Source organism: Nycticebus coucang, chromosome 3 (genome assembly GCF_027406575.1).
Source record: "Nycticebus coucang isolate mNycCou1 chromosome 3, mNycCou1.pri, whole genome shotgun sequence".
NCBI classification, from domain to species: domain Eukaryota; kingdom Metazoa; phylum Chordata; class Mammalia; order Primates; family Lorisidae; genus Nycticebus; species Nycticebus coucang.
Genome location: NC_069782.1, coordinates 80540407 through 81693839, shown reverse-complemented (window position 1 = coordinate 81693839; position 1153433 = coordinate 80540407). Strand labels below are relative to the sequence as shown.

The following is a 1153433-nucleotide window of genomic DNA, read 5'->3' as shown; positions in this document are numbered from 1 at the left end:
CACACCTCAGTTATCTTTCAATCTCCAGTGTCTGGTGGCCCCTCTAATGGGAAGGGATGTTTGGGAACCATTTACAAGTGAATAAACACATTCTTCAATAATAAAAAAGTAAATGAATTAGGAAATGAATGACAAGATAGAACATGGAAAGCCAGCCCCAGATGGTCAGTATTCCCAAGGATGGGCACCGATAATTACAGATCTAATAGAAGAAAACTTGGCAGGACTGAAAAGAAAATATTAAAGGGTATAAGATAAGAAATTGAGAGGGATTATCACATGCTCAATAGAGTTAATAATAAGAAAATATGCCAAGGCATATCCTAGCAGGAGTGGGGAAAGCTTTCAGTTTCAAAGATAAAGACTCCTTCAAGCTTTCAAACCAAAAAGAAAAAAAAAAAATCTTACATGCTGTCCTTCAAAAAGATTCTTTGACTTATAAGAATAAAACCCTGAGAGTTTCTGATTCAAAATAGAAGAAAAATGGAGCAGATGATGCTACAGACGGGGATGGTTTTGAGAAGAGATTGTCTTTGTTTTGGCATAACCTGCTATTCCTGGGAGACCGGCACTCCTCCATGGGACGTTCTTGCAAGGCTCCAGACAGCGTGGCTAAGAACCAGCTGCCTCTCCCTCTCTAGGGAAATGTGGGCCCCATGGTACCTTGTCACAGCTCCAGAGCTGTGGGGCCCCTGTGAGCCACTAACTGTCCCTCTGAGCTCAGGATCTACAGCTGTGCAGAAAAGAGTTAACACTGCAGGTCTGAAGTGTTCTCCTTGAAAACTCCTGCTTGCAAGGTGGATTCATGGCTGGTGTCTGGGAACTTAGATTTCGGAGGTTTCCATACTTCCCTGATAAGAGCATCTCACTGTGCCTAAGCTGTTTCTGTAAACAATGTGGTTTATACTGAACATGCTTTCCTTCTGAAGTCTGGAAAGTTTTGGTACATTCTGGGCAGATACTGCTTACGTGATCAGTACCTAATAAAAACCCCGAGTGTCAGTCAAAAATGAGATTTCCTGACTGGCAACATCTCTTTTCTGTTGCTGGAAGAATTAAGCATATTTTTTTCTGTGATTCCAGTGGAAAAAGATTTGGGGAGTTTGAGGATGTTTACTCTTGGTCCCATGTGCTGCTTCTCTTTGTTGATTAAGTTTGTATTCTTCTGTTGTGTAAATTATAGCTAAATATGTGTTGAGTTCTATTAGTCCTGCTAGGGAATTCAATCCCAAATTCCTGTTCTTTCTACTCTACCACTGTACCAGACAGACTATTCTAATTGTCTCCATCTAGGAAAATATAATAACCATTTAGAGCAACTCTCCATGAAATTCTACAAGCAAACTAGAGACCAGAATGGTAAGAAATGGAAGAACCAGCAAGAGGCAACCTCCGGGTCCCAAGACTAAGGTGCAGTATCTTTGGCAACAGAGGCCTGTAGATGATTCTTGAAAGCTTCATCAGCTTGTCAAGCAGATGCTTTATATTCCTCTTGAGCACCCCAGTGTCCTGCCAGGTCCTTGCCCACTCCTGCTGGGATGATAAAGAGCTTTATAGATCCTCTAAAACACAGACATTTTTTTCCAGCTGTGCCATCTGGTTGTTTTTTTACAGGTAATCAGCAGAAAGACTCATCTGTTGGAACACAGATGGAGTGTGTGAGTGTGTGTGTGGTGGGATGCGCACATGTGTATGTGTGCGGGCACATGCAAACTCATCTCTTTATGTGTTGGACAGAAAAGGGTGAGTATAGCAGAGGAACACAGGAAAAGCATTCTGAGACATAGGAGAAAGATTAAGTCTCGGATGTTCCCAAGGTACACATGTGTTAGTGTCAGGAGCCAGTCAGATGCAGCCTTTTTCCACCCCTCCACTACTGAGCTAGCTCTGCTGTTGTTCTGAGAGCAAATCAAGGGTAGCCCCCATAGTATCCAGCAGGAGAAGGCCTTGTACGTGTGACTTTGCTAATCAAAGATGGGTATTCTGCTGCTGACCTTGGGATGCTCAAAAACATGGCGCCCAATTCTCACGATCAACTGGCCATTATAATCTGTTACTTTATGAGCAGATCTGCTGTCAATATCAGCCTAACACATTGGGGACTGAGGACCCATTTTGTTCTTAGATATCTAATACTATGGATTCAAGAGATTTAACTCCCTGACTTTGAATATGTATCTGACGTGTCTCTGAACTATCTAAAATATTTATCCAGATATATAATAATAGATACTTAATAGCGGTAACTGCTTCTCTGCAGGTCTCCAAGGAAGGCGATTCTTCTACAGTTGTTCAATTGGTATCAAGTATTATTGAACATTTATCAAGATATTCTGCTGGTCCTCATTAGGCAGTTCTCCAAAGAGTGGAGATTCAGAAAATCTTAGAAGGACTACAGTAATTAAATGGAACAATCATGATTTGACCCTAGGTTCAAAGAACACTGACTTCAAACCTATGTTCTTTCCCCTAAAGCAGGATTTATCCACCTCAGCACTATTGAAATTGTAAGCAATGTAATTCTTTGTGGTGGGAGCTGTCCTGTACATTATAGGATATTTAGCACTCCTCCTGGCCTCTACCTACCACATGCCAGGAGTTATGATATCAAAAGAGATTTCTAGACATCACCAAATACCCTCAGGAAGGAGTTGAAAATCTCCGATGCCCCCACCTGTGCTGTGACTCACAGCAGGCCACCTCTGAAGGTGTGCTGCCCAACGTTTGTCCAGGGACCAACAGCTTCAGCTACAGCATCATGCAAGAGCTTGTGGTAAATGCAGAATCTCAAATGTCTTCTAAGTCCTCCTGAATCAGAATCACCTTTTTAACAAGATCTCCAAGGTGATCTGTGTGCACATTCAAGTTTGGAAGTACTGTTGTTTCCTGGTGATCACAGTTACTCCTCATAGATCTTCCCAAATTCAGCTTCTAAAAGTGAGATTCCTAAAAAACTGCTCGTGCATCAGCTCCCATTGTTTCAATCGTATTCTTACCAGATTTTTATTGAAAGATCATAATTTTTTAAACTCTGTTTGAGTCTGAATAGCCAAAGCAACCTTACGCAAAACCCACAATATTTTCTTAAAATTAATCCCCTGGCCTAGGGCAAGTAGGACAGTAGAATTTAATCATTCATCCATTTATTAATCCTTGCTGAAGTTTATTGTGCAGGGAACTAGAGATACAGGGTGCACAGAACCGGGTTGCCAACGGGAAGCCCATCATGATGCCCACCATGGATCTCAGCTGCTGGACAGGTGTTTCTTTGCTTCTCTTTGGTCTTGGTCAATGTTCACACTCCTTACATTTCTGAGAACACAACCTGGACACACTGTGTCTGCACAGAATCAGCAGTGCAGGAACCCCCTACTGCACGGGAAGGAATCTCAACTTCCAATCTCCCTGCTGCTTAACTTAAGTGCATAAGAGGGACAAGCCGGAAACCCTGATTCACTATAGTCCATCGTACAGAGCTCTGGCAAAAAGAATACTGGGGAGGGGTTAGGTATGGAAATCAGGTAATTGCCTCTTCCCCACCAATCATTTGACAGAATCCATTAAGCATAGTACATCCACTATCTATTAATGTGAGAATGTTTTAAAAAATAAAACTAAAAATGAGGAGGAGGGATCTGTGCCCTTAGCAACATAAGGCCAGTGTTATTATTCCATGAGAATTAAAGATGAAAACTAGAGCAGATGGTGTTTAGAATGCAATTAATTCTCAGGAAAAAAATGAATATTTCCAGACACAGCTCATGCTGGAAGTCCTCCCATCCCCTACCACCACCACCACCACCAGTATATCTGTCCAGAGATCATTCAGAGCCAATGGAGTTGAGGCCAGATTCCATTCCCTCCTGGCCACCAGCAGAAACTGAGTTAAAAATGAATGGAGCTAGGACACTTATAAGACACAAGAGCATCCAAGGACTGGACTGGATGCCTGTCATGAAGGGAGAGAGATAGGGCATCCTAGGAAACTAAGAGGCAGAATCACCAGATAGGGAGGGCTGAAAGGAAAAGGAATATGGAAAGAGAAGATAGAACAGAAAACCCAGGGAAGGAGAAGCAGCATTTCAGGGGGATGGTGGTGATGATTTTAGCCCCTTAGGAAGGTCAAGGCCAAGAGGGAGAGAGACTAGGAGCTGTGTGCCTTCTACTCATGCACAAGGACACATCACTCACCTTGTGGCCTGGAACACAGTTCACTCCCTGCACCTTTCAGTCAAGACTGATTTGACTTCCCTTCTGGGTTAAACATGCTTCACTTCAAGATAGATGGGAGAGGTATTTCTCAGGATGGGAGAATAAACCCACCCTGTGACCATCCACGGTGTTAACTCACATGCTCTTGCCCGTCCTCTGTAGTACTATGCACATGTAAGTATGCGCAGTGAGTCATGATTTTACATATAAATCTGATATTATATATTTTATATATGAATATATCTCTCTCTTCATAATGGGTCTATATTATATAACAATCACATAAACAGGGAAAGAAAGCTTGTAAAATTAATTCCTGCACCCTGAAGATAAAAATTCATTAAAATATTAATGTCTCCATTTTTCAGTTGCTGATTTAGACTGGTGAAGATTTCATGGCTTTTCCTCAAAATTCAGGCAGCAGAAGTGATGTCATTTTCTTCATAAGACCCAACACAATCTGTGCATGTGCAACTGAGCAAGATCAGATTTTATGAAGATTAATGACAATTAGCCAAGGGCATTCTTTTAGTCAAAACAGAAAACACTGGATGCCTGCCTGCCAGGGTTCTATGCTAGCACTAAGAATGCAAAGACGAGAAATCACACTTTCATCTGGAGGGGATGTGATAACCTGGGGGAGACAGAAAGGGGATATGTCCATTCTGACACATGTCCTGTGCTGTCACAGAGGTGCAGAGATGTCACTGGCATCACAGAATACCCCTGTCCTCAACCACACATTTTGGTGGTCAGGGCTCTGGAGAGCCTTTGGTCACACAGAGATGATAAGACCTGTTTGTATTGCAGTCACATGAAAGTTTTATTTGTTTCATTTCCCCCCTTTGTTTTGACTTTATGATCCTCACTGCCATAATCAGAGTAGACTAAATCATGGCTCAAGTTTAGCTCAGAGTAGTACATTTTAGCAAAGTGTATATATTTATTTATATGTGTTTATAAAGTTTATATGTATGTGTATATATACAATGTATGTATACACACACATATACTAATGTATGGCTGTCTGGAAAGTATCCAGCCATGTATGTCTCTGTTTTTCATATTACATGATTACATGGCTGGATACTTTCTAGACAGGCCTCATAAACTTGGTGTGCTCACGTCGCACAATACATGTATGTACATTTATATATATATGGACAGTCATCACAGGCTGTAGCTATTAAGATAATGGAAGAATATACACTTATATCCCCTTGTATGTTGTGCAAGCTCCTCCTGGTTCAGATTTCTGCCATTTATTATCCACATCCCCTGACGAGTCACTGTGGTGTTATCCAGATTGGTGGGCGAGGTGAGCCTGAAGCATCAACTTTATTCAACTCCTCGGCAAGGTATCTGTGCTCAGGAGCCTCATTTGGGATCTAATTTGCCTATTTAAGGGCTTAAGGCATTTTTGAAATGCAGCATGTGGTCAAAAGAGATCAGATTTTTTCAGTTAAATAAGAGCTCTCTGCTTTTGGGGTCTCAAGTAGAGGGGTTCCTCCAAAGTTCCGTATATGAGAGGGGGATAAAAATGCAAAACTGCGTGGAATCTAGGCACAGACAGGTGTCTCCGAAGGTGAGAAGTTTCGGTGCTCGGAGGTGGCATTCTGTAAGAGATAGTCAGACGAGGGATGGTGCAGAGCTTGGGCAGGGCCTCATCAAAGGCAGATGAATGGCAGGCATTGCAAGCTTCAGCACAGAGATTAGCAGAGATTCCCCACGTCTGGAGCCCTCTCAGCATGGATACAATGAAATGGGATCAGAGGGAAGACAGAGTGACTGAGGAGTCTTGTAATTGTGCCTTGAAAGAGGTGACATTTACAGCTTGGGGCTGTGATCCCTGCAAATGACTGTTAGAACTGATTACCCAGTAAAGGCAAAGGCAGATTTTAGGTTGCCTGGGCCTAAAAATCATAAAAGTAGATGGTTAAACTGATGTTGTTTTTCCTTCAGTTCTCCTCCGGTGTACTCAGATGGCCCAAACCCCAGATATAGTCAACCTTTCTTCAATTTCCCATATTCAACCCACTCTTATTTCCACACAGGCCTTCCCTTCCAGAACCCCAGATCACCCGCTGCAGTAGGAGCAGTGCTGGGGTGGTCCTCAGGCCTCTGGGGCTAGTCAGTTCCTCCTCTTGCCGTCATGTGATCACCCCCCTTAGGACTGTCCCTCCTATCTAGTCCCTCTGCTGAAAACTCCTAGAACCATTGCACAAGAACCAAAGTTCTCATGCAACTCCCGATTTTTATCCATAACTGGTGAGCTTGAGAATATTTCGTATTTGAGGCCAAGTTGGCTGGGTAGATCTGGTGCCTTTAGCATCTGAATTGGACTTTAATGGGTAAGTAGGCGTGTCTTGGTTGGAAAAAAAGGAAGAAGGACCTCCAGGCAGAGGAAGTAGCATGAACAAAGGCACAGAGGTTCAGACAGGGTGTGGGGGATTGCAGTGAGCAGTGCTGAGGGAATAGAGGAGATATAAGGAGATAGTGGGTGATACATCTGTAAAGTATAGTTATGGCATCATAAAGAAAAGTCATTCTTGGATCAAAGCAAAGCAAGCTGGGGTTATCAGAGATACTTCCGAGATGAAAGCAGCCAATTCCATGATTGGATGGTTATCAGCAGTTAAAGAGAAAGAGAACTTGAGAATGTCTCAAGAGACTATCAAATGGGTTTAACTGGAATTTATCAAAAACAGGAACAGTAACTATACTGCACCCCCAGCCGTGTTTTAATACCCGAGGTCTGTGCCTGGAAAGGCCACATGTTTTTGTTTCAGTTGATGCTGAGGCTCTTTCCCTGCCAGAGTTCAGAATGAGTGCATGGTGTCAGCCTAGCTCATAGCAACCTCAAATTCCTAGGCTCAAGCAATTCTCCTACCTCAGCCTTCCTAGTAGCTGGAACTACAGGCATGTGCCACAATGTCTGCCCAAGTTTTCAGTTTTTAGTCTGGCTCTTGCTCAGCCTGGCCTTGAACTCCTGAGCTCAAGGGATCCTCCCTCCTCAACCTTCCAGAGTGTTGGAATTACAGACACGAGCCATTGTGCCCAGCCTCTTTTTAAAAAAAAAAAAAAATTTTAAGTGACGATTGGCATGAGATATTTAGTCAACCACATCCCCTCCTTTCTCTGAAGATGTCCAGTGGGCCTCACGGACCCCTTGCATGGTCAGTGTTTACAAGTCAGACCAAGTCATCTAGCTGCATTGGCAGTGGCTGGCCAGGCAGGGCCAGGCTGGACCCCATTCCATTGGGTGTCTTATGCCAGGGCTCTTGTCCTGTCTACACAGGGACTGCTAGCAAGAAGCATCCCCAAATGCTTAGTTGCAAGGTTGTAAATTTCAGTGAGGCTATTCAATATTCATGTAATTACCCCGGAAAGCACATTTGACATTTTATAAATACAGCCGAATATTTAGCATTTGTCTTTCCCTCTCTGCTACCTAAGCATACATGGAAAAAGAATCCCCAGGGATCCTGCTGTCTGAAATGGCAACAGTTATTGAATCCATAAATTTGATGGATCAAAGTCTTCCCTCCTCATCCCTTTCATAATTTACAAATGGAATTGAGACCAAATAAATGAAGTGGCCTGTTGGCCTTCCACACAGAGCCCAGCAGATTCTTGGAAAAGGCCCGTGTCCTACCTTGGCTCTGCGTATAGCTTCAGTTCCTTTATGCTTAGCTGTCCTCCACGTGAACCACACACAGGCTGTGGCTTGAGGGTCTGAGCATGGAGGTCTGAGCATGGACCACACCCAGGCAGTGTCGACTGTGTTGGTTACAGGCTCACGTTCCAGTCTCACAGCTACTGCACATGAGTTTCAATTTTACAAGAACTCTGGGGCTCTGTGGGTGAATTGAGAATACTCCAGGCTTGCACACAGCCCTTCCCATCCTCCTGCTGCTCACACAGGCTCTGGAATAAAAGCTGCAATGCTCTAGTGCCACACCTGGGGACACAGCTCTAAGAGAAGGAAAATGCCTTGTGTGAACCAACCCTGGCCTTCCTTGTGCCCATGCTGAAGGCAGAGCTCTGTACAGGAAAAGCCCATCTCATGGTGCCCGGTGGCACCCCAAGCACAGCTGGCTCTTCACTCCAGGCTGGGAAGGACCTGGCTCTCCTGACCAGACAGGAAAGCACTATCTCTCTTCTAGCCTGACATGAAACCATGACTTTCTTTGCCACTGATAGGCTAATGAAAGTGGCAGTTTCCAAGACCATAGCTCAGGTGGTTTTCCGCAAATGCAGCCACAAGTTTAGCCAGTCAGCTATTTTCAGAGCTATGTGGTGAAGTATCTGGACTTGTCTCAGTATTAGAGATGAATTCTTACTGTATAAAACATGCATTTGATATAAATACATGTACCCAAACATACATAAGCTCTCCCTATCTGTGAATGTACATAGGAGTCTGATATTATGGCGTTTCTGAGAGTAAGTTGGTGTACATTCATGTGTGTGTGTTTATATTTATACTGTATGAATGAATGAGTATAAATGTTGATGCTATTCATGGATACATATAAAATTATTGTATATATTGGTATTTACAGCTATGACTATCAGCAAAGAGGTATACGTGTAGAGGGATTCATGCAGGCATGCATATGAATGAGCGTCTATGTACTTGCATGTAGTAATAATAGTTTGCATTTAGTTGGAAATAATTCAATAGTTTGTATTTAGTTGGCTAAATACATGGCAGATGCTGTTTTTTTTTACTGATATCATCTCAGTTTATTCTCACATCATCTTTGAGAATCTATAATTACTTTCACTTTACCGATGCAAAAAGTGAGCATCAGGGAAATGGAATGGTTGTTCAGGATTACACACAGGTAGAAGAAGGTAAAGTTGGGATTAAGTCCCTGGTATGACACCTTGTAGATAGATCCAGTGTTCAAATGTGTATGTATGTGTGTGTATACATACCACATGTATGTTGTATAGAGCTGTGTTGTGTAGAGGTGTGTTTCTGTGTGTCGATGGGTGCACCTGTGCATGAAAGGGGTCCCCAGCACAGGGGTTTCTGTTCATAGAGAAGCCTAGACAATTACATGCAGACAGGATTCACCTGCACACGCTTATAGCCTAAGCCACCTCCTCTAATGGATACGCTTATTCTCCTAAAGGCCTTTCCTTCATCAAGCAGGAAGCGATAGTCATATGTAGGACCTGCCACTTTCACAAGGCCATCCCAACTTGTCTATCATGTGCCAGGGGCCAGCAGAGCCTTGGCTAAGAGGATCTGGGCTGCCAAGGGCTGAGCTCTGGCCACAAAGTAGGACGGTCCACTCACTCCAGCTCATGAAGAAAGGGGGCAGCTTTACATTGAAATCTGTCATAAAGCTGGAAGAGAGCCACTAATCATAAAATTGGCTGGTGGGTCTCGTGCCTTAAATGGCTGGTAGAAGACAGCCAGATAAGATAAAAGTGTCTGGCATATGGCCATGCAGACACTGTGCTCTCAAAGCCAGTTTCCTCTCCTTGTGAAGACTCAGCAAACTACAGCAATGCTGGCCAACAGGTTATTTTGCTACTTATTTTCTTTATTTGACACCTGCACATTTTGTGAGTCCAATTTCAGCCTGCATCTCTCACTCTGTGAATTGCCATGTGCAGCAGGAAGCCCCTACAGCCATGTTGGCACCATTTAACCTGCCCCCCATGATGACACTGGTGACATTTGGAACCCAGGAATCTTCACTGAGGTTGACAGGTCCTGCCAGCCTCTGTGGCCCATTGGAATGGAGAACCCAGCTCCAGCAGGACTAAGGGAAGAGGAAGTTGTAAGTAAAGGAAAATAAAAAATGCAACCAGAAGAAACAGAATCAAGAAATCATGTGGCCCCCAGAAGACAGGCATGACCTTGAGTCTTAACTTTTCATTTCTGTGCTCATTCTCTCCCAGACCAGCCTAGAGGGCCTCACCTCAATACCCTGCAGTAACTACATCATTTCAAAAGAGCCTCCTTTTTGTTCATGCTAATCTGGGTGGGTCTCTGTTCCTTGCTATTCGGTAGTGCCTGAATAAAATCTGCTCAGCTGTTTCTGAGGCACTGAGAGTTCTAGAACATCCCTCTTCTACTGTTGCCAATTCTGGTAGCCATACAATCTGATCCCATCTAATTTGCCGTCCTAGTGACAATGAGGCTGTAGAGAAATGTGAAAGATCAGAACATCCTGATATCACTGAACAAGAAAGATGGCCCTGAAAATTATGCTCCCGTATTCAAAATATCCTCAAAATCAGCCATCCTTGTTTCTCCTGAAGATGTAATATCTGCATGTTGCATTCTAAAAAGGCATCATACATACAAATATCATGGGTGACCTATGATATACACGTGTAGCCAAGGGTGACAGCTGGCATCTTTCTCTTTTTAATATTTAAATAAAACTGGTTCAGAAGCATATGCTTCTCTGTTGTTAAGTATTCCGTGTTCCCATATTTTTGTGACTTCCGGGGCCTCCCGTGTTTGTTCATGTTGCCTATTTCCTACTCTCTCTCTTTATTGGTGCCACCCTTCCCTTGGTGATTTGCTAAGTCTGCCCTACAATCCAGCTCCTGCCTCTTGATTTCTCTCAAACACCTTGGGCTGTGCAGCCACCTTTCCCAAAAAGCCACAACAACATTGCACAGCAAACAGCTCACAAATGAACAATAGACAGCTTGTTCTCTTCTTAGCAACCTTGGAACTCAAGCACCACTGCCACCCCCCAGCACCAAACTCTCTCTCTGAGGGAAACATCTGCTGTTGCTCCCTGGGCTTCACCCCTTCACCTGACCATGCGCCACCCTGCATCTCCTTTGCCACCCACACCTCCCCTTAATCCCTCTACACACAGACATTCCTCTCTCCTCCTTACCCCCCAACCCACTCAGACAATCCCCACAGGGCCTCCTATCAGATGCAAAGAGGCCTATTAAGGCTTGTTTTTAAACAAGCACAATTTTCTCCCTGAGTGGAATTCTGCTCCCATCATTCAAAATAACATTATTTCCCTCCACTTCGACAGGCAACTGAAGGAAATAAGGCCCCCTTGAAGAGCTTGGGGACTGCTATCTGTCCCCAGTCTTCTTCCCAGCTCCACCCCCCAACACCTCTCTCCTAACAGCCTACCTGCCTTCCTGCTCAGGGCCTCCACACTCCTAGAACAGAAAGCAGAGCTTGGATGGCCCATCCCCTTCTCACAGGCCTTTCCCTCTGCCTGGAATACTTGACCTTATCAACTGTCAAATTCCCCCTCATCCTTCTAAACTCAACTCATATATGGCCTTCTCTGAGACTTCTCCCCTAATTCTCTGCATGGAGGAAGAATTAGACGCTGCTGTCCCTGAGTTTTCTTAGAACTTTGATTTCATCTCAGGAGCAATTGCCCCTAGGAGACTTTTCATGAAGGTGCCAGGTCTTTTCCACACTCTGTCTCTGTCATTGTAGCTGACAAATAATTACTGCTCTGCCAGTGACTTAAAAGATGTGTCAGTGAAGAGTAGGTGACATTTACTTGGTCACTATTCTGAGCATCCACATGGACTACCTGCACTTCCTCATTACATCGCTATGAGGCAGGCAACGTATCAGGTGTCTTACATACATGTATGCTGAAGCTCATCAATGTTAAAGAACTTAGGCAGGATTACTGCGGTGGGAAAGGCTAGAGCAGAACCCTGAACCCAATGGAGACTCCTAACTATTATACCGGATTCTAACAAATGAAAAATTTTTTAAGGATGGGGGTGGTGATGGAGTAATTCTTTATCAACTATGGTTTTAGGTTCACTCAGTCATACAGCAGACATCCACTAGGAATCTGCGTAGATAGTGTGCCAGAATCAAAGCATACAAAGTCATCTGCGCTTCACTATAGCTGTGACTGTTAGGTACTCTGGAGTCAAAGTGGTTTTAGTGGAAATTCCTGGCCTGTCTTTGAACTGATATAGGAAGCATCTTTCACAAGTACCGATGACTCCATGAGGGACAGACATTTTTAATCTTTAATCCCACTGCTGTATAACAGAATGAAGGAGAAAAACACACACACACACAATAATTACAGCAGGTCTGGTAAATGCTGCAAACCCTGATGACTAACCCGAGGCCACTGGTTGTTACAGGAACTTGGAGTGTCCCTTGGCCATCCAGAAAAATATCCCCTGGTGCTTTGGCTGAAGCTGTGGAACAGAAGGGCAGGAGCCCAGAACCTTGACCGTGGGCTCCTGGCCCAGTGGAACCGTCCAGGTTGGATGGGAACTGAGCCTTTCCCTAACACTTTAATGTCATTTGAATTGTGTTCTCTTTGCCAAAAGAAGTGTCAGTTTCTTTGCTAAAATCAAATGCTGAACTCTCATAAAAAGATTCCAGTTCCATAAGCCAATATTGACATAAGGACAATGAGAAGCATGTGTAAAGAGAGCGTATTTGAACCCATGTGAACAAATGTTTCCTGCTCTCACTTGTTGGAATCAGCAGTAGTAGCCTGCATAGACTTTCTTCCATAAATGCATGGGGAGAATGTGAGTGAACATAGGAGAGTGAACATAAGAGAGGGAACACAGCATTACTCTGGAGACTGTTGATCCTGTTTTCCAGCTTTCTGTAAATAGTACTAATGTTAGTAATAGCTGACTGTATCAGTTAGCTATTGCTGCATAACAAAGCACATCAAAAATAATACCTACAATAACAACTATGTATTACTTCTCAGGAGTTAAGGGGATGGCTGGGTGGTTGTCTGATTCCAGCTCATGCATTTGTGGTCAGCTGGCCAGTTGGCTGGGGATCACTGATCTATGATGACACCAGCTGGGATGACTTCATTCTGCTCCACATTGCTTTCCTTTTTAAAGCAGGCTTGGTCTAGGCTTGTCTTCATGGTGACAGTAAGAGCTCAAGAGGAAGAGTGAACGTGCTCTAGGTTTTTGTAGGCTCAGAACTAATGCCCTGCCACTTCTGTTACTTTATTTTGCCTAAAACAAGCCAGCAAGCTAGCCCAGATTACAGTGCTGGGGAGATGCAGTCACTTTGCAATCCATCTTCTACACTGCTTGACAGTAATAGGTAGAGAGGCTAACCAATATCTGTTGAACACATGAGACTCACTATTACCTGGCTATTATTACCTTCACTTTTATGTTGAGGAAATTAAAACTCAGAGAAGTAACTTGACCAGAAAGAGCAGAAAGCTGGAAAGTGAGGTTTGACACAAGCTTCACTTGACTCTCAAGCCTCTGCCTTTCCCATTTCACCAAACAGGCCTGAGAGCTGCTCTCTATGCTCTTCAATACTGATGTGAAGAAGCCTGTGTGCTTGACTTTGGGTGTTTAGGAGGGACATGTGACAGGAGGAAGGATTAGCCAAGGCTCTGCAGAACAGGAAAATAGGTTGACACAATAGTAAGAAAAATAGTTTTATAGTTAGACACTCCCAAGTCTAAACAGTTACAAATCTTTTCCCTCGTCTGCAAGATGGTGATCCTTCTTCACAAGGCTGTGTGAAGAATAAATAAGGTCCGGACCAACCTGGTTTCAGATGCATAGTCTGCTAATGGCTGCAGGTTTGACCTGTCATGGATTTTCTTCCAGGGTAGGTTACTCTGCTTCCATGTGCCTTGGTTTTCTCATCGGTAGAATGGGCATAACTAGGGTCCTCATCTCATAGTTGTAAAGACTAAATGAATGAATTTTTGCAGAAAACTTAGAATACCTTGCCCCTAGACGATATATATGCATATATACCGTCAGTACCACAGACTTGGGTGAGGTCATACAAGCCTCATCTGATAAGCCTCATAGAGGACTTGGTAAAGGGCTAGGCCCAGGAATTACTTTGTAAATTGCACTTGCATGCTCCTACTTAGGAGCTGAGGGGTTTGATAGTTAAAATCAGATCTGGGGATATACCTGACTTCAGGCCCTGTTTGAGGAATTATTGCTGTGTCCAACTCAGAGGGTCATGAGGGTCGTGATGTACGTAGGTTTCAAAGTCATTCATGTGTAAGTATTTGGAAATATTTTTCTCCTTGAGTGCTATAATCCTCACGCTCCTTGGAAGGACACAGCTCAGAGGGATTCTCATGTGTAGTTACTGAAAAGTTGGGGGGAAAAGTGTTATAAGGGAGCAAATTAGTCATTTCACATTTGTGCATACATGCATATGCACATATCTAAACACATGCATGTACATATGCACATACACACATACACTCATACACACATGTGTACATGTACAAACAGACACATGCGCACATACTCATGCACATACATACATACACACTTCTCACTAGGTAGTTGGTAGTATTTGAGGTGAAAATATATGTAATAACATCACCTTTAGGCTGATTGCATCCCCCCAAATTCCTATGCTGAAGTCTTAACCCCCAGTACCTCATCACTGGAGATAAGTCTTTAAAGACATAAAATAAAGTCCTTCCATTTAATTCCACAATTCCATTACTAGGTATCTATCCAGAAGAGAAAAAAAAAAAAAAAACATTTTTCTATAAGGATATTTGCACCAGAATGTTTACAGCAGCTCAATTCACAGTTGCAAAGATGTGGAAGTAACCCAAGTGCCCATCAACCCATGAATGGATTAATAAACTGTGGTATATGTTTACCATGGAATGCTATTCAGCTATGAAGAAAGATGGAGATGTTACATCTTTTGTATTTACCTGGAAAGATTTACAGAACATTATTCTAAGTAAAGTATCACAAGAATGGGAAAGCCAACCATCCAATGTACTCAATAGTAATATTAAACTAGTGGATGGATAACTACCTGCCCTCAGGAGAGAAAAATACATTTAAATTAAAGAAGGAGAGAGGATGGAGTAAGCTTTCATCTGTTGGGTACAATGTAGGGGTATAAAGTACACTCCCTGAGTAAAGGGCTCAACTGCAACCTGGACTTTATCTAACAAACGCGAACAATGGAACCTAATTGTATGTGCCTTATTAATCAGAAATAAATAGAAAAGAGATAAGTGAAGTAAAATGAGTTTTGTATGAGTGAACCCTCACCCCATATAGCCGGCATCCTTATAAGAAGAGATCCTTATAAGATTAGACATGGACACAAGCACACAGTACAGACACAGGGAAAAGACCGCCATGTGCACGTGCTGACACCTCTACCTATACTTCCAGCCTCCAGAACTGGGAGATAACACATTTCTGTTGCTTACACTACCCAGCCTGTGGTACTTCATTATGGCAGACTAATTGGCCATTAACTATGTAACAAATTTCAGTAAAAGAACCTGGGACTCCCAGACCCAGTCTGCTTTCCCCAGGTCAGGAGAGCTGTGGATTTTTAGATAGTGACATAATAATCGTGCGTATTTATGGGGTGTATGCGATATTTTGTTACCTGCATAGAATGAGTATACCAAGTTAGGGTATCCAGGATGTCTATCACTAGAAGCATTTCCTGTTTCTCTGATGTGATGCTGGGTAGGCTCTTGATAAGAGGGGTAGAGGGTCTGGACCATAGAGCTGTGGGGGGAAAGCTAAATCATGTGCAGTCCTTCAAACATGACCACCTGCTTCTGGTTGAACCCTTGTTTCTGTGATCTGCCCCAGTCTGTGCTCATGGTCAATTTAGGCCTCAGCCCATCTTCTGAATTTTCCACCATGGCTTCCTGCTCCTCCCAAACCTGTCTTTCGTCCTTCCTCCCACTGGATACAGGCAGATATGACAGCGAGACTCCTGGATGCTTCTCCAAGTTCTCAGCACATCTCTCACTTTGAGGCTGATAAAATGTAAGGACTGAGAATTATATGCACCCCCATAATGCCCATTGATTCTGCAGGGGCCCTTGGCTTGGAACTCACTTCATATTAACATCCAAATTTTGATATTTTTAAGCTTAATGACCCAAATTACTTATACGACAGGCTGGTTTGAGATCACACAGCTCCTATGAACCAGAAGCCTGTGAGACAAGCTTTATTATGGCCCTTGGTAGCATCCTAGAATACAAACTCATCCTTTGGTACCAATATAACCACCTAGGACCCATGTCCTCTAGCTAATTTGCACTTTGAAATGACTTCCCTAAGTCTTCTCATTTCTGCAAGTGTCTTGTGGTTTTTTAAAATGATGTACTTCATGATTCAACTTGCTGCCATTTCTGAAGGTGATCTGGGACTTGCTGAAAGTGAAGGATATAAATAAATTGCTCTACAGGGTATGGACTGCAATGGACAACATAGGGAAATGATGCTAATTTATAACAAAGATCAAAATACTCCATTTTTTCCCACCAATCACAGTTACAATTGGGAGACTTTCAACAACACTATAAGCTATCATCAAATTTTCTCATTTCTTCTTAATTTGAAGAGGCCATGGAGTTTGCAGTCTCCTTGCACATCTTCCCACTCCTGCCAGTCTCTTTCCTATTCTCAAGATGAGTTCTGACTCAATGCAGCTAAAAATTGAGAATCCAAACCCCAAACTGAGTTCTGTCAAAGACCAACTCTGTATATCCGCAGGCTTCGGCTTCAGACCTACTGTTTCTTAATGCAGAGGGCTATGCTGAATTTTAACTTCCTTATTTGATTTTCTACTTTTTTCCATTGTAGAATTGTCTTACTATATTTTTTTAAACTTTAATGATGCACAGTAGTTCTAACATATTTTAAAATGCAGAATTATCACAATGTTAGTATTGCATCTTCTCTCCATGATCTAATCCCACCTCCTTTAGTTAATTGAATTAACTAGCTGGCAGTTAATTGAGTTGTGTGTGTCCATCCCTTCTTTTCTCTCTGATCATATGCCGTCTTTCATTTATTATTATATTATGGAAGTGTGAGCATGTTCCTCACATGACAGTGCACCTTGCATTTTTCACCCAGAGACCCCACAAGGCCATCCCTCTGACCCACATTCTTTCTTCCTTTTAAAATATAGCACAACATTTGATAGAATGTCCTGAGGTTTAATCAACCACTCCCCTTCTGGGGGATATTTAGATATTTGGGTTGTTTTGAATACTACAAACATTACTGTGATAAACATTCTTAGACTCATATGTTTGTATGTATCAATTTCCAAAAGGTCAAAAGATTTAAATGTTTTCAGTTGCACTCTGTACAATGAATGACATTATTTTCCTAAAAATTTACAGCAATTTACAGTTTATCAGCCACAAGGCCATCCCTCTGACCCACATTCTTTCTTCCTTTTAAAATATAGCACAACATTTGATAGAATGTCCTGAGGTTTAATCAACCACTCCCCTTCTGGGGGATATTTAGATATTTGGGTTGTTTTGAATACTACAAACATTACTGTGATAAACATTCTTAGACTCATATGTTTGTATGTATCAATTTCCAAAAGGTCAAAAGATTTAAATGTTTTCAGTTGCACTCTGTACAATGAATGACATTATTTTCCTAAAAATTTACAGCAATTTACAGTTTATCAGCAAAGTGTTACCCATACTTTAACTCACTCAGATATTATCCATTTAGACAATATATGTCTATCAAGATGCAAGAACCCTTGATATATTCAGGAAATTGATTGTTCATGCCATATGCAATTTGGATTTCCAGCTACCTGTCAGTGCCTCTAATTTTTTCTAACTTGAGCTAGTTTTACTATTTCACTTACAAGAGGCCTGACTAATACATTATATATTTTGCTACATAGAAATTTTTATTTTATTTTATACTGTGAGTTTTTTTCCTTAAATGTGCCCACATTCAACAATTCTACAGTTATTCTCCTAAATTTTCACTGAGAATTTTTGTGTGCCAGGTAGTTTTTTTATTGGAACATGGCTTTGGAAATAATTGCTCTGAGAGTTTAAGATGGTTTTGGTAGCAGGAAAATATTAGGAATATTTACACTTCTGTAATACTGTCAATGTCTTGTACTTTACATTTCACATAAGAAGGACTGAGGAAACGTTTGTTGAAGAGAGATAGAGAAAAGATTGAATAAAGAAAGAAAGAGATATACCCTGCAAATATCTTCTCCCATTCTGAGGGCTGTTTGTTTGCTTTACTTACAGTGTTCTTAGCTGTGCAGAAGCTTTTTAGTTTGATCAAGTCCCAGTAGTGTATTTTTGAAGCTGCTTCAATTGCCCGGGGGGTTCTCCTCATGAAATACTCACCCAGACCAATTTCTTCAAGGGTTTTCCCTGCATTCTCCTCTAGTATTTTTATAGTTTCATGTCTTAAGTTTAAATCTTTAATCCAATGAGAGTCTATCTTAGTTAATGGTGAAAGGTGTGGGTCCAATTTCAGTCTTCTGCAGGTTGCCAGCCAGTTCACCCCGCACCATTTGTTAAATAGGGAATCTTTCCACAGAGAACTCAAACGCATCAGCAAGAAAAAAACAAGGGATCCCATTGCAGGCTGGGCAAGGGATTTGAAGAGAAACTTCTCTGAAGAAGACAGGTGCACGGCCTTCAGACATATGAAAAAATGCTCATCATCTTTAATCATCAGAGAAATGCAAATCAAAACTACTTTGAGATATCATCTAACTCCACTGAGACTAGCCTATATCACAAAATCTCAAGACCAGAGATGTTGGCGTGGATGCGGAGAAAAGGGAACACTTCTACACTGCTGGTGGGAATGCAAATTAATTTGCATTCCTTTTGGAAAGATATATGGAGAACACTCAGAGATCTAAAAATAGATCTGCCATTCAATCCTGTAATTCCTCTGCTGGGCATATACCCAGAAGACCAAAAATCACAACATAACAAAGATATTTGTACCAGAATATTTATTGCAGCCCAATTCATAATAGCTAAGTCATGGAAAAAGCCCAAGTGCCCATCGATCCACGAATGGATTAATAAATTGTGGTATATGTACACCATGGAATACTATGCAGCCTTAAAGAAAGATGGAGACTTTACCTCTTTCATGTTTACATGGATGGAGCTGGAACATATTCTTCTTAGTAAAGTATCTCAAGAATGGAAGAAAAAGTACCCAATGTACTCAGCCCTACTATGAAACTAATTTGGGGCTCTCACATGAAAGCTATAACCCAGTTACAACCTAACAATAGGGGGAAGTGGGAAAGGGGGGGTGGGTAGAGGGAGGGGGATCGGTGGGATCACACCTGTGGTGCATCTTACAGGGGTATTTGCGAAACTTGGTAAATGTAGAATGTAAATGTTTTGGCACAGTAACTGAGATAACGCCGGAAAGGCTATGTTAACCATTGTGATAAAAATGTGTCAAATGGTCTATGAAGTGAGTGTATGATGCCCCATGATCATATCAATGTATACAGTTATGATTTAATAAAAAAAAATAAAATAAAAAAGAAAGGAAGAAAAGGAGGAAGGAAGGAAAGAAGGAAGGAGGAAGGAAGGGAGGGAGGGAGAGAGGGAGGGAGGGAGGAAATGGAGGAAGAAAGAAAGTTAAGTTAAAAGTAATGATGGCTCAGGGGCCATAGCTCAGTGAGTAGGGCACCAGCCACATACACTGAGGCTGGCAGGTTCAAGCCCAGCCTGGGCCTGCTAAACAATGACAATTGCAACAACAACAACAACAACAACAAAAGCTGGGCATTGTGGTGGCTGCCTGTAGTCCCAACTATTTGGGAGACTGAGGCAAGAGAATCACTTAAGCCCAGAAGCTTGAGGTGGCTGTGAGTTGTGACACCACCACACTCTACTGAGGGCAACAGCGTGAGACTCTGTCTCAAAAAAAAAAATAAAAAAATAAAATAAAAAGAAGGATGGAAAGATAACAATGTATTTCCAATGCTTTAGAAAAAAATAATTTCCCGTGATGGTGATTTACTCTATCATAAATTTTGTGTTTGTTGAGATCAGAAGTGGTAGGGAAGGTCTGCCTTACTGATGATGACTATTCCTCAGCAGCCCTGGCATAGGACTTTAAGAAGCCCAAGTGCCTATTGACCCATGAATAGATCAATAAATTGCAGTACATGGATACCATGGAATAGTATGCAGCATTAAAGAAAATGGAGACTTTACCTCTTTTATGTTTACATGGATGGAGCTGGAAAATACTTAGTAAAGTATCTCAGGAATGAAAAAAGAAATATCCAATGTCCTCAGTACTACCGTGAAACCAATTTATAATCACTCACACTTGCATATGAAAAATGAAACACAACCATAGCCTAGGATGAAGGAGGGAAGGGGAGGGAGAGAGTAAGGGGAGGTAGAGGGTAAGGGGTGGGTTGATAGAGGGAGGGTTAGTAGGGGGACTACACCTGTGGAGCACATTGTAAGTACAAGTTGGATTTATCAGGTGTAGAACACAAATGTCTTAATACTGTAATTGGGAAAATAAGGTGAAAGCTATGTTGATTAGTAGGATGTAAGCACTCCAATTTGTACAAATAATCAACACATCGAATCCCATAATGGCATAAATGTATTTATGATCTAAGTACAAATGACTTAATAAAAAATTAATTAATTTTAAAAAAAGTTCTGGCATGAGCTTACAATCCTTGATCTTTCACTTACTAGGGAAAACCATCTTTCCACCTATAAAATGTGTCTAACAGCACCACCCTTAGAGGTTAGCCCTTGGGTTTCATCAGGATTGTAGGGGCCAAGGCCTGACCCAGAGGATGCAGCCCAGATGAGCCTATGCTGACTTTGTCTAATGCCGTGGTTCGCAACCTTCCTAATGCTGCAATGTATTTTCATTGTTAAAAAGGGGTTGTGACCCACATGTTGAGAACCGCTGGTCTAGTGGTTTCTCCCAGATCTCCTTTAACTGACCTGTTCTAGCACATCTTGTGACAGAGAAAACACATGAGCCTGAGGAGGTTCCCACACATGCCACCTGCTTGCCCCCTCTCCTCCCACTCTTCAGGTTTACTGGGGCCCGCAGTATTCCAGGCACCACGCTGCTCCCTCTTTGTTCTGGAATTTGGCATCCCTTCACTTTTTTCTGGATTACAAAGCTCCTTGAGAAACAGGTAAATATTTTATATCCTTACCTCAGAAAAATAATAAATGGAGAAGCATCTCATTACTATGTGTGTGGTATTTCAGTGTCACAAAGACCCTTTGGAACTCATCCTGAGAACTCAGTTACAAGCCTGGATCTGGAAAGTGGTGGGCATCAGACAAGTCCAGGGCCCACCTCCTGCATAAGCTAATATTTTACACCCAAATTCATGCTTTCATGGCAGCAATGTGTTCATCAGCCACAACTGAATTATGGGCTCTACCACACAATGTGAGTGGCAGTGCCCGTGGTGAGCTTGGCGTAGTTGCCTCCGCCTTCTCCGTCAGCCAGGCCTAGATGGAGCATTCTGCTTGGGTGGGGTAAAGGGAGGGTGAAGAGAGTTTCTCATATTCTCTCTTTTGCTTATTAATCAGGTTGTCAAGGAGTCAGGGAAAATGCAAAGTGTCTACCTTGTTTAAGTGACTATATTGTTTAACTTCCAATAACTCCAAAGGAGTTCATTAATTTTTCCAGACTATGGATGCGGGAATCTGGCAGAGGATGTGACTTGATCAAAGTGATATTAATTAAATTTTAATTAATAAATATTAAAGCACTTTAGGCTAGGTGCAGTGGCTCATGCCTGGAATCTTAGCACTCTAGGAAGCCAAGACAGGTGGATAGCTTGAGCTCAGGAGTTCAAGACCAGCCTGTGCAAGAGTGAGACCCTGTATCTCCTAAATATAGAAAAACTAGCCAGGCATTACAGCAAGCGCCTAGAGCCCCAGCTCTTTGGGAGGGTCAGGCAAAGAGAATCACTGGAGCCCATGAGTTTGAGGTTGCTGTGAGCTATAATGATGCCACAGCATGCTACTCAGGGTGACCAAGGGAAACTTTATCTAAAAAAATAAACAAATAAATAAATAAATATTAAAGCACTTTAATATTCCAGTGTGGTTTAGTCAAAACTAGACAGGTGCATGTTCCAAGAAATAACAACCTAATAATAAAATTGGGATGCTCATCAAGGTGAAGAAGGAGCAACTCATCCTTAGGAGTGTTTTCCTAAATATCCAGAGACACTTCTAGAGGACCCAATGTTAAAAGATAAACATGTGAGGCCTCAGTGGCCACAGAGACTCTGGGAGCAAGAATCTGAATGAATGAAATTGAGAGCAACCTGGGGGGAAAGTCTCAATAAATCTTCTCAATAAATCTTACTAGAGACACAGCAGTGCCTAAGTGTAGTCAGCTACACATCAGACCCGCTCTGGTGCTAACCGTGGAAGATGACTAACTCTTGGTCCCATTCTGAAGGCTGTCTGTTTGCTTTACTTACTGTGCTTTTTGTTGTGCAGAAACTTTTTAGTTTGATCGGATCACAGTAATATATTTTTGCTGTTGCTTCGATTGCCAGGGGTGTTCTCCTCATATAAAATTCTCCCAGGCCAATTTCTTCAAGTGTTTTTCCTGCATTCTCTCCTAGTATTTTTACAGTTTCGTATCTTAAGTTTAAATATTTTATCCAGTGAGAATCAATCTTTGTTAATGGTGAGAGATGAGGGTCCAGTTTCATTCTTCTACAGGTCACCAGCTAGTTCACCCAGTATCATTTGTTAAATAGGGAACCTTTCCCCCATGAATATTTTTGGTAAGCTTATTAAATATCAAATGACAATAAGTGGCTGGGTTCATCTCTTGGTTCTCTGTCTGTTCCATAAATCTACCTCTCTATTTTTGTGCCAGTACCAGGCTGTTTTGATCACTATGGATTTATAGTATAGCCTGAAGTCTAGTAACATGGTACTTCCCAATTTGTTTTTATTTCTGGGTAATGTATTGGCTATTCAAGTTTTTTTCTGATTCCATATAAAATGAACACTATTTTTTCAAATTCTTTGAAGTATGACAATGGTGCTTTAATAGGGATTGCATTAAATCTGTAGTTGCTTTGGGTAGTATAGACATTTTAACATTGTTGATTCTTCCCAACTGTGAGCATGTTATGTTTTTCCACTTGTTAACATCCTCATCTATTTCTTTTCTCAGAGTTTCATAATTCTCTTTATAGAGATATTTCGCATCCTTTGTTAAATATGCTTCTGACAAAGGTCTGATAACTAGAATCCACAAAGAACTCACACTAATCAATAAGAAAAGAATAAATAACCCCATTTCTATGTGGGCAAGAGATGTGAACAGAAACTTGTCTGAAGAAGACAGTACATGCCCTACAAACACATGAAAAAGTGCTCATCATTTTTAATCATCAGAGAAATGCAAATCGAAACCACTTTGAGATATCATCTAACTCCAATGAGATTAGCCCACATCACAAAATCCCAAAACTACAGATGTTGGCATGGATAGCAAGAGAAGGGAACACTTCTATACTGCTGGTGGGAATGCAAGCTAATACGACCTTTTTGGAAAGAAGTTTGGAGAATACTCAAGGAACTAAAGGTGGACCTACCATTTGATCCTGCAATTCCCCTATGAAGTATATATCCAGATGATCAAAAATCATTTTACCACAAAGACATTTGCCCCAGAATGTTTATTGCAGCTCAATTCATAATTGCCAAGTCATAGAAGCAGCCCAAATGCCCATCAACCTACAAAAGGATTAACAAATTTTGGTATATGTACTCCATGGAATACTATGCCATAAAAGATGGAGACTTCACATCTTTTATGTTTACCTGGATGGAGCTGGCATATTCATCTTAGTAAAGTATCTCAAGAATGGAAAAAATAAGTATCCAATATACTCAATACTACTATGAAATCAGTATATAATCACCTACACATTCATAGGAAGGGTAAAACATAACTATAGTCCAGAAAAAAGGAGGGAAGAGGAGGTGGAGGAGAGGGAAGGGAGAAGGTCAGGAGGAGGGAGTGTATTTTTGGGACCCTCATCTAATGTGCATAATGCAATGACACATTTTAAAACTATTAAGAATAGAGTATAAATGTCTTACCACAACAAATAAGTAAGCAAGGAGATGGTTATGTTAATCAGTTAGATGTAAGCATTCCACATTGTATATCAAATCAGCACACTGTGCCCAATAAATGCATTAATGTACACAGTTATGATTTAATAAAGAAAAAAAAAAAAGAAAATCTCTTGGTCCTCAGGTCCACAGCCTCGGGAAATAATGATACGTACAACACGGAGTAATAATAGGGTGTCTGCAAAGTGCCTCAAGGGGTGGAGAGAACAAGGAATTGTGTCTAAAAGTGATGAAAATCCCTTCCATGGTGGGTAGTGATAGGATAGCTGGGTATTGAAAACAAATACAGCTGCTTGCCATGAAGAAAAGAAAAAGGCAGACCTTCCAATTAAAGCAATGTCTTGGAAAGAGCCTGAATGGGAAATGTTTATGTGTTAGTAACAACAATGTCGGTGGCTTATGACAACAGAGATTTATGTCAGTCTGCTTCACACACCTAATGAGGTTCTGGCAGGGCTGGGGGGAGTGTGTACACTGGCCCACACAGTCACAAAGGGACCTACACTGTCAGCAGTCCTCAGGCAGGGGATGCGGCTGCTGAGGGAGAAACAGTGGGTGCTAATAACTCAGTCTGGAAATGACAGGCTTCATTCCCATCCCCACTTCATTGACTAGAACCAGCCCTTAGACCCCAACAACTGCAAGGGCACTGGGAAGTGTTTTCCTCTAAGTACTTGAGAAAAAGAGCAAACCCATGTCTAGGTGGATGCTAACTGTCTCTGCCATAGCTGGTTCAGGAAAATGTCAACAGTCTAATTTGTTGGATCCTAGGAACATGTTCCAAGCATGACAGGACAGTGTGCACCAAATAAATGTTCTCGGATCCTTTTTGTCTCGAATTTCTATAAGCTCTGATAATTAATTAGTGAAGGACCACATGTGTTTGCATAAGAAGTGAGTGAAAACTAAACATTCTCTTTTGTGTTCACTGGACCCCCAGAAGATCAAGAAAACAAGTCTATTTCAAGGAAACACCACATGTGGAGAGGACATGGAGGACAAGTGAAAAGAATAATCACCTTCTGAAAAAAAAAAATCTCTCAAAGACAAACTTGGTAACAGCTTGAAAAACCCAGTTTCCTAACTCAGTACCTACAATCAGCTGTCTGGAAATTGTCTTACCTTCTCTGAGTCTGGCAGCAGGCCTCTCCACCTGGCATCTTGGGCTGCACATGAGACAGTGGCTCCTATGGGCCTGCGCAGCCCTGCAGTTGGCAGCCCTGCCCCTCCCACCCCACTACGGGCACTGATGTTACCCACTGGGTTTTTACTGGTTTCTGTAGAGCAATCAGCACTTCCTAGACTCAGGGCGTTGGCCTCTCTCCATCATTACTCTGGGCTACACATGCCCTCTCCTGGCCTGAATCACCTTCAGATCCTCAGCCTCCCATCCTGGGGCATCTTCCTTCCTTCTTTCTTAAGAGTCATTCCATTTTCTCACTGTGGCTTTTCTTACCTGCTTCTGCTTCTCAGGTCAAAAGTGGATGGAGTTGAAACACATTCTTCTTAGTAAAGTATTGCAAGAATGGAAAAATAAATATCCAATGTGCTCCTTACTGATATGAAACCAATATATAAACAAGTACATGCTGGATTTATCCTGGAGGAGAGAGCAAAATGGCAGCCGAGTAACAGCTTCCTTGCATCTGGGCACCGTGAGTCTGGAGAGATAGGACTCCAGGCATCTCTGGCTGGTGGGATCTACCTATAACCATCCCTGTGAAGATACAGGGAGTCAGCGAGAGACTTCTGGACCGCAAGAGGAGGACTAAAACAGTGGAAAACCGACAAGTGGTCGCGTGTGTTCAATCGGTCTAAACCCACTGGCAACAGTAAGTACAGTAGCAGCGAGACTGCAAACCGGAAAGGCCTTACCTATGAACTGTTTTGGTGTCTTTGGACTGGGCACTCATTTGAATTGCCTTGGGGAGAGCCTGAGCGGGAGTGAGGAGAACTTTGGCCGTTGTCTAGGGCCCCAGTCTGAGCCGCTGAGCCAGACGGAGCTAATAGTGTTTGGCTGTGGGCCACAGGGAGCCATTGTGAGTGATCTACCCTGGCAAGCTCCGCTCTCAGGGTAGTAGAGCAAGAATGGGGGGGAGCTGGTAACCTAGTGACTGAGTAGCCTAAGGGCGGGTCTGAGCCACCTTACAGCCCTAACCCACAGGGGAAGAGTGAGACCGGCTTTGGCATACTGGATAAGTGGATAACCACTTCAGCAGTGATTCCAGCAACAAGCACTTTCCTGGGAAAGCTTCTGCTCAGCAAGTTTACAAGTTCAAAGTGCCTTTTAAGTGGGCTGAAGAGAGATTTAGGGTGTCTACCTGCTGGGGTTTGAGAAATCAGCAGCCTCCAGTTGTATCAGCACTGTGATTAACATCTCATACCCCAGAAGACCAAGTGTTGCCCAGACAATATTCAACAACATATACATACTGCTTTGTTTTTGGTTGTGTTTTTGTTGTTGTTGTTGTTGTTTAGTTGTTCTTGTGTTTATTTTGAGGTTGGTGATGTTGTTTTGTTTTTTAATTTCAACCTTTTCCATACAGATTTCTTTTCTTTCTCAAATTTCAAGTTTAATTATAATTTCCCATTGCTGCCTTTTTCAATAACTAGCACTTCATTTTTGCTAGTGTTTCTAACACTATTATTTGGATTTTCACCCAATTTTATCCCGTAAAGTTTTCTGTTTGCTTGTTTTGGTTTGATTTATAGCATTTTTGTCTTTCTTCTCTACTGGTGGAGGTGGAGTACTGTGTCTGATCAGGTTAGCAAAGAGCTGCTGACCTCAAGGGAACCACCCAACTGGGCACCCCCAGAAGGTGGGTTTTTTTTAAGGTTGTGTCAAAGTACCCTACTGTATACCTATATTGCTCTGTCTCCCTCCTTCTGTGCCTCTCTTCTTTCTCTCAATATTCCTTTTACCCACCCCCTCTCCTTTCTCTACTTCTTTTTCTTTTTGCTCGTTCCTCCTTTCTTTCATCCCTTTCTTGCTCTTCAACCTTCTCATTCTTCTGGTCCTGTACAAAAAGGACTCATCGAAACCTTAGTCCACAGGCACGAGAACTTAAAGAGCAAGAGGAAGTGAAAGGAAAATTAGGGCAAGGAAACAGATAAAAGAAATCACTCATGAGGAAGAATCAGAAAAGAAATCACTCATGAGGAAGAATCAGAAGAAAACTCCAGGCAACATGAAGAACCAGTCTGGAACAACCCCGCCAAGAAATCATGAGGTAGCTACTGCAAAGGATTCCACCTATAAAGAATTGTTAGGAATGACAGAAAGGGAATTTAGAATACACATGATGAAAACAATGAAAGAAATGATGGAAACAATGAAGGAAACTGCTAATAAAGTGGAAAATAACCAAAAGGAAATCCAAAAACAGAATCAAATAAGAGACGAAAGATATGAAGAATATAGAAAGGATATAGCAGAGCGGAAGGAACTGAAACAGTCAATTAGGGAACTTAAAGATGCAATGGAAAGTATCAGCAACAGGTTAGACCATGCAGAAGAAAGAATTTCAGAGGCAGATGACAAAGCTCTTAAGATAACTCAGATAGTAAAAGAGGCAGAAAAGAAGAGAGAGAAAGCAGAACATTCACTGTCAGAATTATGGGACTTTATGAAGCTTTCCAACATACAAGTTATAGGAATCCCAGAAGGGGAAGAAGAATGCCCCAGAGGAATAGAAGCCGTACTAGAGAATATTATAAAAGAAAATTTCCCAAATATCACCAAAGATTCTGACACACTGCTTTCAGAGGGATATTGGACCCCAGGTTGCCACAACTCTAACCGAGCTTCTCCAAGACACATTGTGATGAACCTATCCAAAGTCAAGACAAAAGAAAAGATTCTGCAAGCTGCCAGGAGAAAGTGCCAGTTGACCTATAGGGGCAAATCCATCAGAGTGACTGAAGACTTCTCTAATGAAACTTTCCAAGCAAGAAGACAATGGTCATCTACCTTTAATCTACTTAAACAGAACAATTTCCAGCCCAGAATTCTGTACCCTGCTAAGCTAAGCTTTAAAATTGATGGAGAAATCAAATCATTTACAGATATACAAACATTGAGGAAATTTGCCACAACAAGACCAGCTCTACAGGAAATACTTCAACCTATTCTGCACACTGAGCACCACAATGGATCAGCAGCAAAGTGAGAACTCAGAAATTAAAGGACAGAACCTAACCTCCACACTGAAGCAAAAGATAAAACTAAGCAATAGACTCTCACAAAATAAGATGAATAGAATACTACCACACTTCTGAATTATCTCCATAAATGTTAATGGCTTGAATTCCCCACTGAAGAGACATAGATTGGCTGATTGGATTAAAAAACACAAGCCATCCATTTGCTCTCTGCAAGAAACACACCTGGCTTCAAAAGACAAATTAAAACTCCGAGTCAAGGGTTGGAAGACAATTTTTCAGGCAAATGGCATTCAGAAGAAAAGAGGAGTTGCAATCTTATTTTCAGATACATGTGGATTTAAAGCAATTAAAGTCAAAAAAGACAAAGATGGTCACTTTATATTGGTCAAGGGGAAAATACAACAAGAAGACGTTTCAATTCTAAATATTTATGCACCCAATTTAAATGCTCCCAGATTCTTGAAACAGACCTTACTCAGTCTGAGCAATATGATATCTGATAATACCATAATAGCAGGGGACGTTAACATTCCTCTTACAGAGCTGGACAGATCCTCTAAACAGAAATTAAACAAAGATCTAAGAGATTTAAATGAGACCCTAGAACAACTGTGCTTGATCGACGCATATAGAACACTCCATCCGAAAGATAAAGAATATACATTCTTCTCATCACCCCATGGAACATTCTCCAAAATTGATCATATTCTAGGACACAAAACAAACCTCAACAGAATCAAAAGAATTGAAACTTTACCTTGTATCTTCTCAGACCATAAGACACTAAAGGTGAAACTCAACTCTAACAAAAACGCTCGACCCCACACAAAGGCACGGAAATTAAACAATCTTCTGTTGAATAACACATGGGTGCAGGAAGAAATAAAACAGGAAATCATTAACTTCCTTGAGCATTACAACAATGAAGACACAAGCTACCAGAACCTGTGGGAAACTGCAAAAGCAGTTTTGAAAGGAAAATGTATCGCTTTAGATGCCTACATTTGAAAAACAGAAAGAGAGCGCATCAACAATCTCATGAGCCATCTTATGGAATTGGAAAAAGAAGAACAATCTAAGCCTAAACCCAGTAGAAGAAAAGAAATATCCAAAATCAAATCAGAGATCAATGAAATTGAAAACAAAAGAATCATTCAGAAAATTAATGAAAGGAGGAGTTGGTTTTTTGAAAAAATAAATAAAATAGATAAACCATTGGCAACGAGACTAACGAGAAATAGAAAAGTAAAATCTCTAGTAATCTCAATCAGAAATGATAAAGGGGAAATAACAACTGATCCACAAAGATACCAGAGATCCTCTCTGAATACTACCAGAAACTCTATGCCCAGAAATTTGACAATGTGAAGGAAATGGATCAATATTCGGAATCATACCCTCTCCCTAGACTTAGCCAGGAAGAAATAAAGCTCCTGAACAGACCAATTTCAAGCACTGAGATCAAAGAAACAATAAAAAATCTTCCAACCAAAAAATGCCCTGGTCCAGATGGCTTCACTCCAGAATTCTATCAAACCTTCAAGGAAGAGCTTATTCCTGTACTGCAAAAATTATTCCAAAAAATTGAGGAAGAAGGAATCTTCCCCAACACATTCTATGAAGCAAACATCACCCTGATACCAAAACCAGGAAAAGACCCAAACAAAAAGGAGAATTTCAGACCAATCTCACTCATGAATATAGATGCAAAAATTCTCAACAAAAACCTAGCCAATAGATTACAGCTTGTCATCAAAAAAGTCATTCATCATGATCAAGTAGGTTTCATCCCAGGGATGCAAGGCTGGTTTAACATATGCAAGTCCATAAACGTTATCCACCATATTAACAGAGGCAAAAATAAAGATCATAAGATCCTCTCAATAGATGCAGAATAAGCATTTGATAAAATCCAGCATCCTTTTCTAATTAGAACACTGAAGAGTATAGGCATAGGTGGCACATTTCTAAAACTGATTGAAGCTATCTATGACAAACCCACAGCCAATATTTTACTGAATGGAGTAAAACTCAAAGCTTTTCCTCTTAGAACTGGAACCAGATAAAGTTGTCCTCTGTCACCTTTATTATTCAACATAGTGCTGGAAGTTCTAGCCAATATAATTAGTCAAGACAAGGAAATAAAGGGAATCCAAATGGGAGCAGAGGAGGTCAAACTCTCCCTCTTTGCTGATGACATGATCTTATACTTAGAGAACCCCAAAGACTCAACCACAAGACTCCTAGAAGTCATCAAAAAATACAGTGTTTCAGGATATAAAATCAATGTCCACAAGTCAGTAGCCTTTGTATACACCAATAGCAGTCAGGATGAGAAGCTAATTAAGGACACAACTCCCTTCACCATAATTTCAAAGAAAATGAAATACCTAGGTATATACCTAACGAAAGGAGGTGAAGGACCTCTATAAAGAAAACTATGAAATCATCAGAAAGGAAATAGCAGAGGATATTAACAAATGGAAGAACATACCATGCTCATAAATGGGAAGAACCAACATTGTTAAAATGTCTATACTTCCCAGAGCAATCTACCTATTCAATGCCATTCCTATCAAAATACCAACATCGTACTTTCAAGATTTGGAAAAAATGATTCTGCGTTTTGTATGGAACCAGAAAAAAACCGTATAGCTAAGGCAGTTCTTCGTAATAAAAATAAACCTGGGGGCATCAGCATACCAGATTTTAGTCTGTACTACAAAGCCATAGTGCTCAAGACAGCATGGTACTGGCACAAAAGTAGAGACATAGACACTTGGAATCGAATTGAAAACCAAGAAATGAAACTAACATCTTACAACTACCTAATCTTCGATAAACCAAACAAGAACATACCTTGGGGGAAAGACTCCAATAAATGGTGTTGGGAGAACTGGATGTCTACATGTAAAAGACTGAAACTGGACCCACACCTTTCCCCACTCACAAAAATTGATCAAGATGGATAAAGGACTTAAATTTAGGGCATGAAACAATAAAAATCCTCAAAGAAAGCATAGGAAAAACACTGGAAGATATTGGTCTGGGGAAAGACTTCATGAAGAAGACGCCATGGCAATTGCAACAACAACAAAAATAAACAAATGGGACTTCATTAAACTGAAAAGCTTCTGTACAGCTAAGGAGACAACAACCAAAGCAAAGAGACAACCTACACAATGGGAAAGGATATTTGCATATTTTCAATCAGACAAAAGCTTGATAACTATGATCTATAGAGAACTCAAATTAATCCACATGAAAAAAGCCAACAATCCCTTATATCAATGGGCAAGAGACATGAATAGAACCTTCTCTAAAGATGACAGACGAATGGCTAACAAACACATGAAAAAATGTTCATCATCTCTATATATTAGAGAAATGCAAATCAAAACCACCCTGAGATACCATCTAACCCCAGTGAGAATGGCCCACATCACAAAATCTCAAAACTGCAGATGCTGGCGTGGATGTGGAGAGAAGGGAACACTTTTACACTGCTGGTGGGACTGAAAACTAGTACAACCTTTCTGGAAGGAAGTATGGAGAAACCTCAAAGCACTCATGCTAGACCTCCTATTTGATCCTGCAATCCCATTACTGGGCATCTACCCAGAAGGAAAGAAATCCTTTTATCATAAGGACATTTGTACTAGACTGTTTATTGCAGCTCAATTTACAATAGCCAAAATGTGGAAACAGCCTAAATGCCCACCAATCCAGGAATGGATTAACAAGCTGTGGTATATGTATACCATGGAATACTATTCAGCTATTAAAAAAAAATGGAGACTTTACATCCTTCGTATTAACCTGGATGGAAGTGGAAGACATTATTCTCAGTAAAGTATCACAAGAATAGAGAAGCATGAATCCTATGTACTCAATTTTGATATGAGGACAATTAATGACAATTAAGTTGGGGGGGGAGGAAAAGCAGAAAGAGGGACAGACGGAGGGGTGTGGGGCCATGGTGTGTGTCATACTTTATGGGGGCAAGACATGATTGCAAGAGGGACTTTGCCTAACAATTGCAATCAGTGTAACCTGGCTTATTGTACCCTCGATGAATCCCCAACAATAAAAAAAAAAAAAGTTAAGTGTAAAAAAGAAAAAAAATAAATAAATAAACAATTACATGCTCATAAGAACAATAAAACACAAATACAGTCTAATACAGGGGTGGGGGAAGGAGGGAGAAGGGGAGGGGAGAGGATGATTGGCAGAAGGAGGGAGGGCATGAGGTGGTATCTCACCTAGTAATATGTATATTGCAAGGGTGCATAACACGCCCTCTGGGTGTGGGTTCTTTTATAACTGAAACTTTACCCTGGAAGTGAGGACAATGTAATCTTAAAATTTGTACCCTCCTATTAATTTGAAATCAAAAAAGAAAAAGGAAAAAATAAAAAGCCTACACTAGTAAACTCCAAAGAAAATTACAAAATTACTTAGAATTTTAACAATGAAGTTTTCAAAACTAATGAAAATAATAATAACAATAATAAAAGTGGTGCCCCAAAGGAAGCAAGCACAGCATGCTCCCACCCAGCCCAGCTCTCAGCCACTCCTCCTGAATCACCAGAGGCATCGTCCACCGTGCCTCTCCACGCCCAGCACACCCCTTCTCTTCTGTTCTCCACAGCTCAGCTAGACCCAAAGCCACAGAACTCAGGGGTGAAAGGTGCAGGTTTCCAAGTCATCCTGGGTACTAGGTATTTCACAACTTTGGGCCTTCCGATCTGCAAAGCACAGATAATTGCTTGACCAATCACGTTCACATTGTTGTGATTGTTAAATGCACTACCGAGTTCCTACAAGAGCACAAGTGTTCCATACATTACACCTTTTCTTAATCAACATCATCTTCCTCATCATCACTGGTACAGACCCTGCTGCTCACACTGCCCCAGCTTCTCCTGATAACTGGACAGGGAACAGCACAAAACCTCCATGACTCCAGGCACCACACCTTTAGAAAGGAGGTGTTCTTGTCCCAAGCTCCTGCTCTAGGATGCACACCGGCCTGTCAACCCCTGACACTATGACGATCATCTCAGGCCCTATCAGACCTGCATAGCAAGCAGAGATGCTGCATTGATGAGCGAAGTTGAGTTTGAGAAGTGGGTCCTTCAAGCAGGTATCAGTGACAAGACCTAGGCGCATAGACACAGGGCAGCACAAATGCTAGCACAGACCCCCACGGTGTCTGCACCACGAAATTTGCTCTTGTGACACCACATGTTATCTCAGAGATACAGCTAATCTCAGCCCCTCGGTCCCCAAAGCTTCCTGAATCCTTTCCTCTTTCATGAATAAATTTCTTGGTAAAACAAGACCCAGGGGAAAGTTTTGAATCCATATAATAATATATAACTGCATTTGCCACAAACTCTTGATTCAACAGAACTGATTTTGTGCACTTACTACTTGCCCTGGGGATAGACCATGAACAAGAGAGACAAGGGCTCTGCTCTCAAACATCCTAACCTTTCGAAAGAGAGATAGATAATAAATAGATAAAGACATAAATAAGTTAGAAAGCTGGAGAAGATGATAAGATACACTGATGAAATACACAGCGTAATGAGACAGAGATTAGAGGGAGACAGGATAGTGCAGGGGCTGCATGTGGCCGTTGGGAAGATGAAATGTTTGTAATCCGAGTTATCCAAATTTTTTGTGTGGAGGACAAGGACACACAAAACAGGGTAGTGTGGAGGAAGGACAAAGTGATGTGCGCTGGCACTGAGAAGGAGCTGTTATGTTCACATCTACGGGGTGGCACCAAGGGTGAACCAGGTACAGAGCTACAGGACTCAGGAGAAAAAGAGCTGGATAAGAAGCCAATTTGGAAGCACTTCTTCCCAGGGGAGGGTCCAGTAAGCAAGCTTCTGGCGGCCGCCCCTGCATTCAGAGATGTTGCTGCCTAAGCTGCCAGGTTTCACTTGCACGTGGCTGGCTGGAAACCAAGAGGCCCTTCTCACATTAAAGCATAGAGTTCCATTCTGTTCTCCTGTCATGTCATAAATAAAGGCACATTGATCTCATAAAATGCCATCTCTGGCTTTGGTGTGAGTGAGTACCTGAGGACGGACGATTGTAACTGCACGGGATAACTGAACAGAAAGGAACACGGCCACCTCTGTGGCCCAGGGAGTGCTCCGGAGAGGGGCAGCCAGCAGCCTCCAGGGTGCTCCCGGAAGCTACATGAAAACAGCCAGGCCAGAATATCTAGGGAGGTCAGTGCTGAGTTCACACACTTCAGAGCTTTTGTTCTTCCTGACTAATTGTGCTCCCGCTGGTGTCACGGCTCAGAGAGTTGGTGCCAGGGCTACGGAGCACAAAAAGTGCAGGTTAACAAGGGCAGATCCACATGCAGGCATGAGGAAAGCAATTAGGAGAGGCCAACCATCTACCTGACCACCAACCTTGCCTCTCAGTGCCTTTCCAGGACCTGGGAAAGGCTTTCCTATTCTCTGTGGACTGAAGCAGGAGCAGCTCCAAAGGCAGATCAATGCCTGGCCAAGATTCCAGGGAAGAGATTCCTGAAAGTGTACACTAGCATTTATAGCTCAGTGTGATTCTTTCCAGGGAAAAAAGGTTCATAAATTTCCTTTCATTCTAAAAAGGATCTTTGGCCTCAAAGAACTTACAGGCTCACTGTGGCAGATGTTATCCAGAGCAGAGGCAGACATTACCTCTCAGGAGAAGACTTTCCACTGGAGGGACAGGAAGTGAAGAAGGGAAAGGACCCTGTGCCTTGTCCCTGCACTGTGTCTGCCACTTCCCACCTGGTATCTTATGCAGTTGTCCTCATTAAGTGGTGAGGCTGCCTTGGTTTTCCCAATTAACAGACAAGAGAATCAAAACTCCAGGCAGTCTGGAAAGTTGGGCAGGATGGACCCATCCCGTGGTAGAGTTGGACCCAAAGTTGTCTTGTTTCAAGTCATGCTTTCTCTATCTCCTAACAGTGATTCTTTCAGATCACCAGCACAGTGGGGTGGTGGGTTGATGGGGGAATCTCAGGGTGGAATTACACGAACACACCAGGTCTAGATAGGCCATCCCCACTCTGTCCACATGAACTCTGACACATTTGCAGAGTAGCATTATGAATACAAACCAAGACCCTGTTCCATGAAGCAAGGACAGAAAAGTCCAAACGACTGCAAGAGAAGAGTTTCTGAGAAATAAGAAACTCCAGGGCACAGTCTTCTTTTGAAGCTTCTGTGGTTGACACCTCACAGTCAGGTGGAGCTTTGGGCTTCCCTCTCATTTATGGTCTAGTCCAGCCCCATGGGGCTTAATTAGATTCCCACTCATGACCAAGTGCCATGAGCCTGGATGGGCCAGTGAATAATGTCCCTGCTGGAACAGGCTTTTAGGAAAAGCAATGTGAAGAGCATAGCTTCTACCTCATGCAAACCCTGGTTTCACAGGTAAGATAATTAGAGAAGAATTTGGCAAAAAGCTACCAATACTATACGCTTTTTTTGGTGCCTGCACTGGGCTGAGCTAGAAGGCAGGTCCAGCTTGACCTGCCCAGTGGGGAAGGACTTTCTCTTTTGTGTCCACCTTACCTTCTCAGACCATTTCTTGGCTCTGGGTCAAGCCTAGAGTGTCTTGCAGTTCAGATGTGATCCCTATGCCTGTAATAAGATACTAGGCACAAAATATGGCTTTGAAGCTAGATCATTATGGACTGAAGTCATGTCTGCCAAAGCTGTGTATGTGACCTTGAGCAAACATCTTATCTTCTCTGACCTTCAGGTGCTTCCTGTAGAAAATGGGAAAAATAATATCTATTGCCCAGGGTAGTTGTGAGAACTCCACGAGATGGAGCTCACAGAGCACCCAGTAGGTTCTAGTGCATGATGGGAATCTCTTATCGCATCCTGGCCTTACTCCTGACTGTGGCTGAGCCAGCAGAGCCAGCCTGGAGTCACAGACACTGAGCTGCTGGCCCCAGGTGAAATCCCCTGCCCTTGGGCTAATCACGTGCTCTTCCCTTGCCAGTTGCTCTTTAAGAGGAACCAATTTCACACTTCCAGATAGATCCACACTCCAAATTGTGTTTGTTTTAAAATAATGAATAGTGGCATTATTATCCCCACTGCTCTCCAGGGCGCTCTGTGCTGAATATATTCTTTTTGCATTAGCAGAGCTTCACTGCGGCAGATCAACAGGCCAGCGACTGAGCTGAAATGCATGGAAGAGAGGAAGTCTCACCCCGCCTTCTTCCTACCTCTCTCAGTGAAGCCCTCCCAGTGGGCTGCCAGCAAGGTTTTGGGTGCTCAAGGAAGCAGTCCAAGGTTTCAGTAGGCTTTAGGAGTGCTGGGCAGACACGCAAGGAGGGACCAGCCAGATCTTTGTTATACCCTTGGGTGCCAGCCCACAGTGGGTAGGGCTATTGCAGAAGCCATAAAACAACTGAGGTCACGGCAAATGGTGTCTTAAAGAAAACAAACCAACAAGATGTTGTGTGTGCATTGAAGCTCTAAGGAGATGTGGCTGCACTAAGGAGATGTGGCCATTTCTGGGGATGTCAGTAATGCAGCTCCTGCTCAGAGCCATCACAAGGGTCATAAGATCAGTCTGGTTGCTTTTCCTTTTGTGGCCCAGAGCGAGATGTTACATCTCTTTGCTTCCCTGAGAGTGCAGACGAAGTGAGGGTCACCATAAGGTGACTATTGCTTTCAAGAAAGCAAACCGAGGCACCTCTTCCTGTGTTCTATTCTTCCCCCTTGGGTGGGTGGGGACAGGAATCATTTACCGTCTTCTGGTAGGAGTAGCCTGCCTGGTATGTATACACCTTGTGCTGAGTTAAGGGCTAGCACATGTGTCTCTTTAGGGGATGCCACTTCCCTGCCACACTACAATGAAGGACATGACTACAACAGCTCTGAGTCATTCTGGGGTTGGCAAAACAGGAATACCGCTCCGTTGATCCCTCAGATGATCAGGGGCTCCCCATGCACACTTTTCATGCTTGTATATTCCTCACAATTATGCCCAAAGTCCTACAGCTAAGTTGACTAATTAAAGGAAGGAGACCGCTCATCACACAAACATAAATGTATATTCTTTTCCTGGACTATTATCCTGTAATGTTTGCTACATGAGGTTTTTGGTTTATTTTAACTCTGAATTTATATTGCACAAGTTTGCATACTAACATGTCTGAAGCAAATATTTAGTATCTATTATTTCTATGGTAATAGAAATCTCTTTCCCATTTCTTCATGTTTTTAACATAGCAGGAGTCCCAATCGTAGAAGTGTCTCAGACATCTCTCCACCCTCCCAGTGTTCCCATGGGAGTGACACTGCCTCTGAGTGTCACATGAGGGACACTTCCCTATCCTTTGTCTCACATGACAAATACTTCCCACCTCTGAAATTCCTCTCTGCTTCTTCCTGCATGTGTGGCCACCCCAGCACCGTGGAATGGAGTTCCATGGCACAGAGGCAGGTTTTCAGTTGGAGGTGGCCAGAGCAGTTGATCTGTGTGAGGTCAAGATCTCTCTAGGTCCAGGTGAGCATTCTGCACTTGTTTGCCACGGCTGATCAGAGCTGTGTTAGAAATACAACACACACGACTGCTTTTCTTGGCTTTGTTCTCTGCTCACATATTTCCCAGGAGGCCCTTGCCGGGAAAGGTGACTTGTCAATGGCATCTACAACGAATTTGATTGTTGCTGGATCCGCTTGTCAAATATCACCAGAATATCAGCAGGATACCTGCAAATAGCCCCGACAGCCAGCGTAGTGCCAGCTGTAATATGATCAACGTTTTGTATCTATTTGAAATCCTGAATAAAAGGGCCACCCACCAAGCTGAGGGATTCTGGGCATGCAGAACTGAACTTTGACTGGTCTCTGCCTTAATTGTCATCTGCCCCAAGTCAGATACCAGTAGACAGAATCAGAGCCACATCCACCTAATGAGACCCAAGTGCCAGAGCATCTGCCTGGTGATGCATCCTTAGGCCTCTTGTCTTTTATTCTCCCTTGGCCTTTTATTCTAGCCAAGGGAGAATAAAAGACAAGAGGCCTAAGGATGCATCACCAGGCAGATGCTCTAGCTGGATGCTGGGGTCTGGATGCGTGCACGGAGTTCTCTCTGCCTGAGCATCTTCCTCCAGTCTGTTTCATTCAGCAGCTCTGGAGACTGAGGCAGTGGCAGATTCCTCCAGTTCCTCAGGCTCATAAATGAGTTCCTCAGTCTCCTGTGTAGTCCTGAGCCAAGATCCCAGTACTGGGGGCCCATCTAAAAATGGGGGCTGGGGTCTCTGCCAAACTATTGTCTACTGCCTCCATACCAGCAGATACTCCCTAGCCCTCCAGCCATCCCAGACTCCCAACACAAAAGTTTAGGTGAAAGTCAAAGAGAAGTCAGAGTTTTATATATGTAAATACCTTCTCTGTCCCCATACCAAGCCTCATGTCTCTGTGCTGTGCCATCTACCTGGAGAGGCTGTGAAGGTGGACATCACTTCCAAAGTGGCTTACAACACCTGCTAGTAGACAGACCCTGGGTGCCAGTAGGGGCTGTGACCGCAGATCCTCTAACTTAGTTGTCCTCAGACATTAGTAAGCCTCAGAATCGTGAGTGGGCCTGTTCAAATGCAGATTGCTGGATACCTCCCTCCGTAAGCCTTATTCCATAGATATGGGCTGGGTTTGAAAATTTTCATTTCTAAAAATTTCCAGGTCACCCAGAAGTTGTGGGTCCAGGCCCACACTTTGAGAACCACAGTTGGAACTCACTTCAGGATAGAGTTTCTCTGACTATTGGAAGCCACACCGGGGGCTAATCTATCCCTCTCCATTTCAGACTTGTTCTGCTGTTCTTCTTTCCAGAGACTTTGGCCCTACATTGTACCAACTCTCAGAAATGCTTCTTCCCTGCCCTAAGTCCGTGTCATTAAGCCTTTTTCAACCACCCCTTTCTTCCCTGTGAACAACACAGGCATAGTCTGGGAAGCTGGAGTAGAGGGGCAGCCTCATGTGCCAGCTAGGATGGGAGCTGCTCCTAGGAGTTACTCATCCACAGAGTAACATCTCCGCCAAGAGCTGGGGTTCCACTTCCCTAGAGATCTGTCTGTTTCACTCACTCAGCAGATGTTAGCTCTCAGCTTTTCCCAGAAAAGCTGCTTTGTCTGGTCTGCCAATCAAACATCTCCATGCCTCTCTTGCCAGGAATCAGAATAACCTTTGGAGAATTTGATCCCATATAGGACAATGATGAAGTTTAGGCAAGAATGAGACTTACGTGACCCAGGTATATTATTCTTCCATTAGCAGTAGACATTTCTGAGTTTCAACAGCTATAGAAAAAGAGGGACTCAGCAGTGGGTCTGATTTGATTCAACCGGATCTCACCATCCTTTCCTGGGAAATCCCCATGTGCCGAGAACTAAGGTGCCCCAGAGGTACTGCCTGGTAGCCATTGCTCCCAAATTCATAAGAATGGCAATAATGAAGGTTGACGTTACTATTACTGCAGGAATCAGTGGTGGCTCAAAGTGCTTGCACACAACCCACCTATCCCTCCCATCACAAATGCTGACTGAGTCTGTACGCCAAGCCCTATTCTAGGCTCTGTGGATCTGGGGGAAGAACACAAACTCAAAGAACAGTGGAAGATTGCCCTGTCTGTCAGAATCCTGATGGAAAAGAGATGGCGCACTCAAAGCAGACACTTTCCAGGAGAACATAATAACATGACTATTTGCAAAGATGTAGGCAGGGTTTAGCAAAAGGAAGAAAAGGGATGGTGCAGCATCCTGCCTGGGCCGGATGTTACTCATTCAGTAATAGCTGAATGAGCCTCTACCATCTGTGGTCATGATACAGTGAAAAGGGGGTGGGTGCCTGAAAGAAGCTGTAGATTTGCATAAAGTATGCAGCCAGTCTGCAGTGAAGCCACTGGAAGGAGAGGCCGCAATGAGTGGCTCTCTCTTCTTCTCTCCAGTCTTCTACTGGGGCTGTCCATTGGATAAACTCAAAGGCCAGAGAGCCCATCGAGTGAATACAGACAGTTCACCCTCCAGACAGTTCACCCTCCAGGGACATGAAGCAGGTGCAGAAGAGTGGGGAGCAGAGATAGAGAGAGAAACAGGGGATGCCCAGCACATTTCCCAAAGACTGAAACTACATCTGAGAGGAAGGGAGCCCTGAGGATGAACATTTAATCCCAGATGGGAAGGTAGAGAGAGGTGTCAAAAAACAAAATACAAAAAAAAAAAAAAAATCAAACTACTCTAAACATGGCTACAAACTTAGTGCTCCTAATACTCTTTCAATAAAGGAAGATGTGGCTACAAACATTAAGGATCACAAGACACAAAATTACACCAAATGATTCAACTCTCATTACAACAGAAGCTCCAGTCCCATATTCAGTACCAGGAAACAGGAGAGGGACACTTTAATGAGAAGGTAGACAGGGTACCACATAAGGGTTCAGAAGAGTGTTATTCTTTTTTTTGACTCTGAAAGGAAAGGAGAGCACTTCAACAGGAAGGTCACAGAATATAGGACATAGTTTGAATAAAGGCATGAAATCAGAATAAAGGTGTATTCAAAGGTTGGTGAATTGCCAAGAATGCACAGTACACTGACAGGGGAATGTGGTGAAATCCACATGAAAAGGCAGACCGTTGTCAAACTGAGAAGATTTGGGAATGACAGACAAAGAACAGACATTGTGATGTATGCAATGGAGCGTGTTTGAGTGGGGTGTGACTTGCTCAGTCTGAAATGTGCTGCGACACCAACCTGCCAGGTAACTTGAGTGTAGGACAGCTTAGAGGACACTGAGGCTAAAGGTAGAAGGTCCGCCAAGAGGCAAACAGTGAAGGGGGAAAATGACTGTGGACAGGGGGCTGCAGGGGCTGCAGAGGCTTCAAACGTGTTCTGAGGTTAGCAGCAAAGGCCTAGACATTGGGGTGGAGAGGAAGAAACATATTTTGCCTGCGAAGCTTCTTGAGTATCCTCCTATGAAAACGTTCATGGTATTCATCACGATCATGTGGGGTGGGGTAGGGAAGCTGATTCAGTTGTAGAAGTAAGTTACCGAACAACATTCAAGTTGAAATGCTAAATTTTTTTGGTAGTTGGAGATATGACAATGTGGGAAGCTACAATGAGGTACACTTTGCCCTACTTGAAATGCCCTGGACTATTCCAGAAATCCTTTAAAATGCAGCTCACAGAGCATCACCTTGGGAGTCACTGACACCCCCAGGCAGTTGTTCCTTCTCTCCTCCCTGCTCTCCCAGGATGGCAGTCAGTGCTCTGGAGATCACCAGGCTGATTCTACTGTCACCGTGACCTTCTCCTTTGACAGTAAGATCAAACAATGAGGTGATGAATATTGAAGGAGGTTAGAACTGAGGCAAAGAATTTAAAGTCAGGGACCATTTAAGAGTGACAGGCAGGACATAAAACAGCTCAGATTTGGGACAGTTTCTACAGATTGTCTGATGAGTAGTGGTGAATGCTGAAGGAGGAGAGGGAAGGAGGGTCCAGCGGTGAACAAAAAGGGTGCAGAACTAGGTATCTGGGCTTTAGCAGCATCATTCACTAAATAGTGAACAGACTTTGCAAAGGAAAAGAGGCAAGTGTCCCTGGTTATGGAATAAATACACGGGAGACCTGGCCCTTTCCAGTTTGGTATTCATTCACCTCTTTCGATCCAGCTCCTGGTTTCCTCTCTTTGGAAAGTATTAATTTTCTATTGATGCTGTAAGAAATGACCTCAACTATGGTGACTTAAAACAACAGAAATTTATTATCTTTCAATTCAGGAGATCTGAAGTCAGTAATGAGTCTTGGGGAGCCAAAACCAACATGTTGGTCAAGGTCTGCTCCCTCGGGAGGCTTAAGAGGAGAATCTATCTCTGTGCCTTTTCCAGCCTGCAGAAGCTTCTGGCAATCCTTGACTCATGGCCCCTTTCCTCCATTTTCAAAGCCAACAGACCAATCTCTTCAGATTCTGACCTGCCTGCCTCTTTCTTTCATATTTAAGGACCCTCGTGATTACACTGAGCTTGCCTAGATGATCCAGGATAATCTCTCCATTCCAAAATCCTTAACCTCATCACATCTTCTATGTTGTGTTTGCCATATTAGGTAGCATATTCCCAAGTTTTAAAGATTAGGAAGTGGACATTCGGGGAGTCATTATTCATTCTATCAGAGGGAATACACTTTGTCCTACTTGAATAGTCCCGAAATCCTTTAAAATGCGGCTCACAGAGCACCCCCTTGGGACTCACTGACACCCCCAGGCAGTTGTTTCTTCTCTCCTCCCTGCTCCCTCAGGATGAGAGTCAGTGCTCAGGAGAGCACTAGGCTGATTCTCATGTCACCATGACCTTCCCCTTTGACACCAAGAACAAGAAACTTGGTCAACTCATTTCCACATGATCAGGTATTCACACAGGTTCTGGTTTTTAGGATGGATAGATGTTTGGGGAAAGATGAGAACGAGGGGAACAAAAGAGAAAATGGGGGGAACAAAGAAAAAAATAGGAAGAAAACTGAAAATGGAGATTGAGTCTATTGGAGTCAGCCCAGTCCTGTATTTTTTTTTTATTTGACTCCCAAACAATACAGTCTAACAAGCATCATACTTCATATTTTACTCATGAGCAGATTGAGACTCAGAAAAGAGAATTGCCTTGTCCAAGGTTGAGCTAAGGAGCTGTCAGCTGTGGGCTGAATATCTTTACAACCTTATTGTCAACCATCCTCCCCTGCCTATTCTATCTAAGCCATTCTGTACAGCAGGCTGCCCTGTAAACACATCCCTCATTCCCATCACAGTGCCTGCATTTCTGCCGCTCACTCTGCTGGACTATTCTCTCCTTATTGTTATATCACTCGCTCAGTAGCTTTAGGTGTCTGATAAAATGTCATCTTGCCAGTATGGCCTCTTGTGACCAGTCTTTCTTTTCTTCTTCCCAAAATACTCTGACTCTTGGCTATTCTGTCTTTTGCATCATAACACATTTCACTGACTAAAGTCAAATAATATATATTTTTTTAATTAAATGTCTATAAAGACAGAGACTTGATCTATCTTGTGAATGTCTATGTCTCTAGAGCCTGAGAAATACCTAGCCTAGAAAAGGTACTTCTCAATAAATGTCTATTGAATGAATGAATGAAATATGAACTACAGTAACGATACAGGAATGCTGAGAGGGCCGGATTCCAGGAAACATGTGCTGGAGAGGGAGAACTATTAGGGATAAGTTAGCATTTGGGCTGGTTCTCAAATTAAGATTAGGGGTGAGTGAATATCCACTTTGTACCAAGACAAAATGTGCACCTTGGTAAATACATGGATCCCTTGGAGAAAATGAAAGATACATGTCAATGTGCATCAATATTTTGTGCCCTAATGGCCTACACCATTCTGGTCCAAATGACACCTGACATATCAGAAAGCAGGGTCCTGTGGCTGAGGATAGGGTTCTGCAGCCATGCTAGTGTGGACATCACAGCCATACTCTTCCACTTACCAAACTTTAGCAAGTCAGTTATCCTTTCTGATCCCAGTTTATTTCCCCATGCAACTAAGATGATAAATTTTAGTTTCCAGAATTTCCTTAAATGTACAAATTTTAAATACATATGAAATTTTAAGAAATCTCAGTTCTCTCCCTCCTGCCCGCTTCCCTAACTGGCCTAGATCAGGCCTAGCTTTTTTTTCAATGTGCTGACATGTTTTTATTCTCAGTAATTTCTTTAAACTTCAGGGTTAGATCTGAAGATTATTATTGTCTCCTTCAGCTGTCCCAGGGAGATAGCTGTGTTTTAATGGAATCACTTTCCTCCACAAAGCCTGCCCCGAGGGGCTGTACGGGGGTAGCCATCAGCACTCCCTGTTCCATGTGACCTTGGGTAGAAAGGAGGACAAGCATTTCCCTTGGGCTAGTCAAGTACACAGGGATTCAGATGATGTGAGGCCAGCCTGGCCTTGGCTTCCTGTCAGCAAGTCTGCCTCTAGCATCCATCCTTTCCCCACAGAGCAAATGTGCACAGTGGGAAACCGTTCCTGCAGAACGGTGCAGGCCCTGGGGTGACACTCTACTCCCATTACCCATCAGTCTTTATTACAAAGAGAGAAATTAGAGCTAGGAAGGTCCCACAGGGTGCCTGGTCTCCTTTCCTGAAGAGGGTCACTCCCACAGTCAGCTTCTTAGAGAATAACAGATTTTTTTCATGAAAAAATCCTTTTAAAGGAACCCAGCTTCAATCCCTTCTCATGCTTTCTTCTAACGTTTTCTGCTATGGAATAGAGTCACCTGAGAAAGCTCAATGCAGATGCTGGGGGCCACTTCCGACTTACGAAGGCAGATAACCAGCCCCAGACCACAGAGCCCAGCACAACTCACATCCAAGTGGCTGGTGCCCCTGGAGAACCTGGCTGACCCTCTAATATAGCAAGAACTTCTGCTTTCTGCCTCCTTTCTGAGCACTCGAGAAAATCAGAGATGGTTCTCAAAGTTGAGATCTCAGACCAATAGCATAAGAATCACTGAGAACTGGGTAGAAATGCAAATTCTTGGACCTCAGTCTAACCTACAGGATCCAAACTTGTGATGGAGAAGCCGAGCCCTCTGTGTTTTAGCAAGCCTTCCAGATAATGCATGTGTACACATGCACGTAATCCCTGTGAATCTGGGGGATGCTTGGCTGACCCTCCCTGAATCTCACTATTTGTAGGTCTGCTGAGAGAGACCCTAGAAAGCAGATAACTTGATAGCCTGGTTCCAAGTCACAGTGAATCAATTCCTTGGCTTTCAGGTGGTTCTAGCATTGGGGGTAATGTATTATGATCCAAACTCACCCTTGTGATGACTCTCATATTCCCAATAGTGCATTAACCAGAGGTTAGGAGAGGAGAATGGAAAATCCCAACCATCCCAGCCCTGAGGCTTATTTGGCTTTTCCCTTCAAATGAATATTTCTTCTATTTTTTTCTTTCTGCAGTTCTTTCTGTATGTGTTTCCTTTAGTTTTAGTTCAGTCGAGACACTAACATATCTTCATCTCATGCACCAAGTGTCTTTTACTGGCTCTGTAAGTTCTTTTGCTGCTTTTCTCAGAAGAAGGAAACAAAAATTAATATTTATTTAATATCCAGTCCATACATGACATTTTACTATGCCAGTGACATATATTATTTCATTTCGGGCCCAGATGTAAGCAACAATGCCCATAAGACAAGCATTGTTTCATATTCTATATATATATATTTTTATGAAGTAAGTGAGGCTTCAGGAAGTACAGCTACTACAATAAGGAGCATGCCTGGCATAGAATGGAACTCTGGGTGATGCTACCACCCACAACTTCCCTCCCCAAGTCTGTCTTCTAAGTATCACCTTTCTTTTTCATATTGCAGAGTTTACTATGTGATAAAATAATCATTTAAGTTCATTGCATTAGATAAGAAAGACTAGTTTATACTGCAATAACCAATTCCTACATCTCAGTGCTTAGCCAGTGGAGCTAACACAAAGTCAACTATAGGTCCAGAGGTTCTCCAGGGCCAGAGAGGTCATGTGGCACTTTCCACGGTCTCAGCCTGGGTGTGATGCACATCACATCCTGTCACATTTCATTAACTAGAATTGATGTTACGAGTTCTCCCAAAACCCGGGGGCCTGGGAAATGTGCAGCTCTATGTGCCCTGTAAGAAAAAACATTTTGGTGAACACAGAGTGTATTTTTTGGCAAACATGGCTTAAGGAAGATAATACAATGAATATAAATACCTGGCACTCATCTTGACAAATAGACTTCTATAGCATCAGAGAAGCCCACGTGTGCCTTACTATTGTAGCACCCTCTCATAGGAAAACTCTCACCTTAACTTTTGTGTTAACCATTCTCTTCTCTATGTGAGAAATTCTAACGCTTGCCTGAACTTCCTTAAGACATATATATGGATTTTCTGTTCTTGAACTTTATATAAACAGAATCATAGTGCATGCACATATATTTTCTCCATGGCTGCTTCTCGGTTCAATATTATGTTTTTGAGATTAATTCAAACTGCAACGTGCAACTTTAATTCTTTCATTCTCGCTAATGCCCAGTGTTACGGTGTATGATTTGCCAATATTTATTTATTCTATTTTTATATACATGTAGGTTGTTTCCATTTGTTTGCTAACTTGAATAATGCTATTATGAACATATGTATATGTATCTTCTCATGAACTTTATCAAAAGTATTTTAAAGTATAAACTATTGAAATAGATTGCTAAATTAAAAGGTATTCTTACTTTCAGTTTCACTGGAAATTTACAAACTATTTGTCCATAAATGGAATTGGAAAATAACCTGGATTGGTAAGGATGGAGCAATGGAGACTATTCTCTACTTCCTGTGGGGGTATATATGGATAAAACTAGTTTGGGAAACAGTGTATAAATTAGTCCCACAGTGAGAAACAATGTTAGTTGGGACAAATGAATAATAAATGAAGCATTCTAAAACATCTTTGGATGGCGATGCTAGCAGAAGCATTAGGATATTAAGGCAAATCCATATTCAGGACAAAAGGCTCTCCAGTGAGCACAAATGTATCCATAATGGAAAGCCTGTTCATGATGGAAGACATTGCAATTAATCTGCCACTAGATAGCTGGCTGGTTCCATGTCAAATGTGGCTATAATAGAGGCTCAACATTGGTCTCTGTCATTGTCAGGTAGATGTGCAAAGGAAAACATGCCCAGCTTAGTGTTGGCCTGGGGGAACCTATGCTGTTTAGCCCATATATACAGGTCATCCCTGCTGCTCTGGCCACTTCAACTCTTTAAACAGGTACTTTAGTGACTGTGATAAAATGTCAACTTTATGACCAATTTTGTAATTGTGTCCACCTGATTATTGAATAATTCCTCCATAGTGGATTTCTTTTGTTGTGCATTCATTCACACACACACACACACAAGGAAATCAACCTCCAGTTTGGGCCCATGTTGAAAGAATCACCATGTATCTATTCTAGAACTTCTTCTTACCAATTCTCAAATATTGTTATTCCAAGTCACTGACTGCTAGCCATTGTTGATGAACCAATGTTTATCTATACCTCTGACTATTTCTTCTTTCAAGCAAAGTGAGCAAACATATATAATGATCAAAGTCTTTCCCAATGATATAATACGCTTTCCCCACTGCAATTGATGACTATCCTGACTAGGGCTATAAAACTAGTCCACATGATCATGCTGTCAAAACTATCTATAAATCAAGAATGAAATATTTGTTCACAGATAAGTCCTCAATAGACTGAAAATGTTGGTTGAAAGAGGAATGTTAACGAAACACAAATGTGCTATGGGAATCTTGTATTTTCAGGATCTGTTTAAGCTTGAACATAAATATAAACCACTTCCAGGTGATAATTAGGTACTTTAGAACATGACAAGCATTTTAGTGTAATGAATTATATAACAACTTAAACAATTGCTACCAGGTTCCAGTAAGAAACCAGAAATGAGCTCTGCAAAAGGAAATATTTGATAAGTGACATTAGCATAATGGTACAGTTGGTAGCCATAAACTCCTATGTCTCCACAGAGAGATTAAAAACCACATAGACACTATAAGACACAAACTTGCCATTACTCTGAAAAACAAATATTTTAATAAACAAATACTGAATAAAGAGAAAGGTGATTCAAAATAATATCAAAACATAGCACTTTTCTTTTGTCTTGCTCTATGCACTCCCAGGGTAAGGGTGACCTTGAATGACCTTGAAGATGACAGCCTGAATTTCCAGGTTTTTGCTTCCAGAAAGAATGAAGCATATCTTCTCACAAGTCACTGTGCTGGTCTGTTCTAAGATGTTTGGGGGCTACCTGAAGGATTTATGCAAGGCACTTATTCTGTACGGCCTAACTCAGAACTCATACAGTGTAGAAAAGCAGAAAGCAGTGCTAGAAAACTTTGTAAGGCAAATGAAATATCTGCAGTAACTTGGGAGAAAACATTACAATTATGATACACAATAGAGCATCTAAAGTCTAGAGCAGTGTTTTCAACCTTTTTTATCTCACAGTACACTTGAACCTAAAGTTAAACTTGTATAGCACACTTAAATCATGTTGATAACAAAAAAAGATTAAAAAAATGAATATACTTTCTGTGCTTTGAACTTCTTTCAAAAATTATTTAATTAACGATCTTTAAAAATTTTTGTGCTTCACCTAAGAACCTTTCATGGGGACAGCCATTGAAAATCACTGGTGTAGAGGAAAAGCTGAGGAAGTAGTTTTCAGTTGTTTTCCTGGGTGGGGAGTGAGGGTTGGGACATTTAAAAGCATCATGAATATGTTGCACTGGAAGGACTGAAAATTCCCCAAGTGGGGACTTTTGTGACTGCCCAGGTGGGAGGGATGGAGAGAGGAATGGTGTGAGAAACTGACACACAGAGTTTCTGCCGAGACCCAGAGACACAGACATCATATATACCCATGATGAGACAGATAGGTGCCACCCTGGACCTAAATTTCAAGAGCCTTTTATTAGGATTTGGGGGTGTGTGCATACAAAGAAAAAAAGTGAGAAGTTAACAGTCTCATGACTCAATTACTGACTTTGCCCTGTGTGGGGCACCTCTGAGATCCTTTCATCTTCCGTGGTTTTGATGAGCCCCTAGAGATGGCATGTTTGCTGCTTTGCCTTGGATTGAGGTGAGGAACCCCACAGAGAGATCAACCTATCTGCCTTCCAGAAAACATATTGCACCTTTGATTTGATTCTCAGCTTGACTATTGTGGGCGTATATGAAAGCTACCGATTTGTGTACATTACTTTTGTAACCTAAAATTTTGCTGAATTTATTAGTTCCAGAGTTTTGTAGTTGAATCTTGGAGTTTTCCTAGATACGTGCTCATATCATCAGCAAAGAATAATAGTTTAACCTCTTCTTTTCCCATTTGGATAATCTTGATTTCCTTCTCTTGCCTGATTACTCTGGCTGGGACTTCCAGAACTAGTTGAACAGAAGTAGCAATAGTGGGCAACCTTGTCTGTATCCAGTTCTAAGGAAGAATGCTTTAAATATTCCCCATTAAATATAATGTTGGCTGTGGCTTTGTCATATATAGTCTTTATAATTTTGAGGTATGCCCCAGCTATAATAATTTTGTTAAGTGGTCTTATCATAAAAGGGTGCTTAATTTTGTTGAATGATTTTTCTGCAGCTATTGAAAAGATCATATGGTCTTTGTTTTTGCAGCTATTTATGTGGTGAATTACATTTGTGAATTTGCATATGTTGAACCAGCTTCACATCTGTGGTAGGAAGCCCACTTGTTTGTGATGAGTTATTTTTTTTTTTTGATGTGCAGCTGAATTTGGTTTATAGTTATGTTCTTTTTTTAGTTGCATTCTTTCCTGACTTTGGCATCAAAGTGATATTGGCTTTGTAGAATGAGTTGGGGTAGATTCCCTCCTTCTCAATGTGGTAGAATAATTTCTGCAGTATAGGTACAAGTTCTTCTTTATAGGTTTGATAAAATTTGGATGTGAAACTGGTGCAGGACACTTTTTTTGGAAGATTTTTTATTGCTGCTTCAATTTCAGTGCTTGATATTGGTCTTTTCGGGAGTTCTATTTCTTCCTGACTGAGCCTAGGGAGACTTTGGTTTCCAAGAATTTGTCCACTTTTTTCCATGTCTTCAAGTTCATGAGCATAGAGATTTTTATATTATTTTGAGTTGATGCTTTGTAGTTCTGTGATATCCTTCTCATCACTCACAAAAATTAATTCACAATGGATAAAAGACTTAAACCTAAGGCATGAAACTATAAGAATTCTACGAGGAAAGTTTGGAAAAATTGTTATAAATTCTAGCCTATGGAAAGAATTTATGAAGAAACCCCAAAAGTAATCACAGCAACAATGAAAATAAACAAATGAGATCTTAAAAAGTTAAAAAAAAAATCTGCACAGAGCCAACAATCCCATACATCAATGGGGAAGAGAGATGAACAGAACCTTCTCTAAAGAAGACAGATGAATGGCTTCAAACATATGAAAAAGTGCTCATCATCCCTAATTATTAGAGAAATGCAAATTAAAACCACCCTGAGATACTATCCTAACCTCAGTGAGAATGGGCCATATCACAAAATCTCAAAAATGCAGATGCTGGCAGGGATGTGGAGAGAAAAAGACACTTTTACACTGCTGGTGGGACTGCAAACTAATACAACGTTTTTGGAAGGAAGTTTGGAGAAACCTCAAAGTCAACCTAGACCTCTCGTTTGATCCTATAATACCATTACTGGGCATCTATCCAGAAGGAAAAAAAAAAAAAAACTTTTATTATAAAAACACTTCTACTAGACTGTTCATGGCAGCTCAATTTACAATCACTAAAATGTGGAAACAGCCTAAATGCCCTTCAACCCAGGAATGGCTTGGCAAGCCGTGTATATCGTGGAATACTATTTAGCCATTAAAAAAATGGAATGGAGATTTTGCAGCATTTGTATTAATCTGGATGGAGGTGGAACACATTATTCTTAGTGAAGCATCACAGGAATGGAGAAGCATGAATCCTATGTATTCAACTTTGATATGAGGACAATTAATGACAATTAATGATATGATGAGGGTGGGGGAAGGGGAGAGCAGACAGAGAGAAGGAGGGAGAGGGTGAGGGAAGGAAAAGAAAAAAAAGAAAAGTAAATAGTGACTAATCCTCACATAAATTGGATTTAATTTTGACCAAAGTACGTTATTTGAACAATTCAACTTGTTAATATGTTGTTTGGGGGTGGCACCTGTGGCTCAGTGGGTAGAGTGCTGGCCCCACATACCAAGGGTGGTGGTTTTGAACTCGGCCCTGGCCAAACTGTAACAAAAAATAGCCAGGCATTGTGGGAGGTACCTGTAGTCCCCGCTACTTGGGAGGCTGAGGCAAGAGAATTGCCTCAGCCCAGGGGTTGGAGGTTGCTGTGAGCTGTAACACCACAGCACTCTACCAAGGGCGACAAAGTGAAACTGTCTCAAAAAGAAAAATGTTGTTTTGGATATTGCACCCTCATTTATAAGTGAAATATGTTTGTAATTTTCCTTTATAATAATATATTTTTTCCAGTGTTAGTATCAGGTATATCCGGATGAATTAGGAGGATTTTGAAGTATTTCTTCTTTTTCTATTGTCTATAAGATTTCACATGATCTGTTTTTTGAAATTATCTTCTATTTTTATTTATAAATATTAGTTGTCCATTTTCGGAGACTTTGGGAAAAAAAAAGAAGTTAACGGATGACTCTATGCTGAACCTCAGAGTCAAAGCATTCTATGATAGACATACTTTCATCTGAATGTGAATGTTACTTTTTTTGCATTATTATTATTATTGCTCATATTTTGTTGCAGCAATCACGTGATTTCTTTTCTGAATGTATTTATCTTCATTCATTCTTTACAAGGTTTTTGTTTCTAGTCTTTATCTTAAACATTGTTATTGTTATTAAATTTTAAGCCTCTTTAATCTTGTGAAGGCAAAAAGTGAAAAGCAAATAAACATGCATATATGTATAGAGAAAATTAAAAAAATTCTGCACAGCTAAAGATACAACAATAGAGTAATAGATGACCTACAGAATTAAAGAAAATATTTGGATGCTACGCATGTGATAAGGGACTGATAACCAGAATCTACAAAGAACTCAAGCAAATCAGCAAGAAAAAAAATTGACATTCCTATTAAAAAGTAGACAAAAGACATGAATAGAAATATTTCAAATGAAGATAGTCTAATGGCTAGCAAATACATGAAAAAATGCTCAACATCTCTAATCATCAAGGAAACACAAATCAAAAACATAATGAGATATCTCCTAACACCAGTGAGAATGGCTCTTATTAAAAAGTTCCAAAACAACAGATGCTGGAAAGGATGTGGAGAGAAAGGAGCACTTACGCACTGTTGGTAAGACTGCAAATGAGTACAGCCACTATGGAAAGTACTGTGGAGATACCTCAAAGAACTAAAAGTGACCCTACCATTTGATCCAGAAATCTTACTTTTGGGTATTTACCCAAAGAAAAAAAAAGACATTTTATAATAAGGACACTTGAACTTGAACATTTAAAGCAGCACAATTCACTATTGCAAAGACACAGAGACAACCTAAGTGCCTAGCAACATATAAATGAATTTTTAAAATGTGGTATATATATACCATGGAGTACTTCAACCATTAAAAAAAAAAATGGTGCTCTTCTGTAACAATTTGGATAGAACTAGAGATCATTCTTCTAAGTGAGGCATCACAAGAGTGGAAAAACAAACACCACAGGTACTCAATACTAAATTTGAACTAGTCAATCAACTCTTATGTGCACATATGGAAGTAAAACTCAACAGAAATTAAGCAGGTGGTATCAGGAGAAGGAATTGAGTACATTCACACCTAAGTGGTAGAATGCACACATTCTGGATGAAGGGAACACTTATTACTCTGACTTACAAAAGAAAATTATGTAACCAAAATATATGTACACCTACAATATTCTGAAATTAAAAATAAATAAATGAAATAAAAATAAAAATCACAAATATGTGGAAGTTAACACACTCTTAAACAAGCAATGAATAAAACAAAAGACCAGAAAAGTAATTAGAAAATACTTACAAGTGAATGATAATGAAAGCACAAGGTACCAAAGCTTATGGGATGAAGCAAAGACAGTGCTCAGAAGAAAATTTGCAGTTATAAAAAACTACATTTAAAAAGACTGCAAATTAACTACCTAAATTTATGACTTACGGAATTTTTACAAAGAATAAAAAACTAAACCTATAGTGAGCAAGAGGAAGAAAATAAAAAAGGTTAGCATTTAGATAAATAAAATGGAGAACAAAAATCAATGTAGAGAATCAGTGAAACCAAAAGTTTATTTTTTGAAAAGATCAGGGAAATTGACAAATCTTTGATTATTCTGACAGACCAAAAAAAAAAAAAGAAAAAAAAAAAGAGTGCAAGAAAATAGAGGCATTACTACAGATTTCATAGAAACAAAAAGACTTTAAGACAGTGGTTCTCAACCTTCCTAATGCTGCGACCCTTTAATACAGTTTCTCATGTTGTGGTGACCCCCAACCATAAAATTATTTTCATCTACTGTTATGAATCATAATGTAAAAATCTGTTATGCAGGAGACCCCCAAAGGGGTTGCAACCCACAGGTTGAGAACCGCTGCTCTAAGAGAATATTATGAACTTTTGTATCCTACAAATTGAATACCTAGATGAACAAATTCCTAGAAACATTTAAATTACTGAAACTTACTTAAAAAGAAATTGAAAATCTAAACAGGAGCAGACTTTTAACAACAAAATATATTTTCAGTGATTTAAAACTTCTCAACAAAGTCCAGAAATGAACGACTTCACTGATGAATTCTACCAATATTTACAAGAATTAACATCAATCTTTTTCAAACTATTCCAAAAATTAAAGAGGAAAAACTACTTTCTAACCCATTCAAGGAGCCTAACATTACCCAGCTAACAAACAGCCAAAAAATCACAAAAAATTAAGGACTAACATACCTTATTAATATAAATATATATATTTAAAACACTTCATAAAATACTACAATACCAAATCCAAGAACATTTAAAATAATTATGCACCATTACCAAGTGGAATTTATCCCAGATAGGTAGAGGTGGTTCAACTTAAGAAAATCAATCAATATATTATACCACATTAGTGGAAAGAAGGGTAAAAATGATTATGTCCATAATGTAGAAAAGCATATGATAAATCCAATATCTTTTTATTTAAAAAACATTCAGGAGTAGAAAAAAAACATAAAACATAATAGAAGTAGAAGATACTTTAAATATGACAAAGGTCATTTATACAGGAAACTTTCCTCCTAAGATTCAGAAAAAGTCAAAGATGCCTTACTTCACCACGGATATTCAGTATTGCGCTGGAAAATCAACCCAGAAAAGAAAAATAAATAAAAAATATCCAAGTTGGCAAGGAAGAAGTGAAACTATCTTTATATTTAGATGGCATCATCTTGTATGTAGAAAATCACAAAGAATCCACAAAAAAACTACTATTGCTAATTAAAAAGTCTAACAAAGTTGCAGAGTACAAGATCAACATGTAAAAATTAATTGTTTCTATATACCAGCAATCAGCAATCCAAAAGGAAATTGAGAAACAATTGAGAGACCCAAATAACAAATAAAAAATCTTGAAAAAAAAGAAAAAGTTGGAAGATTCACATTTCCTGATATGAAAGCTTACTACAAAGCTACAGAAATAAACAATATAGTACTAGCATAACATTGTATATATAGACAAATAGAATAGAGTCCATAAATTAATCCATACATCTGTAGCCAATTGATTTTTGATAAGGGTGCCAACACCATTCAATAGGGTGAAGAATAGTCTTTACAACAAATGGTTCTAGGACAACTGGATATTCACATGAAAAACAACACACTATATACAAAAAGTTATTCAATATAGATCACCAACCCTAACACAAAAGCTAAAATAATAAAATTCCTAGAACAAAAGCATAGGGATAAGTTTTACAGATTTGGATTTGGCAATAGATTCTTTCATGTGACACCAAAAGCATGAGAAACAATAGGAAAAAAGATAAATTTGACTTTATCAAAATTAAAAATTTTGTCCATCAAAACACATTATTCATAAATTAAAAGAACCTACAGAATAGGGAAAAAGTATTTATAAATCATATACCTGAATAAGGATTTCATATTCAGAATGCGTAAATGAAACTCTCAACCCACAAACAAAAATACAACCCAATCAGTAAAAGGACAGGAGACTTAACTAGAATAGAACAAGACAATATGTAAATGGCCAATAGGCACATGAAAAGATGCTCAGTACCATTATTCACTAAAGAGGTACCACTTCATAATGGTACCAAAATATCAGCTATAATTTAAAAAACAAAAATTGACAAGTATTGGCAAAACAATACTGGAGAGATAGAGAAATACTGGAGATGCTGGAATCATCATTCATTGCTGGTAAGAATGTGAAATGGTTCAGATACTGTTGGAAATTGTTTGGCATTTCCCCCACAAAATTGAATATAGAATGACTGTATGACCCTGCAATCATACTTTGAGTGTATGCCCAAAATAATTAAAAGAAATAACTCAAACAAGTACATGTACATTCATGTTTGTAACAGACTCAAGTAGAAACAGCTCATATGTCCCTCAGTGGATGAATAGATAACCAAATTGTTGTATATTCATACACTGAAATATCATTCAGCTGTAAAAAAGAATGAAGTACTCATGAAGCACAACTTTATATTCTTTAGGGAAAAAAGGGCATTTTTACTAAATTAATGGACCTATGTAATGAAAATATAATTGGAACTGTTTGTAGTACACACATAATTCCTAATTACTTTTGAACAAGCCTTGGTATTCTAATGACTTAGATTGAAAACTATAGTCAAAATATACTAGTGTTTGCATACACACAGAATAACTGAATGACAATTAGTGTGACAAAAATGTTGACTATGAAAATTCAGCTTGGCAACACATGCTTTCACTCTTTGTTGTTTGACATCAGTTAAATTTTAGAAATGTTTGAGCCTTTGAAGAATTACTTTGTAAAAGTGTCCTACAATGGTATGGAACACTGTTTAAAGGAGCTTTCTGAATTTGGCATGTGTTTTATTAAAATCAACTATAAATCTTCAATCAGCATATTCAACAAATGGAGTACCCAAAAAATCAGCTTTTGAGTTTTTAGCAAATCAAGACTCTTGAAAGCAAAGCTTGCAAATAAAAGACGTTTAAATTTAATTCTACAGAAGCAAAAAAAATGAAACTGAACAAATTAAACATGAAGAATTCAAATGGTTTTTAAGATGTTTTAAAATTTTCTATAATTACTTTTTTAAATATCTCATCTTGTAGAAATAATCTTTTGATAGAGATTCCATTTTATTTAAATAAATTGATATTCAGTGATGGTGCAGAATGACATTGAGATAAATTCTGGTTTTTGCAGCATCTGCATTTCATGAAATAGTCAAAAAAGAAATCCAGATAACTTATTTGATGATATTTTTGTTGTAAAAATATTTTTTCGAAGGAAGGTATACTTGACAGACACAAAACAACTATCTTGTGAAAATATATGACCTAAAATACATACTGATTTTAATACAAAAAAAAGAATGATAAATAACTTTCACTTGGCAGTACTTTCTCTAAAATTATAAAGTATCTCAGCAGTCTTAAAAACAATATTTTTTCATTTCGAAAAATTATGATCCACAGAGAAATATCAGAAAATGTCATCAGTTTGAAATTCATTAGCCCCCTAAAATGCAACTTTAAAAATGTTTTGGACAACTTTTAAAAAATTAATAAGTATACACTAAAATAAAGTGTATACACTAAAAAGTGTATACACTAAAAAGTATACACTAAAAATAAAATCTTCAGAAAAATTCTGGTAATACAGATAAGCTACAAAATTGATACATGATAAGACACATGAAATGTGTGCCAAGAATAAATAAATTTAACATTATTAATATTATTTTAGATAATACAAGGTTTGCTTTATTTTCCTTTAATGTGCCTGAAAAGAGGTTATTATTTTGTTTTAGAAATTATTGTGGATAATATTTTTAAGAGAAACATGCTATATATCTACCAACAAAATAAATCCATCTTGTTAATTGATATATAAATACTTCACAATGATATAATTTTAATTCAATGAATTATGGGGTCAACCTAGCTATTACCTTCATAATTCCTCACCTTGAGCTAGCAGTCCTGGGGTGCCAAATATGGGTCACCACATCATCTTCAGGACCCACTAAACAAAAAGAAAACAACATACAGCATGAGAAAGAATATAACTTGGAGGTTAAGAGAATGGATTCTAAAGGCCATGTTAATTTTGCGGCCCCAGAACTGCCACTTTCTAATTGCATAATCTTACTTCAGTTTGCTCATCTTCAAACAAAAATAATAGGCCTCACTTTGTCATGATAATCAAATGAGTCTATACAGGCAAAGCACTTAGAGCAGTGCAGGACCTAGTAAGAACATGTAAGTATTGTTGGTCTTTTGCAGTCTCCATATGCCAAGTTCACTAGAGTTCTCCGCTGTTGACAATTTCCTTTCCATTCTTATTGATGTCCCTAAGTTTTTTGTTTTGTGCAACTTAAGAACTGCCACCATCTGTAAGCTTGAATTCCATGACCTACCTTCCCTTCCCTGAATCCCTAGCTTTTTTTTTCTTTCTTTCTGTTACTCTGTCAGATTCCTTTCATATTTCAGCCTGTCTTGCGGCAAACTAACCTCAATTCCCAACTTTATTTTGCCTCAAATGTAACACATCAGAAGTAACAGAATAGGAAGTAATGTAGATAAATCAAAATTTCCAGATGAGATTTTTGAAGGCTCAAAGGGAAACTATGATTTCTGCCATTCATCCCTAAGGTGGAAACAACAGATTTGTGGGTGGTATCATGTTCAACATGTCCCCTGGGTTACGGTCCAGCGGTTCTCTTGTTTGGTTTGAATTCATTGGCTGTACTCATTACCAAGATGGCTTCATGTATCATTATGCCAAACAGCATCTTTATTTGTTTAGATTTAGGATTATAGCAAAAGAAAAGCAAAAATGGCTTCTAGCGCAGGGATGAATTTACAAAAAGACAAAGCAAACAACAGGGGCGGGAAATGACTGGCCAGAAGTTTTAAACAAACTCTTGCCTTTGATAACATTTACTGGTTAATAAATACAGAATAAGATGACTGTGCTTGGCTTAAATGGAAAGAATTTGGCTAAGTTTTCCTAAGTGCCAAGAAGTGAAATCTCATCCACATTCCAAGTCAGTCCTAAGGGCCTCTGGTTGCAGATAACTGAATCACAAATGGAATCTAATTTTATAAAGAAAAAGTCCTAATAATAGAATCAGACTTTATTATCTCTAATTACATAATTATGGGAAATCTAGTAACAAATTTTTTCTTCTGTCTTCCTACAGGTTCTTACCATGCTTGTTTTATCTATGTTTAATATATTCACCTTCTAGCTAATTTGCATCCTTCTCCTCTGCTTCTTCTGATGCTAGATCCCCATTCCCTATTTGGGATGACCCTCTTCCTTTCTCTTCCTAGTAATTGGCTTGACGCTGTCACTCTGTGGTCTTTTTCCAATCACAGGTATTGGTAACATTGCTTCCCTGTTTCCAGTTGTGATGCTCTTTTGTCTCCCACGTTTATACATATTCCTAATTTTCCCCATAACACCAAAGTAGGGTAAATCTTTTCTTACCAACAGAAGGCTCTTATTAAGCCACCAGTAAGGCTGCCATGTTCTCTTTCTAGTCTAATCTTTGGAACTCTATCTGCCTTACACTCAGAAAACTACAGTAGACTAAAAATTACTCCTTGCCTCCCATAATTGGCTCTTGTCCTAGTGCCAAGCTTGTGTACAATATCTTCCTTTTGCTTTGACCATTCAACAATCATGAGAACTCACTTTGGGCCATGCTCAGAAGTAGAAGATAAATGCATGGATATGAAAGATACTGTCCTTATTTGTATTAGTTTCCTGGGCTGCCATTGTAAAATTATCACAAACTGGCTGGCTTAAAACAAACACAGTTATTGACTCTCAGTTCTGTTGGTCACAAATTCAAAATTAATATGTCAGCAAGGTTAGTTCATTCTGAAAGCTCTGAGAGAGAACCTGTCCCATGCATCTCCCCTAGCTTCTGGTGGTTGCCGACAATCCTAGGCATCCCTGGCTCAAAAATACATCTCACTCCAATCTGCTTCTTTTGTCATGTAATCTCTTTATTTGTGTGCCCCTGTGTTGTCCTATGGCCTTCTTATAAGAACACTAATCACTGGATTAGGGTCTACCCTTATCCAGCATGACCTCATCTTATATTAACTAATTACATCACCAAAAAACCCTTTACCAAATGAGGTCACATTCTTGAGTTTCAGATTGACATGGGTAACACCATTCAACCAAGCACGCTTTTGTTAAGGAGTCCACAGTGTAGTAGTAGATAGAAATAATTGAGGAAAAAATTTCCACCCAATTTGATGTGAGATTTGACAAAGGTAGGCTAGTGTGCTACAGAAACATGAAAGAGATAACACCCAGCTAGTTTAGGATTAGGGAAAACCTCTCTTGAATACAATGTTCTTAAATGAGAGTGGCAAAATAAATAGGAATCAGATAAGGCAGGGACATATAGAAGGGTTACTGAGAAATATTAATGCCCCTATAGATGCTGGAGACCATGAATCTAAAGTGACACCAATTTTAAGTGTGTCTAATTTCTTTAGGTATACCAAGCAGTCCCCATAAAAGAGAACATGAAGGAAGATGTTTGTATTTATCCAGGCTCATGGCATTATGGATGGCTGATAGGGGAAGGCAGTAAGGATATTGATGATAATACAGTATAGATAAAAATAACCAAACCTGAATAAGAGAACATAGGGAATTGAGCATTTGCTATCAAATAAATAAATCAAAGGATTAGATGAAGCATTTAAGTGTCAGGAGGCACAGAACTTTAAGTTCAGAGAATAAGACACATAAGTTAAAAGATCCTAGGTTGGATGGGTGTTTCTGCATGAGACCTGATCTAAAATCAGATCTTAGGGTAGAACAGAAGTCTAGACCAGGCATACAGGTTTCCTAAATTGTGACATCTCTCTAAACAGGTAGCAGATACGGTAGATAGTTATAAATTTGTGTGTCAGGGCTTCAATAACCACCATAATGGCTAACATTTGTTACTATCTTTCTGTGAGCCAGGTGACTGATACATATAATAATTGAATCATCAAAATGGTCCCTATAGCTATGCACTGTTACTTTGCCCAATTTACATATCAGTGTGACTGAGACAGGTCAAATCGATGATCAGTAAGTGGTGGAACAGCATTTTCATTCAGACCATCTGACTCCATGTCATACACTCTCCCTCAAATGAGGGGTCTGGTTTATTTGGGGGCAGAGAAATAATTTACAAGAGCCACTGAGCATTCCCTACCTTGAAATGAGCAGGAAAAAACTGCCATAAGTTAGTGTTAACAGAGTATATGGAATATTAGTCTTACATGTAGAGGGAAGACTCAGTGAGGACTTTGACCATGGGCATGTACTAATCTAATATATCGTAAGACATTAAAGGCTTAAATGACAGAGGAAGTCCCATAGTGTAAAGATGGATTTTGGAAACGGAGGAACTCTAAAACAACATGAACTTAAAAGAAGGTGGATGTTTTATGGAAGAATAAACAGCTGCAGGGACATAAGGCAGGATATTTGGGCTAAGTTTATAATTTCACAGAAGACTTTGGATAGAGCTGTTTCCCACCAGCATGGACTATAGCCCAGGTGAGCCAGTGGAAGCTTAGTGACGCCAGTAGACAAGGCATCATATTGAGTCTTCCTCTGAGACATTGTCCTAATGCACCCAGCTTCATTATGCTATATTAATATTCATAACAAAGGTTTGCTTAGATTCTCTCTGGGCTATGGGTAAAATTAAAGTAAAGGTAAGACTACTCCATTTCAAGGCTACTCATAGCCTGGTCAGGTCATTCTTTGTCCTTGTCATTGGCTGATAAGTTAAGCTTGACCTTAGAAAGTACGTAGCTGGTTTGTAGGTAGCTGAGTCTTAAAGAAGAACAAGATCATCCTCCAAACTGCTGTTGTGGCACTTGACAACCCAGATCTTATCATTAAACAAATGCAAGTAGGCAGGTCTGGAATGAACTCAGAGAGGAGGACTCAAACAAATGATATGATTGATCAATGAGGCTTCAGGTATTGATCACATTTTTGTCTAAGTAGAGAATGATTTTTCACATCAGATTCCACTGAATGAGCTCATGATAATATTATAAAATCAAAATGTTCAAAACCCTTACACAGGCAAAAACTCAAATATAAACTTTTAAGGCCACCTAAGACACAAACAAATGCAACATCTGCCACACTATGCAGGCTACCATATTGACTACAATTGTACATATATATACACATACACATGTATACATGCATACACAGGCACAAACCCACCCATATACAAGAAAAGCAATTGATCAGGTGTAATGCAAACGAAGTGAAACTCTTAGTATGCTGACTAAATATAGGTTGAATAATACAGTTAGAAAATCTCCACTGATACTAAAACTAGTGAATTAATGTTTCATGGGGAAAAGAATATTTATTGTAGTCTTAAAGATTCTTCCCACAAATTATTTTTTACAAAAGGGATAAAGTCATTGTACAATTGATAAATCTGGTGAATAACATGTTAACTAAGATATTAAAGTTAATATCACTAATATTGAGAAATCTGGAATTGTGTGATTTTGGATATATTGCATCGAGAAGTGTACAACATATCTCCTGTTCCACTACATACAAATAATAAGAATAGCATAAACATAATCATGAAAAGACATCAGACAAACACAAATAGGCATCTACACTGTGCTTGTGCTATTCAAAAAATATTTTTAAAAAAAGAAACAAGGAAATCTGGGGTACTATTTCATGTTAAATGACACTGAAGATTCATGACAATTAAATATAATGAATTTAATATTGTATTATTAAACTTGGAAATTAACTATACAAAGACATTATAAGACAATTGAACAAGTCACCAAGCCATTCTGTGACTCATTTTTCTAAACTGCCAAATATATAAACCCATTCATCTCCAAAAGTTATTAGTGCATGAAATGAAGTATCTTTGTACAGTATGTTGCACAGGTCTGAGCATAATAAATATCTAATATACGTCCACTGATAGTTTTCTTATTCACAAAAGCCCTCTTTCTTCATGCCATAATTTATTTTTACTACATGGTTGGGCTCATTCTGCCAATTTAATTTATGTTAACCACTTAATTGTTGCCTTGAGGGTCACTTTTGCAACTGTCCTATCCAATGTCAGGTGGAGATAACTTAGCTTTTTGTCTTTGCTTACTTTTCCCAACTACATACAATGTCTGTGTCTAAGTTTGTCTGAGTAGCTCAGGTTTCTCTTCTGATTTTATCTACATTTGTACTGATCTGAATTACTTTCAAAATTTTATGATTATGTCTTTTGCTAACTTTTTAATGAGGATGATTCTTTTTCTTGCTGATTTATTTGAGCTCTTTGTAGATTCTGAATATTAATCTTTTATCAAATGTATAGTTTCCACATATTTTGTCCAATTATGTAGGATATTTTCTCTGTTGATTATTTCCTTTGCTATGCAGAAACTTTAAATTTCATTGAGATCTATTTATTTATGTTTGTTATTGCTGTATTTGCTTTTAAGTTCTTTGTTAAAAATTCCTTGCCTAACCTGAAGTCAAGAAGGATTTTACATTTTCTCCTAGAGTTTTTATGCTTTCATGGCTTAAATTTAAGTCTTTTACCCATCTGTAATTAATTTTTGTATATGGTTAGACATAGAAGTCCTGTTTCATTCTTCTGCATGTAGCTATTTAGTTTTTACAGTATCACTTATTGAATAGGGTGTCTTTTCCCCATGTTGTTATCTTCTTTGTCACAGATCAGTTGGTTGTAGATAGATAGTTTTATTTCTAGTTCTCAAATCTGTCCCATTCCTTTATATCTCTACTTTTATACCAGTACCACACTGTTTTAGTTATTATAGCCATGTAGTATGATTTGAAGTCAGGTAATGTAACACCTCCAGATTTGTTCTTTTTGCTCATGATTATTTTGACTGTTCAGGCTCTTTTTTGGATGCAAATGAAGCATAGAATTATTTTTCTAGATCTGTGAAATATGACATATTTTGATGGAGATAATATGGAAACTGTAAATTACTTTGGGTAGTATGGACATTTTAATGATGTTGATTCTACCAATTCATGGACATGAAATATTTTTTCCATTTGTTTCTGTCACATCTGATTTATCTCATGAGGGTTTTGTAATTCTCTTTGTACAGACCTTTCACTGTAAGCTTGACCATTCTTACTACATAGAAAAGCTACTGATTTGTGTACATTGGTTTTAATTTTATTTATTTTTTTAATTTTTTTTTATTTTTACATATACATGAGTTTATTAGGTTTCCATTTTTTTGCCTTCACAAAATTAAAAAGGCTTAAATTTTAATAATAATAACAATGTTTAAAATAAGGACTAGATATAAAAACCTCATAAAGAATGAACAAACATAAATACATTCAGAAAAGGAATCAGGCAATTGCTACATTGAAATATTAAGCAATAAAAATAATAATAATGTAAAGAAAGTAACATTCACATTGTCAAATAAGAGTATGTCTATTATAAAATGCATTGACTCTGAGATTCAGTATGGAGTAATCTTTAGTGTTTTCTAGGTACAAGATGATATCATCAGCAAACAAAGATAGTTTGACTTCCATTGTCCCAATTTGAATACTCTTTATTCCTTTATCTTGCTTGATTGCTTTGGCTAAGACTTCTAGTACTATATTGAAAAGAAATGATGACAATGGTGCTTATCTGGTTTAAGTCTCAAATTTTTCCTATTCAATATAATGTTGACTATGAGTTTTTCATGTTTGGCTTTTAACATTTTGAGGTGTGTTTCTTCTCCTATGCCCAGTTTGTTAAAGGCTTTTTGTCATGAAAGGGTGCTAGATTTTACCAAATGCTTTTTCTGTCTATTGAGGTGTTTACATGGTTTGTTTTTGCTTCTGCTTATGGAGTGAATCACATCTATTAATTTATGTATGTTAAACCACCTTTACATCCTTGGGATGAAGGCAACTTGATCATGACAAATTATCTTTTTCATGTGCTCTTGAATTTTGTTTGCTAGTATTTTGTCAAGGATTTTTGCAGTTGTGTTCATAAGGGATAAAATGTCACTCTCTGACTACATATAAGATGGAAATCTATTGCCACTCGACAGTCTCTAAAGTGCTTTATTTTTCTTCATTTTTTCCTCATATTTATGCTTTAATATACTTTCGATATTTATTTTAGAGATTTTCTATCTTTCCATCATTGGAATGTAACTTACATGAAGGAAAGATTGTTATTGGTTATTTTTTCACTAACATATCTCCACCATCAAGAACAGACCTGATACTTCATTGATGCTTAATCAATATTTGTGAATGAATGAATTTTTATCACTTAATTGGCAGGTGCCCTTGTACTTCCTTTGATGAAGTCTGTGTACCACACATATGGCAGCCACATGTGGACAAAATTGAGTATTTATGGACATTTATTGGGTTAAACAGTATTTCTCAAACTGAGTTTCACAAATAGACACTCAAAAGTTCGTGAGTTTATATAAAATTATAAAGATGAATTTCCTAAGATCTTATAGGAAATAAGGCATTATAGGCATACAAGTAGAAATTTGCCAAATATAAGAAAATGAAACTTTTCCATAAGTTTTTTTGCTAAAAAAAAAAAAAAAGGAAGTTGATTATCTTATTACATGGAAAAATGGGGGCATGTTTATTCCCCATTCAGATGTTAGCAATAAAGAAAATGTTGTAAAAGAAACACAATGTTTCTTTTATGACTATGAGGGGAAGAAGTAAGTGTCAAATTAAACATAATGATTGAGGCTGTCACTACAATAATTTTCTAAATATTTTTCAAAAGAATAATTTAAATGTATACATCTTTAAAAAGTGTAAATATGCTAATTTTTCATGTCAGGGAAATTCTCATTCACAATTTCAAATATAAACTTAAAAAAATGTATTGTGGTAAAAACTTAATATGAGACATGGTTAAAAATATTTTTAGTATATAATACCTTATTTTTTACTGTATTTCCAATGTCGTGCAGAAGATTGCTTATTTATCTTCCTTAACTGAAGGAAGATAAATTACCTTATGATTTATCCTCCTTATTTATTCTTCCCTCAGTACCTAGAAATGACCATTCCATTCTTTGATTCTATGAATGTGACTATTTTATTTTTTTTTAAGTCTTTTGCATATAGATCATAAATACATTTATGCCAATTTCAGTGTGTTGATTATTTGTACAAATTGGAGTGTTTACATCATACTAATCAATATAGCTTTCACCTTATTTACCCAATTATAACATTAGGACATTTGTGCTCTACACATGATAGATCCAACTTGTACTTGCAATGTGCTCCATAGTTGTGGTCCCCCTACTATCCCATACTATCTCTCCCATCCTCTCTCGATCCCTCTCCCTCCCCTTCCCTCCTTCATCTTAGGCTAAAATTGTGTTTCATTTTTCATATGCAAGTGTGAGTTATTATAAATTGGTTTCACAGTAGTACTGAGTACATTGTATACTTTTTTCCATTCCTGAGATACTTTTCTAAGAAGAATATTTTCCAGTTCCATCCATGTAAACATAAAAGAGGTAAAGTCTCCATGTTTTTTTTTTTACTGCTGCATTGTATTCCATGGTATACATATACCACAATTTATTAATCCATTCATGGGTCAATGGGCACTTGGGCTTCTTCCATGACTTGGCTATTATGAATTGAGCTCCTGCTGTTTGATCCTGCAATCCCTCTTCTAGATATATATCCAAAGGACCAAAAATCATTTGGCAACCAAGATATTTGCACCAGATTGTTCATTGCAGCTCAATGTGACTATTTTAGATGCCTCATAGATGTACCACTATGCAGTATATATCTTTGGATGACTGACTCATTTTTCTTAGTGTACTGTCCTCAAGGTTCATCTATGTTGTCACGTATTACAGCATTTCTCTCTTTTTAAAAATTTAATAGTGCTCAATTGCATGTATATATTACCTTTTCTATATCCATTCATCATCTGACAATGTGAAGTAGTTTCTACATCTTGGCTCTTGTAAATAGTATTGCAATAAATGTATAAGTACCATTATCTCTTCAACATCTTGATTTCAATTATTTTATTTTTTTTCCGATTTAACATCTTTTTTTCCTCTTAATTTTTTTTACTAAATCATAACAGGGTACATTAATGCATTTATGGGGTACAAAGTGCTGATTTTATATACAATTTGGAATGATGACATCAAACTAGTTAACATAGTGATTATTTTAGATAAATATCCAGAAATGGAATTGCTCGTCATATAGTAATTCTGTTTTTAATTTTTTGAGAAACTGTCTACTATTTTCTCCATTTTGCATATTGTTCAATTTCTCCATACCCATACTGATACACGTTGTCTTCTGTTTCTTTGATAATAGCTATCTTGACAAGTGTAGAATGATATCTCATTGTAGTTTTTTTAAGTATATTCTCCATTTTGCATATCGTCCAATTTCTCCATACCCAAACTGATACACATTGTCTTCTGTTTCTTTGATAATAGCTATCTTGACAAGTGTAGAATGATATTGCATTGTAGTTTCGTTTTTTTTAAGTATAAATGTTTATTTAGGAATGAAAGAGAACTTTCCATGAATATGTATGAAGTTTGAATACATTTTATTGGAACACAACTATTTTTGTTCTTTTTTGTTATTTTTTTATTATTAAATCATAATTGTGTACATTAATACAATCATGGGGCACCATACACTGGTTTTATAGACCATTTGACACATTTTCATCATACTGGTTAACATAGCCTTCCTGGCATTTTCTTAGTTATTGTGTAAAGACATTTATATTCTACATTTACTAAGTTTCACATGTACCCTTGTAAGATGCATCGCAGGTGTAATCCCACCAATCACCCTCCCTCCACCCATCCTCCCCTCCTTCCCCTCCCTCCCCCCCTTCTCCCTATTCTTAGGTTATAACTGGGTTATAGCTTTCATGTGAAAGCCATAAATTAGTTTCATAGTAGGGCTGAGTACATTGGACACTTTTTCTTCCATTCTTAAGATACTTTACTAAGAAGAATATGTTCCAGCTCCATCCATGTAAACATGAAAGCGGTAAAATCTCCATCTTTCTTTAAGGCTGCATAATATTCCATGGTGTACATATACCACAATTTATTAATCCATTCGTGGATCGATGGGCACTTGGGCTTTTTCCATGACTAAGCAATTATGAATTGGGCTGCAATAAACATTCTGGGACAAATATCTTTGTTATAATGTGATTTTTGGTCTTCTGGGTATATACCTAGTAGACGAATTATAGGATTGAATGGCAGATCTATTTTTAGATCTCTAAGTGTTCTCCAAACATCTTTCCAAAAGGAATGTATTAATTTGCATTCCCACCAGCAGTGTAGAATTGTTCCCTTTTCTCCACATCCACACCAACATCTCTGGTCTTGAGATTTTGTAGTTTTGTTTTGTATTTCTCTGATGATTAGAAAGATTGAGTATCTTGGGGAAGCACCTGTGGCTCAAAGGAGCAGGGCACCAGCCTCATATGCCAGAAGTGGTGGGTTCAAACCCAGCCCTGGCCAAAAACTGCAAAAAAAAAAAAAAGAAGAAGAAGAAGAAAAGAAAAGAAAAAAAAAAAAGAAAGATTGAGCATCTTTTCATATACCTGTTGACCATTTGTTAGCCTTCACTGTGAAAATATCTACTCAACTCTTTCCCCCATTTTTAAAGCTGGCTATAAGATTTTTTTACTATAGTTATAGAAGTTACTTGTGTATTTTGGATATTAGTACTTTATCAGATACACTGTTTGTAAATTTTCTCTTCTATTCTGTAGATTGCTTTTTCACTCTGTTAATTGATTCCTTGTCTGTACACAAGATTTTAGTTTTTGATATAGTTATTTTGGGGGTTTTGCTGCCTATGCTTGTGTTGTCATATCCATGAACTTATTGTCAAGACCAAGAATGTAAAGTTTTTTTCCTCTCTTTTCTTCTAGCACTTTTACAGCTGCAGGTCTGATTTTTAAGTCTTTATGTTGAGTTTATTTTTTGTGTGTATATGGTGTAAATTAAGGCCCAATTTCATTCTTTTGCATGTTGACATCCAGTTTTCACAATATCAATATTTGAATAGATTATTCTTTCCCCAAAGTATATTGTTAGTACGTTCATAAAAGATCAGCTGATTATATTCATGAATTTATTTCTGGGTTCTCTATTTTGTGTGTTGGTCTATATATCTGCCTTTATGCCAGTACCATATTGTTTTTATTACTTTCACTGTCACTTTGAAATATGTATGTTTTAATCAGTATATGTAATAACTTCTGCTCTATTCTTTCTCAAAGTTGATTTGGCTATTTGTGATTATTTGGGCATCCATATGAATTGAAGAAGAATTTCTCTACTTTTTAAAAAAAAGTCATTGGGATTCTGATAGGGACTGTAATAAATCTGTAGATGACTTCAGTAAATATGGACATTTTAAGAATATTGTTTTTTAATCTGTGAACATGATTTATCTTTCTATTTGTTTGTGTCTTGTTTAATTTCTTTCATCAATGATTTAAGTTTTAAGTATGCATGTCTTTCTCCTTAGTTAAGTTTATCCCCTGGTTTTTTATTCTTCTGATACTATTTAAGTTAGATGTTTCCCTAATTTTAAAGACAATTCATTGTTAGTGTATGAAATACAAGAGTTTTTACGTTTATTTTGTATCTTACAAATTTACTGAATTTTTTCATACATTCTAACAGCTTTTTGTAAAGTCTTCAGAATTTTATGTAAATATAATAACATGACATCTGTGAATAAGCAAAGTTTTGCTCCATCCTTTCCAATTTGAATGTCATTTATTTCTTTTTCTTGTCTAGTTGCTCTAGCTAAAACCTCTAGTAGATGTGGCAAGAGCAAACATCTTTTTCTCTATTACTAATCTTAGAGAAAGAGAATTTAGTTGTTCACTGTTGGATATAATATTGATTTATTAGTTATGAACTTTACATATATGACCTGTATTATGTTGAGGCAATTTCCTTCTAATTCTAATTTGTTGAAAGTTTTAATCATAAAACCCTGTTAAACATTGTCAAATACTTTTTCAGAAATTATTGAAATATTCATGTGATTTTTTATCCTTTTCCAAAACACTGTTATCTTAGAGCATTTAAGAGTTTATCAAATTTATTTATCTTTTTGAAAAACCAACCAGTTTTGACTTTTTCTATTTTTATGTTTTTTATTTCATTTACATATACTGTAAACTTTCTCATTTTTCCTTCATCGTTGCATAATAACATGTGAAACTCACTGGTAAAAGTAAAATATATGTAAATATGGCATCAATTACCCCTATAATTATATTTATTAACTCACTTTTAACTCAGTATAAAAATTAAAAGAAAAAATATTAGAAATAAGTATAACTAAAAACATTTATAAAGATATACAATGTGGGGCAGCGCCTGTGGCTCAAAGGAGTAGGGCACCAGTCCCATATGCCAGAGGTGGTGGGTTCAAACCCAGCCCCAGCCAAAAACCATAAAAAACAAAAAAAAGAAAAAAGATATACAATGTGACTGGATGTAAACTGTGATAATAATAATGTAAATAATGGTGTGGGGAGAAATTAAACTGTTGAGTTTCTGTATGTGATTGAATTTAAGTTGTTAATCTGCTTGAAATAGTCCATTACAAATATAAGACATTTTATGTAAGCTCCAAGGTAAATACACACAAAAAATTATCAATAGAAGTGACTTACAAGAACAAGAGAAAAGAATCAATGCAGATCAATGTATAAATCAACAAAACATATAAAAGACAGTGATGGGAAAAAAACATACCAAAGAACTACAAGACCAGTGGGAAACAAATCACAAAATGACAATGGTAATCCATCCTTATCAATAATTACTTTAAATGTTAATGGATTAAACTACTTAATCAAGAGACATAGAATGGCTAAATGATTTTTTTTTAAAGACCCAACTATATGGTCACCAGCTAGCCAAGAGGATTATTTTCAAGGTGACCATAGTGATATTCAGCAATGAGGTCCGTAGCACTTTTTCTAGGATGAGCTAATAAACTTAAATGTCTGATCTCATATATATGTATGTATGTTTGTGTGTGTGGATATATACATCATTCAGCCTAAAAAGAAGAAAGTCTTGCTGTTTGTAACAACAAAGATAAGCCAGGAGGATGTCATTCTAAGAGAAATAAGCCAGACACAGAAAGAAAAATACATGATCTCATTTACATGTGAAATCTAAAACAAAGTCAAACTCATAATAACAGATGGTAGAATGGTGGTTGGCAGGGAATAGGGGAGATAGAAAAAGGAATATATTGGTCAAAAGGTAAAAACTTTCTGTTATAAGGCAAGTACCAAAGATATAATGTTCAGAATGGTGATGATATCTAATAATAATGTATTATACACTTTAAATTTGCTGAGTAAAGGTTTTAAATTGTCTAACCACAAAAATAAAAATAGTAACTAAGTTATTCAATACGTATGTTAATTACCTTGATTGTAAGCATTTGACAATGTACACATCTATTAAAATGTCATGTACTACACCTTAAATATATAATAAATATGTATAATATTTATTTACCAAACCTACCTCAATCAATATGAAGAAAAACTCATTATGCAAAATAAAATACACAGAAAATGGCCAAAGTAAATTCTTTTCAATCAATAGTTATTTCAAATGTAAATAGATTAAACTACTCATGGAGGAGTTAAATGTCTTGATAGCTAAATGGATAAAAAACAAACAAATGGCCCAACTATGTACTACCTACAAGACACTACTTTAGATTTCAGTGCACATATAGGCTGAAAGTGAAGGTATAGAAAAATATATTCCATGTAAATAGTAACAAAAAAAGAACAAAGGTGGCTATCATTACATCAGATAAAATAGACTTTAAGTCAAAAGCTGTGATGAAAGACAAAAAAATTTTTATAGCATTTATAAAAATACATACACCAAACATTAGAGCACATCATTATGCAAAGTCAACATTGACAGAACTGAAAGGAGAAGTAGACAGCAATATAATAATAATAGGAGACTTCAAAAATCCCACTTTCAATAATGGACAAAACATTCAGAAAGATTAATAAGGAAACAGAGGACTTAATGCAATAGACCTAATGGACCTAACAAGCATATACAGAACATTCCACCCAATATTATCTCTCCAGGATAAATCACATATTAGGACACAAAGCAAGTCTTAACAAATTTAAGAAGATTGAAATCATACCAAATATCTTTTATGACTACAATGGAATGAAACTAGAAATTGATAACAGTAGGCAAACTGAAAATTTCACAAATAAGTGGAAGTAAACAACATACTTGAGAAACAATTGAATCAAAGAAGAAATTAAAAAGAAAATTAGAATATACATCAAGACAAATGAAATTTAAACACACCATACTAAAATTTATTGTATGCAGCAAAAGCAGTACTAAAAGCAGAGTTCATAGCAATAAACACTTGCATTTAAAGAGTAGAAAGATCTCAGATAGACAACAAATTTTATACCTCAAGGAGGTAGAAAAAAAAGAAGAAACCAATCCACAACTAAACGCTTGCTGGGAAATTTCTCCACTTCAGGGAAGTTCGTAGATCAAATACCACATAGAATCAGAACAGACTCACTAGATGGATTGATGTCTTGGTGATACTAACACCAAGACCATTTTTTCTTTTTTATTTCTATTTTTTTCTTAATTTTCTTCTCTACAAGCCTCTCAATAACAATAAGTATCCACCACAATCTTTAATTAACATTAGCAATGTGAGTCTAGATTATATCCATATTGTGTTCCAGGGACAAAATTTTATCAGAAAAACTAGAGATTTATTTGTGTTTTGTAAGTTTTGTTCTTGGTAGACAAACTCTGTGATTCTTGTATGATTTTGTGGGCTCTTCAAAAATGTGGAACAAGCAAGAAGTAGGGAAGATGGCTAACTCAGCTTTGAACACACCAGTGTCACACACGGTTCATTACATTATTTTTCCTGGTATTCTCTGTAGGACAATATGAATGAACTTGATGCTGGATGCAAAGCAGAATCACGGATAAACTGAAAAGTGACAAAATTAACCCAAAAATTTAATTTAATTAATGGACCATTCTAATTCATTTGAGAGTTTCCTGGGGACAAGGGATTCATATCTGAGCTTCTTACCTCTAATAAAGAAGGGCTTAATGAAAAGAAAAACAAGATTTTCTCCCGGATAGCCATGGATTTTCAGCCTCTAAAAAGAACAAGTGGAGTCCTGCTTGATCTTTACTGTCAGATTCAATATGAGCAATGCCAGGGAGATCCAGTATTTCCCTTTGTTCACTCTGTCCATAGAAAGGGGACTTGTATTTCATTCTCCAGAAGAAGAAAATATTAGAATGAATAATTTCAGCTCCCCTCTGAGCTCTTATATTTTATGTTCTCATATTAAGAGTCCAAGACACTCTATACATTAGAAGAAATACTTAATTTGGTTCAAACTGGAATCAGATTTGTGATTTCTCCTTTTTTTCACCTCCAGACATCTGGATCTAAGGTAAAGGCACTGGGCTCTGTTTTCTCACCTTATGTACCCAACCAGGAAGAGTCTTACTATCTCCTTCAGAAGAAAGAGAACTGGTGGCCCTATTTTGGTTTCAGTGAAACCTCCTGTATTTTAGGACTACAAGTATGAACTGGAAGCACATCAGTGGGAAAGATAACTTTGACTTTTGTTTTCACTCTGTTAGAACTCAAGAGAGGAGGATGTTAAGTCACTTCACCCTACTTCAACAAACACAATTCTATAATTCAAGCTTTCAGATATTCTAAATAAAAATGGGCACACACTAGTATCTTAATCTGGGTACACATCCGCATAGGTCAGGTTAGTCTTCTGTGAAGACATGGAGGGATAAGAAGGAACTGCTGGAAAGAAAGGGGATGGGTCAGGAAATCTTGTTTTTAGAGAGGGTGGTGTGGCAGCCCTGGAGGGAGGTATTTGGGCTGCCTGTAGAATTAATTGAATTTCACAACTTGTCTCACATTCCTGCTGACACAAAGTGTGTTGCAAGGAGGAAGGCATCGCAGGAGACCAAGCCTAGGCACTGCTGTGAGTCTGTCTTTATACAACTCTTGGTTCAAAATAGCTTTCCTGGTGTCACCCCAGCTGAGAGCCCCACTGGCGAGGGGAGAAGAAGTGTGCCACCTCTGATATGCAGGCTGGCCCTCTACTCTGCAAGGAAGCCCCGGACCTGCAGTAGCCCTTCCTTTCTCAGAGGCCATGAAGCCTCACCTGTAAAGTAGGTATTTTGACAGTGTGAGTTTTTAATTCCATCCAGCTGTGATACCACAGTCGTCTAACGTTCTGAAAATCAACTCAAGACCTCCTTTACATCAGTGCCTCAGCCCCATGAATGTGCAGAATCTGTAGACACTTAGGGCCCAAGTGTCCTGCCTCACTTTTCACTTAGACATTAGCCAAAGGCAGAACACAGCTCTGTACCAGGCACACCACACGTCTTCACGTAGGTTACCATACACAAAATAATATAAGGGAGGAATGATGAGTCTCATTTTTCTAAAAAGAGATAACTTCTCGAAGAATTAGGGGACTTACTAATGCCAATGAATTTTTAAGAAAAATCTGGAATTTAAACTACAGGTGTCCCAAAGTCTCCCCTAAAGTCACCAAACATAGGGAAAATGGGAAATTGTGGCTAAATCTACCTTTATTTACAAAATATTCATTATAATACTGACTACCTCTTTGTAACATTTTGTAATGAATATTTTATAAATAAAGGTACTTTTAGCTACAATTTCACATTTTTCCTCATATGGAGACTTTAGAGACACCCTGCATATAACTTCAAAGGCAGAAGGTGTTTCCACAGTACTGTTCTACTCACAGAAAACCTGACTTGCTTCTGTGACCACTCCTTATCCCACTGCACTGTCCTTTGCAGTCCCTGGCATAGCGGTTATTTCTACATACATGTTTATTCATGAAAGGCTGTCTGAATGTATGATTTATTGGGTTAATATTAAAGCATTTGACCAGTGAGAAGCATTATTGCTAACAACATTTCCTTCTTTCTTTTTTTTTTTTTTATTAAATCATAGCTGTGTACATGAAGGCAATCATGGGGTACAATGTGCTGGTTGTATATACAATTTGAAATATTTTCATTGAACTGGTTAACATATCCTTCACAGCATTTTCTTAGTTATTGCGTTAAGATATTTATATTCTACGCCCAGTAAATTTCACATGTACCCTTGTAAGATGCACCGTAGGTGTGGTCCCACCAATTACCCTGCCTCCATCCATCCTCCCCCCTCACCTCCTGTCCCTCTCCCCTTTCCCCTTCTTCTTGGCTATAATTGGGTTATAGCTTTCATAAGAGTATTTAATAAGAAAGCTATAAATTGGTTTCATAGAAGGGCCGAGTACATCAGATACTTTTTCTTCCATTCTTGAGATACTTTGCTAAGAAGAATATGTTCCAGCTCCATCCATGTAAACATGAAAGAGGTAAAGACTTCATCTTTCTTTAAGTCTGCATATTCCATTTCTTGCTAACAAATTCTGACTTCTTCAAATTATATTTCTAAGAATACTGCACCTTCATTTACTCATGTATTCATGCATTCAAAAAATGGGAACTCCAAGATGCCAGGCATTATGCCAGGGATTGGTTCAAAGAAGAAATAGTCTCATAATACACAGCACGTGCTGTCTTATGGGAGGACAGCCGAAATGAAATGAATACAGTATGTGCTATGAGGGAAAGTTTGCCTGGAAGCTGGGACTGTGTCCTGGGCAGTCAGGGTATGCTTTCCTGAATGCTTGGCAATTCCACTGAGACTTGCAGGATATGCAGATATTCACCAGGTAAAGGAAGGTGAGCGAGATCACTCCCATATGTACAGCGTGCATAGAAGCACTTTGGCAGGAAGGACTGTGATCTGCCATAGGAACAGAGAGAAGGCTTCAGAGGCTCTAATGAGCCTGACAGCATGCAGATGCCCAAAGCTCACCAAAGACAAAGAAGGCCTTATGATACTCATACCTGCAAACCTTCTTGCACTAACACACATTTGCACCTTCCTCAAGCATTCTTTCTCCAGGGAGCTCCTTCATTTAAAGGCCAATCACTCTATACGTGGTCTGAAGCTCACTCCGCTCATCCTCAAGAACATTTTTGTAGTTTTCCCTGAGTTTAGCCTCACCGACATCCCTTTCCCTTTTGAGATTACCATTAGTGTGTAAACATATCCTAATATATCCCAACTAAACAGAGAAGAAAAGAAATTCTACCATTTCCCTTATTCTTTTAATATCTATCTACCAAATCACTTTTCTCCCTTCTTTTTTTATAGACAAAATTCATTATAAAGTTGTCTTCATAAGCCATTTCTCACTTCCTATTCTCTCTCTTCTTCTTCTCTTCATATGTGTGTGTGTCTCAACACACACATTTTTAAATTGGGAAATGTGACACACATTTAGAAAGCGGTATCAACTAATTAATTGCTACCAGGACAAAGATAAAACAATGAAACATCTGTTAGCCCTTCAGAGGCTCTCCCCCAGTCCTTCCTAATTATTCTCTCTCCACTCCAAAGCTAATCACCATTCTTACATAATTTCTTACTTCACTTCATAGTTTTACTTCCTCTGTGTGTGTATATATATATTTGTTCATTTGTTTGTTTGTTTTTGCAGTTTTTAGCCAGGGCGGGGTTTGAAACTGCCACCTCCAGTATGTGGGGCTGGCGCCCTAGTCCTTGAGCCTTTACTTCCTCTGTATATATTCTTAAGTACTATGTTTTAGCTTTGCTGGTGCTGTTTCAGGTTTTAAATTTATATTTAAATTAAATATAGAGCCATCGAGCATGGAATTTTATTTAACTTCATTTTATCAATGTCATGTTTGCAAAAGTCAGCCATACTGTTACACAAAGCTACACTTTATACATTTTTTCTGATGAAAAGTCTTCCATTCTAAAAATATACCGCTTTCTCCATTCCACACTATTTCTGTTGAGCCTTGGATTGTTTCCAGCTTAGAGTTCTTACAAATAATGCTGCTATGAACATTCTTGCACACATCTATTGGCACCTACTAACATTCTTTTTAGAAGTAGCTCAGTGTAAAAGTGAGGAACCATAGACTTTATACATCTTCAACTTTAATAGATAATGAAAAGTGTTTTTCAAAATATTTACACTAACTTACCTTATGAGTAGTAGTGTACAGAGTGTTATCATATTTTCCAGCACCTAGAAACACCAGTCTCCTTCCCTTTTCTCTTAGCCATTCTGATGGCTAGAATGTTGTACTGTATTTGATTTAAAATTGCATTTCAATGAATTGCAATCCTAAAATTGTGGGGGGGAGTGTTAAAATACATTTCTTACCTCATGAACAAACACTTTGGTGAAGTGCTTCTTCAGATCTCTTGTGCATTTTTCTATTGACTTGTCTATTTTTGTCAGAGATAGTTATACATTCTGTATATGAATTTAGTATTTATTATAAGGGCTGAAAATATATTCTCTTACTCTAAGGCTCACTTTTTTCCTTTCTGGGGCTCACTTTTTTTTTAATTAAATCATAGCTGTGTACATTAATGCAATCATGGGGTTCCATACACTGGTTTTATAGACCGTTTGACAGATTTTCATCACACTAGTTAACATAGGTTCCTGGCATTTTCTTAGTTATTGTGTTAGTCTTATTAATCTACATTTACTAAGTTTCACATGTACCCTTGTAAGATGCACCGCAGGTGTAGTCCCACCAATCACCCTCCCTCCGCCCATCCTCCCCTTTCCCTCACCCCCTACCCCATCCCCATATTCTTAGGTTATAACTGGGTTATAGCTTTCATATGAAAGCCATAAATTAGTTTCGTAGTAGGGCTGAGTACACTGGATACTTTTTCTTCCATTCTTGAGATACTTTACTAAGAAGAATATGTTCCGGCTTCATCCGTGTAAACATGAAAGAAGTAAAGTCTCCATCTTTTTTAAGGCTGCATAATATTCCCTGGTGTACATATACCACAATTTATTAATCCATTCGATGGGCACTTGGGCTTTTTCCATGACTTAGCAATTATGAATTGGGCTGCAATAAACATTCTGGTACAAATATATTTGTTATAATGTGATTTTTGGTCTTCTGGGTGTATACCTTGTAGAGGAATTATAGGATTGAATGGCAGATCTATTTTTAGATCTCTAAGTGTTCTCCAAACATCTTGCCAAAAGGAATGTATTAATTTGCATTCCCACCAGCAGTGTAGAAGTGTTCCCTTTTCTCCAAATCCATGACAACATCTCTGGTCTTGGGATTTGTGAAATGGGCTGATCTTAGTGGATTTAGATGATATCTCAAAGTAGTTTTGATTTGCATTTCTCTGATGATTAAAGATGATGAGCATTTTTTCATATGTCTGTAGGCTGTGCGCCTGTCTTCTTCAGAGAAGTTTCTCTTCGAGTCCCTTGCCCAGACTGCGATGGGATCACTTGTTCTTTTCTTGCTTATATGTTTGAGTTCTCTGTGGATTCTGGTTATTAAACCTTTGTTGGAGACATAACCTGTAAATATCTTCTTCCAATCTGAGGGCTGTCTGCTTGCTTTATTTACTGTGTTCTTGGCTGTGCAGAAGCTTTTTAGTTTGATCAGGTCCCAGTAGTGTATTTTTGAAGCTGCTTCAATTGCCCGGGGGGTCCTCCTCATAAAATACTCACCGACTGATTTCTTCAAGGGTTTTCCCTTCACTCTCTTCTAGTATTTTTATAGTTTCATGTCTTAAGTTTAAAATCTTTGATCCAGTGAGAGTCTATCTTAGTTAATGGTGAAAGGTGTGGGTCCAGTTTCAGTCTTCTACAGGTTGCCAGGCAGTTCACCCAGCACCATTTGTTAAATAGGGCATCTTTTCCCCCACTGAATGTTTTTGATTGGCTTGTCAAAGATCAAATAATGGTAAGTAGCTGAATTCATCTCTTGGTTCTCTATTCTGTTCCACACATCTACTTTCTGTTTTTGTGCCAGTACCATGCTGTTTTGATCACTATCAATTTATAGTATAGTCTACAGTCAAGTAGAATGATTCCTCCTGCTTTGTTTTTATTTCTGAGTAATGTCTTGGCTATTCAAGGTTTTTTCTGATTCCATATAAAGTGAAATATTATTTTTTCAAGATCTTTAAAGTATGACAGTGGAGCTTTAATAGTGACTGCATTAAAATTGTATATATCTTTGGGTAGTTTGGACATTTAAACAATGTTGATTCTTCCCAGCCATGAGCATGGCATGTTTTCCCATTTGTTAACCTTTTCCGCTATTTCTTTTCTTAGAGTTTCATAGTTCTCTTAATAGAGATCTTTCACATCCTTTGTTAGACAAATTCCCAAATATTTCATCTTCTTTGGCACTACTGTGAATGGAGTAGAGTCCTTAACAGTTTTTTCAGCTTGACTACTGTTAGTATATATAAAGGCTACCAATTTATAAATGTTGATTTTGTAACCCGAGATGCTACTGCATTCCTTGATCACTTCTAAAAGTTTTGTAGTAGAATCCCTGGTGTTTTCCAGATATAGAATCATGCCATCTGTGAAGAGCGAAAGTTTGATCTCTTCTGACCTATATGGATACCCTTGATTGCCTTTTCTTCCCTAATTGCAATGCCTAAAACTTCTATTACAATGTTAAAGAGGAGTGGAGACAATGGATAACCTTGTCTGGTTCCTGATCTGAGTGGAAATGATTTCAATTTAACTCCATTCAATACGGTGTTGGCTGTGGCTTTGCTGTAGATGGCCTCTATCAGTTTAAGAAATGTCCCTTCTATACCAATTTTCTTAAGTGTTCTGATCATGAAGGGATGCTGGACATTATCAAAAGCTTTCTCTGCATCAATTGAGAGAATCATATGGTCTTTGGTTTTTAATTTGTTCATGTGCTGAATTATACTTATAGATTTACGTATATTGAACCAGCCTTGAGACCCTGGGATAAAACCGAATTTGTCATGATGTATAATTTGTTTGATGTGTTGCTGGATTCTGTTTGTTAGGATCTTCTTGAATATTTTTGCATATATATTCATTAGTGATATTGGTTTATAATTTTCTTTTCTATTTGTGTCTTTTCCTGGTTTGGGGATCAGGGTGATGTTTGCTTCATAGAATGTCTTGGGTAGTCTTCCTTCTTTTTCTACATTTGGAACAGGTTGAGTAATATACTAGTTCCTCTTTAAAGGTTTGGTAAAATTCTGATGTGAACCCATTTGGTCCTGGGCTTTTCTTTTTAGGGAGATTTTGTATGGTTGATGCTATTTCAGAACTTGATATTGGCCTGTTCAACATTTCCACTTCATTCTGGCTAAGTCTTGGAAGTTGACATGCTTCCAAGTATTGGTCAATTTCCTTCAGATTTTCATATCTCTGAGAATAAAGTTTCTTGTAATATTCATTAAGGATTTTTTGAATTTCTGAGGAGTCATTTCTTATATTGTCTTTGTCATTTCTGATTGATGAAATTAGAGATTTTACTCTTTTTTTCCTGGTTAGGTTAGCCAAAGGTTTATCTATTTTATTGACCTTTTCAAAAAACCAACTTTTTGATTTATTGATCTGTTTTATAATTCTTTTGTTTTCAATATCATTTAATTCTGCTCTAATATTGGTTATTTCTTTTCTTCTACTAGGTTTGGGGTTGGAATGTTCTTCCTTTTCCAGTTGCTTGAGATGTCCTATTAAGTTGTTAACTTCCTCTCTTTCCATTCTTTTGAGGAAGGCTTGTGGTGCTATAAATTTCCCTCTTAGGACTACCTTTGCAATATCCCAGAGGTGCTGATAATTCGTGTATTCATTGTCATTTTGTTCCAAAAATTTGGCAATTTCCTTCTTAATCTCATCTCTGACCCAGCTATCATTCAGCATAAGGTTATTTAAGTTTCATGTTTTTGTATTTGTATGCAAATTCCTGCTGTTACTGAGTTCAAATTTTATTCCATGATACTCTGAGAAGATGAAAGGAATAATTTCTATTCCTTTAAATTTACTGAGGATAGACTTGTGTCCTAAGATGTGATCAGTTTTGGACTATGTTCCAAGGGCTGATGAGAGATATGTGTATTCAGTTTTGTTGGGATGAAATGTTCTGTAGATGTCTGCTAAATCCAAATGTTGGATGGTTAAGTTTAAATCTAAAATTTCTTTGCTCAGCTTCTTATTAGATAGATCCTCCACTGCCAAAGGAGTGTTGAAATCTCTGACTATTATGGAGCTGGAGAAAATCAAGTTGCTCATGTCTATTAGAGTTTCTCTTATAAATTGAGGTGCATTCTGGTTGGGTGCATAAATATTAATAATTGAAATCTCATCATGTTGAGTATTACCCTTAACAAATATGAAGTGACCATTCTCGTCCTTTTCTACTTTTGTTGGGTTCAAGCCTATTGTGTCTGCAAATAGAATTGCAACACCTGCTTTTTTTCTCATTACCATTTGCCTAAAATATGAACGACCATCCTTTTATCCTGAGTCTATATTTATCTTTTAAGGTAAGATGTGACTCTTGTATGCAGCAAATATCTGGCCTGAGTTTTTGTATCCTGTCAGCTAACCTGTGCCTTTTTAGAGGACAGTTTAAGCCATTCACATTAATGGAGAATATTGATAAGTCTAGTAAAATTTTGGGTATCAAGTTTTTTGAAAGTCCAGTGGACATTTTTAATCCTTTTGCCACTGTGGAATTGGAGTTTGATCCAAAGTTTCTGAGAGAGTTTACTTTTGTGGTAGAGGATTGGGCTGTTCATTATGGAGGATAGGTCTGAGAATATCCTGAAGAGCTGGTTTGGTTATGGCAAATTTTTTCAACATATGAATGTCATTAAAGTATTTAATTTCTCCATCATAAATGAAACTCAGTTTAGCTGGATATAGGATCCAGGGTTGAAAGTTATTTTGCTTTATGAGATTAAAAGTCAATGACCACCCTCTTATGGCTTCAAAAGTTTCTGCAGAGAGATCTGCAGTCATTCTAATATTCTTCTCTTTGTAGGTAATGGATTTATTCTGTATGTCTGCTTTGAGAATTTTCTCCTTCATATTAACTTTAGTCAAATTAATTATGATATGCCTAGGGGTTGTCTTATTCAGATTGAGTCATGCGGGGGTTCTGAAACTGTATGCTAGCTGAATTTCGGCATCTCTTGGCATGTCTGGAGAATTCTCTTTCCTAATTTCATCGACAAAGACCTCTGTACTTTGTGAGGCCACTTCATCACTTTCAGGGATTCCAATGAGGCAGATATTACCCTTCTTCGAATTATCCCAGAGCTCTCTGAGAGAATGATCTGTTTTTGCTGTCCATTTCTCTTCATCTTTGAGAGTTTGGGAGCATTCAAAAGCTTTGCATTCAATGTCAGAAATCCTTTCTTCTGCTTGCTCCACTCTGTTACTGAGGGATTCTACTGTATTTTTCAGATCTTTGAGGCTTCAAATTCTTGCTACAGTGCGTCAAAATCTTTGGTGGTTTTGTCTTCAAATTCATTAAATACTTGAGACAACTTGAATTTCTCCTCGAATTTCTAATTGGAACTTTTGAATTGCTCCTCGAATTTCTAATTCCAATTTTTCCTCCATTCTATTAATCTTGTTTGCAATCCAAATTCTGAATTCAATTTCTGACATCACAGCCAGCTGTTTATGAATGGGATCTTCAGTTACATCTGCCATATCTTTCCTTGGGGGGGTTCATCTATTCTGGTCATTCATGTTACCAGAGTTTTTCCGCTGATTCTGCCCATGATTATTTTACACCGTTTGATTTTTCCCCTGGAGCTTTATTGAGGACCCATCCAGTGCTATGGCCTGAGAAACTTGGGACCTGTTTTGTGTGTTGGGGCTAAGTGGTTCTGTCTTGTTTTCAGCTGGTCTGTCCAACCCTAGTGAAACAGTTACTCTGAAGTCACCCCACACACCCATAGGCAACAATTGGAAAAGGAAAAGGAAACCTTACCACAACCACACACACAGGGCACCACTTGGATAGTCCATGGGTGATTAGTTCAGTTCAAAAGGTCCAAATCAATTCTCTCAGACATCAGCTGTCTCAAGTGGGAGATTTTTTTTTTTTTATTGTTGGGGATTAATTGAGAGTACAATAAGCGAGGTTACACTGATTGCAATTGTCAGGTAAAGTCCCTCTTGCAATCATGTCTTGCCCCCATAAAGTGTGACACACATCAAGGCCCCACCCCCTCCCTCTGTCCCTCCTTCTGCTTCCCCCCACAACTTTAATTGTCATCAATTGTCCTCATATCAAAATTGAGTACATAGGATTCATGCTTCTCCATTCTTGTGATACTTTACTGAGAATAATGTCTTCCACTTCCATCAAGGTTAATGCGAAGGATGTAAAGTCTCCATTTTTTTTAATAGCTGAATAGTATTCCATGGTATACATATACCTCAGCTTGTTAACCCATTCCTGGGTTGGTGGGCATTTAGGCTGTTTCCACGTTTTGGCGATTATAAATTGAGCTGCAATAAACAGTCTAGTGCAAGTGTCCTTATGATAAAAGGATTTTTTTCCTTCTGGGTAGATGCCCAGTAATGGGATTGCAGGATCAAATGGGAGGTCTAGCTTGAGTGCTTTGAGGTTTCTCCATACTTCCTTCCAGAAAGGTTGTACTAGTTTGCAGTCCCACCAGCAGTGTAAAAGTGTTCCCTTCTCTCCACATCCACGCCAGCATCCGCAGTTTTGAGATTTTGTGATGTGGGCCATTCTCACCAGGGTTAGATGATATCTCAGGGTTGTTTTGATTTGCATTTCTCTAATATATAGAGATGATGAACATTTTTTCATGTGTTTGTTAGCCATTCGTCTGTCATCTTTAGAGAAGGTTCTATTCATGTCTCTTGCCCATCGATATATGGGATTGTTGGCTTTTTTCATGTGGATTAGTTTGAGTTCTCCATAGATCCTAGTTATCAAGCTTTTCTCTGATTGAAAATGTGCAAATATCCTTTCCCATTGTGTAGGTTGTCTCTTTGCCTTGGTCATGTCTCCTTAGCTGTACAGAAGCTTTACAGTTTAATGAAGTCCCATTTGTTCATTTTTGTTGTTGTTGCAATTGCCATGGCAGTCTTCTTCACGAAGTCTTTCCCCAGGCCAATATCTTCCAGTGTTTTTCCTATGCTTTCTTTGAGGGGTTTTATTGTTTCCCGCCTTAAATTTAAGTCCTTTATCCATCTTGAATCAATTTTTCTAGGTGGGGAAATGTGTGGGTCTAGTTTTAGTCTTTTACATGTAGACATCCAGTTCTCACAACACCATTTATTGAATAGGGAGTCTTTCCCCCAAGGTATGTTCTTGTTTGGTTTATCGAAGCTTAGGTAGTTGTAAGATGTTAGTTTCATTTCTTGGTTTTCAATTCGATTCCAAGTGTCTATGTCTGTTTTTTGCCAGTACCATGCTGTCTTGAGCACTATGGCTTTGTAGTACAGACTAAAATCTGGTATGCTGATGCCCCCAGCTTTCTTTTTGTTACAGAGAACTGCCTTAGCTATACGGGTTTTTTTCCGGTTCCATACAAAACGCAGAATCATTTTTTCCAAATCTTGAAAGTACGATGTTGGTATTTTGATAGGAATGGCATTGAATAGGTAGATTGCTTTGGGAAGTATAGACATTTTAACAATGTTGATTCTTCCCATCCATGAGCATGGTATGTTCTTCCATTTGTTAATATCCTCTGCTATTTCCTTTCTGAGGATTTCATAATTTTCTTTATAGAGGTCCTTCACCTCCTTCGTTAGGTATATTCCCAGGTATTTCTTTTTCTTTGAAACTATGGTGAAGGGAGTTGTGTCCTTAATTAGCTTGTCATCTTGACTGTTATTGGTGTATACAAAGGCTACTGACTTGTGGACATTGATTTTATATCCTGAAACATTACTGTATTTTTTGATGACTTTTAGGAGTCTTGTGGTTGAGTCTTTGGGGTTCTCTAAGTATAAGATCATGTCGTCAGCAAAGAGGGAGAGTTTGACCTCCTCTGCTCCCATTTGGATTCCCTTTATTTCCTTGTCTTGCCTAATTGTATTGGCTAGAACTTCCAGCACCATGTTGAATAGTAAAGGTGACAGAGGACAACCTTGTCTGGTGCCAGTTCTAAGAGGAAAAGCTTTCAGTTTTACTCCATTCAGTAAAATATTGGCTGTGGGTTTGTCATAGATAGCTTCAATCAGTTTTAGAAATGTGCCACCTATGCCTATACTCTTCAGTGTTCTAATTAGAAAAGGATGCTGGATTTTATCAAATGCTTTTTCTGCATCTATTGAGAGGATCATGTGATCTTTATTTTTCCCTCTGTTAATATGGTGGATAATGTTTATGGACTTGCAAATGTTAAACCAGCCTTGCATCCCTGGAATGAAGCCTACTTGATCATGATGTATGACTTTTTTGATAAAACTGTAATCTATTGGCTAGGATTTTGTTGAGAATATTTGCATTTATATTCATGGGTGAGATTGGTCTGAAATAGTCCTTTTTGTTTGGGTCTTTTCCTGGTTTTGGTATCAGGGTGATGTTTGCTTCATAGAATGTGTTTGGGAGGATTCCTTCTTCCTCAATTTTTTGGAATAATCTCTGCAGTACAGGAATAAGCTCCTCCTTGAGGGTTTGATAGAATTGTGGTGTGAAGCCATCTGGACCAGGGCATTTTTTGGTTGGAAGATTTTTTATTGTTTCTTTGATTTCAGTGCTTGAAATTGGTTTGTTCATGAGCTCTATTTCTTCCTGGCTGAGTCTAGGAAGAGGGTGTCATCCCAAATATTGATCCATTTCCTTCATATTGTCAAATTTCTCGGCATGGAGTTTCTCGTAGTATTCAGAGATGATTTTGTATCTCTTTGGGATAAGTTGTTATTTCCCCTTTATCATTCCTGATTGAGGTTACTAGAGATTTTACTTTTCTATTTCTAGTTAGTCTGGCCAATGGTTTATCTATTTTATTTATTTTTTCAAAAAATCAACTCCTTGTTTCATTAATTTTCTGAATGATTCTTTTGTTTTCAATTTCATTGATCTCTGATTTGATTTTGGAGATTTCTTTTCTTCTACTGAGTTTAGGCTTAGATTGTTCTTCTTTTTCCAATTCCATAAGATAGTTTGTGCGATTTTTGATGTGCTCTCTTTCCGTTTTTCAAATGTAGGCATCTAAAGCGATGAATTTTCCTTTCAAAACTGCTTTTGCAGTAAACCACAGGTTTTGGTAGCTTGTTCTTCATTGTTGTTATGCTCAAGGAAGTTAATGATTTCCTGTTTTATTTCTTCCTGCACTCATCTGTTATTCAACAGAAGATTGGTTGATTTCCATGCCTTTGTGTGGGGTCGAGCATTTTTGTTAGAGTTGAGTTCCACCTTTAGTGCCTTATGGTCTGAGAAGATACAAGGTAAAATTTCAATTCTTTTGATTCTGTTGATATTTGTTTTGTGTCCCAGGATATGATCAATTTTGGAGAATGTTCCATGGGGTGATGAGAAGAATGTATATTTTTTATATTTGGGATGGAGTGTTCTATAAGGATCTATCAAGCACACTTGTTCTAGGGTCTCATTTAAATCTCTTATATCTTTGTTTAATTTCTGTTTAGAGGATCTGTCCAGCTCTGTAAGAGGAGTGTTAAAGTCCCCTGTTATTATGGTATTATCAGATATCATATTGCTCAGACTGAGTAAAGTCTGTTTCAACAATCTGGGAGCATTTAAATTGGGTGCATAGATATTTAGAATTGAAATGTCTCCATGTTGTATTTTTCCCTTGACCAATATAAAGTGACCATCTTTGTCTTTTTTACTTTAGTTGCTTTAAATCCACATGAATCTGAAAATAAGATTGCAACTCGTCTTTTCTTCTGAATGCCATTTGCCTGAAAAATTGTCTTCCAACCCTTGACTCGGAGCTTTAATTTGTCTTTTGAAGCCAGGTGTGTTTCTTGCAGACAGCAAATGGATGGCTTGTGTTTTTAATCCAGTCAGCCAATCTATGTCTCTTCAGTGGGGAATTCAAGCCATTAACATTTATGGAGATAATTGATAAGTGTGGTAGTATTCTATTCGTCTTATTTGGTGAGAGTCCATTGCTTAGTTTTATCTTTTGCTTCAGTGTGGAGGTTTGGTTCTGTCCTTTAATTTCTGAGTTCTTACTTTGCTGCTGATCCATTGTGGTGCTCAGTGTGCAGAATAGGTTGAAGTATTTCCTGTAGAGCTGGTCTTGTTGCGGTGAATTTTCTCAATGTTTGTATACCCGTAAATGATTTGATTTCTCCTTCAATTTTTAAGCTTAGCTTAGCAGGGTACAGAATTCTGGCTGGAAATTGTTCTGTTTAAGTAGATTAAAGGTAGATGACCATTGTCTTCTTGTTTGGAAAGTTTCATTAGAGAAGTCTGCGGTCACTCTGATGGATTTACCCCTGTAGGTCAACTGGTGCTTACTCCTAGCAGCTTGCAGAATCTTTTCTTTTGTCTTGACTTTGGACAGGTTCATCACAATGTGTCTTGGTGAAGTTCGGTTAGAGTTGAGGTGACCTGGGTTCTGATATCCCTCCGAAAGCAGTGCGTCAGAATCTTTGGTGATATTTGAGAAATTTTCTTTTATAATATTCTCTAGTATGGCTTCTATTCCTCTGGGGCATTCTTCTTCCCCTTCTGGGATTCCTATAACTCATATGTTGGAACACTTCATAAAGTCCCATAATTCTGACAGTGAACGTTCTGCTTTCTCTCTCTTCTTTTCTGCCTCTTTTACTATCTGAGTTATCTCAAGAACTTTGTCTTCTACCTCTGAAATTCTTTCTTCTGCATGGTCTAACCTGTTGCTGATACTTTCCATTGCATCTTCAAGTTCCCTGATTGACTGTTTCAGTTCCTTCAGCTCTGCTATATCCTTTTTATATTCTTCATATCGTTCATCTCTTATTTGATTCGTTTTTGGATTTCCTTTTGGTTATTTTCCAGTTTATTAGCAGTTTCCTTCGTTGTTTCCGTCATTTCTTTCATTGTTTTCATCATGTGTATGCTAAATTCCCTTTCTGTCATTCCTAACATTTCTGTATAGGTGGAATCCTGTGCAGTAGCTACCTCATGGTTCCTTGGCGGGGTTGTTCTGTACTGGTTCTTCATGTTGCCTGGGGTTTTCTGCTGATTCTTCCTCATGAGTGATTTCTTTTATCTGTTTCCTTGCCCTAATTTTCCTTTCACTTCCTCTTGCTCTTTAAGTTCTCGTGCCTTTGGACTAAGGGTTAGATGAGTCCTTTTGGTACAGGACCAGAAGGGTGATAAGGTTGAAGAGCAAGAAAGGGATGAAAGAAAGTAGGACTGAGTGAAAAGAAAAAAAAATACAGAAAGGAGAGTTGGGTAAAAGGAATATTGACAAAAAGAAGAGAGGCACAGAAAGAGGGAGACAGAGCAATATAGGTGTACAGTAGGGTACTTTGACACAACCTTAAAAGAACCACCTTCTGGGGGTGCCCATTTGGGTGGTTCCCTTAAGGTCAGCAGCTCTTTGCTAACCTGATCAGACACAGTACTCCGCCTCCACCAAGTAGAGAGGAAGGACAAAAATGCTATAAATCAAACCAAAACAAGGAAACAGAAAACTTTATGGGATAATATGGGTGAAAAGCCAAATAATAGCGGTAGAAACACTAGCAAAAATGAAGTTCTAGTTATTACAAAAGACAGCAATGGGAAATTATAATTAAACTAGAAACATTGAGAAAGAAAAAAGATCTGTACGGAAAAGGTTGAAATTAAAAAACAAAACAACATTAACAACATCAAAATAAACAAAAAAACAACCAAACCAAAAAAAAAACACAACCGAAAACAAAGCAGTATGTTTATGTTGTTGAATATTGTCCGGGGAACACGTGGTCTTCTGGGGTATGAGATGTTAATCACAGTTCTGATACGACTGGAGGCTGCTGATTTCTCAAACCCCAGCAGGTAGACACCCTAAATCTCTCTTCAGCCCTCTTGAAAGGCACTTTGACCTTGTAAACTTGCTGAGCAGAAGCTTTCCCAGGAAAGTGCTTGTCGCTGGAATCACTGCTGAAGTGGCTATCCACTTACCCAGTGTGCCAAAACTGGTCTCACTCTGACCCTGAGGGTTAGGGCTAAGGCGGCTCAGACCCCACCCTTAGGCTTCTCGGTCGCTGGGTTACCAGTTCCCACCTGAGTCCAGCTCTGCGACCCTGAGGGTGGAGCCTGCAGGGGAAGATTGCTCACAATGGTTCCCTGTGACACACAGCCAAACACTATTAGCTCCGTCTGGCTCAGCGGCTCAGACTGGGGCCCTAGACAACAGCCAAAATTCTCCGCATTCCTGCTCAGGCTCTCCCCAAGGCAGTTCAACTGAGTGCCAAGTCCAAAGACACCAAAACAGTTCACAGGTAAGGCCTTTCCAGTTTGCAGTCTCGCTGCTACTGAACTTACGGTTGCAGGTAGGTTTAGACCGATTGAACACACGTGACCACTTGCCAGTTTTCCACTGTTTTAGTCCTCCTCTTGGGGTCCAGAAGTTTCTCGCTGACTCTCTGTATCCTCACAGGGGTGATGATAGGCAGATCCCACCAGCCAGAGATGCCTGGAGTCCTAGCTCCCTGGACTCATGGTGCCCAGATGCAAAGAAGCTGTTACTCAGCTGCCATCTTGCTCTCCACTCCCAAGCGGGAGAATTTAAAAGGTCTTGGTGGCAACTGGATCACAGGGGTATGTTGACAACTCATATATGACTTGCTCCAGTGCTCCATGAGGTCAGGAGGACCCACCTAGCAAATAGATCAGTCTGGGAAGGTTGGTGCCTCCTTCCCCACCTTGCACCTCTGTCATACCCAGTCATTGATGCCCCGCAGGGCTGTGACCCAGTTGCCTGTAGTGAACAGATACTCCAGGGGTTTGCACCTGCCTGAATCACAAGAAAATCTATATCTGCTTAGCCAGGCCTCTGCGCTCTGCCTCTGTCCAGCAGGGTGAGGTGTGGCCTGACAACCTCAGTCACTTGATGGAGTCTGGGGGGTGTTCACTCAGTTCTAGCCCTACCCCTGATTGATGTTACTGACAGAACAGAAGAGAACGACTTTGTGTGAATTTGTTTCTGTTCCTGCTAAATTCTCCTGCAGAAGAGAAGCTATTTTGAGTTCCCAGAGCCTGTGCCTCAGGCCTTGTCTTTGCTCCTGCAGGTTTATATTCAGTTAGCTGTCAGTTCTAGCCTCCTGCTTTCCTTTGTCTCTAGGCTGATGATCCCCTGAGGGCTGGGTGTGTCTTAGGCTCAGTAAAGCAGTCCTCTGGGTCAGCCACACCCTGGGAATTTCCCAGATCTGCGCTTGCATTTTCTAGTCCCCATGCTCCACCCAGGCCAGTACCAACTCAGGCAAATCCTTTACTCACGGGGCCTGCGTTTCCATCCCAGATCTGTTCTGTGGTGGTTGCCACCTGAGAAGATGCTCAGCCTCCTCTGGTTGCCCAGAGGGACAGGGGGTGTGGCTTCAGAATATCCGGGTGTGAGCCCTATTGTTGCCAAAAATTGCTGGTGCTCTGTGCCTCGGGGCACTGCCACTCCAGTGTGGTTCCCTCTCAGCCAACCATCCTCTCCTCACTCCCGTGCCACAGAATCAGCACTGACCAGCTGCAGTCTAGGCCCTGTCCACACCCCTAGAGAAATCACCCAAGAATCTGGACTCTTGGGGTACAGGCCTCCAGACCTCAGAGTGAGAGTGGAGGGGAGTTCTGGGAGCTCAGAATTGCAGATAGAGAATATATACAGTTTTATTCCTGGCAGGAGAATGCCATGGCACCCTAGTAGGAGAGGTAGGTCCAGTTTTTAGAAGGTCTCTCCCGTGGAGTGTAGTGGGGGGAACTTTGAACTCTTCTTATTTGTTTGTGCGGCACTCTGAGCCATTCTCATGGGGGAGGGGACTCCTGTCCACTTGGTGATGGATTTTGTACCTTTTGTTTGTATCCTTGGGGTCACAGCTCGCCTCAGCAGTGTTGATGTGCGTTCTTCAACCTTCTCTCCTGGTGCAGCTCTAATTCACCAGGTTACTTGCTAAATTTCTGTCCTTTAACTCTCCTTCTGGATGGGAGCCTCTGTGGAAAGCTGGCTTCAGTCAGCCATCTTGTCTCCGCCCCTATCTGCGGCTCACTTTTTTCCTTTCCTAATATTGTCATTCATGAACAAAAGTGTTTAATATTAATGTAGTTCCATTTTGTAAATATTTTCCTTTTTACTTAAAGATATTTATGTCTTCTTTTAAACAGCTTTTCCTATTCCAAGGTTAGAACCATATGTTTACATATTATCTTATGGGAGCTTTATTGGTTTATAATTCATATATAGATTTATAGCTCCCATGAAATTTATTTTTGTGCTAGGTACAAGATAGGGTTCAAAATTTCATAGCCATTCATTTGAATACTCAGTTAACTCAGCACCCTTTATTGAAAAATCTTTTCTTTATCTACAGTTCTGTATTTTCTCTGTTGCTTAAAACAAGCAACCATTCATGAGGAGGCATAAACTGGGTTGTTCATTATTTCTTTGGTTTACTTGTGTATCTTAATAATCATACCACATTGCATTATATATGAGATTAGATGATTAAGTTCATGACCTTCTCCTAGAATACATGCTACATACCTTACTGCTGAATATCAGTATGGTCACCTTCAAAGTACTGACACCAGAGCCTAGACCGTCCTTCAAAGCAATTCTAGGCCCCTTTTCCTGGAATAACCATCAGAACTGCCTTACAAGTTCTGACAATTAAGCTTCTGAGCTCATCCTAGAAAAAGTGCTTTGAAGGGTAGACTACGTGCTAGCATCCATGCATAGCGTCACAAGGGGAGTACTTCAAAGGTGACAGTAGTAATACCCAGCAATGAGGTGTGTAGCACTTTTTCTAGGATGAGTTAGTGAACTTAATTGTACAAGCTTGTATGACATTTGGAGCAAGATTCTTTATAGATACCTTTTATTATATAAAGACAATTGTCTTTTATTCTTAGTTTTTAAGACATGCAAGATGAATATATATTAAATTTTATCAACATTTTTGTATCTTTTATAATGATCATATAATTTTTCTACTTTGTTACATTAGTGTAGTAAATTATATTAGTTTTTTCCTAATGTTTATATCACCTGAAATTAACTCAACATACTCATCAAGCTTGTGCCTTTTGTATAAATTATAAGCTGTATTTTAAAAAATGTGTTAGGTCTCTAGCTCTTTCTTCAAAAGTGAGATCATCATTTATTTTTTCATTTACATAAAGTATTTGTCAGATTGTGATATTTAGGTTATTTTAGACACACATAGTAATAATCTTTGTGTTCCTCTTTTGATGAACAATTTTGCTTTATTCTAAATCTCAGAAAACAATCCGCAACTTTTACCATTGCTTCTGCCTAAAAATTGGTAGAATTTTCTAAGGACCTGTCCATGTGGATAGGCACTTTTTTTTAACAATTAGAAGACTCCTGATTTTCTTCTTTAGCTAAATTTAGCATTTTATTTTTCTTGGTATTTTTAAATTTAAGTCTATGATGTCAAACTTCTAGTAAATACTCACATAGTCTCATTTTCTATCTAGTAACTTTAACATCTTTATTGCCACTTCTTTTAATTCCTAAAGTTCTATATGTGAGTCATTTTTTCTTTATTTTAAACAATTTTATTAGTTTTTTCAAAGAACAACTTTTAACTTTTTAATCCTTTCCCTGAATGTTTTCCATTTCACTTATTTTCACTTGTACGATTTCCATCTCTAAGGTTCATATGAGTGTCATTTTTGTAAAGTAAATTATTCTAATTTTCTAAAATGGATGTTTAGGTCACGAATTTTTCAGGGTTTTTTTTTATAGTATTTATATTAAAGGTTATAAATTTTTCTTTAGTATGTGTTTACTTATAGTCCAAATAGTTTGATATATAGTAGTTTCCTTATCATTCAGTTCAAATATTTTCTAACTATAATTGATATATATTTTGAAACATATCATTTATAATTTTGTTTCTTAATTTTTCGGACAAATGAGAATTTCCTAACTATCTTTTTGTTATTGAATTTCTAGCTTAAGATCTCCATGGTCAATCAGCCTGGTCTGTAGAATTTCAACCCTTTGAAATGTTTTGAGATTTCCTTTGTGTTCCAGCATGTGGTCAATGTTGATAACTATTCCATGTGTGCTTGAAGATAATGTTTATTCTGTATTTGTGTTATGAGTATTGCCTGTTTTGTCAAATTTACTGATTTGTCTGCTTGTTTTATCAGTTACTGAGAGAGAAGTGTTAAAATTCTCAAATATGCTTTGAATTAATCCATTTCTCTATTTCTGTCAGTCTTACATTAGATTCAAAGCTCTTATGTTAGAAGCATATATGTTAGAATTAATAATTGAGCTTTTAGCATTATGAAATGTCTTTCTTTAATTATCTCCAGATCTGACTGCTCCCTTCAACTCTAGACTCTAACATTTAACTTTTCACTCAGTAGCTCCACTTGACCCAAAGGTGCAGATTTTGGCATGGATGAGGAGAAAAGGGAACACTTCTATACTGCTGGTGGAATTGCAAACTAATACAACCTCTTCAGAAAGAAGTATGGAAAATCCTCAAAGAGCTAAAAGTAAACCTTCCATTTGATCTTACAATCCTTAAATTAACTACCCTGGAGAAAAAAAAAACAAAACATTTTACCATAAAGATATTTGCACTAGAATGTGTACTGCTGTTCAATTTACAATCGCAAGATGTAGACTCAACCCAAGTGGCCATCAAACCGTGAATGGATGAATAAGCTGTAGTATTTATATACCATGGAATACTCTTTAGCCATAAAAAGGTGAAGGCTCTATCTATGTCTTTTGTATTAACCTGTATGGAATTGAAGAGCATTCTCTCCAGTAACATATCACAAGAATGGAAAAGCAAGTATGTGATGTACGCAATACTAATGTGAAGCCAATAAACAACTACAAGCCCACATAAGAGAAAAAAACAATTGAATTCAAGTAGGAAGAGGGTTTAGAAAGAGGAAAGAGAGAGGAAGTGAGAGGGAAATTAATGTGCTCTCACCTAATAGGCACAATGCAAGGGTGTACAGCACTCCCCCTGAGTGAAGAGCTCAACTACAACTTGGACTTTACTTAACAAATGCAAACAATGTAACCTATTCACTGATACCCTCATATTAATCTGAAATTAAAAAAATATTGCTGATGGTCTAATGTGCTTTTAAAATATTACATATCTGAACCAGAAGTCCTAATTTTCCCGTGTTAAACTCACCCTTCTTCCAAGATTTCCTTTTTAAATAAATAGCACTACCAGTCCTCCAGTTACTTAGACCATAAATGTAGAAATACATCATGATTTCCCCATTTCCCTCTAGCTTTCAAGTCTTTGTACCATGGCCTGCAAAGCTGTACACTACCTGATCTTCATGTCTCTTACCTGTTTCATGTAATTCTCCTTTTTGTGCACTATACTCTAACACTTTGCTTCTTTCAACTCTTCATGGTCTTTTCCAACACAGGGTGAGGAAATACTCTGGTACATATCCTGGACTTCTCTTACCCCTATTTTTCAAGTGTATTATTCTTTTTCATTGAAGGAAAGTTTTCAGGATGGACTTTATTGTTAGCTCATTTCCTTAAACTCTCATTTTCTTGTTTGCTCCCATTATTGTCATTATACCTTGCAGTTACATTATGTCTTTTCTTTTGTTTTTGGTTATTTAACTCAGTAGAAAATAGTTTCTTAAAAAGAGGAATTATGCTTGCTTTGCTCTTTTCTATACCTCCAGTGGCTTGCATAGTGCTTAGTACAGGGCAAGCTTTCCACATTTGTCTGTTAAGAGGAGCCAATGACTACTTCAAAGTCCTTTAAAAACTTCTGTTTTTATTCTAATAGTGAGAAATGTTTTTAAAGGGACAAAATTGAGGAAAGTTTGACATGATCTTTTCATGTATTGAAAATATTGTTCTGGCTGATGTGTGAAGAATATTTCAGATGAAAGCAAGAACGGACACATGAAGGCCAATTCACATAGGACCAGATGCCCACTCAATCTTATCTTATTGGTATAAAACAGTTAAGGTGGAGAGAAACTTTGGCTTTAGGGAGAAATGGGTGTGAGGAATTACAATAACATTTCTTCTTTATGCAACTGAATGTTTGTGCTATTTCCTGAGTTAGGGAACTCAGGAACATTGGACAAGACAGCTTATTAGCAGAGTGAACTATGAGTTTAAACTCAGAGATACTGAGTGTGAGGTGTCTAAGACACCTCCAAGTGAGGAAATCAAGTAAGGTGTTCGTTATTACATGGATGACCATATGTTCAAGTTTGCTTTGAACAGCTGAGTTCATACCAGTTGTTCCAATGTTATAATTCATAATGTCTTCTTTCATTCTGAAAAATAGTTCTTTAGGCACATGCAATCAGAGTTTGGTCAAATTGAAGTCACATTCAGTAGTCCTCTGCACCTAAATTTAATGTTGGGGAGGATATCATTGCTTAAGATTTATGTTCTACATATTACCTATTTTGTCAGATTTGCTAATCTTAAGGAAAGAGTATAGAGGGAGACAAGAAAAGGATCAAGAGCCACAGCTGAAAAGAGCAGTCCAAAATGGTGAACTAGAAGCTTCCTGGAAAAGCTGCCTTATGGAAAGGAGTGAAAATGGCAAGTAGATATTTACCTTTGAATGGATCATATACCAGAGAACACTAGAAAGTAACATATAAGTGTAAGGAGTTACTCAAAGTAAAGGAGAGGTAAGTAGGGGACCTGCTTGGCAGAATAGGAGGTACTTGGAGGAGAAGCACACCCATAGGGAAGGGGCAGGCAAGAGAGATCCCCAGGGCTCCACACTCCCCCTGTGGACATTGTGATCTGAGCTACAAGAGGACTCATCCATCCCCATAGACATCTGGATTGACACAGGGAGCTACCTAGAGATAGTACAACTGCACTTTCTGGAAATAAGGCTCAGCAGGGCCCCACTGGCCTCTTAAGCCAAAATGCTGCAGCTGGTGTCATTCTGAGGGACCAGTCTCAGAACACTGTATCTGCAGGGCTCAACTTTATTGTTGCCACCTCCTCATCACTGCCCTAGGCCAACAAGAGAGCGGGGAGGCTGAGTGTTCTCATGTATCTCAGGATGCCATTGCCATAACTAGGGGACCCAGGCAGAGCATAGGTCTGGTCCCACTCTCTGCCACTTCTGCAAGCTGCCACCTAGAGATGCTGCCTAAAGCCACCATCACGACCCCCACCATCACTGCTGCAGGACCTGTGCAGACCAAACCCTCACAGCCCCAAGCACCCACTGTCACTGCTGAGTTAACCCCGGGCTGCCACTGCCAGGGTGGACCAATCCCTGCATAGTAGCTCACCTCCATGAAGAAGGGCCCACCCCTCCTCCAACCAAGTTGTCAGCAGTGGCCTGGGGACCAGCCCACCCCTCTGCCTGTCCCCCAGCATCTTCTTGGACTGTGAGCACCACAGATGAATGGGGAGACACAGAGCACAGCAGTGTCACAGGCTCATAGCACATCCACCCCTCTACTGCCTGGGCAGTCTTTCAGAACAGGACTTAAGCATACCATCCAGGCCCTGAAAACCAGGGACAATATAATCCCTTCTGCCCCTATCATCTGAAAACTGTCCTAGTGGTCTGAGTTACAACTGACCCAAATTGCCAGCAAAGCCACAGTGGGTACCTACTGGCACGAACTGAAAGGCAGTGTACCTCTCCTTCTCTTCCTTCAGCACAGAGTTCTCAGCAGAGGAGAACAGGAGAACCACAAAACTTATGTCTTGCACTGAGGGAAGAGATCCCAGATGAGAAGTAACCTGCATAAGAACTCTGGATACATGGAAATAGAGGTTGTTTTGTCACTGCCATACAATCATAATAACTCTCCAGCAATAGACTTCAACCAAAAGGAAATATATGAAATGTCAGATATGGTGAATTCAAAATATGGATCAAAAGTAAGCTCAATGGGACTGACTAGAAAGTCAAAACCCAACACAAAGAACAAACAAAAAAAATTCAAATATAAATAAAAATTGACTAAAGAAATAATTTAAAAAATAACATAACTTCTGGAAATGAAAATATCATTTGGACAAGTCCAAAATACAATGGAAAGTTATAACAATAGTTCAGACCAAGCACAGGAAAGAATTCAAGAGCTTGAAGACAAGGCTTTTGAACTGACTTAGTCAAAAATGAAGACAAGAGAATTAAGAAGAATGAACAAAAACATCTATTATGAGACTATGTATGAGAATCAAACTTAAAAATTATAAGTATCCCTGAGAGAGAAAAAAAAAATCATGGAAGACATACTTGAGAGAATAGTAGAGGAAAACTGTCTTAGAGAGTAGGACATATATATATGAGAAAATCATGAAGCTCCTATGAGATTAATTGCACACGAGACATCTCCAAGGGACATAGTCATCAGACTGGCCAATTTCAAAGTGAAGGAAAATACTATAAGCTATGCAATGAAAGTACCAAGTAACTTACACAGGAAATCCCACCAAACTAACAGCAGATTTCTCAGAGGAAATGTTATAAGCTAAAGGGAATGGGATCCTATATTTAGTCTTCTTAAAGAGAATGAATGTCTTGACGTTAAGAATTTTGTATACTAAAGAACTAAGCTTTATAAATGAAGGAGAAATAAAGTCTTTCCCAGAAAAGTAAACAATAAGGGAATTTGTCACCACCAGAATGGCCTAAAAGAAATCCTTAAATGTACGTCGAACCAAACAATACCCAGCAGTGTAAAAATAGCTGAAAGTAAAAACACACAGCTCTTACAAAACAGTGCACAAAGAAGAAAGCAAAGCAACTAGGTAGCAAACGACATGATGACTGATACAGAGTCTCACATATCAATATAACTGTGGTTCATCTTACAGGGGTATTTGCGAAACTTGGTAAATGTAGAGTGTAAATGTTTTGGCACAGTAACTGAGATAACACCAGAAAGGCTATGTTAACCACTGTGATAAAAATGTGTCAAATGGTTTGTGAAGCGAGTGTATGATGCCCCATGATCATATCAATGTATACAGTTATGATTTAATAAAAAATATATATATATATTAACATTGAATGTAAATAGTCTAATGTCCCTCTTAAAAGATGTAGATTGGCTTAGTGGGTTAAAAAATACAAGCCAATATGGGCGGCACCTGTGGCTCAGTGAGAAGGGCACCAGCCCCATATACTGGAGGTGGTGGGTTCAAACCCGGCCCCGTCAAAAAACTGCAAAAAAAATATATATATAAGTAAAATATATGCTATCTACAAAAGGCCCACTCAACTCATAAAGATTCTCATAGACTTAAGGGAAAAAAAGGAAAGAAAAAAAAATAGTCCAGTCAAATGGAACCCCAAAGCAAGCAGGAATAGCTAATCTTAAATAAAACAGAATTTAAATGAACAATAGCAAGAAAAGAAACACTGGTCTTAAATAGCAATCCAGAACAAATAAGCTTACCAGACTACAGAACATTCTTCCTCCACACTGCACAATATACATTCTACTTTTTTCTTTTCTTTTTTTTTTTTTTTTTGAGACAGAGTCTCACTATGTTGCCCTCAGTAGAGTGCTATGGTGTCACAGCTCACAGCAACCTGAAACTCTTGGGCTTAAGCAAATCTCTTTCCTCAGCCTCCCAAGTAGCTGAGCCTCAAGGCACCTGCCACAACACTCAACATTTTTAGGATGGGGTCTCGCTCTTGCTCAGACTGGTCTTGAACCTGTGATCTTGGGCAATCCACTTGCCTCTATAATATACATATGTATATATATATAAATAATTCACCACATATCGAATAAGTCACCATATGAAATCAAATTGGTTTCATCCTAGGATGGTTTAACATACACAAATCAATAAACATGACTCACTACAAAACAGAAGCAAAGACAAAGACCATATGATCATCTCCATAGATCTCTCATGATAAAAACCTTCAACAAACTAAGCATAGAAGGAATACCTCTCAAAATTATAAAAGCCATGTATTACAAACACACAGCCAACATCACGGTGAATGGGGAAAAGTAAAAAGCATTTCCCCTAAGAACTGAAAGAAGACAAAGATACCCACTGTCATACTTCTATGCAATGTGGTACTGTCAGAGCACTCAGGCCAAACAGGGAAAAAGGAGGTCAAACTATGTCTGTTTTCTAATATGATCTTGTACCAGAAAACCCTAAAGACTTCATCAAAAGACTCCTGGAATTGGTAAACTCAGTAAAGTCTCAGGTTACAAAATTAATGGACACAAATCTATAGCATTCCGACATATTAACAGTCAAACTGAGAGTCAAATCAATAGCTCTATACCATTAACAATAGAAAATAAAATACCTAGGAATCTACTCAGCCAAAACAGAGAAAGATCTCTACAAGGAGAACTACAAAACATTCTATTGGTGAGGGAGGTTGTGGGAAAGTTCAGGCTATGAAGACTTCCAGCCATCTTAGAGTCAGTCACCTGACATCCACAGCACACATAATAGTGCCAAGGACATTTAAACATTATAAATGTTGGTTCATGAAGAAAGTGATTTATTTTGTTGATTCTTAATTAGGTCTGAGTTTCTACACTTACTGGGGAAGACAAAACAGTGAACCCTCAAAGACACCCACATACTAAGTTCCCAGCCTGTGGCTATGTTACCTTACATCGAAAAAGGAACATCGTATAAGTGATTAAGAATCTTGAGATGGGCTATAATTGGTTATAGCCCAAGAATATGGGGAAAGGGGAGAGGGAAGGGAGGGGAGGAGGATGGTTGGAGGGAGGGTAATCAGTGGGACCATACCTATGGTGATCTTACCAGGGTACATGCAAAATTTACTAAGTGTAGAATATAAATGTCTTAACACAATAACTAAGAAAATACCATAAAGGCTATGTTAACCAGTTTGATGAAAATACTTCAAATTGTATATAAAACCAGCACATTGTACCCCATGATTTCACTGATGTACACAGCTATGATTTAATTAAAAAAAAAAAAAAAGAATCTTGAGATGGATAGATTCCTGTAGATTATCCACTGGGACCATTTTAGTCATAAGAATCTTTACAAGAGGGCAGCAGGAACATTATAAAGATATTTGAAGACGTCAGTCATCTGGCTTTGAAGATAGGTGAAGCTTCCAAAAGCTGGAAAAGGCAAGGAAAGGAATTCTCCTCTAGAGCCTCCAGAAGAAACACAGCCTGGTTTGGTACTTTGATTATATCCAGAAAGACCCACTTAGAACTTCTGACTCCAGAAAAGTCTAAGAATAAATTTGTGTTGCTAAGTCACTAAGTTTGTGGTAATTTAGTGCTTCGGCAATAGGACAAATGTAGCACACACTTAGAAACACGAACCTTTTCATGCCCTGAAATTACAAGCAACAACTCTTTTTCAGGGAACACTTTCCAAGTGCCCAGGTTTTTGAATACTAAATGGGGCTCTGCCTCAGAAGACAATGCTAGTGATTTTTTTCACTCAAATTTACATATTTAAACGAAGAAAGACTGAAAAATCCTATTCCACAGAAGAGTTACTTACTTAGACTTACATAGCCAGGCATTGCTACATTATTAGTAGAATCCATATCTGCTTAAATCCCCATGGGTTCTTATTTTTTCTACTTTCTTTTGTTTATGTATATTACTGTATATCAACTAAGAACATTACTTTGAAAGAATGTTTTATCCCTTTACAGACTATTGATGTATGATTAATATTATAAGGTAAAACAATAATTAAAAACTGTAGGTCATGAAATAGAGAAATGTTTACTCATTTATGTAGTCATTCATTTAATCCTTATTGTATGTACTCATTCATTTAGCAAGCAATTATTAAGTGGCTGGGACAGGGATGGGGAACCTTTTCATGTTGGAAGATCTCATTAATATAGCCATAAACAAATTCAAGAAACTTCAATTAGATATACCCCAAAGGTACATTATTTTGTAAAATTCTAACTGCTATGTACTTCAAAGTTTTTAAAAATGAAAGCTACTTTTTAGTTTTTAAGCTAGCATTTGAATGACTGTTGAGTTTGCTTTCTGTGGGAAAGCAATAAATATTTGGTTGGAACCTGGAGGTCCACAGTTTCATTTGACCTTCTAAATGGGTATCAGCCAATTGTGAACTTAAGGGTGCCTTGATTTGGATTAGGTAGGAAAATGTTGATTCCTACCAATAAGTGGTTGAAAAGCAAAAGAGCATTTTGGTATTCTACTGCATTTTTTTTTTTTGTATTACAATTAGATCTTTCTTAGCATCAAACAATGACTGTACAATGTCATCTACTGAGAGCTCCTTTAATTCTATCTGCAGGTTCTTAGGTGTGTTGTTGATATCAACTGGGTGAGGCTGAAATATTATTTTGAGTGTGATGCCATGATTCTCAAAATCAGTGAACTTTTCATTGTATTCTCCAATTAAAAGGGCTGTAACGCCTTCATAGTCTCCAAATGATTTGCTATATCATCCTGCTCATCAATGACCTTCATTAACTGGAGAAAACATTCATCTGAAATTTTCTTTTGAAGCTATCTTTTTTCAAAGTGCTTTGATTTTTATGCCATGTATCATACATATATAGACTTAGTTTTATCTTGCAAGGAAATATTCGAGTCATTTTGATTTGATGTGATAACACACAGAAATGCTGCATTCCTACAGAAATCTTCATTCAATAACTCACATTGCTGATTCCATTCTTTAGATATAAAATGTTGTCTTGTTGGCTAAAAACTGTCCCTGTGATAGTCAATGCATTTTAGAAAAAATGGCAAATCCCCACTGAGTACTTTAACATGTTACAAAACCGAGAATGCTCCATTGCATATAACTAACAATACTTACAACTTATTGCAAAATGTCTCTTGAAATAGTGGCTGTAGCCCAGAGATTTTGCTGACGTAAAATACAATGAAAAGAAATTAGAGCATGTTTTCCTGCCGTGGAAAGTGCATCATCTATACATACACTTAGTAAATTTACCAAATTCAACCCAACTTCATGGCATTTATCTTACAAGATATTGAAGATATCTGTACCCTGTGATCGATTTATAAGAATGTAATAACCAACCCAGCAAAAGACCCCTAAAGGCCTCTAACTGTCTCAGCCTGAGTCTCTGCACGTCTCAAAGCCCCCCTCCCAAAATCTGGGAACAGGTCTCAGAATAGAATAAGGAAGTTCCCGAAGCGTTCCTGAGTTCTCAAAACCCCCTAGCCAAGACCAAACAATAGAAACTTACCCAAGCTAAGTTTCCTAAGCTGTCCCCATGCCAACCACCACGATGTAACCCCCTGAGCCAACCACCACACTGTAACCCTGGCCCGAGCTAACTGCCACATTCTGCTACTGTGCTCACTTGCTTGCCTGCCACGCAGCACAAAGAGGGGTATAAAAATCAGCCTGCACTGAACTTCAGGGCTTCCTGCCTTTGAGAGCAGCGGCCCCCTGCACAGGTGTAATAAATTACCATCTGATTTTACCTAAGTGGGGTCTGAGTCTATCTTTATAGGTTGCAACGGCTACAACAAGAGTGCCCAAAGCAGGTAACTCTTCGTAGCAAAGAAAATCTTCTGTTATAGCCTAAATAAAATATAAAACCTGTGCTGAGTCAGTAGTATCAGTTGATTTATCCAAAGCAATAGAATAACATATATTTTCCTTTTGAAGTATTGCATGAATTTGTTCTGTTAAATTAAAGGTTAATCCATGTAACTGATGAGTTGTTGTTCTCATTTGAAAGAGGAAGTTATTTGTTCTTTGAAACACTATCAGAGTCTAAGCATCTGGCAACTTCCACAAAATAGTTTTTCACAATTTTCACAATACATCACTGAATGGCTTCCCTTTTTCCCCTACCATATAAGTTACTTTATAAGTTACTTCAGTGGCATTATTTTCAGATCTTATTTTACTTGAAAAAAATTCTTTGCTTTTGTTTTTCATCCTTCAATTTCTACAACACAACACATCCCTTCACACTTCTCCCTCTAGTTTAAAATATTTGTGATCCTTATGAATGTTATAATGTTCATGAGCATTAAATTTCTTTAATGTTGATACTGCAATATCAAAAAATGAGCAAATCATCTTATCTTTAATAGAAACAAGATAATATTGCAATTTCCAATCCTCATTAAAGAGTCTGTTTTCTTCCTTTAGTGTTCTCTTAGTCTTCTTTGACAAGAGGGGAAGTTGAGCAGACAGAATTTTAAAAATACTGTCAAACTGTGCAACTATTTACAAATACCACTTTAAACAAAAACACAATGCACCATTGTCAAAAGCAAATAACAGACCGTTGTACTCAGCTGCCGTAATCTCTGGCCCACCAGCCTCATGTCATGATCTCTGGCCCACCAGCCTCAGGTGGTAGTGATGCCAGTCAGGCTGAAGAAGTTAGAACAAAATCGTGAGTGTTGCAGCCATCAGCTTAGTCCTTATGGCTTACTAATGTTTTAATTGTGCTAGTAATCTGGGGAAATTATTTCATTGAAACAGATTTTATTCTTCAGTATTTTAAATACATTCATCTAAAAAATAGAGTAAAAATATAAAAGTTGAAGAAAATTCATATTCATACAAATAAAAGGATTTGTTTTGTAAAATTTGGATTCAGTCAAAAGACCTAGAAGGCCACAGCTGGCCTTAAGGCTGTAAATTCCCCACCCTTGGGCGAGGACGTGCCAAACACTTTTAACAAGAGAGGAGGTAGAGTTGACCAGGAAAAATAAGAGTTCTATTTTTACAGAATTTTCATTCTAGAAGGAGAAGAAAGATAATAAAGACCCAAAATAAATATTATACTGCCACGTAGTGATAATGGCCATATTGTGATAGAGAGTACTGAAGACCTGGAGTCATCATAAGAGGATCTCTGAGGAGATAATATTTAAGTTTATGCCCAGATGAAGAGAAATATCCAGCCATGGGAAAGAGTATGTCAAGGGACTAGCAAGCTCCACAGGGAGCTGTGTGGGTACCTGGATTGCATCTCGCTGTGAAAGGCAATGAACCTGCATACAAATTACAGTTTTGTGACAGATTGACTATGTGATCATAAGCAAGTTACTCATCTGAGACTCAATTTCTTTATCTCTAAAATAGGGTGCTTAAACAATTCCATTGAGTTGTGGTAAAGACTAAATCAGACAATTTGTGGAAGTGTGTCACACATGTGGAAAGTTCGATGCATTTTAAACTTGTTTTCCTTTAAAAGAGAAGACACATAAAGCTTACTCTTCCTTACTTCAAAGACACTGTCCTAAAAGATTCAAAGGGATGTGGGAGAGTGGAGTCAGAGAAGACCCAGGGGGAATTGCAATCTATTCACAGCAGAGAGAAGAGATTGAAGGGTAAGGTCAGATGGTAGTCAGTCATGGCCAAGGAAACATCTCCACTCAAGGAGAGAGAACTTTAGATAAAAAAACTCTCAATAGGAAACAGAGGATCATGCTGATCAGGTGGTTGGCATTAGAGGGAAAAAGTGTGATCTGGACATGATCCAACTCTAATTAAGAACAAGTGTCCTTCCATTGATTATTTTCCCATGCTGGCTAATTAAAACTGTCTTCACCCAGTGAGATGCCATGATTGACAGCCACTGTCTTTTAAACCTACAGCGGTTGAACAGTATGTCTCCTTTATTCTAACATTTGCACTTATAATGGATGAATTGTCATCACTCTGAAATTATCTGAGCACAACCTCATGTATGTTGCAATGCCCTCCCTGGTCTCTCTGGGATAGTAAGCAGCAAGCTCTCACTGGTGAGCAAGCTGAGGTCAGCCACAGCAGAGCTGGGGCTAATGACTTAATACGACAAGCTCACATCATTGCATTGTTGCATGTCAAGCACCATCAGGAGGCACAGTCACAAGGCCAGCTGCAGGAAACTTAACAGCCATTCCTAGGAGGGGTGCCCAGAGCAGTTCCCTGGAGAAGCCTGAGAAAGCCGGATTCCAATGGGGCAAATGGGAGTGTTATTAAACATCTGTCATGTGTCAGATCCTCTACAGAAATGTAAAATTCAGCATGAAATGCTGTTTCTCCTTCAAGTTCAGACTTCTTTTTCTCATGATCACTGTTCTGAGAATACAATCTATCTTCCATTCTTGCCATCACTGAAGCTGATCTCCCTAAAGCCAGAGGATCTATATCTCAGACACCTATGAGGAAAAGTTCTTCACATTCTTAGCATCTTTCTTTCCTGTAGATAATATGATCAACACAATACCAACTTCTTTCAACAGTCTTTCTGTTCTGTTAATCTTCATTTCTAGGTCTTTGCTTTTAGTTGACACTTAGATATATTCATATCCGGAGACTAAGAGTAATTTAGACTTATTTTGAGTCCCTTCCTTCCATTCTTTTTTTTTTTTTTTTTTTGGCAGAGTCTTACTTTGTTACCTTAGGTAGAGTGCTATGTGTCATAGCTCACAGCAATCTCAAACTCTTGGGCTCAAACGATCCTCTTACCTCAGTTTTTCGTTTTTAGTAGAGACAGGGTCTCACTCTTGCTCAGGCTGGCCTTGAACTCATGAGCTCAAGCAATCCACCCACCTCAGCCTCACGGAGTTCTAGGATTATATGCATGATAATCCTATAACTGATAACCCAGTTCCATTCTTTTTCTCCATGGTCCTCCTGATCACCCAACCATGACCATAGAACCAACTGCCAACCAAATATTGAATATTCTTCCTGGTAGAAACATTTATGCCACCTCATAATTCACAGAAGTGCATGCATTGTGAATAGACAAATGACCATGGGCTTTATTCTCTTGATAGCTCAGAGCATCAAAGGGACATTCTACATCAGCCAGTTGGCACCTTGCACCCTCAATAAAGACTTCACAGAGAGAGTTATAATGAATCTACAGTTACTTTACCTAAATCTCCAAATTATTTCTGGACACTTTAGCAATCTTACAATTTGAATCAGCACAAGTCCTGATGCCATGGTAAGAAAAGCAGTTAAATCACATATCAATTGGCATCTCCTGGCCTTTTGTTAGCTTGTTACGATCGCCTCAAACCTTAATTATTTATTAATGGAATTATTTATCCTGATTAATAAATAAGAATTGAGATGCTTCTACCAAATGAAATGGTAGAAAGGAAACTATATGTAGAATAGTCAAGTTATACGTCTGTAATCTTGGGGATTAACTAGAATGCCCATAATCTGGGGGTGAAAGTTAATGGAAGGCAACAGCAATCCAACAGAGAGAGACCTGCTGAGAACTCAGAGCTCAGTGGGTAGAGCACCAGCCACATACGCTGGGGCTGATGGGTTTAAACCCAGCCTGGGCCTGCTAAACAACAATGACAACTACAAGAAAAAAATAGCCGGGCATTGTGGTGGGCACCTGTAGTCCCAGCTCCTTAGGAGGCTGAGGCAAGAGAAACGCTTAAGCCCAAGAGTTTGAGGTTGCTGTGAGCTGTGTTGGCACTCTACCAAGGGCAACATAATGAGACTCTGTCTCAAAACAAAAAAAGAGCTTACGTTACCCATACCTAATAAAGAATCCCAATTAGACAAGGTGCTGAATAAGGGTAAAGAAATTAAGACTAGTAGCCATGCACAGTCTTGGTGAAATGTCTCAGTATGTATCCATCCATTAATTTCTTTCTACTTTTTCCCTTCCCTTATTATTTCCAGGGAGGTGTATAAGTGATGCTTACATTTACATTTGACCTCATAGGCCAATACGCCATACAAAGCCACATCTAGAACTAATGGGGAAAAATGGTCTATGACCTACATACAGGTGGTAGACTCTCAGGTGGGTACAGTAAATGAGGAGTCCCTTTCTGTGCTTTTTGCTTCAGGAAGTTACCATTGGATGCAAGTTAAATAAAGGCAGAAGTGTGAGAATGGGTGCTGAGAGGCACTCAGGGGCACCTGTTTGTTTTCAGACCCATTTCCTGACCAGAGTTTAGAATGGCAGTAATGTGAGAGGATGCCAGCAGGAATAGAGACAGATAAGAAGAAAGGGTTTTCAAAAATAGGAGGTAAACTTAGAGAAAGATCCAGGAGTGTAATTTCAGTGACATTATCGAGGCATAATCAGAGAGCTGGCAACAGAGTCATGAGTATTTCAGCCCAGGCAGACTAAGATCCCTCTTTCACAACAACTATGGATGAAATTCTAAGCAAGAATCATGGTGCTGGATGGGGTGAGACACAGAAGGCTTGGCGCTACGAGTGGCTGTTGTAGAAAGGGTGTCCCCACGGTGTGATGGGAGTCAGGTAGGTCTAGGCCAGCGGGTCTCAACCTGTGGGTTGCAACTCCTTTGTAACAATGAAAATACATCCTGCATATCATATATTTACATTACGATTCATAACAGTAGCAAAATTACAGTTATGAAGTAGCAATGAAAATAATTTTATGGTTGAGGGTCACCGCAATATGAAGAACTGTATTAAAGGGTCTGGGCATTAGGAAGGTTGAGAACCACTGGGATGGAGCTACAAACAGCCATTCTCATTGCTTTCTTTACTCACCTATATTTGACTTATTCATGTTCAGCTGAGTTCAATGTTGGGTGAGTTCAAACAAAGTAAAGGCAAATGCTGGGTCGCAAATGAGATACTTTCTGTAAGTTTCTTCTTAAGTTGAATTTGTATGTACATTAGAACACATACATTCACCTGTTACCTATAATCACCTCTATTCACAACAATGAGTTGAAAGTCAATCAGATGTTTGTAACTCAGGACTGACTGTATTGGATATGAATGCTATGCAACTGCTGGCTCGTGAAATTAAAATACAAGTGAAAGATCAAAAAATCCCACAAATTAATTCAGTTGTGGGAATTACTGTGGGGGGAGGGGGTAAATGGAGGGGGTAGAGGAAGAGGGAGGGGGATTGGTGTATTCCCAGCTAAAGAGCACAATGTAAGGGTATATGGTACATCTCCTGGGCACAGGACACAACTATGACAGAGACCTTGCCTAGCAAGCACAAGCATTATACCCTAATCATTTGTAGCCTCATATTAATCTGAAATAAAAAATAATGAATAGAATACAGGTGAGAGTTGGTTTAATGAGAGTGGCAATGACAGGGCTATTTTAGCAAGAGTCAGGGCTCTGCCTCTGCAAATCTAGGTCCTTAAGAACAGAGGGAAAGGAATGGGGGGGCTAGAGGTGGAAAAAAAAGATGCTGAAGAACATGTATGAGCTCGCGGGCCAGGATTAAAACAGCAAAAACTAATGGAAAGAAATTCAAGGGCAAAGTCAGTTTCATGTAGAGTTGGCACAGATACAGCGCTACTAAATGATATTGAATTCACAGGAAATACCAATTCAAACACTTGGAATGAAAAAAAAAAAGAAAAAGAAAGAAAGAAAGGAAAGGAAACTGAATTCCACTGAATTCCGTATACTATAGAGCACACAGCTGCCTGCTCAAGCATGTGAAATGGATTGGAGGAAAAAAGAAAGATCCAAAAAGGCAACGGGGTGAATAAAACTCAGCAGGACTGCCCGGGAAGACGGATGAGACACACTCATGAGCCTGGAGCCCAGGGCAGCTGTTGGCCTGGGATTTGCCGTGCCCTGTGGCAGAGGCTATGTCCATGGCCAGAAGGATTCCTGGACACAGAGTTTGTGTTTTCATAGAATGTTATTAGCGCTAAGAAATTGGAAAAGCTCCCCAGAGCAACCACTCGGTCTTCAAAAATGATCAAACGAAAAGGAAGGATTTGAAGCTCCCTTTCACGCAGACGTGGATCACACCCACCATGCTCTTTGGAATGATTCCAGTACAGAGTCACAGCACTTGGCATAAACAAATTTCTCCCAAAAGCAAATAGTCCCTGAGCACCTTCTGTTTGCCTGTCCAGTATACCCTTGCAGAGAGGAGAGAGACAGAGAAAGCCACTGTACTCAATGAACACTCTCACTGGAAGAAAAATGTGACAAGTACTTAAATAAGAATGGTGAGAAGTGGAAAGAGGTAGGGCCGCAGCAGAGAAGGGGAATGGCATTGTTTTTGCCAGCTCCATGAACATCTCAGGCTACCTGGAACTGCCTCTTGTAGGTGCAGCTTGAGAGGCTATTTTCTCTATCTCGTTCGGCATTCGTCTTCTTACACTTATCCCTTACAATTGGGAGGTTTCGCCATTGCATCTGCATGACCCAGCACCATTCAGTCCATGATCAGATCTTATACTGGTGCTCAGGGCTTCCCCCTGAAGTGATGCTGCAAATAGCACCCAGAAGACCCACACTGAGCTAAGAAGAGATCAGACACAGTCCAAAATGAACTTTAAAAATCTTTCTTCAGCCTTGGCATGAACAGCTTTATGTAAGCCACAACCACAGGTCAGCCTTCTTCTTAGAGAACCTTTCCTTTCCCCTTGTTTCATGCAAAGTGCTGGCTCAGGACCCGCCCCAGGCAGTGGGATGCACTTGGCTCCCAGGACCCCACAGATGTTATACTCCAAGCTGCTGCTGCTGGCTTCCAGAAGCAGAGCTCAGCAGGCCTTTGACTTCCGCTCTGTTCCCATGAAGGCTCCAGTTATGCTCTGAATCCCCGAGAGCTTCCTCTTGTTTGAGAGCACAGCTCATCCATCATCGCTGTGTTTAGCGCAAAGGGCGGTTCACAGCATGAACTCCCAGTGCCACTCCGTTCAGCCGTCTGTGTCATCTCATTTAATCTCCACGATACTCTGGGGAGGCCAGGAGTGCCATAAATCATAGACTAGATTTTGTATAAAAATTATTAGAATAAAAACAATTCACAGGCAGTTGGGTAGGTCAAAAGAAGCAGGAGTTAATATCTGTATTTTACCAATGAATAAATTTGCTGAAAAAATTAATCATAGACTAGATTTCATATAAAAAATATTAAAATAAAATAATTCAGAGGCAGCTGGTTAGGTCAAAAGAAGTTGAATTTAATATCTACATTTTACCAGTGAATAAATTTGCTCAAAAAATTAAAACCTCACCAAGACCATGCGTCTAGTAAGGTTAGAATAGAAACTTGACTGCATATCTGTAGGGTTCCAGAGAGATGATGTTGCTTTAGCACTGTAAGAGAGCTAGAATTTATCTAGCCATGTGCACAAGGATCTTATCAATCCTTGGAAAATGAACAAGGAATGGCAGCTTTTTAGACAGTGTGAACTTATATGTGAAAAGTTTTGTGTATCAGAAATACCAGACGTTTCCCAAAAAGGCCAATTCTCCGAAATGAAGGATCCTTCCCTGCAGTTGCCAGTTAATGTATCTACCTCGTCAATTCTAATACAGTAACAACTTGGATTGAGTATTACTCCCTGCCAAACACTAGGCGAATGCAGAAGGTGATTGAATTTTGTCCTGTCTGTAAGCTTCCCATAGACAGATAAAAAGAGTATCATAACAAAAATACTCACTACTTCTATATATTAAAAAAGTTATGACAGCCAAATGTATTAGAAGGACATTATCAATACTCTACAGATAAAAGGAAAGTCTTCACGGAGGAGTCAACATTTGAGCTGGTTCCTAAAATATGTACAGAATTGCGAGAAGTGCCATAGGGAGGGATCACGGAATAGCAGGTGCAAAGGCCAAAGGTGTGAAACAGACTGGAATTGCAAGGGATCCGTTCTCTCCCCTGCTCTTGCCCAGGTGCAAAGACTAAGCAAGGGTGAAAAGGAAAAGGAATCAGTTCAGGCTAGAAGAGAAGTTTGGGGGTTGTCTCCCATACACTGAACCCCAGCTGAAGTTATGGAATCTGCAGGCCAGAAACAGGGGTGCAATGATACGGTGGCTGCAAGGACAAGGATGCCACTCTCCCCAGTTGGTCCTAGGCATGTTGCTGGCCTCGTCCAAGAGCACTCCCTGAGCTGTGTGTATTCAGACATGGTGTCTGAGAACGAGAGTGCTCATTTCTCCAACTACTCACGCCTGTCTCTGTACAACATCTTACCTATGGCCTTGCTTTCCTCTTCCCCTACACGCGGAAGCACGGGAAGAGGTGGCTCATAAGGAGTGAGTCACAACAGAAATTGGTCAAAACGCACTGCTTCATCCCGGAGACTTGCCCCAGAAACAGCATGCTGTCTTACCCTGCTTCCCTCTGGAGCAAAAGCGGAGGGGAGGACATGCAGGGGGGAGCTTGGGAGCTGACACGGAAGAATGAAGGGCCCAGCAGAGAGAAAGATTTAGCAAGGATGCTGGGTGAGGTGGAGTGGGTGGTGGGAGAGAAAGATGCATCTTCCTTTAAGTTTTCTGCTTTCTTTCAAATTCTTCACATTATCTACTTCATAGCCAGCACATGCTCTAAGCTTCTGTGACTATTTCTAAATACAGTGGACCCTCCACAGCTGACCACCTCCTTAAGTTGACCTAATTTTCATAGACCGCACATGCACACATATGTATCAGTACAGCAGGCCTAGTTCCTTATGTTGGCCATCTCCATATGTTGACTAGTTTGTTACATTTCCTTGGGTGCTCAACTTATAGAGATTCTAAGGTACCTTTTTTTTGTTTTTGAGACAGAGTCTCACTATGTTGCTCTCAGTAGAGTGCTATGGCATCACAGCTCACAGCAACCTCAAACTCTTGGTCCTAAGTGATTCTCCTGCCTCAGCCTCCCATGTAGCTGGGACTATAGGTGCCCACTGCAATTCCCAGCTAATTTTTGTTCCAGTTGTCATTTGTTCTTTAGCTAGCCTGGGCTGGGTTCAAACCCACCAGCCTATGTGGCTGGCACCATAACCACTGTGCTACAGGCACCAAGCCAATATCTATTTTTTTTTTCTTTCAGTCCAGTTCAATAAACATTTACTTAGCCCCTTCTCAAACCCAGGGGCTATGCTGAGACTTGGAATTTGAAAGAAAATAAGGCATGAGCTCCATTCTCATGGAACTCCCAATATGAAAAGATAGAATGCAACTCAGTGCAGCAAATAAAATACTGTAAATGTGACAAAAGAAGATGGTCTAGGAGGCTGAGGGGGTGTGCAAATGAGGAACCTCAGAAGCCAGACAAGGCTGCTTAGGGGAGGTGCTTCTCAAACTGTACATTTAAAAATAATTGGGAAATATTTTTGGTATTAACTACATTATTGATAAAGATAACTGCTCTCAATCTATAGTTCATGAAGTGTTTATCCTGAATAACACTGCATCAATGCAAATATGACAGCCCTCATAATACAAGGAGAAATTAATGAAACCGGTAACCAAGTTAGGAAATGGAAGCCAATTCTCTAAATCTGTAACAGACTAAATAGACAATTATAAATGGGGTTTTAGGAAACAGTAATATAGTAAATAAAGTTAATTTGCTGATGTGTATATTTTGTACTCCACAATCTTTTTAAATGATTGTGGAATATTGAAAACAAATAAAACATAAGATTACACACAGAGACACTTAATTCAATGTAAAAGCTGAAAATATATTAAACTAAAACACAAATTAGAATTAATACCTTTATGAGTCTTTGCAAATATCAATAAAACAGACAAAATTTTGATAATTTTAACTAAAGGGCAAAGAAAGAAAATACGTCAACATTGGGATGACAGAGTGGACCCAGCTCTAGATACAACTGACTGATATTTTAAGGATTTTTTTAATATATGTTCATGAGAAATACTGGTCTGTAGTTTTCTTTTTCAATAATATATGTGTCTGGTTTGGAATCAGGCCAATGCCACATTTAGAAAATGAGACAAGCAGCGTTTACTCTGCCTCTGGTTTCTGCAAGAGTTGTCTATGATTGGATTTCTTCTTCCTCGAGTGTTTGATAAAATTCACTGGTAAAACCACAGGGGCCTGGAATTTCTTTATGTCTTTTATAAAGAACAGAGTTGAATTTTGCTTTTTTTCTTTGTTTCAAGCTATGATGTTCTGACATTTTATTAGACTAGAACATTCTATTAGACTAGAACATTCTATGTGATCCTTCCAAGGGTTGAGTTTCAGTCCACAATCTCACTATTTGTTTTCTTGTGTCTTCTGTTTTCTTCTTCTGTTGTTATTTTCTTGCCTTTTATTTTTCGGAAGAGGGCAATACTTCAAAAATAATAACCTTCTTTATTTCCTCTATTAATGTCTCAACAATACCTTTTTTCACTACGTTTTTGGTGGTCGCTATAGAGCTATCCACGTGTATTAAACTTTCAGTATCTAGTTGGATTAATGATGCCCCACCCACACCTGACACTTCCCCTTGTGAGGCTTCAACTTCCCATCACACTGGCCACACCTCCCACTTACCCCTTTCAGAGGTAATAACTAAAGAACAGTAAAATTTAATGTACTCAACCCCTTTCTTTAGTGTTACTGTGCCATTTTTTGTATTTCTACACACCTAATAAATTCTATCTTATGATAGTATTTTCTAAGTGATGAGTTATTACATGAATAGTCTTTTGTATGTTTACTGCTCCTTTTCAATTTCTGTGGCCTTTCTTTACTTTCTGTGTATCTGAATTTCATTCTCTTCCCTCTGGCTTTAAGAACACTGTTTCAAATTTTTCTTTAATTTCAGGTCTGCTGGTGACCTGCAATTCTTTCATTTTATTTATTAACCCCTCAGTTTTGAATGGTATCTTTAGTTTGTATAGATTTCTGAGTTGAACAACCCCATCGTACCCAGCACATTAAGGGTGCCATTCCATGGTACTCTGGCCTTCTCTCTTCCTGATGGAAAAGTTAATTCTCATCTTTACTCCCGTGTATGTAACGTGGCTTTCGTTCAGGGGTGGATACTCTAAAAATTTTTTTTTCTCACTGATTTTCAATTGTTTAACTATGATATACAGTGGTTTTCCTTATATTTAACCTGCTTGGGGTTTAGTAAGCTACTTGTATCTTTAAGTCAATATTTTTCATCAAATTTTCAGTTATTACATTTAACACTTTTTTTCTATACCATTATTTATTGGTTTATTGTTCTGGAAATCCTTCTTATACATATTTTAGAACGTATGATATTGATCTTTATAGCCCTGAGGCTATGTTGAATGTTTTCTATCTTAATTTGATCTCCTCTTCAGATTAGATGATTTTTTTGGATCTGTAGTCAAGCTCAATTTCTCATTTTTTTTCTTTGTCTCCAATCTGCCCATATAACCATTCAATGAATTTTTTCACTTGAGTAATGGTATTTGGTTGTTTTTTATAGTTTTCATTTCTGTAGTTATTCCTAATCTCCTGACTCATTAATATTATATTGTCTTTAATATTTTAAATATATTTTATTGAGTTCTCTTAATATTTTTATGATTGCTGATTTACAGTTTATGTGTGTGTGTTTAAGAGGCAGGTGCTAGAGGGCAGGGCTGGTAGGTAGCCCTGTCCAGCTCCCTACCCTCCAGTACCTGCCTCTTAAACACACATAAACTGTAAATCAGCAATTATAAAAGTATTGTGCAAACATGCACACGTTTGTATTTCTGCTAAATTCATAAAAAGAACTATCTTGTGGTTGTTCTCTGTTGACATTTCTTCTCCCATGACTAGTTTGTTTAGCAATTTTTGATTTTCTAGTAGACATTGTTCTGGTAAATCATGTGAATGTTGAATTCTATTATCTTCCTCTGAACAGTGTTGGCTTTTATTCTTGCAGATAATTTGAGTACTGCCTTCACCACTACAGAATTGAGCACATTTGGTCTATATTTTATTACAGAAGATCTGCTCAAAGCCAAATCTCTTTCCCTAGTCTGACTTGGCAAGACTCAACCTCCAAATGCTGTCTCTACTTAGGAGTTATTGTGTTAGAGTTGGCTTTCAGGTTTTTATTAGAGACAGTGATTTTCAACCAGTGTGCGACGGCACATTGGTATGCCATGAGAGGACCTTAGGTGTACCACAGAAATTCTTTAAAATTATCAAATTATTTTCAAAACAAGTTCAAAGCACAGTAAGTATATTCTTTTTCTTACTCTTTTTTTTTAATCAACATAATTTAAGTGTGCCGCAGAAGTTTAACTATAGATTCAAGTGTGCCATGAGGTAAAAAAGATTGAAAAACACTAGTTAGATAGATCTAGGGTATACTTTACTTAAAGTTTAATGCTTCCTTGGGAGAGAAAGTCCAAAGGTATCGAAGATAGATGATTCCACCATCCCTGAGCACTGCATGAACTCCACTATCTGTCCCATTCTCCATCCCACAGTAGCTACATTTTCTTTTTCTTTTTTTTTTTTTTTTTGTAGAGACAGAGTCTCACTGTACCGCCCTTGGTAGAGTGCCGTGGCCTCACACAGCTCACAGCAACCTCTAACTCTTGGGCTTATGCGATTCTCCTGCCTCAGCCTCCCGAGCAGCTGGGACTACAAGCGCCCGCCACAACGCCCGGCTATTTTTTTTGTTGCAGTTTGGCCGGGGCTGGGTTTGAACCCGCCACCCTCGGCATATGGGGCCGGCGCCCTACTCACTGAGCCACAGGCACCGCCCAGTAGCTACATTTTCTAAGTCTCACTTTAAATTGGCACAGCTTAGCTCTTCTTCAAGGACTCATGTGGACTAATGAAGAAAGCCTTGCTCAAATTCCTACCCTCTAGTGCCTGCCTGTTAAAATTCCAACACCTTTAGTTTCTACAGACCCTAATATCTGTCCCCTGGGATCAGTGATACCACTGTTCTCTGTTTGGACTCCAGCTCACTGCACTGCCATCAGGAAAGTATCCCCCAGTCAGAAAGCCGAAGCCATGATGGGGATCATCAGATGAATTGCCCTTCTTTTCGAAGAACCATCATACTGCTTTTAACAGTGGTCACACCATTTCACATCCCCACTGGCAGTAAACAAGTCTTTCAATTTTCCACATGACTTGCCAACATTTATTTTCTATTTTTATTGTAATAGCCACCCTAATGTGAATGAAGTGGTATCATACTGTGGTTCTGATTTGCACTTCCTTAATAATGAGTAATATTGCACATCTTTTTGCAAGTTATTGACCATTTGTATACCTTCTTGGGATAAATATCTATTTAAATCTATTGCCCATTTTTAATCAAAGGTGTTTTGTGTTGTTGCTGTTGTTGAGTTGTAGGAGTTCTTTAAATGTTCTTGTTATTAATCTCTTATTAGAAGAAGTCTTAATTTTACATGGCAACCAAATGGACATTTTAACTATGTTAATTATATCCTGCCCCTCCATTGCTTAAAACTCTAGAGCAGCGCTTCTCAACTATATTAAAGGGTTGTGGCATTAGGAAGGTTGAGAACCACTTCTCTAGAGGTCTTTCTCTGTATGTAGCATGAAGAACTTTCCATTGCTTGTCAGGTCATGGTCAAGCCCCAATCTGCCTCTCTAGCTAAGGAATCCTATAATGCTTCCTTGGAAACTTTTTTTAATCTCAGAATATTTTCACTTGACAGGTTTCTGGATTTCAAGTGCATGAGGTTTTCATGTCAACCCTGCTTTCTCATTTTTTAGAATTCTGCTTAAACTAAGCTTTTCAAAATCCCTCCACTGATCACTTTACAAAAGCAACAACTCCTCCCACAGCTCCATTGTTATTTATTAAAAGAACCTGGTTATTCTTTTTGTGGTAGTAATCATAGTTACAAATATTGCATTTACTTACTGATGTACCCTGTTTCCCCAAAAATAAGACATCCTCCGAAAATAAGACCTACTTACAGGAAAGATAAGACGTACCCTGAAAATAAGACCTAGTGCATCTTTGGAAGCACATCTTAAAATGAGACACTGTCTTATTGTCGGGGAAACAGGGTATTATCTATTTCTTGTGCTAAGAGGGAAGATGCCTACTTCTCTCACTCTGATGTGTGATCTGTACACATCACTATAATATGTGTATCTTTATCATTCACTCTGTTGTCTCCTGGGGTAGAAATGCACAGAAATTTCAATAGCCACAAATTTGTTGATATCATTAACCATCTTTGTAGGTCAAAAGTAATCTCAAAAGCTCCTGGAGAAAATTTTGATAAAATTAAGCATCTATGCTTAATAAAATTTTGAAATCTGAAACAAGGTAAAATGATGTCAATGTTACTGAATATTGATCTATAAGTGGAACCAAATGTAATTTGGGTGAAAATAAGAGTTGTCAATATCAGAAGGATGGAAGCACGATACCCAAAATAACCTGACAATGGGATTAACTTGCCCCATGTTTTTCTTGGCAAAATAGGTTAAGAGCCAAGACCTTATACTCTGAACTTAGCGTGTGTATTTAAGGCACATATGAGTGTGAGTATGTATATGTTGGTGTATCTATGAGCACCCCACTCACTTCTTCCACCACATGGGTAATTTAATCACTCTGGGTCTCAGTGGCAGTGAAATGTGTAATTCCCCATGCTCTGCGCCTAGCAGTTAAGTAGGAAATTAGTATCTTTTACTTTTTAAATAATGTTTCTAAAAAGAGCCTTTATTTTGTGTATGAGAAAAAAGCATATTAAAAACAGATATGACAAAACAAAGAATGAAGACTAAAGAACCTTAAAATTCAGAACTGGGATAATTCTGTCTGCAGCAATCTGCTCTTTTGCTTGAACATCCTTTTTCTCTCAAGCTTTCCCTCTTTAACAGCACTTAACCTGAAAGGTAACTCAGCAATAATTATGAGGGAGAAAACTATGGCATAGCGAGGGGAGGGGCATGGGGGTGCCACCCTGCAGTTCCTGGCAGAGCTGTGATCTGACACTGGGGCTCTTCTTCACTGCCCCCCTCACTGCCCACTGGCCCGTGAACAAGGGAGGATATTGTCTTTGATTTTCTTTTAATCCTTGGTACCAGTCCCTTGTCCTCAGTACCTAGTGTGTGGCCTAAAAGGAAACAGGGAAGGATGCATGGGAACAAAGGAGGAGGAGCAGCAAGCAGAGGATGTTTTCACAGAGCTATTCGGTCACGTTACCAGTGTTATGGCATTGAATTCCTTGCCTTTTCTTCTTCAGGAGCAATTCTTAAAATAACCTAAACCTATGATCCATGAAAGCAGGAAAGAAATCAGTGGTAATCTGATTTTCCCCAGACTCCCTTTTCGATTGTCTCTGAGGCGACTGGGAACAACTGAGAGACTCTTCCGAGTGGGGAAATTAAGTGTGCTCTGTCAGATGCAGCGCGTGTGAGCCTTGGGACACATCTGTGTTTAAAGCAAGCCTTGTGGAAGTTTCTGGAAAGAATTTAGTCTCAAATTTTCGCTCCATTTTCTGATATCAAGGGAGCCATATCTCAGCATGGCAGTAGTGGCCTCCCCCTGTCCTCTTTACAATCATGTGTACCTCATGTAGCTGAAGTAAGATCCTTCCATCAGGGGTAACAATGTTTAGAGGAATTAGTGGAAGTCTGTGAGTAACCAGACGGTGACAAAATTACCCTGAATTGTTTAGATCAGTGACATTTAGCCACACCGCTGTGTTATCAAAGGATCTTAAGTGTGCCACAAAATTTTTAAATATCATTTGTTAAATTATTTTTGAAAGAAGTTCGAAGCACAGTAAGTGTATTCTTTCTTTAAATCCTTTTTTAAAATCAACATAATTTAAGTGTTCTGCAGAAAGTTAACTATAGGCTCAGGTGTGCCGTGAGATTAAAAAAAAAAGATTGAGAAACACTGGTTTAAATAAATTAAGGCACAGGCAAAATCTGAGTTCATAACAATAGAGACTCCCAAGAAGGTACTAGAAGAAAGCAGTCATAAAACTTTGCTGCTGTGAGATGAGCTCACCCTTGTGCAGTTTTGCTAAGGCATAAATGTGAGTGAGTGTGAGTGTGTGTGTGTGCTCACAAGTGTGTGAAGCGTGTGTGTTTGAGTGTGAGTTAGCATGTGTGTGAGGGGTGTGGGAACAGCAAAAAGAAGAAGAATATGGCAGCAGAAGATGGTAAGTCTCCCCATCTCTTTTTCTTCCACGTTCTATGTGCTGTTCTATGATATTCTGGAACGGGACCTGTCAGAGAAAGACACGCTGAGTCTTACTGTCCTGAGTTGAGGCCTTTGCTCAGCTGTGCTGGGAATGAGAGCTCTGCCCCTGAGGAACAGATAGTCCCTCCAATAAAACAACTCTAAAACTGCTGGAATATATCAAGCATGGTTCAGAGCTATTGATGAGAATAAATAACATAAGAAAAAATAAAGAAAGATGAAGTGAGAGATCCGTGGGCATTGAACTGGTTACAGGGATGTTCTCTGAGACTGGAAGCAGAAAGTAGTGGACAAGAGAGTGTGCCTGGAAGTGGGATCTGAACCATGCGTGATGAGGAATAGACAGACAGATGGCGGGGCGGGAGTTAGGGAGGAGCAGGTGGGCTGCAGCAGAGCTCCCTACAGGGGACAATGAAAGGAGGCTGGGAAGTGTAGGGAGAAGGGGGGCAGAGCATGAAGAGACTCGATCTTGGTTCCGAACTTTCTGATTTAAGGCTCACTCTACAAGTTGGAACATTTTTTTCCTTTATAGCACAGTGATGGCACAGTGACCGATGCTCCAGAGACATGCTTTGATTGAATTCTTTCCATGGCTCTGGATGGCAGGAATTATTACTCCTATTTTACAAATAAAGGAACAGAGAAGTTTGGAGAAAGTTAAGAAACATGTCTATGGACTATTTCAAAACCTGTGGGGTATTTTTTATTGTTATTGTTATTTGTTTGTTTTTATTTTTTATTTGTGCTTCTATACACATTACCTCTGTCTTGGAGAATCTCTCTCGCTGGTTCCCCAGTCCATGAACTGTGGATATTGGGCGAGGGTGACTATAAATCCCACCTGGCTCTAAAGTTCTAGGCTTCCCAGGTGGGAACAAGGAGAGAGAAACCAGTTAAAATCGATCACTGAAACATACAAATATTGAAGTTCATCTTTGTACTCTACGAACACTGATTTGGGGATTTCTGTATGCTTGGGCACGGTCATTTGAATGTAGAAAGTGTCCCTTCAAATTCCAGCTGTGCCAGTAAACTGTGTGAGTTCGTTCAGTTTCCTTAACATCTCTGAGCTTCAATTTCTTAATCAGGCAAATAGGGATAATTTTACTGACTTAAAACAACTTCATTAGCATGGAGTGAAATGACTCCATTGCTTTGTAGAGAGAAAACAACCGTCCTTCCCTTCCAATGGCTGATCTTCATGAATCTGGGTCAGTCTGTTGCTAATGTAGGGTCCATTGAAAAATCAACTGAAAACAGGCAGATTTGTGAGAGAAAAGGCATAGAAACTGTACCAATATGCACGGTGGGAGCAATCAGAGTAGTTATCAAAAAAAAGCCAGTGTGGGCAGCGCCTGTAGCTCAGTGAGTAGGGCGCCGGCCCCATATGCCCAGGGTGGCGGGTTCAAACCCAGCCCCGGCCAAACTGCAACGAAAAAATAGCCGGGCGTTGTGGCGGGCGCCTGTAGTCCCAGCTGCTCGGGAGGCTGAGGCAAGAGAATCGCGTAAGCCCAAGAGTTAGAGGTTGCTGTGAGCTGTGTGACACCACAGCACTCTACCGAGGGCGGTACAGTGAGACTCTGTCTCTACAAACAAACAAAAAAAAAAAGCCAGTGTGGTACATAAGCTTTTATATATATATACATGCTTCTTCATAGGGAAGGGTGGAGACAGGAATTGTAGACAGTTCTTTTGAGATGTATTAAGTCTTTAGGGAGAATGAAGCGCCCTGGAAGGGAGGGCAGACACTAGGGGGCAGGTGGTAGGGGACTGCACAGGAACAAAGGTTGTGTTATTATGCAGAGAAAGTCCCCAGTTAATCTCCTGGGGCTGTTCTCAGAACAGATGCCATCTGGGCATGGTGATTACTCCCAGTCTCTACTCAGGTGTTTGATCTTTCCTGGTATTTGATGAGATTCCTGGGGAGGGAATCTCAAAGAAATTGCCATTCTTTTGGAAAGCAGCTTTCTTTTTCTTTTTTATTAAGTCAAATACACATAGATCATGAATACATTCATGCATATGTGGGGTACAATGTCCTGATTTTCTTTTTATACAATCTGACGTGGTTAGATCAAACCAATCAACATAGCTTTCACCTCATTTACTTGATTATTGTACCAAAATATCTATGTTCTACACTTGACAGATCTGACTTGTACCCTGGTCATATGCTCCATAGGTGTGGTCCTGCCCTTTACCCTCCCTCTGTCAAACTCCCCTCTCCTCCCTTCCCGCTCCATTTTTCTCTTTCATCCTGGGCTATAGTTGTGTTCTATCCTAATAAGAAAGCGTGAGTAAATATAAGTAGGTTTCATAGAAGTACTGAGTACATTGGATACTTTTTCCTCCATTCTTAAGACATTTTACTCAGCTTTCTTAATCAGATAAAAAAAATTCAGACAGAGTTCCTCCAAGTGCTTCAGAAAAGAGGATCAGAGAGATAAGAAGGTGAGAAAAGAGATTGGAAAGAGACTATGGATCTGAATCTTATTTCTGAGACACTTCAGTTTCTAAAAGAGCTCAGCGTACCCAACCACCATACTTTGGGGAATCTTTTTCTGTAGCCTAATATCAACAACAAAGGGTCCTATCATGGTGGATTCCACTGGCCCAGTTCTTTGCAAGTTCCCTTGCATCTCCAAGAGAGGGCTGAGCAGCTCTAGCAGAGAGAGCTCTCCTTATATGGAGAGGGTAAGAGCCTGAGAGCTTACTCAGAATTCAGAATGACCTTTGGGTCCCTGGGCCCTACCCATTCTCTCTGAGGGATGGTGTCTGATGGGAGGGCACCAGATTGGCAGACATTGTACTGAGCAAAGATGTTCAGAATGTTTCAGAATGGCCAGGCTGATGACATCACAGGCCATCAAGTACCAGTGGGAGCCTCACACCACGTGCCCAGTGACTCGCGATTGCTCTTTTGGAATCACCGATAGGTGGCAACCCCCACACACATTCTGCCCAATGTCCAGGGTCAAAGGAAAACATTGTTGCCTTTGTAAGAGGCAAGAGAATCGTAGGACCATTCTCTCTGCACTCAGAACAAAAATATTCCTCTGTAAAATAACTAGGACTTGTGGAGCTAAATAAACATAGACAGTGGATCAGGGGTAGGGGGCTCTGCTCCTTCCTCCACTCTCCTGATGGCCGCAGGACAGTTTATAATGGCACAAGTCTTCTTTCCCTCCTCCCTGCGTTTCCCACCTGAAGATGGCCCCCCTTCAACACTTGCTCATCAGCTGAGAAGCAGAGTTCAGAGACAGCCACGCCAGAGGATCTAGGGGCAGACTTCACTCTTCCCAGAAATGTACCTTCCTGCATGTCCCTGCCTTCTGGAAGCCCTCTTCTTGCCTTGTCACTATGTTAAAATACGTTTAAAGCAAGGTCCGGAAGCCACAAGAGTGAGAGAGAGAGAGAGAACGAACTATTGCACTGAGGCCTTTCCTGCACGATGCGTATAACGGGTACCACATGAGAGAACAAACTCCTGCTGGCTTTTTTTCTTTTCTTTTTCTCGCTAATCTGACTTTTCAGCAGAGTGTCTCAACTAAGAGCCTCTGAAGGAAAAAAAATAAATGATATTTCCTTCCCTATACAAGAAGTAGCCGTATGTGTGGAGAGAAGATGGAGCAGGAAAGGCCGCCTCTTGCAGTGGTCACCTCTCGGATGCTTCCGTGGAGATGGGAGTGAAGAACGAGGGAGATGAAGCGGGGACCAGAGCTGATATGGTCGGGGGGACAGTGCAGGATGTGTTGGCTACGAGACTCAGAGCACCGTGCGGGCAAGGCCACTGGCCACAAGCCTGTACCTGGGCTGCTGGGTCACCCTACGAGAGCCCGAGAAGACAGCTGTCCCCCAGCCCAGCTGTACCTGGGTGAGGAGGACTCGGACCTTGGTGAAGGTGCATGTTGGCCATGTCCAACTTGCACACCTATTATCACATTAAATCTGTCACTAATACTGGGAAGAGGTGATGACGTTTTAAGGTCAGAGACTGACCCAGAATCAGCCATTCTGTAGGCCCTGGGTGAATATTCTTTAAATGGATAAACGACATTATTCTTGGTTGGAGTCCAGGAACAGACAGTTTCTAAGTAGCATCTTAACTCCATGGCAGGAGTCACTGTTAACACAGGCTTCTGTCAGGGCTTATTAACCCCTGAGAGGGAAGGGCAAGTGCAGTTTGTGACCAGGATCAAAGCTCAGCCTAGGATCTGGGCTCTGTCTGCAGCCAGGCGCAGATCACACTGTGAGCTTAGCAGCTTTCTTTCAGCACCCTCCTCCCACCTCCTGGAGCCTGTCCTGCAGATCTGGGCCTCATTTCCCTCTGGCAGCTCCTCCTTGTTCACCTTGGAGTCTGCCCAATTCTCCTATGTGCTGTACCCCACTGCATAAGAGGCCTGGGGTCCCCAGCGCTGTGCCCTGACTCACTCAGTACAGACCAGACTCCACTCCACAAGGGCAATACCAAGAGGGTACAGGCCACTGCCCCCAGGTCAGCCGAGCTATTCTCACACCTTCCACATGTAAAGACTTGTGACTTTGAACATCAACAAAATACAACCTAGAGATGGAATAGAAACCGCTCTTAAATCTAAGTGCCAATCAAAATGGATGGGAAAAGGCAATCTTGGGTGGGTGTTTTTTCCCAGTCTCTTTCTGGGCATCTGGTGGTGGCCCACAGAGACAGAGGATGCAGCTGGAGGTCCAGAGAGGTGGGCTCCCACAGCACTGGTTCCCTCCTCTACTGGCTCATTCTTGTTTCCTTCCCTAAAGACACACAAATAGAATCCAAAACTACCGTGACCCAAATGTGTACCTTACGGTGCAATTTAGTAAAAGTGACTTAGAAACACATTGGTCCTCCACTGCCACTTTTCTGATAATGAGAGGGAGGGAAACCTAGGAAACAATTGCAGAGCAATATCTGGGACATGATGTGAACTTCCCCAAGGAAAAAGGCTCTGAGGATGGGCTCAGTCTCAGGATCTAAGGCCACTTCTTTAAAAATAAATCTTGTAAAACCTCCTTTCCAGAAAACAGCATTACAGAAATGAGACTCAGCAACGTGTAACAGAAGTGTTAAAAATGTTTAAGACCATTGCTCTACTAACTTCACTCATAGGGATTTATTGTAAGGAAACAACAAAAAATGTAAACAACTGAGATTTATTTCAACATTGATTGTAACAGTGAAAACTTGCAAATAACTGGAAGGAACAGCAATATGGGAATAGTTAAGTAAATTATAATGGAGACAAACATAGGAAAATTATGGTACCATCAAAAATGGTGTTTACAAAGAATCCTTAATAACATGGGGAGATGCTTCTGATAGGGTTTCACACCAGTCACAGTACATAAATCTAAAAGTGCAGCATGATCTCAGCTGTTTCATCTGCCAGTTGATGTCTTCATCTAGTTGGAAATCTCATTGTAAATACATAAAAATTGTAAATAGTGGTTATTACTAGATTTTGAGCTCTTGGGTGAGTTAAGTTTTGGGGTTTTTTTTGTTATTTTAAGTATCTTATAAATGATTCATAAAGCATATGCAATGCTCTGATAATTGGAGAAAAAAATATACATCCTTTAGAATGAAAAAAAAATGCATCTCCTCTCTGCCACGTCCTCGTCCCACCCTAAGTAAGTAAGGCTGCCTGGGAGATTGCTAACTTAAATCATAAGTGACTGAAAATGAGAGAGTCACACTCTGTTGGGGTTTATTAAGCCAAGATTTTAAGGTTGTGCCCTGCAAAAGCACAGTTCATAATGTATCTGTGGTAGTCTGAGCTGCCCACAGAGGAGATGGAGAACTTCACATTTAAAGGAAAAAGGGTGTACCTGGGAGAAAGGACTAGGCAAAGGAGGTGAGCAGTGGGTGGTTGAAGATATTCTTGTGAAGTTTTATTTGGTGCTCAGGAAATCTACCTAGGATGAACATTCAAAAAAGGGGGTAAAAAAAATAGTCAATACTGTGATCTCCTCAGGGCGGGTAGAAAAGTAATCACATCTCTTTCCTGGTTTGCATCTGTACAGATAAACCTGTAATCAGCATTTGAAAGATTATTCAGGTTACAATCTTAAGTTTAAAATTGATATGCACTATTTTATAAGGACTGTGTTTGTTGAAGTGCTCCCCCCACCCAGGGCAAAAGGAAATAAGAAATAACCCCAAATATATTTCTTTGTCATATTTTGAGATGGCTATGGGCAAACAGCAGTTATGCTGTAAGACTGTCTAGGTGGGGAGGCTGAGGGAGAAATTTGCATCTGTAGGGAATCTCTGTTAAATCCAGGCAGGCCCTGCCTATTTCATCTGGGGCAGGCTTGAAGAAAGCCTGGCAGGCTTAAGATCTGAATAAAAATATTTTGCCCAGAATTATTGTCAGACTTAACAAGACCACTTTACCTTCCTGGCTTCCTTTCTTCCTCCCATACCCAGTCCACCATTTCTTAAAAACTGTATGTCACTGGGGAGAGGATGGCTTGTGAGACCCAGTTCTCATGCTCAGTTCTCATTTTTGGCGTAATGAATTTTGGGGGGAGGGTCCTGAAATTTTCTTTTTCTTTTACAAAATCACAAGAGACACAGACTTTTGCTTGCAACCAATGCCTTTGTCAGCAACTAGAAGGAGGAATTCTGATGCTCCGTAATGCAGATTCTCTGAGGTTTTCCAGGCCCCAGCTCGGGGATTATTCTCTGCCTTCACAAGACTAGCTCACCTCCTCACCGCAAGCAGTCGCTGGTAGGGTGGTTAGAGCCAGCAAGGTGAAGATCCAGTAGCAAAAAATCATTTGAAAGTGTTTTTCTTTTTTCTTTTTCTTTTTTTATTTCTGGTCATATGTGAGGGTACAAGCAATGAGGTTACAGTATTTGCATTTGTTAGATAGTTGTGTCCCCTACCCAAAAGGTATGCCACATGCCTTTACTTTGTGCCCAATAAGTGGAAGTACATCAATCCCTTCCCCTGCTCCCCCTCCCTTAACCCCTTCCCCCAACTTGAATTGAGTTTTTCTCTTTATTACTACTGTTTTATTTCAAATTAATATGAGGGTACACATTTTTAGATTACATTGTTCTTACTTCCAAGGTAAAGTTCCAGTTGTAAAAGAACCCCTTACCCACTCACTACCCCTCTATCCTTCTGCCTGTCATCCTTCTCCCTTCCCCTCTCTCCTCCCCCTGCCCCCCTTTTAGACTATATTTGTGTTTATTGTTCATATGAGCATGTAATTGTTTATATATTGGTTTCATGTTAGTATTGAGTATATTGGATAGAAAAAGGTGTTTCAATTCTATCCAGGTTAATGCAAAATATGTAAAGCCTCCATATTTTTTATGGTTAAATAGTATTCCATGGTATACATATACCACCGTTTGTTCATCTATTCTTGGGTTAATGGGCATTTAGGTTGTTTCCACATCTTGATAACTGTAAATTGTACTGCAGTAAATAATCTACTGCAAATGTCCTTATGATAAAATGACTTTTTTTTTCTTCAGGGTAGATGCCTAGTAATGGGATTGTGGGATCAAATGGGAGGTCTAATTTGAGTTCTTTGAGGATTCTCCATACTTCTTTCCAAAGAGGATGTATTAGTTTGCAATCCCACCAGCAGTGTGAAAGTGTTCCCTTCTCTCCACATCTATGCCAGCATCTGCAACTTGTGATTTGGTGATATGGGGTATTCTGACTGGGGTTAGGTGATATCTCAGGGTGGTTTTGATTTGCATTTCTCTGACAGTTAAGGATGATCAGTATTTTTTCATATATTTGTTAACCATTTGTCTTCTTTAGACAAGGTTTTGTTCATATCTCTTGCCCACTGGTAGGTGGAATTATTTGTTCTTTATTTGGTTGACTAATTTGAGTTTTCTATAGACTCTGGTTATCAAGCTTTTGTCAGATTTGTAACAAGCAAATATATTTTCCCATTCAAAACATTGTCTATTTGCTTTACTTGTTGTGCCCTTAGCTGTGCAGAAGCTTTTCAGTTTAATTAAGTCCAATTTGTTCATTTTTGTTGTTGTTGGGATTGCCGTTGAAATCTTCTTCATAAAATCTTTCCCAAGGCTGACATCCTCATGAGTTTTTCCTACACTTTCTTCTAGGATTTTTGTCATTTCCTGCCTTAGATTTAAATCTTTTATCCATCTTGGGTCAAGTTTTGTAAGTGGTGAAAGTTGCAAGTCCAGATTCAGTCTTTTACATGTGGTTATCCAGTTCTGCCAGCACCATTTATTGAATAGGGATTCTTTTCTCCACTGTATGCTTTTGTTTAGTTTATCAAAATCAAATGGCTAAAAGAGACTGGTTTCATCTTTTGATTTTCTATTCTGTTCCAGATGCCTATGTCTCTATTTTTATGCCAATACTATGCTGTTTTGATCACTATGGACTCGTAATATAACCTAAAGTCTAGTACACTGATGCTTCTGGCTTTGTTTTTTCTTTTTTCTAAATCTTCAAAGTATGATGTTGATATTTTATTACAATAAATGTGTAGATTGCTTTGGGTAGTATAGATATTTTAACAAAGTTGATTCTTCCCAGCTAAAAGCATGAAATGTTCTTCCATTTGTTAATGTCTTCAACTATTTCTTTTCTTGGGGTTTCATAATTCTCCTTATAGAGGTTCTTTACCTCTTTTGTTAGGTATATTCCTAAGTATTTCATTTTCTTTGAAGCTACTGTGAAGGTAATTTTGTATTTGATTAGCTTCTCAACTTGGCTGTTATTGGCATATACAAAGGCTACTGATTTATAGACATTGAGTTTTTAACCCTGAGACATTACTGTATTTCTTGATCACATCTAAGAGTCTTTTGGTTGAGTCTCTGGGGTTCTCTAAATATAAGATCATATCCTTGGCAAAGACCAAGAGTTTGATCTTCTCTGTCCCCATTTGGATGCCCTTTATATCCTCCTTTTCTTTCTTGATTGCATTGCCTAGAATTTCCAGAACTATGCTGAATAGCAGTGGAGATAGAGAACATCCTTGTCTGATTCCAGTTCTAAGTGGAAAAGCTTTCAGTTTTAATCAATTCAGCATGATACTGGCTGTGAGTTTATCCTAGATGGCTTCAATCAATTAAAGAAATGTGCCCCCTTTGACTATATTTTTCAGTGTTCTTGTTAGAAAAGAATGCTGAGTTTTACCAAATGCTTTTTCTGAATCTATTGAGAGGATCATATGGTCTTTGTTTTTGCTTCTGTTGATATGGAAGGTATTTTTCAATCTCAAAATAGGGACTGGAGAGACCAGATTCACAATCTCAAAATTGGCACTGGAGAAAACACAGTCACAGCCTTAATCTCCTAAAACCTTTTTAGACAAAATGTGGTCCCCGAGTCTTCAGCATCAGCATCACCCAGGAGCTTCTTGGAAATTTAAATTTGTGGGCCCCATCGCAAACCTACTGATTTATAATCTACACTTTGCAAGATTTGTAGGTAAATCTTGTACACATAAAATTTGGGAAAATACTATTTGATAAGATAGGTTTGCAGCAAATACAATAAGCACAAGATGATAAAGGCAGGGTACCTGTTCTTTGGCCTCAGTTCTGTAACCAAAAAGCTGCACGACACTGAAAAACTTGTTGAGTTTGAAGGCAGCTGCCCAGATCCTAAAATGTTAGAGTTTCAAGAAGTTGCCTGGGTCCTTGGTTCTTGGTATGCTCTTAGTTGAAACATTACCACACACCCCAGAGTAAGGCAAGCATGGGACAAATTGTATTGAGAAAGAGTAGGACAGGTTTACAGAATAAGAATAAGATATGTTTGTAGAGCAAGATATGTTTGCCATAGACAGCAAACAGGTCTCTATTGTTACAACAAGGAAAAAGCAAAGAGCCAAAGTTAAGGCTTGCAAGTTCTCTTTTATAGCACTTGGGTCAGGCCCACCTCATGGTTCAGAGGTCACCTTGGAACCAGAGTCTTACTGCACATGCAGACTTCTCATGAGCCTCTCTGAGAGCCCATGGTCAGGGTGGACTGCATGATAATGAGTCTTAGGGTTGTTCTACACCACCTTCAAGACTCTATTGTATCTGACGCGAGGCTAGAGAGTCTTCTATATCCTTTTGCAATTGGTAGGCTAAGTTGTGATTGGTAGATTTGTAAGGAGGTCCCTACTCCCCAGATGTGAGCAATCACTCGGGATAGAATTATGGTGGGCGACACCAAGATAGGGGCACCTCTGGGTCCCACCTTGATCTCCTTTTAAGGAGAGCTGTTCGTAACTACCTACCTAATAAACTGTATGCCCTTACCTGAGAGATATCCGTACACATCTAGATTTTAGTTTCTACATCTGAAAAATGGGCTAATATCTCCAAAATAAAGTTTGGATGAATCAAATTAGGTAGTGTAAAACCTCTAGGATACTACTTGGAACAGAGTAAGAATTAAATGATTTTTATAATCATTAGTATGGCTATACATGACAGTTGTTAAGGATCAAATGAGATAATGAATACTTGAAGCTGCTACAGATGTAAGAGATTCTTAGACAGATGTAAAGAGAAATTATTTTACAGATGTTAGGAATCATTTCATCCAGAAAGCCAACTGTGAAATGATAATTGGGGAAAAAGACAATGAAAATATAGTTTCTCATGGGAGAACTTGGATTCTTGGGCTCTGATCTCAGAGAAACAGTCAGCAGAGGCAGGGACAGACAATTGGAGTGAAAGCGTCATAAGATCACAACTTCCCTCATTACTCAAAACCTCCTTCTCATTCAAGGAGGATCAAAAAAGACACCCTTATTAGGAAAGTTAAATGAAGTTTCAGTGAATCTGCCCTTTCAATTCCCAATGCACCATTACTAGTCCCTTACCCCTGGAGGCAGCTGGTAAGTAATCTTTGCAAACTTTTCCCAAATTTGGAAGTTACAAAGTGCTGAACTGGAACCTTGAACTAGAAGGAAGGGAAGTTAGCAGCTGTCAAGCAAAGCGGCCACCTGCTTTGGACAGGGAAACTGATAAAAGAAAAGCTTTAGAAATTATTCCCATCCCTTCATGTTTCAACAAAAAGAGCAGAAAGATGTCTGGAGTCTGTGTGTGTTGGTGGCTGGGAGGGGAGTTTGCAAGGTAAACAACAGAATGAGCCCACATCTGGCAACATGAATGTGAATTTTGACATCAGAGGGTCAGGGATAGAAATTTATGAAAATAGATCACTGGTGTTCTCCCTTTAGATCTGATCGTTGACCATGTAAACAAGATCTCAATTCTATTAATCAGAATTCTGGTAGAGAAATCAGTACTGAAGCAAGTTGACTCTAATGAGCTTGGTCCTTAAAATTCCAAATTCCTGCTAATGCTACAGGGATTGCTTTCCTGGTGTAGTCATGAGGCAGGACCAGACCCATCTGTCTCTGACATTGGATTTGCTGTTAACACCTTCCCCCCACTGCTAAGTGACTTGCTTTCTCCTGGCCTCCCTCCAGCCCCTCTGACTGCTCTTCCTCTGATTCTTTTTGTGTAGTCTTCCCCAAGCTGACATGATGCCTCCTAATGTTCCATTATCTATGCTCTGACAGAGGTGTAAGCCCAAACACCTTGAATGGCAAGGAAGGTAGATGAATGTGCTAAAAGAATGGAATAGAGATTGGTATGGACCATGGAAAACTGGATTCAGGTTTCTTCTGAAAAGGATTCAGGTTTCTTTTCCTGAAACCATTGTCCAGAGCAGATATATCCATCTCCCATGTCTAGCAATTGTTTCTTTCAAATGTCAATCCTCAGTGTTTGAGTCAAGATCCTTGCCCTGTCTCAAAAAGGAAGCCAAGTTTGGACTTCTACTGTGTCAGTGAGATCCCAGAAGGCCAGCAGGTTCTGCAAGACCCAAGATGCACTCATTTACTTGACTCTTCATCATTTTCTTTGACACTTTGGATTGGCTATTTCAGGCTCCCTCTCAATTTTATCTTGATCTCATCTGGGTCTCCTGGGCTTCCTAGCAATGCTTGGCTATCAAGGAAAATCCAGCCCCACCCTGGAAGCTGTGGCTTATGACTATTATCCTAGCACTCTGGGAGCTGAGGCAGGTGGATTTCCTGAGCTCAGGAGTTTGGCTGAGCCTGAGCAAAAGAGAGGCCCCACCTCTAGGGCAGAGGGCAAAAACAGCAGTCCTGCCTGACCTCTTCCCCTACCCCACCACCCCCACCCCCACCCCCATCCCCACCCCCGTCTTTCCGTGCGTGCCACCGTAATGGTGCACATGAATGCTCTTTAAGAGCATCAACAGGCTCGGCACCTGTTACTCAGGGCTAGGGCGCCAGCCACGTGGATCGGACCTGGAAGGGTTCAAATCCAGCCCTGCCCGCCAGACAACAATGCTCACTACAACCAAAAAATAGCCGGGTGTTGTGGTGGGCACTGGTAGTAGGCCCAGTTGCTTGGGAAGCTGAGGCAAGAGAATCGCTTAAGCCCAAGACTTGGAGGTTGCTTTTTTGGCCTGGGCTGGGCTTGAATCTGCCACCTCCAGCATATGGGGCCGGCGCCCTACTCCTTTGAGCCACAGGCGCCGCCCCATTGTCCGCTGTGATGATGAAGCATGGTTACATTGGCGAATTTGAAATCCTGGATGATTGCAGAGCTGGGAAAATTGTTGAGAACCTCACAGACAGGTTAAATGAGTGTGGAGCGATCAGCCCCAGGTTTGCTGTGCAATTCTAGAAAGATGGCAGAATTGTCTGCTCCCATCCCGCCGGTTTGGTTTCACTGTACTGACAACCTCAGCTTGCATCATGGATCACGAAGAAGCAAGAAGAAAACACACAGGAGGGAAAATCCTGTGATTGTTTTTCTAGGGATGTAATACATACTGAAAAATATAAAATGCCTCAATGAAAACAAAACAAAATAAAAAAAATAGAAAAACTAGCCAAGTGTTTTGGTATGCACCTGCAGTCCCAGCTACTCAGGAAGCTGACATAAGAGGATCACTTGAGCCCAAGGATTTGAGGTTGCTGTGAGCTATAGCACTATAGCATTCTACCCAGGGTGATAGAGTGAAACAATCCACCAAAAGTAAAAAATAAATAAAAATTAAAAAGGAAAGGAAAAAGAAAAAGAAGCCTAGTCCCAAAGTCACATGCATTACCCCTGGGTCACAGATGTCTCCAGTGCTTCCTGTCACATCCTCTGGTCTGTCTGTCACTTCAGGCCAGCTTCAGTGGTTGGTTTCATGCAAACTGAACTTCACCGTGCAGAGACAATGCCCCACTTCAAGCAAGAGCCAAGCATTTGTCAGCTTTGCTTCTCTGTCAAGACTTTGTCAGACACCATGGTAATCTGCTCAGTTCATTTGTGAGCATAGCTAGAAGTACCTGGGAATTAGACCAACCTTTCCATCTCTATATTGTGCTTTGTTCTCACACAACAGTCAGTCATATCTGAGCTTCTCAATTTGTCCCTTAGAGTATCACATTCAAAAGCATGTGCTTTGTCCTTCACTTCTTCCTTGTCCACCTGACTGATTTCTATTTATTTTTCACAATTACATTCATTTTTAGCTCTTTAAAAAGCCTTTCATAATTCCCCTAACTCTTTCTTCCATCTGTGTAAGGTCCTTTCTCAGTGTTTATATTCTTCTCTGAATCTTACTAACATAGAAGTATTTGCTATTTTTTTCTTATAATTGTAAGGGAAAATACATAATTCCTTTTCTTTCCCTTCTCAGATTTTAGTTTAAGTTACTATATAGTAGTCAAAATTTAAATTCTTAGTAACCTAATTCATAGTGAAAACATAAGATGTAAGCAATTTTCAACTGTCAGTCACATCCTAGCGATTTAAGAATACACAGTTTTAAATTTAAGAAACATGCTTTCTAATGAAACTTTTTGAAAATAATCCAAATAGTCAATGAACATCATTCATTTAATTTAGCTGCAAAATTCTAAGGTTATAGTTATCAAAACATTTGAGAAACTTTTAAATGTAAAACTTATTAGAAAACGTAAGTATTGTTAAAAATTCATTTATAAACTTCTATCTCATTTACATCTATTTTATTTAATTTTAACAATTATGTTTGGGAAATTTTATGAGACACTAGGAAAATCTATCATCTCAAGTTAAATTTTCTATTAACCATTTTTGTATGATTGTATGTTAGGCAAGTATTATAAAAGCAAGAATCTTAAATACAAGTATATTTTGGTTGTAGCTCAGAAGACATAGTTATTAAATGTTAATATTAAACTAGTGTTGGTACAGAAAAATTTGCTTAAGTCACATGAACTTAAAAAGTATTTGAGCATACGTATTTAATTTGTGAGCACTCGTCTATCTTTAAGTTAATTTGGTACCATGCAGACAACATATGAACATAAGTATAGACATGTATGTGTATCTATATAGAGAGAGACATATATATACACACACACATATTGACACAACCTATAACAGGCACATGTGCACATGTATGTATCTAAAAGGAAAAAAGATCAGAGAGTAATGAGAGTAAAGCTTTAAACCTGAGAGGAACCTGTGTATCTGGAACTAGAGTTTCATGAGAAAAGACTGAGATTTCCCCTTCACAAATAAAGTTTGTGACACCTTTTCTGTTTTCTTCAAGGAGTTTCAAGGCTGTTATGACTCTTCCATAGGTCTCCTCATATATCATAGAGAGTAGCATGAGGAAGGAAGGACAGGTGGAATTAAATAAAAGAACAAATTTTAAAGGCAAAAATCATGTCCAAAAGAGGAGAAAGAGACAGAAGAGCATATGTGGTTAGGAGGGGTTTAAGAAAAGAGAAATTTAGTCAACTAAGAATCTTTTATAGAGAGAGAACAGCAGCCTTACAAATATGTATACATATACATAGCCTAAATATCGGCTTTTAATTTAGTCAGCTTCTGCCTGTAGAGCTCATTAAAAAATGTTTTGGAAGGTTTTAGCTGGACAAATAGCAAACATTCTGTTTCTTCAGTTTCCTTTCTGAAGGAAGGAAGGATTCCAAGAAGGAGTCTTGGAGGTGGGGTATATTTACTTATTAGAAGTTACTGTAATCACTATTTAAGGCTATTTGTCTTTGAAATGTTTTAACTAACTGGTTATTCTTTCTGAGTACATGGTTCCATTTATTTTAGGAAAGAAGGTTAAACAAAGAAAAAACATTTATCATACTCTAAATATATACAAGTCAAAATTTAAATCAAAGATATACCTTGATTATTTAAAATAAATAATCCTTATAAATGTTTCTTTCCTGAACTAAAGGTATCCACTTATGAAATGAATTTTGTGGTTGGTTCAAAGGACTGTAATGCTGTTTCAAATTCTACCTCAGTTGGAATGCTGCTTAGCTAATTCCTTAGATGTTAGTATTTCAAAGTCCTGGTGAAATTTACATCTCCAAGGGACTGGGAGGGCCCTCTAAAAAATATTTATGGAAAGTCCAAACTTCCAAAGGTATATCTACTTTAATTATGATGGAAAAGCAATAAGCTGTTTTATGATTTATAACCAAATGCAAGAAATGAACCTCAAAGAGGGTGTAAAAATGTAGTAACCATCAAGATCTCAAATTTCTGGCTGGGTGGCTCATGCCTGGTAATCCTAGAACTCTGGGAGGACAAGGTGGGTAAATTCCCTGAGCTCAGGAGTTCAAGATCAGTCTGAGCATGAACAAGACCCCTTCTCTACTGAAAATAGATAAAGGCTTGGCACCCATAACACAATGGTCGTGATGCCAGCCACATACACCAAGGCTGGCAAGTTTGAACCCAGCCTGGGCCTGCTGAACAACAATGACAACTGCAACAAAAAATAGCCAGGCATTGTGGCAGGTGCCTGTAGCCCCACCTACTTGGGAGGCTGAGGCAAGAGAATCCCTTAAGTCCAAGAGTTTGAGGTTGCTGTGAACTGTGATGCCACAACACTCTATCAAGGGCAACAAAGTAAGACTCTGTCTCAAAAAAAAAAAGAAAAGAAAAAGGAAAAGAAAAGAAAAGAAAAACTAGCTGGGTGCCATGTGGGCAACTGTAGTCCTTGCTTGAGCCCAAGAGTTTGACGTTGCTGTGAGCTAAAATGATGCCACCACATTCTACCCAGGGTGACAGAGTAGGAATCTATCTCTAAATAAACAAATTAATAAATATAATAGAGATCTAAAATTTCTTCCACACATAGCCTAAGAAAGCTGAGACCTAATTATTAACAATGCAACAAAGATTGAGACAAATTAAGACAAATTCCCAAGAGCTAGCGCATTTGGACAAACAGACATTTGGGACCCTCACCCCCCAACAATCTGGCTGCCTGATTTCTTACCCCTTCTAGAATGTTGGCATTCATAGAATAAATTTTCTGGTTAAAAAGTCATGCTTCTCACAATATAAAATAAGATGAAAAAAATCTTGTTATGTTTTTCCTCTTTATGACAAACCATATGAAGACAGACAAGGAAAACAAAAAGACTATCCTTGGAAAACTAAAGATTCCAGATAACCATATGGGTACCTGAAACAAATCCACAAGAGTCACGTATTCAAAAAATTAATTCAGTTTTTAAATTATTATTTATACATTTTTTTTCTCCTGTTAATTTGAACCTGGAAAGGAAGGGATAAGGAAAAACATTTACCTTCCTCTCTCAAAGAGTACCACAGAGCGCATGGCTTTAAAAACCAATCTCACTTTTTTTCTGCTTGTTTCTGCCAGTTCTCCCAGGTTTCAATCTCTAGGTCCCATAGGCATCTCTTGGACCTACATTGGGCACCAAATTTATAGGGGAGAAAACATAATTTATTTTCTTTCCCATTTTAGGTTCTTAGTTGAGACATTCTCCTAAAAATAAAAATCAAATTAACATGAGAAAAACAAGGATAAGTTTATCAACACATGCTATACCCATCACAAGGGAGAGGGCTCAGTTCAACGGTATTTCTCTCTCAAGGTAGTAGCTTAGGGATCTTGTTTAAATAGTATTTTAACAAAAAGCCATAAATCTGACAAGAAAAAGAAGAAAGTACCTTCAGGCTTCTAAAAGGCAGGACAATGTGGAAAGGTAAATTTATGGAAAAAGTGAAGTCTGCTCCTATGTCTTCTGGCTCTGTTGTCTCTGAATTCTCTGAGCTGATAAGCAAGTGTTATAAAGGGGCCTACGCTTAGGTGGGAAAGGTGGAGAAGAAGGGAACAGTGTGCTCCTGTGTGTTAACCTGCTAACTTTAACGAAAATCCCCAGTATTTTAGAGAAGATGTTTTAGTTTCCTTCATTATTGGTATATATTTTTTCTCCTCTCCCACATGTATTAGAAGTTATGTAAAGGACAAAAGACTTGTCAATCATCTCCATGTTTGCATTCCTAGTATGGGAAAAACAGCTAGCACTAAGTAAATATTTGTAGAACGAGTAAAGGAATGAATAAATGCATGATGTGCACCTGTGCTCAGAATCCTACAGACACTGACCAGTGTCAAAATTAGCAAATACTTCTTGGGAATTTATTTGCCACATAGAAAGCATTCAATAAATGCTAACCCCTTATTTGACCTACAAAAAGAAAAACAAAATCACCCAAGAGAGTGAGAGAAATGCATATAAATGCAACAAACCTGACCACAAGGGTTTTAATTATTTAATGAGTGTGAGAATGGGTAAATTGCATGACTGCTTCATAGAACCCATAGCAGTATGGGAAATGGCCAGAGTTAGCTAGAGACCAATATTATTAATTTAAGAAATACTTAAGTTGTGCCTAGTTAACGCCAGGCGAAATGTATAGTAAGAATGAACTTATATGATGAATGGCTCAGTATTCACCAAGCTGTAATTACTTTGCAAGTAAAATAATGTTTACTTGAATACATTTTAAAACCTTTAATATCTGGAAGGTAAAATTGGAGTTCACAGCAATTGGAGTTCCTACCAATGAATGGTCTCTAGTCCCACCTTTGGTTTTGCTGACAATAGACTACTTGTACCTGATGTCTCTCTGCTTTCACTGAAACCTGAGTCTAACCATTAAGGATAATTATGAAAACTAATTATTGGGACTAATACCAATTTTGCTGATGTATACAGGAGATGGTAGCGCCAAAGCAGTTGGGGATCTTTTAGGCGAAATCTTGAATTTGTTTCTCCCTGATCTGAGCCCTACATCACTGTTACAAAGGTAGGCATGAGCTGTTGCTATAGTGTTAGGTCTCTTCTTTACCTGTGGACTTCTGCAAACGTCTGAGGAGGCAGATTTTGTCACAGAACTGCCATAGGCTTGGGAACCAAACTAAGTCTGCCCTTTAAATGTTTCATAAATTTGAACAAATTGATTCTGTCATGGAACCTTGGTGAATTTACCTGAAACATAGGGGCAAAATTGCCCCTCTTGCCATCAAATAGGCCTGGTGAGGTCCCTCACCAGACAATGGTTTGCGTTTATTCCTTAAAGAGACCTTCCATGACTTAGCAATTATAAATTGGGCTGCAATAAATGTTCTGGTGCAAATATCTTTGTTATAAAGTGATTTTTGGTTTTCTGGATATATACCTAGTAGAGAAATTGCAGAATCAAATGGCAGATATTTGCACCAGAATGTTTATTGCAGCCTGATTCATAATTGCTAAGTCATGGAAGAAGCCCAAGTGCCCATGGACTCATGAATGGACTAATAAATTGTGGTATATGTACACCATGGAATATTATGCCCCCTTAAAAAAAGATGGAGACTTTACCTCTTTTATGTTTACATGGATAGAGCTGGAACATATTCTTTTTAGCAGAGTATCTCAAGAATGGAAGAAAAAGTATCCAATGTACTCAGCCCTACTATGAAACGAATTTATAAGCACCCACACTTCCATATGAATGCTATAACCCACCCACAGCCCAAGATGAAGGGGAAAGGGGGGACCCAGGGAGGGGGGAGGATGGATGGAGAGAGGGTAATTGGTGGGACCACATCTATGGTGCATTTTACAAGGATACACGTTAAATCTACTAAGTATAGAATATAAATGTCTTAACACACTAACTAAGAAAATGCCGTGAAGGCTATGTTACCAGTTTGATGAAAGTATTTCAAATTATAAATAAAACCAGCACATTGTACCCCATAATTGCATTAATGTACACAGCTTTGATTTAATTTTAAAAAGGGGGGGGGAGACCTTTCATTGGGATTCTTCACCTCGCCTTTAGAGATTCTTGCTATTTCTGTTGCCTTGCTATTTCTTACTCTTCTGGTAAGAAGTACAAGGAAGAAATAAGATGCAAAACATTTTGGAGCAAAGAATACAGAGGCAAGAATTCCTTCCTGTCTCTTCTTTGTACTTCTAAGGTCTCCTGAGCTGCACAATTTCTTGCCTAAGTTAGATGCAGCTTGAAAAAGGAAGTTAGGTTTCTTGAAAAGAACTGGAGATTCTGGAATTTTCACTTCCAGTTATGTAAAATGAAAATACTTCAAATGGATGTGAAAATATCTGGTTTTTATTATTATAATCTCAGACTTCATCTTCATTTCTCACTGCTATTTAATCAGCAATAGCTTAGAACACTTCAGTATTTAGTTTCCTCCTCTGTTAAGCAAGTAATGATCTGTAAACAAAATATTTCATTAAGTGCTACTTAAAGAGATCTTTTCATCCTTTTGTAATGTAAAGAATCCTTTTGTGGTGCAAATGAGTCCACCGTCTAATTTGTCTTTCACAAGTAGTATATTCAGGGATTCCACTTACCTATTCCGTTTAGAATTTAATTGCACTGGAAAGAGATGTGTTACTTTTCTATCACTGGTTTAATAAATTACTATAGACTTAACAGCATATGACACATTTATTCTTTCCTTAGCTCACACTTCTGTAGGTCAGAAGTCCAGTTCAGGAGGGCTCAGCTAGGTTCTATATTCAAGGTCCCACAGTTCAAAAATCAAGTATGTCCATGCTGGGCCCTTTTTTAAAGGCTCTGGGATAGAATCTATTTTCAGTTTCATTCAGGGGATGGAAGAATTCAGCTCATTGTGGTGGTTGGGGGCCACCTTGTGCTCCTAGAAATCATCCGCATTCCTTGTCCTGTGGTCTTCTCTTTCTTCGTACCAGAAACAATGCATTATGTGCTTCTTTCTTTTTACATCTGACTTTTCCTTCTGCTTTCCTCTTCTTCCACCTGCTAAAGAAGAAATTATTTAGTGACACTTGTTAAAGCATGGTAAGGCCGACTTTATTGAGGACCATCATGGTGATATAGGGTTCCCTCACTCAGAGCTGGACGGGGACCTTCCCCTGTCCCAGATCATTTTATGGGTCTAAGTAAGCTCAGAAATCCGTCTCATCATAGACCCTCATATCTAGGCACAAACACATTTTTCTCAGGCCACATTCTCTGGACCCAAAGCAAGATCATGAAAAAAGCAGACTGATTTGTATCTGGGCTGCTCCTCTTAGAGTAGGGAATACACACCCTATTGCCAAGCCTGGGGAAAAGACTGCAAAGATTTTGCTCCTCTGCACTACGCCATATTAAAATTATTTTCTGCTTGCAGGCCCTGGCCAAGTATGACAAGTTTCAGACATACATTCCATCTCCCCAAACCTCCTTGCCCATAGGATAGGGAAAACAGTATATAAACTCCTAGACAAAATGTCCAAATGAGCTTTCCATTTGGTCCTCCTTCAGTACCAGATGTTCTGTTCCCCTCTTTCCCTTACTTATTTCTTTATCTATCAATAAACTCTGTCCTTTAGCTTACTTGTGTGGTCTATAGATTCATTTTTGAACCTTGAGACAAAGAACTCGGCAGAGAGAAAAATTCTGGCTACAATAATAGATGTGGGAACCATAACAATTGAATTTTGCAGTGGGGAGAGATTGAGCTTAACTCTGAATACACAACAGGTAAGTGGGAATTTTATAGCCAGGAAGCATAGTGGAGGTCAGTGGACAGAAAATTACTAAGGGCAGACTGGCTAAACTTACCCAACAGAATTCTTTCTGAACATAGACCAAGATGATCAGACATCACCTTGGAGAATCTAATGGGATATAAAGATGAAGAGATTATCAAGGATGGGGAGTTCATTCCCAAACTGGATTTTATAAGGAAGTGCATTGGAAGACCTAAAGGAAGGTTCAGGAGCCTGACTGAAGTTTGATCAAGCAGAGAATCTCTTTCACACCAGAGAAATATGTGTACATTTAAGGACTTGTGATCATATTAGGTCAACCCAAATAATCTCCTTTTTCAGGGTCAACTATGCCATACATGAATAACATAACACAGCCATGGGAATATTATCTCTTCCCAGTTCTAGGTTCCAGCATGGAATCTTGACTGCTATTTTTAGGAAGTCCATCCACCACAGGTGCATCTCTACAGAAAAATGGTTCCATACTCTGTCTCTTCCCCCTTCTCTCCTTTTCCTGCATGTTCTTGAGGAGGAAACTGACATGGCTGGCAAGAAAGACTGAGAAGGTTAATGAAAGTGTACTAGTGGTAGTGTTACCAAATGAAGAAGGTGCCGCCATCACTTACTGTCAGCCAAATGCAGAGACAGAGATTAGGTCCAACAAGCTTTATTCTCAGAAGGCCAACAATTCTGGAGCGCAGTCGAGTAGCCTCTCTGAGACAGTCCTGCACTTCCAGTTCCAAAACCACAGTTTTATACATAAAAGCTCAAAGCAAAAACTATATTAACTCTTACCTTAATAATAATTAAGCCTTATCTGAAACAATAATAATCAGCATAACCCATGACTCATAATAAATAATAATTGGCATAACCCATGAACCAAAACAATATTTCCAATTCAAAAGTTAAACTCCTCAATCAATTGTCCTAAACTACTCAAGAAATACACTTTTAGGTTAAAGCTGAATTTACAGAAGAAGAAGGATGGAAGACATGAGGTGAAGGTCATGTAGGACCTAAACCAGCCAGACCAGCTGTGTCACATTGGGCCTGGCCTGACCCGCTCCATCTTATTCTCACTACATGTTCTCTTAGTAGAAGAACAAATAAGGATTTCTCAGCAGTTTTCTTGAGTTAACATCATTGAAAAATAGAACCTGAGATTGAGCCAAATAGTATCTGAAGTATCACTAAAGACTGAGGAAGAATATGTACAAACTTAATGTTTCCTTGTATCAGAAAGAGATATTTTGTTGTTAAAGAAAAGGATAAACTCTGTAAAATAATGTAAAGTGGTTATTCTGAGTCAATCTGAGGGATTTCTGCCCAGGACACACAAACCCAAGAAGCCTTGAGTAAGTGGTTCTGACGTGGTTGGATTACAATTTGGTTGTATACATTTTAGGGAAATAGGAATTACAGGTAAAATTATAAATTGACACATGGAAGATAGACATTGGTTTAGCCCCAAAAGATGAGACATCTCGAAACAGGGACTGACAAGTCATAAGTAGATTTAGGGATTCTCTAGTTGATATTTGGTTGAGCAAGTTAAGCTTTGTCTAGAAATTTGAAGTCAATAGGAAGGAATGTCTAAACTAAAATAAGGAAGTCTTTTAATCATGGAGCAGGCCACAATATAGAGCCTGTTGATCCATTAACCAAATTGATGGCCTGCAGGTGTTACTTAAACTTTGTCTTATATGGCCTTATGTCCTGTTTAAAATTTAATATTTATTGCTACAATGAGTCTGTTTTGTCAGTCTTATGATCTATGTTTTTAACATTAATACTGATCATTTATTGTTTTCAAACTCCAAAAAGAAGGGGGTACAATGAGGCATGTCTGACCACCCTTCCCTTTAGTGGCCAGGAACTCAGGCTTAGGATTTTCCTAGGATCCCTTTGGCCAAGAAAGTAGTCCATTCACTTGGTGGAGGAGCTTGGGGTTTTATTTTTAGCTTACATCATTGAAGTCCTAGATTTTATAATATAATATTTCCTGATAATCTCCCCTACTAGTCCACCCACCATAGTCTGTGGACTATTAGATTAATAAGGACTAGAGTACGCAGTTATTGAGATACCTGATAGGTTAGAAGTTTCCTAATTAAAACTAGATGTTAGTTTCTTTATGTATTGATTTAAAAATTTATATGAATTATCCATTTATATTTAAATATATAGTTAAAGCTGATAGAATTCATTAAAATCTTCCATGTGCTATGGGCAGACAAAACTTTCACAAGACCCAGGATGAAAAGTATACAGATCATCATTGCATACTGTCCTCATTCAATTTTCAGTAAATGCTGAGTGCTTACTGTGTGCCAGACACTGATGAGGGTATGGAGGGACAGCTAAGAATGAGAAGAGCCCAGTCCTTGTCCTTACAGAATTTACATTCTAGGGCCCTAAAAAGTGAGATGTTGCACAGGTTCAGATGCTCCTGGGTATGAGAAGCAAAGCTGGGTCCTGCAGAACAGTGGCACTCCCAGAGCAGAGTACAAGGACCCATCTCTCACTGGAGATCAGGCTCAGAGTTTGGTCCAAGTGAATTTAAAGCTGTTACATGTGAGAAGTTCTCTATCACCTTCTACGAACTCCAGAGTTAATGGTGCCTCCTGGGGGTGGGGGTGGGGGGATGGGATAGATACATTCAAACAGGAAGGCTTAACCTAGAGACATCAAGTTTTAGGGGATATATGAGCTTCATCTCATTTAAAACATAAAACAAAATTGTGTCTTGCACTTTGGCTCAGATAGCGATTTGTGCACAGAGCTCTAACCACTTTCTCTCCATTAATTCCATTAGAAGGATTGATAGGTAATAAAAATAGGCAAAAATTATCATCAGGCCTGTGCTGTAATCAAAAGTGAAAAAATAAACTTGAGGGACTTTTAAATTACACTTTATTTTCATTCAGGGGAAAATAAAGAGGCATGCCTGACTCTCCAGAGGGGCATCTAGGAGGCTGACAGGTATAATCAAAAACAGTGTTAGTTCTTAAACAAACTTCAGAAAGTGAAAGCAACAAAATCTTGGCTGATTGGGATTTGCAGATACCAAGAGAAAGCACCAATGAAGGAACAGCTGTGAAATGCTGTCCTGAGCCCAGCACAGGAGGCAGTAAAGGCAGCCCTCTGCACCTCGGAGAAAAGCACGCTTGCCCTTCTGGGACCGAAGTGTGTTCTCACAAGGGAGGAGAGAAAGCCTCCACTCCCCCTCTCTCCACGATATAGACAGGCAAGGCTGGATGGCAGGAGCAGCCTCAGGAGGCTCTCTTCCTTCATTCCTTTTTGATGTGGGCAGGTAGTATTTAAAAGCAGCTGCATGAGTGCCCCCAGGCTCTGAGCGTGGAGAAGGCAGCCAGTGCAGCCAGCCTGGACTCTTCCTAATACAGTAAACTGCTACACCAGTAACCGAAGCTCTCACCCAGCATACTCTATGTGGGTAACATAATTGTCCCATTTTGCAGATGTGGAAACTGAGTCACATTCACACATGCAAAAGCCTTCCTACTAATACACAGGCCATGACTTATAGTGCTACACATGACAATTCGATTACAGAGGCCAAACTCCCAGTGATTACATCCAATTGCCTTTTTCAGGGAGTAAGCTGGGCTCCGCCATGATGTACAGCCATGTTTAAGAGGCAGAAAACAGGCCCTGGGGCTACCTCTCCAAACAAATGCAATGAAGAGGATCAGGGTATGTTACACCAAAATATTCCACTTTGGCATATGGATAATTTTGATCCAAAGGTAATGGAGAATCAGCAGATATAGAAAGCAGTCTTTTTGGTGCTTCCCTTATCTGACTAAAAGCAGAAACTTTTGATAAATGAGGACTGCTATAAATCCTCTCTCCAGTAGAGTTTTATGGCCACGAACAAGATGGAAAGTCAGCACCAAGATGATTCTACACAAACAAACTTACTAAATAACACTTACCTTCCATCTGCTTCCCATATATTCACCTTCACACAATTTACTGGCCCTAGAAGCCCAGCCCCTTCTTCCTTTATTTTCTATAGTCACTTACCCACAATTTATTACCTTTTTAAAATGGCATATAACCTTCCAAGTGTAGCCAATTCTTTGAGTTTTTCCTTCTTTTTATTTTTTGTTAAACCCCTATGCTTGTGAAATGTTAATATCAATAAAATTTGTATCTTTTTCTCCTATTAGTCTTCTCTTCGTTTAATTTTCAGAACTCAGTTATTAATTGTTCTTTTTTTTTTTATTCAGACAGAGGCTCACTTTATTGCCCAGGCTAGAGTGCCATGATATTAGCCTAGCTCACAGTGACCTCAAACTCTTCAAGTGATCCCCCTGCCTCAGAGACACCCACCACAATGCCCAGATAATTTTTCTATTTCTTTTTTTCCTTTTTTTTTTTACATTTCTTTGATTTGCTTTCTTTGGAATTATTTTTTTTTTTTTATTGTTGGGGATTCATTGAGGGTACAATAAGCCAGGTTACACTGATTGCATTTGTTAGGTAAAGTCCCTCTTACAATCATGTCTTGCCCCCCAGAAGGTGTAGAGATTAGGTCTCACTCTTGCTCAGGCTGGTACCCAACTCCTAAGCCCAAGAAATCCTCCTGCCTCAGCCTCCCACAGTGCTAGGATTATAGATGTGAGCCACTGCACCCCACTTCAGTCATTAATTCTAAGAGAGGAGAGAAAAAGTTTATTTTCTTTCCAATAATAGGAAGAATTGAAGAGATGATACAACCCTAAAGGATTTCCGAAGGTCATAGCTTCCTCCTCATTCTGCTAGGCTGCAAAATTTCTGGATTTGTTTTGTCAGTTATTGAGACATGCCCTGTCCCTTGCTCCCACCAACCTTTATGTGAACTAGGAAAATTTGGTTAGAGATAATTATAATTTCCTAACAGAACCCATATTGGTTCCATTTCACTGGCAGATGAGATTGACTGATTGCAGAATTTTAGTTTTAAATGTGAACAAACCTAAAGAAACCACACTTCTTGGGAAGATAGCACTGGAGAGTCAGGAGAAGGAGAATCTCCACCTTCTGTCTGAAACAGGCAAGTAGCAGTCTCTGGGAGTATTCTGCAGCAGCCATCCTCACCTGATCACGGCAGCATGTTCTATTTCTCTGTTCCCTCTGGGAAGGAGCTGGAAAATATAAGTATGGAGAGAGAAAGCAGCTGAAAGCTTTAACCAAGAAAGTGAAACAGATGTGTCTGGTCTCCATTGCTCAAGAAAGGAAACAGAATGAGGCAAGAAAATCTCTTACGCCCAAGAGCTGAATGTTGCCGTGAGCTGTGACACCATAGCACCCTACCGAGGGTGACAAAGTGAGACTCTGTCTCTAAAAAAAAAAAGAAAGGAAACAGAATAGATGCAGACAAAAATATGAGGACAAGAATACAGAGGCAGTGACCCCTCTTGGCTCTCAAAAGCAAAGTATCCATAGCCAGGCTGTTTCGGGAAAGAGGAGAGATCTGGAGTGAGATGTCTCTCGGTGCAAATGCCTACTTCATATTCACTGCATGAGCAACCTGGAGCAGTGTGTTGAGTTGCAGACTGTCCTGCCACATGAAGACCGCTGTCACCTATCTCCTCCACTGCTGCAGGAATAACATGTGATGGGTACGTCAGCATGGCGAGTGTTGCCATGTACACACAGACTCCTTCTATTCTCATTCATTCCAGTTTATTCTCCACACATAAGCATGGCACCCAAAGTAAACTTCTAAAATCATGAAGAGAATCATGCAGTTTCTATTTCAGCCCTTCAGTGGCTTGACATCACCCTCAGAACAAATCCACCACCCTCCCCACAGGCTGTGTGGTCTGCCTGTGGCTGCTGTTCCAACCTCATCTTTACCTGCCTCCCCTTCGCCCACTGGTCTTCAGTCCCACTGTTGGCATCACCGCACCTCCCATTTTCTAGAGTGCACCTACTCAGGGCCTCTGCATGCTCTTTCCTTCTTACGTAAAACTCTTTTCCAGATGTTCACATGGCTCATTTCCTCCGTTCATCAAGGATCTGCTGAAAACAACATCTCAGAACACACTTCCTTGAACAACCTATCAAAAACGACCATCTTTTAATGTTTGAGCTCCATACCCAGCTTTAGTCTCCTTCTTAGACATTGCATTATAACATTTATTGATTCATCTATTGTCTGTCTTCTGTAACATTCTGTGAGTTCCAGTCATCTTTTTCCCGGTGCCCACATCGGTGCTGGCACATAGAGATACTCGATAAATGCAAGTTACATTTGCCCTCCTTTTTCATTCCCTATCTGCTTTCACAACTGCAGTCTCATTTCAGAAGACATGAGAATCAGAGCTTTGTTTTCATAGCTAAAGGAACCCTGCTATCACAGGCACCTCTACATTTGCCTATAAAACCCATATCCAGAATACATGCTCTGTCCTCCTCTGTGTCCTTACCACATGAAGCTTCCCGAGCACTGCAATTTATATCCCCTGCTAGGAGGAAGTTGGAAGTAATAGATTGCTTTGCCGAACTGCCTGCCCCATCTCGGGGCCTCCAGCTGCAGCTCCCCAGTAAATGCCTAAGTGCAGCTGTAGGCTCTGCAGCCAGTGGCGGGTATCCTTATAGGCACCTGGTAAGCTTTATGAGCCTTTATGGCACTCAATACATAATAAATAATAATATACTGCCAGATGATTACTCTATGACTGCTGCTATGATGAACCATTCAGGAGGAAGTAATAACCATGAGCAAATAGAAAAGCAAACAAAGAAACAATCTGTTGTGCTGCACCTAAAAATAAATCTAGGAACAGAGAGAGAGTCATCAGGGATTGAAATATTTTGTTGACAAAGCCACGGGGATAATAGGTGTATTTAAGTGTGACTTTTTCTGCACAGTTTCACCACGCCATGCCAGCACACTGTTCCCCTTCTCTCATGGCCACCTGGAGGAATAGGGGCTACAATGGGATGGGGAAGGGTAGGCTCAGTTCCCCAGGTCACATTCTGTAACCTGAAGCTGTGGATAAACTGGAAGCTGGTTTCATCCTCACTCTACCAGGCCAGCAGTCGCGTGATCAGAAATAGACAACCATGTGGCATGTGGTCCTTCCATGGACCCTAGTGAATAAATATATCCTGTGCTATAATTCCTTCTTCTTAAGATCCTGTGTACTTGTCAGTGACACTTGGGGGAGTGGCATTATTTTACAGTTTTTGTCCCAGTAAAGATATATTGCTGAGTGTCTGAATGTCTAATAGCAACAGAACACATGGTGCCAAAGATTGGATTCTGTTAAGGACTAGTGGATATATTGCGTGGTTCCATTTATAGAATAACCTTGAAATGACAAAATTACAGTGATGTAGAACAGATCAATGGTTGCCAGGGGGTAAGATTGGTGAGAGAACATGATTACATAGAAGTAGCATGAGAAAGTTTCTTTGCAGCAGTAGAAGAGTTCCCTATTTGATTGTGGTGGTGTCAACACAAATTTATACATGTGGTGAAATTCCATAGTACTGCCCACCACCGCCAACCTCACCACGACCGACAACAATGAAACCTGATGAAAACCTAATAAGATCTATAGTTTAATTGATAGTGTTGAACCACTGCCACTTTTCTGGTTTGGAAAATGCACTCTGCTATATAAGACGTTATTGTTGGGGAAAGTTGGGTGAGGCATACATATTCCCGTATTATTTTTGTAACTTCTCTGAGTGTTAATTAGTTCAAAACAAAAAGTAAAAAAAGTGCAAAACCAGCAAGAAAAGGGTGGCGCCTGTGACCCAAAGGAGTAGGGCACCAGCCCTATATGCTGGAGATGGCAGTTTCAAACCCAGCCCTGGCCAGAAAGTGCAAAAAAAAAAGACACTAGTGGTGAGGTCCTTGAAATAACTGTGCTTCTTTTGTCTCTCCCATGCTGTGAGTAGCAAACTGAGAGAGAATACATGGGGGCCATTTGGGGGCAATGAAAAGTAAATAATAGCAGGGAAAGAAGAATGGAATTAAAAGCATCACCAAAATGGCTCTGAGTTTATGGGTAGTAAACGCCCTCTAGTATCCCCTGGCCTGAATGCAATTTAAATTAAAACCTAGAGATGGGTGTCAGCACAAATCACAGGACCACCAAGGAAAGTCCTCCAGCTCTGGCTTCAGGAGCTGGAAAGGGGACACTAGGATGTCAAAGAGAATGTGAAAATCCCCTGACGTCATTGTTTATTCCTTTCTTCCGCTCATGTCCATCCCTAAGCAGCAGCACAGCACTGGGGACAGAGGCCTCTCTACCAGTGGCATTGGGATCCCAGGAGCGTGGAGAGAACTACTATTTATTGCCTTTTTTCTCATGTGTCTTTCTTCCACTTAACCCCAGACAAAAGTGCAGTCATGGAAGTTCATGGAAGGGCTGAGAAAATAAACTCAAAGCATTTTGTCTGGAGGACAAAATACAGGAATCCCAGGGACCCTTTGGAGTCTTAATAAGTCATAGGAGCACAGTGCCTGGGAGACACGAAGAGGCAGAAGAGGAAGAAAACACCCCACAGTGATGTTTGAGGTCTCCTGGGCTCACCTTTAAACTGCACGCGCATGGAAATGGTTCTACTGAGCGAACGAAAGATGGAGAGAGCAGATCTAACAAACGCATCATTGTCCGAGTCTCAGGTTGACCCCAGGGTGGCACACAAGTGGGACAAATCTGAACAGCACTGTGAGGCATTGAACAGTGAACTGAGATGGGATTCACAGCCCACAGGAGACAAAATGAAACTCACCAGGTCAACTGGCTGCTAGAAAACAATACTAACCTTTGCCACAGAATTTAAGTAAGTCCCAGAATACAAAACATAATATTCAAAATGTCCAGGAAGCAATTCAGAATTACTTGTCCCAGGAAACTTAATTTTCATGGGAATGGATTTTTAACAGACCCAAATACCAACATAACGTTGATGTTGGAATTGCCTGGTAGAGATTGTAGAGCATGTGTTGTACAAATAGCTCAACAAATAACAGTAAATACTCTTGAAAAATGTGGCAAAACAGATCAGGAAAGAAATAGAATCTATAAAGAAGATTCAAATAAAAATTTAAGAACTGAAAGTATATTAAAATTTTAAGCCTCCTTAAATAGACCCAATAGGAATGACAGAGAGAGGAACAATTAGGAAAAAAAATGAATAAAGCCCCAAAGATCTGGGTGACAATATCTAAACCCTTAACATTTGTGTCATTGGAGTTCTAGAAATAAAGGAAATTCTTGGAAAATAAAATCAACTAGTCTTTTCTTTTCAAGTTTTTAGAATATGTCTAGTGGCTGAAACAAAAATTATGGCATACATCTGATGAAGCTTTTAGTGTAGATTGTTATAATATGTCAGAAAAGCATAACATAAAAAAGAGAAGGTAAGGGGACCTATGTGATGGCAAATTTTTTATATTCCACTTGATGTATTAAAATTTTTAAGTGTCTATGAAAAAGAAAGCATATACATTATAATTGTGAAACCAGCCACTAACAAATAAAGTAAAAATCAAAGTAGATAAATTAACACAGAATAAAAAAGCACAAAATTACACAGTGAAGGCAAGAAAGGAGAAATAGAGGAATAAGTCAGAAAGCAGATAATGAAACAGTAAAGCTAAAGCTAAAGCTGTCAGTAATTATCTTAAATGCAGCTGGTCTAAACACATTTAATACATAAAAGAAATTTTCAGAGTGGACATATTTTTTAAAAATGTTCACCCTGTATGCTTTCTTCAACAAATTCACTTCAAAGACAACAACATAGGTAAATTAAAAGTAAAAGCATGGAAAATTATGTCCCATGCAAATATTAGTTCAGAAAAGCTGGAGTGGCTAAATTGCTATCAGCAAAAGGACACTTCAGAGCAGAGAAAATTACTAGGGATTCATTACAAGTGTCATTGTATATTGATCAAAGATTCAATTCACCAAAAAGAAATAATTAGCCCAGATGCATAGATACTAAACAGTAGAGTTTCAATAGGCAAAAACTGATACAAAATGTAGGAGAAATAGAAATATTCACAATTATGTTTGGAGACTTCAACACATAATTTCGTAATAGTTGGTAATCATCAAAGATAGTGAAGAATTAAATTAAATTGTCAACCAACTGTATATAATTGGTGTTTATAGAACACTACACTCAATAACAGCAGCATATCCTTTTTTTTTAAGTCCACATGGAACATTCATAAAGATAGCTTATATTCTGGGTTATAAAAAAACTTTAAGAAGGTTAAAATAATTAAATTCTACAAAGTATTTTCTCAGACATTAATGGCATTAAACTAAAAATTAATAACAGAAAGATAACTGGCAAATCTTCAAACACCTGGATGCCAAACATCACGTGGTAAGTCAAAGAAGAAGTCCCAAGATAAATTAGAAAAAAAAATTATAATTTTCAGAAAATTAAAATACAAAGATACCAAAAGTTCTCAGATAAAGCTTGAACAATGATTAAAGTGAAATTCATAAAAATAAATGCTTTTACTAGAAAAGAAGAAAGTTCTCAAATCAAGATCTATGTTTCTAACTTAAAAAATAAGAAAAAAAAAAGAACAAAGAGCAAAATAAACTCCAAACTTAAGTGTAAGGAAGAAAACAATCAAGATAAGAGTAAAATTTAAGTAAAATTAAAAACAAACAGGCTGGACACAGTGGTTCACACCTGTAATCCTAGCACTCTGGAAGGCCAAAGTGGGTGAACTGCCTGAGTTCATGAGTTTGAGACCAGCCTGAACAAAACCGAGACCCCATCTCTACTAAAAATAGAAAACCTGAGGCAAGAGGATCACTAGAGCCCAAGAATTGGAGGTTGCTGTGAGCTGTGATGCCATAGCACTCTACCCAGGGCAACAGCTTGAGACTCTGTTAAAACTAAAAAAAAAAATTAAAAACCCGTGAAAACAAAAGCTAGTTCCTTGAAAAGGTCAGTATAATCAATAAACTTCTATCAAGACTGATAAGGATAAAAGAGAGAAAACAGGAATTATCAATAGTGGAAATTAAAGGAGTGCTTTCACTAAAGATGCTATGTGTGTGGATAGCACATATGAATTTCACATAGTGAAGACTAATATGTGAATATCCTGTCCAATTCTAAGCACTCTATTCAATAATATACCTGAAATGTTACAGTCTTTAAATATGTGAACTATGAATTCACACGAGATGATATAAATTATTATTGTAAATAGTAAAGAAATGAAATTTGTAGTTAAAAATCTTCTGAAAAATAATATTCAATCCCCAATGAGTTCATGGGTGGATTTCACCAAATATTTAAAGGAATAACACCATTTAAGCAAAATGTCTTTCAGATAGTAGAATAAAAACAAATCTTTTTTTTAATTCATTTTGTAATGCCTGCATCACTTTGTACCAAAAACAAACAAGGACAGTAAAAAAGAAAATAAAAAAGGAATACTATAGACCAATATCCTTCATTAATAGATGCAAATAACAACAAAATATTATCAAACCACATGAAGCTGTGTAAAAATCATGATAATCATAATATACCATGACTAACTGGATTTATCCCTCGAGAGTAAGGTCAATGTTTGAAAAGCAATGAAGGTGAGCTACTGTTTTCAGAGTCCAAAGAAGAAAACACACATGATCAAATCGATTGATAAACAAAAAGAATTTGACAAAATTTAATATTTAGTCATAATAAGAACTCTTCACAAACCAGTTACAGAGGGGAACTTCCTCAGTATCCTAAGGGACATGTCCAAATAAAATCCTGCAACTAATACCATACTTAATTGTAAAATACTGAATGAATGTTTTCTTCTTATGATTGGGAAAGATATGTATTAATTTTTGCTACTCTATTCAATATAGTACTGGAAGTTTTAGCCAGAACAATAAGCAAAAAAGAAATGATTTTTTAAAACAGTAGATTAGAAATGAAAACATAAAACTATTTCTATTCATAGATGAGATGATTTGCATAGAAAATTCCAGAGAAATTTTAAAAAGTCTTTAAAACTTCTAAAAATGATATAAATAAGGTTATCAATCTTGCAAGGTATTAGTCAAAGCAGAAAAATCAACTTTTTTGGTATGCTAATAATGTATAATAAGAAAAATACCATTTACAATAATTCCAATGAAAACTGAAAACTTTCATAACAATTTTAAAAAATCAAGTATAGAATATGTATGGTGAAAACTACAAAGTACTGATGAAAGAAATTCAAGATCTCTTTTTGGTTTTATTTATTTTTTTTTATTAAATCATAGCTGTGTACATTAGTGTGATTATGGGGCACCATACACTTGGTTCATAGACCATTTGACACATTTTCATCACTCTAGTTAACATAGCTTTCCTGGCATTTTCTTAGTTATTTTGCTAAGACCTTTACATTCCACATTTACTAAGATTCACATATACCCTTGTAAGATACTAATGTACACAGCTATGATTTAATAAAAAAATAAAAAAATAAAATAAAAAAAAATAGGGCCTTGTAGCTGTGGCTCCTGTTCATGTCCTACTGTCAATGGAAGATAAGCAATATTGTATAAAGTAATTTTATTGTGAGAACAAAGTGTTTCTGAAAAATTTTCATACTAATCCATTAAACATCACATATAGAAAAAAAAAAGAAATTCAAGATCTCTATAAATGAATAAGTCTCCCATATTCATGGAGTACAAAATTTAATATAGTAAAGACAATAATTCTCCTACTTCAATCTGTAAGTGAATGCATTACTGACTAAAATTTTAGCACAATATTGTGTACACATAGACAAGATGATTCTAAAATGTATATGTAAAGACAAAGAAAACTGAATAGCTAGAACAATTTTTAAGGAATAAATTCTGAGAAATCACACTGTCTGATTTTAAGTATTACTGTAAGTCTACATTAATCAGGTCAGTGTGGTATTGGTGAAGGAATAAACATACAGATCTATGGGACAGAATAGAATGTCCCAAAAGAAACCAACACAAATGTGGCCAATTGATACTGGCAAAACTGCAAAAGCAATTCAATGGAGAAAAGTATCCTTTCAACAAATAGTGACTGAACAAACTGATATATATATAAAAAAAATAAATCTTAACCTACGTCTCACATCATATAGAAAAAATACTCAGGATTAATCGTATATCTAAGTGCAAAGTGCAAAACTATAAAAGTTTCAGGAGAAAATCGCCACGACCTGGGGCTATGCAAAGAACTAGAATTCTTAGACATGACAACAAAAGCTTGAGACATAAAAGACGATAAATTGTACTTTCTCAAACTTAACCACTTTTGCTCTGCATGAGACAATTCCGGAAGAATGAAAGTCAAGCTACAGATTTGGAGAACATATTTACAAATCATGTATCTGACAAAGGCCTTTTATTCATAATAAACAAAGAACTCTCAAAACTCAACCATGAAAAACAAACAATTTTTTTCCCCAAATGGGCAAAAGATGTTGACAGATACTTCATCAAAAAGATAAAGTGTATTGTAAAGAATCCCACAAAAATGTTGAACATCATTGGCCACTTAATGAAATTCAAAATCAGGATAAAATACCTGATGCTCAAACTATTGGATGCTCAAACTAAAGACAGCTGACAATTTCAAGTCCTAGAAACGACGTGCAGCCTCTGGTTCTCTTACATATTGCTGGTGGGAATACAAAATGATGCAACCACTATGGAAAATGGTAAGTGGCTTGTTCTAAAGTAATTATAAACTTATCACATAGCCCAGTATCTCAGTCCTGGATATTTGCCCTAGAGAAATAAAAACTTATGTTCACACAAAAATCTATATTTAAATGTTTATAACATCTTTACTCCTCAATGCCCCAAACTAGAAATAACACAAATGTCTTCACTCGCCCCCAGACAGAGAGTCTCACTCTGTCACCCTGGGTACAGTGCTATGGCATCGTCATAGCTCACGGCAACCTGGAACTCTTGGGTTGAAGTGATCCTCCTGCCTCAGCCTCCCGAGTATCTAGGACTATAAGTACCTGCCATAATGCCACCTAGTGGCATACTCTGGTATGGCAGAGACTGTTAAGTGTTCTCCAAAATTTGCTGCCTCTTCTAGTTACACACCCAGACTGGATTTCATAGGCTTCCTCTCTGCAAGTATAGACATGAGACCATATTCCAGGAAAGAGAGTGTGAATATTGCTGACATAGGCCACTTCAGGGCTTGGTCCCAAAAGTCCTTTCACAGGGATACTCTGTTCTGTCTTCCTGTCTGGAAGGTGACAAGAGAGATCACCAAGATCCTAAAGAAGGGAAAAAGTACAGATGGAAGAAGACCAAATCTTTGAATGATTGCTTGGAAACTCATCCTACCATACTCTCTTGACTGGACTTCACTTGGGTGAGAAGTCAGTTTCTATTGGATAAAATCACTGAGGTTTGAAAATTTAATCCACATAGCTGTTAAGCTAAAGTAATACACTTGGTAAACAGTTTATACTGACCCATCTAGAGTCTAGGATCACCTTGGTTAGTTGTAGGGCACCTGAGAAACTGATGTCATCAAACCTTATTCCTAAAGCTCTGGAATGATGAATTTCATAAATTAGTAAAAATAATTCTGCCATCTATGTCTGAGTTGAAGAGGGCAAAAGGGATAACATTGTCCATCCCCTCCATGTTCCACATAAGAACCCAGAAGTGCAGAAAGAGAAAGCCTGAGTCAATTCTTCTCCCAGCTCTCCCAACTCCCTTGCTAGGATGCCTTATCGGGGACAACTCACAGACCGCGTGTGCTCTGGCTGCCCACATGTAACCTTCTCCCCATCCCGGTGGACATTCCTCCTGGAACTGCCTCTGTGGTAAGGAGATCACCTTCTCAGAGGAAATGGTTCCTTAACCAAGAGCACCTAAAGAGTTGAAATTTCCTTCTACAACCTTTAAAGAAAAAACAACCCCTCAGCCCAAGATAATCTTGTAACCTTGGACTGAGAATGAACTTCCTAAGCCAGATGTGAAAAAAGCACATAGTAGGAGGTGAAAATGAATTAAGTTTCATTAGAGGTTAGAAGTGACCTCTGAGCTGCTCAGTGGACCTGGTCCGGTTCACCCGGCAGGACTAGCAAGTTGGGAGGAGTCAAAGGGAGAGCAAGAAACTGGGGTGATGGAAGATGGGGCAGCTGCGACTCCAATATAGCAGAACAGAAGCAAAAAGTATAGATAAGCATAGACCTTTCCAGGAACATAGAAAAGGGTCTCCCTCGTGAGTCAGGGGAGACGCCACACAAAGGCAGCACACAGATATAAGCACTTTCATCCCAATTCCTCCTACCTTCATGGATAAGAATTCCCCTTGATTCCCCCTTAGACCCTCAGGGATGCTGTCCTATTTTCATTAGTTGTGGATTACCTCAGTGGTCACATAAATCCAATTTTCTTAATTCTGTATCAATATTTATTAACTATTACTTTGCTAGGGATGGCATGGCAATGTCTGTTAGTCCTGTGACATTGTGGCAGTTACGGTGTGCATCGTTCTGTGATGGGAAACCTTATATCTGCTTTGTGGGGGGATTGCACACAAGCTAGAGGTCAGATGTCACAGGCTAGAAGTTACATTTTGTAGAAACAAAATGTTGGTGACAAGAGAGAGAAATAACACAAATGTCTTACATGGTTAAGTAGGTCACACCCACCCAAAATTCTTCTTTTTGCTTCAGAGCCCTTCCCAACTTTCTTCTCTGGAAGGCCTTCACTCTCTCCCCTCTCCCTATAGCCCCTTTAAACTCGTCTCATCCGTAATCAATTTTGTTACATCATATTTAAGAACTTTGTTCAGTAAAGGATGCCACAGATTTTGCTAAGCAATGACACACTGGGAAAAGATTGCTGAAAAAAAAATCTTATCCATTTCTAGCCGAAGTGTAGAATGTGATGCCATTTGGAGCTATCTGATTTAGAACTATCTGGGAGTGCCCGGGGAAGCTATATAGGCACACATTCTATGAACCTGCAACACACAAAGAACATTCCTACGTAGACCTTCCAGAGATCAGTAAGAGAATAGAAGGCATTGATCGCTAGAGGAAGAAAAGTAAAATGAGGGGCATGAATTCAGAAATATAACACAGTACCCAGAAACACAGAAGGTCTGCATATGCAACACAATTCAATATTAGAAACAAACAAATCCTTGAGGGAATAAAGTATAAAACAAAGCTATATGTCTTGTGTGTACCATATATATACACACACACATATACCTGCATAATACCTATATAGGGTGTACATTTAAATACATACAAAACAGTATACAATTATTTTTCCTTTTTATCATTTTCAGGCATTCAAAACTATACATAATTTCACCCCCCAAGCACACGCCTTCCCCACAACTTAAAAATAAAATATTTCAAATAAAATTCAACCCCACATGTAATTGAAAATTAAACCTCCAAAAATATATTCTCTTATCTCTTGTCAGAGTATACAAAGAGTCTGGCCTTGTCAATTATTTATACTTTTATACTCTTGCAATTTATGTGTTCATGCAAAAATAATATCTAGTGTTATAAGTTTAAAGCTTTCTTAAAAAAGACATCTTACTGCACAGACCCGTTTGCAGCTAGCATTGTGTTGTTGAAATTCATCTCTGAGCTGACTTGCACATCTAGTATGTTTACTTTGTAGAGTATTGCATTTTACACATACATTATGTATTATTTTCTTCATCTTATAGATGGATTGTTTCAATTTTTTGATATTACAAATAATTTTGGAATGAGCATTTTAATTCATCTCCTTGTTCATATGTGTATGAGTTCACCTGTGGTATGTAACTGGAAACTCCGGCCTTGGTGTTTGCATTTTATAAGATGTTCTCCAAAGTGGGAATTTCACTTCACATTCCCCCTGGCATTGCATGGATGCTCCTGTCCCTTGTTCTTAGTTGACATCCTTGTCCATAGGTGGCATACTCAGGGATTGTTAGTTGTTTTTAAATTTTATTTATCTGATGAATATGAAAAGTCTTCTGAGGTTGAGAATATTAACACACATTTATTGACTTTTGTTGTTTGCCTGTTCATATCTTTTGTCTGTTTTTCATTTTTATCTATTTACTTATTGATTTATAGTAATTTTTATATGCACTGAATGCTAATACTTTGTCAGTTTTGTACAATGCAAATATTTCTCCTTATCTGGGGCTTTTCAATGTGTTTGTGTTTTTTTGGAACAGAAACTTTTTCAATTAAAAATTTGAAATCTGTCTTTTCCTTTATTGTTCACATTTTAATGGATATATTTTAAAACCTTCAGTATTGAAGTTATAAAGATATTTTGCTATATTTTTTTGCCAACCATTTTAAAATTTTACTTTCTACCATTAGATCTTTAACTGACTGGAATTGATTTGTTTTTATAGTGTGAAGATAAAATCCAATTTTTTTATATGGATAAATTATTGCTCCAAAACCATTTACTGAAAAAACTCTCTTCTTCCAGACTGGTGTGTAATGCCAGCTCTGTCACATGTCAATTTTCCAGTCATTCAATATGTTTGTATCATCTACCTTGTATTCAGCTCTGTTCTAAGCACTAGTTACATAGCAGTGATAAAATAATTATGCCCAAGTGTCATTCTGGATTTCCATTCTGTTGCTGTACTTAAGTTGATATCCCTGAGCTAAAAACTTACTACTTCAACGATTACACTATCTGTTTGGTCATGCTATCTACTCAAGAAGCTCCCCTCCCCTTATTTCTCTTCTTCTATTAACCTGATTGTTTTTGGACCTTTTATCAAACATATGTATATGTTATTCAAATTGTATAGCATGCCTTTATCTAACATGGGATCCTCAAAAAAACAGAGCTTGAGAGAAGGATTCTTGTGAAAGTGCTTCTCTTGAAATAAAAGAATGAAAGAATCAAGGAGCAAGGTAGAGCAAGGTAGGGGACTTCCACACAACTAAGCGGACACTTTAGTAAAGGGAGTAATTGAGGGTCTCATCAGTCAACGTTCATGACCTTCAGGGGATGTGACGAGGCACCAACATTGTCCACTCTCATCTGTAGTAACTATTTTTTAAGACCAAATGTATACCCCCAGCATGTAGATATCGCACTTGATGATTAGGTAATGTGATGGAGAAAAGAAACAGAGTCAGGGACGGGGGGGGGGACAAAAAACCTGACAGAGTTTTGTATTCGGTGTTTGAATGGTAAAGTCCTATTAACGTGCATCTCTGCATCTGTGATATAATAAAACATTGACATAAATAAATACAATGATTAGTAAATACACAATCCCATCCCCAAACACACACTTCCCCTTTACAAGCATTGTTTTGCCAAAACCGAGGAAGCCTTGGGAACAGCTGCAGTCTATAATTTAGGTGGTTTTGTTGAGCTTTTGTAACTCTCTACTAATGAGTCAGTGCTCAGCCACTGTTCAGTTGTGGCTTTTAATTGCAAACTTTGGGACACTCTAAATTAGGGGTGAATAAAGCCAAATTCACTAAAACCCAGTACATGCTGATGGGCTTAATTTTTTTTTTTCCCAGTGTGGACTTTTTTTCAACCTTAACTCTTACATATTTTTTGCATATGAAAGAGAATAGTTTTTGTGTTCCAATTTATTGAAGCTTAGCTCCACAGGCACATTATTTGCTAAGACTTGTATGAGTGCCAAGATGTCTCAGAAGTAGTGTTTTTCTATGCTGGCTGTCTTGCAAACCGAATAAAATTTTTGTTACATAGTTCGGCCATTTTGTCTTGTTTCCTGATCAGCCTAGTGCATTGCTACCATACAGCAATATCCAGATTAATACTGTCACCCTGATTACATCATTTAAAACACACAAATAAGACTCCAGTCTGACTTCTATAAAGGTAGCCTAGAGTCAGGAATCCACCAATATGGTGGAAGAAGTTAGCAAAACCTCTATCCCAAAAGAGTGTCTGTCTATTCTACTGTTTAAAAGAAAAGGAAGTCTAGAAACAATGAACACAGTTAATGGAATAATAACCCTCTACATGTCACTGGAGAAGCTTGGTGTAATAGCGTGGTAGATCCAACCCTCAGAAAGAAAGACTGGGGTCTCAGTGCTGCCTCAGAAACCAAATACTTAACGTTGAACCCAAATTAATCAAGAGGGTAGAATGTAGCTTGCTGAGAACCAGAATCACGGAAGGGTTGTACCTGAAGGACAGTAAGAAAAGAGAATGCCTACATAGTCTTCTCATGACCCTAGGACTCTGCCTAGGGCTTTGGGTGGATAAAAATGTCTTCTTAGTCTCCTATGGAAATTAAAACCACGAACCTGTTTTACGTTCAAGAATGAACCGAAAATTCACTCTACTTGTAAAAATGAAAAATAATTCACAGATGGAAACAAAGAAAAACCCAATCTACTGTCTTCAAGAAACACACCTGGCTTCAAAAGACAAATTAAAGCTCCAAGTCAAGGGTTGGAAGACAAGTTTTCAGGCAAATGGCATTCAGAAAAAAAGAGGAGTTGCAATCTTATTTTCAGATACATGTGGATTTAAAGCAACTAAAGTCAAAAAAGACAAAGATGGTCACTTTATATTGGTCAAGGGAAAACTACAACAAGAAGACATTTCAATTCTAAATATTTATGCACCCAATTTAAATGCTCCCAGATTCTTGAAACAGACGTTATTCAGTCTGAGCAATATGATATCTGATAATACCATAATAACAGGGGACTTTAACACTCCTCTTACAGAGCTGGACAGATCCTCTAAACAGAAATTAAACAAAGATATAACAGATTTAAATGAGACCCTAGAACAACTGTGCTTGATAGACGCATATAGAACACTCCATCCCAAAGATAAAGGATATACATTCTTCTCATCACCCCATGGAACATTCTCCAAAATTGATCGTATCCTGGGACACAAAACAAATATCAACAGAATCAAAAAAATTGAAATTTTACCTTGTATCTTCTCAGACCATAAGGCAATAAAGGTGGAACTCAACTCTAACAAAATGCTCGACCCCACCCAAAGGCATGGAAACTAAACAATCTTCTGTTGAATAACAGATGGGTGAAGGAAGAAATAAAACAGGAAATCATTAACTTCCTTGAGCATAACAACAATGAAGACACAAGCTACCAAAACCTGTGGGATACTGCAAAAGCAGTTTTGAGAGGAAAATTCGTCGCTTTACATGCCTACATTCGAAAAACAGAAAGAGAGCACATCAACAATTTCACAAGCCATCTTATGGAATTGGAAAAAGAAGAACAATCTAAGCCTAAACTCAGTAGAAGAAAAGAAATCTCCAAAATCAAATGAGAGCTCAATGAAATTGAAAACAAAAGAATCATTCAGAAAATTAATGAAACAAGGAGTTGGTTTTTTGAAAAAATAAATAAAATAGATGAACCATTGGCCAGACTAACGAGAAACAGAAAAGTAAAATCTCTAGTAACCTAAATCAGAAATGATAAAGGGGAAATAACAACTGATCCCACAGAGATACAAGAGATCATCTCTGAATACTACCAGAAACTCTATGCCCAGAAATTTGACAATGTGAAGGAAATGGATCAATATTTGGAATCACACCCTCTCCCTAGACTCAGCCAGGAAGAAATACAGCTCCTGAACAGACCAATTTCAAGCACTGAGATCAAAGAAAAAATAAAAAATCTTCCAACCAAAAAATGCCCTGGTCCAGATGGCTTCACTCAAGAATTCTATCAAATCTTCAAGGAAGAGCTTATTCCTGTACTGCAGAAATTAGTCAAAGAAATTGAGGAAGAAGGAATCTTCCCCAACACATTCTATGAAGCAAACATCAACCTGATACCAAAACCAGGAAAAGACCCAAACAAAAAGGAGAATTTCAGACCAATCTCACTCATGAATATAGTTGCAAAAATTCTCAACGAAATCCTAGCCAACAGATTACAGCTTATCATCAAAAAAAAGTCATACATCATGATCAAGTAGGCTTCGTCCCAGGGATGCAAGGCTGGTTTAACATTTGCAAGTACATAAACGTTATCCACCATATTAACCGAGGCAAAAATAAAGATCACATGATCCTCTCAATAGATGCAGAAAAAGCATTTGATAAAATCCAGCATCCTTTTCTAATTAGAACACTGAAGAGTATAGGCATAGGTGGCACATTTCTAAAACTGATTGAAGCTATCTATGACAAACCCACAGCCAATATTTGACTGAATGGAGTAAAACTCAAAGCTTTTCCTCTTAGAACTGGAACCATGCAAGGTTGTCCTCTGTCACCTTTACTATTCAACATAGTGCTGGAAGTTCTAGCCAATACAATTAGGAAGGACAAGGAAATAAAGGGAATCCAAATGGGAGCACAGGAGGTCAAACTCTCCCTCTTTGCTGACGACATGATCTTATACTTAGAGAACCCCAAAGACTCAACCACAAGACTCCTAGAAGTCATCAAAAAATACAGTAATGTTTCAGGATATAAAATCAATGTCCACAAGTCAGTAGCCTTTGTGTACCACAATAAAGGTCAAGATGAGAAGCTAATTAAGGACACAACTCCCTTCACCATAGTTTCAAAGAAAAAGAAATACCTGGGAATATACCTAACGAAGGAGGTGAAGGACATCTATAAAGAAAACTATGAAATCCTCAGAAAGGAAATAGCAGAGGATATTAACAAATGGAAGAACATACCATGCTCATGGATGGGAAGAATCAACATTGTTAAAATGTCTATACTCCCAAAAGCAATCTACCTATTCAATGCCATTCCTATCAAAATACCAACATCGTACTTTCAAGATTTGGAGAAAATGATTCTGCGTTTTGTATGGAACAGGAAAAAACCCCGTATAGCTAAGGCAGTTCTTAGTAATAAAAATAAAGCTGGGGTCATCAGCATACCAGATTTAAGTCTGTACTACAAAGCCATAGTGGTCAAGACAGCATGGTACTGGCACAAAAACAGAGACATAGACACTTGGAATCGAATTGAAAACCAAGAAATGAAACTAACATCTTACAACCACCTAATCTTCAATAAACCAAACAAGAACATACCTTGGGAGAAAGGTTCCCTATTCAATAAATTGTGTTGGGAGAACTGGATGTCTACATGTAAAAGACTGAAACTGGACCCACACCTTTCCCCACTCACAAAAATTGATTCAAGATGGATAAAGGACTTAAACTTAAGGCATGAAACAATAAAAATCCTCAAAGAAAGCATAGGAAAAACACTGGAAGATATTGGCCTGGGGAAAGACTTCATGAAGAAGACTGCCATGGCAATTGCAACAACAACAAAAATAAACAAATGGGACTTCATTAAACTGAAAAGCTTCTGTATAGCTAAGGAGACAATAACCAAAGCAAAGAGACAACCTACACAATGGGAAAGGATATTTGCATATTTTCAATCAGACAAAAGCTTGATAACTAGGATCTGTAGAGAACTCAAATTAATCAACATGAAAAAAGCCGACAATCGGGAGGCGGAGCAAGATGGCAGCCAAGTAACAGCTTCCTTGCATCTGGGCACCGTGAGTCTGGGGATATAGGATTCCAGGCATCCCTGGTTGGTGGGATCTGCCTATCGTCACCCCTGAGAGGATACAGGGAGTCGCGAGAGACTTCTGGACCCCAAGAGGAGGACTAAAACAGTGGAAAACCGGCAAGTGGTCACGTGTGTTCAATCCGTCTAAACCCGCCCGCAACTGTAAGTTCAGTAGCAGCGAGAGTGCAAACCAGAAAGGCCTTACCTGCGAACTGTTTTGGTGTCTTTGGACTTGGCACTCAGCTGAACTGCCTTGGGGAGAGCCTGAGTGGGAGTGCGGAGAACTTTGGCCTTTGTCAGGGGCCCCAGTCTGAGCCGCTGAGCCAAATGGAGCTAAAAGTGTTTGGCTCTGGGTCACAGGCAGCCATTGTGAGCGATCTGCCCTGGCAAGCTCCGCCCTCAGGGTCACAGAGCTGGAATTGGGTGGGAGCTGGTAACCCAGCGACCAAGTAGCCTAGGGGCAGGGTCTGAGCTGCCTTGCAGCCCTAACTCTCAGGTGCAGAGTGAGACCGGTTTTGGCACACAGGGTAAGTGGATAGCCACTTCAGCAGTGATTCCAGTGACAAGCACTTCCCTGAGAAAGCTTCTGCTCAGTAAGTGAACAAGTTCAAAGAGCCTTTTAAGTGGGCTGAAGAGAGATTTAGGGTGTCTACCTGCTGGGGTTTGAGAAACTACCAGCCTCCAGTCATATCAGAACTGTCATTAACATCTCATACCCCAGAAGACCACGTGTTGCCCAGACAATATTCAATAACATATAAATACTGCTTTGTTTTTGGTTGTGTTTTTTTTTGTTTTTTTTTTTTTTTGGTTTGGTTGTTTTTTTTGTTTATTTTGATGTTGTGGATTGTTGTTTTGTTTTTTAAGTTCAACCTTTTCCACACAGATCCTTTTTCTTTCTCAATTTTTCTAGTTTAATTATAATTTCCCATTGCTGCCTATTTCAATAATTAGAACTTCATTTTTATTAGTGTTTCTACCGCTATTATTTGGTTTTTCCAGCCAATTTTAACCTGTAAAGTTTTCTGTTTGCTTGTTTTGGTTTGATTTATAGCATTTTTGTCTTTACTCTCTACTTGGTGGAGGTGGGGTACTGTGTCTGATCAGGTTAGCAAAGAGCTGCTGACCTCAAGGGAACCACCCAACTGGGCACCCCCAGAAGGTGGTTTTCTTTTTTTAAGGTTGTATCAAAGTACCCTACTGTACACCTATATTGCACTGTCTCCCTCTTTCTGTGCCTCTCTTCTTTTTGTCAATATTACTTTTACCCACCCCCTCTCCTTTCTCTATTTTTCTTTTTTTTTTTACTTATCACTCGGTCCTCCTTTCTTTCATCCCTTTTTTGCTCTTCAACCTTCTCAAACTTCTGGTCCTGTAACCCTTAGTCCACAGGCACGAGAACTTAAAAAGCAAGAGGAAGTGAAAGGAAAATTAGAGCAAGGAAACAGAGAAAAGAAATCACACATGAGGAAGAATCAGCAGAAAACTCCAGGCAACATGAAGAAACAGTCCAGAACAACCCCGCCAAGGTTCCATGAGGTAACTACTGCAGAGGATTCCACCTATACAGAAATGTTAGGAATGACAGAAAGGGAATTTAGAATACACATGTTGAAAACAATGAAAGAAATGATGGACAGAATGAAGGAAACTGCTAATAAAGTGGAAAATAACCAAAAGGAAATCCAAAAACAGAATGAAGTCAGAGATGAACGATATGAAGAATATAAAAAGGATATAGCAGACCTGAAGGAACTGAAACAGTCAATCAGGGAACTTAAAGATGCAATGGAAAGTATCAGCAACAGGTTAGACCATGCAGAAGAAAGAATTTCAGAGGTAGAAGACAAAGTTTTTGAGATAACTCAGATAGTAAAAGAGGCAGAAAAGAAGAGAGAGAAAGCAGAACGTTCACTGTCAGAATTATGGGACTTTATGAAGCGTTCCAACATACGAGTATAGGAATTCCAGAAGGGGAAGAAGAATCCCCAGAGGAATGGAAGGCATACTAGATAATATTATAAAAGAAAATTTCCCAAATATCACCAAAGATTCTGACACACTGCTTTCAGAGGGCTATCGGACCCCAGGTCACCTCAACTCTAACCGAGCTTCTCCAAGACACATTGTGATGAACCTGTCCAAAGTCAAGACAAAAGAAAAGATTCTGCAAGTTGCCAGGAGTAAGCGCCAGTTCACCTACAGGGACAAATCCATCAGATTGACCGCAGACTTCTCTAATGAAACTTTTCAAGCAAGAAGATAATGGTCATCTACCTTTAATCTATTTAAACAGAACAATTTCCAGCCCAGAATTCTGTACCCTGCTAAGCTAAGCTTCAAAATTGACGGAGAAATCAAATCATTTACGGATATACAAACATTGAGGAAATTCGCCACAACAAGACCAGCTCTACAGGAAATACTTCAACCTGTTCTACACACTGACCACCACAATGGATCAGCAGCAAAGTAAGAACTCAGAAATTAAAGGACAGAACCTAACCTCCACACTGATGCAAAAGATAAAACTATGCAATGGACTCTCACCAAATAAGACGAATAGAATACTACCACACTTATCAATTATCTCAATAAATGTTAATGGCTTGAATTCCCCACTGAAGAGACATAGATTGGCTGACTGCATTAAAAAACACAAGCCATCCATTTGCTGTCTGCAAGAAACACACCTGGCTTCAAAAGACAAATTAAAGCTCCGAGTCAAGGGTTGGAAGACAATTTTTCAGGCAAATGGAATTCAGAAGAAAAGAGGAGTTGCAATCTTATTTTCAGATACATGTGGATTTAAAGCAACTAAAGTCAAAAAAGACAAAGATGGTCACTTTATATTGGTCAAGGGAAAAATACAACAAGAAGACATTTCAATTCTAAATATCGATGCACCCAAATTAAATGCTCCCAGATTCTTGAAACAGACCTTACTCAGTCTGAGCAATATGATATCTGATAATACCATAATAACAGGGGACCTTAACACTCCTCTTACAGAGCTGGACAGATCCTCTAAACAGAAATTAAACAAGGATATAAGAGACTTAAATGAGACCCTAGAACAACTGTGCTTGATAGACGCATATAGAACACTCCATCCCAAAGATAAAGGATATACATTCTTCTCATCACCCCATGGAACATTCTCCAAAATTGATCGTATCCTGGGACACAAAACAAATATCAACAGAATCAAAAAAATTGAAATTTTACCTTGTATCTTCTCAGACCATAAGGCAATAAAGGTGGAACTCAACTCTAACAAAATGCTCGACCCCACCCAAAGGCATGGAAACTAAACAATCTTCTGTTGAATAACAGATGGGTGAAGGAAGAAATAAAACAGGAAATCATTAACTTCCTTGAGCATAACAACAATGAAGACACAAGCTACCAAAACTGTGGGATACTGCAAAAGCAGTTTTGAGAGGAAAGTTCATCGCTTTAGATGCCTACATTCGAAAAACAGAAAGAGAGCACATCAACAATCTCACAAGAGATCTTATGGAATTGTAAAAAGAAGAACAATCTAAGCCTGAACTCAGTAGAAGAAAAGAAATCTCCAAAATCAAATGAGAGCTCAATGAAATTGAAAACAAAAGAATCATTCAGAAAATTAATGAAACAAGGAGTTGGTTTTTTGAAAAAATAAATAAAATGGATAAACCATTGGCAAGACTAACGAGGAATAGAAAAGTAAAATCTCTAGTAACCTCAATCAGAAATGATAAAGGGGAAATAACAACTGATCCCACAGAGATACAAGAGATCATCTCTGAATACTACCAGAAACTCTATGCCCAGAAACTTGACAATGTGAAAGAAATGGATCAATATTTGGAGTCACACCCTCTCCCTAGACTCAGCCAGGAAGAAATACAGCTCCTGAACAGACCAATTTCAAGCACTGAGATCAACGAAACAATAAAAAATCTTCCAACCAAAAAATGCCCTGGTCCAGATGGCTTCACACCAGAATTCTATCAAACCTTCAAGGAAGAGCTTGTTCCTGTACTGCAGAAATTATTCCAAAAAATTGAGGAAGAAGAAATCTTCTCCAACACATTCTATGAAGCAAACATCACCCTGATACCAAAACCAGGAAAAGACCCAAACAAAAAGGAGAATTTCAGACCAATCTCACTCATGAACATAGACGCAAAAATTCTCAACAAAATCCTAGCCAATAGATCACAGCTTATCATCAAAAAAGTCATTCATCATGATCAAGTAGGCTTTATCCCAGGGATGCAAGGCTGGTTTAACATACGCAAGTCTATAAACATTACCCACTATATTAACAGAGGCAAAAATATAGATCACATGATCCTCTCAATAGATGCAGAAAAAGCATTTGATAAAATCCAGCATCCTTTTCTAATTAGAACACTGAAGAGTATAGGCATAGGTGGCACATTTCTAAAACTGATTGAAGCTATCTATGACAAACCCACAGCCAATATTTTACTGAATGGAGTAAAACTCAAAGCTTTTCCTCTTAGAACTGGAACCACGCAAGGTTGTCCTCTGTCACACTTACTATTCAACGTAGTGCTGGAAGTTCTAGCCAATACAATTAGGCAAGACAAGGAAATAAAGGGAATCCAAATGGGAGCAGAGGAGGTCAAACTCTCCCTCTTTGCTGATGACATGATCTTATACTTAGAGAACCCCAAAGACTCAACCACAAGACTCCTAGAAGTCATCAAAAAATACAGTAATGTTTCAGGATATAAAATCAATGTCCACAAGTCAGTAGCCTTTGTGTACACCAATAACAGTCAAGATGAGAGGCTAATTAAGGACACAACTCCCTTCACCATAGTCTCAAAGAAAATGAAATACCTAGGAATATACCTAACGAAGGAGGTGAAGGACCTCTATAAAGAAAACTATGAAATCCTCAGAAAGGAAATAGCAGAGGATATTAACAAATGGAAGAACATACCATGCTCGTGGATGGGAAGAATCAACATTGTTAAAATGTCTATACTTCCCGGGCGGCGCCTGTGGCTCAGTGAGTAGGGCGCCGCCCCATATGCCGAGGGTGGCGGGTTCAAACCCAGCCCCGGCCAAACTGCAACAAAAAAATAGCCGGGCGTTGCGGCGGGTGCCTGTAGTCCCAGCTGCTCGGGAGGCTGAGGCAAAAGAATCGCGTAAGCCCAAGAGTTAGAGGTTGCTGTGAGCTGTGATGCCATAGCACTCTACCTGAGGGCGGTACAGTGAGACTCTGTCTCTACAAAAAAAAAAAAAAAAAATGTCTATACTTCCCAAATCAATCTACCTATTCAATGCCATTCCTATCAAAATACAAACGTCGTACTTTCAAGATTTGGAAAAAATGATTCTGCATTTTGTATGGAACCGGAAAAAAACCCGTATAGCTAAGGCAGTTCTCTGTAACAAAAATAAAGCTGGGGGCATCAGCATACCAGATTTTAGTCTGTACTACAAAGCCATAGTGGTCAAGACAGTATGGTACTGGCACAAAAACAGAGACATAGACACTTGGAATCGAATTGAAAACCAAGGAATGAAACTAACATCTTATAACCACCTAATCTTTGATAAACCAAACAAGAACATACCTTGGGAGAAAGATTCCCTATTCAATAAATTGTGTTGGGAGAACTGGATGTCTACATGTAAAAGACTGAAACTGGACCCACACCTTTCCCCACTCACAAAAATTGATTCAAGATGGATAAAGGACTTAAACTTAAGGCATGAAACAATAAAAATCCTCAAAGAAAGCATAGGAAAAACACTGGAAGATATTGGCCTGGGGAAAGACTTCATGAAGAAGACTGCCATGGCAATTGCAACAACAACAAAAATAAACAAATGGGACTTCCTTAAACTGAAAAGCTTCTGTATAGCTAAGGAGACAATAACCAAAGCAAAGAGACAACCTACATAATGGGAAAGGATATTTGCATATTTTCAATCAGACAAAAGCTTGATAACTAGGATCTATAGAGAACTCAAATTAATCCACATGAAAAAAGCCAACAATCCCATATATCAATGGGCAAGAGACATGAATAGAAGTTTCTCTAAAGACAACAGACGAATGGCTAACAAACACATGAAAAAATGTTCATCATCTCTATATATTAGAGAAATGCAAATCAAAACCACCCTGAGATATCATCTAACCCCAGTGAGAATGGCCCACATCACAAAATCTTAAAACTGCAGATGCTGGCGTGGATGTGGAGAGAAGGGAACATTTTTACACTGTTGGTGGGACTGCAAACTAGTACAACGTTTCTGGAAGGATGTATGGAGAAACCTCAAAGCACTCAAGCTAGACCTCCCATTTGATCCTGCAATCCCATTACTGGGCATCTACCCAGAAGGAAAGAAATCCTTTTATCATAAGGACACTTGTACTAGACTGTTTATTGCAGCTCAATTTACAATCGCCAAAATGTGGAAACAGCCTAAATGCCCAGCAACCCAGGAATGGATTAACAAGCTGTGGTATATGTATACCATGGAATACTATTCAGCCATTAAAAAAAAATGGAGACTTTACATCCTTCGTATTAACCTGGATGGACGTGGAAGACATTATTCTTAGTAAAGTATCACAAGAATGGAGAAGTATGAATCCTATGTACTCAATTTTGATATGAGGACAATTAATGACAATTAAGATTATGTGTGGGGGAAGCAGAAAGAGGGACAGAGGGAGGGGGTGGGGCCTTGGTGTGTGTCACACTTTATGGGGGCAAGACATGATTGCAAGAGGGACTTTACCTAACAATTGCAATCAGTGTAACCTGGCTTATTGTACCCTCAATGAATCCCCAACAATAAAAAAAAAAAAAAGAAAACTAATAAAGAAAAAAAATCTAGTTTCAAATTATTGAAACTCTTAGACTCTCTAGTAAAACTAAATGCAAAGCAATCCATGTTAATTTTTATGCCAATTAGATGTATAGGATGCCTATGGACAGAAACAGTCTCTGCTGAAGATGTGTTTACATAAAATAAGAAAATGATTCATCATGAGCGAGAGTCAAAAGACACAACACACAGCAAATTTAGCCCCAAAAGAAAGCATAAAGGAAATATATGAAAAGAGATCAACATAATAAAGGACAAAATTAATTAAAGAGAAGACAAAAATATAACTGAGACTATTGACAACAAAAATTGGCTCCTTAAAAACAGTAAAGAAAGTATTAAAAAAAATTTTCATAATGATAAAGAGAAAAAAAGAAAGGGCAAATTTCCCAAGTCAAAGATGAAAAGGAGGACATCACATTTAAAAATAAAAGGTATCATGACCAGCTTTTTGACAATATATTTGAAAAGTTAGACAAAATGAATAAATTCTTTAAAAAATGATAATTGATTAAATTGATGTAAGAACAAGAAAAATGCAAATATGTTAGTCCTTTCTCCATGAAGGAAATTGTATCCATAAGCAAACAAACAAAAAACTCACAAATAAAAGAGCAGTTCCAGATAATTTCAAAGGACAAGCCTCACAAACTTTAATCCAGAACTAACACCAAGCTTATAGAAATCTTTCCAGAGAAAGAGAAAAGTGAACCATTGACCATTTTATTTTAAGAAACCAGAATTAACTTGCTATCAAAATATGATGAAGGGCTTAAAAGAAAGGAAACTTATTGGCCAGTCCTACTTATAAACATAAATGAAAACTCTTAAAGATAATATTTTGTTAAAAATCCAATTAACACATAAAAATTATAATATATTAAGTCCAATTTAGATTTGTTTTTGATTGAAAAGTTTAACATTTAAAAATCAACATAATCTCATTAACAGAATCAAGGAGATAAATTATATTATCTCTTAATAGCTGCTTAGGTATCAACTGATAAAATTCAATCTTTATTGATGGCAAAAATTAAAAATTATTCGCAAACGTAGAATATAAAGATTCGTTTTAGCTATAAAAAAAAAGCTTCTGAGAAACACTCATTATTCTATCACAAGAAAAAACAAAAACAAGCAAAAAACCTTCTGATATTAAGGCACCAGAAGGTTCCCTCTTATACTTCTATTCAACTGGTTTTATCACAAAGAAATGAAGGCAAGGAAAATAAAGCAAATGTATCAGGATCAGAAAGTAACAAATACAATGATGACTAATGTAGATAACATGAAATTTAAAAATAGTTTCCAATGGCAAATTGTCATGAAGAATAGAATAGGAAAATACATTTCATGATATTCATACGGTAAAAATTGGTGGACTAAGATATTACATAAAAACATGGTTGATTCTTACATATATATTGTTCAGTGAATAAGCCAGACACACACAAAAAAAGTCTGTCTAATTTCACCTATACAATTACAATATTACCAGGACTAATCAGTGATAGCAAAAGTCTGGAGAGTTTTTTTGATGTGGGGAAAAAGAGGAGTATAATGATTGAGAGGAGATGTGAGGGAGGACTTTGAGTATCTAGTAATATTTCATTTCTTAAGAATTGTAGTAATCATACCAATATGATTATAATTAGGCACCAGGCTATCTTGTTACTATCATTTGTATACGTGTACTATTCTGTATAATAGAATATGTTTTTTAAAGCTCATAACACACAGACAGAACAGTTTTTAGAATGTGACCTTTTGTGTAAGGAAGGATGAGATTTATATCATCCATCTGCACGCACTCACATGCACACAGTAAACAAGAAGCAAATCACAGTGGTTATTTTTAAGGAAAAAGTTAAAATTCTCACAGCATGCTTTTTATACACTTTTGATTTTGAACCAAGTAAATATTTTACATATTTAAAAATAGACTTTACAAAGTAATCCCTAAAAGGAAAATCAACTGAAAAAGACTTGTGGTGCCTGTGGCTCAGTGAGTAGGGTGCCGGCCCCATATGCCAAGGGTGGCGGGTTCAAACCCAGCCACGGCCAAACTGCAACAGCAAAAAAAATAGCCGGGCGTTGTGGCGGGCGCCTGTAGTCCCAGCTGCTCGGGAGGCTGAGGCAAGAGAATAGCGTAAGCCCAAGAGTTAGAGGTTGTTATGAGCCGTGTGACACCACAGCACTCTACCGAGGGCGATACAGTGAGACTCTGTCTCTACAAAAAAAAAAAAAAAAAGTTGAACAAAGCATTGTTTGTACACTATCATTGAATACTATCAACCAAAACAAGCTGGTTAAGGAAAAATATACACAGATATACATATATATGAACAGAGAGAGAGTTTTTCTCAAAGCTTCATATATATGAACAGAGAGAGATTTTTCTCAAAGCTTCTCAGAAACTTAAGAATGCAAATGCTCTAAATTCCAGAAAAGGATGAAGACATTCTAGGATAAAAGGATCACAGAGAAGTGTGAAGAGGAAAAACTTACCATGGATAGGTTTTAGGAGAGAGGATGAAAACTCTTAAATTTGGCATAGTCAAGAGTGGGCCTTCATGCTAGTTGGGCCTTCATCCAAGGCACCTCAGTCACAGAAGGTGACTGTACCACCCACCTACCCTTTTCCATGGGTCTCCACAGAGTGCTTCTGGGTACCACGTGAAAAGTAGGGCAGTTGTAGAGGGGGATAGTACTGAAGTTTGCAGACTCTCCCCCAGTACAAGGCAAATACACTGCATGAGCAGAGGCGGGAAGGGGACTGAGAGATGTACATTTATCAAGGAAAGCCAGGCTGTCCACAGCCAAATGGCTGAGAGCAGAGCAGGAGAACTAAGAGATGCTATAGTTGGAAATTTTTATACTCCTCTCTGAGTAACTGATAGAATAAATGTACAGAAATTGGTGAAATACAGAATTTAAAAAACTTGATCATGCAACTTGACCTAATTGGTATTTATAGAACACCTCGCCTCAAGACTGCAAAATACCCATGCCTTTTGATTGCATATGGAGCAGTCACCAAGATGCACCAATGTCTGGGTCAGGAAAGTTTTAATCAATATATAAAAAAAAAATATGACATCAGGCAGAATATGTTCTCCAACCACAAAGATTTTAAATCAAAAATCAGTAACATTAAGATATCCAGGGTGGCGCCTGTGGCTCAGTCGGTAAGGCGCCGGCCCCATATACCCAGGTTGGCGGGTTCAAACCTGGCCCCGGCTGAACTGTAACCAAAAAAAAAAAGATATCCAGAAAATCTCTAAATATATGATAAATTAATTAGTAATGCCAGTTTAAACAACCCGTTAGTCAAACAAGGAAAAAGAAAGAAAATTAAAAATTATTTCAAACTGAGTGATAATGAAAACACGACATAACTAAACGTGTGGATTATAGCTAAAGTGCTTAGAGGGAATTAAATAGCTTTAAATGCCTATATTAGAAAAGAAGAAAGGTCTGAAACCAATTATCTTATTTTCCAACATCAAAACTAGAAGTAAAACAAATTACAGCAAGCGCAAGAACAAAATTAATAAATGTTATAAATCAATAAAATAGAAAATATTAATAACTCAGAACTTTGAAAGCAATAAAAAGATTGATTAAAATCTAGCAAGAAGGTTTAAGACAAAGAAAACACAATTTCCAACAGCAGGAATTATAAAAGGGCATAATTGGGCAGCGCCTGTGGCTCAGTGGGTAGGGTGCCAGCCCCAGAGACTGAGGTGGTGGGTTCAAACCTGGCCCCAGCCAGCTAAAACAGCAGTGGCAACTGCAACAAAAAATAGCCGGGTGTTGTGGCGGGCACCTATAGTCACAGCTTCTCAGGAGGCTGAGGCAAGAGAATCACTTAAGCCCAAGAACTGGAGGTTGCTGTGAGCTGTGACATCACAGCGCTCTACCGAGGGCAACAGAAAAAAAAAAGGCATAATTATAAGTTTATAAACTTTGAAAGGATAATAAAGGAATAAAATGAAGAATTTTATGACAATAAATTCTTTAAAATTAATTAAATGAATAAATCCTCAAAAAATAAAACTTACCATAGTCAATATAAGAACAAACAGAATATAAAAATAAAATCCCAGTATCTATTTAAACAATGGAACTCAAAAAAAAAAAAAACTTTCCACAAAGAAAATTCCAGGTTCAGATGAATTCATAATAATAACATGAAGCCTTAATAGAGATAATGCAAATTTTACAAATTTTTTTAGAATAAAGAGAAAAGTCCTACATACGTTTTTCAGTATTAAAAAAGGCCTATTCTAACACATTTTATGAAACTAAAAAAATACTGATACTAGTACCTGAAAAAGACATTAAAATAAAATGTTATAGATCAATACCCCTCATGAACATGGACATAAATCCTTAATAAAATGTTAGTAAATCTTTCCCATTATATATATAAAAAGAACAAGAAATCATGGCCAAGTAGAATTCATCTCAGGAGTGCAAGGTTGTTTTAACATTTGAAAATTAAGCAAAGTAAGGTTACCAACATCATCAGAATGAAAAGGAAAAAAAATGATCAGAGTAAATACAGAAAATCATTTTAAATTTACTACCTCTTCATGTTAATAACTCTCAGGAAACTAAGAACATAGAAGAAATTCATCATTCTGAAAAAGAACGTTTGCAAAAGAAAAACAAAAAGCCACTATAGCTAACATCATGCTTAATGGTTAAATACTGAATGGTTTTCCATTAAGATCAGAAAAAAATATCCACTCTCCTAAATTGAATGCAATATAGTTTGTACTGAAAGTTCGAACTAGTGAAAAATAGAGGAGGAAGGAAGAAGGAAAGAGGAAAAAAGAAATAAAAGGAAATATATGGTGAATAAATGTCATGTTACACATGGTAGTTATCAATCTATTTTTGAAATAGTTCTCAACACAAAAAACAATGACAAATCTTTGAAGTGATGGATGTCTCAATTATCCTGATTGGATTGTTATACACTATATGCATGTATCAAAACAGCCCATATACCCCATAAACATGTACAATTATTACATATCAATTTAAAGATAAATAAAAATCTTTCAAGTAAAAAAAGAAACAAAACTGCTGATTATTGTTATTTATAATAATGATTGTAAATGCAGAAAATCCAGTGGAATCTACTAAAATCTATTAGAAGTATAAATCAAATTTTTGAAGGTCATAGGAGGCAATCTCCATATACAAAAACAAAGTCTAAATTATAAAACTAGCAAATATTTCTAATTTTTAAATAAGAATTGGCAAATAAAAAGTACCAAACAATACCACCATCAGTAACACTAAAAATATTTAGGAGAAAACTAACTAATAATATGCCATCTTGTATTATTGAGGACTAAAATATTGGAGTTAGTGACTGTTCTAAGAATTACAGTCTTTAATTTAAAAGTTAATTTTACCAGCTGACCATAAATTTAGGAAACATTATGTTAGTTTCATTTACCCTTATCCTTTGCACCATTATTGCCTATACATAAAACATATGTGTGATAATTTCTGTTTTAGAAGTTATGTATTTTAAAAAAATTAATAGAAGAAAAATTTTGTGATTTTTCACACTTCTCCATATATTAATATTTCTTATTTCTTGGGATCTTCATCTCTATCAATGTGAATTTCCATATGATGTCAATTCTCTGCAGCCTGAAGCAATTTCTTTAGTTTTTATCAGGGAAGAAATGTGGAAACAAGATTCTCTCAATTTCTCTCTCTGACAATATTTTTATGCTGTTCTTATGAAGAATACTTTTTCTGTTTATATACTCGGTGTGTGTGTGTATGTATGTGACCCATGTGTACTTGCTAGCACTTTAAAGATAGTGTTCTACTATCTTTTGGTCTCCATTGTTTCTTCTCACATGTCAGCTGTCATTCAAATTATTGCTCCCCTGTAGGGAATATTCATTTTTCTCTAGATGATTTACAGATTCTCTCTCCTTTTCCTTGCCTCAAAGCTTGACAACAATAATTTGTGGTACATTTATCCTGCTCCTAAGAAGCTGTTATCAGTGTCAACTGATCAACTGAAGGCCCAAGATTTTCAATAAGGTCTCTTCACTCTTACTGTTTGAACCACCTATGACTGGCCATTTTGCAGCCTCTGAAGTTTCTATTCAACCCAGTTTCTCAGCAGCTTTCATCTACATGACTGAGTTTCTGCATATCGATCACTTACTATTTGGCCAAAGCTTTGAGAGGGCTGCGGCAGATTTTTTTTTTTTTTTTTTTTGTGAGTTGTCACTGAACTACAGCTGGTTTTACTATTATTATTTTTTTTATAGAGCATATTGCAAGGGTACAAGTCAAATATCCTGCAGACTTTTTGAAGTTCTTTCTCCACACAGCTCCCTTTTCTCTAGCACCCTGCGGGGCTCTCTCTAAGTTACCTCAGCAGCCTTTCAGAACCTCTGACCTCCAAGTTCCTCTCAGCCCCTGAACTTCCTTTGGTCTCTCTCTCCCTCTTGGCAGCACAGAATGTCCCCAGACAAAACACCGGAGCAATCACAGTACTTAACTCATGTGTTCCCACATATTTCAGGAAGCACACTGCTGTGTTGCAGTGTGATTCCAGTATCTAGAAGCTTTGCTTCAAATGCTTCTTCACAATTCTTCATTCTTGTACTCATTTACTGCAAGAGCAATTATCTGACACCAATTGATCTATTACTTTGGAAGCAGAATTTTACCAAGTTTTGTTTTTCAAGTTTTCAAACATCTAGAAATTGTGAAAGAATATTAATAGTTAGCATTTTGATACTTTTTAAAAATTCATTTCATTTCTTTACAAAGACATTTTTAAGTTTCAAACATACTGATACTTTACTCATAAATGCTTCATACATTTCCTCTCAATAAGGACCTTCTGCAATTTAATGTATCCTTATTACACCCCTTTAATAATCTCACAATAAAATCTAACATTCATTCTATATTCAAATTTACCTATTGCCTTTAGAATAAGTAATTTATTTGTTTATTTTTGCTTGCTTATTAAATTTTTTTTTTTTTTTGCAATTTTTGGCCAGGGCTTATTAAATTTTTATTCCATATCCATGGTCCAAGCAGCGTGCATACATTCCAGTGAATTTGTTTCCTTTTCATTTTTCAGTCTCTCTTAATCTAGGGTAGTACTCACACTTTTTCTTTGATTATTTGTTTCTTTTTTTTTGTTTTTTCAGTTTGGGCCAGGGCTGGGCTTGAACCCACCACCCCTGTTATATGAGGCCAGCGCCCTACTCCTTGAGTCACAGGTGCTACCCTGATTATTTGTTTCCTTTTTAAAGAGTCAGGTCACCAGTTTTCTTACTGAATTTTCTATGATCTGAATTTTTCTGAATCCTTACTGGTGGTGTTTAAAGTGTGCCTCTGTTTCCGAATTTCAATTAAACTGACCCTTAGAACTAGTAATTGGACTAGGTTAAGATTAAAGATCTTTGCAAAGAATACTTTATAGATGACAGCCTAACCCCAAATACTGTCTCATCAGGAGGCAAATACAGTGATGTTCCACTATAAATGATATGATCAATAGTTTTGATCATTTGGTTAATGTGGTTATCACCACTTCTTCATGTTAAGAAAATATTTTATCCTTTATAATTAGTAAATAACTGAGAAGTGATATTTGTCACTGTGTAAATTTCTTTTTTTCCCCAAAACATTTCACCCAAAATTTTTGTGAGCATGGCTAGTATTCACTGAGTAAGTTTTTATATTGCACATTGGTGATTTTCTAATTCTAGTTGACATTTTTATAAATAAATATTCCCCCTATTTTCTATAATTTCTATGCTTAGTGAAACAGGAAGCTAATGAATAAGAATTAGAAAATTGTATCACTTTAAAAACCAGCCTTTGCAGGTCATTTGTCCTTTTTGAGGTGTCCTATATAAAGCTGGAATGCCAGGTGTGAAGGACATTCTGGCTGGAGGCTGCTTCATCACAGGCACAAGGGCAACTTGAGGCTCCGTGAAGTTCCAAAAGCCATTACCCAGGGTTCTCCCCTGGGGCTTTTCAGTTGCCATGGAGCTGATTCCAGAAAGGGCCTTTCCTTGTTAGAAATGCCTAATTTCCCCCTGGGAACATGTGGGCTCTGGGTTGCAGTGGGTACTAAGGTGTGTGTATTCCCCCCTGTGTAAATCCTTGCCAACTAACTTCTGTAAAAACAGATTTCATACCCAAGGGCACCTTCTCTTTCCTGGGATGATTATTCTCTGTCAAAGCCAAAATAATTCCTGGCAGGGCAGGCACTCTTGGGATGACTGCAGCAGACCCTATTTCATTTCATCTTTGCCTTATTTGCTTAGAATGGTCAATTCCCTCCTTAACAGAAATTTGAAGTTGTTACTTTCCTTCTTAAAACAAAAACAAAAATGTCAGGTGAAAAAGGTTAGCTCTTCTGAGAATTATTCAGCACCCTCTATCTCAGACACTTCAAACCAGAGTAATATCATCCCAGCCATTCTTCCAGGCAGGAAGGACTCACTGGGACGATGGGGAACCCGGCTCTAGACTTCTCACAACCCCACTGGCAAAGAGGTTCTTTGTCCCCATTACCTGGTTTTCAAATGTGACTCCATTGCCTTCCAGCCATGTAACCTGGGACAAATGACCTAATGTCACAATAATTTATTTTTTATTATTTCTAAAATAGGATATTTAGAAATGACAATGCAAGTGAGTACCACAGGCAAACAAGTTCAGAGGGAAAGCTCTGTGATTTTAGTTCCCTTTCCTCCAAGGCTCATTGCATCCCTGGCCTCACAGTTACCACATAAGAAAGACATCCCTCTGCCTGCATCACACTTAAGGACATTGGCTGGAAGAACAAATTGACTGCAGTGGAGCACTAAGTTGCCCTGCCCTCTCTCCTGACCCTTGCCATGAGCCTCTCATGGAATAAGCCTCAATGAGTCATTCTCAACCAACTCATTCCATCCCGAAACATTCCCTAGAAGTAGGACTTTTAATGCTAAAAGCAGAACAGTCCTAGGCAAAGTGGGATGGCTGCTCACCTTAATTTCTCACACCTAGCCTTAACTATATATCATTCTTTATTTATTTATTTTTCTCTTGGTAAGGGGGCATCCCATTGATGCTACCAGTTATCCCAATAAAATTCTCATTCTGCCCAGACAGTATCTCTGCTATCCTGACACATTCACCTTGATATCATCCCTGTACCTTGCTAGTCATCAGCTATCTGCTCATTTAATTTTGGGTTGTTTAAGCCAAAGAGATAGATGGCTACTTCCCCTGCCATGTGTCAATCTCCTGTTAGATTCTGATAGACCTTGCTCTTTGATGTTCTCAATTTTTTCCTCAGTCTTATTAAGATATAAATGGGCAAAGAAAATGTGGTGTATACACACACACACACCACAATGGAACACTATTCAGCATTAAAAAGGAAGGGAATCCTGTCATCTGTGACAATATGGATGAACCTGGACAAAAAAGATAAATTCCACATGATCTCACTTGTATTCATCTGCACTGGAGGGTTTCAAGCCCAGGGGAAACCGTCAGCCTGAATGTAAATAATATGCATGTCACTTTATGCATGCTGGTAGGTCATGGGCCCATGAGTGCCCTGTGCTCTGTTCTAACATGCTAGAATCCCACCTTGGCGCTTGATATTTAACACATAGGTGATCTCTTAAATTTTATATAATTTGTTCAAATAGTTCTGAGCAAAACAACTGAAAGAACACACATAAAAAAACCCAGAAACATAACACACAAGCCATCCACGGCTTGTGTAACAGCTGGCTTCCTATCACTTTGTGTGATTTTGGACAAGACGTTTTTAGATCTTTGAGTCTAGTTTTCATTGCTGTAAGAGGGTGAAAAGGTTAAATGATTTACTCTCAGTAATGACTTATACCATAACTGCTACCAAGTAAGTAGATGCCTACTAATAGCTATCTTCCTTTCTTCTCTTAAGCTAAAACAATGACTCTTCTTTGCCAGGCCTTTCAGGCTATGCCAGACACCCAGAAGTGGCCTTCACTGAGTTGCCAACAGAACTAGAGGGGCCCCGTAAATGCAGATGTGCTTGGTGCCTGCAAGGGCAGCATGAATGCCATCATTCAGGGGCCAAGAGTCTCTCAATCTCCTGTGCAGGACACTTGGTGACTAGACACTCCCGGTAAGCATCCAGAGTCCCTCCCAAGTCCTCCTGAGTCCTCTCTGACTTCACAGTGCTGAATGCACACATGGATGTTAATTGAATAAAGCTTACTTAGAATCAATATGGCTTGACTCCAAGTAAGCCTACTATTCAAATAAGCAAAAGGAAATTCTACTCACTGGCCTCTGCTGTTTGTATCCTAATTACAAGCATATTTGGCTGACTTGGAAGCAATTTATGTGGAGAAACCAAACAATTAAAAATGTCTCATTACTAAAACCTGGGCATCCTTTTATGTAAATAAAGTGCAGTGATATACTAGGCTTTATATGAATAAACAAAGCTGAAGTTGAATGTGCACGTACTTCCAGCTGAAGGAAGGGCCCAACTGCATAGAGCAGGCGTCCTCAAACTGCGGTCTGTGGGCCACATGAAGCGGTGTGAATTGTATTTGTTCCCGTTTTGTTTTTTACTTCAAAGAACATAGTGAGTAAAGCAATCAGACAGCCCTCAGAATAGGAGAAAATATTTGCAGGTTATACCTCCGATAAAGGTCTAACAACCAGAATCCACAGAGAACTCAAACGTATTAACAAGAAAAGAACACATGACCCCATCTCAGGGTGGGTAAGGGACTTGAAGAGAAACTTCTCTAAAGAAGACTGGCGCAAGATCTACAAACACATGAAAAAAAGCTCATCATCCTTAATCATCAGAGAAATGCAAATCAAAACTACGCTGAGATATCACCTAACCCCAGTAAGAGTAGCCCACATAACAAAATCCCAAAACCAGAAATGTTGGCGTGGATGTGGAAAAAAGGGCACACTTCTACACTACTGGTGGGAATGCCCACTAATACATTCCTTCTGGAAGGATGTTTGGAGAATACTTAGAGACCTAAAAATAGACCTGCCATTCAATCCTATAATTCCTTTACTAGGTTTATACCCAGAAGACCAAAAGTCACAATATAACAAAGACATCTGTACCAGAATGTTTATTGCAGCCCAATTCACAATTGCTAAGTCATGGAAGAAGCTCAAGTGCCCATCGACCCAAGAATGGACTAGCAAATTGTGGTACATGTATACCATGGAATACTATGCAGCCTTAAAGAAAGATGGAGACTTTACCTCTTTCATGTTTACATGGATGGAGCTGGAATATATTCTTCTTAGCAAAGTATCTCAGGAATGGAAGAAAAAGTATCCAATGTACTCAGCCCTACTATGAAGCTAAATTATAGCTTTCACATGAAGACTATAACCCAACTATAGCACAAGACTATGGGGAAAGGGCCTAGGAAGGGGAAGGGAGGGGGGAGGTTTTGGTGGAGGGAGGGTAACGGATGGGGCCACATCTATGGTGCATCTTAGAATAGGTACAGGTGATTGCACTAATGTACACAGCTATGATTTAACAATAAAAAAAAGTTCTAATTGCAAAAAAAAAATAAAGAAAAAACAGCACTTAAAAAATTACTCTCGCTGTTCTCTGGAATTACCCGCCTGTCCCGTAATAAAGATATTTTACACATCAAAAAAAATAATAATAATAAGATATGTGCAGTATGCATAGGAATTTGTTCATAGTTTTTTTTTTTTTAACCTATAGTCCAGCCCTCCAACAGTCTAAGGGACAGTGAATTGGCCCCCTGTTTAAAAAGTTTAAGGACCCCTGACGTAGAGCCTTGGGCTACCTTTGCTTTGTGCCTTTTTCAGAGCAGAGGCAGCCAACAGCAATCTCCAGCCAACAACCACAGCGCTCATATCACTAATGAAGGCAGAGCAAGGATACTGTTATCTACCAAAACAGACATATAAAATGGCCCATCCTATAATCTCAATTCCGAATCTTCTCCACACAAAAGTTTGCATTTCTGCACATTTTCAACCCCTCACAGCCTCAGCCACAGCTTAAGGTCATATCATGATGATCATAAAAATAAGAATATAAATATCCACCTATTCCCAGAGAACTTACCATGCACTGTACTGTGGTAAGAGCTTTATGTGCGTGATCACATTTAATTCTCACTGTAAGCTTTTAACATAAGAACTATTATTATCTGTTTTATAGATGAAACAATTGAGTTTCAAGTTCACACAGTTAATAACTAAGAGACAAGAATCATACACAGATGTGTCTAATGTCAAAGTATGCTATTTTTATTGATTTCCACATGACTATTTCTTTTCTATAATCTCTAATTACCTTCAATGTCTGATTGGTTGATTATCCCTTCACCTGTCCCAACAAAACTTCTCCAGTGTCAACTCATGGGGAACTCCAGCCTCCCAGTCCTGCTTTTTCTTGCCAGCTTCACTGCCTTCCTGTCAAGCTAGGCGCTTCCGTCAATCATTTCCAAGACATGTTTTTCAACTCCCCCGATCCCTTAATCTTTTTTCTGCACAGACTGTGATGATGTCCAGGTCTGGATTAATACAATCACCTGTTTTTCCCTTTGCTGCCCTGGGAATGTAGAGGATAAAATCCATATCATGTGTTTGAATTCAGTCTTCCCTGAGCTTTCGGTATCACTGAAAATCCTTTATCCTGCTCAAACCGTCTTTCTTCCCTCCCTCCTCTCCTCCACAGTGATGCCTCTCAGACTTGTCTTTGTCTTCAGGCTCCCCACCAAGCACCTGCCCTCATTCTCTCAGCTGATGAATAAGTGGTCAATTTCACTGGGAAAATTGAGATCATTAAGAACAAACTCCTTGAACTTTCCTTTGAAAAATGCTTTACCTTCTCTCATTCTGTCCCCACCTGTTATTCAGACTTCACACACCCTGGTCTTCAGTAGGACCCCACTTTGTCAACCCGCCCTCCTCCCACAACCTTATTGCCATTCAGTATCCTCTGCATTCTTACATTTATCATTAATCAATTATTTTGTTCTTTCCCGAGTCCCCTATAGAAAGACTAAGACCCACTCCACTGCTCTTGGAGTGGAAAGTTTAAATTGCTAACAATGCTGATCATATTCTCCTTTGCAAATTCCTGGACTAACCACTGTGATAACACATTCTTGGTCCTCAAATGGCTACCCTAGGCCTTCTTTTGACCCTCTTTTCTTCTCACTATAGTCATTCCACCCCCCAACACTCAGTAGATTTTATTCACATATATGAATGCAAATACTATCCACATACTGATGATTCCAAATCAGTTTCCCAAGACCAGATCTCCACAGAAGACTAGTGATCTGCACTTAGATAGCAAAAATTATGTGTCAAAGAATAAGCCCAACCTCCTCCTTTTAAACCTATTTTTTTGTGTGTGTGGTCTCTGTTTTAGTTAAAGGAATTAATAGCAATCAAATCACCCAAGGCAGAAACTTGAAAATCAGATTTTGCTTTTTCTTATCATATATGTCTAATTGACATTAAATATCATTAATTTGATCTCATCTAATAATTTATTCCGAAGTATTTACTTGAAATCTCCTCCATGTGAGAAAAATAATTCCATCTGTAGTGATGCACAGCTCCAGGGGTTTCATGCATTATGTGCAACAAAATGACTCAGTGAGTCCTGGTGATAGATATGAGGGGATGAGAATAAGTAACAAATGATATTCCATTCCCTTATGACTCTCAAAATCTAGGGAGTAGCATAAACACAAGTGATAAGTACCAAATAAATGGGAAAATGGCAAGGAAACATCAGGAGATGATTGTGCCAGGAATTGGAGGATGCAGGGGGAAAAAGATGGAGTTGAATTGAAGATGATAAATGGGCTCACACAGAGAGTCCTGCAAGCAAATGCTCTTGGGCAGGAGCATCAGGGGGTGTAGTTGTCACTGAGAGGCCAGTGTGGCTGGAACAGAAATTGGGGGGAAATTGTGCAGAATGAAACTGGAAATTGGGGGAGCAATAGACCATGCAGAACCCAGACCTCGCCCCGTAAAAGAGCTATGTCTCTGTCTGGTCTAATAGCATGGGCAAGATGAGGATAGCAGTTAGGGATATTAAACAAAAGAGAGAGAGAGAAATTTGAATTAAAAAAATTTGCTGTGGCTACAGGGTGGCAGCCAGATTGCTGAGGAAGAAGGGTAGACACAGGGAAATGTTTAGGCAGCTGTAGCAAAAATTATGGCAGGAGGGGGTGACAGTCTCCTGAATCAGAGTGAAGGCAATGGGACTGGAGACAAGTGGATAGGTTGGTCAGTTATTTAGGAGGTAAAATCAACAGGACACAGTGATGTTTTAAATATGGGAGATAAAGGAGAAGAAGACATTATGTCAGGTTCCTGGCGACATAGCTTCCTGGCTTTTGTAATTGGATGGATGACGGTGCCATTCACTGACTCAGAAAACAGGGGAGGCAGATTATGTGATGGAGCAGCATCCTGGGAGACTGTCAGGGAGAGCTTAATTTCCAATTCTGGACATACTGGTTTCCAGGGACTTTCAGCCTTCCAAGACATGATACAAACTGCAAGTCTGAAACCCAGAGGAAAGCTGAGGCTGCATATAAATGTGCGTGCTGTCTGCATATAGATGATAACTGAGGTCACAGTGTAGGCGAGAATGTCCAGGGAGAAAAACTTGAGTGAGTTGAGAAAAGAGTTTGTGACCTAACCCAGAGAACTCCCAACATTCGCTGGTGAGGTAGAAGAGAATGAGTCCATAAAATAAACCAAAAGAGTAGCAAGAGAAGTAGAAGAAAAACCAGGTGAGTACTGTTTCATAGAAGCCAAGGGCAAGAAGCAGGGAATGAACATCTGAGCTAAAACGTGCTGGGAGTTAAAAAAAGAAGACATATGGAAATACCTGTATCCAATAGAGAAACCTGGAGATGGGATAATGGGAACCAAAGCCAGGTGAGAAATCAGTGAAAGATGATGAAGAAATAAGAACATCTTTTTAAATTTTTATTTATATTTCAGATTATTTGAAGTCACAAATGATTAGACTACATTGTTTGCATTATTAAGGGAAAGTTCAAGTTGTAGTTGAGCTCTTCACCAGGGGTGTGCATCCTTGTGTTACGTACATTAGTGAGAGATTACCAAGTCCCTTTCTTTCTCCTCTCTCTCTCCCCCACTTGAATTTAATTGTGTTTTTCCCTCATTTGGGTATGTGGTTGTTTATCTGTTGCTTTTGTGTTAGTATTGAGTACATTGGATACTTGCTTTTCCATTTTTGTGATACTTCACTTAGAACAATGTGTTTCAACTCTATCCAGGTAAACACAAAAGATGTAAAGTCTTCATATTTTTTATGGCTGAATAGTATTCCATGCAATACGTATACCACAACTTGTTAATCCATTCCTGGGTTGACTCCATGTCTTGGCGATTTTCAATTGGATGGCATAAACATTCTGGTGCATTCTGGTGTCTTTGTGATAAAATGATTTTTTTCTTCTGGGTAGACAACATTTTCTTTTAAGAAATTCTATAGAAGAGAAGGAGTGACTGAATGAGGTTAAGCTTTGACTTCTATTTAGTGGAAAGAGCTTCAACACAATTTAAAAGCTAGTAGAAAAATCTAGTTGACAGGATGAATCTATGTATAAGGAAAAGGAAAAATAATTAACCTACGTTTTAAGGCTCTGGGGGAAGAAAGAGTGGATGGGACCTAATGGATAGGATGAGCTTCCTAGCTCCTAGGAAAGAAGTCTCCTCATTATAACAGAGGAAAAAGGGGAGACAGTGGGGGCAGATGCAGGTTATTCATAAACTTGTAATTAGGACAATAAGCACATTCTTATTTAGTAGCTTCTATTTTATTTTACTTTATTTTTCTGTGAAGTGATTACAAACTAAAATAAATTGAGTAAGGACTTAATGCATCCAGGAAGGTGGAGTACTTTTCCCTATTCCTCTTTCTAATGATAACTAAAATCCATGGATATCAGATATATAAAACAAATAGAAGATGACTCTGAAAGACGGAGGGAAAGTAGCAGACTAGCTGAGCCCTTGAGGAGCACCATGGCAGTAAGTTCACTGGGTTTTCTTTTCGACTCATATCCCAGACTCGAAGCTGAAGAAGCAAGCAGCTGGGAGACATCAATGGATAACAGACAAAAATAGCTTCCAAAAAGACTGTTCTGTCTACCCGCAGGACCATGAAATAAAGTCTAACAAGGTAGAAAACTTTAGACAGTAAGTGCTCTACTATAGTGAAAAATCACAGAAAAAAACTGTGGCCCAGGGCGGCACCTGTGGATCAAAGGGCTAGGGCGCTGGCCCCATATGCTGGAGGTGGCGGGTTCAAACCCAGCCCTGGCCGAAAACTGCAAAAGAAAAAAACTGCAGCCCACATTGACAAAAGTCAAATGGGGATTTTTAGACTTCTGGGCTGTGATGAGCCATCTGACCCCACCTGGGGTGCTAACAGAGACAAGCAAGTAGGGAGCTGAAAGATAAAAGTTCCCTCTCTGTGTCACCACTCAGGTAGGTGACTTGGGGCAGAGCTGGGACTTGGGCAGACCTTCATGACTACCCAGTGACAATGAGGCTCCCCACACACAGCCTCAGTGGAGACCTAGTGGGGAGCTGCAGTTTCCACCCCTATTCAAAGAATGTAACAAAGAATTCTTCAACCTGTGTGTCGATGGAGGCCAGGTTGTTACCCTGCACTTCTACCGCTTCATGGCAGTAACCAGGCACCTATACTCTCTCCAACCAGAGAGAGTAAGCCAGCTAAAGCAGAAGCTTCATAGCATAATCCCCAAATGTCCAGGTTTCCAGTGAAAAACAAACCAGGAAGATCACAAACCATGTGGAATAGTAGGAGAAGTAGATGTCAACACTAAGACAACAGATATGTTAGAATTATCTGACAAAGATTATAAAGCATCTACCATAAAATATCTTTCAATGAACAGAAAGGAACATGCTAGAAATAAAAGCTAAAGCAATTATAAAGGAAAAAGAAAAGAAGAAAAGAAATATAGAATAAACAAAGAACTAGAACATCTCAGCAAAAAAAAAGAAGATATAAATAAACACTAAATAGAAATTTTAAAACTGAAAAATGCAACTAACGAAGGCAAAAATAAAATAAAACAATGGATGGGTTTAACAGCAGATTGAAGGGGACAGGAGAACAAATCAGTGAAATTAGAGATAGAACAATAAAAATTAGACAATGTAAAAAATGAGAAAATAGGCTAAAAATAATGAGGAGAGGCTCAAGTGATCAGTGGGACAGTATAAAAAGACCTGGTGTTCATGTCACCAGAGTCCACAAAAGAAAAAGAAGAGAAGATTTGGAAGTACCAAAAAAAAAAAAAAAAAAAGCTGAAAAATTTCCAAATTTCACAAAAGACATAAATCTTTTTGGTCTTATTTTGGTTTCATTCAGCTTGTTGAATCAAGAAACCGAAGTAAGACAAACCCAAGGAAATCTGCACAAAGACATATCATGGTCTAACTTCCAAAAACTAAAGACAGAAATATGTTGAAAATAGTACAAGATAAATACCTCAAAAAAAGCACACTTAAGCTCTAGAAAATGAATGACCATAATAAAGAACAGACAATTGCAGAGTGCATTAAAAACATGACCCAAGTATATTGTCAATTAACAAAAAGTAATAATAACAATACAGGCAGTTTGAGAGTAAAAGGATAGAAAAGGTATACCATGCAAACATTGATAAAGGAAAACTGGAGTGGCCATCTTAGTGTCAGATAGAGGAGACCTATAGGGTAAAAAAAATTATTAGTCACAGAGAGGGACATTAGATAATTCAAAAAGGGACACAGCAATCTCAAACGTGTATCTGTATGTATCAAACAACAGACCTGCAAAATATGTAGAAAATAAAGCAGAAACTGATAAAACTAAAGGGAGAAATAGATAAATCCACAATTAATGGTGAAGAGGACCCTACAACAGGCCCCCCTTTAAAAATCAATAGAACAACTACATGCAAAATCAGCCAGAAGGTAGACCTAAACCATCCTCTATCAGTGAGTCCCAATTAACAACAGCAGAGTATATATTCTTTTTAAATGCTGATATATATGAATATAGACTGTTTCTTGGACCAGGAAATAATCCTCAACAAATTTAAATGAATTAAAAGTATACAAGTAATTCTTACAGTGGAATAAAACTAAAAATCAATTATAGAAATATAATAGAAAAATATCCAAGCACTTGGAAAATAAAGAACACACTTCAAACTAATCCACAGATTAAAAAGAAAATCTCTCGGGAAGTAAAAAAAATCATCGTAGGCAGCACCTGTGGCTCAAAGAGTAGGGCGCCGGTCCCATATGCCAGAGGTGGCAGGTTCAAACCTATCCCGGCCAAAAAAAAAAAAAAAAAAAAAATCATCGAATTAGAAAATTAATATTGATTCATTAAATGTAGCAAATATACCACACTAATGCAAAATGTTAAGAGGGAAAACTGTGGCAGAGAGGGGAAAGTATAGAGGAAATCCCTCTACTATCAGTTTAATTTTTCTATGCATCTAAAACTTATCACAAAATAATGTTTCTTAATAAAAATATCAAAATTTGTGGAGCACACTAAAGCAGTGCTAAGAGGAAAAGATGCTGTACAATGGCTCACATTAGAAAAGAGGAAAGTACTGAAACAATAACATAACCTCCACCTCAAGAACCTAATATGGGGCAAAAACAAATCCAAAGCAAGAATCAGAAAGAAAAAGATAAATATGAGAACAGAAATCAATACAATTGCATACAGAAAAACAACAATGAAAATCAGTGAAACAAAGATTTGGTCCTTTGAGACCTCAATAAAATTGACAAACCCTTAGCAACACTGACAAAGACATAAATTACTAATATCTGGAATGAAACAGAAGATATCACTATAGATTTTGCAGACATGAACAGGATAATAAGAAAATACAACAATTCTACAAATACGTATTTGACAACTAGGTGAAATGTGCCAATTCCTAAAAGAACAAATTATAATAATACATTCAGTAGGAAGTAATTTTAATAGCTTTATAACTATCAAGAAATTGAATTCATTATTTATTCACCACTTCAAAAAAATGTAGTCCCAGAAACTTTGACTAATGAATTCTACCAAATATGTAAGCTGAATTAACATCAATTCTACACAATCTCTCTCAGAAAAAAGAAGAGCAGGAAATACTCCCCAATTCATTATAAGAAGCTAGTACTACCTGAAATTAAAGCAAGATAAAGACAGAAACCAAAAGAAAAAAAGAAAACTATAAACCTATGTCCCTGATAAATACAGATCTAAAATTATTAACACTATATTAGTAAACAGAAGTTAGCAATGTATAAAAGGAATTATACAACATGAGCTTTGATTTAGTACAAGATACCTTAATATTTAACTTACATATAAAACCAATCTATGTAACTCAGCACATAAAAAATCTGACAAGGGAAATATCACATGATCATATGAATTCTTGCAGAAAAAAATTTTGACTAAATAGAATACCCATTTATGACAAAATTTCTAGGAAAACAAGAGTAGAAAAAAACTTATCAACTTGATAAAAACCATGTACAAACACCATGGAATATTACGCAGCCTTAAAGAAAGATGGAGACTTTACCTCTTTCATGTTTACATGGGTGGAGCTGGAACATATTCTTCTTAGCAAAGTATCTCAGGAATGGAAGAAAAAGTATCCAATGTACTCAGCCCTACTATGAAACTAATTTATAGCTTTCAAGCTATAACCCAGTTATAACCTAAGAATATGGGGAAGGGGGAGAGGGAGGGGAGGGGAGGGGGGAGGATAGGTAGAGGGAGGGTAATTGGTGGAACCACATCTCTGGTGCATCTTTCATGTACAAGGGTACATGTCAAACTTACTAAATGTAGAATGTAAATGTCTTAACACAATAACTAAGAAAATGTCATGGAGGCTATGTTAACCAGTTTGATGAAAATATTTCAAATCATATATAAAACCAGCACATTGTACCCCATGACTGCATTAATGCACACAGCTATGATTTAATACAAAATAAAAATAAACATGTACAAAAACAAATCACAACTAAATTACATGTAATGGTAAAAGACTAGACCTAGAACCAAGAACGAAGAAGGAAGGATCACCCTTTGCAATCTCATCCAACATAGTCCTGAATGTTCTAGCCAGTATAACAAGACAAAATAGGAAAGGAAAGGATAGGAAAAAGGAAAAGGGGAAAGGAAAGGAAAGGAAAATTGTCTCTATTTACAGATGACTACACAGAAAACTCCAGGAAATCTATCTTCTTAGATGTAAAACTTATTAAGATTGCAGACTATAAGATCAACCTACAAAAATAAATTGTGGGCCAGGCAGGTTGGCTCACACCTATAATCTTAGAATTCTGGTAGGCCAAGGGCAAGAGGATCATTTGGGCTCAGGAGCTCAAGACCAGCCTGAGCAAGAGAGAGATCCCATCTCTACTCAAAATAGAAAAATTACCCAGGCATTGTAGTTCATGCCTATTATCCCAGCTACTCAGGAACTGAGGCAGAAGAATTACTTGAACCCAGGAGTTTGGGGTTTCTGTAAGCTAGGCTGACACTACAGCACTCTAGTCTGAGCAACAGAGTGAGATTCTCTCCCAAACAAAAAAAATCAACTGTTACATATGTGTATATACTAGCAACAAACACATGGATACCAAAATTTAAAACACTGTATAATACCATCGATTTCCAAAAATAAGATACTTTAGCACACTAAAAACTATAAAAACTCATGAAAGAAATCAAACGGCATCTGATAATATAGAGATACATGTTATATTCAGGGTTTATTCTAGTTCTTTGACTAGTTTATTCTAGTCTGAAACTGAGATACAAGTTTAATGCGATTTATATCAATTTACTGCAAGAATTTTGTAGATATAGACAAGATTGTTCTAGAATGTATTACAAATATGCCAAAGAACTAGAATACCTAAGGCAACTTTGAAGAAGAACAAAACGCAAGAAATTAGTGTGTCTGATTTCAAGATATGTCGTATAGCTTCAGTAATCAAGACAGCCCGGTCTTCGTGAAGGGATGTACACTCAGACCACTGGATGTGCGCAAATAAGGAACCCAGAAATAGACTTAAACCAATATACCCACCTGTTTTTGGCAGAGGTTCAAAAGTAAGTGAATTGAGGAGAAGTAACCTTTTCAACATATGGTACTGGAGCGAGTGGATATCCTTAGGGAAAACATAAAACCTGACCTAAGTCTCACAGTAACTAAAAATGGATCACAAATTGAAATGTAAAATGCAGAACTATAAAACCTCCATAAAACTATAAAACATATAAAATTTAATAGAAAATTTGGGAGACATAGGGCTAGGCAAAGCTTTCTTAAACATAACACTGGAGCACTATAAAAAAAAGTTGATAAACTGGGCTTTATCAAAATGTAAAATGTGTGTTCTGTGAAAGATCATGGAAAGAGTGAAAAGAGAAGCTACAGACTGAGAGAATGTACTTGCAAACTACTCGTTTAATAAATGATAGTATCTAGAAAGTGTGAAGAATTCACAAAATTAAACAGTAAATAATCCTATTAAAAAGCAAAGACACACCAAAAGACATTTCGGCAAAGAGAACTAAATAAACAATATGAAAAGGTGTTCAACGTCATTAGCCATCAGGAAAATACAAATGAAAACCACAACAAGCTAGTATTATATACCTATTAGAATAGTTAAAATAAAAAAAAAAAACAGTGATAACACTAAATTCTACCCAGGATATAGAGAAACTACATCAACCCTACATTGCTGGTAGGAGTATGAAATAGTACAGCCACTCCAGAAAGCAGTTTGGCAGTATCTTAAAATACCAGCTTGTAACTACCCCAGAAATTGCTACCCAACACATTGCACTCCTGGGTATTTATCCTAGAAAAATTAATATTTATGTTTGCATTAAAAACTTTATATCTACAGCAGCAGATTTATTTGTAATAGGCAAAACCTGGAAACAACCCAGGTGTCCTTCAGTGATTGAATGGTTAAAGTAACGGTGGTACATCCATGCCTTGGAATGCTACCTAGTAATACAAAGGATAAAACTGTTAATATGCACGATGACCTGGAAGAATCTCCACATAATTATGTTGACTGTTAAAAATCAATCATAAGAAGGTACATACTATACAAGGTTCCACTTATCCAGGGTGGGCATAAAATTCATGTGCAATTTAAAGTTACAACTATTTTAAATTGCAATCAAATTTTATGACCATCCTGTATAACTTTCTTGAAATGACAAAATTATGCAAATGGAGAATAGATTAGTGGTTGCCAGAGGTTCAGGGGCAACAGACGTGATTATAAAAGGGCACCATGAAGGAAGAATCTCAGAGTGATGAAAATATTCTCTATCAGCTCCACTCCCATAGCACAGTGGTTATGGTGCCAGCCACATACACTGAGGGTGGAGAGTTTGAAACAGGCCTGGGCCAGCTAAACAACAATGACAATTGCAAGAAAAAATATCTGAGCATTGTGGCAGGCACCTGTAGTCCCAGCTACTTGGGAGGCTGGGGCAAGAGAATTGCTTAAGCCCAGGAGTTTGAGGTTGCTGTGAGCTGTGACGTCACAGCACTCTATCAAGGGTGATATAGTGAGACTCTGTCTCAACAAAAAAAAAAAAAAAGAAAGAAAGAAACTAAAAAAGAAAACATTTTCTATCTTGCTTGTATCCATGTAAACATCCTGGTCTTGATGTTGCTCTATAATTTTGCAAGATATTACCATTGGCAGAAACTCAGGAAAGGGTACAAGAAATCACTCTGTATTACTTCTTACAATTTCATGTGAATTTACAATTATCTCAAAATAAAAACGTTTTATTTAAAAAATTTGAATTGGGAATAAGAGGCATGTTTATGCATTTAGAAGGTGTGAAGTGTCTGGGGGAAAAGAATGATTTGGCCAAAAATTCTTAGTAGAATTTCCAGGTCTCTTTGAGATTGGTAGCCATGAATTTATAATGACAGCAATCTGCTCTGCTGTGCTTTTGTTATCTGTGCTCCACTGTCTGGGTATAGGAATAGAGAAAACAGGTAGTTGAGTTGTCCAGGACACAGGTGTATCAAACAGATGCAACAACAAAAATGAGAAACCAAGGACATTTTTCTCAAATCTATATCCGTCCTTTCTGTCCTCCCTGCTGCTGCCATGGCTCAGAATTGTGTCTTCATAATCTCCCCAAGCACTTCCCTGGAGTACTGCTGCATCACCCTTGTCATTCAACCATCTTGGCCTTCGAATTCCTGTGCCTAGGAAAAAAAGCTTTTGCAAGGATGCCTTCATAGCCTCATATAAATAAGTCTACTGTATTTTCCAAGGTTCCCCCAGAGAGTGAGAGCCAACAGATGTGTGTATAGGTAGACAACATCAATAGGTAGATAGAGATTGAGTGATTGCTTTTAAGGAATTGGTTCACATGGTTATGGAGGATTGCAAGCCCACGCTCTGCAGGTCAGGTGGGAGGCTGGACAGCCAGGAAGATGTCAGAGACCATGCTGAACACCATATTACATCTCAAGTCCAAAGGCAGTCCAGAGGCAAAATTTCTTCTTTCCCCTCTTTTCTGTGAACCTTCATCTAGTTGGATAAAACCAACCCACATTATGGAGTTTAATCTGCTTACCTCAAAATCTATTGATTTAAATGTTAATCTCATCTAAAAACAAGACTTTCACAGTGACATCTAGACTGGTGTTTGATCACATATCTGCATGTCATAATCCTAGCCAAGTTGACATATAAAATTAACCTTCACGTCCATTAACAGCTAAAGTGACCACGCAATTTATCATTCTAACAGAAACTATTAAGAACTGCTAGAGCAGTGTTTTTCAACCTTTTTTTGTTATCTCACAGCACACTTGAATCTATAGTTAAACTTCCGTGGCTTCCTTAAATTATGTTGATCAAAAAAAAAAAAATAAGAGAAAGAAATATACTTGCTGTGCTTTGAATTTCTTTCAAAACTAATTCAAGTAATGATCTTTAAAAATTTTTGTGGCATACTTAAGATCCTCTCACACTGTGAAAATCACAGGTGAAAATCACTGTGCTAGAAAAATGAGCATACATTTGGATCATCTCTAGCAAACCAGGCCATAAGAACACCCTCATTATAGTCTCCTCACAGTGTGTTTTGATATCCCCAAGGGGGTTTCTATGCATCTTGGTGTCCTCATATGCCCTGTATATTTGTGTGTTTGGTAAATGTTGACCTCTCCTCCTGGCCCTTCTTGCTTTTTATTTATGTCTGTGGTCTGTTCTCACCTCAGACTTCATTCTCAGCATTTCCATCCATCTGAGATCTCCCAGGCTTATCCAAAAGAGGATAGATTCATTTTCTGTCAGGCTCTGCTGACACATCTGAAATGCCTCCAAAGGGACATTACTCAAAAACGAGGAGAGAGGAAACTATTATTTTCAACTTAAATGTACACAGGACATGTCCCCAGGCTTGAGAGTCACTGCCATTAGGCTGCTGCCAGCTGCATTCAGCCCCTGCCTGCCTGGTCTCAGCCCTCAGACCCTTAACTGAGGGTTCCTGGGTCCCACCTTGCCATTACTGCTGAGCCTGCTCACTTCCCAGCATTCCAGGTATTCCGCCTCCCCCAGATTTCAGGTCTCAGCATGGGCTTCTCCACAGCCCAGAGAGATTCTGCCACTGTGCTCTACAGAGCCCTGTGTCATCCTGGAATTATTAACACACAATAAGTGTCCTGACTACTAGTTCTATTCTGATCAAATTGCCTCATCCTGGAAGCAGGAGCCCTGGATCATCCTCAAGAACCAGACTAGACGGTTTGCCTCGAACTTCAGGCCTAGCCCTTGAAAGTCACTGACTGTGAGTGCAGCTACCAAGCCCCATGGGAAGATTCCTGCTGACAACACAATCATATTGCTGGCTATAGACTCTTGGCTCACTGGGCTATGTCCGTCAGTCAGAGAGGCACCTAAAATGAGCTACCGCTACCAGCTTCCTAGGGCTTGCCCTTCTGTGGGCTGGGCACCTCTAGGGCCTGTCAGGGTCTGTTTGCACTTTTTTTGTTAAATAATAACTGTGTACACTGATGCATTTATGAGGTTCAGTGCACTGATTTGATATACAATGTGAAATGCTTACATCGAACTGATTAACACATCCATCACCTCGCTTATTTGTTGTAAGACAGTTATACTCTTCTCTTAATAGTTTTGAAATGTGCCATTGCATTATGCACATCAGGTGAGGTCTCCCCAAATTATATGGGCCCACGGTGAGTTCAGTTCCCCATCAGTTCTGGGACACCGCCACACTGCATTCTCTGCTCTTAGTAACTGAAAACCTGCCAGTCATTTACTCCAGATCTGTCCTCCCACTTTGTGTTGCTGCAGGTGCAGAGATTTAAGGACGAAGATTTAGGGTTTAGACCCACTTGGGTTGTTGTGTGATCTTAAGTAGGTTACATAAAATCTCCTAGCTGCCATGTTCTGATCTTACAGTGCTATTATGAGAATTCAATGATGGAACAATGCAAAGAATTTTTAACATAATGCCTATTACAGAGTCAGCTCTCAATATCTACAACCTGTACAGCTTAAAATCTGCCCTAGTTTTCTGTCTTACATATCCTCTGGGTGGTTATAGGTTGGTTAATGTTTTATAATCAGCTATATGGGTAAAAAAAAACTCTGATTGATAATACTTGCTGATTTTCATGGTGTCAGTACATTAATCATGGCCAATTTTGTGATACTAATGTAATGTTATTGAACACAGAATTGAGAAAAGATGCACATAATAGGCTCTTGTGAGTGGCTAAGAGCAGGTTCCAGCACACCGCTGACACTGGCACTACCCTGGGCTAGGGGTCATGCCCTGCCCTGGCCCTCTCATAAGGAATTTCTTTCTGGCCTATGCCCAAGAAGCTGTCTGTCTATGATCTGTTAGAGGGCTGCTCCTCAGTCCCTCTCCTGGAAGTAACTCTGGATCAAGTATATGGCAGTTTCATCTCCCCAAATAAGATATTACGGATGATTCTGGTGTGCAGAGAAACATAACCTCTTCAATTGTGGCCACAGGTCAGCTCATGATTTTGACGGTAAGAACTGCCCTTTGGAGAGCTTCCCAGAGTTCTCTCCATCATCTCTGCTTATCTCACCATAGCTATGAACACCAACCTGCAACTTTTCCTTCTTACAAGTAAGTAGCCTCAGGACTTCTGTTTCTGTCTTGTAAGATAATACTTCTAAGAGAAACAACTAGGAAAACTGAATACAATAAAAGAAACTTCTGATTGAGGTATCCGGGAGCTACAGTAATGCCAAGAGTCAAAGGTCATGATCCCATGAGAAATGGCAAGAGGATTTCCCATTGGCAACCAGGAAGTGGAGCAGACACAAGGGAAGATCATTAGCTAAGCAGGGCTTCCCACATATCACAGAAGTAGGGTAACAAGAGTTGGAGCTTGGGCTGATCAAAACATCTAGATCTTGAGGAACTAGAATCTAGGAGGGCATGGTGACAGGAGAGCCTTGTGTGTGCCAGTTTTCCTATTCAGGCACTAGGTTATCTTTAAGTTGTGTATGAAAAGAACGTAACATGGAGAGGAAAAAAGAAACAAAAAAGTAAGTAGAGTTTTGGGCCATCTCACTATGGTGGGGAGACAAAATATAAAGATGAGAATAAGCCATTAGGTGTAGTGTTGGGAAATGTAATTGGTCGTCAACTGCGATACCCGGAGGGCCACAGTGTAGGTGTGGGGATAAGCCAGAGTAAACAAAATCTTATAAAAACTGAAACATAGGCTCAAGTAAGTTCCACCCACAAATGACTGAGATTATCTGTTTCATTTTAGTTTCCTGCAATACGATAGAGTGACTTATCTCTGGGGAAAGAGAATATCATTCTGAGCCTCATATTTTCTTATACACAATGTCCAAAGTTCCATAAAATATTACCAGACATAAGAAATAAACAGAAAAGGGAAAAAAAGCACTTCTTGTTTCTAGTCTTGTTTATAAGGAGCTTGGAGGTCATCACTTATAGTAAGTAAAAAACAAAAATGCTGAACAAACTGAAAAATCAAGTCTTCTTAGATTTGTCAAGAAAGTAAGCTCATTGGGCAAACCACAACCCCTAAAATTATAGAAACAAATAGATCAGAAACCCATAAGTAGAAACCAACACAAGGGTAGAGAAACCCAAACTGTACCTGATGAATTGCAGAGGGCTCAGGGTGGAGAAGCCTGAGTGTTAGAAATTCCAAGGAAGGCCCCTTACTCTTTTGAGTTTTACCTCCAGTAGCACTATCTGGTTCTCAATGTGAGTATTAAAGAAAATTCCCCTCATACTTCTGAAAATAAGAGAGGAAATTTACTCAGCCAGAACATTCTGCTGTTCTTAAAAAGACCTGCAGTTGGGCAGTGCCTGTGGCTCAAGGAGTAGAGTGCTGGCCCCATATGCTGGAGGTTGTGGGTTCCAACCCAGCCCTAGCCAAAAACTGCGGGGGGGAAAAAAAAAGGCAGTCAAGAGAAACTGTCTTACCAAAGCCTAGTCTATTGGGGCTTTATCAGAACCTAACCAACCTGGGAAAGAAAAAACATCCAACTCTACTCCCCTCTAACTGTCTTTTCACATCTGGCAGAACTGCAGGAAGCTGAGAAGCATTTGTGAAGTTCGTAACCAAGGGGCATAAGCTTACAAAATGATGAAAACATTATCATAGGACTACGCTGCCCCTTCCCGCTCACTTAGCACCACACTAATAAAGGCCTATTAACCAAAGCTGCTTTTACTGAATATGTCATGCCAGACTCACAACAAAAAATTTATAAAGTACACTAAAAGCCAAAAGCACTATTTGAAGCGATGGAGCTAACATCAGAGCCATACTTACATATGTCAGGGGTGTTGGACTTCTCAGACCAGAACTTTAAAACAACTGTAGGCTCTCATGGGGCAACTCAACTGCTCTTTGTGTGGAATCAATATCAAGAGATTTCAAAACCATAATTTTTTGGTACCTGGGCAGCTGGTGATCATTGATCCCAGCGCCAATGTGAAAAAAAAAAAAAAAGAGACAGAGAGAGAAAACACAAATTACTAACTTCCAAAATAAAAGAGGAGACATCACTACAGATCACATGGACATTTAAAGGATAGTAAAAGAATATTATGAACAACGTGATGCTCTCAAATTCAATAAGCTAGGTGAAACAGATCAAATTTTTGAGAGACATATATGCCATAACTCATACAAGAAAAAATCTGAACAGGCCTATATCTACTATAGAATTCAAATTAATAACTAAAAACCTCCCAAAATTAAAAGAATCAAGGTCAAATGTCCACTGATCACTTCTAACAAAATTTTTTTAAAAATTACAATCTGGCTCAGCACCTGTAGCTCAAGCGGCTAAGATGCTAGCCACATACACCAGAGCTGGTGGGTTCGAATCCAGCCTGGGCCCATCAAATAGCAATAACAACTACAAACAAAAAATAGCCTGGTGTTGTGGCAGGCGCCTGTAGTCCCAGCTTCTTGGGAGGCTGAGGCAAGAGAATCACTTAAGCTCAGGAGTTGGAGGTTGCTGTGAGCTGTGAGGCCATGGCACTCTACCCAGGGTGACAGCTTGAGGCTCTGTCTCAAAAAAAAAAAAAAAATTACAACAGTCTTCCACAATCTTTTCTAGAAGCAAGAAATAGGAAAAAAATAATTCCTGATTCATTCTATGAGGCCAGCATTACCCTAATGCCAAAACCAAAAACATTATGAGAAAATAAAATTACAGAGCAATATCTCTCATAAACATACATATATGCAAAAATCCCACAAAATATTAGCAAATTGAATCCCCAAAAAAGTAAACAAAAAAAATACACCTTGACCAAATGACATTTATGAAAGGTTAATTAATCTTTAAAAATTCAATTAAGTAATTAATTTTATCAACAGGCCAAACAAAATAAAAGCACATGATCATATCAGTAGATGCAGGAAAACATTTGGCAGAATTTAACACTGAATCATGATTAAAACTCATGGCACACTAGAAACAGAAGCAAACTTTCTCAACTTGATAAAAAAAGATCAGCAAAAACTTATAGCTAGCATTAAACTCAATGGTAATAAACTAGAAGCTTTACTGAGAAGATCAGGGAAAAGCAAAGATGTCTCCTCTTACCATTACTTTTCAGCATTGTTAAAACTATGCAAATAAACAAGGTAATGCACTAAGACAAGAAAAGGAAATGGAAAATATACAGATTGAGAAGGAAGATATAAAAGTATCCACAAAATTTTTGAGGCATAAGTCTGTCAAATATGTATGAGATTTGTATGAGGAAAACTACAGAACTCTGATGAATCATAGAACTAAATAGTCCATGTTCATGGATAGAAAGACTTGATATTGTTAAGATGTCAGTTCTTCCCAATTTGATCAATAAACTAAACCTACTCTCAAGTAACATCCGTATAATTATTTTGTGGATTTAGAAAAACTGATTGTAAAGTCTATGGAGAGGCAAAAGAGCTGGAATGGCCAACACAATAGTGAAGATGAGAAAAGTTAGAAGACTGAGGTTATCAGACCATAAAACTTACTATAAAGCTACAGTTTGATCTTAGCAAGAGAATTTAAAAAAATCAATGGAACAGACTAGAAAGCCCAGAAGTAGACCCAGATACATGTAGTCAACCAAACTTTGATGTCGGAGCAAAGGCAATGCAATGGAGAAAAGATAATCTTTTCAACAAATGATGCTGGAATGAGTGGACATCCACATGCAAAACATAAACAAGGATTCTATAGAGACCTTATACCCTTTGAAACATTAACTCAAAATGAATCATAGATCAAAATGCAAGATGCAAAACTAAAACTCCCATAAAATACCATTAATGAAAAATCTAGATGAACTTGTATATGATAATGGCTTTTTACATATAACAGGAAAGGAAAAATCTAAGAAAGAAAAAAACTAATACATTGACTTTATTAATATTAAAAATTTATGCTCTACTAAAGACACTGTCAAGAGTGTCAAGCCATACTGGGAGAAAATACTTGCAACAGACATATCTGATAAAGGATTGTTATTGAAAATATACATGCGAGTGGCAAATAAGCATATGAAAAGATACTCCACATCATATTCCATTAGGCAATTGCAAATTAAAATAATAATGAGATACCACTACATACCTTTCAGAGTGACCAAAGTCCAAATCCATTGACAGCACCAAATGTGGAACAATATGAATTCCCATATATTATGGTGGATACAGCTGCTTTGGAAAACAGTTTGGCAAGTTATGACAACCCTAAATATAGTCTTATCATATAAGCCAGCAGTTGCAATTTTTGATATTTACCCAAATGAGGTAAAAACATATACCTACCAAAAAATCCTGCACATGGCTATTCACAGCAGATTTTGTCATAATTGCCAAACTCAGCCCCATGCTATTCTTTATTAGATTAATAAATAAAACAAATTGTGACATATCCAGAGAATGGAATATTATTCAAGTTAAAAATAAATGGCCTATCAAGCCATAGAAAGTCATGGAGGAATCCTTAAATGGATATTGACAAGTGAAAGGAAGCCAATCTGAAAGGGTGATATACTATATGACTCCATCTATATGACATTCTTAAAAAGGAGAAACTATAAAGATCAGTGGTTGCCAGGGGTCAGGAGTAGTGTACCCACATCATCAGAGCACAGAGTACTTTTAGAGCAACTATTCTGCATGATACTCTATTGTTATGGTTTGAATGTGTCTCCTTCAAAGTCCACGGGTTGAAATTTAATGGCCAATGTGACAGTGTTGAGAGATGGGGCCTTCAAGCGGGTGTTAGGCCATAAGGGCTCTTCCCTTGTGAATAAAATTAAGGCACTTATGAAAGACACTTCATGTAATATTTGGCCCTCTTGCCTTTATCCTTTTAGGACACAGTGTTCCTCCCCTCTGGAGGATGCAGAAACAAGGCACCATCTTGAAGCAGAGAGTAACCCTCACCAGACTACTGCATCGGCCAGTGTCTTGACCTTGGACTTTCTAGTCCCAGAACTGTGATAAAATAAATTTCCTGTTCCTTGTAAATTACTCAGTCTTGGGTGCTTTTGCAGTACAAAGGAACTAAGATATATGTCATTATATGTTTCCTAAACCACAGAATGTACAACACCAAGAGTGAACCCTAACATAAATAATGGACTTTGGGCAATAATGATGCATCAATTAGTTGCACTGATTATCACAAAGTTACCACTTTGGTGCTGGATATTGATAGCTAAAGGCTCTGCATATGTGGGGTCAGTAGATAATGGAAATGCTTCGTACTTTCCACTCAATTATGTTATGAACCTAAAAGGACCATAAAATATAGCTTATTATAATAAGTTATTATAATAACTATGAATATATAAAAATTTGAAATACTTCACAGAAACAAAAACACAAAAATAAAAACATAATAAATATAGAAGAAAAAAATAACCCAGACACAGGGGTGATCTAGACTTTGGGATAAAGAAAAAAAAAGATGCAATCAGTTTGTAAAAAATAGCGAAGTTGGAGAAAGTTGATAAAAAGAAAGAAATGGAAAATACAGCAAGGATGCTAAGAAAACTATGTACCATGATTACTATTTTTCAAAGTAAAGCTTAAATACACATAGAGCCACTGAAGTAAAAGAAAGAATAAATGGCTAAAATTTTACCAAAACTGACAAATGACAACTGATAAATTCAGAGATTCTGAAAAACCAAGCATGAGAAATTCAAAGTAAGTAACACCTAAACACATCATAGTAAAATTGCTGAATATCAAAGACAAAAGAAATCCTAAAGTCAGCCAGAAGAAAAAGACATATTAACCTTCAAACGAAAAGTTACAACACTGAGAAGTAACATCCACAGAAATTCTGGAATCCAGAAGACAAAAGAATGACATTTTTAAGGTGCTGAAACAAAACAAAATGCCAACCTAGAATTCTGTATCTAGTAAAAATGTTCTTTGACAGAAAAAATAAAACAAAGATGTATTTCTGGTCTTCTCCCAAAAAAAGAGGAGCAGCAGACCAACAGGTAACAGAATTCTTTTTTTTTTTTTTTTCCTTGAAACAGAGTCTCACTTGGTCACACTTGATAAAGTGCTGTGGCATCATAGCTCAAAGAAACCCCAAACTCTTGGGCTCAAGTGATTCTCTTGCCTCAGCCTCCCAAGTAGATGGTAATACAGGCACCCACCAAAACCCCCAGCTATTTTTGGAGATGGGGTCTCACTCTTGCTCAGGCTGGTCTTGAACCTGTGAGCTTGGGCAGTCCACCTGCCTTGGCCTCCCAGAGTGCTAGGATTACAGATGTGAAGCATGGGACACAGCTGGTAACAAAATTCTTAGGGGGGTTCTTTAGCAGAAAACATATATACCAGGAAGAAACAGAGACAAAGAGTAAGAAATGAAGAGATAGAGAAAAAAATAAGTATTGAAAAGCCCAAATGATTGCTTACTATATGAAATAATAATAATTTATTCTGTTGTTCAAAAAAAGTTTGTAAAATTAAAACTGTAAAAGATGGAAGGAGGTTAAATGGAGTCAAAGTGCTTTAAAATCCTGAGTTTGTCTTGGGCATGGTAAAAACATATATTTATATCTCTAGGGTAATTTTTTTTAAGAATTCAGAGAACATAAAATTGTATAACCAATAAGGTAACAGAGAGAGGTCATTAAATAACAAGGCATTATTTTAGTTATTAGGATGGAAAAAAAGATTACAGAACAAGAAGGACAAATAGAAAACATAATGGTTACAGATCTAAACCCAAATACATTAGCAATTATATCAGATTAATTATTGATTTTAAAAGACCATATTACACACACATGCATAGCTTCAATCTACTTACAAATCTTATACTTTTTTTTTTTTACAGGAATATTGAAAGTAAGAAATGGAAAGGTATTAATTCTCTCCAAATTTATGTGTGGATGCAATGCAGTTATAATTAAAATCTCAAGAGGATTTTTGTGAAAGATAGGATGGTAAGTTCTAAAATGTATATGAACATACAAAGAATCAACTTACATAGCCAGATATTAAGGCTGATTACAAGACTACAGTAACTAAGGCAATGTGGTATTAGTGCAAAAATAGACCAATAAATCATCAGAACATGATATGAAAATGGGCCAACATACATAACATCACTTGACTTACTATAAATCTGACGTTGTAATACAATGAGAAGGGACTACTCTATAAATTATTGCTGGAATCATCAAACATCCATATTTAAAAATGTATTGTAACCTTCTTCTCAAATCACACTCAAAATCAATCCCAAGCAGATTGCTGATGTAACATAAAGGCAAAACAAACATCAACGACAAAATATCCATAAGAAAACAGGAGACCACCTCTATGGCTCAGGGCAGGAAAAGATTTCAGAAACAGAACACAACCAGAATTGAGGATAAAGAAAAAGTTTATACATTAACTTATAGTTAATGAACAACTTCTATTCACCAACAGATATCAGAAAGAGAATGAAAAGGCATTCATTGTGTGGGAAAAAAGAGACATCTCACAAAAGTAATGTGCAAATAAGCATATACAAAAAACCCTCAGCCTCATTAATCATCAGTAAATGCAAATTAAATTGCAGTTGGGTATGTCATATTTCCCCCAGAATGGCTGAAAATGAAAATATAGCGTCAGGGTTAAGTGAGGATGCAGAACAACTGCAATTCCTAAATAGGTAGTAAAACATACAAATCAGTACAATTATTTCTGAAAACTTTTTAGCACTATTGATATAAAGCTGAACAAATACACACCTATGACCACCAATATATCAGAAAAGCAAAAGCGTGCATAAATTCACCCAAAACATGTACCAAAAAAATGTTCATTGGGACACTGTTTGTTATAATCTAAAATGAAAACAAATCAAAAGTCTATCAATAATAGAAGGTACAAATTGTGGCATAGTCATGCAAAGAAATCCTCTAGAGTAATAAAAATGAACTTTGTCCAGAAATGTAGCTAAAGCCAATGTTGAATGAAAAAGACCAGATCAAAAAAGTAGAATTAATTCTATCTACATATTTCAAAACTAGAAGAAACTAGTAATTGGTTCTAGAGATTAGATTAATAATACTGTTTACATTCAGACTTCCATAGGTGTTAACTGGGGCACCAGAAGGGCCTCCGGAGGCCTAGAAATGTTTTATTCTTGTTTTGGCTTTGAAACTTCACAAGAACACTCATGCTATTATTAAAATGAACTGTACATTTATGATATATGTACCTTTTGTGTGTATTATATATATTTTTAAAAGCATACTTACAAATGCTTTGTATTTAGGTGATTTGTGAACAATTTCCTATACTAATAATGGCCATCTTTGAGTACTTGCTCTATCTCAGCCCCTGATGCTGGCACTACGTGATTTATTCCAAGTTTTCTTAGTTCAACTTTTGAGATAAAACCACTGTTCTCATTGTGTAGATTTCATAAATGTGGAAGCTGATGCTCAGAGAGGTTAAGTGACTTACTCATGGTCATGCAACTAAAAAATAGTAGAACTTGATTTCAAAAGCACACCTTTCTGATTACCACATGCTGGCTCCTGTGTCACTCCCTGCCTTAGTATTTTTTGGGCATCCATTCAGAACAGGGGCCTCCCATGACCAAATTAGAGTCTTGCAGGACACAATTACGCTACCCCAACCGCGAAAAGGCAGATAGCTGTCTTCTTCAGGAGCTCTGCGTACTCTACTCTCCCTACTCTTACTGATGAGCTTGTGGTCCTTGGTGTCTGAGACTCAGGTGTGGGGAGGTGACTTCTGCCTGATGTGTGTACATCTTCTGAACATGTGGGGAAGTCCAGAATGGAAAGAGCAATGGCTTTATTTAGGCTGACCAACTAGCTGAATCACCTTAAGCAAAAACACTTAATTACCCTAAGACTTACTTTCTGCATTTTTCAAAAAGAGATCTCTTAATTTTCTAGTGGAGAAGAATGGTGACTTTTCCCAGGGCAAGGAGGGCATATATTCCATGTGAGGCCCTTTTCTTTCTCCTCTGGGCCCTGCTATGCTAAATGTCTTATTTCTCCCTTGCCATGTATCCATTCTCCATCCTTATCCACATTGCTCTGTGCCCCAGAGGCTGGTCAGCATGAGCTGGCTCAGTGGGCTTCCTTGCCCTCTGCTCTTGGAGTTGGCAGAAGATTAGAGAGTGGGAGACTGTGAAGTCAGAGCTTGTATTTCTCCTGCTGGTGGTGGGAACACTGTGGGGTGGCTCGTCCCTGGAGTTGACCTTAGCTGCTGTCAGGCAGTTACCATAGTCAGAATATCTGCCACCCCTCCTCTGTGTGGGGGCCTTCCAGGGGCACGTGGTGCACTGCTGTGTCTAGCCCTTGGCTTCTCACTCCTCTGTGACCACCCTCCACCTGTCCACATCTATCTGAATAGAACTCCTCTGTTTCCATGTGCCACCTTTTTCTTATCATGCAGGATCCTTACTGACACAGCAGCTCACTCTTGCCATTTTCTCTGAAATGCAACAAGCATCTGAGATAACTTAGGCTGACCAGATGAAAAATGGCCAACTGAGGAAGATTCAGCCACCATCATGGCTTTACATCTAAGGTAGAGGGAGAAGATTAAAAAAAAAAAAAAAAAAAACATGCGCACAGACAGAGCAAATGAAAAATAAACTCAGCATGCATACTCCTCATAGCTCTAAATGTGCGTATTTATTTTCCCATTCAACCAAAGGAGTTGGGTCCTTCTTCAGAAGTAAAGGGCCATCACCTCATGAAGTCCCTGAGGGTCTGAGGTTTTATGCAATATGTGGCCATGAACCTTACCCCTCATGCTGTATTCTGAAGGACTCGTCAATGACCCCACCAACTCTGGAGAGGCTGTCTCCCAGAGCCCGTGTCTTCTCGCCAGCATTTCATCTTGAGCATGCCCAGCAGATGCTGAGATGGCTCTGGCTGAACAGCTCACAATCACATCATTCCTTCCCAGGCAAGCCAGGATGCTTTTCATTTGCTTTCTGAGAACAATCAGAATTATTACCTGAGAGGGTCTCAGGAACAGCGGTGAGGGCTTCTGGTACTGTCAGCTCCCAGTGGGACAAGGATGAGGTCTGTAGCATGCAGCCCAGTTGTAGGGGTGGAAATGGATGTATCACCTTCCTCTGCCCTGGAAAACAAGCTGGAAGGATGTGTTGTGCATGTGAATGTTACAGATGAGATAGCTGGCTAAGCTCAAAGCCTGTGCAGTTCACACCAAGAAGCAGGATGCCATAGGTGTGCAAATTACAAGAGCTGCTGTTGATGAGAATGTATTTGTGCAATCACTGAACTTGCATTGTCACTGATCCTCAAACCAGCTCAGGCTCAGGACTCAGGATCCATTCTACATTCTACAGATGAGGGGAACAGAGGGTCAGAGACAATGATAAGACCAAGGATACCCATCTAGTGAGTGGCAAATGCCAGATTTTAAGCCAGATCTGTCTGACCCCAGTCTAACCTGTTGAATGAGGGCTAGGTCATACCACCTTCCATGAAAGTAATGTGGGAAAAAAGTAATTTGTCATGAAACACAGGCAAGCAAGGCCTAGTTGTCAGAGGCCAGATCTGGCCTGTGGGATCTGTATAGGTTCTGTAAGAAACTCAGTTAGTAGAAGAAGGAAGTTTATGAACTGAGAAAACATTCCAGCAACTGTGAATCACAGGTAGCTCTGGGAATTCATTCTGATCACTTCAAATCCAAGATCACACAGCTGGAAAGTCCAGAGCCAAAACACAAAACCAGGTCTAACTTATTTTATTGACATTCAGCATTTGTCTAGCATTTGTCTCAGTCCAAAAAACATAGATTCCTTCTTCCTGAACCCCTTTCCCAAGAAGCCAAGCCTGGGAGAACAGAGCAAGTGCCAGTATATCCTAGGCCTAGGGATGACGCCTGCATATATAAAGTAATAATGTAACAGCTCTGTACTCAGGCTGCCTGGATGTCATCTGTCTTCGCCATGTGCTATAACATGAATGTCTGTGTCCCTTCAAAATGTTGGAATCCTAAATCCCAAGTTAATGGTATTAGTAGGTAGGGCCTTTGGGGAGGTAATTAGGTCTTAGGCCAAGGGTCTCATGAATGGGATTAATGCCTGTAGTAAAGAGACCCAGAGAGACCTTTGCCTCTTCCACCACGTAAGGACACAGCAAGAAGTGCTGTGAACCACAAAGTGGACCCTCGCCAGAAACTAAATCTGCCAGTACCTTGATCTTGGACTCCCCAAACTTTAGAGTTGTGAGAAATACATTTCTGTTGTTTATAACACCACCCCCAGCCAGTCTGTACTATTTTGTTATACGGCAACCCAGGCTAGGACATCATGTAAGCATACTTCTGAACTTCTTGGAGCCCCATTTTTCTCATTGCCAACTGTGTACCAAAATAATAGGAACAAATGAGATGTTACAGGAAATGTTCTGGCATATAATAAAATTCAATAGCTTGCAGAAATAATTATGATTACTAACTGTGGAATTCTCACAAAAAGCAAAGGGATAGGTATCATTGTCACAAATATACAAATAAAGTAGTGAGACTCAAAGAAGTAAAAAGGAATATCCTTCCTACATATCAGGATCAGGGCACCAACATCTTATCACCTGTGGATTCTAGGGCACCCTGCTAGTGGGATTTTTCCATCTCTGAGTCAAGTCTCCAAGGCCCTATCTGCAAAGCATTTCCCACACTCCCTCCTTTTAGCTTCTCTATCATTTTCCATTTCCGATGGGCACCCAAATGGGGTTCCACCTAAACACTGATGTTGGGAGAGTGAGATGCAGAGGTTTGCCTGACTTCAGCCCTTTAGGACAGTGGCTTAGGGATTTTATAAGAGAATTTTAAGAACATATTGGAAAATATAACCCCCCTTCCTAGAAAAAAATACTCACATGTACATGCACTCAGCAATTTGGCAAATACTTTTAGGAGGTTCTCAGCCACCTCTGAGGCCTATCATGGGATTTGGAGGGGAGGAATCCCTGCTCTGGGGGAGAACCCCAAAGCTCTTCAGAGCACTAATTAGCCTTAGAGCTTCCGTTGGCCTGATACACAGTTTACCTTCTGCAGAAGGAAGGCTTGCTTTTGGGCAGTCAAGATACCCTTGGAGGAACAGCCCATCCTCTGAGTGAGCCTGAACACCTGGATGCCCTACATGGCTGAGCCTTCTTCAGGGCAGTAGGAACCTAGCCTGTGTCTGTGGTTAGCAATAAATCTGTTAGCATAGGGTAGCCACAGCCACCATGGGGGTGTGCAAGCAGATACTCACCAACCACCCTGAGGCCACTGGAGAGGAGGCAGCCAAAGTAAAGGCTGAGGGACCTGTGGATTGAAGACAGTGGAGGTCAGCACAGGGGCAGAGGCTGAGTGCTGGGAAAGAGCCAGCTGCACCAGCAGGAGTGCCACACTAAGAAGTGAGGCAGACAAAAAAAAGTGAATCCCAGCTCTGTCTCTTACCAAGTTGGGGACTATGTGTTTCTGAGTTTCAATTTTCCTACCTGTAAATAGGGAAAGTAATTTCTGCCTTGCACACCTAATTTGATAACAAGAGAGCATTTATAGTTAAAGGATATGATATAGCCCCTGGAACATGATACCTAATCCATAAATGGTTGCCAATATGCATACGATATATGGACATTTTGATTCTGAGTTAGTATGACATGAGTTGAGACGTTTTTGCATATTTCGGGGATTCTAGTTGAAAATTAAGATTTTAGAGCAAGGGATTGATGATGGAGGGAGGGTTTGCTGTGGACGCCAGGCAGCCTGGCAGGAGAGAGGCCACTTTGCAAGAGGTGTACCTCCCTCCTCGGTGGCTGATTGCAGATAAATGCTTGGCTGATTGTTGCCTCGGGATTGTGCACCGAGTAGGGAAATTCTGAAACAGCCTCATTTGTCCACAGCTCTGTTTATGATCTCTGATGTGCAGATCCCCACCTAATGTGTCACCCAAGTGCACTGCTGTGTGCTTTTACAGTCTGGATGCACGTGCCTGATCTGCTGGGTGTGCCTGTGCCGACCCGAGGGTTTGCACATAGGCATGTGCCTATGTGTATGTGTCTGTGTATATTTATTCCGGTATCAGTAAGTCTCAATGTGTTGGTGAATATTCTATATTCCTCTATATTCAGACACCCCTGAGTTGCCCCTGGCAACCGTAAGCTTGAATCTGCCAGAACATAAGTTCTTTTTGGGTCACATTTGATCACTCACCCTAAGTGACCCAGTCAAGATACTGGGCATCCAGTTTGGTGCCCCTTCTTCCAAATCTCAACCATCAGGCTTTGCAAATTTCTGTAACAGGCTTTTTGTTTCCATTTGTGTTGTTTAGATACAGAAAGAATGTCACCTTTCTCTAGAATTCAGTGTTCAATGTCAAGTTCAAAGGTAAGGGAATAAAAGCTAGGGAGGCAGGAGTGGGTGGAGATTATAAACAAATGTCCCTTCTTCTTTTGTACGAGGTGACTATTAGCTCACCTGATTTATCTCAAATAAAATCACCTCTTTCATAAATAGTCTCTTCTAAGTAAATACATCTACTGAGAAGGTAAAAAATAAATAAGATAATTATTTAAGTTACTGGCACAGGAAAGTTACTTATCTGAAGTTTCTTAGTATGAAGGCTGAGGATAGTAAGAATCAAAGATGGTTTTATGTATTAAAAACAGCTAATGGAATGAAATAAAGGAATGTCTTAGATATAGAAAAATGTTACGCTAGGAACAAAAGCATCATCTCTTTTATTGTATCCTTAACAAAAAAGGTCAGTTATAAATATTTTGAGTTTTTATCTCACACTCTGTTGCCAAAGCTAGGAGCACAAAATAAGGCTATAGTTTATTTTAGAACCAGATATGAATTCGTCTACTTCTGGGAGTGAAGGTCTCCTGAAAACAAAGGCAGAGGCACTTGATTAAGTAACCTTTTAGCCTTGGTCACACAGAGACTGGAGTTATCCATTAGACATTGTCCATCTCCATTATTAAGTGAAATATTTAATAATATTTAAAATATAATGATTAAATTTAATATTTTAAAATATTTAATAACATTTCTGTCATCTATTATTAAATGGAGTGATTAGTAAATGAAAAGGCACAGGCCATAGGGACTCCACATTTGTCCTTGTCATCATGGCCTTTGGGTCCAGGGGTCGCTTCTTCATTAATGCGTCCTGAGCTATAAAGAAGAATTCAGTGTTTGAAAAGACATAAGTAGGTAATTAGTTTTGCCTTGGCACAATTTGGGGGATTTTGAACTTAGGAACTTGGGAGCTTATCTTAAGAAAATAGAGTCCCCTGGTGAGCCCTGTAGCTGCTCCTGTCCAACTCCATCTGTCTGCTCAGATAATCCCGGGAGATCCATCCCCCAACACCCCAGCCCCAGTCTGCGGTACTTGCCCAGACATTGGTGAAGCCTCTCATTTGCACAGGGGCAGGAAAACTAAGGCCAGACATTCTCCTTGAAGCTCCTGAAGGGTGAGATATCGATCCATGAAAACCAGCCTCTTCGGGTCAGCCTTACTGAAGGGATCTGTTTCCAAGACTGACAGGAGAGCTGTTTCTCTCTCAAAGTCCTGGAAGTCAGAGGTGGGCTGGGAAGCACAGATATCTGGGGGCCAAAAACGGAGGCTGGTGATTCCATGCCTATAGGATAACTGAGCATATATAATATCTGTTGGAAAAACATAACCACAGACCTTGTGAGGGTCAAATATTGAAAACCCAGGGTGCAGGCCCTTAGCCCTCAGACCTAAGCACTGGGAAGCAATTATCTGAAGTCAGAGCAGGTATAGAGATGAGAGAAGAAACAAAGTCAGCTGACAATTAAAAAGATGTGCATTGCACCAGGCCATGGGGAGAATTCTCAATGTATCATAATAGCGCAGTTCTCTGCTGAGTCTTCCAAGAACTTAACATTTCAATGAAAATTGTCATGTTAACCAAAAATTAGAATTGCTGCTCAGCCTGTCACCACCCACGACTTGATGTCAGAAGACTGAAAATACACTGGGTGAGGAGGGTGTGCCCCCCTCCAGGGACATTTGAGACCCACTTGGTTGAGAGGGGTTTCCCTCATGCTGTCCATGCTAACGGGACAGAAATCAGTTCATGACCTCAGCTTGCCCAGAAATGAGCAGACAGCATTTCTCCATCCCAGAGAATAAGAGCATAGGGAGCAAAGACAAGATTTATTATTAAACAACTTTAATCCAAATGCTGATTATTATTTGCAGTGTCTGAAGGCACAAAATATACCTAAAATGTATGGAATAGTCTACACAGAGTTATAAATCCAAAGAGCAAAGCATGAAAATCGATACATTCTGAGCTGACACAGAAATCTGAGCTCGGAAGATTTTTTTTTTTTTTCCTAGAGAACTTGCTTGAATATCAATCATTTCCCCTCATGCCAAGGGTAGAAAATTAAAAAAAAAAAGACATAAAGAATAATACTATAAAGTATAAGGATTTTGTATAAGCAGAATCCTTTTCTCTAGTAGATGCTGTCTCTCTCTTTCTCTCTCTCCTCTCTCTCTCTTTTACAAACACACACCCTTCATTTCTTTTGCTTTTCCTGACACCACTTCTAAGCAAAGCCATCAAAGAAGACAACATGCTATACCCCAAAGACAGGTCACCTCGAGGGAAAAAACAAAAATCAGACTTAGTTGTACAATAAGGCAATGAAACTAGAGTTTGATTAAAAAAATAGATAGAGATATATATGAAAAATTGATCATCCAGGGCAGGGCCCCCAAAGTGCTGATAGAAAACAAAGGCTGCTGTTTTTCAGGGTGATGGTAGCCCACGAGGCATGCCTGGCCCCACGCTCCACATGTTGTGATTGGCGAGTTGTCAATGAATTCCCTGGGTAACACAAACATCAGGCCATGCTCAGCATCCAGAGATAAATAAGGTAATTACAAACACTATCTTCCCCAGGGTGCTTTTAGCTGACTGTGTGATGTGGTCATTCCTTACTGCTCCATCATATCACTCAGGACTTTAGGAGAGGAGTCAATCCTGGGCTAGTTAGCACCCTCATAAACACCTCTCTCGAGTAACACTCTAGAAGGCCATGGGAAAGGCAATCAATAGGACTTTGTACTTCTCCATGACCACATGCCCAGGCTCTCAGCTCCCTGACTGCTGCTAGTGGTGGAGGTGGAAGCCCCATCCCTTTGTGCCAGATGTGGGCTGTGTCCTCCATCCTGACACTTTAGGAGATTAGAATAACCTTTGCCTTTAGAAGAGCAACTGAAGTGATAAAACTCAGATTCTTCCAATTCTATTCCTAATGGTTCTTTCTCCTGTTCTACAGTCTATTTCCCCAGAGAGGGCATTGGTTGGAGGTGAGGCTGTCAGGTTGTCCTAACTTTACAAAACTGGGTTTCTGGCAGGCTCCCCAGCACAGGCATAGGCTTGAGCATCTCAAAGATTCTGAGCTCTCCCTTGCTTGAGGACTCCTGATCTAGAGAACATGGTAGAACCTAGAGAGAATATTTGTGTTGGGGCCATCTGGGAAGAATGCCCACAGGATGCCTGTAGGATATTCAACCCAGAGACACACCTTTACTTTTGGTACCACAAACAACTTCCCTGGGATGTGGCAGGGAGTTACTTGTCCTATATCACACAAAGTGAAGCTTCTCTCCTAAGGACCAAGGCTTCCTCTGACCTGAATGAAAAGTGTCCCCTTTCTCTCCCCTCCAACTTTTGTTCTAGTCCACTCAACTGGGACACTTCCTCTTACTCTTTCCAATAAGAACCTTTTACTTAAAACAACAAAGCCTTTACTCCCTGCAGCTGTGACCACACTTTTCACTCTCACACAGGACCATGGGCCCAAGCCTAAGAGGTCTTCCCCTAGTTGGTTTCTTATCCCACTACCACACCTGGGCCATGCGACCAAGCACACTTGACATCTGTCTGTGCCACAGACCTTCCACCAGGCCAAGCCCACCTCTGCCCAGCCTCCCTGTCCTCTTCCCCCCATCCTGTCACTTATCCAGAATTCTAATTTGGAAATGAAAGTAAGAAACAGAGCCAATAGGATGACACTAGACACATCAGCATCAAAGCTCTCAGAGACTGTCACCCCAATATGGGCAGCTTCTCTTAGGCCCATGGGGCAGTGCACACTACCGTACACTGTGACACATCTCGTCCCGGACACCTCTGCAGTCCCAGGCTACCAGGAGCAGCTGGTGACCCTCTACATGGGTTGCCCCAACAGGGTCAGCCCATGCTGGCTACAGACTCACTCATTATCTATGTGACTGGACCAGGAAGAACGAGGGGCCAGGAGCAAAGGAACAGGGCAGGAAGCCGTGGGACGAGGCAGCAGACGGCATGTGGGGCTCACCTTTCTTCTCTCCCTGAGGGAGGGGGGCTCCTTATATGGTCACCCTTCCTGCCCTTAGAAAGGCCCAGGAACAGGGGCTCCTTTGGCACTTCAGAATGATCACAAGTAATTTGCCTTTTTATTCATATAGAACAAAATTTACAAAGTCATTCATACAGTTTTTGTGTTTTTGTTTTTTTTTACTGACTTCGAAAATTGGGAATATTCAAAATACACTTTTACCCCACTCCATTCTGTCATTATTTACACATATGTACAAGAAAAATGAAAGAGTCTCTGTGTGTGTCTGTGTGCATGTGTGTGGTTTGTGTTGTTGTTTCCTTGTATTAAAAAGCTCTGCTGGTCGGGTGGGTGGGCGGGCAGGAGGGCAGGCGGCGCGGTCAGATGGAGGTGCCATGGGAGGTGTCCAGAGCCTCTGGAAGGACGCCTCCGGGCACGGGCTGGAAGGACATGGGGATAGGGGTCTTCACAGGGCTCTGCCGGAACAGCCCACCATTGGGCGACCTGTGTTTGCACTGCATGGAGGGCATGGTGGCTGAGCTGCTTAGTGGCAGCGGCAGGTTGCTGCTGGGCCCTGACGACAGTGTCCGGCTGGTGCCGTGGCTGCTCTGCTCTGGCAGGAAGGTGCTGACCGAGAGCTGGGTGTTCTGGTACTCTCGCGTTGGCTCCAAGGCCTGGCTGGGTGCCAGGCCCCCCATCTCCAGGGCAGAGAGCTCGATGGATGCGGGGGAAATCTGCTTGTGAGCAATGTCTTCATCCATCAGGCTGTTTATGCGCCGGTGGACCTGCTCCAGATTCACCTCTTTGTCCTGGAGGGAAAGCACAGAGAGGCAAGTTCAACCCCTGACCAACTGTGAGCCAAGGCTAGCTTGATGCAAACTCCAGCTGTCTGGAGACAGCAGCCTGGTCAGCCTGCTAGGCTGTCGGTGAGCATCACCACCCACCCTGCTGTTCCCAGCTCCCTTCAATGGTAGACTAACCCACAGTTATCTGGGGAGGCCATGAGCTAGGACACTGACCCCTTGTAGCTAAGCCCCTGCCAGCAGGCCCTGGCTGCATCCTGACTCCCCTCTGTGTTCAGGTGGGAATTGCCACCATGCTCAGAGATAACTCTTGAGACAAGGTGCTTTGAAGAGCTGGCAGAGACAGAAGAAGTTGAAAAAAAAGTTGTCCCATGGGAATAAAGGGAATGGTCCTTGAGCCCCTAGCATATCCCACACATTACCCTTTGAATCATATTACCCTTTGAATGTGCTGCACACCGGATGACCACAGCCCACCCTCCCTCAGGTCAGACTGCAAGAGAAATACCATGCCAAGGCCTAGCTATAAGACATTAATTACCCTGTAGGTGGTCTAATGTTGACGTCTTATATTAGGAAAAGGATCCTACCTCGTCAACCTTATGAGGGAATTAATTAAAAATACCAAGAAGTTTAGAAGTTCTGAACATGATTTTGAAAGGAAATAGAAAGAACCATGTGAAATGAAAGGCCATTCCCAGTGATTACTTTGAGCTCCTATGGGGCTGATGAGAGAGGATGTCCCCCAAGAGGAAGACGTCTAAATGATGGGCATGAGCTCCCCCAGGTGAGTGTACCAGCCACAGGGCTAGGCCTGAAGGCTCAACCCAGCATTTCTCAAGCAAGGAGGTGCAATGCTCTGCAGTTCATAGCTTGCCCCAGTGCCTGGCCTGGAGAAGCTGTGACCACTGCTCTCTCCACACCTTTCTGAGATCATGGCTAGCACACAGAATTTGGTTTCTGGAGAAACACCTGCTGTCATTCCCAGAAACTTCTCCAGGACAAGAAAACTAGCGACACTCATAAGATACTGGAGAACTTATTCTGGGGCAAGAGGAAACTAAGAATAGAAGAGAAAGCTGGTTTCGGGGAGCAGCAGACTGTGTCACAGGGGGAGAGGGCATCAGAAACCACTGAATGGCAGAGCTTCAGAGGCAGAGTTAAGATTCCAGAGACCTGAAGCCCCACATAAGCAGAGCTTAGCCCACTGATACCGGGAGACCCTCACTGAGTTGAGGGCACCTCTGGGTGGCAAGTGTCATGGGTGAAATTGGAGGAACTGGATGGAGAATACCATCTCCCTCCTTTGGTCAGCTAAATATCACTCACACCATACTTTCACCAACTCCTTCAACAGTTTGTAAAATTCATAACAAACCAAACTCAAATTATTTTCCGAATTATCTTGTACCATGGTTGAACCAACTCTGGGCAATTTTGCCCCTTTTTGTGTGTTTTATCTTTTCTGTTTTCATTTCTGCATGTGAAACTATTTTTACTTTTATTTTATTGCTACTGTATTTGGCATGGCTTGGTGCCACCTGGCATCAGCGATCTCTAAAGAAGTGCATGGTTTATTTGCTTTTAGAGAATTATTATTCCTGCTGGATTACAGGTTGGCAGGTGACCCACCTACCAAGAGACACAATCATGACCCAAACAAGGACAGCAGGATTAAATCTGAATCCTGAATGAAGAGATAAGACAGACAATGGTTGGTGTTTCATCTGTTCCTTCAGCAGCACTCCACCAAGCTTTCTCTTCCAAGACCATGCTCCTATTGCCTGGGTCCTGGGTTTCTGACCAAGCCCTGACCCCCACCTTTCACCAAGCCTGCACCCCCAGCCTTGTCAGTGCTGCTGTGAGCTCTGGTTAAGCTCATGATGCAGCCCTTTCATCTACATTAGTCAAAGCTGGTGCCACAACCATTCTTGCAAATGTTTGCATCTATAGGAGGTTTTCATTTCAGAATGTATGAAGGGCAGAAGACTGGTACCAGAAAGCCTGGAAGCTGGAGAAGTTCAGAGAAAATTTTAAGGTTTAATAATATAATCTTTCCTTCTCTGTGTAGCTTGGAGAAGGCTGGACAAGCCAGGCTTCTTCACTGGCACTTTCATTTCCGTGGAAGGAAAACTGAATGACCAGGTATTCCTGGTTGCTATTGAAAGAGCTAGTTAGTTGCATAATATTATCTTTTCTTCACTTCTACTTTTCCCTGGAAGACTTCAAGGACCCCTTTAGGGGTAGAAAGAAATCAAGGCAGGCAAATTTGAAGAAGGGAGCAAGTGTCTTATTTCTAGCTGTGCTTACTCTGGATTCTGGTGGCTAGAAGAGAGGGCATGGCCTTTTATGTCAGAGTGAATTGAGTGCTGGGATGAGGCAAGTGTGCAGAAGGAGCTCCTACTTTGCCAGGATTTGGAAAGAGGAAAAGGCTAATTTCCAGTTTATGAAGGCCACAGAAACTCAGAGAACTGGAAATGGGGGATAAAGAGCAAGGCGCCCTCTCTCCCTAATGCTGGGGAAACAAACATCAAGAGATCTTCAGGTTATAACTGGGTTATAGCTTTCATATGAAAGCCGTAAATTAGTTTCATAGTAGGGCTGAGTACATTGGATACTTTTTCTTCCATTCTTGAGATACTTTACTAAGAAGGATATGTTCCAGCTCCATCCATGTAAACATGAAAGAGGTAAAGTCTCCATCTTTCTTTAAGGCTGCACAATATTCCATGGTGTACATGTACCACAATTTATTAATCCATTCGTGGATCGATGGGCACTTGGGCTTTTTCCATGACTTAGCAATTGTGAATTGGGCTGCAATAAACATTCTGGTGCAAATATATTTGTTATAATGTGATTTTTGGTCATCTGGGTATATACCTAGTAGAGGGAGGGGAGGGAGGGGGGAGGGTGATTGGTGGGATTACACCTGCGGTGCATCTTACAAGGGTACATGTGAAACTTAGTAAATGTAGAATATAAATGTCTCAACACAATAACTAAGAAAATGCCAGGAAGGCTACGTTAACCAGTGTGATGAAAATGTGTCAAACTGTTTGTAAAATCAGTGTATAGTGGCCCATAATCGCATTAATGTACACAGCTATGATTTAAAATTAATAAAAAAGAGAGAGAGAGAGAGCGCTTCAGAGGAAGGCAGACCAGTGAAAATCCCCTGAAGAAAATTGTGATCAAGGGTGATCTCTGAGCTGCATGGCTTCACCACTGAAGTGCAAGGGAGAGGAGGTGGAAGGGTGGTGGATTGTCAAGGAGAAGAGGACGGGCACCACGCTGAATAAATGCTGCAGGGAAGGCTGGCTCAGGCAATACCAAAGCATTTAGAATAAAGACCAACCCAGGGACCTTGTGTAGAGGTAGTCAATTACTTTTCAGTTAGTCTTTCTAAAGGAAGAGCTTGAATGAAAAAATGGTTTCCTTAACCTACCTTTTTGTTTTCCTTACTTCAAATTAAAAACAGATGAAGCAGTTCTAAGAACTGCAAATCTGTGAGTGCAAATCAAATGCCACTTGTAGTTTTGCATTAGTCTTTAACATCTTCACATCAGGACACCATGTCCACACCAAATGAACAAGTTTTCCAGGGAGAGCTTCCCATCCCAGATGAAGGACAAGAAATCTATCTTTCCCATACCTGTGGGAGGTCACTGTATTCAAATTTCATTACTCCTGGTAGCTCCAGGTAGCACCAGGACAAACCCTAGGAGAAGAGGACCCATCATGAGCCTCCTCAATTAGTTGACTGGACAAGAAAATGAGTCCAACTACAGCAAATACTTCCCCATCTGTTCTGGAAAAATAATGCAGCCCATTGCTAATTCTCACCAGCGTGCTTCTAGCTCCCTTCTCCTGCTGCTGCCTCTGGAGGCCAGAGCTGAGGTTCGGAGGAACAGAAGACCACTTTATTTGGAAGCCCCGGAAGCGTGGTCTTGCATCAGCTGGGGCCACAGATTTAGCACACATAAGGTAACGTCTAGCTGCACCCTCTGTGAGTCCAGCCAAGCAAAGAGGAGGCAGGAGTAATCAGCCTCCTAAGGAAAGAGGCAGGAGTGATATGCATAATTATCTATCTTTTAGACAAAATGCTATATTCTATTATGTTATGCAAACTCAAATAATGAGCTTTTTTTATGTGAACTACATCAGTTTACATTCTCATTATCCCTAGGTTTCAGCGTTCAGCCAGGTAATGACAGCTGTGGAAAGAGACTTGGAAACTTATTGCTGCCTTCATTAATTTACTGTAGGTAACTGACCCAGTCAAACATCGCTGAATATGACATAAAATTCACTGCCTGTGTTTACCCGTGAATCTGACTGCATTCCAGCTCTGTGTTTCTCACCCCGTATTAAACACGATGACAGATGCACCAACAGAGGTTACGGGGGAACCTCGCCCAGGCATTGTCTTGCAGAGAGATAAAGTTCTGTAATTGAGCCTCTGTTCACCAACGTGGAAATAATACAGTGTATTGGAAAATGGTAATTAACTAAACTATCATCTCTGTAATAGCCTATTACACATGGGACTCATAAGAACTGACTTTGTTTACAGTCCAACAGCTCCCATTTTAAGTCAAACAGGAGCAAAACTGAGATGAGAGATTTCCCACCTGACCGGGATGGTCATTGGCAGTGTTCTCCTGGTACCACTGAGATCAACCAGGTGGTAAATGAGACCCAACAGCTGGGAAAGATGCCACCAACATGATCTTCTTCAGTGACGCTCTAAACACTTGCCCAACCCTTATGGGCTGAGCTGGGAGTCTGAGAGCACTGGACAGGTGAGGGGCAAGGAGATGGATGCTAAATCAGTGCAGTGATCTTGGGAGATGGTGGGTAGTATTCCAAAGCATCAGGAGAAAGAGTTCTTATCAGCTCAGTTCCAGATTTTGTAGGAGAGAGCAATGAGGAGGAACCAACACCACTTCACCTCATGGGGGGAGCAGCCGGTATACAGTGTCAGCATCAGAACCAGAGCTTACATCTCCCAGTCTCCAAACCCTGGGCTCTTTCCCACTACATCAATATGTCAAGGAATCCACCCTTCCCATACCACAGGGACCTCATTCTATTCAAATTCAATTCCTCCCAGTAGCTTCTCACCTTGGAAGGTTGGCACAGATCAGTGGTTTTCCTCTTTGGCAGGATATCAGAACCACAAGTGGAGATTTTAGAAATTACGTAGCCCAGATCTCCCTAATAGAATCCTTTGGGGAAGGAGGCCCAAGCATATGTATTTCTAAAAAGCTCCAGAATTAATCACCTCTGATGTGCTGTGAGAATTGAAAGCCATCGATCCAGCTGCAATGATTACACAACAGTTTAACATGAATAACATTTTCTTTATCAGAGCCCAGAATGGTTCATTCGATAAACACTTTTGAGCTTCTGCTACCAGATGAGCTAATGTTCTCAGTAAAGCATCCATCTTGGTCCCTAGCACGTAGAAGGTGCTCAATACTTGAATTGTATTCATCACCCCTTAACGAGAGCTTCCTCTGTTCCGGAGAGTGGTCAATGGATAGGAATGCTGAGGTGAGGAGGTGCTGGAGACAAGTAGGTAAACAATTACTGGCAATGTGGAATCACACTCAGCAAGGGAGGCAGCTGGTGATGGGGGCAGGCAAGGGTGACTTTGGCAGTGAGCTGGTTTTGAGGTGGACAGTGGTGTATGAGAAATGTTTAGTGCCTTCTTACTGGAAAGTCCTGGGCTGAGGGGTGAGACATGCATGCTCATTCCCCTCATCCTCACGCCAAGCCATCCAATCTTGGTGGCTTAGCTGTCAGTCCAGGTTCTTGTGGAAGTAAGAACCTGCAGTTTAGAGCATGTGAATACCTAGCCAGGAGCCAGAAGCCAGGAGGCTGGTCCACAGAAGAACACGGTGTCACACCCTTCATTCCCAAAATCCTCTGGATGTGATGTAGGAATGTGAGCTTGTGCATACAGGCAATGAAAAGCCCAGTGTCCTGGCCCCCAGATGAGCCTGCATCTGTGGGGCAGCAGGTGAACAGAGGTGAACAGACGTGTCATTCACACCCCAGCTCCGCCCTTGCCACTCTGAGCCCCATTGCTCCATGGGTGAAGATGCCTTCTCTGAATGTTTGTTGAAGAGGGATGAGAAAATGACAGGCAATTTTTCCAGCACAGGGAAGAGGACCTAAGGAGCATTGTGCTTCCCCGTAATTCTCAGGGACTTGGGTGCCAATAGGCCCTTGGCTACCATGAACTATGCAATCCCGGAGCCAGATCCTCCTTAGTCACTTTTCCCACTTTCCCTGTTGAATCTTCAGTGCCACACTATTGGTTTGGCATGAATGAAGAGGAGAAAAGTGCAGAAAAATCTCTATGTGCAGTTGAAGGAGGTATCAGTGCAGTAGAGGCAGGCAAAGTTGTGAGGTAGAAGGGGAGTCCTCGGATCTAGTCCTTCATAGACAGCAGTGGGTCCAGGCCATGCATAGGATGCTGGCCCACAGGTCAGAGCAGAGCAGCATCCCAATTCACCCTGACCTCTATCAGCCCCTATCTACAATGGATGCGGGGCCAGGGGAGGGCAGGCAAGGCAGGAAGCAACAAGAATTCCAAGCTCCCAGCCCAGCGATGGATGATTCATCCCTCACTCCTCAAGTCATTTCCCATTTGTGCAGTTCTCATCTTTATTTCATGAATATTTTATCCTCGGAGCAATGGCTCCACATTCCCCATAAACCTAGAGGTGGCTCCTTACTGCATGTACAGAGCTTGGTGCACTCACCTGCATTGGGTAACTACATAATCATCTGATTCCTTAGAAAAAATATGAGTTCAAATCCACATGAATATTAAGGGGTTGAACACACATTGCTACTCTTCCTCAAGTGGGTGTCTAGACTCTGAAGACATCCCAGTGCGAGCCATTAAATACAATTTGGGCTCCACCCAAAGACAGGTCTTCCTGGCCTTTAAGAAATACAGCCAATGCCCCCAGAGGAAACATTTTAAGATTAACCATACACACTCTCACCTAATTGCAAATGCTGCTCCATAAAACACAGGCAGCCAGTAGTAACAGTAAAAGTAGTTCTGGATTAAATGCCATCATTTTTCCCCCAAAGCTTTTAAGAAATATACTTCTGAAATACAGCTGTTTCCCCCCCCCCCCCACTTCCTGGTTCTTATTCCCTACATGATTAAGTCCAAACCCCTCAGCCTGGCATTTAAGCCTTTGGAGCAGGTCCCCAGCCCGCTCCCCCTCCCCCCGCCCCACCATTAGCATTTCCTTATACACTGCAGTCGTCAGGGCACCAGGAGGCATGATGACTTTGTTTACCCCAAAGCTGTTCATCCTGCCCCAAATGCAGCTTCCAATCAATCTCATCTCCAGTTCCAGGATTTGTGTCAATCCTTCAATACTCAATCTCAACAGCTCTAAGAGCCAAGAAGTCCTCACTAAGCAGTGTCCTAACCCCTCTGACCCTCCCACACCCTGGCTGGCGGGAGACTGCCTGGTCCCAGGCTCTCTGCCCCTGAGAAAGTGAGCTCCCTGAGGGCAGGGCCTGGGTCCCTGCAGGCAGGCTTATTAAAAGAAGAAGGGGATGGAAGGAAGAAGAATTTTCATTTGAAAACCAGAACCCCATGAAGACAGAACAAAGATGGAATGTTTTCTTGCAATCCTTCTGAGTGACACCAGCAGGGGCTGGAGGACAGGTAGCCACTGTGCTTGTCCAACCTTCCTCTTCAGGAAAGCCCTTTCCCATCTGGAAGCAGGCTAGTCACCAGGGCAAGAAGTCCCACATTGTGAAAGGAGGACCAACAGATTCGTCCTTGGGTATCTGAGATCTTGATCTCATGAAGAAGCCAAAAAGAAAGATAAGATGTTTTACTATCAAAGAAGGAGCGCTCCTCACAGCCAGGTCATCTCTTAGTTCTTAGTCAGGTCACCTGTTCTCTTTTATCTTTTCACCTCCACCTTCCTATCTATGCCTCTCCATCTCACCAGCTTGTGTGGTCTCTCTCTCTCTTTCTCCTCTCTCTCTCTCACACACACAAATAATTAATTCTGGGCGGTCCAGACTGAAACTTTCACTAAGGGTTCTGAGGGATGTGACTAAGAAGCAGAAAAAGATGTCTGATCCAAAGGACAACCTCTCACTGGGGACGGAGGCTGAATCAGTGCCCCCACCCTCCCACCCTGCCCACACCTGCTGAGGATGACCCCTTTGCGTCACTGCCATACTCATCCCCGTGGAGACCCTGCTCTGCTTCCATGACCCAGGGGCATTGGCACAGAGGAAATCAGGCCAAAGACTTAAGGAAATAAACAAAACCCCAAACACACAATATGGGCAGCAGGCGCAACATGGGTCACCTAGTGGGCCTGTGTCTCCCACCCTCCCTGTCCTTGCTGGTCCCATGGGCTGGCTCTGGGACCACCACATGCTGGCTGCCTGCTAATGCCTCTGTGCACACAGACCTGGGTGGTGACAAGCAGGGAGGGTGCCGTGGCCATGGCATGGAGGGGACTGACCTGATGAGTGGGCTGGAGAGGGGAGATGTTTGTGTCCCTTCCTTGAAACTACTCATCATAATAATTCACTGTCCCTCCTGGTGACTTCTTTTCTCTTTTTTAGACAGAGTCTCAAGCTGTCACCCTAGATACAGTGCCATGGTGTCATCATAGCTCACAGCAACCCCCAACTCTTGAGCTCAAGCAATCCTCTTGCTTCAATTTTTCTATATTTTAGTAGAGACAGGGTTTCACTCTTGCTCAGGTTGGTCTTGAACTCCTGAGCTCAAGCGATCCACCTGCCTTGACCTCTGAGAGTGCTAGGGTTACAGGCGTGAGCCACCTCACCCAACCCCTCCTGGTGACTTCTTCACACAAAATCTTCTAGTAGTTAAAGAAATTTAACCATCAACTGTTCTTTCTGTTTCCTCAGATTTCTTCCTTCCTTCTCTCCTGAGCTCCAGGGGTGACAGAAGAGTCAGCCTCTCGTTCCCTTACATGGAGGAATACAGAAGCCAGGAGAGGAAGACAGATGTCCCCAGAAAGTTTCATATGCACTGGGTCAAATGCTGCCCTCCTTCCAGGGAAAAGAAAGTACAATTCCAGAGAGCTCACTGCCTGGCACGAATGGGGAGTCTGACAGGAGTGAGGGGAATGCTCAGCTCTGTCTTCACCCCCAGCCCACCAGGAACCACCACAGACTGAAGGATGGGGGTGTGGCCTGGTCAGACATGGTGGCCACATGGGTCCATCCCGACTGCTCTTCCCTCCACCAATGCCCCTGCCTCTGAGACCATTTTATGAACTTCCATGTGTTACCTAAACCTCCAAGAAAGACAAAAACAAAACAGAAGTGATTTGAGATTTGATGCTGCTTTTCTGCTTCCTGTCTGACACTGACATCTATTCGTACCAACAGGATCTGTAAGTGGAGCTATGATTCTAGAGGCAGCTGAGGTATGTAAGGCAGGTGATAACAGCCTGACGGGGGTGTGGCTGGGCTGGTGCTTTTCAGCAGGTTTCTGCCAACAGAGAACCATCCCCAAGTGACATTCCTTGCCACCTTCCCTTGGGGGAACTGTCTTCAGGTCTATAAGGAGACCTAGGGGAAGGTTTTGTTTAAGGAAGAAAAGATGAGCTTGAAGAACGACACAATCCCAATGAGACAGAACTTCAAGGGGCAGATCGGCGTGTGGTTTGTGAACACACAGGGGAGAAAGGTGGCCAGACTGAAGTCTGGGCAGAGTGACAGTGTCCCCTGAGCTGGGAGATCCCAGGAGAGATGCTGGTAAGGTTGAGCCCTGAATAAAAAGGGAGAGGAGGCAGGAACAGGGATCCCCTACACATGGGAGAGCAGGGCTCAGGGCCCCCGGTGAGACGTCAAAGAGAATCAGGAAGGAATGGGGCTCCCTTCTTACCCTACAGGTGGTCTCTCCAGGTCAGGGTGGAGAAACAAGGGTGGAGCAGGGTGGGGAAGGGTTCTCTGGTGCTGCCCGTGCTGTATCTGCTCTATAGATAAATACATGACTTCAGTGGCCATGGCTGGCACTTCAGCACTTTGTTCAAGCATGAAAACATTTTTCTCTTGCTTTAAACACAAAATAAAATCATAGCACAATCCCCCAGTATAAAATACTGTTGTCTCCAGACCAAATACTAACTAGAAAGAACCCGCCCTCCAAGTGACCCACCGTGACTCTCCTGTCCCCAGGCTACAGCGAGCAGAGGCAGGACCCCGGGTACAGACCTCTTTGGGGGTCTCCTGGTGGCACCGGTTGCTGTTCCACCACAACTCCAGGGCAGCCACCAGGCAGGCCAGGAGGAGGCCAATGGCCAGGATGCAGAAGACCCCGGCGAAGCTGTGCAGCTTGAGGGATTTGCCATCAGCCTGGGCGCTGGCATGGCTGGTGAGGTCACAGCGGCCTGTGTGTGGCCACCACTTCTGCTTGAGCACATCCAGGTCCCCTGTGTCCTGCAGCTCCAGTATCCTGCAAGACACAGTCCAGGTGAGCTTTAGCCACTGGCCATATTGACTCAGTGTTGGGGCCCCACTATACTGGCCTCACCACAGGCAACACTAATCGTCCTAGTAGCTTCTGACCCAGCTCCTTCCCTCCTGCTGCAAGCAGAGTGCTCATCCCCAAACACCAGGCTTTGTCACTCCCTTCCTTAATAACCTCTGCCCTCTCTCACACCTTGTCCTGAGGCCCATGCTTAAAGTCCAACAGCAAAGCACACACATCACAGTGACTCTGCAGCAAGAGCTCAGGATACAAACGGGAAAGACAGAAATGAAGGCTGCAAACAGACTGTGGATTTAGGATGTCCATGATCACAAAAACGCTTTCCTTCAAACTTCAGTAACTGCATTCTGAGTCTCTCCCTATAGAATTAATGAAAATCATTCATTCATTCATTTGATTTGAGGAGCTTCAACACTGTGCCAACTGTGATGTTCAATACCGCAGAGCTCACAGTCTACAGACAAAAATACCGACCCTAAAAATGATTAGAGCAATCAGTGATCAGACAGAAGCTGTGATTAATATAGCAAAATGAAAGCAGAGATTCTAGGAGATGGTCCACTGGAGAGGGTGGCATAGACTTGGGGATTAGGGAAGACCTCACTGAGGAGGTGACAGTTAAGCAGAAATATAAAGGGTGACTAATCATAAAATAGCTCACCCTGGTCTAGCATGTTGGTCTGGTTGAGCAGACCAGTTATGATACAGGGCTGGGGCTGTGCTAATTCTCAGGCATGGGTTTGTGGCTGGTAGAGACAAAGAGTCATAGCCCTCAGGGGGATCCCCTGACTCGTCAGCATTGTAGAATCAGCATGGATGGCCTCTCACTGGCTGAGAACAGCATGGCTTAGTGCAAAGATCATGCTTTAGGGCACCTGACTTCAGCCATGTCTCCCTAGACCAGAGACTTGGCCTTGCTAAATCTCAGCACTTTCATCTTTACAGCATGGACCACTGATCCCTCGAGACAGAGGCCATGTGTTACTCTCTGTGTTTTCCCCTGAACAAACAAGCACAGTGGCTGGACAACTAAGGCTATAAACAGATGTTTGTTGTGTCAGCAAATGCATGAATGTATTAACTGAATAATGAAAACCTAACAAAAATGGCTATGGTAAGATATTGATATGATGTCCATCTACGGCTCCGGGCACTGCCAATCATGAAAGAGGTAGAACGTGGCTATGTGTGCAGGGACGTGGACTTAGTTGCTGAAATTAATGCATGATGTGTGGTTTGGGGTCATTTTTAGGATGCGTCTGAGTGCCACAGATCTTTCACGTGCCACCTTCCATGGTTAAGTGGACAGCTACAGGGTTTCACTACCTCGCGTGGCTCAGAGCATGCTGGGAAAGCTGCCCGTGCACTGGTCTTAATCTGCCTTTTCTGGTGGGGATGAGTAGGCTGGATCTGCTGGCAGTTATGGGAACCCAGGACCAGGTATCCAAGACATTAGCACCTTTGAGAAAGCCAGCAGTTGAATGACTAGCAGACTATGGAGAGACAGCAGAGCTTTGTGTTTAATTCCAGGCCATGAACCTTTCAAATTTAGCTCTCTCACCACTAAAATGTGAGGTTATGATAAATGCACCTACCTCACAAGATTATTGGGACAAAATGCAAAGAGGAAACACATGCAGCCCATTAGTTCAAGATCTCACAGGTAATAAGAGTTCCATAAAAGCCGGTAAGTGGTTGTATGATCTACGGTTTCATGACCATATAGAGCAGCAGGCCCAGTGCTAACATGAGTGACTGTGTATTGAGAACACAGTAGGAACTGATCATTTTACACTATTTGAGTCCTCACAACAGCCTGAAAATAGGTTCTTAGTAAGTCTTTTATGACTTGAAGACCTGAAGCTTAGAATCGAGATGACTTGCCCACAGTTGCCATTAGAAGGTGGCAACACTGCTCATCATAGCTAGGTTGTCCTGACCCAAGTGAACAAGCTCTTTCTATAACAGCAGGCTGTTCTCTGAGGGACAAGTTCTGGCCTAGGGGCTGATGAAGCTCCAGCCAGGCCATGATCGATTATGGGATCAGATCCCTACTGCTCTGCTCCCGTGCTACATTGGGCAGGCTGCTTAATTGTACTGACTACCTCTTCTTCCTGCTCCTTATAGTCACGTGCACTTATTGTGCTCAATCCTATTCTAGATAGAATGCACAGCAATGTCTAGGAAAGCATAGAATAAAACAAAGACAAACAGACACATGAAAAAGGAAATTCAAATACAGAAATGACAGTGGAAAGACAAGTCACAGATACACAATGGCTTTGAGAATGAGGCCGGGCAAACGCAAGTGCTAATAATCCATATCCCTGCTTACGAGCAAGCCAGGGTGATAATAGCCACTTCCTGGAGCCAGTTGTTCCATTTTTCAGACAGATATAATTGCAAGTGCTTATCTTTGTTCAATAGTTGTGGTGCCAGCTACACAGTAGGTGCTCAATAAGTGGCTATTAAGTTGCTCAACATTTATCGAATGTCTACGCTGCATGCTGTGGTCTGCAGCCTATTACAGCATATAACCCTTGCTACACACAGATGCACACAAGCATACATACACACCCTTACACTCTGTCCTCTGCCAAAGCAAAGGAAAGTATCTATAGTCCAGGAAACAGTTTAGTTCCCAGGGTAAAGGGTTGCTGCATTTGCAGATACGCGGAGATCGGCTATTTATACCAGGCCCCATTTCCTGCATTGCTCCCTGGACATCCCTTTCACTCCTCCACAGCATGTCCTGGCTAGGGGCAGCTCACAGCGCTGTGTGCACCGCACCACAGAGCCTCTTGAAAAACCATTGGCAGGAGGACACAGTGGCTCATGCCTGTAATCCTAGTGCTCTGAGAGGCCGAGACAGGAGGATAGCTCAAAGAGTTCATGACCAGCCTGAGCAAGTGTGAGACCCTGTCTCTAAAATATATATATATATATGTATGTATGTATATATATATAGGCAGCAGTCCGTGGGCAGCCTGAGCCATAGGGTTACCCCAGAATAGACACCTGTCTGCCAGGAGAGAGAGTGAGCCCAGCCCTGGAGGAGATGAGCCATGGAGAAAGATGAGGACCCTATGGGAGGCTAGCACAGCTCCCTGGGGACATTTCATTATAATCACAGAACACAGGCCTTCTGATGAAAGCAAATGGAGATAAATAAACCACTTCTTCCCAAACAACATGGAAACTGGACTAGTGGTGATCACTCAGGTAGGGCCAGCGGCTTGCAGGTTCTCTGTTGGGAGAAATTTTGCATTGGGACCTCGCAGTCAGTGAGGCCTATTCCACAGTAGCCTGCTCTCTGGAACCCTGCTCCCCATGCTGATCCTGGTCCATTGTCCTCTGTAGCCACACAAAAGACACATGATTCCTTCAGCCCCTGCCAGCCTTATGATACTGCAGGTGGACAGCCACATGCCTCCCTGCTCACAGCTACCTTCTCCAGGGTGAGTATTTTCAGGTCCTCCTTTGACGTGCATGAGCACCTTCTGTCCCAACTCCATTTGGCAGAGACCCAAGCCCCCTGGCTGACATCTGCCCTCTCCTCTCTGCGCGTGTCTACATTCACTTCAGTAGATGTGCAGGGCACGTCTGAGTGGTGTGTGCACAGGGACCCTAATCTTCCCTCACCGGGGCCCCCACCTCCATGAGCACTGTCTTGGGGCACATTAGCCATCTCGGTGTTGCTGCTGTGTTGGCTCCAGGACCTTCCTTGCCATCTGTTCTGAAGAGTGTTCACGGGTCAATGGGCTGTGGAATCGCCCTGAGCCTCCCACCTTGGAAAACCAATGGATATAAACCTCAAGAACACCACCATGCTGTAAATCCTGGGGAGAAGCTGTGCTTTCTTCGTGCCTTCAATCTGAACAATTGACAAATCACTACTCCTCCTTCCCTCTTGTCATCTCTCTCTGCTCCAGAATGTATACTTGATTAAATTTAAGAGAAAACCTAAAACCTTCATTTACTTAATTAATCCTACTCTTTTTTGCAGTTTTACAAACAAACCACTGAATAGACTGGCTGTGGGCCCTCCTCCTTGGCCTCTCCTGGTTGGGGCCAAGGCTCAGGTGCTTATGGGCAGAAGGGCACAAGGGTAGGACATCTAGAGGATAGAAGAAGGCAGGTGACAGGGGGAGGACACACAGGGGGTAGGAGAAGGAGGGTGAGGCTGGGAGATCCAGCAAGAGCAGAGGCACAGCATCGGGGCTCAGAGACACGGGTTCTACTCCCAGCTCAGACAGCAGCTGGCTGAGCCACCCTAGGTGTCAGAGTGACTCTCTCTAAACAGCAGGGTGACAGAGGAATGGCTTCAAAGTAATCTTACCTTCTAGATGGATGCTCCTTAGTGTGGATTCATATGTTAATTGGACAGTCAGGGCTGCCCCCAAGCCTGGCACGCTGCAGTCCTTTCCCCTTGTTTATTTCCACCTCATTTTGGATTTAGGTGGACCAAGGCAGAACCTGTCCTTGGGGCTTCCTCCCTGGGCTCTGCAGTTCCACTCCCTCTGCCCAGGAGGATGCCAGGTAACAGATGTGTGCAAAAGAGGACCAGACCGTGGCATGCCTAGGGGCAGGAGACTCTGCAGGCAGGCTGGCTGCTGGATCAGGCCACTGAGCTGCCCTTTCCTTTCACTTTCACACTCTCTGGCTAAAACCAGCTTTCCCACCCAAGAAGACCACCTCTCCTGGGACCAGGATGCTCCTGCCCTAAAATCAGCAGCCCCCGACCAGCCACATGCAGGTAAATATGGAGACAGTCTACTTCTCTGACCCTACTTTGTTATTTAAGTCTCTGCATTGGCTATGGCCACTTTGCAGATACATTCATCTGTAAAAGTGCTAAGTAGGTCCTTACAGAGCTATTCATTATTCCTTTTTCTGGCTCATTCCTAGTCATCCTTTGGGTGTCAGGTGTCACCTCTTCTGGGAAGTCCTCCTCTGCCCCGCCCCCCCCCCCCCCACTGCACCTTGAAAATGTCATCCCATGCATGCTCTGGGCTGGCACTGCCTGCTCATATCACAGTCCCCACAGAGACCATGTACCTTCATGGAAAGGGGCCATGGACTTCCTCTTTATATCCCAGCACCGAGTACAAGGCCTAGTACAGGGGGTGGCAGGGGGGAGTACATGGCATTACAGAGTTGGTGCTTGGGAATATGTGAGGAATAGACAAGTTTGTGTTGGCTCTCCTCTCCTGCGAGAAAGCTATTCTCCTGTCCCCAAGTGCCATGTCACCAAGCTGTCCGTGCCTACCTCTGGGAGAAAAGGTCCCTGTAGGGGCTGCCGTGCTGCAGAGCGATGCCATAGCCCTTGCTGCTGACACTGTTGCTGATGACCGTCACTGAGCAGTCATCGTCCGTCAGGGCTGCGTACTCCACCACGGCCACATCCCACAGAAAGGCGTAATTCCCCTTCTTTGCCTGAAAGAGCAAAATCACCATGAAGTCAGGCAGGCCTGGCCTGCTGTGTCAGTTATGAGCAGTGAGGCCTGTCAGTGGTGGGATGGACAGGACCCATCATCATGGTCCTCCTGCCCATCAGACAGCAGCACCAGCACTCCTACCATTTGCTATCCTGCAAATGCCACCGTGGGTTGATGCCACTTGTTCTGGTTGGATGTCAAAGATATCCAGCCACAGCTCTGGCCACAGATTGTCTCACAGAGAGGGGAAGGGCAGGCAAGGTGGAGATAGGCTGTAAGACTAGGTCCTGGCAGCAGTGGCATGGGCCGAGGTCCTAGACTGGGGGCTCACCCTTGGAGAGTGCAGAAGGTCTAACCCTAGAGGACTGAGAAGCAGATTAGAAATGTAGAGGTGCATAATAGTGCAGTAGTGAGGAAACACTGTCCCTAGGGGGAGAGGAAAATAGGATAATTTATTTAACATTTCTACTTAGGACTTGACTAAGCCCTGCTTAAGGTAAACATGGGCTATGGCCCTGAGTTCAGTGCCTCTAAATAGTGGTGACTTCATATCAAGCAAGAGCACATGTCTAAAGCTTCTGGGCACTGGGAAGAACTCCCAGGTCAGGGCCCCAATTGTCATGTGCCATGCCAGGCTTCTGCCACTTGCCTTTCACTGCACACACACACGTGCACAAACACACATGTGCACACACACACATGCATCTTCACATACACATGCACCCAGAGGAGTGGGTTTCCAGAGTCAACGTCTCCATCTCAGCACAGTGGCTACACATTGTCCCATTAGGAATTTGCCCAAGGCCACGGTTAAAATCCTACCCCATGACACCCCCCCACAGCAGCGTTCAGTTCTATCTTGAGCCACAGTGCCAACTCTGCCTGAAGTTTGGATACTCAGAGGAAATGCAAGCTGCCTTACTTTCTGGGAGGAGATGCAAACTAGACATTGTCACTTTACTGTCTTAAAATAGAGCATGGTGTTGTTAATACAGAAGAATGCCTAGTTTTAATTCTGTAGTGAGCACACAGCCATCTCTTTGCCTTCCCTTCCCCTCCTACCACAGCAGACATGAGACACTGGAGGACCTCAGTAGGGGTTTGGTGATAGGGCTGATATATCACAGATAGCAGTAGGTCAAGCTGGCAAGCTACAACCATCTTGGCATTATCAAGGGCATTATCCCTGCCTCCTGCCTTGGTTCAGTTGACTCTTCATGTCCACTGAGATCATCCAAAGAGTGGCACAGCTGCTTAGATGAAGCTAGTATGGATTTTATTTCTTTTAAGAATTGAAAGGCCCATGGCCTAAGATGGCTCATTTTCTTGTTAGAAGTTCTCCATCAGAAGGATTTGGGAATAAAATGTGACCTCCCTCAGTGGGAAGAGGTTGCTCCAAGCCATTCAGACAAAATTTCCCGACAACCTTATAAGAAATAGCACACACCTATGCCAACCATTGACTTGCACCTCAGGGAATAATCCCAATGCTACACCAAAGCTCCATTCCTCAACCAATCCAAATTCAGGAATCCTAAAGGACGTTGACCCAGGTTACAAAATTATACACATCTCTCTCCCCACAATGTAGGAAGATAACTGTCTTTGAAATTTTTTTCCTGTGGGCAAACAAGTTTTCTCCTGAAAAGATATAAATTTTCAACCTCTTAGTAACCAAGTTTCTCAGCAAAATGTTGACTTACAACCTAATATTTGGCTTCAGTCAGACTTTGGAGCATTTCACATCCATGCTCACGATTCAACATGACAATCAGACAATGTTATTTGTACAATTTCAAAAGGGCATGTCATGTTGAAGGAAGAATTAAGATCAGGTTCATTTCTACCTTTCAAGTGATGTTCCAAGAAGGAAAACAAAATCAGCTGGTTCAGATCGTGTGAAAACTGACTGAGGAAAGCCTGACACGGCCACTCTAATGGGGCACTCGGCTTCCTTCAAGGCACAGCGTGGGCTGTGAGACAGGCGAGCACAGCTGAATGAAAGGATCTGCAGATAGTCCCACACGCCTAAGCTGAGGAGAAGGAAACGTCTGGCAGGCACGCTGGCAAAGACTCAGCCTGAGATCCCTGCTAACCAGAAAGGGAGTCAAGAAGAGAGGATGGAGTTGGAATCTCATTGATCTGCTGAGACGCCCCCAGACACTTAACATCCCCATTTAAAAAACAGGGACTAAGTAAAACATTATATCTCTTGTTCATTTTGCAGTGGTCTTCAAACTACGGCCCGCGGGCCACATGAGGCCGTGTGATTGTATTTGTTCCGGTTTTGTTTTTTTACTTCAAAATAAACAGCTTACAGCAACCTCAAACTCTTGGGCTTAAGCAATTCTCTTGCCTCAGCCTCCCAAGTAGCTGAGACTACAGGTGCCCATCACAAGGCCCAGCCACTTTTTTTGTTATTGTTGCAGTTGTCCTTGTTGTTTAGCTGGCCCAGGCCAGGTTCGAACCCGCCAGCCTCAGTGTATGTGGCTGGCGCCGTAACCACTGTGCTATGGGTGCTGAGCCTAACCTATTTTTCTTATACTTTCAAATTATATATGCACAAGAATTCATACTTAAATAAGTGGCTCTTTCAATAATAGAAATAAAAATGATAATTAGAAAAAAAAATAAGGTATGTGCAGTGTGCATAAGAATTTGTTCATAGTTTGTTGTTGTTTTTTTTTAACTATAGTCTGGCCCTCCAATGGTCTGAGGGACAGTGAACTGGCCCCCTGTTTAAAAAGTTTGAGGACCCCTGGATAGAGTCTCACTGTGTAGTCCAGGCTGGACTGACACTCCTGGGCTCCACCCAAGGAGCCAGGACCATAGGAGCAGGCCATGCCACTAGGCTGCCATTGTGTTTCTTGTGTCTGCTTGAGAAAGTACGTGGCTGGATTCCTAATCTACCCAACAAGAGCAGAGCAGGAGGACCTGGAGAGGGTGGGACAGCACATTTTGTGATGGGGGCCAAAACCAGAAGCTCCCACTGCAGTGGGATGAGCCAGTTTCTAGCTCTGTCTTTATGGAACATTCTCCATTCTCAACGTGGCTTCTTCACTTCCTTGGTACCCCGGAGCTTCCTTGGCCCTTCCCCTGAGCCCCACTCTGAGCAGGATGCTGCGCCCAAACCTCTTCGGGCCCCACATCCACCAGTTTCCACAAGTACTTCTGTACCTTACACACATTCCCCCCAGTCCTTCTGCGTGTGGCAGAGCCTGTGTGAGGCAGAAGCCTTCTGAGGTCTGACCCCTGCCATCAGATGCCACAAATAATAGTTTCATCACCTTTGGAGAAATCCTCTTCTTGTTCTTTTACAGAACAAGTTCTATCCCTCTCCCATTAAACCAAAACAAAACAAACAAACAAAAACCTGAACTTTAAATTTCTGCTTCTTACTTTTGGGATTACAAACATTTTTACATGAAATCCCTAAATATTGTGAATTCACCTCTTTATTCTGTGCTGCTTATCTGTAGGCTTGGCTCCCCCATAAATGGGGGCATGGAATCCAACATGCATCTGTCCCCTGGAGATCTGAGCATGTCCTGTCTTCCCCATCCCTCCCATCACAAGCTCACCCTCCTCTTGCTCAAGTGTCAGCATCCCCCTGCTTCTGCTCTCAGTCTCTTCCCTGGTCTCTAGTGTCACTGGGAGGGCATGTGTATCCCTCACCCTCCATTTCCATCCCCTTCATCTCCACTTCAGAGACCTCTCATAGGAGGAGCTGTTTGCCATTTCCTATTTGTATTTACTCTTTCCTGTTGAGGGTTGTTGCCAGGCTCTTGGGAAGACACAGCACAGGCAGGAATCTAGCTCCTTGCAACTTTGTGGCACGGGCTGGTGGTGCTTGTGGAGGGAGAAGGGTGAGCTCAGTCACCTCCCTGAAGGTGTCCTGGACTCTCTTGGGCAAAGGCCTCAACAGATCTTTCAATTGTCTATTTTTGCAATCATGCCTTTCATACCAGCCTTTTCTCCCTTGTATCTCCCAGCACTGCCCCGTCCCTAACTCCCGAGGGGCTGTGAGGACCTGGGGAGGAGAGGTGTGAGGGCAGGCATGTAGGTGGTGCTGCTTACAGACAGATCATCCACATTCATTTCATAATTTCTTTTTTTTTATTAAATCATAGCTGTGTACATTAATGCGATCATGGGGCACCATACACTGGTTTTATAGACCATTTGACACATTTTCATCACACTAGTTAATATAGCCTTCCTGGCATTTTCTTAGTTATTGCGTTAAGACATTTACATTCTACATTTACTAAGTTTCACATGTACCCTTGTAAGATGCACCACAGGTGTAATCCCACCAATCACCCTCCCTCTGCCCACCTCTCCCCTCCCTCCGCTCCCTTTCCTCCTTCCCCCTATTCTTAGGTTATAACTGGGTTATAGCCATCATGTGAAAGCCATAAATTAGTTTCATAGTAGGGCTGAATAAATTGGATACTTTTTCTTCCATTCTTGAGATACTTTACTAAGAAGAATATGTTCCAGCTCCATCCATGTAAACATGAAAGAGGTAAAATCTCCATCTTTCTTTAAGGCTGCATAATATTCCATGGTATACATATACCACAATTTATTAATCCGTTCGTGGATCGATGGGCACTTGGGCTTTTTCCATGACTTAGCAATTATGAATTGGGCTGCAATAAACATTCTGCAATAAACATTGCTAAGTCATGGAAAAAGCCCAAGTGCCCATCGATCCACGAACGGATTAATAAATTGTGGTATATGTATACCATACAAATATCTTTGTTATGATGTGATTTTTGGCCTTCTGGGTATATGCCTAGTAGAGGAATTATAGGATTGAATGGCAGGTCTATTTTTAGATCTCTAAGTGTTCTCCAAACATCTTTCCAAAAGGAATGTATTAATTTGCATTCCCACCAGCAGTGTAGAAGTGTTCCCTTTTCTCCACATCCACGCCAACATCTCTGGTCTTGGGATTTTTTGATATACGCTAATCTTACTGGAGATAGCTGATATCTCAAAGTAGTTTTGATTTGCATTTCTCTGATGATTAAAGATGATGAGCATTTTTTCATATGTCTGTAGGCCGCGTGCCTGTCTTCTTCAGAGAAGCCTCGCCTCAAGTCCCTTGCCCAACCTGCAAGGGATCACTCATTCTTTTCTTGGTTATACGTTTGAGTTCTCTGTGGATTCTGGTTATTAAACCTTTGTCGGAGACATAACCTGCAAATATCTTCTCCCATTCTGAGGGCTGTTTGCTTGCTTTACTTACTGTGTTCTTGGCTGTGCAGAAGCTTTTTAGTTTGATCAGGTCCCAGTAGTGTATTTTTGAAGCTGCTTCAATTACCTGGGGATGTCCTCCTCATAAAATACTCGCCCAGACCAATTTCTAATCAACATTCATTTCATCATTTCTAAAAGATGAAAGGGAGGCCAGAGATTTGGATTCTGCTACTTACACAAAACAAAAACAAACACTGTACTTCATCCTTCAGCAGGTTAAATCACCTTTATCTGGCCAGCCTATTTATGAGTGTAAATGCATTCTGAATTTCCAGGCACTGACTTACCAGGTATCAATGCCTTGGAATGTGGCTGTTGGAAAGTTAAGCTAGAGATAAGCTGTCAACACAAGCAAGCCTCCCTCCAGCCTTCAGCTCTGAGCAGAGCCTGGGTGGTCACAGAACCACCACTGCCCAGTTCCTTTGGACCTGAGAGAGCCCTTTGGAACTAATTTGGGGGCTCCAGCCTAGGATTCTTCCAGGAGCAATAACATATTTACAGATCATCCAAGGAAGTAGAGGTCTGAAAGTTAAGTATGGCCTAGAAATGTAACTTGGCTACTCACACGATGCTATTTATTTTCAATTGATAATACCCAGTGGTGAAGAGAGCGTGACAAAACAGACATGATCCTTCCTAGCTGTTGGCATCACAGAATGCTACAATCTTTCAGAAAGTAATGTTATAATACAGAACATGGCTGTTTAAGGCTGTTCATGTCTTTTCTGTAAAAAATGAGAGTTTAAATGAAAAAAGTAACCCAAATGCATCTAAAATGTATGACAAATATTCTAAATCTAGAGTAGACTCTTAAGCACACCAATAGTTTAAATACTTAGTGTTAGGGAAATAATTTCATAAATTATGGTTCATGAATGTGATACAATTGTATGTAAAGAGAGGAATTATAAAGACTTTACAGAAAAAAATTATAGATATATACACACACAGGATGTCCATAAAGTTCATGTGCAATCACACTGCAAAACTATTCATATGTATAGACACACGCAGATACATACTTAGTGAAGACAATGATAGGATGGACACACAATTACTGATGGATGCAGTATTATTGCTGTTCCCTGTACACGTGAAATGTAACATTCCAGAAAACTGACAGGATCATTAGCTAAGTGAGTGGCATAAGTGATGCTGCTTACGACAAGTTGGTGAAGATGTTTCCTTTAACTTTGCTTTACAGTCAACTCTATCGCACACCACATGGGCACCAAATCTGATCTGGCCCCACCTCAGGTACCCCTGCTTCCACTGGAGCTGTGCTTTGGTCCATCTACAGGACACAAAGGCCTGCCAGAGCTCTCAAACCTATTCAGGACACTGGCTCCCTGACAGCTCCCAAGCACTTGGGAAACTCACCCTGACATCCTTGGCCTGCTTCTAAACCTTTTGCTTCATTTCACTCTCTTCTTTCCCTAAAAGAAACAAAGAAGAAGAGAAAACAAAAGAAAGAAAAAGAAAAAACGTCTTGGTCCAAACATAAGAAGAAGAGATACAAGGAGGGAAAAGGAGGAAGGATATCTGTCTTTGTCATTGGAGAAAGTTAAGGTCATGTGGATATCCATCTGCAGTTTCCTAAGACAGCAGCAGCCGGAGGGATTACCCATGGCCGGTCTCTCAGCCAGCATTTTAGCAAACATAATCCAAGTCCATCCCTGACATCCACTCCCTCCCCAACCCACATGAACCCTAGAGCTTCCTAAATTGATGTGGTGAGGAGGATCTGGTTCCAGCACTCACAGTATCCTTCCTAACATTTGGGGGAATGTAATCCACTTATATTGCTGTAGGAAGGTTGGTCTCCACAAACAAAGCCACGAGTGAGCTGGGATGCTGGATGACTTGCTTGCTTTCCACTACTCCACACTGGTAGTAAAATTGCCTCTTGTTGCTCCCCTGACTCCATGCCTTTCAGAATTCATTTGGAGCACAAACTTGTAGAGACATCAGCCTCCAAGGCAAGAACTTCATTACACTCTTCTATTCCATCCTAACTGCTTTGGAAAGGGACAAGCAGCCACAGTGCTCCTCCTCTAGAATTAGAACTAGAATTTTGGTGCTGCAAACATAAGTCACAAATGCTACCAGAAAGGCAGTGCCAAGGGGATGTAGGAATCCACAGTGCAGGTGCAGAGTAAGTTGGAGGCACCAGCTGGGTGCTGGGGCCTGTAGAAACCTGATACCTTTTTCACTCCTGGAGGTAATTCTCAAGGGCAGAAGATTTATCCCATAAAGATACTGAGGCTCAGAAAAATAAAATCAATTGTCCCCTAGTAAGCCCAGATAATGAACAGTGGAGTCATGTCAATCTGGGTTCTATCTGGCTCCAAAGAAGTCTGTGCTTGCCCCTCTGCCCTATTGGGATGCCAGAGGAAAGGCTGGAGAAATTGTAACTACTGGCTTCATTCTTGGACAACTTCCCATGGGATGTTGCTGGTGACAGATCACATGTGAATGGCAATGCCTGCCTTTTCCCAGCCTTGTAAATGAGGGTGGTTCAGGAAACCACTGAAACCCTGTAGGAATGGAGGACACAGGACCTGTACCCTCTATGAAGGTCGGGGACTCCTTGGAAACCTGACACATCCTCCTGCGCTTTCCCCATCTGTATGACACACTCACTGCCTCCCCTTATCACCATGCGTCATCCCAACAAAGCAGAGCTCAGTCTTGTCAAGCAGCCCAAGTCTTAGCTCCTAGTTATGTTCATACAATGGCAACACATTGTCACACAGCCTGCACCCTGGCTACAGTCACACCTGTATTAGGTATGCACTGTTCCAAATTGCAAGATACAACAGTAAAAACCCAGACCATCTGCAGATAAAAGGACGATTTTGCAGTCTGCTGGTGGGAGTGTGGGCTGGCATGATATTTCTGGAATGGTAATTTGGTGGGGAGAATCGAATGCTTTTAAAATGTGCATATGCAGCAATTCCACCCTTTGAGAGTTACCCTAGGAAAGTATTCAGTTTTTGAAAGAAGTGCTTGTATAAAGATTTTCAGGGCAACACCCTCTGAACTACCCAGAAATTAGAAACAATTGAAATGCTCATTAATTGAGAACCAGCTAGGTAAATGACGGTATGTTAACATGGTGTTTTCAAAGATCATTGGATTATTAAGGGAAATTTCCATGGTAAAAAAGAGGCAGCCTGGGTTCTTGAGTCGACTGTATGGGTTTGAATCCCAGCTGCACTGCCTGCCTGCTAGGTGAGAGCAGGCACTGTTTAACCTTTCTGGGCCTCCATTCCACTGGGTATAAACTGCTCCATGCCTCACAGAGTTCCGAGGAGGCCTCGATCCCACAATACATGTGATGTCACGTGGACCTTGCCTGCTATATGGTAAGTCTAAACACAATAACCAATACTATACTATTTAGTGAAAAAGAACGTGTTAGAATAGAGTATTGAAATGGAGACTTTACATCCTTTGTATTAACCTGGATGGAAGTAGAAGACATTATTCTTAGTAAAGCATCACAAGAATGGAGAAGCATGAATCCTATGTACTCAATTTTGATATGAGGACACTTAATGACAATTAAGGTTATGGGGGGGAGCAGAAAAAGGGAGGGGGGTGGGGCCTTGGTGTGTGTCACACTTTGTGGGGGCAAGACATGATTGCAAGAGGGACTTTGCCTGGCAATTGTACAAACTTATTGTACCCTCAATGAATCCCCAACAATAAAAAAAAAAAAAAGAATAGAGTATTGACATTGTGATAGCCTTTTAAACTTATTATTGAAAAGATTTATGTTTGTGAAAAATCAAAAGCAAGTGTCAAATACGAGCAAGGATCCTTTTGGGGAGGTAACATCATGGGTGACCATTGTTGATGTTTCAGAATCTCTATGTCGCCTGTATTTTCTGCAGATCAGAAAGATTTTCTTTCTTGACCCCTAGGCGTGTAAGACGGTGACTGTCAAGATTCAGCCAGACTCATCTCTGTGCAAAGAGCAGAGTGAGGGAGGAAGGCAAGCCCCTGCCTCATCTCAGCCCTTCGTGGAGCCTCCAGTGTCAAGGGGCTGAGGATTGCTTCCTAAGGGGACCGCTGTGGGTGGGGAATGCTGGAAGGCTAAGTTCTGTGCCTGGCACAGAGCGAGGGCTCCACACAATCTCTGTGTCCTTCTCCTTCCTCAGTGCCCAGCTGGATTCAGGAGACCAATCTGTCATCTGTGCCTGAAGCACATCTCCTCCCACCCGCTCCCCTCTCCACCTTGAAGTCCACAGCACACTCTGTGTGAGTGTGCAGAGTCTGTGTGTGTGAGTCTGTGCATGCACGTGTGTAAGTGTAGGGGGAATGTGTGTATGTATAAGTACGTAGGTGTGTAAGTGTGGATGAATGGGGAAACGTGTGTGGGGAATGCAATTGCATGTGGTGTGAGAATAGTGTTGGTACATAATTATGAATGTGAGCATGTGTATAACTGTGGGGGGAATGAGTGTATGCACAACGTGTATGCATGTGGGATGGTGTGTATGCAGGTGTGAACGTGTGAATGTGTGTGTATATATGAGAATTACGTGAGTGCGTGTGTGTGTGAAACTGTATATGTATGTACATATCTAAGAATTGTGTAAATGTGTATGCATGTGAAAATGTGAATGGGTGTGTTTAGGTATATGAGTGTATGTACGTGTATGCATGAGCCACATAGCCCCAGGGAGGCAGCATGAACGTGAACTCAGGTACTAAGCACCTGGAGAACCATGAATGGTTCCAAAAATGTGGACCTCCAGCTGGCATTGAGGAGCCTGCCTTTCCCTGGTCTCTCAGAACAATGGGAAGAGGTGGTCTAAAGTGACATAAGCCCCATGATCATATCAATGTATACAGTTATGATTTAATATAAAAAAAAATAAAATAAAAAGAAAATAAAGTGACATAAGAATGTAAGGCGGACTATCAGGAGACACTCAGAGGCTGTTGACAAAGACCAACTAGGAAGTTGCCAGAAAACCTGCTATCCAAGGAGGGAAAGATAATGACCCTTTATCTGGATCTGTCCCTGGACTAGTGGAAGGAGCCAAACCAGAACGGGCTCAGCGGGAGGGAGAGAGATGGCAGCTGGACTCTCTGCAATTACTGACAAAGTCACTCTCCTGAAGTGTCCATGGGGTACAAAGTCAATTTAGTTCCTGGCTTCAGACCACAGTGAACAGGATGGAGTTGGACGATGAGAGAATGAACCAAAAGGGCAGCAGGGCCATCTGGTGGAGGGATGTCCTGTGGGGGTGTGGTCACACACACACATAGAGCACAGGCATAGGGCAGCCCTATGGCTTTGTCATGGGGGTCCCAGGGAGGCCACCCACTACCAGGGCAGAAGGAATGAGATGAAAGAGACTGCCCAAGGTTACAGCAGTGGAAAGTGGTGCCTGATGGCCAGACACCAGGATTTCCTCAGAGAATTGCTTGTCGCATTCTGGGTTCCCTGTGCCCTGGAGTAACATAATCAGTAGCTATAAGCACAGCAGGGAATAGAGAGAATGATGGTAATTTTACATCTGAAAAAAAGGCCACCAATATCTTTTCTCTTATATTATCTCCTCTCTTTGATTTCTTATCTGCCTTTATAGAATTTTCATTCCCATTCATAGAAAGCATGGCATGGTATGTTGGTGAGAACAAGGGTTTGGAGACAGGCAGACCAGGCCTTCACCTCAAAGTCTATGCTATAGACTACTGGTTCTCAAACTGTTGTTTGATGACTGTTCCCTGAGTCATCAGGAGCAGCTTATAGAGAATTTATAAGAAAGGTAAATTCTCAGGTTCCATACTGGATCCACTGAATAAGAGGCTCTGGGGATAAGGCCCTGCAATCTGCATTTTAAAAACCATCCTAGGTGATCCTTTTACATGCTAAAAGTTGACAGGTAATGACATAAACCTCTTGGTCAGTTTACTTCTGATCTTCTCTTGAAAGCAGGTTTAGAAACAGAAAAAGTATTAAGGCTCTGAGGTCTTGGATTGGGCCACTAAATGGAAGAAGGGAAGCCATAGAGTTGAAAGGTCAAGGCTACAGAAAACAAACCTTTTAAAGGAAAATCACACTGAACATCTTACTGAAAATTACCCTACCTGACACCTTCCCGCTCATTCTCAGGAAGTTCAGGACAAACTTGTATAATATAATCTGTGTCCATTTTCTACTCAAGAAAATTGAGGCTTAGAAATAACTGTGCCCAAGGCAACAGAATTAGCTATTGGCAGAGCTTGAATTTCTCCCCAGGTCTCTGTGACTTCAAATGGCCTTCCTCTCAGCCACATCAAAAGTTCAACGTCAATACCCCCAAAGAGCCACATAGAGCCTCCTTAGCAACTGGCTCTGTTCTCATGCTGTTGTTTTCCTCTTCTGCTGCCAGATTCTGGCTGAGCTTTTTCTAATGACGTCTGCCTCCAGCACCTGACCCTATAGAGGCATTATGCCTTTGGGGGCCTCTGGCACTCTGGGGAGAAACAGTCTTTTTAGTGAACTAAGAAGTATCCTAGTGGGAGAAGGTTTCTCACATCTCCCAGGGAAAAGAAGCTGGTTTGGTACAAAGAAAAAAGAAAAGTCCTAACTTGGGAGAATCAGTGGCTCCTTTCTCAAAATCTGAAATTGTGTACCATCAGCAAAACTAGGGGCCATAAACAAGCTTCTCAGCAGGGCAAAGGGACACATTGATTTTCAATGAGCTGTCAAAATTTTAAATTGTCCAAAGACTATGATAAACAATAATCTAATCTGAGTTACTCCCTGGGAAAAATTAAGAATGATCTAATATAAAGGGTAAATTGGTTTGCCTAGGTACAAAATAGATTACAAAGGGAAACAAATACAGAATGAAAAAATACCATCTCAGCAAAAATGCAAAATGCTAAGACTACATGAAGTCAAAGAGTACAGAGCACAGACACCCATGTGGTCAACAGCCCATAAAACAGAGATAAGGCTGTGCGTATGTGCAGGTGCTCTCTGTGTGTCATGCGTGTACACACACACGTGCACATACACATATGCACATGCACACACACACTTATGGACACACATGTATACACATGGGAAAGAATATAAACTCCTTGGCCATGTATGTCCTTTTCACTCCCTTAGCAAGATATTAACATAGAGCTCATGATGGATAAATATGTGTAAAGTGATTGAAGGTATGAAAACTGTAATCTGGAAAGTCAAGGGCCTTGATCAGAGAGGGCTGGGCCAGCCATGTCCGGTTGCCCCTCCAGGTCTGCCCTCCTCCTTTCTCTATTCTAAAATCTCCTCTAAAGGCTCACTTTCATGGGAAGTATCAACGGGTACCCTTGGGCTCTGGCTAAGAGTCTCTTTCCAAAATTCAAGAAAAAAAAAAATCAAGTGCTCCTAAAACAATCATAACAGTAAGTACCATTTGTCCAAGCAGATGTTCTCAAAGTTGAGAAAGCATAAGCATCACCTGGCAGGCATGTTGAAACACAAAGCACTAACCTCCCCGTCACCCAACTCAGCTTCTGATTCATCAGATCTGGAAGAGAGCTCAAGAATTTGCATTTCTAACAAGTTCCTAGATGATGCTGGTGATTCTGGAACCAGGCCCACCCTTTGATAACAAGTGTGTTAAAATACATTCTGCAAGGCATGATGCTAATCCCGTCACATCACTTCTAATCTTTACAATAACTCTGGTTAGACCCAGTGTTATTATTACTGTTTTTTCAAGAATCGGTTAATTTGCCCAAGATCTCACAGTTGGCAAAAGATGAATGCAACAGTCAACCTCCTCCTGGCTGGCTCGAATCCCATGCTCTACTCGCTGTGCTACGTTGTCTTAACTGAGCATTTGACTTCACCGAAACCAGTTCAAGTGAGGCTCATCAAACTGTGCCCTGAGGCCAGGGTGGCCTTGCCATCTGAAGCAACCTTCTTTTTAATGTATCATTAGCCATAAATGGTTGTCGGGAACAGGCAACTCATACTGTGCCGGAAGGCGGGAGAAGCAGCAAAATTTTACGTGAGCATAATTAATATTAAAGAATAACCCTTCATGTGTTGGGAGACCATCCCCGGGGATTTATGTGGAAACACCTCATTCTCAAACTCCATTTGTGGCTAAGTATTCTTTTATGACCTTTGCTGAAATGTCAGAGCTCACACAACAGCCTTAGAGCACTTCGCAGAGCTATAAAAGAGGTCACGTTCTGACCAAAAAGAGCCAAATGGACCCCCATCCCTCACAGCCCAACAAGCTCTGGGCTCTTGCAGGGTTTACAGCTTTATAAAGTCAAAAGAATCATAAAAGTTTACCACTAGACGGGTCTGCCAGGGGTGGTGGGTCAAACCTCTACTTGGCCCTGCTGGAAAGCCCAGGAATGATGGCATTTCTGTACTTGCTAGAAAGTCCTTAGCATGTCCTCATGAAACAGGCTGAGGTCCAGCATCTGGGCTACACAGAATAGGTCCAAGTCCTCTCCCATGTGAAGACTCTTCAAATATCGAAGATACCAAATTCTACCACTGAGGATTTCCTTTATTTGGCTTACCATTTCCATTTCTTCCCTCTGAGCCATGCTTTTCAGAATTCTCACTGTTCCTATGACTCCTCCTGGTTTGAGTTAATCAAACTCTAGCCACATGTTTTTCTCTCTCTCTATTTCTCTCTTTCTTCCCCTTTCTCTCCCCCACCACCATGCTCACCAGTTTTAAATGTAGGGCCCAGAGCAAATCTTAACACCCCTAAGTTGGAGAGTAAAAAAGAAGTATCAACTCTTTATCAGAGATCTCTGTCCCAGTAGAAACTTCTCCTTCTACTGAAATACTTTTTATCTTGTTGTTGATGATGATGGTTTTTCATAACAGTAATGATAAAACACAAGGATGGTAGAGTCAGATAATTTTAGAGCAAAGGGTTTAACATTTCTGAGTTTGGCATTCCTTATTTGCAAAATGGAAATATTAGAAAATGCCCTCAATGATGATAAAAGTGCATAAGCACACCACCAGCCCTAACTATTTCTTTTTAAATGTTATTTTCCTTCCTCTCTTTTTCCCTTTTTGTTCCTGGACAAGCAACATTATACTAACAAAATGAAAAAGTAAGCTAAACAAGGATTCCAACAACGTGGCTGACGTAATAAATCATAATTGTTTCCACTAGCAACTGCTTCTTCATTTTTATGTAATCAAATAGCAAAACAATTCAGTTCAAAATGCAAAAAATTAAAGCTGTAAAACCCAAAGCAGTAATGCTCAGTGGGACAAATAGAATGGAGTCAGCACACATTTATAGCCAGCACTAAGGTGAAGCATCTCAGACCCGGTAGAAAGCAAATTACAGGGCAGAGAGGAAATCTGAAAAATAAAATCAGATTTAAGGGGAGTCAACATCCTCCTACTCCCTCTAATGAGGAGTTTGAAAATAATCAAAGTTAGCACGATGGCACGGATATCGGTTTGATTCCAGAGCTTACCCGACCAAATTATGAAAATCGTAAAAGAAAGTAATTGAAAAATTCATAACGAGACTTGCTTGGCAATGCTGAAAACTCAAAGCAAAGTAATTTAATAAGGGAAGCACAGTGGGGGCTTTCTTGATCTTTGGACTGTATTATCCCAAACCAATCATCGTCAGACAGATTTAAGCCACAAGGAGTTATGAAAAGGCCAACTTAGTCAATGCATGGTGACTGGGGTCAGTAAAACCGACTAAGCCTCCCAGGCCTGGGGCAGAAGACTCCTGCCCTCCCCAGGATCCCTCATTTCTCCTTGCCAATCCTGCTACTCATTTGTGTTTAAGAAAGATGCACATGACTGCATTTGCACCCACTTACACTGTGTACTCTTTGAACATTTATTTTGTTCAATTTTTGAAAGGGTCAGAAGCTTTGGATGTCCATGTGCTTTACCCCTGTGCCTGCCTCTGCCTGAGGCCCAACACGGAGACAGCCCCCACCCTAGAGAAGCTCCAAGTCTAGCAGGACTGTGATGGAGCCTGGCCCTGAGGATTGGATAGCCTCTAGCAAGGCTGTTCCCTGAGATGCCCCACGTGGTGCGGGGGACTAGGGGCCCCAGGGAAGGCTCAGGAGGAGTGAATGCTTCCATTAAGGCTCGAGGGTACTAGTCATGAGCCTGGCAGACAAAGAAAGGGTGTATACTTCCAAACAGGGTGGTGTGCACCCCAGTGCATAAAGGTATGAAAAGGGGAGAGAACCGCTTCGGCTACCGTGATTAGAGCACAGGTCAGTGGCATGGGCTGAGGCTTCATTCTGGTCAGGAGTCCCCACCATCACTGCAGAGCATCACAGGGTAAGGACAAGGGTGCCAGAGTGAGAAAATCTCAATTCTGTCTCAAGTTTGATTGTCCTCCGTCCCTTGCCCTCTTGGAACTTTACTTTCCTCATTAATGAACTGGTTGGGTTGCAGCCCATTTGCGTGGAGCGTGGGAAAAATTTGACCCCACACCTGGTCAACCCCAGGCCTCTCTAATGGTACTGGTATGATTAAATTAATCTCCTGATTGTCCAAATTAAATTAATCTCCTGATTGACACAAGCCCACATCGGAGAGAGGGAAGGAAGACTATAAGTAAAGTAAGAAGGAAAGCAAAAATCTTTTATTTTTGAAATAACATCCTGTTCTAAACTGGCTTTGTCTTCTCTTCCAACTCAGATTTAGGAATAAAATAACACGTCTACTTTTACATATTAACTAAGCTCGGCACTAGTAAGCAAGGTGATGAATAAATGAATTAATAAATGTTTAAAAGATCAAATACTGTAAAAAATAAATAATCACAGAAATACATATTTGGGTAAGGAGTTTGTACATGTATCACTTCTTGAGTATTAATCTACTATAGACTTTGACTGTGTTCTTATTCAATATCCTCAAATTTGCCATCATTTCTATGACAGTTTATGGTGCCAATGTCCAAGGTGGGTCTATGAAAAAAAAAAGATTGAAAAGTAAATGTTTGCTGCTTCATACTAGTTCCCAGAATAATGAAACAAAATACAGAAAAAAATACATGAATACAAATATTCATAAAGTTCATATGTGAAAAGAAAGAAAAAGAAAACCACTATGAGAAATATGAGAAAATACCAATTTATAAAAAGATTTCTCCTACATATAATAAATCACAAGAATTTGATAGATTCGCAATTTGAAACATGAATATTCTTGATTCCAAAACTAATAATATGATTTATTCAAAGCCCCTCATTTTGGCAATACTCAATAATATTTTAATGTTTATATATTTTTGACATCACAATTCTACTTTTGAGAATAAAACCTAAAGGAATAAATATTGTAACCGTTGAAAAGGGAATATTTGAATAAAGTTTCACCTCAAACAATTTATAGCTATTTGATGAAATATTAATAATTAGCCACTAAATTATTTTTATAAATTTTTACAATGCTAGAAAAATGTAGGTGAAAATATATTTTCCATGATAATTATATAATTACATAAATTTTTTTAGACTTTCAAAAAAGACCAGACAGACATATACAAAGAAATTCTTAGAACTGTATTTAAGTGGTAAACAGTTATGTTTGATTGCTTTTCTTCTGCTGATGTTCATTTCTTATGTCTTAGAATATTTTAAACTTTTCTTAGTTGTAACATACGTAAATGATAAACATATAACTTAAAAATTTACTTTCAAAACTAATTATTATTTTAAAACTTGACACAGATTGGGGGATATTCAAATATACCTGGAATTGAGTGGACCACAGGGTTGTGCATGTGAAACAAACTCAGATACATTTTATTAGAACTCAGGCGGCAGAAACCCAAGACCAGGAAGGGATTTTGAAGACAGTAACTATCAAGCAGTGAAACTACCACAGTTCTCATTCTCCCACAAGAATCTATACATTTATTAGAAATAAAAGTGGAGGCCCAGTGTGGTGGCCCACACCTGTAATCCTAGTGCTCTGGGAGGACAAGGTAGAAGGATCGCTTGAGGTCAGGAGTTCAAGACCAGCCTGAACAAGAGAGAGACCCCATCTCCACTAAAAGTAGAAAAATTAGCTAGGTGTTGTGGCAGACACCTGTTGTCCCAGCTGTTCGGGAGACTGAGGCAAGACAATCACTTAAGGTTGAGGAGTGCTGTAAGCATTTGAGGTTGCTGTGAGCTAGGCTGATGCCATGGCACTCTAGCCAGGGCAAAAGAGTAAGATTGTGTCAGGGGCAAAAAAAAGAAAGAAAGAAAGAAAATTCTGTTCACATGAAGTTTAACTTTCTGCCTCTTTGATTTCTATGATCTTTCTGTCTATTTTATTTTCTGCTTGCCAGTTTTGTCTCACATTCCACATTTTTATCTTCAAAACAGAAAATGAATTAAGGCATATGGATTATAAAATGTGTATCCGTGACAAGACTATCTTAGGAAGCTTCCTCCAACCTCACTAAGCAGAATATATCCCTGCTCTGGGCATGCACAGCCTTTTCTGCATTACCTCTCAGCCACGTGCTGTCCTCCAGAACTCAACAGGGATACCTTGAAAAAGGATTAAGTTTGACACTTTATATTTTGAACTAAATGATAATGAATACACAATACATAAAAATTCATGGGATGTAACTAAAGCAGTGCTTAGAAAAAAATTTATAGCTCTAGTGACTATATCAGGAAAGAAAACAAGTGCAGAATTATTGATCTAAGTTTTAATATTAAAAAACCAGAAGAGGTAAGAGCAAACTCTATCCAAAGTAAAATAAAAATAAAAACACTTTTTTGTTACAAAAGAGCTAAAATCAATACAATATAAAAACAACAGTGAAATCGATGAAGTCAAAAGTTGTGCTTTTTTTTAACAAAATAATCATGTTCATGAATTGAAAGAATCAATCATAAAAATATAAATGTTCCCACAAATGATTCATATATTAAGTGTAATAGCTATCAAAACCTCAATGGATTATTTTAAAGAAATTTACAAAGGAAATGCTGTGAAGGCTATGTTAACCAGTTTGATGAAAATATTTCAAATTGTATATAAAACCAGCACATTGTACACCATGATTGCACTAATGTACACAGCTATGATTGAATTTTTTTAAAAAAAGAAAGAAATTTACGAGATGATTTTAAAATTTAAATGGAAATGAAAAGGATCTGGAATTTCCCAATCTTGTAGAAGAAGAACAAAGTTGGAGAACTTATGTTACCTGATACAAAGGATTATTATAAAATTAAAGTGATCAAGATATTTTGTACTGTCATGAAAATAGACATGTAAATCAATGGAACAGGGTAAGAGAATCTAGAAATAGACCAACATATCCAGGGCCAGGTGGTTTTTAATCTAGGCACGTAGCCAATTTGTTGAGTAAAATACAAGTCTTTTGAACAAATGGTGTTGGATCAATTTGATATATATATGTATATGTGTGTGTGTGTGTGTGTATACATGCAAACACTTGTACATATGTGTGTGTACCACTTCCTTATCCTAAACACAAATATCAATTTGCTATGCAACACAGAACTACATGTAAAAACTTCTAGAAGAAAACTTGCAACTTTGGAGCAAGTTTTAGACAAGATATGAAAAGTATTAACTATTAATAAATGGTATTTCAAAACTAAATATTTCCATTTTTTAAAATACACCATTAAGAAAATGAATGGGCATGTTACAGACTGAGAATTATATTTTTAGTGCTTATAATTGGTCAAGGACTTAGATTCAAAATACTTAAAAGACTAACATAAATCAGCAATGGAAGATGAAGACCCCAATAAAAATGAACAGACTTGAGCATACATTTCATGAGTGAATACATGTGGATGGCCAATCTGCACATGGAAAAGTCACCAAAGGAATGAAAATTAAAACAATCATGATATATTTGTTCACACACACTATATTGTCTATAATCAAAAGGCTGGTAACACTAATGCTGGTTGGAATGTCCAGCATCCAGAACTTACAGGTATGCCAGCAGTGTGTTGCTAGTGGGAGTGTGAAATTAATAACAGGTGGTTTGGCCAATGCCATGCAGCAGTAACTCACCCTAGGATCCAGGAATTCCATTCTTTCATATTTAGCAAAGAAAAATGGAAACATAACCTCCAGAAAGACTTGGATGAGAATGTTCATATCATCAGATTCATAACATCCCTGAACTGGCAATAGTGGAAATGTATGTCAATTGGAAAATGGATAAAAAATTGTGAGTTATTCATACAATGGAATATAACTCAAGGAGAAAAATTAAAGAATAAAGCTCTGATATCCACACCTTCGTGGATAGATCTCATAGACGTTTTGTTGGGTAAAGGGAGGAAAACAAACACATATTCTATATGCTTCTATTTACATTATACAAGAACAGGTAAATTTGATCTGCGGTGGTAGGAATCTGCAAGTAGTTGTCTCTGGGGAAGAGGAGGAGTGAGTAGAAATTGACAAGAGAGAGAAAAACGTTTCAAGGTGATGGAAATGTTTCTATCTATATCTCACTTCGCGTGGTTATCACACAATTGGATTCACGAAATAGATGTGTGTGTTTCTTATTGTATATCAGTTGCACCCCATAACAGACTAGGTGCCATTTGTCTTTATTTTTTATCTTATTTTCTTAACATACAATGATGCTAAGACAGTTTGCTGACATCTACCAAATGTGCACCTTGTGCTGTCATCTACACCAGATGCTTTGGAGCCCTCACGCATTGGTATACTCACAACGAATCTGGACAGAATTTCTCAAGTGTTGTAGGTGGTTCAGAAAGCTGAATTCACGTGTTCAAAGCCACAAATTACATGAGGTTAAAGTGGGGATTTAAACTCACCTCTCTTAACTCCTAGAAGGAAGAAGCTACTCAAACTACATTTCTTGAATGGATTAGTAAATTCATAAACAGATGAAGAAAGAAAAGACACCAACCAACTTGCAAAACAAGCAAGGACACGAGGTGAAGAGAAGAACCATCGTCCTCCTGAGCAGTGAGAAGGAAGGGGGCTTACAAAATTCCCGATCCACATTGACTTGGAAGCAGAGAAAGGACAAAATTTGTGTCTCAGATCTTGCCTACAAGGCCCCTTGCAGTTACTGAGACCAGGGCTCCTGCTTTTCACTGTATGGGGCTACCTGCTTCTTACCAGTCCTTTTTCAGGAAGGCCAGATCTGTATCCATTCTAAAATCCTGGCCAAACTCTCTGTTCAGGGGTCCTCCAACTGCAGCCCGTGGGCCACATGAGGCAGTGTGATTGAATTTGTTCCCATTTTGTTTTTTTACTTCAAAATAAGATATGCGCAGTGTCCATAGGAATTTGTTCATAGTTTTTGTTTTTGTTTTTGTTTGTTTTTAACTATAGTCCGGCCCTCCAACAGTCTGAGGGACAGTGAACTGGCCCCCTGTTTAAAAAGTTTGAGGACCTCTGCGTCTTGATCTTCAAATCCAGCATCCCTAAATCATGAAGAAATGTCATCCCATGAAAGCCTCCCCCCATTCCTCAGTAGGAACTTCCAGCATGCCATGGAACCAAGATACTGCCAATAATGCCACATACATGACCAGCTTCTTCACTTTCCCAGGATACCAAAACTCCTGATCCTTCCATGGAAGGCTGCAGTCCTCCTGGGGACCACCTTTTCTGCCACAGAGTATGTTCTCTAGCACTCAACAGGGACTGTCTACAAGGAGAGCAGCCCTGTTACAGAGCAGAAAAGCAGGGGCTGATAGGTTATGCCCACGTACAGTCTGACACCATGGTGAGCTTGGGGTCAGGGATGGAAATAAATAAGGTTTGCAGATCCATTTTCTCCTTGCATTTGCATTCACACTTGACGACATCAGCTGTATTTACTGAGTGGAAAACACCACTTTCTATTACAACCGCTGGGCTCAAGAGCTATTTCCCTCTGAAAAATACTATCTCCAGCCACAGGGTCTGAAACAAGCCACTCGCCTATTTATTCAAAGAACTCAATGAGCTGTGAAGATTGACGTTTAAACTATTAACACTATATTCTATTTGACAGTGTTATTAAATATTAGGTCTGATTTATGGAAAGGCTTAATCAATTGGTAGTCCAGGTCAGCCCCGGCACTGAACAGAAATTGGGTTCTGCTGGATGCTGCTTGATGAAGTTGATCAAGCTAAAGAAAAAAAAAAAAAAATCCCCACTAGCAACATTAAAATCTGACTTCATGGGACAAAGTTATTATCATATAAATTTGAACTACTTGCCAGCTCAATTCTGCATCTCGAAGTTTCTCTAATTGATATTTTAATAGTTTGAAAAATCAAAAGATAAAGTCACAGACTTAAGTAACCTTTGCTGTGACACATGGAAAGAGGAGTAAGGCTTTTTAAAAATGAGAGCATATATCTTGCCACTTTGGTGTCAAAGGGGAAAGGAAATAAAAATACATGAGTACACAAGAGAAACATCAAAATATAGAAACGACAACGCCACCCTTGTCTCTAGGAAGAGGCATGACCAGAACAAGGTTTTGATGACCGTGTCACTCCTTACTCATGTCTCTGTGACCTTGAGCAAGTTACTTCATTTCTCTCAGGCTCAGGTCCAGTTTCTACATTATGGGGATAGTAATAATCAAGTCATCTATTTAGAATGAAAACATGAATGCATGTAAATCATCTGGCACAGTGCCTGGTACACAGAAACTGCTCAATCGATTTCAGCGGGTGGGGATGGGTAGTGGGAGGGGCAGGCCAGGAGTAAAGCTGGGTCCATGTGCAGAAGAAGGGAGAAATTTCTAGGCCACCAGAGCTAGACCTAGGGGTAAGATGGGGCACAGCCCATATGCTAGCCCATGGTGTAGCTAAAACATGAGCTACTTGGGGCACCTATGTACTATGTGAAGAGATACGGCCAAGGGCAATGTCTTTGATTGCCTCCCCATCTAAACTGGAAGTCTTCAAAGTTTTTCTGTAAATGGCCAGTTAGTCAATATTTCAGCCTTTGCAGGCCATAATATGGCCTCTGTCACAACTACTCAACTCTGTTGAGTTTTATGGCCCAAGAAAGCAGCCATAAATCGTATGTAAATGAAAAGATTGGGCTGTTATCCAATAAAACTTTAATAACAGGACAGGCCGTGGGACAGATCTGCCCACGAGCCATAGTTTGCCAACACTTGATCTCATCTTTCCTCAGGCCTGATAGGTGCATGCAGCTGAAAGGGATAAAGGCAGCCTCTTTCCTCTCTCTTCGTGACACATATTTCAAGACCTACCAAGAGGATTTCCTCCCCAAGAGAAGGTTATCAAGAGCTAAGCCTGACGGGAACCCTGGAGCTATTTCTCTCATCCCTTCCTTCATGGGATCTAAGAAAGGTAACCTGCTAACTGATGACAGAAGCTATGTCCCTGATTTATCTGCCTCTGCTCAGTCAGACAGCAAACAGATGACTCACTCAGGAACAATCCTCTATTTACTGAGACTTACTGGGTGCCAGACAGGTTTGTTGGAAAAATTGCTTGTTGTAGTCTCTTAATAAATAAATATTTCCTCTCTTTCCAAATCCTTTCATATTCTTTTCCCTAGGGCACAGGAAGTCCTGACCCTGTCTTAGAATCTAAGTAGCCATAGGCATGAAGGGTTGGGCCCCAGAAGTAGACAACCATGACATCACTTTTTCAGTTCTGACACTGCAGAAAAGTGATTACTCTTGCTAAGCAATTCCACACCTAAATTGGCTTCAAGTCATTAAAACCTTAGTACTCCCAAGGAAAAAATAATAGCAACTCTCCAAGGGTTACCCTTGACACAAGGCTATTTGACTTTCTTAGCAATTAGGCATTGCTCTGCTACTAAGCTCCCTCTCTGAAAACAGAGCTGAGTCACCAAAACAAGAAGCAGAAAATTAGAAGTGTGATTGTCTATTCATCACCAAAGAAGCATCCAGGAAAAGCCCTTTGGTGAGTATGTCCTCACTTTTGTCACTGCACAAAAGCAGGCTTTGCTTGGGATCTGGAGGCATTGCTGTTCCCTAAATATTCGTCTTAAGCCCTTAGTTCCCTAGTTGCTGGGTTTTTCCTACAGTTTCTGGGTTGAGGTCATTGTCCTTGCTTAGGGCATAGCCATTTCCAGGCTGGTCAGCCCCTGCCATGGGCCCAGGAATTCACAAGGTTGCTGAAGCCATAAGCTGGGGTGGGGGATGGGACGAGAGGGCAGCTGCACAGGAGTAGGGGAGGGGAAGGACTCCAGACGAGTGTCTAGGTGCAGCAGCCATCCAGACAGACACAGGAGGAGGGAAGATCTTTGAGTGAGTCTGAGCTTTTCTTCCAGTGAAAAATGCAACACACTTCATTTTCTGACAACACTATAAACTCACTTTTATGACACCAGTTATAAAACCCTTAACATTTGTCTAGTGCTGGCAGTCAGTTTTGTTTTTCCTTTTCTTTTTCTTTTTTTTTTTTCCTCGAGATCCAAATGCAAGGGAGAGATTTGTGATCCTAAAGCCAGCTTAGGGTTTACGAAATGAAGGGGTCATAAAAGTAACACATCCTATGCCCTGAAGAAAAGATTCCATCTGCACCATGAAGCAATAGGCATTGATAAGGAAACATTTATTTGCATCCTTTGCTTTTTTTAACATTGCTTTATTCATGAGTAAGACCCTAAATATCACCAGAGGGTGAAGAGGTTCTTACGTACTACTAACCGACCAGGAGTAAGTAGAATGGCACGGAGGCATTTCTCTAATGATCCCTCTGCAGATGTATCACCCTCGAGAGGCCTTCAAGTGTATCTTTGCCTTTCTGAGGCACACCAGGCTCGAGGCATAAGCGGGTCCATGGAGGGAAGGGCTGCCTACCTCGTCTAGGCTTATGTGTTGGGAAGAACAGGCAGGTGAACAGACTGGGATTAATTGCAGCCCCTGCTTTAGGACACTCATCCCTTTGTCCAGGCATGGTCCTTTGTTTTAATTAACTCATTTATTATTTGTGCATACTACAATAAGAAATTTAAAAAATTAAAAAGTCTCAGGCTAATCAACACTTAGCACAAACCCTGAACTGCATCCAACAACGTGCTTCTCTTCTTCCCGCGGCTCTGTTTTCTTCCATCTGTAGCAAACGCTATGAAAAATCATGTATTTCATCACTACTTTGGATGCGTGTATGGGTGCTTTTTATACATTTTTAAAGGGTATCATGTGCTAGGTTATTTTCTATTAGTTGAGCCATATGAAATTGACTTGGTTTTTCACGGGTGTTATTGGACTAAGATTCCTCCATACCACTGGTGGAAGATGTAGTTCATCCATTGCGTCACGGAAGATACTTTACTACGCCGTTAAAGGCCATTTAGATTATTTCCAGGATTTCTGTTCTCGAAGCAATGCGACCGTGGCCTTTCTTGTCTCTAAAAGTGCATATGAACATTTATCTGGAGTGGACACACTGAAGTGAAATTGCTAAACCATGGGGTATGTGAATGTTCCATTTTTTAAGGGAATGGTAAACTCTTTCCAAAATGATTGTGCTGAGGACACTCTCACCAGCAATTAACCACCTGTTACTCCACACCCTCTCCACCACCTCTCATTTTTTACCAGTCTAATTGGTGTAGAACAATGCATCTGTATGGGGTTGATTTGCATTTCGCAGACTGCTGATAATTTTGAACATCTCTTCATACAATTTTTAGTCATGTGTGTTGGCTCTTCTGTGAAAGGCCTGTGCAAGTCTCTTGCTCTTTTTCTATCACATTGTTTGACCTTACTGATTTGTAAAACTTCTTGATATGTTCTCAACATTAAATCCTGTATTGACTATATGTATCATAAATATCCTCTCCTTGTTCTTTAAAATGTCTTGTAATGAGAAGTTTAATAAAATCAAAATGGCTATCCTTTCTTTCATAAGCAGTGCTTTTTCTAGCATTTTGCAATGAATCTTCGTAAGATCCAGTGTAGATGGGCCTGCTGGCTCTCTCTGAGTGTCAAAGAAAACTGGGAGAGGGAACTCAAAGGCCATTTGGCCCAGGCCTTACATTCACAAAAGGCCTTAAATCAACTCTGTATTCATTATCTTCAAATGAGGTCACCTACACAGCCACAAAGAGTCTCTGTCAGGGATGAAAGAAGACCAGGCGGCTCAGGGCCAGAGCACCATCCTTTGCAGTGCACTAAGAATTAAGAGGTTTTAATACACTTTGTAAATATGAGAAAAACGCAGCTACTTTGCATTTTATTAGTTTTTTGAAAGTGTCACCTAGTTAAATGTAGACATTCAAAAATCTACCACAATATGTATTTTTGCATATTTTAAGTCTCTAAGGAGATTCCCCCAAACAGAAAGTTGCCTGGGTCTTTCTCAACTCTGAGAAGCTCCAGAGGGGGAGAGTGCTGTGCTCCATTTTACACTGCTGGTGAACCATGAAACTGAAATTCACACCCCAGTGTTTCAGGATCCAGAGCCCAGACACATTCTGCTGTCCAATCTGGCTAAATGGCAAAGAAAAGTCATCCTCAAACCAGGGCTACCGGAGAACATGTTCCCATTGGGCATTCATTCCAGAGAGCATGGCAGCCAGGTGACAAAGGCCATGCTCTGTCCTGATGCCCACATGTTTCCAACACAAGAAGGACTCAGGCTTCTGTCCCTGAGCCCTCCTGGGGACACTTGTGGGAGGAGCTGGCCCATTTCTGAGGTGCTTACGCATCATGAAAAGCAGGGCAGTGGGCCCTGGTGCCCCTGACATTTTCTCCAGGCTGTCCTGACATTCATTGCCCTCTGCTTGAAGGTCAGCAGTCACCAAGTGACTGGGAGAAGGGCGTGCAGGAGTGTGTGCAGGTGACTGTGCATGGGAACCTGTGAGGGAAGGTTCCACAGAGGTGGTGGGGTGGGCAGGGTAGGGACAGGTTAGAAGCAGACCCTGAGGTAGCCAGTCTGCTCAGAGTTGCAGCAGCGCTGGCCAAGGGCTGCACATCTCTCCTGCACCATTCATTAATGACTGGAGGGACAGCAGCCACCACATGTGGGGGTCAATGGGCAGAAGGACCAGCAACAGCAAGGCTCTAAGCAGCACTGGGTGGATAAATGCCAAATCCTTATCCTGGAACCTAAGGAGCCACAGAATCAGAGACTAAGGCGGGGGGGTGGGGTGTGTCTGATCCTCAGCTGTATAAAAGGATAATGATGCTTGATTCTGGTGATTGTGGAAAATGGACTTGAATAAATAAGCAATGTCTAGACAATAGCTAGACAATAGCTAAAGAGTGTCATAGCCCTTCTCTGCCCTTCCTTCCTCTGGCCCTCGCCTCTCTCCACCTGTCCTCTTGAGGTCTTGCCTGTTCTAGGCTCTGTCCAGCTCACTGGCCTCTGTTCTCATCACTGTCTCAAGCACTCCTATTCTCCACAGCACAGCCCCAAATACATGCCCAGCCCACCTGGCTGACCTCTGTCCTGTGTGCGGCCTTTCCCAACCTGATGCCAGGCTGGTACAGGGTGTGCCTCCTTCCTGGACAACCTCACCTCACTCCTCCACCTCCTACCCGGTGTTCTCCTCTGCTCTCGCCAAGTGCTTTCAGCTGGGGTGGGCAGACCCCCTGTACCACCAACCTACAAACCCATGAGGAGGGAAGTCTGAGGCTTGGGCTTCATCTGCCTGCTCTTCAGCAATTAGCACCCTCTGGAAATTCAGAAAGTTCCTGGTGAGCAGAGCCTCTGACTCTGCTGCCACGAATGGACAAACGACATCCAGCTAAAGAATGGCTGAAAAAGGATTACCCTGCAGGTGCCAGGGCCATGTGAAGGCGGAAGCCTCTGGAGAGGTGTCTCCTACCTGGGAGATGACCAAACCCATGACCCTGTCAAGGGCACATGCCACAGTGCTGGCTCCCGCCTACCTTCCTGATGCCCTCTGAAGGACTGGACACACAGTTGTCAGCCCCTCCGTTCTTGCTGATGGTTCTCCAGAGCTCAGCAAATGTGCTGTCCTGCTCCAGGGGGTTGGTGCCCTTGGCTCGGAAGTACTCATATACAGCAGAGTCCCGAACAGTGCCGTAAGACATCTCCACTTGTTTGGACAGGTCCTGGAATGTCCTGGAATGCAGAAAGGCAGCAACGCATGGGTACATGTTGTACACCGCACACTGCAGGGATACAAACAAGCTGCAAGGCCCTTCCGAAGTCAAGCCCCTGCATGGCCCACCTTCCACATTCTTCACTCCAAATGCCCAGCACCATGAGTCCCTTAGCCCCCAAAGACTTGCCAGAATATCATTCTCTCACTGTACATTTCCTCAATGTCAGATTAATTCAATAAGGTTACTGAGCACCTAAAACTAGGTTCTATGCTGAAATCAGAGGATTCAAAGATGAATAAGACACAGTTCCTGCCCCCGAGGAGTTTACAAGTCAGCTATAGAAACAGACAGAGAACTCAGTATCAAAGAGTCAGGGCAGCGTGAGAAGCTATATGCTGAGATCTCTGACTTAGACACCTACAGAGGCTGGGCAGGAGAGACATGCTTGCTGGCAAGGTGTGCGATGGCTGGCCCCTGACACTCAGCGCTAGCCTGGGGAAGAAACCCACTCAGAGTCTGCGTCAGTTTAGAGGCAAAGCTTGCAGCTGCACTGGGATTCTGCCAATCGTTCACTTGGAGTGCTCTCCTTTCTTCCACCCACCCGACTTTGTTTTCAAAAATGTAAAGAAAACTCAATTTTTATATGATACGTCCTTATTTTTAAATGCTGACAATTATTGAAAAGATGCTGAAGATTTTATGAAACACTTCTAAGGGCCTGGAGTCGACTGCATGTGCCGGAGAGGCAGTCCCAGCAGGTGCACATCAGGGGCCCGTCGGAGGGAGCGAGTGCCCTGGGAAGGCCCATCAGCATCCTGGGAGCAGACTTCCCAGCTGGAGCAGACTTCTTTGGGGAAGGAAGAATAGTCAGAGCAGGAAGAACCAATTAATTGCTACAAAGTTCTTACTTGCCTCAGAAGGATAGTCCCTGGCTCTGAGTGTTGAGAGAATATATCATATACCAGATAGAATTGAAAATTTTTAAAAAGCCCAGTGGGGAGCCAGGCTTTCTCTCCAGGCTCCTACTTGGCCACATTTTACTTATTTCTCTTGTGGAATTCTCAGTCTCTTCCCTCCTGCTTCATCATCCCTCCATCTCCCTGAGACACATTCCCAAGAGATGAGCCGATCCTCCTAACCAGATCAGCACGACCCTCCACTCTTGGTCTCATCTAAGGCTGCTGTCTCTTATTTCCACAGCATCATGGGGGATGAGATGAGAAATGATGAGAAATCTTCAGATTCTGCATTTATGGCAGTAAACCTTAGCACTCCCTCTGCTAGGAACCCCTGCATCTCATTCAGTCACCCTTGCCCCTCTGTGAGTCCATGGAAGTCCTAGCTGCCACCTCTCTCTGTGGGAGCCCTCCTGACTTGGCCTCTTTGAGCCCTCTCCACAGGCTGCAGGCTTCTTGGGCAACCATGATCTCATCGTGATGTCAGTGGGCAGCGTCCCAGAGGATGGATGCCCAGGAGCACGGCAGTCCATCCACCTGTGTGCCCTGCCTCTCAGCCCCACCATCCTAATCCTGCAGGACCAGGCAAGTTAGCTAACTTCTCTGTGCCTTAGTTTCCAAATACTTCAAAAGGGTTACTATGAGGAGTAAATGGATCTGTGTTTTTAGACCACTGCCTGATGCAAAGTCAGTTAGTGTTCAGGAACTGAAAGCAACTGCTTTGATCCAGGATTATACTTCTGGGCACCCAGTAGACTAGGCATGTATAAATATTTGGAAGATGGAAGCTGAAGCAGCCCTGTTACTGTATCCTCAGCCCCAGACCCAGGGCTGAATCCACAGCAAGCACACAGAAGGCCCAGAAGTACACCCACCCTCCCACTTTGGAGACACACCCCACACCAGTCCTTCAGGCCCACTCTGTGGCCCAGAAAAGGAGTTCAGTATTCGTTTCAATACATTACAGATGAAAGGAAACACAAAATAACAAATTCAATGAAGAAATCCTTCTAATTATTGTTCATTATTTATATCTAATTGTAGCAAGATGTTCCTTTGCTTGAAGGGCCCCAAGGGTTGTAACTCTGTCATAATTTGCCTGTAATGAAAGAAAGGGGGGGGAAGTGATCTTCCCACACACACCCATTTTTTATTTTTCTCATGGTAATACAAACAAACACAAAGCTTTGATAAATGGGAAACATCAGGATGAATTACACAGTGGAGTCTAAATACAGAACTGCTCTAAATTACTGCAGTTTCTATGAGTGTGGGATGAATGGGTAAGTGCCAGGGAGCTAGGGCATGACTGTTTCAGCCCCACATTTGAAATGGAGATTTCCTCTTTCCTCTTGGTATTTATTCATGATGGTGTCCACGACCAGAGGCTCAGGAAACATCTCTGGATAACAAGTAGGCAGCCAGAATGTTTATGGCTCCACATCCATTTCTGCCCCAGCATAGCTCATATTTCTCACCCTGAACTGCCACCCCATCTTCTTTGTTCCACACTGCTCAGACCCATGGCCTCCCCCATTCATCACCCCTTACAGCTACAAATCTGTGCAGAGGTATCTCTCCCATCTCGGACCCCCATTCCCTCTTTCAGCCAAGGCTTCTGAGCTCACTAACGTCCCCAGCACTCAGTAGATACTACCATCATATGTTAGGGCAAGTAAACTTACACAAAGCTCTCTAGGGGTTGCAGCCCCCAAAGCCATCTCCCTGGGGTGGCTGTCCTCTTGTCATAGGACACGGTTTTGGAAGGGATACCTAGAGAAGGATAAAGGAGGGCAGGGACAGGCAGCCAGCAGACTACCAAGCCAACACTCGCAGTCAGCAGAAGACGGGTGTCAGAGTCAGATAGGACACCATGCTGGCAAGTGAGGGGAGCTCTGCCAGGAGGAGACTGCGCTGGCAACTTGATGTAGCTCTTCTCTCAAGTCAGTCTCTTTGGCAATCATCACTAGAAAGTGTCCAGGCAGTCCTGCCACAGAGAGACGAAAGGGATGTGCCCATCACAGGTGGGGTCTCTATTCATCTCAAATGCTCAATGTGACACCAGCAATTCCACCTATGGTTCCTGAACATCTGCCGGGTAAGGCACAGAGATACATGGGGCAAGAAATGCACAGTGGGTGTCCTTACGAGGTCCTCAGTGGGGTGAGTGAATGCTCACGGGAGTAAACCATCAAAGACAAAACAGTGTAAGGGAGATGAAAATACAGGTCTGTATGGGGGACGCTGGAAGCACAGAGGAGAAGTAGTTAACCCCATGGGTTGGAGCTAAGGAAAGGCTTCCCAGGGGAGAAAATATTCTGCTGAGTCATGAAGGATGGATAGAGGCAGCCAGGAAGGGATTCAAGACCTAGGATGTTCCAGGAAAAGGTGGTATTTCCTGAGAAGGCATTGATGTGTAAACACAGTGGCTCATATGGGACACACAAGAGGGGCAATTTATGTCAGCTAAAGAGACACAGCTTATGGATTCTGGTAGCCCTGGGTGTGCATCCTGCCTGAGTGGTTTGACATAACCCGGTAGCTCTCAAAGTGCTGCAGCACTGGTAGCGCCTGGGACCTTATGAGAAAAGCAGATTCTTGGGCTCCATCCCAGATGTACTGAATCAGAAACTCCGGGGGTGGTGCTCAGCAGTCTGTGTGTTTACAATCCTCCAGATGATTCTGATGCCTGCAAGTTCCAGAGCCAATGACTGAGGTGAGTCATTTAATGTCGGAAGTCTTAGTTTTCATAACTCACACCTGTCTCACGGGGTTGGTGAAGATCACAGACATATACCCAGAGCATAGCCCATGTTTATTTAATAAAGGTTAGCGCTTCTGTTAGACTGACTATATTTATTTCAGACAGTTGAAGCGAGAGGCTTATGTGGAGGAGTCATGGGTAACAGGCCAGGATGGTCACACCTGGACAGAAGCAAGCATGGGCAGAGGGCATATCAAAGCCTCCAGGCCCATCTGACTGTAGCCCTCTCTCTTCCCAGTGAGTTGTGTGGTTTCCTGCAAATGCTTTCCTAGAAGCCTGCAATCTGCTACCTTGTCAATAGCCACATATCAGGCACCCAGGATACCTGAATTGATTTCCTGGGAAAGTCTGAACCCAGGATGAGCCTAGAGACACCTAACTACTCTGGCATGCACTGGGGACCCTTGCTTTGTGGACCGTAACAGCCTCACAGAGGCCTTCCTAGGAAAGTAGGAAGCATTCTAGGCCAGTGGTTCTCAACCTTCCTAATGCCACGATGTATTTTCATTGTTACAAAGGGGTCACGACCTACAGGTTGAGAACCGCTGATCTAGACAAAGATCTGTTCTGGAAGGATGGCGTTGATGGAGTCAGCTCCAGGCTTGGCTTGGCTGATGAGGGATCACTGCAGCACAGTCCTGTATACCTGGAGGCTCAGGCAGCCCCTGTTTGCTGCCTATTTTCTAACTTTTCCTTTGGATAATGTTTCCTATTAGAATCTTCCCCTGGCAAAACCTACTCTGCTCTCCAATCCTATTCTCAAACCAATGTCTTCTACTCAACTGTGTTCTACAAAAACTGCATTTAGAACCAACAGGAACTGCTTCTCCGCATCTCTCCTCCATGGATTGCTGATTTGGGGGCTCTCCTCAAGCCGAAAGCAGAGCTGACACCTATGAGCACATCAGACTGTCTTGTAAAAGGATTGTGTTAAGTGTCCCTTGCCTCTATGAGTCATTTTCGCCAATTAAACATTCACCTCTCGAAAGAACCACACTGTCTCCTTCAGCTGGGACCAAGGAAAGTTTCCCCAGCTCGCACCATCTCCCTTCTTCCCCTCACCTTTCTTCATAAATCAATCTTACTATATTTCCTAGATACATTTTCATTAACAAAGAGATACATGTGTTTGCAGTATGAGAAAAATCAATAGTACAGAATTTATAAATACATTTTTGCATGTTACAGAAATATTTACATTGGTGATGGAGATAAATACACTTGCAACAAGAGCAGAATCAATACATAGTCTATGTAGAACAGACTTCAGCAATAGTGGGATGCTGTAATCACGGCCTGATTCTTCTAAATCTCAAAGCCCTATTATTCTTCCTTCAGGAGAACAGAAAGTGGTGGAGTGGCCCAAACGACATGGAGAGAAGGGAGGGTATGGATACTCATCTTCATCATTTGGTGCTGTCTCCAATTAAACATGCACCGCGCGGAAGAACCACACTGTCTCCTTCAGCTACAGCCCCCAGATGCCTTTACTGTGTCACTCCACCAGTCTCAGCCTTCTCCTTCATGTCTGTCACTACAAGAAACTACGCTGCACAAAACACTAGGATTTCCTGGCTAGGGTTCCACAACCTGCTTCCAGGACGTGCCACGATGCACCTGTGCCCCCTGGCCTGTTGCCATGCCCCGGGGTATCTTCCCCAGGGCTCCCCCTGTGTCTCTATCCTCTATGAGCTTTCTCTCTTACAGCATAAGGCTTCACTCATTCATCTTACAAAAAAAGTTATTTTCTTTGCATCTGCCTGTGTCAAACGTGGTTCTAGGCCTGGGGACAGGGCATGAATAGCACAAAGTTTCTGCTCCTGTGTGGTTTACACAGCAGAGGGAGGGGAGAGAAACATCAATGACAGCAAGGCCAACACGCTAATGAGGTTATGTTGGGCCAGCAAATTTCCTGGCAAGGGACAGATGGTTCATAGGTGAGCTCTGAGGGTCACAAAAGACTCTATCCTATCTTCCTTGTTGGTTTGTTTTTTCCCCCAACCCTTTAAAATGTTTCAAAACAGAAAAGTAGTCTCAGCTTCTCGACTTGCCAGTCACATGGGGCCTGCAGGAGGTGGGAATCAGTGCTGCAGCCTGATTCCAGTGATGAAGAGCAATAAAACTGAGGGCACACTACAGAAGAGCGGGTATAAAGTAGCCAGGTGATGTAGTAGCTATTGGAGTTGCCATGAGGGCATGTGTTTCTCAGCTTCCTCTCCGTGCTCAGGGACAAGCTGTGAGGCTGAGCCCACAGAGGCCGTGCTGCCAGGGATCGGCCCCTGGATTCTCCTTGCTTGAAACATTCACCCCAGACCTCCCAGGAGGCCTGGGGAAGGGATTCTGGGGAATACACAGACGTTATGGTTTGAATATATGCCCCTTCCACCACTCGTGTTGAAATTTAAATCTCCAATGTGCCAGTTTTGAGAGGTGATGAGATCTTGAGGCCTCTGTTCTCATGAGTGGATTAATTCACTTGTGGGCTAACAGGTCATCATGGGAGGAAACTGGTGTCTTTTTTTTTTTTTTCTTGTTTTTGAGAAAGAATCTGACTCCATCACCCTGGGTAGAGTGTCATGGCATCATAGCTCATAAGCAACCTCAAACTCTTGGGCTCATATGATCCTCTTGCTTCAGCCTCCTGAGTAGCACCTGCCTTTACGCCCAGATAAATTTTTCTATTTTTAGTAGGGACAGGGTCTTGCTGTTACTCAGACTGGTCTTGAACTCCTGAGCTCAGGTAATTTACCCGCCTTGGCCTCCCAGAGTGCTAAGATTACAGGCATGAGCTACCGTGCCTGGCCTGGAACTGGCATCTTCATAAGAAAAAGAAGAGAGATGTGATCTAGGACAGAAGCGCACTCAGTCCCTCGCCATGCGATGCCCGTGCTGCCTGCCTTAGGACTCTAAAGGGTCTCCAGAAGCAAGAAGGCCCTTAACAGATTTAGGTCCTCAACCTTGGACCTTGGACCTAGCCTCTAGAACTGGAAGAAATAAACTCCTTTCTTAAAAAAAAAAAAAAAAAAAAATTACCCAGTTTCAAATATGCTGTGATAAGCAATAGAAAAAGATTAAGATAGCAGGGTTCCCAGGGCATGATTCTGAGTAGTCAGTAGAGTGACTGCAGATCCAAGCCCTGTGTGAGGGAGGACCCTTAGTTACCCACCAGAAGGAGGGCCACATGGCTCATGGCAGGAAAATACAAGCTTTCATAGGCCACAAAGCCCTTCTCTAAACATCTGTCCAGTGCCAGCCCTGGGGGCCAGCCGAGTGGACGCCCCCTCTCCTTACCCTTCCTTCCCTGTATTCTTTCTTCAAATCTCATTTCTTCAGTTACTATGGAAATTAAAACACACCCAAAATAAACCACTAAAAAAAGTCCCCAAAGTACTTGTACATAGTATATTTACACTCAAACATCAATAAATGTAAATAAACATAAAAACAAAGAGTAATAAGCAGAGAACAGTTGTAAGTTTCCCACTCTAACAAATGTATTTCTGTAAAATTTGCATTTTTATTATTTTATAAACAAAAATGCTATTTGGGTGATTTAAAATATCCTTCGGCTGCCCATCTTCCATTATGGGCCTTGGGAACTTAGTTCCTTGCTCTCCTCTCTTCTCCACATCCAGTCTCCTTCTGGGTCAGCCTCAGGGCCAGCCCAGATCCACTGAGAAGGGAATGCCTCTCTCTCAGCCCTATCAAAAGCCTGCCCTTCCACTTAGCCACAGGAGCGGTCTCTGAGGGAGGCTGTGAGTATCTTCAGTCCTCAGAGCGAGACACACATGCTCAGACTAACCCAAAGGGCCGGAGGTCACACCAGGCATCCAGGGCTTGTCATGACTGAGGCACCCACACTGAAGCAGGCAGGATTTTCCTCTCTTCTGCATCGTCTGCCTGAGCTCAATCCATGCAGACTCCTAGGGGCAGCTGGCATGACCTTCTAAAAGGTAGGCACATGCATCACATGTTTCTGATTTGCCAAACTCAGCCTAGTAGACCCTGAAATATGCAGGGAGCTGTGAAAATCACCTAGATGAGGTCAGATAACCATGAAGCGGGTGCCCAGCTGAGGTCTTGTCATGTGGCAGAGGCTCCATGTCCATGTCTTCACTAAATCAAATCACAGGGTCTCTGCTGCCCTCTCCAAAGGAGGCTCATTCTGGAAGCTTCCTGTGCTCCACTTACTGCCTCCTCGAGTCTCTTCTGGGGCTACTCTGCTGTCAGGGTGCCAGCCCTGCACACCTCCTGCTCCCTCAGGCCTTCCAGGCTCCACTCAGTGTCTGCCTTCCGTGCTGAGCCCTGCTTCATTTAGGTGACTAAAACCTACCTGTCCTGGAGGACTCAGCTCAGCCATCACATCTCGCAGGAAGAGGGGATCCACTGCTGGGTCCAAGCCTCCCTGTGACTTAATTTAGCCCTGCCCTGCTGTTTGCACACTGCACTCTGTGTGTTGACTCCAACTCAACCACAAGCTCCCTGGGGGCATGGAATCCATGTCCATCTCTGCAAACTCATCATCCTATATGTGGTCTGACAGACAATGTCTGAGTTCATGTTCTCTGGAAGAATCATCTACGTGCTTATAGCTGAATGGCTTAATATGGCTGGGGGAAAATCCAGACTGGAGTCCAGCACAGTGAGTGGTCTAATCATCACCCCTCCACTCCAGTAGGCCCTGGAGTCATGACCACTACCTTCTGTGCACCCTGAATGCTGCCCGGCAATCTTTTAAATCTCTGTATGATTCATTCCCCCACTCTCTTGAATGACTCTCCAACAAGGAGCCTGTTACTTATTTCCTAAGAAGGAAGACAACTCTCCCTTCTCTCTCAGTGGAAAACTTTGCTCTTCTAAAGAACTCCGTTTTCCAGAACCACCAAATATCCAGCCTCCCTCCTTTGAAAATGGTGGCTCTGCTTTTTCTCCCATTTATGACTAACTCTGTTTGTTTCTTGGATCCCAGATTTTCTGGCCTTCTCTAAATGCATTGCTCTTCTCGTTGTCACTTCTATCTCCCTGATCATGAAGTTGCTCCTCTCTGTGGATCATTTCCAACAGCTTGAAAACACATACATCTTTAATCTTAAAAAAGAAAAATCCTCTGAGATCCATCCTTTTCTAACCACCCTTCCAGGTCTTCCTCTGGAGACTTATCTATGGTTATCATGTCCATTACTCTCTCCCATTTCTCAGGAACTTGCCTTATACCAGCCCTTCCTTCTACCACCCAATGAAGCTGCTTTTGTGAGGGTCATTAATCATGTTTCAAATGCAATGGAAAGTCTTAACTCCATCCCCCACCACCAGTGTTTAAGAAGCCAATCACTCTTTTCTTCTAGAGGCCTGCCCTTCCCTTGAGGGACATTGTCCTCGCTCAGGTCTTCTCCTATCTTGCAGGCACATGCTTACCCATCTTCTTTCTGAGTTATTTCCCTTACCACTCTGAATCTTGGGGTATTCCAGGGCTCTGGACACAGAACCCTTCCCTTCTATAACAACAGCCCCTTTGCAGAAATTTCCTTAAGTCTGCTGGCTGTAGATACATCTCACTCCATATACTCCAGGCATTCCTTTTAGATACCTACTAGGGCCTCAGAATGAACACATTCAAGTTTTATCTCTTAAATTGCAACCTCCAAACCCATCACCAAGTTTTCTCTTCCTCTAGTTCTCCCACCTCAGTCGGACATGGCTCTATTCTTTGAGATGCTATGGCCATAAGCCTTGGAATCACTACTAGCTGCTCTCTTTCTTAGACATTTCACATATATTTTCAGCATATCCAATCTCTTCTACCAAGATAGTTCTATAATCTGATTGCTTCTCATCACTGTCTTCATCACTCTAACACTAAGCCTAACCCTCATCATGTCATCACCCCTCTGCAGCTTACCTGGACATTAAGATCATCTCTCAAAGGGCTCGGTGTCTGTAACTCAGCAGCTAGGGCACCAGCCACATACACTGGATCCGTGGGTTGGAATCCAGCCTGGGCCTGCCAAACAACAAATGACAACGCCAACCAAAAAAAAAAAAAAAAAAAATAGCCAGGCCTTGTGGTGGGCACCTATAGTCCCAGCTACTTGGGAGGCTGAGGCAAGAGAATCGCTTAAGCTGAAGAGTTTGAGGTTGTTGTGAGCATGGCACTCTACCAAGGGTGACATAGTGAGACTCTGTCTCAGGAAAAAAAAAAAAAATCATCTCTCTAAGGGTCTCCCTGCTTCCACCTTTAACACCCCCCCCATTTATTGTCTGAAAGGCAAATGGAATGATCCTTTTAAAATCTGTCAGATTACGTCACTCCATTTTTCAAAACACTCTGTTTCTCACATGGCCTGAAGCATCCCATATGGTTTAGAGCCCAATGCAGAATATCTTCATTCACCACACTGGCCTCCCTGCCATTTCACTCTGGGGCTTTTATAGATGTTTTTCATCCTTCTCCTGGCACGCTCTTTCCTGATCTCTAGTTGGATCATTTTTTCAGTGTCAGATGTCTGATCAAATGGTATCTTCTCCATGAGGCCTGCTGATAACCTTATATAAAACACAACCCTCCTTAAATTATACAATAAAAATAAAGGAACATATTTACAGCTTGACATTTAATGTCAGTTCTCCCCCTAGAAAGGGACTTGATGTTTAGTTTATTGCTCTATCACGGTGCCTACAATTTGAGTGACGAATGAGTTTACCTTAGACTGAAGAACTTTCTGGGATGCTGGACTTTCATGGTGCTAAAATCAGAAACGTTTCAGCCAAATTAGGATAATTTGCCCACTACCTACAAGAGTAGCCAACTCATAGTAGACACTAATGAACATATATACATGAATCATATACGAATAATTAGCCTTTTTTCTTGCCTTTAAAACACCTACATTAGATAGTCTGTTGGAAAAGTCTTCATCTTAGGTTGACCAGTCTCTTTTCAGAATAACAGTCAGTCATCTGCAGAGACTCAGGCATGGCAGTGGCTTGAAGTACCTGAGTTGACGAGCCCTTTCTTCATTTGTTTTCCTGGAACAAGGTTGTGTGGCTTAGCGCCAGCCCAGGACACATCATCAAGGAGCCTGGGAATTGGGCCTGGGTCTTCACAGCCTCTATCCTCAGGTTATTAAACCTTCTAGACCCAACTTCCTCATGGATCTGCATTCATAACTGAGAGAATTCTCCTGGGAAGCAGTTGCCGGCTGCTTCCCTGGCTCCTGTGCCCCTGTCACTCCATAGGAGCTCTGCAGAAGCAGCCCACCAGCCGGTAGCACCTCCATGCCAACAAAGTGGCTGGCTCTCAGCTCTCAACACCCGCAAATATTTGCTGCCACAAATCAATACAAAAGCAGGATGCACCATTAACCTTTAATATATCAGTACAGGGGCTCTTAATCCATTATGGGACTGTCATAAATGTCACTGAAATGCAAATCAGAGCATAACCCTTCAGGAGGCTGTGAAGGTGCCTTCCCTCCCCTGGCACGGGCTCCATCCCTCTCTACTCCAGAGAAACAGCCTGAGGCTCTCGTCCCCCTGTGTGAGTTTGTTTTCACCATCCCTCCTTCCCTCCTCTCCTTTGCAGATGTCTGCCTGAGCCTTCTGCTTTGTCAGCTTCCCTGGCAGTCACTTGATGTGCTGGAAGAAAGACACAGGGAGACTAACTTCAGGACCCCTGCTAACACTTCCTTTGTACAGCTTCATTTAACCTTGGAACGACCTTTTCCTAAAGTTACTGAGGGCAGTTTTGCTCTCCCCCCATTTCACAGATTAAGGATTCCCTTAATCCAGGTGATGAAGGAATTCATGGGGGTTACAGAAGCAGCACTCAGAAGGGCCTGATACAAACAACTCCTGTACACTTCAGCGTCATCCTGTGACAGTGATTTTCAACCAGTACGTCACAAACATCTCAAAGACTATTCATTAAATTATTTTTGAAAGAAGTTCAAAGAACAGTTATTTTTATACTCTTTTTGGTTAACCAACATAATTTAAGCGTGCCACAGAAGTTTTACTATAGGTTCAAGTGTGCCATGAGATAAAAAAAAAAAAGGTTGAAAAACACTGTCCTATGGTGATGTAAAATAGCTCACAGCTCAGTCAGGAGGATGAACAAACAAGTCCATGGACAATGAGAAACATCTTCCAAAATACATTGCTCGTGCCAAGCAGAGTCACGGGAACATGATGTTGAACCTGTCCCAGCTTGGCAGATGAGCTAATGGGGATGCAGGCGAAAAAGAAGCTTTCCTGGGAAATGTGGAGCCAGGTGGGGATTTAAGGAGAAAGAGGGAACTGAGGTATAGAGGAGAGGGATGTAAGATATTCTGGGAAAAGGTAACGGTACGTTTAAATCACTATGTGTGTGAGACAGAAACCTTCTGGGAACTACTAATGGTTTACGAGGAAGGAGCAGAAATGATACATAACTAAGCACGAAGAATCGAATTGAGCAACGATCACCAGTAAAATACTTAGAGCATAGTTATAATGGAACTTCTATAGAAATACAAAGATAATGGGAAAAAGAGAAACTAGCAAGGTTCCTCAGATAATTATGAAGCTGGAGAACGTGCGCTAGCTCAGCAGGTGGGCACGTCCTGTAGTCTGGAGAGTGGAGAAGCCACCATGGAAAGCGTACTTTGTGAATTTAGGGTGCAGAGTGGAAGAGCGACAGTGGGTACAGAGTGCATGCATGCATGTGTGTGCCCATGTGTTCAGGCCCGGGTGTGTGTGTCCGGATGTGCATTCAAAGGCCCTGGGGCGGAGAGGAAAGGTAGAGGCAGGTCTTGCAAGAAGGCCAGGACAGTCAAATAAAAGGATGTCATCTACCAGGACCACGAGTTCCTCAGTGGTGGGGTGAGGACCTCATAGGAGGCAGATTCATGTGACAGAGAAGCCAACCAAAGCAGCAGGAACATAAGACATCTGCCTGCCGGAGCTTGTCTGTGAGTCTAGGCAGGCAGCACTCATGGCACAAGCAAACAGACCAGGCCCTTCCTTCATGGGCAGCTGGAGGGGAAAATACCAGCACATAGGAGCCCGTTATTGAACAGCACAAAACCAGCTTGTAATGAAGCTACAAGATGCTAGACGTTTGCAGAAAAAACACTATAACAAGGGTATGGACTGTGTTGGAAAGGTTAGGAAGGGGAATTGGGAGGCAGAAGAAAAGCTCTATCATTGTGGAGTCTTTTTTTTTTTTTTTAATTATTGGGGCTTCATAGCAGGTACAGGGAAACAGGTTACATTAATTTTGTTAGATTTTACACTGCTGGTGGGACTGAAAACTAATATAACCATTTTGCAAGTCAGTATGCAAAACCCTCAAAGAACTCAAGCTCGACCTCCCATTTGATCCTGTAATCCCATTGCTGGGCAGCTACCCAGAAAAAAAAAAAAAAAATCCTTTCATCACAAGTATTAGACTATTTATCACAGCTCAATTTACAATTGCCAAAATTGGAAACAGCCTAAATGCCCACCGACTCAAGAATGGATTAACAAGCGGAGTCTTTTTTGAGTTCAGAGGATGGAAGGACTTCTACTTTGGGCCAAGTGCTGCTCCATGAGTTGGCTCATCCCATCTTCAGAACCACCCCTGTGATAAGTTATTCTTCCCACCTTACAGACAGGGAAATTATGAGCCTTTTGGAGCTGGTCAATGCCAGGGCCAGGCTGAGCTTGCTGCACTATCTGACACTAAGCTTTTCCAGATGGGTCTCTGAGATGCCTGAGACATCTTCCCAAACCAGCTCCAAGTGTTGATAATGTCCATGCTATGGACATTCAGTTACAGCTGGTTTTCTCTTGACAAAAGGCCCTCGTGGCACTGTCAGCAATGCCAGCTGCCATCCACAGCACCCCAGGGGGTCCACAAGCCACACAGTCTCGCCCTGGCACTCTCTCTGACCAGCAGTGGAGGCTGGCTGCCGCAGATGCCCATGGTCCCCAGGCGGCACCACCGGAGCCGCCTGTACCCCAATTAGAACAACATTATGTACAGCTGCAGGGCTGGGATGCTGGCAGGATAGAGTGTGGTCTTGCTTCTTGTTCTTTCAGGTAATTATTCATCCCATTAACATTTTAGGGTTTGAGTGGGACGCTCAGGATAACGCTGCCAGTGCCCAGCAGTAGGCTGTTTCATGGGAGAAAAACCCTCAGCCACCAGACACTGGGTAAACCAGCACAGAAAGGCTGTCAGGAAGGCGCATGGAAGGACACAAGTATTTGGGGACATGCAAATAAATGTATCCAGAGCTGGTGTGAGTTCCTTTTTCATGGGATCCTTGTAATAGCCCTGAGAGGAGTTTATCACAGTCCTTATTCCTGGAGAGGTAAACTAAATTCTCTGAGAATTGAAGTCTCACACCAACTCACTCAGGAACCTGTAGCTCATCAGCCCCAGAGATGAGCATGAACACGAGGCTGGTCCGCAGAGCCTGGCTGCTCTACACCTTATACTTCTTGAGAAGCGGGAGAATACTAGAGAAGAAACATGGTCCAGTTCAGACGCTATCACACTGAGAGGCCAGGGCCTGGGTTCTGGGCCCTGCCCAGGAAACAGCACTTCCCTGCCCTGAAAAGTGCCCACGCTGGAGTGGCAGTGTAGAGCAAGGGGTCAGAACTTGAGCACTGTTGTCTGGCTGTGGTTTTGAATATCACGCTGCCACTTGCTGGCTCTGTGGCCTTGAGTAGCTACTTAACCTGTGCATGAGTGTTCTCATTCACACAGCAGGGATATTCATAGATCGGGTGAACTCAGGCAAAGTACTGAGAAGAGCATGCGAGAAATAGTCAATAAGCGTTAGCTATTGTTACGAGCCTCGGTTACCCTAACTAGTAAATGCAAAAATGGTGCTGTGTCAGTGGTCACAACCCACCAGCCTGCAGAGTGGTTCAGAAGTAGCTGGTTTGGCCAGCATACTGTTTGTCTGCTTTGAATTTGCATTTTTAGCCCGGGCATGCAATTTCTGGGACATTGCAGGCTCAGCACTCTCTTTGGTCTTAGGCTGACAATATTTACATTCGTTGCTTAGCCCTGTAAACATTTGCAAGGGAAACCTCTAGACAGGATGATCTGTCAGGTCGTCCCCAGCTATATTTCATGATTCTATGGCCTGGGCTGGAACGAAAAACCTTATCTTGTTTAGTATTCTCTCTTCCAGTAAAGCAACAGCATGGACTGTTGTTTTCTTTGAAAACTGGAATCTCATTTTGCAATGTCTGCTGGCGCGCAAAGCTACCCTAGGGAGGATCCCACAAAGAACAGACCTCTAACGATTAAAATCTAGTTTTTCACTTCAGGTGCTTTGCCCCTGCGAGGCACTAGAGGCCACCTCCCCAGAAGCAGAGACCCAGAGAGCCTGTTCCCAAGCCTCTCCAAGGCCTCTTTCATGCTTCTCCCAATGGGACAAAGCAAATTAACCACCTTCAAATGCAGGTTAAGCTCAGGTTACTGCAGGTTTCTGTGACTCTTAGCAACATAACATTATCCCCACCGTGCCTTGGAATGAAAAATAAGGCTTGAGTACCAGCCACAAACACAAAACAAAGCCAATGCCTTCCTCAGTGGAGCAAGGGGGACTTTCAGCAGGCAGAGTTGATGGCGAATTTTAGGATAAAGCTGCCTGCCATTTTTCAACAGAAATGGGCATTGTATAACCACCCTGAAGGGACCATGTATTCAAAGATGGTGCTATCTGTGCCCACCTTATCTCCAGACCACTGTGTCTTCCAGAAGCAAGGTCGTCCCTGCAGTGTGCCCTCTGCCAAGTTCACAGTGTATCCAGGCCAGGCAGGACAAAGGCTGGCTGCCATGTTTCCCAGGGTTCAGGCCCTGGAGCACCAGGACCAGGCTGAACCAGGATCTTCATGCCCAGATTCCAAGAAAGTGCTGCCTCCTGCTTTGTCTGTGTGGATGAAGGACGGGGAAGCCACACATCTCAGTGCTTCAGCCATGCCTCTCTCCTTTCCTTCTATTCCCTAGCTAAGAGTCTGGTAAATAATCAGGGATGTATATAGTTGTCTGTAAAGGCATTTCTGGAAATATCCTTCATGTGTTTGCCCAGCCAGGTTGGAAAAGTAAAGGCCAAAGGACCAGGGAGGCTTTGGTTTAAGGAGACCTCCAGGTAAGAGAGGGCATGGATGCAAGGATAGGAAGCATTATGGGCCAAAGACTGCAGTGAAAGGAGCCAGTGAGCCCACAAGGGAGCCGTGGGCAGGGAAGGCCCATCCTGAGGGAGCCCCTGTCCCCAGCCCTGCACACTGCGTTTCCATCCTTCCACCTGCCCCATGTGGTCTGTGCCAACCAGGACTCCCCTCCCAAAAAGAGGTTGCATTCCCCACCCTGTGCATATACTGAGCCACACACGGCATTTTCCTGATATTAGGGCCTAAGAGGGAGACATGGCTGACCAGAACAGAGCTGTACCATGTTGTGGAAGACAAGGCAAGCTGCACCTGGCTACTGACAAGATTCTCTGAGGGAGGTTGTAATGGATTCTGACCATGATGCTGTCTGGATACACCCTACACAGTTCCCCATTCAACTCAGGATGAAGACACTCCTCCAAATATGCCTCTAGGCCTTCCAGAATTTGTACTACTTAGGTCCCCAGGCACCATTTCTATATTCCTCATACTGGCCAATGAAAGCTTCTGTTCCCTAAGCCCACCCTGCTTCCTCTTGCGTCTGGCCCTTCTCATCGCCACATGCAACACTTCTCCTTCCTAACACGAAGCCAGCTCCTCGTATGCTAGGTCTTATGCTGTGTATCGCCACCTCCAAAATTCTGTCCAAGACATTTCCCATTGTGGGTTGAATTACATCCCTCCCAAAATAGATATGCTGGAGTCCTAACACTCCAGTGGCTGCGAATGTGACCTTATTTGGGAGGGCCTTTGTCTGAGGTAATCCAGTTACAGAAGGTCATTAGAGTGTCTTTATTTCAATACAAGTGGTATCCTGATAAAAAGTTAGTTAGATAGAATGAACAGCGTACCACAGTTCAGCAAAGTGACTATGATCAACAAAGAGCTGGTGTACACTTTAAAATCAGTTAAAAATTGGAACTGGAATATTTCTAACACAAAGAAATGGTAAATGCCTAAGGTGGGGGACACCCAATTATCCTGATTTGATTAATTCACGTTGTGCGCCCATACTGAAACATCACATAAGCCCTATAAATATGTTCCTATAATATTATGTGCCTATAATAATTAAAAGTATTTTTAAAAGGGGAAATTCAAACACAGTCATCTGCATGGGGAGACTGTCATGTGACAACGAAGGCAGAGATCAAGCTCCTATAACTACAAACCAAGGAACACTGAAGATTGGCAGCAGCTGGAGGTGAGGGAACAGGCCATGGACAGACTGTCCGTCACGGTCCTCAGAAGATCCAGCACTGCCCACACTGTGATCTTAGACTTGCCACCTCCAGAACTGGGAAACAATAAATTTCTGTTGTCTATGCCTCTCCATTGGTACCACTTTATTAATGGCAGCTGGAGGAAACTAACGCAGCCCCATGTGCTCTGACAACAACTGGGACTCTCCTAATCACAGCACTTGTGATTATGTACTGTACTGAGTCACTGTAGGGACTGTACGGACTGTATTGAGTCACTTGTCTGCCTGCTCCTCTGAATCGCCAACTCCACGAAGGTACAGATCATGTTTTCTCATCCACCTTGTTATCTTCGGAGCCTGACAAATGCCAGGCATGGAATAAGGACAAAGGATCCCTTTTAATGCAGACATGCATAAAAGAATAAGTAAATGAATGAATGAATGAAATGACTTCTGATTATTGGCAACCCTTGAAATATGGTCATCTTGTTGGTTACAAGGTGATGCTACTGCAGTGCTGTTACCCCAGTAGGGCCCAACTCAGTCTGGGTACTTGCCAGGCTCAGAGACTGCCTGATGGATGAACAAATGAATAAGTGAGCCAATGAACCTGTGAAGAGACACCTCCACGAGCGTAAAAGGTGCAGTGTTCCTTCCGGTGTGAGTTTGCTCCGGGTGCCATGCTACCTGAGAGGAAATTTGACATAGGGGATCATCACTCCATCTTGACATGCAGCAGAGAATGAACACTGAGATGTTGGGAGGCCCAGGATGGAGCTCCTAACTTGCAGCCATAAGATCACGTTTTCTGTGTGTAATTATTCTGAGAGTCAACATGTAAAACCTCCAACCAGAGAAGTCATTCTGTTTAAAGAATTCCTGTGTGTCAGGCACTGTAAAATCCTCATGAAACCCAAGAGAGGCAAGTATGAACATTTCCATTTTCCTCGTGGGAAAATGGACAGATCCATGGGATAGGTAAATTATCTGTGGTCTTATAGTTGGTGAGAGTATGAGCAAAGATTTCTGCCTAGCAGGGCCTACCTCCAAAACTCTCTTCCCTTGGAATGAGAGCATTACTTGGAGGCTAACCTTCTCTGACTTCACAATCTGTTTTCAGTTTCTTATCTCTTGTAATGTCTCAGTGTGTTCATGTCTTATTATCCTGCATGATTTGATGAAGCATTTTCAAGGTCCCCAGGTGACATTAGCAGTGCTTAGGGATCCCCAGTGATGAGCTCAGTCTCTTCACTCAGAGCACAGCTCGAAGCCATAGCCACGACTACGTTGGAGGTGGCAGTGGCAGTGATATCAGAATCTGATATCCCTCAGAGGAAATGAAACCCAGGAGGGCACAATAGGTCCCCTCTCTACTTGGAGAATTTCCTTTCAACTTTTCTGCATGAATATTTTATTAAGTCACATGTGTTAGTGAAAAGTATTAGAGCATTGGCTTTCCTTCAAATAAGTTTACATTTGAATCCAAGTTTTGCTACATACTAACTGTGTGGATTGGTTCTTCGCATCAGTTTCCTCATCTGCAATAACAGCTTAATGTGGTATGAATTAAATGATATAGTGAAGGGAAAGTACATAGGCAGTTCCTAGCACATAACTGTATTGTACAAAATTGAATATATGTACACACTTGCACGAAGTGCATAGTATACTTTATAACATAGTAAAATAATAGCAATTCCTCAATAAATGATGTACATTATTTATATCATTATTGTAACTATTATTATTAGTGCTGTTGATGTTGTTATTGAGGTAATTTCCCTTACAGGGTCAGAAAGAGAGGTGGGACAGATACATTAGTACACTCCCTCTCTGTTGGGCAAAATACACTCCAGTTTCTTTTCCGCATAAGCAAACTCCAGCTGTCCCAGGGTCACTGCTGGAAGTAACCAGCCCATGACTCATGCTCAAAGCAGTGCGGCTTAGCATCAAGGGTGTCACCATATAGTCCCAAAGCCCTCTTAAGAACCAACCTCCCACTTTCCCGTCTTCCCATGGTCCTAAGGGGTTAACGTGGTAATTAAAGCATGGGACTCTAATTCTTGTGATATTAATTAAAGTGAAAACTGCAGATGGTGTTTAATAACAACTTAGTCCCAGTAGGTTCCAGGCACTTTACCTAAATCAAACATATCATAAAGTTGGCATGAGGATCACAGAGCCTGGCCCTGCCACATCTGGCCAGGGACACATGTTTTCACCTAGAGTGAAAGGCACAAACTATCTCTATTACTTATGCAGATGTGGTCTTAAATTGCCTGACAGTCTGATTCCACCCCACCGTCTACTGGAGCCAAAAATAAAGGAGTATTGATTGCAGAGATTAATAACAGAGCCGAGAAGGAAAATGGTGCAAAACACCTTTTTTCTCTCCCTTCGTGATATAAACGCCTGCCACCCCTGCAACCTAATTTTGTCACCCAGCACATGGGAGTGTATTAATTAAAGTGACACCGAGGACAGGAAAATCTGAGCTCTTGGGGTGATGACTAGAAACACATAAATATGCATCCCCAGGCTGTCTCAAGTAAGGAGGCAGGTCACCAGGCAAGATCAGCATAATTCCACCCAGGGGAGGGTGGGGAGGAGTGTGCACAGCTCACCCCTGGCGGTCAAGGCTCTGGTTCTAACAAATGCCTCCTAAATGCAAAAAAGAAGCTAGGTAAAGAGCAGCTATCTGGTAGATCAAGTTTTTTGCCAAAAACTATACCATCACTTTTGTGACATCCCTGATATGTTCTGGGGAGGAGCCAGTACTGACTATTTTTTATGCACTCAATTTCCAGAATATGCTGAAACAGGGTGGTACCACTTGGTAAGTGAGGAAACTGAGGCTCAGTATGGTTAGTCGACATAGTTTAGCCTAGCCAAAAATCAAAACCAATTTTGATTAAAATCATTCCCCCCTGTGGTTCTGATAAAACAGGCTACATGGGACACAAGGACGCAATGAGCAGGTGTTTTCCAGGGGCCCAGTCCTGGAACAGTTCTCCTGGTGGGCACAGATGGGGACCCCTCTCCAGGGTCAGCATGTCCCTCTGCAGAGCCACCCTTGCTGCTGCCTCTCCCACAGCATAGGGCGAGCCAGGACTCTGACGCCCTAGCCAGGACTCTGACGCCCTAGCCAGGGAGACTCCTCACTTCCAGGAGAGGCAGGTCTTGGCAAACTTGGATGGAGAAGTAAAAGACTTCGCTGAGGTCAGCTTGTAAAGCATCAAGGGATGTTGGATGCTTTTTAAGAGACATTCATATTTGCATTGTGTTATGTAGGTCAATTTCACTGTAATCAATCCATCAGTTTCAACAGCTAACTGTGCTGTGTATCCTGATTTCAGAAACTGTAGGGGATGTGACCTCAGCTCATCCTGAGCTCCCTCATTGTCCTTACCTGTTGGTCATCTCCACCTGGACATCCCTGGGCATCTAATGCTCACCTGGTCTCATCTAATGCTCACCTGGTCTCGTGTTCCCACCCCAGCTGGCTCCTCCCATGTACACCTCAAGTCAGGTGCAGACATCCTCATCCAACTAGCCTTTGAGCCAGGACCTGGGCTGCCCTGCCCCTTACTTCAGCCTGACTCCCATCTGCCGTGCCCCAACAGGTGTGATGTGTTGAGCCTCTCAGTTTTTCTCAGATCTCCCTCCTCTGCCTCCCTCAGTGTTACTGTCCTAGTTCAGGAAAATGCAGAAAACACTCCTTAGGCTGTAAAGACAGAGAACTAAGCAGAGGAAGAGAGGAGCAGATACTCAGAGAAGATCAAGTCGCATTAATAGTAGAAAAGTAGAGTAGATCCCTGCCTCCAGCTCCTTGGCTGCCCAAAATGACTATGCAATTACCATGGCTGTCTGGGGTGGAAATATACACCCACATTTAGCATCTGGGAAGCCTGTCTGACCTTCACCAGCTATTCTTTTGGGGGGAACTTTCCCCAGTATCCTCTGTGACTTTTCCAGGTTGGGGAAGGCATCCCGCTAGCTGGCACCCTCTTCCTTAACCAGTGTCACACACACACACACACACACATACTATGTCTTTTCCTTGCTTGTTCCCCTAACAGGTTGTTATTTAAAAAAAAAAAAGGGCGGCACCTGTGGCTCAGTCGGTAAGGCGCCGGCCCCATATACCGAGGGTGGCGGGTTCAAACCCGGCCCTGGCTGAACTGCAACCAAAAAATAGCCGGGCGTTGTGGCGGGCGCCTGTAGTCCCAGCTACTTGGGAGGCTGAGGCAAGAGAATCACTTAAGCCCAGGAGCTGGAGGTTGCTGTGAGCTGTATGATGCCATGGCACTCTACCAAGGGCCATAAAGTGAAACTCTATCTCTACAAAAAAAAAATAAAATCAAAAAAGAATAAGAAGATTATTGTTAAGTGCTTACTATATACAGGGCATGGCTCTGAGTATTTACAGAATACCCCTGTTAGATAGGGTCTATTACTATTCTTGAGAGCCCCCTGAAGGTTAATTAACTTGCCCAAAGTCACACGTCCATAAAATGTTGAAGCCAGAGTGTGAGCACTCAGGCGATCTGTCTCCCAAGCACGCAGTCCTATGTACACCCCTGTGCTGTGAGCTCATGGAAACAGACAGATCTGGCTCTTCCCCAGTTTCCCCTAAAACTGAGCACTGCCCTTGGCATAGGGTAGTAGTCAACAAAGATTGTATGAGTGCATGAGTGGATGAGTCCAGCCTGCCCCACTGACCTGTGTGTCTTTACTTTAAACCCTGATAACTGGTTCTGGGGCACTCTTTTCCTGGCTGGCTGACTCCGTTTCTCCCCTCCACAGGACAAGTTACTTCCTCCTTCCCTGCTTCTCTGTGGATTTATACTGGTGCTCTCAGTGGGGCTGAGCACAGGCCAGGGGTGCAGAGATCACACACCAACTTGCCAGCTGAGTTCTCCTTTTATTCAGAGAAAAATCTCCTGCTACCCTGCTGTGTGCTGTAACCATTGTTATTAGAAGACAAGGTGTGTTAACTGTGTGAAGGCATGGGGGTTATGCACTGCACAGCCCATCAGGGTCAAGTATGGGAGTCAGGGGAATGCTCCGATAGAGAGGGTCCAAGAAAGAGTCCCAGGGAAGGAACTGCAGTCTTAGCATGGCCAAAAACAGAGGCCAGAATAAAGGAAACCAAAGCAGAGAGTCCCTCTGTAAGTCAGCAACAGAGGCTATGGCTGTGATACTGTGTGTGTGTGTGGCTACCCTTGAATGGACATCTGAGGGTTAATATATTTCCTCTCAGAGTGTATCTCTGAACTGGAAGGAAGAAAATGTGCTTATTCCTGACCTTAGACCACAGCCTGCTTTTCCTAGCAGATCGAGCCAAGGAAAACAAAGTCCAAGATGTTCTGACTATGTAAGACCCCAGTTAGATTTAAGTTATTGATAAGCTCATCAACTGTCAGAGCAGGTGGCAAGGTGAGAAATCTTTCTAATCCCCTTATTTTATAGAGCAGAAAAATGAGGCCCAGAAAAGATAGTCACTTTCCAAGGACACAGCTAATGAGTAAGCCAGGACTCCCACACTCAGGGGATTTGCACAAAGCTCGAGGGACTGTTGGAAGACCTGTCTGCAGGCGGACTCTGTCTCCCTCTTCAGCAATAGCAGTACGACACCATTTCTGAAGGAAGGTCACCAAACTTCAGGCTCAATGCAGCACAAGATTCATTTTGGGTGCTGTGTTTTTCAACAGCTTACGCTTCCTCCAGTGAGTCCAGATACTAAATCAGGACAGTGGAGCGTGGTCCAAAGGCTCAGATCTCAGAGAGAAAAGAAGTGACCTGGAGGACACATAGCAGCTGCTGCGGAGTGGAACTGGCAAAGCCAGATGTTAGGAAAGCATTATCCAGACTAAGAATCCCACTAGTTCCACAAGAGGATGACACATCGCTCCCTAATCTCACAGGATTCCTGGCTCAAGGACTCACCAAGCACCTGCCTATTAGAGCCTGGTGTGACTTCCATATCCCAGGGCTATTTCATGGCCATTGCCTAAATCCAGGACAGAGTCTTCTCCCTTGATTCCACCAAATCCACTCCAGATGGGACGGTGGGGTAAGTAGGAGTGGAGGAAGATAGGGGTTCTCTTGTTGAGTGAGGGCCCCCCTGAGCCAGGCACTGTGCAGAGCACTTTACAGAGAGCATCCCTTTTCACAATCACCACCCATACCAAATCATTATGGCACCACAGGGAAGTAAAGTGGGGGTCTGAGCAGGCTCCAAGGACTCCCATGAGGAGACATAGGGATGGGCATTAAAGACAGATGATTTTCAACATGGACAATTTGGCTGGGAAAATGAACAGCAAAATGTATAAAGCAGTGTCCACACTTTCTAAAGCCCCTGGCTTCCTCCTCTGTAGCCTCATCCCCACCCACTTCTTTCTCCCCACATTTCCATATCTCCATTTTGACTCCTGGCCTGCTCATGGGTCCTGACATGACCACCCCCAGACCAGATTATCCAGGTCTGGTAATTATCATTACCAGTTCCCACGCCCACACAGATCTGGTCCCGGCACCTCTTTCTGTGCCTTGCCCCATATGGAACCCACCTTTAATACTTTCGTTCCGTATAGTAACTTAGATTGCAAAATGGAAGATCTTTCAGTGTCTGAACTTGAAGCATATGCAATCAATGAAGTCGACTTGGGGGAAGCAGGCAGACCTCTCAGGCTCACTTCCTGCTTGTCACACAATGACTCGTTCTGCTATGCTTTGCCCCACTGTGGGGAACGGTGGCACAGCTGCATCAGACAACAGGTATCCTGTTTCTCTAAAAATGTGACAGCAATGTGCTTTTTGAGTTAGTGTATTGATTTGTCTTTCTCATCTTTTTTTTTTTTTTTTGCAGTTTTTGGCCAGGGCCAGGTTTGAACCCGCCACCTCTGGTATATGGGGACAGCGCCCTACTCCATTGAGCCACAGGTTCCGCCCTTTCTCATCTTTTTTTTTTTTTTTTTTCTTTCTCATCTTTTTAATTTAGAAATATTTTTTAAATTTTTTTAAAAAATAGAGTTCATCAATAAAAAGCCTTTGGGAAACGATAAACACTGTCACCTCTCTTGGAAACTTATAAGCATAATAAAAAAAGACTCGGAAAAGTCCTATAACAGAAAAATTTCCACTTTATTTCACCCAACTTTGCCCATCTCAAGACAACACAGGTACTGTGAATTCACTTGGCAAATGTAGTGAGTGGACTATCCAGGGGCAGGGAGGCTCCATGATGGGTGCCAAAGGCTGAGTCAGCATCAGACTTGCACTAGAAACAGAGCAATCCTCGTTCTCCCCACCCCCTGTGATGAGATTTCAATAGGGCTTTTTTCAAGCTCAATGGATTTCTACCTTAAAGAATTAATTACAGGAGTGCTCCTCAAGAAAGAGAGACTGGGAAAGCAAGATAACTGATAAAAAGGTCCAGAAACAATATCACAAGTTTACAATGGGACCTAGGCACAGAAGAACATAAAAGCATAGTGTCTTAGATCTATGAAGACCTGACAAATGCAGTCAATGTAACCTCGTTCTCTGTAGCCTCAATGAATCCCCAACAACAACAAAAAGACAATATTGAGATGACTGGGAGCATGAGAAGCACACGTGAGTCCCATGCAGCTGCCTTAGGAGGGATTCAGCTCCTGCTCACAGCCAGCCGGCTCCTGTCCCCACCCCTCCACCAGCCTGGCCCATCATCTTCCTGGGTCCCTAGACTCTACCATCCACCACCTCTTGGAAGCTCACCTGTCCCTGCTACCCATCTTGACAATGTTGTTTCACCCTTTCTCCTCCATCACTGGTGGCAAAGTCCCTGTCACCTCTTCTATCTGCCCTGCATCAGCCCCTCCACTGGCTTGTGGCATCTCCCTCTCCCTCAGGCCCTCTGTCTCCATGGCAAGCACTTCCAGGGTACCAAAGGGTGAATCTTCCCCTCTGCGAATGCCAGCACGCAACCCTTTTCTTCCAAAACCAGCTCACCTCCTGACTTCTCTGTTTTCTGTGAGGACCTGGCCATCCTCTCAATCCCCCAAATATAAAGCTTCAAGACACTTTAATAATTCTTTATTTTCCTACATCTGCCATGTTTAATAACCAACATTCTAGTTGCCAATACTCCCCTTTCTTTTCATTCCTATGACCATCTTTTCCATTCAATTTTTCTGCCCCTGTTGCCCACCTATTGTAGCGCAGGCACCTCTCATTTTATTGCACTTTGCTTTATTGCACTTTACAGATATTGTATTTTCTTACAAATTGACGGTTTGTGGCAACCCAGTATCGAGCAATTCTATCAGCTTCATTTTCCTACAAACATGGGCTCATTTTGTCCGTGTCACCTTTTGGTAATTCTTACAATATTTCCAACTTTCCAGTTATTATTATATTTGTTATGATTACCTGTGATGAGTAATTTTGATGTTACCCTTGTAATTGTTTGGTGGTGTCATAAACCACTCTCATAGAAGACAGCAAACTTAATCAATAAATGCCATGTATGTTCTCACTGCCCCACGAAGCATCTGTTCCCCCATCTCTCTCCCTCTCCTTGAACCTCACTATTCCCTGAGACACCACGATATTGAAATAAGGCCACTTAATAATTCTGTAATGGCTTCCAAGTGTTCACATGAAAGAAAGAGTCACACATTCTTCACTTTAAATCAAAAGTTAGAAATGATTAAACTTAATGAAGAATTGATGTCGAATGCCAAAATCTAGGCCTCTTGTAACAAACAGATAGCAAAGTCACGAATGTAAAGGAAACATTCTTGAAGGAAATTAAAAGTGCTACTCCAGAGAACACAAAAATGATAAGAAAGAGAAATCGTCTTAATGCTAAAACGGAGGAAGTTCCAGTGGTGTGAATAGAAGACCAAACCAGCCGCGGCATTTCTTCAGCTCAAAACCTAATCCAGAGCAAGAACCTAGATTATCCTCAATTCTGTGAGGGCTGAGAGAGATAAGGAAACTGCAAAAGAAAAATTGAAAGCTGGCAAAGGTTGGTTCATGAGATTTAAGGAAAGAACACAGCTCCAGAATATAAAAATGCCAGGTAAAGCAGGGAGTGCTGATGTAGAAGCTGCAAGCCATTCATTAGCTCATTGACGGAGGTGAGACAACAGATTTTCAATGTAAACAAAACAGTCTGCTGCTGGAAGAAGATAACATCTAGAATTTTAGTAACTACAAAGAAGTCAATGTCTGGCTTCAAAGGTTGTCAAAAGGTAGGTTGTCTCTCTCGTTAGCGGCTAATGCAGCTCATGAATTTAAGCTGAAGCCAATGCTTATTTACCATTCTGATAATCCTGGGACCCTTAAGAATTATTGCAGATCTGCTCTGCCTGTTTTCTACATATGGAACAACAAAGCCCGGATGACAGCACACCTGTTTATAGCATGGTTTACTGAATAATTGAGCCCAATGTTGAGTCCTACTTCTCAGACAAATAGTCTCCTTTAAAAATATTGCAGCTATTGACAATGTATCTGGCTACCTAAGAGCTCTGATGGAGATGGATAAGGAGAGCAGTGTTGTTTTCATGCCTGCTAACACAACATCCATTCAGTAGCTGTGGATCAAGAAGTAATTCCAAATTTAAAGTCTTGTCATGTATGAAGCATGCTTTGTGAGGCTACAGCTTCCATCGATAGTGATTCCTCTGATGGATCTGAACAAAGCAAGTTGAAACCTTCTGAAAGGGATTCACAATTTTAGGTGCCATTCAGAATATTTGTGATTCATGGGAGAAAGTCAAGATATCAACCTTCATAAGAGTTTTGAAAAAGTTAATTCCAACCCTTATGGATGATTTTGAGGGGTTGGAGACTTTGGTGGAGGATATCACTGAAAACGTGATGGAAATGGCAAGAGAGCTAGAATGCGAAGTGGAGTTGAAGATATGCCTGAATTGCTGCAATCTCACACTAAAATTGAAGGAATGATGAGTTACTTCTTATGGAGAAGCAAAGAAGTAGTTTCTTGAGAGAGATTCTATTACTGGTGAAGATGCTGTAGACATTGCTGAAATGACAGAAGAGGGTTTAGAATATTATATACATTTAGCTAATAAAGCAGCCGCAGACTTTGTGGGTTCAATGCTATTGAACAGGATTGCATGCCTAGGAATCTTCCATGAAAGGAGGATTCAATTAACACACCAAACGTCATTGTTGTCTTATATTAAGAAATTTCCACAGCCACCCCAACCTCCAGCAATCACCACCCTGATCAGCTGGCAGCTATCTAGACGAGACAATGACTCACTGAAGGCTCAGATGATTCTTAGCCTTTTTTAGCAATAAGGTATTTTTTTAATTAAAGTATGTACATTTTTAGACATTCTTAGAGATAATGCTATTGCAAACCTCATAGACTACTGAATAATGTAAACGTAACTTTTATACTTGCTGAAAAACCAAAAATAACTTGAGTGACTTATTTTATTGTGACATTCTCTTTATGAAGGTGGTCTGGAACTGAGCCTGCACCTGCAATGTCTTCCCTTATGACTGTATCCTCCCTGTAGGCCACCATTAATTCAATTTCTCTGTCCTTTAGTTCAGATACAAAAACTTCCTCTCCGATTCCTTTTCTTAACTTACAGATCCATTTTTTTCAACTTTATGTAAAAAATTGTTTCCTCTGTTTCCCATCTGTCTCTGTCCCAGTTGCCACCCCTGCCCTGGTTCACATGTGATGTCCTTTGTCCTTTCTTTAACCCACTTTTCTTATGGGATGAGTGAGCTTGCCCTTTTGTCTCGACTTCTTTGGCTTCTGTGCTGTGACTTTCGCAAGAGACACAAAGCTTGGGCTAGTCCCTACATTCCTCCTGGAGGACAGAGCCGGTATCTTTCTCCATTTGGTTCTAGAGGTCCCTAAGGAAGCTCCCCAGGAAATGTGTATTAAAGAGAGAACAAATAAATAATAGCTTCAGCCTATCCCACTACACAGCTCAAAGTTTGGGGAAAACAAATTATAAAAGCCTTATCTCAGAGACAGATGGATTATAAAAGCTTCTACTATATCTCTTAGGACATTTTAGAATATTTCAGGAAGCAATGCAGAGATTACCTTGATGGATCAAGATGACTGTCCTTTAAAATCAACCACAAATAACTACCCTCATTTAAAAGATGAGGCTCTGAGAAGTGAAGGGTTATTCAGGATCACAGAGCAGGTATTTTATGGTACCATATCACCTGTCCTTTTCACCATACCAGTTAGCACAAGAGAAGTTAAGATTGAAAATTGTAGCTTTTTTTTTAGGTGCTGCAAAAATCCATTCCTAGCAGAGTCAAATGGATTACTTGGCACTGACACGCCCGGTGTATGCTAATGAGAAGTTCAGTCATTATTAATGCAAATCATAACCAAAGACACTCTAGGTTCTTTTTCCCAGGAGGAGACATATGTAGGACAAACCCTAGGTATAAAACTCAGAAATTCAGAGGATCGTTCTGCTTAAACTGCTGATATATTTCACTGGAGTTTATTGGAAATTATGTTTTAGAGCTCATTTCTGGGTTCATGTTCAATGTGCTATCAATGGCTTTACAGCTGTTTCGGAGGAGATAAGAGACCGTCCATCAGGCTCACTGCTACTGGTTTGTGTCATTTCCTTTTAGGAAAATTACCCAGAAAAAAAAAAATAAGAAACCTATTCCCAGGGAAAGTTTTCAGAAATTACTCACACTATTGGAGGGACTAGAAGGAGCCTAATGATGGTGTCTACCCGGGGGCAGCTCTCATATGAGCAACACCACTAGGGCAGAGTGAAAGGGCATGTCAGAACCAGCAAGGGACCCTGCAGGATCAGTCTAGAATGCCAGTGCCCTTTTCCTGTCCTTCACCCACCTCCCCTATTCTAGGTCCCCTCAGACTAAAAGAAAATGAAGACCTCAGCCTGGGGCAAAAATAATGCAGGAGGAGCTTGAGTGTAGATCAGGGACTCAGGATGACTGTTGATGGGGAAGGCTGCTTTGAGGAATGGCACTATGTGTGTGTGTGGGGGGGAGGGGTATGAGTGCCACTTAGGAGGTTCCCTGATACAATCCTGCAGTCTATGCCTCAAGTTCCTTAAGGAAAATGGCTAAGAAAATGACAAACCAGGTTACTTAAAATGTGTTTATATGGTGAAGAATGAGCCCCATCCTCCTTTTATCTCTAACGCTCCCAGAGAGAGGGAGCCCACCAACACAAATGAGTGCAGGACTCCAACTTCAGGCAGAAGGATAGCGTCCTTTTGATGGCCAGCAGAGCCCCCGGTATAAAAATTCTGCAGAGATTGGTATGACGTTAACCCTGACAAATAAAATTGGAGGCATCAGCCTCAGGTGTTCACAAGAAGGAGCGATTTGGTTCCTGACCTATTAGGCCAAGTCAGTGGCCAGTGGTAGAGTCCATGTCAGGGACCACAGGGAGGCACTGTGAGTGTTCCAAGCACCCTGCATGTGAAGCTACCATGGGGAACCGAAGACCACAGTCAGGCCCTGAGTGGAGAATCTGGGCTTGGTCAAAGGGCATTTGGCCAATTCTGCCTCTTGTCCTGCCTGTATGCAGGTGGTTTCCACTAAAAAGGTTGTGCAGTGCCATGGGGATCAGCTCTAGCTGGATTTTCCCTGCTCACAGAGAGGAGGTCAGCCAAGCCTACAGAGGATACTGTGGGTGCCCAGCCTAGAGCCCTTTTTGCATGCATGTGCCCTGTGTTTGCCACCAAATGTGCAGCAGCATTTGCCCTCCATGGAGGGCAGCTGTCTCCCCTCACCTCTTCAGAAGGAGGCAGCCCACAGCCAACAACTGAATGACAGGGAAGTGTTAAAGGATCCTTTCCCTGAGGGTAGGACCAACTCTTTGAGGCAACTTGTACTCTGCAGCTCCTGTGGGATCAGGCTGGAGCTAGTTTCCAGTTGATACCACATTCCTGTTTAGCATTTTTTTCCGGTCTTACCCTAGTTCCCTTATTCTGCTTCTCTTGAGTTCCCTGCTCTGCCCAGTAAACCATTTGTGTAAGAATCCTCATCTTAGGCTCTGCTTGTAGGAGTGCCCAGCACAGGCGAGAGGCCTGGAGCTTTGAGGTCAAACACATCATAATGAAGATACAGCTTCAAATGAGCCTCTCCTAGCCCTAGGCTGTGAGACACAGAACTGAGCATGTCATAAGCACCCCTTAAATCCTGCAGGTCTGACTTGATTGATAAAGCTCCATATTTCATATGGTTGGTTCTTTGCACGCTTGCATTCTACTGTCCCCCAAGTCCTCAGGAGCTAGTCTTTGCAAGGACAATTAATTTCACTTGCTCACCAGATTCAAGCACAATTAGTCACTGGGTTTGCCATTACTTAATGGCAGGCACAGCTATCAGAACCGTCTTTTTTTCCCTTTGGGGAAGAAATAAAATAAGTAAAGCCTTAGGAGAAAACCTGAACCCATAGTGGCTGTTATTTGCAGATGACCTGAGACACTAATTTGCCAGCCCTGGTGACTGGACTGCAGATTCTAAGATGTCCTGATGATTTTGGAATGTGTGACACATCTCCTCTGATAAATTCAGAGTCAAGCAATCTGGTCCGCCAAATAGCCAGAGCCTCCTCAATGCTAAACCTGGAATCTATTTCAAAAACACAACCTCAAGTGGCAAAGTGCTCAACCTCAAGTGATAAAGTGGGGCTAGGACAGGTTAAGTTTTACTAAGACCAGGTTTCAGATGTGATGGCTGCAGGCAGGCCAAGAATGCCCACAAAGTGGCCAGCAAGCAGGGAGAGGGGGCTGGCAGGAGTTCCCCTTGTGATTCAGTTGAGGTACAAGAGAGGATCTGAGCTCACTAAATGCCTGGATACACCAAGAACTGGGAATTAAGAAAAGGGAAAGAAAAAAGAGGCAATGACTTTAGTAGAGTGCCTATCATGTGCTAGATGCTTATTCTCCTTGTTTTTCTTAACCTTTTCAACATCCTTATGCAGAAGGGATTAATATTTCCATCTGAAAGCCAAAGGAAACAAAGCTGAGAAGATTCAAACCAACACCAAAGTCTACATGACTCTCACCCCACCATGGTTTTACTCTCAGTACTTTTCAGGAATCTCAGTTGCATGAGACATTCCCTGGGGAGACTGGAGTCTAAACCTGCCTCTCCCCTAGGAAGTAGTTTTTAGGAGCTGAGCTATGAAGGAAAAGTAGAATGTCAAAAGTAAATACACCACAAAGAACATTCCAGGGAGAAAGAACAGATGAGCAATGACGGGGAAAGGGACAGGATCCATTTTGTAGTCTGGAGAGATTCAAGACACGTGGGCTGATAGAGCTGTATCTTGAGACACAAAAAACAAGACACTTCAATGAGTGATGGTGCCAGGGTCTCCTCAGACGCCAAGAGAGCACTTGAGCCTACAGAAGAGGGGATTTTACCAGGACATGTGCAGGTAGGATGCTGTTTCCCCTTCTTTAGCTACTTGAAACTCAAAAGCCATGAATCCCATTGCTCCACCACCAGCCTCCCACGCACACCCAAACACTGAGGAGGCCAGACCTGGAGTGGGCTTCCCAGTAAGAATAGAGTTGTCCCTAAGGAATATTCTCAACTGAGGGTGCAGTGGGGCAGGGGGCTCTGGGCCCTGCTGGACACTGAGAAAAACAATCACCTGCTGGCCAAGGTGCCTTGATCAGCTGGCAGACTGATTCAGAAGAGAAGCGGTTTTTCTTTTTTCTTTTTTTTTTTTTAAATATCCTGAAGAAAAAGATCAAAGGCTGTACATACACACTAATTTCGCCCCCAGCAGCCTCCTTCAAACACATTCAAAGAGAATTACAAATCCCCTGGCTGTAATTCAAAGCCTTCCCTTTGGCTTTTTCTTATGCCTAGGAGTAGAAATTGGTAACTGGGAAGAGTAGACTTCTATTAATAGAAGGTCCAGCACCTGAAGTCAGGGCCTGAAGCTTGGCTCCTTCTGTTGATGGCCTGTAGAGAGGTCTCAAGCCCCAGGTGGCCTTGGCCTCTGTAGTCCTGGTTCCCTTCTCCACTTGAGTCTCGACCTTATTTTCATTTTCTCTGGGCTCTTTAGAGGATTTGCCTGCTCCATCAACCACAGGTCTTCTTGTCTCAGGGTGTAATGATAAGATCTGCCTCCTCCCAAAATGGTAATGATACATCCATTTCTCCTTGGTCACCTTTCCCAACCCAGCTCCCATGACCTGTGGGAGCCACCACCTTCTCCCTGGTTCCTCTCACATTCGAGATCTCAATAACGACATGTACTCACTTCTTCAACTTTGGTTTATACACCTTGAAGTTTAAATGACACCCTTAGCATGCAACTAAATTTCCCTCTTAATGGACATAGGAGAGGGGAGTACACTGGCCAAGTCCATGATGTTGCTTAACACACACCATTACAGTAATCTATACCTAACATAAAACAACCTCTCTAAAAAAGCCAGTGACTTAATTTGGCATTTAATCCAGTGCTCTTTCTAGCCTTGCATGCCCCACCACAACTAAGGATAGTAAACACTCTTGCTGTAACTGCCATGACTGCAGTTCTCAGTGGTGGTGGTGAGAGTAGTTTCAGAAGCCCCATGGGATTCTGACACCAACCTCAGACCATATGCCTGGCCCTGCTACATCCCTGAAGCACCTGCTCCCTAGGAGACCACAGCATCCCAACTCCCCAGGCTTCTGCTCCACCTCCCTAACCACAGGCCCCCCTAAACTCTTCTGCCTTACTTTAAATGTTACCCCTCTGCAAGATTTGGTCCCAGCCCTCCTGGGTTTTAGTCTATAGTCCCTTTATTGGGAATCCATTAACTTCCACAATGATAAGTGCAGGTCTTTGCAAGGACTTCAAAGGCTCTGAGTTTTCCAAGACCCACAGGTGCACATTTCCAGCTGTTCCCAAACCGAACCTAAAGGGATCTGAGAAGGAGGGAGCAAGTGAATGGAGTCTTGTGGCCAGATACAAATATCAGTGCCCTGGAGGAAAAGGAGAGCAAGGCCTTCTAGGCAAAAGGAGCAAGATACGGATCACAGAACATGCAGACAGGAAGTCCCTGGTGTGTTAGGTAAAACGTGTGACCGACAGGGATAAGGAAGTACATGAGACAAGAATGTCTTCAGAGAAAATACCACCCTGCTAGCTGAGAAGGAGCCACAGAGGATCTAATGATATGAGCAAGGCAGAAAGTGTCCACAAACGAACATCAAGACTCAGTAGCAAACCACCTACAAAAGTCACTATGGAGATGTCAACACAGTCCAGCGCCTCCCGCTGAGGCAGCCTCACTCCCTGCAATACGTGCCATGAGAGCGTCGAGCAGGTGACAGCTGTGATGGGCCCAGGGAGAGGTGGTACGTCAGCGTGGATGGTCACAGAAGGGGTCCAGTGGCCTGGGAGGGGCGGCTCAGACTCCTCTGCATACACCATCACCAAGACATGTCAGGTCTACATGAACCTGGGCCCCTTCTAATGCCCAAGATTGCTCCTGCAGCTACCCCAGGGATGTCCTGCAGCTTCCAAGAATACTGAAGGGTAAGCACGAGGATGGGGTAAGTGTGGTGGGGGGTGGAAAGAGAGTTCAGAATGAGGCCAGGGAACTAGGGCCCAGGCAGATCCAGCAAGGTAAAGCTTAACAGCCTTAACTCTCCCCGCTCCAGGCCACATCCCACCAGCACCCAGACTACCGGTTGCCCCTGCTGTGTCTCCCTCCATGGGAGCCTCCTCCATTTGGGCTGCCTCTGGAATCCACACCCTCACCCCTCCCATGGACCCTGACAGTCCATGGCTTCCCTCTCCAGCCTATTCGCACAGTACATCCACCAAATTTGTCACAGTGATCATGGCCAACTCCTGATTGGAGTCCTCTCTCACCCGCCCTTCAGCGTGTAAACCCTTGATCTTGTACGGAAGGCCCCCTACGAAGTGGCCCAACATGATGTCCATGCTGGTCCCCTCTGAGTCTGTTCTCCCCCTAATCAGAGCCCAGGAGGAGAGCAAAGGAGCCCTGTTCTTTGGCACCTCCTCCATGCCCAGCACTGTATAACATTTTAAAATGTATTAGTCTTTTTTTTTTTTAATTTAAACCATCATGAAGCAAATATTGGTATTTTCTTTATTTTTGGACAAAAAAAAGAAATAAAAGACACAGGTTTGGAAAAGTGAGGGTGCCCAAGGCTTTTTCATTTGCAGGTCAGGGACTCGCCTGTTTTCCTCGCAATCTGGAACTCCCTCAGAACATCTGACTGGAATGTGCTGGCTCTATACTTGGAATGCACCATCGCTTGCTAAACCTTGCACCTGCTTCATGGCCCCGTGCCTTTCCTGCCACCTCGGCTGAGGGAAATTAGTCCCTCCACATGGCCAGTGACCCACACACCTGACATGTGGCTCTGGGTTGTTCTGCTGGCATTTCTGCTGCTTCTGTATTTCCCATGTTAAACGGCAAGCTCACCGACAGGAGGTACTCTCCAAGGACCACGGTATATAGCCTGTGTTCCCTACACATGCTCAGCGCAGTGTCTATGCAGAACAGATGCTCAACTAGAGTTGAATGAATGTCAGGTACCCCCAGGCCATTCATTCCAACACGCGCTCCCAGTGCAATCCCTGGCAGAGTTCACGCACCCATCAAACACTTGGAAAGAACCCTGTCCTCCCTTTCACAGCTCAGAGTATTCTTTAGGTGGGGGAATCAGCAGAGAGTAGCAGATTCTGGATGATGCAGACAGTAAAGACAGACTTGCCCTCTCAGAACCAGCTTGTTTCTCTGCAGCAAGGGACAAGGGCCCTGGATAAGGCCTGGGGACTGCAGGGAACAGGCATGTACTCATACAGGGGTGGGTACAAGACAAGACCCAGGACAAGGTCTTCTGAAAGCGGTCAGGCAGCCATGAGCAAGTCTCTTCATTCCCCAGATCCTGTTTCCTCCTCAGTGAAATGAGAATGGAACAGTGCCCACTTCCCAGAGAGCTAGGAGGATGGTAAGAGAAATGTCTATAAGACACTCCAGAGTCTAACACCTTGCAGGCAGCAGTTATGGTCCATGGCCAGTGGGGTGAATGTTCAGCAACAGGCTCTTCAAAAATAAGTTAGAAAATAAATAAAATGCTCTGTATTGCAGAGATTGCTGATTTCCAGGGTATAAATATACCCACCATAGCCAATTTTAAGCTGGCAATGTGATGTCACTGAACTTTCGCCAGCTGGCTCCAACACCCCACTGCTTGAGGATCACAAAAAATGGGAAGAACTTTGCCACTCTCTCCACATCCCTGTGAACACAGACAGACTTATTCTCTAGTGGGAAAATAAATTATCAACTGTGACTTCCAGTCGGGGTGTATAGGGGAGACAGAGACCTCAGGCACTCTTCCAGCAGAGGCAGAGGCCTCCTGTGAGCCTGCCGGCATGGCCCCTGCAACACAGCGGAGGCCGGGTTGAGTCACGGTGTCAGGGACACAGCCAAGCTCCTGGGATGTAGGTGCTTGGAAAGAATCACAAGCCTGCCTGTTCTGAGAATCATCTTCAGATGTGCAAGAAGACTCGCCTTCTGACATCCTTCCCCAGAGAAGATTGCTCATGACTAGACAGCCTTTCAATTTTGGTCAGTGTTCACTTTCCAAGGATATGCAGAACATCCTACATTTCCCCTCAAGATTCATTTCAACTCTGTTTCTCTGTTTACTTCAGCCAGTATGGCAAAGCAACCATTACTTTGCAATCAGTTGCTTAAGTGCTATCTGATTCCCATGGCAACAGGCTAGGCCAGTAGCCCTCTACCCAGCTCACCACCCCCAGATATACAGCAATTATAACTTACTGGCCAAGAAAGACCTTACTTTCCAGAAAGTTCTAGAGACTGTGGTAAGCATACAGGGAAAAAAAATAGAAACACAAAATTTCACTCAAGAAGAGCAAAGGCTATCTTCTCCTTTTTACAGATATGTTTTGAGACATGTGTGAATGTCAAAGTAGATACAGCATGAGCTGCAAATTTCTCTCAATGACTATATACCAATCCAATTGAAGAGAAGATCTCTAGGCATTGGAAGAGGAATTTATGGAAGTATTGAAAAGAAAATATGAACTGCTTGGGAGGCTGAGGCAAGAGGATCGCTTGAGCCCAGGAGTTTGAGATTGCTGTGAGATATGACACCATGGCACTCTACCTAGGGCAACAAAGTGAGACTTTGTGTCAAAAAAATAAATAAATAAACAAAATAAAATTGCATAGAAGATTTCCAGTAAAATCTAGAGACATGAAAAATTTAAAAACTTGAATTTTTAAAAACTTGAATATAAACTACAAGTATTAATGAAACTAAATATGTATTTTGAAACTTCCCCACATTGAAAACTTTGGGCCCAGAGAGCTTCACTGTATTACCAGAGGGGTGGGGCCTTGGTGCATGCCACACCTTCTGGGGGCAAGACATGATTGCAAGAGGGACTTTACCTAACAAATGCAATCAGTGTAACCTGGCTTATTGTACCCTCAATGAATCCCCAACAATAAAAAAAAAAACTAAATCTTTACATTCTTCAACAGACTCTTGCAGATAATGGGCAATGAATAGTTTCCCTGTTATAAGGAGCTTAAATAGTGGTTAAACCAACTTCCTCCCATTGAACACAAAGGGAAACTGCATGCATTCTTCAGCCTTCCTGGCAGTTTCACTGGAGCTATGTGACTAGATTCAAATCAATGGGATATGGGCAGACATTATGTATAAAAATGACAGACCATGCCATAAAACCTGAGTCCATCTACTGTTTCCTCTTCTTCCATGGCAACCTCAGAAAACACCCATTTAATATGAGGACCTCACAATATGTACATATTCTGGATCTTGTCATGATCCCTATGCTAAGAGAAGCCATCTGAACTATATTTTACTGTGATGTAAGCCAGAGACATTTCGGCATTTACTGTCACCAAAGATCTATATGTGACAAATACACATACCCCAACACAATTTATGAAATTAGCATAACTTCGAAAACAAAATCTGATAAAACAGTTGGAGAATGGAAAATTACAAGCCACACTTGCTAATACAGGTAGATGTAAAAATCCTAAATAAAATATTAGGAAAATGAATATATAGCAATATTCTTAAAAGATAAACACTTATAACCTAATTGGGTTTCTTTAGGAAATGCAAAGTTGGTTTAGCATTAGAAATGTCAGTGTAATTTACCATATTAACACATTGAAATAGAAAAACTATGATCATTTTCACAGATGTAGAAAAAGCTTTAAGAAAATATAGTATCTATTTGCTTTAAGAAAAAAATCTCTGAGTTTCATAGGAATAAAAGAGTTTCTTTTTTTTTTTATGATTCCATTTTGTATTTAAAAACACACACCTATGCCCACCCACCAACATCTACACATATACATATCACAAAATAAATGCATTATCAGTGGTTCTTTTTAGATTATGAGATTGCAGTTATCTTTTTTTTTTTTTTTTTTTTGAGACAGTCTCACTTTGTTGCTCTAGGTAGAGTGCTGTAACATCACAGCTCACATTCAACTTCAAACTCTTGGGCTTAAGCCATTCTCCGGCCTCTGCCTCCCAAGTAGCTGGGACTACAGGCACCTGCCACAACGCCGGGCTATTTTTTTAGTTACAGCTGTCATTGTTTGGCAGGCCAGGGCTGGATTTGAACCCGCCAGCTCAGGTGTACGTGTCTGGCGCCTTAGCCGCTTGAGCCACAGGCACCGAGCCCTGATTAGAATAATTTTTCATTGATACACAATATTTGCACGTATTTGTGGGGTACATGTAATATTTTGTTATATGCTCACACTATAATGATCAAGTCAGGGTATTTAGGGTATCTGTCACCTCACGTATTTGTCATTTCCATGTGTTGGGAACATTTCAAGTCTTCAAGGTATTTTGAAATACGCAATGCATGGTTTTGAACAATAGAACTTGTTACTTCTGTCCAGCTGTATGCTTGCACTCATCAGCCAACCTCTCTTCATCACTCCCTCCTCCAACACACCCTCTTTCCAGCCTGCAGGAGCTGTCATTCTATTCTCCATCTCTATGAGATGAACTTCTTCAGCTCCCACAGGTAAGTGAGAAGGTGCAATATCTCTCTTTCCAGGCCTGGTTCATGTCACTTAACATAATGACCTCCAGTTCCATCCATGTTGCTGCAAATGACAGGATTTCTTCCTTTTTATGGCCATATAGTATTCCAGTGGGTATATATGCCCCGTTTTCTTTTTTTTTTTTTTATTGTTGGGGATTCATTGAGGGTACAATAAGCCAGGTTACACTGATTGCAATTGTTAGGTAAAGTCTCTCTTGCAATCATGTCTTGCCCCCATAAAGTGTGACACACACCAAGGCCCCACCCCCCTCCCTTATTGGGGGGGAGCAGAAAGAGGAATAAAAGAGTTTCTTAATTTAATAATGGATATCTGTAAAACATATCAAACATCATTCTATATGGCAAAATATTGAAACATTTCCCTTTGAGACAAGAAACAAGATGAACAGGCCCACTGATAAGTCAGTTCAGGCTGCCACGACAAAATATCATAGATTAGGTAGCTTGTAACAGAAATTTATTTTATTAAAGTTCTGATGGCTGGAAGTCCAAGATCAAGGTGCCAGCAGAGTCAAGTTCTGGGGAGTGCTCACTCTGGCTTATAGATGGCACTTTTTCACTATGTCTTCACCTGGGAGAAAGGGAAAGACACACAAGCACAGAACTTGTCCTCTCTTTTCCTTTTGTTATGAGGCCTCAATCCTTTTGAATTGGGGCCATGCCCTTATGACTTCGTTTAGCTTCAATTACTGCCTAAAAACCCTATCTCCAAATACTATCACACTGGGGGTTATAGCTTCAACCTACAGATTTTAGGGAGACACATTTCAGCCCATAGTACATGTTTCTAGGCTTCCTATCTTCCATTACTTTCATTCAGCATTGTACTGGAGGCATTGTTTAATGCATTAAAGGGAAGAAAAAAAGACCCTAAAGATTGTAATAAGTAAATGAAATTCTAATTTTTCATAAAGGATATGATTGCGTACATAGAAAGTTCAAAAGAATCTAGGCTAAAATTATTAGAATTAATAAAACTTCTCATAAATGTAACTAGATTTAAAATCAATTTTCAAAATCAATTTCTTGTACCAGCAACATACAGGTACAAAATGAAGTAAAAATGTATGAGATATCATTTAAAATATCAATAAAATGTCAAGTACCTAGTAATAAATCTAACAAAAGGTATCTATGTCTTCCCAATAAACACAATATTGAAGTAAACAGAGAAAAAGAATACTTAAGTAAATGAAGAGACTACCATTTACATGGATTGGAAGATATTAAAAAGATGTCATTTCTTTCAAAGCAAATATGCAAATTCAACACAATCAAACTACTTATCATAATACTTTGAAAAATTTAGAAAACTGATACAAAAATGTACATGGAAATGAAAACAGCCAAGAGTAAACAAAATATTCTTGGGGACAAACTAAGCTGAGAAGTAGATACAATACGTTTACTAAAAAGTAACAGTATTTAAAACAGTGTGGTATTTTACTAATACAATGATGGTTAAACAAACGAAAGGGACAGAAATAGGAAGCCTAGAAACATGTCCACATATTTATCTTATGGTCAAAATACTTTGGGGATTTTTTTTGGCCAAAGTATTTTTGCCATAAAATAAGGTAAATAAAATACTTCCCTCAGTAAAAATACTACTTTACTGAGGAAAGAATTATAATGTTCTGATAGGAGAACAATATTTAGAAAATGTGGCAGAAAAAGCATACTATTCATGATAATACATGTTACATAGTAATATAGCTAGTAAAAGATGTGCAAGATATATTTAAGGAATATAGAACATTATATTTCTTAAATTATTGAGAAAAAAGCTAAATGGAAAGGTAGATATACTATGTTCACAAATGGAAAAACTCATGTCATAAAGGTATCAATTGTCCCCCAAGTATTTTATGATTTTGTTTTTGTGAAATCTAAGAAGCTGATTTTCAAATATGTATAAAAGAATAATTCATCAAAGTAGTTCTGGAATAGAAAAACAAAGATCAATGTGACAAGCACCAAAGTAAGATAATGCATAGGGACAAACAAATAGGTCACTGGAGGAGAAAAGCAAGGCCAGAGAGCATCTTGGGTACCTCAAAGCCAGTTTTGTGATTTAGGAGGCTGTGCAAATCAGTGGTGATTATCAAAACCCATAGATCTTTGCAGCACAAAACCAGCAATTCAGGAAACCCAGGATGGAATGCAGACTCTGTCATAGGAATCTAACTATAGTATAGTATAAATTCATGATGTAACCCACTAAAGGGAATGGCAAAAACAAACTTACCTAAATAATTCTGGAAAACAGTGTTTTGACTGGAAATTTTAAGGCTAAAACCAGAAGAAACTGTTCCTAAACATTGTTCTAGCTGGTAAATTTGTTTCTCATGAAAGATGGCTTATTATTCCAAAATTGGCATCCATATTTACCATATTTGAACAAATAAGTAAATAGATGATGGAGAGTGGGGTTCAGGTTTCTGACTGTTGCAGAGGGAAGTTATAGATAAGCAAGAGGAAAAAGCAACAGTGAAACACACAGTACTTGAATAGAGTCAGAGACAACAGTATGAATTCCTGCAGAAACAATCACAGATACAAGAAAAAGTATCCAATGTATCTGTGCATATCTTAACCCATGCAAACACATGTATGATGATTGGTGGGATTACACCTGCAGTGCATCTTACAAGTATATATGTGAAACTTAGTAAATGTAGAATGTAAATGTCTTAAAACAATAACTAAGAAAATGCCAGGAAGGCTATGTTAACCAGTGTGATGAAAAAGTGTCAAACGGTTTATAAAACCAGTGTATGGTGCCCCATAATTGTATTAATGTACACAGCTATGATTTAATTTAAAAAAAAAAAGATATGCACAGATAATTACTAGCTGTAAACTCTGAAAGGAGCTACAAGCAGTAATACCCCAGTAGAAACGAGCATATCCAGAGCCCATATCTTGGATTCTAATGCCCTTTTTAAATAAAAAGAACCAAGCTCCTTGAGAGACAATTGACTCTAGGGCTGAAGTAAGGAATATGCAAGATGGGCTTGGAGCATGATACAGTGCCAAGAAGTAAGAAAGTGGAAAGAAAGGAAGGGGAGGAAAAGAATTGGAATGTGCCAAAGGGACTCAATGACCAAAGCTGAAATAATTTGAACAACAAAATAATATGGTAGTATTGAACTATAATTTGAAGAATAAAATATTCATGAGGCTATAATATTATAAATAGTGACAATAAATACATGGAGAAGGAAGAGATAAAACTCTCTGGGGCAAAAATTTCAAATAACTTACATAGATTCTCCCTCCTCCAGGAAGGGGAATTTAATATCCCCTCAACCCTGAGTATGGGCTGTGCTTAATGAATTGCTTCTAAATAGGTAAAATATAAGAAAGAAATATAAGGAATTCTATGTTAAAGAGAAAGCTGGCAAACACTACCCTGACCAAGAGGTTACCATCATCCCTAGTTAAGTGACACCTCAGCATGTAAACCTGATTTGATATGGTGAGGATAGGCATTTCTTCTCTATGACCTTCCTTCCCCAAACCCATAACCTCAGTTTAACTATGGGGGAAAAAAATAAGTAAACCCAAGTTCAGGGACATTCTACAAAACACTTGACCAGTATTCTTCAAAAATCCCCAGGTCATGAAAAATAAGGACAATTAGAGAAACTCTTACAAACCATGGGAAAGTAAGGAGACATGATAACTAAATGTAATGTGATATCCTGGATGAGGTCCTGGGACAGAGGAAGGACCTCATGCAGGATATGATAAAGTCTAAATAAACGATGAAGTTTAATTAACAGTAACGTACTACTTTGTATTGTAGTCTTGACAAATGTACCATTATAATACAATAGGGAAAATTGAGGGAGGAGTATGTAGAAACTTTCTATATGATCTGTGTGACCTTTTTAAAAATATATATATAAATATTGTTAATAAAATGTTTATTTAAAAATTCAGAAGAGGACATGGACTCTGACAAATGGCATTGTAAAAATTGTTTATCCATTTAGGTTAAATAATATTCCCCAAATTAAATTCAAGATGGATAAAAGAACTGTATGTGAAAATCAATACTGCACAATCTTTTAAATAAATTATATGACCTGGAGTTAGAGATGATTTTTGTAAAGAACACACAAATAGAACAACCCCTAAAGGAAATAATTTATAGAGTTGAGTATATTAATTTTAAAATCTCACAAGAAATACCCTGTAAAGAAAGCAAAATAATTACCTACAGACTGGAAGAAAACGTTTATGTGTATGTTACATGTAAATGTAAAAAGGGTAAGATTAAAACAAACAATACAACATAAAACTATGAATAGGAAATTTGCCAAAGAAACCCAAATTGAAAAAACCTATGAAAAAATACTTAACTTCCCTTGCAATCAAGAAGCTGCTAATTAATATGCTCCTAAGATAGCATTGATGCCCATCAGATGTTCATAACTGAAAAATGTGAAATCATTAAATATTTATAGCACTGATAAGCCATGTGTACTCCCATACATAGCTAGTGAGAATGCAAATGTTCCTTATTTATTTATTTTTTATTTTGGGGATTCATTGAGGGTACAAGAAGCCAGGTTAACTGATTGCATTTGTTAGGTAAAGTCCCTCTTACAATTGTGTCTTGTCCCCAAGAGGTGTGTCACACACCAAGACCCCACCCCCTCCCTCCTTCCCACTCTCTACTCTTCCTGTCCCCTACCCCTTCCCTTCTTCTCTCTCTCTCTGCTCTCCCCTTCCCCCGCCTCCCACCATGTACTAGGTCATTAATTGTCCTCGTATCAAAATTGAATACATAGGATTCATGCTTCTCCATTCTTGTGATGCTTTACTAAGAAGAATGTCTTCCACTTCCATCCAGGTTAATACGAAGGATGTAAAGTCTCCATCTTTTTTAATGGCTGAATAGTACTCCTTGGTGTACATACACCACAGCTTAATAATCCATTCCTGGGTTGGTGGGCATTTAGGCTGTTTCCACATTTTGGTTGTAAATTGAACTGCAATAAACAGTCTAGTGTAAGTGTCCTGGGATTTTTTTCCTTCTGAGTAGATGCTCATCAATGGGATTGCAGGATCAAATGGGAGGTCTAGCTTGAGTTCTTTGAGGGTTCTCCTACTTCTTTCCAAAAAGATCATATTAGTTTGAGGTCCTACCAGCAGTATAGAAGTGTTCCTTTCTCTCCACATCCACGTCAGAATCTGTAGTTCTGAGATTTTGTGATGTGGGCCATTCTCGCTGGGGTTAGATGGTATCTCAGGGTGGTTTTGACTTGCATATCTCTAATAATTAGGGACGATGAGCATTTTTTCATATGTTTGCTAGGCATTCATCTGTCTTCTTTAGAGAAGGTTCATGTCTCTTGCCCATTGATATATGGGATTGTTGGCTTTTTTCATGTGGATTAATTTGATTCTCTGTATATCCTAGTTATCAATCTTCTGTCTGATTCAAAATATGCAAATATCCTTTCCCATTGTGTAGGTTGTCTATTTGCTTTGGTTGTTGTCTCCTTAGCTGTACAGAAGCTTTTCAGTTTAATGAAGTCCCATTTGTTTATTTTTGTTGTTGCTGCAATTGCCACGGAAGTCTTCTTATGGAGATTTTGTATCTTTTGTAGCAACATGCATGGATTTGGAGCACAGTCTTCCAAAGTAAAGCATCACAGGAATGGAAAAACGAGCATCACGTGTGCTCAAAACTAAACTGAAACTAGTAGATTAACAACTAAGGGCTAACTTGAGAGAAAACTCAATTAAATTCAAGAAGGGAGGCAGGAGGGAGAGGGTTCAGCAAATTCCCACCCAAAGGGAATAATGCCTGAGTACATGACACCCTTCCTGCATAAAGGAAACAACTACAACTTGGACTTTACCTTATAAATGCAAGCAATGTAGCCTAATTGTATGCAACCTCATATTAATCTGATATTTTTAAAAAGTAAAGTAATGAATATATTAAATATATTAAAGATCTAAAGATATCAAAGACATTACAAAGAGATTAAAATATTAAAAACAATCCTAATTTACAGATGCACATTCTCTATGGTAAAATTGAAAGACAGAGAGAGAGAGAGAAACTCAATATACTCTAAATTCATGTCAATAAATGCCTGTAGGTGGAATAGAAAAAAACAAAATTGGGTATGATATGAGTTCAAATGTACGTTTAACTATATCTATAAAATCTGATTTCGTAAAACAAAATTAGAAGCAAATTGATTAAGAAACATATATTACATGTGAGTGATGGAGCATAAGTGTTTACTATATTTTTATTTAATTTTTTGCATATTTAAATATTTTGTACAAAAACTAAGATAATTAATGAAATGATACTATGATAAAAATACAAGTACTGAGCAAGCCCTGAATGCATTTATATTTAGAACTAATCTTTAGCAACACCAGGTAACTATGGTTATGGAAAAGGAATATAAATTTACATTTCTTCAATGTAAAAAACAAAGTTTTTTTACAATGTAAAAAGTAATGGTTAGGAAACTAAGGGGATGTTTGCATGTAATAGTCTTCTTATCTCATGTAGAGGAGATTCAAATACTTGAAGCAGGTAGATAAAAGTACTCCAACTTCTTGAGTTTTTTTAGATTTGATTTTATAACTACAGAAGTGTAATTTAGGAATGAATAATTCTTGCATTATGGAAATTTCTACCAAAACTCAGCAATATCTTCTGTTTTACTTTATAGTCATTTTTTTCAAAGTCAAGTAAAAATAAATGTACTGAGTTTTACTAAAAACAGGTTTGTTGTATGATCCCGTTTTTCTTCCTAGATTACCTCTCTCTATCCATCCATAAATAGGCAGAGCCAGAAGCCTAAAATGGTTTTCTCCAAACAGATAATATTGATTATTTGGGAGGAGGGAATAAATGTTAGCGGTTATGTTTTATTTCTCAACTTTAAATTTGTATGGTAAGAATAATAAAAATTTATTGTAAAATGTATAAGGCAATAAGAATAAAGTACAACATGGTAGAAACAGACAGTATCTTTCAGGGAATCTTAAAGAGATCACAAAATTGGAGAAACTTTCAAGAGCAATTCAAAGAAGAGCAGACTTTAACATGAAAGGAAATGTGAAATTTTTAAAAGTACTGAAGAACTGAATGCATGTTAGAGGTAAGGGGAACTAATCTAAAAATACTTGGTCTGCAACAGTGAAGTGACTTTGTTTAAAAGTGTAGGGAACAGAGTACATTCAAGACTTAACGTCAATGGAGGGACTCGGCCATTAATGCTGATATCAGACAAGCGTTGGGAAAGCACAAATTATGAGATTTTTCAAAAGGTGTAACATCTCCATCCTTTTAAATGGCTGAATAGTATTCCAAGTACAAGGTGGGGGCAGGGGAATGAGGGAGAAGGGAGAGGGGCAGAAGGAGGAGGTTGGGGAGTCACGGTCTATGGCACACCTCTTGGGGGCAGGACACAGTTATAAGAGGGACTTTATGGAGCAAACACAATCAGTGTAACCTAATTCTTGGTACACTCAATGAATCCCAAACAATAAAAAAAACACATATGAGACTTTTCAGATGCTACTAGGTCCTAAAGGATTCATAGAGGACGGAGCACTGGAGTTGATTCTCAAATGGAAAATGTGACTTTTCCAGAAAGATGAGGGAGTAAAGTATTCCAGGACAGAAAAAATTTTAAAGAGCAACAAATGCAAAAGCACAGAAAGGAGACTACTTCTGGTGATTCCAACATCAGGTGTGTGAAAAGAACTGGAGAAGGGAGAAGCTCCAAAGGCAGGAAGGGGCTTTCAGTGCTTGCTGAAGGCACTCGAACTTTGTTTAGTGGGGAATCGTAAGCAGACTGTTCCTTGGGGAGGAGAGGTGGGTGCTGGAAAATTATGTCATCAAACTAGTCTTTGAAAAAATTACTCAGAAAATATTAGATGAAAGAAAATCAGAAAGGGATAGATTGAGACACATCCAGAAGCAGGAAGGAAGGTGTCCAGGCATGCTAAAAAAGTAAAGGAAGAAGAAAATTTTCTTTCATAATTTCATGCAGAAGGGCCTCTGTGCCCTTCGAGGCCACTTCATCATTCTCGGAAATCCCAATAATTCGTAAATTGCTTTTTTTCAAATTATCTGAGAGCTCTCTGAGTGAGTGATCCGTTTTTGCTCTCCATTTCTCTTCCTCTTTGAGAGATTGGGAGCGTTCGAAGACTTTATCTTCAATGTCAGAAATCCTTTCTTCTGCTTGCTCCATTCTGTTGCTGAGGGATTCTACTGTATTTTTCATATCTTTGAGGGCTGTAAATTCTTGCTTCAGTGTGTCTAAGTCTTTGGTGGTTTTGTCTTTAAATTCGTTAAATTCTTGAGACAACTTTTGAATTTCTCCTCAAATTCCTAATTCCATTTTATTAATCTTGTCTGCAATCCAAATTCTGAATTTGATTTCTGACATCTCAGCCAGTTGTTTATGAATGGGATCTTCAATCACAAGTGCCGTATCTTTTCTTGGGGGGATTGATCTATTCTGGTTATTCATGTTACCAGAATTTTTCCGCTGATTCCGCCCCATGGTTATTTTACTCCCTTTGATTTTTCCCCTGGGGCTTTATCAAGGGCCCGTACAGTGTTGTGGCCTGAGAAACTGGGGCCCTGTCTTGTGTGGTGGAGTTATATGGAGAAAACTCAGAGATCTAAAAATAGATCTGCCATTCAATCCTGTAATCCCTCTGCTGGGCATATACCCAGAAGACCAAAAATCACAACATAACAAAGATATTTGTACCAGAATGTTTATTGCAGCCCAATTCATAATTGCTAAGTCATGGAAAAAATCCAAGTGCCCATTGATCCATGAATGGATTAATAAATTGTGGTATACGTACAACATGGAATACTATGCAGCCTTAAAGAAAGATGGAGACTTTACCTCTTTCATATTTACATGGATGGAGCTAGAACATATTCTTCTTAGTAAAGTATCTCAAGAATGGAAGAAAAAGTACCCAATGTACTCAGCCCTACTATGAAACTAATTTGGGGCTCTCACATGAAAGCTATTACCCAGTTACAACCTAACAATAGGGGGAAGTGGGAAAGGGAGGGGGGTGGGTAGAGGGAGGGGGATCGGTGGGATCACACCTGTGGTGCATCTTACAGGGGTATTTGCGAAACTTGGTAAATGTAGAATGTAAATGTTTTGGCACAGTAACTGAGATAACAACGGAAAGGCTATGTTAACCATTGTGATAAAAATGTGTCAAATGGTCTATGAAGCAAGTGTATGATGCCCCATGATCATATCAATGTATACAGTTATGATTTAATTTAAAAAAAAAGACCTATACACTGAAAACTATAAAACACTGATAGAGAAATCAAAGATCTAAATAAATCAGAGACAAATATCATGTTTATGAGTCATAAGATTCAATATTATTAAAATGTCAGTCCTCTCAAAAAAAAGTAAAGGAAGAAGGGCATGATTTTCAGGAGTATTTATGAAGCATTCTCAGTCACTGGGTGGCAAGTGACGCCCTGTAGGAAATGAGGACAAGCTGGGGTCAAGGGTGATTGAACCGCAAAGTGGATAGTATTGCTCTTCAATTAATGAATAATGGTTAGAATGGTAAGGGGGGGTCCGGCCAGAAAGCTCAGGGAGGAACAAGTCAAGTTTAGATGCCTGGCCTGGGGATTTGGTGGTAATTTGAAGTCTTCATCATGGTGACATTGCTTAGCAAGGGCGGGGAGTGAGTTGAATACAGAGGAATGTGTAAGCCTAGAAATCTGCCAAGTCAGACATCCCCTATCCAGTAGTTAAGTGGCTGATCACTTCTAGGCAGCCTGTCAGATTTCATTCATCCATCTTGTTGGTTTCAGCACTTTGTTCCACCTTGTTGATACCATTTAGAATTCTGATTCTATCAGTCAACATATTAGCCATTCCAGGCTTTCCAGTTCAAAATGGTTTCTGTCTAGCACCCGCTGCGCTCCCAACTTCCTGATAAAATAACCATTAAAAAAGATAATATATCACATCATCACTCAAAAATTACAACTTTGTAAAATAGCAAATGTTCCCTTTCCTTACAAGCATTTTTGGAACTGGTACAAAAAGGCTAAAAAGAAAAGAGCCAGAAATGAAAAGTCAACAAGAGAATATGTAAAGGGAAAGGGTTAATAAAATGAAGAAATGCACGGGAAAAATTGAAATTGCTCAAATGAAATCCACATGGACAATAGAGAAAACAGAATAAATTGTGTGAAGGACATATTTCAAAGCTTACTCTGAATCCAGAGTGAAAGAACAAAGAACTGACAGTGAAAATAAGACAATAGTTGCAGAGGCTAGGGAGCACAGCACCACCCTTAGACTACAGAGGTTGCTGAGATGCAGATGACGATAGTAAATATAATAACCTAAGTTATAATTAAAAAGAAAATCTCAAATACAAAAAAATCCAAGAGATAGGAGTATGAAAATTAAAAAGTTCACTACATTCCAAGGAAATTCACTAGAAAGAAACTCATATTACTTGGATACATACTGACAAAAATCTGTCGTAAACCTCCTATAGCAATATTAACCAAAGGGAAGGGGGGAGAGAGTCAAGGAAGAAAAATAAAGCAAATCACTTATCTCCTGTGGAGTCCTACGTGGTACAAAATATAAACTTGGATCCAACCAGTCAAATTATCCTTCATCTATGAATAACCAGAAATGAAACAAAGCTGCAGAAATGAAGGAGTTTAAAAAATAAAATACCTATATTCTCTCATTGAAATAGCAATTGAAAACACAATTCAAATAATCAAAAATAAAGTTGATAGTAAGAACCTAAATACAGAGAAACTGTACATAAAATGATGATTAGATCTTCCAAAACCACTATCAGCAGAAACAACATCCATTTTATTGAAATTACCTGAAGAAGAAAGGTTTTAGTACACTGTACCCCTTTGGATTGGCCATGAGTTACATCTGCAATAAAATCATTACACATTAAAATATAATCTTGTATTATTGTACTTTTAATTGTGCATTTTTTCTTTTATTTTAATTACCTATATTTAATTTTTCCTAATGAGTATACACACATATCTTTATATGAAACATATATGTCCTTCAAATTTTATATGATCTGTGAAATTGATCGGCATATCTTTGCTATCTTAATATAAATCTTTGATTATTGTGGAAGTCAATGGTTCCAAGGTCAGAACTTTATAACATTCAACGAGGCAAGCACCTGCCAAGTTAACTCAAATTTTATTAATGTTCTGGGACAATTTGCAAATCTATTTTCCTTCTTATTCACTAGACCACTATGTAAGATTATCAAATGCAGTGCTGAAATCAAAATACACTAGGCATACAGAGTCATTCCAATTTGCCAGCCTAATAAGAGTATCAAAAAACAAATTGAAAGAGGTTAGCATAACCCAACATGAATCGTTTGTGGGGAATGGTACTATCTCCTAGGGATCACATTTTCCTTTCTAAGTATTCACACATCTCTTTTCAAATAAGTCATTTATAAATGGTGCCACACTTGCACATCAAACTCACTGGCATATCAAATCAAGAATTCAATAATTCAACGGTTTTTCAAAAAGATAGATATTTCAGCATCTCTGATACCATTTTGATTTTCAAGTATTATCCGTGACCCATATACATATATACACATATATACACGTGTGTGTGTGTGTGAGTGTGTGTGAGAGAGAGAGTGCGTGTGTATACGTATAAAAAGGCTGTGTCCAGCCTTGTATGTCTCTATTTTTCATATAGCACAGCTGGATACTTTCTGGATAGTCCTCATATATGTCTGCAAATTACTCCAATGTCTTGGCGTTCAATTCTAATTGAATCTGGAATCAAGCTTTTAAAAGTCATCAAGGGAATAATGGATTTATTCCTTTATTGAGGACCACCTGAATGCAAACATGTTGGCCCTTATGACATCTAATTTAATTAAATAACATAATCTACTATTGAACTAGTAGGATTGTGTCTATTTTCGAAAGTTAAGACTCAGATCCATAAAGTAACCATCTAAAATCACACAGCCAGCACACCACGGTGCCAGCACAAAGACAAAACCCAATCATTCTTATGGCAGCAATGATTCTGCTTTAGTTTACTGTCTGTTAACACCACCCAGCACTCCTTAAGCATTGACCTTCCCTTCTACTAGGGTTTACAAATCAATTCTGCCAAAACTTTACTTTTGCTTTCTTCGGATTTTTTTTTTCCCAATTGAAGCTCATTCTGTCACTTGACCGCACTAGCATGTGCTTCCGAGGGGATATTCCTACTTTATTTTAGTATCATATGTACTCCCTCCCCACTTCTGTGCTTGTCTTTTAGCTATCTGAACACCCCTCTGCCCAGGGACAGCCCCTAAGCATCTGTCTAACTGTTGTCCCTTCCTTTCTACCATTTGTGATTACACCACTTCCCCCTCTGGGACCATATCCTTGTTCTTCATAATGTTCCCTTTTCTGAAAGTTTTGAGACTCTGCTTTCCTAGAGACTGAGCTAACTGTCAAGTTATGCCCCGTTCTGCCTTCTATTTCTTGTCAATTTCATTAAATTTCAGTAAGACAGTTTCTCTTTCTCCCAAACTTCTCATTGCATGCATTACTAACAAATTATTTTTTTCTACCTCATTTTAAAAATGTAAACAGCTTCACATAACCCCAGATGTGCTATAAATATTCTGACTATTTTCTAAGACACTTTTCTGGGGCTTGTTAAAAGATAGAGGGGTCCATAGTTACTAAATACCAAGAGCAATGACCAGTTCTCCTTGTTTCCTCTTCAGATGATTCTGGAAAATGTGTCCCACCCTGGGTGGTCTCACTGACCAGGTGTGACTGTGTCCCGCTTGGTAGTTCCAAGTCATACTGTGCAAAGTGTGCTCATTCTCAGCAGCTGCTATTCATCTCTCCAGTCCCATCACCAGCTCCATTTAGGTTCCCTTCTCTCCACAGCTACCCTTTTCTTCTCTCAGCTTTCAAAGTCTATTTTCACTAATATTTACCTACTGATTCTAAATGACCTGAGATTCTCAAGCTCCATTGCCCATTCATTCATGTATTTGTCCAACCCCTACTAAGTGCTAAGCTAAATGTCAAACCCTCTCCTTCACATGGAGAATTCTGTTATGAATGGGACACAGTTTCTGTCGATTCTGAGATGAATGGGACTCAGTTTCCACCCAAAAAGAAGTCACAGTCAAATGAAAGAGATAACTTATAAATGAAAAATAAAACTCATTTTAATAACATCAGCAAATAAAAACAAAGAGAGAACACATAAGCAAACAGATAAAATTCAGCTTAAGAAGTTCTATGTAGGAGCCACCATAGAAAATAATAAGGAAAAGAAAATCTTATCATAAAAAAAAAATCAGAACCAAAAACTGCATCCTGAAAAGTTCAAACTCTTGAACTAACAAAGTGCAGAAAATATCTGTCCTTGGAGATATTCACCAAGATATAGCACTCCAGGCATCATGGATCCTGCATGGACCTATAAAAGTAAGCCTGGCCATTGTCCAGTGAAGATGCTGTGTCAGAAAGCTCAGCTTTAGCCTGAACATCAGGGGAACCCCTGGAGATCTATATGCAAGGACTGACTTGAACAGAATCTTTTTTACAGGCCAGGCAAGGTGGCTCATGCCTGCAATCTCATCACTCTGGGAGGCCAAGGTGGGTGAATTGCTTGAGCTCAGGAGTTCGAGAGAGCCTGAGCAAGAGTGAGACTCTGTCTTTACTAAAAATAGAAAAATTAGCCACTAGTGGTAATGCACACCTATAGTCACAGCTACTCAGAAGGATGAGGCAAGAGGATTGCTTGAACCCAGGAATTTGAGCTTTCTGTGAGCTATGATGCCATGCACTCTAGCCTTGGACAACAGAGTAAGACACTGTCAAAAAAAAAAAAAAAAAGAATTTATTTACAAAGATTTTTCTTCTGACAATATGGAATGGAGAAAGATTTGAAGGAGTGAAAAGAGAGGAAAAAGGTAAGTCAAGAGACTGGTGGAATAAACTAAGTGGTCATCAGTACCTGAATATCACACAGAATGTAGAAATGTCACCTGTGTGAAAGATTTAGAAAGTGGGACTGATAGACACTCCCAACAGGTAGATCTTTGCAATGAACCCAGTTTCTGCTTAGTTAAAACTAATGTTTGGGAAGAGAAAGAGTAGGATGAATGAGTGGAACACGGGGATTTTTTTATACAGTGAATCTGTTAGGTATGATACTATAATGGTAGATATATAGCCTTATACAAATATCAATGCCCATGAAATGTACAGCACAAACAGGGAATCCTCAGTAAACTATCAGCTTCAATTATTACTAATGTATCTATATTGATTCATTAACTATAATAAGTACAACACTAAGATGTTAATAATAGGGAAAAATTGGGAGGATAGACATTTGGGAACTCTGTATTTCCCCTTCAATTTTTCTGTAAATCTAAAACTAAAACTGCTCAAAAAATAAAGTTAATTAATTTTTTAAAAAATAGGAGGTGGGAGAAATATCAGTGTGGGATTTTCCAGCACCATGGGCATGTCAACTTTAGGTTAGCCATAGGGGAGGGAAAGCTTTTGAACAAAGGCTACAGAGTGAGCCTGTGGAAGTGCTGTCTCTGTACTTCCATAACAACTCATCAACAATTTCAGCAGGCAGGACTCAATGACTTTGGTGTTCCTTTGACAATGGGGATGCTGTATTTATGGATGTGGCATGAGAGCACCAGGTGTGCATTCCTTACCAAAGTCACACAACACACTTTCCCCTTAGAAACTGAGCTTTCCTGATTTATACAACTATTACCAATATATTGTGACTTCATAAGCTTGAACAGGATTACTAATTCTATATCCAGATTGTGCATATGGATGACTACTTATCATAGGTATAAAATGTGCATACTATCAACTCATGAATCTCACTGTTAAAATGTGGAACAGTATATAAACTACAAACTGCATTTCATACAATTCTAGCGGATCTCTGAATACAAGAGAAATAGAAGAAAGAAAAGAAATTTAAAAAATAAAAATATGTGGAAAATCTCCAATTTAACCTTTATAAAAAAAAGGTGTCCTGTCAACATTTTGCCCACCAGGATGCTGAAGTGTATACCTGACATAAGCTTTTGTCCTCAAGCTGAAAATAAAAAATAAATAAACAAATCACACAAACCAATAAACAACTCCAGCTCCTCCCTGCTTGCAGAGCTATAAATGGCATGTAACCCAAGCAATGGAGAACACAGAATACATGACTTCAGAGTTTAGAAAAGACATTTGTGATTTTCCAGCTATTGCAGACATACCTGAGGAATGTGGAATTCATCACTTCCCAAAGATGTTCATTTGACTTCAGAACTATCTTACCAATGAATTATCATACCCAGAGTTCTTAATTTTCTATATATACACCAAAAAATAAAAATCTGCCTTCACTAATTAATTCTCCCTATTAACATATGTATAGGCACATACATTGTGTTAGGCATTGTGCTAAGCATTGGTTATGCAGTGGAGCGAACAAACTTAGTTTCTAGAGCCATGGGTTTGTATGGAGAGGTATGAGTGCATGTCAAACAAAAGGCAAGCATATAAAACACTACAAAGTTGCACACTATAAAGATTGTTGAGAAAAGTATAAGGGCCAATGAAAGAGAAAAATAGAGAAGGGTGATTTCATCTGAGGTGTCTCCAAAAAGGCCATTCTAAGGAGATGACATTTCAGCAGAGACTTGTAGAATGAGTCAGAGTTGGCTAGGTAAAAACCAAAGAGAGAGAAAGGGTTTCCCCCAAATATGAATAACTTATATGAAGGTTACAGAGCCAAAAACTACCCAGGATATTCAGTGAGCAGACAGAAGCCAAGGGAAAAAGAACATGAGGAGATATTAAGAGGTGATATTAGTTAGGTAAACCTAAAAGCAAGGCATGGAGAATTCCCTCTCTACTTTACAGGAAGTCTTGAAATCAGAGAGTGCTTGTTTTCTGATCTTATTCCTCTTTTGCAACATTTATAATTTTTACACAAATTTTAATTAATAAATTAAATTAATTCTTACATTTTTTAAAGTGTATTCCTAAGAACTGTGTGCTTTTGATACTATTGTAATTATTTTTTATTTTTATTATGTTTTTCAGCTCTTGGTTGTTAGCATTCAAAATATAATTGTTTCTTGTATAGTGACTTTGTTTCCTGCAACTTATGAAAATTATTTATTACATTTAATTTGATTAGAAGGATGTTAGGATTTTCTGCAAAGACCAAATGCCATCATGAAATGTAGTTTTGTCTTCTTCCTTACAAGTCAGTCTGCCTTTTTTGTTTGTTTGTTTGTATATTTAAGACAAATTCTTCCTCGATTGCCCAGTCTAGAGTGCCATGGCATCAGCTTAGCTCACAACAACCTCAAACTTCTGGGCTCAAGTGATCCTCCTGCCTCAGTCTCCTGAGTAGCTGGACTACAGACAGCCTCCATGATGCCCAGCTAATTTCTTTCTTATTTTTTGTAGGGACAGGGTCTTGTCTTTGCTTAGTCTGGTCTCAAACTCCTCAGCTCAAGGGATCCTCCTGCGTAGGCTTTCCAGGGTGCCAAGATCACAGGTGCAAACCACTGCATCTGGCCATCCTTTCAAATTAGTCTGCCTTTTATTCCTTTCACTGCTTGTTGCTCAGGCAAGGATCTTTGCTACAATTCTGCTCCTGATCTTTGTGTGGGTTTGGGTGGGGAAATAGTCAAGATTTCACATTTAAAGATGTTATTAGTAAGCGGTTCTCAGTTTATTTCCTTTATCAAGTTAAGAAAATTTCTTTTTATTTCTTTTAAAAATATGTATTTTTAATCAAGATACATGGTGAATGAAGTTTGTCAGATGCTTTTCTATATCAATGGAGATGATCATATAAATATTCCCCTTTAGTTTATTAATGTGGAGAATTACCTTGATTGGTTCCAAAATGCTGATGTAAGACCCTGTATATAAAAGGTAAAACTTCATTTGAATATAATTTATTATCTTTTGATAGTATATTCCTGGATTCGATCTGTTGATATTTTATAGAGGATTTTTACATCAAAGTTCTTAAAAGATATTGGTCTATAGCTTTCTTTTCTTGTACTATTGTTTTATGATTTTGGAATCAGGATTATCCTAGCCTTACTAAATGTATCTTTTTTAATTTTCTTCTATTTCATAAAAGAGTTTTTTATTAGTATTATTAATTGGATCATTGGATAGAACTCACCAGTCCATCTGGACCAGGTGGCAATGTGTTTGCTTAGAAACCCAGAATCTTGCTTTAAAAGAAACTTGCCCATTTCAGCTAAATTGTTGGATTTATTGGCATATAATTGTTAATAATATAGTTGTATTAGCATTTTAATGTTTAAAATGTGCATAGGTAAATCCCCACTTTCATTCCTGATATTGGTAATTTCGTTTATTTGTCTTGATTAGTCTTGCTTAAAGTTTATCAACTTTATTAAAACTTATCAAACAGGCAACTACATATTCTATTTCTTTCTTTTGGATTACGTTAAGTTTGTTCTTATTTTTTTCTAATCAAAGAGGAAACTAATAATCTTGAATTTAAGCAAAAATTTTTTTTGTTTCTAAAATAGGGATTTAAATCTATAAACTTTCGTTTAAGCCCTATTTCATCTTTATTAGCTAAATGTTTAGCTAATACTTTATCTAAATACTTATTAATATTTAGCTAATACTTTAGCATCATTTCAGCTGAATTATATTATTTAAATTTTACTGTGGATTTTCTAGATTTTTTATTTTTATTTAATTCTAATGCAACTTAATTGTGATAGAACCTACTCTGTATGATTTTACTCTTTTGAAATTTACTGAGATTTAACTCAATGGCTAAACAAGTTGTTTTTCTTGCTGAATCTTTTATATATACTTTAAAAAATGTGCATTGTGCAATTTGGGGGTATAGTGTTGTAGAAAATGTGAATTATGTTAAGCTAGCTGATCATATTTTTTAGGTCTTTTCTAGCCTTAATGTCTTTTTGTTTACTTGTCATGTCAGTATCTAAGAGAATAAAGTTAAAATTTTGACTATTTGAGATTTTTCCATTACTTTTGTCAGATTTCCCTTCATAAACTTTGATGCTACATTATGGGATGCAGATGTACTTATAATTGTTGTCTTTCTGATGAAATTGCTTCGTTCACCCTTATTCCATGACCCTCTTTACCCCCTACAATATTCTGTGGTATAAAATGCATAATATATAGCCTTGCCATGAGCTTTCTTATGCCTCCTGTTTGCACAGTTTATCTTTTCCCTTCCCTTTCAATCCATCTGTGATTTTTTTGTGTGTTTAAAATGCTTATACATAGAATACTTTTTCCATTTTTATAGTTGATAACAATATAAGGTCTAATCTCATACCTATTACTCCATCATACCAAGGAGAGGAATTCACACAATATATTTTTCATAAGTACCATTACTATTAACCACCTTCGTTTTTCCAGTTTTCAGTGCCCTAAAGATAAGAATTGGTATGTAGTTCTGTTAAAAGATATTTTGTTAAGTATAACCAATACTTCAGGCTGGAAATGGAATTGTATAGACCTTTGCCAATGAGACCACTGCTTTCCAAACTTAAATGTAAGTTAAAAATCACTTGTAGAACTTCAACCTGTTCTGCACACTGACCATCACAATGGATCAGCAGCAAAGTAAGAACTCAGAAATTAAAAGACAGAACCTAACCTCCACACTGATGCAAAAGATAAAACTAAGTAATGGACTCTCACAAAATAAGATGAATAGAATACTACCACACTTATCAATTATCTCAATAAATGTTAATGGCTTGAATTCTCCACTGAAGAGACATAGATTGGCTGAATGGATTAAAAAATACAAGCCATCCATTTGCTGTCTGCAAGAAACACACCTGGCTTCAAAAGACAAATTAAAGCTCCAAGTCAAGGGTTGGAAGACAATTTTTCAGGCAAATGGCATTGAGAAGAAAAGAGGAGTTGCAATCTTATTTTCAGATACATGTGGATTTAAAGCAACTAAAGTCAAAAAAGACAAAGATGGTCACTTTATATTGGTCAAGGGAAAAATACAACAAGAAGATGTTTCAATTCTAAATATTTATGCACCCAATTTAAATGCTCCCAGATTCTTGAAACAGACCTTACTCAGTCTGAGCAATATGATATCTGATAATACCATAATAACAGGGGACCTTAACACTCCTCTTACAGAGCTGGACAGATCCTCTAAACAGAAATTAAACAAAGATATAAGAGATTTAAATGAGACCTTAGAACAACTGTGCTTGATAGACGCATATAGAACACTCCATACCAAAGATAAAGAATATACATTCTTCTCATCACCCCATGGAACATTCTCCAAAATTGATCATATCCTGGGACACAAAACAAATATCAATAGAATCAAAAGAATTGAAATTTTACCTTGTATCTTTTCAGACCATAAGGCACTAAAGGTGGAACTCTAACAAAAACGCTCGACCTCACCCAAAAGCATGGAAATTAAACAATCTTCTGTTGAATAACAGATGGGTGCAGGAAGAAATAAAACAGGAAATCATTAACTTCCTTGAGCATAACAACAATGAAGACACAAGCTACCAAAACTTGTGGGATACTGCAAAAGCAGTTTTGAGAGGAAAATTCATCACTTTAGATGCCTACATTCGAAAAACAGAAAGAGAGCACATCAACAATCTCACAAGCCATCTTATGGAATTGGAAAAAGAAGAACAATCTAAGCCTAACCTCAGTAGAAGAAAAGAAATATCCAAAATCAAATCAGAGATCAATGAAATTGAAAACAAAAGAATCATTCAGAAAATTAATGAACAAGAAGTTGGTTTTTTGAAAAAATAAATAAAATAGATAAACCATTGGCCAGACTAATGAGAAACAGAAAAGTAAAATCTCTAGTAACCTCAATCAGAAATGATAAAGGGGAAATAACAACTGATCCCACAGAGATACAAGAGATCATCTCTGAATACTACCAGAAACTCTATGCCCAGAAATTTGACAATGTGAAGGAAATGGATCAATATTTGGAATCACACCCTCTCCCTAGACTTACCCTTGAAGAAATAGAGCTCCTGAACAGACCAATTTCAAGCACTGAGATCAAAGAAACAATAAAAAATCTTCCAACCCCAAAATGCCCTGGTCCAGATGGCTTCACACCAGAATTCTATCAAACCTTTAAGGAAGAGCTTATTCCTGTACTGCAGAAATTATTCCAAAAAATTGAGGAAGAAGGAATCCTCCCCAACACATTCTATGAAGCAAACATCAACCTGATACCAAAACCAGGAAAAGACCCAAACAAAAAGGAAAATTTCAGACCAATCTCACTCATGAATATAGATGCAAAAATTCTCAACAAAATCCTACCCAGTAGATTACAGCTTATCATCAAAAAAGTCATTCATCATGATCAAGTAGGCTTCATCCCAGGGATGCAAGGCTGGTTTAACATATGCAAGTCCATAAACGTTATCCAGCATATTAACAGAGGCAAAAATAAAGATCATATGATCCTCTCAATAGATGCAGAAAAAGCATTTGATAAAATCCAGCATCCTTTTCTAATTAGAGCACTGAAGAGTATAGGCATAGGTGGCACATTTTTAAAACTGAAGCTATCTATGACAAACCCACAGCCAATATTTGACTGAATGGAGTAAAACTCAAAGCTTTTCCTCTTAGAACTGGAACCAGACAAGGTTGTCCTCTGTCACCTTTACTATTCAACATAGTGCTGGAAGTTCTAGCCAATACAATTAGGCAAGACAAGGAAATAAAGGGAATCCAAATGGGAGCAGAGGAGGTCAAACTCTCCCTCTTTGCTGATGACATGATGTTATACTTAGAGAACCCCAAAGACTCAACCACAAGACTCCTAGAAGTCATCAAAAAATACAGTAATGTTTCAGGTCATAAAATCAATGTCCACAAGTCAGTAGCCTTTGTATACACCAATAACAGTCAAGATGAGAAGCTAATTAAGGACACAACTCCCTTCACCATAGTCTCGAAGAAAATTAAATACTTAGGAATATACCTAACGAAGGAGGTGAAGGACCTCTATAAAGAAAATTATGAAATCCTCAGAAAGGAAATAGCAGAGGATATTAACAAATGGAAGGACATACCATGCTCATGGATGGGAAGAATCAACATTATTAAAATGTCTATACTTCCCAAAGCAATCTACCTATTCAATGCCATTCCTATCAAAATACCAACATCATACTTTCAAGATTTGGAGAAAATGATTCTGCATTTTGTATGGAACCGGAAAAACCCCCGTATAGCTAAGGCAGTTCTTACTAATAAAAATAAAGCTGGGGGCATCAGCATACCAGATTTAAGTCTGTACTACAAAGCCATAGTGGTCAAGACAGCATGGTACTGGCACAAAAACAGACATAGATACTTGGAATCGAATTGAAAACCAAGAAATGAAACTAACATCTTACAACCACCTAATCTTCAATAAACCAAACAAGAACATACCTTGGGGGAAGGACTCCCTATTCAATAAATGGTGTTGGGAGAACTGGATGTCTACATGTAAAAGACTGAAACTGGACCCACACCTTTCCCCACTCACAAAAATTGATTCAAGATGGTTAAAGGACTTAAATTTAAGGCATGAAACAATAAAAATCCTCCAAGAAAGCATAGGAAAAACACTGGAAGATATTGGCCTGGGGAAAGACTTCACGAAGAAGACTGCCATGGCAATTGCAACAGCAACAAAAATAAACAAATGGGACTTCATTAAACTGAAAAGCTTCTGTACAGGTAAGGAGACAATAACCAAAGCAAAGAGACAACCTACACAATGGGAAAGGATATTTGCATATTTTCAATCAGACAAAAGCTTGATAACTAGGATCTATAGAGAACTAAAATTAATCCACATTAAAAAAGCCAACAATCCTATATATCAATGGGCAAGAGACATGAATAGAGCCTTCTCTAAAGATGACAGACGAATGGCTAACAAACACATGAAAAAATGTTCATCATCTCTATATATTAGAGAAATGCAAATCAAAACAACCCTGAGGTATCATCTAACCCCAGTGAGAATGGCCCACATCACAAAATCTCAAAACTGCAGATGCTGGCGTGGATGTGGAGAGAAGGGAACACTTTTACACTGCTCGTGGGACTGCAAACTAGTACAACCTTTCTGGAAGGAAGTCTGGAGAAACCTCAAAGCACTCAAGCTAGACCTCCCATTTGATCCTGCAATCCCATTACTGGGCATCTACCCAGAAGGAAAAAAATCCTTTTATCATAAGGACACTTGTACTAGACTGTTTATTGCAGCTCAATTTACAATTGCCAAAATGTGGAAACAGCCTAAATGCCCACCAACCCAGGAATGGATTAACAAGCTGTGGTATATGTACACCATGGAATACTATTCAGCTATTAAAAAAAATGGAGACTTCACATCCTTCGTATTAATCTGGATGGAAGTGGAAGACATTATTCTTAGTAAAGCATCACAAGAATGGAGAAGCATGAATCCTAGGTACTCAATTTTGATATGAGGACAATTAATGACAATTAAGGTTATGAGGGGGGAGGAAAAGCAGAAAGAGGGATGGAGGGAGGGGGTGGGGCCTTGGTGTGTGTCACACTTTATGGGGGCAAGACATGATTGCAAGAGGGACTTTACCTAACAATTGCAATCAGTGTAACCTGGCTTATTGTACCCTCAATGAATCCCCAACAATAAAAAAAAAAAAAAATCACTTGTAGATGTAATAACCTAGAAATTCTAATTCAGGAGATCTGAGATGAGGCCTAAAATTCCAATCCATGCCTATAATGCTGGTTTATGTGCCCTACTTTGAATAGCAAGGGTTTATAGTGTAAAGAGTCAGTCAGGTCTTCTGTGTCAGAGGTTACAAATTTGAATGGCTGAATGATATAAGGGGGGTATGTGAGGGCATGAAGCCAACAGATGTCAAAAAACAAAAAAAGGTGAAATCAAGGGCAACCTGAAGACTGTAAGCACAACTCAAAACATCAAATTAAAACGTTTAAAATATCTGTGCTGCCAAACAACAAAGTATATGAGATAAATTCACATCATATCCAACTATTTACAATTCCTGTTGAATGCCTTTGTCCGTACATTAATTTTAAAAAATAGAATCCTCACATCTAAAATGGCAATGATCTATGTATAAAGAAAATTTATGTTCAGTCTCCAAACAGAAATTGAATCATAGTAGCCCTTCCCAGTTTATATTTTCCCCATTTTACCTACAAATATATACTTTAAATCCTTGATATAGGTGTTATTAAAACCTATACATGTCTCTATTGATCATAAACTGTTTACTTATCAATATGCATTTGAGTTTCCACCATGTTTCTCATATCTTTTTTATATTATTTTTGTTTTTATTAAATCATAACTGTGTACATTGATGCACTGAATGGAGTTCAGTGTACTAATTTGATATACAATGTGAAATGCTTACATTGAACTAAATAACACATCCATCCTGATCTCAAGCAATTCTCCTGCCCTGGTCTCTATAGGCATGATTTCTATTGAAGAAACTCTTGGTTGCATCCAAGTTTTGAAAATTATGAATAAAACTGCAGTTTTAACTCACTTGAGTAAATAACCAATAAGTGGAATTGCTGAATCATATGTTAAGAGTATATTTAGTTTTGTAAAAACTGCCGAACTGTTTTCCAAAGTGCTATACCACCAGCAATGAATGAGAGCTCCTATTGCTTCCCACATCCTCACCAACACGTGGTGGTTGGTGTCAGTGTCCTGGAATGTGGCCACTCTAATAGGCGTGTGGTAGTATTCAAATGTTCTTTCAACTTGCATTTCTCCAGTGACATATGGTGTTGAGCATCTTTTCATATGCTTGCTTGCCATCTATAATTCTTTGTGGAGGTGTTGGTTTAGATCTTTTGCCCATTTTTTAAATGGATTGCTTGTTTTCATATTGTTTAGCTTTAAGGGAGTCTTTGCATATTTTGAATACTGGTCATTTATCTCATATGTGTTTTGCAAAGATCTTCTCCCAGTCTGTGATTTGTCTTCTAATTCCTTTAGGATATCTGTCATGCAAGTTTTGAATTTCAATAACTCTCAACTTAATCAATTTTTTCTCTGATAGATTGTACTTTGGGTCTTGGCAAGTCATCAACAAACCCAAGATCATCTAGATTTTCATTTTATCATAAAACTTTTAAAAATAATGATATAACATTTAAAATCAAAAGTTTACAGCAAATTTTGTGTGAAAAAAGATTAAGATATCAAGATGATTAGAAGGAAAAATATGGTGGCATAAATTAGGCTTCTGGTGAATTCAGTCTTTTTATTATCCCCTCTGAAAATATGTAGATTTGGGAGCAGAAGACAAAACTCTAATTATACATAACTCTCATTATATGTAACTCTCATTATATGTAACATTCATTATAGATTGCCTATCTTTCTTTAACTTAGCACAATAATTTATCTCTACAAAGTATTCGCTCATTTTAACTTATAAATTTGATGAATACATGAACAAATACCTTACATTGCCATTTTACACCAACTCTCCACTTTATAGATATAGAAACTAAATACCAGAGGGCTCAGTGACTAATGTCATCTACCCAATTGCTGATAAGTGCAAAATGTACCTTCCTAACTCCTAGACTACCATCTTCTCTCCCACATCTCCCAATCACACTTTCTTTCCTCAGCCCAGGACTCCAAATCTCAAAACAATTCCTTGGACTGCCAAGATCATTGTCAACAGCAATAATAAACACCAATAGCATCTAAGATTTATATACCAGGTAACTAACTTCCTAATCTCTAACGTACATTGGTTAATCCTTCCACCAATAACCCTGTGAGGTAGATGCTATTTTTACTTTCATGTATAAATAAGAAAAGAGAGATACAAAGAGGTTAAGTGATTTTCCTAAAATCACATAGCTAACAAGTGGGACAGAGAGGATTTGAACCCAGGCAGTTAAGCTCTGATGTCTACAAGCATTACAGCTACACCTTGCCATCTCTCTGAATTGTGCCATTATGCTCCTGCCTTCTAACATGAGCCTTTAGGCAAAATATAATCCTTTTGATGCTACTCACATACAATTTCTTTTACTTTAAAATATTAAGGGAGTAAAATGTTTTTGTTATGTGGATAACTTTTACAATGTTAAATCAAGTATATTAGTGTGCACATCAAACCAATCATGTTCATTGTACCTGATAGCTAGGTCTTCTTAACCAAAACATTTCCTAAATAAAGGCATTTATTCACAATGTCATGTCCAAATACTTGCCAGTACTACTTTTTTCAAATGAATCTGCTGTTAACCTTTGTAACAGATAACCACATATTAGTAGTAGTAGAGGAAATGAAAGTATTTACAGGATTTCAAGACTTTTTACTGAAATAAAAATATATGCCTTCTTCAATGAATGAATGTACTTCCTACCCACTCCAAGGAAAAAAGGTAAAAATTCCTTAAAATAATTGGCAAATACATTACTATTCTCTACCATATTAAAGTCTCTATTGGATACTAGTATTTTCTATGTTTTTTAAGAAATTTATAGGTTTCAGAAACAAAGGCAATAAATAAGAACATTTGCATGGACTAGGTGTGTTAAAATCATTATTGAATGGCTTTATGTTAGTTTGAAAATGTATAGGATAAAGATCATTTAGATTATTAATAAGAAAGATATTTATGAAGTGAAAATTAATGATGAAGAAATCTTCCTAGATGCATACTGAATGACCACAGAATTTTTTTACTTACAGGGAATCATGTGTCAAGAACCAGGAAAGGATACTACACATTTATCAGACTATTTAGAAAATTTTTAGGATGAGGAAAGAAAATTAATAGAAGAAAGCAATTGAGAGACTTAAATTCATCTTTTTTTGAAAATGCCTCATCTCAGCGGATGTCATTTCATATCTAAGGAGAAAAAGAATCTCCTAGTAACAACAATGGGAAGCACCTGGGTTCCTCTCAGCTCTGCAGAATACAGTATGCAGAAACCATAGTTCTCCAACAAATAGTAATTTGTCAGTAAATAGCAAACAATAGTAATGCTGAGGGTGGGGTGGGGAGGAAGATTACAAAATGCTACACTGTGGCTTTTCTTATTGTGGTAGGAACGGTATGAATAAAAATGCTGGAAATAGAACTTTTGTCATTGGAGCAAAAAGCTCAATAGAGAAAGATTTTCACTAAGGTACAGTACTGGTAATGGGAACATAGTTCACAGTCCCCACCCGCACTCACAAGCTTGCATTAAGATTTAAGAGGATGATTCTAACTGCAGCCAGGTGTAATATTAGGATATCCAAAATGAACCTGTTTACTTGTTTATGAACATAATTCATCACATTCAATAAAGAGTAAACTAAACAACAAAACCATTGTGGAGTCTGGTAGCATGACTCCTCCTGATTTGTTTTTATTTCTGAGTAATGTTTTGGCTATTTGAGGTTTTTTTCTGATTTCATATAAAATGAAGCAGTATTTTTTCCAGTTCTCTAAAGTATAACAGTGGTGCTTTAATATAAATTGCATTAAATTTGTATATTTCTTTGGGTAGTATGGACATTTTAACAACGTGGATTCTTCCCAGCCATGAGCATGTCATGTTTTTCCATTTGTTAACATCTTCACCTATTTATTTTCTCAGAGTTTCATAATCCTCCAGTACTATTATGAAACCAATTTATAATTACCCACACTTTCATATGAAAGATAAAACACAACCATAGCCCAGGATGAAGGAGGGAAGAGGAGGAGGAAGGGTGGGAAGGGGGAAGGTTGGACGGAGGGAGTTAAATGGTGGGACCACACCTATGGTTCATTTGCAAAGATACAAGTCAAATCTATTAAGTATAGAGTATAAATGTCTTCACATAATAATTAAGTGAGGTGAAGGCCATGTTAACCAGTTTAATGTAAGCATTGCAAACTGTATATAACATCAGCACATTGGATCCCATAAATGCATTAATTTTTACAGTTATGATTTAATTTAAAAAAAATACCTTTTGTACCATTTAAAGAAAACTACATGGAGACATAAAGAAAGGCTTAAATGTGAAAGAAATAATACATAAATATGTTTGTATTATATTGTATTAAGATACTACAAAATATATTGTTGAAATCATACGTTAATGAAAATGAAGTCAAAATTTTAAGCAGATTGGTTTTTCTATAGGTGTCATTCACTACTGAAAGAACTATTCATGCCAAAAACTAAAAATGAAAACCTATAAAACATTGACTGAGAAATAAAAGTACTAGCAGAACGGGGTGAAAAATCTAAAGGAGAAATAAAAATATGCAAGTAGAAATTTATATAGTCATTAACATTGCTGCAAGCCCTATGAAAGCTAAAAGAAATCAAACCAGAAATGTGGGAGACAAACTGAAGAACTGCCTCAGAATAGGAAAAGAGAGTTGGATTGAAAATGATCTAAGAGAAAAATAGATATGAAGGATTCATAGTACCAACATATGAAAAGCTAATGTTCCTGGAAACAAGATAAAAACAATGGACAGAAATAATAAGGAAAGATTTGCTAGATGACAAGATTACTGAGCTACAGTACAAGTTTCCTTTTGCGTAATTAATGGCACATAGACCAACTTTTAGTAAATACTGGTGGAAGTTTTTAAATTTAAAGGTATTAGTAAAGTTAATGACAAAGAAGAAAGCACAAGAAAGAAGTAGAGAAGGAACGGGGGGGTGAGATAAGGGAAAATAGAACAAAAAGGAAAGAAGAAGAAAAAGAACAGGATGAGGGAGAAGTGAAGGAGGAGAGGCAGAGATAAGGAAAACAGTTGAAAGGAAAGGGAGGACGAGAAAGAGAGGAAAGAGGGAGGAAGGAAGTGAGAAGGAAGAAGGGGAGGAAAAAAGGAAAAGTAAAAGAAGAGAACAAGGAAGATGAAGAGGAGAGGGAGAGAGGAGGATGGGAAGGAGAAGGAGGAAGGTGATATAAGGGAGAGGAAGAGGAAGGAGAAAGAAAGGAGAGGAGAGAGAAAAGATGAAGAAAAAGAGGAGGAGAAGAGAGAAAGATGTGAGAGGGGAAGGATGGAAGACAAAGAAGAGGGGAGAAGGAAAAGGGGAATGCTATTATACTGTATGAACACGTGGGAAAAGGCAATAGAGCAAATTCCAAAGAATAGTAAGGAGGAAAGTTTGACACAAGAGTATTATACCCATATAAGTTTTATTTCACGTATAAAGACAATTTAAAAAATTGTCAGATACTACTCTTTAAAAAAAAAAAATTATACTACTCTTATTAGATGCATTGCTCAAAAAGCCATCCTAGCTGATCAAAAATTCATCAAAATTAAAAAATGAGTAATTGATAAATCATGGTATAAACAAACATTCAACAAGTATAAAAACCACTGGAACACAGAAGTCAGTTTAAATAATGACTATAAATATGAAGAGAAAAGAATGCAAATACCAAATATGTATCTTAGAAAAGCCATACACGACTTAGGAAAAGAAAGAACCAAAAAGTAAGTAGGTGGAAAAAAAAAAGAGGAGATAAAGATATTTTGGCATTATCCCACATAAGGAGAGATTTGGATATATGATTTTACTGCTGAATGTGAAAGAGAAATAGATGTGTATGTATTTTTAAGCCTAAAAGAAACCTCTGGAGGGTAAAAGAATATACTTAACCTCTGGTGAAGGGGGAGGAGAACTATAGTAATAATAACGGTAATAAAATGCTAAACTTTTCTGCATGAAAGGGCAGAGTATGCGTTATGTATACACATTATCAACAGAGTGAAAAGGCAACCCAAACAATAGGAAATATATTTGCAAATCATATATCTGATAATAGATTAATAACCAGAATATGTAAACATTCTACAACTTAATAACAACAAAATTATCCAATTAAAAATTACATGAAGAATGTAGACAAACAAACCCAGAAAAAGCAAGTTTTGGCTACACTGTGGATGAAGTGAAATCATTGTACATTGGTGGTTGGGAATATGAAATAATGTAGCAGGTATGAAAAATGGTATGGTACATCCTCAAGAACACTTAACATAAGATTACTATGTCATCCAGTAATTCCACTTCTGGGTATGTGCAGCAAAAATTAAAAGCAGGGACTCAAACAGATATTTGTACACCCACCTTTATAACAGCAGTCTTCAAAATGGCTAACGTGTGAAATCTAAGAGTTTGCTGACAGACAAATGGATAAAAAGCTATGGTACATACATTCAACTTAATATTACTCAGTCTTTAAGGAAGGAAATTTTGACATAGACCAGGGCATGGATGAACCCTGAAGATAGACTAAATAAAATAAGCCAGTCATGGGAGGACAAAGACTGGGTAGATGCCTACTATTGGGATTGCAGGATCAAATGGGAGGTCTAAGTTGAGTTCTTTGAGGATTCTCCATACTTTTCCCAAAGAAGAAATCCTGATGAAAAAGTGAAAGTGTTCCCTTCTCTCCCCATCATCTCCAACACCTGCAGCTTTCAGACATTATGATGTGGGCTGTTCTCACTGGGGTGAGATTACAGACAAAAAAGAGGTGAAAGGAAACTCAACCTAAACCTCAAAGTTTATACAAAAATTAACTCAAAGTTGATTATAGACTGAAATGTAAAATGTAAATGTAAAACTACAATAGTTTTAGAAAAAAAAAATCTTCAGGTTCTCAGACTTGGCAAAGTCTTAACATATTCCATGAGAAAATAAGTTTCTAAATTGCACCACATCAAAAATTTTAAAATTTTCTCTGTGAAAGACCCCATTTCTCTATGAAAGATTAGCTAGAGAGTTAGAAAGAATATTTGTAGACCATACATCTGAAAAAGAACTAGTATCTAAAATATATAAAGAACTTTCCAAACTTAATAGTAATAATCAAATAATCCATTTAGAAAATGGGGGAAAGAACAGATATTTCACTGAAGAGGATAGATAGATATCAAAGAAGTATGTGAAAAGTATTCAACATTATTAGTCATTAGATAAATTCAAGTTAAAACCACAATGTGGTATCGCTGTACACCTATCAGAGTGGTAAAATGAAAAATAGTAACAATACCAAATGCTAGCAAAGACACAGAAAAACAGGATAATTGCTACATCTCTAGTCACTCTGGAAAGTAGAAGAATAGTTTCTTATAAAGCAGCTCAAATGGCTGTCAGTTGTGGAATGGATTAGCAAATTGTGGTGTATGTATGCCATGGAATACTATGCAGCCATAAAAAAGATGGAGACTTCAAATCTTTTATATTTGCCTGGATGGAGCTGGAACATATTCTTCTTAGTAAAGTATCTCAAGAATGGAAAAAAGTAGCCAATGTACTCTACACAATCATAGGAATGGTATAGTCCAGAAAGAAGGAGGGAAGAGGAGGAGAAAGGGAGGGGAAGTGGGGTCAGGAGAAGAGACAGTATCTAGGGGGACCTCACCTAATGTGCATAATTGTAATGATACATTCCAAAACTATTAAGAATAGAGTATAAATGTCTTGGCTCAACAAATAAGTAAGCAAGGAGATGGTTATATTAAAGTTAGATGTAAGCAATCCACATTGTATATCATACAAGCACATAGTCCCCCATAAATGCATTAATGAACACAGTTGTGATTTAACAAAGAATAAAAAAGTTAAAAAATTAAAATAAAACAACATGCAACTCTCATATGACCTAGCAATTGCACTCCTGGGTATTAATCACATGTAAATGAAAACTTATAAAAAATGCACACTAATATTAATAACAGCTTTATTTATAATTGCCAAGAACTGGAAACAACCCAGAGGCCCTTCAATGGGTGAATAGTTGAACAAACAGGGGTACACGGGATACTGTTCTTCCATAAAAAAGAAAAAAAATTAAATGCTGATACACACAAAACCTGGATGAATCTTGAAAGGTCGCTCTGCGTCAAAAAGCCAAAATCAAAAAATACAAATCCATTTACATAACATATATGAAATGACAACATTTTAGAAATGGAGGACATTTAATGGTGTCCAGAGGTTGGGGAAAGGATGGCGAGGGAAGAAATGCGGTGGAGGTTGGGGGAGGTTATAAGGGGACAATGCAAAGGACCCTTGTGATGAAGGACCTGTTGTTCAGTACCTTTTATGTGGTGACATACACATATACAAAGATTAGCACAAGAAGAGGAAACTGGACAAAATCAGTCAACAGTATCAATGTCCATATGTGGTTGTGATATGACAGTAGACTTTTGCTAACTGTTACCATGAGGAAATTGGATAAAGGGTCCCAGGAGACGTCTCTCCATTATTTCTCATAACTTCATGTGAATCTATAATCATCTCAGTAAAAATGTCAATTTAATAAAGATACTGGATAATATCATACAGAATCTTAAATCCTAGTCAAGGAGTTTGAACTCTTTTAAAGAGGCAATTGGGAGCCATAGAAGCTGGTTGAGTTTGATCTACAACCAAAAGAACCAATCAAAAAAACTAATATGAAGATAGCGTATGATGAATTAGAGGAAAAGTTACTAAAATCAGAAACTCAGAGAACTGTAATGAGAGCTCAAGTGAGAGTTGATACTGAAGCCAGGAATGGACCCCATGAAATATAGAATAGATCCACGCCTATGTCCACGTCAGCAAACACATACTGAACACTCATTCACGTCGTTCAAGTTCTTTGTAATTTACACCATATCTGGGAATCAGACATTAAAATAAAGGCATTTCCAAAAATCATTTCGCTTATATTAAACTAATTCTATGATGCCATAATCTTAATGTTTTCAGAAATGAAGATCATTTTTTGTATTTGGTCTCAATAATTTTTATAACCTTATAAATATAAATGAAATAGATTTTCTAATCATGATAATTGACATGTTCTTAAAAACATTTTAAGGTATTTGCAGATCGGAAAAATACATTAGCCTTCTGTTTTTAATTAATTTTAACCAAACATTTGCAACGCTTTTATTAAATAAGTTTATAATCAATGTTTAAATGTTGGAGGAAATATAATTTAATTTTAATGTCTTGATTTATTCATTTTGTAAGCAGCATCTCAATTTTCAGAGAAATATTTAATGAATTTATACATTCATGTGATGAGGCATGTGATAAAACACATGAGTGAAATGCTTTTCTATGCTCCAGACATTCCCAGGGATCATCAAATTGCAGGTCCAGGATGTGAGTCTGTCTCTGCCCCACCCCAGACTCTCTCCATAGCTCCAGGCTGCCCTGGATGAGCTTATTTATATCATCTTTAATGCTTCTCAGGGATGATGATTCTAGATCTAGAAGAGGGAAGAGGCTTACCTTATGGGGTTGTCCATCCTGGACACTGTGAGAAAGGCAGCAAGATTGGCTGTGTAGGAAGAGCACACGATGAGGGTGAAGAGCCACCAGCTCCCCATCACAATGCGCATGGCCATGGAGTTCACAGATGATTCACCACCTGCAGGAGGCAGCAAAACAGATTGGCCTCAGCCTTCTGTTCTCCCATCCCCAAGGAGATGCTCCATCCTGTGGCCAGGCACACAGGTCACCAGTGGCGGACTGTGTCAATTCTAAAAAAGGGTCTCCAAACCACAAATCTTGGAAAGGAACAGAGGACCACAACATACAGAAAAGTTAGGATTGGCCTTCTAGCTATATGAAGTTAGCTAATGCACCAAAGCTAGAGTTCTTCCAATTAGAAGATTCTATCTTACAGTGGTAAGAACTTCCAGAGTTGCAACTCGGATTCAGGTAAAATAACTTACGAATTCTGTAAATATAAATTTACTTCCTACCTGGAGGGAGATCTAACTTTCTTTTAAGGCTATAAATGAGGTGTACTATATACCACTTTTATTAATATTCATCTCTCCCTAGACAGCTTTTCTTCTCCCCAGGGTTTTCAGAAATCATTGCTTGTGAATTTTGATCAGAAGCTGCCTCTTTGAGGCCAGTTATTTCTTCTTGGTCCCTTAGATGGTAATAGAAGAAAGCTTCTCACTGCCTATTTTCCTTACATAACTTTGCAAAGCTTTTCTCCATGGTGCAAATAGGGCCAAGACTCACATTAGGAACTTTGCAATTTGCTGTTTCCAGTCAAAAATATACAACTCTGTAACTGTAGAAGTGCTATCCAGACCTCTCAGGGTAGGAGAGTTTGTATCTCAAGACGGCTGGAGTATTGCTTAGACGTTTGCAACACAATTGTAACTTTTCCCCCCAATAAGTCTTCAAATTTAAGCAAGGTGCATAATTTCATTTGATAATCTCATGTGCATAGCAATTGCTCTAATGTGGGAAGGGAGAAAAGTGCAAAGCAGAACTCCAAAGTTAATTTCATCTAAAGTGGAGAATCAAGATTTGAAGTTGAGTTCCTTGTTGTCGTTTCATTAAATTTCTATCTGATATTACTCCGAGAAATTGGGTGCAGCATATTAGCACTGTCCCAGAGATTAAATAAAATTGCATTTAAAATGATTTTGGTAAAATGCACCTGAGAACTTTGCCGATGCATAAGTTCTTCCAGGCCCCCGGAGCTAGTCAAACATCAGGAAACCAGGAAGGTACCTTGTTGTACGAAGGCTCCATAGACAATCCAGATGGCACTGTGCAGGGTGGCAGAAGCAGACGGCCGGGGCTGGGCAGAGCTCTGAGCCCTTACCGCTTGTATCCTGTTCAGCACAAATATCAGCACACCAACCACAGGGATGGCTGCTGCGATGCAGGCCCACACAGCGAAATCGAATGGGGCAAAAAGGGAGAAGATGCTGATTTTCTCCTCGGGCTTCTTGATTAGAATCCCCACTGAATAGTCCATGTATCGCTTGCTGAAGTCCACGACGCTCTCCCTCTCTGGGGTGATGGTAATGGCAGAGATGGCCAAGTCTGCTCTCTGAAAGGCAAACCATGTCATCAGCTTACAGCAATCCTCAGCTTACTGCTGGCTTCTGTCCAGGGTCCAGAGGTTCTGCCCTCTGCCCTTTGAGTTGTTCTGTTCAGAAGAAATAGATTTGAGAGTTGACACTGTGATTCTGAATACTGTTAGGAAAACCCAATACTAGTGGTCTGTTATTACCTCCAACTTACAAATATCTCTCCCAACCCTAACAACTCCTGGAAACCTCTTCTAGAGGGAAGAGTCTAGTAAAGAATTTTCATTCCTCTATAAAAGGTAGTTTTTCTTTGCTTTCTTATCATTCCCCCTACCAAACTTTATCAACCTCCATCCTTTTCCCTCCAGGCCCGCCGGCCCACTGGCCACCAGGAAAGCCCTTCTATCTTCTTCTAAGCCTCTCTGCATTCTTTTCTTTCTTTCTTTTTTTTTTTTTTTTTTGGCCAGGCCTGGGTTTGAGCCCACCGCCTCCAGCATATGGGGCTGGCACCCTACTCCTTTGAGCCACAGGCACCGCCCATCTGCATTCTTCTTATACATCAAGGCCACAGACACACTCTGTCTCCCCATAAAGTCTCTCCAGACTCCTTAGCCTACATTGACCTCTCTCTTTTCTTAAAAACTTCAGAAGTTGTATGCTGACTTGCGATAACCATTGAATATCATTAACATATCATTTCCTCATAGTTTTATATACAGACTTTATGTCAGAAAGCAAAATAGTTCAAGAATAAAGGGGTTATCTACTGGTGATTCTTCTTATAGTAAAGCCATGTTGTCAAGAGTCTCTCTAGCCAGGCACAGTGAGTGGCTCATACCTATAATCCCAGTACTTTGGGAAGCCAAGGTAGGAGGATTGCTTGAAGTCAGGAGTTAAAGACCAGCCTGGGCAAGAACAAGACCCTGTCTCTACAAAAATAAATAATCTTTTTTTTTAATTAGCCAGGTGCAGTGATGTAGCCTAAGCTATTTTTAGAGGCCAAGGCCAGAGGATTGTGTGAGCCTCTGGATGCACTAAGCCGTGATGATACCACCGCACTCTAGCTCAGGAAACAGGACTACAACCTGTCTCAAAACAATAGGATAAAATTAAAAAGAGTCTCTCGGGACATACTCTACTGTCACCTTAAAATTATCTTGCAAACTTTTTGCTTTCCAGTTGGGCTTTATTTTAAAAACAAAGACCTCAGTTTGATGGATCTACACCATGGGATAAGCCACCAAGTATGGGGAAGGTTAAGAGGCTCATTCCAAGGTGGATGGACAGCGGGAAGTAATGGAGCATGGGATCTTTCTTCCACCAGAAGGAACGGTGAAAGGCACAGTAAACATACTGATCTTGGCTCTTGGGCCTCTCAGTAGGAGACATTAGCAGAACAAGGTTTGCTTTAGAATGACCAGTGGTGACAAGTGGTCCAACCTACCTGATCACATTGGGGAAACACATATAGAAGGATTTTGTAAGGTTTAATATATGAGCTAGGGGCAGATATACTGATGTACTAAACTAAAATCCAACCATGTATCTAGAGCAAAGAAAAAAAAAGTGGTGCAGGTGACTACATCACATCTGTCCTCACACTCGCCACATTTGCATGTCTAGGTCTTGTCTTTCTTTGCAGAAGTCCAACCTCCAGGATCATTTTTTAGGATTCGGACAGTTTGGAACATATTTAAGGGCCAAGAAAGAGATTTAGCAAAGCAGTATAGGTTTACAACATAGGACAGAAGGAAGTCAATTTTACAGAGCAAAGTCCAAGGAGGAACAAGGGAATTGACTCATGACCCAGGTAGAGAGATCAGGCTGTGACAGTGGGAGAGGCCGATAAAGGAGGGAATAGGTGACCCTCCCTTCTGGAGGGGCTGCTGGTGCCTGTGGATGAGAATTTCATAGGAAGTGTAAGTAGAATTTCATGCCCCAAAATCTCAATTTATTTTCCCAATATAGAAGTGCATTTTTTTAATAGAGAAGGATAGAGGATTAGTAGGTTGCTCAAGAAGAAAAGTAAACTATTCAAATAGTTTCCACGAGGTGTAGCTAAGAGGCTCACCAAAGGACGAGAGAGTCGGGCTTTACTGAAGGTCCAGCTGACATTGGAGACCTCACACAGTTCTACATCAGTCTGGACAGATTTGTAATTTTCTTCTCTAATTGCATGCATGCAAGTCAAAAGCTTCAATAATAGAAGCAATTCAGGGTTTGGCTGCAAGAACACAGTTATCACAAGGGATGAAAGGAACAGGGTTTTGTCTGGTCAACCGCAGAGAGCCCTCTAGGCAGGAAAAAATGCAATGTCAGAAAGGCACAGACACAGAAGAGAAGGAAGAGCCTCACATGCAGCAGCTACACAGAAAGAAACAGACACAAAAGACCACATCTGTCAGGACTCCATTTCCAGGAAACATTCACTAAAGCGATTCCGTGGAGATAGAAAGCGATTGGTAGCTCAGGACTGGGGGTGGGAATGGCATTAACCGTAAATGGGAAACAGAGACCTTAGTGGGGTGCTGGAAATATTCTAAAACTAGATTACGGTGACAGTTGCACAACTTGGTACTTTTACGAAAAATCATTGAATTATACATCTTTGTCAGATGGAAACAAAGGAAGGCCTCCCAGCAATGCTGATAAGACAAGCAAGTTGAAACTTGCACAGATGGATCAGAAAAAATGCTTCTGTATTTCTTTGAAATGAAATAATGGACCATAACACAGTCTGTCTCCAAACTTTTATAGTGACCCATGTAATGTGGTTGAATTTTATGCAATGGAAATTTCGTCAAAATAAAGTTGTTTTTAAAAAAAGATTAAGAGAAATTTGAAGGGATGAGGGGCCTAGTGTCTGACTTTACAGGTTTAAAAAGCAAATGACTTGTGTTGTAGGAGGAAAGGCCTAAAAGAGTGATGAGGACCAGAAATTGTGGTCACAGAGCAGGCTAGGGATGGGGACAGATAAGATGCTGACAAGACGCACAGGTGTGGACACAGGAGTGGAGGAGGGCAAAGGTCCCGGAAGTGAGGAGGTCCAAGCACTGGCTCCCAGCCAGTGCTTCCCCAGGGGTGGCAGAAATGGTCAGAATTTCTGACAACAATACTGGAGAGGGAGGGTTTGAACTGGGTGCCACCACCATAAATGATCATGGAGAAATGATCCATAGGTCATGAGATGACAATGACAAGTTCAGGGCATGGTCAGTCAGCTTTACGCCACATGTTTCAATGAGGGTACAGATTGTGTAGGAGGGAGGAAGAGTCGTGATTTGAAATGATTATGAGGAGCTGGGGAAATCCATTCCACCCACACAGAGTGATGCAGACACACGCGTGTGTGCTCACACTCACTTGTAGTCTGCCAGGGATGGGAGAAAAAGCACTCAGCAGTAACCCAGTAAGTTCTTGTTTCAGCCCAAATGTGGGGGTGGGTTTTTTGGAGGCAGTATCCAGAGCAGGCCCAGGGGATAGGCTTCAAAGGAGCAATGGGGAGGGAGGGAAAACAGTGTGCCAGGGAACAAGAGTAAAAATAAAAGAGCAAATAAGGGTATAAAAGAGCAAAAAAGGGTATAGCAAGGAGTTTTAGGGCCTTGTGTGTGGAGAATGGTGACTGCAGTCTGTTCAGCCAGCCCCATGGTTCCAAGTGTTTAATGGGCCAAGTTCAGATATCACCCCAGAAGCACACTAGGGTGCCCCTCTCTACAGATCTGCTTTGGGCACCTACCTTACTGATGAGCTCCCCGATCATCCCGTTCCAGGAGGTGTTATGGAGCTGGTGACCGTACCTGCCATCGGGGGCCTGGTAAATCTCATATTTGAAGCCCAGAGATTTGGCCAGTGCATCCAAGACATCTATGGAGAACCCTTTGTAGCGCTTGGGCTGTCCAAGGATATTTTCAGCCACCATCACAAAAGGCTCTTCCTGGGGACAATAGAATGAAGGTTTTTCAATTAAATAACAAGTTCACTGGTGTATATTTCCAAGGTATTGTTAGGAAGTCCAATATGATGAATAATAACCTTAGAACATTTGTATTTAATCAATTTAGTACTAAATTTAAGATAAATACTAAACTCGTCTTCTCTTTTCTAAAAGCTTTTTGTGGATGCTCAAGGTATTCTGCACAGGATGATCCCTCTGATTAGCAAAGAAATACAGAGGAATGGAGACTTACTTATTTTGTGTTATAGTAGCCCAGGATCTGCCCCAAACCCCAGATCCTAGAATAACATGATTAGTTTCCATTCATTCATATGTAGCATTCATACAGAACTAGGACTCGTCCTTAAGAAATGTCCTAATTCTATGAGACCCACATAAAAAAGATACTTCTCATCCAGGATAACAAATGGCAATAAAGCTCTGTGATATTAGATTGGGAGAAGTATCACATCTGTCAGGTTGGCCTAGAAAATGAATACTAATTAATGGCCAAAGCCAGATCAGAAGCCAAAGATAGGATAGGATTCACATGCATAGTTCCTGAGTCCAAAGCCATGCCGTGTTCATTCCCACACCTGCTGTGCTATGCCACACGTAGGGCAGGTGACCATCTAGAAAACACCTCAGCCCTTCCTATCATTTCCCTGCTTTCTGGTGTGAAAATAAGCAAGTAGGGGCTTTTTGGCAAATGGCCCCAGGGAAATAAGAATATATCTCATAAATTTAGTTTTGCTGGGAAAATATAAACCTTCTTGGCGGTGTGCACATAGAGAATGCAAAAGCACCACTGCCAGAGGCTTCTGAGCCAGGGAGACACTAGAGCCTGCTGGGACAGAAGGAACATTTAGACATGTCTGACCCAGTCGGTAAGAAGTAAATTGAAAATATCTCCCACAGTTCTTTTAAAAATATGAAAAAAGAAATTGAAAGGAGGATGCTTCTAAGATCTCCCGCAAATAGAAATGTCTACGATTCCAGGACAAGCACACAGAAAACTTGCAACTACCAAATGGTCTTTCGTTCTGCACTGTGTCACATGGGCCCAACCGTGGTGGTGTGGACTGGAAGAATGTCCTCCTCCAGTATCGTCCTAGAGACCTGGATTCCAGCATTGCTCTCCTAAGGACCATCACTAGGTCAAGATCCGGTTCACTTCCAAGAACAGGTGGAGCAGCTGGGCCCCCTCTAGCACTCAACAGTGGATCTGGATGATGGTTCCTTCTCTGGAGCAGCTCATGGAAGGCCTTGGAGACCCTGGGGCAGAATCTCCAGTCTTAATTTCCCCTTCATTATCCTCACTATCATTTACATGAAAGGCTTTATAAAAGCTCAAACCACTCCTCAAGGTCCCCTTCTCTCTAAACCATGCATGAAATAGAAAGCAGCCTCTGCTCAAAATCCTGAACAGTGAAGCTTCTAGAATACCCCCATGATCCTACCAAGACAGTCACCACTTTGAGAGTCAGTCCTTGGAGGCGGCTCCCCATGGGCCTTTCTTGCAGGCTGCCATTCAGGCCCTTCTCCGAGTCCCACGTCGCCAGCTGTGAAGGACAAAAGGGAGTGTGAGGATGGAGCAGACCCCTGCACACCCCTGCACACACCTTCAGACTTTGTCTCGGAGACTGGGATCCTAAATCAGGTAGGGAGGTAGACAGAAGCCCTCTCAGTTTCCCACAGAAGCAAAGCCATCTTCAAACCCTAAAACAAACAGATGTAACAGACGAAGATGTCCACCTCCTCCATCAGCTTTTCAGGACCTCCAGAACCCAGCACATCCCTAAAATGAAGCCAGCTGATGAGAACATGTTTGTAGACATGTCCAGGTTTTTTCTGTCTACCTCTGAAGTTCATGTCACTGTGTCTCCCACAAAGTCCCCTCTTTGTTTAACCACTCTTTTGACTGGCCTGCACCATAGCGCATTTGAGTCTAGCCACTGTTGTGCCATGAGTAGGATGAGTCTCGGCAGTAAAGGAGATAACAAAGACCCAAGTGCACAACTTGTCTTGCACCTTGGTGACTACTGCAAACAGAGCCAAGAGCCTCCTGCCTGTTTGCCCTGTGATGCAAGCTCCACAATTTTCCCTGATCTGTACATAGAGACTAACAACAGACTAAAGGTGCTTTGGATCCACTATATTCTCCTAAGCCTGCGGGGTGTATCCAACAGCCAGATGAATCTCTGACAGACACCCTAAAACAGCCAAGGAGACCCTAGCCTGTGTTGGAAACAACAGAGGCACATTTGCCCTTGAAACTACTTCCCCTCCTGCATTCCTGTAGCATTTGTACAACAATGAAATTTTTGTCCAACCGATGATTCTCAACTATTAATTGGGGAGACAGAAAAAAAGCGAACAGCCAGTCTCATCTGAAGCCACCTAGATCAGGACCTCAGGGCCTGGATGTGGGGAGTGATAATGCCTCCCAAGTGATCCTAATATTGAGACCACAGTTGAGGACCCCTGCTCTTCTGGTGACTCGAACATTATCTTGGCTGCATATCAGAATCTCTTATGGGGCTTTTAAAACATACTGGAATCTGCCCCCCCCCCAACCTGATTCTTATTTAATTGCTCTGTAGTGAAGTGGAAATGAATATTTTTGCTCCCCAGGGGATCCCAATGCACAGCCAGAACTGTGAACCACTGCTGTAGATTAAAGCAGTGATTCTCAATCTTGATAAGTACATAAATCACCTGGGGATTTTGTCATGCACTGACTCACTCTGGAGGCCTGAGATTATTCACATCTAACAAGCTACGCGGTGGTGCTGCTGCTGCTGCAGCTGCAGGCCCACAGACCACCCTTTACACAGCAAGGGGTTAAAGAATCTAACTACTGCAAGCAGCATCTACTCTTTGTCAGGGAAAATCCATAAGGCCCCTAGTTATCCCCCAAACCCCGTAGCTGTCAGTGAAGAAGTGCTACTGAGGGCCCTGGAGGAGCCAGCACTTGCTCCATTTAAAGGTGCTTCTATCCCCTCAGCATTTCCTACAGTCCTGGCACCTGCCACAAGGTCTGTACACTGCGCCCTGACTATAAGGCCACAGTCCTGGGACCTGACAGGCCATTCCACCTCGAAGGTACAACAGCTCTGAGGTCTAAAGCAAAACCATCAGAGTAAGATATGGAGCTCTACAGCCAGCTAAAAAGGAACTTGCCCTGTCTTGCTGTCTTTGGACCTGATACCCACCAGGACCCACTCCATCCTAAATGGCATGCTTGGCAGTGATAAATGAGTAATTTAGTTAAAAGTATGGTCACATAAGCCCCATCACTAACACCACCACTATGAATTACTTCAGAAGGACTGGATTGCAGTGAAGAACAAGTGAAGATCTACCCAGGATTCTGCTCGAGGAATCAAAGATACCAAACAGGCCACACTCTGGGAGTGGGTACAACAAGGAGGAAATATCATGGCTGTTTCTCCCTTGGATCTCAGGAAGTAGCTCTGGGATCCAGAATTTATTCCTTCACTTGGACTAAAATGCTGGTCAAAGGGAAGAAGACAGACTCAGACAGATGAAGTCCTGGAACTGAGTGCCTGCATCCTTTGGATGCTCCAACGTGGGCTCAGGGAGCAGCATTGGGCATGTACCTGAGCTGCCTGTGCCTGCATTCTCATCACGGCTGAGCCCAGGCATGGAGCCACTTAACCCTGACCTGTGGGCTGCTATGCAGCTGCAAAGGTCCCCTTGACCATCTCAGTGTTCACAGAGTTATCATGGAGGCAATTTTGTCCTAATGATGATGTGTCAGTTCCAGAGCCTGGAAATAGTCTATCCTGCAGCAGGACTTGAGTTCCCAACATCTGTTGGGAATCTCTGCTGGTATGGTAAAGGGCATCTTGACTCTGCTGCCTGGCTTGGATGAGCACTTGGAATAGGGCTCTGCCCAGCGTTGGCCAACCAGGCTTCACTTGTCTTTTTATCGGGATTGTAATCAGGTGTGAGAATGGAGAATGGAAGTAGTCAGGATTAAGCCCTGTCCCACTAAGCTTTCAGCTCAGCTCCAAGAAGGGCTCTGCCTCTCGGTAGCTCTCTACATGACCCTCTGCTTCTAGCCCACTGCCTGGCTCCAGACAGCACAAGCTCGGCCTTAGACCTCTGCAACATCCTCCTCACTGGTCTCCTTCCTGCCAAACCCTCCTGCTTCTGGCCCATCCTCCAACATGCAGTTATGTATCTTTATAATAAATAAACATGAACTATGTTAATAAACCTTTATGATAAATAAACATGAACTATGTTAATAAAATCATCTAACAAATTTCTACTTCCTACAGAACAAATCCTAACATTTTCCTGCTTGGCTTAAAAGAAAGGGCTTCCTAAACCAGAACTCACCCCGACCCAGCATCATTTCAGCTTATGTAGCCAAAGTGTCTTACAACCCCACCAAATCACTTACCCTTTCTCAAACACATCATTTTTAAACATAAAATTTCACTTCAGAATAGTTTCAGATTTACAGAAAAGTTGCAGATGATATGCCACTTAAGTCCTTACACTACACATCCACTTTCCCCCGTTGTTAAGATGTTACATTGGCCTGATACAGTCATCACCACTAATACCATTTAGCCCAATAACTGTGATTTTTGCAAACCTACAATAGAAATCCCCCCAGTGCCTTCTGCTATGGGCCCGCATCTGTGAGACACATGGGAGATTTATTTTTCTTGCTCTGTTCTCTGGAGTCAAAACCCTGTCTTCATAAGATATCCAGAACCTCAGGCTCTTGGGTTGGACCTTGTCTTGCTCATTTCTATCTCGGTATCTCCAGTCTTGCCTTGAACACCAAGTTCACCTCTTCAAGATCAACTTCTATAACAGGTCTAGAATAGACCCAGGTTCCAATTTTTCTTAGTGCTTACCTGACTTTAGACAGTGCACTTGACCATGCTTGAAACACAGAAGACAGTCAACAAATATTTGTTCAGTAAATTAAACTTCACTGAGATTTCATCTTCTTATCTATAAAAGAGATGGCTTATAAAAGTAATGTCATCTCTTTTAATAATAATAATAATATCTAACCAGCCTACCAGTGAGAGGATGTCCACAGGAGAAAATAATCTCCTATAAAATATCTTAATTAAGAATCACAAAATAAAGGATCAGAGTCTGAAACTATGCAAATATAATCTTAATTATTTTTATCAGCAGCCATAAATATGGGAGGAGACACATTAAAACATGATATATGGATATGTATTACAAACAGGCAGTGGAATTATAAATAGTCATTATTACCTTCTGTATTCAGGCTTTTCACTACTTTAATAGGAAGGAAAATAGGCCTTTGATAAAAATAACTAGCATAGAGAATTAATCAATATCCCATCACATGTCCTTATATGACTGAAAACCAAATGTCAGAGAAATAATCAGGGTGAAATTATCTGTCACTATGTCAAGGCCAATCTAAGAGTCACAAACCATTAAACCAGCACTCTGGGTCTAAGGACCTTTGGCCCAGGGATGGCTCATCTCCTGGACGAGGAGTATTAATACTTCGATCTGCACGGCATCTTGTATTTTAAGACCTCTGCATGATGGTGTAGGGCTCCATAAATGGGAAGATAGGAACCAACCACAGCTGAGGCTCAGATCCATAAAGATAAGCAATTTCTCTCCACTGAAAAAGAAGAACAGCACCAAGTCATTTTACCTAATTTTTGGGCAACCTTAAAGCAAGAAGGCCATTTATATTAACATAGAATTTCATGAGAGGAAAAGTAAAATTCCTCCAAACTTATTATCATCCTTATCTTTTTGTCTAAAATGTTCAGAAGTTAAAGGGGTTCTGTTTGTTTGTTTTGTTTTAACACAGACTTCTCTCTCCCTGGCCTTTAGGAATCCTGTACCTTGACAAAGAAAGGAAAAAAATACTTCAAAGAGAAACCAACACTCTACCTTTCAAATACATCGAAGTACAACTGTGTTCCAGGATTCAGGATCCTTTGTGTTGGGCAGGAGAATTTATTATTCCCTCACATCAGGCTGAAGCCGAGTGCTCCAGGCTGAGTGAATCTTCCTACCTCCACAAAGCTGTGTGCTCTTGCCCAAATCTTAAGGTCAGAGTGGTAAACCTTCGCCATTTCTGGGTGACACCATCCCTCCGAGTGCCTGATACACAAGACCAGAACATAGAAAAGCAGGCCTCAAATGAAAAACTCTGGTGTAATTTTTTAAAAAGTAAAATGATGCCTTTAAATGGATTCCCAGGCTTGCAGCCGGCAGAGACTAAAAAACCGGCTCCATCCCATGGGTGGCTGCTGCTCCCTTCCCCATCCAGAATGCTGAGGAAAATGTTTCAGTCAATAAAAGCCAAATGAGGCTGATAGGTTTGATAAATGGGAAGCCAGAAAAACCTTTTACCCAAAGAAGTCCTGATACTTAGTCGTACGGCTGCAGACCATTTCATTTGTACACGAGTGTGTCCACTCTGACTTGCTCTCATATTTTGGAGACAGAATGTTGTGTATGGGATCGATGAATTTATGGCCACAGACACCCACTTTTGACAGCTGACCTGTCAAGATCAGTGCCTGAAAAACTAATTTCCAGCACTATTAAACAAAACAAGTACTGCTGCTATTTGATAAGACAGCTATGCTTTTCAGTCATTGCTGAGATCTGCTCTACCCAGACCAGAAACGGGGATGGAGCCAGAGGTTACAGCACAATCATCACTTAAAAGGAGATATATGGTCTCAAAATCTGATGATGACAAACAACACTTCAAGAGATGAGCCAGTTGGAGAACATATTTCATAAACCACTGGTCTCAGGAAAATGTATTTCCCGAGTCAGTCAGGACATTCTCTATGCTACTGTTTCTGAGTTAGCTGTAAGATGTGGGATTTGGGACTTTGTGTCCTTAATAAATACAGGGCTATTAACCCTAAAATAGACAGGCCTCCTTTGGAAGACTGGGCTTTGTGATCTTCAGTCTAGTTCTAGAGGTATCCTAAAGTGTCATCCTCTTTTCGTGGGGAGGGAGGAAGGAAACAGGAAGAAATCCAGCTGCTGTACAACCCAGAGACACAATATGAGCAATTTCATACAGCGGGCCTCGCATTTTCCTGGGGAAGGAGGGAGGGAAGGAAGGAAGGAAGGAAGGAAGGGCTTAACTCCAAACCTCGTGTTTAAGAATATCCATTAAGACAATTGATCCATACTCTGTATTCTTTCACAGCTAAGGGAGGAAGACAAGTAAGTCTTCCTTAGCTAAGTAAGCTAAGACAAGTTGGTCAACTTGCCTCAAGAAAGTACTGGAAACAAGACGTGAAGATTTCATGACCATGCTTATCAGAACATACAACCACAGCTGAAGCCCCACAGAACTGAGCCCTTGTCAAGCAGTCACAGCCACCAGCGGAGTACAGATGGCACTGGCCTCAGTAACTCTGGCCATCATGGGTTTATTGTCACGTGAGTGCCATGGACTTTGCTAAAAAAGTAAATCAAATGTTAATTGTTTCTTTTTCCCCTTTGCCCATTTTTATTGGAAAACAAATAGGCTTAATGTACGTTTCAAAGTATCACAGCCTTGGATGTGGGTGGGGTGAAGGGGGCGCCAACTATCTTGAATCAGCCTGAATTGGACATTCAACCAACACTGATTTCAGATAGCTGATCAACAAGTCATCAGCTCTGGCTAAATGAAGGAACATGCTCACACACAAACACAGAATCTCAGAAGGAGAGGGTAGAATCTGAGGGTAGAATATTATTATCTTATAATAGTATCTAAGGGTAGAATATTATTAGTAGCCAGGATTCTTAAAGTAATTTCAGACTTCATTTTGGGAATTCCAGCATATCTGGGTCACAAAGGCCTTGCAGGACATGAATCACAGGAGCTGGCAGTCATCACCTAGTTAATATACCTACCGAGGAAGAGGCCAGGAACTCTCTGGAAGCCCCAAAAAAATGCTGTGAAGGAAGGGGTGGTTATCACTCTGACACAGGAGACATGAAAGTCCTCACCTCAGGGCCATTTTCTCAGGGAATTGAGCCTTTGGTGAAAGTTGTATGATGCTTCCTTAAAACCTCTCAAGAATTTGTGCTAAATGTCCAGAAGATAGAGCTGAAAGAAACTAAACAAAGAGCAAAGGAGCTATCACACATAGGGCTTATGGAAAAACCTTTGGCAAGGATGAGCAAAAGACACTTTCTGAGTGGTGCTGAAGGGGGAGATAACGAAAACTGGTGGAAACTCCTTTGGCCCTGGCAACAGATCCTTCATGACGGAGGCAATGAAAATGCCCAAGTCCTAGCCTCTGCTATGTCAAACTCCAGGGCAAGAGGGCCTCACTGAGCTCACACAGAGACTGAAGGAAAGACCAGCTCTGATAGTGCAAGCCACAGAGTCTTTCTGTTGTATTAAGAGCAAGGATTGGGCAGCTCCGGTGGCTCAAAGGAGTAGGGCACCGGCCCCATATGCCAGAGGTGGTGGGTTCAAACCCAGCCCCAGCCAAAAACTGCAAAAAAAAAAAAAAAAGAGCAAGGATGGAGCCAGCTCCCCTGTTGCTTAAGTTACAGAAAGCGTAAAGAGGATGTTGCTCCCATTGTGACAACAACAACTAAAAGCCAGATAATCAACAAAACTGGTCATAGGACCACCTGGTAAAATCAATTTCAAAGGGTAAGAAGCTTGTCCAAGGATAGGACCCAAGAAATGTTTTATCTATCACTGAGCACATGACAAATGAAGTAGCAGTTGATAAAGTGGGTAAGAAGGAAAAAAAGCCTTGAAATGTAACAGTCCTAAAGGCTAGTGTGTGCCATCAGGAGAGTGAGGATCCCGGGAACCTCAGGCTCAAAGGAGGTCACGCCCACGCATCAGCTCTCCTCCTCCAAACCTCCACTGGGGGCAACAGGAGAAAGAAAAACCCAACAGCAGCATCTGAAAGTTATGGGACAACAGTGTTAAAGATTTGGATATCCAATATCCAGGATGTGTAAAAAAAACGCTCAACTCAATTAGAAGAAAAACAACACAATTTTTAAAAATACTGAGATGACTTATTTTTTCCAAAGAAGACATGGAAAAGGTTGATACGCACATGAAAATATGTATGCTCCACATCAGGAGTCATCAGGGAAATGCAAAATAAGATCACCAGGAGGCATCAGTAGACCTCCACAGGATGGCTAAAACCAAAGACTGACATTGCTAAGTATTGTAGAGGATCTGGAATGCAAAAGGTGCAGCCGCCCTGGGGATAGTTTGGCAATGTCTTATGGAATTAAATATATATTTGCCATACAACCCAGCAATTCCACTTCCAGGCATTTACATGACGCAAATATAACCCTATAACCATCTGTATGTGAATGTTGGTAGATGCTTTCTTCCTAATGGCCCCAAACAGAATCTCTCCAAATGTGGATCAGCTGATGAACAGATAAACAGAATGTGGTATATTTAGATAAAAGGATACTACTCAGTAATCAAAAGTAACAAACTACTGACACTTGTAGCAACATGGATGAAGCTCGAAAGCATTAGGCCAAGTGAAGGAAGCCACCCACAAGAGACCACATACTTTATATTATTGTATGGACACGGCATTCTCACAAAGGCAATGTTAGAGGTACTGAAAATACATCGGTGGTTGCCTGGAGGTGGGATGGCAGATTATCAAATGCAAAGACAAAGCTGGGAGGGGGTTTAGGGTAATGGAAATGTTCTATATTTGGAGTGTTTTGTATACATACTACCAAATGCATTTGTCAGAGATAATCAAGTACTTTATACCTCAAATGGGTGGATTTATTGCCCGTAATTGCATCTAAATAAACTTGATATGTATATAATAATTTTGAAAATGATAGAGTCATGTGCTGAGGAGGTGGGTAGTGGTTACTCACATGTCATATGACCCAACTGTAACCCCCTGATGAGGATGATTGGAGGAAATGTTCCCAAAATAGCATTATGACCAACATTATTGAGCACCAACATTGTGCTCTAACCACCTGAAGCCAGTAGTATCATATGGCCAAGAAATTATCTATGAATCTTAAAGAATTGGATACATCTTTATAAGGTTTTAGGAAGAACAAAAGTGCAGTTTTACCTGCAAATCATTCCATGATGTGTGTGGAAGAAAACATAGGTTACATTACATTATATAGGGTCTGATCCCAAATTTCTAATGCTTATTTCTTTTGGGGAGATGGCACGTGTGTATTTCTAAGACACTAAATTGGCTGTTTCAGGCATTGGGTGAGCAAGGTGATTCCAAGGAATGTTTATTTCTTGCACTACACAATCTTGTAATGTTTGAATTGTTTTACAGAGAGGAAGCATTGCTTTTATAATCAGAAGAAAAACAATAAAGCGATTTTCATTTCGAAACTGCATTACCATCTAGCTTATGACTGTAATGTTGATTTTGTATTTCTCTTTAATTGTTTTAGGTGTATTGGTTTTGTCTCTCTAAATAAACCGCAAGTTCCAGAAAAGGCAGACTCTACAAGCAGAACAAGCTGGGTTGGAATTCTGTTTCTTCCACTCCTGAGCCAGGGAGACATCTGGCAAATGACTTGAACTGGTCATATTTTTTTCTCTGGGCTCAAGTGTCTTTTGCCTGTAGGTTCCACTAGATATTAGTTGTTGTTACTAACAGTATGCTTTTTTTGTTTTCTCTAGTATGCTATGGTCCATACTAACAGCTTAAGGAATTCTTATTAACTGACTAGAATTAATGGCTCGATATACACTATGCGTCAGGTGAAGTCTGACAAGACATTTCTGACAGCCAGTTCTATGAGTTATTACATTGAAATTGAAAATTGTCCGGTCTTTTCCATTACATGCTCCCCAAACCTTGGGCCATCTCCTCTCTCTGAAATACCCATCCCCCCCTTAGTTTTCTGACTCTGAGTCATCCTTTGCTTATCTTTCTAAAGATCTTTCTTTGCACCTCTCCAGAGTGTATGTCTCCCTTCGGCGAGCTCACAATGCCCTGACCATAACCCCGTGGAAATGCTTTTCACAATCCTAAAACTCTTTTTCTATCTATTCACAAATAGACTGTATCTTTATAAAGGCAGAGACCATCTCTTCTTCATTTTTATTCACTCAATAAAATCTTACTAGAAACATTTATAAAATTGATCATCCCCTGGGCACTTCCTCATTAACTGGCTAGAATTTCATGCTTTTTTCAATCTCTAGATCCCAGTGATGCTTCATTTCTGAAGCTCTGCAAAAGGCTTTCTCACTCGGTGCTTACAGTGGTTGAAAGTTCCTGGCTGGATTTGCTCTTTGCTTGATTTTGTGTTGAAAACTTAACACAAAGGCCAGGTGTGGTGGCTTACACCTATAATCCTAGCACGCAGAGAGGCTGAGTTGGGTGGATTGCTTAAGCTCGTTAGTTTAAGACCAGCCTGAGCAAGAGTGAGGCACTGTCTCTTGTAAAAATAGAAAAACTAACCAGGCGTCATGGTGAGCACCTGTAGTTCCAACTATTTGGGATGCTGAAGCAAGAGGATCTCTTGAGCCCAAGAGTTTGAGGTAACAATGAGCTATGATGCCAGGGCACTCTACCCAGAGCAACAGAGTGAGAGACTCTGTCTCAAAAAAGAAAAAAGAAAACTTACATTAAGACTTCTAGCCATGTAAAAAGTGTTAGCGAAATGAGTGATTTTTAGAAACCCCACTAAAATTTGCACCTCCAAGAGGTGCAAATGGTGGATGGATTAATAAATTGGGGTATATGTATACCATGGAATACTATGCAGCCTTAAAAAATGGAGACTTTACCTCCCATATGTTTACATGCATGGAGCTTGAACATGTTCTTCTCAGTAAAGTATCTCAAGAATGGAAGAAAAAGTATCCAATATACTCAGTACTTTTATGAAATCAATTTATATTTACTCACACTTTCTTATGAAAGATAAATCATAAGTATAGCCCATGATGAAGGAGAGAAATGGAAGGGAGGGGGGAGATTTAATGAAGGGGAGGGAAACAGTGGGGCCACACCTATGGAGCATATTGCAAGGGTACAAGTCAAATCTATCAAGTATAGAACATAAATGTCTTAACACAATAATCAAGTAAATCAGGTGAAAGCTATATTAATTAGTTTGATGTAAGCACTCCAAATTGTATACAAAATCAGCACATTGTACCCCACAAATGCATGAATGTATTCATGATCTATGTGTATATGACTTAATAAAAGGAAAAAAAATAAAAAGTAAAAAAAAAAAAAGAAACCCCACTTTATAAGTCTTTACCTCTAGATCCTGGTTAGCATATGGTCAGCAGACCTACAGCATCATACCTTGGCTCCATCTCACGTCTAATGAATCAGCACCTACACTGTAACCAGATTCTCAGGGAGTGCACGGCATGGTTATGTTTGAGAAGCACAGTTTCAAGGTCATACCATTATTTTTTACCTGGAGTTTCATGAGCTTTACCTATCAGCTTCTCTCTTATCTCCTTTCTAAACCCTCCATGCCCAACATCCCATTTTCTTTCTTTCTTTTTCTTTTTTTAATTGAGTTATTTCACTCTCCCTTGAATTCTCAACTGGCTTTCTATCACACTCATATTACTCTTTCCATGGCCTGTAAGATTCACCACGTTTGCCTTTTTTTTTTTTTGAGACAGAGTCTTACTCAGCCATCCTCAGTAGTGTGCTGTAGCATAATAACTCACAGCAGCCTCAAACTCTTGGGCTCACGTGATTTGCTTGTCTCAGCCTCCCAGTAACTGGGACTATAGGTGCCCATCACAATGCCAGGTGACTTTTTTTGTTTTTGTTTTGGGGTGGGTTTTTTTTCCACAGTTTTTGGCCGGGGCTGCGTTTGAACCTGCCACCTCCGGCATATGGGGCCGGCACCCTACTCCTTTGAGCCATAGGCACTGCCCCGGGTGATTTTTCTTTTTAGAGACAAGGTCTTGCTCTGGCTCAGGCTGGTCTTGAACCTGTGAGCTCAGGCAATCCACTCTCCTCGGCCTCCCAAGTGCTAGGATTAAAGGCATGAGCCACTGCACCCAGCTCAAGTTTGCCCTTCAAACTCATCCTACCCATCGCTCTGCCCACCTTTTCATTCTACCCCACCAACACCGGCCACCTCTCAAGCCAAGGTCCTTCCTTCATAGGAACTTGGTGGATACTCTTCACTTTCCTGATAAATCATATTTCTACCATTCATATTCCGTGCTTGGCTCCTGATGCTTGCTTGATGAGATTTACTTTTGATTAAAGCCCTGCCTGTCACTCTTAAGTTTTAGTATTTGCAAACATAGGATTTTGCCATTTTCTTAATGGCTTTCAAATGTTTTGTGAAAAGTCCCTTCCATGATATCTGTTTTGTCCACCATCATAAACATCTGACACAATTTCTGGCACATAGCACACACTTAAGAAATATTTGTTGAATAACCAAATAAATTAAAGGATTAGTACCAGAATCTTGTACCACTTTCTTGTGTAAAGGACCTGCCAGCAAATGTTTTAGGCTTCTTGGGCCATATAGTGTCTGTGGTCAACTATTCAATGGGGGTAGCTTGGTTCTAATAAACTTTTATTACAAATTAAAGAGCAGGCTGGATTGGGAGCAGGGATCATAGTTTGCTAATCTCTGCATATCAACACCTTGATTTCTACCATTCCCTCTGCCTAGAATATTCTCCCTCCAGTTGAACTTTCCAAAGCACTACCCTTCTTTCAAAGTTTAATTTGTCATTTTTAAAAATTGTATAATTGCCATGTTTTCAGGAAACCCCATTTTATCTCTCCAAACAGAAGTGACAGATCCTCCTGCATCTTGAACACATTCTGCTTACCCTTTTCCATGGCACCGAGCACATTCAGATTTCCCTGACAGTTCCTGTAGCAGATTGTATTTTCTAAAGATGGTTGTGACAATATTCCCCATCCCACATGCTCCTCTGTAATGTGACTTCTCTACCTCCTAGCAGGAAGTGAAGTCTAATTCCTTCTGGTCTGAACCTTACACTGCATGTCTTTGGGGTTAGGTCAGAAGAGGCTCTGCAGCTGCTACCTGGTTCTCTTGGGATGCTCACTCTAGGACAAGGCTTTTCAACGTTGACACCATTGGCATTTGAGGCCAGATAATTATTGGGAGGTGGTGGCTGTTCTGTGAATTGCAGAATGTTTAGCAGCATCCCCGACCTCTGCCAACTATATGCCAATAGCACATCCCCCCTATGCCACCGCCAGTGTGACAAACAAAATATCTTCAGACATTACCAAAACAAAAATCCCCTCAAGGGTAGAGTTACACATCCGACCAATACCACCACTCACTGGGAACTGCTCATCTAGAAGAATACAGCGGCCATTCAACAAGTACAACCACCACCAGGCAGGAGGGACCACGTGTAGGTATTTTGCTAGACAGTCCTGTGTGAGTCCAGCCTCCCAAGCACCTCTGCCAAAGCACTAGACATGTGAGTGAAGCCCTCATACAATCTTAAGACCAGTGCATGAGCCAGTTGAATGCCAGTTGAATGTCAATAAGTAACCTCAGCTAACATCAGAATAAATGCCAAGATAAGCCTGACCAAATTTGTGATGCACAGAATAGAATCCATGAGATATAAGAAAATTACTGTTTATTACAGTAAACATTGGGTCACTTGTTTGCAGCAATAGTACTTTGAAAGGAAATTGTTACCTGGAAATAGGGTGTTACTATAAAAAAATATAAAATATGTTGGATTAGCTTTGGGACTGTGTGGAGAAGGAAGCTAAAAAAAATCTTAAGGAGACCCTGGGTGAAAGTAAAACTCAGGGAAATCTATTGTAAGAGTTTGGAAGCTAGGGGAAAAGCTACTTTTGCTATGCAGTGGCAGAACATTAAGGAAAATTTTCAATGTGCAATAATATGGGAAGGTAAAAAATCTACTAATAACATGATGAATCTAACTAACCAGATTCATCTAAAGATGAATCTAAGCCGGCAGAATCTTGGACAGTCCCTTGGTTTCTCTTAGCTGCCTAGCATAATGCATGCATGGATGGATAGATAGTTCATAGATTAACTAAAGAAGGAATTCTGCTGTCAGGCAGAATTTAGAGAAAATAAATAGAAGCCAGAATTTGTTGGATTTAAACAAACTATTTCTCATCCTCAGTCTCTTCAAGCAGAAAAATCCCCACATAAGACAGGTTCTCACTGCAAAGATCAACTCTCCTGTAGACTACTCAGAAAATATAGACCCATGAAATGAAGCCTCTGACTGTAAAACCCTTTCTTAAGACCTCATAAATATTTAAGGTGTTGCCTTGTAGACCTTTCAGAAAGAAAAAAGACTCCCTCCAATCTTTAAAGTGTCTATCACTGACCCTATCTGATAGACAATAGAACTTCTAAAAATCCTTGATAGCTTGTTTGAGAATGCAAGGTAAAGAGGACCTCATTGCAAAGAAATCTATAGGAGGGTCTTTCATCTAATGTGGTCAGCAACCAAAAAACTTAATTTAAAAACCCATGTGGCTTTTAAAGCAAGTGTAGAGGCAAAAGCACAGCCAGGTTAGACTAAAGGGTTCAGAGACAATGCAGAATGAAAGAGACTTTTAGATTCAGCTGCAAACAGCCCACATTATTTTTATGGAAAACCTAGGACGACTTATAAAGAGTCAAGAGCTCAAGGGTGGAGTCAAGAACAAAGGATCGTTGCCAGGAAGCAGTAGCAGGTCCTAATCAAGAAGTTAATGACATGAGTCCAGCTGGATATGAGAATCATTACAGACGGTGATCGCCATGTGCTTCCCATCTCTTCCTCCCTAGGGGTGGGAATATTTATTGCAGTTTTCCCATAACTGTCTTACCTTTGTATATTAAATGTAGGGGAGGGACTTAGATTGAGGACTTCAGATTGAGAACCATATATGGGGAGCTGTACCCAAGAATCTGTCTCCATGGAATTTCATTTGTAATTCAGCCTGACTTAGAGGATAAAGATGCCAGATTTTGAGTTGAAGCCATAGTGGAATGAGACTCAAGGGTTCTTGAGGGAGGGAGAAAGATTAGTTTTCATTCAAGTGGGGTGTGCCTCATTGTGGCCGTAAGCAGAAGCACTGCTGAAGATGGTATCTTCCACGGGTAGCAAAACATCATCTGTCTCATCTGCCCTTCTAGACCATGCCATTACCTCTCCACCAACACAGAGTCTACCCTCTCTGCACCCCCTTGAACCTTGACTTGTTTCACTTATAACTTATAAACGGTGGTAGAAGTAACACTTTGTGACTTCAGAGTCACATGGCTATTCTAAATAGCCGTGCATTGCCCACTCGGTTCTCTTCTCTGGGGGAAGCCAGCTACCACTAAGAGATTCCATAGCCTGAGATCACTGTGATGGAGAGTCTACCGTCTACACATGTGTGCCCTGGCAGATAACCCCAGATGAGCTCCGTCTTTCAGGAACCCCCACCAAGGTACCAGGCAAGCCAACTTGAACGAGTACAACTAAGTGACCTCAGTTGAAATCACTCAGCCAAGCCCACTGAATCTGTGAAATAGAATAAAATACAGTGAATATAATACATTGTCATAATATAATACAACTATTGCCATTAACTGTTGAGGTCATTGGTCGTGCATCAGTAGTAACAATGGCTCATGCATTTTCCCTTGCACCCATCTTAAAATCATGATCTGGTTTACTCCTCTCTGTATTCCCATGGCAACTAAAATAATGCCTCCCATACAGTAAGTGAGCTTGTCTACACTCAACAAAGTATTGTTACATACACAACATCCCCTGTGGATGCCACCAACACTGTGTGACTTAAATAGAAAAAATTATTAGCCTCAATTTTGCTGGTAGAGCAGAGAGGCTAGGTGATTTGTTGTGCCTATTAAATAATTCAGGGAAGCTGTAAACTCAGGACTTTTGAATCCAAGTCCATTGGATTTTCTTCCTAAAAATGCTCCCTCTACACATCGTAGCATCTGTGCACATATTACTTTATTTAATGGAGCCAGAAAGAAAGGAAATGAGAGCAGGAGAAAGAAGAAATAAAAGAAACAGAAATGTTCCCAAAGGTGTAAAAGGGATGAAATCTGGGGCATCTGATAAGGGACTGAACCCAGACAAAATCTTGAGGTCAGCACTTTGCCAGCTCCATTCCTCTCACATTTTATTTGACCTTCTAGTCCAACCTGGAAACCTCACAACCCTCAGGTCTTTTTCTTGCCCCTCTCCTTCTTCTTAGCCCCATACTTTCGAGGTCTTTCTGATTGCACAGAAGCAAAGAACTCTAATCCCCCAGCACCAGAGGTAAATAGTTGTTCTTACCTAGAAAATGAATATAAGGATGAAAATAAGAAGGTCAAAACATGTCCCAAAACCTGCAAGTGCTATTAGAAAACAGTAAGCAAGAGATTTTAAAAACATTTCCTGTCATGGGGGACAGTAGAAACCTGGAGCCCAGATGATCTCACTACTGAAATAGTATAGGAGGTGAAAGACAGCTCTTTCTGTTTCTAATTTTCCCTTTCATATTCCATAATCCAAAGATAAATAGTATTTGTTTTCAGTACCAGTAAGTCTCCTTTAGATTATACATGTAGCTCAGATCTGAAGGTAACTAAATAAAGCTTCTTTCCTTCTACAACAGTGACAACAGAAAGTGATCGGCACCTCATTTTGTAAGATTTGGAGAGAGCTCTGTCTCTGATGAGCTTGAAGGTTATGTGCCGGGAAGTGAGTCATAGGAGCAGGGTGCATCTGCCCATTGTGACCATGAAGATGTGCATCTCAAGGTCAGCAGCTGAGGGCAGCTGCCTCTGCGTGGCCTCCAAGGTCCCTGGGTTTAGAGCAAACATCAAGAGCATTTGCAACTGGAATGGAATGGGAAGGGAGGAAGGGAAGGGAAGGGAAGGGAGGGGAGGGGAGGGGAGGGGAAGGGAGGGGAGAGGAGAGCAATGCAATGCAATTTGGGAGAATGTTCACACTCCTACTGTTTGAGCGCCAACACATAACAGTGGAACGTGCTCATAGAGAAACTTGCAAATCAAGAGTGAGGTTGCCTCAGAAATGTCACGTGACCTTAGTCAATTCATTTGATGATCCTATGTAACATTGTCATCACCTGAAAATAGAAATTTTTAATATCTTACCCTTTCGCCAGTAAAACCATTTATGAAAAGGGGAATTAAAAGCTATAAAATGGAACAAAAGTTGTCATTGTATTAACAATACTAAAACAATTATTATCTTAGGCAGAATGAATTTGGACAGACTTAAATTAGAATCCTATCTCAATCACATATTAGTTATGACCTAAGCTAACTGCTTTATGCTTTTTAGCATCAAGTTGTGTTTCCTTAAAATTGAAAATATAACAACATTGATATCAAGTCCACACTATTTTTAAAATTCATCAATATCCTAATCACATTATTTATATTTCTAGATCAGACCTAGTTCAGATTCCCACATTGGATTTTTTCCATAGGCTCCAGACTCAAATGTTCAGGTTCAAGCTCGATATTTCCATTTGAATATCTAATAGACAACTCAGGGTCAAATATTTTCAAAATACAATTTTCATCCTCAAACTTCTTGAACACATCACACACTAATCTTCTATTTTCTAAATCTTCTTCATCTCTATGAAAAGCACCATTATCTAACTACTTGCTCAAGCCAAAGGCTTCAGGGTCATCCTTGACTTCACCTTCCACATAAAGGCCACCTGCAAGTCACATTTGTTCTACTTTTTAAATGTGTCCTGAAACTGAACTACCTCTATCACTATCTGCCCAATCCCAGCCACCCTTATCACTTGGATTGTTTGGACCACCAATAACTACTTATTAACAGGTATCTATTTCCATACTGATCTCATGTTTACAGGGAGTGACCATTCATCAAATATCAGTATGTTCCTCTGAATTCCTTAGCTTCATTTCAATGCCATATGTGTGAGAAAGGGATTTTTACTTTTGGCCCAGAGCACATGAAGAGTCTGTGTGCTTATTCTTTCACCTCTTCTTCTTTAGTGGCCGTGATGGAGGCCACAGGTTGGTAGGGTAGGATCATAGAATAAATGATACCTGGACACCTGAGTCACTGCAGGGAGAATACATGCCCTAGGCAGGGGTCCTCAAACTGCAGCCCGCAGGCCACATGAGGCTGTGTGATTCTATTTGTTCCCGTTTCGGTTTTTTACTTCAAAATAAGATATCTGCAGTGTGCATAGGAATTTGTTCATAGGTTGTTTTTTTTTAAACTATAGTCCGGCCCTCCAATGGTCTAAGGGACAGTAAATTGGCCCCCTGTTTAAAAAGTTTGAGGATGCCTTCCCTAGAGAAACATCTACCCACATCAGACTTTGTATGAACAAGAAATAAACCTTTATTGTATTAAGCCTCTGACAATAACATAGTCTAGCCTATCTTGATCATAACCCATCCCTCACATAGGAGGCAGGGTCACATTTCAGAAACGTAAATCATATCACTCTTTCACTTAAAGTGTTCCATTGGCACCCATTTAAAATAAGATCCAAATTCCTTAGCCAGGTGTTGTGGTGGGCGTCTGTAGCCCCAGCTACTTGGGAGGCTGAGGCAAGAGAATCGCCTGAGCCCAAGAGTTGTAGGTTGCTGTGAGTTGTGACACCCTAGCACTCTACTGAGGGTGACCAAGTGAGACTTTGTCTCAATTAAAAAAAAAAAAATCCAAATTCCTACGGATGACCTACTACAGTCTATATTTTTTATCTCTACCCAGATGACAACATCCTACCACTTCCTTCTACTTATCTAAAACATCCACAATGGTTCTCTTTCTGCTCCTCAGATATCCCCCAAACTATTCCCAGTTTAGAGCCTTTGTACATACTCTTCATCTAGAAACACTTTTACTCTAGAGCCACTCTTAGTTGGCTTCTTATATCAGTTAGTCCCCATTTTCCTCAATGAGATATTTAATTATATCTATCTATCTATCCAGAATTTTTATAGTTGTAGTGTCTACCTCTCCACACTGGAATATAAGCTATATGAAGACAGGGTATTTTTTTGATGCAGTACCCTCAGAACTTGGTGAAATGTCTGGTACAGAGCAGGCATTCAATAAAGGGTGATGATTATTGTTATCATTATCACAAATAATAAAGATGCACATAACTGTTTGTATAGTTAGCTGAGTCCCAAAAGTAACATCTATCCTTAGACAGGTGACTGAGCTCTGGGAGAATACTAAATAAGAACATAATGGCATTCTCCCTCAACCAAAATTCAGACAAGATTGAGTTGTGCTCAGAATCGTAAGACTCCTCTGACACATTGTCAGGTGAGAATTTGGGCATCTGATCATCAGCTATGATTGTTTGATAGGTGTGATACATGACTTTGTTTTAAGAACATGACTTTTGCCCCGGCCTCATAGAACAACTTGCAACATAAAAACATATGGAAAAACTGAAAGAAAGGAAACCAGAACAAATACATCCAGAAAAGAGAATATGCAATTACCTAACAAGCAAGAGATATGTTCAATCTAGTAACACAGAAAAGGCAATGGTAGTGATATCCTATTTCCCTTATAAAATTTTTTGAAAGCGAAATACCCAGTGGTGACACTGAAATGAGTGTAATATTAATACAGGACAAACTGGTATTTGTGGAAAGCAACACAGCAGTTTGCATCAAGAGCATAACAAATATACTTCTTAGTAATTAATTAATTAATTTGTTGATTTTTATTTTTTAGAGATGGAGTCTCACTATATTTCCCAGGCTGATCTCTAACTCCTGGCCTCAAGTGATCCTCTCACATAAGCCTCCCCTCTAGCTGGGACTACAGGCAGGCACCACCGTGCCCAGCTCAAATATACCTCCTGACCAGTAATTTCAATTCTAGGGAACTTTCCTGAGGAAAAGCTTCTATATGTTCTTATGTTTTTGTTAATGACAAAAACAAAAGTTATACACACAGGTGATCATCAGAGAACTAAACTAGTGACAAAAAAAAAAAAGGAAAATCACCTGAAATTCAATTATATAAGAATTATTAAGTAGTTATGGTCCACCTCCTGAATATTGCATTAGGCAGCATTAAAAATGATTATTAGAGATTGTATTAACATTAGATTGACCCTTAATTTGGGGTAGTAATAGTAATGTTGGGTAGAATCTTATAACTGCTGTAGAAATGTTTAGCTGGTGGGAATAGAATTCCATTCTATTTCTCTGTGTTGGCAAATTGAGGGGAGGCCCTGGGAGAAAAGGCTGGGAGCTGCAAGGGAGAGACACTGGATGTTTACATTCTTGCAATCTCAAGAGAGCAGAAAGGCAACAGTGTGTGAGAATCCAACTAAGGGGAGCAGAAAGTCTGCCTGAGTCTGAATTGCAAAGGCACCTCTTCTGGTTGCCCTGGTGACAGGCCCCCTTCTTTTGGTGAGACAAGTCACTTGCAAATGAAGAAAGCAGATATTAGGGTAGAGCCAGGTTGGCTCCGAGAAGCTCTTCCCTGGGGGTGGGTCTGAGGAATAGTTTGGGAAGGTCTGCAGAAGACAAAAATGACATCAGAAAGAGTATTGCATTCTGAGTAAGGGGCTCTTTTACAACTGTAACTTTACCCTGGAAGTGAGAACTCTGTAGTCTACAAACTTTGGACCCTCATATTAATTTTCAATAAAAAATACATTACAATAAAATTATTTTAAGGTAAATAAAACAAAAGGAATAGAATAGACCACTGCTAAAAGCTTGAGAAAATTGGATCTGCTGTCATCCCTCTGAGATGGTCCTTTCTCCTCCCATTCCTGATTCCACATGGCTTTAGCTGTTCAGTTTGGTCCCTTTTGTTACACTGAAGGGGAAACCCCAGGACCAAAAATTAGTAGAGCTCAGTCCCTTTAGTGGCTTTTATGATCAGTATAGATAAAAAGCGAGGAATCAAGATTATATACATATATTTTAAAAAACCAAAAAGATAAATATATATTCTTGTTACAACCATACATATATTTAATATTATACATGTATGTCTATATTTGTTATGATATACAAGGTCAGACAATTAAGACATACCTCATTGCTGGGTATCACTATGGTCACCTTCTCAGTATCCCCCTTGGGAAGCTATGCACCAATGCCAGAGCCTGGTACTCCCTTCAAAGCAATTTCAGAACTCTTTTTCTGGAATGGCCATCAGAACTGTTACTGTCCTATGAGGCCTGACAATTAAGTTCATGAACTCATCCTCAGAAAAAAGTGCTTTGAAGGGTAGACTAGGTGCTGGCCTAGGGACTTCAAAGGCAACTGTAGTGACATTCAACAATGATGTAGGTAGCATTTTGTCTAGGATGAGTTCACAAACTTAATTGTCCAACCTCGTATTCACAAGTAGATGGTATCACGATGTATAATACACAGGTAGATGGATAAATCCAAAAGGTAATAATGATTTCTTTAAGAAATTTATCACTGAATAATTTCTTTAGAATTCAGTACATTTTAAAAATTTTCTATAATGAGCTTGACTTGCTTTTATAATGAGAAGAATGAAATATAATTTTAAATAAAACCTGATTTCAAATAATTTTATGTAAGCCCAGGGATGTGAACCTGTATTGCCAAGTCAGTGACGAGCTGAAGGTAATCGTCCCCAGTTCTGTGCTTTCAGTCTCCTCTGACCAGTCAGGATTGAGCCACAAAATGGCCTTTCTTTAATCCACATCCTTTAATGAAGCTTGGAATAGACAAACTGTAGAGAGAGTCGATGTGCCTCTGGAGTGTGTCTTTATGATCCTTGTAATTGGTACAAGACCAAAGCACATACAGTCCCAGCCCTCAGGCCCTTTATGAGTTAGAATTGGTGGGAAACACATCCCAGGGCTGGCACTGAGCTCGTACCCTTGGAGACAAACTTCAACTGGAGAGAGTCCAGAAATCTTGACTTGCCCTTGTAGGGTCAAAGTTGAAAGGTGACCACCTTTGGAAGGCTTTGGAGGTGACCTCATGCCATGCCATAGTCAGTACATTTCCTAAACAATACCCCCATGAAACAATGTTATGCCTCACATCAATATACAAATGGTTATTTACAAATGGGTCTATATATACTAACATATTGTATCTATTATAAAATATACACAAAACAGGTTTTTACAGGTGGAGATACAGATCCGATAAATCATTGTAAAGTATCTTGTCAGACTTGAGAAATCATATTTTCTTTTTTTTTATTTTTTTGAGAAATCATATTTTCATTAATGAATATTTTAAGGCCTAGTACATACTTAACACAGGTTTACTATCAACCACTATAAGTTTAATTTGATATTTTAAATAGTTCTGATAACCTGTAATTTTGTAAATCAACTTTCAATAGCAGGATATATTGTCCTTATTCTCACCTCATATTAAGGCTGACAAGGATCTCAGAATAAAATCTGGAGAAATGTCCACTCACACACAACCATTTCCATATTGTTAGCTACGTTAGCCTTGAAAGTATCATCTACCATCTGTCCATTATTAACCAGTAACTTTTACCCTATTTTTTTCCAACCCTCAAAGAGACATTTTAGTGAAAACTCAGTGTTATCCATAACTCCCTTTCCAGGGAAATATGAAGACAATACATTACAATTTATTAAAGTCAAATAAACAGGGCATTTTGACAAACCCTCTGTGTTCTGGAATCCCCCCTTTTCCCTTAGGGTACCCCACATTCCACACTTCAGTGCTGCTTAGGGTGTGATCCATGGACCAGTACCAGCCTTCAAACTATTTCCAGTCCTCCCTGGGATGAGAAATCAAAAGTAACTTTATAAACATCTATGTATGTTTATACATACATGTAATCTCATTTAACTAAAAAGGGAGGGGCTTGTGTTTTGTATATCATTTATTTCATTTTATATTTTAGAAAATTCATTTTATTATACTCTGAAAATATGGGTTGGTAGCAGATGGGAAATAAAAAAACAAAAAGTAACCCTGTATTGCAAATAGCAGAGAAGCTCTGCCCTGCATGAAACGTGGGCAGACTGATGTGGGGACAGGGCAAGAGGGCACTGCCGAGCACACAGAAGATGAGGCAGGACCAAGTCCTAAAGGATTTGGCTGATAAAGGGATGACATGCCCCTCTCAGATGCAGACAGTTTATCACGTATGGATGGAGAAAGGAAGAGTAGCTAAATGTGCCAGTTCCCTGAGTCCTTCTCCCACCCCCCCCCAAAAGATGACCCTGAAACAAAAGGGTGGATGACTGTGACACCAGGGAAACCCCTTTGCTGAGGAGCCAATTTCCAACTTCACCTGAGAGGTCGTGCAGCCTGCAGCTCTATCCTGAGAGGCGGAACCCTCCCATCTTATCAGAACCTGAGGAGCAGTAAGAAACCACCTCAGGACAGCCTCACAGGGGAAACAGGAGGGGAGAGGGAGACGCCTCACAGCAGCTCCTCACAGGCCTGCCTTCCCCTCACCTTCCACAGCATTGCCAGGTGACATGCCCACACTTCCATTAGCACAAGTCAGGCTTCTGCCTGCATGGCCCGTCTGGAAACACGCAAGATCATCAGGGTGTCCGGGCAGAGCTGTTCCCGTACAGCATCAGTGGCAATCCACAAAGCAAAATATTACAAAGCTTAATTTCTTTCCCAAGCTTTAGGGCAAACAAAAAAATGTAAATAATTTTTATAATTTTATCCTCCATAACCCAATGATGTGACCATCTCAGGACATCACTGAGCTTGTGAAATCTCTGTATGAAGCCAGAATCCATGTGCCACCAGACTAAAGGACAGCCAGGAGGCTCAACTGATGGAGGGGCAGGGGAGGAAACTCGCTTCCACCAGACATGTCATTCGTCAATCTGAGCAGGTTCATGGAGTTGTTCCTTCTATTAAATAACCAATATATTCCTTAATTAAACAAACATTTATTGAAGCCTGACACATGCCAGACACTGGCAGGCACAGGTCACAAAAATGAATGAAGCACAGACCCAGGCCTAGAGAAATGTATGGTTTGGAAAGGAGACAAGTAAATGAAAGAAAGTAATTAAAATTCGTGAGTTACATGTGAGAAGAGGGTTTGTAGGATACACCATGGGGAAACAGAGAAAAGTGTGTCTCCTCTGAGCTTAGGAGACTAGGGAAATGTGCAAGAAGAGAGTGAGGTATTATATTAAAGTTAAAGAATGAATAGGATTTCCCCAGACAGAGGATGACAGAAAGGCAATGCTGGTCAAGGAAAGGTCATGAGTAAAGCCATGGTGGTAAGAGAGAGCACGCTGTGCTCAGAGACACTACTTTCCCCGAAAGTCCCCCTTTTCCTGTAATTGTAGCTGATGAGTCAAGAGGGACACAAGAAGGCCTAACAGACAGATTTGGGATTGGGAGTTAAACACCCATTGGAATTTTATTTTCTCCCCTTGCAGACAGTGTGACCTTGAGCAAATCACTTATCTTTGTTTCTAAGTCTTCACCTACAAAAATAACGAAATGAATGTCTACTTACCTGAAAAAGTTATTTACAGAATTAGAGTAGGCTGCATATAAAATGACTGGCATATTGCTGGTATTAAACTTATTTTTATCATTGCTTCAATTTTTCCTTGAGGGCTTCGGTTGAATTTGAGTCAAGCTAGTCATTCTGGCAGGTGACAGCCCTCTTGGTATGTGAGGCAGTTTGATCATGTGCTTCTGAGGATTCAGCCCTTTCTTCACACCAGCTCTTCCCATTGTCCCTCAGGAAGCATGTTTTTGAGTCACCCATTCTCCTATGCTACTAGAAAGGCAGCTAGAAAGAGGTCGGTCGAGGACCCCAGACTTCCTTGCCTGGGCAAGTGTTTCAGTTACCTATTGCAGCAAAATAAACCCACCCCTAAAACCTACTGGCTTAAAACAGCTAGAAAGTATTATTTCTAATAATTCAGTGACCTAATGGGGCTTATTCCTGGGATTTCATTCAGCCGGAAGATCAGGAGTGTGGAGGGTTGAGCTGAGTCGGCCGAGATGACTTGACATTTCTCTCCATGTGGTTTCCATCCTGGGCCCAACGAGCTCAGGGAAGTATCTTAAGAAAGCAGCAAAGTGGAAGCTGCAGGGTTTCCTGAGGTTCCAGAACTTCTGCAACGTCCTTCTCACCATGTTTTATTGATCAAAGCAAGTCATGGCCAGCCCCAAACCCCGGAGTAAAGCCAAGGTCTCTTCAGTCTAAGTGTCCCTTCCTCTCTGCATCCTCGCCAGCATCTGTCGTTTTGGGACTTTTTGACAAGACCCCTTCTCACTGGAGTTGGGTGCTATCTCACTGTGGTTTCGATGTGCATTTTCCTGATGATTGGAGATGCTGAGCAATTTTTCATATGCTCATTCACCATTCATATGCAGAGCAGTATCGACATACCTCAAAGAACTAGGAGCAGAATTACCTTTTGATCCAGCAATCCCACTACTGGGCACCTACCCCAAAGAAAAAAAAGGCATTCTATCATAAAGTCATTTTCACTTGCTATTTATAGCAGTGTAATTTACTATCACAGAGATGAGGAACCACCCCAAGTGCCCACCAATATATGAGTGGATTAATAAAGGTTACTATTCAGCCATTAAAAAACAGTATCGATCTAGTATCTTTTGTAACAACCTGGATGGAACTGGAGAACATTCTTCTGAGTGAAGTATCACAAGAGTGGGAAAACGAACACCCCGTATAACTCAGTACCAAACTGGAACTAATTGATCAGCGCCTGTCTGCACACAAGGAAATAAAATCTCACTGGACATTAAGCAGCTGGAAGGGAGAAGGAGGGGATGAGCAAATTGATACCTAACAGATACATTGCACACTTCCTGGGTGAAGGACACATTTTCATCTTTGAAAATGTACAAAAACAAACTACGTAACTAAAATGTGTGCAGCCCCATAACAAAAGTCTCTCTTCTGGAAGGGAAACTAGCAACTTCACACAGCCACAGGGCGCTGAAATGAGGAACCCTCTGCTGCCCTCGGAGAACCTCTGGCGGCAGGGGGTGGTGCTGCTCTCGCTTCTCAGGTCCTGAAGCGGCACTTCTGCTTAGACACGCCTGGGCACCTCTGCAGGGAGTCCAGAAGGCCAAGCAGACCCAAGGCATACAGGGTGGGGCTCTAACTCCTGGGCATCCAAGGACCGAATTTTCTGGTGACCTAGACGGGAAAGTCTGGGATGAACTTCCTCTGTGAATTACACAGGCCTCTCTCCCCTGACCCTGGACCTCAGTCATCCAACAAAGGGGCGATACCCTGACCTCTCAGAGTCCCTTCCACAGATGCAAAGACGCACTGAAACCCTGAGACCCTGCCACACACTGGACATTGCTGGAAGTAGCTCAGAACCTTCCCTCACTGGGGTGATCTCTCTCCCACCCTCTCCACACCTGCTGTCTCTCACCCACCACCCACATGCATCCATTATTCAAGGGGATACTTTACAAGACCCCTAGTGGATGCCTAAAGCCACCGATAGCACAGAACCCAACTGCTGTCATTTGGAATGCATTTCTGTTGGTGTCTTCTTCGCATAAATGCAATACTTTTATCATCTTAGCTAAGCACTTACCACGTACTATGGCCATAACTTTTGCAGGTTGAGGTGTGACAGAAAAAGTAGCATGAATTTCTTTATCCTTCTTCACAATTTCACAGGTAGCAGATTCATTCTCACCATGGATCTTAGCAACCTCGGCATATCATAACTTTCTTTTCTCTCCTTGTTAAGAGTTTTCACCTTTTCGCTGAAGGGAAGGACTTTATGGCTTCTCTTTGGCAGATCCGAATTGCTTGGCATCACTGCTCTTACACTTCTGGACCATTATAAAGTCAAATAGTGGTTACTTGAACACAAGCATTGCAATCTGGAGACAGTTGATCTGATAACTGAGAGGGCTAGTAAGGGACCGATAGGCAGGTACCATCGACAGAGTGGATACACCGGACAAAGGGATGATTCATGTCCTGGTCAGGACACGGTAGGACAGCATGAGAGTTCATCACAGTACTCAGTGGCATGCAGTTTTGAGCTTGTGAAGTATTTGTTTCCAGAATTTACCAATTTTCAGACCATGCTTAACCACGAAGCTGCAGATTGGAGGGGGCTATTGTATATACACAGGCAGTCAGCCATTTGCCCGAGTGTCACTTACACTGAGCTAAATGCCCCCATCTGTCCACTATGAGAGTCAGCACACGCAGGAAAACAGATGCAATGGTCTCTGCTTACAAACGGTTCAAAGGATCTCCAGGAGAGTGGCCGACCTTTATACTGATGGAAGAGTAGGAGGGAGTTCAACTTGAACAGAATTCAGCAACAGCCTGAATAGCGTGACACAGCCTGCTGGGGACGTGGAAGAGCAGGCCTGGGCAGAGGAGGATGGGTTAGACCATGCATGGTGCACGATGGCTAAGCTGAGCCAGGTTCAAACTCTAGTTCTCCAAACATGGTGTGTGAATCTGAGAAAATTACTTAACTCTCTGCAAGGTGAGAGGAAACCATCCCTACCTGCTATAAAATTATATGACCAGCCTATTAAAACCGTCTGGTGAACACTGCAGCATGCTCCTATGTTGAGAAGTAATCTAAGGGGAGGTGTAAGCTCCAACCAGAATAGGAGGGCAGGTGGGAGGGGCCAGCTCTTCCATACCCCATGACACTCTCTGTGCATCCTCACACAGGCTGGGCTACCTGGACAGGGAGGAAAACCTTGCAAACACGCCAATAAAGGGAGCAGGGAATGGCAGTTAGCAGGCCCCTCTGCACTCACACTCCTTGACTCAATCTCTGCACCTGCCGCTTCCTAGCTACATCGTTTGGGACAAGTTCCATAGTCTCTTTTTACCTTAGGTATTTTTCTCTGGAAAGTGAAGTTGATAACTATTTCAGTGGCCTTTTGCTGCACCATCACACAACTGCAGAATTCTTAAAACAACAATCATATTCACACATTTTATTTATTTGCTCCCGCTTTTCCAATTTGGACAGAGTTTGCTGATAGCTTGTCTCTGTGCTATGAGCCATCAGCCAAGGAGAACCACTGGAGCTTGGGAAGCTCCTTCTCTCCCTTGGCAGACAAGTCGGTGGGGCTCCCAACTATCAGCTCAGCAGGGGTGTTGGCTGGAGCTTTGGTTTCCTTCCATATAGCTTGGGCTCAGGGGGACTCAGACTGTATTCTGAGGACAGAATGAAGTGCTGCCAGGGGTCTGAAGGCTGGGGCGCAGCCCTGACACTGCATCAATTCTGCCACACACTATTTATTAAAACAGGTCACAGGTCATGCCAGATTCAAGAGGAGGATACAACAAAATTGTGTATCCTCCTGTGTGAATACTAGGAGCCCATCAGGACCGCAGCTCACCCAGGCCCATCTCCTTCTAGGACTGTGGAGAGGATCATGGGTTTCCAGGCATCTGCGGCCCTTGTGGAGTTGCGCGCACCTTGTTGACACCAAAAGGCTGTGCAGTGGTGCTGTCAACACTGGTGGCGTAGATGCTAGCCAAATCGGCCCCCTCTCACTGCTTACTGGGAGACCAGTTACTTCACCCTCATGTGCTTCAAATTCTTCATCTATGAAGTGGAGGTAATAATAGCACTTGCCTTGTAGAATTGTTGTGAGGATTAAATGACGTTTACAAAGTGCTGAAAACCATGCCTCAGACGTAGCAAAAATGATGGAAGCACCCACTGTGACACTATAGTCAGAGCAGCTCCAATCTCTGAGTCTTACCCTGTCTCAGAGGTAAGGAGGCTTTATCTTCTGGAAGTCTAAGGAGGCTTTATCTTCTGGAAGTCCCTTGAGATCCCTGAGTGCCTTTTCCTCTCCCTGTCATCCTGGTACTCTGTGGCAAGCAGCCTGGTCTGATAGGCCACAGATATTTGGTGCTGGGTCTTAGAAGAGCCTTTGGCCAACCCCAGGGCCTGGGTGGGCAGCTGAATGCATCTACTTTTGGGTCAAGACATGCAGCCCCACCCAGCTTGGTCCCCATCACTCTGTCTTCATGCAAAGGATCACATATGCTGTGTTTCTTTGTCTTCATGAACAACCAACTCCATGTCAGAGTACATCACCCTGACATTTCCTAGATTGATCACTGCATAGAAACAACCTTCGCTAACCAGAGAAAACTGTCTTCCTGGGTGGTAAAAGACGATTTGCACAGTTATAGAAAAATAACATTTTTTATCTAATCCATAATTAGGTCTTGGAGAAACAAATTAAGTGAAGGCAAAATTATGTTTCTTTAAAGCATGAATACTGATCTGCATAATGATGTACATTTAATGGTTTTAATTTCCAAGGGAAACTATTTTTAAAATGAGTTTGGAAAATGTATTTTTCCCTTCAATTTTATGTCTATAAAGTTAAATCCCCAGGCTTGATACTGCAACGCCCTGGCCTGCAATCCTAGCTAATTAGTGATGACATTTTAAACCTAATGCAGAAAAAGTGTCTTCCACCTCTGAGGGCACCCTGCCATGCCAGGTGAAGAATTAATGCAAGAAAGAAACAGTCCCCAAATGATGCTGCCTGGGGACCCAATCTCTCTTTCCCTACAGCCCCACTACTGTGCTCAAGTCTCCAGGCCCAAGCTCTCTCAGTGGGGCCCTTCATAGTAACAATTGTTGTTATGAATATGTAAAACAGCGTTCTGACATCCATTGTTGTTAGCAGTGCTCTATTTTACCTCTCTGAAAGGTGGTGTTATATTAACAGGAAACTTGCTTAGTTCTGTCTGACTTCAGTTAATTCAGCCACAAATGAGACACATGGGAAGTGTTGACCAATTGTTTTTGACCTATACCAATGGCAATTTTATATGACTCAGTTTCATTAAATGCCTGCTGTATGGCAAGCATTCAATAGATTTTAATTGCTATTAGCATTATCATCATCATTATCATTATTATTGGCATGATTTGGGCAGCTCAGTTATAAATGGAGATAGTACCCATTTCCTAGGTTATTGGAAAAACAAGACTAAGGTAGATGAAATAATTTGCTTAGCACTCCACCTGGAACACTGGCCACTTCCAAAACAATTTAGTTCCCACTCCTTGGTCATTTTGAGTTTGCCACATTCATTTACTGCCAGGTAAACTAGATCAACTCAGTAGAAGGGACAAGGAGCCCTGAACCCTTTTATCATCAAGCCTGCTATGTTTTGGAAAAGCATATGAGATTTTTCGCAGTCACCAAATTAGCTGGTGAGATAGAAATCAACAATGAGCATGTTCTGCAACACATTCCATGATTTCTCAAGCACAACCTCGCTCATTTTCCTGTTTTATCTTCCCCTGCAAGTTCTATGAGGTAGGTGTTATACCTGGATTTCCTGTACAGTAGCTGCTCTCCACTCAGCTGCAGCAGTTTGTGGGTCCTGGGCTTGGTAAAACAGCCCTGCCAAGGGAAGCTGCGGCTCTCTCGTAGCAAACCCCATCAGGGTCACGGAACTCCACCTGAAGCAGTGGGGTTCTCAGTTAAAAGCTCAAGTTAGAAGGAACTTCTTTAAGGTTTGCAGATCTGCCCTTGAAGCACTCAGACCCCTGAGATGCGGCTTCTGCACCATGGCACGGAGAACCCAATAATGGTACCTCTAATCTAAAGAATGTTAATTCTTTAGCTTTTGTGTCCTTGATGAATTCTTGGCCAACACTTCAAAAGATAAGAGGCCCCAGCTGAGCGAACACAAAATTAACTTTTTATGGGTATCTCAGGAAGAATGGAGCACCTGCCCCACACTGACTCGGTTTACCCACTCAGCAATGCCTGCAGCCAGTTTTACAATCCTCACTTTTCCCCAGAGAAACTAAGCAGTTAGCTCCTGGGCACACATCAAACAGGAGAGCCATGTATTAAACAATAATCATTTTATCACACCCCCAAAGCAAAGATGAGGAGCTTTGTTGGCAACTTGTTTAACCTTTGGGACAGTCAGGAGCATGTAGAGAGAAGGAATTGTCTCCTGTTCTTTGTAGTTTTTGATCACCCATTAAAAGAAATATTTACTGAGCTTGTTCTATGCAGGTGCCGTGATGGAGACTGGAGAGCCAGTGCTGAGCCAGAAGACAAGGTCATTGCTCTCACAGTGCCAATGGTGTGCAGAAGTAACAAGTATATAAATTAGCAATTACACTGTTGTGCTGTGCAAGCAAGCGTAGGGCAGCCAACCCAACCCGGGGTCATGGAGGAGGTCCCCAAGGAAGCAGCAAAGACAGTGAATTCTAACAGGTGTTAGCCAGCCAGGGCCAGGAGGCGAACAGACCTGACATGGGTCCCTAGCAGGTCAATGTCCATTAGAACAAGCTGTAAATACCTCGAGTTCCAAATTGCCATCGTCCATCTGTTCACCATTCAGTCCCAGTCCATTCAGAGCCATGGCCCCCACTGCCCCTCAAAACACACACACTTTCAAAGTCCCTGTTCCACAGCTTCCTTGAGTATTCCAAACTAAATCCGAACTCTGCAATTCACAAGAGGGAAGATACCACAAGAACAGAGAACAAAAGAAATGCTTAAGACAGAAAAACACTTTTATCAGCCTACTTGAAATGTCATTTGTTGTTCTCCAATATGTTGAAAACACTGAAAAGCCTTTCCAAATATCTCACACAGCTGCTGAGTGGGCCAAACACCCCCTCCATTTGCTCCATCCACAGCTCTGCATCCATCGTGCCTCCTATTAAGTGACGTTCAATTACAACATTTATAATTTTGTATCATGTTCCTCAATTAAGGGCCCATGCTGGAGCAGTCCTTTCCTCACCATCTCCGGGGTGTGCACAATGATGCCGATGAAATGTACATGCATGATAATTAAATTTGGCATAATTACTTTTCCAAATGATTACTGATACTCTATTGTTCCAAAAGGATTAATCCTCAGAGCCTTTCAAAGACAGTCTGGAAGTTCTTGGATCTAAATGAGATTTCAAAGAATGTAATTTATAATAACCACGATCCCTAATGCACACTTTAATATATCCTTTCTTTGTTACCGTCATTTGCTGGTAAAATCCAGCCGAATTAGAATTCTCTCAGGACAATGAGCTACCTGTCTGGGAGGGCGGTGGGGGAGGTAGCTGGGCTGTCACAGACGTTCCACTGTGGAGCTGGAACATGCGAGAGTCACTGCCTGATCAGCTGTGATCTGGGAACTCTGCCTCAGCCAGCTTCCTCCTCTCTAGCTAAACTCTGCACTGCTCCATCCATGTATTAGGGACAGAGGAAACAAATCGCTTGCTCTCTATCTAAAAAAAGACTGGGGATTGGGCGGCACCTGTGGCTCAAAGGGGTAGGACGCTGGTCCCATGTGCCGGAGGTGGCGGGTTCAAACCCAGCCCCGGCCAAAAAAATACTGCAAAAAAAAAAAAAGACTGGGGATTGAAAGGCATGAGAAACATGGGGAAGAGAAGAAAATCCCCCTTCCTGATATTATAAAAATGCACGGCCCATCAGCTTGGAGGACGGGGGGGTGGGGGGGGAGTGAGTCCTGCTATGAGCCAGGTGACTTGCCAGGTGCCTGATTGATATTAGCTTACTAATTAAATATAATCACCACAGGAGAAAGACAGGAGGCCCCTGAGCAGCCTTGAGGTGAAAAGCTAGCCCACAGTCAAACATCCAGCGTGGCAGGGCAAGGACTTGCACCTGTCTGTATAGGGCTATAAAATCCCACACTCTTTCTGCAAACTGGGAAGTCACAGCAAAGTACAGAACATCTAGGGAGAGGTGGTGGGTGGACACCAAACAGCCAAGGGCCTCCTGTGGCCAGAACAAGGGCACTGTCCTTCCCTGGAAATGGAGACCTGACTTCTGGGGGGATAGACAGGACAGGCTGTAGTCTTGGTTTCCGTTGTCAATGACCCTGAGCCAGCTGCACACCCTGCAGCCCTCATGCTGTTTCTTCTGTGTTCCCACCTGTCGTGTCCTATGCATTCTGATCCTTGGAAAAAACGAAGTTCCAGCCATTTGCCAGAGGACACCCACTGAGAAAACAGGCCTCAGCTACATTTTCTCTTATGAAGAAGAGCAAGTGCCACCACCAACCTTTATGAGGCTATGGGAGGGAAGGATGAAGGATGCCGGGGCCAGTTTTCCCTCCCTCTCCCTCTCCCCAGACTCAACATGCTAACGTCTGACTCTACATTTTCCCATCTATACCCTGACAATATACCTCTACCCCACTTTCTGATTTACAAAATGCTACTACAGCTCACAAGACATTTTCTGAATCATAAGCCATTTCTCAGAACAGTACAAGTATATCTAGTTTGGAAAAGTCCAAGTGACAAAATAATCCCTGAGGACATTACCAACGTAACCCTCATTTATAGCACACATTTTACCTTACTCACTAGAAATGGACAGCACAAATGGCATGGCGATGTGGGTATTCCTGCATGTGTTATAATCTTCAGGATTTGGACAGATTTGAATATGTATAACATTTATTAACCGTAACATTAGCTCTGACATTTCAGCTTAATCAGTGTTACTACAGACAAGCAAAGTAATTCTCTCATACTCATACATAAATAGTATTATCTTTTCATTTCCAAAAGGTACCGTTTTGTGATCTAAGACGCTCAGGGAATAATTTCGTCTCTGGGTGGCGAGGCAGATGAGAAAAGTCTGGCAAAGTCTCTGGGAGACTCCATTTAAAGATTAATTAATCCATAAATTACAGATGAAGCCAAAGACAAAGAGCCCTCTGGAGACTACTGGATGTTTCAACATTAGTTCTTTTTTTGTTTGTTTCGAATTAATATGAGGGTACAAATGTTTAGGTTACATTGTTTTCAATTCTAAGGTCAAGTTCAAGTTGTAGTTGAGCCCTTCACCCAGGGGGCGTGCCAAACACCCTCACATGGTACATATTAGGTGAGAACCCGCCAATTGCCCTCTGTTCTCTCTCCTCTCCCCTCCCCCTAAACTATACTTGTGTTTTATCTTTTGTGTGAGCATGTAGTTGTTTATAACATTGGTTTCATATTAATATTGAGTACATTGGATACTTTTTTCCATTCTTTACTAAGATAGAATAAGTTAACTGAGAAAACTTTACTAGAAGAATGTGTTTCAACTATCCAGGTAAACACAAAAGACGTAAAGTCTCCATTTTTTTCTCATGGCTAAATAGCACTCTATGGTATATATAGTCAATTCACAATTGCCCAGTCATAGAAGGAACCCAAATGCCCACCAACCCATGAATGGATTAATCAACATGAGTTCTTTTTTTTTTTTCTTTTGCAGTTTTTGGCCGGGGCTGGGTTTGAATCCGCCCCCTCCGGCATATGGGGCCAGCACCCTACTCCTTTGAGCCACAGGCGCCGCCTCAACATGAGTTCTTAATAAAAGTTAAATAGATGTGTTTTCTGCCCATAGTAATCCAGTTTGTTCAGGAACAGATAATGAGCCTCTGAGATAGCGAGTCTTCCCATGAAGGGTGACAGGAAGTGATCAGGATGCTGAAAAAATCCTTCCCAGGCCAAAGGGCAGCCGTGTTTCTTAATCTGAGAGACCCAGTTTCGTGCTATGCTACTGAGCGCTGTCCCCCAAAGTGGTGATTCTAACACCGCTGCGCAGAATCCCCCAGTTGCATGCATCTTTAGTGGGGACACATCTGGCAAATGAACCCACCATAGGGCCTCAGGAATAAATGCAGGGTTTGCCTAGTCCTGCATGGCACTGTTTGGGAGCGTTCAGAAGTCCTCGGTGAGATCCTACAGGGACTGAGAGGGCAAGCCCAGGTGACTGAGGCTCCTGTAGTCCTTCTAAGAGCCAGCCTTCTTGGTATGGGGAAAATCAGTCACCTGGGCTCTGCAGATAATACCCGAGCCCCACAGGGTCCAGAGCAAAGCAGGGACCAGGAAATGATTGTTAAACTGAGGCAGATGAATGTCCAAAATGTGCTAAGGAGGTGCCCCAAACTCTCAAAAAGACACCTGTGGGCTTTATTCCCAAACCTTCTCTAAACTGGTAAACCTGTGGCCTCACAGTCACCCTCCTCCATGCCAAGTTAGTACCTTCATGCCACTCTCAAAAAACAGGTGTTTCTGAAGCTACACTCTGCCTCCTTGCAGGTTATACTTTCAGCTAATGTTGCATGTTAGCTAGGGCACAGACGCAGATACAACCCAAGGAAAAGGGAAGGGGAAAATTGAATATAAAATTCTGGGTCACTTAATTTAAGATTCTACTTGTCTGGGAATATAAAGGGTTATCAGACTACATCGCATAAATGCAGCAGGGACTTTTCTTTTTCCCAAAGAGGACAAAGCAAGTAGTTATATGGTCTCTGTGAGGCTTCCCAGTCTATCTTTGTACCTGGTATTTACATAGAACCAAAGATGTTCCTGGTCTTGAACACAGAAATTGATGTATATCTCATTTAATTCTCAAAACAACTGCATAACTTCATGTTATTAGTGTGTCAGTTTTGAAGCAGATGAAACTGAGGCTCATGAAAGTTGAAGAAGTAGCTCATAGTGACACAGCAAGAAAATAGCTTAAACAGGGACCAACATCTGCCTCTAAATCCCAAGTGCTGGGCCTCAGAAGGCATGGGAAGTGAGCTTGGCATGAACTCCTGAGGAGTTCTGTAACCAGAGCGAGACTTAAATCAAGGAGGGGATGAGTTAGGCCTTGAGGCCCTTCTGTTACTCTGACCCTGCCCATTCCCAGCAGTGTGATCCCATGTGTCTTCTGTTTTGTCAAATTTGTAAAATTTGTAAAATTTGAAAGCAAGATTCAGCCTGAGCATCTCTAATCTGAAAATTCTAAATCTAAGATCCTCCAAAATCTCAAACTTTCTGAGTACCGACATACTGCCACAATTGGAAAATTCCAAACCTAACTCCACATGATACAGTCAAAACTTGGTTTCAGGTAACAAATGATTAAAATATTGCATAAAAATTACCTTTGGCCTATGTGTGTAAGGTATACATGAAATATAAATGAGTTTTATTTTTAGCCTTGTGTTGTATCCCAGAGATATTTCATTATGTATTTGCAAATATTCGGAAATCAGAACAAAATCCCAAATCCAAAACATTTCTGGTCCCAGGCATTTCAGATATATGATTCTCAGTCCCTAATTGAAATCAATTAAGACCCATTCTTCCACCTAAGTTCCCTTTAGTCACACTTTCATGTCTTCTGCTCTTGGAGCAGATGTTAGATATTTTAGGAAGCTGAGTTTTTAATATGTCTGGTTTGATTTTCCTAGGATACATTCCCATTGTCTGATGTCGAATCTATGCATGGATAGCATATTGCTGGCTGTCCCATGGTGGAAATCGGGAATTATTTTAACCACTCCATGTGCTGACTCACCCATCCTTATACCACAGAGGCGCATGGGTGAGATCGTGGCCTGGCAATACACATACTGCAGTGCTGGCCTCACAAGTACCCGACAGAGGAGGAAAAACAAGGTTTGACACCAACAAATTCGGAAACGAACCATGGAAAAATCTTGCAAATCTTCCAATTCATGCAGCCAACAGAAACTTGGAAGTGTTTTCTTAAATTTGATAATGCTTTTAAATTTATAACACATTAGCAATGATGAGAAGCTAAATAAAACTTTTCTAAACAACTATTATTAAAAAAAACTTCTAATCAACCATACCAGATGAAAGATGTAGTAATCTTTCTATTCTCTCCTTAGAACATTAAATTCAAAAGGATTGTCATATGAAAGGAGGATCAAAGAGTAGCCAGAAAAGGTAGGGGGGGGAAATGTATTTTTTTTTTTTAAATTGTATTTACTTAGAAGCATTCAGAATGTCAACAAAACAGCTGCAACTTTTTTTTTGCAATTACAGAGTGGTATTCAGTTAACAGAACAACAATTATTTCGTATAAGCTGCATCAGAGACAACTGAAGATGAAAAAACTACCATCCCCATATATAACTAATTTGTGCTGTGCACCAACAAGAACCTGCTTTAAATTTCCATGCCAATTTACAACCCCCATACTGTACCAGGCAAGGTTAGTGGCTATTGAAAATACCACCAGGACAGGGCTATCTAAAGACATTCGGTAGTGTGTTAACTATACAAAAAAAGACACTGTACAGTTTAAAAACAAATCTTACACAGCCTTACATTTCAATTTTTTTCTTTAAAGGGAGTGAGTTGTGTATAGGGGGGTTAAATGCTTTATAGACAAGAAAAAAAAACTGCGCTAGAACCAACTTATTCATCATCATCTTCTTCTTCATCTTCATCTTCTTCATCTTCCTCCTCCTCTTCATCCTCTTCGTCTTCCTCATCTTCCTCCTCTTCCTTCTTTTTCTTGCTTCTTTCAGCCTTGACGACTCCCTTTTTCGCTGCATCAGGCTTTCCTTTAGCTCGGTATGCAGCAATATCCTTTTCGTATTTTTCCTTCAGCTTTGCAGCCTTCTTTTCATAAGGCTGCTTGTCATCCGCAGCAGTGTTATTCCACATCTCCCCCAGTGCCTCGCTGAGGAAAAATAACTAAACATGGGCAAAGGAGATCCTAAGAAGCCGAGAGGCAAAATGTCATCATATGCATTCTTTGTGCAAACTTGTCGGGAGGAGCACACGAAGAAGCACCCAGATGCTTCAGTCAACTTCTCAGAGTTTTCTAAGAAGTGCTCAGAGAGGTGGAAGACCATGTCTGCTAAAGAGAAAAGAAAATTTGAAGATATGGCAAAGGTGAACCTGCCACCTCCGGTATATGGGGCCAGCACCCTACTCCTTTGAGACACAGGCGCTGCCCCAAAACAGTTTTTATTTAAATAGGTATCTGTGCTATTGCACATTTTTAGTGGTTTTTTCCAATAATTTGTTTTCTCAGTGAATATTCATTTTAATACCTGATTTTACATCCATGATTTTGGTTTTTTTCCTGAAAGAATATCTCTGAAACCGTATACACCTCATGAAAATATGGATCCACCCTGGCTGGAGGCTAACTGGAAAAGAAGGACCATCTCTTCTGTATGTTAAGGATGTATCTAGGTCCTTCCTGCTTCCTGTAGTCAAATCCATATCTTCTGTGATTGCCAAATTCCTAGAAGGTCTAGAATTTCTTTGTACTGAGTGTTTTGGTATATAGAACCTTGCTCCAGCACCCTGTATCAGGACAAGCTGGGTTTCTCATGTCCAGCTCTTTGTTCTATAAAGGTCATAACTGACATTGTTCTTTTTGCTTTGCCTGTTTAGGAAATGTAGAGCCAAATTTGTGAGCAATGTAGTCATTGCACAAACCCATATAGTTTCCACTTCTCTGAGCCTGTCCTCCTCTCACACCATCACCCGCCACCTCCAGCTTTATTAATTTCTTGTCCTTCATTGTCTAGGCTCCAATTCCTCCAGTTGTTTTCTTTTTTTTTTTTTCTGATCCTTTTTGGGTTTTGTTAGCTGACTCAAATTTTTTATTGAATCAGATTCATTAAAAATGCAGATAAGTTGGGGGGAGGAGACAAGATGGCTGACTGAAGCCAGCTTTCCACAGAGGCTCCCATCCAGAAGGAGAGTTAAAGGACAAAAATCCAGCAAGTAACCTGGTGGATTTGAGCTGCACTAAGAGAGAAGGTTGTAGAACGCACGTCAACCCCGCTGAGGCGAGCTGCGACCACAAGGATACAAACAAAAGGTACAAAATCCATCACCAAGTGGACGGGAGTCCCCTCCCCCATGAGAACGGCTCAGTGTGCCCCACAAACAACCGGGCAGAGTTCAAAGGTCCTCCCACTACACTCCATGGGAGAGACCCCCTAAAAACTGGACCTACCTCCCCTACTAGGGTGCCACGGCGTCTTCCTGCCAGGCATAAAACTGTATAAACTGTATATAGTCTCTACCTGGAATTCTGAGCTCCCAGCACTCCCCTTCACTCACTCTGGGGTCTGGAGGCCAGTCCAAATTGGTCAGTGGAGAGGGGACTGCACCGGAGTGGCAGTTCCCTGAGGCACAGTGCAACAGCCGTCTTTTGCTGACAATACAGCCAGGCATAAAACTGTATAAAGCTCTGTGTGTTCTCTGCCCGCAACCCCAGGCTCGCAGTGCTCCACACACTCCCCTCTGCTGTCATTCCAAGGTCTGGAGGCCTGTCCCCCAGGGGTCCAGACTCTTGGGCAATTGCTCGAGGGGTGTAGACAGTGCTGGGCTGCATCCTGTTGGTGCAGACTCTGGGGTACGGGAGAGGAGAGAGGACGGTTGGCCGGAGGGGACCTACACCGGAGCAGCCGTTGCCTGAGCCATAAAGCAGTGGCCCTCTTTTGCTAGCAATACGGCTCACCCCCTGTCTCCCTGGGCAACCAGAGACTCTGAGTTTGCCTGAGGCAACTCCAACTTGCAAACCAGGGAAACGCCCAGGGTGGGGCTGACCCAGAGGTCCGCTTTACTAAACCTAAGACGAACCTGGCCCTCAGGGGATCGTCAGCCTATAGACAATACAAGAGCAAAGACAACCTGATGTGGAGCTCAATTCAGCTTCTCTTCTGCAGGGGAACCGCAGAGTTGTTCTGTTCTGTTCTGTCAGTAACATTAATCAGGGGTGAGACTGGACCTGAGTGAAAACCCCTCAACCTTCATCAAGCACCCGAGGTTGTCAGGCCTCACCTCCTCCTGCTGGAGAGAGGCAGAGGGCAACAGCCTGGCAGACTTCCTTGTGATTCAGGCAGGTACAAACTCTTGGAGTACCGATTCACTACATGCAACTGGGTCAGCCAACTGCAGGGCTATCAGTGACTGGATGTGAAGTGGTGCAAGGTGGGGAAGGAGGCAGCAACCTTCCCAGACTGATTCATAGGCTGGGTGGCTTCTCCTGACTCCATGCAGCACTGGAGCAAGCCACACCAGAGTAGTCACCAGACCCCTGTGATCCAGTTCCCAGAGACCTCTTAAACTCTCTCACCCGAGACAGGTGCAGACTGAGACAATTGATTTGGACCTTTTTGAACTGAACCAATCGCCTGAGGACAAATCAGGTGGTGCCCTGGGTGCACGGTGGTAGGAAGGTTTGATTTTTCTTTTCCAATTGTTTGCCAGTGGGGGGCGGGGTGACTTAATTGCTGATATTTCTCCACAGCTGAGACTTCTATCCAAAGTATCTGTTTCACTAGGGTGGAACAGAAACCAGCTGAAAACAAGACAGAACCACTTAGCCCCACCACACCAGACAGGGCTCCAGTTTCTCAGGCCACAACACTGTACAGGCCCTCAACAAAGCCCCAGGGGAAAAAATCAGAGGGAGTAAAACAACCATGGGACGGAATCAGTGGAAAAACTCTGGTAATATGAATAACCAGAATAGATCAACCCCCCCAAGGAAAGATATGGCAGATGCAATTGAAGATCCCATTCATAAACAACTGGCTGAGATGTCAGAAATCGAATTCAGAATTCAGATTGCAGACAAGATTAACAAAGTGGAATTAGGAATTCGAGGAGAAATTCAAAAGTTGTCTCAAGAATTTAACGAATTTAAAGACAAAACTACCAAAGACTTAGACACACTGAAGCAAGAATTTGCAGCCCTCAAAGATATGAAAAATACAGTAGAATCTCTCAGCAACAGAATGGAGTAAGCAGAAGAAAGGATTCCTGACATCGAAGATAAAGCCTTTGAATGCTCCCAAACTCTCAAAGAGGAAGAGAAATGGAGAGCAAAAACGGATCATTCTCTCCGAGAGCTCTGGGATAATTCGAAGAAGGCGAATATCCAAATCATAGGGGTTCCAGAAACAGATGAAGTGGCCTCGCTGGGCACAGAGGCCCTTCTGCATGAAATTATGAAAGAGAATTTTCAAGACATGCCTAGAGATTCTGAAATTCAGATAGCGGACAGCTTCAGAACCCCAGCACTACTCAACCCAATAAGACATCCCCCAGGCATATCATAATTAACTTCACTAAAGTTAATATGAAGGAGAAAATCCTCAAAGCCGCCAGAAGAAAGAAAACCATTACCTTCAAAGGCAAGAATATTAGAATGACTGCAGATCTCTCTGCTGAAACTTTTCAAGCCAGAAGAGGGTGGTCACCGACTTTTAATCTCCTAAAGCAAAATAACTTTCAACCCTGGATCTTGTATCCAGCTAAACGGAGTTTCATTTATGATGGAGAAATTAAATACTTTAATGACATTCATATATTGAAGAAATTTGCCATAACCAAACCAGCTCTTCAGGATATTCTCAGACCTATCCTCCATAATGACCAGCCCAATCCTCTACCATAAAAGTAAACTCACTCAGAAACTTCAGATCAAAATCCAATTTCCAAACTGGCAAAAGGATTAAAAATGCCCACTGGACTTTTGAAAAACTCAATACCCAAAACTTCACCAGACTCATCAATATTCTCCATTAATGTGAACAGCTTAAACTGTCCTCTAAAGAGGCATAGGTTAGCTGATTGGATACAAAAACTCAGGCCAGATATTTGTCGCATACAAGAGTCACATCTTAACTTAAAAGACAAATACAGACTCGGGTTGAAAGGATGGTCATCCATATTTCAGGCAAATGGTAATGAGAAAAAAGCAGGTATTGCAACTTTATTTGCAGATACAATAGGCTTTAAACCAACAAAAGTAAGGAAGGACAAGAATGGTCACCTCATATTTGTTAAGGGTAATACTCAATATGATGAAATCTCAATTATTAATATCTATGCACCCAACCAGAATACACCTCAATTTATTAGAGAAACTCTAACAGACCTGAGCAACTTGATTACCTCCAGCTCCATAATCGTCAGAGATTTCAACACTCCTTTGGCAGTGTTGAATCGATCCTCCAACAAGAAGCTGAGCAAAGAAATATTAGATTTAAACTTAACCATCCAACATTTGGATTTAGCAGACATCTACAGAACATTTCATCCCAACAAAACTGAATACACATACTTCTCCTCAGCCCATGGAACTTACTCCAAAATCGATCACATCTTAGGTCACAAGTCTAACCTCAGTAAATTTAAAGGAATAGAAATTATTCCATGCATCTTCTTGGACCACCATGGAATAAAACTTGAGCTGAGTAACAACAGGAATCTGCATACTCATACAAAAACATGGAAGTTAAATAACCTTATGCTGAATGATAGCTGGGTCAGAGATGAGATTAGGAAAGAAATCGCCAGTTTTTTGGAACAAAACAACAATGAAGACACGAACTATCAGAACCTCTGGGACACCGCAAAGGCAGTTCTAAGAGGGAAATTTATAGCACTACAAGCCTTCCTCAAGAGAACGGAAAGAGAGGAAGTTAACAACTTAATGGGACATCTCAAGCAACTGGAAAAGGAAGAACATTCCAACCCCAAACCCAGTAGAAGAAAAGAAATAACCAAAATTAGAGCAGAATTAAATGAAATTGAAAACAAAAGAATAATACAACAGATAAATACATCAAAAAGCTGGTTTTTCGAAAAGGTCAATAAAATAGATAAACCTTTGGCCAACCTAATCAGGAAAAAAAGAGTAAAATCTCTAATCTCATCAATCAGAAACAACAAAGATGAAATAACAACAGACTCCTCAGAAATCAAAAAAATCCTTAATGAATATTACAAGAAACTTTATTCTCAGAAATATGAAAATCTGAAGGAAATTGACCAATACTTGGAAGCATGTCACCTTCCAAGACTTAGCCAGAATCAAGTGGAAATGTTGAACAGGCCAATATCAAGTTCAGAAATAGCAGCAACCATACAAAACCTCCCTAAAAAGAAAAGCCCAGGACCAGATGGTTTCACGTCTGAATTCTACCAAACCTTCAATGAGGAATTAGTACCTATATTACTCAACCTATTCCAAAAGGTAGAAAAAGAAGGAAGACTATCCAACACGTTCTATGAAGCAAACATCACCCTGATCCCCAAACCAGGAAAAGACCCAACAAGAAAAGAAAATTATAGACCAATATCACTAATGAATATAGATGCAAAAATATTCAACAAGATCCTAACAAACAGAATCCAGCAACACATCAAACAAATTATACATCATGACCAAGTCGGTTTTATCCCAGGATCTTAAGGCTGGTTCAATATACGTAAATCTATAAATGTAATCCAGCACATAAACAAATTAAAAAACAAAGACCATATGATTCTCTCAATCGATGCAGAAAAAGCTTTTGATAATATCCAGCATCCCTTCATGATCAGAACACTTAAGAAAATCTGTATAGAAGGGACATTTCTTAAACCGATAGAGGCCATCTACAGCAAACCCACAGCCAATATCATATTGAATGGAGTTAAATTGGAATCATTTCCACTCAGATCAGGAACCAGACAAGGCTGCCCATTGTCTCCATTGCTTTTTAACATTGTAATGGAAGTTTTAGCCACTGCAATTAGGGAAGAAAGGCCATCAAGGGTATCCATATAGGGTCAGAAGAGATCAAACTTTTGCTCTTCGCAGATGATATGATAGTATATCTGGAAAACACTAGGGACTCTACTACAAAACTTTTAGAAGTGATCAAGGAATACAGCAGCATCTCAGGTTACAAAATCAACATTCATAAATCGGTAGCCTTTATATATTCCAACAACAGTCAAGTTGAAAAAACAGTTAAGGACTCTATCCCATTCACAGTAGTGCCAAAGAAGATGAAATATTTGTGAGTTTATCTAACAAAGGACGTGAAAGATCTCTATAAAGAGAACTATGAAACTCTAAGAAAAGAAATAGCTGAAAATATTAACAAATGGAAAAACATACCATGCTCATGGCTGGGAAGAATCAATATTGTTAAAATGTCTATACTACCTAAAGCAATATATAATTTCAATGTAATCCCTATTAAAGCTCCACTGTCATACTTTAAAGATCTTGAAAAAACAATACTTCATTTTATATGGAATCAGAAAAAACCTCGAATAGCCAAGACATTACTCAGAAATAAAAACAAAGCAGGAGGAATTACACTACCAGACCTCAGACTATACTACAAATCAATAGTGATCAAAACATCATGGTATTGGCACAAAAACAGAGAGGTAGATGTCTGGAACCAAGAATAGAGAACCAAGAGATGAATCCAGCTACTTACCATTATTTAATCTTTGATAAGCCAATTAAAAACATTCAGTGGGGAAAAGATTCCCTATTTAACAAATGGTGCTGGCTGAACTGGCTGGCAACCTGTAAAAGACTGAAAGTGGACCCACACCTTTCACCATTAACTAAGATAAACTCTCACTGGATCAAAGATTTAAACTTAAGACATGAAACTATAAAAATACTAGAGGAGAGTGCAGGGAAAACCCTTGAAGAAATCGGTCTGGGCGAGTATTTTATGAGGAGGACCCCCCCCGGGCAATTGAAGCAGCTTCAAAAATACACTACTGGGACTTGATCAAACTAAAAAGCTTCTGCACAGCCAAGAACACAGTAAGTAAAGCAAGCAAACAGCCCTCAGAATGGGAGAAGATATTTGCAGGTTATGTCTGTAACAAAGGTTTAATAACCAGAATCCACAGAGAACTCAAACGCATTAGGAAGAATAGAACAAGGGATCCCATCGCAGGCTGGGCAAGGGATTTGAAGAGAAACTTCTCTGAAGAAGACAGGCGCGTGGCCTTCAGACATATTAAAAAATGCTCATCATCTTTAATCATCAGAGAAATGCAAATCAAAACTACTTTGAGATACCATCTAACTCCAGTGAGACTAGCCTATATCACAAAATCTCAAGACCAGAGATGTTGGCGCGAATGTGGAGAAAAGAGAACACTTTTTCACTGCTGGTGGGAATGCAAATTAATACATTCCTTTTGGAAAGAGATATACAGAACACTTAGAGATCTAAAAATAGATCTGCCATTCAATCCTTAATCCCTCTACTGGGCATATACCCAGAAGATGAAAAATCACATCATAACAAAGATATTTGTACCAGAATGTTTATTGCAGCTCAATTCATAATTGCTAAGTCATGGAAGAAGCCCAAGTGCCCATCGATCCACGAATGGATTAATAAATTGTGGTACATGTACACCATGGAATATTATGCAGCCTTAAAGAAAGACGGAGACTTTACCTCTTTCATGTTTACATGGATAGAGCTAGAACATATTCTTCTTAGTAAAGTATCTCAAGAATGGAAGAAAAAGTACCCAATGTACTCAGCCCTACTATGAAACTAATTTAGGGTTTTCACATGAAAGCTATAACCCAATTACAACCTAAGAATAGGGGGAAGGGGGAAAGGGAGGGGAGGGGGAGGGGAGGTGGATAGAGGGAAGGGGATTGGTGGGATTACACCAGTGGTGCATCTTACAAGGGTATATGTGAAACTTGGTAAACAGTCTGTAAAGCTAATGAATGATGCCCCATGATCATATCAATGTACACAGCTATGATTTAATAAAAAAAAAAAAAAGGAAGGTTGAGGGAAAAAAAAAAGGAATGTATTAATTTGCATTCCCATCACCAGTGTAAAAAAAAAAAATGCAGATAAGTTAAATAGCATATCTAATATGCAATGAGTGTGCTTATATTTGTAATGGGGAAAATAACTTTATATGGAAATGCATAGACAAGTTTAAGCTTGTTGTTAATCACTCCATCAGCAGAGTTGTTGGGGTGGGCATGAAAATGGGGTAAGGTGGAATTCAAGGGAAAGAAGTGTCCATTTCTTCCGTGTTATCATTTTTCACCTATCAAGTTGGAAAAAGTCCCGAAGTTTCACGAAACACCATGTTGAGAAGACTGCAGGGAAATTGGTACTCCCATACATTGCTGATTAAGATAGAAATTGACTCAACCCCTTGGGTCAATTGGCAATATTTATCAAAATCACACACACACTCTCTCTCTCTCTCATCATCATTTCTACCAGCAATTCTTTCTTTTTTTTTTTTATATGTGGCACATTGTTTTTCCCTCTCTCTTTTTTTTTTTTTGTATTGTTGGGGATTCATTGAGGGTACAATAAGCCAGGTTACACTGATTGCAATTGTTAGGTAAAGTCCCTCTTGCAGGGCTGGGTTCAAACCCATCACCCCTGGTATATGGGCCAGCGCCCTACTCCTTGAGCCACAGGTGCTGCCCCCTCAGCCAGCAATTCTATGTGTAGGTATTTATCTTAAATTCTTTCCCACATGTTTGTGAATTAATATGTGGTCAAAGTTATTCATTCAATAATGTTTCTAATAGCAGATGATTGGAAACAGCTTACGTGTCCATCAATTGGTGACTGGTAAAATAAATCATGCCCCATTCATTCAAAGCAAAGTATTATACCTATAAGCAAACAAAGAACCTATAGGATTGTACCTATATAAAAAGAATGAGGAAATTCTCTCTGAACTATTATAGAAATCACTGCTAAAATGAAAGGGGGAAGTTAAGGAACATATATTTCAATTTATTTATGCCTGGTTTAAAGAATGGTACACGAGAAACTAACAACCTTAGATATCTATTCAGCCCTGGAGGAAGTGAGAATAAAACATACAGGAGTTCCTCTATTTGTGGGTAGGGAGCAGAATTTTCACCTCACAATACTTTTTTGAAAAAATTTGAACCATGTGAATGTGCACACTATCAAATAATTTAAAAACTAAAACAATTTTAACCCGCTGGATTATTTTAAAGTAATATTGGCTTGAGATCAGAAAAACACATGATGATAAAAGTCAAGTATTCTCTGTTGGTGGTCTCCTTAGCACGGTGATCTAATTAGATGCCAGGCACATGGAGATGGGTTTGTATCCCCACCTTGGCACTGACCAACTCTACGTTCTTTGCCAAATACCCAACACCCCTTGTCCCTGCACGTGGAAAGAGAGGGTAGGTCTCTGCCACTCTGAGATTTAAGGAGCAGCCCTTGATGTTACAGGCCCAAGAAAAAACACTTCTCATTTGCAAGATGAAATCAAAATTAATCCTCAAAGCAATCTTGTTTTATAAGTGAGAAGAGTAAGGCTCAGATCAATTTCATGATTTCCACAACAAAGACATAGAACAGACAATTGATAGAAGATGAACTATTAAAAGATACTAAATAAATAAAAAATGCTCCTCCCTCCCTTCAGATAGTGGAAAAATAGAAACACAGGTGTATGAGGTGATGCCAGGGTCTGGCTGGGGCAGAGTTGAGGCCACCCCTGCAGAGAGTGGGCATGAGGTGGGGCAGCCTGTGCAGAGCCCTCCACATGACACTGAGTGGCTGCGGGAGGCAATAGGAGGGGAGCTGCTGCTTATACATCAGACCCCACAATGGAGGGCTCTACTGAGCACCTGGCCCCAGCTCCAACTTGGGTTATCACACCTGGATCCCCCAAAGCCAACAGATAAATACTACAGGGGATTCAAGAGCTCAGCATCCCCTCCCAGGGCAGAACAGATCTCCCTGAAGGTGGATGGCTCCCTGGACTTAGTAAGGAGAGGGAGTGACAAAGTTGACAGCCACATGCCAGCAGGGTCCTCACTTCTCGGTAGTGTCCCCTCAACTCTAAGTCCAGTTTCCCCTGAATGGCCTTCTCACTAGCCAGGACTAGCCAGGACTAGCCAGGACAGAGATGAACTCTACTGTGAAATTCCACCAAGAGAAATGCATTCGTTATCGTTAACTAAAATAGGTTATGGTCTCTAAAGCCAAAATCATTATTTGGATAAAAGCAAACACCACAGTCTAAGCAAGAACGAGACCCTGTCTCCACAAAAAGTAGAAAAATTAGATGGGAATGGTGGCACACTCTGATAGTCCCAGCTCCTCGAGAGGCTGAGGCAGGAGGCTCACTTGAGCCCAAGAGTTCAAGTTTGCAGGGAGTTCTGATGAAGTCACTGCACTCTGCTCAGGGCAATGGAGTAAGATCATACCTCAAAAAGCAAGCAAACAACAACAAAAGCAAATAACAAACAACTTGACAACCTATATCAACAAAATTCACCATTTTCCTGTATAACAGGGAACAGGCCACTGTCAGCACAAACCTCCTCCTTGTCCCCTCCTCCAGCATGACCTATAATCATAGTTGGGTGCTGTCTCCTCCAGCCTGCCAACCCTGCCCTCTGCCCTAATACAAGGGCCTCTGAATCAGGAAGATGCAGATAGTCCCAGCATCTGCAGGTGGGCAGAGGCCAACTCACCACAGACACATGGGGCCTGCTCTCTGCCCTAGCTCTCCTCTCTCCTCGCTGGCCTGCGATCTTTGCTCCAGTGCTTTGCCAGGTTCCAACCTCCTATGCACTTGACAAATCCACTCATACCTGGGAGGAGTCCCCTCAGCTCCTTTCACAGCATATCCGAGTTCTACTGAACTTTGAGATTCCCCCAGATGACTTTAAATAGACTGACACCTGGCTCCCACCCCCAGGCCTATGATTCCAGTGGACCTAGGCACTGGGAGTTCTGAGTTCCCAGGTGATTCTAATGTACAGCAAAGACCAAGGACCTACATTTTATTGTTGTCTCATTTTGTTTCTTTGAAGTTCTCATCATCTGTCCTTATGGAAATTATAACCTAATGGAGGAAGCCGCCATGATTTGTACAGCAGCAAATATCTGCTAAAGAGAATTCTTGACTGTCTGTAGCTCAAGACTAGAGGATGCTCTGACCCTAAGACTCTCCCAGTTTTTTTTGTTGTTGTTGTTGTTTGTTTGTTTTTTATTAAATCATAGCTGTGTACATTAATGTGATGATGGGGCACCGTACACTAGTTTCATAGACCGTTTGACACATTTTCATCACACTGGTTAAGCCATACAACTCAGGAAATCCCTTAGTCCCAGGCCAATGTGTAATGTTGGCTGCTACAACTTAGGATATTGGGTCACTCAGCAGGGGCAGCAGACACCGAGCAATCATTGGACCCTCTTAGGTGCAGAACTTTAGCCATAGTTGAAATCATGGGGAACACACTGAGGAAAAAAATGAATCCATGCCCCAAATGTATTTCTGTGCATGGTCCATCATCTATGACACATTCACTTAACCAATTCTTGGGCATCTCAGCATTTAGACGATGGCACTATGTTAAGGGAAGTGGTCCTTTGCATTAGGGTGTAGTTAGCTTTGCACACTAGTGGTGTCTGTGGGAAGATGGAAAGATGTTCCCTCAGGGAATGGAAGGGGCAACATTTAGGGCAGGTGCAGCCCTGTGCAGATTCTTCATCCCATGTGCTCTCCAGGCACTCGCCCAGGTTGTGTGCTCCCTACAGCTCAGCCAGCACCAGCTCAAGACTGGAGGAGACAAAAAAATCAAAGCAACTCCAGCTAATGTCATGCTCATGCCCTTGGGATCCCCAGGAAGAGGCCATGCCCCATGCGGAATTTGAGAGAAAAGCAGTGGGGTCCGTGTTCTTGTGGAGGAGAAAGGGAGTTCTGCAGGGCCCCACACAGGGAGCTCCAGCTCTGGTGGGGCCCTGGAGGTGCCGGAGCAGCCGTGAGAGTTCAGGCTCTGATATGAGCCCATGCTTGGCACACCTGCAAGGCAGGAGGGAATTCGGCAGTGGCCCTGGGCAGGGAGCAGGGTCATAATGAGTTGAGGAGAGGGCAGGGGAATGGAATGAATGGCACCTGCTGAGGTCACTCCAGGGCCAGGTTGGCAGGAACCTGCAGTCGTGACCACAGTGTATGGACATACATGCATATTTTTTTTCATTGTGCTTCTCTTTCCTGCTTATCATTGTAGTTCCTCAGGATACTGTGATGAGCAAAAGCATACAGTTCCTGACCTCAGAAAAGCTCACTTTCTAGTCTGTTGGGGTGGGAGGAACCCACAGGAAATGACTTCAGAGCAAAAGGTCAAGTATATCATGTGGGCTGTTCTGATGTTTTGGGAAACTAAGAATTCCCAGCAGGAAAAAAGACCTCTGAAAGGTGATTTAGAAAAACATCTGAGGCAGAAAAAAAGTAAATAAAAGGTTTTCAGAGCTGAGGCCTGACAGATATTGACTGGGAAGAGCCTGGAGCAGAGACAGCATCTCCAGGACATAATAATATTTAGAGGAGGATGAAGAAGAAAGCATTTAAGAAGTCTGAGAAGCAGCCAACCAGTTAAACAGAGAATTGTTCTAGAAATAGTTCATATTGTCATTTTTCAAAGTATTTTTCCATGAAATAAAATACCTTTCTTTCTTCCCACTGTTCCTATCACCAAGTTGCAGTCAGGGAAAAGTTGGGAGAAAAAAACTCCACTGCCCCTTTCCAGGAAGGGAAAGGTTAGCTTAGGAGCCCCAGCCTGGGAAGGCCTTGTCTCATTGGCTGCTGTTTCTCACTTTACACAGCCCTCCAGGCAAAGCACATAAAACACATCAAATGGAAACAAGACTCAATTTTTGTTCCCCTGCTTCACTCTATTGGAAAAATCCAAAACCTGCCTTGGGAGAGTGAAATCTCTTGAGTGCGATAACTCGGGTGCCCTCTCAGTTCTGCCAGGGTCTCATCCCTGCCGTGTGGCTCAGTCATCAGACTCTCCCTAAGCACCAACAGGCTGCAATGTGCCAGGCCTGGGCTTCCAACTGACAGCACCCCTCCTAGGTGTTTCAGAAGGACACAGACCAAGAGAACGATAAAGTCCTTTGCAAATCAGAAAGGACAGGCCCAACTGCTCCTCTCCTTGCCCAGCCTGGGCTTTTCTGTTTTAATCAAAATCTGTTGAATACTGGAAAGATTGGACAGCATTTGACAGCCTTATCCACTTCACAAGCAGAAGTGTGACAAGGTTAATGATATCGTCTAAAGAGGTCCTAACAGCCCCTTCCAGACATGTCCTCCCATCAGTGGGCCCCTGAGTGAGCAGTCAGTCATGCCTCCTAACCTCACACGATAGGCCCTGGCTGCACAACCAGGAGGAGATGCTGGTGGAAAGGGAAAAGTGGGGTCCGGCATGGAAGTGCTCAGGGTTTTACACGATGGCTCCATGTTCAGGGAGGTGGTCCTTTGCACTGCGGCATGGTTGGCTTTGCACACCAGTGGCATCTGTGGGATGATGGAAAGATTCCTGCCTGAGAATGGAAGTGTGGACGTCCAGGGCAGGTGCAGCCCTGAGCAGATTCTCCATCCCACCCGCTTTCCAGGCAGACCAGTGCCAGGGGGAGACTGGAGGAGACAAAAAGAGCAAAGTAGCTCCAGGTCAGGTCTTTCTCAAGGGTGGAGGACGGCTTCAGCTCTTCCCTACACCCAGCCCCAGGGCCTCAGAGCCACCCGCTTCCTTACCTACACCTAGGGCTTCAGAGCCACTCGCTTTCCAGGAAAGGAGGGTCCATCCTCTCAGCACCTTGCTGCCATGAGCATAGACGGATCTGAGTTATGGCCTCCAGTAGCTAGGATTCTGGAACATGTCAGCTTCAACTACCACTAGATCTCCACAAAGCCACAAACCTAGCCTTGCTTAGAGGAGGTTGAAGAGGAAGAGAGACTAAAAGGAGAATCAGTGCGATCTTATGTCACCCTACCCCACTGGGGAAAGTACTGCTTCCCCCAGCTGCTATTCATGTGACCTTGAGCACACGTTACATAACGTCAATAAGCCTCAGTTCCCCCACCAGTAAGATGAGGACAATACTCCCTCCAATGAGGGTGGCTGCCAGGACTAATCTCATGTCAGGCAGACCTGATATGAGATTAGGCGTAGCATCGGCACTCACCAGCCCACTTCGTGAACACCCAGTCTGGAGGGAGATAGTGCCCACCAGGTCCTGTCTCCACCCCTGTCATGCTGTGTGATCCTGCGTGAGCTGCACTGCCCTTTTGTACTGGAGGCCAATGTCAGTTCTTAACAATGGAAGCCAAGTTACAGTGGTATTGAGTATTAAATTAGTTCTTCAATATAAAGTAGTTCAAGGAATTCCTGACACACAGGAACTGTAAGTACTTCATAAACATTTCTTGCTACTATGATTTCCAGAGAAAACAGGGTCTCCTCCCTGGCTTAGCAGGTGGGACATGGTGGACAGAGGCGTTTCCGGAAACTCAGTCAGCAAAGGCAGTTCAAGCAGCCACCTACTTCTGGAGCTCACTCATAGGAGTGAGTGATTCTCTGTATCACAGGAAGTTTCCTCCAATCCTTGCAGAGCTTCAGGGACCTCATCCGAGCTCCCCATCCAGAAGGGGAAATGAAAAAATAGGTGCTTATAGAATTAAGAGCCGGCATTTGAATCTCTGCTCACAGATGGAGTGTAAAGGTAGCAGAACCCAATTTTAAAAAATCAATATCGAATCAAGGATAATTTTTCCTCTGCTCAAAAGAAACAAAAGTGAATTCCCCTGGCCTCCTGAGTCATACTATCATTTGGGGAAGAACATTTCCCTTCAAATACTGAGATACCTCTGTACACTCCCATTAGGCAACATAATCACTAGCATCGCCAGAAATTAATCTTTGTTATGTTGTTTTTTACAGTGTATCTCTGACAAATTAATCATCTTTACTTTTATAAAATATGACATTATTGATTATATAAGCTACAATGTAGCAGTGCTTGGCCAGTTGCAAACATGTAGTTCAGACAATAAAATCTTATATGATGCTGGATAGTAGATAACTGCCGAGTTACTAGAGTACACACTCTCCAACCAGAGGGCTCCACTTAGTAAATGCTAACTCATTCCTTCATGGATCTTGAGTAATATTTGTATTTCATGAACACCTACGATACACATGTTGGGCAATTTACACAAAGAATTGTGTGTATAAGCCATGAAATAAATGTCTCCATTCTTCAGCAAAGAAACAGAGATTTATTATACATTAAAAAAAAAACTCATTCAAGATCACACAGTCAGTAACTGGCTGGGCCTAGATTAGTACTCACAAAGGTCTGATTTTAAAAGCCACGAACTTAATCACTTGCCCCTGACAGACTGTAATGTTTAGGAGGTCAGGAATTCTCAAAAGCTTAACATTGCTTTGACCTATTTTTGTTAGTCTTTTGTCTCAAAATTAATCTTCCTAAAGGCATAACTTAAAAGTTTAATTATACTACATTGAAATTAATGTTCTCATAAGAATTTTATAACATTCCTAAGTGGTAAAATCCAGCCAGGTCTAGGAGTGACTACAGTTAACACAAAATGATAATGACAGCAACAATACTAATTATATCACTTAACAATCGACCCTCAGACCAGAAATGTGTGTGTGCATAACACACACACACACACACACACATTCACATAGTCTGCGTGTACATAACTACATCATGCCAAGGAAATGGTGACAATCAATGCTTCCACGAGATCTCTGCGGGATGGATGGTATTATTGTCTATTGACAGCTTGAAAACAGAATTTCTTCATTCATTCAACAAATGTTTATTGAGCATGTCAGGGCCTCCTTTTTTTTGTGTGTGTGTGTTTTTTTTTTTTTTGGCCGGTGCTGGGTTTGAACCCACCACCTCTGGCATATGGGACTGACGTCCTACTCCTTGAGCCACAGGCGCCACCCAGGGCCTCCTCTAAACCGTGGGGACCCAGCAGTAATCAAAACAAGCGGCAATGGCTGCTCTCCTCTTTACTACAGTCTAGGGCAGGGAGTCCAAAACAGACGTTATATGGTCAGAGTGATGAGGAGAGTTAGGTGATTGAAATGTTAAGTAAAGGAGAGAAAACACCTTACAGAACAGGTGATATTTGAGTAAAAGCATGAAAGATTTAAGGAAGTAAGTCAAGTGAATGTCAGAGAGAAGAGTATTACAGGTTCAGGGAATAGTAAGAGCAAAGGCCCCAGGGTGGGTACATGCCTGGAGGGCATAGGAGCAGCAGGAAGGCCAGGGCAGCTGCAGTGGAGTTGAGAGGTCATTGGCAAACAGGTCAAATTGGCCTCAGGGGCTCCTAGAAAAGATCTGTGTACAAGTCAGTGTATAAGTGCACGTCCAAACCTTCTAGGAGAGATTTGGAGCAACTGACCAAGTAAGTTGCAATAAAGAACACACGTTGACACGAGATCAAAAGAAGACATAAGATTACAAATGATGGCAGTAAACTTGAGCCAGAACCTCACTAGGAATGCTACAGAGAGGACCTCCACGTGTCCAGCACCTTTCCTCCCAACTTCTGAGAAGCAGAATCTGCATGAACAGAGAAACCATGTTAGTCACCAAATTCACCACATGTGGATGATACGTGCCAACAGCTCACTCTGGGATTATACTGGTTGGGGCATTGCAATCAGAAAAAGACTATCTCCTGCACAACTGTGAACCCAGGCTCTGAAACAAAGTGGACAGCAGCGTCACTAGCAGCATCTTTGCGATGAAGGCAGCTAGAAGTTTCCCAGATCCTGTTTCCTATGTGGCAAAGTTCAAGTCGCTCAAACCTCAAGTTATTCTGAGGGTGCAGGGAGGGCTGGGCATGTGAGGGTATCACCTCAGACAGGTAGACTAACTATAAATAATATCTATAATAGCAAAAAGACTGACCTCTCATGCTTTATGTGATCCTAACTGACCGTAGTTTCTTGCAGCTTATTTATGGGCAGAAAGAGTGACAGTGTGCAGGGCTGTCCTGCCAGTGCCCAGGAAACGGCTGGCTGCTCAGTAAATAGCAACTTCTACATCTTAGCAGGAAGTAGAGCCAGGGTGGAGATGACGTACCTTTGCAGAAGCCAAGGGTCCCACTAGAAACACATCCCACCTCTGTCACGAGGTGAGCTGAAGATTGCCATCAGCAGGGACAGGGTCACCTCAGAAACTGCAGTAAATCTGCTTCAGTGCACTAACAAATGAGAAATTAGGAACTGTCCCTGCACTCTCTCTCTCTCATGCAGCCCAGCCAGAATTATTTTACTCTGCAATCAAATAAGGCCCTTGTCACCTGACACTTGGTTGAACCAAAATAAAACCTCCCAAGAACACACAGAAGAAAGCAACCTTTCAGAGAAGGCTGGCCACCCCCAGGATGCATAGAGGGTTGGGAAATGTCCCCGCCCAGGGCCTTTTAAGAACAAGAGCACATAATGTTTAATGTCTTTGTGGCTTCGTCGGTGAGACTGTCATGTAATTGCTCTCCACCATGTCATCCAGTCTGGATGAACTGGATGTGGGAATTATCTAGAAAAAGAATAAAACAAATGTTAAGAAAGTTGAAATGTGGACTTTCTCATGGAAGAATTGTGGGGGATGGGATTATTGTCTAACCAGGAAACTTCCAGCTTGAGATATTAAAAGCCTGTCATGTATATAGTAGAGAATTTTTACTCTCACATCAATAGCAAGGTGCATGTATGTCTATTTGTGTGGCGGGGGCTGGGGGGCGTCACTAGCTCTGAGTATATAAACTGACCTACAAGCCCTTAAACATAACATACCCTCTTCACAACACCCATTTCAGATGTGTCCCTGGAGGTGAATGGGGCAGAACAAACCCCTAGCGAGAGGATCTGGGGCCGTGGAGGACACAGGTTAGGGAAGTTTCTCCCAGAGAGCAGGACTGGAGTCTGCCAAGGGAGCTTTGTCCACTGCCAAGGCAGTGAGCTCCCCAGGGCCTCCCAGGAACACTGCATCACTTGGAACCAATGTTGCTGTTCTCCTTTCTCCTTTCTTCCCACCAGGAGTGTTTTTGCATTTATTCTGCATTTATTCTGCATTTATTCTGTCCAATTCCAGGAGTGGTATCTGGGGTGGTTCCAGAGGGAGAGCTGCAGACACCCAGCGGTAGTGCTTTCCTTGTTTTAGATCCTAGGTTATGGCACAGCAAAGAGTTTGTACAGGTTGACAGAGTCCACACGTTCTGGCCTCTCTGCTGGACCCAGAGCCTGGGTGGGATTTAGGGGGTGTCTGCTTTAAGGATGGGGTGTACATGCTCTATGTAAGGGGTAATGGGAGAAACATTATTTAGAGAAGAGAGGGCTGACTGTGGCAGTGTTCCATGTCACCATCAAGTTATCTTCTCTCTCTGAGCACACACTTGGACTGCATTTCCTGACTCATTTCCACTTCTGCCTGGATGTGTGAGTGGGTTTTGCTCAATGAGATGTGACAGGTGACACTCGCAAGCCTGTCCACAGAATTGCACAGGCGATCCCTGATGCTACCCCTTGTGGGCAGACAGGACACTGCCACCCAGTGTGGCTTTGGAACAGTCAGTCGATCTGGGGCCCAAGATGACAGAGTGGCACACACACAGGTGTTCACGGGCAGACCCACACACCCTCGTGACCCTAGCAATCAGGAACAATCCTTATGAATTTACAGAAATGAGAAATCAACTGGCATAGGATGGAGATGCTTTATAACTTAGAGGCTAAACATTCAGGTAAAGAATTCACTGGGCTGGTCTCTGAATACCCCTCACGCCTTCACTGAATGATGCCATTGCAATAGCTCTGTGCTGGGAGCACGTTTGTAAATCAAAGGAAAAGAGTCTGGTTCCACAGTGGTTCAGAGCAAGGCAGAGGAAAGAGCCCCACAGCAGGAGATGGAATGATCGTGATACAAATTCCATGGAGGTAGAAAGATACAAGAAAGGCAGGGACAGGGAAGAAGCTTCCCTGACCATTACAGAGCTCTGCTATGGATCAGGGGAGGTTTGGGGTTCCCTGTCAAAAATAGGATAAGGACAGGACTCAAGCTGATTTTTAATATTGAAGGGAGCGTGACTTCAGAGTCTGCGGTTCACAGGCTAGACTGAAACACTTTGTCTCCCCCAGTCCCCAAGCACAGGGATGCTGACTTCCACTTGCTGTGTTCCTGGTATCAAGGAGCCCCACTGGACTTTAGTGTGAAGCCCTCAGTGATAAATTGTTTGGGGCCAACATTCTGCTGCTACAACCACCTTCATCCTCCAGACTTCCACACCTGGAATCAGGAAAATTGTGGGGCTTAGAATAATACTGCAGACAGACTAGCTCTCTTCCAACAGAAGGAAAAGAAAAAATGGCCTCAAAGTGAACCAAAGGTACACACACACACAACCCCACACGCAAAACTATACACACATGTACACACACACGCATGGTACACCTAATACATCACAGACCCATACAATACACAGACACTCTCACACAGACACACACTTCTCTCACACACACACAAAATCTCTTGCTCTGCTACTTTATACTGTGGAAAATAAAAATTTTTTTAAATAAATTATTACCCCAAGCAATTATCTTTCCCACATTACAGTGGCAGTGAGTCTTGATTTGTGGATAAAAAGCTTCCTAAATCAATAGCCAGCCTAACTGACAGAATATTTTTCTTATGTCATTTCTATGTCATTCACCAGATGCTCATTAGGCACTTACCATGTGCCAGTCCCCACATTTGGCATTTGAGAAACTGGGTACCTGGGACATCACCCCCATTCCCGAAGAGCTTTGCAGCCAGACTGCACTGCTGCAGCTGGTGCTGGCCCCAGGAAGGTCTCCCTGGTAGGGCTCAAGCAAACCCTCCACGGGGAGCCCCTGAACTCCAGCATTTATGAGACCAGGCCTCCTCTTTCCCAGTGGCTCAGCGGCCCACCACCTGCAGGCAGGCTGAACTCTGTAGGGCAGTGGGCATCCCAGAGGGCAGCGGGGGACTGGTGAGGAGCGTGCTGGAGCTACCGGGCCGGCACAGTGCGGCTCCCCCCTGCCTCATCCCTCTCCATCCTGCTCCTCACCCACGGGCTTATTTCTATCGGCAATCTCAGTAGTGCACATCCACATTTAGATAAGTGGCACTAAAATAAAATGGACTGTAATTATTGTTATAGATTACAGTAATTACAGATGGGGAAAGGGCCAATTAGATTAGCACACCCCACCTCCTACCAGGACCAGGCTGACGTGAAGGAGATTTGTGCAGAAGGAGATGAACCCACTGTGAGCGTTGGATGTCACTATGGCCTCCCAGGGCCCAGGCTGCAAAGGGCAGCACAGGGAGGACGGCTGGTAGGAGGGAGAGGCGGTCAACCTGAAAATAAACCAGCCATTAGGGAGCAGGGCCTCTCACCAGCCTGCTGCGGTCACACCTCCTGTGAGGGGCAGAGCTGAGACGGGCTTGCCCTGTGCCCTGGGCCTCCTGGTGGGGACAGACTCTCCCCTCTGTCTCCCGGCTGCAGTCGGCCACCTCTTTTTTGGTGCCTTGCAGGCCTGGCAGAAGCACAGCACCTACCAAGGACGACCGTGACATTGAGCAAGTTACTTAGACTCTCTCTGAGCATCGTCCTCCCCGCTGGTAGCTGGGAGAGACCATTCCCATTCACATAACGTGTGGTGAGATCACACACACCGAGGGAGCAGACAGACTGCGCCTGGCCAGGAGGAAGGGTCAGGGAAACCTGCCTCTCCTTTCCCTGCACTGGCTGCTCCTGGTGCCCAGGTGGGTCTGCCAGGGCGCCATCCTCACTGCCCAAGTCTGAACAATCTGTCCTCAGGTAGAAGGACTGAGTCTTGGGCATTAAGTCTGTACTGTCCTATGAGTCTACTGTCCACTGAGTGGGTGAGGCTACTGAATGGAGCAGCTGCTGCCTTGGCCACCTCCCCACTGACTTCAAATGTCCTTTTTCTTTTTAATCTGGACATATTTTTTTTTCTCTTTTTTTTTTTTATTGTTGGGGATTCATTGAGGGTACAATAAGCCAGGTTACACTGATTGCATTTGTTAGGTAAAGTCCCTCTTGCAATAGTGTCTTGCCCCCAGAAGGCATGGCACACACCAAGGCCCCACCCCCTCCCTCCTTCCCTCTCTCTGCTTTTCCTCCCCCCATGACCTTAACTGTCATTAATTGTCCTCATATCAAAATTGAGTACATAGGGCGGTGCCTGTGGCTCAGTGAGTAGGGCGCCGGCCCCATACACCGAGGGTGGCGGGTTCAAACCCAGCCCCAGCCAAACTGCAACAACAAAATTGAGTACATAGGATTCATGCTTCTCCATTCTTGTGATGCTTTACTAAGGATAATGTCTTCCACTTCCATCCAGATTAATACAAAGGATGTAAAGTCTCCATCTTTATTAATGGCTGAATAGTAGTTCATGGTGTACATATACCACAGCTTGTTAAGCCATTCCTGGGTTGGTAGGCATTTAGACAGCTTCCACATTTTGGCAATTGTAAATTGAGCTGCAATAAATAGTCTAGTACAAATGTCCTTATGATAAAAGGATTTTTTTCCTTCTGGGTAGATGCCCAGTAATGGGATTGCAGGATCAAATGGGAGGTCTAGCTTGAGTGCTTTGAGGTTTCTCCATACTTCCTTCCAGAAAGGTTGTACTAGTTTGCAGACCCACAAGCAGTGTAAAAGTGTTCCCTTCTCTCCACATCCAGATAAAAAATGCAGATCAAAACCACCCTGAGATACCATCTAACCCCAGTGAGAATGGCCCACATCATAAAATGTCAAAACTGCAGATGCTGGCATGGATGTGGAGACTTCAAATGTCTTAGCCCCATTCTTCTCACTCACCTGTCCTACAGGAACTGCAGCCCTGCTTTGAATCCTGGGGTGGGGTAACAGGGGATAATGTCATGAGATCTCCTGCCCAATATGAGCCCCAATTCCCTTCTGGAAGCTGACCCAGCTTCTGTGACACCAACATGTGTGAGCCACAGTGAAGCAAAGCATGAGCCCATCCCAACACCCCCCACCATCTCCAAGCCAAACCATTCTCCAGCCAGCCTGAGCAGGTGCGTCTACTGAAAGTTCCTCCCTCTCCCCTTCACCAGGCCCCTTTCTTCACTGCTGTGTCCTGTCGACACCAGACAGCCAGGGACCCTCAGGCAGCCAACCATCCCCCTCTAAAATTCTTCCTACTCCGGAGGCTTCTTCCTTTGGGTCTGAGAAGGTCTCTATGGCTCACAGAATCCCTTCTCATATCACTCCCCAGGGTTTTGCTCTAGCTCCGCTCTCTGTCCTTACCTCCTGTTACCCCTGTAAAACATTTGTCACAGCACAGGATCTGCTTACTCATCGGTCACCCTCCAGAGACTATAAACTCCATGAAAAAAATATAAAGTTATTTTGCCTTTTAATTACCCCTTAGCAGAGTGTCTGCTACACAGTAGATGCCAATTAAGAGTTGATAAATGAGTGAAAAAAAATCAGGAATTATTGACTGCCAAGAAGCCTGCCAGGCCTTTCCTTTCTTGATTTATTCCTTCCCTGTGGGAGAAACTTTCCTTATGGAATATGGTCAGAGGCAGGGAGGTGCTGTGAGCCTGGCCAGAAGAGGCAGATGCTGCAGAGAGGAGTGTGGTGTTAGGCCAAGTGAGTCAGGAAGGAAGGAGGGTGGCAGGTTGTAAAGGTGGACATGATTCTCTCTGCAGAGACACTTGAGCTGGAAACGAGACATCTGAGCCTGAAAGCATAGGGGACTCTTGGCTTTGGCAGGCTTATTGTAGCACCTGGAGATGTTAGTCAATGTAGGTAAACTAGCAAATTTTTAATTCCACACAGCCTCATCTCCTCCCTGGTAGCCATTCCTGCAAGGGTGAAAACCCCAGGGCTGGATGTAGGGTTTGTACAGCTGGTTTTGTATTGTTAGATTATTATCTCTGCTCCTGACATTCACCAAGAAAAACTGAATCCAGCTTAAATGCTCTCCTGAAAAATTTCCAAGTTGCTACTGGAATTGTTTTTGTTTTAAAGCTCAGTAGTTTTCCCCTTGGCCCCTGCCCTCTGGATAGAGAGTCAGAGCACACAGGTGTCCTCAGCCAAGAGCATCCACAGTGCTGCCATGTGGTCCCAGCAACAAAGCCCCCTCCCTGTTCCCCACGGCCACACCCAACACATCCAGCCAAATGGGACCTGGGACCACTTGCAGCAATAAAGAGCTTCGCAAAGATGCCTGCCTGATGGGGGAATCTCACACCCTGCGGGCCAGATGTCACCAAAGGTGGCCTCTCTGCTTGCCCTCCACATCCACTCAAGTCCCTGTTGCTCTCTCTCAAAGCCAACAGCTGATAAGAGAAATAGAATAAGTCTTCTCCCGGGTCCTGGTGTTTCGTGCTATACCCACAGTCAGATCTCATGGAGGGGTATGGCCAGCAAAGCCATTCCCACCATGTCCTGAACCCACAGCCTAGTTTGGGCTCCTTGTCCTCCATCTTGAGGATTCATGTTTCCCACTAATAGGTAAGCTGAGGCAATAGCTAGAGGGGCCCTGGATGCAGTTACTCACAGAACAATCCTCAGAGAGACCAGGAGCTAAAAAGTACTAGCCACGGACACAGCTGAGAGGAGCAGCCTGACACTGAAGTCTGAGGCGTCAAGCGGGGCTGAGGAACCTGCATCCTTAAGGAAACTTGTGGCCTTCCTGGTCCTTAAATGCGGCCTTTTGACTGAATCTATATCTCACAGAACAAAGACTTTTATTAAAAGGGGTGCAGTGAGGGTACCTCTGCGAGGGCCCCCTCCGTCTGCTGGCTCCTGTGCCAGCATCTTCTTCCCATCAGGAAGGCTCGTCTGGACAGGAAAGATGAAGTCCCCCACTGAAACACAGCTGCCCTTAGCAGCCCATCTCCTGTGCCTCAGGAGGCAGAACCACTGAACCTTCCCAGGAGTGAACAGCCTCTCACCTGGGCTGAGCTCAGAGCCAGGCTCTTGGACAGAGGCCCTTGAGCCCTGCGGTCAGAGAGGGATTGTGCAGTCAGAGACCTCCATCAATCTTTAGAGCTCTCCAAGATTTGTCACACTTCACACCTCCATATCTTGCCCTTTCTTGTCCCTCTGCCTGGAACACGGTTCCCCTGGCTCCTTATGTAGTGCTTTCAATGTTTAGATTTAAATGTGTAGATTACTTCCCCACAAAGACTAGATGGGACACTCCCTAACCCAGCCCTGCCACCAGCACGGCCCCACCCCCATCTCTATCCGACCCCCTCTATTCCTCTTTAGTGTTGACTGTGGCTTTATTATGACATTCAGGTGTCTTCCTGTTTACAGTCTGTCTCTCCTGAAAAATGGGGACAAATGATTTTTTTCTTCTGCAATGTACACAATACTAATATGAAATCAATAGATAAACAACTACACCCCCACATGAGAGAAAAACAAAATTAAATTCAAGAGGGGGGGGAGAGAAGGGAAAAGGTAGAGGGGCGGAGAGAGGGTGATCAGCAAGTTCTTACTTAATGGGCACAACATAAGGGTGTACCGCACACCCCCTGGGTGCAGGGCTCAACTACAACCTGAACTTTACCTAACAAATGCAAACAATGTAACCTAATCATTTGTACTCTCATATTAATCTGAAATTGAAAAAAAAAAAAAGAATGGGGACCCCATGAAAGCAACGAGTCTGTTTGCGCATCCATCTGCCTGCAACGCTGAGCAGAGTGGGATCAGTGAAGACCTGTTGACCAAACACATTAATTTGTTCTCCTGTAGCATTGTTCTCAAGCACTATTGTTTTCTACATATAAATCATCCACTAAAGATTTCTTCAGGCCTGAATATGTGGGAAAAGGTTTATCTTCTCCTGGGTCACTGATATATCGTTGCCTTAGGAGAGGCTGGCACTCTGAACAGGACCTGTTTCCCACTTTAGTAGGAGGCACGGTGACACTAAAGGGACATCTGGAGCTGATCTCCAGCACCTGACGGCTGGGCACCAAGCTGCAACAGCCAGGTAGTTTTTGGGCTGCTTTCAGGCTCTAAACTAAGTCAAGACTTCCTTGAGAAATAAAAGCAGGCTAGAAGACTCTAGGGATGGGGCTCGGCTGGGTGGGCACAGGCATTTGTATATTTATCTTTCCACCAGTTTCATCTTGCATCCCTGCCCTCATTTTCTCTTTGCCCTGATTTTCCTTCATTTCTTGATTAGGAGAAAACAATTAAAAAAAAAATCCTCCATTTTCACATGAAGTATTTCTGCCATTAATCCTTTTCTGGAAAGAGGCAGGATATAAATAAATATAAATAAATAAGTAAGCTTCGTCTTCCCCCAGGGTGCCCCATTCCAATTGGATTTAGGTCATCCACATGTCTATTTATGATCCATTTTCGAATTTCAGGATTCTGACTGTGTAAGCAGGAGCCACAGAGCTGGCTCTGGGGCTAAAACACCTGCCAAAGCTGACAGCCCGCGGAGCACTGCCTTTACTCCGCCATGTGCCCACAGGGCCTCAGGGAAGATGCCGGCACATCCAGAGGATCCAGGGGCCCTGTCAGCACTCAGGCCTGGGGCAGCACTGGGAATCCAGAGCAATGAACGATCCAGAGTTGTATCTCTCCCTGGTCTCAGCTTGAATTTATAAAAATGGGGGGTTGAGACAAAAACCATCTCTGAGGATAGAAAGTGGGTCTCAGAAAGCTCCTGGTGCAGTGCCCAGGGCAATGTGTGGTTCCTGTTAGCAAACAACCCATCAGGTTACACTGGCAGCTTCAGAGGATGCCCCCTGAGCTGTGATCTTGCGAACGCCTTTGCCACAACAAAACAGCAAACACTCTCAGGTTTCAGAATGGCTTCAAACCTGCACATGGAATGGGACAGTCCCCCAGGCACCCACGGGATTTGTGGGGGCGTCTCATGGTCAGGGTAGCAGAGTCCAGAGCAGAAGGTGAGCAATGGTCTAGGCCCAAGCCTCAGCCAGTCCTGAATGTCCCTGCACCACCGTGGTAGAGTGATCTTGAAAAATACAAACCTGTGTTCCAAACACAAGTACAGTTTGCAGGAGTCTGGCTGATGAGATCTGGTGACCTTCTCCTTTCCCTCATGCTGAAAGGATCCAAGTCCTGTGGATGCCATTGCCCCTCTCCCATGCCTCCAGCTGTCCACATCTTCTCCTCCATCTGTAGGGAGCTCTCCCCCTTTTCGAACTCTGCTTCAGGCCTCCTTACTTTGTCCAGTCACCCGATGTGCAATCTCCAGCCAGGCTGAGCCCACCACTCTGGACCTGCTAACCCATCACAGCACGTGAGTGACACTGAGCTGTCTACAGAAGGAGGTAAGCACTACCCTCTAGGCTCTGAACATCAGGGAAAGGCTGAGACTCCCTTTGTCCCCTGTCATTTCCTCGCACCTAACTCCATGACTGATAGATACTAGGAACTCAATAAATATAGACTGAGCAGAAGAATGATTAAATGAGACGACATACAGTCTGCCAACCACCAGCAGTTTTTCACCAGGCAATTGTCCTCAGGGGACCTAGCTCTATACCCAGGAGCCATTTCAGGCCTTGATAAATGGAAACTGGAAGAAACAAACAAGGTCTGCACCTGTGAAGAGACTGCGGGACAAGCAGATCGTGGGAAGTGGGCAGAAAGAATGTCCTGTCACAGGAGCAGCACTGAGCAGAGGGGTTAGCGGACAGTGGGTTCGAGCCCCATCGGCGTGGGGAATGAGGGCATGCTGAGGTCACTGGTTGGGGTGGGCCCTGCCTTGAGTCAGACCAGAAGCTGCCTGGCAGTGGGTGGCCAGGCGCCTGGTCCCACCAGCCTTCTGCCTTGGTCAGGTCACATGGGGATTATCACCATGCTGTTCCGCAAGTAGAGGTCCTAGGCAGAGAATGGGACATGACCACACTAGGCGGGGCTTCCTAGCTTGCCCTCTTCCTCCTCCTCACCACCCCCTTCTTCATGAGCCTCCAACACCACCACAACCAAGCCCTCAGCATGGGCTGCACGGAGCTCTCTGCCACCCAGACTCCTGCTCTCCCAGGAGAGAAGCTTGTCATGCGCTTGCCACATCCCCACTCTGTCCGAGGCAGAGAAGAGAAACTCACTGGGTTTTGGTCTTCATCTTCCTGAGGGCCTGGGGGTATCAATTACTGCCCTCCACCTTAATCTGTCTTCCTCTACTCCTGCCTTTCCCAGAGGCAACGAGGGACCACCACCCCCAGAGATTCCAAACTCCAGTGAAGGAAGCACATCTGAGGGGGGGGGGGCTCCTGAGTGGTGCCCTCCCCAGAAGCTCAGGCACTGAGCAGAACACAAATGTCCCCCGATGACAGTGTTGTGGGAGCTCATAGAAGTGAGTAATACCCCTGAAGCCCCCCATATGTAAGGCAGAGACCATGGGGTGACCTCCAGCCACACCCAGCCCCTGAGAGATGCCCAGGTGAAATGAAGGAGTAGAGGACAGAGATTCCAAGGCATGACATGAAGGATGAGGATCTAATAAGAATTTTCTGAAAGTTTCCTCGGGTTTTGAATCCTGAAAATTATGCAGAGATACACACCCAGGACAATGTGAGTCACAAACTTGGAGAGAGCCTCACCAGTCCCCACACAGGTGCAGGGGTGCTACAGCTGGCTCCCACCCCGCCCCCAATCCCTCCCCACACCCACACTCCCATTAACAGGGTGCTGGCTCTCCCTGAAAGTGGACGATCATCCAAATGGAAGCAACATTAAACATAGGAACAGAATTTCCCCCAAGAAGATGGTAAAGGAGAAGAAGAAGCCGGAGTAAGGAGGAAAGGAACAATCAGAAAAAGGAGGTAAAGGAAATATAAAATCCTTCACAAGGAATTATTGCTTAGGGGAGAAAAAAAAAGATTAAGGGTTCAGACAAATATTCTTCCTAGTCTCAAAGAAGTGACAGATAACATAGTCTCTCAAAGGAAAAAGAAACCTAAGACAAGATACAAGAATTCAAAGAAGAGATTATAAAACAACAAAGATGAAATGTAAACAATTGAGCTTGGAAAAAAGACAAAAGCCAGGGGACCCTGGGGTTGCATGCAAGAGTCACAGAGGGAGGGCCAGACAATGGTCCAGCAGCAATAAGAGGAAGGGGCCTGGGCAGGTGGAGCTGGCCCCCAAAGAACCCCAACCTTAGGCTCTGGACACCTAAGTACATTCATGAGCTGGGGCACATCTTCAGTTCTCTCCCTAGGCGGGCCAGCCCAGCCAGCACACTCTTCCCAAGCCCTTCTTCCACAGGTCCAGGACACGCATGCCTCAACTCCCAGTGCCAGTTGACACACAAAGCTCCCGATGGCAGCAGCAGCCACAGCACAAGGAAGCAAGCTGTAGCTGTCAGCTCTGAAATGCAGACCATGTTGTCCCCATCACTGGAGGATGCCACGGGACTTGGGGCCTCCCATTAATCTTGTATTGATATTTCCACCATTGGGGGGAGCCATGGCGAGGTGCCTTTCAATACTTTTAAAATGATTTTTCTTCTTGGCTATACTTCATAAGTCATCAGACTTCCTGGGATTATTTGTCCTCTGGCAGGGTGCAGGGTTTATGACTCTGGGATACAGGCTCACAATCTAAGCTGGGAGTTTCTCAAGGCTTCAGGGCCCTGGTCTCTCTCTCTCTCTCCCTACTCCTCCTGATTCTCTCCCTCCCCCCTGCCCCACTCCTCCTGATTCTCTCTCTCTCCCCCCCACTCCTCCTGATTCTCTCCCTCCCCTCCCCCACTCCTCCTGATTCTCCCTCTCCCCCCACTCCTCCTGATTCTCTCCCTCCCCTCCCCCACTCCTCCTGATTCTCTCTCTCTGTGTCTCTCTCTCTCCCCGTCCTGATTCTATCTCTATCTCTATTTCTATCTCCCCCCCTACTCCTCTTGATACTAGCAAAGTGAAGCAATAGCTGCGGCTCAATCTATAGTTCAAAGACAGAGCTAGGCCAGACCTTTTCACAGGAAGCTGTCTTCTTCACTTTGAACTTGAAGCTTCCTATTTCTGGTGTTCCAATGGAACGATGGAAACGATAGCCTTGAGTCCCATAGGGAGGATGCCACACTGATCCCAAGTCTAAGTCTCCTTCCAACCAGAGAGCACAGCTCCTAAGGAAGGGGGTCAGTAGAGCAGAGAGGGGGAAGGGCCATAGACACATTTGTCCATCAGAGAGGTGGCAGTAAGGGTGGTGGGGAACATCTCAGATTAAGCCAGATGCCTACTCCCATGCCTGTCCTCAGTGCTGGCTTTGGGGCTCAGTCACAACATTATCCCACTCCGCTCTCTGGAGTTCAGCACACAAGAATGGGCCTCAGCCAACTCTGCAGGTCCATCTTCCCTCTTCCTTTTCCAAGAGATTTTATGATCTGTCCTTACAAAACTCAATGCCTCAATCAGAACCAACCTCTGGCACCCCTATAAATGCAGCTCTGTGCAGTGGGGACTCAGCCAGAGTTCCCTCTGCTGGGTCCTTAGCTGCCCTCCAGCAGCACAGGTGTGCTCTCCCCAGGCCAGCTGTACCAAACCTCCACTCATCAATGCCTCTCTCTTCTGGGGTCACTTACTCAGCTCCTGGGATGGGCTGCAGCCTTAGTTTCTTCACCTGTCTGTCACTGCTCTTGATCTTAAGCCCCTGGAGACAAAGTCTATGTATCTTATTCATACCTTTATCCATAGAAGTCAGCACAGGCTTGGAGGAAGGTCAGTAAAGATGTGAGTGAAGAAATCAAGTCTTGCCCTTGGACTCCAACCTCCTGTGTGCCCCCTGGAGGCTCTGCAGGCTCCTCCACTCAGCACTCCCATTATGCTTATAGATATTGACCTTCACAAGGTATAGCCCAAACCAGACAGGCTACACATGGTCGCTGTTACTTCCACTGTGAGAAGACAACATTCCAGGCAGATCATAAAGAATATATGGGGGAAAAAGCATCATTATAATGGGAGTCAATCAATAATGGGAAGGAAAACTCACTGATTTTAGGTGGGACTATGTAACCTGGTATTTTCTACAGAACATCCCTGGGACAGCACTAGGTCCTACGGGGAATCACAGCAGCAGCAGCAACATCAAAATCCATGTGGTAGATGAACTTTGGAAGAAAACTATGGATACGATAAAATTTAACCAGATTTTTTTTACTACAGATTTTTAATATGCTAATTTGTGTTATGAATCATGATAAGATAGATTTGACATATTGCATTTCCCATACTTAGTTTTCCCAAGGCCCTTTCCTTTGGAAAGCATCTCCTTGAAGTACCGTGGCTTAGAACATACTTTTGGAAATGCCAAATTAATCTCTCTTTCAGAACAGGTGTTTCAATGGATTGTTTTTATCAAATGAATGCTGTAGATTTTCCACCGCTGAGGTTATTTGGCTAGCCTCTATCCTGCCTGCCATAATGATTTAAATATCAACTCTGTCACCCATCATTTTAGCTACTTAATATGATCAGTAACCTAATCATTTGCATGATTTATAACATTATAGGATAAAAACAAGCATAGCTACTTCCATCCCCGAGAATGAATATCTCAGAACATTAGTGCTTAAAGAGAAAACATGTGCCAGGCAGGGAATGTTTTCAAGATCACGCTCACAATAAAGCCTATAATGAGTTTCATAAGCGCCTTTCTAGCCATGTCCCTGAATGACAGCCCATGATATCACACCAAAAATATTTGATGAAATGGAGTCTCCATGGAGGAAAACAATTCTCCCCAGAGGAAACCCACTGAATGCCCCCCTTTATCATATTATAAACATGAGCATCCAATGGATTGACGGATCAAAGAACTTTCAGGCAACCTACTAAAAGTATTGTTTCACTTAACCTACCTTTGATCAAATAGTAGCTGAGTTCAAAGTTTTATTTCTAAACCAGGACCTGGGATATAGGCAATAGTATTTTCCACTGGGTGCCAATAGAGCCAAGAGCTGCAAAGGCAGCTGATAGAACACCTGTATTTACCTGCTATAATCATGAGACAACACAGCCATGCCCTTGAGGTCCAACACGCATGGAGAAGTGTCAAGCTGGCATATAGCCAAGTGATTGCTTTTCCTGCCCAAATGAGATAGCAAATTCAATGTGGACTACTCATCAACCTCTTGCACTGTCTCCAAAGGTTTCACATGGCAGATGACACATTCTCCCCCAACCAAAATATTTCTAAAGTCACAGAAGGTATGAAAAAATAGAAAAATAGGATAAAGACAATACTGACAGTCATTCTATTCTCAATATTGAGAATTTACCTTGGAAATAAAGTGGATGGGTAGAGGATAAAAAAATATAATCATTAGATGACCTACACTTTTCACTCAAAGATGGGGCAGCCTCACCACTCTGAAAGCCAGAGGAGGATAGTCTAACACCATTCACTCCTTCTTGCTTATTCCTGAGACTGGAGGCCCAGGCTTTATGCCAAATTGAATAGCACATAGCACTTCCCCTACTCTGTGCTTTCTGCTCCTAAGGAGGCTATTTTCTGCATCTCCCCAGACATATGACAGCAAAGGACACCAAGATGTGTTCTGCAAAATATCAGCCTTACAAGCTGCTCCCCAGAGAGCTTCATCTCTCCCCATCTCAAGGAGCTACAGAGCCAGCAGAGCATCTGGGAAAGCCATTCAGTAAATAATTCTGTTATGGGTTTGTTTGATTCAGTATTTCTTAAATGGATTTCAATACATGGCATTTTTACTTAACATCTATATACATCCTAAAGAATATATTTCCCTGAAATATATTTTCAGAAAATAAATGCTCTAAATCCATTCGCAAAAAAATAAAACAATTTCCAGAAAACTGTAAGACAGGAATAGGAGGAGAAAGGCAGGTAATAGTTCATTGAATCCTGGGGAATGTAAACCCCACCAGCAAAGCACATCTGGCTGAGACAGATTTAGAATGAATCTTAACATCTTGCAGGAGGGCTTGCAGTTGCTTGCAGAGTGATCCAGAAAAAGTGACCATGGATAGAACAATTACAGTGTAGTCAACAACACTTTCAGTATCGTTCTGAGGGTATGTTTTATATGAAGCTGTTACAAGGAACTAAAAAGAACAAAGCAGGCTAAAATGGAAAGTTATGGGGAAAGATAAAAAAAAAAAAGCAAGCTTAAAGGGGAGTTAATAAACGAAGAGAGGAAGGATTGCAAATAAAACCAAAATTCTAATCCCAGCTCTAATGTCTATATTGGTATCTATAATACAAAGAGAAGAGAGAATGGGTGATTAAAATCCTCCTCTCCCTGACAATGTGAAAGAAATGCTCAGAGACAGTAATGATAAGAGTAAAGTGAAAAACAGAGAGAACAGAGAGTGGAGAACAAAGCTAGAATCAGGGAAGATTCGGAGAAAACAAATGCACACATCAGAAAACATACAACAACTTTAATAAGCCAAAGAAGATACAAGTATAGAGACATTTTTTGGATTTTAAAAAAAATCAATTGTAAACCAAAAGGATTTACAATGCTCTAAACCAAATTTTGACAATAATTCTGAACATATTCTGGTAAAAAGATTTGACTTAAAGAATACATAATATAACAAATTATTATACAGAAAAAAGTGGTTGATTAAAAATCTGCTTGATATCAGGGTTTCCCTTTTCTACTAAAAACAGAAAACAAAAGAAAAGAATGATTGTCTTCCCCTTATGTAATGACACAAGAAGCACATTCTAGATTAAAAAGGACATTGCAAAGGCTCAGAAATGAATAAAAAGTCACATACTTGGAAAAATAGCATAAATATATAATCTACCTGAAAAAGATAACAGCATTAAGAAATGTAAATGGACAGACAAATCGTAGTTAAAAAGCAGTGACTCTGAAAAGTGAACATAAAGTTTTTTTTGTTTGTTAGTTTTGTTTTTTTTTTTTACAGTTTTTGGCCAGGGCTGTGTTTGAACCTGCCACCTCTGGTATATGGGGCTGGAGCCCTACTCCTTTGAGCCACAGGCACCACCCAGGACATAAAGTTTTAACTCAAATTTTTAGATTTCTAATAGATAAATGCCAATCTGCCACTTTCTGCTAAAAAGTAGATATAACGTCAAGAAGTGACGCTAACTACCCTCATTTGGAACAGTGTGTGAGATGAAGAAGTTGCTGCACCACCACACTGCACACTGCACGAGCGAGGGATGGGGCAGCAAAAAAACAAAACATCTCAGTCTGTGGGTAGGGGCCTGAACCACAGAGAGAGAACAAAAAAAGAAGAAACTCTGGAGATGAACCTTCAAAGACTTCAAGCAATATAAATGGTCTTGGGTCAAAATTGCCAAAGGATAAAATATATGGAAATCAAGAAAGTGAAAGTATGGATATTATAGTAAAATGTAAGAATGCCCAAAACAAAGGAAAAGTTCAAAAACTTCCAGATAGAAAGAGCAAGTAACTTTTCAGGACAAGCAGACATCAGACTTCTCAACAGCAACATTAGATCCAATAAAACAATGTGTATATATATATATATATATATATATATATTTTTTTTTTTTTTAAATCATAGCTGTGTACATTAATGTGATCATGGGGCACCATACACTAGTTTCATAGACTGTTTGACACATTTTCATCACACTGGTTAACATAGCCTTCCTGGCATTTTCTTAGTTATTATGCTAAGACATTTACATTCCACATTTACTAAGTTTCACATATACCCTTGTAAGATGCACCGCAGGTGTAATCCCACCGATCCCCCTCCCTCTGCCCACCTCACCCCTCCCTCCCCTCCACAGCCAATATCATATTGAAGGAGTTAAATTGAAATCATTTCCACTCAGATCAGGAACCAGACAAGGCTGCCCATTGTCTCCATTGCTCTTTAACATTGTAATGGAAGTTTTAGCCACCGCAATTAGGGAAGAAAAGGTGATCAAGGGTCAGAAGAGATCTAACTGTCACTCTTCGCAGATGATATGATTGTATATCTGCAAAACACCAGAGATTCTACTACAAAACTCTTAGAAGTGATCAAGGAATACAGCAGCATCTCAGGTTACAAAATCAACATTCATAAATCGGTAGCCTTTATATATACCAACAACAGTCAAGTTGAAAAATCAGTTAAGGACTCTATTCCATTCACAGTAGTGCCAATGGAAGAATATATTTTAAGGCATTTTAAGTGAAGGAACATTAAACCTGGAATTTTATATCCAGCCAAATTGCCTTTCAAATGCCACAAAAATATTTTCAGACATAACAAGTCTTCATTAGACTTGCCTAAGAAGAAACATTTACAAAGACTTTGTAAGGAAGTGGTCAAATGAGAAAAAAAAAAAAAACCTAGCAGACAAAGGAGGCACATGAAATACAGGTGATAAAATACTTTGAAACTTTGTTTTCATCTTTTAAAAGACTAAAGGCACCATCAAACAGAAAAGAGAAAGTATATCCAAAACAAATCAAACTGAAAATTAAATGTAAGAGCAGGATTGATGCGGGGACAGTAACAGTTTGAAGCTGCTACATTTCCTATCATTTGGAAAAGACAAAAAAGATAGGAAAAGTTGGGTAATTTAATTTAAAACTTCAAATAATAGCAAACTACATTTTTTCATAATAACAATAAATATTATTGCCAGTTTAAATGCAAGGATTAAGAAAAATATCTACCATATGTGGTTTACCAAATGTGATTCTAAGGACACAGAAAGTTTCAAAATAAAAAGAGAAGAAAAGATAATATCAAAGCAACACTAATAAAAAGAAAAACTAAGTCAATTATGAAACAAGACAGACATTAAGGCAAGAAGTGTAGAGGATATATACCCAGTAGGAGGTTGTTAGGTCAGATGGTAGTTCCATTTTTACTTTTCTGAGGAACCTCTATACTTTTTTCCATAGCAGCTGTACTAACTTACATTCCCACAAAAAGTGTATAAAAATTCCACTTTCTCCCGATCCTTACCAGCATTTGTTATTCTTGTCTTTTTACTAAAGCCATTTTACCTGGAGTGACATAATATCTCATTATGCTTTTGGTTTCCTTCATGATTAGTGACATTGAACATTTTCCTAATACATTGGTCTTTTGCCTGCCTTCTTTAGAGCAATGTCTTCTCAGATCTTTGGCCCTTTCTAAATTGGGGGTGCAGGGGGGTTTGCTATTATTGAATAATGTTAACTATTTTGGATATTAACCCCTCACAGAAGCATAGTTTGTGAATATTTTGCCACATTCTTTCTTTTTAAATTTTAATATTTTATTTAATCCAATGCTTCCAAAATATTAACATTTCAATATATAATCAATATAAAAGTTATAATAAGTGAGACATTTTCCCTTTTTTATTTTTTTTCCACTCTGTTGAGTATTTCCTTTGCTGAGCTGAAGCCTTTTAGTTTGATGGAATCTCATTAGTCTGTTCAAACTTTTGTTGCATGTGCTTTTGAGGTCTTTGCCCAGGCCAACCTCATGAAGTGTTACCCCTATGTTAGTTTTGTAGGTTTTTGGTCTTACATTTGCCTTTCATCCATTTTAGTTGATTTTTGAAAGTGGTGAGCAGGAGGAGTCTAGTTTCATTCCCCTGTATGTGAATATTGAGTTTAACCAGCACTATTTAATGAGGAGACTGTCCTTTCCTTAATATCTATTCTCGACACCTATATTTAAAAAAATCAGTTGGTTATAAATATGTGAATTTATTTATTGGTTCTCTAGTCTGTTCCTTTGGTCTGTGCATCTACTTTTATGTCAGTACCATGCTGTTTTGGTTAGTATTACTTCATTGTATATTTTGAAGTCCATAATTGTAATTCTTCCATCTTTATTCTTTTCTTTTTTTTCCAAGACAAGGTTTTACACTGTCTCCAAAGATAGAGTGCAATGGTGTCATCACAGCTCACTGCAACCTCAAACTCCTGGGCTTAAGCAATCTTCTAGGCCTCAACCTCCTGCTGGAACATACCTCAGTACTCAGATAATTTTTCCACTTATCATTGAGATGGCCTCAAACTTCCATCCTCAAGCAATCTTCACACCTTGGCCTTCCAACACACTAGGATTACTGGCTCGAGCCACCATGCCTAGCCCATCTTTATTCATTTTGCTCAATATCTTTGGCTAATTGAGGTCTTTTATGGTTCTGTACAAATCTTAGAATTTTTTCTCTATTTTTTCTATTTCTGTGAAATGATTATTTTGAAGAGATACCTGCACTCTCATGTTAACTGCAGCACTATGCACAATAGCCAGCATACATAATCAACTTAAGTGTCCAGCAAAAAAATGAATGGATAAAAGAATATGATGTGTACACATACACACAAATATTATTCAGCCATAAAAAAGAATAAACCCTGTTATTTGCAATAACCTAGATATGAATGAACATAGAGAACATTATGTTACATGAAATAGACCAAATACAGAAAGACACCATCTCATCATTTCACCTATGTACAGAATCTAAAAACATTTACCTCATAGAGAGTAGAATAGTGTTGGGGTATAGCAGGATGGAGGGAGGAGGAAATGAGGACAGGCTGGGCAATGAGGACAAAGTTACAATTAAATAGAAGGAGTAATGTATGGTGCTCTATATAGCACAATAAGGAGGTAACAGATACCAACAATGTATAATATACTTCAGAATAGCTAAAAGAGAGGACTTTGAATGTTTTAACCACAAAGAATAGACGAGGGTTTCAGGTGACGAGTATGCTAATTATCCCAATCTGATTATAACACAATGCTTACGTATATCAAAACATCATACAGTTTCACATAAATATGCATAATTATTGAATCAATTAGAAACGAAATAAAACTTTAAAAGCATAGTGAATAGTCACTACAAATGCTGAAGGGTTTAATGAATCCCTTCATTAATTTAATGAAGATATATATGTCTCAACTAGTGGTTCTCAACCTTCCTAATGCCGCAACCTTTTAATACAGTTCCTCATGTTGTGGTGACCCCCAACCATAAAATTATTTCCGTTGCTACTTCATAACTGTAATTTTGCTACTGTTATGAATTGTAATGTAAACATCTAATATGCAGGATGTATTTAGGTTACCCTGTGAAGGGGTCGTTCGACCCCCAAAGAGGTTGTGACCCACAGGTTGAGAACCACTGGTCTAAACAAATGTGTATCTAATAAATGTACCTCAAAACGTATAAAGGAAACATACAGAGAATTACAAAGAGAAAGGTGTTAAAAATCTAGTAAATGCGTTATTTCTAGGAAACTTTCTCATACGTCAAGCAAACCAAATAATCGCCAAAGATATAGAAGATGTCAACAATGCAATTTAATGAACATGTAGATATGTATTGGACAATTTAGAAATATACATTCTTCTCAGATACACATATCCTACCTGTCTAAAACTAATTAAATCTAAACAAAAACAAACTATATTCTTGACCAAAAGTTACAAGTTAATAACAAAAACAAAACTCAGACACCCCTACATTCAGGAAAAAAAAAAAAATCTTCATATAAAGGTTAAAAAAAAATCTTTAAAAGCCAACATTTACAATAGCAAATAAATCTAATAAAATATGTTCAAGATATATATGGGTAAAATCAGAAAAATTTCCAAAGGTAATTAAATAATTTAAAAACAGTTAGTCCATGATCAAGGAAAGAAATACATGATATGGTAAGAATATCAATTCTCTCTACATTGGCCTATACAGGTAAAAAAAAAAAAATGCTAATCAAAGCAGCACCATTTTACAAGGTGCTTGGCAAAATAAAGACCTAAGAATAGCTAAGACATTCCCAGAGAAGGATTGGGAGAAGGAACCCACCTTAACAGAGAAAATGATTTATATGATTTATTATAAAACCATAGAAATTAAGATAGTTCATATTAGTACAATGATAGATTTATTTATCAACATAATAGAATTAAGATAGGTCAGTATTGGTGCAATGATAGATCAATTTACCGACATAATAATACAAAGCACTAGAAGCAGACCCATATGTCGTATATGTATATGGAAATAAGCTTATGAAAAAGAGGAGCATAATAAATCAGAGGGCGGAAGCATTATTTGCTAAGCAGAGGGGGTAAAATGTTATGCATAATGTTTTAAAATGAAGTTATATCCTCACTCATTATGCACAAAAATGACCTCTAGATAGACCTTACATTTAAAAGGAAAAAGTTTAAATGATATTAGAAAGACTCCTAATTCTAGCCATAACAGAGTATTTGGTACTCTTCCACCACAAGTAACTACAAAGTTGTACAAAATATACAAAAGGATTATTTTCAAGCATTGGTCAAGAGGCAGACTGTGACTTTTGAGAGAGGAGAGACAGATGAGGAGATTCCTTCAATCTCATCAGAACCCCAGGGAGGGTGAACACACACACATACATATATGCATCACCAATCTTACTAAAATAAAATTGCTAAAAAGAAGAGATGACCTCAAAAATTAGCTGGAAAAAAAGAAATATTATTTAGAGGGGAAAAAATATAAAAACTATTGCAGATGTCTTTTCAGTTACAATACAAGCCAGAAAAATAATGAAATAAAAGCAGAATTTGATAAGAAACAAAAATAAAATTCTTCAAAAAATATGGAAAGATATAAAACATTTCCAGACCAAAAAATGCTCAAGAAAATATATTAAAGGAAGTTTATCAGACTGATGAAAAATAATGTCATATGGAAATGTGGCTCTCACAGAACAATAAATAGTGATTGAAAACATATGTATAAAATAACTTCTCATGTAAAAATATTTGAGTGTGTAAAGCAAAATTTGAAATAATAAACTTTTAGTTTAAAATGTAAGTAGAAATAAAATTAGTGACAATAATAATAAAGTATGGAATAAAGGAAATTGAAAGTGCACCGTTTTCAGGTTTATGCATTATAAGGGAATTGGTACAGTATCATTTGAAGGTAGGAGGTTATAAATGAAAGTTGCATAAGATAGAAATCCTAGAAAAACCACAAAAATAAATTTAAAAATCAAAGACATAGGGCGGTGCCTGTGGCTCAGTGGGTAAGGCACCGGCCCCATATACTGAGGGTGGCGGGTTCAAACCCGGCCCCGGCTGAACTGCAACCAAAAAAAAAAATAGCCGGGTGTTGTGGCAGGCGCCTGTAGTCCCAGCTACTCGGGAGGCTGAGGCAGGAGAATCGCTTAAGCCCAGGAGCTGGAGGTTGCTGTGAGCCGTGTCACGCCACGGCACTCTACCGAGGGCCATAAAGTGAGACTCTGTCTCTACAAAAAAAAAAAAAAAAAACAAAGATTGTAACAAAGACATATATAACACAAACCAATAGAGAAATTAAATGGAATACCAAACATACTGCGAAGGAAGATAGTAAAACAAAACAATGATAATAAGTTCAGATGTCACAAACAGAAGACAAACAGCAAGGTGACAAACCCTACCCTTACCATATAAATAATTACATTAAATGTAAAGAAAATACATACACAAGTAAAACGTGAAGACTACCAAAATGGATTTTTTAGACCAGATATATTGTCTACAAAAAATACCCTTTACATGTAAAGCAGCAGGCTAACAATATAAAGATAAAAAAAGGAGATGCTATTTAAACGTTAGCCACACGCACACAAAAAAAGATAAGTGTCCCTATTAATACCTGACCAAGTAAACTTCAGAGTAAGAGTAAGAATTTTCATAATTAAAGTAATAATTCGCCAAGAAGCAATAATAATCTATGCATTGTATGTACCTAATTAAAAACATTAAAATAGATGAAGCCAAAAAAAAAAAAAAAGAACAGATATTCCAACACTGTTCTCTCACTAATTGGTATTTTGAAAAAGAACAAAATATCAGTAAGTGTATAGGACACTTGAATAACACCATACACAAATTTAACCTAACTGCCATGTCTGGCAAAACTGCAGTGCAAACAGACTTCTTGCCTAAATTAACCTGCAGCTGTTTTTCCATCCAACAAGTCTCATTAACTTTTCAAGAAAACTAAAATCACACAGAGAATAATTCAGATGTTAAAAGCAAAAGTACTTTTTAATTTCAAAATATTATAGGAGCACACAAAATTTGGTAACATAGTTTGCTTCTGTATGTTTTAAGTCAAAGTTACAAGTGTGCCCCTCATCCAGAAAGTGTATAATGTACCCATTAGGTGTGAATTTACCCATCCCTTCCTCCCTACTCCCACCTATAAGAACTCTGTTGAGTTTTGCTTCCATATAAGCATGTAAGTGTTGATCAACTAGCTGCAATTCAGTATTCACTATATGTGGTGTTTGTTTCTCCATTTTTGCGATACCTCACTTAGGAGAATGGTCTTCAGTTCCAACCAGATTGTTACAACAGATACTAGAAACAAAAGCAACTGTTACAAAAGCTCTAAAAAATGAAATTTAAACAAATATGTATAAATAACCAGTAAGTCAAAAAACTACAATAAAAATTAAAACATACTTTGAGCCAACTTAATGTACACTGAAATATCAAAGTTTGTGAAACACAGTTAAAGCAAGAAAATCAATGGAAATAAATAAAATAGAGAAGGTCAATGAAGATAAAAATTGGTTCTTCAAAATATCAATAAAATTTTTGATAAGATCTATTTAGACTAATCAAGAGAGAAGAAATGAAAAATAAAAGCATGAATTATCCTTCTAAGGAGTAAAAGAGAGGGCATAGTGACAATTCTATAGATATGAAAGTGACAATTAAAAGATGGTTATAAATAATAATATGCCAATAAATCTTTTTAAATGGAAAAAATTACTTTGAGATACAAATGACAACTGACACTAGAAGAAATCAGAATTCTAAATAAACCTATAACCATTATGGAAATGTCATATTTAATAATAATTTCAAAGCTTTTCACAAAGAAAACTGCACATGTACATGGCTTTACTCAAACATCCATTTGAAAAGAAAACAATACCAACTTCACACAAACAATTTCAGACAAAGCACACTTCCTAATTCATTTTTTTTTTAATTTTTTTTTTTTATTGTTGGGGATTCATTGAGGGTACAATAAGCCAGGTTACTCTGATTGCAATTGTTAGGTAAAGTCCCTCTTGCAATCATGTCTTGCCCCATAAAGTGTGACACACACCAAGGCTCCACCCCCCCTCCCTCCGTCCCTCTTTCTGCTTCCCCCCCATAACCTTAATTGTCATTAATTGTCCTCATATCAAAACCTAATTCATTTTATAGGAGCAGCACTATGCTCACTCAAAACCACAGGCAATATAGGAAAAAAATAGATTAATACCTCCTATAATAGTAAATCAAATTAACCTATATGTAAAAAAGATATAGCATCATAACTATGTGGGTATTTATCTTAGGGTACAAGGTTGTTTTATCTTTCAAAAATTCAATCCATATTATTCACCACACTAACAGAATAAAGCAACAAATTAACATAACAATTATGATAAAATCCAGAGGAAAAAAATATAACGTTCAAAGCTCATTTATGATAAAAAAAGCCTCAAAGTAGGAACCACATAAAGAAAACATTAAAAAAAAACCTCATTTCACATCATGCTGTAAAGCTACAGTAATGAAGAAAATGTGGAATTAGTACAAGGATAAATGTATAGAAAAATGCAACAGACTAGGGAATCCAGACAAAGACCCACATATACATGCTCAACTAATTTTCAACAGAGATTCCATTATGACAAGAAAAGCCTTTTCAATAATTAGATATCATATGTAAAACAAATAGATAGATGGATTAATAATAACCTGATACCTATTTCACACTATATATAAAACAAATCAATCAACCAGAAAAGTAAAGGTAAAACTACAAAATTCTAGAAGGAAACATATTAGACAATATTTGTGATTTGGGGTAGTTAAATATTTTCTAAAAGGAACAAAAAGTACTAGGCATAAGAGAAAATTTGACAAATTGGACCCTACGGCTATCATGCTTTTAAAAAAATATTTTTTAATGAAAGATAAGCAAGCCATGGACTCAAAGATAATATTCATAATACATACATCCAACTAATGATTAGAAATTAAAGCATAAATTCACATCCACATTATTACAAAAGGTATTAATTTTAAAATAAAAATATCTTGCTTTATTAAGACTAAGAATTTGTTATTTTAAAGACACCTGAAAGCAGCGATTCTCAACCTGTGGGTTGCGACCTCTTTGGAGGTCGAACGACCCTTTCACAGGAGTTGCTTAAGACCATCCTGCATATTAGTTATTTACATTATGATTCGTAACAGTAGCAAAATTACAGTTGTGAAGTAGTAATGAAAATAATTTTCTGGAAGGCTATGTTAACCAGTGTGATGAAGATGTGTCAAACGGTCTATGAAACCAGTGTATGGTGCCCCACAATCACATTAATATACACAGTTATGATTTAATAATAAAAATAAAATAAAATAAAAAAGAAAAGAATTTTATGGTTGGGAGTCACCACAACATGAGGAACTGTATTAAAGGGTTGCAGCATTAGGAAGGTTGAGAACCACTGCCTTAAAGGGATAAGAGGAAAAATCTGACACAAATTTATGGGAGATAATTGCATGACTTAAATTTAAAAAGTTAAAAGCTCCAAAAATACAAGAAGAACTCTTATTAATCATTACAAAAGAGAGAAATAATCCAGTAGAGAAAAAAAAATTGCAATGAAAATGAATATTAACTGGGAAAACATATGCTAAATTAACATATGAAGAGATGCTCAGTTTTCATAGTGATCAGGGATATGCAAAGCATGATCAAAACGTGAGATCATTTTATACTCTCTTAACTGGCATAAGTTTGAAATCTAAAAAATAGTAGGAGAAGAGGAGAAGAAGATGTGGGATCAACGGAATATTGCATATATTGCTGAAGGTATAATTAACATAACCCCATTGAAAAACAAATTGATATTATATAATTGGATTATAAAGTTGATTTTTCACAAGCACGAGCAATTCCCTTTCTGTACATTGTCAAGAAAAACACTTCTATGTGAGCACATATTCAAGTCAAATAATGTTAATAACAGTAATATTCGTTATAGAAAAAGAACAACTATAAATAACCAAGTGGCCAAGTCCAAGGAAAAATATAAATTATATACTCAGAAAATAAAATGGTGTATAGCAATTTAAATTAAACAACTTAGTGACACACATAATAAACTTTATTAACATAACAATGTTGAATTTAAATTAAGTCCCAGGAGAATATTTACATGATGCTCTTATTTGAAAATTCAAACTATTTAACCTGAACATGCTTTAAGATGGAGCATAACCAAACAATGCTAGAATCTTAAAAATAAAAGAAGTTCCCATAGTAAACAACTGTAAAATCTATTAAAATGTTAAAATAACTAATTTTAGGCCTTAGATATCAAGCAATATGAGCTACTTTTGAGGTAATAAAAATAACAGGACTGGAGCCTCATATTCATATCAGATATTCTTGCCTGAGGACAATTTACAATGAATTATGCATGGTAATCAAACATGAGCTGGAATGGCAGTCTCACTAGATAAAAGGAAAAGAGATAAGAATGTGTGGTACCAAAGTGAGGAAAATTTGTAAAATATATTGAGAGGAGAACAAGCTGAAATAAGTCCAAAAGGTCTCTGCAAAAAATGCACTCAAGTTCTTAGATTATTCCTTAGACATGTATCTAGTTTGCAAAAGGTCTATGATGATGTAACTGATCTGTTAGGAGAATGGAAAAATAAGTGGATATTCCCACAGTCACAGAATTATGGAACTATGTTAAGCTTTAGATTGAGGCAAAGTTTAAAACATCTTGATGAATACCAGTGACAGTCAAATGAGACTTGAAGGAGGCCACGCCTTTAATGTAACCATGTTCAAAGAGAACAGAAAGGACTAAAATAAAATCACTACAATAAATTCTAATACCAAACATCAGTAGGAACAAGACAGTGCGTTGGTAACATAAATGTCTTTTAGTAGAGCACTTCAAAATTAGAATAAAATAACAGAAGCCAAAGTCTCTACAATACACCTCCCAAAATATCCAGGATAAGATAAGAACTAACCAGTAGACATGTGAAATAAACAGAAAATAATGACTGATAATCAAGAAAAATAGTCACTAGAATTAAACCCTTAGAATAAGACGATATTAGAGCTAACAGACCAGCATTTGAAAATAAATATCATGTCTATATCATGACTATATGTTCATGAAAGCAGAAGAAATAAGGGACAACTTAAATGAAAAGACAGTAATTTGAAAAAATAAGTATTTTGAATTAATACAAAAAAGATTATGGTTGTAGTCAAGAATTATAAAATGAAAATATAAAATTAAATCAGTTTTATGTATACTGATTGAGCTAGATGAAAAATATATCTATAGACAAAGATACAGATAAAGATATATACAGAAACAGATATAGATACACACTTGATTGAAAGAAGCAAAAATACGACTAAGAAGACTAATGACTGATTTTTAAAAAAAAATCTGGCTGTACAAGAAGACTGACAACAGCAAAATGGCTGATAGAAGCATATGGCACTTGTCCCTCTAATAGGAAAGAGACAAGGCAAAAAATAAACAACTAAAATTTAGCTGTAGTGACAGGAGAGCTCTGAAATGCAACAAGGGAGTGATGAGGTCCTTGTTATGCTCAGAAGTTTAGGATGGCAGAATGAAGAAAGGAATACCATATCCTACCTCTTCTATCCTCTCTCCTTCACTTAGGACTGGCTTGGAATAAAGAAGGACTTTGGCAAGGAAAAGGTAAGCATAAGACTTACACCATTCCCCATTGCCATTACAGACTCTGACAGTCCTTACCACAGCAGAATTCCAGTCCTCAGTATCATATAAAGCCTAGTCTGGGGAGGTGCCAAGAATTCACATGTGGTTGCAACGCTCCAGATTAAGAACACATATTGTACCCTCCCCACTTCTAGAACTCTCCATGACCCTACCTGTTGTGCGTTAGACTATCTGGAAACCAAAGCCACCACTGGATTATGCACTGCTCTTGGGGTTAGTAATCAGTTAAACCCTTCCAGCATTCGAGCTCCGCCATGATTTCAACAAGCCCACACAGGTGGCTACAAGGCCATGACCCTGGCTGCTCAAAGCCTGGACCCAAGCATGTCCATGACTCTCATACTGTGAATCCAGGAAACCAACCCCAGGCTAGCTGAACTTCCATGTGTCCACATCCCAGGCCAGGAAAAAAGTTCAACAGCTCTGCTCAAGGAAAATCCACCTATAAACCAGCAGAACTACTGTTGTGTGACCCACCAACAGGAAAAGCAGCTATTCCACCAAATGTGTAAATGTCTCCTAGCTAGAGAGCCAGTGTGACAGACCTGCCCCCAGAAGACATCCTCTGAGCTTCTGAACAGCTGCTGTTATGCATCCAGCTGAAGACATAGTCCAGTGGACCCATCTCCAGAAATAAGCCCTTGAGCAAGACAAGCAGCCATGCACCTGAGCCTGGGCAGAGAAACAGCCCTGTGGACATATCCAGGGCATGTCCTCCCTTGAACCAGCTGGGCCAACCTATAACATTGCTCCTAGCCAGAGACAAAATTTAACAGAACTTCCCTTGCAGATATTCCCAAGCCTGCTGGGCAGCTGCAAGCTGATATCCCAGAATAGAGAAACAGCGGGAACCAACAGGCAAGTTCAGGTCTTCCAGAACCCAACCCTGGAAGACCTGCCTCACAGCTACTCGAAGCTGTGGCTCACATTCCTGACCATAGTAATAGCCCAGAGCCCTTGACTCCACTAGTGCCAGTGCTCAGAGCAGTCCCTGAGCTAGCTGACTCATCTTGAGCACCTATACCCCTGACCTGAGAAAGAGTCTAGTAGTCCAGACCTCAGCCAATTAGTTCCTAAGTTGGCTACCCACTGTGTGCACATGAAGGTCCTTGGTCTTAGAAAGAGCCCCATGAGCCTACCCATGGCAAATCTATGCCATCATCACCACAAATTTTCACATCCTAGGCCACTGAGGCACTCCCAAACATCACTAACCTATATTGCAGCTGAAGAAACTGCATGGAGATTACACATGTCTGCACAGACCCAAAGGAAATGTACCTCACCCCATCAACAGCCTATGACCCATCTATAGAAATAAGACTTACCCTCAAAAACCTACTCCATAAAATTGGAAAAGCACCTATTCCACCAAATGTGTAAATGTCAATGTAGAGACACAACAAACATTAAAAAGCAAGGAAACATAAAACTTCCAAAAGAACACGACTACTCTCCAGTAACAGATCCCCAAATCAAAGAAAATACACAAAATTTCAGAAAAGGAATTCAAAATAATAATCTTAACGAAAATCAGCAAGATACAAGAGAATTCAACAAAATAAGGCAAACGATTCATAATCTGAATGAGAAATTCAACACAGAAATAGAAATCATTAAGAAAGGGCCAAACAGAAGTCTTAGGGCTGAAATTATAATGAATGAAATGAAAAATATAATTGAGAGCTTCAAAAACAGACTAGACCAAGCAGAAAAAAGCACTTCTAAACTCAAGGACAGGCCTTTTAAAATAAGCCAGGTAAATCTAAGAAAGAAGGGTGGGGAGGAAGGAAGAAGAGAGAGAAGGAGGAAAAGAAAAAAGAATAAAGCTGTAGCTTTAATGAAATATAATTAAGCAAATATTCATATTATGAGAATTCCAGAAGGAGAAAAAGAGGACAAAAGCATAGAAAACCCATTTAATGAAATAATGGCTAAAAAAATGTTAAGTCTTTCTTGAAAGAAAGATAAACATCCAGATCCAGAAAGCTTGAAAATTTAAAGATAGATTAAACACAAACAGGTCCTCTCTGAGTCAAAACCAGAAAAGCAAACTGAAGAAACATTTCTCTCTCTATCTCTGTCTCTCTCCTCCTCTACCCCATCACACACATATATACATAGGGATGCACTTCAATATATCATGTATGTGTTTACATGTATTAATATATATGTGTGTGTATATGCATGTGTATATGTGTGTGTGTATATGTGACTTTCCAATCATTATCCTTAAGGGGGCTCCATTGTGTATCTGCATGGTGGTGATGGGAACCTAGGTATCATAGAAACTTGTCCATTACTTTATATGCAGCAAATTTGAATACAGAGCAATAGAAATTATTCAATCTGAAGAGATTGGGGGGAGGATTAAAAAAGAAAGGTCAGAGTCTCTAGAACCTCTCAGACAATGTTAAAATGTCTCACATGTATGCCCTTGGAACTCCAAAAGAAGAGAAGAGAAAAAAAAAAACTACAAAAAATATATAAAGCAATAATTATAGAAAATTTCCCAAATTGGGGGAAAGACATACAATTAATGATTCAAGAAACTTAGTGAACTCCCAAAAGTAAACCATGCCTAGATACATCTTAATCAAATTGCTGAAAACTAAAGAAAAAGAAAAATACTTGAAATCAGACAGTAAACAACACCACCACACTATATACAGGAAACCAGGACCATAATAACCATCGTTCTCACATCAGAGAATTTAGAGGCCAGAATGAAATGGAACAACATCTTAAAATGTGGAATACCAAGAAAAAATTGATTGTCAACCTAGAATATCTTTCTATTATAGAATGAAGAAAAATTAAGATCTTCTCAGAAGAAGGAAAACAAAGATAATTTTTGGCCCTTAGGCCTGCACTATAAAAAATGTTAAAGGAATTGTTTCAGGCTAGAGCAAAACAATACCAGAGGGAAACTTAATTTCAGCAATGAAAGAAAAATGAAATAAATAGTAACTATCTAAATACTATTTTTTCTATTTTAAATGATTTCAAATGTATGTGAACACTGAGATAAAAAATAATATTATATTATTGGTTAGAGTTATATATATACACAAATATATAATAACTTTTATACAAAAATATAACATAAAGGTAATAGAGGAGAATTATAAGGACCTACATGCTACAAGTTTTCTAAATTATAAGTAATGTGGTAAAATATTAACTCTAAATAAGTCCCTTAAATATTATTAACACAAAAAGACATACCCAAAAAGCAAATGAAATGAAATATTAAAAAATAGCCAAATAACCCAAAAGAAGGTAAAAAGTATGAAGCATAGAGAAACAAAATATTGAACAAATAAAAAATAAAATTGTAAATATAAATTCAATTCTGTCAATAATTACATAAAATAATAATATTCTAAACAACTCAATTTGATTTTAGACATTGACAGGTATTGGTACTCTGCCATACACTGCCTATGCAAATCACAATTTAAACATAAATACCAGATAAATTGAAAATAAAAGGATTGATAATTTTACAAGTTATAAAATTTTGTGGAATGCAGCCAAAACAAGACCTAGAGGAAAATCTGTAGAATTAAATGTTTATGTTAAAGAAAAAATAAGCATATTAAATAAATTAAGTTTCACGTTATAAAACCAGACAAAGAACAAATTAAAACTAAAATAATTAGCAAAATGGAAATAATAAGATAAAAGCATAAATCATTCAAGTTAAAAACAGGAAAACAATTGAGAAAAATCAAAGCAAAAGTTGGTTTTTTTTTGAAAGATCAAAAATATTGATAAACTTCTGGAAAGAGCAGATAAATAAATGAAAATTATAAAAACTACCAACATCTGGAATGAAAACAGAATATTACCACAGACTTTCAAATGATAGTGAGGAAATACTATTATTAATACCAATCCATTAGACAACTTAAATGCAAATGACCAATTTCCTGTAGGACACAAACGGTCATAATCTACTCAAGAAGAAATAGGAAAACAAAAATCCCCTTATATTTAGTAAAGATATTGGGAGAATGACTGGGGAAAAAGAGAGAACCCAGCCATACCTGTGGTGGGGACCTCCCCAGAGTCATGGCTCAGGGAGCACAGAAAGGAGGTGGTTAGCTGGATACAGTGTACAATCTGGAGCTGTGGAAATCTGATAAATTAGGCAAGGGATTAACACCAGCTGGGATCAGCTGGCCCCCTACAGAGGTCCAGGATGGGAGGAAGCCTTACCAGAGTTTTCAGTTGTTGGGGGAAGCCGTGCATTGAGCAGAAAGCTTGGAAGACTGGGTGAAACAGTATATAGCAAACAAATTTGAATGCTGGTTTCAGTGGACTTGCCATAGGTTTGGCGGCCAGCAAGGCAGCCATACTGAGAAGCTCTCAGCAACCAGGGGGCTGCCATTGTGGGAAGGGCATGCGAAGGGTGTGAATGTTGAAGAAACAATCAGGCAATCACTGAAGGCAACTAAGTCTGGAATAAGAACCATAGGTTTCTGGCTGTGCTCTCCATCTCCTAAAAAAAACACAGTCCCACATAATGTCCCAGCAACATATTAATCATCAAGAGCAATGACTTCTGGCCATGAGGAAGAGTTTGGTTTTGCTCAGGCTGAGGCCACATCAAGACCTAAGCTCTGAGATAAAGTAATTTGAAGCAAAGGAGGCAGTAATGGAAAAGGGAGGATAAGGAGGAGGTGAACAAAAAGAAAGAACACATGAGGAGGAACCAATAGAAAAATTAGGGCAACATGAAAAACCAAAGCAGAGGTTTGGGGACCCAGAAACCATGAGGCAGCTACTGCAGAAGACTCCACCTATAAGGAATTAATGGACTTGACAGAAAGGGAATTTAAAATATGTATGATAAAGACAATAAAAGGAATGGATGACAAAATGGAAAGACATAACCGAAAGTCAGACGAGAGATATGTGGACTATAGAAAGGATATGGTGGAGCTTAAGGAAATGAAGGAGACAATCAGGGAATGTAAAGATGCAGTAGAAAGTATCAAAATTAGTTTATATCAGGGAGAAGAAAGAACCTCAGAGCTAGAGGATAAAGTTTTCGTGTTAACCCAAGCAGTTAAAGAGGCAGAAAAGAAGAGAGAGAAAGAAGAACAAAGGCTTAGAGAACTACGAGACTCCATGAAGCATTCAAACATATGAACAATAGGGATTCCTAAAAGGGAAGAAGATTGTCCCAAGGGAATGGAAGTTTTACTGGAGACTATCATAAATGAAAACTTCCTAAGTTTTACTGAAGACCCTGACTTGCTCCTTTCAGATAGATATCGAACCCAGGTCATCTCAACTCAAAATACAGCCTCTTCAAGACACATTGAAATGAAACTATCCAAAGCCAAGACGAAAGAAAAAATTCTGCAAGCAGCCAGGAGTAAGTGCCAACTGACCTACAGAGGCAGAGCCATTAGGATGACAGCAGACTTTTCCACTGAAACCTTCCAAGCCAGAAGAGCAAGGTCACCCGCTTTCAATATTCTTAAACAAAACAATTTTCAGCCCAGAATTTGGTATCTTGCTAAATTAAGCTTCAAAATGGATGGAGAAACCGAACTTTTTGCAGATATACAAGCACTGAGGAAATTTGTCACAACAAGACCAACTTTACAGGAAATATTTAGACCTATTCTCAACACTGACCACCACAAAGGACCACCAGCAAAGTAAACACCCAGAAGCTAAAGGTCAAAACTCAGCTTCCACAATGGCACAAAGGGTGAAACTACACAACAATATGAAGGCAGCAGATGAGCTGATACAAGGTGGGGAGGTAGGGAAATAAGCAAGTGGGGAGAGGGGAGGAAGGAGAGGTAGGGGGTCACGGTGTACAGCACACCTCTTGGGGGCAGGACACAATTATAAGAGGGACTTTAACGAATGCAATCAGTGTAACCTAATTCTTTATACCCTCAGTGAGTCCCAAACAATAAAAGATAAATAAATAAAATAAAAACCTTAAAAAGATATTGGATTTGTAGCTTTAAAATTTCCAAAAAGAAAACTTCAAGCCCAAATGGTTTGCTGATGAAATCGGGAAGAAAAATATCAATTCTACATAATCTTTTCAGAAAATAAGAACACAAGGAAATACCTACCATTTCATTTTATGAAGTCAGCATTATCCTAATACCAAAACCAAAATACAGTACAGAAAAATTTGAAACCTAGAGATCTTACAAATATAGATGTGAAACTGTCAACAAAACATTAGCAAATTGAATTGATCTATACGTAAAAATATATAACACATTATAACCAAGTAGTGCTCAAATGCAAGATGACTTTAACATATATAAGTCAGCAGAAAGCAACCGTGAAGGAGGGGAATAAACTATCCTAATGGTTACTATGAACACTATTTGAGTGATAGGCACACCTATAGCCAGGTGTCAAGCATTAAAAAAAGTAATCTATTTAATTGAAAATATTTGAACCTTGGTAATATTTTAAAATAAATTTTTTAAAATCATTGACTTCATCATATGATCATACCCAAGATCTTGGAATCTTGGAATATATATATGTACGTATGTATATGTGTGCATATGTATATATATATATATTTGGATCTTGGAATATATATATGTATATATATTTAAAATATATAAATAAATAAAATCATCTCAATGAATCCTGGAAAACATTCAACAAAATTCAACATTTATTCATGATTAAAAAACTCTAAAAAGCTAAAAGATAAAAAGGAACTTCCTTAATGGAGGGCATCTGGAAAAATCCTACAGTACTATATACCATGGTAAGAGACTTTCTCCCTAAGACTACATAGAATGAAAAACTCACAATTCCTAATCACCATCATATTGGAAGGCATTAAGTAGTGTTATAAGGCAAGAAAAATAAACAAAAAAGATGGATTGGGATTAATGAAATAGAACTGTCTCTATTCACAAACGAAATGATTCTCTATGTAGAAAACTCTAAATAATTATGTAAAAACACTACTAATAAGTAAACTAGTAAAGTAGTAATCTAATAAAAAAGTTTAACAAAGTCACCCAATCCAAACTCAATTGGACTATAGACATAAATGTAAAACTTTAAAACTTTGGAAATAAAACATAGGAGAAAAATCTTTGTGGTCTTAAGTTTCCAGACATTTTCTCACAGGCAAAATCCATAAACAAACAAATAAAAAAAAACCCCGATAATTAGAATTTATCAATAGTCAAATAACTTTTCTCTGCAAGAAAAATTCTACTAAGATAGCGAAAAGGCAAGTCAACACTGGGGTTTTTTAAAACATTTCTCTAAGGAGCAACTTGTATCACATATAGAAAATTAATGCTTAAACACCAATAATACATAACAACTTTACTTTTTTAAAGGGCAAAAAAATCTGGGCGGCGCCTGTGGCTCAGTCGGTGGGGCGCCGGCCCCATATACCGAGGGTGGCGGGTTCAAACCCGGCCCCGGCCAAACTGCAACCAAAAAATAGCCGGGCGTTGTGGCGAGCGCCTGTAGTCCCAGCTACTCGGGAGGCTGAGGCAAGAGAATCGCTTAAGCCCAGGAGTTGGAGGTTGCTGTGAGCTGTGTGAGGCCACGGCACTCTACCGAGGGCCATAAAGTGAGACTCTGTCTCTACAAAAAAAATAAAAAATAAAAAAAAAAATAAAGGGCAAAAAAATCTAAGTAGACACATCAGAAAAAAATAGATATACAGATAGAAAGTAAGCTTATAAAAGATGCCCAATGCTATTAGTCATTAGTTAAATGCACATTAACTCTACAATAAGGTACTACCACATATCTAACAGAATGGCTAAAACTTCAAAAATAATAATAATAAATGGAGTATAAAATGCTCACAAGAATGTTAGGCAAGGTGAACGTTAATCCATTGCTGATAAAACTGCAAAATTAGACAGCCAGCTTAGTAAAGAATTTGGCATTTTCTTATAAAATAAAATATATAGTTACCATATGAACCATCATTCCCACTTCAAGGTATTTACCCAAATGAATTACAATCTTATTTTTACATAAAAGCCTTTACACAAATGTTGGTGGTGTCCTTATGTAGAATTGCCAAACACTAGAAATAGTCCAGATGTCTTTCCAGTGCCTTTTGGGTTAACAAACTGGTGCATTCATACAACGGCACACAATTCAGCAATAAGAGGAATAAGCGTTAAATTGCTGAACAGCATGGATGAGTCTTAAATGGATTTTGCTAAATTCAATAAAAAAACAGACGGACACCCAAGGCTACATCAGATATAACTCATTTAATAGGAAATTCTTATGAAGTCAAAAGTATGGAGACTAAAATTGACTAATTGTTGTTTGCTTGGGGTTTCTGAGGGTGGGGACTCAAATGGAAAGAGGCCACTCAAGATGATTTTCAGGGGATGCAACTGTTCCGTCAGCCAGAATGTCAGTAGATTCTAGGATAGAAAGACGGCTGTAAAAATATGAATCTCCTTGCATACCCTCACTGAAGACAGTGTGGGGGGGGGGGGGGGCCGGGGAGAAGCGAGGTGAAGCAGTTGGCCTAAGTAGCTTTGAGAAACAGTGTTTTGCTTGGATATTGTAAAGCAAAATACCAAATGAGTTATATTTAAACACTGCTCTTTAGTTGGCAAAGTTGTTTCTCACAAGCATACTGATTATTAATTCAGACACTCCATGAATCCAAGGGTTGGACAAATAAGTAAATGCTTTGTAGATAACAGGAGCCAGGTTTCTCACTGTCAGAGAATGAAGTAATAAATAAGCAAGGAAACAAAACTAAAATTAACCCTTCATGATGGGTGAGTTAGAAAACATGATTATGTGCATGTGTGTGCGTTTATATCCATCTGTATATTTTCATCTATTTAAGATGTATCTACACACACACGGGGGTGGATGAATAGCTAGGTAGGTCAGTAGATGATACACATATGAAGTATAGATTATGTGTATATACCTGAGTTAATATACATGTATACATTTCTTCACTCTGTCCACTGAACAATCGCCTGTGGCTCAAAGGAGTAGGGTGCTGGCCCCACATGCTGGAGGTGGCGGGTTCAAACCAAGCCCCAGCCAGAATCCTAGAAACAATGGTATCAAAGTAAAAGCAAATACATTAACCAACCAGATTTTAGTTTCTAAATACCATTCCCAAATAAAATGAGCCAGAGCTCCTTGGAGAAATGTGTAATGCTAGGTCAGTGGCAAGGAAAATACAAGATAAGCCTAGAGCATGTGATAGCATCAAAAAGAAAGTAAGTCCTCAAAAAGGAGGTGAGGAAGACATGTATAAGGAGAAAGCTTACTTGAAACAGCTCTCAGGAATCAAAGCTAGAATAATATAGCAATGGTATTTCCCTACATATGTAACCCAAAGATTAGCATAAATATCCGTAAGTTCATGCCAACATAATGCTTATTTAAACAAATAAATGAGGCACAATAGTAACAATTGCTGTGTGCAGGACCCAGGGATACATGCTAAAATCACGGGGGAAAACTTTTCAGAGAAATAGGATATTTGCACAAAGTATCTTCCCCCAGAAGCTTATTAATTATTGTGTTGATTTTGATAAATATCTACACATTTTTGAGACTCTTCATGCCAAGTGACTGAGCTTAATGCCCCTCCCCAAAAGCATAGTCTGGACTTAGTGACTTGCTTGTATGTTCTCATCTCTGGGGTATTCAGCGACTTCCTGAATATTGTATGAAAAAGAAAAATATTAACTTTACATTGGAGAAACCTCACAGACGCCATAAACAAGTAGTTAAGGTTAACATCACCAGTGACAAATGGATACAATGTACTCCTCCATAAGACGTAGTTAAGAGGGCACTTTCAGCCCACTGGTGTTCTTTACAAAAAATTCCATAACCCCTGTCTGACATAAGAAAATTTCCGATGACCAAAAAACAGTGTGACATTCCGTAAAATACCAGAACAATACTCTTCAAAATTGTCAAGGTCGTTACAAAAGTAAAAAATTGAGTAACTGTCCTAGATTAAAAAAAGGAAGGAGCCACAATGACTAAGTTCTATGTGGACTCCTGGAAAAGATCCTGAAGCAGAAAAAGAACAATGTAGGAAAACGGGTGAAATCGAAATAAAGCCCATACTTTACTAGTAATACTGTTCCAAGGTTAATTTCTTAGATTTGATGTGTGTCCAATTATTATGTAAGATGTTGAAATTAGGGAGAGCCAAGAAAGCATATGCAAGAATTATCTATGCTATCCTTGCAACTTTTCTGAAAATCTAAAACTATTTCAAAAAAAGTCTTTCAGCCTGCCCATACCAGGTATATGCAAGGATGTGGAAAACTAGAATTCAAATACATTACTCAAATAAAGTAAAAATGGAATAAGCAGTGTATAAAATAACATGTCAGCCTATAATATGACCCAGTCCTTTTCCCTCTCTGATATTTATTCAAGATAAATATGTTCACAAAAATATATTTTTTAAACAAATGCTTATATCAGCTTTATTGAAAATAGCCCAAATCTAGAAATGACTCAAATGTCCCTCCACAGATAAGCTGATAAAAAAAACTAAAGCTTTCCCATATGATGAAATTATTCAACAATAAAATGAAAGGACGTTTTAACAAGCACAAAAGCACAGATGAGCCTCAAAATCACTATTCTAGGTGAAGAGTAAGAAACTGCACACCATGTCTAGTTCTATTTATTTGAAATTCTAGATAATACCAAAATGACAGAAAGAAGATCAGTGGTTGAGTGGGGGTATTTTTAGAAGGAGAAATAGATTACAAAGGAGCACAGGCAAATTTTAGGATGATGCAAATATTTGTTACCTTGATTGTAATAAAAATGCATCATATGTATTTATGTGTATATGCATATATATATATCAAACTCTTGAAATACACATTTTCAATATTGTCAATTATTTTACTTCAATTATCCCTCAATAGAGTTGCTGAGAGTCACTGAAGAATACACTTGAAATAGATGCCTTATACAATGTGTAAAATGTACCTCAATAAAGTCAGTGAAACAAATGATCGTGTATTCAAGAAAATAAAAGAAAAATTGCAGAAAATAGAGGAAAATGTGGGTAATTTGAGAAATAATTGGAATCTAAATTAGTTAGTGCACTGAATGTGAATAAATAAAATACTCACGCAAAAGTCTAGAATGTTCAGAGTAGATTTTTTTAAGTGATGTATAATGATTAAGAACAAGGAGGTGGAGGGGGGGACATTAACATGTGGGTTATACTTAAAAACCCTAATGTGTGTAATCAGTATTCCAGAGAGAAGAGAGAAAACGCACCAAAAACCATATAAAATTAAATAAAAACTGAGACTTATCCAAAACTGATAATATATTTGAATCCTAAGAATCAACCAATTCTATACATCTCAAGCTTGAAAAATGTAAAAAGAATTTATATCTAGCTACAGTAAGACTATTGAAAACTTAAAAATAGCTAGAAGGAAAAAAAACACTGTACCTTTAAATGAGAAACAATGAAACTGACACTCACCTGGGCAACATAGCCAGACTCTGTATCTATAAATATAAAAAATAAAATAGGCAGACGTGGTGGCACATGCCTGTAGTCCCAGATACTTGGGAGGCTGAGAAGGAAGGAGCACCTGAGCCCAAAAGATGGTGGTCACAGGGAGCTGTGACTGTCCCTTCACTTCAGTCTGGGTGACAAGTGGACAGGCAAGATAATCCTGTCTCTGGAAAACACACACACACACAAAAGCAACAAAACAATAAAATACAAAAAGAATGAAAAAAGTTATGGAATCAAGAAGAAAGTAGAATGATATCTTTAAGGTCTTGAAAGAAAAATAACTACTAACATAAGAGGTCTATTCCCAGTGAAAATAACCTTTACCAACGAGTGCAGGATAAAGTTATTTCAAAAGAATAAGGACTGAGAGAATCCAGCAAATCTGCATCAAAAGAGACACAAGAGGAAGTTCTTCCTGTAAAAAATTATTCCAGAAGTAAACAAGAAAGAATAAGAATAACTGAAGAATTAAATATATGGGGAAATGTAATTAAATAGTGATTAAGTAATAATTATTCAATAATAATAGCAATATCTTAAGGGCTTTAAAATGTACACAATTAAACTGAATAACAACAATAAGTCAAATGAGGAAAGGATTTAAAAGAAATTAATGCTCAGAGGTTTTAGTGTTAGTGAGGAGGATGTAAAAGAATTTACATTAGACTTAATGTAATGATCTTTATAAGGTATATTTTCATCTCTAGGGTATTCACTAAGAGAATAATGAAAAATTATGTGAACAACAGGTTAATGGGGGGGAAAGTAAGTCATTTTAAAAAATTATTAATCAAAAATATGGTAAAAGAGAAATACAACAAAAGCATAATCCAGAAAGGATAAAGACCAATTTTTGTACAGAAAAATATATGTGCACTGCAAAGAATATTGATTGCATAAACTAAATAGTAATAACTTGCACAGTTTAAATTATACATAGATTTAACAGTTATGAGAGAGAAAATTGAACAATATCAAACAGAAAAAATATAGGAAAATTAGCATCATAAGGCAAAATAAATCAGTCACTACATTGAATGTAAATAAATAAAATATCCCAAGCAAAAGTCCAGAATTTTTGGAGTAGATTTTTTAATCAACAATAAGAATAACTATATACTACTCAAGCAAAATACACTTTCAATTTGATAAAAATAATTAAAAATTAAAATATGGAAAAAGTCTATGCAAATAGTACCTATAATAAATCAGATATTATAGCTGTATCATCAGACAAAATAGAATTTAAGCAAAAAGCATTATCATATATAAGAAAAGACATTTCATAATGATTAAAGATTAGTTCACACACAAAAAAAATACCTAAATTCTAAGGCTGTGTCCCCAATAACATAACTTCAAACTATACCATCCCAACTAGACCAAAACAAAGGAGGAATAGACAAATTCATTGTCACAATAGGAAAGATTATGAAAAAACAGTGTATTTAAGGACACATGAAATATTCATACAAGATAAGCATATGGTAGCTGTGAAGTAAGCCACAATAACTTTCAAAGAGCTAAAATCACTCACAAGTTCTCAAATTATGGTAGAAACAGGGTAGAGACCACCAACAAAAAAATAACTGGAAAACTGCTTGAAAATAAGCAATATGCTTCTAAATAAACCCTGGGTCAAAGAAAAAAATTAAAAAATGAAATAATGCTTAACTGAACGACACTGAAAATGAAATATGTCAAAATGTATGAAGTGCAGCTAAAACAATATTGAGGAGAAAATTCATAGCTTTGAGTGAGCAGAAGGAAAACAAAAAGATAAATGCTGTAACCATAGATATCAAGAAGCCAGAAAAAGAACAGTAAATCACAGCGACAGACATTAGAAAATAAAATAAGTAAGAATAAAGATCAATAAAATGATTTAAACATAATAAAGTAATAAGCCCAAAAGTTGTTTTTGAAATTAATAAGGATATAAAATGTAAATAACAAAATCAGGAATAAAAAGAACAATGTATCTTGTACCATGATATTTGGTAATTTAAATAAAATGGACAAATACCTTCAAAATCACAACAAAACTGACTCAAGAAATGATACACATTCTAATCTAAATACACATACTAATGTGTGTGTGTTGTATGAACATATCAGTACACATTCAATGTGAACTTGATTCACTAGTACAGCGGTTCTCAACCTGTGGGTTGTGACCCCTTTGAAACAATGAGAATACATTGCAGCATTAGGAAGGTTGAGAACCCCTGCACTAGTAGATTCTTCCAAACATCTAAGGAAGAAGCCACATTAACTTCACACAAAAGTGCTAGAAATAGAGAAACAGGACTTTCTATTTCATTTTAAGAGCCCAGTATTCAATAGTCTTGAATCTGATATTGACAAAGATATCACCACGTAGGAAACAGATAAATTCTCCATGAGCATAAATTATCAGCAAAATATTAGAAAATTAAATGTGGTGATATTATAAGAAGAAGAAGAAATTATGATCAAGCATAATTTATGATAAATGGCTTAACTTTCAAATGTCCATCAATGTGAGAGTTTCTGAACAAGATGATGTAGAATCACTTCTCCCTGCTAAATACAACTACAACTAATGGAAATAATGCAAAAGGCAATCAAAGAAGAACACTAAAAGATGGAAATGTAAAGACGAAGGAACAGCAGTAAAGGAACACAACACTGGAGGAAAACACACAGTGACAGGATGTCTTATGGACTCCAACCGAAGGACAAAAAAGGAACTCAGAATTTTCTAAATTCCATTCTAGCTACAGATGATGACTCAGGGAGGCTCGCGCTTCCCCCAGGTAAGCCAATCCAGAAAAACCAGCAGAGATAATTAGAAGTTCCATTAAAAAAACAAATGGCCCAGCCCTGGCAGTGGAGAACCACTGTTCTTCCACACCAACCAGAGATTCCCCTGGCTTACCTAGGGACACTGTGCAGTTGAAGGAGATCTCACCATTATAGGTACACGACCCAGGAATGTTCTTTGTCTTTGTGAGCCTAAGACTCCATTCCCCCACTGAGAGATGCTCAGGCAGTTAGGCAGAATAAGCAAAGGTGTTTCCAACACAAGTGCCCAATACATGAAAACTCTCCATCCCAAAGTGCCTCAGTCTCTCCTTCTCCACTGAGAATTAGAAGGTGACACTGGCAAGGGGGATCCTGCCATAACAAAGCTCCGGCCAAGGAAATGATCTCCTTTCCCTATAGGCAGGAACGTCTGGTCACCATTGCCCATCCAGAGACGTTCTCCTCATTCTCACAGACCAGAAACTCCTTTTTCAGTGAGAGGTGCCAGATGGCCCATCCTGGAAAAACTCCTTTTATGTTCATTAGGAAGCATGAGGAAAGAGCAGTGAGAGCCCCAACAATTCCAGATAAACTAAGCAGATAAAAACACCACTGCAAAAATAATACTAGCTATTAAGATTAAGTAGTCATTGAAAACATAGTAGACAAAAGTAGGCCAGACCAGTATGCTAGAATTAAGTAGAATAAGTCCTACTAAAACAAAAGAGTTAAATAGAACACACAGTCTCCTACGCTCAGGATATAATGAAGAATTAACCATCACACCAAGATCAAGGAAAATCACAACTTGAGTAAGAAATGACAATTGACTCATACTAAGACCAAGATTAATAAGATGTTTTAATTACCTGATGAGAATTTTAAGGAAGTCATTATAAAAATGCTTCAACAAGCGTTATGAATTCTCTTGAAACAAACGAAAATGTAGAAAAACTCAGCAAAGAATAAGAAGGAATAAATAGAACTAAATGGAACATGGAGCTGAAAAAACTAATATCGAAAATGAAAACTCACTGGATGAAATCAATCAATGTTTGGATGACAGAGGATAAAGTCAGTTAATAGATCAATAAAATTTATCCAAACCAGAAAGAAAATAGATTGGAAAAGAAGTGAAAGGAGTCTCAGGATTTTGTGGGACAATTAACAAAGAATCACATGGCCAATATTCATTCCACTGGAATGCCAGAAAGAGAAGAGAAATAGAATGGGACGAAAAGACTAAATAATTAGTGATTAGGAGTCTACCAAATGTAGTGAAAGACAAACTTATAAATTCAAGAAGACAGTAATCCCAAACAAAATAAGTGAAAGAAATTCACATTAATGCATAAATCTCCTGAAAAGTAATATACAAAGAAAAATCTTAAAATTAATGAGAGAAAAGCTAACCAGGGAAATACCAATTAAATTATAACAGATTTCTTAATATGAAACCATGGCTATCAATAGAAAATTGGACAACACTTCAAAGTGCTGAAAAAAAGAACTCTCAACCATAAATTCTATATTCTCAACACATCCTTCCAACATAAGCAGAAAGAAAGACATTCTCAGATGAAGAAACACCAAAGGAATATGTGGCTGGTAGACTGATCTTTTAAGAATAGTTAAGAAATCTTACTAAATAGAAAGGAAATGATAACAGAAGGATTCTTAGAGTATCAGGAAGTAAGAAAGAACAGAAGAGCAGAAATATGAGTATATACTTACCTTCTCCTTGTGAATTTTATAAATTAGATTTGAAGATTGAAAGAGAAATTATAACTGAGAGGAAGAATGCAAGTTCCCCAAAACACAGAGAGAAACACTGTACTGTCTGTTAGTGTTTAACAAAATTGCTATAAAATAGATTACGATAGCCACCAGGCACAAGAGATGTGCCTTTGCACTTTCTTGCTTGAAGTGGCTGGCTTAAACCAACCCTGACTGCTTTAGAACTGCTTCAGTTGTCCCTTTAGCTAATTATAATTCTAAATTCTCTGCCTAGTGGCAAATTATAATATCATTAACATAATATTGGTTGTATAATGACACATGATGATTGTACTGCAGATGCTTGATTTGTTTCAATGTGAACAGACAATGATACTACGTAAGAGTTCTCCATCACTCATTGATAAGGGATTTAAGACAACACCAGAGGGTAGAAAGATGTGAGTTTTGCTAGCAGAAAGCTCCTGTGGAAAATGGTCTTGTGCTCCCCACGAGCAAGGCCCTTTTAAGTAACTTATAAACTCATCTAACTTGCCAAACTGAACTTGTTGGAGTCAAATCATTCTTTGGTCTCTTAGCTCCAACTCAGTTTAGGGTGAAGTTTCTGGGATTCTCCCCTAATAGCAATTCTATCCAATACTCAATAAAATGGCATTTAAAAGTAGGGAAGATAAAGGGACTAAATGGAAGTAAGCTTTTGGCACTTCACTCAAAGTCATAAAATGTTGATACTAATAGACTGTGATAAATCAGAAATGTATATTATAATTGTAATAACTACAGCAATCACTAAAAGAACTATCCAAAGACATATACTAAGAAATATTATAATAAATCAATATTGAAGCCTTAAAATATTCAAGTAGCCTATAGGAAGGTAAGAAAAAAGAAACAGAGAAATTAAAAACAGAGGCAACAAACTATGATTATGATTTAGCACTTGTACAAGTGCAAAAAAAATTACTTGAAACCTTAATAATGTAAATACACTAATTAAAACAAACAGAATGGAATAAAAGTGATCCAACTATATGATGCTTTCAAGAAACTCACCTCAAGGGCAATGGTAGGCTGAAAGTCAAAAAATATAAAGATACTACACACAAATATTACACTTTCAAAATCAGAAATCACTAAATTAATAGCAAATAAATAAAATTACCAGTGATGAAGAAAGACACTACATAATGTCAAAAAGGAGCGATTTGTTGGGAAGACCGTGATCCTAACAACAGATTCTCAAAATCCATAAAGCAGAAATTAATAGAACTGAGAAAAAAATAGGAAAATTGACAATTAAAATAGGGGACATCAATAGTCTCAGGTTAGCATCTGATAGAAGTAATAGAATATCAACAGGGATATTATAACTCTGAATAATACAATCAACCAATAACACCTGATTGACCCATACAGAACATTTCATCCAATAGCAGCAGAAAACATTCTTTGCAAGTACCTACTGAACATTCACCAAAGTAGATCATAATCATCAGAAAAGTCCCAAGGAATTTTAAAGAACTGATATCATACAGAATTGCTCAAGAATAAGACTAGAATTCAATAATAAAAAAATAATAGTAAAATCTCTAAACTTGTGAAAATTAACAACACACCTTGAACTAATCCACTGATCTAACAGTAAATCTCAAAAAACTAGAAGATTCATACAACTGAATGGAAATGAAATATATAAAATATGTGGAATGCAGCCAAGATAGCTTCTAATAGGAAAATTTATAGCACAAAAAGCTTACATTACCCATAGCTACATTAAAAGGGGTAAATGTCTCAAATAATTAAGTTCTGCCTCAAGAAGTTATAAAAGGAAGAGCCACATAAATCCAAAGCTATCGGAAATAAATAGTAAAGAACAGAAATCATTACATTGAAAATAGGAAAACAATAAGGAAGATGAGCCAAAAAAAAAAAAAGCTTGTTCTTCTGGAAAATCAATAAAAGTGGTAAATTTCTAATAAGACTAACAAAAATAAAAAAAAGAGGACACACAATCACAAATGACTTTATATTATGATATATAATATAATGAATGATATTATTGATACTGTACCAATTTAAAGGATAAAAGGGAATAACACAAACAACTTTATGCTTATAAAAAGGGCAAGTTCAAAGAAATGGATCAATTCCTTAAAACCCACAAGCTACTAAAATTCAACCATCGTGAAACAGATCATCTGAATAGTTCAATAACCATTAAAGAAATTGGAATTGTAACTTAAAAGCTTCTGGAAAAGAAATCCCCAGGCCATTATGATTTCACTGAAGAATTCTATCAAACATCTAAACTATTAAACCCAGCCCCGGCCAAACTGCAACAAAAAATAAAAATAGCCGGGCGTTGTGGCGGGCGCCTATAGTCCCAGCTACTCGGGAGGCTGAGGCAAGAGAATCGCTTAAGCCCAGGAGTTGGAGGTTGCTGTGAGCTGTGTGAGGCCACGGCACTCTACCGAGGGCCATAAAGTGAGACTCTGTCTCTACAAAAAAAAAAAAAAAAAAAAAACCAATTCTACACAAAAATCTCTTCCAGAAGTTGGAAGACAAAGGAGTGTTTTCATGCATATTTTATGAAGCCAGTACTACCCTGATGCCTAAACTAGACAAAAATAGTACAGTAAAGTAAAAGTACATCTCAGTTTTCTCATGAGATGAGAACAGAAAAGACTTCAATAGTGTATTAGCAAATAAAATCCAACCATTTATAAAAAGTTATAGTAATCAAGATAGCATAGTACTAGCAGAGAGATAGGCACATTGATCAATGGAACAGACTTGAGAACCCAGGAAGAGATGGACACAAATATTCCCTAATGACTTATGGCAAATGTCCAGAAGCAATTCTATGGAGAATGAATAGGCCTTTTATGCAAATGGTGATGAAAGTAAGAGGACACCCATCGCCTAAAAAATGAATGTCGACCTAAACTGCACAATTTATAAAATAATAATTCAAAATAGATCATGGACTTAAATGTAAAATGTAAACATACAAAACTTTTGGAAGAAACACAGGAAAAAATAGCATGTAGGAAAACACAAAAATTCTTAGACTGCACATTAAATACATGATCTATAAAAGAAAAATACAATAAGCCTAACTTCATCCAAATGTAAAACTTCAGCTTTGCAAAAGATGCTGAGCAGAGAATGAGAAGACAACCGCAGAGTGCAAGGACATATTTGTAAACCACACATCTAACAAAGGACTAGTATCTATAACATATAAAACACTCAAAACTCAGCAGGACCAAATAAGTAATTAGAAAGACAGGAAAAAGACTTGGACAGACATTCCATAGAAGAGGATATCCAGATGGCAATAGTCAAATGAGCACTAAAAAAAAAAAAAGTTCAATATCACTCACCAGTAGAAACTACAAATGAAAACCACAATAAGGTGTCTTTACACAATTATTAAATCAAAATAATGATAAGACAAAATACTGGTGGACGTGGAGGAACTTTCTCTCAGACATTTCACGGCTGATGTGTAAAATGGTACAACTATTATGGCAAATCTTTTGGTAGTCTTTTTTTTTTTTAATAACACTGAACATGTAATTACCACATGACCAAGTAATCTATCATACTTTGGACATTTATCCTAGAATACCTGTAGGCAAATGCTTATATCAGCTTTACTCATAATGTCCCCAAACTGCAAACAATTCAGATGTTCTTCATTGTGTAAATGGTTAAACAAACAAGGGGACATCCATTTCATGAAATACTACTTAGCAATAAAAGGAAGAAACTACTGATACATGCAACAATTTAAATTTATCTCTAGGAAATTATGTTGAATGAAATGTAGAATGTAAATGTTTTGGCACAGTAACTGAGATAACGCCGGAAAGGCTATGTTAACCACTGTGATAAAAATGTGTCAAATGGCTTATGAAGTGAGTGTATGATGCCCCATAATCATATCATTGTATACAGTTATGATTTAATAAAAAAAAAAAGAAAGAAGTTGATAAAAATTATAATAGTGTACCATTAAAGTTATATAACATTTTTAAATGATAACATCTTAGAAATAGAGAGTAGAATAGATTACCAGTTATCAAGAATGTGAAGAACAGTGAGATACGAGGTAAGTTCTTGTGTGAAATAGTAAATGGGGAAATCTTTCTGATAACAGAACTATTCTGTCTTGACTGGAGTGGTAGATACACCAACTCTTGTGTGATAAAACTGAATAGAACTAAATTCACACAAACACACAAGTAATGAAACGAGGGAAATGTGGATCTGAATCAGATCTCTCGGTTATGGCAACGTTAATATCTTTGTTTTGATATTGTACAACCGTATTACAAGTTCTCACCATTGGAAGAAACAGAGTAAAGAACAGGGTCTCTCTATTATTTATTACAACTGCATGCTAATCTCAAAGTAAAAAACTAATTAAAATTATGCAAAAGGAAAGATAAATCAGAAGGTAACCATAGCAAACATTGAGATACATTATTATATATTAAATGAAATAGTATGATATGGTATTGATGCAAAGAAAAAGAAATAAGGAGCATCAAACAGGAAGAAAAATTTAGTCAATGTAATTTATCATATTAAGAGGAAAAAGAATAAAAATTGCATAATTATCTGCATAGATGCTAAATAGCCTTTGACTAAACATAATGCTGATTCTTAACAAAAATACTGGCAAACCAGAAAGTCAAGGGAATTTTCTTAGTCTGAAAAAAGAACACCAACCAATATTAAGTAGTAAACATAATATAAAAGGATGAATTATTAAAAGTTATCTTGTGGTATCAAGAACAAGGATGCCCACTATTGCTATGTCTATTCTACTTCACCTAAAGACCCTAACTGGTGCATTAAATCAAGAGAAAGAAATAAAAGAAATAACAATTAGAAAGGAAACTATAAAACTCTTAAAATTCATAGAGGACATGGTTGTATATATAGAAATCTAAAAAAAAATCTACTGGTAAACTAGTAGAATAAATCAGCAAATACAGTTTTTTCAATAGAAATAAGTTATATGTACAAACCTAATTATATTTCTATATATGCACAATAAACAAGTACAAAAATCAATTTGAAATTGTTATGTATACTATAATCATAGATATCAGTATTTAGAAGTAAATCAAAAGTTATTCAAATCCTTAGTAAAAGCTACAAAACTTTCTTGAGAGAAATTGAAGATGCCATACATCAAATGAGGGGTATACAATATTTACAAATTAGATTACTAAACATCAGTAGATGTCAATGCTCTCTAAATTGATCTAGAGTCAATGCAATCTCAGTCGAAATCTACATTTTTTTTGTGAAAAATGAAAATTTAATTTTAAAATTTATAAGGAAATGCAAAGAGCCAAGAATATTCAACTGTCTTAAAAAAATAAGTACGAAGCCTGCCTATGTTTTCTTCTGCCTCCCAACTGACCCTGGTACTTCCCCTTATGGCCCACATGGTTTGGTGAGCCCCCTCCTCTTGGGAAATGTAAATAACAAACCACCTTTCAAAAGCAATCATCTTCTGATTTGTTGGCTGAATAATAAAACCTCCATTTTAAAACGCACCCAGAATAAATAATCTAAAAATGTATACAACAATAATGAATCTTTGAGACATAATGTCAGACAAAGGAAGTTACAAAAGAGTACAGAGTACTTGACGTCATTGATACCAAGTTAGAAATGGGAAAAACAATCAACAGCATTAGGGGACACAGGGAGACCTGGGGGGCTGCAAGTGATGTCTTTGATGTGACTGTTGATTGTATGGTGTGTTTACTTTGAAAATTCACTATGATTCACTTAAGAGGTAGGCATTTTTCTGTGTGTTACCCTTCAGTTTACATTAGAAAAACCACAAAGAATTTAGTCGCAACTATATTCAGAATAAAATACAGAGTGCTCCAAAAACAGAAAGAATAAAAATAAATTATCTAACACCTCATAAAAGAAGTTTAAAAAAAAAAAACCAATAAAACAAATACTAGGTAGCAAACACAAAAACAGAAATCAATTAATTAAAGAAACATAAAATACAAAAATATTGATTAAACAAATTAGACTTAGTTATTTAAGAAAAATCAATTTTACAAACTTCTGTTAAGTCTAATAAGGAAATAAAGGGGGAAAACACAAATACATAATAGTAGGATTAAAAAGGAGATATTTCAGCAGTCAGCTATTTTAGAAACTATTTGCAAATACTATGTAGACGTGTAAGTAATGAATTTGAAAATGTCAGTAAAATGAAAGATTTTCAGTGAAGCAGGTTACTAAAAATGGCTCAATGAAAATTATTAAAAGCTACTTGTGATATCAAGAACAAGGATGCCCACTATCACTTTACAAATGATATTTGCAAGATATTAAAGTAACAGCGCTAAAACCACAACTAGCCCAGATAATTACACAAATTCTTTCCAACTTTCAAGAGTTCTGTCAACATAAGTGCAAAAAATGAGCAATTCTGCCTGGCGCGGTGGCTCATGCCTACAATCCTGGCACTCTGAGAGGTTCAGGTGGGAGGATCCATTGAGCTCAGGAGTTTGAGACCAGCCCGAGCAAGAGTGAGACCCCATCTCTACTAAAAATAGAAAAACCAGCTGGGTGTTGTGGTGGATGCCTATAGTCCCAGCTACTTGGAAGCCTGAAGCAAGAGGATCACTTGAGCCCAAGAATCTGAGGTTGATGTGAGGCTATGATGCCACCGCACTCTCATCGGCCATGGTGACCCACGTCCCGGAGGTGACAGAGTGAGAAAAAAAAAAGAGAATGAGCAATTCCTTATTCATGTTATGCAAAGCACACAAGTCTTACACAAGCTGAGCACAGGCATCTGAGACAGAAATGGCGTGAATGTTGTTATGTATGGACTGAGGAGGAAATGTGCATGACACAGAAATGGGAAGCCAGGACCAACTCCTAGGAAAGGACCCCTCACTTCTAGAAAAAAAGACACACACTAATCATAAAGTTAGCTGTGGTTTTTCATATATGTCCTTGGACTTTGTCGAATGCTTTGTTCCTTATTCTGTCAATGTGATGTATCACATGGGTTGATTTGCACGTGTTAAACCAGCCTTGTATACCAGGGATAAATCCCACTTGGTCATGAAGTTTAACATTTTCAATATGCTGTTGGATTTGAACAGGATGTTTAATATTTTCAGTATGTTGTTGGATTTGGTTTACTAATATTTTATTGAGGATTTCTGCATCATTGTTCATCCCAGAAATTGGCCTTTTTTTTTCTTTACTTGTGACACCTTTGTCTGACTTAGGTATCAAGGTGGTTTTGGCTTCCTAACATGGGTTTGAAAGTAATTTCTTGAGCTTTATTTTTTTTGAAAGATTTTTAAGAGGTATTAGTATTTCTCACTTGTCAGTGGGAGCTAAATGACGGGTATATATGGTCATACAAAGTGGTACAATGAACATTGGAAACTAAGAAGTAGGTAAGGTGGGAGATGAGTGAGGGAACAAAACTTACCTACTAAGTACAATGTATACTATTTGCACCACAGGCATGTGCTAAAAGTCCTGCCTTTACCATTATACAATTTATCCACCTAACAACTCTATAACTCCCCAAATATTAAAAAAAAAACAACACAAAACTTTCTTTAGAAGATTTAGAATATGATTGCAAGAGGGACTTTACCTAACAATTGCAATCAGTGTAACCTGGCTTATTGTACCCTCAATGAATCCCCAACAATACAAAAACAAACAGGAAAAAAGGATTGGTATTAATTCTCCTTTGAATGTTTGGCAGAATTTGGCTGTGGTACCATCTGGTCTTGGGCTTCTTTTAGAAGTTTGTGACTCCTTCAATCTCTTGATTTTTTATTAGTCTATGTAGGCTTTCTATTTCTTCCTGACTCAATCTTGGTAGGTTGTTTATTTTTCTAGAATTTTTTCCTCTGAGATTTGTTACAAAGTAAGAATGTCCACTCTCAACACTTCTATTTATCATGGTACTGGAATGACTACAAAGAGCAATTAGACAAGAAAAAGAAAAGATACCCAAATCATAAAGGAAGAAGTAAAATTATCTGTTTGCAGATGATACACTCCTATATGTAAAAAAAACCTCCAAAGTTTCCACACACACCAAAAAAAAAAGCTACTAGAACTAATAAGTGAATTAAGGAAATTTGCAGGATACAAATGAAATATACAAAAACCAGTAGCATTTTTTACAGAAATAACAGAAAACACAGCCAAAGTGAAAAAGACATAAATAAAACAATTCCATTCATAATAGCATCAAAAATACATAGGGGTTAATTGAACCAAAAAACTAAAAGATCTCTACACCAAAAACGATAAGATATTGATGAAAGAGATTGAAGAAGACACAAATAAATGGAAAGACATCTTGTTTTCACGAATTAGAAAAATTAATATAGTTAAAATGTGGATACTACCCAAAGTACTATACAGATTTAACACAATCCATATCAAAATCCCAATAGCATGCTTCACAAAATATGAACAACAATCTTACAATTAATATGAAATCTTAAAAGACCCTGAATAGTTAAAAACAATTTTGGAAAAAGAAAAGTTAGAAGTATCACACTTCCTAATTTAAAATTATAGCAATCAAAACAGTATATTACTGGCATAAAAGCAGACACATAGACCAATGGAATAGAATAGAGAGCCCCCAAATAAATCTAAATATAACATGAGTAACTAATTTTTGACAAAGTCACTAAGAGAATATAATGAAAATAGAATAGTCTATTCCATAAATGGTGCTGGGAAAACTGGATTTCCACATGGAAAACAATTAAATATATAATACATGCACATCAATTCAAAATAGACAAAAGACTTTATTAATATAAGACCAGAAGATATAAAACTTCTAGAAGAGAACATAAGGGAAGAGATCCCAAACACGGAGTGGCCTGGGCAATATTTTTTTTATTTTTGATGCCACACCAAAATCTCAGGCCACAAAAGCAAAAATAAAGAAATTGAGCGATAACAAGCTTAAAACCTACTGCACAAAAAAATCAAAACAACAAAACAGCAAGCTAAAGACTGGAGAAAGTACTTGCAAACCATGTATCTGGCAAGGAGTTAATATCCCAACTTTGTTATTTTAAAAAGCACTGATACTACTCAACAGTGGAAAAACAGATAATCTGATTAAAAATAAGCGAAAATCCTGAATAGACATTTCCCAAAAAAAGATACGAAAAGGTGTTTACTATCATTAATCATTAGGGAAATGCAAATCAAAACCACTATAAGATACCACCTCACACCTGTTAGTATGGCTATTACCAGAGATTCAAAAGATAACAAATGTTGGTGAGGCTATAAGAAAAATGTACATTGGAATAGAGACTGGTATAGCAATTATGGAAAACAGTATTAAAGTTTCTTAAAAAAATGAATAATGGAACTCCCATATATTTCAGTTATTCCTTTTCTGGTCATATATCCAAAGGGAATGAAACCACCAGCTCATAAAGACACCTGCATTTTTTCATGCTCATTGTAGCATTTTGGCGTTATTCACAATGCCCAAGATACAGAAACAAACTAAGTGTCCATTGACAGATGGATACAGAAACTTTGTTGCACACATACAATAGGATATTATTCAGCCCTAAAAAAGAAAGAGATCTTGCCATTTGCCACAACATGGGTAAGTCTGGAGACATTATGCTGAGTAAAGTAACCCAGACACAGAAAGACAAATATTGCATAGTGTCACTTATTTGTCAAATATACAGAGAGAGAAAACAAAGTAGTGGTTATCAGGTGAGTGTGTGTGTGTGAACGGAAATCTGAGGATATAGGGATAGAAAGTCGCAGACATAGAGAATGAATATGAGTTTTACATGATGACTATAGATAATAAAAATATACTGTGTATTGGATTCATACTACATGAATAGTTTTTAGCTGCCTTTCCACAAAAAGGGGGTGGTGGTAATTGTGTGAGATGACAGGTATGCTAAAAATGCTTCACCATAGTAACCTTTTCACTGTCTAGATGTATTTTATAATATCATGTTGTAGACCTTAAAACATGCACCATGAGACTTGGTTAAAAATAGAAAAGAAAAACGAATATTCCATTAAAAAAAGGAAGAAGACTTACAGAAAAGAATAACTTCTTCTTAACTGTTTTCTGGGACACCTAGAATTACCAGTCATTCTGAAACTATGAGAAGAATTAAGACTATGCCCTGAGAATAGCCAAGCAGAAAGATAAAAAAAGACCCAAGCCTTTGATCTGGCACTGAACGGCTGAATTGGCCCAACCCTGAGGCCACCCTTGGTCCTGGTCTCTTTAATGTGACATAGGAAGCCTTCCTCATTGTTTAATCCCTTTGAGGTGGAAATTCTGTGAGTTGCAGACAAACCCATTCTAATAATGTACAAAAATGAATCAAATTTATGCTGAGAGAAAAAAGAGAGAGAGAAAAGACTGACAATTTTAAGAAATCAGTGAGGAGATATGCAAATTTTAGTATAGTATATAGGAAAACATGGCATTCAAGGCAATGAGTTAAGAAAGGTTTACTATATAAATGGTAGAGGGGACCATTTAGTGAAAAACTGTAAAAGCTAGGCCATATCACAATGTATCACAAATCAATCCCAGGTCGACGGCAGATTTCATTGAAAAAAAAAATCAAACCACAAAAATAACTAAAGGAAAATATGAGTAAATGGTATTTACTTTGTGAACTGGGTATGACTTTCTAAGAAATAAAATCATAGAAAGATATTGTTAATTAATACTCTAATTCTTTGACCACATACATTTTTAAATGCCTCTATGTACAAATATTTTTAATTCAAAGACAATGTATTACAAAAAATATATTTGACACAAATAATTATTGATTCCCATCTGAAAGAGAGGTTACATGAGTTTATAAGAAAAATTTCACCCCAATATAAATGTGCAAAGGATGAGGCATAATTTACAACATGCAAAATACAAATGATCAATAGATATATTTTCAAATGTATAATCTCACGAGCAATCCAAATTTAGCTCATTTTTTCCATACTGCCAGCAAGTTAGCAAAAATGTTTAATATGTGTTAATCAATTTTTTGAGCATAGGATATAACAGAGGCATACTACTCATATATGTGAAAACTACTAAGCCTTCTATAAACAATTTGAAAATATGTACCAAGTAAATTGAGAGCCTAAATGAATTATTATCCTTGGTCTGGTAATCCCACTTCTTCAAAAACATAGTAAGAGAATAAATACAGGTATAATTAAATATATTTGTATTCTGGATGTTTGTGATGCCTCTATTTTACAATAATATAGCAAAAATGACTAAACACTAATATTTATCATATAGGAAGATAAAAGAAATGTCTGCCTTTAAACTGAGTAATGTGTTTCCATTTAAAAAATCATAGTTGTAAATGAGAGTTAAAGGATTGAGAAAATACTCTCAATATAGGATTTAGTGGGAAAGTCAGGACGTAAAATGCATCTACCACAGAAAGCAATTTGATAAATACACATATCACTATCTCTATCTCACGTATGGAGGAAGAAAAAAATAAAGAAAAATGCACCAGCAATGCTAACAGCATTTATTTCTTGGTTTAAAGATGATAGCTGACTTCTATATTCTTCTTTTCATTTATCTGTATTTTCTAAACATTCTACCCCAAATAGCACGTATTGATGAAATGTTACTTAAAATAAAATGTTTAATTGCACCTTTTCCTTATCCCTTTGCTCAGATGAGGCAACAGTGTTTGTTTTGGTTCTCGGCTCTGTCAAAAACAGTTCTGCACAAGGGTTCAGACCGGTTGACATTTTACTTGGGAAATACACTGGATGAATGCTAATCCACCAAGGGACTTCAATTTTGTTCTCTACTGAGACTCACTGTGCACGGCCAGAGTCTTTCTGGAAACAGCCTCATAGAGACACCACGCGATTCTCAGGCTAGGTCGTCCAGCCCCCCCTCTGCCCACGCCCCCCCTCACTACTGTGCTCACTTCTAGGCTGCTGCCACCAACTGCGGCAGCCCCCAGGTAAAGGCAGCTTCTGCTTCATTACCAGAGTTAGCCTCATCAACCCGGCTTCACCACTTGTAGCTTCTGAACCTGGAAAATGTGGGACAATTTGTAACGTAGTTCTGCAGATCTGGGTGAGAATGTTAATGATGTACTTTCAAGCTGGGGAGGACTGGGGTCCTAGGGTGTGGCAAACGCTGCATGACAAGCAATTATTACTCCGTGAAATCAGCAGCGGCCATGCTCTCCCGGGGACGTGACATCAAGGGGGCATTTGATTCCCGTCCAAAGCCAGCTTTTATGAAGAATCAAAATTGACAGAGAAGATAGAAGAAGCATCTTGAACTAGGAAAGAGAATGAGGCTTTTCCATTTCCCAGGGAAATTGCTGGAACAGGGAGGCCAAGCCAAGGGCAGTGGTGAAAATTTAAGTGCAGACACAGGCCAAAGGGAAGGGACTATGACACCTTAATGAGAGCTCTAGGGGCAGGGAAGGAACCTGGGGGTGGGGTGAGGAGAGGTGTTAGAATGGAAAGTGAGCTGAAGGGGAAGGACTGGGTCCTCCACCAACCAGGTCCCCAACCCTCAGAAATCTGACTTACAAGGTCTAACACAGCCACCTGCTTCTTGGGGTTACATAATCAAATCTCTCCCATCTCTGAGCCTCAGTTTCCCAAAGGGAGCTGAGGAGAAAACCACAGAGACTCAGAGAATGAGGAGAGCCTTGGGACTCCCTACCCCAAACCCCTGTCTATTACAACCACCACACCTGTGCTTCTACAACTGTTTAACATATTTTGGTTCCAGTAAGATTCTGCTTCACCAGACTTGGACCAGGGAAAATCTTGGACCACACAGAACTCAATACTTTCTCATTCCCAGTCTCTAGATCCTTGATTCCTCTTTACAGAAATGAGCAGAAAATAGCCACGTTCCCTCATGGCACATCAGAGCCTCTGTCATGTTGGGAGGCAAGGCAGAAGGCAAACCCACAGCCTCTCCGGATACTCCCACCCCTGTCCCCACCCTCCTGCCCAAGGAGACCCACTGTCTCCACCAAGCCAGTGAAGTTGGTGGATACCATCCATGCGTGGAAAATGAGGGTCAAATAGCCTGTGGGCAGTTGGCAATTTTCCCAGGGTTTTACTGTATCAGGAACACTGAGTTCGAAGGGAGTGATTTCCCCACACCATTAGGATGGAGAAGGCTAGACAGCCTCAGCAATCAGGTTATAAAAAAAGGCTTCCTCAGGACCGTTAACTGGTGCTATCACCCAGGCAAGTCATGCTGGGGGTGGGGACACGACAACCATGTTTTCTTATCTCCATTGTTCTCACTAACACTAAAACATCCCTGAAAACATATCCCATCAGAAGTGAAGTTCCACAGATCCCTCTCAGGCACTGGTCTTTGTGAGGAGTGGACATCTCCTTGCAGGCAGAGAAGGGCAGTTTGGCATTGTCCCAGCACACAGAGCTTAGTTAGTGGTACCTGCTTCTTAGGGCTGCACAGGGGGCTCCCATCTCTGACCCCAGGCTTTGGCACATGGGTGGTGAGGAACTGCAGTTCAGGGCAGAGGGCTCTGCTCTAGGCCTGCAGGCACCGCTCTGCTCCATGGAGCCTGAGGGAGACGTGCTCACAGAAGGTGTGCAGCCCCATGCGTTGAAGTCTCAGCTCCGTGCTACATGGCAGAGCTCTCACCACCAAGTGCTGCACAGTGCCAGTACCCCGACTGATCCCTCTATACACAGGTGCAGGCTCACATTACCTGCACCTTCCATCTGAGGAAAGGAAGGTTCAGAAAAGGGAAATAGCACACACTCAGGAGAGTCAGGGCTAGGAGTAACATGTACAATGCCCCTTTGTACACAGTAGATGCTCATTAGTTCCTGCTTCACACCTTCTTCTACCTCAAACACCTCCCACACACCCCACCACCCCAACTTTGGAAACTTTACTACCGGTGGCTTCCAATAGATCTGTTAGAGCTCATATCATGAGGTGAGGACATTTGCATGGACAAGCTCATTGATCCTCCTTTGGAGATTTCTGTCTGCACAAACAAAAACAAAGCCAAGTAGAAATTTGTGGAGCTCCTACTGCAGGTCTGACTCCTGAAAAAAACATCCTGCCATTAGGAAGAAGCGTGGACCCCCACCCCCCCACCCCTGCCAAGACAAATAGGAGGCCAACTCCTGTACCAGCTGGAAGTGAATTCCTAGCAACCCCTGCTGCTGGTGGCAGACCCGTGCCAGACAGCTCCAAGGACAACACAGACAATTAATAGTTTGCTTGGAGTTACAGAGCAAGCTGGTGACATGGACCTTTGATTTTGCCATCCAGCATTCCCTCAACAAGAAGGTACTTCCAGGATGAGATAATTGAATTAGTATTTGTCCAGCACCCTGCAGTGAAAGGCAACCACCCAGTCGTTCCCTCTGATGAAGGGGCCGAGTAATCCACAGTCTCTGGGTGCCACTTAATCTAAAACATTTGGGTGACTCACCCTCTCTGAGATTTCCCTCTAGGGTATTTAGTTTAAGAAAATATCTATTTGTTCCCTAACTTAAATGAGTCTCTTGGTTTAAATATTAAAGAAACTACTTGGTCTTTGTCTGTCTTTGTCTACTGCCATTTTTTTCCAGTTTTACATAGATAGAGATAGATGTACATATACAAATACAAATGCATATATAGATAAGTGATGTATATAAGCTTCTCAGGGAACTCTGCAGGCCCTGCCCAGCATGACGCATCCAGGAGTCTGCCCTGTGGTCCCTCTAGCAGCTGTGCATTCAGTGTGGCCAAAAGAACTGTGATCTCTCAGCTAATCAGATGGTTAATCTTTGCACTGCCTTTGTGTGGCTTAGGACCCCCACCCTCAAAGTTGCCACATACCCTCAGCTATTTCCCCTCTCATGTGAAGCCACCTGATTCCCAGTCTTCACTGTCCCATCTTGCCCTCCCAGTCTATCTTCCGCCAAGAACCACGGCTCAGCCCTGCCTCCACTGGTGCCCCACACTGTCACCTTCCTAACCCCCTCTCCCTGCTTCATCTGAAACCCTCCAGACCTGGCTTTAGTGCACCCTGGGCCTGAATAACAAATATTTGCTAAGGTAAATCCCATTCCCTGCTTTCCAGATAACTTCTCCTTAACAGTGATTAACTGCCAGGCAGACAGATAACAACTGGGATACGCAGTTATTAGGAGGAGATTTTAAAATGAAAAAGGATACATTTTAAAAATAAAGCCCACTTGAAAAACAGCTTCCCTTCCAGCTCAGTTATGTGCAGGCCTCCTGCTTGGAGGCTCCTTATATATTTGCAAAGATTCCAGCTCCCACAGCATCAGGGTTTTTGAGGAGTGTTGCCTTGGCAACACAGAAGGCACCTGAAACAGGAAGGACAGGACACAGTGCCTCCTCCTTGCTCAGGCACCTGGAGTGGCCAGCAAGACCCCCAGCATGGGGCTCAAGAGTCAGCTGCCTAAGACTGACCCCCATGGCCAACAGTCCTGCCCATTGCAGGGGTCCTGGCATTGGAGCTGAGCAGAAAGACAGGGGGTGAGAGGTATCAAAGGAGCCAGCAGGCAGGACATGACTGTCACTCACCTCAGAGGAACACTCAGGATACAGGCAAGTATCCCAGGACCTTGGCAGCTGCTGATGTCACTTCAATAGGCAGTTACACTCCGCAAGCTCCTTCACACTGGTGGGACTGAGAGAGCCCCCCTTTACCAGGTGAAAGTCCCAGTGCAAGCCACCTCATCTTGCAATAGTGACCCAAACCAATGCTGACCCCCCAGTCCTAGTCCCCAGCAAGCCTTCCAGCTCTGAGCCTGCCTAGCAGACAACAGAGGCCTCAGCGTTGCAGTCCACACCATGGCCCTTCAAAGGGTCACAAGATAGTCACAGAACAACCTCTCTAGGAGTCTACTAGTAAACCTCTGAGCTCCAACATGTCTCCAGACCACATGTGTCAACCATTGTGTCACAACCAATTATTGAACCTCCTATTATTTATGTAACCAGTCAGAGACTATATCTTCCATCACAAGACTGCCTGAGAGTCTCCTCCCTCCCCATCACATGTGGGTTGGACCCAGGTCACCCTACCTTTCCCTGAGGAGCCTTCCTTCTCACAGTCTGTCACTGCTGAGGTCTGTGCCACCCCTTCCTTGCTCCCCAGCCCTCCCTCACTCCACCCTCCACACATGCACCCTTCTATTCTTATCTTGCAAAGAAGCCTAGGCTTTCAGTACCCAGTATCACTTAGTCCCTGCCTACCCCTCTACCACTCCTAGCCATGCTGGAGGCCAAGGTAAAGGCTCTTTGAGGAGGGTTTGTTCAGCCACTGCTGAGAGCTCATAACTTGCAAGGACTGTCCTTCATCCCCTAGGCACTGTCATTAGTAGGACAGCTTCCTCCCAAGTGTGTATAAATGCGTGTGTGTGTGTGTGTGTGTGGTGTGTGCATGTGATGTGAGTATGACATCACACAAGCCCATGCCTGAGCATATATGCCCATCAACTAACACATTCATTCTTTCCTGAGAAGCTTAAGCTTCTGATACTATGAGCACACCCACCTCTTCCCTGACAAGCACTAGGGCCTCCAATATAGGCCATTTCTGGGAGCACACCCAACTCAGCCGGGTTGGCCAGGCCCTGGGCAGGCAGTCACTGGCCACCCCCGATACCCACCATCACTCCACATGCACACAGTAACCCCATATGAATCCTTCATTCAGACAACTGTCCTGACCCCTTGCTTGCCATATTGACCTCTGAGTGCTAACCTCTATAGACTCTTGGCTTCACAGGCCCCTCTTAACTTTAGAGGTCCCCACTCCGGATAAAAGGCTACCTCTCTGCTATCTTTAATCCTAAAAACCTGTTCTCCACCCTCCATGAGAAGAGGTGGAAGATGCAAAATATTACTGGAAAGACCCCCCAGTGTACCACCTGCATCTGCATAACAACAACAACAAAAAAACGCCAAATCTCACCCTGAGTTAGTCAGCTCACCTGCCTCACTGCTCTGCACTCAGCATTCCCACTTCCCACCCTCTTTGCGGTTTATTTTTCTGTTCAGGGTCTTATCTCACTCTTGGATCTGGTGGACACTCTGGCTGCAATCACTCTGCCCTGCCTCAGCCCCAGTTAACACTTGTCCCCATGGTTCGGCTGACTTTAGTGCTCCAGGAAAACATGTTGTTCCTTCTAGACTCCACGTGGATCCAGTTATGACCAGGGTTCTGCTATAGCAAATAGACTGGTATAAGCAGTGGGATCCAGTTATGACCAGGGTTCTGCTATAGCAAATAGACTTCATTCGAGGCAATTTCTGTTTGGAAACCACTCCGTGCCCTCTCCCTAGCATTCCTGCTAAACACCAGCCTACAGCAGCACCAACAGAGAGAGACCAGGACTGGGATTTCCTAGCCAGTGATCAGGTTGCTGAGAACCGGGAACCCCTGGGCCCCTGCTTTTCTCTTCTCTCTTCTTTTTATTTTTCTTTTCTTTTTTTTTTTTTTTTTGTTGAGACAGAGTCTCATTCAGTCACCTTGGGGTTGAGTGCCATGACATCATAGCTCACAGCAACCTCAAACTCTTGGGTTCACGTGATTCTCTTGCCTCAGCCTCCAGAGTAGCTGGGACAACAGGCACCCACCACAATGCCTGGCTATTTTTTTTTTTTTTAGAGATGGGGTCTCGCACTTGCTCAGGCTGATCTCAAACTCTTGAGCTCAAGCAATCCACCCACCTCAGCCTCCCAGAGTGCTGGGATTACAGGCGTGAGCCACCATGCCTGGCCAACCCCTCCTGTTTTCAATGGCACCACAGCAGTAAGACCAGGAGGTGGGGACCCTGAGGCTTACCTTGCGCATGTCTTTGCCAAAGGTCTCGCTGTAGGTCGTGCCAAGGATTTCAAACTGGACGTAGGGATTCGAGCTGTCCTCCCGAAACTCCATCACTCCAGTGAGACCAGTGATGTGGCCCTGCGGGAGAGAAGGAAAAACTGATGGAGGTGGGGAAAATGTGTTTGGGGTACAGGAAGGAGTCCCAAAGGCTAGGAAGGAAAAGGAAGGGGTAAGCAGGCTGTGGACAGGCTGTCATGAGGACAGAGTGGCCGGCAGTCCTAGAACCTCCGAGCAGGATCATACTTCCCACACCATTTGCTTACAGGGGAAATCCCTGAGGCCTGCAGTCATTATGTTTAGAGGCCCTGCAATGTTCCAGGCACAGTGCCAGACATGAGAGTAAAGAGCGACTGCTCTATCCCTACCCTCCTGAAGCTCAGTCTTCCTCTTGCACCTGCTCCAGGGACTCACCTTCACCTGACCCAAAAAAGGAGTCAAAGGTCAATGAGAGCATATCGGAAAAGGGCAGTGAGAGCAGGGCGGCAAGCGTGAGCACTGGAGGCCAAACTCAACTCAAGTTCTGGCTTTGCCACCTTTGCCAGCTTGGGCATGCTGCCCATATCCCAGTTTCAGCCTGAGCTAATTAGCTCCACATCACAGAGCCTGCAAGGACTGAAGGAGAAAACATGTATAAAGTGTGGCATCTGGCACATGCTGGCTGAGATCCCCATGCCTCTGACAGCTCAGTGGGCATCATGGAAGCAGCAGACAGCAGGGAGCTTCAGGGAGTCACAGTGAACCCCCTTCCCTCGTCACACCTGGGGAAGGAAGGCTTCACCCAGCCTCATCTCTCATAGTCTCTATGAAGCAGAGGGGCCCCGGCTCTCTTGTGGGCTGAGTAGATTCACACCAGTGTTCACTGCTATTGAAACCATGTGCAATTTATTGTGACTAAAGCTCCTAACATTATAGATTTCCCTAAATGCTCTTTTGAAGGCTCCAAAAGCCAATTCACTCTAACAAGTCTTCCATGGGTTCCTCAATTCACTTCAAATCCTGTCTTCTAACTTGGTGTAACTCCTTCACACATGGGACACGTCACAAGTAAAGAGAGTGTGCACACACATGCACACATGAGAACACGCACACATGCTCAAAAAGGAACACGCACACATGCTCACATGAGAACACACACATGCTCACATGAGAACACGCACACATGCACACATGAGAACATGCACACAGGCTCACATGAGAACACTCACAGATGCACACATGAGAACAGGCACACAGGCTCACATGACAACATGCACACAGGCTCACATGAGAACACGCACACATGCACACATGAGAACACGCACACATGCTCACATGAGAACACGCACACATGCTCACATGAGAACATGCACACAGGCAAACATGAGAACACACACACGGGCACACATGATAACACGCACACATGCACACATGAGAACACGCACACATGCTCACATGAGAACACGCACACATGCTCACATGAGAACACGCACACAGGCAAACATGAGAACACACACACGGGCACACATGATAACACGCACACATGTACACATGAGAACACGCACACAGGCTCACATGAGAACATGCACACAGGCTCAATGAGAACACGCACACATGCACACATGAGAACACACACACAGGCACACATGAGAACACACGCACAGGCACACATGAGAACACGCACACATGCTCACATGAGAACACGCACACATGCACACATGAGAACATGCACACATGCTCACATGAGAACATGCACACATGCACACATGAGAACACACACACCAGCACACATGAGAACACGCACACATGCTCACGTGAGAACATGCACACAGGCACACGTGAGAACATGCACACAGGCACACATGAGAACACGCACACAGGCTCACATGAGAACACGCACACGTGCACACGCTGAGTTCCTGGCTGATCAGCACGTGAGGCCACCCACCTCTCATGGAGAGTGGCATCCTGCACGGTGGGGTATCTGGAAGACATGGAATAGGCAGCTCCCTCCATTTTTTACTTTCCTGGGACCTTGAAGAAGTTATTTAACCTCTCTGCAGCCAAATCTCCTCATATTAAAATGAGAGAGTAATAACAGCACCCAGCATAGCCTTCAGATTCTGGACAGGAAGGGCAGCAAGGAGAGAGGCCAGCATTGGCTTGCCAGGGAGGCCACTCAGAGAGCCCAGCTCCAGACCAGCTGCTGGAGGAGGCAGGGCTACGAGGAGGGGTCTGTCTTTGGCCTTTGCCCGGGGAGAGAGGCCCCTCATACACACCTTTTTGATGGTGTCCAGCATGGACCGGCCTCCATTCCACGGCTTGGTGGACTTCCGTATGCAGTTCAGGCTGGCCATGCTGTGCCACTTCCGGTCCTCCAACTTCCTGTGGAAGGCGTTGGCCAGCATCAGAACACTGTCATACAGGTAGAGGTTGGAGATCTGCAAAAACAGAGATGGTAAAACCCTTTCCACAGGTGCATTTCTAGAGTGCCAGAGAACCTCACGGAAAGCTGGGAGATGTGGGATGCCAACACTGAGACGGGGTGCCCCACATCTGTGCCAAGATCCTCTGGCTTCCAGGTGTTCATTCAAGAACCCAGCCTGGGGCTGGAGTCCTGAGTAGGATAAGACCTTGCCCTGCCTCAGGAACAAGAATAGGAGGCACATCCACACATTAAAAGAAGAACCAGCGTGGTTAGCCCCTGATTGAGGCAGGCACGCAGACAAGTCACCTGCTCAGGTAAGAAGGAGAGAGAGAAGGAAGAGCAGGAAGCTCTGGGAGAAGGATTAGTGGGATGAAGGGAAGGCACGGCATTTGCAAGACACAAAAGTATCAAGGAGCAGGGCCAGCTAGGGCAGTGTTCACTAGAGTTTTCTGTAAAGGACAAGTAATTTTAGGCTTTGTGATCTTTTGCAACTGCTTGGCCCTGCTGCTATAACCTGAAAGCAGCCGGATACAATATATATGCAAACAGGTGCAGCCACATGACATAAACATTTATCTGCAGAAACAGGCTATGTGCTGAATTCACCCTGTGGGCCACTGTCCACTGACCCCTGGGTCAGTGGAACTGAAAACAGTTTGAGATGACTGTGCCAGTGGCTTTGGTGGTGAAGGGCAAGATGAAGAAGAAAGCAGGGAATGAGCCATGCAGAGGCTGTGAGATGTGCTAAGAAGGAAAACAACAGAGGAGCCTTTAGGGAGAAGGGTGCCGTGGGTGGGTCTGTGGGCAGAAGGCTGGTGATCAGACCTGGGCCTCAAAGTGAACACTCCGGTGGTGGCTGGCCGTGCCCAGGGTGAACAGTGGCCTGAGTGACCACCTGGCCGTGAGGAAGGTGGTTAACTAGAGATTCCACTGCCTGGTGTGCAGTGGAGTCACAGCCACCCAGGGGAACACGTTTGGGATTTGCAGCTGTGCCTGTCTGAAAGCCACCCCTCTGCTTAGCTGTCTGCGGTGAGGCTGGACCATAAAGGAGACACAGCCCCATCCCAGAGCTCTGGAGAGTGCGGCCATGAGAGAGAAGCTGGAGTGACAGTGTGAAGGACAGGACTGCAGTGTGGGGCCAGCCCACCAGGGGATCCAGGGGTAGCCAGGTCCGGTTCACCCTCCTGACTGTGATTTCACAAGGAGAAACAGCATGATTAGCACCTGACTGAGCCATGCATGTAGACAATGACCTGCTCAAGTAAGGAGGATGGAGGAAAGAAGAAGGAAGAGCTCAGGTAGACCCCACCCTGGATGAGCAGAAAAACCAGCACCCACCCCCTCAGGGCCCAGCAGAAGCCCTCTGTGGGGAGAAGGGCAGCCCTGTTCTCAGATGTTACCCTCCCACCAGCCCAGTCGTCCCATGGGGAGTGGGAGCACACAGCAGAGGAGGAGGAAAGGGCGTGACGAAGAGAAATTGTCCAACCCTGCTCAGGTGTGTGGCCCCCTGCTGATAACTGTTGCACAAACAACCGTCAGCCTAAGTGGGTCAAGGGGACCATGCTCTGAACACCTGAGCAGCAAGTAGTCTGCTAAAAATATTTCAGAAAAACAAAATCACCAGATAAAAATAGGAGGCTATGTCGGCCTTGCAGGATTCCTGGGAAGATCAAATAGATTCCTTAGGCTGCAGAAAGCATTCCTCTGCCCCAGCCGCACCACCCACCACTCCCCAAAACGTCCCAGCACCCCAACACCTCCACACCTTGGTCCCTGCCTGTATTTTCTTTCCTCACGTGTCTTAATCTGAGCACCCCCAAAGCAGAGCCCCAGATGGGAACTTGGGTGGTGGGAGCACTCCCCAGCAACTGGAGCTGAAGTCCAAGACATCTAATGTGTCACACCTGTCCAGCTACCAATGCTGGCCGGTCCCACACTGCCACTCCAAGCAGAGCTGACCATTTCCCCACCAGGTGTCCCCATGCATGGGCCATTGTTGAGGAGCTCCATGCAGCCTGCCACTGTCCTGTGTCCTTTCTATGACCACTGTGGGCCCTATGCCCTATGCCTTTCCATGTCGGAGGTCCCACTTCCTGTTCCTGACAGCTCCCCAGCCCTCAGCAGCCTTCCACCATTCCAAAATTGCTTTGACACATCTTCCCCAGTGGAAAACAAACCCAAAATGAAGATGTTCGAAGTGTCTAAGATAAGCCACTCAGAATTTTAGAACTGGCTTGGATGGGATTTTTTTATGCCCAAAAGAATGACTTGAAGCTGAAGAGTCCTTGATGATGTAGAGATTTCTATTCTCAAAACATTCATAGGTGTCCCTGCCACCCACTCAGAGCTGATGCTATTTAGCCAGCCGGGAGCCTCGGCCCACACCCACACCTATACACACTCACACATCAGAGCAAAGCCCACAGCACGGTCTCCACGGTGGCCCAGACCAGAGCCTAAGGGAATTTCCTTTATCTCTCAGCACTGCTGTTCACAATGAATTAAGGTACTTAACAAACGCCTGCAATGAAGAGGAAAGAGCAGGATGTGACTCAGAAAGGCCAAAGGAAGCCCTAAGTCCTCCCACAAGTGTGTCTAGTTGGAAGGGTGAATGCATCGCAGGTCACAAGGACAGCACTGAGCAATGCTCTTTTCCAGGCACACCGAGGCCTCCCGTTGCCCTCATGTCCACCCTGAATGCACCCCTTTCCTTGATGTGCTACATGCTGTCAGTTCATAAATGCACTTCCTCCACCAAACTTTGAGCTCCCTAGGTATTATCTTTAGAACCCAGAACCTCTCAAGGCACATGGCTGGTGCTTAATGTATGTTTGATGGGTGAATGTAGGTGGGTACATGTATGCATGGATAGAAGGATAGAGGGAGGGATGGATGAATGGATGGATGGATGGAGTGACAGATGGATGGATGGATGAGCTTCTTGTGGATGAATGATACATATGGCGGGATAGATAATGGAAAGATGGAGTCATGGGTGGATAGATAAATGGATGGATGTATCGTCTGCTAAGAAGATACCTACAAATTTGTTTTACAAAAAGAGAAAATCTAGAAAACAGCAAGGAAAAAAAAGATCTGCTGCCTCCAACTTTCGCTTGGGGGAAGCCGCCTTTGTTCAAACAGCAATTTGATTCTCATTTATCGCCCACTCAAAATATCTTCTTGATCCTCCCTTGGAGCTGTTTCCAATTTATCCTGCTTCATTTCCTGGTAAGACATTGTCTCCAAATTTCCTCCTGCCTTGGGCAGAAGCTAACGCTCCTGTATTGATCTGTGAATTCGCTGTCTGCTCCTCCACCTCAGCATCTTAACTTAGGTGAGTGAGGCTGTGCAAACAGAGAAGTCAACAGTCCACCAGTGGGGATGCAGAGGGTGGGAAAAGCCTCACCCTCACAGTCTGGTTGCCCAGAGAAGGGATTGTTGCAGGAGAAGATCAAGAGGAGATAGTATAAAGGCAGAGCTACCAGATCCTGAAAAACTTAAGAGAAACCTTTCCTCAGTTTGGCTACAAGTGTCAGGGTTGATCACGTCAAACCTACGAGCCAGGAGGAAAGGTCTGGAAGGAAAGAGGCTCCCAGATGCAGGGACATTGACTCACCATCAACCAGCAGAGGCCCACAGCTCAGGTTGGAGCTGCAGGTCACAGGGGCTGAGAAGGGTCCTCCTCATGTCTCAAGCAAAGCACAGCAGAGAGTTGATTAGCAAAGGTATAATGGGCAAAACAGATTCTGCCACTCTTCAAATGCTCATCCCTGTAGGGGGGAGCCCTGGGCTCTGTGCAGCCTACGAACACTGCGGCACAAAGGTGTAGAAATCATGAGAGGTTTCTAGGTGAGGGCAAATTTTAGAGGCAAGAGAGGTCAAATTATCAAGGCCAAGGTCATGGCAGAGGGAATACCTGGCTGCACAGCAAATGACCTGGAACAAGAGCAGAGACTCTGGAGGGAGTAAAGTCGGGGTAGACAAGAGCCAGGTGGGTAGAGGGGCCCATGCCTTTCCGGAGAGTCTGTGGATAGTAAGTGGGAGAGAGCTAAAAGTCGGACTGAGTGGTCCATTTAGCTCCCGTAGAGATTTATGCCAAATTCCTCTTTCACTCATTGTTCATCATATAGTTCAACCCTCAGGCTACTGTGTGAAGTTTGGGCAGGTGGCCAAAGAGGACCAGCAAGAGCTTTGGATTCATCACATGAGCTCGGCCAGCCCAGCTCATGGTTGGACCCCCTGGTGTCTACAGCAGTGCGCAGATGCAGTAAGCACTCAGTAAATGTTTCCTGAATGGATGAAGTAAATCTCCACCCACACTCCCTTGCTGGGCCCCTGGAGAGGAGCAGTGTGGCAGCCCTGATTTACTCGCCTGTGAAATGCAGATGGTAGTACCCTTCATGCCAGCTAGCTCTTCGCATGCATTCTTAATTTTGGAGAGAGAAGAGATGGAAAGGAATGGGAGAGGAAAATAAAGGAGCTAATCTGGCTCTCGACTTTAATGTTAACAAGCTGAGGGTTCATTGCAGGGTGTCCCCAGTAGCTGGGGCCCAACACGGGCTCTGGCACCAGAACGGCGACTACTGGGAAAGTGAATTGGTATCTCCCAACACCATCCTCTGCCCCAAGGTCCCATGTCCCTAGGCCTTCCAAAGGCATGCAGGGCTCGTGTCTACCTTCTGTAGCTTGTGGGTCAGAGATGGAGCAAGAATTAGAGCTGAGCATTCATCCCTAGCCCCGTTTAAAATCTGCTCACCAGGTCACCTGGACACATCTTTGGCTTGTGGCTGCCGAAGCACAGCCACCACTGCCACAGCCTGATCTGGCCTTGCAGGGCTGCCGGCCCTAAGGTGCTGACAGGGCACCCTTTGAGGGAAAGGCCACTTCTCCTACCCCGAGGATGTTCCCTAAAAGGTACAGATACAGGAAGGCCCAGAGTAAGGTCAGGGGAAGCTGACCCTGGTTCTTGAGAGGGAGGTGGTATGACCCATTGCAGTCACAGGCTGGACACCAGCGCTATGGGGGTGGCTCAGCCCAGGAGTCTTTGGCACAGCAGATCCTGCATTGAGACCACTCAGGTTTGCAGAGGAAGTGGGGAAGGCAGGCAGCACGTTTTTAGAACAAGGGTCAGCCATAGCCCAGGACCAAGGAAAGTGTATGCTCTACACTCTGCCTTCTGAATTCACCCACTGCACCTCAGACGTTCAGCCCAGGGAAGCCTCCCCGATGTCCCCACCAAATGGTCACCTCCCACCACTGCAGTGTGGCTCAGGCACCCTCACCTCTCACTTGAGAGACAATAACCACTGGTTTCTACATCTCCAGCCTTGGGCCCTCCCTTTCCACACTGCCCGGAGGCCTCTTTCTGGGGTGCACATACTGGGCCCTGCTGGCTGCCCTCCTCCCAAATCACATCCCAATACTTCTTGCCTCCCACCCCTTGCCTCAGGCCCACTGAACTCCGCCCAGCTCACCTGGGTCTCTGGGCCTTTGCACATGCCAATCTCCTAATCAGAATATGCTACAAAATAAAGAGTAAAATCCCCTATTCTGAAGAGAATGTTTGTGAGAATGATGAGAGAATGTTTGTGAAATATCTAACAAAAGAGAATGGGCAGAGGGAGGGTGATTGGTGGGATTATACCTGTGGTGCATCTTACAAGGGTACGTGTGAAACTTAGTAAATATAGAATATAAATGTCTTAACACAATAACTAAGAAAATGCCAGGAAGGCTATGTTAACCAGTGTGATGAAAATATGTCAAATGGTCTATAAAACCAGTGTATGGTGCCCCATGATTGCATTAATGTACACAGCTATGATTTAATAAAAAATAAAAAAGACCCGGCTGGTAACAAGTGCACACATGGGTGTGTGTAGAATTAAGGAGAGTTGGGTGAATAATTCCAAACATGTTCTTAGAAGTGCTAAGGTAAAGAGATCATGAGGCATCTGCAAAAAGGATGCCTCTTAGAAGAGGATGATGGCAGACAGAGGCCACACTGGGGATAGAGGAAGGAGTTCTGTGTGGATACAGTCCATGAGGTACTGCTCATCTCCCATCAGAATTCAGGGCTGTGTATTCCCATAAGGTGAGAGGATCCTGCCGAGGCGAACATTCTCACTGACAATTACTCAAGCAGGAGGTGGATCCTCAGAAAGGTAACAGGAAATAGGACGCACCTTTGGGTGGCAGAAGGGAGTATTCAGCCAGCCAGGAGCTCTTGAGAATCCAGGTAGCCTAGACACTCTTGGCTGCTGCATAGTTAGAGACCAATCACAGGAAGTCGGCTGAGTTCCAGAAATAGAAAAATAGACTATTTTTTTTTAAGTTAGCACCAGAATTCCCATTACATCAGTAGCTGTATTTTATTTAGGAAAATACCTGTGTCAGCAAGAGCTAAGGCTACCAGTAATGTGGTTAGATTTATCTTCATGAGAGAATGAGAAGAACTTACTTTGGAGTCAAGACCCCGAGGGACAACATGGAGGGAGCACAGGAAAGGCAGCAGTATGGAGAAATGAAGGGGCACAAGGGCCAGGACAGCAGTGTCCAGGGTCACCGAGCATTCCCTAGAGGGAGGGCACATGGAACATCAGAGGCCACTTGTGCAGCCATGATGCAAAGGTCTCACCCAATCCTCCACCACGAGTAATACCATTTACGAGATGAGCAGGCTGCCTTAGTTACTCCAGCCACTAGGACACAATACTATCAATTGGCAGGCTTATAAACAGAAATAAACAGCTTATTTCTCACAATTATGGAGGCTGAAAAGTAAGCCCCAGGGGCCAGCAGATCCCATGAATGGTAAGGACCCTCTTCTTGGGTCATAAATGACACCTTTTCTCTGTGTTTTCACAAGGGAACAGGTATTAATTACCCCTTAGAAAAGTACTAATCCTATTTATGAGGGCTCCACTCTCAGGACTCAATCTCCTTCCAAAGACCCCACCTTCCTAATACTATCACCTTGGAGATTAGGTTTCAATATAGGAATTCTGGGTGGACACAAAATTCAGACTATAGTAGGTATCTTGTGCGGATAGGATTTGTTTTCCTGTTCAAACACGGAAAGCACTGATTTTTCACCCGGGTCAGCACAGGGTGAGACAGAGGCAATCCCATGTGAAGCCCCGATACTCTACTCATTTACTGAGTCCTCAGAGCAGGTTTAGGACCAGAGGTAATGAAAATATACAGCCCCCATGAAATGTGCTGAGCTCTTCAGGAGCACTGTAAGCTCCTAAGTCAGTCTGGCTGCCAGCAGGATGCGATCTCTGACCCCATCGCTGGAAAGGAGGGGCCCTAGAGGACAGGCAGGTACACTCATCATGCTAGAAGCAAGTGGGGGTCCTAGGAGGACAGACAGGCGCACCCATCATGCTGGAAAGGGGAGACCTGGAGGACAGGCAGATGCACCCATCACACAGGAAAGGGGGCCCTGGAGGACAGGCAGGTACAGCCATCACACAGGAATAGGGGGCCCTGGAGGACTGGCAGGTACACCAATCACACTAGAAAGGGGTGGGGGGGGCTGGAGGACAGACAGATGCACCTATCACGCTGGAAAAGGGGGTCCTGGAGGACTGGCAGGTGCACCCATCACGCAGGAATGGGGGGCCCTGGAGGACTGGCAGGTGCACCAATCACACTGGAAGGGGGGGCCTGGAGGACAGGCAGGTGCACCAATCACACTGGAAAGGAGGGGTCCTGGAGGACAGGCAGGGGTACCCATCATGCTGGAAAGGGGGCCCTGCAGGACAGGCAGAGGCACCTGCCTTGCCGTCAGGCTGTCTGCCTTCCTAAAGCTCACTGCATGTCTCCCTCATAGTGAATCATCTGAGACTTCAGTCAAGTCTTATTAGGGTGCTCCAGCCTTAATTTGCTATGCTCTAGGAGAACAAGGGATTGTTGTGCATCCACATTACCAAGGTAGAAATCATCCTTGAAGGCAAAAGAAAATGAATCACAGGCTAGGGTCAGAACCAGACCATGATCCTCCCAACACCAAAGCTGGAAATGTGCGAAATGTTTTCATTAAGAAAAGTTGCATATCCCCCAGGCTTCTGAGGAATTCAATTTTCTCGTTCCTCCATCATTAATCAAGCAAAGTGGACTGTTGGTGGGCATCACAGAGGCAAACAGCAGGAATTGACCTCTGACCAGATCCTCAGACGGGCTCTGGTCGGCCAGCAAAGTCAGACGAGCAGCCAGCAGAGGGTCCAGCTGGGAGGACAAGCTGACACCCAGATGTCACAGTTTGAGGAATCCATCCCCAGGCAAGGTCTCTCTGCCAAACTGCTGCCAGCCCACCTGTCCTGAGAGAGGGCACCAAGGCCAGGATGCGAGAGGGAGCAGATGGTGGCAGAGGGCAAAGGAGACGCAGAGAGCTCTGCTCACTGCTGACTCTGAGTGGATGGCGTGGAGAGGGAAGAAGGGGCCTCTATCCATACCCAGGACTTTCTGGGCTGCAAATGTCCATGGTAGCCACCTGCAGCCAGGACGGCAACCAGCTGCACCCAAGGAGAACCCGTGCAATTGTCTCTGACAAAGCCTTCCCCACTCTCCTTGTTAAATGTTCCCATCTGGGTCTTTAGGGTTAAGTAAACCATTGAAAGTGACATGAAATTCAAGGTAGCCAGTGCGGGGAGACTCAGTGTCACTCCAGAGGAAATGCTTCTGCTGACAGGTTGACAAAACTCTTATAGCCAGGGAAAAGTACAGAGAGCCCTAAAGAAATAGGGATGCTATGGGGAGTGGGGTTGAAATGCTTTAATAGATCAAGCTTGGGGAGGAGTGATTCCATAAAACTATTCAATAATTTTAAAATGTACAAAGAAGAGAAATTCTAACCTAAGGGAGCATTTTATAATAACACCACATTAGCACTCACAGCTTAATTCAAGGATCAGGCTCCACAGTGACCAAACAACACATTTTGTATCAGTTTGCTTGTCACCCTTTGGAAACACGTTTGAATATAAATGGGGTGGCAATGTGATAATATGTCTGTTACTTCCCTTGCAGCCCTGAAATCTCTAGGCAAGGCAGTTCCCAAGATAGAGTACCTTACAGATTCTCCTCTGAGCAAAGATGTCTGTGAAATCTTAGCAAAGTCTCCAGGTTCTGGAGGGACTGGTTATCACTTTTATCACTGGCTGAGTCAGACAAGCCCTAAACTAACCTGTCAAGAAAACAAGAATGAGAAACATGCAGGAAAGACAGGGCTTTGTAGGGCAAAATAAACAACATTACTGAATGCTGGCAAATGCATTGCTTTGGGAGCTGCTGAGAAGCCACGAATTTAGGTACTTTTTTTCCAAGGGACTTTCTATCTGCTAAATAGGAACCAAATTGATTTGCTATAATAGCTCCTGGTTGGCTTTAGAACACAGAAAGCCCTAACCACAGCCTTATAGAAGAAGATGGAGTTTCCGAGGCCAGCTCAGTGGAGAAGCCAAGAGATGAATGATCTTGCAAAAAGTCCCTGCTCTTAATGGTCCTCCAAGAACCTTCTAAACCAGAAATATCATCCCATGTGAGAGAAACTAAAGCTGGACTAGAGAGCTTCATTTCCAAAAGGATTTTCATTAATTTCGTCAAGATGAAGTTAATAATCCATGACATAAATGTTTGGGTTTTTTTTTTTCCTCCCTTGAGTGAGTTGTTCTAAACATGTTAGAATCCTCTCGATAAATCTCACAGCTAGAGGCTAGTAGAAATTAGTTTGCCTTCTACACTGTCATTAGGAAGAAAGAAGTGGTAATAGCTACTGAGGAAACTTGAAGGGAATGGCTTGTAAATGAGATGGATCTCCATGCTGCCCCAGTAGTCACTGGGCAGGATGAGTAAATAAATCCGCATTTCTCTCTCATCATCCCCAGCTCACAAGGGAGCAGATGCAACAAATGGAGATAGAGATTTCCTTAATAAAGTGTTTCATTTATAAATATATACATAAATATGTATATAAAGAGGCACCTAGAGTCAGTTTAGCTGGTGTTAAGACCTGCATTCTTAACAGATTCACCCCGTAAGCCCTCACTGAAGATCATCAATGAACAGGATCTTGTATGCAGAGCTATATGGATATAAAAGACATGGGCTTTCTTCTCCCAAGCAAGGCAGCCATGACCGGTGCCCACAGAAGTGATGTGGACAGAAAGGGGTGCGCAAAGCCTGTGATTAGGTGCTGGACAGTTGGGAACTGTTCTCCCGCCAGCAGTGATGCTTTTAAAAAGCATTGCAATCAGTGTAACCTGGCTTATTGTACCCTCAATGAATCCCCAACAATAAAAAAAAAAAGCATGCTCAGGAAGAAAGGTGGACTATATCATATTAAAAAAAAAAAAAAATGAGGCTATCTTTAGCCCTTCCATGGGAACGAACCTGGCCATCTCGTCAGTCATGATAACTGGTTGAATGCCCCGTATCTGAAATGCTTAGGACCTGAAGTGCTTTAGATTTGTTTTTTGTTTGTTTATTCTTCAGATTTTGGAATATTTGCATTATTCTGGCTGTGCCTGCCTAATCTAAAAACCCAAAACCTGAAATGCTCCAATGAGCATTTTCTTTGAACATCATGTCGGTGATCAAAAACTTTTGGAGTTTGGAGCATTTTGGATTGGGGATTTTCAGACTGAAGATGCTTGGCCTGTACTGCTAATATCTCAGCCCTGTACTGAGCACTTCCCATATGTTCTCTCATTTAATTGTCATTATTACTCTAGGGCAGTGGTTCTCAAACTTCCTAATGCCGCGAGCCTTGAATACAGTTCCTGTGGGTCACAACCCACAGGTTCAGATCCGCTGCTCTAGGGGGTAGGTAATACTCTAATCTCCAGTTCACAGAGGAGGAAACTGAGGCACAGAATGACAAATCAATAATAATAATAATTAGAATTACTGCGATTTAATCTCTGGCAATCTGGCTTCTGTTCCACCATTGCTGCCACTATGATATCATGAAGGTGCTGCCCTTAAATGTTGGTCTTGATGTAATGGCCGGTTCTCAATAGGCAGAGAGAGGAAAAGTGTCTCGGGGTTCCTAGGTCTGATACTGCATTTGCCTCAGGGGATGATGATGCCTCGCCACATACCTAAGAGCCAAGTCTTCCTTTCTCCTCTCTATGGGTATGTGTCACTCATCAGTGCCTTCTCTCTCCCCTCCAGGGGACAGATTCTTAGCATCCAATGTGTCTGACGTGCAACCAAAGAGCCACCTGCACATTACAGCCCCTGGGAAGCATCCCAGGCCTTGAGGAACAGCACTGCCCACCTCTCCCCTCCTTGCAGCACACATCTCTCTGGTGGACCACGGCCCCTCCTTGGGGCTTCATGTGGACTGAGAGCAGTTTGACGAAGGCAAGACTAGAGGAATGAATCAAGGCACACGAGGCAAGGATGGCATGGGCTGGGAAAGGGAGAGAGCCCTTCAAGGGAAGGAGAAATTGAGGAAACCTTCCAGGGAGTGAGGCCTTCACAGGCTCTGGCCCCACAGAGAGCAGAGAGCAGGAAGGGGCACACACTGCCTGAACTCATTATCTGATGTCACTTCCCACAATGTGGAGAATTTGGATACAAAGGCTCAGTGAGGGGACTTGCCTGGCCCTTACCACTGCTTTCAAATTCCATAAAAGCAAAGGGAAGTACCAACCAGAAACATCCAAAAATACAAAATCTGACCTACATGCCCCGGGTACTCAAGTCCATGTGTCCTGCAGAGGCCTGAGGTCCACTCTGTTGGCCAGCCTTCCACCACTTTAGAAAGACCCTAGACATTGCGATGGGCTCCCTGGCGAAGTGGGCATTGGCAGGTGAAAAAATTCCAGCTAAAATCAATCTCTTTTGTGCTTCCCCATCAATTAAGAACATACTACATATTTTTCATATTTACCTTCTACTAAGGCATGTTCCCCTCCCCAGTGTAAGATTATAGAGTAGTTTCAATACCTTATCACATTATACACATACATGGCCTGCTCAAGATTCCAACAATCACCCTCCCACAATGTGTGGCCCCTGATATAACAACTCCAAAATCCCCTGGGGCAGGGCTAATACTCAAGTGACAGATACAGCCGTCTGTGTCCTGAAACCCAGGTTTCCACTCCCCATGCTTAGCTGGGTAAAGAAGGTGCAATTAGCTCCAAATACTGAATGGAAGGCTTAGCACATGTCCACACTTCTGGGCAATCTCCACAAACCTAACTGGGAGAAATTTCCTTCTGTCCCGGGGCTTCCACCAAGCATCAGGGAAAATTCTCTTATGCACAACATTCTTAAGAAGGAGGCAGATTCGTGGCTCCCAGCAGGCACTCTCCACACTACTTCCTCGGTTTTCCCAAACATCCAGAGAAAAAAACCATCTCTCAGGACAGGCACATAACTCCCTATCCTATTCCCAGGCCCTGAGACAAGCTAACCCAGATTGCACACATCCAGGGGCAGGGCAGTGGCCCAGAGACTGAGCATAAATACTCTCACCCTGGAAGGAACAGGGCAGGTGGGCAGGTCATGGCCCTGCTCTTTTGCCCCTCCCTGCCCAGCTGGGAATCCAGCAGTGTCCGGGGGGATCTGAGCTGCAGGTATCAGCAGATGTGCTGGGATCGTCCCAACTTGTTTTGCAAGAGATACGTCTGCATTAGGAAGGAAGCGCTTAAAACAGGTTCAGAATGATGACATCCCAAAGGAAGACTCCATCCCCAGCTCTGCCCCGTGAATCCAGCTCCACAAAGTGATTATCCCAGAGACCTAAGGGACAGGAATCTCTTTACCTCCTAAGGGTGTAAGTTTTAAATACCAGAGGCACCCAGTAAGCCAATAGTCCCTGCCTGTGACAACAGACATAATTGCCTGCTAATGTTGCTCAGAGACATGGCCCATTTGACTGGTTTCAATTTCAGCAAATGACAGAGTTCTAGTAATGAGAATCGGTGGGCAGCAGGAGGCCCCTGCGTGTCTCCACAGCAGGCCAGGGATGTGGGGGAGACTCCTGCGAGGTGAGGGTGCAGGAAGAGCCACACACTGACCTGCAGCATCTGGAGGTAGCCCTCCTGGGGGTCGCAGAGCAGGGAGGAGATGCGGTGGTTGTTCCTCATGCATTTCTGATTGTCCTTTGCAGATGGGAAGATTTGCCGGACCACGGTCATCCTGCCAAGGGCACTGTGCACCAGATCCAGGATCTCCGGGTCACTGATCTCCTAGAAAAATAACCAGACCCATGCTTACCATCGACTCCTGACCTATCTCTGCAAAAGGAACCATCTAGGCCCGTGGGCAGAAGAGCTAACATCTGAGAGCTTAAAGGGATTGGGCACCACTCACACAGTTCATGTGTTGCTTATTTAACAGAGAATACCTACTATCCTTGAGGTACAAACAGGGTTATTCAACATTTTCTCTGAAGGCCTGAAGAAATGTCTAAAGCTAAACCACCACTGATACATTGATTTGCACAGTGTCAGGATTTTAGGAACCAACACCGTCAAATATCATGGCGGGCATTAGGCAGACGTAATGGCCAAATTTTCTTTTGGACATCATCTACCTGATTTAGACAGGGAAAACTGGGTTTCTCTGAAATAGTTGATAAAAAATACAGTGAGCTTCTCTGAATTCTTTGATCATTACATTCATTTTATAAAAATATCTATATACAAATTTGGAAGATAGATCCGTTCTCTCATTCGTTCCACAAAATCTCCCCAAATCTCTGAGGCTGGCTGTGTTCTAAGCACTGGGGATACAGCAATGAACAAATCAGGCCTTATCCTGTCCTGTAAATCTCACAGGCATCATCGGAGGGAGAGTGCTGAGTGCTCCAGGAACTAAGGCAACCCATGTGCTTTCCATGTCAGACATGCACTAAGCGCTTTACACACATTAGCTCCCTTATTCAGGGCTCACAATATCCCTAGGAATTCTAGGAGGTAGATGCTGGTATTATCCCATTTAAAATGAGTACCGCTAAGCAGAGATTGCAAAGGGGCCACAGGGAGCTCTTTCCAGAACAAGGCTTCTATGTGGAATCAATACTGAATCTGTATCTGGAGGATGACTTGCAAGGCCCAGTGCTTGTGTGTGTGTGTGTGTGTGTATAGGGGGTGTAGGGGAGGAGTTGGTGGTGCTGCTGAAGACAGGGGGAGTGGATGACACCCTGTTCCAGGTAGAGGCCGCAGGGTGTGTGAAATGCCCCAGGCTTTGCTGACCTGGGGAAGGACAGGGTGGCTAGCCATCTGCAGGGGGTGCTTGCTGGGACAGAAGGACGGAAGATCAGAGCAGAGCGGGAGCCACCTTCAAGGAAAGATGGCGTAACAGGGAGTTTGTATTCCCAGCTACAATACCCAGCCTAAGGGAGATGAGGAAAGGTTTGAGGCACAGACAAGCCATAATCTCTTTTTTGTGAAAACCTGAGGCTTTCAAAATATGAAGAGAGGAACAAAACTGAAGGAAGAGAGGGCAAAAAGAAGAGTTATGGGTTCCACAGTGATGTGCAACATAACAGCTTTGAAAAACCGGAAACTGGCACCTACAGACGCCCCTCAACTTACAATAGGGTTAGGTCCTGTTGAACCCATCAATAAGTTGAAAATACTGTAAGTTGAAATGCCTTGAATACACCTAAGCTGCTGAAGGGACATCATAGATAGCCTAGCTGATCTTAAGCAAGCTCAGAATATTTACATTAGCCTACAGCTGGGCAAAATCATCCACCATGAATCCTATCTTATAACAAAGTGGTGAGTATCTCATGTAGCATATTGACGACTGCGCTGAAAAGTGGAACATACAGGGGTTTTATAGGCACTCGTTCTACGGTTCTACTGAACGCATATTGCTTTTGCATTATCATATAGCCGGTGAATCCTATATTGAATCGCTGTAAATTGAAGACTGTGTATCAAAACCAAGGTTTCAGCGGGGGCCAGAATGGGGGGAGAGGGATTGTCAGGTTAAAAAAAGGTCTGGTTCACTGACCATCTCTAAGAAACAATTACATCAGTGGTTGGTTACAAGACTAGATTTTTAACTATGAATAACTATGCTTTAAAATACATCTTAAATCTTTCTCCTCCCAAGTGACACTTTCTAGCTTTGAGACGCTGTGATGTTATAAAGGGAACTAATGAGATTAGAAGTTAGTGAACAGTGGTTTCAAAATCGTTTAAACAAGAACATAATGTTTTAAAGGATATGATGGTAAACAGTGTATTTCAGGAAATGTCTTAGGAAGTTGATGAGTGTGTGAATTCTGGTCAGTTGAAACCAGGCGCTCGTTGTAAAGGTCTTAGCAATGTAAAGGTCTTAGCAAAATAACTAAGAAAATGCTACAAAAGCTATGTTAACTAATGTAATGAAAATGTGTCAAACGATATATGAACCAAGTGTATGGTGCCCCATGATCATACTAATGTACACAGCTATGGTTTAATAAAAAAATAAATAAATAAAATAAAATGTGGATACCACCTAATTAAAAAAAAAAGAAAGAAAGAAACCATGTGCTCGTTCTGGGAGAAAGTAATAATTAAGAGCTATGTCCTTTCAGTATGATCAATAGTTCCCTAGTACACTGAATTACAGAATTGCGAAAGAATTAAAGTGGCATTACATATTGAATTGGGGCTTGAATTACTAAACTTTGTATGTCAGACAAATTCTATCCAAAGGAAGATGATCTTCTTGTTCCAGAACCAACAGCTGATCAATGTGGGGGAAATGGAAAATATCCATATTTCAGGACCATTGATAGAAGGGTCCAGATCACAATTGGGCCTCACGAGGGGGACAGAGGATGGAGTTGAGCCTGAGGGAGCACCCTCCACTCTGCTCTCAGCTGCCCTGGTGACCAAAGTCCTGCCCCGAGCACAGGGAATGGAATGAGAGAAATCACATCCTAATCTAACAGGATTTAGGAATATAAGAAAAATCAATGAGTAGATTGTTTAGCTTTGCCTTGAAGAAGGAATATAAAGACGTTGGAAATGAAATTATTTTATCTAGAAAATGATGAAGTCATGAAGAACATAATTTGAATTATACACAAAGGAAAGAATCCTGTACTTCTGGGACTGTCCTTGCTTTGACGTCCAGAGATGTCTGCAGTCAGAATCTAAGAATCCACAGAAGCACCTTCCCAATTCCTTGGGGACAAAAAAAAAAAACGGGTCACCTCTTCCTCAAACCCGTGTGACCAATCAGTTCTAGCAGCTATGTGCCAGACGCTGCTCCTGTCCTGTGACCCTGCTGGGTCCCTTTATCTTCTAGATAAAAAAGTTTCTTCCCCAAATCCTTTATATTCCTTCTCCAAGGCAAAGCTAAGTAATCAACTCCTGGCTTTTTCTTATATTCCTACTCCCTGTTAGATTAGAGTATAATTTCTCTCATCCTATTTCCTGGGCTTGGGAGAGGGGGCCTTGGTCACCAAGGCAGCTGAGAGCAGAGCTGAGGGTGCTGAACCAGGCTCAGCTGCATCCTCTGCTCTGCTAGTGAAGCCCAATTGTGATTTGGACCCTTCTATCAATGATCCTGAGATGTGGCCGTTTTTCAATTTCCCCGCTTTTGATTGTCTGTGGTTCTGGTACAACAAGACCGGCTGAAGACACAGGTTCCCTCTGAAGAGAGGCAATCAGATTTCATTCTCTTCCTTCCTGTCCTCTATAAGAAGAATAATTTTGCTTTTGATCACTGAATTAAGTATTTCTGGTTGTTGAAATGTAAGAGGTTCTCCATGGTAGATTCTGGGAAGGTTTGCACAATCCTAAGATGACCTAGAAGAAACAGCACCTTTCTGCCTCTGGAGTTTTGGGTCTCAGGAAAAACTATTGCAGTGTAGTCATATCACCCTGCAAAATCAGGACTCCTAAAGACACTTTCTAGACTCTGAATCTCCTTGCCCTGAAATGTCATGACCTGTCTCGGGGCTTTCTCTAAAGTAAAATAATAAATTCTGAGATCATTCAAGGAAATTTGATTTCAGATTTTTCTGTTACTGTAATGAAAAACAACCTCATACTGAAGGTAATGGGACTTGTAATCAGACATGGAGCAGATTTCCATTGTGTCTAAATTGGTCAAATTTCTTAAAATACAAGATCTCAAATATGGTGAAATTTGAATAGTGGACATGTGGGTGATTTTTATGTCTTTGTACCTTTTAAACTTCTTAGAAATAGTTTATTGAAAACATAAAATTCCTGCAGAAGTGTCATTCTAAGCTGAGTTGAGTAGCAAAGAGGAAAAAATTTTTATAATGAGGGAAAAATTTCAAAATGGCAATTAAAATGGAAAGGATCTCTTTTTTCTCAATGTACATTTTTGGCAAACCACATGCAAAACTCATGTACAAATAGGTTTTTGTCTGATCTCTAAGACTTCAGTAAAATTTCTGAGCCTTCTGATATCAAAAAATATATATTATTAAACATTTATATAGATCTCAAAACTTATACAGGGCTATGCAATCACATTAGTAGTAATTTCCTTGTATTTCTTAGAAAGACCCAGATCTATCAAACATCTGTACACCACCAGCATTATTCCATCTCTGGAGAAGTAATAAAGTTTATTTTCCTCCTTGACACCATGACATCAGTAATCTAAAGTTGATGGTAGTAGAGAAACTTCACAGACAAGGCCGGTTTGAGAAAAGTCTAGAAAACAGAAGGAAAATTCAATAAAGCTGTGATGAAAAAATAATTCCCACTGAAGTCAACAGGATTTTCTGAGTGTCTGCTGTACTAAGATGCCTACAGAGTGTCCAGAATGAGGCAAGCGAAGGCCCCTGGACACAAGGACATCAGTGAGGGACAGAGGGTGGGAGAATACTGTTCCATCTCGGGTTCTGGTACAAGACTCCCTTCAACAAAACCACAAAACCAGCAAAACCACAGTGCATTTCCAGACCAAAAGATGGCAGAAGGAGGGCCATCCTCTGAGGGGTTGTCCTGACAGGGGTACACCCTGTCTCATTAGTTGTCCCCTAAAAACTCATGGGTATGCATGCATGTCCCTAATTTCCATGGGCTGCAGAAAATCACCAAAGAAGATCCCCAGCTTCCCAAAGTGTGATCCGTGGGCCCACAGCATGAGATTCTTCTGAGAGCGTGTTAGGAATGCAGAGTGTCAGGCCCTACCCGCACCTATCTAATTAGAATCTGCCTTTTAGCAAAATCCCCAGGCAAGCCCTGGTCTTCGATAACAGGCAGAAAGGGGATGAGACTGCAGGATCTGTAATCAGGTGGATTTAGGTTCCAGTCCTGGGCTCTTCTTGGCTGTGGTCCTTGGACAAATTAAGTGCCCTTGACACTTAATTTCTTTGAGTGTCATGTATAAATGGATAACAGTACTTCCAAGTAGAGCCAGCATTTTGCCAGCCGCTCAGTGTACAGGTGGAGGGCTTTCCCCCACCCAACCTCCTCGTCACAGTCCATTGCCATGAGCAGGCTCAGTCAGCGCACCAGCAAGCGGCAGCAGACCTTTTCCCTAAAGACTGGTGCCTAGTAGAAAACATGTCCCCCCAAGCTCTCTGCTCAGTTCTGGGAAATTCTCTCCAGGTCTGCTGTTTTCCTGGGAGAATCTGCTATCCCAGCCAAGCAATCCAAATAAAGTCCTGAGAGCTTTGAATGTATTCTATCTTAGTGAGTTAAGCTTGTTTCTTGTCTTTTCTTCCATTTTCTTCTACTATATGTGTCCATGAGCACAAGGTGAACATCCGTCCCCTAAAGAGCATTTCCTGGGGACAGTCACTAAAGTCCCCCCAGCTGGCTGGTCGTTTGTAGATGATGGACAGGTTTGGGTGGGTTGTCTATAAGGTGCATCTGCCTTCTCCTTGGCTCTCTCCTTTCCCTTCTCTCCCATCTCCTCTTTCACTTTCTCCTTTTTAATTGTGTTTTCCCTTAGTCTTCCTCCCTCTCCCTCTTCTTCCTTGCCTCTCTTTTTCCTCTATCTTCTCTGGGCTTCCGGCTTGCACCAGCCTAGCAAGTTCTAAATTCTCACAAATCCAGTTCACCCATCTGTGTTCACTTAGTTTTCCTTCACTCCCATGGACTCACAACATCTAAGGTAGGTCAAAGCCATTCCTGAATGTAGTTTAGCAATTGCCAACCTTACCCTCACTCTTTCAGCCGTGATATTCTCGAAATATGCTTTAAGTTGCATCTGAAATGTAAACTTCTCCAGGTCTAAACCTGAGTTTTAAAAGCATTAAAATAACTGTAGGGACAAGCTAAAAATAGCCTGGTATTTAGAGAACAGGGCAAATCTAGAGTGTGTGCAGTTCAGCAACTCAGGGAAGAGTCTGAGTAGGAAGTTATTCAGGTGACGGGACTCTGCCAGTCATAGGCAGAGAAGTGCCCTGCCTGCAATCCCCTGCCCCAGCAGAATAGTATGGGAATAAAACCAGAAAAAGGGGTTTCAACTTTGGACCCAGTGACCAACTTCTCCCCATTCTCCCCTCCTCCAGTCTCTAGTAACCACTGTTCTACTCTCTGCTTCTCCGAGATCATTTTTTTTAAGATCCCACTTGTGAGTGAAATCATGTTACACATCTTTCTGTGCTTATTTCACTTAAAATAATGTCTTTCAGGTTCATCAGTGTTGTCTCAAATGACAGGATTACATTCTTCCTTCTGCAGTTGAATAGTATTCTGATGTGTACATATACCACATTTTCTTAACCCATTCATCTCTTGTGGACATCCAGGTTGATTCTGTATCTTGGATATTGTGAACAGTGCTGCAATGATCACGGGAATGCAGATATCTCTTCAACATGTCAATTTCATGTCCTTTAGATATATACACTCAGAAGTGGGATTATTGGATCATTAAAAGTTCTACTTTTAATTTTTTAAGGAACCTCTGTACTATTTTCCATAATGACTGTACTAATTTACATTCTCCTTAACAGTATGGAAGGGTTCCCTTTTCTCTACATCCTCACCAATTCTTTACCTTTTGCCTTTTTGATAAATAGCCATTTTGATAATAAGCGAGGTGGTATCTGGTTGTGGTGTTTAAAAACTATTTTAAATTGACACATGGTAATTATCCATATTTATGGGGTTAAACAGGGATGTTGTAATACACACAATGTACAATGATCAGATCAGAATGATTAGTATATCCATCACCTCAAACATTTATCTTTGTGTCCAATATCTTCCTTCGAGCTATACAAAACTACACAGTCTATTATGGTTAGCTCTAGTCATCCTACAGAGCTAAAGAACTCCAGAACTTTCCCCTTCTCTCTGGTGAATTGCTGTGGTTTTGATTTGCATTTGCCTGGTGATTAGTGATGTCACATAGTACGTGTGAGCTCTAGTGTTCTGTTGCACAGCAGGGCGACTATAATTAACACTGTACTATATAGTTAACAGTAGTTAGAGAAGAGGTTTCTTAATGTTGAGGTTCTCACCACAAAGAAATAACATATGAGATACAATGTATACCTGTATTGAAACATCACAATGGCATTCCCCCAAATATCCACAATTACTATGTGTCCATTTAAAAAAGTGAAAAAGGGTTTCAAGAGCTGCAAAGGAAACTCTGTTTACTCAGATCCAAATTGTCTGAAGATCTTCTGGTCCTTTCCTGAATAGCCCAAAACTCTGACTCAGTTCAGGACTGTAAATTCTCAGGGCCCCTCCACAAAAGGAAACTGCGAGTGCTACTCCATTGCCCCTCTGTGTTGAAGTTTAAACCAGAGGCAGCCCCTCCAAGGCTGGGAACGTGTTTTGCATTATGCTCTCCTCCTAGCGCTGAGCAGCAAGTCTGGTAAGAAGGGAAGGGAAGGAGGAAAGAGAGGAGGAGAAAAAAGGAGAGGGAGGAAGCAGAGGAAAGGGTGGGGGAGAAGTTCTTCAGAACTACACACACACACACACAGAGAAAAACTCAAAATTTTTAATATTTGAAAGTTGACCTAAGTAACCGTCTCCATAACACGAAGCCAATGCTTTTCATTCTGTCATTAAATTTTTAAAAGCCATTCAGGCCCTTTAATTTGCAGCTTACTCCCCAGGCAGAAATTCAAACAGAAAAATAAATATAATAGCGGCTGATCCGTCACAGCGCTCATTTGCTTTCTTGTTACAAACCACTTTAATTATTTTGTTTGTAATACCTATTTGTTTATCTCAGGGGAATATTTAAATCTGTTTCTATTTGTGCACAACTATCCCTACCACTAGGAAAATGAGACCTTATGTTTCACATTAGCACCTCATGGTTTTTTTGTTTTTTTATCTCCAAGGAACTGACAGAAAATTATAACTTTAATTGTATATATAACTTTAAATCCTGAAAATTTACCCATAAAATTTCCAAGGCTGATTTGAAAATAAAATGGCATTTCCCAGAACCCTGAAGTATCGTGGTCCTGAAGTTTATAGCCCTGTGCTTAACATCAATTTTTTTTTTTTTTTTTTTTTTTTTGAGACAGAGTCTCACTTCATCGCCCTCAGTAGAGTACTATGGTGTCATAGCTCACAGCCACCTCAAACTCCTGGGCTTAAGCAATTCTCTTGCCTCATCTTCGCTAGTAGCTGGGACTACAAGCACCTGCCACAATGCCCGGCTATTTTGTTTGTTTGTTTAGCAGACCTGGGCCGGGTTCAAACCCACCAGTCCCAGAGCATGTAGCTGGAGCCCTAACCACTGAGCTATGGATGCCAAACCAACTTCAAAATTCTTACATGTCTCTCTCTCTCTCTCTCTCTCTTTTTTTTTTTTATTGAGTCAGAGTTTTATTCAGTCACCCAGGGGTTCAGTGCCCTGGCATTATAGCTCACATCAACCTCAAACTCTTAGGCTCAAACATTCCTCTCATCTCAGCCTCCCAAGCAGGTGAGGCCATAGGCACCTGCCACAACACCTGGCTAGTTATTCTATTTTTAGAGACAGGCTTTCAAATTTCTGAGCTCAAGCAGTCTACATACCTGAGCCCCCAGAGTGCTAGGATTACAGGTATGAGCCACTGCACCTGGCCAAAATTGTTACATCTGAACAAGATCTGGTTATGTGGACCCAAGAGTAAAGATCTGAAAATATAAATTCACAAGGACGTGTAGCACGGTGATTAAGAGTGTAAATGCTGACCATGATTGATTAATAGGGCCTGAATTTATCTGACACCTTAAGTAACTAAAAACACAACAGCTTTCAGACATTGAACAACAAGCATAATTAGACAGTGATGCCCAAGAGAAGAGAAACAAATTAAGTGAGCCTGAGCTTATTGCTAAGAGAGACTTTATTACAACCTAGTAAAGAAAAACTCAGGCACAGCCTAACAGTCTCCATGCCTTGAAAAGAGAGTTAGAGGTTTTAGGAGGCCAAGGCAGCTAGAAGTTATAAAGCCAATCTCCAAAGAAAAGAGAACAAAAAAAAAAAAAAATTCTCCAGATGTCTGCTGAAAGTTCTCTTAAAGTCTCTAGCTGAGTACTGATTGGCACTTGTGTTCGAGGGACCTCCTTGAGACCAGGGAAAGGACCGCCTGAAAGAAACAAGTGTGGCAATCCTCAATAGTGGTTCAAATTAGCAACAGACTAAAGACATATGCCTAAGAAAGCTTCAAGGCAAGTCTTGAAAAATGAAATTACTCCAAGGTAATTTAACTATGTCCCAGGGGAGGGAAAAAAAGAATAAAAATGAAAGCACCCAAACACGTAAAATCATAATATGTGGCAACTAATCAAAAATTGCCAGGCACACACAGAAATAGGAAAATACAAACCATGATGAGAAGAAAAATCAATCAATAGAAACAGACCAAGAAATAATACAGGTGGTGGAATTAGTAAAAGAGGACATTAAAATAAATATGATAAATATCACAAATATATACTGTATATTCAAGAAGATAAAGGAAGGCTTGGAACTGTAGCTCAGTGAGTAGAGCGCCAGCCACATAAACAGAGGCTAACCTGATCAAGCCCAGCCTGGGCCTGCTAAACAACAATGACAACTGCAACAACAACAACAACAACAACAAAATAACCAGGCATTGTGGCATGTGCCTGTAGTCCCAGCTACTCAGAAGAGTGAGGCTAGAGAATCACTTAAGCCTAAGAGTTGGAGGTTGCTGTGAGCTGTGATGCCACAGCACCCTACTGAGGGTGACATAGTGAGACTCTGTCGCAAAAAAAAAAAAAAAAAAAAGAAGAAGATGATGATGATTGAGGAAAACATATGCATGCTGGGGAGAGAAATAAAAGGCATAAATTGAATTTCTAAAAATAAAATATGCAATATCTGAGATGAAAATATGCTGGGTAAAATTATGAGCAGATTAGATGCTGTAGAAGAATAGTCAGTGAACCTGAAAATATGGCAACAGAAACTGTCAAAAATGAATCACACAGGTAAAAAAGACTGAAAAATATCAACATAGCACTGGCAAGAAAGGAACAATTTCAAGTATCCTAATAACATGCAATTTAAATCCAGAAAGGGAAGGATAGGAAAAAAATTTGAAAAAATAATGGCCAAAGTTTTTTCAAATTTGATGAAAATCACACACGAGCACATAATCAAAGAGAGACAAAGAAAAAAGTTTTAAAGCAACTAGAGGAAAAAGACTTAGTATGCAGAGAGAAATAAAAATAAGAATGCAGCTGACTTTTCATCAAAAACAAGGCATACCTGAAGTCAGGGAAATGGCATCTTTAAAGTATGGAAAGAAAAAAAAATTTTTTCTGAGTTCTCTGTACACAACAATAACAGGACAAAAGAAAGATGTTTTCAGAAAAACAAAATGTAGAGAATTTATCAAAAAACATGGATTAGCTAAATAGTCCTAGATCTGCTTAAAGAAATCAGAATTATTGTTAAATTTTTTCATGAAGGGTCTGTAGGAGGACCTTTCAGGCCCAAATAACTCCTTGGTGAATTCTCCATGCAGTTACGAAAGAAATTGTCCCAATTCTAGATGGATTCTTACAGAAAACTGACAAGGAGTAACTACAGTGCAACTCTTTTAAGAGGCCAGGATTATCCTGATAACAAAACCAGACAAAGGGTTCATAAGATAAGAACACCACAGATGAACATCTCTCATACATTAGAAAATACTTTAGGTAATTTTGAATCCAATAATTCAGAAGCAAAATTTTTAAAAAGACTAAAACACTAAGTGAAGTTCATCTCAGGACTGCAAAGATGGTTTTACCTTTGAAAATGAATCAATTTAGTGCTCCATACTAAAAGAATAAAAAAGAAAAGGAATGTGATAATCTCAACATATGCATAAAAAGCATTTGACAAAATCCACCATCCATTTATGTTAAAAATTCTAAGCAAACTAAGCAAAGGATAAAAGAAAACTTCTTCAACTTGATAAAAGACATCTATGATCAATCAACATCCTACAGCTGAATGCTTTCCCCTGAGATCAAGAAGGCAAGAATGTCCATTCCAATTACTTCCACTCAAAACTATGCTGGAGGTTCTAGCCAGTGCAACAGAGCTAGAAAGAGAAATAAAATAGATTCACATTGAAAATAAAGAAATATACCTCCCTGCATTCATAGATGGCCTGACAGTCCATGAGGGTCTATATAGAAAAATCCAAGGAAATCTGTTTAGCAAAGTTAGCAATCCGAGGTCAGTATTCAGAAATCAATCGTATTTCTACAAGTTGGCAACAAACAATTTCAAATTTAAATTAAGAAAGCAACACCATTTTCAACTGTATCTAATATATTAGATACTTAGGGATGAATTGAACAAGATCTGTACACTTAATACTATAATACATTACTAAAAATGATTAGGGACAACCTAAGTAAAAAGAAAAGCATATATTGTCCGTGGATTAGTAGATTCAATGTGGTTAAGATGTCAGTTCTCCCCCAAATCATCTCTAATTTAAATGTAATTGAAATTAAAATTCTAGCAGGATTTTTTTTTATGAACTGGCAAATGAATTCTAAAATTTGTATGGAAACGCAGTGCCACAAGCTGGGTAAGGTGCTACTATCACACTCAAACTTGAGAGTGAATTCCTCTTACATTTTGTGATCTAGATACCTCACTTGTCTCATCCTAGTTCCAGCCCTGTGGAAATATGAAGGACCTAGAACAGTCGAAACAAATTTTAACAAAAGGAAAGTAGAGAACTGACTCCATTTGATTTCAAGACTTAACTACAGTGCTACATGAAGACACTGTGGCAGTGAAGGGAAGATAGATGTCCAGGTCAGTAAGACAGAACAGAAAGTTCAAGAATAGATCCCCATGTCAAAGGCCAAAGAATTTTTGCCTAAGTACCCAAAGAAGAATTTTCAATAATTGGCTCTGAAACAATTATTAATAAATAACTGCATAATAAATTGTGGTACATGTACACCATGGAATATCATGCAGCCTTAAAGAAAGATGGAGACTTTACTTCTTACATGTTTACATGGATGGAGCTGGAACATATTCTTCTTAGCAAAATATCTCAAGAATGGAAGAAAAAGTATCCAATGTACTCAGTCTTACTATGAAACCAATTTATAGCTTTCTTATGAAAGCTATAACCCAATTATAGCCCAAGAAGAAGGGGAAAGGGGAGAGGGAGAGGAAGGGAGGGGGAAGGCTGAGTGGAGGGAGGGTAATTGGTGGGACCACACTTACGGTGCATCGTACAAGGGTACGTGTGAAATTTACTAGGTGTAGAATATAAATGTCTTAACACAATAATTAAGAAGATGCCATGAAGGCCTTGTTAACCAGTGTGACGAACACATTTCAAATTGTATATAAAACCAGCACATTGTACCCCATGATTGCGTTAATGTACACAGCTTTGATTTAATAAAAATAAATAAATAACTTGCACAGTAAATAAAATAAAAGTTAGTCTCTCAGCCCTCACATCATATACAAAACTTAACCAACATTATACACAACATGCATGAATCTCAGAGTCATTGCACTGAGTGAAATGAGTTCAACCAAAAAGAGTGAACATACTGTAAGATTCCACTGATATAGAACTCTAAAAATGCAAAACAATCCATAGGGACAGGAAGCAGGTCAGAGGATGCACACGGAGGGGATGGAGGGAGAATTGATTACACGGGCATGAAGAAACTTTGTGGGTGATACAAATGTTCATTATCATGATTGCAGTGATCGTGGTAAGTGTCTATGTCAAAACTCCAAGTTGGACTCTAACATTAGATCGTGCTGGTTTTTAAAATGTCAATTATAAGTCAAAGAGTTTGTAAAATAATAACTGCATAGGAACTGGAATCACACTACCTGGGCTCAAATCCAGAGCTCTCTACCTACATGAAATATCACTCTCCAAACTCAGACCCGATAACCTCCACCTCCTGTCTTCTGCTTCAAATACTTGCAAAGTGCTTGCTCTTTGGTCATCTGCCCTCTCCGTCATCATTTTGATCAACTGTCAGCAACCTCTTGCCTTCAAAATTCCAAAATCTGAGTAAATCTCATCCCCTCTGCTCAGACCATCCTGGTCCATGCCACCATCATCTCTAATAACAAAGGCCCTAACTTTTTAACTATTTTTCTTTTTCTCTACCCCTTCCCACCACACCCCCTATGGTACAGTTTCCACACAGAAGTCAGGAGTAGGTCTTTCTAAAACATAATTCAAGATGTATCATTTCTCAACTCAAATGCTCCACTGGCTGTGCAGCTCAATCAGGATAAAAGCCAAAGTCCTAGTGGTAGCAGATGCCACGGAACATCCTCTCACCCTTTCCTCACATGCCATCACCTTGTACTTCAGGTCACTGCCCAATTTTTAGACATCTGCCCATAATTTTATCCCCAAGTTATCACAATATTTGCCAGTCCATGTGGCTCCCAGCTGTGACTGCTTCTCATCTGGGAGACACATTTCCCCCAAGAACTATATGGTGTGAGCTGATGTATATAAAGACCTAATGGTTAATGGAGACCTTCTTCCTGAAGCCAATATTGAAAAGAAATGGCATTTCATGTGAGACGAACCATTATGTCAAGTTGAAAATTTCCTTCGTGGCATCTAGCTTCAGTGATATGAGCTTCCTTACTGAAGTGCCTGACCCAGATGTGGATCGTCCACAGGAAATGACTAAAAATCAATCTCTTGACTTCAAAACTCTTTACCCACAAGAAAGATATGAAAAGTCCAGAGGAGTCAAAACTGAGAGAAAGAGGATTTAGTGAGGAACACTTCTTTGGGGGCAAGAGAACTTTAACATGATTCCTGCAATGGAGAGGGACGTGTGTCCTCACTGCAGGTCTTCCAGCTGGGGCACCACGAAAGCCACTGAACAGCCCACATGACACAGCCAACGCTTTTAAAGATTCGAACTGAACTGAGCTGGTTCAAAGGCAGTGGTACTAGATGAAGATAACACAGGCTATGGAATCAGACCAGCCTGGGGTTCAAATTCCAGCTGGTCTTTATATACAGTAGACCCTCCATAGTTGACCACTTCCTTAAGCTGACCTAATTTTCACAGATAGAACATAGAGCATATGTCTGTATCAGTACGAGAGGCCTTGTTCCTTGTGTTCACCCCCTCTGCAGGCTGACCAACTTGTTACAATCCCTTGGGTGGTCAACTTACAGAGGTTCTACTGTAGTTATAATACCTTAGAATTTTTCAGAGCCTTCACTTCTTTGTGTGTACTTAATTGTTAATAATACCTCTTTCATAAAGTTGTTGTAAGGACCAAGTTATGTAATAGACTAATAACATCTGCACAAAGGGCGTGGATAACAAAGTCACAAAATCAGACCTAGACACTCCGATCAGTAAATAAATATCAAAAGTGTTTGTCTTGACTAATAAACAAAGAAATATAAATTTTAGACATACACCCTTTTATATGTCATATTGGTAAAAATGAAGAATTGATTATATTCATGTTCATAAAATACAAGAGTGAAATGAGACAGACACTTTTATAAAAGTAGTCCAAATTCTTTGAGAGTTCCCCCATGCTTTGAAACAATATTGTTACTATCGTAAGGAGACGTTAACAGATCTAGGTAGAATGATGTGGACTGCAGCATTTACAACGGCATTAACCAATCTAAATTCCCAACAACACAGGAGATTTGCACAGATTATGATGCCTCCTCCAAATGACAGAAGGTCATTAATTAATGACTACAAGATCATTAAAGATGATCTCAAATGCAATTTACTGACAATGGGCCAATGACATGATAAAATGTGAATGATACATTATTAATTGAAAACAGTAGGATACAGAACATAAAAGTAAAATCTCAATTCGACAAAACAAAGCACATCTATAAGGCTGTTTGAAAGGATAATTCATAGGTATGTTAATTTATATTTTGTCTTACTGTTATAGAACCGTCAGAAAGAATTACAGCAATCTCCGTCTGCATTCCTCCTATTTGTGTGCCTCCCCTCCATTATACACACATCCACACACACCCACATAACAGTAAGCAACACTTGATGCTCTAGAAAGATTGTGCTCTTCTTTCTCCCAAGAAACTCTCTTTCATAACAAAACTGACAGTGATGGTTGGCTGGGAAGTCCCATGAGCCTTGGCAATGCAGGTAGTCAAGGTGGCCTGAAACCAGGAAACTTCCAGTTGTGAGGAAGAGGGAGACAGAGCAGAAGCTTGTGGGTCTATACAACCCCTAATACATATGGGTCCCAGGGGAGCTGTCAGCGAGGATGTGGCTGACAGCACTTATGGTGCATCTTAGAAGGGTACAGGTGAAACTTACTAAATGCAGAATATAAATGTCTGAACACAATAACTAAGAAAATGCCATGAAGGCTATGTTAACAGTTCAATGAAAATATTTCAAATTGTATATAAAACCAGCACATTGTACCCCATGATTGCATTAATGTACTTAGCTATAATTCAATAAAAAAAAAAAGAAGGATGGGCTTTATGCCTGGGTCTGTCAACCTCAGGAAAAAAAAATCACCATGCCCAACTTGGGGCCCAAAGTGGGCTAGAGTTAATGTTATTGAGTGTCTATGGAGGCCTTTCCTTTTATTATTAATTTTTTAATTGACAAATAAAATTGTATATACAGAGGGTATCAAAAAATGTATACACATTTTAAGAGATGAAAAAATTGTTTTATATTTTGAATACTCAAATCACATTTGCCTTCTGTAATTCCAAGAGGTACTCAACATGACTTGTGTTCACCTTTTGTTATTGGTATATATTATTATAAATTTAATAGGTCTCTTGTCCTTTCTCCAAATGTATATACATTTTTGACACCTTCTGTATTTATAGTGTACAGCATGATGTTCTGAAATATGAAGACATTGTGGAATGGCTAAATCGAGCTAATGAATATACCCATTACTTCACACACTTACCATTTTTTGTGATGAGAATATATAACATCTCACTTAGCAAATTTCAATGTGCAAGGCATTATTATCAACTATTGTAACCACGTTGTACAAGAGATCCCCTGAACTATTCCTTCTTTTTAACTGAAATTTCATATCCTTTGACCAATATCTCCCCAAAACCCCCACTCCAGGCCCAGCCCCTGGTAACTACTATTCTCCTCTCTCTGCTTCTATGAGTGCAACTTTTTCTGGACTCCACACATAGCCATGCATTACTTAATAACAAAGATACCTCCTGAGAAATGTGTTCTTAGGTAATTTCATCCTTATGCAAATCACAAGGTGTACTTAGATAAACCTAGGCTTAGCCTCTTGCTCCCAGGCTACAAACTCGCACAGCAGGTTCTTTTGTGAATACAATAGCAAGGGTAATGTGCTGGTAAGTATTTGTGTGGCTAAACATATATAAGCATAGAAAACATACAGGAAAAATATAGAGGAAAAGATAAGAAATGGCACGCCTGGGTACAGTTCTTGCCATGAAAGGAGCTTGCAGGACTGGAACTTTTGCTTTGAGTGAGTCTGTGAGTGAATGTGAGGGCCAATGACATTACTGTGCGCTACTAGACCTTATAAACATGATACACATAGGCGACACTAAATTTATAAAAACTTTTTTCCTTTCTTCAATAATAAATTGGTCTTAATTGTAACACTTTTACTTTATAAACTTAAAAATTATTTTTACAATTAACTTTAATTTTTTTTTATTGTTGGGGATTCATTGCGGGTACACAGAACCAGGTTACACTGATTGCTTTTGTTAGATAAGAACTTTTGAAGTTTTAAAAACTTGATTCTTTTGTATTAACACTTAGCTTTCAACACAAACACATTGTAAAGCCATATAAAAATATTTTCTGGACACCTGTATGTATCGATCCTATAACTTTTTTGTTACAAACTAAGACACTCAGGCCAATACCGGGTCAGGGTTATTAACACTGCCTTCCACTTGTCCACTGGAAGATGTTCAGGGACAAGAACAGCCATGACATCCTGGAGCTGTCATCCCCTATGACAACAACGCCTTCCTCTGGAATAGCTTCCGAAGGACCTGCCTGAGGCTGCTTAATAGTTAACAATATTTTCAATAAGTACCCTCTAAAATACTGATTAAACAGTATATACATAAGCCAGTAATGTAATCATATATTATCATTATTAAGTATTATGTACTGTACATAAGCCAGTAATACAGTCATTTATCATTATTAAGTATTACGTACTGTACGTAATGGTGTGTGCTATCCTTTATACAACCAGCCGTGCGTGGTTTGTTTACACCAGCATCACCACACACACATGAGCAACACGCTATGCTCTGTGACATCATGATATATGCTGGTTTTCATCCACAGTTCTTGGCTTGTTACTCCCTCAGCCTTTGTTACAGTCTTTTATTATAATGTTGAGGCACTTCTAGGCCTCAGGAGAAAGCCTTGGGAAACAGAATCTCTTTCTCTGACCCTCTCCTGCCCTGTTTTCACCTGCTCAAGGCAGGACTCTAATCTGATCGTGGGTCAAAAGGCCTTCATTCCAGAGAGGGGCCTGACCCACACTCTGGAGGAAGGAACACTGTACAGAGAGGCCAAGAAAAGTCTGACCAGACAAGCCTTGCTGAGTTTAGATCATGTACTTTTTGTCCAATCACACTCTAATAATGCCTATGTAATCATGTCTCCATAAAAACCAAGACTGGATTTGTAGAGTTTCCAGAGAGCTGGACATGAGGAGTGCCTGGAGGGAGGCGCGTCAGGGAGAGCATGGAAGCTCTGTCCCCTGCCCTCTCCCTCCATATCTCTTCACATGCATCCTTTGTAATATCCTCTATGACAAACCAGTAAACATAAATGTTTCCCTGAGTTCTGTAAACCACTCTAGCAAACTAACCAAACCCAAAGAGGGGGTCATGGGAACCCCAACTTGAAGCTGAGCAGTTAGAAGTTTAGAGGCTCAGACTTGTGACTGTTAGGGACTGAGCCCTCAACCTGTGGGATCTCATGCTGTATCCAGGTAGACAATGTCAGTCTTGAACTGGAGGACACCCCACCAGTGTCCACTGCAGAATTAATTGCTGCTTTATTGAGAAGGAGAGACCCCCCCCCAATAAACACACACATTTGGTCACAGAAATCTTGTCTGTTGATGACTGCTGTGACGTGAAAGCAGAGGGAAAAGAGTTTCCATTTGTTTTTTTCTTTTTTTTCCAAAATGTGCTGATGTGATGACAGCTAGAATATCACTAGGTTACAAGAATTTTTCAGTCCTTTGTAATCTTATGGGACCACTACTGTAGATGAGGTCGTCTGCTGACCAAAATGTTGTCAAGCAGCACAAGACTATCTAAGTGAGATCATACGGTATTTGTCTTTCTGAGCCTGGATTCTTTCATGGAGCATAATGTCTCTAGGTTCATCCATACTGTTGCAAATGATGAGTTCCTTCTTTGTAAAGGCTGAATAGCATTCCATGTGTAGATGATAGCACATTTTCTTCATCCATTCATCCATGTTTAGACACCTAGGTTGATTCCATGTGCTGGCTACTCTCAATAGTGCTGCATTGGATGTAGTACAGATTTCTCTTCAACATACCAAGTTCATCTCCTTTGGATATATATCTAGGGATGAGATGGCTGGATCTATACAGATCTTTCTGTGATTGATCTTATTGGTATAAAACCCAGGGACCTCTGCACAACCTTCAGGAAGGCAGAGATGAAGCAATTCTATTATAACGGGGATCAGATTTCTCCTCAACTCTTTAATCAAGTTCATGGACAGATTAAAAATTGTTTTAATATAATGTCATACAAAGCAGGGCCTGGCACACAGAGGATACTCAGCCATGTGTGTTCCTTTGCTTTTTGAGGGTAACCATTCACTGGCTGTTTTTGCAGTCCCCCACAGAAAATGCACACAAGTCTAAGGGTAAGGACCCTATTGTCTTCATAAGGTGGCTCTTTGGCAATTATTAACCAGGAGGAATGTTAGGTATGAGAGTGGCAGCAGCCACTCTTCAACTATCTGAGAAGACTCAGCCCTCTTTGCGACAGAGGCTGAAAAGCTGGTCTCCAGGGCTGCTGAAAACTATACCTTAGCTCTGATCATGGCAATTGAACAGTGTTCTCACTCCCCTTTTGGAAACTGCATGATATTCATTTGGGATTCTTCAACCATCTCTAAGGGACAGGCTGCCCCAGCGCATATCACATCCCCTGGGTTGAAGCAGTAAAAAAGACAACCCAAGCAGAGACTTCTGTCCCTGTGAGCCCAAAAACACCCTTTAAGAAGACACTTTACATGAAGAAGATCGAGGATTTGAACCGTCTTCCGCTTCTGCTTCCGTGTTCCAGCTCTGAAATGGCCATCCTGAGGGAGCTCCACCAGAGGTCTGTCGTCTCCGGGCTGCGTGTGAAGGCAGCAGTTCGTGTGCGTGCAGGCGTGCCTGCTACTTCTTCTCCGTGTGGTGCATTATGATTATCCACCCTGGCAAAGGAGGTATAATAACAGGGTAGAAGGCACAGATAATAGGGTTTTTCTGGCATAAGCAGCAAGTTCATCTGCATCCACCACAATCCACTTGTGGGAAGCATGGTGGATTGGAAAATGAGGAAAGGTAGACACTAACCTGTAGTTTTCAGATACATTTGCTGCACGTGGCAATTAAAGCTGTTTTTAAAACTCCCTTAAGAGTCAGCACTCTCTTTCCCAAGCATTCTTCTGTCAAAACTCTTCAAAATTGCAATACTTTTATTGCAAGCCATTGACTCAGATCTGAAAACAAGAAGTCTGATTCCACAGCAGTGACAGGTGTCTGTCCACAGGGAGTGTGAACTTGAATTGCAGAGGATGAGGAAAGGCTCCCACAGCCTTTGACCAGGTATAAATTAATGGTCCATGAATGTGTGTTTTTCATCCATGAGAGTGGAAGACACAGATTTCAATTTTCTTTTTTTTTTTTTTGAAACAGAGTCTCACTCTGTTGGCCTGGGTAGAGTGCCATACATCATAGCTCACAGCAACTTCCAACTCTTGAGCTCAAGTGATCATCCTGCATCCTCCTTCCAAGTAGCTGGGACTACAGGCACTTGCTACTATACCTGGATAGTTATACTATTTTTTTTAGGAGAGGTGGTGTCTTGCTTTTGCTCAAGCTGGTCTAGAACCCCTGACCTCAAGCAATCCACCCATCCCAGCCTCCCAAAGCACTCAGATTACAGGCATGTGCCACAGCACCTGGAAAATTCTTATGAGCATCTCCAGTGCCTCATGGGTCTTCAGTACATGTATGATGAATGAATGATAATGTGTCAAAAGTTATATATCATGGAAAGGAGACAGGACATGAAGGAAAAGTTAAGGACCACTGAGGAATCATAGCCTGTGATCTCTATGATGTTAGAAGAAACTAAGGCCGCGGGAGACATCAACAAGTATTGCAAAAAGGGTGAGGAGGGCAATAATTTGAGCTGAGGCTTAAAGGATGCACAGGAGTTTGAAAAGCAGAGCCAGGGAGAATTAGGGACCCAGCCTGCCTAGAACACAGTTATAAATTCAGTAATTCAGATTTATAACAAATAACAAAAGGAATCAATTCCCTAAGTCTGCATGTTTTGTTAATTAAGATCCAAAGACTAACTTTCCCATGGGATGTTTGTTACTTGCCACTGAGAAGAGCTACCTTTTATGAGTTCTTGCTACCTGCCAGAGCTGGGCTGGCCAAACCCTATTGAACAGATGAGGAAAATAAGGTTCAAGGAAGAAAAGAAAATGGCTTGCCCAAAGTCACAGAAATGGTAAATGTTGGAGTCAGAATCACATCCACGGTGTGTTCCCAAAGACTGGGATGTAGAAAACAATGGCATGTCACTTCTTCTCAGATCTGTTCCCCAAACCCACAATCTGTGCAGCTGCAAACACCCTCACCATGGGGCTTTGGAAAGGGCTAAGGAGTGATATTACCTAACAACAATGTTCTCTGAGGATCTGTAACCTCAAATGTTAAATCTCATAGGTTCTTGTAGGACTGAGAAAGGAAAATAGGTCTACTCTCATTAACAAATGGAAGTGTATCTCCAGGAACATAATGTCTTTCCTACAAGGACTCCTCGTGCGATATGCAGCTGGTGTGTGTGGACTTCTATAACGTCCTTTCACCCTTTTCATGAGATATTTTAAAAATAAAGTGCTAATATGCAAAATAACATAAAAGGAAGACATCTAATAAAGCAACCCCCTCCCATCCTCAGTGGATATGTTTCAAGACACCACAGATAGTAACAAACTCTACGTATACTGTTTCTTCCATCTGATAACCAACACAGCTCAGTGACCAATGGGAGGGAGAGTCTACATCGTGAAGATCCTGGACAAAGAAATGATTCGTGGTCCTGGGAGGAGCAGAACAGGACAGCTCAAGATTTCATCATGCTACTCAGGAAAAGACCATAATTTAACACTGATATATTATTTACTTATGGAATTTTCCATTTAATTTTTTTTTTGAGCAGTAAATTGACCACAGGTAACTGAAATCACAAAAAGTCAAACCACAGGTAAGGAAGGACTAACTATAATAAATAACAAAATTTCATAATAAGACTATCCATAATAAGAACTGTGAACTAAGAATTACTGCTTTCAAATTATGAAAACATTCAAATCTTGTTGGGATTGAGTTGCTTACTTAGCATGTAGTTAGAACTGAGTGTGGGAGGAAAGGTAAGGGAGAGGCGATGTGGCAACAGGAGTGTAAGTCTTAAATTCAGCATAGCTCAGATCTAAGTCCAAGTCCTGATTCTGCCCTGATTATGTGGTACTGAAAAATGGTTCCTTCTCTCTAAGCCTCTGTTTCCTTTTCTGTAGGATGGAGTAATACACAGTTGACGTTCCTGCAGGCTCAGTCCTCCAATCTTTCCAGGTCACGCACACTCCTGGCAGCACACCTAACATAAATGATCTCTCCCAATCTTTTGAAATGGTTTCTTCACTTGGCTCCCAGGACTCACCCTTACCTGCTTTCCTGCTCCACCTCAAGATGCTCCTTTCAGACCCCAGCTTTTCCCTCCTTCCTCTAGCTTGGTGTGCCCCACAGAGGTCAGGGTTTGGGCCTCTTCTCAGTTTTACAATGCACCTGTCATGGATCTCATTCAGCTGCGTGACGTTAAGTATCCTGTATATGCAGAAGGCTCTCAAATTCGTAACACCACTCTGACACTCTGTTTGGATTCCAAACACACATGTCTTTACTCAGCATCCCTGCTTGACACCTCAAGTTCAATAATAACCTCAAAATTGGGGGAGGAGACAAGAAGGCTAACTGAAGCCAGCTTTCCACAGAGGCTCCCATCCAGAAGGAGAGTTAAAGGACAGAAATTTAGCAAGTAACCTGGCGGATTAGAGCTGCACCAAGAGAGAAAGTTGAAGAACACACATCAACCCTGCTGAGGTGAACTGTGACCCCAACGATACAAACAAAAGTTACAAAATCCATCACCAAGCGGATGGGAGTCCCCTCCTCCATGAGAATGGCTCAGAGTGCCCCACAAACAAACAAGCAGAGTTCAAAAGTCCTCCCATTATACTCCACAGGAGAGACCCTCTAAAAACTAAACCTACTTCCCCTACTATGGTGCCATGGTGCTCTCCTGCCAGGCATAAAACTGTGTAAAACTGTATATATTCTCTACCTGCAGTTCTGAGTTCCCAGCACTCCCCTCCACTCTCACTCTCAGGTCTGGAGGTCTGTCCCTTAGGACTCCGGAATCTTGGGTGATTTCTCGAGGGGCGTGGACAGGGCCTGGACTGCAGCTGGATGGTGCTGATTCTGCGGCACAGGAGTGAGGAGAGGACAGTTGGCTGAGAGGAAACAACTCCAGAGCGGCAGTGCCCCGAGGTGCAGAGCAGCAGCTGTTTTTGAAAACAATAGAGCTCACCCCTGGATATTCTGGAGTCACACTCCCTGTCTCTCTGGGCAACCAGAGGAGGCTGGGCATCTTCTCAGGTGGCAACCACCAGTGGAACACATCTGGGACAGAAACACGGACCCCATAAGTAAAGGGTTTGCCTGAGGCGGTAGCGGCCTAGGTGGACCACGGGGACTAGAAAACACATGCATAGTGTTGGCTGACTCCCAGGGTGGGGGCAACCCAGAGACCTGCTTTACTGAGCCTAAGATGCACCCGGCCCCCAGGGGATCATCAGCTGGACAAAGGAGGGCAGGAGGCTAGAACTGAAAGCTAACCGAGCTATGAATACAAACATATGCAGCAGGAAAGACAGGGCCTGTGGTGCAGGTTCTGTGAACTCAAAACAGCTTCTCTTCTGCAGGGGAATTTAGCCAGGACAGAAACAAATTCCACAAAGTTGTTCTGTTTGGTGAGTAACATCAATCAGGGATGGGGCTAGAACTGAGTGAACACCCCACAGTCTCCATCAAGTCCCCGAGGTTGTCAGGCCTCACCTACCCATGCCAGATAGAGGCAGAGAGCAGCGGCCTGGCTGAGGAGATATAGATTTCCTTGTAATCAGGCAGGTACAAACCTCTGGAGTATCTCCTCATTGGAGGCAACTAGGTCACAGCCCTGCAGGGATATCAGTGACTGGGTGTGACAGAGGTACAAGGTGGGGAGTGACAGAGGTGCACGAACCTTTCCAGACTAATATATTTACTGGGTGGGTACTCCTGACCACACGGAGATGGAGCAAGTCATATTTGAGTGGTCAGCAGACCCCTAAGATCTACTTGCCAGAAACCTTTTAAACTCTTCCACCTGAGACAGGTGCTGACTGAGACAATTGATTTGGACCTTTTGAACTGAGCCAATTGCCCAAGGAATATCCAGGTGGTGCCCTGGGTGTGTGGTTGTAGGAAGGTTTGATTTTACTTTTCCAATTGTTGCCTGTGGTGGGTGGGGTGACTTAATTGCTGGTATTTCTCCACAGATGAGACTTCAACCCAGAGTAACTATTTCACTACAGTCAGATAGAGAGCAGATGAAAACAAAAAACAGCCACTTAGACCCACCACACCAAATAGACCCCGAGTTTCTCAGGCCATAGCACTGTATAGGTCCTTGGCAAAGCTCCAGGGGAAAAGTCAAATGGTGTAAAATAATCATGGAGTGGAATCAGGAGAAACACTCTGGTAACATGAATAACCAGAGTAGATCAACCCCCCAAGGAAAGATATGGCAGATGTAACTGAAGATCCCATTCATAAACAGATAGCTGAGATATCAGAAATAGAATTCAGAATGTGGATCACAAACAAGATTAACAGAATGGAGGAAAATCTGCAATTAGAAATTCAAGGAGCAATTCAAAACTTGGAATTAGAAATTCAAGGAGTAATTCAAAAGTTATCACAAGAATTCAAAGAATTTAAAGACAAAACCAGTAAAGGTTTTGACACATTGAAGCAAGAATTCGTAGCCCTCAAAGATCTGAAAAATACAGTATACTCCCTCAGTAACAGAGTGGAGCAAGCAGAAGAAACGATTTCTGACATTGAAGACAAAGCTTTTGAAAGCTCCCAAACTCTCAGAGAGAAAGAGAAATGGAGAGCAAAAATGGATCATTCTCTCAGAGAGCTCTGGGATAATTCAAAGAAGGCTAATATCTACCTCATTGGAATCCCTGAAAGTGATGAAGTGGCTTCGCAAGGCACAGAGGCTTTTCTCCAGAAATTATGAAAGAGAATTTTCCAGACATGCCAAAAGATTCTGAAATTCAGGTAGCAGACAGTTTCAGAACTCCAGCATGACTCAACCCGAATAAGAAATCCCCAGGCACATCACAATTAACATCACTAAAGTTAATATGAAGGAGAAAATTCTGAAAGCAGACAGACATAAGAAAACCATTACCCAAAAAAAAAAGAAAGAAAAGAAATAAAAAAGAAAACTATTACTTACAAAGGGAAGAATATTACAATAACTGCAGATCTCTCTGCTGAACCTTTTCAAGACAGAAGAGGGTGGTCATCGACTTTTAATCTCCTAAAACAAAATAAATTTCAGTGCCGGATCCTGTATCCAGCTAAACTGAGTTTCATTTATGATGGAGAAATTAAATACTTTAGATATTCACATGTTGAAGAAATTTGCCATAACCAAACCAGCTCTTCAGGATATTCTCAGAACTATCCTCCATAATGACCAGCCCAATCCTCTAACACAAAAGTAAACTCACTCAGAAACTTTTGGTCAAACTTCAACTTCCACAGTGGCAAAAGGATTAGAAATGTCCACTGGACTTTCGAAAAACTCAATACTTAAAATGTTACCAGACTTATTAATATTCTCCATTAATGTGAACAGCTTAAACAGTCCTCTAAAGAGGCACAGTTTAGCTGACTGGATACAAAAACTCAGGCCAGATGTTTGCTGCATACAAGAGTCACATCATACATTAAAAGATAAATATATACTCAGGGTGAAAGGATGGTCATCCATATTTCGGGCAAATGGTAATCAGAAAAAAGCAGGTGTTCCAATTCTATTTGCAAATATAATAGGCTTTAAACCAACAAAAGTAAGGAAGGATGAGAATGGTTACTTCACATTTGTTAAGGGTAATACTCAATATGATGATATTTCAATTATTAATATTTATGCACCCAACCAGAATGCACCTCAATATATAAGAGAAACTCTAACAGACATGAGCAACTTGATTTCCTCCAGCTCCATAATAGTCGGACATATAAACACTCCTTTGGCAGGGTTGGATAGATCCTCCAAGAAGAAGCTGAGCAAAGAAATTTTAGATTTAAGCCTAACCATCCAACATTTGGATTTAACAGACATCTACAGAACATTTCACCACAACAAAACTGAATACACATACTTCTCATCAGCACAGAGAACATACTCCAAAATCGATCACATCTTAGGTCACAAGTTTAACCTCAGTAAATTTTTAGGAATAGAAATTATTCCTTCCATTGGACCACAATGGAATAAAGGTTGAACTCAGTAACAACAGGAATCTGCATACTCATACAAAAACATGGAAGTTAAACAACCTTATGCTGAATGATAGCCGGGTCACAGATGAGATTAAAAAGGAAATTGCCAAATTTATGGAACAAAACGACAATGAAGACATGAATTATCGGAACCTCTGGGATACCTCAAAGGCAGTCATAAGAAGGAAATTTATAGCACTGCAAGCCTTCCTCAAGAGAAAGAAAAAGAGAGGAAATTAACAACTTAATGGGATATCACAAGCAACAGGAAAAGGAAGAACATTCCAACCCCAAACACAGTAGAACAAAAGAAATAACCAAAATTAGAGCAGAATTAAATGAAATTGAAAACAAAAGAATTATACAACAGATCAATAAATCAAAAAGTTGGTTTTTTGAAAAGGTCAACAAAATAGATAAACCTTTGGCTAACGTAACCAGGAAAAAAAAGAGTAAAATTTCTACTTTCATCAATCAGAAATGACAAAGATGAAATAATAACAGAATCCTCAGAAATTCAAGAAATCCTTAATGAAAATTACAAGAAACTTTATTCTCAGAAATATGAAAATCTGAAGGAAATTGACCAATACTTGGAAGCACGTCACCTTCCAAGACTTAGCCAGAATCAAGTGGAAATGTTGAACAGGCCAATACCAAGTTCTGAAATAGCATCAACCATACAAAATCTCCCTAAAAAGAAAAGCCCGGGACCAGATGGCTTCACGTCAGAATTCTACCAAACCTTTAAGAGGAATTAGTACCTATATTACTCAACCTGTTCCAAAATGAAGAAAAAGAAGGAAGACTACCCAACACGTTCCAAGAAGCAAACATCACTCTGATCCCCAAACCAGGAAAAGACCCAACAAGAAAAGAAAATTATAGATCAATATCACTAATGAATATAGATGCAAAAATATTCAACAAGATCCTAACAAACAGAATCCAGCAACACATCAAACAAATTATACATCATGACAAATTCGGTTTTATCCCAGGGTCTCAAGGCTGGTTCAATATATGTAAATCTATAAATATAATTCAGCACATAAACAAATTAAGAAACAAAGATCATATGATTCTCTCAATTGATGCAGAAAAAGCTTTTGATAATATCCAGCATAACTTCATGACCAGAACACTTAAGAAAATTGTTATAGAAGGGGCATTTCTTAAACTGATAGAGGCCGTCTACAGCAAACCCACAGCCAATATCGTATTGAATAGAGTTAAATTGAAATTATTTTCACTCAGATCAGGAACCAGACAAGGTTGCCCATTGTCTCCACTGCTCTTTAACATTGTAGCAGAAGTTCTAGCCATCACAATTAGGGAAGAAAAGGCGATCAAGGGTATCCATATATGGTCAGAAAAGATTAAACTTTTGCTCTTCGCAGATGATATGATTTTATATCTGGAAAACACCAGGGATTCGACTACAAAACTCTGAGAAATGATCAAAGAATACAGCAGTGTCTGAGGTTACAAAATCAACATTCATAAATCGGTAGCCTTTATATATACCAACAATAGTCAAGCTGAAAAAACAGTTAAGGACTCTATTCCATTCACAGTAGTGCCAAAGAAGATGAAATATTTGGGAGTTTATCTAACAAAGGATGTGAAAGATCTCTATAAAGAGAACTATGAAACTCTAAGAAAAGAAATAGCTGGAAATGTTAACAAATGGAAAAACATACCTTGCTCATGGCTGGGAACAATCAACATTGTTAAAATGTCCATATTACCCAAAGCAATATACAATTTTAATGCAATCCCTATTAAAGCTCCACTGTCATACTTTAAAGAGCTAGAAAAAATAATACTTGGTTTAATATGGAATCAGAATAAACCTTAAATAGCCAAAACATTACTCAGAAATAAAAACAAAGCAGGAGGAATCACGCTACCAGACCTCAGACGATACTATAAATTGATAGTGATCAAAACAGCATGGTATTGGCACAAAAACAGAGAGATAGATATATGGACAGAATACAGAACCAAGAGATGAACCCAGCTACTTACCGTTATTTGATCTTTGACAAGCCAATTTAAAATATTCAATGGGGAAAAGATTCTCTGTTCAACAAATGGTGCTGGATGAACTGGCTGGCAACCTGTAGAAGACTGAAACTGGACCACACCTTTCACCATTAACTAAGACTCTCACTGGATTAAATATTTAAACTTAAGACATGAAATTATAAAAATACTAGAAGAGATTATAGGGAAAACTCTTGAAGAAATTGGTCTGGGCAAGTATTTTATGAGGAGGACCCCCCGGGCAATTGAAGCAGCTTCAAAAATACACTACTGGGACGTGATCGAACTAAAAAGCTTCTGCACAGCCAAGAACACAGTAAGTAAAGCAAGCAGACAGCCGTCAGAATGGGAGAAGATATTTGCAGGTTATGACTCCAACAAAAGTTTAATAACCGGAATCCACAGAGAACTCAAACGTATAAGCAAGAAAAGAATAAGTGATCCCATCACAGGCTGGGCAAGGAATTTGAAGAGAAACTTCTCTGAAGAAGACAGGTGCAAGGCCTATAGACCTATGGAAAAATACTCATCATACTTAATCATCAGAGAAATGCAAATGAAAACTACTTTGAGATATCATCTAACTCCAGTAAGTTAGATATCATCTAACTCCGTATCACAAAATCCCAAGACCAGTGATGTTGGCATGGATTTGGAGAAAAGGGAACACTTCTACTCTGTTGGTGGGAATGCAAATTACTACATTCCTTTTGGAAAGATGGGAGAACACTTAGAGATCTAAAAATAGATCTGCCATTCAATCCTACAAGACCGAAGCAGTTAGAGCTCACAAAAGCAAGAGGATCAAAGTTTTTCCAAATAACTGTATCCTATGAAAAAAAACCTCAAGATTATATATAAGAATACAAAAATATCTAGCACCCCAAGAAGGTCAAATTCACAAAAAGTGATCTTAAACTAAAGATTACCAAGTATTTAAAAACAGAAAATCATAAGCCATAGGGAGACGAGTAACCAATTAATCAAAGCTGACCCAGAACTGAAACAAAAATTAGAACTAGCAGGCAATGACCTTAAACAGTTATTATAACTCATTTTACATGTTCAAGAATATAATAAACACATTGAACATTTAAAGAAAAGACTCAGCTTCTAGAGATTATGATGTGTGAGATAAAAAAGAACACTAGACAAGGTTACTGGCAGATCAGACATCAAAGAAAATAAATCAGCATACCTGAACACAAAACAATAAAAATTATGCAAAATGAAACACAAAGAAGAAAAAAGAGAAAAGAAAAAACCACCAGTGATATGTGGGACAACTTAAAATAGCTGAATATATGTGTAGCTAGAATTCTCAAATAAGAGGATGGGAGGCAAGGAAAACATTTGTAAAAATGAAAGATGAAAATTTTCATATATTGAGCTAATCATGGAATGAAAGTTTTGCTATAAAGTATGAAGCCACAAGTCCAAGAAGCTCAACAAACTCTAAGTGCAAAAAAGAAAGAAGAAGAGGAGGAGGAAGGAGAAGAAAGCTACACCAAGGAACCTCATAATCAACTTGAGAAAACCTAGGGACAAGAAATGTTAAAAGAAAGCATAAGTAAAGAAGGTGCTTTGTACAGAAAAACAAGAGTAAGGATAACATCAGCTTTTATTTCAGTACTAATGTAAGTAACAAAACAGTGAGATGACATTTTAAAAGTAGTGGAAGAAAAAAAACTGTCAACCTACAATTCTGTACCCAGCAAAAATATCTTTCAAAAATAAAGATGAAGGGCGGTGCCTGTGGCTCACTCAGTAAGGCGCTGGCCCCATATACCAAGGGTGGCGGGTTCAAACCCGGCCCCGGCTGAACTGCAAACAAAAAATAGCCAGGTGTTGTGGTGGGCGCCTGTAATACCAGCTACTCGGGAGGCTGAGGCAAGAGAATCACTTAAGCCCAGGAGTGGGAGGTTGCTGTGAGCTGTGTGATGCCATGGTACTCTACCGAGGGCCATAAAGTGAGACTCTGCGTCTACAAAAAAAAATAAATAAATAAATAAAGATGAAATTAAGTCATTTTCACATATATAAAAGCTGAAAGGTATCACAAGCTGAAAGCATTCGTTACTAACAGGGAAAATCCTCCAGATGAAAGGGAAATGATACCAGATCAAAATAATGGAACTTCATTAAAAAATATAAACAGCAGGTGGTGCCTGTGGCTGAAAGGAGTAGGGTGCCAGCCCCATATACAGGAGGTGGCAGGTTCAAACCCAGCCCTGGCCAAAAAAAAAAACTGCAAAAAATAAAATAAAATAAAATAATAAACAGCATATGAAATGGTAATTATGTAAGAAAACATGATTATTTTCTCATTCAAATATCTTTAAAAGATAAGTGTTCAAGTAAATATAATAGCAGTGTATTGTATTGTACTGTATGTAATATATAAAAGTAACATTTATGACAATAATTACATAAAGACCAAGAACAAAATGTAAGCACACTATACACTGCACTATATGTACATACATAGTGGTATACTCTCACTTAAAAGTAGATTGCAGTCAATTAAAGGCATAGTCTGTAAGTTTTAAGGCAATACTAATTTTTTTATAAGAATAAACCATTTATGGAGAGGGGAGCAAGATGGCGGCCGAGTAACAGCTTCCTTGCACCTGGGCACTGTGAGTCTGGGGAGATAGGACTCCAGGCATCTCTGACTGGTGGGATCTGCCTATCATCACCCCTGTGAGGATACAGGGAGTCAGCGAGAGACTTCTGGACCCCAAGACGAGGACTAAAACAGTGGAAAAATGGCAAGTGGTCGCATGTGTTCAATCTGTCTAAACCCGCCCGCAACTTCCACAGGCACGAGAACTTAAAGAGCAAGAGGAAGTGAAAGGAAAATTAGGGCAAGGAAACAGATTAAAGAAATCACTCATGAGGAAGAATCAGCAGAAAACTCCAGGCAACATGAAGAACCAGTCCAGAACAACCCCGCCAAGGGACCATGAGGTAGCTACTACAGATGATTCCACCTATAAAGAAATGTTAGGAATGACAGAAAGGGAATTTAGAATACACATGTTGAAAACAATGAAAGAAATGAAGGAAACTGCTAATAAAGTGGAAAATAACCAAAAGGAAATCCAAAAACAGAATCAAATAAGAGATGAACGATATGAAGAATATAAAAAGGTGTCAAACGATCTATGAACCAAGTGTATGGTGCCCCGTGATCATATTAATGTACATAGCTATGATTTAATAAAAATTAAAAAAAATAAAAAAATAAAACCATCCCTGTGGGGGGGGGGGAGGAAGAATATAAAAAGGATATAGCAGAGCTGAAGGAACTGAAACAGTCAATTAGGGAACTTAAAGATGCAACGGAAAGTATCAGCAACAGGTTAGACCATGCAGAAGAAAGAATTTCAGAAGTAGAAGACAAAGTTCTTGAGATAACTCAGATAGTAAAAGAGGCAGAAAAGAAGAGAGAGAAACCAGAACGTTCACTGTCAGAATTATGGGACTTTATGAAGCATTCCAACATACGAGTTATAGGAATTCCAGAAGGGGAAGAAGAATGCCCCAGAGGAATGGAAGCCATACTAGAGAATATTATAAAAGAAAATTTCCCAAATATCACCAAGAATTCTGACACACTGCTTTCAGAGGGATATCGGACCCCAGGTCGCCTCAACTCTAACCGAGCTTCTCCAAGACACATTGTGATGAACCTGTCCAAAGTCAAGACAAAAGAAAAGATTCTGCAAGCTGCCAGGAGTAAGCGCCAGTTGACCTACAGGGGAAAATCCACCAGAGTGAGAATTCTGTACCCTGCTAAGCTAAGCTTCAAAATTGATGGAGAAATCAAATCATTTACGGATATACAAACATTGAGGAAATTTGCCACAACAAGACCAGCTCTACAGGAAATACTTCAAGCTGTTCTACACACTGACCACCACAATGGATCAGCAGCAAAGTAAGAACTCAGAAATTAAAGGACAGAACCTAACCTCCACACTGATGCAAAAGATAAAACTAAGCAATGGACTCTCACAAAATAAGACGAATAGAATACCACCACACTTATAAATTATCTCATTAAATGTTAATGGCTTGAATTCCCCACTGAAGAGACATAGATTGGTTGACTGGATTAAAAAACACAAGCCATCCATTTGCTGTCTGCAAGAAACACACCTGGCTTCAAAAGACAAATTAAAGCTCTGAGTCAAGGGTTGGAAGACAATTTTTTCAGGCAAATGGAATTCAGAAGAAAAGAGGAGTTGCAATCTTATTTTCAGATACATGTGGATTTAAAGCAACTAAAGTCAAAAAAGACAAAGATGGTCACTTTATATTGGTTAAGGGAAAAATACAACAAGAAGATGTTTCAATTCTAAATATTTATGCACCCAATTTAAATGCTCCCAGATTCTTGAAACAGACCTTACTCAGTCTGAGCAATATGATATCTGATAATACCATAATGACAGGGGACTTTAAGACTCCTCTTACAGAGCTGGACAGATCCTCTAAACAGAAATTAAACAAAGATATAAGAGATTTCAATGAGACCCTAGAACAACTGTGCTTGATAGATGCATATAGAACACTCCATCGCAAAGATAAAGAATATACATTCTTCTCATCACCCCATGGAACATTATCCAAAATTGATCATTACCTGGGACACAAAACAAATATCAACAGAATCAAAAGAATTGAAATTTTACCTTGTATCTTCTTAGACCATAAGGCACTAAAGGTGGAACTCAACTCTAACAAAAATGCTCGACCCCACCCAAAGGCATGAAAATTAAACAATCTTCTGTTGAATAACAGATGAGTGCAGGAAGAAATAAAACAGGAAATCATTAACTTCCTTGAGCATAACAACAATGAGGACACAAGCTACCAAAACTTGTGGGATACTGCAAAAGCAGTTTTGAGAGGAAAATTCATCGCTTTAGATGCCTACATTCGAAAAACAGAAAGAGAGCTCATCAACAATCTCACGAGATCTTATGGAATTGGAAAAAGAAGAACAATCTAAGCCTAAACTCAGTAGAAGAAAAGAAATATCCAAAATCAAATCAGAGATCAATGAAATTGAAAACAAAAGAGTCATTCAGAAAATTAATGAAACAAGGAGTTGGTTTTTTCAAAAAATAAATAAAATAGATAAACCATTGGCCAGACTAACGAGGAATGGAAAAGTAAAATCTCTAGTAACCTCAATCAGAAATGATAAAGCGGAAATAACAACTGATCCCACAGAGATACAAGAGATCATCTCTGAATACTACAGAAACTCTATGCCCAGAAATTTGACAATGTGAAGGAAATGGATCAATATTTGGAATCACACCCTCTCCCTAGACTCAGCCAGGAAGAAATAGAGCTCCTAAACAGACCAATTTCAAGCACTGAGATCAAAGAAACAATAAAAAATCTTCCAACCAAAAAATGCCCAGGTCCAGATGGCTTCACTCCAGAATTCTATCAAACCTTCAAGGAAGAGCTTATTCCTGTACTGCAGAAATTATTCCAAAAAATTGAGGAAGAAGGACTCTTCCCCAACACATTCTATGAAGCAAAAATCAACCTGATACCAAAACCAGGAAAAGACCCAAACAAAAAGGAGAATTTCAGACCAATCTCACTCATGAATATAGATGCGAAAATTCTCAACAAAATCCTAGCCAATAGATTACAGCTTATCATCAAAAAAGTCATTCATCATGATCGAGTAGGTTTCCTCCCAGGGATACAAGGCTGGTTTAACATACGCAAGTCCATAAATGTTATCCACCATATTAACAGAGGCAAAAATAAAGATCACATGACCCTCTCAATAGATGCAGAAAAAGCATTTGATAAAATCCAGCAGCCTTTTCTAATTAGAACACTGAAGAGTATAGGCATAGGTGGCACATTTCTAAAACTCATTGAAGCTATGTATGACAAACCCACAGCTAGTATTTTACTGAATGGAGTAAAACTGAAAGCTTTTCCCCTTAGAACTGGAACCAGACAAGGTTTTCCTCTGTCACCTTTACTATTCAACATAGTGCTGGAAGTTCTAGCCAATACAATTAGGCAAGACAAGGAAATAAAGGGAATCCAAATGGGAGCAGAGGAGGTCAAACTCTCCCTCTTTGCTGATGACATGATCTTATACTTAGAGAACCCCAAAGACTCAACCACAACACTCCTAGAAGTCATCAAAAAATACAATAATGTTTCAGGATATAAAATCAATGTCCACAAGTCAGTAGCCTTTGTATACGCCAATAACAGTCAAGATGAGAAGCTAATTAAGGACACAACTCCCTTCACCATAGTTTCAAAGAAAATGAAATACCTAGGAATATACCTAATGAAGGAGGTGAAGGACCTCTATAAAGAAAATTATGAAATCCTCAGAAAGGAAATAGCAGAAAATTTTGACAAATGGAAGAACATACCATGCTCATGAACAGGAAGAATCAACATTGTTAAAATGTCTATACTTCCCAAAGCAATCTACCTATTCAATGCCATTCCTATCAAAATACCAACATCATACTTTCAAGATTTGGAAAAAATGATTCTGCGTTTTGTATGGAACCGGAAAAAACCCCGTATAGCTAAGGCACTTCTTAGTAATAAAAATATAGCTGGGGGTATCAGCATAACAGATTTTAGTCTGTACTACAAAGCCATAGTGCTCAAGACAGCATGGTACTGGCACAAAAACAGAGACATAGAGATTTGGAATCGAATTGAACACCAAGAAATGAAACTAACATCTTACAACCACCTAATCTTCGATAAACCAAACATGAACATACCTTGGGGGAAAGACTCCCTATTCAATAAATGGTGTTGGGAGAACTGGTTGTCTACATGTAAAAGACTGAAACTGGACCCACACCTTTCCCCACTCACAAAAATTGATTCAAGATGGATAAAGGACTTAAACTTAAGGCATGAAACAATAAAAATCCTCCAAGAAAGCATAGGAAAAACACTGGAAGATATTGGCCTGGGGAAAGACTTCATGAAGAAGACCGCCATGGCAATTGCAACAACAACAAAAATAAACAAATGGGACTTCATTAAACTGAAAAGCTTCTGTACAGCTAAGGAGACAATAACCAAAGCAAAGAGACAACCTACACAATGGGAAAGGATATTTGCATATTTTCAATCAGACAAAAGCTTGATAACTAGGATCTATAGAGAACTCAAATTAATCCACATGAAAAAAGCCAACAATCCCATATATCAATGGGCAAGAGACATGAATAGAACTTTCTCTAAAGATGACAGACGAATGGCTAACAAACACATGAAAAAATGTTCATCATCTCTATATATTAGAGAAATGCAAATCAAAACAACTCTGACATATCATCTAACCCCAGTGAGAATGGCCCACATCACAAAATCTCAAAACTGCAGATGCTGGCATGGATGTGGAGAGAAGGGAACACTTTTACACTGCTGGTGAGATTGCAAACTAGTACAACCTTTCTGGAAGAAAGTGTGGAGAAACCTCAAAGCACTCAAGCTAGACCTCCTATTTGATCCTGCAATCCCATTACTGGGCATCTACCCAGAAGGAAAAAAATCCTTTTATCATAAGGACACTTGTACTAGACTGTTTATTGCAGCTCAATTTACAATCGCCAAAATGTGGAAACAGCCTAAATGCCCACCAACCCAGGAATAGATTACCAAGCTGTGGTATACGTACACCATGGAATACTATTCAGCCATTAAAAAAAATGGAGACTTTACATCCTTCATATTAACCTGGATGGAAGTGGAAGACATTATTCTTAGTAAAGCATCACAAGAATGGAGAAGCATGAATCCTATGTACTCAATTTTGATATGAGGACAATTAATGACAATTAAGGTCATTAATTGTCATGGGGGGAAGCAGAAAGAGGGACGGAGGGAGGGGGGTGGGGCCTTGGTGTGTGTCACACTTTATGGGGGCAAGACATGATTGCAAGAGGGACTTTACCTAACAATTGCAATGAGTTTAACCTGGCTTATTGTACCCTCAATGAATCCCCAACAATAAAAAAAAAAAAGAATAAACCATTTATTAAAACTTGTGTGATAAAATAAACTTTTTTTATTAAATCATAGCTGTGTACATGAATGTGATCATGCACTGGTTTCATAGACCGTTTGACGCATTTGCTAATAGACCAATAAGTGAGTTAAAATGGAATCATAAAATATTCTCAATTCATTCAAAAGCAGTTAAAAAAGAGAAAAAAGAATGAATGAAATAAATAGAAATAAGCAAGAAGACAGACTTAAATCTAACCTTATCAATGATCACATTAAATATAAATTATTTAAGTTTCTTAATTAAAAAACAGAGATTATGATAATAGGTAAAATAGCGAGACGAAAGCATGTGCTGCCTTTAGGAAAGACACTTTTAAACATAAAGAAAGAAGTAGGTTAAAAATAAAAAAATAGGAAAAAATGTGCTCTGCTAATACTAGTCAAAAGAAATCTGGAATGGCTATGCTAATATCAGATGAATTAAATTTCAAAAAAGAAAAAGGTACCAGTGATAAAGAAGTTCTTTTCATAATGATAAAGGGTTAATAAGTCAAGAGGATGTAAAAATCCTAAACAGTTATGCCACTTGCAACAAAGCTCCAAAATACATCACACAACAACTGATGAAAGTGCAAGGGGGGATAAACCAACTCACAATTCAAGTTGACTATTTCAATAATTGATAGGAAAAGGAGACAAAATAATAAATACAGAAGATACAAACAACACTATCAACTGAACTGACCTGATTCACATATAACAACAGATAACATGTCCTTGTCAAGCGCACATAAAACATCTACCAAGAAAAACAATATACAGGACTATCGAATTGGTCTCAATAGGATTTAAAAGGATTCCAGTAATAAAAACTGTGTTGTCTGACCACAATGGAATTAAATTAGAAATCAATAGCAGAAAGATCTTTGGAAAAAATCCCCAAATATTTGGAAAGTAAATAACACATTTCTAAAACCCACTTCTAAAAACTATGAGTCAAAGAAGAAATTATAAAATAATATAGAAAGTATTTGAAACTAAATAATGAAAACACAACATATCAAAATGCGTGGGATACCACTAAATCACTTAAGGGGAAATAGCACTAAAGCAAAAGAAAGGTCTTAAATCAATGATTTCAGTTCCTCCCTAAGGAAGTAGAGAAAGAAGAGTGAATTAAAGCTAAAGTAAACAGAAAAAAGAAAATAATGAAGACAAAACCAGAAATCAATATAAAAGGAAATAGAAAAACTATAGAGAAAAATCAATGTAATAAAAAACTGGTTCTGTGAAATCAATAACAGCAATAAACCTCTAATCAGACTGATCAAGAAAAACAGAAACAAGACACAAGTTATGAATATTTCAAAAGACAAAGACGATACATCTACAGATTCAACAAACATTAAAAGGACAATAATGGAAGGTTATGAACATTATACCTATAAATATGACAACTTAGATGAAATGAAAAAATTCCTTGAAAGACACAAAATAGCAAAACTCACGCAAGAACAAATAGGTAGCTCCATGTCTATTGTAGAAATTAACTCGTAATTAAAACATTTCTCCAAAGAAAACCCCAGGTCCAGATGACTTCATTGCTGACTTCTAATAAACAAGGAAAAAATAATAACAATTCTGTAAGAACTCTTTCTGAAATTGAAAAGAAGATAATACTTCCCAACTTATTTTGTGAAACCAGCATTACAACAATACCAAAAACAGAGAAAGAGACTAAAAGGAAAGAAATATATAAAAACTAATATCCCTCATGAATATAGGAGAAAAATTCTAATCAAAATGTTAGCAAATAAAATGCAACAATATATACAAAAGACACCATAGCATGACAAGTAGGGATGTGGAATTGCTTTAATGTTAGAAAATCAATCAAATATAATTCAGCATATTAAAAAACTGATAAACAAAAAACTGTATGATCACCCTAATAGATGGAGAAAAGGCATTAAACAAAATTCATTATCAATTCCTACAAAAAAAAAAAAAATACTCACCAAATAGGAATAGAATAAAGCTTCCCCAACATGATAGAGAGCATCTATCAACAACTTACAGCTAACTTGGTACTTAATGGTGAAACACTAAGTGTGTTTGCTTTAATATTAAGGAAAAAAAAAAAAAAAAAGGATGTCTGCTCTCACCACTTCTAGTCAACCTTGTACTAGTAATACTAATCAGTGTTACCAGGCATGAAAAAGAAATATAAAGTATCCAGATGGAAAGAAAGAAATAAAACTGTTATATTCCCAGGAGACATCGTAGTCAAAATTTTTTTCCTGAAAATATCATGAAAAAACTACCAGAATTAGTAAGCAAGTTTAACAAGGTTCCAGGATACTAGGTCAACATGCAAAATCAATTGCACTCCTACATACTATCAACAAACAATTAGAAACTGAAATTTTTTAGAAAGTGACATTTTCAATACCATCAACAAAATAAAATACTGAGAGATAAATCTGACAAGAAGATGTGAAAGATCTGTACACTGAAAACATTGAAATATCATTGAGAGAAACTTGAAAAGACCTAAATAATTAGGGAGATATCCCTTATTTGTGGATGAGAAGACTCTCTGTTGTTAAGATGTAAATTCTCCCCAAACTGGACTATAGATTCAATGCAATCCCAGCCAGTTGTATTGTAGAAATTGATAAGTTAATTTTAAAATTCGTATGAAAATTCCAAGGACCTAAGATAGCCAAAACAAGTTTGAAAATGAAGAACAAAGAAGAAGACTAACAAAATCTGATTTCGAATATTCTTATAAAGCTGTGGTAATCAAAAGAGTGTGAGATTGGCATAAAGATAAGAAGAAAACTTGACCAATAAAACTAGATAGGGAATTCAGAAATTTATGCTTTTACACTAAAAGTATAATCCACTTAAACACTGTTAAATTCATCAAAATTAAAAATATCTACTCTTAAAAAGACAGGGTTCAAATGAAAAGACAAGCCACAGACTGGAAGATAACACTTGCTAAGTATGTATTTTGGTGTGGGGGGGGAGGGGGCGCGGGTTTTGCAGTTTTGGCCAGGGCTGGGTTTGAACCTGCCATCTCCGGCATATGGAACCAGTGCCCTACTCCTTTGAGCCATAGGCTTCGCCCTAAGAATGTATTTTGTATCCCACCTATATAAAGAACTTTCAGAACTCAGTAAGAAGAAAACAAATAATCCAATGAATATTGGCAAGACATCTAAACAGACACTTCACCAAACTCCTTTGGTGATCTATAGATACAAATGACAAACAATCACATGGAAAGATGCTAAGTAGCACTACTCATCAGGGAAATTAAAATGAAAATCACAACAATAAGGACCGTTACTCACCATTACAGTGACTAAAATCAGAAAGGCTGATGCAGGTGTGAAGCAACTGGAAGTCTCCACGTGGCAGTTTCTTAAAAAAATCAAGCATATATCTACCATGTGACCCAGAAATTCTATTTGCAAGCATGGGCCCCAGAAAAATGAAACCACATGTCCATACAAAGACTTATACATAAATTTTCCTAGCAGCTTTATTTATCATAGTCATAAATCTAAAAGACTTCAAATGTCTATCAACAGATGAATGAATGACCAAATTGCAGGGATATACAATTGAATATGCCTCATCAATAAAAGGGAGAGGATTATGGCTACACATTGCAATATAGATTAATCTCAAAATAACTACATTGAGTAAAGTAAACCATGCCAAAAAGAAAAAACATACTATATGATTCCACTTATAAGATAGAAATAATCTATAGTGCCAGAAATAGGTGAGTATTTGCTTAGTGAGTGGGAGAGGATGGGGCAGCAGAGTGGGATGACAAGGGGCATGAGGACATGTTTGGGGTGATGGATATGTTCACTATCTTCATTATGGTTATGGTTTCATGGGTGTAGACATATGCCAATTTAACAACTTGTACAAATATGTGCTTTTATTGTATATCAATCAAACCTTAATAATGCCGTTAATTTTAAAATTAAAAAATAGATAATGAAGGTGATAGTCAAAAATACCATCTGGCTCTGTCTAATAAATGACAACTCCTATTCTTCATTCTAGGTTTCTTAGGCTGCAGAAGTGGGTAAAATGTGGTCCTTGCCCTCAAAGACTCCTCAGTGAGGCTGGGGAGAGAAACAAGTGAATAGGTTACAACAAACAGAATTGTGTTTTAGTGTTACTAAATTAAATTTGAAGATCGTAAATGATGCAGTGACTGAATATTCGAACAGATTGGAATCTTCAAAATGAAAGGAAGAAAAAAAATCAACTCTTTTTTCCTTTCCTCTCTTTCTCTGCATCCCAAATAGAGATTTCTTAAAGCTGTGTGCTTCTGCATTCACATTATAGCGTTTCTTTGTCTTCTTCAATTGAGCATTAGCATCTTTTTCTCCCACCTCACACACGTGTTGCTCAATCTCATTTTCATTTGTTTAAACGCAGCGTGCACTTTGGGAAGATGTGAAAGTCAGGAGTGACGGCCTCTGAGCTGTTGACAGAGCCTGCTCTGGGACAAAGCAAAGCCTGGCCCCTGAAGGAGCCTCACTGAGGACTTGTTGGTGATAAACCAATGAGAGTGATAAGGTGGGGTGTGGGGCCTGAGAGCAAGAAGAGGAAAGCATTGTGGGCAGAGGGGCTACAGGGGTCCACACTGGGAGGATGTCATGCTGGGGTGCACCAGGAAGACCCCTCCTAGGAAACGGTCAGGCCCTTTAACCCAGCAAGCTCCCTGTGTGTGAGCCCTCTGTGCTGGGAACTTTAGGGAACTGAGAGAAAGGAGATCCAGGCCCTCACCAACAGACCATTCAGGGAATCGGGTACGGATGACAATCCCCCAACACAGCAGGGCTGGGGTAAGGAGGACAATGTGAGAGTAACTCTACCGGAGAAACCTGGAAGTTTTTTGGCAGAGACAGCATTAAGCAGATCCCTGCAGGAAAGATCAGTCCTGAACAATCACAGATTCAGAAGGACATGCCAGGTGGAAAGAAAAGTCCTGGCAAAAACCCAAAGCCAGGAGGGAGAAATAAGTAAGGAGAATACAAAGTCACCAATCCACTCACAGGGATGCGACAGTGATCAGAAGGATGAGTAAATAAGGATGCAAAAGGTCAGTAAGTGTCCACCTGCAGCAGCCTTGGGAGGGCTGCATGATGTGGGCTTTTCTCTATGGCTGGGGAGCCAACAAGAAGGACAGGGATGGTGGGCTCTGAGGTTGGGGAGTACTAAGTGAGAACCAGTTTGGGGGAGGATGGTGAGTTTGAGGTAGTGATAGGGCTCTTGGGCAGCCAAGTCAAGAAGGATCTTGAGTCAAGCTAAATCCCTGGGTCTAGAGATCAAGGGCAAGGTCTGGAGTGGACCTGGGATGTGGGGTCATCGATGTATGCTGACAATGAGGGCAGAGAGCTGAAGGCTCGCCAACTGCGCTTCCTGTGTGGTGGAGGCCACCTCTTCCTGGGCCCTGCTGACCCATAAATCATCACTCAGAGCCTCACTCACTGAGAAAACCCAAGTGCACAGGTTACACATGCATTCTGCATCACTCATTAAGCCTCTTAAGCCACTTTCATCAAAGCACGCTTTGGCTCCATGTCTGGAAGAATCCATGGAATGATGAAAGCTGCCAGCCAGAAACACAGTACTTCCTGTCCCTCTCACTGCTAGTCTTTAAGAGGCTGGAGAGTCACATTGCATATTCCATAAAAGAATTCCCAAGAAGCCAGACTTAAAGAATGAGGCACATGTTTCCTACACAGGGCCCCGTGGGGAAGGCATTAATCCTCTGAGTTCGGACTCCACCCAACACTGAGGACCGGCAGACATCACTGACTCCCGAGGATGTGCTGAAGTCCACACAGAGAGGAAGCACTTTACCCCAGTGGATAAAGGTGTCACGAAGGCCACCCAAGTCACCCAGAGTTAAATCTGGCAGCTTCTGATGAACAATCAGAGCAATCCCTCCCATTTCTGGAATGTGGTCTGCATTGTTGCCTTTGTCTTTTTCTCTGAGGCAGACTGGGAAGTGCTTGTTAATGCAATTTGCCCTACACTGTGTACATTAACTGGCCTTCAAACAAGCCTTTTAGGAATCTATTCTTTGCACAAGGCATTGAGGATTCAGAGATGAACTGGATCTGACCATGACCTCGGGGACTCCCAGTCTAGTGGCCAACATGACTAATGGTTCATTTTGTTTGCCACAAGTCCTTTTGAATTTCCCACCTTCCTCTAAGGTAACTTATAACGTAATCTAGCAATGAAAATATTAATACTTTATCCAAAATGCATCTGCTTTCCCATGTCCCCATAGTAGTCCCCAGAGACCTGTAGGAACTGTCGGTGAGCCTCACAGACCCACAAGATGTCATCTGTATCAAATTACTTCCCCCAAATAACACAGGTCTATAATATGCAACACTAATACTCACCAAGAAAACCATTGCATAAAGAAAGCAAACAAAAACACATGTCCTTGAATGTTTATCTTGAATCCAGGAAAATACATTAAACAAGTCACATACAGGGGAGGAAGCTGAAGGGCAGAGGCTGTAAGGAGTGAGGTTACCAGAGAACACAAAGAGGAATGTGGTGGGGACACGGGAGGAGACACAAACTAAAGCTCCTTGGAAGGGGTTGGACTTCCTCCAGTGAAGTGAAGAGTGGTTTCTAGAAATGGGAAAAGAAGGACTCAGGGTAGCAGCTGGATCCTGGAGATCACATTGGAAAGTGAGGCATCAAGCACCTGCCCCTGACTCCTACTTTTTTTCTTTATTCCATCCTTAGTCATCATACATGACAAACCGAAAGGCGACTAAGAAGCTATTTGTTTATAGCTCCATACTTGAATAGCTTAAGAAATGCACAGAGCCTAAAATGACATAAAACTGCAATGACAGCATCTCTGCACTGGAGTTTTCAGGGGGGGGCCATCCTGTAACAGGAAAGAACAGTCCTGAAAATAGCTGGCTCCTAAGGATAAGCCCACACATAATTTGGAGAAACCTCAGTCATTAACCACACTGCACTGGGGTTCATGGGTAGAAGTTTTACAAGAGGCCCTATCTTTGAACTGCAGACTTCAAGAAAGTCCAAGAGCTGGCATCAAAGGCAAGCCAAAGAGTATTCCTATCAACTTGCACACTGGAGCCCTTTGGATTGGCTCTACTGAATCAGACACTGACCATGAGCTAAGGGTCTTTGCGAAGGTCATGTTCATGATGACGTCATTTGGTAAAAAGAATTTTGGAGCTGCACAGTCTTCACATAAAATCCCAGATATATTCTTTAATATCTGCATGACCTTGGGCAAGTGATTTAATTTCTGGAGTCTCCATGTTTCCATATTCTATAAAATGAAGATGACCATAACTGCCATACAGGTTTGTTGCTGAGGACTAAGTCAGGTAGCAAATGCATGACAAGTGTCTGGCATATGATAGGTGACTAAGAAATGCTAGTTGTTGTTCCTTGCCCCTCAGGAAGATGATCTTCCTCATAGAAAAGAAAGCCACGGCTCAGCGCCTGTGGCTCAAGTGGCTAAGGTGCCAGCCACGTACACCTGAGCTGGTGAGTTCGAATCCAGCCTGGACCCGCCAAACAACAATGACAACTGCAACCAAAAAATAGCCGGGCATTGTGGCAGGCGCCTGTAGTCCTAGCTGCTTGGGAGGCGGAGGCAGGAGAATCACATGACCCCAGCTGTGAGCTGTGATGTCATAGCACTCTACCCAGGGCAATAGCTTGAGGCTCTGTCTCAAAAAAAAAAAAAAAAAAAGGAAAGAAAAGAAAAAAAAGCCAAGAAAGGAGGAGGCCAGTGTGTCCTGGAGGAGTTCAGGGATACTCACAGGTCAGTGTGGGCTGCCTGGGCAGTCCAGGGCGCCCTGGCACTCGTGGTGGTACACGGCAGCCCTTTCAGGTAAGGCTACTCCTGGGTGGCTCTGACAGGTATACCTCACATCTGACCCCTCTGGTGACACTGAGCCCAGGGTTCCAGTTGCCCCCAAATGTAGTGTACCTACAGGTATGGAATGCTCTAGGGTGCCTCACCTTGGTCAATCTGAATTAACTCCAGACCTGATGAGGAATCAGGAGAAACAGATGGAGGGGTGTCTGCAGGGATTCAGGAGAGTGAAAAGGAAACAACTTAGAAAGGTAAAAACAGCACTTTTTTGAAGCCTGACAACAGAGAACACTGACTTTCCAATTGGCGGAGTCATCAAAAAAGAAAAACCAGCACCAGATATTTGACTTAAGGGGTAAATGAAATGCATCCTTTCTCTGAAACAAAGGAAATTGGACTTTGAAGAAACCATAGAGAAGCCATCAAAACCCAGAGCATCAAAACTTCTCAAGGGTCAAGGGGACCTGGAGCAGGGCTCTGAAGAACAGGAAGGAGGCAATCATGTCCCTTCTAATTACCAGCACAACCATCTGTACCCCATGGTAAATGGACAGTTACCACGCATGACTCCAATTGGCCTCTGTGGACACGGAGTTAATAAGATGTGAATTCATGAAGGAAAACCATGGAAAGTGGACTGTTTCAAGTGGTTACTATCTTATACTACCTGTGCAATCATTAAAATAAGCCACCCAAGACTATTTTAGCTATATTAGCAATGAGCTAATGAAGAAACAGGCATCATGAAAGAATAAATTACCTACATAATAAACCTTACATCTTCCCAAGTGAGGCCATTAGAAATTGATCTGCTAATTTGGAGCAGCTGAAGGCCATAGCCCTGATGACATCATATACCAGGAAATGCCTCTGAGTCAGCTCCCAGTTCTAGCACACTGGGGTCACTCAAGCTTCCCTGGTTGGTGTAGACAGAAGTCACGTGATCACAGCACTCCGGTGCAATCCCTGTAGGGTGGAGGCCAGGGCCAGGCAGGGAGCCCTAAATAAAGAGCGGACCAGGCCACCATGACACCTCGGGTTCCAGGTCCTCCCGAGGACCAAATCAGTGGGATGGCCAGCCCTAGGAGAGAATTCCTATTCATCCCCTTTAAATGGGTGCACTGGGGCTGGCTCCCATTGGCTGTACACACACACACACACAAACTTACATACTGCCCCACACGCATTCATGCACAATCGTGCACACATACATACACATGTGTACACTCACATACACATACATAACCCTCACATATATGATACACTCACACACAATACACACACACCGTCACATGCAAACCCATACCCACATACACAAACATAAACACACATCCACATGCACACCCACACACTCATACACATAAAACACAAATATTCAAACACACATATACATGCAAACATACACATGCACACACACACACACTCCTGCACATAGAACTCATACATAAACACACACACATCCACACACATACCCTTACTCACACACGTGCACTCCCCCCACTAACACACGCTTGTGTACACTCATGTACACTCACATACTCTCACATGAAGCTCACGTGCACCCTTAACATTTTGCATGAAATGCTGCCTCCCCATTTGCCCAAGCCCCTCTGCAGCCCACGTCATCACCTGTCCTGACCTCTCCAGCCCCTGGCTCCCATTGGTGGCCTCCTCTTGCCCCACACATCCAACACCTGACACCACTCCCCTTTGCCTTATGACTTCCTCCTGCACTCGGGACTGGGTTCCCACCTGCTTCAAGTGATCATTCTGGCAGGTCAAATCCCTGACCTCATGCCTGGGTAGGATGCACCTCCAGATTTCCCCTCCAGCCCCCAAGTCCAAACTGGGCCCAAGAGAATCACTCTGAGCTTTCCCCAGGGGCAGAGGCTCAATCCAGGCCATGTCCCTGATCATTCTGCAGCTCTTACCTCATTCACAAAGACCCAGTGGCTGTCCTTGGATGCCAGGTTGGTTTCCACGGCCTGCAGAGAGAAAAAGAATGAACATGAACGGAAGCAAGACAGAGAAGCTGGCAGACACATGATGATTGCCAAGACGGGGCTTTATAAACATTGTTTTTGGAGAATTTTTTCCTCCAAAACATCCATCCTCCTGGGGCTTGCTCTGGCTGCCTGAGCCACAAGCAGCAGCATCTGAACACAGACGTTTGATTTCCCACTGTATGTCTATGCTGTCCTGCAGCAGCCCAGAGCAAGGTTAGACACTCCAGCTCCTGCGGGCCTCACGGGGCTACAGGTGCTGGCACAGCCTCCCCTTCCCAAGAATGCCTGCAAACCCCTTTCCACAGGCACACTTTTGAGGAGGAGGCTTATCCTTGTCTGAGGCTACAGAATCAGGAAACTGGATCAAGGGATTTATGGTAGTTTTTCTAGTCCCTCTGTGCTAAGTGACACCCAGGAAGACAGCAGTTCCCAGCTGGGGCTGAGAGTTACCTTCAGGTTTTGAGGAGCCACAGAACTGGGCTCTTCCGGCTCCTGGGCAGTGGTCCCAACCCATCCCTGTCTCAGTTTTGCTTTGTTTCTTTATAGCACTTGTCATTCTTTTGCTTGAATGGTTATCAATTTATTTATTTCTTATGGTCTATCTCCTCTACCAAGGTTGGCTCTGTGAGGTCAGGGGCCACATCTCTTAGGTCACAGGTGTGATCCATGACCTCACACTGTACCCGGCAGATAGCAGGTGTTCAGTAAACATGGCTGAATATATAAGCAGACAGCCAAGGCAGACAGAGCCTAGTTAATTATTTTGTCTCCTGTATGTGTTTATGAGCATTTTGTCCCTCCTTTAATTGGAAGGGACTGGTGGTTTTCAAACACGTCCCTGAAGAATACTTCCCGTGAGCATATGCCAGGTGCTTCCTGAGCCCGAGGCACCACGCCAGGCCATCTATGAACCTGAGCAAGCACTATCAGATTATAGTCCTCTTTTCTCTCATATTTTGTAATATAATTTTCATTACTCTTTTTATTGGAAAAAATACAGAAAAATAAAAATGCTCAAAATCATTCCATAATCCTTCCCTGTTAAAAACAAAAATGTGCTGACACAGTGAAAATGCCTCATTTATCCCTCCAAACTCATCCCTCCCAGGGGTTTTCTGAGGTATCCTAGCTTTTACAGTCACATCTGCCAGTATATTGCTGCCAATGGAGATCAGACAGGTGTTTTTATTAAAATCAGATCATGGAATACACATCAAGTTAAAACTCATTTTTGATGTAGCAATAGATCAAAAATATGTATCTTCCCTCACCGCAATATAGCACCCTGAGTCATTCCCAACACAGAGCAGGGAGGCGTCAGGGCCTGTGCCAGCCACCCAGACAGTGCGTGGCCAAGCAGAGCCCCAGGTCTGCACAGCACCAAGGCTGACAGGCTGGCATCGCACAGGGTTCTGTTAGAACCTCACGGCACTTCAAATGGACAGGTTTGCTGGTGAACACAGCAAGCACATGGAAATAATGGGAGTGCCCTGGTAAGTACCACTACCCCAGTCGTTTCCAGACAACACCCCACAGGACACCAAGGGTGGGCATAGGGGCTTTCCTGGGCCTTGTTAAGGCTGAAGGACGCAAACTCTCCTCTCCAGCCTACAGGTGAGGACACCAGCCCCTGTGATGACAAACGGGGCAGGAACCTGAACTGGAAACAAACCGCCTCCACCTAGCTGTTGTATAACCACTCTGGTCCCTCATGCCCCTTTCTGTCTGCAAAGGTATGTCATATATTTAAATCCTCAGTCAAAGGAAGTGGAAAATACCAGTAATGGCACCCGTACACATCCCAGCATTTCCCAGGAAGCAGTGGTGGGAAGTTGGCTGTTTCTACCTTTCAGGGTTCCAGCCTCACTCACGTCCTAGTTTGCATCTGTGGAGTCTCACTTCCCCCCACAAGCTCTCCCCTGCTCTCCCTGAGCTACACCCACAGGAATCCTTTCTTCCCCAGGATAAAGGACAAAAGGCTAAAAACACCTTGGTCGCTCCAACCCTCATCTCAGGAAGCAGGCTCTGGTGTTCCCCCCTCGTACCCCATGGGCCATGCCCTGAAGACACTTTCTGTCTCATTTTACAAACTCAGTTAACCAGGCTTTCTATATATAGGCTGCAAGGACTCAAGAGCCAGAGGCTCTCGGAGGAGCCCTCAGTCTGGGTGGAGAGGGGACAGTACCTCAGGGTAGAAATCTTGTGTTGTTCCGAGTTCTGAACAAGTCAGGCCAACCCCTGACTCTTGGCCACAGGGGCTGAAAGCCCCGCTTCAGAGCTGCTCTGTAAATCTGAAGGTGTGAGTACACTTGTGCATATGAGAGGGCCTCTGTCTGTCCCGGCAGAAGCCTGTTAACAGTACAGATGACCTCAGTTGCCAGGAGACCCCAGGGAGCAGGTAGGATTCCCTGCTACCCTAGGAGTCTTGCCACCTAGGACCAGACTCATGCGGGGAAGATAGTAGTGGAGAGAACTGATCACAAAACCCCACAAGTTAGTCTTGTGGGGTTTTGTGATCAGTTTGATGGAGCTGGAACATATTCTTCTTAGTAAAGTATCTCAAGAATGGAAGAAAAAGTACCCAATGTACTCAGCCCTACTATGAAACTAATTTGGGGCTCTCACATGAAAGCTATAACCCAGTTACAACCTAACAATAGGGGGAAGTGGGAAAGGGAGGGGAGGGAGGGTGGGTAGAGGGAGAGGGATCGGTGGGATCATACCTGTGGTGCATCTTACAGGGGTATTTGCGAAACTTGGTAAATGTAGAATGTAAATGTTTTGGCACAGTAACTGAGATAATGCCAGGAAGGCTATGTTAACCATTGTGATGAAAATGTGTCAAATGGTCTATGAAGCAAGTGTATGATGCCCCATGATCATATCAATGTATACAGTTATGATTTAACAAAAAAAAATAAAAAAACCCACAAGACAACTAGCCAACTTTCCTGTCCTACTTTTCTCACCAATTAAGCATCAGCTAATTTGTTAAGCCTCTTTTCACCACACGGAGATAAATAGCGCTTAGCTGCTGCCTTTTCCAGAGGGGGCAACTCACACAGAGGCTGAGATAGATGGAGGGAAGAAATGCCAGAAGATTTAGTAAGACACCACCCATCTCCCCCACAATTACTGGAGAGCTGCCCGCTCTATGGGAAGAGCCCTGAATGCTCCCTGCCCAGTGGGCGTTGTCCCTCCCAGCACCACTAATTCCCCTGCTAAGCACTGCCCTTCCCCTTTCCTCCCTGCTACACCCGAAGCAGGTGGAGGCGAGTCAGCCCTTTGGTTTGCAGAGTGAACACAGTACACAGAGTCCCGCAGGGGCCAGAAGGGCCTTTGAATCCCAGGCCTGCCACTTCTCAGCTGGGTGAGCCACGTCACCTCTCTGAGCTGCAGTTTCCATACACGTGAGGCATCTGAATACCAAGAGTCCCACGGGTGCTCTGCGCACGCCCCCTCTAATCCTGTGAGCATTTTCAATTATGTTGACTCCCGTGTATGTTCACACCAATAGCAGGAACCCCACTTGACAATCACCATGCCTGGGAATTTACACCCCTCCCCGAGGACAGAGGGTACCATGACACAATCCCTGATACAAACTTCTCCCATTGTGAACTCAGCTGAATCCAGAATTCTCTGCATGACAGAGCCAGAATCACCTCACTTGGCTTTCTTCACTTCCCTGTTCCAAATCCACACACTTCCATTATCTTTCTTTATATAAATTTCCCTAACTCTTAATAAGTCACTGGTCACCCAAATCCTCATCTCAAAGTCTGTTCCTGGGAACCCAACTCAAGACAAACACCTCCCACCTGGGGTTATTGTGAAAATTAAATGAGATGAAGAGTGACATGCCCAGCCTAGGAAGGAGATCACTGGAGATGATCGATTCATACACACTTCCTCCCCATCTCCTCTCCACGGGTCTCTTTTGAATGTGGACCAGTGCATAATCCCTCATTCCTTCCTCTCTTCATCCTACCATCAAGCAGTCCTAACTCTCTTGGTGGGGAAATGAACCAGGAGTCTCTCCCCTGTCATCACAGAGCCACCAGTGGCACAAGCATCAACAGTAGATAACAGCCTTGCCAAGTGGTAAGACCACCTCTGCCTGGGTCCAGAGACCCTTCTAGGCCATAGCACATGGCACTTCCATCTGGCCAACAGGGAGTGTCTGCAGGGAGTGCTGACCCAACTAGACAAGCTGAGGGCAGGTCCTATATCCTGTGGGTGGACAGGGCAGGGGAGCTGGCCTCCTGCTCAAGGTGGGCTCTCAGTCACCTGACTTCAGTAGGGCAGGAGGCTAGTCCCTTACAAACAAGCTTGTCTCCTAGAGCTGGGCACCATGGCTAGGGGACAATCCTAAAAATAAAGCAAGGGGGGTGTGGTGGAGGCTCACTAGACTGGGAACTGTGTCTTAATGGACCTAAGGGAATCGCCATGATGGCCCAAGCCCAGCAATCACACTAAGTTGTTGTGAATCCTACAAGACTTCAAAGAACCATCAGAGCCCATCTGCCCAGCTCCTGTGGCCTGTCCTAAATCGGCAAACACAGAACTGTAGGGCAAGAGATAAGCACGTGGGAACTTCCAAAGGGTTAAGTTGACTTTTCTTCTATGCCCTTAAAAACAGAGGAGTTGGCAAATGTTGATCGTGGAACCGGCCCACGAAACAGGTGGGAGGGTGGACATGGGCAGTCAGTAGTGAGAAGCATCGCTGGGTGTCACATACTGACACTCACATTCCACCCTCTGGAGAGAAAAGCATGTATCCCAGGCAGACCCAGCTAAAGGAACCTGAGAGTGGAGGGAATATAAGCAGCAGCCCTAGTCTGAGCCTCAAGTGCCTTTTCCTGATGGCACCCAGAGAGCTGGGGTGCAAGTGACCCAGGAAACCCACATGCCATCCTGCACGTGGGCCCTACTCTGGCCACCCTGATCTCAGTTCTCTTAGGGACATAGATGCAGGCTGAGAGCACCAGCCCCCAGCTCCCAAGCAGGCTCTGGACAGAAGATGAATTCTCCCCAATGCCTGTGTTCTTTTCCTTTGGTCATGCTGCTCCCCAGAAGGCCTGAAAAGTTGTCCCAAGAAAGTGTATAAGCCTTTGAGCCTGGACGTGGCCCTCTGACAATGGGAACAAAATGGTCCCTTTTCTCACATCTGAGAAACCCCCTTATGAGCAGCAGAGCTTCCTTCTCCAGGCGACTTCTTCTCATAAGCCTGAGACCATTATTCCACTTACATCTCTTCAGTATGAGCCTGCTTCACTTTATCTTGGCCTAAAGGAATAGTAAATGGAGTGGAAAGAAACCTCCACATGGAAGCCTTCCAGCGAGATCTCTGAGGATTTATTTTACAAAGTGCAAATGCCACCGATTATTTATGTGTGTGTTAATTGTTGGCCACTTATCTAGGCCCCCATCCCAACACTGGGAGCCTGAGATAATGAAAGCTTGTCAGCAATTAACATCTTTTAAAAACCCCAACTCTAACATTTAAGAACATTCCCCCCATGGAGCCCAGGGCCTGGCATTTTCCCAAGGACAGATATTGAGCTAACTTTAAAGGCTCACTGTTGCCTTTTCAACAACATACTATTTAGGAACAATTCTCTCTGTGCAATGTCACTCCTCCAAAGCATAAGAGAGCAACGCCTTCCGTTTCAAAGAAAGGGAGTAACTGGCTACATTGTAAGACAATGGATGATTTGAGGAACCCACTTAACAATCAGCAAAGCAGCACTAGGAGGCCTGAGGTTCAGAAGCTATGTTCAGAAAAAATGAGAAAATATTGGCTTGGTACCCGTAGCTCAGTGGTTAGGGTACAGCCACATACACCAAGGCAAGCAGGTTCGAACCTGGCCCAGGCCTGCTAAACAACGACAACTGCAACAACAATAAAAAATAGCCGGGCGTTGTGGTGGGCGCCTGTAGTCCCAGCAACTTGGGAGGCTGAGGCAAGAGAATCGCTGAAGCCCAAGATGTTGAAGTTCCTGTGAGCTGTAACGCCACAGCGCTCTACCCAGGGTGACATAATAAGACTCTGTCTCAAAAAAGAGAGAGAGAGAAACACATAAAGAGCAGTTATCACTGAACCGCCTGTGTTTCCCAGGGGCCTGCCTTCTGGCCCAGCTACTTCCCCTCTATGCCCCAGCCCTGTCTCTAGGACCTCTCTGAAAAGCCGCCCTGCCCTGAAGTTCTCCCCAAGTCTCACATAGCCCCCATTTCAGCTCCATCGTTACTCCCAGATCCCACTGGGAGTCTTAGACCCAAGCAGGTCTCTTTTCCAGCATCATCTCTCAGGCTTTTCCCAGGAGCCAGTCCTTCCTAACCAGTATGAGTCACCTATTCCCACCTCACCTGTCTCTCTTCTGGCACTCCCTGGAAGCACAGGGCCACCATCCTGGTGGGAACAAGAACCACACAGCTGGGCATAGGAAAAGGTAGTTTAGCATGGGGTGAGGATGTGCCCAAAGGATGGTGGATATCAGGCAGTCAATCCCAGCTCGGGCAAGGCCATCTGGGGAAGAGATAGAAAATCTACCTTGTGTATCTCTAAAACACAACTCTGCAGGATACTAAAGGGGCCCTTTTTGTTGTGGCAGAGCTGAGCCTGAGTCCAGGAGCTCAAGCAAGTTGCCGGAAAGGCTGAGAAAGGCTGTGGCTGTGGGCTGGTTGTGGGCTGGGGGCAATTTCTGGCACTTAAAAAACACCTCCTCCAGACCAGACCCTGAGCCCTCTAACACGATCTCTCCCTGAGTCCTTCAACAGCCTGCCACAAGAGTTGCAGCCTACAGATGGGGAAACCAAGGCTCAGAAAGAGTAAATATTTCCTGAAGTCACCCAGAGAGTCGGTGTAACCGGGCTTTTCAAGTGTATAACCCATGTGCTTTCCATTGCATCCCACCAAGCAGGGGAAGGAGACAAGGCAAAGCTCATTCTCAGTGCTTTTTATAAGTGTTTAAAGCAAAAGCAGCAGCTGAGACAGAAGGCAATGCAGGTGACAGCCGTGCCCGGATAATGGCAGCCAGGGGAGCTGCGGGGGCTTCTACACAGTCTGGCCCCGGCTTCTAGAGTTTCCTGCCATCCCCGTCCAGAATGCCTGGGTCAGGTAGATCTCTGATTGCCAAAAGATTTCTGCAAATGGTGAGCAGCCTCCAGGCCCGCACTAGGAAGTGAGTTCCCAAAGGTCCAAAGCCTGCTCTAATTACCACCAGCCACTTAATGGACACAGCCGACAGCAAAGTTTCGACTCTGTCTGTGGGATGAACGGATGGGTGGTGACTCACAGGCTTGCATGTTTCCCTGGTGCTGAGCAGGAGGAAGGTTAGGGACAGGAGTAGGAGCTCCAGGACAGCGAAAAGGGATCCTGATGTCCAGGCAGTCTTTGGTTTGCACAGTAACACATGAACCATGAACCCGTAAGCACGGGACCCAATTGTCCCTCACCACAGACTTGATTATCCATTCGATTTTTGGTTAACACTGTGCCATCCAAAGTGAGTACTGCCTATATTTGAAAACAACACCATTTTTCTACACATCCAAGAGAAACTGAGAATTAAACAAAGTAAACTTGAAAGTGGAAAAATGCAAGATGCTGTGATCTTTGGGAACTGATGGAAACATGATCACAGTCTAGAGCTTTTCCCCTGGGACACAATCATTTCTTCACTTGTGCTGAATGCCCATCCCCTGGTGCAAGTTCCCGTACATCATGCTCAACAGCATGGTAAGTTCTAGACTAGTTTGGTCCATTGATGGCATTTAAAAAGATGTTACTGTCACACTGGAGGGAGAATATTCAGCATTAGAATTTTTTTTTTTTTTGACATTTGGCTGGGATCTCAGCAAAATTATTATGTTGCCATGGAAAAAAGAAAGAAAGAAAGCATAATTGACTCAATTCATGTAAAAATCTGATAGATGTGAACAATGTCTAGTCCATCATTAGACCTTCCCAGCCCCAGTCCTCACTGTTGACCAAGTCTGAGATAAAGTCAATCCAAACCTCCTTCCCCACACGTGCAGATGGCAGAAGTGTCAGCTCATAGCCTCCGGGGGATGAAGATTCATTACAGATCATTTGTGGATCCTTTAGATGAAATAGAGGCAAGTTCCAGGGCTGTGCAAGAAGTGCGATTTATAGTAATAAAAAGTGAGACTATGCTACATGTGGACAATTTATGAGGAAATGTTAATATCAGCAGAAAAAAATGAAATGGAGTCAGCTCACGGGCATGATCTGTTTAATAAGATCAACTTGGAGAAGCGAAGCCAGGCAGTGCCGATGAGTATTAGCTGATGGATACCTGGATTTTAATCCACGGTCCATAATTTCCCTGCCACCTGGAGAGCACAGAAGCCAGATAAGGCCCGCCATGTTCTCACTCTTACAGACACTCAGGTTGTGTATGATGGCAGGAAACTGCGGCCGGGCTTTTCTGGCCAATTTTGTTTCATGGAGGAGCAAGGCATTCAGGCCCTCGGCCAGGTGGATGACGTCACACAATCCCTTTTGAGGACCTAAATGTACAGTAGAACAAATCACTTCTGAGTTTGCTTATGCCCACTCTGCTCTGGCAAAGGCAGCTGCCAGCCTCTGCAGTGTGGGCTGTGACCAATCTCATGACTCCGTCCCCGAAGGGCAGGGGACGCAGTTCTTGGGTGGCAGGCAGCGAAGCCGAGCCATTTCTCATACATGTTGCCATTCAGCTCCAGCTTCAAGCGATTTTCATATACAAGCAAAGCTAAGTCCAAAACTGATTAGAAATGTTTTCTTCTCCCTCTCATGGGTATTTCCACATTTGTACTTGAGCTTGAGAAGCTGCTGCCTGCATCCAAAATGACCAGCTTCAGGAAATAGCTGATGCTGCTGAAGGAAGGTATTAGGAACAGTTGGGACAGAAGAGTCCCTTCCCTCCTGGTGCAGCTGTCAGCCCCAGGGACCCTGACCCAAAGTTATGTCCACTGGGAGAAGAGCTACACTGGCTGGGCTGCTCAATTAAAGCATTGTGTTCAAGGTTAATTCCATGACCCCTTTGAATCATCCTCAGGCAAGCTGCTTCTGCACATGGGTCTAATTCCTTTCCTCGATGCAAATTGTTTTTAAAAGATGGAAGATGTGAATTCTTTTTAAGGCATTAAAGTTGAAAGTAGCTATTCTTTACTAAGCTGATAAGAGCTGCTGAGTATAATTTGTATTCTTTTTATGAGCCTGACTTTTTAGAGAATGAAGTAGAAAGAAAAATATTTGCTAGTTCTGAAGACCAGGGCTTCTTCTTCTTCTAGGTGCTGGGGAGGAGTTCCCTAGCCCAGGGATTGTCAGAAAATAAGTCCCTGATTTGTGATGTGGAAAAACCAGGAGCAGGGGCTATTGGGAGAGATAGCTAGGCCATAAGCAGGTGCTCACCTAGGCCACATTGATGCTCGGCTTGGGACTCTGGCCCCAGCGAAACTAAGAGGCCATAGCAAGGCTCTGAGCTCTTGGGCAGAAAAGAGGAAAGGATATTGCAAATTCAGGGGAAAGAGAGTATGGAGAGAGGGAATCTATTTCTTTATTTTTTTTTTTTAGTTGTTATTTTGTATTTTAGAAAACATTTTGTGAAAGAATACAGAAAATGAATGGCATACAGACTACAAAATTGGCACAGAGTAGGTACCCAACAAACATTGATTCCTTTTCTCCTGTCCATTGTGATAAGAAGAGTGTTTTAAGTTAAAAAATGAAATAGTAAGGAAATACCACAACATATATATTAATCTAATTATTTATCTCCTATTGTTATCATTCAGTATTAGTTTTATACATGCTCTCACACTTTCCTTGTCATGATTGCCACGAAGTGGTAATCTAGAAAGAAAACAGATATTGGAATCAAATTTATTTGGTTTGAATTTTCTTTAGAGTCCACAATATAAATTGCTTTATAACTATTAAGACTGCCTCTAAGTACAAAGTCTCCATGCAGTTAAGTTTCAGACCTGGGAATGGCCAGGAGCTGAGTTTTTGCCCAAAGCTTTTTGGGCCCACAGTAAAGCCACACAACTCCGCATTTGGCCTCCAGAGGAGGCAGAATCAGCATCGGGAACCAATTATACTAGTCCTCTGGGTATCACCCACCTGCTTCGCCCCACCGATACTATTGCCAGCACAAGTCACTTGGCATTGCTCAGAGTGAAAACTGTGAACATGGGGCTTCTACGGAGACAGTGTACCAAAGTCTGGAGGTAAGAAAGGAAGGGCATTAGGTCTGTAGGGACAGGGGCAGAGTCACATCTTCACATCGTGTGATGAATGAGGATTTAATTTAAAGTTATGACATGAGAAAAAAATCAGTTAGGTAAAATTAAAAATGAAGATGTCTAAACTCATAGATAACATATGGTACAAAAAACATAATTTGTATCAAGATGCCTATATCTGTTCCCCTAAGCTGCAGCAATGACTTTTTCTCTACAGTCCTCAATTAGAACTTCACTTTCTTGGCCAGGCATGGTGGCTCACATCTATAATCCCAACACTCTGGAAGGCCACAGCAGGAGGATCCCTTGGGCTCAGGAGTTCAAGACCAGCCTGAGCAAGAGCAAGACCTCTGTCTCTGCTAAAAATTGAAACAAATTAGCAGGGCATCATGGTGAGTGCCTGTAGTTTCAGCTACTCAGGAAGCCAAGGCAGGAGGATAGCTTGAGTCCAAGAGTTTGAGGGTGCTCTCAGCTGTGATGATGCCATGGCACTCTACCCAAGGTGACAGAATGAGACTCTGTCTCAAAAAAAGAAAAAGAACTAAAGTGCTTCACTTTCTTCCCTGAGGGTATTGACCAAATCATCACCAACTTGCCCAACCCTGTCCCCCCAGGCCACTGCTCTATGCAAAGACTCAGACCACTCTGGAACCTCTTCTAGCTTTGCATGTTAGGACTGGAAGGGTGTGGTATGATCTGCCTTCCAGGGAGGGAGGCTGGCCGTGTGGAGCAGCCCTTGAGACCATGCACACATTCTTCTCAGTGGGTTTCTCAGGCACAAACTATTTGCACCCTAGCTGTGGAGGGAGACATGGCACTGTCTGGCCTGAGAACCAAGTGGCTGTGAGTTTAATATGCACATGAAGCATCTCCACAGTTGGTCAAGCGGTGGCTTAAAATCAAAGATGGGAGGATCCATAGCATAAGTCAGGAGTTATTCCCTGAATGCCACCAGGTCCCAGTCTACAGGGCCTCCTGCCAGGCAGTGGAGCCTGGTTTTTTACCCTATAGATCAGGAGTCCTCACATTATGTTCCATGGAATGAAAGGATCTCAAAAGATGCTAAATGTTTCTTGTAATAAAAAAGAAAATCTGGGGTGGCACCTGTGGCTCAATGGAGTAGGGCACCAGCCCCATATGCCGGAGGTGGCGGGTTCAAACCCAGCCCCAGCCAAAAACTACAAAAAAAAAAAAAAGGAAAAGAAAATCTGTGGTCTAAAAGTTTGAGATATAGTGTCTTTATACTCCACCTCCAGAATGACAAAGGCCACTAAAAGTTCTTTTTTCACAGAAACTTATTGAACTTAGTTGAACCAGTGTTTATCAAACTTATCATTCCCAAATATTAGGTTTCTCTGTTGAAGGGACACATTGATATTTCACAAAATGCTAAGATTCTAACAGGAACAAAGTAGGGGGAAAAGGAGCTGCAGGTCTTAGGGGCCCAGGATGGGGGGTGGGGGTTGCAGGGAGGTTAGAGTAGAAGGGGATGAGCAGGCCAGGTGGGCAGGTTCTCGGTGGTTTGGGGAACTCAGTGGTTTGGAAGGGAGGGAAAGGGTGTCCCATATGGAGAAGTGTGTGTTACCCAATAGTATTGTAGGACTTTGGTTACCCAGTATAAGGGAATCCTTGATTTCTAAAGATGCCCACTGTGCACATCTTGGCCAGAGGTTTGCAGAGGGCACAAGGTCCCTCTCTCCAGCTCTCAGTGGCCAGCACAGGACCTAGGCTTAGTACAGTGGGTCCCTTGAGTCTTGAGAGAGTGGCCCAAAGACCTAAATCATTCACAATGAGAAAGGCAGTCTTGTGGGTCCAATGGTAGTGTCTTAAACAGACTGCACATGGGGGTGACCTTGGCCATGTCAATGCCCAGCCAGCTCCCACAGTTTTGTGAGCCTAGTTCTCCAGATTTCTGCCCAATTCTGTGAATTGACCAATATCATTGGAATAAATTCCCTTTATTTCTTATTAATCCTGTTTTAAAAGTTTATACAAACAATAGGGAAAATAACATTTATTTTTAAAAGTTGAATACCAACACTAGTAAGACCAATGTGCTGAATAACAGTATAATCAAACATTTTAAAAGAGAGAATAAACTGATTTTAAAGCATAATGTGACAATTATAGACAATGGTTTATAAACCTATTATTCTAATGCTCAATCATAATTTTTAAAAAACAGCATTAAAAGCCTTCTATTGACAAATGCCAGTCCCTGGTCCTCCTGCCACCCCAAAGGCAAACACTATTTCATCTATTTCTTTGCGATTTGCTTCCATATTTCTTAATCATAATTAATCATGTTCATTCTGCTATACTTGGTCGATCAATTTTAAACATTAGCACTATCTATTATCTTCTTGATATGGTACAGAGGATTTAAATCTCTCATCCAGTTACTCACCTATTCATTCTCTTTCCCAGAATTTCCAATATAGCTATATCACAATTTTTAAATTAAATCAAAAGTGTTGACTCTATTGAGATTATGCTACTGTTCACTATTAAGCCAAATAATGAACTATGATTATATCATTTCTTTGATTATACGATTTTTGCTTTTCTTGCATTAACAATTGCCTTGATTTGTAGTTGTTTGTTCAGGTTCTATAATATATTTTTCCAAATGCTCGACCATGGTAAACAGACTTTCGGTCTCCATCTGCCCTGGACACAGCTCATCACAGGTCTCACTGCCCTCTCAGGAGGGACTGCCCTGAGAGCTTCCTTCCTGTTCCAGGGGTTGGATTCTCTGCACCTGCTACTGCTTACTTTTATCATTTTCAGCTTTGGGTGTTTTAGGGGAGTTTTGTTTGTTTGTTTATTTGTTTTTGTTTTTGAGATAGTCTCACTTTGTCGCCCTCATAGAGTGCTATAGCATCATAGCTCACAGCAACCTCAAACTCCTGTGTTTAAGAGGTCCTCTTGCCTCAGCCTCCCTAGTAACTGGGATTACAGGCATCTGGCACAAAACCCAGCTATTTTTAGAGATGGGGCTTGCTCTGGCTCAGGCTGGACTCCTGAGCTCAGGAAATCCACCCACCTTGGCCTCCCAGAGTGCTGGGATTGCAGGTGTGAGCCACACCGCACCCAGCATCATTTTCGGGTTTTTTACTTTATTTTTTTGAAGCTCATCCTAAGAAACGGTGCATAAAAGTATCCATTTTTGAGTCTTGTATGTATGAATTATTTTTATTTTGTGTTATGTTGATTAATAGTTACACTGAGTAGTGAACAGATTAATATTAATCAGAAATTCCACCTCTCCAGTATCTTCTAGCAGCAGTATTATTCTTAAAAATCCTAATGCCATTCTGATTCCTGTTCTTTTCACATCACCAGCCCTTCCTCCTTTCCCCTCCTCCTCCTCTTCTTCATTTTCCTTCTTTTCCTCTCCCTTAGCTCCCCTTCCAACCTGATGCCTAGCTGTGAGTGTTCTTTTCTATTGCTTTGACTAAGAGCTAAATGGTTACAGGACTTTTCAATCTGGAGACACACGTCCTTTAGCTCTGAGACATTTCCTTATTTATGTCTCTGATATTTGCCTTTTCTCCATTTTTCCCTGTTCTCTCCCTAGAATTTCTATTAGAAGAATATTGAACTTCCTGAACTGTGCCATGCGTTTTTATCAACTTTCCTTTCCTATTATGTACCTGTTGGCCTTTTTGCTTTATTTCAATGGATTTTTAAATTTTTAGTTAGCAGGTTTATCTCCAATTGCTGTAATACGTTGCGCCCTCTGTTCTTTTTTCATAGTATCTTGTTGGTGTCTTAAGGGTACAGTATGTTTTTGTTAAGTCTATGGATAAGAGGGTTTTTAAAGTTTTCTCTTTTCCCTACATGGTTCTGTTTGTCCTGGATCCCTTTTGTATGTTTATTTTATGCTCTCTCTTTCATATAAGTGACATTCCTCAAAGGCATAATGATCCTTAATTGTCCTTTCATATTTAAAAAACCCGGTAGCGCCTGTGGCTCAAGGAGTAGGGCCCAGCCCCATATGCCAGAGGTGGTGGGTTCAAACCCCGCCCTGACCAAAAACTCCAACAAAAATAAATAAATAAATAAAATAAAAATAAAAAACCCGCTGACGAATATGGATGTAGCTTGTGGGTTGCTGGGCTTTCCTGCCTTTGCATTAGGAGACAGCCCTCGCTTCCACAACGATGGCGCTTGGAAGTCTTTTCTTCAGAGTTGTTTGCTTTCTCTAGAAAAGATTCTTCCAATAGCCTATCTGAAGGGTGCACTCCAGCCCCTGGCCACCTGGGAGCAGATTAGAAAAAGAAGCCAAAGGTCACACTTCTCAAAATATCAGTCTCTGCCTAAGCTTCCCTGGTTCCTGCCACCTGCTTCACCTCCACCATCAGGGGTCTCTGGGTGCTGGGGCTCTCAGAAGCTTGAAGGTACAGCCACATCTCTTCCGAATGGCATCTTCATCACTAAACACTAATGCTGTGACGTCCTCACATCTGCTGGTTCAGTTATGCATCCTCCATCCATTCTACGGTCAAGTGCACTACAGTCTCCTCCCAGGAACTCTTCGATCTTGTGGGTTTATAACATCTTAACCCTTTACTGTCATTGCAGAATAGTTTGGGACAGAGAGAGATAAACCTGAACAAGCAATGAGAATTGTCTAGCCAACCAGAAGTGAATAAATCCAAAGTTAAACAAAAGGAAATAGTCTTTTTGCTTACGCTAACTAGACCAGGTTTGTTTAAGCAAACTAGAGCCAACTGGTGTAAGAAGGCTACAGAGGGTCACAGCAGGGTCGGCAGGGCCTATGCTGGGGCTAACAGAAGAAGGCAAGTCAGCAGCAGAACTGAAAATAAAAGGAATATTGATCTTTTTTTTTGCACTGAACCTGGAAAACTAGCTGAGACTCCAAACTCCAAAATTTGTTATACAGAGCTCATGATGGTTTGAACGTGTCTCCCCAAAATCATGTGTTGGACACTCATTCCCCAGTGCAGCTATGCTGGAGTTGGGGCCTAACAGGAGGTGTTTGGGTCATGGGAACACCGCCCTCCTGAATGGATTAATGTTAATGTCATTATTGCAAAAGCAGTTTCAATACAAGGATGAGTTTGGTCCCTCTTGCTCTCTATTCTCTCCCCCTCTCTTGCCCTTCAGCTTTCCGCCATAGCATGAGGCAGCACCAAGACTCTCCACATGTGGGCTTCTCGACCTTGGACTTCCCAGGCTCTAGAACTGTTCTTTATAAACAACCCAGTCTCAGGTATCCTGTGACAGAAGCACCAAATAAACTAAGAAAAAGACTTATTTTCGTAATCTTTGGGAAAACTTATTTTCATGAGTTTGGGAAAATGTATTTTCTTTAGCTTTGGGAAGGTGGAACATGTAGCCAGGCTTTAGGGTGAAAGGAGGACAGATCACTTCTCTGCTCCAATCTGCAGGCCCTGGAGGCTGTTCGGGGCTGTGTGTTCTTTGGGATCAAGCAGTGGAACAGGCACGACTTCAGAGAGAATTCTTGATCAAGCATACAAGTCCATTTTGGGCTCAGGCTCTGTTTATCACTCATAGAGGGGGAAGGATGTCTGACTCTTATCCTACAAGTTCATTCCACAGTCCATTTAAATGAACATCCATCAGGCAGCCCAAGGTAAGGAATGGGGAGGATCCATCAGAAACCTCAAGATTGACACAATACCAACAGGATATGCAGGCGGGCTGGGGATTTATAATAGCCTGTTCAAAGAAATAGTTCAAACATCCTGGCTCACTTTGATCAACACATCTTTCTAGAAGGATGAATGACTTAAAAATGAACAGGGGATCTGAGCTCCTTTGACATAAATACAGGCTGGGTGTTTGCTAGGGTGAGTCTGTGGGCAACAAGGATGCTGTCTCCTTCCTTAAGCAAATTGGGTTCTATGGAGGGAGAAGAGAGGCAGGCGACAGATAGTGCCTGTCATCTGTGGGTGGGTGAGCTGTCTCAAGGGGCTTCTGATGGGAGAAGTGAGAGCAGGTTAGGAGAGTAGGAAAGGCTTCGTGGATGGTCTGAAAGGATGAGGTGGTTTGGATAGACTTCAAGGAGGAAGCAGGTCATGGAAATCCTGTGAAGGTTAGAAAGAGCAAAACATCTCCCAGCCCTCAAAAATAACAATATAACTCTTCTTAGTAAAGCTCCACAAGAATGGAGAAGCAAGAATCCAATGTACTCAATTCTAATATAAAGGCAGTAGATGATCTTATACAAGGTGGGGGAATGAGGGAGTCAGGAGAGGGAGGGAAGGAGGGGGGTGGGAGGGTCACGGTGTACGGCACACCTCTTGGGGGTGGGACACAGTTAAAAGAGGGACTTTACCTACCAAATGCAATCACTATAACCTAATTCTTTGCACCCTCAATGAATTCCAAACAATTTTTTAAAAATTAAATTGTAAAAAAAACTAATATATACGTATACAAGCATATATTGACAAATTATAGTGAGTCAAACGTGCCCACAGGGTACACCAACACAGGGATAGGAAGAACCCGACCTGCAGGGACTGGAAACACACACATACAAGCATGCAACAAAGACAAACAGCTCACAAAGTGACACACTACCACACTGCTCATGGATCAGAGCTCAAGTCTGGGCGAAACTCTAAGAATCTAGATTCTCAATTACTGTGCCAGCACAAATCATATGTTCGTCTCAACAAAACCACTGTCCATATCACTTGTGGTCTAAATATGATCAAAAGTACTTAATTTAATTTTCCTTTCCTAATCTCTTTCTTGTAAAATATCTATGTGTCTTTCAAAGCAATAAATGCAGTTAATGAGAAAAGGGCATTGAGAAGCCACCAGCAGACAGAAGGCCAGTTGAATCCAGTTGAGGTCACTGGCCAGGCATAGCCCAGCAGCAGGCAGCCCACCTGCTACAGGAGGGCCAGCCTGGAGGGCAGCTGCTTACTCCAGGCGCATGTCAGTGAGCACTGATGTCTGCCCATGATAGGTCCTGGGGAACTTGGTTGAGGTAAAAACCACCTTGGAACTTTAAAGCCTCTAGAACAGTGTTTTTCAACCTTTTCTATCTCAGGGTACACTTGAATCTATAAATTTCTTCAGTACACTTAAATTATGTTGATCAAAAAAAGAATAAAAAAAGGAATATACTTACTATGCTTTGAATGTCTTTCAAAAATAATTTAATTAATGATCTTTATAATTTTTCATGACAGGCTCGGTGCCTGTAGCTCAGTGTTTAGGGCACCAGCCACATACAGGAGCTGGCAGGTTCAAAATTAGCCTGAGCCTGCTAAACAAAAATGACAAAAACAACAAAAATAGACCAGCATTGTGGCAGGCATCTGTAGTCCCAGCTACTTGGGAGGCTGAGGCAAGAGAATCACTTAAGCCCAAGAGTTTGAGGTTGCTGTGAGCTGTGATGTCACAGCACTCTACTGAGGGTGACAAAGTGAGACTCTTTCTCAAGAAAAAAAACAAAAACTTTTCACAGCACTCCTAAGACCCTTTCTCAGCACACTGGTTGAAAATCACTGCTCTGGAGTTTTCTTGTTTATTGTCACAAAAATTAATTCTAAAGAGAGTTCATGTCATGGATTAAAAACATCAGCGGTAAAAGACATTTTACAAAAAAGACACTTGCACCCAAATGCTTATAGCAGCGCAATTCATAATGGCAACATTGTGCAAACAAGCCACAGGCCCACCAATACATGAGGGCATTAATAAATTGTGGTATATGGAGTACTATTCAGCCATAAAAAGATGGTGCTCTAGTATCTTTTGTAAAAACCTGGATGGAATTTTGGACCATTCTCCTAAGTGAAATATCACAAGAATGGAAAAATAAACACTACATGTACTCAATTCTAAATTGGAACTAGTTGATCAACTCCTATGTGCTCATATGAAAGCAAAACTCAAGGAAATTCAAGAAGGTGGCAGGAATAAATTCACAACTAACAGGTACATTACACGGATATATTATACACTTCCAGGTGAAGGCCATAGTTAAACTCTGACTTAAAATATACAAAAGCTAACTGTGTAACCAAAACATGTGTACACCCATAATATTCTGAAATTTAAAAAAATAAATGCCAGGTGTAGACTTCATAGAAGTGGGTTTAACAAAGTCAAGAGCAAAAGTCCCTCATTGGCTGTGTACCAACCATGTACAAGTCCCAACTAACCACAATAGATGACTCCCCTAAATCCCTACAGAGCCATCCCAACATGGGCACTGTCATTTCTGTTACTGAAGATGAGACAGCTGGTGCTGAATGTGTTACATTACTCTCCAAGGTCTCAGAGGAAATAAAAGGCTGAGCCAGGAGAGGACTGCACGTCTGCTAGTGCCCAAAGATCCCGCAGTTGACTTCCAAGGGAAATCACAGCAGAGAGGGAAGCCACCTGAAGAAGGCTAGAAGGCCTCAGAGATGGAGCTCAGAGTCATGACTGTCCTCTCACAAACCCTCCCCAGTGTGGCTAGAGAGAGCTTCGAGAAGGACGAATGGAGATGCCCAACCTCCAAATGGAGGTGGCCTTGAGGGCCAGGATGCACACAGTGTAAGTCCAGCCCTTCACATGCCCAAGAGCCTGGGCACAGGAGCTGCTTTTGAGTGAACAACAAGTTAATTGTTTGCCTTGCCCAGCCCATACCACAGCTCAGCCCTTCTGTCTGGTAACTGGCAAAAGAGCCAAGCGAACATCAAAGACACCAATTCTCACAGCCAATTGCACAGAAATTTCTATGTGCAAGTATGCTCTTGATGTCAATTTCCTTAATTCCCCTCAGTAAGACTTTGAGGTAAATACTGCTGCCAGCCCCATATTACAGATAAGTAAAAGGAGGTGCAAAGTGATTCTTGTCCAAAGTGCCAGAGCTACATAGTGGTTGGGGCTCAAATTTGCATCTGGAAATCTGGAGCCAAAGCTCAGAATCTAACCTCCCTGCACACTACCTTGCTTATAGCAAGAATAACTCTAGTTTTGGCATGCCTGATAAATGATTGTGAAAGCCTACTATGTGCCAGAGCCAGTGTGTGAGCTGGGAATACAAACATAAGTGAGATCCTTTCAAGAACCATTGTCTTCAACACTGATGCATACGCAGGGTCTCTGTGGAGACAAAGGGAGCATGGGGCCCTGTGAGAGCGCATAGTAGGACTCCTAACTCCATCTCAGAGAGGGAAGTTTTCTTGGAATGGACAACACTGGAGCTACATCTTAAAAATTAGTTGGAAGCTAGCCAGAAAGACAGCCTAAGAAACACCAAATTTTAATTCTTCTAAAGCTTTTAAGCTCTACTTTGTGCCAAGTCAAATCCCTAGGAAGCTCCGAATCTGGATGATATCATTTGGGCTTTCTACAGAAAAGCTCACACTGAACTAGAATATCACACTGTTTATGCCTTTGGCTTTCAGCCAGGGCTGATATAAGAAGCAGCCATTTAGATCACATTTGCATTGTTTGTAAAACTGCAAGCAAAGACACTATCCATTATGTTGTTCTGTGTCCCTTATCTAGAAACTCATGTGATAAATGCCTCCAAAAAAATGCACAAAACTTAACAAAAAAAAAAAAAAAGAGAGAGAGAGAGAGAGAGAGAAAGAAGCCTTTCTCCAAGTCTCTCCCAATACACTGGTATTCTTTGTAGTGAGCAGTGAGGGCTATGCATTCTGTCTGGTTCTGCTTGTTGCCTTGTCTACTAGGAAGCTCAAGGCAGATCAAGGTTAAGAGTTTCCCTTAACCCATTTTCCCAGGTATCCCTTTGCCCTTGGTTATTTGGCTATTAACATTGTAACTTTGCTTTAATAAATGTATGGCTTTATATCATTTTGCAACTTGCTTCAGTTATCCATACTAACATGACATGGTGCAGCACATGGCAAACAGCTGAGTAGGTTCGCTTAAAACTCGAAGCACAACCTGCTCCTCAGCCCATTGATACCTACCACTTTATTTTCTTCAAGCCTTGAGCATCCCTTTATAACCTGAAGAGATAGCCCAGATTTGCCGTCAAATATAAAAGGTCCCTGGGCAACTACTCCCACTTGGGGGATCTGTATTTAGGTGTCTCCTCTGAGAGTGACTCTGCCCACTGCAGAACTTTAGAGCTGCTCTGAAGACATGTTCCTCAGGGCCAACTGCTATGAGGCATTGGAGATCACTCTGGAGAGAGGATGGTGTGTGGCCACCTGTCACAGTGTGTGTAGATTTCTGTGTCCACCCAAACTCAGATGCTCCATCTTGTCCTGACAAATGATTATTTATCCTTTTCAACAAAATAAAGTTGCTACAAAGTGTTACAAAGATGATGCATGTGAAGGGCCTGGCATACAGCTGACAGTTCACAAAGATGACCCCCTTATTTATCTTTTCCATGCTATGCTGGAGGTGAGGACTGGGTCTGTCTTCCTGGCCGCTGTTATCCCACTGCTGACACATCCTTCTCCCAGTGGTGTCTAAACGAACGCTGGGGTTTTCCTGACCTGATGTTCCCATGGAGGGGCCTTGGAGCTCATCATTGTCCTCTGACTCAGCTTCTCTCATATGGTCCTTCCCCACCGTGCTATTCTCACTGAAAAGGTGGTGGCTGAGTCAGAATTAGGGAGGCCTTGCTCTGGTGACTTGGATCCCATGATTCTCAGACCCCTCTTGAATTCCTACTGTATTCTCTCTTGGACCACAGCTTGCACTGTCCTCCCCAGTCCCCTATAGAAAGGACTTTTCATCCTTCTGCATGGTGGGTTCTGAACCCAGCTTTCTTCTGTCTTCTCTAGGGAAGGCCTGGAAATGTTCAGATTCCTTAACCATTTTACCTACTTCCTGGCCTGGGCCTGGAGAGATGGACGTATGAACAGACCAAAGACACATATGTATCTCCCTGTGTCCTATATCATATTTCCTCAAGAAACTGTTCTTCATCTATCTGCCTCCCAGCTTCTGGGATTATGCTGAGTAAGCTAAGGGAAAGGGCAAGCTACTCTAATTGTAAGCCCCCTTAGAGGTGAGCTTAAAATTGAAGTGAGCTGCTCTGAATGAAATGCAATGAAAATGCATTTTTTTAAGATCCAGAATTCAGTTTGGTCCACAGATTATGAACTGTATACCCAACCAAAGTTTATTAATATTTTTAGTTCAGAATATAAGGGATAACACGTTTTATTCATATCTTTGTATTTTTTTGGTGCAGATTGAGTCAAAGTTGTAAGTGTTCCCTTCATCCAGGTACTATGCACTGTGCACTGTACCCAACAGCTATGGCTTTACCCATCCACTCCATCCCCCTCCTTCCAACTTGATTTTCATTGAGATTTACTCAGCCATTAAAAAAAAAAAAAATGCCAATATTGTAGCTTCTGTGACAACCTGAATGGAACTGAAAACTCTTCTTCTAAGTGAAACAAACACACATACTTAATACCGAGTTGGAACTAATATGTCAATACTTAAGTGCACATCTGGAAGTAAATCTCAGGGAAATTGCCTTTGAATTGGGTAGGGACCACTCCTTATTCCCAAGCCTATGTTGAGGAAAACGAGAATCACTGACGATTTTAAGAACTAACTTATAGAACCTACTTAAGAAAAGAACTTGACTCCAGCTTGCATGAAGTGGACTTTCTTTTTTTTTTTTCTATTGTTGGGGATTCATTGAGGGTACAATAAGCCAGGTTACACTGATTGCAATTGTTAGGTAAAGTCCCTCTTGCAATCATGCCTTGCCCCCATAAAGTGTGACACACACCAAGGCCCCACCCCCCTCCCTCCGTCCCTCTTTCTGCTTTCCCCCCATAACCTTAATTGTCCTCATATCAAAATTGTCCTCATATCAAATTGTCCTCATATAAAAATTGAGTACATAGGATTCATGCTTCTCCATTCTTGTGATGCTTTACTAAGAATAATGTCTTCCACTTCCATCCAGGTTAATACGAAGGATGTAAAGTCTCCATTTTTTTTAATGGCTAAATAGTATCTGATTATGCTGATATTCAATTTGAAAAATTTGGTGACAAAGCAATGAATTTTAAAACGATATTAATGCAATCTCTTCTGGCCTTTAAGTTTAAAGATCAGTTTAATGACTTAATGTTAATTCACACTTGTTTTCCAAATCAAGGGAGTTTAATTTTATAAATTAAAACAATGCTTTGGTTTCATAGTTGTGGCTAGGAATGCTCCAACTTTATGGATATGAACCTGGCCCAGACCTAGAAAGCAGCTCTCTGGAGGGGCCGCAGCCCATATCCTGGTTCCTTTCCCACAAATCCTCACTCAGGCTGGTCTCTGTGACTTGGGACTAGTTGTTCTCAACCCTGCACACCTGATTCACTGGGCCGATTTAAAACATCCCTGTGTCCAGGCCCCCTGCACAGCAATTCTGGCCCTAAGAGTGGGACCAGGGAACATTAGTCCTTCTAGAAAAGAGGGAGGATGGCAGAGAGAGAGAGACAGCCTGGGAGCAGCAAGATGTGAAAACCACCCAATCCAACATAGAAAACACCAACACAGGAGGTCCAAATGTAAAGCAGCCTGGGGTCATTTGCTGCAGGGACAAAAAGAAGCCCCCTCTGATTGGCTCCCATGGGTATCAGGAAACCAAAACTGACCTGTGTTCACAAGAAAAGGCCCATTTCTCTTTGTATCCAACACAAGCTGTGGCTGATACTGCCCACCCCGTTCCCATCTTACATTGGTCTTCCTTATCTTCTGCCCAGGGTCAGCCCTTGAGTTACCTGACTATATAACCATGAACCATTGCCCTCAGGGGTTTCCCCTATTAAAATGTGAGATTCTTGATGGTAGAAGCTGAATCTGATTAATTTTTGTAACCCTAATCAATGCCCAGACCAGTGGTTCTTAGCTGCCCCCAGAACAACCCTGCGGACATTTGGCAAAGTCTGGAGATATTTTTGGCTGTTGTAACTTGAGGGGAGAGGGATGAGGGCGGAAATTAGTGGGCAGAAGTAAGGAAAGCTGTTAAGCATCCTACTATACGTGGGACAGCTCCCACCACAAAGCATTATCTAGCCTAAAGTTACAATAATGCCAAGGTCAAGAAATCCAGGGCTAGCCTAGTACTTGACACAGGGTTGACACTAAATATTGGAAGGCTGTTTAGTTCACATTAAGAACTTTCTTTTTCCCATATTTATTCATCATGCAGATAAGGCCCAACATGATCTGTCACCACCCCGGCTCTTCATGCCAGATTTGCCGGCCAGCTGGTCTCAATTTGATAAGCTTTTGCACCTAGTATATTCTACAAAGCTATCAACCAACAGAGTTCCCTCATTGGGTCTAAATTCCAGTGATGATCCCAAATATCTTGCAGGAGAGAATCTGGATGGAAGACCCTAGTTCCCTAGGGAAGTTCTCCAAGAAAATCCATCCAAATTCAGGAGGAAAATACATTGAGCTACATAAAAAACAAGAAACAAAATTCATGCAGAAGGGAACAAATGAAGCCCTCCAAGCAACACCTATAAGCCAAGCGAGTTGAAACTTGCACCAATGAATCGGAAAGGATACTGTTGACTGTGTTTCTTGGAAGCAAAATGATGGACCAAAAATACAGTCTGTCTCAAAACTTTCATAGTGACCCATGTATCTAGACACATTTATTTATTGTGGGCAAGGTTTAGCCACACACATTCCTCCCTGTTGGGTTACCAGCATCTAAATGTGCAGATGGGGTTAAAATCCAACCTTTACTCTCACCCTTCCCTTTAACACAGCATTGTCAGCCAGGCACAGTGGCTCACGCCTATAATCCTAGCACTTTTAACTCACATCTGTAATCCTAGCACTTTAGGAGGTTGAGGTGGGTGGACTGCTTGAGCACAGTAATTCAAGACCAGCCTGAGCAAGAAGGAGACCCTGTTTCTACTAAAAATAGAAAAAGAAAAATTAGCCAGCCTTTCTGGTGGGCACCTGCAATCCCAGCTACTTGGGAGGCTGAGGCAGGAGAATCTCTTGAGCCCAAGAGTTTGAGGTTGCTGTGAGCTATGATGCCATGACATTCTACCCAGGACAACAAAGTGAAACTTTGTCTCAAAAATAAAACAAACAAAAAAATCCCATAGCATTGTCCAATTTCCAAATTATGTATTCCAAAATTAGAACAACCGTGAGAGAAATCATTCTTTTTATTTGATCACTTACTATGTGCTAGGTGATATGCCCAGAGTTTGATATAGCTTAGATCCTTCATTTTCCAACCCCAGTTTCTATCATGATGACTATTAGACAAATGAGGAAAATGAGGCCCAGAGACGTCATAAACTGCCAGGATACAACACAGCCAGGATTTGACCTCAGGGACAGTGAGTCAACATGCTGGAAATGTACAAAGGCTCTCCAGTTCTAATCAGCAGTGTGCTGAGGGCCAATTAACAACCCAGTCCTCTATGCTGGACATGGCCAACAATAACAACAGATTGGAAACAGGCCAGAAAACCAGTTTTGCCAGCCCTCAGCTGAATCATCGCAGGCAGTCACTTAACCCTTGAGTCAAAAAGCTTTAAAAAATTAAAACTTCCTAATGCCATCAGTAAAAATCTCTCATATCCAACCCAAGGAAATCACACAGAAATGCATTAAGTAAAATACCTTTTTTTCTAAAAAAATAAAAATAATAATAATTAATCAAGTAAATTTGAGCTTAGTTGTTCAAGCCTGCCCATAGCTGATTACTTTTAAAATGTATTATGACACTTTTAGCCCCAGGCAAAATGAGGCCTTGCCAAACAGCTATACCCTGAAGCCAGTCCTCTACAGATGGGTCATCGCCCAGTCCCAATTCCACCTGGTACCTGGTGTGTAGGACCTGAGCTGTCTGGTTCCTCTCACCAGAGCCAACAAAAGGTCAAGGTTTAGTCTGTGCTTCTCACCTTGCTCTACCCAAGCAGTTCTTACTGAGCCCCATGAGGCAGAGATTTTCTTCTTATTAGTACATAGAAAGGATACTGCCTATATCGGTGCTCTATTGATGCTAAAGCAAATGCCCACAAATTTTTATTTGATCACTTACTATGTGATCAACACAGATTCATTTTCCTAGCGTTGGGTAGGTTAGAAGTCTGATATGGGTCGCACTGAGCTAGAGCTAAAACTAAGGTGTTGGCGGGGCTGCGTGCTCCATTCCTTTTGGAGGCTCTAAGGTGCAGTCCATTTCCTTTCCTTTTCCAACTTCTGGAAGCCACTTGCATCTTCAAAACCAGCAGCAAAGCATCTGTCTGTGCCTTTCATCAGCAGTCGACTCTTCTCTTCTGCCTCTCTCTCCACTTTGACAGTCACTTGGTGTGACATTGGGCACACCTGGATAACCGAACATACGCTCCAAGGTCAGCTGATTAGTAACCTTAATATTTGCAACTTCATTCTCCTCTAGCCATGTAACAGAACATATTCCCAGGTTCCTGGTGTTAGGACAGGAGCAGCTGTGGGGTAGGGGTCATTATTCTGCCTATCACACCTCTTAGATGAGTAGCAAGAGGAATTATCGCAGTAATTTCTTGATTAAACTTGAATGCCTTTTAAAGGGACATGCCCTCTCCAGTTTGCCCAGTGCCTACCACCCTCTGTCATCTTTACCCAAACTCTGCCTTTATTTACATTATCTGCCTGGCCCAAAGAGGCGCCTGAGTTTTCTAACCCAGGTGTTAGAATCTTCAAGAAAGGACCAGTATTTCTTAGCTTCACCTCTGCTCTTAGGCAGCTCAGGTCAGAAGAGTGATCTTATATCCAGACCCTGAGAGCTCTTGGCACCATGCTGTCTGCAGTCTTCTTTAAAACTATTGGGAGTAAATAATGGATGCAGATTCTGGGGCACACACTGATGTGGCTTCCAAAAAAGAAACTGGAAAAACATCCATTTCAATTGATGTATGTGTGACTTACGGGCCTAGATATATATGTCTGTAATGATTTACCTGAATTTTACAGACACTAGACTTCTCCCAGATGAAATCCGGTTACTGCTTCTACAATAACTCATTACATGGATGGCTTTAAATTTAAAGGGGTGCTGGGAGAACTTTGCCTGCATGGTTTAAATCTTGTCCTCTGGGAAGGTTCTGTTGCACTTCCAGATGACCTGGAAAAAAGCATTATGGACCCCAGGTGACAACATGGTGCCAGTGAGGTGGGAAAATGCAAAGGGAAGGGACCAGAGGATGGCTAGAGGAGGCCATCAGCCAGAACCTCAGAGAAGAGATGAGACCAAGGCTCAGGATCCCCAAGGAACAGCTCAAACAGCAAGAGCTTCCTCAGAAGGGCTGTTACAAAATAAGACTGACTGCCAAGAGGTAGAGACCCTGGTACAGCATAGCCATTATCCTGTTTGGGGAAGGCAAGATCAGGGGGTTGGGGAGAATGGAGAATAATTGTATTTTCTAAGGACCCACATAAGTCACATGTTTTACATGGACCTGTGACATTTAGTCATTTATTCCTCCAGCCTTTGGAGGGTCTGTCCTAGTAGTCAGGAAGATATAGATTCACATCCCAGCTGCACTATATGCCAGCAGGGTGTCCTTGGGTAAGTTACTTCCCCTTCGAACCCTCATTTTCTCCTCTGATTCAGAAATTACAGTATATACCTCACAGAGCACATCCCTCCTAAAGGATATTTTCAGAGTATTTTATAACATGGGGAAATGCTCATCAACAGCATTAAAAGAAAAAAGACGATAGAAAAATATAATTCTCATTCTGTAAGAATACATACACTTTGAATTTTGCATACCTACATCCTTTGAATACATATGCATATAGAGATGAAAGAAAATAAATAAAATATTAGCAATGGTTATTTCTACTTAGTAGGAATTCAGATGATTTAATTTTTAAATGTACTTTTTATATTTTCCAAATTGCCTACAATGAATGTGACATACTTTGCAATATTTTTCCAGATTTGCATTTTTATTGCAAAAGTGATCCATGTTCGGTGTATGAAATTAAACTTCGTTACCACTGGGAAAAGCTTGTTATGACTCCTTCCAGATGTTCTTCTGTGCCTGTCTAAATATACATGTGGAAGGTATGAATTTCACAGGCCACAAATTCAGGTGGTATACTAAAAAAAGGGTGTCTTTAGTATTTTGTTACTGGATTTTATTTCTTTCCCACACCCATATTCCATCTAGTGGAAGAAAATTAATTTTAAGTAATGTATCCTCAAGCAAGGATTTCTCAGTCAAATAAGGGTTTGCCCTGTGGATTTAACTCCATCCCCGCTCCTTCTTCTCCCTGGAATTGCATTTTCATCCTAGAGCGCTTATGCTGGGATGAAAATGCTTAGCCCACTTGCAGTGGGGTACATGAGGAGTCCCTGGAGCCCACTTAACACCATCCATGCTAGTTTGAGCCATGATTTGCTTTTTCCCTGCCTGTGGGCTTCGAGATCTAACCTAATTAACAGCCTCTGAGATATCCAAGTTTTCAAATCTATTTATCAAACCATGCTAAACACTCGGGAGCACGTCTTTCTCAGTCATGGGGCATCTTTTGGTCCAACAGCCTTGGGCCTTCAATTTCTTAATCCATCCCCCACCTCCCAAAAGAATACATGGATAACTTCTGGATGCTCTCTCATGAGTCTCTGGGAGGGGCGTTCACAGGCTCTCTCTGCCTGGACACAGCTCCTACCTCACCCTGCCAATTGCTTCTCTTCTGATGCTGACTAAGGGGGTGTTAGTGAGGGTTGCGGCCTCCACAGAGTTTGGATGGAGCAAAAACTCTTTCATTTCCCACCATCTGGAGCCTGTGGTCCAGATCTTCCCCACACGAGGAGGACCTCAAAGACACCAAGCCCTTCCCAGATGCCCATCCTACACTTAAATGAGGATGCTCTCCACTCAGATTCTCCATCCTGTGGCCGGTGTGATCTTCATCTCATCTGCATGGTTCTGGCAGACAGTGGGCCTGGGTGTCCGAGGTTTAAGACATTACACCTGTTGCGTCTGCCTTGGAGACTACGTCACAAGCCTTCCTCTCAAACCCCTCAAACCAGCATCTCTATCAAAGATTATAAAAGTTTATTTTGAAATTAAAATGACTGAATTGCCTATGTGCCTTGCTTTGGCCAATGGTAATCATAACTTCAAGTTCAAGCAAGGACGGGAAGCAAGTATTTTCATTTATCACTGAATGCTGAAAATTAACTTTTGTTCTGTGGTCCCATGTGCTGCCTGTAGACTGCGGGGTAGGAAGCGGAACAGGCAGTCAGGCATCAAAAGAACAGAAAAAGTATCTGTTAATTGGTTAACTTAAAAATATTAAATATCAAATATACGTCTTTGGGTGTATGATGTGAAGACACACAGATATTTTGGTAACAACGCAACAGTAGAACCATGCCATGCATACTTTCTACAGTGTTCTTCACTGAATAATTTATCTTTGAGTTATTGGGCTAATAAACTTTTTATGAAAGCTGAGCAATATTATCCTATTTGGTCATCTAATCATTTGTTTCAAAAACAGAATCGTTTCTGAATTTTTACTATTTAATGCTGCAGTAAACATTCTTGTGCGTATCTCTTGCTCACTTGACCAACTGTTTCTGTAAAATAAATCCTTACAGGAGGAAGTGTTATGGCAAAGGATATTTCCAAGTAGCCTAACACCCGCTAAGAACAAATTATTTAGGGGAACTTTATAGATATCGAAAATAACATTTCAGTTCCACAGAGGAGAACGTGGTTTATTCAATAAGTAAGTTTAATAAAATGCCAGAATAAATCAGATATATAAAATATATGCAATATTTTTATTTTATTTTATTTTTTTATTGTTGGGGATTCATTGAGGGTACAATGAGCCAGGTTACACTGATTGCATTTGTTAGGTAAAGTCCCTCTTGCAATCATGTCTTGCCCCCAGAAGGTGTGGCACACACCAAGTCCCCACCCCTCTCCCTCCTTCCTTCTCTCTGCTTTAAAACTATATACCAGACAGATTAAACAGAAATAATGAAATAGCTATACTCTGATGAAAACAAAAAAATACCAGAAACAAATATATTACTTTATCTTGGAACGAGGAAGAATTTTTTAGGACAGATCATTTTTAATATAGTAAAAGATACCACAAAGCCAAAAGATAAATGAAAGGTTAGAGAAAATAATTGTAATGTAAAATTGCCCCTTGGTATACTCTGGGGATTGGTTCCAAGATCCCAGATATACCAAAATCCATGTATACTCAAGATCTGTGTATACCACAAGCACAGAGTCAACCTAAGCAGTTCAAACACAGGTCCTATGAGTCTCAGCTGTATATGGCAGGCAACTGGTTAATTTCAGTCAATAAAGATCTCCTTTAGAGTTAATAAGAATGAAAAACAAAAAGAAGAAGGGATTGCAAAAACAATGTAGAGAAATAGAAGTTGAAAAGGCTAATGTAAACAATGGAGACACGATTTCCCCCTTCCACCAGGAGCCATGTCTATTTCTCCAGCCCTAGTCTGGACTGGCCATGCGACTGGCTTTGGCCACAGGGAAATTAACAAATACAGCTGAGCAGAGAATTGAAAAGGTTTTGGCATTCGTGCTTGCCCTGTCTAGTTGCTCTGAGAAACCCAGACATGATGACCCTCTAAACAGGTTCAGGCTAGCCTTGCAGGTGATAAGAGATGCACGGCCCACTTGCCTCCCTTAGCCTAGCCAACAGCCAGCCAGAGCAGTCTAACTGACCAGTAGCTGACCACAGAACAATCAGGAAGCTGGACCAAAACTGGTAGCAGAAGTGCTCAGTGGAGCCCAGCCCAAACTGGTGACCCACAGAATCATGAGCTAATGAAAGTTTGTTGCTTTAGGTCACCAAGATTTGGGGTGGTTTGTTTTGTAGCAAAAGCTAATGAAAACAACTAATAAACAAAAATATACTCTTGAGATACTTTACTAAGAAGAATATGTTCCAGCTCTACCCATGTAAACATGAAAGAGGTAAAGTCTCCATCTTTCTTTAAGGCTGCATAATATTCCATGGTGTACATATACCACAATTTATTAATCCATTCGTGGATCGATGGGCACTTGGGCTTTTTCCATGACTTAGCAATTGTGAATTGGGCTGCAATATACATTCTGGTACAAATATCTTTGTTATAATGTGATTTTTGGTCTTCTGGGTATATACCTGGAAGAAAAAGTATCCAATGTACTCAGCCCTACTATGAAACTAATTTATGGCTTTCATATGAAAGCTATAACCCAGTTATAACCTAAGAATATGGGGAGGGGAGACAGGGAGGGGAGGGAGGGGGGAGGATGGACAGAGGGAGGGTGATTGGTGGAATTACACCTGTGGTGCATCTTACAAGGGTACATGTGAAACTTAATAAATGTAGAATATAATTGTCTTAATACAATAACTAAGAAAATGCCAGGAAATCAATGTTAACCAGTATGATGAAAATTTGTCAAACTGTTTATAAAACCAGTGTATGGTGCCCTATGATCGCATTAATGTACACAGCTATGATTTAATATTAATAAAATACATATATATATACTCAAGTGCCCAAAGAGCAAATTTAAGCACAGCGTCATTTTTTTTACCCATAGAATTGATAAAAAAGGATGAAGAATGATAATTTCAGTTCAGGCAAGGATTGGAAGAAATAAATATTTTCATTCATGGCTGTGTGCAAATTGCTGCAAACTTATTTGAGAAGTAATGTGACGACATTACTTATTAAAACTGAAAATGCATATAGCTTTTGACCCCAGCACCCCACTTTAGGGAATTTATCTTATAGAAATAAAAAAATGCATAAAGATATTTATTAGGGAGCATCAAGGAAAGAAGGAAACAAGAAAGGAAGAGAGGGAGATAGCGAGGCAGGAAAGGACGGCAGAGAAACACAGGAACAAATGTGTCTATCTCCCAACAGCAAGGTGCTTAATAAAATGTGGTGTGTGCATATTTGGGGTCACTATCCATGTATAAATGTTACAGAAGTAGAGATGTATCTGCTAGTTGGACTTACAAATATAATTTACTGCTGGGTTTTTTAAAGCAAGTTACAATGTAATGAATATAGTATATTCTATTTTTCTTAAAAAAAAAAAAGATGGTTTAAATGTATGTGTTTTAGCAGAATAATATTGGTATATTTTCATTTCAGTAACTTCTTTTATTTTGTGGCCCTCCTAAAGAAATAGAAATAACACAGCAGATTAGGAAGCCGAGGTAAGTTCACAGCTAGTGAGTTTCAAATGTTGAGGCCCTTATCCAAACCATGACCACCAAACAACCTAAACCATGTAAACACCTCCCAGGAAAACCTTTGAAGCAGGTGCCCCAATATACATGTACTGACATACTTAAAAATTATGGACATGAACTACTACAGATTACGAAACGTGTGAAAATGTATTAAAAGACATCTAAAAGAGGAAATAAACTATTTTAAATAAGTTATTTATGATTAATTATGATTAATATGATTAAAAATATTTTTACCATTAAAAGCACACATGCTCCATCATAAACAATCTTAAGTCCAGTAATGAAACTGAAATTCTGCTCCCTAATATTTTGTAAAAAGTCTTTACTTGTGATGCAGTAACAGAAAGCATGCTTCTGGTTTCCATTTATTTCAATATTTGATTTTAATGGTTATTGTAGTTTGAGAAAGGTAACTCTCAGGGTTTTATTACGTACAAATTGAAAAAGTTCTTTGGTGGCCTTGCTGTCTCAATGTTAGGCCCCAAAGTATCTGTCAATACGTTGGCTAACACATTTCTGTCTTCCCAGATATTAATCAGTTCTTCTCGCAAAGGCCATCAAATGCACTGAAATTTGATGGTTTGGGGGAGTCATTTTAAAGCACAATCTTTCATTACTCTGAAAAATTCTAATACCTGGATCAGAAAATTCAGTTTTCTAGGTTTTGGGGATGTTGAAATTTTCGTAGTTTTAATAAGCACTTTCAAAACCCATTGAAACTCTTCACTCTGGAAGAATATTCTATATGAGTTGGAAAATTATTTCCAAGGGTTTTATTTTTAATATGCAGATATATACATATAGGGGTTTTTTAATTATAGGCTGTCCTGAAAGTTGCCATGCGTAAGGAAAATGGGAAATTGCAGCTAAATATATTTTTACTTACAAAATATTCTGTCCATGTTGTCAACCTCTAGGTAAAATTTTATAATAATACTTTGTAAATAAAGGTACATTTAGCTACAATTTCCCATTTTCCTTGTGTATGATAACTTTGGCAACACCCTATATCATTTATGGGTAACTCTTACTGTTTTCAGCAATAACAAAATAATAATAGAAATATTTCCAAAATTTTTTCAAAATGTTCACTCAGAGAAGAAGGTTTCTTTCAAAAAGCAAATACTATCCCATGCATTGTTAAAACATTGAAGAGACAGATAAAATATGTTTAATTTTTAAGAAAACATCTGCCAGGTAGTATTCAACGGATATCTTATTATCACACACAAAAACTTAACATTCTTGAAAGTCTACCTTTTTATGAAAGAACAATATTGTAGCATCCAGTTCCAGCCTTTTAAGCACTTTGCCATGGGGTCGTTGGCAAAGCTCTGGATAGTACAAAAGATTTAAAAATTCTCTCCCCATTTCATTAGAAGGTAGTGTACAGGGTTTACCAGTGAAAGGTCTTATTTTTTAAAAAGTGATCAGCTAATGGCATTCCACAACAGATTAAATGTGCTGTGCTCAATACCCTGAGAAGATAAACAGCCAGGTGAGGTCACCCCTCCACAGCCTCCCAGCACCCATGCCAGGAGATCTGAGTGTCAGCTCACATTAAATAATAAGGCGGCTTCACTCCTTTGATTTTTGACTTAAAAAAATAGAAATACAAGTTTTAATATTTTCCTTTCACAGCCCAGGGAATCAACTACGTAAGCCACTTTGGAGATCACTGCTCTCAATAAAACCATTCGGGGAAATACTTTACAAGCCGTGTGGAGATAAAAATGCTTGGGCAGGAAAAGACAGCCCGAAAGACTTGAGAACAGAGGCTAGTAAGGTCTTGGGAAAGGGTTCTCTTCCTTTCCCTGGGATCCACCCAAGCCCCCCAGGGTGGCTTGGAGAAAGGAGGGTGGTCTTTAACTTCCTGCAGCACTTACAATTGTCAATAAGTCTAGTGTTCCTAGACATCCAGGAAGACAGACATGAGGCAGCTCCCAGAACCCCCAGGAGCCCCAGTGTGGCCCCTGGAGCTACCTGGTGACTTGAGAGTCGTGGAGAGAACAATCAGAGGTGAGAGAAAAGGACATAGCGACAAGCTCCAGTGACTACACACATGGACCTTTGGACAGCTCAGTGAATACAGGAGAGATGACAGCAGAGTCCAGGGTACAGCTCAAAAAGGGGACAGAGGAGGATGCCATACCAAAGCAGTCCCCACCATCACTACTCTGCCCCACCACTATTTCCACCACCAAATCAAAGAGGTTACTCAGGAGAAGGGGAGAGGGGAAATGCAGCATGACCACCACGGCATTCTCTCCCACCACACAAAGGGCAAGGTGAACCCTGTTTAGCTGTAAACATAAAAAGTTACATGTTTTGCCTTTGAATTAATGGTTTGAGATAAGTACCCATTATTCATGTTTATACCTTTTTACCTACACGGGAGTGTACAAGGATACGGTCCAATTTGTGAACTAAGATTAGTTCAGCAGCCTGCGATTGCGAAGTGGCTTGGGGTGGGAAGAATCCCTGATTTATGCCCCTCTGCATGGTTTTCCTTGTTGTGATGGCCATTTATAACTTCTGCAACTGAGATAAGTTATCATTTTAAAATATGTATTCAGGGCATTGACCAGCAAGGCAGGTAGTTTTTATAGTTGAGGCTCTGATGACAGATTCCCCTAGAAGCACCAGCCCTTGTCCGGGGAGCCTGGTGGCTGCCCCAGCCCACGCCCGCCGGCACAGAGAGGTCTTAGGTGGAAGGTGTTTGGATTCTTCTTCAGGATGCTGTACCACAGGGAGGCGCAGGAGTTGCAGCCCCCGGATGCTTCGGTCAACTTCACAGAATTTTCTCAGAAATGCTTAGTAAAGAAGACCACCAAGTCTACTAAGGAGACAGGAAACCGAAGACAGGCCAAAAGTACAAAGCCTGGTTATGAAAGCCTAATTCGCTTCTGAAGAGAAAAGGAAAGAGGTTCAAGAATCCCAACACACCGAATAGCCTCCTTGTTCTTGTTTTGTTCTGTCTATTGCCCGAAAATCAAAGGAGAGCATCTTGGAGATGTTGCAGAAGAATTGAGAGAACGCTGAATAACACTGCAGGTGATAAGCAATCTTGTAAGTCTATTAAGCTGGGGGAATTTCTGAACAATGATATTGCTTTACCAGGTCAAAGCCTGGCAGAAGACGAATGAAAGTTGTCCTAAATGCAATGTGGTATCTTGGATTGAACCCGTGAGTAGAAAAAAGGGCATTCATACAACACCCTGGTGAAATTCAAATAAAGTCTGGGGTTTAATTAATGGTAATTTGTTATTTATTGTCAGTTTCTTTCCCAATAAATTGGTTAAATCTGAGCACTGAGGACAAAGGGAGAGCTTTCACTGTGGGAGCAGGAGGGATGCCTCTCCTAGGTGGGTGCGCTGACAGGTGCAGCGGGGATCGGGGAGAGCAAAAGTTTTGACAAATGTACTGTAGCAATGGAAGATTTGATTAGATAGTTAATACATAGTATCAGGAGAAACTAAGTAAGGGGACAGAGGAACCCCCTCTGTCCTGTGTTTAATAATCTAAAATCATGCTAAATGAAAAGTTTAGTTTTAAGAAGAGAGCGAGAGCATTGCCAAGGATAAAAAGAGCAAGACCAGGGAAGAAGATGAGGATGAAATGTTTGAAAATGACCTTGAGGCATTAGGTAGTTCTAGAGCAAGATTTTCTCTTCTCCAAAGAAATTAACTGCCCTAAATACCTTTCATTTGATTTTTTTCAATTTAAAGCATAAGGATGTGTAAGATCATTTTTTGTGCATTACACCTAATATTAAGACATTATTAACCAGTGTCTCTCTTCTCACTCATGAAATGGACCTACTTCTAACTCTCTTTGGAAGTGCTCCAAGCTTTCTCTTTGCTCTTAAATAAAATTTCTCTTTAACAAAAAGACATTATTAATCTGCCTTTTAGTGGCACTTGCAACACCCAATACGCTTATATCATACTGTACTAGCTGTAAATTAGTATAGAAATTTAAAGCAGGTCATGTCTAACACAAATTATATATGGGATAGCAGTTGATACAACTTACATCAAATCATTCTTTTTTTTTTTTTTTTTTTGTAGAGACAGAGTCTCACTTTATGGCCCTCGGTAGAGTGCCGTGGCATCACACAGCTCACAGCAACCTCCAACTCCTGGGCGTAAGTGATTCTCTTGCCTCAGCCTCCCGAGTAGCTGGGACTACAGGCGCCCGCCACAACGCCCGGCTATTTTTTTGTTGCAGTTCAGCCGGGGCCGGGTTTGAACCTGCCACCCTCGGTATATGGGGCCGGCGCCTTACGGACTGAGCCACAGGCGCCGCCCCAAATCATTCTTGATATGATACAAGGTATACAAAAAGGTACTTTAATCCCATACAGAAAACACACAAAGTAGAGAGGAGAGAAACTATGTGGACAAGATGGTTAAATCCAAGCAGTGAGGACAAAAGGAGAGCCTTCACTGTGGGAGCAGGAGGGATGCTTCTCCGAGGAGGGTGACCTGACAGGTGCAGTGGGGATCAGGGTGAGCAGAAGACATCCGCCCTTCCTTGATATCAGAGCATGGTAGTCAGAAATAGGCCTTTACAGTTGGATGAAAATCATATCTGTTATTAAAATAATGTAATATTTGTATACATTTCAAAAAAGTTTTCACTGACAACTCCTTTATTCCCCAATCTCACTTCCCTGAAGTAACCACTGGGAACTGCACCCTTTGGGGCATCCTTCCAGACTCTATGTCATATAAGGATATAAGGACAACCTCAATAGAGAGTCATAGTATATAGACTATTATATAAGGTTCTTCTTTTTGTCATGAAACAATAGATAACGAACATTTCTCTGCCCTTTGTCTATACAGATCTATGTGTAATTCATTCATTTGTGAATTTACATTGTATTTCATCTGATGGGTAAATCTTACATTTTTTTATCCAAGCTCCTATTGATTTTCATTCACAATGTTTCCAGTTTTTTGCTATTGTAGATGGTGCTGCCACATTGTTTGTGCTCTGAGGAGCGCAATCTTTATATCAAAGCCTCTGGGCTTTCATCTGGTACCTCCAAAGACTAACCCTGCATGTTTGAACAGATTATTTAACCTCCCTGCAACTCAGTGAATTAGACATAAGATTATATACTTTATAGAGCTATTGTGTGGGTTAAATGAGTTTATATTAATGAATGAAATAAAATAAACAAAAATGTCTAGTCGTTTCCCTGATACCTGTGTGTGTGTCTGCCTGTCTGTCTATAGATAATGAGAGAGAGAAGAAAGAGAGAAAAAAGAGAAAGGTGGTATAGGGATGGATGGATGGATGGATGGATGGACAGACAGATGAACAGACAGATGACAGAAAGAGAGAGATACCTGGCAGGTAAGAATGCTTAGCAACAGTTATTCCTCCTAACAGGGCATGGGGGGAATTTTATAAATTAATGGTCAATAAACTTATGTTCCTTCCTTTCCCTCTCATAGAAATAGGGAGCAGAAAAAACACAGTAGCAAGAGGATCAAATAAGGTATCTGCTTGAAGAGTCACTAAATCCAGAACAGTGCACCTGAGTGACAGTTGCCCAACTTAGAAGTGACAGAGGAAATGTCACTTTTCCAGACCTAAAGAGCTACGGTTCAGGACACAGAGTGGCAAGAACATTGACAGAAAGTGGTCCTGTCATTTCAATACCATCTGTTAGCCAGAAAGGATAAAGCTCAATAGAATCACAAATGTATCCCGACGTTAGCCAGAGAGAGAGGAAACTACTCAGAGAAAGTAAGATATAACTCCATGTCTTCAGGCTCTAAAAAATGACACAGCTGGAGACATGGGAGGCTCCGAGAATCGCAGCCTGACCAGACTATAATAAATGGTCCCAGCGAGGACCAGAGGGAGAGGAGACCTCAAAGGCCTGTGAGATAACAAAATATTTCAAAGCAGGAGCACAGCCTTGCAATCACCCCCTTTGATTCATCCCCTAATTCAGTCAGCTCTCAAATCCAGAAGACTCGATGCCCTGTACAGACTTCCTGCAGGAATGATCTTCCTAAACGCCAGTCGTTGATCACACCAGGACCCATCCTCCTCTGTGGCTCACAGAATAGAGTCTGAAGTCCTGGTCCAGCATTCACTGTCCTCTTAAATCTGGTCCCAGCTTGATTTACACCATTCCTCTCCACATCGCCCATGATCTGGCCACAAGATCACAGATCCCGCAAGAGTCTTCTTCCATGAGTAACGACGCACCAATACCTGCCTTATAAGCTGGACGCGGAGTGCACACAGCAGGGTACCTGGAGGTGGTGCCTGCCTAGCACCCCCATTCCCTTGGGAAACAGGCCCTACCGTCCCCATCTGGCTCTGTTTGGATACCATTCACACACCTGGCCACTGGATGTTTTCATCCTCCTGTTCACAGTGACAAACCACAGGATGGAAACATAATACAAGCAAGATCAAACTGGGTCACTATCTTCCTTGGGCTGGGTCTGATGGATACCTTCCTTCCTGCCATAAGGACAACCAGACTCGGGCTCCACAAGGGTAGGGTATTTCTCTCTGACACATAGTGTAGAATATTGAATGAATAAGTGACAGGACGGAATCAATTCTGCAGGCAAATAAAAGAACAAACAAAAGAGCTGGGGTGCAGAGAGAGAGCTCGAAGCATGTACCCTCAGGATCTCCCAGTTAAGTACGCTCGCAGTTCCATCTCTGCTCATACTAGCTTGAGTTGGGTTCCTGTCACATACAGCCAAAAGACTCCTCCCTACTCATGCCCCAAAGCTCTCTCTGTTTGTTTCCTATGCTGCTTTGCCCACAAAGTCTTCCCAGATGCTCGCAGATCAAGTTACCTTCTATGTCCTCAGAACTCCCTGTGCACAATATCTCAAACTTCCAGTAACATGCTTTATTTTTCCCATTTCTTTAAGAGTATTGATTTACATATCTGTGTAGACACTGGCTCCTGCCCTTCCTAGACACAGCCTAGGATCCCTTTTACTGGCCCCTCCTCGGTGGTTCCAGGTGCCCGCTAAACGCTCATGCCTTCCTTAGGGCAACTGAAGTCCTGAGGGACACACAGGGCTACATCCCCACCCCACCTCAGCCAGTAATGCTACTAGTAAAGCCAGGCCCTCAGTAAAGCCAGGCCCTCAGTAAAGCCATTACTAGTAAAGCCAGGCCCTCAGCTCAGGGCAGGGGTCACTATACTGCCATTCCTGCTCCTGGGGTTCAGGCCAACACCTTCATAAATAGTAAATATATTTTTTCTTTCTTATGATTTTCTCAATAGTGTTTTCTTTTCTCAGCTGACTTTTTTGTAAGAATGCAGTATGTATATGTTTGTATATGTAATATACAAAATATGTGTTAATCAATTCTTTAAGTCATCAGTAAGTTTTCTGGTCAATAGGAGGCTGTTAGTAACTGAGATTTGGGAGTCAAAAGTTATACAGGGATTTTCAAGTGCATGGGGGTCAGCACTCCTAAATCCCATGTTGTTTCAAGGGTCTTCCCATTTTCACTACTTTATGAGGTTTCCCCTCTTTCAATAAACAAAACATGCTCTTAAAGTGCCAGTGGCAGGCTCTGCTTCTAAGGATCACTATCTAAGGTGACAAACACCCCATTCTCCTGACAGAACTCCTAAAGACCAGCTTCCCTTGACTCTCCTTTCTGTTTCCTATGGCACAGAACCTTCACAGGAGGAGCTTCCTCTAAAACCCAAAGGTTGTGGGGGGAGGGCAGTGCATGAATAAAAAAATGAAAGAGCAATTGAATGGAGTTAATCTTTTTTAGTAAACAAGGAGGAGCAAATGTTAGGACACAAACCTGGAGGCACAGCATAAGGAAGCAAACTTCTAGAATAAACTAAAATTTCAAAACACTTCAGAAAACAACAACAAAAAAAGAAAAAAGTCTATTTTTTTGTAGCTCTATACAGAGGAAAAGCTAGACACAGAAATTTGGAAATTCCACATTTCAGAAATTCTTCTCTTCTTTTCTCTTCAATGTTTCCTGAACTCCCCAACTCATCTGTGATGAAATGGGCATGTTGATATCAGTCACACTCTTACTGTGGATTTAAATGCAGGATCTGCAAACAAATCTATTTTTTAAGAAGGCTTGTTTTTCTCCAAAGCTTGGCTCTCGCTTTAGAGAGAGAGAGAGAAGAAAGAAAAAGAAACAAGGCCTTGCAAATTGAACCACATCTCTATTCTGTGGGTTTTCTCTGGTGCAAGTGTCCTTCCCCCCACCCCCCCACCCCCGTCCCCACTGATCTGGGAGAACTGTATACAATTGACCCTTGAAATGCGTGAATCCAGAATTATATCCAGAATTTCTTCTGCCTCTGCTATCCCTGAGACAGCAAGACACATCCTTCCTCCTCCTCCTGAGACTACTCAACATGAAGATGATGGGGATGAAGACTTTATGATGATCTACTTACACTTAATAAGTAGTAAATATACAGGGTATCCATAAAGTTCATGTGCAATTTAAAATAGTTGACTCTTCCTTCTGATTTTATCAATAGCATTTTCTTTTCTCTAGCTTGTTTTATTATAAGAATGCAATATATAACACATATAAATTAAGTGCATTAGGAAGATATTGATGTTATCAATAAGGCTTCTGGGCAACAATAGGCTATTAGCAATTAATTTGGGGGGGTGCAAAGTCATGCATGGATATTGAGTATACAGGGGCCAGCACCCCTAACTCCCTCATGTTCCAAGGGTCAACTTTAGTTCCTGTGAGAAGAAACTTCCAGACTATGTGTAAATGAAAAAGGCTTCCCCACTGTGCAGAATCCATGGACTCTGGTGTTCACCTACCTTCCCTCCATCACACTGTATTGTGAATTCCTGTCCATTCATTGCTTCAGCCCCCGAGGGATTAAGTGTTTAACCATTTTACAGTCTCTCTGTGTAGGTCCCTCCCTAACATGCGTGAAGATACAGGCATAACTCTTTCCCAGAGCAGCACAAGCACACTGTCACAGAAACCTTCACACAGAAACATCACAGTCTGATTTTAATATTCATTAGCTTCCTTTCTACCCTGAGTTGCTAATTCTCAGTGTGGGACAGTGTTTTCCTATTAAGTATTTTCCCCTAAGCCTCATTACCTCTCTGTGGTAGGAAATCATTGCAGTGCTTTGGCTGTCTTAGCAGGAAAGGAAATTAATTTACAAAAGAGGGCAAAATAATCTCCAAATAACAAATCCTTCTGAACTTGGAATTTGGCACTTCACAATCAAGTCAGCTAGGAGGAGGGGAGGCTGGGACTGCTCGGCAATTCACAGCAGTCTCTGCAACTGACTTGAAATTAACAAATTTACAAAATGGTGCAAAAAGGGGGAGCCAGTGGGAATCTCTGACCCCCAAAAACCACCATGAAAGGCCATTAATGAAGGTAACAATTGGATGACAAGTGGCAACAGAATGAGAATGTTCTGTTAAATAGAAAACCTAACATAAAGATCTCCGCATTCACTTCCACCGCAAATCAATGGCTGCCAACTCTGGCATCAAACAAGCATGCCAAGTGATTCAAAGCACCGTCCCTCCTTATCCTGAGCACTAACTAGTTAAGAGATTGAATGTAACTTACAACAATGGGGAATCTTCAGAAATAAATCATAAATACAGGAAATACAAATAGCCAGCACTCCAGACTTGCAAAAAAAAACTTCATACTTTATTATAAAAGGAAAATACAGATAGCTGGCCCTGATATATTTGAAAAAGCTGTCCCCAAACTTGACAATATTAGTGTGTCATATGGTTCCTCATAAACTGTATCCTCTACAAGCAGCAAAAAAATAGCAAAATCAGGTGATATTTGTCCCTACACAGCCTCCTAGGTCATCACAAGCTTGCAAAACTGTGTTAAATGCCCCAGATGAAGATCAAGGTAGTAAATTATACTAATAAGTGTTGAAGTAGTGTGAATGCAAACACTTACTAATCCTGCGATCTAGAATAAGTCACTTAATCCCTCTGAGCCACAGTTCAGTTCCCCACGGTGTTATTGTGAAATGTAAATGAGACCATGGATATAAAGTGTCAAACCTGCAGCGGACACTTGTTAAACTTGTTTTGCCTCCTTTCCTAGTAGGTACTTTGAAATAGGTCTAAAGGTTTGGAATTTACAAGTTCAAGCGTGTGAAATGCTACAACTCATCATCAGCTCTCAGCCCCTTCCCAGTGCTGGACAGAGCAGCACATCATGGAGAGGAGAAGACCACCAGATCCCTGGGGGAAGTCTCCTGGTTTCAGATGATGAGCTTCTGGAACTGGAAGGAGAGATGCCATCTCCCTGTCCCCTGGATAATGCAGAGCAGAACTTGCTCACCCAACAGAAACTGGGCCATGGAAGCTTTTCTGCCCCTGCTTCATCGTCCCAGCCCACAGAGACTCATGGTCAGCATTCCAGAGCGAACCCCTAGCCATGAGCAAGTAATTCATGGAGGCATCAAGAGGTCACTTCAGAACTTGCATCCAGGTTATCAATCTCCCACCGTGAGAGGCAATGTATGGAAATCCCAACAACCTTCATGCAGTGGCCTCCTTTGGGAGTTAAACTGGTGAAATCACTGGTGGAAAATCTGTCTGGTCCCCACCCCAGGCCCCCTGCCAAGAAGGTCTCTGCAGCCAAAGCGTAAACAGTGAGGCCAGGGAATAAGAGCTAAGCCTCATTCCACCTTTCCCTGGGATAAGAAACAAGAAGGCTCTGCCCTGATACTGACAGGGTGCTACAGGACAGAAACACCCCTCTGATAGAGCAGGTGGAGACTCCAGTCTGCCCTTTCTCTGTTACTCATTCAGTCAGGCAGGCAGTGAGCCAGCTGCTTTCCTGAGCTCCTTACATGAGAGACGCCGTGTGCCTGTCTGCCAAAGGCACAGTGGACAGTGCAGCTGACCTGTCCCTGCCATCCTGGAGTAGGACTCCTCCCCTTCTGGGTCCTCAGCACCTTCCCAATGCAGACACCCCCCACCCCTGGCTCCTCCAGCTCAGCCTCTGTAAGAGGAGAGCCAGCCACTGTGCACTCCTCAGCCCTTGCTCATTCTCAGCATGGAGAGGAAGTGGGATAGGATAGGCACAGCAGTTGCTCATGAGCTTGACCATGAGCTGGAACTGGAGTCACCTCCAGGCACCCTAGAAGAATTGATTCCAGGTCCCGGAAGCAGACGGTGGTGGTCCTGATGTGGTTATTCTGGACAATCAATGCCCATGCTGCTAGGCAGCCTCACTAGTTAGCCTCTTAACGTTTAACACCCATCATGCTCATGTTTTGTTATCCAAATACTTATTCCTATTTTAATTTTAACCAAAATAATTTCCTGAATTAGACTATCAACTACTGCTTCAAATGGGTCTGCCTCTGCTGGGCAAGTCCTGGACCCTGGAAGTCCAGAGGAAGTTCCCTATAGCTGAATGCTGCTGACCACACAAGTCTCTAATTGGCTATATCAACTCCCTTCCAGAATAATTCCCACCCCAGCTAACTCAACCTCCAGGAACTTGTAAGCTGCTGAATGCTCATTCCTCTCAAAGTTTGTGAGGATATTTTCAACTTCAAAGAGATGAGTTCATAAAGGTCATGTCTTTTAAAAGTATAAAATAGATGCTCAGGATTTCTCTTTCCAAATGGGGACAGGTGGGAATTAAGTGCAGTTTTGACTCCAAGGGACCATCTTAGCCAGGTTTAGGCTCATGAACGTGGTCTGATTACCCTAAGCTGTCCAGACAGTCACTGGCAGCACAGGAACAGCTGCTTCCTATCCCAGCACTCGACAAACTCTAATCGCAAAAGGTCCATGAGCCTAATTGAAAATACCCTTTCTTTCATCAAGGAGTACAGAGGAGGGTATGAATGCAAAGACTCAATTTGAAATGGATCCAGCAAGAACGACTGGGCTCTTTAGTGCAAGCAACAGAAATTGATTCTAATTCAAGTTGGGGGATTACTGAAAGGAATCTGGGAACTCACAGAATCACGGCCAATGCTAGAGAAGGGAGATGGGATGTGAAGCAGCTCCATGGCGTGGTTGGAGAACAAGCCATGAAAATAACTTTGAAGCAGGAATGGCGTGGCCAGAATGTACCCCTGCTCCACACACCCCAGGAATGGGTTCCAGCTGGGTCTCTGGTTCTCAAACTTTCAAAGCTCCACAAGAAAGCGTTTGATCAGCTGGGTTATGTTGGGTGTCCCCTCTGGTGGTAAAAGGCAGTTAAGAAAATATATCTGGCCCCTTTGGCTTCTGTAAACAGGATAATCCCCACCCTGATGAGCCAAAGGGGCAAGAGAGAGTTCCCCCAAAAGAAATCAGAGAGCTGTGGGAAGGAGGAAAGGATGGATGTGCTCCCCGGTGAAAATGAAAGTAATAGCATCTTGACACCCCCAAGCCCACCTGGCAGGGTTGCATCCCACCTAGAACAGCCTGGTTTCCATGGGGAGTCGTGGAAGTGCAGTGCGGGCAGCTCTCTGCCTATATTCTTTCTGAGGTCAGCCACAATTCTCTAGTTAATCCTATCCCAAAATGTGGGAGAGGAGGGACTCACTGAAAAGTAACGAGGGTGGGGCAGTCTGGCTCATCAGAATGAACTTGACACTGAGAAGCAGCCTTTGTAGACTTGGCTGTCTCCTGCAACAGTGAGACCAGCTGAAGCAGGGACCTTCCCCCACATTGGGCTACTTTGACTTAAAGCAAGACTGGAACATGTGAAACTGCTCCTGAGGGAGGTTGGGAGACCCACTAGCTGGTCAGCTTCGTGATGGAAAACCCAACGTGTGGACGGCAAAGGCAAACCTCACAAACCCAATGCCATTGTCCCCAGAAACCCCTTTGGACCCCCTTGATGCATCAGTTCACCCCACCCTCTCCAGGATCCCACATGGCTCCAACATGAACATTATCACAGTTTGAATTTTCACTTCCATGGGTGACTTTTTACTGGTGATGGTCTCTGTCACTCAAATATAATCTCCTCAAAGACAAGGACCTCGGGGTTAGTTATAAACTGCCCTCCCCTCATCCGTAGGCACCCTGGTACACTGAACCTGTATGAACATACCGAATAATACCACACCCATGTGTTACCTCAAGGCCCCTGGTGACACTTGTGATAGTTAATTTTATGTGTCTACTTGACTGGCCCTCGGGGTGTCCAGACCCCCGTTGTTAATCTGAGTGTGCCTATGAAAGTGTTTCTGGATGCGATTGTTTCTGGTGGACTGAGCAAAGCAGATGGCCACTGCTCCCCCACCCACCCCACCAACACAACCTCATGTGGGTGGGCCTCAGCCAATCATTTAAAGGCCTCAAAGAACAAAGGGCTGAGTTAGAGGTAACTTTGGCTGCACAACTCCTGGGTTGGGACATCAGTCTTTTCCAACTTTTAACTCAAACTGAAACATCAGCTCTTCCAGACTGGAAATTACACCATTGGTTCTCTTGGGTCTTCAGCTTATTGACTGCAGATCTTCGGAACTTGTGAGCCTCCAAATTTGCATGAACCAGTCCTTTATAATAAATCTCTTTCTCTATGTATATGAGTACATAGTGGTTCTGCCTCTCTGGAGAACCCTGACTAACGGGTGACACCCATCCCCATTCCCACGAGACCCTCCATTGGGAAACCTTGGACCCCTCCATATGCTGGCAAATAGAGTAAGATTTGCGGACTCCAAGATGTGGCTCCAAAGCCCGCCTGGCATCTGCTTGGAGGTATTCGGAGCAATGACTGACAGTGCACCTGCACACCCACCACACAAATCATGACATGGCACACTTCCATCACCTGGGGAGCCCTGTGCCCTGACCTAGTCAGTCTCCCACCCACCCCCACCCCAGGCAAGCAGTCATCTTATTTCCAACCTTATAGATCAGACTTGTCTTTTCTAGGACTTCCTAGATATGGAATGATACAGAATGCACTCTTTTTTTTTGGGGGGGGGGGTCTGGTTTCTTTTGCTTAACATAACATTTTTGAGATTCAACCTTGTCTTGTATGTGTTTGTTGTCTTTCATCACTGTGTACTTTCCTATTACCTGAGTGCATCACAACTCGTTTATCTGTGCACCTGTCAGTGGGCATTTGCATCATTTTCAGTGTTTTGCTGTTATGATTAAATCTGAGCTAAACATTCATGCCCAAATCTTTGTGTGGATATATGTTTCCATTTCTTCTGGGTAAATGTTTAGGGGAAGAAGAGCTGGGACATAAGGTTATTTCATGCCAACTTTTTTTTTTTTTATTAAATCATAGCTATGTACATTAATGCGATCATGGGGCACCATACACTGGTTTTATAGACCATTTGACATATTTTCATCACACTGGTTGACATAACCTTCCTGGCATTTTCTTAGTTATTGTGTTAAGACATTGACATTCTACATTTAGTAAGTTTCACATGGACATGCTTAACTTTTTAAGAAGCAAACATAGTGTCCTCCACAGTAGTCACACCATCTTGCATCTCGATCAGCAAAGTTTAAATATCAATCTGCCAGCACAGATGGGGACAGGTGTGCAGGTGCTGCCTGCAGGCCATGGGGACAAGGAAAGGCTCTATGTTACTGTGCATCAGGGCTTTCCAGCCAGCCAGGTTTGCAGCCCCCTGTGTCAACATGTGGATGGGAACACGTATCCATTTAGCATTGGCCATGCGCTGTACGTCTCCACCAGCAAGGGCACCAGGGCAGGGCCTCATCTTATTGATCTGTGTGTCTCTTTCCCAGGCCCTTCCCTTGAGAATCTTACCCCATGCCTGGCATTGCCAATTGCTCACCTATGGATAAAGAACTAAATGGATGCATGAAAAGACAGAGCCTGCTTTAATCACTTCCATCCTCACACCAGCCTCACTGAATTAGAGGATGCTTTCTCCCTTTGGGTGCACACTTGTTTGCACTGACCTCTTTCAAGGAAAACATTTCTTCCCATCTTTTGAGGAGAACTTACCAAGCCTGATGTTTGTGGCTTAGGGAGGGATGAGTGGCTTCTGCAGAGCTCACATTTAACCCTCACCATCACCCTAGGGACTGACAGAGGGAGACTGCATGGTGGAGTCTGTCTTTCTAAACACAGCCTGGCAAACAGGTCTCCTGATAGTTGTGCACCCTTGGAGGAAAGGGATGCCAGAGCAGTCTCCTAAGCCTCAGAAGTGGGCCCTGCCTTGGTTGGAAGATAGGACCATTCTAAGCCCAGATTTCCTCAGAACAGAACAGTGCAGTAACAAGACAGTCACAGTATCGCTCTGAGGATAGAATGTTATCATGTACATGAAAGTGCTTTGAAAACACTAAATTGTTCCCCAAACCTGAGGCCCTATAATTATGTGACACCTGGTTCTCCTCACCAGCCTGCCCTGCTTCCCTTTAGAGCCAGCACAGCCAAGCGCATTAGCTGTGCCCCAAAGTCCCTGTATATCTGTCAGACAGGAGCTCTGAGCAGACCCACTGCAGGACCCCACCAGGGATGCACAGTGGAGCCCAAACAAGTATAAGGACTCCCACTACTCAGGTCTTGAGGAAAGGAAAAAATGAGACCCAAAGCCACAGCCCACAGGACCCGCAAGCCACCATCTGTCCCCATTCTCTTCCTCCCTCCCTCCTTCCCTTTCTTTCCTCCTTGCTTCTTTCCTTCCTTCCTTTCCTCCTTCTCTGTCCTTTTCCTTCCCTCCTTCCTTCTCTTCCTCTCTTTTTCCTTCCCAGTGTTCTTTCCCAGCATCCTTGGCTTCAATGTTCTCACCTACAACATTGCTTAGCTGAACTAAGCAGTGCTGGACTGAGAGGTCCTCCCCACAACCTTCTCTCTCAATTTCCACATTACTTCTCTGTGTAAGGAGACAACCTGAAGCTGCTAGTCCCTAAAATCAGAAAAAGCTCTAGCTGAGCTAAGTGGAACTGCCAAGTGCCTTACAAATGCCATGACTCCCCAAAGCTCCATTTGAGAATTATTCCCAGAAAAGTTATAGCACCGGGATCCACATCAGCTCCCTAACACGCCATCTCAGATGTGGTGTCCAGCACAACCTGGGCCTCAAGGCACCCTGAGAGTTCTCAGAAGAGATCCTAGTTCTCAGAAGAGATCCTAGGTTGATATATAACAACCTAAGGAGATGCCATCCCTGGAGAAACCAATGTGCATCAAGGGGCCACCCTTGCCCCAGGGAGATTGGGTGTCTCAAGCAACAAACATGACTATGATGTCATTATGCCTTATCAGGATGCAAGGGCACAATCCCAGAAGGTGCCATGATCCTGCTAACAAGTATGGGAGCCTCAGTTCAGTATTTATAGCCCCCTCCCCAAAATAAGTTTAGGTACTTTGTAAGCACCTGAAGAAAAGACATGAGAGGTTAGGAGAGGGGTAAAATTTTCACATGGCTTCAGCAGCTGAGAAGAGCAAAGACTGGAGGATGCACATTAGGGAGTGGCCCAAGTAGAAGTGATCATTTAGATTTGGGAGGCAGAGGTTCCTTGTGCAGTGTGTGTTCATGATTCTGCCTGCTCTTGGCACAGTAACCCTAGCACTAGGGTCACAGTAGGTGGACTTCCAGCTCTTTGAGGTGGGGACAGTGAACACACTGCTCAGGCTTGAGACAGGCTGAGTTTGGAGAGAGATTCTGGAGTTGATGGGACATGCAGTACCAGTCTGCCAGGTTCCCTTTCCTCCAAACCCTATACTCACTCCTATTGTGACACACAACTGTTAAGCCCCTACTCTGGGACAAGTTAATGGTGCAATGATGCGTGAGACTTAGTCCCTATGCGTAATTCTCTCTCTATTCCATCCCTCCCTTCCCTCACAGTTTATAGAGAAAGGCATATAAGTAAGCCATTTTAAAATAATAGGCCAAGTGCTCTATTGGGGATAAGAAGCAAGTTTTGTGGGAGCCTAACAAGAGATCCCCAGTCCAGCCAAGGGAGTCTGTGTTTCTGAGGCCTGAGCTGGTGGTTACTTCTCCCCTATGCACTTTTCCATGTGTTAATTTGACCTAGAGCTACAACTGTATAACGGATTCCTGGATATGTTCCTAAAGGCAGCTGAAGCTGAGAGTCCATGGCCTTCTTAATGAAGCAGCTACATCTTTCAGATACAAAAATGATTCTTCTGACCTTCTCCTCCACATGCATTTGGGTCCCACTGCAGGACTGAATTCTGAATTCAATCCACTGAATTCTCTCTCTACTCCATCCTTCCCTTCCTTCATGCACTAGCCACCATCTTGCTCCCAGTGATCACCCCTCTGCAAAATCAGGACGGTAGCCCTCCTTCCTAGGACTCTCATTCCTCTTCTCCTTCACCCTCCAATGCACCTCCATACTGTTGCCAGAGTGACTGTTCCTAACTTCCAACTGAATAAGTCAGACTTCTACTCAAACACCTGCCCAGCCTGTCATAGCTTTTCAAAGAAGTCATAAAATCCTGACACTAGGCCTCCAACAATCTACCCATCTGTACCCCTTAATTCTCTCCTAACCTTGATTCCAAAACAAATCTCCCCAAATCCATGGGTTATTTCATGTCTTTATGCATAATTCTATTTCTTCAGCACGTCTCTCCTATTCATACCTTGCTCCCGAGGTAGATGTAACCACTATATCTATTGAGCCACTGCTTCACCTTGGATATTCTCTTATTCATATAACAGCTATTGCCCTTGTATGCAACTTGCCTCTCTTCCTTTTCACATTATGGAATAAAAATAAGCCCTACATCTTATTTCTCACTCTAGCAGCAGCATCTAGCATAAGGCACACAGAAACTATCTAAAGGACATTGCATTTAATTGAAAGAGAACTTCTGCTTGGTGGAGTGAGGGCTTCCATAAACAAGAGCCTCCAAAAAACAATGACAACACAGCCCATAATTGTCAAAAACAACTTTTTCAGAATTCTGGAAATTAACCAAAGATATATAACAACCTAAGGAGGATTTACTCAAGAAAAACTGATGAACTTTGGTAAGAAGATCATGATTTGTGACATTTTAACTTGACCTATTCCCATTACCTTCTCCCTAGCTCCAGGGTAGCCTTAAAAATTAGCAGTCTCATGCCTGTAATCCTGGAAGGTATCAAACTGCTGAGCACTCTGGAAGGCCAAAGTGAGTAGATCACCTGAGCTCAGGAGTTCAAGCAAGTGTGAGACCCCATCTCTACTAAACAGAAAAACTGAAGCAAGAGGATCTCTTGAGTCCAAGAGTTTGAGGTTGCTATGAGTCATGATGCTGCAGCACTCTAACCAGGGTGACAGAGTAAGACTCTGTCTCAAAAGAAAAACAATCAGCAGTCCCTCAACCAAGATAGTTCTGAGGACTGTCATCCTTGTAATTACAAGGGGAGGAGGGCACAGAGTGTTGACCTCCAAAAATGTTCCAGAGTATTGTCATAATATGATGTGTTTCATGGCTCCATGGAAGACCTTTATTCACAGCTGTTGTCATTATTTGACCTGGCCCAAAACTCACTCTGTGGGATAACCCCTATTCCCAAGGCATTTGTTAAAAACCATCAGCAGTCATTGTTTAGCATTACAAGTGCCTGAGGCTTTAATAATAGCTGGGGCAAACAGTCTGGCCAATAACTTAAGAGGAAGACAGAAAGAATGAGATGCCCACTGGAAGTTTTAGAATCTCTGATACCTTCCTGGAGATTCAGAAGCCTATGTGAATGCGCATGGCTCTGTGCATTCCCAGTAAAGATCTGAGAAAGCCCCAATTTCTTATCTCTGTCTGACCTTGAGACCCTATACAAGCAGAAAGTGAAAAATCACAGAGTTCTAAAGTGCCTATGTAAACATCTAAAGCATTCCTCCAAACATAAACAGAACTCCCAGGAAAGGATAAAAACTTTACTGGCTAAAGATATTTAAAAAAATATATGACCAATTGTTACATAATATTAGCTAAATGCCAAAAAAAAAATGAGTGGAGAATTCAAGGATGGAATGAAGTACATTGAGTATAGACATCACAGAACTAGTCCAGCAAAGTCACTAAACAAACATAAAGCCACAGCAACACCAAAAACAAACAAGGATATAGACCTTGGGAAAGGGGGACTGATTTTCAGAGTTGTCACATTAAATTATCTAAACTGTCCAGTTTTCAACAAAATTTATGCAACATTAAGAAAACCAGGAAAAATGTATGTAATGTAAATTGTTAAAAACCATCAGCAGTCATTATAAGACTGCTCAGATGTTGAAATCAGTAGTCAAAAACTCTAAATAAGCTATTAAAAATATTTTCAAAGAGCTAAAGAAAATCATGTCTAAAGAATTAAAGTATTACAACAGTATTTCAACAAATGGAGAATATTAATAAAGAATAGAACTTTTTTTAAAAAAAAACTAAATAAAAATTCTAGCGTCAAAAAGCACAAAAACTGAAATAAAAGTACTCCAGAAGGGCCAAACACCAGATTAGAACTAGCTTAAGAATAAATCAGTGAACTTGAACATAGATAGATCAATGGAGATGGATCAAATGAGCATCCTGAGCAGCAGAAAGAAAAAATAAATAAATAAAAATGAACAATGCCTCAGATACTTGCAGGATACCATCAAGCACATCAACATCTGCATAATAGGAGTCTTAGGAGGAAAGAAAAGAAAGAAAGAAAAAAAAAGAATTTTGAAAAAACAATGGCCAAAAACTTCACACATTTAATGAAAAGCATTAATCTACACATCTAACAAGCTCAATGAATGCCAAGAAGGATTAACTCAGGGAGGCCTACATGTAGATATATCTTAATCCAAAGGAAAAGATACTTTTGAAAGTAGCAAGAAACAATTTATCTCTCACAAGGAATAAAATTGTCATGTGACTTCTCATTAGAGACCACAGAGACTAGAGGCCAGGAGATCGCATACTCAAAATGCTAAAAGAAAAAGACTGGCTCCCAAGAATTTTATATCCAGCAAAACTACCCAACAAAAATGAAGCAGAAATTAAGACATTCCTAGGTAAATGAGAATGGAGCAAATCTGTTGTTACCATAGTTGCCTGACAGGAGATACTAAAAGAAGTCTTTTAGGCTGAAATGAAGGATAAGAGTTAATAATCTGAATCAACATGAGAAACAAGGAGCACTGATCAAAGTAAATATAAAAGTACAAATGCATTTGTAACTATCTCCTCCTCCTATTTGAAAAAATAATTTCCTAAAATAATACTTATAAAACTGTTGACAGGATTAAAATGTATAAATATGTGATTTGTGTGGCAATAATATTATAAAAAAGTAGAAGAAAACAGCTATATTAGAGCAAAGTTTTTATGTAACATTTAAATTTAGCTATCTATTCTAGTTTGTTTTAAGCTAAGATGTTAATTATAATCTTCAGAGCAATCACTGAGGATATATCAAAAAGTATACAGTAAAAGAAATGAGAATTAAAATGTTATGCTAGAAAATAATGTTTAATGCAAAATAAGGCAGCAATGGATAAAAGAAGAACATAGATATAAGACATGTAGAAAACAAACAATAAAATAGAAGGTGCACACTCTACTCTATCAGTAATTATATTAACTATAAATGTATTAAACATTTCAATCAAAAGGCAAAGATTGACAAAGTGATTTTTCTTTAAAGATCCAGCCAGATGAAGTCTACAAAAGACACATTTTATATTCAAAGATACAATGAAAATAGATTTACCATGCAAATAGTAACCAAAGGACAACTAGAGTGGCTATATTCATATCATACAAAATGGACTTTAGATTTAAAAAGTGTTATTGAAAACAAAAAGAAATATATTATAATGATAAAGAGTTCATTTGGAAGATATAACTGTTATAATCATTTATAAATATATACACTAACAACAGTACCCCAAAACCACGGGAAGCAAAAACTGACAGAACTGAAGGCAAAAATAGTAATTCAACAATAATAGTTGGAGACTATAATACCTGACTTTGAATAATTGATATAACAAGTAGAAAAAGTTAAACAATGAAGCAACACTATAAGCCAACTATACCTAACAAACATCTATAGAACACCCCTTTCAACAAGGGGAGAATATTCATTCTTCTCCTCTGTACATGGAACATTCCTTTAGGATAGATGATGTTCCAAACCATAAAACAAGCCTCAATGAAATTAACATTACTAAAATCATACAAAGTACGTTATTTGACCTTGATAGAATTAAATTAGAAATCTGTAACATGGTTATTTTAGAAATTCATGAATATGGGGAAATGAGACAACAAAAACCTCAGTAACAAATAGGTCAAAGAAGAAATTACAAAGAAAATATAAAAATCCTTTTATATGCATAAAGAAAAAACACAACATATCAAAATTTACAGGATGCAGTGAAAGCAGTGCTTACACAGAAATTTGTAGCTACAAACACCCATATTGGAAAAAAAAGAAAGATCTCAAATTTGGTTGCTTATCTCCTATGAAACCAAATAGATGAAGAGCAGAACAAGAAAATCCCAAAACAAGAAAAAAGAAGGAAATAATGAAGATTGGAGTGGCAATAAATGAAATAGGGAACAGAAAATCAATAGAGAAAAATCTATAAACAAAAATTGGTTCTTTGAGAAGATCAATAAAATTGACAAACTATTAGTCACATTTACCAAGAAAAAAAGAGAAAGTTTCAAATTACTACAATCAGGATTAAAAGAAAAACTTCACTACTGATCTTACAAAAATAAAAATGAATAATTATATGATACTAAATTAAATAATTTAGATGAAATGAGCAAATTTTTAGAAAGACATAAACTACTCAAACTGTCTCAAGAAGAAATAGGATGTCTAAATATAACTATAACAAGTAAAGAAAGTGAATTAGTAATTTTAAAACTTCCCAGAAAAGTCAAGATTCAGATGTCTTAGTTGAAGAAGTCTTTCCGGTATTTAAAGAATTAATTCTATGCCTTTATAAACTCTTCCAAAAATAGAAAATTAATGCCATGCATTAATTAATTCTATGCCTTCATAGACTCTTCCAAACTCATTCAATGAGACTAGTACTACCCTGATACTAAAATCAGACAAAAACATCACGGGGGGGGAAAAACTATAGACCAGTATGCTTTGTAAATTTAGACAAAAATTTTCAACAAAATACTACCAAACTAAATCCAGTAGCATTTGAAAAAGGTTAATACACAATGAACAAGTGATATTTATCCTAGGAATTCGGGATTTGTTTAATAGCTGAAAACCAGTCAATGTAATACACCATATTTACAGAATAAAGAACAAAAACTACATGATTATCTCCATAGATGTGGGGAAAGCATTTAACAAAATCCAACACCCTTTCATGACAAACAAAAAAAAACTCCACACATCAAATTAGGAATAAAAGCAAACTCTATCAATCTGATAAAGGGAATCTATGAATCACCTATAGACAACGTCATACTTGATAAAAGATTTAGGGTGGTGCCTGTGGCTCAAAGGAGTAGGGCACAGGCCCCATATACCAGAGGTGGCAGGTTCAAACCCAGCCCTGGCCAAAAACTGCAAAAAAAAAAAGAAAGATTCAATGCTTTTCTCCTAATATGTATATATCCTAATTTAGACTCTTGTCTAATATCCACTCTTGAACTTCTACTTGGCATCTTACTGGAAGTTCTAGTCATACAGAAAGAAGTAGGAAAGGATGAAGTAAAGCTATCTTTATTTGTAGATGCTGTGAGCTTATTGTACATACAAACAAAAAAATTCCTAAGGCATCCATGAAAAAACTATCAGGACTAGTAAATGAATCTGTAAGATTTCAGGATACAATACCAATATATAAAAATCAATTATACTTCTATATACTAACATGAAAGTGAAAATAAAGTTAATAATATAATTTCATTTATAATATGAAAAAAATTAAAATTTAGGAATAAAATTAATAAATCTAAATGAGAACTGGTGCAGGGATGACAATTTTTCCCCAGAAACCATTCAGCTTCAGACCTAAATGTACAAAGTAAAACAATAAAACTTGTAAAATAGAGGGACATAGCTTCATGACCTTAAGGTAGGCAAAGATTTCCTAAATAGAACACAAAAAGCAGCAACCATAAAACAAAGATAAATTGTACTTTATTACAAAGTAATAATTGTTGCTCAACAAAAGATACCAGAGAGTAAATATAAAAGAAAATAACTGACAAGACATTCATGATACATACGTCCCCAAAATACTCATATTCAGAATATATATGTATATGTGCCTTCTTCCAACATCCTTATTGCATAATCCTTCCTTTCTGCATGGTGTTTGATTCCCCTTTATCTTTTCCTTTCTTTTTTCTTTTTTTTTTTTTTTTCTCTTTGGAGACAGAGTCTCACTTTGTCACCTCAGTAGAGTGCCGCTCCTAGCAACCTCAAACTCTTGGGCTCAAGCTATTCTCTTGCCCCAGCCTCTGAAGTAGCTGGGACTATAGGCACCGCCACAATGCCCGGCTATTTTTTTTTTTGTTCCAGCTTTCATTGTTGTTTAGCTGGCCCAGGCCGGGCTCGAACCTGCCAGCCTCGGTGCATGTGGCCAGCGCGGTAACCATAGTTCTACCAGCACCGAGCCCCCTTTATCTAAAGTTATTTTATGTATCAGAATCTGTTTCAGACTTTGCCTTTTGTTGCTGTAAGTCTCTGTTCCATGCCAGTATCTTTCTGACTTAATCACTATTGGCTTATATGTTAATACTGGTCCACTTCATTATTTCCTGTTTTCTGCATATTTCTATATAAACCAGCTTTCACTTTCCAATTTCATTTCTAATCATTTTGTAAAGATCCAATAAAAGTTTTGGTTGAAATTTTTATAAACACTGGACTATAATTACAAGTAGAGAATAGATTTTTTTGTTACTACAACCACAGTGAGGAATATAGTAAGTCTCTTCGATAGTCTTCTCTTATTTTTCCAAAGAACTATGGTAAAGAATCAAAGAGTATGGGCCCTGGAGGCAGATTGCATGGATTTGAATCACAGCTCTGGCGACCTGGCATTATTATATATCAGCAGGGCTGCTAAGTGACAAACAACCACAAAATCTCAGCAGCACACAGTAGTGAGGATGTATTTCTTTTTTTTTTTTTTTTTTTTTGCAGTTTTTGGCCGGGGCTGAGTTTGAACCTGCCACTCCATCAAAGGAGTAGGCCAGCGCCCTACTCCTTTGAGCCACAGGCTCCACCCGATGAGGGTGTATTTCTCACACTCAAGGGTCCCTGGGTCATCAAGACAGCCCTTCTCCACATGTCTCAATCTTGGGCCCAAGTGTGAGGACCTGAGGTCAGGTGTTATTCTTGTTTTTAATTGTAGACCAACCACTGCAATTGACCTTTTGAAACCAAGTGAAAGACTTTTCAATTTTTCCATGTCAGATTTAGTCTTGTTATCTCTGACACATTGTTCCAGTCATTGGAGACATTTGGGATCCTCATCTGTCAAGCAGATAAATTCTGAGAGCAGTACACTAAGCAGGCTCCCATGTTTCCTGGTGGGTTGCATGGCACCATGAAACAGCCACCCTCTTGACTTGCTGCAACCTGCATGTTCCATCAGCGCTCCACCGCTCTTCAGGGGTGACAGACATGTTGAAAGGGACAGAGCCAACCCTGAAGCCCTCTTTCAATTGACATCAATTGGTGAATCAATAACCTCTGGGTACATGTGTTTAAAGTTACACATCAACCCAATTGTCCTGCTTAAAATTCCATGCTTCTCTATTTTCTCAACAAGAGCCTCATACAAATCTAAATACACTACTTTAGGCATCACCATTCCCATCATTTGCCCATGCCCTAAGCATGAATTTATCCAAAACTCTCTGCATGTGGCTCTGTCAGTCTGTCCCAATCTTCCCTCTCTCCCCTAGGAGCGTTCATAATTATTTGCCCAGGTTAAGTTCCAAGTCTCTATAACCTGAGGATACTCACCCTTATTTTGACACAAGCACTAAATTTTCTTGGGGCTTTTTGCAACCCTCCATGCCAAAGTCTAGGGCCAGCAGTGCTGGCATAGCCTTCCTTGCTGACCCTGGCAAACTGAAGGGTCTCAGATTGGGGCAGCCTATCACTAGGCTCCTCTCACTGCTACCCAGTCAAGGGGCTCCTTCAAGCCATCCACGGTTAGAACCACGGTAGCATTTATCCTCATTGAATCCTCTGTCATACAGGAAACAAAATAACATCAGAGAGGTAGAAGATGCTTAATGAGACCTAGGAGGTGGCCCATCTGTGTTTGGGATTGGCTGGAGTTTGCAAATAGGAGAAGCCAAATTCCTTCTCCATGGAAGATGAGTGAGATCCAGTTTGTAGGAGGCTACCCTGGACCTCAAATTCCAGGCACCGACTTTCCTTGGTCCAGGCCTATGGCCAGTGGTTCTCCAAGTAGCCCTCTTCAACTAAGCTCCCAGGAGGCAGGAGACTTCCCGGGAGATGATTGAGAATACCACCCCCGAGGCCAAGCCCTCTCATGGGCCATCTTTCCCAAAAACTTAATTCATGATCCAAAAAATAGATGATAGTGATTTTTTTCCTATAAAATATATTTCATCTACATGAAAATTATTAATGTATGTATTTACATGTTTTTCCTTTATTATTCATCCAAAATCTGTCATTTAGAAGTGGTGTGTCCTATGTAAGAACCCCAGTAAGCCCCAGGAGAGCTCGGCTGCAGCTGGGGCTCCCGCTTCGCCTCTGGCCACTTTACCGCTGCCCACGGTGTTGGTAAGTGCTGTCTAAGAGATGCTCTCGCCTCTGTGTCATGTGCTTTGTCTTTCTTATGACCTAAACAATATTTGTGCTATTCTCTTCTCTTTTTTCCCCATTAAATATAAAAACATTTATTTTTTCTAATTCAATTTTCACCTTTTTGCTCTGTTTTCAAGTAACGACAAAATGACCAGAGATCAAACTGTGATCATTTCTTGCAGCAATTAATCTATCTGCAAGACTCTGTTCTGCAGAGCACTTTGATCCAAGTTAATCAGGACTCTGGATGGTGTTCCATCAATACATTACAATGATCAGCACGGCCTGCAGTCAAATGATTGGGAGCACTGCCCCCAGGAGTAGGGATGCTTCCAGACTGGCTGAAGACAGGCTGAGCTGTCACTCATCAGACCCATGCTCTGCTCTCTGCAAAGAGTGGCAGCTCTTTCCCAGCTCCCACTGACTTGAAGAAAGGCCCCAGATTCTGGCTCCTCCAGAAACTTACCTGGGGGTCAAGCTACTGTCCTCTTGTCTTGTCTTAGAAAAGAAAACCTGACCCACCCATCTGGCTTTTCCACCCCTTGCCACCCCACAGCATCCTCATGTGTGTACACCAACAGAGGGGCCCCCAAACTTCAGGGTGATATGCATCAGAACTGCTCTCTTGTGCCTCCCAACCCCCGAACCCTCCCACCTTGACATCCCTGCAGCAGCCTGAGAAGTGACAGCTGATCTAGGCCAGGGCCCTGAGCAGGCTTAACTCCTTTCCTCTGTGTATGCTCTTTGCAACATTATGCCTTCAGGCCTGACAGTCTTCAAAAGCCACACATGACAAGCAAAAACAGAAGTGCGGTGTTTCCAAGGCCCCAGGAAAATGTAACACATAGGTGCAGGTTTGCTCAGGCTATATGAGAACTGATCTGTAAGCTGTGGAACTATAAGTGATCTGCAGTCACCAAAGAAATGCCTTCCTTCTCCGGTCCCAAAGGGAAAACACTCAGAAGGATGTAGGTCTAAGTGGCTGGCCAGTCGGTTCCAGCACAATCTTCTCTTAGCTCCCAGGGAGAGGCAAAGCCAGGAAGCCAGGGCTGCCTGAATCCAAGGACACACTCTCCTCATGCGTTTGAGTTGGGGTTCAGTCCCTTCCATATAGTTGTGGTTAATATCTACATTGTAGCATCGATATAAAGTGTGAAGTAGACTAGAGTCATAAAAATGCTCAGAAAAGTGGCTGGTGTGTGGTAGATGCTCAATGAATCTTTTCTTTCCTTTCTAAAGCTTGTCATGATCAAAATGCAGGTGCTGGAACAAGCCCAGACTCTGCCCCGGACAGGTCATTCTGTGAGGAGTGGGCAGAACAGGCAGGGATGAGCCTGTGTTGGACCCAAGGATGCAAACTCCACCTAAAGGCCCCTGGTGTTGTAGAAAACATTCTTCCAGCCACGGTGAGCAAGTTTTCAACTCTGGAGGAGAAAAAGGGGCATGACCAGGGCTGCGAAACATTTCTAGCAACATAAAGTGAGTAATCAACCCCCATGCTCAGATTGGAGCAAAGCCTCATGCACATCTGTAACGCCTGGGAGCTCTCCCCCTGTCCACACACACTCAAGGATGCCTCTCTCAAGACAATACAGGGGGTTTGTCTCCCTGACCGCCATCAACTGGATCACAAGCTCCCAGTTCACATCTGAGCCATCAATACCGAGCCAGTCATCAGGGAGCAGTCAGTCAGTCATCAGCCACCTAAAGACCCTCCTCTGAAAGTGAGATCCTAGGCTACTACTTGAGCACAGGGCCAAGTCTGACCTGAGTGTGCCCTCCCGGGTCGTGCTTAGGACAGATACTGGGTCTAGCTGATCCCCCAGAGAGTGAGCACGGTGGCAGATGTGATCATAGACCTAAGAACGCCCAGGTGAACTGACCCAGAGGGCCAACAGGGCCAGGGAATGTTCTAGCTGTCTGTTCCAGCTAACCTTCCAGGGCTCCCCATATACCCAGGTTGTCCTTACAGTTCTTGTTCACTGTCTGTACAAAGCCATCAGTGAGTAACCCCATGGAGAACATTCTTTCAGTCCCTACATACAACATCTTCCCTACTCAACCTGTGATCAAAAAAGAAAAAAATACCTTCCAAAGCCACATCCTTGGAGTTCATGCAGATGCCAAGACTCCTTCACTCCACTCCAACTGTCTGGGCCAGAAAACCCAGAACAGCCAGAAGATCTATTGCCCAAAGTCTAAAAACGTAAGTGCATTTACATAGAAACATTTTTTCCAGAGGGATTGGGTAGCTTACCACAAAGAACATATTTAATCAACTAGCACAACATAAATAAACCATAATAAATTAGAACCAGGGAATAGTAGAATACAATTGTACAAACCTAAGAATTAATGAACTTGACCTTCCCAGTACTAAGAGCTACACAGGAAGCACATTGCTACAGCCATCACACCAGGAAGGAGGAAGCAGGCATTTCCTAAATTCTGAAAGATGCTTCTTTGAATCGCTTAATGGAAAATTATTTCAAGGGGGAAAAAGCAAGCTCTTATTTAACATCTAGTATGAGCTGGGAACACTGTGAGACCCTTGACATGCAGGGTCCTCCCCACCTATATGAGTTCTTATTCCAATTAGAAGAACACACCCCAGTGTGGAAAGCCTGGTGAGCAGCATGCTGATGAAGTTGACTTGCCCCAGTCACCCTTGTGCATAACCAGCCCAGCTGCATGTGACTGCCTTGTTTACACACACCCTCCCCCAAACCCCGCAATACCCCTCTGCAGATAATAGTAAAGAAACTGGGTCTCAGAAAGGATTAGTGTCTTGCCCAAGTTCACAAAGCCAATTAGTGATAGAGCCCCATTCTCTGACTCCATATGTCTCGTTTCTTATAGGATTCTTGACAAGAGCTGCTCATTGTGTGGGGGGACTCTAAATAAAAGGAGTCTAGAGACATAATGACAGCCTAGTGCAGAGCTTTCTGGTCATCTGGCTTCCCCCCAAGAGCAGAGCTGAGGCCCAAGAGTGCAAACAGGGGAGGCCCTGCTTTCTGGCCCACACTCCACAGCCAGGTGCCTGTCATCACCAGGAGAGTCCCCACCGCCACTGCCACATCTGGTCATTTCTACACATGTGCTGAGATTTTGGGGGTCCCCACGTTTTCTATATGAAGAGATGGGGCTGTGCTCTTTAGCTGCCATAACAAAGTAGCACAGCCTGGGTAGCTTAGACTACAAAAATTTACTATCTCACAGCTCTGGAAGCTAGAAGTCTCAAATCAAGGACTGGTTCCTCTGAGGGCCATGAGGGAAGAAGCCATCTTTTCATCTCCATGTTCACATTATCTTCCTTCCGTGTGTGTCAGTCTGTGTCCAAATTCTCCCTTTTATAAGGACCCTGGTCATATTGGATAAGGGCTCAATCTAACGGCCTCATTGTAATCAGTCATCTTCAAAGACCCCATTTCCAAATAAGGTTACAAGCTGAGGTACTGGGGTTAGGACTCCAACTTATCTGTTTTGGAGGGGACACAACTCAATCCCTAACAGAAGGCTACAGCACTGAATCCTTGGTAGAGGCAGATACTGGTCCACAGGGCTCAGGAAAGGTCAGGCAGAGACTGGGTCTTTCCAAGCACCTTCACCTGTTAACAAAACAATTTCAGTAGCCTTCTAGCTGGTCTTCACTCACGCACAATTGTTACCTCCCATCCAGGCTCCACACAGCAGCAAGAATGAACTTTTCAACAAAAACACAAATTTGATAATAGCAGTCACTATTTGGAAGCCTTCCATGGCTGCCCATGAGCGTCAGGGGAGAGAACAAAGCCACTCCGTCCTCGTTACCGTCCAGATGCTGTGCTGCTTCCCGGCACACTTTCTCTCCCCTCACCTGGAACTTATGTAGACCTAGTGACAATACATTCCTTCAGAATTTATCTCAGACCTGTCTGAGCCCCCAGCTCAGAGGGCTTCTCCTGGGCATGATTCCTCCACATCTGCCCCTCTGTGCCACCCCAAAGCCCTTGGAGCAGAGCATGAGAGACGTCTTGCTCACCACTGGACCTCCAGCTCCCAGAATGGTGCCTGGCACATGGCGGGTGTTGGAACCGTGATGCTAAACTCAGTATATTATCCTGGATTGCTTTTCCTCTTTCTGTGAACTTACTATGCATTAAGGCCTCACACTGGGAACTTTAGATACAAGGACAACTTTTCTTTCCATATAACAGATGAGGAACGGAGTGTCTAAGACCAGAAAGGACTTGTCCACAGTCACACAGCTAATCTTATCTGATTCCTCACCCTGAGTTCTCAACCACTAACTACAGGCTCCCTGAGCTGAGGGCTATCACGCAGGCAGATCCAACTCCCCCTTCCTCACTCATCTCTGGGAGTGTCCTGGGCGTCAGAGAAACCTCCCTGCTCCTTCTTCCCCATGGAAAACACACTGGTGTCCTCACCAAAGGCCCTGGGGTGAAGGACTGGTAAGAGTAATTAAAAAAAAAAAAAAAAAAAAAAACAGCAGGGCACGCTGGCTGCCCCCAGGCAGGGTCAGGAAGAGGGGTGTCCCTCCAGGACACAGTGTGATGAATCCAGCTCTGAGCTTAACGTCCCAAAGTGAGACTTCAGTTTCTGCTGCACAGGCACAGGACCTTGGGAAAGTCCTGTGGCTTCTCTGAGGCTCCCTTTTCTGCTCTGCAATATGGGAAAGAATATTGGAGCCCATTCCACAGTGAGAACCCAGGAAATCATGAATACGTAAATGCCAGCCTGATGCCAGCCACTGTGGGCACCCAGGGAATGTCAGCCATCTCCTTCCTTCCTCCAGAGTGAGCTGGAGCTTGGGCAGTTCTAGTGCAGAGTGTGCAGCTAGATCCTAATGAAGCTATGGGACGGGGTTGTATGTGAGGATAAACCTCAGTAGTCCACTGCTAGGCACCCCATGAGCACAGAGAATTGAGAAGTGACCAAAAGGCTCCGTGTTCTGGCCCAGGCCCTGACAGAAATGAACAACCAGGAGCCAGCAGTGATGAATGTGGCCCACCCCCTTGGTGGGTCTAACCCACACCCTTTCAGTCACACATACACGCTGCAAGGACAAGACCTGCTTGGGTTTGCTATGCTTTATGTCTTGAAATATGCAGGCAGAGGACATGAACCACAGTAACTCCAGGGAAAAGCACTCGCACCTTGTCAGCCTTTGTAGAAGGGAATCTGGAAGCAGCTAGCTGCCATGGATGTGAACTTCACAAGGGCCTCATCGCCTACCAGGCTTTTGATGGGACTCTGGTGGCCACTAGGAACCCTGGCAAAGGGCTTCATGCTGACCTGCTTCAAATGGTTCCAAAGCTCCTACAGCTCTGCCTTCTTACCCCAGGCTCCTTGGCAGCCTGGTGCCCTTACCCCCAGCTCTCCACAACTGGAAGCTTTGTCAAAAGGAGACAGCCTTCTCTTTCTATCTTCCTCGTTCTTTGTGTCTCCCCACCCCCACCGCCCCTGTGATCCTCTGTGCATTCAACCAGTCCATCATTCCCCAGATGCTCTGAGTGCCCACTATGTGGCAGGCACTGTTGCAGGCATTAAAGGCACAGCAGAGGCAGGATGTACACAGCCCTTTTTATTACAGCCTGGTGGTGAGGAGACAGTCACCATCCAATTGGCCTGTGGTACAATGTCAGGTCATGACAAGCCCTGTGCAGTAAGGTGGGCAAGGGCCAGAGCAGAGAGGGTGCTGTTCTAGGAAGGGTGGGCAGGGAAGGCCTCTCTGATGAGGCAACATTACACAGAGGCACCAACCAGACAAGGAAGTGAGCCACATGGGAATCTGGGAAAACAGTGATCCAATTGGAAGGGGCAGCCAGTGCAAAGGCCTGTGGGTGGGAGCTTGTTTGGCATGTTTGAGAAGCAATAAGGAAGCTCTGAGTGAGCTTGGTGGATGGAAATAGGGAGTAATGACCATTTTATGGGGGCCCTGGAGGTGGCAAAAAGGATTCTTGCCACAAAACAAGATGGGTAACCATGTAAGAGGATTGATGTGTTAATCTGTTTGACTATGGGAGCCACTTCATTATCTACACTCGTAGGTATATCAAAACATCATGTTGTACACCTTAAACATACACAATAATTTTTTTTAATGAAAGGACTTATGATTTTATTCTATGAGAACAAAAACCACTGAAAGTATTTCAGATCAAAGTTATCTGACATGTTTAAGAGGGTTCGTTAGTCCAGGTGTTCTATGAAAAGTTGACTCCAGGGGTCAAAGGTGAAGTCCACCCCCACCCCCACTGAGGACTCCTGCAGCTCTGGTCCATCAGGTGAGAGCTGAGGACAGATAGGTGGTATGGGCCAGTGAGGAAAAAGAGTCTATGGTGAGCCCAACCCTGGGCAGCTGTGTGATTCGGGACAAGCTAGGACTTCTCTGAGACCCAGCATTCTCCTCTGTGTGGTGACAGCAATCCCAGTGTCACAGTGGTTCTAGAAGGACTATCATGGGTAATATATGCAAGGAGTTTTGTGCCTGTCTCCTACCAGGACCCCAGCAAAGGTGACTTTCCTTCCCCTCTGCTATCATCTCTGCCTTCTAGGGAGAACAGTGGCTGTTGTCACTGGAAAAGGCACTCCCTCAGAGGAGGCCCAAGTTTCTCAGCAAGTACAACCCACAAACAAAAACAGGAAAACTCAAGACCCTCTTAAATCAGAACCATAAAAACCATCATAAAAAAGGACAACCTGACACTTTTATGGCTCCCTAAAAATACTTTTAGAAACCTCTGTGGTGTTTCCTCTCAAGGCCTCTATTGTTGATTCAATTAGCCAATCTGAGGCCCAGAAATAACACAGATTTCCAGAGACTGGGGATCCCTGAGAGTGAGGAGCCACCTGAGGGGGAGCAGGTACTGGCCACAACCTGGACATGGGTCTCTGCATGGGGAGCAGGTGGACAGCACCCTACCCCAGGACCAGCACCTTGACTGAAGGGAGGATGACTAAACAGCTTCTGCTGAGGTCATGGGTAAGGAAATGAAGTCTCTGTCACACCAGTTAGCCCCGGGCCTTGAGTAGAACCCAGGCCAGACAGGGAGGCCAGAAGAGCCCCTGGCATAGGCAGGAAGGGTAGAAAGGGGAATGGCACATGTGCAGATTCACCCACCACAGCCTCCCCAGCCCCGAGCAGGTCCAGCCCAGTCCTGAGGTCACAGTGTGGCACATTCAGAGCATAAGTCCAGTTAATTTTTACAACTTTCCTGTGAAATAGACAGGCTGGGAATTATTATTCCAATGTTAAAGAACCAAAGCTCAGAGAAAGAATGTGAAGACTGGAACAGGATAGGCTACTCATAAGGTCCAGCTGCTCACCCTCTCCCAGGGTGGTGAGTCACATCCAGAGTACAGGCCAAATTGAGGCTCTGGGCCCTGCAGAACTCACTAGGCCTGGGAGCTCCTGTGGGAGCGCTGAGGCAGCCCCCAGCTGCTCCTCAAGGGCACATTCCATTGCCTGAGTCTTGGTCAAGAGAGGGAGGACCAAGACTCACCACTGAGGTGACAGCCTTGGAGACTGATGAGAGAAGTGACCCCTTCTTTCCACAATTCACTGCCCAGGACCCGCCTTCCCATCCCCATGGGACCCCCCACCCTCAGCACCGCCAACCCACCGCCAACTCATACCTCCTCCTTCTCTCCTCCTCTGTCTCCTCTGGACACCTGGGTGTCAGCCTGTCTCCTTCACAGCAGCCTGGATCCAGCTCACCTCTCCGTCCCTCTCCATGACCTGCCAGCAGCCCCTCACCTCTCCTTGGCCCACAGAGAACAGCTCTAACCTATCTCCCTGGCTTCATCTCCTTTGTGCCAGGGACTCCCACAGGCTCCTAACAGATGCCTTTTATCCCCCAAGTGCCATGCCCAGTAGCCTCAGAGAAGACCTGGAACTAGTTAACAGAGCAAGGGAGAGACACACCCAGCCTAAGTCCAAGGGTCTCCTGCAAGCCTACACCTGGTGGGTTCTAGTACCATCCATCACCTGGCCACCTGGGGCCAGGGCATGAACTGCCTATGCCAAGAAAGAAGCCCAGGTGCTAAGAGATCTGGGGAAGAAAGCTGTTTTCCAACTCCTGGGCCTGCTCCCCTGGACCTGGAGCTGGGAGGGGTGGGCAGGACACAAATAGCAACAAACACAGGTGCGAAGGAAGCTCGGCCCCCACCCTCCTACCAGCACCCGTGAAGAAAAACCAGAGCCAGACGGCTTTCCGAAGCCCTGTTGTACACCACGATGTGGGCAGTAAGAATAAGGCCCAGAACAGGAAAGGGAAGGTCCTCCACCAGACCAGGACCTGATCTCCTGACAAATGCCCACAGGACATCCGCAGCCCCATCCTAAGTCCCAGAGGCAAGTCATGGAGCCCCAGAATGCCTAGTGGGAGCCCACGCAAGAGTCCTCAGGTTCTTAACACTCTGGATCTAATTCAAATAGCCTCCTTGGTTGCCAAGCACAAGGTGAAGCTTAATCATTCACACCAGGGTTTCTCAACCTAGCACAACTGACATTTGAAGCTTGACAATGCTTTGTTGTGGAGAGCTGGTCTCTGAGTGTAGGATCTTTACCAACATCCCTGGTCTCTCTACCCAGGAGATGCCGGTGGCATCCTATCCACATACCCGTAACAACCAAAACATGTCTCCAAACATTACCAAATGTTGCCTGGGGGACAACCACCAGCATATACCACTTAATCCTTACATTGGAATGGATCTTTCTATTTCAAGTTACAAGTGAGAAATGCAAGATTCAGAGAGAGTTCAATGACCTGCCCAAGTTCACTAAGCCAGTAGCAGGCTCAGGTTTGAACCCAGGGCTTTCTGACTTAACCTCTAGGGCATTTTCCACTGTGCAACTCTATTTCCTGATGCAAAGATGGTCACCAAGTCATTGCTTCCCTCAGTCTACCCTAGCTGCAAACTAGAGGAAGTTATCCAGATGTGATCAATAAAATGGAAATTGTCTTGTGAATCTAAGTAGACTGTGGCCTTCAGAGGCCAGAGGTAGGGCTTACTGCACGGTACCTAGAGCTCCCTCCTTATAGAAACCACTGCGTACACAGAACCAACACTCAGGACCCAGGATGGCTGCTCAGTGCCTTGGAGGCCCCTGAAATGCCTCCCCACCCACAGTCACCCAGGGTCGAGCAGTCACTTGTGCTTCTCCTTCATGTACCTCCACTGTAAGGTCCTGTGTTCAGTCCCTCTTTCCATTCACAGGGCTTCAATCAGCACCTTGGGGGTGGGGGAGGGGGTGTCCTATTGGCAGACACAGCCCCAGTGGGTCGTATCTAGCTGCCTGACTCACAGGGAGATGCAAGAAGACAATGCAGCTGTTGACTGACTGTCTCCTCCGGTTCACAAAGGGAAAAGCGCAAGGCTTAGTCTCTTGGTACAAATTGTGGCAAATTCAGAATATATGGTTTCATCTCTCAAAGCATTAATTTACTCCCCCAAAGAAGAAAAATAATAATACCTGCTTCACGGGGACACCGTAGAAATAAAGGGAGATGGTGGATGCTAAATGCCTGGCACAGCATCTATTGCATTCAAGGTGCTCAGTAAATCATGTGTTTAATAAAATTCTGAAACAGCTAAGCACAGGAGGAGAAAAGTTTTGCATGCCTCCCAGGTGTTTTTAACTTGCAGATGGATTGAGTGGATACAGAAATGTATGCTAAGATGTCCACAATAAGGCAGTCTCCCATATTTGAGGCAGCTCACATTTAACCTAGAAAACCCTGGAAGGTAATGAAGTTGTTTCAGACTGCCTTTGTCTTAAAGGCAACTGCCTGCAGATAGCAAGCCCAAAACATTTCCAAATGAAATGCCCTGAGTGAGCTCTCGGTGGGCACCGGAGCAGATAGTCTAAGAAGAAAAAAAAAAGTAATAACAATACAGGCTGTTGTCCGGGCTATTTGTCTTTGCGTTCTGATGAGGAAATAGCATTAGCTGCAGAGGCAGGCCTGACAGGGGTCCAGCTGGGAAGAGCAGTGCTTGGCAGTCGGGTAAATCAGCAGCATGAAACTCAGCATCACTTCCAAATTCTGCCTACAAACTGTCCCTCCCGCCCGCCATGCTGGGAAGGGAAGGGTCTCAGCAAGCAAAGGTGAGTCTGTGCCAGAACACAGGGTGGGAAAGGAGGCCCAGAGGCCTGGCTCCTTATGCTTGGCCTGGCTCCTGGGGTCAGGTGAACCCGCATGTGCACCTGCATCTATGGACATGCCATGTTCATTTACTCCCCAGGCATTTGGTAAACACTGATTAAGGCCAAGGAATTACAGGTACTGAAGGTACCGCAAAGGACAGCAGAGATAAAGCTTCCTTCTCCCATGGGATTTCTATTTGAGGGGGTGCAGGGGAGGGAAGTAACCCCGAGTCCATTTACTTGGTTTATTCCACAGAGATTCTTCTTCTGTTCAACACTCTTGGGAGGGGCAGCCCCATGCCACCTGGCTGTACCTCCCAGCCTGGGGTGCTGATTTCTAGGTGATCATTTCCAGCCCAAGATCCAGAAAGATTTAGGACTTCCCTTTACTGCCCCACCTAAACCAGCTCCTCCTCATCTGGGCCAGTTTCAGGGATGTGGAGAAGGGGAGACATAGGCATCCAGCAGACCCAAGAGCAGCCACTCCATGCCCAGGCCTCAGAGTCACCCCAACTCAGCAGCCCAGCAGCTCACCCTGGATTAGAACACTATCCCCACCCACCTTCTAAAGGCCCCTTCTCCAGGGATCAGGCCTCTGGTCCTGACCTGCTAAGAGGGATTAGCCCTGCTCCCCCTCGGCCATACCTGCCCTTCCCAGCCTCCCCCTGCTCCACTGTCCCGCATGCTCTCTGCCTCCAGGCTTCTCCACTTGCACTTCCTTCTGCCTGAGACCAGGATGTTCCTTCCCATCCTTGACTTTTCCACATGTTCTCACCTTTAGACACAAGTTTAAGCTGCACTTCGGCGAACCTCTCACAGCCGACGTCTGAATCAAGTCCCCAAGAAATACACATCTCAACATCCCAACTGTTCCTTCACAGACTTCGTAATTTATGACTCTTTTGTGTGCCTGAGCAATTATTTGTTTAATACCTCCTTCCCCTCCTAATTGAAAACTCCACAAGGGAAGGCAACGCCTCATATTTGCTCACCACCAAATCCTCCACCCCTAACACTGAGAGAGGCATGAAATCAGGGCACAAGAAACCAAATAGCTGCTGAAGAAAAATGGAAAAATATCTGGCATGTTTCCTCCCCCCACCAATTCTTCACTAATTCCTACTCATTCTTCAAAGCTCAGTTTAAGTGTCCCCTCCTCTTCTGACTTCCTCCCAGTCTCCTGCCAGAGGTGGGCTACCCTACCCACACTTCCCACTACTCTTCCTGGGCAGCCAGCCACAGGTGTTACACTGAGGCCCATCATGGACTGACCTGTCTGATGCTGAAGAGCAAAGGTGGTTTAGTTTAACTTAATGTCCCCGACCCTTCACACAGATCCTAGCAGAAGTACAGGAGATGTTGCATGAATGAAATAGAAGAATGAATGAATGAATGAATGAAGTAAATATGCAGGGAGACCTTCCTCAGCCTCTTTATCCTGGAAGCTCAGCTGTTACTACTGGCAGAGGCTCCAATATCAAATAAATCATTCACAAGAAGGGAAATGACCTTGTTACTTTTCCTGGAGATCTGCACTCCTGAGCTGGGCCTTCTTGCATTCCTGGGTCTGGGGGTCTAAAGAATGATAATGACATCAGGCAGAGAAAGTGTGATCCACTCAAGGTCCAGCTGGGACTTGGCTATGTCCCCAGGATTCATGTGGGTGTGGGTGGAAGGGATCTGTGGAGACTCCACAGCAATGGTCACTCTGACCAAGGACTGCTATTTATATAACTTGGAAGGATTTTTTAATTTTTTAAATTTCAAATTAATATGACGGTACAAATTTTTAGGTTACATTGTTCTCACCTCCAAGGTAAAGTTCGAGTTGTAGTTGGGCCCTTCACCTGGGAGTGTGCTGAACACCCTCACATTGTGCACATTAGTTGAGATCTCACCAATTGCCCTCCCCTTCCCCCCACCATTCCCCTCCTCTTTGCTAGATTATTTTTGTGTTCTATCCTTCTGTGGGTCTCTAATTATTTATGGATTTGTTTCATATTAGTATTGAATACATTGAATATTTTTTTTCCACTCTTGAGATACTTTACTAGGAAAAATATGTTTCAACTCCATCCCAGGTAAACATAAAAGATGTAAACCCTCCATCTTTTCTTATGGTTGAATAGTACACCATGGTATATGCATGCCACAATTTGTTACTCCATTCATGGGTTGATGGGCATTTGAGTTGCTTTGGGAAAGTTTTTTAAATGCGTGCCCTGGAATGTCAAGATTTTAATGGGGGGGGGGGGGTGGAGACAAGATGGCTGACTGAAGCCAGCTTTCCACAGAGGCTCCCGTCCAGAAGGAGAGTTAAAGGACAGAAATTTAGCAAGTAACCTGGTGGATTAGAGCTACACCAAGAGAGAAGGTTGAAGAACACACATCAACCCTGCTGAGGCAAACTACGACCCCAAGGATACAAACGAAAGGTACAAAATCCATCACCAAGCAGATGGGAGTTCCCTCCCCCATGAGAATGGTTCAGAGTACCCCATAAACAAATGAGCAGAGTTCAAAAGTCCTCCCATTATACTCCATGGGAGAGACCTTCTGAAAACTGGACTTACTTCCCCTACTAGTGTGCCATGGCGCTCTCCTGCCAGGCATAAAACTGTGTAAAACTGTATACTTTCTCTACCTGCAATTCTGAGCACCCAGCACTCCCCTCCACTCTCAGTCTGAGGTCTGGAGGCCTGTCCCCCAGGAGTCCAGATTCTTGGGTATTTTCTCTAGAGGTGTGGACAGGGCCTGGACTGCTGCTGGTCAGTGCTGATTCTGCAGTACAGGAGTGAGGAGAGGACAGTCAGCTGAGAGGGAACCATACAGGAGCAGCAGTGCCAAGAGGCACAGAGCAGCAGCCATTTTTGGCAACAATAGGGCTCACCCCTGGATATTCTGGAGTCACACCCCCTGTCTCTCTGGGCAAGCAGAGGAGGCCGGCATCTTCTGAGTTGGCAACCACTGGTGGAACAGAGCTGGGATGGAAACACAGGCCCCGTGAGTAAAGGGTTTGCCTGAGGCAGTACGGGCCTGGGTGCAGCACAGGGACTAGAAAATGCATGCGCAGTGCCAGAAGACTCCCAGGGCAGGGCTAACCCAGAGGACCACTTTACTGAGCCTAAGATGCACCTGGCTCTCAGGGGACCATCAGCCTAGACAAAGGAGGGCAGGAGGCTAGAACTGACAGCTAAGGGTGCTACGAATACAAACTACCAGGTAGCAGCAAAGAGGTGCAGGTTCTGGGAACTCAAAATAGCTTCTCTTCTGCAGAGGAATTTAGCTGGGACAGAAACAAATTCCACAAAGTTGTTCTGTTCTGTCAGTAACATCAATCATGGGTGGGGCTGGAACAGAGTGAACAGCCCCAGCTTCCATTAAGCGCCCAAGGTTGTCAGGCCTCCTGCTGGATAGTGGCAGAGATCAGTGGCCTGGCCAAAGAGACATACATCTCCTTGTGATTCAGACAGGAGCAAACCCCTGGAGTATCTGCTCATTGGAGGCAACTGGGTCACAGCCCTGCAGGGTTATCAGAGACTGGGTGTGACAGAGGTGCAAGGTGGGGAAGGAGGCATCAACCCTCCCAGACTAATCTATTCACTGGGTGGGTCCTCCTGACCTCACGGAGCACCGGAGCAAGTCATATTTGAATTGTCAGCAGACCCCAGTGATATAGTTGCCAAAGACCATGTAAACTCTCCCACCTGAGACAGGTGCTGACTGAGACAATTGATTTGAACCTTTTGAACTGAGCCAAAAACCCGAGGATTATCCAAGTGGTGCCCTGGCAGTGTGGTTGTAGGAAGGTTTGATTTTCCTTTTCCAATTGTTGCCGGTGGGGGGCAGGGTGACTTAATTGCTGATATTTCTCTACAGATGAGACTTCAACCCACAATAACTGTTTCACTAGGGTTGGACACAGACCAGCTGAAAATAAGACAGAGCCATGTAGCACCACCACACTAAGTAGGTCCCCAGTTTACCCAGTTTCTCTGACGGTAGCACTGTATGGGTCCTCAGCAAAGCTCCAGGGGAAAAGGTACAGAAACCAGTCCCAGCTTTCGGACAAAGGGCAAGTTAATCACTATTGGGGTCTGGAGCCCCGACCCCAATATTTCTTTATCCACTCATCTAGTCAAACAGTGTAAAATAAAATAATCATGGGGCAGAATCAGCAAAAAACTCTGCTAACATAAATAACCAGAATAGATCAACCCCCCCCCAAGGAAAGATATGGCAGATGTAACTAAAGATCCCATTCATAAACAGATGGCCGAGATGTCTGAAATTGAATTCAGAATTTGGATTGCAAACAAGATTAATGGAATGGAGGAAAATTTGAAATTAGAAATTCGAGGAGCAATTCAAAAGTTGTCTCAAGAATTCAACGAACTTAAAGACAAAACCAGTAAAGATTTTGACACATTGAAGCAAGAATTTTCAGCCCTCAAAGATCTGAAAAATACAGTAGAATCCCTTAGTAACAGAGTGGAGCAAGCAGAAGAAAGGATTTCTGACATTGAAGACAAAACTTTTGTACACACCCAAACTCTCAAAGAGGAAGAGAAATGGAGAGCAAAAACGGATCATTCTCTCAGAGAGCTCTGGGATAATTAGAAGAAGGCTAATATCCATCTCATTGGAATCCCTGAAAGCGATGAAGTGGCTGCGCAAGGCACAGAGGCTCTTCTCCATGAAATTATGAAAGAATTTTCCAGACATGCCAAGAGATTCTAAAATTCAGGTAGCAGACGGTTTCAGAACTCCAGCAAGACTCAACCCAAATAAGACATCCCCCAGGCACACGCAATTAACTTCATTAAAGTTAATATGAAGGAGAAAATCCTGAAAGCAGCCAGACATAAGAAAACCATAATCTACAAAGGGAAGAATATTAGAATGACTGCAGATCTCTCTGCTGAAACTTTTCAAGCCAGAAGTGGGTGGTCATCGACTTTTAATCTCCTAAAACAAAATAACTTTCAATCCCGGATCCTGTATGCAGCTAAACTGAGTTTCATTTACGATGGAGAAATTAAATACTTTAATGACATTCACATGTTGAAGAACTTTGTCATAACTAAACCAGCTCTTCAGGATATTCTCAGACCTATCCTCCATAATGACCAGCCCAATCCTCTACCACAAATGTAAACTTACTCAGAAACTTTGGATCAAACTCCAACTTCCACAGTGGCAAAAGGATTAAAAATGTCCACTGGACTTTTGAAGAACTCGATACCAAATATTTTACCAGACTTATCAATATTCTCCATAAATGTGAATAGCTTAAACTGTCCTCTAAAGAGTCACAGTTGGCTGACGGGATACAAAAATAAGGCCAGATATTCACTGCGTACAAGAATCTCATCTCACCTTAAAAGATAAATATACACCCAGGGTAAAAGGATGATCATCCATATTTCAGGCAAATGGAAATTGAAAAAAGCTGGTGTTGCAATACTATTTGCAGATACAATAGACTTTAAACCAACAAAAGTAAAGAAGGATAAGAATGGTCACTTCATATTTGTTAAGGGTAATACTCAATATAATGAGATTTCAATTATTAATATTTATGCACCCAACCAGAATGCACCTCAATTTATAAGAGAAATTCTAACAGACATGAGCAACTAGATTTCCTCCAGCTCCATAATAGTCAGAGATTTTAACACTCCTTTGGCAGTGTTGGATAGATCCTCCAAGAAGAAGCTGAGCAAAGAAATTTTAGATTTAAACCTAACAATCCAACATTTGGATTTAGCAGACATCTACAGAACATTTCATCACAACAAAACCGAATTCACATACTTCTCATCAACCCACAGAACATACTCCAAAATCAATCACATCTTAGGTCACAAGTCCAACCTCAGTAAATTTAAAGGAATAGAAATTATTTCTTGCATCGTCTCGGACCACCATGGAATAAAAGTTGAACTCAGTAACAACAGGAATCTGCATACTCATACAAAAAACATGGAAGTTAAATAACCTTATGCTGAATGATAGCTGGGTCAGAGATGAGATTAAGAAGGAAATTGCCAAATTTTTAGAACAAAACGACAATGAAGACACGAATTATCAGAACCTCTGGGATACTTCAAAGTCAGTCCTAAGAGGGAAATTTATAGCACTGCAAACCTTCCTCAAGAGAATAGAAAGAGAGGAAATTAAAAACTTAATGGAACATCTCAAGTAACTGGAAAAGGAAGAACATTCCAACCCCAAACCCAGTAGAAGAAAAGAAATAACCAAATTTAGAGCAGAATTAAATGAAATTGAAAACAAAAGAATTATACAACAGATCAATAAATCAAAAAGTTGGTTTTTTGAAAAGGTCAATAAAATAGATTAAACCTTTGGCTAACCTAGCCAGGAAAAAAGAATAAAATCTCTAATCTCATCAATCAGAAATGACAAAGGCGAAATAACAACAGACTCCTCAGAAATTCAAGAAATCCTTCATGAATATTACAAGAAATTTTATTCTCAGAAATATGAAAATTTCAAGGAAATTGACCAATACTTGGAAGCACGTCACCTTCCAAGACTTAGCCAGAATCAAGTGGAAATTTTGAACAGGCCTATATCAAGTTCTGAAATAGCATCGACCACACAAAATCTCCCTAAAAAGAAAAGCCCGAGAACAGATGGCTTCACATCAGAATTCTACCAAACCTTTAAAGAGGAATTAGTACCTATATTACTCAACCTGTTCCAAAATATAGAAAAAGAAGGCAGACTACCCAACATGTTCTATGAAGCAAACATCACCCTGATCCCCAAACCAGGAAAAGACCCAACAAGAAAGGAAAATTATAGACCAATATCACTAATGAATATAGATGCAAAAATATTCAACAAGATCCTAACAAACAGAATCCAGCAACACATCAAACAAATTATACATCATGACCAAGTTGGTTTTATCCCAGGGTCTCAAGGCTGGTTCAATATATGTACATCTATAAATATAATTCAGCACATAAACAAATTAAAAAACAAAGACGATATTATTCTGTCAATTGATGCAGAAAAAGCTTTTGATAATATCTAGCATCCCTTCATGATCAGAACACTTAAGAAAATTGGTATAGAAGGGACATTTCTTAAACTGATAGAGGCCATCTACAGCAAACCCACAGCCAATATCGTATTGAATGGAGTTAAATTGAAATCATTTCCACTCAGATCAGGAACCAGACAAGGTTGCCCATTGTCTCCACTGCTCCTTAACATTGTAATGGAAGTTTTAGCCATCACAATTAGGGAAGAAAAGGCAATCAAGGGTATCCATATAGGGTCAGAAGAGATCAAACTTTCACTCTTCACAGATGATATGATTGTATATCTGAAAAACACAAGGGATTCTACTATAAAACTCTTAGAAGTGATCAAGGAATACAGCAGCGTCTCAAGTTACAAAATCAGCATCCATAAATTGGTATCCTTTATATATACCAACAATAGTCAAGTTGAAAAAACAGTTAAGGACTCTATTCCATTCACAGTAGTGCCAAAGAAGATGAATATTTGGGAGTTTATCTAACAAAGGACGTGAAAGATCTCTATAAAGAGAACTATGAGGGCGGCACCTGTGGCTCAGTTGATAAGGCGTGGGCCCCATATACCAAGGGTGGCGGGTTCAAACCCGGCCCCGGCCAAACTGCAACCAAAAAATAGCTGAGCGTTGTGGCGGGCACCTGTAGTCCCAGCTATTCGGGAGGCTGAGGCAAGAGAATCGCTTAAGCCCAGGAGTTAGAGGTTGCTGTGAGCTGTGTGAGGCCACGGCACTCTACCGAGGGCCATAAAGTGAGACTCTATCTCTACAAAAAAAAAAAAAAAAAAAGAGTTAAAAAAAGAGAACTATGAAACTCTAAGAAAAGAAATAGCTGAAAATGTTAACAAATGGAAAAACACACCATGCTCATGGCTGGAAAGAATCAACATTGTCAAAATGTCTATACTACCCAAAGCAATATACAATTTTAATTCAATCCCTATTAAAGCTCCACTGTCATAGTTTAAAGATCTTGAAAAAATAATACTTCTTTTTATATGGAATCAGAAAAAAACCTCAAATAGCCAAGACATTACTCAGAAATAAAAGCAAAGCAGGAGGAATCACCCTACCGGACTTTAGACTATACTATAAATCGATAGTGATCAAAACAGCATGGTACTGGCACAAAAAAAGAGAAGTAGATGTCTGGAACAGAATAGAGAACCAAGAGATGAACCCAGCTACTTACCATTATTTGATCTCTGACAATCCAATTTAAAACACTCAGTGGGGAAAAGATTCCCTATTTAACAAATGGTGCTGGGTGAACTGGCTGGCAACCTGTAAAAGAATGAAACTGGACCCACACCTTTCACCATTATAAGATAGACTCTCACTGGATTAAATATTTAAACTTAAGACATGAAACTATAAAAATACTAGAAGATAGTGCAAGGAAAACTCTTAAAGAAATCATTTTGGGTGAATATTTTATGAGGAAGACCCCCCCCACTCCGGGAAATTGAAGCAGCTTCAAAAACACACTACTGGGACCTGATCAAACTAAAAAGCTTCTGCACAGCCAACAACAAAGTAAAAAAAAACAAGCAGACAGCCCTCAGAATGGGAGAAGATATTTGTAGGTTATGTCTCCGACAAAGGTTTAATAACCAGAATCCACAGAGAACTCAAACATATAAGCAAGTAAAGAACAAGTGATCCTATTGCAGTCTGGGCAAGGGACTTGAAGAAAAACTTCTCTGAAGAAGACAGGCACACATCCTACAGACATATGAAAAAATGCTCATCATCCTTAATCATCAGAGAAATGCAAATCAAAACTACTTTGAGATATCATCTAACTCCAGTAAGATTAGCCCATATCACAAAATCCGAAGACCAGAGATGTTGGCATGGGTGTGGAGAAAAGGGAACACTTCTACACTGCTGGTGGGAATGCAAATTAATACATTCCTTTTGGAAAGATGTTGGGAGAATACTTAGAGATCTAAAAATAGATCTGCCATTCAATCCTATAATTCCTCTACTAGGTATATACCTAGAAGACCAAAAATCAAATTATAACAAAGATATTTGTATCAGAATGTTTTTTGCAGCCCAATTCATAATTGCTATGTCATGGAAAAAGCCCAAGTGCCCATCGATCCACGAATGGATTAATAAATTATGGTATATGTACACCATGGAATATTATGCAGCCTTAAAGAAAGATGGAGACTTTACCTCTTTCATGTTTACATGAAACATATTCTTCTTAGTAAAGTATGTCAAGAATGGAAGAAAAAGTATCCAATGTACTCAGCCCTACTATGAAACTAATTTATGGCTTTCATATGAAAGCTATAACCTAGTTATAATCTAAGAGTATGGGGAAGGGGGAGAGGGAGAGGAGGCAGTAGGGAGGATGGGCAGAGGGAGGTATTGGTGATTGGTGGTATTACACCTACGGTGCATCTTACAAGGGTACATGTGAAACTTACTAAATGTAGAATATAAATGTCTTAACACAATAATTAAGAAAATGCCTGGAAGGCTATGTTAACCAGTGTGATGAAAATATGTCAAATGGTCTATAAAACCAGCGTACGGTGCCCCATGATCTCATTAATGTACACAGCTATGATTTAATAAAAATAAAAAAAAAAAAAGATTTTAATGAGGTGTAGTAAGACACCCAGACACAGAAATGACTCTGAAGTAAGAACTTTGTTGCATTCACAGATCCCTAGAGATGGGAGTTACAGGGCACGCTTGGCCACATGGGGAAGTTCCAGGGCTGGCCAGGGGACAGAAGGAGCCAGAGGACAATGTAGTCAAAAGCTTTTATTGTGTTTTTTGATGGAAGAAATGAGTGATCAGGCTTAGGATCAGCTGGTGTGAATAATTCCAGCAGGCTCATGGCTTGGGGTGTTAGGGGCTGAGTTGGCTGGTGGTTGGCCCTGTGGTGACTGTGACTAGGGCAGGGGAATAGGCTTACTCAGTGAGGGTGCCATGAAGGAGGTGGTTGGGGGTGTGGGCTTTGGATCAATTGGTTAGCACATGAAAGGTGTGCTCACAGGGGAGTTAGTTGCTCTTTCTAGGAATTAGTCCCTTCCTGGTTAGCAATGTCCCAAGATGTCAAAGCATCATACAATACAGAAGATAAGGAAAAAAACATGATTGATACATAAGGAAAACAGTGCTCTAGGGAAGGGAAAAAAAAAAACATTATTTTAATGTTACCGCGAGGGTCTGACTCTGTCTCTTCAACTCATAGGTTGAAATCCTAACCTCGAGGATGATGCTATTAGGATATAAAACCATGAGGGCAGAGTCCTCCCGGTTGAGATTAGTGCTCATAAAAGGAGTCCAAAGGGCTTCTCCATCCCTTTGACCTTGTGAGGTTACAGAAAAAAAGACATCATCTACAACCCAGGAAGCAGACTCCCTCACCAGACAGCAGAAGCTAAATCTGCCAATGCTCTGATCTAGGACTTCTCAGCCTCCAAACTGTGACAAAGAAATTCCTGTCCTTTATAAACCGCCTGCTCTATGGTATTTTGTTCTAACAACTCACACATAAGAGGATACTTACTTTTGCGAATTTTTCTAAAACACATGTTCTTGTTGATCACATTGCCTTAGAAGGAACCTATGCAAAGAAAAGGCCTTAAAACTTAGGCGTCATTAGCTTCAGAACACCCTCACCTCTCCCCAGCAGAGAAGTCAAGATATCTCGCGACCTGGTGCCTAAACCCAGGAAGAAACAGCCCTTTGCAGTGGCATCAGTAAGTCGAAATTTATTCTTAACCCTCAATAGATATTTATCAGCGGCCTAACTTATGCAGACCTTGTGTTAAGCTTAGGAGGAACAATTGTGACCTAGGCAAAACTCATCTCTCCTCATATGACTCACTAAAGGAGACAACAGGCGGTGAAGCAAAGAAGCCAACAAATAACCAAGTGATATGTGCTAAGACGGACAGGAAACAAATCATGAGGCAGTATGGACTTTAAGGTGCCCTTAAGAAAGATGAGCAGCCAAAACCTTTCCAGGAAACCAGAAGACCACGTGCAAAGGCCTGGGACACAAAAGAGCTCAGAGTGCTGAGCACAGGAAGGCAGGGCTCCAGAAGGGTGAAAAGGTGGGGTGGTAGAATGCCTGGAAATCCCTGTGGGGAGTTCCAGTTTTACTTTAAGTTTAACAAAACACTTTTGAAAAGTCTTAAAGAGGGAGTGATAAGGTCATGTTTATTATCATTGGTATAATAATAGCTGACTGAATAATCAGAACCTGGGAGCTCTGATTATAAAATATAAAGAAAACTATAAAGACTGTTTTCTTTTCCTTCAGTCATTCTTCTTGGTCCCAGAATGACACTTACCACTTTAAGGTCACTTTTAATTATTTAAAACTCCAGGATCATTTTACCTCATTTATTTTTTCTCTTAACTTTTTTTTTAAATCATAACTGTGTACATTGATGCATTTATGGGGTACAATGTGCTGATTTTATATACAATTTGGAATTCTTATATCAAACTGGTTAACATAGCCTTCACCTGACTTACTTCATTATTGTGTTAAGGCATTACATTTTACTCCACTTAACGCTTAACCTGGACTGTCCCCCCAGGGCATGGGCAACGTTTGTGCTGGGGTAGGAAACAAGATGATCTCCTGTCAAGGTTCCTTTCACATACCTCCTCAGTTCTGGGAGCCTCCACCACCACCCCCAGCAGTTGTCTGCTGCTTGGATGGGATGAGGCCCCTGGTTCAACCAACTAGATGGCTGTAGAACCATTGTATGGGTGGGAAAACTGGGGGAGGAGGTTGGAGAGATCTCTTTGGGGTATGTTAAGGTCACGGTGCCCATAAATCATCCAGATAGATGCCAAAGATCAGAGAAAAAGTCTGGGCTGGAGACTAATATGTGGAGTAGTTTGATGTAAATATTCAATGCCATTGATGTGAACAAAGAGAGGAGGGCAGAGATAAGAGCTCAGTGGGCCTGCCCCTGAGAAGTACACCAAGGGGGAGTTTGGCAGGAAGGGAGTCTGTAGAGGGGACTGAGAAATCGGGGGGACACTGGGCTAATGATGGCATCGATATCATGGAAGACCAGAGAGTGTGTCAGGAAGTCATGCCCTATTTGTCGAATGTTACCATGACAAGAAATGTGGAAACAGGAGTCCTGACAGAGGTCATTTCAGGGGAGAGAGGCTGAAATCTGTAGCCAAACTGTGATGGGTGGGAAAGTGGACAAAAGGAGGGGAAATGGAGTTAAGGAGGACAAGAGGGGCAGTGACCCTGCTGGTGCAAGTGGAGGGGGCTGGTAATCCTGAAGATGGGGGACGAGGAGGCTCCCATCTGACAGCCAACACAGGGCAGGAGGACAGCAGCACAGAATAGGGGTTTAGAAGGGTACAGCACACACCCCATTTAATGCTGGGGAAATGTGTGATAAACAATGCCCAGCAAATGCCGCAGCCTGGCTGATTCCCTAGAGCTACACTCCGTGCTCAGGGACAGGTGTGCACAGGTGGGTGGCCAGGTTCAGCTCACATGGGAATTTTGCCGGGTGACTATCACAAAGGAAAGTGATAAAGAAAATTGGGCAGGCAAGGAAGGGATTATTACAGACCAACATTTGGAAAGTTAGCCAGGAGGCCATGAAGGCTAGAGATTATGAAAACGTGCGAGGTGGGAAGTCTCCCTAAGGCTGAGGAACATGTCATTGGAAGAACCAGGGTGGCTGGAGAGTGGTGTATTATGTTTGCAATTGCAGGCAGGCCCGTGCTTATTACTGGTAAGGATGTATAGGGTGTGGCTCCGCAGCAGTGAGAGGCTCTGGTAAGCAGGGAAATGGTAAAGGAGGTAAAGTCATGAACAAGAGCCAGAGGGCAGGGGGAGGGAAAGAGGGAGCCAGAGTGTTCAGTGGATGGTGAACACCTTGGAGGTGAGGATGGGGGTGAGGGGTGCAAATGGCAGGAGCTAGTATGAGCTACAAACAGCCAGAAAGTGCTAGGGTGCTGCAGGAAGAACGAAGAGAAATGGTGTACAGGAGATGATATGGAACTAGGAAGACACCTCCTGAGGAACATGGAGGAGGAAGGGAATAATGCCTTCCTTCTGGTGACAGGCTATCCCCAGATGATGACCAGGGTTGAGTGAAGGTAAGTTGGGGAAGAGAAGAGAGGAGATCTGGGCATTTGCTGGGTCCACGGCAGCAGGTGCAGAGGGCCAGGAGAAGGGCACAAGAGGGAACAGTGGGTGTAGGTCACACAGGTTTGGGGACAGCTCTGACTGAGGTAAGCAAAGGGATAGAATGGAAGTTGTCCAATGCACAGTAGGAAAGGGCACTAACTCATAGAGCCGAGTCTCTAATTCTCTGGGTAGCAGCGTCTTCATATGCTGAGTCCCAGGAGACTCCCTCACTTGGGCAAGTCACAGTGCAAGGGTGACCTTCTTTATATACTAGCAAACATTTTAAAACCATAGGCATTTATATGAATCAGGTGGGGTCAGGGAGGCAATTGATACTGGAAACTTACTGATCCCAAATCTGCAGAGGAGGTAATACAGTTTTTACCTGATACATGGGAGAAAACAGTCTCAGACAGATTAGGTACTCCACCCAGGGCCCACAGCTAGTAATGAAAAAGGATGGAAAAGGAAATGAGGAAAAGCATCATTTAGGATTACTTCACATTTACTCCAAGTGAGCCTGTGGCTAGTCACTTTTACATTCATTTTCTTATTTAATCCCGATGCCAAAACCATAAAGTAAAATTACATTATGTACCCATTTTAAAGACAAGGGAATTGTGTCTTAGAGAGTAAGGAGACTCACCCAAAGTCAAAGGCAGGGACCCCTTTCCACTGTTGCCCGTGTTCCACAGATGGTATCTCCCTGTATGACATGGTCACACAATTATGTTCCCAGCCCTGCCAGGCAGCTGTCCCCTCAAGTGAGCAGAGCAGATGCCCCTGCCATAGAGATGGATGCCACAACTTTTAACCTTATTGTTCCCTCACCCTGCTGGGCCAGCTTCCGTAACGAACCAGCTAATCAAACACTTCCTGGGCCAGGTGCCGCAAGCTGCTTCTATTTTTCAATCAGACCATACAACAGGAAAGAAAAAAGAGCAAACTGGACCCAGGAAGAGGCTCAACCCAGTGCTCTCAAATATCTCTTCCAATTCAAGAAAACAGACTCTCTATCTGGGCTTACAGATGCTGTGTGGGGGCCTCGTAGCTGGCAGCCTGGCCTGCTGGGGCCATGGTGAGAATACCACGGTGTAGGCAATCTGTGAGCAGACAGAGGCAAGGGAGAGTGGTTTCTAGGGGATACAGCTGGCTTGGCACCAGGCAGACTAAAGATTGAAATTGCCTAAAATCCTACACATTTTTCTAGAATTTTTAGCATTTCATGTGTTAAATTTAAATATTTTATCTAGCTTGAGTCAATTTTTGTAAGTGGTGAGAGGTACGGGTCCAGCTTGAGTCTTCTACATAGTTGGAAAGAAGTAAAGAGAATCAAGCCTCAAAGAGCTAAAAGTAGACCTTCCATTTGATCCCACAATCCCATTACTAGGCATCTACCCAGAAGGAAAAAAAAATCATTTTACCATAAGGACATTTACGATAGAATGTTTATCACGGCTGAATACAGAATCACCAAATGTGGGATCAACCCATCAATCACCAAATGTGGAATCAATCCACCCATGAATGGATTAATAAACTGTGGTATATGTATACTATGAAATGCTATTAATTAATAAAAAGATAGAGACTTTATATCTTTTGTATTGACCTGGATGGAGTTGAAGAATATTCTCCTCAGAAAACTATCACAAAAATGGGAAATCAAATATCCAATGTACTCAACACTAATATGAAACCAATAGATAAATAACTACACACCTACATGAGAGAAAAACACAATTAAATTCAATTCTGGGGGAGGGAAGAAGAGGGAGAGAGGAGGAAGGACAGGGATTGATAAGTTCTCACCTAATGGCCACAATGTAAGGGTATACTGCACAACCCTTGGGTGATGGACTCAACCACAACTCGGACTTTACCCAACAAATGTGAACAACATAACCTAATTGTTTGTACCCTTATATTGATCTGAAATTCAAAAAAAAAAGTGCAAAATCCAGCCAGTAATACCCAATAATCACAATCTCAGCACCCAAAGTCCCTGCCCCTAATTCACACACCTGGAATAAGATGCTGGGGACCGCACAGATCCCCCACTGCCCACTTCTGAGATAATGTGAAGTGACCAAACCCAGGAGAGACCAGGAGGCCCCAAGATGACAAGACAGAGGTCCATTCTGGTCAGGAGACTGGGGACAGGTGCCCTGCTGCTTATTGCTACTCTGTTAGATACTCAGCACATGATTGTGTGATTGCGACATGGACAGGATGCCGGGCCACCCCAAATGTCCCCCGATGGTCCATGACCCACAGCTGGAACCTTATGTTTGACTGCCCATGCAAGAGTAGGCAAGGTAGCCAGCTGTGACTCTGAAGCGAGATCTTTCTATGAACCAGAATTCCTTGCTTTTGAATTCAGTTTAAAGGTTCTTGGAGCAATAAAAACTACCTAATCTGTGAGATTGGTTAAGAAAAGAAGACAGTTATCTTCAGTCCAATGCCATTGGGATTATATTTTTAAACATTTCCAGCAGGCCAGACCTGGATGAAACTAATACAAAGGTAAAATTAACCTTCATAGACCCTGTTTGGCTTCACATTCTTACTATAAGTGATTTTAAAAGCCTACACAGTACAACCTCCAGAGTTGAGCACCTCCCTACACTGACCACCTCAAGTTGACGTAATTTTCGTAGATCAGACATGCACCACATGTACATATCAGTATAGTAGTCTTAGTTCCTTATGTTGGCCACCTGTGGATGTTCGCCAGTTTGTCACAGTCCCTTGGGTTGTCAACTTACAGAGGTTCTACTGTATTTGTGTTTTATGTTCTTTTCATTTATGTTCATATTAGACTTAGAGAATTTTATATTAAAAATTATTTTCCAGAATATTATAAAACTCTACACCCATAGAAAATACTGCTGTACCTGTAGAAAATTGAAATTTCTCTTACAAATTTAATTTACAGGCATCCTTCAGGAACAAAGTGATTTTCAGTCAAAAAATCACTAGTCCTGGAATTTTGATGGAATGACCATCTCCCAGCTATCCTGTTTTAAATGTCCTAAGAGCATCCCGGCTAGAGGAGGAGTCTCTAGCTAGTGAGCACCTGGACGTCCCTGTTCCCCATCTGCTGACTCTGCCTCAGTTTTCAGGGCCTTCTCCACCATGGCTACCCTGTTCAAGGTTCTCCAGCCTTAGGGGTGAGGAAGAGTCATGAACCCCACTTAGAGGGCTCCATAAAAAAATGCAAGGGAAAAAAATGTACCTTCACTGATTTAGATGTACACGTCTGGTTAGGAGGCACTGACTGGGTATGATGAAGTAATAATCCCCCACTGTGATTCTCCCCCCCCCCATATAGTGATAAAACCTGCACAAGATGCAAGGAACACTCAATTTCAGGAATTTGACAAATAAATAGTGGCAGGCAGATGGGGGAAGAGAACAAAAATTCAAACTACAACAAACTGGCTGTAAGTTTATCAAGTTTTCCTTTTTCTTTTTCCTCCATTTTGGTAAATTATATTTTTTTGTTTATTATTTGTTTTATTAAATTACAGCTGTGTACAATACTGAAATCATGAGGTACAATGTGCTGGTTTTATATACAGTTTAAAATATTTTCATCAAACTGGTTAACAGCCTTCATGGCATTTTCTTAGTTATTGTGTTCAGAGTTTTAGTGGATCCACACCTACAGTACATCTCAGAAGGGTACAGGTGAAATTTACTAAATGTAGAATATAAAAGTTTATCAAGTTTTTAATCCTCTGATACCTCTGCCCCTGGAGCCTGGAAGCAAGTACAGCCACAAAAGCAAGTAACAGAGCAGGATTCCAAAATCCACAGGTATCTGGCAGGAAGACCATCAAAGAGGAGTACTCTGGAATAGGAAAAAAGTGAGGATGGCACAGAGACGGGGGATCTCGGGAAAGCATCTCTATCAAGTTTCCAAGTTGTTTCTGAACTCCTGGGCTCTAACCCCTGAGATGCTCATACATGGAGAGGATTCTAATAAGCATATAAAAAAACAGAGAATAATTTAAAGACAGGTTACCACTAGGTTTCAAACTGGCCACTGGGTGGCACACACAAAAAACCAATAAGAGAAGAGCCCTGCAAATGCTTTGAAACCTCAATTGACATTGGAAACAGCTCACAGACAACACACTGAAACGTGTGGCCTAAACCTAACCTGCTAAAATAAAAATACCAACATTCTCCACAGGATATGAATGAAACCAAGAGTTTCACAATATTAAAAATTTTTAGGACAAAATCCAAAAGTGCTTAGAATAAGAGCTAGCAAAATCTCAGCTCACATGGGAAAAGATAACAAACATCAACACAAAGAGGATATAGATGTTGTAATTTTCTGGCAAAGGCATTAAAATGACTGTTATAAAAATGTTCCCACAGGCCATTGTGAATACTCTCTAAAAAAGGGGAAATCAAAAGTCCAGGCAAACAAATAGAAGAGATTTTAAAAACTAAATAGGAATTTTATGCTGGGGGATTTCAATAACTAAAATTTAACAACCAGAAAAAAAAAAATCCTCATTGGATGGGCTCAATAAAAGAATGGTGTTGATGGAGGAGAGACTCAACCCTGAAAACACATCAATGGAAATGATCCAATTAGCAGGGCACTGTAGCTCAGGAGATAGGAGTGGTGGCCCTGCAAGTCTGGGGTGGTGAGTTCGAACCTCGCCTGGGCCTGATTAAGAAATGATTCAAACAAAATAAGGAAATGAAATTTTAAAAAATGAACAGAATTTCATTTTTTTAAGAAAAGAATGAACAGTTCCTACGGGAACTATGAGACAAATTCAAAATGTTTGTATTATCAGAGTCCCACAAGGAATAAAGAAAAATATTTGAAGAAATAATAACTGAAAACTTGACAAATTTGATGAAAGACAAAAACTTATAGAACAAAGAAGTTCTGCAAACTCCAAACAAAATAAACCTAAAGAAGTCCATGTTCAGAAACAGCACAATAAAATTTCTAAAAACTAGAGACAAAGAAAAAAAAATCCCAAAAGCAATCAAGTCTACATATAATAAACCAGTGGTTCTCAACCTTCCTAATACCGTGACCCTTTAATACAGTTTCTCATGTTTTGGTAACCCCAACCATAAAATTATTTTTGTTGCTACTTCATAACTGCAATTTTGCTACTTTTATGAATCGTAATGTAAATACTAATGTGTAGGATGGTCTTAGGCGACTCCTATGAAAGGGTCATGACACCCAAAGGGGTCACAACCCACAGGTTGAGAAACACTGTAATAGACTATTCTCCTACTGACTTATCTAAAATACATTTAATAATTAAAAGTAAAAATGATAATATAGTCTGGTAAGTGTTTCAATGTGTGCAGAGTAAAGGGAACTACATGGTGGTAAGATTTCTACATTCCACTTGAAATGGTAAATTATTGATTCTCAGTACACTTCAAAAGGGTAAGTATGTACATTGTTATCTCCAAGGCAACCATAATAAAGCATAACCAAATAGAGTTAAAAATCACAATACATAAATTCAAAAGGAATAGTAAAAATCTTCTAACAGCCTAAAAGAACAGTTAACAGAATGAAAAAAAAACAAGGGAAGAAACAAAAAACAAGAAAATAAAAGACAAATCTAAATAAATTAATAAATGTATTAAGTATAAATGGTCTAAATATACCAATCAAAAACCATGTGGTCAGAATAAATTTTGAAAAAAACTCTCAAATTATATGTTCCCTATAAGAAAATTACTTCAAACATAATGATATAGGTAGATTAAAGATAAAAGGAAAAAACATATCATGTAAATGCTAATGAAATCTGTAGGCGCTCTATTAATACCGAACAAATAATATGTTAGAGCAAATGAAATTAGCATGGATAAAGAAGGACATTGCATAATGACAAAAGGTCCAATTCCCCCAGAAAATAATAATATTAAATGTGTATGCACCTTAAAACAGAAGAGAAAATATGTGAAGCAAAAACTGGAAGAAATGAAATACTAGAAGCCCAAGCCAGTGTAATAGGCAAGAAAAAATAAATAAATAAATAAATAAATAAATTCATAAAATAATAAAAATAAATAAATAAATTCATAATTATAGAGACTCCAATACAACTTCCACAGTAATGGATAGGATTATATTAGTAGACAGAAAATCAGCAAGGATACAGAAGAACTAGATAACCTCATCAACCTATTAGATCTTATTTATTGAACACTTCACATAATGCAGAATACACTTTATTATCAAATGCAAATGAAATATTCCCATGAAAGCCTATATCCTGTCTTATAAAACAAATCTTAACAAATTTAAAATAATTGACTCATACAAAGTAAGTTTTCTGACCATAATAGAATTAAAATAGAATTCAGTGATAGGAGGATAATAAGAAAATCTCCAAACACTTGAAAACACGCACAAAGAATCCAAAAGAAAGTCTACAGGAAAATTAGAAAATATTTGGAACTATACAAAAGGATAAGAAAATCCACATTTCATAATTTGTCAAATGAAGGTAAAATAGTGCTAAGAGGGTTATTTGTAGAGTTGAACTATTTAGTTTAAAAAAGAAGAAAGATTTAAAGCAATAAGCTTTTATCTTTAAAGACTAGAAAAAGAAAAGCATATTACTAAATGCAAAGGAAGCAGAAGAAATGAAATTATAAAGATAAGATCAAAACTCAAAGAAATTGAAAACTTCAAAACAACAGATAAAATCAATGGAACAAAAACTGGTTCTTTGAAAACATCAACAAAATTGACAGACCTCTAGCAAAAGTAACAAAGGAAAAGGAGAGAGAAGATACAAGTCACCAATGTCAGGAAAGTGAAATGGGGGGGTGGCGCCTGTGGCTCAAGGAGTAGGGCGCCAGTCCCCTATGCCGGAGGTGGTGGGTTCAAACCCAGCCCCGGCCAAAAACCACAAAAAAAAAAAAGAAAGTGAAATGGGACATCATAGCAGACTCTATAGACATTAAAAGGATAATAAGACACTACTATGAAAAACTCTACATTTGTAAGTCCAGCAGCTAAAGGGCCCTAGATCACTACTAATTCACTAAAAAACATAATACAAAATTTATCCAATAGTAAATCAATAACCTGAATAGTCCTATAAGAACTAAATAAATATAATGCATAGTTAAAAGCCTTTCAATCAAAGAAATCTCCAGTCCTAAAGGACCTTACTGGGAAAATCTACTAAATATTTAAAAAGGAATAGCACCAATTCTATACAATCTCTTCCAGAAAATAGATCAGGGTACACTCACCACTCACTTTATGAGGCCAGCATTACCCTCTACCAAAACCAAAGACAATACAAAACCAGAAAACCTCAGATTAATAGCCCTCATGAACATAGACAAAAATTCTTTAAGAAAATATTAAATATTACCAAGTTGGAATCTACCAATATATAAAAACAATAATATGCCACTGCCATATAGAATCTATCTCAGAAATGCAAGAATAATTCAAAACTTTAAAATCAAGCAATATAATACACTATATTAACCATATAAAAAAGAAAACCAACACAATCACATCAACAGGTGTAGAAAAAGCATTTGAAACAATTCAGCTTTCATTCATCATAAAACATTATGTATTGGGATTTTAACTCTAATTATGTTTTATTGTGGGGTTTTTTAGTATCAACAAACTAAGAGAGAACTTTTCCAACTTGATGAGAGTATCAATTTTAGAAAAAAAAATCCTATGACTAACATTATACTTATTTTTTTTTATTAAATCATAACTGTATACATTGATATGATCATGGGGTATCATACACTCGCTTCATAAACCATTTGACATATTTTTATCACAGTGGTTAACATAGCCTTTCCAGCGTTATCTCAGTTACTGTGCCAAAACATTTACATTCTACATTTACCAAGTTTCGCAAATACCCCTGTAATATGCACCACAGGTGTGATCCCACCGATCCCCCTCCCTCTACCCACCCCCCTCTTTCCCACTTCCCCCTATTGTTAAGTTGTAGCTGGGTTATAGCTTTCATGTGAGAGTCCCAAATTAGTTTCATAGTAGGGCTGTGTACATTGGGTACAAGCATTTTCCCACTAAGAACAAGAAAAGGCAAAGATGTCCACTTTCACCGTTTCTATTTTATATCTTACTAGAAGCCCAAGCCAGTGTAATAGGCAAGAAAAAAAAAAATCAAAGCATACAGATTGGAAAAAAGAAATCAGAGTCTCCCTATTCACAACTAACAATATTTTCTATGTAGAAAACCTCAATCAAGCTACAAAACAGTTACTAGAACCAAAAATTAAATTTATTAAGGCTGCAAGATACTAGATTGATATGCAAGACTTAGTTGTATTTCTGTGTACTAGCAATGCAGAACTGAGAAACAAAAATTTAAAAACAATACTATTCTTAATAATGACAAGAAAAATAAGGTATAAAGACCACATAACTTGTACCGAATCTTTACAAAACAGTTATACAGGAAATCAAAGACCTAAGTAGCTGAAAAGACAAATTGTGTTCACAGATTAGAAGATTCAATATAGCAATGGTGTTGTCCCCAAATTGATCTGTAGATTTACAGGAATTCTGATCAAAATCCCAGGAAGGTTTTTCAAAATACAGATGAGTTATTTCTAAAATGTGCATGTAAAGGCAAAAGAATAGAATAGGTGAAACAATTTTGAAAAAAAGTTAAAGTATTGACTCCAGTCAGTTTTCAGACTTATGACAGAAATATAATAATCAAGACAGCATGGTATTAGTAAAAAGAATAGATAAACATATCCACAGAACAGAATAAAGAAACTAGACATGAATCCACACAAATAAGGCCAATTGATCTTAACAGCAGCCCCAAACCAATTCAATGCAATTTTCATAAGAAAATTAGTCATGTTAGATTTGTAAGAGTCCTCAAACATTTTCAACGGGGGACCAGTTCACTGTCCCTCAGACTGATGGAGGGCCAGACTATAGTTTAAAAAAAAAAAACAAAAACTATGAACAAATTCCTATGCACACTGCACATATCTTATTTTGAAGTAAAAAACAAAACAGGAACAAATACAATCACACCGCCTCATGTGGCCTGCGGGCCATAGTTTGAGGACCCCTGGATTAGAGTCACTCTAATGGAACTCATTTTAACTTGATTACATGTACAAAGACCCTATTTCCAAATAAAGTGGCATTCATGGGTACCAGGGGCTAAGCCTTCAACATGTCTTTTGTAGGAATACAGTTCAACCTAACACATCAAGATTTAGGGCAGTGAGATGCACCGCAGGTGTAATCCCATTAATCCCCCTCCCTCCCCTCCCTTTCCCCCTTCTCCCTATTCTTAGGTTGTAACTGGGTTATAGCTTTCATGTGAAGGTCCTACATAGGAGGGAGGGGGGAGGTAGGTGGAGGGAGGGAGATTAATGGGATTACACCTGTGGTGCATCTTACAAGGGTATATGTGAATCTTAGTAAATGTGGAATGTAAAGGTCTTAGCAACAAAACTAAGAAAATGCCAGGAAAGCTATGTTAACTAGTGTGAGGAAAATGTGTCAAACGGTCTATGAACCAAGTGTATGGTGCCCCATGATCATACTAATGTACACAGCTATGATTTAAGAAATAAATAAATAAATAAAAAGAAAAACTGAGGCAAGAGGATCACTTGAGCCCAAGTTGGTTGCTGTGAGCTATGATGCAACTGTACTCTACCCAGGGTGACAGCTTGAGACTGTCTAAAATAAATAAATAAATAAATAAACTCAAGATTTGTTTAACTCCAAAAAAAAAAAAGAAAAAAAAGATTTAGGGCAGTGCCTGTGGCTCACTGGATAGGGCACTGGCCCCATATACTGAGGGTGGTGGGTTCAAACCCAGCCCCAGACAAACTGCAACAAAAAAGTAGCCAGGCGTTGTGGTGGGCACCTGCATTCCCAGGTACTTGGGAGGCTGAGGCAAGAGAAGGAGTTGGAGGTTTTTGTGAGCTGTGTGACACTACGGCACTCTATCAAGGGCAATAACGTGAGACCGTCTCGACTACAAAATAAATAAATAAATAAAATCAAGATCTTATAGAAAACATAAAATTGAAGCAGAAACAATAACTCTGCCATTCATTTGTTTAATGTACTCTCAGCAACTGACGCTAAAGGAGTTCATTGATGTTAAAAGTCCTTCCTTCCTTTATCCTGAGTCACATTTTTTAACTGCTCAGAAAAATATAGCCTCCCCTGAGTGATATGTTTTTATATAATACAGGCAGCACCTCTTTTTAAAGTTTTCAAACCAGTGCTCACAGTGTAAAATCTAATGGTTTTTTTTTTTTTTTCACCCACATTCTCCTCTGTTTCATTTTTGCAAGTCTCGGCAAAATCCATGTTTAATTGCTTGGCCTTTTCACAAAATTATCATGTTAGTTACTGGGCCTGGGAGAAGTATAAACAAATGTTTCGCTTCTTGCAACCGCCCAGACTCAGCCAGGTGTTCCACAGGAGAAAGAAACTATATTGATTGTCGTGTTCTTTTGTTTAAAGGGACTGTGATAAACTATGCCTATATAAAAAGATTGTGGAATTAAAACTTTTAGTATATAGATAGTAAAGGGGCAATTCAGAGTCATGGTTGGTCAAAATCATTGCACCTTCCTTCACTGGTTTATCTATTCATTCAGTAAATAGTCCCTGAGCACATACTATGTCCACAATCTATTACGCTGGGGATGCAAAGACAAATAGGACAAAGCCTAGTGAAAATTCAGTGTTGTCAGTGCTGTCAAGAGGTTAGCACAAGGTACATTAAGATTCCAACTCTTCTCAGAAAGAAGAGGGAAGGATGACTGCCCCCCAGCTAGTTTGAGTCATTTCACCAAATCAATGGCAGACCCACAAGGACAAAGATGTCTTCCCTTTCTTGTCTCTCCAACCCAGTGCAACTCAGAACCACACCAACTCAGAACCTCAGGAACACCTGGAGATAGTTGACATGTCCATTTAACAAATAAAAGTGCACACCTACCATGTGCCAAGCACGGGGCTGGGCAATTGTGACACAGTGAGGGTGCAGAGCCACATGGTAGCTGCCCTCACGGAGCCTGTGTCTGAGACCTGCTGAGACCTGCTCTTGGGAAGCCGGGGAGCTGGGAGAACGGGGAGCCCTTGGCACATCAGCTGGATGGGAGAGCCCACAAGGCAGCTGACAGCTGCTCATCCAGATATAGCCTGCTGTCCTGAGAACATGTCAGCTCCTTATTCAAAAACAAGAAGTATTTTTAATTCTCTGGCACTTGTGCCCTATTTAGAATATTATTTCAGTCACTAATCAGGGAAGCCCAACTAGTCCAGACTCCTGAGAGCTCAGGCAGCTTCTTAAAGATACCAAGGCCACCAGTGGCCGGCAGGTCAGAGAGCAGCCCATCCATGAAGCCCCAAATGGGCCTGATCACTTCCACCTGTCCCAACCCAAGTAGGTGAAGAGATTGACCCTAACAGACAGCAAATGTCGGGATGGCTGTCTTTTGATAAGGCTCTGAAAGCCAATGGCCAATGAGTCTCCAAAAAGATATTCAAATATCTGTAAATGGGGAAATGCACATCATAACAAGACACCACTTAAAACCCCCCAGACAGAGATTTTAAAGTATAACAATATCAACCAAGTATTTGCCAAGATGGTAAAATAAAATAAGTAAAATAACCAACTTGGAGATCCCTTTGGCAATACCCAAGGAACCTGCCAGCTCATCTGCCCTACACCACACACATAGGCATGAGGAGAATCTAGGATGGTGCTTATCACAGCACGGCCTATTGCAACAAAACAGTAAAGAGTCCCCAGTGTCTAGCAGCAGAGAAACAGGAAGGCAAACTGCTCATACACAGGAATCCACTCAACAGCTAATGCTCACTGCAATCTTGTGAAAGAGATATAATATTTACCCTCGTTTTCCAAATAGGAAACTAAAGGACAGAAAGGGCAAATAATTTGCCCAAGATTACACAGTTAGGCAGAGCCAGTGCTCAACTCAGGCTACCTGTCCCCAAATGTAGGCTCTAATTTGTTCTGCAATCCTACCTCAGCAAAAAATGTGCATGATAGGCAAGGAGGTATATTGCAATTCCCCCTGATGTTTATGTATTTTGAAAAATGAGCTAACTAACAAAGAAGAGACAGGGAAACTGCAAAAAAACAAATAAATAAAAATACACAAACAAATAAAAATACCCCCTTTGTAATGGCTAACTTTATGCGTCAACTTGGCTGGATCACAGTGCCCAGATATTTGGTCAAACATTCTAGATGTTTCTGTGAAGAGGATTTTGGATGAGGTTTATATTTCAATCCACCGACTTTAAGTAAAGCTGATGGCTCTCCCTCCTGTGGGTGGGCCTCACCCAATAAGCTGAAGGCCTGAATAGAACAAAAATCTGACAGTACCAAGCAAGAGAGACTTTTTCCAGAGATGAACTTTGGACTTCATCTGCATTACTGTTTCTTTCCTGGGTCTCCAATCTGCTAGCCCACCCTGCAGACTTTAGATTCTGTAATTGCATGTGCCAATTCTTTAAAATCTCTCTCTCTCCTCTTCCCTTCCTCCCTCCCCTTCTTCCCCCAAACAGCCTATCCACACTCACCCCTACTGGCTCTGTTTCTCTGAAGAGCCCTGACCAGGATGCTCTCCCTCCACCCTTGCCCAGCAGTACAGCTGCTTATGCACAGATGGAAAGTGGCCTGTCCAGGTTGTTCCTACCGCCTCCTATCTGGAGTCTTGAGAGAAGGAACCACAAAGAAGTCATGAATTACTGTAACATCACACTCTTAGGTAGCTGTCATTGATTCCACTTTATAAGGGAGAACACTGAGACTCAGAGAAGCTAAATAACTTACCAAGGTCTCACATCAGACAAGTGATAGAATACTTTCAGGGTTAAACATCACATCTTTGCCTTGAAAGCATATGACAAGGGCTTAGATGGTGGGCATGCTTTGGCTCTGCCAGCCATCAAATGCCATGCCTCCTGAGAGCCGGTCAGTATTGGTACCAGTGTCACCAATTAGAGTGGTTCTACAGAAGACCATGTGGTTGGGCCACAGCTCCAGCCATCCAACCACAATGGTTCCCACCCTCATCCATAAGGAATACATTTTTAATGTTTCCCAGTGGCCAGCTCTACTCAGAAAGTATCTGTGAAATGAATGAGAGGCAAAGACAAAACTCACAGCCTTCTCATAAGGCACAACCCCTAAAACAGTAAGGAGAAAGACCAAGGGCAAGGGTGAATGTTGTTGGAGAGAGTACTGGTTAATCATGTATATTAGGTACTGCATGAAGAGGGTGTGGTGTGATTGAAATTAGAATCTCTAACATTCTAATATTAGAGTACAGGACAACTGGACGACTAAGAAGTGAAAGCAAATACCTGTAAAAATCATCAATAAATTTACTGCCAGGCTCAGGTAAAGGATCCCACAGTGTGGTCAAATTCTGATTGGGGTCACAGTGATGGCTCCAATTCATACATCTAGACTCAGCAGTGTCAGATAAATATCACCATCTTCTCAGGTAAGAGCCAGCACTGAATTAAGATAATATACAGGAATATATATTATAGTACATAGCTCATGGTAGGACTATCAAGGGGTAAGTGACAATGCTTCGTATGACATCAGGCCAGAGAACTATTAAAACACAAAGCCCTATCTGGTCTCTGAAAAATAAATACCATAATCATGGATAGGAATATATAATCTTATGTAGGTGTAAATTCTTCCCAAATTGAACTGTATATTTAATGCAATTTTATTCAGTGTTCTAGCAAGATTTTCATGGATGCTGATTCTAAAATTACATGGAAGAATAAAGAACAAAGAATAGTCAACACACTTCTAAGAAAGAAGAGTGGAGACAGGCTTGTTTTGCCAGATATTGAGAATTATTACAAATCTATAGAAATTAAGAACTGATAGTACTAATGCTGAAATCAACAAATTAACCAACAGAATAGAATACAAAGTTCCGAAACACATACTGTAGGTTTAAGGAAATTTTCTAGATATCAGAAGTAGAAGGTCAGATCCCTGGATAAATGAGGTCTATTCAATAAATGGAACCATAAAATATGATTTTCTTGGGGAAAAAAGTTAATTTCAAAATCTACCTTACTTCAAAACATCAAAATTAACTACAATTGCATTAAGAATTTAAATGACTGAAGCCAACTTTAAGACTTTTACACAGATGTATATTTTTCTGATGTAGAAGTAGAAAATGATTTATTAAACAAACCAAAATAAAAATCAACATAAAACAAATGGTTGATAAATTTGACTACATCCAAATTAAGAACTTCTATTCATCAACAAAAACTTTTAAAAAAGTAAAAAAGACAAATGGAAAATAATGTGTGTGACAGTTACAACTGACCATGGATTATTATCAGTAATACATAAAGAACTTCTACAAATCAATAAGAAAGGATGCCCAACACCATAGAAAAATGAGCAAAAATATAAATGATTCATTTTCATAAAAGGAAGTACCCATGAAAAATAAAGCTCTAAGACCTTTACTCTCCTTAGTGATCAGAGAGAGAATAAAGAACAATTGTAAATAGTCTTGTAAATCAAGACTAGAATAACATACTACTTTATACACATTCTGTGGGCACATATTACGAAGCCTCCATATGTTTCAGAGTATGTAAGTCAAGAACGCCTCCCATATTTTGCTGATAGAAGGATAAATTAATACAATCAATTTAGAAAACAGGCCTTTTGTTTGACAAAAATTCAATGATGGCACTCCAAGAGAAAATCTTGCACATGTATAGCAAGAAGCATGGACAAGTTTGTTCACAGAATCATAGTTCATATTAGCAAAATCTCGGCATCACACCTAATGCCCTTTAAAAGGAGAAAGGATTAAAAAGGAGACAACACTCACAACAGCAAATCACTGTACTATTTATCATACAGTACTCAAAATGCTGTGTAATAAATCTGGCCACACACAGTAATGATAAACATCTAAAATATGAGTGCAAAAAAATGGGAAACTTTTTCTGAAAGGACATCTATCATTGTCTGATCAGACAAATGCCGTGGTATCATCCTTGCAAGTGGCATATAAATGTTTATTGCTGAAGAATTTTTTAACAAGACCCTACTGACATTTCTCAAACCAACACCATAAATGAAATTTCTATACCAGCATCCTAGAATGAGATAAATTGGGATTTAAATGGCAGAAGCTGGGGGTTTAGCTGCAGCCATTTTTATTTACACACAAATTCAGGCAGAGCTAAGAGAAAATTCTATAGTCCTAATGATAAAAGTTAACAGGAACATCAAGCTATGGAATTTGGGAAGGAAATGGCTTCTAATCAGTCTGTCTGCTGGAACTGATAGCCTGAGATAAACCCAGGCCATGCTGTTGAAGATAGATAATTGGGAGTTTATTGGCCAAATGCAAGAGCAATGATAAAAGAAGTAATGCTATTGCCATGAAGGAAGGTAAGTATAGCTGGAACAACAGAAAAAGCTGCTATTACATTTCAGTTTTCCAAACATTATTTATGTTCTTACCCTGCAAAGGCATTCTCACCCCTCCCACAAGAACTTGGGAGAACATGGATATATTATATGAAATTTTCTTAATACAAAAGCTAAGGTCTGCAAGCTGCCAAAATTCTCTACATCGGACACCAGAGAGGAGAAAAAGGAGGAAGATCAACCCAAAAAGATGGGTCATCATCATTAGCAGATAAATAGGCAGGAAGGTTACGAGGCTGAAAACTTGTGTCTCAATGATCTCCAAGGCCAGATTTAAAAAAATGCCACCTCTCTGCTTCCTTTACTCCAAACAGTGATTTAAAACCAGCAATTACCACCTCCAGATTTGAATATTAGGCACAGAACAGAATCCAGAACCAAACACCTATTTAAAGACAAGCTTAGTTCACTTCTTAGCTCAAACTCTTCCTAGGTCCTCCAGGAAGCCATACCTGACTGCCCCTGGAACCCTCGAAGGGCCTCTGAACCAACTGACAACAATATTAGTACCTACTCTTACTTCAGCACTTAAAGGATGAGCAATCGTTAGGATGGGTATCATGACATTATTGACCCATTAGACAAATGTATTACCACATGCTGGGCAGTGTGCTGAGCACTGAGGGTATCACAGCCAACAAGCTCAAACAGGGTGCCTCCTTTCCTGAGGCCTGCTTGTTGGGAACGGCAACCCCCTTCCTTCATCAGATTGTCCTAGTACCGTATGTTTGATGACAAATCCAAGCAAGGGCTACAGAGGGTGTGCCAAGTGCTGAGGGACTGGCTAGTGTAGGCAAGAGTGGGAGTGGGGACCGGGAAATGAAGTCTCAATTTCTCCAATATAAAAAATAAGCAATGAGTTGAAGAGTTGTGTGGGCAAAGGAACAAATAAGGCAGAGGAAATACGAGCAAATTTAGGTGGTGGGTGGACCATGAAGGACACGTTCAAGATGCTGATCTTTACTTTAAACTCAACAGAAATTTTAAAAGGAATTTGGAGTAGGAGAGGGTCAGTGCAAGGGATGACTTCCACAGTTTGCATTTTGAAAAAAGTCACTCCGGCTGAAGAAGACAGGTAGTCAAAGTGAGTAGATGAGGGCTGCATAATAATTGGTAGCAATAAAAAATGAGGGAACTCTGGGACAGATAGCCTGGCCCTCACTGGAAGCTAGAGTGATGCAAGTCTTATTCAGATTAAGAAATGAGAATCTCAAAGAGAATACTTTGCAGTGATGAAATCAATCCATTAATTATCACCTGTGATCATTTAAAATAAAATATCTGCCAGATGAGTTATTCCATGAGGGCAGGGATTTTTGTCAGTTTTTTTTTTTTAATCTCTACTATATCCTAACACCTAGAGCAATACCTAGAAAATTATACATGCTTATTAAATATGTGTTGAATATGAGTGAATGAATGAATGAATGGAAGGCAAGTCTTTGGGACATGAAGGCTTCACTCCCAAAGAACAGTATAAAAGGCATAAAGAGATTAATGGCAATGGAGTGAGTTACGGTGGCAGTTTCTAACTGCCTTGTGTAAACGAAAGAGAAAAAACCCTCAAATCTCTAACTTTTGAGCCCAGTGTATAAAGGACTTTCTATTATTCCGCTATAATAGTCAAATTCTTTTACATTTTTAGAAGCCAATATCTAAAGGTTTAATCCTATGGATGCTGAATTACAATATCAGTTGCATTCACAATCTTTCTACGTCTCTTATGTTCAAGTTAGGGTACCACCTGGGAAGAAGTAGGGGGATGAGAATAGAAATAGATATTAAAGGAAGAATTTAACAAGACAGGCAGCCTCACTATCCCAACCCCAATCAGCCTCCTTATCAAACTAAACTAGCCTCTCCTCTCTTTTCTGTCGATTCTCCATTGTTTAAAGACTCAAAACTCTCATGACTGGGGCTTCTACTTTGAACCAAAAGCTTATTTTTATCATGCCCTAACACTACTCCAATCTCAACTCACATACACACACACACACACTTCACTGTCTCTCTACCTGTGACCAGAATATCTTCCCAACATTTCTTGGAGGGCCAATTACAAAGATAAGCTAGAGAAGGATTGTTTGCACTAAAAGTATGGCAGGACTTAGCTCATTTATACCAGGGATATATACATAGGCATGACCCCTAGAAAGGACTACACCAAGGAACATAATTTCAGATCAGACTAAATTCATTGATATGGAGGCACTTGCCAGAATTCTAAATTCAATGTCCTAGCTCAAGTAGCTGAGAGTGGTTTTAATTTTTTGCTCAGCTACTTAACAGAATGACTCTGACCCTTTAAAATAAAGGAAGACCTCCACTTACCATAAAACATCACAATTAAGTATCATAGATATCCTTGTTAGCAGATATAACAGACCTGAAGCTATTTGCTATGGGCTGAATGTTTGTGTCCCCTCAAAAATATTCATATGTTGAGATCCCAACCTCCAAGGTGATCATGAAAGGAGTGCCTTCATGAGTGGAATCCACACTGTCAAGAAAGAGGCTCAAGAGAGTTTTTCTTCCCCTTGTGCCCAGTAAGGACTCGGTGAGAAAATGCCTTTTATGGACCAGGAAGTGGCCCCCAACAGACACCATATCTGCTGGCCCCCTGATCTTAGACTTCACAGCCTCCAGAAGTGTCAAAAAATAAATTACTGCTGTTTTTAAGCTGCCCAGTTTATATAGAATTTTGTTATAGTAGCCTGAAGGGTCTAAAACGCTATTTATCAGGATAACTTTACACCAGAGGAAAGGAAATACCATGACCTTTTAGATATTACTGAATGCTGAATCTTGAGTAGTTCTAATTCCTAGAAACCTAAATCAGACCAAGGATCAGAGTAGGGGCTAATGGAGGTCATGTGAAAAATAGACTTTCAATCCTAGTCAGTCCCATAGTAAGTCCAGTAGGACTTCAGGCCCATTCAGTAGTTGTTTCCCCATTTCCTGAGCATATGTTTGGAATAGATATTTTCAGTAAAAGATAAGGACTAATAAGGCCAAAAGGGCAAAATGTAAACCATTTCCCTCCTCCTACCAAAATAACAAAACCAAAGCACGCCTACACCCCTAGAGAAATCAGAGAAATTAGCCCCAGCATTAATTTTTTTTATTCTTTTTTTCATTACTAAATGTGCTGAGCTGATCATTAAACATATGAAAGGTGCAAAGCAGAAGATTCTAGGAACATTCAGATACAAAAAATAATGAGTCACACAGAGTGACTGTGGATTATCATGAACTTAATCAAGGGGTGATGCCGTTGCATCTGCTGTTCCTGACACAGTCTCTGTATTGGATCAGATCAATAGAGAACCTAGCACCCGGTTGATCTATGTGTATTTTCTTCCTCTAGCCCAACAGCAATAAAAACTACTAGAAGCCGTTCACTTCTCCGGGTGAGCGCAGCAATAAACCTTCACTATCCTACCTGAGATCCATGTCCACTTCCTGGCTCTTAGCCACACGGTGCTTATGACTCTAACTGTCCATCTATTAGAACATCACACTGATGAGGCACAGACAGCACAAAGTAGCAGGCAGAGAGTGTCCTGGGAAGATACACATACATATGGTAGGAAGTCACTTCCACAAAAGTTTGGGAACCTGCCCAACGTGGTTAAGTTTTCTGGAGTCTCTGTGCTGTGTCAGTTTGTCAGAATGTAGTCTGCAATATAAATGAGATGCTGCTGCCTGCATCCCCCATCATTCAGAGGGGCACGGCACCAGGTGAGCCTTTCCAGATTGGAGGCAACAGACAGCATATTTGGGTGTGCTGCTTCAAACCACTCACTGGACTTGTCAAAATTCTGACAACTTTAAGTGGGGCCCACATAAAGAGCAGGTCTTCTGCTTGGTCCGGGCTGCAGTGCACCTGCTCTGACACTCAGTTCCCAGAACTCCCACCCAGAGTGGGTACAGCACGCTGGGGTACTACACAGAGGCTAGACAAGTGGGACACACTGCAGATTTACAGAGCTGGGGAACCACATCAGGCCCTTGTTGGCAAGTAACTATTCTCATTTTGTAAAGTAGTTTCTGACTCTCTAACAGGTTTAGGAAAAGAAGGAATGGCCTCCAAAGGAAACCATATCAATGTGTAGGCTGAGCTGGCCCCATGTAGGCTGGATGTTTACGGATTTGGAGTGAGGCATCTGGCTATGTGCATCAGCACTCTGTCACCAAGAAGAGGTGGTGCATGGTCAGGTCTGAAAGTCACAAAAAAGCCACGAATGTTTCTCACTAGCTGCACACTCTGGCCATGTGGCAGCCTCTCTCTCAACCCACATCAACCCATATAGGACTTCCTTGAGTTGAGGTGGGGAAAAAAGACTCAGGCACTCCACAAAGACAAAAAGACTCAGGCATTCCACAAAGACAGCTTGGCAAAATATGTAGCTGCCATCCAGAAGTACATCTTATCAGTGCACTTCTGATAAGAAGTGATAAGACAGTTATCCAGGAGCACAACAGTCACTCCCAGTCACTGGCCTAAAAGGAGCAAGTGTTCAGGCTTAACACTATTACCTCTGAAACTTCATCTCCTACTAAGACTCTCCTCCTGGCCCATAACCTCTCAACTCTTTGGAGGGCATTCTATTCAAGCCCCCACATGCATTCAAGCTCCCACATTAAGGTCTTCATATTTACTGACCCCTTGTGCCCAGAACACCTTTCCCCAGTTGTGCAGATAGCTCACTGGCTCATTTCTTCATCATTTAGGTCTGCTCCAGTGCCAGCTTCCCAGTAAGCCTTTCCTACCACCTCATTTAACACAGAATCCTTCTAAATGCCTCACAGCTCCTTTTCCTGTAATTTCCCCCTGGCACTTATCATAACGTAACATGTCATATACTTACTCATTGTGTTTCTTGTCTGTCTCCTCAGAGTCTCATCTGAGCAGGGAATTTTATGTTTGACTCACTGCCTAGAACCATGCCAGTCACTTAGTAGGTGCTCAAAACTATTGATTGAATAAGTGCACATGGCGGTCGTCAGCTAATGTAGTGACCAAGGGCTTTCTTTTCACTGCCCAGCATCCAAACTCCCTTCCAGTTTAGGAGAAACCCAACCATAGTGTTAGTCTTCAGAGAAGAAAGCTTATTCCTCTTGCTAAGGACACTGAACGGGGTCAGATAATGTTTCTCCCAACACCGTGCTAGCCTCTCTCAGATCTCTGACCCACATTTCTAAACCCACCCACCCTTTCATAGACACTATTCCTTCTTTCCACAAACTAATGAACACCTCAATGCCCAGAGCCATGTGGCTGGAAGGCTGTGGATTTTACAGTCAGAGATATCAGCCTCACGCTCAGCATCTCAGAATAAGGGTGCTCCCGTGGGGAAAAGCATCGGTTGTAAGCCCAACACTGACTCATTCATTCATTCAACAAACCTTTACCAAGTGCTTCTATGCACCGTAATCTGCTAGGCCGTGAGGTGGAAGTGGTCTCAAACTCTAGGAGGAGGTTAAGCACATATAACTGCAGAGCTAGAGGACACAGCAAAAAAGGATTGGACTTGCTGCGTTCAAATTCTACCCCAGCCACTTACTTGTGTGAGTGAAATGCTTATTTGAGAAAATAAACCGAACCCCTCTGAGGTTTGGTTCTCTCATTTTATCTATGGGTGTAACAACTTAAAATGCAATTCCTGGCAAATGGGCAAGTATCAAGAGACGTCTGTCATCTTTTCTGACCCTCCGTCTCCTTTCTCTGCTCCAATGGAGCCTAATCTGTGCCTGGGCATAGAGCAAGTGTGAAAAATATGGATTATTGGAAAAACTTTGCTACAGGGTCCAGCATCAGACTTTAGTAAGCACTGACCCTGCTCTACTAAGTGTTGACTTTTGGTGCAGACATAGCCATTCAACCAGTGGGGGCCACACTGGGCACCAGGCTGCCCTTTTCCCGGCCTGGTCTGCAGAGGCAGGACTTCTGGAGCCACTTCCCTAACATCTTTGAGCATTTGAGCAGATACACCTGGGCCACTGCCCAAGGCCAGAGCCCATTTGGCTGTATTGGCAGTGTTTCCAGGACAAGAGGCAGGCATGGATGGCAGATATCCAATCTAGAGAGACATACCATCTAGCAGACGTCTTAAATGTCCTCCCACCCTTAAGTCATCTGTATGACTCAAAGCAGCCAGTCCTGACAGTGGCAAATGATCAGGTCATTCCCAGCATGCTGAAGCAAGAAAAGCCAGTGTGGCGATTCCAAGCAGGGAAGAAAAGGAAGAGGAGGAGAGGATGAAAGTCCCAGTGCAGGCAAAGGGAAAAGGAGAGACGAGGTTGGCACATGCCCCTCAAATGTCCTCCCAGGCTCAGCACCACAGAGCCATCACAGCTGCCTCGCCGTGGGGTTCCTGCACCTGCTCTACTCCCTGCTCCTCACGCAGACTCTCCCTGAATCCTCACTCCCCGCTGCAAGGTCCTGCTTATCCACAGCTCCAGAAGAAAGAGAAGAATCTGGAGCAGTAGTCATATCCAAGGAGGGCAGTCTGCTCGCCTGCTTCAATTCAGGGGTGATCCAGCCCTGGGCCGTGACCCTCAGCCATGGAGACACAGACTTCTCATGAGCTCTTTCATGCCATGGGCCATAACAAAGCCATGGCCTCAGAAATCTCTCCCCAAAATACCAAAACCATCCAGCTGGGTCAAAATTCTGTAAGCTCCTGTGACAGATGCAGACTGGCTCTCTGGCCTCCCAAGACCCTGTGGGTAGAGATAAGACAGGCTTATGAGAAGCATCAGCAAATGCTACAAGACAGACAGCATCCTGTGCCAGAATGTCTGGGGAACTCTATTGAGTTACATATGCAGCGTTCTCACGCAGCATGACAACCCGTCTCTCACTCCAACAAGTCCTAGGTTCTTTATTACAGCCAAGAGCAATCAGCTGGCTCTGGGATGTGCACGTGACTGCAGATGCCCACGCCTTCTGCTGGGCTGAGTCTCAGCCTGCCAAGCTGCTGACACCGCTGCAGAGGCTATTTCTTCCGTTCCTCCTGTGAGTGTCTCGGGAGCTCCCCAGCCCCGGACAGCTAGAATGCTGAGTCTACAGACACACCCCCACACTCCCAGCAAGACTTGCTGCTCGGGGCTCGGGCCTGACATTGAGAGGAGCAGCCCTCCCTCCTACCCTGCCAGAGGCTGTCTGGTGGGAGCGAGGCTGCCATGCACTCCAGTTTCCACCAACTGCAGACCCAGGTTCCCAACACCACGCACACAACTTCCTGATGCAACCAAATATTTTCTGCATTTGGGTAACTCTGAGAGGGTATGAGTATCCAGTTCCCAATATACCTCCTCCAAAAGATACTCCCAGGGCTGAGGAGTTTGCAATCTCCAAATCAGGACATACGGTCAAGACACCTAATGCTGGATGGTGGACTGTAGGAACTGTCCAGGACACAGTCACTCTTATCAGACATGAAGGTACCTCTGATCAAGGTGCCTTCTCTCTCTTGTGCAAACACAGAGAAGAAGAGATGGGCGGCTTGAACCAGACACCTGGCAGCTGCCTCAAAGTCCACTCAGAAACACAACCAGACCCGGTCTGGTTTCTTCACCACAGAGGGGCCTCCTAACCCTTTCATGTCCTCACCCGCCTGGCTGACAGTGGCAAGCCTTGGCCCACAGCTGCCCACCTCGATCCCAGCTGCCCTTGGCAATGACACCTGCCCCCTCCGTGTGACAGTGCTTACCCAGGCACCTCTCTATAAGACCCTGAATGCCTCAGCCATATGCCTTCAACAGGATATCAACAGGGTTCCCATCAGGGAGGGGACAGTGCCTCTGGGCTCTGTTGAGAGGGGTGGAAGGGCTTCAGGATGCAAGGTGCTTCCCCTTTCACGTTCATGATCCCACCCCCATTCTAGCTATACTCTGGCAGCCAGCTAGGCGGGTAGAATCTGTGCTCTCAAGTTATAGGTGAGGAAAAGCTGTCCTCACATCTGGGCACCCATGCCAGGCCCTTTCCAGATTGTCCACATTATCCTCTCAGAAGATCCCCGGGTAGGAGTTGGCATCTCTCTCTCACACAGATAAAGAAGCATAAGTCCAGAAAGGGCAGTAGCTGACGGGTCCCAGATCAAGATTACACAGGGATCTGTCTGACTACACCCAGGTCTTTAGGGGCCAAAAGAATGCAAAAGCACATGTGGACATGGTCAGAGCCACGTGGACTCCTGGGCAGGCAGGCATGGGCCCAGACCAGCCGGGCATGCTAGAGACAGTGGTCAGCTCACCCAGTGCCCAGTGCACAGCCAGCTTCATCCCACTGGTGGCAGAGAGGAAACAGTCATCCAATACACCAAAGACTCGGGAAGCCCGACCTAAAATAAATTAGCTCTCCTCTGACTGGCCTACCATGGGGGAAAACGTGACAAACATCGTATATCACCAAAGCCAAATTCCAGTTGTACCCATTTATAATGCAAATGTGTCTCAGGTGGAACATCAAAGAGCTCATTTAGCATCCTGCACGGTGCACTCAGAGGCCCCGTGATGCCTAGGTGAGACAACACAGCACGTATACACTTATGAGCAAACTCGTCCCAGTGTGGGAGAAAAATCAGTTTCCTTTATGGTGTCAGGGGGAGACCCCTCCCACATTTGTAAAGTGCCAGACAGAATTAAGGATGGGACCTGGCATGGGTGGGGGAGGGTGGAGATAAACCAGAGCTGGCAACCCAAACCCTCATAGCAGACAGGACAGGATGGCTTTAGGGCACAGTCATCCATGGAGGACACCCAGGAACCGAGGTCTACCCACTCAGCTCCATCTACCCTGCAGCCCCTCTGATCCCCAGCCCAGAGCCTACAGGGCCCCGGGGGAATCCAGCTAAACTGAGTTCAAACCTTCATGGCTTATTTGCTCAGTGACCTTGTTAAAGGCCCTCAACCTCTCTGAGCCTCAGTGTCCTGTCTATTAGAATGAGGTTAAGTCTGTGAAGGCGACTGTGGATGAGGTGGAGTAACAGATGGCAGGGGAGGTGAAGGTAGAAAGCGCTTTGTAATTCATCATCATGCACTCCATCCCCATCATTTCCAAAATCCTAAGGCATCACATCACATCAGCCAGCACTTGGGGCCCTCAGTGTGCAAAGGCCACCAGGACAGCCACTCCAGCTGAACAAGACCTCCCTGGGGAGGCAAGAAACCCCTCTGGGAGCAGCAGCATATTCACTCTCATGGGGTTGATGACAATGACAGCTATCTCTGGAGCCTCTTGTTGAATCAAACTGTGTTCATCGAGGTATTGTATACATGCGGAAAAGTGCAAAAATCCTGAGACTGCTGAGCAGACAGAGAAGGTGTTCTTATCCTTCCTGATTCTCATCCATGGTTTCCTCAACCCAGCCTTCCTGCCCATGTGGGAGGAGGATAAAAGTGTCTGAAGGCCGTCTACAAAGCAACGACTATGTCCACAATCAAAGCTTGGGAGGAATCTGCTTGTAATAGTAGAGTGAGATTGGAGGCCTTGATCTCCCAAATGGAAGCCAGCCAAATTAAGAAAAGGCATTTTCTCCCTTTCTGAACTTCTCTGGGTTTCCTGGTGAGCACCTCAGGCAGCTGCTCCCTGGTGCTGTAATGCACTCAAGTGTTCTCTGCTCTGCCCTCATCAGCTGACACCTCCCCCGATTAGTAGGGATTAACTGACAAATCTCTTTCCCCCTCAAAAAGAAGTCATTGATGACACCCTGAGATGCTGTTTTTGGAGAGGTTTGCTTATGTTTGTTTTTCTTACTCTTCTCCGCTTGGAGTTTTTTGTTTAATTAATTGACTTCATTTTTTTAAGAGTAGTTTTGGGTTCACAGCAAAATTAACCAGAAGCAAAGATATTTCCCACACTCCTCCAGCCCCCGCATTGGCACAGCCTCCCCGATTCTGACCACCCTGCACCACACTGGTACTTATTTTACAAATGATGACCTACATGGATGTATCGTCCTCACCCACAGTCCAGAGTTTACATGTAGATTGATGTCTCATTTAAACCTGTAAAACTTTCCCTCCTCCTACATGGTATGTTCTGTAAGTGAAGCCCAGAGCCTTTAAGAGCTCAGACTAGAGACTGAATCAGAAGATTCCCAGAAGATCTGGGAAGCTCCAGCCCAGGTGTCCTGAAGATGGACGTACACACACCCAGGGCTTTCTGGCTCTTAGATAGCTAAGGATGAGCCTTGGTCCTGGGCCACCTGGAACAGGCAGCCCCGTCCAAAATAAGTAGATAAAAGCCACATATTCAATTTAAAATGTCCTACTAATCACTATAAAAAGGCAACAAAAGAAAGGTAAAAATAATTTTAATAGGACATTTTATTTAGCCAAATATTATCAACATGTAATCAATATAAAAACTATTAATAAGGTATTTTACATTCATACTAAGTCTTCTAAACCAGCATGTATTGTACATTTACAGCACATCTCCATCTAAATGCTAAATTTTCATCAGAAATACTTCATCTGATTTTAGATTTTATAAAATTCATCTTTAGCAAAGTAGATTCACGTAATCAGGTTGTTTCAAAAATACTTAACTTTTTTTCTAATACTTAAATCAGGTGTCAGTTTTAAAATTTAAATTAATTTCAATCAGCTATAATTAAAAATTCAAGTCTTCAGTAGCACCAGCCACATTTCAAGCCCTTAATAGCTACATTCATCTGGCGGATTCTGTACTGGACAGTGCAAGGCCACAGGGCAAGGCTAGCGGGGTTCCACAGGTTGGCCGTGCAGCCTTTTACCCATTATCCCCCATAACTCCAAAGTCCATTCAAGGATGGAAAAACAAGGGCAATCTGAAGCTCTTTTTTTCTGAAGGTCTGTATAAGGGGCTAGTTCAAGCTCACTATTCTACTGGGGAATGGATGTTATCAAAAACTTATTTTTGTTTTTAAAACCAAAGAGATTGTTGAGTCCAAACTAGCTTCACCTTGGGGAGCCCCACAGGATATTGTAAACACTGCCTCCTGGGCAGACTGGGCAGTCCATCTCCCCAGCCTCCTGCACTGCCACCTCCCAGGCTGTCCCCAGCGCTCCCTACCCAGGATAGGGATACAGCCCAGAGTCCCAGCTGCCTCTCCCACCATCTAACCCAGTCCAAAGATGAAATATGTGTCCCCAAGAAGACTGGGAAAAGTAATCAAGGGAGATGACCATCACCACCATACTCTAAACAAGCAATTCCCACAGCCTGTGAACTCACCGTGTTCTGCACGCCACTGTCAGCCCATCAATATGCATCCCTCACTGAATCCTCACAGCTCCACAAGTGAAGTAATATTATGATCCCACTTTCCAAAGGTCACTGCCTTTGCCCATCCCATCTATGCTAGCTCAGTCCCTGAGCCCTGCTTTCCCTGTGGACTCTGTCCCAGTAACCTGCTCCACTCCCAGTAGGTCTCCTGTCCAGACTTTTCCTTGAACACCATGTCTTTATTACCAACTGCTCACTGACAGGGCTGCCTATGCATAAACCACACAAACACTGCGTGCTCACAATGTCCAAAGCTGATACACCACCTCCCCCAACCAAACACATTCTTCCTCCTGATTTCTTATGATCCCTGAGTCATATATGATTTACACAGACCCAGGCCTCCTCCCAGGCTCTATCTTATATCTCATTGGTCTTCTAATTCTCTAAGGTCAAGCACATCTATTCCCTCAAGAGGACTCAAGTAAGTTACCTCCCACCCCCGTGCTACATATGGAAAGGGCTTCACCGTCCCTTACTTAGCAAAGGAACAAACAATATACAAGAATGACAACAATAATCACAACCCTGCCTGTGTGCAGAATCAGTAAATGCTTGTTAATTGGGTTGCATTAATGCAGTCCTCTTCTTCATTCTATCCTCTACAGCACCCCGGAATCAAAGCCAGCCACTTACGTCCAGGTAGTGGAGAGGAAAAAGAGCTTTTGGATTTCCCTAGTCAAGGGCCCCCCCCCCCCAGCAGAAGTAGAAGGAGTTGGTGGGTCTCTATACTCTGACAACCCATAAGCCACGCACAGGACTGGAACAGGTGGTCCCAGATGAGACCACCCAGTTCCCAGCAGGTACACAGAGACAAGAGACCTGCTTAGCCTCCTGCAGAATGACTCGCCTACTTTCTCTTGGCCACGCCTCTTCCACTATCCCCCAGCTGTCTGGTGCAAACGACCCATTTAAACATCTCAGAAGCGACACATGAGGAGCAGAATAATAAGGGGGCCGGCCCCAGGGCCCCCAAGCAGCAATCACCACGTGCAGGATAGAGTGCGCGGGCCTCTCTGTCGCTCTCATCTGTCACACATCAAGTGAGAAAAGATCTATTTTTTCCCCAGGCAGCATGCCTACAACTTCAATTGGCCCAAAATAAGCCTGGCTAAATTTGCTTGTGAGATGCTCTAAATGGTACACAGTGATCCGTAAGGAGCCAGTGGGAGAAGCCACACCACAGTAACATGGTGGGGAACACGGCTCCACAGGATAAGCAGATCTGAGATAGGTGTGGGCTCTTCCCAGGAAATAGTGTTCCCAGTTCTGAGCTCCACTTCTCAGCTGGCTGCAGTCCAGACTTCCTCCTGGCCACCACTTTGTTCCCAGCAGACTCACAGCTACCCATCTGGGCAGAGAGTCACTGCTAGCCTAGGCACTGGGGGGTGGGAGGGGCAGCTGCCTACTCCCCAGCACAGGGATACAGTGGGTGGGTATTCCCTCCCCCATCTGCCAAGATGTAAACAAGAAAGAGTAGATGAAGTGAGCCTGGGAATTCAAAGATGTCATCTGAGGTCCAGGGCTCTTCATACCAGGCTAATTCCAGGAAAACAAGCCTGGGGAGTTTGCAACATCAGTCCTAGTGGCAGTCTCAAAACACCACCAGTGGTTTAGAACTGTCTTAAACAGAAAGCATATAATTAGAGGGGCTCAAAATGCAGAAACATATTTCCATGTGGCCAGCGTAATGTAGGGAGGAGTTACCCTGATGAAGGAGTCAGCTCCAGGGCAGTGAATGTGCTCTGGATCCAGACAGGGCCAGACTCAAATCCTGACTCCCCCTCACTAGCTCTGCGACCAGAAGATATGGCTTCCCTGGGCTGAGCTGTAGCTCCCTTAGCTGTAGACCAGGAATAGGATGGTATGCGTCTTCCCTCTGGGAGCACTAGATAATAACATGCATATTAAAGCACTTAGCACCCAGCACACAGTAGGTACTACTCACAAATAGTGAGGATGGTAAAATAATTTTTGTTCTTCTAGGTAGACATTTGCACTACAATGTTTATTGTGGCTCAATTCATAATTGCCAAGTCATGGAAGCAACCTAAGTTCCCATCAACCCATGAATGGATCAACAAACTATGATATACGTATACCGTGGAACAATATGCAGCCAGTAAAAAAGATGGAGACATTACATCTTTAACATTTACCTGGATGGAGTTGAAATATATTCTTCTTAGTTAAGTATCACAAGAATGGAAAAATAAATATCCAATGTATTTCATTCTAATATGAAATCAATATATAAACACTTACATGTTCCTAAGAATAATAAAACATTATTATAGTCCAGTTCTGGGGCAGAGGGAAGCAGGAGGGAGGGAGGACAATAAAAAAATTAGTGATTATGCTAGCTTCCAATATCTGTGCCAGGTAGGCAGCAGCCCTAGAGGGGAGGTGACTGCACCTGCCACTCTGCCCCACCACAGACGTCACCTGGCTCCAATGCAAACTCCATGAACCTGAGTGATCCCCACAGGGGTGAGTTTGACTCCTAACTTCCTAACTATCACAAGCAGCTTCATCAGAATTGGCTTCTCCTTGTAGCTTTCCTGCAAGGTCATCTCCAAGGTAGTCCCCAGCCAGGGGTTCCACCAGCTGGAAACACATCCTATGTACTAAGTTCTTTACAAGCAGGTATCACTTTTATCACAATCACAACCCTAACACAGGAGCCATCATATCCTCATTTTAAAAAGGAGGAAACAGATTATAGAGAGGCTGGGTGTTTTCCTCAGGTTTCACATAACCAGTAAGCTGGGCGGGGGGCTGGATTTTGAAACTGGAGCAGAAGCTGATGTCTGGGCCCTGCACTGTGTCCGTGAGGAGAGACCCTACAACTCAGCTAGAGTGAGCCCCCAGCCCCGCGGACAGCGCAGCTTCTCCCTGTGAATGAATAACCCTGTCTTGGGGCTTGGAATAGTGCTTCCGGCCTAGTCACTACCCAGAACCCAAATAAAATTGAATTTTGAGCCTGCAAAACTGAAGGCCCAGAGGAACTTGCCTCCAAGCCCTCTGCCCATATAGTCGCTCTGTGCCCAGAGCCACAATGCTCTCTGGATTGCGGATATAGCAGGACCTTCCCAGGCACCACCCCTTGGGCCTGCCGGGGTGTTGCTAACACACCCAACACAAACCCCTGCAAGCTCAGAGTTTGTCAACAATTAGCTCTGACTAACATATGTGTAATATCTATATTACTGCATAATTTATATAAACTTCACGCTGTTTGTGGGGGATATAAGCACCACGCCACAAACTATTTGCATATAGATGGCGTGTTATAAACATATGCTTGTATTTGATGAGTAATATCTGAAATACACACACATACACGTTGCTCTTACCAGCGCCAAAATGCTTGCTTTCTGCCATGACTTCAAGTGTATACTGATGCTTTAGCAGTCTGTTAATTTTTAAAATTTACAATGCCAAATTGTCCATTTCTGAACATATGAATGATTTTTCTACTGCTTGATGAGCCATGTCTGCCAAGTGTCTGGAGAAAGGAGGATGAAGGCTTTGAGCTGCTTTCCTTTGGAGAAGTTAGGAATCAGACTCACTCCTGCTGAAATCATTCCTATTGTCTGTTGTCAAAGAGAAAGCCATTCCCCTAATCCACTTGCCCACGTACTATAAAGTCAACAACCTCGGTGAGAAAATCTGGCATGTACCTAATACTTACTCACTCAGCTTCTACCCTTTGCTGGATACTGAGCTGGGCATCAGTGACCCAGAAGTGAACCTAAAGGGTGAGAAGGCAGCCCAGACCTAGGCCGGAGCCAGAACATAGTCAATGCTCAATAAATAGCTGTGACCAGGATGAGTGAACAGAGACTGGCATTTGCAGTGGCAGGTCCAGCCTTCCTTTGGTTATGTAACAAGCGTCGGTGTGAGTCGCAACTCAGCACATACTGGCTGTGGGATTAAAGAAGGTGCCAGACTGGCTCTCAGCCTCTGTTCCTGGTCTGTAAAGAAGGAAGAAGATCACCATTCTCCCAGTTGCTGTGAAAATGAAGAAACAGCTTGTCTACAGTGTGCTGTGAGGATCTGGTCCCTGGCAGGACAGGAGGCAGGAAAAGAGCTCCATGAAGAGAGAATAGCCTGCTGTAAGGGTCTCCCTGAGTAAGATCCCAGATTCCTTTACCTGATTATTCTAATTATAGTAAAATACACATCACATAAAAGTCACTGTTTTCCATTTTATTTTTTTTTAATGTTTTCCATTTCAAAGTGTACAATTCCATGGCACTGAATACATTCACAGAGTCGTGCAACCAATCCCTCTACCTAGCTCTAGAATATTTTTATCACCCACAAACAAATCTACGTATCTATTAACAATTACTCTCCACTTCCCTTCTAGGCCCTGGCAATCACTCATCTTCTTTCTGTCTCTATGGACTTGCCTGTTCTGTACATTTTCCACAAATGGAATCATACAATATTGATTCTTTTTTTGTCCACTTTCCTTCAATAAGAATGAAGTTTTAACCAAGCTGTAGCATGTGGTCAGATTCACTAAATGATAGTCCATTGTATGGATATACCACAATCTGTCCATTCAGCGGCACAGCTGACGCACACTTGGATGGCTTCCACTTCAGGGCTATTGTGAGTAGTGCTGCTAGGAATCTTTTATTTGAATGTTAATGAATGGGACAAATATTGCTTTGATTTTCCAAGTGTTATGCTCATGAATTCAGATCACTGTATCATTTGTGGAGAGTCTGTACCTCTCCTCCCAATGTCCCTTTGAGACCAAGTTCTTTTTAGGTAAAGCCAGCGGCTGATGGCGTTCTTGTGAATAAGTACTGCCCTTGTATTGCCTACACATCAAACGTTGCCTTGTATTTCCTCAGCTCAGGTTTCCTAATTGATTTATTGACATAAAATCAACCCTCGTATTATCACAATAGTCATTACAGAAACTGTTAATCATTACCCCATAACTACTGTCATCATGAATTTCTCATTGGCTGCACATAGACAAGGAAAGAGAACAAACATTGTGTGAATGCCAGGTTCGTGCCAGGCTCTGCCCCAGCTCCTTTATGCACTTAACCTGACTCGATCCTCCCAACCACCCTTGGAGGTAGGAGTTAATATCCCCTGTCATATAGATGAGAAAATTCAGCCTCAAAGAGGTGAAGTGATTTGGCTCAGATCACACAGCTAATGAGAGGCTGAGCTGGCATTCAACCCCCAGGTGTGTCTGGCTCTGAAACTGCCTCGTGCATCACAACCCAATACTTTCTTGATAGAATAATTACCAAAAATGAGCCATCTTAGCCTGCTCTCATCACATCTGCTTCTGCCCCATCCAACAAGGTACCACAGCAACCCCACAGATAAAAGAATCTTCCATCCTTGCATACTGTGTGACAGGGCAATTGTGCCCCCTTCATTCTGGGAAGGTTATGGGATTTTACACATCCAGGGAGGCTATGGAATTGGAGTCCTGGGCCACAGGATTAGAAGGCAGGACCTCTCACATGCTCCGTCTGACTGTCTCACTTCAGGTGAGCCAGACCACTGAACTAACCCTGACAAAACAGGCATTGGTTGACTGCCCTGAAAAGTTCTAGCAATGAGGAGATTGTCATTAGATATTCATGTGCATGTTCGCATGGAAAATCTAGGCTCAACCCCAGAGAAGGGGAGAGTGTGTAATAGTCAGACTTCCAGAGATGACAGATTCAGCACAGCCAGGGCTCCCCTTGGCAGAGCCCCAGGGTGCCCAACTTTGTCTCTGAGAAGCCATCTCATAGCAGAGATTCAGGGGCTGGAGAGAGGGCCATTTCCATCTCCAGTGATGGGTTTCTAACCAAATAAAAGTTGCATTGCGTCATCATTAGCAAAATATTTATACTTAAAAAAGAAAAGTCCCTGGTCTTTCAGTAGAGTTCCAAACTGCTCAAAAATTTCCCACGTGTTCTGAAGGGTGAGAGGCAGGAAACCCAACCAGGCTTATGCCCCCCACCCTTTGGCTCCTGCAGCAGCTATTCTGAAACCAGTCCCCAGACCTCCCTGGCCTTCACTCTCACCCCCAACAACCTTCTCTAACATGAAAGCTGCCCTCAGGGCCGTGTAATGGTGAGTCTGCAGGTTGCATCTGCAGCCCTAATCTCTCCTCTCACCCCTAGCAGGGTAGATCCAGCTGCCTCCTTCCTCCAAGCCATCCAAATGGATGAGGAGTGTTTCAAATTGAACACCTGCAAAACCAAGCTCCCTGTTTCCATATCCTCCTGAAATCCACTCCTCTGTACACTTCCTTGCCCCAGCAATTGGCCATACCCTTCTTTTCATTCAGACCAAAAACGATGGCACCATCTTTAACTCTTCTTTTCTCAAGACCCACATTTAAACTCTCAGCAGCTTCTGTCCACCTGCCTTCAAAATACATCTGGAATCTGACCACAGTTCAGGTTTCCCATCTCTGTACATGCCATAGTCCCCAGCCCCCTGCCATCAAAGCCCCTTACCACCTCTTGCCTGGATGTTTTTATAGAGCTCTCCTCCTTCCTCCTCTCCTGCTATGGTCTGTCCTTCCAGCAGATCTGTGCAAACTCTCTAACTCAGTGGTTCTCAACCTTCCTAATGCCACAACCCTTTAATACAGTTCTTCATGTTGTGGTGACCCCCAACCATAAAATTATTTTTCATTGCTATAGCAACGAAACTGTAATAAAGGGTCACGGCATTAGGAAGGTTGAGAATCTCTGCTCTAACTGCTTCCATCTTGGAGTAAATCCAATTTCCTTAGAAAGCCCTACCTCACTTGCTGCCAGGGTGTCTCTTGAACATGCCAAATATACCCCTGCTCAGAGTCTTGGCACTGGCTGTTCTCTCTTCCTGGAGGCCATCTCCCCTGCTGTGTTCCAGCGGCTCACTTGCTCACCCCCTCCAGGCATCTCAAATTCCTCCATGTTAGAGGGGCCTCCTCTCCTATCTGTAACAGGACTTTCTCACCGCTCTCTTTTCCCGTTACTCAACTTTATTTTCCTTCATAGTGTGTATCACTGCCAAATATATCATATAGTACATGCTTATCTGGTTATTACCTGTCTCACTTATCTAGAATGTAAGCTCCAAGGTAAAGGGGATGTGGTCTGGCTCTCAGCCATATCTCAGTGGATGGCAAATAACATTAAATATTTGTGGGAGGAAGGGATAAGGAATTTTACAAACATGGAAATCCAAGCCCAAAAATTCACGATTGCCCAAATTCAAACAGCTAGAAGGCAGAGAAGCTGAATAGAAGCCCAGTCCACCCATCTCCAGGCCTTTGCTCTTTCTTCAACAGTCAATTGCCTCTCTGGGCCACATTCTTTTTCTTTTTTTTTTTTTGTAGAGACAGAGTCTCACTGTACCGCCCTCGGGTAGAGTGCCATGGCATCACATGGCTCACAGCAACCTCTAACTCTCGGGCTTACGTGATTCTCTTGCCTCAGCCTCCCGAGCAGCTGGGACTACAGGCGCCCGCCACAACACTTGGCTATTTTTTTGTTGCAGTTTGGCTGGGGCTGGGTTTGAACCCGCCACCCTCAGCACATGGGGCTGGCACCCTATTCACTGAGCCACAGGCCACATTCTTTGCAGAAATTGAAATCACTGTCCTGAGTCAACCAGAAGAGCTGAAGACAGATACCATTTCCAAGAAAAATGTGAAAAGTAAATGTTATGGTAACAAATTGCCCGTGATCTAATTATCATCATCAAACATTTATATTAAAGGCCCATGATCACTTAGTGCCCTGCTTGGCATGCTGCTCAGAGGGAGAGAGAAACTAGAACAGCAGACCACAGAAGCCCAAGATAATGAATGATACTTCAGCTTTCTGTGCCTTGCAAGGGGTGAGGAAGAAAGCTGAGTCAGAGAGGACTAGTAATTTAGTATAGATGAGATGAAAATTGAGCTTCTTTATCAAAACCTCAATCCAGGTTGCACAGAGACCACCTGAAGTCCTTGTAGGAGGACAGCAGCATAGCCTTGCAGAAACATGGACTACAAGACAGCCGGAGAACACCCAGGCAGGCACCACTGTGTCCCCACAATCCCAGGCTGGTGGGCCACCCTGAGCCCTCTCCGTCAGCAGCTAGGTTTATAGACTAGCAAGAATGTGAGCTCCCACCCATCACACCCACAGAACCAGTGGCCCAATGGGGTTCCCACAAGATGGAAATGATAACCATCCCCAATCAGGACAACAAGAGCCCACTTCCTCTCAACTGGCTGCGGGGTTAAAGGTGTTGTCTGTGCTCTCCCTGAGTTAGAGAGGAAGCAGGGGGTGTCAGAAGGCATCCCCTATTTACTCTTGGGCATCCCCTATAGAAATCGAGGATTCTATATCTACACTTAGATTCATTGAAAAAAGTCTTCAAGGGACAGTTATCCAAATTTACAACTTTAGAATTATAAATTAGCTTATTTTAAGTAAATTGACCCTTCAGAGTAATTAAACAGAAGCCCAAAGCACCTGCTAAACTTATTAATATTTGATTTTTTAAAAACAAAGTACTTATAGGTGTGCTAATGCAACTAATGTCACTGAGGTAGCAGATGTCCTTGTGGGGTTCCCAGAGAAAGGGAGAAATTTAACACTGAATTGATAGTTTTATATTCTATGTTTGTGTGTAAGTATGTATGTGTGTAATACAGAATATATAAATATCTTTAAAAAGGATCCGAGTTTTATAAATAAATTCATCAAAGAGAGAACTAACACAGGCCAAAGAGTGAAAAAGACACTAAAATTTACTCAACAGCTACTAAAAGCAGCCATTCTCTCAAGACTTCCACAGACAGCACCTCACTAAATCATCACAGACTCAGATGGACACTGTTGTCTCCATTTTATAGAGGAGGAAAATGAAGGCTCTGAGCAATTCTGTGACTCACCCAGTCACTCAGACCATAAATGGCAAAGAAAAGATTCAAATCCATTTCTAGTTCCAAAGCAGACATTCTTTCCACAACACCACATTGTTTCCCAGGGACCATCTGAGGCTTCATTTATTTCCTGGTAAGGGCCCCAACCCCCCAACTCCCAAGCTCCCCTGGCATCAGGAAAGTTCTCTGTAAATTGTGCTCACTTTAGATGGATGGGTTGGATGGATGGATGGGATGAATGGATGGATAGATGGAAGGATAGATGGATGGATGGGATGGATGGATGGATGGTGGATGGGATGGATGGATGGATGGATGGATGGATGGATGGATGGATGGATGGAATGAATGGATGGGATGAATGGATGGATAGATGGGATGGATGGATGAATGGATAGATGGGATGAATGGATGGATGGGATGAAAGGATGGATGGATAGATAGATGAATGGATGGATGGATGAAAGGATGGATGGATGGGATGAATGGATGGATGGATGGATGAATGGATAGATGGATGGATGGATGGATGGGATAAATGGATGGATGGATAGATGGATGGATGGATGGATGGATGGATGGATGGATGGATGGATGGGATGGATGAATGGATGGATGGGATGAATGGATGGGATGGATTGATGGATGGATGGGGTGAATTGATGGATGGGATGGATAGATGGGATGAAAGGATGGACAGATGGATAGATGAATGGATGGATGGATGAAAGGATGGATGGATGGATGGATGGATGGGGTGAATAGATGGATGGGATGGATGGATGGATGGATGGATGGGATGAATGGATGGATGGATGAATAGACAGATGGATAGATAGGTGGATGGATGGATGGGTGGGCGAGTAGATGGATGGGGTGAATTGATAGATGGGATGAATGGATGGATGGATGAATAGACAGATAGATAGATAGGTGGATGTATGGAATGGAGGGATAGATGGATGGGTGGGATGGATAAATGGGATGGATAGGTGGTAGATGGGTAGATTGATGGATGGTGGTTCTCAACCTCCCTAATGCCATGATCCTTTAATACAGTTCATCATGTTGTGGTGACCCCCAATCATAAAATTATTTTCGTTGCTACTTCATAACTGTAATTTTGCTACTGTTATGAATCATAATGTAAATATCTGATCTGCAGGATAGTCTTAGGCAACCCCTGTGAAAGGGTCACTTGACCCCCAAAGGGGTCGTGACCCACAGGTTGAGAACCACTGATATAGATGAATGGAGAGGTACATGGAATCATAGGAATCTTATTGAATCTAGGTTCCAGCCTTTTATTTGAAAAGGAGCTTTAGTGGGTTGGCCTGGGATGCCTTGGGCCAAACCCTCTTTCCCTGGCCAGTCAAAAGGCAGCATCTATAACCACCATTTCACTGGAAGCCTTTATTTTATCTACTATCTTTTAATAGAACTGTTATCCCTCCATCATAGCTGGTGGTAAGATTTTACTGAACAGCTCTGGGATGGATTTCTCTGGAAATGGAAGCTCCACACTAAGATGCTATTCTTATTCGCAGATCTTTCTAATCTCCTCTTTAGTCATGCTGAATTATTTGCCTCAATGATATCCTGCAGAATTGCATTCCTAAGGTTGATTAATTATATGTTGCCCAAAAAAGAGTTCCTGAGTGTCTATTTTAAATTTTTAGCCTTTTAATTTCATCAAGTGCCCTTTTGACTATGAAAGCATGTGGATGTTGGTGAGTGTAGGATCCAGCCCCACCCATGTGTTCTGGGATCCCAGTAGAGAAGCACCAGCCAGGAGAGTGCCATGAACCATGTCCAGGGTCGAAGCAGGAGTAGGTCTGTGAAGTGATCCTAGGGTCCCCTCTCAGTGCTGAACTTTTTGTTTACCCAACAGATACTTTCTTGAATACTCACTGGTACCAGGCCTTGGGCTAGGTGTTGGGTATGCCCTGGGGAACAAAACACTATGGTCCGGGGGTACACATATTATAAGCATAAAGAAAATCAATACATATGTTTATAACATAACAAATATAAAACACGAATCTATAAATACTAATAAATAGACATCTATAAGGTAAGATATATGTGTCCAGTGAAAATAGCAGATATTCTCTCAAAATAGTTTTGAGATAATAACACAGGGCTGGTAAAATACAGGAAAATGTTAGAGGGCAAACATCACCAGACATTGGGGTGGAAGCCTCAGGCCAAATCTTGGAAGAGCCTCCTGCCCCCCATCCTCTGGGGCACATGGGCATGTCCTCAGAAGTCAGGGCACTTCACCAGATGAATTATAGTCAGTTTAGAGAAAAGGGAGAGGGGGTCATCAGCCTGGAAAATGGAGAGGGAATCCTCAGCAGGATTCCTGATTATGGCCTCCAAGGACAGGTTCTGGGTGAGCTAGACAAGTGACATTCCTAATCTGAGACATTGTTTCCTGGACTGGGCAGGGCCAATGAGGCCCTGTCCCAGAAACTCTGGCTGGGTCACGGGTGGGTTTTCTTGGCTGGTTACTGTGATTTTGTCCCTGGGAAAGAAGCCCCTCTAAAATGTGCTAACAAAATTGAGCTTCAAAACGGTCAATCCAAATGCCCAACCCTGAGCCAGGACAGATTTCCCAAGGACTGCCACCCCCTGAGAAGTCTTAGAAACCAGCTTTCACAGTCTGACCACAGCCCTGTTCATCTTGAGCCTGTAACCTCTGGCTGCAAGGAAAACCACGCAGAGGTCCCGAGCCAGTTCCTTTTGGAAAGCCAGGAAAGGCCAACAGGAAGTGACCCTGTGTTCCTTCCCAGTCCCTGGTGGGCACCATCCCACCCCATGGGCCATTCTCACCACAACCTGGGGGGAGTGTCCACCAGTTGACACTCAGAGAGACCCATGTCTGCCCATTTAGAGGGAGAAGAATGGGCTGGGACTTCTGGCCTCATGGAGCACCGCAAGGATCAACTGCAACACACACTCTCAGCCCGCATAACCCAGACACCCAGCCCTTGGCATCTGCAGCCCAGAGGGAACGCTCCATTCTCCCACGCTCTGCCGCTTCCCGTTTAGTGGTTAAAACAATGTAGGCTACATTACAAATCAAAATAAGCAACACTGCATTTTATAATTAGGCATAACTTGACAAATTAATTAGTACAACAGCACAGTGTGTTCCCTGAAGCATGGCTTACTATATTTTGCTTAGAGAATATATGTCACAAATTACAGATGTATTATTCAAACTACTTATGCAATCAGAGTGAATTCTAAAGGTGCCCTTTTGATACCACTTTCTGGGACAGAACAAGGGGCTCAAGGCAGCTAGAAATGTCATCAAACCTACCATCCTAGCTTCGGGCTACAAAGATATTTGCAAAGATATACTTCCTTAGCTGGAAGGGGAACAAAGGCTGTTGAGGACCCAAGACTTGGCCTCTGGAAAGAGTTAATAAGAATGAGTTACTTGAGGCAGTGCGGAATTACAGAGAATCTGGGCCTCAAGGGGCAGGCAGCCTAATGATGAAGAACTGGCAGGGATAGAGTCCCAACCCCCATCCATTGGCTGTGTGCATGTTAGGAAAGTTTCTCATCCAGAAATGGATGTAGAAATAGTAATACCCACCTTGCAGGGTTACTGTGAGGGTTGATGTGCTGCTACTTCATGCAAAGTGCTTTGGACTGGGCCGGGTGCATAGGCAGAAGTCACTATTATTATTCCAAGATAGACTTCTATGGAAGGCCAGGGAAGGCTGGAGGGCTTCAAAAGTTATTGTCTTAGGAAGCCTTGAGGTGGGGGCACCTAGGCTGAATGAGGAATGGAGACATCCATTCCTTCAGGGACTATTTCTGAGTTCAAATACTCAGAAATTGTTTCTCTTTGAGGACTAACCTAGTTCACAGAAATGGATGGACACACCAAAAAGCCAATGAGTGGGTTGGCACTGAGAGCTGCTGCCAGCTGTGTGCTAGTAAATGTTAATGTCCATCTGGGGTGGGGGCGGAGGGTGGAGGACGGGGGACTCTGAGTTGTGCATTTGCCTGTTCCCTTGATATAAACACTCCTGCTGTTATAGGCTGAGTTATGTCCTGCGGAAACCCCTACATTGATGTCCTAACCCTCAAGATGTCAGAATGTGACTGTATGTGGAGATAGGATCATTAATAAAGAAGTGATTAAGTTAAAATGAGCTCATTAGGGTAGGCCTTAATCCATATGGTGGTTGTCCTTATAAAAAGAGAGGACTTGGATACAGACAGACACAGAAGGAAGACCATGTGAAGACACAGGGAGCAGACAGACACCCACAAGCCAAGGACAGAGGCCTCAGGGAGAACCAGCACCCTCAACATCTTGATTTTCCACCCCTAGCCTACAGAACTGTGAGAAATAAGTTTCTGCTGTTTCAGCCACCCAGTCTGTGGGGCTTTGATAAGGCAGCTGCAGCTCACTGATCCTCCCACTGTGGCCAATTTCGAGCTACCAAGTGATGTCTCTGAATGAGGCAGAGTTGAGAATTGGCTCTGGTGAGCAGGTAAAGCCAGGCCTGACACAAACATCAGTCGAAGCTGCATCTCACATCCACAGGGCATGCTGCATTCTTTTCTTGGAGGTAAATCTCCTGGGCTGCTGAATCAAAAGCAATAGATGACTAATGGAACAAGGGGGGTTAGTCAAACTCACCATCATCTGCAGAGCGGCCATTCTTGCTTTCAGGCACTGTGCTCTGCACTGGTGCTGGCAGTGCTTGTGAAGCCACGTGCCTGCAAGTGTAGGGGTGGGTCCCCCCAGCTGTGCGTTTAGACAGACATGGCCAACATTGACCTCTACAACTTGCCTTTGCCTTAGCAACCTTCACTTCTCAGTCCTTCTAAATATCCTATTTTATCCTTTCTCATCAAGATAACTTTGTGCACATCTATGCAGATTTATTTCAAATTGACTAAAATGGTAACACTCAGAAGATGGTCTTAGGAGAGTCACTTTGCAACAGCCTCCACCCTTTTTTTCAACAGGCTACATCTGTGGCCCCAAGTCCTCCTCCAAGTCAATGTTATCCTTACAGTACCATACCAAACAATAAGCAAGTCCTTCCGATTTTGCTTTCCACATAGTTCTGAATACCATCCCTAATCTCCCTCCCTATTACCACTTCCTTCTCTTAGGTCCTCATCATCTTCTGCCAAGACTATATCCAGCTATCTCCTAGCTAATCACTTTTCTTCAATTTCACTCCCTCTCTTCCTACCCTTCTCCACTCAACCACAAGGAGATTTCAAAATGCAAATCTGACCTTGTTGCTCCTCACTCCAAACCTTGCCAAGGTCGTTTTCCCAATCCTCCAACATATAGCCTCCACCTTGGCAATTCTGGATTATAGGATAGACCCCATACCAGGTCACGATTCCGTATCTCTGCATATTTGGTTCTTTCCCCCTACAATTCCCTTTTCCATCTTCATTAGACTATGTGGACAACTCCTCTTCACCCTTCAAAACCTCTTTCTGAATTTTTCCAGAAATATTAATGAATCATTATGAGAAACTGCTTACTCCTTTCCCCATGTTCTATCCCAGATGTAAAAGAAAAAAAATTCATCCCCACAATGTATTTAAACAAAAAACAAAAAAAGTTCTGCCATTCCTTTTACCTTTCACATCTTCCTCCTTAGGAAGAAGAAGATTTCACTTGTCAAAAGGAAGATTTTACTTGTCAAGAGTTTGACAGCCACTGGTTCACCTGACTCTAGTGGAGAGAAAGAGTGAGTGGAAGGGGATGCTGAGGCCTAAGCCGGGCTCTTCCAGGGGGCGACTGAGCAAAGGTTGGATCCACAGACCAACTGTCTCCCTGTGCAGATCTAAACAATGAACTTGAGGGAAAACAGTTAAAAATCCATTTGGGGGCTCGGTGCCTGTGGCTCAAGCAGCTAAGACACCAGCTATATACACCTGAGCTGGCGAGTTCCAAATCCAGCCTGGGTCCACCAAATAACGATGGCTGCAACCAAAAAAATAGCCAGGCGTTGTGGCAGTCGCCTATAATCCCAGCTCCTTGGGAGGCAGAGGCAAGAGAATCGCTTGAGCCCAGGAGTTGGAGGTTGCCGTGAGCTGTGATGCCACGGCATTCTACCCAGGGTGACAACTGGGTAGAAAAAAAAATCCATTTTGGTCTCAGTTGGATTAAAACAGGTCTTTAATGCAACAGTAAATCAGGTATGTTTCTCTCTCTCTGACTCTTATGCCAGTTTCAGAATTGGTCCAGAACTCATAGAAGAACAGAACTTGTGTGTCAGGAAGAGAGTAGCACACAGAGTGGTCAGTGTCTCCTAACTTGAATTCTCCCCCTTCCCTCCGGGTCAGAAGCCCCTAGAGGTGAGAACTGAGTCTTTCCTCCACTGAACAAGATGCTCCCTGAAGCCCTGAGTGCCCACCCCATTTCAGGTGGGACAACTACTTCTGTGGGATCCACATACTTGGAAAATGCAGAGTTAAGATGATCACTGGAAAGGGGAACTCCTACACTATTGACAGAAACGTAAATCAGTAAGTACAGCCATTACAGGAAACAGTATGAAAAACTTATAGCTAGAACTGCAATGGGACCCAACAATCCGCTACTGGGTAAATATCCAAAGGAGATCGAGTCAGTGTGTTGAGGAGACACCTGCACTCCGTTCACTGCAGCTCTATTCACAGTGGTCAAGATACAGAGTCAGCCTAAGTCCCCGTCAGTGGATGAATGAGTAAAGAAAGTGTGGTACATATTCACAGTGGAATACTATATAGCTGTAAAACATCTGCCATTTGTGAAAACACGGATGAGCCTGGAGGACTTTATGCCCGTGAAATAAGCCAGACACAGAAAGACAGATACGGTGTGACTCGCTCATCTGTGGAGTCTAAAGAACTGCATCTCCTGGAAATTGAGAATAGAACAGTAGTTCCCAGAGACTGAGGAAAACAGGGGTAACGGGCAGGTGGGAAGGGGTTGGTCAGCAGGTACGATGCGTTAGATAGGAGGAATGATTCTGGTACTTTATTACACCACAGGGCAACTATAGCTAACAATGATGCGTTGCATATTTCAAATAACTGAAAAAATGGATTTCAAATGCTCTCAAAACAAAGAATGGTAAGTGTTTAAGGTCATGGAGAGACTAATGACCCTGACTGGGTCATCATGCAATGGATACATGTATCGAAACATCACATAGTACCCTGTAAATATGGGCAAGGGTTATGTGTATATTTTAAAAAAGACAAGTCTCTGGGCTACAAGATCCAAGCCCTCAGCAGCTCAGGGTCGGGCTGCAGGGGGATGGTGGAATCAGATCCTGGGACGGACAGGTGCCATCCTTACTGCAGGTATCTGGCCTCAGGCTGCCTGCAACTGCGGGTCCTGTTGGGGCCTCCCACCTGGGAAGGTGAACCTTCCTCTCCGAGACCCAGCCTTATCCTGGTGACCTCTCCAAAGGACCAACTACGGTCAAGCATCCTGCCTAGTGTAGCCCCTCCAGGCAGTCTCCACCCTGAAATAGGAGCAGGACCACCAGCCCCTCAGACAGCCCCAGTCAGGCAATGGGAAACTGGGAAGACGCCCAGGGGTGGCTTACGAGGGCTTAGCCAAATCCTTTAGAGACATTTCCTAAGCTCCTGCCCTCTAGATGGTGTCTCAAGGCCCTTTGGGACAGACAAGAGGCTGGTCTGAGCACTTGGAGTCTCTCATCTGCTGGGGGAGTCCAGCCTGGCCCACAGTAACTGTCTGGGTCCCAGACTCCCCCTGAAAGCCCATACAGGTGCTGAAGAGGATTGGAAGGCTCCCTGAAAGGCAGGGAAGCCTCTAGGTGTACACTGGGGGTCCACGGTGCTTGGAGGAAAGAGGGAAGATAGAGAGACAAAGCCCTTCTTGAATAGCACCCCAAGACCAAGGTGGGTGATGAGGACCCTGGGAGTATCAGCTAGAAGCTCAGTGGTCCAACAATTTTCTAGAAGCCTGGAGGCTTAAAAGTAGTGGAAAGGAAAGGTGAGCAAGATCCTACCAACACCCCCATCCCAAGCATCAAGTTAAGGGCAAACTCAAGATCTACAGGGCACCACCAAAGAACTCCCTGGGACAGGGAACCTGCCAGGAGGACACAGAGGTCCTACCCTTTCTGGACTGGCCCAGCTACACCCTGAGCTTCTTCTTTATCTCTGAGCATCGCAGAAATCCCAAGACACCAGCACAGAGAAAAGACTTCTTACACACCCTGTGCCCACAGGCAGCCAGACCTGAAATTCTCAACCAAGAAAGGTCCTCCCTCAGCCTCACCAGGGACTCTCTCCCCCAACTCTCTACTCTCTGTTTGCCCATGTCCCTCCATATCTCCAGGCCCCTCAGAAGACCATTCTCAGGACCAAAAACTAGAAAAGAGCTTCCTCTTTATCCTGATGCAATTAGGTCAGCATAAGGAGTCTTCCTGACAGCCAGAGTTTGGGGTCGTGCACTGGGGACATCGGAGAACCAGGGCCAGTCCTCCCCTGGGAGGGCATCCTGTAGCCAGCAGCAATCCTGCAAGCCTCTTGCCTGTGGCTGGGTGAACTGAGGCCTCCTTACTGTCTGGGTGGACCCAGAGGGTAAGAAGGGCAGGCTGTGGATTACAGGTAATCTACCTGGGCTCTGCATCTGGCCAGAGCTTTGATTTGATCTCTAGCAAATTCACAGTTCAGTTGAATTCAAACCTCTGGAAATTTACATTGCATCATAAATGACCCAATTACCAAACTTCGGACCACTCATTAACACAAATATTTCTCCTCACATCCTCCAATTTCCGTTTCGCAAATGTCAGCCTTTATACTCAAGTTCACAAATCCACAAAATCTTGTACTTTCTAGAACTTTAAATAACTGGATCTTTACCTACAAGGTGAATTATCTCTACATGGTGCGAACCTGTGAGATTTTAAATTTCAGTGACGATTAATGCATGCCAATAGAAGGTGAAAATAAAGCTCTTTTAACATGATTATCAAAAGACTTAATAAACATCACCTACAACGTGTACTCAATAGTACGAAAGCAAGGTATATATTATTATGTAATAGCAGTCTTACATTTATAAGAGTCCACTAAAGAAATATCAGATATTTTACCAAGCCCCAGGACAGAAATATTGTTTAAGAGAGCAGTGTTTTCAAGGTCAGGAAGTGACCGATGCTGTGTTAAGCGCTATCCCCAATGTCTAGCAAGTGCCAGACACACAATGAGTGCTGTGTGAATGTCTGCTGAATGAAGGGGGGCAGGAACTAATGGCATTCCACTGCTTTAAGGGTTTATTTTTAAAAACCCAGGCAAAGTCTTACTTCCTTTTGCTACTTGCTAATCGTAATGCTATAAGCTCATAAACCAGCATCAGTCTAACAGTTTTTGACATGTCAGTTAGCGATTTTTCCCTTAATTAAATGTTAATTATCATTCTTTCTGCAGGGCCAGGAAGGCCTGAGACATTGCTGATGAACAGAAGATACTTGATTTTCTTAGGAAAGAAGAGCCAGGCATTAGTAAAAAGCAACCTCTCTTTCCATCTGCACATCAATAAAGGGTGAATTCCAGCCCACCCGGCCCTCCCAGGGGTCCCAAGACCTCCCCTCTCCTAGGCTACTTTACTCAAAGGAGGAAAACCATCTAACTGTATCACAATGGTGCTATTACAGGGTCCCCACAGAATCCCCAACTCTTTGGGGTGTGTGAGAATGGCAGGGGAAGAGAGCAACAACAGTGATATCCAGAATTGGGGGGGGGCAGGGAGCAAAGCTCATGGAAACAACTACTAAAGGGAAGCCAAAACTCTTCCTTCTTGGACAAAAGTTGGCAGCTCATTTTAACAAGTTAGCTTATACAGTCCAAAAGTATATTCTGTTTAGACTACTGAGCAGCAAGGGAGCCTTGGTCTAGGGCAAGAGCATCATCTCGTATCAGGCCCTGTGTCACTGTTGGGCAGACATATACAAATGTATTACATATCTGCTCCCCAGATACAAAGCCTCACTCCAATGAAGTCTACAATCTAGTAGAACGTGTTCAATGTACTGCACACTTGTCACATGCCAGGTACTGTTCTGTATGACACAGGGTGTCCATAAATTGCACACAAATTTTATGGACACCCTGATAAAGGTGGAAACTCATTTGATCCACACAACATCCCAACATGGTAGATCCTGTCATTGTCTCCGTTGTTCACATGAGAAAAATGAGGCATAGGAGGTTAAGTCACTTGCCCAAAGATATGCCACTATAAATATCAAAATTGAGATTTGCGCCCTGACTCTGATTCCTGGGCCTTCACTGGCAACCACTACAGTCGCTGGAGGGTCAGAGGTCTGGAGTACTGGTTACCAAATCCACACACACTCTAGCAGTGCTGCAGAGCAAAATGGACACACAATGCCCAGACCCGTACAGCCATGAGGTGGGGAAGCTGTTTTAACAAGTGAAACTGAGATTTTTCTTAGAAAGAAAATTGTCTACTTCTCTAGACAATTAGAACAACAGAGGAGCCACATCAGTCCTGAGTGTTGACCAGCCCCAGTGCTACAGAGGAATTGGAGTGCAGCTGATATAACAGAGCAGAAGCATGTGGGTCTCCTGACACAATCTGGGAGGGAAAAGATAAGAAGCAGAGACGGAAGGAGAGAGAAGAGAGAGCAAGATGGCAGAAGGAAGGGGCGCCACCAAGGGATGGCCCACCACCTCTAGACACTCCACTCTGCAAATCCTGAGGAAAGTCTACTAATCTCGTGGCCAATTGTTGTGAGGGTGATGATTGTTCCTTGGTTTATCAGCTTTGTTACTGTTGGAACCAGAAGAGGGCTAAGGTTCCTATTGGGGAAGGCACAGGACAGGACAGAGGCTGCACACACATGCTGTCACTGCAGCTTAGAAAGAAAGGAAGCCAGTGGATTACAAACCCCACCAATAGCTCTGGATGAGGTTGCACTGGCCATGGACATGAGGGGGGTTTAGGGTGATTTCACCTGCATCTTAAGGTACACAGTGGCCTATAACCAAGTTCTGGGTTACAGAACACAACAGGTAGGCAATTAAGATTTTCTCTGTTTATTCTCTTTTCAAAGTTTATTCCCCCAAGGAATGGATTTGGTAAAGATTACATATGATAGTTAAACCCTGAATTCAGTTTGATCATTGGGGTTGGTCTTCCCATCCCAGCAGAGGAAGAAGGGGTTATTATCTTGACATATGAAATGATCAAGGAAAGAAATGCCATTTGCTCATCTTCAGACAATTATCCCCATAAATCTTGTAATTATTCAGCACTTATGTGCAGTCTTTTTACATCTGTAAGTGCTTTTAATCCCTGCAATAATGCCACAAATTGTTAAGCCCATTTCACAAGAAAAGACACAGAAACTCAGAGAGGTCAAATGCTTCCTGAGGCCACATGGTTAGCCAGCAGGCCCAAGGGGACAGCACCCAGTCCTGCCCGGCAGCAGAAAGACCACATCCTCTCCCCCAGCACACCCCTCAAGTCAGGCAGAACTGTGGCCACACCAGAGGTTGCAGAACTTCTCCACGGTTCCGTACCATGTTCTCTGAGCAGCAGAACAGACGATTGCCTTGGAACTAATTGGCTGCTCATAATCAAAACCAATTAATCTTCGTTAAGCTCACTGAAGTCTTTCCCTCAATGATTGAAAATACCAAACCTGAGTTCATCGTCAAAGACAGCTCCCCAGCAGGAAACACACTGGTCTAAATGACTCAGCCTCCTGCTGCTACCTGCGCCCTGGAGGGAGAAGGGAGTCTGGAAAGACGAACAATAATCCGTGAACGTGGGGCACAGCAAACCCCGCTCACACCAACCCAAGATGGGTGCACATTATTAAAACATAAGCTGAAAATCACTTATTCTGCTTTAGGTGATTAATAGAGTTGGCTTTTTCCTGGGACATAGCAGCAGCCCTGAGAAATGATGCAATTACTCCCAGTGAACAGGGACGTTAAGGGACTTGTTGCTAACTGGGTGGTGTGTACAATTTCATGCTTAATTAGGAATTCGAGGGGGAACGCTGCTACATTACCCAGCCTAAACAGAGTTCTTAACCCTGCCCTCTCTTTTCTTTCAAATTTTTATGAAGTAAACATTAAGTATTGAAGAAATCAAAGGAGCTCCGGGTTAATTAAAGTGCAGTGATGATTGCCAGGAATGATTTTGGGGGTAATCTTGGAGGAGCCAACTCCAGACGGCCTTTCATCCAGACGCCAGCCACCTCAATGCCCTCCATGGTGCAGCAGAAGCACTTGCAGCCTTTGTCTCTAGGGGGAAAAAAATGACTTTTAATCAAGGCTGGAAATGGAATTACATGTCTAATTAGATAGAAACAGCCACAAAACCACAAGGAAGGGAGCTCACTGTAATACTGAGCTTGGGCTTCTTGGAGGCCAGTGAGAGCTTAGGTGTGAACTACGCTGATGAAAGCATTTGAGTTTGCATTCCCTCATATGCTGGGACTTCACAGGAGGAAAATAATCGTTGCTTTGTCTTCATTGGAAAAGCCCCACATGGCAATGTAGTGGCTGCATCCCTCTGTCGGCTCCTCCTTTTTGCTCTCCCAGGCCTGACCTCAAGCTCACCACCCTCGCACACAGAGGAGCACGTGTGTACATTTTCCTCATTTGGGGAAGCAAATTGCAGATGCTGAGTGAAGAAGCCAAACAGTTTCAAGACTCCTGGATCAAAGATCACCAGTCAGGAGCTATAATTTGCATTCATTTCATTTCAAGTTCATAGGCACTTAGAGTACCATTTTTTTTTTTTTTAATAAAGAATAGAGAACACTGACTTCTTTGACCTTTAAAGGATCACTTGAGTGCCTATCTCAGGCAAAAATAGGGCAGAAAGACCACAACTGCCTCGGGATTAGGAGTCTGTTAATATAATCACTTCCCTTGGAGCCTTCAGAGTCTTGCAGAGGCCTCTGAAAGACAAAACACCCAAACTACAACCCTTGCAACCTATGATATTTTGCCATTTTTAATGCAAACCTTTTTGCCCAAATTTTTGAGGGAAAACAAGAGGCACATTATACATGGGTGGCTATATAAATGTTTTTAATTCTTTTACGTATGCTTGTGCATTGAAAGTGTAACTCTAGAAAGCAGTAACAATATCCAAATGCAAAATAATACCCTGGAATAAGATAATCAGTTTTGTTGAACTTAACGACAAACTTATAATGAAAGCATTTTTGGCCAACAAAAAGCAACGTATATCTCTTCATACACTTTAGCTGGGAGACAGAAATCTAGCTGATATTTTTACAAAAATGATTGGAAAATCTCTTGGAAAATGGCAAAATGGTTTTCATACACTTCAAGATTTAAGCTAACAGTTGCTAAATATGCTAAAGGGCATAAAAAATTTTTTCCTGAAAGTTTGGGCCCAGAATGTGGGTGCGCATACCATACAGGAGTGCATTACTCATGGCAAAATACAGTAATATTCTAAGTTAGAGAGACCTGCTAGGGTGAGCCAGAGTGGCTCTTCCAGGCCCAGAGGCAGGTGCATGCAGTAAGACCTAGAAATAGGGGGAGGAGACAAGACGGCTGACTGAAGCCAGCTTTCCACAGAGGCTCCCATCCAGAAGGAGAGTTAAAGGACAAAAATTCAGCAAGTAACCTGGTGGATTTGAGCTGCACTAAGAGAGAAGGTTGAAGAACGCACGTCAACCCCGCTGAGGTGAGCTGCGACCACAGGATACAAACAAAAGGTACAAAATCCATCACCAAGCGGACGGGAGTCCCCTCCCCCATGAGAACAGCTTGGAGTGCCCCACAAACAATCAGGCAGAGTTCAAAGGTCCTCCCACTACACTCCATGGGAGAGACCCTCTAAAAACTGGACCTACCTCCCCTACTAGGGTGCCATGGCATCCTCCTGCCAGGCATAAAACTGTATAAACTATATATAGTCTCTACCTGGAATTCTGAGCTCCCAGTGCTCCCCTTCACTCACACTGAGGTCTGGAGGCCAGTCCCCCAGGAGTTCAGAGTCTTGGGTGATTTCTCGAGGGGTGTGGACAGGGCCTTGACTGCAGCTGGTCAGTGCCAGCTCTGGGGCATGGGAGTGAGGAGAGGACGGTCGGCGGAGAGGGGACCACACCCGAGTGGCAGTTCCCTGAGGCACATTGCGACATCCGTCTTTTGGTGACAATACGCCAGGCATAAAACTGTAAAACTGTGTGTGTTCTCTGCCTGCAACCCCAGGCCCCCAGAACTCGCCGCGCTCCCCTCTGCTCTTGCTCCAAGGTCTGGAGGCCTGTCCCCCAGGAGTCCAGACTCTTGGGCGATTGCTCGAGGGGTGTACACAGTGCCAGGCTGCAGCCGGTTGGTGCAGACTCTGGGGTACAGGAACAGAGAGAGGACAGTTGGCCGGAAGGGAGCTACACTGGAACAGCGGTTGCCTGAGGCATAAAACAGCAGCCCTCTTTTGCTAGCAATACGGCAAACTACCAAATATTCTGAAGCCACATCCCCTGTCTCCCTGGGCAAGCAGAGACTCTGAGTATAGGATTTGCCTGAGGCAACTCCAACTTGCAAACCAGGGAAACTCCCAGGGCGGGGCTGAACCAGAGGTCCGCTTTACTGAACCTAAGAAGCACCTGGCCCTCAGGGAATCGTCAGCCTATAGACAATACAAGAGCAAAGACAAGCTGATTTGGAACTCAATTCAGCTTCTCTTCTGCAGGGTAACCGCAAAGTTATTCTGATCTGTTCTGTCAGTAACATTAATCAGGGGCGAGACTGGACCTGAGTGAAAACCCCCCAACCTTCATCAAGCGCCCGAGATTGTCAGGCCTCACCTCCTCCTGCTAGAGAAAGGCAGACCGCAGAGGCCTGGCAGACTTCCTTGTGATTCAGGCAGGTGCAAACTCCTGGAGTACCGATTCACTACAGACAACTGGGTCAGCCAAATGCAGGGCTAACAGTAACTGGGTGTGACAGTGCTGCAAGGTGGGGAAGGAGGCATCAACCTTCCCAGACGACAGGCTGGGTGGCTCCTCCTGACTCCACGCAGCACTGGAGCAAGCCACACCAGAGTAGTCACCAGACCCCTGTGATCCAGTTCCCAGAGACCTCTTAAACTCTCTCACCGAAGACAGGTGCAGACTGAGACAATTGATTTGGAACTTCTGAACTGAACCAATCACCTGAGGACAAATCAGGTGGTGCCCTGGGTGCACAGTGGTAGGAAGGTTTGATTTTTCTTTTCCACTTGTTTGCCGGTGGGGGGGCAGGGTGACTTAATTGCTGATATTTCTCCACAGCTGAGACTTCAATCCAGAGTATCTGTTTCACAAGGGTGGAACAGAAACCAGCTGAAAACAAGACAGAACCACTTAGCCCCACCACACCAGACAGGGCCCCAGTTTCTCAGGCCACAACACTGTACAGGCCCTTGACAAAGCCCCAGGGGAAAAAATCAAAGGGAGTAAAACAACCATGGGGTGGAATCAGCAGAAAAACTCTGGTAACATGAATAACCAGAATAGATCAACCCCCCCAAGGAAAGATATGGCAGATGCAATTGACGATCCCATTCATAAACAGCTGGCTGAGATGTCAGAAATTGAATTCAGAATTTGGATTGCAGACAAGATTAACAAAGTGGAATTAGGAATTTGAGGAGAAATTCAAAAGTTGTCTCAAAAATTTAACGAATTTAAAGACAAAACCACCAAAGACTTAGACACACTGAAGCAAGAATTTACAGCCCTCAAAGATATGAAAAGTACAGTAGAATCCCTCAGCAACAGAATGGAGCAAGCAGAAGAAAGGATTTCTGACATCGAAGATAAAGCCTTTGAACGCTCCCAAACTCTCAAAGAAGAAGAGAAATGGAGAGCAAAAATGGATCATTCTCTCCAAAAGCTCTGGGATAATTCGAAGAAGGCGAATATCCGAATCATAGGAGTTCCAGAAACAGATGAAGTGGTCTTGCTGGGCACAGAAGCCCTTCTGCATGAAATTATGAAAGATAATTTTCCAGACATGCCTAGAGATTCTGAAATTCAGATAGCGGACAGCTTCAGAACCCCAGCACGACTCAACCCAATAAGACATCCCCCAGGCATATCATAATTAACTTCACTAAAGTTAATATGAAGGAGAAAATTCTCAAAGCGGCCAGGAGAAAGAAAACGATTACCTTCAAGGGAAGAATATTAGAATGACTGCAGATCTCTCTGCTGAAACTTTTCAAGCCAGAAGAGGGTGGTCACCGACTTTTAATCTCATAAAGCAAAATAACTTTCAACCCCGGATCTTGTATCCAGCTAAACTGAGTTTCATTTATGATGGAGAAATTAAATACTTTAATGACATGCATATGTTGAAGAAATTTGCCATAACCAAACCAGCTCTTCAGGATATTCTCAGACCTATCCCTCCATAATGACCAACCCAATCCTATACCACAAAAGTAAACTCACTCAGAAACTTCAGATCAAACTCCAATTTCCACACTGGCAAAAGGATTAAAAATGCCCACTGGACTTTTAAAAAACTCGATACCTAAAACTTCACCAGACTTATCAATATTCTCCATTAATGTGAACGGCTTAAACTGTCCTCTAAAGAGGCATAGGTTAGCTGACTGGATACAAAAACTCAGGCCAGATATTTGTTGCATACAAGAGTCATATCTTAACTTAAAAGACAAATACAGACTCAGGGTGAAAGGATGGTCATCCATATTTCAGGCAAATGGTAATCAGAAAAAAGCAGGTGTCACAATTTTATTTCAGATACAATAAGCTTTAAACCAACAAAGTAAGGAAGGACAAGAATGGTCACTTCATATTTATTAAGGGTAATACTCAATATGATGAGATCTCAATTATTAATATCTATGCACCCAACCAGAATGCACCTCAATTTATAAGAAAAACTCTAGGGCGGCGCCTGTGACTCAGTGAGTAGGGCGCCGGCCCCATATACCGAGGGTGGCGGGTTCAGCCCCGGCCAAACTGCAACAAAAAAATAGCCGGGCATTGTGGCGGGCACCTGTAGTCCCAGCTACTTGGGAGGCTGAGGCAGGAGAATCGCCTAAGCCCAGGAGTTGGAGGTTGCTGTGAGCTGTGTGACGCCACGGCACTCTTCCGAGGGCAATAAAGTGAAACTCTGTCTCTACAAAAAAAAAAAAAAAAAAGAAAAACTCTAACAGACATGAGCAACTTGATTTCCTCCAGCTCCATAATAGTCGGAGATTTCAACACTCCTTTGGCAGTGTTGGATCTATCCTCCAACAAGAAGCTGAACAAAGAAATCTTAGATTTAAACCTAACCATCCAACATTTGGATTTAGCAGACATCTACAGAACATTTCATCCCAACAAAACTGAATATACATACTTCTCCTCAGCCCTTGGAACTTACTCCAAAATCGATCACATCTTAGGTCACAAGTCTAACCTCAGTAAATTCAAAGGAATAGAAATTATTCCATGCATCTTCTCGGACCACCATGGAATAAAACTTGAGCTGAGTAACAACAGGAATCTGCATACTCATACAAAAACATGGAAGTTAAATAACCTTGTGCTGAATGATAGCTGGGTCAGAGATGAGATTAAGAAAGAAATCACCAATTTTTTGGAACTAAACAACAATGAAGACACGAACTATCAGAAACTCTGGCACACGGCAAAGGCAGTCCTAAGAGAGAAATTTATAGCACTGCAAACCTTCCTCAAGAGAATGGAAAGAGAGGAAGTTAACAACTTAATGGGACATCTCAAGCAACTGGAAAAGGAAGAATATCCAACCCCAAACCCAGTAGAAGAAAAGAAATAACCTAAATTAGAGCAGAATTAAATGAAATTGAAAAGAAAAGAATAATACAACAGATCAATAAATCAAAAAGCTGGTTTTTCAAAAATGTCAATGAAATAGATAAACCTTTGGCCAACCTAATCAGGAAAAAAAGAGTAAAATCTCTAATCTCATCAATCAGAAACAACAAAGACAAAATAACAACAGACTCCTCAGAAATCCAAAAAATCCTTAATGAATATTACAAGAAACTTCATTCTCAGAAATATGAAAATCTTAAGGAAATTGACCGATACTTGGAAGCATGTCACCTTCCAAGACTTAGCCAGAATCAAGTGGAAATGTTGAACAGGCCCATATCAAGTTCAGAAATAGCATCAACCATACAAAACCTCCCTAAAAAGAAAAGCTCGGGACCAGATGGTTTCACGTCAGAATTCTACCAAACCTTTAAAGAGGAATTAGTACCTATATTACTTAACCTGTTCCAAAGGGTAGAAAAAGAAGGCAGACTACCCAACACGTTCTATGAAGCAAACATCACCCTGATCCCCAAACCAGGAAAAGACCCAACAAGAAAAGAAAATTATAGACCAATATCACTAATGAATATAGATGCAAAAATATTCAACAAGATCCTAACAAACAGAATCCAGAAACACATCAAACAAATTATACATCATGACCAAGTCGGTTTTATCCCAGGGTCTCAAGGCTGGTTCAATATACGTAAATCTATAAATGTAATTCAGCACATAAACAAATTAAAAAACAAAGACCATATGATTCTCTCAATCGATGCAGAAAAAGCTTTTGATAATATCCAGCATCCTTTCATGATCAGAACACTCAAGAAAATCGGTATAGAAGGGACATTTCTTAAACTGATAGAGGCCATCTACAGCAAACCCACAGCCAATATCATATTGAATGGAGTTAAATTGGAATCATTTCCACTCAGATCAGGAACCAGACAAGGCTGCCCATTGTCTCCATTGCTTTTTAACATTGTAATGGAAGTTTTAGCCACCGCAATTAGGGAAGAAAAAGCGATCAAGGGTATCCATATAGGGTCAGAAGAGATCAAACTTTCGCTCTTTGCAGATGATATGATTGTATATCTGGAAAACACTAGGGACTCTACTACAAAACTCTTAGAAGTGATCAAGGAATCCAGCAGCATCTCAGGTTACAAAATCAACATTCATAAATCGGTAGCCTTTATATATACCAACAATAGTCAAGTTGAAAAAACAGTTAAGGACTCTATCCCATTCACAGTAGTGCCAAAGAAGATGAAATATTTGGGAATTTATCTATCAAAGGACGTGAAAGATCTCTATAAAGAGAACTATGAAACTCTAAGAAAAGAAATAGCTGAAAATATTAACAAATAGAAAAACATACCATGCTCATGGCTGGAAAGAATCAACATTGTTAAAATGTCCATACTACCCAAAGCAATATATAATTTCAATGCAATCCCTATTAAAGCTCCACTGTCATACTTTAAAGATCTTGAAAAAACAATACTTCGTTTTATATGGAATCAGAAAAAACCTCGAACAGCCAAGACATTACTCAGAAATAAAAACAAAGCAGGAGGAATTACGCTACCAGACCTCAGACTATACTACAAATCAATAGTGATCAAAACAGCATGGTACTGGAACATAAACAGAGAGGTAGATGTCTGGAACAGAATAGAGAACCAAGAGAGGAATCCAGCTACGTACTGTTATTTAATCTTTGACAAGCCAATTAAAAACATTCAGTGGGGAAAAGATTCCCTATTTAACAAATAGTGCTGGGTGAACTGGCTGGCAACTTGTAGAAGACTGAAACTGGACCCACACCTTTCACCATTAACTAAGATAGACTCTCACTGGATCAAAGATTTAAACTTAAGACATGAAACTATAAAAATACTAGAGGAGAGTGTAGGGGAAACCCTTGAAGAAATCGGTCTGGGCGAGTATTTTATGAGGAGGACCCCCCGGGCAATTGAAGCAGCTTCAAAAATACACTACTGGGACTTGATCAAACTAAAAAGCTTCTGCACAGCCAAGAACACAGTAAGTAAAGCAAACAAACAGCCCTCAGAATGGGAGAAGATATTTGCAGGTTATGTCACCGACAAAGGTTTAATAACCAGAATCCACAGAGAACTCAAATTCATTAGCAAGAATAGATCAAGGGATCCCATCACAGGCTGGGCAAGGGATTTGAAGAGAAACTTCTCTGAAGAAGACAAGCGCATGGCCTTCAGACATATGAAAAAATGCTCATCATCTTTAATCATCAGAGAAATGCAAATCAAAACTACTTTGAGATACCATCTAACTCCAGTGAGACTAGCCTATATCACAAAATCCCAAGACCAGAGATGTTGGCGTGGATGTGGAGAAAAGGGAACACTTCTGCACTGCTGGTGGGAATGCAAATTAATACATTCCTTTTGGAAAGAGATATGGAGAACACTTAGAGATCTAAAAATAGATCTGCCATTCAATCCTGTAATCCCTCTACTGGGCATATACCCAGAAGACCAAAAATCACATCATAACAAAGATATTTGTACCAGAATGTTTATTGCAGCCCAATTCATAATTGCTAAGTCATGGAAGAAGCCCAAGTGCCCATCGATCCACGAATGGATTAATAAATTGTGGTATATGTACACCATGGAATATTACGCAGCCTTAAGGAAAGATGGAGACTTTACCTCTTTCATGTTTACATGGATGGAGCTAGAACATATTCTTCTTAGTAAAGTATCTCAAGAATGGAAGAAAAAGTACCCGATGTACTCAGCCCTACTATGAAACTAATTTAGGGTTTTCACATGAAAGCTATAACCCAGTTACAACCTAAGAATAGGAGGAAGGGGGAAAGGAAGGGGAGGGAGGGGGGAGGTGGGTAGTGGGAAGGGGATTGGTGGGATTACACCAGCGGTGTAAGGGTTACAAGTGTATATGTGAAACTTGGTAAACAGTCTGTGAAGCTAGTGAATGATGCCCCATGATCATATCAATGTACACAGCTATGATTTAATAAAAAAAAAATATATTTAAAAAAAAGAAAAGAAAAAATCAATGAGGAAAAGAGAAAATTTCCAATAAATGATACTGTGATAACTACATCAAAAAATTATAAAGCAACCTCACATTTAAATGTCTAAAATACTCCCATAAGAATACTTGAAAGAAAAAAATGAAGAAAATCCTTTAAGACTTTACTGGGGAACGTTTTCCGATGGACTAAAATTCAGAAGCCATAAACAAACAAGAACAAAAAAAATCCATGTTTACCATATATAAATCAAAAACATTTCCATGAAAAAAAAGTAAAGTAAAAAACAACAACACATTGGGTTCAATATTTTCAAAGCATGCCGAAGACCAAGGTCTAAAATCCCTACTAAAAAGAGCTTCCAAAAAACTGTACATAAATAAGCAAAGCACAGAAACACATGGCTCACAGAAAATAAAATACGAATAACTCTTGAGCATGTGAGAAGATGCTTAATTTCAGTCAAAAGAGAAATGCAAATTGAAACTCTGCTCTCATACTATTTTTAATCCATCACATTGGCAAAAATCCAAAAGTTTGATAACAAATCCTGTTGACAAAACCATGGAAAAACATGCACGCTTATACATTGCTGGTGGGAGTATAAACTGGCACAATCCTTTTGGAAGAGAATTTTGCAGTATCTATCAAAATTACAAATGCAAAAAAAAATCCTTTTACTCTGCAATTCCATTTTTAGGCGTTTATCTTATAGATATACTTATAAAAATGCAAACTTGACCTAATTGCAAGATTATTCTATGCAGCACTGTTTTTCATAGCAATAAGTTGGATATAATCTAAATGTTATAATTAGAAAGCTGGTTAAAACGGCTATGGCACATCTATATGATAAAATACTGTGCAATTGGGAAAAAGAATGGGCAAGTGCTTCATATACCAATACAGAAATATCATGAAGATGTGTTATGGAATTTTTAAAAAAGCCAAGTGCAGATCTAGTATATATTGTATGCCCTCCCCATTTACATCAAGAGATGAAGGAACGTGAATTTATACTCACATATACATCGCATAAATTATAATTGATTTTTATCAGTGTGCACACATTGCCTGTTCAACACTTACATAAGTATGTTAAAGTTACTCCTTTAAAGATATGTGCTAATGAAATAGATCATAAAGACCATGAATAAAAAGTGAAACTCTGGAACTACGGAAATAGAGAACAGAGAAAGATGGAAAAGGAAAAGGGCCGTGTGTGGGACTAACACAAAGCAAAGTGTCAGGTGCCAGTAGTCCCAGCTACTCGGGAGGCAGGAGGATCAGATCACTTGAGCCCTGGAGTTCAAGTTCAGCCTGAGCAAAACAGCAAAAACTGTCTTGGAAAAAAAAAAAAAGAAGAAGAAAGAAAGAAAAAAATCAGATGCAAATAAGTGGAATTGTGAAGGAATAAAACATATACACCAGAATGTGTCTGAATTGTTTATCTATATCATATAAACTTGTATGTGTGTGCATATATACATATTTCATAATTTAAAACATTTCAATAGGTAATGAATGCCCTTTGTCTCTGCGACTGTAGACCTAGAAATCTTTTTCAAGAAAACCATTAAGAATGCACTCAAAGGTTTAGGAACAAAGCTGTACCTCACATGCAAATACTCAAAACTAGATGATTGATTAAATAAGTCATGGCCTCCCATGCAATGAAATGCCAAGCAGTCACCAACTTTATGCTACACAATATTTAATGATACCAAAAGATGTTACTCTCTGCTGCAAAGATATACACTAACATAGTCATTACAGTTATCTCTGAGAGCAGGATAATGGGTGGCTTCCATCCTTTTTGCATATTAATATTTTCTAATTTTTCTACAATGAATATGTATTACTTCTGCAATAAAAAACAATGAAAGTTATTTAAAAAAGGAAAAAAGAGAAAAGAAAAAAAGCCCAGCTTAGCTGATGGATATCTGAAAGGGTTACCCTAAAGGACATCTACTTGTCTAGATTCTTTACTCCAATATTTTTTAAACTGTGCTGTGTTGAAATCCAGAATCTTTCCTCAGGTGCTTCTGGGAGGAAGAGGGATGGAAGAGGGGGAACCTTCAGGGGTGGAGGCTCTGCTCTGTCTGCCTGCCCTCCTACACATACACACACACACACACACACACACACACACAAGGCCAGAGTAGCTCACTTTGCTCTATTATGCAAATAGGTCTTCCACCTCACTGACCACAGACATAAATGACCCCACTCAAGATCAGCCAATCCTGGCCCAGGTGATCAAAGACTTACGAGAAATAATACACGGTTGTTGTTTTTAAACTGCTACATTTTAGGATAGTTTGTTATAGTGCATTTCTATGGCAATAGATAACTGGATAATTGGATAACTAGAGAGTGCCACTTTGTTGCCAAACTCAAGTTGAGAAAGGAGAAACTTTCCTGTTATGGACTAAATGTTTATGTCCCTTCAGAATTCATGCGTTGTAGCCTTAACCCCCAGTGTGATGGTATTTGGAAAATTAAGTCTTTGGGAGATAATTAACATTAGATTAGGTCACGAGGGTGAGGTCATAAGGGTCCTTATACCGGGATTCATGCCCTAATAAGCAGAGACCTGGGACGGAGGACCTCTCTCTTCCTCTCTCTTTTTTTGCCATGTGAGGACACAAAGAAGGCAGCTGTTGGCAAGCCAGGAAAAGAGCCCTCACCACCTCACCAGAAACCCTGATATCAAACTTCCAGTCTCCAGAATGGTGAGAAAAACAAATTTCCATTGTTTAAGCCACCCAGACTGTGGTATTCTGTTATGGCGGACTGACCAGACTGAGACAAGATCTCAGAGCTAGTAAGTGACAACATGAGAATCCCAGGCTTAACACACAGTTCCTGCCCAGCCTCACAACTGTGAAAAGAGCAGGGGGACTCAGCTTCCAAGGAATTTCTCAGCTATACCCACAAGGCTATCCCTTGCCTTGAGGTATTCTAGAAGCCAAAATGTTCTGGGCACATGAAATTCCAAGGCTGTAAACAAACTTGGGGGGCATTAGCTCCCAATTCCTGGATAGCAGATGATGATGTTGAAGACCACATTATCCAAATGAATGGATCAAGGTCAGACTGTATACAGGTCAAAGAAAAGGCTGAAACAAAGGTCTCCTGGCATGAAGGGAGGTACTCATTTGCCTATAATAACAGGAGAGCTGTCTGTCTTCAGGAATTCTCATCTTGTTTCCAACCCCAGCCTCCCAAAGGCCCCAGTCTTGAGTTCCAGAAGCCATAACTTCTAGGAACTGCTTATAAATTCCTACTACCACTTGCCCCATCCGCAAACCCTTCTCCATAAATCAGTCTGGTGAGATTCTCAGTGAACATGGCAGAAACAGATGGAAGGACCCGGGTTCCTATTGGGCAGCCTAGTAAACCAGCTGGCCAGTGGCCATGGAGAGACAGAGCCCCCGAGGTGACCCGCCTGGCCTCTCCAAAGCCACGTGGTGGATCTTGTAGCAGAGACTGTAGCTTGACAAGGCTGTTGGCTGTCACCCATACATATGGCGGCCTGGCAGCTGCTTCCAAGGTCTTTCAAACTACAGAGCAATCAGGAGGCCCAAGAGCTTGGAGTCCATCTGCTGTGCAAAGCCAGAGCCTCATTTGAGATGCCACATAAGGGGTGGCATGCTACATGGTGCCCCCGGAGCCTGAGTGCTGCCCTCTCAGCAGTGGCAGAGCTCTTGGAGAAAATGACTTTCCCTCAGGAGACACTGACAAAAACTGCTGTCTCTGGCGCTCAGGCAACACCCCAATGTAAGGCAGGTCCTGGTCTCCAAGAAGCCTCCAGTTGAGGGGTCAGGATTCGAGTGAGGTTTTTACAGAGTTGTGGATGTACACAGAAGGCAGTTAATCCTGTCTTGGGGAAATCGGGTTGGAGGAGGGACCTTAAAGAAACCTATTCAGAGAACGTGAGATGTGGGCCTTCAAGGAGATCTTTCCTGCAGTCACCTATCTGGAGGCCACCTGGGAGTCATATAAAATTCGAGTCAGGAATGAAACAGATGAGACATTCACCTCCTATGGTCTCAACCTCCTGGGTATTTTGGATTCGCCAGCATCTAGGCTGACCTTCAATGACCAACAACCAGCAACTACGCTGCTTAAACTAACCTGTGGCTTTCTTTCTTCTTAATGGAAGTAACAGCCCTCAGTGTGGTCTACAAAGTCCTGCAGGCCCAGCCCAGCCTCTGGCTGCTCCATCTGCCCTTTTGGGCGTTCATTCCCTTCAGTCCTTTGAGCGACCTCTCCCAGCAGGAAAGTCAGCACAGATTCCTCTGCCCTCAGGCCTCACCACTTCCTCAGAGGCATCTGCCCTGCTGAAGGCAGGCTGACACAGATCCTGATATGTTCTAGAACCAGGTCTCTTTCTCTCACCTCACTTAGCACACTGTGACTTTAGGCTTCCTGATGACAGAATTGTCTCATTAATGTCTGTCTTTCGACGAATCAGTAAACCCCACTGGAGTAGGAGTCCTGTGTGCTTGGGCTTACATCAGCATGCTCACTCTCTAACTTCATGCCGGGCATGCAGGGTGCACACCTGAAATATCTGTGAACGAATGAACAGGTGAATGCATATCACAAGAATTCTAACTAGGAGTTTTGCCTTGAAGAATGGAAGAGCCATAGTGTTATAGGTTGAGTGTCCCCAGAAGAAGATCTTGGGATCAAAATTTGAGAATATAAAAAGTGAAACCACAAAAAGCTGAGTGGGGAAAAGGAAAAGAGAAGACAGGGAGGGAAGGAAGGAAGGAAGGAAGGAAGGAAGGAAGGAAGGAAGGAAGGAAGGAAGGAAGGAAGGAAGGAAGGAAGGAAGGGGTACATACATAAATGAGACCCCTGGACTAGGGGGCTAGGAGGAAGCAGGAGGGAGAAGGCAAGCAAGAGGCTGGGTGGAACACCTGCGTGCACAACCAATCAGGCAGGAGCAAGGGAGAACTCACCATTTCTGCTTGGCTTTCTAGTTCGTCTGTGGTGGCTCCAGCCCCAGGTTCTGGGTTTGCTGAGATGAAAGTTACCAAGTTCACCTTCTCTGTGTTCACTACGACTGGTTCCCTACAGGCCCACAATTTCAACTCCTCAAATTCAGGGATTTTTTAAAATAACACTCAGCCCCAGCCCCTGGCTCCTGAGAATACCAAAGATTAAACTGAAAGGCCCAGCTCACTCCCTCCTGAAGAAGAAGTGGCACCTTGGACAGAGACAATGACTCAAGTTAAGATGTTACGAACGGCACCCCTCTTCTACTGAACTTCTCCAGGTGTAGGTATCCCGCACTCAGCTAGACACACAGCAAATGTTTTCCTAAGCCCCTATTGTGTCTCTGGCCCTGTGCTCAGAACTGGGAGCTCAGCTGTGAGGCAGACCAGGTCCCTGCCCTCTGAGTTTGTAATCCAGGAGAGGACCACAGGCATCAATCCAGTAACTGCCCAGATGCCTGTTAAACCACAGCCTGGATAAGAGCTGGGAAACCGAGGTACTCAGCACAGGCTGGGAGATGGGGGGACCAGGGAGGCCTCGCTGAGAAAGAGATGCCAGAGACGGCTATCAGTCCAGGAGGAGGAGGAGTGGGCAGGAGGAAGCATTCCCAGAAGGCAGCATGACAGAGTGGGCTGCTAGAGGATGAAGGCCGGTGTGGTCTGAGACCAGGCAGGGAAGGGAAGCAAGCGCGAAGGTCCATGCAGGTCCTGAGTCCCACTGCGTGGGAGGAGGTCAAGGCATTTTGTGCTGGGGGGCTGACAACACTCTGAGTGAAGCAGAGTGGGAAAAAGTAACTTTCTGGTTACCCCTTAAACAGAAAAGTGGGAAAGATGCAGTGGGACTCAAGCAGCAGGACAGAATTGGCCTTTACAGAGCACCTCCCATGTGCCAGGCATTCTGTAGGTATTTGTAAATCCTTAGATTCACTCACTTATTCAACTTGACGACAATTATCTACGAAGCCACTTCTACCCTCTATGACCAAGTGAAAGGCAGAAGTATTTTTTTTTTCCAAAATCATCCTTCAAAAAAGAAAAGCAAATGAACTTATATTCAAATTCCTGACAATAGTTCTCCTAGTAAAGGGCAGGCCTCACATTTGTTATATTTTAACCAACAAAGTACCATTTAGGGAAAAGACATTAGCCTGAAATGACCTCAATCAATGCTAGTTCTGGATACTTCCAAGAGGTTGCCTGATGGAATCGTTAAAGGAGGAGGCAAAGATATTTAACTTATATGTAACAATTATTCCTGGGTTTAACCTTCACATTACGAGGTGGGGATGTTGCTCTAAACAAGTCATTTACAAATCACTTTAAACAGCAATTTCACAAGTAGTTACACTGCAGAGACCATGAATACACACACCTACAGAACAAATGGAAAAAACCACTCTCCTAATGCAATGCAAATGAATATGGGTAGCTGGGGACAAATTCTCCAGGGACAGCATTTTTCACAGATCCACAGAATGCTAGGTCTTAAGCAACTATGATGGCAATGCAGATTCTGTGCCCTGGAAAACTGGGTGAAATGCTCCACATTGGGGCTCTGGCAGTGGCAGAAGCCTGGAGTGGCTTTGAATAAAATTGTTCCATGAAGTCAAGAAGGGAGGGCAGCAGTATTTCTAAATTAATATACTATTTTATATAACATGGGAATTTAAAAATGTATGTGAAACTAAATTAATAAATCAAATGCTACAAATAGATATGGGACTCTTTCATCTACTTCCCTAAGAGTTTATATGTTCAACTAGAAGTTGACACTCTCCCCAAATGTAGGATTTTCCTAGTGGGAACATGCAAAAAGCACTTTTGATCTGGAGCTTTTATGAGTACTAGCTGCAAGGGGTGGAGTGGAAACACGCCCAGTTCTACCCGCTGGATAGATCTGGCCCCACCAGCCGGAGTACCCACTATGGATACCTATACTTTTGAGATAGGGTATCCCCATCATATGGGTGACAGATTAAGTCCAGAGGAGCCCTGGAGGCTGACCAGCTCAGACATAGACACAAGGGCACATCCAGGGCTGTAGCCACATCTGCCCCACTCTGAGGACCTGGTAACATAACCATGTCCCTGCCACCCTTTTTCAGCACAAGTTCATGATGAGCAGAACCCCAGGCTGTGTCTCACGCAGTAACCCCAGAGGACACACCACCCACGTGAGGCTCAAGACTCCAGCCTCAAGGCTGTATTTCCACTGCTTCCATAACCAGAAAGCTCCTTAGATTCCTGAGTCCCTCATGGACTGGCACTTGAGCCTGTGCCCTTTCCTCATAGCTCCCTCCTTTACAGATGTGAAGCCACTGTGCAGTCCCCTCCCAACAGAGCTGGAAGGTGAGTGAGCTGAGAGCTCACCTCCTGGCACCAGCAGGTTAGTTAACCTCTACAAAGCATGCCTTCTCAAAGGGAAAGGGCAGAACGTCCTGCCCTTCCTGCAGCCCCCCCCCACACATGTCCCCAGGTGCTTGCACCACCTTTCTGGTGGCCTCTCCACTGCAGCTCAGATGGTACTGGCCTTCGTAGGCACCCCAGCCACCTTCTTCTCCCTCCATGGACCTCCTCAACGTGGGCTCAAAGGACTTCATTTGCCACGTGCATCTGCAGCACTGGCCGCTCTCCCCACAGACTCGGGACCCTCCAATCTGAATGCCTTTAGCCAGGTCCACCACTTCAAGGTCCCAAAGGCCGATGAAGAAAACCAAATGCCAACTCCTGGTTCCCTGGTACCAGTCAGGTCCTCAGTGGGGCCATGCAGAGAACCCTTGGGTGGAGGCCTTGGCAACACCTCTGCCCTGCCCCTTCCTGAGAAGGATACCCTGTCACAGACGGTCTCTGCCCAGGACTCCCTCTCCATTCTGACACTAGCCATTGCTCATTTGATATCAGCCTTTGAAATGGTGGCCCTCTCATCTGGCTCACCCCTCTCCAATCTGCCCTGGTCCCCGCTGCCAGATTCATACTCTTCAAAGCAGAGTCACCACAGCTCCAACAAGATGTGGTCACAGCCCCTCTCTGCCTAGCAAGAAGAGGTGAAGCCCTCCACCATTATTCCAGATGGTTACTCATCCCCCAGTCTCCCTTCCAAGGCCCCCAACATACCAGACAGAGGCAGTCCAGCCTGCTCAGTCCCTTGTTCCAATGTCCCTAGGGCCACCAGTGCACCCTCCAGGAGTCTGTCTGTTCCTGAATGCTCCCATTTCCCAAAAGCCAGCTGCTCACCCCCACCCCCACCCCCCCACAGCATCAGGGGGACAGCCCAGCAGGCTGGGCAGCTCTGCTGGATTTTTCACATACTGTAGATGAGCTACTTGACTTTTCTGTGTCTTAGTTTCTCCATCTGTACAATGGGGACAGTAACGTTCTCATTAGAGGAGGATGAAGCTTTGTGCTTTCCACCACCCAGCACCTACCTGGAATGTAGCCACATCTGCCCCACTTAAGGCTGCTGCTCAGAGAATGACCTATCTGGGGCTGCTGCTCAGAGAATGGCCATTTTGCCTGCAGGCACAGAAAGGCCTGAGCATCACCACATGCACAGGTGGTGCATGTCCTTAAGACACCTTAAGACACCAGGTGTGGGCATGAGGGCGCAGCTCCTTTTGCCTCACAGACACTCTAAGGACACACTCGCCCTCTGGAGCTCCCGAAGTCAGGCTACCACCTGTGGGACTCCTGAAGCCCCGCCCAAGCTGCCGTCCACCCTTCCCTACCCTGCCTCCTACCTCTTTCCCAGGATCCTCTGTGAGCATCTTAAGAAATCACTTGTACCAGAATCCTCTTTTCCAGGTCTGCTTCAGGGAGCCCATCCACAGGCAAATCCCTACCTTGCAGAGTTGTCATGAAGAGTCTGTGTAACCGTGCAAATACCTGGCATTGTGCCAGATGTGAAAATGCATTCCCAGAGCCATCATCACTATTCCAGTCATGAGGATTTGCTCATATGCTGGCAGGCATGTGTTTCATTTCCCCCTCCAGACCACAAGCTCCCTGGAGGTGAGGGCCATGGCTTCCACTTTTATGTAACTCCCGTGCCCATCACCTGTCCAACACAGATACATCCTGTGGCCAGAGAGTCTGCTCTTGCTCCCCAGCTGTGCTGACCACATCCCCAGGCCATCAGACACCTGCCCTTTGGTGCCCAAGGCATTCCTTCACTGCTGCTCAAAGGGGACAGATGGACGGCATCACTCTCCCTTCTCCTAAGCTTCTTGAGAACCTGCGAAGGGCCCACCCTGGGGTGGGTACAGAGGTCCAGTGCTGGAAGTCACAAGACCTGGCCCAGGAAGAGAAAAAGGTTGGAGCCCCCACCTCCCCCCAGGCCAATGCCCACATGTCTTCTTGCTGAGGGGACGGCACCACCTACACTCATCCAGGCAGGACACCTGAGGCAACTTCCCTGGGACAGGCTTTTCCAAAGAAAGGAGGAAATAAAGCCTGAAGTTTGCTTCCTTATGCACAGGTGGAAATGGTGATTACACATGATTTACATACAGCTGATAAAGTAACAATGGAAAACCCATAGGTCCAGTCATTGGGAAGTATAAAAGGGCTTGCCGTGAGCTAGACAATCGACCACACATGGCTGATATGAAGTGCCAGGTGGGAACCCCAGAGGGACCAAAGAGTAACTCACACTTCCTGAGTATCTGCTGCGCCCAGATGACAAAGAGGTTACTTCAAAAGGGGGCAAGTGTGCAAAAGCACAATATACTTCTTATCTTTAGTATCTTGTCACAATAAAAACAAATTGGAAAAGCATCCAACGGTGCCAAACTAGTTAAATAAATTATGCACAGAGCCATAATGTCTTTAAGAATTTGTTATTGGAAAACATGCGGTACAGCTTTGAGAAATGAAATTATAAATGAATATATATTTATATAAAAGACTTCCTGATATGATGTGAATGTTCAGATCAAAGAGGAAAAAATATGAATGTTTCCATACTTATAAAATGTAGAATACATATGGCTTTGTAAAAAGTTTAGAACAGGGGTCAGCAAACTACAACTCACAGTCCTATTTTTATGAATAAAGTTTTATTAAAACACATCCATATCCACCATATCCATTCATTTATAAGTTGTCTATAACTGCTGTCAGGACACAGATAAATATGTGCTGCAAAACAACAATATTTACCACCTGGCTTTAAGAAAGAGTTTGTCAACTTCTGGTCTAGAAGAATAGATACAAAAATATTAATGATGTTTATTACAAAGTAGTGGGAAGTTGGGCAATTTTCATTTGTATCATGCCTGTTTGTGTATTTATATTCTCTCTGCCATGATAATGCATAATCTCCTAAAAAAGCACATACCTTAGAAAAACAGTCTATTAGCCTCTTTACATTAAGAATAATTTTATTAGTGTTCACAAAAATCTTTCCCATTTGTAAGCTGAGGAATAGAGTTAGAGAACAATTCCAGTAAAATGCCCAAAGCGCATGTGAGACCCCAGCCTGGGTCTATCCGACCCTAAGACCTTCTCAGGACAGTATGCTGAACACAAAGTCTGCAGTGGAAAAAGGCTTCCTGGCTCCTCTCCTGAGTAGACAGGGACAAGGGGTCCCTCTCCAAGGAAAGAGCCCTCCATAAACCCAGCACTCCAGGCCTGGATGCAACACATGTCACCAAAGGCATGAGCCATTAGAACTCTGCATGTGGCTCCCTGAGCCCACAGTGCCCGCCTGAGGCAGCACAGTGGCTGTCAAACCACTTCTTCTATCTCAGACCATATAGGATAGAGGCAGGTCTGCTTCAGGGGAGCCCACCCAGATAAATGCCTGCCTTGCAGAGTTGTCATGAAGAGTCCATGTAATCATGCAGAGTACCTGGCACAGTGCCTGCCATGAAAATGCATTTCCAGAGCCATCATCAATATTCCAATCTCCATGCTTTGCTCATATCCTAGCAGTCATGCATTTCATCTCCCCCTCCTGACCAAAAGCTCCTTGGAGGTGGCAGCCATGGCTTCCACTTCTATGTAACCCCCATGCCCTGCACCTGTCTGGCACAGGCAGGCCCTGTGGCCAGAGTCTGGGCAGGGCAAACAAGCCATGCTGGAGTCAGAATCAAATCTAAACCCTCTTCAAGCTCCAGCAGGCTCTTCCTCCCCACCATCTCCTACAGCTCCTCCTTTCCCTCCCCTCCACTCAGGATGCTCCAATCAGAAGGCCTCACACTTCCCACTGTGCATATTCTGCCTCTGAGCGCTTGCTTTCTTTGCATGAAGAGTCCTTTCCCTCCTCACCACCTGGCAAGTTCCTAGTCATTCTTTAGAGAAAAGGCCACAAGCTGAAAATTCACCGGTCATAGGAAGCCCACAGATTATTTTCTCAGACCCATGTGGCACTGTAAAAGTAAAGATATTTTATGCAAAAAATTCAAGATTCTAAGTCTTTTTAGAAGTGAAGGTTCTAGTAACACTCATCCCACATTCCCTCGTGGCAATCACAGGCTAGAGCTCAGGAGCATCTATTCTCTTTTCACAGGGGGCATGCCTGGAATGCCAGCACCTACCAATGCCAGCACCCACCTCCCACACTGGCCTTAGCTATTTATCTGAGATTGCAACCTTCTGTTAAATCCTCTAGCACAGTGGTTCCCAAAGTGTGCTCCTTGGGCCAGCAGCCTCAGTATCACCTGGAAAATTGTTAGAAATGCAAGTTTTCAGGCCTATGCTAGACCCACTGAGTCAGAAACTCTAGGGCCAGGGCCCAGAAGTCTGCTGTAGTAAGCCCTCCCGGAGACTCTGATGCCCACTCAAGTTTAAGCACTTTTGCTATAGCACTATGGACTATGGCCCAAGCAGCTAGCCAGCTTGAAACCTCACCAGCCTTTTTTATCTAGGTGCCTCATCCTTCCATGCATTCTTTCTCAGCAAAGGGCAAAGGTCAGTCCTGTGCCAGCACACAACTACATGCACTCCCTTGCCCTATGGCCAGCTGCTCTTACCTGTCCAACTGTTTTCATAGCTGGTAGGATATTTTAGGGCAGGAACAAGCTCCAATTCCTTCCCCACCCCACCCCCACACACACACACCTAGCAGAGATCCAAGCCCTCTGTCAGGGCTCAGAAACTTCTACAGAATTAAATCAACTACCTTGGTGATTATTTATGTCCCTCTAATTTAGAGAAGTAAGAGTGACCATGAGACAGCCCCCACCTTCTTCTGGCATGACAAGGATGGTGAGGATCAAATGCTGGCAGCTCCAAGGAGAAGTGATATTTCAGCAAGAGATGAAGTAATTCCTATTCACAGCATCTGCTAATCACTGAAGATTCTTCTAGATGCAAAGGGCTATAGAATGAAAGTTGTTATTAATGAAACCGCACAGACTGGAAGGTAGTCTGAATAGCAGCCCTCCTTCCTAACAAAGCCTTTCTCTGCAAGTTAATCCCCTGACATTATTTTAAATTCTTTAAGTGCTAGAGAAGTCATGTAGGTTGTTTTCCCGAATAGTCACTTAGCTGACAAGCATTTTCTAATTGACAGAACATTCTCAAAAGACAGATTAAAGAGGGGGAAAGTGGGGGGAAAGTGGTATGAAGATGGTGCAATTGCCCACATACAGCAGGAGGCTAAGTTGACTGAAATGTGAGATTCCATTTGGAAGAGAACTTATTTATCACACCTTCCAGCCCCCCAGCCCCTCCACTCAGAGAAACTCAGACATGTTGCTCCATGGTGGCTCCAACCTGAGGACCCTCCCAGAGGGATTGTGTCCTCCCCACAAGCTCAAACCCAAGCTGAGAACTGAAATCCAGCAGCAAGAATAAAAATTGTTGCTAATAGCTGAGCAGCTGATATGTGTCCAGATCTTTCCAATAGCTTGTGTGCTGGGGGGGGAGGGGGTGTTGCACTTTTCATGGGAGATTTGTCCCCATTTTCCAGATGTGGAGACTGAGGTATGTATCTAAGTTGACACAGCTTGTAAGTGGCAGAGCTCTGGTCAAACCCAAGTTTGCCTAACTTGTGAGGCTTCCTGTGCTCTTCCTCCTTTTCAAGGTAATGTGCCTTTATGTGACAGCAGAGTGGCAATGGTCTCAGATGGTAAATACCCCAAGCCACGGCCCAGAAATCCTGGCAACCCCCAGGTGCTAGCAGAGCCCTGGGCTTTCTGTGGGCTGTTTTTACACCTACCCTGAAGCCCTTGGAGCTGCACAGACTCCAGATAGGACTCACCTATCAATCACCCCTCCTTCAATATCTCGTGGAGCTGATGGATTTCCCCCCTCATGGCCTCAAACCATGCCCGCTTTGAACAGCTAATGAGGCATGCAGGATGTCTCCACTGTCTAATGTTTTCAGATTTCCTGGAGTGAGATAATGCCACTGATGAGGGAGTGTACACTGAGCCGTCCCAAGCACTGATAAGGTGTTAATAAACCTTAGCAAATGCTGATTAGAGGCGGCTCCAGCAGCACAGGGCTGCTGAGCTCTGCGTATATGCTGGAGGGTTGGCCAATTAAACCTGAGGAGCTTCTGGGTTTGGAACGGGTCCTGAGACAGGCAGCAGCAGAATGTGTCTCCAGGGCCTCAAAGCTGCTGGCAGCTCAGGCTCGCCCCATGGCTGGCCCAGGGTGTCGAGTGCTGAGAGACAGTGCGAGCCAGGAGTGCTCCACAGACCTCACCCCTCAAGCCAGAGAATCTACAAACATCCCTCATGCCCCAGATGACCTTTAGGCATCAGGTATTTGGGAATGTACTTAAAAGTTTCCTGAGTGCACTTATATTTATAGCTGATTTAAAAAAAAAAAAAAATGTTGGGATAAGAAGCTTCAAAATAGGCCCAGGGAAGGCAGCAGGAGCTGTGGTTCCCACCTAAATCCAAGCTACCAGCAGGTGCACCACTCCCAGCTGTTGTGCTGTGGGCTCAGAACTGCCAGGGCTTCTGCCTCACCCATAAGGGCCTGGGGAGGCTACATACACCCTCCCTGAGGTGGTCCACAGCCAAGGAACAACTGCTTTGGGACAAAAACCACAGCCCTTTGCCTCAAGTTGGAATAACCCTGTGGTGCCTTTCCTACCCGCAAGCTCCCCTGGTATGAGGCCAAGGCCAGACCTCAGATGCACCCAGCTGTGCAAAGCGTCTTCCCCTGCCCCGTCCTGTCACCCCCACACCCCCAAGGGCTTTGCTTCTGAGCTCTGGACAAACCACGTGTGCAAAGCCAGGCTGTGCTTCCAGAGAATCAGACTTCAACAAGAGGGGGGCGGAGAGGGAATGAGAACAACTGTTTTATGAACACTCTTACATGCCAGACCTCACAGTAGATACTTCCTCATTGCTATTTCACCACCTCTCTTCAGCAAACTTGAAGGGTGTGGGGGAAAAGGTCAGCATTAGCAGATAAGGAAACGGTGGCTCTGTGTGGGAAAGTGGCCGGGCCAAGGTCATGAGGCATCTAAATAGCAAAGGTGAGAGTTGACCCAGGTCTGCATGATGCTGAAGTCAATGCAAGGTGTGTTTGCATGGTGCCACGTTCCTTCCCATGTTTACCATGGGCTTTGCGGAGTCGGGAGGAGAGAAAGGATGAAGCTTTAAAAAGATCTGAAAAGATACATTGGCTGAAAGCTGAAAGACTGGCAGAGAGAAAGAAAACCCCCTACACAAAGCTCAAATAACCATTCTGTGCCTTCCCTGTCACCCCCAAGTGGAACCCACGCATAATGCTTGCCAGGAAGCTAACCGCTTGCCACCTCTCTGATTCCCAATTACAAAACACACCCTACATTTTAATTTAGAAGGTGTATTTCACTGGTCAATAGACTGAGGAAAATGTCCCCATTTGAGGCTTCAGCCTAAAGGAAGGAACAGCTTTGATGAAGGTGAAGAAGCCTCCTGCCAGCAGTGGTGTCTCTCCCAGTGTCACACAGCTGAATTAGAATGTGCTCTGTGATGAACATCTAGGGAGGAAACTCGCTTAGATGGTGTCACACAAGGACACCGTCATTCCCAAGAAGACAGACAACCTAATTCCAATCAAAACAAAACCAACAGTGAAACGTGCCTCCCCTGTGTGGGTACTAACGACATGCAGCATGGCCCGAGCAGGAGGCCCCTTTCTCTTACCTCCACTCATGCCCTTCCTGGTGTCCTACAACTCCTGCCTCACACGGCCACAGTCAGAAACCCCAATCTGGTCTGCAGCCCTCCAGCCAACGGCTTGGTTTGATCCGATAATTTCCGGGGGAAGCCGTGTATGAGGACGGCTGGGGGAAGTTGGGTTGTAGAGGACAGAGGACCGGGGAAGGGGTCCTCTGAGTGGAAGGTGCTGAGTATGGGAGCGCAGGTGTTTATGTACTCAGGGCTCCCTGATGAGGGCTGTGGGCAGGAGGGGGCTCTGCTCACCTGGACCAGGTTTGCAGCACACCTGCCACTGTGGACACTGTGACATGACAGCTGCCGGGGAATCAGCCCTGATATGAGCAGAATTATAAGCAGACCTCAGCTTTCAGACACAGGGGGCTGGGGCAGGGGGCTGCTCCAGACCACAAAGCCAGGCTCCCGGAGGCCTGCAGTCAGGAACCCTTCCCTCCCGAATAACCTGAACAGACAAGAAGCTTCACCAGTGGGAAAATGCTTGGGAAGTTCCAAGGAAAGTTAGTCCTCCGGCAGCAGCTTCATCTCCCTTTGGCCAGAGCCTCCTCTGGGCCCAGACAAGGTCTGATGCAGAGAGAAAAATCACTGCTGGTACAGAAGACTCAGGAAGCCCCGAGAGGGTGGTGGGTAGATAAGGGGAGTAGAGCCACTCGTTCCTGACCATGGAGAAACAGGAGTGTCCAAGAAGAAACTCCTAGGTGAATGTGGGTCCTGATGTGGTTCCTGTCAAGGCCAATGAATGTGGAAAAGCAAGGAGCCTGGATAAGGGATTGCTGTGCCCATGCCAGCTCTCTGGAGCTAGAGAGGCCATCTTGCAGAAGGCACATGGAATGCAAAGCTGGTTTCGAGCCCTAGGCATACCAGCACTTCTATTTATGCTTTCTGTTTTCATTTACCTCCCATTTACCTGTTGTTCCCCCTTAGGGTTCAGAAGGGTTTCAAAATTTAATTCCTTGGGGCTGGGCTAACTGGAAGAATAACAGGATCCACGCTTGGGAGAGGGCCTTGGGGAGTGTCTGTGCCAGAGATGGTGTGTGCCCCAATGGGAGCAGAGTTGGGCTTTGTGGTCCACACCCTTCACCTCTACCAGAAATCAAAATTTCCAGACTCTCCTTCCAGAATCAAATTTTCCACAAGGGAGACTATCTCCTCTTGGAATTATAATTCTTAAATCAAGGTAATTGTCTCAAACACTGCACTAGCCTTCCTGGGATAGGCACAGGCTCCAGACCCTTTATTCTGACGTCCACCCTATCTGCTCCCAGGGCCCTTACCCAGAAACCCTCATCCACATAGCGTCTGGACCAGAACAATGTAAAAGACCCCTGTAGGGTACCCAAGCTCCCTTCTCTCCATAGCAGATGCTAGGAAGTATCCTTAAGCCTTCTCAGAACAGCCAGGACAGCAATGAAAGAAAGCATCTTAGGGATCAGACCCTGAGACCTCCCTGGCCCTTGCCCATTCTTGCACACATTAAATCCATTTAATCATCTCTCAACATTCACTGACTATGCCAGGCACTGAAATAGGCCCAGCCGATAGAGATTAGCAGAATTAATACAATTTTGTTCTCATCCTGGAGGCGCTCTCAGGCTAACAGATAGGAACCAGTAAAGAGGAAAGTGGGAAGAGAATGGCCACATGCACATCCCCTCTCTAAAGCCTGAGAAGGCACTGGAGCCTTCCCCAGGTGCAATGTCTGCGCCTCACCTTGACTTTAAGCTGGCACACTGCAGGTAAATTTAAAAACTCAAGTTGTCCTCTGGGTGTGCAACCAATCCTCAGCTTATCTGTTTCAAGTACTGAGGTAACTAGAGTAAATGTCTTTAATCACTTTGGCTAATTTTAAACTTCCAAAGGCATTAATGCATTAATGATCTATGTGTTTATGACTTAATAAAAAAAAAGATCTTGAGGAATAAAGTTAATTAAAGTAATCAAAAAAAAAAAAAGAATTGCTTAGGAATACTCAATTGGAGACTCTGCCCCCCAATAAGAGGCACACACAGGCACAGCCAAGCCATGCATGCCCTGTGCTGAGAGCGCTCACTGGGCTCATAGGAAAGTGGACTCATTGTTTTAGAAAACTAAGTAGAGGATAGAGAGCAAGCTGGCGGCCGAGTAACAGCTTCTCTGCATCTGGGCACCGTGAATCTGGGGAGATAAGACTCCAGGCATCTCTGGATGGTGGGATCTGCCTATAATCATCCCTTTGAGGATACAAGGAGTCAGCAAAAGACTTCTGGACCCCAAGAGGAGGATAAAAACAGTGGAAAACTGGCAAATGGTTGCATGTGTTCAGTTGGTCTAATCCCACCAGCAGCTGTAAGTACAGTAGCAGCAAGACTGCAAACCAGAAAGGCCTTACCTGTGAACTGTTCTGGTGTTTTTGGACTTGGCATTCAGTTGAACTGCCTTGGGGAGAGCTTGAGCAGAAGTGCAGAGAATTTTGGGCATTGTCTAGGGCCCCAGACTAAGCCGCTGAGCCAGACGGAGCTAATAGTGTTTGGCTGTGGGCCGCAGGGAGCCATTGTGAGAGAACTGCCCCAGCAAGCTCCGCCCTCAGGGTCACAGAGCAAGGATCAGGCGGGAGCGAGTAACCTAGTGACTGAGCAGCCTAAAGGCGGGGAATGAGCCGCCTTACAGCCTTAACCCTCAGGGGCAGAGTGAAACGGGTTTTGGCACACTGGGGAAGTGGATAGCCACTTCAGCAGTGATCCCAGCGACAAGCACTTTCCTGGGAAAGCTTCTGCTTAGCAAGTTTAGAAGTTTAAAGTGCCTCTTAAAAGAGATTTAGGGTGTCTACCCCGTGGGGTTTGAGAAATCAACAGAGGCCTCCAGTCCTATCAGCATTGTGATTAACATCTCATACCCCAGAAGACTACCTGTTCCCAGACAATATTCAACAAGATATATATACTGCTTTGTTTTTGGTTGTTTTTGTTTGTTTGTTGCTTATTTTGATGTTGTTGTTGTTTTGTTTTTTAATTTCAACCTTCTCCATAGAGATTTTTTCTTTTCTTTTTTTTCTTTCTTTTCTTTCTCCATTTTTCAAGTTTAAAAACAATTTCCCATTGTTGCCTTTTTCGATAATTAAAACTTCATTTTTGCAAGTGTTTCTACCACTATTATTTGGTTTTTCACCAAATTTTATCCCGTAAAGTTTTCTGTTTGCTTGTTTTGGTTTGATTTATAGCATTTTTGTCTTTCCTCCTACTTGGTGGAGGTAGGGTACTGTGTCTGATCAGGTTAGCAAAGAGCTGCTGACCTCAAGGGAACCACCCAACTGGGCACACCCAGAGGTTGGGGTTTTTTTAAGGTTGTGTCAAAGTACCCTACTGTACACCTATATTGCTCTGTCTCCCCCTTTCTGTGCCTCTCTTCTTTTTGTCAATATTCCCTTTTACCCACCCCCTCTCCTTTCTCTATTTTCTTTTCATTCTTTCTTTCTTTCCTTTATCCCTTCTTGCTCTTCAACCTTCTCACCCTTCTGGTCCTGTACAAAAAGGACTCATCAAAACCTTAGTCCACAGGCACAGGAACTTAAAGAGCAAGAGGAAGAGAAAGGAAAATTAGGAAAAGGAAACACATAAAAGAAATCACTCATGAGGAAGAATCAGAAGAAAACTCCAGGCAACATGAAGAACCAGTTCAGAACAACCCCTCCAAGGGACCATGAGGTAGCTACTGCAGAGGATTCCACCTATAAAGAAATGTTAGGAATGACAGAAAAGGAATTTAGAATACACATAATGAAAACAATGAAGGAAATGATGGAAACAATGAAGGAAACTGCTAATAAAGTGGAAAATAACCAAAAGGAAATCCAAAAACAGAATCAAATAAGAGGTGGATGATATGAAGAATATAGAAAGGATATAGCAGAGCTGAAGGAACTGAAGCAGTCAATTAGGGAACTTAAAGATGCAACGGTAAGTATCAGCAACAGGTTAGACCATGCAGAAGAAAGAATTTCAGAGGTAGAGAACAACGTTCTTGAGATAACTCAGATAGTAAAAGAGGCAGAAAAGAAGAGAGAGAAACCAGAACATTCACTGTCATAATTATGGGACTTTATGAAGCATTCCAACATACGAGTTATAGGAATCCGAGAAGGAGAAGAATGCCCCAGAGGAATTGAAGCAATACTAGAGAATATTATAAATGAAAATTTCCCAAATATCACCAAAGATTCTGACACACTGCTTTCAGAGGGATATCGGACCCCAGGTCACCTCAACTCTAACCGAGCTTCTCCAAGACACATTGTGATGAACCTGTCCAAAGTCAAGACAAAAGAAAAGATTATGCAAGCTGCCAGGAGTAAGCGCCAGTTGACCTACAGGGGCAAATCCACCAGAGTGGCTGCAGACTTCTCTAATGAAACTTTCCAACCAAGAAGACAATGGTCATCTACCTTTAATCTACTTTAACATAACAATTTACAGCCCGGAATTCTGTACCCTGCTAAGCTAGTTTCAAAATCGACGGAGAAATCAAATCATTTACGGATATACAAACATTGAGGAAATTCGCCACAACAAGACTAGCTCTACTGGATATACTTCAAGCTGTTCTACACACTGACCACCACAATGGATCAGCAGCAAAGTAAGAACTCAGAAATTAAAGGACACAACCTAACCTCCACACTGATGCAAAAGATAAAACTAAGCAATGGACTCTCTCAAAATAAAATGAATAGAATACCACCACACTTATCACTTATCTCAATAAATGTTAATGGCTTGAATTCCCCACTGAAGAGACATAGATTGGCTGAATGGTTTAAAAAACACAAGCCATCCATTTGCTGTCTGCAAGAAACACACCTGGCTTCAAAAGACAAATTAAAACTTCGAGTCAAGGGTTGGAAGACAATTTTTTCAGGCAAATGGAATTCAGAAGAAAAGAGGAGTTACAATCTTATTTTCAGATACATGTGGATTTAAAGCAACTAAAGTCAAAAAAGACAAAAATGGTCTCTTTACATTGGTCAAGGGAAAAATACAACAAGAAGACATTTCAGTTCTAAATATTTATGCACCCAATTTAAATGCTCCCAGATTCTTGAAACAGACCTTACTCAGTCGTAGCTATATGATATCTGATAATACCATAATGACAGAGGACTTTAACACTCCTCTTACAGAGCTAGACTGGTCCTCTAAACAGAAATTAAACAAAGATATGAGAGATTTAAAAGAGACCCTAGAACAACTGTGCTTTATAGATGCATATAGAAAAATCCATCCCAGAGATAAATAATATACATTCTTCTCATCACCCCATGATACATTCTCCAAAATTGATCATATCCTGGGACACAAAACAAATATCAAAAAATAAAAAGAATTAAAATTTTACCTTGTATCTTCTCAGACCATAAGGTGGAACTCAACTCTAAGAAAAATGCTCGACCCCACACAAAGGCATGGAAATTAAACAACCTTCTGTTGAATAACAGATGGGTGCAGGAAGAAATAAAACAGGAAATCATTAACTTCCTTGAGCATAACAACAATGAAGACACAAGCTACCAAAACCTGTGGGATACTGCAAAAGCAGTTTTGAGAGGAAAATTTATTGCTTTAGATGCCTACGTTCGAAAAACAGAAAGAGAGCGCATCAACAAACTCACAAGCCACCTTATGGAATTGGAAAAAAAAGAACGATCTAAGCCTAAACTTTGTAGAACAAAAGAAATATCCAAAATCAAATCAGAGATCAATGAAATTGAAAACAAAAGAATCATTCAGAAAATTAATGAAACAAGAAGTTGGTTTTTTGAAAAATAAAATAGATAAACCTTTGCCAGACTAACGAGAACTAGAAAAGTAAAATCTCTAGTAACCTCAATCAGAAATGTTAAAGGGGAAATAACAACTGATCCCACAGAGATACAAGAGATCATCTTTGAATACTACCAGAAACTCTATGCCCAGAAATTTGACAATGGGAAGGAAATGGATCAATATTTGGAATCACACCCTCTCCCTAGACTTAGCCAGGAAAAAATAGAGCTCCTGAACAGACCAATTTCAAAGCACTGAGATTAAAGAAACAATAAAAAAGCTTCCAACCAAAAAATGCCCTGGTCCACATGGCTTCACACCAGAATTCTATCAAACCTTCAAGGAAGAGCTTATTCCTGTACTGTAGAAATTATTCCAAAAAATTGAGGAAGAAGGAATATTCCCCAACACGTTCTATGAAGCAAACATCACCCTGATACCAAAACCAGGAAAAGACCCAAACAAAAAGGAGAATTTCAGACCAATCTCACTCAGGAATATAGACGCAAAAATTCTCAACAAAAATCCTAGCCAATAGATTACAGCTTATCATCAAAAAGTCATACATCATGATCGAGTAGGTTTCATCCCAGGGATGCAAGGCTGGTTTAACATACGCAAGTCCATAAACGTTATCCACCATATTAACAGAGGCAAAAATAAATATCATATGATCCTCTCAATAGATGCAGAAAAAGCATTTGATAAAATCCAGCATCCTTTTCTAATTAGAACACCGAAGAGTATAGGCATAGGTGGCACATTTCTAAAACTGATTGAAGATATCTATGATAAACCCACAGCTAATATTTTACTGAATGGAGTAAAACTGAAAGCTTTTCCTCCTAGAACTGGAACCAGACAAGGTTGCCCTCTGTCACCTTTACTATTCAACATAGTGCTGGAAGTTCTAGCCAATACAATTAGGCAAGACAAGGAAATAAAGGGAATCCAAATGGGAGCAGAGGAGGTCAAACTCTCCCTCTTTGCTGACGACATGATCTTATACTTAGAGAATCCCAAAGGCTCAACCACAAGACTCCTAGAAGTCATCAAAAAATACAGTAATGTTTCAGGATATAAAATCAATGTCCACAAAGTCAGTAGCCTTTGTATACGCCAATAACAGTCAAGAGGAGAAGCTAATTAAGGACACAACTCCCTTCATGATAGTTTCAAAGAAAATGAAATACCTAGGAATATACCTAACGAAGGAGGTGAAGGACCTCTATAAAGAAAATTATGAAATCCTCAGAAAGCAAATAGCAGAGGATTTTAACAAATGGAAAAACACACCATGCTCATGAATGGGCAGAATCAACATTGTTAAAATGTCTGTACTTCCCAAAGCAATCTACCTATTCAATGCCATTCCTATCAAAATGCCAACATCATACTTTCAAAATTTGGAAAAAATGATTCTGCATTTTGTATGGAACCAGAAAAAAACCCGTACAGCTAAGGCAGTTCTTAATAATAAAAATAAAGCTGGGGGCATCAGCATAACAGATTTTAGTCTGTACTACAAAGCCATAGTGGTCAAGACAGCATGGTACTGGCACAAAAATGGAGACATAGACACTTGGAATCAAATAGAAAATCAAGAACTGAAACTAACATCTTACAACCACCTAAACTTCGAAAAACCAAACAAGAACATACCTTGGGGGAAAGACTCCCTATTCAATTAATGGTGTTGGGAGAACTGGATGTCTACATGTAAAAGACTGAAACTGGACCCACACCTTTCCCCACTCACAAAAATTGATTCAAAATGGATAAAGGACTTAAATTTAAGGCATGAAACAATAAAAATCTTCATGAAAGCATAGGAAAAACACTGGAAGATATTGGCCTGGGGAAAGACTTCATGAAGAAGACTGCCATGGCAATTGCAACAACAAAAAAAATAAACAAATGGGACTTCATTAAACTGAAAAGCTTCTGTACAGCCAAGGAGACAACAACCAAAGCAAAGAGACAACCTACACAATGGGAAAGGATATTGGCATATTTTGAATCAGACAAAAGCTTGATAACTAGGATCTATAGAGAACTCAGATTAATCCACATGAAAAAAGCCATGTGGATTAATGAAAAAATGTGGATTAATGAAAATGTGGATTAATGAAAAAAGCCATGGTCAAGAGATATGAATAGAACCTTCTCTAAAGAAGATAGATGAATGGCTAACAAACATATGAAAAAATGTTCATCATCCCTATATATTAGAGAAATGCAAATCAAAACAACCCTGAGATACCATCTAACCCCAGTGAGAATGGCCCACATCACAAAATCTCAAAACTGCAGATGCTGGCATGGATGTGGAGAGAAGGGAACACTTTTACACTGCTGGTGGGACTGCAAACTAGTACAACCTTTCTGGAAGGAAGTATGGAGAAACCTCAAAGCACTCAAGCTAGACCTCCCATTTGATCCTGCAATCCCATTACTGGGCATCTACCCAGAAGGAAAAAAATCCTTTTATCATAAGGACACTTGTACTAGACTGTTTATTGCAGCTCAATTTACAGTCGCCAAAATGTGGAAACAGCCTAAATGCCCACCAACCCAGGAATGGATTAACAAGCTGTGGTATATGTATACCATGGAATACTATTCAGCTATTAAAAAAAATGGAAACTTTACATCCTTCGTATTAACCTGGATGGAAGTGGAAGACATTATTCTTAGTAAAGCATCACGAGAATGGAGAAGCATGAATCCTATGTACTCAATTTTGATATGAGGACAATTAATGACAATTAAGGTCATGGGGGGGGAGCAGAAAGAGGGAAGGAGGGAGGGGGGTGGGGCCTTGGTGTGTGTCACACTTTATGGGGGCAAGACACGATTACAAGAGGGGCTTTACCTAACAAATGCAATCAGTGTAACCTGGCTTATGGTACCCTCAATGAATCCCCAACAATAAAAAAAAAAAAATCAGAAAAAAGAAAACTAAGTAGAGTTCTAGTGTCACTCAGAATGTCCACCCCACCTGGCATAACTGCCCAGAGCTCAAGTGCTGACACTGGTACACAGACTTGGGTCCTAGCTCTGCCCACCATGCTATGGAAGCTTAGCAGCTTCCTTAAATTCTTGGAGTCTCGGCTCCCTCAACCACAAAACTGGTTCATAATACTTCCTCAGCTTCACCTTGATGGTGTGTTAGATGCTCAGCAAATAGTAGTTCAGAGAAAGCCTCTAAAAGATTCAAATCCCAGCCATTCGTTTTTCTCGTTTTATTGTCGCTCCATTAAACTCGTCTGCCTTCCATTTGACTAAACCAAGATTGACATCTTTCTTTTTACAGATGACAGCAAACATTTTCAGGGCCCCAATTATGTGCCACAGGTATGCTGGCGAGGCAGGAGGAAAGGAGGGGGAGGGGCTGCCCTTGAGGAGTTCACAATCCACTTAGAGATCCCTGAATGATCCATCATGTTAATGTCAGATGAGAGTAGGTAAATGAGAGGGAGGCCCAGATTGCCATCAGGGGACCCAACCCAGCCCATGGGAGACGGGCTCAGGGGGAGCTTCCTGGAGGAGGAGGCAGAACTCTAGTGAATGTTGAAGGATGAGAAGGAAGAGTGAGATGGAAGGCGGTGGGAGGTGGTGCCTGCACCAGCAGAGGATGAGACAGGAGGCGGCTGGCAAGGACAGGCCCCTTGGCCATCCAATGTCACTGTCAGGTGAGGGGAAGACCAGGGGAACAGGGGATGGTAGAGAAAGGGGGGATGATGGGGAAAGGGGGTCTGGGCTCTACAGGAGCAGGACATACGTTCTGTGACGGTCAGGAACCATGGAAGGGTTTTATGCAGAGGAGTGACAAGGTAAGTTTTATATTTTAGACTTCCAAGTTTAAGATAGTGTCTGGCAACAACCCATACCTCAGCCAACTTCCTCCAAAAAAAATCTATCACAACTCAGATGAAGATGAAAACAGTAAACTAAGATTTATCACTAACCAAGGGCCAGATGCCAGGAGAAACTTCTGCGATTTGTAACACCTAAGGAGCTTAAAGAAGACTCATAGGCAAGGCATTGCCTGGCCATTTTTCAGGCCAACAGATTTTTTTTTTCCTCAGACAATAACAAGTTATTTCCTCATCTTACCCAGAGGAATCACTAGCTACTCTTTCAAGTTTTTTTTTTTTTTTCCTTTTAATACTATTGGGTAAAGAAATAGAACTGTGTCTCAGGAAACACAGATACATTATAAGTAGTAGAGGTAATTAAAGACAGCAGTATAGAAATGAAGTAAGATGAATTAATTCCAAATTAGTAGGGAAAATAACTACCAGTGAGAGCCCAAGTGATCCAACAAAATATAAAACCAAAAGAAACGTCAAGAAAACAAAAATGTCAAATCGGATGCAGAGATAAAACTAAATATATCTTTTAGGATGATAAATATAAAAAGTTCTCAAGTTGAGAAAGAAAATCCAGACACATGCCAACCTTAGGAGCCATACCTTAAAAAGGGGCTCAGGTCTGATCAGCGCAGTGATTTCTTAACCTTCTAAATATGTGTTTTTGTGAATGTGTTTTCATCAATCTATCCCCTTCTGCACCATGATCTCAGACCTCTCTCCCTACCAAGGAGATATTTTAGCCCCTTTGCTAGTGTAAGAAAACAAGTGATTTACTCGTCCTCACTTCATACACACTAACTGGGAAGGATGCACACTGGTGTCTACACAGCACAGAAGGGAGATGAAATGTTTTTTAATTCTATGCTACCCAATGTCAAAGTCACAATATTTGGAAACACCAACCTGAGAACATTTTCCTAGTAATTCTGATCCAGATGTGTGGCTTTGTGAGTCTTGAGAATAAGGAATAAATAAGAAGCATTAACTCCATTCACATTTCTCGTTTGTAACTTATTAGTAGTGGAAAACAGTCTTTGCTTATTGACGGGATTTAGGAGAAGACATGAATACCCCCAGATATTTCAGTAAGTGAAATAAAATCTGATTAAAATAATTGGCAAAATAGAGATTCCATACATATCTAAACAGACACGTGCACCTGCTCATCACAGAGACTTTCCATCAGAATAACTAAGGGTAGAACCCATTCATTCAGTACGCTTTACTCCCAGTTAAACTTCAGCTCTGCACAGTAGGGGGACCAGTGCTTGTTCCCCATTATCCACTGCAGCAGAGTGAAGCAAGGTGTTACCCGCGTACTGGGAACATATCAACTAGACAAAGCCACTGCCTTCTTCATGGGACGTTTTTATTTCCCAATGTCCACCCCAACAGTAGACCTCTGTCTGGTGAGTTGCACAGGGATGTGGGTATGTGGCCTGGGAAGTATTTGCTAGCGACGATACATTCCTACCTCCGGCTGGAATGATCCAGGGGAGAAGGAGGCTGGGACCCTGCTCTGCTGGCAGGAAACCAAGATGCACACCTGTCTTCCAGGAACAACTGAGGACACTCTCAAGTTCTCTTGAGCTCTAGGTGACAAAGTGAGCACCACTCACTTGCCAGCTTGAGGGCATGCCACATGCCAGGAAACACCATCACTGGACTGGAATCCTCAAAGCTAGACTCAGAGCCTGGACAGAGGTCCAGGGAAAGAAGGACTCTGAAGGTCGGTGGGAAAGAGACACATCCACCCTGTCCAGTTGAGCAGCACCCACATCCAGGCTCCTGTCTTGCTCAGACAGGTGTGAACAGTCAGAACAGATGCAGATGGGCACTCTGATATCACATGATAGACATGAATACTCCCAGATATTCACACCCAGCAGAACCCCTCATCCCTGCCAGTTAGGGGGAGAGTGAGGGACATCCCCACTCCTGTGAGCAGAAGTAGCCAAGGAATCAAAGCCATAGCCAGACTGTACACCCATTCCTTCCCAGAGAATATTTTCCTTCAGTCCTAGAAAACCACACCACTTTAGAGAAATGGTGATTGCTCAACAGCTCAAAAGATAGTGGAGAAAAAAAAAATCCCTCCCCAGCTCTGAGTACTGGGGAGCACCCAGAGAGAAGGGAATGGGTGTCATTAAAACTTGACCTCAGCCCTTAGCACAGGGATGGTGCAGGACAGGGCTCCACTTGCCTTTGCAGAGGGATCAAATGAATGAATGATGGAATGAGTTGATTGTGAATGATGGCAGGAAGGACGGAACCGCAGAATATTACTGTGGTTGCTGAATGAATGAATGAGATGCATAAAAGTGTGAATGAGAAAATTAGTGTAGGAATGATGAGTAACTATTACTGTACACATTGAACAAGTGACTGAAGGCACAAAATGAGCAAGTGAGCTTCAATCTGCACACAGTGACAGACACAGGAGCAGGCCTGGCTCAGCTCCCCCACCAGGGTCCTCACAGGGGACTCGTCACTTGTCACCAACCCACCATGCCACTTTGACTCAGAGACAGTGAATATACCCCATATGGATTGAATTTGTCCCCTCAAAAAACTCATAGGCTGGAGTCCTAACCCCCAGTACCTGAGAATGTGACCTGTTTTGGAAATCTTACAGAGATCTTCGAGGTAAAATGAGGTCATTATGGGGGGCCCTAATCCAGTATAACTGGTGTCCTTATTGGAAGGGGAAATTTGGGTACAGACACGGGGGAAGCCAGAGATGGGGGAAACCACAAGCCAAGGAAGTCCAGAGGTTGCCGGCAAACCAGCAAAACTAGTAAGAGAGCATGGACAGACTCCCCTCCCACTCCTCAGAAGGACCAACCCTGCTGGTAAGCTCGATCCTGGACATCCAGCCTCCAGAATTGTGAAAGGGTAAATGCAGTGTGAGCGGCCCCATCCATGGTGCTTGGTTAGAGCAGCCCTAGCAAACCACCCTGCAGCCACACGGACTCCAGCCATGCAGACAGTGTGTTGGAACTAGATGCACAAGAGGGGGGCAGGCACGTGGCAGTTCCCCAGGGAAAATGCAGGAGACCCCTGTGTTCATAGACAAAGCAGGAAAACATGAGACATGGTGAGGGGGCCAAACATGTGGGAAAAACTGGAATGTGCGAGGCACGTGCAGCAGCTGGAAATGGGCTTCCTCTAGTGCTCACTGCTGGTGTCCTCACTGTCCCCGCAAAGCCATACAGCCAGGGCCAAGACTCACGTGGATATCCCAGGCTCCTGCCCCAAGTCTGCACCTAGTAGGTACTCAATAAAGTTTTAAAGGTGAGTAGGAAGCAGGGAAGAAAGACCCATGAAGTCTAAACAAAAACATCTCCCAGTACCCAGGGAAGGTCCAGCTTTTCTTCTCAACACATGATCAGCCGCAGCAAGTTCCATGAGAGATGAGTTTGGATGGGGCATGGGTAAACATTCTTGATAGTTATGTATTTATTTTAACTAATTCTAATGGGGAAAACATTCTTGGCTACCATATCCAAGCCATGATTTCATGGAAATTATTGCTGAGGACGAGACAATATCTAAGAAGTGAATTGATTTAAAGATAATAGCAGGTAATTAACATGTGGTGTGGAGACAGGAGAAAAATGCAAAGTCAATCATGAATCACTGGCATGTGGGCCAGCTGGTCCAGGTACCTGAAGCTCAGCAGCCACTGCATCCTGCTGCAGCCTGGCCAAACCTGGTGTATTAGTCAGGGCTCCCAGAGGAATAGAACAAAGAGAAAGTTTGTGCATAGAGAGACAAGTTTATTTTAAAGGATCATCAGCTCATGTAATTATGGAAGCTGGCCAGTCCAACATCTGCAGGGTGGACTGTCAGGCCAGAGACCCACAGAAGACCCAACGTTGCCATTCAAGTTCAAAAGCAGTATCCTGCTGGCAAAATTCCCTTGTGCCCAGAAGGAGGGCGATCTTTCCGCCCTTTCCAGCCTTCCACTGATTGGATCAGGCCATCCACATTATGAGACAATCTGCTTTACTCAAAGTCCACCTATGCAAATCTTAGTCTCATCAAAAATACACTCACAGAAACATCCAGAATAATGTTTGACCACATATTCTGCCAAATATGGCCCAGCCAAAGTGACATAAAATTAACTGTCACAGTTAGGGAATGAAGAAGAATGAAGGTTTCCCCAGACCTCAGTCTCACCAGTCCTTCATAGCAGTGGAAGAGATCCTGTCTTCATTCATTTGGGCTGAGACAACACAAAAACATAGATAGGATTGCTTACCAAACACTATAAATTTATTTCCCACTGTTCTGGAGACTGAGAAGCCAAGGATCATGGTGCTGGCAGGTTCAGTGTCTGGTGAGAGTGTGCTTCCCGGTTCTTGGATGATACCTCCTAGTTGCGTCTCCACTTAGTAGAAGGGGCGAGGGATTTCTCTGGGGTATCTTTTTATAAGGGCACTAATCCTATTCATGAGGATGGGTAGCCCCCTCCTAGTAGCATCACATGAGAGGACTGGGTTAACCTGTGACATGTGGGGGCACACAAGCATCCAGAGCACAGCTGCCCCATCTGCCTCACTTCCTCACTCACCTGGCACTGCTCCAACCTCCCTGCTGCCCACCCCTCCAGTTTCTTCTGTAAAACTGACCATAGGTCAAGTCTTCACATTCCTCACCCCATGGCCTTTCACTGGTACCTTTCTCCTTGCTCCAAACTGCCTGTAGAATATTCAACTCCTTTTCAGTTTCCAAAGCCCTTCCCAATCTGGTCACCACCACTTCTTCCATAAAATTTTCAGATCCAAGAATTCCACAGCAAGCCCACTGCCTGGATGCCCCCTGCAGTCTGCAGCCACTGGGCCTTTGCACATGCCGATACTCCCCCCTGGAGTGCCCGTCCTCCATCCTCATGACCTGGGATTCCTCTTCCACAAAGCATTCCCTACTCCATGCAAGACAGAATCACGTCCCTTATTTATTCTGTCTCCCTCTGCATAGACCTCCATTAAAACACATATTGTGAGGCTATGACCAGTGATTCATGTGTATTGAAGGGAGAAAGCTTCTGCCCTCAGCCAGGCAAGACCATTGCCTGAGCCGTCCCTACATGCAGATTGGAAGCTCTATGAGGTCTTTTGAGAATCTATATTGGGCAGTGGGTGTCAGAATGGGAGGCTAGTGAACAAGTGGATGAAAATTAGACAAATCACAGATAAGAAAATCCTCAGCCTTGGGCTCACACACAGTCTATGTGAAATGAGCCTTGGACATTAAGTGACTCCAATGACAAGGAAAATGGTTCACATGACCTGACCTGCAAAGCAAGCCCAAGGAACTCACTAGGAAGGTTCCTCTGGGGCTTCTCAGGGGCTTTGGGGAGCCAAAATCCTGTCACGTGGCCAGCATGGCTGCTTTGAAGCTCAAGAGTGCTCTCAGACCTGGGCTTAGAGAGGGCCCTGGCAGTGCCAGACCCGGCCCCCCTCCCCTCTTGGTAGGCCTGACCCTGAGCACCCACAGGCCATCTCCAAAGAAATGCACAGGGATTGATTGTCAACTCCACAGTTAGAAAAAAGGACTGGGATAACACAGCTTGTCTTTCCCAAAGGCCAGGGGACAACGACAACTCCAAGGATATGCTTAGCAAAGCCCTGGAATGATTTTAATGGACGACACAATCGATCCATTTCTGCCTGGGCTTTTTGCCCCCTCTTAGTTTCCTGCTAAAACGCACAGCTGCTTCTTCATTGCAGAGACCTCCAGAGTGTAAAATCTGTAAATTAGAAATGTTCTCTTGCGGATGGTCAGCAGCTGGCCGCCCTGGGCACATACAGGGGGTGCCGTGGGCTGCCGGTATCTGTAGTAGCTTCTCCACCTACTGGTCCTTTCCCTGCCTCCCTCTCACACTCTCCTCTTCTCTCTCTTGTGTAAACTAGGGCTTCATTCCTTCTTTCTCAATGGCCTTCATGTTCTCAAAAGCCTTGGCTGGCGTCCTCTGTCTTCCCTGAGCAAGGAACAGGACACAATATGCATGTGCCCCACCCTCTACACCAGTCCCTCCGCTGTGTATAGAGCCCTGGGCAAGACTCAGGGCCTGGGGATGTCTGGGCAACAGGAGCCGTGCATGTGGCTCCGGAGAGGTGGGAAGTCATCCAGCCCCAGCCCTCTCTACACAGCCCAGGCCCCAAGACCCCTGACCTCGAAGCTAAACCCCAAGCACTGTTTGCCTTCTGTCAACACTCCAACATTGACAGGAGTGAAGGGAACCAGTAAGGCTCTCCTGGCTTATGTAACTGGTAGCCTTCCTGGACCAGGCCCCACATCAGGAGCCATATACACTCAGGTCCACCCCCAAGGGGGCTCAACAGGCACAAGGGAGGCTCCCTGTAGGACGCAGCTACCCTAGACGGAATCTGGTAACAGAGCAGCAGCCACTCATCACCTTCACATAGCATGAGGGACAGCTCCTGGGACCCAGTGCCTCGTGCTGAGAAAGCACAGGTTTCAGAATGGTGAGTGATGGGACATGGGTCCATTACTCCCAGGAAGCCCCATTATCAGCCTCAGCAGCACTAGCCAAATCGCAGCCCAGTGGATGACACAGCCCTGTTTTAAAACGCAAATGGCCTGGGTGAGGGCTGATTACCCTTTGAGCACACTTCCAAAAAGGAATTTCTGAAGTCAGCCTGGTTCTCCCTGACGAAGGCTAAATGCTCCAGGCCGGCGGGGGCGAGGGCAGCCTAGGAATCACTGGGGCTCCGCACTATTGATGATTTAATCATCCGTTTTTCTCCAGAGCTCCACGGCTCAGCCAAATTAAGGGCCTGGGGCACCATGTTGAAGAAAATAAAGCATCCATCAGACTAGGAAGTGAGGGAGAAAGGAGAGGGGAAGAAACCAGGGTCTGCTCTGTACACAGTGGCCTCAGTCAGCAGCTTCATAAACGGGAAACAACGGACAGCCAAGCTTCAAACCCCAGTGCCAGCTCTGGGTGCCTCTGACTGACTCGTTCAACCTCTCTGAGCCTCTGTGTCCTCCTCTGGCCACAGTGACGAAAAGCAGCTCCACTGTGGGGCTATGATCAGGATCAAATAAGTTAGCAGGTGCAAAGCACCTGGCATGTCAGGCACTTGACAAACGGGGTCACCTGCCCCCTCAACCTAGCAGTTATAGAGAAAATTAACTCTCATTCTTTGTAAGGTGGGTGTTACTTCCTCTCTGAGTACAGCACATGGCTAATCTCCCTGGTAGTGGGTACTAGAGGAGAAGTAGCCAGCAAAAAAGTCTCAAAGGAAGGAGGAAACTCAAAAGGGAACCATGTCCCAAAGTTCAGGTGCCAGGAAGTGTCCACCAGGGCCAGAGGCTGCGGAGAGATGGAGTAAGACGAAGCCCAGAGAATGACCACTAGTTGTTCCAGAGCCCACTGGTGACCACCCAGGGGCAGTGTCTGCAGGATGGTGGGCATCCTCCTGATTAGAGAGTGTCTGAGTGTGGGTTCCCAGGAGCAAACTCCAAGACAAAGATTCAAGTGCAAGGGGTTCATTTGTGAGGCACAGAGAACACTGGCAGGGAGTAGGCAACTGATGCAGGGAAGAGAAGGCAGCCAACAATGGGAGCTATCAGGAAGCTTCCACTTAAATGACTAGAGCGTCCTCCTGCAGGGAAACGGTGGGAAATGTGGGCCACAGGGTTCTGCCACCCAAGGGACAGGGGATGGGTGTCTACGTGCATACATCAACTCCTACATATTCAGTGGAGGGACACTCCCAGAGGTACTGATTCCCCGGCACTTCCAGCCTGCTAGGAGCCAAAGCACAGCATGGCCTTTGAGGCTTCAGAAAGATCCATGGGCATAGAACAGCAGAGGCAGGCAGAGAGCCGACAGCAGCCAAACGCCAAAACATTTGCAAGAAAGTGAGACCTTTGCTAGGTCAATGGATAAACTGTCGTATATCCAGACAATGCAATATTATTTAGCATTGAAAAGAAATGAGCTGTCACACCATGAAAAGACATGAAGGAATCTTAAATGCATGTTACTAGGCAAAAGGAGACAGTCTAAAATGCTTTACATGGCACGATTCCTATATGTGGCATTGCCAAGGGTTAAGGGGAAAAGGTAGATGAATAGGTAGGGCCCAGAGGATTCTTAGGGAATGAAACCATTGTGCATGACACTATAGTGGTGGGTACATGGCATTGTACGTGTGTGTAAATCCATAGAATGTACTGCACCAACAGTGAACCCTAATGCAAGCCAGGGTTGATAATGAGGCATCAATACGGATTCATCAGTTGTTAAAAATATACCACACTAACTCTCTAGAAACTCCTGGTCTAGTGGAGCAAAAAGGCAGATAAGTCCTTGTAGGAATTGAAACAGGGCACCAGGACTGTGAGATCACCAACTGCCTGCACTTGGTCTTCCCAGCCTGCAGAGGAAGCAGTGGGAGCCAGGTTTCAGAGGATGGGAGCAGACCGGGGAGGCGGGATATGCTATGTACACAGAGGTAGAGTCAGTTTGGGCAGCACCACTCGGTGAGGCCAAGGGAGGGACTGATGGCCACCTGAGGGCAGAGAGCCAGATTGGACCTGGGTGGCTAGAAGTTTCTTGTGTGTTGCGTGAAGGAGACTGGGATTTGTCCTGCAGGGATCTGGGCATCGCAGAACCTGTGAAGAGAGCAGGGGCCCTCTTGGGTGAGTTTCTTTTGACGCTCCCTCTGGCACCAATGTGGGGTGAACTGGAGTCTGGGAGACCAGTTAGAAGCTATTACAATGGTTCAGGAGAGAGAGAATGAGGATGGGGCAAAGAGGAATCTCTGAAGAAGCGTGCTTTCCCGGGGCAAGCCTGAGCCCAGCTAACTCCAGCTCCTTCCCTGCTCTGCACATGTAGCTGCACCTGGGCCACTCCATGTGGCCAGAGGAAAACACGCTCAGGAATACCTGGCTGCCTGCCTCAAATGGGTCTCTCATGCCACCTGGTGATCCTACCACATTCCCCTGGGCCATTCATGTCACTGGTTCCCTCTCCTCACCCTTCCAAAACTTCTATGATTAACTTTTGCTAAATTACCTTTTTTTTCTTTTAAAGTCATAGCCCTTACTTTTTTGAACAGTTTAGGTTTACAGAAAAATTGAGCAGAAAATGCAGAGAGATCCATAGACCCCTACTGGTCCCTTCCCAGCACGAAGCCAGATGCATAGTGGGGGGTCAGTAAAGTCTGTGAAACGACCGAGTAAGGGGGTGATGTAAATGGACCAAAATGTCACCTGAACCTGGAATTTAAAGCCGCATTTTCTTCTTCCCTGGACGCTATGTTCTCACATAGTCATTCCTAAAACATCCTTTGGTGGGAGCTGCTCTCTCTATAGACACAGATTGCCCTGCCATTGGGTTGGAGACTGCCAGGGAGGACTCGTCTCTGAGTGTGTGGCCACCAAGGAGCTCCAGTGCGATGCTGCACCCCCTGCCTTCTGTGCTGCTGGGGGGTGTTAGGGGAGGTGTACAGAGGATTGCACAGCGTTGGCACACAGTAGGTCTCAATCGCTGCCAGTGAATTCCCTTCCTCATCGTGAAGGAACAATGGCTGTCAAGAAGCCTGCTCCTTCAATCTTGTTTCTGAAGCAGACATTTCCTAAAGCGAAGAGGACACTACAACATACACTGCTTTTCCAAGTGATAGTAAAAGGCCATCCTACCTTCAGATCCAAGTCCCTTGGCTGTTCTGAGAAATGAAGAGGCTGTCACTAAATCACAAGGAATATAAGTTACGTCGTTATTTCATCCCTGGGAAGAAGAATGATAAATCTGCCACCATTAACTTCAGGAATCAGGTCACCTTGGCCAACACGGCCAATGACCTCCATGCAGCGTGCACCTTGCACACAGCAATCCACCTGAGGGCCCGACTCCTATGCAGAGCAAACTCCAGGTCAGCTCACATGAGGCTGTGCTTCTGGGTTTTTAGCTGTGAGGCTGCTTTCTAGGGTTGTGCCTGCACCCACAAAACCCCTCCAGACATCCTCCAGACAGCAGGTCCAGGGAAGGGGCAAGGCTCCTTTCCCTGCATCTAGAGTCGCTGCTGTCAGACCCTGGATGTCGTGCATAGCTCCTGTGGTCAGGCGCTGGCATGGCAGGAGGACAAGCACTGAATATCCAGTGTGTCCCTCTAGACACTCACAGAGCAGCAAGGGAGGAGATGTGTATACCCCTAAAGTAACCGAGGGGGACTGAGGAAGCACAAAGAACAGGTGCCTGGCCAGGCTGCACGCACCAAGGAAGACTTCCTGGAAGAAGTGGCAGCTGACCTGTGTTTTGAAAAATCAGGAGGCCTTATACGCATTAGAATAGCTACTATCAGAAGAAAGAGGAGGGAAGGAGGAAGATAACGAAAGAAAACAAGTGTCGGCAAGGCTGTGCAAAAATTGGATCCCTTGTGCACTGCTGGTAGGAACGTAAAATGGTACAGCTGCAGTGGAAAACAGTGTGGCAATTCCTCAAAAAGTTAAAAATAGAACTATTATGTGATCCAATAAAGCCACTTCTGGGTATATACTCAACAGAAGTGAAAGCAGGATCTCAGAGAGATACTTGCACACCCACGTTCACTGCAGCATTCTTTACAATGTGCCCTTGATGAATAAACAAATGAACAAAATGCCATCTGTCCACACAAAGGAATAGCATTCAGCCTCACAAAGGAACGAAGTTCTGACCCATGCCGCCACATGGGTAAACTTTAGGACATTATGCTAAGTCACAAAAGGACAAATCCCCTGTGATCCCACTTATACAAGATACCTAGAGTCGTCAAATTTATAGCAGTGGAAAGAAAATTGGTGACTGCCCACTTTATGGGGGCAAGACATGATTACAAGAGGGACTTTACCTAACAATTGCAATCAGTGTAACCTGGCTTATTGTACCCTCAATGAATCCCCAACAATAAAAAAAAGAAAAAAAAATATAAAGTGAAATTGAAATGATAAAAAAAAAAAAAGAAAAGAAAATTGGTGACTGCCAGGGGCTGGGGGAGGGGCGATGAGAAGTTACTGTTTCACAGGATCAAAGTTTCAGTTTGGGAGGATGAAAAAGTCCTAGAAACGGCTGGTGGTGATGGCTGCACAACACTGCGAATGCCCTAAATGCCATAAAAATGGTTACGGTGGTAAATTTTATATGACATATATATTACCAAATATATACGTGATGTCTTTTTATTTATGCATGTAAATAAATATGAATAGGAGTCTCCAGGGGAGAGTATTTCAGGAAGAAACCCAGTAATAAGCCTCTGTCGTGGCTTCTAAGGGTCCCGAACTTGGGAGAGTAAGCAGGAAAAGCTGGAGGGACAGCCCAGAGCCTAAAGCATCCTCAGTTTGTCCCCTGGAATGGGCTCTGACCCACCCAAGCTGCTTGCCCATGGAGCCTCTGCCTCATGCTGCCATTTCACAGGCCCCACCATGCCACCCTCACAAGGACAGCGCAGTCACCCAAGGACAAGAAGTCAGGATGGTACTGGCAGATGCAGTCAACTGGGAGGAGATTCTCCACCAAGAGTAAAAGTAGGAAAGGTTGAGAGAGGATGGCTGGTTGGGCTGGATGAGAGGAGCATACCCTCCAACTATACCCTCCAGGAGCCCGGGTATTCTAGAGGCCCCAGGAGGGAGAGAGGAGTCCCTTCACTGGTAACCACCTACCTGCCCCCTGGTCAAGGCAAATAGAGTTGTGTCTCCCCACAGAACAAAATGGAGAACCACAGGGAAAGTCTCCTTTGTTGCCTGGCCACCAGCTGGAAGCTGTCACCTCCACCCAACAACTGCCAAGTCCCTGGAAATCCCAGGGGCACACAAGACTTTCAGATAGGAGACATGAGCCCCAAGCTCCCTGATGATCCCATATCCCATGGCATTGGGCCAGGTGCTAGCTGGTAATTAGGAAGGGTCCTGATTCTCACTGAGCCCTGAGAGCAGAACCCAGGCTCTCCTGCTGCCATCAGGGCCCCCAGCCTCCCTAGGCACTGCCCAGCACCATGACCTGGCTTCTGCCTGCTCACTGCTCAGGTGTCCACACCCCAGCCCCACTGGACTTCTTTCTGTTCCTCAAGCTCGCCAGGCTAGTCCAAGCCTCAGGGACTTTGCACTTGCTGTCCCTTCCAGCTAGAATGCAATTCTCCCTCTCCCCAGGGCTGGTTCATGATCACCCTTTAGACTTCAGCCGAATGTCAGGGCCTCCAAGAAGCCCTCGCTGATAACCCAGCCATTCTCTATCACAACCCTCTGCATCTTCCCTCCACAGGACTCAGCTCCCTCCACAATTATCTGCTCCACTCATATTTATGTGTGTGTTTGTTTACTGTCTCTCCTCCTACTAGCATGTGGCTCTGTAAAGGCTTGGGTCTTGTCTGTTATTTTGGCCTGGTACCTAGATTTGACATTAGGTACCTAGGAATCAGAAATATCTGTGGAATGGATGAAGAAATGAATATTATCTGCCAAGCACTTTTGTACCCATTGTCTTATTGGATCTATCGGGAAATCTCTGGAATTGGAATTACTGTCCCCACCTTACAGGGAGGAAAATGAGCTCTAGGAGACTGGGCATCACAGTCACACAGAGAAGCAGTGGCAGAGCTGGGATTCTAAGCCATGTCTGTCTGAGGGTCCTGCAAAGTCCCCAGGGTTACAAGAAGCGAACGAAACAAGCTGTGTGAGTGTGCATGTATGTTCACAAGTGTGCACAAGTGTGCGAGTACAAGTGTGCAAAAGAGTGTGCACTGGGCATGTGCAAGTGTGCACCTTTGCACGCATATGGGTGGGCAGGTACATATGTGCACAGATGTGTGTAGGTCAGTACATGGCTGAGTGTGCGCAAGTGTGTGTTTATACCGAGCTCTTGAACATGACTCTATCTCACAAAAGCTCTTGAAACCGAAGAACCTCATCTTTTCCATGTTTGTGTACCCAGGACATCCTACAGGACCTGCAAGGGAGCATCAGAAAAGTTTGCTTAACTGATTGCAAACTCAAGAGCTGTGGACAATCCAGGCATCCTCAAACTTTTTAAACAGGGGGCCAGTTCACTGTCCCTCAGACCGTTGGAGGGCCGGACTGTAGTTTAAAAAAAAAAAAACAACTATGAACAAATTCCTATGCACACTGCACATATCTTATTTTGAAGTAAAAAAACAAAACGGGAACAAATACAATCACACTGCCTCATGTGGCCCACGGGCCGCAGTTTGAGGACCCCCGATAAGCTATCGTTTCAAGTTCCTTCACTTTTGTGCATGTGTGTTTCAGGGGAATGAATACACCTGAGTCTCTAGAGATAAAATTAGCAATAGTTTAGTGTTAAAAATTAATTTACTTGCATGGAGGGAATAGGGCCTGGAACCAACACAAGATTTTGATTTCTTCTCAATGGCAGGACACACTTCCTACCTGGGCTATCTCCATTCTGCCTACTATGGTCACTTCTCCACTAGAAGATGGGTTGTGTATGTGTCTTTGTGTTAGGATCTGTGAGTCTGTGTGTGATATGTTAGTGTGTCTGTATGTGGCTATGAATGGACGCGTGGATCTGAGTGTGTGTGTGTGTATGTGCACCCTGGTGTGTTACGTTTTAGTAGGACTATTTGTGAATCTACATGCAGATCTGAGTGTATGTGTGTGTGTGCACATGTGTTTTCTGCCTCCCCTCCAGACTGTAAACTCCTGATAGGACAAAGGCCAGGCCAGATTTTTCTGTTTTCTTTTGTTGTTCCCTCCTAGATGTCCAATAAGAACAACTAATTGGTTCATGAACAGCAGGGAAGCTCAAACTCACCCTTCCCTAGATCCCTGTCCACACAGCCTCCCCGCATCGTGGGGATGAGCAGCCCAGCCCAGACAGCACGAGGGGAAACTCTCCTGCCCCCACCACACACGTACCTGCCCCACCCCCTCCAACCACTGACACCTCCCCTTGAAAAGACAGCCCAAGTTTCCCTGGTCTGCTTGGGACGGGTGGTGCAGCCACCAGCTCTAGATCAGGCCCTAGGTTTTCTTTTCTTTCTCCACCCCCTTCACCCTCCATCTGTGCATGCAGGGCACGTCCTGCGGTCAGCGCAGAAGGAGGAACTGTCTGCAGAGCTCTCAACACTAGCTGCCTCTGTCCTCAGCAACAACCGTGGACTGTTCCAGCCCCACAAATGCTTCCGTGGTTTTGTCTCCATTAAAGGCACAATCTTGCTCAACCAATTAACGAAGCACCTTCTCTCCTGCAATACTTAAATTTCCCCAGAGCCGAATGTAAAGTCTATACAATAATTACACAGTCACTGTTTGATAAAGGATGGCCTACGTCTTTAATAATTCTCAATGAAGGAACATTCTGTGAAGGAATTGTTTAATTAAAAGACAACAATGGGATAAAAGGCAAATAGAAAGGAAGAGAGAGAGAGGGAAAGAGAGAGGGAGAGAGAGAGAGATCACATCTGTTAATTCAGAACTAAATAAATATCCTCCACTTGAGATTCCTTAAATACTTTCTTAGAAGCCAGATATACTTGTTTAGCATGCAAATGAATTCTATCATTAAACACATTTGAAAAATGAGCAACTGTACTTTGACTAATTTTGAATCTCTCTGCTTAAAGAACAGCTGTCATGTCCCAGAGAGTGCAGGGTTCCAGCTCCGAAGCAGTGACTCTGCTTCTCCAGGGATTACAGGGAGGAACTGTGGCTCAATGGTTTCATGGTTTAGGGCAGGCCACAGTAAGGACTTCTACTTCTGGGGAAAATAACTGGAGTAAATAACTTTTCCCTCTTCTTCCCACTAAGGGTAACTAAAGCCCCCAAACATTACATAAAAATAAAAATGAGAGGAATTTGAACAGTGGAGAGAAGTAGGCAGACCAGCGAGCAATCTCTGGACCTGAAAAATGATGGGTGATGAGGCCCTAGGTTTCCTTTTTGCCTTGCCTATCCCAGACTTGGAGCTAAAGCCTCTGCAACCCAGAAACACCAACAGATGCAGGGGAGAGGAGGGAAGGGGGAAAAGAGAAGTCTCAAGAGAAAGCCAAATGTCCAGAAAAGGAGGAGTCTACAAAGACAGAAAAATTTGAGATAATAACCACCCTACTCTAGCCAAACACTACAGAAGGAAAGTGTGGTTCCCCCTCACTCACACCGGCAAAGCCTGAAAGGAAACCCTAGACCCATCTGCACCAGAATGAAACAAGGTCCCCATTCCCCCTACCCAGTGTTGTCAGCAAAGATCCAGTGTAGAGTCAGAACTTACACCACCACCCAGAGATAAAGAATTCATACTCACACAAACACACGCAACGTGGTGTCACTGGAGCCCATGTGGGGAGTAAAAATGATGTGCCCCAACTTGTCCCAGCCTGGGGGGTGGGGGTGGTCAGTGGTGGTGGCCTCAGGGGAACCAGAACTCCCACATCTTCCTGGAACAAAGAACCCACACCTCCAATGTCAACAGAAACCAAGAGGAAAACCTGGACTTCTACCCTCATTTAGCAATAATGAGATAGCAACCCCTCCCCAGAGCAGCATCAGAAGAAACCAGCTAAAACAGATAATGTATGTATGATCCAGAGCCTCATAACCCAGTACCCCAAAATGTCCAAGTTTGACATGAAAATGTCTAGTCATGCCAAAAATCAGAAAGAACTCAAATTAAATGAAAAAAGACAATCAATAGAGCCCAGCATTGAGATGATGAAAATATTAAGAATAATCTGACAACAACATTTAAACAACTATCATAAAAATGCTTCAAGAAACAATTATAAATCTATTTGAAACAAATGAAAAAAGATAGACTATCAGCCAAGAAATGCAAGATGGAAAGAAGAACCAAATGGAAATTTTAGAAATAACTAAAAATAAAGTACAGTTAAATGAAGGAGGGGACAGAGGAAAGAATCAGTGAACTGAAATACATAACAATATAAATTACCCAATCTAAACACCAGAGACAAAATAGACTGAATGTTTTGAAACGAATATACCCTCAGGGACCTGTAGGAGAGGAAAAAGAGGGCTGAAATAGTACTTGAAGAAATAATGGCTAAAGGAAGTTGCCCCACAAACGTTCCCATCAAAGGCATAATCTGGCTCAAACATTATATTAAACCACTTCCATCAGGAAAGCAGCATCCTTTCATCCTTATTGGAATAGCCACTTACTCTGGACATGGATTTGCCTCCCCTGTATACAATGCTTCTGCCAAAAGTACCATCCATGGTCTCCAGCATGCCTTACTCAACCATGCCTTATTCTACACAGGATTGCTTCTGACCAAGGAGCTCACTTCAGAGCCAAAGAAGCATAGCAATTGGCTGATGCTCATGGAATACACCTGTGTTACCATAGTCCCCACCACCCTGAGGCAGCTGGTTTAAAAGAATGATAGAATGGCCTTCTGAAGTCACAGTTGCAGCACCAGCTACATGACCCTACAGCTTAGAGCAAGGTTCTCCAGGAGGCTATATATGCTCTGAATCAGCACCCAGTATGTGGTGCTGTTTCTCCTACAGCCAGAATTCGTGGGTCCAAAAATTAAGGGATGGTAATAGGAGTGGTACCACTTACTATTAACCCTAGTGGCCCGCTAGCAAAACTTTCGGCTTCCTGTTCCCACAACTTTATCTTCTGCTGGCCTAGAGATCTTACTTCCAAAAGGAAAAACGATGTCTGCAGGAGACATGATAATGATTCCATTACTCTATTCCACTATAGAAGTTCATATAATTTCCTTACCTTTATAAATAGAAGAAAAACATTCCAGTTACTTCTTAAGAAAAAGAGACAGTAATAAATAACTAAATGTAAATGAAAATAAATTTCCCATTATGAATTTACAGATACTACCCAGACACTTTGGGCTCCTATGCCTCTGAGTCAATAGGCTAAGAAAGGGGTTACAGTGCTGGCCTGGGGGATTAATCCAGACCACCAAGGAGAACTTGGGCTACTCCACCACAGGGAAAGTACTTAAGAGCATGAGTATTCCTCCCTATTTAGTTAAGAACACATCTGTATTTATACATATACACATATTATGTAAATATCTGTGTCCTCCTTCCTCTGTTATTCCTTTATCATGGAACATAAAATTGAATTTCTATATGTATTTAAGTATTATTAATTTTACATCCTGGTATTGAAGTCATGCAATAGCAGCAGAGTAAACATCACCCAAGAGCTACCTTTTCTTCTGGGGAAGGGATTAATGCATTTTCAGTTGTTTACAGGGTAGTTGTAAACAGAACTATGATTTTGTTACTGTCTTATTTGGAGATTAAGTATGGTTTAAGGAGATGAGTAGGGGTGCCAAGCTGACAAAGGGTGGACTCATGATGGTTAATTTCAAATGTCAACTGGACTGGGCTAAGGAATACCTAGAAACCTGGTAATGCGTTATGTGGGGGTATGTCTGTGAGGGTGCTTCCAGAGGAGATCAGCATGTGAGTCTGAGTGGATGAGGCGAAGATCAACCCCTAATGTGTGCAGGCACCTTCCAATCTGCTGGGGGCCTGGAGAAAACAAAAATGGAAAAAAGGCAGGTATGTGAATCCATCTGCTGGAGCAGGATACCCTCTTCCTCTCCTGTCCTTGGATGGTATCTCCAGACTTTCCAGACTTTGGACTCAAGGACTTAAACCAGCAAGTCCCAGATTCTCAGGATGTTGGTCTTGGACGAGAGAGTTATGCCATCAGCTTCTCTGGGCCTATAACCTTCGGACATGGCCTGAGCCATACTACCAGTATCCCAGGGTCTCCAGCTGCAGACAGCCTCCTGATCGCATGATCCAACTCCCTTAATAACTCTCCTCCCATCTTTATCTGTCTCCTGTTGCTTCTGTTTTTCTGGAGAAGCCTAACTAATAATAACTTAAATAGAAAAATGCCTAAGATATGTTGATACATGAAATTTTTTTTAAAGCAAATTCATACAATGACCTATTTTCTCACGTATTTGGTGTCATTGTATATCTGGGAAAAGATAGACATGCACTCAACTCTTGAGAATGGTTATCTCTGCAGGGTGGAGATGAGGCCACGAGCACCTTCAACTGCATGTGGGTCCATCATGGTTGAAGTTCATACAACTTTCTCTTAACTTTGCAAAAAGAAGAAAAACATGCCAGTTACTTCTTAGGAAAAAGAGATAGTAATAAATAACTAAATGTAAACAAAAAGAAATTTCCCGATTTGAAGAATTATGCAATCCAGTGATGATTTTCCAGCATGGCTTATCTTTAGAAACTATCCCTTTGTTTTCCACAAAATGAATTTTGGATGAAAATACTACACAAAACAAGTAGTTTCTTGACTCAGCTTTGCTAAGCACAGCATCTCTATTCCAGCAGCAACCAGATCTCCTTTTACACCCTCAAGTCAACGTTGTTACCACACTATCATTCCAACATGAGAGGAATACATGGTGCATGCTTGCTATTAAAATGATGATTTGAAATCACCTATATTCATTCCACCCTCACACAAGTATTGTTATTTTTAATTTTTATTAAATTAAAAAATTATTTTTAATTTGATAAATTAATTGTTAATAACAATTAATAATTGTTAATTATTAACAATTAATTGTTATTGTTAATAACAATTAATAATTTAATTGTTATTGTAATTTTTCATTTTACTTCCATCCAGATTTGGTTCTATGCTAAGATCCCTATGGAATCTTACACAGTTGCAATAAAATGATTCGTGTAATCTTGCACCTTGCTTTTCCCTTATAACCTACCTAGTCGTCTGATGCAATTTATCAAACACTCTTGAGTCGGCTGCAGGATATTCCATTATATGGAGTATCCCTTACCCATACTCCTGATGTTGACTTTTCAGATTATCACCCATTTTTTATTCAGCTGATTTGAGCAACTTCATGCAGAAAGCTTCCAGTGCAGTTAGGACAATCCCTGAGGAGATATTCCTAGAAATAGAATTAGTGGGTCAAAGGGTACAGATATTTTCTACAGTTCCAGATTCACTAGTAAATTAACTTCTGGATCCTGTCTACCAGGGTATAATAGAACAGACAAGTGTTCATTTTACGAAGATCTGCCCAGAAAATGGCATCCTTTTTAATTTGCATTGCTTTGATTACAACTGAATTTTTAGTGATTTTCCATATGTTTGTTAACAAGCCACATTTCCTCTTGTGATTTGTTTGATCATGTTCTTTGCACATTTACCTACTAAGAATGATCAGTATTATATTTCTGCTTCCAGAAGCCCTCTGCTTTGTCACACTTCTGCTACGGCTTCCCTATATACTGACTGCCATTGGTGCCCACTTGAAATAATACTAGTAATAAAATTTTAGACCTATAAAACACTCAACACAAGCACACTCTGGTTTGATATTTGTAACCCTCCTCTTTGTAAGGCTAATGGGATTTGGAGCCCCACCTTTTACACAGCAGAAAGCAAAGGTCCAAAGTGATTAGACTGGTTTATCCAGAGTCACACAACCACTAACCAGCAGGGCTGGGACCAGAATGTGTCCTTCCAGTTAAGGAGGTAAAGTAGTGCAGTGGTTATGAGTCTGGGTCTGTAACCCAGCTCTGCCCACCCCAGGGATAGGAAGAGCCCTTTCCCCCTGGGGCAGATGAAAGAGTTACATGAGATAATGGACATGGGAAGCTGAGCATAGTGCCCAGCCCATGGTAACTACTCTATCAATCATACATTCTACAGCACGTGCTGACACTATTGGGGCCAAGCACCCTGCTGGGCCTGGGGAAATACAGATATGAGAACGGAGTTCAGAGCCTGGCAGAGAAAACAGACAGACCAGCCACTAATGGCCAATCATCATGGCAGGGCTCTCATAGAAGCCTGGGCAAGGCACTGAGAAGCCACAACCCAGACCCCATGTTCCTCCACCAGGGCAGAATCTGCCACTCAAGGTCAAATTCATCTCTCTGAAGTTTCACATTTGAGTAAAGTCCAGCTTCTCTGACCCAGTGTCATCCGTGAGGCTCACAGACCAAATGGAATGACTCTCATAAATTTTCCAGCATCCCATCCATCACACCCTCCCTCCACGACTCTCCCCTTGGCAGGAGGAACCTTCACTGTTTCTGAGTATGTGCGTCTATGATCTTCTCTATCCAGAGCCCAGCCATCCATCCTCAGGGTCTGCCCTTCAGGGTATGCAGAGAGCAGTCCCTCTGGAATCTCTGTGCACAGGGGCCACTGGTGGTTAGAGGTGGCCCAGGGAAGCCTTGGTATTCCAGAGGCTGTGCACTGCACCTGGCTCCCAGGGAGCTGAGAGTAGTGTTCAGGGACAACCTTCAGCACCCCTTTGGGGCTGGGGCTTTATGTTTATCAGCTATTGTGAGGGAGGCTTGTGCAGGCAAGGAGGCCAGAGCCCAGTAACTGGCACATGGGAAGCTGTCTGGGCAGCCCAGCATGGGAGGGCAGTGTATGAGCTCCAGAGATCCTGACTCATGGGGTGACTCTGGGCAAGTGACGGCCTCTCAGTGCCTCAACATCTTATCTCTGAAGCCAGAATTAAAGCAGATCTGGCTTCGAATGCTTTACTGTGCAAAGTACTGTAATCATATAAATAACTAAGACCCTGATTCTCCCAACAGCATTCAGGCTGCAGGGTAATAAGAGTCACCAATTACTGAGCACTTCTGTGTGCAGAACTGTATTTTAAACCCGTCTTATATGTCATCTCAGCAAATTCTTAGCATAACCCTCCTCAATCATTTAGCCAAATATTTACGGAGCATTTTTCTTAGGTGCTGAAAATACAGGAGTGAACAAAACAGAAAAATGTCCCTGCTCTCGTGAAACCTACACTCCAGTGAGAAAGACAAAAACTAAAGAAGATTAATAAATGAAATGTATAATAAGTCATACAGTCATGTGTTGAGGAAAACAATAAAGCAGAGAGGAGGGATGTACAATGGAAAGCTGGGAGCTAAAGTTTTATCAGATGGGCCAATAGGTATCAGAGACTGTTCACATTAATTGGCAATAGTCACTTCTCTCCCTGTGTGTGGAGCAGAGGGCATAATGGCTCAACTTTCTGTAGCCAATGGGATGCTAATGAGATTGTGCAGCCTCAAAAGACCACGGCTTTTGGCCATGGCAGAAACACAAGGAGACAAGTCCCTGCATGTGCATATTTGTGTCACATACAAGGTTGCTCCTCCAACCTTGGCCCTACTAAAGTGCTAGAATCAGACCTGCAGCTGGAAGCAGAACCCACCTAGCCCAGCCTGAAGGAGGCAGCTCCACCAACCCACAGGGGTACATGAGACCCTGGACAACAGTGAGACTTGGGGATGTTTTTTATGCAGCATTATGTGGTCATCATAACTGATGGGGGACTTTGGGGTAAAGATTTTAAGGGAGTGAGAGAAATAGCTTCTGGGTTTCTGGGGATAGACTGTTCTAAGCAGAGAGGAGAGCAAGGGCAGGATTCATACACAAGGGCCGTCCTGGCATATTCAGGGGACATCAAGGAGGCCTGGGCGGCTGGAACAGAAAGACCCAGGAGGCGTGTAGCAGGACATGGAAGACCAAGTAAGACTTTAGAGGCCGAGTGACCATATAATTTATCATCCATTTTTTTAATAGAAATATAACTTACAAGCAGTAAAATGCATTCTTTTCAGTGCATAATCCCATGAGTTCAATAAACTTGGGCAGTCACGTAACTAGCGTCATAATCAAGAGCTAGAACAGTTCTGTTGTCCACAAAACTTCACTTACTTTTTGTAGTGGATTGCCTACCCCAACCCTGACAAACCCTGATGAGTTTTCTGCCCCTGTAGTTTTGCTTGTTCGGTGGCCTGTTCTGCCCCTATAGCTCTGCCTCTGGAGTGTGGCTCCTTTCACTTGGCATACACTTTTGAAAATCATCCACGTTGCTGTGTGTATCAGTCATGAGGTCCTTTTGCATACTGAATGTTATCCCTTTGTGTGGATGTGCCACAGTTTGTTATCCATTCACTGGCTGAAGGACATTGTGGCTGTTTCCAGTTTGGAGCTGTTATAAATAAATAAATCTGCATGAGCATTCACATACAGAAAATCAGGGTGAGTTTGAGCATGAATAATTCTTCCAGGACTAAAGGTATACATGGGGAGTTCCACGCAGGCCAGAAAGTGTATTCACCAACTTAGGTAAAAGTAGGGAATCTGGCTGTCACCATGGTGAGATGGGAAGTAATGGGAAGATTCTAACCAAGGGAGTGATGTGATCGCCTGACAATTTAACAGGATTTCTCTGGCTGCCTCAGAACCATAAGCTGCACGAGGTAAGGTCCAAGGCAGGGAGGCTAGTTACCAGGGGTGGTCACTGGGGTGGAGGAGAGACCTAATTCTGGGTACACTGAAGGCAGAGCTGACAAAACTGTCCCTGGACTAATTATGAGGTGTGTGAAAAAGGGATGTCAAAGTCAATGCCAAGACATTGGACTTGAGCAACTGAAGAAAGGGTGATTGGGCCATTTCACAGAGAGGCTTAGATAGGGCTTAGATAGGACAAGGCACTTGCTCATAGCCACCCTTTAAGAGACAGATCCAGGACTGGCCTCCAGAGCCCCTGCCCAGCACTGCCACATGTTTGCCTTGTATCAAAGAGAATAATCATTCTCCTGCCAGGCTGGAACCCTGACCTCATCCCAACAACATAAAGGAGCCCAGTCTGGAAAGGCCCTGCCCAGGGGCACTGCCAACAGGCCCAGAGGGCAGGAGCTGGACCTTCCCATAGGACTATTCACAACCAGACCATGAGGCCTGGGGAAAGGCAAAGGAGCAAGAGGATAAAGTGGGCAAAGGCAGGCAGGAGAGCCACACCCCTCCCCAGTCAGCCCCCTGAGGCCCTGTGTGTAGCACAGGGACAGACCCAGCTGCCATCTGAGGCTGAGCTTCTGAGGTCAGAAAGCAGAGCTGGCAGCACAGGTGGGGCACTCTGAGGCCCTCAGCAGTTCCACGTGAGCCTGCGATGCAGGTCATCAGCCCCTGCTCCCCACCAGGCTTCAGCTCAGCTCCTGGGGCTAGATTCACAATATGCCACCTGAGGAGCTCTTCTGCACCCCTAGTCCATGGGCCCAGGCTACTCCAAGCAAGCAGCAGCCATAGGAACTAGAGTCAACAGGGACAAGCAGTGACTCTGCAGACAGGCCCCCAGGGACGGGGACTCCCGCTGCTGGCTCATGCAACCCCTTTGTGGGGCCCAGGAACAGGTTCCCCTCCGTTCCATAGCATCTCACTTTCTGCCCCAGCCACAGCTTTGAAATGCGCACAACAGCCCAGAGCCTTAGGAAAGGCACATGCCCTGCTTTCCAAGGACAGCAAGGACAGAGGGCAGGGCCACCTGGTACAGTGCCCACTTCCCCCACCCAGCCATGTCACCAGAGAGAGAGAGAATCATTAGCCAGCACTGTTGGGCTGAGCCCTGCACACAGAGAGATCAATCAGTCACCCAGTGTCAGCGCGAGCACATCCTTCATGTTGTTCCCACCCCATCTCTAGGCAGTCCTCCCAGTTATCCATGCTGGGCCTCAGAAGAACACCTCCCCCACTGTACTTCCCTCATAAGCATGGCTTTCTAGTGTGGGCCTCAGGATGCACTCAGCTACACACACACACACACACACACACAGGTGCGTGTGAACCCACTGCGCTTAGCCAGGGCCTGGCTCCCTCCTCTCATGGGCTCCCTCCTAGGGTGACATCCCCGCTCTGAGGATGGCCCAGATAGGAACATGCCCACCAGGCCCCTGCCCTCACCAACAGCAGACAGCCAATGAGACACACAGGGAACATCAGCTTCTTTGTAGCCAGAAAAAAACTCCCTGCCACACATCAGGGCAGTCCTCAGCAGACTGAATGCCAAGAGCCATTCACACCTTTTCCAGTGGGACCTGGCCTAAATATCCCTAAAGCCCTGGGCTCTCGGGATCTTCAGTTTGGGGTATACACCTACACCCTGGCATGCACCATATTCAAGCTCAACTGAATTCAGCCTGATATCTTGTTCCCCTGACCCTCCCCTACCCTCCCCTGACCCTCCAGGGTCTGGGACAGTACAGTTTGCATGGACCTTGCCATGTGGCCGATAGTCAGTGCATCAGAAAGCAGATGCCTGGCATGTGAGTCGGAAGCCTACCACAGGTGACAAGGCTGTGACAGTTCTCATGCTCCCACATGCCTGCACTTGCTGCTGAGATTAATTCACCTGACAAATCAATCCTACCCACTCCTGACTTCATTATTTATTCACATAATTACACCTGGGTTTGGGGGGGGTTAAGAAGCGATTACAGTTGCTATGAATCTGGATCACACTGTTACCGTCTTCTTTCCCAGGAAGTTGAAGGAGCACTTTCAATTGAATGGGTGGTGTTTGCTCAGGAATCTTTACCCCAGACACCGGGGAGAAAGCTGGATGAAATGGGCATTGGGGTAGTTGTCAGGGAGACAAGGCCATCCCCACGTCCAGAAGGACCCCGTGTGTGCTCATCACACAAGTGAGAAAAGGAGACCCAGGGGGTGGTGCACTCTGACTCAGGTCCCACTGTGATGGAGCACAAAGTCGGTCAGAGACACACACATCCTCTGTTGCAGAGGCCCTGGGTGTCTGCAGCATTCTGCCGCCAACCCCACTGCAGACTTGCCCACTCTTCTTGCCTCCTGTGGCTTTCACATAACTCCCACCTTGAGTCCTAACCCACCAAAGCACACATCTAGATTAGGTGGGGAACATTTTCTTTGAGGAAAGCAGAGATCGAGGGACCAGCTGTCCCTTACTGGTGGTGTGCTGGGCTCATGGAGCCTTCATTCCCCACTCAGCAAGCACATATTATGCCCCTTCTGCATGCCTGGCACCTGTCTCAGCACTGAGGGAGGAAGATGGCCACACTCCCTCTCCAGCAAAGATTAGAATCTAGTGGGTGAGACCAACATCAGTCAAATTAGCGTATGTCAGCTGGATCTTTGCAGAGTAAAATCTATGCTCCAAAGGAAAGGCACAGGTTGTAGCGTGTGGGTCTGACAGACCTGGGTGCCCTGAGGAGCCGCCACTCAGAGGAGATGAAAAGGATGATAGCATTAGGAAAGTGTGCAAGAAGGGCACAGTGGGGATGCGTTCAGGGAAAAGAGGCCTGAGAAAGAAAATTCTAGAAAAGTCAGTGTTCCATGTTGCAAAAGGAAGGTAACAGTAACAACACCCACTGCTCCATGTGGTAGCCAAGGCCCCTGTGATGCCGGCCAGCAGCCAGGCATTCACCACATGGGCTCCTTCCCTGACCCTTTGACCTCACTCCAGAAAATAATACAAGGAAAAAAATAAAACAAGACTCATGAAGGTTTTCACTGAACGTTGTCAAAGAAATTGACTGGAGATTGGAAACAGTCATAACGTCCAATAACAGGAAATATTAGGTAGGTTATGGAACATCAATTCTTCATCTCAATAAAATCATTAAAAATAATCGTTATGAAGTCTTTACAACCACACAGGAAATGTTTATGCCAGGATGTTAGCTCACAAAATTGCATCTAGATTATAAGAAGCTCTGTATAAAATCAGTGCACATGTGACCAGAGAAGGACCCTGAAAGCAAAGATGATGACTGGGCTCAGCAGTGAGGTCATGAAGTTCCTCCTAACATTGTCATATGCTTTCAAAATAAGCAAAGTACATGTGGGGTGGGAGGAGGAACCCACGTTCAGATATAGGAGGGGAAGAGGGGCCTACATCCAGGAGAGGGAAGGGAGGAGGGACCCTCATTCAGGTGTGGGATGGGAGGAGGGATCCACATTCAGGTTAGGAGGGACCCACGCTCAGGTGTGGGGTAGGAGGGACCCATGTTCAGGTGTGGGTGGGAGGGACCCATGTTCAGGTGTGGAGTGGGAGGGACCCTGTTCAGGTATGGGGTGGGAGGGACCCATGTTCAGCTGCAGATGGGAGGGACCCATGTTCAGGGGTGGGGTGGAAAGGACCCATGGTCAGGAGTGGAGTGGGAGGGACCAAGTTCAGGTATGGATAGGAGGGACCCATGTTCAGAAGGGGGTGGAAGGGACCCATGTTCAGGAGAGGGTGGGAGGGACCCATGTTCAGGTGTGGGTGGAAAGGACTCATGGTCAGGGTTGGAGTGGGAGGGACCCATGTTCAGGTGTGAGTGGAAAGGACTCATGGTCAGGGATGAAGTAGGAGGGGCCAAGTTCAGGTATGGGTGGAAGGGACCCATGGTGAGGTGTGGGTGGGAGGAGGGACTCATACTCAGGTGCGAGTGGGAGGAGGGAGCCTTGGGTTCAAGTTAAAGCTCTCTTCCTGGGCTGTGCACTGGGGCCAAGTCATTCACTTCCGTGATGGCTGCTCACTGGTCAAGGGAGGACTGGGATCTCTGTGAGGTCCCAGGGTGCAACTAGGGAAGAAGGGAGCAGGGTGGCAGAGGGAGGTGCAGCAGGGCTGGCCATGCTGCAGGATGAGGCGGTGGGAGTTGGTAGCTAAGATGGAACCCAGGATGGAGGTGAGAAGGTGATGGGGTCCCGAGGTGAAGGGGAACATGAAATGATGACAGTCACAAGGAGGTTAGGAGAGAGGTGGCATTTTAGAAGATAAGATTTTCAGATCAAGAGCCTACACAGGTCTTTGAGGTGAGGAAATCCAGATACCTGCAGTGGGCTGGGACCCACTACAAGCATCTATAGGATCTATAGGAGACCCTGCGTGACACAAATGTTCCTTTGTAAATCTAAGAAAAGACTTTCCTAGTGCAGGCACTGCAGGAATTCCAAAGGACCGGGACGCTGGTCTGGGGCAGCTCATTGAGTAGTAGCACTTTGCCTTAGATAACACCAGCCACTGTCTAGTGTTGACATAGCCATGGGCTGACAGGCCTGCAGACTGCAGGTTTCCACTTCTTCCCCAGTCTGGTGGGTGGTTCTCTCTCTGCCAGGCAGCTCCTCAAGCTCCCAGGGAGGCTGCAGGAGGCTGGTGCACCTGAAGCCTGCATCCTTGGGAGGGAACCTAGGAGTGGGCTTGAACCCTGCAATCCTGCCCCAACCCAAATAGCTGTTCTACTCAAGACCCTTCACTGCCTGAAGTGTGTCCCAGTAACAATCCAAGCCATGAGGACCATGATTTGAAGGGTGTCCCTTGATGGGTACAATGCACAAGCCACACCATGACCAGCAGCAAGTCCAGCCGGGCAGCCCTGACCCAGACTAGTGGCCCCAACTTCAGCCTTGTTACACAACCTCTTTGCATCTTAGTTCCCCCCACCAAAAAAAATGGAAATTAAAAAAAAAAAGCCTCTACTTTGTGGAATTTAGGGGACAAGGCACAAAAAGTGCTCAGAAAGGGCCTGGTCTATGGAAATGTGGATGCCTCAACAAGCATTACCATAACTGCTATTATTACTGCCTGCTTGGAATGGAGCTTTGGCCACCAAATTGTCAGCTGTGCTCCTCTGGGACTGGAATCCTGCACAAGAGAAGGTGTTCACATGTGCATACTTGAAGGTGTTCACACATGCACACAATACTCTGGACCCAGGTGCATTTTCTCAAAGGAGCAGAGCCTGGGATGGGGCAGCAGCGCCTTCGCCCCATCACCTGCACTGGGCTCCACTGAGCTTCTCTCCTTGGGGCTTTGCATCTCTTTGCCTCACTTCCAGTCTTTCTGATTTCTCGTATTCTTTGTTTTGCCGGTCCTGTGTTTAACAAGGGAGGTCTTTGATCACTTTTGGGAAAAGGCCCAGGCATCAGAGGGCCCACCAATGCCTGTGAGTCTGGCAGCTGCTGCGTTTTGATCCCTTGATTTCCCCAAGTTGGCTTTCACCAGTACCCACCCTGACCGGTGCCCTCTCTGGGCCCCTCCCCACCCCCAGAGCCCACACTGCCTTAGCTGAGTCCACCTCTGCCCCGCCTGAAGGCTGTCCAAATTAGAAGAACCAAACACACGTTCCTCTTTCCACTCCTTTAATCCTGCCTTCCTCTGTACCCATTTCTAAGCAAATGTTCTTCTTCCAGCCCGTGGTTATAGATTGAGTATCTTTCACAACACATATTTGCCCTCCTGTTTATCTTGCTTCAAGGTGGTTTCCCTTCTCTGTAAATCAAAACAACCATTCCGTCAGCTTCAGTGAGGGCCTCTGCCTAACAGCTAACAGGACTTCAGGACGGGAGAAAGGAGCAAATGCAACGTGCAAAAAGAAAGAGACTGTGTGTGTTGGGTGGAGGATGCACTCACCACGCCAGCTTGGCCTGCGTGAAACTGACAGAGCTCTCAGCAGAGGGCTTGGGCCCTAACAAAGAGGCCTGGTTAATGGGCTCCAGGAGCCAATGTCATCAGGCCCAGGGACAATGGCTACCCTCAAGGTCTCAGTGGCCACACAGGCTGAAGACTCCCCAAGCCCATGCCAGCTCCTTCTCATGCACGACTCCACAGAAGGACAACCAAATACACCGCTTCCTGCACCCCAGCTGTGAGCCAGGCCTGCCACTGCGCTCAGCACAGTGGTCATACCACAGAGGGCCTCGCCCTGGAGGCCGTCAGCTCACCTGGGCAGATGTTTAGGTATACCACTGACCGGCCTCCCTCCCCCCAGGGCTCTACTTAGGTAGTCTAGAGTGGGATCTGGGTCTTCATCTGAAAGCTGCCCAGGTGATTTTACTGTGCAGGAGAGGGGGACACCATAGGCTTTCAGGAGATGGAACTCTAGAGCTGGGTAGCTAAGATGCACCCAGTCCACCTCCACCCAGCAAGTTATTTGGCCTCACTAGTGCCCTCAGGTGTAAAAAAGAGAATCAAAACCGCTCCTCATAGGTAAAGACGAAAATGCACGTGAGGAGGCCAGCACCAAGTCCACACTCGGTAAGTCTTTATTTACCACTACCGCTCCTTATGCACTCCTGCATCACCCCATCCCAGGGCCCCTTCTCTCCCCACTCCACCATGTGGTCTCTGCTTCTCAGGGAGAAACGGAAAGGTCTCCTGGGTCTGCCTGTGCAGGGTGGACTCACCCCAGTAGAGGGGGAGAATGCCTGCCACAAGCATCTCCAAACAGCCCACAACAGCAACCACCTCTTGGGAAGAAGGGCACCAGTGCCCAGTGGTGATAAGGAAGGGCTGGCCATCGAGGGGCCTTTCTGCCACACCACCCAGAACCTGGGAGTCAGCCTGCCCTCCTCAGGGCACCAATGGGATGGCCATTCTAGGACTGGGCTTAGAGGTCCATGTCTGCTCTTAGGCCCACTCTTCTTCCTCCCTTTCCCCAGCTGTGATGTCAGGAAAGTGGCTGCCTGCGAGCTTGTCATCCTAACAAAACTGTAAAAGTGTTCATTGGGAAGAGGAAGCAGATGTGAAGTTCGTAGCTTCCCAGACTAACAGAGACCAAAGTTTGGCTGGTCCAATGAGTCACGCTACTTCAGGAGGTGAAAGATTCAAACTGCTGAGAAGAAGCACTCAGGGTCAAACATAGCTTTCATCCACAGGAAGGTATCATGTTTGGAGGGTGGGGGGGTGGGAATTGGAAGCTTCTGAATGACATTCCATATTCTCCACGTTAGAGATGATGTCTTGTCCAAGAATTCAATGAGGTGCACTCTCCATCTGAGGCATGAGGACTTGGGTGATCATGAGACTACGGCTTGGGCCCAGAGCCACACAGCTGGTGGCAGCAGAGGCAAGGGCGCAGGTAGGCGATTTCAGGTGCAAGACCTGAGCTGCCCTGAAGTGCCTTAAACCACTCAATAGGGGAGTTGCTCATGTCAGCCCAAATGAGGACAAAGCAACCAGTGAGATGTCAAGGACAGGGAAGGAGGACAAAGTGCTGGGACCCAGGACCCCAGGCTAGGCCAGGCCACGGAGCAGCAGATGGACTCAACACAGAACTCTCATACAGGATCTGCAGGAGGAGGAGAAGCCTGGCTCTCTCTCACAGCCTCCTGGAACCGATCTCATTGGCCAATCACAGGGATATGCATTCTCTTCCCAGCTCCTCAAGTGAACATGTGTTTTTCTCCAAGCTGTGAATGTCACGTCAAGAATTTCCAATTACCTTCCCCTTGGTTTTATTTAGCATCAGTGTATTGGAGGCATAATTAGTCTGAGATGAAAACCTGTATTGTTCCCTTCTCCTCAGCAATGAAATAGGTTCCAAATGCGCTAACAGAGAGGATCCTTCTCCAAAAAATGACAGACAGACAAGTGAAGGATGAAAGAAGCAAGACTGAAACACAGATTAATGGCAACAGCGGCCAGGGGGTAGGGAGGGTTGTGATGGCGGCGTCTGCCACGGAGCTCCTGCTGCAAATCTCACCTCCTAATGAGGATGGGACCTCTCCGCAACATAAAAGTGATGCTGATGAAGATGAAAGACCAGTTCCCACTGAGATGTTTCTAAGTGCTACATCATGAGAACCCACAGGGATGCAGAGCCCTTCTTCCATGAGCGCAGTCATGCTCAAAGCCCAGGAGCCTCAGCTGACACATGTAGGTTTTGCATTGGCCAGAATTATCCAAAATTGCAGACAGTACCTATAGAACTGGGGCATTTGAAGTATCGAGACCCAGCTGCCCTCACTGACCCCAGGCCTTGCCAGAGACTAGACCTTTATTTAGCCTCTGATCTGTCCAATACATGTCAGAGCAAGTCTTCAAGGACCTTGCTCATGTGATGCATGTGATGGTAACAGCAGATCTGTTCTGCATTGCCTTCTTAAAGACTCTACTCAGAGCAGCCAGAAGGTTCATTAAATATGAACCAGGTCATGTCATTGCCCTGTAAAAACCCTCTGGTGACTTCCCTTCACATTTAAAATAAAATCCCCACTCCTTGCCTGGGCCACAGAGCCCGGTGGTGTTCCCCTGCCCTCCTCTCTTGCCCCGCCATGCCACTCCCTGCCCTTCTCACACAGGTATCCTCTTTCTGCTTCTAACATGCCAGTCTTTATTCACACTTTTGGACTCTGGCAATAGCAATGGTCTCTTTTGTAAAAGCAAAAGTCTTCTCTGATTTTGGCATTCAGGTGTCAGCTCGAAAGTAAAAGAGGCTGGCCACAAAACTGACGGTATCCCCCAGTCACTCCCCACCACACAGTCCGATTCCAGGTTCTCTGTGGAACTCTTCATCATAGGACATTACCTCGCTTTTTGCCTATTTTTTTCTCATCTCAAATGTAAGTTCCACAGGTGTGATGCTCTCACCTGTTTCATGCCCCACACCTCGCAGAGCTTCAGGCATCTGACAAACAGGCTTACTCAAAAACTACTCATGGACCAAAGGCCAGCAGGGAAGCTGGTGGGATCTGGGTTTCCAAGAGCACCACAAGGTATGAACATCTGTCTTCAGATACCTGAGAGGCTGATGTGGGAAAAAGAAAGTATAATTAAATTGCAAGTGTAGCCCTAGAACACAGATCCAGATCAAAAGCGTGGAAGCCATGGGCCAACTTTTGCCTATCAATGATGAGGAGTTTTCTCACTCCACAACAGAATGAGTTTCCTTAACAGATGGTGAGTTCCCCATTCTGCAGAGGTGTGTAAGCAGAGGCCACTGCTGGAGCCATGCAGTGGACAGATGAGCATCCTTCTGAGTTCCAGAGTCCAGGACATCTACGGTGGTCTTTTCTATCTCGGTCAGATCACAACCCCGTGAGGAAGGGCACAGACTCGTGTCAGCAGGGGCACCTTGCACTGGGTGGGGCTGGGTGCTGGGGGGAGCACGTGTGTCCACCAGACATGGAATGGAGGTGTAGCTGATTCTTCTCGGGGTGTAAGCTGGAGGCTCCGGGGGGGGGCACCCTCCTGGAGGAACTAAGCCTGCAACCTGCACCTTCCGCAGGAGCACAGCCTGGAGAGTGGCTGGGAATGCAGTGAAGAGAAGCCAGGGAACACCACCACCTGCACTCCGATTATTCATCTCAAGCAATCCTCCTCAGGGCCCCCACAGCCCCATGAAGGAGAGCTTGACTTCTCCCCTGTGGACAAAGAACCCAAGGCTTGAATTCAAGGCAGACTTGCAAGCATTTTTGCGTGTTGTCTTTTGCATGTGTAGGAACATGTGTAGGAACTAGTCCAGTAAGGACTAGTTTTTGGTCCAAGTGCTGCAGCAAGTCTAGGGTAATGCTGGTATGGAGCTCATATCTGACTGATGCCACAGCCTGGAATCTTGGTAGCCTGACCCCGGGTGATTGGGCAGCTCCCCTTAGATTTCAGACCCTTCCACTTGGATCTTTCTCAACTCTTTTTCCTCTACCATGTCTTCTGAGAAAATGAGGCCCCTTAAATCTCCCAGGCCAAGCCCCAGTGGGAACCCACTCAGTCCCTCCATTCTATCATCTGATCCAGAGCTTTTTCAGAGGGAAGCTGATAGGACAAGCGCACGGGCAGCCTCCCTCCTCCACACCGCAGCTCCTCCCTGTGCAGCTTTGTCACAAATCTGCATTCCCATCCCCCAGTACAGGTGCTCCTGGGGAGGCACTCGGCAGGGAGGACATTCCTCTTCCGTGTCTTCTCCATTTCCTCAGGCTTCCTGGGCTTTGGGAGAGGGTAGTAAAGGGACAGAAAGAAAGAGGGGGGAGATTGAGAAGCAAGAAATCACACGGGCTGTGAAAGCTGACATATGTGGGGACCTGTGGAGACAGTGGTTCATGAGAGGACAGAAAGAAAGAGAGAGAACTCTAGGAAGTGTTGCTGCAAATTATGAAAAGGATCCTCCTTGACATTATTCAAAGGCCACTAGTAAAGAATTGCTTTGCATGTCATTATTTTTTTATAACGTGACTCTACATAGACATTGGGACATAAGGCACCCCTACTTATATTTGGATTACAAATTAATGAAAAAATAGATGAATGAATGAGTAAATGAACGAACACATGAATAAAAACTCAAAATCCACTGTTCAGCTCCCAGAGTCCTAAGTCTCTCCTGCCTGGGTTGGAAGCGACAACAGCCAACTACCTAGGTAAAGGCTTGCTCTGTGCGAGGCATCCTTCTAAGTGCTTTATGTACTAACTTCTTTAGTCTACAACCTGTGAGGCAGGTTATATCATTATGCACATTTTGCAGGTTAGCAAAGTGAGGCTTTCACCTATTTTTCTACAGTTAGTAAGTAAGTGGTGCTGTTAACCAGAATTCCAATTTGAGGCTAATTTCAGACCCATTTGCTTAGATATTCTTAGTAGATATCCTTGCTGAAAGGACTAACAAAGCCCCCAGCCAACCCCACACTCCAGGATGACCCCATTTTAGCTGCTCCCAACTGAAGAAACCTGCCAGGATGTTACCCTGGGAGGCCAAAATGTGTATGGTCATGTACCACATAATGACATGTTAGTCAACAACAGGCCGCATACGTGAGTGGTTCCATAAGATCATACTACTGAATTTTTACTGTGCCTTCTATGCTCACATACACAAATACTTACCATTGTATTACAAGTGCATATAAAATTAAGTAACAGTAATACGCCGTACAGGTATGGTATGTAGCCTAGGAGCCATAAGCTATAATACACAGCCTAAGTGTGTAGTGGGCTATACCATCTAGGCCTGTGTAAAATACCCTGTGTGATGTTTGCACTACAACAAAATTGCATAATCACACATTTCTCGGAAGATATCCCTGTCTTTAACCAATGCATAACTGTGTATCTTCTAACAAGTCAGGAATAAAGAGCCGAAAAAAGCAACCAAATGCAGCTGTCAGCTTCTTGGCTATAGCCAATATGTGCATACAAAATTTTATTCCATAGAAGCACAATAAAACAACATGAAAAATAGTTATTTGGAAAGGAGTGAGCCTGGAATGTTGAGGCTGAAGCACATCTGCAATGTCTCTACCCATACAATCTGCTGGCAAGCACCAAACAACTACAATCATGCTCTCTCCGCCAGTGTTTCAAAAGGTCACTTATAAAGAGGCCAGAAGTGAGAAGCTGCCCTCCCCAAGCAGCTGGAAGGGGAGGGATGGCAAAATTTAATTTGGCTTAGACAGAGGCCAAGGGACCAGACTGCTTATGGGAAAGACATTGTCACCCACAACCAGTGGGCTTCTCAAGGGGCTGAGAATGTATGACACTCAAGGTTAGCTCCAGGTCTGACACATGCAAAAGACAACACGCAAAAATGCTTGCAATCAGTTTGAAACAAATGGTTTTCCTCTATTCGTGGGGAAAGGAACACAGATAGCCCCACAGCAGACTATGTGGCTAGGGGCTAAGGCTCACCAAAGATGCTGAGCTTTGTGCAGCTGGGAGCCCAGGATGCAGCCCAAGTCTTCAATCTATCACCAAGTGAACAGTCATTTAGAGCAAGGTCCAGAGGGACAGAGGTGGCCCAAAGAATCATTCGCAAAGAATTTTTGAGTCCTCTCCTGTCAAGCTGTCCTCCACCACTACCATCATAACCACAATCACCATCACCACCATTACTGTCATCCCCAACACCAATATAGTAATCACCACCACCGCCGCCATTATCATCACCATCACCACCATCTCCAATACCAACACTTTGGTCACCACCACTACTTCCATTATCATCACCACAGTCACCACCACCACCATGGGCATCACCATCACCACAATCACCACCACCATCATCATCATCACATACTGTCATCAATATCATCACCACTGTCACCATCATTGCCACCAACACCACCACCACTGATATCACCACCCCCCTACTATCACTGCCACCACCATCAAGCTCACAGACTACAAATAATTTGTACTTCAAAAAGTGAATTAGGAAAAAAAAGTGAATTAGAATCTCCCATACTAAAGAATAATAAACAATGAATGTAGATATTCCACCCTCAAGGAGGTGGAACATAATTCCCTGCTCTTTAGTTGATCACTCTCTTTTTTCTTTTTTTTTTTTTTTTGTAGAGACAGAGTCTCACTTTACCGCCCCTGGTAGAGTGCCGTGATGTCACAGGACTCACAGCAACCTCCAGCTCCTGGGCTTCCGCGATTCTCCTGCCTCAGCCTCCCAAGCAGCTGGGACTACAGGCGCCCGCCACAATGCCTGACTATTTTTTGGTTGTAGTTCGGCAGAGGCTGGGTTTGAACCCGACACCCTTGGTATATGGGGCTGGCGCCCTACTCACTGAGCCACAGGCGCCACCCCTAGTTGATCACTCTCTAAGTGATCTCACATAGTAAGATCTTTCCAAAGAATAAAGTATGGAAAGCAGGAAACAAAGAGCAGCTTTACGGTAGAGAAACCTGACAAACACTATGTCAGCCAGGCTGTCAAGGTCAACATCAACAATGATAACTCACGCTGATAGGGGTACCCTTGATGTGATGTGATGAGAATGGCACTTTACCTCTATGGTCTCCTTCGCAAAACCCATAACCCCAGTCTAATCATGAGGAACACATTAGATAAATTCTACAAAACACCTGAACAACACTCTTCAGAACTGTCAATGTCATCAAAAGCCAAGAAAAAGTCTAAGAAATAAGCACATCCAATTGGTAGCAAAGGAGACAGGATGACTACTGCGATGTGGTACCCTGGATAGAATAACAAAAAAATGAAACAAAAGAACATTGAGTAAAATGTAAAAAGAAATAATAAATGGACTTTAGTTAACGTTATGTCAACACTGGTTTATTAATTGTGACAAGTGTACTACACTAATATAAAAAGCTTATAATAGAGAAAACTGGGTACAGAGTATATGCAAACTCTATACTATCTTCACAGTTTTGCTGTAAATCTAAAATAATTCTAAAATTTAAATTTTATTCAAAATAAATTGGAGGCTCACTCTAAGGTCTATAGAACAGACTTCTAAAATAGTCCTCAAAAATGTTTCCTCCTCCCAAGTTACTCTTTTCTTGGCTCTATATTCTGTCAATGCTTATCCAAATATAGATGCCACCCTTCTTCCCTGGCCCCAGGTGCCCCATCCAATCCATAATGTTTCCTGAGGCCACCCAGCACTTTAGCAAACACAGATGTGACAGGCACACCGTGCTGTGATGGCTCCAGTGTCCTAGAAATGGATGCCAGCCTGTAGCAGGCATATGGGGTCTCTTCCCAGCCCATCCTCCACTCTTTCTCTCCATGCCTCTCTGAATGTTACCATATTAAAATATCTATTGCTCTTTCTTTCAAAGCTCTTCCTCTAGCGTCCATGCTCTGAACATCCATGCTGCCATCCTGCTGGCCCCCAGTTTCTCCTGGCTGGCTCTTGCCTGTCCTTCAAGACCCAGCACAGGTATTGCTTCCTACAAAAAGCCCTCCATTGTCCCAGGATGGACGTGTTGGGTTCAGAGATGCCCCATAATGCCAGCACTGACATCCATCCTGTATTGTCACCGATGGCTTACTTTCTCTGAGGACAGACAAGTGCCTTTACCTATATCTCTCTAGTGCCGATCTTCAACAAATGTTTATTTAATGATGAGTAAATGACTTGAGAAAAAAAGGTGGCATGAAAAATCATGACCAACAATCCAGGGCTTTTGTTGCTGGGTTTTAAATTGAAAGTTCTGCTTCTCAGAACTCCATTATCCTCACTAGAGTCCTATATAACCACATCCATTATATGGCAATGTAATGGATTACTAGATTTAATTATAACAGGATAATTAATGTCAAGGTATTGCCAGTTTGGACATAAATATTAAATATCACCTCCAATGTAACGATTCTCTAACTCTGTGACTACCAGCTTTAGAATTACTAATTTTTGATGAGAAGTGCCTTTGTCATACAGAAAGCTATGCCAAGTAGAACATCTGGTTTGCTGGCTGCTGCTGGCTTCCAGGTAGCACGCCCCCTCCCTGGCTTGGGGCTGAGCTCCCGACACACCTGGCCCTGGCATGGACTGTCTCTCACATCTCCTAGTGCAGACCACCACACCTGGCCCTGACAGTTTCTGGAAGGATCTGCCCAGGTCCCAAGGTAGGTCCCTCAGTCACAAATCTCTTCATGACCTTCATTTCCCCACCAGAACCACAAGAAGGAAGGGGCCTTCAGAAGCTAAGCTGGAGATAGCACTGTGAGTCAGGGAGGGGATGCTGAGCGCTGTGGACCAAGAATGCCTGCCCTGTGCCCCATCCCTCTACCACATCCTTTCCTCCAGCCACCTCACAATCCCTGTTTTGGTCCTGTCCCTAAAGATTGCAAATTCATTCTGCATCTTAACAAAAACATCATTTCTCATCAGTTACTTTCAAGCCATTCTCAAATAGCAGGATTATGACACAAAAGATAAGTACCAAACACAGTGCCCCAAACATAGCACTCTTCCCACCCTTGATCCTGCCAGAAGTCTGGAATGCACAGACCCAAGCTACCTCCTGACTTACTGAAGCCCTTACCTGAATCTCTGGGCCTCATTACAACCTATAAGAAGTCCTGTCACCATTAAGCCACCATGCTGTGAGGAAACCCAAACTGGTATATTCAGAGAAACCAAAGGAAGAGGAAGATTACCCAGCCAGCCTCTGGCTTCTCCAGCCCTTCCTGGTTTGATTAGAACCACATCACAGATTCTGACCCAAACAATTCTGAACAATTAACAAGTTTCACACTTAAAGAAAATTATGCGAGATAATAAAATGATTGTCGTTTCAAGTCGCTAAGTTTTGACATGGTTTATCACACAGCAATAGACACCCAGAACAAAGGTCCAACATCAGAGACTCTGCAGTAAACACACAGCTCTCAGATCCTTCTTCCAGCATCAAATTTCAGCTTCCCACCTAGCCCTGGCCCCACTGTGAGCACAAAAGACTATTCTGCCCCTTGCCCAATGTACTGTGTTCCCGGCTCAAACATCTCCCTGAAAAATTCATTCAGACCCTACAGCCACAAAGTTTGGGACCTTCTGACCCCTGTTGACCTCATAGCAAGGAGTCCTCACCGCTACCTCACTCCCACACACCCACCCACAAATAAAGTAAAACTATTCTTTGGGCCTTAGATGATTGAGCTGAGACCTCTGGGTTACTTGCATTTCCAGGCAAGACCCAAGTGAAGCCAAACACAGGGTGGCTCTGATGGAAAGCACAATCTGCATCATCACATCACCACCATCATTCTCCTCATCACAGTCACCACCATCGTCACCAACATCACCACCATCAGCATTGTCACTATCAGCACAGTAATACTGGGGACATGTACTGAGCCTTTACTATGTACCAAACCCTTGTTCTTTCTGCTGTCCCCACTGATCACCCACCTGACAGCAGATGCCCCATGCCGAGCCAGAGCCCAGCCTTCTCTGCCTGACCCTGGCAGAGGAGCCGGACTGTTCATGAGCCAGGGCTATGTCTGCTTCGTGTTAGCAGAGGCAGATGGCCACTCTGGGCATGGCTCCCTCCTGGTAGGAAGAGACACCCAATGGCTGGAAGAGAAATTCACAGCCCTGAGGCTGACATTCTCCCTGCTCAGCCTCTTGGGCTCTGGAGCCCAGCAGGGTGCCTGGGTACCTTGTACATCCTCCCTTTCCCTACCTCCCTTTGGAAGCCAAAACTAGCCAGGTGTGAAAGGACATTGCCCCTCACAGAAAACGAAGGTCAGGATATTTTTAAATTGGCAACTAAATTAAATGTGCAAATAGTATTCTCCATCATACAGATAAAATTCTTTCATCGTTTAATTTGCCCTGAGGTTTCCCACTGTCCCTAGACCACCATTGCTGTTCTTAACAGGACAGACACCCCAGGCTGAGCCAGGGCCCAGAACCCTCTGCCTGACCCCACCATGGAAGCAAAACCATTCCCTGCATGTCCAAAAATTGAACCAGGGCTCAGAGCACAGGAGCCCCCAGGCTGGGCACAGAAGAAGGGTGAGGGAGGGCTGGAGACAGGGGAGCACTGTCTGGAACTCACCTACTATATCTCTTAGTGCCCTCCCCTGGCCTGGGCAGGGGCCATCCAGAGTCCAGGGACCTGGGACTACAGACTCATGGCAGCAGAACTAAGAGAACTAAGCATCACTGGAGAGGCTCTGACGAGGCACCTGGCAACTACCTGAATTAGGAATCAAGTCCTATAAAGATGTCAGCCTTGTTCAAAGCCAGACCTGCCCACTGCTCCACCCCAGCACTACAAGTGCCCTGGGTGACCTGCAATGAGTGGTGTGGATGGGGACTGGCATCCAGTGGGTCACAGGAGGGGAAGGGGACCACCTTAGCCTAAGAGAAAGCCACAGCCCAGACCCAGGGAGCAGAGGGTCATGGCCTAGTACCTTCTAGTGATGCTGAACCTGAGCATGGACGTGATACAGGTGAGAGCAATGAAGGCAGGAGTCTACATCACCATCTCCATCACACCCATGAATCCTCTATGGTGGAAGTGGGGCATACCACACAGGTTCAGAGGCCCAAGTGGGACCAAACCCTGCACCCCACGCATGCATGCGCACAGGCAATCGCATGCTGGCAGTGCTGCTTTGTTCACGTGGCGGCAGAAATGCAAACAAACAGAACCCCTATAGCTGGGAGACCCCATGGGTTCACAGCAATCCTGCCCCACTCTCTCGGCGGTGACTGAGGGAGGGTGCACCTTGGCTGGGGCTGGTCCTTGTTCATGCTGCTTCCCTGAATCCCCTGCTGGAGGAAAGAGAAAAGACACACTGCAGGGCACATGCCCTCTCAGCCCTGCCGGAAGGAAGGAGAGTCCTCGGAGCAGCAAAGCAGGCCCATTTGCACACACATTAATAATGTTCAAAGCTCTTTAGGCTGATTGCTTGCTCCTCGCAAGGGGCTGCCATGGTGGCTGCTGGCAGGCTGAGCTCACCTGTGCTTGCGAACACACTCGGCAAGGCACAAAACAAGAGTCAGTCTGATTTCCCACACCGAGGGCCCAGGCAGGCAGCCTGAGCACAGGGATCCCAGAGGAGGCTGCCAGGCAGGGGACTACCCATCTGAGCCCTGTGCTCTCCCTGCAACCCCGGGAGCAGAGGGAGCACCTCCCCAGGGTAGCCACCCTCAGCTCCATGAACATCTCCCTATGGACTGACAACCATCTATTACCACTCTCTTAGAATTTCCATGTCTCTGAGCTACTTGCACATAGAGTCAGAGAAGGTGGCAGAGACACCACCTTCAGCCTGGTCCCTTTTCTGATCATGCTGCTCACAAACCTTTAGTGGCTTCCCATTAGATTGAAATCAAGTACAAAATCCTACCATGTCTAGAGAGGCCCCCAGTGCTCTGACCTGGGACACCTCCCCGTCTTCTCATGCCACCACCCTCAGCCTTGCTCACTTAGCACCAGACACACCCTTCTCCTCTCTCATCCTCCAACATGGGGAGCTCATTCCAGCCTCGGGGTCTTTGCACATGCCATGCCAGGCGCTGACATCTCTGCAGCCAGACATTGCGTGGTAGGCCCTGTCACATTCTTCCAGTGTCTCCATAGACACCTTCTCACTGGCATCATCGTCCCTGACCACTAGCCTACACCACTCTCTTCTTACCCTCTCTTGTTTTTCTTCGTGGAGGTTAATAAACCTTCTTTGGGTGAATAAACCCAAAGCCTGAATTGCTTTGGGTCTATTCCTGTATTTGCTTAGTATCTGACCTCCCGCCTTCACTAATATGTCACCTCTTGAAGATAAGGATCTTGTCAGGTGGCTCAGTTCCTTTATACCCTCAGGGTTTAGAACAGGGTCTGGCCCATATTAGCTACTCAATTAATACCCCATCCATTTCAAGACAGGCAAACTGAAACTCAGAAAAGGAAGGCAGTGGCCTACTAGTAAAATAGGGAACAGGACAGAGTCGGGTCAGGAGTGCGTGTGAATCTTAGTGCAGGGCTCTGAAGAGTTGCTGTGTATGACCCAGGGAACTGGACAATTCCTTATAGGCCTACGTAGGGCACTTGGTGACTTGCTGAGTACCTATTCTGCATGGGGATCAAGAGGTGAGGTTAGTCCCTCCCTGCAAGTGAGATATGATTTTAGAAAAACATGAGAACTGAGGCCACAGCCCCAGGCAGTGATGCCTGAGCCCTGCCCTGGTCAGGCTCCCTGAGGTGCTGTGCCCACAGCAGGAACTGTGGGAATAACGTCCAGCTGTTGACCACAGAAAGCCCTCAGTGGCAAAGGGCTGGCTTTCCCACTGGTGTCCACGTGACTGCTAATGGGCAAGCCCTTTGCTGCTTAGAACTTAAGTAGTGAGCTACCTCTCATGCTAAAGACCAGGCAGGCCAAAACCCTCCTCACCCCAGAATGGAGAGGGAACTAACAGGCCCAAGGCCATGTGCTCACAAAGGAGAAAGCTACAAGACCCATGTTTATTATCCAGTCTCAGGATAATAATCAGCTAGCAGCAGCACCGTGGGGTAATGTTAGAGGGAGCAAACCAACACCAGTGAAAACATCTATCTCAAGAATTGACCTTGACACAGGAAAGACCAAAGATGCCTGTAATTATTAAAGAGCTTAGTTAGCATTTAGTGTGGACTTTGAGCAATGATGGATAATAAGAACAAGAACTTCCCGCAAATGCAGTTGACCCTTAAACAACGTGGATTTGAACTGCATGGGTCCACTTACTCGTGGATTTTTTCTTTTTCTTTTTTTCATGGATTTTTTCCAGTAAAAGTTACCCCGAGTATGCCTGCCTCCCCTGCCTTCCCTTCTGCCTCAGCTACCCCTGAGACACCAAGATCAACTCCTTCTCCCCTCCTCTACTTCCTCCTCAGCCTACTCAATTAGTAGACGATGAGGACGATGACCTTCACCATGACCCATTTCTGCTAAATGAATAGTAAATATGTTTTCCCTGCTTATGATTTTCTTCATAACATGTTCTTTTCTTTAGCTTACTTTCCTGTAAGTATACAGTCTATAATACAAATAAACATACAAAATATGTGTTAATTGACTAAATATACATGGATTTTCAATTGCACAGGGGCCAGTGCCCCTAAACCCACATGGTTTAAGGGTCAACTGTACAAAGGAGAACCCTAAGGCCTCTCAGTGATGTCTTGTACTGATCACCAAAAATGAGGGGAGTGTTGGAATCACAGAAAACAAGGTTGGTAGCTTGAAGATCCAAGGAAGGAAACAGGGACTCTAAGGACCACCGTGCTAGGATGATTGCTAATTCTTAGTGATAAAGAACCGGAAAAGAGAAGAGGGTTCATTTCACACTAGTCTCATATTTAATAAGCTTAAGTTGATGGTATATAAGCAATAAATCAGACATTGCCACTTGGCAGTGCACGAGCCTTATCAGACATGCCATAGGCAGAGCCAGCCAACAAAGAGTTCAAAAATTTTGTCATTAGTTACAAACATTTAAAAAATTAAGAGATTCACAGAAAGTCCAGACTGCTGGCTCCTCTTGAGACACAAGAAGTGGTGACCACACGAGGCTTTCTCATGGGAACCCAGGTTCCCACAGTTGCTATACTCTAAGTCCACATAGCTCACCTGCTCTCTGCCTTAATATCACTGCCTGCAGGCTGCAAGCATTTGGATTTATGACCTGACTGTCATTCCAAAAGGTGGCGTTAGCTCTTCTTCACTGACCCTTTGGTTGTCTTCAGAAAGCCTAAGTTATAGAATTCTCCACAACCCAGATTTCATGGGCCCCCTTAGCCATCACGGAGCAGAGAGAACAGCAGATATGCAGCCCCTTCCCACCTGCTCTGCTAGCCCCAGAGCTGTCTGCAGCTGGGTCCCCCCAGGGCACAGCTCTTCTTGACTGTGTGTTTTCTCTCTCTAGGGTAGCTTTGCAGGTCTTCATGGGCAGAGACCATGTCTTCTCCCCCAAAGCACCCAGTACAAGAAGTCCAGGGACAGGACCCATTCTGCCTCAGTGGTGGGCTGGCCACCAACAGGCCACTAAGAAATGCCTTCTTTGTTAAGTAACTCTACAAGCAGAAGGCACCAGCAGCTGTCCCTCCTACTGGCCCAGCAATCCCAAAAAGCCACTAGCAGCTGTGGCTAGGATGACAGCCTAATGGGAGGTGTCCTGTGACCCCCGACTCCTACTCCACTGAGTGCCAAGTATTGATCTAATCCTCAACCCCACCTGGGCAGGCTGAGGGTCATGACCACTTTGTCTCCTTTTGCAAGTGCACTCCCCTCACCACTCCAAGGTGCTCCCAGACCTCATTTTCTTCACTTGGCTCTGGGAGCTATGCTTCCAGATGCAGAGTGGGCAGCCACCTGCTAGCAGGCTGGCCACAGCTACCCTTCTCTGAGATGTCGACACTTCTGACCTTGACTCAAGTTGGTGCTAAACACCATCCATGGACCGGAGTCCCCTAATAAGTTTTATTTCATTGAATTCCCACAGCAAAGCCCTGGGAAGATATTAATATCTCACTCACAGACAGTCTCTAAAAGATGACACCAATAGCAGAGCTGGGGCTTTGACCATGTGTCTGTTTACACCAAATACGATGCCCTTTCCTCTGTGCCACCAGCATCCCCAGCCTTGGAAGAAGCATCACTGTGTCTCCCACTGAACAGCTACAAGTCTCGGCTTTCCTCGGGGAAGAAGAGAACAGGTGGAGTAGGCAAGGGAGAAAAGAGAGAACGGGGACGCCCTGGCATGTGCTGGCCTGTCTCTTATTTAAATCAAAGTGGTTCAAGTCTTGCACCTGCCTGTGGTAGGAAACTGCTTCCCTTCCTGACTCGCGGTGTTTTTTGGGGTGCCTCCCCTGGTAAACTTCTCTTTACCCCAACAAGCTGCCTTCTGCAGCCACTCTTTGCTCCCCAGGCTCTGTGGCTCCAATTATGGATCACAACCCCTGCTCCTTGCCTTCTCCCTGAGACCACACACAGGTGACACTGCAGATGTGCCTGTAACACACTGTGGAGAGGAAGATGCCACACCACACTCTGCCGGAGAGCAGCAGGAGATGAGGAGCAGACACATGAGGTGACAGCCACCAGCCTTGCCACCTCTTTCCTAAGCCAACTGACTGAGCTGCAGGTCACCTGCACAATGCCTGGTCTCAGCCATTATGACATCCCAAAATCTGGAATATTGACTTTGCTCAGGGTCACAGAAGATATTGTTCTTCTCAATGCCTCTGAGCCTCTTCCATCCCCGCTTACACAATCATAGGCACCTTATTGGTGCCTGTTGCCCACGTTAGGCACTGTAAGAGAGGAAAGAGGGAGCCCTGAACCCCATCATGCCCTGTGCTCAATTCATAGAAGAGCCCCAGGAGTTGAGTATTACTAACTCTGGTGTGCAGATGGATGCCCAAAGCCCAGAAAGCTGCAAGGGGAGGCAGTGAGGCAGGAGTGGGGCCAGATCTGTCTGGAATGCTGCCCTTTCCTGCCCAGCAGACAGAGGCGTATGTAAAATGCTATCATGCTCTCTGGCGCCCAGGGGCCCCATGGAAGCCGCTCTTCTGGTTGTTGAGAGAGAGGCAAAAGCAGCCCACCTGTGCCTGTACACTCTGCAGGTGTGTTGGTAGACAGAGGTCTGGGGTGTTCCTCGTGGGGCCCCCGGATGATCCCAGAAGAGTCCAATCCCCTTTCCCACCTGCTCTCCCAGGGTAACCTCCACCAAACCTGCTTCCTGTCACATCCTAGAGTGACAATGGGCTTTCTCTCTGCCTGTCAAGGGAAACAAGCCTCCTCTCCACCATACAGACCAAAAAGAACTGGGCTTTGAATCGTGGGGCTCTGAGTCCATAGCCCAGCTAGTGACTCATCATCTGTGGGAAGTGGAGCAAATTTCAAAATCCCCACAGACCCTACCTTCTGGCCCAGCCCTTCCCTCCAGCACTGTTGAGATTAGCTGAGTTCATGGGTGTGAATAAGGCAAACTTCCATCCCTCCCTCTATCCCACATCCCGCTCCTCACTACCCTTACCCCAAAGTTGAACAACATTAAAGCAAAGTAAGAGTTGGGAGACACATACTCCCAATCACCTGCACCCTGGGGTGATGGGAGAGGGGTTACAGAATGGTCCCACCTCCCCACCTCTGCTGCATCCAGTTCCACCGCAGGTGGCTGTATAGCTTCCCCCTGAAGGGGGGTCACCCATCCAGAGGAGGAGTCTCTTTGCTCCCCCTGTGGGACTGACCTCGTGGCTTTTTCTGGTGGGCAGGAGATGACAGTGGAAGCCACAGTGCACCAAGTCTGGGCCTGGGGCCTCAAGCAGCACTGAGCATTCGCCTTGCTCTCCTGGAACTCTGCCGCCATGTAAAGAAGCCTGGGCTAGCATGCCAGACAACCCATCACCCATGGCCTGGTCACTGTCACCCCTAGCTTGCAGCTGGCCAGCCAGATATATGCCAGCCCAGCTGAGATCCATGGAGTCTGACCCAGGGCTGCCATCCTTAAGGCTGATGCTTATTGTTTCATGACACTGGATTTGCGGCTGGCTTGTTACACAACAGCAGTTGACTAATGCAGAGGCATTCCCTTCTCCAGGGACACTGGCAGATTGGGCACAGATGACCAGCACCAAGCCAGAGCTCTGTCTATGGACACCATAGGCAGAGCATGGCACAAGACATGGGCTGCATGGCACAGACAGCTTCTCCGAGATTAACTCACACCAATGTGAATAACTCTTCTCACCCCTGCCTTCCTGTAGCTATCTCAGAGGACTCCCCACGCAGCCCTTCAGGCACCACGCAGGCTGACTCACCACCTCAGGGAAGCCACCACAGGCTGCACACACGCCCTTGGGGATCTGGGAAAACAGAAAGGGTAACTGAGTCTTGTCAGCTGCTGCAGGCTGTCTCCATTTGTAAGCACCTATTTCTCATGCCTGCTGCCTCCCCAGCCAAGGGGGCCATCTGCTAATAAGCTACTGAGACTCTGCAGGGAGGAGCTGACACTTTGCTCAGCTACTTAATGACCCGAGAAGGAAGGAAAGAACACGAGATGTCTCCAGGCCCACACTCCAAGCTCACAGCCCCCTCTGTGACCCCAAGAAGAAGCAGACAGGCCTCCCAGCAGCCCTAGTAAAGCCTTTAGCAGCCCTGAGCACCAGGAACAGGATAGCATGATTCAGGACGTAACTTGGAATAGAACAACACTCAACCAGAAAATAAACAGCAGAAAGCCCAGCAGCATTCAAGCGTTTTCCCTTGATGATTGCTTGGATGTTCCTTTGAAATATCAAAAATCAGACATTAAATTCTTTCAAAACAATGTTTCTGGTGGCTCTGCTTGGCTGGAGCATTAAGGATGTGTTTTGTCTGCCCACTGGGAAACAGGGGTTCTAGACGATGTTTGCCTGGGGGCAGCAGTCAGTGCTCCTGGGACCCCACCCATCATCTGTCCATTGCCAAGCACCATGCACAAGCACTGAAAAGGTGATTAACAAAGACACTGCTGGGTCACCTGGGGAAGATGAAACAGTCAGTCACACAAGGGTGGGGGCAGGGCAGGTTCCAGGATGAGGTGTCGGGGAGGTGCATTCAGGATGCAGCCGGCCCTGTGGGAGGTGATGGGGCTGTCACAGAGGGTGGGCTGTGACACCAGAAGCCTGAAAGACCAGCGCTGGCTAGTGCTCAGGAAGGGAGCTCATAGCAGCTTCCCCAGCCTTCAAGGGGCTTGGAAGAATGAGCAGGAAGGTGGGGACAGAGGAGGAAAGGGACAAAAGCTATGTGGAGTCTTGGACGTCAGCCCAACAGGACAGTTCTTTGTTCCCTTCCCCATCTCAGACAGACCCTGAGTTCTGGCCCCCCCTTGCAGCTGCTGAGCTCTAAACCCACCAGAACAAATTCTAGACAATATCTCTTCCTTGTGATCTCATTTCTAAGAATTTTTAAAAGAAAATACAAATTTCTCAGACTGGAAGCACTTTTGCTAAAGTGCTAAGGCTTTAAAATCCGTAAACAGTAGGATATAATTAAATGCAAATGCAGGGCCATATTTAAAAATTAATCTTCTATTAGTAATTAGTAATTTAAAATATTCTGATAAATGATACTTAAATGGCACAGAATTATCCTAGCTCTGAGTGATAAAGTCATCTGCTACCGATTCATCGTGTTGGAGTAAGAAATATTTGCATATATCATGTGGGACAACAGAACATTGCAGTACTTAATTTACCTTTGCTACAAATGTATTAAAAAGCACAGTCTTTATATTCAAACTGTGAGAGGTTCACTCACTTTAGCAAACTGAGCAGCAATTGATCTGAAGCCTGGAGTTAACTCGGGCTGTGCTTCTACAAGAGATTAAAAATTGGCCACTGGCCACGGTCCACACCTGGGAAGCCAATCTAGGCATGGACAGCAGCTGCAGAGACCCCTTATTCCTCTGTCCCATCGTTCCCACATACTCTAGTGAAAGGCGACATCCACTCCCAGAGCAATGAGAAGCTTCCCTACCAACCAGCTGTTCTTGCTGTTTTTTCTCCCATTCTCCTCTCTCCAGAAAGAGATTGCTGGTCTTTATCTATGTAGAGAGATCACTGCCACCTGCTACAACTGTCACTGGGTAATTGCCATTTCTTTCCCAGAGATATAATGCTTTCTCCAGACCACTCTATCACCAGAGATGCCATCATCCCAGTAGATGAGTGTTCGCAGGTCTACAAAGGCATATGAGTTTGTGCGTGTCTGAGCTGCCGGGCTGGGCTAGTCTAAGGATCTGGTTGTACCGCTGGGTGTGGCTGTTTGGTTGAACCCTTGGATCAGCACACATCTCTGTGTGTGTGCGTGATACACATGCCCAGTCTCCCACACCTGCCTGCCCTGCTTACCACCACCTCTCTCCCAGCACACTCCTCTCTCTGTACCCTGTGCACCCCCACCACATGCCATAACTGAGCTCAGGATTGTCCCACCTGCAGGATTAGCTGAGATCCCATTTACTGACCCGTCCAAATCTAAGACATGGTTCTTAGGCAAACTTAAGCCTTCCTAATAGCCAAACTTTAAAGACCAAAAATCTTTACTGACAGCCTGTCCGTCAGACCAGCCAAAAAGACAAGTGAGGCACATGCACAAAAAAAAGCTAGCTTTAGGCCCTTTCTATTGGAGGTATGAAGTATAAAATATCCATTCATTTCTTCCCTTAACAGCTGCTTTTGACCAGGCCTCATGCTGCTCTTGGAAGATAAAATGGCGACTGCCACACAGTCCCTGGCCCTGAGGAGATCACATCCTAGTGGGGGGCACAGACTGTCCAATGTCTGTAGGATGCACAGAAATGGACGGTGCCCAGGCTGCCGGGGCTGAGCAGGCTGCACCTGTCTCTAGGAAAAAGGAGCAGCAACTCTCCTCCGTAATACACAAATGGCTTCAGACCGTTCAATTTTTCTACTCTTTCTAGTAAAACAAAAGACTGGGAGAGAGAGGCATACTGAGGAAACAAAAGGTAAGAGGGAAAGGGCAGGAACAGTGAATGAGAGGCATCCCCTAAATGCCCACACAGCCCACAAGAGTCCCCAGTAGACGAGAGCCCGGGGGCACAGCCTCTCTGCCAACCCCTGGGAATGCTCAGCAGAGCTGTGGCTGTGGTGTGTAACCACAGCCTTTGACGGGGAGGAGGCACTGCCCCATGTACTTGGTGATCCACCCAGTACTTGACATGGTTCCTGATCCGCAGGAGGCTCCCAATTGGCACTTGTTAGGTAGGTGGAAGATGGATGGATGGATGGAATCCCCTCCAGGAATTTGAGCTGAAGCCCAGGACCAAAATTGACTGTGAACTGGAGTTTTCCCCATCAAACCTAACCTGGAGAAGAATGAGAATAGACAAACATGTAAACTTAAACCCCTAAAAAGGACCCAAAAATAAGCCAGTCCTAAAGTTTGGGTTCCCTACCCCAGAAAAGGGAGCCCTTCCTGCTGACCTCCCAGGGTCAGCTCCAGCCACTCCCTACCCTGTGCACCCACAGCTGCAACCACATGGTTCACACGTCCCTGAATACACTGGGTCTCCCAGCCTCTCCTTGTCCACAGGGTTAGTGCAGATGCATTCCTGTAGACCAGCCCTGGTGTCACCTAGCCACAAAGCTGGGCCTTCAGACTCCCCCCAGGCCAGGAGGCATTTCTCATCCTGGATGCTCCCCCAAGACCCAGCCCACACCTTTGCCCTCCCCAACAAGCTGGGAGCCCTGCAAGAGCACAGAACTTGGCACAGACTCATTAAGTGCTGAGAAAGGGCTGGAGGAACCAAGAGCAAGAGGGAGAAGGCCCCAGCAGCTACCAGCAGGATTATCAGAGCAAGACCTCTGCCCTCGGCCCCGCTCAGCAGCCACCACCTTGGTCCCTTCAGGAATTCTATAGCCCTGCAGCATGGAGGTGACCCCACCTCCAGACTGGTGAGTTGGCTTACGTAAGGATAACATCACAGGTGATCGTCACTGCCCACTGAAGCTCCACTTGGCAGCCAGTGGTCCAGAGAAAAGCCAAGGCCCAGCTGAGGGCATAGCTGCAAAGGACCACCCACCCTCCCATGGTTCTGAGGCCAAGTCCAGAGAGAAATGAGCCCCACTGGAGTAGGGCATGCACCTTCAGCAAACCCCACAGGCAGCTCCACGGTAGGTCCACGCCTGGGACCAAGAGACCTGAGTGCTGTCACCTCCAGACCCACACTCCCCAAGGATGGCCTCTCAAATACCTTTGTAAGATAATGCCCTGATATGATGGGCTACTAAGATTGTACTGGAAAAGCCTCAGAGGAGGATGCATGGAATCAAGACAGAGTGATGGTCAGTGAAGGGTCAAACCAGCCCACAGGACCCCAGGGCAGGCCCCAGAGCCTCAGCTGCTGCAATCCCTATACCCACCCACTGCCAAGGCCAGGCCCCCCGCACCTGCAGCCCCCGGCCTGCACAGTCTCTCATGAAGTGGGATGTAAGAGGGTGCCACATGCCATCCAGGCCAGAGCCATCTGCAGGGAACTGATGCCACTTAGCAAAAGGCAAAAGATTCAAGGAGATTTGTCTTTTTCACTCGCTCCCATGTGGCCAGGCCTTCAAGTACAGCAGGAAAGAAGGTACACTTGGGAAGCCACACAACCCACACCTGTGTACTGCACCCATCCCCTGTAGAGCTTAGCAGTGGCAGTGGGAGCTGAGAAGCTTTTTACTTCCCCATAAAAGTGTTTGGCGTTTCATAAAATTCAGGACATGTTCTGGCAGTGGGTCATCCTTTTAAACATCACCCATCTTTGTCACAGCAAAGAAATAGATGGTCCAGCCTATTCATGAAGCCCAAGCAATGCCTCCAGGCAGTGACACAGCCTTTGCACAGAGATGGCATTCCAGGTGTCTCCTAGGGACCTGCTGGGCTGTCCGCTCAGACAGGGCATCATCACCTCCAGAGTCCAGATCCCATCCCTCCCGTGCTTAGGACAAACATTAAAATTCTTTGTGCATAAGGACCCTGAAAGCCTCTGCCAGACTAACCGAAGGCAGTGGCAGCCTAGCGTCCCCCAGAAAGCCAGCATAGCCACATGGTCCTCACTCCAGTTAAGTGCAACACTTGATGCTGTGTCCCCTGCAAGAGAGGGGCTCTGGAGTGGTCAGATCTGGACTTCAATATTTTTCAGTCCCATACAGGCTATTTGTGTGACCTTAAGCAAGTCATCTAACTTCTTCAGGTTTTTGGCGTCCTTGTCTACAAAGTGTGAGGCTTAGAGAATGCACACAAAGAGATAGGCCCACAGTGGGCTCCCAGGAAACCATGGCTTCCTCCCCACCTGCACATAGGACCCAGAGACCAAGACTTTCATCGGAGCTGAGGACAACAGCGGAGGCAGTTGGCTCAAAGTCTTTTCCCTCAGGGTCCCACCACCACCCCCAGGGGCTTGTTAGTAGACTTTAAGAGCAGCCACTCTGGAGTCATCCCCAGCCCCAAAGCACCCAGCAATGGAAAGGCTTTGCAAATGCAGCCTGGGGGACTGGAAAGGCAACCAGCCGGAGCCCAGCCAGGCGTATTCAGCACTGCAGGAGTTTGCATAATTTACCACCAGGAAATAATACCTTTGGGCCAGTCTTAGTTGTGTGTTAAATCCTCTGGAAGGGAAATACATGAATATATATGTGCAGCGAAGGAAAACTAATTCTTCTTGAGAAGCTATGCACCAAATGCTTTGTCCTAGCTGCCATCTCCTACATCCCTATTGTACAGATGAAGAAACCGAGGCTAAGATGGTGAGGCAAATTGCCCAAGGTCACACAAACAGTCAGTGGGGTGGGGAGGAGCTGGGACTTGATCCCAAATCTGTTTAACTCCAAAGCCAATACCTTTTCTACTCCCAAGCTTCAGAGCAGAGCAAGGAAGAAAGGAAGAAAGAGGAGAGAAGGAAGGAGGCTGGTGATACGTAAGCAGGCACCATCTCCAGGGCAGACTCCAGCCAGGAGCATAGAGCAAGAAAAGCCATCCCATGAGCAGGCTTTTGCAAATGCACAGCTGCGTGCATTCTGAGAAAGGCTGGATACATTAGTGCTGCTAATCCCAGGCTGCCCATTACTGGACTGAATCACTTCATACAGGGAAATGCATTCTGGTGAAAATGCCTAGGGCCAACAGGACATCTTAGCCTGTGACCACCAGCGTGATCCAGGACCTGACTAGCCAAGAACACCAGGGCTGCCAGCCAATTGCACCAAATTAAGCATTCTGAATTTTAAGTTCTCCAGCAGTGGGCTTCGTGCTGGCTCCTGATGCATGAGGTAGCATTTTGAGTAATAATTAATTAGAGGGGAAAGCAGAATAAGCAAGCAAAGTACATCAAATGGAATTAGTATAATGCTGCCTTTCACTTCATTTTACTTTCAATCAAAGAGGCCACCAAGGTGGATGGGGTTGTTCGGAGGATCTGCAGGAAGCCCTTGGCCACACTGTAACCCATTCAGTCCATCCCTGCTCCCAGAAACATTATCCTCCCAACACAACATCCCACCACAAGGCCAACCCAGGATAGAGAGAGGCCTGCCAAGCCCAGCTCATCACCTCTCTGCCGTTAGAACTCTGGCACCAATCAGCCAGCTTGTAGAGTATTTCTAGTTTGTATGTTCTCAAATTAATGGATTCTTTGTTGAACTAGTGGGCCCTCTCTTCATTAGAAGGTCCTAACCCCTAATAGAGGTGTTTTCAAAAGAAACACACACTGATTAGTCCCATAAGCATGCATAATGTATTCTTTGATGATATGTAATAGATACTCCTCCAGGCACTAACAAATCCCAAGGCAGACCTGTCCACCTCTGCAGACAGCTGGAAATGTTTTTTGTCCCTAGAGCTTTTGCCTCTCAACAAAGAGGGGGAAATTAAACAGACAGGAAAAAACAGTCTGAATTTTGCCCCAGAAATCTCTGGCAGTGACTTGTAAGCAGGTTTCCCTCCAGCCACCCCACAGCCTCTCAAAGCCTGGGCAGGCCTTGGGTCATCTGCGAGGAACTAATCTGGAACCGAGTCACATTCAGCATCTACCCCTGTGTGGCCGTGTGCTGTGGGCCGAGCATCCACAGGCCCCGCATCCGTTTCAGCTGTACACAAGAGGACTGCGCCCTGTAGCCCACCTGAGAGCCATCCCCTGTGGCACCCTGGGTGCCAGGAGACATACCTCATTGATGAAGGAGTGGGCGCCCTGCGGGCTGAGCAGCAGGATGGCACGGCGCAGCGTGTCCCGGTAGCGGTTCAGCTCCTCCGTCTTCATGGTGGTGAACAGGCTGGTGAACACATGGCTGATGTTCTTGTCCACCTTTTGTAAAGAGACGTCGAGGCCCAGCCGAGAGGCCTGGTCCAGAAAGCTTTGAAGCCCACGGATATCTGAGCAGCGGGAGAAGAGGAGGAGGAGAACCATCTGTAAGTGGGCGGGGCACCGTGGAAGGTGCCTAACTGCAAAGCTCCCCACCCGCGCAGGCCCCCGCCAAAAACGAGGGTTCAAGTCTGTCTCAGCAGTCCCCTGAACAGAGGGTGCAGGACATAGATTTAGACCCAACAGCCCTCACCAGCGTCCAACCCCAAAGTGACTGTCTCCCACCACAGGGAGCCCCTTCTGCCATCCATCAAGTCCGGAGGCCAGAATCCGCCATTCACAATGAGCTCCCCTCTCTCCCAGTATGGCCCAATCTCAGCAGCTCTGTTCTCAAGCCTAGGTGGTGCCTGGTGTGCTGGTGGTCCTTGGCCCCAGACCCAAGCTTTTCCACACAGCTGAGGTTTTCAACCCCCAAGGGTGATATGAGGCCACTGACCATCTTATAAGAAGGAAATGCCTGTACCAGGTCTCTGAATGCACAGCCTGCACCACAGCAACCCTGCTCTTAGGCTTGGAACCCTGTCTTGCTTTGGGGACCTGATTTCCTTGATGAAACATTCCTCCCACCTCTTCCCAGCTGGGATGACTCTCACTTCCATTCCAATCAGAAACTCACATCCTGATTGGTTCAGAGATGAGCAGAGGGCCCAAAGTAGTCCACTGAGACTCCATTCTGGTGGCACACCTGGAAGAGAGGCCTGCCAGAACAAACCACCAGGGATGGAAGCCGGAGCCCAACTGCACTGCATAGTAGTACAGACTATCCTTATAAGGGTGGGGGCAGGGGGCAAATGTTCTCTTAGCAGCAATCCTGTAAAAGCCATCTGGCTTCCCCAAAGGGAGACATGCCCACAAGTGGAAGCAGCAGAGGCAAGCAGGTCTGAGAGCAAGACACAACACAGTCCCAGTGACGTCATTTTAACTTCTGTGTCCATCGGTGTCTGAAGCCTGTTGTCCCCTGAACTTTGCTTTCTTGTCTAAGTTAGGGCATTCGCAGCCTGAAGTCTCACCCATAAGTCACTTTTTCAAAGCTCAGATATTTCCTTCATCTGACTCATCCTTGCATTCTACCTCCCAAAAGCAAGACCCACACCTGAGTCTAGGTCTGCCCAGATTCCACAAGCTGTGGGTGCCCAAGGCACATACTCACAGTCAGAGAATTGGCACAGGCAGTTCCCAAGGCCAAGCCACCAAGGCCGGGCTATCTCCTGTCAGGATGGTCAGTGGCCTCATGTCACCCTTGAGGGTTAAGAGCCTCAGCTGTGCAGAGCAGCTTGGGCCTGGGGCCAGGGACCACCAACACATGTAGGCTTGAAACCCATCTAGTCACAGAGCATCAAAATCAAAGCACACAGTGTTGATTCCACCAGATTTTATTCCCAACCAGTTCCTTTCCAAAACTTTACCTTTATGTCCATTCCACAAACTCCGTGAGCTACACCCAAGGCAGGTGCCGTGAGAGCAGCTACAGGGGTGTCCAGGCTGCCCAGCTGGTGGGAAGACAGGCTCACCAGCGAATCTAATTCAACTCAACTGTGTCATCAGAGCCCTCGTGAGAACCAAACACAGTGCAAGGGAGGACAGCAGAGACCATGGTAGTCACAGCTGGAGCACAGGGGGCTGAGCTCAGGGCCAAGAAGAACTTGCCCCTAGATCTGGGCTGTTCAATAATCCAACCACTAGCCACATGTGGCTATTTAAATTTCAACTTCAATTTATTAACATGAAATGCAATTATACATTCAGTTCCTCAGATCCACTAGCCACACTTCAAGTACTCAATAGCCACATCTGGTCAGTGGCTACCATGTTGGACAGCCCAGATATAGATGATGCACAATGGATCCTTGCAAAAACTCCTACTGAGTGGCACTGCGTGGAGAAACCATTTTTTACCACCACAGTATAAACAGTGTTCCTAAATAAGAGTGACCAACCATCTTCAGGCCCCAAGCAATGGCCTCCCTATTCCCAAGCTCTTGTCTGTCCTATTTTTTGTTGTTGTTGTTTAAGACAGAGTCTCACTAAGTTGCCCTCAATAGAGTGCAGTGGCATCCCAGCTCACAGTAACCTCAATTCTTGGGCTTGCCTCAGCCTCCCAAGTAGCTGGGACTACAGGCACCCATCACAACACCTGGCTATTTTCTTGTTGTAGTTGTCATCATTGTTCTTTGGCAGGCCCAGGCTGGGCTTGAACCCACCAGCCCTGGTGTATGTGGCCAGTGCCTTATCTGCTGAGCTACAGGTTCCGAGCCTTGTCTGTCTCTTTGAAGACCCCTCTGGCTCCAACTCCAGCTTTGGCCTTGGCCATGTGACCTGCTTTGCCTATGGGACAGTAATAAACTTGGTGCAGAGAGATTTGAATAAGTGTTTGTGCATTTCCCTTTCTGCCACCTCCACAAGATACACAGATAAGAGTCAGGCCAGGCCCCAGGCAGCCTCCCCGGTCACATGCCAGCCAATCTCAGAAATAGGAGTCAGTGCAGAGCAGAACTGTCCAAATGACCTATAGACTCATAAAAAATAATAAATGACTGTTGTTCTAAGCCACTAAGTTTTGGGATGGTTTGTTTCCCAGCAATAGCCAACTGATAGACCAAGGTCATGGGATGCATCATATCTGGTATCGCTTATGGAAACGTAAGGGAAAGAGCAAGCTCTGTACCTTAAAAAGTCACCACATCACAGCTCACCTTTGATGCTGTCCATGCCAGGCTGAGTGCAAGCAGACCAAGGATGAGGCCACCCGTGCACAGTTGGCTTGTCTGGCTGTGTCCCTTCCCCTGAACACCAATGTTCCTTACTGCCCAATGGTCTTGGCTAGGACCCAGATCTGAGCACAGCTGGCAGGACAAGCAAGGAGTGGGTCCCTGAGACCCATGACTCACCAACCCCTGCCTCTTTCTCTTCGACACCTTTTAAGGCCACTGGGAGTCTTTAAAATGTCAGAATGACCACAATTGCAGAGCGTACTTTTCTGTACATTTACGTGAATGTGTGCACCTGAGAGATTGCATGGGTGTCAAGTCTGGCAGGGCCACTTACATGGCTCCACGGACTTCATTCACCATGCCAGCATGACCAGTCCCCTAAGGCTAAGGAAGAAGTCCCTCCCAGTCTCCTCTCTGAGGTTCCCGTGCCTAAAACTATCACAACCTGCAGGACTGTTTTGTTTCTTCAGGAAATAGCAAATGCCACGGGCAGGTGGCAACTGTCTTGGGACCCATAAGTACACATAAAGACATGCATACATAGAGAACACAGACATGCATACATAGAGAACAAGCCCTCAGAACTTCTGCTCGCCCTTGGCTGCTGCGTTTCTGGCTTCTATTCCTGCAGCACCTAATGGGACTGAGCCATCAGAGAGACTTTAAGCTCCTGGTCAGTGTTAGCTCCTCACACCTGAAATTACTGATGTAGGCTGAAGGCAGCACCCTGAGGGACCACAGCCCCTGGCTATAACAGCCTGCTCCCACTTGGCTGGAAAGGTCAACTCTAAAGCTCTCCATCAACTTCACTTGCTGAGGGAAGTGGAAGGCAAGACAGCAGTGCAGGGTACGAGCCAGCTTTGCAACCCTCCAGCTCATTCCCCAGGAACAGGCCACAGAATCCCATAGCTCCCACAAAAGTCCTTTCCTCCCTGCAAGAGATCAACCCTGCCCATCCCCCATTAAAGCCACCATCTGCTGCTGCTCTGGAGAATTCCCAAAGAGGGGAGACTAGGGAAAGAGCTGCTCCCCTGGGCAGCAGAATGAACAGTCTGAGTCCCTTGGCTCCTGCAGTATCTGGACCTTGTCCCAGATGCTCCCCAGAAAGCTCCCTATGCAGACTTCTGCGGATACAGCCGCCCTACCCTGCCCACACCAGACACACGCCCTGGGAGGGCTACTGACGGGGACCACATAAGGCTTCACATCAGCCCTACCCTGGACAGAGCATGAGAAGGCCAAAGGCCACAGGCTGTCTGAGACAATGAGGAAACTGCAAAAAAGCCACTGCAGGGACAGAAGAGGCTCTCAGCAGAAACATCCCTCTCCCCAGAAAAAGGCAGCTCAGGGAACACAGGCAAGGCCATGTCTACAAGGGATGTGGTGGGACAATGCCCCAAGGCAGGCCCTGGGGTCACTTCCCTCCTCCTCCCTCCTTGGGCTCTCAGGTAGCTTAGTCACCAGAGGTCTTTCCAAGACCCAAACCTCCCCAAATCCTCCTGCCAACCCTTCCCCAAGAGCTCTCTTCCGGTCAGTCCCTCCGCTGGCTGCTGAAAAACAAAACTGAATGAGTCCATAGTGTTCCTGCTGTGGTAGAACTTACATTCAGAGACTGCAAACAGACCAGAACAAATAAACAGTGGGGTAAATAGATCATTTCCACTAGTGACAGGAAGTCCGAAGAAAAGAGTTGGGCATGAGGGGACTGCAGGGGTGGGAGGCCCCTGCAAGAAGGGGGCAGCTCTGGAAACCTCACAGGAAAGAACATTCCAGACAGAAGAAACAGCACATAGAAAGTTCCAGAATGGCATCAGGCATGGTGGCTCACACCTACAATCCTAGAACTCTGGAAGGCCAAGGTTGGAGGATTGCTTGAGGTCAGGAGTTTAAAACCAGCCTGAGCAAGAGCGAAAATCTGTCTCTACTAAAATTAGAAAAATTGGCCAGGTGCTACAGGGGCTGCAGTAGTCCTAGCTACTTGAGTGACTGAGGCGGGAGGATCTCTTGAGCCCAAGAGTTCAAGGCAGCAGTGAGCTATGACTGTGCCACTGAACTTCAGTCTGGATGACAGGGCAAGATCATGTCTCCGGGGGGAAGAAAAATGCTAAGAAATGAGTATCTTCAAAAGCATCAGTCAATCAGATTGCAGACAAATAAAAAGCCTTCTACAGACTTTATTACTGAACACAAAACAAACTCCAGATATCTTAGCTTGGTACATACAAGACTCTGGTTCCTAACAGCTGTTTCTGGTTTTGTATCCTTCACCACCACCCCACCCCCCAAACTATGCAATCTGGGCTGCAAGAAAAGAAGGTCTTTGCCCTCCAAGACCCCCATTCCATACACACATATGTACCCTCCACCTGGATGCTCACACGATTTGGAATTTATAGTATTCCTCCATCAAGACCCAATTCAACTAAACTTCCCTTCCGAGGCCATCTCAGACAAAAGCTGTATCTAAGGGGGAATGATAGTGTCCCACCATTCTCAGCAGCCCAGGGCCCCTGCAAGGGTCTCGTCTGGGAGGGAGGCCTCCCCTGTCCTGGTTATAATCGCAGCTGCTGGGGCAAGAAGTCAGGCAGGGCTGGCCCGGTGGATCCTCCAGACAACCCTCTGTACTAACCGTATCTTTCATTTTCTGATGTTTTAAAATAATATTAAGAAATAGTAATAAGCAATATTAGATAACAATCTGTGGGAAGCAGGAGCTAGGCCTTTGTCACTTCCCTACCCAATCCCAAGGCTCAGAGCCTCACACAGAATGTGAGGCAGTAAAAGTCTTGGAGTCCATTGAACCAGGGCAAGATCAGCACCCACACGACGGCCACATATACAGTGGAGGAAAAGCCCCACTAGGCAAGGAACTGAAGTTGGAAAAAAAAAAAAATTTTAATCTAAGCTGTAACTATCTCTCCATTCTTTCTGAAAAAAAAAAAAAAAATTGGATAGTCACTGGGTATTTTAAATTCTTTCTGAAAAGTAATCGAAGCAAAAGAACACATTTCAAACTGCTTCCCCTACTATTTTCAATTTCCGAGAAAGGCCCGAGCACTCAGAGTACTTATAAAGAATATTTTACCATCTGTAATGTGTGTGTGTATATAGATACATATATATTCATATATATATGAAGGCTGCCACCTCACACTCAGAAGAAGTTCACAGTTAGAAGTGTTTTTGGATTATTGGCAAATTTTCCAAAGGCTGAGGCACAACTTTGATTCTACAGACTTTTTTCTAACTTATTTCCTTCCTATCTAGGCCCCCAGATAGGCTGTGAATTTCTCCCCAGATGTAATTGACCCACAACTCAAGTTTATTCCTCACGGCCCTGCCCAGGCTTTTCTCCTCCTTTACTGCCTACCCTCTCCCCACCACCAACTCCAGACTACTACCATTACCATCACAGGCATTGGGCTGCTCCAACGATGGGTGTGACACAGGCTGGGTCTGCAGGGCAACCGCCATTCCCAAGAAAGTGGGAAAGACCCACCTGCTGTGGCTCCACTCAAGGTGAGACCCTTGCCTGCTGCCCAGAAGCCATTCTGTTCCTTACCTCCCACCACAGCCCCAGCTATGCCCTCCCTCCCTCCCTCCCTTCCTTCCTTCCCCCTCCCTCCTTTCCTTCTTCTGTCCCTCTCTCTTTCCTTCCATCCTTTCTTTCTTCCTTACTCAAATATTTCCTGAGTAATGATCTGGACCCAGCCCTATGCTGGGAAGCAGAGCAGCAGAATCTTTAAACTTCACAAGCTTGTGCTCAAGAAACTCAGTTCTGAGGGTAAGACCGACCTGAAAGGAGTGGTTCCCTTCTGCCATTTACTGAGCACCTCCCATAAGCCAGAATATGTTCCACTTGCAGATGGCATTTCATGACTAAATTAAATCCTTGCAATTATCCTTGCAGGTGACTCTCTAAGGGAGTCAGGAGGGTCTCCAAGCAGGCCCAGCAGCAATTCAGCAAAGGCAGGAGTGGAGACACAGAAGTGTGGCACATCTGGTGGCTCTCGGTGAAACTGGAAGCAGGTCTCTTCCCTGCCATAGGTGACAGGTCCCCCAGAGCCAAGGCAGGGGATGTGTCTAAGTGGGAACAATGGTAGTCGCCCCCTGCTCTGTTGGCCTTGCTATACCTAAATAATAATAAAACCCATATTAAAACTCCCACATTCACTGTAGCACTATTCCCACCAGCCAAGACACGGAAGCAACCTAAGTGTTCACCACCAGATGGATAGATATATACGCAATGGAATGCTATTCACCCTTACAAAAAGAAGGAAATCCTGCTATTTGCAACTATGTGGATAAGACTGGAGCACATTATGTTAAGTGAGATAAGCCGGGCACAGTAAGACAAATACCGCATGATCTCACTCAGATATGGAGTGTGAAGAAGTTGAACTCAGAAATAGAGAGTAAAATGATGACTACCAGGAGCTGGGGGGGTGGTGTGTTGAGGAGATGTTGGTCAAAGGATGTAAAATTTCAGTAAGTCAGGAGGAATAAGCTCCAGAGACCTATTGCACATATGGTGACTGAAATAACTAACAATATATTGCCTATTTGAAAGTTCATGAAAGAGTAGACTTTAAGTATTGTCAACAGACAAAAAATAAGTATGTGAGATAATGCATATATTAAATAGCTTGATTTAACCATTATACTACATATGCATATATCAAAACATCCATAAGTATATACAACTTTTACTTGTCAAAAAAAATAAATAAATAACCCACCCTCTTCCATGGTGGCCTGGGATGCAGAGTTCAGAAAAGGGAACAAAAAAAGAGCTGCATTGGGCCCCCTCTCCCAGGGGTGCATTGGAATAAGCATAGGCCTGGGTTCGAGTCCCACCCCTCACTAGATGGGCGTCCTCAGGCAACCACCACTCTGAGCCCATTTCTTCTTCCACAAAACAGAGCTAGCCATCCCTTCCTCCTAGAAGTCCTGGGATTCTTGGGTGAGGGGCAGACATACAGCTGGTACGGTGCAAAAGAGATGCTCAGCGGCTGTCAGCTCCCTTCCAACCCGCTCATCAGCACAGGGAACGCCCCTAAAAGGGTTCCCAAATGAGCAAATCATCTCTCTTGTTCTGGAGGCTCATCAAGAAGGGGGGTGCCATCCTGGCAATAGGTGACACAATAGAAGACTAAAAAGGTCGTCTCTCCACTCTGTGATAATGCAAATTCCAAAGCAGTAAAGAGGCTGAAGGGGAAGGTCTGTCACTGAAAACTCTCTCAGAAGGGAAACATATTTCTGTCTCTAATAAGGGCTGATAATATCCAGGAGCCTTCTGGACGAGCCACAAAGCCAAGGCAAGGGCAGATACAGGAAAGGGAAGTGCACCATCTAGACGATTCCTGGTGGGTGCATTCATACAGCGAGTTCACACATATGCCACTTCAGACGTGAACGTGAACATGAGCTATACCCACACCCCCTGCCTGGGTGGCCCTGGCAAGGGAGGGCATGGGTTGATCAGAGTGTGTTCCATTTATCACCAAGCCCTATTCCTTTCCATTTAAAAAACAAACACGAGGGAAAAACATTTTAAATAATCAGGCTGGAAGATCGAGATTAAAAACAATTTAAAATAAACGTCTACTCTGGCACTTTGGAAAAAACATACCACGCTGCATTAAGTGCTTTGAATTAAGTAAATTACACCAAGTAACTAATTTACATAATGATCGAGATTTGCATTTTACACATGTTATGATGAAAATGAGTTTATAAAATAATTTTTCACCAACTTCTGTTCCAAGTCGGGTTCCAGTATTTGGATAAAATTCGGTGGTGTTTATCTGCTACTGTCTCTCATGTTTCAAATCTCTGGTTCCTTCAATATTTTCTTTTAATCTGGCAGGTCCCTTATTCCCACTGCAATAAATAGTCCCTTTGATTTGCAATTCCCTCTGTCAACTGAGTGAGATCATATTTCTAAAGGATTCATAATATGCTAATGATTTTTAGAATTTTCACAAATAAAGTTTGATGTCCCTGTCACCTTTCACTTACACGGCATTTGGCATTGATTTTAAGCAGTTCTTCCTCTAAGATCTGTAGAAACAGTTTTGAAGTCCTGCTGTTTTGATGCCATTTTTTCAGGATGGGGAATCTGTGGGGCATTTCCCAACAGGCTCCATGCACAGGCCCTCAGTGCAGGAGGGAAATCCTGGCTCAGTGCCCCTGGGCGGGAGGGGGGGGGCACTCCTCCTAAGCCTGGAGCCCAAACTCCCTCTCCCCAGTGGCTGCATGCTTAAATGCTTCATCCCTTCTTCCCCTCAGCAGCCTGTGAGGAAGGCTTACCATCCCATTTCAGATGAGAAACCTAGACGCCAGAGAAATTGAGTCCTTCCACCAACACTAGACAGAAGAACGACCTACGTGATCGCTTTGAGGGAGCTCTGGGTGTTTTCTCTCTCCTTTAGTAAAATTCCAAAACAAATCTAGAGAAGGAATTTGGAAACTTGGAAATGTTTACCCAAAATAACCGTGTCTAAATTTCCGAGGGGCCTCAAAGCTAACATCTTTGGGTTTTATTAATGCCATAGCCAGATGACCTCTCTCCGTGGTAGGGCAGGACAGATGATGGAACAATCGTCACAGCGTGTTATGGGTTGATGTTTGCGTTCCCCTAAAATTCACGTGTTGAAATCCAAAGTCTCAGAGCAATGGTATTAGGAGATGTGGCCTCTGGGAGGCAATCAGGTCATGAGGACGAAACCCACCTGATTAAGATTAGTGGCCTTCTAAGAAAGAAAGAGACTGGAGATCTTTGTCTCTCCATCCAGGGAGGACACAGCGAGAAGATAACCATCTGCAAACCAGGAAGAGAGTCCTCACCAGCTATCAGCTCTAACCCCTTGATCTTACGATTCTCAGCCTCCAGACTGTGAGAAATAAACTATTTTGTAGAAGCCACCCAGCTTACGGTGTATTGTTAGGGCAGCCCACGCTGACTAGTACACAGTGTGTGCTTATTAAGGTCTGACTTTGTGCCAGGCACTATTTACTGTCTCCTTTCATCCCCATGACACCCTCATGTCTTGCCCTAGGTCATCCAGCCAGTAAGAGGCAGGGCTGGGGTTTAAACCCAGAGCCAGAGCTCTTCAGCAGCATTCACCAACATGGCACCTGGGAAGGGGCCAGAGGAAGCAGCTCTACACACCTGACCATGTGCAGATGCCGAGCTAGGTGCCAGGCACACATGCTTCAGCTGAGCCTGAGAACCCTTGGGAATTACCAGATTGTGCCCATTTTGCAGATTAATCACCAACTCAAAACAGAGCCGGGATCCAATCTCAGATCTGTCTACTGTGAGAGGCTCTGCTCTCCATGCACCAAGGCACAGGAAGCCCTATATTCACCCCAGGCCTACAGAGTGGCCACCTCACCTCGGCACAGAAAGCTCCAGAGAGGCCATGAAGCACACTGGTCAAGCACTGGAGTCTACATTTTAAAAATGGGAAGAAGATGAACATGTGATGAACACCACTGTTTGTGATCAGTATTAATAACTGACATTACCCAGTGAAATACAGCATCTTTATGAGTTCTATGAATATCACTCTAAACCCATACTATTAGAAACAGCGTCCCCAACTGAGCTGACTTGGAAGCAAGCCAGGGCTGGGTTCCCTGCCTGCAGATCTGCCTGAGGGCCACCCACCGGCTGTCGGGCATCCACCCAGCAGCAGCCCCTGGTGCCGGCAGCAGCAGTAGCCCAGGTGTGTGAGGGGCTATCCTGCTTACTGCCCATGCTCCCACCTCCCCAGTGACAGGGTCATGGGACTGGCCCAGATTCACCTCCTCACTAAGGCATTCTCCAAGCCCATGTCTGCTACCCAACCAGGCCATGCCCTGTGGTGGATGCTAAAGAGACAAATCAGACACTTGTCCACACCTTGGGAGAGCCCAATGGGAAACAGACAAGCAAGCAATACCAGAGACAGGCAGAAAGAGCACGGGAAGGGGTCTGATCACCCAGGCAAAGTCGGCAGCAGAAGGCCTCAAGAAAGCCTTTGGAGGGGCGGAGAGTTGGATTTTTGTGGGATGAAGAAGTATTTTCTGCAATGACAAGAAGAAAGAGGATTCCAGACCAAAGGGACATTGGGACCAAAGGCCTCATGGGGACTCAAGGGCCCGTCTGAGGGACACAAGGCGTGTGAGGCCTAGTGTGGCCCCTGGAAAGATGACCACAGCAACATTTCTGGACAGGAGGGGTACAGGGTAGCCTTCCCATCAGCAGGGCCTGTGTCCCCAGCCAGGTCAGCCCACCCCTCCTGCCCACTACAAGTCAAGTATCAAAGTCACTGCACCTGAGCACCCCCTACCATGGCCTGTGCTGCCATCTGGCTCTTCCAGAAGCCATTTCAAGGCAGAGCTATGGCTCCCACATGGGAGAATGATCGTGGGCTCTGAGCCTGGAAATGGAGTCATCCATGGCTGTCTCTGGGCCAGGCACGTATGGAGATCTCTGAGCCTTAGTGCCTACCTCTGTAATATGGGCAGAGCGAGGCCTTCTAGTGGTAGGACAGCAAACGGGAGGATGGACGCAAAGCACTGGGACAGAGACCGCACATGGGGAAGACTGGGAACCACGGGCTGCCCTCCCCAGGGGTACTTCAGCCGCCTCCTGCATCTCACCAGCCCTGGCATAGGAGGCTTCTATCTTTATAGCTTCCCACTGACCTCATGACAAGTCTTCTTTAAATTATGTATTTAATTTACATAATTACTCTCTGATATTTACTCAGGTTTAATTTGTTTCCTCTGGAACCTGCCTTTGAAGAAGCAGTGCAAACCAGAGCCGGAGGGAATCTGCAGCAAGGGGCCCGCAGATGCCACCACCTCCTGAGTGCAGCCTCTGCAGAAGGGCCCGACTCTGCCTGAGCTCTAGAACCAATGGGTACCAGATCAGGTGTCATCTTGGTCCTAGAAGAGTTCACAGTAGGAGGGTGAGGAAGGTAAATACCTATCCAGGGAGCAACTCTGGCCAGGAGGAAAGTGTGTGGTGTCAGGAGGAAGCAGGCCAGAGCCCTCTGCCTGGGTGTGGTGGGGAAGAGACTGGGCTGACTTCAGGCTGTGCTGGAGTCCAGATGGTCAATGTAGGTATCCCCTGGGAAGACGCAGGTTGAAGACGGCATTGCAGGACCCTCCGTGGGATAGCAGAGAGGGAAGCACAGGGTCTTGTGCATATCGGACCAGAGGCCAAGGCAGGGCAGACTGTGGAAGGACTGAAGGCGGTCAGCGCAGGGTGGGCGTGCCCAGAGTCGAAGAAAGGGCTTGATTTGGAAAATCTCATTTGGTTGTCCTGCCAGAGGGCTAAGGCCTAGAGGCTATGGGAAGCTAGGGCTGTGAGCGGAGCCTGAGCACAGGCAGGAGAGAGCCCTGGACTGAACAGGAGGCATCTTTAGCTGTGGAAGAAGAAGGAGAGGAAGGAGCAGGGGATGAGGGATTGGGCGGGGGGATGGTCGTGCTTTCATGCCTGCCAGGGCCAGTGGATGGAGAGCCCATGACAGAGGCCAAGAGACTCGGCCCCCAGCCTGATGCTGGGTGCAGGGAAAGGCCTCCCCCCTCACACTCACTCACACTTAGTACTTATACACACACTCACGTGCAGTATGCTAGAGCCCCTTGTACCACCTCATGAGAACTTAATGTTAAATTTCCAGGAGTTTGTGACCCAGTTATTAAACACAGCCATTATAAATTAAATCACATAAACCCATAATTGAACAAATTATCTTACAAACAAAATTAATAAATACACAAAGCTCATCACACCCTAATTATTTTGCTGCTATTTTACTACTGTTTGTTCTCTGGAAGCTGTTAATGTCTATCCCAGCTGAAGTACATGACATGATGGTGCATCATCTCTTCCCAACTCTGTGTCCAGGGACATCATGTCGCTCAAAAGCAGCCGTGGCGTGAGGATTTTCACCCAGAAATCAGCAAACACTACAAAGCTGGACTTTTGTTTTTCTTGGAGAGCTGGTTTGTCAAACATCTCCTAGCACACCAATGCCCACAAGCTCACACATGTTCCTTCCCCCATTACAAGCATATACATGTGTGCATGCATATCAAAACATATGCTCACACGTATCAGCACTCAACTCACACATGCACATTCACAAGCACACTCTCCACACTCACATGCACACATACACTCACACTCTCTTACACACACACCAGCATTCTATCTCCCCTGAAACTGCCCATATCATCAGAAATCAAATCTATGCCCAGGGAAGGACGGAGGCTGCCTTGGGCTGCCCCCAACTTGCCCTGGCCTGCCACCCTCCATTGGCCACAAGAAGCTGACTTCTCCAAAGAGGCCCCTGATGCCACTTCCCCACACTGCCATGGAGTAGAGCCTCTGCCCTTTACCTTGGTCGTTAAAAACAAGATGACAGATGGCAGAGATCAGTCATTATGGGGCTAGAGAAAAAAGGGGGTAACATGACCAGACACCCCAGCCCCGGTTGCTCCAAGGGCCTCTGTAGCCCCACACAGCCAAGCCTTCGAACCATGCCTGCTAAGCCCCCAAATTAAACCCACATCTATATTAATTAAGAGCCAGGATCTGCGGGCCTAATGGAGCTGCCTGCCCATCCATCGCACACTCGTTACCTCTCTCCAGAACTTCTTGGGCAAGATTACAAATGGGACACATGGTGGGGACCAGGGAGGTGGCGTATCATCCTGAAATATAATTTGAACTTTCCTTCCAAAATACCATCCTCGGGCTGATCCATCACCACCCGTACCCGCCCAGGCCCAGCACAAGTGAGGGCGAGACAGTGGGGCCATCCATCACCAGGCGCCAGAAAGCCCTAGAAATGCCAGGGCTGCTCTGGGCTCCAAAGAGGGCTCAGGCAACCAGACTAATAGTATGATCAATGTGGTGGGGGGGGGGGCCTAACATGGGAATGCAGCTGCCAGGGACAGCACCATCCCTCCTCCTCCTCCCCAGGGCAGATGTCCTTCTTACCAGGAACTTGAGGTTAGGGGACAAGGGGAGTGAGCCCCCGTTTGTGGAGCACTGCCTGTTTGCTGTCCCACACTCTCATGCGCCCCACAGCAAGCCTTTGAAGGCGAGATTTCTATTCTTGCTTTACAGATAAGAAAACTGGGGCCGTCAGGAGCTCAAGTAACAGTGGTTGAGGTATGCAGTCTAACTCTGCCCAGCTCTGCTCCCTCCAGGAGAATGGCTGCAATGGAACATCAAGCCCAGGACCACAGTCCACACCACAGCAGCAGGTTCTCTAGAGAGTGGCCCAGGATCCTGAGTGTTATTATTCACCACTGCATGACCTCAGCCTCAAGCACAGAACCTGACACATAGTAGCAGCTCAATAAAGTCACATTGGAGAAATGTTGGGCATAAGTAATGAAAGGCAGTTCTCTCTCTAGATCCAACAGAATCCCACTGGGTTGATGCAGTAGACCACACCAGGCTGGGTTATGAAAACTGAAGAAGAGGGACCAGCAAAGCTGCCATCGTGAGCTGTCAGGGAGCACCCACCTCCTCTCTCCAGTAGCAGCAATTATGGGGGACGCCCTGGCAGTGCACCAGGCACTATGTCTAGCCCTATGTATTTCCTGTCTCATTTGTTTTCCCCAGCTGCCCCAGGAGGGTAGGTCTATTTACCATTTTATAAATAGCAAAATTGAATCTCAGAGGGGTAAGTGCCAATGATCAAATCCAAGTCCATCTACTCCAAAGCACTTATCCTTAGCCTCGCTGATTTTAAAAACATGTCTGCTATACAGAAGTCCTCATTACCAATATAGCTCCCTTCACCTTACAGGAAAATCAGTAATAGAAGTCAATCCACACTCTGCCGGGTGCCCTGTGCCCAGACCAGTGCTATAGGCCATATGATTTGCTGAAAGCTGAGGGAGGCCCTACAGCTCCATGCCCACTTTGTCAGGCTCAACCAGGTCCAGTCAGCAGCTGATCTGCCATTTTATGAGCCACTAGCCACACAGCCTCCTCTGGGGACACCAAATGGGTTCTTTCATAACCCACAGCTGCCTTTTTCACCAACTCCTCAAGAGCAATTGGAGATACAGATTCGGATTCTGAGTCAGAGTTTTCATGGCAATTATAGTGATTTCCAGTTTAGGAGGAAATGAGCACCCCAGAAATCATTTAGAATTAATTTTACCATTCTGGAGTGGCAATAAAACTCTGTTAGGAATAAATATGAGCAGTTCATCACAAGCCATCACCAGGAGAAAAGAGAGATCCAATTGTCTGCTGGTCAGCACAGGTTCCCAAGGCAGTCGGAGGTGTCAAGAGCTTCCGTGGAAGCCCCTCCCTCCCTTCTCCACTTCCCTGCCCTTTCCACTGACTATATCCATCAGCTGTAAGCGAGGAGACAGGTTGATAGTCCTCAGGATTCTAGAGTGGAAGTGGAGGAACAGAGAGAAGGGAGCCATGAATTTCTGCCAGGCCTGAGCTCTCAGCTCCCCTGGGAAGGTCTGAGGATCTGGGCCAGGCTGCAGGCATAAGGAGGAGGGGAAATCAGGGAAACTTCAGAGCAGTAGGGTGCAAGGTGTTCAAGGGCAATCAAGCCTGCTGTTAGGTAGTACCAAGCTCCCCAGACATCCACAGCATGGTCCAGTCCCTGTGCTGACCTTCCTAGCTAAGCATTATCCAGATAGCAGGCTGGAGTGGAGTCAGACGTGGAGATGGCTACATCAAATGACAAAATTAAGATACCTATTAGAGGCACATGTAGATACTTTGAGAGCAGAAGAGGATGCCTCACCTCATAGAAGCTGGGGGCAAGGGAAGAGGAGAGAGGTGATGGATGCACAGCTTGTTGTCGGCACAGCATATTCCTCATCTCCCAGGAACAACTGCCTGCTCCTTTCCAGGAGAACGTCACCTTATCCTGCTTCAACCCAGAATTGCAGTTCGAGCAAGGGCTACCAGCCACAGCATTCTGTCTCCCATGCACTGGCTATGATTCATTGGTCCAGGAGAGGTCACATGATTCAGGTCAGGCCAATCAGAGCTCTTCCCTGAATTTTTTTTCCCAAACTGGAACTAAAAGAAGAAGGGTAGCCCTCTAGTGACAAGGCTCACAATATGAGGCTCAGGAGGTGAGAGCCACTGTGTTTCTTGCCCTATGGAAGTCTTAGGAAATTAGCCAATGGGGAAACAAGAGAGAGAAAGCCTTGACTACATTTGAGTCCTTGGCTCAAAAGAGCCAAAAGCCCAGACACCCTCCTGCCCTTGGGCTAAGGTAGCTCAAGTTGGGTTTCTGGCACCCACTGCCAAAAGAGAAGCAAGGCAGAATACAAATGTCTACATACAATAACTAAGAAAATGCCATGAAGGCTCATTGAACAGTTTGATGAGAATATTTCAGATTGTATATGAAACGAGCACATTGTACCCCTTGATTGCACTCATGTACACAGCTATGATTTAACAATTAAAAAAATGAAAAAAGAAAAAACAATAGCTCAGAAGCAGGAAAATCTGTGACTTATGATGAGTAGTATTATGTGAGAGCAGATGGGGAACGGATGATGAGTCTATACCATGTTCCTCAGATAAGAGGGAGCCCCTAAATTTGCAGAAAGATATAAAACAGGTGGGGCTCACAGAAATAGTCTGGAGAGGGCTGCAGTTAAGAACAGGGAATGCTGCAATAAACCAGGCAAGAGAGAAGGGCACCCACACTCCAGGCCGGAGGCATTGGGAGTGGACGGGGAGGAGGGAGGAGAGGCAGAGTGGACAAGCTGACTAGCCAGATGGCAAGTGGGGAAGGACAGGGCTAGGATGACTTAGAGCTTCTGAACTGGATCTTGAGAAACATGAAAGTGGCAATTTCCCAGATTCATGAAAGCAAATCTATGGAAGAAATTCATGCATTCTACTGGGGGCTTGGTGCCCATGAGGAGAGAACATCCTAATCAGATTCTTGAAAACTACATCTGAAAATGGTCAAGGCTGAATATGTAGTTTGTAGAGCCCCAAGCACAGAAAAAAACCTGAAGTCACAAATATAGATGCTGATCCAGGAAGATAAACAAAGCAAGAGAGATGAGGGCTGAGGACAGGAGATGAGACCCAGAAGGCAAGTGCCCCCAAAGCAGGAGAAGGAACACTCAAAGGAAACAGGATGTCCAAGACCACTGAGTGCTTGGACGGTGCAAGGGTGATGGACCCCCCCACAAACAAAGGCTCTGCCTATGCCACATGCACTGTCAAGGGCCCCAGAGAATTTCTGTGGGGTGACAAATGAAGAAACACAAAGAAGGGGTTGTATGCCGGGTTCAACCTTTTCTCTTCCTAAAGCACAATCGTTTTTCTCCTTCAAGTAGTTTGTCTGCAAGGACCCCTGCCATGTAGAGCTGGGAGCATTTCCCAGTGGCCACTTAGGCCACTTCTGCAGCCCTCACAGATGAAAGCAGATGGCAAGTCCAGGAGTGACAGTGAGACTTACTCTGGGGATAATCTGGAATCTGCCCAACTTATCAATGCAAGTTGACAGTGAGCAGTCAATGGAGGTGTTAACATCATCCTCACCTATTAGTAGTGGCCTCCCCAGGACTGTCCACCACTAACAGAGGTCGCTGCTTCTGATTGTAAGGGAGGCTGAGTGGGGTCCAAATCCAGTTGTTCCCACAGGCTGGCTGGGGTCTCCCCTGAAAGGACGCTGGGGCCCCTGAAGCACAGGAGCAGCACAGCCTAACATAACAGGTATCCCAAGGAGCCCCATAGAAACAGTATATTCCACTGTGTCATCTCATGCCAGACTGCTGCTCACCAACCTCCCTCAGTCAGACTTGTCTCTCCAACCGCGGGTTCCTGCCCTGACACACCCCTGCTCACAAGCCTCCAGGTCTTCCCGGTCCCTACAGAGAAGAATTCCCACTCATCAGCCAGAGCCTGAGCACCCTGACAGAGAGGAGGGGCCTGGCCTTGGCAGTCAGACAGCAGTCTCTAACCTCTGTGCCCTTTAATTCCCCCACCAACAAAACACTAATTAAAATTAAAAGAGGAATTATACGAGCATCTACATCATGGGGTTGTGAGAATTTAGTGAACAACACGAGGCATTTCATGTAGGTGCCTGGTAAACAATAACCACAAATAGCACCATCGGAACTGCCCACCCTGGACTCACATGCCTCCTACCCACACGGGAAGAGGGAGATGTGCTCCAGCCTGCGCAGGCTTCCACCAGCACCCCGATTCCTGCCTCTGCAGATTCTCTCTTCTCTGTAGGACTCAGCCCAGCCCCACCTGAAAGGGCTCCCAGACGGAAAAAAGCACCTGTGTGCAGTCACATGGGTACGTGAGAGAAACTCTTCAGAGGGGCAAGCTGAAGGTCCACGGGGCAGGTCAGAAGACACTGCAGATGTAGCTGAGGAGTCTGTGGGACAGATAGGAAGCAAGCAGATAGGTAGATGTCCGGCTATGCACCCTGAGAAGACAGAGAATGGGTGAGCCAGTAGTGCCCAGGAGCCACAGGGGTCCTCTGAGCACATAAAAACATGACTAATTCAACTGAGAAAGGCTGGAAGTGCAAATTAGAGATCAAATTTCATAGACTTAGTACAAAACCAAGAATGCAAAATATTTCCTTAATTATATTTTATATTAAATGCGTGTTGAAGTGACAATAACGGGCTAAAGGAAATACACTAAATTAATTTCACGTGTTTCTCTTTTTAAATTTTTATTTTGTAGTTCAGATTAATATGAGGTTACAAACGATTAGGTTACAATGTTTGTGTCTGTGAGGTAAGGTCCCTGTTGTAGATGTCTCCCACACCCTGGAGGTGCGCCACATACCCTTACACTGTGCCAATTGGGCAGGAGAACCCCTACCCCCCTCCCTCCTACTCTCTCCTCCCTCCCTCCTCCCCTCTCCCCCCAACTTGAATTAAATTGAGTTTTTCTTTTGTGTGGGCATGTATTAGTTTGCCTACTGGCTTCATATTCATATTGAGTACATTGGATACTTGCTTTTCCATTCTTGTGATACTTTACTAAAGACAATGTTCTCCAACTCTATCCAGGTTAATACAAAGGATGTAAAGTCTACATCTTTTTGTATGGCTGATTTGTAGATTACATATGTGGTTCACATTACATAGTCATTCTATATATATAACATTAGGTCCATAAGATTATATAATGAAGCTGAAAAATTCCTATTGCCCTGTGACATCATAGCCATCATAACCTCCCATTATCTTTTCTCTATTTAGTTACATTTAGATACGCAAATCCTTAGGATTGTTCCAACTGCCTACATAACTCAGTGTAGTAATGTGCCGTCCAGGTTCATAGACTAGGGGCACTAAGGCATTATTATAAAGCCTCAGTGTAGGAGGCACTACCATCCAGGTTTGTGCAAGGGCACTCTATGATGTTTGCACTATGTCAAAATCACCTAACGACACATTTCAGAATGTAGCCCCACTGTTAAGCAATGCACAACCCTATATATCTGTCAGAGCTAGCCAGAGCCTCATCTGCCCCCCAGGACACAGCCTCGGTTAGCAGGCTCGGGAGAAAGACAGGTAGCACAGTAGTTAAGTCAGCCAGGGTCCGACATCAGGCTCCAGTTCTCAGCAATAATTTGACAATGGACAATTTGTTAGGACTTTCTCTGCCTTTGTTCTTCGTCTATAAAATGCAGGTGACACTAGTACCAATAGAATTCTTGTCTTATTGTACCAATAGGGTACCAATAGTGTAATAGTACCAATGATAAGTTCCAGTAGTTCTACAGGATTCTGATGAGAATTAAATTAATTAATACTTGAAAAGCAGGTAGATCAGTAACTAGCATGTGGTAAGAGTTAAAGTGGCTCTGTCACCACCACCACCATCATCACAATCATCAACATTATCACCACCACCATTATCATCACCATCATCACTGTGTGAGCCAAAGCACACCTGCCCATCCCATATGTCCAGGACACCAATCCTTAAACTGGGGGATTAGGCCAGGATGGGCCTGATTTCTATAGTGGGACCATCTGTGGTACATAGTAGGTTCACTCTTGCCAAAGCCATGGCTGAGTCTCAAGACACCCCACAATTGCCCACCACGGGCCTTTCCTCCCTCCCTGCTGAACATACACTTCTCCAAAGCACAAAGTTCATCTCAGTGGCATGAAATTTGAGCTGGAATTCCCAGCTCAGTCTACACTGCCCCTTTTTCTGCCTACCACCATGCCTCCTGCAGACCAACCCTAGCACTGCCACTTCTCAAGTAACTCCCTAGGACCAATGACAGCAGAAGTTTGTACAATCATGCCAACAGAAAGGTCAGTGTGTGCCTTCTGGAATTCAAGGCAGGAGAGGGGAAGAGGCCTGGTCAATAAAGGGTCAGGAGGCAGAGTGGCCAGGAAGTAAGCAACCTGCTGGGGGTCACCATTCTGAGGTCCAGGTGCCTGCCCAGATGTGCTAAGCAGAGCTCATTACCAGCAACCCTCAGTGCTATAGGAGGAAGGCCACCAGCATGCACTGTGGACCTACTATGTGCCAATAACCCCGTGCTCCCTAATTTAGCCCACACAACAATCCTTCTAGGCGGGAATAGGTACCCTATTTTTATAGATCCAGAGGCTCAGAGTGGTGAAGTAACTTGCCCAGAGTCACACGGGGTACAAGTGGTGAAGCTGGAAATGGAGTTTAGAGGAGTCCAGTGCAAAAGCTATAGCCCAGTGTCAGAGCCCAGTGTCCTTACTGCGTCTCAGGATATGGGAAACAAAGTGTCCTTATTCTTAGAGGCTGAAGGCCTACATCGATCTCTAGATATCTGTTTGGGTGTTCCCGAAAATACTCAATAACGAGGGTGTTCTTGTTAAGATGTGTTTGCCCAGCTGGCTCTAGGGAAAGCGGCACACTGTCCCGGGCTTCCTACCTCTCCACTGATGGTGCCTGTGATGACAGGCAGGCTGTCTGAAACTCCCACAAAGCCACAGCCCAAGAAAAGTCCCTCCTCTGACCCCAGTAACACAAAGATGCAGGGTGTGAGCCACGTTTTTAAGAATAAGAAAAAATAAGCAAAGAGCAAGGAAGTCAGGAGGAAAAACAAGGCTCTGATATCCTAGCACATTCAAAGGGCTTGGATTTTTAAAGCCTCATGGGTGGGTGGCCTAAGAGGGTAGTTGTGACACCCAGAGGTGTCCCAGAGGAGAGACAATCAGTCTGAAAACTGAGCTTCGATGGACAGATGCAGCAAGGGAATAGCATTTATGAAGCTCTCACTCAGCGCCAGGTCTGGGGCAGACTCCTGACATGTCACCCTTGAGTCCCCCATGAGAAATGCCCTAATCCCATTACACAGATGAGAACACTGAGGCTTGCGAGTGCCCCGCGAGCCAGGAAATACTGTCAGGAGCTGAGGCTGGGATCCTGAGAGAGGGTCACTCTAGGGCATGAGTGCTTGAGGGAGTCTCCAAGAAAGCTTATCTCTCATCTGTCAGAATGTGCCTTCCCCAAAATACTGCAGAACTCTCAGCCACATCACCCTTGTTCTGAGCAGGGCTTTTGGCAAGGAAGTGGCCATGACCCACTGGCTGAGTTGCCTGAGCCACAGGCTTGCAAGCAGGTGACGGTGATCCCGGAGGACCTGCATCACTGAGACGGCTGGAGGAACGGATTACAACATCTCTATCCACTCGGAAACAGAGGAAATTAAACGAAAATTACATCCACCTTCTCCCTGCTAAAACCAAATCAATAGAGAAGGCAGAAAAACAGGCATGTTTTATTTTGTATGAATTTCCAGTTGTCACTCTCTGTTCACAGAGGAAGGAACATGCCAGCAGTCACCCGGGAGGAGCTCATGGCAGCTGCCTGTGCCGGGGGGGACAGCAAGGCACTAAGCCAGCAGTGAGGCTGGAGCCTGGTGGTTTTGAAGTATCATTTTACTTCTAATTCAAAGTAAATGTTAAATAAATGGGTATGTCCCAGTGTTACCAATGTACCTAGATGGACCCCCACAGCCTTTGGGGTCTTGGGTGAGAACGGCCCTTGAAGGAGAGATGGGAAAAGAGAAAAACACAGAGCTATCATCACTGTGACCCCACTGAGACCCAGGGACCCTTGCTCCTCCCGAGCCAGGGAGGAAGAGCCACAGCGGATGGTAGTGTACTATCAACCTCCACCACCCGAAGCCCAGGCCAAGAAATTCCTCCTTTCCTGATTCCACTGGGGCCTGGCAACTGGCAAACTGTGAATTGTCTCTCACCTAAAAATGGAGGGAGCCAATCTTGTTTGTTTTCAGAGCTTTCAATGGATAAGGCTTATGGTGGTTCAAATCCCATTTCCATTCCCAATTCTCAAATCCGATCCCCACAAACAGGTGGTTTTCTGTGCAGGAAGAGGGTCTAGGGGCCATCTTTTCAAAGGCAGAAGAAGTGTAAGTTCTGTTCGGACCTGGAGCCGGTGAGTACACACTGGCCAGCAGGCAAGGGCGTTGTATAGGGCTGTCTATTCTGCCGCGGACACAGGCTGGGGAAGCAGGAGGCTGAGCAGAAGGCAAGCTCTGGGTTGACTGCTCACTTCCCTGCCAATGGAAAGGGCAAGGTCGGGTCTGGGTGATAGGGAGAGAAGGAGCCTTGCTGAGATGCTACTGGGGTATTTTACCAGGTGGTCCTGATGGCAGGAGAAAGCTAGGACAGAGGTCCACCCACCTTGCTGGCTTGCCCTGGGATGAAGGGCCAGCCACAGGCAGCAGTTCTGCCAGGTGGATCCAGGGAAAGCATTAGCACCTGTCTGCCTGGGCATGAGGTCAACGCCTGCCACTCCAGTACCCAGCGCCCTCACTTCACTGTCACTGCTCATGTGCTGAGCACAGGTGTGTAGCAGGGAAAGCAGAGGGCACACAGCTGCTGGATGGGGAAGCAGGACCCCACCTGCCCAGCTGGTTTTCCTGGTGAGGTCAGGGGCCTGGGAGCCTCAGAACCCAAGGCTGCGTGTGGGAGGGTGTGGAAGAGCAGCTGCTAGAGACAAGATCCATCTCCAGCCCCAAAGGCAGACGAAGCGGATGTGATGTGCATACACTGGCTGAGTGGGAGCCAGGCAACTGCGGTCAGAACAGAGCCGGGAGCCGAGGGCCCAGGGGAAGGCCTCCACCTGTGGGCTGACCAGAGGCCCCAAACAATAGGTCTCCCTCCTACCAGAGAAGGCTGCCTGGTCCACATTCCACATTCCTCCTGGGGAGGGCCAGAGAGGACAGGCCTCAGATCTATGGCAGTGGAGAAAGAATCCTTGTCCCCTTTCCCACCGCATCCCTCACAGGGCAGCCCTGCCCATTGCATAAAGAAAATATTATTCCTCTTGATTTTATCATTTTCCAGGAGTAGCCTTTGGGCATCTGCCCCAGCCCCTAGGGGAGCTCCTTCTGGGCCTCATCCTGTGCCCGGAGCTGAGATGGGTTCTGGGAGTTGCAGATTTTTCTACTGGGTGGGCAGCCTGGCCGGGTCACACCTTTGACCCCGCATGGGTATGAGGTTAAGGGAAGATTCCAGAAGCTAGTTTCTTAGGAGGCTGCCAATTTGGAGCGGCCTATTCTGAGAAGCACATCAGAGCCTGAGGGAAACTGAGGGCCTGAGACTCAGGACCACAGAGACCCAAGAGGAGCAGAGGAAGGCAGCGACTATGCGTCCGAAATGTGTCAGGGCCCCCAGCCTTTACGCATCCCAGGCTGGTGTGAAGCAGGTTACAGCCACTCACAGTGATGGGGTGGGAGCAACAGAGCCGGCCTGGCAGCTGCCTTAGCCCCATGGCTGCCACAGGCCAGGGTGCTGTACCCTATTGCCCATCTGGCCAAACCAAGGGTCTCCGTGTCCTGTCGTGCCCTGGAGGCACAGAGCGGAGGGGGAGTTAGGCGCTGCAGGGCAAGCCGCCCCCTGAGCTCAGGTGCCAGAGCAGCATTTCTTGAAGATCCACTGCTGATACGTCAGCCATTTAGCCAGTGACGAAGACAGTAGACACGATATTCTGGACACTCTGCACTGACACGTCAGCTGCCGACCGGGGCACTCAAAGAAGGAGTCAGAGGCTGAGACTTTGTGCCCTGCCCCCGCTGTTGGACCCTGGCTGCCCCTCCAGCCCAGAGCCATGAGCAGGGACTCTGAGCGGGGAGCACGAGCCAGACAATGCCTGTTAGTCCCTGCTCGGTGGCAGGGACCGTGGGGGCCACCCATCTGGGGTCTCTTATATAATCTTCTTTCCAGAGAAGTATGATTATCCCAACTGAATGGCTGAGGGCATGAAGAGCAGAGAGAACAGAGTGGCCCGGGGACCAGCAGCTGGTATGCGGGTGGCCCTTCCCCCAGCATCACACTGCCCAACTCGGAAGCTACTGGTGTGGCAAGGAAGGGTCTCCGGCTAGAGGCCCTGAACCACCTGGTCCTGCTCACTGTAGCTGGTCCAGGTGGGAACCAGTTGGCAAGATAAACCCCGACAGCACTACCTCAGGAGCACCAGGCTGGGCAGAGTGGGAGGGGCCGCGTAAGCTCAGTGAATAGATTACCCGCTTCAATTATTTTATCTAACGATGACATTTGTACTGTAAAAGTCAGCACAAAAATCAATGAGTTTTAAAGGACAAAATCTGGGGGAGGCTCCAGCCCAGCGACCTGGAACAGCAGCCTGGGAAGCAGGAGGAAAGGAGGCTTAGAACAGTGAGGTGAGCAAGACTCCCAGGATTCCAGAACCTGGGTGCGGGCAGAGCCTGGGTGAGGCCCCCCAATGCCAGAAGCACCCAGGTGCAGAGAATAAAAGAGCTCAGTGCTGGGGCCCAGCCCTGAACTTCCCCACTTTGACCATTCATTCATTCATGAATGGAATACATATCTACTAAGTGAGACTGTGTTTCAGGCAGCCTGCTCAGCACAGGGCTAGAGGGACAGTCTCTGCCCTCACCCAGCACAGTGGGGAGACAGAAGTGTAATTAAACCAACAATCACACAACCAGATGATTTAATTATAGTTCAACAAAAACAAAACATGGCTTTTCAGAAGGGCCAGGGAAAGCATTCCCCAAGAAAATGACTGTAGCTGGGAAGAGTTTGCAGGGGTACATGGGGGAACAGCATTCAGACAGATGGAACAGCATAACCAAAGCCTGGGGCTTGGTTTCCTCAAAGACAAGATCCTGCACTTAGCCCCTTCCCTCTGGGCTCCAAGGAGAAGAGGATGAATACAGGGCATGGCCTTCCTCCCTGCACATCAGCAGCACCGAGGAAGCAGTGTGAGCGTGATAAAGCATGTCCATGGATGTTTGGAGACCAGGTGTCCAAAAGTCAGGGAGGAGCAAAGAGCAGTGGACTGAGCAAATGTGCAGGGCAGGGGAGAAATCCAGAAAGTTCAGCAATGGCAGAGGTGAGGTACCTCAGAGGCCTACTGTGTGCTCCGCACTGTCCCTGGACAGCACAGTCACAGAGCAGTCACTGGGATTTCAGTCAGTCCTGGCAGTGTCCAATAGAAGGAAAAAAAAATCTGTGATCCTAGAGGTTTGCTCAGTGCAAACTTCCTACTCTCTTTTATTACACCTGGGCATGAACCAGGGTGCTGAGTGTACAGGGAGCCCCAGAGAAGAACCAGATCTGAGACAAGGTCAGGAGGGATGGGGTCGGGTTCAGGCTTTCTAGAGGGAAATGCCTGAATAGCCCTTTTTCTGTGACTAGCCAGGCCCGGGCTAGACCAAGCAGGAGGGGAAGGGACACACACAAGCTCAGCAGAATCAGCGGGCCAACCTGCAACGCTGGTTGCTGCCTTCCTGGAGCCTGCGGCCTGGGATGAGGGGAGACGCAGCGCGAGAGGGTGATCCATATGGAGGGACAGTGGACTCCAGCTCTTGGCTGGGTGTAAGGTTGAGACTGTGCCTGGGGCCTGGAATTAGGATTACTGGCATTGAAATCAAGGCAAGTGGCCACGGCTTCCCGAATTCCAGTGTCAAACGTAGCCTGTCCCACAGAAGTAGTGCTCAGGGTAAGAACACAGGGCAGTATCTGGAGCAGGCAAGGCAGGGCCATGGGCTGTGGGCAGCCTCTAGAAAAGACATACAAGTCACACAGACAGGAACTGATGTCCAGCAGAGCTGGGCATTCAAGAGGTAAAACTCACCTCCTCCATGCCCCCACAACCCCTGTGCAGAGCTGCAGCTCCACCACACTAAGATGAGGCTGGAGTCATGTTGATTAGACCATAGCACAGAGGAGATGCCAGAGTGCTACAGACACAGGAAGTGTCTACGGTCCATTACACCCAGGCTAACCACAGAGTAAGGTGACCTGTCACTTGGCCTCCATAATGTGAGTTCTGCTGCTCTCTGCAGTCCTTTGTGTCAACCTAGCACCATTAACTGAGCCCTGGGGCCCAGCCTTACCGATGCTTTGCAGATGTTTTCTCACTTAGGCCTCAGGAAAACTCTGTGAGGACCGCATTACTATCCCATTTTGCAGATAAGCACACTGAGGCCTGGAGAGGGTGAGAAACTCAGCACAGACCCACAGCCAGAACAGTTAAAGCAGGACTGGTAGTCGGGACAGCCCAATTCCTAGTCCCACTGTAGAAGCAGGCCTGCCCAACATTTAAAATGTAGGTGGGACCAAATACTCCATCTTTTCTTTCTCACACCAGAGGGTTTTACAGGACCAGCATGGATCAGTCCCCGCAGTTCGTGCTGGGCAATCTCTATTTCCACATTATCTGTCCACTGCCCTGAGATAGGCATGCCCTGAACCTCTTCACCTCCCAAACAGGTAAGCCTGAGGAAGGCGTGAAACCCAAAACCTTCCTGCCTTTGTGTCTGGGAACATGTGGGCATCCCCACTCTCCTGCTGCAGCAAGGAATCTGGGGCCCTGTTGGCAGGGAGACTGAATGAGGGGGACCCCCAATCAGCCCAGAAAAGACCCAGCCAAGAGGGGCAGGAGGAGAAGGCCCCCCCCTCCCTGGGACACCGTAATCTTCTCCACAAACCCTGGGGCCACCTCGTCACGGAGACCAAAGGTCATTGCATAGTCCTAAGTGCTGGTTTGTTAAGGGTCAACCTGGGGCTTACAATGAGGTAGGACAAAGTGCCCGGGCCCTCCAAGGGTGTCCAGCCACAGTTTGCCAGTTAGGAAGCCAGACCCTCCTTGTTCAGACCTTTCTGAGGATGGAGGGGTGAGGCCACAGAGGCAGCCTGAAGGCCTGGGTGCTGGCCCCCCCAAGAAAGAATGCCTGCCTTCCAGAAGCAATCACAGAGCCACCTCCAGGCAGGGTGTTTGCCCCTCTGGAGGAGAGCCAAGCATCTCCCCAGGAAGCAGAGGATAGATCCCAGAGGCCATTGACATCCCTATGCTTGGCTGCTCCCAGGGACATCAGAACCAGGCAAATGGAGCTGAGCTCCTGCAGGGAGAGAGGAGTTGCCGAGTGGTTTCCCAGGAGCATCCTTGGCCACTGGCCAAGGTTTCCACCATCTCAGTCAGTCCTGATCATGCATCATCCTAATCCTACAGATTAGGAGCCAAGGTTCTGCCATTCTATGCACCTCACAACCCTGCAGGGTCAGCCCTCTCCAGCCCATGTTTGAGCCTCTGGATTTTGGACACGAAAGCAGGGCTGCCTCCACCTTTCTCACTAAGGCTCTGGGCTCAATTTGGGCCAACTACCACACAGGCTTCCCCCTGGGCCTCTCAAACGACGCCTGTGAGATGGAAGACGCTGTGCTCAAGCTGGGAGGACACAGGCAAAGTGGTGAGAGTGGAGGGATGCAACATCCAAAGCCCATGGTGGGTACTCAGGGCAGGAAGGAGCTACAAGGAACCACAGCGACCCCATGGCTGGCAGACACAGCGCAGGCTCCAGCGGTGGCTGGATGTGGCGAGAGCCGGAGAAGTCAGGGCAGGCTGCCTGGAGAAGGCAGACGTGGGCATCAGTCTGGGAAATGGATGCAGGCGTGCACGCAAGACAAGGGGGGCCAGACTGCAACAGCTGCACCAGGGACAAGGCAAACCTGCACCTGCATGGACCTTCCTTCCCCTGCCTCAGGCAGTGTGGTGACAGTGACGGTGAGCATGCCCCTTCGAGTGTGAGGCAAATCTTTCCCCTGACATTGGTGGGCTGTATGACCTTGCATAGGGATTCACCACTCTGAGCCTTAATCACCACTGAAAACTGGGCACACTATGTCACTGGGCTGTGTATGATGCCAGTAAGACTAAGCGAGCAGGGGCCTGGCCAGGGCAGGGCACAGCAAGCAGTCCCTGCCCTCGTTCCACTATCCTGAGCGAGGCATCCCCTGCCCTAACAATGGGCCGTGCTCACTGAGGGTGCATCCAACCCCTGGGAAGCCCTCAGAAACTGGGACCCCAAAACAGCTTCCTGTACCCAGTCACCCTGCCGTTCAGACAGTACCTGCTGGTGTGGAATCCCCTCTGCGAGTACCTGCTGGTGTGGAATCCCCTCTGCTGGTGTGGAATCCCCTCTGCGAGAGGGGTTCTGGGCCAAGTGCCCACTATGCCATGTGAAGCTGCCCTTCCTTCCATGCCCTAGCAAGCCCAGGGAAGAACAGCAACGTAGGAGCTTGTGGTAGGGAGAGAAAACGCACACACACACTGCACACACAGAAATACTCACTCATACCAAAAGATACGTGTGTGACATTAAATATCCGCCTCTGCCTCTTCTTCTAACCCATCCATTTACCCCTGTGGAAAGGGGCAAAGGGACCAAGAAAGGTGTGTGTCAGAGGGAAGGGACATGGGATGCAGAATTGTTCAGAAAGACTCCAGAGCCCCAGAGTATGAGCTAGCCTTGGTGAGTGAGGCTCAGCCTGTGGGGAAAGGAATTCAAGCTAGAGAGGGGAAAACAGGTCCACAGGTGTAGTTGGGCCACACCCCCACCGTCCCAGGCCTCCTGCATGGTGCATGGTACTGGGAAGGCACCCAGGCATTACAAGCAGGCTGCCAGACAATGAGTCTGACGTGGGAGGTGCTTTAGGGCATGGCCCAGGCCATCCCAGGACCAGGCCAAGAGCTAGGCTTGATCGCAGCAAGAAGGCCCTGAGTCAGACACAGGGATCCAGTCATAGCAGACCAAAATGTGACCACAGCTGGCCTCTAGAAACATTGCTCTGAGATAGCTAAGTGGCTGGTCCTGCAATGACTCCAGGCTGGACAGATGGAGAATGACACAATGACTGCTGGGCTTGCTGAACCATCCTGCAGCCCCGGGGGCAGTGTGGTATGCTAAGGAAAGTTTGACAGGCTCTCTGGAAGTAACTGAATAAATAATACTGTATAACATTTGCCAATTTCCTTGGTGTAAATACTCCCACCATGGTAGATTTCAGTGACATTACTGAGCATGGAGTTAGGAAGCCAGGTGCCTGCACACCTATGCCCAGGGGGCATCCACATGTCTCCAATTAATTCCATCATGGGGGTATGAAGGGAATGCTGCCAAGGAGAAAACGGGTGGGAACCAAAGCTAGACACCTAACAGAATGCCAACAGGGCAATCCGTAAGGCCTGGTGAGTCAGACGAGCATGAATTCCCCAGCGGCAGTCCAGGCTGAGATGTCTAGAATGTGGTCACTCCCAAGCCAAGGCCAGACCCCAAGCAGAAGGCAGCCCCCACCAGCCAGCTCAGCTCAGGAGTGCCCAGAGGATGGCCCTAGTGCTAGAGGCAAGGGCTCCCTACATCCTGTGGGAGGAAGCCCTGACGATGCCCCAACCCAGGAGATCTGCTGCTGTAACCACCAGTGGCCACCCCTGCAGCCCAGTGGGAGAGGAGCCCATGCAAATATCAGGTCCTAGGCCCTCCAATTCTGAATCAGGACCACTAGAGATTCTCATAGGACAGGCCTTTCTTACCATTCTTAATGAGAAGCCATTCCCTAAGCTACTGCTCCCCAGAAGGTCTCCAGGCAAGCCTAGGACTTAAGGGATCAAAGAGCCAAAGAGAGAAACCACAATGCCCACAGTGGCACCTGGAGGCTAAGTGACTCTGGCCTGGCCCACAGGTTGGGTTTCTGCACCAGCTTCCTCAGCTCTGCGGCCGTCACCTCTGTGTGCACCAAGCCTACCTCCTAAGTCCAGCAGGCGTGTGGCACAGTCCAGCAGATGCCAGTTCTAATCTGGGCTCTCCCACCCACCAACTGTGTGTCCTCTGACGCACGCCCTCCAGCCTCAGTTGACTCCCCTGTGAAGTGGAGTAGGAGGGTGGTTTGAGGCACGTGGGAGACACTAGCCTACCACAGTGGCTGCCTCTAGAGGCCCCTCCAAAAATACAAGCTCCTCCGAGAGAGGCCGACACCCTGTTCTTTCTTTAATGAACGAACCTGTTCTGCCTCACGGCCCTTTCTCCGCCAGGGACAGGTGCACCAGAGAGGAGCTCACACAAAGAGCCTGCCACAGCTTTGCAGAGCCTTTTTGTTGTCACACACATGCAAACACACACACCCCACGAGCCAGAGGACAACTGCTGACATGTTTGGCTGACAAAGGCGGAAGAGTCCTTCTCGGGGATGTGTCAGAGCAGCAATGAAGCTATTTTGGTCCACTTCTAAAAGCTGAATGGATTATTGGACCCGAGCTTTTGTCTATTTTCAGCTCAATGCCAAACTCTTTAAAATAGCATGTTTACACGCAGGTTTCCCACTGCACTCACATCAAGACAAAAATGCTTACCCTTCACACTTCCTCCCCCAACTAATTAAGAACTCTTCATTTCCCGCCCTCAGACCGCTACCTCCCGTTCAGCAAGTCTTCCTCCGAGGCTATGGCTCTCAAACATCGTGGCATATTAGAATCACCTGGAAGGTTTTAAGACTCTCTGAACCCTGTACCGGTTACATCGGAGTGGTCGGACTTAGGACTCAGGCAGTCCTGCTTTTTTAAACTTCTCGAGTCATTCTAACATGCAAAGGAGAGTCTTTGTTCTTCTCCCACTCAGAAGAGCTCCTGGGAAAGGGACCTGGGGCAGCACAAAGTGTTCCTGTCTCCAGCCCAGGGATTTGGTCTGCAAGCCTGAAAGTTAGAAGGACAAAAATCCCCCAACTTCGAGGCCAATTCTCAGTCTCTTCTGGGCAGTCAGCTAGTTTTCCATCTCTCTCACATTTAGGCAATTAAGGAATTATTGAAAGAAGCAAAATAAATTAGGAGATGGTGAGTCAATTAAATTAGCTACTAATTATATCTGTTAATGGAGGTGGAAACCTGAGGAGTGAGATTGTCATCAAGACTCAGACATTCACGTAAGTCTCACAGGAGAAGAGAAGGTCCTAAGGAGGAAGATGTGGTGACGAGCTGTGCATGAAAAGGCCTCTCTGTCTGAAGGATTTTCAAGCTTCAAGAGAGTTTTTTATTTTTTTTAATACACCAAAAATGTGGAACAATGTGAATAATCTACTTTAGGGCAGTTTAGAAGGCTTTTAATTCCAGACCAGTGTGTGGTCATTAAAATCTTGAAATGGTAATTCTACCTAAACCACTTACTTCCAGAGTTTTCATAGCATGATTCATATAAAGCATTTCAGAAAAAGCAAATGCTAGAGGAACACGCTCTTTCCTAATGATTTCGGCAAAGCACCTGGAATTATAAACCCTACGTGACGTGCCAGCGAATACGTTACACATGGTATTTCATTCAATCCTTATCCGTGTGATGGGGATGGTGTTCTTCTTTTTTCGAACAGCTTTATTGACATAATTCCCATGCCACAAAATTCACCTGTTTTAAGTGTACAATTAAATGATTTTTATTACATTCAGAGTTGCACAACCATCATCGCAATTTAATTTTAGAACATTGCCGTCATTTCAAAAAGAAACCTCATGGCCACCTGCAATCCCTCTCCCAACCCTTTCCCCACCCTGGTTCCTGGCAGCCGCTTTCTGTCTCTAGGGATTTGTCTATCCTGGATATTTCATATAAATGGAAACGTGCAATGTATGGTCTTCTGAGGTCATAATGTTTTGAGGTTTATCTCCATTGGAGCATGCATCAGTACACCATTGCTTTTTGTGACTGAGTAATATTCCATAGCATGAGTATACAATAGGTGCTATCTTTCTCCTCATTTTGCAGATAAGGAGTTACTGCCAGAGGTCAGAGGATTAGGAAGAGCAGAACCAGGCAGTCTGCCTCCAGAGCTCACACTTAAGCCTCTATAAACCTCCCCCTGCAAAGTACTGTCCTACTTAATCCCATGGTATTGAATCATTTTCTAGCAAAAAAAAAAAAAAATGACTATATTATATGCGCGTAATTTTGTAGAAATATCCAGGGATAAAAGCAATCTGTCCAGGAAACCCAATTGATAGTTTCCTATTCTCATTAATATTTGTTCATTACTTACCCATCCATCCTGCCATCTGCTACTCTCTCTGTAACCAGCAAATGATAACGGCACCTAAGATTCCAGAAAAGTTAAGGCACAAAGCCTAAAATGAAAAATAAATAATATTCCCCTTATGACTAGAAAAAATTGCTACTGTGTGATTTTATTTTCCTTTTTTCTATGGAAAACTTCAAACATTAAAAAAAGGGTAATGACCCCATGCATCTTTCACTGTTACTGCCTACACTTCACCACCCCCAAATTATGTTGACTAAAATCCCCAACATCATCGTATCTTTTACATGTACATACTTCAATGGTATCTCTAAAAGACAGGATTTTTTTCACATAAACACAATACTGTGCATATACCTTAAAAAGGTAAACAGTCCCTTAATATCCAGTCTAATACCCTGTCAGTATTTAAATTTCCCCATGGTCTCATAAATCCTTTTTTATAATTCTTCAAATCAGAATCCTGACAAAGTCCATACATACGGCCAATTGTCTGACCTATCTCTTAAGTCACTGTCAGTCTGTACTTTGTGCCTCTGTGTCCTTTTCTCCCTCCAGGGCAGAATACCAGTGTTCCTCGAGACCCTTGGAAATCATGAAAAATGATACAGATTTGCATGAGAATGTGTGCTCCTGGGCGGGTATCTGTACAAAGATGGGCCAGAGCTGCAGGTGTAGCTACAGGGAGAGAGAGAGGGGGACAGGTGACAGGGCAGAGGAAATGTCACGGGTGTTGGCCTGGTTCTTCCCTTATCTCTCTCTCTCCCTTTTCTCACTCACTTACTCCCAAGGGCCATTTCCTCTACTTCCCTGTCCTCACTAAAGCAGGAAACAAAAAAGAAGACTCAAAGAAAGTGCTGACCTAAGTTAAGGCAGACTCAGGGCCAGTTTCTCATTTTTTATAAATACTTCTGAGATCCCAGATAGGTCCAGCCTAAGGGAAGGTGAGCGTGAAGGCACAATGAGACCAAAAAAGCAAACTGGAGGCGGGGAGGAAGAGAGGGTCAGGCAAAACTCTCCACCAGAGAGGTCCAGGAGTGGAGAAGAGAGTGAGGGGTCCATGAAGGAATCCCCTCCCCACCGACTCACCAACCTTCAGCCATCCTGCAGCCTCAACAGGCCCCGACCAAGGGCAAAGGTCAGAGATACCAAGCTAGAGATGGAGGAACAAGTGGACCCTTGCCCCAGCCCAAGTGGAAATGAACTGCACCCCGCAGCACTTGTCTGTTAGCAGGGGCAGGGATGGCCACGCCAGCCAGTTACGTATAATATATTAGTAGGATTGGCATCTTCCCAAGCACTGGAGACATGGAAATAAGTCAATGAAGGATATAGACAGACAGATCAATACACCAGGTTGAATAGACACCAACACTTTCCAGGTTGCTGCCCGTGCACACATATACATACATATGGGGGCTGCATGTGCCCGTGTGTACACACACACGCATGTGCTAGTTAGTAGACAGCCGTAGATGGAACCAGAGGCAGATGCCAAGTACTCGGGGCCAGGGTGGGAGTGTAACATTTTCTGTCCAGGGCACCCACCCCCAGCCCTCTCCACCTCAGACTCCAGGACACATTTCTAGACCCGTCCTTCCCTCCAGCTGTCCTCCCCTGGCACTGACTGGAGCCATCAGGAGTGCTCTTTGCTTTGTTCACAAATGGACACATTAGTGGCGTTTAGACAAGTCTATCCAGGACACCTAATGAGAGCCAGTGGCTTAATGGTCAGCACTCAAAGGCCTGGAAATGACCTGCCTCCTATACAGTGCTTCCTATCATGAGCTGTGTGTTCTTGGACAAGTCACTCAGCCTCCCTGTGCCTCGGTTGACTTGCCTGTAACACAAACTGATGATTCCTACCTAAGGATTGCCAAGAGGAAGAAATAAGATAAAGCATCTGAGTGTGCTGTACAGAGTAGGCACTCAATAAATGTTTCCTGAATATCAATCCCACATCCAATACAAGGGAGAGTGCCTCAGCTGGCCACTGTCGTGCAACCAGAGAGATGCAACCTCAGACAAAGCGATGCAGCCACAGGTTTACAAACCTTCTGCTCTGAGTGGCCCTGACCTGCAGCCTCAAAGGCAGTGAGGCTACAGTCCCCACAGCAGAAGTGGAGGTGCCAGGGAGAAGGGCAGCTCGGCGCCCCACAGAAAGGAAGACACCGCATGCAGGGACAGGGTTTGGCCCAAGAGTTGTCTCCTTGCTTTTGTGTGGAGATTGAGTTCAGGACAGGGATGAGCAGCCCCAGAAACCTTCAAGGTGGACGGGCCAGGGCAGGGTTGCTACAGAATCTGTGACCCACAACATGTCATCCCAAAGAGCTGAGGCAGGCTAGAGCTGCTGCTCTGGGCCCTCCCTGGGGGGCCACATGGCCTTTGCAAGTCTCTCCTGTCACACACCTGCACACATGCACACACTCCTCCATAGGACCCATTCAGAGCCCCAGCATTGCTTTTTCCGCTGTGGAGCATTTGACAATAGCAAAGAGTGAAAGGTGGCTTTTCTAACATCCTAGCTAGCAGAGGAAAGTAAATTACAGAAAGTAAAAGAAAGAAACTCACAGAACATAATTGCCCCTCTGAAGGCAATATTGACAAGGCAACTGCCCCCTCTGTTTTGTTTAATTAAAACACCTGTGGCCTAACTTGTTATCTCTAAGAATTCATTTTCTCAGTCTTAAAGAGCCCTGAACTCGTAGTAGATGTGTGAGCTCCCCGCTCCAAATTTCGCCAGCACCAGAGTCCAAGATAAGCCTGAAAAAATACCTGCAACCATTTCACTGCTTGCCTTATCAGTTGCTGAAGCAGAGGGGAAAAAAAACTGTGTTTACTCTTTAAAACACTAGCCACTTTTCCTTGACGGTCCAGCATTTTTACTCCTTTCTCTGTGCCATGGCCACTCACTCTCTCCTTATGTATCTTTCTCTCTTTCTTTCTCAGAGAAATAAACAAACTTTATACTTCTTTTGATTCTAATTACTGTGTGAGAATTCTGTCTCCAACCCTAGTAAGTTTCCACCCTAACAAAGAGCCTGGGTGGATTTGCCCCCACAGCAATGTTCTTTAGGAATGTTCTTTAACTGCCCTATCTCCGGATCTGTGAGATGGGGACGATAATACCTGCCCCAATAAGTGACATACAAGATGTTGAATAAACAGGTGCATGAATAAGCAATCTATCAAAGAGCCTGGAACACAGAACCCACGTCTGTGTGTCCCTTCCCCACAAATCAGTGTGATGATGCTGTTGATGAGCTGAGGCCTGCTCTCCACATACCACAGCAGCATGTCCACCCTTCCAATCTGGCCCGTCCACTCAATCCCCACCCCAGCCCTCACACTTCCTGGCTCCCGGAAAGCTTGGGCTCCAGCTTGTTCTGATACTTCCAGCCTTCCTCCATGGGAGCTGGTTGCCTGAATGTGACCTTAATCTGCCAGTATCCTCACCAGCCATCCCAGCCACTACCATCACTCAGATACCTTGTGCCCACTTCTCAGGCAAAACACAGTCAAACCTGTCCCCAACCACACGCTGCCCTGCCTGTCCTGTCACCAGGGCTGTGCCCGCCATGTCCCCAGGAGCCAACATGACTCTGCCGTGCACCTACTTACACCAGAAGGAAGCCCTGGCAGTCAGATCCACAACACCCAGACACAGTGAGGAAAGGACAGCCTGAAATGTGCTGAGATCCCTAGCAGCCAGCTGGTTAATGGTGCCAGGAGAAGCCAGACGATGTTCATCTTGCTTCTGTCTGTGAATGGCACACTCATGAGTACCAGATTCCAAGGCCTGTCACCAACTCAAGGACATCAGTCCACCAGTTTTTCCTTCTCTCTTTTCTGTAGCCTGCTGTCTGTAGGGTCATGTCACCAGCACACACACACACACACTGCCACACCTCCCATCTTTACAATAACTTCTCTCTCATGCCACAAAGCCCTGGCAACTGCCACTATGTCTTCACACCCTTTGACAGAGAGACTTCCTAGGAGGGAGGTCACCTGCTACTCCAAATGCTCTCTTCCCATTCTCTCCTGAACCTACCATTGGCTTTGGGTCCATTGCCCTGAAGCATAGCTATTGTCAAGGACACCACAGACCTCTCTGCTGGGAACCTAGTGGTCAACACTCAACCCCACACCTAGATAAAAATTTGTGGAATAAATTCATTTAGGTGAAATGGACCACCATTCTTGAAGGCTATTAGGCCAAGGTTATTATTAGGCCAAGGCCTGGGGCAGATGCTGGTGACACAGCAATAAATAAAGCATAGTTCCTGCCTCTGAACATCACATCCTGAGGAAGGAGGGGTGGGAGAGCAGGATATGGAAACAGAAGAACAATCGCACGTGTTAGAAGCATGATAACCATCATCAAAACAAGGAACAACATAAACAGCACAGGGAGAGTATATCTAATATCACCTAAAAGAGCAGAGACATGCTCTCTGGGCTGGGACTTGATGGCCTATTAAGTTTGAGGGGCACAAGGTGAAGATGGGCATGTACAAAGGCACTGGGGCTTGGGAAAGCGAGGCCCTAGAAGGGAGCAGTCCAGGCCTGTTCTGAGAGATAGCACAGGTCAGCATCGCTGGAGAACCAAGGCAAAGGGGGAGAAGAAGAAAAGAGCACATTGCAGAAGAAAGGAGGGACCGACTGAGATGGGCCTTGGATGCCACACTGCTTGAACTTGACCCTGAGGCTGTAAAGAGCCACCCAAGTTTTCTGGGCTATGATTCATGTTCCCAGCTCCCTCTGGTGATCATAGGAGTGGATTGAAGAAAGAAAATACTGGTGGCTGAAAACCCTGAGAGGTCGCTGTCATGCTAACCTAGGTAAGAAATGATGCAGGTCAGTAATGGGGAGATGGAGAAGTAGAGTCAAGAATGCCCAGGGGGGAGGGGAGACAAGATGGCGGACTGAACCCAGCTTTCAACAAAGGCTCCCGTCCAGAAGGAGAGTTAAGGGACAGGAATTTAGTAAGTATCCTGGTGGACTTGAGCCTCACCAAGAGAGAAGGCTGAAGAACGCACATCAACACCGCTGAGGCAAGTTGTGATCACAAGGACGCAAACAAAAGGTACAAAATCCACCACCAAGCGGACGGGAGTCCCCCTCCCCCAAGAGACCGGCTCAAGAGCCCCACAATTGAACAAGCGGGCAGAAATTAAAGGCCCTCCCACTACACTCCACAGGAGAGACCTTCTAAAAACTGGACCTACCTCCCCTACTGGGGTGTCGTGGCGTTCTCCTGCCGGACATAGGGCTGAATAAAACTTTGGGAATCCTTTGCCGGCAACCCTGAATCCCCGGCGCTCCCCTCCCGCCCACTGAGGTCTGGAGGCCTGCCCCCCAGGACTTCGGATCCTTGGGTGATTTCTCAAGGGGAGTGGACAGTCCCCGAGTTGCGACTGGTCAGCATTAACTCTGAGGCGCACAAGTGAGGAGAGGGCACTGGGCTGAGGGGGAGTCACGCCTCGTGGCACTTCCCTGCGGTGCAGTGCACCAACCCTCCCCGGGCATACGGGGCACAAGACTGAATAAGACTGTGGCCTCCCCGCTGAGAGCTGAGAGCCCCTACTCTCGGAGTCTGAGGGCCTATCCCCCAGGAGTTCGGCTCCTTGGGTGATTTCTCGAGGGGAGTGCACAGTGCCTGAGCTGCGTCAGGTCAGCGCTGACTCTGGGATACGTGAGCGAGGAGAGGGCACTCTGCTGAGGGGAAATCAAGCCTTGGCGGCACTTCCCTGCGGTGCAGTGCAGGAGCCCTCCCCGGACCGTAGTATTGCGAAAAACTGAAAGAAACTCTAGCTTCCCCCCCCCACTCCCAATCGGGGTCTGGGGGCCCATCCCCCAAGAGTTCTGATTCTTGGGGGATCTCTTAAGGGGTGTGGACCCAGCACAAACTGCGGCTGCTCAGTGCTGACTCTGGGGCGCGGGACAGAGGAGAAAAGGGTCACCTGAGTGCCCACACCAGAGCAGCAGTTCCCTGGAGGTAGATCAACAGCCGTTTTTTCTTTAAGGGCAGAACGCTCACTTCTGGATATTCTGAGGCCACACCCCCTGTCTCCCTGGGCAACCAGAGGAGGCCACCGGCGACACGGCTCACAAACCCGGGAAGCTTCCAGGGCGGGGCCGACCCAGAGAGGTGTTCAGATGCAATTCTCCAACAGCAAAGACGTTTGAACTCAAAACAGCCCGTCTTCTGTAGGCGACGACAGGAACAGAGACAGAACCTCACAAAGTTGTCTGTTCTGTTCTGTTCTGTTAGCAGCATCCATCAGGGACGGGGCTAAGCCTGAGTGAACACCTCCTTCCCATCACCTGCATCAAACACTCAAAGATGTCAGGCCCCATCTCCTCCTGCTAGATAGCGGCAGTCTGCGGGGGCCTGGCAGACTTCCTTGCGATTCAGGCAGGTGTAAACCCCTGGAGTGTCTGTTCACTGCAGGCAACTGGGTTAGCCATCTGCAGAGATACCAGGGACTGGGTCCGACGGAGGGGCAAAGTGGGGAAGGAGACATCAACCTTCCCAGACTGCTCTGTTTGCTGGGTGGCTCCTCCTGACTCCACGCTGCACTGGGGTGAGCTGTGTCAGAGGAGTCACCAGGCCCCTGTGATCCAGTTCCCAGAGACCTCTTGAACCCTTCCACCCGAGATGAGTGCCGATTGGGACAGTTGATTCAGACCTTTTGAACTGGGCTAATAGACTGAGGACTTTTCAGGCGGTGCCCTGGGTGTGCGATTGTAGGAAGGTTTGATTCTCCTTTTCCAACTGGGGCCAGAGGTGGGCAGGCGGGGTGACTTAATTGCTGATTTTTCCACACAGCTGAGACTTCAAGCCAGAGTAGAAGTTGCAATAGGATCAAACAGAAACCAGCTGAAAACAAGACAGAACCACTTTGCTCCACCACACCAGACAGGGCCCCAGTTTCTCAGGCCACAACACTGTACGGGCCCTCGATAAAACCCCAGGGGAAAAACCAAAGGGAGTAAACCATGGGGCGGAATCAGCGGAAAAACTCTGGTAACATGAATAACCAGAATAGATCAACCCCCCCAAGAAAAGATACGGCAGATGTGATTGAAGATCCCATTCATAAACAACTGGCTGAGATGTCAGAAGTTGAATTCAGAATTTGGTTTGCAGACAAGATTAATAAAATGGAATTAGGAATTCGAGGAGAAATTCAAAAATTGTCTCAAGAATTTAATGAATTTAAAGACAAAACCACCAAAGACTTAGACACACTGAAACAAGAACTTACAGCCCTCAAAGATATGAAAAATACAGTAGAATCCCTCAGTAACAGAATGGAGCAAGCAGAAGAAAGGATTTCTGACATTGAAGATAAAGTCTTCGAACGCTCCCAATCTCTCAAAGAGGAAGAGAAATGGAGAGCAAAAACGGATCACTCACTCAGAGAGCTCTCAGATAATTCGAAAAAAAACAACATAAGGGTTATAGGAATTTCGGAGAACGATGAAGTGGCTGCCAAGGGCACAGAGGCCCTTCTACATGAAATTATGAAAGAAAATTTTCCGGACATGCCTAGAGAATCTGAAATTCAGATAGCAGACAGCTTCAGAACCCCAGCACGATTCAACCCCAATAAGCCATCTCCCAGACATATCATAATTAGCTTCACTAAAGTTAACATGAAAGAGAAGATTCTCAAAGCAACCCGGCGAAAGAAAACTATAACGTACAAAGGTAAGAATATTAGAATAACTGCAGATCTCTCTGCTGAAACTTTTCAAGCAAGAAGAGGCTGGTCAACAACTTTTAATCTCCTAAAGCAAAAAAACTTTCAACCCAGGATCTTGTATCCAGCTAAACTGAGTTTCATCTATGATGGAGAAATTAAATACTTCAATGACATTCATATGTTGAAAAAATTTGCCATAAGTAAACCAGCTCTTCAGGATGTTCTCAGACCTATCCTCCACAATGACCAACCCAATCCTATACCACAAAAGTAAACTCACTCAGAAACTTCGGATCAAACTCCAACTTCCACACTGGCGAAAGGATTAAAAATGTCCACTGGACCTTTGAAAAACTCGATACCCAAAATTCCACCAGACTTATCAATACTCTCCATCAATGTGAATGGCTTAAACTGTCCTCTAAAGAGGCATAGGTTAGCTGACTGGATACAAAAACTCAAGCCAGATATTTGTTGCATACAAGAGTCACATCTCAACTTAAAAGACAAATACAGACTCAGGGTGAAAGGATGGTCATCCATATTTCAGGCAAATGGTAATCAGAAAAAAGCAGGTGTTGCAATTTTATTTGCAGATACAGTAGGCTTTAAACCATCAAAAGTAAGGAAGGACAACAATGGTCATTTCATATTTGTTAAGGGTAATACTCAATATGACGAGATCTCAATTATTAATATCTATGCACCCAACCAGAATGCACCTCAATTTATAAGAGAAACTCTAACAGACATGAGTGACTTGATTTCCTCCAGCTCCATAATCATCGGAGATTTCAACACTCCCTTGGCAGTGTTGGATCGATCCTCCAGAAAGAAGCTGAGCAAAGAAATCTTAGATTTAAACCTAACCATCCAATATTTAGATTTAGCAGACATCTACAGAACATTTCATCCCAACAAAACTGAATACACATACTTCTCATCAGCCCACAGAACTTACTCCAAAATTGATCACATTTTAGGTCACAAGTCTAACCTCAGTAAATTTAAAGGAATAGAAATTATTCCATGCATCTTCTCGGACCATCATGGAATAAAACTTGAATTGAGTAACAACAGGAATCTGCATACCCATACAAAAACATGGAAGTTAAATAACCTTATGCTGAATGATAGCTGGGTCAGAGATGAGATTAAGAAAGAAATCACCAATTTTTTGGAACAAAACGACAATGAAGACACAAACTATCAGAACCTCTGGGACACTGCAAAGGCAGTTCTAAGAGGGAAATTTATAGCACTGCAAGCCTTCCTCAAGAGAACGGAAAGAGAGGAAGTTAACAACTTAATGGGACATCTCACGCAACTGGAAAAGGAAGAACGTTCCAACCCCAAACCCAGTAGAAGAAAAGAAATAACCAAAATTAGAGCAGAATTAAATGAAATTGAAAACAAAAGAATAAGACAACAGATCAATAAATCAAAAAGCTGGTTTTTTGAAAAGGTCAATAAAATAGATAAACCTCTGGCCAACCTAATCAGGAAAAAAAGAGTAAAATCTCTAATATCATCAATCAGAAACAACAAAGACGAAATAACCACAGACTCATCAGAAATCCAAAAAATCCTTAATGAATATTACAAGAAACTTTATTCTCAGAAATATGAAAATCTGAAGGAAATAGACCGATACTTGGAAGCACATCACCTTCCAAGACTTAACCAGAATCAAGTGGAAATGTTGAACAGACCCATATCAAGTTCAGAAATAGCATCAACTATACAAAACCTCCCTAAAAAGAAAAGCCCGGGACCAGATGGTTTCACGTCAGAATTCTACCAAACCTTTAAAGAGGAATTAGTACCTATATTACTCAACCTGTTCCAAAATGTAGAAAAAGAAGGAAGACTACCCAACACGTTCTATGAAGCAAACATCACCCTGATCCCCAAACCAGGAAAAGACCCAACAAGAAAAGAAAATTATAGACCAATATCACTAATGAATATAGATGCAAAAATATTCAACAAGATCCTAACAAACAGAATCCAGAAACACATCAAACAAATTATACATCATGACCAAGTTGGTTTTATCCCAGGGTCTCAAGGCTGGTTCAATATACGTAAATCTATAAATGTAATTCAGCACATAAACAAATTAAAAAACAAAGACCATATGATTCTCTCAATTGATGCAGAAAAAGCTTTTGATAATATCCAGCATCCCTTCATGATCAGAACACTCAAGAAAATTGGTCTAGAAGGGACTTTTCTTAAACTGATAGAGGCTATCTACAGCAAACCCACAGCCAATATCATATTGAATGGAGTTAAATTGGAATCATTTCCACTCAGATCAGGAACCAGACAAGGCTGCCCATTGTCTCCATTGCTTTTCAACATTGTAATGGAAGTTTTAGCCACCGCAATTAGGGAAGAAAAGGCGATCAAGGGTATCCATATAGGGTCAGAAGAGATCAAACTCTCGCTCTTCGCAGATGATATGATTGTGTATCTGGAAAACACCAGGGACTCTACTACAAAACTCCTAGAAGTGATCAAGGAATACAGCAGCGTCTCAGGTTACAAAATCAACATTCATAAATCGGTAGCCTTTATATACACCAACAACAGTCAAATTGAAAAAGCAGTTAAAGACTCTATCCCATTCACAGTAGTGCCAAAGAAGATGAAATATTTGGGAATTTACCTAACAAAAGACGTGAAAGATCTCTATAAAGAGAACTATGAAACTCTAAGAAAAGAAATAGCTGAAAATGTTAACAAATGGAAAAACATACCATGCTCATGGCTAGGAAGAATCAACATTATCAAAATGTCCATACTACCCAAAGCAATATATAATTTCAACGCACTCCCTATTAAAGCTCCACTGTCATATTTTAAAGATCTTGAAAAAACATTACTTCGTTTTATATGGAATCAGAAAAAACCTCGAATAGCCAAGACATTACTCAGAAATAAAAACAAAACAGGAGGAATCACACTACCAGACCTCAGACTTTACTACAAATCGATAGTGATCAAAACAGCATGGTATTGGCACAAAAACAGAGAAGTAGATATCTGGAACAGAATAGAGAACCAAGAGATGAATCCAGCTACTTACCGCTATTTGATTTTTGACAAGCCAATTAAAAACATTCAGTGGGGAAAAGATTCCCTATTTAACAAATGGTGCTGGGTGAACTGGCTGGCAACCTGCAGAAGACTGAAATTGGACCCACACCTTTCACCATTAACTAAGATAGACTCTCATTGGATTAAAGATTTAAACTTAAGACATGAAACTATAAAAATACTAGAGGAGAATGCAGGGAAAACCCTTGAAGAAATTGGTCTGGGTGAGTATTTCATGAGGAGAACCCCCCGGGCAATTGAAGCAGCTTCAAAAATACACTACTGGGACTTGATCAAACTAAAAAGCTTCTGCACAGCTAAGAACACAGTAAGCAGAGCAAGCAGACAGCCCTCAGAATGGGAGAAGATATTTGCAGGGTATATCTCTGACAAAGGTTTAATAACCAGAATCCACAGAGAACTCAAACGCATCAGCAAGAAAAAAACAAGGGATCCCATCGCAGGCTGGGCAAGGGATTTGAAGAGAAATTTCTCTGAAGAAGACAGGCGCACGGCCTTCAGACATATGAAAAAATGCTCATCATCTTTAATCATCAGAGAAATGCAAATCAAAACTACTTTGAGATATCATCTAACTCCAATGAGACTAGCCTATATCACAAAATCTCAAGACCAGAGATGTTGGCGTGGATGCGGAGAAAAGGGAACACTTCTGCACTGCTGGTGGGAATGCAAATTAATACATTCCTTTTGGAAAGATATATGGAGAACACTCAGAGATCTAAAAATAGATCTGCCATTCAATCCTGTAATTCCTCTGCTGGGCATATACCCAGAAGACCAAAAATCACAACATAACAAAGATATTTGTACCAGAATGTTTATTGCAGCCCAATTCATAATAGCTAAATCATGGAAAAAGCCCAAGTGCCCATCGATCCACAAATGGATTAATAAATTGTGGTATATGTATACCATGGAATACTATGCAGCCTTAAAGAAAGATGGAGACTTTACCTCTTTCATGTTTACATGGATGGAGCTGGAACATATTCTTCTTAGTAAAGTATCCCAAGAATGGAAGAAAAAATACCCAATGTACACAGCCCTACTATGAAACTAATTTGGGACTCTCACATGAAAGCTATAACCCAGCTACAACTTAACAATAGGGGGAAGTGGGAAAGGGGGGGGGTGGGTAGAGGGAGGGGAATCGGTGGGATCACACCTGTGGTGCATATTACAGGGGTATTTGCGAAACTTGGTAAATGTAGAATGTAAATGTTTTGGCACAGTAACTGAGATAATGCCGGAAAGGCAATGTTAACCACTGTGATAAAAATGTGTCAAATGGTTTATGAAGTGAGTGTATGATGCCCCATAATCATATCATTGTATACAGTTATGATTTAATAAAAAAAAAAAAAGAATGCCCAGGAGTTAGTGTTCAATTGACTAAGAGTTGTAACAAAGTGGCAGCTGTCTCAGTGGCTGTGGCAGAAGGAAAGTCACCCAGTGAGTAATGTCACCAACCCAGACAAGGGGGACCAGATCTGGAGAAATGGTGAGTTCAGTCACAGCGCCCGTAAGTCAGCCCCAGTCATACTCATCCAGCTTCCATCACATCATTGTCCGGTGTCTACCCCATGCCCCAGACAGCCGTAAACACCAGCGGCATCCAGAGCCCCCCACCCGCCCTGAGAAGAGAGAGACAGATACATCTTCCAGAAATAAGCACTTCCAAATCAGTAAGAAAATCCAACGGAGAAAAGCGCTCTGTCTGCTCCTGAGAACTTACTTGCCTTTAACACTCAGCGAGAAGGGTTATTTAGACCAATTACAGTGCATTGTCTTTCCCCTTCTCCCTCCAATTATGCTGTTTTCTAACCCACTCCATGGGAAAACTCTGCCCAACATCCAGCTTACTTCTCTGGCAGCCTCAGGCAGAAGTTGTGTGTATGTGTCTGAGAGACAGAGACAAAGAGCCATGGAGAGAGAGTCTGGTGTGTGTACACATCAGAGAGAGATTTGAATGGATGTGCGTGTGCATGAGACAGACAGAGACTCAATGTGTGTGCATGTGCACGTGCGTGAAATAGAGACAGAAACAGAGATTCAGGATGACAGAGAGAGCCCCCAGCCCTCCATGGTGAAGAACACGTGCCACGCTCCTCTCTGGGAGGAGACACCCAGCCTCGAAGGGCACGATGGGTGAGATGTGAGTTTTCAAGTACGCGGCTTCCTGTAAACTTCTGAGCTGGAGCTGCACTCCACAAATCAGCTCCATTCAACAAAAAACAAAGCTCCAAAGTCAGTTCCCCAGGTAACAAAATATTCAAGTGACTAGTTCTCCTAGCCACCAGCTCATCAAAAGCCGAGTCATATAAATCTATCCCTTTTGCTAGTTTTACGAATCACCAAATTCTTGGAGGGTTATTCCTACATTTTACATTCATCTTGCCACTTCCCCTTGATGCTGCCCTGAATTGCCCCTACCTGACCCTCTGTACATAAAAGGAGACCAGTTAGAGGGGAGGCAAAGGCTGGGATGACACCAAGTCACCTAACAAACTGGCTCTCCAGGAGGTGGCCCTCGGGGCAGACTGGCTTGATTTTTGGTAAATGGTGCAGGGCCTTTGGTGAGAACATTCACGCTGTTCCTCAGCCCTAATCAAGCTCATAGACCATTTCACTGAAGCTATTGGGCCGCTGGAAAGGCCTCAGCCACAGAGGACAGACTCAAGAGAGCACATGCCCTCCAGATGCCCAACAGGTAGCTTGTGCACCCTTCACAAGTGTTCTCCACCCCATGAACTACATATGGCCTCCTTAAATTAAGCAGCCCCTCGGCCCCCACTTCAGAGCCTGGGAGCCACTACCAGGCTGATTTTGAGGGGTTCTTATTTCAGCCCTACCTCCAGCCCACCCTCCTCCTAGCCAAAGGCTTCTCCCCAGACTCTATGCTTAATTCTAAGTGAGATCATTTAGTCCAAAGACCCTCAAAATCAATGCCATGTCCAGGGAATCCTCAGGACATTTTCTGATGGTGAGAACATATTCCACAACTTTGAGCCAGAAGCCTTGACCTTGAGCAGGCACTGCAGAGGCTGGAGGGTCTGGTTTATCGTCAGGCCTTATTCTAGCTCCATTCTCCTCAGGCCAGAGGGAGAGCTGAGGCCAAGTCACCCCAGATCCCAGTCTCGCCTGAGCCAAGAACATGATGGAAAGCTCTGGGCTCAGAGTAATCAGACTCAGTTGGGTGCTTCTAGTCTCTAGACCCAATCCTCACCCAGAGGGCAGAGCCTTCCCCCGACAAAATAGCATACACAGGCAGGAGTGTGGGCCTCCAGAGCAAAGGCCCAGGGCCTCCCACCATCTGCCAGACTTGTCTCATGGCCACCTCTGCCTTCGCCCCTGCCCCACTGCCTCTCTGCTCTCTCTTCCTCACTCTCCTGAGATCTGTAGACATTCACTTAACCAAACTTCTCTCAGGCCATCCCTGGTGTCGTGCCAGACAGCTTCGCCGGGGGACCTCCTCTGGTCCTCCCCATGACCCCAGCAGAGAGTCACTTCCACCCAAGCTGCCAAGGGAGAAATCTGTGGCTTAGTGTCACTTAACTGGTCCAAGGTCACACAGTTTGCAAGTAGAGAGGAACATCTAACTTGGCATTTCACATCTCTGACAGATTTTGTGGGGCTCCAAGTCCCTTAGCCTCCATAGATGCCCCAGTCACTGCTCCAGCTGGCTGTGGAACAGCATCCTTCCATCTGCGGACTGCCTTTATGCACTCCAGGGCCACAGCTCCTGCAAATGCTGCCCTGGCCCAGGCCTGTCAATCACAAATGACTTGCCCAGCCCCCATTAGCAAATCATGCTCAAATAAATGTTCACTGGGATTTTAGCCCTGTTAGTCAAGAGAGATCTGACCATGAAAAGCTGCAACATGACCCTCCCCACGGACCTCTACAAGGTCCATCTTCCCCTACATTGACTGCACACCCACCTCTGTGGGAATCCTGGCCCTGTACAGGCAGGCAGACTGCTGGGGATGGCACAGAGAGATTTACAGGGGAATCCAATTACTCTCAGACCTTGGGGCACCACTGAGAAACTGGAGTTCCTGCCACCCACAGGGAGGCAAAGCTCAGAGTCTGGGACCCAGCAGGCAGGGTGGAGCAGGAGGAGGGCTGGACCAAGAAAGGAGCAGCCAGGCAGTGGGCAAAGGCCAGCTGGCACACAAGGGGGACACCCAGAGAACCCACCATGCCCAGGCTGCAGAGAGCAGCTCAGCTACTCCTGTCCCAACACCGCAGACAGGTGCCCTTCCCACTTACCAGCAAACGGCACAGAGGACAGACATGATCAAACAGCTTCCCAGGGCCATGCTCTCTGTGGGGAAAGTGACTCTGGGAACCCACAGGTTGTCCTCAGGGTGGCCCAAACTGACTGTGACCCAAACACAATTAGAATTTGTGTTTTGCTGAGCACAGGGCAGATCCTGGGATCCAGGTCAATGATCCTTTAAAGGACCAAGGGGATAGCCCCATGTGCCTCCTATCCCCAGCTAGGCACTAAGAGCCTCACAGGACAGAGCCCAAATACACACAGCCCCAAGCCTTCCCCACACCCCAGGGGCTCTTCTAGACAAGGCTCCATCTCCATGTGGGCCGTAGGCTGGAAAAAGGTATTGCCAGAGCCTGTTCTGCCAGCTGAGATAAGGCCCTGGAACTGGGCTGTGACATAAACAGCAGCAGGGTCTCCGCAGCACTTTCCTGTGTTGAGGCTGAGGGAACTCAGGGCCAGACCAAAAAGACCACAGGCTCCAACAGGGACACGATGAGCTCTGAGCTCAGGGTGAGCTAACCCAAGGGACAGGTAGTGCCGAGGACCAAGTGGGCAGGTCGGAGTCCTGGCTTGGAAAGCAGCCAGGCCTGGGCCATGTCCCCTGCAGACACAATCCATGGGCAGGACACAACCGTCTGGCTGTACAGTGCAGAGCTGTGGAGCACCCCCAGCACAGGTGCCAACAGCAGGGCATGTTCCCTCATGTGCCCCTGGCCTCAAACCTTTCCTCTAACCCTCACAGGTAAAGTTGGTAACCTGTACCCACCCGATGCCTCCCACTGTAGCCATTCTCTTAGGGTGGGGGTGGCAGGGCTGACAAAAAAAAAAAAACAGAAAAATCCACATACGCACACTGCTTTCCAAACTATTTCAAGGAACTTATGGAGTCTATGCACCCAGAAAAGGAACCTTTAATTAAGAGAGAGTCATGTGTGTTTTGGGCATTAAGTAGTGACAAGCAATATTTCTTACTTAGTGATACTTACCTTGTTGGCTCCCTGTTCATGCACCCTGGGTCTCCTGTGCCAGACTACAGGCTCCAGAAGGGCAGGAGCCTTGACTCTGTCCTTCTTTGTGAATCCTCAGAACCTAGGACACAGCCTAGCATGCAAAAGGCAAACAATAACTACTTACAGGATGCATACATGTATTTACAACTGAGCGCTTGAGTACTCAGAAGTTGCCGAAATGAGGCAAACCACAAAAAAAGACGTGAGCTTTTTAAGACTCCTTGCCCTGGACCCCTTTATCAATTGCATGTCAGTCTGCACAGGCGAGAAGAGCCTGAAGCTTGGGGCTCTGCTGTCTCTGCTGGGGCATGTGAGGGAGACAGGCTGTGAGCAGAACCCTAGGGTCTGAGGGTGCTTCCCAGCATGTGTGCTCCGAGGAGGCTGCGGGCAGCCGTGGTGACAGCCAGGGAGCCGGCCTGAAAACAGGGAGAGACTCAGGCTGTGGAGCCTGGAGGCAGCAGTGGGGAGCCTCCACACTGCACACCATTGATGACCACTAATGAATTTCTTTGTGGAAAGGAACAAACTGCTTTTCAGTGAGACTGGCCAAGGCGCCCCAGAGTGGCAGCCTCGTGTCTCGGGCATGCTAATTACCGCGCTGTCTGAGTTCATCTGATCTGCTTCTCCCTACCACTGTTCTCTACCAACATGTTATCTGTCCCCACCCGGTGGCGTCCAAGCAGGCCAGAGACTTACTAATAAAACCTAATGCAGACTGGTGATAAGGAAAATTATAACATGGAGATTAAAAACTGTGGTATCAGCTTCTAGAAGATCACACTGCACTTAGCTCCTTTTGTAATGCATTTCCAGGACTATTAGTTGAAATCGCTCATTGCATTCCAGGACCCTGCTATAATATAATCTTGACTGCTCCACCCTCTCTCCTATGTCTGAAAGGAATTCCTGCAAGCTGGCTCAGCTCCTTTTTGTGGTAAATGTTAGGTAAATGGATCCTCCAACAAATAATAAGTCTTTGGAAACCTTAAGGGATGTGCAGTGGTTTGAATGAGTTCAGGCATGATGGTTTCTTTGGCGTGGACACAGAACCTCTGTGACAGGCATCATAGCATCAGAAAAAGGCAATAGGATTTGTTTAACAGCTTTATTGAGGTATAACTGGCATATAATAAATGGCACATATTATTACAACATAAAATTTTTAATGCTGTTTCAACATATGCATCACCACAGTCAGGATCATGAACTTATTCATCACCTCCAAAGTTTCCCCGCACCTTTGTGGTCTTTCTCCCCCACCTCTCCCTGGCCCCTGGCCCCTAGCCCAGTCCCCAACAACCACATGTCTACAATCTGTCACTACAGATTAGTTCGCATGTTCTAGAGTTTTATATAAATGAAATCACACAGTAGGTCCTTTTGTTTGTCTGCTTTCACTCAGCCTAAGTATTTTGAAATTCATCCATGTTGTTGCTTGCCCTAACAATTGATTCCATTTTATCGGCGAGTCATATTTCATCACATAAATCTACCACAATTTATCCATTCACTTGCTGATGGACATTTCAGTTGTTTCTGGTTTGCGGCTATTATGAATTAAGCTGCAACATAAGCCTTTGCGTGGATGCATGCTTTCATTTCTCTTGGGTAAATACCAAGAGTACAATAGCTGATAGGATATAGGTGTATGCTTAGGTTTGTAAGAAATGCCCAAACTGTTTTCCAAGGTGGTGGTGCCATTTTACATTCCCACCAGCAGTATATAAGAATTCCATTTGCGGGCAGCAACTGTGGCTCAGTGGGTAGGGCACCAGCCCCATATACGGAGGGTGGTGGGTTCAAACCCAGCCCCGGCCAAACTGCAACAAGAAAATAGCCGGGTGTTGTGGCAGGCGCCTGTAGTCCCAGCTACTTGGGAGGCTGAGGCAAGAGAATAGCCTAAGCCCAGGAGTTAGAGGTTGCTGTGAGCTGTGTGACGCCACAGCACTCTACTGAGGGCAACAAAGTGAGACTCTATCTCTACAAAAAAAAGAAAAAAGAAAGAATTCCATTTGCTCCATAACCTTGCTAACAACTGGTATGGTTGGTCACTTAAAATTTTAACTATTCTAATAGTTATCCTGAAACAGCATTTCGTTGCAGTTTAAACTTCCATTTCCCCGATCAACAATAAGCATCCTTCCATGTGCTTATTTGCCATTCATAGGTCCTCTCTGGTAAAGTGTCTATTCAAATATTTTGCCAATTTTTCATCGTGTTGTTATAAAGTTTCAAAAGTTCTTCATATTCCGTATGTGATCCCTTTATCAGATACGTGCTTTACAAATATTTTTCCTTAGTCCATGGCTTTTGTTCTCTTAACAGTAATCTTTCAAAGAGTGGAAGTTCTTAATTTTAATGAAAGCCAGTTTATCTTTTTTTTTCTTTTATGAATTGTCCTTTGGTATTTTATCTAAGAAATCTTTGCCTAACCTAAGGTCACATGATTGTCCATTGTGTTTTCCACTAGTCGTTGCATATCTTTAAGTTTCACACGAAGGTCTGTGATGCATTTTGACTTATTTTTACATATACTGCAAGGTGATTGAAGAATGCTTCTTTTCTTTGCACATAGATATTTAACTGTTCCTGCACCATTTGTTGAGAAAAAAAAACAAAACGATTTATTCTTTCTTCATACCTCTTTCTTTGTACCTCTGCTAAAAATCAATCATCCATTTAAGTGGGGTCCATTTGGGATGTTCTACTGCAGTCATCTATTTATCAGTGTTCACACCAAAAGCACGCTGTCTTGATTATTACTGCTTCTGGATATTTTGAAACTAAAACTTTAAAAACCTAAAAACTTTTGGTTTACTGATCATACGGTGTAGGAGGTAGATGGGATGATCCCTCAGTAGGGTGCCTTACCTCAATCCAGAGGAAAGCTCACCGAGGAGCCATCCCCGGGGGGCTCATCTAGACCACAGAACATGAAATGGCTTTGAGGGCTAAATGCTTTGAACTCCTAATCCTGAAGTTAGATTAGGGAACTTGGTTTGCTTGCCCTGCAGAGATGAAACTTGTTTTCCCCTCCCCGTTTCTAAATATTTTACCTTGACAACTCACTGCCCTGTATTCCCTATTACCCAACCATTTCCTCTTTACCCAATCTTCCTGGCTGGGAGGTGGGGATTCTTCTAATCCTATTAAAATTTTGGCACTTTTACATTTTGCATATATGCTTTGTGTTAGAGATCAATAAAAGATTTCTCAAAGGTCAGAAAGTCACTGCATTGTCTCAATCTTCCAGGAGGAGTCTGAGTTAAAGTATGCCTTTCTCCAGGCTTCCAGACTTTATGCATTAAGCTAATGTAAAGTCTCATTATTTCCCCCAGTGTTATCGCCCCTATTGACATCCAACCCAGGTCAGGGGCCATAGCAAACTCTGAGAATACAGTCATCTCTGTGAAAAATTCAATAGGATCTACAAAAAGCTACTACCATTAACCGATGAGTTCAACAATAGTGCAGAATAAAAAAAATCAATATACAAAAAGCCATTGTACCTATATATTAGCAATGAATAATTGAAATCAAATGAAATTAAAGTCATGTAGTGTTAGTCTTCCAAGTGTATTCTTCCTTTTTAAAGTTGTTTTGACTATTATAAGTAGACTATTGTAAGTACTTAGCATTTCCATATGAATTTTTTTAACCTTATCACATATTTATTTTTATTGTTAAATCATAGCTGTGTACATTTGTGCAATCAAGGGGTACAATGTGCTGGTTTCATATACAATCTGAAATATTCTCATCAAACTGTTCAACGTAGCCTTCATGGCATTTTCTTAGTTATGTATGTAGACATTCTGCATTTAGTAGGTTTCTCCTATACCCATTCTAAGATGCACCATAGGTGTGGCCCCACCCATTACCCTCCCTCCACCCTGACTTCCGCACTCCCTTCCTCTCCCTTGGCCCTTTCCCCATATTCTTGTGTTACAGTTGGGTTATAGCCTTCATATGGAAGCTATAAATTAGCTTCATAGTAGGGCTGAGTACATTGGATACTCTTTCCTCCATTCTTGAGATACTTTGCTAAGAAGAATATGTTCCAGCTCCATCCATGTAAGCATGAAAGAGATAAAGTCTTCATCTTTCTTTAAGGCTGCATAATATTCCATGGTGTACATGTACCACAGTTTGCTAGTCCATTCGTGGGCACTTGGGCTTCTTCTATGACTTAGCAATTACGAATTGGGCTGCAATAAACATTCTGGTACAGATGTCTTTGTTATATTGTGATTTTTGGTCTTCTGGGTATATACCTAGTAAAGGAATTATAGGATCTAATGGCAGGTCTATTTTTAGATTTCTAAGTATTCTCCAAACATTCTATGCCCAATCTTGATGCCATCTTAGTGACCGTGTCTCTTCTTTCTTCCCTGCAGGACGGGTGCCTCAACTTTGCCACAGTGTAGCCCCAATATGCACCCTCTGGCCCAAAGATCTGCTTTTGACACAGCCAGGAATACCTTCTAGTATCCCAGGCACCCCTTCCAATAACCCAGGCACCCTGTGCCCCAAAGTCTTGTCTTTGACACAGCTGGCACAATCTTCCCCAAGCCCAGGCACCCTGTGGCCTAAAGATCTGTCTTCCACCCAAACAGGTGTGCCACCCCATTACCTGCTTTTCCAGGTGCCACCACATCCCAGCCAGGTGCTCAAGGCCTCCCTCCAGGATGCTGACTATGTCCCCTGCCTCTACTCACAGTTGCCCCAGAGCCCCTTAATCCCTCACACCCCTATAGCCGAACGGCCAAAGGATTAACAGGCCTTTGTCTGCTGAATTGGACACGTACATTGAGTCTTGGTTTAAGGTCAAAGGAGTTGGAATTTGTTAGTGATTAAAAAGTTTGTCCCAAGGAGTCTGCTCCCCATATAGCATGTGTTTACATGTGCCTACTGGGGCAGCCAGCCTGGTGTCCTGTGGATACTGGGCATGGGTGAGTCCCAGTCCCTGTGACTTCACTGTCACCAAGGGCTCAAACCCATGGAGTCTTATTCTGGATTTTCTGTGGAAAAATCGCCCAATATGTCTTTGAAATATGAATGCAATGCTATGTCTTCTGCCCTGATTTTATGCAAAGAGATAAATTTCTTATTCCTTGCGCTTCAAGGCCATGGTTTCTATGATGGGGCATCCCAAATTCTGAATATATCATAGGAGGAGGTTGAGGCCCTCTATGGAAATGTGACTTGTTTCAATATACCCCACACTGTCCCTAAGCCCAGGAGAATTTCAACAGCCTTCATTCATGGGGATTTTGCCACATAAACCTCATGATTACAGAGAAAGAGAAAGTATGAGTTCCATGTAGTAGAGCAAGACATGAAGGCCTTGGCGTTTAGACCTTTTGCCTGAATCACACTTCTTGGGAGTTGTGATCCCCCAGGTCTCTTGGCCTGGCAGGCTCCTGCTCTCTACTGGGCCCCATGAGTTGCTGGCTGACAATGGGAGGAGGAATCGCACTGAGCAAGGGTTCATTTATGCTACTCCAGGGTTTGCCCACCTGGGGCCTCTGCCTGGGATGCTCCCCCAGCACCAGCCTCTCCATGCTACCCTTTAGCCCAGCAAGTTTATATGCATCCTTCAGCAAATACACCTTGCCTGGAGGACCACTCCCTACATCCCAGAAAGGCTCCCATGAGGCTCCCAGAACCCCTGAGGCTCCTGGAACCCTGAGGGAAAAACAGCCTGGGTGGGGGAATCATTTTTCCATATGAATTTTAAAATCAACTTGTCGATTTCTATTTTTAAAAAGTACGCTGGGATTTTTGTTGGTATCACATTGAATCTACAGATTAATTGCAGAGGGTGTGAAATGAAATTTTAACAGTAATGCATCTTTCCATCCATGAACACAGCATCTCTTGACCTTTATTTTGGTCTTCTCCAATTTATATCAGCAATATTTTTATAGTTTTCAGTGTACCTATCTTACTGAATTTTGGGAGATCAATCCCTAAATTATGCACATTTTTATACTATTATAAATAGTATTCTATTTTGATTTCCACTGTCGAATGTTTTTTGCTGTAACATAATCATGTTTGCTTTTGAAGTCTAGAATCAAGGCAAATTACATCAACTAATTTTTGAATGTTAAACCAGCCTTGCATCACTGGACTAAGCTCTTTCTGCTCATAATGAAATATCCTGTTGCTAATCTTTTCTTGAGGTTTTTATGTCTCTGTGTTTATGAAGGATATCAATTCTGTTTGCTTATAATGTTTTGGTCAGTTTTAGTATCCAAATTAATAACACTGGTTTAACAGTTGGGTAGTACTCTCTTTTCTTCAACTTTCTAGAAGAGTTTGCATGAAATTGGTAATATGGTCATTTTTTTCCTAAATATTTGGCAAAATTCACAAGATGCCAGCTGGATCCTTCTTTTTGGAGGTTTTTAAACTACAAATTAAATTTTCTTAATAAATAAATGATTATTGAGACTATTTATTCTTGGGTGTGCTCTACCAATTTATGTCTTTCAAGGAATTTGTCCATTTCCATTTAGTTGTCAAATTTTCTGACATAAAGTTTTTCAAAATATTCCCTTATTATCTTTTTAATGTCTGTAGCATCTGTAGTGATGTCGCCTTTAGCCTTCCTAAACTTAGTAATTTGTGTCTTCTCTCTCATTTTTCCCTAATCATTTTTTTTCTATCCAAAGGTTTATCAATTTTATCTTCATGAAGAACCAGGCTTTCGTGTCACTTATTTTCTCTATTGTTTTCCTGTCTTATATTTTATCATTTTCCATTCTAATCTTTATTTTTTCTTTTCTTCTACTTATTTTGAATTTCATTTGCTCTCTTTTTCTTGTTTCTTAAGTGAAGTAATTGATCTGACAACTTTATTTTTCTCAGGGACAATGTAACTTGTAGTCACATGGCCATCAGTTTTTGTCTTTCTTATTGGGTGACTAGTTAAATAACCTGCCTGAGCCTCCGTTTTGCCCTTTGGAAATGGGATTTAAAGGACCTAACTTACAAGGCTATTATGATAATTCAATTCAATGGCATAAGTGTTTAAACAGTTAGCACAATGTTAGCATACAATAATTGCTCAATAAGTGCTTCTTCCTTTACTATCCCATGACAAGCAACCACCCCATTACCTCATTGTGTGACAATGCAGGACACCTTATAAGTACCCTACATCCACAAAACACAGAGGCTGATGCAGCCACAAAAGTCCAGCACATTGGTCTATTTATGTAGAGAAAAGCAAACAGGTACAGAGACTAACTCCCAGGCAGAACCACCTAATCCTTTAGATCAGCTTTAGAGGGTCAAGCTCAGAAAACAGGAAACCAGGAACAGGTTTCCCATGACAGTCAAGGGCTTGGTGGACATCATCCCAAAGAATCATGATGAAAAGACATCCTCTGGTCTGTTTTAGCTTTTATCTTATCATTGGAGCATCCCAGGATGACACAGATTCAGGTGAGTAATAGTGGAGAAAGCCTGGCCACTGCAGTCAGACCTGTTCTGCCATCTGCTAGTTCTGTGACCTCAGAAAAGTTACTTAACCTTTTCTGAGTGAAGTGCCAGGTGCTAAGTGTCATCCCAGCGCCAACTCTTCTAAACCTCACAAGAAGGCTATGATATAGATGTCTGTGGACAATTTGGGACACATTGAGAACCTTCCTCAAGTTCACAATAGCTAGAAAGGCTGGAGGTAGGATTTGAACTCAGACAGTCTGCAGTAGACCCAGAGTGCTAAACTGCCATCCCCAGCTGCTAATTATACAATCCTCCCAGGGTTGGGTGAAAATTAACAACTATACCCAAGAGGCCTGACACTGAACTAGACCAGGAAATGTGAGATCCCCAGGAGCAAGCTGAGCACCAGGGAGCCCCAGGAAGAACAGGTGATGATGTTCCTGCCATCTGTGCATTCTGAGAAGCACTGAGGCCACTCTTGGGGCTGCCCTAATTCCATAGGAGGTATTTATAGTGCAGGAGGCATCATGCCTGCTGAGGCTGAGCTGAGCCTGGAGCTGATTTGCACATGGAATTGGCCATTATCGGCTCATTTCCATATGGCAGCTACATGGGAGGAATAATTCAAGGAGAAGCCCCCACCACCCATCTCCTAGGGAGCTTTTACTTTGCAGCTGCTCCTAAGACACATGACTAGAGATGTCAGTGCCATAGGGACCAATCCCACCCCACCCCATCCTAACTGGAAAAAGGGGAATGAGTCTCAAAAGAGGAGGTCCACTGGTTGGTGAGGGCAAGGCCTGGGTGGAGACTCCATGAGGACTCTAGCCCTTTGCTCTGTCCTTCCTGCTTATCCTTTGCAGCCCCGGAAGAGCATATCTTCAAGTAGCACTGATGAATGACAAACACACTCAGATTGACACACATGACAAAGTGAATAGTGGTTTGAGCACACATGGCCCTTGCATGGGCTGAAGAAAGTGGGGGCACTGGTTCCTCATCACACAGATGGGAGGGAAAATTAATTCAAGAACACCTAGACAATAAGCAGAAAAGATACATGGGTTTGAACTCCACTCCTCCCCCAGCACCAGGCTGAGGTCCCCAGTGGGGACTGAGGACAGATGCCCAATGTGGTGAGAATGCTACTTAGCTATGCTCGTGGCCGTCCCCAGGCCAACAAGGGCTCAGGCCCCTGTTCCCTTCAGGGAAAACCCATTCACTCCTCTACCAACCAACCCAGAGGGAACATGGAAGCTGCAGCCCACTAGCATAATACCTCCTTATTAGGCCTAGCCTGCTCACACCTCCCATCCTGCCAAGCTGCCCCATCCCCTCCTCAAGCCACTGCCAAGGCTAACCTCAGGTTTCTGAGGAATACAGAAGCCACTGTGCCTGAGACCTACACCAAAGGTTCTAGGGGAATGTGAGGAAGGAGATAGGAGGGATGAGGAACAGCATTCAAAGCACCTCCCTCTCCCTTGGGGCACCGGCAGGCTGGTAGAGCTGCCCAGTGGCTGTGGGACACATATCCCATCCAGACACCATCCATCACCCACCCCTGCCAACAACTTCCTCTGTTAAAAAATAATCATTAACACTCCACCAGATGTGCCAGCCCTGTGCTAAGCACATCCATTATCTCACTGAATTCATTGGCCATGCTATGAGATAAGTACCAGTGATATCTCTGTTTGATAGATGAGGAAACTGAAGTTCAGAGTGGTCTGGCTAATGGCAGAGCAGAAGTTGAACCAGGTCTAGGACTCTAACCACAAGGCGCTATAGGAGAAACCAGGTATCTAGGCAGAAAGGCTGCAGGCAAGGCCACAGTTTGCCAGGCCCAGGACTCTTCTGACACCTGCCAGGGATGTGGGATTTCTGAAACATTCCTTTGTAACTGTTTTCAGGCACTTCCCTCTGATTTCTCACTGTCTCAAAACCCCTAGGCACATGCTGGCACTTTTTGAGGCTCAATCTACTCCCCTTCTCTGAAAAGAGATGGGGCAAGGTGCACAGGGCCATGTCTGAGACTTGGACATTCTGCTATCCTGGAAATCCATGACTCAAACCAGACTGGTCATCTTCCCTCTCAACTCTCCCACCATTCTTCGGATGATAGAACCACTGGCTCCTCGGCTATAGATGGGACTCTGGGGAGCATCCGATGCCCACCTCTCCCCTTTACCTGCCCTAACCAGTCTGCCTCCCACTCCTGTCACTGCCTGCTGCCAGTATCCCCTCTGCCGTGGTCTCACTGCCACCACCCTCACTCAGGCCTCATCATCACCCCAGATGTCCTAGTGAGGCCTCCTCGTAACTCCCTGGCCTGTAGTATCCCTGTCCCCTACACACATCCCACACATGCATACACTTCCACTCATTTCCACAAACTGCACCAAAAATATGACTTTAATCTTCCCTGCCTCTAAGTCTTCAATGTTCTCTATTACGTATGATAGGCCCCCCAACTACCTACTTCCAATTACCTGCTATTGACATTTGGGGCCAGAAAATTCTTTGTTATTATGGGCTATCCTAGGGGTAGGAAGAGACTGTGTGAGATCACCAGCATCTCTGGGCTTTCCCCACTAGGGCCACTGACACTAACTTGGCATTCCAGCTGCTTAACTTTCACCTGCAAACTCATTTAATTTTCCTCCCCAGTCTCAGACCTTGTGCTTCTCTGTGCCAAGGCTAGTCCCCTCCTAGGCACCTAAGTCTCTTTCTTCCTGAACCTTTTTCTGCATCCCAGCACCTGGTATGGGGTCATAGCACACCTTCCATGACCTGGCCCCAGGCCCCTGCCTCCCCTTCAGCACACACCATGCCTTTAATTATCCTATGTCACCCCTTACAGATCACAAACACCCTGTAGGTAGGACACATGGTGTGAGGCTAACCTGGCCCTCCAGAACGAGAAGCCTGGTGTGTGGCACTTGTTGATTTCCATGTGTAAATACTCCCACCATGGCCAATTTCTGGACACCAAAGTGAGGTCACTGAATGTGCAGCTGGGAAGAGCTGGTCCCCTGGCTCTCAGGGGCCCTGTGTACAGGATCCAGGGCACCCCACATGCCTTCTCCCCTCATCCCCCCCACCCTACAACAGATGCAAGAGCCCCAAAAGGTCACTGGGCTGGTGTTGGGGCCCACTGCCATGCTGGGGAGGGGCTTTTCGCAGGACCCCATGGCCACAGTCTGGCTCTGTAGCTGACTCCTCTCACTATAGTGGCCGTAGCCAAAGCCCAGGAGGTCCCGGGTGGATCAAAGCCCACTTGATGTGCTCCTCCCTGTTCTGCAGGTCTGCAGGGCACCTGCTGTGCACCTTGCTCTCCCTTCCACACAAAGGCCAGGGTAACAGGATGTCCTTAAGAAGAATTTCACCTTAACCTGCCCTAAGCACTCCAGCAAAACTTTGTGCAACATAGAAGAAAGTAGACAAATTTATTGCTCTTTCTTGGTGACTGTTAGCAAGATTCATAGCTGGCTACAGACTACATTCATCTGCACCTCTGACTTTAATTACCACAGGCACCTGAGAAACGTAGGTGTTCACAGGTGCATATAACCTTGTTCGTGTGTGTACATAGGCACACATGCGTGTGAGTGTATATACCACATGCATCCATCCGTGGGTGTGTGCACTCATATTCATGTATGTGTGTGTGTGAAAGCTCCGTATTTCTGGGCTTATTATTTCTGTTACATCTAACCCATCTGTTGAATCAGACATTAAGCATCTGCCTAGACCTATATGTGCAAAGCTGGGCCTTCGGTGCCAGGGATTCAAAGTCAAATAAGGGAGAGTTTTCCCTAGAGGAGCGCAAAAGAAAAGGAAGTCAGTAATTACGTCCCAGTGACCTAGTGTGAGACATAGGAGTGTGGGACCCAGAGGAAGGACAGTCCACCTGGCAAGGGGGTGAGGGGAGTAGGGGAAGGTGCCTAGGAGAGGGAGGCACTGGAAGGTGTCTGAGGAGGGATGACCAGTTGTCAGGACACATTGAGGAAGGTGGGTCCCTGCATGGAGACAGCCAATTTGCATTCACATCCACCCCTACCCTCCCCTGTTCTGCCCTATGGAGTGTTGACCAACCCCCTAAAAAAACTTCCCTTCCCAGACTCCATGACTCTCCAGTTGTAACTGACTAGAGAAGAGACACCATCAGGAGACTGGAATTTGGGGAAGGGAGGGGGAAACCTGGTATTTTACCTTCTCTGTGCCTCAAGTGTCTCTGACTACGTCTGGGTCTCTATGCTCCCAGCTCTCTCAGGGTGGCCACTCTGGGAGGTCCCAGTTTCCACTGGGAAGTCATGGCTCTGGAACAATCTCTTCCATCTGTCCATCCAGCCCACGGGTTGTGGTGCCTACCCACAGCTGTTAGTCTGGGCTGTTCCCTCTGCCAACATATGCCAATAGCTCCCTGTGTTAAGTGCCCTGCTCTGAACCACCAGGAGAGGACCAGGTTCCCCTAACTGGGCCCTGGATGACACCACCTGTGTATGTGGGACATGGGGGTCTTTGAGGGTAAGGAGAGAGGAGGCTGGGAATGGAGGCCCAATATGCTACTATGCAAAGGGATCTGAACTTGATTCTTAAAGAGAGAGGGAGCCATTATGGGGTTTGAGCAGGGCGGTGAGTTAAGAAAGGTGACTTTAGTGCCACAGTGAAGAATGAATAGATGACTTCCAAAAGGTGCAACATGCAAAAAAGACACCACATTCAAACACACACACAGAGAGACTCCTGAGAGACAACACAGCTCTCCCAGAACCCTCAGGAAGACATGTAGACAAGACATGGAAGTAACTCCAGTGTCCATCAGCGGATGAATCATCTGATAAAATGTGATCTATCCAAACAATGGAAGGACATTCTGACACCTTCGACAGCATGGACAAAACTTGAGGATGTTATGTGAAGTGAGATGAGCCAATCTCAAAAGGACAACCATTGTGTGATTCCACTCACAGGAGGCACTTGGCATAGTCAAAACCACAGAGATGGGAAGGATTCAGGTGGCTGATAACAGGAAGTAGCAAGAAGAATGCGGTACTAAGTTTCAGTTTGGGAAGACAAGAAAGTTCCGGAGATAGATGGTGGTGTTGGTTACACAACAATGTGAATGTACTTAATGCCGCTCAATTGTTTACTAAAAATATTTAAGATGGTAAATTGTGTTATATTTTTTTCTATCATAAACTAAAAAATCAAAGTGGGAACTTCCCAGAGCACAGGCAGAATCCAGTGCATGGGATAAAGGCCAACAAGTGACATCCATAACTATGTGGCAATTCCATGGAACCATGAGGGTCTCCAGCAATAAAACCCTGATATTCCCCCACAAAGGTGGGGTGCAGCCTCCAGAAGCCCAAGTCACTGGGCTTATGGCTCTGCTGTGTGTGTGTCCCTGTGAGGATGGCTACAGGGACACAGGGTGGGTGTCAGGGGAGCCCCAGAGGAGTATAGGAGTCAGAGAGAACAGAAGAGAGGGCCTGGCCACCCCAAAATGCCTTCAGCTCCCCAGAGGCTCACCAGCTCCAGCGTCTCCTGATTCAGGGCCCTCAGGGTACTGCCCTACCCTGCCCTCCACCGCCCTTCTCTCACCCAAGGTACTACAACCAGAGCACACTCACCTGTCGCTCAGACAGCCAGGAAAGTGAGGGCTTAGGTCTACATTGTCACTTATAGCTGGAGCATTCCCCAGTCTGCTCCCTACGTGGGCTGGTGGCAGATGCTTACCTGGCTGAGTTACTCATAAGACTGAGACAAGGACTGTGGCTGTGCCAAGCACAGCATAACTACACAATAACTGTTTTATCCCCTTCGTCTGGGAGAAGCAATACAGGGCACATCATTCCCTTTACGACCCATTAGCAAAGCTAACCCGATGGCCTTTGGTAAGTCTGCAGGCTCGGGGATACCAAGCTCACAGGACCTCTAGTTGATAAGGACTAATAATGACTAAATAGTGAAAGATGCTTGTGTGGGGGCCAGAGCCAAGGATCCTTCCTACCACAGCGACCCTGGGGATCCCTAAGGGATGGAGGCAGCCCCTTCCAGCTCAGATCCACTCTGAAGGTTGGAAAGTTTCTTAGCATAATGAGTCCTGTTCTATGTATCATCTCCCCCTTAGCCCTGGTCCTGGGACCTTGTGGTTCACACCAGCCCATCCCCAGCCCCAGGCCTGTCAGCAACTCCTCAAGAGACTTCAGGGTCCTTCCTCTCTGAGCTCAGCTCCCTCTCACCAGAGATTCATGGTTTCTCGGGGCAGGACATGCAGCAGGGACCATCCCCACCTCCCTCACAATTCTCCCACCAAGCTGCCAGGGACTCAATTCTCCAATCGTCTCTCTTAGGAGCTGCTACAGAGCTAAGCGGCCCCAGGCTATATTTCATCTGGTTCTCTGCTTTGGGGGATTTTGTATTATTATTAAATCATAGCTGTGTACATTAATGCAATCACAGGGCACCATACACTGGTTTTATAGACCATTTGACATATTTTCATCACACTGGTTAACATAGCCTTCCTGGCATTTTCTTAGTTATTGTGCTAAGACATTTAGATTTTATCCCTGACTTTCTGCCTAATCACACTTCTCAGCAAGATGGCACCCAAGAATTTCTCTTCCTCCAAGTCACTGAAACAAACAGGGGCCAGAACAGGGTCTGTTCTCTGAAACACCTCCCCTCCTCCTGCCTTATTTTGGTAACCGGCATCTTATCACCATTTTCTAGCTTCCCAATTTGACAACACAGATTTCCCCTGCAGCCCAGCAGCTTCGCTTTCTAGCAATCCACCCCATGCAAATACTTAGCTCCATGCACCGAGATGCATATCCCACGGTGTGTGCTGTGGCACTGTGTAACAGCAAAGAACTAGAAACCACTCAGATCAGAAACAGAAAAATAAAGCCCACAGGCATTCACCCTGCAGAATGTCGTGCTGAGGTAAAGATAACAAGATAGAGCCAAGTGAAAGCTCCAAAGCCCACCCAGTAAAAAGCACATCAAAAAGCGATACATGAGGCGTGGTCCCACTTCTGCTATAGCAAAAGGACTGTCTGTGCATACGTGTCATCCCCAGAAGAGAGGAAGGTGGGTAGGTGAGGGGAAGGAAGAAGAGGGGCCTATACCTCAAGACAGCCCTTTTGCCCCTCCACATTGCCCTCCCCTCTGCTCAGCCCTCCTTTACCCTGTCAGGACTCGATCTGGCCACCAATGCTCACAAGGCCCCTCCCGGGCCCTTCCATGGCTCCTATGGTTGGCACTGAACAGCAGGCCTCCAGCACAGCCCTCATCCAGCTATGGCAGTGGCTGCTGAATGAAAACTGTGCCCAGGCTGCGGCGGCTGGCAGCAGGTGAGCACCACAGGCACCCTGTCAGGTGGGCTGGAGAGAAACTTCCAGCAAGGAATTGGACACACAGAGGCCTGAAGAGGGGACATAACACTACACACGTGGACAATGGCCACATCTAGCCTTGACCCTCACCTCTAGTTCTACATGGTCTTGCCACCACTCCCAGAGCCTCCCATGGGAATAAGGGACGGGTGGGTGCCACCGAAATCAAAACAGAGGTTTGATGTCAGGCTTCATGGAGGGGAGAACTAGCACACACTATATAGACAACTTCACCTTTTTAACATTCCAGGGTGATGCAATCAAAGAGGACAGTCTTCCTTCCTTGAGCATCCTTACTAGACAGGAGAGAGTTGGCAAAGTGGGACAAGCCCCCATGCCTGCCTCACATCGGAAGAGGGAAACCCCCCCATAGACATGCCTGAGTCTGCATGACACAGCTCTAGTCCCGCTCCATTGACACTTTCCATCCTGTCCCAGCTCTGTCATAAGCTGCTGACACTCCTAAAACCTCCCCCTCTCAAACACACCATGCTATTCACACATTGATGTTGAACACACAAATTTCCTCTACCTGCTGAAGCCCTCATGCTCCCAGCTGTCATTCAAAACCCACTGCCTCCCAGGACAGAGTTGGGGCTCTAGGCTTCAAGACTCCTGGGGCAGCCTGCTCAGCACTTAGCTCAATCGCACGTTGTCCTGGGCACTGAGGAGGAATAAGAAAAATGAGAACTGGTCGGGGTCCACAGGGAGTGCAATCGCTCTCAAATCTATCATTTCATTTCATTCCGTTTCAGCCTCACAAGAACCCTCCGAGGTAGATGTTTTTTATTATCCCCACTACCACAATGGGAAAACGGAGTTTCAGAACGAGTTGTCAGTGGGCCCAGAGCATGTTAGAAAAAGGCTGAGTTAGGAATGGAACCAAGTCCCCCAGTAGAAGCCAGGTTTGCCTATCAAACCTCAGTGGCACCATTGCCATCACACTGTGATATAAACACGTAGTTCATGTTCACTCTTGCCAAGAAGGTGTTGGAAGAACTTTCTTAAGCACTGGATAAATCTAAACTACCATCAAGCCCTGACCTCTGGTAGTTACAGGTCCACTCTTCACACTTGCCAAAAAGGAAGGTTTAGACAGAAACACTGCAGGCTGGGTGATTGATGGGACCACACCTACATTGCATCTTACAAGGGTACATGTGAAACTTAGTAAATGTAGAATATAAATGTCTTAACACAATAACTAAGAAAATGCCAGGAAGGCTATGTTAACCAGTGTGATGAAAATGTGTCAAACGGTGTATAAAACCAGTGTGTGGTGCCCCATGATCACATTAATGTACACAGCTATGATTTAATAATAAAAAATAAATAAATAAAGTACATTTATTGTACATTAAAAAAAAAAAAGAAAGAAACACTGCAGGCTAAACAAGCCAATTCCCTGCCGGAAATGGCCTTCATGCGTCCTCCCACTCCATAGGAAGCGCATATTACTGCTGTAATTAGAAATCTCAAATAAAGAAACAAATGCTTCCCAGGAGAATAAATGGGCAATGAAACATCCAAAATATCAATTCATTCATCTACTCATCAAATATTTATCAAGCACTCACTAGGTTTTAGGTACAGTTCTAAATACTGATGATTGGGCATCATCCAGCAAAGCAAACAAAACCGCCTGTCCACATGGAACTCACATTCTAGTTGGGGAAAGATGGACATCAAAAACTGAATAAATGCGAATAAATTCAAAGGGAAAAAAAAGAAACGGGGGATGCCAAGAAGAAACAGAATTCTATTTTTAAGTGAGCTGTTAAGGGAAGGCCTCCCAGGATGGATGGAATTGAAGCAATTTCCTGCAGGTTGGAAAGGGGCTTATCTGCAGGAAGAGCATCCCAGGCAGAGGGAACAGCCAGCACAACAGCTCTGAAGCAGGACTGTGCCCAGCATGCTCATGGTACAGCAAGGGGGAGGGAACAGGTCCGGACAGGGTCCCATTTGGACCAATGGTTCTTGCAGAAGTTTGGAACTACATCTCATCAATTCCTTTCCTGGAATCCTGGGATTTAACAACACAGCCTCTTCCCTGTTCCCTCTTGCATGTGGGGCCTGGGGAGAGAGGGTCTGGCAGGAGTGGGCTGTCAACAGGAGCCCAACCTCTGTCCTGCAAGGGCACTGCAGAAGAGGAAAGTGTTGATGGTCTCACCAAGTTTACCCCTCAGGACCCAGCTGCAGCCTCTCTTTCCTGTTTTTTGTTGTCACCTGCCTCCAGCATCTCCTCACATATCCAGAATCTGATGCAGAAGTGAAGGAACTTCAGAGTTAATAAACTTTAATCTTCTAGCAAATGCTACAATTAATGCACCCCAAAGTACAGTTACTTTGTAATTAGATTGAAGAACAAAGTCCAAAATACTCATCTTGGTAAAGTTATTGTCAAACTTCTTCCAGTAGGTTTCTTAGCAATTAAACTCACTTGCTCATTTCATCTGGAAAAAGTATTTATTACTTCAATTTAAACTAATGCCATAATGACACCAAGTGGGTTATTAATGAGATTGGCTGCTACAGTAGTTCAGTCATCTGGGCTGCTTTGCCAGGGGCTGGAGACGAGGCGTTGTCAGCACAGAGCATTGATTAAAATAACATTAGTCCTAATAGTTCTCTTTCTTCCGGGGGGGTTTTACTTCAGGAAGACTCTGGGAGTGAGGTCCAATAGCTGATAGATATTTGCAATGAAAACCAGTCAGGCTGTTCAGTTTAGAAGGTGCTGGGGTCACCAGAGCTTCCTGTGACTGTGCAGTGATGACCCAGGGAGGCCCAGGCAGCTCAACCCCATCCACAAAGCATGGAATGCATCTGGAGGTGAAAGAGTGGACCCCTGAGCTCTCTCGGCTTCCCTAACCACCAAGACACAACCAAAACGTTCTAGGCTGCAGAACAAGCCGGGACTAAGATTCATTAGGCCTTCTTTGGGAGGCCAAGAAAGAACAGGCCATGGCTGGGCACACACCCTAAGCAGCAAGTCTTACTGAAGCACTTAGCTTGTGCCAGGCCCTGGGCTAGGCCCTTTGCATATATTAATTCATTTAATCCACACATTGACTACATTGGGAGGGGATGATTATCCTATCCCTATTTTATAAATGCAGAGACAGGTTGAGTGATTTGCCCCATGTCACACAGCTATGGAGGCAGAGCTGTGATTCAGTCCAAGAAGACTGTTCCAGACTCCCTGTCCCTAACTACTAAACTCAGTGTGGAGAGGAAACAGTCATGAACCAGAGGCTACCGAGCCTGCCTAGTGCCTTCACCCACCTCCACGAGGAAAGAATGCTGGTTCCTACTACTCCTGGTCCACAAACATGGTCCACTGTGCTCGTATGGACCACTTATCACAGGTCAGGCATTCTGCCAGGAGCTTTACCTTACAGCTCAGAATTTAGCCTCCCGGTTCTATAGATGAGGAAGCCGAAGCTCAGAGAAGTCACCATGGGCAGTAAGCAGGAGGGAGAGAGGGGCAGCAATCCACACCTACCTTTTTACTCACTTGCTTATTTTTTGCACTCGATACAAAACTTAAAAGGTATGAGAAATTATGCAGTGAAGAATACATCTCCCATCCCTGTCCCAAGCCACTAGATTTGCCTCCCTGAAACCTGATTTCTTCACAGTGGCTGTGTGTGTCCTCTCGGATCCACATACATTTATATAAGCTTGCGTTTGCACACAGCAACACCCCGCAACACTGTTCACACTTTGCTCTTGTCAGCAAACAGTAGCACGTTGTGAAATTATTGCCTCTTAGTACATAAAGAACTATCATTTTCTATTAATGTATATATCATAATATGTACATAACCAATTTGTTAAAGATGGACGTTTAGGTTGTTGTCAATGTCTGCTGTTAACAACACTGCAGTAAATCTTTAAGGTATGTTGAGAAGAGACTTTAACCCAAGGGATGTTTGCTGCCCACAGTTTTGCCACAAGGTTATGAGCACAGCTGTGAACCCAGGCTTTGGGGATCAGACCTGACCAGCACCCCACTCACCAGCCAAAAGACACAGAGCAAATCCCTTAACTTCTCTGAGCCTCTGTTTCCTCCTCTGTAAAGCAGGGATGGTTCAAACACACTGCACAAAGTTGCTGTTGGGATGACGTGAGCTAAGGCAGCTAATGCTCTTGTGGCACCCAGCAGGGAATGAGGGCCAGGGAGATGAGAGCTACTACTCACTGTCATGAAGCCTAGATCATCTGGGAAGTTCAGGCCCTGCTTCTGGCTTGGACTCTGGGCCTGTGATTTGTCCTCAGTCGGATCATGGTTCATGTCTGTGTGGTTTTTTTCTCTTGTGTTTGCAGCCAATGAGTCTGGACAGGAGGTGGTGAAAGGACCAGAACCTTCTGGAACTGAAGACCTCATCTCCTTTGTCTGCCCTCAGATCTCTGGACCAAGTATGGAAAATGGGACCCAGGGGCACCACCCACAGTAGCAAGGTATGGCTCTCAAGGATTCTGAGCTTGTCCATGAAGCCTCTAAAGCAGTGGTTCTCAACCTTCCTAATGCCACGGCCCTTTAATACAGTTCCTGTGGGTCATGACCCACAGGTTGAGAACTGCTGCTCTAAAGCCTGCTCTGAACTATCTCTCTGGCCTCATCCCCAGCCACTGCTCACAATTGAGCCCTATGATCTTTCTCTTCTCTTTGCCCTGAGTCTTCCCTCTGGGAAGATAGAAGCAAGCTCTTCCCTCTGCTTGGAACACTCTCCCCACACACCCCCAGTGCCCTCTGATTGGCTAACTTCATCTTATTCTTTATGTACCTACTTAAACATCGCCTCCTCCAGGAAGCTCTCCCTAAACACCTTGACACAGGCTGTGCTGAATTAGTATGAACCTTGCTCAGTTACCACCAAGAACAAGATGGGCCCCAGGACCATGACAGATCCCAGCAGTGCCAGGGTAGAAGAAAGGTCAGGCCACAGCTGCAGGGACAGGTAGACTCACAGCAGGGCCCAGGCACAGCCTAGGCCAGGGCCTAGCTGCAGATACCTAGCCAGGTGGATGACATCTGCTCTCCATGCATGGAGGGAGGTTTCAGCAGGAAAATATCTTTATGACATTTGGGTAGGAAAGGACTTCTTAAATAAGACAAGCAAAAGAGCTAACTATAAAACAGGTAAGTACATTTGACAACCATACAATAAGGAACTTCTGTTCATTAAGACAAGCAATTAGCTCAAAGATATTTGCCGCACTTAACTTCCAAGAGAAAAGGCCCGATTTTAAAATGGGCAAAAAAATAACAACTACAAACAGGTGTTAGATAGAAGACGAAACGAAAATAGTCCATAAAGATATGAAAAGATGCTCAACTTCATCTATCATCGAGAAAAATGTAAATTAAAATCAGAGTAAGATAACATTTTACACTAGAAACTTAAAAGTAAAAGCAATACCAATGTTGGTGAGGTTGGACGACTTAGAGAATTCTCATATATTGCAGATGGGAGTGTAAATGGGTAAGAATGCCTTGGAAAACAATTTGGTCTAACCTAATAAAGTAAAATATACATTGATCCAAGGATCCAGCAATTGTGTTTCTCAGAACAGAGACTCAAAAATTCTTGCACACTCATGTCGGGTCTGTTAGTATAGAGTATAAATGTCTTAACACAATAACTAAGTAAACAAGATGAGGTATATATTAACCAGTGTGATGTAAGTAGTCCTATATGAAATCAGCACACTGTACCCCATAAATGCATTAATGTACACATGATCTATGTGTTTATGATTTCATAAAAATAAATTAATAAAAAATATTCTTGCACACAAACACCAATAAGCAAATCTGAGAATGTTATTATCTGCATTCATTGCAATAGAAAAAACCTGGAAACGCCCAAATGTCCATTGACAATAATAGGAATAAATAAATCATGATATACTATACAGCAGTAAAAATGGTTAATACACCACCCCCCACACACCTCCTTAAAAACTTCATACTGAGTAAGAAAACGCAATCGCAGAACAAGACAGAAGTGTTATTCCCATATATAAGATTCACAAGCACACCAGCTAAACAGTATGCATTTTAGGGTTCGTACTTGTGTGATGAAAGTGTCAAGCAAAGCAAGGGAGAGCACACAGGACAGTGGTCGCCCCCCTTGCCAGGGGAAGACATAACCAGGGTAAAGCCCTCAAGTGCTCCTTGATATTTTTCAAATTGATTGTGAGTCCATGAGCATTCACTTTATTATTACAGGCTGCCCCTAAGTTACAAAAATCAGACTTACATACAACAAGCACTTATGAACAGAGGCTATTATAATAAATCCCTGAGTTTATTAATCGAATCCAACTGAATTCGATTCACACAAAGGGAGGCTATTACAGGTAATAAGAAAACGTACCTGTTCCAACTTATATACAAATCCAACCTAAGAACAAAGAACCTATCTCATTGGTAATGTGGGGACAGCTTGTATTCTCTTTATCAGACATGTGCATTGTAGCCATGTATAACTTTTAATTTTTTTTAAGTAATTTTAAAACTAGAACAAATAGACAGTAGTTACTCATGCAGAGCCCTGACATTTTGTTTCTGCAGAATCCTGGCTCCTAACCCATTGTAGGCCTGTGAGCTGGCCCAGAGGCCAAGAGGGGACCACTATATACCCTGGAGATACTGGGAGGGAAGAGCTCCCACATCCTGTCTTCCAGTCTCAGCCCTGGATGACATTAGCCAAGCTATTTGACCAACTGGTGTCTTTCCCTAAAATGAGTGTCCAGCAAAATAATTGGGACATGGAAGAAACTCAATGAATATCTGTTGAATGCGTGAGTCAAAGATATCTAAGATCCCATCATAATTACAACCTCATCCAAATTTATGCACCAGAGGGAAACTGTGGCTACAACTCCTAGCAACATCCCCCCAACACACGCATGAATATCCCAGCATTTGAAGTGGCATATAGAAAGTTCTCTGTTCTGTTCGATCCAAACTTTTGGTATTTGAATGTTACAAATTTTCTCTCCCAAATGTCAGTTTCTCTTTCATTTCCTTTTGCTGTCACAACAAGCATACAAGTATTTTCAATGGAATTTTACCAAATGGCACGTTTTATACTTTGTAAACCATACACATACCAACTCCTCTCTCACCCCTCTGCCAAATTCTGTCTCCGATCTCCAACTCCTGACCCAAATGCCCAGTGCTCAGGCTCCACTGGGATGGAGAGGGGTGGTTCAGACACTCTTATGTTTAAAGGGAAGCTGATGGACAAATAAGGAAGACTCAGGCCCTGCCCTCTAAAGGTGGAAACCTACATACAACATTCACTAAAGTAACTGACTGCACCAGCCTAGGGTGTGCCAAGTCCCTTTCAAACCTCCTCTCCCTCATTCTCAGCATCAAGAGAAAAAAGCTGGAGCCTGGCAAGTCCTAAATTACAGAAATAAGAAGATGCCTCAACCACATGCATGGGTCTGAAAGTCAAAAAGAACTTGTCTCAGCCTCATTTTCCTCATCTGTAAAACACAGCAATAACCCCACCTTGGAGTGCTGTTGGATGGCTAGAATGAAATAACACACGTAAAGATACTTGTAGATCAGCATCAAAAAGAGTTGCTATGTCCCTGAACCTCTTCTGTTTGACTTTGGAAGAATGAGACGGTCCTTACACTCAATTTGCTTTTTAATTGGGCTCATCTGCAAGCTATTGCTGCAGTGAGTGGGGCAGAGGAGGGGCCCTGAGGAGTTCTGGAAGCACAGTTTGTCCTGGCTGTATGGGCAACATAAATCCACCCATGAGTGGTACTCAGGCCACAGCCAGCCGAGCTGAGGGAGCAGCCACACCCTCATACTGAGGGCTAGATGTGGTGGGAAATGGGCTATGCATGAGGGAGAAAGCCAGGATGAGCAGTGGGCATTGGAGCAGCTAAAATTTTATAGAGAATGTGTGGGGGCAGAAACCTAGGCTCAAATGTTGTCAAATCAGGAGGCCAATGACCAAAGCAGGCAAAGGCAGAAGGCTCTGCTTCAATTCCAACAAAAGAGCTTTCTGGCCTCCAAAGAGCCTAAACCCAATGGTTCAGCACCCTGGACAGCACCCTGGGCACACAGGCTCTGCGTTCTCTGTGTCAGCTCCAAAGTGCTCTACTCACCTCTGCCTTCCAGGCCAGAATTCACAAACCAGCAGATCTTTGACAGCTCCTGCATATGCCACGGAAGCCTCTAGGGTGATCCTGGTGCCTACTCTTGCTGAGTCTCAGAATTCTTCCCACACAGCCCTAGGGGAAGCCTCCCTAACACCTACAGTGGTCCACCAGATGAAAGCTGTTGGTCACCCTGTGTCCTTATGGAATTACTGATAAAAAAGCAGTCCAGTTAGAAACTAACTTCAACCCCACCAGAAATAGCAAAAGTGCCTATGTCAGAAAAGAGGGCACATCTTTTGGTATGAATGGAGGTTTCTGAGTAAGAGAGAGGAGGATGACAGGGGAGTGTACCTGCAGGATGAAATGTCTGGTTCCTACTCCCAAAACTCTGACTCAGATGTCAGACTACCAGGTACTTGTCTTTGTCTTGTGCACAAAATGTTTGAACTCCAAGTCATCCTTGTCCGTTCACTTGGTGACTATTTCTTGAGGGACCACTTTGGGCATCAGGGAAAGAGCTCACCACCCAGCAAGGGAGCCCAGTATTTATCAAGGACCAGCCCTGGTGAGTGTCAGGACAAGTCAAGAGCAGGTTGAGAGCAGAAGTGTGTCTGGGAGAGGGTGGTACCAGCTCTGTAGGACAGGTGGGGTTCAGAGATGTCTTTCTTTAAGAAATGCCTTCTTGTTGTTTTTTGGTTGTTGTTGTTGTTGTTTGTTTATTTGTTTTTCTTTTTTAGACAAGAGTCTTAATCTGTCACCCTGGGCAGAGTACTGTGGTATCATAGTGCGCAGCAACTTCAAACTCCTGGGTTCAACAGATCCTCTTGCCTCAGCCTACAGGTGCCTGCCACAATGCCCAGCCAGTTTTTCTGTTTTTAGTAGAGACAGGATCCCTCTTGCTCAGGCTGGTCTCAAACTTCTGAGCTCAGGTGACCCGCCCACCTCAGCCTCCCAGAGGGCTGGGAATACAGACGTGAGCCACCACACCCAGCCAAGGAATTGCTCCTGGAGTGGAGTGGGGGTAAGGAGGGCAATAAGAAAACACAGGGTTTGGGCAAGTGTCACCAGACCTCATTCATCTGCAGGAATCACAAAAGTCCAGATGGGGTGAGCAGAGTGGAGAGCTGAGTATCTACCCTCCCAGCAGCCAAGACTCCCATCGAGGCCCCTTCCCAGGCCCTACGGAGAACTGTGTCTAAGGACGTAGCAGAAGGGGAACGGAGCAGAGGCACCCAAGAGAAGAGGGTGGGGGAGGCCTGGTTACCCACCCCTCCCCACAGGGTCCAGCCTCAAAACAGACTGGACTTTGGGGTTAGGCCTCCAGCCCAAAGGATTCCTAGAGGAAGGTCAGCCCCCTAAGAGAAGCCTGTGGGCACCTCAGGGGTGTTACAAGATCTCCAACTCCTCCCCCAGGAGCCAGGGACCAAGCAGAGGTGGGAGGGTGGGAGGGAGACGCCAGGTCCTGGATAGTGTCCAGTTTCAGGTTCCCAGAGCCTCAGGCCATCCTGTCCCCATCACTACCTCATCTTTATTTCAGCACTGTGACTGTTTGCTCTTTCAATTCTTCCTGGAAGACTCCAAACAGCATATTTGCTCAAGAGCAGAGGACAACATTCTAGTCTTAGAGCAGCAGAGTATTTAGGCAAATGCAAACATATGCTGATTTCTTTTCTTAGTTACATTCTTGGCAAAAGAATTATTTCACCAAGAGACAAAACAGGGCTTTCAAAGGTCCACCCATTCCATCCTGGCCCTGTCCATGGGGCTGCCAACTGTCATGAGTACCCTATACCAGTTAACACGTGAGGGGGGCTGCTCAGGGGCAGTGTGCAATCCTTGTAAGAGAGCTGCTTACATCCTGACTGGTAGTCCCAGGAGTCTACACATATGATGACACTGCATGGGAGCAGATCCACACTACCAGTGCATGGGAACAGGAGAAATACAGGCAAGACCGTGGACTGTGTCGACGTCAAACCTGGTTCTGACCCTGCACTGTGGTTATACAAAATGTTACCATCAGGGAAGCTGGATATGCCAGAATCTCTCTATACTGTTTCTTATAATTACATGGGAATCTTGGTTTTCTCAAAATGCTTCTTTAAAAATTCTTTTAAAAAACCACAAAACACAAACACCATTTTAATCTCAGAACTAGGTCTGTTTTACCAGAGCATCCAAAAGAAAACCTGAAGCCATTTCTCCAAAGGCCAGTTTTGAGATTTACTAACAAACAAATCTATGATTTCTTCTTATGAGGTTTTCAAAACAGCCATACCCAGTGTCCCCAGACCCTCCCTTCCCTGATCTTTGCCCCAGTCTGAGATCCCAAAACCAAGGGCAGATCAGGGTGGATGAGACCAGGGTCCAAAAGGCGGGATGACTGTCCAGCATGAAGGGTAACTGCTGGAGAGGAGGTCTCCAGGAGGACCTTGCTGGCCGGCCTCCACCACTGCCGGCACACGCCCTTTAGATCTCTCACAGCAGTTTATTAATATTTTATCAAAACCTCTAAGATGATTCAAACTTCAGCTGTCATGATAAGGTGTGGTTGCTAGGCAACTTTAGTGCCTATCTGTGGATCTGTCTCCCAGCTCTTCCCCCACTCCAGAACCTCAAGTTGGGCCCTATCATGCCGAGGCCCACACAGCTCAGACCCCTGTTGTCCCCCACATTGCTCCAGCCACTCTTGGGCCTCCCGGGCCGTCCCTGCTCCTCTGCCCGCCCACCCACTCACCGTACTCGCTGTCGTAGAACATGACGAACTTCTGCCAGCGGAGCTCTGTCACCAGCCTGAGCATGACGTCATTCAGGCGGACGGGTGGTCTTGAGGCCAGTGTGTAGGCCTCACCATCGGGGCTGGGGTTCAGGTGGCAGGCGGTGCGCGGTGACCCCCCCGGGTTGCGCTGGACAAAGAGGTGGGGGATGTGCATGGCATCCGTGAGGGACTGCAGGGCGTTGGCGGATGCACAGCCGGTGGACGTGACCAAGGCCAAAATCCCCTGGGTCATGAGGTCACAGGCTGGAAGAGAGGGGAGAGAGAGAGAGATGGGTCAGCATCAGGCGATGCTGCGCCAGCTCCCATTTGCATGGCCCAGGCCTCAAAGCTCATGCTGGTGCCACCTGAACCCCCCAGACAAGATGCCCCTCTTCAGGGACCAAGAACCCATTCCAGACAAGGCCAACTGTTCTCATGGGCACAGTCTCAGTGATACCTTTGGTGAGAACATCAGCCCATTTAACAGATGACAAAATGGAAATCAGAAGGGCCAAAATCACATGACCTACCTAGGCTACTCAAGGAGGGCTGACAGAATAGAGATCCATCCCAAATCAGCCTAACACACCCAACAGAACTGTGAAATTAGCGATCCTGTTTCCACCTGGGACTGTGGAGCCCTTTGAGAGCCAAAAACTCATGGTGTCGGTCTGCGTATCCCCACAGGCTCGACAAGGATGGGGATCATACCACATGCTCTGCCACAGTTGGCTGAATTGAGCTGACTGGAAATGAAAGGGCTGAATGACGTCAGACAGTCAGGGAGACACCTACCCCAGGGGACGTGGGTTGTAAGCAAAAAAAAAAAGAAGAAGAAACCCTAGGTCTTCTGAGCAAGTCCACTTGACTCTATCATAAAAATTCTGGGTCAAACCCCATATAAAGCAATTGTTTCGGAAGCCCAGGATTATTCACAAGGCACTAGACAATAACAAAGGAGGCTGCTCCCACAGCTTGAGCGGTTACCAGGGATGCGGAAGAGGAACATGACAAAGGCGCCACAGCCGTGTCTGTGGGTGACACGCTCAGGGCCGCATCTTTGGAAGTCCTCCATAGCCACAACAGGCACCTCTATTAAGCCACATGCCCACACTTTCTTGGGGCATCAGACCAATTAATAGAAAGATGCCCCTACCAACGCCGCACCCCTCTGCACCAGTTTGGAAGCAAACACTTCTTACTAATGGTTTCTGTGCTGGCAGGAATGTGGGGAAGCAGATGCAGTTTCAAAACACAGCCTGTGAATGGCAGCTGGCCATCTGCTGCGCACGGCAGACTTTGAACAACTTTGACAATGCGGTCCTTTCGGTCGAGAGCCCTTGGGTTTACGTAACGCCTCAGACAGGGCCAGGAGAAAGAGAAGAACAGGGGAACCAGCCCCAAGGAGCAAGGCAGTGAGAGGCTGGGGAAGGTGCAAGAAAGAGAGGGCACCCCCACTCTGAAGCCCCAAAGGTACTCCACCTTGCTCTGTCACCAGCATCAGCAAGATGATGATTCACATCCCACAGTCCTTCCTGCTGAACCCCCGGCCTCCAAACACAAGGCCAGGGGAAGGAGTGCTCCAACAGGGACAACGAAATCTCTCTTGGGAATCTTGCAGCCCCATCCCACCCCAGATGTTCTGCACACACACCCATCCAGGCCCAACATGGCCAAGTTCTCTCCTAAACAGAAATCCAGTTGTGTCACACCCTGTTTAAAGCCCTACAGTGCCTCCTAAGATCCTTGGGGATGATGTTAAACTCCTCAGGTGGTCTCCCGGGCGCCATGCCTACAGCCCCAGCTTCTCACCATGCCTCTGCTGCTCTGCTCCAACCAGCTGCCCACCACAGCCCCTTGGACTCACCTCTTCAACCCTAATGCTCATCTGAAGTTTGCTTCAGGACTCAGAGCCCACAACCCCAGGCTGGCTCACGACTCATGTCGTGTGACACCCCTTCCCTGAACTTCCTCTGTCACAGAACCACATGTTGCCTGGTAACCGTGTGGCTCTCCTACTGGACCTGAAGCTCCAAGAGGACAAGGGTCCTGTCTGCTCTGTTCACTGTCCTCCCGCAGACACGTGCACAGCTAGCACACGGCAGGCAGTCAAGATTCATGCAAGGATAACGTGAGCTCAACATGCCCCAGATCAATAATTCCTCTCTGGGCACCAGTCCAAACTGTGGGAACAGCACTAGATCCAAAAACATTCAGAAGACACTTATCCATACTCTTGGAATATTGCTAATGATCTAAAAGATGCAAATTGGTGAGTGGTTATGAAAGAGCTCTGCTTGCTGAAAGCATAAGCAGCCTTAAAACTATTCATGAAGATACTAAAGTAACATGGGAAAGTGCTTGTCATTAAAAAATATGGGAAAATAATACAAAACTGTACATATTTAATGATATCAATTAAATAAAACATTAACATGCATGAAAGAAAGACCAGAAGAAAATATCACAAAATGTTCAAAGTGACTGCAATTTAGAAGATGCCTAGGAATGGTTTTCTCTCTTTTTCTGTATTTGCCAAAATTTTGTGACAGGAACAGATAATTCCTTTAGAAATGAAAAATAATCCTCTAATAATGGGTAAGTAAGAAAGCTATGTAGGAGGAGGGACTATGGTGCAGAACTTCCTCTGTGCCAAATTCTCTTTTGAATCCTCATACACTTATATGAGAATTTAGGTTAGTCTCAGGATGTCCACGTAGGATAGGGATCATTATGTCCATTTTCAAGAAAATGAGATATGAGGCCACACAATGAATGTCAACACAGACATAAGAAATATAATTCTGAAAGGTGGGCAAGTTAAAAAAAAAAAGCAGAGTGCAAAATTCTATGCTCACCATGATTACAACCAGACAGAAAGCATGCCTATGAAAAAAGGAGAAAACTCTGAAAATAAAGAGTCGATGATGATGAATAGGTTTTTTCTTCTCTTTTTTTTTTCTTTTTTTTTATTATTAAATCATAGCTGTGTACATTAATGCGATCAGGGGGCACCATACACTGGTTTTATAGACCTTAAGACATTTACATTCTACATTTACTAAGTTTCACATGTACCCTTGTAAGATGCACTGCAGGTGTAATCCCACCAATCACCCTCTCTCCGCCACCTTCCCCCTTCCTCCCCTCTTTTCCCCCTTCCCCCTATTCTTAGGTTATAACTGGGTTATAGCTTTCATGTGAAAGCCATAAATTAGTTTCATAGTAGGGCTGAGTACATTGGATACTTTTTCTTCCATTCTTGAGATACTTTACTAAGAAGAATATGTTCCAGCTCCATCCATGTAAACATGAAAAAGGTAAAGTCTCCATCTTTCTTTAAGGCTGCATAATATTCCATAGTGTACATATACCACAATTTTTTTCTTCTCTTGTGCATGTTCCTGTCCATGCCAAAATATTGCATTTATAATCCTAAAAGGCAATCTTATAAAATAAACTATACATCGCTCAGAGATTAATTGTTCAGGAGCTCCAGCCCTCAGTGGTGGAAGGATGGTCCTGTCCCAGGACCCACATGGAACAGCCATCCCTGTAGCCATCAGTCACTGCTGGCTCTTGTTGCCCCCACCTACCATGGCTCCCTCTCAAGTCATCACCTGACTTTTTGTGGCAAGTCCTGTCCCCTTCCATATACACCAGGTTCTGAAGCCCAGAACCTCTCTGAGCCTCAGATCCCCCACCTGGGCACACATGCCCCTGCTCACTGCAGACCGCTCCTGAGCTCCCGTATGTTTTACGTACATACTTGGCACCCCTGCTACACGCAAGCTTCTACATTGAGCATGGTGGCAGAAATAGCAGGATGACTACAGGGCCCATCTTTGAGGAGCTTAGAACCCACAGAGAAGACAGACCCCACAGTTCAGCCTGAGGAGACACAGAGGAAGCTTCCTGGAGCACAGAGGAAGGTGACCTCATGTGGGGATGCTATCAATGGAAAACCTCTTTCAGGGCCCCCATAGGGAAAAAAGCATAAGGGGAGTGCGAAGTGATAATGACACAGGGCTGGGCAGACAGTACCCCCACCAGCTGCCACCTCACCTTGGGCAGCAGAAAGAGCATTAGAATCTCAGACCCTAGTTCAGGTTGTGGCTCCTTTAGTCAATAGCAGCATAGCTGTGGACACGTCCCCATTCTACACCTCTGTTTTCTTTTTTTTTTTTTTCATTGTTGGGGATTCATTGACAGTATAAGAAACCAGGTACACCTCTGTTTTCTATTAGAGACAAGACTCCCCACCCGCCAGAGCCTGTGGGTGCACTGACTTCAGCGCATACAGCAAGTGCCAACACCATGCTGACCACAGGAAAGATGCTAATCTGAGGTCAGCTTCGTGCATCTTTCCTTGGACATCCCAATCTCCCCATCAAAGTCATATCCGGGGTCTTTAGAAGTATTAGTAGTCACAGCTGAGAGCCCGCCCCAGTGGTTCCAGCCGACCCACCCCTCATGCAGCCACCTGCAGCACCATAAGCAGCGTTGGGCCTCTGGGAACAGGGAGGGTAATTATGGCTGGAAGCTGCTCCCAGGCGCTAATGGAGAGGCCGATGCAAGTCAATTTCCAATCCACTGTGAATGGCCTGCTAATTGGGGCACTGTTGAAATGATGGTTATTTGGAGGCTTCTAACATAAAAATAATAAGATCAAAATACATCAGATCAAAGCCAAATCAGCTATTAGCTTAATCAAGGTTGTGTGAGATGGTACATTACACAACTCAGGCGCTGGTTGTGGCGAGAGTTGCCGAACCTCAGTGCCAGTGTCCCACCAGCTGCGTCTGTGTCTGGACCCTGCCATAGTCACACTATGGGACTGTGGGCAAGGGGCTGGTCCCCTCAGAGCTTCTGGTTGGTTGGTTGGTTGGTTGGTTGGTTGGTTGGTTGGTTGGTTGGTTGATTTTTTCCTCTCAAATAAAGATGACGGCTCCCATTTCACAGGGCTGCTGTACATGTCCCAAGAAAGGTCTCTGTACTTGTATATGAAGAGCGATTCATACCACCTGGCTATAGTAGAACTTGGAAGACATTGCCTTCAGGCTTGGTGCTTGGAGGTGTTTTTTCAACTCTCTGCAGGATAACAGCTTTTGTTATAATTCTTTGCCTCCAATATTATATGGTCATAAAGCTGATTTCTGTCTTGATTACAATGAGGGCTTGATAGATTGATAAGACCTCCCCGAGAATGATTCTCAGCTGGGGAAGTAAGGAGGGTGCAGGAAAGCAGAGGGTCTCTGTGAAGGAGAGAGCCTGCTCAGAGCTCAGGGTGGGCCTCAGCCTCCACAATCCAGTTACACTCCCACCCTTTCCCCCAAGTGTCAGCATCCCACCACCTGGGCTTCTCCAAACACAGGATATGTCAGGGGCAGTTCTGGCCACTTCACAGGACAATTTCTGTAGCTCTCAACCCAGGGGAGCTTTCTGATTCCCTGGGGAGAAAAATTGGAGCACAGAGAGTGCTGGTCAGTTGGCCAGGGCCACACAGCCAGAGAGCAAACAGCAAGGAGAACATTAGAACTGGACCACCAGGAAGCTCTATAGCCAGTGCTGAGAAGAAACAGTAGCCAGCAGGTGACAGGACCCCAGATTCTAGCCCATCCCCAGATGGAAATTCCCAGGGCAGCTGCAGGCTCAGTGCAGGCCTGTGTCCCTGGGGTCTGTCAGGATGGCGGGGCTGGAGATGAAAGGTGCCTCAGACACCGAGGTCACTCTGGGCACTGCCACTGATCCATACTCACTTTTCTCCATACCAATAGGGATTTCTGGAAAATTCTCAGGCCAAGGCTTGGGGGAAGCAATATCCTAGAAGGCTTGTACTAGGAGAGACCCACAATTTCTGGTGCTACTCCCTGGACATGACTCCCCTCTGTCAGGTGCCCTGGGTGCCTTGTTCCCCAAGCTGCTCCCTCCAGAAGACCAGATCTAGTCCCCAAATAGGCAAGATCAGCCCATGAAGCCCTTGCTACTCTGAGGTCACAAGCCCCTCACCCAGCAGCTATGTTCACTGGCCTCTGGGTGCCCCCTTAAATAATGATGAGATGTTTCCAAGTGGACAAGGGAAGAGAGGGTCTCCACCTGGGTAGAGGCAGCCTGGTATCGTTGTCTTCACTCAAAGGAGCCTGTCAAGTCTCAGCTGGTCTCTGCAGGTGGCAGAAAGCAGCTTTCTGCCTGCCCAGAAGGAACCATTTCTCCCCAGTGGAGTCCAGCCCCTCTGTCAGCCCCAAGGCTGCTCCCACAAGCAGGACTCCTGGGGCCACTCCAGTTATCTTAACCACCACGAGCCACTCTCATTACCTGTGCCCTTCCTTTCCTCCTTTAAATGGCATCAGCCCTATTAATATTTGAATTCCATTGGCTAATGCTTTAAATTAAGGTAGCATTTATAAATACTTTATAGCCAATGAATAATTGACCAAATTTAGTATTGTCATAACTCACAGTAAATTATTGATCTATGGAGAATAAATATTTTCATCTTTTATTAAGACATTTAAAAGGTAACCAAAACCATCAAGTGGGAGGATGTGGATGGCAGGGCAGCTCAGGCCCCGGAGTGTGCAGCCCTTCCCTGCCACTCCCTCCAGAGCACAGGACACACCTTGACGGGTGTCTTGCCTGTCCTGAAGCCCGTGCTCTTCAGCAACTCTCCTACCTGCTCTCTAGCCTTCTGGAGACCTGCAGTCCCCCAGCCTGCCCGCGTATCAGCTCATTGGTTTCCTCTCCAGTTACTCTATCGCAGACTCTCTTGCCACCCTCTCTTCCTTTTTATAGATCAGCCAGTGAAATCCCAGCCCAAGGTCAACCCATGGTGGGTCCCCCCGCCTACCGTCTTCCTCACACCCACAAGCAAGCAACAGGGAGCTGCAGAGAGCACCCCATGCCTAGCAACATGGTAGCCTTGCCACATCTAACAGCAGGACTCCCCACCCAGTGCCCCAGCCTTTTCTTTTCTTTCATTGCCCCTCTGCCACTTTCCTCCCCATTCTTCTCAAATCACCCAGGTTTCTCCCCCAAGCTTAACAGACGAACTTGATTCACTCTTCACAAATTAGAAGCCATCATCCCAAGTCCACTCACTCAACCTCCGGATACAAGATCTTCGCACTTCTCTGTTGGTGCTAGAAGTTGAAGAAAGCTTCTCCTATCTAAGAAGACAGGAGAAGGCTGTCTAAGGCTGCTCCCTGGTCCTGAGTTCAGGATGCTCTTGCCTCTAGCCTTTTCTCACATCCACGTCAATTATTTCCATCCTCTCTCTTTGGAATCCTCAATCTCCCTTGCATAGTTGACCCCTCCCTTTGAACAATAACCCCAGCCTTTTGGTCCATCTTGTGGTGAACATGAGCATCATGGGACCTTACCAAGTTTCTGAACTGTTACACCATGAAATCTGGACCTAGCAGTGCTTATCTTTCAGAGTTACTAAGAGAATTAAATAATTTATTGCTCCATTCTACTGTGCCAAGCCCTGGGCGGATCAGGCACTGGGAGGGTGAGCAGAGATGCCTCTGTTAATGGACTCATAGGCCAAGAGAATGAGACCACTGGCAATGGTCATACAAAACAGCCCACACTGAAGGTCCCACAACCCTTCCCTGAGCTCCTGATCCCAGCTAACCACCTACCTGGCATCTTCACTTGGCAAGTCGAACTTGATGTGTCAATACTGAGCTCTCTGGGGACTGAGCCTGTTCCTCCCAAGCTCCCAATCTCAGGGAAACAACACCCCAATGACCTACTCATTCCAAACCCTTCCCTTTCACCAGCCCTCTGCCCCCAAGCCATTGCTGATCCTGGAGGCTTTATCTCCCAAAGATACCTTTAATCCATCAGCTTTCCTTCACTCCACTGTCATCACCTGGTCCTAACCAGTATCACCTCCCAGTGGACCCATACTCACCCAGCCTCCCCGCTCCAATTGACATGCCATCCACTCTACACACACAGTGGACTGGTATTTACCCAACCAGATTGTCCTATCCCTGCTCAAAATCATATTAGCTTCTCACTACGTGTAAAATAAAGGGCACACCTCTAAAGGACCCACAGGCCCTGTGTAACCTATACCCTGTACCCTGCATCCCAGGTAGCCAGCCTTGGTGCAGTAATTCAAACATCCCAAGCTCTTGCCACTGGGACTCGTGCCTGCAGTCTCCTCGCCATGCATGTCTGGATAACTCTCCTCCTTCTGTGTGCTTCTCAAGCAACCATCCCTCTCTCCAGAGAACCTTCCATGACCCCCAACCTTCCCCCACCATGCTTTGTCTTCATACCACTCACTGTTTGCCAGCATGGACTAGTGTGGCCACTGCGTGGTCTCATTCTCTGACCTACAATCCCACGAGCAGACGCACCTACACTGCTCACCCTCCCAGCACCTGGCTCAGCAGAACATAGCAACGAACTATTTGGTGCTAAATAACTCTGGAAAACAAGCACTACTACGTCCAGATTTCACAGGTGAGACCCAGTTTGCAAACTTCCTAAGATCCCGGGATGCTCATGGTCACCAAAAGGGGAAGCCACATTACACAATCCAGAGAAGAGGAGTTAGTTTCTTCAAACCAACACCCCACTCTAAGGGAGAGCTCACTGAGAGCTTGCAGGGAGCTAAGGGGACAGTGAGGAGGAAGTGGGGGCTGGACCCAAGTCCTGGACTGGGCAGGACCTGGGTGCGCATCTCATTGGGAGCACCACCCAGGCTGGGAACCCCTACGATCCCCTGCCAGCTCAGCCCAGACCAGGGAGGCGCTGGGGAGCAGGGTCAGAGGCTCCTACCAGATGATGGGCTATAGGCTGGGATAGGCGGGCAACTGGTAGCAGGACACACAAAGCCAATCAGGATGGTGGAGAAAAACTGGCAGTGCCGTAGGATCTCTGGGGCCTCATTCTTCTACCAATTAATGAATCAAAACCAATTCCCCGCTCCTGCGGACTGGAAACACAGGGAACACTGGGTGGGATCATGCTCGCTTATTTATAGCTCTCCAGCTCCTTGTTAATGACTTTTACTGCTCCGCCAATGGAACGCTAGGCTCCCCAGCCGGGATTCACACAGAAGCCTACACTGTGAAAGTTAAATCAGGACAGTGAAGAGACCAAGGCACATCTGCACGTGGAGTGCTTCAGAGAACCCCGAAAGCAACTGAGCATCAGTCTTCTGCAGCACTCTCAGCCCCAGGCCCACAGGGCTCCTCCTGAGCTCCCCACTCTTCCCTCACCACCTCTGGCCCATGAGAGGTCACCCCCTCCCCCCAGCCTCTGACAATCTGTGCAACTGGTCTCCCTTCCTCCCAGCCCTTCCTTCTCCAACCCACTCTAGAGAGCACAGTTCAGCACCAAGCATACCCCTCAAGTACCTGCCATACTCCCTGCTGCCCGTGAACCACACTCCAGTTTATGAAATTGTCCATCATCCCCAGCCCCACACATCAGGATGTACCAGTCTGATTTCCCACCATCATACACTCAGTGCTCTCTGGTCACATGCTCAGTGCTCTCTGGACACCCCTGTTCCTAATCTCTAACTTCATACATGCTGGTTCCCTTTTTCTGAAACTCTCTTCCTCCTCTACTTTGATTCAAGTCCTACCCCAAAACCTATCCCAAAGGCCTCCTCCCCTATGGACTTTTCTTTAACTTCCCACCTTGCTAGGCAAAGTTAACCATCCCTTTTTCTGCAGGTCCAGGAAGACTTTATCCCAGCATACTTCCGTTGAGTATGTATTATGCCACCTCCTGCTTAATTCCTAAGGCCTCATGAAGAGGAACTTAGGCTCATGCCTTTCTGTATTTTCAGGATCAAGGACTCAAGCAGAGATGTTCAGAGGATGGTGGCTGAGGGAATGAGTTAAATGAAAGCACAGACGCATACGAGGTCAATTAAGTTCAAGAACTTGTCCTAGAAACATTCCTACATACCTTATTGCTGAATATCCCTGTGGTCACCTAGAAGTAATCCCCGTGGCCATCCGGTGACTGTAGTGATATTCAGCAATGAGGTATGTAGCATTTATTCTAGGATGAGTGCTCAAACTTAATTGTATGACCTTGTACACGCTAAGGAAATCATTTGAAATATCAGTGCGACAAAGCAAACAGAATCAATGGGATTGGACTCATTTTACGAATGAGGCAATGAGGCAATGGAAATTCGGTCTTGTCCAAGAACAAGCTGGCCTTGGGCAGCACAATGAGAAGAACGATCTTGGACTTTGGCACCTCCTAGACCTTAGCCCATAATCCAATCTCTGAATGGATAAGCAGGGACTTGGGGGGTTAGGAGGGCTGGGCAACTCACTTCATTTAATTCTACCCAAGAAGGAGGAATTGCTTAAGTGTGAGCAAAGCTTGAGAGAAAACAACAGTGCTGTTCTGGAGCAAAGGCAGCAGCTAAGGCACACGAGCAGCCCCACCTGAGAACTGTTCATTTCATGGCACCCCAGGGCCATGATGCAGAACCAGCTCAGGCAGGACAGGGCTAGAGACCCCAGCAGCACAGCACAGGGAGCTCCAGGGAGTGGCTGTACCCAAGTGGTGGACTAACAGAGGAAGGGATACATGAGACACCCTTGCATGGCCATATCCAGAGTAGACTGGGACCAGAAAAGAATCCCCAGGGTGACCAAGAAGGCACGTCCAGCTCTATTAAGAGAAAGACTGAAATCCTCTCTGAAGATGACAGGTGAATGGCCAAAAAACACATGAAAAAAATGCTCATCATCTTTAATCATCAGAGAAATGCAAATCAAAATCACTTTGAGATTTCACCTAACCCTTATAAGATTAGCCCATATCACAAAGTCCCCCAAATTGCAGATGCTGGCATGGATGAGGAAAGAAGGGAATACTTCTACACTGCTGGTAGGGTTGCAAACTAATACAGCCTTTATGGAAAGAAGTATGGAGACTCCTCAAAGAACTAGAAGTAGACCTTCCATTTGTCCCACAATTCCATTACTAGGTGTCTACCAGGAAGAACAAAAATCATTTACCAGAAGGACATGTGCACCAGAATGTTTATTGCAGCTCAGTTCATAATTGCCAAGTTGTGGAAGCAACCCAAATGCTCATCAACCCATGAATGGATTAACAAATTGTGGTATATGTATACCATGGAATACTATTCAGCCATAAAAGATGGAGACTTTACTTCTTTTATGTTTACCTGATGGAGTTGAAACACATTCTTCTTAGTAAAGTATCTCAAGAATGGGGGGAAAAAATCCAACATCCTCCATACTAATATGAAACCAATATATAAATATGTACATGTTCATATGAATGATAAAATATAAATATAGTCTCGCAAGGGAAAGGGGTGAGCAGGGAGAGGGGAGGGAGGAGGAGGAGGGCAGTCGGTGGAATCTCACCTAATGGGCACAGTGTGAGTGTATTCAGCATGCTCCCCTGGGTAAGGGGCTCTTCTGCAACTTGAACTTTACCTTGAAAGTGAGAACAATGTAACTTAAAAATTGTACCCTCATGTTAATTTGAAATTTTAAAAAATTAAAAAAAAATACTAAAAAAGAAGAAAAGTTTGTAGCAGTGTTTGGGTCAGGGATGAGAACACGGCCCCTCTGCTTCAGACAGTGGGTGAGAAGGAAGGGACCCCCTTTCACAGATCACCACCAGGTGCTATGCCAGGGCCCTCCACTGAATTGCTGAACCCCATGGCCTTCCTGGAAGTGGATGCTGCTACCACATTCTAGACAGGAGGAATAAGCGCAGAGACCCAAGGTCAGAGCACTGTCTAAAACTACAGGGGAGCTTGCCTTCAAACTCTGAGCTGTCTCTGACCTCACTGTTAAGGGCATAGCCCAGGAAATGGCAGACGTGTGGTTATAGTTATGTGTCCTCAGGCAAGCAACTTAGTTTCCTCAAGCCTCAGTCCCTACCTCCTAGGGCTATCATAAGGATTAAATGGGCTAATTTATATAAAAGTTTAGAACATTTGGTACAGGGTAAGTGCTCAAAAAGGAGCAACTTCTGCTGTTAGTGCACGGCCCTCTCATATGGGAGCTGCCTTTTAGAGACCCAGCTGGGTAGGGGGTAAGGGGAGTGTGGGGCCAACTCCTCCACTCAGTGTGTCCGAGCCAGTGGGGAGCCTCAGCTCTGCTGAGCAGAAGAGCCCGAGTCCCTCTTGGCCAGACACCAAGCATGGTCTGGCCATGCGGAAGAAGTAGGACAGCCTCTCTGAAACTCCAATGCCTGTGGGTTTGGTGCTTTTGAAGGCGACACCTCTCCAGAAGTTGCCGGGCCGTAGGGACAGAGAACATCCGCTGCCCTCCAAAATGGGCTCGGGGGAGGCAGCCAGGCAATCTCTCTTCCTGACAGTCCTCGGTCCAGCCTGGTCTCCTAGCAACAGACTGCTCAGAGGCCCCTGGATGCCAGGTCTGAGGATCCAGAGCCCAGTTACACGCACATAGACAAGTTCTCCTTGCACCCCAGACCACCTGGGGCCAGATCCAGCATCCTCCTTTCCCCTCCCCATGCCTGCACTTGTCTGATGAAAAACAAGACCTTCCAGACATCAAGCCCCAGCCCAGCCTGTGTGCTCCTTCCTAAGCCCTAGGCACCCTCCCCAAAAGAGAACTGAGGCTCAGTGATGTTTCTGTTCCTCTCTTTCCATCCCAACCCAGGTCTGACTGTTTCTAGCTTTCTCTGGGTCTTTCCCAGCCTCCCTATCATTGATTCTTTCTATCATTTGGGTGGGGGGGGAGGGGAGGGGACTGCATGTATATAGGTGGGACTTTCACTTCCCCCAGCCTCTGCCCTCTCTCCTGGTGTCCAATTCTTAGCTCATGTCGCCATCCTGGGTTAGCTTCTAAACCATACTAAGCCCCCTGCTGTCCAGTCTCTTCCATCCCAGGGGATTAGTACAGCAGGACCCTCTACCTCTTGCCCAGTAGCCCCTCCAGGAAAGGCTGGAGTGGCCCATCCTGCCACTCCCACCAGCCCCCAGCTCCAGCTCGGAGGCCTTACACTGATTCCAGCTTGGCCAGCAGGCCTCCAGAGGGTGGCGTGCAGGGACAATGCAGGAGTCTGGAGGCTTGGCCATGTCAGCTTCCTGATCTCTGCACCTGGTGTTCCCCTGCTAACAGCCCACACCTCTGTCCAATCCTGGGTTCCTGTCCACCTGGCGGAACCCCCTTACCAGCCAAATCCAACACAGGCCCTTCCTCTGATATCACTCCCTACTTTAGACACGATTGCAGCTCTAACCGTGTCATTGACTATTCCTGGGTCTGTGTTACCTCCTGCACTGAACTCCCTGAGGACCTCTCTCCTGGGGCCCAGTGGGGAGCTGGACAGCCAGATGCCTCGGAGCAGACAATAGAACAACACTGGATGAATATGGTGCTGGCCCAGCACCGGCCCACCTGGCATCACTCGGGTAGCCCATGATGGGTGTCGCCAGGCAAGCCTTAGGCAATGGTGGTCACAGCCCTGTGAATCTCTCTCTGCACTGAGGATCCACAGGGGTGGCCATGCCCACTTTGCTCCCTCTCTGACTGCCTGGGTAGGCCAGGTGTGGGTGAGCGTAGCCCTCTGGGCCACTCCCTGGCCTGTCAGCTGGTAGGGGCCAGGACTGAAGTCCGGACCTAAAGCCCTTTAGTGGGCAGGACTACTCTACTCCCTCAAGGAGAGGGTGCCAACCGTTCACCCCCAGCTGCTGGGCTCTTGACCCAAAAGGATCCCCAATCCATCCTCTACCTTTCCTGATCCCAAGACTGGGAGAGCCTTGCCCATCCCTCCAGATGCTGGCCTTAAGCTCAATGCTGCCATTTGTATCATGTCACAAGGTGTTTGGGTACGGATCCCTCCTCAGGGCCACCCCTCCACCAGCTCAGCCCCTTCCTCACTTAGCCCAGAAAAGCCACGCCACTGAGCTCCCATCAAACCCCAGCATGCTGTGCAGCCAAGCCCAGAGAGATGACCCCCTTTGCTGCTCTGCACAACTGTCCCACAGCCCTCGTCACATGACCCCAGGAGTGTGGGCAGGAGGCAGAGAACTGTGCTAAGGCTGGGCTGTGAAGGGTGGCAGGAGCTGGTTCTATAACCCCAGGTCCTTTCTATTGCTTACATCCTTCTTGTCATGGTCCTGTGTGGCTAAGTCCAAGTGGGCTGTTGTTCACACTTCCTGGCCAAAATCCACAAGGTGATTGTGAACAAAATTGTGGTGGGGGTAAAGAGCCCCACAGATGCTGGTGAAGCCCCTTATAAGCTAACTCTGTCCAACTAGCCCAAAGGTGCTCCCCCTGGGAGGCAGCCTGGACCATGCAAAGAGTACAGACTTGGCAATCATGGAGGCTGAGCCCCGTCCAACCCTGTCACTTAGCCTGAAGCCTGGGCTGGTCAATGCACTGCATGTGCCTTATTTTGTAAAATTGGGAGAGGACAGGGAAGAACAGATCACAGCACCTGCATCACACACAAGACATGAAAAAACAGCCTCTGGAACAAAATAGGTCTTCAATAAGTTCTAAAATGCTAATCCCTTCCCTTGGAAAGCATCCATGGACGGACCATGTGCTGAGAGCCTTCCTTTCTGGCCCCTTTGATAGTGAAAACCATGTTACTGCAGAGGACATCCAAGAAGGTGCCAGGCTGCTGTCCAGCCCTCTGGGAACTGAAACAGAAAGTCACGAGGTTCTCTCCCATCGTGGAGAGGTGGACTGGCAGTAAGAAGACAGGTTCTGGCACCACACTACCTGGACTGGAGTCCTTGCCCTGCAACTTACAGCTTTGGGCCAGTCACACCCTCTCCGTGCTCCACTCAAAAAATGGGCTTCAGACAGTTCAACCTTCATACAACTATAATGAACAGAGTTAGTATAAGGAAGCACTTGGACCAGCACCAGTAAGTACAGCTAACTTATCACCATTGCAGGAAGAGTGAGCTATGGCCAGGAAAGAAAGCAGCCCTGCCAAGTTCAAAACCACCTGGCAACTCAAAAAGTAGGCCAGGGGAGTGAGACCTGGGTTGATGGTAAGCCAGATAGATGGGCATGTCCAAAGCCACCCTCAGCTCAGTGGTGCCGTCCCCAAGCAGGGAGTCCAGGTGCAGTCCTGTAGGTGATTGTGGAGGAGGCCACACCCAGCCCGGCTCCTACCTGCTTCAACTGTTTCTGTCATTCACCCCAAGTCTTGTATGAGCCTTGTCTTCCAACATCTCATCATCACAATAACAGCCATCATGACAACACACAGCCTCTGAAGTTGTTGAGATGGTGCCTCTGGTAGAGAGGAGTTCGGGGGAGGAGACACCTCTGCACCTGTGGCCAGCACCAGCATCTGAGGGGAATGCCCAGGAGCAAGAGTCTCCAGATAGGCACTGGCCCAGCCCCAAAGCCAGCTTTCCCAGCTTGATCAATTCTGCATACCAGGGAGACAGAGGCAAAGCCCTCAAAACAAGAGCCACGGCCACTGCCTCCCTGGTCAACATTCAGGCCAGCCCTGCTGAGCCCCTGCCACAAAGGATGGCTCACATCTGATATCTTCTGAGAAAAAGCCCAGCTGGCTCAGGGACATTGCCTATCTCACCCCCAGGTGCTTCAGAGCAAACGGAGAGAAATCAGAAATCTCCTGCAGCCAGCAATGATGAGAGGGAATCTTTGCCAATAATGAAAATTTTCACAGTAACAGATGCTCAGTGGAAAGCAAAAAAATAATACAACAAAACTCACAAACCAGAGAGGAACTTTAGAGAAATCTGGTTGGCGACATTCGATTTTGCCACTAGCACCTCTCCAGCCACAAGAAGACAGATTGAGAGCCCTGTCCTCCCCTGCAGGTAATCGCACTGCCTCCCATATATCTCTCCCAGCACCTACTATGATTCAGACTCCGGCCCAGGCCCCAGAAAGCACTATCTGGAGAAAGAACTGGATTGTGGACTGGGGAGTGGCTCAAGGTCCAGCTGGAGGGTGGGTGGTCACATGGTCTGGAATGGCAAGGGGGCTTCACAAAGGAGAGCGGCTGGTGCTAGGACAGAGAAAGAGGACAAGCTAGACTAGCAGCCAATGTGAGCCAAAGTACAGGACCATGGCCTTGTGGATATGCCAGAATGGCCCTTTTGCATTGGGGTAAGTGGACAGGCAATGGCCGTTAGGAAGGACAGGAGGATGGTGCCCATAGCATGCTCGGCTTGATCCCAGGAGCAGCAGGGAGCCATGAAAGGTTTCTGCACAGAGCCAGGGCCTGCTCAGAGCTAGCCTTTGGGAAGGTGACCCTGGGGAAGATGCAGCCAGAGGGCTGGAGGCCTAAGCCAATTCTCTTCCTCCTCACCCTGGCAAGAACAGGGGCAGGAGGCAGCAAGGTCAGATTCAGGGGACAGGGTCAGCCAGAGCCCCAGGATGGGAGACAGGTGGGCAGACCGAGGAGTAGACACCAAGGTCCAAGAGCCCAGGCACCACCCCAAAGCCAGCAGGACTGGAGCAAGACACTTACTACATGCTACCCTACCCACCACCCATGGCATCCTCCTGGGCCCAAGAGGACACCACCCTTTTGCAGAGGGGACAGTCAAAGCTGGGTACAGTGAATGCTCTTGCCAAGCATGACCCACCCCATGGTTAGTTGGGGGGTAAGCTAGAGTAAGAGCTCAGGCCTTCTGAGGGGCACACGATGCCCATCCCCAAGCCTGGGTTCCCTGGCTCAGGCTAGGCCAGAGCTCCAAGGGACAGGGTAGGATGGAGGCCAGGTGCCTCCCAGCCCTGTGGGTATGTGAGCAGCCTCAGCCTTGGAGCAGCACTTACGCTTCCCCCAGAGGCTTGAGAGACTTAGTGCAAGTCTGAATGCCCAAGAGAGGGGTGGTTGAGGCAGTAGTTCAGGGGAAGGAGAGAGGGGGCCTCTGAAAGATGATGCACCCCAGGAGAGGCAGCCTTATAACACACAGCATCAGAGCTGTGGGAGCCCCTGCACTGGGATTGAGCACTTCCGAGACCCCTGAAGGGGGCAGGGGTGTGAGCAGGGACAGAACTATGCCACAGAACTCTCCAAGTTGGAGTGGGCATGAGCCCCACAGCCTAAGCCTTTCCCTGGAGCCCAGCTCTGCAGGGGCAGGTGCCCCCTTTCTCACTACCAAGGCACCAAGGCCACAGCTAAGCAGGAGCCAGGAATGCTGGATACACACGCAAAACAGCACCATCACCAGGTGGGCTCACACCTGGCTGCCTCCCCACCAAGGGCAAACTCAGCTGGAGTCCCAGGGTGCCAGCCCCTCAGGGAACTGTGAATTCTGCTGGGCCTGGGGATACATGTGCCATGCAGCAGGCCTGCTTCTGAGGGCACCGTGGTATATGAAACCAGGGTGGGAAAGCTCTGAGAAGCCTCCCAATAAATGCTGCTCCTTGTGATTCATAGTCCCATAGGCATTTTCCTGCTGGAATGGTTTAAATGGTTTTTAAAGAGACACCATGCTGGGTTACTAGGCCCATCCTAAGCATGAAAGGCAGTGCTCCTCTCTGCCCCCTGACTAGACACCTTCCTTGGAGAGAGACAAGGGCACAAGAGGGCTGGAGAACACAGTGTCAGCACCCATATCAGAGGAGCAACCGGGAAGCTGCAGGGTTGAGGTATCAGCCCCTCCAAATGCCCTGCCTGGCACACACACACACCCACTAGCTGCACACGTGGCCCCGCACACGCACACACAGGCTGCTCTGCCCCCAGGAGTTCCCAGGGTGGTACAGGAAGTGCCCCCTAGTCACACCCCAGGCCACCAAGCATGAGGCTTGGTGGGATAATTCCAGGAGATACGGGACAGGGCTCTGTGGTCTCCCTTAGGCCTCTGAGAATGGGAAGTCCTAAGTCTGCTCTCCAAGATGTGACTGGGGTGGCATAGGCAACAAGTAACACCCACTCCTCTTCCTCATCTCATTTGATGCACCTGGCAAATTAGCAAAGTACTTGCCCAAGATCACACAACAAGAGGGCAATGGAACCTGGTTTCAAACTCCGGTAAGTCCAACTACATAGATCCTTCTCTTTACACTCTTTCAATTGGTACAGATGAAGACCCAATATCAGCAGTTAAAGACCAAGGACCAGCAGTTGAAGACCAAAGACCAGCAAGCAAAGACCAAAGAACAAAGGTGACAGAATAATAATCTAAGTCACATGAAAGAAGGAAAACTTTCCTGCTCTCATCCCAGGTGCATGTTCCCACAAACAGGACTCTAGTTTTATCCCCTCCAACCTCCTCCCAAACTCCCAGAATCCCTACCCTTTCAAGCCCTACCTGCAACACTCCCACAGACTCACACATCTTTTTCTACATCTATATAAACCATAATTGCATAGGGTGAAAAGTGTGCTGACCTATTGAGTGAGTCCATAGGTCGGCACCTATCTGGGCCGAAGCTTGTGAGAGGAGAGGAGTCACATCCTCACCCCAGTCTCCTCCGCCCCCCAGTACCTGCTTAGGAAGCCACCCACCCTCCCATGTAGTTAATGGAAAGAGAGACAAACCCACAGTTCCAGAGCCTAGGAATCCCCGAGTGGGACGCTGGAAGCTGTGGGCACAGAGGTGCTGCAGCCACCACCTTGTTGTAGCAGGATCTGTGGCCAAGGGCCTCATGGACACTGGACATGATGGGATATGGGGGTCACACAAACAGGGAAGACACACTCCATTCCTCCCAAAGACACCACCCCCATATGGCACCCTCCTGCAACTCCATTGACCCCCCCCCCCCCAGGGTCCTGACCCAACCTGAGGAGACAACCAGCTGATATCTTAGTACACAGGCTATACTCCCTCCACACTCCATCCAGAGCATGGCCACACAAGTCCATGATTCCCTGCCCCTCCCTTCCCCCTTCAAAGCCCAGTTCAAGTATGCCCTCCTCCAAGAAGCCCCTGGGACCTTCCCAGCAACACATGCCCAGAGCTGAGCTCAGCCCGCGCCTTAACACTCAGAGCAATCATCTTCTGTCTCCACCACCAGGCTGTGAGCTGCTGGAGGTCAGGAGCCATGACAAGGCCACTTCAGGGTCCTCGAGGCACAGGTGCCCCACAAATGTTCATTGAAGAGTGAATGAAACTGTTGATTTAGATCATGTGCAGGTGCAAAGGACTAGATTCACATAAAAAGTATTGATTTTGCCGTGCAGAATTCTGCCTCAAGCTTTCCAGCTGAGGACCCTGGTGTGAAGGCAGAGAGGAGGGGAGGAGGGAGGGGTGTGCCACTCTCTAGCCCCTCCTGCAGGCCACACAGCCAGCTGAAATGCTCAGTGATTCATCAGGAGGCCCAAGGTAAATCATAGACTAGGTTCTAAGCATCCCAGTTCACTACCTGCATTTCTCCTGCCATGACACTAGCAAAGGCAGCTGCCCAGAATGAGCTCAGCACTTTTTTTGCCTTAAATGGTTGACTTCTCTAGTGGTTTTTAAGAAGATATAACACCAAGGGAAGCAGTACTCAAGGCTGAGAATTACGAATATTTATAGTGTTTAAGCATAATCGTATTCAGATGAGGACTATATATTACTCACTGCAGTTTGCACTCTTCTCGAAGCATGTATTTCTGCAGGGAAGAACAAGTGATGACTAGAAATGGACCTGGAGACAGCAGGGTCTGGAAGCACACAAGAGGTGCAGGTGACCCAGCTTTAGTCCCACCTGGGCATCAAAGACAGCACCTGCTCAGGCACCCTGCCCTGAAGGGGGACCAAGAAGACTGAGGGGCCCCAAGTTGCCAGGAAGAGGAGCAGAAAGATCTGCTAAGACACAGACCACATGACTTATAGGGTCCCCTGTCTCTTTGGACGACATAGAGGTTCAAAACATAGCTCAGAGAACATTCATCATGATCTCAAGCTGATGTGTCTTCAGTAAATGAACTTGCTTGTTATCGTATCAACCAGGACAACACCATGACTGTGTGTGAGTCAGGCCACTATCAAGCTGGTGGCACTCAAGGAGTCCTGGCCCCTTTCCCCAGAGCTGGGGCCCCAGGGGGACCCAGTCAATGGGGCTCTAGAATTCCATGTCCTGATTCAATTAACAATTGCCTGATGAAGGAAGGAGTCAGGACCCTACAGGTAGGTAGGTGGGTTAAGGGGCCACAGGGCAGAGGCATGAAGCACAAGAGGAGGCTAGGGACAAGAAGAGAAGAAGGGCATCCTACAAGACCCTCAGAGCAACATACCTGGAAAAGGCACCTGTCTGCCTCTTCCTGGACCTACTGGGCCTCCTACCTGCAATCCCTGACCACCACACACACACAACACTCGCTCATATGCAAAGCTATTTTAAGAGCCACCTTCCCAAGCTGATGCCCTTGAAGCAGAGGATACACCATCGCACCCTCTGTGCTTCCCAGGGGTGGGGGGTGGGGTGTCTATAGTATCAGAGCCCATCCTCCTCAGCAACTTGGTGAGCCATCCCAGCAGACAGACAACCAGGCCTCACCTCACCCACAGGCCCTGCCCGTCCCTAAGCTTAGCCAGCATGCACACCCTAAGTAGGAAACGAACTGGCAAAGGCCACTGGAAAAAACTGGTAGAATTACCAAGGCTTGGCCTTGCCATTTTTCTCTAATTGGGTGCCGTGTGCTTTGCTGGTGAAGGCCTTGCACCCTGCAGCTTATCCTTCTCTGCATTATCAAACATCTACCACAGGAGGAGCAGCCCAAAGCTGTGTGTGTGTAGCTCATGCAACGAGGAAGGCCCTGAAGCACAGAGTCACCCTGGAGAACATGAGCATCTCCTGTGTGCCTCCCCAGGCTGCCCTGGGCCTGGGTGTAGTCTCCAGTTCCACCAGGGTTCTTTCCCCATGTGGGAGAAGCCTGACAGAAGGGACTAAGCCCAGGGAAAAGCAGACAGAGGACAGTGACAACTGGAGCCACCCCCTTCCCACAAGGGGCCCTCCTCGGGTGGAGGATGGATCTTAGGCCCTGCAGGTGGCCCATAAGCCCAGCATTAAGACATAGAAGGGGGAGCAACTCACAGCAGCAGGGGCTGCAGCCCTGGCACTGAGGCAGGGGGCATAGCTCCAAAGCAGGGGCCCGTGGCCTTTTTATCTTCCCGCCTCCAGTCTTGCCCCTGGGTGCACTGCTTACTAGAGCAATCTTCCTAAAACAATCCCCTGCTTAAGAGCCTCAAGGACTCCCATCCCACAGCACCAACACTCAGAGACCCAGCCCAGATCTCCAGGCCCATTCCAATATCTCCTCCACCCTCTTCTTTCCCTGCACCTCTGAGCCCAGCCCATACTGACCCTCTGCCTGGAAGATACTCTGCCAGCTCCCACCTGTCAAGTCCCTGCTTGGACCTGCTCAGCACAGGTGGGACATGGCTCCCTCCCAGGGCCAGCACTCCTGCAGTGGCCATCCTCCCTCCACCATGGGTGCTCTGTCCACTGCCCCCACCACTAGACTGCTAGCCACTAGGCAGGACCTAGGCCACGCCTTATGGTGCTTGCTCACAGGTGCCAGGTGCCAGCATAGTGCCCAGCACACAGAAGATATAAAATGAATGATGATCACAGAAGGATGGACAGATGGGTAGGTGTTGAATGGGTAGATGGAAGGGTAAGTGTATGGATGGAAGGAAGGATGAGGAGGGTGCTGGATGAGAGAGGAAATCCAGACAATCAGAGGAAGTCTGACCTATACCCACCTATACCCCACGCCCCCAGAGCACAAAGGCATTTGGAAGGATTAGGCCCTGCTGCCAGGTTAATTGCTCCTGACACTCCAGCCAGGGACCCCAGAGCCTCGAGCCCCCATATAAGGGATCACAGGGATGAGTCTTCTCAGGCAAAGTCAGCAGCAAATTCATCCTCCTGGGTCCCCAATATCCAATAGGGACAATGGTGTCCCAAGAGCTGCAGCTCAGAGCAAAGCTTACCAAGAAATCACCACTCCCAGGGAGCTGTGAGGAGCCTCAGGAAGTGGACATGTGAGTCTCCTTGGGCGTGTCTGCCTGGGCCACTCTCCTCTTGTACTTATCTGGCAATAAATTCATTGCTCTAAAGATCTGGTACCTCGAGGAGGCACCTTTCATGGCTTCTTGCATTATTAGAATAAGGTGGTCTCTTCAACATAAAAAAAAAAAGTAGCATCTCAATCATTCTGCCAGAGAATGAGAGCAGTGTGTCCCCTCCAAATCCCTCACTTGCCCAGAGGCAGCCCGAACAAGGGTGGGGACAGTTGGCACACCCAGCAGGGTGAGGCTGCCTTGGTCCAGAGCGGAGCCCCATGTCCTCAAATTTGAGATTGTTTGAAACTCAGGAAAGGGTTTCTATGTGATCAGCTGGCCTACTATTTTGTGACACCCTTCCCTTCCCCTGCTCCCTCAATCTCCCCAGCACTATACCTCTGTGCCTCCCAGGTAACCCAAGTCATCAGCAGGGACCAGGTTGGCCCACCCTCCAACAAGTGCCTGTGGCCAGCCTAGCCAGTCTCCCTCCTTCTGGGCCAAGGAGCCCTCAAAACACCAGACACCCTTGCAACCAGAGTGTGGGGTTCGAGGTAAAAATGTAGGAACCAAACTGCCAAGGTCAAAACCAACTTCTGTTACTTAACTAGCTATGTGACCTTGGGCAAGACACCTAACTTCACTGTGCCTAATTTCATCACTGGCTAATGGGTTAATAATAACCCCTCTTCACAGGGTGAGTAAATCGTGTTGAATGCTGAGAACAGAGCCTGACTCACAGGGCACCCTCCATAAGTTTCAGCTACGATCACTATGGGGGTGGCAATGGGGCACTTCCAGGAGTGCACAGGCTCCAGTGATTCCAGGAGCCACACAAGCTTCATTCTTAAGCAGGTTTGTCATTGTCTAGCGCTTCTCTGAACTGCCACAGAGGATTATCCAGAAGGCCTCCTGGACCACAGACACAGGGGTCACAGAATTGTCCCATATTCTGCTTTACAGTGAGGTCTCCAAGGTGTACTCTGCTGATGGGCTGTTTTCTGAGAGCAAACAGTTCTCTTGGGCACCCCCACCCCTTCCCCAAACTTCCAGGATGGCTGCCCCAGCACCACAGCATGAGGACAGAGTGCCCTTAACCCCTCTCTGAGGGGACAGGAAGGGCAGATGGCAGTGGGTGTGGCCAAGGCCAATAGCTTCCTCCAAACCCTCCCTTCGCTCAATCCTGCCAGACACCCCTTCTTCAGGGACCTGCGCTGGCCCAGAGACTAGGCTGTGTCTTCTATCAGATGCCACCACACATAACCCTATCTTCTGGGTATTCTCTTAGCTATATGGCCACACCTGTCTGGCTCACCTTGGGATCCCCTGGAGCCTGGCACAGAGCAGGCCCTGAGGGTGTTGGCTGACTGCACAAACGGCTGTCAGTAAGTGAGGCAGCAACACCCTCCAGGCCTCCTGAGGCCCCCTGCCCTGGCCCTCCTGCCTGTCCTGACCAGCCAGCCCTGGCACCACCACTACCAAGCCTGGCCTGTCCCTGCACCCTGAACCTGCCTCACAGCATAGTTCCTGTCCATCCCAAGACCACTGCTCATCTCACCCAGCCCAGCCCAGAGCTGGGCGGTAACAAGAAGCCGGACAGAGGAGAGAGGCCACCAGGGGTTCTAGCTTCTTGTACTCACAACCACCTGGGGGCATTCTTTTTTTTGGTTGTTTGTTTCACATTAATATGAGGGAGCAAGTTTTTAGGTTCCATTGTTCTCATTCCCAAGGTAAAGTTCAAGCTGTAGGAAGCGGACCACCCTGATGGATTGTGCTAAATACCCTTGCACTGTGCACACTAGATGAGATCCTACTGGGAGGGCATTTTGTAGGACCTGGGGGCATTCTTATCACAATCTCTATTTCACAAATAAGGAAATGAGACTCCAGTGGGGACAAGAATACCAGGAACTCCTGTACCATAGTTGGTTTCTCTTAGATCTGAGAGCCTCACCCCTCCCAGAAGCTATCTGGTCCCAGGAGGCACAACAAAAGAATCAATGAGCAAGCTCATGCGGTCTCCCTGGTCAACTCCCAGTCTCTTGCTCAGCCCTGAGCCCAGTGCAAGGAGGCACGCATTCCCTTCTGTCTCCACACCTGAACTTCTCCCTGCCCCTGAACCACCTCACCTTTCAAGATTTTATACTTTTTCATGTCCTATTTCTTCCACCTGCAAAACTCTCCCTGGCCACTATAAACTCCTACTCATACTTCAGGAGTTTGCTCAGTTACCACCTCCTCCAGGGACTCTTCCCTGATTTCTCCCAGGTGGGTCTTCTGTGTTCCCAGAGCTGCCCTCTGGTCTGTGAGCTCCCTCAGGCAGGGTCACATCTGAGCCATCGATTCATTCTCCATCCAGGGCTAGCAGAAATGAGCCCAGGCAGAGGAGCTCCTTCCATGGATGGCTACACCCATGAATAATGCACACCCATCTTTGTAATAGTCTGTGTGGGCAGTGACAGGCCCCAAGTGGCCACACATCTGCTTAAGCTGTCATCCCAGCTTCCCTGAGCCTTTCCTGAGGAGGGCAGAGCCTCTCACCACTGGGCTCTTTCCAAGGTCTCTAAGCACGACCCCAGCTCCAGAAAACCCAGACATCTGTGGTGATGGCCAGGGATGGAGAAAGTACTGCCTGCCCAGTTTGGCTTCCAGAAGAGGCCTGTGATGCACATTTTGCAAATGGCAGGAGACATGTATGTCAGAAAATTCTCCGCAATCAATTTCAAATTCAAAAAGCAATGGTTGGTTTGCTGCTAATTTGCCTGGAAATCTGAAGAGAGTGTCTCCTGAGAGGGTGGCAGAGGGCCCAAGCCTGTTCCAGGGAGGTCAGAGATGACCTCTTGACACCCCCCACCCACCCACCCACCATCTCTGCACACTCAGAACACAGCCCTATGCCTGAGAAACAGGACTAGTTACTCTACACCCAGGACAGAGGCTCTAGCTCTGATGGCTCCTGACCCAGCAGGCTCAGGTAACCCTATTGCAGCCGCTCAAGCCAACCACTCCACAGTGTTTCAGGCAATGCCACAGCTGAAGTTTTGAGAGAAGAGCAGAATCACGGTCATGGTATCTCTGCAGGCAAGCCTCAGCATTCCCACTTAATAAATGGGAAGAATAACCTGCCTATTGATTACCTGTCTCTCCTCTGTGTTTGAAGACCAAGTGTCTTCCTTTACTCACCAGCAAACCCCTCCAAGGTAACCTGCATTTATAGTCTGTCTCCCCAAGGGAGTGAGCAGTCCCGGGCCTCTGTATGACCTCTGTTCCCGAGGCTGGCACACAGAACACACTCAACTAAATACTTGTAGGTGGAGGATGGAGCGAGGGTCAGTCCTGTATGGCAAACCCTTTCATACATCTATGTTGACACTTTTTCCCCCTCCCAAGGACTGGGGCGCCCAAGGGTAGAGAATGGGGTCAGAGTAGCCCTGAGTCCCAGCTCTCCTTCCCTTTTTTCTCCTCTCTCATCCCCAAGTGCAGTAAGAACAGAGCACCCCAGTCCTTGGGAGGGAGAAAACTGGGAGCAAGTGGGAGGCCAGAAAGGGACCCCGGGTAACAGTGCAGCCATCATAGTCGGGGACAGCTGAGCAGCCCCAGACTTGCTTGCTCTGGGAAGCTGCTCCTTCAGGAACTGCTACAGTGGCTGGCAGTCACTGGGCATCTCTCTGAGCTTCAGTTTTCCAGTCTTTCTAATGGGGACACGGGTGAAACAAAGATTCCATGAGGTTTCAAAAGCCTGGGGCCTGCCCGGTGTCAGTCAAGGCAGAACTTGGTGCCGCCTGGCTTCCTCTCCTGCTATTTCCCACCCAAACTGAAACTACTACTCCCACCACCACCACGCAGATCAGACCAGACCCCTAAGAAGACAGACACTGAGAAGCACTTGAAATAAGATGGGAGAATTTAGCAAAAGGAAGTAGAGAACACACATTATATCACAAATGCCCATTTTTAAATTTTCCTCAAAGAATAAGGAATACTTTAGCAAGGCTTAGAAAAAGGCTTCCTTTTCACTGTATTAACAATTTGTATTTTTCACTATCCATTTTCCTTGCAGTCCTTTGCAGGGAGGGGAAGTCTATAAATATTTTTTTTTTTCTAAGAAACGACTGCATTTTGATGAACTCCACTAAGTGAGTGCTTTGCATATGAATGGGACCTGATTAGCTGGCACTTTCCCACAACAGAGTGGCCTGCAACTTCCAGCTTTCCAGAGAGTTAAAAAGTTGAGGCGGCCACATTTATGTGGCTCCTCTAATAAAAAAATCATGCAGCATTCATTATTAATGCTCGGCTCTGATAAATACCCTCATCTAAAATTCTTCACGCGCAGAAGCCCTTCAGGATAATTTCTCGGGATAACCAAAGGGAGTTCTCCAGCCAGAACTTCACAGAAGGCCAGGTGTCTCTGTCAGGGGGACAGGGAGCAAGGTCCCCTGAAGTGGCAGGCTGGAACGCCTGGGAGTGAGCCAAACAGCCTCTGCCACCCCAAGAGGGAAGCCGGTCAGCGGTGGAGGGGGCCTGCCCCTGTCGCTGTCGTGACAACCTCATCTAGGTTTAGCACAGCTTCTGAGAAGATGAGCGTTCAAATCAAATTCCCAGGTGAGGTGGTTGGGAAGCCAAAGAGCCACTTTCTATGATGGGGAGGAACCACTGACATCAGTCCTCCCCCAAAGCCAGAGCATTGCTGATGGGGTGACGGATGTTGTTTGTGCCTAGCCAGGCCCGTTACAGATGGGTGCTCCTGGGCCCCCTGCTCTGAGTTTGGGCAGCTAAGGCTCATGGCTACCCCCTTCTCCAGCAAAGCACCCTCACAAGGGGAGCCACCTTCCTCCCTCAGCACCACCAAGGGCAGCTCACAACCAATGTCAGATGGTGGTGGTGGTAGAGAAGGCTGCCCCTCCGCCCCTCCTCCCCTCCAGCAGGGACAACTCCATGTTCCAGAGTCCCTGGATCAGGACAGGCTAGACTCACATGACCCCACATCCTTGCTTGGCCCTTTCTCCTACTCTAACCTGCTTCCCTCAATAAATCATAGACATTCAAGCCCTGGCCCAGGCTCTGCTTCCAGGGGAGCTGAACAGAGACAACCGGGCCCTCCAGATCCATTCCCAGTGCTCTGGAAGGCTGGCTAAGACTCTCTTATCCCCCACCACCACCCTGCACCTTGGGGTTTGGCCAATGGGAGGCACAGGTGGGAAGTGAGAGGGTGGGAGGAGAGAAAGGGAGGGATGCTCCTCTTCCCCCCCCACCCCGCCCCATCCACTCCTGGCTGAGGTGGCCATGGCTGCATCTCCTGCTCTAGTGACTGCATTCCCCCCACGTCCCTTCAGAACTAGATATGGGAACAACTCCCCAATATCCCTAACCCCACTTTCCTTAATCTCACCCACACATATGTAAAATCTCTTTTTTGAGTCTGTGTTCTGCCAGCTCTTAATGACCCAGAAGCAACACTCCATCCCCCCTCTCCCTCCTCAAGGTAACATGGGGGGTTTCATCAGTCACCCTAGAAAGAGAGAAGTAGGTGGCTCGTAGGATTATGGAGGCACAAACAAGGAGCATTCTGCTCCCAGCTAATACCCTACACAGGTGTCAGTCCCTGCTCTATCAAATGGGCCCTCTTTTCCAAGGGAGCCAGAAGAGTGCAAGCCAAAGGCATTGGTGTTTCCCAAATCCCCAGCTGCACATCAAGACACGTGGAGGTGTGTGTACCTCTGCTCACCGACTCCTTAGCCACTAACAACTTGGGAAGCAATAGATTAAAATTTCATGCATTTTGCTTCAAAAACCTATAAAAACTAAGTTTCCTGGAAGAAAAAAAGAAAACCCTTTTCTCCAAGCAAACAGAAAACAAACCATGGTCCAAGAACTCCCAGGTTGGTGTTGCAGTGTAAATCTTTAATTTCATCCGGTCTTCTGACCCCAGCAGCATTTTCCATAAATATTTAGGCAGCAAGCACCAGGGTAGTTTTCCACTTTGGAATGCTAATGATGAGAATGGGAGGGTGAAAAAGCAGCCTCTGTGGTCCAGCAGGCTCTGGGCCTATCAGCAAAATACAACAGGCACACTTGGAGACCCAGGGAGCCTCCGCTTCCTTAATGAGCCCAGATGCAGTTCACTGGGAAAATCGCTACCTGCAGGGCAGGCACACTGATGGTGGAACCAGCAGCACAATCAATAGTGGTGGGAAAACCTGGAAGGGAGGGAGACACAGTGTGGGAGAGAAAGCGCTCCACAGATAATGGACTCTTCCCAGAGGAGCTAGAGCTCCAAGGGACAGAACTCTCAGCCTCCCTGTTCCCTTGGCCAGAGTCTTGCCAGCTCCTCAGGCCCTGAACATGCACACACATACCCTCCTTGAATATTAGGGCCCTTGAGAAGGCGCAGTCTCAACTTGCCAGTCCTCCACCTAATGCCAAATGTAACTGTCACATCCTCTAGGGCTGCCACTGAGTAGAGGGCAGAGGTCTCTCGACTCCTGCCCAAAGCTGACCTCTGGCCAAGTGTACCAAAGCCCTAGGACCTGGAGAAGGCTCCCCTCTGGTTGGAATCCTGCCTTAGGATTTATTTACCAGTTACAGTCTTCAGCAAGATTTTTTAACAGTTTTATTACGGCAGAAATTATTATGAAATTCACCCACACGCAGTTCTTTTGAGTTTTAGCAAATTTCTAGAGGTGCATGACAATCACCACTACCTAGCTTTAGAATACTTCCATTACCCCCAAAAGTCCCCTCATTCCTGTTTGCAGTCAACCCCTGCTTCCATCCCCAGCTCCAGGAAACCACTCATCTGCTTTCTGTCTCTGTAATTCTGCCTTTTCTGGAAATTTAACTTAGGTGGAATCATACAGTATGAAGTCTTCTGTGTCTGACTTCTTTCACTTGGAATAATGTTTCTGAGGTTCATCCCTGTTAAGCATGTATCCGCGTTTTGTTCCCTCATATTTCTGAGTAGTGTTCCACTGAACAGATAGACCCAATTTTGTGTAGCTCTTCACCAGCTGATGGACATTTGGGTTGCAGCCAGCTTGGAGCTATCATAAATAAGGCCACGGTGAACATTCATTTGTATACAAGTCTTTCTATGGACACATGCTTCCACTTCTCCTGTGTAAATTCCTTGGAGTGGAATTACCGCATGATATGGCAAAGTGCACGTTCATCTATTTAGGAAACTGTCGAACTGTTCTCCCCAGAAGCAGCACCATTTTGCATTCCCTCCCGCAGTATATGAGGTTCCAGTTGCTCCATATCCTCAAAATGCTTGGTACTGTTGAATGATAAACATCCTAGAGGGTGAGAAGTGGTACCTGATTATGTTTTGATTTGCGGGTTCCCCAATGACTAATGTTGCTGAGCATAGTTTCATTTTCATTTGCAATCTGTATATATTTTTTGATTAAGTATCTAGGCATATCTTTTGCCCATTTTGTATTGTCTTGTCGGTGAGTTGTACAACTCATGTACCTGACAAATCCATTATCAGGTACGTGATTTGCACACTTGTACTCCTGGGCAATATTTCAACCTCTTCTTCACCTGCAAAACTTTGCCATGTTGGAATGGAGAATGGGGATGGTGGGTATTAAGTGCCTCACACCAGACCTGGCACATAGGCCACTGACAAATGGAGCTGCCACCACCACCACCATTGCAATCCCCACCTCATTCCTGGAAGTCAGGGTCTGCATGGCCTTTGCCTCCAACATGAAGCACCCAGTGCAGGGCCTGGTGCAGAGGAAGATCAGGCCAGCTTGGGCCTTTGGCCATTCCCGCTCCCCATCCACCATCAGCAGCACTAGCTGCAGTTCTCACACAGCAAAGTTCAGGGGCAGCAGGCAGGAACAACGCGGGGGAACCAAGAAGGGAGCATAATCTCAAAGGTGACAAATACCAGTGGGGAGACAGCAAGATGTCCTGGCAGAAGGGACAGCAGAAGCACAGGGAAGCACAAGGTACATGGCACATTCTGGGAGCCAGGGAAGGGCCAACATCTAACCCAGTGAACATGGCCAGGTCCGGCTCTGCAGGCCAGATGGTGCTGGAGTGCCCAGTGCAACTGCTGAGATGGTGACGCATTCAGGAAGAGCTCTTAATCCACATGCTGGCAGGATGGCACAATCTCTGCCTCTGCTTTAGCAATCCTTCCCCTGAGAGCCCCATTGCCCAGGAGAATCCAGAAGACCCCGTGCCAGTGGCCATGTCGTGCACACTGTGTTTATCCCTCACTGCAACCTGCAGGGAGGGGACATTACCTCCTGTGTTTAGGGCTGAACTGTGCCCCCCAAAATTCCTACATTAAAGTCCTAACCCCCATTAACTCAGAATGTGACCTTCTTTAGAGATGGGTCCTTATAGAGGTGATTAAGTTAAAATGAATTGTGAAGTTGGGCCCTAGTCCAATGCGACTGGTATCCTCATAAGAAGAGGAGTTTAGGACACAGACACTCATGGAGAGGCAACCACATGAGGACACAGGGAGAAGACACATACCTGCAAGCCAAGGAGAGAGGCTCAGGAGAAACCTGCCCATTGGCACCTTGACCTCAGACTTCCAGGCTCTAGGACAGGCGTCCTCAAACTTTTTAAACAGGGGGCCAATTCACTGTCCCTCAGACCATTGGAGGGCTGGACTATAGTTAAAAAAAAAAAAAACTATGAACAAATTCCTATGCACACTGCACATATCTTATTTTGAAGTAAAAAAACAAAATGGGAACAAATACGATCACACCGCTTCATGTGGCCCACAGGCCGCAGTTTGAGGACCCCAGCTCTAGGACTCTTGTTTAAGCCCTGAGCCTATGGTAATTCACTACGGCAGCCCCAGGAAACCTGTACACCCTATTTCCAGAAAAGGAAATTGGAGTCAGAAGAGACATGAGGCCCCCCAACTGGAAAGAAGCAGGCCTGGCTCTCTGGTTTGGGCCCTGGGCCTCCACCCTGTCTGCCCCACTTCACCCAGTGCATGCTGCCACCAGGACCCAAGCCTCCTGGGAGGTGGAAATGACACCGAACTGTGCCTGGCACACAGAGAAATGAGAGTGCAGCCCCGCAGGGAGGGCCTGGAAGCAGCCAGAGGGAGCAGACCAGGAGCAGGTTCCAGGCAAGATGCTGACAGCTATGGACACTACCTCTCCATCAGCCCCTCTCCCAGCCCCCAGCCCCAGCCCACCGACCCCCCAGCCCCACCACAACCCCCTCCAGCAGGCCTTGCTAGGACCAGCTTCAATTTCCCTGTGCCTCAGCTTCCTTGTCTGTAAAAGAAGGGTCATAATAGTGCACACTTCCCAGAGTGGGAGTGAAGATGTAAATTTCAGGGACAGTGCCCAGCACGTGGTATAAGCACATGCACATCAACTATAACTCTTGGTACCTTGATGCTCCCACCATGTTGGTGGTAATGGTTCATATCCAAGAACTTGGTACAGGTGTAGGAGCCAGCAGGCACAGACACCAGCTCAAAGGAAGAAAACGGAAGATAAGACCTGCCAGTGGGCAGTGCCACCAGTGCCCAGAGGCTGCTCTACAAACCAGTACTCAATGGGGCGGGTCTCCACTGGGGGAATCTGATCTATTACTCCTGATCCCTACCACAGGCCTGGGGAACCAAACACCACCAGGCTGTACCTACCTTTCTGCATTCATCCACACAGCCCAAAGCCCTTGGGCAGCTGGGTCCTGCCAGGTGTCAGTGGGCACTCAGTTCCTTCCTCATACCATCCTGTGACCTGGGCACCTCCACTGAGCTGGTGAGAAAACTGAGGCTTAGAGTAGTAAAGAGCAAAACACAATAATGAAAAGTGGTAACACGTGGTGAGCAGTTCCTCTGTGCCAGACCCTGGAGACAGTACTGCAATTTTACCATCTTCCTTAATTTTAAAAAATAGCTTGGGAAGTTGGGAATATTGCTGCCACTTTACAGATGAGGAAACTGAGTCCTGGAGATGAAAAATCACCTGCCCAAAGTGCCACAGCTTCCCAATAGCAGATGCAGATTCACACCTGTGAGTCTGACTCTGGCCACGCTCTGTTCACCCACAGCCCCCAGCACAACACTGGCAAATGCCAGGGCCAAGCAGGGGCCATGGTGATCCTTCAGGACATTTAATCCAGCCTTCCCCAAACCTCAAAGTCATCCCCACACACACACTACACACATGCACATGTATACATCCATGTGTTTGCACACATGTGCATGCATGTATACACGTACACATGCACACAGCTCTCCTCATCTCTCTTGCCCAACTGAGGCCATCATCAGGGTGAGGTTTGATGGTGGGACCCAGACAGGGAATTTTTTTAAGCCAACTCCACTTCCTACCAAGCCCACCAAGGGAGTGGCAAATATACAGCAACCTTCAGGGAAATCAGTAAACTCATCACAGATCCAAGCTGCTGGTGGCAGTGTTTACGTAGAGGAGCAGGCCCTTCAACAGAGCAGAGTCCGGGGCCCATTGGGTACGCAAGGCCATGATAGGGGCTCCACAGAGCCAAGGCACTCCCAGCCCCGCTCCAAGGCCCAGGCAGGTGCCAGAACAGGAACTATTGTCTGGTAAGAGACACCAGGAACTGACGCTCTAGCCCTGATTTCTCTGACTGCTACAGATTAAATTGGGGATAATGTCCCTGATCTAGGAACGGATTCAATGCAGCTTAAAACCTGCTCAGACATGGCACCATTATGCTAAGCAGCGCGCCTGGGAGGGGACTGCCTGTTAATCATGCCTGGCAGCAGAAGCACAGCCAGCCGACCCTGCCTCCTGCCAGGCGGGGAGCCAGAGGAGCAGCTAGGCCTCCACCCCTGTGACCTCTCCTGGACCAACAGCTGCATAGACAGACACAGAGCAGCCATAGCTCCTGTCCCTAGGCCCATGGAACTAGAGAAAAAGCTGCAATGAGAAGCTGTGTTTCACGACATCATTTCCAAGAGACACCCTGAGCCAAGCTAGTCCTCAAATATCCTCAGAGATGTAAATTATGTGGGTTGAACTAATGAGCTATATATATATCTTTCATTCCCTAATTAACTGCAGTTTAATGAATTTCTCAGTGCATTGCTGCCAGAATAGCCTTGCAGCCCAAAAGATTTTTTTCCCCTCCATTGCAGGTAAATATTTAAACACCCCAAATTAAAGAGAGCAGCACCAGGGCCCAAAATTGGAGCCTTGATGTTACCTAGGGTAATCAGACCCCTGTCTCATTGATTCAGTGTTTTCATTTTTTTTCCTTTATCCTCCCAAGGTGATGGTGGGGACCTTAGGTGCTAGGAACATGGCCTGCCACAGAGCCTAGGGCTCCTTGTATACCGATAAGCCTGTGTCCAGCTCCCCACTACCTGGAAGCTCCTCTCCTAGGCTCCCAGGGACTGGTTCAACCCAGGGGAGAGAATGGGAGACACTACCCGTCTGCTGGTTCCAGGGGGTTGACACAGATACCCCTTAGGCCAAGGAGGCCCAAGACATGGCCTAGTCATTGAGTACCCCAGTGAAGTCAGGACACTGCCCACCCAGGGGCTCACATCCCAGCACCTGCTCTCCCTGGGGGTCAGGTATCTCCAAGGAGTATTAGTATTATCATTTCCACAACTACTGTTATCATCAGCTTCACTCTAGTACTCATAACTAACATGTATTCAATGCTTATGTCATCCCTTCTTTTGGGTGGCCTCTACAAATTAGAGAGGACCACAACCCAGAGGAACCACCCCTGAATGTGCTGTCCCTGAGTCATGAGTGGGCACCTCAGGGTGGTCTTTGAAGCCACATGAGTGAGCAGCAACTCCCACCTGCCTGAAAACTGTGACTCCCACCACCCTTTTCCCTGAGAGGCCCAGATGGAAGGGAAGGCCCTTCCCCACGGTCTCAGGTCAGAAGTCAGCAGGAGAAGGCTGGTGCTGGGCACAGCAGCCCAGGGAAGGCAGGAAGAGGGCTGAGGGACACATCACATTTCCCATTCTAACTTTAGCACCACAGCCTTACTGAAGTAGGCATCAAGAGCATTCACGCAGGGCCTCACAGACCCAGCAAGGCCCTAGGACACACTCAGAAAAGAAAGATGAACCAAACACTTGGACAAGCACCAATATGCCCAGGGGCCAAGAAGACAGAAGGTTGGGAAGAAACACATCTGTCCCTTCCCGGGAACTACATGAGCAATGCCACCATAATCTGAGGATCAAGGCCTGTGGGTCCCACACGAGGGATTCTATGGACTTGGCTGAGAGCCAGCCTGGAGGGCAGAGGATGTTCTGCTCTCATCTGACCTCCCTGGCCCTGCCACTTCCCACCACCCTCTGACCAGGGTCACTCAGGTAAAGCCAAAGGCCGTTGTGAAGCCACAATGCACCTGGACTCCCTAAGGGCACAGTGTGGACACTGCTCCTCACTCTGCTATGGCCTCTCTCTAGTGACAAAGATGGTGTGTCTGGTACCTGAGAGAAGCCCAGGCCAGGGCTTGATACTGACCAACATCAGAAGGAACAAACAAGGAGAGCTCCAGATGCTAACTCTAGTTGGCTCTCAGCCAGCCCAAAGCCAGCCGCACCAGGGCCAGCTTACAGGGCAGAAGAGGAGGAAGAGCCTGAGAGTCTTCCCACCCATCCCCTCTTGCCAGCAACCCCTCACAGCCCCTGCCTTCCCCAGGTTTTTCTCTCCTCCCTCTACTGCCAGGACCCCCACACACACCCTACACAAGAACACTCTTCATATTCCTGACACCCTGCTGGCCACACAAAATGATTATGGTCTGAACTCCCCAGCTTCTTCCAGGCCTGATGTCCTCTCCAAGCCACGCCCCACACAGGGCTTCCCCAGCTAGTACCAGCTCCTACCTGCCCCCTTGCACCAAGTTCACAACACTCATTAACAACTCTTGTGATGAGCCCAACTGTTGACAGCCTTCAGGCAAGTCCCTGAGCCCTGTGGCAGCCTTGGCTCACACAGTCCCCAGAGAATGACTGACGTCCCCTCTGCACATCATCTCTCCAACTGGAGACAGGCCTCATCTATTTTGGGGTCACTGATGCCTGGTACTGTGCCTGGAACAGTATAGGTGTCAATAAATACTTATTGGCCGAATGGCTAGGTGAGCTGACAGTCAGATAGATGGGCAGATGGACAGGTGGGCAAGTGGGTAGATAGACGGTTGGAAGGATGAATAGATGGATGGATGGACAATGGGTAAGTGAGTGGGATGGACAGATTGATGGATAGATGAGTGGATGAATAGATAGATGAACTAATGGACAGATGAATGGATGACTGGATAGATAGGTAGGTGAGCTGACAGGCAGATGAATAGATGGGTGGATAGTTGGAAAGATGAACATGTAGATGGACAGATGGATAAATTAATGCACTGATGAATGGACAGACTGGGTGGATGGGTAAATGAATAGATGAGTGGGTAGATGGAAAAATGGAAAGATAGATAGATGGGATGAATGGATGGATGGATGGGATGAATGAATGGATGGATAGATAAATTTTCAAACTAATCACCACAAAGAGACCAAACCAACCTCATATAACCAAAAGTTTCGCTGGAACCTATCTCCAAGGGCAGCAGGCCAGGAGAAAAGGCTCTGGGGCTTCCAGTAAGGGTCAATGATTGCCAGGGCTGCCCCTAAGAGTCTTTCCAAAGTAAGAGAACCAAGATAAAGAGGCAAAAGCCAGAGTCTCTGATTGGAATGAGAAAGTGACTGAGGAGCATGAGAATAAATAGTACCAGGCAGAGCAGAAACTAACATGAACTGGGACCCAGAGACCCCAGGGAATACTTAGCCATGAGATGGAGAGCAGGTAGTGCATAGGTCCACCCCTGAGGGTCCTGGCACAGCACACAAGGCCAAGGCACAGTCTAAGAGGACCAACTTTGGGCCAATATGAGTTGATAGTTGTGTACACCATCTCTACAATCTCCAGGCCCCCAGGCAGGCCCAGAAAGAGGTTTGACCAATCATATCCTCCCACAACCTCCACAGAGCTGGGTAATCAACAAGTACCTCCCAGAGGGCCCTGCATAGCTGAGCAGTTGAGGGACATTTTCTGAGGGCCCAGGTGAAGTCAGTACTAGTGTGGGGTTAGGGGGTGCATCCCGGACAGAATGGGAGCCCCCCCACCCTTGAGGTAGAATAGGAAGCCAGGGCATCCTCAAGGTCTGGGCTCAATCCAGACCCCATTTCTGGAACCTAAGAAATGATAAGCCCCGGCACCCCATAGAGGGTGCTACCCACCCTCAAACTGCCTCACACTCCCCCAAGAATGCACAGTATTCCTGTCCTTGCTTATTAAATCCCTCCCCATTAACCTACAGCTACATCTGCAGAGGCAGTGAATGGTGTGCAGTGGCTCCAGATGGCAGAGGACAGTCCCAGGAGGCACCTGCCAGCCTCAAGCCACCTTCACCTGCCTTCACTCCCACCCGCAGCTCCACCCCAACAGGTGATCACATTCAGACAGAGCTACAGGCTACAGACCCAAATGGGGAGGGCAAGGGCAGGAGGTTATAGCCTGGAGCAGTTAAAACAACAACAGTGATTATTGGAATTAACAAAAAATAACCATGAGCTTCAGAATTAGCAGACTTAGAAGAAATATCTTCTTCCCACACCAACAGCATAACCTAGATAAATCCCAGTCTCTCTAGATCTCTGCTCCCTGTCTATAAAGTGGGCATGAAAATCCTTACCTCCTGGTTCCTGTCAGGATTGAAGAAGCTGAAAAAGCAAATCAACTCACAGTGCCCTGGCCAGTGCAGGCACTAGAAAAATGGGCCACATCCATCCTCATGACCCTAGGGAGAAGGGGCTGCCTCCCTGGTAGCTGTCCTCTCGGCATAGAAGTTAAGACCACCAGGGGGCTGAGGTTGGCACTTAATTTTGGTATAAGGAAAATTTTGGTACAAGGGCTCCCAGAAAACCCTCCTACTCCAAATATTTTCCCCTTCTGACTGCCATGATGCTGGAAAGATGAAGAGGCCTCCCTATGTCCCAGAAGGCAGGGGGCTCCCAAGGTACACCCTCCTTGGCAACAGGACCTATGCCCTGGGGTTGGAGCGGAGACCAGAAAGGGTTCAGCATTTGGCCACCTACCAGCCAACTGGCCCCAAAGTCACTATTGTTCCTGGCTTAGAGGGCGTCTCTAGGCTTCCAGGTTCTCTCATACATGTTTGCGTATGTGTATATCTCCCCACAACAGACCCTTCCAGTCCCCACTTACATGAACATGGCCTAACTCATAGAAGAGGTTCATCAATGTTGGATGGATAAATGGATGGATGGACAGACGGAAGAACGGATGGGTTTATAGATGGATGGATGGATATGGGTAGATAGAGGGATAGATGGATGCATGCATGCATTAATGGGTCTAATAGGAACGCCACATAAAGAAGAGGCAAAGGCAGGAGCCAGTGGGGATACTGATTCCATGAAGTCTCCCCCAGACTACAAATAGGGTGGCTTTCCCTCTGTTCAAGGCATTCAGGGAAGCCCTAAGCAGAGACAAAGGGATGGCCACAGTGACCTCTCCAGCATCCCCTCAACATTAACCTTTCCCTTCCTTCTGTCTTCAGGTAGCCCATGTGCTCCCACAGGTACCTTGGTAGTGCACAGGCCTTTCTGGAAGGAGAGTCTTTTGGGGTGGCCTGAAGCTCTGACCTTACTAAGTGGCTTATGAATACATCAGAGTATATTCACAAGCCAAGAGAAACAGTCTCACTGAGCAGCAGGAGCTTGTGTGAGTGTGCTACACCTTGGCTCCCCAGTGGGATACTCAGGAGGCTGGTTCAAGGAACATTTTAAAAACCCATGTATTTTTATATGCAATATGAAAAAATTATTCCAAATTACTTCACAGTGTTGGAGCTATGACCAAGTCCCCCAACCTGAGGCTCACAAGTCCCTCACTGCCACCACCCCAGCTTTTCCTGAAAAATCCTAGGTTTACACCTTTCTACTTGGCTCCCCAGAATGTCAGGCCCCGGACAGGAGTGGCCTGAAGGCCATGGAGTCAGGGTTGGGCACAGATCCAGTGCCAGAAACAGAAACACAGAGGCTCTTCCTCCAAAGTTCTCACACTTCGATATTTGTCTGCCAGTCACTGCTGACAAGTGTCCCAGCCAGGATCAGGGATTGGGTGGAGGGAAGTTGGCCATGAATGGGGTCAGGGAGCACATAGTCCCAGCTCCCGTGCAGAATGACATTCACATCCAAAACACTTTTGCCTGGCTCACAGCAGCTCAGTGCTGGGCATATGCTGAGGCTCTCTGGCCCCCTGGGCCAAGGGCTGTCTTAGAAAGCTCTGTGAGAAAAATGCAAATCAAAACCACTCTGAGATATCACCTAACCCCAATGAGAATAGCCCCCATCACAAAATCTCGAATCTGCAGATACTGACATGGATATGGAGAGAAGGGAAAACTTTTGCACTGCTGGTGGGACTGCAAACTAATACAACCTCTGTGGAAGAAAGTATGGAAAATATTCAAAGAACTGAAAGTGAACTTTCCATTTGATCCTGAAATCTTATTACTAGGTATCTACACAGAAGAAAAATGTCCTTATTACTACAAGGACATTTGCACTAGAATGTTTATTGTAGCTCAATTCACAATCTCCAAGACATGGAAACAACCCAAGTGCCCATCAATCCATGAATGGATTAACAAACGATGGTATATGTATACCATGGAGTATATTCAGCTGTAAGACAAGATGGAGACTTTACATCTTCTGTGTTCACATGGGTAGAGTTGAGACACATTATTCTTACTAAAGTATCACAAGACTGGTGGGGGGGGAGTATCCATTGCTCAATTCTAATATGAAACCAATATAAAAACAACTACACACCCACGGGAAACAAAAACACAAATATAGTTGAGCAAGGAGAAGGGAAGGGTGGGGGGTGATGGGTGGGATCTCATCCAATGTGCACAACGTGAGGGTGTTCAGCACGCCCCCTGTGTGAAGGGCTCAACTACAACTTAAACTTTACCTTAGAAATGAAAACAATGAAGGGCACACTTCTACACTGCTGGTAGAAATGCAAATTAATACATTCCTTTTGGAAAGATGTTGGGAGAACACTTAGAGATCTAAAAATAGATCTGCCATTCAATCCTACAATTCCTCTACTAGGTATATACCCAGAAGACCAAAAATCACATCATAACAAAGATATTTGTACCAGAATGTTTATTGCATCCCAATTCATAATTGCTAAGTCATGGAAGAAGCCCAAGTGCCCATCGATCCACGAATGGATTAATAAATTGTGGTATATGTACACCATGGAATATTATGCAGCCTTAAAGAAAGAGGGAGACTTTACCTCTTTCATGTTTACATGGATGGAGCTGGAACATATTCTTCTTAGTAAAGTATCTCAAGAATGGAAGAAAAAGTATCCAATGTACTCAGCCCTACTATGAAACTAATTTATGGCTTTCACATGAATGCTGTAACCCAGCATTAGTTACAACCTAAGAATAGGGGGAAGGGGGAGAGGGAGGGGAGAGAGGGGGGAGATGGGCAGAGGGAGGGTGATTGGTGGGATTACACCTGCGGTGCATCTTACAAGGGTACATGTGAAACTTAGTAAATGTAGAATATAAATGTCTTAACACAATAACTAAGAAAATGCCAGGAAGGCTATGTTAAAGTAAATGTAGAATATAACTGTCTTGACACAATAACTAAGAAAATGCCAGGAAGGCTATGTTAACTAGTGTGATGAAAATGTGTCAAATGGTCTATAAAACCAGTGTATGATGCCCCATGATTGCATTAATGTACACAGCTACGATTTAATAATAAATTTTAAAAAAGAAAAAAAAGAAATGAAAACCATGTAACCTAAACATTTCTGCCTTCATATCAATCTGAAATTTTTTTAAAAAAATTGTTTTATTTAATAAAAAAAAAAGAAAAAGTTCTGTGAGCAGGAACCTCCCAAGGATATAGCCTGACAGGTGCTCCCAGGTGCCTGGAACAAGAGCTACAGCAGAGCCTGCACCCTGGGGGGTTATTTCGTCTCATCGTCACCACTTCTTTTCAGGAGGTTGGTCTAAGTGTCTCCATTTCACACACAAGGAAACTGAGGCTCTGACCTTACTAAGTGGCAGAGCCAGGTCGAGAGCCTAGGTCTCACCGAGCCCAGGGTCCACTGATACTCTCCTGCCCCTCAGACCTCTGAAGCAGTGGTGGGTTTCCCGGGAGGCAGGGCAACACCAGCCCTCACTGCAGCAGGGACCTGGGCATGGCAAGAGGAGCTTTCACATCACACCCATCTGGAACGTCTTCCTTCAGCCTCAGGCCACTCTGTACATACACCCAGGCCTTGTACAAAATCACTTTCCCTGGGATCACCTTCCCACCTCCCAGGACCAGGCCGTGTACATGTCCCCTACCCTGTGCTTCCCCCACGCCAGCAAGCCTGGCACATCCCTCCATTAGAACACCCGCACCACACAGAAATGACTATTTACATGTCTGTATGACTACCTCCACCACAAGGTGCATGAATAAATGGATGGATGAAGAAATGCATGGTTTGACACCAACTCTACTCTGGTGTACAAATTCTATATGTCTCCAGAAACAGAGAGGAAACTCATCTTCCCCCTAACAAACTGCAGTCGATGACTTCCATTTTTCTACACCAAAGATGCTCAGCATCTTTCACCTTGGTGGTAGCCAAGTGACACCGCCTGACACCTCCTGTGGCTGGGTAGTGGAAGGATGTATTTACATAGTTTGTGCTCCCTGAGATAACATTACCGTCTCTGGGGGCCTCCGGCTGACTGTGAGATATTGGTGCACTGTCTGAATTACCTCCACGATGATTTCATGCTGAATTTGCTGAGTCTCCAAGCAAAGTCATAAATGTAAAGGAGGAGTGTTTCTCTGGGCCTCACCACATCTTTCATCCAGAAAATAAGTGGTGATAATATTTGTAATATGTTTACTGACAGAACTAGGGGCTCTGTGCAGATAACTCTTTTATGACACAAAGTACTTAACTAAGATGGAAAATGGCATTACTCATGTTAAATTCAAAATGAGCATTTTGTCCCAGATTGCTAGAAACCCAGTAAATGTCATTAGCTCTCTGAGGTTACAATGAAATCTGAAAAGGGTTACTCTTTGATAATTACATTTGCTGTAGCTATAGAAACAAGGAAGATCAGACTCAGCCTTGCTGACAGCTCTGTCTTTTCCCCCAAGAACAGCTCATCTACGGGTTTCCATCTCCAAAGACTGGGCTCCAGATCCTCAAATATCCACATGGGAGGCTTGCTCTTAGGAAAACTGTTTTCCCCACAGGCACAAGGCTGGAGCCCCAGGACGTGGGCTGCTGTGATTCTTGATTGGAAACTGATGATAAAAGGCAGAAATGAGACGCTCTTCCTGTGGCTTCTGCATTGAAATGTGCCTTCTAAATGTGTGCGGGGAAGTTGGGCTTCCCGGGGCCATCCTTCTGTGGCGGATGCATTATGTATGGCCAGCACGGCAGTGTGCAAAGCACTTCCCCACCACAGAGCCTCATGCTGCTCCATCCTAGCCCATCCCAACACTCCTCCCTCCCAAGCCAAGAGTCACAGCAGCCGAGAACCAGGCCATGGCACTCAGCTGGCCTTCTTGGACCCACCTACGCTGCAGCATAGGAGGACAAACAGGCCAGACCCAGAATGGGGAACTGGGCAGCCATGCAAGAGAAGCTGGGAGCTAGACGCAGCTTCAGCCTCAGTGGGAAATTGGGCCACTGCCTCTGTTAGCCAACTAGAAGGTCCTATCCCTTCCCTCTCCAACTATACCCATCACCAACTTCCCTCAATATCTGTGACTTACCAGTGGCTTCCCTCACCACCTGTAACAGTCCACACCTACCTTCACACCCATCCCCCATCTCCCACATATGAATGCTGGCAGTTTTCCTCTCCCCCTGGGTCAATCAGCACCTGCCCTCACCATCTGTACATAAAGCCAACAGCCTTCCTCACCAACCACCAACACTAACACCTTGCCTGTCACCTGTGACAGCCAGCCCCTTCCCTTGATACCTAAACCGACAGCTGTTCTTGTTACCTGATGTCATCCAATACCTTCCCACACCACCTATGGTACAACAGCAAACACCTTTGCTTACCACCGTGTGGCAACCAACCTCTCCCCTCACCAGCACTGTGTGACAGCCAGCTCCTGCCCTTACCACTCCTGTGTGACTAGCACCAGCTTTCCTCACTGCTAAGTAACACCGACACCTGCCCTCACCACTTAGGAGCTGAACTGAGGAGCTGAAGAAGCTGACACCTACCCTCACCACTGGGTAACTAACATCTGCCCTTGCCACCTGAAGTACCAGGATTTCCATATCATCTTCCTCTAGGCTAGTGGTTCTCAAAGTGGAGACCCCAGGCAAATAGCACCAGCATCTCCTAGAAATTTGTTAGATCTGACAATTCTCAGACAAACCTAATGAATCAGAAACTTTTGAGGTGGAGCCTTGTGATCTGTGTATTAAGCAAGACTTCCAGGTGATTCTGATGTACACAAAACTTGAGAAGTACCATTGCCCCACCCACCCACCATATGTCTCCCCCACACATGGTACAAATGACAGCCAGTAACCAGGGCTGCTAGAGAGGATCCCAGGGTCATTCGAATCATAGCCCTCCCCTTTCCTTCAAAAGCAGGTGTGAAACAGAAATTGGCCAGCTCTGCAGTAGCTGACACAGCTCTTCCTGCACCACAGGTGTGTCTGTGTGAATTTTGCCTATCATGGTCAGGACAGCCCTGGGCAGAGCAGTGAGTGACTTCATGGGCCCCCACCCAGGTGGCCAGGACAGGGGCTCTACTCCTACCAGGAATGGCCATCTACTGTTCACTGAACTCACAAAGATTATCACGTAAATGTCATCCATCCCCACACCACAGTTGAATCACTCCATTGTCAAGAGGATCCAAAAGTTACAATAGACAGAAGGCTTCTCTCCATTCTAGGGAACCAGTGCCCAGAAAAAAATACTTAATTCACAAGACCGTCTGGGACATGAATTAGTAACACAGTGCAGCACAACGCAGAGGTTAGGTAGCACTTGTAGAAAAGAGACATTGGTCACAGCCTGACCTGGCTAGGAGCTGCCCATTCTGCTGGCATTTCTCCATCCACCCTGTTGTGTGCCCTGCAGGCTGGCCTTTAGGGACTCAGCTCCTGGGCTTCTCTGTTCCCCGGCTTCATGTGGCTGCAGCCACTGGGAAGCATCAGAGGGCTGAGCTGGGTCCCCCATCTGAGGGTACAGCTCCCACTGGCCAGCCCCCCTCTACCTGCTGTATCCTCCCCTCCGGCCCAGAAACAGGGTCAGGAATGGTGTAGCTCCCTGTGGCAGCCAGCCCAAGGGCTCCCTGTGTCCTCAACTCTGGTGGGCTCCTGCTTACTCAACTAGTGACCCCTTAGAATGTGTGATCTGTTTCTTGCCCAAATATTGGCTAACTCACTTGAAGAGTCAGCACTTTTAGGCTTTGATACAGAGTTGGATTTGAACAAGGTATTTATGGTCCTCTCTGAGGTGGGCTGGGTGCTAGTATGATTGGGTGGATCAAGTTAAATGGATTTAATGGAATAATTCGTAACAACTGGCAGAGTCTCTAGTGGTATGCCTGAGAGTTTTATCCTCAGACCTGTCTGTTCAACAGTTTTATGAATGACATGGCAGAGGATATTGATTGCTACTGATCCCACTTCAGAGATAGTTAATACAGTCTTTAAGCTTAATAAGAACCAACAGACTGGGCGATGCCTATGACTCAAAGGAGTAGGGCACCGGCTCCATATACCAGAGGTGGTGGGTTCAAACTTGGCCCCAGCCAAAAACTGCAAAAAAAAAAAAACCAACAGACTAATAATGGCCACCACTGTGTGGATAAATAGCATGACACCCCAGGTAAGGAGGAAGAAATCCCTGCTAAAAAGGCCAGACGTCAGCTGGGATCCAAATTCCCTTCTGGGCTCTACATTCTGCAGGACAGCCAGGCTGGGTGTACAGGACATGGAGCCTGTCACAGCGGATAGCTGAGGGAACCAGGGAGGGCCATGGAGGAGGCAAGCTAAGTGTGAAGATGACATGAGAGCCAGCTCCAGACACCTAAAAGAATTATCTCCAGGAAGATAAAGAACAGGGAGCAATGCCAAGGACAGTCCCCCTCTAATCCAATTAAAGTATCTGCAATCACTGAAACAGACAGACACCCTCGGCAGCACCGACAGCAGTGAGCAAAACACATGCCCAGTCTCCAACTGCAGGCTTCCTGCCACCAGCTGGAGTGCTGGCTGGTGTCCCCTCTCCATCCCCACAACTTTGCTTTCTACCCCCAAGGAGGCTACTAAACTCAGCAAAACAGGAAGGAACCAAGTAAACTCAAAGAGAAATAAAGAGGTAAAAGAAAGAAAAATCCCTAAGGTCTAATTTCAAAAAAAAAAAAAAAAAAAACAATTTCAGAGGAATAGCCAACCCTAAAATAGACTCACATATAGAGCATGAGAAGATTTTGGAAACTACTACCAGTTATTTTCAAAGAGGAAAAAAAACATCAATTGAATAATAGAGTTCAAAACAAAATTAGTCTCTCTATAATTTCAAGAGGACCACTGTTGGAACCTACAAAAAATAGAACTGGTATTGCCAAAAAATTGTATTAGGAAAACAAAGAAGACATTTGAGAAATGTATTTGTCAGTTTAAGCTACGATATGCTGTTGTAATAAGCAGTCCCCAAATCTCACTGGCTTGAATCAACAAAAAATATTTTCCCCTCACACTATATGTTTTTTGCAGATTAGCTGCAGCTCTGTCCTATGGCATTTTTATTCTAAGATCCAGGCTGAAGGAAGAGTCCCTATCAGGGCAAAGGGAAAAACAAACATGGCAGAACTATATGCCATACTTGTAGAGCTGTTGTTTAGAAGCCTCTGTCACTTTCACCTCCACTCCATTGGCTCAGACAAGTCACATGGACAAGAATGACATCATCAAGGCAACCTGTTAATCCTGCCACAGAGAAAAGCAGTGGTTATTTTGAACAATAAGTCACATGTCTAGACTATAAAATGAGTGAAGGCTTTTTTTTTCTTAGTGGGAAAGATGACACAGAAAAGGGAAAAATTCAGGAAAGAGCCCAATTACAGGGACATGAGTCCCAAAGCAGCCATAAGAAACTGATCATAGGACAGTCTAAGGAAAAGTCTGTGCACAGAAATTAATGCTAAGTGTCATGACTGAGCAATGCTTAAATTTCAAAGAAAAAGACAGTGAGATACTCTAATGAGGAAAACAGAGAGATCTGGCCTCACAAAGGTGGGTGCTGATGACTGGACTCAGGCCAAGGCATGCTGCACAGTTAAGCTCTCAAGGCTTTGGGGGAATCCCTAAGAATAGGACTGTTTCCTTGGATGACCCAGCTCTCTGTCCCAGGGCAGGTGTCCTAACCTAACTGAACTCTTTGCAAGCTATTGGCCCTAGCAATTCACCCCAAAAATGTAAAGACAAGACTCTGTTTCCAAACCTCTGTGGTCTCTCTCTCTCTTTCTCTCTCTCTCTCTTTAATCTGCATCTGCCCAGATTCACTGATGACAGTCTAATGACCATCCTCTCTCATATGTGGATGTAAACTATTTGTGTGAAGAGAACTAAACATCTCTGAATTATTAAAGAATATTATGAAATTATATAAATACATATATAATTACGTATAAATATACTCATTTAAATATATAAATTATCAAGGAAATACTGGGAAACTTGGGCACTGCCAACATAGGAAAGGAAATATGTAAGTCTCAAATCAGAAATAAAGTTAATTATTTCACATTCAATCAAGTATAGAGTACAACTCATTGTAGCCCTAATAACACATATCCGTGTGTGCACAAATGCGGGTAAACAGAAAGGAAAGGAGAAGAGAGTCCAGTAAGGCAAGCAAACCAAAAGGAGGCCAGTTGGAGGACACACCATGATCTCCTTCCACAATAGGCTCTATGTAGAGGTAAGAAGCCTCTCAGTAGGCTCCTCTCTCTAGTGGGAAGCACTCAATCATCCAGCTCACTGAGAGTTCCCAATGGTGAAGCATTTCAGAGCTCAGGCAAGGGGTATCCCCTGTGAATTAATACACTGGAGTGTGTTCAACAAAATTCAGTCTCTCATAAGTTTGGTTAGTGTGACACTAACCAAAGTGAGAGACTGAATTATCCCACCTCTCAGCTAGCTCCCCACCCCATGCAGAATGGCCAGGGCAACAACCACCCTTCCTCTCCTATACCCTATTCTCTGCTCTATCTTCAACAGGGAAAGCTGAGTACCACCCGCATGGCTTCTTCCCACTTTTGAGCCAGCATTGTCAAGCACTGACTACATTCCAGGCACAAACTACAAAGTGAGCATACTACTTCATGATAATACTTATACTGACCCTCATAGCCAACAGGTACACCCTCATTTTAGAAATGAGAAAAGCCAGGCCCAGAATAGGTAGGTAACATTCCCAAGGTCACACGGCAAGTGACAGCTAGATCTAGAAGCCAGGTCCACTTCTAAGACCTGTGCTCCTCCCACCCTCATGTGCCACACTCTGCCTTCCTAAATGGAGATTCTTTAACAGGCCCTGGACTCCAGTGGGGTCTTCAAAAGCTACTGGTCTTAGTGGGGATACAGACAAACACACTGGAATGAACAAATGTCAATACCAGATGACAGTGCAAAAGGCTGAAGGTGGAGGCCAGGGCGGTCTGCTAGGAGCTGGGCCATGGAAATGAGTAAGCAGGTGGAGGTCAGATCTGAGCCTCTGGAAAATGGAAAATCCGCAGCCAGCCTCACTCCTCCCATGCCTGGCTGGGAATGAGATAACCATGATAACAGACACGGAAAGTGATAGAAAGCACGGCGGCCCCCGGGGAGACCCCTCAGTCAGACTCCACAATTACCATCCACACACTCACTAACCACTCAGCTTGGGAGCTGACAAGACAGACAGTTCCTTCAGCAGCAATGGAGGAAATGTTTTGTGTTTTCTGCTTTGGCTTTAATTTGGAGCTAAACAAAGACCCAGTGGGTGGGAGATGGACCGCTGCTAGGAGAGCCTGCTCCAAGCCTTCTAAACAAATTCCCAAAACAAAGCAGTAGCAGGAGGGGGCTGCAAAGACTAGGGAGGCCTCTGTGCCCACTCCACAGGGAGCAAACTCCCAGTCTTGGTGGGCCTGGGTGAGTCCCACAGCCCTCCAGGCTCTGTGTTTGGTGGCTTTCTCCTAGCACCCCTGGGAGGTGGTAAGATGATTATCCCAATTTTGTGGATGAGAAAACTGAGGCTCAAAGTGTGTGACTTGCAAGCTAGTAAGGACAGGGTGAAGCCACCCCTCAGAGCCCAGCGTTCTATCACAAAGGGGCTTGCAAAACTTCTATCACAGAGAAACAGCAAACAGGACCTACAGCATGGGAAGTGGGTGGTGTTCAAACCCAGCCATGGACTGTCCATTTTGTGGTGAGGATTAGATGTGAAAAGCACTTAGCACAGAGGCTGGCACTGGGCAAGTGCGTGGTAATTGTCTTTGCTCTACAGGACCTCATCACTGCTTACGTGAACCCCCAGTGCCCGCACAGCACCTGATGCCCTGGTGGGAGATGATCCATCAAAGGTTAAGGCCCATGTTCCTCCTCAAGGCTTCATCCAAACAAACTCAGGCCCAGGGCATTTTCCAAACTTTCCTTTTCCAACCTCTGGGCTAAATCAGTGAGAAACTCTAGAACAGGTGAGGAGGAGGAAGAAGGAAAAGGCAGAACAAGACAGAGGTAACCCACCATCCCAAAGAACGGGTCCTGCCAGATGCCACAGAAGCCCAGGTCCCACCTCACTGGGCTTGTGTACCTGGTTGGCATACACATGCTTCCCAGTGGTTCCCAGCACATAGGTCATCCTGCTCACCAGTCCAGCCTGTGGAGGCCACATACGGCAGCCTTGCTCACCACTGCATCTCAGGGCCTGGCACAGAGGGAGTCCTCTTAAGCACTTGTCATAGGACATCCCTGCCCAAGGATACTATGATGTGCCAGCAGGCATCAGCCCGGGAGCTTCATTCTTCATAACAGTATTGCAAACCAGAAGTATTACTCTAGCATACACAGGTGGCAAAATTGAGACTCAGACTGGCGAAGCAATTGCCTGGCAAGACACAGCCAGGAGGTGACGGTGGTGAATCCAGCCCCAAAGCCTGTGCTCTTTCCACTGTCTGAGCCCCCTCCTAGGAGAAGGAGGAAGTGGGGGAGAAGAGGCTGCTCTGGAACAGAAAGCAGTTAGTCTGTCTGTGAGCAGCCTCTCTGAGCCCTCTCTCCGCTGCCCCCCAGGCTGCTCAGACAGCAGCCAAGTACAGCAGCTCGGGAGGCAGTCATTGTCCTTACATTTGGCTCAGAACAAAGCCTAGCTCTCCTCTGAGATGCTGGTCCCAGATACCCAGGGGCCCACCAGGCACTGGCCAGACCACAGGGATCTAGAAAGGGGGGCCACCTTGATGAGCGAATGGGCCCACTCATGCCACTGGCAGCATGGCAGCCTACCAGGTCCTATGTCCCACCCTCCACTGGCTGGACCTCCCAAGGTGGGCTGCTGTCCAAGGTCTATTCCCCCATCATCTGCAATATCTGACTACAGGGCTCCTCTCCCCAGCCTTGTTGGGAGGGGCTCCTGCCCCACCTCCCTGGTAACAAACTGAGCTCAGAGAGGCTAAATAACTTCCCTGAAGACAGCACAGCTGCCCAGGGCACGTAAACCCAGGGACATTCAACACAAAGCCCTGATCACAGCAAACACAGCCTCTCCTTACACCCTCATTCCAACCCCAGTTCCTCCAGACTTTCCCACATTGTCCACACAACTGCAGGTTTCCTCACTTGCCCCAGAGCCAGAGATTCCAGAAGCCAGAAGCTTGCCTGTCGGCAGGAAGCCCCCAACACTGGGTTCCCAGGCGATGCCGCCTCCCTCCCCCCAGGCACACTGAGCCCAGCATAGGCTGCATTTGTGGGAAACCGGGGCTCAGCGCTCTGAGAGGGAGTCAATTTATTCTGGAGAAAACATCTTTGTTCTGCGAGTGAAGGGGAGCCATTTCCCACAATTTAATGCTCTGTTCACGGGCCCGGGTGCTGGGGTTGCAGCACGAGGCTTGTTCTTCGAGGCAGAGCGGCACATAATGAGGCTTCTCACTGCCGCTCCCCACCATCGTGCCAAAACCCAGAACGGTTATTTATCCATTAATCTGACATTACACCCTCTGCATTTTATCTGCTTAAATAAATTTGGTGGTAAGAGTGTGTGCCTGGCAGAGAAACTCCCGCAATTTCCTACACTAACACTTGCAATACTGCTGTTACAAACTCACCTTTGACGTCCAGGGGCCACAGGGGACCAGCTGGGAAATGGAGCAGGCAGCAGGCAGGATCCCACCTTTCCCAACTCATCCAGATCCCAGCAAGCAGCCACAGTCCCTAAGTCACATGGGCCCTTCTCCCCACCACACAGCTGCCTCCTTCACTAGCACCTACCAGCAGCCCAAACAGGTAGACACACCCAATCCTAGACACCCCTGCTTGAGCTGGGATCCTGGCTATGCCACTCACTAGCTGTGTGACCTTGGGGTGTCACCCTGCCTCTCAGTGCCTCAGTTTCCCCACCTCCCTTATATAGTTATTATGAGAATTAAGAAAGTCAGTATTTGTGAAGTTCTTAGAACAGTGCTTGGCACATAGCAAGTGAGCAGGTGGTTTAAAAATATTAATTTTTAAAATCTAGAACAAATGTTTGCAAGCTGAGCTTGGGAGACAGGCTAGACCACCCCACCAACCCCAACCCACTTGACCCAGTTAAAAAAGGTGGGTATCGTGGAATAGTTCATTCAAAGGATCTCACAAAGAATGTTGGACTCAACATTTTACACAGGAGCAAATGGAAAGTTGGGGAGGAGAAGGGACTTGTCCAGCAAGTTTGCAGCAGAGCTGGGAACAGAATCCAGGTTTCCCATCCGCAGGGTCAAGTGGTTATTTATTTCTTTTTTTTCTTCAGCATGAGATCTTGAAAAGCTCAGTCACCTCATTTTCACTGAAGTTCTTCCAAAACTTTCTACTTATTGACAGGTGAGGCTGACCCAGGGAAGTTACTGCTGGGCACCCTCCTTCCTCACTCTAGAGCGGTGCGCCCAGCCCACCAGCAGGTAAAACCCCACGACCCTCAGACTTAATACCCCCCACACTCTGGAGTCTGGCAGCCCCTTACTTATTTGTCCTTTCATCCGCTGGTTCTCGGCCATATCCTCTTGTCCTGGAAACTTGCTGGAAGTCCCTGTCTGTCCTCCTGGATCTTATCTGCCCCTGCACCCTATCCGCCTGCCCCCAGGGCTGGAGTCTACACCCTGCCCCACAGCCTGGAGACCAGTGGGGACTGGGAGACCCAGGCCCTGCCGCCCTAACACCACACAGCCCTGGATGCAGGGCACTCTGGGAAGGAGCTTTGCCCAGGTCAGATGTAGCCTGAGCTCGCCTCACCCTTCTAGGGGCCCATCCCCCCAACACCTCCCAGAGGCTGGCCGTTCCTCCTTGGAGAACAAGACTTCCACAATCTTCTCTGGCTCAGGAAAGCCTGACCCGATGCCATGGAGGTGGGTTGGGAGCGAAGCGGTGAGTCTGTGAGCAGAGAGGAGAGCTGTGTCCCACGCAGGAGCCGCTCTGCCCAGGCAGCTGCAGGCCCAGCCCCTGCCTCCTTCAGAGCAACAGAGAGGCAGGCATGCGGGCAGACAGACGCCCAACAGAGACCTCCCACACGCTCGTCTGCGCCACCACTGCCCTTCCTGCTTGGCCCCACAGTCGAGGAAGCCCCTTCACTTTTTGCTGACCAGAGGCTCCCAGGGTAGAAGGGCTGCTCCCTGGTCCCCAGGAAACTCCCTGAACATTGTCATCTGCCACCAAGGCCTGGGACCAGCCATATAGGATGTGCACTTGCCCAATTATTTTCTTCCTAGCCACACCAGCAACGAAAGCGTCACAGGCAGAGAGAGGTGCCCCTGGCCATGCAACAGTGACAGAAGTGGGCTGCTCATCTCCCTCCCCACCCCCACCCCAAGCAGCTGCCGACCCAGGCCTTCAGGCTGGTGGCCCTCCCTGCCCTGTGCCCAGGCCCTGCCCAGGCACAGTCCCATTCACCTCCCACTCTACTTCCCTGGTTGCTCCCTCTCTTTTGACTCCTATCCTGCCCTCACTCTCACCCTCACCCTGGACCAGACCGATGCTGCTACTAGAAAAGGGACCACAACCGGGATACATCAGCTTCAGATCATTTCAGCTGGACCCGGCCCTGATAATTTGTGCCAGGCACTGTGCCAAGTGCTTTAAAATCTAGGACTGTGTTAGGTACAGCCCTTGCATTTCACAGATGAGGACACTGAGGCTCTCCTACAGGCAGAATTTGTGAGTGGCGCAGCCTGGATTTGAACCCAGATGTTTCTGAATCCACCAGCCCTGCCAGAGGGCTTGGCATGCACACAGCCCCATGAATAAAATCAGACACCAAGTTCTGCTCCTGCAGCCATGGAGCAGGGAGGAGAAAGAGCTGAGCCCCACAAGGGACGTTTCTATGGGTTCTGTGGGTCTGTCTTCCTTCCGTGCCACTAAGACTCACCTGTCACTGGCAGCAAGAGGAAATCAACATTTTATAGCAATAAAAGGCTGCTCCTGGTTAGACATCAAACAAATCAATCTTCTCCGACAGTTAATTTTCATTTTGCAACTTTCCCCGGCAACAACAGCAAGTAATGACCCTGAGGATCTGCAAAGTCGCTGATCAGCAGCCCAGCCTCCCAACCATCCGTGCCCACCACTCACCTCCCCTTGCCCCAGACCCAGCCCTCAGATGCTCCTCTCTGCCCAGGGACCCCCCCATCCCCACTCCGGGCACTTAGACAAGAAATAGACACACCAGAGCTCAAACCTGAAGCAGCCCTGCCAACAGCACACCCATCCTTGCTGGCCCCACCCCTACCTCATCCATGAGCCTCTCCTACTACCCCATCACCTCTGCCTCCCAATCACACAGACGACCCTGGCTATGACCCCAGGTCCTGCCAGGGACCCACAATGCACGGCACCAATGACCCTGTCAGAAACCTCCCCCAACAAGCCCCTCTAATTCCCCTCACCTCCTCATATTCACACACAGCATCCTTCAGATGCTATCAATAACCCCCAAACCAGATCCCCCAAGTGCACTTCACAAATTCACAGCAATTCCACACAGCTGGGGAGCACCCAGGCTCTGCACCTATCTCCAGCCCAATCCAAATCTGGCCCAACTCTTCCCCCTCCTTAACACAATATCCTTTCCCACCCTGTCCCACTCCTGAGACCCCAGGTCCCTGAAGGCCATCATCCCAGCTCAGAGCAGAGCCTTCAGGCACAATTCTCTAAACCCCACTCTGTGACCTGCTAAAAGAGATGAGGAAAAGACTCACTCAGCCCCTGGGCTGTGGCTCCATGGTGGCCCAGGAAATCCTCTTGGACGCCTGCACCATAGGACTCACACTCAAGGGGCAGCTTCAGTCCACAAGGTCCTCTCACCAGCCCCACCCATTCCCAGTGGGGCTATGGGATTGGGGAATGGAACTCCCCCATCCCTTGCTTCCCAGAAATGCTCCAGACCTGAGAGTGGAGGGACCCTACCCCCTCCCTCACAGAGGCCATGTCCTCAAGAGTAACAGTAACTGCTAATTAGCAAGTCTGTCTGTGTGCCTAGCACAGTGCCATCCAGGCTGACCACTCAGCACAGGACCACATTGGCTCCATGTCACAGCATGAATTCCCACCCCCAGTGTAACGCTTGGCACACAGCACACAGCAGCAGATGTTTATCAAATAAATGAAGGATGGAATGCTTTCTACCTATTCTCTTATGAAATATCTCAGTCCCTGCAAGCTGGGTATCATTATCCCAAGAGGCTCCAAGAGGGCAGATTGGGGACCTAAAGCCATACAGCTCTCCACTGGCAGAGCCAGTTTCAAACCCAGAGCCTTCCCTGTCTCTAATCCACATAGAGCCCCATTCAACAAGGAGGATCTCGGTAATGACAATCCAGCATAGCCCTGCCCTCCTCAGAACCCCTCCACTGGGGGCTGAGGTGTGCCCATCTCTTCCTGACACCAAACTATGGCTCCAGGAAGTTCAGACAGAAGCCCCTGCATCTCCCTGGCAACCCAGAAGCTTTTATTCATGAAGAATGAAGCTGATTCATGCCTCAGAGTGAACAGCAGGTGCTGCCAGCAGGGAAGCAGGATCTAGACCCCTGACTGCAGCCTGGAGCAATCCAGGCTGGACTGATGCATGTCCGACAGGGTCTTCACTGGAGTTTCCAGGAAGGTAATGCCTGAAGCCCACCACACCCAGTGGCCAGAACTCCCAGGTAATAGCTCAGCCAACAGACAGCAAAAGGGACCTGACACCCTTCCCACAGGGAAGAAAGCCTGGCTCCTGGCCCTGCCTACATCTCCAGCACCCTCCCTTCCCCACACCCGGGAGTAACCAGCACCATGCTCTCTCCTCCCCACAGGGCTTTGTACACTCCCTCAGGTTACAGAGCCCCCTCCTTTCTTATTCCTCACTGGGAATATTTGCCTCCTCTGCAAATCTCCCTGTGCATCCACAGCCCAGTCCCACACAGTCCTCTCACCCAGAGGCACCCCTTTCTCGGGTTATGACTGTCCATCCACTAAACAGTGAGGTCCTGGAGACCCTTCCTGAGCAACCCCAGTTCCAACAAATAGGAACATACTCAGGGGCTTCCAAAAATTGTCACTGACAGGAGCACTCAGGGTGTCCACTGTTGACTGCTACTGTTACAATGCCTGGCTCCCTCCCCTGTGATATAGAGCCAGGTGTGACCTGCTCTGGCCAATGGAATGGAAGCGGTTGTGATAAGCACTTGCTCCCAGCAGAATTTTCAGAGTTGGTTCTTGCTTCCTGTGCTCTGCCCTCTACCAGGATCAGCAACAGCATTGGGTCAGCCTGGTTCCTAGGGGAGGAAGACGACAATCACAGGCAGCACCAGAACAGCCCACAGTGCACACGTAGCCTGAGTGGGAGACCAGTCACTGAGACTGGGAGGCCGTTTGTCACTGCCACCTGGGCTAACCTATTCTGACTAATGCAAGGAGAGAGAAGACAATGCATTCGGGCCAGCACCGTGGTCAGGGAGTCCAACGGGAGGCACTAACATGCCCAGGTGGCTTTCTCCACTGGCCTATTGTCAGATGTGTTCCTATGCCAACCACATGATGTCTGAAAAAGGAGGAGAAACTGTGGGGCACGTCAGAAAGACTGGAGTTTGGAGGGTAGACAGCTAGCCATGTCCATGACCTTGGACAAGTCCCTTCACCTCTGCAAACCTCAGCCTCCTTATCTTAAAAGAAGAGCAACAAAACCTACCTCCCAGAGCATATATACAATAACAGGAACACAAAGACTGCATGTGAAGTGCCTGGCATATTGGGAACCCTCCATTGCTCTGGGTGCTGGTATGTATTCCTACAATTAGCTCCAAGATGGCTAGATGGGTGGGAATGAGCCAGCCTGAGCTCCAAGCCCTGGCAAGGGCAGGTTCGAGCACCATCCAGCTAACTCAGGACAGGCTGTTTCTGAGACAACGCCATCCCTCACCCACAGGAGGCAGAGAGGCCCCAGGTTCCTGGTGTGCTAGGCTCACTGAGATCGCCAAGCCAATGCTCCAGGTCATGCTCTGTACTTTCCTTCCCCCACGCTATTTCTGGCTCTTCTGGAGCAAATGTCCACATTTGGAGCAAATGTCCATGACCATTTTAACCACACATGTGGGCACTACGGCTCCCTGTGGGTAAGGGACTAGCAAGGCTCACACATGATTCTGACTCTATATCTCAAGCTCCTTTTACAGCTTCCCCACAAAATTAACCATCTTCTTCCCTTAATAGCTGAACAAATCTATCCTGATTTGTAGGTCTTCCTGGAACAGAATTTATAATTGCATTCAATGAAAAATGTTTTAAATGAATCTAATTCTTCCTAGTTTGGAAACATGGAGCATCTGTTTTGTCTGAGCAGCTGTATCTCCTGATTAAAACAACTATAAACCACTTCCCTCACACCTTCAGATTCTGGGCTCCTTGAGGGCAGGGGGTTATGATTTATTCTACTCAACACTCACGGAAGCCTGGTACCAAATCTTGATCAAAAGCATATTAAAGAATTTAATTGTCCCTACCTGCCTCACTCCAGCAACTGCTTCTTCTCTACCATCCCCCTTCTCTATTCCTTCCATCATTAAATAAGTTCAAATTACCAATATTAAAATAATTATCAGCGGCACCCGTAGCTCTGTTAGCAGGGCGCCAGCCACATACACTGAAGCTGGTGGGTTCAAATCTGGCCCAGGTCAGCTAAAGCAACTATGACAACTGCAACACAAAAATAGCCAGGTGTTGTGGCGGGCACCTGTAGTGCCCAGCTCCTTGGGAGGCTGAGGCAAGAGAATAGCTTAAGCCCAAGAGTTTGAGGTTGCTGTGAGCTGTGACACCACAGCACTCTACCTAGGGCGACAGCTTGAGACTCTGTCTCAAAAGTAAATAAATAAATAAAAATAATTATCATTTGTATGTCTGCTTCTGACCAACTGAGACCAGATTTGCCCTCAACCTCAAAAAGGTGCAAAATACACGAAGACATTGGACATGAGGCAATGAGGACAATGATTCTGCAAAGACTGAAATCAAACAAGGTGAGCCCTACAATTGCTTTAGCTATCTTAAAGGACTTCCCAGGGTGACTCAGGGACAGTGGATGAAAGCAGAATCCAGCAGAGGCCCTGAGCTATAAGGTGAAGCTGAGAGTCCAAGGAGAGCAAGGCAGCCAGAGTTCACAGAACAGACCAGAGAAGAAAGACATGTGCTCAGACAAAGAAATATACTGAGTTTTTTGGAAGATCCATGCAAGTATTCAGTGGAGTGTGAGAAAACCACCCAAAGCCATCTGAAAATTTGAGGGAATAGTGCCTGGCACACCCAGAGAGCTAAGGAAAGTACCTATTTCTAACCAGACTGGCAAACTTCATCATTCACGTGACATGAGGTAAAGTACATAGAAAGATTCTGCCTAAATAGTAGCAGCTCTGTCCTGCCCATCACATAGTAAAAGCAAGACCCAAAACAATCAAACTGTTTCCACATAACCTAATTGCATCCCAGAATAAAGCTCAAGGATATTTCTAGGAATGCAAAAATATACATCCCATCTGAAATCCAATTAAAATTCATTGGTATATAAACGGGGGGGAGGGGGACAAGTCTATACATATAAAAAAAAGCCAATCAAAATCAAAGCAGAACTGACACAGATGTAAGAATTAACAGACAAAGATATTTAAACAGTAGTTAACAACTATACGCTGTATGTTCAAAAGTTAAGTAGAAACCTGGATGATTTAAAATAAGATGTAAATCAAACTTCTAGAGATGAAAACTACACTATGTGAGATTAAAAAAAACTGAATGGTATTAAATGTCATTAGATATAGCAAATTTAAAGACATAGAAGAATAAACTATCCAAAATTAAACAGAAAAAGAAAGAAAAGAGCACAAGGAAGTGATGGCATAATTCCATATATCTACCTCTCTGTTTTTGTGCCAGTACCATGCTATTTTGATCACTATCAATTTATAGTTTAGTCTGAGGTCCAGTAGCATGATTCCTCCTGCTTTGTTTTTATTTCTGAGTAATGTCTTGGCTATTTGAGTTTTTTTCTGATTTCATATAAAAAGAAGTATTATTTTTTCAAGATCTTTAAAGTATGACAGTGGAGCTTTAATAGGGATTGCATTAAAATTGTATATTGCTTTGGGTAATATGGACATTTTAACAATGTTGTTTCTTCCCAGCCATGAGCATGGTATGTCTTTCCCTTTGTTAACATTTTCAGCTATTTCTTTTCTTAGAGTTTCACAGTTCTCTTTATAGAGATCTTTCATGTTCTTTGTTAGATAAACTCCCAAATATTTCATCTTCTTTGGCACTACTGTGAATGGAATAGAGTCCTTAACTGTTTTTTCAGCTTGACTATTGTTGGTATATATAAAGGCTACCAATTTATGAATGTTGATTTTGTAACCTGAGACGCTGCTGTATTCCTTGATCACTTCTAAGAGTTTTGTAGTAGAATCCCTGGTGTTTTCCAGATATACAATCATATTATCTATGAAGAGCGAAAGTTTGATCTCTTCTGACCCTATAAGGATACCTTGATCGCCTTTTCTTCCCTAATTGAGATGGCTAAAACTTCCATTACAATGTTAAAGAGCAGTGGAAACAATGGGCAGTCTTGTCTGGTTCCTGATCTAAGTGGAAATGATTTCAATTTAACTCCATTCAATACGATATTGGCTGTGGGTTTGCTGTAGATGGCCTCTATCAGTTTAAGAAATGTCCCTTCTATACCAATTTTCTTAAGTGTTCTGATCATGAAGGGATGCTGGATATAATCAAAACCTTTTTCTGCATCAACTGAGAGAATCATATGGTTTTTTTTAATTTGTTTATGTGCTAAATTATACTTATAGATTTATGTATATCGAATCAGCCTTGAGACCCTGGGATAATACTGACTTGGTCATGATGTACAATTTGTTTGATGTGTTGCTGGATTCTGTTTGTTAGGATCTCGTTGAATATTTTTGCATCTACATTCATTAGTGATATTGGTCTATAATTTTCTTCTCTTTTTGGGTCTTTTCCTGGTTTGTGGATCAAGGTAATATTTGCTTCATAGAATGTGTTGGGTAGTCTTCCTTCTTTTTCTATATTTTGGAACGGGTTGAGTAATATAGGTACTAGTTCCTCTTTAAAGGTTTGATAGAATTCTGACGTGAAGCCATCTGGTCCCGGGCTTTTCTTTTTAGGGAGATTTTGTATGGTTGATGCTATTTCAGAACTTGATATTGGCCTGTTCAACATTTCCACTTGATTATGGCTAAGTCTTGGAAAGTGACGTGCTTCCAAGTATGGGTCAATTTCCTTCAGATTTTCATATTTCTGAGAATAAAGTTTCTTATAATATTCATTAAGGATTTTTTGAATTTCTGAGGAGTCTGTTGTTATTTTGTCTTTGTTGTTTCCGATTGATGACATTAGAAATTTTACTCTTTTTTTTCCTGATTAGGTTAGCCAAAGGTTTATCTATTTTATTGACCTTTCAGAAAACCAACTTTTTGATGTATTGATCTGTTGTATAATTCTTTTGTTTTCAATTTCATTTAATTCTGCTCTAATTTTGGTTATTTCTTTTCTTTTACTGGGTTTGGGGTTGGAATGTTCTTCCTTTTCCAGCTGCTTGAGATGTCCCATTAAGTTGTTAACTTCCTCTCTTTCCATTCTCTTGAGGGAAGGTTTGCAGTGCTATAAATTTCCCTCTTAGGACTGCCTTTGCAGTATCGAAGAGGTTCTGATAATTCGTGTCCTCATTGTCGTTTTTTCCCAAAAATTTGGCAATTTCCTTCTTAATCTCATCTCTGACCCAGCTATCATTCAGCATAAGGTTATTTAACTTCTATGATTTTGTATGAGTATGCAGATTCCTGTTGTTACTGAGTTCAACTTTTATTCCACGGTGGTCTGAGAAGATGCAAGGAATAATTTCTATTCCCTTAAATTTACTGAGGTTAGACTTGTGACCTAAGATGTGATTGATTTTGGAGTATGTTCCGTGGGCTTAGGAGAAGTATGTGTATTCAGTTTTGTTGGGATGAAATGTTCTGTAGATGTCTGCTAAATCCAAATGTCGGATGGTTAGGTTTAAATCTTAAATCTCTTTGCTCAGCTTCTTACTGTAGGATCGATCCAACACTGCCAAAGGAGTGTTGAAATCTCTGGTTGGAGAAATCTGGAGCTGGAGGAAATCAAGTTGCCCATGTCTGTTAGAGTTTCTCTTATAAATTGAGGTGCATTCTGGTTGGGTGCATAATATTAATAATTGAGATCTCATCATATTGAGTATTACCCTTAACAAATATGAAGTGACCATTCTTATCCTTCCTTACTTTTGTTGGTTTCAAGCTTATTGTGTCTGCAAATAGAATTGCAAAACCTGCTTTTTTTCTGATTATCATTTGCCTGAAATATGGACAACCATCCCTTCACCCTGAGTCTATATTTATCTTTTAAGGTAAGATGTGATTCTTGTATGCAGCAAATATCTGGCCTGAATTTTTGTATCCAGTCCACCAACCTGTGCCTCCTTAGAGGACAGTTTAAGCCATTCATATTAATGGAGAATATTGATAAGTCTGGTAAAATTTTGGGTATCAAATTTTTTGAAAGTCCAGTGGACATTTTTAATCCTTTCACAACTGTGGAAGTTGGAGTTTGATCAAAAGTTTCTGAGTGAGTTTACTTTTGTGGTAGAGGATTGGGCTGGTCATTATGGAGGATAGGTCTGAGAATATCCTGAAGAGCTGGTTTGGTTATGGCAAATTTCTTCAACATATGAATGTCCTTAAAGTATTTAATTTCTCCATCATAAATGAAACTCAGTTTAGCTGGATACAAGATCCGGGGTTGAAAGTCATTTTGCTTTAGGAGATTAAAAGTCGGTGACCACCCTCTTCTGGCTTGAAAAGTTTCAGCAGAGAGATCTGCAGTCATTCTAATATTCTTCCCTTTGAAGGTAATGGTTTTCTTTCTCCTGGCAGCTTTGAGGATTTTCTCCTTCATATCAACTTTAGTGAAGTTAATTATGATATGCCTGGGGGATGTCTTATTGGGCTTGAGTCGTGTTGGGGTTCTGAAGCTGTCCACTATCTGAATTTCAGAATCTTTAGGCACGTCTGAAAAATTATCTTTCATAATTTCATGCAGAAGGGCCTCTGTGCCCAGCGAGGCCACTTCATCTGTTTCTGGAACTCCAATGACTTGGATATTCGCCCTCTTTGAATTATCCTAGAGCTCTCTGAGAGAATGATCCGTTTTTGCTCTCCATTTCTCTTCCTCTTTGGGAGTTTGGGAGCATTCAAAAGCTTTGTCTTCAATGTCAGAAATCCTTTCTTCTGCTTGCTCCTCTCTGTTACTGAGGGATTCTACTGTATTTTTCAGGTCTTTGAGGGCTGCAAATTCTTGTTTCAGTTTGTCAAAATCTTTGGTGGTTTTGTCTTTAAATTCATTGAATTCTTGAGACAACTTTTGAATTTCTCCTCGAATTTCTAATTTCAACTTTTGAATTCCTCCTGAAATTTCTAATTCCAAATTTTCCTCCATTCTATTAATCTTGTTTGCAATCCAAATTCTGAATTCGATTTCTAACATCTTGGCCAGTTGTTTATGAATGGGATCTTCAGTTACATCTGCCATATCTTTCCTTGGTGGTGGTGGTGGGGGGGGGGTCTATCTATTCTGGTTATTCATGTTACCAGAGTTTTTCTGCTGATTCCACCCCATGATTATTTTACACTGTTTGACTTTTACCTTGGCGCTTTATCAAGCACCCATACAGTGCTATGGCCTGAGAAACTGGGGACCTGTTTGGTGTGGTGGAGCTAAGTTGCTCTGTCTTGTTTTCAGCTCGTCTCTGTCCAACCCTAGCGAAACAGTTACTCTGGGTTGAAGTCTCAGCTGTGGAGAAATACCAGCAATTAAGTCACCTCGCCCCCCACAGGTAACAATTAGAAAAGGAAAATCAAACCTTCCTACAGCCACACACCCAGGGTACCACTTGGATAGTCCTTGGGTGATTGGGTCAGTTCAAAAGGTTCAAATTAATTGTCTCAGTCAGCACCTGTTTCAGGTGGGAGAGTTTAAAAGTTCTCTGGCTCTTGAAAAAACAATACTTGGTTTTATATGGAACCAGAAGAAACCTCGAATAGCCAAGACATTACTCAGAAATAAAAACAAAGCAGGAAGAATCACGCTACCGGACCTCAGACTATACTACAAATTGATAGTGATCAAAGCAGCATGGTACTGGCACAAAAAACAGAGAAGTAGATATATGGAACAGAATAGAGAACCAAGAGATGAACCCAGCTACTTATCGTTATTTGATCTTTGACAAGCCAATTAAAAACATTCAGTGGGGAAATGATTCCCTGTTTAACAAATGGTGCTGGGTGAACTGGCTGGCAACCTGTAGAAGACTGAAATTGGACCCACACCTTTCACCATTAACTAAGATAGACTCTCACTGGATTAAAGATTTAAACTTAAGACATGAAACTATAAAAATACTAGCAGAGAGTGCAGGGAAAGCCCTTGAAGAAATCGGTCTGGGCGAGTATTTTATGAGGAGGACCCCCGGACAATTGAAGCAGCTTCAAAAATACACTCCTGGGACCTGATCAAACTAAAATGCTTCTGCCAAGAACACAGTAAGTAAAGCAAGCAGACAGCCCTCAGAATGAGAGAAGATATTTGCAGGTTATGTCTCCAACAAAGGTTTAATAACCAGAATCCACAGAGAACTCAAATGTATTAGAAAGAAAAGAACAAGTGATCCCATCTCAGGCTGGGCAAGGAACTTGAGGAGAAACTTCTCTGAAGAAGACAGGTGCACGGCCTACAGACATATAAAAAAATGCTCATCATCCTTAATCATCAGAGAAATGCAAATCAAAACTACTTTGAGATATCATCTAACTCCAGTAAGATTAGCCCATATCACAAAATCCCAAGACCAGAGATGTTGGCGTGGATGTGGAGAAAAGGGAATACTTCTACACTGCTGGTGGAAAAGCAAATTAATACATTCCTTTTGAAAAGATGTTGGGAGAACACTTAGAGATCTAAAAATAGATCTGCCATTCAATCCTATAATTCCTCTACTAGGCATGTATACCCAGAAGACCAAAAATCACATCATAACAAAGATATTTGTACCAGAATGTTTATTGCAGCCCTATTCATAATTGCTAAGTCATGGAAAAAGCCCAGGTGCCCATCGATCCATGAATGGATTAATAAATTGTGGTATATGTACACCATGGAATATTATGCAGCCTTAAAGAAAGATGGAGACTTTACCTCTTCCATGTTTACATGGATGGAGCTGGAACATATTCTTCTTAGTAAAGTATGTGAAGAATGGAAGAAAAAGTATCCAATGTACTCAGCCCTACTATGAAACTAATTTATGGCTTTCATATGAAAGCTATAACCTAAGAATATTGGGAAGGGGGAGTTGGGGGGGAGGATGGGCGGTGGGAGGGTGATTGTGGTGCATCTTACAAGGGTACATGTGAAACTTACTAAGTGTAGAGTATAAATGTCTTAACACAATAACTAAGAAAATGCCAGGAAGGCTGTGTTAACCAGTGTGATGAAAATGTGTCAAACGGTCTACGAAACCATTGAGGGAGGGGGGTGGGGCCTTGGTGTGTGTCACACTTTATGGGGGCAAGACATGATTGCAAGAGGGACTTTGCCTAACAATCGCAATCAGTGTAACCTGGCTTATTGTACCCTCAATGAATCCCCAACAATAAAATAAATAAATAAATAAATAAAATTTTAGTAACAATGACAATGTTCAACATAAGGATTAGAAACAAAAACCTTGTAAAGAACGAAGGAACATAAATACATTCAGAAAAGGAATCAGACAATTGCTTCATCAGAAACAATGCAAAAGAGAAGATAGTGGAGAAATATCCTTAAGGTATTGAAAGAGAAAAACCATCAACCTAGATTTTTGTATCTAAAAAAAAAAGAACTTTGAAAAATGATGATGGAGCAAAATGGCAGAGTAGCCAAATTTAGGTTTTCATCTCCCTGCAGAAACATAAAAAAAGAAACTGCCAGAGCCAACTTTGTCAGGACTCTAGAAAACAGCCAAAGGTTTACAGCAACCAAGAGGTCACTCAATCAAGAAAAAAGCAACTTTAAAACAGTAGGAAGGCACTGAGGCATTTTTACTTGCCCTTGCCGCATCTTCCCCCCAGCATGGTGGAGTCTTCAAGTGATGGCATCTCGTGTTCCCAGTGTGAGACCCTCATCCCTGTTCCACAAGGAACAGAGCAGCTATTATTCACAAATGATTGTGACTCCATGTTACAGCCTGTCTGTGGGCTAACTGAAGGACTGATGCAAAGCCCTCTTCTCTGTTTCTAACTTGGAACTTAGACCAAAATGTGGCATTAACCAAAACATTGCAAGGCAAATTGACAATTCATAGACACCTGGAACAAAAGACACGGTGAAGACATCCAACTGACAGCTAGAGGAAAAGCTGAGGAAGATTCTTTGACAAATTAGAACATTCAAAAGTACCCATTTATCTTCGGAAATTTAGAAAGCTACATCATGCATTGGGCAAGATGCCTACTCAGAAAAGACCTAAGAAGACCCTAAGCTTTCACTTTAGGCTAATCCCTAGGCTCAATGCAAGCCTGGATAAGTATTGAAGTGCCCCAGTACAGATCCAATCTGCAAAGATTAAGAAAGATATTTGAGGATTTGGGGGGGGTTTGTTTTTGTTGTTGTTGTTGTTGTTGTTGTTTTATCTTGTTTTTAGCTCATGAAATTCAAAGAACTATAAAAACATTACCTAAATACAAGCTAAAGGAACAGAGATTTTGTTGATCATACAGAACAAAAAAATACAGTGTTTGCAAAAATAGTTGGCAAATGTTACTGAAGAATGGAATATTCATGCTTCAAAGATTTAAATAAAATAGCAAACTCTGGGAAGGGGAAGAATCTAATTTCCAGAGTTACGACATTATAATACATAAATGCCCCAATTAAGAAAAATACCAAGAGCCATGAAAATATGGTCCATTCAGAGGAACAAAATTAATTTACAGAAGCCATCACAAGGAAGCCTGGACATCAAACTTACTAGGTGACAACTTTAAAATATGTCTTAAATATGCTCAAAGTGGTAAAGGAAGATGTGAATAAAGAACTAATGGAATTCAGGAAAATTATATATGAACAAAATGAGAGAGAACATTAATAAAAAGATAAAAATTATTTTAAAAAATAAATAGAAATTCTGGAACTAAAAAGTATAAGAAAATGAAAAATTTAATAGAAGGGTTAAAGAGCAGCTGTGAGCAGGAAGAGAAGTCAGTCATCTTGAAGGAAGAACAATTGAAAGTATCAAGTCTGAGAAAAAAGAAAAAGAGAAAGATGAAAAGTGGACAGAGCCTAAGTGACTTATGAAAAACCATCAAGCAGACCAACATAAGCATTCATTATGAGTATTCAATAAGGAGGAGAGAGAGAGAAAGAAAGAAGAATCTTTTTTAAAATAATGGCTGGAAACTTCCCAAATATGATGAAATACATGAATTTAAAATCCAAGATTTTCAATGAACTCTGTGTAGTATAAACTTGGAGACCCTTACAGAGACCCATTATAATCAAACTGTTAAAAGATAAAGAGAGAATCTAAAAGAAACCAAGAAAGAAGCAACATATCATACCTATGCAATGAATGCTCAGCATATTGGTTTACTGAAGATTCCGTAGCGGGTATCACAAATTAGATGGCATGAATGATAGAAATTTATTATTTAACAGTCTAGAAGATAGACGTCTAAAATTGAGGTGTTAGGTTGGTTCCTGTAAGGACTATGAGGAAGGATCTGTTACAGGGCTGGCTCTTTGGCTTGTTGATTGCCATCTTCTCCTCTCTTTACATTGCCTCTCCTCTGTACATGTCTATCTCTGTGGCCAAATTTCCCCATTTTATAAAAACATGAGTCATATTGGATGAGTGCCCATCCTAAGGAACTCATCTTAATTCATTATATCAGCAAAGACCCTATATTTAAATAGGGTCACGTTCTGAGGTACCATGGGTTAGGACTTCAACACATGAAATTTTTGAGACACAATTAAACCCATAACACTCAATAATATGTAACAGCCAATTTCTCATCAGAAATCAAGGAGGCCAGAAGGCAGTAAGATGATATTTAGAGTGCTAAAAGAAAAAAAAACTAAAAAACTCAACTAAGAATTCTATATCCAGCAAAAATCTTCTTCAAAATTTACAAAGACATGCTAAATGAAATAAGCCAGTCACCAAAGAACAAATACTTTATGACTCCACTTATGTGAGGAATCTAGAGCAGTCAAAATCATCAGACTAAAGCAGAATGGTGGTTGCCATGGGCCAGGGGAAGGGAGGAATGGAGAGAGATTTTTTAATAGGTACAGCATTTCAGTTTGGGAAAATAAAAATGTTCTGGAGATGGAAGATAGTGATAGTGGCACAACAACATGAATGTATTTGATGTGACTGAATGATACACTTAAAAGTGGTTAAAAACATAAAGATTGTGTACATTTTACCATAGTAAAAAAGTGAAAGGCAAAGTAAGACATTCTCAGATAAAGAAAATATGACAGGGTTTGTTACCACTAGATTTTCTGTATAAGAAATGCTAAAAGGAATTCTTCAGATTAAAATGAAAGGGCACCAGACAGTAACTCAAATATGTAAGAAGAAATAAAAGTAAAAGTAAGTCTTTGTGGGCAAATATAAAAGCTATTATTGTATTTTTGGTTCATAACTTCACTTTTTACTTTTTACATGATTTAAAAGACAGACACTTTTTTAATTGTAAATCAATTTTAATGGGCACGTAATTGATAAGGTTGTGATTTGTGATAACAATAACATAAACAGGGGAATGGAGCTATATAGCAGCATAGTTGAGCATGCTATTGAAGTTGGTATCAATTCAAATTAGACTGCTACAAATTTAGGATGTTAAGTATAATCCCCATGGTAACCACAAAGAAAATGTCTAAATAATATAACAAAGAAAATAAAAAGGGAATCAAAGTGGTTTGCTATTAAAAAAAATCAACTAAACAAAAAAGATGGCAGTGATGAAGAAAATAGGGGATAAAAAAGCTATTAGTCATACAGATAACAGCAAAATGGCAGAAGTAAGCCCATTCTTAACAATAATTACTTTAAAGGTAAATAGGTTAAACTCTCTAATCAAAGGCAGAGTCTGGGATAATAAATTTTACAAAACATGATTCAACTTTTTGTGGTCTATAAAAGTCTCATTTTATATCCAAATATCTAAGTAGAAATAGTCTAATGGCAAAAAAAGAAAAAAATGCTCAACATCTGTAATCATCAAGGAAATGCAAAACAAAACCACAATGAGATATCACCTAACTCCAGTGAGAATGGCTCTTATCAAAAAGTCCCAAAGAAACACATGATGGCATGAATATGGACAGAAAGGAACATTCATTCACTGTTGGTGGAACTGCAAACTAGTGCAACCTCTATGGAAAGTAGTATGGAGGTATCTGAAGGAACTAAAAGTAGACCTACCTTTTGACCCTGCAGAGACCCATTATATTAGTAGGCATTTAGCCAAAGGACAAAAAGATGTTTTCTCAAAAAAGACACTTGCGTTCAAATGTTTATAGCAGCACAATTTTCAATTGCAAAGATGTGGAAACAATCCAAATGCTAATACATGAGTAGATTAATAAAATATAGTATATGTATACCAAGAAGTACTACTTATCCATAACAAAAAAATGGTGATCTAGTATCTTTTGTATCAACCTGGATGGAACAGGAGACCATTCTTTTAAGTGAAGGATCTAAAGAATGGAAAAACAAACACCACATGTACTCAATACTAAATTAGACCTAGTCAATTTACACTTACATGCACATATGGAAGTAAAACTCAATGGAAATCTGGGGAAGAGGGAAGGAGAATTAGAATAAACTCATACCTAACAGGTACCATGCACATATTCTGGGTAAAGGGAATACAACATTGACTTAAAATGCACAAGTGCAAATTATGTAACCAAAATGTGTGTATCCCTGTAATACTCTGAAATAAAAAATAAATTTAAAAAAAGGCATAAGTAGGTTGAAAGTGAAAGGAAGGAAAAAAGATATTTCATATAAATTGTAACCAAATAAAACTGAAGTGGCAATGCTAATATATTAAAAACAAAAACATAGAAACAGGCTAGAATCCTAGTATTTTGGGAAGCAGAGGTGGGAACATTGCTTGAGACCATAAGTTCAGGTCCTGCATGAGCGATCACCAGACCCCATCTCTACAAAACATTTAAAAATTAGCTGGGTGTGGTGGCACCCACCTCTAGTCCCAGCTATTTGAGAGGCTGAGGCAAGGGAATTTCAGGAGCTCAGGAGTTTGAGATTGCAATGAGCTATGATGATGCCACTGCATTCTTTCCTAGACAATAGAGCAAGATTTGGTCTCCAAAAAATAGACTTAGGAAGTACTGGCACCAGTCTGGGCAAGGCAGCAGCAGACCTTATGCTTATCCGTTTCAAACAGGACAGACAAGCATGGCCTGCAGCTGGCTGCACAGATCCTGGCATCCTATACCCTGCTCCAAAGAAGTGCCCACAGATACCAGGCACCACCTCACCAGCACTCAGGAGTGCTGTCTTTTCCCCAAGACTCCTTACACCTCTTTAGCACTGAGTGACTTGGATCAACACACAAAGAAATTCATCCTGAGCCTCTCCTGGGTAGCTGGGGAGAAGAATGATGAGCTACTGCCATTTGGATCATCCTGCTTAGAAAGTGTTTTAAAAGCACGTAGTGATGGCATGAGTGAACACCAAGAGTGGAAAAGGAGGGAAGCCTGCACAAAGAGTGGGTAAAGGTGAGTGTGGTTGATCCGGGGGCAGAGCATGCACATGGAATCTTTGGGGGATTAAGGCCACTAGAAAACCTCTGCCTTCCCCTACCATCACAGCCCCTTGTGGAGGTGAACCAAGGGTCAACCCAATTCCTGGGTGGGTCTCTCCCACCAAAGGAGAGTGTAGGGTGGAGTAAACAGGAGCTGGGGATCCACAGGATGTCAGACTTTTAGGGAGGGCTGGAAAAGGAGAAGTCTGTCCCATGGCTTCCTTGGAACACAGCCAGTAACTTGTGACCAGGCACTGCCTTCATAAAGCACAGGTGGGTCTGGGTGTGGGATAAGGGGAGTAGGAGACCCAGAGCCCTGATGAGATACTGCCTGCTATCCCAGCTCCAGAAGACACAGGGGAAGCATAGAGATAACTGAGGCCCTGAGTCTCCTGATAGGTAAGTGAGCCTCGCTCTGTGCAGCTTCCCAAGGGCTCTGAGTCTCTACAAGTTGACCCAGTGCAGCTGGCTTCAGCTCTGCCCTCCAAACTCAGCCATCCATCTTTGGGCTGATTCTGCAGCTCTGCCAAGCAGATTGGGAGGTCCTGCCCACTCCAACAGTCCTCCTTTCCATCTCTCAATCCCATTTGGATCACTAATGCACAATCTTACCCAGTCAGACAGCTAATCCCTTAATTAGTTCTAGAACTAGATTGGGATCTCCTTGAACCTCCAGCATACTCTACAGGTCTATGACACCACCCCCTGAGTCCTCAAGAACATGAAACAGAAACTCAGCCCCAATCTCCTTGGCAACAAGTTGATGAACACCAGGCTACCCAAATCCAGGCTACACAGATCTTTACATTCAGAAACAGTTCTTGCTGATGATACTGGAGAGCCACCTAGTGTTCTCACTAAAAAATATATTTTTAACTCTCCTGGATACCTAAGAGGGTATTAGGCCATTTTAACCTCAAAGCCTAGAGCTGAAGAAGGATAAAGGGAAGGAGGAAATGAGAACAAAATAAGAGAAGGAAATAAAAAATAAGAAACCAGTAAAAAACTTCTGGTTACATAAAGAAAAAGAACAGATCAACTCCCCCAAGGAACCACAATGTAGCTACAGAAGATTTCAACTAAAAAAGAAAACATGGAAATGACAGAAAGGGAATTCAGATTATGGATGATAAATATGAAAAAGGGAATTGAAGGGAAAGTGGAAAACCAGTAAAAAGAAGTCTTAAAAAAAAGTCCCAAGAAGTTAACAAAATGAAAGACAACGTTTCCAAGGATCTGGAAAAAATCAGAGAGAATATAACTGAGTTTAAAGAATTGAAGGAGGCATTCGAGGGATTTCAAAATATAGTTGAAAGTTTCAACAACAGATTAAACCACGGAGAAGAAAGAATTTTAGAGCTTGAAGGCAAGGCTTTCCAGCTAACCCAGACATTTGAAAAGGCAAGAAAAGGAGAGCACAAGCAGAGCAATATCTTAGAGAGTTGCAGAACTACATGAAGCATACAAACATACAATTTATAGGTATCCCTGAAGGAGAAGAGATTCCCCAAAACACATAAACTCTAGTTGATGACATTATACTGGGACATTTCCGAAGAGTCATTGCTAAAGACTCATTAGACATTGCCAAAGTCCAAAGAGTCATTGCCAAAGTCATTGGACATTGCCAAAAAGTCATACATACATCTACTAGATATCTAACCCTGGGATGACTCAATCAAACAGAACTTCTCCTAGACACAATTAAGCTGGTTCAAAGTCCAGATAAAAGAAAATTCTGCAAGCATCCAGGCATAAGCAACAGCTGACCTTCAAGAGAAAACCCATCAGGTTAACAGTTGACTTCTTGGTGGAAACTTTACAAGTCAGAAGAAAGTAGGGATCCTACCTTCATCTCCTTAAAACAGCTGCCAGCCTAGTACTCCGTATCCTGCAAAGCTAAGTTTCTTATTTGATGGAGAAATCAAATCTTTTACTGACAAGCAAACATTAAGGAAATTTGGCACTACAAGACCTGCTCTGTAGAAAGTACTCAAATCTTTATTATACACAGACCAACACCATGGATCCCCAGCAAAATAAAGACTCCAAGAAACCAGAAAACAAGGCCTAGCTACCACAATGGCCCATGGGATTAAAAAAATAGACTTTAAGTCAAAACTATAGAAGAGACAAAGAAAGAAAGAGTTAATTCAATGACCTAAGTTTCTAGTGTAAGAATTTGTTTTAAGAAGAAGGACAAATTAAGACCAAAGTCAGTAGAAGAAAGGAAATAAATAACAGAGAAAATTAATAAAATAGAAAAACAATAGGAAAATCAATGAAACCAAAAGCTGGCTTTTTTAGAAGATAAATAATCTTAATAAACTTCTAGCCACACTAATCAGGATAAAACCAGAAGATGCAAATTACCAATAAAATTGGTAATTTAGGAGTAAAAGAGATGACATCTCTATGGACTCTACAGATATTAATTAGATATCAACAGCATATTATGAATAACAAAAAATTCATCAACATAGATGAAATGGACCAACTCTTTGAAAGAAACAAACTACCAATGCTCACTCAAGAAGAACAGATAATTGACTAGCCTTAATATCCACTAAATAAATGAAATTTGAAGTTAAAAACTTTTCAACAAGGAAAACTCCAGGTGCAGATAGCTTCACTGATGAATTTTACCAAACATTTAAAACAGAAATAACACCAGTAATACTAATTCTATATAGATTCTTCCAGAAATTTTTAAAGGAATGAAGACTTCGATTCATTGTATTAGAACAAAATTACCCTGATAACAAAACCAAAGACATTATTTTAAAAAAAAAACTTCATGTGAAATTGACTTAATATTTGTGTCCCCATAAAATTCTCATGTTGAAATACTAACCCTTAACGCAGTTAATGATACTAGGATGTGGGGTCTTTGGGAAGAAATTAGGTCTTGAGGGTAAAGCCATCATGAATGGGATTAGTGTCCTTATACAAAGAACCCTTGCCCTCTTTCTACCATGAGAGGATACAAGAAGTCAGCAACCCAGTCTGCAGTCTGCAACCCAGAAGAAGGCCGTCACCAGTGTCAGACCATGCTGACACCTTGATCTCAGACTTCCAGCCTTCAGAACTGTGAGGTAAAAAGAAATTCTGTTGTTGACAAGCTACCTAGTTTATGGTATTTTGTTATAGGACCAAAGTGACTGAGACAACATGCCACTATCCCCCATGAATGTAGATAGATGCGAAAACTTCAGCAAATCAAATCCAACAATATATAAAATGATAATACACCATGACTGAGACTGAATTCCAGGAATCCACGTTTCACTTAAATTTTGAAAATCAATTCATGTAAATCATCATATTAACCAAAAAAGCACAGACAATCATCTCAATAAACACAGAAAAAGCATTTGACTAATTCCAAAATCATTCCTAAAAAAAAATTCTCAACAAACTAGGAATAAGAACTTCTTGATTTGATAAAGAACATTTACAGAAAACCCACAGCTAACATCAGACTTAGTGGTGAAAGACAAATAGAAAATTTGCTCCTAAGACATGATTGCAAGAGGGACTTTACCTAACAATTGCAATCAATGTAACTGGCTTATTGTACCCTCAATGAATCCCCAACATTAAAAAAAAAAAAAAAGAAAATTTGCTCCTAAGATCAGGAAAACAAATACGTGCTGTCATCACTCCTAACATTTTACAGAAAGTTTCTGGCCATTGCAAGAAAGTAAGAAAATGAAAATCATCCAGATTGGGGAAAAGTAAAGTGTCTTTCTTCACAGGTGGCATGATCATTTATTTAGAAAATTGGATGAAATCTAACCCTTAAAAGGCACTAAAACCAACAAGAGGGTTTAATAACATTGCTAGATACAAGATCAATATACAAAACTCAATTGTAAACCACACATTGAAATTTTTAGTATAGAGATATGTCTGACAAAATATTCACCCTGACAATATTCTCTTTCTCCTCCTTCTCCTTCCTCTCCTTGCTGCTTCTTCAATGATTCCTTGCTCTTCCATTCTGGGGGCAGAGTCAAGGTCAAACTTAACAAGCTCCTCAGTATGACCAGTAGATTCAGAACAAAAATGGTATCAATGCTAAGAGAGTTTTAATAGTTAACCTGGAGTCATACACTATGGGGAGAAAAACCCTTTGTGCATTGGGGGAACAAGGCTCTCCTCTCTACAGCACATTTATCTGTATTATAATTGGCTGAGCAGACTTCCCTGCTTTCCATCTCTCCACTTTTAATTTATTTTAGAAAATCTCTCTTCATACCTCTCTCTATGGAATCAAATCCAAACTTTTTTGCACAGGCTTCAAGGCCATGATCTGGCTCCCATCTACCTTTCCATTGTTCTTTCCTATGACCTCCATCCATTGAGCCTTTCCAGAAGCTAAACTGATTCACTGTTCCCCATCCATCCTTCACAGTTTCCCTTGTCAGTGCATAAAACATCCAAGTATCTTTCCTCCCCCATGCTTCTTCCTCCCTTTATCAATGAATCAATCCTCCCTGTCTTCAACAGGGCCCAGCATAAACAGAAGAAGCGAAGAGTAAGTTTTGGAAGGAAGGTAGGGGAAGAAATGGCTTCTTCTGAAAGAAAGAGAATGTAACACTTAAATAAAGAGGAGTAAGAAATGGTGAGGGAAAAGGGTCTCTCATTTACTTCATGCCTAACACTGAGCTGTTGGGATTGAAGAGACAGTGAGGTGCACAGTGGATCCAGGGGCTGCTAAGAAATTATGAGGTGCAGCAATGTGGGCCAGATTTTTAGGGAGAACTTCTCATCCGTGCTCTCCTGGGCTAGTGGGAAACTGGCATTTATGCTGTCTCATCTATCTTCCTCTCCCACCCACTACTCGGGAAGTTGGGCCTAGTCCAGGCCTGTTCAGAATTCATCTGAAATGAATCTAGGATTTAGACTCTGCCCATACACCTACAACCCAAGGCCTATGCATTCACTGAGTATCAGAATCAGCTGTGAAGGTTTTTTGTTTTTTGTTTTTTAGGTTTAGGAACTGTGCTTTTTATTTTCCTAACATCATGAATATTCTTCATCATAAAACTCACATTTTGTTTTTTTGTTTGTTTTTGTTCTTGTTTTTTATACATATAAATAAAAATATAATTTTATTTATGTTAAACTTTTAACATTAATATGATTATGCTATATATACTTACTTAACAATTGAATAGTATTTTTCTAGGACATATCAAATTTGTGAATATTTTACTTTTGTTTTTATTATTAAATCATAGCTGTGTACATTTATGTGATCATGGGGCACCATACACTGGCTTTATACACAGTTTGACACATTTTCATCACACTGGTTGACAAAGCTTTCCTGGGATTTTCTTAGTTATTGTGTTAAGACAATTATATTCTACATTTACTAAGTTTCACATGTATCCTTGTAAGATGCACTGCAGGTGTAATCCCACCAATCACCCTCCCTCTGCCCATCCGTCCCCTCCCTCTCCTCCCTCCCCTCCCTCTCCCCCTTCCCCATATTCTTAGGTTATAACTGGGTTATAGCTTTCATACGAAGGCCATAAATCAGTTTCATAGCAGGGCTGAATACATTGGATACTTTTTCTTCCATTCTTGAGATACTTTACTAAGAATATGTTCCAGCTCCATCCATGTAAACATGAAAGAGGTAAAGTCTCCATCTTTCTTTAAGGCTGCATAATATTCCATGGTGTACATATACCACAGTTTATTAATCCACTCGTGGATAAATATATGCCCATGTCCCACTGCCAGAAATGCAATTTAATTAATGAGAGCTTAAGACCATTTTAAAATCTCCCTAGATAATTCTGCTGGGCAGCTAGATTGAGACCCTTTACGGAAAGGGCTCCTCCCCTTCTAGCACATAGGTGTTTTATGATGGGGACAGAGCACTGCTGCCTGCAAGGCCTACTTAAATGGCATTCCTCCCTAGACTCTTCTGAATACCCAATGGTTAGGTATAGACAGATCATGGCATCCAGTAACCTGGTTTGCATCCCAACCCCACAGAATAGGACTTTCAACAAGTGACTCTACCACTGAAAGCCTTGGTTTCCTCATCTGAAAATTGGGGAGACCATCCTCACTTTGCATGGCTGCTGGAAGAATGAAACAGCAAGGCGACTTCGAGAACCACACAGGTCCTAGCTCACAGCAGATGTTCAAGCAATGCCCTCTTACCTTCTAGAGGCAGAAGTGGGAGGCTCAGTTTCCTCCTCTGTAGAATAGAGGTAAACACACAAGGAGCCAAGCCCTTCTTTCCCTTCATCCGCTAGGAAAATTGGAAACAGGCAGTCTTCAGAGCACATCCCTTCCACAGAGTCCCAGGTGCCAGCTGGGTCTGTCTTCACAAGGGACCTGTGGGCCATCTCAGGAAGTAGCTCCAAGAGTGGAATCCCCTTAGCAAGCTCTTGAATCCCCAACAGCCCAGAGAGAAAAATGCCTGTTTTGAGGAGATCTGTGCATAATGAATGAGCAGCACAAGCCAGTTTAGGCATGATGGTCACCACAGCCTCTTCCCAAAGAGGTACAGGTTGTTCTGACTCCTATCTCCAGACACACCCCAATCCTGCCATCCTGGCCCCCTCTGTCTCCCATCTCATTTTAGCAGTCTCCAAGCCCTCTCTGGAGTTTTCCCTCCCAGGTCTCCTGAGCCCTGCACTGCCATGGCCCCAGATCAGCCATCATTTCTCCACCAGGCATCCACACAAGCCCTGTACTCACTCCATCCTATTCTCCACCTTTAGCAGAAGGACCTCCTAGAGAGTTGAGTCTGTCTGTGTCAATACTCTCCCTGAAGTCATTCACCAGGAACTCATGTGGTCAATGGTCAAGGCATGGCTCAGGTGGCTCTACAGCCCACACGTGTACAGCTCTCCTTCCACGGTGGTGCCACATCACTGGGGCTTCCCTAATGGTCAGGGACCTTTGCCTCTGCCCAGGGGACCCAAAGGAAGGGTCCAGAGTATTCCCGTAAGCATCACCCCTCAGCACCCACAACGTCAGTCTCTGCAGCCTGGAGAGGCCCTGCTTCCCTGAGCCAGGGCACTGCCAACATCAGCTGACAGCAATGGCTCTGAAGCCAGACACCATGTCCCCACCTGTCTCGGGCTGCCAGCAGGGTGTTCCTGAATGGTGTGCTCAGGATCGCCTTATACAGGACACTCACAGTACAGCCCTGCAGGGACATGCTCACCTAAACCAAATGTGACATCCTTAATGACCCACAAAGAGGATGCAGCCAGGGAGACTTCAGCCACTGTGTGTCGCAGAAATAAAGGGAACAGCTTCTAATCAACATGCTGTTTAAATGCCCAGCCCAGGGCCCTGACCAACAGGGTCAACCAAACCTGTGCCACTCAGTCTGCAGGTCAGGCCTGAGGGCAGTGCAGGCCAAGGGGGAGACGGGCAATAGGGAGCAGGGGCGAAGTGTGGAGGGGACAGATGGCATGGAGAGTATCATGAGCGAGCTTCCAGCCCTCCCAGAGACAGCCCCACAGCCCACCATTCGGCCTGCGGTCAGCCATGCCACACAGTGCGTCCTGCGCACCGTGTGAGACAGCTGTGAGACAGCCACGGTAGACATGCTGTAGGGGTGGGAAGAGGTATGGACGAGACATAGGTGTAGGAATGGGGACAGAGGAGTCACGGCATAGACAAGATACACAGCTAGTCCTCACGTAACACCACTAATAGGTTCTTAGAAACTGTGACTTGAAGCAAAATGACATATAATGAAACCAATTTTTTTTCTCATCAACATCATAATGAAAAGACACTGAATGAAACATGATTCCAGGAAAGTTCCCAGAACCTACTAACGATGTTAAGTGTAGATGTCGGTATAGGAAAACAAAGGGGAATAGATTTAGAGTAGATGTGGGTAGAGGTATAAGCACAGGTGAGTATAAATTAGATATAGATAGAGACATATAAATACCCAGTACAAGTGGACAGTGGGGTCATCTCAATCCTCACCATAACACTATGAGGGAACAGATAGTTATTCCCCCTTTTACATATGAGGAAGCAAGGATGGCAGTGAGCCTCGACCACCCCCAGTGGTGTCCTGGGAGCTGGAGCTCCATCGAGGACTGAGGTAGGATACCTGTGCCCCCAGCATGGAGATGAGGTGTTCTCCACCACTCCATCCTCAGTGGAAAGATTTCAGGTCCGAGCATCTTTCCTTCCCCTGCCTTCTCCCCAGGTCTGGGGATACCACCATGGGCATCCTGCTAGCCAGGCAGGAATCTGCAGCCTGGGACACCCTCCACAAAGGGCCTCTCCACAGCACCGTGAGGCAGGGAAGAAACGCCTCTTGGCAGCTCAGCACACACTGAAGATACTGGAATGGGGCCAGATAGAGGCAGGATTCTCCACAGGCCTGCCAGGCACGGCTCTGACTGTGAGAGAGCTTCCTGCCTTCTCCACCTCGCTTCCTCCTCTATAAAGTAGGGTAACAACAGGGGAAGAAGCTAACAGCTCTCTCACTTAGGACCTGGCACCCCGCAGCCCCCATCAGGGCTGACCATTTTCCACCATGTCTGGAAGGAATCGGTGCCTACACAGAGAAGCAGAGGTGATGAAATCAGGGCCCTTGAACCTGCTGGAGTTCGGCCACCACTGCCAGGCACCTGCAGGGTCCCAGGCCCCAGGCCACAGACATGGCCACCTGGTGTCTGCTCCTGTAGGCCATGTGCTATAGGCTTGGGAGGCAGACACGTGACTCCTGGCTGTGCAGCAGGAGCTGAGGGAAGGCACAGAGTGGCAGCTCTGCCCAGGGCTAGACAGCTGCCCAGAGCAGGGCCCTAAAGGCTGGGGAGTTGAGGTCCAGAGGATGATGCATGGATGGCCCCGGAGAAGCAGAAGTAGCTGGAACGCATGGTGGGAAAGGAGCCACAGATGAGTCTGGGGGGGAAACAGGACCACACTGATGGCAAACCCACCACATGAGAAGCTTAAATTGCAAAGAGTCCCCAAGTTCCCCACGGCATTCCTGAAGGACTGGAAGGTCCTCTGGGTCAGTAACGAATTCACCCCTACCTGAAAGTTGTGTACCCACCTCAAAGCAAGAGATAACCAAGGAAGAGCCCTGAGCAAAGGGCCCAGTCCCAGTGATTTCCCCCCAACTAATTGTTTTTTATCAAGTGCCTTTTACAAGAGAAAAGAAATGAACATGAACGACTACACAGTGCTCAAGCCAGTGCCGTGGTTCAAGTGCGCTATATGTGCCAGAACCAAAGTCCTGAGGACTAGATGACCAGGCTGACCTGACCTATCGGCTGGGCCACCCGAGAGACCACAGGAGAAACCTGGCCATCCCCCTCTGCAGGGCCGGCCCTGAACAAGGTGAGCACACATCCCACTCTGTCCAGCACAGCCTGGTTTCATCTGTTGTCAGGCTTATTCATTAACAGCATCGCCTTTCACTCTAAAAAGTTCCCCGGTTTGGATGGTATCTCAGTGGTCAAGCTAAATTCTGAGTCATCTGCTTTCAGCTTACTGTCCAGGAATTTTCTGAGGTTAATAGATTAAAGAAGAGTTACCAAGAAGACTCCAAGAAATCCCTCGTTAGTCCACAGGGTTTCTCCTCCCGCTCCATGCACTCCTGTGGGCCAGACACCACCCTCTGTGAGTGCCCAGTTGTGCCACAGTCTGCCTCCATCAAAGGTGCTCATTGCTGAGTAAGAGCCACTGCCCATGTCTGTGCCAGTGGCAGCCTAGAGATGCCAGACGGTTCAATGGAGTCAAGTCTATGCACACAGAGTGAGCACCATCTACCCACAAGCCATACTCACCACCAGTCAGCACCTCTCTGCTGATACACCTGCTCACCATGCTGGAGCCAAAGGTTGCAGCAAACAGCAAGAACCCATGTCTCCCGAACCTCTCAGCTGGAGCAACCAGGCCCTGCCAACCAATGACACACTCAGAGTGACCAGGAGAGCCCACAGGCTCTGGTCAGGACTACATAAGGATCATAGCAGCCTGTCATTTAGATAGCATATGATCAGTTGCATTTTTGACAGTAAAGCTACTCTCTAGAAATGTTCAGTTCAACACACAGGTAATAAGCCCACAAGCGGGGCTTTTATGGGGCAATCGCCCTGTTATCCCAAAATGTAATCAACATCCACTCTAGCTATTTGGTCTTCAGTTGACTCAGAAACAAAGTGGAACTTTGTGAGGACCAAGGAGTCCTATGAACAGCCTGTACTGGCCTCTCGGTTGCATTCAGAGAGAACAGCCTCTTAGTTGTGTTGGAGATGCCTCAGAGTGGCACTGTGGTCTTCAGGCTCCCTCTAAAACATCCTGCAACCATCACCATCTAAGTCCCAGAGCAGCAGCATACAAATTGCCACATAATGTCAATCAGACAATGGGTGGCTGTCACCTATGCTTAAGCATGCATAGACAGCTCAGAGAAGGCCCTTCACTGGGCCTGGCTGACAGGCTGTGCCGACCTCATGAACACACCAGGCAGTGCAGGCACCAAGGCAAAAAAAAACAAATTTTTTTTGTTTTCACTTATACCAGTTTAACTTGGATTTCTGTCATCTACAACCAAGAGTCCTGATTAATACAGCTCTCTACGCCTGCAAAAAAAGAAAGACTCACTTATAGATAAACAAATAATTATCCTAGAAGTTGGCCCCTCTAAATTGCTCCAGAGAGAACTGAAGTGCACGTCTGGCTCTGCCTGAGAGCAGTGGGCTGAGCCCTGGGGAAGAGGTAACAAAGCTCTCCCTTAAAAGATGTTCCAGGTGAAGGAACCATAAAGACAAAGCATGAAAGGCCATGATGTATTGGGTGGCTGGGAATAGAAAGGGTGAGGCAAGAGGCAATTGTGGGAAGTGAAGGATGAGCTGGCATGGATCATGAAGTAAGGGGCTTTTCTATCTGCTAATGAGCATATGCTCTACTTCACAGGCACTCAAGAGAGAGCTTAACTTTAGGCCATGCTGAATCCCTGAGGCTTCAACCAGAGGGTGCAGTCCTGGAGAGGAATCACCCAAGGTGGGCTATGAGATCCTGACTGTCCAGTTCCCAGGCCCTGCACAGTCAAAGGGAGGAGTAGAAAAGGCCCCAAGCCCCATGAGTTTCACAGGACATGGGCGGCTGGTAAAGATCCTGCTCCAGTGCTTCAGAGCCCACCAGCAGTGTGTCCACTCCAGGTCACAGGCACCGGCCCTCTGATGAAACAGAGAAGGGGACCCATGGCAGGAGCATGGGAGGTGGCACCCAGAGAGCCTCCAGGTACATATACAGTGCACAGTTCACACAGCAAGAGGGCAGAAGGGGACACAAACCCAGGCTCCCCAAGACCAGCCACATACCCCAACCCAGGCCACACAGACACGGTACATGAATGACCTCCTGGGAACAGGGGCAGCAATTCAACTTGCCTCCCTAATACAGGGGCTATCAACCCCATCTGACAGAGAAAACCAAGGGCAAGCCACCCAGCCAGGACCCACGGCTAGGACTCAAACCCAGACCAGTCTGACTCGCAAGCTGAGTTTGTCTTCCTCCTCCAGTTTCATCATCACTTGAGGTCCGGGGCTGCCAACCCTGGAAACCAGGGCAAAGAAGGAGGCTACGGAGTCCACACACTGGGATGGGGAAGCCTCTCCACAGGTTTTCTTTCAGGGCAGACTTAGGGGACATGGAGAAAGACAGGCTGCAGGGAATTTTTTTTGTTTTCACTTATACCAGTTTAACTTGGTATGTCCATGTCACCTCCCAATACAGACGTGGGAAACTCACCAAGGGGAAGAGCCACCCACAGGCCCAGCTTCCTCCTTTGGGGAGGGTCACCCTTCCACTGGTCTCGAGCAGCAGGGAGCTCAAGACTGTGTAAGCTCCATTGCCACAGTCTGTCACGATTGACAGCCACCAAGATGCACAAAGTGGCAATATGACAGGAAAATGGATTCCTGTGTTGCCTTGCAACCACAAGCCCCAGGGAGTGTCACCATACTGGGAAGAAAGGCTCAGTTCTCATGAACACCAGCTCCTGCTGCATTTGTTGGTAAACTCGAGTTGATGGCTCAGAGATGAGTGTATGCTGAAAGCACGTCCTCTGGGCCCCCAGAGCAAACAGCGAGCTGCTGCCCCAGCATTAGGGAGGAGGCCACCCGTGCTCAGCCTCCCTTCACTCGCCTGCCTCCCTCACTGCAGAACAAGGTGTTCCTGTGTGTGTGTGTGAGGGTGTGAAGGGGGTGTGAGTGTGCCAGGTTTGAGAGGGTATAAGTGCAGCTGTGTGAGATGAGTAAGGGTGTCTGTGTTAAGAAAGGGATGAGGGCTCAGCACCTGTAGCACAGTGGTTATGGTGCCAGCCACATACACCAGGGCTGGTGGGTTTGAAGCCAGCCTTGGCCTGCTAAACGACAATGACAACTACAACAAAAAAATAGCCCAGGGTTGTGGTGGGTGCCTTTAGTCCCAGCTACTTGGGAGGCTGAGCCAAGAGAACAGCTTAAGCCCAAGAGTTTGAGGTTGCTGTGAGCTGTGACACGATGGCACTCTACCGAGGGTGACATAGTAAAACTCTGTCTCAAAAAAAAAGGAAAAGAAAGAAAGAAAGGGATGGGGACAGGCGCATGGGGATGAGGCCCTTGAGGGAGCAAGCAGACAGGGCCTGGGAACCACAGCAATCACAGGTCCCAGAGCCCCAGAGGCCCTGCTGCCACCCAGCCTCTGATCTGCTCCTGTGCCCACACCGTGCCAGTGCCCCAGCTACACACACACTGCCTCCTCCCCTCCCCACGTGCCTTTGCTGTTGTTGTGGGCCCTGGCCTCTCCACAGATTCGCCATCACCCTTCCTTCCTTAGTCCCCGGCAGGGCTGCCATGGGATGTGGGATCCCCACATTTCAATGGCAAGCAGGGAGAAGAAGTAGTTGCCTCTTCCCCATGTCATTCCCAGCCCACGTTGCCCACCCCCGAGACCTGGGGAGAAGAGCCTCACTGACTCCCAAGCCCCACAGCCACCCCCACTAGCTCACAGCAAAGCCCTGGAGAAACTCCTCAGTGCCAGCCATGCCTTGGGGGAAGGAATGGACATAAAAGAAGAGCCATTTGATTTGATTACTTGTCTCTGCCAAACAGAGCAATTTACATGTTAAAGACTTTTCTTTTATTGTTATTATTCTCTATATTACATTTCAAACAAAAACTCAAAACCAGCGCAGAGCAAAACCCTTTCTGTATTCTCCACAAAGCAACCTGTTGCTTCCAGCCCCAGGCCTGGGGATGTGATAGAAGGAGAAGCTGACAGCAGGTGCTGACCTGTGTCCTCACCAAAGAAGCTGCCCTGCCTGGGTGTTATGGAGATGGGGAAGGAGCGGGCGATGCAGCAGGTAGGGAGGACGGGCTCGTTCCTCCCACGAACACCACAGTGCTCACTCTGGTCCAGATGCTGTGCTGGGTGCCATTTACACCACACAAAGATCTCTACAGTCCTGGAGCAAACGCTCTAGTAAAATTTTTTAAATGGCTCAGTGCCTGTACCTCAGTGGTTAGCGCACCAGGCACATACACGGAGGCAAGTGAACACTCAAACCCAGCCCAGGCCTGCTAAACAACAATGACAACTGCAACCAAAATATAGCTGGGCATTGTGGCAGGTGCCTGTAGTCCCAGCTACTTGGGAGGCTGCTGCAAGAGAATCGCTTAAGCCCAAGAGTTTGGTTGCTGTGAGCTGTGACACTACAGCACTCTACCCAGATGACATAGTGTGACTCTGTCTTAAATAAATAAATAATAATAATTTTTAAATGGTTAATGCATAAGAAATGAAAATAAGGGCGGTGCCTGTGGCTCAAGGAGTAGGGTGCCAGTCCCATATGCCAGAGGTGGCGGGTTCAAACCCAGCCCCTGCCAAAAACCAAAAAAAAAAAAAGAAATAAAAATAAAATGATAAATAAAGTTTGAAAAGCCAATGAAATCAAATAAAAAAATTTAAATCAATAATTTTTAATTGGCTAAGTAGATGGTACAGTGTATCAGTGGGTGATCATTGTGCTGGATAAAAGCAGATGAAGGCAGGGATGAGAGAGCTGAGGGCAGGGGCCAGGGGTGTGTGAAAGGGCAAGCCGGGTCGAGGCAATGCTGAGCAAAGGCCTGAGGACAGGCACAGCACAGGGCAGAGTCCCTAAGAGAGGCAAGGTGCAATGTGGCCTGGCTGCACGGGGCCCAGTGGTCTCTGTGAGGACTCTGGCTTTAGCCAAGTGAGATGGAGAGCCACTGGGCTGATGAGAAGAGTGGTGTGATGTGAGTCACTCGCCTCAGCACCACTCCATGATGGGAACAGACTGGGGGACGCAGGGGAAAGGCAGCGGCCCAGCAGGTGTAGTTGGTGGGGTAAGCCCGAAGGATGGGTGCTTAGGGATGGGGAAAAAGGAGAGGGTTGGGACCCCAAGGCACACCACCCAGGTAAAAAGAGCAACAGAAGAGAAGACACTCAAGGTCAGAGCCACAGGACACTCTAGTGTCTGGGTGTTGGAGATGAGAAGGAGCCCGAGACAGGACTGGGAAAATGCACCCACTAGGAGGCTGAGAGAAAGGAGCCTGCTGTCCCCAAGCCCTGAGAAGAAGGGGAAGGGTCACGTAAGGAAAGGACTGACATTGAGCCACTGGGCTGAAGTAAGTGGGAGTCAGGAGGCTGAGCAGAGGAGCAGTTTTGACAGTGATGGCAAATGCCTGGCTGCAGTGGGCACAGGGGCAGTGGAGGGAAGGGCTTTGGAGACAAAGCCCAGGGTATTCCCTGGAGGTGCTCTCCCATAAAGGGAGGGGAGCAGGGCAGTGGTCACAGAGGAAGGAGAGCCAAGTGCAGGAATCTTTTGGGCGGGTGCCCTCATAGTGAGCTCCTAAGCTGATGGGAATGGTCAGTAGAGAAAAGAACTAAGTGACAGAGGAGAGGAGGCAGAGGGCTGTTGGGAACAGACGGGAAGTAGTAGCCAAGGCAGGGGCTGCCTCAGACCAGATGTGGGCAGGTCAGCCAGAGCCCAGAGTGTCATCTAGGGCACAGGCAGGTGGTGGGCATGTGTGCTGGAGGCACATGAGGAAGTTCTCATCTGTCGCCTTTTCTTTTCTCAGTGAAGTACACAGGGAGGGAGCAAAGTCTGCTGCTCGTGGGAGGTGGGCGGCACAGAGGAGACACATGGTGCTGGAGACATGAAAAGAGAGAAAAAGGTCACAGGGAGCGGAGAGTGAATGGGATGGAGAAATGCAGTGTGACACTGGTCTGTATAGATGTTCATATTTCTCCACCAGTGGCAGGAGGTTGAGATTTGACTCAATGCTATTACAGGTCACCTCTGAGCTGGGCTTGGCAACCTGTATCCTCAGTACCTAACAATATCCTACAGATACTCAACAAGCATTTGAGAGAAAGAGTGATGGGTCAGGGAGAGAGACAACAAACGACATGTCCATTGTGCCCATCCAGCACCAAAGCCAAAGAGATCTGCAAAGCACCTGTTCACTCAGCTATAGAGGGGCAACTTCCACCAGCTGATTCCAGAGTCACCTCACCCATCTCTCCCTCAGACAGTAATCCTGCTTTCTTCTTTCTCTTGTTGCCAGGGAGATTTGCAAAGCTGGGACCAGCCTAGCCCAGGAAAGCCTCCTAGGAGTGGCCCTAGTGCCCTAGTGGATTCCACAGGGATTCCCTCCTTGGTACACCTGAGAACAAATGTTCAGTCTCTTTGGGTCATCACTAAATGAGACCATTAGCAAAATTCTGCGGCACAAAGGAAAATGCTATATAAGGGAAGCTACAGGATGAAAAACAGATTTCACCACTGTGATTACAGTTGTGCCGACATCTGTCTGAGGATGAATTCTAGAAGACACCATGGAGAAATTAAAGCTATTTGCTTATTAAAGTGATGAGATTATGCTCACTGTTTTCTTTTTATAAAGTCCTTGATTGTTGTCACCATCTTGGTTATATAACAAATACAAAGTATGACTTTTAAAAATTAAAGTATTCTACTACTGTATTCTAGATAGGAAAAATATATAACAAAATGAACAAAGAGATCTCATTCACAGAACCAACAAAGAGTGTAACTACTTAGGAATAAACTTTACTAGAGATGTGCACAACCCACATAAAGAAAACTAACAAACTTTATTGGGAGTTATAAAAGATGACTTGAATAAATAGAGAAAATAACTGTTCCCAGATGTGTCTTTATGTTATAAAGATGTTAATTTTCCCAAAAGCAATTTATAAATTTAATTCAGTCTCAATCTAAAACCTCAAAAAGATTTCTTCAAGGAATTAAATAAAATTAGTCTAAAATCATGTTGAACATAAACAGATGAGAATAATAAATAAAATTCATTAAAGGAAGAGAAATGAGAGGAAGCTAGATATAAAAAAATTATATTACCTTGAGGAGGAAACAATGTAAAAAATATATACTATAAAGCAGTAATAATTAGAGTAATGTAGAACTGGCAAAAAATAGAATTATGGATCATAATTTTAAAATCCAGTATAGTCTAATTGCACATAAAAATTTAATGTATTACAAAGTAGATATCAACAAGCAATGGAGAAGGGAATTCTTGATGAATAAATTTTGCCGGTAGTTTTGAGGGAAAGTAATTAATTCAGAAACCCACCTTACCTCACACACCAAAACCAAGACTCCAGAGAGATTAACAAATCAAACAGAGAAGTCAAATGAAAGAAACACCTAGTAGGAAACAGAAGGGAAAATTTACCCGTTCTTTGAAGGAAGTGATAACTTTTCAAGTTTCATACTGATAAAGAATGTACCAATAAAAACAACAAATTCGACAATATAAATAGTAAAAAAGCTTGTAGAGAAAAAAACAAGATAACTAAAATAAAAGGAGTCCATGAAAAATATGTGTAGCAATGTATGTCACAGCAACAACAAACCTAAATAAATGGGACCTGATCAAATTAAAATGTTTCTGCACAGCTGAGGACATAATCAACCAAGCAAATAGAAAACCTACAGAATGGGAGAAGATGTTTGCATGCTACACATCTGACAAAGGGCTGATAACCAGACTCTACAAAGAACTCAAGCAAACCACCAAGAAAAGATCAAGCAACACCATTAAAAATTGGGCAAGAGTCTTGGCGCCCATAATTCAGTGGTTATAGTGCCAGCCACATACACCAGGGCTGATGGGTTCAAGCCCAGCCCAGGCCTGATAAACAACAATGAAAACTACAATTAAAAAAAAAAAAATAGCTGGGCATTATGGCTGGTGCCTGTAGGCCCAGCTACTTGGGAGGCTGAGACAAGAGAATCACATAAGCCCAGGAGTTTGAGGTTGCTGTGAACTGTGATACCATAGCACTCTACCAAGGGTGACATAGTGAGACTCTATCTCAAAAAAAAAAAAAAATTGAACAGGAAACATGAACAGAAACTTTTCTTACAAATATAGACTAATGACCAACAAACACATGAAAAAATTCTTATCATCTCTAATCATCAGGAAAATGTAAATCAAAACCACACTGAGATATCACCTAACTCCAGCTAGAATGGCTCACAGGATAAAGTCCCAAAGCAACAGGCGTCAGTGGGGATGCAGAAAGCAAGGAACACTCATACACTATTGGTGGGAATACGAACTAGTACAGCCTCCACGGAGAGCAACATAAAGATTCTTCAAAGAACTAAAAGTAGACCTACCATCCCACAATCCCACTACTAGGTATTTATCCAAAAGACAAAATGACATTTTATCATAAGGACACTTGCACTGGAGTGTTTATAGCAGTACAATTCACAATCACAAAAACGTGGAAACAACCCAAATGTGGAGGGACCCAAGTGTCCTTCAATACATGAATGGATTAATAAATTGTGATATATGTATACCACGAAATACTATTCAATCATAAAAATGGTGGAGATCTTATATCTCTTGTAACAACCTGGAAGTAATTGGAGACCATTCTCCTAAGTGAAGTATTGCAAGAATGGAAAAACAAACATCACATGTACTCAGTACTACACGTAAATTCAAACAAGTAGATTAACACCGACATGCTCACCTGAGAGAAAAACTCAATAAAATTAATGTATGGAGGAGGGGAGGAGGGGGATGGGAAAATTCATTACAGGGATATACTATACATTTCCTGGGTGGAGGACACACCTAAAACTAGAACTTTAACCTTACAAAAGCTAATTATATAACCAAATCATATGTACCCCCATAATAATCTGAAATAAAATATTAACTAAAATAAATAATACCCCCATAATTACTAAAATAAAAATAGTTTATATGTAGCAATGTGTCAGACAGAATGTTGGTAGCTCTATAATATAAAGAGTTCACATAAATCATTATTAAAAAAACTCCAAGATGCCAACAGGTGAATGGACTGAACAGAAAAATGGAAAGGAACATTAATGGGCACATGAGAAAAGTACCATCTCTCTGGGAGTCCAGTGGGAGGTCACTTCACATCTATTAATATAGCAAAAATAAAACCAAAGGCTTGTAATTGCAATGTGAAATGCTTGTTAAGTTATGGTAAAAATTGATCTTCTTGCACATTGATGGGAAGTGACCTTTTTTGAAAGCAATTTGGCATCACCATTGCAAGAACTATAAAAATGCTTGTACTCTTTGACCCAATAATCTCACTTTTTCTGACAAAATAATTTGTTAGAAGGAAAAGACTACTTCAAAAAGATGTATGATATTACATGATTTATAATATCCAGAAACAGAAAACAATCTAAACCTCTGACAAAAGGAGACGTTTAAGTGAATTAAAGAATTAATGGCCAATTTATGCAACGATTGAAATGATAATTATGAAAACTCTGTAGCAAGAGTGAAAAATGTTTACAGTATAATAAAGAAAGCCATAACCAAAGCTATAGTTGTGCAATGATTAAAAATATGCCTATGGACCAAGGACTGGAAGGGAATATAGAAAGTGAAAATAGAACTATGAAGTCTGGTTCTATTATTTCATTCTAATCTAACAGCATTTTTGTGCATTCTGTAAAATCTCACACAAAGGAGTCTCTTTGGCTACGAGGTGAGCTTCACCTGACATTTGCTCCCTGAGCTCCAGAAACCTTGGGGTGGGGCTGCAGGGCCATGGGACACCCCCCCCCCGGCCATTCTCAGAACCTACACAGACTCAGCCTGCCCAAGCTCCACGGGAGACCCAGACCTCTGCTGTGCTTCTTCTGGGGTGCCTGAAAAACCCTCCACTCCCTTCTGGAAAGCTTCTGTCTTTTAGGATTCATCCTGGAGTTTAACATGGTTTTGAGACATTCTCACCTCCCTCCCTGTACTTTGAACCTACTTCACCAGCATAGCACCCACAACTCTCTAGGACACAGGGCTGCCACATGTCCTGGGTCCTGCTCCTAGCCTGGGAGAAGCTCTTTGAGGGCAATGTTTATGCCCATTTTGCCTATGAATGCCCAGCACTGAGCTCCAGCCGAGAACAGACTCAATATCAATAAAGATCTGTTCACTCACACGTCCTATGCCAAAACCTGAATGGGACACAGAAAAGGAGGTGAGTGGGTAGAGGGAAGGGGATTGGTGGGATTACACCTGTGGTGCATCTTACAAGGGTATATAGTGGAAGTAAATGTGGAAACGTAGTAAATGTGGAATGTACATGTCTTAGCACAATAATTAAGAAAATGCCAGGAAGGCTATGTTAACCATTGTGATAAAAATGTGTCAAACGGTCTATGAAACTAGTGTATGATGCCCTATGATCATATCAATGTACACAGCTATGATTTAATAAAAAAAAAAAAAGAAGAAAGAAAGAAAAAGAAAAAGAGGTGAGGACAGCATCTTTCCTTTTAGGAGCTCACAGATTAGCTAGCTCACCTTTCTGAGACACTGTGGGGTACTAACCCTGGAAGGAAGGATCTCATAACCTCCACTTTCTAGACACCCTCACTTTATAGAAGGATCAGAGAGGTAAAGTCACACACAACAAATTGTGCCTATCTGTTCCACATGTTCCCTGCAGGAAAGGGACTGGATTTCTCTATGGGCAATAAGAATTCAATATCTTTATGCAGATGCCAATTATGAGGGCTTAGCAGAAAGCCAGCCAAAAAACCCATGCCTGGAGCCTGACCCACCAATGCCTGTGCAAAGTCAGAGCCCACCAATCACACTTCCTGCCCCAGAGAAACCCCGCCTCCCATTGACACTATCACTGTATCATTGGCCACCCCAACTGGACAACAGGACAGACCCACAGACTGGAGATGGTCTTGAGCAGGGGTAGGAAATGTTTTCATGTTGGAAGGACTCATTAATTTAGCTGTAATCAAATAAGGGCCCATTTAAGAAACTTCAATTAGATATACTTCAAAAATATACATTAATTGCAAGAGGGACTTTACCTAACAATTGCAATCAGTGTAACCTGGCTTATTGTACCCTCAATGAATCCCCAACAATAAAAAAAAAAAAAAAATTTAAAAAATATATATATATACATTAATTTATTTAAAAAGTATTAATGCTCAATATGTTCAAAAAATAAAAACTATTTGTTAATTTTAATGTTAAATATCCTTTCAATGACTTTGCTGTACCTGCTTTTTGTTGAAAAGCATTTGAATATTTGATTCAAATGCATGGAGGTCCACAATTTCTGCCAATCCTCTAGATGGGTATCATTTATGATCTTAAGGGCATCTTAATTTGGGTTAGGCAGGAGAATGTAGACTTGCAGCAATAAGTGGCTGAAAAGCAAGAAAGCATCTTTTGAGTATTCTACTGCATTTTTCCATGTGTCAATTGGATCTTTCTTAGCATCAAACAACGATTTTGAAATGTCATCTATTGAGAGCTCAGTCAATTCCATCTATAGTTCTTTAGGTGCCTTGATGGTATCAACTAGCTAAGGATGAAATGTTAATTTGAGCCTGATGTCATGACTCTTGAAGTCAGTGAATCTTTGCATCGTATTCTCTAATTAATGGGTCTGTAACAGCTGTGTAGTCTTCAAATGATTTGCATGTATCATACTGTTCACCAATGAACTTTGCTAACTAGAAAAAATGTTCATCCAAAATTTCCTTTTGATTCTGCTCTGATTTCGGTTATTTCTTTTCTTCTGCTGGGTTTGGGGTTGGAATGCTCCTCCTTTTCCAGTTGCTTAAGATGTTCCATTAAGTTGTTGACTTCTTCTCTTTCCGTTCTCTTGAGCAAGGCTTGCAACACTATAAATTTCCCTCTTAGGACTGCCATTGCAGTATCCCAGAGGTTCTGATAATTCATGTCTTCATTATCATTTTGTTCCAAAAATTTGGTAACTTCCTTCTTAATCTCATCTATGACCCAGGTATCATTCAGCCTAAAGTTATTTAGTTCCCATGTTTTTGTATGAGTATGCAGATTTCTGTTGTTGCTGAGTTCAACTTTTATTCCATGATGGTCCAAGAAGATGCAAGGAATAATTTCTATTCTTTTAAATTTGCTGAGTTTAGACTTGTGACTTAAGATGTGATCAATTTTGGAGGATGTTCCATAGGCTGATGAGAAGAATGTGTATTCAGTTTTGTTAGGATGAAATGTTCTGTAGATGTCTGCTAAATCCAAATGTTGAATGGTTAAGTTTAAGTGTAAAATTTCTTTGCTTAGTTTCTTACTGGAGGATCTATCCAGCACTGCTAAAGGGGTGTTAAAACCTCTGACTATTATGGTACTGGAGGAAATCAAATTGCTCATGTCTGTTAGAGTCTCTCTTATAAATTAAGGAGCATTCTGGTTGGGTACATAAACGTTAATAATTGAAATATCATCATGTTCAGTGTTTCCCTTAACAAATATGACGTGACCATTTTTATCTTTCCCTACTTTTGTTGGTTTAAAGCCTATTGTATCTGCAAATAAAATTGCAACACCTGCTTTTTTCTGATTTACATTTGCCTGGATTATAGATGTCCATCCCTTTACCCCAAGTCTATATTTATCTTTTAAGGTAAGATGAGATTCTTGTATGCAGCAAATATATGTTTCTGACAAAGATCTGATAACCAGAATCCACAGAGAACTCAAACTTATTAATAAGAAAAAAACAAGTAATCCCATTTCATTGTGGACAAGAGACTTGAACAGAAGCTTCTCTGAAGAAAACAGACATGTGGCCTACAGACACATAGAAAAAATGCTCATCATATTTAATCATCAGAAAAATATAAATCAAAATCACTTTGCAATATCATCTAACTCCAGTAAGAGGAGCCCACATAACGAAATCCCAAAACTACAGACATTGGTGTGGATGTGGAGAAAAGGGAACACTTCTGCACTGCTGATGGGAACGTAAGCTAATACATTCCTTTTAGAAAGAAGTTTGGAGAACACTCAGGGATCTAAAAGTAGACCTGCTATTTGATCTGCAATTCCTCTACTAGGTGTACATCCAAAAGACTAAAAATCACTTGGCAACAAAGATATTTGCACCAGATTGTTCATTGCAGCTCAATTCGTAATTGCCAAGTCATGGAAGAAGCCCAAGTACCCATCGACCCATGAATGGATTAATAAATTGTGGTATATGTATACCATGGAATCTATGCAGCATTAAAAAAAGATGGATACAAAAAGAAAAAGATGAAGACTTTGCCTCTTTTATGTTTACATGGATGGAGCTGGAACATATTCTTCTTAGTAAAGTATCTCAAGAATGGAAGAAAAAGTATCCAATGTACTCAGTATTTTTATGAAACCAATTTATAATTACTCACACTTTCTTATGAAAGATAGAGCCCAGGATGAAGGAGAGAAGTGGAGGGGGGAGGGAGAGGAGGGAGGAGGTATAATAGAGGCAGGATAAATGGTAAGAACATAGCTATCGAGCATATTGCAAGGGTACAAGTCAAATCTATCAAGTATAGAACATAAATGTCTTAACACAATAATTAAGTACATGAGGTGAAAGCTATATTAATTAGTTTGATGTAAGCACTCCAAATTGTATAAAAAATTAACACATTGTACCCCACAAATGCATAAATGTATTCATGATCTATGTGTGTATGACTTAATAAAAGGAAAAAAACTCCTTTTGAAGAAATATTTTGAAAAAAGATAGCTTTTTTCTTTACAAAATGCTTAGATTTTTTGCCATTTATCATATATAGACTTAGTTTTATCTTGCAAATAAATATTCAAATCATTTTCATTTCACACAATAACCCAGAGAAATGCTGCATTCCTATGGAAATATTCTTTCAATAATTCACATTTCTGAGTCTGTTCTTCATAAAATGTAACTATCTGTTCTTGCAGAGATAAAATTTTGGCTGATACCTGTCCCCATGATATTATGATAGGGCAAATCCGTACTGAATAAATACTTCATTGCTCAACTCTCACATGTTACAGAATGGATGATAATGTGTTGCATTTACACAAATATAGTGAATAATACTTATAACTTGTTGCAAAGTGTCACTTAAAATAGTAGCTTTAGCACAGATATTTTGCTGACACAAGACACAAGGAAAAGAAATGAAAGCATCTGGATCTGTTAATACTTTCCTTATCTGTGCAATAAATCCTTCATGTTTTCCTTCTACGGAAGGTGCACTGTCTGTACATACACTTACTAAGTTTACCAAATTCAATCCAACTTCATGGCATTTATCTTGAAAGTTACTAAAATAGATATTCCTCATGTTCTATTTGCAAGGGCTCCCAATAAGAATGACACTTTGTAGCAAACAAAGTCTTCTTCGATGACCCAAATGAAATATAAAACCTGCACCACGTCAGAAGTATTAGTTGATTCATCCAAAGTGATTGAATAATATATATTTTCCTTCTGAAGTATTGTATAAAGTTGTTCTGTTAAGTTGAAGGCTAATTCATGATACCAATTAGTTCTGGTTCCTCTTGAAAGAGGCAGTTGCTTGTACTTTGAAATATTATCAGAGCGTAAGCATCCTACAACTTCGTTCTTTCACAATTTCTACATCACTGAATGGCTTCCCATGTTTCCCTGAGTATATAAACTATTTTATAAAAGTTGCCAGTGGCCTTTTCTCCAGGTCTTATTGCTCCCTGAAAGAAATGTCTTTGCTTTTTCTTTCCATCTTTTAATTTCTATAATACAACCTTTCATACCTCTCCCTCTAATTTAAAATATTTGCAGTCTTTATGAGTGTTATCATGCTGATGAGCATTGAATTTCTTTAACGTTGATATTTCAAAATCACAAAGCAAGCAAATCATCTTATCTGTAGCAAAAAGAAGATAGTATTACAATTCCCAGTCCTCATTTAAAAATTTTTTTCTTCCTTCAGCATTCCCTTGGTCTTCTTTGACATAATGGACTGTTAAGCAAGCAGAACTTTTTTTAATTACATAAAGCTGTGAAACTATTCACAAATTCCACTTCAAACAGAAACACAGGGCACTGTTGTCAAAATCTGATAACAGCCTGGTATACTCAACTCCCATAAACTCTCGCCAACCAGCCTCGAGTGGTAGTGGTGCCAGTACAATGCGGGAAGTTAGAACTAAATCATGAGCATAGTAGCTGTTATAGCTTACTAATTCTCTAATTGTGCCAGTCAATCTAGGAGGATTATTTTATTGAATTTTATTTTATTCTTTGGTATTTTAAACATGTTCATTTTAAAAATAAAATAAAAATATAAAAAACAAAAATGTATTAATCAAAATAAAGGATTTGTTCTGCGCATGGTGCAGTGGCTCATGCCTGTAATCTCAGCATTCTGGGAGGCCGAGAAAGATGGATGGCCTGAGCTCAGGAGTTTAAGAACAGCCTGAGTGGCTCAGTGCCCAAAGCACAGTGGTTAAGGCACCGGCCACATACACCAAGGCTAGCGGGTTCAAATCCAGCCTAGGCCAGCTAAGCAACAATGACAACTGTAGCAAAAAAACAGCTGGGAATTGTGGCAGGTATCTGTAGTCCCAGCTACTTGGGAGGCTGAGATAAGAGAATCACTTAAGCCCAAGAGTTTGAGGTTGCTGTGAGCTGTGATGCCATGGCAATCTACCCAGGGCAACATAGTGAGATTCTGTCTTTAAAAAAAAAAAAAAAAAAAGAACAGCCTGAGCAAGAGCAAGACCCCTTCTCTACTAAAAATAAAAAAACTCCTGGGTGTTGTGGTGAGCACCTATAACCCAGCTACTCAGGAGGCTGAGGCAAGAGAGTCACTTGAGCCCTAGACTTTGAAGTCACTGTGAGGTATGACGCCATGGCACTCTATCCAGAACACATAGTGAAACTATCTCAAAAAAGAAAAAAAAAAAAAAAAGGATTTGTTTTATAAAATTTGGATTCAACCAAAAGGCTGCACTTAAGGACCTCGAATGTCTCATGGCCTAAAGGCTGCAGGTTCCCCACCCCTGGTCTTGAAGATGCTAAAGTGCCAGCCCCATGGACCCATCTCCGTCAGGGCTTTCCATGCTCCTGCCAGGACCTGACAAAAAGGAACATGCCCTGGTTGGACAGCATCTCCAAAAAGTCATGTCCACCCAAACCTCAGATGTGATCTCATATGGAAATAGGATACTTGCAATGTAACTAGTTAAGGTGAGGTCATACTAGATTAGGGTGGGACCTCAATCTTGGTGTCCTTACAGGAATCTGAGAGGACACGTGGAGACACACAGAGAGAAGGACAGAGGCAGGGACTGGGGCGACGCACCTACCAGCCAAAGAAGGCTAAGGAATGCGGGAAGAAACCAGGGTGAAGCAAGGAAAGATTCCTCCCGCACTGGGAGAAGAATGAATTTCTGTCACAGTAGGCCACCCAGGCTGTGGCAATTTGATATGGTAGCCTTAGCAAACTAAACCAGAAGAACCTGGTCTTACATGGAGTTCCCTGATACTGTGAGGTCCCACAGGAGCCATCCTACCCTGAGGAATAAAGCTTTGGGAACTGTGGGGCACGGGGTGCAGAACCCTCCTAAGCTTGGGCCTAGGGCTCCAAGCACAGCATTTCCCTGGGCTCCACCCAGACAGAGCCCGCCATTCCCCACCCCAACCTGGAGAAGGTGCTGAGAGACCAGAATGTGGCCCCAAGAGCCTGAGCAAGGAATAAAAGAGCCAGAGAGAAACCAGCCATACAGCATCCTGGGGCAGTGGGAAGCACAGGTAGCAGGAGCTTTACAGGCACAAAGACTGGGTTCAAATCCCCACTCCACCCTTATCCACTGGGTGGTCTTGGAAGAGCCACTGAAACTAAGCAAAGATGTGCCCTCTCCCCTCTGTCACTGCTCCATTCCGAACAGATCAAGCAAGTACAAGCCCTGGAGGGTCTTCCTGCCCACCATAGAAGGCTAATAGAAGAAATCCTTATCTGAGAAGTGAAACAGCACTCCATTGCCCCCAACCCACAGAAGCAGAGAAGAGACAGCAGGAGGCAGGAGGAGCCAGCTCAGTAGGAAACCCAGGGCCCAGGGCCCTCTGCACCCCAGCTTAGACCTGCTTCCGGGGCCCTGGCAGACACTGGCTCAGGGGAGCTAATTGACCGTCTGCTTCAGGTTGCACTGAAGAAAAGTCCAAAATCAATCAGCTCCATCTAATCTATCGCTGCCACTGACACCCTTCATTTCCGTTCATTTTCCTTCCTGTTGTGCTAATGGTGTGTGGCTAAGCCACAGCATAAAAGAAGATATAAAATTATACAGCATTGTCTTTCCCCTGGGCCTGCACACATGTGCTTTTCTCCCCAGCTCTGCCAACTCTTTAAAGAAGCTCTAGAGCAGGTATCTCACCCAGATCTAGACCCACTTCCAAGGGGCCCAGGATCCAGTAGACAGACCCACAGAGACAGAGCATCTTCCAACCTTATATCCTAACCTTTCCAGAGGAAGGAGCAGCTGGGATTAGAGGCCACAAAAGGAGATGCCAACCATCCGTCTTGGCTCTGAGCAGCGTTTGCCTGAACCATTGTCACTATTTGGTCCCAGGGGTTGAAAATCCTCACTGATAACAGACCCTAAGACCCCCTTCTCCTATTACTTTCTTTACCCTTCTTAAGGACTCAATACCATTTGTTTGTTTGTTTGTTTGTTTTTGAGACAGGGTCTCACACTGTCAATTAGGCTGGAGTGCAATGGTGGGATCATAACTCACTGCAGCCTCAAACTCTGGGCTTAAGCAATCCTCCTGCCTCAGCCTTCCAAGTAGCTGGGAGTACAGGTGCATGCTGCCTAGCCCAGCTAATTTTGTTTCTGTGCTTTGTTTTGTTTTGTTCAGAAATGGGGTCTTGCTATGTTTCCCAGGCTGGTCTTGAACTCCTGGGCTCAAGTGATCCTCCAGCCTCAGCCTCCCAAGGTGGTAGCATTAGAGGCTTGAGCCACCACACCCAGCCCCTCACTATAGTTGCAGATACAGCCCTTGTGTAACCACTATTCTGATTCAATAGAGCCAATATATTTCTGGGGTCTTAGATAGGTTTGTATTTGAAAAAGCCTCCTAAGCCATTAAGGCTATATTTACACCCACCCTCAAATGGGCTCAGACACAGGCCTGCTGCCCATCTCCCAGAGCACCTGACTGGCCTGTGTTCCACTCCCCACACTGACCTGCTCTTGGCCCATTGCTTATTTCTCTGCTGAAAACCTTCCCTGGCTTGTACAGCTCCATTTTCTTTTGGTCTAGAACATTGTCTGGCCACATCCAGGTTGGGTTCCTGCAGGATTTGGCCCAGAATGGCAGGGGCAGTCTGGACACAAACAGCAGCTCCTCCCTGGGACTCACCCCTCAGGTGCAGATGTGCTTCCTTGGGAGACACCTCTGCAGCAGGAGGTGATGGTCTTTGCCAAGCCAAGGTGTTTCTGAGGACAAGGAGATTGAAACAGAGAGAGGAGACAGGGACAGCTCCTCCAAGGATCTGAGAAACACTCTGGGGTGCCTGCTCTAACACTGCTTTGAGAACCTGGTAGAACCACCTCCCCAAAATGTATAAGCTCACATCCACACAGCTTCTGCCTACAATCCTGAGTGGTCAAGGACACACAGCCAATGAATCAAACTGATGTTTTTTCAGTGTTCTGCTTACTTTTTTAAATTTCAGATTAATATAAGGCTACAAACCATTAGGTTACAATGTTTGCATTTATTAAGTAAGCTCCCTGTTGGAGTTGTGGCCCTCACCCAGGTGTGCCCTGTGCCCTTATGTGCCCATTAGGTGGGAGCCTATCAATTCCATTCCCCCCTCCACCTCTCTTCCCTCCCCCTTTCCCCTTCCCCCTTTCCTCGCTCTCCTTCCAGCTTAAATTAAATTGAATTTTTCTGTTGTGTGGATGTATATTAGTTCGTCTACCAGCTCCATATTAGTATTGAATATATTGGATGCTTGCTTTTCCATTTTCATGGTACTTTACTAAAGAGAATGTTCTCTAACTTTATCCAAATTAATACAAATGATGTAAAGCCTCCATCTTTTTTTTTTTTTTTTTTTTTTTTGCAGTTTTTGGCCGGGGCTGGGTCTGAACCTGCCACCTCCGGCATATGGGGCTGGATCCCTACTCCTTTGAGCCATGTGCACCACCCAAGGATCCATCTTTTTGATGGCTCAATAGTATTCCATAGTATGCACATACAATAGTTTATTAATCCATTTATGGGTTGATGGGCACTTGGACTGATTCCACATCTTTGTGATTGTAAATTGAGCTAAATAAATAATTTAGTGCTCAAACTGATTTTTTGATATGCTTGTTAATATGATGCATTATGAAACATGCAGCATCAATGATGTGTTGATTTGTGGCACAAATAATGTCCCTCCTGAAACATTCTTGCCCCCAAACCCAACTTCCAGTTTACAGGCAATACGGGGGGGGGGTTGAGGAATAGATTAAATGTGACCATGAGAAAGCAAATGGCTAGACTCAGTGGTTGGAACTTTCTATAGGAAAAGTGATTCATACCATAGAACAGGCCAAGACTAGTGTCTGGCAAACACTAGTCTCTCTAAGAAGAGATTTATGAGAAATAACAACTAATCACTGTTTCCTGAATTGAATCTCGACTTGAACCAATGAGCTGTAAGAGATACTTCAGGGGCAACTAGGGAAATTAGAATATGGATTAAATGTTAATCGTTATATTAAGAAATTAGAATTGTCCTGCTACACAAGATACATAGAAAAATGTCCTCCCATTTTTAAGGCAATATAATTAAGTATTTAGTCATAACATCTATGATTTACTTATAAGTATTTTAACAAAAAAAATAAATTAAGTAGATATAAAGCAAAATGTTAGCAACTATTAAAACCAGACGATGGATATGTTCCCAATATACTAGTTTACTACTTCTCCATAGGTACAAAAACTTTCAATAATAGATTAGAAATAAGAGGAAAGAATCTTTACTTCATTAAAGAGTTTTCTAAACAAAAAGTGAAGCAGCGCTCAGGTAGGATTCAGGTCAGGTTACTCCTCCACGTGGCAGGGACTGGGCCCAGCAGGCAGGCAGTGTGCGTGGGGAAGGACAGCATGCCTTTTCTGAGTGCCTATTACCTGCTAGGGAGGCAGAACCACAGCTGATATTTACGTTTTCTTCATTAATCCTCACAACATCCCATGAGATAGGTCTTATTAGCCCCATTTTACAGATAAGGAAATTAAATACTGCATTGCCCCACATCATACAGCTGTAAAAGGTTGTGGGCAGGATTTTGATGCCAGCCCAAGTTCTAACACACCAGCTACTCACCCAGTTCCACAGGGAGCTTTTGGAGAACCCTCACCTGACGCCTCTTCTAGGTGTGGCCACAGGGCTCATCCTGAGCTGTCCCTACCCTCCCTGAGGCTTCCCTGGGCATTCCCTCCAAGACCTGCCTCCACGAGTTATCTCCAGGCTGACCCCACTGCCTCTGACCTTTTAAAGACCCAACAAATTTTCCCTTTTTAGTCTCACTTCTTGTTCCACTTGGCTTTCATGCCTCCCCTATTTCCTACATCCTGTCTGGCCGGCTGCTTGTGCAGAGCATCCACTGGCTGTGCCATGTGGGCTATCAAGGGCCTGGCCCTGGGAGTGACCCCCCACTGCTCTCACTTTGCTTAGATGAGGCATCACAAAGATCCCAAAGTCCCAGTCCCCAGCTCACTCCGCTGCCCTTTGCTGACCTTCCTACCTGTCCTGGCTCCTCAACAGCTGTGTCAGAAGGTCCTCTGCGCCATGGCATTCCATGTGACCTTTCCTGGGAAACCCAGAAGCTGTGTGTTAAAGATGCACCATGACAAAGGGAGGGTGGGAGCCGGCAACTGAATGTGATAAGGAGAACATGTGGCAGGGGCACTTCCTCCCCTTCCTGCCCTGAACACAAGCTCCACATGTCCTCAGCTGCACCACTCAGCTCCCCATGAATCCTGGCCCTTGCTCACTCCCAGCTCTGCTGCTGAGATCCCAAGAAGGGTCCCACCTACTCCTGAACCCAACCAGGATCCACAGGTACTTGCCCCACAGAACTAAGCTTCGTCCATGATGCTGAGCCCAGAAGGTATGGCAGGTACCAGAGCTGAGACCCGCAAATGCAGGAGGAGAAACTGGGAGGAAATTAACATGCGTAGGGTTCAATTCATGGTCTGGTACTGTGCCCCATCCTGTCATACCCATTGTCTCGGTCAATCTCCAACACCCCTAAAAGACATAAGCTGTTATCTCCATTTTACTGATGGAAAAATGAAGGCTCCAAAAGGGACAAGGTAACTTGTTTGCCAGGGAACTGGGGAAGGAGGGATCAGAACCCAGGCTGGCAAACTCCAAAGCCAGACTCTTCTCATTGTCAAGGTGTGGGGTGGTTCTCAGATCTCAGTCTCTTGGACTTCAACCTGGGCTAGAAGAGCATTTTAAAGCCATTGGATGACACTATCCCCATCTGTGATGGTTAATTTCATGTGTCGACTTGGCTATGCTATGGTGGCTGGTTGATTGGTCAAGCACTAGTGTAGAGCTTGCTGTGAAAGTGTTTTTCAGGTGTGATTAACTTTTAAATCAATAGACTCTGAGGAAAGCAGATTACCCTCCACAATGTCCTATCTGATCGGCAGAAAGGATTTAAGAAAAAAGACTGATGTCCCTGAAGGAAGAAGGAATTCTGCCCCCAGCCTACCTTCAGACTCAAGACTGAATTCTCCCCAGCTCTCCAGCCCGCCAGCCTGTCTGCCAGGCTACTCTGCAGACTTCAGATTTGCCAGAGCCTGTACCACATAAGCTAATTCTTTAAAATTAAGCAGCCAATTGGTCAATAAATCAATATCTCTCTCCCCCACACACAGACTCCCACCCTCTCTCTCTCAGACTGACACACACTCTCCGGGAGGAGCCCTCCCTCAATCTCACGTCACTGGTGAGGAGTGTGTGGATGCTTCGAGGCAAGCAGAGAGGCAGACTCTGCACCTGCTCTGAGGTGTGTCCCATAAGCCTTTCTTTATTTATTTTAAAGTTATTGGAAGTTGCACGGCTGAGCATTGATCCTGGCTTTATGGTTGTGTATAACTCAAATGAAAGAGTTGTCAGTGTATAAATATGTGATTCTCCCACCTCATTGTTCACCCCTTGTTCCCTTGCAGCCTGGGAAGCAATGAACATCTAAAGCCACATCAAAGGCCCCAAAGGCTACAGGGCAGGAACCAGGTTGGGGAGTGCCTCTGCATAGACAGACTCCTCAGTTTAGCCTCCCCAGGCAGGGAGGGGTGGGAGCACTGCAATCAGAATTGTGGATTTCAGTAAGGTCCTCCTCCAGGGTCAGAACAGGTGGCTCCCCTAGGGATTGCAGAAAGGAGAATCACGGGATGCCTTGGATACTCTGAGAAGAAGGGATTGAGCCCTTTCTATACTTTGTCTCCACTTTTCACAACAATTCTACAAAGTAGGCAACATTGTTCCCATTTTACAGGTGAAGAACCTGAGGCCCAAGGAGTTGAGTCACAAGTTCTCTTTTCAAAGACCTTTGCAACAAGGTATTTACAAATAAATGCAATAGACTTCAAAATGCATATTCCTATGTTCCAGCCCAACTCCTGCCACCATAACCTACCCTGACTACATTTAGAAATACTTCCTCCTGTCTCCCAGCCATAGGAAATGAGGACTCCACCTGTCATGGGAATGCAGAGAAGAGGAAACACCTTTAGGGATCACCCTCCCAGGCCCTTCAACAAGTGGGTACCAGCCTCTTCTGCAAAATGAATGAGTACTCCTCCTCCTAATTTGGAGGCCGAGCTTGGGAGTCCCTTATACTAGAGCCCCAGGCCCTGGCTGGTCCCTTACTACGGCCCTGGCTCCCACAAGAACTGCAAGTATTAATCGGTCCTAGTGGCTTCTCTAAGGTCCTGTCAAGCCAACAGCAGGAGAAGGCTCTTGGCTCAGGGAATCTTCCCTAGTCACTTTCCTCCTCCTGATTTCAAATAGCTTCTAATCGCATTTGGCACTTCTCTATCTGATCAAGAAGACTTCCAAATCCCAGGGAGAGACAGAAAACACTATCTAGAAACTCCCAAATATAAACCTTTGATACCCTGGGCTCAAAAAACAAAGGGTCTCCAACACAGTAAGACCTCCTGTATTGGGCTCACGTCCCTCCATTCTCTCCCTCCTGTCCTTGCTGTGAATCTGGCTTCCAGATGCCAGTAGTCAGAGCAGTGAAGAAAAAGAGGCAGGGGGAACACAGGGAGAGGAAGGAAGGCGGTCCATCACTCAAGCTAGAAAACAAAGAAGTCCTCTGCAGACAAAGATCCAAACTCTTGGTGACCATAGTGACATCAAGAGATGTAAGATCTCCTAACAACTAAAAATTCTAGGAAGAGGGCAGAGCACCCATGGCCGTCTGAACTCCAGAGCCAGACAGTCCAGCCTGCGAAGTATTTAGTGCTGTCCTGGTGCTGTCCCAAGTGCTGCCCTGACCTGGCCGCAGTGTGCTTGGACTTAAGCAAGGAAGAGAGCGAACCAGGATGCTTTATCTTTTCTTTGTTTCCACCTTTTTTGACACATAATTAGAATAACAAAAACCTGCACATAATCAACATATATATATACAATGTGGTGAGTTCAGATATGTGTACACATTTGTGTTACCATCATGACAGCCCAGGTAATCGACATATGCAAAATTTCCTTGTGTCCCCAAATGATCATGAGTTTTGGCAAGGATGTGGAGAAAAGAGAATCCTTGCCCGCTGTTGGTGAGATTGCAAAGTGGTACAGCCATTACGGAAAATACTTTAGAGGGTCTATAAAAAACTTAAAATGGAACTACCATGTAATTCAGCTATGCCACTTCTGAGCATACATCCAAAGGAACTGCAATCAGTATCTGAAAGAAATGACTGCAGTCTCTTGTTCACGGCAGCATTATTCACACTAGCCAAGTTATGAAAACAACCTAAGTGTCCACCGACAGATGAGTGGATAAAGAAAATGTGCTCTGTATACACAATAGAATAGTATTCTGCCTTAAAAAAAAAAAAAAAGAAAGAAAGAAAGAAGGAAATCCTGCCATTCGAACATGGATGAACCTATGGAACATTCTGCTTGGCAAAATAAGCCAGACACGGAAACACAAATACTACACGATCTCACTTATATGTGGAATCTAAAGAAGTAAAATTCATAAAAGCATAGCACAAAAAAGGCAGTAACCAAGGACTAGGGAATAGGGAGGGTTTTGTCAAACAATACAAATGTTCAGGAAGAAGATGAATTCGTTCTGAAGATCTAACACACAGTCTAGTGACTACAGCTAATAATGCTTTATTGTATACTTGACATTGGCTAAGAAAGTAGGTCTTAAGTGTTTTCACCTCACATAAGAAAGTTAACTGTGCACCATAGTGTGGTAATCAGCACACTTTACCCCATAAATGCATTAATGTACACACTTATGATTTAATAAAAAAAGAAAATATCACCCACACAATCTCTTTTTGACCTGTTGCCTTTAAAATTCTTTGGTACTTTTCTTATTTTGTCTTTTAATTAATAAGATATATTAATAAATGTCTGGAAATAAAAATTTAAATAGGATAAAGAACCATAAAAAAAAAAGTTAACCATATGAGGTGATGGACATGTTAATTAGCTTGATTGTGATGAACACTTCATAACATCTATGTATATCAAAATATGCTGGACACCATAAATGTATATAATTTTTATCTGTCAAGATATTTTATTTATTTATTTTTTTTTTTTTGCAGTTTCTGGCTGGGGCTGGGTTTGAACCCGCCACCTCCAGCGTATGGGGCCAGCGCCCTACCCCTTTGAGCCACAGGCACTGCCCAATATTTTATTTATTATATCTAATAAAGCTGAAGAAAACAAAGATAGACAAAATTTTCCTTTGTCCCTTCATGTGGTTTTGATTGCTCCTGTTTTGTGTATATGTGTTCTTGATTGCTCCTGTTTTGTGTATATGTGTTCTTGATTGCTCCTGTTTTGTGTATATGTGTGCAAGAACACTAAACATGAGACCGATCCTCTTAATGAATTTGTAAGTGCACAACACCTTTGTCAAATATAGGCATCATATGGTGCAGCAGCAGACCTCTGGAACTCACTCGTCTTGCATAACTAACTTTATACCCATTGAACAACAGCTCCCCTATACCTCCCCCCTCAGGGCCACCACTCTTCATTCTGCTCTTGGCTGCTGCTTCAATGTAAGTTCACTGTCCCAAGTTCTGTCCTCCATCCTGCCCTCCCCCCCCCCGCTTGGCTGTGGTACCCTACACACTCACTTTCCAGCCTTCCCCTGCCCCTAGAAGTTGCTCCTCTTTACCCTCATGAACAAACAAACTGAGCCCACCTCTGAGTACCCAGCTGGGCCCCCCTCCACACCTGAACGAGGTCCCCACAGACTTTGGAATAAGGCCCTGACCCTTGGCCCCAGCCTCAGAACCACCTGAAGAATCTGTGAACATTTGATTGAAACAGGCAATTGCCATTGCTCCTGTACATGACAAGTTAGAGGGGAGGGGACTCTAGACACAGGTGAACTGGTGGAATAAGAACATCAAATACCCAGCCTCGGAGTGTTCCACAAGTCATAGACTCTCCAGCAGAGCAGCACGAGTCAAAAGAGAAATCTGCTTTCAAACAAGAAGAAAATGTATCAGGTGCAATAGTAAGTATACAAAATACACTTGATTATAGGATGTTTTAACCCATTTTGTGTTGCTATAACAAAATACTGAGGCTGGACAATTTCTAAGGAACAGAGATTTATTTCTTGCAGTTCTAGAGGCTGGGAAGTTCAAGGTTGAGGAGCCCACATGTGGCAAGGGCCTTCTTGCTACATCCTTCCATGGCAGAAGGCAGAAGGGCAAGAGAGGGCCAAGTTCACTTCTGTAACAACCCACTCTCTATAACAAGCCTGCTACCTTGCTAAGGCCATTAGTCTACTCATGAGACCACAGCCCTCATGACCTGATCACCTCTTAATGGTCCCACTTATTATATCATCACGACAGCATTTAAATTTCAACAAGAGTTTTGGAGGAGACCTTCAAGTTGTAGCAGAAGGTTGCTAAAGATATATTTACTCAGTTATTTATGTTTGGAATTAAGCTATACTCTATGTCAATAGAAAGATTATATAGTAAGTTAGCAAATTTAGATGAACTTGTCTTAGTTCTAAGGATTAATAAAGTCACAGCAGAGATAAGAAGATAGGAAGCAGCAGAGCATTAATTTTCTAGAGACCACAAGAGTGAGGTGAGTCCTAAAGACACACAGTTGGAGTTTGACAAAGTGAAAAATAGAGTCCAGATGAGAAAAGAGCCTACAGACACCATTCTCAGTCATCCATTGAGGACCCCCTCCTCATGCTAATGACATGATAATTAGCAAAATCATCGTAGATGAAGCAACATTGGGTCTTATAAGAACTACCTGGGGAAAGAATGATGTAATCTGGAGGAGAGCTGAGGAGCAGACACAGAAAAGGGATCAACTGAGCCTGCACGCTCGTGGGTCCTGGGCAGGGCACCTGCCTGGCATATCTCCCTGTGGCCCTATTTCAATCACAGTAAAGAACAGGACTCCACACTGCCTCCACTATTCTACCTGGCAGCATCCTCCCGTAGAAGGAGCCCTGGCCTGGAGGTGGCAGTGTCTATTCTCTCAACAACTCTTATGAGGGACTTGAATTGCTAACAGTGTGGCCCCTAGCCTCCACAGTTATAGCCCTCAAAAAACCACCCAAGGGACATCCAGTAAGTGGAATGAGCTCAATAGCCTTCAATATCCTTCCTTCTGAAAGGTAGTTGTGAAATTAGCATGCAAAGGTTGCACTAAAATCCCTCTTCCTAGGAACCCGGTTCCCCTTGTTAAGAAGGACACCCTAGGAGAGGCTTTGAAGCCAGTGCCTCAGTGAGCTCAGCCTAGGGCAGCTCTAAACCCGGCCCTCCATCTAGGATGGAGCTGACTTCTCTCCCTCTCTCCACTGCCACCTTTCCAGTTCTCACAGCCAGCTCTGCTCAAGCCCTTGAGAGGATTTTAGGTGCGTTGCACAAATGTTTGAAGATTATTAATTAAGTTACTTTCCAAAGAAGTTCAAAGCACAGTCTTTTCTTTACTCCTTTTTTTTTTTTTTTTTTTTTTTTGGAGACAGAGTCTCACTCTGTCACCCTGGGTAGAGTGCCATGGTATAGCTCACAGCAACCTTGAACTCCTGGGCTCAAGTAATCCTCTTGCTTTATATTCTCTATTTTTTTTTTTTTTTTTTTTTTTTTAGTAGAGACAGGGTCTCGCTCTTGCTCAGGCTGGTCTCAGACTCCTGAGCTTGAGCAATTTGCTGGTCTCGGCCTACCAGAGTGCTAGGATTATAGGTGTGAGCCACCACATCTGGCTTGATCAACATAATTTAAGTGTGCCACAGAAGTTTAACTACAAGTTCAAGTGTAGTATGAGATGAAAAAAAAAAAAAAAAGGCTGAAAAACATTGTGCTAAGGTCAGTAGCCTTAGCCTCAGCACCATCATCTGCACATCTGGAAATCACCTGCATTTTTTGCTGAGCCAGAATCTAGTGCATAGGGCAGTACCCTCATCCTCACCCAACTCTCCTGCTGGCTCTGCCCTGACCCACAGCAATTTCAGGGCAACCCTCACATCCTCCACACCGCATCCCCAAGCCCAGATCCTTCTAGCCAAGCACATCGCCACTAGTGTGTCCCACCATGAACAGACACAGTCCAATGCCCCCAAGTCTTGTTCCACCACGCCCTTCTCAATGGACTGTACCCTAAGGGGCTGCTCAGGATAGAGCCACACTGGGGTTCTTTATGCACTCAGCCATGGTGCCCCTCTGTACACAGTACTTTCACCAGGGTCATCTGCCATGGTGTTCCCCAGCCCTGGGGAGGCAAAGGGTGAGGGCTGGAACTCCATCACCCTTCAACCTGCACCTGACACCACCAACATGCCTTGAGCCCCCAGGACCCCAGTCTCAGCTTACTGCATCAGCCTTCCAGTGCCTCTGCTTGGCACCCAGGTGTCTGGGGTTTGGGGGGAAAGGCATATGCCAGTTTCATCTCCAGCCTTCCCACTGCCTACCTGTGGTCTCTGCAAAGAGGATGGGAAGTCCAGAAAAGACATCTGATCCCACTCAGACCCAGACAGACACATCTTCTGCCCTCTGTCATCTCAGCCCAGAGACTCCACGTCTGCCTGACTACCCCAGCTGCTGGAGACTGAACTGTCCCTCCACATTTATGTTTGTAGCTTCCACAAAGCCAAAGTCAGAGGAATTTACAACTTGGCCAGCTTTGCTAACACCATGCAGCAGTCTGCTTGGTAACAGCCTGCTATCTCTGAGCTCAGATCTCCACCCCAGACATCGGAGGGCACAGGAAGATGAACATGATAGATTTCCAGCCAATCCATCCTGAAAGAGCCTCATGGGTCAAGACAGAGGAGGAGCAGCGTGAGGAGGATCCTGCGGGAGGAAGAGGAGGGGCAGCTGAGGACACCGAGGAGGAAGGCAAAGGAGGAGGTGCAGGCCAAGGTTTTCTGAGCACCTTCTCTGTCCCAGCCAGGGAAATAAGACATCATGTGGAGATACCTTGTTCAATCCTCATCTCCTCCTTACCAATGAGGATACCAGAGCTCAGAAAGGTTAAGAAACATGCTTAAATTTACTTAAAATCACACAGCCAGATGACTCACGCCTATAATCTTAGCACTCTGGGAAACTAAAGAGGGTGGATTGCTTAAGCTCAGGAGTTCAAGTCCAGGCTGAGCAAAAACAAGACCCCATCTCTACTAAAAATAGAAAAACTGAGGCAAGAGGATCACGTAAGCCCCATTTGGAGGTTGCCATGAGCTATGATGCCACAGCACTCTATCCAGGGCTACAGCTTGAGACAATGTCTCAAAAATAAATAAATAAATAAATAAATCACACAGCCAGTAAGTGCAAACTCAGACTGTCAGACCATAAGACACAATCTTTCCATTGTATTCCAGCATTGAGAGGAAAACCTGGGAGACCTAGTAGGGACAGCAGTTGGATGTCACCTGCATGCTTGCTCCCACAGGCTTTATTATACCATGGGTATAGCCCCACAACAAAACATGCCTTTATCAAAGCCATGTGGGCCTCCCAGCCAGGAAGGGCAAATGCCTAGACCACACCAGTCTGACCCACCAACACCAAGAGAGGTGCAAGGGTTTCCCACCTCCTCAGAACACTTGGGCAAACAAAGTGAAGAAATGTCTCTGTCTTTCCGTCTCTCCCTGTGTTTTCATCCATGCTACCTGAGCTTAGGATTCAAAAGTTAAGTCAAAAAGGCTGAGTGTGGTGGCTTATGCATGTAATTCTAGTACTCTGGGAGGCTGGGTGGAAGGATAGCTTGAGATCAGGAGTTCGAGACCAGCCTGAGCAAGAGAGAGATCCCATCTCTACTAAAAACAGAAAAACTAGCTGGGTGTGGTGGCATACAACTGTACTCAGCTACACCTATACACCTGTACACCAGCTACTCAGGAGGCTGAGGCAAGAGGATCTCCTCAGCCCAAGAGTTTGAGATTGCTGAGGGTTACAAAGCCACAGCACTCTACCCACAGAGTAAGACTCCATCTCAAAAAAAGAAAGAAAGAAAAGTTAAGTCAAAAATCTCCCAGTAGTACCACAATCTGTTTTAATCGGCTTGTCTAGAAACCCATGGGTCTACAGGTCTGAGGGTCCCCCAGATGATTGAAACCAGGGTACCCACCCCATGAACAAACAGAACTGGGAGCCCACTTCTCCCTGGGGCTGCCCTCCATCTCCCAGCACCTGCAATTTGTGCAAAGTGCCTCGTGGCTGCATGCCACCATGCAGGCTCTTCCTGCTGACAGGACACTTCTGTACAGTTCAGACTGCCTTGGCCATTGTTAAGTTAAATGTGAGTGAAAACAAAGCAAATCTATCTCGGAATGTTTCTGGATGGTTTAGCTCCTTCAAGCCCAGATGACATCAGAGTCATTTCACTTTTAAAACAGAAATTCCCCCAACCTAGAAAAGAGACTTTCCACAGAGGTGCTGAGAAGTGACTGGAGGAAATGCACCCATTGCCCCCCCCAACCTAAACATGCTGTCCCTTCTCTGCTGGAGCTAATGACAAGTGCACCTGCTCACTGCCTCCCAAAGAGCAGGCCCACCCTTCCTTAGTCAGCAAAGCAGAAGTGATTGCTTCCTTTCCTTCCAAGCTGTGCCTCCGAAAGGATTTCTCCCCACCAGAGGCCTCAGTCCTGCTTCCCCACAGACTGTGGAGGGGGCCCCACCACAGACCCCTCCTGGCACTATTCCAGGCCACGGAAAAGAGAGGAGTTGGTGGCACAGGCAGGGCCATGGGAGGAGGGTTCCAGTGTTGGCTCCACCACTTGCTAGTTCTGCAACTTGAGCAAGATGCTCCACCTTTCTGGAAATCACCACGGATCATACCTCACAAGGTGATAGGGGAGATTGAGCCTCTGAATTCCTAGTACTGTCAGGGCAGCCACCTGTGCCACTCTAGGGTGCAGTGACTACGGTGAACAGGCCTTGGAGTATGTCCCCTGCAGGACGAGCATGTCAGCAATAGCAATGGCCCACCCACCGAAGCAGCTCTGCAGGGTGGGAACCACAACAGGGCCTCTCTCTCCAGCACCACATGGAGCTGTGGCATTGAAACCCTGGGGCAGAGCAAAGCCAAGTGTTAGGAGGTCCAAGCCCGTAGCCCCAGGTTCAGCTATGTCACAGGTCCCAGGGCTACGGGAGCAGCCAGCCAGGGCTAGGGGCTAGGGGAAGCCCAGGTAAGAGGTACATCCTGTGGAGGGGACCAGGATGGACACTGGGCAGGGGGGTGGGGATGGGGCAGCACCAGAAGCTGGGACTTGGTGGGCTCTGCTTAACTCTCCCACCATTAATAATAAGCCCAATAATACTAATAGTTACCATTCCCTGGCACTAACCATGTGCCAGGCACCAGACCAAGTTCCTCACACACATCTTCCCAGGTGAACCTCACAACAATCCTGAAATGTTGACAGATGAGGATACAGAGGTTCTAAGAGGCTCAACAACTTGCCCAAGTCCCTCAGCCACTAACTTATAAGTCCAAAATTGGAACCTAGTCTCTCTGGCCCTGTCAAGCCATCTCTTGGGCACAGCACTGAGCACAGAACATGTTGGTATAATGAACAGAGGACTCCCAGGCTCTGAGCTCCCCCACTCAAGTCCCCTCCCCTTAGATCTCACACTGCGGCACAGGGGAAGGAAAAGCCTTGGTCATGGGCACAAGTCTTACGCCTATGACATTGGCACAAGATGGATCATCTCCCAGAACTTGCCTGCCCGTCACCAACGCTTTCCCCAGTCCAGAACCTCAGTGCTGAAGTTGGGAAATTCGTGGGACAGGAGGAGCCTTCTCCCTGGCTGGGGGGCAGGTGGGAGCTCGCCTGTAGCCCCAGCTGGGACATCCTGCTCTTCCTGTGTGTCCCCACCCCCAAGACTGGCGCTCCTAGTGGCTGGCTCCCTGATGGACAGCCGGGCCTGCCAGCTCTTGTTGTTTCTGCTAAACTCCATGCTATTACAACAAAACCCCTGTATTTCTTGCAAACAATTTTCCCCTTTGCAATCTCATAAATTAATTCCCTCTTTCGAGCTGACTGGCTTCCTGCTAATCTAACCACTAACCTATCACCATCCGTAAACTAAATGATCCGTAAACACTCTCCCATCTGAAGCCTAATGCACTAAAATTACTTTTCGTTCTCCTGCTTTATTTTTCTTTGCTAAGGACAGCTCAGGTCCAGCTTCCTCTCTCCTTCCTCCTGAACACAGAGGCTCATGGCTCATCTCTCCTGAGACTCCACTTCCCTAGTCCACAGGCTCTACAGCCAGAGACGGGGCTAGCTACCTTTGGCAGGTGCCCAGGGTCTGAACTGCTGAGGGCTGTCCCCTGCCAGCCTGAAGCCACCAGAAAATACTCTTCACATGAGTATGGACAGGACAGGGGCCCAGGACTGTCCCAGCTACAATGTCAGAAAGTCCAGATGAAGGCAAGGGGCATGAAGGGGGCTCAGGGCCCCAAGACTTGGGCTCCTGTGGCCAATGGCCATCTGCCTCCCACCTCCTCAGGACTGCATCAACTATCCCTAGAGGGCCCAGCCTGGGAAGCATCAGAGGAACCCCCAGCCTGGCCCAGAGATGGGCAGAAAAGCTTCAGGTGTTCTGGAAATTGTAGCAGGGGTGGCTTAGAAGAGAAGCGTCAGTGGGCTACAAGAATCCCATAAGCACTCCCTGACCCCAGAGAGCCACACCCTCCAGATGAAGGCAACTGAGGCAGTGGCACATGGGACAGAACAAGGCTCAGGGCAGGAACTTTGTGTGGCCCAGGGACAGGGTCAGGGCTGCTTCCTCCAATAAGTCTGAGGCTGGACAACTCCTCTCCAAAGTACCACAGCCTCTGAGTCACATAAAGAACTGGATTTTTGCTTTATCTGGCCACAGCTTAATTTTATATTGCAGAGCCTGGTCACCACCTGATCTTCTTCCTGCCCCACAACACTTCCTTCCATCCCCATTAAGCCATCCACTTGTAGATCCATCCTGTACTCACCCACCCCTTCTTCCATTTATCCTCCCACCCACCCATTCATACACCCCCATAAATACCTCCCTCCAACCATCCATCCATCCATCTACGCCCACTCATGCTCCATCAACCCAACCATCTATCCAACCATTCCCACCCTCCAATCCATCCATCCACTAATCCAACTCCAATCCCATCAATCCATCCATCTGCACATCCTCCCACTGGCCATCCACCCACCCAGCCAGCCATAAACTCAGCCAAGTTTTCATCCATCCGTCCATCTACTCATCTTTCCTACTCCTGTCAACACCATCCAGCCATCCATCTACACATGCACCATCCATCATCTATCCACCCACCTACATAGCCAAATAACTCCATTCCTCTGATCCTTTGACAGGACTGAGCAAGAGCATCACAGAATATGATATGACACACTTCCTTATACCCTGATTGTAGACACTGGAGTTGGCACAGGCCACAGATGAATCCATGGTAGCCCTGTCCACTCTGGTCCACACTGAGGACCTCCTCTCAGCCAACCTTCAGGTGCTATATGCATTAAATCATAGCTGTGTACATTAATGCAATCATGGGGTACAATGTGCTGATTTTATATACAATTTGAAATATTTTCATCAAACAGGTTAACATAGACTTCACGGCATTTTCTTAGTTATTATGTTAAGACATTTGTATTCCACATTTAGTAAATTTCACATGTACCCTTCAGGTGCTATATTCTTGAAGTCCTTCTCATTCCACTGACAGATTCTAGGCTGCACATTCAGGCACTGAGGCAGGGATCACAGTGTACTCACTCTCCACACCCCTAGCTCATTCCTCAGTCAGCACTGCCAGCTCCTTTTGTCAAGGACTTTGCCACACTGATTTGCAAGCACATCTGGCATAAGCTGGTGCCCTCCAGAGCTACAACAATTCCACTCAGCAGGCACTGCCTGGCCCCTGAAGTTCTGCAGATTCCTGAAGCTGGATGGAAGAACTTTTCCCCAGAGGCCCCTCATAGCTGCCCTGCCAAGTTGAAATAGCACAAGTGAACTCTCCAGGCTTGAGAGGTGGGACCCAATGGAAGATGAGCACATGGGGTGGAGGTGGAGCCAACTCCTGCAATGACAAGGGGCACCTCGCCTAGAACAGCCCAGCAGTGGGAGCTTGAATCTCGAATGCTTCTGAGCATTCAATGCTTCTTGATCCTTCCAAGGTCACTCCTCCAGGTATCACTCACAGACATATAAACTCCAAACTGACCTATTCAGATACCACATGAGAGGCTTATCTTGGTTTCATGTAGTTTTCCATGAGACAGGTCAGGCTGGAGTTCAGAAGCACCTTATTCCAAGGTAGTGCTTCCCACCTTCGATTGTACACAAAAAATCACAAGAATTAGCCCTGCTATTAATAAAAGGAATATCCCCAAGCCCTTCCCCAAGAGATTCAATAGAGAAGATGGAAGTGTTGGGACAGAAATTAATGTGAAAGTATAGCCTTGGTGATTTTTATCCAGACAGTCCCAAGGACACATCTGAATCCCCTCAGAAGAGAACCACGTGGTTGCCACCCCTCAACTTCCCATAGGAGACAGACACTGTGCCCAGCCAGCCCACCCTGGGCTCTTGCTCTGGGCCTTCAGGGCTCAGTCCAGGTCTGCAGAGCTGTCCCTGTGAGGATCCCTCACACGTTGATCCTAGACCCTGGGCTTGCAGCTCTCTCCGGGACTAAGGCTCCACTCTGGGCCAGGCTGTCCCTGCCTACCGAGTTGGCCCACTCACTAGCCCCCCAACCCTACTCTGAACAAGACAGATGCTGGCAGAGTAGACAAAGCACGGGAGTGGGTGCTCCATGGACTGTGAGTTTCTGGGAGCATTATGAATAACCCAGGAAGAAAGCACTTGTTAAAATTATGACAAATAGCTTTGACGGTGTTTTTCAATTACCCACAATTACATCTCACCTTCTGAAAATGGATTTTCCACACTATTGTTTTTCTTGGAAGCACCCATCTGGCATACTCACACCACTCTGCCTTGCTGGGATGGCAGGAAGAGGTGGGCAGCTGTTGGCAGCAAGGGCCCTGCACCCCATTACCTCACCCAGCACTCCTGGCTGAGCGATGACAGCAAGAGAATCCCCATACTTGGCTCTGAGCCATAGAGCAGGAGGCCAAGGGATCTTCCCCCGAGTTGTGTCCTTTGGCTCATACAGTCTAAAGGGTTGGACAGAGCTCCCAGAAGGCCCAGGTGCTAGGGGCACCTCACTCACTGCCCACTTGCTCTTCAGAGGCGATAGAAAAGGCCAAGGTGGGCAGGTGCCCGAGCGCTGGTGCTGGGTGTGGCAGCTCCTCCAGTATCCTAGGCCTGGTCCAGCCTCAGGGCCTTTGCACTCCCTGTTCCCTCTGCCCGCAGCACCCTTTCAATATACCCATGTGGCTCCCCTTCTACCTTCTCCAGAAGTCATGTCTCCACTCTGGATCTGATTCTGCATGGTGCGTTTACCCTGGACGTGGTCATGGCCACTGCTGCCACACAGAAGGTATCCCAGGGCTGGAAAATGCCCCCTCTTGTCACCAGTCAAGCTCTGTGCTCTGCTGTGGTAGCTCTTCCAAGCCTCCTTCCTTCTGCCTGCCAATGCCAGCCCACACCAGAGGTCCACAGAGGCTGACACCAGAGGCTAGGGATAAAGTTGATCCCTCCTGCTATGAGAAGTCCACTCCTAATATCCCAGAAATCCTCTAGGGCCTGGATGACAAGAGAACCCAAGCAGCCCAGGTCTAATATCCCACCTGCCCACCCCCTCCCCAAACAGGGCTGAGCCAGGCTGGACCTAAGGACACAGCAGAGGAGAGAGCATGGAAGAAGAAAGAACTCACTAGTACCGAGAGCCTGCCATAGGCGGGACAACTTGCTAGACATTCATTCATTCCTTTACTGTCTCATTCATTCATTCATTCAACTGAGCACCTCCTGGTACAATAGGCACTTAGGATTCATACCCGAGAAGTAAACAGACTTCGAACCCATTCTCATGGAGCAGGAGAGAGAGCATCAAATAATAAACAAGTCAATACATATACACTGTGTGTGCTAGGTGAGAGGCTTACAGAAAAAATGGAGCAAGGAATAGGAAACTGGGGTCAGCCAGTAGGCTTTAATCTAAGATGGGGGTCAATGTACATATCACTGAAACAGCGATGTGAGCAAATACTCAAAGACAGTAGAAGGGAAGCAAGGTGGGTATTTTGCAAGGGTGCATAGGCAAAGAAAACAGGAGTGTTGAAGGTTGAAGGTCCTGAGGCTGGCCCATGCCTAGAATGCTGGAGGAGCAGGGACAAGGCCACTGTGGCTATAGCAAAGAGACCCCAGAGAGAGAAGAAAGAGACAATATCCAAAAGGGGACAAGATCATGGGGGGCACATGGACCTCAACTCCAAGAGAAATGGGAAGCATTTCATTATCACAGGTGATAAGTAGAAGAGTGACACTCTCCCCTGGTTCCCAAAGGCCACTCTGACAGCTGTGTTGGGAATAGAAGTGTGAAGAGGAGCCTGACATAACAGCTTCAGCCAACCTGGCTGCATCCCAGAGGTGTTACAGCAACTGGGGCTGAGGTTCACAAACATTCAAGTCACTCAGCCAGGAATCCAGGTTGTTGCTATTGCCTCGAGGACCCTGCAAAGGTTCCTTCCTCCCCAGCCAGCACATTCCCCAGACAGCTGCTACAGCAGGCAGCAGGGAAGGTGGGAGCCTGAACTAGGCAGTCCAGCTGTCCCTCCCAGGCCTGCTCTGGGAGAGCCCCAAGAAGCCATGAGTGCAAACTCACAGGAAGTCATGGGGCTGGTATCCCTCTCCCTCTGCAGTCCTCACCTCTTCCCTCACTCCTGTGGATAAGCACCCACCCTGCCATGAGGAACAAATATGTGCTGTGACTTTGGGCAAAGAGGTTCCATTTACCCCTCTATAAAATGGTCACAGCAACAGCTCCTCAGAGGGTCCCATGAGATAATCGGGGACAGGAGCAGTCTTTGTGTCTGCAGAGGATACTGACAAGGACAGAAAGAGTGGCAAAGATGCTACTGAGGGCTTAGAGGAGTATTTGCTTGGTTTAGTGCCCAAGATGCTACAGGGGCTGTCCCCTCCTCCCCCTCTCCTCCTACTCTATCAAATTCCTTCCTAGGATCAGTTATTACGGCATGAACAATAGTGAAAAGCAGCTGCGCCCGGAGCTCCCTAGCTCCCTGGGTGACAGCAGCAGCAATAATCAAGTAATAAATGCAATTACATGTTGAAACTGTACCTTGCTGTCACCACTTCCCGCTACCCCACAAGCACCAAGCATCCTGGGGCCTCCCCTTACGCCTGGGCCCCACAGCCCGATGTGGCGGTACATCTGGCAGAGGCAGGAGAAACAGAGCAGGCAGAGTGCAAAAACTCAATTTATAGATTACTGTAAAGCAAGTTTATGAGCACAAACTTTCAAACCAGCCCTGCTGGGAATGAAATTCTATTTCATTTGGCTTTGGCTCTGAGATGAATCACTGAGCCAATGAGGATGGCAGAGTCTCCGGGAAGAACTCTTCTGCTCACGAATGAAGAAAGACACCCAGGCCACCCCCTACACCATCTCTGTGGATTCCGGAATACGGGGTGGGGAGGTGGGGTGGGGAGTGTCTAAGGGAGGGCAGCCAGGGAAGCAGAAGGACAGAATGGGCATTGCAAACACACACTCATAACACAGACAAGCCTTGAAAACATCATGCTAAGTGAAATAAGCCAGTCACAAATGTGCTGTAGGACTCTGCTCATGTGAAGTACCTTGAATAGCCAAATTCACAGAGTCAGAAAGGAGACTGATGGTTGCTGGGGGTAAGGGCAGAAGGAATGGGAAGCTGTGCTTTAAGGGGTGTAGTGTTTCCATTTGGGAAGACGAAAAAGTTTTGCAGATGGATGGTGGTGACAGTTGCGAAACAATATGTATTAATGCTGCTGTTGTACTCATAAAAATGGCCAAAATGGTCATCGTTAGGTTATGTATATTTTACCACAATAAATACACACACAGACTTACTTCCTTAGGACTGTACCTCATAAAAATAGTCCCAATTACGGACAAAGTTTTAGGCGCAAGATGTCCCTTGCAGCATGTTTTATGATAATAAAATGATGGGAGGGGAAGGGAAATAGCTAAGTCAATTAAGGTATAACCACCAGAAGAAATACTATTCAGTCATTGAAATGGTGATTATGAGGAAATTTTAATGACCCAGGAAATAATTACTACATCATGGTAATTACATGGAACGATGTGCCACATTATAAATCTCTTTTGGAACAAGGTTATTCATAAAAATTGAAGAGACATTAGGCCAAAATGGTGACCTAACGGCAAGTTCAGCCTCTTCTTTTTAATACAAAAGTGATCAGCCTCTTCTTTTTAATCCTAAAAGTGACATAAATGATAAATATTTTTTTTAAATCCATAGCAGTGCTGGAAAACAAGAATGAGGTTCTTGATAGGGCAGAAATCCCGAGGAAGGCTTGAAAGGTTGAAGAGGTTCAGACTGAAAATGGCTACAGCCATACCACCCTGAACGTGCCTGATCTTGTCAGATTAGAAATGGCACCAGAGACCAAACAAGCCCAGGAGAGGCTGCTGTGATGCTGGCAGGTCTAAGATGGGAAGAAGGACAAATGGGGACCCAGAGAAAGCCCCAGATCAAATGTGAAGGCAGCAGATAGTGGAGCCATGATACTAAGCAATGAACTGCAAAAGCGATGGCCCACAGGCAGGAGCCAGGTCTAGTGGCACTTGGTTTCCAGGGCAAGGTAATCTTTTAGTGGCACCAACACTCAGGAGGAAAGTGGAACCCCCACACCCAGAACACTTGAGTCTGGTCCAGCCAGTGCAACAGCCCAGGGACACCCCCACCCCAACCCATTGCTAGAGACAGTTTAGCCTCACACACAGTCCAATGAAAACTTTCAAACATAGAGAGACAAGCACACAACTCAAAATCACCCACCTTATTCAGAAGATCTACACATTGAAAATGACTAACTCAACGAACATCTGAACACCTGAGGACTCAGGGTACTAGGACAAACAGAATGGCACTTTGAACAAGAAAACTCAGGAAAGGCTATTGCATGTGTTTAAAAAAAAAAAAAAGAAAGAAAGAAAGAATGAACTAGATCCAGGAACCAAACATTTTATCATTAAAGTTTAAAAGGGGGCTGAATAGCAGCATGGAACAGATGAAGATCAAATTAGTGACCTGGAAGGCTGAGATAGAAATTCTCCCAGAGGGTGGCATAGAAACCCAGAGATGGAAAGGATAAAAGTAAATTAAAAGGACGTGGAGGAGATAAGCTCCAGCCACCGCCTAAATGAAATTCCAAAAAGAGACCTGACAGAATACTAGAAATTAGTGAAATACATAAATAATTGCAGAAAGACATGAATCCTCAGACTGGCAGAACCCAACACATGCAAAGCAGAATTGTGTTTTTAAAAAAATAAAAAATTTTGGCATGGAGTGGTGAAATTTCAGAACCCAAGGGGAAAAGAAAAAAATGTCAAATTCTAGAGAGAGAGCACAGATTGCCTGCAGAGGGACAGAAGTCAAAGAGATGGATGTCCACTTCTTGAGAGCCCTGAGGCCTGGGAAGCACAGCTTCCTTCCCAGTTGTGGGGCTTCTCTTCACCCTGCCTCAATTTCCTGCTTATTGTGTGAGGAACAGTACCTGCTTCTTAGTTATCAGACTTAAACGGATGGAGAATGTGTAAAGCCCTGGTGCAGAGCACACACTGCATTAGACTTATCTGTAACTATTTCTGAGAACAGAAGTCAATCAAACAGTTTTTCAAAGGGGCTTAGGAAGGAAATGGTAAAAACCTTAAATGCTCCTGGGAAGGATACAGGCATTTTAAGAAATGTGAGGACACAGAAAGTTCACCACCCACAAATCCTCTTGGAAAGAATTACCAAATGGCGTGCTCCAGCAACTACAAAACCGAATCTAAAAATTCCGAGGACTGGGCGAGACTAAATGGGGAGTGACTGCTCAGTGGGTGTGGGGTTGCTTTTCAGGTTGTGATTATGTTCTGGAATTAGACAGTGGTCCTGTTTGCACAACACTGTGAATGTACTGGAAGTTGATACGGTGTATACTTTAAGATGGCTAAAATCCGATGAAGTGAATTTTACTAATTAAAAAATCAGTGACTCAAAGAACAGGATGTGTAATACAAAAGCAATAGCGAGAAAATATTAAAACTGATGGTTAATCTATTTACTGACTCTTACTGAGGATTAAAATTTGAAACTAAATCCCAGCTGAGACTGGGCGAGGTGGCTCACTCCTGCAATCCTCTCTCTGGGAGGCCCAGGTGGGTAGATTGCCTGAGCTCAGGGTTCAAGACCAGCCTGAGCAAGAGTGAGACCCCATCTCTAAAAACAGCCAGGCGTTGTGGTGAATGCTTATAATCACAGCTATTTGGGAGGCTGAGGCAACAGAATCACTTGAGCCCAACAGTTTGAGGTTGCTGTGAGCTGTGACACCATGGCACTCTATGGAGGGCGACAAAGTCAGACTGTCTCAAAACAATAAAAAAAAAATAAAATCCCAGCTGTTCTCACACTAGTGAAAAGGTTTAGGTGTAGAAAGCAGTTAAGGTATATAAAGGTCTTGATTTGTTTAAGGAGACAACATAAGCACTGATTATATGGTGAGAGAAAAATATCCGCTTATGTATCTTTGGGATATAAATAATCACCAGAAAACAAAAACATCATGTATGCATTCACTCTGAAACTTTAACAGATGGTTCTCCTCTGGGAGAAGAGGGGAGGGGATATTTTGGTTTGTCACAATGACGGGTGGGATCCGTTGTAATTTAGTGTCCAGGGCCAAGGATGCTACATGCCCTGTGATATGGCAGCGAGTGCCACACCCCGTGAACCAGTACTACCCTATCCTACCTATACGATACCAGTGTCCCTGTTGAGAAAAGTGCTTTAAGGAACAAAAACTGAGACAAAGAAAACCCAATCAATCCAATAAAAGGCAAGAAAAAGCAAAAATAGCACAAGAAAGCAAAATACATAAAAACCCAAAATAAAATGGCAAGAAAAAAGGTCCGAGCATAACAATAATCACAATAAATATCAATAGGTTAAATTCCCCTAATAAAATCATCAATAAACTGATGGGTTTTTCCCCCCATCAGAGTATAACTTTTTACAAAGGATACAAAGGTAAACACTCAAGAAGGTTAAAAATATCAGAATGAGAAAAACAACACCAAGCAAAAGATAACCCAGAAAAAGAAGGTGTTTATCAGACAAAAGAGAATTCCAGGGGGAAAGTGCTCAAAGGAACCGAAAGATTTCATATTGATGAAAGACACAGCCCATACCACAAATATGACAGTTGGGAACCTTACAGCACAACTTCAGAACAAATAAAGCAAAATTGACAATAATTGAAAAAGAAACCAACAAGTCCACAATCATAAAGATGATTTCAACATTTTTCTTTCAGGTTCAGTAAGCAAAATACAACAATATGAAAATTTTGCTTATCTCGCTTTTCTACGTGTATCTAATAATGTTTCTTTTATTCAATGCATCGTAGGTACCAAGTTCTGGTTTAAGTTTGCATATATTAAGTAACTTTATCCTCTAAAGTAGGCACCACAACTAAGCCCATTCTACACATGATGAAATGGATTTTCAGCACAATGCCCTGCAGCCAGCAGGAGGCAGGGTCAGGTTCTGCTCAGGACCTGGCCTCAGAGTCTGTGCTCTCAGCCTCTACTTCTCTGTCATGAAACCCAGCAGAGACAGCACAGTCTTCCCCATGCACACCCAGCTCTCCCCAGTGGAAATCTCAGTAAAATACTCAAGAAAAAAGTCTTCAAAGCTTCATTGTACATTAACAAGGTCCACTGCAATAAGACTAGGAGTTAACAACAAAAGGAACCCACCTCCCAATCTATCTACCTTAGGACACTTACAACATTCTTTTTTGTAACTGCTGGCTTAAGAGAACATGACCATTTAACGGTCTATAAAACCAGTGTATGGTACCCCATGCTCATATTAATGTACACAGCTAGGATTTAATAATAAAAAAAAAAAAGAGAGAACATGACCACTGAAATTCCAAAGTAATTAGAAACTAACTGGAATTGAGTAAGTATTGTATTGAAGCAAAACTGTACTTTTAGTAAAATCTTCAGTAACTCTTGGTAAACTAAAAATCAAAAAGTAGGCTCAGTGCCTGTGGCTCAAGTGGCTAAGGCGCCAGCCACATACACCTGAGCAGGTGGGTTCTAATCCAACCCTGGGCCCACCAAACAACAATGACAGCTGCAAACAAAAAATAGCTGGGCATTATGGCGGGCGCCTGCAGTCCCAGATACTTGGGAGGCGGAAGCAGGAAAATCGCTTGAGCCCAGGAGTTGGAGGTTGCCGTGAGCTGTGATGCCACCGCACTCTACCCAGGGTGACAGCCTGAGGCTCTGTCTCAAAAAATAAAAATAAAAATCGAAAAGTAACTACCCTAACCGGATAAAGGACATCTCCAAAAACCTATAGCTAGCATCACATCTAATTGTGAAATTTGATAATTTTCTACCACTATCAATATTTAACATTATCTTAAACAAAGTAATAAGACCCAAAGGATTAATGTTGAAAACAAAGAGACAATATTGTCATAATAGGCAGAAAATATGAGCATTTACCTATGAGTTCCATGAGAATCAACTAATTATTCAAACTCATAAGAGAATTCAGCAAAACTCTTGGATATAAAATCAATAGCTTTCATATATGCCAGCACACCCAATTAGAAAATATAATCCAAAAGAAAGTTCATTATATTAGAAATAAAATCTATAAAATCCCTGTAGATAAACCTAATACGAAATCTGCAAGCCTTATTATATACAAAGAAAAATGTAAAACTTTACTGAATACATTAAAAGGACACCAAATAAATGGGAGATACACTTATGTCCCTGGATGGGAACTGTCAGAATCATGAAGATGATAGCTCTTGCCTTATTAATCTACGTATTCAAAGCACCTCGTGACAGACACTCCTTTTCATTTATAATTGCCAATACCACTGGGTGACAAGTAATTAATAATTATTCATGAGAACTACATACATTTTGTGAGCACTTATTTACTTAATCAAAGGTTTGAAAGTTTTAAGAAGGCCACATGGACAAACTCTGAGAAATGAGAGGGAAGAAAAATAATGAAATAGTAGGAGGCAGTTCAAATAGCCCATGAGACCAAAATTAAAATCTAGGGTCACAGAGACATCAAAGGGCATAAAAGAAAGAGAAGAACACAACTGGCCATTGGAAGAGAAGTAACAGAGTGAGATGGGACCAAATGAATGGTACTAGGATCCATTAATCAGTGAACTATAAGTCCCACGATGCACATAACCTAGACGGTGTGGGCACGCCACAGCTTAGACTGCAGGCAAGAATGGAGCACAGGTCAGATTTCCCAAGAGGCAACCAGCTAAGTGGAGCCCTAAAACAAGAACTCTTTCTAAAGAATTTTATTTCAAAGTAAGTTGTCCTAAGAAAACCAACACCTTTGTTGGACAGACTTCCATTTATGCCAGAATTCGGTGCTGTCGTTATTTTGAATGAGAAATGAAGATAGAGCAGCCTAAAACCCCAGTATTCAGTGGATCCAAGGGTCTTGCAGTAACCCTAGTTAGACACTAGTTATCTATGCCCACTGTGTTACCTGCAAGACTTTATACTGCCCACCGCCAGTACCCCCACCATTGGACAACAGCATCTTAAAGAATTTACACAAGCAGCCAAAAAACACAGCAATTCCATGAAAGCAACATCACTTGCAATCAGTCAATACCATTATTGAGTCATGGACAACTATATACTGCTCTTGCTGAAGTTTCAGCATTGGGCTCATTAAATGTTGTGTTTTAACAAAGGAGAATGCCATCGTTAATTGTGTTTGCAAGGAACTCTTTGGATAAATAAATTAACCAAGATAATATTTTTGTTAACAATTAAGACCTGCTAGAATGGCATATGTTAAGCAGGTAAAAGAAAAGACCCACAGTAATTAGGGAAATGCAAATTAAAACAATGAGGTACTGCCTGTTAGCCATGGGATTGACAAAAATTAAAAGGCTGATAATATCAAGTGTTGACAAGAATGTGAGAAAATTGGGGCTCTTCTAACCCTGTTTGTGGGAATGCAAATTGATTCAGGTTTCTGGAGGGCAATTTGGCTGAAGCTATTTAAAAATTTAAATGTGTATGTTCTTCAGCCAAGCAATTCTACATCTGGGAATCAACCTAGATGCCTACTCACAGGCATAGGTAAGAATTTTCATTGCAGTAGGGTCCATTATTGTGAAAAATGAGAAACAAAATAAATATCTGGCAAGAAGAGGATCTGTAAAACATCTATTAACAGGGAAATGTGAAATTCTGTTTAAAATGTGATGGGTTTATATGAAATAACACAGCAAGCTCACAGAGACAAATTGGTGACTGAACACGAACAAGGTGCAGTATAAGATGTGTCAGCATTATTTATACATTCGAAACACACCGTAACAAAGCAAAACCCCGCATTCCGCATTATGTGTGTAGATAAATGTAAACACAGAGGGAAAGTTTTGCAGAATATAGAGCAAAATGATTTCAGTTCTTCTTCTAAGGAGGGAAATGGGACTTTTAGTTAATTACTTCTTAAATCTTTTATAATGAGAAATGTTTGTGTAATGTTTGTGACATTTAAAGAAATGGAAGTGTTGAGGTAGAAGGTCGAAGACAAACCCAAGTGAACAGTCTGTGCTCAACCACGGGAGGAAGTCTGCAGAGAGGCTGGGAGGCGTGAGCAGCAGCTCTCCACATGGCTGGATTCCTGGCAACGTTTATCTTGCCAGGTCCTGAAAGCACTTTCTTGTGCTTTTTAGTATGTCCTCATTTTTCTGTGATGCCTGCATATTGCTTTTCCAATCGAGAACATTCAGGAGGTGTCTTTGTGTGCAGATGGCTGGTGACCCACTCTTCCATTGGGAGAGATTCCCTACAGATTCTCACACATCCTCAGAATTGATTCAAGGGTCCGGAGGGAGCCCAGCACTGTGTGTGCACCTGGCACCCCCACCGCCTGCACCAGCAAGCTCAGACTCCCCCTTCCCCTGGCCCAGGAACTCAGCATGAGGCTCTCAACTCTGTTTATGTCCCTGGGCAGCACCCCCAGGCAGCCCCATCCCCAGCCTCCACTTTCCTGTACCACCCAGTGCTTGGCAAGGAAATGACTTCAGGACCTGGTTTTGGAGGACTGAACTGGGGGGGGGGGGCCAAGGCTGTGAAGACTCAGCGTTATCTACCCCCAGAAGTCCCATCAGTATGCAAACCCAAAAGCCTAAAGGAAACTAAACCCTCAGCTCAAGCAAGTAGCAGGGGTGCTTTCTCCCAGATGCGGGAATGGCAGTGGACCACCCCCCTCAACCTCTCTGAAGGGACATGAAGGAGCTCCCTGGTTCACCTGACCTGGCCTGCCATGCTGACAACAGACGTGCACGTTGCCCACTGCAGCATCCGCCGGGTTGCTGAGGCTGAACTGCCTCTGCCCCCAGGTATAGCTCCACCATGGCCCTCAGCCCCCAACCACAGCAGGATTTCAGGGAACCCTCCTGCTTTCTCCAGGGCTCCCCAAGGCAAGTAAATGTACAGTGGTTACAGATGGCAGCCACCCCTCATCTAGCCACATGGTTGGAAAGTGAGTACCCCAACATGTCACTATGAAAGCCAGGAGGAAGGCAAACAGCTGGCATCCCAGACCAGAGCCTATGTATGTGCTCCAGGAAAGCCTCTGGCAAGGGACCCCCTGCCTACCAGTCAGAAGACAGGGTGGGCTGGGGCAGCAGATTCCCTTATCCAGCAACGAGAGAATGACCCAATGACCCTTCAGCACCTACATCTCACCTTCTGGGACCATCCCCTGCCTTACAGTCTTGCCCTACCACTGACCCCCTGACCAGCTGGGGGTCCTAGCCGCGGAGTCTCAGGGCAGGGGCCAGGTGGGGGTGGGTCTCTGCCCACACTCCAGACAACCCAGGATTCAAGGACCTGGGGCCTGCATCTTCCAGAGAAGCAGGAGGGAGCCTCCTACAAAGTAAGCAAGGCTGCATCACAGCTTGGCAGTGGCATCATCAACACCCTCATAACCTGCCTGCGTCACCCTGAAAGGCTGGGAGTAACTGCCACGGCCTTCTCCTCAGCTCCTCTCCAGGCTCCATGACACGCTGAGCTGGCCAGCAGGCCTGCCCCCTTTCCACTGCCCTCACCCATCCCAGCAGCAGTCCAGGCATCAGAGCCTGGATCTCAGATGTGACAGTGACTCCCGAGGACAGAACCTCCCTCTGTTTCCTGTGAGTCCCCAGCCCTGGGGAGGGGCTTAGCCTTTCCCTCTGGCCCCAGACTCACCATTCCCACCCAAGGGTTAAGTGCACCCTTCCCTCTTGGAAGGCACCTGTTTTCCCTTCCTCTTTCACCCCTCGCCAGCTGCTTCCTAGGGATCAGGGTCCCCTCCCCTCACAGCTCAGGCAGGCACAAGAGGTCCCTGCCACCTCCACAACCCTGTGCCCTAAGTTTGGCAGGTTGATGGCACCACCAGAGTGAGACAAGTCTCCCTCTTCCAGCCCCCCTCCACCAATCCCACCACAGGCTGGGACTCAAGACAGTGGCCAGGGGCAGGCCCCTGAAGGTGGCATAGGCACAACAGCGGCTATGCCCACTTCCCAGCTCTGACCAAGTGCCTCACACCGCAGGTCACCCCATCGTCACCTAGCCACAGGAGGAGGCCACCATCAGGGTCCCACTTGGCACAGCAGCAAGAAGAATCTAGATTGTCAGGAAGAGTAAAAACTGGAAATTAACCCTGGTATGGGTCATGACAAAGTCGAGACAAGGCCAGACACAAGGAGAAGCAGGAATCACCACTCATTCCCAGGTCCCTGCCTCATCCCTGCTGACTAGAGCTCCCTTCCCCACCTCCCCACAATGACCCCCTGACTGGTCCCACCAGCACAGCCCTCTCCTCGCAATGTCTCACCAGGAGATCCCTCAGACACTCAAAACCCCATGGTCTACACCAACCCATGTCTTCCCCTATGCTTCCCTGACTCCTCATCTCAAGGACTTGACCTTCATCCTGACCTTCCCCTTCCTTGACTCCAAGAAGCCAACCTCCGCCTCTGCCCCACCTTCATGCAGTCCCTCCCTGCTTCTCCCCCAACTGCATCCTCAACCTCTCCTTCCACCAAGATCATCTGCCAGAAGAACAAACCTCATCACACCTTTGAATCCTCCCCAGTTCATCTCTGCCATGGAGATAAGGTCCAGATCTTGCCCTTGGGAGACTTGCCCACCACTCAAATCTTCAGCCTCATCTCCTACAAGATTCTCCCTCAGGTCAGCACTCCAGCCAACCACCCATACTCCCTGCACACTCCACACACACACAGGCTTCCCACTTCTACTTAAAATGTGGTCTCCCACCACCATCTCTTATCCCTCACCCCAGGCAACTTGGTCAACTTCTATTCCAACTTCAAAACCCAAACTTCGGTATCCTTCCCTGACTTCCCTAGAGAGCAAACCTTTCTCTCTAGTCTATGATGCTTCTAGAATAACTGTCCATTTATCTGGTGAATTATAATTATTTGTTTCCACATCTATCCCCCCTACACACACACACACACACACACACAGAGGATCATTCTGAGGGAAGGTGTTGTGCTGGGGTCATTCTGGAATCCCCTGCATTTAGCACACAGCCTGCTTGCAGCAAATTTTCAGTAACTATTGAGAGTACAGTCAATCCTCGAATGATATGAGGTTAGGAGGACTGACCCTCCCCTCATTCAGTGAAAAATCCAAGTATAACTTCTTACTCTCCAAAGACTTAACCACTAATAGCCTACTGATGAATAGAGGCTTTAGTAATAACATAAATAGTCGATTAAAATGTGTGTGTGTTAAATGTATTACATACTATATTCATAAATAAAGTAAGCTAAAGAAAACAAAATGCTATGAAGAAAATCATCAGGAAGAGAAAACATATTTCCTATTCATGAAGTGGAAGTGGAACACCATGAAGGTCACCATCCTTGTCATCATCTCATTGAGCAGGATGAGGAGGAGAGGAGGGGTTGGTTTTGCTGTCTCAGGAGTGGCAAAGGTAAAAGAAAATCCACACACATGTGGACCCACACGGTTCAAACCTGTGTTGTTCAAGGGTCATGCATATAGCACAATGAATAAATGAACAGATCCACCCAGCACTGGATGCCAACCGCCACCCCTGCTTCCCCTCCTCTGCTCTCACGCTGTGCTCTCTCTGCCCAGGGAAAGCCCCTTGTCTCCTGCATCACTCAGGGCAAAGGCTGATTCCCCCTCCCCTTGGCCCCTGGCCCTCAGGCCTACCCATCTGCTTGATTAATGAATACAACAACCTGTGCTCCTTTTCCAGGGAAATATGCCTGCCTTAAACCACTTTGAAGAGCACAGCACCTGCTCACATATCAATTAAAATTATAATTAGGTGGTGAGAGTATATAATTAAAATAACACGTTCCATCTCCCTCATTTACTGCTGCTGCTGGCTGTCGAGATGAAGTGAACCAGTTCTCCAGAGCAGGATTGGGGAAGGGATCGCCCTTGTCTCTGCACGCACCATGCTTCCCACTTCCCTTCCAGGTATCTCCTCTGGCATAGGGAGCAGATCCTCAAGGTTGCCCTAACCAACCCAAGTGAAAAGGGCTGTGTGTCACTTGCTTTCTGTCACTTGTCAGCTATGGCTAACACACTCCCTTCCTGATTACGGCTCATGTCACATGTCAGACTTTCTCAGGCCCCCATGCTTTGTACACAGAGCACTGTCTGCCTAGAATGCCCTTCTACTGCATGCACAAGAAGTTCCTACCAATCCTTCAAAACCGAATTCTGATTTTCATCTGTACTGGGTTCTGGGGACACACAGGAGAAAGGGTAGTCCCTACTTCAAGGTACAGACAATGCTGGTCCCAATGGTTCCCATGTTCCAGAGTAGGAACGGAGGCTCCCTGATCATGCACCGTGGCTGGGAGGCTGAAGGTGAGCTCTGCCATGGCCTCAGTCGCCCCACTTTTGTGGCTGTCCAGGTATCTCTTCCAGAACACAGGCCTGTTAAATCTGCTGCCATCTCTTCCTCAGCCTGCAGTACTGGCAGGTAAATCTGATGAGTGGCACATCCTGCTAATAAGAACAGGAGTGTGGCTTGGGAGGAACCATTTGCTGCTAGATGGTGCTTTGCAGAGATTTTGCCCAACCAAGAGATATGCCCAGCACCTAGCACATCCTGCTGCAATATTTATGAAGTCCCATTTTGGCAGAGCATGGGGGAAATCATGCCTTGCCTTTTAAAATTAAACTTCCTTTGACTTGTGTTGCTATAACCATTAAAACCAGAGTGTGTTAGCTACTGTCAGTTCCACCAAGCTGATTTGCGGCCAGCTGGGGCTGCCTCTTCCCTGCGCCTCCTCCAGGACGCCAAGAGGGGGAGAGACTCACAGTTACTCTCAGGTGCCGGGCACTCTGCGGGGTATTTTACATATGCTGCCTTGGCGTTTCCAAAATGGATTTTGCAAAGCTGTAATTACACAGGATATTAATAGGTGCTCTGCCAAAGACAAGTTCTATGTTCTACTAAGCCTGCAAATGCTGAGTTCACAAAAGTTAATGGGTTTTGTTATTGCAGGACTTCTCAGAGCCTTAAATATGCTGATACATGTAGTGATGTTTCCAAAAGAAGCATCTAGCTGGGTCCAATGTATTCAGCCACTGAACCTGTTCATCCCACAACATTCTGTAGAACTAGATGTTCAGAATTCAATTTGAGACATGCTGCTTCGTTCCTCCCCAGCCTGGAAAGTAGCTAGAAGCTAGAAATGAGGAAACAGGCTCATGAGATCACTCCCAGTCATGGCTATATCCCCACCACCCAGCAAGGGACCAACACCTATCAAGTCTTTGACAAACAGAGCCATGTGAAGAGATGCCAAGTGATTGGCTACGCAAAGGAGAGCTGAGACAGTACCCTGAAACTATCAGACTGCAAACACTTTAAACCCCTATGGCCACCTTTCCAAAGATGAGGAAAGGGCCCCTCCTAAGGCCACTCTTAGAGAACTGTGAAGGGACCGGATACGCAGGCACCTGACCTGGTCCTGGTTCAAGGCAAACCCCTTCAGAGCCTCCCCCAGGCTCAGCTGAACATAGTTTCTACAGATCCTCACCAGCCAATGAAGGGGCAGGAATCCAGGACTCACCTGTTGATCCCAAACATTGAAGACACTAGGGTGGTAGGAGCAGTTCCACCTTTCAGAAGCCTGTGTCTTTCATAGACAATCCTAGGTTGCCCACCCCACCCCCACCTGGGAGTTTGATCATGGACTTATTAGTCCAATATTGTGGACTAATTTAATTGTGTTCACAATAAAATGTACACATAACACATAGAAACACTATGCACAATGGGGTGCACAATGGTGGGTCAGATACTAAAGGTTTGTCTCCACTGTGATGGCCAGCTCCTAGCTCCAGGCCAACCATACATCTTGGCACTGGACAGCAGTTGGTGATTCAGTGAAAGAACAATAACATCCAAGAAGCAGGAAGGCCAGGAGTGGGAGCCTCCAGAAACATCAAAGGTCTTGGCAGCAGCGGCACCGCAGAACCGCATGCTCCAGGGCTCTTCTAGAGCTAAAGCAGGCAGCCGAAGAAGAAATCTGAGCAGGTGCCTGCGGCCTGGCCTCTTCCCCTGTGAAAAGTAAGGCTGCTTCCCACCTTATATCCCCTGGGTGCCTGGAGCCCCATGGTGCCTCCACCCAGCTGGCTGTAGAACTGGTTTTCATATCAGATACTAAAGCACAATGATGAGGTGACAAACTTCATTTGCCAGGAGGCAACACACAGAGTCATAACCAGGCCTGGCTCCATGGGAACACAGCTATAAATTGTTTCTGACAGTTGTGTTATTTCGTGTTAGCGTCGCCCACTCATCCATAGACATTTCTAGAAAGACCCTGACACACATCCCTGCTGACTGCCTGGCCCACTTTCTAACTGATCAACTGATCCACCAACAGTGACTAACCATAAGCCAGCCAGCAGGAGCGCAGCCTGTTCCCTGCAAGAGAGGCCACCAGCCAGCCCACTAGCCCTTCCAACCTGAGCATGGGCAGGAAAGGATAAAAGGCTGACTTGGATGTGGCTGTGCTGCCCCAGGCAGGAACTAGGAGGCTCTACTTCTTGACCTGGTGTACCAGTGAGTCTGTGGCAAGGGTTTTCCCCCAAGGATGCCATCCGGTAAGGGGCCAGCACCTGCCAACCTCACTGGGTCCCAGCCCAGAAGACCATGACTGGAGGAGACACTGACCCAACTTTGAAACTGGGCTGAAAAGGTGACAGACAGGTGCTGTCCAGAAATAAGGGAACTCCCCATCAGTAGGGGTGCATCCAGCCTGCCCTGAAAACAGCATGGGAGGACAACAGAGGCCAATGACTTAGAGCTGCCTAGGAGGAACTGCTCCTTGTGATCGTCTGACAGCACATTTACTCACCTTATTCCACTAACAGCTTTTCCCTTTACCTCTTTGGTAAATTTTTCCAATTCCACTGGGTGTTAGAGCAGAGTAAGGTACATGGCTCAGGCTGCTCAATGAAAATACCCCTCTCTGGCCAGGCATGGTGGTTCACATCTGTAATCCTAGCACTCTGGGAGGCCAGGGCCAGAGGATCACTTGAACTCATGAGTTCAAGACCAGCATGAGCAAGAAGGGGATCCTGTCTCTACTAAAGATAAAAAATAGAAATATTAGCCAGGTATGGTGGTGCAAGCCTGTAGCCCTAGCTACTCAGGAGGCTGAGGTGGGAGACTGACGCAGGAGGATCACTTAAGCCCAGGAGCTTGAGGTTGCTGTGATGCCACTGCACTCAAAAGGGGAGAGGGAGAGAAAAGCAAGACACAAAAAAAGGAAACTACCCCTCCCTGACAACACTGATTGGTAGGTTCTTGAATGAGCACATGACCCAGACTGAGACAATAAGGAGACCCTTGTCCCTGGTAGCTAATCGGGCCCAGATCATGGACAGGCATATGACCTGGGTTTGGCCAATCAGAGTCCTCCTCTGAGGACCTCTCTCTTTCCTTGCCATTTTTGCTAAGCAGTAAGAGTGACTGTCATGTGGAAGGAGGCTAGAAAAAAAAATGAAGTCAAGCAGAGTCACAAAGAGGTACTCCACAGTCCATGAGCCAGCCTTTTTTGTTGTTGGAGACAAAGTCTCACGACGTCACCCTCAGTAGAGTGCCATGAAATCACAGCTCACAGCAACCTCTAACTCTTGGACTTAAGCAATTATCTTGCCTCAGCCTCCCGAGTAACTGGGCCAACAGGTGCCCACCACAACACCCGGCTATTTTTTTGTTGCAGTTGTTGTTTAGCAGGCCTGGGCCGGGTTCAAACCCGCCTACCTCAGTGTATGTGGATGGCGCCCTTACCCACTGAGCTACAGGCCCTGCCTCCTTGGTGAGTTGGATCCTTGTCCCATACAGCTGAAGAAGCCCTGGCTGGCATTCATTTAGGAAGCTTGCTAGTTGCTCCCACATTGGGGTCCGTAGCACCAGACCCGCAGGAAGACAGATGCCATCAGCACCATGATCATGCCCACTCCTGCACTCACAGGGGGCTTGCCCTGCTCTTCTTTCTTGAGCCCACCTCAAACTTCAAAGTCCAGCACAACAGCTGTCCCTATCAGGAGGGACCCTCGAGGCTCCAACTGGCCCTGAGAACACTCAAGTGTGTCCACTGCATTGTTATTTTGTCCCCTACAGCACTCACCTTGCCTTCCCCTCCTCTTCTCCTCCCCTACCACTGTGAGTTCCGAGGAACTCTAAAGCCAGGTCAGAGTCACCCCTGCATTTCTCATAGAACCCAGCACATAACAGGTGCTTGGCATGAGTTTGCTGTCACTGGTGGTGGAATGAGGCCACCCACAGTGAGCAGCCCCTACCGCAGCACATCCTGTTCCCATTTTAATCCACAGAAATACCCTGGATGGCAGGTTTTATGTTTATCTCCATTTCATAGATGAGGAAAGTGAAGCTCAAGGGAGTAAGTTACTGGAAGTGTCAGAGGTGGGGTTCAGATCCAGCTGGTCTACCTCCAAAGTGCTATTTCTCATGTCTTCTCTCCATTTGAAGACGAGCTCAAAGTACCTGCTGTGTCCACCAGCCACCCCAGCACCCAACATAGCATCTGGCCCAGGGAGACATCGGTGAACGTCCCTACAAGTGAATACATGCGCCCTGCAGCACCCCACCTGGCACCTCCTAGGCACCTCTCAGGAGACCTGCCCTCCCCTGCAGGGACAGGCGGGGAGTGGGGGCCGAGGAAGGAAGCATGGGGATGAGAAAAGTCAGCCAGGTTGACAGAGGCCAGGCCAGAGCACCTGTCAGCCCACACAGGGGGCCTGAAAAAGTCTGACATGTGACATGAGCAATAACCAGGTAGGGAGTATATTAGTCATAACCAAGGTGAGCATACCCCTGTCCTGAGGGAGAGGATTTGGTGATTACCCCATGCTTGCTCCCGTGATGCTAATTAACCTGCTGTTCCCAGGGGTGCAGTTGTTCCCACTGCACCCAGCGGCTGCACCAGGCAGGCAGCTCTGCCCTGCAGGATGTGCACCCAGGAAGAAAGCTCAGGCTCTGCCTCCCGCAGGGCAGGAGGACCCAGAGCCAGCCCTCAGGGATGGCCACATGAGCGCCCAGCTGCATGAGGCCAGCTGCATCTTGCTAAAGAACCCGTGAGAACAAAAGAGGAAATGAGCAGAGGAGGAAAGCTGGGAGTCAACAGACCAGAGGTGACCTCAGGAAGGAGGTGACCTCAGGAGGAGGTGCCAAGGTCTCGGGTCTGGCACCCATTTCAGAGATATTCAGTTGTCCATGCAACCCACACCGACTGAGCACCTGCTGTGTACCAGTTAGAGATAGGAACTCAAAAGATAGCAATCCTGCCTTCGAAGGCTTCCACTTGGGATGGAGGTGGAGGAGCAAAACAAGGTTAACTAATCATCTAGACAAGCAGTCCTTTAGTGGCAGGTAAGTCAGGAGAAAGATGACAGCATGGGCAGGGGAAGCCAGGTGAAACCCTGCACAGGGACCAGGAAACAGCTCCTGGAGGCAGAGCTGCAGAAGGGGAGAGCAGCTCACAGTGCGTGAGGCAGGGCGCCCCTGCAGCAGGCAAAGGCTCCAGAGGAAGCGGTCAGCAGAGAAGCAGTGTGGAAGGAAGACCACACAAGTTGCTGGGCACACAGCGGTGCAAGAGGAAATACTGGACATTCATCCGAGAGCAGGGGATGAACTTGGGAGAAATAGACAGAAAACGAAGCACCTAACCACCACAGAGTCAGTCACTAACTCCAAGGGAAACAAAACGTGGGACAGGAAAAGTAAAGTCAACTCTTCCCCAGCTCAGCTGTGACACGGGCTCCGGGCTCCGTGCAGAAAACATGCACCGCTGCTGTAACCGAACTACGCAGCTCCACAATGACACCACCGCCCCAGTGGCAGGAGATGAGCCGGAGGGAGAGCCCTAGATGCTGTCCCTCTGAAGGGAGAAGTCAATACAGGTGGTGGCCACACCGGGAAAATCAGGGGCAGAAGCCAAGCTTGCTCTTGGGAACTACACTGGTTAATACTCACATCCCCTAAGACAGGGCACAGGGATGTCTGTGGGGGGACATAGCAACACAAGGTGGTCGCTGTTTCTCTGGACTTGTGAAAGTCACAGACTCTTGAAACCATCAGCATGTAGAACTCTGATAAAACCAAAAACTAGGATGAAAGAGAGGAAAGAAGAGGAGGAGGGAAGAAGAAACACGGCGCCAGAGCTCCCTGCCTGCCAAAGCCATGTGGGGAGCAAGGACCTGCAGGGGCCAGCAGAGCGACTGGGCTGAGTAATGGAGGGGGAGGCAGCCTGGAGGGGTGAACCTGGAGGGTGGAAGGGCTTTCCCTGCACTGTCTGCCTCCCAGAGCCCACCTGGCTCAGGCTGCCTCCTAGCTAAGGTGGAAGCAACCCCCTCCCACATCAGCTCTGGCCTCTGTCCAGTCCCTACAGCAGACAAATCCCGGCCAGCTACTCAATCCTCTGACTCCCAGAGGGAGGTTTCCCAGGGCTCTCAGGCTCCCCGCCTACATGGGCGTGCACGCGCACACACACACACACACACACACACACACCTGCCTTTATTTCCTCCTGGGCACATGTCCTTTGGCCTCTGACCTTTGCATGTGCTATGTCCCCCTCTACTTTCCCTGGTAATGTCCTTCTCATCCTTCAGGCTTCACTTAAGAAGTCACCTACTCCAGAGACTGCCCCCAATCCTCCCCAAATCTGTCCTTTCAACGGGTGCCCTTTAGGGCATTTACATCTGTGGTGTGAGTGCCCCTGGCACGTGCTGTCAGGTTCAGAAGATACACAGGCTTAAGTTAGGGCAGGCCTTGCCCCTCTTTCTACCTGTGCTTGCCAAGAGAAGAGACTTGGGCTTAGTAGTCCAGACTGGGTAACTTCCAAATGGGGTTTCCAGGCTTGGCGCCTGTGGCTCAAGTGGCTAAGGCGCCAGCCACATACACCTGAGCTGGCGGGTTCAAATCCAGTCCGAGCCCATCAAACAACAAAGACAACTGCAACCAAAAATTAACCGGGCGCTGTGGCAGGCGCCTGTAGTCCCAGCTACTTGGGAGGTAGAGGCAGGAGAATTGCTTGAGCCCAGGAGTTGGAGATTGCTGTGAGCTGTGATGCCACAGCACTCTATCCAGGGCAACAGCTTGAGGCTCTGTCTCAGAAAAAAAAAAAAAAGAAAGAAAGAAAGAAATGGAGTTTCCAGGCTCCAAAGCTGTGAGCCCGCAGTTCTTACAGTGTAAGGATCTAGATTTAGAGATCTGTCCCCCAGAGTTTGCCATGGAGCATCTTTGCCAACATTCTATGCCACGGTTTCTGAGGCCAGCCCACAGGCCCAGATTTCAAAGCATTAATTATGTAAATTTGATCATGGGGTGGGGAGTAGGTCCTAAGTTTGAGCTTCTCATCTGTGAAGGCTTCCAAAGGAGTCACTCTGGCCCTTTCTAACTGAGCAAGTGGAGTGACCTTGCAAGCCTTGCCCACCTCCGTTTACTCCTGAGCCTTGTAAAGATGCCTTACCCCACTGTAAAGAGACCATTAGTCCATGGGGGCTCCAAGCCTGGTGCCCAGGGTATCCAGCAGCAGGCGTGAGAAGAGAATGCTGGAGAAGGCAGAGGTCACACGGCCCCTGCACTGGAGGGTGTGTCCCCTGGGAACTGCATGGAGGCACCACAGCACACACTGCCACAGCCTGTGTCAGAGACCAGAGAGGGCAGCAGCCCACAAAGGCCACACAGCACTGCTGGGTCAGCAAGCAAGTCCACATCCCGGTCCCAGTAATGCCTGGACCCTGGGTCAGGGGAACCGCGGATGAAGTGGGATAGAACTCAAGGCTGAATCCCACCCCTCTTCCCAACACACTCCCCTACATAGGGTCCTCACCCAATGATCATCAGGACCCAGGAGTGTTTTTGGTGACTTGACTGGCCTAAGTGGGACAGCCCAACTCAGTTAAGAGGCCAACTAGACCCTTTTAGACGCCAGGGAGGGTTGAGGCACACAGGCATCAGGCAGGGGAGTCTAGGAGCTAGACCTGTTGCTTAGCCAGGCTACACCAGCTGGAGTGGGGAGGTCTAAGGGATGTCCAGAGAACAGATTTGACCTGACCCGGACCACCTTCCAGGAGGCCCCAGGGAACTCAGTTGCTTCCCTGCCCAAGGGGCAGCCTGAGTCAAAGGATGGTACACCCCCCAGTGTTGAGGGAGCACACAGTAGGCCAGCCCCAGGTGCTGTGTGCCCTGCCTGCAGCCCAGGCCAGGGCAGTGCTGGCCACTGAAAAGGCCTTATTTAAGAGTCATATGTATAAATGTTTGTTCCTCTAGAAAGCACAACCTCATGGCCTTCCTTGCTGTGTATGCCCAAGCCCACAGCAGGAACTCAGGAAATGAACAAATGAATGAGTGAATGGACATTTCCTTTCTAATATCCTCGCTGAAGGATCGACAGAGGACTTTATACAGCAGCCTTGCAGCCACACAAATGTTCTCTCTGCTGATAACACTTTACATCATTTGTGCTCTTAACCAATGTATAATTACCTACACTTTCATATGAATGATAAAACACAACTAGAGTCCAGAAAGAAGGAGGGAAGAGGAGGGCAAGGTGAAAGGGGGGAGGGACCAGGAGGAGGGAGGGTATTTGGTGGGACCTCACCTGAATGTGGACAATGCAAGGGTACATGTCAAAACTATGAAGAATAGAGTATAAATGTCTTAACACGACAAATAAGTAAGTGAGGTGAAGGTTTTGTTAATCAGTTTGATGTAAGCATTCCACATTGTATATCAGATCAGCACATTGTACCCCATAAATGCATTAATGTACAGTTATGATTTAATAAAAAAAAGTGAAAAAAAATTCTTGTTTTAGAGATAAGATGCTCAGAATTCCATCCCGGCATTGGGTTGGGTTTTCTAAAGAGATGTATTTGCCTTCTTCTAACATAACACATCTCCCAGTGCTCATCTTAAGCTACCTCATAGCTAATTTTCTGGATTTCTATATATAAAATAAATCATTTAACAAAAAAATCTGTATCTACAGTGTATGGAACAAAAGAAGATTTCAAAGCCCATTAACTCACAGAGATGTTATGTTACTGGGAGAATATGGGCTGTATAATTAAAACAATTTAAATCCGATTATAAAAAGGCAGTGGGCTTTACTGCCTGCCACCATCTCACTAATGGAAAGAAAACCAATATCTTGAGTTTTTTTTAAATTACTGTAAAATTATGAATTAGAACACACACATACCATCGCTCCACTGCTCAGTCTTATTGATAAGATGAGATGAAATATTCATTGCAGAGAAATACTCCTCACAGAGAACATAAGCCATCCTCAGCTCAGTGCTCTGCTGGGTGTACACTGCATCTGGAGGCTGTGCAGATGCACAGTGGGAAGGGTGTTCCTTTTGGAGACCCCAGTGTCAGAGGTGGTGATGCCTGGCTCACACACCTTTCTGTGTCCTGTATCTGATGAAGGAACAGGGGGATGAACCAAATAGCCATTCATAGCCCAGCCAGGAACCCCTCCTTGTGTTGCAAAAGTTCAGTCTAAACAGGGGGAGCACACCTGGAGCTGTGATGAAGGAAATCAACCATGATAGCACCCCCACTGGCCAAGCACCTGCTGGGAGCCAGGGATGGAGGACGTGCAGCCACACCCAGCATTTAGCATCCCATCTCTCCATCATAAAGAGCTACACATTGACCACCCAGGAAGCTCCAAGAGAACACCAGGGCCTGGGGCCTTGCTGGGCTTATGAAATCAGGCTCTGGGGTGGGACTGGCCACTGACTCTTGTCTGAGTTCCCTGCTGAAGCCCAGGTCTGCAGTGCTCATATGTGCCTAACCCTGTGGCTGGCACAGGGTCAACACCTGGGAGACACGTGCACAGGGAATGAATAGACACCTACTGTATGCATGCCATATATATCAATGATATATATATATATATACACATATATATACATATCATTCCCTTTGACTCTCAAAACAGTTCTTCAAGATGGATGTGAGTATCTCCATTTCACAGATGAGGAAACTGAACCTCAGAAACTGGCTTTTCCCTCTACCCTGATTCACATTTCCTCTTCCTTCAGAACTTGTTCCAGGCCAGGTGTGGTGGCTCATGCCTATAATCCTAGCACTCCAGGAGACCAAGGTAGGAAGATCCCTTGAGCTCAGAGCAAGAGCAAGACCCTGTAGCTACTAAAAATAGAAAAAATTGGCTGGGTGTCATGGCAGGTGCCTGTAGTCCCAGCTACTAGGGAGGCTGAAGCAGGAGGATCACTTAAGCCCAGGAGTTTGAGGTTACAGCGAACTAGGTAGATGCCTCTGCACTCTACCCTGGGCAATAGAGTCAGACTCTGTCTCCAAAAAAAACCAGAACCCGTTCCATAGTGCGACTGCCGGCACATACAAGAGCCTATGTGGCTTTGTCTCTGGCTCTGGCCTGGAAGGGTGTGTGGGAAGGCCTCAGGCTGCAATATCTTAGGAAATGCAGGTGCCCTTGTCATAGCCAACACCATCTCTATAGTATCTGTAATAAAGTGGCTCTGGGAGGGGCCCAGCTGGGGTGGACAGAAGCAGGGGCCCCTGGGGAAGAGAAGAGAGTGGTCTGGGGCTACCAGACCTACGACCTCATGCTTGATGTAAGCATTCCTAATTGTATATCAGAATAGCACATTGTACCCCATAAATGCATTAATGTACACAATTATGATTTAATTTTTAAAAAGTGAAAAAAATTGGGCAAATTTGGGTCTCTAAGCACTGCTCCTTAACCAGGGAGGGGCCGCCTGGTCTGGCATCCTGCTCTTTCTCTCCCCTTCCATGGGGACTAGGCAGCTGTGGCCATGGGAGGTAGGAATGGACTGTAGCGATGGGCCATAGCCATGTACAAATCCCAAAACCTCCAAGAATGGCTTGCTGTAGATCTAGGATCCTCAGACACAAGCCTCACTTCTTCCAGGACAAGAGAGGAAGCCTTAAGGTCCCTGTAGACCTTACCAAGCCCTCAGCACCCTCTTCCACCTATGCGCAGCGACCCTGGAGGCTCACAGGAACTACAGATCTGGCCACTGCACACCTCAGAGCCTTGGCTTCAGTTGTTTCACCTCCTGGAGTACCTGCCTCCCTTTTAACCTGACCAACCCCTGTTCCACACTGAAGACTCAGCTCAGGGGTCACTTCTTCCAGGAAGCCTCCCCTGATTGCCCCTAAGCCCAGGCTAGTTAGGCACCACCTCTGTGCTCCCTTTGTTCTCTTGAAGCATACATCATACTCTTAGCCCTCTTGCCCGTTTCTGCCACACCCAACTCTGTGACCATAGCAGGCAGTATGGGCAGCCAGGGGGGGCAGGCTCTTGCCCACCACTGCCAACACAATCCCAGAGCATGGTCTCTGCCTGCTGGAATCCAGCCTCTTAGTCCTAGCCCCCATTATGCCCCATAAGGAAGTTCCCATTTCTTCTTGGCCCACCACCACCTGCTTTCTCCAGCTAAAGTTAATAATTTTAAAGTAATTAAGTCTAGCAAACCGTAACCAATTAAGTAAGAACTGGTAGTAGCTGTGGAGCTGCCACAGCCTCACCTCTGCCCAGGCTTGTGTTTGGAAGGCAGCTGGGCAGGGCCTGGCCCCAGGTCCAGCCCCCAGAGGCCAGACCATCCCGTCGCAGAGATAAACCTCTCTGAGCAGCCAGCCGTCTAATGAGACCGTCAGGAGACTTCTTAATGAGATTAGGCAGGGCCTGAGCTTTGCTCCTGGTGTGGAAGAACCATGATTTCTATTCAATTAGTCGTTCAGAGTGGGGCAGGAGCTGGCCAGGAGGAGGCAATGGAGCCAGGCCCTTGAAGATAGGTCAGCCACATCCAGCAGTGGCCCAGCATCCTGGGGTCCATAGCAGCCCACGGCAGTGTCCCCACTGGGCAGAAGGATAGACAGAGGCTGGTCCAGGGCATGGGGCATGTCTGTCAGCCCAGGACTCCTCTCCGTCCCTTGGAACCTAAGAGGGAGCTTTCAGGAGCCCCTGCAAATGTGCCCATCCAGAGGAAGAAAGCAAAGAGTAGCATGAGGATGGGAAAGACCTGCAGAGCAGCATGAGGATAGGAAAGACCCTCCCAGGTAGGAAAGACTGAGATCATGACCAAGGACATGGCTCGAAGCTATGTGTAAGTGAGGGCCCACATGTGAGGCACAGACCCTGTGCCTGCTCCCTTCTGCAAACGGGAATGCATGTTGCCCACGTGGCAGGTCAGGACTGTCCATGCCCAAGCCCAGTGGGATGGGGTTCTACAGCCACACTGGAAGCTAAAGGAGCCCAGAGAGCAGTAAGTCCACCTCGTGGGCATTAGGCCCCATCTTTTGTCAGGACTTGAGGTTCCAAAGAGTGATCAGGGTCCATACAATAGCTATGTGGGGATTCTCAGCATAGGGGATCAAGGGTCCAAGTCCCCTCCCCCTCTTCCCACTCCCCAAGCCCTGCCCGCCTAGGCTGGCCTTTCCTCACCACCCTCAGTGCTCCCAAATTCAGCTGCCTCTGCTCCAAGGTACATGCCCCCCTCTCTCAAAGCCTCATAGCCTGAATCCCAGCCCAATGTCCCTCCCACAAAGAAACGTCCCTAACTGCCCAGCCCCCACACCTGCCCCTGCACATGCATAGGCACACCCCAGAGCTCAAAGCCAAGCCCTTCCCTTCCCAGCCCCACCTGCCTCAAAAAGAGGTTTCAAATCTGCATTGCCTGGGTCTCCAGGAGCTCACTGGATATGATACCAGCACTCCCAGTCCAATCGCCCCTTATGATGTCAGGCCACATCCTGAGTGCCTGCAGCAGAGAAGCCCCAGGCTGGCAGCTGCCCCAGGTGAGGGCATGCTGCTGTTCTGTGAGCCCAGCAGCTTTTCTCTTCCTCGGGTGACCCTACCCATGTCTGCTGTGCCCTGTCCACTCTCAGTCCACAGGCTGGGGAGGCCCTAGGTGTGGCCAGTCAGGGTATTCCACTGCTCTGGTACCAGGAGGTGATTCAGCCCCAAACCAGGCCAATGAACAGCAATCCTTGGACCTTGGAGGACTCTAGTTAAACAATCCTCATCTGCCCATCAGGAGAGACCAGAGGGCTAGGCTGATTAGACAGCAGCATGCAATGGCCGGGAGGGCTGCATGAGGAGGCCCAGCCAGGGAAGAGCAGCAAGCGCTATGGAGATAGAGAGAGTCCTGTGGGTACCACATGGGCCCCTGCATCCAGCCATGCCTGAAATTGCACACAAATATCCTTGTTTCTCTTAGGCCAGTATGAGGGTTTCTGATACCTGCATAATCACAGCAACTGACATGCTCAGTGGTTTCAGAACACAGCAGGTTCCCTAATGTGGGGCTTGGGCGTGGTGTTCTCAAATGGTCCGACTTAGTGTTCGGTCAAATGTTTGGGCAACAACCTCCTCATAGGCAGTTAGAGGCAGGTACCCTCCACATGCTGCAGAGTGTCAGAGCTCAACCACCTTCCCCACAGTCCCAGTGGTTCCTCCAAGGGCATCCCCAGCTCCACCAGGCCTGGGGCTCTCTTGGAAGATGACCCCTAAACCAGCTGTCAGTGGGGTCTCAGCCCATTTGTAGACATGTGCTGTGAGCTCCCAAGGACACACAAATATGCGTGCAGAGTGAATGTGCAAGTCCACCTTTATTCATGTCAGAGGTACAGTCAGACAGCCACTCAGCAAACACCTCATCCAACCCTGCACCTTCCAGGGCTGCACAGGCCTGGGAGTCCCAAGATGCTGAGTTCCTGGTGCTGGAGCTCACAGACCTCACAGGTGCATGTGGGAGCCAGACACTTACTGAGACACGATGGGGTGGCGTGGCAGCAACAAGGTAGCCCCAGCCCAGGCAGAGGCAGCAGAGTAACCTGGGAAGGCTTCCTGAAGAGTGAACCGACCTCAAACTAGGAAGAGATGGGGGTTTGAGGCCCTGGGTGTGCGGAGTTAGCCAGGGGAGAGCAGGCATGAGGGTGGACACACAGCCAGGGGAAGACCCTGCTGGGCACAGAAATCATTTTGTAGGCCTGACAGTGGGTGGGGGCCCATCTGCCCATGTGAAATGTGTGGGCCTAGATACCCCATGCACACAGCATGTCCACGCAATACTGTGTCCCAGAGGCAAGGCCAGGGCAGCACTCCTGGCCAGTGCTCCCCTGGGGCACTCGCCAGTACTGATTAATGGGTGCCCTGAGACCTCACTGTCCTTCCTTTAATGATATTAATTTTCTTGGCAGGGGCTAAGTAGTCTGACACAGTCGGACCCCCACCCCAGCCATGCTCAGGCTGGCTTCCCCTGAGGACGTATGATCAGAAATGACAACAGAGCTTCAAAGCTCCTCCAGCCCCTGATCAGGAGGAGGATTCTAGCTCCTGCTTCCTCAGAGGTCAACGTGGTGACGGCAGTGCTAACTGGCTACGGTGTTCACAAACAGGCAATGCTCACCAGCTCCTGGAGCACTGAGCGAGGTATGGTGGGGGCTGGGGGCTGTGCCCCTTCCCCCCAATCCTGGAGTTGTCAGGTTTGCTGATCTGGACCTGAAATTCTTTTTTTTTTGAGACAGAGTCTCAAGCTGTTGCCCTGGGTGGAGTGCCATGACGTCACAGCTCACAGCAATCTCCAACTCTTGGGCTCAAGTGATTCTCTTGCCTCGGCCTCCATCCCAAGTAGCTGACACTACAGATACCCGCCACAACTCCCAGTTATTTTTAGAGAAGGGGTCTCGCTCTTGCTCAGGCTGGAGTCGAATCTGTGAGCTCAGGGCAATCTACCCACCTCGAAATAATTGTACATGTTCCTGGAGTACAGAGTGATATTTTGATGCATGTGTACAATGCGTGATGATCAAATCAGGATAATTAGCATATCCACCACCTAGAACATCTATCATTTCTTTGTGCTGGACATGAGGTTACTTGAAACTATTATTTTAACTGTAGTCACCCGACAGTGCTATAGAGCACTAGAACTGACTTCTCCCCAGTTGCAATTGTGTGCATGTTAACCACCCTCTCCCTCCCTGCTGCCCCCAGCCCTTCCCCGTGTCTGGCAACCACCATTCTGCTATCTGCTTCTCTAGGATCAACTTGTTTGACTCCTGTGTGTGAGTGAGAACGTGCCAGCCAATACCTCTGTTTTTAACAGGCAGTCACCAGGAGCCTGCAACAGGACAAGTGTTGCCAAGCCCACCATGTTCCTTTCCCCAGTGAGATCCTGTGCTGGCTCCAAGCACCACCCAGGTAATACTCCACAAGGCTTCTACAGTGGAGGAAAGATCCACTGCAATGGCCCCAGGCCCAGAGCAGACTCCAGCATCCTGTGACTCCACCTAACAGACATAAGACGGTGTCCTCAGATAGAAATGGTATGTAGGACCAGGTCAGGGGCAGACTGCACCAGATCATGTAAGTTCATGATTCTCACTGAGGAAACCCTCTGGATGCTGAAGAAAAGGCTGGGGAGCCAGGGTGACAGATGTGGCCTGGGCCCAGCCTGCTGGGCATTTCTGAGATCAGTGAAAGCAGTGCAGACCCCACCCTCCACAGGGTGGCTCGGGGCTGGGAAGAACGGCCAGCCCTCTAGGAGGCAGGCATGAAGTTCCAGAACTCTAAGCATGCTGGACACTTTAGAGTCATTGCACACTCCACATGGGTCAAATAACCAACTGCACGAGCACCTTCAGGGCCATATAATTCACCCTCTTTCTTGGGAATAGGTCCCACGGCCTGCGGACCAGAGGCTCACCCAGAGCAAGCCACAGCAGGAGCCAGTGGCCACTCAGGCTTCATTAACATCAGCAGAGCATGCAGAACAAGAGGTGACCATCCCCACCCCACTGCACTGGTCAGACAACACTGTGACAACAATCACTGTGGCTCCTCGTTACTGAGCAGCTCCTGAGTGCCAGGTACGGCTAAGTGCTGTATAGCCAGGGCTTCATTTGTTCCTTAAAACAACCCCCAGTAAAGGAGGCACCATTATCCCCGTTTGAAAGGCAAGACAGCTGAGGCCCAGCAAGTTAAGTCCCTTGCTGAGGTACATCAGGGATGCTGTATAACAAAATGGACAAATCCAAAAGAGGACCAGATGAGAAGTGATCAGAGCCAGGATGTGCAACCCGGAAATCTCTGAGGGGCAGGGGGACCATCTTTAAACATTTACAGGGCTTCAGGGTAGAGACAACCTCGGCTCAGCATCAATTCTGTTCGGAAATGAGCATCACCCATTCTCAGAGGTGCACAGGTCTTCTGCTCATCTGATCCAAGCACTCGATTTGAAAGATGTGGCTCTGGGAGGGCAGGGCTAGTCCATGCTCCCTCAGGCAGTCTGTGTCCAGCCAGGTAGAGCCTTGGGCCAGCCCTTCCTCTCCTGTCTTACTTTGCCTGAGCTGCTATAACAAAATACCACAGACTGGATGGCTGAAACAGCAGACATCCATTTTCTAAAGGTGCCAGCATGGTGAGTCCTTGGTGAGGGCTCTTTTCCTGGCTTATAGACATCCGCCTTCTCCCTGTGCCTTCACTTGGGTGCTGGGGAGAACCGTCTGGTGTCTCTTCTTGTAAGGCCACTAATCTCATGATGATGGCCCCACAGTTCTGACCTCATCTAAGCCTAATCACCTCCCAAGACTCTATCTCCAAATACTATCACATTGGGACCTGAGAACTTCAACATGTAAAATTTGGGAAACTAAATATTAAGTCCATAACACTTTGGACCTTCCCTTGGCTTTGCTGGGCCCTCTCAGCTCTGGATACCAGAACTCTAGGACACCTGCTGACATGCACAGTTGAGGCCTGGAAAGGCCACTCCCTGGGATGGGTAGACAGGCTGGCTCCTGCCCTCATCCCACTGGCATGGTGCCACAATGCCACAGGGGATGCTGACAATGAAGAAGGACTCAGGCTGCTGTCCACAGCCCTCTCCTCTCATTGGCCAAGTAGAGTGACCACCACTATAATGACCATTCCATCAGATGATCTCTGACGGGACCAGGGCCAGGGCTACACAACAGGGGCTGGGAATGTGCCCAAGGAGGAAAAGGGATATGGGTTTATTGAGGGCACATCATGGACTGCCCTGTCTTAGAGCTGGGGATGCCTTGAGGAATGAGAGGCAGCGTTCCTCCCTTCCCCACAACCCACAGTCTCTGGGAGACACCACCAAACAGGTCAAAGGAAAGCAACGGAATAACATGGCAGGGCCAGCATCCTGTAAACGCTGGGCAGGGCCCCTGGGAAGGCCAGGTCTGCACTGAGACAGAACTTAGGGAAGTCCAGGAAGGGGTCAAGCACAAGGGGCTGGCAGGGCTCAAACACCTGCTGGGACTTCTGGCTCTTTCTGCTAACTGTGCCCAGGTAGCCTGGGTATCTGCAACAGCCTCCTCACACGCGCACACACATGCACACAGGCATACACACATGTACACACAAACACACACACACACACACAGAGGCACACACAGGACAGGGGAGATCTGCCTAGATTCCATGGAATGTCTGAGGCCCTGATTTATCCCTCCTAGATAGTCCCTTCTCCTCGGCATTGCCCACTGCACCACTCTTGGCCCACAGAGGTGTGGCCACCCAGCCTGCCTGCCTGCCCAAAGAGGAACACTGGCCATAGGTAACCCATGCAGCCCCATTTCAGCACTGTGCACCCTGCAGTGTATGGCTTAGCCCTCAAAAGCCTATATCAGGGGCCTAGGAGAAGCCCTCATGCAGAACTGGGCTCCCATCAGCAGACTGTGGGCCACTCTAGTTTGGGGCTCTGGAATAAGAAGAGGCCCACTCTCCACATTCCAGGCCCCAGCTAGCAACCTGCAGGACTTGGGGATAGCCCAGTGGGTTATTTGAGCTACGTGAACCCTGTGGGAGAGGCGAGTGAGAGAAGGTGCCCTGGGAGCCTCCCAGGACTGAGAAGGAACAGCCATGACAGGGAAGGTGGCCAGAGCCACATCAGGGCTGCCTCGTCCTCTGGTGTTGGCCACCTAAGAGGGGCAGCACTGAGACAAGCCCAGCCCAAAGTCCAGGTCAATTTTCACAGCTTTGGGCCCAAAGCCCAGATCAGAAGCCAGAGCAGGTCTCCTCCCTCATTCACTGTGCCTCTGGGCACTCAGAAGAGAAGGCGGGAGAAAGACCCAGACCCAGCCCAGGAGCAGAGCTAAAGCAAGACCTCAGTCTCCACCTTATACCAAGCAGGAGGAGCACCAGGGGGAGCGAGAGCACAGAGACAGGCACCCAGGCCAACCAGAGCCAGACAGTAGGCAGGCTAGGCCAACAGTTCTAGCCATGTGTGGGGGCAAGGATGGGGTCTAGCCAGTGGCACTCATGTCTCTGTCCTGATCTGGAAGTTGTTAGTACCCAGACAGGGCCTAGACACCAAGAGGTATCCCTTGCAGGGACTCAGAGGGATAGAAAAAGATAGGGGCCAGGACTCAGGGAGAGCAAATGCCTACCAACCCTACGGTGAGTCTGCACCCACACTCTTGACCCAAGCATGAGCCCCAGGGCACCAGGAACACCTCTGCTGGGCGCCCCAACAGACTGCTGCTGGCCCACAGCCTCCCTCCTGCCAGCAGATGTCTTCTCTAGATCCATTATCACAACTCTAGGGAAGGCCCATTTCACAGACGTTGAGACTTAGGTTCGGAGAAGAGAAGCAACCTTTCTTAAGACCACACAGCTAATCAGTCACAGACCTGGGATCTGAACCCAGACCTGTCTGACCCCTTTCCACCAAATAGAGGGAGATAGGCCTACCCTGCAGCAAGATTGAAATCATGTGCAGGGACAGTCTGCAGGTGCCCAGAGCCCAGGCTGCACAGATGACTCCCAGTGTCCTCCATAGGAGCCACAGTATCAACCCCAACCTCCTTCCCTGCTCTCCTGGGAACACCCAGAAGGGCTGGGGCTCAACTCCAAACCACACATCTCATCTGCCTTAAAACCTGCTCAGCCAGGGGCAGGAAACAGGAGGAGGCCAAGCCCTCTGTTGGGGACTATTCAGGCTACTAATCTGGCAACTATCTTGTACCTCTTCACTCAGCGCCTGCCCAAGGCGTGGCTCTTGGCTGGCACCTCAGTGGATTTTCTCAACTGACTCTCTTGGCTCCCCTCTGTCCCATGTTACAGTCAAGGAAATTGAAGTAACCTACCCAGAGTCAGACAGTAGAGCAAAGATGGGTGCCCCAGTCTGTCTGAGGGGGAGCCACTAGACTCCTGCCCCCACTCAGCTCCTACACACCCATCTATTCTCGGGTTGAGGTTTAGAAAAGGGCCGGGTGGGTACAGGCCAAGGACAGGCACAGGGCAGGTGAAGATGCAACATGGTGTCTGTCTGCCTCAGGGGGTTCTGGAGAAGGACTGATGTGAGGAAGGTGAACCAGGAAGATGAGCCCAGCTGGGCCACATGTCCCAGACCTATCAGATGGAGGAGGTACAGCCTGGGCTGAGAACCACCTGGGAGTTCTCAGGTTCTCTGAGAACCAGCTGGGGCCTCTGGCTGGTAGCCCCCACCCAGACTCACCCACTGGAAGCCTGCTCATAGCTCAGACCCAGAAACTGGTAGAAGGAATCCAGGTAACCACTTCCCAGCCTCCCGGCCTATGCCTCAGGTCCAGAAGGGAGAAGACTGAATCTTCTCTTCCCAACTGTGCCCACTGGTCAGGAAACTGGCTGTTTATTGGCCCAGAGGAAGAGCTTAGAGAGCCCAGCAGAGGGGATGTTGGACACAGACACAGCTGCCTCCTTGGGCCCAGAGGGCAATACCTCAAGGGAAGAGCCTGTCATAGGCCAACTGTGGAAGAGATAAGCGTGGTCTCTGCCCCAGCCCACTGCTGCTAGCAAGAGGACACTGCCACTGGGTGGGGAAGCGTGCAAGAATGAAAAGAGCAGAGGTGGGGACAGTCTGCAGGGGGAAGGGCTGAGGCCATAGGAAGTCCAGGTGCAGGATGTTGGGGGGTTACTGGTACTGGCCCATCAGTGGCTAGGCCAGAACCCCAATCCTCATCTCATTATCTAGGGGACATTTTACTCAAGACTTCAGAGAGCTAGGGCTGGCAGAGCCTAGTTTACAGAGCACATGACTGGCAGACAGAGAAAAGTATAGGGGAGAACCTAGCAGGGAGGGACCCAGGGACCCAGGCTTCCTGACATCCCACCACCCACCAGGCTTCCCAGGGGACAGTGAGTGTGCGCAGGGGAGTCAACGGGAACCATGGACTTGACCCAACCAGCATCCAATGCCTAAGATTATATTTTGATTTCTGTTTCTTTGTTGCTACTGTTTTAATGAATCACCAAGGAAATACGAGGGGTATTTTGAATTTTGACATGAATAGGGAATAGATACTTCATGAAACAAGGCACATAGTTAAGACTGTGCTTCCTGTATCCCTTATGACTAGCTGGGGCCACACGTCTAGTTTGGCCAAAAAGTCTCAAGCAGAAGTGATGTGGGTTGGGTCACCCCCAGACCTCTCTTTCCCTCTGTCATAACACATAGCAACATGCAAGCTGACTGACCCTCAAGGAGCCCAACTCCCAGATGACCACGGATGGACATATAGCCTAAGCAGGAAATAAACTGTTGTCATGTTAAGCCACTGAGAGTTTGGGATTTTTGTTACCACAGCACCACAGCATAACTTAGTCTACCCTGATGACTACAATCAGGAACACAGGACAAAACCAAAGGGTAGGGGGCAATAAGCACAGCCCTGGGTAGCCAAGTCTAAAAAGAATCACATCCAGAGATCAAACTGGGTTAGAAATGATTTGTGAAGAAGCGGTGCAGACTGAGTGCTCTGAGTTTTTAGGTGACAGCATTTCCTAAGTAATAGAAAGCTAAGTGAGGAGGGAAGACAGCTGCTGGGGGCTGGGAGACTTCAGCCTGAGAGCTATGAGAATTGGGGAAAAAAGTCCATCTGCCCTTACAAGAAGTGGCTGTGGGTGCTGAGGGACAGCCTTTGCTGGCCTCCCTAGAAAAAATGGCCCCAGAAGGAGGGTTGTCAAGTTCTCCCTGTCACCAGAAATGGGAACAGCAGCTCAAAGACACATGGGGGACAAGGGCCTCACCAAACCCAAGGCCTCTACCCACACATCTGGTGTGAGGTGCCCATGTGCTCCCTGCCAATTAGGCCCAATCTCCCAATCTGGTGCCCTGGGTTTTGCCAACAGGGAAAACAGGAAGAGAACCTCTTGAACCCAAATACAAGAATGCTGGTGGGGCAGGAGTGCAGTCTATAAAATGACAAAGTGTGTGCTCACGTGCATATGTGTGCACGTGTGAGCTCATGTGTGCACATGTTCATGTGTGCATGCATTATATGCACGTGTGTTCATGCCATAAGCCATGTGTGTGCTCTTGTGTGTGTGTGTGTGTGTGTGTGTGTGTGTGTGTGTGATTCTCCTTCGTTCCAGCAGAGACCCTGCAATGAAGGAGAATGCTGAAGCTGGGAGTTGAGCTGAGAGAGGACCACAGCCTTTCCTCTCCACAACCACAGGATGGTAGGAATCCAGAGAAGGGACTCAACGCCACACTTTAGCAAGGGACCCTCCTTGAATGCAGCCCCATCCACAGCTGTTTTCAGGCTGAGGCATTGCTGGCAGCCCCAGAGGAGCAGCTTTACCTGGGACATAGGGCACCAAACAAGACTGACCCCAACAAGGGTCCTGGGTGGACACAGGATGGACAGGGCAACAGAAACTTCTAGTCTGGGTAGTCAAACAGCAGACTCTTCCAGGAACTTCCTCATGTACAAGCAGCATCGAGGCCCAGAGAAGGAAGGCAGCGTGTCACTAGAGAACATGGGAATGTCTGTGGAGGCCCTGCAAGCTTACAGTGTGATACCTCTAGAGTCACCTTTAAAGAAACGGAAACAAAGCCACCCATCCCAAGTGACTCTAGCAGGTCTGGATAAGACAAGAGGATACCCAGCAGCAAGCAACAATGCAGGCAACCATGCAGAAGACTATCCAGGTGGAAAGGAAGCAGAGGGCGGGCCATCAGCATTAGCTGCAGTGGGCTCAGACAGGTGTGCCAGCATGGTAGAGCAGTTATGGCCCACAAAGACATCCACACTCTAATCCCCAGACCTGTGAATGCATCAGGCTACTGGCACAGGTTGTAGAGAGAATTAAGCTTGCAAACCAGAAGAGTATCCTGGATTATCCAAGTGGGCCCAGTATAATAATCTCAACCGTCCTTGGAAGAAGGAGGCAGAAGCAGATGTGATGACAGAAGTTAAGGTCAGAGTGAAACAATGTAAGAAAACCCTGAGCTACCATTGCTGGCCTCAAGGATGGAGGAAGGGGCCAGGAGCTGAGGAATCCAGCAGCCTCTGGAAGCTGGAAAAGGCAGGGAAACTATTCTGTCCTAGACCCTCCAGAAGGAAACAACCCTTCCAACACCTTGATTTTAGCCCAGTGAGATCCCTATCGAGCTTCTGACCTGCAGAATTATAAAAGAATAAATTTTTTTTTTTTTTTTTTTGTAGAGACAGTTATTTTTTTTTTTTTAGAGACAGAGACTCACTATGTTGCCCTCGGTAGAGTGCCGTGGCGTCACAGCTCACAGCAACCTCCAGCTCTTGGGCTTAGGCGATTCTCTTGCCTCAGCCTCCTAAGTAGCTGAGACTACAGGCACTCACCACAACCCCTGGCTATTTTTTGTTGTTGTTGCAGTTTGGCCAGAGCTGGGTTCGAACTCGCTACCCTTGGTATATGGAGCCAGCACCCTACTCACTGAGCCATAGGTGCCACCCAGTATTGGTCTAATCAACCAAATTTAGGGTAAAATTTTTCAGCATCAAAAGAAAACCAATGCAGCTGTGTAGAATGGAATAATAGTGGTCGGCCTGTAGGATCTTTATGACAACACCACCATCAGGCTCTGGACGGAGCCTCTCTGGGAGGCTGCCAGCAGGACTGCAAGCGGACGGCCTCAGTAGGACCTACAATTCTGGATGGAAGCTAAGAAAGACACCAGAAGACATCAGAGCACAACAGAATGTCTCTAGCAGAATGTCTAGATTCCAGTGTGCCAAGTGAGAGACAGGGCGATCACTTAGGCAGCAACTGATGTAAATTGACCAAGACCTTCAGATGGGCATCAGCAAGTTCACTGTGTTTCATTTTTATTTTATTTCATTATTTCATTCTGCAAACAAAAGCTATACTTGGGTAATTTTTGTCCTGTCTTCCTAAAACATGTTTGTGCTTATGATAACTAAAGGAATACTGCCTCACATACATTCTTTTTTCTGCCTCTTCCCTAAACTGTTATCCGTCCCCACCGTGACAGATATGTCCAACAGCATATCCAATAACTCACATCTTCTACTCACAGTAAAAGATCATACTATGAAAGAAGACTTGTGTTCAGCCAGTTCTTTCATATAAATTATGTGCATTTTATATAATCTTCTACCTGAGCAGGCACTTTAAACCAACATGAAATTTTTTATTTAACAAATTAATATCTCTTCTAGTATCTAGAAGGCCAATTTTCATGCCTATTGTTAACATGGACTTTGCCAGCTAAATCTAAGATGCACAACTTTAGAGATTTAAATGGCCTTTCTGGACTGAGAGACAAGATGGCGGACTGAAGCCAGCTTTCAACAAAGGCTCCCGTCCAGAAGGAGAGTTAAGGGACAGGAATTTAGTAAGTATCCTGGTGGACTTGAGCCTCACCAAGAGAGAAGGCTGAAGAACGCACATCAACACCGCTGAGGCAAGTTGTGATCACAAGGACGCAAACAAAAGGTACAAAATCCACCACCAAGCGGACGGGAGTCCCCCTCCCCCATGAGACCGGCTCTGTAGCCCCACAATTGAACAAGTGGGCAGAAATTAAAGCCCCTCCCACTACACTCCACGGGAGAGACCTTCTAAAAACTGGACCTACCTCCCCTACTGGGGTGCCGTGGCGTTCTCCTGCCGGACATAGGGCTGAATAAAACTTTGGGAATCCTTTGCCGGCAACCCTGAATCCCCGGCGCTCCCCTCCCGCCCACTGAGGTCTGGAGGCCTGTCCCCCAGGACTTCGGATCCTTGGGTGATTTCTCAAGGGGAGTGGACAGTCCCCGAGTTGCGTCTGGTCAGCATTGACTCTGAGGCGCGCCGAGTGAGGAGAGGGCACCGGGCTGAGGGGGAGTCACGCCTCGCGGCACTTCCCTGCGGTGCAGTGCAGCAACCCTCCCCGGGCATACGGGGCCCAAGACTGAATCAGACTCTGGCCTCCCCGCTGAGAGCTGAGAACCCCTACTCTCACTCGGGGTCTGAGGGCCTATCCCCCAGGAGTTCGGCTCCTTGGGTGATTTCTCGAGGGGAGTGCACAGTGCCTGAGCTGCATCAGGTCAGCGCTGACTCTGGGATACGTGAGCGAGGAGAGGGCACTCCGCTGAGGGGAAATCAAACCTTGGCGGCACTTCCCTGCAGTGCAGTGCAGGAGCCCTCCCCGGGCACAAGACTGAATAAGACTCTGGCCTCCCCGCTGAGAGCTGAGAGCCCCTACTCTCACTCGGGGTCTGAGGGCCTATCCCTCCGGAGTTCGGCTCCTTGGGTGATTTCTCGAGGGGAGTGCACAGTGCCTGAGCTGCGTCAGGTCAGCGCTGACTCTGGGATACGTGAGCGAGGATAGGGCACTCCGCTGAGGGGAAATCAAGCCTTGGCGGCACTTCCCTGCGGTGCAGTGCAGGAGCCCTCCCCGGACCGTAGTATTGCGTGAAACTGAATGAAACTCTAGCTTCCCCCCCGCCCCACTCCCAATCCGGGTCTGGGCGCCCATCCCCCAAGAGTTCTGATTCTTGGGGGATCTCTTAAGGGGTGTGGACCCAGCACAAACTGCGGCCGCTCAGTGCTGACTCTGGGGCGCGGGACAGAGGAGAAAAGGGTCGCCTGAGTGCCCACACCAGAGCAGCAGTTCCCTGGAGGTAGATCAACAGCCGTTTTTTCTTTAACGGCAGAACGCTCACTTCTGGATATTCTGAGGCCACACCCCCTGTCTCCCTGGGCAACCAGAGGAGGCCACCTGTGTCACGACTCACAAACCCAGAAGCCTCCAGGGCGGGGCCGACCCAGAGAGGTGTTCAGACGCAATTCTCCAGCAGCAAAGACGTTTGAACTCAAAACAGCCCGTCTCCTGTAGGCGACGACAGGAACAGAGACAGAACCTCACAAAGTTGTCTGTTCTGTTCTGTTCTGTTAGCAGCATCCATCAGGGACGGGGCTAAGCCTGAGTGAACACCTCCTTCCCATCACCTGCATCAAACACTCAAAGATGTCAGGCCCCATCTCCTCCTGCTAGATAGCGGCAGTCTGCGGGGGCCTGGCAGACTTCCTCGCGATTCAGGCAGGTGCAAACCCCTGGAGTGTCTGTTCACTGCAGGCAACTGGGTTAGCCATCTGCAGAGATACCAGTGACTGGGTCCGACGGAGGGGCAAAGTGGGGAAGGAGACGTCAACCTTCCCAGACTGCTCTGTTTGCGGGGTGGCTCCTCCTGACTCCACGCTGCACTGGAGTGAGCTGTCTCAGAGGAGTCACCAGGCCCCTGTGATCCAGTTCCCAGAGACCTCTTGAACCCTTCCACCTGAGACAAGTGCCGATTGAGACAGTTGATTCGGACCTTTTGATCTGGGCTAATAGACTGAGGACTTTTCAGGTGGTGCCCTGGGTGTGCGATTGTAGGAAGGTTTGATTCTCCTTTTCCAACTGGGGCCAGAGGTGGGCAGGCGGGGTGACTTAATTGCTGATTTTTCCACACAGCTGAGACTTCAAGCCAGAGTAGAAGTTGCAATAGGATAGAACAGAAACCAGCTGAAAACAAGACAGAACCACTTTGCTCCACCACACCAGACAGGGCCCCAGTTTCTCAGGCCACAACACTGTACGGGCCCTCGATAAAACCCCAGGGGAAAAACCAAAGGGAGTAAACCATGGGGCGGAATCAGCGGAAAAACTCTGGTAACATGAATAACCAGAATAGATCAACCCCCCCAAGAAAAGATACGGCAGATGTGATTGAAGATCCCATTCATAAACAACTGGCTGAGATGTCAGAAGTCGAATTCAGAATTTGGTTTGCAGACAAGATTAATAAAATGGAATTAGGAATTCGTGGAGAAATTCAAAAACTGTCTCAAGAATTTAACGAATTTAAAGACAAAACCACCAAAGACTTAGACACACTGAAACAAGAACTTACAGCCCTCAAAGATATGAAAAATACAGTAGAATCCCTCAGTAACAGAATGGAGCAAGCAGAAGAAAGGATTTCTGACATTGAAGATAAAGTCTTCGAACGCTCCCAATCTCTCAAAGAGGAAGAGAAATGGAGAGCAAAAACGGATCACTCACTCAGAGAGCTCTCAGATAATTCGAAAAAACATAACATAAGGGTTATAGGAATTTCGGAGGCTGATGACGTGGCAGCCAAGGGCACAGAGGCCCTTCTACATGAAATTATGAAAGAAAATTTTCCAGACATGCCTAGAGAATCTGAAATTCAGATAGCAGACAGCTTCAGAACCCCAGCACGATTCAACCCCAAAAAGCCATCTCCCAGACATATCATAATTAGCTTCACTAAAGTTAACATGAAAGAGAAGATTCTCAAAGCAGCCCGGCAAAAGAAAACTATAACGTACAAAGGTAAGAATATTAGAATAACTGCAGATCTCTCTGCTGAAACTTTTCAAGCAAGAAGAGGCTGGTCATCAACTTTTAATCTCCTAAAGCAAAAAAACTTTCAACCCAGGATCTTGTATCCAGCTAAACTGAGTTTCATCTATGATGGAGAAATTAAATACTTCAATGACATTCATATGTTGAAAAAATTTGCCATAAGTAAACCAGCTCTTCAGGATGTTCTCAGACCTATCCTCCACAATGACCAACCCAATCCTATACCACAAAAGTAAACTCACTCAGAAACTTCGGATCAAACTCAAACTTCCACACTGGCGAAAGGATTAAAAATGTCCACTGGACCTTTGAAAAACTCGATACCCAAAATTCCACCAGACTTATCCTTACTCTCCATCAATGTGAATGGCTTAAACTGTCCTCTAAAGAGGCATAGGTTAGCTGACTGGATACAAAAACTTAAGCCAGATATTTGTTGCATACAAGAGTCACATCTCAACTTAAAAGACAAATACAGACTCAGGGTGAAAGGATGGTCATCCATATTTCAGGCAAATGGTAATCAGAAAAAAGCAGGTGTTGCAATTTTATTTGCAGATACAGTAGGCTTTAAACCATCAAAAGTAAGGAAGGACAAGAATGGTCACTTCATATTTGTTAAGGGTAATACTCAATATGACGAGATCTCAATTATTAATATCTATGCACCCAACCAGAATGCACCTCAATTTATAAGAGAAACTCTAACAGACATGAGTAACTTGATTTCCTCCAGCTCCATAATCGTTGGAGATTTCAACACTCCCTTGGCAGTGTTGGATCGATCCTCCAGAAAGAAGCTGAGCAAAGAAATCTTAGATTTAAACCTAACCATCCAATATTTAGATTTAGCAGACATCTACAGAACATTTCATCCCAACAAAACTGAATACACATACTTCTCATCAGCCCACGGAACTTACTCCAAAATTGATCACATTTTAGGTCACAAGTCTAACCTCAGTAAATTTAAAGGAATAGAAATTATTCCGTGCATCTTCTCGGACCATCATGGAATAAAACTTGAATTGAGTAACAACAGGAATCTGCATACCCATACAAAAACATGGAAGTTAAATAACCTTATGCTGAATGATAGCTGGGTCAGAGATGAGATTAAGAAAGAAATCACCAATTTTTTGGAACAAAATGACAATGAAGACACAAGCTATCAGAACCTCTGGGACACTGCAAAGGCAGTTCTAAGAGGGAAATTTATAGCACTGCAAGCCTTCCTCAAGAGAACGGAAAGAGAGGAAGTTAACAACTTAATGGGACATCTCACGCAACTGGAAAAGGAAGAACATTCCAACCCCAAACCCAGTAGAAGAAAAGAAATAACCAAAATTAGAGCAGAATTAAATGAAATTGAAAACAAAAGAATAATACAACAGATCAATAAATCAAAAAGCTGGTTTTTTGAAAAGGTCAATAAAATAGATAAACCTCTGGCCAACCTAATCAGGAAAAAAAGAGTAAAATCTCTAATATCATCAATCAGAAACAACAAAGACAAAATAACCACAGACTCATCAGAAATCCAAAAAATCCTTAATGAATATTACAAGAAACTTTATTCTCAGAAATATGAAAATCTGAAGGAAATAGACCGATACTTGGAAGCACGCCACCTTCCAAGACTTAACCAGAATCAAGTGGAAATGTTGAACAGACCCATATCAAGTTCAGAAATAGCATCAACTATACAAAACCTCCCTAAAAAGAAAAGCCCGGGACCAGATGGTTTCACGTCAGAATTCTACCAAACCTTTAAAGAGGAATTAGTACCTATATTACTCAACCTGTTCCAAAATGTAGAAAAAGAAGGAAGACTACCCAACACGTTCTATGAAGCAAATATCACCCTGATCCCCAAACCAGGAAAAGACCCAACAAGAAAAGAAAATTATAGACCAATATCACTAATGAATATAGATGCAAAAATATTCAACAAGATCCTAACAAACAGAATCCAGCAACACATCAAACAAATTATACATCATGACCAAGTTGGTTTTATCCCAGGGTCTCAAGGCTGGTTCAATATACGTAAATCTATAAATGTAATTCAGCACATAAACAAATTAAAAAACAAAGACCATATGATTCTCTCAATTGATGCAGAAAAAGCTTTTGATAATATCCAGCATCCCTTCATGATCAGAACACTCAAGAAAATTGGTCTAGAAGGGACTTTTCTTAAACTGATAGAGGCTATCTACAGCAAACCCACAGCCAATATCATATTGAATGGAGTTAAATTGGAATCATTTCCACTCAGATCAGGAACCAGACAAGGCTGCCCATTGTCTCCATTGCTTTTCAACATTGTAATGGAAGTTTTAGCCACCGCAATTAGGGAAGAAAAGGCGATCAAGGGTATCCATATAGGGTCAGAAGAGATCAAACTCTCGCTCTTCGCAGATGATATGATTGTGTATCTGGAAAACACTAGGGACTCTACTACAAAACTCCTAGAAGTGATCAAGGAATACAGCAGCGTCTCAGGTTACAAAATCAACATTCATAAATCGGTAGCCTTTATATACACCAACAACAGTCAAATTGAAAAAGCAGTTAAGGACTCTATCCCATTCACAGTAGTGCCAAAGAAGATGAAATATTTGGGAATTTACCTAACAAAAGACGTGAAAGATCTCTATAAAGAGAACTATGAAACTCTAAGAAAAGAAATAGCTGAAAATGTTAACAAATGGAAAAACATACCATGCTCATGGCTGGGAAGAATCAACATTATCAAAATGTCCATACTACCCAAAGCAATATATACTTTCAACGCACTCCCTATTAAAGCTCCACTGTCGTATTTTAAAGATCTTGAAAAAACATTACTTCGTTTTATATGGAATCAGAAAAAACCTCGAATAGCCAAGACATTACTCAGAAATAAAAACAAAACAGGAGGAATCACACTACCAGACCTCAGACTTTACTACAAATCGATAGTGATCAAAACAGCATGGTATTGGCACAAAAACAGAGAAGTAGATATCTGGAATAGAATAGAGAACCAAGAGATGAATCCAGCTACTTACCGCTATTTGATTTTTGACAAGCCAATTAAAAACATTCAGTGGGGAAAAGATTCCCTATTTAACAAATGGTGCTGGGTGAACTGGCTGGCAACCTGCAGAAGACTGAAATTAGACCCACACCTTTCACCATTAACTAAGATAGACTCTCATTGGATTAAAGATTTAAACTTAAGACATGAAACTATAAAAATACTAGAGGAGAATGCAGGGAAAACCCTTGAAGAAATTGGTCTGGGTGAGTATTTCATGAGGAGAACCCCCCGGGCAATTGAAGCAGCTTCAAAAATACACTACTGGGACTTGATCAAACTAAAAAGCTTCTGCACAGCTAAGAACACAGTAAGCAGAGCAAGCAGACAGCCCTCAGAATGGGAGAAGATATTTGCAGGGTATAACTCTGACAAAGGTTTAATAACCAGAATCCACAGAGAACTCAAACGCATCAGCAAGAAAAAAACAAGGGATCCCATCGCAGGCTGGGCAAGGGATTTGAAGAGAAACTTCTCTGAAGAAGACAGGCGCACGGCCTTCAGACATATGAAAAAATGCTCATCATCTTTAATCATCAGAGAAATGCAAATCAAAACTACTTTGAGATATCATCTAACTCCAATGAGACTAGCCTATATCACAAAATCTCAAGACCAGAGATGTTGGCGTGGATGCGGAGAAAAGGGAACACTTCTGCACTGCTGGTGGGAATGCAAATTAATACATTCCTTTTGGAGGGATATATGGAGAACACTCAGAGATCTAAAAATAGATCTACCATTCAATCCTGTAATTCCTCTGCTGGGCATATACCCAGAAGACCAAAAATCACAACATAACAAAGATATTTGTACCAGAATGTTTATTGCAGCCCAATTCATAATTGCTAAGTCATGGAAAAAGCCGAAGTGCCCATCGATCCACGAATGGATTAATAAATTGTGGTATATGTATACCATGGAATACTATGCAGCCTTAAAGAAAGATGGAGACTTTACCTCTTTCATGTTTACATGGATAGAGCTGGAACATATTCTTCTTAGTAAAGTATCCCAAGAATGGAAGAAAAAATATCCAATGTACACAGCCCTACTATGAAACTAATTTGGGACTCTCACATGAAAGCTATAACCCAGCTACAACTTAACAATAGGGGGAAGTGGGAAAGGGGGGGGTGGGTAGAGGGAGGGGAATCGGTGGGATCACACCTGTGGTGCATATTACAGGGGTATTTGCGAAACTTGGTAAATGTAGAATATAAATGTTTTGGCACAGTAACTGAGATAACGCCGGAAAGGCTATGTTAACCACTGGGATAAAAATGTGTCAAATGGTTTATGAAGTGAGTGTATGATGCCCCATAATCATATCATTGTATACACTTATGATTTAATAAAAAAAAAAAAAATAAATAAAAAAAAAAAAATAAAAAATAAATGGCCTTTCTGTGGTATTTAGTCTTTGCTAACTTTAAATCCTCATCAAATGCATGTTTTATCAAGAGTGATCCATTTTTTTACATAAACTGACCAACTGTCCTAAAAGACAGTGTTTATAAGGATTGTATGCAAAAAATCAGCCTAAAGTAATTGTAAGGAAAAATCTTAGGACAAACATATTCAAGTAGAGTTATTTTCTTTAGCAATAGTGAATTCTGTGTATCTCAGCAAAAGAAGTGATTCTCTCTTTGTTTTTTGTTTTTGTTTTTCAGTTTTTGGCCCAGGCTGGATTTAAACCCTCCACTTATGGTATATGGGGCCAGCACCCTACTTCTTTGAGCCACAGGCATTCTCTTTTTTTAAAAAAATGTTTTGAATATTAGGAAATATACGCAGCCACTAAAAGTAATATTTACAAATAGTTCATGGTGCTTTCAGAAAAGGCCAATGATATGCTAAGTGGAAAAAGTAGGATATAAAACTGGACAGGATGGGAGTTCTCAACATTTATAAAACACAGTGGAGAAAAAAACTGGAAGGAAATAACAGTAGTAGATTTCAGATGCTTGATGCTTTCCTGTACCTCCCACATTTTATATAATGAGTATGCATTGCCCTTTTTCTTTTTTACATTTTTAAATTAATACACGCTCGTTGTAGCAATGCATTTCTTTTATAATCGGGGAAAAAAGTAGAAGCTAAAAATGAAAAGGTCAGTTTGGGTCCTCACTCAAGGAATTCACTAGCTTAAAAAATGATGTAGCTGAAAATACCAACAGCCTCAAGAGAAGCTGAAATGAATTCACAGCTGGGTCAAGGAATGGAAAGGGAATTTGTGTTTACTGAACATCTACCACAAGGCTCATGCAAACATTTTACACATGTCTCATCTCATTTAATCCTCATGATAATCCCATGAGGCAGATACTATGATCGTTCCCTTTTAAGAAGGGAAGCTGAAAACAGAAGCTCAGAGCAGGGCCCCAAGGTCATACAGTGAGTGAAGGCAAGCAGGACCCAAACTAGAACTCTTTGGACTCCACCAAACTCTTATCCCGATGTGGTGCTGCCTCTTAGACCACAACAGGGGCATCATCACCCAGTTAGGAGATCACTCAAGGCCGTTCAGTTGATGATAAAGACTGAGCTCCCAGCTGCCTTTCCTGTCCATCCCTGGCCACTACTCCTCTAGAAGCCTTTTTTCTCCCCACCTAAACACTCTATACTACCCATGTCCTGCTCCAGTGAACATCCAGACCCAGGAGTGAGAAACAAGGTACCCATCAAGTAGGGGCCAAGTCACCTGATGGAAAATCACCCCCAAAGAGCACAGCCAAGGAAGGACACCCAGAAGGCTAAGCACCTGCTCAGGTGAGCACAAGGCCAGGGAGAAGGAGGCTGCTAAGCGCTGCTCTGCCCCTCTCAGAGGCCCTCCAGGGGCTGGCTCCTCCCATTGCCTATAGCCCATCCAAGGGCTACACAAGGTCATAGGACACCAAGGTGGATTTCTGCCCACATGACTCACAAGGCAAAAGCACACACCCAGATTTAACCAGCACATACTCTCTGGGCAGCTGGCAGCCTAGCAATACCTGACTATCTCTTTATCTAGACAACCATCAGCCATGAGCATGAACTCCCTAATTCCAGACATGCAGGAACACTCACTCGTATACCCTTTGACTATGTCAGCCTGCCATCCTTGGAGCCTAAGAAATTTTTCCAATTGTAAAATAGGAAACTGAGCCCTAGAAAATCGGGGTCTCAGTCATAAAAGGCTCTGGGTACAAAGTTGCATTTGGGGCTTGAAGGTCTAATGACACAGAGCTACATTTTGTTTGACTTGTACTGTGTTGTTTAAATTCTTTCATTAGTTGACAATAGTTCAAAACCAGATTTTACATTAAAGTCCAGATTTGGGGATCCTCTTTAAAAAAAAAAAATCCAGCGCATTTACAATACTTAGGATTTTCACTCCCAATAGCAAAATCTGCTAAAGCTGTGTGACAGCTGCTCCTTTTAACACAGATGACCTCTTCAGACTTTTGCACTCCAGGTCCCACAGGGATTAGCTCCCCAGCTCATCTACATGTGTTACCTGCCTACGGTTACAACCCCTGCAAGAGCATTCGATACAAGGAAAAGCTGATGGGAACTGACGGTCATCATTCAGAGATAAAATGAATGAGCATGGAATACTCAACATTGCAGAAAGCGAGTCAACAGAAGCAAGGTATGCCAACAGAGGTATGTCACCAGATGCGGGACACAGGTAGGGTCCCCATCATACTCTGTGCTCCTGGGTACAGGAAGTATGTCCTTCCAGACTGTCCCTAGCTCCCAAGCACAAAAAATAAATGGTCTGCAGAGATAGGGTGTGTGAAGACAGTGCCAGGAGAATAGGATATGCTATGAAAATTGTGGCATGTCGCTGGAGAAGTGGATGTCATCCCAGATCCCCCACCCTCATTAGGGTCACTCTTGCTAAGGAGGTCTCGCCATCCCCTGGCTGGAGCCCACCACAAGCATCTGCCAGTATCTATGACAAGGGTACCCAGAAAGGGGACAGAGGACATCCAGAGACAGACACTGCTGGTGAGACATGACCTGGTATCAAAGAAAGGCAGGAATTCTATACTTCAATTCACCTCAGACAATGGACATCTGCTAAGGCTGGAAGCTTCCTATTATAAGCACTGCCAGGCTTACCACACTCAGCATCACCCCAAAAAAACACTCAGGATTCCAGGTTTATACGACCACCTCAAGGAATCCTTGGACTTTCAGGCCCCCAGAGCTAGGCAGTCTCTTTCCCTAGAATGGATACCTTTCCCTCTTCTGCTTCACTCAAGGATAGGAGACACCCACACACACACACAAAGGCCTCCCTCCAGCACAAAGACCTCCCTAGCACCAGCTCCGACCTTCTGGACCCAGAGCAGAGCTGTTAATAAGTCACTCTATCCTTGCAGGTACCCGGGGGACTGGCAGCCAGTGTGTGGCGAGATAGCAGGAGGATTCTGGGCACTGCCCCAGAGCCCTTAGCCAGCCCACCTCCTCTCTACACCCACTGCCCTGCCAGCTCGTCTTGGAAGGAATCCGCGCATCCTGTGCCACCAGCTGTGCCCCTCTATCCTCAGCGCTCAGGACCGCTGACTACAGGATCAAACCTGAGGTTTGGGGGAGCAAAGCAGAGGGAAGGAAAGAGACTCAAACTCAGCACGTATTAGAGACAGTGGATTCTCAGGCTCTGACCAGAAGGCGGGAGGAGTGAAGAAGGACTAAGGTTCCAGAATTGCGACCCAGGTGGGAGGAGAGGGATTCGCAAAGTAGGGAAAAGCAGAGGGGGGCTGCTGTCAGGAACGCCCTCGCCACGCACTTGTTGCGGCTGCGGACGAAGGCAGCCCAGGAGCCGGCTAGGAGTTCCCTGCAGCAGGACCCGGCTAGCTCCGTTCTTTTCCTGAGCAAACAGCGCCCACGTCCGGCCCAGGCGGCGGCGCCTCAGCCCGCTGCGCGGACAGCGAGAGACAAACCGACTGGAGGACCAGCTCGGCAGAGTGCGGGGGACCCAGGGCCCGCAGGGCGCGAAACGCGGCGCCTACCGGGTTGTGCTCCGAGAGAGAAGGCAGGGGCGACCCTGGCCGCCGGGCGCTCCTCGCCTCCAGGCGAGGAAGACTCGGGCCCTCAGGGATCCCGGGAGGTGCGCCCGACACAGGTCCCTGGCGCGCGGACACGCCCACCCACAAACACGCGAGAAACAAAGACGGCCCTGGGCCACGCTCGCCTGTGCGGCTGGCCGGCTACACACTCGCGCCCACCCAGCCGGAAAGGAGCCGCACAACCCGCAGCGAACCCAGCTCGCCGCGTTCACAGGCTCTCGGCTCCGGCTGGTAGCACAGAGCAGTCCCCGCGCCGCTGCCTGGGTGGGCCCAGAAGGGCGCGCAACCGTGGGTGGCAATGCGGCCGCCCGGGCGCACAAGGGTCTCAGCGCGGCCAAGCCCGTCCCAACCCAACCGGTACCCACGGCTGTTTTACTTCACAGGCCGCGGTGCAGTGGGTCCTGGGCACAGCGGCCACTCACCTTCCTGAACCGCCTGGAACGGGTTGTTGGCCTCGATGACCTTGATGGAGTAGGTGATCTTCTCACTCTGCAGGATGTCATCGTTGAGGCTCAGGTCGGATACCGCCAGCTGGAACACCCTGTCGTCCTTGGCTGCGTTCTCCTCAAAGATGGCACCTGGAGAAGAGAAGGGGTCACGACCTAGCCTGGAAAGGAACCCTCCCCCCACTTCCCTTGGCCTTCGGGTTAGGACACAGACAGAACCCGCCAGGTGGCAGGAAATAAATGCTGGGATTTGGGCTGGCAGAGTAGTTCTAAGGCTCTCTCAGATCAACCTGCACAGGAATGGGCTCCCCTTCACCTCTCCCCTCAGGTGCACACGTGCATACAGTTGACGTGAGTTACACATACACATCCCACATGCTGCCACCAGGTCACACACGTGTCTCACAACCAAGCGCCACATGTCCCAGCTAAGCCCCCCACAAGGGACTGAGCCAAGCTGAAGTGGCCTCAGGCAGCACCCAATTCCTGACATGGTCCCATAAATCCCATCCCAGGGGCCTCAAAGTCCCCTGGGAGGGCAGTGTCCCTCAACCCCAATCCTAGCATGGAATGATGCGCGTCCCCTGCTGAGTGGAACTGAACAAAGCAGGTCTACAGTTGGCGCCCTGGGCGACCTGCAGCTTAGGTGGCCGCGACGCTGCGGGTCCTGGCACCCTGGGCTCAGTCTCCTACTCCCCAGGTCTCCTCACTTCCTCTTCCTAGCTGTATGTCGAAACGAGTGGAAGGAAGGGACTGTCTCCTAGACCTCTCCGCGTTCAGATTCTAACAGGGCTTAGGGTCCCAGAAGGAGCTGCTCTTGAAAGGGCCTTCTAGAACCGCGGACAGCTCCTCCGGCACCCTACCGCACTGCTTCAGTCGACCCTGCGCTACTAGCTGAGATCCGTCCGACTCGCCGCCGGAGCGTGGTCCCGCTACGTGAGCAGTCTGGTGTCCCCATCCCCACCTCGTACGGAGTGTCCCCGAGGTCCCAGGGCAAAGCTTGTTGATCCCCTGAGCTGGGGGCTGGGTAAGAGGAGGGAGATCCCGGTTCCTGGCTACATCCAGAGCCGCAATGCTGACCGCGAGTCTCGTGCCCTGTTCAGGGAGGGAAGCAGGTTTGGCCCCGGGGCCGGCCGGGGCGTTGCGCTCCCCAGTCCCGGCCTAGTCTCTCACCATTCGACTCCACTCCCCACCCCGCCAATCCCTTCATCCCGCTTTCTCACACTTCCCAACCCCCAGGTTCCCTGTGCTTGCTGGTGTTTCCCAACTTCCGGAAAAGCGACTTGCGGAGGGGCTCCCCAAAGCGACCGCCGTCAGCCCCCCAACCCAGCCCAACTTCCCGAGATTCCTCTCATGCAACTCCTTCCTGCTCCCTTCCCGCGGCCCCTCCTCTTCTGCTCTCTCACCTTCTCTCTGGGTTCTCTCCCTCTGTCCGTCTCTTCCCGCTCAGCGTCCCCCCACCCGCGCTGTCCATGCTTCCTTCCTCAGCTCCCACCACCCAGACCGTCTGCCGGCCCCCAAGACTTGCACCACTCAAAACTCTGGGAAGGTCCAGGATTGGGCTGCAGTCGCCACAACCAGATACACACACACACCCACGCATACACCGAGAGCTACGCAGACACACACACTGGAGAACAGGCACTGTGTCCACTCTAACAGGCTGACAGTCGTGCACGCACCAACACACGCTCAGATGGCCCCACACACCCCAACGCCCTCTCGCCTTAACACTGACACTGTGCCAGGAGCACACACAACGACACACGCAGACAACACCCACCCACCCATATTCACGCACGGTTCCAGTCCGGCCTCTTTGATCCTGCCCTGCTAACTTGGCGAGCCCCCGGCCATGCCCACCTCTTGCCCCCCGCTGCTCTGAGCTGCACGGAAAGGCCTCCAGCGCCCGCCGACGGCCGGGCTAGCGACGCGGGTCTCGACGCGCATCCATCCCAGTGTTCCCCTTAGCCACGGCCCTAGTTGGTTGGCAAAGGCCGCGGGGACCCACACTGAGATCAGAGCCCGGGGGAGCCGCGAGCAGCCCGCGGGAGCGCGGCGCGGCCCGTGCACAGCTCCTCCGCGGGGCGGCGCGGCGCGGCGCGGCCCTTCGGGGGAGCACCGCCCGCGGAGCCCCTCGGCCCCAGGAATCGCCAAGTTTGGACGCCGCGCACCCCCTGTGCTGTTGGGGCCCCCGCCCAGCCCCAGCCCGGCCGCCCGCCGCGCTCACCGATGTGGATGATGGAGTCGGCCCGCACCGACACGCACTGGCATATCCAAGGGAGAAGCCACAGCGTCAGCGCTTCCATGTCCCCCGGGCGCGCGGCTCATCCGCCCGGGCCCGGGGCGAGGCCGAGGGCAGCGCGGAGCGGGGAGGCGCTGGTCCCGGTACAGTCCCGGGCCGCTCCCCGGGAAAGCCGAGCCCGCCCGTGCGTCTTCCCCCGCGCGCCCGCCCCTGCGCCCTGCGCCCGCCCCAGCCCAGCCCAGCCCAGCCCAGCGCGATCGGGCTCCCGCTCCCGCTCCGGTGGCGGCTGCGGCGGCGCTGGCAGCTCGAGCCCAGGCCCGCGCGGCGGGGGCGGCCCGCGGCGGTGGCAGCGGCGCTTCCCGCGGCTAGAGCGGCTTCGGGGGCGGCTGAGGCGGTGGCGGCGGCGGCCGGGCCGGCGTGGCGGCTTCGGGCTGGCGGTGTGTCTGAGCCCCGGCGAGGAGCGAACTGCGGAGGACGCCCCCTCCCGTCCCCCTCCCCCTCGGCTCCGCTCCCCTCCCTCCCTGCCCGCCTCCCTCCCCTCCGCCCTCCTCTGGACCACGTGACTGCGGAGCCTCAGCCTCGCCGCGCGGCGCTAGCCTGCTCGCGGCTCGGAGGGGGCAACGGGTGCTCCGCGCTCCTGGCTGGGGAGATGCTCGGAGGCCTGCACGGCGGCGGGGATTGGTTTAGGCTGCAAGGCGCGGAGACTTGACGGCCCGGGCCTGGTTCCCCGGGTTCGCCGGGGACGGGAGAATGAAGGAGGACCCGCCACTGACAGCCCTCGGGGGGTTCTGGAGCTTCCAGGTGCCCGCCGACCTTAGCCGCCTGGAGTCTCGGGTCATGAAGCACCTCGCGGAGCCGGGAGAGACACGGGGGCGGGCCGCTGAGCCAGACACCGGGATGCAAGGGGAGCCAAACGGGGGCGGTCGCCGCTGAGCGCCTCGGAGGAGAACCCGGGTTGCGGGCTCGAACGCTCGCTGCCCGCGCGGACCTCGGCGGGCGCCCATCCCCCGCCCCGCGGGCGGCGCGCTCGGACTCTAAAGCCCAATTCATGGCCGGAAACCAGCGCAGCCGTGCCCGCGGTGCCTGGACGTGAGGAGCCTTCCAAGCGGCAGGCAGGCTCAGGCTCCGACCCTACACGGAGCTTTCACGCGCGAGCCTGGGCGGAGAGCCCGCTCCTCGGGGCCAGAGCCTAGCGGGGCTTCCTCTGCTGTCCTGTGCATGCCTCCGCCGGCCACCACCAAACATAACGTTAAGCTGTTGTGGGTTCATTCTGGGAGAAGAGGGGGGGCAAGCAAGACGTTCAGCACCTTCCCCCCAAGTCCCAGACCGACTGAGCTCCACGTGGTACACCTAAGAACAGGGAGATGGCTGAGCCTGCAGACCCTGGTTCAGGGCGCTGGTGGCAGTCTCTTCAAAGGCTGCCCCTCAGTGAGCCTGGGACTGCCCCGCTGGCCTTGTAGTCTGCTGGGCCCAGGACTCTTGCCGTGCCGCAGGCAGTGCACTGGGTGCTAGAGAATCGTAAAGGTACAACGAGAGCTCTTGCCTGGAGCTCCTAGCACAGTGGGGGAAGCAGACACCTAAGCAGTTCATTAAAAGATAGGGAGAGGACTGTGAATGAGCTATGTATGCCCAGGCGCCTGGGACCTGACCCAGCCTGGGAGGAAGAGCTAGGGATGGCTTCCTGGAGGAGGTGACAATTCTTAAGGCTAAGGAGAGGTTACCTAGGCTGGAGGAGGAGAGGCTTCCAGGCATTGAGCACTGGTGAGTGAGCCAAGGCAGGAAGAGAAGAAAGAATTGCGTGTGTGTGTGAGAGAGAGAGAGAATGAGTGTGTGTCCCAAGCTGCCAGCCACAGAGCAGTCATTGGCAAATTTCCTTTGGAAAGTTTGGGAAGGAGGCTGTGCGGTGAGACACAGTGGAGACGTTAGAGCTGTGCGAAAACCCTGATGGGGCTGACTCTGTGGGCAGGGGCAGCCTGGTGGGGAGCAGCAGAGTTGCAGACATATCCAGGAATCCCATGACTGGGCTGACAAGGTAACTTTCAGGATGATCGGGCCAATGGGCAAGCAGAGAGGAACGGGCCACGCCCATGAAAGACTGTGCTTTGGAGCTGAGTGTGCCCCCCCCCAACTACACACACACATACACACACAACTACAACACACCTGTTCAAGAAATCTTAAAGGCCTGGAATGGTAAAACATGCCATACCCAGCTTCTCCAACCCCCCCACCCATGTCTCCAATTCTCATTCTTGCACAGTTTCTCCATTCACTGGCTGCAAAGTTGAAGGGAGGAAGGAAATAAAAGGGTGGATTTTTTAATATAACAATTTAGTTCCTTGGAAGGTCGGTGGGTGTGGTCAGGACCTGAGGTCAAGAGCCACAGGATCAGGATACCCTTGACCTTGACCTAGAGGGCTCCTGTTGTTTGGGACTGTGCAGTGTGTTAGGAGAGTGGGCCTGTGATACACTCAGTTAGAGGTTGTTCTTGATGTGTATTTTGCTAGGTAGAGGTAGCATGATTGCAGTAAGGTAAGCCTTAAGAAGACAATCCACCAGCACACACACATACACACAGTTTGGGGAAGATTTCTATCAAATTTTAGGTGGATCGCCTATAGTCCTAGCTACTCGGGAGGCTGAGGCAAGAGAATTGCTTAAGCCCATGAGTTGGAGGTTGCTGTGAGCTGTGTGATGCCACGGCACTCTACTGAGGGCGATAAAGTGAGACTCTGTCTCTACAAAAAAAAAAAAGAAAGAAAGAAAATTCTAGGTGGATGATGGGGCCCTTGTGCTTTGGCCTCAGAGGGTAACGACTCAAGGTGAATCCCCTCAGGAAGCTGCTGGCCTGGGCCAACTTCACCTTCTGTCTCAGGTGTTCCTCTGCCCCAGCTGCCAGGGCCTATGGTCACTTACCATCCCCAGATGATCACTGTACCCAGCCAGGCCAGTTTTCTCAGCCAAACTATAATGCCCTGGATAACCTTTCTCTGGTCACTGTGGGCACTATGCGTGCATCCTGTTTCTCCCAGAGCTGGAAGGCAGGCCCAGAAATCACTGTGGACCTATGCAGACCCATCTCAAGGCAAGATGTTTTTAATCCTCTGACCCCTAAATTTGGGATTGCCATGTTCCAAGGGCATTGGCTGTCACTGAGGGCTTGGTTGAACTCACCAAGATCTTCATTGCTTATTGCTCCTGGCCTACCTCAGCCTCTTTAATCACTGATAGCTTCTGGGGATTAAAAAATCTGCCTCCCGGTGGGTGGCACCTGTGGCTCAGTGGGGAGTGTGCCAGCCCCATATACCAAGGGTGGCAGGCTCGAACCCGAGCCTGGCCAAACTGCAACAAAAAAATAGCCAGGCGTTGTGGTGGGCGCCTGTAATCCCAGCTACTCAGGAGGCTGAGGCAAGAGAATCCCCTAAGCCCAGGAATTGGAGGTTGCTGTGAGCTGTGTGACACCACGGCACTGTACCCAGGGCAATAAAGTGAGACTCTGTCGCTACAAAAAGAAAAAAAAAAGAAAAATCTGCCTCCCCAAAACCAGAAGAAGCAACTCTATCCAATGAACGAGTTCACCCGTACTGCAATAACCCAGTTGGAAAAGATAGATTAGCAACCTCTGGATCATATAGTGCATACCCACTTCAGAGAGGGAAAAACTGAGGCTTAGAGAAAGGCATCAGGTCAGCTGCCAGCAGACCCACGTCTCAGTCCTCTTGGTTTGTTCCTCACTACCTAAAGGGGTGTCTACAGAAATTAAAACTGAGTCAGTAAATCCTTTCGTTACACCAAGTTCAGCCAGTACAGGTGATTGCTTTTTCTAAAAAGTTTTTCAATTATACTGATTCTAACTACACTCTTTAGTACTTATCACATGAGGCCCGGTGCTCACCACCTAACACCTTACCAAGGAAACTGATAGGAGGGTAAAAAAAGATAAACTGGACCCATCAGGAGTGTCAACTAAAACACTAGAAGGATGAAGTTTGCCACTGAAGCTGCAGGCAAAATGTCAAGGCAGAGAGAGGGCCCAAGGCCCTCAGTGGTCCACTTGGAAGCACAGCCATAGTAACTTAAAGCTTTGTCATTCCAGAAATGCAGACCCCTCCTTTCTTCATCATTTTCTTTCTCATCCCAGCCAAGAACCACACTGAGGAAAGGCCACCTGTAGTCCTGGGCCTCCCAGCAGCCTGTCACCCTGGCACAGCCCTGATGAGCTGCCTGCCCAAAGTCCCCAGCACCAGTGCCCCTCCTGAATCATGTCTCTCTTGATGCCCCCACCCAGTGACTATGTCTTCCTCTCTCCCTGAGGAACGGCCTCGGCACAGATCCTACCTGGAATTTCTAAGACAGTTCAACGCAGGTCCTGCTTGAAGGCTATTGTAGGCAGAGAGAGACCACAGCCCAGCCTGGGGGATGCTCCACAGACTTTGGCATGAAGTACAGACTCTCCTCTGTACCCAAGGGGAAGGCCAACTGAGGTCCAGTGCCAAGCCCCCAGGGAGGGGTCAGCTGGCATCTTAGAAGGAGTGTGAGTGCCAGGCCCTACTCACAGACTCCAGGGAACCTGCCCTGTGCTAGGATCTGAGCTCAGAAGATCCCACTGCTACCTTCCTCTCTTAACCCACCAAATTCTTCCTTTCTTATTTTCAAACACCCTTATGTATTGCCTATCTCACCTGCCCCCTCAGTGTGACCATTGGCTCTCCTCTCACATGTTAACTGTCCCTATTTTGTCCTCTTTACCCCTTCTGGGCCTCTCTCTATAATGTCATTTTTACTGTTTTCTCAACTTGTATTTATTCTATTTGATCTCTTTTATATTACTATATTTCTGTTTATTTTTACTCTTGGTATCCTCATGAGTTTTAATTTAAATTTCCCAGGCGAACAATCTTGCATCATTCATTCTACTATTCAAGCCTTCTGTTAATTTAATCTTTGCTTTTCCGGAGATTAAGGGGCATTGGGAGGTGACAGAAGTGGCCTTCCTGCACCTGCTTGCCTGAGCCACTGGGGCAATTGTGACCCTAGCCCACACCCTCTGGACCCTTCTGGGGGCACCACCAATGGCTCAGTGCAAACACTCACAGCTGGCAGCCTGGTGGGGCATGCCCCACAGGGCAATGAGGAGGAAGCAAATCACATACAAAGTCCTCCCTAGGTAAGAGCATCTCATCTTTCTAGGGCAAGGACCTCTCTTTGTCCCCATTAAACAGGAAATTATGGCTTGGGACAGGGTGCTCAGTCTGCTTGGAAACAATGAGTTCAAAAGTTATCTGTGTGAGGCCAGGCGTGGTGGCTTCTGCCTGTCATCCTAGCACTCTGGGAGGCTAAGGTGTGAGGACCACTTGAGCTCAGGAGTTTAAGACCAGCCTGAGCAAGAGCAAGTTCCTATCTCTATTAAAAAAAAAAAAATAGAAAATTAGCCAGGCATGGTGTCTGGCACCTATAGTCCTAGCTACTAGAGAGGTTGAGGCAAGAGGATCACTTGAGTCCAGGACTTTGAAGTTACAGTGAGCTACAGTGATGTCACTATACCTATCCAGGGAGACAGAGAGATTCTGTCTAAAAAGAAAAAGAAAAAAATAGTTAACCTGTGTGAAAAATTACTTCCTTCACAAAAGCAAGGAACCCCAGAGCTCTGGTCCCTAGACCCAGGCTCTTCAAGCAAGGGTGGTATCAGGATCAAACCACAGCTCAGTACTGTCTAGGGTTATCCTGCTGACATCCAGAACTCCCTTGGCACCTTGGAGTCCAGCAAGGTGCTATGAGTTCAAGTGTGTGACAAAAGGCTCTTGCTATTACAGTTCAAATGTTTGATACCACAGCTCTTCAGAGATTCTCCCTGAGCCCAAAGGCTGGCACAGCCCACTCCCAGGCTATTTTCTGGGTCCCCTGTTTCCACAAAGTCGGCCTGGGGTAACTTCTCTCCTTTACCCCACCAGTGGGATTTGCAACCCTGCCATTTTTGTACTTTGGGGAGCACCCGACTCCCCAGGTAACTGATAGGACCAGAACCCTGGACTGTCGGTCTTCTCCCAAAGCTAAACTCAGTCCCTACACTCTCACCAGCCATAACCCAGCTGACCCAGAGGACATGGAATGCCACAGAAGCCCCTGCCCCCCCCAGTCCCCAAGTCTCCCCCTAACCCCTGCCATCTACTTCAGTGGGTCCTCGGGCTCCACACAGGCTGAGCTGAGACTTAGAGCTGAGTTAAAGAAGGGGCTGTGGTTTCAGGCAAAGAGAACAACAAGAGAAAATGTCTGGAAGTAGGACCAAGTGCAGGAAGGCTGAGAGAAGAGCAGCAAGGTGGGAAGGAGGAGTCGGAGGAAGGGCAAGGGAAGAAGTTGCCAGAACGTTCCTGGTGGGAGAGACTAAGGCCAGGCACACTCCTTCCCAAACACATCTCTGCAGAGCAGAGATCTGTGTGGCTCTGTGACAGCCAGAGACATGTCAACCACTGTCTTCAGTGGGCATCCTGGGAAAGCCACAGGGCCACTGATTCACAAAAGGAGGTCCAAATAGAGGAATGAGAGAGCATTGTCCCCCTGCCTAATAGAGAGCTCATGGGCCCTGGGGGCCCCTCCTAATTCTGATACTCTGTGCCAACCATATGTCTGGCGCATGTCCCCCTCCCCAGGAGGGGAGGCTGCAGGTGTATACCCATGGGGTGGAACCCTGGAGCTCACCAGACCCCAGCCCCCAGCCTGCTCCTTGTCTACAATGGGGTACCTGAGTGTCAGCCTGCACAGAGGGCCAGGAGCTGCATGACAGAGGCCTCAGACATTTTGATAAATGAGTGTTAGAGGTACTCCCAGCACACGCCTCCTCATCCCATCCTAAGTCAGGTAGTCCACCAGCTCCCACCATCTCAGGCTTTCAGTCTCTCAGAACCAAGGCCACCCAGGGAAGCAGGACTAGGGGCAGCTGCATCCACCCAGAGCCTTCACTCATCTGACAGAGACCCCATTCCCCAGACCCACTCTCCAGCCAGACACAGCAGCTAGCAGATGTGAGTGCCCTGCTCATCCTGGACACACCCACTTCCAACAGCCAGTTTTCTGGCCTGTAACCTCTTCCCTTACCCAGCAGTGGAATGAAATTGTGATTGATTTTCTCTGTCTAGGTGTCATGGTGCATTTAGCATCCCATAAACCTGAAGAGAAGAGGTGCTACCTCCCAGGGATATTCCAAGGTTGGAGCAAGGGCTGCCCAGTGCTCCTTCAAATGAGGCAGGGTCACAATAAGGGCCTTGATCACTGCTGATGTACTGGGGAACCTCGGGCAAGATCCCTAACTTCCCAGAGATTCATCTGGAAATTAGAGAAGTACTCAGGGCTTTGACATGGAGGCCCAGGAGAGGGAGTGGGACAGAGAAGAAGCCTCAAGGGGAGGCTCCAGAGGAGAAAGGAGACCTGCATGAGCCTAACTCTTGCCAAGCACCAGGCCTGTGCACTGCAGCACCGCACACTCCCTACCTTACAATGGAAAGAGAGGCAGGTGAAGAAAGGGACAAAGGCCTACAGATCAGAGGCCTGCAAGGTGCATGCCACCCAGGATCAGGACACATAAGTGACAGAGGGAGAGGAAAGGAGGGAAAAGGGGCCTCAGAGTTCAGAGGGGAGGGGCAGGGCCCAACTACAGAGGCAGATGCACTGTCCTTCTGCCAGCCACCCCTCACCTGCTCACTGCCTGTTGGTGATCTACACAAGACTTTGTGAGAATGGGTTTCTTATCCCCACTCTACAGATGAGAATAATGAGCCTCACAGCAGTAAAGTCACTGGATAGTTAATGAGTGTGGAAGGCTGAAAAATGCCCCCAAAAGATGTCCATGTTCTAATCCCTGGAACTTGTAAATGTGACCTTATTTGGAAAAAGCACTGGCAGCTTTGATTAAGTTAAGAATTTTGAGATGAGAAGATTGTCCTTGTTGTCCAGGTGGGCCCTACATGCCATCACAAACGTCCACAGAAAACAGAGACATAGGGAGACCACAGGGAAAAGACAGTGTGACGGCAGGACAGACTGAAGTGGTACACAAACCAAGGAATGCTGCAACTGCCAGAGCAAAAGGTAAGGAACAGACTCCTGCAACCTCCAAGGGCTGTGTGCTCCTGGAAGATTTCACGCTCCAGGCCTCCAGAACTGTGACAAAAGAAACATTTATTGTTTGAAAACACCCACGTGTGGTCCAGCAGTCCCTTTTATCCACAATTTCTTTTTCCTCAGTTTCAGTTACCCATGGTCAGCTGTGGCATGAAAATATTAAAGGGAAAATTCCAGAAATAACCAAATATGAGCTTTAACTTGTGCACAGTTCTGAGTAGCATGATGAAATCTCTTGCTGTCACACTCCATCCTTCTCGGGACATGAATCCTCCCTTTTTCCAGTATATCCACACAGCAGATGCTACCTGCCCATTCATCACTTCTTTTTATTTTATTTTATTTTTGTTATGCAGGCCCAGGCCGGGTTGAAACCTGCCACCCTTGGTGCACAGGGCCAGCACTCTAACCACTGAGCTATAGGCACCCAGCCCCATTAGTCACTTCTTAGTCTTCTCAGCTACCAAATCAAAGAAATCACGTATATAGGGTTTGGTACTACCTACAGTTTCAGGCACTCAGCCCCACATCAGCCCAGGCCTCACACACCCACATCAGCAAACAGAGAGAGAAAAGGCAGCCCAGTAAGGCTGCTGCCAGAAGGAAGGAGCCATCACCCTCACAGCCTGAGAGAGCCACAAGACCCAGGGGGAAGGAATTACTGGGAGAGGCCTCTGGGACCACAGCAGGTGTGTGCAAGTCCAGCTGCAGCAGCCTCCACTTGACACTCTATTCCCGCATAGCAATCCACCCCAGCCCTATTTCTTAAATCACAAAAGGTCCATTGTTTCCTATATACAAAAGCTTGTTTTAATGTCTGATTTGATTTGGAAAATGCCAGAAAATGTGGAGAAGAAATTTACGATACCCCATAACACCACTTCCATGTTCTTCCCGTGTGGCCCCTTCAGACCAGATGATAACGGAAGAGCCTCAGAAGGATAAAGACTTCACTCCCCTGCCTTCACCCTTCTCCCCACCTAGGAAGTAGACAGGCAATCCAGCAGAGACTGCCATCTCGTGACCTTGAGAAGCCAAGCATGGGACAGACAACCTACATTCCAGGCTGGCAGAGGAGGGGCCTGCTGCTTTATCAGCCCCAGACACATGAGACTGTTAAACCCTCATCTATGTAAGCTTCGGCAGTGAAGGTCCCAGTTATTTGTAACTGAACACAAATCCTAACTGATACCACCAACCAGAAATAACCACCGCTGAAACTGGGATGTTCTTCTTCCTGTCCTTTATTCTGTATTCATGTATAATTATTCATGTATAATTTGGAAATAGAAACAGACTTCATGTATCAGTACTTAACATTCATTTGTCACTTCTTTCCTGCCCATCTCAACCTAAAAAAGGTAAGCCCAATAAAGAGAGGGATAGTATTATCTTGTTTACAATTTTATTCCCAGCACTTAGAACAATACCTGACACATCTAATACATGTTCAATCAGTGTTAAATCAATTAATTAATGAGTGAATGAACATTTTAACGTGAGCACTTTTCCCTAGTATGAAATTTCCCTAGTATGAAATTCTTTTCTGAAAATATAATTTTTAATGGCTGGTTACATTTCTATTCCAAGGATTTATCATACTTTAATCATTCACTTGCCAATGGATATTCTTCCCAATTTTCACCATTACAAACAATGCTACTATAAAAATAATTATACATGCATTTTCAGCTTTTATGTAATTATTTCTTAGAATAAATATCTGAAGTGGAATTGCTGGGTCAGAGGTTATGCATAACTTAATTCTCTTAGTACATACTTCCAAAATTGTACCCCAAAGCTGTTTTTTAAACCTTACACTTTCATGAAAGTATTTGTTTTCTCTACACTATTCTGATAAGTGAAAAACTGTATCTCAAAGTTGTTTTAAGGCGCATTTCCTGCTCAATGGGAATATTGAGCATTCTTTTTGCAGTTTGTGTATCTTTGACAGGTCACTTAAGGTAGGTAGCCTGCAATAACCATCACCTGCTGTAAGTCTTCGACCACAGAGGGTAGGGTTCCCTTGGCCTGCCTGCCAGTGTGACCAATATTCAAGCACCTTTAGGAAGAGTAGGAGGGCAGCCAAGGGCTAGGCTGGAGTCCATGAGATTCCCAGACTGGAATCATCACAGGTAGCTGCGTCCACATCCCTGGTCCCCTGCTAAGAACCATGATGGGTGAAAAAGACACTCCTCCTAATGTGAACCTGGGTGGGGGACTGTGGCTGGAGGAGACCTTGGGTAGGCCTAGGCAATGCTGTTGGGGGCTGGCAGAGAAGGGAAGCTAATTCCAGGCCCTGAGAGCCCTAGAAGGCGTTAAGGACTTCTGAGATACCCAAGCTAGGTTTAAATAAGGAGGAGGAAGAGCCTTAGAGAGGGATATCCCAGGAAGCAGGCCCTACACAAGCAAAAGCACTGAGCAGGGTCAAGCTTGGGGTGTGCTCAAGTCCAGATCAGGACCACATAGCAAGCCACCGTCTTGGGCACAACCCCACCTCCCATCTCGAGGCCACAATCCCTCATTCAGTCACTTGTATGCACACAGCCCACACGCGGCTGGTCCACAAACTCCCTAATGAAGGCCAAGGTGAGCGTTATTAAACATCTCCCGGCCCGCACTCTATACCTGGCCTGGGTCCAAGCCCTGAGACACCGCACAATTACCCCATTCACAGACGGGAGGATCCTGCGGTCAAGAGCACGGTCAAGGCCTCCAGGCTGTGCAAAGGGCCGAGAGCTGGCGGTGGGGCGCCATGCCCGGAAGGAGCCCCGAGCTGGACAGAGATAGTGGTCTCTAGCCCCCGTGCCCACCGTGAGGCTACACGAGAGGTTCCACCAAGGCCGTCGCGGGCAGCGCGAGTTAGGCAACGAGAGCGCGGGCCAGGCGCGCCTTCCGGGACTGAACTGTCTGCACTGGCCCAGGGACAGCCGCGGTGCAATGCTGCCCCCTGCCGGCGTTCAGGGTAACGCGTCCGTATTGCGGCCGCGCGAAACTCCCAGAGAGCCGACACCAGGCTTCTTGTATTGGATCAGGAAAGCGGGAGGCAGCTGGGCAAAGTTGAATGGGACCTGGTCTCCATGACAATAACAATAGCCAACGTTTACATAGCATTTACTGTGAGCGGGGCACTATCCTAAAGCTTTGGATACATTATTGACTCATTTAATCCTCACTCAATCCTTCTGAGATTCAGAAGTTATGTGAACCTTCCCAGCTAGTAAGAGGCAGAATAGCATTTGAACTCAGGCTGAACCATCTGCTAGTCAAAAAGACCTTTACAAGCACCAACCGTGTCACTTCCCGCCGGTTTCTACCCCCTAACCCCATGGTCAGCTACTGCTGGAAAATGCCCGGCAGGTATCCTAAAGACTGGATGTTACATCCTCTGCTTGGACCATATGGATGGGCTGGGTCCCTGGATTTCCCCTGGGTCTGATGAGGACTGCCCTGCACCCTCCCTGGGAGCTTTTAAAGGCCAGGATCCCGGTAGATGCCAGAATCAAGTGATGACTCCAATATCCTCTTCATAGGCCGCCCAAGATCCCAAACAGGAAGAGGGCAGGGCCTGGGTGAACCTTTGCCTTGTGAATAGCTCACTGTTTGAAGTGTCTGGCCTGAAAGCCTGAAGTTTCTCCTTCTTTCCCTCTCATCCTCATACTGCAAAAGGTTTAGACTCAGTCCCCTCAAAACCATAGGTCAAATTATAACAGTCCTGTTTAAAAACCCTCTACTACAACTCAAAAAAAAAATAAAAACCTGATTAAAACTTGGGCAAAGGCCTCAAAGCCTATAGCTCAGCAGCTAGGGTGCCAGCCACATACACCAGAGCTGGTGGGTTTGAAACCAGCCCGGGCCTGCCAAACAACAATGACAACTACAACAAAAAATAGCCGGGCATTGTGGCAGGCTCCTGTAGTCCCAGCTACTCAGGAGCCTGAGGCAAGAGAATTACTTAAGCCCAAGAGTTTGAGGTTGCTGTGAGCTTGATGCCACAGCACCCTAATGCGGGTGACAGAGTGAGACTCTGTCTAAAAAAAACAATTGGGGTCAGCACCTGTGGTTTAGTGAGTGGGGCGCCTGCCCCATATACCGAGGGTGGTGGCTCCAAACCCACCCAGGCAAAACTGCAACAAAAAAAGAAAAAAAAACATAGCAGGGTGTTGTGGCAGGCACCTGTAGTCCCAGCTATTTAGGAGGCTGAGGCAAGAGAATCACCTAAGCCCAAGATCTGGAGGTTGCTATGAGCTATGACAGCACGGCACTCTACCGAGGGTGAAATAGTGAGACTGGAAAAAAAAAAGATGAGTATGACTTATTCTTATGAAGTACCTAGGTACCTAGAGTGGTCAAATTCATAGAGACGGAAAGTAGAATGGTGGTTCTCAGGAGGAAGGAGATAGGGAGAACTGTTGTTGAATGGGGACAGAGTTTCAGTTTGGGAAGATGGAAAAGCTCTGCAGATGGATGGTAGTGATGGTTGCGCAGCAATGTGAATGGATGTCCTTAATGCACTGAATTGTTTGCCTAAAAGTGGTAAAGGCCAGGCCAGGCTCGGTGGCTCATGCCTGTAATCTTAACACTCTGGGAGGATGAGGCAGGAGGATCCCTGGAGCTCAGGAGTTTGAGACCAGCTTGAGCAAGAGCAAGACCCCATCTCTCCTAAAAGTAGAAAAAATTAGCCAGGTGTTATGGTGGGTCCCTGTATTCCCAACTAGTTGGGAGGCTGAGGCAGGAGGATCCCATGAGCCCAGGAGTTGGAGGTTGCTATGAGCTAAGCTGACGCCACAGCACTCTAGACTGAGCAACAGAGTGAGACTCTGTCAACAAATAAATAAATAAATAAGTTAATACTGTAAGTTTTTTTTTTTTATTGTTGGGGATTCATTGAGGGTACAATAAGCCAGGTTACTCCGATTGCAATTGTTAGGTAAAGTCCCTCTTGCAATCATGTCTTGCCCCCATAAAGTGTGATACACACCAAGGCCCCACCCCCCTCCCTCCATCCCTCTTCCTGCCTCCCCCCCCAATAACCCTAATTGTCATTAATTGTCCTCATATCAAAATTGAGTACATAGGATTCATGCTTCTCCATTCTTGTGATGCTTTACTAAGAATAATGTCTTCCACTTCCATCCAGGTTAATAAGAAGGATGTAAAGTCTCCATTTTTTTTAATAGCTGAATACTATTCCATGGTGTACATATACCACAGCTTGTTAATCCATTCCTGGGTTGGTGGGCATTTAGGCTGTTTCCACATTTTGGCAATTATAAATTGAGCTGCAAGAAACAGTCTAGTACAAGTGTCCTTATGATAAAAGGATTTTTTTCCTTCTGGGTAGATGCCCAGTAATGGGATTGCAGGATCAAATGGGAGGTCTAGCTTGAGTGCTTTGAGGTTTCTCCAGAATTCCTTCCAGAAAGGTTGTACTAGTTTGCAGTCCCACCAGCAGTGTAAAAGTGTTCCCTTCTCTCCACATCCACGCCAGCATCTGCAGTTTTGAGATTTTGTGATGTGGGCCATTCTCACTGGGGTTAGATGATACCTCAGGGTTGTTTTGATTTGCATTTCTCTAATATATAGAGATGATGAACATTTTTTCATGTGTTTGTTAGCCATTCGTCTGTCATCTTTAGAGAAGGCTCTATTCATGTCTCTTGCCCATTGATATATGGGATTGTTGGCTTTTTTCATGTGGATTAATTTGAGTTCTCTATAGATCCTAGTTATCAAGCTTTTGTCTGATTGAAAATATGCAAATATCCTTTCCCATTGTGTAGGTTGTCTCTTTGCTTTGGTTATTGTCTCCTTAGCTGTACAGAAGATTTTCAGTTTAATGAAGTCCCATTTGTTTATTTTTGTTGTTGTTGCAACTGCTATGGCAGTCTTCTTCATGAAGTCTTTCCCCAGGCCAATATCTTCCAGTGTTTTTCCTATGCTTTCTTGGAGGATTTTTATTATTTCATGCCTTAAATTTAAGTCCTTTATCCATCTTGAATCAATTTTTGTGAGTGGGGAAAGGTGTGGGTCCAGTTTCAGTCTTTTACATGTAGACATCCAGTTCTCCCAACACCATTTATTGAATAGGGAGTCTTTCCCCCAAGGTATGTTCTTGTTTGGTTTACCGAAGATTAGGTGGTTGTAAGATGTTAGTTTCATTTCTTGGTTTTCAATTCGATTCCAAGTGTCTATGTCTCTGTTTTTGTGCCAGTACCATGCTGTCTTGAGCACTATGGCTTTGTAGTACAGACTAAAATCTGGTATGCTGATGCCCCCAACTTTATTTTTGTTACAGAGAACTGCCTTAGCTATACGGGGTTTTTTCCGGTTCCATACAAAATGCAGAATCATTTTTTCCAAATCTTGAAAGTACGATGTTGCTATTTTGATAGGAATGGCATTGAATAGGTAGATTGCTTTGGGAAGTATAGACATTTTAACAATGTTGATTCTACCCGTCCATGAGCATGGTATGTTCTTCCATTTGTTAATATCCTCTGCTATTTCCTTTCTGAGGATTTCATAGTTTTCTTTATAGAGGTCCTTCACCTCCTTCATTAGGTATATTCCTAGGTATTTCATTTTCTTTGAAACTATGGTGAAGGGAGTTGTGTCCTTAATTAGCTTCTCATCTTGACTGTTATTGGCGTATACAAAGGCTACTGACTTGTGGACATTAATTTTATATCCTGAAACATTACTGTCTTTTTTGATGACTTCTAGGAGTCTTGTGGTTGAGTCTTTGGGGTTCTCTAAGTATAAGATCATGTCATCAGCAAAGAGGGAGAGTTTGACCTCCTCTGCTCCCATTTGGATTCCCTTTATTTCCTTGTCTTGCCTGATTGTATTGGCTAGAACTTCCAGCACTATGTTGAATAGTAAAGGTGACAGAGGACAACCTTGTCTGGTTCCAGTTCTAAGAGGAAAAGCTTTCAGTTTTACTCCATTCAGTCAAATATTGGCTGTGGGTTTGTCATAGATAGCTTCAATCAGTTTTAGAAATGTGCCACCTATGCCTATACTCTTCAGTGTTCTAATTAGAAAAGGATGCTGGATTTTATCAAATGCTTTTTCTGCATCTATTGAGAAGATCATGTGATCTTTATTTTTGCCTCTGTTAATATGGTGGATAACGTTTATGGACTTGCGTATGTTAAACCAGCCTTGCATCCCTGGGATGAAGCCTACTTGATCATGATGAATGACTTTTTTGATGATAAGTTGTAATCTATTGGCTAGGATTTTGTTGAGAATTTTTGCATCTATATTCATGAGTGAGATTGGTCTGAAATTCTCCTTTTTGTTTGGGTCTTTTCCTGGTTTTGGTATCAGGGTGATATTTGCTTCATAGAATGTGTTGGGGAAGATTCCTTCTTCCTCAATTTTTTGGAATAATTTCTGCAGTACAGGAATAAGCTCTTCCTTGAAGGTTTGATAGAATTGTGGTGTGAAGCCATCTGGACCAGGGCATTTTTTGGTTGGAAGATTTTTTATTGTTTCTTTGATCTCAGTGCTTGAAATTGGTCTGTTCAGGAGCTCTATTTCTTCCTGGCTGAGTCTAGGGAGAGGGTGTGATTCCAAATATTGATCCATTTCCCTCACATTGTCAAATTTCTGGGCATAGAGTTTCTGGTAGTATTCAGAGATGATCTCTTGTATCTCTGTGGATCAGTTGTTATTTCCCCTTTAACATTTCTGATTGAGGTTACTAGAGATTTTACTTTTCCATTCCTCATTAGTCTGGCCAATGGTTTATCTATTTTATTTATTTTTTCAAAAAACCAACTTCTTGTTTCATTAATTTTCTGAATGATTCTTTTGTTTTCAATTTCATTGATCTCTGATTTGATTTTGGAGATTTCTTTCCTTCTACTGAGTTTAGGCTTAGATTGTTCTTCTTTTTCCAATTCCATAAGATCTCTTGTGAGATTGTTGATGTGCTCTCTTTCTGTTTTTCGAATGTAGGCATCTAAAGCGATGAATTTTCCTCTCAAAACTGCTTTTGCAGTATCCCACAGGTTTTGGTAGCTTGTGTCTTCATTGTTGTTATGCTCAAGGAAGTTAATGATTTCCTGTTTTATTTCTTCCTGCACCCACCTGTTATTCAACAAAAGATTGTTTAATTTCCATGCCTTTGGGTGGGGTTGAGCATTTTTGTTAGAGTTGAGTTCCACCTTTAGTGCCTTATGGTCTGAGAAGATACAAGGTAAAATTTCAATTCTTTTGATTCTGTTGATATTTGTTTTGTGTCCTAGGATATGATCAATTTTGGAGAATGTTCCATGGGGTGATGAGAAGAATGTATATTCTTTATCTTTGGGATGGAGTGTTCTATATGCGTCTATCAAGCACAGTTGTTCTAGGGTCTCATTTAAGTCTCTTATATCCTTGTTTAATTTCTGTTTAGAGGATCTGTCCAGCTCTGTAAGAGGAGTGTTAAGGTCCCCTGTTATTATGGTATTATCAGATATCATATTGCTCAGACTGAGTAAGGTCTGTTTCAAGAATCTGGGAGCATTTAAATTGAGTGCATAGATATTTAGAATTGAAATGTCTTCTTGTTGTATTTTTCCCTTGACCAATATAAAGTGACCATCTTTGTCTTTTTTGACTTTAGTTGCTTTAAATCCACATGTATCTGAAAATAAGATTGCAACTCCTCTTTTCTTCTGAATTCCATTTGCCTGAAAAATTGTCTTCCAACCCTTGACTCGGAGCTTTAATTTGTCTTTTGAAGCCAGGTGTGTTTCTTGCAGACAGCAAATGGATGGCTTGTGCTTTTTAATCCAGTCAGCCAATCTATGTCTCTTCAGTGGGGAATTCAAGCCATTAACATTTATGGAGATAATTGATAAGTGTGGTAGTGTTCTATTCATCTTATTTTGTGAGAGTCCATTGCTTAGTTTTATCTTTTGCATCAGTGTGGAGGTTAGGTTCTGTCCTTTAATTTCTGAGTTCTTACCTTGCTGCTGATCCATTGTGGTGGTCAGTGTGCAGAACAGGTTGAAGTATTTCCTGTAGAGCTGGTCTTGTTGTGGCGAATTTCCTCAATGTTTGTATATCCATAAATGATTTGATTTCTCCATCAATTTTGAAGCTTAGCTTAGCAGGGTACAGAATTCTGGGCTGGAAATTGTTCTGTTTAAGTAGATTAAAGGTAGATGACCATTGTCTTCTTGCTTGGAAAGTTTCATTAGAGAAGTCTGTGGTCACTCTGATGGATTTGCCCCTGTAGGTCAACTGGCGCTTACTCCTGGCAGCTTGCAGAATCTTTTCTTTTGTCTTGACTTTGGACAGGTTCATCACAATGTGTCTTGGAGAAGCTCGGTTAGAGTTGAGGTGACCTGGGGTCCGATAGCCCTCTGAAAGCAGTGTGTCAGAATCTTTGGTGATGTTTGGGAAATTTTCTTTTATAATATTATCTAGTATGGCTTCCATTCCTCTGGGGCATTCTTCTTCCCCTTCTGGAATTCCTATAACTCGTATGTTGGAACGCTTCATAAAGTCCCATAATTCTGACAGTGAACGTTCTGCTTTCTCTCTCTTCTTTTCTGCCTCTTTTACTATCTGAGTTATCTCAAGAACTTTGTCTTCAACCTCTGAAATTCTTTCTTCTGCATGGTCTAACCTATTGCTGATACTTTCCATTGCATCTTTAAGTTCCCTAATTGACTGTTTCAGTTCCTTCAGCTCTGCTATATCCTTTTTATATTCTTCATATCATTTATCTCTTATTTGATTCTGTTTTTGGATTTCCTTTTGGTTATTTTCCACTTTATTAGCAGTTTCCTTCATTGTTTCCATCATTTCTTTCATTGTTTTCAACATGTGTATTCTAAATTCCCTTTCTGTCATTCCTAACGTTTCTTTATAGGTGGAATCCTCTGCAATAGCTACCTCATGGTCCCTTGGCGGGGTTGTTCTGGACTGGTTCTTCATGTTGCCTGGAGTTTTCTGCTGATTCTTCCTCATGGGTGATTTCTTTTATCTGTTTCCTTGCCCTAATTTTCCTTTCACCTCCTCTTGCTCTTTAAGTTCTTGTGCCTGTGGACTAAGGGTTACAGGACCAGAAGGTTGAGAAGGTTGAAGAGCAAAAAAGGGATGAAAGAAAGGAGGACCGAGTGATAAGAAAAAAAAAAAAATAGAAAAAGGAGAGGGGGTGGGTAAAAGGAATATTGACAAAAAGAAGAGAGGCACAGAAAGAGGGAGACAGAGCAATATAGGTGTACAGTAGGGTACTTTGACACAACAGTAAAAAAAAAAACCACCTTCTGGGGGTGCCCAGTTGGGTAGTTCCCCTTGAGGTCAGCAGCTCTTTGCTAACCTGATCAGACACAGTACCCCACCTGCACCAAGTAGAGAGGAAAGACAAAAATGCTATAAATCAAACCAAAACAAGCAAACAGAAAACTTTACAGGATAAAATTGGGTGAAAAACCAAATAATAGCAGTAGAAACACTAGCAAAAATGAAGTTCTAATTATTGAAAAAGACAGCAATGGGAAATTATGATTAAACTAGAAAAATTGAGAAAGAAAAAGGATCTGTATGGAAAAGGTTGAACTTAAAAAACAAAACATCAACAACATCAAAATAAACAAAAAAAACAACCAAACCAAAAAAAAAAAAAAAACACACAACCAAAAACAAAGCAGTATGTATATGTTATTGAATATTGTCTGGGCAACATATGGTCTTCTGGTGTATGAGATGTTAATCACAGTTCTGATATGACTGGAGGCTGCTGATTTCTCAAATCCCAGCAGGTAGACACCCTAAATCTCTCTTCAGCCCACTTAAAAGGCACTTTGAACTTGTTCACTTGCTGAGCAGAAGCTTTCTCAGGGAAGTACTTGTCACTGGAATCACTGCTGAAGTGGCTATCCACTTACCCAGTGTGCCAAAACTGGTCTCACTCTGCCCCTAGGGGTTAGGGCTGCAAGGCAGCTCAGACCCCACCCTTAGGCTACTTGGTCACTGGGTTACCAGCTCCCACCTGATTCTAGCTCTGCGACCCTGAGGGTGGAGCTTGCCCGGGGCAGATCGCTCACAATGGCTCCCGTGACCCGCAGCCAAACACTATTAGCTCCGTCTGGCTCAGTGGCTCTGACTGGGGCCCTAGACAACAGCCAAAGTTCTCCGCACTCCCACTCAGGCTCTCCCCAAGGCAGTTCAACTGAGTGCCAAGTCCAAAGACACCAAAACAGTTCACAGGTAAGGCCTTTCTGGTTTGCAGTCTCGCTTTGCTACTGAACTTACAGTTGCGGGCGGGTTTAGACTGATTGAACACACGCGACCACTTGCCAGTTTTCCACTGTTTTAGTCCTCCTCTTGGGGTCCAGAAGTCTCTCGCTGACTCCCTGTGTCCTCGCAGGGGTGATGATAGGCAGATCCCACCAGCCATAGATGCCTGGAGTCCTATCTCCCCAGACTCACGGTGCCCAGATGCAAGGAAGCTGTTACTCGGCCACCATCTTGCTCCGCCTCCTTTTTTTTTTTTTTATTAAACCATAGCTGTGTACATTAGTATGTATATCTTCTCACAATTTAAAATAATATAAAATAAAGCGTACGCTTCACTGGCCTCTCTGTCTGCAGAACAAAGGTCAGACTCAACAATTTACACTGTAGTGAACATCTTCAGATGGCATCCAGCAACGTCCCCTCCCCTGGAACCCACACCACAAAAAAAAAAAAAAAAACACACACACACACACACAGGGCTACAGTAGGAGTAGCCAAGTTCTTACAAGGCTCTGCCCCTGCCTATGCCCGATTGGTCTGGAGGTGGCCATCAACTCCAAATAAGCCAAGTAGTACCCTCCTCCAGAATTCTTTTAATTCAAATAAAGAGAATCAGGCCCTCTCAAGTGATGGGAATGGAAGATTCTAACTCAGGCAAGATGTGCAGACACAAGTGGAAGGAACCAGAGAACAGATACAAGAGGTGGTGGCTGTTCCCCTGCCCCACCTGCCTTTGCAATATGAGTTTCTGCCATGTGTTCTCATCAGGAGCAGTCAAAAAATTACTGCCTAGAATAGAGACCCTCTAAAGGGGTCCCAACTCCCCTTTGGGAGTTACAATTCAGTAACAGTGAGGAGCTGTTCTACTTCCCTCCTCCTGGCCTTTCCTGTTCTCTCTCCTAGGAATGCCTTCTCTCCTGAGTAGGCCAGTAAAAACCTACTCAGCTTTTAAGACAAAGTTCAAGCTCCAGCAACCAGAAAGCCTTTGTTACTCACACTCCCAGCCCCACATTAAGTGACCCATCCTGTGCCAGAGGTGTAGCAACCACCCATTATACACACACATCTGCTTCCACATCTGCCTCCCCACCTAGCTGGAAAAGTCTGAAAATCTGAGGCTTGCCTTTATGTCCCCACTACCCAGGAGAGGGTCTGGCACCTGTGAGTTCAGAAAATGCTTATGGAATGAATAAGGGAATGCAAATAAATATCATCAACCTTCTTTTACACAAAAGACAACTGAGGCTCAAAGATGTAGAATCCCAGGTCAGCCCCCTACAAACTGCATTCCTTTTCTGGTCTGTTCCCCAACCCCAGCCCTCTCCAACCCCTGAAGCTCATCCCCTGTGCCCTTGGAACTCCTGTTCGGTAGGAAATTCACAGTGAAACAGCAGAAAAGCAAGGCACAGAGAAAAATTGTCACAGCAGCTGGGAAAAAAAAAGATTTTAGACTGACAGCTAACTTCTCAACAGCACACACACAAAAAAAGCAGAAGATAATAGAATGATAGCTTCCGTGAGCTGAAAGAACACTTCTAGCCTAGGACTCCACACTGAGGAAAAAAAAAAATCTTTCAGGAATGAGGATGAAATAAAGATATTTCAGGCAAACAAAAGCTCAGAGAGTTCAATTAGAAGCAAATATACACTAAAGGAAATGCTAAAGGAGGTATTTCAGACAGAAGGAAAGTGATCCCAGATGGAAGGACCTATACACAAAAAGGAAAGAAAGGCAAGGAGCATTTAAATATGTGGGTAAATACAAATGAGCACTGTGCAGAACAGTAGTGCCTATAGAGTAAAAAGATAGCTTTCACATGAAGGCTATAACCCAACTATAGCACAAGACTATGGGGAAAGGGCCGAGGAAGGGGAAGGGAGGGGGGAGGTTTTGGTCAAGGGAGGGTGATAGGTGGGGCCACACCTACAGTGTATCTTGGAATGGGTACAGGCGAAACTTACTAAATGCAGAATACAGATGCCTACATACAGTCACTAAGAAAATGCCATGAAGGCCATGTTGAACAGTTTGATGAGAATATTTCAGATTGTATATGAAACCCACACATTGTACCCCTTGATTGCACTAATGTACACAGCTATGATTTAACAATAAAAATAAATAAATTAAAAATAAAAAAAAGACATTATACATGGTGGCCATAAAGTTCATGTGCAATTTTGAATTGCACATGAACTTTATGGACATCTTGTATGTATCACATGGCAAAAATGTGAATTAACTATACACTTTGGTAAATTAATTATGCAAGTTTTAATTTCGATGGAATACACATGCTTACACACACAGAAAGGGAGACAGGATAACTACAGAGGGAAACATGGTATGATAGGCAGCACCCATAGTTCAGTGGGTGGGCTGCTGGCCACATACACTGAGGCTTGGCAGGTTTGACCCTGGTCCAGGCCAGCTAAAACAACAATGGCAACTACAACAAAAAAGTAGCTAGACATTATGGCGGGCACCTGTAGTCCCAGCTACTCGGGAGGCTGAGGCAAGAGGATCACTTAAGCCTAAGAGTTGGAGGTTACTGTGAGCTGTAACAGTAGGGCACTCTACCGGGGGCAACAACTTGAGACTCTAAGTGATCTTTCAAATCTCTCTCTGGAGAACTAGTAACTAAGAGTTTACCTACAAACTTTTCTGATTGTATAGTACAAGGAAGATAGTGGCTTATGAAGGTTTATGTTTCTTGAATTTTACTTTCGATCTTTCGATACTTGTCCACTAGTGGCCAGTTTATAATGTTTATAATTATTCACTGTGCCTTAAATTTTTATACCTTTTTGTTGACACAAACTATAAATGTCCCAGATTGTATTAAATTGTCTTTCGCTTTTTCCTCCTTCTTTTCAATCCTTTTAAGAATTACTGTTCCCTTTGTATTATAGCTCATGATATTCTACTTTCTAATCTTTTTATCTCATAAAGACTAAATACAACAGTATAATTGAAGAGCCTTTACAAACTGAATTAACAAATTCTCTGACAAAAAACTCTAACAGAATGTAGTTAAGTCTTATAAAATGTAACCCTGGGACTGGTTAATAAAACTAGACAAATTTAAAAAAAAAGAGAGAGAGAGAGAGAAAAGAAAAATGGTGTGATAAAATACAGTTAAACCCAAGAAAATATAGTTAAGCCCAAGAACACAAGAAAAAAGAAACAGAACAGAGTGACAAAGAGAATAAAATAAAATGATTTTTTTTAACACAAATACATTAAGCATAGCAAATGTAAAAGAAATAACTACTTTGCTTAATGGCAAGTGGTATTAAACTGAATGTTTTAAGAATCTAACTACATGTCAGGTGGTGCCTGTGGCTCAGTGAGTAGAGCACTGGTCCCATATACCAAGGGTGGCGGGTTCAAACCCAGCCCTAGCCAAACTGCAACAAAAAAAATAGCTGGGCATTGTGGTGGGCACCTGTAGTTCCAGCTACTTGGGAGGCAAGAGAATCGCCTAAGCCCAAGAGCTGGAGGTTGCTGTGAGCTGTGACACCACAGCACTCTACCAAGGATGACAAAGTAAGACTCTGTCTCTAAAAAAAAAAAAACTAACTACATGTCATTTACAAAAGTCACATCTAGAACATAAAGATAAGATTGAGAGTAAAAGGAATAATAGTAAAGTAAGAGTAACATGCTATGTGAACCCTAACCAAAAAAGAGTGACACCAGACAAAATATATATTTTTTTTTTGAGACAGAGTCTCATTTTGTCACCCCTGGTAGAGTGCTATGGAGTCATAGCTCACAGCAACCTCAGATTCTTGGGCTCAAGTGATTCTCTTACCTCAGCCTCCCAAGTAGCTGGGACTACAGGCACCCGCCACTTGCCACAACAGGGGTCTCGCTCTAGCTCAGGCTGGTCTCAAACTGGTAAGCTCAGGCGATCCACATGCCTAGGCCTCCCAGACTGTTAGGATTACAAGCATGAGCCACCACACCCTGCACAAAATAGATTTCAAAGAAAAAAGAATGTTTAGAGACAAAGAGGATAATTATGATGATAAAAGTTTCAATTTACCAAGGAGCTAAAACAAATCTAAATTTGTATGCGCTTAATAACATAGTCTCAAAATATATAAAGCTCCAAATTAATAGAGCTACAAAAGGACATAGACAAATCTAAACTCATAGTAGGGAATTTAACCTAAGTCTGTGTTAAATTTCTATAGATAGAAAAAGCAGTCAAAACCACTCCCATTCAGTGAAGAAAAGAAGCAATTTGTACAATATTAATAGCACATCTGATCTAATGGACACGTGGGATTCTGCTCTTAACAAGGACAGACTATACATTCTTTTCAAGCATACATGAACATTTACAAAAAGACCATATGTAATTGAAATAGTAGTAAACATAATTTCTTAACTTGGCAACTGATAATGAAAGGTAGTTAGAAAATTGTCATATATTTGAAAATCAAGAAATATACTCCTAAACAACTCAGTGTTAAAAAAGAAAATGATAAATGAAGTTAGAAAATACTTGGAACAGAAAGATAACAAAAATGTCATATATCAAAACCAGTGCTTCCTTCTAAATAACCCTTAGGTACTCAGGAGGAAAACTATAGTCTTGAAGAGAGAAAGGCAGAAAATTAATGAGAAATCACCCATTGCTAACATTAGAAAATAAAAGTAAAATAACCCAAGAAATCAGCATAAAAATAAAGAGTATCAGTTAATAAAATATAAAGCAACTTATAATAATGCAATAGAGAGATCAAAACAAAACAAAAAGCCAAAAATTGTTTCTTTCAAAAGATTAACAAAGCTGAAAACTCCTGGCAAGACTGATCAAAAGGAGAGTGAAAGAGAGAGAACAACTAACCAAGAGAAAGAAAGAGAAGTTAACTAAAGAACCTATAGACATCAAAAGTAGTAAGAAAATATTATGAACATATATTTGAAAAATTCAGATGAAATAGATAATTTTCTTTCCAAAATATAATTTGCCAAAATTTATACCAGCAGAAATGGAAAATCTGGACAATTCTATGATTATTAAAGAAATATAAATCCTCCAGACCCAGATGGCTTGATTGGTGAATTATACCAAACATTTAAAGGGAAAAAAATGTCAATACTATACAAATTCTTCCAGAGAATAGAAAAAGAGGAAACACCTCCCAATTTGTTTATCAAGCAAACATAATGTTTAGTCTAAAACTCGACAAAGATCTGCAATAAATGAAAACTACAAGCCAAAATACTTTCATGAAAGTAGACACAAAATTTCCAAACCAAACATTAGCCACTAAATTAAATAATATATAAACCAAACATACATAAATAAAAATGCATACTATGTAATATATAATCTACCATGACCAACTTTTATTCTAGTAATGAAAGTCGATTTAACTAAAAAAGTCAATGTTTATTATATTGCAATAAATTGAGGAAATAAAAGAGAGAACATTGATCAAAATAATGAAAATCAGGCCAGGCGCAATGACTCATGCTTACAATCCCAGCACTTTAGGAGGCCAAGACAGGAATATCACTTAAGACCAAGAATTTAAGACCAACATAGCAAAATCCCATCTCTACCAAAAAAAAAAAAGTTAGCCAGGCATAGTGGTACATGCCTATAGTCCCAGCTACTCAGGGACTATAGCGTGAGGATCTTTTGAGTCCAGAAGTTTGAAGTCATAGTGTGCTGATTGTGCCACTGCACTACAGTTTGGGCAACAGAGTGAGATTCTATCTCTAAAAATATGTATATATACATATAGGGTGTAGAGAGAGAGAGAGAGAATATGTATGTATATAAATACACACATACATGTGTATATGTATGTATACATATATAGTGTGTAGGTACAGTATGTGTGTATATGTATGTAAAAACCTACAGCTTACCTGGAACAAAAATGTGCATAGAAAAAAAATTATAAAGCTTTATCAAGAAGTACTAGGAAAACAGATGGAGAGATATATTATGAATACATATTGGAGGAATAAATATGGTACAAATGTCAATTTCAATCAAAACCCCAACAGATGTTTTTGTAGAACTTGTCAAGTGATTCTAAAATTTGTAGGAAAGTATAAAGGACCAAAATAGCCAGAACACTTTTAAAAAAGAACAAGATGGGAAGACTTATTCTACCAGATATCAAGACCTACCATATTTTGCGCATAGAATGCGCTCCTGTGTGTAATGTGCACTCACATTTTTGACCCCAACTTTCAGAAAAAAATCTTTCATTTTAATTTTTTTAATTCAACTTTTTATTTGTTTATATTTAGGTACTTGGTGTTTGTATGATAAAGAAATTGTATAATTTATTTTTAACATATTATGGTACAAGAAATTTTATGTAGCAAATAATTTCAAAACACAAGAACAGATACAAGCTATAAGAAATTTTATGTACCAGTAAAAATTTTACAATATTTACCCATCATAGGAGGCCAAGAGCTCTTCATCACTGTCAATATCAAAAGTATTGTCTTCTTCAATTTCAACATTATGGTGTCTTCTGAAGAATCACTTTCCTCCTGGCAAATTTCATCATTCTCGGTTTCATCCATAACATTGCTAATGCTGAATTTCTTTAAAGATTTTACAACCACTTCCCTCTTGACATCATTCCATGATCTTAGGATCCAATCACAAACCTGGGCAATGGGTGCTTTCTTGATTTTGCTGTGGGTGTTAAATCGTTACCAGCTGACTGCACCCATGACATCCATCCGTTCTTCATTAGGGCCTCACAGGGCTTCTTTACTGACACATCAGGAAGTTGTAGTTGGCTGGTGAGCCCATCAAGTACCACAACAAGTTGGGTTTGCAAGTCCACTGTGATTGCTTTTGCACTTTGTGTAACATGGGCTTTGAAGTGACCAAAAACAAGCAAAGTTGATTTTTTTTTTTTTTTTGCAAAGTTGATTTTTTAAGTAATCCTCCAGGCCTTCATGACCACTTTATTAAACCAGATTTTCATACCTTCTTCATTCATCCATCCTTTTTCATGCACATTCACAATAACTCCACTTGGAATCTTTTGGGTATTTGTTTGTTTGTTTTGAGACAGAGACTTATGTTGCCTGCAGTAGAGTACTATGGCGTCACAGCTCACAGCAACCTCAAACTCTTGGGCTTAAGCAATTCTCTAGCCTCAGCCTCCCAAGTAGCTGGGACTACAGGAGCCTGCCGCAACACCCGGCTATTTTTTTGTTGTGGTTGTCATCATGGTTGTATGTGGTGTATGTGGCCAGCGCCCTAACCACTGAGTGACAGGCACCGAACCTCCACTTGGAATCTTTTGGAACTGTTTTTCTTTTGCAAATGATCTTAGGTGGTAGCTTTGTCCCATCTGCACAACAGGCTAGAACAACGGTGAAATGTGTCTTTTTGTGTCCACTCGTTTGAACAGCCATGGTCTTTCCTCCTTTGGTGTCCATAGCTCTGTTAAATGGCACGTGAAATGTAAGTAAAACCTCATCCATCCTGTTGATTTGAGACAGCTCAAAGTTGTAAGTCTTTCAAAGATTGATAACATAAGAATGAAATTCAAAAACTTGATTCTCATAGGCTGCTGGAAAGTTGAGGGCAAATGTTTTTCATGTCCTGGTGCTTAAACCTTCTCTCTTCATAAAGTTAAAGCTCCACTTAGGTGTCCCTGAGAAATCATCAATTCTTTTTTCTCATGCAAACCTTTCTCACTCTTCTTGTATCATCTTGGTTGACACAGAGATTCCAGTTTGACACTGCTGCGGAACCCAGGACTTCCCTCCTGCTCACCTCTGGCCACTTTGGAGGCTTCTCCCAATTGTCTTCTTCTGTCTTGTCACCTGAAGAAGCTCGTTTTTCTGTTGCCTCCACAATCTTATGACAGGAGATCCAAAGTGTCTCTCAGCAGCCCTGTTACCATGCTGTTTAGCATATTTAGCAACTGCTGGCTTAAAGCTTGCAGTGTATGAAAACTGTTCAATATTTTCCAAGGCATTTTCCAATAACTAGGATAATAACCCAACAGAAAAATGGACAAAAGATTTGAAAAGGCAATACCCATAGCTCAGTGGGTAGGGCACCGGCCATATACACTGAGGCTGGGGGGTTCAAGCCCGGCCTGAGCCAGCTAAAACAACAATGACAACTGCAACAAAAAATATAGCAGGGCATTGTGGCAGGCACCTGTAGTCTCAGGTACTTGGAAGGCTGAGGCAAGAGAATCGCTTGAGCCCTTGAGTTTGAGGTTGCTGTGAGCTGTGACACTGTGGCACTCTACCAAGGGTGACAGCTTGAGACTCTGTCTCAAAAAAAAGATTTGAAAAGGCACTTTTCAAATGAGAAAATCCACTTATGATTTAAAAAATGCAGATTAAAACTGGAATGAGATACCATTTGATATTCATCAAAATATAGGAGTGTAAAAGGTTTGCATCGTTTATTCAAGATGCAGGTACACGTGATGTCTTCCTTAGCATTTCCGCTCTACCTTAGGGAGACTTCCACACAAGAGCACATGTGAGAAACCCAGAAACATTCATTGCAGCACTGCCGGTGAGAGCCAAAACCTGCAAACAACCCAAATTTCGTCCATCTCAGTGAAATGGATAAATAACATGTCATCTATTTCTGCAATGGAACGCTGTGCTGTCCTAAAAATGAACCACCTAAAACTACAGGAAACATGAATGATGTTTTTTTTTTTCCTTTTTTTTTTTTATTAAATCATAGCTGTGTACTTTGATATAATCATGGGGCATCATTCACTAGCTTCACAGACCATTTACCAAGTTTCACATATACCCTTGTAAGATGCACCACTGGTGTAATCCCACCAATCTTCTTCCCTCTACCCACCTCCCGCCTCCCTCCCCTCCCTTTCCCCCTTCCCCCTATTCTTAGGTTCTAACTGGGTTATAGCTTTCATGTGAAAACCCTAAATTAGTTTCATCGTAGGGCTGAGTACATTGGGTACTTTTTCTTCCATTCTGGAGATACTTTACTAAGAAGAATATGTTCCAGCTCCATCCATGTAAACATGAAAGAGGTAAAGTCTCCATCTTTCTTCAAGGCTGCGTAATATTCCATGGTGTACATATACCACAATTTATTAATCCATTCGTGGATTTATGGGCACTTGGGCTTCTTCCATGACTTAGCAATTATGAATTGGGCTGCAATAAACATTCTGGTACAAATATCTTTGTTATGATGTGATTTTTCGTCTTCTGGGTATATGCCCAGTAGAGGGATTACAGGATTGAATGGCAGATCTATTTTTAGATCTCTAAGTGTTCTCCCAACATCTTTCCAAAAGGAATGTATTAATTTGCATTCCCACCAGCAGTGCAAAAGTGTTCCCTTTTCTCCACATCCGCGACTACTTTGAGATACCATCTAACTCCAGTGAGACTAGCCTATATCACAAAATCCCAAGAAACATAAATGATGTTAACAAACATATGTTGAGCAAAAGGCAACAAAAACAAAACAAAAAATGACTATATGCACTAGGTTTCTATTCAAATGAAGTTAAAAAACAACCAAGACAGTTTAGGAATGCATTTAGATGGCAAAACTATTTTTTTAATGTTAACAGTGAAGCCAGGATGGTGGTTACATTTAGGGCAGAAGAAAAAGAGCACTGGGAAGATATTTGGGGTGTTAACAATGCCCTTTTTTTTATATGTTGTTTTATGGCAGTTTTTTTTTTTTAATTGTTAAATCATAGTCGTGTACATTAGTGCCATCAAGGGGTACAATGTGCTGGTTTCAAATACAATCTGAAATATTGTCATCAAACTGTTCAACGTAGCCTTCATGGCATTTTCTTAGCTATTGTATGTAGACATTTGTATTCTGCATTTAGTAAGTTTCACCTGTACCCATTCTAAGATGCACTGTAGGTGTGGCCCCACCCATTACCCTCTCTCCACCCTAACCTCCACCCTCCCTTCCCCTTACTTGGCCCTTTCCCCATATTCTTGTGCTATAGTTGGGTTATAGTCTTCATGTGAAAGCTATAATTTAGCTTCATAGTAGGGGCTGAGTACATTGGATATTTTTTCTTCCATTCCTGAGATACTTTGCTAAGAAGAATATGTTCCAGCTCCATCCATGTAAACATGAAAGAGGTAAAGTCTCCATTTTTCTTTAAGGCTGCATAATATTCCATGCTATACATGTACCACAGTTTGCTAGTCCATTCATGGGTCGATGGACACTTGGGCTTCTTCCATGACTTAGCAATTATGAATTGGGCTGCAAAAACATTCTGGTACAGATGTCTTCGTTATATTGTGATTTTTGGTCTTCTGGGTATAAACCTAGTAAAGGTATTATAGGATCGAATGGTAGGTCTATTTTTAGGTCCCTAAGTATTCTCCAAACATCCTTCCAGAGGGAACCTATTAGTGTGCATTCCCACCAGCAGTGTAGAAGTGTGCCCTTTTCTTCACATCCACGCCAACATTTCTGGTTTTGGGATTTTGTTATGTGGGCTACTCTTACTGAGGTTAGGTGATATCTCAAAGTAGTTTTGATTTGCATTTCTCTGATGATTAAGGATGATGAGCTTTTTTTCATGTGTCTGTAGATCGTGCATCTGTCTTCTTTAGAGAAGTTTCTCTTTAAGTTCCTTGCCCACCCTGAGATGGGATCACTTGTTCTTTTCTTGCTAATACATTTGAGTTCTCTGTGGATTCTGGTTGTTAAACCTTTATCAGAGGTATAACCTGCAAATATTTTCTCCCCTTCTGAGGGCTGTCTGCTTGTTTTATTTATGATGTTCTTGGCTGTGCAGAAGCTTTTTAGTTTGATCAGGTCCCACTAGTGTATTTTTGATACTGCTTCAATTGCCTGGGGAGTCCTCCTCATAAAATATTTACCCAGGCCTTTCCTTCAAGAGTTTTCCCTGCACTTTCTTCAAGTATTTTTATAGTTTCATGTCTTAAGTTTAAATCTTTTATCCAGTGAGAGTCTATCTTAGTTAATGGTTGAAAGGTGTGGGTCCAGTTTCAGTCTTTTACAGGTTGCCAGCCAGTTCACCCAGCACCATTTGTTAAATAGGGAATCTTTTCCCCCCTGAATGTTTTTAATTGGCTTGTCAAAGATCAAATAACAGTAAGTAGCTGGATTCATCTCTTGGTTCTCTATTCTGTTCCAGACATCTACTTCTCTGTTTTTGTGCCAGTACCATGCTGTTTTGATCACTATGGATTTATAGTACAGTCTCAGGTCTGGTAGCGTGATTCCTCCTGCTTTGTTTTTATTGCTGAGTAATATTTTGGCTATTCGAGGTTTTTTCTGATTCCATATAAAACGAAGTATTATTTTTTCAAGATCTTTAAAATATGACAATGGAGCTTTAATAGGAATTGCATTAAAATTCTATATTGCTTTGTATAGTATAGACATTTTAACAATGTTGATTCTTCCCAGCCATGAGCATGGTATGTTTTTCCATTTGTTAACATCTTCAGCTATCACATCTTCAGCTATCACTCTTTTCTTAGAGTGTCATAGTTCTCTTTGTAGAGATCTTTCACGTCCTTTGTTAGGTACACTCCCAAATATTTCATCTTCTTTGGCACTATTGTGAAAGGAATAGAGTCCTTGACTGTTTGTTCGGCTTGGTTATTGTTGGTATATATAAAAGCTACAGATTTATGGGTGTTGATTTTGTAGCCTGAGACATTGCTGTATTCCTTGATCACTTCTAAAAGTTTTGTAGTAGAATCCCTAGTGTATTCCAGATATATCTGCAAAGAGTGAAAGTTTGATCTCTTCTGACCCTTTATGGATACCCTTGATTGCCTTTTCTTCCCTAATTGCAATGGTTAAAACTTGCATTACAATGTTAAAGAGCAATGGAGACAATGGGCAACCTTGCCTGGTTCCTGATCTAAGTGGAAATGATTTCAATTTAACTCCATTCAATATGATATTGGCTGTGGGTTTGCTGTAGATGGCCTCTATTAGTTTAAGAAATGTCCCTTCTATACCAATTTTCTTAAGTGTTCTGATCATGAAGGGATGATGGATATTATCAAAAGCTTTTTCTGTGTCAATTGAGAGAATCACATGGGCTTTCTTTTTTAGTTTGTTTATGTGCTGAATTACATTTATAGATTTACGTATATTGAACCAGACTTGAGACCCTGGGATAAATCCCACTTGGTCATGATGTATAATTTTTTTGATGTGTTGTTGGATTCTGTTTGTTATGATTTTATTGAGTATTTTAGCATCAGTATTCATTAGTGATCTTGGTCTATAATTTTCTTTTCTTGTTGGGTCTTTCCCCGGTTTGGGGATCCAGGTGATGTTTGCTTCGTAGAATGTGTTGGGTAATATTCCTTCTTTTTCTATATTTTAGAAGAGGTTTAGTAATATAGGTACTAGTTCTTCTTTAAAGGTTTGGTAGAATTCTGACATAAAGCCATCTGGTCCTGGGCTTTTCTTTTTAGGGAGATTTTGTATAGGTGATGCTATTTCAGAACTTTATGTAGGCCTGTTCAACATTGCCACTTCGTTATGGTTAAGTCTTGGTTGGTGGCATACTTCCAGGTATTGGTTGATTTCTTTCAGATTTTCATATTTCTGAGAGTAGAGTTTCTTGCAGTATTCGTTAAGGAATTTTTGAATTTCTGAGGGGTCTGTTGTTATTTCATTGTTACCATTTCTGATTGATGAAATTAGAGATTTTACTCTTTTTTTCCTGGTTAGGTTGGCCAAAGGTTTATCTATTTTATTGATCTTTTCATAAAACCAACTTTTGGATTTATTGATCTGTTGTATAATTCTTTTGTTTTCAATTTCATTTAATTCTGCTCTGATTTTGATTATTTCTTTTCTTCTGCTGGGTTTGGGGTTGGAATGTTCTTCCTTCTCCAGTTGCTTGAGAAGTCTTGTTAAGTTATTAACTTCCTCTCTTTCTGTTTTCTTGAGGAAGGCTTGCAGTGCTATAAATTTCCCTCTTAGGGACTGCCTTGGCAATATCCCAGAGATTCTGATAATTCGTGTCTTCATTGTTGTTTTGTTCCAAAAATTTGGTGATTTCCTTCTTAATCTCATCTATAACCCATCTATCCTTCAGCATAAGGTTATTTATTTATTTTTATTAAATCATAGCTGTGTACATTAATGTGATCATGGGGCACCATACACTGGTTTTATAGACCGTTTGACACATTTTCATCACACTAGTTAACATAGCCTTCCTGGCATTTTCTTAGTTATTGTGTTAAGACATTTACATTCTACATTTACTAAGTTTCACATATACCCTTGTAAGATGCACCACAGGTGTAATCCCACCAATCACCCTCCCTCAGCCCACCTCCCCCCTCCCTCCCCTCCCTTTCTCCCTTCCCCCTATTCTTAGGTTATAACTGGGTTATAGCTTTCATGTGAAAGCCATAAATTAGTTTCATCATAAGGCTGAGTACATTGGATACTTTTTCTTCCATTCTTGAGATACTTTACTAAGAAGAATATGTTCCAGCTCCATCCATGTAAACATGAAAGAAGTAAAGTCTCCATCTTTCTTTAAGGCTGCATAATATTCCATGGTGTACATATACCACAATTTATTAATCCATTTGTGGATCGATGGGCACTTGGGCTTCTTCCATGACTTAGCAATTATGAATTGGGCTGCAATAAACATTCTGGTACAAATATCTTTGTTATGATGTGATTTTTGGTCTTCTGGGTATATGCCTAGTAGAGGAATTATAGGATTGAATGTCAGATCTATTTTTAGATCTCTAAGTGTTCTCCCAACATCTTTCCAAAAGGAATGTATTAATTTGCATTCCCACCAGCAGTGCAGAAGTGTTCCCTTTTCTCCACATCCACGCCAACATCTCTGGTCTTGGGATTTTGTGATATGGGCTAATCTTATTGGAGTTAGATGATATCTCAAAGTAGTTTTGATTTGCATTTCTCTGATGATTAAAGATGATGAGCATTTTTTCATATGTCTGTAGGCCGTGTGCCTGTCTTATTTAGAGAAGTTTCTCTTCAAGTCCCAGCATAAGGTTATTTAGCTTCCATGTTCTTGTATGGGTATGCAGGTTCCTGTTGTTATTGAGTTCAACTTTTATTCCATGATGGTCTGAGAAGATGCAAGGAATAATTTCTATTTTTTTTTTTAATTTGCTGAGGTTAACCAGATCACCACCTCCTCTGTTCTACCTCACGTATCTCTATTAAATCAGTCTGAGGTTCCTCTCAAAAAAAAAAAATTTGCTGAGGTTAGATTTGTGGCCTAGGATGTGGTCAATTTTGGAGTATGTTCCGTGGGCTGATGAGAAGAATGTGTATTCAATTTTGTTGGGATGAAATGTTCTGTAGATGTCTGGTAAGTCCAGATGTTGAATGGTTAAGTTTAAATCTAAAATTTCTTTGCTTAGCTTCTTTTTGGAGGATCTATCCAGCACTGCTAAAGGGGTGCTAAAATCCAACTACTATGAAACTGGAGGAAATGAAGATGCTCATGTCTGTTAGAGTTTCTCCTATAAATTGAGGTGTATTCTGGTTGGGTGCATAAATATTAATAATTGAAATCTCATCATATTGAGTATTACCTTTAACAAATATGAAGTATCCATCCTTATCCTTCCTTATTTTGGTTGGTTTAAAGCCTATTGCATCTGCAAATAGGATTGCAATGTCTGCTTTTTTCTGCTTTCCATTTGCTGGAGTATAGATGACCATCCCTTTACCTTGAGTCTATATCTGTCTTTTAATGTAAGATGAGATTCTTGTATGCAGCAGATATATGGCTTGAGTTTTTGTATCCAGTGAGCCAAACTGTGCCTCTTTAGAGGACAATTTAAACCATTCACATTAATTGAGAATATTGATAAGCCATTCGAGAGTCCGGTGGACATTTTTAATCCTTTTGCGACTGTGGAAGTTGGAATTTGATCAAAATTTTCTGGGTGGGTTTACTTTTGTGGTGGAGGGTTATGCTGGTCTTTATGAAGGATAGGTCTGAGAATATCCTGGAGAGCTGGTTTAGTTATGGCAAATTTCTTCAACATGCGAATGTCATTGAAGTATTTAATTTCTCCATCATAAATGATACTCAGTTTAGCTGGATACAGGATCCTGGGTTGAAAGTTATTTTGTTTTAGAAGATTAAAAGACAATGACCATCCTCTTCTAGCTTGAAAGGTTTCAGCAGAGAGATCTGCAATTATTCTAATATTCTTCCCCTTGTAGGTGATCGTTTTCTTTCGTCTGGCTGCTTTCAGAATTTTGTCCTTCATATTAACTTTAGTGAAATTGATTATGATGTGTCTGGGGGATGTCTTATTTGGGTTGAGTCATGCTGGAGTTCTGAAACTGTCTGCTATCTGAATTTCAGAATCTCTTGGCATGTCTGGAAAGTTCTCCTTCATAATCTCATGTAGAAGAGACTCTGTGCCTTGTGAAGCCACTTCGTCACTTTTGGGGACCCCTATAAGACGAATATTGGTTTTCTTCAAATTATCCCAGAGCTCTCTGAGAGAGTTATCTGTTTTTGCCCTCCATTTCTCTTACTCTTTGAGAGTTTGGGAGCATTCAAAAGCTTTGTCTTCAGTTTCAGAAATCCTTTCTTCTGCTTGCTCCATTCTGTTACTGAGGGATTCTACTGTGTTTCTCAGATCTTTGAGGGCTGCAACTTCTTGTCTTAATGTGTCAAAATCTTTGGTCATTTGGTCTTTGAATTCGTTGAATTCTTGAGATATCTTTTGGGTTACTGCTTGCAATTGTAATTCTATCTTATTTGCTACCCAGATTCTGAATTTTATTTCTGACATCTCAGCTATTTGTTTGTGTGTGGGATCTTGTGCTGTGTCTGCCCCATTGATCCTTGAGGGAGTTGATCTAATCTGATTATTCCTATTGCCAGAGTTTTTCTGTTGATTTCACCTCATGATTGTTTTTCACGGTTGCCTCTGGCCGTCCTCAGAGTTGGGGAGGTGTCTCTCCAAGATTAGACCCCAGCAGGATCACTCTATTGTTGCTGGATCTTTGTAGGGAGTGACCCTGTGTAGTTCCTCTGGGGCTGCCCCAGCCAGGGAGTTCTGGTTGTGGAAGCAGATCTGGAGTGTGACACACCCGGATCCAGCAAAAGGGCTGGAGGTGTTGCCTACAGTTCTGGGAGTGCCTGGCACCCAGTGACTTTGGCACAGAGAGCCCAAGGCTCCAGCAGTCTCAGGCCAGGAGAAGGGCTCCCCGCAGAGGCAGGGAGGGCTCCAAAGGGCATGCAGCTACCAGAGTCCCTGGCCAGATGAGTGGGCTAGTGTGGAGGCAGGGAGGGTACAGGAGGGAGGGTGCAGGGTTGTGCGGCTCTCGCAGTCCCTGGTCAGGGTGTGCAGAGGCCCGGCAGGTGTGGGTTGCAGGTCAGGGTCGCAGCACAGCTCCTATGGAGGTCCGGGCAGGCTCATCAACTCATGATTGAACTACCTCTCTGAGCTTCAGAGTCCTCAGCAGAAGCATTCCTGTCCCTGAGAGTCGCTAAGAAGGAATCTGTGAGTCTGATCCAAATAGAGTCTTCAGTGCCTTGGGATCAGGACTGGATGGTCTGTATCTGTTAATAAACATTTTCACTAAACTCTAGGAGGCCTTGAAAACCTTTTTTTTTTTTTTTTGAGACAGAGTTTCACTCCGTTGCCCTCTGTACAGTGCCGTAGCGTCACTGCTCACAGCAACCTCCAGCTCTTGGGCTTAGGCTATTCTCTTGCCTCGGTCTCTCAGTTGCTGGGACAATGCCCGGCTATTTTTTTTTTTGCAATTTGGCCAGGGCTAGCTTTGAACCTGTCACCCTCAGTATATGGGGCCGGCGCCCTGCTCACTGAGCCACAGGCACCGTCCAGTGCCCTGTTTGTTTGTTTTTTTTTTGGGGGGGGTGTTGTTTGTTTGGGGTTTTTTGCAGTTTTTGGCGGGGGCTGGGTTTGAACCCACCACTTCTGGCATATGGGGCCAGTGCCCTACCCCTTTGAGCCACAGGCGCTGCCCCCAATGCCCTGTTTTTTTAACCTGGATAACAGTTACATAGACACCTACTTTATTCATAAAATGGTAACCTGTGGCTCAGTGAGTAGGGCGCCGGCCCCATATGCCGAGGGTGGTGGGTTCAAACCCTAGCCCTGGCCAAACTGCAACAGAAAAATAGCTGGATGTTGTGGCGCGCGCCTGTAGTCCCAGCTGCTCGGGAGGCTGAGGCAGGAGAATCGCGTAAGCCCAAGAGTTAGAGGTTGCTGTGAGCCGTGTGACGCCACGGCACTCTACCCGAGGGCGGTACCGTGAGACTCTGTCTCTACAAAAAAAAAAAAAAAAAATGGTAAGTATGGATTTTCCGTGCTTTTCAGTAACTGTGTTACAGTTTATAGGTTTAAGGAAAGGGCGGGAGGAGAACTTCCACCAGCCCCATCTAGATGGATCTATATACACATAGTGGGCACATGGCAGTTAGTTGCTGGGGGTGAAGCACACTGTGCTCCTTGACAGCCACAATCTCCAGCTAAGACGGTACTCAAGACCTGGCCTCTCCTGCATCACCTTGTTTACCTCTCTACAGGATCAGGCCTCCCAGTTCCCTCCAGATACTCCCCATCTTCCCCTTTTTTTCATTTCAGATTATTATGAGGATATAAATGTTTAGGTTACACTGTTTTCATTTCTAAGGTAAAGTTCAAGTTGCAGCTGAGCCCTTCACTCAGGGAGCGTGCTGAACACCCTCACGTTGTGCACATTGAGATCCTGCCAGTCACCCTCCCTCCTCCCCCCTCCTCCTAGATAGACTATACTTGTGTTTTTCTTTCATGTAGGCTTGTAGTTGTTTACATATTGGTTTCATATTAGTATTGAGTATTGGATATGTGCTTTTCCATTCTTGTAATAGTTTAGTATAAATAATGTGTTTTGACTCTATCCAGGTAAACACAAAAGATGCAAAGTCTCCATCTTTTCTTATGGCTGAGTAACACTCCATGGAGGTCATCAGTGATCGTGACAGAGCAGTGTGCTGAAGGCCAGTTTTTTGATCCATTCACGGGTTGATGGGCACTTGGGTTGCTTCTAAGTCTTGGCAATTGTGAAATGATCTGCATTGAACATTCTAGTTCAAATATTTTTGTGGTAGCATGATTGTTTTCTTCTGGGTAGATACCTAGTAATGAGAGTGTAGGATCAAATGGAAGGTCAATTTTTAGTTCTTTGAGAATTTTCCACACTTCTTTCCATAGAGGTTGTATTAGTCTGCAATCCCACCAACAGTGCAAAAGTGTTCTCTTCACTTGACATCCACACCAGCATCTGGAGATTTGGGATTTTATGATATGAGATACTCTCACATCTTCTCTTTGCAAAGAATGTAAGAAGGCTTTTCTAGACTTGCTGTCTCCAACAATTCTCTTTTCCCATTCTTTCTTGAACCCAGGCCAGTCAGGCTTGAACCCCACTACTCACCCACACTGCTCTGTCAAGATCTCTGACCACCTCCATGTTGCTAAATCCAGTGTTCACCTAGTGCTTTGTCAGCAGCATTTGGGACAGCTGACCAGCCCCTTAGAAACACACTTTTGCTCGGCTTTAGGGACACCCCCTCCCACCCTCCTGGGTTTTCTCCCGCTCCCTGGCTGCTCCAACTTAGTCTCCTCCACTCCTCCCACCTCTGCCTTTTCTCAGCCACTCTTTGGACGAGCTCATCTGGTTCCAACGCTTTAAAATAACATCACTACCTTCGTGACTCCCAAACCTTGATTTCCAGCCCTCCTATGAAATCCTTTCTCATTTACCCAATCAGCATCCAACCAGCATCACCACTTAGCAGTGGAATATTCATCTCTAATGCGACATGTCCTGAATGAGCTACTCATCTCCCCTCACTCAAATCTGCTCCTCGGGCAGCCTTCCCCCAACTCATGCTGCACTTCCTTTCTGATGCTCAGGTCAAAAACCTGTTGAGTCATCCCTGACCCATTCTTTCTCTCCAACCCCACAACCAAGCCAACAGCGAATCCTATCTGAGCTCACTTGGACATGGGTCTAGGATCCAGCCCCCTTGTCTCTCTCCACCATCGTCCGCAAGAACTCCCGCCTCCTTGCAGTAGCTCCTCCCTGGAGCGCCCCCTGCAATCTTTCCTCCGCAGCGGCAGCCGGAGAGACTCGGGTCCACGGGGCGCCACACCCTGTCACTTCGCTGCGGAGATTCGCCTACCTCTAGCCCAGGGGAGCTTCCCCTCTGGCCTCATCCCAGGATGTTCCAGCACACCGGCCTGTTATTTGTACCTTTGCTCCTGCTGGGTGCTCTGCCCGGAAACTCTTCCCCAGATAGATGTCTGCATCTTCAAGTTTTACTCACCTCCCCTCCAGGGAAGACTTCTCAGGCCACTCCACTTAAAATTTCAACTCCTCTCTCACACGATCCCTATCCCTCTTTTCTGTTGTGTTTTCCTCTAAGAATGTGTCACTACCTAACATTCTATTTTTTTTAACCTATTTATTTTTTCAATCTCTCCACACAAGACTGTAAGCTAAAGGAGTGACGCCCAGTGCCTAGAATAGTGCCTGGCACGTAGGAGAGAGATCAGTGGACGTTAATTAAAGGAATAAAGGTGGCTTGCACAGCTGCCCGGTAAGGCGGCAGAGGTAAGGACTTGCACCTGGGTGTCTGACCTCGGATTCTGGGAAGATCTACCTGGTTACCGCTAGAAAACGAAGAGGGGTGGAGCCTTCTGGGCGGGGCCAGTGTTGGAAGGCCCGCCCTCAGCCTCCAGGCTCCTGGCCTCCGGGTCTGGGCGTTGGGGTTAATCCCCCCAGGGAATGAGGAATGCCAGCCGGGTGGCGGGGCTCCTGGAGCGTGGCGGGGTTGTCTTCTCCCGGGGTTTGGGCGTTGCCCGGCCTCGCAGGCTTCTGGAGGGACCAGAAAGCCAGTGCTACCGTCACCGCCAGGGGGCGACAGAGTCCTCCGGGAGCGACTGGGGGCCGGTGGCAGGCGGAGCCCAGGTGCTGGGCACCGGAGGCCGCCGCTGGCCTGGACCTTGTGCCCCTTCCCAGTGGGACCCACCGCAGGGCCGCTCCCACTGGACTGACAGCGCGCGGGACCCTGGGCGGAGGCGTTGTGGGGAGGAACTGCGGATCCCGGGCGGAGGGAGCGCAGGCATTGGAGCTAAAAGCTGAAGAATGAGTTAGTATCCAGGCAAAAAATGAGGAGGTGTCTGGGCCTCTGGCGTTTGAAGGCTGGGGTAGGCAGCGTTGCTTGGCAGAGCAGACAGAGGGCCCTTGGGACCGGACTTAGGGAGCACAGCCGGGTGGGCTGCCGGGAGGGGAGGGGCTCGAGGCCCAGCTGAGCTTTTCCCCCAAGTGACACTGATATTTTTAACTATTGGTCAGCAGAGTAGCAGAATCGGATTTGTCTTTTAAACATCCCCTTCTTGGATGGGCGGGGGAGAGCTCCAGAGGTGGCTGGGACTGAGGGCGTGTGTGGAGGGATATGTGGAGAGGGTCAGTGTATTTTGGAGTTAGAATAGATGGTCTGGGAATGGTTAATTGCACGTAAAGAAGGAGCAGCCAAGACAAATTGCCAGGGTTTCTGGCTCCAGCAGCTGGGAAAGAAGGAAAGGTTCTTCCAGAAGACAGTTTAGGGTCGTTAAACCTTAGATGCTTGTGGGATGAGAACAGATCTGATCCAGTTTCATACTTAAGTCCTTGGGAGAAACTGCTTAGCAGAGAATTTCTGGTAAAGCTGCCCATAGAGGATCTTAGTCCAGATGACAAAAAAGACTGTTGTGCCTGGTAAAGCTGGACTCTGTCTAGGCTGCGGTCAGGCCTGGGTAAAATGTTCCAGCCAGCCTCAGTCCTGTGAAGAGTATTTGAGGACAGGAACATAAAGGCAGTACATCATCAGCCTGCCTGTCCCAGTTGCCCTGTGTGCCTAGCCAAAGGAGCCAGCCCTGCTAGCTGCTGTCCCCTGGAAAGACAGCAGGCCTTGCTGCAGCCAGTGCAGAGGTTATGGGTGTGCACTGTGGGCTTTGTAATCCCACCTCCACCCTCTGCCACTTGCATGGCCTTGGACAAGTTTCTATGATTTAGTTGCCTTATCCGAAATTGGGCATAATAATATCTATGTCATAGGATTGTGGCAAGGCACTCACCATATTATAAATGATTTACTATTTCATTAGGAAGAACCACAGTCTATGGGGGCAGTGGGCTCCTTGGAGCAGCTCGAGATGCAGCCATATTCTTTAATAAGCTCATCGGATTTCTGAGTAACATTTTCTGCTCTTCCCATGCCAGATGGAGCTGTCACATATTGGGCATCCTTGTGGGACAGGGTGTTGGTGCCTTGGGAATGGAGGCAGCATGCAGGGCCTGGCTTCTCAGCCCTCCCTGAAGGCTAGAACCACCTGGTAGCTTTGAAAAAACACAGTGACCTTGCCCTCCCCTAGGGATAGAACACAGTTGGCCTGGGCATCAGCATTTTACAGAGCTTCCCTATGACTCCAGTGTGAAGCTAGTGTTGAGATCCTCCAGTCTAGGGAGGTCAGCAGAGGAAGAAGAGGGCAGGAGCTGCAGTAGCCAGGAGGGCAGGAGTGCCATGTCAGAGGCCAGGCTGAAGAGGAGTGAGAGGGAGACAGACCATGGGGCCCTGCAGTGGGAGCACATCCTGAAGCAAATCGTGGGCCTTCACAGAGTCAGGGAAGAGGCAGGACACAGGACTGTGGAAGTGAGATGTGATCTATAGTGGCCTAGAGGTCCCTGGTGGCCTTAGGAGACAGGCCCCCTGAGATAGTAGAGGCACCGAGCAAGATGGGGAGCAGGTTGTGGGTACAGAGGCAGAGCAAGGCACGGGTAGTGAGAGGGAGTGGTGCAGCCCAGGGAGGTTTGCTATGGGGGTTTTAGTTCAGGGCCTCCCAGGCATGTTGGGAGTCTGGGGAAGCTTCTAGAAGAGGAAGGGGAGAGAAGAGGTAGTCCAGGCGCAGGCCGCTGAGCATGGGAGAAAATGCCCCAGAACACCGTGGAGAGAGGAAGGAAGTGCCTGCCAGAGGTGCTTTTGCACATGGGAGGTGAGGGGCTCCACAGTGGCTTCATGGTCCTCCCAAGACCAGAGTCAGAGATCAGGAGTAAAAAAGAATGAACAGCTGGAAGGAAAGGAGAAGTGCTCAAAAGCCAGCAGGGAGGACAGACTCCATGTCTCCTTGGAGATAAGGCCCAGATCGGATGGCTGGTAGTGGAGAGGAAACAGCACCCCATGCTGCAGGCAGGCTGGTGGAGAGAAAACAGCACCCCATGCTGCAGGCAGGCTGGTGGAGAGGAAACAGCACCCCATGCTGCAGGCAGGCTGGTGGAGAGGAAACACCACCCCATGCTGCAGGCAGGCGGGCCCAGGCCAGCCTGTGTGTGTCAAGGTTGGAGGACGCTTGAGGATGCTCAGAGAAGAATGTGGAGGAAGGGGAGTTGGGGGCCTTTGGGGAACCCTGGAAGTGGGGAGGAGGGAAGAGAGGCTAGAGACCAGACAAGCAGGGAGCAGGGGCAGGTGAGAGCAGAGAGAAGCCTGAGACTGTGGGACCCTGCACAGGTCATCACTGAGGCTGGGCCCAGACACTGCAGCCCACCTCCCCCCAAACCTGGCCAATTCCACCCCCCAGCCCTGCCTGCCAGCTGCAGCCAGGTACCCCTTCCTCCTGGAAGTCGTTCCATACCCTCTCCTCCCAGAAGAGCTTTGGTTCTCCCTCCCAGCTGTCCCCTGTAACCTGAGCTCACCTGAGCTAAAGCCCTCTGAAACCTCACTGAGTCACCATCCTGAAGCCTAGGTTAGCCATAGCCCAGTGGGGCTAGGACAGATGGATGAATAATGTTTAAGAAGTAATATTTGACTTGTAGTCCTAGCACACTTTGGGAGGTAGAGACGGGAGGTCAGTTCAAGACCAGCCTGAGCAACATAGCAAGACCCCGTACCTACAAAAAAATTTTTTTAATTAGCCAGGCATTTGATGTGGGCCTGTAAGTCCAGCTACATGGGATGCTGAAGCAGGAGGATCCCTTGAGGCCCAGAGTTTGAGTGTGCTGTGAGTTACGATGACACCACTACATTTTAGCCCAGGCAACAGAGCAAGACCTTGTCTCAAATAAAAAGAAAAAGAAGAAATACTTGAGTGTCCTGGGGAGTCTGCTGAGCTGAACCAGTAAAAGCAGCAAGAACTTTAAAGTATAATGAAAAGGGGAAGACCAAATCCAGACCCTGCCTGCCTCTGCTTACCTCTTTCTTCTACTGGGGGCTGGGGGCAGGGGTTGTCACTGCCGAGGCAGACCAAAGCCGCAGGTAAGTGTCCAGGTGATGTGTAGTCAGTGAGCACAGCCCTATCCAAGGTACAGCACAGCATTCCTGAAATGATGCACCAGGAATGTGGACATGGCTGTTGGGGTGGGGGCAGGGAGCTGCCAATTTATCTTTCTAACACATTTTGTTACTGTATTCCACAGTGAGAAGCACGATGACATTACACATGTATTTTGCAGGACTGCTTAGGATATGCAGTGAGGACGTGCAGGGGGAGCAGAGGAGAGGCCAGTGGTGGGGCCCGCACTGCCTGGACCAGGGTGCCTGCTGGAGGAGCACCAGGGAAAACCCCTGCTGGGCCAGTTCTCTCACCTCCTCTCAGTACTGGTGGGGGAGGTGATTTTCAGATAGTCAGGAAGACAATTTTGAATTACACTGAACTGCAGGGAGGTAAATTATTTCTTTTTTATTCCTTTTCCAACTCTCCGATTAACTCACTGGGAGAAAAAAGTATCCCTCCAGAGCTAACATATTTTAATTACAAAATGTTTGAATGTGCAGAGAAGTAGTGATGTAACAGACACCTTTACCCACCAAGCAGCCATACCCCATGCTATCTCTTTGCTTTGGAGCTCTTCCTCTTGTCCGCAGATGAGAAGTGACCATTATAGAGGTAGCTGAGGTCCTCTCCCTTCCCCTTGCTTCCCCTCCCTCCCTGGCCCCTGCTGTTGATGTGTAGTATGGGTTGTTGCGTTAAGTCTGCGGCAAGGTCTAACTGGCTTTTCAACACTTTGATTTATGTGTATAATCCCATTAATGACATATATTAGCTTCAGTGTGTTTTTCACTTTACATAAATTATTATAATACGGTGCATATCGTGTTGCAACTTGCGTTTTTCTTGCATCATGTTTTTGATGTGTAGATGCCCTGGCTTTCCTGCTTTAGTGTATTTAATGATACAGCAATTCCACAGTTCACTCACCCAGTCCCCTACCTACGGAGAGTTGGGTTGTTTTCACTTCTCTAGACTGATCCACAGTGCCACAGTGAGCATCTTGGTACATGTATCCTTATGAACATGTGAGCAGGCTTCTCTAGAGCACTTACAAATGTCTTTGTCACAAGACATGCAAAAATCTAAGTAGGATGATTCTCCATGGTAGTCAGCTCTGCCAATGAGCAGAGAATACAGTTTCCTATGGTCACCAAATTCTCACCAGATTCCCTGTCTGAAAATCTTGTTTTGCCCCTACTCTTGAATGACAGTTTAATGAAAGTATTATCAGACTTTTTTTAAGTTTTGCAAATCTTATGGGTGTGTAAAAGTATATATCTCATTTTTTCGTAAGGGCATGTTGTTGGTGAAGTTGAGCTTCTTCAGAGCCAGTTATGGTTTCACGTGCAAATTGTCTTCTTATTCTTCATACATTTTTAATGGGGTTGCTTATCTTTTCTAATAAAAAGTTTGTTATAAATCTGTATATTAATTATCAATTATATGCATTTGAAATACTTGCTTCTGGCTCGGCCCCTGTAGTTCAGTAGCTAGGGCGCCAGCCACATACACCAGAGCTGGTGGGTTCAAATCCAGCCTGGGCCTGCCAGACAATAATGACAACTACAACCAAAAAATGGCCGAGCATTGTGGCAGGCGCCTGTGGTCCCTGCTACTTGGGAGGCTGAGGCAAGAGAATCACTTAAGCCCAAGAGTTTGAGATTGCTGTGAGCTGTGATGCCACAGCACTCTACCGAGGGTAACATAGTCAAACTCTGTCTCAAAAAAAAAAAAAAAGAAACACTTGCTCCTGCCCAGGTATGGTGGCTTATGCTTGTAATCCTAGCATTCTAAGAGGATGAAGCTGGAGGATCACCTGAGCTCAAGAATTTGAGACCACACTGAGCAAAGAGAGACCTCATTTCTACTAAAAAATAGAAAAATTAGCCAGGCATGGTGGTGGGTGCCTATAGGCTAAGGCAGGAAGATGGCTTCAGCCCAGGAGTTTGAGGTTGCTGTGAGTTAGGCTGATCCCATGGCACTCTTGCCCAAGCAACAGAGCAAGGTGAGATTGTCTCAAAAACGGGACGGGACGGGACGGGAAGGGAAGGGAAGGGGCTTTTATGTCTTTTTTATGTCTCATTCTTCCCTACCTCTGATACTATACAGTAGTTTCCTATGTTAAACATTTTACGGTTTGCTTCCCCTAGTTAGGTATTTAGTCCATCTGGAAATTTCCCTGAAATCAGGACTTTGATACAAATTTTGATACACAGTGTTTTCTCTGCAATTTATTTTTAAATGTTTTCCATGTCCATTATGATTTCTTTTTTGACCCATAGATCATTGAAAAGTCTTTAAAAGTATGTTACCAAATGAGTGAGAATTTGATCTACTATTTGTTTTTATTTTTATTTTTATTTTTATTTATTTATTTTTTTTGCCAGGACTGGGTTTCAACCTGCCACCTCCGGTATATGGGGCCAGTGCCCTCCTCCTTTGAGCCACAGGTGCTGCCCTGTTTTTAATTTTTAATAGCAATCATATAGTCTTCATGGTATTAATTTTTAGGTTTTGGTTGAGACTCATTTGGTTGCCTAGGTGAACTTTTGTGTCTAATGTGGCTTATATATTTCTGTTTTGTAGTGTCCTTAAATTTTTAATATGCTCATTTATCAAAGTCTAAAATTAATCATATTTCTTCTTCCCACACAATACGAAGACTTGAGAAAGCTGAAACATCAATCACCCTTCACCCTTCTTCCATGTTGTCTTTGTCAAGCATTCTTAGTTTTGCTGCATGTTTATGTCGTCTGAAGTAGTCAGTATTATTTTTATTCCTATCCCTATCATTGTTGCGTTACACGGTCAATGACTGTGGACCTAGCTATGCATTTTCCTACTTCTTGCCCTCTGTTTCTTGCACCTTCTTCCTTCCTTCTGAGAATAATTTACTACTTCCTTAAATATGTCCTCTTGAACTCCCAAGGAGAACCTGAAAGTGGCCAACTCTTTCAATCATGTCCTATCTGGAAATCTTATTTTGTCCCTGCTCCTGAATGATAGTTTAAAATGAAACAAATCTGAACTGTTTCTGTGATTACCCCTTAGCACTCTGGATTCATTATTCCACTGCGTTCTGCCCTTAACTTTGTCACTGAGTAGTCTGCTATTTAATCTCATTGTCGTTCTTTTGTGTAGTCTCCCTTTCCTTCCCTGTTGTGATTAAGTTTTCTTTTGTCTTTAATATTCTACAAGTTCATTACCATATGTCAAGGTTTGAGTTTTTTTAATGTTTCCTGCTCAGGACTGGAATCTGAGGATTCATGTATTTCAATAATTCTATTTTTTTTTTTTTATTGAAACAGAGTTTCACTATGTTACCCTCAGTAGAGTGTGGTGGTGTCACAGCTCACAGCAACCTCAAACTCCTGGGCTTAAGCGATTCTCTTACCTCAGGCTCCCAAGTAGCTGGGAGTGTAGGCACCCACCACAACACCCAGCTATTTTTTTCTTTTTTTTCTTTTGTTGTTGTTGTTGTTGTTTAACAGGCCCAGGCTGGGTTTGAACCCAGCATCCCTGGAGCATGTGACCAGCACGCTAACTACTAAGCTACAGGTACCCCTTTCAATAATTATAAAATGTTTCTTCACATATTACTTCTTCACCTTTCCTTGCATTTTCACATCTTAAAAGTCTAATGCAGGGCAGTGCCTGTGGCACAAAGGAGTAGGGCACTGGCCCCATATACCGGAGGTGGCAGGTTCAAACCCGGCCCCGGCCAAAAATTGCAAAAAAAAAAAGTCTAACATATATTGGACTCTCTTTCTATGCTTCATGTTTCTTATTGTACTTACCCTTTTTTTCCTCAGTATAATTCCCACTTTCTTTTTTTTCCAAAGGATAGTTTTTCTTCAATCCTCAAGAATTCAACTCCTTACATGTGGGTTTTGGTGGAGGTATAAATTGGGGGAAGGGGGTGTTTTGTCCTTGCCAGCTTCCCAAGAAAGGTTCCTGGCTACCCAGCTGCGGATGGCACAACTCATAGTAATACAGCTTCACACAGAGCTTGGGAAGCAAATAGGCACTGAAGACACTCAGTTCAGAAATGTCCAGCAGCTGCAGCCTCCACTGGGTTCCAAATGACAACTTCTTTGCAGCTTTGTCTTTAGGCACACATAAGGTGGGCACAGTTCCTACAGGCAATAGGCTGCACATGCCCCAGCCCTTCGGGCACCACCTTTGTTCCTTCTTTTCTTTGACATCTTGGAAGTGAAGACACAAAAAAGCTACTTACCCTTTTTTTCATTTTTCACCACTTTAACTCTCCACAACATTGCGGTTCATAAATTTTCTCTTCAACTGTGGTTAATCTGCTATTTAACCATCCGATGGAGTTCTAATTTCCATAATGCTGTTTTTTTAGTTCTAGAAGTTCTTTTCACCTTATTTTGTTTTGTTTTTCTAATTTTCCTTCTCCTTTTTTATTCTCTTATGGTTTCAGTGCAGTCTCTTTGCTCTTTAACTAAATTTAGGAATTTAAATTGACAGGAATTCATTCTATAGTTTCATCATGTTTTTCTATTTTCTGATGATCTTGGAGTTCAAATCCTCCTGTCTGTGGTGTCTGCTGACACTTGCTCATGGTGGATCATTTCAGGGTATATTTTGATCACAGTGAATCATTGCTAGCTTTGAGATTGTGGTGTGTGTATTTTTTTTTTTAAGCCTGCTAAGGACATTTCTATGTACTTGCATTTCATAAATGATATTTTGGTTTTTAATTAGAAAAGGCTACTGAATTTTCTCAAGTGAATTTCAGGCCCTATGGAGATGGTTATACAGAATTCGTCTTAAATATCATTTCCTTCACCCTCCTCTTGATACAAAGACTTCACTTATCTCACTAATTAAAATAAAATGGCCCCACCTTCCCGTGTTCCATTTATCTCCATAACAGTTATCACAATCTGACATGAAGAACCAAGAAAGGTTTTCTCACTGTTGTATCCTAGTGACTAAAACAGCCCCTGACGTTTTAGTTAGAATTTTATATCATTTTCATAGGGAGATTGATCTGCAGTTTTCTTTTATGGGGCCATCTTTGTTGAACCAGCTTTTTTTGCAGGATCCCTGTGTTAGGAAGTAGGTAGGGCCACATCCCCAGCTGACAAAAATTATCTTTTTTTTTTTTTTTTGTAGAGACAGAGTCTCACTTTACTGCCCTTGGTAGAGTGCCGTGGCGTCACACAGCTCACAGCAACCTCCAGCTCTTGGGCTTAGTGATTCTCTTGCCTCAGCCTCCCGAGCAGCTGGGACTACAGGCACCCGCCACAATGCCCGGCTATTTTTTGTTGCAGTTTAGCCGGGGCTGGGTTTGAACCCGCCACCCTCGGTATATGGGGCCAGTGCCCTACTCACTGAGCCACAGGCACTGCCCCGGCAAAAATTATCTTTAAGACACAGAATGTGAATTATTTTAGCCTTTACTTCTCCCCAGCCAGAGGAGAGGAACCAGGAGATATTCTAGGGTTCCTCTCAATGCAAAAAATTCTCTCCTCCATGCAGAGAGACTGCTCCCTACAAATACGGTGGCTCTCTGTGTGGTTCTTCATTTGACTTCACCTCCTCTGCTTTCTAGAACCACACCAGATCCAGGAAAACTCCTGCCTACAGTCTGGGTTCCTTAACTACTTGTGCAGGGAGACTGCTCCTCCGAGTGTGCCCTTTGCACTGAAGCTATTGCTTTGCCAGCTTGACAGTCCCTGCAAGCCTGTCTCTATTTTCTCTTTCTGACTCAGTTTCCACTGCCTTTGGCAGTCTTCTTGCCTAATGTTTGCAGTTTAGAATCTAAGGTGCTTTTTAGTCCAATATAAGACAGAGTCTGCCTTTCTGTTCCCTGTTGCTCTTAGGAGATTTCCAGGGAGAGAGGAAGCTGAATGTGATCCTATTCCTCCATATTAAGCCTGGAAGACTTCACACACTTAGTGTGAGCCTGCCTGCTTCTCTTTTGCGGAGCACTATCTGAGGGACTGGGATGCACCTGCGTGACAGCAGTGGGTCACTACAGCGGTTTTATGTTTGTCTCTTTGAGATGCCCCAGAAAGATCACCAGACTTGACAAATTCTTGGATGTTTTCAAAATGACATTTTGATCCTAAACCTTCTAGAACCACAGGGCCTATGATTCACACCCCCATCCCAACAAAGAACGAGTCTTTTTCTTTCTCTTCCAGAGACCAGATAACATACTCTCCTTGAAATGTAAAATGTTTTGCAGTCCACTTTTTTAAATTTTTCTTTTTTTGAGACAAAGTCTCACTTACTTTCTCTGTGGTTGAGTGCTTTGGTGTCATAGCTCACAGCAACCTCACACTCCTGGGCTCAAAGCAATCCTCTCACCTCAGCCTCCCAACTAGCTGGGACTATAGGCACCCCCCCCCACAATGCCTAATTAATTATTCTATTTTCAGTAGAGCCAGGGTCTCACTCTTGCTCAGGCTGGTCTCAAACTCCTGAGCTCAGGCAATCTACCTCCCAGAGTGCTAAGATTACTGGCATGAGCCACTGCATCCAGACGCTAGTCCACTTTCTATAAGGGAATAGTCCACCCAGTGGCCTGGCTTTATGTGTGTTTACCTCCATCCCTAATCCCTGCTTGTCTCCTGTCACAATAAGGCAGTGAAAGGCATTCTATACACCAAGAGCAGGACCCTTGCCCTGGCAGTGCAGCTCTGGATCACAAGCATGCACGCTGGCTTTCCATTCCGTCTTCTCCACTCATAGGACATTTCTTTGCCTTTTCCTCCTTTTAGCTTAGCCGGGACATTACATCTGAGTGTTTGTAACACGAGCCAACTTACCTGGACCAGACACTGTTGAGTCCTTAGCAGGTGCCAATCTCCATTGGTAACAACGAGAGCAGACCCAGGCAGGGCCCTGCACGGACCACCGTCTCTGACATCTCTTTGTTTTTGATGTAGTTATTTTCTAATTTGTTCTGTACACATAAAAATTGTAAGTGTCCTTGGCGGCGCCTGTGGCTCAGTGAGTAGGGCGCCGGCCCCATATGCTGAGGGCGGCGGGTTCAAACCCAGCCCCGGCCAAACTGCAACAAAAAAATAGCCGGGCGTTGTGGCGGGTGCCTGTAGTCCCAGCTGCTTGGGAGGCTGAGGCAAGAGAATCGCTTAAGCCCAGGAGTTAGAGGTTGCTGTGAGCCATGTGACGCCACGGCACTCTACCCGAGGGCAGTACAGTGAGACTCTGTCTCTACAAAAAAAAAAAAAAAATTGTAAGTGTCCTTTAAAAACAAATAATCCAATTCAAAAGTGGGCAAAAGACCTGAACGACAGACATTTCTCAAAAGAAGATAAACAAATGGCCAACAGGTATATGAAAAAAATGCTCCACATCACTAATCGTCAAGGAAATGCAAATCAAAACCACAAAGAGATACCTCACCCCAGTTAAAATGGCTTTTATCAGAAAGATAAAAATAAAGAATTCTGGTAAGGATGTGGAAAAGGGGGAACATTTGTACACTGTTGGTGGGGGTGTACAGTAGTACAGCTACTACGGAAAATAGTAGAGCGGTTACTCAAAAAACTGAAAATAGAACTACCATATGATCCAGCAATCCCACTGCTGGATTTATATGCAAAGGAAATGAAATCAGGATGTCAAAGAGCCATCTGCACTCCCATGTTTACTGTAGCACTATCCACAATAACCAAGATATGGAATTAAGTGCTCATCAACAGATAGATGGATAAAAAAAAAAATGTGAATACACAAAATGGAATATTATTCATCCATGAAAAGAATGAAATCCTGTCATTTGCAGCGGGAGGATGGAACTGGAGGTTCCATTATGGTAAATGAAATAAACCAGGTACAGAAAGACAAATATTTGTCACCCTTGGTAGAGTGCTATGCATGTTCTCATTCAGACAGAGGAACTAAAAAACTGGGTCTCATGGAGGTAGAGAGTAAAATGATAGGTACCAGAGGTTAGGAAGGGTGGGGGCGGTGAGGACAAGTTGTTAAGGGGTACAAAAATACTCTCCGATAAAAGGAATGAGTTCTAGTGTTTGATAGTACAATAGGGTGACTATAGTTAACAATAACTTATTGTATATTTTAAAATAGCTAGAAGAGAACTGGAATGTTTCCAACACAAAGAAAGGACAAATGTTTGAAGTGATATATATCCCAAGTGCCCTAACTTGATACTTACATATGGAATGCTTATATCAAAATATTGCAGGTACCCACAAAAGATGTACAACTATATGTCAATAAAAATAAGTAAAATAAAGAATTCTTTATAAAACGAATTTAATCTAGGCAGATGGCAGTGGTGGTGGAACCATAGCTTTGTGCTTTCTGGATCCTCACATAAACACAGAACAAGAAGATATTCAAACGAAATTCCATAGACAATACTTGCAATAAAACTAGGTGACAGCGCATCCCCCGCCACTGCAAAATATATAAGTGGGTAGGCAACAGCCATGAACCTTACACAGTAACAGCTTGAAAGTAGGGAGAGCAGGGCGGTGCCTGTGGCTCAAGGAGTAGGGTGCCGGTCCCATATGCCAGAGGTGGCGGGTTCAAACCCAGCCCCAGCAAAAAAAAAAAGAAAGAAAGTAGGGAGAGCAGAAGGAAGCAAGAGGTTCCCCCAGGAAGCTGGGCATCCTGGGCATGCCCAAAGCAGGAGCCCAGGGAGGACCAGAAGAGCTCCCCGCGTGCGCAGTGCAGGAGCCCAATGAGGACCAGGAAGTGAGACTGGGAAGGGCTAGGTTCTCGGCACTGTCAAGTGAGGCAGGGGTCTGCATGAGATCTGAAGATCTTTGAATTCGGGCCGGGTATGGTGGCTCATGCCTTCAATGCTGGGAGTGCCTCCCAGAGTGCTGGGAGGCAGGTGAATTGCCTTGAGCTCACAGGTTCCAGCCCAGCCTGAGCAAGAGCGAGATCCCCATCTCTTAAAAATAGCCAGGCATTGTGGCAGATGCCTGTATTCCCAACTACTCAGGAGGCTGAGACAAGAGAATGGCTTGAGCACAAGAGTTGGAAGTTAAGAAAGATGGAGACTTTACCTCTTTCATGTTTACATGGATGGAGCTGGAACATATTCTTCTTAGTAAAGTATCTCAAGAATGGAAGAAAAAGTATCCAATGTATTCGGCCCTACTATGAAACTAATTTATGGCTTTCACAAGGAAGCTATAACCCAGTTATAACCTAAGAATAGGGGGCAGGGGGAAAGGGAGGAGAGGGAGGGGGGAGGTGGGCTGAGGGAGGGTGATTGGTGGGATTACACCTGTGGTGCATCTTACAAAGGTATATGTGAAACTTGGTAAATGTAGAATGTAAATGTCTTAACACAGTAACTAAGAAAATGCCAGGAAGGCTATGTTAACCAGTGTGATGAAAATGTGTCAAACGGTCTATGAAACCAGTGTATGGTGCCCCGTGATCACATTAATGTACACGGCCATGATTTAATAATAAAGAAAAAAAAGAGTTGGAGGTTTCTGTGAGCTATGACACCATAGCACTCTACCGCAGGTGACAAAGTAAGACTCCCTCTCAAAAAAAAAACTTTGAATTCTCACCCTGACTCACCAGGATTCCCTTCCCAGACTGCACCCCAAAATGGACAGGTAGGAGTGAAATCAAAATTGACCGATAGAGAACAATAAAGACAAAGGAAAGAGAAGCTCCAACTCAAGCCCGGGACCAGGGTGAAGCAGGTGGGGAGAGCAACTCACTGGCCTCCAGAATGTCGGGGGTCATCAGATGCCCTGGCCGGCGGGGAATTCAACGGGGACCTGGGAAACAAAAGGGTCAGTTGAATGAGGGGACAAGAGACACGAAAGAATGAGAGCAAGTCAAGAGTCTGATCAAGCTCCGTCGAGTTTATTTTTCAGCTGGACTTATAAGCACACAAATGAGGAAGTAACTAAGGGCTATTCCTAACAGGGCGGGGAGGGGGCTAGTTTCTGGAAAATTACTAGGAGAAGGTCCCTAAGGCGGGGGGTGCATTTCTGAGGAGATACGCAAGGGGAAAGTACTGTTGCTGTTTATGGTTGAATTCCTGAGAATAGTTTGCTCTTAAAATCAAGATAGTAAGGGGCATTTTTGTGAGATGTTTTGGCTCCCGGCAATCAGAGAAGTCAGATATGGAAATAAGGAGATTTTAATACAGTAATTGGAAAACCCAATTTAATACCCTAAAATCCATGATGAACAAAATATCAAAAGTTAAAATAAAGATAGGATTCTTAACAGTCTTTTACTAAGCCACACTTGAGCCTGAGGCCAAAGGGATAATTAGTAATAGCGATCCCATCTTTGTTACAGTGTCACAGTGGTGTGTTCCTGCAGCACTTCCAGAGGTTCTACTAAAGAATCAGCTTCAGAAACCAAAATAACTAGAGAGCTGCCACACTAAAGAGTGATGATTAATACATGTATAGTTACTTGTAGAATTAAAACTAAATGAGGATTTTAACGGAGAGATTCTAGTACATAATAGCTTTATGATCTGAGAATGTAGGTATGGTACAAACAAAAATTGGTGAGGAGTAGAAATAGAAAAAACTACTTTTTAAGTGCTTTCAAAGGTCATAACTAGTTATGACAGTATTAATATTATTCCAGGTCAGGCATGGTGTCTCATGCCTGTAATCTCAGCACTTTGAGAGGCCAGGAGCTCAAGATCAGCCTGAACAACATAGCAAGACCCCAATCCCTATAAAAAATAAGAAAACTTAGCCATGTGTAGTGGCATGAGCCTGTAATTCCTGCTACTCAAGAATCCGATACAGGGCTTGGTGCCCATAACACAGTGGTTACAGCACCAGCCACATACACCAAGGGTGTGGTTTTGAAACTAGCCTGGGCCAGCTAAACAACAATGACAACTGCAGCAAAAAATAGCTGGACATTGTGGCAGGAGCCCATAGTCCCAGCTACTTGGGAGGCTGAGGCAAGAGAATCTCTTAAGCCCAAGAGTTGGAGGTTGCTGTGAGCTGTGATGCCATGGCACTCTACCCAGGGCGACTTAGAGAGACTCTGTCCAAAATAAAAAAAATAAAAAATAAAGAGTCTGACACAGGAGGATTATTTGAGCCCAGAAGTTCAAGGCTGCAATGGGCTAGGACTATGCCATGGTACTCCAGCCTGGATGACAAAGCAAGACCCTGTGTCTGTCTGTCTGTCTGTCTCTTCCCCCACCAAGGGTTCCCAAAAAAAGTATACATATTTTGAGAAAGGAAAACACTATATTAAAATTGTAATACTCAATATATACTGATAACAAAAGATGAATACATGTTTGAACCCCTCCTGCAGAAGGCAAACATAACTTGAGCATTACAAGTTTAATAGTTTTTCTTCTTTCTTAAAATGTGTATATATATTTTAGTACCCTATGTGTGTGAATTATTCTGAACACTGTGTGTACATAAATTCAAATGAAACAATTTGGATATTCTAATTTAGTTATTCCCAGTGTCCTTAAGAACCAGGATTCGCAGTATGAAGGAAATGAGATGCAGGTATTATAGTGAAGAAATTAAGTAAAAACCCTACAATCCTCAATTTAAATTAGACACATGATATAAATTTCCAGAGGATTTTATCATATATGTGATATATAATTATATTATGACATATCATATATATGACATATATCATTATATATGATATTGTGATATATATGATCATTATTTCTAGACCTTTTCAGTGGAAACAGCTATAAATTATATATCATATATAACTATATATATCACATATAATGATATATATCATATATAATTTCTATCATATATACTTTATATATATATAATTTTTATATAAATGATATATATAATTTATAGCTGTTTGCACTGAAAAGACCTGGAAACAATGATCAGCCAAGAACTGAAGAGGATTCCTCATATCCCAAACTGGCAACGTCTTGTCATACCAGATAACAAGGAAGCATTCAAAGTCTACTAGAGCTATGTGTAAAGGGCTCAGGAGTTAACCTGAAGAGTCTCAAACGGGCCAAATATAAGTTTGTACATCAGTAATGATCGTGCATTGAATCACAGTGTATTGCAATCTATAGATAATATGTTTAAATCTGTGACTGCTGATGGTATTTTTTTTAAACTAATTTCATCATCTCAGGAGGACGACAAGGTAGCAATTCATTATCTCGAAAATGGATAAATAACTGCAAAGAAACAAGCATTTGTTCTGCGTTCCTTCTGTGAACTGTGCCACAGGGCAATCAAATAGTAGATGAGAAGAAGTGGGTCTATGAAATTAATAAAGCTGGTAAATGAAAAAATAAGTTATATATTTGGGACACCACCATGTTCACCCAGCAATGAATTAATAAATGTAAACATTGAACATCATATCTGCTCACATCTCAAAAAAGAGAGAAACCCAAACATAAAAGAGCACCCCATCACATAAGAATCTCACCAAAAACCTTGAGCGAATCTGAATCTGATCAAGCATCTGCATCCAGTGATTTGGCAGGAGAGGCAGAGAACAAGGACACGTGCTGAATTCCAAGAGAAAGCAACTAGTGAAACGCGGACCGGAATTCTCTACAGGGGGGGACGCTTCAGGTTCTTTCACGGGTACATGGTAAGGAAAAGAAAGATGGAGAAAGAATCTACAGATTAGAAGTGATTTAAAAGATGCCAACAAAATGATCGAGTCTAATTTACAACCTCTAGAAAGGCACACTTGGGTAACAACGAGCTTTAACATCCTAAGGAAGTAATTACTACAAAAAGTAAGACAGTGGCCCACTGGGCGTCGCGGCAGGTGGGCGCGGGAGGGAGCGCGACCGAGGAGCGCAGAGCCGGACCGGGACGGGCGGGGACCACCGGCAGGGCCGAAGGAGGCCTGCAGTCCTGGGGAGGCCCGGCAGTTACCGAGGTCTGGCTCCCGCCGCCCCGGAAGCCTCCTCCGCCTTCTATCCCCGCCTGTGGCAGGCTCCCAGCCTGGCTCTGGGCTCCGGAGCTGGTGGCTCTGGGTTTGGATTCGCCCTCACCCGCACCTTCCAGGCCAGGAGACAGGGCTGCAGCGCCTCGGCCGCCCGAACATTCGAGGACAGCTCTATCAGTCGCCCCCCTCCCTCCCACATCACAGTCCCACGCGGCGGCTGGTGAGGTGACACCGGGGTAGAAGACGTCTAGATTAGGGCTGGTGGGCTCTGAGGGGACCTCGGCAGGGGGGAGAGACGATTGGCTGGGCTTCCCTTCTCTGCCCACCCACTTCCCTGAGTGGGAGACTGAGCCCGCGGGTGTGACTCAGGGCTCTGCGGTGCCGGCGCCTCCGGAGGCGGAGAGAGCGCCCGGAAGGCGGCGCCCACGCCGCTAGGCGTCACTTGCCCATCTACTTTACCCAAGCAGGTGACAACCGCGAGCCCTGGCCACGCGCCGCCAGCCTCAGCGTACGGGAGAGAATAGAACAGGACAGCTGACAAGGGCCGACCAAGGCCACCCCCTGCGCCCGCCAGCCCAGCCTCCTCTCCCGGGAGCGGGCGGACGCGCCCCTCCTGGGCCGGGATTCCACCGCTGGGCTAAGCGAACCAGAGAGCCTGGGCTGACTGGGGACCGCGAAGCAGTTTCCTCCGCGATCCAGCGGGGAAGAGACGCGCTCAGACAGGCGCTAGACTTGGAGTCCGCTAAGAGTAATCTCCGCCCTGCCCTCCCTTCTGTCCTGGGTCCGAGCTGGGCTCGGGGTAGAGGGCGAGCCTGCCTGGCTCCTTCAGCCACCGAAGAGGGTACCGCACGCAGGCGGCCGACGGGACAGAGGACGTCTCAGTGGCCCTGACCAGTGAAGTGCCGTAGAAAACCGCGGGCCGGACCGGAGCCCGACTCTCCCCAACCCACTCTGGACTTCCTCCTGACGCCGATCCACTCCACGGACCTCAGTTCTCTGCGGTCTCTGGCCCCTTCCTGGAAGGACACCTCTCCACTCCCAGGGCTGTCGCTACGGCCCCTCTGGCTGCCTCCTAGCGCGCCCACCCCACCGCCACCCGGCGGCTCCCCGGACCCAGCACCGGGCGCTGCTGGGGAGCTGCGGAGAGGCCTGGGACGTCGCAAACTAGGTCCCTTCTCTCTAGGTCTTCCAGTCAGTGGAGAGAGAGCCGACACTGGCACATCTATTCACAGAAGCAGGCGACAAGGACCCGCCAACAAGTTAAGGGATTGAGGGATGTGGTAAGAGAAGGCCTCAGTCACATGACTCCAGTGAAGACGTTTCTTGGTTCACCCATTTCTACCTTTTGAGTGTCGTACTCAAATGTGATCAAGTCTTTCTGTTGAAAAGTGTTTCAGAGAGAAAATATTCCCAAATAAACTACAATAAGTCAGATAGTAGTGTTCATCTACACATAAAACATTTTACAATTTTATGGCAAAAAGTAGCAAAAATTTATTCTGTCATCCAAAGCCAAAAGACACCCCAAAAGTCCCGGGCAAGGTTCCAGATTTGGGGGAGGAGGATCGATGGAACTTCAGCTTTATTACTGTTCTTTTTACTTTTACTAAAAAAAGAAAGTATTGTATGTATTATTCATGAGACTGAACATATGCAGATAAAGATATCTAGTTGGGAAATTTGAAGGAAAAAAAGGAAAGTCATTTATCGTGAGGAGGGAGAGGAATCCCTGAGAACTGTGGGCTTCCTGCATGTCACACGGCCCTTTTAAGGAAAGGGGCGTGGGCAGAAGCCCCAGGGGCTCACCGGCCTTCAGAAGCAAGGACAGAGAGCAATGGAAGGTTCAACAGCTACAGAAGGAACCGCAGGACGGCTGGCAGGGAACCGCTGCACAGTGGCTTCGAAGGGCTGGCAACCACCCCTGAGACGTGACCTGACGTCCCTGAGTCTCCACCCCTAAGGGACCTGAAAGGGTTGTTCTGTGCAGACTGAGGGCCCCAAAGAGCATGACGCCACAGATGAAGTGAGACACAGAAGCAAAGAATGATGCCGAGGAGAGTGTGAGCCCACCAGGACCAAAGCAGGACAGCTTGGGTACAGTTTGGGTCACCCGTAGCTAAGAAAAGAGAGATCTGAGAGGCAGTGAGAGTAAATCACATGTGCCCTAATGCTGGGATGAGATGGTCAGACTTGCAGAGGGGGCTGGCAGCCCCAGCCGTTGTTCTCAGGACTGGAGCGGTTTCAGAGCTAGGCTGGGGAAGAATGCATCTGGAGGCTGGGGGAGACAACTTACCTAAGAGCAAACCTAGGATCTGGTTTGTCACAAGCCAGACAACCCAGTGCTACATGAGAAGGACCTAAATGAGGTGATGAAAGTGGAAAGCAGAGGTGTCATGACAGGTGCTATGCAGGCCTCCCACAGGGGATATAAGTCAGGCTTGTTTAATCCTATGGTGAAGCCAACTCAGGCTAGTTCCGGGAAGGAAGTGCTTGGTGAGGGCAGAAATGAAACCCCCAGTGAGACCCAGCCAGAGACCTGGGAATCATTAGATTGGAGGAATCCCCTCTCTCCTCCATGTATGGGTCTCTCCTGTCCGTGACTCTACCCTGTGCTCTGTGGTTCCAGAGACTTCACCCTGCAGTGGTCATGGATTGCCGTGGAGCCAATGCTGACCTCTTATCTCTGTGACCTGGGACATTCCTATGCTCCACACTTCTGCTCCTTCACTCCAGTCATTTGACTGAGGCCTTCTCTGTATCCCATCCCTTAACTTGTTTCTGGGTATTTTCCACCAATTTCTTGTCATTGGAATAATTGGCCAGCATTGAGCCACATGTGCATTGAGTCATGTGTTCACTCTTAGGTGAGGTCACCAAGGCTGCCCCTTCCTTGGGCTATGGCAAACCAAATTAGTTAAGAAGTTGATTGACCAGCCAGGAGCAGTGGCTCATGCCTGTAATCCTAGCACTCTGGGAGGCTGAGGTAGGTGGATTGCTTGAGCTCACAAGTTCGAGACCAGCCCGAGCAAGAGCGAGAGTCCCATCTCTACCACCAATAAAAATAATTGAGGCAAGAGGATCACTTGAGCCCAAGAGTTGGAGGTTGCTGTGAGCTATGACACCACAGCACTCTACCCAGGTGACAGCATGAGAATCTGTCTCAAAAAGAAGAAGAAGAAGAAGCTGACTGACACATCTGGTAGAGATTTCAAGAAGTCACAGACAGCAGCAAGGACAATTCATTCTTACTGGAAAACTCTGGTGTAGTTCACTGCAAGGAAAACATGAGGAGCACATTGGATAAAGTTCAACACTAGGTCATAATTTTTTTTTAAATCTACATCAGACATTATTCTCAATGTAAAATATTAAAATTCCTTTTAAACCAGAAATATATACATTATGGCCACTATCAGCACCTCTGTTCAATATTATACTAGCAGTGGTAGCCTGAGCAGTAAAAGAAGAATAAAATGAATGTATTAAAAAAAAAAAAAGCTGAAATAAAATGATCATTATGCAGATGATACGTGTATTACATCTAATAAGAAAACAAAAGGAATCTGTAGACAAATTATTATAGTAATAAAAGCTTATAAAAAAATCAATTACATTTTTATATATCAAAGGTAGTTAGAAAATAACCCATTTCCATTAGGAGCAAAAATAACAAGGCATCTATGGAAAAACTCTTACAAAAAAATGTGTAAGGAAAAAAGTTTAAAGGATGCTACTATAATGCATGAAAAACTTAAAGAAATACAAGAATAATGTGTTCTTAGAAAACTCAATATTGAAAGAGGTCCATTTTTCCCAAATCGATTTATAGAGTCTATGTCATTCTAAATTAAAATCCTAGCAGAGTCTTTCTGAGGAACTTGATAAGTGATTGCTGAAATTTATCTGGAAAAGCAGAGGCCCAAGATGAGTCAAAGTAGCCAAAACATAGGAGTAGGAAGAGTAAGGACCTGTTTTACCAGGTCACTTTTTATTATAAAGCTGTAATTAAAACAAGATGATGTCAGCAGAAAGATGCATAATAGACTAATGGAACACAATAGCAAGCCTAGAAACAGTCTCATGAGAATACAAAACCTGACAGCCAACCGTGTTGAAGTGGTGCAGAAGACTATGTTTGTTCCCTATAGCTACTGCAACAAATTACCACCAATTTTGCAACTTAAAACAACACACCTTTATTATCAGGCATTTCTGGAGATTAAAATTTTTAAAATGAGTCTTCAGGGCTGTGTCCCTCTTGGAGGCTCTAAGACAGAGTCCTTTTTTATCACCTTTCCATGTTCTAGCAGCAGCCTATATTCATTAGCTAATAGCCCCTTCCTGCATCTCCAAAGTGCATCCCCCAGTTCCTGAGCTGCTTCTGTCTTTACATCTCCCTACTTCTGACTCTCCTGCCTACATCTAATGAGGACCCTTCTGATTACACTGGGCTTACCTATATAATCCAAGATAATCTCCTCTTCTCAAAATCCCTAATTTATTTATGCCCGCAAATTCCTTTTCTCCATGTAAGGTACCATATTCACAGGCTCCAGAGATTAGTAAGTGGACACCTTTGGGAAGCCATTATTTAGCCTTCCACAAAGACCAACAGGGAATAGACAGAAATGGCACTGGAGCAATTGTTTATTCATGTGGAAAAAAATAAAACTAATATTTTAGTATACAAAAAACAATTCCAGAGGGAGGAGGAGCAAGATGGCAGCCGAGTAACAGCTTCCTTGCAACTGGGCACGGTGAGTCTGGGGAAACAAGACTCCAGGCATCTCTGGCTGGTGGGATCTGCCCATAAACATCCCTTTGAGAACACAGGGAGTTAGCGAGAGATTTCTGGACCCCAGAAAGAGGACAAAAGCAGTGGAAAACTGGTGAGTGGTGGCATGTGTTCATTGGGTCTAATCCTGCGGCCGTGAGATTGCAAACTGGAAAGGCCTTACTTGTGAGCTGCTTTAGTTTTTTTTTGGACTTGGCACTTAGTTGAACTACCTTGGGAGAACTTGGACAAGAGTGTGGAGGAGGACTTTAAGCATTGTCTAGGGTCCCAGACTGAGCCACTGAGGCAGATGGAGCTAACAGTGTTCAGCTGTGGACCCGGCAGAGCCATTGTGGGAGAAGTGCCCCCGGCAAGTTCCGCCCTCAGGGTCTCAGAGAGAGGATCTAGTGGGAGCTAGTATTCTAGTGACTGAGCAGCCTAAAGGTGGGGACTGAGATACCTTGCAGCCTTAGCCCTCAGGGGCATAAGCAAGATTGGTTTTGGCACACTGGTTAAGTGTAGGATAGCCACTTCAGGAGTGATCCCAGCAACAAGCACTTTCCTGGGAAAGCTTCTGCTTAGCCAAGTTTAGCAGTTTAAAGTGCCTTTTACATGGGCTGAGGAGAGATCTTGGGTCTCCATTGTAGGCTCTCCACCGTGTGGGGTTTGAGAATCAGCAGAGGCCTCCAGTCTCCATCTCATACAGGTGTATCAGCATTGTGACTAACATCTCATACCCCAGAAGAACACCTGTTGCCCAGACAATATTCAGCAAGAAATATATACTGCTTTGTTTGGGGGGGTTATTTGGGGGAGAGTTGTTATTGTTGTTGTTGTTTTGTTTTTTAATTTCAACATTTTTCCTATAAATTTTTCTTTTGTTTTTTTTCTGTTCTTTCTTCATTTTTCTAGTTTAAATGTAATTTCTCATTGTTGCCTTTTTCAACAATTAGAACTTCATTTTTGCTAGTGTTTCTACTCCTATGGTTTGGGTTTCCCCCCAATTTTATCCCATAAAGTTTTCTGTTTGCTTGTTTTGGTTTGATGTATAGCTTTTTTGTCTTTCCTCTCTACTTGGTGGAGGTGGGGTACTGTGTCCAAGCAGGCTAGCAAAGAGCTACTGACCTCAAGGGAACCTCCCCACCCGGCACCCCCAGAGGTTGGGGGGGGTTTAAGATTGGGTCAAAGCACCCTACTGTACACCTAAATTGCTCTGTCTCCCTCTTTCTGTGCCCCTCTTCTTTTTGTCAATATTCCCTTTTACCCACCTCCTCTTCTTTCTCTTTTTTCCTTTTTTTTTTTTTTCTTTCTTTATTCCCTTCTGGCTCTTCAGCCTTCTCATCCTTCCAGTCCTGTACCAAAAGGACTCATCAAAAGCCTGGTCCAGAGGCATGGCAACTTAAAGAGTAAGAGGAAGTGAAAGGAAAATTAGGGCAAGGAAACAGATAAAAGCAATCACTCATGAGGAAGAATCAGCAGAAAAATCTTGGCAACATGAAAAACCAGTCCAGAGCAACACCCCCAAGGGAACATGAGGTAGCTACTGCAGAGGATTCCACCTATAAAGAAATGTTAGAAATGACAGAAAGGGAATTTAGAATACAGATGATTAAAACAATGAATGAGGGCGGCGCCTGTGGCTCAGCGGGTAGGGCGCCGGTCCCATATGCCGGAGGTGGCGGGTTCAAACCCAGCCCTGGCCAAAAAAAAAACAATGAATGAAATGATAGAAAAATGAAGGAAACTGCTAATAAAGTAGAAAATAACCAAAAGGACATCCAAAAACAGAATCAAGTAAGAGATGAACGATATGAAGAATATAAAAAGGATATAGCAGAGCTGAAGGAACTAAAGCAGTCAAGTAGGGAACTTAAAGATGCAATAGAAAGTATCAACAACAGATTAGACCATGCAGAAGAAAGAATCTCAGAGGTAGAAGACAAGCTCTTGAGATGACTCAGGTAGTTAAAGAGGCAGAAAAGAAGAGAGAGAAAGCAGAACATTCACTGTCAGAATTATGGAGCTTTATGAAGTGTTCAAACATACGAGTGATAGGTATCCCAGAAGGGGAAGAAGAATGCCCCAGGGGAATGGAAGCCATACCAGAGAATATTATAAACGAAAATTTCCCAAATATCACCAAAGATTCTGACACACTCCTTTCAGAGGGATATCGGACCCCAGGTCACCTCAACTCTAACCGAGTTTCTCCAAGACACATTGTGATGACCCTGTCCAAAGTCAAGACAAAAGAAAAAATTCTTCAAACTGCCAGGAGTAAGTGCCAGTTGAACTACAGGAGCAAATCCATCAGGGCGACTGCAGACTTCTCTAATGAAACTTTCCAAGAAAGAAGACAATGGTCATCTACCTTTAATCTACCTAAACAGAACAATTTCCAGCCCAGAATTTTATATCCTGCTAAGTTAAGCTTTAAAATTGACGGAGAAATCAAATCATTTCCTGATATACAAACATTGAGGAAATTCGCCACAACAAGACCAGCTTTACAGGAAGTACTTCAACCTGTTCTACACACTGACCATCACAATGGATCAACAGCAAAATAAGAACTTGGCAACCAGACTCAACCACAAGACTCCTGGAAGTCATCAAAAAATACAGTAATGTCTCAGGATATAAAATCAACATCCACAAATCAGTTGCCTTTGTGTACGCCAATAACAGTAAAGATGAGAGGCTAATTGAGGACACAACTCCCATCACCATAGTTTCAATGAAAATGAAATACCTAGGAATATACCTAACAAAGGAGGTGAAGGACCTCTATAAAGAAAATTATGAGTATGGTGCTCCATGATCGCGTTAATGTACACAACTATGATTTAATATTAATAAAAAAAAAGAAAAAAAAATTATGAAATCCTAAGAAAGAAAATAGCAGAGGACATTAACAAATGGAAGAATATAACATGCTCATGGCTGGGAAGAATCAACATTGTACTCAGCCCTACTATGAAGCTAATTTATAGCTTTCATGTGAAGGCTATAACCCAACTATAGCACAAGAATATGGGGAAAGGGCCAAGGAAGGGGAAGTGAGGGGGGAAGTTAGGGTGGAGGGAGAGTAATAGGTGGGGTCACACCCACAGTGCATCTTAGAATGGGTACATGCGAAACCTACTAAATGCAGAATACAAATGTCTACATACAATAACTAAGAAAATGCCATGAAGGCTACGTTGAACAGTTTGAAGAGAATATTTCAGATTGTATATGAAACCAGCACATTGTACCCCTTGATTGCACAAATGTACACAGCTATGATTTAACAATAAATAAATAAATAAAAGAATTACCATTGTTAAAATGTCTATACTTCCCAAAGCAATCTACCTATTCAATGCCATTCCTATTAAAATACCAACATCATACTTTCAAGATTTGGAAAAAATGATTCTGCGTTTTCTATGGAAACAGAAAAAACCCTGTATAACTATGGCAGTTCTTGGTAATAAAAATAAAGCTGGGTGCTTCACCATAACAGATTTTACTCTGTACTACAAAGCCATAGTGGTCAAGACAGCATGGGACTGCCACAAAAATAGAGACATAGACATTTGGAATCAAATAGAAAACCAGGAAATGAAACTAACATCTTACAACTATCTAATCTTCGATAAACTAACAAGATCATACCTTGGGGGAAGACTCCCTATTCAATAAATGGTGCTGGGAGAACTGGATATCCACATGTAAAAAACTGAAACTGGACCCACACCTTTCTCCACTCACAAAAATTGATTCAAGATGGATAAAGGACTTAAATTTAAGGCATGAAACAATAAAAATCCTCAAAGAAAGCATAGGAAAAACACTGGAAGATATTGGCCTGGGGAAAGACTTCATGAAGAAGACTGCCATGGCAATTGCAACAACAACAAAAATAAACAAATGGGACTTCATTAAACTGAAAAGCTTCTGTACAGCTAAGGAGACAATAACCAAAGCAAAGAGACAACCTACACAATGGGAAAGGATATTGGCATATTTTGAATCAGACAAAAGCTTGATAACTAGAATCTATAGAGAAGTCAAATTAATCTACATGAAAAAAGCCAACAATCCCATATATCATTGGGCAAGAGACGTGAATAGAACCTTCTCTAAAGAAGACAGACGAATGGCTAACAAACATATGAAAAAATGTTCATCATCTCTGTATATTAGAGAAATGCAAATCAAAACCACCCTGAGATACCATCTAACCCCAGTGAGAATGGCTCACATCACAAAATCTCAAAACTGCAGATGCTGGCGTGGATGTGGAGAGAAGGGAACGCTTTTACACTGCTGGTGGGACTGCAAACTAATACAAACTTTTTGGAAGGAAGTCTGGAGAAACCTCAAAGCACTCAAGCTAGACCTCCCATTTGATCCTGCAATCCCGTTACTGGGCATCTACCCAGAATGAAAACAATCCTTTTATCATAAAGACACTTGTACTAGACTGTTTATTGCAGCTCAATTTACAATCGCCAAAATGTGGAAACAGCCTAAATGCCCAGCAACCCAGGAATGGATTAACAAGCTGTGGTATATGTATACCATGGAATACTATTCAGCCATTAAAAAAATGGAGACTTTACATCCTTCGTATTAACCTGGATGGATGTGGAACACGTTATTCTTAGTAAAGCATCACAAGAATGGAGAAGCATGAATCCTATGTACTCAATTTTGATATGAGGACAATTAATGACAATTAAGGTCATGGTAGGGGTGGGGAAATGGGAGAACAGAGAGAGAAAGAAGGAGGGAGGTGGGTGGGACCTTGGTGTGTGTCACACTTTATGGGGGCAAGACATGATTGTAAGAGGGACTTTACCTAACAAATGCAATCAGTGTAACCTGGTTTCTTGTATCCTCAATGAATCCCCAACAATAAAAAAAAAAAATTCCAAATAGATAAATCAAAGTTTAGTACTTTTTTTTTTTTTTAGACAGAGTCTCACTTAGTTGCCCTGTACTTCGATGCCACCGCCTCACAGCCCGCAGCAACCTTAAACTCTTGGGCTCAAGCAATTCTCTTGCCTCAGCCTCCCAGGTAGCTGGGACTAGGCACAACGCCCGGCTGTGTTTTTAGAGACGGGATCTCCTCTGGCTCAGGCTGGTCTCGAACTCCTGAGTTCAAGCAATCCACCCGCTTTGGCCTCCCAGAGTACTAGGATTACAGGCCCGGCCAAAGTGTAATACTTTTAGAAGGTAATATACAAGGATACCTTTATCAACTTGGGTAGAGAAGAACTTCTTAAATAATATATAAAATTCCAGTCATAAAAGAAAAGATTGATAAATGTAACTAAATTAAAATTTAAAATGTTTATTTCTTTTTTCTTTTTGTTTTTGGCCAAGGCTGGGTTTGAACCCACCACCTCTGGCATATGGGACCGGCACCCTACTCCTTGAGCCACAGGTGCCACCCTAAAATGTCTATTTCTTAAAAGACATGTAAAGAAAATGACTTCAAGCCTGCAAATTAGAAGATGTTCACATCCACATAATCAACAAAGAAATCACATTCAGAATACATAAATATAAAAATCAATAAGGAGAATATAAATGACTCAACAGAAAAATGGACAAGAGACCAGTGGCCTGTAAAACACACAATCTCATCAGTAATCAGGAAAATGGAAATTAAAATGACAAGGACTGGGCGTGGTGGCTCATGCCTCTAATCCTAGCACTCTGGGATGCCGAGGTAGGAGGATCACTTTAGCTGAGAAGTTTGAGACTAGCCTGAGTAAAAGTGAAACCCCCATTTCTACTACAAACAGAATAGCTGGGGTGGTGTTGGGTGCCTGTAGTCCCAGCTGTTCAGGAGGCTAAAGCAGGAGGATGGCCTGAGCCCAAGAGTTTGAGGTTGCTATGAGCTATCATGATCCTACAACACTCTACCCAGGATGCCAGAGTTAGACTCTATCTCCAAATAAATAAATATAAATAAAATAAAACACCCACTGGATTGGCAAAAAATTTTAAATCTGATTGTTAAAAGTGTTGGTGGAAGCAGGGAGTAGTAGGGATGCTTTTAACTGCACGTGAAGTATAAGTTGCTGCAATCACTTTGGAAAACAATTTGACAGTATTTTGTAAAACTGAATACGCATATCCTATGAGGTAGATATTTCACTCTTAGGTATTTTATCTAAAGAAACTCTTGTAACGTGTGTAAAAGGCAGATCGTAATAACATTTTTTTAAATAAAAAATACTGAGAATATTCCATATTTTCATAGATGAGCTAATGCATAAATAAACTGTGGAAAATTCACGTAATGGAATATTATCCAGCTTTGGAACTGGATAACCTACAGCTATATGTAAGCAATACAGATGAACTTCAGAAACATAAAGGTAAATAAAAAAACAAAAGAAAGCTTCAGAAGACAACACATAAGGTACTATTTTAACAAATCTCAAAAAAATAAGCAAAACTGAACAACATACTGTTTAGAGATTGTCTTAGTCCATTTTGTGCTGGTGTAACAGAATATCTGAAACTGGGTAATTCATAAAGAACAGAAATTTATCTCTGCTTTGTAGACAGAATTAAGTTAAAGATTTTTTTTTTCTTTTAGATGGAATTTCACTTCGTCCCCTTGGGTAGAGTGCTGTGGCATCATAGCTTACAGCAATCTCCAACTCTCTGCCCACCTCAGCCTGCCAGAGTGCTAGGATTACAAGTGTTAGCCACCACGCCTGGCCTAAGTTAAAGATCTTGAGGCAAAAACTAGCTGAGCACAATGGCTCACACCTGTAATCCTTGTAGTCTAGGAGTCCAAGGCAGACACATCACTTGAACTCAGGAGTTCAAGACCAGCCTGAGTAAGAGTTGTTTGGGAGGCTAAGACAAAGGAGCACTTGAGCCCAAGAGTTGAGGTTGCTGTGAGCTGTGATGATGCTACTGCACTTTACCCAGGGCAACTGAGTGAGACTCTGTCTCAAATATATATATTTGTCTCAATATATTTGAGACAGAGAAATATATTCTCAGAAATATATATTTGTCTCAATATATTTGAGACAGAGAAATATATTCTCAGAAATATATATTCTCAATATATTTGAGACAGAGTCTCACTCGGTTGCCCCGGTAAAGTGTCTGAGCCCTGTCTCAAATATATATATATATATAATTTTTTAAGTCCCCTTGTAGTCTCTTTCAACCAAGTCTCCCTTCCCCAGCATGCCCTGCATAAGAGTTCTAAACCTCTTGACATTTGGCTTGAGGAAAGTCACTAGAATCATAGTAAACAAACACAGCAAAAAAACTGAATATTATTAGGAGCATAAAATGGCTCACAAGATAAAAATAATCCAGCTGACACAGTTGAGAGGAATGTATTTTGCTGATGGAATGGACATAAATAGAACAGGAAAGCTAAATGCCTTATGAACTTATGAGTTTCAACGAATACTTTTTGAACTTCCACCACATGCAGACAGTAAGCCAAGGAACAGCCCAGCTTACTGACTTTTCAGCAGCAGCACTGGCTTGACCTTCACCTTCATATTGACTTAGTTTCCCCCTCACCCTCTCATCTGTGGATCTTTCCTGTCTCATGAGTTTGGTTTACTTGGATTCAACCATTGTCTATGAATCTATGAATTGTTCCAGATTTGGCTCTTCCTAAATGTGTCTATCTCAGTCAGCTATAGCTATGTAACAAAGTCCACCGAAACTTGGTAGTTCAAAACAGCAGTCATTTTGTCACTCATGATTCAGTCAGAAATCTAGGCAGAGCTCAGTGGTCATGGCTTGTCCCTCTTCACAGGATACTAGCTGAGGTGGGTTTAACAAGGGCTGAAGGGTCCAACTCTTTGTGCAGGCCTTGAAATAGCTGTCATCTGTCTAAACATATATCTATTTTCAGATGAAAAGGGAATGATAAGTCAACTATCGGGACTCTTCTTAACAATGACAACTTGTTAAGAATTGCTGTAACAGGCCGGGCATGGTGGCTCATGCCTGTAATCCTAACCTTCTGAGAAGCCGAGGGGTAGATTGCTTGAGATCACAAATATGGGACCAGCCTGAGCAAGAGCAAGAACCTGTCTCTAAAAAGATACCCAGGCATTGCAGCAGGTACCTTGTAGTCCCAACAACTCAGGAAGCTGAGGCAGGAGGATCACTTGAGCCCAAGAGTTTGAGGTTGCTGTGAGCTATGATGCCACAGCACTACTGAAAGGATGACAAAATGAAACTCTACCGGGCGGCGCCTGTGGCTCAGTTGGTAAGGCGCCGGCCCCATATACCGAGGGTGGCGGGTTCAAACCCGGCCCCGGCTGAACTGCAACCAAAAAATAGCCGGGCGTTGTGGTGGGCGCCTGTAGTCCCAGCTACTCGGGAGGCTGAGGCAAGAGAATCACTTAAGCCTGGGAGTTGGAGGTTGCTGTGAGCTGTGTGATGCCACGGCACTCTACCGAGGGCCATAAAGTGAGACTCTGTCTCTACAAAAAAAAAAAAAAAAAAAAAATTTGGGTGGCGCCTGTGGCTCAGCGGGTAGGGCGCCGGTCCCATATGCCGGAGGTGGCGGGTTCAAACCCAGCCCCGGCCAAAAAAAAAAAAAAAAAAAAAAAATGAAACTCTACCTAAAAAAAAAAAAAAATTTGTTATAACACATCCTCTCTTTTCCCACTGAACTCTTATAAATCTTTCAGATGATGGCTTCTGCAGTTCCTACAACAAACAAACAAATACTAAACCAGGACACTGGACTTCACCAGCATCAAGTGTCCTCTGTGTTTCTAAGAAACCAGGCGTAGGAAAAGGCACAGGGATATTGTGCAATCTATGATTAAGAGACTAGGGCTGGTCTAAAAATAGTTTACTTTCTTTGTTAAGAAAGAAAGCCTGGCTTCTGTCAGTCACAGGCCCCACAACTGTGGAAAAGGTGTGTCAGTGAATGAGACAGTGCACTGAAAGCCCCTCACTTTACATGTCACTTAGTGAATGTTCAATAGACGCTGGCTTCCACTGGGAGAACGGAGCCACCCAACCCTGCAGAAAGCTGACACATTCACCTATTTCATTAAGCCACACCCTTGTGGAATATCCCCAACTGACACTGTTCATTGAGGGGTTGTTCTTTTTTCTACCACAGGAGGCTGTTCACATATGCGGCTCACCCCTGGTGTGTTATATCACTGCCATTATATCATTCGACCAAGTAGAAGAAGATTTGATAGAAATGCCATCGTATTAATTTGATATGTACAAGACACCTATATGCCATATCATAAACAACTCATACACTTTCAGGCAAGGCTCAGAGTAAATCTCTATTTGTTTTTTCACACTGTCTTGAAAATTAGGTAAGCGTTAGCTTGTTCACACTTTACAAATTTTCCAGCATTGATCTGGAACCCCAGAACTGAAACTAAACTCTTCTGGAAGTATCTAAAAATTGAAGGTTGAGCCAGCACCTTGTAGGTGCTCATTAAATGTTAGCAATTAATATTAAAACATCTGGCAAAATGTCATCCTGGGATGGAGAGGCAAAATCCGGTAGTACACATAGTTGGAACAGTGACAGGTGCTTAAACAAGATGGTTGTTTTACTCCATTTTAGTTTTTCTTATTTGCTACAATTTGCTATGTCACTTACTCCCAAAACCCTAAAAACAAATTCAGTATTTAATATTAGTCACTTCAACTATTTCCTTCTGGACATGGTATGTGTAAATTGTAGTAAGTCATGCTTAGTATTTCAGAAACTGTTCAGTGATCCAAAGGTTAAATGCAGGATGTGGTTTCTAAAGGGCCTGGTGCATATATGTGTGTATATATATATATATATATATATATATATATAGTGAATTCTCAGTACAAGTGAGCTATTTTTATGAAAAAGTAAGGCTTAAATGTTCACCTTGGATACCAACAACATAAAACAGAAGCGGGAGTAGCAATAGGTGCTTACAGAATATTTGGTTTGTCTTTATTTTCCATGAGATGCTCTGTAGTAACTACAGCACTGTAACTGTGCAAATTTATTTTTAATTATTTCAGTTTAGTCGCTAAAAAATATTTGATGCATCATGTGGCTGATCATGCAAGAATTCATGCTTAAGTACCTCAGAAACTGTTCCATGGTCTAAAGATTCAACTCAGGATGTGGTTTCTACCCCAAACCCTGTCTCAGCTGCTTCTCACGTTACTTTTATAACTTGAGTTTTAGCTCATCAGAGAAATACGTACACATACCTTAAAAAGTCAAAACTTTTACAACAGGGCTTACAATGAAAAATAATGGTCCCTTAGATCTCCAGGTCAGCCCTGCCCCCCAATTCCCAGGCATAGCAGCTGTTTCTTCTACCAGTTAATTCTGGCATATTTCTTTTTCTTTTCTTTTTTTTTCTTTTTTCTTTTTTTTTTTTTTTGAGACAGAGCCTCGAACTGTCACTCTGGGTAGAGTGCTGTGGCATCACAGCTCACAGCAACCTCCAATTCCTGGGCTCAAGCGATTCTCCTGCCTCTGCCTCCCAAGTAGCTGGGACTATAGGCACCTGCCACAATGCCCAGCTATTTTTTGGTTGCAGCTGTCATTGTTGTTTGGCAACTCCGGACTGGATTCGAATCCGCCAGCTCAGATGTATGTGGCTGGTGCCTTAGCAGCTTGAGCCACAGGCGCCGAGCCTAACTCCATATTTCTAAGCAATACATATATACTGTTATTTCTTGATTGTTCCCTTGACTGTCCACCCTAGCAGACTAGGACTTCCGTCTCCTATGCACACACATGCTTATTCCCCCCAATACAGTTATAATAGGAGTGAGATCAATACATAGCATTTAATATCCATTATTACAAGTGTGTAAATACTACCCCAGCTGAGCCAGGGATACTATACTGTTGTTACGTTTGTTTTCTTTCTCCTACAACTTCCTTTCCTCTAGTTAATAATTTGCTTAGTTTTCTAAGCACCTATCTCTACTCCATCATAAAGTGCCAACTGACAAGTAAATCACTTCTCCAACACTCAAACCCAGAACATACCCTCTCAAAGTCGATTGATTTTTTTTCTTTAGTAGGGTCCCTCCTGGACCCCTTTGCCTCTAATTACTCTCTTTCATAGAACTTTAAATGGTTTCCTCCCTGCATTGAGGAATTGGAATTTATTTTAGCAACTGTTTGAGACAAAAATAAAAAAGTTATTTTAAGCTAACTTCATTAGGGCGCTAAGTATTCAGTCATGAATAAAACCGGCTTCCTGCCCTCTACAAACTCAGTCTGGGCAGGACACTCCATAAACCAGAAAGACTCAGGGACACGTTCAAAGGCAGGAGGAGAGTGAGGGCGAGTTGGGCGGACCTGGTGGGACCCCTGCATGACCTCAAGTGACTAACCTGAACTTGTGGTGCCCGGATATTCCTCTGTGAAATCCAGACACTGCACACCCTTCCAGGATGTTGTAGGGGTTATACCAGGAGAGACCTGAAACCACTTAATATGTGCCAGACCCTTGAAATGATACAAATAAAAACCCGAGGAGTCACGTACCTTAGGATTTGTACCGATTTTAATTCCATACTACCATAGTCCTCCCAAAAATCACCATTGAATTCTTTTTCTTTTTCTTTTTCTTTTTAAGCATGTCCACAGGAGAGTAAAAGCTCAATTTTACTGGAGGTGCTAACTTCATTCACTTCAGCACCTGCCCATTTCAGAGCTCGGGTTCTGCGTGTCAGAAATTTTTTGTAGGCTTTGTGAGAAAAATCCCCCCCAGTAAAAATTCTGATGTTTTACATTCTAAGAGAAGTCTCAGCTTTCGATCAGGAACCGGTTAGCGCGGCTTGAAAGCTGCAAGGTCAGTTTTAAAAACGAAATGATCTCCAGCATCTCCCTGAGGCGGTCTTTCCTCCAGAGGGCGCTCCTGTGCTGCTCCGCCCGCGGTGTCCAAGGTCTTGGTGATTTACCAGCAGGTGGTGGCCACATTCCCACAGTATCTCTACACAGAATTATTTTGAGTTACTCTTTTGTTCCTGATGTTTGTAAACCCTTTAAATACCTTAAACAGATTGATTTGGAAATTGGCTCTGTATTCCTTAGTATTAACTCTTCATTTTTTTTTTTTTTTTTTTGAGACAGAGTCTCACTATGTTGCCCTCTGTAGAGCAGTATGGCGTCACAGCTCACAGCAACCTCAAATTCCTGGGCTCAAGCAATTCTCTTGGCTCAGCCTCCCGAGTAGCTGGGACTACAGGCACCTGCCACAACTCCCGGCTATTTTTAGAGTCGAGGTCTCGCTCTGACTCAGGCTGGTCTGGAACTTGTGAGCTCAGGCAATCCACCCGCTTGGCTTCCTGAATGCTGGGATTACAGAAGTGAGCCACCGCGCCCGGCCCAATTAGTATTCACTCTTTTCCAGGGCTGTTTTAAAGGATCAAGACATTCAGCAAAAAAAAGATCTAAGAACCATTTCTAATTTTATTCATACCCCTGAAGAATAAAGGAGTGGGTTTATGGTAGCATTAATCTACCTGTTCATAACGATGTTTGTTGAAATATACATTTACCCGTTAATCCCCCAGGAACTGTTAGCTGCGGATATATACTAATGCAGTAATTAAATTCACGGCCTACCTCTAGCGAAAAGTAATAATAATCTGCTCCACACAGGTCAGGTTTCCACTGTGCTATTAGGGCTATTTTAATGAAGCTGAGTGTGGTGTTCGGTTCGGGGATGCTCTTACCTTATAACTAGATCATCATTTAGGCCCAGATCAACATCCAGCGCCCTCTACAGACAACGCCGGTAATTCCAAAGTTTCATCTTGTTCATTTCGTTTTCAGCCCTTCTTTTTTTTTTGGTAGAGACAGAGTCTCGCTTTATCGCCCTCGGTAGAATGCCGTGGCATCACACACTGCTTACAGCAACTTCAAACTCTCGGGCTTAAGCGATTCTTTGGGGGGTTTTTTTCGTTTGTTTGCAGTTTTTGGACGGGGCTGGGTTTGAACCCACCACCCTCGGTATATGGGGCCAGCGCCCTACCCACTGAGCCACAGGAGACTCCCGGTTTTCAGCCCTTTTAAATTTATTCCTCATACACAAGAAATGAATAGCTCATTGGGTGGCTCATTCCTGTAATCCTAACACTCTGGGAGGCCTAGGCAGGTGGATCGCTTGAACTCACAGTTCAAGACCAGCCTGAGCAAGTGTGAGAACTCCTATCTCTACTAAAAAAAAAAAAAGAAAGAAAGAAAAGAAAAGAAAAACTGAGGCAAAAAGATCATTTGAGGTTTGGCTCTCGGTAGCTCAGTGATTAGGGCGCCAGCCACATTCACCAGGGAGGCAGGTTCAAACCTGGCCTGGGCCAGCTAAACAACAATGACAACTACAACAAAAAATAGCCAAGCATTGCGGCAGGCGCCTGTAATCCCAGCTACTAGGGAGACTGAGGCAAGAGACTAGCTTAAGCCCAAGAGTTTGCGTTTGCTGTGAGCTGTGACACTACAGCACTTTACCAAGGGTGACAAAGTGAGAATCTGTTAAGAGAAAGAGAAAGAAGGAAGGAAGGGAGGGAAAGAAGGGCTCATCTGAAAGAAATCCAAATAAATACAGAATAGACAATTCGTTTTCTATGTCCCCTCATCTCATCCCCCAGAAATAATAGTTTACCAATTCTGTATGTAAGTTTCATACTGTTCTATATATAATTTTCATAATTGTTCCATGGGCTTCACAATTCCTAGCGGTCTTGGGAATAGGGCAGACAGTTGTGAAGAACACAGCCTCCAAAGATAAGAAAGACCTTTACAAAAAAACACTAAGCAAAAATAACCTTGAAAGAGACTATGTAACAAATAACAGCACCCTGGTATCTTGAGAAATATAATCATAAACTCTTTGTAATTTTTTTTTTTTTTTTTGCCTGCTAGCTAAAAATTTTTCCCATGACCTAACAATCTGTAACTGTAATTCTGTAACTGTAACTGAGCTGAAAAAAGACTGGGTACCCATACCTCAGTGGGTGGGGTGCCGACCACATACACTGGGGCTGGTGGCTTCAAAGACAGCTGTTGGAAGCAGCCCCGGCCTGCTAAACAATGACAACTGCAACAACAACAAAAATATCTGGGCATTGTGGCAGACACCTGTAGTCCCAGCTACTCGGGAGGCTGAGGCTAGAGAATTGTTTAAGCCCTAGAGTCTGAGCTTGCTGTGAGCTGTGATGCCACAGCCCTCTACCAAGGGTGACAAAGTAAGACTCTGTCTCAAAAAAAAAAAAAGGTATGAAAGAATTTGGTAAGAACAACTCTGGGAACTCAAGTGTTTCACATCCTGAGGCAGCTGAGTTCCACCAGCTAATAAAGTTCCTTCCCCTATAATCTTTGGTGAGAGTCTATTGATTTTGATTTGCCAGTCCTGCAACATACTCACAAACATGTATACAATTATATACATTCTATAACTGAATATGCTACACTGGATATATTACTATGGCACTTCCATTGCTCCTAACAATACAACTTTTCTTTCCTGTCAGTACAACAAAAATGATCACTTTCTTTACATGCAGGGCAGGGCCCCCTTTGCTCAGCAACAATTCACCCATTCAGGGGCATTCAGGTAGTTTTAATTTTTTACTGTTCTGATGTTGCAGGGAACATATTCATATTTATTCCCTGTGTACGGTGCAAGTGTTTTCTCCAATGGATTGTTAGAAATAAAATTTCTGGCAGCGCCTGTGGCTCAAAGGAGTAGGACGCTGGCCCACATACCAGAGGTGGCAGGTTCAAACCCAGCCCCGGCCAAACTGCAACAACAACAAAAAAAAATAGCCAGGAGTTGTGGCAGGCACCTGTAGTCCCACCTACTTGAGAGACTGAGGCAAGAGAATCATCTAAGCCCAAGAGCTAGAAGTTGCTGTGAGCTGTGACATCACGGCACTCTACCGAGGGCAACAGAGTGAGACTCTGTCTCAAAAAAAAAGAAATAAAATTTCTGGGTCAGATAATATACATCTTTAAAATTTCAAAAGATACCGTAAAAGGCCATTGAGGGAGGGGTGAATAGGTAAAGCACGGAGGATTTGGGGGCAGTGAAAATACACTGTATGTTACTAAAATGGTAGATACATGTCACTATACATTTGTCCAAACCCACAGAGCATGGAAGACCTAATGTAAACTATGGGCTTCGGGTGATAATGGCAAGTCATCCTAAGTTCATCAGCTGTAACAAGTGTACCACGCTGCTGGGGGATGATGATAATGGGGCAGATTGTGCACAGGAGGGGGCTGCGGGCGTATGGGAAATCTCTAAACATTCTTCTCAATGTTGCTGTGAAACTAAAACTACTCTAAAAAATAAAATCCATTTTTTTTTAGAAAAACTATAACAATTTACACTCACCACACAGTATATGAATGTGTACCTGTGGGTCAGTATCTTTACAAAGTAGATGATAGCAATCTTTTAAGATGTGTGATATGTGAAAAATACTATAGGACATTAATTATAAAAATATTGATTGGGTACCTATAGGACATTAATTGTAAAAATATTGATTGGGTACCTATTATGTGTCAGACAATTTTATGGATACCAGTAATGAGAGACATGGCTCAGCACCTGTGGCTCAAGTGGCTAAGGCGCCAGCCACATACACCTGAGCTGGGGGGTTCGAATCCAGCCCGGGCCCACCAAACAACAATGACGGCTGCAACCAAAAATTAGCCAGGCGCTGTGGTGGGCACTTGTAGTCCCAGCTACTTGGGAGGCAGAGGCAGGAGAATCGCTTGAGCCTAGGAGTTGGAGGTTGCTGTGAGCTGTGATGCCATAGCACTCTACCCAGGGCGACAGCTGGAGGCTCTGTCTCAAAAAAAATAAATAAATAAGTAAAATAATGAGAGACATAAAGACCCTGCCTTCCTGAAGCTTACATGCTAGTGCAGGAGAGAGATGGTGAACAGATACATAATAAAACATAGTATTTGGCAATGAGAAGGGGTGATGGGAAATAGTCAGATTCTGCATATATTTTGAAGATGGAGATGAGACGGTTATCATGAAAGCAGGGTGGGTGCCAAAATCATTCCAAATGTGGTACCTGGGAGCTAGAAAAAAGACTGATGGGTTAAGAAGAGATTGGGGTCAGGGAGGGACCAGGATTTTAGTTTTAGCATATGAGGCCTGAGATCCCTGTTAGATATCCCAAGGAAAGGGTGAATAGGACCTGGATATGTTATGTTTAAATAAAATTTGGAAGCTACAAATGTGGGTGTCACCAACACATTGATGGCATTTCAAGTTATGAATTTGGATAAGACAACCCAGAAGTGAGGGCATGATGGGGCCACAGCCCGAGGTCGGGTACGCAAGAAGCGTTTGTCCATACACTTGGATGGGTTGTTGTCCTAAGGTAAATGCAACTTGGTGGTGAGATATTCATGATTATTATTTTTTTTTTTGAGACAGAGTCTCACTCTGTTACAAAAGCTAGCGTGCCATAGCATCAGCTTAGCTCACAGTAACCTCAAACACCTGAGATCAAGCAATTTCTCTGCATCAGTCTTTCAAGTAGCTGGGACAGTAGGTGCCCACCACAATGCCCAGCTAATTTTTCTATTTTTAGTAGAGATGGGGTCTTGGTCTTAGTCTGTCTAGTCTCAAACACCTGAGCTCAAGAGATCCTCCAGCCTTGACCTCCCAGAGTGCTAGGATTACAGGCCCGAGCCACTGCACCTGGCCTTCACATTTCTTTTTTTTTTTTTTATTTAATGATCTTTTCCTCTTAATTTTCAATTTGATTTTTGCTCTAATTTTTATTTTTTCTCGTCTTCCGTTTGCTTTAGACTAATTTTTCTCTAGTTTTCTTTCTTTTTTATTTATTTATTTTTTTTTTATTGTTGGGGATTCATTGAGGGTACAATAAGCCAGGTTACACTGATTGCATTTGTTAGGTAAAGTCCCTCTTGCAATCATGTCTTGCCCCCAAAAGGTGTAGCACGCTGGCCTTCACATTTCTATATGTTGCTGAAATTGACTGGCTAATATTTTATTTTATTACTTCACCCATCTAAGTCATGGAAGATTGGATTACAGCATAATTTTTCTTTCTTGCAATGTCCAGTTTTGGTAGCAGGGTCAAACAGGTCTCATAAAATGGATTGTAAAGTGTTTCCTCTTTTTCTGTTTTTTTTTTCTTCTTTTTTTTTTTTTTGTGATTTTTTTGGCCGGGGCTGGGTTTGAACCCGCCACCTCCGGCATATGGGACCGGCGCCCTACTCCTTGAGCCACAGGAGTGGCTTTTTCTGTTTTCTAAAGGAATTAGTATAAGACTGCTGTTATATCTTTCTTAAAATGTTGGAAAAGCCACTAGTAAAGGTAAATAGGCCAAGTGTTTTCTTTATAAGAAGTTGTATTACTTATAACAGACTTATAATTGAATTCAAAACAAGCCACATACACTTAAGTTGTACAATTGTCGAACTGTCATATTTATATCTCCAGGAAACTATCACGACAATCTAGATAATAAACATATATGTCAGCACCTCCCAAAATTTTCTCATGCCCCTTGTAACCCTTCCTCCTGCTTCTCTCTCTCCCCTGCAAACCTGGGCAGCCATTTTTGTGTGCAGTCACTATGGATTAGTTTGCATTCTTGAGAATTTTATATTAATGGAATCAAACAGCATGACTCCCTCTTGTCTGGCTTCTTTCACTCAGTCTAATTACTCCAGAGTCATACATGTTGTTCTATGTATCGAAAGTCTATTCCACAACCAGGAGTGGTGCCTCGTGCCTGTAATCCCAGCGCTCTGGGAGGCTGAGGTAGGAGGATCCCTTGAGTTCAGGAGTTCGAGACAAGCCTGAGCAAGAGCGGGACCCCCCCATCTCCACTACACTATAGAAAAATTAGCCAGTGTTGTGGTGGATGCCTTTAGTCCCAGCTATGTGGGAGGCTAAGGCCAGAGAATCACTTGAGCCCAGGAGTTTGAGGTTGCTGTGAGCTAGGCTGGGACCATAGCACTCTAACCTGGGGCAACAGAGTGAAACTCTGCCTCAAAAAAAAAAAAAAAAAAAATCTATTCCTTTGTATTGCTGAACTATACAGACATACTTTAATCATTCACCTGTTGATGGATTTAAATTAAATTTAAAAGCAAATCTGAATTTTTTCCAGTTTCTTGCAATTAAGATAAAGCAGTTATGGCAATGAACCTGCTGTCAACATTCACGTGCAAATCTTTGTATGGACATGTGCTTTTGTTTGTTTTCAGTAAATACCTAGCAGTGGAATAAATGGCTAATATAGAAGATGTACATTTAAGAAAATGGCAAACAGTTTTCTAAAGTGTAGCACCACTTTCTGTCCCCACCAGCAGTGTATGAAAATTTCCAACAAGTCCACACATTTACAGTCAACTCACTTTTGACAAAGGTACCAAGAGCATTGGGGAAAGAACAGTGATAGGAAAATTGGATATCCCTATGCAGAAGAATGAAACTAGGCAACTATTTCTTATAATATGCAAAAATCCATTCAAAATAGGTGAAAAACTTAAATGTAAGACCTGAAACTATGAAACTACTAGAAGTAAACATTAAGGAAATGCTTCAAAATGTCGGTCAGGGCAAATATTTCTTAAGTTAGACTTCAAAAGCACAGGCAATCAAAGCAAAAGTGGACAAATGTCATAACATCAAGCTAAAAAGTTTCTTCACAGCGAAGGAAACAACAAAGTGAAAAGACAGCCTACTGGGTGGAAGAAAATATTTGCAAAGTTTCAACTGGCAAGGGAATAATAACCAGAATATATAAGGAACTCAAGCAACACAATAACAAAAAAAACAAATTTGATTTTCTAATGAGAAAAAGATCTAAATAGACATTTCTCAAGACATAAAAATGGACAACAGGTATATGAAAAAAATGCTCAACATTACTAACCATCAAAAAAAGTGCAAATTGGTGGCACCTGTAGCTCAAGTGGCTAAGGTGCCAGCCACATACACCAGAGCTGATGGGTTCGAATCCAGCCTGGGCCTGCCAAACAACAATGACAACTACAACCAAAAAATAGCCAGGCACTTTGGTGGGCGTCTATAGTCCCAGCTACTTGGGAGGCTAAGGCAAGAGAATCCCTTAAGCCCAGGAGTTTGAGGTTGTTGTGAGCTGTGATGCCACGCACTCTACCCAGGGCGATAGCTTGAGGGGCTGTCTCAAAAAAAGACAAAGAAAGTGCAAATCAAAACCACAGTGAGAGACATGTATAATTTCACCCCAGTTAATATTGCTTTTGTCAGAAAGACAAAAATGATGGCTTCTGGTGAGGATGCAGAGAAAGTAGACTGTTCATACACTGTCAGTGAGAATGTAAACTAGTACAGCCACTATAGAAAACAGTATGGTGTTTCCTCAAAAAACTAAAAATAGACTTACCATATGGTCAAGTAATCTCACTGCAGGTATCTGTCCAAAAGAAAGGAAATCAGTGTATCTCCTCTCCTACCTTCATTGCAGCAGTACTCACAACAGCCAAGATGATGGAATCAACCTGGCATCCATCAATGGATCAAAGGATAAAGAAAATGTGGTACATACACAAGGGAATCTAATTCAGCCATTTAAAAAAAAGAATGACTCCCAGACCAGCAGAGGCAGCAGCCGGAGCAGCCGCAGCCTGCCCCCTCGCCCGCCCTCCGCCCTCCGCCGCCCTCCACCCGCCCCGGGGTCTCTTTCCCCCTTCCTCCTCCTCCTCCTCCACGCCCCCTTCCTCCTCCTCCTCCTCCACGCCCCCTTCCTCCTCCGCCCGCCCGCGGGGCCCCCCTCGCCTTCCCGCCCGCCCCTATTGTTCCGCCCCCGGCCTCCCGCCCTTCCCATTCCCGCCCGCTCCCCTTTTCCCCTCAGTAGCCTCGCGCCTGCAGTTTTTGGCTTTCACCCCCACCAGTGACCAAAGACTTGACCACTCAAAGTCCAGCTCCCCAGAACAGTGCTCAACATGGATACCGGTGTGATTGAAGGTGGATTAAATGTCACTCTCACCATCCGGCTACTTATGCATGGAAAGGAAGTTGGCAGTATCATTGGAAAGAAAGGAGAATCAGTTAAGAAGATGCATGAGGAGAGTGGTGCACGTATCAACATCTCAGAAGGGAATTGTCCTGAGAGAATTATCACTTTGGCTGGACCCACTAATGCCATCTTCAAAGCCTTTGCTATGATCATTGACAAACTGGAAGAGGACATCAGCAGCTCTATGACCAATAGCACAGCTGCCAGTAGACCTCCAGTTACCCTGAGGCTGGTGGTCCCTGCTAGTCAGTGTGGCTCTCTCATTGGAAAAGGTGGTTGCAAGATCAAGGAAATAAGAGAGAGTACAAGGGCTCAAGTCCAGGTGGCAGGGGATATGCTACCCAACTCAACTGAGCGGGCCATCACTATTGCTGGCATTCGGCAATCCATCATTGAGTGTGTCAAACAGATCTGCGTGGTCATGTTGGAGTCCCCCCCGAAGGGCGTGACCATCCCGTACCGGGCCAAGCCGTCCAGTTCTCCAGTCATCTTTGCAGGTGGTCAGGCCTATACCATTCAAGGACAGTATGCCATTCCACAGCCAGATTTGACCAAGCTGCACCAGTTGGCAATGCAACAGTCTCATTTTCCCATGACGCATGGCAACACCAGATTCAGTGGTTTGGATGCATCTGCTCAGACTACTTCTTATGAACTCACCATTCCAAATGATTTGATTGGCTGCATCATCCGGCGTCAGGGCGCCAAAATCAACAAGATCCGTCAGATGTCTGGGGCGCAGATCAAAATTGCGAACCCAGTGGAAGGATCTACTGACAGGCAGGTTACCATCACTGGATCTGCTGCCAGCATTAGCCTGGCTCAATATCTAATCAATGTCAGGCTTTCCTCGGAGACCGGTGGCATGGGGAGCAGCTAGAACAATGCAGATTCATCCATTATCCCTTTCTGCTGTTCACCACCACCCATGATCCATCTGTGTAGTTTCTGAACAGTCAGCGATTCCAGGTTTTAAATAGTTTGTAAATTTTCAGTTTCTACACACTTTATCATCCACTCGTGATTTTTTAATTAAAGCGTTTTAATTCCTTTCTCTGTTCAGCTGTTAATACTGAGATCCATCCATATTTAGTTTTATAAGCTTCTCCCTTTTTTTGGGGGGGGGGGTTTTGGCTCATGAATTTTTCTGTTTGTCATGGAAATGTAAGAGTGGAGTATTAATACATTTCAGTTTAGTTCTGTAATGTCAGGAATTTTTCAAAAAAAATTAAAAGATGGACTGGAGCTTTTTCTTTGTGAATAGAAACTGGATGCCACAGTGATTCACGTGGGTTTTATTCCTCTTGTGTTGCTGTTATTTTTTGTACCTTTTATCCCTCAAACTACCCTGCTTGGGTTTTGAATAGAAGACTTTATTCCAGTTAAAAAAAAAAAAAAAAAAAAGAATGAAATATTGGCTGGGCACGATGGTTCACACTTGTAATCCTAGCACTCTGGGAGTCTGAGGCTTCAGGAACCCTGAGCTCAGAAGTTCAAGACCACCTGAACAAGTGAGGCCCCATCTCTACTAAAAATAGAAAAACTTAGCTGGGTGTCACAGTTGGGTGCCTGTAGTCCCAGCTGCTCAGGAATCTGAGGCAGGAGGATCCCTAGGCCCAGAAGTTTGAGGTTGCTGTGAGCGAGGCTGATGCACTCTAGCCTAGGGCAACAGAGTGAGATTGTCTTAAAAAAGAAGAAAAGAAAAATAAAGGAATGAAATCCCCATATTTGCAACAACATGGATGGAACTGGAGAACAGTATGCTATGTGGAATAAGCCACACACAGAAAGATAAATATCACACACATTCTCACTTATGTGTGAGAGCTAAAAATTGATCTCAAGGAGTTAGAGAGTAGACGAATGATTATCAGAGGCTGAGAAGGGTAGAAAGGAGGGGGGTAAAGAGGAGTTGGTTAATGGGTACAAAAATAGTTATTCATAACACAAAGAAATGATAAATGTTTGAGATGATAAACATCCCAATTGCCCTGATTTGATCATTATACATTGTATGTTTGTATCAAAATATCATAGGTATCTCATAAATACATGCAACTGTTATGTACCTATAAAAATTAAAACTAAAAGTTCCTCTTGCTTCACCTTCTTGCCAACACTTGGTATGGTCAGTCTAGGATTTTTCTTATACATATTTATGATGCTTTTATTTTCTTTGGTGGAGTATCTGTTGAAATCTTTTGCTTTTTTTTTTTTTTATTGAGTTGTGTGTTTTCTTATTATTGAATTTTGAGAGTTCTTTATATATTCTGGTACAAGTCCTTAACCTGATAGGAGATTTATATTTTTCCCCAGTCTATGGCTTTAATGTTTATTCACTGGTTAGCATTCTTCTAACAGTATAAGTTCTTAATTTTGGCAACGTCCAGTTGCCAATTTGTTTATCGTTAGAATTTTGGAATTTATTTCTTCATATATCTTAAGACTGTATTATTAGGTGAAAACCATTTTTAATTTTTTTTTTTTTTTTTTTTAGATAACATCTCACTTTGTCACCTTCAGTAGAATGCTGTGGCATCACAGCTCACAGCAACCTCAAACTCTTGGGCTCAAGTGATTTTCTTGCCTCAGCCTCCGAAGTAGCTGACAGACTACAGGCGCCCACCACAGTGCCCAGCTATTTTTAGAGACAAGGTCTTGCTCTGGCTTAGGCAGGTCTTGAACCGTGAGCTCAGACAACCAACCTGCCTCAACGTCCCAAGGGCTAGGATTACTGGCATAAGCCACCACACCCGGCCCAACATTTTAAATTTTTATATCTTCCTGGTGAATTGGCCATTTTATCATTAGGAATGACAATGCTTATGACCAGTAATGCTTTTTGACACTGCTGTATTTTCTGGATCAGCAAATCCCTCAAGGGAAAAGTGATTGCAAGTACTTGGATCATCCTTCTTTCTTTCTCTCAATTACACCAAGTAACATCATATCCTGTTAGCTCTTTATTGCATTTTTTTTTTTTTAAGAGACAGAGTCTCACTTTATCATCCTTGGAAGAGTGCCATGGCATCACAGTTCACAGCAACCTCCAACTCCTGGGCTTAGGCGATCCTCTTGCCTCAGCCTCCCGAGTAGCTGGGACTACAGGCGCCCACCACATCACCCGGCTATTTTTTGTTGCAGTTCGGCCAGGACTGGGTTTGAACTTGCCACCCTTGGTATATGGGGCCGGCGCCCTACCCACTGAGCCACAGGTGCCTCCCTCTTTAGTGCATTTTTAAGAAAAAAAAATTTTAATGTTTCTTCCAGTATTTTGTCTGTAGCAAGATGGTCTGAACTCCTGTTTGTTTTCTGAAATGATATCCAGTCACGTTGCTAAACTTTTTTTTTTTTTTGAGACAGAGTCTCACTTTGTCACCGTTGGTAGAGTACTGTGTCATCACAGCTCACAGCAACTTCAAACTCCTGAGCTTAAGCAATTCTCTTGCCTCAGCCTCCCAAGTAGCTGGGACTACAGGCACCCACCACAACACCCAGCTATTTTTTAGAGACAAGTTCTTGCTCTGTCTCAGGCTGGTCTCAAACATGTGAGCTTAGGCAATCCACCCACCTCAGCCTCCCAAGTGCTAAGATTACAGGCATGGGTCATCACGCCCAGTCTTAAAATATCTTTTTATTTGTAACAAATTTTCTATTAGAAAATCATAGAATTCAGGGCAGCGCCTGTGGCTCAGTGGGTGGGGCACTAGCCTCATATACTGAGGGTGGCATGTTCAAATCCGGCCCTGGACAGCTATAATAGCAGTGGCAATTGCAACAAAAAAATAGCTGGGTGTTGTGGCGGGCACCTATAGTCCCAGCTACTCAGGAGGCTGAGGCAAAAGAGTCGCTTAAGCCCAAGAGTTGGTGGTTGCCGTGAGCTATGACACTACAGCACTCTACAGAGGGTGACAGAGTGAGATTCTGTCTCAAAGGAAAGAAAAAAAAAGGCTCAGAAAAATCATAGAATTTGGATTTTCTATGTAAATAATCATATCGAATAGTTTCAAGTTTTGTTTCATGCCTTCAAACTTTCATATCTTTAATCATCTGTCTTGCTACAACTGCCAATATAATGTTAAATACTACCTATTAGTACTAATATTGAAGATCTTTTTTTTTGTTCCTGATTTTATTTATTCATTTATTTTGAGGTAGTCTCACTCTGTCACCCCGGGTAGAGTGCAGTGACATCAGCATAACTCACAGCAACCTCAAACGCCTGGGTTCAAGCAAATCTCTTGCCTCAGCCTCCCAAGTAACTGGAACTACTGACACCCACCACAACACCTGGTTAATATTTCTGTTAATTTAGTAGAGACGGGCTCTCAGTCTTGTTCAGGCTGATCTCAAACTCCTGAATTCAGGTAATCCACCTGTATCAGCCAAAGTGCTAGTATTACAGGCATGAGCCACCAAATCCAACCTGTTCCTGACTTTAAAGCAAATACTCTTAGAATTTTACTATGAAGATAGAATATTTGTGTAAATTTTAAAGTACTTTCAATCATCTCAAGTAAGTTCCCTTCTATTCCTATTTTGCTAAAAAATATTTTTAATATCTGTGAATTTGTTTCATTAAAATCAAAATGTTTATTTTGTTTGTTTTGAGTCAGAGTGTCCTTCTGTCGCCCTGGCTAGCATGCTATGGTATCATAGCTAATAGCAACCTCAAACTCTTGGGACTTGCCTTAGCCTCCCAAGTAGCTGGGACTACAGGCATGCACCACTATGCCTAGCTAGTTTTTCTACTTTTAGTAGAGATGGGTCTCTAACTCCTGAGGTCAAGCAATCCACCAACTTTGGACTCCCAGAGGTATAAAATTACAGGTGTGAGCCACTGGGACCAGCCTACATTTCTAAATATATAGATTTTTCCACTTAACTGTTTTACCTTCTAAATAAATTGTTCTGAATTGTTTTTTGGTTTTGTTTTGTTTTCGAGACAGAGTCTCACTCTGTCGAAATCCACCAGCCTTGCCCTGCCTCCTAGAGTCCTTGGAATATAGTTGTGAGCCACCACGCCTAGCCTTCAATATGTTTTCTGATAAAATTTCGTAAGTTGTTTTTCCCTTTATTGTGTCTTCATCCTGTCTAAAAAATTTTTGCCAATCCCTAATTCATGAAAATATTCTTTTATGTGTTTTTATAATAGCTTTACAGTTTTACCTTTTACATTTAGATCTGTGATCCATCTGAAATTAATTTGGGGTTTTGACATGAGTTAGAGGTCAGATTTTTTTTTAAATATAGGCATAACTATTTGTATTTGTTAAAAAGATTTTTCATTTCTTTCTTTCTTTTCTTTTTTTTTTTTTTTGAGACAGACACTTTGTCACACTTGGTACAGTGCCGGTGGCATCATAGCTCACAGCAACCCCCAACTCTTGGGCTTAGGCGATTCTCTTGCCTCAGCCTCCCAAGTAGCTGGAACTACAGGCACCAGCCACGACAGCCAGCTATTTTATTTTAGAGACAATATCTCACTCTGGCTCAAGCTGGTCTTGAACCTGTGAGCTCAGGCAATCTACCCGCCTCAGCCTCCCAGAGTGCTATGATTACAGGCATGAGCCACCATGCCCAACCAAGATTTTTCATTTCTACATTAAATTGTTTTGGTGCCTCTGCCAAAAATCAGTTGACTATCTATGTTCAGGTCTATTTTTACATTCTGTCTTCATTGTATTGATTTTTGTCCTCATACCAAAAATCACATGATCTTGGCTATCGTTTTACAGTAAAATTTGAAGTTCAAGTGTTCATCATCCAGTTTTGTTATTTTTATTTTTTTGAGACAAAGTTTCCCTCTTTCACCCTGAAGACAGTGTCATTGCATCATAGCTCACAGCAACCTTAAACTCCTGGGCTCAAGTGATCCTCTTGCCTCAGCTTCCCAACTAGGTGGGACTACAGGTAACCTCCACCACCCAGGTCTAGTTTTTCTATTTTTAGTAGAGACACAATCTAGCTCTTCCTCGGGCTGGTCTCAAACTCCTGAGCTCAGGCCATCCACCCCAAAAGTGCTAAGATTATAGGCATGAGCCACTGCTCCTGCACCTGGCCAGCTTTGTAATTCTTCAAGATTATTTTGACTATTTTATGCTCTTTGCATTTTCATGTAAATTTTAGAATCAGTTTGTCAATTCTACTTTAAAATGGCTTGGCGCCCAAGGCTCAGTGGTTAGGACATCGGCCACATACACTGGGGCTGGCAGGTTCAAACTCAGCCCGGGGCCTGCTAAACAACAACTACAACCAAAAAAAAAAAAAAAAAATATATATATATATATATATATAGCCAGGCTCTGTGGTGAGCGTCTGTATTCCCAGCTACTTAGGAAGCTGAGGCAAGAGAATTTCTTAAACCAGCAGTTCTCAACCTGTGGATCACGACCCGTTTGGAGTCAAATGACCCTTTCACAAGGGTCACCTAAGACCATCGGAAAACATGTGTTTTTGAAAAACACATACTTTTGCACACTTGAAGTAGCAACAGAAATAATTTAATGGCTAGGGGTCACCACAACATGAGGAACTGTATTACAGGGTCGCAGCATTAGGAAGGTTGAGAACCAGTGGCTTAAACCCTTAAAATCACTTCAGAGTTTGAGGTTGCTGTGAGCTATGACACCACAGCACTCTACCGAGGGTGACATATGATACCTATGTCACCAAAAAAGTAAATAAAAAATTAAATTAAATTAAATTATTTTTAAAAAGTGGGTGTGCAGATAATGGATATTTCTGCCTTGTTCTTGATCTTTGGAGGTAAGTTTTCAATGACTCATTATGATTAGTTAAATGCTAATCAAGGTTAGTTCCCATCTATTTCTAGGTTGCTGAAAGTCATTTGTTTTTTTTGTTAAATCATCAATAAGTTTAGTATTTCAGAAAGTGCTTTTTTTTGCACTTAAAAAGATGATTATATGGTTCTAGTCCTTGATTTTGTTTATACTGATTTTTGAATGCTAAACTCTTTGATAAACTCCACTTTGTTGTATTATACTTTCAATATTAATGGATTTAATACTTAAAGGTTTTGCACCTACATTTATAAAATGTTGGTCTGTACTTATTTCTTGCTTTTTCCCTTGTGATATCTTCAATCTGTTTTTTGTATGGGGAATATACATTAATTCAAATCAATACGTAGATTGACTTTAAAAGTAGTCCCCTGTCTGCTTTGTTAATAAGTCTATGCAAGATTAATATTAATTCTTCCTTAAAAGGAAGAAAATTTCTGTGTGGGAAGATTTTGAAACATAAATTCATTTGTCATATATACATATATGTGTGTATATATATTTATATGGCTAAACAAGCTTCCTATTTCTTGGATCAGTTTTGTTAACTTTTTTCTTTTTTTTTTTTTTTAGAGACAGTTTCACTTTGTCACCCTCCATAAAGTGCCGTGGCATCACAACTTACAGCAACCTCCAGCTCTTGGGCTTAGGTGATTCTCTTGCCTCAGCCTCCCAAGTAGCTGGGACTACAGGCGCCTGCCACAACGCCCCACTATTTTTTGTTGTAGTTTGGCAGGGACTGGGTTTGAACTCCCCTCGGTATACATGGCCAGCACCCTACTGAGCCACAGGTGCCGCCCATTAAGTTTTGTTTTTCAAGGAATTTTCTCATTTGTGACTCATTCATAAAATTCTTTTTTAATGTCTATAGAATCTGTAGTGATATTCCTTCTTTCCTGATATTTGTATTTTCTTTTTTCTTGATTAGTCTTGCTAAGGGCTTAGCAACTTTACAAAGAACCCATTTTTGGCTTGGTAAAACTTTTATATTGCTTGTCTGCTTTGTTACCTTGATTTCTGCTCTCATTTTTTTTTTTTCCTTCAACTTAAGAGTTTCATTGTTCATCTTTTTCAGGTTTCTTCAGGTAGAAACTAAGATATGAGATTTTAAGCCTCTAAATTCCCTCTGAACAGTGTTATAGATGCATCCTATAGTTTGATATGTTGTACTTTTATTCAGATTGGAATATTTTCTAATTCTCCTTCAGATTTTTTTTAAAGATAATTTTATTGTATTATTTTTTATTTTTATCGCCCTTGGTAGGGTGCCATGGTGTCACACCCCTCACAGCAACCTTCAACTCCTGGGTTTAGGGGATTCTCTTGCCTCAGTCTCCCGAGTAGCTGGGACTACAGGTGCCTGCCACAATGCCAGACTGTTTTTTTTGTTGTTGCAGTTTGGCTGGGGCCAGGTTTGAACCTGCCACCCTCGGTATATGGGTACAGCGGCCTACCCACTGAGCCACAGGCGCCACCCTCCTTCAGATTTTTTATTTGCAGGCTGCGTTATTTTGTTTAATTTTCAAAAATAAATAAAATTACAAAAATTTGTTTAATTTTCAAATACTGCTTAGTAGATATTGTATTGTTACTGATTTCTCATTTAATTTCTTGTGGTGAAAGTACGTCCTCTGTAAAATTTCAATCATTTGAAATTGAGTATTAGTTTATGATACATCAAATGGTCTATCATGGTGAAAATTTCACATGCTTTTGAAAATTTTGTATAGCATCCTATAAATGTCAATTAAGTCAAGATAGCTGATACTGTCATTCAGATCTTCTCTACTCTTATTCATTAAAAAATATATTCCATTAATTCCTAAGTATTCAAATACCAAATTATAATTGACTTTTTTCCCATTTTTCCCCAGTTTTTGCCGCATGTATTTTAAGCCCTATCAAGTACTAGATACAGACATATATGAGATTTATTCTTGTCTTCCCAAGCCTATCTTGTCTGATATTAACATAACCACTCAAACTCTGTGATTAACTTGCCTGGTCTATCTTTTCTGATACTTCTACTTTGACACTATTTGTCTGTTGGTATTTAATGTGCTTGTCTTAGTTTGATGCTCTTTAACTGGAGTTTTCAGTGCACTTCCACCTAATTATTGGTATCAAAATATTTAATGGACATGACTGGCTTGTTTTCTGTCTTAAAAGTATTTTTTACTTATTTGTCCTTGCTATTTGTTACTTTTCTTGTTTTTTCATACTGTTACTCCCTGCCTTCCTCTCGTTAATCAAATTACTTTTCAGTGTTCTATTTTGATTCATCAAGCAGCTCTAGCTGTTATCTCTCGCCTTATTTGTACTGGTTGTGTAGGGACTGTAATGTGCACTTTTACCTTATGACAATCTACTTAGTATTAACCAATCTTATAATAGCTTACTTAGTTCCAATTACCTACACCCTCTGAAATAGAATTCTGGACAGATTCTTATCTAAAAACTAGGTAGTATACAGGTAAGATTTTCTGTATTTCTCTCAACTGCACACACACACAAAGGTTAGAGAGGGAAACAGAGGTTTGACCAAAACACTATTTATTCAAATTCTTTGCTCAAAGGACATTAATACATGAAGTTATTCCCCCTCACACCCAATATCAGGGTACCATTAACTGATAGTGAATTGTGCAAACCTCTTTAAATCCTTTCTTCTAATGTTAAAAAAAAAAAAAATCTCTCCCCTTAAAGACTTATTTGAAACATTTTAATGATTGCTGAGCTTTCCATTTCCCCCCCGCTTTTTCCTATTAACAAAATCAACTTTGGAAACAGCAATTTTAAGAGTTGTTGTTAAATAACCAAAACCCTAATGACCCCAGTGGTATGAAACAGCAGCATCTCAGGTATCCTTAACACAGTATTCTACTCCACTGCTCAGAGTGGAGCAGAATAACTTTCCCATAGAGTCAAAGTAGTAAAATGGTAAAAGCTACCATTTGCCAAGCCTCCCTAAATTTAGAACATTGTGCTAATGCTTCACATGTACTTATTTTATCTTCACATAAAGGTTACGTACTATACCCATTTCCTTAGTTGAAGAAACAAGTTAGTTCAAGAATTTGCTCAAAGCCAATAAACGAGTTATCAGAAATAGGGATCAAAACTTACATGTGATAGGGCAGCGCCTGTGGCTCAGTCGATAGGGCGCAGGCCCCATATACCGAGGGTGGCGGGTTCAAACCCGGCCCCGGCCAAACTGCAACCAAAAAATAGCCGGGCGTTGTGGTGGGCGCCTGTAGTCCCAGCTACTCGAGAGGCTGAGGCAAGAGAATCGCTTAAGCCCAGGAGTTGGAGGTTGCTGTGAGCTGTGTGAGGCCACGGCACTCTACCGAGGGCCATAAAGTGAGACTCTGTCTCTACAAAAAAAAAAAAAAAAAACTTACATGTGATTTCGGTCTTACTATATCCATAGCCTCCAGCCTTAACCCTCTCCTATACACTGCTTATTTGTGTAAGTGGGGAAGAATAGATGGGAACTCCCTGGAGAGATTCTTCAATCCAGTTTTGTTGGAAAAAACAGGATTGAAGAATCTACTTGTGGTAAAGGAAGGAGGCTCAAAGGCTGACAAGAAGAAAATTGAAAACTACAAAGTAGTTATAAAACCTCAGAAGGCAAGTCATCTCAGGTCACATTCAGAAGGGCAAAAAGACCTAAAGCAATGTAAGTATGCCAAAAGCCTAACTACACAACTGAAAATCTGCTATCCCTAATTAGCCTGAGTTGCAGAGTATTCAATGAGTATTATTAAACACATGAATATATAATATTTAAAAAAAATTTCTTAAATGTTTATGCATATGTAGTCAGGTGGAAATTTACTTAAGTGACACATTATTCCCCCTAGTCACGCTTCCCATTAGAGTCAGCTGTATCAAGGTGGTGAGATACTTCTTCCTCCAACATAGGTCAATAGAGTATGTTAAAAAGACAACATGTATATTGAAAGTAGCAATTTTATTTGAGTTAAAATTATTTACAAAAACCCAAAGACATACTTCATGAAACTGGTACAAACTATTTTTTCCTGCCGTTGGCTTTTGCTCCAAAGATCACAGCTGAGAAATACTGTATAAAATAAAAATAGGATTGGATTCAGAAAAGTACTCTACTGTTCTAATTTCCAATTGGTATTATTTACAGAAATATTTACAATGGAAAAAAAGGTTACTTTAAAACTTTAGTTAATTTGCAAGTCAGCCTCAAGTACCCTAAAATGCAGAGTTCTCTGAGGGTTAAAAACACACAAATGCACTGCAGTTGGTGAGGTGCCATCTCCCCCACTACCTCCCCCACCAAAATCTGCATCTCTATCAGTGCTTGACAATTAGTTATTAAGAAACAAAACAAAACAAAAAACTGTTAAACACTGAGGTAAATCAATTCTCAAAATGATTACCAGTGTAACAGAAAAATGTAGCTCACCCTGATTGTTCTCATCCAAATGCTTCAATTATAATATTCTCATCATCTGAAACAAGTCAGTTTTACCAAACCTGTTTCTTTCCCTAAAGCCAATGAATGATTAATAAATACCAATGTACTTTTAAAATAATTAAGCAAAACATATCTAACTAATTTAATTTTATGGGTATCATTTACTGATATGCTTTTAAAATAGTTTGCTAAGCTAGCTTTTATACTCAGGGCAAATACAATTTCAATCTCTCCCATGTTACACTGGTATACTATGTTCTTAAAAAGTGACGGGTAGAGGTTGGGGTGGGTAGAAGGGAAGAAGAAAACAATTTGCCTGGAATCAGTTACTTCCTTATAGATTTCCCAACAATCTGCATTATCAAAAATAGGAAGACAATAGAAGGCAGCCACTGCATTAAAAAAACATTACAGCTGGCACTGATACAAGAGCCCCGATTTGTCACTTTATACAAGGAAATAACAAAGTCTAAATGGGTAAAAATTAGACTTTAAGCTATTTTCCCCAATACACACCAAACTAATATTTTTATGGCTTTAAGTTTTACAAATCCAATGTGAAACATGATGTAACTACCTGAAAGGTATTTGAAAGTATTAATGAAACATATCTCTGGAAAGCCTGTATTCAGGCCCAATCAATAAAAAAGAAAAAAAAAACTGTAGAACCAGTGGTCTGAATAGTTAGTAAAAGAAAAATTTGCAACATCATAAAACTACACCTAAAAAATGTTTTGTGTGTTCCGTAACTGTTTTTTTCAAACAATTGTTTTATGAACAAAGAATCTGAATGAAAAAAGGGTCTTCCCCTAACCAGCAATTTAAGGCTTTGCGCTTATGCAATTGATCCTGTCATTCTATAGAAGAATATACATGTTATCTGGAAACATGAATTCCACATTGGTGTTTTAGCTTCCTTATATTTATTGTATTGAACATTAGAAAATATATCTAGAGAATCTTCCCTCAAAACTTAATAATGTTTCAAGAGCCTCCCTAGGATTAAGTGTAAACTACCCTGGGTTTGTATATTTTGCTTATTCCTTTAACAGGGCACATCATCTTATATAATATTCCCTCAACTGTTACTTGTTTTCTTGTGTCTACAGCTATGACACATCATGGTATGATATTGGATATGGTCGTGGTCACAAAAGTGAAAAATAGTTCAATAACCCAAACCTAATCAAGAATAAAAAAATATACTATTAATCCCTTGTGTCTTTGGATTTCATCTAATTTTAAATATAAACAGTAGTTCAGGGAACAACAACCAAAAAATTCACAAAATTATTAAAAGCTTTATTTACGATTGGAATCATTCAACAAAAAAGCAAAAGCAAATGAGCCTGAAAAAGGAACTAAGCTGTTGTCTAGAATGTCCTCAGAACATTCGATACCTCAGTAGCTTAAGCTGCCTTTGCACCTGGCTGGCATGACAACAGTGGCTCAACATACACAGCAGTTGCACTAACAGCAGCACAAATTTTCCCCTTAAACCTTGCCAAGAGTAAAGCAAGAAAACAAGGGGAGGATATAAACTCTGCCAAAGTAAATGTATTTAAATACTGCATGGAATTGTTAACAGCCTGAACCTTTTCCCTCATTTTTGATAGTTGCAGATTGATGTAGTAACTGTCATTTAGCAAATGCAGAATGCATGACGAAGAAATTAGGTGGTCTTAAAAATCCAAACACGAATGACACTGATGAATGTTCTTGGTATATCTTCAAGGACTTCTTTCATGACTTTTCTTTGTCTAAGAATAGCTCCAGCATTACCAAGCACCTGAAGCAAAGGGAAAGCAGCTAGCAATGTTCCAAATATTCAATCACTCTAGAGATAGACTTCTGGCCTGTTGTTCCAACAGCACACTGAAAGGGAGGACAAAGAAGGAAAGGAAGTAAACGGTTAATATTTAACAAATATTAAAAAGCATTAAATCAAAGTTTAATTCCTTTATATTTACTAAAGTAAACACCACAAATCAAAGTACACTCACATAAAATTGTGCCTTTGATGATAAAGTGTTTGTCATAACACACAATCATCTTGATGAATTATAATTATGAAAAATTAAGAGAATCCCTTTTTACTTCCACTTACTATCTACAGGCATAGTTTTAGTTTGTTTTTGTTTTTTTTTGAAAGACAGAGTCTCACTATGTCACCCTCGGTAGAGTGCCCTGGCGTCACAGCTCGCAGCAACCTCAAACTCTTGGGCTTAGGCGATTCTCTTGCCTCAGCCACCCAAGTAGCTACAACTACAGGCACGCGCCACAATGCCCAGGTATTTTTTTGTTACAGCTGTCACTGTTGTTTAGCTGGCCTGGGCAGGGTATGAACCCGCTAGCCTCAGCGTATGTGGCTGGTGCCATAATCACTGGCGCCAAGTCTACGGCCGCCAAGCCTATGGCCATAGTATTTTTATTTCTACTGTCAACATATTACCCTTAACATTTAAAACAAGCTGCAATAAAAGCTACTTACAGTAAGATTCATGAAGCTCAAAAATTTTTTGAGCATCTCTGTCATTATTGAAAAGTCTCCTTCTGGCAGATATTCCCGCACAGTGGTTACATTGATCTGAGGAAACAAAAGAAATATTGGTCAACTGGCATAAAACATGAGGTTGTACCCTCGTACAGCGTTGTTGGTTCTAGCACACACCCTGTTGCAAAACAAACTTCTACAAGATCTTGTGGAACACCGAAGTTATTCCCTTTCCACACTCAGTCTAGATTAGCATCCATTCCTTCCCCCTAATCTACCCTCAGAAAGGAAGAAGGTTAAGTTGGCAGTGACTATAAAGACACATTTGTGTGCACAGTTACTTCTGCAAACTCAAAGAAAAAGACCTAAAATAACAAACTGCACTGTAAATATGAGAGTGAGCACTGGGGGAGGGGGTGGGGGTGCTGCAAAAGGAGACCGGGAGAGGAAGATATTATACCTGAGAACATACTCATAGAGCTGTTCATAAAATAAAATTTCTCATGCTCCATAGGCAAATCCAACCAATTATGTACAACGGGAATTAACTACACGATCGTTGATAAAGAGATTCTCAGATAATGCTAGGAGATGAGAGTTAAGGTATTTCCAAGCAGCAGCAAAACTATATATAAAACAATCTGTTGGTTTGGCGCCCATACTCAGTGGTTAGGGCGCTGGCCACAAACACTGGGACTGGCAGTTTCGAGCCTGGTATGGGCCAGCTAAACAACAATGACAAGTGCAACAAGAAAATAGCCAGACATTGTGGCAGGCGCCTGTAGTTCCAGCTACTTGGGAGGTTGAGGCAAGAGAATCACTTGAGCCCAAGAGTTGGAGGTTGCTGTGAGCTGTGACGCCATGGCACTCTACCAAGAGTGACACAGTGAGACTCTGTCTCAAAAAAAAAGAAAAAAGTAATCATGTGAAGTTATGCATTACCAATCACTCACATTCAAAATGAGCCTCTCCACCAAAAGCCACTACCCTGGTACGACAAAGCAGTGGCTGTGCTATTTCTGGAGGACTGCTTAGCAGAAAAGTGCCCCTCCACAATGGAGAATAAATTACTCCTACGTTTTGGATGAAAGCCCCTCATTAAAGAATGCAATATATATAGTGGCGGAGGCAATAGGAAGGACAGTTAAAACATTTATTTTAAACAGAGTATTAACAGGTACAAAACGAAGTCTTCACATAGAATAGCCTATTTGTAAAGTTTTAAAAATATCCAAGGGTTATGTCTGCTTTGGAAAATGAGAAGCAGTCTTAAAAGTTTGGGGGTCCTGAAGCAGTAAATAAAGTCATTACTCCTTTAATGATGATGAGGAGCAGAGTGATGAGAAAGTACTCTGAAGGCAAGACAGCTCTGGCAGCAATGTCAAGACTCCAAGAATGGAGAGAGGCAAAGAGAGCAGGAAGAGCTGGAAGAAGACTGACCATTGCAAGACACCAGATGCAAAGTGGTAAGAAACATGGTGGGCAACTGAAAATAAGACCAGTCTCCTGGGCTTCCTAATTCCTAAGCATGCTGCCCTTGACCACAAAGCAGCACTTACTACATAACCAACCACACGCTTACTTGTCAATTTTTCCCACTAACACATAGGGCCAATCTCCTTTACTTACATTTTGTGGGAGCAGCTAGCTTTTTGAATTCTTAACACTACCCACAAGTTAAGAACCTTATCTCTTTAGAAGATATGAACATAAATAAAACGTGGAAAAAGATGACCCAAGATAAATCAAATGTGGTAATAACACAATTTATAGAACCATTGTATAAGAAAATATGACTGAATATTTTTAAACCTCCCTACAGTGACCACCTCTTTAAGGTGACCAAATTTGCACCACATGTACTCAACAGAAGTTCCTATATGTTGACCAGTTTGTTACAGTCTCTTGGGTGGTCACCTTACAGAGGTTCAACTGTATATATTGTCTGCTGCCTTTATTTGAGGCCTGCTTTTCCACCTTCTCTTTGAATGATAGGTTTGCTCTTAAATCTTGACATTGGAAATAAAGGGCTGAACTGAAGCAGTTACAGGAAAGGGGCATAAAGACCTTACAGGACCTCCAGATCCATGAAGTAAACCTTGCTCTTCATCCTGAAAGCATCATCAGTGCATGGAAGGGGCTGCATGGAACAGGCCGGTATGCATTTAGAACAATGTTAAGTACGTCAGAGACAGGTAAGACTGACTTGTAAAACTACACAGGACTTAGACAAATAGATACAAAAAGTGAAAAAAAGGCAACACTGAGAACTAGATGAAGAAACAGACTCAGCACCTGTAGCTCAGCGGCTAGGGCCCTGGAGCTGGCGGGTTCGAACCCAGCACAGGCCTGCCAAACAACAATGACAATTACAACCAAAAAATAGCCACCAAGTGTTGTGGTAGGCACCTGTTGTCCCAGCTACTTGGGAGGCTGTGGCAAGAGGATCGCTTAAGCCCAAGAGTTTGAGGTTGCTGTGAGCTGTGATGCCATAGCACTCTACTGAACGTGACATAGTGAGACTCTGTCTCCAAAAAAAAAAAAAAAGAGAGAATAAGAAGAAACGTGGGTGGGTAGGTGGACCCAGACACAAGAGGCCTGCATGAGTTTTACTCCTGAAATGAAGCTATTCGTGGAACATTAATCTTCTCTTTCAGTCCTCTAGCTTCAGAAAGAAAGACGGCCTTTCCTTCCTACTAGTACCGACTCCTCCTATACCACCTCTACTTTTTCCTATCTCCTAATATTCTTGCTCTGTACAAACAAAAAAAAAAAATAAGAACCAAAAAAATCAACTTTTTTCCATTTCAAAATCTGGCTTTCTCACTAGACTGTCCACCTAAAAATATGCATATGTACCCCCCCACACCTTAAAGGGAACACTCATATGACTCTGCCATCCCCTTTATAGACTGATTTACTCCTCATCTTTGTTTTTTCCATGGCAGCAGACTGTCCAATAGCCATAATCTTCTACTTCTATGCTAACTCAGATTATATAGACACTAATATTTCTCCCAGGTAAATCCTATCTAATGTGACCCAATGCAGGCCAAGATGAGAGAAATCTACTATTACTGCTGGACATTATCTAATTTAATGAGATTCTTAGCTACAGTCAGCATAAGGCCATAAGAAGAACTAGAAGAGGATAAGACATGTGGAAGTCAGCAGTTTAAAGACAAATAATCTGAGTCCGTAGTGACCTTAATGAAGCACTGCAAAAGCCCCAACTAGACTCTACCATCTTGGTTAAGCCAGTGGAATATAGGTTTTATATTATCCCTTCTTTTACTCCAATCAAAGGATGTGAATGGATTGATCCATCAAATAAGAACTTTCTCATTAGACTCCCATCTTTGGGAAGTACCTTTAAAAGTTTCACAAATAAGGCCAGGCACAGTGGCTCTGGCTATAATCCTAGCACTCAGAGAGGCTACGGTGGGTGGACTACCTGAGCTCACAGGTTCAAGACGAGCCTGAGTAAGAGAATCGTTTGAGCACAAGAGCTTGAGGTTGCTGTGAGCTATGATGCTACAGCACTCTACTAAAGGTGACAAAGTGAGACTCTGTCTCAAAAAAATTTTTAAAAAGGGTGGTGCCTGTAGCTCAAGAAGTAGGGTGCCGGCCCCATATACCAAAGGAGGCAGGTTCAAACCCAGCCCCAGCCAAATAAAAAATAAAAATAAATTAAAAAAAAATAAATAAAGTTTCACAAATAATTTTTTTTTTTTTTTTTGAGACAGAGTCTCAGTTTGTCACCCTCAGCAGAATGCTGTGGTATCATAGCTTACAGCAACCTCAAACTCATGGGCTCAAGTGATCACTTGCCTCAGTCTCCATCCCAAGTAGCTGGGACTATAAGTGCCCACCAAAACGCCCAGCTATTTTTTAGAGATAGGGTCTTGCTCTTGCTCAGGCTGGTCTTAAACTCCTGAGCTCAAGTGATCCACCCTCCTCGGCCTCCCAGAGTGCTGGTGATATAAGCGTGAGCCCCTGTGCCTGGCTGTTTCACAAATATTTAAACGTTTTTAACATTATACATTATCTTAATCTTTAATTTAATTTTAATTTAATTTAATGTAAATCTTCCCTCTTCATGAGACTACCTTGTTTTTCACATCTGCTTTTTCTTAAACCTTAAACAACCTAACTCTGACAGGTACATCAGTTCTAATAGTCATAAAGATCAACAATTTACTTTTAAAAAAGGAAAATTTCACTTCAAACTTGAATTACTAAAACCTATGTTGGAAAGGGAGTAAATGTAAATATAAATGCCAGACAAGTTTATTTCCTTTCCAACATAGATTTTACTAAGTTTTTACTTAGAATGAAATTAAAGAAAACTGTTACAAATGTTAAGATATTTTCTTGCCATTTTTCTTCCATAGGAAAATAATTTTTAAAACTGTTTAAACTGGACAGGTGTGGTGGCTCCTGCCTGCAATCCACAAGCACTCTGAGAGGCCAAGGCAGGAGGATCACTTGAAATCAAGAGTTTAAGACCAGTCTGAGCAAGAGCAAGATTCTACGAAAAATTAGCCAGGTGTAGTAGTATACACCTGTGGTACCAGCTACGTGGGCAGCTGAGGCAGTAGGATTGCTTGAGCCCAGGAGTTTGAGGTTGCTCTGAGCTAAGCTGACACCACAGTACTCTAACCCAGGCAACAAAGGAGGACACTGTCTCAAAAAAAAACAAAAAACTGTTTAAATATCTCTATAATCTATAACCTGTTCTTTCTGCAATAATGTGAATATAAACAGGAAAAAGTAAATAAATAAGCGACATGAATAAGGGAATAAAGCTGCTACATTGGAATTTTTTAAAGCTGTTATACTGGAATCTTCTAAAGACAAAAGATTTTTTTTATTTATTTTTACTTATTTCTTTTTTTTGGAGACAGAGTCTCACTTTTTGCCCTTGGTAGAATGCCATGGCGTCACAGCTCACAGCAACCTCAAACTATTGGATTCTTGCAATTCTCTTGCCTCAGCCTCCCGAGTAGCTGGACTACAGGAGCCCACCACAACGCCCAGCTATTTTTTTTTTTTTTAAGAGATGAGGTCTCACTCTGGCTCAATCCACCCACCTTGGCCTCCCAGAGTACTAGGATTACAGGCGTGAGCCACCATGCCCAACCAAAGATAAAAGACTTTAAAGCTAAAAAGATAAAATATTACTCAATTATTTACTTACTGGACTTTCCTGGCAGAGACACCCAAGAAGTAGTGCCGTGTAGGAGGCCACAATGCAATCTTCCATGTGTTTGCCAGCATGCTGAAGGGCTAAAAATGTTTAAATAAAGAATTATAACAGTATATATTACTAACCACCCCACAAAATCAACTATTTCTATTACTTACCTCTTCTTCAAAACTGCTAAACATCAACAAATGGTGCTAAGACAACTGAACATCCATTAATTAACGAAAATTAACTCAAGATGAAACAGGGAGGGGCCCACATATAAGAGCCAAAAATCACAAACCTTGTGTGTTACAGAGGACACCATTAATAAGGTAAAAAGACAACCCACTTAATGGGAGAATGTATTTGCAAACCTTGTATCTGGTAAGGGTTAAGTATTTAGAATATATAAAGAATGCATACAACTCAACAACAAAAAGACAACCCAACTAAAAACTAGGTAAAGGAATTGAATAGACACGCTTAAAAAAAAAAAAGATATACCAATGGCCAACAAGCACAGCAAAAGATGTTCAACACTGCTAGTCATAAGAGGACTGCAAATAAAATCACAAAGCAGTACCATTTTACATCCACAGCAACAACCTGAAGTTTTTGAAAAGACAAATAATGGAGGAACCTTCACACACTGCTGATGGAAATGTAAAACAGTGTAGCCACAAAAGAAAACAGTTTGGCAGTTTCTTAAAATGTTAAATATAGAGTTAACATAATTCAACACTTCCAATTCCTAGGTTTATTTCCAAGAGAAAAGTAAATGTATCTACAAAAAAAGTACAGAATTATTCATAGTAACAGTATTCATAACAGCTAAAAAACAGAAACAATACAAGTACCTATCAATGGAGAAAAAGATAAAACAAAATGTGGTAAAAAATACTATGGAATATTATTTGGCTATAATAAGGAATATAGTACTAACAGATGCTGTACCACTGATAAACCTTGAAAACGTTTTGTTATTTGAAAGCAGTCACATACGACTCCTTTTATATGAAATGTCCAGAACAGGCAGATCCACTGATCAGAAAGTGGATTAGCGGTTGCCAGTGGCTAGATGGAGAGGAAAACAGGGGTGATGGCTGCTAATGGGGTTTTCTCAGGGGAGATAAACAAATAGAACTGAAATTAGACAGTTACAATAGTTGCAAAATCTTATGAATATACTAAAACTGTTCAGTTTTTAAAAGACTGCTAAATAACTAAAAATATCATTATGCCCCTCTACCCCAAACATTAATACCTAGAAACTGAAGAAGAATCAAATGTCTTACCACAATAGCACTAGATTTGGGGAGGAACTCAGAACAAGATACTGCTGAGTTTTCCTGGGAATGTAAAGCTGAACATACTACCATTGCCCTTGGAATCTGCATTGGTTCCAGAACCTCTCCCATACCAAAATCTAAGGATGCTCAAGTCTCTGATATAAACTGGCACAGTGTTTGCATGTAACCTATGCACATCCTCTGGTATATTTTAAATCACCTCTATAATACCCAATACAATGTAAACAGTATTTTAGATTTGCTATTGGTTCATTCTGAGCATGCAGAACCCATGTATATAGAGGGCTGACAATATAAATTTCATAACCTTAGTGATATCAAACTACAAATGGCTATTCTGCAGAACTTATAGGAATGGTAAAACAACTATCAAAATTACTGACAATAGCAGACACTCAATAAAGATTTGATTAGTGAAGATACCACCTCTAATGTAATTCTTACTGTGTTTACCACAAAGTACTTACCCTTTAAAAACTATACTAGATGGGCGGTGCCTGTGGCTCAGGGAGCAGGGTGCCGGCCCCATATACCGAGGGTGGCGGGTTCAAACCCAGCCCCGGCCAAATTGCAACAAAAAAATAGCCGGGCGTTGTGGCGGGCACCTGTAGTCCCAGCTACTCGGGAGGCTGAGGCAGGAGAATCGCCTACGCCCAGGAGTTGGAGGTTGCTGTGAGCTGTGTGATGCCACGGCACTCTACCGAGGGCAATAAAGTGAAACTCTGTCTCTACAAAAAAAAAAAAACTATACTAGAATTTATGACAATAGAACTTGGTTTAAAATGAAACTGATAAAAAAACAATCTCTTTCAACAGATAAGCATAGGAAAGGAGGGGCCCAGGAAGAAAAAAGTGACTTTATCTTTTTATTTCTTAGAGACAGTCTCATTTTATTGCCCTCGGTAGAATGCCATGCCGTCACAGCTCACAGCAACCTCCGGCTCTTGGGCTTAGGTGATTCTCTTGCCTCAGCCTCCAGAGTAGCTGGGACTACAGGCACCCACCACAACGCCCAGCTATTTTTTTGTTGCAGTTTGGACGGGGACGGGTTTGAACCCACCACCCTTGGTATATGGGGCTGGTGCCCTGCTCATTGAGCCACAGGCGCCGCCCATTGTGACTTTACCTTTTCTTTTTTTTTTTTGTAGAGACAGAGTCTCACTTTATGGCCCTCGGTAGAGTGCCATGGCATCATGCAGCTCACAGCAACCTCCAACTCCTGGGCTTAAGCGATTCTCTTGCCTCAGCCTCCCGAATAGCTGGGACTACAGGCACCCGCCACAAAGCTCGGCTATTTTTTGGTTGCAGTTCGGCCGGGGCCGGGTTTGAACCTGCCACCCTCGGTATATGGGGCCGGCACCTTACCGACTGAGCCACAGGTGCCGCCCAACTTTACCTTTTCTATCACTAGCATGTGTGCCACTGACATCCACTGTCCTAACTGCTAGGAAGTACCACTACAATACTGAAGTATCAAAGCCTGTTTGGACTGAACTAGAAAGGCCCTAAACAGAAGTTAACAGAGTATAACAATCAGTGAATTAAAATGCGTTGAAGAAGAAAACAAAATCAAACCATCATGCTCAATTTGACTACATTATTCAAAATAAATATACCTTTATTGAGGTCAAGTTCTTCATCATCCTCCTCCTTCTTATGTATCTCTTCCGTACCATCAGTTTTTTCAGTTGACACCCACTGTATTTCTCCACTTGTTTCTTGCCATTCTCCACTCTTATCATGCTGAGTGGTGGGAGCATCTTTGATCAACTCATCTGTTTTACTTTCTGCCAACTGGGCTGCTCGCTCTCGCTCAAGAAATAGCTGATAAAAATTATTTTTGAAGATCATTAAAAAGAGACCAACAAACAAGTATACTCCCAAATTCAAGGTTGTGATTGCTTTTTTTTAATTTTTTTTTGTAGAGACGGAGTCTCACTGTACCGCTCTCAGTAGAGTGCCGTGGCGTCACACGGGTCACAGCAACCTCCAGTTCTTGGGCTTAAGCGATTGTCTTGCCTCAGCCTCCGGAGCAGCTGGGACTACAGGCGCCCGCCACAACGCCCGGCTATTTTTTTGTTGCAGTTTGGCCGGGGCTGGGTTTGAACCCGCCACCCTCGGCATATGGGGCCGGCGCCCTACTCACTGAGCCACAGGCGCCGCCCATGATTGCTTTTAAATACAGTAGAACCTCAGAAGGTTGACCACCCAAGGGACTGTAACGAACCTGACAATATACAGAAGTGATCGGGAACTAAGGCTACTGTACTGATGTGTACATGTCCAGTCTATGAAAATGAGGTCAACTTAAAGAGGTGGTCAACTATGGGAGGTTCTACTTGTCTAGTAAAACAGTAAATATAAATAAAAGCTTTTGGTCCCCGGGCGGCGCCTGTGGCTCAGTCGGTAAGGCGCCGGCCCCATATACCGAGGGTGGCGGGTTCAAACTCGGCCCCAGCCAAGCTGTAACCAAAAAATAGCCGGGTGTTGTGGCGGGCGCCTGTAGTCCCAGCTACTCAGGAGGCTGAGGCAAGAGAATCGCTTAAGCCCAGGAGTTGGAGGTTGCTGTGAGCTGTGTGAGGCCACGGCACTCTACCGAGGGCCATAAAGTGAAACTCTGTCTCTACAAAAAAAAAAAAAAAAAGCTTTTGGTCTTTCTGTATCATACTGAAACCCAAGACAAAAAGTACATATATAAATGCTTCTGGGATTCAATCAATCAATTAATGAGGCTTGGCGCCTATAGCTCAAGCAGCTAAGGTGCCAGCCACATATACCAGAGCTGGCAGGTTCAATCTAGTCTGGGCCCGCCAAAACAACAATGACAACTACAACCAAAAAATAGCCAGGCATTGTGGTGGGTGCCTGTAGTCCCAGCTACTTGGGAGGCTGAGGCAAGAGAATCGCTTAAGCCCAAGAGTTGGAGGTTGCTGTGAGCTGTGATGCCACAGCACTCTACCCAGGGCAACAGCTTGAGGCTCTGTCTTAAAATTAAAAAAATAAAAAAAATAAAGAACGAAGAAAAAGAAAAGAGGAGGAGGACAGCGCCTGTGGCTCAGTGAATAGGGCACTGGCCCCATATACCAAGGGTGGCAGGTTTGGCCCCAGCCAAACTGCGACAACAACAAAATAATAGCCGGGCATTGTGGCAGAAGCCTGTAGTACCAGCTACTCGGGAGGCTGAGGCAAGAGAATTGCCCAAGCCCAAGAGCTGGAGGTTGCTGTGAGCTGTGACAGCATGGCATTCTACCAAGGGCAACAAAGTGAAACTCTGTAAGCAAAACAGCACACACAGTCCTGCCTGTTCCTGCTGCAGCCACCCCTGGCCCTGCGCAACTGGCAAGCCACTATGGAAGGAGCGGTCAGGATTACAGCTGAGGAGACTGGCACACAGAGTTAAGCAACATCCATTCCAGACTACTCTACCCTAGAAGCAATGAAATAAGCCCACATGAGCTGCAGCAGCATGCTGGTGGATCCAGTGTTGATTACCTTTGTATAAAGACATAATGTCAAAAAAAAAAAAAAAAAAGTATACACTAAGCACTGTATATAAATCAGATTCCACTTACATAAAAAGGAGTACACATTTATTTTCATAGGTGCACAAACACTAATTTCTCAGAACATATACAAAAGTTACAAATAGTAGTTTTTCAGGAAATATTTAGGGATTTTAAACCTTACTAAAAGTAATTTTTTAACCTACGTGTATAAGTTACTTTTGATTTTTAAGATTTTCAAAAGTAGAAAAGGGAAACAACAGAAGAACATTCATGTCAGTAAACAGAATTACCTAATTTAAAAATTACTAGATTAAGATCAATATTATCAATAGTATCAAGGATATAAATCTGAACATTAATTTTTCTACTCTATCTTTGAAAATGAGAATCAAAAGCCATTTCTTAATACTTAAGGTAAATGAGTAGAAGATATTTTCTAAAATGAGAGCAACAGAACCTATCACTCAAACTATTTTACAATCTAAAGACAAAAAACTTCAGACTGGTTAAAAACTGAGAAACCACAGCAGGTAAAAGAAAGTCAGGCATGACACAGAATGATATTCTGAAGATAGGCCACTTCTATAACATGCAGTACAAAAGAGGAATACTGGGCTGGATATACCACACATTTCTAGGTCCATTAGATAGAGCAGAAAAATCTGAGTCTATTCCTAAAAATGCCCACGAACAAGGGTCTCCTGGAATGTGGGAATACTTTCTGCAGATTAACCCCTACTATGTGAATAATGTAGACCAATTATTTATTTCTTCAAAAACTACTCCCAAAAGCCATTGATGGTATATTTTTATTCATTTTAGGTTCCATTATACAGGGGCCAGAATATTTGAAAAAACTCTGGTACAACTATACAAGGGAATATCTACTCAGAACAGTATGTGTAGAAGGAACCTGAATAGACCTCAAAGACACATGCTTAATGAAAACAAGTCAAACTCATAAGGTTACACATTATTCCATTTATATAACATTCTTGAAAAGATAAGACTAGAGATTGAGAACGGAACTTTCTGTAACTTAGTGTAGTAATGAGTACATGCGTCTACACAAGGAATAAAATTGCATAGAACTATGCATGTTACACATACACATGAATGAATGTAAGTTAAAATTATGAAACTGAATAAGGCCTGAAGTCTAGTTAATAGACCTATCACTGATCTACAGAGAGATTGTACATTTTTTAATTGGTTAAAATTCTGGTTTAAATAAAAGTTTCATCCTAAAAACTATGGATATTTAAGAATTGGTCAGGTCTAAAAGATATTCCCCTCCCTACCCGAGCAAAGATATGCTTCAGAAGTTCCAAAGAAAAACAAATAAACAAAACATAGGGCAAGGAGATTTAAAAAGTGCAATTGATAAAGGAATTGGGAGATGTAACAAACTACAGAATATTAGTTTGTTTTTAAGTTATTGCTTACCTGCACTAAAGCCTGAACAGCATGAACTTGTCCAGGTATCCTTAAACTATCATTTTCTTCTCCACTACAGAAGGAAGAATCAAAAGAACACGATGTTTCCATGTTGACAAGACAGTGCCGATTCCGAGCACTATACTCCACTAGATTTATCAGGAGACCTAAGCCCTACAAAAATTTTAAAAGACGCACTGGTAAGAACTTAAAACAAAGGAATATACATAATTTTTAATGACAGCTTAAAAATATGTTAATCAGTGTCTTAGCCTCTGAAAAATGGCTAAAAACTATTACATAATAAAAGAAAGATACTGGTCTTCCCCAAAATCATTCCTTTCATTACTAATCACCACTTTTAGTGTCCATACTTACTATTTTTATAGTGGAATTCTTCAGGTTGTCTTTTGTACAATAAGAAGTACATCCATGTAAAGTTTATCAATACAACCTACAGTGTATTAAACTGGTTCTTAAACCCAAACTAAGATGAACTTTTTCAACTTAAAATGGATAAAATAACTTAATTCTGAAACAGACATTTCAACTTACCAGCACTCGAATATCAAATCTCTGCTCCTGAGGTAGGTACTTTGGAACCTGAAGCACACAGTTCATTGCTGTGCCTATGAGGCCATCCTGTTCTCCAGTTTTGGTGCTGCCCCACTCTGATATAAGAATTGGAAATAGAAAAATTGTTACTCATTCTTACTTTTGACAATAAACCAGCATTTGTTAAAATGGATATTAATTTAGAATTACACAGTTATTCTTTTATTGAAATACAATCTTGATATTTCTAGACCAACTTTTTAGGCTAGTTCTAAAATTATCAACTTCTGGCCAAGAGTGGTGACTCACAAGTTTTCGATTAGCTTGACCAAGAGGAAGACCTCATCCCATCAAAAAATAGAATAAGTAGCCAGGCGTGCTAGTATATGCCTATAGTCCCTTGGGAGGCTGCGGAGGTAAGAGGATCACTCAAGCCCAGAAGTCTAAGGGTGCAGTGAGCTATGATGACACTGCTGCAGTCTAGCCTAAAAGCAATTTAAACCTACAAATAAGTCAAGTATATTATGATGGTTAAAGAATCACTATATTGGCCAGGCATGGTGGCTCACACCTGTAATCCTAACACTCCAGGAGGCAGAGGCAGGTGGATTGCTTGAGCTCAGGAGTTTGAGACCAGCCTGAGCAAGAGCAATAAAAACAAACAGTTGGCCTTTGTGGCAGGAGCCTGTAGTCCCAGCTACTTGGGAGGCTGAGGCAACAGGATCTCTTGAGCCCAAGAGTCTGAGGTTGCTGCGAGCAATGACACCACAGCACTCTACCAAGAGTAACCAAGTGACACTGTCGCAAAAAATTAAAAACAAAATTAAAAAAAGGAATCAATATTATCAAGAAAAGAAGAAACAAAGGGGAATAACTTGTTTTAATATGTAATATACAATCTTTCAATGAGAAAATATGGAGAAAAATCCTACTTACCATTATCATTAGTTAAATTAAGCAACACCCCAATGATGGCCCTCATGCAGTCCTCCACTGCTTTGCCCACATGGTTAGTTACATTCTGATGAGGCAGAGGTTTACTGTCAGCTAAGCATATGCTATCTTCAGCACGGTTATACTGCTGAATGAGTTCTTCACAATGTTGTAATGCTCTTAAGAGAAAATAAAATGTGGACTATTATGGTAAATAAGAACAGTACATAATAAATTTCTATTTACTTGAACATAATGCTGTCAGACTGAATTTCATATTATTTTGCAAAAATATGATAATTTTAAAATTTCTGTAAGAAAAGGCAAAATTAAAAACACATAGCAGAAGTTTGTGTCTGTATTAACTATATCTATCACTAGTTAACTATTTTCCAGGAGTTGTCCCCATTTTACATTTTACTGATCTCTCCAATACAATGGACAGACCACAACCCTTCCCCAAATAGCTAAACCTTTAAGAACTAATGCTGGACATTTCTCACTCTCATTTAGATAGTTCTCATTTAGAAAGCAAGTTCTTGGCAGGTAACAATTATTACATATATTAATATTACATAGTAAATAACCTTGTAAAAAAAGCACTAACTACCTCATATGCATAAAAAGCAAATCATTATAAGTCTTTCAAACTGGCAAGTTCCCCTGACAGCCATCCAAGGGTATACAGAGCTGCATCTAAATATTTTATTTTTTTCCAGCAATTTAGACATCATCAGTTTATTATAAAAGAGAGATACAGAAATTATTTACAAGATGCAAGATTTCAAAACTTCAGTGGAATAGGCAGCTTCATGTCAATGCGATGTCATCGGTAGTGATTTATTTCCGTCTACATACTTTCCAAGAATGTCGCCATCTCCAAATAAGAAATAGTCCTTGTCACCTAGAACTACTTTGGTACCCCGTATTGTGGGAGAAAAACTTTAGCTCCAAATTTCACATTAACTGGTTGAACCTCTCCAGCCCTTCCTTTAGAGCAGTAATAGCCACTACTACTGTTTGCAATATTTTTCCTTGAGATTTTTCTGGAAGCATAATGCCTCCTTTGGTTACAGTTTTGGCTGCACACCTTTTCAACCAATACTTGATTGAAGAGTGGAAGAAATTTTCTAAGTTTCTCCCAACACCACTGCTCCCCCCACCTCCCCCGCATCTAAGAATTTTAAAGATACCCCCAAAGAACCAAAGAAATATAATCCTTAAACAAGTCTAGTATTGCTAAAGACTCTCTTTAAATCAATAAGTTCATTAATTTACTTTTAAAGTCTCATATAGATTAATTAAGCTATGTCAGTTGATTGTTCATGTATTATACGCTATACAATGTCCTTAAGAAAAACCATACCAGAAGAAATTCTTCTGTAAGGTTCCTAACTAAAATAATTTGTTCCAACTGGGCGTGGTGGCTCATGCCTGTAATCCTAGCACTCTGGAAGGCTGAGGTGGGTAGACTGCCAGAGTTCACAAGTTCAAGACCAGCCTGCACCAAAGCGAGACCCCCACTCTACTAAAAATAGAAAAACTGAGGCAAGAGGATAGCTTGAGTCCAAGAGTTGTAGGTTGCTCTGAGCTATGATGCCATGGCACTCTACTCAGGGAGACAGCTTGAGACTCTGTCTCAAAAAGACATGAATAAATAAAATAAAATAAAATAAAGTAAAATATAATTTGTTCCTCATGTCTAACCTAAAATTATTCTGATGTTTAAACATGTTGGCCAGAATTACCATGGTGTTATCAGTAACTCAACTGTCTTTAATACTGAGCTATACTGTGGCTTTGAAGGCAGGGGAAGGTTCAACATATACTATTTAATCTATCAATACATCAGTTGTGTTTCTACCGAAAAGCTCAAAAAGCTAAAGGTCTTTCACAGATCCAATTCTGACCTCTCCTGCCACTTCCAATATATTTGACCTGAATATCCTAACCACAATGAAAGCCCTAAAACCTGTCATATTAAACATCTCCTTTTATAAGCCACTTGTCAGGGTTTATAAAATATATGAAAGAGACTTTTTAAAATCAGAAACAATATACACATTTGTCAATTAAAAATTAAAATCAGAAACAGATTTAACTTGTAAGAATACTCTTTGATAAGAAAGTAAAATATGGTAATGACAACTGGAATGTATGCATTAAGAGTACTAAAATGTAATATAAAATATATAAATGGGCCAGGCATAGTGGCTCATGCCTGGAACCCTAAGCACTCTGGGAGGCCGAGGCAGGTGGATTGCCTGAGCTCACGTTAGAGACCAGCTTGAGCAAAACTCTGTCTTTAAAAATTAGCCAGGTATTGTGGTGGGCACCTGTAGTCCCAGCTACTTGGGAGGCAGAGGCAACAAGATCTCTTGAGCCCAAGAGTTTGAGGTTGCTGTGAACTATGATTCCACAGCACTCTAGTAAGGGTGACAAAGAGACTGTCTTAATTTAAAGTATGTGTATGTATATATATGTATAACTTGAAAACACTAGAGAAAAAAAGAGATGAAGAACTCTACACTAGATTAAGAAAATCTATTATAAAGATTGAGACTACTTATAATTTAAGATTACTAGAAATTTAAATAGACTAAAACTATTATATTAAGCAATTAATAATTTATACCATGCGAGTCCTTTTCTTTAAAACCATATATTGAAGTGCTTACATATGAAATGATAATATCTGGGTTTGCTTCAAAATAATAATGCAAGGGGTTATAGATGGAAATAAAACTGGCTGTAATTCACAGTTAAGCTGAGTAAAGTACACTCATGATATTATTTTGTCTACTTTCTTGTCTTGTTGAAATTTTCTAAAATAAAAGAAGTTATAAAAATAGATAAAATAGATTCAGGCTGCAGTGGGTCTTTCATAATACCCACTTCCTAAGAAAATTGCACATAAAAAAAATATATAAAAAAAAAAAAGAAAATTGCACATATATCCAAAGATAATAAGGAATCACGGAGATTATTATAATCAAAGATTATTTTTTCAAAGTAGAGATTTGGAGAAAGTTAACTCCACCTGGTATTGTGCTATTGGGCTAAAGGCCAGAGAAGTAGGGCAGAAATAAAAGAACCAGGACAGAGGTATCAAGAAGAGGCTGCTGTAATAAGCCAGAATCAGGACTGGAGACATACTTGGGAATTTCACATGCAATGAAGTGATAACATTATCCTAATTGTGATGAAAGATGGGCAGACAGGAATGTGAAATGGGAGAAACTATATACAGTTCTAGAAAAACACATTATTAAATAAAGGGCAGAAGGAGGAAGCTAAAACAGTCCATTTATAACAAAAATAAGGAGTAATGCTTATTGTTTATTATATACCAACCATTGTTTAAGGCTTTACATATTACCTAATTTAGTTAATATATACTATACATAATATACAACAGACACTTTTAAGATCATTTAAATTTTTTAAATATTTTATATATACATAAATTTAATATGGATATAGCTTAAAATATAGCTTTATATATGTATATAAAAGCATATATATTAAGTCATTTTATTTTAAAACAATCCTAAGTGGATCAGATACAATTTTTAACACCCCTGTAAAGAATTTTTAACAAATAAGTGACTCGTCCATAGTTAAGCAGCTGAAATTATCAATCTGAAATCCACACTCAATCTTATTCTGGTTCCAAAATCTTTACAAAATCTGTACTCCATGATGTACTCTGATTCACAGAACTCAGCAAAGCATTTTATGAAGAAAAGTAATACAATTTTATTTCCTTTATGGTCAATCCGAATGTTTGAAATAAATAATATTAGATCTTAGAAAAACTCACTTAGCTGATGAAACAATGAGTTGTGAATCTTTATATGCTATCAAGTAGCTTTGATTCTCTGGATTATGCACTGTTACCTAAAATAGAAGAATAAAATAATTGTGAGAATCTCTAACTTTCATTGACATAACACCACATTCTCTCTGTTGCCCTAAAAGACACAAAGGTTGAGGAAAAAAACAGCCCTTGTGTGATCCATCTAATGGAATAACTTCACAATCCATGTGTTCCAGGTTGTAAAATAAGAGAGCTAGGGCTTTAGTACAAAATTAAGGCATCAATCACTTTTTTTTTTTTGAGACAGACCTTCAAGCTGTCACCTTGATAGAGTGCCATGGCCTCACAGCTCACAGCAAGCTCCAACTCTTGGGCTTAAGCAATTCTCTTGCCTCAGCCTCCCAAGTAGCTGGGACTACAGGCACCCGCCACAATACTCAGCTATTTTTTTGGTTGTTGTAGTTGTTTGGGGGGCCCAGGCTGAATTCGAACCCACCAGCTCTGGTTTATGTGGCTGGTGTCTTAGCCCCTTGAGCTACAGGCACTGAGCCAGCATCAATCACTATTATAACTACTCATTCATAATTAATGTTTTTTTTTTTTGTTTTTTTTTTAAGAGACAGAGTCTCACTTTGTCGCCCTCAGTAGAGTGCTATGGTGTCACAGCTCACAGCAACCTCCAGCTCTTGGGCTTAGGCAATTCTCTTGTCTCAGCCTCCAAGTAGCTGGGACCACAAGCGCCCGCCATAACGCCTGGTTATTTTTTGTTGTTGTTTGTTGTAGTTTGGCTGGGGCTGGGTTTGAACCCGCCACTCGCAGTATATGAAGCCAGTGCCTACTCACTGAGCTATAGATGCCGCCCACAATTAACGTATTCTATACTTTAGATTCACTGTAAATAAATTACCAAACACTTAAAACATCAGAAAAGAGCATTCCTCAACTAAACAAATACTTTGAAATTCGTAAGTAGATTCATTTAGAATATATTTTTACAAAAGAATAATATCTATTATCCAGGGTACCTGAAGCACTCCTAATATAAAGAACAATTTTTATTTCATCTAGGCCAATATTATTTTCCCCACAGATGTTTTAGCTAATCCAAACTGGTCAACATTCTATGCATCCTGAAATTCACTGTCAATATAAATTCTAATTTATACTGAACTGGGTTAAGTCATTCATAAAAGAACAAAATATACTTAATGCAGTTCAACAATATCATTCTCTAAAGCGGAAGTATTATAACAAGCTGTGCCTCCAAAAATCTGACTCAAATAAAAGCTAAGAAAAACCAAGCTGCATTTACTTATTGTTTATTACAAATAATATATTTAAGGAGAAAGCCATATTAAGGAAAGAATATTATAATAAAGTTTGGCACATATAAGTAAACCTGACATTTCATTTGGAGCAATAATGTATGTAGGTTTAAAATACGAAACTCATTTACTTGACTTATTCATTAATAACTCATTGTCCAAAGAATTCACTACAAATTCAACTTGAAAAAACAAAGGCAAAACCCTATATAAAATACTTAGCTTTATCTCTCACACATACATACAGTAATAATTAAGTCTGAATAATTTTTTTTAAATAATGATTCATACTTACACTTTGTTTTTTTTTATACTTACACTCTCTAAAACTCGTAAACATCTCTCTGCTCCCCACAAGGAAGCTACTAGTTTCTCTTCATCCTCATGTCTACTTAAATGATCCACACATTCTTTAACTAAGTGAAAAAAAGGGACATCACTTTATCACCTCAGTACTTACTCTTTTGCTTACATTAAAACCTATCTGTACACATAACGTGAATCTGATGGAAACTCTCTGAACATTACTTTAGGTTTCATATTGTGAGATTTTGAAATGTATCATACTGTATATATTAAAAATAATTTATTTCCATAACACCCCCCATACCAAAATGCTAATGACCTCCCTCTTCTTTAAAAGTGAGAGATTTATATAGGATGCTACTAAAAAAGTAGACCTTTCAACCCAACACAATTATTTTGAACTATGTGAGTATTTTTTCAGGCTTCAAATAATATATAAAAATGTTATTCATGTGCATATCATACCTTTATCTACAATATGATCGAGACCACCCAAAAGCCGGAGTTCTTCTTTAAACCAGTCTCCTGCTCGTTTGGAAGTGAGAGATAATAATGTCTCCATAGCTAAATGCCCAGTCTAAAAATCAGAAGCATCATTAACAAATATTTACTTCGTAATAATTTTAAGGCAATTCTTGAGATTTTCTTTAAAAATACTGTATGCTATCAACATTTGTTTTTGTAATAGAATGTTATTATAAGTACAATAATGTTACAAGCCAAAAAAACTAATTTCTAATTTTATCAAAATAGTCTAAGTTGAACGAATGATTTTTTGGGCTTTTTTATTTTATTTTATTTTTGGCTTTTTTATTTTATTTTGTTGCTTATTTTTTATTTCTTTACTTTTCTTTTTTTTTTTTTTGGTTGAGACAGGGTCCCACCCTATGCCCCTGAGCAGAGTGCAGTGGGCGTGGTAGCTCACCACAACCTCAGATTCGGGCTGCGGGCACCCTGCTGCCTCAGCCTCCGGAAGCTGCTGGGATTACAGGTGCTCGCCACAGCGCCCAGCTGGGTTTTTCCATTTTTTTCATGAATTGGGGTCTCACTGTCGCTCAGGCGAGTCTTGAACTCCTGAGCTCAAGCGATTCTCCCTCCTCAGCCTCCCACAGTGCTGGGATTACAGGTGTGAGCCACCGCTCCCCGCTGAACGAATGATTTTTTAACCACATGGCTTGTTTCATTGAGAAAACTTGTTATTAAAAGTAGTCTACCAGGCAGCGCCTGTGGCTCAGGGAGCAGGGCGCTGGCCCCATATACCGAGGGTGGCGGTTTCAAACCCAGCCCCAGCCATACTGCAACAAAAAAATAGCTGGGCGTTGTGGCGGGCGCCTGTAGTCCCAGTTACTCAGGAGGCTGAGGCAGGAGAATCGCCTAGGCCCAGGAGTTGGAGGTTGCTGTGAGCTGTGTGACGCCACGGCACTCTACCGGGGGTAATAAAGGAAAACTCTGTCTCTACAAAAAAAAAAAAAAAAAGTAGTCTACCATTTATCAGTTAATATAAAATATACAACCACTATTATTTCTACAGTACAAAGGCTCAAGTGTGGGACTGCTGAATCAAAGCATACATGTATTTAAACTGTAAATCAATACACTGGGACCAGGTACAGACGGGCTCTTGCCTCTAATCCCAGCACTTTGCAAAGCCAAGGCAAGAGGACTATATGTGCCCAAAGACCAAGGCAACAAAGCAAGATCCCATCTCTGCAAAAAGAAAGCCAGGCATAGTGGCATGTGCCTATAGTCCTGGCTACTCAGAAGGCTAAGGTGGGAGGATTTCTTGAGTCTAGCAGTTCAAGGCTGTTGTGAGATATGATCACCCCAATATATTCCAGCTTAGGTGAGAGAAAAATGTCTCATTCATAAATAAATAAATAAATCCTATATAAACTGGATTAATTTACTACAAAAGATGTAATACTTGTCTGAGGAACAAAGTATGGCAGTGGTAACTTCCCTAAATCTTCAAAAGCACAAGTTACAACTTTAAATTTTTGCCCAAGGGTACAAAGAGTCAGCTTACTGCCTGAATTTTTCTGACTATAATAAACCTGAAAAATTTTCCCACAGATTTAACTGTATTTCTTCTACTGCAAGACCCCTGCTGTTCACTATTCTTATTTTCCTGCAAGGTTGTCTTTTCTTATTTGTTGTATTTGCTGATCTATTCTGCACAGAAATCCTTTGTTCATTTTAGCACTACCAAGTGACCAGCCTTAAACTTTATAGACTGCAAGGTTGGTAGCTTAGATATCATGTGAGTACAATGACAAAATTATACAGTAGAATCTCCTTAGCTGATCTCCTCAAGTTGACTAAATTTTCATAACCAGACATATGCACCACATATATGGATCAGTATAGGAGGCTTGCTTTCTTACGTTGACCACCTCTGTACACTGACAGGCTTGCTACACTCTCTTTTGGGTGGTCAAATTTATGGAGGTTCTACTGTATATAAGTAAGGCTCTAGGACCACTAGAGGGAGCACAAACGACCCCTATTTACAACCAGATTAAAGTTTTGCTTTTTCCCTTTGACTTTATTGCTTTTCTTTTTTTAAAGCATACAGCCACCTCCCAACGAAGAGCAAACTGGGTCCTGTCATAATAAACTTCAGCATAAAAAAAGAAATGCTTTAATTTAGCAAAGATTGAAAATACCCCATGTTCTTGCCAAAGTTTCTGCCCTTCAAAAGATGCTAGTTTATAATAAGTACTCCTGAGCTATTTGAAAGTGCACATAATTTAAATTTTCAGAAATATAAAAAAGAGATATCAAGGAAAATCTTAGTATTACAGATTTAGAAGATTTTGGTCTATTTTTTTTTAAAGTTGCTATCCAACATAGCAAATACAAAACTAGAATCCAATACTTCAAAAACATTTTCATTCTGACCCTCAAGGAGTAATTTAATTAGACTGGTTCAGGTGGATCACATTATGAGTTGTACTAGTAAAACTAAAACACGATGACACATTCTTTAAGAAGAAAAGTGATAATAATTTGATAATAACATAGTAAAAACTCATACATTTTTAGGCCAAAAGAGATTTTATTGTTTATTTCTATTGGCATAAAAAGGATCCTTTGATATTTTAGGCTTTAATCAGTATAATGTAAGACAGCATTTTAAAAAACCTATTAACCATTTTATTTGAAAATTGGAAATGTCCTCACCTCAGAGTAAAAGCACAAACACTGATAATATTACTCCGCAATTATTAGCTCTCAGTCATTTCAATTCTATCTGAAAACCTAAGTCATATCCACATAATGATCCTAATAAAATTATAAAGCAGATGAAAAATTTCCGCATTCTCTTGATGTCCTAGCATAATGTATTACTCATGTGTTTGTGATGATATGGGGATAACAAACTTAACACACTGCCAGTCATATGAGAGTATATTATGTATATTATGTACATCATCTAATACTCGATAATAAAAAACTACTATATTACTACCTTTTTTTTTTTACTGTATTACTACTTTATGTATTTACTATACCATACTTTTTATTGTTAATGTTAGAGTGCACTCCTCCTATTTAAAAAAGGAAAAAAGTTCATTGTAAAACAGTCTCAGGCAGGTCCTTCAGGAGGTATAATAAAAGATGACAGTTCCATTTATGTTACTGCCCCTGAGGACTCTCCAGTGGAACAAAATGTGGAGATGAAGATAATGATATTGATGGAATTGAGTCTACATGGGCCTCAGCTAATTTTAACTAAAAATTTGAAAAGTAAATAATTTTAGACAAAAGCTTATATAATAAAGTTATAAGGGAAATATTTTTGTGTAGTTGTATATGGTTATATGTTAAGTTTATTACAAGAGTAAAAATGTTAACTTCAGTGTAGCCCTGAATATATAGTGTTTGCCTGTAAAGTAAGCAGTAGTCTACAATAGTGTACAGTAATGTCCTAGGCCACTCACCACTGACTTACCCGGAGCAGCTTCCAGTACTTCAAGCTCCATTTGTGGCAAATATTGTATACAGGTATATCATTTTTTATCTTTAATACTCTATTTTACTGATTTCTATGTTTAAATACACAAATACTTACCACCACTGTTACTGCCTATAGTATTCAGTACAGTAATATACTGTACAAATTTGCAGACACTACACCATATAGTCTAGGTGTATACCAGGATATACCATCGAAGTCTGTATTTCTATGATCACACAACAATGAAATCACCTAACAATGCATTTTCAGAATATACACCTATCATTAAGTAATGCATGAGTGTATCACTATTTTAAATTATCTATGACACATTAGCAGTACCATCAAGGAATAAGTTAAGCAACTAATATAACAATGGCAACATCATAGTTCACTGCAACCCCAAACTCCAGGGTTCAAGCAATTCTCCTGCCTCAGTATCCCAAGAAGCTGGAACTACAGGTATGCCACCATGTCCAGCTAATTTTTCTATTTTTAGCAGAGACAGAGTCTCATTCTTGCTCAGGCTGGTCTTGAACTCCCAAGCTCAAGCAGTCCTCCTGCCTGAGCCTCCCACAGTGCTAGGGTGCTCTGGTTTTAATCCTACAACAAACTGACACAGCGTAGGTTAAGTGTTTATACTGGTAATTACCATCCTAATAAATTCAACAAAACAGAGGGTAAATTCAATGATCCAGGTGATCAGCACTTTCATTAACAGTGAATACCTGAAATGAAACTCAATGTTGAACAATACAAGAGATAAAAAACAGAAGTACATTCAATTACGCAGCAAATAAAAATTACAGGTTCAGATTATTCTTTTATAGCATAAAAAAATAGTAGACATCATAAAAATATTTAAAGTAAATAAAAATCACAAATATGTTTTTAAAGGTAGGAGCAATCACTAATGCGTCATCTGAGCACAATAGCTATTTCCCTCAATTTTATAAAGTGAAAAGTACTACATATATGTCAGCTTTGTATCATGCTTTTTTTTTTTTCTTTTTTTGGAGACAGAGCCTCAAGCTGTCGCCCTGGGTAAAGTGACGTGGCATCATAGCTCACAGCAATCTCCAACTCCTGGGCTCAAACAATTCTCCTGGCTCCACCTCCCAAGTAGCTGGGACTACAGGCACCCACCACAACACCGGGCTATTTTTTGGTTGTAGCTGTCATTGTTATTTGGAGGGCTCAGGCTGGATTCAAACCCACCAGCTCAGATGTATGATGTGCCTGGCACCTTAGCGGCTTGAGCCACAGGCACCGAGCTTGTATCATGTCTTTTAAAGTTAACTTGCTCTCCCCACTTCTCATTTACTGGAATCCATTACTAACTCTAATTAAATGGAGCAATGGCCTTTAGTCATACCTGGCTAGCACAAAGCAGTCTACCAATTTTTGCAGCAAATGCTGTACTCTTAAACAGGCAATAGAAAAAAAAGTTCACACAATTTTATTTTTGGATATGTTTGAAAAACAGGCTATGATACTTATTTTTTCAAACCTAGTAGTAACCAATGGAATACTACTGTTTCCACAAGTTAAAAGGCCATAAGAGGCTAGGTACCTGTAGGTCAGTGGTTAGGGCGCTGGCCACATACACTGGGGCTAGCTGCTTCGAACTCAGCCCAGGCCTGCTAAACATAAATGACAACTGCAACAAAAAATAGCCAGGCATTGTGGCGGCGCCTATAGTCCCAGCTATTGGGGAGGCTGAGGCAAGAGAATCCCTTAACTCCAAGAATTTGACGTTGCTGTGAACTGTGACACCACAGCTCTCTACTGAGGGTGACATAGTAAGATTGTGTCCCAAAAAAAAAAAAAAAAAAAAAGGCCAGAAGAAAAGTAGAACTGAAATCAAGCACACGCAGCACAGCCACCTTAAACATGGGGAGTTGTGTTGAGTCTAAGGGTAGCCACTGGCCAAGTCTCTATTAGGATGGACACTGCACCCAGGAAAGGTAACTAGGAATGTTCCTTCTGAAATTTTGGGGTTTTCTTCAGGTCCCCTGAAGCAGTTAATCAGACACCATGAGATACTCTAGAATAAATAAATGCTTACTCATCAAAAATGTATGACCCTGGCAAATTCTTTAGGATTTTTATTTCTGAAACCCACAGAGAATAAGAATTTAAATTCTTGGCCAGGGGTGGTGGCTCACACCTATAATCCTAGCACTCCAGGAGGCCAAGACAGGTGGACTGCTTGAGCTCATGAGTTCAAGACCAGCCTGAGCCAGAGCGAGACCCCGTCTCTATTAAAAATACAAAAAACGGAGGCAAGAAGATCGCTTGAGTCCAAGAGTTAGAGGTTGCTGTGAGTTATGGATGTCACCATGGTACTCCACACAGGGCTACAGCTTGAGACTATCTCAATTATAAAAAAAAAAAAAAAAAAAAAAAAAGACAGGCGGCACCTGTGGCTCAAAGGAGTAGGCCGCCGGTCCCATGTACCAGAGGTGGCGGGATTAAACCTGGCCCTGGCCACAAACTGCAAAAAAAAAAAAAAAAAAAAAAAGAAGAAGAATTCAATTCCTAACAGCCTTAATACACTTTCTACATTTTAAAATTAAAAAATGGAGAGAAAAAGAGTAGGCAAAATGCAATAGAAAATTTCACACTTATTGACAAAAAACCTAAATACAGATGAGCTAGTTTAGGGATTTCAAATGGGGAATGAAAATATGTTCACAAATACACCTTACAAGAGTCTGCCCAATTGTTAAGCAAATCTAGGAAAAGTTAAACAATTTATCTCAAGTTACACAGCTGCTGTGACAAATCAAAGACTTGCTAAAAGTAATTTCATCTTACAATGGAAGGAAGAAGGAAACCTACCGTTATATTTTCTAGATCAAGATGTTTGTTGTGTACAGTTTCACAGAGCCTTCGAATTTTTTCTTTAATTTTGTTCATGTCTTTTTCATTCAGTAGCTTAGCTGATGAAGCATCTTGTTCCAGTTCTAAAAGTCGAATCATTAGATCTAAGCTAGCTCTATCAAGATCCATGTTCAAGCGATCTCTACTCAGTATGTACATAAGGGCAGCTGTACAGAGGGAAAGATTCTTCAAAAGACAAAAAAAGAAAAGGGAAAAAGTTCATGTAAGCATTTACTAACAATCTCAGGAAATAAGGTTGTTACCAATTTGAGTTTACAAGTTAAAACACCTAAAACTGCTAGGCCTGACCATGTTGGAAACTGTGAAAACTTGCTAGACAAAAGTCCTCTTAAAGTATTCTAGGAAAACAAAATTGACTGATGGATAAACAAATTTTAAGCTACTGGTTAAAATGTTCCTTTCTATGGACGTTCCTTACCTACAAGAATGCCCCAAACCTGGAGTATAAGCTTACTCACATGTTTCTTGAGCCATTCTGTGCTAAACAAGGAATTTATAGCACATGTTTTTCAACTCACACTCATGCTCTCTCTAAAAATATACATAAGCTTATACATAAATACTGCAATCAAATACTTCATTGTTTATTTTTTATGATATAGTAGTCAAATTTCAGTTTTAAACCAATAACATAACTTTGTTTTTTAAATCTGCATCAAAACTGAGCATATATTTGCATCAGTATATAAACCTAGGATGCTTAAATAAACATTAAATAAACATTATTTGCATTCATTTCTTTAAATAAACCAATCAAATCTAGTTGAACCAAGTCGCTTAAAAAAAAAAAAATCATTAAATGTGTTTTCAAAATCACTCATATCAAGTGGTTAGCACACTCTTATAATAGGTACTTCAATCTGCAAGTACTGAAGTACCTTCAGAAAAATGTTAATAAAAAGGTCTTACATTTGAAATAGTCCAACATATGAGATTTTCTGTACTTATTTCAATGAACAGAAACAACATTAGATTTAACAAAAAAAGATTTAACCTTTTAAATCCCCAAAAGTAGAGAAACTTCCAACAAGGTGTCTGGTTAATTGTTTACACAGCAAATTAGTTTTGGAAATTAGGATACCATAGTAAAGACCACGGGGCATCCAAAGGAACACAGTAATGCCTTTGTCCACTCTTTACTGTATAACAAAGCAAACTAGTTCTTTTCACCTCTTCTCCCTTGTTATTCTGTATCTGCTACAACATGGTAACCAAGTTATGCTCACTGAGAGTTAAGGACATCACTTTCAGAAGACTCAGTATTATATCACTTCTATGTCACCTAACTCACATTTACAGCATAATTTCTCTAAGCAAAAATAGAGTGAGGATATCTCAAAACACCATTATTGATAATGATTATTGGGTGGCGCCTATGGCTCACAGGGGTAGGGTGTTGGCCCCATATGTCAGAGGTGGTGGGTTCAAACCCAGCTCTGGCAAAAAAAAAAAAAAAAGATAATGATTATTGGCAATAATTTCTTTCTTCTAACTTTAGACAATGTCAAGCCTAACTTTTGTTACATATGCTTTATTATTAAAATATAACAATATTATATTTTATAGTGTTAAAGGCGAGGAAAACAGAATTTACGTTCTTTCTACAATGAGGCCAGATTCAGCATCAAAAAAAAAAAAAAAATTTTTTTGGCCGGGGCTGGGTTTGAACCCGCCACTTCCAGCATATGGGGCCAGCACCCTACTCCTTTGAGCCACAGGTGCCACCCCAAACAAATTGTTTTTTAAAAATTATGGATATATTTCAGAACCAGTTTCTTCCCACACTATTACCAATAATATGTTAAAAGATCCTTCTCAGTACTTTCTGATTAGAGGAAATTATGCTATAAGAATCAAATACCCAGGCTCGGCGCCTGCAGCTCAACGGCTAGGACATCAGCCACATACACCGGAGCTGGTGGGTTCAAAACCCAGCCTGGGCCTGCCAAACAATAATGACAACTACAACCAAAAAAAAAAGCCAGGTGTTGTGGCGGGCACCTATAGTCCCAGCTACTTAGGAGGCTGAGGCAAGAGAATCGCTTAAGCCCAAAAGTTTGAGGTTGCTGTGAGCTGTGATGCCGCAGAATTCTGCAGAGGGCGATACAGTAAGACTCAAAAAATAAATAAATAAAAATAATAAAAATTTAGAAAAGAATCAAATATCCAATATGGTATGTTAACTATGAAAAATAAATAAAATTTCAATAGTATAAATTAACAAATTTAGGAAAAAAACTTGTCATAAGAAAACAATCAAATAACTTGCTCAACAAAAACTTGTAGCATTAAGCTCTACATATTTGGCAAATAAAATGAACCCAATCTATAATGAGTATATATTATAGAATATTCAGCAAAGGTAAAATCCTACATAGACTAGGACTAGACTTGGATTTTCAATAGAATTTCTCAATCCCAGAAACTTAAAAATACCTGATGGTGCTGAGAATCATCCAAGGTTTTAAAGACCATTGCTACCATTCCATGTGCTCTCAGGTGCATTCGGAAACTGGGCATGGCACACTTAGTAGCCAAGCTAATAACACTAGAAGAAAAGGAGTCTAGGTTAGAAGAACTGAAAATAGCTAGTACATTAATTTTTGTAATCCCAAGCAAGCAAAGCATTGTTCATACAAGTTATAATATATAAAAACCATGGGGCAAGCCACATAAAAATATGCTGATGCCTAGTATGTGATTCTGTATACTATATTTAAAAATACAAATACATGATTGTCATTAATACATTCCTTAGATTAATACTACCATTAAAGGCATAAACTCTTAGCTACCTTTCATGCTTCTGATACATAAAAATTATAAATAATTATATTTGATTAGATATACTCCAACAGAACTGTTCAGATTAATCAATCCATTGTAATACAAAAAAAGGACGCGTATCCCAACATGCTTGAATTAATCTAATTTATCATTTGAATGTATGAAATTCTAAGCTATAAAAGAACTGAGATTCTTCAGCATACTACTTTTTCTTTTAAGCATCTTGAAACTGAACCCTGTACTATTACTATTGTAAAAAGACTATGATTACTCTTTCCTTCCATCACATAGAATCAAATCCTTTATGAAGAAACTGGTCACATTTTAACTTATCACTGGCTACATACTACATGCATGTTAACAAAATGAAAAATGTTTAGCTTTACCTATAGTTGAAAAAAGTTATTAATGTATAGCATACATATAATTAAATAAAAATAAGGTCTTACCTAAGGCAACGTGTGTTTAGAGGCTGAGTACTCTTTAAGCCACTTAACAAATACTCAATGTCATCAGTGAACTCTTGATTTTCACCAAATTCCACCACATCATTGAAGTGCTTCACATGCTGAACAACAGTATATAACTCCAGGAAAAAAAAAAATAATAAGTCCACCTCTTTTCTAACATTCAACTAGCATTTTTAAATCTCTAGGGCTTATTGTACCATAAAGTATATAAAATACTTCGAGGGATAGCAACAAAAAAATATAATAAAAACAATGACAGGGGTAGGGAGTTTGTGATTCAAAATTGTGAGTATCAGTGTACTGATATTTGTTCCAGACATTAAAAGACTAAATGTTGGGCCAGACAAGGAAGCTCACGCTTGTAATCCTAGCAGTCTAGAACACCAAGGCAGGAGGATCTCTTGAGCTCAGGAGTTGGAGACCAGACTGAGCAAGAACAAGACCCTGTCTCTACTAAAAACAGAAAAATTAGTTACGCATTGTGGCAGACACCTGTAGTCCCAGCTACACGGATGCTAGTAAGGCAGAAGGACCACCTGAAGCCAGGAATTTGAGGTTGCTGTGAGCTAGGCTGAGGCCACAAACTCTAGCTTGGAAAACAGAGTGAGACTTTGTCTCCCCTAAACAAAATAAACAAAAACTGAATGTTACATTAAAAAAACATCTATGGACATGCACTAGAACTGTATATGGCTGCTTACTTCTTTGTCTTCCCTTCTGCACTTCAGTGCAGTAACTATATCGTGGTACGGCTGAGTAGGTATTGTCACAGTTTTTATCACTTTGGATGGTGGTGCAGGAGCCTTAAAAACGCCATCATCTTTTTGATTTGGTTCCTTTGAAGATAGCCTCACCTATTAATAAAGGCATTAAATTAGTTGTTCTAAATAAAGATATAAAAATAGGAAGCTTTTGTCTATCTAGTAAATTCAGCTTTTAAAAAAGTAAATAAAGCTTTATTAAAGGTGGAGGGGAGAAAGGCCTCTGAAAGGTCTTCAAGGATACTTTAAAACTCCATGTATTAATAGGACAGACATATGTTTTACACACACAAAAAAAAAAAAACACTCAGAAACTTCTCCTGGTTGTCTTCAAAATTAAATTTCACACAATTTGTCATTTGTTTCCAGTACCATTAGAAAGACTAAAGAACCACAACTACAAACATAAATAGCTTTCATAAGCAGCTAGGAATGAACAGTAAAATTGTAATAGAAGCAGAAGGATTGCTTGAGGCCTGATATTTGAGAACAGCCTGAGCAACATAGCAAGACCTTGTTTCTTTAAAAAAAAAAAGAAAAAAGAAAGAAAAATTAGTCGGGCTTCGTGTTGCATGCCTATAGCCCCAGCTACTTAGGAAGCTGAGGCAGGAGGATGGCTTGAGCCTGAGAGAGTTTGAGGTTACAGTGAGCTATGATGACACCACTGCACTCTAGCCCTGGCAAGAGAGCAAGACCCTTGGGGGGGGAAGGGCCCCACAACAGATCAACAAAAGAATTTAACAGCACAGGAGTATAAAGTAGTTTAGGGCACAAACAACTATAACAAGAGCATGTCATACAGTCCAGGAGTGTTCAACCTTTCTCTTCTCTGCCACAAATTGGAAGAGTAAGAGTTGCTTTGGGCCACGCATTAAATGGAAGCACTAACAAAGTTGAGGGGGCACAGAAGGTCCAAGTACACTATTCACAATATCCAACACTACAGATTAGCAAAACCAGCCTCAAAATATCAGCAAGCAGCCATAAGCCGTAGGTTGGGAACCTCTGGCAACATCGTGGTATATAATTACACAATAATGATTTTACACAATATAATCAATTTAAGAAGACTGGGAATTAACTGTATGTTGTATTTTAAAATGCCTCTATTTTTTTGTTGTTATTACAAAGAACTCATTTCTTTGACAGCTCCAGATTACTAAGGCTTTACAGTTAACCTACAAGTATTAATGTAAGATACTACCAATCCTTCTAGAGAAAATCATTTGCTAAAAATGTTTTTCAAACGTTTTGGACTGAAACGTTTTCTTGGGGCTCAGCGCCGTAGCTCAGTGAGTAGGGCCCCAGTCTGCTAAAGAATAATGACAACTGCAACAAAAAAAAACAGCCCAGCGTTGTGGCGGGCTCCTATAGTCCCAACTACTTGGGAGGCTAAGGCAAGAAAATCGCTTATGTCCAAGAGATCAGGTTGCTGTGAGCTGTGACACCATGGCACTCTACCCAGGGTGACATAGTGAGATTCTCTCTCAAAAAAGTATATATACACACATATATATTATTGGAATGTGAGAAGAGGTTTATCTCTGGAAAGCAAATTAAGCACTGAAAAATCCCTTGAAGATTCCATGTAGGATGTAATTTACAATACAGCTCTTAACAGTTGATACAAACATCAAATAAAGACTAATTTGCTCTTAAAAACTAAAGTTCCATAAAATATTGTTTACGGGGGGAAAGAAGCCTAATTTTTTAAGGCTTTCATTTTTAATGTGGCAGCAATGAAACTTTTGCTATCTGATCCACAATCCCCACTTTTCCAATGAATTAAACTAAAAACACTAAATTTCAATGGAGAAAGATAAACTCCTAAAAAGACAAGTCAAACATTTACAAATTATGAATTAAGATAGTAACTGCTTAACTACTTTAAAACTTATTAAACACAAAATAAAGAACAGTTCGCTTACTGTGACACTCTGAGGTTTTAGTACTGGTGGTCCAGGCAGTTCTTCTGAATCTGGATGGTTCCAATGTCTGGCATTATATACAGCTTTTGTAGGTGACTGGAGAAAAGAGAAAAAGATCAACTATTTCCTTCCTTACATGTCTCTTTTTTTTATTCTTTCTTTGTTTTTAAGTAAGGTTGGCAAAGAATAAGCTGGACATCCTTTTGTGTCTCACTTAATAAACCAAAAATCATAAAAAAATTAACTTGGGCATGGTGGTACAGGTCTGTAATCCCAACTACTCAGGAGTTCGTGTAGCCCTTGTACATAGAAGTTTAAGGTTTCAGTGAGCTATGACGATGCCACTGCACTCTAGGCCAGACCAACACAAAAAGACTGTCTCCAAAAAGAGAGAAAAAAGATGGCACTTGAAAGTAAACCTCTTGCCAGGCTTATACTAACTTAATAACTTATATATTTAATTCAACGTGTTCTTTGGCAAAACTTTATTCTTCCTACTACTGATTCATCTCCCACAATTTTCCAGCAATTGAAATCAAGTAGCTTATGACAGGTAATACAGGTCCATGATCACTTAAGACTAAACTATTCAATGAAGTGTGAACACAAGTGAAGTACCTACTTCTGGGTCCTAGTGTTCTATGGATGGCTCACTGCCTCCTCTCCTAGTTCCTTAATACTACTCATTAGTCTAGAAGTGATAAACCACCACCACACAGAGGCGGCCTGGGTCCCCTCCACTAATGTGAAAATAGTCCAGAGATAAACAGCCAGGAACTGGTAAGCCAAAGAAAAATAAGATACATAATTGAGATTTCTTTTATAACAATTGAATCAAATGCTAACTAAGACATCACTGTTGAACAATGTCCAATTGAGATTAGAAACAGATAGGGACAGGGACATGCTGAATATACAAAACACTGCCAACACTGAATGTGAGTCAACAATGCACATGTAACAAAAAAAGAAAATTTAGCCAGGCATGGTGGCTCACATTAACAATTCTAGCACTCTAGTAGGCCAAGGCAGATGGACTACCTGAGCTCATGACGTTGAGACCAACCTGAGCAAGAGCAAGAGCAAGACTCCATCTCTAAAACCTACCTGGGCACTGTGGCAGGTACCAGTAGTGCCAGCTACTTATGAGACTGAGACAAAAGGATCACTTGAGCCCAAGGCACTCTACACAGGGTGACAAAATGAGACTATCTCAAAGAAAGAATAAAATTTTTAAACAATTAAACTAGCTTGTAAGAGAATGAAGAAGAAAGAAACTAAAAAAAAAAAAAAAAAAATCTGACTTGGCACCCATAGCTCAGTGAGTAGGGCACCAGCCACAAACACCGAGGCTAGCAGGTTCAAGCCCAGCCTGAGCCTGCTAAACAACAACAACTGCAACCAAAATATAGCCGGGTGTTGTGGAGGACACCTGTAGTCCCAGCTACTTGGGAGGCTGAGGCAAGAGAATCGCTTAAGCCCAAGAGCTGGAGGTTGCTGTGAGCTGTGATGCCGCAGCATTCTATCGAGGGCGATAGTAAAACTCTGTCTCAAAAAAAAAATGCAAACTTTTAAAATTACATAATAAAAATATATACTGTAAGGAAGATACTATATAAACCAACAGAATGATTTACAAGAGACATTACTAAATTTAAAAAGTGAAGTGCAGGGCGGCACCTGTGGCTCAGTGAGTAGGGCACCGGCCCCATATGCCGAGGGTGGTGGGTTCAAGCCCAGCCCCGGCCAAACTGCAACAAAAAAAATAGCCGGGCGTTGTGGTGGGCGCCTGTGGTCCCAGCTGCTCAGGAGGCTGAGGCAAGAGAATCGTGGAAGCCCAAGAGTTAGAGGTTGCTGTGAGCCGTGTGACGCCACTCTACCGAGGGCGGTACAGTGAGACTCTGTCTCTACAAAAAAAAAAAAAAAAAGTGAAGTGCAGGCTCCCCGCCCGTAACACAGTGGTTACGGCACTGGCCACATGCACCAAGAGTGGCAGGTTCAAACCAGACCCTGGCTAGCTAAACAACGACAACTGCAACAAAAAAATAGCCAGGCATTGTGGAGGGTGCCTGAAGTCCCAGCTACTTGGGAGGCTGAGGCAAGAGAATCGCCTAAGCCCAAGAGTTGGAGGTTGCTGTGAGCTGTGACACAACAGCACTCTGCCAAAGGCAACATAATGAGACTCTTGTCTCAAAAAAAAAAAAAAAAAGGCTGTGTTACTGTAAAAGAGTCAAAACATTTTAAAGAATTAAAACATTTGAAGTTAAAAACTTACAGTAAGCTAAGGTTAATTTATTTTGGAGGTTTTGTTTTATTTATTGGCACAGAGTCTCACTTTGTCGCCCTCAGTAGAGTGCTGTGGTGGCACAGCTCACAGTAATCTCAAACTCCTGGGCTCAAGCGATTCTCTTGCCTCAGCTTCCCAAGTACCTGGGACTACAGGCACCCACCACAATGCCCGGCTATTTTTAGAGATGGGGCCTTGCTCTTGCTCAGGCCTGTCTCAAACTGCAGAGCTCAGGCAATCCGCCTGCCTCTTCAAGTGTGTAAGCACCATGCCCAGCGTGGTTAGTCAATTATTTTATATATTTTTTTTGAGACAGAGTCTCACTATGTCACCCTCAGTAGAGTGCCATGGCATCACAGCTCACTGCAACCTCAAAACTCTTGGGCTTAAGTGATTCTCATGCCTCAGCCTCCAAGGTAGCTGGGACTACAGGCACCCGTCATGACTCCTAGCTATTGTTTTGTTGTAGTTGTCACTGTTGTTTTGGCAAACCCGGGCTGGGTTTGAACCCTGTGGCCAGTAGCCTAACCACTGAGCTACAGGCGTGGAGCCTGGTTAATTTATTTTTGAAGAAAGAAAATTATTTATAAACTTAGTGAAGCCTAATTGTACAGTAGTGTACAATAATGTCCTAGGCCTTCACATTCACTCACCATTCAATGACTGACCCAAAGTAACTTCCAGTCCTGCAAGCTCCATATGTGGTCAGTATCACACACACAAGTACCATTTTTTTACCTTTCATACTGGACCTTTTCTGTGTAGAAATACTTACTACCATTGTGTTACAAGTGCTTACAGCATTTGGGATAGTAATCTGCTATACAAGTTTGTTCCCTAAAAGTAACACAGCCTAGGCTATACCATACAGTCTAGGTATGTAGTAGGCTCCATCACCTACGTCTGTGTAAGTACACTCTATTGGCACAACAATGAAATAACCTAACAAGACATTTCTCAGAACATATTCTCATCATTAAGCAATGCATGACTGTATTACAAAATGAAAAAGCAAATGAAATTTCAAACTATGAACACCCTAACACACACATTCTCTCTCATTTTCTTTCTCACTCTCTCTGACCAAGTGACAAATGAATGTCGGTTCTCAGGCCTTTGATTAACCTATGGCTAAATGTTCTTATTTCAGACCTATGAATTATAATGAAATATTTCTTGCTTACAGCAATGAAAAACGCTTGGGCACAAGTGATCCTCTTGACTCAGGCTCCTGAGTAGCCAGCACTATAGGCACCTACCATAATGCCCAGCTATTTTTTAGAGATGGGGGTCTCACTCTTGCTCAGGCTATTCTCAAATTCATGAGCTCAAGTGATCTGCCTGCCTCAGCCTCCCAGAGTGATGGGATACAGGCGTAAGCTACCAGCCCTGGCCTATAGTGGAATATTTAAAGGCGCCTTTAAATATTCCTTTAAGAAAACACACCTTTTGTTCCTTATTAATATCCTTCAGGAATAAAATATTAAAGGGAAAAAAAAGAATTCAATCACACACAGAAAATAATTTACATTTTCCTAAGTCCATTTGACTTTATGACTTAAATAGATCAATGATTTATTTGATACTTAAAGACAAAAAGAAGATCATCAGGGCAGCGCCCATAGCTCAGTGGGTAAGGCACGGGCCACATACACTGAGGCTGGCAGGTTTGAACCTGGTCCAGGCCTGCTAAAACAATGACAACTGCAACAACAACAAAAAATAGCCAGGCGTTGCAGCAGGCGCCTATAGTCTCAGCTACTTGCAAGGCTGAGGCAAGAGAATGGCTTAAGCCCAAGAGTTTGAGGTTGCTGTGAGCTGTGACATCACAGCACTCTACTCATGGCAATAGCTTGAGACTCCATCTCAAAAAAAAAAAAGGTCATTTCTGATGGGGGGGGGGGTGCAGAATACTAAAGAAATACTAACTCAAAATTCCAAAGAGGAAAAAATATTCTAACCTCACCTTTTGAAGATGCCCTTCTTTACTCATTTTTGTATCCCCAGCACCTAACACAGTGAAAATCATACAGCATATACTGAATAAAAATAATGATGACAAAAAGCCAACTAAGACTGCCTCTTTCTCAACAAGAACCTACTCCTTTTCAACTTTTTTTTTTTTTTTTTGGAGACAAAGTCTCACTTTATCACGTGGGCTAGAGTTGCATGACCTCAGCTCAGCTAACAGCAACTTCAAACTCCTGGGCTCAAGCAATTCTCCTGCTTCAATGTCCCAAGTACTGGGACACTGTCCCAAGCTGGGACTATGAGTACCTGCTACTTTGCCTAGCTAATTTTTCTATTTTTAGTACAGACAGGGTATCCCTTTGCTCAGGCTGGTCTCTAACTCCTAACCTCTAGTGATACTCCCACCTGAACCTCCCAGAGTGCTAGGATTAGAAGGGCCACTGTGGCCAGTAACAACAACTTTTTAGATCCCAATTTAGGTGATAGAAGGCAGTGGCTTTAACTTTTATACTTGGCCAGTTTCTCTCATCACCAGACCAATGGCTATAGTCTTTTTTTTTTTTTAGGCTTCCTATCAATTAATATTTAGGTTTCTAGTCCTTGAGAATAAAGTGGATTTCATATTAACCATGTTGATGACTAGATCCCAAGATGGTTGATGGATCCCATACAAAGAAGAAAGGTAACACTGGGTAAAATCATGACAGAAAAATAAGCTGTTTCATAAGAGTGGGTTCTATCTCTTAAAGGAAGATACCGTTGGAAATAAAATTTGTTCTTGGGTGAGATGGGGGAGCACTTGTTCTTTAAAGCCTTTTCAATTGTAAGATTCTGCTTTTAAGTTGACAACCTACACACACTCATTTTATGAAACAAAAAAAATAAGTCTATGAAACCCTAAAGCTCCATACAATTTTAAAACTATAGGTATAATATTAACATTCTAATATTATCTAAATATATAATCACGATTCATACTGACAAATTTTAATTCAATTGCCCAAAAGTACACTATCCAGTGTCATACTGAAAGACAGATGGTAAGAAAAAAATTAAGTCCAGAATGTTCCTTAGCGAGTCAGACAAAAAGATAATTCTGAAAGGACCTGGCATTAAACCATCAGGAAACGATGAAAGTAAAGGAATAAAATAGTTGAGAATTGAAACTGAGGTTCATGTTATGATTTGTTCCATCTATGACCCAGCAGCAGTCCCAACTGCAGAACAAGATGGCCAACATTAGCCGGGCGTTGTGGTGGGCGCCTGTGGTCCCAGCTGCTTGGGAAGCTGAGACAGGAGAATGGGGTAAGCCCAAGAGTTAGAGGTTGCTGTGAGCCGTGTGACGCCATGGCACTCTACCTGAGGGCGGTACAGTGAGACTCTGTCTCTACAAAAAAAAAAAAAAAAAGATGGCCAACATCTCAGGCAAAACACAAACCTCTTTCAGGTGTGTCCAGCCTTTTTCCCTTTCTATAGCACATTAGAAGACACAGTTGGACACCCCTGCAAGTATTGAAATTAGTTAGGCTGATTACATACAGAAAATGATGCCAAACAAGCAGGAAAAATAGGTAGCAGCTAAATGAAAACAGACATCAACTCACAAGCAGGACAGGCAGAAGAAATAATCACAGTGTATATCAGTACATACAAGACAGCTGCAGATAATGGAATATTAGAAAATTGTAGCCAGGAATCAGAAAAGGGAGGACATTGACATCAAAAACACTAGAATTCCCAAATGATCAGTAAAACGTTACCCAGAAACAATAGTACTTTAATCTATGTATGTTTCAAACAAAGCCTTTTTTTTTTTTTTTGAGACAAGCGTCTCATTTTCTTGCCCCTGGTAGAGTGCTATGGCATCATAGCTCACAGCAACCTCAAACTCCCAGGTTCAAGCAATCCTCTTGACTAAGCCTCCCAAGTAGCTGGGACTACAGGCGCCCGGAACGATGTCTGGCTATTTTTTAGAGAGAGGCTCTCACTCTTACTCAGGCTGGTCTTGAACTCCTGAGCTCAAGCAATCCACCTGCCTCAGCCTCCCAGAATGCTGAGATTACCAGGCATGAGCCACCATGCCTGGCCCCCAAATCCCATCTTTACTTTTTTCCAAGTCATCATTTCAACTGCGTTCTTAGTAGAAGTTTTCTTCACCCTGCTTGTCTTTCTGCTATATATATTCCTATAGCCGGCCTTCAATCCTGATATCAACAGCTTCTCTATATATTCTTGATGAGGTGTTAAAGAAAATTCTCACAGCATGCTCAAGAATCTAATGCTTTCTAATGGGGAGGTGAGAAAGGAGAAGGGGGAACTCTTGGTCAGACTATATCAGTAGCACTAAGGTGAGGAAGACAATCTGTGTGGTCAAGAAATTGGTTACATATGTAAATAAACATGTGAAGGATAAAGAAAGCCAGATTACTGTTAGCAAAGTAGAGTGAAATACAAAAAATGGGAAGGCTAGAATACAACAGGTATTAGACTAGAACTGGAAGTATCTTTGTGAATTCATGAAGATATATATACATACATAATGATTAAGAAATTGTCTGTGTGCATGTTTAAGATTATAGGCATATTTTTACATGTTTCCTAGCTCTGTCTACTCAAAGACAGCCTAGGAGCAATGACACCGCAGAAGAAATAACCATACCTAGTGATCAGTTATTTCTTTTTGTTTGTTTTTGAGACAGAGTCTCACTCTCATCCTCAGTAGAGTGTCATGGCATCATAGCTCACAGCAACCTCAAACTCCTGGGCACAAGCAATCCTCTTGCCTCAGCCTCCCCTGTAGCTAGGACTACAGACACGCTCCACAACATCCAGCTATTTTTAGAAACAATGTCTTGTTTCTAAAGGTCTTGCTCTTGCTCAGGCTGATCTCAAACTCCTGACCTCAAGCAATCCACCCCAGAGTGCTGGGATTACAGGCATTAGCCACTGTGCCTAGCCCCCAGATCTGTATTTGCCCTCACAAGTCACAAACCACCTCTTTACCACTTGGAAATGGGGTCATTAGTGCCTTTAAATCTAATCACATTAGAGAACAAATTCCAGAATACCCAGATACTCCCACTAGCCTATCAGCTACAGAAGGGTGTTTTAAGGGAAACTGTAATGAGTGCTGAAAATATTTCCTATCTATCCCATCTCTTTCTCTTTTTGTATTTAGGGATAACCTATGTAAAAATCTGTTGGAAAGGGCGGCGCCTGTGGCTCAATTGGTAAGGCGCCGGCCCCATATACCGAGGGTGGTGGGTTCAAGCCCAGCCCCGGCCAAACTGCAACCAAAAAAATAGCTGGGTGTTGTGGCGGGCGCCTGTAGTCCCAGCTACTCGGGAGGCTGAGGCAAGAGAATCGCTTAAGCCCAGGAGTTGGAGGTTGCTGTGAGCTGTGTGAGGCCACAGCACTCTACCGAGGGCCATAAAGTGAGACTCTATCTCTACAAAAAAAAAAAAAAAAAATCTGTTGGAAAACTGAGCTTTCCATGAATCCTAATTTCTCATACATAAATCTGTGACATTTACTTAAGACTCCTCAGAGAATAAAATGTTAGCACCACTATGTTAAAACACAGCTTTACCCCCATTACATCTTTCCAATGAGTTCAATTCCACAGCTCTTAGATTTATAAACTAGCCATCATTTTCTTAATTTTCCACCGACAATATCATGTCCCATCCATCAATAGTAAATAGGTCTGCTGCTGACTCAGTTGCCATGACCTGATTTACTTTAGGCCAGATAGATTCCCTCATAATCAGGTCAAGAACATGCACACTCCTGCCTTCTAGGCTATGTTAGTAACAAAGAAATGACTCCAATATTAAGTTTTAAACTAAGTTAAAAAACTGAACACAAATAGGTAGAAAAGAACTCAACTGAAAACTAACATAAGTAGACAAAAGAAAAATTATTTCAAGAATCTTTTAGACATGTCATGGCTGTACATCCTTACTAAAATATAATCTAGAACAAAAACATTTGCAAAAAAACTTCACTCCGTATTCTTATTGTTCATAGTATTGGTATTTTAATTTTGATATTTATGTATGTATGCTACAGAATAAAGCAGGCAAAATAACTACAAAATTCTGTAATGTTAAATGAAACTATCAATATAAACTCAGGGCTTATTTTGCAATGTTATTTCCTAGCTCTGTCAAATGAAACTGCCAAAAAGCAATGAATACATCCAGCATTCAGATCTGATTTCTAAGTTCTAAACTCCACAAAATTAACCAACGATCACGGGAGAAATGATGATTCCATGACTTAAACAGGTAAACTCCAAGATGAGCCTGGGTCATCTTATTATACAGTAGGCAAGGAACATGCTCAAAGATGATGGGTTTTATCAAAGGATGCAAGAGATTGAAATGGTTCACACTGGCCAAATCTGAAACAACTTTAATATTTTATAAAGCAAAACCTACCATAACACCCATAAGTAAAAATTATTTATTCTTTTTCTTTTTTTGGAGACAGAGTCTGACTTTGTCCCCCTCGGTACAGTGCTGTGGTGTCACAGCTCACAGCAACCTCCAAGTTTTGGGCTTAAGCAACTCTCTTACCTCAGCCTTCTGAGTAGCTGGGACTACAGGCACCCGCCACAACGCCCAGCTATTTTTTGTTGCAATTGTCATTGTTTTAGATGGCCAGGGCCAGGTTCAAACCCGCCAATACTCAGGATATGGGGCCAGTGCCCTACCCACTGAGCCACGGGTGCTGCCTTATTCTTTATTATATATAAGGTATAAAAGATAATGTTTTGATAAGTAAGTAATGAAATGATTACTACAGGTAAGCAAATTAACGTATCACCTTCCACGGTTAACCTTTTATGTGTGTGGGAAAAGCACCTAAAATCTACTCTTAGCAAATTTTCAATATACATTATGATATTATTAACTACAGTCCTGCTGTACCTCAGATCTCCAGATTTAAGTTTGTACCATTTGACCAACTTCTATCCATTTCCTCCCCCTTCACAAATCATTGTATTCTCCATGTCTGTTTTCAGTATTGTCTTAAGATTTGACATATAAGTGAGATCATAAAGTCCTATTTTTTTCTGTCTGGCTTATTTCACTTAGCATAATGTCAGCATGTAAAAATGCTGAGCAGGCTCAGCGCCAGCCACATACACCAGAGCTGGCGGGTTCAAATCCCAAAAAAAAAAAAAAAAATAGCCAGGCATTGTGGCGGGCGCCTGTAGTCCCAGCTAACTGGGAGGCAGAGGCAAGAGAATGGGTTAAGCCCAGGAGTTGGAGTTTCCTGTGAGCTGTGACGCCACAGCACTCTACCCAGGGCGACAGCTTGAGGCTCTGTCTCGGAAAAAAAAAAAATGCTGTGCATTAAGTGGAAATTACTGAATCAACAGTGATAAGGGAGAAAGAAGAAAAGAAAAGGAGGAGGGAACCATGAAATTTCCTCTTTTATAGAATTCCAGCTATTAAATGTGGAAGAAAGTTCGACTCCCGTAGCTTAGTGATAGGGCGCCGGCCACATACACCAAGGCTGGTGGGTTTGAGCCCAGGCCAGGCCTGCTAAACAACAGTGACAATTGCAATCAAAAAATAGCTGGGTGTTGTAGTGGGTGCCTGTAGTCCCAGCTACTTGGGAGTCTGAGGCAAGAGAATTGCTTAAGCCCAAGAGTTAGAGGTTGCTGTGAGCTGTGAGCTGTGATGCCATGGCACTGTACCGATAATGACATAGTGAGACTCTGTCTCAAAATACAAAAAAAAAAAAAAAGAAGAAGAAATAACAATTAGAAAACTCACCATCCTACAATTCTCAGTATAACATATAATATAAGCAATGCTCAACAATGATGAGGTGGGACAATAATGGAGAACAAGACATTAATGTTGATACCAGACAAGCAACCTGGAGCTTTAATTATAAAAGGAACAATGTACCTTTATTTTGGTGAAAGCTGGTGATCACAATTTTAATTAGGTAGTTAAATAACATTAAAAGTAAAATAACCAGGTGTTATACAGCTTCTGATATAAAGCAACACACACAGTATCATCTTTACTAAAGTATTCTTGCCAAAAAAAAGGTTTGACCTGAATCTAATCAACCTTCCAACACTATACTACTTTAATATAGTGGAGAAACAAGTTAAATGACATTGCGAGGAAACAAATTCTGAATACAGAACATCCTATAAAACAAATAATACTCAGCTCTCAAAGGCCCTGCCAAGGAGTTTTTTGTTGTTGTTGTTGTTGTTTTTTTTTTTTTGAGACTGAGTCTTACTCTGCCACACTGGGTTGAGTGCCATGGTGTCATAGCTCACAGCAACCTAAAACTCTTTGTGTTCAAGAGATCCTCGTGCCAGGCGGCGCCTGTGGCTCAGTGAGTAGGGCGCTGGCCCCATATACCGAGGGTGGCGGGTTCAAACCCAGCCCCAGCCAAACTGCAACAAAAAAATAGCCAGGCATTGTGGCAGGCACTAGTTCCAGCTGCTCGGGAGGCTGAGGCAGGAGAATCACGTAAGCCCAAGAGCTGGAGGTTGCCGTGAACCGTGTGATGCCACGGCACTCTACCGAGGGCAGTGAAGTGAGACTCTGACTCTACAAAAAAAAAAAAGAGAGAGAGAGAGATCCTCTTGCCTCACTCTCAATAGCTGGTACTACCAGCACCTGCCACAACACCTGGGTAGTTTTGTATTTTTAGTAGAGAAGGGGTCTCCCTCTTGCTCAGGGTGGTCTTGAACTCCTGAGCGGAAGCTATCCACCCATCTTGACCTCCCAGAGTACTAGGATTATAGGCGTGAGCCACCACACCCAGTCCCAAGAGGAATTTTTTTAATGAGGGAACTGTGCAAAACTAAGAGAGACATAGTAAGTAATGATTTGGGTCAGGAAAAAACACACTAGAAGATATTTTGAAGACAAATGGGAAAAAATAAATATATATATATAAACAGGATATCAGATTATATGAAAGAAATACTATTAACTTTCTTAAGTATTCTAATCATGTAACCACTTAGGTATATAAGATTATCTTTCTTAAGAAATGCATGCAGTTTATAACTTGCTCTCAAATAAGAATATATTTTTAATAAGTATATATTTATTACATACTATATAACACATAATATATAGAGAGGAAGAGGGAGGGTAGGAGGGGACCACATGTGCCCAATTATGGCAAAATGTTAACTGGAATCAACCTAGGCAGAGGGCTATGGCTTATTTGTTATACTGTTCTTTCACATTTTCTATAATATTTGAACATTTTCAAAATAAAATGTGAGGTGTCCCAACACTCTGGGAGGCCGAGGCAGGTGGACTGCTCGAACTCATAAGTTCAAGACCAGCCTAAGCAAGAGTCAGACCACATCTCTAAAAATAGCCAGGCATTGTGGCAGGCACCTTAGAACCAGCTACTTGGGAGGCTGAGGCAAGAGGATCCCTTGACCCTAGGAGTTAGAGGTTGCTGTGAAGTGTGATGCCAGGGCACTCTACCCAGGGCTACAAAAGTAAGACTCTGTCTCAATAAAATAAAATAATAAAATAAAATGGGGCAGAATGCTATAAATCAGCAATTCTCAAAAGTGTGGTTCACTGACTCCAGGGAACCACAAAACTCTTTCAGGATGCCTGCAAGTCAAAACTAATTCCACAAATACAATAAAATGTTACTTGCCCTTTTCATTGTTGACATTTGTCTAAATGGTACAAAAGTTAACAGTGGGCGGCGCCCGTAGCTCAGGCTACAGGGCAAATACACCAATGCTGGCGGGTCTGAACCCAGCCCGGGCCAGCTAAACAACAGTGACAACTATAACAACAAAAAAATAGCTGGGCGTTGTGGTGGGCACCTGTAGTCCCAGCTACTTGGGAGGCTCAGGCAAGAGAATCACTTAAGCCCAAGAGTTTGAGGTTGCTGTGAGCTGTAACGCCATAGCATTCTACCCAAGGCAACATAGTGAGACTCTGTCTCAAAAAAACGTAACAGTGGGTAAACTGTTAGTACCTTAGCATAAATCTACACTAGCAGTCATATTCTTCACTATCACATATATGCATTTAAAAGTAAAAGGGCAATTTCACTTAAAGAGCAGGATAAAGGAACAAAAATGGTTAATTTTATTAAATCTCTGCCCTTGAATACATTAACATTCTATGTGACAAAACAAATATGCATAAAATACTTTTGTTGGTGGCGCATGTAGCTCAGTGGATAGGGCTCGGGCCACATACACCAAGGCTGATGGTTTGAACCCGGCCCAGGCCAGCTAAAACAACTATGACAACTGCAACAACAACAACAAAAAAAAAAAAAAAACTAGCCGAGTGTTGTGGCGGGCGCCTGTAGTCCCAGCTATTTGGGAGGCTAAGGCAAGACAATCACTTAAGCCCAGGAGTTTGAGGTTACTGTTTTCTGTGACACCACAGCACCCTACCCAGGGCGATAGCTTGAGACTCTGCCAAAAAAATAAAAATAAAATAAAATAAAACTTCTGTTGCACGCAAGATGGTGGTTATACCAGGGAAAAAAACACCACTGTTTGAGTTAAGAGCAAGTTTAGTTCTTAAACTAAACTCAAAATGATGGTCCACTTTGTCCTGGACCCATCATTCTTTACTTGAAACACTGACAAACTATGCTTATTCAGACTTGGGTACTTGGCAGACATTTTCTTGAAAATGAACAAAGTGAAATCTGTCACTGCCAGTTGTTTAAGGAAAAGTATTTGCTTCCAATAAAAAAACTCTGAACTTTCAAGTAAAATCGAAAATTTTGGAGGATTTATATCTACTAATATGAATTAGTTTCCCCCAACATACAAACTTTTCTCATGAGTGATATGTGTATTAATGTGATTTTTTTATACCAGATAATGAAATGAGTCACTACCTGAAAGATCTGCTTAACTCAATGGAACCAGTATTTTCCAAATGAATTTTCCAATGTACGATGCCACAAAGCATGCATGAATAAAATACCTTCAAAATGCAGGACAAAATAGATTTTTATGTAACAGTATTATAATGTAATATAACAGTATGAAAGGTTGACTGGCACAGTTTTAGATTACAAATTGCAACTAATCTTTAAAAACTCCCACTTGCTGAATTTTGGCATAATATCAAAAAATAACCAGGATTACTACAAAAAGCTACTTAAAATGTAGCTATTTAAAATATCTAGACTCAGTCCCCATAGCACAGTGGTTATGGTGTCAGCCACCTACACCGAGGCTGGCAGTTTCAAACTCAGCTGGGGCCAGCTAAAACAATAATGACAACTGCAACAAAAAATAGACAGGTGTTGTGGCGGGCGCCTGTAGTCCCAGCTACTTGGGAGGCTGAGGCAGGAGAATCGCTTGAGCCCAAGAGTTTGAGGTTGCTATGAGCTATGACACCCCGGCACTCCATTGAGGGCAACACAGTGAGACTTTGTCTCCAAAAAAATTAATAAATAAAATAAAATAAAATATCTGGCCAGGCCATGCCTGTAATCCTAGCACTCTGGGAGGCCAAGGCAGCTGGATTGCTTGAGCTCACAAGTTAGAGCAAAAGCAAAACCCCGTCTCTACTAAAAATAGAGAAACTGAGGCAAGAGAATCGTTTCAGCCCAAGATGGAGGCTGCTGTAAGCTATGACGTCACGGCACTCTACCCAGGGCAACAGCTTGAAACTCTGTCTCAAAAACTAAAAATAGAATATCTGTGATGTTTCACTCTCCTCATTCTCTTGATACATTTCAACCCATGCAGTGTAATGAATATAATGAATACAGAAGATATGAGAATCCAAAAACAAATTTTTTTAAAGTCTCCCTCTGTCCCCACAGTTAAGCGGCATCATCATAGCTCACTGCAACTTCAAAGTCTTGGGCTCAAATTATCCTCAGGCCTCAGCCTCCCAAGTAACTAGGACTATAGGTGTGCACCACCACACCCAGCTAATTTTTCTACTTTTTGTACAAATGGATCTACCCCTTGCTCAAGCTGGTCCCAAACTGACCTCAAAAGATCCTCTCACCTTTACTTCCCAGAATGCTAAGACTGTAGGGGCGGGCCTCCATGCTGGCCCAGATGCCTTTAAAGTCACTTTTTAAAGAGATTTGCCCCTAGAAAGGTAAAACAATGCTATTTTTCTAATTTGTTTTATTTTGAAATTAATTTTTCACAAAAAATGTTATATTAACATGTAATACATGTATTAAGTGACTTATGAATATATCTAGGATTTGTTTTCCTTTTTTTTTGAGACAGAGCTGTTGTGTAACTGTTATCCTGGGTAGAGTGTCGTGGCATCACAGCTCACAGCAACCTCCAACACCTGAGCTTAAGTGATTCTCTTGCCTCAGCCTCCCAAGTAGCTGGGACAACAGGCACCCGCCACAATGCCCAGCTATTTTTTGGTTGTAGCCGTTGTTGTTTGGTGGGCCCGAGCTAGATTCGATCCCGCCAGCTCAGGTGTATGTTGCTGGCGCCTTCAAGCCTTGTTTTGATTTCTAATCTGATATATATTGATAGAGCCCATATAATTTAAAGCTCTTTGAGATCTTAAATAAATTTTATAAAAGTGTAAATCAGTGGTTCTCAATGGTTCTCAATCTTCCTAATGCCTCCTAATGCTTCAACCCTTTAATTACAGTTCCTCATGTTGTGGTGACCCAACCATAAAATTATTTTCGTTGCTACTTCATAACTATAATTTTGATACTGTTAAGAATCGTAATGTAAATATCTGATATGCAGATGTATTTTCATTGTTACAAAGGGGTCGCGACCCACAGGTTCAGAACCGCTGGTGTAAATGATGCTCTGAAAATTAACATATGTCATACCCAACTTTATAGACACTTAAAAGCGTCACCTAAGCACCTGATAACCACAACTACTTTGGAAAGATTGCCAAAGGACACTTTACATGGGTAAAAGAAAAAAGATCAGACCACAAAAAATGGATACATTCATTCTTTAGGTATTTAAAAGTAATTCAATTTACAAGAATAAAATGTGCTAGGGTGGATGCAGTGGCTCACACATGTAATCCTAGCACTATGGGAGGCCAAGGCAGGTGGACTACCCTGAGCTCACAGATTCAAGACCAGCCTAAGCCAAGAGCAAGACCTCATCTGTAAAAATAAGCATTGTGGCAGGGCCTGTAGTCCCAGCTACTTGGGAGGCTGAGGCAAGAGGATCACTTGAGCCCAACAGTTTGAGGTTGCTCTGAGCTGTGACACCATGGCACTCTCAAAGGGTGACAAAGTGAGACTCTGTCTCAAAAAAAAAAGAATAAAATGTGCTGACAATCTCTAATTGTTAACTTTTAGTAACAAAACAACATACCAAGCAATGTAAATTAAAAAAAAAAAAAAAGCAATGTAAATAAAGACAGTAATTTTTTATAAAAGGGTAATGTCAAGCAAATTATTTTCACTACCTATGCTGGACCACATTGAAATGCTGGGCATTGGGCAGGGCACTGGCCCCATATACCAAGGGTGGTGGGTTCAAACCCAGCCCCAGGCAAACTGCAACAAAAAAATAGCCAGGCATTGTGGCAGGCACCTGCAGTCCCAGCTAGTTGGGAGGCTGAGGAAAGAGGATCGCCTAAGCCCAGGAGTTGGAGGTTGCTGTGAGCTGTGTGACACAATGGCACTCTACCCAGGGTGATAAAGTGAGACTCTATCTCTACAAAAAAAAAAAAAAAAGAAAGAAATGCTGGGCATTAGTTTGTGAGAATGAAAATGGACACTAACTTTAAACTACATACAAAAATTGAAACAGATTCAAGACCCAAATGGAAACTTTTTTGCATGAAAGGATAATATCAAGAAAGTGAGTCTGGGTACCGTGGCTCATGCCTATAATCCTAGCACTTTGAGAAGCTGACGCAAGAGGATCACTTGAGCCCAGGAGTTTGAGACAAGCCTAGGCAACACGGTGACACCCCGCCTTACAAAAATTAGAAAAATTAGTCAGGTGTGGTGGCACATGCCTGCCTGTAGTCCCTGCAGATCACTTGAGCCCAGGAATTGGAGGCTGCAATAAGCTGTGATGACACCAACTGCACTCTAGCCTGGGCAACAGGGCAAGCGAAAAAATAACCAACAAAAAACGGGACAGCAGGGTGCAGTTGCTCAGGCCTGCAATCCTAGCTCTCTGGGAAGCCAAGGCGTGTGGATTGTCTGAGCTCACAGGTTCCAGACCAGCCTGAGCCAGAGCGAGACCTCGTCTCAAAATATAGCTGGACATTGTGGCAGGTACCTGTAGTCCCAGCTAAGCAAGAGAACTGCTTGAGCCCAAGAGTTGGAGGTTGCTGTAAGCTATGAGGCCATGGCACTCTACCGAAGGTGACAAAGTGAGACTATGTCTCAAAATTAAAAAAAAAAGGGGGGGAACACTTAAAAATCATATAACTGATGAGGAATTAATATCCAGAAAGAAACTACAAAGAATTCCAACTCAACAAACCAAAGAAAAAATTCAAAAATAAGCAAAGTGCTTAGACATTTCTCCAAAGATGATATACAGTGGCCAATAAGCACACGAAAAGATGCTCATTACCACTAAATGGAAATCAAACCACAATGAAATAACACTCACATCCATTAGAATAGCTATTATCAAAGAAAACAGAAAACATTATTGGTGAGGATATAAAGAAATCAGAGCCCTGTGCACTGCTAGTAGGAATACAGTATGGTATAGCCACTGTGGAAAACAGTTTGGCAGTTCCTCAAAAAGTTACAAAGCTATCATGTGGTCCAGGAAATTCACTCCTAGATATATACTCAAATGAATCAAAAGCAGAGACACAAACAAATATATTTGTACCCAAGCATCGTCATAACAGAAGAAAAAAAAATTCAAGTGCCTACCAAGAGACGAGTAAACAAAATGGGGGTAGAGTGTGTATCACACAATGGAATATTAACCATAAAAAGGAAATATGAACGTGCATTGGCAACATTACGCCTAGTGAAATAAGCCAGACACAAGGACAAAATATGATTCAATTTATATAAGGTATTTAGATAGGCGCATTCATAAAAACAGAAAGTAGAATAGTGTCCAGGCTGATGCTGTTATTTTTATTTATTTATTTTTTTTTTTTGGAGACAGAGTCTCACTTGGTCACCCTTGGTAGAGTGCCACAGCATCTTAGCTCACAGCAACCTCAAACTCTAGATTCAAGTGATCTTCTTTACTCAGCCTCTCAAGTAATTGTGACTACGGGCGCCTGCCACAACGCCTATTTTTTTTTTTTTTTTTTTTTGTAGTTTTGGCCGGGGCTGGGTTTGAACCCACCACCTCCAGCATATGGGGCTGGCACCCTACTCTGTTGAGCCACAGGCACTGCCCCACAATGCCTATTTTTAGAGATAGGGTCTCACTCTGGCTCAGGTTAGTCTCCAACCTGTGAGCTCAGGCAATCCACTCACCTCATCTTCTCAAGTGCTGGGATTATAGGCATGAGCTACCGCACTGGGCTCATAGTCCAGTTTTTAACTGTGATGATAAAGTGTGATTACATTGGAGAAGTGCGATGGATAATCACAGAGCTAGGAGAAGTGTTACAAACCTCACAGGTTAAACATGTGTGATCAGTCCCAGATTTGATGTGTATACATCTCAAAGATCTAGAAAAATGGCAGAATAATCTGTTCCCATCATGCCAGTTTAGTTTCATTATACTGACAACTCTAGCTGGCATGATGGACCATGAAGCAACAAGAAAACATACACAAGGGAAAATCCTGGGATTCTTTTTCTAGAGATTTAATACATACTTAAAAATCAAAAGCCTCCTCCATGTCACTGTTCTGCCTTTCACAAATTGAGGGGAATGAAGAAAATCTTTTCTGGTTAATACTGAAATGATTAACTTTGTAACTAGATTTTCTTTCTTTTTATGCACAAGAAAATAAAATGCCTCTTGGCCAGGTGGGATGGCTCACGCCATAATCCTACCACTCTGGGAGGTCGAAGCAGGTGGACTGCCTGAGCTCACCGGTTCAAGATCAGCTTGAAAGGCTCAGCACCTATATAGCTCAAGCGCCTACAGCACCAGCTACATACACCAGAGCTGGCAGGTTCAAATCCAGCCTGAGCCCGCAACAATGACAACTACAACCAAAAAATAGCTGGGCGTTGTGGCGGGCGCCTATAGTCTCAGCTACTTGGGAGGCTCAGGCAAGAGAATCACTTAAGCCCAAGAGTTGAAGATTGCTGTGAGCTGTGACGCCACAGCACTCTACACAGGGCAACAGCTTCAGACTCTCTCAAAAAAAAAAAAAAAAATCTGCCTAAGCAAAAGCAAGACCCCCATTTCTACTAAAAATAGAAAAACTGAGGCAAGAGGATCACTTGACCCTGAGGTGGAGGTTACTACGAGCTATGACACCACAGCACTCTTGAGCTATGCTGCCAGGCGACCGTCTCAAACAATAAATAAATAAAATGAAAATAAAGTAAAATAAAATGCCTCAATAGGCTCTAGTGCTTCTAAAAAAAAAAGGGAATAAAAGTAGAATAATGTTCACTAGGAGGTGGGAAAGGGAGAATAGGGATTTATTTGTTAATGGGTATAGAATTTTTATTGAGGATGATGAATAAGATTTGGGTATAGACAATGGTGATGGTTATATAACACTGAAAGTATTAATGCTACTGACTTGTATTACTTGAGAATGATTAAAATAATATTACTTCTATTTTACCACAAATTTTTAACAAATGTAATATTTGGAAAAATGACTTACATATATCTTTTGAAAGATATTTGCTATGATGTTTATTAGTAACTTTCAAATAAAAAATTAATAGTTGAGCCTCCAATAATAAAAACCACAGATAGTGCTTTACTTACCCGTTTGGGACCACTAAAAATCTTTCTGGTATTTTCTTTTGATTTATCTCCTTGTTTATTTACAGGTTTCTTCACACTTTCAGGCACACCAGGCAAGTCCTCTGTAAAATCCAAGTTTTCTGAAATGGTAATCAAAACTAGCTAGCTTACTAATATTCTAAATTACCTACCAGATACAGATACCCTAGGGAGATTTTTTTTCTTTTGACATATAAGGTGAAAATAATAAAGGAACAAAAGCACCAGAGAACTGACAAAATACTCCCAAAAATACTGTTTCATTCTCCTATTCTCACTCCCTGCCTGTCCCTCCCACTAAGAAAAACTTGGTTGCTATGTATGTGCTCTAGTCTTATTTTATGTAAATGACAAAAAATAAAATCTTTTCCAAAATAATGTTCTAATTTAATAGGTCATATAACTGCTAGAATATGTGTATACTGTTTCTGGTATGAACAAGTTTATATACACACAAAACATCAAATGGTATCTACCATTAGCTTTTTTTTTTCTTTGAGATAGAGTCTCACTCTGTCAACCACGGTAGAGTGCTGTGGCATCATCATAGCTCACAACAACCTCTCAGATTCCTAAGCTCAAGCGATCCTCTTGCCTCAGCCTCCCTAGTAGCTGAAACTACATGGTGCCCTCCACCATGCCTGGCTAGTTTTTCTACTTTTAGTAGAGATGGAGGGGGGTGTCTCTCACAAGCTCAGGCTGGTCTTGAACTCCTGAGCTCAGCAATCTACCCACCTCCGCCTCCCAGAGTGCTAGGATTACAAGCATGAGCCACTGTGCCTGGCCCATTAACGTTTTTTAAAACTTGAAATCTACTGAATTTTTTGGACCTTCAAAAAATGATTGCTTGCGGGCGCACCTGTGGCTCAGTGAGTAGGGCGCCGGCCCCATATATGGAGGGTGGCAGGTTCAAACCCGGCCCGGCCAAACTATAACCAAAAAAAAAAAAAAAAAAAAGAAAGAAAGAAACGCCAGGTGTTGTGGCAGTGCCTCTAGTCTCAGCTACTTGGGAGGCTAAGGCAAGAGAATCACCTAAGCCCAAGAGCTGGAGGTTGCTGTGAGCTGTGACACCACGGGCAATAAAGTGAGACTCTGTTCCTTTAAAAAAAAAAAAAAAAAAAAAAAATGCTTCCTTGCATTTACCAAGGCCACATTAAAAAAAAAAAAGAGGACAGTTATCCTTGGCAAAAGATATAAAATGACCTAATCTACTACAGTTCACTATTTGTGGATCTTCATGAAAATTAACCAAAGTAAGTAGAGTATTTCCTAAATGGTTAAAAATATTTTTTTTCTATCCTAAACAAAAAAAGACTTTTCTCTATTCCAAGCCTTAGAAATGTCTACCGTTGGGCGGTGCCTGTGGCTCAGTGAGCAGGGCGCCGGCTCCATATACCGAGGGTGGCGGGTTCAAACCCAGCCCCGGCCAAACTGCAACCAAAAAATAGCCGGGCGTTGTGGCGGGCACCTGTAGTCCCAGCTGCTCGGGAGGCTGAGGCAGGAGAATCGCCTAAGCCCAGGAGTTGGAGGTTGCTGTGAGCTGTGTGACGCCACGGCACTCTACCGAGGGCAATAAAGTGAAACTCTGTCTCTACAAAAGAAAAAAAAAAAAAGAAACGTCTACTGTTTCATGTTATATAAAAACTAAAATCCCAACTTTGGGTACAATATTGGTCTATAATATTTAAATGTTATTTAATATCTACTTCAAGTAGGGAGCCTAATTTCACATTTTAAAGTTTAAAATTTTATTACTCTGAGATATAAATTTCAGCCACAGATTTTCAAGTACAGACTAGGATAACCTGCCATCCAGATTAGTGCATAGTGTAACAGCTAAGTAAACTGCAGCAGGACAAGAGCTCAGTTGTTTACCATGTTCTATAACCTCCCAAGAAAACAAATGCAAAGCTATTCTGCCCAGCCAGACCTCAAGTAATTAGAAGGCTGCTGCAAATTCCCATCCTTCAGAAAAGATTCAAGATGACATTGTCTAAATTCTGGTAATACCTATTTTTGGTTTTTATCTTTGCAGCAAGTAGTATGGGTTAAGCCCTTGAACCCCTAGGGGATAACTCATATAACTCTAGTTTTGAAGATAAAATCACTCTAATCATTCTAATCTAGCAAAGCTATTTTTAGGCCAAATAAAGCAAAATGGTAAGTAGACTCAAGTATGACTTGTACTCTACAAGAAAATCTGTATTTAAGAATACTATTATAATTTGCCATAATGATACTTCTAGGACCCCACCAAGACAAAAGATTTAACATGTAAACTGATCCAGAAAACTATATTTGCTTAAGAAACCCTGTATCGAGAGGTTTTCACAAATTCTTCCTCACTAGACAGTCCATTTCACAAAGCCCTTGTCAGATAATGACTTAATTACAGCAGATTTGTTTTATCTCTCACAGTGGAGAATGAACTCCTTGAGGACCTCTAGTCATTACTGGCCTATCTTGAGACAAATTAAATTTTCATACTTAAGAGTGAATAAATACCCACCACTTTTCAATTTTTATTAAACCAACTTAAGGGTTTCACATTGTTTTAAAATGTTTTAGTTTTAAGCTAATTACAAAGGATTTTTATTATTTTTAATCATCTGTATTTCCCTCATTACAACCATCTGTTATCGGTATAGTTCTGAATGTCCAAAATCTATCCTTATGTCTCCTCAGCATTTGGATTTTCAAAGTGGAAATAGCAAGACGTCTGGTACCCCTGCCCCCACATGCCTGTTAAAATTCTGAAGTGCTAATGGTTGAATTAAAACGCAAATATGGGTTGGGCAAGGTGGCTCACACCTGTAATCCCAGCATTCTGGGAGGGTGAGTCAGGTGGGTATCTTGAGTTTAGGATTTTGAGACTAGCTTAAGCAAGAGAGAGACCCAGTCCTCCCAGCTACTCGGGAGGCTAAGGCAAGAGGATCACTTAAACCCGGGAGTTTGAGATTGCTGTGAGCTATGATGCCATGGCACTGTACCCAGGACAACAGAGTGAGACTCGGTCTCAAAACAAAAAACAAAAATACTAAGAGTCCCCATTCTGGCTGAGGCAAGAGAATCGCGTAAGCCCAAGAGTTAAGAGGTTGCTGTGAGCTGTGTGACGCCATGGCACTCTACCCGAGGGCAGTACAGTGAGACTCTGTCTCTACAAAAAATAAAAATAAAAAAATAAAAAGAGTCCCCATTCTATAAATTGGTTCCTTATAACTTGAAATCTGATCATTAATATCTAAAATTAATATCTAAACCTATCATTAATATCTATACCTTTGAATAAGGTCATCTATAGTTCTAAATAGGTACTTTATTGAGATTAAATATAGGAGGCGGCACTTGTGGCTCAGTGAGTAGGGCGCCGGGGTGGTGGGTTTGAACTTGGCCCCAGCCAAACTGCAACAAAAAAATAGCCAGGCATCGTGGCAGGCGCCTATAATCCCAGCTACTCGGGAGGCTGAGGCAAGAGAGTCGCCTAAGCCCAACAAGAGCTGAAGGTTGCTGTGAGCTGTGACACCACAGCACTCTACCGAGGGCAACACAGTGAGACTCTATCTCCTTAAAAAAAAAAAGATTAAAATAAACATAGGAAGCCAGGCACAGTGGCTCATGGCTGTAATCTCAGCACTTTGGGAGGCTGAGATGGGTGGATTGCTTGAGCTCAGAAGCTTGAGACCAGCCAGAGCAAGAGACCCCGTCTCTAAAAACAGCTTGGCATTGTAGCAGGTGCCTGTAATCCCAGCTACTTGGGAAACTGAGCCAAGAGAATCACTTGAGCCCAAGAGTTTGAGCTATGACGCCAGGGCACTCTACCAAGGGCAACAAAGTGAGACTCTTGTCTCAAAAAACGAAAAAAGGCAGAGCCCATAGCTCAGTGCGTAGGACACTGGCCACATACACCCAGAGTGGCAGGTTCAAATCTGACCCAGGCCAGCTAAAAAACAATGATGACTGCAAAAAAAAGAAAAAGAAAAAACAGCCGGGCATTGTGGCAGGCACCTGTAGTCCCAGCTACTTGGGAGGTTGAGGCAAGAGAATCGTTTAAGCCCAAGAGTTTGAGGTTGCTGTGAGCTTTGACACCAGGGCACTCTACCAAGGGCGACATATGAGGCTGTCTCAAAAAAATTTAAAAAGCCTAATGCATAACTGAAACCACAGTACACAAAAGACTGTACTTTTCCCCATACATACATGCCTATGATAAAGTTTAACTTATAGGATACAGAAAAACAATATAACTAAGAATAGAACAATTATAACAATATACCATTAATAAAAATTAGGTCAAGATAGTCTCTCTCAGTATCTTATTGTTTTGTACTCACCCATTTTAAGACTACAGTTGACTAAGGGTAATTGAACCCATGGAAGGCAAAACTGCAAATAAGGGGGACTACAGTATTATAATTTTTTTAAATGCTTACCTGCATTATTAGTACTAGACTGACTGCCCTGGGAATTATCATTACTTTCTGGAGGAGGCTGCAAGGAGGGTGATGGAGCTGTTTTAGTTCTTTTTTTGCTTGTCTTTCTTTCCATTTGACATTCATCATCTTCATCTTCTTCACTTTCACTGAGGTCATCAAAGCCAAAATATTTAATTTTGTAATTAGAACTTCCAGAACCTCCTTCATCACCTCCTGTCTCATCATGATCTTCAAAACCAAAAAATTCAAGTTTAACATCCTTTTTGGATTTAGCATTACTAGGTCGAAATCTAGTAGTGGTCTTAGAAGTTGCAATATCTGCCTTTTTTCTGAGACGACCAGCTTCTCCCAAATCTGCAGGAGTGGCTGCAGTGAATTCATCCATGCTTCGTTCCATAGTATCCTGTATAGTAACATTACAAACTGACAAGCAAGATGGATGTAAAACAGTATAATCTCTAGTCCGTCCAACCGTCCCTCTAAAACTGGTCCCACAACTTACACCACCTTTTTTTGCCTGATTCAGGCCATCTTTACTTGATTCACTGCTTGCTTTGGCTAAGGCCTGACTGGTGCCATCCATTAGCTTATCAAAATTTGATGCTCCTTGTGAGGATTTTGCTTTATTCGCCCTACAGTACGTCCTACAGTTGCTTGGCCTAAGAACACTCTGCACAATGTCTTCCTCAATGGCTTCATTTAGATTTTCCAATCGACTTTTTAAATCCTCATCCTTCATCTCCAAAAGGGGATCACTATCCAAACTTAAAATACAATCTTCTGATTTGATATCTTCAAAATCATTATCCCATTCATACAAACCAGTTCTTACAGATCCCTTGACTAGAGATATTTCTGATGGTGATTCAAACCTTTTCCCAAACTGGGAGTTCCAAGTATCATTTGTTTCCTTGATTTCATCAGTTTTATATCCAGAAGCCACTGTAGTTTCTGCACTGGGTTTCTTAGTACTGTCTTCAGCATTTCTGTGACTATAGTGACTATTCTTCTCATATTCTTCGTGAAAATTCTCCACCTTAACTACAAAAATAAGTGAAAAGATAAAAACATGAGTGATAGCAATATAAATTTAAATAACAGGGATATTTAGCTAATTAACAATATAGAATCAATCTTAAAATAATTACAATATATTAATGTTTACACGAGACATTTCCCCTCTTACCCTTTCAGAATATAACTCTATCTTCCAGTGACCTTTCTCCAGATACCTAAGTCCCTTGGAATTGTCACCCTAAAGTCCTCAGAAAAATTCAGTCAATTCAGAATGACATGTAGATAACTTAGCCCAACCTTCTTAGGAGCAGTAGGTGTAATTTTTTTTTAGACAGGTCTCACTCTGTTTCCCAGGATAGAGTGCCATGGCATCAGTCCAGCTCACAGCAACCTCAAACTCCTAGGATCAAACATCTTCCTGCCTCAACCTACTGAGTAGCTGGGACAATAGGAACCCACCACAATGCCCAGCTAATTTTCTATTTTTAGTAGAGATGGGGTCTTGCTCTTGCTGAGGCTCATCTTAAATTCCTGAGCTCAAGTTATTCCCCTGAATCAGCCTCCCAAAGTGCTAGGATTACAGGCGTGAAGACACTGCACCCAGCTTTTCAAATAAAGATGCTTAACCTAAAAATTATGGCCAGGCTCACTGGCTGACACCTGTAATCCCAGTGCTTTGAGAGGCTAAGGTGGCATCCTCAAATAAGACCAGCCTAGGCAGCATAGAGAGAGACACAGTCCCTTTAAAAAAAAAAAAAAAAAAAAATTAGCTGGGCATGGTAGCAAATGCCTATAGTCCAAGCTACCCAGGAGGTTGAAGCAGGAGGATATCTTGAGCCCAAGAATTTGAGGCTACGGTGGGGTCTGATTATGCCACTGCACTCCAGCTTGGTCTCCAGCATGAATAACAGAGTTAAGACTGTCTCTTTAAGAAAAAAAGTAAAAGGCATTCTACCAGCAGATGGCTCACACCTGTAATCCTAGCACTCTGGGGGGCCAGGACAATAGGATTGTTGGAGTTTAGGAGTTTGAGACCAGCCTGAGCAAGAGTGAGACCTGGCTCCTCTAAAAACAGACAAACTGCTGGGCGCCATGGGTTTGAGGTTGCTGTCAGCTAGACTGAGGCCACAGTATTATAGGCGCCACACCTATAATCCTAGCACAGGTGGATTGCCTGAGTACATAGGTTCAAGACCAGCCTGAGCCAGATTGAGACCCCCATCTCTAAAAAATAGCCAGGCATTGTGGCAGGTACCTGTAGTCCCAGCTACTCAGGAGGCTGAGGCAAGAGAATCACCTAAGCCCAGGAGTTGGAGGTTGCTGTGCACTGTGTGGTGCCACAGCACTCTACCGAGGGCAATAAAGTAAGACTCTGTCTCAACAAAAAAAATAAAAAATAAAATAAAAAACTGAGGCAAGAGGATTGCTTGAGCCCCAGAGTTTCAGGTTGCTGTGAGCTATGATGCTAAGGCACTCTATCAAGGGTGACAAAATGAGATTATCTCAAAAAAAAAAAAAAAAATTCAGGCACATTCTCACCTGTAAAAAATTAGATAAAATCTATCTCAAGGGCAGGTTGAACAGACAAAAGATAATATATACTCATTGATATTTTGTAGGTTTGCAGGTTATAAATCACCACACAAATGCAAATTATTATAGCTATTACAAATGTGCCACAATACAAAACATATTTTTAACAATCTTTTAGTAAGACTCTTCTTACTGAAATCTTAACTTGTATATTCATCAATACTCCCTTATGCCACTGTACTACAGCTTCAAGAAAGATACCCAAAGCCATATTCTAGGGTCTACTGTTCTTACACTATAGGATGAAGGCTAGATATGTAGAAAGCTCAAGTGCAAGAATTAAAATTCAGCACTATCTACAACTATACACTTATGTCTTTTAGTTTTTAGAATCAATAGCCTACTACTCAATCTTTTGTATATGAGGTATCATGTAAAAGAGGCAATTCTTCATATGTAGAACACTGAGTACATAGAACTTGGAATTTGATAAATATGGGTTGAACCACAGCAAAGGCTACAGATGTGTGAAAATACGGTAACATAAGCCTCTAACCCTCATTTTGCTTATCTAAAAAATAGTAAGCCTTAAACAAAAGATTAACCAAATACCCACTATTCCCTGAAGTGTTCTAAATATTGTAAAGACAGAGATGACCCCTTTCAAAATAAACAGCAAGACTGGGCACTGGCTCACATCTGTAATCCTAGCACATCCTAGCATCTTGGGAGGCCAAGAAAGAAGGACTGACTGCTTGAGCTCAGGGATTCGAGAACAACCATAAGCAACCCTGGGCAAAAAGCAAGAGCCCACCAAAAATTAGGGAAAAAACTTAGGGGAGCATCATGGCAGGTACCTGTAGTCTCAGATACTCAGGAGGCTGAGGCAGGAGGATCATTAGAGCCTGGGAATTTGAGGTTGCTGTGAGCTAGACTGAGGCCACAATACTCTAGCCTGGGCAACAGAGTGATACTGTGTCTCAAGCTGGGCGCAATGGCTCACGCACTTAATCCCAGCCTCTGGGAGGCTGAGGCAGGCGGATTGCTTAAGCTCAGAGTTTGAGACCAGCCTCAGCAAGAGATGACCCCGTCTCTCAAAAAATAGCCAGGTGTTGTAGCAGGCGCCTGTAAGTCCTGTGAAGCTGAGGCAAGAGAAACTTCGAGCCCAAGAGTTTGAGGTTTCTGTGAACTATGACACCATGGCACTCACCTCCAAGGCAACTGAGATTGTCTCCCCCCTCCCCCAAAAAATAGTGTCTCGGGGGGGCGCCTGTGGCTCAGTGAGTAGGGCGCCAGCCCCATATGCCGAGGGTCATATAAGGGTTCAAACTCAGCCCTGGACAAACTGCAACAAAAAAATAGCCGGGCGTTGTGGCGGGCGCCTGTAGTCCCAGCTGCTCGGGAGGCTGAGGCAAGAGAATCCCCAAGAGTTAGAGGTTGCTGTGAGCCTTGTGACACCACGGCACTCTACCCGAGGGCAGTACAGTGAGACTCTATCTCTACAAAAAAAAAAAAAAAAAAAAAATAGTGTCTCATAAAAAGTAAGAACAGGGCAGTGCCTATGGCTCAAAGGGTAGGGCGCAGGCCCCATACACCAATGGTGGCGGGTTCAAGCCAAACTGCAACAAAAAAATAGCCAGGCATTGTGGCAGGCACCTGTAGTCCCAGCTGCTCGGGAGGCTGAGGCAAGAGAATCACCTAAGCCCAAGAGCTGGAAGTTGCTGTGAGCTGTGTGACGCCACAGCACTCTACAGAGGGCAATAAAGTGAGACTCTATCTCTATAAAAAAAAAAAAAAGGAAAAACCACCCAAATTATATTAGTACTTAAAATAATACGAGTATACATAGTTTTATAAAGGAACAGACTACAAAAATTAGAAATACCTTGACTCTTGAAATTAATAACCATGTCTTTGGCTATTAGCTTATGAATTTAAAAAAAATTAAAATAAATAAATAAATAAAATTAGAAATAGATGGAATAATTTGAGGCTTGAAGTAAGTAATTTGAGGTAATTAAAAAAATAGAAGAGAAATTTGACCTTGGATCTATGAGTTAGTTAGTTCACAGGTCTGAGTATCTTCTATAACCAGAAAAAAAAATGTACACACACTTTTTCAAGGGGAGTATTACAATTTTATCAAGTTGTCAAATACTCTAAAAGACTTTTTTTTTTTTTTTTTTGTAGAGACAGAGTCTCACTTCATGGCCCTCTGTAGAGTGCCGTGGCCTCACACAGCTCACAGCAACCTCCAACTCCTGGGCTTAAGCGATTCTCCTGCCTCAGCCTCCCGAGTAGCTGGGACCACAGGCGCCCGCCACAACGCCCGGCTATTTTTTGCTTGCAGTTCGGCCGGGGCCGGGTTTGAACCCGCCACCCTCGGTATATGGGGCCGGTGCCTTACCGACTGAGCCACAGGCGCCGCCCTAGACTTTTTTTATGGTTTAAAAAACGAGAAGAAGGGGCGGCACCTGTGGCCGAGGGTGGCGGGTTCAAACCCGGCCCCGGCCGAACTGCAAGCAAAAAATAGCCGGGCGTTGTGGCGGGCGCCTGTGGTCCCAGCTACTCGGGAGGCTGAGGCAGGAGAATCGCTTAAGCCCAGGAGTTGGAGGTTGCTGTGAGCTGTGTGAGGCCACGGCACTCTACAGAGGGCCATGAAGTGAGACTCTGTCTCTACAAAAAAAACGAGAAGAAGCAAAATATACACAGGAAAGCAGTATATGTTGATTGTGGAATTTCAAGTATCTACTGAAAAGACAAGATGATTCACAAACATTATTAGAACATCTGGGAAAAAATAAAGTTGGTTCTGTACCTTTAACATAAAAATATATTCTAGATGAATCAAAGACTTAAACATGGAAAATGAAACCAGATACATATTAGAAAATAATTTAAAGGATAGCCAGATGTTGTGGCTGGTGCCTATCATCCCAGCTACTTGGGAGGCTGAGGCAAGAGGACTGCTTGAGCCCAAGAGTTTGAGGTTGCTGTGAACTGACTCTATAGCACTCTATCAGGACAAAGTGAGATTCTGTCTAAAAAAAAAAAAGAAAGAAAGAAAGAAAATAAAAAGGAATTTTAAAAAAGACATTCAAATGGCCAATAAACTTATGATATGGTGCTTATATTCACCAGTCATTAAAAAGATGCAAATTAGGGCGGCGCCTGTGGCTCAGTGAGTAGGGCACCAGCCCCATATGCCGAGGGTGGTGGGTTCAAACCCAGCCCCGGCCAAAATGCAACAAAAAAATAGCCGGGCGTTGTGGCGGGCGCCTGTACTCCCAGCTGCTCGGGAGGCTGAGGCAAGAGAATCACATAAGCCCAAGAGCTGGAGGTTGCTGTGAGCCGTGTGACGCCACAGCACTCTACCGAGGGCAGTAAAATGAGACTCTGTCTCTACAAAAAAAAAAAAAAAAAGATGCAAATTAAAACCATAATGAGACACTTCTATACAATCACTAAAAACTTTAAAATGAAAAATATTATGGAGGAGGTAATCAATTCAAGTCTGGAAGTGGAAACTAGGACAGTGTGGCATTATCTACAAAGCTAACTGTAACACTTATCCGATGACCCAGCAATTCCACTTCAAGATACTTGCCTAACAGAAATTAATGCATATGCAAAATAAAAAGCATATTAATTTCAATTATATGAAACTTCCATTCTTAAAATGGAGTATCACAAATTTCACACGGTTCCACACAATAAAAGTACACTCCTAACGGGCAGCGCCTGTGGCTCAGTGAGTAGGGCACCAGCCCCATAGACTGAGGGTGGCAGGTTCAAACCTGGCCTCGGCCAAACTGCAACAAAAAAATAGCCAGGCATTGTGGCAAATGCCTGTAATCCCAGCTACTCGGGAGGCTAAGGCAAGAGAATTGCCTAAGCCCAAGAGCTAGAGGTTGCTGTGAGCTGTGACGCCATAGCACTCTACCGGGGGTGACAAAGTGAGACTCTATCTCTTAAAAAAAAAGTACACTCATAACAAAATCATTCCTAATAAATAAAATCCAAATCCAAAATCTACTAACAGTATAACTAAATGCAGTCTGTTCATACAGACTTACAACAGAGCAATAAAATAAAACTTATTTCTGTGGTAGCATTATCTTAGTACATAACCTCTAAGCAAGCAACTGGGTGACGTATTTTAAAATTAAAAATTCACAGGGTCAGCTCAGCGCCTGTGGCTCAAGCGGCTAAGGTGCCAGCCACATACACCTGAGCTGGCAGGGTCGAATCCAGCCTGGGCCCACCAAGCAACAATCACAGTTGCAACCAAAAAATAGCAGGGCGTTGTGGTGGGCACCTGTGTCCCAGCTACTTGGAAGGTGGAAGCAAGAGAATCGCTTGAGCCCAGGAATTGGAGGTTGCTGTGAGCTGTGATGCCATAGCACTCTACCCAGGGCGACAGCTTGAGGCTCTGTCTCAAAAAAAAAAAAAATTCACAGGGTCAAAGAAATCAACTTACTATTGAAGCCAACAATTTCATGTACAAGTATCTGCTCTACAAATAACTTTTCATGAACATGAAATAAGTACAAGGAAACTATCTACAACATTATTTCCTGATTTTCACTTCCATAAACCCATACAAACACGAATCAAATAAAGATTTAATTAAATTATCAAAGAGCCATACACCTGAATGCTGTGCAGTTTGTTAAAGAGAATGAGTCAGCTCTATATTATGTACAGATATGGATGTCCTTGGGAATGAGAATGACTGAGGGATAAAGGAAAAGACTTCTTTCTCAGCCCTCTTGAATTTTATACCATATATAAGATGTCTACTAAAAAATTAAAACAGGCTCAGCGCCTGAGCTGGCAGGTTCCAATCCAGCCCGGCCCGCCAAACAACAATGACAGCTGCAATCAAAAAAATAGCCCGGCGTGGGTGGTGCCTGTGGCTCAAAGGAGTAGGGCGCTGGCCCCATATGCAGGAGGTGGCAGGTTCAAACCCAGCCCCGGCCAAAAACTGCAAAAAAAAAAATAAAAACAGCTGGGCATTGTGGCAGGTGCCTGTAATCCCAGCTACTCGGGAGGCAGAGGCAGGACAATCACTTGAGCCCAGGAGATGGAGGCTGCTGTGAGCTGTGATTCCACAGCACTCTACCCAGGGCAACAACTTGAGGCTCTGTCTCAAAATTAAATTAAATTAAAAATCAAAACATATGGCCCGGCACCTGTAGCACAAGTGGCTAAGGTGCCAGCCACATACACCAGAGCTGGCGGGTTCGAATCCAGCTCGGGCCTGCCAAACAATAATGACAACTACAACCAAAAAATAACCAGGTGTTATGGTGGGCGCCTATAGTCCCAGCTACTTGGGAGGCTGAGGCGAGAGAATCGTTTAAGCCCAGGAGTTGGAGGTTGCTGTGAGCTGTTACGCCACGGCACTCTACCCAGGATGACAGCTTCAGGCGCTGTCTAAAAAAAAAAATTAAAACATAAAAAACAAATCCCAAAGTTACATATTAAGTAACTTAAAATGTACCAAGGAGCCAGGAATGGTGGTTCAACCTGTAATGCTAACACTCTAGGAGGCTGAGGCAAGTGGATTGCCTGAACGGTTGAGACTAGCCTGAGCCAGAGTGAGACCTCGTCTCTAAAAATAGCCGAGCATTACAGAAGGCACCTGTAGCCACAGCTACTTAGGAGGCTGAGGCAAGAGATTGGCTTGAGACCAAGAGTTTGAGGTTGCTGTGAGCTATGATGCAATGGCACTCTACCGAGAGTGACAAAGTGCACCTGTAGCCCCAGCTACTTAGGAGGCTGAGGAAAGAGAATGGCTTGAGACCAAGAGTTTGAGGTTGCTGTGAGCTATGATGCAACGGCATTCTACTGAGAGTGACAAAGTGAGACTCTGTCTCTAAAAAAAAAAAAAAAGTAACAGTGGTATGTAGTTATCTTTTTTGGAGTCCTTAACTGTTAAAAGAATTATACTTATGGGGAAAGGGCCAAGGGAGGGGAAGGGAGAGAGGAGGTTGGAGTAGATAGAGGGTAATGGGTGGGGCCACACCTACAGTGCATCTTAGAATGGGTACAGGCGAAACTTACTAAATGCAGAATACAAATGTCTACATACAATAACTAAGAAAATGCCATGAAGGCTATGTTGAACAGTTTGATGAGAATATTTCAGATTGTATATGAAACCAGTACATTGTACCCCTTGATTGCACTAATGTACACAGCTATGATTTAACAATAAAAAAAAAAAAAATGGAGAACCAAGAAAAAATAAAAAATAAACGTATGGTATTAAAAAAAAAAAAAGAATTATACTTCTGGATGAAATCCAATGTCTGGAATTGGGTTTGATGTTGATAAAAATGAAACAAGCCTGGCTACAAACTGATGTTTATTGAAGTTGAATATACATAATTAGACATACACACAAAGATATATACACACACACACTGGTATAATTGTATGCTAACTGCATACACAGACTTCACTTTTTTACAACAAAGGAAAGGTATTTCCTTTCACTCCTCATCAAAACCATTATTACACAGATGAGGAAAAGAGGTCCAGAGAGCTTACTGACTGCAAAGTTCACTAATTAAACAAATGACCAAAAGAGACCTCATAAAAGACCCATACTGAGTTACATTACACTACCTCTATAGTGGTAATGCTAAAAAGTGAAACAGTGAAGCAGATAAGATAAACTCATTTTGATCCAAATTAACAAAAGAGGGCTGGAGGAAGAGGTTAAAAACATACTGGTCAACTAGCAAATTTTTATCACACCATATTCTGAGCAATAAATTTAAACAAAGCCTTTGACTTCTAAGTCAGTACAGATGACAGAACATGGCTTCAGAGGAAGAGTTGAGGAAACTAGAAAGGTTTAATGGGGGTGGCAGAACCTGGCATTATGTGACTGCTGCCTTTAAATATCTGACTGGGGCCAGAAATGGTGGTTCCAACCTATAATCCTAGCACTCTAGGAGGCTGAAATGGGAGGATAGCTTGAGCTGAAAAATTTAAGACCAGCCTGAGCAAGAGCAAGAACTCGCCTCTACCAAAAAAATAGAAAAATTAGCTAAGCATTCTGGAAGGCATTCGTAGTTCTAGCAACTAAGAAGGGTGAGGCAGGAGTATCATTTGAGCCCAGGAGTTTGAGATTGCTGTGAGCCAGGCTGAGGCCATAGCACTCTAGCCCAGGCAACAGAGTGAGACTCTATCTCTAAAAAAATGAATAAATATTTGAATGGCTGTTACGAAACAAAAGAACAAATTTATTAAAGATGGACATAGTGGCTCACACCTCTTTACTACCACTCTGAAAAGCCCAGGCAGGTGGACTGCTTCAGCTCAGTTCCAGATCAAGAGCAAGACCCTGTCTCCAAAAAATAGCTGGGCATTGTGGCAGGCGCCTGTAGCCCCATGCTACTCCAAAGGCTGAAGCAAGAAAATCACTTGAGCCCAGGAGTATGAGGTTGCTATGAGCTATAACACCACGGCACTTATGCCTGTAATCCTAACACTGTGGGAAGCCGAGGCAGGTAGACTGCTTGAGCTCACATTTTTTTGTTTTTTTGTTGTTTTTTTTCTTTTTTGCAACAGAGCCTCTAGCTGTCGCCCTGGGTAGAGTGATGTAGCATCACAGCTCACAGCAACCTCCAACTCCTGTGCTCAAGTGATTATCCTGCCTCTGCCTCCCAAGTAGCTGAGACTACAGGCGCCCGCCACAACGCCCGGCTATTTTTTTTTTTTTTTTTTTTTTTTGGTTGCAGCCATCACTGTTGTTTGGCGGGCCCAAGCTGGATTCAAACCCGCCAGCTCAGGTGTATGTGGCTGGCACCTTAGCCTCTTGGAGCTCACAGTTTTGAGACTAAACCTGAGCAAAAAGCGAGACGCCCATCTCTACTAAAAGTTATGAAAATAGGGCGGCGCCTGTGGCTCAGTCAGTAAGGCGCCGGCCCCATATACCAAGGGTGGCAGGTTCAAACACGGCCCCGGCCAAACTGCAACCAAAAAATAGCCGGGCGTTGTGGCGGGCGCCTGTAGTCCCAGCTACTTGGGAGGCTGAGGCAAGAGAATCGCTTAAGCCCAGGAGTTGGAGGTTGCTGTGAGCTGTGTGAGGCCACGGCACTCTACTGAGGGCCATAAGGTGAGACTCTGTCTCTACAAAAAAAAAAAAAGTTATGAAAATAGAAAAATGAGACTCCCATCTCTACTAAAAATAGAAAAACTGAGGCAAGAGGATCACTTGAGCCCAAAAGTTGAAGTTTCCTATGAGCTATGACGCCACAGCACTCTACCCAGGGCAACAGCTTGAGACTCTGCCTCAAATAAATAAATAAATAAATTTTTTTGAGACGGAGTCTCACTTTGTCACCCTCGGTAGAGTGCCATGCCATCACAGCTCACAGCAACCTCCAGCTCTTGGGCTTAGGCAATTCTCTTGCCTCAGCCTCCTGAGTACTGGACTACAGGTGCCCGCCACAAGGCCTGGCTATTTTTTGTTGCAGTTTGGCTGGGGCCGGGTTTGAACCAACCACCCTTGGTATATGGGGCTGGTGCCCTAACTCACTGAGCCACAGGCGCTGCCCGGTATTTTTTTTTTTCTGAAGAAACACTGCCTCTGGCTGAGCACGATGGCTCATGCCTATAATCCTAGCACTCAGAGAGGTAGTAGACAGGGATGGACTGCTTGAATTCTCAGGAGTTTGAGACCATCCTGACCAAGAGTAAGGCTGGTCTCTACAAAAAATAGAAAAACTAGAAAAAAATTAGTCAAGCATTATGGTGTGGGCCTCATACCTGTATTCCCAGCTACTCAAAGGAGGGTAAGGAGGATCTCTTAAGCACAGGAGTTCAAGGTTGCAACGAGCTACAATGATGCCACTACACTCTACCCAAGAGACAGAGCAGGACTCCATCTCAAAATAACAACACCAAATAGGAAGATTACTGTATTCCTTAACTGTTTTTAAAGGCAAAATACAATACTTATGTGTCTGTATCAGTGGTTCTCAACCTTCCTAATGCTTCCATTATAATGCCTGGACCTTTTAATACAGTTCCTCATGTTGTGGTGACCCCCAACCACAAAATTATTTTCATTGCTACTTCATAACTGTAATTTTGCTACTGTTATGAATCATAGTATAAATGTCTTATATGCAGGATGTATTTTCATTGTTACAAAGGGGTCACGACCCATGGGTTGAGAACCGCTGGTCTATATATATGTATGGTGCTCCCATTTGTGTATTTTTTTTTTTTTGAGACAGAGCCTTAAGCTATCACCCTGGGTAGAGTGAGGTAGCATCATAGCTCACAGCAACCTCCAACTCCTGGGCTTAAGCGATTCACTTGCCTCAGCCTCCCACAACACTCAGGTATTTTTTGGTGGTCGTTGTTTGGCAGGCCCAGGCCAGATTCGAACCCACCAACTCTGGTGTATGTGGCTGGCACCTTAGCCACTTCAACTATAGAAGCTGAGCCCATTTGTGTGTTTTTAAGGATACATACATAGACATGCAATGTTCTTCATATAAAAGCTAACAAAAAATAAAGAATAGCACTAGAGATCCTGCAAATATCCAAAGAAGAGGACATTATGAACAAATTATACATCAACAAATTTGGTAATTTGGATAAAATGAAGTAAATATGACAAATGTTAAAAAGAAAGAAAAATACTTGAAAAGTGGCGCCTGTGGCTCAATGAGTAGGGCACTGGCCCCATCTACCAAGGGTGGCGGGTTCAAACCTGGCCCAGGCCAAACTGAAAAAAAAAAAAAAAAAATAGCCGGCGTTGTGGCAGGTGCCTGTGGTCCCAGCTACTCAGGAGGCTGAGGCAAGAGGATCGCTTGAACCCAGGAGTTTAAGGTTGCTATGAGGTATGGCACCATGACACTCTACCCAAAGAAACTGAGTGAGACTATGTCTTGGAAGTAATAAAAAGATTTGAGAAGTTAAAAATATTTAAAGGTTTTAAACATTTTGATTGGTAATCTACTACATTTTTATATCTTATAAAGCATACTTATAAAAAAAGATTTACAGGCTTGGCACCTGTGGCTCAAGCAGCTAAGGCGCCAGCCACATACACCAGAGCTGACGGGTTCAAATCCAGCCTGGGCCCACCAAACCACGACAGCTGCAACCAAAAAATAAAATTTACATGGTTCGGCACTTGTAGCTCAAGCGGGTAAGGTGCCAGCCACATACACCAAAAGCTGGAGGATGGAATCCAGCCCAGGCCTGCCAAACAACACCTACAACCAAAAAATAGCCAGGCGTTGTGGCAGGCCCCTGTAGTCCCAACTACTCGGGATGCTGAGCAAGAGAATCGCTTAAGCCCAGGAGTTTGAGGTTGCTGTGAGCTGTGATGCCACAGCACTCTACCCAGGGCAACAGCTTGAGGCTCTGTCTCAAAAAAAAGTAAATAAATAGGGCGGCACCTGAGCTCAGTGTGTAGGGCACCAGCCCCATATACGGAGGGTGGCGGGTTCAAACTCGGCCCCAGCCAAACTGCAACAAAAAAATAGCCAGGCATTGTGGCAGGCGCCTATAGTCTCAGCTACTCTTGACGCTGAGGGCAAGAGAATTGCCTAAGCCCAGGAGTTAGAGGTTTGCTGTGAGCTGTGACACAACGGCACTCTACCGAGGGCGATAAAGTGAGACTCTGTCTCTATCAAAAAAAATAAATAAATAAGATTTACATCCAATTTTAAAGATAAAACTGTAAACTAAAAACAATCTCAAAAATACCCCCCAGCTGGGCACTACATACAATAGTTGAAGTTAATGTAACCTCTCCTCACCCACATCAACACCACCTATAGATGGCCTGGCCTAAGTGATAACTGGCACAGATTATAGGGACAATGAGGAGCCAGTCTGCTCCCTATGGACTCCAGCTACTCATGTCTGCCCTACTCTTAAAGCAGGAAAATAGGAAAAAACCATACCCCAGCCACTCAACCAGTGGGTCTCGGGCCTCCCTTCCAGGTGGCAATTAACTCTTTAAACTAGATACAGATATGTAGGGCACAGCGATGCCCAGTGGTGCATGTCTAAGTCCCAGCTATTCAAGAGGCCGAGGTAGGACTGCTTGTACCCAAGAATTCAAGGTCAGCCTTGGTAACATACCAAAACCCCGACTCTTTAAAGAAAAAAGGGGGGGGGAGCTAGATACACATTGACACATACTCCTAGAGATATTCAAAGGACCTTTCAAAACATATACAACTATAATTACATTTTATGGAAATTCATTTCTAAATCTCCAACCTATATCCATACTCTATTCCAAAAACTGACTTGCCAACCCACCTGGGATCTATCATTTCTACATTACAAATAATGCCGTATCACTCACTTACCCCCAGTCTTACTATGGTACATTTCTCCAACTCTGGGATGACCCATAAAGAATGCAAGAGACTGCTGGTTTCTGTGCTTTATAATTAACTCATGTCTGAGTAACAAATCTTTTCATGTCAGATGGTTTCCATTAATTGCTTTCCACAAAACTGAAAAAACCTAATAAACTGATTCATTATTAAAACTGATTTTTTTTCTTTTTTTAAGACAGAGTCTCTAGGCTCAGCGCCAGTAGCTCAAGCAGCTAAGGCGCGAGCCACATACACCAGGTTCGAATCCAGCTCAGACCTGCCAAACAACAAAGACAACTACAACCCAAAAATAGCCGGGCATTGCGGCGGGTGCCTGTAGTCCCAGCTACTTGGGAGGCCGAGGCAAGAGAATAGCTTAAGCCCAGGAGTTGGAGATTGCTGTGAGCTGTGATGCCACAGCACTCTACCCAGGGCAACAGCTTAAGGGCTCTGTCTCAAAAAAAGAAAAAAAAAAAAAAGAGTCTAACTTTGCCACCTTTGGTAGAGTGCAATGGCATCATAGCTCACAGCAGGGCAGAGCCTATGGATCAGTAAGTAGGGCGCCAGCCCCATATACCAATGGTGGCAGATTCAAACCAAGCCCCAAACTGCAACAAAAAATAGTCAGGCGTTGTGGCAGGCGCCTGTAGTCCCAGCTACTCGGGAGGCTGAGGCAAGAGAATCGCCTAAGCCCAAGAGCTAGAGATTGCTATGAGCTGTGATGCCACAGCACTCTACTGAGGGTGACAAAGTAAGACTCTGTCTCTTAAAAAAAAATAAAATAAAAAATACATAGCTCACAGCAAATTCAAACTCTCGGGCTCAAGAAATTCTCTTGCCTTAGCCTCCCGTGGTGTGGGACTACAGGCGCACACTACAACGCCTGGCTATTTTTAGAGACAGGGTCAGGATCTTGCTCTTGCTCAGGCTGGTCTGGAACTCCTGAGCTCAGGCAATCCACCCACCTTGGCCTCCCAAAGTGCTGTAAGATTATAGGCATGAGCCACCGTGCCTGGCCTTAAAAATAATTTTTTTATGGCAGTGCCCATAGCTCAGTGGGTAGGGCACTGGCCACATACACCCAGGCTACCAGGTTCAAACCCAGCCCAGGCCAGTTAAACAACAATGACAACTACAACCAAAAAATAGCCAGGTGTTGTGGCAAACGCCTATAATCCCAGCTACTTGGGAGGTTGAGGCAAGAGAATTGCTTAAGCCCAAGAATATGAAGTTGCTGTGAGCTGTGATGCCACAGCACTCTACCAAGGGTGACATAGTGCGACTCTGTCTCAAAAAAAAATAAAATTTTTTATTACTATATGATTTGTGCATTTACGAATTCAACTAGAGGCCTGCGCCTATGGCTCAGTGAGTAGGGCGCCGGGCCCCATATGCTGAGGTTGGCGGGTTCAAACCCAGCCCCGGCCAAACTGCAACAAAAAAATAGCCGGGCGTTGTGGCGGGCGCCTGTAGTCCCAGCTGCTCGGGAGGCTGAGGCAAGAGAACAGCCTAAGCCCAGGAGTTGGAGTGAGCTGTACACCACAGCACTCTACCGAGGGCAATAAAGTGAGACTCTCATGTCTCTTAAAAAGAAAAAAGAATTCAACTAGAAACTGCTAGTACTCTGGGAGGCCAAGGTTGGAGGACTGCTTCAGCTCAGCAATTTGAGGTTGCAATGAAAAATGATGACACCACTGCAGTCTAGCCGGGGCAACAGAGCAAGACTCCAACTCAAAAAGAAAAAGAAAAACAAGGCCGGGCATGGTAGCTCACGCCTATAATCCTAGTGCTTTGGAGGCCAAGCAGGTGGATAGCTTGAGTTCAGGATTTCGAGACCAGCCTGAGCAAGCGTGAGACTCCATCTCTACTGAAAAAATGAAAAGTTAAGGGTGGCGCCTGTGACTCAAAGGAGTAGGGCGCCAGTCCCATATGCCAGAGGTGGCAGGTTCAAACCCAGCCCCAGCCAAAAACTGCAAAAAAAGAAAAGTTAAGGCAAGAGAATCACTTGAGCCCAAGAGTTTGAGGTTGCTATGAGCTACAACGCCATTGCACTCTACTAAAGGCAAAAAAGTAAGACTCTGCCTCAAAAAAAAAAAAAAGGAAGAGAAGAAGGTAAGAGAGGGGGAAAGGGAAAGGAAAGTGCTATAATAAAATTCTTTCCATACTTGGCTGGTCAATTTATGGTTTCCTCTATATTTACATGAATAAAAAAATAAGAATATGGCTCACTCCTGTAATCCTAGCACTCTGGAAGGCCTAGGTGGGTGGATAGCTTGAGCTCACCAGGTCAAGACTAGCCTGAGCAAAAGTGAGACCCCATCTCTACTAAAAATAGAAAAATTGACGCAAGAGGATCACTTGAGCCCGAGTTGCAGGTTGCTGTGAGCTATGAAGCCATGACACTACCCAGGGCCACAGCTTGAGATTCTATCTCAAAAAAATTAATAAATAAATAAGAATAGAGGCCAGGCATGGTGGCTCATGCCTGTAATCCTAGGAGGATTACATTCTAGGAGGCCAAGGCAGGTGATCTCCTGAACTCAGTAGTCTGGGACCAGTCTTAGCAAGAGCAAGACCTCCATCCCTACTAAAACAGAAAGACTAGCCAGGTGTTGTGGCAGGCAGCTGTGGTCCCAGCTACTTGGGAGGCTGAAGCAAAGGGATGGCTTAAGTGCAAGAGTGTGAGGCTGCTGTGAGCTATGATGGCATCATGGCACTCTACCCAAGGCAACAGAGTTTATCGCAACAAATGAAATAAATGAATAGAACAAAACAGAAAAGAAATGATGACAAAAACTTTGTGTTCTGAAACCTTTTTTTATTACAGCAATATTTATCCATATAGACATAAACTGAAACCCTCCATCCATTTCTTAAAAGCTACATTTCTGATCAATTTCACTTTTCATTATACTGCATACATATTGCTTGAACAATTATGCACTAGTAATTGTGGTCATAATGTAGGCCCAAATAATTTTTAAATAGTTCAGAGCACTGTAGTGACAGAAAATTCTTAGAGTTTAAATATAAATGCATAGACGTATTTTTGTACCAAGAATTATGAAAAGGATGGCCACTAAAAGCTAAACAAAACTATATCCATTAGAATAGAATTCTAAAGGGGAAATGGGATAGAAATACAATCAAAAAGAGTGTTATAAACCTTCTGGCTATTAGCACATTGACTGCCAAGCTAGAAAAATAACTTTTTCCCCTTGGAACCATACCATTTAATTAGGTCAAGACAGGGCAAGAGATGTGTGAGTTATGTATGTTTCACGAAGCTCCAGACTCAAAACTGGCATAAGTACAATTCACAAGGCAGTTATTAATGTGCTAACAAAAGCTTATTCTTATATTTTTTTTTAATGGATGAAAATAAACAGCAAACAGTTATGGCATTTGCAAGCAAGAAAGAAGTTATGACAGAATATAGGACAGCAGCTACTTTGAGGATGAAGAAAGGAGAAGGAATGCATGCAAGAGCTTCTGAACTGACTGGCACAATTCTACTTCATAACTTAAGATGATGGTTACAGGAGTGCTGCTCTTATAATTCATTAAGCTAGACAAGTTTTGTGTGGTGCTTTTTGTCTATTTTACAATATAAAGTTAAAAAGGGGCTCGACCCCCGTAGCACAGTGGTTATGGCTCCAGTCACAAGCACGGAGGCTGGTAGGTTTGAACCAGCCTGGGCCAGCTAACCAACAATGACAACCCAACAACAAGAAAAAAATAGCCGGGTGTTGTGGAGGGTGCTTGTAGTCCCAGCTACTTGGGAGGCTGAAGCAAGAGAATCACTTAAGTCCAAGAGTTTGCTGTGAGCTGTGATGCCACAGCACTCTTACCAAGGGAGAAATGGTGAAACTGTCTCAAAAAAGAGAAAAAAAAAGATAAAAAAAAAATCACCATGATACCTAAATTGCATGTTTTATTTTAAAATGTTGGCATTTACAATAACTTATATCCTCAGCAAGTATTTAAGATGAATATTTTCTTTTTTTTGCAGTTTTTTGGCCAGTGTCAGGTTTGAATTCGCCACCTCCGGTATATGGGGCCGGCATCCTACTCCTTGAGCCACAGGCACTGCCCAAAAATGAGTATTTTCATGACCAGCAATTCCACACCTAGGTATTTATTCAAGAGAAATGATGGCCAGGCACAGTGGCTCACGCCTGTAATCCTAACACTTTGAGAGGCCAAGGCAGGTGGAGTGCCTAAACTCAAGAGTTTGAGACCAGCCTGAACAAGAGCAAGACCCCGTCTCCAAAAAATAGCTGGGGGTTATGGTGGGCTTCTATAATCCCAGCTACTCTGGAGGCTTAGGCAAGAGTATCGCTTGTGCCCAAGAGTTTGAGGTTGCTGTAAGCTATGATTCCACAGCACTCTAACAAGGGCAACAATCTGTCTCAAAAAAAAAAAAAAAAGAGAGAGAAATGATGTTTGCCTATACAAATACCTAAATGCAAATGTTTATAATAGTAGCTTCATTTACAACTGCCAAAAGCTGGAAATAACCCAAATACCTTCAACTAGCAAATGGATACATACAATGAAATACTATTCTGCAATGAAAAGGAAATGAACTACTGACACATGCAGAAACACTTAACTACTCTTAAACGCATTACCCTAAATGAAAGAAACCTGATTTTAAAAGGCTACATACTGTGTGATGCATGCATTTTGAAAACTACAAAACTGGAAAGCTCCAAGATAGCAGACTAGAGACATCTCCTCACCAGCCACTTTCAGTGAGATCAGGACAGGGAGACTCCAGCTACCTCTTACCAGATTCCCCAGCCCAGAAACTCCACTGCCAGGGCACAGTAAGATAGTAAGGCTACTCCAACACCCAAGCACAGAGACAAGGAAAATTAAGAAGAAGATGAGAAAGGAGAAAGAAGGGGAAGGAAGTGAACAAGAAAAACACACACAAGGAGGAACCAGAAAACTACATGGACAAAAATATCAGAGGATCCCAGGGGCTAGAAGTGGAAAGAAGAGACTAACCACAAAGATGCATAAAAGAACTTTTTAAGGTGATGGTGATGGAAATAGTCTATATCTCAATGGTGGTGCAATTATCATAGAACCATGAACATTCCCATAAAACTTCACAATTTTTTCTCAGATACCACATCAGGTATTTTCCTTTTGTCCTTCCAGATCCTCTTTCCACCTTGACCTCAGCCCCAGGAGATTAATCTCTATCAAAAGGGTTCCTTACTAGGTGGGCCTAGTGGCAGGCACCTGTAGTCCCAGCTGCTCAGGAGGTTGACGCAAGAGAATCGCTTAAGCCCAAGACTATGAGCTGTGACGCCACGGCACTCTACCAAGGGCGACATATTGAGACTCTGTCTCAAAAAAAAAAAGGGGGGGGGGCTGGGCATGGTGGCTCACACCTGTAGTCCCAGCGCTGTGGGAGGCCAAGGCAGGTGGACTGTCTGAGCTCAGAAGTTTGAGACCAGTATGAGCAGGAGTGAGCCAAAGTGAAACCCCGTCTCTACTAACATCAAAAATAGCCAGACGCTGTGGCAGGCGTCTGTAATCCCAGCTACTGCGTAGGCAAAGAGAATCGCCAAAGGAAGAATAGTAAAAAAAAAAAAAAAAACTAACTTCAAACGAAGAAGAATGAACAAGCAAGCTGAAATTGAAAAAAAGGGGTGGGGGGGAGTGCCTGCGGCTCAAAGGAGTAGGGTGCAGGCCCAAATGCCGGAGGTAGCCGGTTCAAACCCAGCCCAGGTCAAAAATGGGGGGGGGAGGGGGGGAGAGTTTCCTTACTCTCAGGTTTCCACTGGGTTCTACCCAGAAGTCCCAGCAGGACAAAAAGGTAGGCTCCAGGGTGGCGCCTGTGGCTCAGTCGGTAAGGCGCCGGCCCCATATACCGAGGGTGGCGGGTTCAAACCCGGCCCCGGCCAAACTGCAACCAAAAAATAGCCGGGCGTAGTGGCGGGCGCCTGTAGTCCCAGCTACTCGGGAGGCTGAGGCAAGAGAATCGCTTAAGCCCAGGAGTTGGAGGTTGCTGTGAGCTGTGTGAAGCCACAGCACTCTACCGAGGGCCATAAAGTGAGACTCTTGTCTCTACAAAAAAAAAAAAAAAAAAAGGTAGGCTCCAGAATTTTATCCCTCCAAGCTCCTCAACAGAAGAACACTGCTCCTCTCAAGTGACCTCCTTTGCATGGCTCAGGTAATCCCTTTACCTTTGGGCCTGGGTAGTAACAGGTTCACTTCAACTAATCAAGGCCTGGGCACCATCTCTTCCGGTCTCTCTACATTCCTCCTACATATTTGTATAGAGCTTTTTTTTTTTTTTTTTTGCAGTTTTTGGCCAGGGCTGGGTTTGAACCCACCACCTCTGGCATATGGGGCTGGCGCCCTACTCCTTTGAGCTACAGACACCGCCCGTATATAGCTTCTTTATCAATAAATCCACTCTAATTTGGGTATGTCATTTATTTCCAATTAGGACCTTGACTACACAACCATGAACTTTAAATGCATATGAGAGCATGTAAAATGTATGAAATGGGAAATAGTTTTTTAAAACTCTTTAGGTGATGAATGAACAAAAAAGGTTTATAACCACTACCTCATGAAAATATGGTGCTACAGCTACATCTGGGTCATGATCCAAACTGTAAACACAGCTTGTCTCATACTGTGGAGTACCTTCTCCTTACTGTAACATTCATAATGTATCTGTCATGATCCAAAATATAAAACACAGCTTATCACCTACCTTCTCCTAATCTTGAATTCTCATATCTATCCGTCTTTCCTACTTGTTAATCCAACCACTTACCAACACCCACATAAATTACCCAGGTCTCAGTAATCAGCATACCCTGACATGCATATACTTGGAGTTCATTCTCTATACTACTTCCCTGCCCAAGGTGACACTTGACTAAAGGTGACTCTTCTGCAGCCCTCCCTACTATCTCAGAGTAAGATGGTTGGAGTCTTGGCTATGATGACTCGCCAGAGCTCCTTTATAAAACTATTACTCCTCCACCCTATTATAAAAGCCCCTTTTTCGTGGCTTATACTATCTAGCTTGGTACCCTCTTATCTTCCTACTACCTATCACCCAACAACTTCTTATTCACCCTTCATTTATTTGATTTTATACTAGATTTATAGGCTACTCCCCAGTTGTGCTATCATACAAATCCCACCCCTCCAACCTCCCAGTTCTTTAACCTTGTCTGATCATCAACTTTCTCCCACCCATATTCCATTGCAACCACCAGTTTTCAGTTTCATCTAGAAAACTGTCATGCCTTAAAATGCTTCACCTCTTAAATATTAAAATCACATAACCTAGGGCAGTGCCTGTGGCTCAATGAGTAGGGCGCCAGCCCCATATACCAAGGGTGGCAGGCTTAAACCCAGCCCAGCCAAACTGCAACAAAAAAAATAGCCAGGGCCTGTGGCGAGTGCCTGTAGTCCCAGCTACTCGGAAGGCTAAGGCAAAAGAATCGCCTAAGCCCAAGAACTGGAGGTTGCTGTAAGCTGTGACGCCACGACACTCTACTGAGGGTGACAAAGTGAGACTGTCTCTTAAAAAAAAAAACACATGGGCGGCGCCTGTGGCTCAGCGGGTACGGGCGCCGGTCCCATATGCCGGAGGTGGCGGGTTCAAACCCAGCCCCGGCCAAATTAAAAAAAAAAAAAACACATAACCCACTCTCTGATCACAGCCTACCAACCATCCAAACTGCTTGTTCCAGTCCCTCCATTCTTGACTTTTATCTAACAAGACTCTCAGGACATTGCCCTTCTCTCTTTTCTACTATCCATCAGTCTTGTCTGGGTGCTTAACTATTTAAATTCCACAATCTGGAAGCGCCTGTAGATCAGTGGGTAGGGCGTCAGCCACATATAACGAGGCTGGCAGGATCGAACCAGGCCTGGGCCAGCTAAAACAACTATGACAACCGGTGAACAAAAAAATAGCCAGGGGCGGCGCGCCTGTGGCTCAGTGAGTAGGGCGCTGGCCCCATATGCGAGGGTGGCGGGTTCAAACCCAGCCCTGGCCAAACTGCAACAAAAAAATAGCTGGGCGTTGTGGCGGGCGCCTGTGCTCCCAGCTGCTCCGGAGGCTGAGGCAAGAGAATCGCGTAAGCCCAAGAGTTAGAGGTTGCTGTGAGCCGTGTGACGCCATGGCACTCTACCCGAGGGCGGTACAGTGAGACTCTGTCTCTACAAAAAAATAGCCAGGCATGGTGGTGGGTGCCTGTAGTCCCAGCTGAGTGGCTGAAGCAAGAGAATCACTTAAGCCCAAGAATTTGAGGTTGCTGTGAGCTATGACACCACAGCACTCCACCCAGGGAAATAGCTTAAGACTCTGTCTAAAAAAATAAATAAATAAAAACTACATAAATTCCACACTCTATCACTTCAATCACTCTCTGGACAATATCCTAAATTCTCTTGCTTGTCCATCTCTTAATTCTGCATGCTAACAAAATGCCAATTAAGGATAACTTTATCCTATCCAATATTCTGTATTCTATGCAGGTTCTAGATAATGGAGCCTACTAAATAAAGGTGGGGGGAAAATCATGCTCAAAATGAGTAGATTAGTGACCATTAGTTTTTGGCAATACCAACTTCAACTAAAGCAGCGGTCCCCAACCTGTGGGTCGTGACCCCTTTGGGGGTAAAACAACCTTTTCACAGGGGTCACCTAAGACCATCCTGCATATCAGATATTTACACTACAATCCATAACAGTAGCAAAATTACAGTTATGAAGTAGCAACGAAAAGAATTTTATGGTTGGGGGGTCACCACAACATGAGAAATTGTATTAAAGGGTCTTGGCATTACAAAGGTTGAGAACCACTGAACTAAAAGCCTCCATAGTGTCCAGAAATTCTTTCTTTCTAGACAACTCACTCTTCTAAATTAGGTAACATCTATCTGAACCCTTTCCTGTTCCCCTCGATCCCCCAAGTTACCCTGTCCTCTTTCCCTTTCAAAAATAACCTGTCATACGATAAAAAAAATGTTTAAAGCTTTCAGCCATAAACCACCTTATCTTCCATCCTCCACTAAGCTCACTTTCTTTTTTTTTTTGAGACAGTCTCAAGCTGTCGCCCTGGGTAGAGTGCTGTGATGTCACAGCTCACAGGAACCTCAAACTCTTGGGCTTAAGCAATTCTCTTGCCTCAGCCTCCCAAGTAGCTGGGACTATAGGTGTCTGCCACCATGCCCGGCTATTTTTTGGTTGTTGTTGTCATTGTTGTTTGGTAGACCCAGGCTGGATTCAAACCCGCCAGCTCCAGTGTATGTGGCCAGCGCCCTCGCCACTTGAGCTACAGGCGCCGAGCCTAAGCTCACATTTTTACCCATCTTTCCTTCTATGGAGGAAATGCATCATCTCTTCTTCCAACACCACTCTCTCTCTCCTGTGCTTTGGATCTCATGCTTCAAGACTCTCATGCACTAAAACTTCCAGAACCTCTCATATCTCTCTAGCTGCCCCTTTTCTTTTCCTTTTCTTCAAACTTCAATTAAGTTGTAAACACTTGCTATCCATATTTCTTCACTCCTCAGACCACGACAATCCATGCTGCAAATCCAATGCCTGTTTTGTATTTCTCATTTTAGTTGACTTTGCAGCAGCACATTGATTCAGTTGATGCTTTCTGAAACACTTTTCTGCTGGCTTCTGTTACACATCATTTCTTTGACTTCCCTCTAGCGTAGTGGTTCTCAACCTTCCTAATGCCACAACATATTTTCATTATTAAAAAGTGGTTGCAACCCACAGGTTGAGAACCGCTGTTACCAGCTCTAGCTGCTCCTTTAACTTCCTATTCTTGTTTCTTTCTCTTCTCTCCATCCATTAGTATTTGCAGTTCTTCACAGCATCTCCCACACTCTCCTTCAATGACTTCATCTAAAATCCTGGATTTTCAAGTAACATTTTATACTGAATTTCAAATTTATCAACTCTAATCAAGACTTAGCTCTATCCCAGAAAATCTGCCACTTAAACAAATCTCACAAACATCTTAAAACTAATGTTCCCCAAACTGAACTCAAACTTTTCCTCAAAATGTTCTCTATCTCAGTAAGTGACACTATAATCTGCTCAGTTGCTCATGTGATGAGGTACCTAGGAATTACTCTTGATGTCTCCTCCTACCTCATCATTCACATCACGAAGCCCTGCAACTTCCATCCTTTCTCAACGCACCAACAGGTCTCAGGTTAAATGTCAGACTTGCTGACAAACCCCCACCCCCATACCAGGTGAATAAGCCTATTACACACTCCCACAGTACCCTATATTTTTCCACAATATTCAGCAAATTTGTCTTTTTTTTGTTTGCTGTTTTTTGTTGTTTTTTTTTTTTTTTTGGTAGAGTCTTACTTTATCGCCCTGGGTAAGAGTGCCGTGGTGTCACACAGCTCACAGCAACCTCCAACTCCTGGGCTTAGGCAATTCTCTTGCCTCAGCCTCCCGAGTACCTGGGACTACAGAGGCCCACCACAACGCCTGGCTATTTTTTGGTTGCAGTTTGGCCGGGGCTGGGTTTGAATCCCCACCCTCGGTATATGGGGTCAGTGCCCTACCCACTGAGCCACAGGCGCCACCCACATTTATTATTCTTTATTCCAATGGTCCTCAACCTTTTTGGCACCATGACTCATTTCATAGAAGATAATTTTTCCATGGGGAGGGGGTGACACACAGCTTAGGCAATGATGCAAGCAATGGAGAGTGGCTGCCAACTGCAAATACAGATGAAGCTGCTTCACTCCATCTACCCACTGCTGTGTAGCCCCATTCCTAAGTTTCATGGAAGATAATTTTTCCACAAACTGGGAGGGGGAGGGGACAATGGGGGATGCTCTGCAGCCCAGCTATCAGGCTGCAATCCAAACTTTGGGAACCACAAATTTATTCTGTCTTCCCCACTAGAATGTGAAAAAGGCAAGAAGTAAGTCCATTTTATTTGTAGACACTGAAATAGTACCTGGATGGTTGGAAGGAAGGTATCCCCCACACCACCTATAAACAAATTCATTGTCCTCCACCATCAAGAGTATAGGAAAGTTGAGGGCCATTTCCCAAAGGCACAAGGGCTATATGAGAAAAATTCATGAAGTTTATCACCTGACTCTAAGTTCTAAAAGTACACAATAAATATGAAAAATGCTCTGAAAAGCATAAAGTCTTATACTTTTAGGTATAACGTAAATATATTCTACACAACAAGATATCAGGAGTGATTCCTAGGTATCTCTATACAACAAAATATTCAACAAATAAAAGCAAGTAACTCTTGCTGAGACTATCCTTTCCAGAATTTTTAAAAATAATCCTCATTAATCACCTGTACTTTATCCAATGACAATCTCATCTTAGGTCACAAATTCTTAGCCTACTTTAACCTTTCAATAATAGGACAATTCATCTCTCTTTCTAAAAATCACCTTCAATTCTAAATCAAAGTTCCTGAAAAAAATCATCCCTCTCGGACGGCGCCTGTGGCTCAGGGGTTAGGGTGCCAGCCCCATATACCAAGGGTGGTGGGTTTGAACCCAGTCCCGGCCAAACTGCAACAAAAAAATAGCCGGGTGTTGTGGTGGGTCCTGTAGTCCCAGCTACTGAGGAAGCTGAGGCAAGAGAATTGCTTAAGCCTAGGATTTGGAGGTTGCTGTGAGCTGTGATGCCACAGCACTCTACCAAGGGCGATACAGTGAGACTCTGTCTTTTGAAAAAAAAAAAAAAATCGTACCTTTAACTTACACAACTGAAAAAATTTATTAGTTGCAAAAACTACATAAATTCAGAGCCTATGCTAGTTATCTCATTATTTGGCAAGATACACAGACTGCATCCCAGTTGACTGGCAAAGAGTTACAAGCAGAAATTAAGTTTTTGCACACTTTATTCTAGAGTCCACATTAAAAACCAGTAGCAGACAGCACAAAGATGGAAAATGGAAGAAGCCTGCTTTTACACTAATACACACTGCCCTGAATTCTAAACTTTAAAGAAGATCTCTTAGAAGAGTGAACTTTGAGCTCCTGCTAACAGTCATTTTTAAGTGGACCGTCTAGCCAAGAACTCAATGACTTTAACAGCAACTACAATCAGAATCTTGTTTTTAAAATTAAAGATTAAATAGAGCAGCGTTTGCTGATGAAAATTAAAATCCTAAATTTGCTTTAAAATAATCTGGGGGTAAAGGACTGGAAATGAAAAGAGCAGAGTGTGAAACAGATGAAACAAGAATTGCTATATACTAACAAGTGCTAAAGTTGGTAACTGAGTACACAAGGTCCTCATGCTATTTATTTATTTTAGTCTCACTCTGTTGCCCTGGGATTAGTTCTGTCACATCCTAGTTCACAGCAATTTCAAACTCTTGTGTTCAAACAATCCTCTTGCATCAGCCTCCAGGGCAGGTGGAATTACAGATGCCCACCATGACACCTCACTAGTTTTTCTATTTTTAGTAGAGAAAGGGTCTTGCTCTTGCTTAGGCTGGTCTTGAACTCCTGAACTCAGGTAATCCACCTGCCTCAGCTTCCCGGAATGCCAGCATTATAGGCATGAGCCACCACACCTGGCCACTATTCTATTTCTACATGTCTGAAAACTTTCATAATAAAAGTTTTCTTAGCCAGGCTCTCCCTGCAATCCTAGCACTCTGGGAGGCCAAGGCAGGAGGATCACTTGAGCCCAAGAGTTTGAGGCTGCTGTGAGCTAGGCTGATGCCATAGCACTCTAGCCTGGGGAACAGAGTGAGACTCTGTCTCAAAAAATATAAATAAAAGCTTTCTTGTGGCTCAGTGCCTGTGGTTCAAGCGGCTAATGCACCAGCCACATACACCTGAGCTGGTGGGTTCACATCCAGCCCAGGCCCACCAAACGACGACGGCTGCAACAAAAAAGAAAATAGCCAGGCATTGTGGTGGGCACCTGTGGTCCCAGCTACTTGGGAGGCTGAGGCAAGAGAATCACTTAAGCCCAGGAGTTGGAGGTTGCTGTGAGCTGTGATGCCACAGCACTCTACTCAGGGCAACAGCTTGAGGCTCTCTCTCAAAAGAAAAGTTGAGACAGAGCTCAACTTATTATTTAAATCAAGGATTATGACATTTTTGCAACTCAACCCTTCTCTGTTGTACTTATTTAGTCTGTTATTTTGCTTCTGGTTCTCTTATCCATCAAGCAACTGTTTGGAAAATGGAAACCATTATGTTTTATCGTGACCTCATCCTGAGTTTCCGCTTCAAATGAACAATTTTTTTTTAATTATTAAAAACAAAGAATTTTACTAGTGTCAAAAGATTAACCATATATCCTCTTATAGCAAAAGAGATGCACTTAAAAACATAATGCCAGGGCCAGGCACAATGGCTCATGCCTATAATCCTAGCACTAGCACTCTGGGAAGCCAAGGACTCCAAGGGGAGGCCAACCCCTGCCTGAGCTTAGGGGTTCAAGACCAGTTTGAGCAAGAACAAGACCTGTCTCTACTAAAAATAGAAAAACTAGTCAAGTGTTATGGCAGGTGCCTATATTCCCAACTACTTGGAGGCTGAGGCAAGAGGAACTCTTGAGCCCAAAAGATTGAGGTTGCTGTGAGCTATGATGGTACAGCACTCCAGCCTGGGACAACAGAGTGAGACTATCTCAAAAAAAGAAAGGCAGTAAAAATACTAGATAACTCAAGTGGAACCACATTCCCAGAGGCTTACACAGTGGTATGACAAAAAGTAGGTGCTTAATAACACTGGGAGAAAAAAAAAAATCAACAAATGGGCTCAGCACCCATAGCTCAGTGGTTAGGGCACTGAGGCTGGTGGGTTCGAAATGGCACAGGCCTGCTAAACAATGACAACTGCAGGCTCAGTGCCCATACCTCAGTGAGTAGGGCACTGGCCACAAACAACAAAGCTGGTGAGTTCCAATCCAGCCCAGGCCTGCCAAACAACAATGACAACTACAACCAAAAAATAGTCAGACGTGGTGGGTGCCTGTTGTCCCAGCTACTTGGGAGGCTAAGGCAAGAGAATCACTTAAGCCCAAGAGTTTGAGGTTGCTGTCAGCTGTGACGCCACAGAACTCTACCAAGAGCAACAAAGTGAGATTTTGTCTCAAAAAAAAAAATCAATAAATGAATTTCATTCCTTTTCTGACATTAGATGACCTTGGATAGTCCCTTAACCTCTATGAGCCACATCTATAAAATGAGGAGAACTGAGTTAAAATTCATTTTAACTCAAAAGTCCTATAATTATCATACATTTAAAGAAGCTGTCCTGAAAAATGTTATGCTATGTATTTTTTGTTTGTTTGAGACATAATCCCACTCTGTTGCCCCAGGCTAGAGTGCTCTGGCATCATAGCTCACAGCAACCTGAGCTCAAGGGATCCTCTTGCTTCAGCCTCCCTGTGTAGCTGGGACTACAAGTATGTGCCATGACTTCAGGCTAGTTTTTCTATGTTTAGCAAAGATAGGGTCTCACTCTTGCTCAGGCTGGTCTTGAACTCCTGAGCTCAAGTGAGCTACCTGCCTCAGCCTCCCAGTGTGAGCCACCGTGCCTGGCCTATGCTGTTTTTTTTTAAAATGAAAATTTAGGGTGGCGCCTGTGGCTCAGTAGGTAAGGCGCCGGCCCCATATACCGAGGGTGGCGGGTTCAAACCCGGCCCCGGCTGAACTGCAACCAAAAAATAGCCGGGCGTTGTGGCAGGCGCCTGTAGTCCCAGCTACTCGGGAGGCTGAGGCAAGAGAATCGCTTAAACCCAGGAGTTGGAGGTTGCTGTGAGCTGTATGATGCCATGGCACTCTACCAAGGGCCATAAAGTGAAACTCTTGTCTCTACAAAAAAAAAAAAAAAAAAAAAAATTTAACCCAGCTTTAACTCATGAACAATACTTCAGGAGAAATGTGGGCAAAGCAGTAAGAACAGCCAAATTAGAATTAACCCAGAGGATCAAGTGAATGACAGTAACAGCTGGCTCATCCTCTTATCCAAGTGTGACAAAAGAAATGAAAAAATGCTCAGCATTTTCAGTAAAACTATGCAAGGCACAGCCCATTGTACTGTTTGATATGCCTCATATTAGGCCTCCAAAAGACAAATTCCTCGTAAGTACTAGGAAAGTTTTGTCTTCACTTCCTTTCAAAATACGAGTTTATTGCTAAACTTTGCCAAGTTGTGGAAAACCAAGGTTATTTTCAATCATAACATAGGGCCATCCTTATCCCACTGCTGACAGAATGGCTCAATCTCCCTCCCCACCTCTGCCCTGCCACTTTTAGTTAATTGTACCTTTACCATTATCATTTATCAAACCCCTTACAGAGTGGGCGTATTAACTGGCAAAATAGATAGACGGCTTTAGTCAAGAATACTAGATGTCGGGCGGCGCCTGTGGCTCAAAGGAGTAGCAGGAGGTGGCGGGTTCAAACCCAGCCCCAGCCAAAAAAAAGGAATACTAGATGTCATAATTTCAAATTAACATACAAGTTTTGTGGATTAAAATCTATCAATGCAAGTTGCTCTTGGGCCTAAAGACTGCAAACATGTCAATTTACAAAAAGTACAATTCTTTAATATCTCCATTCACTAGCTTAATCTTTCTGAATTACTTTTGGAGGAAAGTCTAACATTCCTATCTAATCCTCGCTGTAAATACTCATATCATTTTCATTATCAGTAACCATCCAAATCTCAACAGTAATAGAAATGAGATACTGTGTAATCCTAACACAACAAAAAGAGATGTTTTTTATTGGAATTGAGGTTAGGGATTTATGAAAGACTGCTCCCAAAATGTACCTTGGATAAGGGTCTAGAAACATTAATATCCAAGTTGTTTAGATAAAATTTCAATTTCCAATTGGTTTCTTTAAAGTTCTTAAATCTCTTATATAAAACTATCTCTAGTCCCCATTAATCATGAATGCAAAAAGTATACACAAGGGCGGCACCTGTGGCTCAGTCGGTAAGGTGCCGGCCCCATATACCGAGGGTGGTGGGTTCAAATCCAGCCCCGGCCAAACTGCAACCAAAAATAGCCGGGTGTTGTGGCGGGCGCCTATAGTCCCAGCTACTTGGGAGGCTGAGGCAAGAGAATCGCTTAAGCCCAGGAGTTGGAGGTTGCTGTGAGCTGTGTGAGGCCACGGCACTCTACCGAGGGCCATAAAGTGAGACTCTGTCTCTACAAAAAAAAAAAAAAAAAAAAAAAGTATACACAAGTATACAATATTTTAGAATTTAAATAAAAAAAAAAATCACTGTACAAAGCTCTTGACTCAGAAATAAAGAAAATCAAAACTTACCTGAAGTCATTAACTTAGCACAGCTACTTATGCTTGCATCATCTTCTAAGATTTTGTTTGTGTTCTTTTCTTTTCCAAGCAAAGTATCCTCCAAAGATAAGCATTTATCAGATACATCACTGTCTTCACACACCAAATGACTAGTCTTGCTATTAGCTTCAAGTACTGAAGTGACTTCTTCCAGCTGAGCAGCTTCACTAGATTCGGAATAAGAGGAACCCTTACCCTGGGCTAAATTCTTTGAAGAAACTGGTAGAGACTCATCATCACTATCAAATCCAAAAGGATCTCCAGTATTTTCTTCTTCCACTTTAGGTTTTTTCGGAATTTCTTGGATATCTGGTTTGAAATTGGGCCTCTTTTGCCCTAATTTAGCCATAAATGTGGTCTCTCCCCATTTTGTGCTAAGGGTGGTCCGTTTGTTGGAGAAGACTTCATCAAACTTTGAACTGCCATTTCCTCCTTTTCTACTGTATGTTTTCCCAAATCTGGATGTCATTTTGACACCTGTTTCATATTCTCTGTGAAAACAAATTTAAGGAAATATATAATTATAAATACTTAACAAGTGTTAAACACTGTACATAAAAATAAGAAACTAAGAATTCTCCCCCATGACTTTCTGACATTCACTACACAACAAATCTTTGAAAATGATTAAATAGAGGGATAAAGAGGCTCATTTTTTTACTCTATGCTTCCACATGTCAATTTTCCTTTTTTCCCCCACATGTCAATTTTGTTTTTACAATACATATTCACATGCTCCTTACAAAGTAATAAAAAAAAACTTAATAACTTGTAATAGCCACAGAATCAAATTATAGTGAAACAATTTTTTAAAGTTCCCAATTAATCAACTATTCTAATAAACATCATTTTTACCTTAAAAAATAACCTGAATCAGGTAATTACCCCTAATATAGAATTTTAAGCTCAAAATGTTAATTTTTTTCAGGATCTCAGAAATGTCAAACAGTTGACTAAATTTAGCTCTTTGAAATTTCACAGCACTTATTCAGATGAGAAAAAAGGTCAGAAAGACGGTGCTATTTTCTTATGTATTACAACCTGCAGCTTTTAACCTAACCTTGAAGATTCTGATTCTTGGTGTAATGTAATCTGGACTGTGACATAGAAAATATTCCTTAAGTGGTCATCTCCCTGAGCGCAATTCTATCTTCCTTGTCCCTATAGTGCTGTGCTCATTTGCAGAGTTAAGTTTTCTGGAGCTGGTGAATTCCGGCATATTACCCAGTTCCATGGACTACTACAGGAATGGAAACAAATAACCTTTATTTTCCTCTTTATTTTCATGGCAGAAAGTCAAGAGTCAAACATTTTTAAAAACAAGTTATAGTACTTTCTTTTTTTTTTTTTTGTAGAGACAAAGTTTCACTTTATTGCCCTTGGTAGAGTGCCGTGGCATCACACAGCTCACAGCAACCTCCAACTCCTGGGCTTAGGTGATTCTCCTGCCTCAGCCTCCCGAGTAGCTGGGACTACAGGCGCCTGCCACAACGCCTGGCTATTTTTTCGTTGCAGTTTGGCCGAGGCTGGGTTTGAACCCGCCACCCTCGGCATATGGGGCCGGCGCCCTACTCACTGAGACACAGGCGCCGCCTATAGTACTTTCTAAACACTACTAATCCATATCCATTTCTTACACTTTGACATTCTGCAATTTAAATAGCAATACATCAAATATAACTTTAAAAAATGAAACTTTCAAATCTAGTGGCTTAAAAAACTTCATTACCTTGAAATAACTGACTTACAACTGAAATATATGACCTATACCTTTGAATGTTTTCCCTTTATTAACTTAAATTCTTACACCTTAATCATGAATCTATGTCCAACTTATAGTTTTACATACAAGGTGGACATAAAGTTTGTGTGCAATTTACATTAAACTAGTTCAAATTGCACATGATCTTTATGTCCACCCTGTATACATCGTAGAGAATTCCCAGCCTCCCATGTTTGGTAAGGAGCCAATTCTGACAAAATAACATAATCATACACATCTGTCCTATGAGAAAAGTTTTCCTGAGGGAGATTTATTTTCCCTTTTATTATAAATTTAAGAAGTCTTACTGTTTTCCTTGTAAAGGGTAATCTAAACAAAACTAAGTATACCAGGCAGCTACCACGGACAATAAGTCATTTCTCTTCTTTCCTTCAAGGATGTAAAGAAAAGATCTGCAGACCTACATTTACATATACACCAACAAAGCTGGAATGTTTTGGATACACTTCGTGGTAATCATCTAAAAATGCTGACTAAAGGCCAAACCAAAAATCTAGACTAGAGCTCCTTCAGGCCAACATCAGAAAAACTTGTTAAAATGGTCCTAATTCCACAAAGCATTCAATTTTAAAAGTCGGCAGATGAATATCTGATACTAAGGAGTTAATTATTTTAAGTGTGGTAAGAAATTACCTTTTTTATAAATTGCCTGTGTCTTTTACAAATACACACTGAAATATCGATTTAACAGTATCAGCAATTTTCCAACATCAAGGAATGGGAAGTCTACAGATGAATAGAATTTGGTTAGGAATTAATAACTGCTGAATTCAAAGATGAGTACATGGGAGTTCATTATATAACACTGTACTATATTCTAAGTATATTTCAAGAACACGAACTATCTTGCTCAGGCTTCGAACTCCAAAGACTATACTAACTAAAAAGGAAAGACTGATTCACGACTAGATAGATCTTTTGAGTAAGTTAGGCCTTTGCCTCAGTTCAAAGTCAGGTCGAATTTTGAGGAAAGTGAGCTGGGATTTAAAAAAAAAAAGTCTTCGCACTTATCTCCCACCCAAATCTAGCGTCTTCCCAGTTTCCAAGGGCTTTAAGGGAGAAACTTAACCACCCAGAGTCTCACCTGGGGGCAGCTGGAGCTCCCGGAGAGAATGGAATAGGAGTGCCCCTCCGGCTGGACGCTCACGCAACTTTTCTCCTCCCTACCCCCATCGCCCGGGAAAGGGATGTTGCTCCCGACGCCCTGAAAGCCTCTGCCACCGAATCCCTAGGGCAGTACAAGGCCTCAGTGGCGGACAGGGGCGGAGGAAACCACCAGAAAGGACTAAAGGCTGAAATCAGCACACTTGACTGGGTTTAGGCAGGGAAGTCAATCAGCAGCCGCCCAAAAAAGGACTCAGAAAAGGAAAACAAGAGAGGAAAAATAGAATTCTTCAGACGGTCCCCCTAAACAACTTCCTCAAAGACTGAGCAGACAAGGCAGTAAGACTTCCATCGCCTGGTTCAGCCCCCTGAGGCCGCCACCCTCCCTGACTCCCTCCTGGCCTAGGAAGCCGCCCGACACCTCACTTACCCTCGGCGCCTGGCGGGTGCTTTGGCCACCGGCCGCCTCCGCCTCTCCCGCTCCCAACGGCCCACGGACGGACGCGGGAACCCCGCGCGAAAGAACAGGGCCGGCGGGGGCGCCAAGGGAGGTAAGGGGCTCGGCTTTCAGTAAATAGGAAGCCCGGTGGAGGGGGGAAGGAGAGGAGCGGCGGCCCCGCAACTTCCCTCCCCGCCTCGAGCACCGCCGGCCGGGCCCAGGCCTAGTCCTCCCTGGCCACCACCGCTGGAGCTGGTGCCGGAGCCCGCTACGTGCCCCCACTGGGCTGCCGCCACCTCCTGCGCCGCCGCTTCCGCCGGTGAATGGTCAGCGCTGGAGTTTGAACAGGGCCCTGAACCATCTCAACGCCATTTGCGCTCCCGGCCCCCACCTCCTTCCTCCAACAGCCGCTCGCTCCGTCACTTCGCTTCCCACAGGCCCCGCGCGGCCGCCCGACCCTGCAGCCAATCGCGCGGCCGCTTACTCAAACCGCCGCGCAGGCGCTGCGCCCCGCATGCCCCGGCGCCCGCCATTGGTCCGCCCGCGATGCCCGACGGGAGTTGTAGTCTTGGTCGGCGAGGTCGCGGTGCTGAGAACCTGGAAGAGGGAACGGGCGACTGGCTGCTCTGTGGCCGCGGGCCTGGCCCGGCGGGGTTCGTGAACCGTATCCAGCTCCCGGCCCGGCCAGGAGACGCAGGTGCCGGGGAGAGGGGCGGAGGGCGCAGTGCAGGCAGCTGTGTCAATCGTTTCCCCTCCAGGGACCCGCCGGTGTCTGGGGACGGTGGGTTGTGCAGCTGCGCCCGGCCTATAGGGGCCGCCTCCCGGCAGCAGGGAGGCGAAGAGCTTGCAGCCCGGAGCCTCCCTCGACCTAGCATGACCGGTCCTGACCCCGGCGCATATAACGACGGTTGAGGCGCGGGGTCCCGTCCACACGACTGCCGCGGACAGTCAAAAGCTCTTTTGACCCTGGGGCTTTTATGCAGACCCCTTCAAATCCCCAGGAGTTGTTCATCTGCCCCTCACCCTTTAAAAGTGATCCCGAGGATAGTGAATGGTTTTAAAGATTTGTCATTTACCTTGTTAGGTGTGATAACGGTAACGTGATAATTTTTTTTTAAGTTTTTTAAAAAGTCATGCTAAAATTTTGACAACTAAAATGGTCTGGTGTCCGGACTTTAGAATACTCTTAGGAAAACTGGGGGAGGTGAATAAAACAAGCTGGAAGAATGTTTTTCATTGTTCACGTTGAATGATGTAGACACACGCGCTAATCCTATTGCTCTTTACTTGTATGTCTGAAATTGTCCAGAAGAAAGAGTTTGAAGAAATGAACCAGTAATTTTCCAGGACGGGGAGGTGGCAGATTATGGGAGGTGTATTTCTTTTTCTCTGCACACTCTTTTGAGGTTTTTTATGTGTCAAACAATTCAGAAAATTCAATGGCAAAACAGTGTTCTAGATCCCCATAAGAGAAGTGCAAGATTTATCAGGTTACAGGCTGCTGTTTGTTAAGTGGTTAACGGAGACCCACCTGGGAAATTAGAAAACTACCATTGCTTTCAGGGAAAAGCCCGCCCATTCTTCCACAAAAGTATAAGTTGTTGTTGTTGTTTGTTTTAACACTTGAAGTAAAACAGCACACAAATGGATACTTTGCTTTGAATGCACTCAGAAATTATCAAGCTTCCTCCAATATAATCAGGAAGCTCAGAGTAGGAAGTTCAATTCAGAAACCCTGCAGCCCTCCTTCCTAATAGAGTAAGGTGGATTTTAGCATGGTTGAATTGCTTTACTTTATGTGACTGCTTGCAAAATTTATATACTGATATTTATGTTTTCTCAAATACTGTATCAGCATTTCCTCTTCCTTCAAAATAAATAAACTTCTTCTATAGCTCATACCAGTGGAAGTCTGTCTCTTCTACTGTGGGTAGTATTCGCAGAACTGTTTTATTTGGGTCAGTTTTTGTCTTTTTTGAAAAAATCGGTGGTTTAGGATCTTATTGTTTTGTTTGAAGAGCACTAGCAGAGGTGCAAGCTGCACTTATTAAAATTATTTCAATGACATGGTAGTGGGTGCTAATTAAAGGATAATTATCATCAGAGGCAAAAGGTAAGATCAAAAAGCCAAAAGAGGTGGAGAAACTATTGCAAGGTCTTCCTGTAGGAGGATGCTGTGAACCATCCAAGTCTAAACAATGTATTTATTATGCCTGCCTTCTGTGGTGCTGGACACTTGGCAGGGCCAGTGACTGCATGAAGCTGAAATGGAAGGGTTAATTGTTTAAATAAATAATTAACTCTTTGAGCCCTTTTGAGAGTTTTTTGTGTGGTAGTTTTGTTATACAATGGAACACAGTAGTGTCAGATTCTTGCCAATCAAAAAATGGTTCCCAGTTAACAGGATAGGCATAACCTGGGAGCTTGTTGGGAATGCCCGATTCCCATTCCTGCACCAACTCTACTGAATCAGAACCTGCACTTTAACAGGATTCCCTCCAGGTGATTGGTCCACACATAAAAATTCAGTTTGATAAGCACTAATTTAAAGTATACAGATAGTCTTGACAGCACTCTAATATATTTTGTGAGGATGGGGGAGAAGGAGAAAGAGCATTAAGTACCTTCTTAGCATCAGGTATGAAGCTAGGCTCTTGAGGGTCTTTCTCTGAGTCCCAGCCTGTTGTCCTTATCTCATTAGTTGCAATACCTTGAGCAAGGGCAAGCTTCACAGGTAAGGAAATTGAGAGGCTTGCCCTTGCTCAAGGTATTGCAACTAATGAAAGAGCCAAAGTTGGGCGACACCTGTGGCTCAAAGGAATAGGGCACCGGCCCCATATACTGGAGGTGATGGGTTCAAACCCAGCCCTGGCCAAAAACTGCAAAAACAAACAAAAGAGCCAAAGTTTCTTAAACATTGGATACTCATGAGTGCTTGTGGACATTCTCAGATTTGGTAGAAAGTGGTACATGATTTGAAAAGGAAAAAACTGTGTGAATGTGTAGAGTATGTGTATTTAATCTGGAAGCTTCATACATGACTATTAAGCAGAGCTATGCTAGGGCCCTCTGCTTTCACATGCCCCACACTAAAGACATGCAAGGAAAACCTGGCACCTCTATAGAGGGCCCTTCCTGAAGGGACTTCAGACTCCCAGCCCTGTATGCTGTACCACCACCTTAATGCTTTACCTCCCTGGTTCTGCTGAGGCAGGCAATGTCCTGAAGACATCTCATTCCTTTGCCATGGCCTGGGTTCCACACCAGAATGAACGAAATCCAGTATAGATAACATGTCAGCCAGCAAGCCGCTTTTGATTGTACTGCTTTTGTTCTTATTCTCTCAGCTCATATTCCACCATCCCACCCCACTTCTTAGAATGGTTATCTTCACTACATGAGAATCTACTTCACACAAACACAAAGTAGCAAATGGGTACTGTTTTCTTTGCTAGCACGCCTCTATGCAAGCTCTCAGATGTCCGATTTTTCTTTCCACTAAATGTCATATTTATGCCAGAAACCAAAATCATGAGTCTGAGCTAAGTTTGTAGTACTCTTTGATGTTGCAGGCAGCCCTGCCTGAGGGAGAGTAGAACCCCACTTCCTAGAGCCCTACTTGAGTGGGCTCATACCTGTACCTTCCTCTGAGAAAAGAAAATCCTCCGAAGAAGGATTAATGGAAGACATTGTTGTACCATTGTTGTGCCCTTGTTCCCGCCTAGGCAGAGGAACTGTCAGAACTAGAGTTGCTAAATAGGCTCTTTTAGTCGTTTTCTGATTGTGTGTAATAAAATACATTACAGCGTAGAAAGTCAGAGTCAGAAACTACTATTCTGGCAGCAATTTTTCTTTGACATATAATGTGGAATAAAATTATAAATTGTGCCAGGTGCAATGGCTCACACCTGTAATCCCAGCACTTTGGGAGGTGACGGCAGGAGACTGCTTGAGACCAAGTCCAAGACAAGCCTGGGCAACCATAGCAAGATCATATCTCTACAAAAAAAAAAATAATAGAGAACTAGCCAGGTGTGGTGATCCACAGCATGTATAATCCTCGCTACTTGGGAGGCTGAGGTAGGAGGATCTCTTAAGCCCAGGAGTTAGAGGCTACAGTGAGCTATGACCAGGCTATTGCACTATAGCCGCCGCCTTCTTTTTTTTTTTTTGGTAGAGACAGAATCTCACTTTATCAGCCTTGGTAGAGTGCCATGGCGTCACACAGCTCACAGCAACCTCCTACTCCTGGGCTTAGGCAATTCTCTTGCCTTAGCCTCCCAAGTAGCTGGGACTACAGGCGCCCGCCACAATACCCGGCTATTTTTTTGTTGCAGTTTGGCTGGGTTCAGGTTTGAACCCACCACCCTTGGTATATGGGTCCGGCACCCTACCCACTGGGCCACATGTGCCGCCCACACTAGAGAGACCTTGTCTGTGAAAACAATAGTTATAAATTATCGTCTTGCAGGTTGTAGTTATATCACAAAGCTCTACGAGATCTAAAAGATGTGGCCCAGGCCCTGCTCTTACCTCTCTGACACAGTCCTCCCTTTCTTTCTGCTCTGTCCACATCTGACTCCTTAGGGCCTTTGCATTTACTATTCCCTCTGCCTACTACTTAGTTCCCACTATATCAGCCTGTTTCAACTCCTCACCTCCTGTAGCTTACCACTCAGATATATCTTTTCAATACAACCTATTTTAAATTGGTGCAGCACTCCCACTCCCAAATTCTCACTGTTCTGCTTTAATTTTCTCCAGGGCATTTATTGCCCCATCCAACATACCACTGGCTTTGCATGTTTATCTACCCTCTGAGCACAGGGATCTTTGCCTGTCTCCCTTTCTGCTGCATTCCTAGCACCTAGAAAAGCGCCTGGCACAGAGTAGGTACACAGTAATTATCTTACTTGAATAAAGGCACCCATTTATTTATTTCATGCAAGCTGATAGCTTGAAAGGAAAGTGGCTTGAAACTAATGACAGTTTCCCATAATCTGGTAGCTCCATACCCTGCTGACTGACTGGTTTTTCCCAACAGGGAGTAGAGTGCTCTCTGGAGTACCTTTTGTTCTTGCCTTAGGTTTTCATTCTGAGAATTGAGAAGACAAATACTATCATAATCCCAATTACCTTATTTTCTAGACTAATTGCAGTATGCTCTTTGGAGATGGTAGTCCTTTGGGGAATAAACTGCTGTCTAGGTAGGTGAAAGACAAAGCAAGGGAAATTCCCTTGGGGCATGTTGCCTGACAAGGATTGTCTGCAACCTCAAAGAGGTCTCATTTCCTGGCCCTGGTCTCTGGAAACAGCCCTTTCCTCCCCCTTGATGCTGTATGATGCCTCGCTCCCCCATGAAAAACCCTCCTTTCCCATCACTAAGACTAAAATCCAGAATTCTTATAATAGCCAAAAGGGATAGTGTGGCCCCTGAGTACCCCTATCCCCTCCCACCCTGCCAAGCCTGTTCTGTCCTCTACTAGAATGTGCCAGGTCAGCTCCTGCCTCAGGGCCTTTGTACTTGCTGTTCCCTCTGCTAGTCCTGGAGATATGCATATGACTCATTCCTTCCACGCTTTCAAGTTTTTGCTTAAGTGTCTCCTCCTTGGTAGACTCTTCCCAACCATGCTATTTAAGTTAAAAGCCTCACCCTGCCATCCAGCATCCTATATCTCCATTCCCTGCTGTTTTCTTCCATAATAATCATTATGTTTGCCTTATATATTAACCTGTTTATTTTCTATTTCTTTTCGCTAGAATATAAACTCCTTGAGCACAGGGATGGTTAACCTTTGTTTTTTGTTAGAGACCCAGCACACATAGAATAAATATATTGATCTATCAATAATTGCAAAATACACATTTAAACCTCCCATTATAAGAGTAATTTTGTCAATTTCTTTCTGTAGTTCTAATTTTCTTTTTGTATCTTGAGGCTATCTTTTTTTTTTTTTTTTTTTTTTGTAGAGACAGAGTCTCACTGTACCGCCCTCGGGTAGAGTGCTGTGGCCTCACACGGCTCACAGCAACCTCTAACTCTTGGACTGACGCGATTCTCTTGCCTCAGCCTCCCTAGCAGCTAGGACTACAGGTGCCCACCACAACGCCCGGCTATTTTTTTATTGCAGTTTGGCGGGGGCTGGGTTTGAACCCGCCACCCTCAGCATATGGGGCCTGTGCCCTACTCACTGAGCCGCAGGCGCCGCCCTCTTGAGGCTATCTTATTGCCACATAGTGTATAAGTTTGGAATTGTTATAGTTTCCTGGTGGAATTGAAACCTTTGTTAGTAATATGGAAGGTTAATTGCATAAAGTGCCTGAATTTTGGTGGGTGGTACCTGTGGCTCAAAGGAGTAGGGCACTGGCCCCATATACCGGAGGTGGCAGGTTCAAACCCCACCCCGGCCAAAAAAAAAGAAGACCTGCCTGAATTTTCCACTCTTCCCCCTAGCCACACCTTTTGCAATGTGACTTTGCAGCTCCTTCCAGAATCTCAGCTGGATTTGTAACTTGCTTTGGACAAAAGAAAATGACAGACATGATATAGGCCTGAGCCTTAAGAAACCTTAAAAACTTACACATTCTCTGGGCGGTGCCTATGGCTCAGTCAGTAAGGCGCCGGCCCCATATACCGAGGGTGGTGGGTTCAAACCCAGCCCCGGCCAAATTGCAACCAAAAAATAGCCCGGCATTGTGGCGGGCGCCTGTAGTCCCAGCTACTCGGGAGGCTGAGGCAAGAGAATCGCTTAAGCCCAGGAATTGGAGGTTGCTGTGAGCTGTGTGAGGCCATGGCCCTCTACTGAGGGCCATAAAGTGAGACTCTGTCTCTACAAAAAAAAAAAAAACTTACACATTCTCTTTTGGATCCCTGCCTCTCCCATAGCAACAGGCCTGGGCTAGTCTGATGGAAGATGAAGAGCCACTTGGAAAAAGCTGAGGTCTTCCTTGACCTGTAACAGCCAGCAGGCCCCAAACATGTAAACCCAACTAGGATCAGCATAACAATCCACCTGACCTGCAGCTGCCCAAACATGTATGTGATCCCTCCTGGGACCTGAAGAACTGTCCTGCTGACCTGTAGACTCATGAGTAATAATAATTAGTTACTATGTTAAGCATCTGAATTTTGGAGTGGTTAGTTATACAACAGATAATTCACACAAGTAGTGATCTTCCTTTGGGTAATGCCTCTTCCTTCACACTGAAGCACTTTCCCAGTCTCTACCATAATATCAGCTGTCACCCTGGGCAGAGTGCCATGGCATCACAGCTCACAGCACCCTCCAACTCCTGGGCTCAAGTGATTCTCCTGCCTCTGCCTCCCAAGTAGCTGGGACTACAGGTGCCTTCCACAATGCCCATCTATTTTTTGGTTGCAGCCATCAT

The 1153433-nt window shown here is 43.1% G+C and overlaps 3 protein-coding genes and 2 pseudogenes across 8 annotated transcripts; 2 read left to right on the top strand and 3 right to left on the bottom strand.

Moving 5' to 3' along the window:
* The first annotated feature begins 196670 nt into the window (after positions 1 to 196670).
* On the top strand, positions 196671 to 196829 carry LOC128582904 (uncharacterized; annotated as a pseudogene).
* Positions 196830 to 212342: 15513 nt separating this feature from the next.
* Positions 212343 to 964347, bottom strand: GRID1 (glutamate ionotropic receptor delta type subunit 1). Of its 3 annotated transcripts, none has more exons than XM_053586010.1 (16): positions 964321 to 964347; positions 961239 to 961394; positions 800314 to 800598; positions 726180 to 726385; positions 511576 to 511629; positions 465297 to 465467; positions 452108 to 452269; positions 449811 to 449930; positions 333959 to 334060; positions 332301 to 332498; positions 328260 to 328584; positions 327012 to 327150; positions 256145 to 256340; positions 228850 to 229016; positions 223304 to 223544; positions 212343 to 213055 (listed from the first exon to the last, which is right to left on the bottom strand). In XM_053586010.1, exons 3-16 carry the CDS (start codon positions 800585 to 800587, stop codon positions 212627 to 212629), a joined length of 2784 nt encoding a protein of 927 aa, XP_053441985.1. In that variant the 5' UTR covers positions 800588 to 800598; positions 961239 to 961394; positions 964321 to 964347; the 3' UTR covers positions 212343 to 212626. The 3 variants fall into 3 exon arrangements, with proteins under 3 accessions (XP_053441985.1, XP_053441984.1, XP_053441986.1); XM_053586009.1 differs by lacking the exon at positions 964321 to 964347 and adding an exon at positions 963493 to 963924; XM_053586011.1 differs by lacking the exons at positions 800314 to 800598; positions 964321 to 964347 and adding an exon at positions 963493 to 963924.
* A 79277-nt stretch (positions 964348 to 1043624) lies between these two features.
* On the top strand, positions 1043625 to 1044989 carry LOC128581249 (poly(rC)-binding protein 2-like). Its single transcript, XM_053583822.1, has one exon. The coding sequence runs from the start codon at positions 1043854 to 1043856 to the stop codon at positions 1044805 to 1044807; it is 954 nt and encodes a 317-aa protein (XP_053439797.1). The 5' UTR covers positions 1043625 to 1043853; the 3' UTR covers positions 1044808 to 1044989.
* Positions 1044990 to 1054686: 9697 nt separating this feature from the next.
* WAPL (WAPL cohesin release factor) lies at positions 1054687 to 1146165 on the bottom strand. 4 transcript variants are annotated; one of them, XM_053583794.1, is made up of 19 exons: positions 1146036 to 1146165; positions 1142689 to 1143209; positions 1112439 to 1113482; positions 1107991 to 1108109; positions 1088875 to 1088970; positions 1086887 to 1087039; positions 1086165 to 1086301; positions 1085365 to 1085476; positions 1082866 to 1083093; positions 1076526 to 1076637; positions 1076073 to 1076170; positions 1074433 to 1074509; positions 1070613 to 1070788; positions 1069677 to 1069792; positions 1069131 to 1069295; positions 1065795 to 1066002; positions 1062878 to 1062966; positions 1057675 to 1057770; positions 1054687 to 1057058 (listed from the first exon to the last, which is right to left on the bottom strand). In XM_053583794.1, the coding sequence occupies exons 2-19, from the start codon at positions 1143185 to 1143187 to the stop codon at positions 1056993 to 1056995; spliced, it is 3591 nt and encodes a 1196-aa protein (XP_053439769.1). In that variant the 5' UTR covers positions 1143188 to 1143209; positions 1146036 to 1146165; the 3' UTR covers positions 1054687 to 1056992. The 4 variants fall into 4 exon arrangements, with proteins under 4 accessions (XP_053439769.1, XP_053439772.1, XP_053439770.1 ...); XM_053583797.1 differs by having other exon boundaries at positions 1107991 to 1108091; XM_053583795.1 differs by lacking the exon at positions 1146036 to 1146165 and adding an exon at positions 1145586 to 1145703.
* On the bottom strand, positions 1071205 to 1071783 carry LOC128582482 (10 kDa heat shock protein, mitochondrial-like; annotated as a pseudogene).
* Positions 1146166 to 1153433: the final 7268 nt, after the last annotated feature.

Coding starts and splice junctions, on each gene's coding strand:
- WAPL (XM_053583794.1), bottom strand. CDS start 1,143,187: ATGACATCCAGATTTGGGAAAACATACAGTAGAAAAGGAGGAAATGGC. Junction 1,108,110..1,112,438: donor GTCTAGTACTAATAATGCAG/GTAAGCATTTAA, acceptor TTACCATTTCAG/AAAACTTGGATTTTACAGAG. Junction 1,070,789..1,074,432: donor CTCATTGTTTCATCAGCTAA/GTGAGTTTTTCT, acceptor TTTTCTCTTAAG/AGCATTACAACATTGTGAAG.
- LOC128581249 (XM_053583822.1), top strand. CDS start 1,043,854: ATGGATACCGGTGTGATTGAAGGTGGATTAAATGTCACTCTCACCATC.
- GRID1 (XM_053586009.1), bottom strand. CDS start 963,571: ATGGAAGCGCTGACGCTGTGGCTTCTCCCTTGGATATGCCAGTGCGTG. Junction 961,395..963,492: donor CGACTCCATCATCCACATCG/GTGAGCGCGGCG, acceptor TCTCTTCTCCAG/GTGCCATCTTTGAGGAGAAC. Junction 449,931..452,107: donor TGCTGGACACCATCAAAAAG/GTGTGTATGAGG, acceptor TCTCTCCCGCAG/GGCCACATCACTGGTCTCAC.